The sequence below is a fragment of the Ursus arctos genome, unplaced genomic scaffold, assembly GCF_023065955.2.
Source record: "Ursus arctos isolate Adak ecotype North America unplaced genomic scaffold, UrsArc2.0 scaffold_19, whole genome shotgun sequence".
NCBI classification, from domain to species: Eukaryota; Metazoa; Chordata; class Mammalia; order Carnivora; family Ursidae; genus Ursus; species Ursus arctos.
In genome coordinates this window covers 32,113,506-33,266,938 of record NW_026622863.1, presented here as the reverse complement: position 1 = coordinate 33,266,938, position 1,153,433 = coordinate 32,113,506, and the positions used below count along the sequence as shown (strand labels likewise).

General features: G+C 42.6%; 3 protein-coding genes and 2 long non-coding RNA genes across 10 annotated transcripts in view; 4 read left to right on the top strand and 1 right to left on the bottom strand.

The window, feature by feature from the left end:
• The first annotated feature begins 114,236 nt into the window (after window positions 1-114,236).
• On the top strand, window positions 114,237-281,066 carry CDYL2 (chromodomain Y like 2). The gene is made up of 7 exons (XM_048223626.2): window positions 114,237-114,521; window positions 228,764-229,352; window positions 253,149-253,366; window positions 261,076-261,248; window positions 267,373-267,583; window positions 272,069-272,212; window positions 274,938-281,066. Exons 1-7 carry the CDS (start codon window positions 114,498-114,500, stop codon window positions 275,094-275,096), a joined length of 1,518 nt encoding a protein of 505 aa, XP_048079583.1. The 5' UTR covers window positions 114,237-114,497; the 3' UTR covers window positions 275,097-281,066.
• Window positions 281,067-317,544: 36,478 nt separating this feature from the next.
• On the bottom strand, window positions 317,545-326,648 carry DYNLRB2 (dynein light chain roadblock-type 2). The gene is made up of 4 exons (XM_026495284.4): window positions 326,551-326,648; window positions 324,272-324,347; window positions 318,645-318,812; window positions 317,545-317,778 (listed from the first exon to the last, which is right to left on the bottom strand). The coding sequence occupies exons 1-4, from the start codon at window positions 326,551-326,553 to the stop codon at window positions 317,735-317,737; spliced, it is 291 nt and encodes a 96-aa protein (XP_026351069.1). The 5' UTR covers window positions 326,554-326,648; the 3' UTR covers window positions 317,545-317,734.
• A 74-nt stretch (window positions 326,649-326,722) lies between these two features.
• Window positions 326,723-839,380, top strand: LOC113252518 (uncharacterized). 3 transcript variants are annotated; one of them, XR_008960202.1, is made up of 8 exons: window positions 326,723-326,886; window positions 335,375-335,539; window positions 447,648-447,951; window positions 675,347-675,406; window positions 705,602-705,731; window positions 745,461-745,517; window positions 835,965-836,047; window positions 836,156-839,380. It is a non-coding gene; the product is annotated as an uncharacterized LOC113252518 (long non-coding RNA). The 3 variants fall into 3 exon arrangements; XR_003314880.4 differs by lacking the exons at window positions 447,648-447,951; window positions 835,965-836,047; window positions 836,156-839,380 and having other exon boundaries at window positions 745,461-749,555; XR_006409039.3 differs by lacking the exons at window positions 705,602-705,731; window positions 835,965-836,047; window positions 836,156-839,380 and having other exon boundaries at window positions 745,461-749,555.
• LOC130544167 (uncharacterized) lies at window positions 369,944-376,388 on the top strand. Its single transcript, XR_008960203.1, has 2 exons — window positions 369,944-370,119; window positions 370,338-376,388. It is a non-coding gene; the product is annotated as an uncharacterized LOC130544167 (long non-coding RNA).
• Window positions 839,381-1,112,030: 272,650 nt separating the features above from the next.
• Window positions 1,112,031-1,153,433, top strand: part of MAF (MAF bZIP transcription factor) — a 328,036-nt gene continuing 286,633 nt past the window's right edge. The window contains exons 1-4 of one of the 4 annotated variants that reach the window (XM_048223617.2): window positions 1,112,031-1,113,972; window positions 1,118,242-1,118,341; window positions 1,126,648-1,126,708; window positions 1,129,703-1,137,850. In XM_048223617.2, coding sequence (XP_048079574.1) covers window positions 1,112,852-1,113,972; window positions 1,118,242-1,118,341; window positions 1,126,648-1,126,698 — 1,272 coding nt within the window. In that variant the 5' untranslated portion in view covers window positions 1,112,031-1,112,851 and the 3' untranslated portion in view covers window positions 1,126,699-1,126,708; window positions 1,129,703-1,137,850. Of the gene's footprint in view, window positions 1,113,973-1,118,241; window positions 1,118,342-1,126,647; window positions 1,126,709-1,128,979; window positions 1,137,851-1,153,433 lie in introns of those variants that run through there. The other 3 variants (XM_048223616.2, XM_048223615.2, XM_048223618.2) reach the window with 3 other exon arrangements.

Genomic DNA, 1,153,433 nt, shown 5'->3' with positions numbered 1-1,153,433 from the left:
ATGTCTCATGTTGACAATCATGATTGTAAATGATTATAGGCTATATGATGATAAGTATGGGGAGTCTTTTTAAATACAAGACTTTTTCCCTTAACACAAGGCATTTTAAAGTAAATGCCTGTCATGTGACCACCTAGTGCCAGGTCTCAACAGTGATTCAAAGGAAGAGGCTAGAGGAGTCTGGTCTAGTGCTGTGAGGTTCTCTCTCGTAGCTTGGAGATAAGGTGGACTGAGAGATCTGAGTTTGAATGGGGCTCTTCTGGCACCCCGAGCCTAAGCAGGGGAGTGTGATGGTATAAATCCATGGTCCTCAAAGTGTCATCCCTGGACCAGTGGTGTCAGTATCATCACCTGGAACTCGTTAGAAATGCATCCCCTCTCTCCAACCCAGTGGTACCCAGTATTGATCTGGGACCCAGCAGCCTGGTTTTAACAAGCTCTCCAGGTGGTTCTAAAGTTTGAGAACCACTGGTGCATACGTTAATGCAAAAGTAGAGCCTCACTGACTCCCTGGTTCCTTCAATAAGATTTGTCTCCCCCATGGCTGTGCTGTAGGATCTTGAGTCAGATCTGGGTCTGAATGCTGCTTTGAATGCAAGGGCAGTTAATTTCTCTGGGCCTCAGTTTCTTTCTCATTAAAATGGGGATAAAGAACACCCGCCTTATGGGGTTATTATAGTTAAAATGGAAGGACACCATGTGTATGAAGTTCCTGGCATAGTGTGTATTTAGTACCTTCCTTTGGTATTTGCCTCCTGCGTCCCTCCTCCATTAGTCTGGACGTTTTTGGTTATGAGCAACAGAAAGCCTTTCACAGTGGCTTAAGGAAAAATAAATATTTGATGGGTTCAAGGAATTCCTCAAATAATTGTCCATACTTGCTGGTCCAGTTTCTCTCATCCCACTCATTTGGAACCCACCCCCATCGGGGTTTTGTTCCTCTGCTCCTCCACTCAAAGTGCACTTCAGGTTTGCAGGGACGACCTTGAGGCTCAATCCAATGGCCCTTCCTGAGCCTTTATCTGATATGCCCTATCAGTAGTACTGGACACAGTTGGTCACGTTCTCCTTGATATGCTTTCTTCTCTGGCTTTGGGGACAGCCTCCTTCCCTGACCCTCCTCCCATTGTTGGGTGACCAGTCTTCTTTGGTGAGTGTCCATCATTGTTTAGCTCTCTAAAGGCTGAAGTCCCATAGAGCTCGGGCTTTGGACCTCTGCTCTTTGCTACCCTACTCTCTTCCTAGGTGATCTCATCCAGCTTCATAGTTCTGATTCTAATCATATGCTGCTGCTTCCTTGCCAATTTATATCCCTAGTCTGGATCTCTGCGCTGGACTCTACTCGGGAATATCCACCTGCCTTTGCAGTGTCTCCACTTAGATGTCTAACAGGTTTCTCAAACGCTGACGTGCAAACAGAGCTCCCATTAGCCCCCATCTTCCGCCTCCCACCGAATCCTGCTCTGCCACAATTTTCCCATCTTGACTGTGATTGGTCAGACCAGTGCCATGTGCTCATTTCCAGAAATGGCAGTGGGTTCTGGGTGGTGGTTACCCTCTTCCCAAGTCACTGGATGGAGAATCAGAGAAACGTGTCCTTCCATAGGAAAATTGGGCTTGCTATTACCATGAGAGAGTGAATGGGTGCTAGGAAGACAAAACCACAACTGCACTATTCCCTCTAATTTTAGACTTATTTGAGATATCTGATAGGTGGAAGTCTCAGGAAGCAGAGAACAACTTGCGGCCTGGCACAGAAGCTGTGGCACTTGGTCTGGGAGTCTGAAACAGTTCCTTGTCTAGGAGTTTGATGAAAGGAAAATCCATGGGCCACCTCAAACCAAAATCAAGGTGTTGCCAAGCCTATATTACTTCTGGAGGTGCTAGTGGGGAATCTGTTTCCTGGCTTTCTCCAGCTCCTGGAGGCCGCACACATTCCTTGGCTTGGGGCTCCCTGTCATCTTCAGTGCCAGCAAGGAAGCATCTCTCTGACCCTGCCTCCATCCTCACACCTCTGTCTCTAATTGCCTTCCTCTGCCATTTTTAAGAACACCTGTGATTACATTGAGCCCACATAGGTAATCCAGGTCAGTGTCCATATCTGAAGGTCAGCTAATTAGCACCCCTAATACCATCTGCAGCCTTTATTCATCCTTGCCATGTGAGGTCACATATTCACGGGTTCTGGGGATTAGGATGTGGCTCCTTTAGGAGCGCATTATTATTGAGATGGTTAGCTCAATCTGGTTCACGTGGCAGATGGGGCAGGGCACCATAACTGACAATCCCACAAGTCCCCCTCATAGGTTGGGGGCAGAAGAGTTTCCCCAAAAAAAAACAGTGAGTGGCATGAGAGAAGAGCACACACCCACCTCCTTTCCTTCGGAGGGTCTAGGCAAGCTCTGGCAAGCATCTGTTGATGCTGAACAAGACTCTTGTTCAGAATCGAAGCTGCTTTCCATTAATAGACTTCTGATTCCAAAGCGAAGTGCCCCATTGTGAGGGTTAAGTTTTCATGTCCTCCATTTCTCTGGAAAGCCATGACAGATGCACCCATGGAAAGAGAGTCAGGAGCCCTGGTCCTACCTGTGTTCATTGCTGACACAACTTTGAAGGTTCTGTCAAGTGTGGGAATTCTAGAATCCTCAGACCTCACCTGGATGGGGTTGGAGAGAAATCATCCTAGAGGGAGAAGTCAGCACGAGAAAATTCTGACTGGCTTTTTCCTTAGAGGGCCGCAGATTCTCCAGAGTTGGAGGTAATTCTCACCTGTAACAAAAGAGAGCGATGGGTCAGAACCCATCAGAGCAGCACCTTTTATCTATTACCTGTGAGAAGCAAACAAACTGTTGCAGATGTTGGCTGGGAGCCCAGCGCTCCCTGGCACTTTGCAGAAGAGGCAGACACTCCTGCTATCCCCCGACTTCTTCTGTGGTCTGGTCTGCACTGGAGGGGGAGATGCAGGCTTCTAGCTCCAAGCAGATCTGTGTCCCCAGCCTCATTTGACTGGGCAGGCACCCACCCAAGAGCCTGGGGGCTCATGACACTGCTTAGGTGTGGAGACAGAGCTAGCAGGGGACTCCAAGCCAGGACGCTGTCAGAGCACAGGTAGACAGACACTGCTTGCAAGGGACTGAATGTTTAACCCCACCCCCCCAATTCATACGTTGAAATCCTAATCCCAGTGTGATGGGGCCTTTGGGTGGTGATTAGGTCATGAGGGTAGAGCCGTCATGAATAGGATTGGCACCTTTGGAAGAAAGGGCCAGAGAGTTAGGTAGTTCTCTTTCTCCTGTGTGAGGATCCAAGAAGATTGTCGACTGTGAACCAGGAAACAGGTCCTCACCAGCCACAGAATCTGCCTGCCCCTTGATCTTGGACTTCTCAGCCTCCAGACTGTGAGAAATAAATTGCTTGTTGTTTAAGTCTGTGGTATTTGCTGTAGTGGATTAAGACAATGTCCTTGATAGTCTTCCAGGGCCTGGAAGCAGGAGAAGGACTGATTTATTAGTCATCAGCTCAGGGCAATCTCAGCTCCCCATTTCTGAAGTTTGGAGTTGGTTAGAGTCCAAAACTTAGAGGTTATATATATAGCTGTGTTAAAATTTTTCCCCTGTCTTTTGTCTAAACCCTGGAGGAAGAATAATCATGGAAATTAGAAGGAAGCATGGAATATTTCTTTCTGAGAGGCTGAAAACAAGTACCAAAGTCCACTTGAGTTATTTATAGAGAGAAAAGTTTGGACAGAGCACTTTAAAAAGTCGTTGATGGAATATAACCTTCAAGATGAACATGTATGCAAGCCTGAGAACATTCTCAAGCTTCTTGGTGGCTCGCGAAGACGAACTGTCTCTGGTAAATCTTGGGAAAACAAAAATAGGCTAACAAGGTTGAGAGCCATGAAAGGCTAATTAGAAAGGTGGTTGACCAACTTGGACACAGGCCTTTGCATATCCTGAAATCCTGTCCTGAAGATTTCCGTTCTGTGTATTTTACTAAGGTTTTTTTTGTTTTGATAAAAAAATTAAGAACTTATAGTTAGCTCTTTGAAGGCTTCTTATTTCTTCATTTCTCCTCCTTTCACCCTAACACCTTCTGTGAACTTGCTGTTGTTGCCAAATGGATCATTTGAGTTGGACATAGGAGTTAATTCAAGTAAATGAATGTCCACTTAACATACATGAAGCTTTGTCTTATCAGGCAAATAGCAACTCAAAGAAGGGTAGTGGATATAATCTACAAGATTAGAAACTGTTTTGCTTTCCTTTGTTGATTTAATTTACTTTACTTTTCTTTTTTTTAATGTTTTTTTTTTATTATATTACTTTTCTTTATTTAACAGAATAGAAAATTTAGTGTAAACGTGTACTGGACGGTGAAGCCATCTTGGTAGGTTGTTTAAACCAGGATTTCCCAAGTGCCATGTATCCATCACCGGGGTAACTTGGTAAAATACAGATGCCTAGGTTTTACCCCTAGGGATTCTAATTTAGTGCCTCATGGGTGAGGTCTGGAGATCTGTGTTTAAAAACACAAAAGTGAATTGAACATCCACTATTGTCCAAGCAGCACGTCCTCCCGAGAGCAGAGGAGCCAGGGGGGAAGGCACAGAGTCCTGGGTGTTAGCCCCAGAGAACTACATCCATAAAATGTCAAGAATGTTCCAGATGGAAATCAGCAACATGCGACAGAGACCAATGGCTGGAAGAGGAGTTCCATCAGGAGGTGGTGAGGGCCCTGGACCTTCCAGGCTGAGATGACCAGTGGGCAGGTGCAGACAGGACTCTGCACTGCCAGAGTCTTGAGCTCACAGACGATGACACATGATGAAGGCATGTGTGAGGCAGGACGGGATCAGTCCATCGGGGAGGCGCCAGATGTGCAAGGAACGGACAGAAGATACAGGTGAAGTTTCTTATCTCAGACTCCAGAGGTAGAGCAGAAGTTGCCAAGGGAGCCAGAGACTGGGACTGAGAAATAGGATGTCCAGAGTGACCTTCAACAGGGAAACTTCAGGAGCTTTCAGGGAGGAGAAGAAACCAGATTCAGAGACATAGCGTGCATGTGCGTGCAGATCACTTGTTTAAGAAGGTTAGTGGGATAAGGAAAGAAGAAATACGATGGTATTTTTAGGTGGTCGAAAGGTCATTTTAAGTTTGGGGAAATCTGAGCTAGTTTGTAGGCAGAGAAGGAGAGGATGGTATTATTGATGTGGAGGGGGAAAAAAATCATGGAGCAACAGTGTTTTAAAGATGGCTTAAGTAAGGATCCTGGCAGAAAACGATCCACTTCAAATGGCTTAAGATTCTTTAGTAATCTTCCATTCTTAGAAGTGTGGTTTGGGTTAAGGGAATCAAGGGATGTCGAGGTACCCAAAGACTAGCAACAGCTGGCAGCTGTCACCACCCATGGCTTTGAAAGGGCAAGAGGAGAGAGTGGGGTGAGGGAACCCCATGAAAGCCAAGGCTGTGGGCCAGACCGAGGAGCTGTGGTCACCAGGGAATGCAGCCACACTCAAGCCTAGCCTGGCAGAGGGGGCGCTCCGGAGGGAGGACTTCTCTCCTCCTACACTCTGATCACCTGCAGGTGCCTCCCATTGGTTGAACCCAACTAACAACTACAGGGGAAAGAGAGTCATGGCCTAATCCTTATAACCGGTGACTAGGTTAGCTTACATGGTGAAAGAAACTTTGCAGGGGCACCTGGGTGGCTCAGATGGTTAAGCATCTGACTCAGGTCATGATCTCCAGGTCCTGGGATTGAGCCCCATGTCAGGCTCCCAGCTCAGCCGGGAGTCTGCTTCCTCCTCTCCCTCTGCCTCTTCCCCTGCTTATGCTCTCTCTCTCTCTCTCTCTCTCTCTGTCTCTCTCTCTCTCAAATGAATAAATACAATTTTTAAAAAAGAAAAAAACCCTGCAGATGTGATTAAGTTAAGCATCTTGAGATAGAGAGATTAAACTGGATTTTCTGGGTAGGCCCAGTGTATTCATAGGAGTTCTTATCAGAGGAAGAAGAAGGCAGAAAAGGAATAGTCAGAGAAGGAGATGTGACAGTGGGAGTAGCCAAGGAATACTGGTGGCCTCTGGAATTAGGAAGACACAAGGAATGGATTCTCCCCAGGAGCCTCCAGAGGGAGCAAGACCTGCTGACACTTTGATTCTAGCCCCATGAGACTCACTGAGGACGTCTGACCTCTAGAACTGTAAAAGAATAGGTCAGTGTTGCTTTGAGCCAGTAAGTTTGTGGTCATTTGGTACAGCAGCAACAGGAGACTAATTCAGTGAGGGAGCCCCAGTGACTCATTCCACAGAAGTCAGCTTCCAGGGATACACCGGACAGAGAGGGTGAAGAACGGAACAGAAGGGACAAATGGCATAGGAACAGATGTCAACATCTAGAAATAAGATTTCTCTGGAAAGCTACATTCCCTCGGCTGAAGGGTAGTGCGAAGAGCAGAGGATGACTGGATGGGGGAGGTATTTTATTTTATTTTATTTTATTTTATTTTATTTTATTTTTTAAAGATTTTATTTATTTATTCGACAGAGATAGAGACAGCCAGCGAGAGAGGGAACACAAGCAGGGGGAGTGGGAGAGGAAGAAGCAGGCTCATAGCAGAAGAGCCTGATGTGGGGCTCGATCCCAGATTGCTGGGATCACGCCCTGAGCCGAAGGCAGACGCTTAACCGCTGTGCCACCCAGGCGCCCCGGGGGAGGTATTTTAAAGTGTGAAGGGGGATACCAGCACACATTAGTAGGTGGATGTACTTGATTTTGAGTGTAGTAAGATGAGGTGAGGCCAAAATTGGGATGAGAGGCCAAGGCAGGGGCTGGTGAGGGGACCCGCCCCCCACCAACTCCATGCCTATCTATAGGAATTCCCAGTATCACTCTTCCACAGTAGTCTCTGATTTCTCTTTTGGTTTCATCTTTTTCCCTATTCTAAGTCCACATGTTTGGGGGGCCTACTACCAGTGATGGGCATGCAATCTAGGGCTACCCAAGCGGCATAGCTCTGTCCTTCTAGCCAAATGATGGGTTGAAGGATAAGCATCTGACACAAGTTGGTCAATCAGAGTGAAGCCTAAGTATTGCTCAGGAGTTACCTGGAAGAGAATTTCTCTCTTTTCTGCTGGACTTGAACCCGGGAGGGCATGAGGGCAAAGTCTGTCTGAGTCACAGCCAACACAGCAGAAGTACAAGATGGATAGATGCTGGCAACATTGTTCAAGTCCCTGAATCCAGGCACACCTCTGTCTGCCATAGCTCTGGTCTTTTCTGTTTTATGTCAGTGAATTTTCCTTTTTGCCTAACCGTTTGTAGTCATCTCTAATTGAAATGCTGCCCTTCTGACACCAGGCCTATGCTTGGGACCAACCCCGCCCTTCACTTGGCCTCTTTTGATCCCATTGTGCATGGAACATTTGCTCCCCTGTGGCTTCAACACCTGTGTAATTTATCAAAGAGGACTGTAGACAAGGTGACAGGTCATTGATGACAGATTTTCTAAGTGGAGAAAACTGTCCCCAAAATAGGATACTTTGTGCTGTTCTTGAAATGGTTTCACAGTCAAGTCACCAAGGGAGGTTTTTGTCCTCTACATATGTAGGTATGTAACATCACAACAAAGACCCAAGAAGCAATTTCCCTTTTTCAGGATGAGTAAATATAGAACTAGCCGTTGCCAGAAACCAATGTGCTAGATAAATGTACTCTCGTAAGAGAATGATTTTCCTTATAAGTGTACCAACTGAACCAGCATTTTTTTTAGTCCTTTACCCTTTGCAAAGTATCATCTGCCTGAATCAACCCAGATTAAAACCACCCCAAGAAGTGGGTGTTATATTCCCCATTTTATGGATCTGGAAATTGAAGCTTAGGAGGTTAAAACAGGTCACCCAAGTTCCCTAGCAGATGAGGGTCAAAGATGGAATTAGAACCCAGGTCTCTGGGATTCCACGATCCCATGTAATTAACACCACACCAAGCTGGCCGGGTAAGAGAGTCAGTGTCAGTGTCAGGTGGATTTGGACTTGGAGTCCATTTCATACTCTCTGCTGCCAGGGCAACCTCTATGGCATCCTCGGACCATTGAATAAGGGTCAGAGAAAAGTCAGAATGTCCTTGGTGGAAAGCAGGGGCAAGAGTTCAGAGCTTACTAACTTGGTCTTCCTCCCTGATCTTTCACCAAGTCCTGTTGATTTTGCTTCTCAAACAGATCTATGTATTTCTGGCCATCTGCAAGCCCCCAGCTTCATTTGCCTGGACAACAGCTATTGTCACAGGACTCTTTGTTTCCACTCTTGTTAACTCCAGCCCATTCTCCAAAATGTGCAGGAGTGAAAGAAACAGAAGTCAAGTTATGTCCCTTCTCTCCTTAGGACCTTTCAAGAGTCCATCTTCTCTTAGAATGAAGATCAAATACCTCATGAAGGCTTTTCCTGCATAGCTTGGCCCCCTCTGACCCCTCAGCTCCATAACTCACGTCTCTCCCCCCATCTCTGGGCTCTAGCCACAGCAGTGCTCTCCCAGCTCCTTTCATGATCATGATCTCTTTGGTCCCGGAACCTGTTGCTACTCCTGGGATGCTCTAAACATGCCACTCCCCTGTCTCCCACATACAACCCCTTCCACCTAGTTTATCCTGCCCACCAGTCCCTCTCAGTCTTCTCTCTTCCTCCAGGAGAGTCACCAGTTATTGGTCCCACTAGCACCTTCTTCATCTCGTTTCTTTGTAGCACTTTCCCCAGTTCGTAATGATATGTTTGTGTAGCTATTACATGCTCTCATCTCAGCTAGATTCTAAGCTCCAATGAGGACAGGGAATATGTTTGTTGGTTGTGTCTCGTGGACACTGGTTGCCTGCTTTTCCTGTTTCCCCTTTCCCCTTCCCAAGAGCACCCATGCTTTCTTTCCACAACGGTAGAATCAACTCTGACAAATAGGAGATTCGAGGGGGGCTGATGTATAATCTCATTCTTGGTGTAATGATTGGTATCTGACAGAGAGTAATACAGCCCTGGGATAGTCCACACATCTCCTTACCTGGCCATATTTGGTTTGTCTTTTCCCTGTTCCCCTTTGGACCATTCTAGGATGATTGAGGGAATATCTTCTGATCTGTCTGCAGCCATCTTGCTATCAAGAAGGTAATTTGCATGAGGACAATGGAAAGCTGACATTCAGAAAAAGGGAGAGCTGTGAGCATTGCAGAAAAACCAAGGCAGTGGAGATTCTTACCCTTTAATGAGGTTACATTAAAGTTGATGTCCCAATTCAAAGATTTCTTCAGTTAGTTCAGGTAATTTTCAGGGTGGAAATATTTCTCATAGGTGCTGGAACAAATCATTCATGTTCATTCTCTCTTTTTTTTTTTTTTAAAGATTTTATTTATTTATTTGACAGAGATAGAGACAGCCAGCGAGAGAGGGAACACAAGCAGGGGGAGTGGGAGAGGAAGAAGCAGCCTCATAGCTGAAGAGCCTGATGTGGGGCTCGATCCCAGAACGCCGGGATCACGCCCTGAGCCGAAGGCAGGCGCTTAACCGCTGTGCCACCCAGGCGCCCCTCATGTTCATTCTCTTTGACTTCCTCCTCCTCATGTGACTCTTGTCTACCTTTATTGGTAGAGTCCTGGTAGAAGTTCTCTACTCCTTTTTGCATCCACACCTTTGCAATGGCTTCATCATAGGTGGAGTGAATTCCCTCAATCCTTAACCAACTGACTTGCATTGTTCAATGGTATATGTGTGGAAGTGACCTTAAGGGGGCTCACATATTTCCACTTGTACTCTTGCTCCTCTGCCATTACCATGAGAGGAACAGGCCCTGGCTAGTCAGGTGGTATAAGGAGGAGGAAAGCTACATGAAGCAGAGGTGCCTCAGTGGATCCCAGCATAGATTAGCTATAGTCTACCTGACTTGAAGACACATGAGTGATAACTGATGATTATTGTTTTAAGATAATAAATAATTATTTGTGGGTATTGATGTCCTTTGTTATACAGCAATAGCTAATCGATATAATTTTCCATGAAAACATTGACCCACTGGGCATAGCCATTTCTGCTTGTGCCCTGTGGTCTGTGGCCACCTGTGTAGGTGAGTATCTTTTCCTCTTCTGCGACCTCTACCGCATTTAGTTGTATGGACCACACAGTAGGATGGCTTATGCTCAACATCTCAGTCTCTTCTGAATGCAACTCCTTCAACTTTTGGCCGTCACCCTTTTTTCTATGAGGCTCAAAACCAAAAGGTTGGGTAGAGAGACAATACTCTTGCCATCCCCTCCATCAGCTTGCTTTCCCCAGTCCCCAAACTGTACATCTCATTATCCACTTTCATAAAAAATAAGTAAAATAAATGAAAGCATTCTTGCATTCACAGGCCTGCAAACTCAAGCAAACACCTGCCTGTAGACATCAGGAGCCCATTTAATTTGGCAAACTGCCAGTTTCTGTGTGCCAGTTTTGGTCTCCAAGAAGCAGACATTAAGATGGAATTAGACAAGTGGACGATTTAATGGGGGATTGCCTGTGAAAGGCATGATAAGGGGGAAGAGGTAGGACAAATCTTCAGATTAAATCCATGCCTGACACCTATGAAAGGAGAGTAGGAAGGAAGGAGAGCAGGGCAGGAAGAACCTCAGCCCATAGCACAGATATAAACACATTTCGGCCAGGCTGATGAGGAGTCCTCAAGTTAACGTCACCCCTTAGTGGAGTCCCATGCTCCATGGGAATGGGCTGGCAGCGTACTGTGCTGTTCTCAATCATTGGGTGGAGTAGCCTGAGAGAAGCATAAGCCTCAGTATGAATGTGATGCAGTCAGACAGGTGGCAGCTGGGGCTGTCCATCAACTGTGTTCCCACAGTGGAGGAGATCTGAGCGATCCATTTTCATGGCTACCATACTCTGAATCCCAGATTGACCCTCACTAACTATGCCTTGGATAGAGAAATGTATTCAAATAAAGTATTGAGAGAATAGGAGATGGGGGAGGGGAAGAAATCAGATCTCCCCAAGAAGAGAATCTGGCCTCTTTAGAACATATTCTGATGAAGCAGACAGACAGACTAGCTGTCTCAGAGACAGGCATCCAAGGCAAGGCAGAACACTAACCAGTTGGCTTTGGGGCAGGTTAACAGGTCTTGTGGTGGTTGTTCACCTAAATGGTATTGATTACAAAGGGCACATGGTAGCAAGAGGGGAGTATGGGAATCATTTATGCACTTTCCCCTTCAAAGCAAAGGAGGGGAGAACACAAAATCCTCAAGACCTACCTCCTACAGCCAGACTCAAGGCACAGAAGAGAAAGTTCAGGGTCACAGTGGTCATTCACTTAACAAATACTGATCTCACACTTGTGCTCAGAACTGTACCCGGGACTAGAGGAATGCTCCAGATAGCCTCCAGTTGCCCCTTCAGCCCCACTCTCCAACCTTCTCCAGTATGCTCTGGACCCAGTAGCCTGACTTGTATGGGCAGCATCAGGCTCCAGTGCTCTCTGGTTACCGGTTGTGCCAACAGGGCACCCTGGCAGGAGGTGGAGGGAGGGTGGAGTCAATTTCTTCTTCCTCTGGCTTCCTCCCTGTGGTCACCTCGCATCTCCATGATTGGCTATCACTGTTGTTCTCAAGGGGACTGATTCGACACAACTCTCTCCTTTGTGGCTTCCCTAACGAGTCCTCCCTTCCTCCATTCAAGACTAGGGTAGTAAGTCCTGGGTTACTGCCCCTACACCCACTCCTTTGTTTAAATAAACCCTCCTCCACTTCTCCAGTTCAGATGTGCCATCAGTGTCCGGTGACGCTGGGAGTGATGGAGGAGCAATTAACAAGACAGATTTAGTCTGTCTAGGGCCCCAGATATTCACTTGGTCGGCTCTGGCTGCCACAGCGAAATACCATAGACTGAGTGACTTAAACAGCAGTCATTTATTTCTCCCAGTTCTGAGGCTGGCAGTCCAATATCAAGGTGCTGGTAGGTCCAGTTCCTGGTGAGGACTCTCTTCCTGCCACTTTCTCACTGTGACAGAGGGCACACGCTAAAAGCGCTCTGGTCTCTTTTCCTTTTTTATAAGGTTGCTGACCCCGTCACAGGTGCCCCACACTCATGACATCATCTAACCCTAATTACCTTACAAAGACCCCATCTCCAAATACCATCATATTGGGGAATTGGGCTTCCATATATGAATGTGGGGGGTGGGGGACGCCATTTAGCCAGTAGTAGGCATCAAACGAATTATTCCACAAACATTTTAAATTATAATACAATAAAGTTTACAATGGAAAAGTGCTTAGTGCCCCCTTTCTGGGGTCAGGTGGGCATCAGAAAGGGCTCCCCTGAGGAAGTGACATTGCATGTGCTCTGTCCTGGGAATGGAAGGAAAGTTTCAGGGAGAGCAATAGCACACATGAAAGCCTGAGGTGGGAAGGAGCTGGGGGTGTTTTAGGAACTGAGAGAAGGCTTGGCCGCAATGGGCAGCAGCCTAGTGATGGTAGTGGGTGCCATCTCAGAGTGGCTGAGAGGAGGCTCAGGAGGAGGGTGGGGATCATGGGGGATCATCCCTCAGAAGATGGGTGAGGAGTCTGCATGGGAAGAGAAGCTCAGCCCTCCAGATTCCTTTATTCTGACCTCTCAATGGGATATACCATTTCTATCTGGCTATTCCCTTGTTTTACCTCAAGTCCTGGGATTTGAGGGTCCCTTGAACTTATTTTCAATTCATGCTCAATCCATTCATTTAAGTCTCAGTCTTTCAATCTCTCTTTCTCTCTATCTCTCAAAAAAAAAAAAAATTAGGCTTCAAAGACCAAAGTCACCTACTGATCTTGAGAAAGACATGCAATTAGGGGCCCCCTGGCTGAGCCAATGGACAAGTCCTCAGGTTGAAACTGCTGAGTAAGGGCTGGGCTATTGCCTTCTGCTCTTCTCATCTTTCTCTGGGCTTGAGGGTGGATGGGAGGATTAACTCCTTGTGGTTCGGGTGGCAAGAGGGTCTAAATGACTCAGAGAGCAGAACCAGCCTAACGTGTAGAAGGCTGGTTATGAAAGGTTCCCAGATGCCAGGGCATGCAAGACAAAGTGCACTTGGCAGGACACTGTGGGATCTCATTTATTGGGTCCATTATCTGAATTATGAGCAATTTGAAATTAGGACCATGAGATAGAAATAAAAGATAAGAATATTTGCAGTCATCCTTATTTCTGCTTATCTGTGTTGTGGGCATTGTGGGGCCTCTCCTACCTCTTCTCATGTTCCAGATCATTTAATTAAATTTAATTAGTTCTCCTGGACCCCAGAAAAGGAAGAAGGGAGCCAGCATTTTACTATGGGCTAGGTACTGTATGAAGCATTTTGATCCTGGAAGCCACACACAGCCGTTCACTTCATCATTTGGTCTTCCCAGAAGCCTTCCATAGAAGGTATTATTACCCACATTCCGTGAGTGGGGATGTGCTGGAGCTTAACAAGATTAGATAACTTAATTGTAGTCCCTTAGTTAGAGTTATACACTCATCTGTTCATCCATGCAGCTGTGCATCTAGCCATCTGCCCGTCTATACATCCATCCACTCATCTACCACTTAATCAGTAATACTGTCCATGTTTTATATATTCTCTGCTGGGTACTGGGGTATCATCAGGAAAGGAGGCACCTGGTCTCTTGTCCTTACGGAGCTCACAGCCTAGTGGGGTGGGTGCTCAGACCTCTTTGGGTCCCTTGAGTGGGATGTCTCAAAGATCTTTTTATCCGCTCATTTCCAAGGTCACCTACACAGTTGAGGTCTGAACTTGGGTGTCTGGAAGAACTAAGGGCTTTTCAATGACACATGAGCTACCCTCAACCTTCAAATGGAAGGTGTTTTGGGTGAGCGGTGGTGTCAGTTCCCAAAAACTAAGGGAGTTTCCCAGGATGTGGGACTTTTAATGCTAAAACCAGAAAGTCCTGGGAAGACTGGATGGTTGGTCACCATAGTTCAGTGGTTCTCAACAGGAGGCTGATTTTGTTCCCCCTCTCAGGGACATAAGACAATGTCTGGAGACATGTTTGGTTGACACAATGAGGGGTGGGGCAGCTGCTCCTGGCATTTGTGGGTGGTGGTCAGGACTGCTGCTAAACATCCTGCAGTGCACAGGGAAGCCCCCTTCACAAAGAATCATTGAGTCTAGAATGCCAACAGTGCCGCGGGCGAGAAGTGCTGCCCTGTTTGGTGGGGGTACAGTTCCCGGGAGGGAGGAGTACATAATCAGCAGTTGGCTTGATCTGGGCCAAGATGGAAACTGAATGGCCTTCTACCAGGTGATTTAGGAACCCCCTCCCCCCGCCCCCCCCCCCCACCGCCGCCATCCTCACGATCCATGGTTCTGCTGGGTCATTGTTTCTCAGCCTTGCTCAGTTGTAAGAATCACCCAGTTGTAAGTGAATAACCAGGTGACTAGGACCACTCCAGTCCTGTTGAATCAGAATCTGCAGGAGAGGAGACTGGGAATGTCTATTTTTGACGAATTTGGGAAACACTGTGTGGAGTCGCTGGTGGAGTCACTCAAAGCTGAGGATGCTGGGCGGCCTCATGTCGGCTACCTTGGTGGTGGCCCCACTACACCGTGGGACCTGGTCAGGTCCTCATGCTCTCACCCACGCATTACTTGAGCCATGGGAGGCTAATTGGCCATCTGCTCTATGAAGTCACTCTGAGTGGCTGTTCATGCAGCTGGAAGGGCTCTTGAGGTCAAATGGGGACCTCAACTTGAGGAAGTGGAGGCCCCGAAGTCCAGGGAGCACTTGTCACAGAGAGAGAAAGAGTGGGGCCAAGTCTGAGACTTTGAGAACCTTCTCTCAGGAAATGATTGCAGAGGCCCTATAGGTAGGGGAAGCAGGCAGGCTCCCGTGGACTGACCATAAACCCACAGTGGAGTTCTCTCTACTAGCAGAGTAGGAAACTGTTATCTCTGTCTGATTTTGTTTATATCCTGCCATGTTCTATAAAGGATTTTGAATTAGCTTACAAAAAACCTTACATGGAGTAACATGGGAAAATGTACATAAGAATTAAAGAATTTGCACTCCGAGGAATTATACATAAGATTGGGGAATCATCCTCAAATTTGACTTTGAGCTTCCTACCAAGGAATTTGCTAGCATTAATTAATTCATTCCTTAAATATGTCTTGATTATTTTTATAGTGACAGGTTCTATTCTAGGTGTGGTTGTGCAGGGGTGATCTCAAAGGTCAAATAGCTTATAGTGTAGTCTAGTGGCATTGTTCTTATTAATGACATTGCATTAACCTTGACATAGACAAACACAAGTATGTGCCCGTCTGTGGAGTAGAGGTAGAAGCCCTAGCATATGACAGTATTGAACCAATAGTTAGTTAATTTAATAGTTAATGTGGAGAACCAATGCAGCTCACTCTGGACAAGCCAAGATGAGGAGTCTGGTAGAGGTAGAAGTATGTGGGCACAGTGGGAAGTACCATATTAGCCCTAAGGGTTTCATCATCAGAATGATGTACAGAAGGGATGGGGAACATTGGTTAACCTGGAGAGTGGTAGGTGAAGGTGGGTTAAAAGTTCTCCCACATGTGAAGCAACTGCTGCCAATGCCCTCTCCGTATCCCTTGGCCTGGCCACACACCAGTGGTACCCTACTGAAGTATCCATGCCTCTCCACCTGAGAGCCTGCTCTGGCCCATGCACAGGGGGACAGGCTAGAAGCTGAAGAGTTACCCATGCCAGGAGCAGCAGTCAGCCTGTGGTGGTGGGGAGTTGCAGGGTAACTACCTTGGCTTCTTCACCTCTTAGGTGGGAAAACTCTGACATATATTCTGCACTGTGTCCAGACTTTCCCAGTGGAACCAAGCCCCATGTTGCCCATGGTGGCTGCTCGCTCAGTCACATACTCCTTCTTTCCTTGACTCATGCCCCCACTTTCCTACAGATGGCTCTCCCCAAAACTACTTGCATTCTTGTTCTTAACCCAAGGTCTGCTTCCAGAAGAACCCAGTTGTCCTTATAAATAGAAAATCAAACACAGCCCATCTTATTTAAAAGGTAACAGCAGTTTGACCACTTTGAAATGCTGCTTCTCCCATTTTTGGTTCTTACACTCAATTCCAGGGTCCTGCTGTGCAGCCAAATGCAGACATGTGAGAGTAGGTGGCCACATAATGCCGAGCACTTGCTCATGCAGAAGCCTTTCTTGGGCGGCCTCAGGTGCACACAGATTTGCTCAAAATGACGTGGGAAGGGGGTGGTGGTGTTGAGGAGAGACATGGGAATGGAGAATAGAAGCAGTCAGGCAAAAGGATACGGTAGCTGTACACAGGAGTAAATAAAATATTGGAAAGAGAAAAAAAAAAAAGAAGCAGTCAGGCATGCTAGGCTCCGCTGACCTTGCCTCATTGACAGGAGGCACTCATTCCTGGCCTTGTGATTGTACGTTGAGGCTTTTTGTAGCCCCAGTGAGTGTGGGTTAGTATAATAGGGTGGGCAAGGTTCCAGACTCTAGAGTCAGACCGAGATTGGAGTTAGCATTCAGTAGCTCTTTGACTTTGAATAACTTCCTTAGTTCCTCGGCTCATGTGATTTTCATGAAATGAAATGATAACATGCACAAAGAATTGTATGCATTGTACCTGGCAAGCCAGAGAGTATAAATGTAGCAATTATAATATTGGTGGATATCTGTGTCCACACATACCATCTATATATGATGTAAATGTGTATGTGTGTGTGTGTATGTACATCTTTAAAATATAATTAGAGCCTAGAAAATGTGGCTGGCATATGCCCTGAAGTATATACCTGCACAGAGATCAGATCCATCAATGCAGGATAAAGACCTGTTTTCTTCAAAAATTGTTCTCAATATTGGAATTCCCAAATCTACACAGAAGTGGAAAAAATAATGTAATGAACCCCCAAATATCCATCAGCCAGCTTCAGCAATTATCGACATACTTTCCCAATCTCGCTTTATCATGTCCCCCAACATTTGTTTTCTGGAGCACTTGGAAGCACATTCGAGCAACAAGTCACGACCACTGGCATCTCCAGTTTGCACTGTGGTGGATTTAGCCCCGTTCTTATTCACCCGGGGCTGGGGACCCTGCAGGGAGCCCCACGATTTGGCTGTCTGCCCAGGGCCACAGGCTCTCCATTGTCACTTCCCACAGCCCTGAGGACCGACGTCCCTGCCCTCCACCTGCATGCTTTTTCCCCCCAGGTGGCGGTTTGTAGCGCTGGTTTCGAGGTCGTATCTCCTTTATAGCCAGGTGCCTGCCGCCTGTTTCTCTAGGCTTAGCCGGTGTCATTCATGCTGAGTGTCTGTCTCGATTCTGGGAAGGCGCTGCTGCATCCACATTTCACAATAAATATCTTTTTAAACGGCCTGGTGTTCAGGCTCATTTCTCATTGCCAAGGAGGCTTTTGACTGATGACCTAAAGAATTGCTTCCCTGTGACTGACAGGGGAATACAGCATCACAGACTCCTCTTCTCTCCCTGCAGGAGGCTGGGTGAGAGCTGTGACTTGAAGTGCCACAGGCTGCTTGCAGCAGAGGCGTTTACCCCAGGACCGCCCAGCTTCCTCACCCCCACGGGGCTGCTGGCTGCCAGGCAGGCAGGCAGGTCCATTTTGGTTGTGCTCCAATGCAACGCATTTTCACAGGAAATCAATGTGAAAGGCCTCCAAGGGCAAGGTGAAGTAGGGCTCCCTGCTCACTAGGCTCTGTGAATGCCCTTGCTGGAATCTGCAGGTGGCCCACAATGGTGTGGTTTCGTAGCGACCTTGAACTCCACTGAACACAGCCTCTAGCAGGGAGGGAGTTGAGGTTACAAGTCTCTCTGGCATGGAGGATGTAATGTATGTAATGCAATGTAAATGAAATGTAATTCACATATATGTGCCCAGTTGCAGATAACTAGAGGCATGGAACACATCCTTTCCTAGAGCCCTCAGTGAGAGCATGGCCCTGTGAACATGAGGAAGCGTGAAGATCAGTGTTAGAGAACCATGAAGGGCCTGAAGAAGTCACCTAAATTTTTCAGTCATACTTTCCTGTGTTTTATGGAGGAATATATTGCCAAAGTTTGGAGTTCTGTGATACAAAAAAACAACTTGCAGTTCCAGGTGACTCACTGCAGTGGCACAAGCAAGCTGAACTTTTGCTTTCTAGGTGACCTGGGAAGGTTTTTCATTCTTTAGATGAGAATGGAATCCAGTTCGGAGTGACCCGAGTTAATTCTGCTTTAATGATTGATGATGCTTTAGAAGTCTGTCTGGGGGACTTTGTCTGTCTCAGAAGTCAATAAAAAATAAAAGTGCCATAACAGGGAAGGGCCTCTGGAGCATAGTTGGCTGGAGGCCATGAGGAGGCTCCTGAGTGGCTCTGGCCTCTTTGCTCTGAGATCCATCATCAGGTCGTCCTGCTGCCCACAGTTTGGTTCTCTGACTGTGTCCCTCCGAATTCAGGTTGAAGTTTTAACCCCCAGCACCTCAGAATGTGAATGTATTTGGAAAGAGGGTCTTTAAAGAGGTAATTTAAGTTAAAATGAGGCCATTAGGGCAGTCCCTAATCCAAACTGAATGGTGTCCTTATAAGAATAGGGGATGAGGACACAGACATATATAGAGGGAAGATTAAGTGAAGACACAGGGAGAAGACAGTTGTGTACAAGCCATGGGGAGAAGCCTCAGAAGAACCAACCCTGTTTACACCTTGAACTTGGACTTCCAGCCTTCAGAACTGTGAGCAAATGAATTCCTGTCCTTTAAGCCCCCCACTGGATGGCACTTCGTTATGGCCCCTGTAGCAAAGCAGTACAGTTCTAGTTGTGTTAATGGATGTCTGCCTCAATCCCTTGGTCTGGGCTCACCGTCCCCCAGCCCCACCCAGGTCAATCCTCCCAACCCCCTCCCAGGGGCTGGTGTCTGAACTCCACCTATGACTGTAGCTTGGTTGTCTGTATACACTTTTCTGAAGCTAGCTCTCAAGATCCATGGCTCTTGGATCCCTTGCTGAGGTGTTGTTGTGGGCCTTGCTTGCCCGTCATCCTTCTTTTGGGAAAACTCACCTTCTTCCATTCCTTGTGTTTCGAGTAGGGCAGTCAGTCATAGCGATTTATTTGCCTTTCCTATATGGAACCACTTGTCTGGTGCACTCCCTGTGCCATTATTCTCAACCAAGAAACATTTCAGAAGGAGAATCAAATAGTTTTGGCAGCCAGCTGGAGAGAGAGAGTGGAAAGTGACACAGCTGTTCTGGCTTGGGCATCTGGATGGATGGTTGTGAGTCTGGTAACATGGAAGGAAGAGCAACTTTGGGGAGAAATGATGAGCTTTGGTTTTCAACAGCTATGAAGTGAGCTGAAAAAGGGCTGTCTTAGGAGGGCTGGTTTAGGACTGAAGGGGACCAGGGAAGAGATAATAATTGATCCTGGTGTGAGAGAGAAAAACGATATATATATTTTTAAGATCTATTTATTTATTTGAGAGAGAGAGTGAACACGCAGGGGAAGGAGCAGAGGGAGAAGGAGAGAGAATCTAGACCAGACACCCTGCTAAGCATGGAGCCCACCATGGGGCTCGATCTCATGACCCTGAGATCATGACCTGAGCCGAAATCAAAAGTCAGATGCTTCACAGACTGAGCCCCCCAGCCCCCCTCCCCAAATGATATTATTAACCATCCATTCTGTGTCCTAAGGATCGAAGCAAATGCCAGGTTCAGCTGAACCCGATTTTCAAAGGTGGGCTTGGAGCTGTGGTGGGGACTGGAAACCGGGCAGAGGTCATTATTTTGCAATATAGAAGGGAGAGAATTTGATGTTCCCAAGGGCTGTCAGGAGGTGAGGGGTGAGCGAGAAAGCTGGAAGGAGGAGACAGCGGCGGAAAGAAGCCCAGAGATCCACCCCAGCCTGGAGGGTCCCATGCGGGGCAGGGTGACTGGTGAAGAGTCCCTGCTGAGGCAAAGGCTGGGGAAGGTGGAGCGCAAGATGTACAACTCTCTGCTTTGCTCCCAAGCACACGGACTTAGCCAGTTTGTTTGGTTTTGTCTCTGGAAGGAAATCGAGGAAGGGTTCTTGTGTTGGTATTTTGAGCAAAGTGAGAGCATCCAAGACACGGTATGATGCGCGCAGGAAGGGGCGCCAGCTGACAGGCAGGTCTCACGTGCATGTCATCTGCCTCAAGTCTGAACTCACCGCCTGGTTGGTTCTGAGGCCTTCCTTCCAGATTGCTGCGTCCCACCTCACGGGGAGGTGCTCCGCCACATGTGTAGATTGGCCGATCGCCTCAGAAAGGCTCCCCTACAAGAAGTCCCCAAATGACCCACCGTCCAGTTCTGTCCAGTGGCCTGGCCTTGACAATGCTGGTCCAAAGATAGCACAGAAATTGCCCGTTGCCACTTTGAGATCACACTCAGGGAATTGGCTGCACGAAAAGAGGCAGAGTTCGCTCAGCAGCTTCAAAAACATTTTTTTTTCCAGCCAAGTTTCTGTTCTGCTAGCAGTTCTTGCTTGTGACCTAGAAGCGGCCAGTGCCCCAGGGAACGATGCTGTCTAAACTTCCTCCTATTTACTGGCGTCCCCTCCCCCTCCCATCACCACTGGGCACTTGTGCTTCCCAGCAGCCTTTGCAGGCCAGCCCTTCCCGCACCCCACAGCCCTGCTCGGACCCTCGTCCTATCAGATGCAGGCCCGCAGCTGGATGGCAGCCAGTCGCAGCCATGAATGTTGGCACCGGGCTTAAATCCACACTGGCCTCCCTCCTCCCTGCAGCGGATCCAGCCTGGTCTTCCTGTTCTAACTTCTCTCTCTGTTCTGGCCAAGGTGCGTGTGCAGACTTTCCTGGTCCAAATCATACTCAAACAGCTGGGGTTTGTGTTTCTACATGCATTCTGAGCTTTGTGGATATGTATTCTGGAAACATTGTCTGTAAATCAATTTATCTTTTGCACACTGGGTTTGTTTGATCCATTAACATATGTACTCCCCCCACCAACTTTAAGAAATTCCAGAGTCCTCTTTTCCTTGTCTTTGAACAGAAGTGATTACTTGTCTGGTTGCCCAGATCTGGCTAGGAGCAGGGCCAAGAATCCCCTCTTATACACACCACTCCGTGCCCACACCCATCCAACATCCTCTTAAAGACTCAGACTCATCCCCTTTATCACCTTCATTTATTCATTTACAAGAATATTGAAACCCATTGTGTGCCAGGGACTATGTTGGGTGCTAAGGGCACAATGCTGAAACCAACAACAATGGCCCCACCATCTGGAGCTTGGTGTCTAGTGGGAAATAGAAATAAGTAAACAATTTAATCAACTGATGTAATAGGAAAAGATGAGAACACCTAATGCCGACTTGGACATTCACGGAAATGCCATATGCATGGGGCCTACAAAATGTTGACATTAGGCAGGAAGGGTGGGTTGGTGTTGGTATTAACCACAGCCTTAAGTCACGCCATATGTCTGTCATGCAGGCAAATGCCATAATAGCACCAGACATAAGGAAACAGGGAAAGATGTTGGTCAGTGGTTTTTCCATTTCTTGGTTCAAAAGCTCTTCCTTGGCAGCCTCTAAAAATGGTATTGTGGTGGACTGCTTGTCACTTTTTCACTCATAGAGCCTGTATTTGGTAGAGTCAAGACTTCTTCAGTGTCCTAATGGATACGCTTACAGCTCTGTGCTAAAGCTGTAGTTGGAACCCCCCAAAGTCAGCCTCATCCCTAAGCTCCACTTTCTGGACAACTGACCATAAGCTTCCCATAGGACGAGTGCCTTAAAGATATGTATTGAAGGTGGGCAGACAGGGGAAGAGAACTTAGTATTTTATATACATGAAACCAACTCAGCCAGTAATTTTGGAAAATTCAGTTAAATCTGGAGTTATTTCAGGTGACTCAGAGTAGATAGCATTAATTGAATGCTTGCTGTGTGCTTGGTGCTAAGTGTTTGATATGTATGACCTCATCTCATCCTATAACCACCCCGGGGAGTGGAAACTACTGGCTGTCCAGTGTAGACATGAGGAGAGTCCAGCCAGGCCCAGTGACTTGACCTGTGTGTCACGGTCAATCACCAGACAGGGTTGAGCCTGGGCTCCTGCACCTGCTGCCTCTCAAGAGTACTACTTGCTCTTTGGTTTTTTCCTGCACAGAACTGAGCTCCCTTCTAGGTCCCTGGGTTGATTCTTCAGGTTAAGGTTTGGTCTGGGGAATCTGAGCATGAAGAGAGAAGGAGGGAAGTGAGGGTGTGTGAACTGAGTTGTCCTGGCCGGAGGGCCACCCAGCTGCAGACCCATTCTCACAGCTTCTGCACTCCCTCAGGGCCACCCCAGGGTGGGGGGGTGGGTGGATGGAAGCAGAAATCCAGCACAGCTGCTCATGTCGAGCCCAGAGTGGGAGCATTTTTTCCCGTTCTGCAAAGGTGCCGTTAGCTAGCCCTGGCCCACTCCCCTGCGTACCAGCACTGCACGACTGCCCCACCTTCTTGGACGGGCCACTCTGTCTTGCCTACCCTTGGGGGCAGACCCAGGTCCCCAGAGCCCTTTTTTACCTCCAGGCCTGCCCCATGTAGATTGGAAACTTTGTGGGGCTACCGTGATTCTCCTTGCCCTACCCCAGACTCACACCCAACTGCCGGAATCTAACATCAGGAGGGGGATTCAGGTTTCTGACTTTCCAGGGAGGGGAATTCCAACAAGAGGTGAGTAGTAAGGAAGACGGAAGACCGGAAAGAGAAGAAGACAGAGAAAGAAATAGCATGGAGTGCCCGTTTGAGGTCACTAAATGAAGCCTTAGGAGAAAGGGGCCACACGTCTCAGGCTGGGTACGATTCCTGCCCCTCAGCTCTTCCCACCTAACGTGGGAGATAAGTTGGACCTGTGGAATCAGCAGATGTTTCCAAGTAGACACAGAATATTGGGTTTTTGATGTCCCCCAAGTTACATGAAAGAAGTATTAGATGACAGATATGAGACCAACTAAATATATTCTTGGAAATCTAACTTCTCTGGCCAGAGTAAGAAATAAGATGACATTTGTTTCTTTTTATTTTTAAGATTTTATTTATTTATTTGAGGGAGAGAGAGAGAGCACAAGAAGGGGGAAGCTGCAGAGGGAGAGGGAGAAGCAGGTTTCCACTGAGCGAGGAGCCTGATGCCAGGCTCGATCTCAGGACCCTGGGATCATGACCTGAGCTGAAGGCAGACTCTTAACAGACTGAGCCATCCAGGCGCCCTGGCATTTGTTTCTTTTTAAAAGGTTCACATGTTCCCACAATACAGGGGATCTGTGTCTGCGTTTGTGCGTATGTGTCTGTAGGTGTGCCTGCTGATGCATGTGTACCGGTGTGTGACCGTGTGCATTTGCGTGTGTGCACCCGAAGCTCTCTGCTTGCAGCATTAGTAACGCACAATGTCACTGTTGCTTTGGAAACAGCATTCTTGTCCTGGCACGCTTGGGGACAAGGGGGCATGGTAGGCTGTGACATGACTCCGTGTGGTTTGTGATTCTCTCAAGGATGTGGAGGCTCTCGGGCAGTTGGTTTCTTCTCTTTAGTCTGTGAATACACATGGGCCACGTGGGAAGGTCCCATTCCAGAAAGTTATAAAACCTCCATTTGGAGGCGAATCTGGAAAAGAGAATGCCTGTATAGACATGCTCTTGGATCTTTGTTTTCTGCTGAAGAATGGCACCGATTCCTCTTCTCAGCGAGGTGTCTTCAAGAGGAAGCAGGTGGGGTGCGGTGATTCCCCTTTCCGGCCACTGGGGGGCACTATTTAGGGCATCCTAGAAAGCGTCGTATCATCGTTTTACCTAATGGAATTTTAGCCGCCACACTATATTTCGGGGGTAGAGAGGGCATTTGTGATTGCTGCTGGGCAGTGGGGAACCATCCAGTTAGAGTGGTGGACTTTTGGGAAAGCTTTAGGTACAGGCGAGGATTTATACGCAGTATGTGTCCTGGTGTGCTTTTTAAATAAGGTGTTTATACTCATGTCTTAACGAATAATGTCATTAAATCATTTAAGAAATGTAGGAGCCAGACAGTAAAGATCCAGGGATGAAAGATCCAGCCCGTGCTCTGAAGGAGTTCGCAGAGAGTGGAAAAAGTGATTAATTCAAGAGATAATTGCAACAAAGTGTGATTCGTGCAAAGGGGAAGTTTCAGGCATGGTGGAGCAGGTATCTATCAGGTGTGTGTGAGGGAGGACGAAGCCAGCGGCGGTGACGGGTGGCGGGTTCTCCCTGCCTCTTCCCAAGCCCGATCTTTATTCATACCAGCTTGAGAACTCGCTGTTCCCAGCCAATGAATCTGTTGAGAGGAGAATGGTAATGAGAGAAGGAATGTCAATGTCAGTGTTACTTGGGGGAAAAACCCACACCAGCAGGCTCTGCTGGATTGTAATCTGACAGATAAAAGCACTGACTGCAAATTGGTATGGCTGTTAGTGAATATTAAAGCGAATGGGAGTGAGAACATGGTACTAATGATCACGACAAGAACAGCTGTCATTTAATTGGTCTTCAGGATGGCAGGCACCGTGGGAAGCACTCTGCATCCCTCACCTCCTTGCGTCCCCATTCATCCTTGGCCCCAGTGTTTAGTTGAGAAAACTGCCCCTCAACAGGCTTAACAGGTGGTGAAGCTGTTCCGGTCTCTGTGTCTTAAAGGCCTGAGTCATTTCCACTGTCCCCCCCACACCCACGGCAGACAGACAGATGGACCCTGTCCACTTTATGTTCCAAAGGGTTCTCATTGCAGGAATGGGTATGTTCCATCCAACATAAGGGTCCAAACTCCAGGCGTCCGTAACGGTAAAGCTTCTGGCTTGCTCTCCCCCGGCTGGGTCTGCTGCCGGCCGCAAGCCAGTGGTGGGAGAGGCTGTGCCATCAGCCTCACCCCCATTTCTCTGCCTTTTGCCTCACGCAGCTTGGTAAGTGGTTTCTGATCCCTCCAGGTCCAAGGGGTGGAGGGCGGAGGGAGAAAGGACTCATGAAAGGTCTTACTTGTTAAGTCCTGTCTTGAACTTGCTGCCATATCATAGATTGCATGAAGAGAATATCATTTTACCACCCCCCCAAAAAAGAGGCAGATTTGTTTAGTTTTGGAGGAATGGGATCACTGAGAACTGGTAATGATCACTGAAACTTAACTGAGATCATTTTATGTGCTGTGCAAACACATACACACTCAGAAGCGACTATAATTACTTTTACCTTTTTATGGGAAACTGAGGCTCCAAGAAATGAGTAATCTGTCAAGGTCGGATAGGTCATTACGTGGAAGACCAGGGATTTGGGCCCAGGGAGTCTGACTTCAGAACCTGGTCTCTTAACCTCTCTGCTATCTGAAGTTGGGTATCTACCAGAGAGAAAGGTACTATTCCTTACCAACTTGACAATTTGCCTTCGTTCTTATTCTAGGAAATATTACCAGACCGGATAGTATTTCCTTTTAATAGCTGGTACTGAAGCAAATCTAATGAAAATGTGCAACCTGAAAAAAAAAAAAACACTTTCTGAAATTGTACTAATTTATGATCATAAAGGGAACACTCATGTTTGAAAATAACCAACAACTCAATTGGACGGTATGTAAAGAATTAGGAAAACAACAAATCGCAAGGGAACTAATTTGTATAACTAGAAACTGTCTCAAGAAAATTATTTCTTGCATTGCGTGATACTTGGGAGCGTATTTCATACAGTCAACATTTTCTTACAGCCAACAGTTTCATGCATATTTGCACCCAGAGATAATTTGTTGTGGGAAATAAGACACCCTTCTCCCAACACGTGGCTTGGAGGGAGAGAAGAATATATCACTGATAATGGTTCTCACATGTAAAGCTGTTATGTCAGTTGCTGCTATTTGTCCCTTTCCCGATACTGTAGTTTATTGACACTCACAAGAGCATCGAAACACTTTTTACACATTACAATTTCTGGGAAGCATTTTTAGTTCAAGAGATTGGGATATTTTGGGTGGAAGTGAGCATTTTGGAGTAGGTGCCTTGCATACGTCAGTCTTCACCCCTTTGTCCAAGCCACCCCCTTCACTGTCTCTACCTGTTGAACTCCTACTCATGATACAAAGTCCACACAGACTGTCACCTCTTCTCGAAAGCCTTCCTAATCACCCCAACCAGATGTGCTGTCTGCCTCTGTTGGGCCACGGGGAGTTTTGTAATTTGCCTTTGCAACATTTTACCTTAAAAGGTAAAAAGCCTAAAATATTTTCTATGTGACCCTTTACGTTTGTTGACTTTTGCTCTGGAGCAGGTGTTCTCAAATTTTCGTGTGTATCAGCATAACCTGGAGGGCTCGTTACACCATGGACTGCTGGGCCCCACCCTTATAGTTTCTGATTTAGAAGGTCTGAGGTGGGTCCTGAGAATCTACGTCTCTAACAAGTTCCCAGATGACCCCTTTGCTACTGGTTGGGACCCACACTTGGAGAACACTGGTCTAGCGGTAAAGGAAGGTCTTTGAAATCACAGATACATCTTGAACTAATCTGTTATTTGTCAGGCAGTTAACCTCTCTGGAGCTAAGTTTTTTCATCTGTAAAATGGGGCTCATGACAACCTGGTCAGGGTATAGGAAGTCGGTCGACGTTTCTGGAACATGTAGTAGGGATTCAATAAATATCCATTTCTTTCTTTCCCTCCTTCCTTCTGTTCTCTCTCTCTCCCCACCCTTCCCTCTGAGAAGGAACTGACTCTGAATCACCTTCCTTCGTGAGGCTGCTTGGGAATTTTATAGCAGTGGACAACTCATGATGTGTTTCCCTCCAATATGGTGCTTGTCATGTAACTCAAACAAGTCAGCCTGGGAAAACCCGCTCTTACCTAATTTACATAAGCACGTACTGTGTGTAAGTTTCTTCACTAAGGAACAAAATTAAGATCAAGGACTAAAGAAGAGATCGTCTGTCTTCTTCACAGAAGTTTTCCTGATAAAGGCAAAGGAGAGGGCTTAAAAAATTAATGGTTGCCCTTTAGTTAATTGTAATCAGGTGGTTTTGTCTTCCTTCCCAGGAAGAATGATAAAGGGCAAATGCCTTCGAAACAAAACCAAGCTGAAATCTTTAAGGAAGCAGAAAGGAGTGCACTCACAGAACTATAGGTGATTGGAAAGGAGAGTTTTTCTTGAGCCTGGTTTTAAAACCACGGTTAAATTAAGCACACAAAAATACTAACTTTTCCCTAGGAATGTTTTTCTTTAAAACTTAGCCATTCCTGCTTCCTAAAACTGTGATGAGAATCAAGTGAGATAATTAATGTAATTGTATTTGAAAATTATAAAGTACTGTTTAAATGCGAAGGAAATCAGGTTTAGCACATTAAGCCGCAATGTAATTAGGCGAGAAAGAGCCTAATGTATTGGATGAATAGCAGGGGCTGCAGAGAATTAAGGGGGTGCTGGAGGACCCCACTGCTTTCCATCTTAGCCCCCGGGGAACCTATGCACCTTAATTTACCTGTTAAGCTAATTATAGAGAAGACCTTTTAACCTTCTTGCTCTCAAATTTCTTACTTTCTCTCTCTACATGTGGCAGAACCTGAAAGATGAATTAACCTCACAGTTTCCCTCAACTAGGGCTCAAAACCTCCGTTGTTGGCTCCCCTTAGTACCAGTTAGACGTACATTTTCACTTTACCTTTTTGCTTGAGTGTCCCCCCCCCCCCCCCGCCGCCACGAACTCTTTGACTTCTTCAGCTGTGGCTACATTTGCAAATCATGTTCATCTTAATAGCCCCCTTTTACTGAGAAAAACATATTTTTAGGCAGTGGTGTGCTGGTAAATGCTTCACAACCAGTGTCTCCGGGGACATACATGGATGTTTATTATCAGTATGACCGATTTAAAGGATGCATAGCACACAATTTATAAATGATGATAAACTACACCGTACTCCTCATTGTAAAGTCCTATACATAGCTGGTTGATTTTCACAGGATGCTTTTGTTGATTTGTGTCGAATTCTTGTATCCATAGCCAACCTATGATTGCTACTGACCAGCAAGTATAGTTTTGACATGAATCCAAAATTGATTGGTGGATACTTTCCTTTATGTTTACTAGTAAGATGAAAGTGACACAACCAAAGATGGATGTAGGGATGTTTGTCCATGATATGAGCGACGCCTTTGCTAAATTGTATAATAGCAGTGAATACTGGAAGAATTTTTTCCTTAAGTTTTTATGGGATTATGACTACAGACACAACAGATTTAATTTTAATTTGCATTATATTATTATTTGCATGTTCTCCATCACTTTCTTTTTATTTTATTTTATTTTTTCATCACCTTCTTTTTAAAAAAAGTTTTTTTTTAAGGGAAGCCCAACGTGAAGCTTCAGCTCATAACCCTGAGATCAAGACCTGAGCTGAGATCCAGAGTCAGAAGCTTAACTGACTGAGCCACCCAGGCGCCCCTCTCCATTAATTTCTTAAGCCTAGATGATCAACAAGACAATGAATCAAGTCCTGATTTGTAGCATTTACCACTTTCTGTGGTGTAAATACTCCTGTTGCTCGGTACTTGGGTGCTGACTTGGGACTTGGGCCATGGTTCATCGGTGTCGGGGAAGGGCCTCCAGGTGGGGTAACCCCGGCTCCCCCTGGCTTGCCCTCACTTCCAGTGTCTGCCCTCCAAGTTGGGAGTATCGGCTAAATTTTCAGTGCTTGCTACCCATTCTTTGCTAATTTTACTTCTTTTTGCTTATTTCTTTCAACTTTAGGGATGGAATTTTGGAGATCTGCTTTGTAGCTATTATTCTTAGGGGTTTCTCATATTTTAAACATTGCAGAGAATTCTGAACATTGTATAGAGGAAGAAAATGAAAAGCAGTCATAATCCAATTTCTCGAGATGTTGATGTAGTTGTATCGGTTGCTTTTTTGATGCATTCAGATATACGATCTCACACTTCCTTTCTTTAACCAAATTAGGACCATAGTATACATTCATTTTTAAAACATTTTTTATCGAAGTATGACATATATGCTGAAAAATGCACAAATCAATAATTTATTGCTACATGAAAATACCCATATCACCACCACCTAGATAAGGTAGGGGGATGTTACTAGCCTCTCTGAAGCCCCTCCTCAAGCCTCCTACAAATTTGTATCCTCTCCCTTTTCCCCAAGTTAAAGCCTATCCTTTCATCTATCATAAATTAATTTTGTGATTATTAGGCTTCTTCTTATAATTAGAAGCATATGAATATACTCTTGTATCTGGTTTCTCTTTCTTAGCATTACATTTGTGAGATTCATCTCTGTTGGTGTGTGCAGAATTTATGCATTTGCACTGAAGATTTTTTTCCCATTATACGAATCCATCGTAACCTATTTGTCACTCTACTTTTGATGGATGTTTGGATTGTTTCCAGGTTGGACCTATTTTGTATATTGCTGTTATGAACTTTTAAAAAATATATCTGTTATCGTTTGATACCCATTTCCTTTGGGTAATCACTAGCAGTGAAGTTTCTGTTCAGACATCAACTTGCAGACATCACTTGTACTTTGCATACCTACAGGTTCAGGAGGTGATGCCGAGGTGCTTTCCTCAGTGCTCGTGACTTTTTACACTCCCATTAGTGGTGTAGGACACTTCCTGTTATGTCACATTCTCACCAACTCTTGGCATTGTCCTTGTATTTTAAACACAACATCACACTGTGAACATTTCCATGCATTATTAATGTTATTTATTCCCTTATTGTTAATGGCCATATACAGTTTATTGTAAAGAGCAGGGATTGGCAAACTTTTTCTGTAAAGGGCCAGAGAGCAAATATCTTCAACTTTGTAGGCCACACAGTCTATTGCAACTACTCAACTCTGTCATTGCAGCACAAAGGCAGCTATAGACAACATGTTAATGAATGAGTGTGGGTGACTGTTTCCCAATAAAACTTTATTTATAAAAACAAGTGGTGGGCCAATCTTGGCCCTCACACTGTAGTTTGCCAACCTCTGGTATTTATTTAGTTTCCTAATTATAACACCATTCATACTTGTTTTTAATCAGAAAAAAAATAGTTAAACCTACAATAAACATCAGCTATTTGTTTGTCTACTCTGAGCCAAGCACTGTGCTTAGTTTTGAGAACCTGGTTGCATATCACGTGCAGATAAATTCTTCATGCGTCCTACATTCTAGCTGGGGTAGCCTGACAATTACTATCCCTGCCTGCCCACCTCCCACTCCCCCAAAGTGAATCTTAACTGAAACTCAATATGTAAAAGAGGTAAAAGCAGAACTATTTGACTCAAAAATATCTAACTCAGAGTCCTAACAACCTGACCACTTTCTGGCCCCAGTAGTTCTCCCTGTGTTTAACACTAAGTGTCTACTGATCACAGCTTGAAAATCATGAGCAGACTATCAATTGTAGCTTGTTGACAGTCTTTTGTTATTATGTCACTGCTTTGAATGTTTTTGTACATAAATCTTTGATCACATTATTTTCTGCAATAGATTTCTAGCAGAGAATTTATGAGGTCAAAGGATGTAACTATTCTGAAGGCTCCTGCTCTATTTTGCCAAAACATTTTTCAGTTTGTGCTGCCGCAGACAGTATTGTATGAGTTGTGTCTCACCTTTGCCAATATCCAGTATTAGCGTTTAAAAAGCATTTGCAAATTTGGTAGGTGAAAAATACTACCTTGTTGTTTCAATTTACATTTCTTTGATTAGTTGAGTGCTGAACATTTTTTCATATTTATTAGTCATTTGCATTTTTTCTTCTCTGAATTGATGAGAATAAGACATTTTGAGCATCATTGAAATAGAGTTTTGGAAAGAGATTAACAAATCACTTCCCCCCCACCCAGATACCAGACTTTGAATTGGAAAGAGCTCATGGTCAAAAAAAGCAGATTTCTGTAGAATTCTCCTTGGTGTCCAAGCCTGTATTTTATTCTGGACACATTACTATTCTTAATTTGATAAAATATGATATTTTTTTGAAGGTTGAACACACTATTTGAAATTTTATAGGTACAGATTGAAGTATGTGAGAGAAATAGCATTGTGTCAGAAGATGAAACATGAAACTAGATGTAATAAGAGTAACTAGGTGTGTGTGATGGCCCTAATGTTTGTGTTCCACCCCCCCCGACTTTCCAAATTTATGTGTTGAAGCCTAAACCCCCAGGGTGCTGGTATTTGGAGGTGGAACATTTGGAAGGTAATTAGGTCATAGGGGTGGACATTCACGAATAGAATTAGTGCCCTTTTAAGAAGGGATATGAGAGAGATGATCTCTCTCTGCTGTCTACCACTAGAGGATTCAAGGTAAATCTTGTCTGCAAGGAAGAGGAATTGCCCTTGCCAGACAGTGGATCTGCTCGCACCTCTGTCTTGGACTAACGAGCCTCCAAAACTGTATGAAATAAATTTTTGTTGTTTAAGCCATCCAGCCTATGGTATTCTGACTGAGATAGAAATCTGTATTAGTCAGGGCTCTCCAGAGAAATAGAACCAATAGGATTTATATATATCTTTCTAGATATATAGAGATTTATTATAAGGTATTAGCTTATAATAAAAAAGCTAAGCAAGAGATTTATTGTAAGATATTAGCTCCCATGTTATGGAGACAGCGAAGTCCTACAATCTGCCGTCTTCAAGCTGGAGACCTGGGAAAGCTGGTCATGTAGTCTGAATGCCCGAGAGCCAAGAGTGGAGGTTTCAGTCCGGACCCAAAGGCCCGAGAAACAGGAGCACTGAGGCAGGAGAAGATGAATCAGCTCAAGCAGTCAGGCAGAGTGAATTTAACCTTCCTCTACCCTTTTGTTCTGTTCAGGCCCTTAATGGATCAGTGGTGCCCACGCACGGTGGGGAGGGCCATCTGCTTTACTACATTCTCTGCACAGGCTCACCCTCCACCCGAGTCACCCTGCCTGTTTCATTCCTGCTTCCAGTCCAGAGTTCTTGGATGTCCTCAGGGAAGCCTCACCTGACCCCTGAGATTAGGTCAGAGTCCCAGTTCTGTGAACCCCCTGACTCTCTACTTCTCTGACATCATCACAGAGGTAATAAAATAACCGGTTGTGTAATTCAGCCTTTGATGTCTACATTATGGTTTCCATGTCAATTAGGGTAGAAACAATTGATAGGCAGAATCAGAGGAGTTTTATTGGCCATATGCCACACCTCATGCCATACCTGTCAGGTAACATCCCAGTCCAAATACTGAGGGGGTGAGAGAGTGAGAGAGAGAGAGAAAGGGAGTTAGGGAGACGGACTCATGTATATATTTTTAAATTGCATTTCTCTTCCTTCCTCTCATTGATTCTCACCCCAATGGAGAAAATGTTATAAAGCGGGACAGGATACATTACCTCGTTATTGCTGCATATTTCTGGGAGATCCCCTCCCTCCATTTCTTGTAAGCTTTTGGCTTTCTGTCTTCAGCATCTGCCCTGAAATGCTGAAGAAGTTGGGTTTTCAACATCCTAGTGCTTTATTACCTCCCACCCATTATTTCCAAAAGGTATGCAGGAAACCACCCAAAGTTTACCATCCTCAAGGGAAAGGTAAAAAGCCAAAGGGTTATCACCTGGTGGCTGTGTTCATCAGATAAAAGAAACACAAGGTGGATGGTGGGATAGTGAAACATTACCTAATCCTGGGGTCGCTGTGACCAGACCCCTGATACCTAACTCAAGAATATTTTCCCAGTTCCCCCGAAGTCATCAGCACATACCATTAGGCCAGAGCTAGGCTCTCAATCCCATGAGTGTGGGGACCCTGGGGTCTTGCCCGCTGCTCTAGCCTTGTGTCCTCACAGTAGTCTAGCTCATAAATTTGCGCCTGGTAAGCATTTCTTAAATGTGTGGAGGAATTAAACTCTTGATTCCATTTAGATTTTATTTTAGTGTATACCATGATTTAGAGAACTAGCCTTATTTTCCCCACCAATGATCAGTCTGTAACTCCAGTGGCAAATGTCAAATAATTTATCCTTTTTCCTATTGACTTAAAACACTGCACTTCCTGTATACTAAAATCACGTATGTACCTGGTGCTCTTTCTGTGCTTTTTATTCTGTTTGTGAAACTGTTGGTCTGTTTGATCCCATTACCATCATCCTTTTAGGAATTGTCTTTGATGATGTTTTCAAAAGGCCAATAATAAATTTACTTATTCCTGTACAAGGATCTTACTTTAGATGGTGCAAGAAGATAGTACTTGAATATCCTTGAGGCTCAGAGCCAAAGTCACAGGATATCATAATACTGCATTCTGTTAACACACTTCAGTTAATGTATACAGCGCAGCTAGTCATTGTATTTCCAATTGTGGGGTCCTATTTTAAAATTAAAAATATAGAATATATTAAAAGTACATTCTACTGAAGGTGCCTGTTTACTCAGTTAAAGGAACTTTTAGCAGCTCAAAACAATGTCCTTTTCTCTCTCTGGACAGTTATGAGTGAGCTGGAAGTTTGTCTTGAACTTCTGGTCTTTGAGAGAAGACTAGGAAGTAAAAGACATTGTAGAACACATTATGCATTTCTGGAACTGCTCCTCCTTCTTCATTACTAATTTTTAAAATCTTCTTGGCTACTCTCACCCCTTTATTATTCCTGATAAACCTTACAATTATCATGCCAAATTCTGAAAGGGAAATCCTGCTGATATTTTGACTAGAATAGAGCTACATTCAACGATTAATTTGGGGAATTTTCAGGTCTTTGAAATATTGAATGTTTTCATCCAAGAGCATGATACACTTTTTTCCCCCTTACTCTGTTGTCTCTGATGCCCCTTACTAAACATTTCAGCTTCATGTGAGTCCCATGTCCTGCCTCTGTTGCTACCTCTTTTCCTTCCTTCTCCCCTGCTTCTTCCCCCCTTCCCTCCCTCTTTCTCTTTCTTCTCTCTCATCTCAATTGTGAATGGATATTTTTTCCCCCATTAACTTCTCAAAACTGGTTACTTATTTAAAAAGTAATTATTGAGTATTTGTATAGTGCCAATTTTATTCCAAGTATTCCAAGCCATTCACTTTTTTTATTGTGGTAAAATAAATATAATATAAAATTTACCATTTGAAGCATTTTTAAGTGTGTAGTTTAGTGGAATCAAGTACATTCACATTGTTGTCCAACTGCCACCACTAACCTTCTTCATCACTTTCTCATTGGCTGAAACTGAAACTCTTCCTCAAGCCACTGTCTTTTGAGTAATCAGTGTGATCAGACATTTTAGAAAACTGTGCTATTAGTTTTAATCATTTTACAATTGATTTTTTTGTTTGTTTTCAAGATCTATCCTTGTGTTGTATGCAAATACAGATAAGCCTATCTCCTTTTTAGTAGATACCTCATTTACTTTTCTTGCGTTATTGCAATGGTACATGGAACTTCCCCCATAATCCTAAATAACAGAAGTGATTATGGGCACCTTTGTCTTGTTGTCTATTTTAATGACTTTTCCTTTAGCATTTAAAAAAAATGATAGGTAATCTGTTATTTGGTGGCTTACCATTTGATATGGATATTCTTTACTAAATTATATAAGTATATTTCAATCCCTATTTTGTTGTGAAACTTTTTATTAATCAGGGATGAATGCACTATTTTTTTTTAATGATTTTTTATTATATTATGTTAGTCACCATACAGTACATCCCCGGTTTCCGATGTAAGGCTCGATGATTCATTAGTTGCGTATAACACCCAGTGCACCATGCAATACGTGCCCTCCTTACTACCCGTCACCGGTCTATCCCATTCCCCCACACCCTCCCCTCTGAAGCCCTCAGTTTGTTTCTCAGAGTCCATAGTCTCTCATGCTTCATTCCCCCTTCTGATTACCCCCCCTTTCTTTATCCCTTTCTTCCCTACCGATCTTCCTAGTTCTTATGTTCCATAGATGAGACAAATAATATGATAGCTGTCTTTCTCTGCTTGACTTATTTCACTTAGCATTATCTCCTCCAGTGCCGTCCATGTTGCAGCAAATGTTGAGAATTCGTTCTTTCTGATAGCTGAGTAATATTCCATTGTATATATGGACCACAACTTCTTAATCCAGTCATCTGTTGAAGGGCATCTCGGCTCCTTCCACGATTTAGCTATTGTGGACATTGCTGCTATGAACATTGGGGTGCATATGGCCCTTCTCTTCACTACGTCTGTATCTTTGGGGTAAACACCCAGTAGTGCAATGGCTGGATCATAGAGTAGCTCAATTTTTAACTTTTTAAGGGACTTCCACACTGTTTTCCAGAGTGGCTGTACCAACTTGCATTCCCACCAACAATGTAGGAGGGATCCCCTTTCTCCACATCCTCTCCAACAATTGTTGTCTCTTGCCTTGTCTATTTTTGCCATTCTAACTGGCGTAAGGTGGTATCTCAGTGTGGTTTTGATTTGAATTTCCCTGATGGCTAATGATTTTGAACATTTTTTCATGTGTCTGTTAGCCATTTGTATGTCTTCATTGGAAAAGTGTCTGTTCATATCTTCTGCCCATTTTTTGATTTGTTTATTTGTTTCTTGCATATTGAGTTTGAGAAGTTCTTTGTAGATCTTGGATACCAGTCCTTTATCTGTAGTGTCATTTGCAAATATATTCTCCCATTCCGTGGGCTGCCTCTTAGTTTTTCTGACTGTTTCCTTGGCTGTGCAGAAGCTTTTTATCTTGATGAAGTCCCATAAGTTCATTTTATCTTTTGTTTCTCTTGATTTTGGGGATGTGTCATGAAAAAGGTTGCTTTGGCCGATGTCGTAGAGGTTGTTGCCTATGTTCTCCTCTAGAATTTTGATGGATTCCTGTCTCACATCGAGGTCTTTCATCCATTTGGAGTTTATTTTTGTGTATGGTGTGAGAGAGTGGTCAAGTTTCATTTATTTGCATGTAGCTGTCCAATTTTCCCAGCACCATTTATTGAAGAGACTGTCTTTTTCCCACCGGATGTTTTTTCCTACTTTATCGAATATTACTTGCCCAGAGAGCCGAGGGTCCATTTCTGGGCTCTCTATTCTGTTCCATTGGTCTATGTGTCTGTTTTTGTGCCAGTACCATGCTGTCTTTGTGATTACAGCTTTGTAGTACAGCTCGAAATCCGGCATTGTGATGCCCCCAGCTTTGTTTCTCCTTTTCAACAGCTCCTTGGAGATTCGGGGCCTTTTCTGTTTCCATACAAATTTAAGGATTATTTGTTCCAGTTCTTTGAAAAATGTCCTCGGTATTTTGATCGGGATAGCATTGAAAGTGTAGATTGCTCTGGTAGCATGGACATTTTAACTATGTTAATTCTTCCGATCCATGAGCATGGAATATTTTTCCATCTTTTTGTGTCTTCCTCGATGTCTTTCAAGAGTGATTTATAGTTTCTAGAATATAGGTCCTTTACGTCTCTGGTTAAGTTAATTCCAAGGTAACGTATGGTTTTTGGTGCTATTGTAAATGGGATGGATTCCCAAATTTCTCTTTCTTCGGTCTCGTTATTCGTGTATAGAAATGCAACTGATTTCTGAGCATTTATTTTGTATCCTGCCACGTTACTGAATTGCTCTATAACTTCTAATAGTTTGGGAGTGGCTTCTTTTGGGTTTTCCATATAGAGAGTCATGTCATCTGCGAAGAGAGACATTTTGACTTCTTCTTTGCCGATTTGAATACCTTTGATCCCTTTTTGTCGTCTGATTGCTGTTGCAAGGACTTCTAGTACTATGTTGAATAATAGTGGCGAGAGTGGGCATCCTTGTCGTGTTCCTGATCTTAAGGGAAAGGCTTCCAGCTTTTCCCCATTGAGAATAATATTTGCAGTAGGCTTTTCATAGATGGCTTTTATGAGATTGAGAAATGTACCCTCTATTCCTACACTCTGAAGGGTTTTAATCAGGAAAGGATGCTGTATTTTGTCAAATGCTTTTTCGGCATCGATTGAGAGGATCATATGGTTCCTGAGTCTTTTCTTGTTGATATGATGTATCACGCTGATTGATTTGCGAATATTGAACCACGCTTGCATCCCAGGTATGAATCCCACTTGATCGTGATGGATAATCCTTTTAATGTACTGTTGGATTCTATTAGCAAGTATCTTGTTGAGGATTTTGGCGTCCATATTCATTAGGGAAATCGGTCTGTAATTCTCCTTTTTGAGGGGGTCTTTGCCTGATTTGGGGATCAAGGTAATATTGGCCTCATAGAATGAGTTTGGTAGCTTTCCATCTGTTTCTATTTTTTGAAATAGCTTTAGGAGAATAGGTATTATTTCTTCTTTGAATGTTTGGTAGAATTCCCCAGGAAAACCGTCCGGGCCTGGAGTTTTGTTATTTGGAAGGTTGTTTATCACTGACTCAATCTCTTCATAATTAATTGGCCTGTTTAAGGAATCAATTTCTTCCGGTTTCAATCTTGGTAGTTTATAGGTTTCCAGGAAGGATTCCATCTCTTCCAGATTGCTTAGTTTATTGGCATATAGCTGTTGATAAAAATTTCTAATAATCCTTCCAATTTCAATGGTGTGGGTCGTGACCTCTCCTTTTTCATTCATAATTTTAATAATTTCGGTCCTTTCTCTTTTCTTTTGGATAAGTCTTGCCAGTGGTCTGTCAATTTTATTGATTCTCTCAAAGAACCAGCTTCTAGTCCTGTTGATCTGCTCTACTGTACTTCTGGTTTCTGCTTGATTGATTTCAGCTCTAATCTTGGTCAACTGCTTCCTCTGCGTGGATTAGGCCTGTCCCTCTGTTGCTGTTCCAGCTTCTTGAAGTGAGAATATAAAAACTGCATTTTAGATTTTTCTATTCTTTTGAGTGAGGCCTGGATGGCTATGTATTTCCCCCTTAGGACTGCCTTTGCAGTATGCCATAGGTTTTGGACTGTTGTATTTTCATTCTCATTGGTCTCCATAAATTTTTTAATTTGATTTTTGATTTCCTGGTTTATCGAGTCATTCCTGAGCAGGATGGTTCTTAGTCTCCAAGTGTTTGAGTTTCTTCCCAATTTTTCCTTGTGGTTGAGTTCCAATTTCAGAGCGTTGTGGTCTGAGAATATGCAGGGAATAATTTCAATCTTTTGGTATCGGTTGAGACCTGTTTTGTGTCCCAGAACATGGTCTATTCTTGAGAATGTTCCATGGGCATTAGAATGGAATGAGTATTCTTTGGTTCTGGGGTGTAGTGTTCTATATATATCTATGAGGTCCAACTCGTCAAGTATGGCATTCAAAGCCTTTGATTCTTTGCTTAGTTTTTGCCAGGGTGTTCTGTCTATTTCTGATAGTGGAGTGTTGAGGTCCCCTACTATTAATGTATTTTTATCTATATGTCTCTTTATTCTGGTTAAGAGTTGGCTTGTGTATCTTGCTGCTCCCCTGTTGGGGGCATATATATATTTATAATTGTCATATCCACTTGTTGAATACTTCCTTTAAGAATAATATAGTGCCCTTCTGCATCTCTAAGTATAGTCTCTAATTTAAAATCCAATCTATCTGACATGAGAATTGCTACCCCAGCTTTCTTTTGAGGTTCATTTGCGTGAAAGATGGTATACCATCCCCTTACTCTCAGTCTGAATGCATCTTTGGGTTCGAAATGAGTCTCTTGTAGACAGCAAATGGATGGGTCATTTCTTTTTATCCAATCTGCAACCCTGTGGCGTTTTATGGGAGCGTTCAAACCATTTACATTGGCACTAAGAACTGAGAGATAGAATTTTAATGATGCCATGTTGCCAGTAAAGTCTTTGTTTGTATTGGTTGTGACTTTCTTTTCTGTATCACTCTTGGGGCCTTTTTACCTTTATAGAACCCCCCTTAATATCTCCTGCAGGGCTGGTTTCGTGGTTATGAAATTGGTTAATGACTGGCGATTCTGAAATGTCTTTATTTCTCCATCAATTCTGAATGACAGCCTTGCTGGATACGGGATCCTTGGCTGCATGTTTTTCCCTGAAAGAGCTTTAAAAATGCCCCCCCCAACCCTTTCTTTCATTCCAGGTCTGTGTAGACGGGTCTGACGTAATTCTGATGCCTTTGCCTTGGTACGTGAGAAATTTCTTTGCCCTGGCCGCTTTCAATACTGTATCCTTGGGGCTCCTGGGTGGCACAGCGGTTAAGTGTCTGCCGTCGGCTCAGGGCGTGATCCCGGCGTTATGGGATCGAGCCCCACATCAGGCTTCTCTGCTATGATCCTGCTTCTTCCTCTCCCACTCCCCCTGCTTGTGTTCCCTCTCTTGCTGGCTGTCTCTATCTCTGTCAATTAATAAATAAAATCTTTTAAAAAAATACTGTATCCTTGTATCTAATATTTGCGAAATGCACTATGATGTGACGTGTTGTATGTTTGTCGTGATTGAGCTTGGGAGGGGTCCTCTCTGCCTCTTGGACACGAATGTTTGTTTCCCTCGCTAGATTAGGGAAGTTTTCAGCTACAATTTGTTCAGATATCTCTTCTAGACCTCTGTTTTTCTCCACCCCCTCGGGGATGCCGATGATTCTAACATTGGATCGTTTCATTGAGTCAGTAATCTCCCGTAACCTACTTCGTGGGCGTGGATTTTTTTAAGAGCAGCTTCTATTTTGGTTTTTTCTCTATTAACCCATCCTCCAATTCACTAATACGTTCATCTGTTTCGGTGACCCTGGCCATCAGAGCCTCTAGTTTTGCCTGCATTTGGCTCATAGAATTTTTAATTTCTGTCAGATTCGCTCTCATTTCTGTCCTTAGGGATTCTATATTCTCAGTAACCTTTTCGTTAATACTTTTTTCAATTCTACTCATCATTGACCATTGTTACTCTGAATTCCATTTCTGATACTTTGGTTACATCGATATCCATTATTTCTGTGGCAGAGGCCACAGACTCACTGTCTTTTCTTTGCTGGGAAGGGCTTCTCCTTCTTGTCATTCTGATGAGGAGAGGTTGCAGGGTTGTCCAGAGCCCAAATTATTGACTGGGTCCCAGGCCGTGCCCCTTGTTTTATAGGGATCTTGGGGATGTGGGCTTCTTCTTTAAAGATTTTATTTATTTATATGTGGCAGAGAGCCAACCAGCAAAAGAGGGAACACAAGCAGGGTAGTGGGAGAGGAAGAAGCAGTCTCCCAGCGGAGGAGCCTGATGAGGGACTCCTTTCCAGAACGCCGGGATCACGCCCTAAGCCGAAGACAGGCGCTCAATGCCTGCGCCACCCAGTCGCCCCGGGTTGTGGGCTTCTTGATTTTTCAGCCTGCCTTCTGTGTTCTGGGGGAGGGGCCTGCGGCGCCGATACTCAGGCAACCCCGTTTGGGTAGAGTCTCCGTGTCCTCTGCGAGGGGGGATGGGGATGGGCACGCTGTGAGGTACTTCCAGGCTTTTGTTCTCTGGCGCCTTTCCCTGGTGGTTTGCTGTGCCTCTTCTGAGAGTCAGAGCAGCAGAGGCCGAATTTCAGCCTCTGTCACAGAACAGAGGGATTGCGGCCCGTTCTCCACTGATGTTCTGGCCACTTTAACTCCGTTACTGTTGGTGCTGCTCAACCCTGCAGCATCCCGGGATATGCGCCCCACACCCAGCGTCCCAGCCCTCACTTCCAGGGCCAGCGCGTCTCTGTCCTTTGTGTTTCTTACGCCACCAGCCGCCCCTGTGCGCTCCCGGATCTCCGGGTCTCAGTCTATTTACAGTGAGCACACCGGGATTCCAGAGTTCCGTGCGAAGCCTGGTGGTGCGCGCTCCCGGCTCAGGGTCTGAGTCTGCTGTTTCGCGGGTGCCATCCGAGAGTCCTCCCGCTCCCCCGTGCAGGTGGCCCACCAGCCGCCAGCCACCCTGCGCGTGCTCTGGGAGCTCCCGGTCTCAGTCTGGATCCAGTGAGCGCACCGAGACCCGGAGTTGCGAGATGCCTGGTGGCGCGCGCTACCGGCTCACCCGGTCTCAGTCCGCTCTCTCGAGGGTGCCGTCTGCGAGTCCGCCTGCTCCCCCGTGCAGGTGGCCACCACTTCCCGTCGCCCGAGCGCTGCGGCTCCCTCCCCCTTCTGTTTATCTTCCGATATCTGTGAGCAGTTTCACGGCTCCCCGCTTTGTACCTCAATTCTCAGCGCTGGAGATGTTCATTTGTAGAGATCCAGATGTATCTTCCTGTGTCTCAGGCTGCTTCCGTGGTTGTTTAAGCTGGTCTGGTACCTATCCAGCTCGACTCAGGGGACCAGCTGAAAAAAGGGTCCCCTACTCCTCCGCCATCTTAACTCCTGAAGGCTAGCAGTTTTAGACCTGTTGTGTTAACGCTTTTCTGCATAGTTACCTTTGGCTCAGCCCCTTAGGAAAGCTCTGGAAACTGTGCAGGCCATACCTCTGAATGCCCTATTTTATAAAAGACTTTTCTGCCTTTGTTGAATTAGGCAAAATTTTTACTATTTAGTCCTAGTAATATGGAACTATTTTTGCATTCTTAAGCTTCATTTTGTTGTAGCTATGGATCTCTTAATACGCTGCTTTGTTAGGCTTGTTTAAATGTTATTTGGATTTTTATGGCTGTACTTAGAAGTGAGATTTCTGAGAGAGGAATTTTATTTTTTTATTCTTCAAGTTTCCTATTTGTATTTTTTCTCTTTCATTTCTTTTTCTCTTATTAAGTTTGCTAAATTTTATCTTCTGCTTAATTGGCCATTCAAAGAACTAGTTCTCAGATATATGAGTTCTATATTTTCTAGTGTATTAGTTTCTCCTTTTTGTAATTATTAATTTATTTTCTGTAGGTTTTGGACTTTCCGTCTTGAATGTTTTTATTATGTCTTGCTTAATAATAAAAGCACTTAAGACTATGAATAGTCATCTGAATACAGCTTTGACCGCATTCTGTGAAATGTGCTGTTTATTGTGTTTGGAGAAATTTTCTAAATTGTCTCAATATATAGATTTACTTCCAACCTGACCCAAGAGCTACTTTGGAAAGAGTTTAAAATTTTCTGGCGATAGAATGATGAGAACACATGGACTGTACAAATTCTATTTTTGAACATTTTCTGAGACTTTCTTTGTAGACAAATAGAAAGTGGATACTTTCTAGGTAAACCTAGTTTATTTAACATGTAAAATGTGTTAGCTTACTTTTTTTGTCAGTTCTTCCTTGAAATTTTTATAGCAATTGCTTTATGTATTTTGATGCCGGTACGTAAAGGGTCTTGACCATTGCCTGTTTATTGGTTCTGCTTTTACCAGGTGGTTGCGTTTTGTGTGAGGGAGATGTTCCTGAAGACTTTGCAAATCCATGACTGAACTCTCATTGGAATAAATGTATAATATGTGGGAGATGGTATTCTTGATGTGCATAAATCTTCAAGCACTACAGTGTATTTTTGCTTTAATGAGTCTTTGTCCATTTTCTTCTGCTATGTTTTTTTAAAAGATGTTTATCATAATGGCCTTTTAAAATCTTTCTTATAATATTGTATCATATCTAACTTCTACTTAAGTTTTTGGAGTTGCCATTAAGCAATAGCAATCGTATTATTATTTAGCAAACATTCTTATAAATATGCAAATAGTTTAACATTCAAGTTTAACAATTACATTTTATTATAGACTTATTTTTACTGTATACTATAGTAAAATAATAAGTACCTACCAAAATCATCTGCAGAAGTTCTAGCATTTAACAGCAATATGGGTCCCAAGATAATGACAAAAGATGGTGGGTATATTTGTTTTCTGATATCATGGTGCCATCATGTGGCAGCATCAATCATCATCATCACCATCATCATTGTCACAACAAACACTATGTAATACATATGCAACGCTGTATTCTAAGTACTTTAAATATATTAACTCATTTAATTCTCTTTAATATCATATAAGATGGTGATTATTATTATTCCCAGTTCATAGGTGAAGCAACCAAGACACAAATAGGTTAAGCCATTTGTCTAGGTTACACAGCTTATAAATGGTAAGCTTGTAAATGACAGGATTAAAACACAGACAGCCTGGTTCTGGAGTCCACACTCCTAAGTACCATGCTCTGCTGTCTCTTCCAAGTTTACAATTCACTTGGTTGGAAAGCTCTGTAATTTTGCTATGTTTTTCAAGAACTAAAAATGCTGGGCTTTGCATTATTTCAAAATTTGCACAGAAAGTACAATTTTCTTAAGATGTTTATATCCTGTTTAACTTACCTAATTCAAGATCACACATAATGTAACTATACTGGTTTGCTAAACTGCTTTACAGAAAGCTTGCCTGAATTTATATCTGTATTATGATCTTACTACCATTATTAAAAAGAGATCTTTGTCAACAAGGGGAAATGTAAAATGACCTGTTGTTTTCATTGCATCTTTCACTGAATTAAAAATAACTTTCTTGACCTTAGGTGTCCTTCTGTAAATTTCCTGCTTATGTCAATTTTTCTTCTGGGGTTTGAGTACTTTTCTCTTTGATTTCTGAAAATTCTTTCTGTTTTAAAGATAGCAACTAATCCTCCAAATTTAAAGCACCTTGACAAAATAGTACAGTTGTGTTCAGTATGATTCTGAATTATGTTTGTTGTAATTTTTTTGTTGGCCTCTGTGTCCAAATTTTCTTTCTGAGTTTTTATTCAGTTGATGGAAAATTTACACTTTCATGTTATCAAGTCAGTTGCTGATTCCCTTTGTGATTTATTACACAAGCATTCCTCCTACCTCAAGAGGTTGATAAACGTTTAATAATATTTGTTCTATTTTTTTAATGGTTCAATATTTTTTAATGATTCAGTGTTTCCTTTAACTCTTTCTTCTAGCTGGGATTTCCATTTGTGTGTGGCAAGAGGAGAAATTCTTACAGTGAATCTTTATGCTCCCCTTGCAGTTGTTAACTAACACAATTTATTAAAATCACTATCTCTGATTGTAGATACACCTTTAATTAAGTTGATGTACTCAGTAGATGCCATTTCTAAATTATTAATTCTGTTCTACCAATTCCCATAGTCTATTTTCATATAATATCACACTGTTTATTGCACCCTAAGATAGATATGAGGGCCAGTCCGACTCTATTTGTATTATTCTTTGACAGCCATATCTATTTATCCTTTCAGTTTCGTTTTAAAAGACAGGTTGCAGAGGCATTTAGAGCATGGGCTCTGGAGCTGGACTTCTCAAGTTCAAATTCTGAGTTAGCCTACCTGCCTGAAAACCTTGGGCAGGTTGCTTAACCTCTCTCTATGCTTTGGCTTCCTCACTTGTGAATAATCGTAGTATCTTCTATGAGAACAATAGTAGTGTCTTCTTCATGGGGCTCTGGTGAGGGTTAATGGAGTTACAACAACCCCAGACCATATTAGAACTGCACACCTGCTCCAGTGAGAGGTAGGGGCTTTCGACTCACCAGTACTCGCAGGCTTGTGACAATGGATACGGGGAATAACTTACACAGACTGTTTACTCCTGGCACCACTTTGTAGGAGCACTTACTGACTCATATCCTTTATTCTACTCTGTCAAAGTTTGATGCGTTAGAAACTACAGCATTTTGAAAAGCTTGCAGACTGGCTCAAGGTAGTTACTTTTGCTTTCTTATCGAGCACATGCTGTTCGTGAACAAATTTGGAACTTGCTCTTCTTTCCTTATCTTTCAAGGCTAGATAACTATTAACAGAACTTACCCGATAAATATTTGTAGTTTTCTTCATATGCCACACATAGTTTTCATGTAGATGATTTATAGACATTGTAATTCTTTTGTTATTATTATGAATTGGATTACTTTAAAAAATGTTCTCTAATTCATTATTACTAGTGTTAAAGTTACGATTTTTTTTGAATACGTGTTTTAGCAAGCCACATTACTCTTTTAATCTTTTCCTTTCATAACTTCTACTGAGTTATTTTTCTTATTATCATTCCCCAATATTTGTCCGGTTTAGAAACTATACTTTCTTTTTCCATTCTTTAGCATCTTCCTTAAATTTTTAATGATGTATTTGACTTAGGTTTAAAGTTGATGAATGTCTTTGTCCTCTTCCCAAACATACGAAGACCTTAAAGTGGTTTAACTTTGATCTCCCCCTGCCATCTTCCATATTTTTATCGTTTAGTGGCTCCACCTTAGTTTTTTTTTTAATACTCTCTTTTTTTTTTTTTTTAAGATTTTATTTATTTGACAGAGATAGAGACAGCCAGTGAGAGAGGGAACACAAGCAGGGGAAGTGGGAGAGGAAGAAGCAGGCTCATAGCGGAAGAGCCTGATGTGGGGCTCGATCCCAGAACGCCGGGATCATGCCCTGAGACGAAGGCAGACGCTTAACCGCTGTGCCACCCAGGCGCCCCTAATACTCTCTTTTGAAATAATTATAGATCCACAGGAAGTTGCAGAGGTAGTAGAGAGAGGTCCCTGTATCTTCCATGGCATTCCCTGTAAAAGTTACATCTTATGTAACTGTAGTGCAATATCAAAACCAGAAAATTGACACTGGTACAATGTCTGTTTACAGTTCTGGATCATTTTATCAAATGTGTAGATTCGTGTGATCACCCCCACAATCAAAATACAGCACGGACCCACCACCATAAATATCTCCCTTGTGGTATTCCTTTTGGTCTGACTCTCACCCCTGTTCTTCCACTAGCCCCTGGCAACCAGTGATCTGTTCTCCATCTCAACAACTGTATCATTTTGAGAATGTCATATAAGTGGGATCATACAACATGTGACCTTCTGAAATTGGCTCTTTTCACATAGCATAATAGCCTTGAGATCTGTCCATGTTGTTGAGTGTATCAGTAGTTCATTCCTCCATTTTGTTAAAGAGTATACCTCCATTTTGTTTCTATTCCCCTAACATTTGTGGTTATTATTGTTACTACCCTTAGATTTCTTAAGATGTTTACCAGTTTCTCTACTTAGCATTATTTCTTGCATCCCCATACTTCCTTCTGAGTTCAAATTCCTACTTTGTAAAAGTACTACAGCCTTTAGTAAGTCTTTCAGTGGGGGTTTGTTAGGGCTGAATTCTTTCCATCTTTTTTTATCCAAAATTATCCCTAGCCCCCTTACTCTGAATAGTAGTTCAGTTCGAAAGATTTTTCTAGACTCAAAGTTATTTTTTCACAAAACTTTGAGGATATCATACGTGACTTCCATTGTTGTCAAAAAGTCCCATCAGTGTATTCTTTATTTACAGGTAATTTTGTTGACCCTCCTTTGCTAAATACCCATTCCCTGCTCCTCCTACAGCGTTTTAAGATTTTCTTATTGCCTTTTCACTTCCACAGTTTCATCACAATGCTTTTAATTGTAGATTTATTTTTATTTATCTTATTCCCATCTCAGAACAAATTTCCAAAATAAAGATTTATGATTTTTTTTCAAAGTACAGAAAATTCTTACCCAACATTTCTTTAGTATTACCCTCTTTCCTATACTCTTTCTCTAAAGTCAGGAACAGTAAAATTAATTATTTGGACATAATGTTTGGTGAATATTGACATCCATAGTCATGTAACCACCACTATGATCTATAACAAACTATTTCTATTGTTCCAAGAAGTTCCCTTGTTTCCTTTGTAGTTGAGGTCCTATTTACATCCCATCCCCTGGCAACCATTCATCTAACTGAGGTCTACAGTTTCACCTTTTCCAGATCATCATATAGATGCAGTCATACTGTGTAGAACCTTTGTGTCTGGCCTTTTTTTTTTTTTTTTCTCCTCGGCATAATGCACTTGAGGTTTGTTGAGATTGTTGCATGTAGTAGTTCCTTCCTTCTTATTCCTATGCAGTATTTCATTTTAGGGCTACACCACCATTTGTTTATACATTCACCAGTTGATGGACATTTGGGTTGTTTCCTGGTTTGTGCAGTTATGAGTAAGGCTGCTATAAATGTTCGTGAACAGGTCTTTAAGGGACATATGTTTCATTTCTCTTGGGTAAATATCCGGGTTTGAAATTTCCAGGTCAGATGGTAATTGTGTGTGTAACTTTATAAGAAACTGTCAGACTGTTTTCCAAAGTGGCCGTGGCATTTTCTATTCCCACCACCACCTATATGTAGAGATATATTTGCTCCATATCCTCACCAGCACTTAATATTGACAGCTAAAAAAAACTTGTCCATTCTAATATTGTAGTGGTATCTCACTGTAGTTTTAATTTGCGTTTCCCTAATGACCAATTATATTGAGCATCTTCTGATGTACCTGTTTTGTCATCTATGTATCTTCTTTGGTGAAGTGTTTGTTCAAATATTTTGCTCAGTTTTTAAAAATAGACTTTTAAAACTATTTGTTTTGAAAGTTATTTAAATATTCTGAATATGAATCCTTTATCGGATATATATATTTTGCAAATATTTTCTCCTCGTTTGTGGCTTATCTTTTCTTTTCCTTAACTGTCTTTTGAGAAGCACATGTTTTTAATTTTTATGAAGTCTATCTTTTTATGTTCTTTCATGGTTTTGTTTCCTGTGTAAGGAATTTTATCTTTCCCATGATCACGAAGATTTTCTCTTATGATTTCCTCCAGCAGTTTTATAGTTTAGATTTTATATCTAGGTCTATGACCTAATTTTTGAACTTGTGGTGAGGTAAGTAAGCATTGAAGTTCCTTTTCCCACTTCTAACAAATTTTGATATGTTACATTTTCATTTCCATGAGTTCAAAACACATTATAATTTATAATTTTATAATTTCCCTGATTTTTTCTTTAAGCCATGCATTATTTTAGAAGTGTTTTATTTTATTTTCACATATTTGGAGGGTTTTCCAGGTATCTTTCTGTTACTGATTTCTTTCTTTTTTTTAGTTTAAAAATATTTTTTTCGGGGCGCCTGGGTGGCACAGTGGTTAAGCGTCTGCCTTCAGCTCTGGACGTGATCCCGGCGTTACGGGATCGAGCCCCACATCAGGCTCCTCCACTATGAGCCTGCTTCTTCCTCTCCCACTCCCCCTGCTTGTGTTCCCTCTCTCACTGGCTGTCTCTATCTCTGTCAAATAAATAAATAAATAAAATCTTTAAAAAAATATTTTTTTTCATGGTAATTTTCAAACAAAATTAGAAAAATGATTTCTACTTCAATTCTGTTGTGGTAAGAGACTGTATTTTGTTTGACACAGATATTATAAATTTATTGAACCTTATTTCATTGCTCAGAATGTGATCTATTTTGGTAAGTGTTCCATGTACTTAAAGAGAATGTAAAATCTTGCTGTTTTTGCCAGAGTGCTCTGAGGATGTCAGTTACATCAAATTGATTTATATTGTTGTTCAAATGTTCTATGTATTTGCTGATTTTCTCTTTGTTCTATAAGTTATTTAAATAGATTTTGAAACAAATTCTAACTGTGGGGATTTGTCTGTTTCTCCTTGTGGCTTGATTAGTTTTTGCTTCATGAATTTTGAGGATCAGTTATTAGGTGCATACTGTTTAGGACTGTCATGTGCTCTTTATGAAATGACCGCTTTATTGTTATAAAATGATTTTATTTACTATTGGTAATATTCTTTGTTCTAGAATATACTTTGTCTGATTTTAATATATCCACCCTAGATTTCTTTTCATCAGTGGTAGCATCCTTTTACTTTTACCTATTTATGTCTTAATATTTGAAGTGCTTTTCTTGTAGGCAGCAAACACATGAGTTTTGATTTTTAAAATCTAATGTGATAGTCTGTTTTTTAATTGGTGTATGTAGTCAGTTTACATTTAATATGATTATTAATTTGGGTAAATTTAAACCGATAAGCTTGCTGTTTCTTTTCTCTTTGTCTCATCTATTTTTTGTTGCCTTTTTCTTTCTTCTGCTTTCTTTTGGATTGAAGGTGTGTGTGTGTGTGTGAGAGAGAGAGAGAGAGAGAGAGATTCCATTTTGTCTCCTTTGTTAGTGTGTAATATATAACTCTTTGTTTTGTTATTTCAACTTTAAGGTTTATAATATAGATCTTTAACTTATCACAGACTACTTTCAAGTAATATTATAGCATTTTACATATGAGAACTTTACAATAGTATACTTCCATTTCTCTTCTCCCTACCCTTGTATATTGTGAGATACATTTTATTTTTACATATGTTATAAACCCTATTCTACATTGTCATATTTTATACAGCTTTTTGAAAAACAGCTTTACTTAGGTATAACTTACCCATTGGAAACATACAACTGAATGGTTCTCAGTAAGTTTATAGAGTTGTGCAATTATTGCCACAATCCATTTCTGCCATCCCCAAAGGTCCCTCATATTCATTCTCAGTTAATCCCCGTTACAACTTCAGCTCTAGGCAATAACTAATCTGCTTTCTGCTCTATAAATTATATTTTCTGGCATTTCACAACACGTCATCTTTGTGTCTAGCTTTTTCACTAAACATAATGCTCTTGAGATCCAACCATGATATTGCGTGGATCATTGGGTTGTTACTGTATTGCTGAGTAATATTTCATTGTATGAATGTACATAGTTGATTTTTCCATTTGTCCACTGAAGAATGTTTAGATTGTTTCAGTTTTGGGCTATTACAAGTAAAGCTGCTGTGAACATTCATGTCCAGATTCTTGTGTGAACATGTTTTTAATTTTCTAGGATAAACACCTAGGAGTATGATTTCTCAATTGTACGGTAGTACATGTTTAACTTTTTAAGAAACTGCCATACTTTTTTCCAGAGTGGCTCTCCCATTTTGCATTCCGGCCAGCAATATATAAGAGGTCTAATTGCTCCACATTTTTGTAAGCACTTAGTCTGGTCATCATTAATTTCAGCCATCCTAATAGGGGTACAGTGGTATCTTATTCTAGCTTTAGATTGTATTTGCTCAATGGCTAGCGAAGTTGAACATGTGCTTACTTGCTGTTTATCCATTTTTATGAAGTTTCTATTCAAATCTTTTCCCATTTTCTATTAGGATTTTTTCCCTTACTGTTGGGTTTAGAGAATTCTCTATATATTATAAGATAAACTTACTTTCTAGGATGTGTCATTTGTCATATTGTCTCCTAGTCTGTAGTTTGTACTTTCATTCCATTCAGAGTCTTCCATAGAACAAAAGTTTTTAATGTTCAACCTACCAAATTGTTTTTAGTGGATCTTGCTATTAGTGTCATGTCTAAGAACTTTTTGCATAAATTTGAGTCACAAAGACTTTCTCCAGTATTTTCTTCTAAAAAATTTATCGTTTAACATTTGTTATATAAATCACCAAAAGATGGCTTCTGTTTATTGGCCACTAGGTTGTTATTTCTTCACTGCAGGCTGAGACTTATTAGCTCCAAAGTCCATTGGTGCCAAGCCCATTGATGTAAGTTTTTACACACCCTAATATTTTTAAAAACAGCCCTAAACAAGCATATGTAAAGTCTTTTGGCTGTGCATACCCTGTGAAACCTCACCCAGCATCTGCTGAACATTAGTAAGGTTATAAAACCCCAAGGAGTTCTCTGACCAAGAGACTCTGCTGTGTGGTGAAGTGACAGCACCTAGGCATGCAAGCCCTCTCTCTGATTCTCCCCTTCCCCAGGGGTCCCCTTGCCCTCCTCCTGTCTGATTGATGGCCCCCTTACTGCAAACCTCCGGATAGTTTCATATTGTGACAGAGTTCCCTTTTTATGCAATCATATCCAACCTCCACCTAATAAAGTGTGTGTCATGTCTTGTCATGATCATGTCTTTTTCATTAATAGCCCCCAAATTCCTTGAACTCCCTACAATTTTTTACATTTAGATCTATGATCCCCATTGAGTTAATTATTCTTGTGTAAGTGTGATTTATTATTATTATTATTAATTTTTTTGCTATGAGTTCTATTTGTTCCAATACTATTCATTTAAGTGTATCCCTTCTCATTTTAATTACTTTCGTATCTTTGTTGAAAACCAGGGGGACATACTTGTTTGGGTCTATTTCTGGACTCCATATTCTGTTCCATTATTTTATTCTTTTTGATACTATTGTGAATGGAATTGTTTTCTTTTTCTTTTTTTTTTTTTTTAATGATTTTTTATTATATTATGTTAGTCACCATACAGTACATCCCCGGTTTCCGATGTAAGGCTCGATGATTCATTAGTTGTGTATAACACCCAGTGCACCATGCAATACGTGCCCTCCTTACTACCCATCACCGGTCTATCCCATTCCCCAACCCCCCTCCCCTCTGAAGCCCTCAGTTTGTTTCTCATAGTCCATAGTCTCTCATGTTTCATTCCCCCTTCTGATTACCCCCCCTTTCTTTATCCCTCTCTTCCCCTACCGATCGTCCTAGTTCTTATGTTCCATAGATGAGAGAAATCATATGATAGTTGTCTTTCTCTGCTTGACTTATTTCACTTAGCATTATCTCCTCCAGTGCTGTCCATGTTGTAGCAAATGTTGAGAACTCGTTCTTTCTGATAGCTGAGTAATATTCCATCGTATATATGGACCACAACTTCTTAATCCAGTCATCTGTTGAAGGGCATCTCGGCTCCTTCCACAATTTAGCTATTGTGGACATTGCTGCTATGAACATTGGGGTGCATATGGCCCTTCTCTTCACTACGTCTGTATCTTTGGGGTAAATACCCAGTAGTGCAATGGCTGGGTCATAGGGTAGCTCAATTATTAACTTTTTAAGGGACCTCCACACTGTTTTCCAGAGTGGCTGTACCAACTTGCATTCCCACCAACAATGTAGGAGGGATCCCCTTTCTCCACATCCTCTCCAACAATTGTTGTTTCTTGCCTTGTCTATTTTTGCCATTCTAACTGGCGTAAGGTGGTATCTCAGTGTGGTTTTGATTTGAATTTCCTTGATGGCTAATGATTTTGAACATTTTTTCATGTGTCTGTTAGCCATTTGTATGTCTTCATTGGAAAAGTGTCTGTTCATATCTTCTGCCCATTTTTTGATTTGTTTATTTGTTTCTCGTGTATTGAGTTTGAGAAGTTCTTTGTAGATCTTGGATACCAGTCCTTTATCTGTAGTGTCATTTGCAAATATATTCTCCCATTCCGTGGGCTGCCTGTTAGTTTTTCTGACTGTTTCCTTGGATGTGCAGAAACTTTTAATCTTGATGAAGTCCCATAAGTTCATTTTATCTTTTGTTTCTCTTGCCTTTGGGGATGTGTCATGAAAAAGGTTGCTTTGGCCGATGTCGTAGAGGTTGTTGCCTATGTTCTCCTCTAGAATTTTGATGGATTCCTGTCTCACATCGAGGTCTTTCATCCATTTGGAGTTTATTTTTGTGTATGGTGTGAGAGAGTGGTCAAGTTTCATTCTCTTGCATGTAGCTGTCCAATTTTCCCAGCACCATTTATTGAAGAGACTGTCTTTTTCCCACCGGATGTTTTTTCCTGCATTATCAAATATTAGTTGCCCAAAGAGCCGAGGGTCCATTTCTGGGCTCTCTATTCTGTTCCATTGGTCTATGTGTCTGTTTTTGTGCCAGTACCATGCTGTCTTTGTGATCACAGCTTTGTAGTACAGCTCGAAATCCGGCATTGTGATGCCCCCAGCTTTGTTTTTCCTTTTCAACAGTTCCTTGGAGATTCGGGGCCTTTTCTGTTTCCATACAAATTTAAGGACTATTTGTTCCAGTTCTTTGAAAAATGTCCTTGGTATTTTGATCGGGATAGCATTGAAAGTGTAGATTGCTCTGGGTAGCATGGACATTTTAACTATGTTAATTCTTCCGATCCATGAGCATGGAATATCTTTCCATCTTTTTATGTCTTCCTCAATGTCTTTCAAGAGTGATTTATAGTTTCTAGAATATAGGTCCTTTACGTCTCTGGTTAAGTTAATTCCAAGGTAACGTATGGTTTTTGGTGCTATTGTAAATGGGATGGATTCCCTAATTTCTCTTTCTTCGGTCTCGTTATTCATGTATAGAAATGCAACTGATTTCTGAGCATTTATTTTGTATCCTGCCACGTTACTGAATTGCTCTATAACTTCTAATAGTTTGGGAGTGGCTTCTTTTGGGTTTTCCATATAGAGTATCATGTCATCTGCAAAGAGAGACATTTTGACTTCTTCTTTGCCAATTTGAATACCTTTGATCCCTTTTTGTCGTCTGATTGCTGTTGCAAGGACTTCTAGTACTATGTTGAATAATAGTGGCGAGAGTGGGCATCCTTGTCGAGTTCCTGATCTTAAGGGAAAGGCTTCCAGCTTTTCCCCATTGAGAATAATATTTGCAGTAGGCTTTTCATAGATGGCTTTTATGAGATTGAGAAATGTACCCTCTATTCCTACACTCTGAAGGGTTTTAATCAGGAAAGGATGCTGTATTTTGTCAAATGCTTTTTCGGCATCGATTGAAAGGATCATATGGTTCCTGAGTCTTTTCTTGTTGATATGATGTATCATGCTGATTGATTTGCGAATATTGAACCACGCTTGCATCCCAGGTATGAATCCCACTTGATCGTGATGGATAATCCTTTTAATGTACTGTTGGATTCTATTAGCAAGTATCTTGTTGAGGATTTTGGCGTCCATATTCATTAGGGAAATCGGTCTGTAATTCTCCTTTTTGATGGGGTCTTTGCCTGGTTTGGGGATCAAGGTAATATTGGCCTCATAGAATGAGTTTGGTAGCTTTCCTTCTGTTTCTATTTTTTGAAATAGCTTTAGGAGAATAGGTATTATTTCTTCTTTGAATGTTTGGTAGAATTCCCCAGGAAAACCGTCCGGGCCTGGAGTTTTGTTATTTGGAAGGTTGTTTATCACTGACTCAATCTCTTCATAATTAATTGGCCTGTTTAAGGAATCAATTTCTTCCGGTTTCAATCTTGGTAGTTTATAGGTTTCCAGGAAGGATTCCATCTCTTCCAGATTGCTTAGTTTATTGGCATATAGCTGTTGATAAAAATTTCTAATAATCCTTCCAATTTCAATGGTGTTCGTCGTGACCTCTCCTTTTTCATTCATAATTTTAATAATCTGGGTCCTTTCTCTTTTCTTTTGGATAAGTCTTGCCAGTGGTCTGTCAATTTTATTGATTCTCTCAAAGAACCAGCTTCTAGTCCTGTTGATCTGCTCTACTGTACTTCTGGTTTCTGCTTGATTGATTTCAGCTCTAATTTTGGTCAACTGCTTCCTCGTGCGTGGATTAGGCCTGTCCCTCTGTTGCTGTTCCAGCTTCTTGAGGTGAGAATATAAAAACTGCATTTTAGATTTTTCTATTCTTTTGAGTGAGGCTTGGATGGCTATGTATTTCCCCCTTAGGACTGCCTTTGCAGTATCCCATAGGTTTTGGACTGTTGTATTTTCATTCTCATTGGTCTCCATAAATTGTTTAATTTGATTTTTGATTTCCTGGTTTATCGAGTCATTCCTGAGCAGGATGGTTCTTAGTCTCCAAGTGTTTGAGTTTCTTCCAAATTTTTCCTTGTGGTTGAGTTCCAATTTCAGAGCGTTGTGGTCTGAGAATATGCAGGGGATAATTTCAATCTTTTGGTATCGGTTGAGACCTGTTTTGTGTCCCAGAACATGGTCTATTCTTGAGAATGTTCCATGGGCATTAGAATAGAATGAGTATTCTTTGGTTCTGGGGTGTAGTGTTCTATATATATCTATGAGGTCCAACTCGTTGAGTATGGCATTCAAAGCCTTTGATTCTTTGCTTAGTTTTTGCCAGGGTGTTCTGTCTATTTCTGATAGTGGAGTGTTGAGGTCCCCTACTATTAATGTATTTTTATTTATATGTCTCTTTATTCTGGTTAAGAGTTGGCTTGTGTATCTTGCTGCTCCCCTGTTGGGGGCATATATATTTATAATTGTCATATCCACTTGTTGAATACTTCCCTTAAGAATAATATAGTGCCCTTCTGCGTCTCTAACTATAGTCTGTAGTTTAAAATCCAATTTATCTGATATGAGAATTGCTACCCCAGCTTTCTTTTGAGGTCCATTTGCGTGAAAGATGGTACTCCATCCCCTTACTCTCAGTCTGAATGCATCTTTGGGTTTGAAATGAGTCTCTTGTAGACAGCAAATGGATGGGTCATTTCTTTTTATCCAATCTGCAACCCTGTGGCGTTTTATGGGAGCGTTCAAACCATTTACATTAAGACTGATTACTGAGAGATATGATTTTAATGTTGCCATGTTGCCAGTAAAGTCTTTGTTTGTATTGGCTGTGACTTTCTGTTCTGTATCACTCTTGGGGCCTTTTTACTTTTATAGAACCCCCCGTAATATCTCCTGTAGGGCTGGTTTCGTGGTTACAATATTGGTTAGTGACTGGCGATTCTGAAATGTCTTTATTTCTCCATCAATTCTGAATGACAGCCTTGCTGGATAAAGGATCCTTGGCTACATGTTTTTCTCTGAAAGAGCTTTAAAAATGCTCCCCCAACCCTTTCTCTCATTCCAGGTCTGTGTAGACAGGTCTGACGTAATTCTGATGCTTTTGCCTTGGTACGTGAGAAATTTCTTTGCCCTGGCCGCTTTCAATACTTTATCCTTGCATCTAATGTTTGCGAATTGCACTATGACGTGACGTGGCGTAGGTCTGTCATGGTTGAGCTTGGGAGGGGTCCTCTCTGCCTCTTGGACACGAATGTTTGTTTCCCTTGCTAGATTAGGGAAGTTTTCAGCTACAATTTGTTCAAATATCTCTTCTAGACCTCTGTTTTTCTCCACCCCTTCGGGGATGCCGATGATTCTAACATTGGATCGTTTCATTGAGTCAGTAATCTCCCGTAACCTACATTCGTGGGCGTGGATTTTTTTAAGACCATCTTCTATTTTCATTTTTTCCTCTATTAACCCATCCTCCAATTCACTAACCCGTTCCTCTGCTTCTGCGACCCTGGCCGTCAGAGCCTCTAGTTTTGCCTGCATTTGGCTCATAGAATTTTTAATTTCTGTCAGATTCGCTCTCATTTCTGTCCTTAGGGATTCTATATTCTCAGTAACCTTTTCGTTAATAGTTTTTTCAATTCTACTCATCATTTTGACCATCGTTACTCTGAATTCCATTTCTGATAATTTGGTTACATCCATATCCATTATTTCTGTGGCAGAGGCCACAGACTCACTGTCTTTTCTTTGCTGGGGGGGGCTTCTCCTTCTTGTCATTCTGATGAGGAGAGGTTGCGGGGTTGTCCAGAGCCCAAATTATTGACTGGGTCCCAGGCCGTGCCCCTTGTTTTATAGGGATCTTAGGGATGTGGGCTTCTTCTTTAAAGATTTTATTTATTTATTTATGTGGCAGCCAACCAGCGAGAGAGGGAACAGAAGCAGGGGAGTGGGAGAGGAAGAAGCAGGCTCCCAGCGGAGGAGCCCGATGAGGGACTCCTTTCCGGAACGCCGGGATCACGCCCTAAGCCGAAGGCAGGCGCTCAATGACTGCACCACCCAGGCGCCTCGGGTTGTGGGCTTCTTGATTTTTCAGCCTGCCTTCTGGGGGAGGGGCCTGCCGCGCCGATACTCAGGCAGCCCTGTTTGGGTAGAGTCTCCGCGTCCCCTGCGAGGGGGGATGGGGATGGGCACTCCCTGAGCCGGTATTTCCAGGCTTTTGTTCTCTGGCGGCTTTCCCTGGCGGTTTGCTGTGCCTCTTCTGAGAGTCAGAGCAGCAGCGGCCGAATTTCAGCCTCTGTCACAGAACAGAGGGATTGCGGCCCGTTCTCTACTAATGTTCTGGCCACTTTAACTCTGTTTCTGTTGGTGCTGCTCAACCCTGCAGCGTCCCGGGATGTGCGCCCCACACCCGGCGTCCCAGCCCTCACTTCCAGGGCCGGCGCGTCTCTGTCCTTTGTGTTTCTAATGCCGCCAGCCGCCAGCCGCCCCGCGCGCGCTCCCGGATCTCCCGGTCTCAGTCTGGATCCAGTGAGCGCACCGGGATTCCGGGGTTCCGCGAGATGCCTGGTGGCGCGCGCACCCGGCTCACGGTCTCAGTCTGCTGTTTTGTGGGTGCCGTCCGCGAGCCCCGCCCGCTCTCCCATGCAAGTGGCTACCTCTTCCCAGTGCCCGAACGCGGCGGCTCCCTCCCCCTTCCGTTTATCTTCCGATATCTGTGCACAGTTTCATGGCTCCCCGCTTCGTACCTCAATACTCAGCGCTGGAGATGTTCATTTGTAGAGATCCAGATGCGTCTTCCTGCGTCTCAGGCTGGTTCCGTGGTTGTTTAGGCTGGTCTGCTACCTATCCAGCTCGACTCGGAGGACCGGCTGAAAACGGTGTCTCCTACTCCTCCGCCATCTTAACTTGGTCCTCTCTGGAATTGTTTTCTTAATTTTTGGATTCTTCATTACTAGTACATAGAAATACAACCGATATTTGTATGCTCATCTTAGATCCTGGGCCTTGCTAAACTTGTTAGATATTATATTGTATTATAATGTTATGCTTTCTTTTTTTTATTACTTGTTTTTTTCTATATACATTATCATGTCATTTGTCAATAAAACCGGTTATATTTATTTCTTTCTAATTTGAATGCCTTTCTTTTCTTTTATTCTTTTTTTTGGGGGGAGGCTTTATTTTATTGTCCAGACTATACAGAATGATGTTGAATAGATTTACTGAAAGCAGACATTCATGCCTAGTTCGTGATCTTAGGTGAGAATCAGTCTTTCACCCTTCAGTATGATGCAAGCTGTATATTTTTCATATATGCTTTTTATTGTATTCCTGGGTAAACCACAAGGTAAGAACACACTTGGAGTAGTATATAATTTGTTGATATGTTGGTAAATTCAATTTGATGATATTATGTTTAATATTTTTATATTTATGTTTGTGATCGATATTGGTCTGTTCTTTTGTTGTCATGTCTTTGCCTTTGTTATCAGGGTAATTCTGACCTCAAGGAATGAGTTGGAGAATGCTTCCTTCTCTATATCTTGAGAAAATTTGTGAAGAATTGGTAATATTTCTTCTTTAAATATTTGATAATATTCTCTAGTGAATCCAGCTTGGCCTTGGGTTTTCTTTGGGTGAAGGTTTTAATTATTAATTTAATTTCTTTACTTGTTGTAGGTGTATTCAGATTTTTTTTTTCTTTTTGAATGAGTTTTTGGAATATCTTTCTAGGACTCTGTTAATTTCATCCAGGTATCTATTCTTTTGGCCTAAAGTTGCTCAAAATATTACAATTCTCTTATTTTTTGTAGAGTTAGTAATATGTTCCCTCTTTCAGTCTTGATTTTGCTTGTTTCCTTTTTCTCCTTTCTTTTCTTGATTGGTTTTTCTAAAGATTGTCAATTTTGTTGATCTTCTCAAAGAACCAACTTTTGGTTTCATTTTTTTCTGTTTCCTGTCATTTATTTTACTCTTTTCCTAGTTTCTTAATGTAGATGTCAATTATTAATTTGAGACTCTTTTATTTTCTGTTTTAGGCATTTAATGCCAGCTCTAACTTCATTTCATAAACTTAAATATATTGTCCTTTTCTTTTCATTCAATTACAAATATTTTATAGTTACCCTTGTGACTATTTCTTTGAGGCATCAATTATATGGAAGTATATTATTTAAATTCCACATAACTGGGTTTTCCCAGATTTCTTTCCGTTGTTGATTTCTCATTTAGTTCCATTGTGGTTAGAGAATACACTTTGTATAATTGTAATCCATTTGAATTTATTGAACCTTGTTTTATGCCTAACATATGGGCCATCCTGGAGAATGTTCCATGTCTGCTTGAAAAGAATGTGCATTCTCTAGTAATTGGATGATGTGTTCTACTTATGTTAAGTTGGTTGATAGTGTTGTTCAAGTCTTTTACATCATTACTGATTTTCTGTATAGTTGTTCTGTCAATTATTGAGAGTGAGTTATTGAAATCTCTAATTACTGCATTGTTATTTCTTCTTTGGTTCATCATTTTTTGATTCATGTATTTTAAGGCTTTTTAATTAGTTGCATATAAACTTATAATTATTATATCTTTATTGTATATATTTACTCTTTTATCATTATAAAATATTCCTCTTTATCTCTAGTAATATTTCTTGTTTCAGAGTTTATTTTGTCATAGATTAATCTAGCCACTCTAGCTCACTTGTTACTTAGCATTGTAAATGTTTTTCCATCCTTTACTTTGAACCTATTTGTGTCTGAATTTAAGGTGTGTTTTCCATAGACAGCATACAGTTGGCTCTTGCTTTTTAAAAAATTCCATTGTGATAATCTTTCTTTTTTTTATTTTAACAATATATTTTTATTATATTATGTTAGTCACCATACAGTACATCCCTGGTTTTTGATGTAAAGTTCGATGATTCCTTAGTTGCATATAACACCCAGTGCACCATGCAATATGTGGCCTCCTTACTACCCATCACCAGCCTATCCCATTCCCCCACCCCCCTCCCCTCTGAAGCCCTCAGTTTGTTTCTCAGAGTCCATAGTCTCTCATGCTTCATTCCCCCTACTGATTACCCCCCTTTTCTTTATCCCTTTCTTCTCCTACCGATCTTCCTAGTTCTTATGTTCCATAGATGAGAGAAATCATATGATAGTTGTCTTTCTCTGCTTGACTTATTTCACTTAGCATTATCTCCTCCAGTCCCGTCCATGTTGCAGCAAATGTTGAGAAATCGTTCTTTTTGATAGCTGAGTAATATTCCATTGTATATATGGACCACAACTTCTTAATCCAGTCATCTGTTGAAGGGCATCTCGGTTTCTTCCACAATTTAGCTATTGTGGACAATGCTGCTATGAACATTGGGGTGCATATGGCCCTTCTCTTCACTACGTCTGTATCTTTGGGGTAAACACCCAGTAGTGCAATGGCTGGATCATAGGGTAGCTCAATTTTTAACTTTTTAAGGGACCTCCACACTGTTTTCCAGAGTGGCTGTGCCAACCAATCTCTGTCTTTTGATTGGGGCATTTAAACTATTCATGTCAATGTAATTTATTTATATGGTTGGATTTACACAGGTCATTTTCCTCCTTGGTTTCTGTGTCTCCACCTTTTTTGTTCCTCAGTTCCTGATTTACTGCCTTCTAGTGTGTTACATAAATATTTCAAGTTACTATTTTAATTCCTCTATAGATTTTTTTACCATATTTTTTGTTGTTTTCTTAATGGTTGCTATAAAGATTATTATCTGCAACTCAATTTATCACAATCTTCTTCAGATTAATACACTCTTAATTTTAATAAAATATTGAAACTGCTGCAATTTGGCTCCATTCCTACCCCTTCTTTATACTAATCATATACATTACATTGATATATGTTAAAATGCAACTATACAATGTTATAATCATTGCTTTATGCAATATAAATTTTTAAAACAAGAGATAACAATATGTTTGTGTATTTATATATATAATTAATAAATATAATATATTAATCTTTTATATTGATCTATGTATTTACCATTTCCAGTGATTTTCATTTCATCTGTATTTTTAAATAGCTGACATCATTTCTTTTTAGCCTGAAAGACTTCCTTTATTATTGCTTGTCATATAAGTCTGCTAGCAACACGCTCCCATCTTTGTTTATCTGGGAGTATCATTCTTTCACATTGATTTTTTGAAGGATAGTTTTGCTGAATATAAAGTTATTGGTTGACAACTTTTTCTTTCAACACTTTGCATGTCACCCCACTGCCTTCTGGCCTCCATTGTCTCCAATGAGAAGTTTATTGTTAATCTATGTTGTTCTTGTGAGGACAGCTGCTTTTGGAGTAGCACGGGGCTGTGGCCAGAGTGGTTCTGTCTTCACTGCCAGCCTCTTGGAATTCTGCCTCAAGCCTCAGAATATGATCCCAAGCTGGTGGTGACTGGAGCATGGAGGAAATTATATACAAGTAGCCTACAAATGGTAAGCTGCAACCAACACGACTGGGGCCAGTACTAGAGTGTCTCTGAATCACCAGGCCAGTGACACATCTCTGGCTAGCTGGACACCTGGACTTTTCCTGGTCTCCCTTGATATCATGTCATTTTTCTCTTACTACTTTCAAGATTTTCTTTGTCTTTGGTTTTCTTTAACTGGACTAGGATGTTTCTAGATGTGGATCTCTTTGTTTTCAACATACTTAGAGTTTGTTCAGCATCTTTGATGTGTTTATTAGTGTTTTTATAAAAGTTGGGAAGTGTTCGATCATTATTAAAAAAAATCATCGTGTCCCTCTATCTCCCATTATACGCATTTTGGTGTGTTTGATGTTTGACCATGGATTTCTGAGGCTCTATTTCTTTTTCTTCAATATTTTTTCCCTATTTTTCAGATTGGATAATTTCACTGATCTATCTTCAAGTTCACTTATTCTTTCTTCTACATTAGCTGGGTTAGTATGAATATATAATGACATATATCCATCATTATAATATCACCCAAAGTATTTTCTGTGCCCTAAGAATTCTCTGTGATCCATCTACTCATTCCTCCAACCTCCCAACTCCTGACATCCACCGACCTTTTTACTGTCTGTATAATTTTGCATTCTCCTGAATGTTATATAGTTGGAATCATATAGTATGTAGCCTTTTCAAATTGGTTTCTTTCCTTTAGTAATTGCATTAAGATCCATATCTTTTTAATTAAGCCATATCTTTTCATGGCTTCATAGTTCACTTTTTGCTGCTGAATAATATTCCATTTTCTGGTTGTATCATTTACTTATCCATTCATCTACTGAAGGATATCTTGGCTGATTACAGTTTTTGGCATTTATGAATAAATCTTTTATAAACATCTATGTGCAGGTTTTTAGGTGGGTATATTTTCAACTCCTTCAGGTAAATACCAAGGAGCAAGATTGCTGAATTATATAGTAAGGGTATGTTTAGTTTTGTAAGAAATTGCCAAACTATCTTCCAAACTTGCTGTTCCATCTTTCATTCCCATCAACAATGAATGAGAATTTCTGTTGTTCTACATCTACATCCTTGCCAGCATTGGGCAATGTCAGTGTTTCAGATTTTGGCCATTCCGATAGGAACGTAGTGGTATCTTGTTGTTGTTTTAATTTGCATTTCCTGATGACATATGATGAGCATATTTTCATGTGCTTATTTGCCATCTGTATATATTCTTTTTTAAAAGATTTTATTTATTTATTTGACAGAGAGAGAAAACACAAGCAGGGGGAGAAACAGGCAGAGGGAGAGGGAGAGGCAGGCACTTGGAGCAGGGAACCCAATGTGGGGCTCGATCCTAGGACCCTGGGATCATAACCTGAGCTGAAGGCAGATGCTCAATGACTAAGCCACCCAGGTGCCCCACCATCTATATATATTCTTTGGTGAGGTGTCTGTTAAGTATTTTGGGCTACTTTTAAATTGGATTGTTTATTTTCCGGCTAGAACTTAACCTAGCTATGGAGGAAAGAGAAGCTTCACTGGGAAAGCCATAAGCCAAAAGAAGAAACTTGGATGATGAGTCATAGTTGGATAGGTTAAGAGATAAGAAGTGGGAAAAAAAGAGAAATATATAGACAAAAGGAAATAACTCCAATACAAGGAATTAAGAAACAGGTGTCACATTTGAAGAAGACTGGAGGATAATCAAATAAAGAGGAGAATGATGCCTAAAGTATATAGGATCTAGAGTTCTCTAAGATTATTTGAGATTTGAGATACTTTCCTAAAAGAAGAACCAAAATGAAAAGTTTTAAATAGCTATAAGTGGTGGGCAGGTAGATAACATGAAAAATCTTTCTGGTTGCAGAATAGTGAATGGATTTAGGTGCGGGACACAAGATTGGTTGCTAGGAATCCAGATTTGAGGCTATTATAGGAGCCTAGTTAAGAGATAATTGTGCCTTCAAGAAGGGTGGGAGTGGTGGAGGTAGAGAGGTATACAGACATGAAAAATGCCCAATGTGTTGAATCAACAGGACTAGGTTTTTCAGTGTATGTAAAAGAGAGACAGAGAGAGAAATGTAACAAATAGCTTTGAGATTTCTGGCATGAGAAGCAGAGTAGATTATGGTGCTAGTTTACCAAGTTAGGGAATAATGGCACAGGAACATGACTGGGAGTAGAAGGGAGAGAAATTGTGAAGGCAGGCTGGACCATATTCAAGATAAAATATGTGAATTTGGAGCTTATGGGAAAGGCGATGTGGAGATACGGATTTGGAAGTTGTTGGCATATCCATGGTAATGGAAGCTATGTAGATGGCATCAAGAAGAAAGACAGAGCCTAGAAGATTGCCCAACTTTAAGGATGGATAAAAGGTGGAACCAGAAAAGGAGAATGAGTAAAAATACTTCAGAATGGTGAGGAAGGAAACTGAGAAATTTGACCCCTTTGAAACCAAGGAAAAGAATATTTCTCAGAAAGAGTAGACGGTGTCCAATGTTGCAGGCAAGTCAAACAAGATGAGAACTGAAAAGTGTCCTTTGGATTTAGTTACAAGAAAGCATCAGTTTTTCTTGGTGAGAGCAGTTTCTTGGTGACAGAAATGAAACAGGTGGAAGTCAAAATGAGTTAATTGAGGATTATGTTGGAGGTAAAGAAAACAAGGTCATGAGAATAGACTGCTCTTCAGGAAGTTTGACTATTACCCTGATTTCTGGGTTGCCTAATCCAAAGGCCACTTTCCAGTTCTTTATTTTTCTTTGAAAACTTTACCATTATTTGTCTTGGGAAGTATGTTTATTTGTCAATTTTGTCTGAAATATAGTTGGTTATCTCATTCTCAAAAGTTAAAAATGCTTAGTTTGTGTAATTTTCTCTTAACCATGCTTTTGAATATTGCTTCGATCTACTTGCTCTTTCCCTGCCCAAACATCCACTCATTAGATGACTTTTTGTAATCTATCCAGTTTATCTACCAACTTTGCTAATATCTTCATTTTCATCTAATATTGCATTAATGATTGATTTTTAAAGTGCTGTGTTTCTCAAATTTATCTTCTGCATAATTTAATCAAGACGTGACAGCATTAAGACTTTTAAATTTTTCATACAACTGGTTTTTAATTTTTTCTTTTAAAATTTATTTTATAATAAATTTATATTATGTTAGTCACCATACAGTATCCTTAGTTTTGATGTAATATTCCATGATTCATTATTTGCATGTAACACCCAGTGCACCATGCAATATGTGCCCTCCTTAATACCCATCACTGGCCTATCCCAGTCCCCCACCCCCCTCCCCTCTGAAGCCCTCAGTTTGTTTCCTGGAGTCCATAGTCTCTCATGGTTCATTCCCCTTCTGTTTATCCCCCCTTCATTCTTCCCTTCCTTCTCCTACCAATCTTCCTATTTCTTATGTTCCATAAATGAGTGAAACCATATGATAATTGTCTTTCTCTGCTTGACTTATTTCACTTAACATAATCTCCTCCAGTCCTGTCCATGTTGCTGCAAATGTTGTGTAATCATTCTTTCTGATGGCTGAGTAATATTCCATTGTATATATGGACCACATCTTCTTAATCCAGTCATCTGTTGAAAGGCATCTTGGCTCCTTCCACAATTTAGCTATTGTGGACAATGCTGCTATGAACATTGGGGTGCATATGGCCCTTCTCTTCACTACGTCTGTATCTTTGGGGTAAATACCCAGTAGTGCAATGGCTGGATCATAGGGTAGCTCAATTTTTAACTTTTTAAGGGACCTCCACACTGTTTTCCAGAGTGGCTGTACCAACTTGCATTCCCCCCAACGGTGTAAGAGGGATCCCCTTTCTCCACATCCTCTCCAACATTTGTTGTTTCCTGCCTTGTCTATTTTTGCCATTCTAACTGGCGTAAGGTGGTATCTCAGTGTGGTTTTGATTTGAATTTCCCTGATGGCTAATGACTTTGAACATTTTTTCATGTGTCTGTTAGCCATTTGTATGTCTTCATTGGAAAAGTGTCTGTTCATATCTTCTGCCCATTTTTTGATTTGATTAATTGTTTCTCATGTATTGAGTTTGAGAAATTCTGTGTAGATCTTGGATACCAGTCTTTTATCTGTAGCATCATTTGCAAATATCTTCTCCCATTCTGTGTGCTGCCTCTTAGTTTTTTTGACTGTTTCCTTGGCTGTGCAGAAGCTTTTTATCCTGATGAAGTCCCACAAGTTCATTTTATCTTTTGTTTCTCTTGCTTTAGAGATGTGTCATGAAAAAAGTTGCTGTGGCCGATGTCAAAGAGGTTGCAGCCTATATTCTCCTCTAGGATTTTGATGGATTCCTGTCTCACATCGAGGTCTTTCATCCATTTGGAGTTTATCTTTGTGTATGGTGTGAGAGAGTGGTCCAGTTTCATTCTTTTGCCTATAGCTGCCGAATTTTCCCAGCACCATTTATTGAAGAGACTGTCTTTTTTCCACTGGATGTTTTTTCCTGCTTTGTCAAAGATTAGTTGCCCAAAGAGCCGAGGGTCCATTTCTGGGTTCTCTATTCTGTTCCATTGGTCTATGCGTCTGTTTTTGTGCCAGTACCACGCTATCTTTGTGATCACAGCTTTGTAGTATAGCTTGAAATCCGGCATTGTGATGCCCCCAGCTTTGTTTTTCCTTTTCAACAATTCCTTGGCGATTCAGGGCCTTTTCTGGTTCCACACACATTTAAGGGCTGTTTGTTCCAGCTCTTTGAAAAATGTCATTGGTATTTTGATCGGGATGGCATTGAAAGTGTAGATTGCTCTGGGTAGCATAGACATTTTAACTATGTTTATTCTTCTGATCCATGAGAATGGAATATTTTTCCATCTTTTTGTGTCTTCTTCAATGTCTTTCAAGAGTGATCTGTAGTTTCTAGAATATAGATCCTTTACGTCTCTGGTTAAGTTAATTCCGAGATAACGTATGATTTTTGGTGCTATTGTAAATGGAATGGATTCCCTAATTTCTCTTTCTTCAGTCTCATTGTTCGTGTACAGAAATGCAACTGATTTCTGAGCATTGATTTTGTATCCCGCCACATTACTGAATTGCTCTATAAGTTCTGGTAATTTGGGGGTGGAATCTTTTGGGTTTTCCATATAGAGTATCATGTCATCTGTGAAGAGAGACAGTTTGACTTCTTTGCTGATTTCGATACCTTTTATCCCTTTTTGTTGTCTGATTGCTGTTGCAAGGACTTCTAGTACTATGTTGAATAATAATGGCGAGAGTGGGCATCCTTGTCATGTTCCTGATCTTAAGGGAAAGGCTTTCAGTTTTTCCCCATTGAGAATTATATTTGCTCTAGGCTTTTCGTAGGTGGTTTTTTATGAAATTGAGGAATGTATCCTCTATCCCTGCACTCTGAAGGGTTTTAATCAGGAAAGGATGCTGTATTTTGTCAAATGCTTTTTCTGCATCAATTGAAAGGATCATATGGTTCTTGACTCTTTTCTTGTTGATATGATCTATCACACTGATCAGTTTGCGAATGTTGAACCACCCTTGTATCCCAGGGATGAATCCCACTTGGTCTTGATGGATAATCCTTTTAATGTACTGTTGGATCCTATTAGCTAGGATCTTGTTGAGAATTTTGGTGTCCATATTCTTCAGGGATATTGGTCTGTAATTCTCCTTTTTGGTGGGGTCTTTGCCTGGGTTGGGGATCAAGGTAATACTGACCTCATAGAATGAGTTTGGTAGTTTTCCTTCTGTTTCTATTTTTTGAAACAGCTTCAGGAGAATAGGTATTATTTCTTCTTTGAATGTCTGGTAGAATTCCCTGGGGAATCCATCAGGCCCTGAACTCTTGTTTTGGGGGAGGCTTTTGATCACTGCTTCAATCTCTTCATAATTAATCAGTCTGTTTAAATAATGAATTTCTTCCCATTTCAGTCTTGGTACAACTGGTTTTTTAAATCACAGTCTTTTAAATTGGTTGTTGGTTTATGTCAGATGGTTCTTATTTCGTAGAAAATGTATCCCTTGTATCTTACCAAAATAAGAGCTGGATCTTCTTTGAACTATTATTTCATGAAGTTTAGTATAAGATCATTTATCCAGGAGTCCAAACATAAGAGTGTATGATAGAATTATTATTGCTTGCTATATCCTTAAATTTTTAAGAGAAAAACTATTGTCTGCCTTTATTTTTTATTTTTTTATAATAATTATTTATTGTATTATGTTAGTCACCATACAGTACATCCCTAGTTTTTGATGTTAAGTTCCATGATTCATTACTTGTGTATAACACCCAGTGCACCATGCAATACATGCCCTCCTTAATACCCATCACCGGCCTATCCCATTCCCCCACCCCCCTTCCCTCTGAAGCCCTCAGTTTGTTTCTCAGAGTCCATAGTCTCTCATGGTTCATTCACCCTTCTGTTTTATTGTCTGCTTTTAAAAATCATTTATTATAATAACTGAAGAATGATTTCCTGATGATGGTGAGCTCCACTGAGCTGGGTCTGTGATGGTAAGAGTGGTATTGGATAGATGAAGAATACCTTTATCTGATGCTATTTTATACTGTGAAAAGCTCATAAATTTCACGGGACCAGTGTCATTTATTACTGAGCAGGAGATGGCTCACATGTAGAGGCTGAAAGAGAAACCCGAAAAAGAAAAGCAGAGGAAGAAAAGCAGATGATGGATCTTTTCATCAATGCTGTACCACTGTTCCATTCTTCAGCTTCTGTGCTGCTGTGACATCAAATCCTGCTGATAAGGGACCCTCGTACATCCCTCTCTTCAGATCAACAAGGATTTCCTGGAAAATAAAAACCTCATTAAAAAAGGGAATTTATCATTTTTACGTATGTGTCATTTTTTTTTTAAGGAAATGAGTGCAAAGCAAATTCTCCCTGTGTATGAGAATTGATCAGTAAAATTTATTTGCTGTGTTTCCATCGTTAGATATTTAGATCTATGTTATTTTTTCCATCTTCGTGGTGCAGAAGTTAATCCAGATATTTCTCATGGGGACAAAATGGTGACTTGTGCCAAATTAACACATTCTTCAGTTACTTTGCATGAAACATTTATATTAGCTAAAACTCCTCCAGGATACCTATCTCTTTAAAACTAATTTATTTTTTCTATTCCATAGGTCCCACATAATATTCTAAAATGCCTTTAAAAAAAATCATTGTGCTTGCTTGAAGCTAAGATATCTAAATCTGGAAATATCACTGTATTCTGTAACAGGTCAAATCATGGACATGCTAGCCAAAAGATCCTCCTTTGGAAAACTATTTTACAGAAAAATCTTCTTTGAACCTTTCTTGAACTTTATTCCTTTCTCTTGAGCATGAGAACATTTTACGATCCCTCTTGACTTCTATCATCTCTAGGTGGACTGTGTTATTTTTGGTGTGGCAAGGGACAAGAAGAGCAATTGATTGCTGCCACAATAGCTGGCATCACCAATCAACATTCAGAAATTTTCAGACAAGTAATTTAATCATCTTATTATCCATTCCCCACCCCTCCACAGCACAGTTTTTAAGCAAGAGAGGTGAGTCAACGTAGCTGATTTCATGCTTGCAGTGTTGCAAGCATAAAGATGGAGAAGGATGGCAGGATGATACCACACTAAGGTGCTCTCAAGCATATAGGCTCAATATATCCGTTTTACTCATCCAGAAAGGAGTTTATTATCTGTCAGCTGCAAACACGTCTCTCCAACTACATCACACTTCTCCACAGCTCTCTCTATCACTTATTACATTTACATTCTTCATCAGGTGCACAGGCTCAGTGTTTCTCGGAGGCATGATTTTTTTTTTTTAACGGAAATGTTTATTTAATTCTGATTCAGTAATTCTTGTTCAGTTATTGCAACATTACGTTTTAAGTGATCCCATGCATTTATCACCATGTATGGGACCTCATACCATGACCACTCTCTAGATGTGATATTTAACCAGACACAAATGTCTTTATATTTAATGTACTGCTTTTTCAGTCTTGATCCTTATGGTCCATCAGACTCTACATTGATTTCTATTTTCTGTCTATTCCTTTGCTGTATGGTAACATTTCAATATCCAGCACTGGAGAACAATTAGTATCGCTCTCAATCCTCTCAATCCACAAGGGATATGGATGTTGGTTGATACTCTCTCCTGTACCTGAGGTTGACAGTGGTTCTTTTTGTGTAGTGTGTCCTAACTGTTACTGGCATATAGCAAAAGTTTAATAAAATTTCCCAAATATCCTAACAATCTAGGCAAGATTAAAAGCCTTTGTAAAAAGTTGAATTGTGTTTTAGGAAAAGGAAGATCTATGAGACCAATGGCTTGTGAAAACTGATTGTGAGATTATTGAGGCCCTAGATCAAAGAAGGTGGAGGAAAATATCAGATGAGAGAATTTTCCCCCCTTTTCTTGTTTAACTGCCAAATACAGACATGGCCATGGCTATTTTTGCTGCTGTCAAAGATGGTGGAATGACTAGTTTCATTATTTTGCATTCATTATAGATTGTCCATAATGATTGCATTCATTATAGATTGTCTATAGATTCATTATAGAATGTCTATTATGTGCTAGTTCCTGTACACAGCAAGAGTGACCCCCACATGCACACTGCCCATGGGAATTTTACCACCTGGTGAGTGAGTGGGGAAGGGGGCAAAGAACAGACATGCCAAGAAATGATTATGGCACAGAGTAGTAATAGGGGTTTTTATAAAATGCTATGAGATATACAAATGTTCCTAGTAGCATTATTCATGATAGCCAAAAAGTGGAAACAACCCAAACGTCCATCAACTGATGAATGGAACAAAATGGAGATTATTTGGCAATGAAAAAGAGCTAAGTACTAATCCATGCTACAAGATGAATGAACCTTGAAAACATTATGCTAAGTAAAAGAAGTCAGACAAAAAGGACCATGTATTGTATGACTCTATTTATGTGAAATGTTCAGAATAGGAAAATTTATAGAGGCAGTAAGCAAATTAGTGGTTGCCTCATGCTGGGGTGGGGAAGGATAGAGGAATGATGGCTAAGGGGAGCAGGTTTCTTTTTGGAGTAAAAAAAGTGTTCTTTTATTGACTTTAGTGATGGATGCACAACTCTCAGTATGCTAAAAGTCATTGTTATACACCTTAAATAAGTGAATTATATGGTATGTCAATGATATCTCAATAGAACTGTTAGAAAATGGTATAGGAGCAGGAGTGCCTAGGTTAAGCGTCTGACTCTTGATTTTGGCTCAGGGTTCTGAGATCGAACTCCAAGTCAGGCTTCATGCTTAGCAGGGAGGCTGCTTGAGATTCTCTCTCTCCCTCTCCCTCCGGCCCTACCCCCATGCTCTCACTCTGTCTCTCAAATTAATTAATTAAAAAAAGAAAATGGTGTAGGAGCAAAGAAAATACATGGATTGCTGCCAATGTCTGGGGATGGGAACTAGCATTTTTAGGGTGCATAATCCTCACGATAGCCTGGGGAATGAGCACCATCATCCTCATTTTCAGAGATGGATGTAACTTGTCCTTGGTTACAGAGCAGAGCCAGGACTTGGTCCCCAGTCTGTAGGTCTCCAGTCAGCACTGTTTCTTATTTACTTCATAGAGGAGGTGATACCTACTTTCCTCCATGAAGTACCAGCAGGAGCCCATGAGGCAGAGATGGCCCAAGAGGGGTGTTCAGGTGGAGAGAAGCACATGGTCAGGTCCTGGCAGGAAACAGATGGCACATGCAATGTGGATAATTTGAAGAAATATCAGTATAGTGACTACTTGAGGTATGTGCAGAGTTTAAGGGAATCAAACTGGGGACTGTGACACCCCGAAGCTTTACCATCCCGGGCCTGAAGGGGCAAGGGGGGAGAAGACATTATGAGAACACAGTTGGGTAGGTGTGTATGCAGGGCTGCCTTCTGTAGGGGAGCACAACAACAAAAGCAACCTGCATGGGAGGAGCTCAGGAACTAACTTCCCTGACCCATTCTCCTTCCCTCTGGTCTCTGCTGGTCCTTATCACTGGCTGCACCTAAAAAGAAGCCAGGTGGCAGGAGGGCCCACTGATGTAATCTACATAGGCCTTCCTTGTGGGGGCAAAGAAAGGCATGCAGGGTAGACCTGGAGGACAGCACAGGTATGGAGGAGTAACATTAATGGCATGTTCTAGGAATGGTAATTACTTCAAAATTATTTACTTTAATCATTAATTCCTTAAAATTCCCCCCCCCCTAATTTTTTGCTGATTCCATCAGATTGTTATTCATTCTATTTTTCATTCTGTTTTCTCCTCCTTGTGAATTTGGGTGTTCTATTGAACATTTTGGTTTCATTCTGTTTCCTTTTCTTGAGTTCATAAGGCATCTACGTTGTTATTTGCTAATAGGATTCCAGCTTTTTTCTCAAGAAAGGCAGACCCTTTTCCCAGTGTGGTGTTCTGCTCCCTGCACATCCCAATCTTGAGGAAGATGAAACCTCTAGAATGTTCCCTTTCCCTCTCTCTTCCTCATCACCCCTTCCCACTCCCTAAGGTGAGATCTTTGGGACATTTCACATTATTTCTCCTCCATTTCTAACTCGTAAGTTTGCCAGGGATTATCTAGGACTTTAGTTGTGGGTTATTATGACAGTCTCCTTTGTCATATGTCCCTTCTGTTTCCAAAGGACCTAAGTAGCATTTACATTGCACAGTACCCAATAGTCCATTAATATCCACTTACCTTTACCTATCTATGTTAGGTTCACTGTTCATCACTGTTTTCTCTCTTCTCCATCTTCCTGTATCTTAAATTCTCTAATCAAATTCTTTCCTTTTTTTTTCTTTAAAGATTTTATTTATTTATTTGAGAAAGAGAGAGAGCTTGTGGGCAGGGGCAGAGGAAGAGGGACAAGCAGACTTGCCCCTGGGCAGGGAGGCCAGTGGAGGGCTCAATCCCAGGACCCTGGGATCATGACCTGAGAGGAAGGCAGACGCTTAACCAACTGAGCCACCCAAGTGCCCCTTAAATTCTTTTCTATTCAAGCCTTTGATTGTTTTCCTCAGATGGGAGTTGTGGGTGGTATAATATCCAAATTCTTACATGTCCACATGTCTCCTTTCACCTTGGCTGGTGAATGCCATCTTGACTGGGCAGAGGATTCCCAGTTGATTTCAGCTTGATCATTGGCAAATATTATTCCATCGTCTTCTAGCTTCCAGTGTTGCTGATAATAAGTTAGATAGCAATTGTATGCTTTCCCATTTGCATGTAATTTGTTCTTTCCATCTGGGAGCTTGCCAGATTTTTGCTTTTTAATTTCATTCAGGAATTTTACCAAGACATACCCGCATGAGTGTTGTTCTTTGTCAGTCAAGTCGAGAACTCTGGGAGTCCTTTCAGTCTCCAGATTCCAGAGTCTCTTCAGCTAAGTAAGGATTTTCTTTTATCACACACTTCTATTTATTATAATTATTTTTTATTTTTTTATTCAAGTGTAATTAACACATAGTGTTATATTAGTTTCAGGTCTACAATGTAATGATTCAACAATTCTATACATTACTCAGTGTTCCTCATGATAAATGTACTTTTAATCCCGTTTACCTATTTCACCCATCCCCCCACCCATCTCCCCTCTGGTAACCACCAGTTTGTTCTCTGTATTTAAGAGTCTGGGTTTTTTTGTCTGTCTTTTTTTTAATTTTCTTTCTTTCTTTTTAAAAAAAAACTTTTATTTCAATTCCAGTATAGTTAACATACCATGTAATATTAGTTTCAGGTGTACAATATAATGATTCAGCAATTCCCTACATCACCTGGTGCTCATCACAACAAGTGCCCTCTTTAATCCTCATCTTCTATTTTACCCATCCCCCCACCTCCCTCTGGAAACCGTCAGTTTGTTCTCTATAGTTAAGAGTCTGTTTCTTGGTTGCATCTCTCTCACTTTTTTTTTCCTTTACTCATCAGTTTTGCTTCTTAAATTCCACATATGAGGGAAATCATGTGGTATTTATCTTTCTCTTACAGACTTATTTCACTTAGCATAATACTCTAGTTCCATCTATGTCATTGCATATGACAAAATTTCATTCTTTTTTTATGGATGAATAATATTCCATTGTATATATATATATACACCACATCCTCTTTATCCATTCATCTACTGATGGACACTTGGGCTGCTTCTTTATCTTGGCTATTGTAAATAATGTTGCAACAAATGTAGGGGCATATATATCTTTTATTACACACCTTAAATTATTGCCTTTTGTTCTTGAAATTCATATTATTGATTATAGTATGTCTCCTAGACTCAGCTCCAGGTCTCACCTTTTCTTTCATTTGCCCACCTCTTTGCTTGCTCTGTGCAGTGAGAGTTTTTTCCATGTGTTTTTCACTCACCAGTTCATAACACTTCAATGAGTAGCATCTCTTCAATTCATTCACTGAGTTGTTCAATGGCAGGGCTGTCAGATATAATACAGAATAGCTAGTTAAATATGATTTTAGAATAAATATTTATTTTAGTATAACATGAGAAGAATATACTAAAATTATTTATTGTTTATGTGAAATTCTGATTTAATGGCGCCTACTGAAGTTTTTCTCGTGTATGCCAAATCTAGAAACCCTACTCAGTGGAGAAATAATTTTTTTCTGAGGTGTAGGCATTCTTTTTGTGTGCTGCATTTGAATCTCCCAACTGCCCTTGTTATTTGTTTGTCCAGGTTGCCCTGTGTTGTTTCTAGAAGCTTCATTTCACTGGCCAAATGTTTTGTTTGCTCAGATTGGTCTTCCTTTCTCTAGTTTCCTTTAATGCATTATTTTAAAAACAATCATAGATCTGCTTGTTACAGCTCTCCAAATAGAGGCCGATCTCTGACTGGTGGAAGATAAAGGGATTTCTACTGCAGTGCGGGGATGCTGTGTATGTCCGAAGATGCACAGTAGTGCCTTGTTGGTGGCCTGGGAAGGAGCATCTCAGTGCCAAGGTGTACTCTTCTAGTTCCAAAGAAGCGGATTAAGCCCACCTGTTCAGTATCCCTATGGCCTTTTAGGGGCCATGCATACTAGATATAATCATACAGAATCGATGTTATCTGTCACTTCAGGAGTCATTTTGTCCCCATGGACCATACTCTTTCTGGGATCTGTCATTTTTAATCCCTGCCTCAAGGTTCTCAGATGTTGGCATCATGGCTCTTGCTCTGCTCAGAATGAGGAAACTCTACAGAACCTCTGCCCACTAGAGCCCATTCCCTCTGGCCTGGTCTGTACACACAAGAAGTTGACCATTTCAAGAGAGGAACCAGATGGGAGTGGAAAAGGGAGATGGGTGTTGAATGCATCAAAAGTCTTAAAAGATGAAAACTGCTACAGAAAATAACTACTAGAGTGGCTGTGGGTAAAAGACCAATAATATTTTTAATATTAAAATTTGAAAGATTTCTGTTCTCAGAATGTGTCACAGTTGTCATTAAGTTTTCTTTCCATTTTAAAGAAACCTGGACTGAAAATCAGGAGGCATAGGGGTGTGGTTTATGCAGAAAAGATAACAAAGGACTCTTATCCTGTGCTGTCCAATACAGCCACATCTTTTGTGGCTAGTGACGACTGCATTGGAACAGGTATAGAGCATTTCTGTCATCTCAGAGTTCTGGTTTTGCACACTAGTGTATCCTTAGTACCTAGAACATAACAGGACATCAATAAATATTAGCTGAATGGAAGATTAAATCAACAAAAAGTTAAGAGCCTGATATCACAGGTGTGCATCAAATTGCTTTTATTCCTTCAAGGAAGGAGACATTGTCCCCTAGAGACACAACCATATTTCATTCACATTTATGCATTTGACCCCAAAAATGTCACTAGATTCTTACAACTCATTTACAGTGATGTTTGGGAAAGACTACGGACTCATAAATAACCAGCCAAGTTAAGGCTAAGGAAGAAAATAGTCGAAGAATCTGTTGCTTGTTTTAAAAACTCATTTCATGATGCATTTCTTTTTCTTATCAGAGAGGAGTGAAGCTCCTTAAAGATGAGTATCCTCAGTATCCAAGGAGTGAAGCTCCTTAAAGAACTCACCATAAAGATGAGTATCCCCCTTCAAAATGAGGACAAGCTCTTAAACCTCTCTGTTAACCAATCTCTTCATGGAATATATATGATATATTGGGAGTAGGATGTGCTTATTTAAGTGGGATGCCCAGGGAAGGAAGAGCACCATGGAAAGAAGAAACAAACCTCAATTTCACTTTATTTCAAATACTAACCAATAATTGCACAAGATATTAAAAAATATAAGCAGTCTTTTACATTTCCATTGATAGCTTAAATGTGTGCCCTAGCAATCAGAAAAAAGGTATAAAGTTCATTTTCAAGGACTTGAAATAAAAAGGCAAATAGCAAAGCATATGCCAAGACAGGCAGCTGTGAAGAACATCTTATCCCAGGACTCTCAATGCCTTCGTGAAATAAATATCAATCAGGAAACTTCTTACATAAATAAACTGAAGGAAATATCTTGATTTATAGAACTGATAGGATTTCAAAACAGGAAAGACCCCAAAGCAGATGCAATTAGAAAAAAACACAAAATATTCCTTCCCAAGGCAACATTCATTCTCTAGAAATAAGTGGGCAATCTCTTTGTTGACCTTTCCCCTTCTTCTGAAAGCTTTAGTGGTGACTTGGGTGCCATTTTTTTCATCCTTTTCTTGAGTAAATGTGCCCTGAGTGTCAGTCCCTAAATAAAACTATATTCTTTACAAAATCTCCATCTTGAGAATGAAATATGCGTCTAAATCACAAGAAGAAATAGACATGACAGCTTTGTATTTTTCTAATTTGTGGAGACGAAGGAATCTTTATAATACCAACTATAAGTTTCCTCTAAAAAACCCTTGTAATTCCTCTATTATATACTGTCTCCTTTCCAAAAATCTTAGGGCATCTGAAAGACTCAAACTATGTAAATGCAACATATCAGTTGTTGGAGACAGAGTGGCTCCTTGCCTTCTTTCCCTTGTCTTCTCACTGTTGGGTTGAGAGTATTTGTAAACTTGGCCACCTTAAAACAGATGTGGAGTGGAAACAATTATAGTGCAGCAGTTAAGCCTTCCAGCTTTGTGCTGGACACATTCTCCTGTTGCCACTTTTCTTGACCTTCTTGGGTTTGCCTTGTTTCCTTTGACACAGCTGATGGGCAACTTAATCCCTCTTCCTGATGGAGAAAAGCCTCTGCAGGTGTGTTGGAGGTGCTTCCAATGGTCATCCTTTTGGGTCCTCAAGTAGAATTACTTTGAGACCTTGGTGCAGGAGCAACATTCCTGAGGAGAGGAGTGATTGATTATACAGTAACCCCCCAATGCAGGTTGCTTTATCTAGGAAGCTTTCCTTCTTTTTCCTCTCTTGTAGTATGGTTAACCATTCTCTTGTGTGGCATCACTGTACTCCATGAGATTTCTGCACTAGCACCCACCGCTTGGCTGCAGTTAACTGTTTTCCTGATCTCCCGTCCCCTGATACATACTTCGTCGATTTTGAGCTTCCTGAGAATAGTGATAAGAAATATCATTATTATGACCATCAGGATCTCTAACATTTACAGATTATTGACTATGTGCCATGGCCTGTGTTAAGTGTATTATATCATTGTTTCATTTAAATTTTGTAATACTTTTACAGAAGAGTAAACTGAGGCCCAGGAAGGGTAAATGACTTGTGCATGTGCGTAAGTGGTAGAGCCAGGATTAGAACCCAGATATACCTGATTCTGTGACCTGAGTTCAGCATGATGTTCTGCTTCATCAAGGCTTATTCATGCTTGGATCTCCAGTCACTGATAGCGATCATAGCCTGAAGCAGTCCTTGGCCAACATTTATTGAATGGATGAATGAATGAGAGTGTGGCAAATTAGAAGGAGCAGCCCAGGCAACGGAATAAACAGAAACAGTGCTGCTCTTGGCCAAGCATGGAAAGAGGCCAATGTTTTCCTTGCCCTCCCCTTGCCTTAAAGGATGTCTCCTATTATTCTACTGGACTACTATAGTCCTTCCATTTTCCTTTCTAGCCAAGCTTATTTTTATAGAGGATGGGATCAATTTTTCAACATGGTCAAGATCCAGGAGTAATGGCATTATAATGGGATATCAAATTTTAAGGAGACCTGAGAATAAAAACCTAACTTGTGCATCGCTGTTAGACTCATCTATAGGGAAGGTCATGGGGTTTTTATGACTTGCAAAGCTTCTCAATATAGATGGTAAACAGCGTAGTTTCTCCTAATTGTGCTTCTCTTCAACTGTGTCCTCTTGGTGCTACTGGTTTGCCAGTGAATGGGCTGGGTGCAAGCACCCAAATATGAGTGAAAGATGAAAAATTCATCCAATCATGGACACTTGCTAGCATACTAAAATTGGCTAAATTAATGTTCAACCAGATGTTTCGGCTTTGGCCAGGCAGACAAAGCCAATTGCTGTATTTGAACTATTTAGGAATCTGCTTCATGGAGTCCCCACAGAGTGCATCATGGGCAGGCCTGTCTTCTCCCAGCTTCATCACAGGAGGCCAAAGATGCAACCAACAGCCCATCCCTCCTGGTTCCTTTTGGAAGTCTGAAGCTGTTGTGAGGTGGTGTTTCATAGTGCCCAGGAGCTAATGGGACCAAATGACAAGTGAAAAATCATGTTCAGTAGACCAGTGGTTGCCAAGTGCAGGCCATTTGGCCTCGGGATATTTGCAATGTTGAAAGATAGTTTTGGTTGTTACAACCAGGGAGAGGTACCACTGGCATCTAGTGGGAAGAGGCCAGGGATGCTCCTAAGCATCCTACAGTGCCCAGGACAGCCCTTCATAACAAATAATCATCTAGACCCAGTGTCAGTATGCTGAGGTTGAGAAGCCCTGCAGTAGAGAAGTCTAAACCAGGGAGCAAAAATCTGCCAATTATGAAAAGGGATGAGTGTGGGGCTTAGAGTAAGAAGCAAAGCCAAAAAGTCAGAGCACAGTAGGTTCTGAGGTATTAGAAGTGAGAATCAAAAAGCAGGAGCAAAGTGAGAGAAGGCAAGACAATTGCAATGAGCTATTTGCAATGCCTGAGGTTCCTTGAACTTGTGCAGTGTGGGAGTGGGCTTGCCTGATTTCTAGGCATGGGGTTGGAACACATGCATCGGTGATAGCAGATGAGCAGCGCTCCCAGAATGCAGTTGACCACTGGATGGGCGCTAGAGCTAGCCTAGAGGTCTGGAAGTATTTGCACAAGGCATGAACCACAATAGTCATTAATTAGTCATAGAACTGAGTCTAAAGCATCACCATATGTTGACACCACACAGTTTCACCAATTCAAAGCATTTGAATGACCTGACAATTTCTGGATGTTTATTCTCCTCCTCCTCCTCCTCCTCCTCCTCTTCCTCCTCCTCCTCCTCCTCCTTCTATTTCAATGGACCATAGAGGAAAGTGAATTCATTGATGGTGTTTGTCTTGATATATCTTGATAAGATCATGATGCAGTATGGCAGAAAGAAAAAAAAATTCTATCAAAAAATAATAGGGGCACCTGGGTGGCTCAGTCGGTTAAGTGTCTTGCCTTCAGCTCCGGTCATGATCTCAGGTCGTAGGATCAAGCCCTGCATCAGGCTCCCTCTCCCTCTCCCTCTGTGCTCTTTCTCTCTCTCTCTCAAATAAATAAATAAAACCTTTTTAAAAATTTTAAAAAATTATGCATATCAAGGTTCTGCCTTTGTGGGGGAAGAACAGTATGAATATCAGAGGTGAATGGCTCTCTGATGAAGTAAAATACTTTGATGGGACTGTGTGGTTCAGAAAGATGAGCCTCTGTCTTGCTCTTTGGCCAAGTTCTATGCAAAGCCTAGACTTGTGAGGATGAGTTGAAGGAACTTAACTGCCCCCACTAAGAAAGTAAGGATTTTGGTGTTGGTAGGCAAACCAAGAAAGAGGGCTTCAGGGGTCCAGCATGTGAGGAGAGGGTCCCAGTAATTGGACAGGAGGCAGCACCTTAAGTAAAATGGTGGCAGGGAGAAACAGCCTGTGGAGGAGGAACTATGGGGAACTATGCAAACAAAAATGGCGCAGTTTTTGCTTAAGTGCTGTTGTGAAGAAGTGGTTTCTTGGAAACCACTTCTGTTATCCCTAAAAGCCCCAGTAAAGTTAACCACACACAACAGCCTTAGATAGTGTTGTTTGGAAGGAAGAGGAAAGAAGGAAGAGTGTTGTCAGAGGAAGTGAGACGACCAGTAGAAATATAAGCCTTACTCCATTTATTCCTCCTCCACATTCCCTCTCTCTCAGACACAAGAAGAGTTCCTAGGGGGGTGCCTGGGTGGCTCAGTCATTAAGCGTCTGCCTTCAGCTCAGGTCATGATTCCAGCGTTCTGGGATCGAGCCCCACATCAGGCTCCCTGCTCAGCAGGAAGCCTGCTTCTCCCTCTCCCACTCCCCCTGCTTGTGTTCCCTCTCTCGCTGCCTCTCTCTCTGTCAAATAAATAAATAAAATCTTAAAAAAAAAAAGAAGTGTTCCTAGGACTTCTGTTAGTTATGACATGGTGACTTGAGCCGTGTTATTTGGGTAATAAAAGAAAATGTGCCCTCAGCAAGCCAGAGTGCTGGGAACATCTGGTGTACAGAGCTGAGTCAATGACAATTGTCAAGCAGTGATGATGAAGCGAGTCCTGCCTTTTCATGAGTCTCCTTCGGCAACTGTTTCCTGTACAGATATCTAGAAACTTTCTCATGGCTTCCTCAAGGTCTTTTGGTGACATGTGCAGCCTGAAGCTTTTTCCAGGAGCTGGAGTATAATCACTTCTTACCTAATCTGGCTACATGAAGTAGAGAAAGGGAGATGTGATAGAATAATGCTCTGAGGTGGGATGGTCTGGGGTTGCATGGGTTGGAGCCCAGGCTGTCTGCTGGTATTGCTTTCTTCAGAAGATGGATGAATTCCATGTCATCTTCTAGAGCCCATCCCCTGGAGATCTCTTGGTTTTGCTGCATTGCAAGAATCATATCTGCTGTGCCTCCTTGCAGTTCTTGGAGTGCCCAGCTGCCAAACCCAGTGCAAGGGACTGTTGAAGAGGCTCTTTGCCAAAGATGAAGAGTTGGAGATGCCAAGAGATTTGCTGCAGTCATTTTCCTTGCCCAATATTTGTCCTCTTCCATTAGTCAGGAGTGCTAATGAACCATCACAGAGTGTCCAAATGACAGTGATTCACCTTTCCCCAATCCCACCAAGCCTGTTTAAATGTAGCTGTAGAAATAATAATGTTTGTGCATTATTGCTCTGCTTTAGGTCCCATAAACTTCTCTTTCTCCTGGGTTTTTGCTCCCTCAATTTAAATTTAAAGTGTGATCTGACACTTTCATCTCCTCTCTCTCCCTCCCTTCTACCTTCTCTCTTGTCTTTCCATTGGACCTTGCCCCTAGATCCTCACTCCGTTGATTTCTCCTTATTGCTCATGTCTTCATTCAAATGTTACTTCTTTGGAGATACCTTCATTGACTTCCCGGTCTAGAGTATTGCCCCCAACTCCCTGCCATTCTCTAGTCATTTTTAAAATAATACTTATCACTATCTGCATTGGCTTGTTTAATCCCTTCTTGGTTATTGTCTTTCTCCTTCTACCAGAATATAAGCTTAGTGAAGACCAGGATCTCCTCTAATACATTCACTCTTATATCCCCCACTATCTCCACTGTGCCCTGCATGTCATATGTTCTCAATAAATATCCGTTTTGTAAATGAACAAATGAATGAACAAGTGAAACTACTCTTTATAATAAGTAACTTCATTGTCTTTTCTTATATCTCATGCTTTTCATTGTCCCTGTTGGTTTCCCACCACATTCAGAATTACTGTTTATATTTCCATGCATACAAAGCCCTATTTAATTAGGGGCTGGTCTACTTTTCTGTCTCCTGCCACTCTGCCTTGCTCCAATTGCACTGTTATTCCTATTATTTGAACAGGAAAATTCTCATTGGTCAAGAGTGCAGACTCTGGACTTGGCTAAATCTGACCACAGCTCTGTTTGTTAGTAGCTTTGTGGTACTGAGCAAATTCTCTACCTTGTTTAACCCTCATTTCCCTCAACTGTAAAATGGAAGTAATGACTGCACCTACCTCGTAGGTAGCACATGGGGCCACATACTCGGAGAATTAAGGAAGTCTCTGTGAATGTTAACTCTTACAAACACAGCATGGTTGGGTCAGGATTGCAGATTTCGGTTTGCAAGTCTTTTTTAGGGAAATAAAAAGTCAGTCATGGGTGTGGCTGGGTTCTCTAGTAAGACAAGTATGGAGCAAGGATGTGAAGGGTCAAAGATCTAGCTGTGTGTTGTGTCCATAGCAAGATGGAAGAGCCTGGGAGAGAAGGCATCTGGAGAGGAAAAGAAGCAGACCAGTGCAGTGGTCGGAGGAGCTGGGAGCAGCCTGAGTAGCTGGAGTGTGGCTGCAGAAAATGTGATCAGAGATATGGGATGGTGGCAGAGTCTCAAGGCCCTGGAATGTTATCTATGACGTCCTGCAGTGTCATTCCAGGAGCTTGGGATATCATTTGTTCTTAACTGTTTAGGGTCAGGGATCCCTAGTGGGTTGAATAGTGCCCCCGAAAATTAATGTTCACTCCAAACCTCTGCGACTTTGTATGGAAATAGAGCCTTTGCAGATGTACTTAAGACCAAGATCAAGATGACACCATGCTGGATTGTGGAGGACCCTAAATCCAATGAATGTCTGTATAAGAGACAGAAAAGGACACAGAGACACAGGGCAGAAGGCCTTGTGAAGACAGAGGTGTGAATGGTGTGACCACTGACAAAGGAGTGCCAGGAGTCCCACTAGGAGTTGGAAAAGACAAGGAGGGATCCTCCCCTAGAGCCTTTGGAGAGAATGTGGTCCTGTGAACCTCTTGATATCAGACTCCTGGCCTCCAGAATTGTGTGGGAATGAATTTCTATTGTTTTAAGCCACCAAGTTTTAAGTAATTTGTTATGGCTGCTTTAGGAAACTAATCCAATCTCTTAGGGAATTTGATGAAATCTATGGATCCCCTCTCCAGAAAAAGATATGCATGTATGCACACACACGTACAATTTTGCTTTCAATTTAATGGATGTTCTGAAGCTCATCCATGGGGCCCAAGGGTAAGCACTCCTCCTCTAGATAATGGGGCATCATTAAGCCGATTGGGTCTGAATTTCAAAACAGTAATCATGGAAGCCACATAGAGATGAATAGGAACTAAGAGATTTTAAATACTGAGAATTAGTTCATCCACTTCCCTTTTCACATTTTGCTGCATTGTTTTTTTTCTGGAAACATTTAAATACAAAAGAAAATTAATAAGGTTGCTTATCATGTGTCCCAAGGCAGAATTTTTAATAAAACAAAAAGGAACAATGATTTTAATTTCTGCAGTGTGCTTGAAAATAATGGTACTGCTGCAAAGAGGAAAAACACCCAGGAGTAAATACTGTTTTGTCTCGATTCTCTGGAATTAGGTGGAGAGGTGAGGGAAAAGTGGGGGTGGGAGTGTTGAATTTTGTGACTTCTGGGGCCAGAGATGAGGATGGTACTGAAATTTCAACACCTGGGGCAAGGCAGATGCCTAGTGAAGTTGGTGGCCATGACCGAGCAGCTCTGGTTGGAGGCAGGAAGAGCCTTGCTAGCCCTGAGCTGTGGAGAAGGGACAGTGCGTTGAGTGGGGCTTTCACCTCATGGGATCCCACCTTCCCTCCCAGTTCTGTGTCAGTGGCTACTCTGCCTTTACAAATTGGGGCAAAGGTAAAGACACTGCTTCTTGGGAGATTCCTATGTATTTAGGAAATATCTGTACTGGGATGCTGGAATATATTTTCTAAACATGAGTGGCATATTTTTACTACCATTGCATGGTCATCAGAAATAAGAGCAATAGGTTCAAATCCAAATTTAGGCTTGTGTGCATTTGGATAAGTCACATGTGTGAGCCTCAGTTTCCCTATTAGAGTAAAAAATGGTAGATGTTGTCTGTAGCTGACTTTTACTCAAGCTATACTTTTTTTTTTTAAGCTAAAGCATCCCAATTTATTCAAGGATAATAGAATCTATCTCACCCTGGTGGCTTATGTCCTAGATCTGGATAAGGAGATGAAAGGGGAAGTTTGCCAAAGAAGGCCAACCTTCCAAATAAAAAGACAAAGTCTCACAGGAAAATAGCCTTTGCCCCTTCTTCATCTGTTTTGAATGTTTGATGTAATGTCCGGGGCTGCAGCAGCCATCTTGTAACCACAGGGATATATGCAGTTTGCAAACGATGGCAGAGCAGTAAGAGAAATTCTAGCTCAGGTTCCGATGTATCACTGAGAAGTTGAACCAAAGGCAGCAATCACTAACTTCTAGGATTTTTGTTATATAGTTAAATAAACTTCTGTTTTCTATCGCAGACAAATGTAATCCTAACTGTGAATCCTAAATGTGAAACCATATGTACTCATCCCAGTACTTGGCAATAGTGAGAGTCAATGGATGCCAGGGCTTTCCCTTCCTTCCTTTCTTCTGGTTTGGTTTACAGTTTGCTTTTTCTGTGTTATTTCCCAAGGACCCTGTTTCTTTGTTTTGTGCATACCTTCATTACACATTTAATTTTATTCAATAACATCTTATTTGACCAACTGTCACCTACCAACCAAACCAGCCTTTCTCCAACATAGCTGAGAACTCAGAATTCTATGGAAAAGAAAGAAAAAAAACAATTATAAGGCAATTGTGCAGAAAATGAGATGCAAAACCTTTATACTCTGCAAGTACTATGAATCTAAAAGTAGCTAGAACCTAAGCAGAGAACCTCAGTTCTTACCCATAGCTTATGTATTCTTACTTTAGATACATTTTTTATCAGAACTTGGCTAAATGATTGGAAGGATGCTCAAAGCATGGAAGTTATGACAACATAGAAAGGAACTAAAAAACCTATAAAAAGCAAAAATGTGAAGTGAGCTCTAAGTCATTTAGTGTAGCTGCAGGCACCCTCTGCACTTGAAAATTCCCAAGGGGATCCCTATATCACAGCACAGTTGAAAGTTGACATTCCTAATTATCCAGAGACATACAGAAATGGTTAATCTAGGCTCCATATATTCTGTCTAAGGCAGGGAAATGTTTTAGCTCCTTTTGAATCATTTCTATGTTTTTTAAAGCTTTTGGTTGAAAACAGAAATCTTCTCATATCTGCAACATTTCACTTCAAATATTTGGATAAACATTTTATCTTGGTTGCCTGCATATCTCACATGTTTAGAGATTATCATCCTAAATTTTTAACCTATATCTCTGCTAAAACCTGCTATGGAGCTAAACCATTTATGGACTTATTGATCTGACTTACCTTTACCTGTACTGGCTGTTAGTCATTATAACTTCATTCATTTAATTTTTCTGCTTTTACTTTCAAGAGTTTGTGTCATGGGGCGCCTGGGTGGCTCAGTCGTTGGGCGTCTGCCTTCGGCTCAGGGTGTGATCCCGGTGTTCTGGGATCGAGCCCCACATCAGGTTCCTCCGCTGGGAGCCTGCCTCTTCCTCTTCCGCTCCCCCTGCTTGTGTTCCCTCTCTCACTGGCTTTCTCTCTCTGTCAAATAAATAAATAAAATCTTTAAGAAAAAAAAAAGAGTTTGTGTCACAATTAGAAGATTTCAAGTGGCAGAAGTGGTTCTGGTTGGGTGGGTGATCTCAGGATCTCAGGAGTGTTTGGAATGCTTTGTCTACAGGGAAATATGTATATTTTCAGAGTACTGTGTTACAAAATGTGAACTGGCTAGGTAATGATCCTCGGGGCTAATGCCGTCTCCCCTCCGGCATGGAAGGAGGCAAATGGTTCTTTAGTCTGAATCTCAGCCAGCCATGCCATTCAGATAGGGAGAGGAACACAGACTCTCCTTCACTCCACTGTTAGAGAATAAGATGCTAAGAGAACAGACTAGATGAAGTGGACACAGACACAGGGCAGAATTCTGGTGAGATAGCTGGAGTGTCACTCAGCCTGGATAAAGAAGTAGTTGGAAATCCCAGCATGGGACGTGTGGAGCCTCAAACTTGGGAATAAGGTGAGACCAGACCAGAGCAGAACACATTTCTCCATTTCTCTTGGCCGTCATGCATTCCTTCAGAAGGACAGGCAGTCAGATCAGAGACCATATATATATATACTTCCTGGTATATAATGTTTCTAATGATGGAGAACAAATGATGCAGTCCTCATGACAGACCTTGGAATCATTCATTCTCAAAACATGCTTTGTCAACTTAATAAAACACTAACAACATCCAGTCTTGTTCATTATAGATATTTGGGCTGAGTGGACCCAAGGTTATAATATCCAGAAAAGACAAATCAGGTGTATAGTACTTCTATGTCAAGGGCTAGGAAATCTTTATTAGATGTCCATGGATTTATATTCAAGAGCAGTAAGTCACTGGAGAGCCATACAAAAGTCTCTGTCTAGCTATACATGTATATTTCCAAGGCCAGTCAATCAATAGCTTTCAATATATTCTTAGAGTTCTGTGACCCTAATGGGATTAAAGAAACATAGCCCTTTAGGATAGTCTCTTAAAAATGTATTATTTTTTAAATACATAGATAATACCTTGTAGTTTAAAAAATGCATATGAACAAAAAGGAAAAAATACACAAAAGACTGTTTACCATGTCTCCAGCCTTAGATATTAAAAAATTCTGTATATATATATATATATATATATATATGCACACACAACAAAATATACATATGTATATATTATTTATGTGATATGTATTAAGAATAAAATAATCAGATATAACCAAATACTTTTAAATTGTTTTTTCCTTTTTTTTTTTTAAAGATTTTATTTATTTATTTGACAGAGATAGAGATAGCCAGTGAGAGAGGGAACACAAGCAGGGGGAGTGGGAGAGGAAGAAGCAGGCTCATAGCGGAGGAGCCTGATGTGGGGCTCAATCCCATAACTCTGGGATCACGCCCTGAGCCGAAGGCAGACACTTAACCGCTGTGCCACCCAGGCACCCCTGTTTTTTCCTTTTTAAATCGTGTATGTCTTTCCTTATAAATATACACTTATATAATCATCCATAATGGCTGCATAATATTCCATTGTATAACTATGTCATAATTTACTTAACCCCTTAAAACTTTTAATGATATTTCCCTAGCATAAATGACACTGGGAGATATATATATATATATATATATATATATATATATATATATATATATATGCCATGTCTCATCTGTTCACATTTTATTGGCAAAATCAAGTCACATGGCTAAGTCAATGTGAATGGGGCATGGAAGTATAGTGTCATAGGAAGGGCAGTACACAGCTTAAGAGCTAAGTACAATCTATCATATGAATATTTGTAGTAGGGTTTAACTTTTTATTTTTCCAAGTGTTTAGCCAATTGTTTAAATATAATTTATTAATAATCTTATTTTCCACACTGCTCTGTGATGCTACTTTTATCATATGCCACTTTCTTACAGATCCTTCTTTTAGTTCCTGGACATTGGATTGGGTTTTATTGATTTATTTTTCTGGTCCTGCACCAAGACTAGTAGTATTTTAAAATCATCTTGGAAAATGCCCACTTTGTTTCCCTCCGTTAAAAAAAGTCTTAAATAGTCTCTGTATTGATTAGTCTAGTTGAATTTTTGAAAACCTGTATTCATTTCCAGAAAGAAGTCCTATTGAGATATTGGTTGGATTGTATTATATGATTGAATTAGTTTAGAGAACTGATTTGTTTGCTATACAAAGTCTTCTCATTCATGGACATAGTGTGTTACTTTGTATGTCCAAACTATTTTTATTTTTTTAGAGTTTTGTAGATTTAAAAAGCATGTCTTACACTTAAAATTTATTTCATGAAATTTCATAGTTTTTGATACTTCTGTGAAATAATTTTCTCCCTTGATATTTTATAAACGATTATATTAGTATGTGGGAAAGCTATTGTCTTATTTCATAAATATTTTAAAGATAAATTAGAGCTCTGAACTCATTTTTTAAAATTATTAAGTTTTTAGATTTAATTCCAGTTGAGTTAATACAGTGATATATTAGTTTCAGGTGTATAATATGGTGACTCAACAATTCTATACATTACTCAGTGCTCATCACGACAAGTGCGCTCCTTAATCCCCATCACCCATTTCACCCATCCCCCAACCCACCTCCACTGTGGTAACCATCAGCTTGTTCTCCATAGTCAAGAGTCTATTTCTTGGTTTGTCTCTCTCTCTCTCTCTCTCTCTCTTTTTTCCCTCTGCTTGTTTACTTATTTTTTAGTTGATTCTTTTGGTTTTTGAAAACAAATAGTTATACATACTATTGTAATTTACATTTTATTTCTTTTTCTGAAAGACTGCAGTGACCAAAAATTCCAATACAATGTTGGATAACAGTGGTTATTTTGGGCATTGTTTTCTTACTCTTGATTTTAGGAGAGGAAATCTTACTGATATTTATGAACTATACTTCTCACCCTAATGCAGTAGCATTGTTTAACCAGGCATGCATTGATTGTTATCAAAGTATTTTCTTTTTATGCTTCACGATCTCCACAGGGCTTTTCTGTTTGGATCTATTACATTAGTAATCAGATTGATGATCTCATAATATTGACCTATCCTTGAACATCTGGAATTAATGCTCACTGGACACAGTAGAATTATTCCTTGAATATACAGCTTTATTTAACTTGCTATAATTTTTTTAAATGTTTTTTTATTATATTATGTTAGTCACCATACAGTACATCCCTGGTTTCTGATGTAAAGTTCGATGATTCATTAGTTGCGTATAACACCCAGTGCAGCATGCAATACGTGCCCTCCTTACTACCCATCACCGGTCTATCCCATTCACCCACCCCACTCCCCTCTGAAGCCCTCAGTTTGTTTCTCAGAGTCCATAGTCTCTCATGCTTCATTCCCCCTTCTGATTACCCCCTCCCTTTCTTTATCCCTTTCTTCCCCTACCGATCTTCCTAGTTCTTATGTTCCATAGATGAGAGAAACCATACGATAATTGTCTTTCTCTGCTTGACTTATTTCACTTAGCATTATCTCCTCCAGTGCCGTCCATGTTGCAGCAAATGTTGAGAATTCGTTCTTTCTGATAGCTGAGTAATATTCCATTGTATATATGGACCACAACTTCTTAATCCAGTCATCTGTTGAAGGGCATCTCGGTTTCTTCCACAATTTAGCTATTGTGGACAATGCTGCTATGAACATTGGGGTACATATGGCCCTTCTCTTCACTACGTCTGTATCTTTGGGGTAAATACCCAGTAGTGCAATGGCTGGATCATAGAGTAGCTCAATTTTTAACTTTTTAAGGGACCTCCACACTGTTTTCCAGAGTGGCTGTACCAACTTGCATTCCCACCAACAATGTAGGAGGGATCCCCTTTCTCCACATCCTCTCCAGCAATTGTTGTTTCTTGCCTTGTCAATTTTTGCCATTCTAACTGGCATAAGGTGGTATCTTACTGTGGTTTTGATTTGAATTTCCCTGATGGCTAATGATTTTGAACATTTTTTCATGTGTCTGTTAGCCATTTGTATGTCTTCATTGGAAGAGTGTCTGTTCATATCTTCTGCCCATTTTATGATTTGTTTATTTGTTTCTTGCGTATTGAGTTTGAGAAGTTCTTTGTAGATCTTGGATACCAGTCTTTTATCTGTAACATCATTTGCAAATATCTTCTCCCATTCCGTGGGCTGCCTCTTAGTTTTTTTGACTGTTTCCTTGTCTGTGCAGAAGCTTTTTATCTTGACAAAGTCCCACAAGTTCATTTTATCTTTTGTTTCTCTTGCCTTTGGAGATGTGTCATGAAAAAGGTTGCTTTGGCCGATGTCGTAGAGGTTGCTGCCTATGTTCTCCTCTAGGATTCCTGTCTCACATCGAGGTCTTTCATCCATTTGGAGTTTATCTTTGTGTATGGTGTGAGAGAGTGGTCCAGTTTCATTCTTTTGCATATAGCTGTCCAATTTTCCCAGCCTCATTTATTGAAGAGACTGTCTTTTTTCCACCGGATGTTTTTTCCTGCTTTGTCAAAGATTAGTTGCCCTAAGAGCCGAGGGTCCATTTCTGGGTTCTCTATTCTGTTCCATTGGTCTATGTGTCTGTTTTTGTGCCAGTACCATGCTGTCTTTGTGATCACAGCTTTGTAGTATAGCTTGAAATCCGGCATTGTGATGCCCCCAGCTTTGTTTTTCCTTTTCAACAGTTCCTTGATGATTCGGGGCCTTTTCTGGTTCCACACACATTTAAGGACTATTTGTTCCAGCTCTTTCAAAAATGTCATTGGTATTTTGATCGGGATGGCATTAAAAGTGTAGATTGCTCTGGGTAGCATGGACATTTTAACTATGTTAATTCTTCCGATCCATGAGCATGGAATATTTTTCCATCTTTTTGTGTCTTCCTCGATGTCTTTCAAGAGTGATTTATAGTTTCTAGAATATAGGTCCTTTACGTCTCTCGTTAAGTTAATTCCAAGGTAACGTATGGTTTTTGGTGCTATTGTAAATGGGATGGATTCCCTAATTTCTCTGTCTTCAGTCTCATTATTCATGTATAGAAATGCAACTGATTTCTGAGCATTGATTTTGTATCCCATCTCATTACTGAATTGCTCTATAACTTCTAATAGTTTGGGAGTGGATTCTTTTGGGTTTTCTATATAGAGTATCATGTCATCTGCGAAGAGAGACAGTTTGACTTCTTCTTTGCCAATTTGGATACCTTTTATCCCTTTTTGTTGTCTGATTGCTGTTTCAAGGACTTCTAGTACTATGTTGAATAATAGCGGCGAGAGTGGATATCCTTGTCGTGTTCCTGATCTTAAGGGAAAGGCTTCCAGCTTTTCCCCATTGAGAATGATATTTGCTGTAGGCTTTTCATACATGTTTTTTATGAGATTGAGGAATGTACCCTCTATCCCTACACTCTGAAGGGTTTTAATCAGGAAAGGATGCTGTATTTTGTCAAATGCTTTTTCTGCATCTATTGAGAGAATCATATGATTTTTGAATTTTTCTTTCTGGATAAAATCTAAGACACTGATAGATTTGCGAATGTTGAACCACCCTTTGTATCCCAGGGATGAATCCCACTTGGTCATGATGGATAATCCTTTTAATGTACTGTTGGATTCTATTAGCCAGGATCCTGTTGAGGATTTTGGCGTCCATATTCATTACGGAAATCGGTCTGTAATTCTCCTTTTTGATGGGGTCTTTGCCTGGTTTGGGGATCAAGGTAATATTGGCCTCATAGAATGAGTTTGGTAGCTTTCCTTCTGTTTCTATTTTTTGAAATAGCTTTAGGAGAATAGGTATTATTTCTTCTTTGAATGTTTGGTAGAATTCCCCAGGAAAACCATCCAGGCCTGGAGTTTTGTTTTTTGGAAGGTTGTTTATCACTGACTCAATCTCTTCATAATTAATTGGCCTGTTTAAAAAATCAATTTCTTCCTGTTTCAGTCTTGGTAGTTTATAGGTTTCCAGAAAGGCCTCCATCTCTTCCAGATTGCTTAATTTATTGGCATAAAGCTGTTGATAAAAGTTTCTAATAATCCTTCCAATTTCATTGGTGTTGGTTGTGACCTCTCCTTTTTCATTCATAATTTTATTAATTTGGGTCCTTTCTCTATTCTTTTGGATAAGTCTTGCCAGTGGTCTGTCAATTTTATTAATTCTCTCAAAGAACCAGCTTCTAGTTCTGTTGATCTGCTCTACTGTACTCCTGGTTTCTAATTCATTGATTTCTGCTCTAATCTTGGTCAACTGCTTCCTCGTGTGTGGATTAGGCCTGTCCCTCTTTTGCTGTTCCAGCTTCTTGAGGTGAGAATGTAAAAACTGCATTTTAAATTTTGCTATTCTTTTGAGTGAGGCTTGGATGGCTATGTATTACCCCCTTAGGACCACCTTTGCAGTATCCCATAGGTTTTGGACCGTTGTGTTTTCATTCTCGTTGGTCTCCATAAATTGTTTAAATTGATTTTTGATTTCCTGGTTTATCGAGTCATTCCTGAGCAGGATGGTTCTTAGTCTCCAAGTGTTTGAGTTTCTTCCAAATTTTTCCTTGTGGTTGAGTTCCAATTTCAGAGCGTTGTGGTCTGAGAATATGCAGGGGATAATTTCAATCTTTTGGTATCAATTGAGACCTGTTTTGTGTCCCAGAACATGGTCTATTCTTGAGAATGTTCCATGGACATTAGAATAGAATGAGTATTCTTTGGTTCTGGGGTGTAGTGTTCTATATATATCCACGAGATCCAACTCGTCGAGTATGGCATTCAAAGCCCTTGTTTCTTTGTCGATTTTTTGCATGGGTGTTCTGTCTATTTCTGATAGTGGGGTGTTGAGGTCCCCTACTATTGACATATTCTTATCTATTTGTCTCTTCATTCTGGTTAAGAGTTGGCTTGTGTATCTTGCTGCTCCCCTGTTGGGGGCATATATATTTATAATTGTCATATCCACTTGTTGAATACTTCCTTTAAGAATAATATAGTGCCCTTCTGCATCTCTAACTATAGTCTTTAGTTTAAAATCCAATCTGTCTGATATGAGAATTGCTACCCCAGCTTTCTTTTGAGGTCCATTGGCATGAAAGATGGTATTCCATCACTTTACTTTCAGTCTGTATGTGTCTTTGGGTTCAAAATGAGTCTCTTGTAGACAGCAAATGGATGGGTCATGTCTTTTTATCCAATCTGCAACCCTGTGTCATTATGGGAGCATTTAGGCCATTTACATTGAGACTGATTATTGGGAGATATGATTTTAATGGTGCCATGTTGCCAGTAAAGTCTTTGTTTCTATAGATTGTGACTTTCTGTTCTGTATCACTTTGGGGCCTTTTTACTTTTATAGAACCCCCCTTAATATCTCCTGTAGAGCTGGTTTCATAGTTACGAAATTGGTCAATGACTGGCGATTCTGGAAGGTCTTTATTTCTCCATTCATTCTGAATGACAGCCTTTCTGGATAGAGGATCCTTGGCTGCATGTTTTTCTCTGAAAGAGCTTTAAAAATGCCCCCCCAACCCTTTCTCTCATTTCAGGTCTGTGTAGACAGGTCTGACGTAATTCTGATAGCTTTGCCTTGGTATGTGAGAAATTTCTTTGCCCTGGCCGCTTTCAATATTGTATCCTTGGATCTAATATTTGCGAATTGCACTATGACGTGACGTGGCGTAGGTTTGTCGTGGTTGAGCTTGGGAGGGGTCCTGTCTGCCTCTTGGACACGAATGCTTGTTTCCCTTGCTAGATTAGGGAAGTTTTCAGCTACAATTTGTTCAAATATCTCTTCTAGACATCTGTTTTTCTCCACCCCCTCGGGGATGCCGATGATTCTGACATTGGAATGTTTCACTGAGTCAGTAATCTCCTGTAACCTACGTTCATGAGCGTGGATTATATTTATATTCTATTTATATTCTATCTATAAGTCCAGATTCTGTTTTAGCTTTCTCTTCCACTAACCTATCCTCCAATTCGCTGATACGTTCTTCTGCCTCATTCACCCTGGCCATCAGAGCCTCTAGTTTTGACTGCATTTGGCTCATAGAATTTTTAATTTCCGCCAGATTCGCTCTCATTTCCGCCCTTAGAGATTCTATATTCTCATTAACATTTTTGTTAATACTTTTTTCAAGTCTACACATCATCTTGACCATTGTTACTCTGAATTCCATTTCTGATAATTTGGTTATATCCATATCCATTAGTTCTGTGGCAGAGGCCACAGACTCATTGTCTTTTCTTTGCTGGGGGGATTTTCTCCTCTGGTCATTCTGATGAGGAGAGGTTGCGGGGTTGTCCAGAGTCCAAATTATTGACCAGAACCCATGCCGTGCACCCTTGTTTTATAGGGATCTTAGGGATGTGGGCTTCTTGATTTTTCAGCCTGCCTTCTGTGTTCTGCTGGAGGGGCCTGCCGCACCGATACTCAGGCAACCCTCTTTGGGTAGGGTCTCCGTGTCCCCTGCGAGGGGGGATGGGGATGGGCACACTGTGAGCCGGTATTTCCAGGCTTTTGTTCTCTGGCAGCTCTCCCTGGTTGTTTGCTGTGCCTCTTCTGAGAGTCAGAGCAGCAGTGGCCTAATCTCAGCCTCTGTCTCAGAACAGAAGGATCGCGGACCGTTCTCCACTGATGTTCTGGCCACTTTAACTCTGTTTCTGTTGGTGCTGCTCAACCCTGCAGCATCCCGGGATGTGCGCCCCACACCCGGCATCCCAGCCCTCACTTCCAGGGCCAGGGCGTCTCTGTCCTTTGTGTTTCTAACACCGCCAACCGCCAGCCGCCCCTGCGCCCTCCCGGAGGTCCCGGTCTCAGTCTGGTTCCAGTGAGCGCACCGGAGCTCCATTTCAGTCTGGTCACATGCGTTCCCCGGCTCACGGTCTCAGTCTGCTCTCTCACGGGTGCCAGTCTGCGAGTCTGCCTGCTCCCCCGTGTAGGTGGCTACCGCTTCCCGGTGCCTGAACGTGGTGGCTCCTTCCCCCTTCTGTTTATCTTCCGATATCTGTGCGCGGTTTCATGGCTCCCCACTTCGTACCTCAATACTCAGCGCGGAGATGTTCATTTGTAGAGATCCAGATGTATCTTCCTGCATCTCAGGCTGATTCCGTGGATGTTCAGGCCGGTCTGGTACCTATCCAACTCGACTCAGGGGACCGGCTGAAAAAGGGGTCCCCTACTCCTCCACCATCTTAACTCCCTCCTCTAACTTGCTATAATTTTTTAATGACTTTTGCTTCCATATTTGATATTGTCATTTATCTTCAAATTTCCTCTTTTGGGGGGTATTTTTGTTAGATTTTTTTATGGTATCAGAATTATATTGATTTTATGAAATTAATTAGAGGGTCTTCCTTTTTTTCTACATTTTGGAACAGTGTCAAGAGTATAGGAATTAATCCCTTCCTTAAAAGTACTCACCTGTCTTGTTCTAACAAAAATTGTTTCGACTTCTTACATTGGCATTTGTGTTTCTGACTTTTCTACCTCCTCTTAAGTCAATTTTAACTAGTTATAATCTCCAGTACATTTTCAATTTCATCAAGATTCTAAAATTGACATAGCATCTAAATTATCTTGTACCATTTAGAATATTCAGAAGCTATAAATTTAAAACCATTTTGAAATTTCAGTTCACAGGATTCTTAGACGCAAAGAAAGCCAGAGCAAAGGTGTCAACTCTGTCTGCCACCAACAGATGGCGATAACAGTCACTATATATTGTTAATTTCAATTCAAGAACAAATGGACTTTGAGTCTTCCCAAACCCGATCACTTTAGAACTGAAGACCTTTTCACCATACTTCGCATTATATGATTGTGCTCTGTGAATTCCCTTCCCTCCCTGCTTCTCTCATTTCTTTATTTTTTTTCTCATTTCTTTCATTCCCCTCTCCCCCCTCCTTTTTACCCTCTGTCCCTTCTTTCTCTTGCCTAGTCTTGGAATGTGTTGGTCTTTTCAAAGAATCAAAGCTTAGATTTATTCTTTGACTGCCTTGTGAACTCCCTGTTTTTATATCTTTGTTAACTCCTTGTTTTTAAATTTCATATCTTTTTCCAGTTTTTAAAAAAAATTAAGTGCTTAGTTTATTTATTTTCAATGTTATTTAATAATGAAAGCATTTAACTCCATAAATTCCCCCACTGGTAACACCTTGACTGTATTCTAGCAGTGTTGATATCACCTGTTTTTGTTGTGATAACTTCTAAATAACCTGTCTTTGCAATTTTGATATCTTCTTACACATAAGTAGGACAGAGTTTGTTTTACATTCCATGAAGGGGAGACTTCAGTATCTAACTCCCTACAATTACGAAGTTGTATAGGGGAACAAAACTGTCATAAACATGAAATGTTCACGGATGAATTAATATGAAATTGGTCTCATCCTAAAGGTCTCTTCACTAGTGAGACCAGAGTCTTTACCGGTATCACCGGTCAGATGTCTTTGTCCATTCACCTCTAGTTGATTTGACTGTAGGATGATTTCCTGACAAAACAAAGCAAACACATTATCTTTGATTAAAAATGGGATAGGCTGGTGATGGGTGGTGGGGAGGGCACGTATTGCATGGTGCACTGGGTGTTATACGCAACTAATGAATCATTGAACTTTACATCAAAAACCAGGGATGTACTGTATGGTGACTAAAATAATATAATAAAAAAATACTTTAAAAAAATTAAGAATGATCATTATCTCCTAAGAGATGGTGTAAGCAATAAAAAAAATAGTTTTAAGGAAAAATAAAAAATAAAAAAAATAAAAACATCCTGTAGAATTTTGTAAGGTTGAAGGTGATCTTGGAGAACTGCTGGAATTACCCAAATTTCTTTGACAGCTAAGGATGGGGTGGAAGGCAAGAGACACAAGAGGAAACTCTACAAGGTGATACATGATAGCTTCAGAGGAGAAATATCTAAATAAAAAAGCATTGAATGGACCCTGGGAAGACAGATTAAGCTTTGATCTTTCTTTCCAGAAAAACCACTCTTTATTGTTCAAACATGAAGGATATTAGATCTTGAGATTCCAAATTTTGTCAGAACAAATATGTCAAAATCAATATCTTCATTCTTTAATTCATTAAATGCTCAATAAAATAAACTTAACTTGGCAATTTTGTTTCATTTTTCAAGATAAAGTTCCACTCCCAACTTTTCTTCAATGCTCATTGTGAAATTTTGAACTTCCTTTTAAAGGGATTTACTTTAAAAGGATTATTCTCAGGATCCATTATCCACAGGCAATGTCTGTTATTAACATGTAATTGTATTGAATTTTGCACTTTATTTTTACGTGTCCTATATTTATCAGTTTTCTAATTGCCAGGAAAATGTACTCTCTCCTCACCCCATTTTAAAAATCAAATTTACTAATTTTATGATTTAGATTCTTTGTATCTTTATTTTTTGTTTGATTTATCTTCTGGTAACAATAATGATACGTGGATGTTTCCCAAAATCATAGTATTTGTGTTTGTTTTTCTTTGTATTTCTAACAGATTTTTCTTTATATAATTAAATGGAATATTGTAAGGAACAGAGCAACTCAAAGTGATATGTATTATTTTAAATTTTAGTAGTATTGGGCATTCGATATTTCACATGAATTTTTTTTTTATTCCTGAACAGCTGTGGGAATTGATAAGTACTTGCTGCTATTGCAACATATCTTCTTCATTTGGAATGATGTCCATTACTATAATAAAGTATCTTCCCCCTTTGTCCCATTTAGTTTTCTTGCCTAGATTTCTTTCCCCTCTAGTATTCGTTCTACATTTTTACCATGCCTTCTTGTATTCTCTTATTTTAAAAACATGTTATATCACTTTTATATACATACATATATATATACACGCATACACTCACATTTTATGAAAAACGTGGTTTTTGGCTTAACGTGTTTTGGGGGCCTGATTTAAGAGTCTTTGCTACTAGACATTAATCCCCTTCACTTTGGTCATTATAATAAATATTAGTAAATACAATAAATATTACTGTAACCTTAACTCAGGTGCTTTGTCTTTTGCACTCCTTGTATCTCCTTTATTTTCTGTCTTATGTTGTGTGGATTATATTGACTTTGCTTTTATATTTGTCTATGTTGTAGAAGCTAATAGATCATGTGACTTCTAGTAGTGGTTATCTTCAGTGTTTCAAATTTATTCTCTAATTGCAGGGTCAGGAGCAAAGGAGTATCTTTGGGCTTCCCAACCTTCCAGCTCCCATTTGAGACAAAGTATTTAGTACAATTTACTTCCCCTTTCTTCACAGGTTTTAGTACAAGATATTATTACATTGTGACTTTTACATTCACTTTCAGTTTTAAAACTAGATTTAAAACAGCTATTTAGACTTAACTATGTTGAACGATTTCAGTGTTTATTGCTGGTCTCTTTATGGTTGTTCTATTCCTGAGGCTTTTATTTTATTTTGTACATAATTAGGTAATTTTTTTTTAAAAAAAGGTATATTTTCTGAGTTCTTGTTTATATGAGAATGTTATTGTGTTATCTTTACATGTAAATGACTACTTTCTTTGTATAAAATAGTTAACATGTTAGATGTCATTAAGGTGGTAAACCTTAAGCTCACCACTATTTTCTTCTATTATATCTCCGGATTTTTCTTCTGTTCCGAGTTTTTCAGTTCTTCATTTGCACTTTTTAAACATCATCTTTGTTCTCCATCCTCCCTTGGTTATCCTATTTTCTCTTTTCATCTTAATCCTTTGTCCTTTTATTTTTAGATCCTGAGAGGTATTCTGAAGTTTTCCATCTACACCACATACTGTCCTTTATTGTCTGTAATGTTAATTCTCATTCTGCTATGTTTTAAGGTTCCTTCAAATCTTCTGTATCATCTGTGTCCCTTTTTATCTTTTTCCTTTGCCTATTCATCTTGATCTTTTCTTAAGACAGGCTGATCATTATTTATAGAACCTATTAACTTTTTTTGAGAATCCCAACCAGGTTCTTAAACTTTTCTTCTGGGTTTTGGAGTAGCTTATCTTCAGACACAGGATCTTCCCTAGATTCTTCCTCTTAAAATGTTTCTTGATGTTTAGATTTGCCTTTTCCTAAGATAAATTCACTGTTTTCCCTCTTGGTGATAAGGAAGAGTGAAATCACTGCCTTATGGACATCTGTATGTTCAGAAAAATCTAATATTTCACTCTTCCTTAATGAAGAGAAAAATATTTTTCCTCTTAGTGTGTATATTTTACCTATGTATTATTTGAAATCAATACATGTTTTCCTACAGAAAAAACTTGGCTTTAATGACCTCCTACCTATCCTGCAGAAATAATTTCTAAAAATGCTTTTATTGTATTTTGTTACAGAACCATGCTTTAAAAAAACAACAACCTTGCTTTATTTCTTAGGATAGTTTTACATTTACAGAAAAATTATAAAGATAGTACAGAGAGTTTCCATATACTTCTCACCCAGGTCCCCCTATTATTAACACCTTACATTAGTATGGTGCATTTATCACAATTAGTGATCAACATTGCTACATTATTATTAACTAAAGGTCATATTTCATTTACATTACCTTAATTTATACCTAATATCATTTCTCCCATTCCAAGATCCCATCCAGGATACCACAGTACATTTAGTCATCAAGTCTTCTTAGATTCCTCCTGGATGTGACATTTTTTTTTCAGACTTTTCTTATTTTTGATGAGTTTTTATTTTATTTTATTTTTTTAAGATTTTATTTATTTATTAATAGAGAGAGAGAGACAGCCAGCGAGAGAGGGAACACAAGCAGGGGGAGTGGGAGAGGAAGATTTTATTTATTTATTAATAAGTAGAGAGAGAGACAGCCAGCGAGAGAGGAAACACAAGCAGGGGGAGTGGGGGAGGAAGAAGCAGGCTCCCAGCGGAGGAGCCTGTTGTGGGGCTCAATTCCAGAATGCCAGGATTACGCCCTGAGCCGAAGGCAGATGCTTAATGACTGAGCCACCCAGGTGCCCCTGATGAGTTTTTAAGGAGTAGTAGTGGGACATTTTGTAGAATGTCCCTCAGGTGGGATTTGTCTGATGCTATTTTCTTGAGTAGACTTGCATCATGGGATTTTGACAAGTCCCAAGGCTAACATACCATTTTCATCACATCATATCAAGGGTGCATACTGTCAGGATGACTTTTCACTGTTGATCTTGGTCTTAATTACCTGGCTGAGATTGTGTTTGTCAGGTTTCTCCACTGTAAAATTACTCTCCCCTCCTGCTTTTCACACTGTGTTCTTTGGAAGGAACTCACTGTGTGTAGCCCATAGCTAAAGAGTGGGGGGTAATGCTTCACCTCCTTGAGTGTGGCGTATCTACATAAATTATTTGGAATACTTCTGCAAAGGAAATTTGTCTCTTCTCACCCATTTATTGATTCGATAATTCATTGATATCAGTACTGACTCAGGAATGTTTATTTTATACTCTAATATAACCCAACACCAGTTCATTAATTTCATTGTTCATATAGTCCAACTTCAGCCATTGGGAACTTTTTCTGTTGGCTTCTTTGAATGCCTTCATTATTATGGGCTTATTTATTCATTTTGAGCACTTCCTTGTTTACTGTTACTATAAGAGATTCCAGGCTCATTTTTTATATTTCCTGCCTTAGTCCTAGAATCAGCAATTCCTCTAAAGAGCCCTATTCTTTTACTGGGAAATGGTATTAGAAGCCAAGACCTGGGCATTAGGTGTGCTCAGTGCTACTGAGGTGTCATTACTTCTAGGCCCTCTGAGCTGACAGAGCAAGGAGATATATGTGTATATACCAACCTGTGTATATACACACATCTGTAAATATCTCTGTATGTAGCTACTTGCATCTATATCAAGCTAAACATGAGTCCATATTGATGTCTCCAACTCCAGCTCATTACTGTATGAATCATTCTAGCCTCCCCCCCTTGCGACCCTGTAAACTCTCACTCCAGAACCTTGATTTACTTTTAAAATAACATTTTCTTTAAAAAAGTCCCAGGTCTATAAATATGCCTGTTTATGTGTGTACATATTACATACTCATTGTAGAATATTTGGAAAATTCAACAATGTCTATGGAAGAAAGCCCAAATCTCCTATATTCAATCGCTGTTAACATTTTATCCCCCCCCCACAATTTTATGAACAAAACTGTAAACACACCAGAAATACTATTTTGTGATCTGCCTTTTCCACTCAACCATGGATAATGAACTTTTCCTCCATGTCATAACTATTCTTAAAGGTCATGATTTTAATTGCCTATAGAATATTAACCTTTTGGACATTTACATTGTAATAATTTTTGGCATTATAAGTAATGGTAATAAATACTCCTAAAGATAAGTCATTATGCACATACCTGATTTTTATTTAGAATATTTTATGGAAGTTAAATTACTGGGCGCTGGGGTATGACCTTTTTAAAAAGAATGGTAAACAACGAAAAATTTTCTTCCAGGAAAGATAGCAGCAATTTAGCTTCTTGTCATCATTTTATCTGAGCCATTTTCTCTACATCCTTAGCAATACGAGGTATTGGAATTATTTTTAAAAATCATCAATCAATTAATTAAAATGGCATCTTGCTGGGTTTTTTACATTGAATTTCTTTTATTACCAATGTGTTTGGATACGTTTGGATAGTCTTTTTCTAAGTTATTTGCCCACTATATTTGTTGTTTCTTTGTTGCCTATTAATACTTTTGCCTATTTTTTTTGTTAGGTATTTTTATTTTTTTATTGTTTCAAAATATTATAATTTCAAAGCAAATGTATATTCAATATAGAAAACTAAAAAACAAAGAAAAATACAAAGAAAAAATATTACCATGATCTCATCACTCATCCTGATTTCATTGCTATTATTTTCATTTTGACGTGTCTATTTACACATCAGAAATCAATATTTTACATTTTATATATGGCTAATTAGAAGAATGGTACACTGACTCCTTCTTTTGTAGCCTGATTGTTAATCACTTTGTGTTATTAATATTTCCTCAAGCAAACACAATGTCCTTTTCTACTTAAAAGTTAAGACCTCTTGGGAATGAGTGTCCCTGAATCTATATGTATTTTTTTTTCTTTTTCTTTTTTAATTAATTTATTTGTCAGAGACAGGGAGAGAGAGCGCAAGCTCTCTGAGCAGGGAGCCCGACATGGGGCTCGATCCCAGGAACCTGGGATCACAACCTGAGCTGAAGGCAGATGCTTAACCAACTGAGCCACCCGGGTGTCCCTATATGTCTTTTCTGCAGTCTTCCTTCATCCAGAAGTCTGACTCCATTCAACAGATTGATATAGACCCAAATCTGGACCATCTTGTATTTCCATGGCTCTATTCTCCATGCCACAGGATTTCTACAGGATTAGTACTCACCTTACTTCCTGGAATTGTGAGCCACTGTGTTCCCTTGCACTGCTGCTGCTGCTGCCACTCTTTTTGCCTTGGGGCAGGGAATAGGAGGGATGGCTACTTTCTGCTTTATCACTACATTCCAATCATATATACAGGATTGTGTCTGAATTTTCCATAGCACAACTAAGATATTGCTGTAGTATTTCACAAATCCTGGGTAAAGGCCTTGCAATGAAAGAAGATAAATTGAAAAAAGGGAAAGCTAAAATCAATTACTGGATTATTCCCTGAGACCATGTATCCAAGTTCCTTCATCTGAGTCTCCAGCTGGCACTACAGGGCCACTTCCTAGACTGTGTAATTCTGGTAGTGGTTCACCTCATTTGCCTCCATTCTCAATGGTTTCCTGTAATGCCTTTCTCTTTCGTGGAGCCTCAAGTTCCCTCCCCATTGAAAGTACTCATTTGTCATCTCTAGATTGGTTTCCTGCCATGATGATTGACAGTTGCAGCAGCCACTCCTCTCAGAAATAGAAATAAACCTAGTGTTCAGCCCACAGTGGTGGGGCTTGTTTTTGGACACCCTCACTCCCAACATATGACCACTAATCATAATGATTAGTACCTTTTTTGAAGTCATGTTATTAAGTATAAGATTAAAATCTCCGTATAGGCTAGCAGAAAATTGAAAAGATACAGGTATAAAGCTAATCATTGCAGTACAGTTTATAACTGCAAAATGAACAACTATGATACCGACACATCATGAAGCATTATGCAACTATAAAAAGAATAATTCCAAATAATGCCAAAGAATGATATTCAAGATGTAATGCTTAGTGAAAAAAGCAAGGTAGAGAAAAATGTGCACAGTATACTAACCTTTGTCTAGGAAATAAGGATATATGAATGTATGTGCATATTTGTTCATATTAAAAATTCAATAATAAGCCATGAAATAAAATGGTTATCTACAAGGGGAGGGAGGGAACAGAGTGGAGAAAAAAATGATAGAATATAGATTTACCTAAATATACCTTGTTTGTAGATTTAACTTTGGAACCATGTAAATATTCACATAATTAAAAAATTAAACAAAAATAAAAATATTACCCCTAAAAATTAAGATCAAAATAGAGACTAATTTAAATGTATCGTGAGTTGGTGACTTAACCAAGCATGGAGAAATTATTTGAAGTGACTCTAAACCAAAGTAAGGTGACTGGACATCCCTGGTGGCATGTATCTTAAGGGCTAAAAGACCTATAAAAAATTTCTAGCTTTGTCCATTGAAAAGGCCTAAAAACAATGACCAATCTATAGCCACAAGCTGGTGTTCACTTTATGATATCTTAATGCCATTTCTCAGTAAAAAGAACCAGCGATCATTGGTGAAATGGTGGATTCCAGGTCTGGTACAAGAAATAGTTAAGATGTCTGAGCATCTTTTCATTTTTTTTAATAATAATTTTTTATTATGTTATGTCAGTCACCATAAAGTACATCCCTAATTTTTGATGTAATGATCTATGATCATTGTTTGCATATAACACCCAGTGTACCATGCAATATGTACCCTCCTTAATACCCATCACCAGCCTATCCCAATCCACCACCCCCCTCCCCTCTGAAGCCCTCAGTTTGTTTCCCAGAGTCCATAGTCTCTAATGGTTCATTCCCCCTTCTGTTTACCCCCCTTCCTTCTTCCCTTTCTTCTCCTACCGATCTTCCTATTTCTTATGTTCCATAAATAAGTGAAACCATATGATAATTGTCTTTCTCTGTCTGACTTATTTTGCTCAGCATTATCTCCTCCAGTCCCGTCCATGTTGCTGCAAATGTTGTGAAATTGTTCTTTTTGATGGCTGAGTAATATTCCATTGTATATATGGACCACAACTTCTTAATCCAGTCATCTGTTGAAGGGCATATCGGCTCCTTCCACGATTTAGCTATTGTGGACAATGCTGCTATGAACATTGGGGTGCATATGACCCTTCTCTTCACTACGTCTGTATCTTTGGGATAAATACCCAGTAGTGCAATTGCTGGATCATAGGGTAGCTCAATTTTTAACTTTTTAAGGGACCTCCACACGGTTTTCCAGAGTGGCTGTACCAACTTGCATTCCCACCAACAGTGTAAGAGGGATCCCCTTTCTCCACATCCTCTCCAACATTTGTTGTTTCCTGCCTTGTCCATTTTTGCCATTCTCACTGGTGTAAGGTGGTATCTCAATGTGGTTTTGATTTGAATTTCCCTGATGGCTAATGATTTTGAACATTTTTTCATGTGTCTGTTAGCCATTTGTATGTCTTCATTGGAAAAGTGTCTATTCATATCCTCTGTCCATTTTTTGATTTGATTATTTATTTGTTTCCCGTGTATTGAGTTTGAGAAGTTCTTTGTAGATCTTGGACACTAGTCTTTTATCTGTAGTGTCATTTGCAAATATCTTCTCCCATTCTGTGGGCTGCCTCTTAGTTTTTTTGACTCTTTCTTTGGCTGTGCAGAAGCTTTTTATCTTGACGAAGTCCCACAAGTTCATTTTTTCTTTTGTTTCTCTTGCCTTTGGAGATGTGTCATGAAAAAAGTTGCTGTGGCTGATGTCAAAGAGGTTGCAGCCTATATTCTCCTCTAGGATTTTGATGGATTCCTGTCTCACATCGAGGTCTTTCATCCATTTGGAGTTTATCTTTGCGTATGGTGTGAGAGAGTGGTCCAGTTTCATTCTTTTGCATGTAGCTGTCCAGTTTTCCCAGCACCATTTATTGAAGAGACTGTCTTTTTCCCACCAGATGTTTTTTCCTGCTTTGTCAAAGATTAGTTGCCCAAAGAGCCGAGGGTCCATTTCTGGGTTCTCTATTCTGTTCCATTGGTCTATGTGTCTGTTTTTGTGCCAGTACCACGCTGTCTTTGTGATCACAGCTTTGTAGTACAGCTCGAAATCCGGCAACATGATGCCCCAGCTTTGTTTTTCCTTTTCAACAGTTCCTTGATGATTCGGGGCCTTTTCTGGTTCCACACACATTTAAGGGCTGTTTGTTCCAGCTCTTTGAAAAATGTCATTGGTATTTTGATCGGGATGGCATTGAAAGTGTAGATTGCTCTGGGTAGCATAGACATTTTAACTATGTTTATTCTTCTGATCCATGAGAATGGAATATTTTTCCATCTTTTTGTGTCTTCTTCAATGTCTTTCAAGAGTGATCTATAGTTTCTAGAATATAGATCCTTTACGTCTCTGGTTAAGTTAATTCCGAGATAACGTATGATTTTTGGTGCTATTGTAAATGGAATGGATTCCCTGATTTCTCTTTCTTCAGTCTCATTGTTCGTGTATAGAAATGCAACTGATTTCTGATCATTGATTTTGTATCCCGCCACATTACTGAATTGCTCTATAACTTCTAGTAGTTTGGGGGTAGAGTCTTTTGGGTTTTCCATATAGATAACATGTCATCTGCAAAGAGAGACAGTTTAACTTCTTCTTTTCAAACCAGAAAGCAAGGATGTGTTTAAAGTCTCAAGAACCACAAGTAATGAATCGTGGAACTTTACATCAAAAACTAGGGATGTACTGTATGTTGACTAACATAATATAATAAAAATATTATTTAATAATAAAAAAAGAACCAAATGGAAGTGGCTCCTCCTGACCAAAACAGGAACAATTTGAATAATAAGAAGAGGAACAATGGCAATGGGGTGAAACATATTAAACGTGTTAAAATTCATGGGTTCATATGACACTAAACTAAATACATCATGATCCTTTGGTGATGTTAGAAAACCAACTCATGATTTGGAAAACTGATAAATAGAAGGAAAGAATGAAACATTTAGCCAGCCTTTCCTGTACAAATGCATCTTAGGACAACCAAAGAGTTGGTCAGGAAAGACTTCATAGAACTATCCAGCTGATAAATAAAGAAGAAATGATAGATAATCACCATTTTTCAACCCCAATGAAATGGATCTAGGCAAGGATCATCAGTGGCTGCTAAAATCACAAAAGGAAAGATAAGCAGACATTATGTGCCTTATGGTGGCAGCTATGAAGCACTCTTGACCCCAAAACAAACCCAAACTGCATCTAGCTACCCACATGCAGAAAATATTGGGGAGAGAAGCACATGTTAAGTGACACTACTGACAAATGATCTAGTTTCTCTATCAACAACAACAACAACAACAAAAAGGCAAGGGGAAAAAAAAAGGAAGGAGATACCTAAGAGTTAACAAAAATTTAAGAGTCATAGCAAGCAAATGCACATATGGATGTTTGAATACTGATTTATACAAACTAATTGTCAAGAAGTATTTCTGAGATGACTGGGGAAATTTGGACATCAAGTGAATATTGGATGATATCAAGGAATTAGTGTTAATTCAGGTGTGGTGGTGGTACTGTGGTTACAGTCAAGAGAACAGTCCTTATCTTTTAGAGATACATATTGACACATTTTCAGAAGAAATTATATGGTTTCTTCAAAGTCTAGCATGTGGGGTGAGGAAATGGGGTGATAGAGGTGTAATAATAATGGCCTTGGACTGTTTTTTTTTTAATTAAAGATATATTTATTTATTTGAGAGACAGAGAGATGGCATGGGGGGAAGTGGCAGAGGGAGAAGGAGAGAGTGAATCTCAAGCAGACTCCCTGCTGAGCACAGAGCCTGAAGGGGGGCTCAGTCCCATCACCCTGAGATCATGACCCTAAGATCATGACCTGAACCCAAACCAAGAGTTTGTTGTTCAACCGACTGACCCACCCAGGTGCCCCCTGGACTGTTGTTTTTGTACCTGGGTAACAGGTACATGTGGGCTTACATCATTGTTGTCTCTCTTTTGCATACTTTTGGAATTTTCATGTTATAAAAAAAAAGAAGAAGAAGGAGAAGGGACAAGGGGAGGAGGAGGAGGAGGAGGAGAAGGAGAAGAAAAAGGAAAAGGAGGAGGAAGGGGAGGAGAAATCTTCCTGTAGGTCTTTACCAGTACATTTAGTTATGTTTTCTTTGGGTGCCTTCAGAAGCTTGTGGTGAAGAAGGGCACACTCAGGTGTGCAGGGGCCTCTGGGCCTCTATTCTGGGCTCCTTTGGGGGAACTTTGTTAATGATAACATGCACACTCACCTCCCAAGATGTAAGAACAATGCAGCCTAAGTCTATTTAGTGAAAAAAGAATTCCATATAATCTTCAAAGATGCAACTTTACCTATAGCAAAGATAGGCTTTTACATGATTCTGTAGAAGTAGAATTCTCAAAATGTGGTCCAGGCCACCCCAGGGCCCCTGAAACCATATGGTCAAAACTATTTTTATAATAATACTAAGATATATTTGCCTTTTTCACTCCATCTTTCATAGGGTATTGGAGACTTTTCTAGAAGTTGCATGATTCTAGATAACTTGATTTCTCTGGCAGCTAACCGAGTGTGAGCTTGTGTGTTATTTTTATGTGGTTGAGTTCCTGTGTTTTAAATTTTTTCAACATAACAAGTCCAAATTCCTTCTTACAACACAGACACACACACACACACACACACACACACACACACACACACACACACACTAAAAAATTGTTATCATTTTGCTTCCCAGAATCCACTCACCTCCTACCCCAAGATTTCAAAGTCATAGGACAAATTCTTAATTAAGGCTCAAGGCCAAACACTTGGGTTTTCTTTCCCCCCACAATGGTCTTTGCAAAAAGTAACTTTTCTGCAAACAGGTAGCCCACAGTGAGTCTGGCTACTTTAGGCTACAGAAGCTCTACCTTCCCCTTTCAGAGCACGTCCCTGGGTCACGGCCCTTTTTTTTGCAGCTATGAAATAGCGGACAATTTTTCTTACCTCATTGAAATGATGAAATGATACAACATGCATATAATAACTGGGTTCTGTGTACAGTGACTAGAAGGAATGGCTGGTTCACTCCATTATCCAAAATCACTGGAGATCATGAACGGCTCAACACATTACTTTTCCCTTCCTTAAGATCATTCAAAGAATATCTTGGTTGGGTTTCTGGAAGGTCTTTTTTTTTTTTCTCCCCTTCCTTCATTCCTCAGCCCCTCTCCCAATCCCAATATCTGTGGTCTTCTTCACCTCTCAGTCCTCACCCCAAATTCATCCTCTGTTCTTAATGTCTTCAAGGTTCTGAACATTGATCCTGTTGCCATCCTGTTGGGACAACAGCAGGTCCTTACAGTGTGAGTAGGGGAAGCAAGAAAGAGGTGAAGGAAACAGAATGATCATGTAGCCCAAGGTAGTTGCTCATGAGTGGTTAGCCTTCCTTACTGAATGCTCCATTAGAGAGTCCTTAATCCACTAATTTTTGTTCCAATCCATTGACCAACACCTTTGTTTTTATCACCTCCAACCCAGCCCTCCTGTTATCACATCCATCATTTTGTCATTATGATCACTTCCTTACATATACTCTTAACCCCCTCTCTCCTTCCATTGAACACACATGGCTAATCCCACTAATTCCACCCTTGGTTAAGCCCAACACCCAACTTGCCACTAAACAACTGAATGTGACTGAATAAATCACCACCATGCTTACTGGTCTGATTAACTTATAAATATAAATATCCAGTGGGCCTTCAGTACCTCCCAGCAGTGCCACTCTATTTTCCTAGTCCCTCCACTCTTCTCTCTGACTTGACTTCTCATATTTTGAAATCTGTACTCAAACATCAAATACTAAAAAACCATACATTTGTTGTCTAAATCTGGATACCTTTGGGAGTAAAAGGGGGTACTATTAATAGATTTGGGAGACAATAGTCTAAAGCAGTGTTGTTCCAGGCAAATCACATTCTATCTGATACTTTCCTTTCTCCTCACTTTCATCTGGTGATTTCATGGCTTATCTCATGGAGAATAGAGAAATAATGGAAGTGAGTTCTAAACCTGCCAACAAGTTCATCTGCTGCTGTGTGCTTGGCCTTCCTTGTTCTTCCAGTAGACGGAGTATGAGTTTCCTGTGGCTTCCATAATAACTTACTATGAACTTGGTGGCTAAAAATGACAAAAATGTATTCTCTCACAGTTCTGGAGGCTGGAAGTCTGAAATCAAGGTGTTGGCAAGGCCACATTCCCTCTAATGGCTCTGGGGAAGAATTCTTTCTTCCCGGTTTCTGATGGTTGCTGGCAAACCTTGGCATTCCTTAGCTATAGACACATTGCTCCAATCTCTGTTCTCATGGTCACATGGCATTCTCCTGATGCGTCCCTGTCTCTATGTTCTCTTCTTATAAGGACACCAGTTATTGGATTAGGGTCAAGCTTTATCCTGTATGATCTCATCTTAACTAACTACATCTACAAGTAAGGTCACATTCGAGGGTTCCAGGTGGACATGAATTTTAGGGGGACATGATTCAACCCAGTACAGATGGACTCCCAAGTCCAACCCCTCCACTTGGGCTGTCTGCATCCCCTCGCCATTGGCCCTTTCAAAGACTCTGTTCCTGCAGTTCTCTCTTCTCTCTGTTGTATAACCATTTCCTCTTCTTTAGTGTGTCATTGCTATCATGGCACAGACATACTGTCATATTGTCTATATTAAAAACCCTTCCCACATGCAGGGCTCCCCTCCATCTACTGACCCACTTCTCTGCTCTTTATAGCAAAAGGCCTTGAATGAGTCACCTGTGCTCACCATCTGCACTTCCTCTCTGCCCAAATTCTCTTTAACTCACTTTGGTCTAGGTTTCAACTTTATTGCTCCACTACAGCTAGTCCTTTCAGGGTCACCAGAGATTTCCATGTTGCCAAATACCATGGTCCATGCTCTTATCACCCAATCTCTCAGTGACATTTAATGATCAGTCCTGTCTCTCACTTGGATTTGTGACACAATGCTTTCTTCATTACCTCCTATTTCGGTCCCACCATTCTCAGACTCCTTTGCTGGATCCTCATCATCTTCTTCTTGACCTCTAAATGCCACATGGCTCTAGGCCCTCTTCTCTTTCAGGTCTGTGTGCACTCCACCAGCGACCATCTCTAGTCCCTTTGCTTGCCATTGGTATGCTGATCACTCCTGCCACATATCCAGTCCCAGTTCCTGACTCACATATTGAATAACCCTTCATCTTCACTTGCATGTCTAATACACGTCTCAGAATTAGCATGTCCTAGAACCAAACCATCAATTTCCCCCCACCCAGTATTTATGCCACCTACAACATGCCCCAACACCCATTTTCCCCACCTCAGTAAATGGAACCTCCATTCTTCCAGACTCTCAGACCAAAAATTTAGGGTTCTCCTGCTTCTACACATATCTCCCTGTGTTTCCCCAGTCCCAACCACTCCCCTTCATCTTGATGCCATCCTTCTTAGGCTATATTACTAGGATTTTCTACCTGAACTCCTGTAATGGCATCCAGCATCCTTCTTGTCCCTCTCCATTCCATTCTCTACCCAGGAACCAATTACATCATGTCATTCTCTTGTTCAAAGCTTCCCCACTGACCTCTCCTCTCATATCACTTAGAGTGGAATCTAAATTCTTTGCCTACCTACAAGTCCCAACATATACCTGGACCTTGGTTAGCTCTATGACTTCCCTCTGCCTATGCTCCCGCAGCTTCACCTATACTGGCTTAATTGTGGGACCTTGATCATACCAAGTTCTTCAGCCTCAGGGCTTTGCCTTTGCTGTTTTCTCCCACTGACATTCTCTGCGCTCTGATTTGATTTGTGTTCTCTCTCATTTTGTTCAGGTTTTAGCTCAAATGTCACCGCCTTAGTGAGGTCTTGCCTCACCACCTTATCTAAACCAATTCCCCTTCTGTCCCCTGTGTACACCCATCTCACTTCTGCTCTGTCTTCTTACCTAGCTTCATTTTTCTTCATACTTTTTCTCAATCCTTGAAATCATACTATATATGCATTTTGTTTTCTTGTCCTTTTCCTCCACTATACTGTAAACTTCATGAGGGCAAGATATTTGTTGTGTTCAGTGAGAACAATACCTAGCATGTTGTACTGAATAAGTAGGACTTTACTTCAATTACTAATATTATTACTAAAGTAAAGTATTTTTAAGTTAATGCTAAAAATAAAGTTTAATTAGTAACAAGAGTTTATGGCTTGAGAAAAATATTCATTTTGAAGGTTTTATTTGATTTAATGGCTTTCTATAGAAATTTTGAACATTCAAGGATATTAGTGATACATATCAAGTTTGAAGCTGGTTTTAGTAGTTTTAATAGTAATTATAACTAATACCATTATTCAGCCCTTATTACAGTGACAATTCTATGGGGTATTTATCACCTCAATTTACAGATGTGGTGTGGTAGTTTAAAATTATGTCCATGAGTTCTTTGATTGCCCTCCCTTTAAAAGGTGGGAGCTCAGTTGCCTCCTCTTGAGTGGGGTCTAGGCTTAGCGGCTCAGTTCTAAAGAATAGAAGATGGTGGAAGTGACAGTGCTTGGTTTCTAAGATTAGATGGTCAAAGCCATTGTGACTTCCTCCTTGTTATTTCTCTTGGATCACCCAATCTAGGTCTTAGTTTTCTCATCTTTAACACGAAGGGCATGAACCTGACATCCCCAGTCACATAGTCTGATGTGCTGTAAATTGCCTCTGCATCAGATAGCTTTAGCATGGACCAACACATCAGGTTAATTAGGGGCTCTGTGCTAGAAAGAGCTGAAGCTTTGACAGTTGTGCTCTATTTTGTTGTATTTGGGGGACTAGATGAGAATAGCATGAGGTGACTCAGGCAAACCTATGAAGAGATCTGCATAGCTAGGCGCTGAAGCCTCCTGCCAATCAGCCATGTGTGGGCACCATCTTGGAGGTAGAACCTCCAGACTCAGTGAAACCTTCAAATAACTGCAGTCCTAGGCAACATTCTGACTGCAACCCCTTAAGAGACTAGAAGTCAGAAATACCCAGTTAAGCTTTTCCTGAATCTTCAACACAGAGATACTATGGGATAAGAAATACCTTTTGTTTTAAGGCACTAAGTTTTGGGGATAGTTGATTGTGCCACAAAAAATAACAAATACATTTGGAAATGGAAGGGCAACATGGTTAAGTCAAGAACCTCCCAGCATATAGCTGCCCTTGCTTCTAAGTCCTCATTCTGCCCCAGGTATCTATCTTCCCAGTATGCCTTTTTCCATTCCTTTGGGCTTCTGCTCATCCCCACTTCCAATCATGTAATTCTGGTAAAGCTGCCAATTATTGTACTTTTCTTGCCCCATAGGTGGGTGTGTGACTTAAGCTGGCCAATCATAGAGTACTATCAGTGATTGACTACAGCAATTGGGCCAAAATAAGAGCATATGATCTACAATCAATCAAGCAGAGCCTTTCCCTGGGATTTATTTTATATTATATTATATTATATTATATTATATTATATTATATTATATTACTATATTATATTTTATATGTCCTTTGAGAGCTTGAATCCAGCCAACCCTAAGAGCAATTCCATCCTTTTCTAATCTATGCGAGTCAATAAATTCTTTGTTTTAAATCAGTTTGAGTTGAGTTTTATCACTTGCCTTTAAGTTATGACTAGTATGAAGAGCCTAGCCCAGTTTTTGGAGTATGGTAGGTATCTCCCATTCTCCATAAGCAACAGTGGTTCTATGTCATCTGAAGAATCTGGCATGGAACTGTCCATTGGTTGGGTCAACCTTACCACAGAAGATGAAGAACCTTCCCTTCATCCTTCAGGAAGCATCTGGCTTTTCTGGAAGCCAGTGATGGTCTGGGGGCAAGCTCAAAATAGAACAATGTTATGATGGATGGGTAGCTCAGTCACTCAGTTTAAAACCTTAGTCATCTCTGTATCCTTTCTTTCCCTAGTTGCTCACCCCTCCCCCAACTCTCAACACACACACACACACACACACACACACACACAATGCACACACACATCCTGTTAGTCATCAAGTCCTGTTGATTTGGATCAAATGCTTTATGGAAGTAAGTGGAGTGACCATAATGAAAGTTGGTGGCTGGCGGGTTTCTTCCTTGCAAATCCAGTTTTTCTTCTTCATTTCTACTGTCACTTCCATGGACCACTGCAATTGGTCTCCCTGCCTCTAACCTCAACTGCTGAAGTCCATTTCTCCTATTTCTTCTAGAATTTGTTTTCTAAAGCACACTTGTGATTGGTACGTGCTTTTGATGGATTTAAAAGTCTTCTCCAATTTTTCACTGCTGACTTGCTAAATTGCAAACCATTCAAGACTCTCCATGAACTGACCCACATTTGCTATCCAAAGTCCTGTGACCTTGATGGATCAGTCTTCTACTCTTCCAGCACCCCTCCCATTGCAACACCACCTACCATCTACTCTTACCTTTTTCCCAAATTAGAATACTGTCCTTCCTTCCCAACGAGTCTTCAAGATGCATTTCAATTCTACCTCCTTCATAACGTATTCCCTGAGCATGCCAATCCACAGTGAATATTCTCTTCTGTGAACTCTGTAACAATTGTTGTCTAGACAAAGTTTTTTCAAAGTGTACTCACATTCCCAAGGAGAATTTGGCCAGTACAAGTCAAGTTTTTGGTGTTTTTATAAAACTACTGATTATAGATTCAAATTTGTCTGAGCAGATTATTTCCAAACACAGTTTCTTTCTTGTCTTCTACTTCCAAATTACATCCTCATGCTATGATGGCGCGTTTATTCCCAACTACAAATTAAGGATCATTAAGATTTGTTTTGTGACTTACAGACTGAGAACTGTTTATTATTAATGTTATTATTTAAAACCATAACCATTGGAAAAATAGTATGAAAAGGGGAGAGGACTGCTATAACAATTTCTACAGTTTTTAAACCACATACACTTTGTTATTTCTACACGCTCACCCTTCCCCCCCTCATTGTTTTAATATGGGATTTTAACTAGAAATTGGTATAAAATCTGTTGTATTGGCATAGCCTGACAAACATTCATTGTGTACTCGCTCTCTGCCAGGAATAGTGATAGATGCTTGTGATACAAAGATAAACAAGCCCCTGCAGGAAGAGGAAGAGTTTTCCAGATGGATTCCATGTGGAACGACATTCTAGGCAGAGGGAACAGCATATGCAAACTCATGTGTCCTAGAATGAGCCAGACATGAAAACTCTGTGGTTCAGATTCTAAGCAGTTTTTTTAATTGAAAAATTTGGTGACTTTATTTAAAGTTTGACAGCCTCTAGATTAAACCCTTTCTCTTTGTCATACACTCTCCTCCACCAACCTTCTCTCCACAAGGGCAGTTCAGGGTCCAGATTCAGACACAAATAACCTTTATTGGGTTCCACTGCTATAGGCCCCTTCATATATATGTAGATCTCTATTTAATTCTTCATTTTAGGTGTTTATCACCATCTCCGGTTTAGAGATGAGTAAAGTGACTTGTCTAAAGTCTCACAAATAGGAAATGAAGGAGGAAGGATGTGAGTTATGTCCACTTCTCATCTGGAGAGAGTGACCAACTGGGCATTTTTGGCGCTGGGATGAGGAAGACCTTCCTTCCAAGTTCAGGACAGTCTTCCCAGACTCTGAATTAACCATATCACTTATAGAGAGAAGGATGACCATTTATCCAGGTAGGAAGAGACTTTAAATTTAGAATTTGTACTTGAAAGCGCTTCTCCAGTTCTTTGAGCTCTGGAGTTTGGCACACAGTAGGAACTCCTTTTTTGTTGGAGGATTGAATCCTGTTCCCACGCCTGTGGCTAGTCTTTCCTCTTGGATTAAAAGCCCCTCGTGGCAGGGTCCCAGTTGTGCCTGTCTAGGGACACCGTGTAGTTGGGTAGGCTTTGGAAAATGTTTTTGTAGTGATGAGTGAATGAATGTGGGACAGGGGACGGCTGTTGATAGGAGGCTACACCTGGCTCTAAAGACTTTCCAGGGTTTGAGGTGCCGTGTTGGGGCCTCCGTACGGGCCATGTCTTTCCTTCTCCCCGGGGCCTCCACGTCTTACAAACCAGACTGGAGGGAGGGGCTATGCAGCCAAGATGGGCTGCGCAGCCCCGAGGGGCCAGGTCTCTTAGTACAGCGCCCACTCCCTCCCTGGGCTGGGTAAGGGTGGGAGTGGGAAGAGGTGAGGCCCCTGGCCGGCTGAGCCCAGCTGGGGCCCCTTCCCTGAGACCTGCCACCGCAGCGTTCTACCTGCCTCCCCGGCCGCCCCTTCGCTGCCCGAGGCCGGGTGCGCCCGGCGGGCACCTTGCCCGCCACCCCCGGGGGGCCCCGCCACCGCCTCCGGAGCCGGCCCGGGGCGGCGGGGCGGGCCCGAGCGCTCCACGGCTCCGGGACCGGTCCCCCGGGGCGCGGCCGGGCAGCCGCCCCCGCCCCCCCTCCCCGGGGGCCGGGCCGGGCTCCCGGGAGGCGGGGACTCGCCCAGTGGCAGCAGCGTCCGGGCCGGCGGCGGGCGCGGGGCGGCTTCCTGCAGGCGGCGCCGGGGCGAGCCGTTGCCCGCTGCAGCCACCACCGCCGGGTCGCCGGGTCGCGGGGGCCGCGGCGCTCGGGCCGCGTCGGTGCCTCCCGGGCGCGCTGCGCGGCCGTCGCTGCTGCCCGCGCTCGTGCCGCCGCCGCCGCCGCCGCCGCTGCCGGTTACGCCAGCCCCGCCGCCGCCCGCTCTGATTCTGCGCATAGGCAGCCCCCAAGCCTGTCATTCTGCAAAAACACAGTTTACTCAACACACCACACACACACTCACACACACACGCGCGCACACACACGCGCACACTGGCCCCCTCGCGCACACGCACGGAGGGCGCGAGCGAGCAGACGCGCACACCCGGCGAGCCAAGTTCCGCAGCCTGGCATGGCTTCTGGGGACCTTTACGAGGTACGGGGACGCGGGGGCGCGGCCGGCCCCAGCCCGCGGGCGGCGGCAGGCGGCGGGCGGCGGGGACCGGGCCGGGGCCGGGGCCGGGCGCGAGCCGGAGTTGCCGAGCCCGCGGCGGCGGCGGCGGCGGCGGCGGCCGGAGGGCGGCGGGGGCCAGGCGCGCCTCCCGCCCGCCCTCCCGCGGCGCCCGCGCCCGCTCCCTCTTTCTCTTTCTCTCGCACACACACTCTCTTACTCCATCTACTTTGCGGCCTTGGAGGGGAAGGAGGAAGCCGGGCGGAGCCGGGGCGGGGGAGGTAGCGGTCCCGGGGAGGTGTTTCTCGCCCGACGAGCCGCCTCGAGTGCAGAAAGTACAGGTAAAAGTCGGCGCCGGACGTGCCGGGAATGCTGGGGGCCGCGCGGCGGCCGGCGGGGGTGCGGGGCGGGGGGGTGCGCGGCCCGGGCTGGGCCGGGGGCGCGGGAGAGGTGGGGGGCGGGCGTGGGAGCGGAGCCCAGCCCCGGCGAGGCGGGGTCCAGGGGAGTGGGGGGAGACTGCGAGGGGGCGACCGGGTTGGGGTTCGGGGGACACCCGCCAAACCGGTCCCCAGGGCCACTGGGCCGCCTCCTCCCTCCCCCCACCTGCTGCCCCCGCCACCGGCTCGGAAGCCCTCCAGGCCGGGGCGTGGGGGCGGTCCTTGCGGGTGTCGTGCTTGCTGGGGGCGAGAGGGGGCGCTGCAGAGGGCCCTGTGTGGAAGGGAGGAGAACATGGAAGTCGGAGGTGGGTGGTAACATGTTGCTGGAGGACCTGGGATGTGAGCCCTGCTCCCGACACTCTGCGTCACCCTCAGTGGATACCTGTGCCCAGGTCCACCCAGGTCCACTCAGGTCGTGGCCAGCCTTGGAGACTTTGAAAGCGTCTTAAAAGTGGTCAAGGAAGATGTTAGTCTGGCATCTGTGAAACAATGGAGGAATAGCTGTGGCCTCTGGGAGCTGGGTAGTAGCTAGCTCTGGACACAACTGTTACAGCTTTTGGGTTCCTGACAAGTGGACAAAATGAGAAACAAGCCCCACTCCCTGGGGAGAATGCCTCCAAAACGGTGTTGGCCCCAAGATAAGGGTCAGAGTAAGGAAGCTAAGAGACCAGCCATCTTCAACCAGAAGGCCCACTGATCCTCCAAGAAATCAGCGTCAGCGCTCGGCCTGGACCCGCACTCCCTAAATAAATAAGGCCGTGAACACTAGCCCTGGTTCTCAAGGCTCTTGACTAAATTGAGATGAGCACCCCGAAAGGGTGGAATTAACCTAATGGGTAAGAAGCTGCAGGGTTGATTCACCCGCAAGAGACTGTAGGGGTGATTCACCTACAATGAGCTTTTTCCTGTGGGCCCTCTGGGCGGCTGAAGCTTTTCAGATGGTAGATTTGCTGGCTGTTGTGTGAGAAGAATGGAGAACAAGCAAGTTAGCATCTTGGCTTCCTGTGTGACTGGGTTTTTTTGGATGATGCTGGACTTGGTAAGGCCCAGTCATGGACCACTACTAACCAGTGGGCTCAGATGGGACACGTGGGTGATCTTAGCACTCCTTGAAAGAATGCTGCAAATTGACCTCTTCTTAACCCTACTGCCTTCCTCATTCTTATGCTAATAAGGAAGGTGAAGTTTGGTAGAAATCTGGTGAAGAACTTTGACAGATCATGGCCAATGTGTCATGCAAGCACTTAGGTCTGTTTCAAGATGGCGGAGCAATGTCTGAAACCAAAAGTTGAAGCACAGTAAAATGGGAGGTCTGATTGAGCTTTTCCAAGTATAGCCAGCACCATTAGGACATTGGTAAAGAGTAGATACTCTTCGGGGGCAAAGCTCATTTCCTGAGAATTGTGGATTTTTCTACCCATTGATTCTGAGTCACCCTAGAACTGCTCACATTTGCCTAGGTGTATTGTGAAGGCATTAAGAGGCTGTATCAGGAGCTGTCAATATTTCCCCATTTGAAGTTTGGAACTTAAGAACCTTCTGGGGATAATTTCTTGTTTAATGTTCACCTGAAACTACCCTCCTTAACAATGGTAATCATAATCTGTTAAGGGGAATTTTCACACTGGCCTTGGAACTATCTTAGCACCTCAAGAGTTTCTACTGGAGTTTGATAAACAGGACAATAATAATAATTACTTCTGTGATAGTAGGTAATTGTACTAGATGTAAAATAGTTTTCCCATAGCTGATTATTTGCATCATCATTACTAAAAAGGCTAACTTGCATTATGAGAATGTAACCAATGTTAACATTTTTATGGCCTGTGTCTACATTATATAACATATACCGGAGAATTTAATTTGTTGTCCGAATTTAGCTTTAAAAACAATTAAGTGCTGAGAACTGTACATTAGTATATATATATTTCTAACTGTAAAATTGTTGTGTGTGTAAAAAAAGGATATCGATTTAAGGAAAGATCTTGGAATATCTAGTATATTGACCTTGAAAAGACAAAAAAGAAGAAAACTGATCTTATTCTTAATTATGGTATTATATTAATTAAATATTCAAGTATATATAAGATGGCTTCTTATAACCTCTAACCAAGAAACCATACGTTGAGTGGGCTAAGAACGATTATATTTGTAATTGATACATTTTACCTGTGTGTCTACTGACATTATCCTTGACCCTTTTTAGTGAAGACAAGATTTGGATTATAGAGATGCTTCGTATTCTCTTTGGTGCTTTAGATAATTAAATTGTAAAGAGTAAACCTTCCTCAGATAGCTTTTTTTTTTGTTTTTAAGAAATAGGTACTGATTTAAAAAATGTCAGAAAATAAAAACTTTATGTAATGGCACTCTTCAATCATAATGAGGAAATACAGAATCAAGCTCCCTTTCCAAAATTTTGGATCTTGATAGGTACTTCTGCTTTGTTTCCCCTATAGAAGAGTTCTTCTCATCATCTTCTGGTGTATTATAGTCATCACCTATAGAAAGGTGATCTTAAATATTGGGTGATTGTCTTAGAATCTGGTATCCGGATACAAAATGAAATTCTTATCCAGATGCTCTGGTCTACATTCTCCTAGACATAAGGGTCATAAAGTGGCAGTCTGTGAGCAGGGTGGGCTATCTATGTATTTTGGTTTGCCTCCATTGTAGATAAGAAAAATGGATTTGAGTATCTCTAGATGGTACATGTGATCTCTAGTTTGTCCTTGTCCCAGTGCTCCCTATTACCATGTGCCCATTCTTACGTTACTTACCTGGCTCCAGCAAACATTAGAGTTTACAGCCCCAAGAATATAATCAATCGTTTACTAAGATGTTTGGGTATCAGAAAGACATAATCAGGGAATAAGGAGCCCAGTTCTCTTGTCTATTCCCTCTCTGTGTCCCTAGCTTCTTGCACATTCAAATACTTGTTGACAGAATCAGTGAACAGAAGACTGAATTAAGTGTATATAAAGTACCTTGGCTGACCTTTGTTATCCTTGTATTGAGTGTTATCTTCTGTTCTCTTTTTCTCCCCAGCTTGTGATCACTCAGTGGTGGTAACACCATGTGTATGGGTGGCTCTCAGTTCTCTCTGGAAGGAGGTGTGGCTGAGTCCCTTTCCAGAGAGCCAGACCGTTACTCATTAGGATTGAACGCAACTAAGCTTCAACCATGTGGCTTTCCATGTGGCTGTTGGGTGGTGTTTAACACCCCCTCCCTTGTGATTAGCTGACAATTGTGGAGGAGGTCTGTCTCTTCTTCTTTGGCAAAATTGGTCAGAGAATGCTGTATATGTGTAGACAAAGTCAGTAGTAGCCAAGATGGACTTGACAGGGATAGTTCCTTGCGTGTTTGTCAACAGTTTATTTATACACCCCAGAGTTCTTTCTTAAAAGGATGAAATGTGCCATATTTCTTTTTGGGGGGGGGTTGGTAAGCATATGCATCCATATCTAATAGATATATGTGTGTGATTATGTGTATGTTTGTATGTGTGTGTATGAAAATACTGCCTGCCTTTCATTCCCAATAAGATAAATAACAATAATAATAGGATAATTTTAGTTTTGTTGAAAGAAATTTACTTTCATTAAAAATTAACTCTGCTGCAATGATGAACATGGGCATTTCTGCCCTTGTATTCTGCAAAATCACACACTAAAAATATGGGAAAATATGGGTTTCTGAGAAAAATGGGATTGAGGCAGATTGTTGAAAACTTATGGAATTTTGTAACCAGAAACGAAACCAAAAATGAATCTAATAAAAACATAGCTTGGTTAAATCTCCACCTGGCTAGTGTTTGCCCTTAACAGGTCAGTCCATCCTTCACAGCCTTCAGATTGGGTTCATGCCTCCTCTCTGTAGATCACAGGTGGCATTTGTTTCTAATAGATACTATTTTCATCAAAATTACCTCTGGCCCAGGGCATAGGCCTCTTTATTCATCTTTACTGGGAGAAATGGTTTCATAGCTTCTTTATCTGCAACTTGCAGCTTTGCCAGGGCTGGTTAACCTAGTAGAAAGCATAGTGGTTCTTGAAGCCATAATCCGCCACCACTCGTGTTAAAAGAAGGCACTGGAGTGCATTTTCAGCTTTGTTCCAAGGTCTACTTGCATCATTAAATCTTTCTGTTCCTTTGTGAGGGTGCGTTGCTAGGATTGCTTCAGAATATTAACAAGCTAGGAAAAATTACATAAGAATCAATGCAACTTACTTGTTACACTGACATCATTTCCCTATTCACCAGTCAAACCTGAGGTAATTCCTGTCAAATGTGTAGTAGCTGAATAAACGGTCAGTGATGTAACTTCTCTGTACCAGTATTTGAAGAATCAGATATCTTCAAAGAGAATATATTGGTTGAGTTGAATTGATCCCTTGGCACATAGTAGGCACCTGGTGAATATCAAATGGAACTATGATTCTCCCATCTTTTGAAAGTTATTTTAAATTATTCCCTGTGGGTAGATATCAGCTTATTTTCAGGTAGACTTTTATGTCAAGTCATTCTTCATTGTGTAAGATCATTTCTTCAGGGGGTTAAACTGTCCTTGAAAGGAGTTTATACGGCTTCTTGCAATCTGACCAATTGCTAAGGTATGGTTTAGGCATGGTAATTATCAAAGATCTTAAGTATTAGAGACACACATTTAGATTCCAGAGTTATAGGTCTTTCTGCATCTCTTGGATGGTGAAGAGAGGTATAGATATGGCTGAATTCATAGCATCATCTTTGATTTGTTCATTGTATGTTACTAGAACACCAAATATATGCCAGGCACTAGGGAAATGATGAGATTGTGTTTTCCGTAAGTCCATAGTCTAGTGGAGATATAGTTAAGGAAATACGCACTTTACAGTGCAATGGGAAAAGTTAATACGGGGGAAGATGGGGTTCTCTGGGATGATGGGGGGAATCCAGCCTTGGAGAAGTGGAAGGCTTCTTAGGAGAGGTGGTGGCCACTGAGGAGTGTAAGGAAATGAGCTGTACCGATCCCTCATCCCTTCAAATTGAGAGAAAGGCAGGAGTTGAGGGGTAACTGTTTGGTTTTTTTGTTTTGGTCCATTAGGTGGGTAGTGGAGCCAGTCATGGAGATAGAGAGCCCAGGAAGAAGCATTAATTGAAAGCAGTAGGGTGGTGGAAAGGACAGTGAGTTCAGAGTGTTTGTGGAACGTTGGGTATAGAGGTCCACAGCAGTGGTCATGAGAACCTAAAGCTCAGAAGGAGCACCTGGCTCAGGAGATTGGGAATCATTAGTGGACAGATCACAATTAAAGCCGAAGGACAATATGTAAACATGAGGAGGGTCCAGTGATGGAATACTGGAGAAAACCATGGAAGAAGAGAAGGAAGTGATATCAGATTTACAAGGAATAGCAAGAGAGGTAGAAGGAAAAACAAGAGGCTTTGCTGTTATGGAAGACAGTGGGAAACTGTATTTCAAGAAAGAAGGCATGGTCTACAGTGTCCTTTGGATTTAATACCAGGAAGTCATTGGTAACCTTAGGGAGCATCTGTTCCATAGGGTGTGTTGGTGGGTGAGGGAGGGTCTGACTGCGGTACGATGAGGAGCAAGAGGGTGTGTGGGCAACACTTTTAAGAATCTTGGGCATGATTGTGTAGAGAGAGTGAATGTGATATCCAGGGGCAAAGTGGCAGAATGGATCAGCCATCTCCATTTCCCTGGTTCTGCACGTGGATGACTTGGATAACAGTTGTCATGTAGACGGTGGGTTATGGGACTTGCATTCATAGGAGAAGGGATTTTCCAAAAACCCTACAAACCCCTCTTCTGCTGACCTGAGACCGTGGGGTCTGGCATCTTCAGTAATTTTAGCTGGAGAAAAAAGTAGAACATATATAATGTAGAGATACAGAACCTTTCTAAAGATCTTGCTAAATTGAGGACCAGGAGATAAAGTTCTTCACTGAGGGTTTGTCGTACCAGCATTTTTCTGAGAGGAGAGGAATGGTGGACAGATCACCATGGTGTTATAGGTAAATGGACATGATAGTGTTTTAGGTGTCAATCTAGCTGGCTCCAGTCCCCAATTATTCTGTCAAACACTAATGTAGGTCTTTCTGTGAGGCTATTTTGTAGATGTGATTAAAGTCCATAATCAGTTGAATTTAAGGGAGATTATTCTCAATAATCTTGGTGGGCCTGATTCAGTCAGAACTGAGGCTTACCTGAAGAAGAAAAAATTCCACCTGTGAATAGCAGCTGCAGTTGGGAAGAGTTCCAGCTTGCCCTCCCTAATGACCTGCACTGTGAACTTCCGACTGGCCTAGCCAGCACCCCTCCCCCTCAAACACATAAGCCAATTCCTTGCAGTCTATCTCTTCATGTATATATCCTAGTGGTTCTGCTTCCTTGACTGAGTCCTGATCGATACTGCCAGGTTTCTGGCCCACACTCTGCCACTTGGTAACAGCGTGCTCCTAGATGTGTCCTTTAGGTTTTTTGCACCTGGATGGCCTCTTCTGTACAGGGAGATCACTTCTGTTTTTGAAATCTCTCCTTCTGATTGTGCCTGTTACTTCTTCAAATAAACCTCACTTAGTAGGGAGTGTCATCATCTTGTTTGTCTGCATGTGTGAAGAGCTTCAGGAACCCTGCCGGGCCTTGGTGTTCTGGCCCACGGGGGTTATTCCTGAGCAGGGCACACACTGCCATGCCAGGAATTCCCCGACCAAGGGGCCACCACACTATCGTCAGTTTCTTGACCAGGGAATTTTCCACTCTGATTTTCATTTCCTTGTCTTCTAGTCCAGCGTTTTACAAATTATGTTTCAATGGGCCTCACTAACAAGCCATGGAGCTTATATGAATTCTGGATATGAATTTTACTTAAAAATAGTCATTTGTTTAATAATCCATCAATTAAGTATTTATTATGTGTCAGTGGTGTGCCTAGAACCATGCCAGGTGCTGGAGCTGCAGCCACAAATGTTTTTTAAACTGTTGTTCAGAATGTGATAAAGGCCTAACGCCCACATATGGTTGTATACCACACTTTTAACACGTTGGAGTGTTCAGTACATTGAAAGAACAGCCAAGTCAACTATTTTTTGTGAGTACACCTCAGAATACAGCTTTTCCTGCCATCTCTGGACATATATTTGAACCTCTGGTAAACACACTGTTTTAGCAACATTGTAGGTCTGCAATGTTCTTAAAAAAATTCGCGCCTGTTTATATCTCCTCACGTATAATTATACAAGCAAATATGCTTTACAGCACAGTGGACCCCACTCAGTTAACACCCACTCAGTGTTCAAATGGTGGTGGTTGGTGAATGTTCTAGACATGGTGTAATAATCATTGTGTGATAATAACTGACCATCTAATGCTTTCCTCCTTTTATTGTGTAAAAGAGAGTGTTGGGGTTTATTGAGAGTTCTAGGTCATTCTACCCTGACTTTTTAATTTGAGAGAAGTAATATGAGTGATTGTTATGTTTAGAGGGTCAACCACAAAACAAACATTTCCTTTGTTTCTTCTTTCAGACTTCAGGACCCGTTAGAATGCAGAATGCCCTGAGATCATAAATCATAAATCATAAAAATAAAGCAAACCAAACCTGATACCACTTACAACTACTTTTCTTAGCAAATCAAAGATTGTTTTCTTATTTACAAGCAAACCAAATGCAGAAATAAATTGTTGAGGCTGTAACAGGAGGACAGCTAACAGTCTTGGACCTCACTGAAAAATTTCGTTATTAATCAAAATAGGCATTATTGTTCTCATGAGTTAGTTCAGTGATAAGAAAGTGGCATAAATTAAACTTACAAAAGATATCTAGACTAAGAAATTATTGCATGCATCTGATTTTATGTGTTAGGTTTCCTGGAACCATTTTTGATTGGGAAAAGGGTTCCATAGCTGAGGAGTTCCAGCATTTTCTGCAAGACTCTAAACTCTATGAGGGCAGGACCATGTCTGTATTAGTCTGTATTAGGCATTCCCAACTCGTGGCCCTTTACTGGGCACATGGTAGCTTTTCAATAAATACTGTCGGATGAATGATTGAAAATGTTTGAAACCCATGCTCTTAGACCACCTTGCCCTTCTCTTGAGTGAGCTTCCTTTCCTGCTTCCCGTAGGGTTTTACTCTTAAGATGGTTCCTTCAGATTGTCCTTGACATTCAAGATTCCATTTTTGCCTTCCACCAGATCTTGTGTAGATTTATTAGATAACAAAAATCCCTTAAAGCAAATTGAAACATTCAAGGCATTGTCCCTCACGATGAGTGATGACTGGATTGAGAGTGGCCATTCTCTGAATCTGGCATGTGACAGAGCCCCTTTCACACCGACACACACAAAACTGTGGTTCACAGCTGCTTCTGCCTCTTGGCTCTGCTCTAGCCTCAGCAGCTTGGCCTAGTTTGATACACACCATCCATTTTAGGTTGAGCTGCCTGGACCCAGACTCTGAAATGGAGAATTCCATCTAGAGGGTTTCCTGAAGAAGTCTCTCAGGAGAAACACGTGTAAGGAAGTGAGGAAGGCAAGATGGGACAGAGGGGCAAGCTGACCTGCAGTGAGGTCACAACTGAGGTCTCACCTGGTGTTGTGGAAGGCTCTGGATCTGGGATAGCCCTACAGAAATGTCCCACATTGAGGGCAGGGAACCGGGCCCTCACCTCCCTGCGTCATCCAGTCACTGCTAGTAGGCTATCCCATGGTGGGGTGGGGAGGGGTGGGGAGTGTTTTCTTGGGCAGGGCAGTTCCCTGTGGCAGGGGGCAGTTCCCTGTGGCAGGGGGCAGTTCCCTTTGAGGGACACATCTGTGCACCTTCTGCAGCAGAGATGCTCCTAGAAGCCAAGGGGATGGGCACACAGACCCTGACAAGGGGACCTGGGTGTGGTGCCCGTGACCCACCACACCATTCTTGCCTTTTGCTGCTTGGTGAGCTGATTTCACTGATCGGTGAGTCCCGCTCTGAGTTCTCCAGAATACACATCTGTCACCTTGCTTGTATTTTCGGTTTTTGGTGCCTTGCTTGAAGACGTCACTTGTCACTTGCCAGCTTCTTGGGGCAGCCCGGGTCTTGATACTGACAGACAGGCTGTGTGTTATGATCATGCTTGTGATTCCTTTGTTTTTCCATTTGGCATGTAGCACAGCGTCGCGTGCAGGGAAGTATTTCAGATGCCATCGTTTCTGTTGGGTCTCCATGCCTTACTGTTGAAACATTTTCCTTGACTGATTCTCCCACTCCTGAGTTGCCTTTCTGTCCTCATCTTCTGCTGCCCGTTTCTTAAACTTTGGAGATTCTTATAGTTTTGACCCGAGGTTCTTCTCTCTCATTGTGATGCAGTGACTGTATGATGATTTCCAAGTCTCTGACACTCGCCTGGGTTTTCCCTTTCAACTCCAGAGTGACCCATCTTACTCCACTGGGGCTCTTTACACTCAAAATATCCAAAGTTGAGCTTACGATATTCCTATGTAAATCTCGCTTCTCCTTCTGGGTTCCTAGCGTCAGTAGTACCTCTGTCCGTCAGTCCCTCAGCTAGAAATACGGCGTCCTTTGTGCTGTCCTTTATGGTGTTCTCTTGGATCAGCATCCTGGTATTTCCCAGATCTGACCCTTCCCCTTCATATTCTCTCTCCCCACTTGAATCCAGGAGGCAGCTCCCACAACTTGGGTCACTCCAAAACCTCTGAGCTGGTATCTGTGCATCTGTCCAGTTTTTCTCGATGCTGTTCTCATGAGGAACTTTCTAAAATCCCAGTGTTGTCATGTCTCACCTCCTGCTGGTTCTCTGCTTATGGCTGTATTCCGTCCAGAGTTTTGCTCTTGGTTCCCGGAATATTCCATGTGCTCTCCTTTATCTGTACCTCTCCAAATGACTGGGGCGCTGTTACCAACCCTGCCACTTTGCTTGCTTAAATCCTGCTCATCCTTTATGTCTCAATTTAGATGTTGCTCTTGGCAAACCTTCCCTGGCTCCTCAAGGGTTTTCTTTGGGCTCCTGTAGGACCCTGTTTTTTCCTCATTATAGCACTCACCTCAATATGTTATAATTTATCATCTTATTTTCTAAGTCTCCTGCCAGGTTGTAAGTTTGGGGGAGGGGCAGGGATTCTCTGTGTCTTGTTCCAGCTTCAGCACCCAGCCCAATGCGGGATGCAAAAAGCAATCTGTGTAATAAAGGAAAGAATATATTCAGAACTTTCATTTACATGAAAGTTGACACTGATCTTGACAGTCTGTTTTGCATGAAGTTTGAAGGACGGTCAGTCTTTCAGTTTTCCTAAGGGCATGTAACTCTTAAGCCTGTTTTCTCTCTTTCATTGATCAGTTGATCAGTGGACATTGGTTTCTTATAAGCAAAACTCGTGGACAGCGTTTGGCTTTGTATTATCAGTAAAGCTGATGCAGTCTTGTAGTCAAAAGGATTGCTGAGTCTTGGGTTTGGGTAGAAGTTTTTAAGTCATCTGCTTTAGTCTTTTCACCAACATCTCCGAGAAGGGATCAAAAGCGAAAGCCTCTTTTACTCTATTGAAGGAGACAAATGCTTGAAAGGCTAAAACTGGCCATTTGCCTTCACTAAAATCTGAGTGTACCGTACATGAGACAGACAGTATCTTGCTGGACTCTTTCAGAGAATTGCCTTGAAAATCTTGACGTCATTATTACTTTCTTATGCAAGTCTTAGTAAAGGAGGTCAACGAGGCTCAACACAGCCTTGAGTCTCGTTTAATTCTCTCCTTGATGAAGAATGGGGTCAGGACCCATCTCTCCAGCTGATACCACAGGCCTTGACATTATGGGAAACACTTGATATCTGAACTTTCCCTGGAAACCCCAAACTTATTTGTGAACTCCTACTGGTTAAAAGGTGAATGGGTAAGATTTTAGTGTCTTGATGTTTACATTGCTGTATTTGCTTGTCTGTGTTGCCGCCTAAAACCACATTCACTTTGAAGACTATGGTACACATGGAGATCTGTGAAACAGACTTTGGTAAGGGTCTTGTAGTTAATAATAAGAAGAAGGGAACCACACAGTGGCTGCCTTGGGGATGCAAACACATATGGACCTTCTTCAAATAATAGAGCTAATTTTCTCTCTAAATTAATGTGTGTTTTGGTACTTTGTAGAAGGTCATGGATTGTTTTCTTACCTCGGTTATCACACATGGAAGAAATGGCAAAGTCTTTGATATCATAAGGCATTTCTGTTTTATTACCCCCAACCCTTCCACTCTTGTTTAGCCATGTCTCTGGTATTATGGTATTTAGGGGAAGCTGGTGCAAATCCCATTTGCTTTTGATGTAATGAATCAGTATGTCTTTTGAAGAAATCTAATCTCTGATCCTTGCTGATGCATAAAGAGGTTATTGAAGTGCACCTTCCTATGATGCTTGTATAAAATAATCTTAAGAGTAAAAACAGTGATAATAGCATTCAGTGAGTATTGACTATGTGTCAGACATGTCTAAATTCTTGGCATTATCTCCTTTAGTAGTACTTATGGGATGGGTACTAGTTTTGTTGTCCCCATTAATGATTCAGAAACTGAGACTTATAGCTACCAGATGGTAGAACCAAGATTTAAACTAGGTCATCTGGGGGGACCACTACTTATCTCTTGTTAAATTATAAAATGCCCGTAGTTTCCCTTCCAATTTCTCTCCTTTTGTTACTTGGTGGTACTGCTGCCCTACCTTGTCAGGCACTGTGCTTGGCACAGAATCCCAGGCATGGGTAGGTGAGTGTTGCATTGAGAACAACAAAAGGAACCAGAAAATATCTTGCTTGTGGTGGTTCCATGTTGGTGTTACTAAATGATGCCATACTTAAATGTAGACCTATCATCTGACCTTGAAAAAAACCATTTTAGGATTTTCATGGAGAATTCACAGAAAGCTCTTTGGTTAGAAGTTTGTAGAACAGGAAAATCAGGGCATGTGTTTCTTTTCTGCCTGCAATTCTTATTTTTTAGGATTAAAAAAAAATTACCAGTCATACCTCTACAACCTTCCTTAGAAGATTTTCGGGTCCTCAGATTATAATAAGTTTGGGTCTGGAGGTTTTAAAATCAGCTACAGTAATAGGTGCTCATATGTCTTCTTTTCAGCTATCTTAACTCCGTTCCTTCTCCCCAGTATATGTTTTCTTAATAAATTAAAAAATAAGATTATAAAGCAAATAAATACCGTCAAAAAGTTTTAAAAATAGAAAAAGCAGAAAAGAAAAAATAGCTCACACTTCTTTTATTTAGCAGTCCACTGTTAACATAGATGTATATCCTTCTGATCTTTTTCTCCTTACATAAGGAATATCAAATTTCTTTATCATATATCCAATATATGATAACTACAAAATATAAAATTATGGCCATACTATCCAAAGCATTATGCAGCTCTTTTAGACAATATAAGTATTTCTTTTATTTAGTAGTATCCTATAACATAATGTCAATATGCTGTCCCATGTAATTGACCACCTTGTAGTCTATTAGATTCTATACATACCCTTTTTTTTAAAAAAGATTTTATTTATTTATTCGACAGAGATAGAGACAGCCAGCGAGAGAGGGAACACAAGCAGGGGGAGTGGGAGAGGAAGAAGCAAGCTCATAGCGGAGGAGCCCGATGTGGGGCACGATCCCATAACGCCACGATCACGCCCTGAGCCGAAGGCAGACGCTTAACCGTTGTGCCACCCAGGCGCCCCTATACATACCTTGTTTTAAAATTTTCAGTATTTTAAGTAAAAATCTTTGTGTAAGTTGCTGATACTTCCTTATGGTAAATTTCTAGATGGGGAAGTTCAATGAGTATCCCTTTATAAAGGCTTTTGCTGGGGCGCCTGGGTGGCACAGCGGTTAAGCGTCTGCCTTCGGCTCAGGGCATGATCCCGGCGTTATGGGATCGAGCCCCACATCAGGCTCCTCTGCTGTGAGCCTGCTTCTTCCTCTCCCACTCCCCCTGCTTGTGCTCCCTCTCTCGCTGGTTGTCTCTGTCAAATAAATAAAATCTTAAAAAAATAAAATAAAAATAAAAAAAAAGACTTTTGCTAATACTGTCGATTGCTCTCCAGAAAGGACGTCCTTGCCATCCAGAAAAGATATTTCCAGCAGTAACTGGCACGTTTATTTTACTGGGGTCTTAGCGCTATTGGTATTATTGTTAAAAAAAATGCAATTTGAGAGGTGTTTTGCATTTCTTCTTGATGTATAAAGATTTAAAAGACTATTAATCGTTGTCTATAACATACATTAACAAAAATATTTGTTTTCTTTCTAGTTAGTTATTATTTCTGCCTGTTGTGATTTTTTTTATAAGGAGAGTAACTTAAACATTCATACTAGATTAAATATGTATGTATTTAAGATTCCTTCTTGTCTCTATCCTTCCAACTTCCCTCCTTCCTCCTTTACTTCCTCCTTTCCTTCCTTGAAGTAGGCAGAAGGTCTTCCTTGTGTCGAAGCATATAGCCGTTGATCTGTAGTCTTTTCTGTTTCCTATATGGCATAAATTTTGTACACTTAATATTAACTGTAATTTATTTTGCTGTGTGGCGTGAAATAGGGATACGGTCACTGCCATGGCTAATCCGTCGTTTCAACACTATTTATGGAACAATTCATTATTCTCCCTCTGGTTTGAAATGCCAGGTTTATCTTTGATGAGATTATTACAGATAGTAAGTAATGTGAATTTATTTACGGGCATTCTCTTGCATACAGTTTTAGTTATTGTGCTTTTAGAAAACATTTTATTGTTTGGTAATTTGAGTCTACGTTCATAATTCTTTTCTCAAAATGTTTTTGATGATTTCAGTTGCTAAAGTTCCCAAATAAAATCCAGATGAGCTTTTTCCTTTAATTGCACTAGATTTACGGATCACTTTGGGAAGAATTGGCATCTTTGTGAGTTTGAGTCTTCTCATTCAAGAACCTATTTCTCGCTATTTATTAAACCTCTTTTTTTTAGCAAAGCTTTCTAGTTTTCTTGATACAGATCCTAAGTTTATTATTAGGTCATTTAAATTGTTGTTGCTTTTGTGAATAGGGTATTGTATATAATTTTTTATTGTTTATATATTAGAAGTGTAATTTTTTAGGATATTTGTTTTTAACTATTCACCTGAATTCTTATCGATCTAATGTATATCGTTCAATTCTTTCTGGATTTCTAGTCACATCATCCTCAAATTATCTTACCTGTTCCTTTTTTTTTTTTAAGCTTTTATTCATTTATTTGAGAGAGAAAGAGAGCAAACATGAGCCGGCATTGGCGGGGAGGGGGAAGGACAGAGGGAGAGGGAGACTCCTGTTGAGCAGGGAGCCTGGTGAGGGGCTCCATCCTATGACCCTGAGATCACAACCTGAGCCAAAGCCAGATGCTTAACCAACTGAGCCACCCAGGCACCGCTCTTACCTTTTCTATTAGTCAGATACTTTATGTATTTTTCTACTCTCACTTCGTTAGCCAGAATTTTCAGAAAGCACTATATAATGGTGCAATAGTTAGGATTTGTGTCGTTTCTTGCTTCTGATTTAATAAAACTGCCCTTCATTTCACCATTAATTAAAGCAGTGCCTGTTGATAAAAGGTACACAGTATGTTTGCTGTTAATTCAAGTTCCTTTACCTCGTTTACTGTTTTCTGTTTAACAAGGAATAGGTGTTATACTTTATTAGGTGCTTTTTTTCATACTTACTGACCTGACCATATAATCTTTCTCTTTATCGTAAACTTCCTGTAATTTAGTAACTGTAATTTCCTAAGGCTAACTTTCCATATTTTGAAAGAAACACACTTGGTGCCAATGCATTTTTAAATTTTAATATTTTGTGAAGTTGGGCCAGCTGCTATGTGTGTTTAGAATTTTAGTATTGATATTCAGAAACGTGGTTGGTCTTTGGTTTCTTTTTGTGTGTGTACCAATTTAGTCAAATTTTAATGTCAGGATAATGCTGGTTTCATGCAAGTAATTGATTAACCTTTTATTTTTTCCTCTGTTTTCAAGAATAGTTTATACAACATGCCAATTAAGCTTTCTCTTGAGTGTTTTTTGAAAGAAATAAGTTGGTTATGATATTTTCTGTGTCTGGAATATTTTTGGAGACAATTTTTGATAGCATTTTCCATTGTTGATTTTTTTTCATATGTCCTCTTCTAGTAATTTTTGGTAATTTATATTTACTAAGAATACCATTCATTATTGTCCTTATTTTAACATTTATTTGAAGAGGTGTAAATAGTTTTCCCTTATATTTTCAAAATATCTCTTTCATATACTTGGTGATGCCTTTCTCTTCCTAAGGTTGTAGCTCCATGCTTTCCCGCTTTTTCCTGTTTTTGAGGTTGCCAGCCGTTTGTCTCTTACATTGAATTTTTTCCATAAAATCAACCTGTAATTAAGCTTTATTTTTCCCATTTCACTATTTTCTGCTTTACATTGATCACTTTCTGATTTATCATTATTCATTCCTTCATCTATTTACCTTTTCTCCTTTTATTTATGAACTATAATATGCAAACAAAAATGTATATAGTGTCTATAATTTAATAATATTAATAATCATGAATGTACTAACAGCATACTTTTAAAAATAGAATATGTTTTCAGCCCTCTTCGTATTCCTTTCTCAGTGTGTGCCCATCCCTCTCTCTAAGAGGCAACTATTCTGAATTTGTGATTCTTTCCTTTATTTTCTCTACAGCTTTACAACAATTTTGCATCCCTAAAGTTTACGTTGCTTGAATTTCCCTGATTTTGAACCTTATAGAATTGGAATCCAGTTGTGTGAATTCTTGTGCATCTTGCTTTTTGCTCAGTATTATGCTTTTGAGATTTATCCTTGTTAATGTATTTCATTTTTTACTGGAGTACAATATTTCTCTGTAAGAATTTATGAATATATGTATTTATATATATAAATCCAGAACTATATTAAAATACAATGCATAGTGTGTAATACACGAATATAACATATGCAAATGTATGGAATTCATTTATCTATTCTATTATGGATGGACATTTGGACTTACTTCAGTTTCTTCTTTTATTTTCATGATTTGCTATTACAAACAGTGTTGCTGTGAATATTTTTGGTAGCTGTCTCCTGGTACATCCACACTAGAGATTATCCGTGGTAAATACTTCGATGCAGAATTCCTGAGTCCTAGTGTACTCAAATATTCAGTTTTACTAGATCATACCAAATTATTTCCAAAATATTTGTGTTCCTAATTTTCTGGCTACTTGAGTTGAATATTTAACTTACTTATTTTCACATTTGATATTCGAAAATACGAAACGAAAACATTATAGCTATGACTTTTTTCCAGAGTCTGATCTTAACTACAGAATTCTTATTATGTCTGCTAATTGATATTTTTTTCCTAAATACAACGTATTTTCAGTTGCTATATGCTCTTTTACCCATGAGTTATTTAGAAAAGTGTTTTACAATTTCCATATAATCAAATTAATATTATCGTTTTGATTCTCTTTTTGCTGCTTTTAACTTCAAGTTTTCATGCATTATGGTTGGAGGTTAAAATGTATATTTCACTTCCTTTTGCAGTGTTACTGAATTTTTAGTGACTTAATATGTGATCAGTATTGATATTGGAAAAATGTGTAGTTTTTGGAGAACACAAAATTTGATATCTGTATTATACAAATAACTATTGATAATTACGATACATACTTAAGTAAATAAAGCTGAATAATTATAGCAAGTAGATTGCTTAGAACCTTATTGATTTTGTCATGAGATGCAGCTTGGAACTCTCAAGGTCTCTTTGTATGTGTACTGGATAGGTTTCCATGTCAATGTGTATGGGTAATATTGTGAATACTGATATGTTTGAAAATATTTATGACATTGTATTTTATATTTTCTGTTTATCATGCTTTTTTTGTTTTCTTGGGATTGATTATTTTGTGACATTTCTTTTTTTCTCTTTTTAAAGATTTAGTTTTTATTTATTTTAAAGCACAAGTCGGGGGAGGTGCAGAGGGTGAGGACCTCAAGCAAACTCCCATGCTAAGAGCAGAGCCCGTCCCAGGGCTTGATCTCAGGACCCTGAGGTCATGATTTGAGTTGAAATCAAGAGGTGGTTGCTTAACTGACTGAGCCACCCAGATGCCCCATCTTTTTTTCTTTAAGTGTTCTGGTAGTTATATATACACCTCTTACTTTTGTAATGGTTGTCTTTAAATTCTTAAACATATTTGAAACTACTTTTTCTAGTAATGTCTAGGAGTAAAACAATTCTTATGGTCTCCTTCTTGAGCGAGGTAAGCAACTTAGTCTCTCTTTGTTTTCTCTCTACTCGATCCCTCTCCTGTCTTTTAATTAAATATTTAAATTTTATATACAGACTTTGTTACTATTGTGTTGTTACACTGTACCTACTTTCTTAGCATTACATCTTTAACATTTCCTTAAGTATAATAGTTAAATTATCAACGACTATTTAGATTTAAATATACTTATCTTCTTACTACCCTTTTATATATTCCATAATTTTCTTTTTTCTTGGACTTGTGTTTCATAATGTTGGAGTATTTTCTCAGGTAGCTTTTTCAGATGGGAAGAATGCATGGAAAAGTCTTCTAATCCTTGAACATATTATAATTTTCTAATACAGTTAAGTTTTCTTTCTGTTTAAATCTTCCTCTTTTGAGCACTTGATATAATTTACAACAAAGTTCCTTTTTTAAAAAAGATTTTATTTATTTATTTGAGAGAGAGCGAGTGAGTGAGAGAGCATGTGCGAGCAGGGAGGGGAGAGAGAAGCAGGCTCCCTGCTGAGCAGGGAGCCCGACATGGGGCTCAATCCCAGGACACGGGGATCATGACCTGAGCAGACGCTTAACCGACTGAGCCACCCATGTGCCCCAATTTAGAATAAATTTTTTAATGCTAACCCTCTGTATTTTAGAATAAGTTCTACTTGGTGGTGATTTTTTTTGCTTGTTTATTTGTTTATGTTCTGATAAGTTCAGCCAGTTGTTGTGCTTCCTATCCTTCCTTTTGTGGCCTCTGCCTATATCTTATTAATCTTACCTTTGTTTTTTTTGCTTTGTCCTTTCTGCCCTCCTACTGACCTTGATTGTATCATGTTTCATCTTATGAACTGTTGAAAATGCTCTTCAATCTTTGCCTGGAATGTTCTTTTCCTCCTCCATGTGTTAATTTATATTCATTTTTTTGACTTTTATCTCAGATGTCTCTTTCTATAGGAAATCTTCCTTCATATCTAAGACCAAATTAGGTTTCTTTGTTTATTTATTTTTTTCATAGGACTTATTATGGTTTGGAATTATTTACATGACTATTGGTTCACGTCTCTCTCCTCTGAAGTTCATGAGGGAAAGAACTTTGTCTCACTGTTGTATAATCCTGTCCCCTAGTTTAGTGAGAGATACATAGGAACATGCAGTAAGTATCTGTTGAATTAATTCTGCTTTGTCTTGGTCTCTTTTGATTTTTTTCTGTTTTTATTTTTTTGTCTCTTTTATTCATTTATTTGAATATTTATTTATTAACTACCAAAATTATAAATATGCACCTTAGTGTATTATAAAGTGAATACCTGTCTCATTATCATCAGGTCTTCATCTTATAGAATGCTGTCAGCCCCTAGAAGTCCCATGTACATAAAGTTCATTCTTAGTATTCTTTTACTTTTTTAAGCTGTGTAGTGATTTTCCCTCTTTTGTTCCTGAGACAGCTTATATTTATCTCTTTTCTCCTTTTTTTCCTGATTATTCTTGTCAGTGGTTTAATTTTTTTTGGTAACATTTGGCTAGCTGTTAGCTTCGTGAATTTTCCTGTTGTATGTTTTCTATTTCATTTATTTTTGCTTTTATCCTTATTATTTTCTTCCTTCTACTTTTTCTGTTTTTCTTTTTTGTTCAAATATTCTTTTTATTATTATTTTTGTTTGTTAAAAAAATTCTCAATGTTGGGGCGCCTGGGTGGCACAGCGTTTAAGCATCTGCCTTCGGCTCAGGGCGTGATCCCGGCGTTCCGGGATCGAGCCCCACATCAGGCTCCTCTGCTATGAGCCTGCTTCTTCCTCTCCCACTCCCCCTGCTTGTGTTCCCTCTCTCGCTGGCTGTCTCTATCTCTGTTGAATAAATAAATAAAATCTTTAAAAAAAAATTCTCAATGTGGTTATTAGTTCATTAAATTTCAGCCTGCCTTTCCCTGTAAGTATATCAATTAAAATTATACATTTTAATTTAAGTATTACTTTAGCCATATCCCACGTTTTAGTATGTAATGTTTTCACTGGTGAGTTCAAAACATTTTATAACTTCCCTTTTGATTTAGAAGTATATTTCTTAATTTCCAAGCATGATGATTTTCTAGTTCTCTTTATTGAGCTTTGGATTAATTGTATTGTTAGAGAACATATTCTGATAGTCACACTTTATTTTTTTTATTCTTTTGAAGTTTTTAATTTTAATTTCCGCATAGTTAGCATACAATATTATATAAATTTCAGGTGTACAGTATAGTGATTCAGCACTAACATACATACTGGGTGCTCATCACAACCAGTGCACCCCTTAATCTCCATCACCCATCCCCCCACTCACCTCCCCTCTGGTAACCATCAGTTCTCTACAGTTAAGAGTCTGTTTTCTGGCTTGCCTCTCTCTTTTTCCTTTGTTCATTTGTTTTGTTTCTTAAATTCCACATATAAGTGAAATCATATAGTATTTGTCTTTCTTTGACTTGTTTCACTTAGCATTATACTCTCTAGCTCCATCTATGATGTTGCAAATGGCAAGATTTCATTCCTTTTTATGGCTGAGCAATATTCTATTTTATATATATACCACATCTTCTTTATCCATTCATCAGTCGATGGACACTCACGTGGTTTCCATAATTTGGCTATTGTAGAAAATGCTGCTATAAACATTGGGATGCATGTATCCCTTTAAATTAGTATTTTTATATTCTTTGGGTAAATACTCAGTAGCGTGATTATTGGATCATAAGGTAGTTCTATTTTTAACTTTTTGAGGAACCTCTGTACTGTTTTCCAGAGAGACTGCAACAGTTTGCATTCCCACCAACAGTGCATGAGGGTTCCTTTTTCTCCACATCCCCATCAATACTTGTTTATTTCTTGTGTTTTAGATTTTAGCCATTCTAACAGGTATAAGGTGATATCTTATTGTAGTTTTGATTTGCATGTCCCTGATGAGTGATGTTGAGCATCTTTTATGTATCTGTTGGCCATTTGTATGTCTTCCTGGGAGAAATGTCTGTTCTTCTGCCCATTTTTAATAGGATTATTTGTGTTTTGGGATATTGAGTTGTATACGTTCTTTGTACGTTTTGGATACTAACCCTTTATCAGCTATGTCATTTGCAAATATCTTCTCCCATTCAGTAGGTTGTCTTTTAGTTTTGTTGTTTCCAATCGAATGATGTTGTCGTGTTTTAATGTTGACACTTGCCTTATTCACCTAGTATGTGGCTACTCCTCTGTTTCCTGTGTGTTAAAGCAGTCATATTCTGCAGTTTTTGGGGTACAACATTCCCTGTGTGTCCTTTGTGTCGAGATTATTAATTGTATATTCAAATACTTAGCCTCGTTGAATTTTTAGTCTGCTTGTTCTATCAGTTATTGAGAGGAGTGTATGAAAATTTCTGTTCTGATTGTGGATATGTCTATTTCTCCTTGTAATTTTGTCACATTTATATTTTGATATAGATTTGTCAATTTTTACATTATATATTTTGAGTTTATAAAACTAGGTGCATACAGATTTTTAATTTTTATATCATTCTGGGAAACTGATCTTTTTACCATTATAAAAGAATCCCCCTTAACTCTCGCAAAGCTTTCTGATTTAAAGAATACCTTGTCTTGGGGGCGCCTGGGTGGCGCAGCGGTTGGGCGTCTGCCTTCAGCTCAGGGCGTGATCCCGGCATTCTGGGATCGAGCCCCACATCAGGCTCCTCCACTATGAGCCTGCTTCTTCCTCTCCCACTCCCCCTGCTTGTGTTCCCTCTCTCGCTGGCTGTCTCTATCTCTGTTGAGTAAATAAATAAAATCTTTAAAAAAAAAAAAGAATACCTTGTCTGATATTAGAAGCACAGCATATTCTTTCTTTTTCCATCATTTTACTTGTAGCTTTTCTGTATTCAGATGTTTTAGATGTGTCTTTGTATATGGCATGTAGTTAGGATTAAAAAAACCCCAAACAGATAAACTTTAATGGGAATATTTAAACCACTTATATTTAATATAATTATGCATATATTTGGGTTTAAAACTACCATTTACTGGGCTTGTTCTTTGTCCTATTTATTCTACATTCCTTTTTATTTTCCTTCTTGTCTTTTTATTGATTAAGAAAATTTTATTCCATTTCCCTCTACTATTTTTCCTTTTTCTTAAGTAGTTACTTTAGAGATTACAACATACACATTTGACTTAAATTCTAATTTTAATTGGCAGTTACACTCTCATCAGACAATGCGGAAGTTTTAGAAATCTTTATGTTCCAATATGTGCTCTTATATCTTAGATGCTGTTGTGTTCCCAACCTGACTTGTTTAGGGAGGGCTATGACCAATCCAAAGAAAGCTTGTGGGCCTTAAGAGAGATTAGTTTAGTTTTTTGAGAACGAATGGAACAAAAGGAAGTCCTTATACCACTGTCTTGCAATTCAAATTCATCTTCATCATAGCTGATGTCAATTTTCTACCTCCAATCTAGAGAAAGTAAAATCATTCCAGGCCTCAGTTGAGTGCTGCAAACACTTTTTTTTTTCCAAATACAATTCCAAGAACACAATCAAAGATAAACAGACACAAGGGGAGAAGACAGCAGTAGTGAGAACTGCAGAAATACCAGAAAGTACAAGCAGAATTACAGGAGCTCGAGATGTTGAAATGTCAGACAAAGTCTTTAAAATAACTATGCTTAGTATGTTCAGGAGCTAAAAGACAACACTGAAAATTTCAACAAAGAAATGGAAACTGAAAAACAGCAGCTTTCTAGAACTGAAAAAATACAGTACCCAAAATTAAGGCCTCAGTGGAAGAATTTTAAGACAAATTAGACAGATGATTAAATAATTAGTGGATTGGAAGGTGATTTGGAATATAACAAAAATGACACAAAAAATGATTAAGAGACAAGATACAGTGAAGAGGTTTAACGTGAATTCAAATGGAATGCCAGAAGGAAGAAGAAGAGCAGGGAGGAAGAGAGGAAGGTTGGGCATTCCCCTAAATAGATGAAAAATGTCAACTACATAAATTCAGGTATCCCAGTAAGCACAATGCCAGCCAGAAGACAGTGGAATGGCATCTTTAATCTGCTGAAGGAAATCACTGCAACCTGAAAATTCTCCACTCAAAAAAATCCTGCACGAATCAATGTGAAATAAAGATTTTTCAGATGATCAAAAATAAGGATAATTTGTTATTATCAGCTTCTCCCAAAAGGAAATAATAAAGAGTGTTCTTCAGGACATAATTTCTTTTTCTTTTTTTTTTTTTAATGATTTTTTTATTATGTTATGTTAGTCACCATATAGTACATCCCCGGTTCAGGACATAATTTCTGATGAAATGTTGGAGATGCCCAGATTCTTGGACTTCCTTCTAAATATCTTTTTATGCATTCATTTATTTGGTTATTTGAAAATTGTATTCATTTTTGTTTAGGTAAAACATGATCATGGTACAGAATTCAAGGAGCAAAATTACAAATAGGGAAATTAGTTTTAAATTATTTTGTTCCTCTGTTTTGTCAGGAATGAAATAGTTTAAAAGTTTTTTAAAAGATTTTATTTATTTATTTATTTATTTATTTATTTATTTATTTAGAGAGTGTGTGAGCAGGGTAGGGGCAGAGGGAGAAGGAGATAGAGAATCTTAAGTAGGCTCCATGCCCAGCACAGAGCCTGGTGCAGGACTTGATCCTACGACCCTGAGATCATGACCTGAGCTGAAATCAAGAGTCGGATGCTTAACTGACTGAGCCATTCAGATGCTTAACTGACTGAGCCACCCAGGTGCCCCATGAAACAGAATTTTTAGTAGTTGTCTTATATGTAAACTTTTAACCAGTTTTTGTTGGAATAACCAAGAGCTTTATATTTGTTTTTATAGATTTTTAAATATTGTATCTTATTTAAGGAACTGTTAGCTTTTATTGATAATTAATAAGAATCATCATTAGATATTGTATCTTTGTGCCCATCATGAATTATTTGATGGCATCTCAGTCTCATTTTTTAATTTGTTTCGATTCACTTTTTGGTCAACATATATAGATACATATATTTTCCTCAGGAAGAACATGTGTATAGGTAGTGTACTTTCTGTGTGCTTGCAGATCTGAAAATAGAAAATGTGTTTGTCCTTCCACGTGAACAATATTTAGCTTGGCTGGTTGTGAAGATTTTGTTGCATGTTTGTTTCTTCGAAAACCATGATGTGGAGGAGAAGTCTGATGCTAACATGATTAAAAAATTAATAACCTTTCTTTCTGGTTCTTATAAGACTTGTTCTTTTGCCTTTAAATTAATAAATTTGAGAAGTATATATCTAGTGTGCAGTTTTCATTAGTATAGGTTATTACTTAGTCTTTTAATCTGTAGTGAAGTCCTTCAGAATTATGTCATTGGGTATTACTTTCTTCCTTAAATCATAGTACATTGATTAATATACTGTAGTTTTCCTGGATATACTCTCAATATCTTTTTTAATCATTTTGCTCATCATTTTTTTCTCCTCTTTAATTCTCAGAGAAGTTCTTAGCTTGTCTTTTAATTTACTCATTTGATTTTTTACAGTGACCATTGCTAACCCGCTTCATTTGTTTTGTAAATAGTTCAATTGTTTTCATAAAACGTGGTACTTTATAATACAAGCAATACAGAAACATCTACTTTGTTTAATACTTCTGTAGTTACTTTATTCTCAAACCTTTCTTTCCTTGTCATGGGTATTGTATTTTCAATATGATTGAAAAGGCACAATGTATAATGAATTTTATTAAGAATTTTCTAGAGGTTTAAGAATTTTCTCATTACTGTTGGACTAGGAAATGAACAATCTGATTCCTCAGTTGTCTTCCTAATTTCATCTATGCAAATATGTCTGAATTTTTTTTTCGGTGTCCTTATCTATGTTTATTTGTCTAGTATTAGGAGTTTAGCTGAGAATTCTGCCAGTAAAAGTAGTGGTTTCTGTTCAGAATTTTCAGGCCAAGATGAAGGGAGCCAGGAGAAATTTACACTTGCTGCAAGAAGGAACTGTAGCCAGAGTGTTTATGTGTCCAGAAGCTTCTGATCTCTGCCAAAGGATTCCTTCCTATGTTCCTGGTGACAGCTTCATATTGGCAGGCACAGGGTCCCTTCTCTAACCAATGAGGCCGTCCTCATTAGCTGCCAGCCACAGAGTGACTGTTCTTTTACTTAGCATGCCAAGACTAATGGATAATGATGGCATCTACCTTTTAGAGTAAAAGAATTAGTTGAGACTGCTTGTTAAGCTTCAGTACAGTTACATGCACCTAGTAAATTCCCAGTAAATGTTGGCCTCCCCCATCACCTCCCTCAGCTTATGCTTGGGCTAATGTTCCTCTAGTCCTACAGCTTTTTGGCCCATCATCTCAATCACATGATGACTTAATATATTACAGCTGATTAGAATGTGACCATATACCCGAATACACATGACCTTTAGCACCTGAAACACTTCCATTTCTTCTATTTACTCGTGAAGTGTGGAGCCACTGGCTCTGGGCAGGGCTGAAGCAACTGGGTTAGAGTTGTGGGAGATGTTACGGGTGTTTGGTGCCTGCTTCCTGTAGGCTTTCAGATGTCATGCTAAGAAGTTTGGACTTTTTTCACAGGTACTAGGGAGCCCTTGAAGGTTTTCAAGTAGGGGCTGGTGGTTAGAACTACGTTTTTGATGGTTCAGGCTTTATGAGTAATAGAATCACATTAGTAGCAACAGCTAGCCTGTATGAATACTTTTACTCCATTTGCTCATCCAAAGTGCTTTATCTGCATCATATCTTTTAAACCTCAAGCACCTTTTTTTTTTATAGATATGGAAACTGAGGCACCCAGAGGCCATAAAACTAATTTAGAAAGCTAGTAGATGGAGGAGGCAGGAGCCTCCTCTCAAGCAGGATCCCTGGAAGTGTAGAAACTGAGGCACCCAGAGGCCATAAAACTAATTTAGAAAGCTAGTAGATGGAGGAGGCAGGGTTTGAACCCGAGCTGTTGTGCTGCCTCTCAAGCAGGAGCCCTGGAAGTGTAGACACAGTTAGTGCAGGCGAGAGATGCTTGAGGCATTGACACTGGAGTTAATAACAATAGCCGGGAGCAGACGGCCGACCAGTGACACTCCACAGGGAATATGGGACCATTTGGTGACAACTTTAACTGTAGCTCCTTTCCTGCACGTTAAGAAGCTCGAGATCCTCCAGTGCCTGACACAGAGTAGGCATTCAGTAAGTACTGGTAGAATGAATTCTTTGGTACCAGCCAGCATCTCCTTCTAGTGTCCTGTGACTGCGTAGATGTGAGCTTTTACAGAGTGATGAATGTAGCATTGGCCACCCATGGCTCATGCCTCATCTACCATGTTCATTATCTAAAAAGTCTTTGGGGATGTCTTGGGCAAGAAAGAAATGATTAGAAACCAAATTATTTTCCATGAGATGTTCAAATCTTATGACCATCTGAGGGTTTTTCATTTAGATGGTTCATTTTCTGTAAATGCAGTTGAATAGTGGAATCTGAGCACAGTGGAAACCCTATGCCAGAATAAGGGGCTGCAGGTTTTTGCCATTGCATTAAACACCAGTTAAAAGTAACAGATAAATCTCTCCTTCCCTGAGAAATGCAGCGTGGTATATTTAGTCTTTCCAAAGTAGATTATGCTCAGAGAGTTCTTTGTAAGTGCTATGCAAAACAGTACTTGGGGCATTTCTTGATACAGTTTGGCAATTGGGGAACGAAAGGGAAGATCCATGTATGTAGTTGTTACATAGTCGAGTAAAAGTTCTATCATTTTGAAAACTAATTGTCTTCTTCTTCTTCTTTTTTTTTAAAGATTTTATTTATTTATGTGACAGAGAGACAGCCAGCGAGAGAGGGAACAGAGCAGGCGAGTGAGAGAGGAAGAAGCAGGCTCCCAGCAGAGGAGCCCGATGTGGGACTCGATCCCGGAACGCCAGGATCACGCCCTGAGCTGAAGGCAGATGCTCTAACGACTGCGCCACCCAGGCGCTCCTGAAAACTAATTGTCTTCTATTTCTCTGCCTTTTGGGAGAGTGTAAGAGTAGTGTAGTATGGAAGGATGTACGGGTGCTGGGGCCACATGGGTAGATTCAGAACCCACCCCTGCCACTAAGTAGCAGTGTAACCACTGGAAAATTTTCTAAACCACTTTGTGCCTTAGTTTACTCATCGGCAAAATAGGAGTAATAAGAGGCTTCATAGGGTGGTCGTGAGGTGTTGAGTGAGCTCACATATATATATAAAAAACTGCCTGGTGTACAGTAAGCACTTACTAAATGTTTTACTGTCATTTACACCTGCAAAGATTGCGTGACTATTACTTCTTCCTTTTTTCCCCACTGAGGTTTGAAACGTGGATCTCTGTTTTGTGGTGTTGCTTTTTATATTTCTGTTTGGAGAGGCATTTTGCCTCGTGTTGTAGAGCTCAGAATCTGCAGTCAGATATGTGGTATACACAGAGTCAGCTCCATGAGTTACTAGTTGTGTCATCTTGGACAATTTCTACACCTCTTCGAATCCCAATTGTCCCGTATGTAAAAGAGCTTAAGAAGAGTAGTACCTACCATACTGGGTTGTGTTAGGATTGGGTTATTTTTTAAAGCTTTGATTCTTATTACTACCCTTTTTTTTTTCCTAGAAAGTTTATTCCAGTTTTAACTTTCATTAGCAATTAGAGAATGCTGTTTTCATTAAACACTGGCTGACACTATTACTATTAAAAAGCCATCAGTAAATTTATAGTTGAAAAGTGGATTTTCACTTCAGATTCGTTCTTCTTGGATAGTAGAGGTTATACTTTCCCCTCTGTGTTTTGTTGGCCACTTGCATGTCCTCCTTTGCGAATTTCCTCTCCTTGTCTTTTGCCAGTAACAGTTGTATTAGGAGATGATTCACATAATGTACAATTCACTCCTTTAAACCACAGTTCAGTGGTTTTCAGCATATTTACAGAGTTGTGCAACCATCACCCCTCCAAAAAGCCTGCACCTGTTAGTTGTCACTCTCTATTTGGCCCTCCTTCCCCCAACTTTCAGTGGTTTTTACCAACCACTGTGGATCTGCCTATCCTGGACATCTCCTATAAATGGAGTCAGACATTCTGTGGTCCTTGTGTCTGGCTTTTTTCCCTTAGCAGTGTTTCCAAGGTTTATCTTGCAGTTATCAGTCCTTCATTCCTTTTGGTTGCCGATTAATGTTCCACTCTATGTGGATACCACATTTGGCTTATCTATTCACCTGGTGATAGACATCTGGATGGTTTCCACATTTGCCTATCATCCATATTCAAGTCTTTATGTGGATAGGTTTTCATTTCCCTTGAGTATTAGTGCATCCTATGGTAGGTCTATGTTTAACTTTTTCAGGAACTGCCAAACTGTTTTCCACAGCATCCCTATTATTTTTCTTTAAGTTATTATTTAAATTCCAGTGAGTTAACATACAGTGTAATATTAGTTTCAGGTGTACATTATAGTGATTCAACCCTTCCATATGTCACCTGGTGTTCATCACAAGTGTGCTCCTTCATCACCATCCCCTACTTCCCCCATCCCCCCACCCACCTCCCCCTCCTGTAACCATCAGATTGTTCTCTAGAGTTAAGAGTCTGTTTCTTGGTTTGCCTCCTCCTTTTTCCCCATTGCTCATTTGCTTTCTTTTTTAAATTCCGCATATGAGTGAAATCATATGGTATTTGTCTTTCTCTTACTAATTTTGCTTAGCATAATACTCTCTAGCTCCATCCCTATTGTTGCAAATGGTGAGTTCATTCTTTTTGATGGTTGAGTAATATTCCATTGTATGTATATATACCACATCTTCTTTATCCATTCATCAGTCGATAGACACTCAAGCTGTTTCCATAATTTGGCTATTGTAGATAATGCTGCTTTATTTATTTTTTTTTTTTAAAGAATTTATTTATTTATTTGACAGAGAGAGACAGCCAGCGAGAGAGGGAACACAGGCAGGGGGAGTGGGAGAGGAAGAAGCAGGCTCATAGCGGAGGAGCCTGATGTGGGACTCTATCCCGTAACGCCGGGATCACGCCCTGAGCCAAAGGCAGAAGCTTAACCGCTGTGCCACCCAGGCGCCCCGATAATGCTGCTTTAAACATCCAGGTGCAGTTATCCCTTTGAATTAGTATTTTTGTATTCTTCAGGTGAATACTTAGGAATGTGGTTTCTGCATTGTGGGGTAGTTCTATTTTTACTTTCTGAGGAACCTCCATACTGTTTTCCAGAGTGGCTGCACCAGTTTGCATTCCCACCAGCAGTACATGAGGGCTCCCCTTTCTCTACATCCTCGCCAATGCCTGTTGTTTCTTGTGTTGTTGATCTTAGTCATTCTGACTAAATGTATGTGAGGTTATATGTCATTGTAGTTTTGATTTGCATTTCCCTGGCCTATTATTTTTTTATTGGGGTAGAAATGCTTTTCTTATAGGGTGTTTTGTTTGTTTTTGTTTTTGTTTTTTGGGTTTTTTTAATTTTTATGTTCAGGATTTCAGATCTTTGTCAGATTTGTTGAAAACATTTAATCTGTTTCTTAATAATTTTTTTTTTTGCAATTTTTGTGTAGTTAAATCTGTTATGTGTGTCTTTTGTCATTTCTTCCACCACTTTTAAACTTAAGAACCGTCTGCCCCCAGGAATTAGATGAATGTGAGATGAATGAGTAACAGGATATGGGCCAGCCTGTCCAGACTTCACCTGCCCCACCTTGCAGGGAGCTTTTGCATTGAGGACCCTTGACATCAGACCTGTAAAAAGGCAGAAAAGCCTATTTATTGGGCTGTACAGAAAGATGTATAAGGCAGAGGTGGCACTCCCTGACCATTCCCCACTCCACTCCCCTCCGTCAGTACCATGCCAGTGTCTACCAGGCCAGGTGCTCTCAGGGTGGAAGTGGCTGGGGAGGGGCCTTTCCCCTGGCTCCCCTTTCCAGTTGCTTATTTTGTTTTCATGGGAGAAGTCTTCAGAGTTAAGTCGGTTCCCAGAGCATCCTTGAAATAACAAGGTGGGTGCTAAGACCACCTCAGTTCTTGGCAGGGCCTCTATTTTCTTAAGAGCCACCCCCCCCCACCTGCTATCCCCACCCACATGTGTCTTTCCTCCAGAAAGCAGCTGGTATCTGCCCAGCCTTTTCTCTCTGAATCCAGGCTGGCTTCTCATCGCCTCACTTCTCAAAACCTCCTTTAGACAGTTGAGGTCTACGTATGATGTTGGTCCCGCTACTTTATTTTACTCAGGGGGATCAGAATAGTCTCTTGACCACGACAAAATCAACTCTGCTTTATTGCACATTTAAGCGAAAATGTCCTATCAGACCCTACAAGTAGACAGCATGCTTCGCTTTTAGTTTTTGTTTTAATTCTTGCATTTCCAAAGGGAAACCATAATCACAATAGTTCATGTACCATCCGTCCGCTGTTGCCAGACTGACACTGCCTTTTTGCTCATCCTCCACAGTGAGATAAAAATCAGGGGAACTTTAATAACTCATTTATGCAATATTAATTTAGCTTTTCTTAGAGTATAATCAGTATGGAATTAATTCAGGCATATTCTATGAGGAGTGGAATTCATCCCATTCTGTGTTCCTAACCAGTGGACACAGCTCCATTCATTTGCCACGCGTCTTCCTCCACTGACGGAGATGACTCCCACGGTATGTATCAAAGGCCACATAAGCTGGTATCTCACTACAGCACATAAATGTACACCAGCGGGTTTTTAATCTCTCTTCTCTTCTGTCGATCGGTTTTTGTCCCAGCAACATGCCCTTTTACTCATTATAAATATTTTAGTATTGATACTGCTTGTCTCTTTTAATTACTCACAGTAAAAAATTTTATTTCCTGTTCTCCCACTGGGCTAGGGATTGGAATTGAGCCAGTCTTAAAATTTAATTTGGGGAGATTTCGATACATTACTCTCTCCGGTCTTCCTCTTTGGAATAAGACACCTAGCTCCATTGTTCCAAATCTCTTTTTATATCTCTCAGAACGGTTTTGTAGTTGTCTTTATATAGGTCATGTATATTTCTTAAGGCCGTTCTTAGGTATTATATAGCTTTTGAGGCTGCTGTGTGAAGACTGTTTAAAATCATGTTTTATAATAGCCGTTGCTGGAATGTAGGACAGTAAGTGATTTTTATTTGTTTATCTTATACCTACCCACTTTATTAAATGCTTATTATTATCAAACGCCTATATTTCACATTATTCTTTTTCTTTTCTTTTTTCCAAGATTTTATGTATGTATGTATGTATGTATGTAGAAGGTGGGAATCCCATGAGTCGGGGGAGGGGCAGAGGGAAAGGGAGAGAGAATCTCAAGCAGACTCCGCACTGAGTACAGAGTCTGATGTGGGGCTAGATCTCACGACCTGAGATCATGACCTGAGTCACCAAAATTGGATGCCCAACCGACTGAGCTACCCAGGCTCCCCCACATTATTCTTTTTCAAAACATATTAAATCATACCATATTTAAAGACTTTTTTTTTTTTGGTCTCATCCTTTTCAGGATTTGTAACTCTCATTTCTTTAATGTCCTTTATTTCTCCACTGCTTTTCTTGGGTACCCTATTCTCTTTCCAGTACCCCTCTCTCACTTTATATTCCCTTCCCTGTTTTGTCTTTTCCCCAGTTCTGAACACTCTTTGATGTACTATATATTTCCATTAAAAAAAAAACTCAACTTATTTATGGTCTCCCAGGGAAGTGTAAGCTCCTTGAGGGTAGTGTTTTTTGTTCATCCTCACCACTGTGTCCCTTAAGACTTGGTACCCAGTAACTACCTGTTGAATGAATGAATCTGCTTTATTTGGAACTCCAGATTATATACAATCTGAGCTCAGAGATCTGAACCTTTAAAGCGGTTTGGTGTTTCCATCTCTTATCCTTTATTTTACCCTTTCTGAGCAGAAGGTCCTGTTCTCTGTTGGATGTGGTAGAAGCAAACCAGGTATTGAGTAGCTTCAGTGGGTTCTCACTGTTCCTTGCAATGCTTGCTTGTTCCAGCAGTTATGTTCTTGATGAAGTCACCCTGAACATGGCATCAGCCAATGCTGAACCGTTCCCTTAGAGGAGATAGAGGGTTTTGTTCTTTCCAGCCTCTGCTTACATTTCTGTCAACCTATCAGTATATATCCTTCTTTTGTGTGTGTTTCTGTTCAAAGATCCATTATTTAACACACACTGTGATTCATTATGCACATTGAACTCATCGTGGCCAGCAACACTGTAACTCATGCCTGAAGGAAGCTCATGTCACACACGTGTCTTCTCCATCGGGCCCATCCCAGCCTTCTCAGGCTCACGGACACCAGGCAGCACTCCAGGACTGTTCCTGGGGCTATTTTAAATAGCAAAATCAGGAAAAAGCACAAAATGCAAAATGTGACACAAATAGACCCCCACAAAGGACACCTTTCTACAGTATGAGCTGAAACAAAAAGGCAGAGCATCACCTTGTCCCATCTCAGCTGGGATCGTGCTAGTAGCATGACTCCCATTTTCCCCACTCTGTGCATGTCGTGGAATAACCCCTACATCGTCTGGGTCCTGAGTTTGGGGGTTGGACATACATTATAGAAAGTAGGCTAATTTGCAAATGGGGAATCTACGAATAAAGAGGATCGAATGTAGTTTCATCTGGTATGATTGTAGCATCTTTTCCTGGTGGTAGAGTGGCCTTCCTTGCATGGCCTTTCTGGCTGAAATGACTTGATTCTGACGGCTGGGCAGCCATGAGTTCCCTCTGGGTCTCAGCGTTGTACACCACATTTGGCTGAAGTTCTGTTCTTCTCCTTCCCCCCACCACTGTTGGTTCATGTCCCTTTGCAGCCAAGCTCACCTCGCATTCTCTCTCAGATACTTGCTTTTCTCTTTCCTAGGATTGTCCAACCCCCCCCCCCCGCATGGTCAGAATTTCCTCGGCGGGGGGCTCTTTTGGAGTTCATTTGAACCATCTTTTTCTTTGCATCCCTGAATAACAGGCATAGCCTTTGAATCTCAAAATGTTTTGAGTTGGTTTTCTAAGTTTGGGTTCTCACATGGAGGTGCACATCTAAACCACCTGCAGGGTTTTATGAACTTCCGTTGTCCCGACCTCGCCCCAGGCCTCCTGAGTCAACAGTGGCAAAGGGTGTGGCCTGTGTATAGATGTGTTGAGAACGTTCCACAGATGATTCCGGAGTGAAGCCTGAGAGGCACATCACTATGATGAAGAGACAATACTTAGAAACCATCAAAATCATGATCACCATTTATAATGATACCTTCAGTAGGTGTCAAGCAATTTGTGTGTTTCAGATTTATAGCTGTTTGCCATAGATTCCTGAACCCAGATTTGCAGGCGCTCTCAGTGGGTTAGTACCTTTTCCAAAGTCACTTAGCTTCTAGGCAAAGGATTGGAACCCAGATGGCTACTCAACCACCAGTGGCTCAATGTGAGCTTCTGCCAGCCAGAATCCCCTGGGGGGCTTGTTAAAGCAGATTCCTGGCCCTACCCCCAGTGTCTGATTCAGTAGGTCTGGAGTGGGGCCTGAGAATATGCATTTCTAACAAGCTCCTTGGCTGAAGTCCCTTACCATATTTCCTTTTACTGGAGTGAGTTTGTAGCTTTTCATTAATAGGCATCTCCTTTCTAAAATTGACATGGTGTGGTCCACAGGGTCTGAAGTCAACACGGGGTGTCATTCCTGTCATTTTCACTGGCCCAATTAATTCACTTTGTCGCCTTTGCACATTAAATCCACAGAAGCACTTGTCCTCAGTGATTCTTTTAACTTTTTGAGAGAGAACTTGTTATCAGTGTGAGTCCAACTAAGTTACTATGATTTTGAGAATACAGCCCTGGAGAACTGGTCACCTCTGAATCTTCTTGCTCTCATTTCATTCCTCCTGCATTCTAGACGAACTCCCCAGTATTGTAGTTCGTGATCTACTCAGCTTATAAGATTTCTGTCCTCCCGCCAATAGTAGAAGTCTAGGCGAGATGATGCTTGCAAGGAATACAACCAGTATGGCTTTTTTTTTTTTTTTTTTTTACATATCAGAGGCAATGCACGTTCTCAGCAATAGAGCAGGATGCTTTCTTGGGAGTAATTTCTATGGACAGTAAGTTCTTGCCTAGCTTAGGTGTGCCTTGCTTGTACAGTATGTGAATGCATTCCCAAGTTGGATAATATTGTAACTGCATGAGGGCAACCTGCTATTTTTAAAGGAGTCCTATAGCAAACCATCCTTGTGCACGGTGACACCCAATTTAAAAATCTAGATTTTCACCTTTTTCTTAAAATGAAATATGCCTTGCAGGTTGGAGCACTGACCTCCGAACAGAGTCTTTGTGTTTCTGCAGTTAATTTACCCAAAGACAGTAATTTCTAGGAATTCCGGTAACTCTAGTAATTTCAAAATAGTCTGAGTCAATTCTCATAGAATTTAGGACAGGACCTCAAAGAAAAAAAAATACACTTCTAGATTTTTCCACATATTTCAGGGAATCTTAGAATTCCCCTGATAGTTTCCTGGTCTTAGGGAAACTTTTGCAACTGTGGTTACACTTGAAGTGGTTTGTGCAATCCCTGAATTGATTATTATTATAAGTTTGTGTGTTTATTTTTCTCAGTGCGGTTCCTTCAGTGAGACTGCATCTTTGTAGTCCTGTGTTTCTTCCAGGTACCGTCTCTGGCTCCTGAGTGTGGTCTGTTATGCTACCTTCAAGTGGCAAACACTATCCTCAACCAAAAAGAATAATTTGATTGCTGGGCCCATAGCCATTAGCGCAAAAGTACTCCAATATTTATAGTGATTACGATTTATTATTTTTTCCTGGCCATTCTTTCAGCATGTTCCTTTAAAATGAGATAGTATTCAATTGGCATGTGGGTCACAATCCTAATCAATAATTAAAATCATCCAGTTACCCAAGGGTACACGTGCAAGGCCAGTTCATCTTGAAGGGCCTAGCTAAAAGAACCACACTACCAAAGACTAAACTTTGTTGTGTATTTAACAATTGTCAATACCTATTACATAATTATATCTTATTATATTACATAATATCTTTATTTTTATATTTGAAACTTTTATTGACAACACTAGCCCAGTTATCTTGAATATCAGTTTGTGGAATCAATTTTCAAGTAAAAAAATAAAATCTTAGTAGCTGAGGATCAGAATGGTACTTAATTTATTAAACTTGGGAAGAACTGACTTATTTATAATAGACCAGTTGGCTTATCCCAGGGCTCACTTATACACCTCAGTGATTTTTGTTTGTTTGCTTTCTTCATGTGAATTTTACATGTTTCAGGTCATACTTTTTCGTATGTATGCTGATTGGTTTTCATCGTTACTGAGAAATACATCTTTTTCTATTATATTTCCTATTTACTAATTTTATGGGGTAAATTATTGGTTCTTGAATACTTATAACATGCCCTGTTTTCAACTCTCTTATTAGTTATTATAGTCTTCTGCTTATTTTATTAATTTATTAAGTTCAGTTTTAAGCAAATCATGGTCAGTGTCTCTGTCCTTCTCGTTAATGGAAGCTCTGATTTCTTTAACTTGCTTTGTTTACCAGTGTTCAGTACTTCTAGGTTTCTTTACCAGGATGAATTACTAGTTGTGATAGGTGCCTTACCTGGGAATTTAATGGGAATGCCTGTATTATATCAGCTGAAGTTCTATGTTGGCTGGTGGTTTAAGACTAAGAATGTTCTTCTGGTTCTACTTTGCAATTTTTTTAAAAATAGGGAACAACTTACCAGATGCCTTTTAAAAATTGTTGAGATCATGCAGTTTTTTTTTTTTTTTTTGCTAATTAATGTGATGATTCTGTTATTTTATTAACTTTTTTTTTTCTGGGACAAATCCTTCCTGATAAAGTTGTCTTTTATTGTTCTGGTGGATTTCAAAAATATTTTATTTAGAATTGTTTTCTCTATATCTCTAAATAGCACCCGACTGTAGTGTGTGTGTGGGAGCTTTTTCTGTCAAGGTCACCAAAGGTCATAAAATGAGAGGGGAATCATTCCTTTTTTTTTTTTTACTGCATCTGGGATATTTTATAAAGCTTCAGAGATCATTTTTTAACAACTGTTTCATATTTGTCTATAACTTTTGCTTATTTTGATGTTAATTCTTATTAAGTCAGTTGTGTTCATTTGTATTTATTCAGAAAATTCTCTATTTCATTGAGAATTTTCAAATTTATTAAGTTTTAAATAATTCCCCTAACTTTTGAATCAGTCCCATTTTTTTGCTAATAATATCCTTTTTCATTCTTTATTGTGTCTGTGTTTTCTCATTTTCTTTAATTAGGCTAGATAGAGGTTTGTCTGTTGGTTGTAGTTTTTGTTTCTAGTAGTGTTTTTCAGGGAACCAGCTCTTGAATTCTACTGCTGGTTTTTAATGAATTCATTTCTTTTTTTTTAATGATTTTTTAGTATATTATGTTAGTCACCATACAGTACATCCCCAGTTTCCGATGTAAGGCTCGATGATTCATTAGTTGTGTATAACACCCAGTGCACCATGCAATACGTGCCCTCCTTACTACCCATCACCGGTCTATGCCATTCACCCACCCCCCTACCCTCTGAGGCCCTCAGTTTGTTTCTCAGAGTCCATAGTCTCTCATGTTTCATTCCCCCTTCTGATTACCCCCCCTTTCTTTATCCCTTTCTTCCCCTACCAATCATCCTAGTTCTTATGTTCCATAGATGAGAGAAATCATATGATAGTTGTCTTTCTCTGCTTGACTTATTTCACTTAGCATTATCTCCTCCAGTGCCGTCCATGTTGTAGCAAATGTTGAGAACTTGTTCTTTCTGATAGCTGAGTAATATTCCATTGAATATATGGACCACAACTTCTTAATCCAGTCATCTGTTGAAGGGCATCTCGGCTCCTTCCACGATTTAGCTATTGTGGACATTGCTGCTATGAACATTGGGGTGCATATGGCCCTTCTCTTCACTACATCTGTATCTTTGGGGTAAACACCCAGTAGTGCAATGGCTGGATCATAGGGTAGCTCAATTTTTAACTTTTTAAGGGACCTCCACACTGTTTTCCAGAGTGGCTGTACCAATTTGCATTCCCACCAACAATGTAGGAGGGATCCCCTTTCTCCACATCCTCTGCAACAATTGTTGTCTCTTGCCTTGTCTATTTTTGCCATTCTAACTGGCGTTAAGGTGGTGTCTCAGTGTGGTTTTGATTTGAATTTCCTTGATGGCTAATGATTTTGAACATTTTTTTCATGTGTCTGTTAGCCATTTGTATGTCTTCATTGGAAAAGTGTCTGTTCATATCTTCTGCCCATTTTTTGATTTGTTTATTTGTTTCTCGTGTATTGAGTTTGAGAAGTTCTTTGTAGATCTTGGATTCCAGTCCTTTATCTGTAGTGTCATTTGCAAATATATTCTCCCATTCCGTGGGCTGCCTGTTAGTTTTTCTGACTGTTTCCTTGGCTGTGCAGAAACTTTTAATCTTGATGAAGTCCCATAAATTCATTTTATCTTTTGTTTCTCTTGCCTTTGGGGATGTGTCATGAAAAAGGTTGCTTTGGCCGATGTCGTAGAGGTTGCTGCCTATGTTCTCCTCTAGAATTTTGATGGATTCCTGTCTCACATCGAGGTCTTTCATCCATTTGGAGTATATTTTTGTGTATGGTGTGAGATAGTGGTCAAGTTTCATTCTTTTGCATGTAGCTGTCCAATTTTCCCAGCACCATTTATTGAAGAGACTGTCTTTTTCCCACCGGATGTTTTTTCCTGCATTATCAAATATTAGTTGCCCAAAGAGCCGAGGGTCCATTTCTGGGCTCTCTATTCTGTTCCATTGGTCTATGTGTCTGTTTTTGTGCCAGTACCATGCTGTCTTTGTGATCACAGCTTTGTAGTACAGCTCGAAATCCGGCATTGTGATGCCCCCAGCTTTGTTTTTCCTTTTCAACAGTTCCTTGGAGATTCGGGGCCTTTTCTGTTTCCATACAAATTTAAGGATTATTTGTTCCAGTTCTTTGAAAAATGTCCTCGGTATTTTGATCGGGATAGCATTGAAAGTGTAGATTGCTCTGGGTAGCATGGACATTTTAACTATGTTAATTCTTCCGATCCATGAGCATGGAATATCTTTCCATCTTTTTATGTCTTCCTCAATGTCTTTCAAGAGTGATTTATAGTTTCTAGAATATAGGTCCTTTACGTCTCTGGTTAAGTTAATTCCAAGGTAACGTATGGTTTTTGGTGCTATTGTAAATGGGATGGATTCCCTAATTTCTCTTTCTTCGGTCTCGTTATTCGTGTATAGAAATGCAACTGATTTCTGAGCATTGATTTTGTATCCCGCCACGTTACTGAATTGCTCTATAACTTCTAATAGTTTGGGAGTGGCTTCTTTTGGGTTTTCCATATAGAGAGTCATGTCATCTGCGAAGAGAGACATTTTGACTTCTTCTTTGCCGATTTGGATACCTTTGATCCCTTTTGTTGTCTGATTGCTGTTGCAAGGACTTCTAGTACTATGTTGAATAATAGTGGCGAGAGTGGGCATCCTTGTCATGTTCCTGATCTTAAGGGAAAGGCTTCCAGCTTTTCCCCATTGAGAATAATATTTGCAGTAGGCTTTTCATAGATTGCTTTTGTGAGATTGAGAAATGTATCTTCTATTCCTACAATCTGAAGGGTTTTAATCAGGAAAGGATGCTGTATTTTGTCAAATGCTTTTTTGGCATCGATTGAGAGGATCATATGGTTCCTGAGTCTTTTCTTGTTGATATGATGTATCACGCTGATTGATTTGCGAATATTGAACCACGCTTGCATCCCAGGTATGAATCCCACTTGATCGTGATGGATAATCCTTTTAATGTACTGTTGGATTCTATTAGCAAGTATCTTGTTGAGGATTTTGGCGTCCATATTCATTAGGGAAATCGGTCTGTAATTCTCCTTTTTGAGGGGGTCTTTGCCTGGTTTGGGGATCAAGGTAATATTGGCCTCATAGAATGAGTTTGGTAGCTTTCCTTCTGTTTCTATTTTTTGAAATAGCTTTAGGAGAATAGGTATTATTTCTTCTTTGAATGTTTGGTAGAATTCCCCAAGAAAACCGTCCGGGCCTGGAGTTTTGTTATTTGGAAGGTTGTTTATCACTGACTCAATTTCTTCATAATTAATTGGCCTGTTTAAGAAATCAATTTCTTCCTGTTTCAATCTTGGTAGTTTATAGGTTTCCAGGAAGGATTCCATCTCTTCCAGATTGCTTAGTTTATTGGCATATAGCTATTGATAAAAATTTCTAATAATCCTTCCAATTTCAATGGTGTGGGTCGTGACCTCTCCTTTTTCATTCATAATTTTAATAATCTGGGTCCTTTCTCTTTTCTTTTGGATAAGTGTTACCAGTGGTCTGTCAATTTTATTGATTCTCTCAAAGAACCAGCTTCTAGTCCTGTTGATCTGCTCTACTGTACTTCTGGTTTCTGCTTGATTGATTTCAGCTCTAATTTTGGTCAACTGCTTCCTCGTGCGTGGATTAGGCCTGTCCCTCTGTTGCTGTTCCAGCTTCTTGAGGTGAGAATATAAAAACTGCATTTTAGATTTTTCTATTCTTTTGAGTGAGGCTTGGATGGCTATGTATTTCCCCCTTAGGACTGCCTTTGCAGTATCCCATAGGTTTTGGACTGTTGTGTTTTCATTCTCATTGGTCTCCATAAATTGTTTAATTTGATTTTTGATTTCCTGGTTTATCGAATCATTCTTGAGCAGGATGGTTCTTAGTCTCCAAGTGTTTGAGTTTCTTCCCAATTTTTCCTTGTGGTTGAGTTCCAATTTCAGAGCGTTGTGGTCTGAGATTATGCAGGGGATAATTTCAATCTTTTGGTATCGGTTGAGACCTGTTTTGTGTCCCAGAACATGGTCTATTCTTGAGAATGTTCCATGGGCATTAGAATAGAATGAGTATTCTTTGGTTCTGGGGTGTAGTGTTCTATATATATCCATGAGGTCCAACTCGTCGAGTATGGCATTCAAAGCCTTTGATTCTTTGCTTAGTTTTTCCAGGGTGTTCTGTCTATTTCTGATAGTGGAGTGTTGAGGTCCCCTACTATTAATGTATTTTTATTTATATGTCTCTTTATTCTGGTTAAGAGTTGGCTTGTGTATCTTGCTGCTCCCCTGTTGGGGGCATATATATTTATAATTGTCATATCCACTTGTTGAATACTTCCTTTAAGAATAATATAGTGCCCTTCTGCATCTCTAACTATAGTCTGTAGTTTAAAATCCAAATTATCTGATATGAGAATTGCTACCCCAGCTTTCTTTTGAGGTCCATTTGCGTGAAAGATGGTACTCCATCCCCTTACTCTCAGTCTGAATGCATCTTTGGGTTCGAAACGAGTCTCTTGTAGACAGCAAATGGTTGGGTCATTTCTTTTTATCCAATCTGCAACCCTCTGGCGTATTATGGGAGCATTTAAGCCATTCACATTAAGACTGAGTACTGAGAGAGATGATTTTAATGATGCCATGTTGCCAGTAAAGTCTTTGTATTGGTTGTGACTTTCTGTTCTGTATCACTCTTGGGGCCTTTTTACTTTTATAGAACCCCCTGTAATATCTCCTGTAGGGCTGGTTTCGTGGTTACGAAATTGGTTAGTGACTGGCGATTCTGAAATGTCTTTATTTCTCCATCAATTCTGGATGACAGCCTTGCTGGATAAAGGATCCTTGGCTGCATGTTTTTCTCTGAAAGAGCTTTAAATATGCTCCCCTAACCCTTTCTCTCATTCCAGGTCTGTGTAGACAGGTCTGACGTAATTGTGATGCCTTTGCCTTGGTACGTGAGAAATTTCTTTGCCCTGGCCGCTTTCAATACTGTATCCTTGGATCTAATATTTGTGAAATGCACTGTGACGTGACGTGGCATAGGTTTGTCGTGGTTGAGCTTGGGAGGGGTCCTCTCTGCCTCTTGGACACGAATGTTTGTTTCCCTTGCTAGATTAGGGAAGTTTTCAGCTACAATTTGTTCAAATATCTCTTCTAGACCTCTGTTTTTCTCCACCCCCTCAGGGATGCCGATGATTCTAACATTGGATCGTTTCATTGAGTCAGTAATCTCCCGTAACCTACATTTGTGGGCTTGGATTTTTTTAAGAGCAGCTTCTATTTTGGTTTTTTCCTCTATTAACCCATTCTCCAATTCACTAACCCTTTCCTCTGCTTCTGTGACCCTGGCCGTCAGAGCCTCTAGTTTTGACTGCATTTGGCTCATAGAATTTTTAATTTCTGTCAGATTCGCTCTCATTTCTGTCCTTAGGGATTCTATATTCTCAGTAGCCTTTTCGTTAACACTTTTTTCAATTCTACTCATCATTTTGACCATCATTACTCTGAATTCCATTTCTGATACTTTGGTTACATCCATATCCATTATTTCTGTAGCAGAGGCCACAGACTCACTGTCTTTTCTTTGATGGGGGGGGCTTCTCCTTCTTGTCATTCTGATGAGGAGAGGTTGCGGGGTTGTCCCGAGCCCAAATTATTGACTGGGTCCCAGGCCGTGCCCCTTGTTTTATAGGGATCTTAGGGATGTGGGCTTATTCTTTAAAGATTTTGTTTATTTATTTATCTGAGAGAGAGAGACAGACAGCAAGAACGGGAACAGAAGCAGGGGAGTGGGAGAGGAAGAAGCAGGCTCCCGGCGGAGGAGCCCGATGAGGGACTCCTTTCCGGAACGCCGGGATCACGCCCTGAGCCAAAGACAGGTGCTCCATGACTGCGCCACCCAGGCGCCCGGGTTGTGGGCTTCTTGATTTTTCAGCCTGCCTTCTGTGTTCTGGGGCAGGGGCCTGCCGCACTGATACTCAGGCAACCCTGTTTGGGTAGAGTCTCCTTGTCCCCTGCGAGGGGGGATGGGGATGGGCACGCTGTGAGCCGGTATTTCCAGGCTTTTGTTCTCTGGCGGCTTTCCCTGGTGGTTTGCTGTGCCTCTTCTGAGAGTCAGAGCAGCAGAGGCTGAATTGTCACAGAACAGAGGGATTGCGGCATGTTCTCCACTGATGTTCTGGCCACTTTAACTCTGTTACTGTTGGTGCTGCTCAACCCTGCAGCCTCCCGGGATGTGCGCCCCACACCCAGCGTCCCTGCCCTCACTTCCAGGGCCGGCGTGTCTCTGTCCTTTGTGTTTCTAACGCCGCCAGCCACCGGCCGCCCCGCGCGCTCCCGGATTTCCCGGTCTCAGTCTATGCCTGGTGAGCACACCAGGATTCCAGAGTTCCGTGAGAAGCCTGGTGGCGCGCGCACCCGGTTCAGGGTCTCAGTCTGCTGTTTCGCCGGTGCTGACCGCGAGTCCGCCCGCTCCCCCGTGCAGGTGGCCCGCCAGCCGCCCCGCGCGCGCTCCAGGAGCTCCCGGTCTCAGTTTGGATCCCGTGAGCACACCGGGATTCCGGTGTTCTGCGAGATGCCTGGTGGCGCGCACTCCGGGCTCACCGGTCTCAGTCCGCTCTCTGGCGGGTGCCGTCCATGAGTCTGCCCGCTCCCCCGTGCAGGTGGCTGCCGCTTCCCGGCGCCCGAACGCGGCGGCTCCCTCCCCCTTCCATTTATCTTCCGATATCTGTGCGCGGTTTCACGGCTCCCCTCTTTGTACCTCCTGAAACGCGGGCGGGCGCCGAGTGGCGCGGTCACCGACTGCAAGCGGCGGCAGCTCCAACCTTTCTAGGGTAATGAATTCATTTCTACTTTTAACCTTATTAATGCCTTGATTTTGCTTTTCTTAGGTTTTCTTTTGTTGTTCTCTATCTTCTTGCATTGGATTGTTGGCACATTATACTTCCATATTGAATAATAAAACCCTTTAATAATTTCCTATGATTCTAGCTTTGGCCCCATATCTCTATTCTGGAGTACTCTATTATGGTCTGATCTGTATGGCTATTTTCTGACTAATTTGTGATTTCATTTCTTTCCCTTTTGACCCATTAATCATTTAAGAGAGTCTTTCCTAAATGGCTGAGGGTTTTGTTTATATGTTTGTTTGTTTGTTTTTTACAATCTCCTAATGAATATTTTGCATTTTTTATATCTAAAATCATTCTTTTAGGATACGTTTCCAGAAGCAGGATTAGCAGGTTAGAGGGAAGAGTATTTCTAGGTTTTTGATGGATATGGCCATATTCTTTTTGGCTGTGTGGGCCGTTGAGGACAGCTGAGCTGCTTCTTGGTTGTAGGTTGGTAGGTCTTTACTGTAGGGGAAGTCATTCCCCACAGCTGCCAGGTCTCTGTAGATGGTGACGTGCTGAGAGTGGGTTCTGTTTCCCCACTGTTTTCTTCTCTTTCCAGCAAGGACTCTGGGGTGAGGGGTCAGGAAGCCCTTCCTATTCAGCCCGACATACACCAAGATGCCCAGACTCCTTGGGAGACTAAGTGGTAAGAATTCACAGTTTTCTCCATTCTGCAAATGCGAGCAGCCTCCCAGCATTCCTGCTGACACACAGAAGTGTGCAGACACTTGCTGAGCAACCAGGAAATGTACAGCATTTTACATGTTTTGCCATCTTAAAATACCTCTATGCATTAAATAGAATGTGGGTGAGGAACCCAAGGCTCCAAGGAGGGGAAGTGAGAGCTGATGCCTGAAGTTGGTTGGAGCCCCCTAAGCCTCTGCTCCTTCCACATTGAAAGTGTGGGTTGTGTAGGTGGGCCATTGCCCAAGTTCAGGAGTGCAGTTCTGAGGATACTTTTGGGAAGTCACATGGGTGTCTCACCCAACCAGCAGTGTTCCCCTTCCTGTCTGAGGCCCTGCCTTTCCCTGCTGCACAAGGCTCCCCTGGTAGCTCATTGCTTCCCTAGTTCTTTAATATTTGGGAGGAAAGAGAGCCAAACCCCTCAGTATACTGAGCTCATAGTCTATGCCTGGTCTCCCTGTGGATTCCACTGTGGAGTCCTCCCTGATGGAGGGCCGTTACCACCTCCATTGTACAGATAAGGGAAGTAAGGCTTAGAATGGCTAAGTGACTTGTCTAGAGCCACACCACTGGCAAGCCGTGGAGCCTCGTGGGCTGACACTGGACTGCCCTTCTCCACGGTAGTACTCCCGGCCACATGAGGCCACACTTTATGGATCATGATAGATGTGACAGCTCCCAGATTCTGGCATATCTTCCAAACTATATGAAGTTTCTCTGCAAAAAACCTCTTCTCTAATGGCAGTGTCCCCTGACTTCTGATATTGGGGAGGACTTGGCTCTTGCTTAATCTCCTTTTGTCCTGAATCCCAAACTCTTGTCCAGGGAGCCCTCAGAAAGCTACATAGTCTAAATATTTCATCTTGGGCTTTGACCCTGTGTTGGCTGATCCCAGATAGACCTGTGATGATATATTCACCTCCTTGCTAATGCATCACAGATGGGCGATGATTGATTACAGCTTGTGTCTAACCAAATAGTTCAGTCCCCCTTTTCCATGCAAGGTGGTGGCACTTGGGTGTGTGTTGGAGACTAGGATTGTGCCAAAACTGTAGAATGGGGATAAACATTGGAGTTTGCTTCAAAGGATTATTGTGGAGATTAAATGAGATGGTGTGTAAAGCATGCTTACATCATCACTGTCCCACTGTAACCCACGCTCTTGGGGTCTCCTTCATCTGTTCTTCCTAGAAACCTAGGTGTTTACCCCAGCTTTTGACAAAATGGATTATATATTTTGGAAACAAATCCTTTATCAAGAATGTGTATTTGACATACCTTCTCACCATCTATGGATTACCTTTTTATTCTCTTGTGTCTTTTGATAAGCAGAAGTTATTAATTATAAATGAAGTCGAGTTTATCAGTCTTTTCCTTTATGTTGCTCTTTTGTGCTTTTTGGGTCCTAGTTTAAGAAAACGATCATGAAGATAGTCTCCTGTGTTAGCTTCTAGAAGATTGTTTTACCTATTGTGTTTAGATAGGTGGGGGATCTGGAATTGATTTTTTGTGTATGATGTGAGGTAGGGGTCAATATTCTTTTTCTTTCTTTTTTTTTAGTGTTGGGAATCCATTGTTTATTGAAAAGGCCATTCTTTCCCTATTGCAGTGTTCTCTTTGTAATAAATTGATTGGTCATACATGTGTGGTTCTGTCTCTTTGACTTATTAAAGACTAATGTAAATGAGGTCTTAGAAAACATTGACTTGGGGTGCCTGGGTGGTCAGTCAGTTAAGCGTCTGCCTTTGGCTCAGGTCATGATCTCAGGGTCCTGGGATCGAGCTCCACCTCTGGCTCCTTGATCAACGGGAGCCTGCTTCTTCCTCTCCTCCCTGCTTGGGCTCCCTCTTGCTATCTCTGTCACTATCTGTCTCTCTCAAATAAATAAATAAAATCTTAAAAAAAAGAAAACATTGACTCAATTTATACCACTTCTTGTTTTGTTACTCTTTCATTTTAATTCTGCCTCTGTTTTTGATACCACATGCCACTGTTGTTTTCTACCATGAATATTCACTTATGTTACTCATGTATTTATTCTTTCGGTTGATTTCCACTCTTTCTTGCATTTCCAAATTTCAGTATGGGAGAATTTTTCTTCTTCCTAGAGTTCCTTTTTTTGTTGTTGTTGTTGTTCTGTTGGTGACAGTGGTGTGTTCCTGAGGAGCTGATTGGGTACATTTCTTTCTCACTCTCCATTCAGTGGTATCACATTCGTAGCTTAAACTCAGCTGTGGTGACAATACTTACATCACAGAAATCGGCAACTACAAATTAGTGCCTTATGTTTTTTTAACCCAATTGTTAAATATTTACTAGCCCATCACTGATTGGTGGCAAATTCTCAGTTGTTGTGTATCTCAAAGTGTCTTTATTTTTTTCAGTTTAGAAGCATATTTCCATAGAATAAAACATTCTAAGTGGCATTTATTTTCTCTCAGCTCTTCTGTTGTTTTTATTGAGAACTCAGCTGTTGGTTTTATTGTTGCCTTTTATTTTTAAAGATAATATGACTTTTTTTTTTCTCATCTGGCTGCTTTTGAGAATTTCTCTTTCCTTTTGGTTTTCTGAAGGTTTTTTTCTTCTTTTTTTTATTGTGTTATGTTAGTCACCATACAGTACATCATTAGTTTTTGATGTAGTGCTCAATGATTCATTATTGAAGTTTTTTTCTTAAGATTTTATTTTGTTTTTAAAATATTTATTTATTTATTTATTTATTTATTTTTAAAGATTTTATTTATTAGAGAGAGAGAGAGAGCATGAGCAGGGGAGGGGCAAAGGGAGAGAGAGAAGCAGACTCCCTGCTGAGTAGGGAGCCTGATGTGGGGCTCGATCCCAAGACTGTGGCATCATGACCTGAGCCAAAGGCAAACGCTTAACCAACTGAGCCACCCAGGCACCCTAAATTCATTTTTAAAGATTTTATTTGTTTATTTATTTAGAGAGACAGAGAGCACATGAGTGGGGGGAGGGACAGAAGAAAAGGGAGAGAGAGAATCCCAAGCAGACTCTGTGCCGACTGCAGGCTCGATCCCACCACCCCGAGATCATGACCTGAGCTAAAATCAAGAATTGGATGCTCAACCGACTGAGCCTGCCAGGCATCCCTAAGATTTTATTTTTAAGTAATCTCTATACCCAGCATTGGGCTCAGACTTACCAACCCTGAGATCAAGAGTTGCATGCTCCGCCTACTGAGCCAGCCAGGCACTCCTGGTTTTTGAAGTTTAACTATGGTATTTCTAGGTATCTTTTTCTTTTTATACATTCCACTTGGGATCTTTGTGACTTGATATTCTCTTTATTTTTAGAAGATTCTTGATAATTATCTTTTCACATAATGCTTCTACACTATTCTTTCTCTTTTCCTCTTCTTGGATTCCTGTCACACTTAGACTTTGCCTCCATATTCCCCAGGCCTACTTTTCTAAAAATTTTATTTCTTTCTGTTTTTGCTCTCCATTTCTACCTGGGTATTATCTTCTAATCTGCCTTTCACTTTACTGATTCTGTCTGTGTTTTATATGCTATTTAACTCATGTATTGAATTCTTGATTTCAGCTATTCTGTTTTTCAGTTTTAGATGAACTCTGCTTGGTTAAATTCTCCATATGGTTATCTTTGTCTCAGTTATTTTGAAGGCCGTGTTTGATAACTCTGCTATTTCTGTTGCCCATGGGTCTAATGTTTAATTTGACTCTTGGTCCTACTTCTTGGTATGCCTGGTAATTTTTGATTGAATGCTGGCCATTTATTCATGTAATGGATGGTGCTGCCAGCCTGTCTTCTTTGAGGATTTATCTTGTCCTCCATCGGGCAGAGGTAGATCATCTTAGTGTGATCAGACACGGAGCTGGTTTGCAGACCTTGTAAGGCTTGGTTACTTTTGAGAGCCTTGTGTGTTTATTTTTGCTTTGGTCAATCCTGACCTCCAAAAATCATTTCCCAGAACAACGAATGTCCTCAACACTAAGCTCAGATAGTCTCTACCTGCTCAGCACTTTAGTCTTACACCCTTTTTTTGTGATAAGAATCATCAAATTCTTTGACGAGAAAGCATGTGCAGAGTGCAAGCATACCTTTCTCTGCCTGCCTTCTCTTCCAGCTTTTGGACCTGCAAGTCTTGGTTGGACCCTCAAGCCCTTGCTAGGTGGTAGCCCCAATAGTTGTCTTCCCAGCCCTGAAAGACTGTGTTAAAGCTCTCCTTAGCTTCCTTGTGCTTCTTTGCTTTCTGTTTGTATTTCTGCAAACCCCTTCAGCATCTAACCCCACACCATTTAAGTGCTGGTGAATAACCTGAGGGGAAGACCAGCATGCAGAATGTCAGGCACACCTCCATGAATTCCTTTCTCTGGGATATTGGTGCTTCAGATCCTGGCTGCCTAGGCAGTTCTTGAGTGTCTCAGAACAGGTAATGTATCTTAGCAGCTTTCCCAGTTGTTCTTGGCAGGAATATTGGTTTCCTAAAAGTTGTTCAGTCTTGGCTGAAATAGAAGTCTAAAGTTTCTTGTTTTTGTTTTTCCTGCATCATCAGTGTTGGTTTTGGAACTAGAGTTATGCCAGCTACAAAATAGACTGGGAGATTCCCATATTTTTCTATAATCTAAAGTCTATTGATTAGCTTTTACATTATCCTTTGAAAGTTTGAAAGAACTTATTAATGAAGCCATTTGGGCATGACAGATCCTCCCCCCACCCCCTGCTTGTTCATTGGCAGCTTTTCCTAATTTCTTTCCTGGTTATTAGTTTTGTCAGGTCTTCTGATAATTGATTTTTTGGGTCTTGTTTTAATATAATCATTAATTTCTTCTGTATTTTCCAGTTTATTGGTTGCAGAGGAAATATAATAGTTTAAGATCTCTCTGTGTTTATAGCCTTTTTCTCATGTTTCAGGTTTTGTGTGCTCTCTCTCTTTCTCACTCTGGTTTGGTTTGCTTAAAGTTTGTCTTTTTTTTTTTTTTAACCAGTCCTTCTATAAAGAACCAATTATTAGTTTTTTTCTGACCCAGTCTGCCCTTTTACTTTTTATTTTTCTTAATTATTTTGTGCTTAAAACTTAATCCTTTCTCTTGCTTTGATTAGAATCATTTTGTTGGCTTTTTTTCAGCTTTTTATACTGAGTACTTAACATATTTTCAGTCTTTCATATTTTATTTTTAAAGTTTTATATAAGGTTAATTTTTTTTTTCACTCTGAGTCAGGTTTGGCTAAATCCTATACATTTTGATGTGGCTTGGAGCTGTTATCATTATTTTGTATGTATCCCATAATTTATTTGGCTTGCCTTCCTTAGCCAAGACTTAACTCTTGATTGGAGCATTTTTAGGTTTTGTTTATTTCTTAGCGATTGATTTTGCTTTTTATTGTTTTGCAAACAGTTGGTCAGTTTCTGGGTTTGGTATTTATTGAGCATTTCTGGTGGATGAATACTTGCTCAATTTTTTTGTAAATGTTCCAGGGACATTTCAAAAGACTGTGTTTTGCATTTATTATTGTGAAAAACCTAAGACTACTATAGACAAATCACCAGTTGCTTTATATATTTTCAATAATTTATTTACTTTTTTTTTTTAAAGATTTTATTTATTTATTCGATAGAGACAGCCAGTGAGAGAGGGACCACAAGCAGGGGGAGTGGGAGAGGAAGAAGCAGGCTCATAGCGGAGGAGCCTGATGTGGAGCTCGATCCCACAATGCTGGGATCACGCCCTGAGCCGAAGGCAGACGCTTAACTGCTGTGCCACCCAGGCGCCCCAATAATTTATTTACTTTTTAAGCAATCATTTAATTGATTACATATATTCAATATGACACTGTTAGGGACTCAATAGAGTTTTAATTTTTTAAATGATAGAATAAAATATGCTTACTGGAGAAAATTTGGAAAATGAAAGTGACCCATAATCATTATCTTAACATTTTGGCCATTTCTTTTTTTTTTTTTTCAGCCATTTCTTTGAATCTATTTTGTTATAGATATTTTATTTAGACACAAAATAGAGCCACATTGTACATACAGTTTTATATCCACTTGATATTTCAGGCCTTCCTCTTATATCTTGACTATATTTTTCTATTTTAGATGTTCTTTATGGCAATATTCAAACATGTACAGAGAGACATACAATTAGCTTCATTTTTTAAAAATATAGCATGATATTAGTTTCAGGTATACAGCTTGATTCAACAATTCTATACATTACTCAGTGTTCATGATAAGTATATTCTTTTTTTAAACATGATCAACAGAATTTTAATAATTCCATATAGATAATGATTGCATGTATATAAATATGGTGGTTTAGGTCCAAATATCCCTTACCAGAGATGGGTGTTTTTTGTTTCTGTTTTTAAGTTTTTATTTTAATTCCAGTTAGTCAATATGCAGCATTATATTAGTTTCAGGCATACAATGTAGTGATTCAACAATGAGAAGTGTATTCTTAATCCCTTTTATTTCCTCCATTCCCCACCTAGTCCCATCTGGCAACCACCAGCTTGTTCTCTGTATTTCAGAGTCTGGTTTTTGTTTGTCTCTTTTTTGTTTGTTTGTTTTTTATTTTTATTTTATTTTATTTTATTTTATTTTATTTTATTTTATTTTATTTTATTTTATTTATTTTTGAGAGAGTGAGAGGGGAGGGCAGGGAGGGACAGAGGGAGAGAGAGAATCCCAAACAGGCTCCCAAGTGCAGTGCAGAGCCCAATGCAGGGCTCCATCGCACAACCCTGAGATCATGACCTGAGCCAAAATCAAGAGACAGATGCTCAACCAACTGAGCCACTCAGGCTCCCCTGTTCGTTTTTTTAGATTCCACACATGAAGAGATCATATGGTATTTGTTTTTCTCTGACTGACTTATTTCACTTAGCATTATACTCTGTAGGTTGCGTATTGTTGCAAATGGCAAGATTTTGTTCTTTTTTATGGGTGAGTAATATTACAGTGTGTGTGTGTGTGTGTGTGTGTGTGTGTGTACCACATCCTCTTTATCCATTCATCTACTGATGAATGGCAATTATAAATAATGCTTCAATGGCGCATATATCTTTTTGAATTACTGTTTTTATTTTCTTTGGGTAAATACCCAGTAGTGAAATTACTGGATCATATGGTAATGCTATTTTTACATTCTTAAGAAATGTCCACACTGTTTTCCATAGTGGCTTTGCCAATTTGCATATCCCACCAACAGTGCACGAGGAATCCTTTTTCTCCACATCCTTGCCAACAGTTGTTACTTCCTGTCTTTTTTTTTTTTTCTCATGTACCTTCTCTCTTTTCTCTTTTTATTTTTTAAGTAGGCTCCACACCCAGTATGGAGCCCATCGCAGGGCTTGAATTCACAACCCTGAGATTAAGACCTGGGCTGAGATCAAGAGTTGGATGTTTAACTGACTGAGCCACCCAGGCCCCTTGTCTTTTTGGTTCTTGCCATGCTTGACAGGTGTATAAGGTGGTATCTCACTGTTTTGATTTGCATTTCCCTGACGGTTAGTGATATTGGGCATCTTTTCATGTGTCTGTTGGCCATCTGTATGTCTTCTTTGGAAAAATGTATTTTCCAGTTAGTTTCCTTCTTTGATATGCCCCTCTGATAGATTTCTTCGGGTGGGGTGGGCTGATTTGTAGCCTGTGGCCGCACTGGATCCCTTAGAGCTCTCAGCGTAGAGTTGGAAGTCAGGAGAGGGAGAGACAGGGCACAGTTCAGGTTTAAGGCTCTCAAGTTAAGTTGGGGCTGGGAAAGGGGTAGTTGTTTTTGGTGGTAGTGTGTGTGGGGTCTGATGGTGGTTAGGGGGTGCCGATAATAATTCACTGTGTTGTTTTACTGATATTATTTATTCTTCACAAAGATCCTCTGTGGTGTGTTTTGGTAACTCAGTCTTCCATTTGCACAGACTCAGGCTCTGAGGATTAAGTGGACTAGCTCAGGATTTCCCAGCTGAGTTTTCAATGGCAGAGCAGGATACAGACCTGTGCTCTTTCCTTTATCTACCCTGCTGTCTTCTGAGAATCGCCTACTGGCGTGACTCGGCTCCGTGGTTGGTCTTGTGTGCTCTCCTTTTGAAGGGCACCTACCCTAGTGGGGAAGACAAACAAATGTAGACCAGGACTCAGAGTCCAGGAGTCCCACCCAAGAATTCAGGAAAGGCTTCTTGGTGCCCATGTCTGATCAGAATCTCCAAATGTGAGTAAGGACCTCCTAGGGAGACAGAGGTGGGGAAGGGTGTCCTTCAGAGTGGAGGGCAGAAGCCAGATAAATAGGCATGCATGCAGGACACAGGAGACGTGGCAAGGGCATATGAGGCTGCGAGGCAAAGAAACTAGGGTGCGTGTTCAGTGGTTCTAGAGGAATCTGTACAGACAGCTTTTGGGTGTAGCCATGCCTCTTTTGAGTGCCCCGTGCTTCTCTAGCCTCAGAAGTTGGGAGGGAAACAAAGTGCATTCTTGATTCCCCAAGGGGCTCTGGATGGCAAACTCCTGGCTTGTTCCCACCAACTACCACTGCCACTGCCACCACTGCTGCCACTCCTGACAGCATGGGTAACAGTGGCTGCCAGCCTTTACTGAACACTATGGGTCCCAGGCCCTGTGCCTACTACTTTGGATACAGTATCTTTTTAAGTCTGTTCCTGAGCCCTGTGCAGCCTATTCCTTTAATGATGAGGAGGCTGAGGCCCGGAGAGGTTAAGGACACACCTTTGGTCTCATAAGCTAAGATGTTGCCAAGCTGGGACTGGAATGCGGACACTTCTGATGCCAGATGCTGTGCTCTTCCCCTGGAGTCCAGGCTGGTAATGCAGATGAGGAAACCTATGTGCTGGACTTTTCCCCATTTTTCTGGAAACCTGTGGCCTTTCTGTCTGCCTTTTGTTCTACTTGCATTTTTTTGATGCTTTTAAATACAAAAGGACATTTCCATGCCGTAAGAAAATTGATGGCACACATATGGTGGTGAATGGCACCTGGCCCTGAGCTTTGGGGACACAGTAGGGAGTAGTGGGGATTGTGGCAAATCCAGGAGGGGTAATCAGTTTTTAAAATCCATCCGGTGGTTGGAATGTAGACCCAGGGCTGCCAATTCTTCCCTTGTCTTAATTTTTTTTTTTTTTGAGAAGCTGGGAATCTGGATTTTAAGTAAAGTCTACCAGTTTTTAAGTCAGTTCAGTTTTTAAATGACCCTAAGCCAACAATGATAGGGGTGGGAGGAGAGCACAGTCTTCTAGTGAGTGACCTCTATGCTGTACCGTCCTGCCCAAGGCCCTCCTGCAACCTCGTGGGCTGCCTCACACCCCAGGAAGGAGCCTTGCTGACCTACATGGTATAGGTCTTTCCTGGCATGGCTGGTGGCCAAGCGAAGATCCTGCCTGCACTGTCTGAGCCAGGGACTGTTCTCAGTGTGTCTGGGGCACTTGACTTCCTGTGCCTTACATTCTTGGGGTTACTTTTCTTGTCTTCAACACCCGATTCCGAACAGGCAGAAAATTCCAGAACACTTGAGAAGATGCAAGGAAAATTGCTCAGAATCTGCACTTTAAAAATCCGGCCACAAGAAGAAAATAAGAGGTGCCTACTGGGGTCAGGGCCAAATGGAACATTTCGAACACGTTTAAAGAAGCCCTTTTCTTCCCTGTGGCACAATTTATTCCTGAATTCTTAGTGCTGGGGATTAGGGAGTCACATCTTCCCTGGCCAGCGGGGGAGGATAGTTTTGTGTGAGTTTATTATACACTCAGCCTGTGCTTCTGCTCAGCTTCCCACCATGTGCAGATCTTAATGGGGATGGGAGGATGATCGCCCTTACTTTCACCCTGGCATGGGACCCAGTGGAGAGGGGCCTTGTCCCAGAGCCAAGGGGCAAAGGAAGGTCTTGAAAACAGGAGTAGTCTTGTTCCCTTCCCTTTCCATGACACTCTTCAAATTCCAAGGAATTGGGTGTGGGTCATGCTGAGTCAGCTCAGTGGCGGGCTTGCTCATGGACGGTAGGAAGTGGCGTCCTACCAGCCACAGGACTGTTTCCTCAGGGCCTGGCATTGTGCTACCTGTTCTGAGTAAACCAGCAGTGGCCTTGTCCTCTGGGGCAAGAGGGCAGCATGATGGGAAGGTGGGAGTAGAAGCCTTTCCAAGCGAAGAAGCCCACATCGGTGTTTGGTGTGGAAGCTGTGGTCCTGGGTAGAGTCGATCTCACATTCCCCACAGGTTTCAGGGAATGATGTTACAGTTGTGTCGTTTTGCTGCTGAAAGCCAAATCTGGGGGCCAGATCACCTCCTGTTACACGCTGCTAATTTGTCCGCTGTCATTCTTTGTAGCCACAGTCATACTAGTAATGCTCGTGAACATGATGGGTGCTTTCAGTAACAGACAAGGTCTGAAGTGTTTTACAGATATTAGCTCACTTAATCTTCATACCAGCCCTGGTCGGTGGGTGCTCTTATCATCTTTCATGGCTTAGGTGCTTAAAGCACAGAGAGGTCAGGTGGCTTTCCCAAGGTCACACAGCTAGTAAGTGTTTGGGCTAGGATTATGTACCCCAGGGGCCCTTGACTCCACTCTGCTGACTGCCTTTTGCCTTGGAGATTTGAGTATTTGTCCACAAGGTTTCATTTGACTCCTGGTTTCAGGGTCGCTAATGTCATAGGGTTTTCCAGATGCTCAGTTCATGGAAAAGAGGTTGCCTGGTGTCATGCACAGACCCTGGGATTTGGAACCAGAGGGTATTAGTTCAAAATCCCACACCCTTGGGGCACCTGGGTGACTTAGTTGGTTAAGCCCCCGACTCTTGATTTCAGCTCAGGTCATGATCTCAATCAAGGTCATGAAATTGGGCCCAGCATTGGGCTCTGTGCTCAGTGAAGAGTCTGCTTGAGAGTCTGTGCCTCTCCTTCTGCCCCTCCCCCTGCTCTCAAACACACACACTCTCTCTCTAAATAAAATAAACAAAATCTTAAAAAAACAGTGCCACACCCCTGCATTCTACCTGTAGGACCCCCAGGCAGGTTGCTGGAACGTCTTACACTGATTGTTTTGTTTAATGGGCAGGATGCCAACAGTGCCTGGCTCTTGGGGGTTCTTGTGCCAGTGAGGGAGACCAGTGTCGTATTAGCTGGAGGCCTCCAGCAACAGTACATGTCTGTCACTCACCCCTAGGTCATGGATTTCGCATGTTTGTGGCACCAGAAGGGCCCCGGGGTGCCTGTCTGCAGAGCTTTGCTGAGGGGAGAGGAGACAGGTGGCTCAGGGCTGCAGGTCCCTTTTGCTGGGCTTATACAACTCATAGTGTGTGAAGGGGTGGTCCAAGATTGTCACCTTTCTGATCATGAGTAAGGGTGCTGCCTCTTGTCACAGGGACAAAGTTACTTACTACCTTGCTACCCTGTCGGCCGAGAAGGGAGCCTGTCAAAGTTCACTTACCTAGAACGTCCTTTTGCTGTGTACACACATGCAGTCAAAATCTTAGTCTGGGCGAGGCCCCCATGTGGCCTTTCACTGTGGGTCTCGATGGGCTGGTGTGACAACTATTGCTTTAGACAGGTCGCTTAACCTCCCAGAGACAGTTTCTTCACCTGTAAGTTGGGGACAATGACATTTTCTTGGAAGGCTGTTGAAAGGATGAAATAAAATGATGGATGGGAATTACCTAGTATAGGGCGCTCTCTTACAACGATTTCATCTTCCTTTCCGGTCGCCACCTTGTTACCTTCTGAGGTCAGGACTACGGTGAGGCTTCTTGCAGGAAGGAGATCTTCATGGTGTCTGGTGTGATGTGGGTGTTAAAGGATTCAACGTGTGAAAGGGAGGAATCCCCGACAGCTTTCCAGAGCTCTCCTGTGGCTTCTAGAGTTGCTCTGGGAATGGGGATGTGGGGGAAATCAAGGCAGGAAAGGAAAAGCATGGGCACCTGGGTCACATCTGCCACATGTGCTCATCCCTTCCCAAAGTGAGTTGCTAGGGACACCTGCCTTTTCTGCATCTCTAGCCTAGAATCACACCTATTTGATTTGATTTGTCTTGAATCTCTTGCTGCTTTCAGCGTGTGGCTTTGATGAGTTGCTTTAACTCCTCCGTGCCTCGGTTTCTTTATTTTTATAAATGGGAATGATGGTACCTAACGCCCAGGGGTTCGAAAATATTAAATGAGTGAATAAATGCGTCAGTGGGTGTGAAGTTTCTGTACGACAAACTCAAAGAGTAGAATGTTCCCTTTCCACTTAGGGGTATCAGCAGAGACAACAGGAGCAGTATATCCTACCATCACCTAACTACTATGATTTCTCGAGCACCTAGTAGGTGCCACTTCTGTGTTCGGGCACTTTGTTTTCCTTTTGGTTTCCTGATCATCAGGGTGTTCTTTAGTTGTTAGATGTCTTCATCCCTAATCATATTTGAAGGGGTTAAATGTTTTAAAAAAAATAAATATAAAAAATTAAAGTAATATAATGTTTATCATAGAAAACAATCTTGCTTGGATGAAGATTACAAATAACAAACAGAGAGCTCACAATGCCCTATGGTTTGGGGGGTTAATGCCGGTCTCTCACCTAGGAAGTAGGTGAGATCCATTCCCTCTCCTGGCTTCTTCTGAATCCTCTTCTCTTGTCCTTATTTTTACCCCCTCCTTGGTGATCTTCTGTATCCCATATGTTCCAGTCCACACTGGCGTGCTGCCTCCTTCTGTCAGAGCTACTCTATCAATGCAGACAGTTACCAGGCTTGTTGTCTGTTGTTCTTTGAGACCTAGACTTGAAAGGTTTCACACTTTGTGACTTCTTTTGAACTCAGTCTATTTTATGAAACAGAGGTTTTAAGAACTTTGGAAAGAGAACACCTTCTGGTTTGAGGGCTACCCCACAATGTCTCTGCTCACCATTTCTTCCTGGGAGCAGAAGCCTTGGGTTTTGCTTTTTAATTTTTTCCCACCTGTTTTGGTAAGGGCTAAGCGGTACCTGAAAATTTGCCTGCCATGAAGTTAGTGTTTAATGCATGTGAGTGGGAAGAAATGTGAGGACAGATTCCCAAATGAATGTTTTATGAATTGAGCCATCAATCCCCCCACCCATTCCCCCATCCGTCCATCCTCCCATCCATCCATCCATGTATCCATCATCCGTCCATCCGTCCATCCTTTAACCCATCCGTCCTCCACCCCATTGATTCATCCATCCATCAACTCACCCATCTATCCATCAGCTATTCACCCATCCACCACCCGTCCGCCTGTCCATCCATCCATCCATCCATTCATCCATCCATCCATCTGTCCATCCTCCAACCCATCCATCCTCCAAACAATTGATTCATCCATCCATCCATCCACTCGCCCATCTATCCATCATCTATTCATCCATCCATCCATCCATCCATCCATCCATTTATCCATCCATCCATCATCCATCCATAAATTCTGTTACGTGTATATGCTGGGGTGTATTTAATCAATCCCTTTTTGCTGGACATTAGGTAGTGTTAAAATTTTGCTATTGGTATTGAAGCTTCTCCATTGGCATCTTAATATTAAGAGTCTGGGCCTAGGCAGTCTCCCCCAACTCCTCCCCCCAGCTATGAATTCTGGCTCCACCACATATTAGTTGTGGGACCTTGGATGATTTTCTTCATTTCTCTGTACATTAGTTTCCTCATCTGTAGAAATGGAGATCATATCAAGATCTAGATATTATTTTTTTTAAGAATTAAAATTGGTAGCATGGAATTGTACCTAATAAATAAGTGCACATGGTGCCCATAACATGTGATGATGATGTTGAAACTTTGCACATAGTTCTGGTTATTTCCTTAGGCTATTTTCTAAAAGTGGAACTGCTGATCAAAAGATGTGACTATTTCAAAAGGTTTTTCATGGGCGTTGCCAAATTGCCCTTCAGGAATGTTGTAAATTAGTCCAGCATTTACAACTCCCCAGCAGTATATTTACCTGAACATCTGCCAACACTGGTCAATTATTTTAACTTTTGCCAATTTTGTGAAAAATGCCCATTCATTAGTTTTATTTTTCAAACTTTTATCACTGGTGAGTTTAAATACCTTTTATTTGTTTCCCTGTCATTTCATGTTTCTTTTTTTTTTACCTCTTACACTTCTTTTCCTGATCTTTTTCATTGATGTGTTCATCTATTTCTTACTGAATCATAAGATTCATTTCAATATTGAAAATGTTTATCTACCATTTATGAGTCTTTCCCTCATAATGTTTTTTTTCAAATTTAGATTATGACATTTTTTAAAAATTACGATGTTAGTCACCATACAGTACATCATTAATTTTTGATGTAGTGTTCCATGATTCATTGTTTGCGTATAACTCCCAGTGTTCCATGCCATATGTGCCCTCCTTAATACCCATCACCGGCCTATCCCAATCCCCCACCCCCCTCCCCTCTGAAGCCCTCAGTTTGTTTTCCAGAGTCCATAGTCTCTCGTGGTTCATTTCCCCTTCTGTTTACTCCCCCTTCATTATTCCCTTCCTTCTCCTACCGATCTCCCTACTATCCCTTATGTTCCACAAATGAGTGAAACCATATGATAATTGTCTTTCTTTGCTTGACTTATTTCACTTAGCATAATCTCCTCCCGTCCCATCCATGTTGATGCAAATGTTGGGCAATCATTCTTTCTGATAGCTGAGTAATATTCCATTGTATATATGGACCACGTCTTTTTTATCCATTCATCTGTTGAAGGGCATCTCGGCTCTTTCCACAGTTTGGCTATTGTGGACAATGCTTCTATGAACACTGGGGTGCATATGGCCCTTCACTACGTCTGTGTCTTTGGGGTAAATACCAATAGTGCAATTGCTGGATCATAGGGTAGCTCTATTTTTAACTTTTTAAGGGACCGCCACACTGTTTTCCAAAGTGGCTGTACCAACTTGCATTCCCACCAACAGTGTAAGAGGGTTCCCCTTTCTCCACAACCTCTCCAACATTTGTTGTTTCTTGCCTTGTCAATTTTTGCCATTCTAACTGGTGACATTCTTTGATATATAGAAATTTAAAATATTTAGGTAATAAAACTTTAAAATTTTCCTGTAAGCTTAGGAAAAACTCTAACCCTAAATCACATATGTTAATTTATTTTACACTGAATTCTTGAATTAAGCTGTATTCACATTGATTTTTGATATGATGTAGGCATCTCACAATTTTCCTTTATATAGTTAACCAGTTATTCAAACCCACTTTCTTTACTGAATCCGGAATCTAACATGCCATTTTATTACATACAAAATTATACACACACACACACACACACACACACACATAATGTATACATAGATCTGTTTCTGGGCTTTTTATACAATTTCATCTTTGTGCTTGTGACAGTTACTACTTTATTGTAGTTTTATGTTTGAGTAAATGGTAATACAAGTCCTGAATTTATTTTTCTCTTTGTTTTCTTTTAAGATTTTATTTATTTATTTGAGAGAGAGGGAAGGAGCACAGGCAGGAGGAGGGGCAGAGGGAAAGAGAGAAGCAGACACCCCACTGCATGGGAACCTTGACGTGGGGCTCAATCCCAGGACCCTGGGATCATGATCTGAGCCAAAGGCAGGCACTTAACCGACTGAGCCACCCAGGAGCCCCATATTCTTCTTTATGTTTTAAAAAACTTCTGGGATATTCCTGCTTTTTATTTACTTAAAATTGTCAATTTAAAAAAATCCAGATGAGATTTTGATTGAAATTACTTTAAAGTTAATTTTGAGAAAATTAACATGTTTATAGTAACAGAAGTGTTTCCATTTGGTAAAATTATTTTTTAATGTATCACAGTTGTTTTGTGGATTTCTTCATTTAATCCTGCACATTTTTTTTGTTAAAAATATTTCTAGGCATTTTATATTTTTGTTGCTTCCTTAAATAGGACTATTTTCCTATTGTATTTTTTAACCAGTTGTTGCTGAATGTTGATTAGATCTTTATTTTGAAACCAGACATGTTTTCTTAGTCATTTTAAATTCTTTCAGTTACTTCTCTTGAGCTATTTATTTATTTATTTAGACGTATAATGATTTATGCAAATAATATTTTTTTAGATTCTTTCCTATAGATCACCTCCATATTTTTCTTTCCTGCCTTATTGCATTGGCTAGAATTTCTAGTATTTAAAATAATGGTTTTGGACATCAGGGCTGCATTTTTAATGATGGAATTCTATGCATTATAGAACTTGAAAGGGTGGGCGTCATAGTTGTACCTTTGGATTAGGCCTTCCAGGTGCTTCCCAGACTTGTATGTCCATGCTTACATCTGGCTGTTTCTGTACTTCCTCCACCCCTCCCCCAACCTCTGTTGCTTTAGAAGTGAACGATAAAGAATGAGAATATATCTAGAATCTTGGGCCTTTAAATGATGGGAGCTGGAGTAGGGGACAAGTGGCCGATTCAGGCATCCTGGTTTTTGCTGCATCTTCCGGGATATGCTTCTTCCATGTGCTGCATCAGCTTTAACGAGGGGCACTAAAGGGACAGACATCCTGTGCATGTTAACCTTACGTAATTTAGTCTCTTTTTTTTCTGAGTTAGAGACCTATAAGCAGCTCTCCTGTAATTTCTCCTTGGCCCTCCCCCCGCCCCACGGCCCACCTTCTGCACTAACCCCCTGCACAGCCACACGGTGGGGGGGGGGGCTAACAAACAAAGGGGAACTGTGAGATTACCCCAGAGTAATGTTCCTGCACTTCAGTGTGATTCAGCTTCACTCTTGGCCCATTGGTCTGTTCCATTGGGCATTTCTGGGGAATTGGGCTGTAAGGCCTGTGCATGGATGGGAGGTCCCAGGTGTGAGGCTTCTGTTCTGTGGAGTTCCCTCGGCTGGCAGGGAGTGAGTCTTTCTGTCTGAAAGCAGAGCTCCCATGACTCATTCTTGATCCCACATCCCCAAGCTCTGAGCTGGCACGTCGTGCTCCGTGGGCCGGTGCTGGGTGGCTGAGCGGATAGCAGAGCAGGAGGAAGCCAGAGCAACTTCTGGAAGGCAGTGCTGGGGTCTGTCCTGGGACTGCTGGCACTGAGATGCTCCATCTGTTTGCTCTGCTGAGGCTTTAGCTCTGGGCCTTTTGTCCTGTGAGGCCTTCCCCAAATTTCTCCCTCCTTCCTACAGCATTCCTTTCTCCACCTCTTCTATCTTATATATCTTATACCTTCTATCTTAAATAATTTTTTTTGTTGGAGGAAAATACACATAAAATTTGGCATCTTAACCATTTGTATGCGTGCAGTTCTGTGGCAGGAAGTACATCCAAGTGGTTGTGCGACCATTCCACCGTCCATCCACAGAGCCTTTTGTCTTACAAAACTGAGTTGTGTTCTCCTTAAACACTGACTGCCCCTCCCCCCAGACCCTGGCAACCATGTTCTACTTTCTTTCTCTATGGATTTGACTGCTTGAAGCACCTCTTACGAGCGGACTCATATAGAATTTGTCTTTTTGTGACTGGCCTACTTCGCTCAGCATAATGTCCTCCAGGTATATCCATGTTGCAGCATATGACAGGATTTCCTTTCTTGTTAGGCCTGAATAATATTCCATTGTGTGTGTGTATACCTCATTTTGTTTTCCATTCTTCCCTCAATGGGCACTTGGGTTCCCTCCACCTCTTGCCTATCGTGAATGACCCCCCTCTGTTACAGCTGATAACAATCCAGTGTTTTTTACAAAGTTATCCCTCTGATTTTATTTCATTTATTTCTTTTTTTTGGAAAGAGAGCATGTGCATGACAGCTGGGTAGGGGGACGGGGAGAGGGAGCGGGGCTCGATCCCATGACCCCAAGATCATGACCTGAGCCAGAATCAAGAGTCAAATTATCAACTGAATGAGCCACCCAGGTGCCCCTTCCACAATCATTTTAAATTTGCCATTGTCATCATCTTTATTTTATAGATGAAGAAACTGAGGCTTGGAGAAGTTAATAATTTCCCCAGAGTTATTTTATTTTAAAAGCAGCATTACTGAGATAAAATTCACCCACTTAAATGGTAACAGGTCAGTAGTTTTTAGTGTGTTCAGAGATCTGTGCAACCGTGACCATGTCAATTTCGGAACATTTTTTTTTAAGATTTTATTTATTTATTTGACAGAGAGACAGACAGTGAGAGAGGGAACACAAGCAGGGGGAGTGGGAGAGGAAGAAGCAGGCTTCCCAGCAGAGGAGCCTGATGTGGGGCTTGATCCCAGAACGCTGGGATCATGCCCTGAGCCGAAGGCAGACGCTTAACAACTGAGCCACCCAGGCGTCCCCAATTTCGGAACATTTTTATTACCTCAAAAAGCAACCCACACCCATTGGCAGTCCTCCTCCCCAGCCCCTGGCAACCACAAACCTACTTTCAGTCTCTATAGATTGGCCTATTCTGGACCTTTCCTATAGATGAAATCATATACTGTGTGGCCTATTGTGACTGGCTTCTATTACCTGGCATAGTGTTTTCAGGGTTCATTAAGTTGTAGCATGGATTAGTACTTCATTCCTTTCGGAGGCCCAGAGGTACTTTCTGAACCCGGATTCCCAGACTTCAACCACACTGCTGTCCTGCCTTCCCCTCATTCATAGACAAGGTCATGTTTACTGGCTGTATCTTCCCAGCTCCTCCTTAGATCACGGGGCAGGGATTCAGCTTTGTACTTCTGTTGCCCACTGCTCTTGTGGCACCGAGTAAGCACTTAGAAAATTAAAAATTAGCGAATGAAAAATCAGTGCTTCATTTGTCGAATGCTGTGTGTTGGACTGTTTTGTAAACTAAACACACACAAGGGGTCATTTGCATTCATATTCTGAGCGTGGTGGTTATGTGTCATGCTTTGCCATTCGAAATGAGAACAGACAGATGAGAAAATGTTCATTAAAAGCTCTGAAACAATGTGAATCATAAATGTATTGATGGTGGGGATGTGTGACTGTTTGCTGTTAGGCTCAGCAGCAGACAAATGCCTGCAAGAAGGTTTTTTCACGTTGCCTCTGAGCCTGTGGCCAGTGTGACAGCTGGGTGTTCCACTGTCTCAAGGTCACTGGCCTACACCATAAAGGGCTGGTTACTGAGGGCAAGCTGGGCAGGTGACCCTTGGTCCAGAGGCTAGAGCTGACCAAATTTGGGAGTGGTTTTGAGCTGCTCAAGGCCCCTGAGCTAGTAAGTGCAGCCCAGGGGCCTGGGTGCTTCCAGAGTCCCTCCTCTTTTACTGCTTTCTGTAGCCTCTGTCATGGACCTGCTCGTGTCCACGCTGGTGAGGGACAGATATCTTGTCCAAAAGTAGGAGCTGATTAAAGCTCCCTGACTGACTTAGGTTTCTTTTGAAGACACTGTGCTAATGGAAGGTGTGGGCTGAAAGCAGTGCTGTGGCTTTCAGAGCACTCTCTAGGGAGTCCAGCTATTATTTCTATGAGGTCCCTTGAGAAAAAAAAAAGTCTATGAGCAAAACTTCCAGGGTGCTCTTCTTAACCAAACCCCCAGAGCTCTAGTAGGAATCTGGAGCAGCCCTCTGGGGGGTCCGAGCTGCCTCTGAGAATTCCCTTCCCATGCCCAGCCAGGCCACTGGTGCCTCATAACACCAGGCATGGCGATGGTGGGGATCACTTACATTCAATGAGTGCCGATATTGTACCAGCCATGGAGCAAAGCATTTATAGGAATTATGTCATTTATTTCTGACAATGAGATGTTCATTACTAATCTCATTTTACAGATGAGGAAACTGAGGCATAAAGTGGGGGGAAGGTTGCTAAAGTTTGTACAGATGTGTTGGGACTGCATTTCATTTTGTACTGCTCTATGCAACACGATTTCATCTCAGATACGTTTCTGATCTATGTACAGACCCATTAAAATACGGGAGAATACAACTAATGTAAATTTTCTTCATGGCTTATTGGCAAGTTCAGTAGCTTGGGCACCATTTGTCTTCTTGGCTCCTAGGTTCTAGCATGTCCCTTGCTTTTGAATTACATCACAGTCCACTTACTTCACTGGGGCCTGGCTTTCTGCTGTCATTTCATGCTCTTTCAAAGAGTTCTTAGACTTGATGGTGGAGAGAAGGTGAACAAGTAGCATGGCTAGAAGAACCAACCAAGTACCAAGAAAGAGGATAGAGCTGGGTGATCAATGCAATTTGTGGTGACTTGAGGCAGGTGCACCTTTGTGAGATGGGTGAGGGAAACAGGATGAAGCTTAGTGCTCAGTGATGTCTTGGAAGCCTTTGCCTGGGGGGGCATCAGCAATATCACTGTAGCCTGGGGTGTCCAATGATTGCTGGAAGTTGGAACATACTGTCATGGGAGATCCATCTTGACCTCCTCTGCCTTAAATTGAAGAAATGGTAGTGACAAGTTACAAAATTAGGGACTAGCTCTTGAGGAAATGTGCATGTGCAAGGAGTCATCCAATGCTTCCATTTCCTGGGATACATCCTTAAATTTAAGGGAGTTCGTCTGTATCCCCAAGACTCAACAGAGTGTCTTTCACTTAGTAGGTGCAAATGCAGTTAAGCCTTGTTGAATGAATGAGTCCAAACCCCTTGCTGCTAATTGCCAGATAGATTGACCTCCTATGAGAAAACTTCCTCTCATCTCCTTTCTCAAACCTACTTCCATTTGCTGATTTTTTGTCCAGTTGCTTTTTACCCAGATGTCTTCTCTGCCTGGCTACTCCAGGTCCACAGTATGTCTGGTTTCCAGCTCTGCCTTCACCCTTGTGTACCTTGAGCACTCCCTTGTCCCCATGGCCCCTTATCCCCATGGCCCAGGTAAAATGCCCCTCAAACATTCCATAATACTGATACATGTGTGGTCATGAGCCCAACGTTCTACTCCATGTAGCCTGGCTACCATGGCCATAACTTGAAAGCTTTATTTTTCCCCAGGAAATTCAACAAGACTTATACATTGGCCAAATAAAGTCTCAGAGTAACACTACTGAAATACCAAACTTTGGGTGATGGCATTTTAATATAGTCTCTGAGAAGATAACCACTGTGAAAGGTCCACCCAGGTAACAAAATGAAGTATGGCAGTTGGTATCATTAGGTCCATTGAATATTGCTTTTTTTTTTTTTTTTGGTATATACTAATTTATCTGTTACCTGGTACTTAGCAAGTAGTTAGCAAAGCCAGTTTCTCATTCAGAATAATTCTGGGAGACATAGTATGTCTTGCCACCAGGAAGGGACTTAATCCCATTGGTGAGTTATTGCTGAGTTTTAACAGGGGGATAAGACACTAAGATTTATATTTTAGAAAGCTCAGCCTGGCTTCTAAGCAGAGACAAGATTGGAGGAAGGAGATGGAGGGCTGAAGATCAGTTAGGAGCCGCCGCAGTAGTTCTGCATGATGACGACAATAATCATTGTATGTGTGACCCACTAGGAGAGCATCTCAAACCCTTGACAATCTCAGTGCTGCATTACTTATCCTCAGAGTGCCCAGGGTAGTTTCCTTTTTGGCAACAATTGCTTCACTTGAGTTTATTGACACAGCACTGGGGAAGAGGCACATCCAAGATACTCTACTTCCTCTTGCTCAGACGGGCATTTCTCCACCTTGGCGTAGCGGCAATATCCCCCAGGGGGACAGGGGTTTAGAAATTGCAATGCCCTACTGGATATCGAGAGAGGCCACAAATGCCTTCCAGGAAGCTTCCACAAACTTGTCCAGGGAGCCTTGGAAAATGTCCAGAATTTTCAAAATTTCTGGAATGTTGGACAGGCTAGGCCATCATGTAGCTGAAGTGGCTTTGTGAAATTATTCCAAGTGCTTCAAGGAGATACAGAAATTGGTTTCATCCCTGCCCACTCTCCAACCAAGCCTGCAATATGGCCTCCTCGGGGGCTTCAGGGTGTCTTAAAATACGTATAGCTGAGATTCTGGAATAATGTTAGGAGTTTTGTGTTTTTTTATTTTGTTTTGTTTTGTTTTTGATAGCGATTTTATGAATCTATTTCCTCAGTTTCCTCCTGACTTCATACTCCTGGTAAACTGTCTTGGTCCTGTCCACCAGGGACACCAGGGTATGGGGGTTGGTGGAAGTAGTTGTGGGAAGAACATCACCTAAAGATACGTCAGCTTCTTGCCACAACCTTTACCCTTTTCTGGGGATGTCTTTGGGTCCTTTTTGGTCAATGGCCTTTTCATGTCTTTTGATAGACTGAATAGATTATGACAACTTGAGGGAGGAACAGAATTAAAACGTGTGTGTGTGTGTGTGTGTGTGTGTGTGTGTTTTATTCATTCCATGGTGTTCCCAACTTGACTCTTGTTTAAGGAGGGTTCTCACCAAGCCAAAGAACCTTAAGAGAGGTTACTTTACGTTTTTGAGAACAAATGGAACAAAAGGAAGTCCTTATACCACAGTCTGGTCATTCAAAATCATCTTCATCACAGCTGATTGCCTGGATTCTTAGACTTCTTCTAAATACTTTGTATGTATGCATTTACTTAAGTATTTAAAAATCTTATTCATTTTAAGATAGGTAAAAAGCATTCTCGTGATACAAAATTCAAAAGGAGCGAAATGGTGAATAGGGAAAGCAGTTTTCCTCAAACATCTCCCAGGTAAGACTAGGATGAGTTACAAGCTTCATATAAGGAATTCTGTGCATATTTAAGTATGTTTAGAGAGGAGACTTGATTGGGCAGATTGGTGTTTTATTCTATATTGAAGCTGATGGGGAGCAGAAGGTTCTTGCCAAGATCTTGATTAGAGGGGCCTCCAGACTTGAGTGTAGCTGCTTATATAGGGAACATACCCTATTTCACTGAATCTGAAATGCTGTCAATGATAAGATATGCCACGAAGATAGAACCCAATAGGCAGCCAACTAAACTATGATACTTCCTCAGTTGTAATATATATCCTGATTTAGGAGATGTTGAAATGTGAAAAAAGTGGCCTCAGCATCAGTGAATATAGGGCTCTATCTCTTTGTCATCTAGTCCCATCCATCCTCTGTCATTATCATGGAGGTCATCAACAAAAGTGATGATTCCAGTGACTTACATTATGTCCATTTATTCTGGAGAGAAAGTGGCTCTGAACACAGAGCCTTGCACTATCGTAGACCAAAAAAGAGTCTCACCTGCTCCAGTCTGGACTGCATTCCCCTAAGGGCTAGTGCACAGCTGTTCCCTAGAGTCCCTTCACTATCAGCATGGGGAGTCCCTGCCTTTTCAGCTGCGCTGCATCTCTAATATAGTCTCTTTCTTGATTTACATGCATCCTAATGGTGGAGTAGATTCTTGAGAAAGGTTGATGGGAAGTTAATTTTTTTGAGATTGTACATTTCTAAAAATGCCTTTATTCTGTCCTCCATGTGGTTGCTGATTTGGCTAAATATAGAATTCTAGAATCCTAAATTCATTGGGATTTTGAAGGTACTGCTCTCTTGCTTCTAGTGTTCTCTTGCGCTTTGAGAAAGCAGCTCCCATTCTGATTCCTGGTTCTTTGGATATAAGACTTTCTTTTTACTTTCTGACAGATTTTAGAATCTTAACTTTGCAATCCAGATCTAAATGTCAATAGGGATGTGTTTTTGGTTAGTCCATTTTTGGTCATTGAATGAGATACCTGTTGGGGCTCTGTGACTCTAGAAGCTCATTTATTATGGGAAATTTTTCAGAGTTTTTCTTAAATCAGTTTCTTCCCTTTTAAATTTCTTTGTTTTCACTTCCTGGAACTCCTGTTATTCAGATGTTGGATTTCCTGACTCTCTAGGTTTTTTTGTGTTAACTCTCCTGTGTTCCTTCTGATTGTATTATTGTCTTATATTCTGTATCTCCTCATCTTCATCTTCCAACCCTTCTGTTTCTGTCCTCATGTTTTTACTTTACAAGAACTTTATTTTTTGGGTCTTTGAACATTCCATTTTAATGGAATCCTGTTCTTATTTTGCATGTCAATGATCTTATCTTTTCTTATTTCTTGGAGGGTATTTATCTAACAGCTTTACAGAGATACAACTGACACAATCAATCATACATATTTAAAGTATAAAATTTAATGTTTTGACGTCTGTATACCTATGAAACCATCACCTCAGTCAGTCTAATGAACATATCCATTACTTCCAGATGTTTCTGCATGCCTCGCTGTAATCCCTCCTGCCCCTCCCACTGCTTTCCCCTACCCCAGTCAACCACTGATCTATTTTCTGTTTGCATTTCCATAGTTTTATGTAAATAGAATCATACAGTGTGTGCTCCCTTTCATCTGGATTCTCTCACTCAGTATAATTATTTTGAGATTTATCCATGTTCTTGTGTGTATCAGTATTTCATTCATTTTTTATTTCTAAGTGATATCCCATTGCATAGATACACTGTAGTTTATTTATCCACTCACGTAGCACTGGGCATGGGGTCTGATTCGTTTTTGGCTATGACAAATAAAACACTATGAACATTCATGTACAGATCTTTATAAGAATGTATGCTTTTGCCATATACAAAAGATTCACAGTTAATATAATCCTCAATGGGGAAAAGCTGAGAGTTTTTCCTCTATGATCAGGATCAAGACAGGGATGTTCACTCTCATCATTGTTATTTAACATAGTATTGGAAGTCCTAGCCTCAGCAATCAGATAACAAAAACAAATAAAAGGCATCCAGATAGGCAAGGAAGAAGTCAAACTTTAGCTGTTCGCAGACAACATGATACTATATGTAGAAAACTGGAAAGACTCCACCACAAACTAGAACTGACACACGAATTAAGTAAAGTTTCAGGATATAATATCAACGTACAGAAATCTGTTGCATTTCTGTACACCAGTAATGAAGCAGCAGAAAGAGAAATCAAAGAATCAATTGCATTTACAGTTGCACCAAAAACTATAAGATACTTTAGGAATAAACCTAACGAAAGAGGTAAAAAGATCTGTACTCTAAAAATTATAGAACCCTTATGAAGGAAATTGAAGATGACATTAAAAAATGGAAAAATATTCCATGCTCATGGACTGGAAGAACAAATATTGTTAATATGTCTATACACCCAAAGCAATCAACACATTTAATGCATTCCCTATCAAAATACCACCTGCATTTTTGACAGAGCTAGAAAAAACAATTCTAAAATTTGTGTGGACCCACAATAGACCCCGGATAGCCAAAGTAGTCTTGAAAAAGAAAAGCAGAGCTGGAGGCATCACGATTCTGGACTTCAAGCTATATTACAAAGTTGTAGTCATCAAGACAGTATGCTACTGGCACAAAAACAGTATGTAGATCAATGGAGCAGAATAGAAAACCCAGAAATGGACCCACAACTATATAGTCAACTAACCTTCAACAAAGCAGGAAAAAAGAGTCTCTTCAACTAATAGTGTTGGGAAAACTGAACAGAAGCATGCAGAAGAATGAAACTGGACCACTTTCTTTCACAAGACACAAAAATAAATTCAAAATGGATGAAAGACCTAAATGTGAGACAGGGAACCATCAAAATCTTAGAGGAGAATATAGGCAGCAACCTCTTTGACATCATCTGTAGCAGCTTCTTTATAGACATGTCTCCAGAGGCAAGGGAAACAAAAGCAAACATGAATTATTCGGACTTCAACAAGATAAAAAGTTTCTGCCCAGCCAAGGGAATAGTCAACAAAAAGGCAGCCTTCAGAATGGGAGAAGATATTGGCAAATGACATATCCAATAAAGGGTTAGCATCCAAAATAGATAATGAACTGAACACCCAAAACCCAAGTAATCCAATTAAAAGTGGGCTGAAGACATGAATAGACATTTTTCCAAAGAAGACATTCAGATGGCCAACAGACACCTGAAAAGATGCTCAATATAACTTATCCTCAGGGAAATACAAATCAAAACTACAAGGAGATATCACCTCATGCCTGTCAGAATGGCTAAAATTAACAACACAAGAAAACAGATTTTGGCAAGGATGGGGAGAAAGGGGAACTTCTTACACTGTTGGTGGGAATGCAAACTGTTGCAGCCACTGTGGAAAAAACTATGGAGGTTCCTCAAAAAGTTAAAAATAGAACTGCCCTATGACATAGCAGTTGTGCTATTAGGTATTTACCCAAACGATACAAAATCAAAGGGATACATGCACCCAGATGTTTATAGCAACATTATCGACAATAGCCAAATTATGGAAAGAGCCCAAATGTCCATTGACTGATGAATGGATAAAGAAATTGTGATACACACACACACACACACACACACACACACACACACACACACACACAGGAATATTACTCAGCCATCAAAACGAATGAAATCTTGCCGTTTGCAATGACATGGATTGAGCTAGAACGTATTATACTAAATGAAGTCAGTCAGAGAAAGACAAATACCACAAGATTTCACTCATATGTGGAATTTAAGAAACAAAACACATGTAAATAGGGGAAGGGAAGAAAAAAGAGGGAAGCAAACCATAAGAAACTCTTAACTATAGAGAACAACCTGAGGATTGATGGGGAAGAAGTGGGTGGGGGTTGGGCTAAATGGGTGTGGGTATTAAGGAGGGCACCTGTGATGAGTACTGGGTGTTATATGGAAGTGATGAATCATTAAATTCTACTCCTGAAACCAATATTACACTAAATGTTAACTAACTAGGATTTAATAAAAAAATCGAAAATAAAATAAATACATTAGGAGTGGAATGCAGGAATCATACAGTAGATGTATGTTTTAAATTTTTAAGAAACTGCCAAACTGTTTTTCAAAATGGTTGTATCATTTTACATTCCTACCAGCAGTATAGGAGAGTTCTATTTTTTCCACAAGTAACATTTGGTATGGTCAGTCTTAATAATTTTAGCCATTTTTATAGATGTACAGTGGTATCTCATTGTGATTTTAATTTGCATTTCATTAATGACTAATGATGTTGAGAATCTTTTCATGTGCTTATTTGCCATCTTTAAGCTGCCTTTGGTGAAGTGCTCTGCTCAAATCTTTTGCGCATTTAAGAAAAATGTTTTTTATTATTGAGTTTTATGAGTTCTTTATTCTGGATACGAATCTTTTATCAAATATGTGTTTGAAATATTTTCTTTCAGTCATGTTTTGCCTTTTCATTCTCTTAATGGTTTCTTTCAAGGAGCAGAGTTTCAACTTTGTTGAAGTACAGTTTTCCAATTATTTTCTTTTTTGGGTTGCACTTTTGATGTCATATCTAAGAAATCTCTGTCTAACCCAAAATCACAAAGATATTCTATATTTTCTTTTTGAAGTTTATATTTTTAGGTTTTACATTTAGGTCTATGATCCGTTATGAATTAATTTCTGTACATAGTGTGAGGTATGGATTAAAGTTCTTTTTTGCATATGGATATTCAGTTATTCTAGCACCATTTGTTGAAATTACTATATTTTCTCTACTCAGGGCTTCTGCCCCTTTGTCAACTATCAATTGTCTATATATGTATTTAGGTTGACCTCAGGGATCCTATTCTGTCCCACTGGTCTGTTTATCTTTACACCAGTATCACACTATTTTGAATATGGTATCTTTGTAATAAGTCTGGAAATTAGATAGTGTTAGCAGTTAACTCTGTTCTTTTGGTGTTTTGGTTACTTAGGTTTTTTCCATATAAATTTTAAAGTCAACTTTTCATTTTTACAAAAAAGCCTATTGGAATTTTTATTGGAATTGTGTTGATTCTATAGACCAGTTTAGAGAATTGACATCAGGGCATATTGAGTTTTTGACCTATGAACATGGTGTTCTTATTTATTTATTTATTTATTTATTTATGTCTTTTAAAATATTTCTTGACAATGTTTTATAGTTTTCAGTCTATAAGTCTTTCACATATTTTTATTGTTTTGTTAATATGGTGAATTACTTGCAGTTTTTGAATGTTAAACCAATCTTGCATTCTGGGGATAAAATTTCACCTGATTATATTGAGTAATCTTTTTTAATGTATTGTTGGATTGTATTTGCTAAAATTATAGAAGTTTTGAATTTATGTACGCGATAGATATTGGTTTGTAAGTTTTCTTTTCTTGTAATATCTTTGTGTGGTTTTGGTGGCAAGATAATGTTGCCCTGATAGAATGAGTTGGGAAGTATTATCTTCTCCTCAGTTATCTGGAAGAGTTTGTATTGCATTGATATTATTATTACTAGCAGCAGCAGTAGTAGTAATAATAGTTGCAGAAAGTGTTTGGTAGAAGTGGAATTTTCTTGTGAAAAGATTTTAAACTATAAATGTATTTTAATAGATATAGGGCTATTCAGGTTATCTCTTTCTTCTTGAATTCAAGATAATTGTCTTTGTATCCCTCCAGGAATTTGTTCATTTCATATAAGTTGTCAGACTTATTGGAATAAAGTTAAAAAAATATTTCCTGATGATTGTTTCAATATTTGTAAAATCTATAGGGATTTCACCTCCCTCTTTTCTGATATTATTAATCTGTATCTTCTCCCTTTTTTCTGATCAGTATTGGTAGAGGCTTATCAATTTTATTGAATTTTCTCATTGAATTAGCTTTTGGTTTCATCGATTTTTCTCTCATTTTTCTTTCCATTTTATTATTTCTGTTCTGATATTAATTATTTCCTTTCTTTTACTTCTTTGGGTTTAATTTGTTTCTCTTTTTTTTTTTTAGTTTATAAAGGTAGAATCTGAGTTAATAGATTAGAGGCCTTATTTCTTTACTAATACAGGCTCTTGTGGCATATCATAAATTTGATGTGTTGTGTTTTCATTTTCATTCCATTTAAAATATTTTCTAATTTACTCTTGATTTCTTCTTAGACCTATGAATTATTTAGAAATATTTTCGATAATTTCAAAATAGTTAAAGATTTCCCAGAGATCCTTCTATTATTAATTTCTAATTTAATTCCACTTTGGTCAGAGAACATACTTTGTATTGACTTCAGTTCTCTTAACTTTCTCTTAACTTTATTGAGACTTGTTTTATAGCTGAGTCTGTGGGCTATATTGATAGATATTTTGTATGCATTTGGCAAGAATGTTAATATTTCTTTTATTGGGCATAATGTTCTAGTCTACTAGAGTCACTAATAGTGGTGGATTGCTAACTAGGTCAAGTTGATGGATAGTAGTGCTCAGATTTTTCTGTATTGTGCTTTTGAATATATGTGTGATTTTTTCGTGTACTTGTTTTATTCATTTTTTGAGACAGGTATATTTAAGCCGTTGACAATAATTGTGGATCTGTCTTCTTCCATTTTTATCAGTTTTTGCTTTTTGTATTTTGAAGCTCTGTTATTAGGTGCATAAATGTTAAGTTTATGTCCTCTTGATGAATTGACCCTTTCAACATTAGAAAATGACTTTCCTTTTCCCTGGTGATACACCTTGCTGTGTAATCTACTTTGACATTAAAGTGGCTAGTCCAGCTTTCTTTTGAATGTTAGCATGATGTATCTTTTCCCATCCTTTTACATTTAACCAATTTGTGTCTCTATATTTAAAGTATGTTTCATGTAGCCATTATTTTGGCTTTTGCTTTTTAAATTCAATTTGGCAATCCTTTTTAATTGGAGTGTTTAGGCCATTTTAATATAATGTTATTGTTTTGTCTAGGCTTAATTCTGTCATCCTAATGTTTGTCTTCTATTTGTCCTATCTGTACATTGTTCCTTTCCCTAACTTTTCTACCTTCTTGTGTAGTAGTTGAATAACTAAAAAAAATTTAAATCTCCTTTGTTGAAGTATTAGCTGTGTATCTTTGTTTTGTCATTTAAGTGGTTGCTTTACAAAAAAATAATTTGTTTTTGTTTATCTTGGGACATCTTTACCCTGCTTTCATTTTTGAAAGTTATCTTTGTTAGTTATTGGATTCTTGGTTGACAGTTTTTCTTTCAACACTTTGAATATGTTCCTCCACTGCCCTCTGGTTTTATTGTTTCAGATCAGAAGTCAGTTATTAATCTTCTTCTAGTTCCTTTGTATGTGATGAGTCATTTTTCTTTTATTCCTTTAAAGATTTTCTCCTTATTTTTGGCTTTCAGCATTTAACTGTGATATGTCTATGTGTGATATCATTGTGTTTATTCTGTTTAGGGTTTGTCAATCTTCTTAGGCTTGTAGATTATTGTTTCTCATCAAATTTGAGATGGATTCAGCCATTATTTCTTTTAATATTTTCTCTTCTTTCCTTCTGGTACTTCCATTATGTATATATTGGTATGCTAATGTTCCACATTTCTCTGAGATTCAGTTCATTTTTCTTCATTCTTTTTTCTTTCTGTTCAGACTGAATATGTCTACTGATTTATCTTTAAGTTTGCCAATTCTTTCTTCTACTAACTCAAATCTGTTGTTGAGCCTTGCTAATGATATGTTCATTTTGATTATTGTACTTTTCAACTCCAAGATTTCCATTTGGTTCTCTCTTTAAAAACATAATTTCTGTCTCTATTGATATTTTCTACTTGGTGTGTCATAGTCATCATACGTTCCTTTAATTCTTTAAACATAGTTTCCTTTAGTTCTTTGAACATACTTATAACAGCTGTTTTGAAGTCTTTGTCTGGTATATCCAACATCTGGGCCCCTCAAAGACAGTTTCTGTTGCTTGCTTTTATCCCCCTGTGTATTCATCACACCTTCATGGTTTTTTGCTTGGCTCATAATTTTTGGTTGAAAACTGGACATTTTAGATAGTATATTCTAACAAATATGGACACTGATTCTCCTTCTTCACCACCCCTCCAGGGCTTGTTGTTATTTATGTTTGGCCATTTACTTCAGTGTTATTAGCTAGGCTGAACTAATTTTGTAAAGTCTGTTTTCCCTGTAGTCTGTAGCTTCTGATGTCTCTGCTCAGCTTTTCCCTCTTATTTTTATCTTTTAGCCTCGTTTCTTGAAGATTCTTCCTGGGTCAATGCAAGATACTTACTGGCCAAAAGCGATGCTTATGCCCCTTCAACCACTCCTTACTGTTGGATTTGTGTGTGGCATAGAGACTACATGGATTAGAGGGTTTATGATTTTGTTCTGTGCTGGAGACTGGTATCTGGGATGTTCCCTCTCTGGTCACTTCTGAAAGGGTACAGCTTGAGCATATGCACGGTCTTCCAGACAGATGAGTGTGGTTTTAAACCTAGCTTCCTAGGGATTGTAGTTTATTGTTCAGTCAGTGTTTGATCAGAGATTATACTTAAAATCCCCTCTTGCCCCTTGCTTATGGGTCCATGTGGGGGAATGCTTTCAAATTTAATCCACATCCAGCTCTGATTGCTGCTGAATGGGTATAGCCTAATGCATGTGCCCAGGCTTCTGGATTTCCAGTGATGAGTGTAATCCAAGAAGGTCCTTTCTGGATTGTTCCTTTCTCTGCTACTTTCTTTTAAACTTACGACTTGTCTGCCATTTTGTGTGTTGTTACTAGTTTCATGGAACTATTGGCCCCCTCTTAATTGCTTGTCGTGAAAGTCTCTGTTGTTTTCCGCAATGTCCTTAGGCATGATCTTCTCCATGCTCTGTTTCAAATAATGTCAGTTTCCCCAGGCCAGTCCTGATGGCCCCTCTCTACTTGGGCAGAACCTCTATACCACTGCTCCAAAGCTGGGGCTAGGGACAGAAGCTCATGTCTCCTGGAATGACACTTACTCTCTATGCATGGACACTGGAGAAAGAATGATAGCCTCTGGTCTTTTTGTTTGTCACAACTGAGGATCTGGTATTAGTAGATAATTATTATTAAACTTTACCTTCCATTTGGACTTCATTGGATTTTCTCTAACATCTTTTTTTGTTGTTCTTGTTCTCAAATCAAGGGATTTGGGGGCTGGTCAAGGAAAAAGAGATGATAGTGAGGTGGCAGTGGCATACACAAGGTTTATTTGGGTGATGCTTTGACAGTTTTGCATGTGACTGGACAACATGAGACTGTTCAGAGGCTTTGGTACACAGGGGTCACTGCTCAGAGGGGGTAGGGCAGAGAACTCCCAGGGGAGAAGGGGAAGGTGAGGGAGCCTGTGTCAAGGTGGTATTGCTCCCAGCCCAATGGAGAGTATCTGGGTCAGAGAGCTCCAAAGGGCAACAGGAGCCTACAGTCTTTATAGTTACAGTTTATCTTACCCATCCCTAGCAAATAATGGGCACAGTTTTGCAGAGCATGCAAAACAAGCAGGTTGTAAATGGCTAAAAACCGCTCTTTTGGGCTATATTTAAAACAATTAGATGTGTAAAATTTTGAGTTTTGCACCAGCAAGCTTCACAACATGCTACGAAGAAGTAAACAACGTGGAGGTCAGTTGACAGAGGCCATCTCTGCCTCATTTACAGAACAAGGATCCCATTCAGGATAACACGTTACATTTAGTTGTCATGTCTTCTTGTCCTCCTCTCATCCATGAGTTTCTCAGACTCCCCTCATTTCTGATGTCCTTGACAGTTTTGAGGAATACCAGGCAGGTATTTTGTAGAATGTCCCTCACTTTGGGTTTGTCTGATGCTTTCCTCATGATGATAGTGGGTTATGAGTTATTACAAGGAAGACCCCCGAGGGAAAGTGCCCTTCTCATCACATCATATCAAGGGTGCATGCTGTCAACATGACTCGTCAGTATTCGTGTTGACCTTGATCACTTGGCTGAGGTTGTGTCTTGTCTGGTTTCTCCACTGTGATGGTTCTCTTTTCATATAAAGCTCATCCCACACTCAAGGATGGGGAGCTAAGCACCCCCTTCTTGAGGGGGGATATCTACATAAATTATTTGGAATGCTTCTGTATGGGAGATTTGTCTCTTCTCCCTAATTTATCTAATTTTGTAATCACTAATTTATATGATTAGACACATGGATATTTTATAATTTGGGTTATAAGTCATTATTTGTTTTGTTTGCTCAAATTGTTCCAGTTTTGGTCACTGGGTGCTCTTTCAGATTGGCTCCTTTGGTATGCTTCCACTCCACCTCACCCCCCACCACCCTCCCCCTTAATTTGGTGGTCACTTTTTAACTTTTTGGCACTCAAAAAGCATCAGCTCCAGGTTCATTTTGTATATTCCGTGCCTTGACCCCAGAATCAGCCATTTCTCCAAGGAGTCCTTGTTCCTTTATTGGAGAATGATATCAGAACTAGGATCTGAACCCTAGGCACTATTAATCTGCTTTTTCATTTTGCTTAGCTCAAAATAGTTTCACTTTTTTTAGATGCCTCAGCTGGTCTTCATTCAATAAATATGTATTGAATGCCAAGCTCTCTACTTGGGTTTGTGTTTTTAGTTATTTAAAACTTGCTCTAAATAGAGTTTCACTTTTTTACATGTAGTAATTAGAAATCCATTCACAGTTTAATGTTACTTTAGTAAAAGATTATAATTAAATTAGAGATAGGGTTGTACAATTATTGTTTGTAGTACTAAAATCAATCTCTTTATTTTACAAACTCCTTCATTTCATTGCTAATTTTAAAAGCAAATTATTATTGGGAGCAAACATTTGGATGAATATTGATTAGAGTCACTAAATGCTCATCAAATAATTTTTCAGTGTCCACGTGGAAAATGTCAAATATACACAAAAATAGAGGATTATACTGAACTCCTAAGGACTTATTAGCCAGCCTCCACAATTTGAACTCATGGCCAGTCTTAATTCATCTGAACTTGACATTTTTTTTTCTGGATTAGCAAATCATTTTCAAACTTGAAATAGATGTCACTGCTTTTTTTTTTTTTTTTTTGTGACTCAGACACGCATAGTGGAAGAAGCTTAAATATGTGCTAAGGAACATTTCACAGTTGCCCTTTTCAAGAGCCAATCGGTGACTAATTGTCATCAAAAGATTGATGTTCCAACACATTAGAAGCTTGTGCATGAAATGACACCAGGAATGTTTTGGGCAAAGGAGAACTTGAAAAAATGGGGGTTCACTCACCTGGACCATAGAACTCTGATACTCACTCCTCTTGAATAGCAGGGCATGTGCTTGTCACAAAAGCATCCCACTCTCATGGGACTGGCAGGCTTTCAGGAGAAGAATTTGCCACGTATTTTCCAATTCTGCCTGGGTTCAGGTTTCTCAGGTCGGTCAAACACACCCATTCCCAGAATTTCTTGTGCACTGCTGGAACTTCAGACATAGTTTAGGGCACAGTGACTGAGGAGAGTTCCTAAATGCAAAAATGAGAATTCGACATTTGTGGGCTGAGATTTGTGGAGAGTAGGATGAGATTTGTTGACTCAGTCATTCAATAAGTGTTTCTTGGGCATCTGTTGTGGGCCAGGGGTGATGCTGGGGACACGGTGGTGAACAAGACACACTTAGACCCTGCTACATGGGGTGTGCCATCCAGAACTGAAAGGGGACAATCCCCACAAATCATTGATCGCCCGTTACAATCATGACAGGTGTTGTAAGGGATAGAAAAAAAGCGCTAAAAATGCAGGGTCCCTGGTGTAAGGTGTCAGGGAAGATGTTATAAGGAAGTGACTAGAAGTTGGTGAGGCATGTATGAGTGTGTGTGTATGGGAATTGGGAATATTCAAGCCCCCTATATCCCCAACATAGTAAGTTAATGTATTTACCTAACTTATTTAAGCCCCATTCAACCCGTATCCAGAGGGAGAATACCCACCTCCAGAGGCTCTGCAGTGGCCAAGAGCTGAACATGTCCAAGGAACTGCTAGAAGGTAGCACACCTGGAGTTGTGGGACAGAGTGGGACAGGCAGGTGGACTCCAGACTATGGCTAATGCTATGGGCTCTGATAAGAAACCTGGATTTAATCCCTAAGGCAGTGGGAAACCACCCAAGTGTTTTAGGACAAGGCCTTTCCGAGTCGGCCACTGTGTGGCAAGGGCACTGGGAGGGGGTCAAGGCTGGAAGTAGGAAGACCATGCGGGAGGCTGCAGTAAAGGTCTAGGTGAGAGATTTGGGACTCAGTGATGCAGAGAAGTGGGTATATTTGAGATCTAATTCATGGAGGTTTTTTTTTAGTGTAGTGGCTTTCAGACTTTTTGACTGTGACCTACCAAAAGCAATTTGCACCATGAGCTCAGCGCACACATGTGTATGTATGTATATGTATGCGAAACAAAAGCTTACTCATAAAACAACACCCTTTACTTCAGGCAGGACACACATACGTTTCATGCCGTGTGCATGTCCATGTGCTTGAGGTGGATGGAATGTCTTATGGGATTTTATGAACCTTACTAACGAATCAGGATCTTTGTCTTAAATGAGGGGGGATATCTCTAGAGGTTTAAGACAGTTATATTCTTCGAGGGGCGCCTGGGTGGCACAGCAGTTAAGCGTCTGCCTTCGGCTCAGGGCGTGATCCCGGCGTTCTGGGATCGAGCCCCACATCAGGCTCCTCCGCCATGAGCCTGCTTCTTCCTCTCCCACTCCCCCTGCTTGTGTTCCCTCTCTCTCTGGCTGTCTCTATCTCTGTCAAATAAATAAATAAAAATTAAAAAAAAAAAGATATATTCTTCGAGAGAAGGAACCCTAATAGCATGGATAAAAGAGCCCTGTGAAGGGAATACCAAGACATAAGGAATTTCTCTGAGTCCGCTCATCCTCCCTTACTTCTTTGTTTCTGGCAGGGGTCAGCACACTTATTATGTAAAACGCCAGAGAGTGAATATTTTTAACTTTACAGGCCACTCATTCTTTGTCCACTGCTCAGATCTGCCCTTGTGATGGCAAAGTAACTGCATATAGATAATATGTAAAAAAAAAAAAAATTGGCATGACTGTGTTATCAATAAAACTTTATTTACACAAACAGGCAGTGGGCCACATTTGCAGGCTGTAGTTTGCCGACCCTTGCCATGAGGAACAGAGGGGAATCACTTGTAGGATCAACAATAAAAGAGGAGGACTTATGTGGATAAAATCAGGGTGCCCGCGGAGGAGGGCTGTCCCACCTGATCCTCCGAGGGGATCACAGCGTCTGGAGTATGGTGGTTCCTCCCAAGGGAGGCCCAATGAGGCCAGGGTGCATTCTGACATTCAAGGTTAGCATTTGGTGAGTCCGGGGTTCAGGAGGAGTTGGACTTAAGGTCCTTACTTAGAGACGTCCCATCTCCCAGCCTCAGATTCAGCCACAGACAGGATGCAAACTGTAAATTGGATGTTTGGCTCAGTTCCTGAGGGCTCTCGGGCCAAAGCTGGGCTTGATACCAGGCCAAGGGTTAATTAATACAACCCTTGTGGGCAAAGCTCCCTACTGTTGGGACCATGCACCAGGAATGTAGCCTTTTGGCTGGGAGAAGAAGCACCTAAGAGGAGACAACTTGAGATGGCTCTTGGGGTTGCTTTTCTTCTCTCCAGAAATGCCCAGACCTTCACTGTGCATCTAAATGCACCTAGAGGCAAACGGTAAGCCTGAGCATGTGCTTGAAACAAGTACCGTGACACATGGCGCTGTAGAGGGTAGGTATACAGCACTCCTGCTCACCTTGGCAGGTGAGAGGCCTTTGCCCTGCAGCAGGAGGGGGTCATGGCACCTGGGCCCCTTCGTGCCTTTGCCGTCTCCCTCTGCTGCACTTATAGAAACCCTCCTGACCTTCCAAGGGCCAAGTCCAGAGTGCTTCTCTCTGTAGAAATTGGCTTTTCTGGTGAAGAATAAATTTTCCTCTGTGGACTTCCTCAGCCCTTAGTATGCGGAAAAGGTGGCCTGGATGATGATGACTAGGGTACCAGTCTGCTTCCTGGAGTGGGTTATAAACTCTTGGAGTGCATGGTCTGTGGCCCATCTACCCTTGTATTCTGTCTCCTAGCCCTGTATGCAGTAGGAACACGATATATTGGAGAGCCAAGATCGTGTTTTGGAAAAGGCGTAGGTTTTGGGGGGGAGGGGTCCACCAGTGACTTCCTCTATATCCTTGAGCAAGTAATTGGACTTCTTTGAATTTCAGTTTCCTCATGTGCAAAACAGGCCTAATAAAACCAGTATTAGGTATGTTCAGAGGATGACAGACAAAATATATATGAAGCGTGCATACACATTCTACTGTTGATAGCTTTGCTACTGTTGACCTGTTAGAGTGTCTCAGCAAAAGGAGCTGGAGCGCTTAGGGGATCTGGCTGAGTTCCTGGGTAAACTCTGAGCGTTCCGCACTGCTTTTCCTTTCATTGACTCTGAGACACCATTGGTCAGAAGGTGCTCTGTTATTTTATGTACCTCTAAACATTAGAATCACTTGGGGAGGTTTCACATCTCGATGCCCAGGCCGTATCTCAAACCAGTTACATCAGTGCTTTAGGGTTTGGGCATTGTTTTTCACTCATTCATCCATTTATCCGTTCATATCTTTCCTTATTTGTTTATATTTTATTGGTATTTTTAAAAAGGCCCCAGGTGGTGCCAATATGCAGCCAGGAACCTGTGCACTAAAAAAGAAAACTGCTGTCAATCATACGAGGACGCAGTGCTTCCTTATCACTGGGCACTTCTGTTTTAATTTGTTTATAGAGCTCTTTTAGAAGTTCCCTCAGCTCCTGAGGTGATCCGTAACCACTTGTTCATCAAGGAGGGTCTCTATGGGGATGTTGGCACAGCTGGCAGATACCAGAACCGGGCAGTGACCAGGATCTCTCCCTTGCCTTTCCTGGTGCCTGATCCAGGCACCAGGGGTACAGTGGGCCGGGGGGGGGGGGTGTGCTCCTGGACTCAGGTTCTGTGGGTGGTGGAAGGGTAGACAGCCACTTCCCCCAGCAGCCCCAGTGGAAGGACTTCCCTGCAGGGCAGCCTTTCTCTGCTCAGGCCTGCTCGTGCCTTGGCAAAGAGCTCAGGCTTCAGAGTCAGTTTGGGTTTGAATCCAGCCTCCAGGGCATGACTTTAGTCAGACCTCTTAATTTTTCTGAGCCTCAGTTTGCTCACATTCCCTAGGGGAACAAGAGCCGTGGTGGACCCAGAGGATTTCTGCAAGGAGTCAGTGAGTTCCCGCACGTGAAGCCTTTCCCAGGACCCCGCACACGGGGATGGCCAGCGAATGGCAGTGACTTGGGGGCTCCTTAGGGCTCTTTCCTTAGGGCTCTTGTCCTGTGGGCGCTGTTCTCATCGTGATCTGTTGCACTCCTTGCTTTGGCCGGGCACTGGGGACGCTGAGGAGGATGCCTCTAAATGCCTGGGAGCAGGTGACATTTTTCTGGGGTCTCAACGGAAACCTGTTTACTATGTTTAGAGTCTCTTCAGTATGAGCACGTCATCTTCTCTCTGTAGCCACTTCCTTATGATGATATGATGTGGGTTCTCTCTGGTTATTTTAGTCTATTCTCTTATTTAAGATAAGTTACCCCGGTGGTGACTCTAAAGAAAGCCTTTAAGCAACCACACATGCTCAATTTCTGAAGCGGTTGGGTTCTCAGGGTTTAATTTTAACACAGAAACAGTATTGCGAGTATTGCAAGCCCCACCGATGTGGTCACTCACTAATGTGTGTGTAGCTGCAGCCGACCCTCATTTGTACGTCGGTCCAGGAGGAAAATGCCTCCTGGGTCCCTGGTTGAAGTGCTCGGGACAGGCATTCCGGGTAGCAGCAAGTCTTTCAGAAGCCACACTGAGGGCACAAGCGGATAGTTCCTGGCGCCGTGCCCTCAACGTTGAAAGACTGTCAGCAGAGCACCGCGTTCCTTGCTCTTTAGAAGAGCGCACACTCATCGCCAGAGTATTTCCTGTAGGGATCAAATGGAAATGACAACAAGGTTCGTTGGAGGCATTTCTGTGTGGGGGATGTTTTTGCACTGCCTGGTCATTGGGCCCTGAGTGGTGACTGTTCACCAACATGGCAGGAATCCGCATCAAATCTGCACAGGCAAACCTGGTCCCTGTTTTTTGTCTCCTTGCTTCATGGGTTTCCTGGCATTTAGGGTTCCAGTGACAGTCCGTGGTTTCCGGGATCCAGCGTGGATCGGGGTCCACAGGGAGGAAAGCGGTAAGGGGAAGTGGAGGTGTGCTCCCCGAACCAGATGAGTGGGCTCATCTTCTTGGTCTGCGTGCATATCGTCTAGTCCCAGGGCCCGGAGAAGCCCCAATTCCCTCTCTTCCCACTCTCCTTTCTGACCTGCCTATTTCTGCCTAAATGTTGTTTTGCTCTGTAATTAAAGGCTGGTAGCTTTAGAATATTGAGGCATGGGAGAAGGGGACCCTGTTGGGAAATGATCCAACACAGGGAATATTGATGATGCTTTTGAAGCTCCCCTGAATTAATGGGACTTTAGATGCAGAAATGCTGGAGGAGGGCCGGGGTGGAAAGAAGGCGAGCAAGGCAGACCTTGGTTTCCCCTCGGGCTGATTCTGTTGTCGTAATCTCTGCACAGACAGACACAAGCTGTGAGCAAGGTGCTTCCTGTCCTCCATGGCTGCACAGTGTGAAGCTCGTTGGGGACGTCCTCCTTGTTTCCTGTCACTGTGTCTAGCCTCCTAGGAGAGACGGCTGCATGTAGAGCTTCAGAATTTGGATCCCAGGTGACCTTGTTTTCTGCCAGGCAGCTTGGGGTACAGATACTTGTTTGTCTCAGTTTTGAGCTGCTGGCTGGTCCCCATGTTGGAAAAGCAGGAACTGCCCACAGAGTTAAAAACAATGCAGTGATTCTCAAAAATTACTGCACGGCCGTGACTAGTGAGTGGTCTTGTTAAAATGAAGACTCATAGACCCTATTCCTAGATGGTGATGCATAAAATTAAACTGATGATCATGATAATCTTGGCTTGTGTTGAATCCCTGTTATGTGCTGAGTATAGTCATTTCATATAGCAGCCTGTGAGTCAGTCCTGTTCCGGGGCCCAGTTACAGATGGAGAAACTGAGGCCCTGAGAAGTTAGATGACTTATTCAAGGCCACACAGCCTGCCACTCCTAAACCTCCTTTAGCAGGTCTGGGACAGGGCCTTGGAATTTGCATTTTTATAGTTACTCCCAGTGGGTCCCCAGACTCTGGCTTGAGAGACATTACCCTGAACTTCAACCTTATGGGGTTGCAAGGACTGTGTCTGTCTTATTTAAGGCTCTATCTCCAGGGCCTGGCCTGGGCCAGGTACATAACAGGTGCTCAATCACTGCTTTGCAAAGGAATTAAAGAGTGTTCTTCTCTTCCAAGGAGTTCCTTGGGAATCTCTGGGGCTCTTGCTCAGTTCTCTGGGAACATTTAAGTTGTCAAGCTCAGAACTTTGGTCATGTTGCCGAGAACAGCTCTGCCCAGCTTCTTGATTCTGCTCCTGGATCCCTGCATTGTTCCCTGACCCCAAGTCCTTGCCTCCTTTGTACCCCTCCCTGTGTCTCCAGATCCCGGGCCCTGCCTTGCTCTGGAGAGTACCTTTCTTTGAGACTGGCGTTCTGTCTCCACAAAGGCCTGGCTTCTGGGACCCTCTTACCTTGGCAGGTTTCCCCATGACACCTGCTGGACCACTGTTCTGGGTTCTCCATCCCACGACCCACCACCTACCATCTGCTGCTGAAGCCTTGGGCGTCAGGTGACACTGACCAGACTGGACTTCCTGCTCTAACAGCTGCATCTTTTCCTCATAGTGGCCAGTTCTCCTGAGCCTGGCCAATTCTACTCCAGACTGCCTTGCCTGAGAGTATAAGTCAACTCTGTCTATGATCATCAGGTGATATGCATCTTAGGCACTGGGGTGGGTAGGCTTGGGTTCAACTGCTGATTCATAAGCAAGCACTTCAACCCTCGACGCCTCCATTTCTGTATCTGTACCTAAGGTATGATGGTCCTAACCTCTTCATCAGTTAATTGATGTGATGAGTAAATGGAATTGTGCATTTCAGGTGCTTAGTGTCTCGGCAGCCATGAGGCTATCCCGGTTTTATCTATTATGTGACAGTTTCTTTCCATCCATCTTTAAACAAGTTGTGAGTTTTCTCGCAGATTATTTTGACAATTATTGTACATTAACATTTTATTTTAAATTCAGTCCCTCAATTTTGTGCAAAGACAGAACAAAACACCCACGTGTCACTCCCTATGCATTGGTATAGCAGTAAGAGCATGGGCTTGGGGGGACAGTCTTGGGTTTCATTACTGGCTCAGCCCTGTGACCAGCTCGCCCTCATCTGAGCCTCAGGTGCTACATTTGTAAAGGGGGGTTAATCACCTTTCCTGGGTTTGTCAGGGTGATACGGTGACAGTGCTTGGGAAAACAGCCAACCTGCACCAGACAACAGAGGCACACTGCCTGTGTAGGGAGAGCTGGGCACCTTTGGCACCTCTCTAGAGTACCTCTTAGCATTGCGTGGCCTTTCCAATGAGAAACCTAATAAAGAAAGACCTGCTGAATGCTCCCCTCTTTTGCCTCCACAAACCACATGGGAGAACTGTTCTAAGAGCCATGTCACATTTTGCAAGTCAGGGAATTTCTGATATTTTCTTGAAATTACCACCCTGACCCATCCCACGTTCACTTGCATGCCCTGTTCTTTGCACTTTTGCAGTTAATTAATCATTTATCTTAATTATCAATTTCCCGTCTGTCTTCTACTTATCCTGGCTAGCCCCAGGGTCAGGTCTCATCTGTCCACTTTCCTGCTCCATGTCCCCAGCAGGTCTCATGAATACTTGTTGCCTCCTGACAGTGGGGGAGACCTGAGAAGGGATCTGGGTCAATCTCCGATTTGCCATGGGGGTTTTCTCTTTATGGCTCCGGGGTGGGGGGCAAACAGCCTTCTTTTTTTTTTTTTTAAGATTTGATTTATTTATTCAACAGAGATAGAGACAGCCAGCGAGAGAGGGAACACAAGCAGGGGGAGTGGGAGAGGAAGAAGCAGGCTCATAGCAGAAGAGCCTTATGTGGGGCTCGATCCCATAACGCTGGGATCACGCCCTGAGCCGAAGGCAGACGCTTAACCGCTGTGCCACCCAGGCGCCCCCAAACAGCCTTCTTTGATGCCACCTTGGTAGAATCTTGGAAGGAGGGCTGGAGGCTCTTGACTGCCCCAGCTCAGGCTACCTCTGTTTCCACTGACCTTCCTTTGAGGCAGTGGCTATGATCAATATTTTGTCATTAGGGTATCTTAGTGTAGTGCCACCAGGAAATCCAGTCCCCCCTGGATTGTAAGATGGAGCCTACCGAGAATAGTGAGGTGGGAAAGATAATTCGTCATGTTCAAGATCATAGAAGATGCACAAGGTATTCCAGGACTGTGGGTAACTCATGAAGGTGAAGCTGTTGGGTGTAAGCTCGATAGTAAGAATGGCTAACCGCCACATTTTGTGTCATCTGGACTATCTCCATCCATCCTTCCACCCAGTTACCCATTCATCTGTCTGTCTTCCACCAGTCTGTCTTCTCATCTATGCATCCATCTGTCCATCCATCCATCTATCTGATCATCCATTCATTTACCTTTTATCTGCCCATCCATCCATCCATCCATCCATCCATCCAACCATCCATCTGTCCATCTTTCATAAGATTTTGAGTATCTACTGTATATCAGAAACGATGCTAAGTACTGGCATATTAGGTGAGCAAAACACGGAGGTATACCCTAATCTTGTGACCCGTGGATGGGACATACAATAATCAAACAGTCCCTCTAAAGGATGCATACTTAATGAAGCAGTAAGTGCTTGAAACAAAGAACGTAAGAAGGAATCTTAGTGTGGGGAGCCACAGAGGAGGCTTCTCTCCCTGGAAGTGATTTTTGAGCTGAGATTAGAATAAGGAGCTAATAGTTCCTGAGTGCTTTTTGTGGGCTAGGCCCTGTGGCAATTATTTTTACCTATTTTACACATGTTAACTCTTTCATCCTCACAATGACCCCTTAAAGCAGCAACGATTATCATACCAGTGAGCAACTGAGACACAAAGATGCTTAGGCCTCTGCCCCTTAGGGCATAACTACAAGTCAGTGCCAGGGCTGGACTTTGAACCCAGGAAGTCCGGCTGAGAACCTACTTTTCCTTGGATCTAAGGAGTGGGTAGGAGTTAATTAGGGGAAGAGGTATAGGAGATAAAAGCACCCTCCAGGGCATCAGGGCCAGGCCCCGAGGTGAGGGTGGGGGGCATAGATGATTCCAGAAAGTGGCTGGAAAGTAGAGAGTGAGGAGGAGGTGGGAGGGTGAAGGGGCAGGAGATGTAGGTAGATGTAGATGCCAAACTGTGCAATGCCTTGTAGACCGTGTGAAGGATTTTGCACTTTTTCCTTTGAACACTGGGAAGCCACTGGAATTTTAAGCGGGAATGGGGGGTTGAGTGACATTAGATTTTTATTATGAAAAATACTCTCTCTGGAGACAGTGTGGAGAATGTGGAGAAGGCAGATGAGTTGGAATAGGGATTTCCGTTCGGAGGCTGCTCTGAGAGGCCATGGCCTGCCGTTGCCTGATGCCAGTGGAGAACCGTAAACGTCTTTGAGGGAAATGTAGGAGGTACAATAGCAGATGTTTGATGTGACACGTAGGTTGACAACCCTCTGGTTGTTAAGATAACTACTGTCCTTGGGTGGCTGGCTTAGTTGCAGCCTTGGTGGTGCTTGTGGTCTTCCAAAGCCATGGGTCACTGTTGACTGTGAAGGGCTTATGACTTAGGGCCCACAAGGATACCCGTATCCTCAGCCAGTGCCGAGATATAGAAATGTGTATGCTTTCAAGTCCCTCCTCCTTCGGGGCCAGAGCCAGACACAATGTTTCTTCCTCTCTTTGCTGCTCTGGTCCTCGCAGCCATAACTTCATGGCGTGGACCAGGGGCCCAGTTCTGTCTGTGCATTAAGGTTCAGTTATGCTTTCTTGGGTCTCCTCTCAGTTGCTCCTTCAGTTGAATAAGATGTGTCCACTCATATGCAGGAGCTTAACCACCCCCCCAGTGCCTATTGATGTTTCTAATTGGGGATTCTGTCTGATCCCGTGTGCCTTCAGGGGCCTCGAGTGTGTTCTGAGGCTCTGGCTCCCTCCCACTTGGCCGGATAGATTGAAACACCATGTTGGTGCTGCTCTTGGGAAGCTCCTGTCCACTCAAGGAGCTTCACAAATGCTCCCCTTTCATTTGATCTCTAAAAGTGGAGCTTTTGATTAAATGTGACGGTAGTCTATTTTTGGGCTCACCTTTCCCTGAGCAGCCTCAAGTGAGCCATAGAGTGAGTTGGATTGAGTATGAAACACAGAGATGGTGTTTCTTCTCAGGGTCCCCAGTTTAGCATCTGTGTGAGGCAGTTTGGGATTTTATGGAGCAGAACCGCCGGGAAGCAGAGAGAGCTGGTGTCAAGGATAGGGTAAATGACTTTATTGACGTGACCAGAACTTGTGGCCAAGTCTAAGCTAATGCACAAGACACAGAACAGATATATAAATGGTGGGCGACAAACCAGGTGGGCAGCAGCCTCTTGATTTTTCTATTTTATTGGTGTTGGATGGTAAGACCCTAAAAAGTATGTAAGGCTGTAGGAGGAAAGTGCCACCCATGCACTTTCAGGGTTACCAGGATAGAGGCTCAGCGTCAAGGCTCAAGCTGAGTGGTCTGGGTCTGGGGACAATGTTTCAGGTCCAGTGTTTCAGTTAACATTGCTGCAAAAGAAACCACCCCATCAATTAATTGTAAACCATTTTTATTTTAATGCTCCTGGATTCTGTGGGTCAGGGATTCAGGCAGGGAATGTGGGAATGGCTTGTCTCTCTTCCACAGTGTCTGGGGCTTCCCCTGGGAAGACCTGAAGCCTGGGGTGGCTTGATGGCTGGGGACTGGAATCATCTGGAAGCATTTTTACTTGCATGTGTGGTGGCTGATGCTGGCTGTTGGCTAGGACCTGAGTTGTGCTGTTAGCTAGAGCACCTATATGTGTTCTCTCCACCTGGGCTTGCTTGGGCTTCCTCACTTCACAGCTGCTGGGTTTTAAGAATGCGTGTGCCATGACAGCATGGTGGAAATGTATGCCACTTTATGATCTAGCCACAGAAGTCACACAGGGTCACTTCAGCAGACTCTTTGGATAGAGGCTGGATGGTGGAGCAAATGTCAAGGTCTCGGTCATCTCTAGATGACTCTTGATTATTTAACTGAAGCTAATCAAAGGTTCAGAGGGATATCTTGAGCTCTGGGCTAAGCCTCAATATCCGAATGGAACATCTTGAATAGTAACCCACGGCTGCTGCTACTGGGATCTAAGTGGCCATTTGATTTAATTTTTAAAAGATTGCCAGTCTTCTGAATGGTTGTCTACACATGGCAGATGCCACTCTGATTGAGTCACCTGGATTATTTCAGACTTTCCTCCACGTGCACTGTAGTCACAGCCCCTCTTCGCTTGTCTCAAAACGTCAACTAACTATTTATCCACCTATGTGTTCATCCATACATCCGCCCCCTCTTGCACACATCCACCTAGAGCTTAGGAAGTGCTTACTTCATGCCAGACACCCATGGGACATTACAAGCAGGAGGAGGAAGTGGAGAAGACAGAGCTCAGTAGATCACAGGCCATATCCTCCAGGCCTCACCTGCACTGTCTTAGAGAGATATTCTTGTTCAATAGGCGAGGCTGCCGGGGGCCATGGAGAGGCTCTTGTGTACAGCTAAATGCTTTATGAATGAAGCCACATCCACTGGACTGGGGTGTCAAAATCTTCCAGTATCTGTGTGGCCTCCTCCTCTTGGCCCTCTGTTAGGTAATGGCAGAACGTCCACCTATGCTATCAAGGAGGTCAGGCCCCTTTTGGGCTGGACTTTGTTGAGCTGGTGACACCCAATGGGTATCAAATTGATGAGTCAGCTGTGCATCCTACGTAAAATCAGATGGGGGGGAATAGATGTGTCTGATGGCAATTATTGCATTTTCTTTTAGCCATTCATTTTCTTTTCCTCTCAGAGCTGTGCCCTGCAGCTCAGGGCAACGTTACCATATGCACCTTTCAGGGTGGGGGCATTAAGATTTTCCATCCCGAGCACCGTGCTCGGCCCTACAGAGTCCTTCCTGCCTCCTTCTGGCCACCTACCTTCTCTCACATGGAGGGAGGTGCCCCTGCCCCCGTGCTGCTGCCCAGGGTGGGATCCTGCCTGCAAGTGTTCTGTTTTTTGCTGCTGTGACAAGGCAACAGGGAGGCACGAGGGGCTAGCTGATGTGTAGAGGAGCCCAGCAGCCAGCATCTTCACGATGCTGACGCATGAATCAGAGAGAAGTACAAGGGCAAATGAAGGACACCAGGCAGCAATAATTTACACCAGCAATTTCATGCAGACTCCAGGTGACCAAGTGGTTATTTTTGAGGGACTTTTTAGACATTTCTTTAAAACAGACACAAACTTAATTGCATTCAGTTGAATCACAACGAGCAGCGGTTGGATTTTTCTTTTTTTTTTTTTTTTAAGTGAGAAGAACATTTCTTAACCCTCTCCCTTTTGCCTCCCAGTCTCACCATCTCCCACACATAGGGGTGAAGCTGGTTGGCCTAAGCCAGTGTTCGTTGGATAATGGGTAATCAGGATCCTTTTGGGGTCTCTGTCCCTCAGTGCTGTATCAAGTGTGATCAGCCAGGGCATTGTGTTCCTTCTGGGGGCATTAGGCATGGGGTATAGCTTAGGAATAGAGGCAGTACAAGTGGCTCTTAAAAAAATTAAGCTTCATATTTACTGAGTATTTATTAAGCCCCTCTTAGAGCCAGGTGTGTTGCTTCTAAAAACATCTGTTCCACAGAACAGCCATGTGAGAGATATTGTTATACCTCCATTTCTAAAGAGGAATGGGAAGCTCAGAGAGGTAAAGTAATTTGCTGAGGGCACACAGCACATATCTTACATTAAATCCCATAGATGTTAGGATCCAAAGCTTGAGGGCTCTGTTCTACAGTACATTCCAGGTGTTCAGAGGAGGAGAGAGCTTTTTGGTATGGACAGGCTGACTCATGAAATGTTAATAATCACAGGACTTTCTGTTAAATATTCAAAGCAATTCCATCTTTGTCCCCTCTCAGGTGTACACACAGGCCTGTCTGCCCACCCCCAGCCCCCACACGCACTGTCCATGTCTGGTTCCCCGCATGAGACCTTGGGCTGATGAAGAGATTTTGACCCCAGTGGTTCAAGAATCGGGCTTCCTATTTTTCCGTTGGGTGATTCCTCCTGTGCTAAACATGAAAATGCCCCACTTCCTGTTGGCGTCTGTTTTGTCCAAAAAGTTGTCTTCACAGTAATAGCCCTGCTTGCATCAAACCTTCCCACCCGTTTCTCTCCCATTAACGCAGTCAATGTGCAAGCGTTGTGCAATTGCCCAGGCTTTCAACAAAACCCTTACTTTCTGTTGGTATGTTTTGCCCTGTGTGTTTGCATGTTGCAAAGGGACTATTGTTTCCATATTTACAGCAAGCAGCAGGGCTGCAAATTGGTTTTAGTGACATACTGAAGATAACCAGCTGTAATTCAGGATTCAGATTTGTACTGTTACAAAAATATGTATTCACGAAACTAAAATTTCAAATCACTTCCTTCACATCTTGAAATAAATAGTGCGTTGGGTATGTGATATGCAGCGAAGAACTATTTCTGATTTTTAGCAAACTGAAAATTAGCATATTCAAAACGCTTCTTGGTGACTTAGCTTTCTAAAAATTTAAGACACAACTCTGCTTGCGTGCGTGCGTGTGCAGGCATGTGAGCAAAATCATCGTCTTCCCAGTCTTTGTTTTCATACTATTAATCAGTTTACATACTTCTTTTCCCTCTTCGCTTAACAAACGATATATTCTGATCATTTACTATTTGGTTGTGTTGCCTTCCTAATAACAGTTTTTGGTGGCTTTACGCACACACACGCACACACAGATACACACTGGTGTCACAATGAACATCTTAATGCACACATCTCGTTTCCTTTTTCCTGTTGAATTATTGAATTATGCCCATAATCCTCATTGAATTATATTTACGTGGTCAAAAGATATGGGATTCCTTGGTCGAAAGACATGGTCATCACTTGGTAAATATTGCCAGATGATGGCTGGAAGGGTTGTACCAATTTATAATGCTGTGTATTTCCTTTGAAAATTAAATCAACCATGGAAGAACATTCTTCCACGTACAGTAAATTGTGCTGTCCTGTGACTTAGGTAGTCCTAAAAATCACTGTGCGGTCCAGAATCATGCAGTGAATAGCCCACAGGGGTCATGGGAAAAGTGGGGGTTAGGGCAGATAACTCAAAACCTTTGTTGGTGACACAGTAAAAAAAGAAGGGGGCAACAGTTTTGCATGTGTGAATTGCAGACGTGGCTGTGGGAAGGCCAAGAGCTCTTGAGTGACCGTGAGGAGGGGTGAGGCAGGTTGTCTGAGCTGCAGACGGAGTGGACAGTGGACACGGGGAGCTGTGTGAGCCCCTCGGGGGCTCTGTTCAGCTGGCTGTGGGTTTCTGCATCGCCCCGGTGTTTCTCGTGGACAAAAATCTGCGCAAGCACACGCAGGATTCACGTTATGCTCAAATTGCCCCTCATATGAATTGCGTTGGAACAAATTTGTGTTTTCAAAACAAGTTATAGCAGAACTCACTGTACCTTTTCTATTTGTTTTTCCTCTTGTTTGGCGACTTACGCTGCTATTCAATTTGCAAACGGGAGCTGTGTTGCCAGAAGAGCATTTTTATCTTTATATTTAACACTGAGAATGTAGGAAGGTAATTGCCTCATTTTGCTTTATAATAAATAAAGATGGCATCAATTTTACTTCATAATAAAGAGTCCATCATTACCTGATGCCTGTCTGCTCTGCCTTCATACTTTGGAACAGAAAACAATTTGAACTACAAAACGAATTCTAGTACTTTCCATTTATAAGTTAAGAAAAAGCCATTTATTTATTTATTTATTTATTTATTTATTTATTTATCTGTCAATCAAGGGAAGTGTGACTATCAGCTAATATTTCTCGATTGCCTCTTGGGTACAGTGATGCCCTTTACTGTCAAGGGACAGGTTGAGTTTTCTCCTGGACGGAAATCCTCTCTGAGCCTCATCCTCAAAATGGGTTGCTGTTGTCACCCTCACGGGAGAGTGGTGAGGCTGTCCCCTGATAAGGATGTGAGTCTCTCAGTTCCTCTCAGGCGAGTGAGAGTTTCCTTTTATCTGTCCATCCCATTCTGGATTTTCGATTGACCTGACATCCTCCTCAGCCTTCCCATGGGATAGCGGGGAGGGACGGGCACTGTCTTTGCCTCAGCATTGAGGAGCTTGGTCCTCTGAACCCTTCTGCTGGAAGAGGCACCATCTTTCTTGTGTTCTGGGTAACCGTAAGGTCATGTAGCCTCCCTCAGTACCTTACTGGAGAGAAAACACTTATGGTCCAAGAGACATCAACAATCTCTTACTGGAATTTGCCCAGTGAAGGGTGAGGAAACAATGTGCTTTATATTCTAACCCCCTTTAGGTACCACAGGCTTCCCATAAACTGCATTCCCCTAACTATGGGGCTGCCTCTGTGGAGTGCCGGACTTGGTCATTCTGTTACAAACAAGGATTGGGGTTTTTTTTTTTCATACAAACATGAATTCTTTTAAAAATTAAGAAAGTATTATGACTTCAGTATTGTGTCTGGACATCAGAATGTTGCCACTACAATGTTTGGAGTTTGGGGAGGCCAACCCGAGGAGGCTTTGTGTTCTGGCCTCTTTGAGGCTGCCTCCTTACTAGGGACATTTAAAACCCCATTCCTAGAGAGAGTAGCCCAGGCTGTCTAGAGTGTTCTACTGAAAAAATAATTTACTGAGTGCCTGTGTTTACTACATTATGTGCCGAGCACCTTGGGTTGGTCTGGGTGATTGGGGTGGGGACTGTGATTGATTAGCAATGTCTGGCACGGGTGAGGGGAGGTAAGAAAGGAAAGGAGGGAGTTAGTTGGTGAGTATCCAAAGAGCACTGCATGATGTATCTGACCGATTGGTAGGAAACAAACATTTTGCTCACCTCAGGTATATGAGTTTTTACGAGTCACCTTCATGTACGGTCCCCCCGACCACATGCACACATCTGTCACCTTGTGCAGCTCAGAGGGTTGCCCTGTGTGAGCTTTGAGTACAAGGTGCTGTGAGGGGCGCACACAGTGCTGTGCAGCTGGGTGGGGGTGGGGGCTACGCTTATGTGGCTGCAAGGTTTGATTCCAACACGTTGATTCCACAGGGTGAGGCTGTTACCCAAGGGTGGGCAAGGCTAGGTGTGGTTCTGGAAACAGAGGTCTGGGAGGCAGGACTCAGGGGAGCCCGTACCCAGGACCCCGGCATGGAGCAGACTCTGGCCCTCAGATTCCAGTTCTGGAAGAAGGCCTGGTCACTTCTCTCTCTCCTCGAGTCAGAGGATGATTCAGGGTAGCCAGAATTGTCCCTAGAGGACCCCACAGGAAGGCCCTATGGCCTGAGCCAGCACAGGCTGACCAGGAGGCCTGCTGTAGGACAGCTTGGTTGGCTGGGCATTGACCCGCAGGCACTGCTCTGCGCCAGTGAACATTAAGGGCAATCCACGGAACCGTGAGGACTCCAGCAGCTGCAGCCCAATCCTGGATCTGGGAAGGTAACAAGCCTAAGGCTCCCCATGATCTTTCGTTTATCAAACATTTATTGGCCACCTACTGTGTGACAAGCCTTAGGGTTCACAGTTGAAAGACATAGCCTCTACCAACAAGGAATTCACAATGTAGTTGGGGAGATAAATTAATTTTTAAAGCATAGCGCTATATACATACATTTTCTATGAATAAAAGGACCCTTTGTAAATAGAAAAGAATACAAAGAAGATAATTAACTTCCTCCTTTTTGGCCTAGGTATGTGCGTATGTGGGTAATGTACTCTCCATGTTTAATTCTATAAATAAGGTTTTATATTCATGTTCACATTTTCTTCTTGTCGAGGGTTATGTGTGTGATATGCTACGTGACCGAGCTGACTCTTTAATAAAATTTTGTATCATGGTGTATCAGTGGTAGACTTGTTGGCTGAGAATAAGTTTATCATGTCTCATGATTCAGTGGGTAGGCGGGATGTGCCTGTGCTCACCCTCTGGGCTCACTCGCGTAGCTGGGGTGGAGGGTCCAAGGGGGCCGCACCCACCCTTCTGGCATGCAGTGATGGCATGTGCCTGGGCACCTCGTGTCCTCTCACTCTTCAGTAGGCTCGGCCACCTTCTCCACGTGGTGGTCTCAGAGCAGTGAACCACGGAGGCAAAAGTAGAAGCCACAGTATGTCTTAAGGCTTATTTAGCATCTGGAGTCGAATGAAGTCACTTCCACCACATTCTGTTGGCGAAAGCAAGTCACGAGGCTAGTCCAGACTCAAGGGTTGGAAAATGGGCTCCACCCTTGATGGGAAGAGCGGCAAAGTCGCATTGCAAAGGGGGCACAGACACAGGAAGATTGATTCATTGAGAGCGATTCCAGGAACGACCTAGAATTCCTTGCAATTATGAAAAATCCTTGTTTTTCATTTCATGTTTCATCACTTTCCCACATCGTTAAAACCTATTTGCGGAGATAATTCTCAGGGCATGCATGTTTCCTTTTAACGTGGTAGTTAGATAGTTAGGTTTTAGTGCATTTCCGTGTAAGGCTGCAATAAACATGCATGATGCTTTGCCAAGTTTTTGGAGTCCTTGAGGAAATCTTGCTAGGTCAAAGCATAGGGACTGTTTAAGGCTCTTACTACATACGGTAAAATTCCCTTCTGAAAGTTGTCCACTTCACAGCGGTGCTTTCAGGAGCGCCCAGCTCACCTTCTCAGCATTACCCATTATTGATTTTCAGAGAAATCATTGTTCATTTGATGGCTTAAACACCAGAACCTCATTCTTGTTTTTGTTTATATTTCTTTGTTCTCTTATGAGATAAAATGTTTTTACATATTTAATAGCCATTTGTGTATTCTGTCTGTGAATAATTTCTTCCTGTCCTTTGCACATGTATGTTTTTCTCTTAATGATATTCCAGAGATCCTCGTGCAGTGATTAATGAAGTTTTGTCTGACATTTGTCTTGATTTTTTCCATTTTACTGTGCGCCATTTGATTGTGTTTCTGTTTATATACATTTTCCCCCCCTGAGTGATGTAGGTTATCTTTCAACTAAAAATCAGATGGCCATTTACCTGTTTTTCTACCCCCCCTTTGGATTTCATGGTTTTGTGTTGGGTGGTGTGTTTGTGTGCGTTTCAACTTGCTGACTCTTGAAGCCACCTGGATTTAATTTTTAAACAAACTACATACTCTGATCCCTCTATTGTGAAGATGGGTTTTCCACCCCATCCTTAATTGTTCCAATGCCACTTACTCAAGAATTCTTCCATTTGTCACTGATTTTTGATGCTACTTTTTTTTAAAGATAATTCCATTTACTCAGGGCTTTCTCTCTCGTTCAGCTGATTCTCGTCCCCCTGCCCCAATACGACACTGACAATGATCACAGCTTTATGTTGTGTTTTATTGCGTGGCAGTGCCTCCTCATTATCCTTCTTTTTCAAACCTTCTCAACTATTTTTCTTTAATTCTCCCAGAGGTACTTGAGAATCATTTTGTGCAGTTCTGAAAATGGGACCCATTGGGATTTTGATTGTAACTGCATTACATTTATCGATCAGCTTGTTGCAATCTGACACCTTTAATACATGAAGATTTTCCATCCAAACACGTCGTACGTACCGCTCCATTCATTTGAGCCTTTTAAAATACTTCTGCCGGATTTTGTGGCTTTTCTTCTTCTAGTCTTTCAATATTTCTTGTTCAAGTTAGGCTTCGCTATTTTAATCTTTTCGGTTGCTTTTTTTGGAATGTGTTCATGCCTCCCCTCATGTCTTCTCACTGGTCATTTAAGTTGTATGGGAAATGGATTCATTTTAAAAAATATTTTTATTGATTTAAATATGGCACCCATGCTTTATAAATAGCTTGCAATTGAGAAAAGTTAAATACAGAAGAATATTGAATAAAAATGAAAGATCCTCTTAGTGCCTCTTCCCCATCCTATCCCCCTGCCTGAGAGCCAGCCCTTGTTAATAAATAGGCAGTAGTTACAGATAATTAACGGTGGATTATTCTAGACCTTTATCATTTGCATATGCATATTTTGACATAGGTGGGATCCTACTATTAGGTCAAAGCATATAGCTCTATTTTAATTTCTTTAACCATTCTCCTTTGAGAGATGGTTACCTATAGTTCACATCTCTTTCTTTTCCCAGAATTGGATACCCAAAATGCAGGTTGCTGGGTCAAGATTTGTGCAGGTTTTTATTACCAGTGACTTAATACAACAAAGGTTTATTGCTCATTCCTGCTGTACACGCAGGGAAGGTTGATGGGGCGTTCAGCTCTGCCCATGCCTATCTTGGAGGCTGAACTATCCCTTATCTGCAACCAAAATCAACTCATGGCTTCCTTGGTTATTAGCATGGAAGAGAGAGAGTAGGAAGTGAAATGTTTCTGTTCAGAGAGGACCCACATTTCTTCTGCTCAGGGTCCCTTGGCCTGAACTAGTGTGACTTGACAATATACTGTGTGTGTGGTGGGGGGGGCATTTAAAAAATTTTAAGATGTCTGTTAAATGTGCATTTAAAATTTTTTTGTAGCTATTTATTAAATTACCCTTCCTAAAGGGGGTACCAGTTTATACTCTGACCAAGGGCACCTGTGGCTGTCCTTTCCCCCATACTCTTCCCATCATATATTATCAACCTTATTTCTGCCTTTCTCATTGTTTTGTTTTCACTCTTCCTGATTAGGGATGAGATTGACCCTGCCTTTGAATAAGTTGTGTCGGTTTTTAATTCTTTGAATTTTTAATTTTTTCCCCATTTTTTTTGGTTTTTCATTTTTTTTATTAATGTAAAAGGTGTTTGGGGCGCCTGGGTGGCACAGCGGTTAAGCGTCTGCCTTCGGCTCAGGGCGTGATCCTGGCGTTATGGGATCGAGCCCCACGTCAGGCTCCTCCGCTATGAGCCTGCTTCTTCCTCTCCCACTCCCCCTGCTTGTGTTCCCTCTCTCACTGGCTGTCTCTATCTCTGTCTAATAAATAAATAAATAAATAAATAAATAAATAAATAAATAAAATCTTTAAAAGGTGTTTTTTGTTGTGATGAGCACTGGGTGTTATATGCAACTTATGAATCAAAAACTAATGACTAATATGTTGGCTAACTGAACATAATAATAAAAAAATTTAAAAAATAAAAGGTGTCTTTTTTTAATAGTCTAGACATCAATCCTTTGTTACGAATGTCAATATTTCATTGATCTGTAGTTTCACTGCCCTATCTTTACCCATTTTACCTACATGTAACTTATGCTGCTTCACACGTGGTTTGACAATATTGTGATAGTATATTCCCATTTCCCTTCCTCTTCTGTCTTATTGTCATCTAGCACGTTACTTTAACATTTGTCTTTTTTTTTTTTTTTAAATTGATGGGCCCACTATCACTCAGAGTCTGTAGTTTACATTAGGGCCGCTCTTGGCATTGTATGTGCTATGGGTTTGGACAGATGTATAATGACATGGGTCCGTCATTACAATACAGAGTAGTTTCACTGCCCTAAACATCCTCTGTGCTCTATCTATTCATCTCTCTCTCCCCAGCCCCATGGGAACCATGGATCATAGACCTACATGTATATCTGTGGGTCTCTGTGGGTGTCCCTTCACTTTTTCATTCCCATTATGGGTAATTTGTATTTTCATTTTTTTAAAATTTGTTCTAAGTGTGGCTAGAAGTTTAACAGTTTTATAATGCTTTCAAAGGACCAGCTTTTGATTTCATTGATATTCTCTATAATTTATAACCATAAAAAGTTTATAATTTCTTCCTATCTTTATTATTTTCGTCTTTCTGCTAGCTTTGAGTTTAATTTGCTCTTTCTTGTAGTTTTTTTTTTTTTTTTGTTAAGGTGGAGGCTTAGACCTTCTTTCTTTTCTTAGGTAAGCATAGAATGCTATAAATTTCCCTCTGAACACTGTTTTACCTGCCTCCTGCAAACATTGATATGATGCATTCATTTCACTATCATTTAGTTTAAAATATTTTTAAATTTTCCTAGAGACTTCTTTGACCCATGGGTTAATTTAGAAATGTGTGTTTTAATTTCCAAATATTAAGGGTGAGATTTTCAGATATATTTGTGTTAATATGTAGTGTAATTTTGTTACGGTCAGAGAACACAGTTTTGATGATTTCTATTCTCTTGAACTTTTCATGGTTTGTTTTATGGCCCCGAGTGTGGTTAAGTGTTCCATGTGCCCTTGCAAGGAACATGTACTCTGCTCTTTCTGTGTAAGGTATTTTTAAAATGTCCATTAGGTCGAATTGGCTCATTGTGTTTTTAAGGTATTTTGTATCCTTACTGATTTTATATTTTCTTGTTCAGTTCATTACTGAGAGTAATGTTGAAGTCTCCAACCATAATTGCGTATTTTGTCTAATTCTCCCTCCAGTTCTTGCAGTTTTCGTTTGATGTATTTGTGACTTAGTTAAGCACATAAACATTTTGGATTGTTATATATTCTTACAGAACTGATTCTTATTGTTATGTTATGCTCCTGTTTTTCTTTAGTACTATTCTTTGTTTTGAACTCTACTTTGTCTGATATTAATATAACTATTCAAGCTTTCTTTTCATTATGGCTATGTCTTTATATTGAAAGTAGATTACTTAAAACAACATATAGTGGAGTCTTGCTTTTTCATCCAATTTGACCACATGAGTCTTTTAATTTGATGTTTATACCATTTACATGAATGTAATTTATGTAATTGTATTACAATTTTGCATCTTGCCAGCTGTTTTTTATTTGCCCCATTGGTTCTTTGTTTCATTTTTTTTCTGCACTATTGTGAGTTAAAATTTTTTTTCAAAGCTTAGCATGTCTCATGATGCTTTTTAATCTTCACAATTATTTATACCTCCTATTTATTTTTTTAAAGTAGTTGCCTTAAAGCTTACATGATATATCTTTACCCATTTTACCTACATGTAACTTATGCTGCTTCACATGTAGTTTGACAATATTGTGATAGTATATTCCCATTTCTCTTCCTTTTCTGTCTTATTGTCATCTAGCACGTTACTTTAACATTTGCCAAGAACACACAGTACATTGCTGCTTGTTTTACTTAAGGCACTCATTTAACTTTAGAGCAATTCAAGGTAATGAAAAATTTTTATTTTTACCTTCATTTATCTCACTCTCGGTGTTATTTCTTTGTGTAGATCCAAGTTTCTGTCTGGTGTCATATTTCTTCACCTGAAGAACTTCCTTCAACCTTCTATCTAGATTAGGTGTGCTGGTGATGAAGTCCCTTAGTTTCTGTCTGAGAAATCTTTCTTTTTCACTTATGAAAGATATTTTTTCTGGATACCAACTTGTTGATTGGCAATCTTTTTTATCACTTTGAAGATACTATTTCTCTCTGTTCTGTCATGCATGGTTTTTGATAAGTCTGATGTAATTCTTGTTTTTGTTTCTTGCTATGAAATGTGTCCTTTTTCTCTGATGGCAAGATTTTCTCCCTGCAATTCGTTTTCTGCAGTTTCAATATCATATGACTTGGTATATTGTATTATATTGTGTTCTTTTGTGGGGAGAGCATTTATCCTGCTCTGTGTTTCTTTCTTTTTTTTTAATGTTTTTTTTATTATATTATGTTAGTCACCATACAGTACATCCCCGGTTTCTGATGTAAAGATCGATGATTCATTAGTTGCGTATAACACCCAGTTTTCTGAACTCTGGATTAGTGGTTTGGTACTATCATTAATTTTGAACATTTTTGGCTATTCGTATTTCAAATGTTTCTTCTGCCCATTCTCCCTTTCTTCTCCCCCTGGGATTCCAATGGTATGTATGTTAGGGTATTTGGTTTCGTTCTACCGATCTTATATACCCTTTATTCTCCCTACTTTCTAAATTTGTGTTTCAATTTGGCTAATTTCTATTGATCTACCTTAAAATTTTCTGATATTTTTCCCTTAGCTGCGTTGAGTCTACCAGTCACTCTCTCAACTGCAATCCTCATCTCTTTTATTATGATCTTCATTTCTTGCATTTTTATTTGATTATTTTTTATAGTTTCTTTAAACTGAATTTTCCCATCTGATCTTGCATTTTTCACCTTCTCCATTAGAGCTGGTGTCCAGGAACACCTACTTGAGGTATCGTCTTCAGTCTGTCTCTGCAAGCATCTGAGATTTTGAACTAGTTGTTTTTTTCTCAGTATCTGCTCTCTGATGAGTTCTAGACAAGTCAGGAACATAGGGTTGTCTGGATCTTTGTTGTTGTTCTGAAGTGGGAGCAGTGCTTTTTTCCAACTCACATTTTGAGTAGGAACTAGAAGCTAGTCCATAGATTTTTCTTCTGTCATATTTTTTGTTGTTGATTCAGAATTTTATTAGAACAAATTAGAAATTATGAACTGTGTGATTTCTGTTCTGTTTTCCTAGTGTATTGAGATTTTCCTTGCAGTATGATATATACTTGTTTTTGTGAGTAATTAGTGCATATTTGAAGAGAATGCGTAGTTTCATTCTGGAACAAAGTTGATAGTGAATTAGTCATATTTATTTTATACTTAACTATTTGCTAAACTTTTTAAGTTCTGGTCAAGTCAATTTTTTTCTACTATCTCACATTTTCTAGACATAGAAGATGTGTAATCATATTGTCTACAAATAATGATAATTTTGACCCTTTTTTCCTATATTCATGTCTCCTTTTCCTATTTAATAGTTTCTTGTGCTGTTCTTTCCACCCAAAATAGCTTAATAATGAAATCATTGTATCTATCTTTGTTTTGATCTTGACTTCAGTGGGAGTACCTATTAGATTTTACTGTTAACATTGACGCAAACTGCTAATTTAATAGAGCTTTTCTTTGTCATAAAAAATTTTTAGTCCCTTTTTTTTCAGGGGGAGATGGCCTGGAATGAATTTAAAATTTGGGTAATTGAGTTAATGCATTTGTTAAGAGCATGCCATTTTTCCTTCTTTTACCAATTAATATGAAACTTATCTTAGACTTTTATTATTTAACCACCTGTAACTTCAAGGTATTTTATTCTTTAAATATATTATTTCTTTCTGTTTTCTAGTTCCATTTAAGACATTTATATTTTATTGATCAGTGGAATTGTTATATAGATTTTTATTGTTATGCTGTCTTTTTAAAGATTTTTCACGAAGGCAACGCTAAATTTGTTCAGTGGCTTTGGAAGCTTTCCATTTTTTTCTCAATGCACTAAAATAATATCTGTACTGTTGGAACTACCTATATCTTAAATATCTGAAAGATTCTTGAGTAGACTAATTTAAGTTAGAACTTTTTCTTAGGAAATTGTTTAGTAACTACTCATTTTTTCCTGTAGTTATCATGCTGTTCAGATATTTAATTTTAGTAACTGTATCTGTTTCTTTCTAATTTCAGCTTCTTTTGAGTCATTTTTGCTAATGCGTATATTATTTTATAATATGCATTTCATTCAGTATTCCAGACTTTTCAGGATGTTAGAATACATGGTATTGCATGCATTTAATTTACATCTGTGATATTGTCATTTCATTTCTGATTCATTTTATTTGTATTTGCTCTATTTCTTCTTAAGTGGGATTAATCAGTAATTTATCTATTTTATTCCCTTGTTTCAGGGATCAGTTGTCATAATATACCATTTTGATTCCCTTGTCATTTCCTATACAGAACATTTTTAAGATATTTTCTTAGTGGTATATTTCTTAGTGGTTTACCATTAACATCCTAAATTTCATCCTTAGCTTCAATGTCATAGAAAAACTCTGCTTATATACAGCTCCTTCCCACTGTTTTTATTATCACTAATTGTATCTTTATATAGTATACCCATTAACATGCATATATACTTATTGCTTAATGCATTTATCTTAAGTCATATAGGAAATTAAAAGTTGCAAATGAAAAATACAGTAATTCTAGCTTTCAGATTTACTTGTTGGTTATCTTTTCTGGAGTTTGGTATTTCTTCATATGGCTTCAGTTTAATATCTTTTATCTTTTAATTTTAGCCTAAAGGACTCCCGTTAGCATATCTTTTAGGGGAAGTCTACTAATGATATTATTACCTTAGTTTTTGTTTATCTGGGAATATCATAATTTTTCTTTCATTGTTGGAGGGTAGTTTTGTCAGATATAAAATTCATGGTTGACAGTTTTTTCTTTCAGCATTTAAATGTGATTTTACTGCCTCGTGGCCTCCATCGTTCCTGATGACAAATTGACTGTTAATCTTATTGAGGATCTCTTGTACGTGAGGTCTTTCTCTCTTGCTGCTTTTAAGATTATTTGGATTTGTCTTTGAACTATCTGATTATAATATGTCTCTTGTAGATGGATCTCTTTGAGATTATCCTACTTGGAATTTGTTGAGCTTCTTGAATGTACAGACTTACATATTTCTTAAAATTTGGAAATTTTTGGCTCTTGTTTCTTCAAATATTCTTTTTGCCCCTTTCTTTTCCTCCTCTCTTTCTAGAACACCCATTGTGTGTATGTTGTTACCCTTGATGGAGTCTTACAGATCTCTTGGGTTGTGGGGTTTTTTTTTTTCATTTTTTTTTTCTTTCTGCTCAGACTGGATAATTCCAATTAAGCTGTCTTCAAGTTTGCTGATTCTTCCTTCTGCCTGCATAAATCTTCTACTGAAACTCTCTGGTGAAATTTTCATTTAAGTTATTGTACTTTTCAGCACTCAAATTTCTGTTTGGTTCCTTTTTTATGATTTTTAAAATCTCTATTGATGTTTTCTATTTGTTGAGACGTTGTTACCCTGGCTTCACCTCATTGTCCATGGTTTCCTGTCCTTCCCTGAGTGTATTTAAGACAGTTGATTTGAAGCCTTCGTCTACCAAGTCTGATGTCTGTCCTTCCTCAGGGATAGTCTGTTAATTTCTTCTGTTAATGGGTCTTATTTCATGTTTATTTTTAGTTTTATAAAACATTTTTTTTTTATTTGAGAGAGCAGAGAGAGAGAGAGAGCGCACACAAGGGGGGGAGGGGAAGAGCGAGAGGGAGAAGCAAACTTCCTGCTGATAAGCCCAGTGCAGGGGTTTATCTCAGGACCCTGGGATCATGACCTGAGCTGAAGGCAGACATTTAACTGACTGAGCCACCCAGGTGCCCCTTTCCTGTTTATTTTAATGTTTCATAGCTTTTTGTTGGAAACTGGGCAGTTAGAATGTATATGCTAATTCTGAAAATCAGTTTCCTTCCCCTTCTCAGGGTTTGTTTTTGTTTCTTCTTGTGGGTTGTTGCTGTTTGTTTAGAGACTTCTCTGAGCTCTTTTTGTAAAATCTGTATTCTTAGTCGTGTGTGGTTTCTGAAGTTTCTGTTCCTTTAGCTTGTGTTAAGCTAGTTGTGACAGATTTCCTTGTATTCCAGGAGAAATAAAAATAGAAACAAAGAAGAGAGAGAGAGAAAGAAAGAAAAGAACAAAAGGGAAAGAAAGAGAGAAAGATAAAGAATGAAGGAGAGAAAGACTGATTCTCCTAGATTGACTCTGTTGGGACATTCCTTCACTGTTTAGCCAGGCCATTTACAACTACCTTAGTTGTCACTTGTCCTTGCACTAAGTCTAGAAATCAGCCAGAAGTGAAAAGTGTAGGGCTGTCTCAAGTCCTTTCCAAGCATGAGTTCTGCCCTGGGCAAGTGCTTAGCTTTCTAAATTTCCAGTATACTCGGGCATTTTTGAATGCTTTAATTTTCTGAAGAAACTCTCTAGCTTTTCCTCTCAGGCTTTCTGTGAATCTATTGTTTTTCTCAACGACACTCTTTTGCCCCAGTTGGTAGCAGATTGTTCATTTGCCTTACATTGTTTTGAAAGAATGACTCCCCATAGCCATTTTTCCAACCCAAGTAAGTTTCAGGAATAACAAAACAAAAACAAGGGCTTGTGTCTGTCTTTCAGGTGGCCCATAGGCCAGTTGGGACAAACACCTTTCTTTTAGGATAAGGTCTGCTTTGCTCTTTCCAGAACCAAGGACCATGGTCCTCCACTGGGAATGTGGGCTGCCATATTCAAGACTGTTGATGAGCTGGGGAGTGGAAGGGTCAGGGGCAAAGAAAAATGATGCAGAGCTTTCCTACTATTTTTAAGCTGTGTTTTTCTTGATTCAGTGTTTGTGTGGTTGCTATAATCTTTGTTCTCCAGAATTCTTAAAGAGTTGATTCCGACTTTTTTGTTTGAGTTTTTCAGTGTTTCTGTGGAGGGACAGGTTTTTGGAGCTGCCTTCTCTGCCATTTTGCTTTTTATTTTCATTTTTGAATGCCAGTAGGTTCAGCTTTTGTGTGTTTTCTAGTTTATTAATTTCTACTTTGATATTTATTCTTTTCTCTTACTTCCCAAGAGTAATTTTTACTTTTACTGATTAGTCAGAGTCAATATTGAACTCTTTCCGTCCTCCCTCTCTCCTTCCCTTCCTCTCTTCCTTCTTCCTTCCACATCCCAATTATGTTGACAATATGTGTGTACTTAGTTTTTACTTCTCAAAAAATCATTAATTTTATAATGATTAAGATGATTTCTTAATGATTAATCTTAAAATCATAAATTTTCTTAGATCTTTATCTGATGGTCCTGAGGGTTTTTTTTTTCATTTATAAAAGTGGTTGGGATTTATTTTTAAATGATGCTCTCATCTAGTATTATAGCATTGTATTTAGAGAATGTAGTCTATACAGTATTTTATTTTTAGCATTTATTAGTTTTTCTCTGATATTTTAGTACATAATCAATTTTTGTAAGTGTTCCCAAAGTGGTTTTCTTTATATTTTATGGATTTTATTTTCTTTACAAATTATGGAGTTAAAAGTTTCTGTTTATACAAATACCTGCAATATTTACTAGAATGACCATCACATTTATATTATTCAGATTTCTTATATCCCTATTTTCCATTTGCTTTATCTCTCCATATCTGAAAGTATTGAGTTTAAGTCTTCAGTTCAAATTGCTTCTATCAATTTCTGTTGAATTCTTTAGTAATTTTTTTGATCTGTTATTTGCTGCAGGAAAGTTCATGCATATTATATACTTAGTGAGTATTTTTAATGAAGAAAATCTTTCTTTTCTATATAATGCATTTTGCTCCCCAATTTTACTTTGATACTCTGTACAAAATTTGGTATTGCCTGATGTATCTTTGCTTATTCTTTTTGTTTTTTAATATTCATCCATTTATTTTATTTATTATTTTTAAAAAGATTTTATTTATTTGACAGAGAGAGAGCACAAGCAAGGGGAGCGGCAGGCAGGGGAGAAGTAGGCTCCCTGCTGAGCAAGGAGCCTGATGTGGGGCTTGATCCCAGGACCCTGGGATCATGACCTGAGCTGCAGGCATCTGCTTAACTGACTGAGCCACCCAGGCGCCCTCATCTATTCATTTTAGAAGAGAGAGAGCATGCGCGATTTGGGGGAGGGGCAAATGGGGAGGGAGAGAGAGAAGCCGAAGAGATCTCCAGCTGCTCAGGGCATGACTGAGCCACCCAGGTGCCCCCATCTTTGCTTATTCTTTTAATTTCTATCACTAAGCAAATAAGTATATGATGAGTGCTTAAAATTGTTAGGTTTTATGATTGTTGTTAATATTTAGATGCTTTTTTTTTTTTTAAGTTTTAGTATACACTTGTGTATACTAAATGCTACACTTGTACTTTTAAAAAAACATTTGGAGGGGCGCCTGGGTGGCTCAGTCAGTTAAGCATCTGCTTTCAGCTCAGGTCATGATCTCAGGGTCCTGGGGATTGAGCCCCGCATCAGGCCCCCTGCTCATCAGGGACTCTGCTTTCTCCTCTCTCTCTGCCTCTCCTCCTGGCTTGTGCCCTCGCTTGCCCCCCCCCCTCAAATAAATAAAATCTAAAAAAAACCTCATTTGAAATAATTATAGATTTTTAGAAGAATTACGGAGATAGGACGCAGAGTTCCCATACACCCCTTTACCAGTTTTCAGTTATTTACATTTTATACCGTGTACATTTATGAAAACTAAGAAATTAACATTGGTCCTGCATCATGAACTAAACTGTGGACTTCATCAGGATTCCACCAGTATTTCATGAATATCCTTTCCAGGATCCGATCCAGGATACCACTCTGCATCTGGTCATTACTTTCTCAGTGCCCCTCGAGTCCCAGACAGTATCCCCATCTTTCCTTGCATTACATGATCTCGACACTTTTCAGAAATATCGGTCGGGTGTTTTGTTGATTGTTTCTCTGTCTGAGTTTGTCTGATGTTTCCCCAAGAGGTCATGGGTTGAGGAGTTATACCATAGAGGAAGCACCCAAGTGAAGTGTGTCAGAGTATGCATGGCATCGACATGATTTATTGTGGTTATCGCCTTGAGCACTGGTGTTTGCCAGGTCTCTCCACTGTACAGTTACTGTTTCTCCCTTCACATACTCTGCTCATTAGAAATAAGTTATTGAGTCCTGTCACTCAAGGGGAGAGGAATTAAGCTCCACCCCCTAAAGGAGGGGTATCAGTTGATGGGCATCTGTTAAAACTACCATGGTAGTTAATAAGCATGTTGGGGGGATACTTTGATGCTATGCAAATATCTGATTTCTCTTTAAAGTTTTACCCACTAATTTTATCATCTGTCTGTGGATCTTGACTACAGCAATTATTTCTGTGGTATTCCAGTAGTGATTTTTCTGTTTGCCTTGTTCTTTTTACATTTATTATTTGGAATTCTTCCATAAGGGATATTGGTCTTTTGTCCCCCCATTTGTTTATTTATTACAGAGTCAGCAAACTTTTTCTGTAATAAGCCAGATAGCAAACATTTTAGACCTTACGGGTCATGCAGTCTCTGTTACACTTTTGTGGTTTGGAACACCCATAGATCATACATAAATGAATGGGCATGGGTATGTTCCGATAAATCTTTATTTTTAAAACAGGCCTTGGGCCAGATTTGGCCTGCAGACAACTTCTGATAAGTAATTCATTTATTTATATCAGATGAACTCATGGATATTTATTTTAGTCTTTGGGTTATAAATGTAGTACTATTGCTGTTTATTTTCTTATTCAAATTGTTCTAGCTTTGGCCACTAGGAGCTCTTTCAGTTGGTTCTTTTTGGCATTCTCCCATCATTCAGAGCTTATTTATTTAATTTTTAAATACTTTCTTATTTTCTGGAACTGCAAGATCCTAGAGGTCATTTTTTTGAATGGGTAGTTATATATATTTTGTTCCTTAACACATGAGATGTCTTCCTCCTTCCTTTTCATCTGAAGGCCCACTTCCCTGGTTTTAGAATTCTTAAGTTTACAATATTTGTTTTTTTCAATTTTTATTCTGGTATTTTAATGTTCTCTGAAGTCTGCCTGATTTTTTCCCCTACCATTTTGGATAGGGGAGAGTTGGGTGTGAGAGTGAGGAGTTTAATTTTTTTGAAATTAAGAAGTTTTGTGTGGCACCTGGGTGACTCATTTGGTTAGGTGTCTGCCTTCAGATCAGGTCATGATCTCAGGGTCCTGGGATCCAGCCCTGCATTGGGCTCCCTGCTCAGTGGGGAGTCTCCTTCTCCCTCTGCCCCTCCCCCCCACTCCTGCATGTGCTCTCTCTCTGTCTTGCAAATAAATAAATAAATAAATAAATAAATAAAATATTTTTTAAAAAAGAAGTTTTGCAAGAATAAGAATAAAGAAATAAAGTCAGTTTATTCTCACCTCTGGCTCCCCCGTCATTATCTTTCCTTGACCTACAGACTCAAGATACAGAGATTTTTTTTCTGGTAGGCCTTATTTGTGTTCTTGTCCCATTTTGATTTCTTCTCCCCTACCAGACTTAACCTTGGTTGGATCTCTGTTGACCCTCCTGGATGTCTGGTTCTCATGTTCCTTAAGGTTTTCTTTAAGAATTGCTGTGTCCTTGGAAAGCTTTTCAAGTACCTTGTCTCCCTCACGGATTTGATTTTCTGCATGTTGATTCTGTCCTTTCCTGGTTCCCTTGGGAATTTTATTTCTTTGCTTGTGTTTTTCTTTTGGTTTCCTTACATCCTTTCTTATGTAAATGAGTCTTTCATTTCAGTCTCCTGCTCAACCTATGGGTTTCATCATTTACCTTTCCTTTTCTCTCTTCTAAAAACAGAGTTCATATTTTTCTATCATCTTTGGAAACACGACACAGATGCTATGTAAAAATGTGCAGTAGTGCTTTTCCTAGTTATGATTTTACTGAGAACCTTTAGTGATGATTGTGTTCTGATACATTTTAGAAGTTCTTTACGAATGTGTCTGCAACGATGTTGTTGCCAGGTTTTGCCTGTGTATTCTTGATCAAAGAGAGGTCTCTCTGGTAGAGGGGTGTGGGAATTCCTCTTGGTCCCTCATCACTTGGATGCTACTGAGATCCCCCCTTAGACTCTCACCGGGAGGCTAGCTTAAATTACATGGCTCTGAGCCTAATTTCTTGCTCCAGTAGCTCTTGCTCCAGTGCAGTTTTGCTGGACTGAGTGGGAAACGCTGCCTGTTGATACTGCCTTCTCAACCTGAAACAATCAGCCTTCCCAACCTGAAACAGCTCATACCTAGTTGCTTCCCGGACTGGTCCTATCTTTATCCTTGCCGAGGACCTCATACCCCGAGTTGTAATGACGGGGTACCTGTGCCTTTCTGCACCCAAGGAAGTTGTCCCAGGATGTTGAAAGGATACAGAGAGAGAGAGGTCCTTGTGGGTGTGGGGCTTGAGGTCTAGAATCTGGGGATGTCTAGGGATGGTTGCTCTGGTGAATGTATGGGCACACAGCAGGCATGGGCCTCTTCCTTTATTCTTTCTTGCTCTTGCTCTTGGCATTCAGAGGGGAATCATGTCTTAGTAACACACAGTTTATCAATCCAGTGCCATCTGGTGTGGGAGGCATTCCTTCAAGAGTCTGGAAAATCTTTGGTAACCCCAGTTTCTGAGCTACTATGATTTCATACACTGTTTTTCTTTGGTGGGAAGCTGGGATGAGAATATGATTGATGATTAGTCTGTTTCCTTTTGAACCCATGGAGAATTGGAGCAGAGGGGAGGGAGGCCCCCATGGCAAGCCAGGGGAGTCAGGCCCAAAAGGCTACTCCTGAGCCACGTATAGGTGCTTTAGGTCTTCTGTGACCTTGGCAGTGCTGAGGGCAAGTGTCTGAAGCTTAGATATGCCATCAGGTTGGGTCCTCAGCCAGGTTGGGCCCATTGGACAAGAGTGGGTGGTGGGTATAGTGCACTCACTGAAAGCATGGGTTCTGGAGCCAAGATGCTTTGGGCCAAGTCTTAGCTCTCCACTGATTGTTGGCCAAGGGCCTTAACCTCTGGGTGCCTCCATTTTATCCTCTGTTTAAAAAAGGGAGAGAATAAAATGACCTGCCTCACTGAGTTATTTTGAAGATTAAATGAGTTCATATATATAATATATAGTTAATCTATGGGTAGAGCAGCATAGAGCAGCAGCTGGCGCTTCATAAATGCTGGATGCATGTGAGATGGCGGTGGTATGATTTGCTAGTGGAAGGCTGAAGGTTGAAGGGGAAGGTGGGAAGTGACCTCTCTCTGCTCAGAAAGGCCTCTCCCCGGTTCAAATTTTTTCCACCTCTGGAAGGCCCCATTCGGTGTTAGCTTAACTTGTTCTTTCTCGCAGAAGCCTTTCCTGCCCGTCCGACCTGGAGTAGCCCCGTTCCCTCCGTCACTGTTTCCTCTCTTACATTCTCTTCACTCTCATTTGTCACCACATGTTACTTCATGCTGGCTCGTTTAAGGGCTATGTCCCCACCAGCCTGAGGGCTTCCCACTGGTGAAGTGTGGCCCGGGGGCTGAGGACTTGGGCTGAGGGTTCTGACGAGCAAGGGGTCCCGTCTTGGCCAACCACCTCCTGACTCTGTGATCCAGAGAAAGTTATCCACCTTCTCTGAGCCTCAGCTTTCTCACCTGTCCAATGGTGAGAGTCATGCCCAGCTGCCAGCCTGGGTATGAAGGTGAAATCTAAAACTTCATGAGTGTCAGCACAGTTCCTGGAACAGCATGTACCGATAAAGGTGATTATCATCATTACTGTTCCTAATGAGACAGCCATCCGCTCGTCATTGCGGTGGTGGTAATAATTGCGTTGGAAGCTCCGTGCCCCCGCCTGCAGTAGGAGAGTGTCTCATGCTGCCTGGGATCACAGGGAGTAAATGTTAATTAATGATTTGGTTGAACTCTGAGAAACAGTTCAAGGTCTCAGATTGCTTATCTTTGAAAGAAAGGGGCTGGTGGGTGTGTGTGAGCACACGAGTTTTTGATATCATTCATGTGTTTGTCAGTAATTACAAGGGGAGGGAATTGATGACTGTCTCCATTTGGAGGAACTGGACTTTAGGTTGTGCGGGAGGCCTTGTGCCAGTGAAGTGGGAGGGTGCGCAGGAGTGGTGCTGCCAGAGCCTGGATGACCAGGTCTGTGTTTTCAGCAGGTGTAAGATGTTAGGGGACAGTGGAAGAGTCTGGGGGAGCTCGAGGGGAAGAAAGGATTTCCCAAACAGAGAATATTGCAGTCTTAGCAAGATCATGTCCTAAATTACGTGGGCTTTTGTTATCACCAGCACAAATTAGAATTCTGGTTTTGTTTGAGAGTCTCCTGAGAAGAAGAGGAAACGAGGGTCAGAAAACCTATACAGGGATGTAAAGAAGGAAATTAGATCCCAGGAGATTGCAGATTCTAAGTATGATGGGAAATGCGGAGCCAGCTTTCTTCTGAGCTCCTTGTAAGCATTTTGGTCTTTCAGTAAAAGTTCATTTTGTGAATCTGAAAAAAGCAGGCTTTGTGAACCTATTTTACGGATGGGGAGACTGAGGCCCAGAGAAGTTGGGCAACTTGCCCAGGGTCATGTGGACAGAAGGTGGCAGAGCCAATGGTTTCCTCCCACACATTAGGCTATTAGAGATGGTCCTGTTAATACTATTTGTTGTTGGGGGTACTGGGTGGCTCAGTAGGTTAGGCATTCAACTCTTGGTTTTGGCTCAGGTCATGATCTCAGGGTGGTGAGATCGAGCCCTGCCTTGGGCTCCATGCTCAGTGTGGAGTCTGCTTGAGATTCTCTCCTTCTCCCTCTGCCCTTCCCCCTGCTTACCTGCACACAGACACACTCTCTGTCTCTCTCTCTCTAAATAAATAAGATCTTTAAAAAAATACTATTTGTTGTTGGTATTGGGTTAATTTAAGTAGAAATGGCTGTCAAGCCACCCAGTGGCTTTGTGGATGGAACCAGAGGTGCAGCAGTAGCCTTTCTGTTTCCATTTGTGACTCTGTGACTCAATCCTCCAGTAACTAGGAGGGAAGAAACCAGGTCCCCCACCAGAAGTGTGGCCCTCAATAGCTGTGTGGACACTGTGCACTTGCTGACTCCCCAGGCTTCTTGAGCAAAGCTTCCCTGCATAGCTATCTCTCATACTTAGAGGGACTTATGTAAGTTGGTTGACTCTCCTTCCCAGGGAGGAGTTGATTATCCTTAGGAGGTCATATTTTGCAGGGTGTAGAAACATTCTGTCTTTAGATACCACCATGGTTTGTATTCACAGGAGGATATGCAAGATTAAGTGACCTTTACTAAGGAATGAAAAACTACTTATTTGTATATTCCCCACAACCACCCTGTGAGGTAGGTGCTGTTATTTCCCCCTTGCTTGATGAGTCATATGAGGCCTAAAGAGGTTTAACTTGCTCAAGAACACATAATAAAAGGCTTACCAGGAGATTTAAACCAGATAGTCTTGTTCCATAGCCTTATACACCCATTCTGATGGGTGAGTGCCATCTATCCATCCACCCGTCCATTTCTGAACTCACCTCTTTACCCTCCCTTTGACCCATGAGTCCAGACATCTGTCCATTTATCCATCCTTCTATTCACCCACCATCCCACTGTCCACCCATGTGTCTGTCCATCCATCCACCAACCATCCATTTTTCCATCCATCCATCCATCCATCCATCCATCCATCCACCCCATGATCCACCCATCTATTCATTCATCCATCTGCCCACCTATCCCTTGTGTTGGTTGTTTGTCTAACATGGTTTTCTGCTTCATCCTGGGGAAGAAGTTTCTCCTGGGGAAAAAGTTTCTCCATATGCTTTCTGAAGCTGGAGACCTGCATGCCAACACAAATCCCTTAGCTCCTAAGAAATATCTGGGCTTCCTTCTGATACCCTTAGGTTGGTGTTCTTGAGAATGCTGCTATTTCAGGCAGGGCCTGGGTGCTGTTCACCTACCTCTGCAGGTTTACTGCTGTAAACCTGCAGAGCATTTTCCCCTTCAAAGACCTCCAAATGTTCAAGGCTGCAGGCTCTTCCAGAAACACTCTTGACTTTCTGGAGCATCATCATAAATGAAAACTCAACTAGCCCCATTCCTTGATCCAGAGATTGGGAAGTTGGATTAGTTTGGCATAGTTTTACTTTTTTAAACTGTTCTAGAGTTTGTGTGATACATCTGAAAATTATGTAATAAATCGAAAACAGATGTTCACAGAGCATTTTGTAAAGAAAGGAATTTTAATAGAAATAGGCCAATTTGTAGATAAATCAATTAAGGGAACCATTTAAATTGTCTCTAAGAAGCAGTGTTATGAAGAGGCAGTATGGCCTAGTCATTTGCATATTTATTAGGTGCAAAGCAGTGAAAATCATTTAATTATTTTGCATAGCCTCTGTTGTACATCAACCATTGGGAGACAATCTCACTTTTCAACGTTTTTTACTTTTTACTGTGGAAAATTTTAAACATAAAAATTCAGACATGTACACCTAAACAGTCATATAATGAACGCCCCTGCACTTGGTACGCATCTGGAAAAATGATCAACTCTACCTGTACTCACTTCTCCCCTCTCATCTTGTTTTTCTTTTCATGAGTTTCAAGGGCATATTCCTCACTCATTAATTTCACTGGGTCAGAATTCCATTATGTTGACATTGAAATGCAATGAACTTTTGAATGTAGTTGCTTTACTTTTTCATTGAAATTTAGTTTTTGGGGGGTAGAACATTGGGAATTTTCTGTCATGTTTTTTAAACTTAAAGAATTTCATCTAGGGCAAAGTTGAAAGAATAATAAATGGTGAACCCTGACGTTTTCTTCCCCTCGATTGGCCGGTTATTAGCATCAGGACTGATGTTTCTCTAAGTGTGTTCTTCCATGAGAATACTTGAAGACAGGGCAGATTTTCATAGCCTTGAAGATATGTAGACAGTAGCACATGGCTTTAGACCCAGACAGATAGAGGTTCAGATCTCACCTCTTAGCCCTGCATTGTAGGCTGGGGGAGCTTACTGTGGGTGGGGGCAGGGAGGGATATTGGGCTTTGCCAATTCAAATCAGTTTTGGTCAGTATGGAAGATTTTTGTGGTTGAGAGAATTGGTATGGCCTCATGATTAAGAAAATAAATTGGGAGTAAAAGTGTTCAAATCCCAGCTCTGCCCTTACCAGCTTGGAACTTGGTCGAGTGACCTAATCTCCCTGAAGTGTCGTTTCCTCAGTGTAGATTAGGGTTAGAAAGAATACCTATTGCACTGAGTTGTCATCAGAGGGAAATGAAATGGGGTCATCCATGCCTGGCATTTAGTACCTGGCCAGTGAGTGCGACTAAGCGTTCGTATTATTATAAATAAGGATACATTAAGCATAGTGCCTACCATGTAAGTGCTCCATAAATGTTACTTACCATAAGTAGGGGTGAAAAAGTCACACCAAACTGGTCTTTAAATGTCTGATTTCACTTTGGTGCAATGAAAAGAATAGAGACCTTTAGTGAAAGCTTGCACTGTGATTTCAAGCAAGAGTAAGCCTCGGACAGGCAGATGCCACCAGCCAGGCATGGCATCACACAGTTGTCATGGGAGACAGCCGAGTGCCTTTGGTTCCATTTAGTAGTGTCCTAAAATAAACCAGCCTTCTCGAACACTCCTGGAAGTGTCGGCTTCTGGTGTTGAACGGCTCGCCCCGGGGCCCGGCAGGTGCTTCTGTCCTGAGTGAGGGTTTTGTGCTGTTGTTGCCTGGGACTGATTTCTTTCCTCTCTCCTTTTTTTTTTCCCTCTCTTTTCTGACTCTCTCATCTTGTGTCCCAGGTTGAAAGGATTGTAGACAAGAGGAAGAACAAGAAAGGGAAATGGGAGTATCTTATCCGATGGAAAGGCTACGGAAGCACGGAGGACACGTGGGAGCCGGAGCACCATCTGTTGCACTGTGAAGAGTTTATTGACGAATTCAACGGGCTGCACGTGTCCAAGGACAAAAGGATCAAATCAGGGAAGCAGGCCAGCGCCTCCAAGCTCCTGCGTGACGGCCGAGGCCCGTCGGTTGAGAAACTCTCCCACAGACCTTCAGAGTCTGGAAAGAGCAAAGGGACTTCCCATAAACGGAAGCGAATCAACCCTTCCCTGTCCAAGCCAAAAAAAGGGTATTCAGCCAAGCCCCCTGCGGGAGGCGACAGGGCCACCAAGACGGTGTCTTACAGGACTACCCCCAGTGGTTTGCAGATAATGCCGCTGAAAAAGGCTCAGAATGGGATGGAGAATGGGGACGCCAGCTCTGAGAAGGACGAGAGGCACTTTGGAAACGGGTCCCACCAGCCTGGCTTGGATTTGAATGATGTAGGAGAGCAAGAGCTGGCCGAATGTGGCGTCACCCATGCGGCACTGGCGGAGAACGGGCTCGGTACGTGGCTTGTCTTCCCTGCCAACACCCCCCGCCCCCGTGTTTGTTTCTGGCCATGGTGGTTTGGGGCTTTTCAGGCAGCCTTGGGGGCTACTAAGACCCCCCTAGCCCCACTCCAACAACCCTGACTCTTAGCTAGGTAGTAATTCTCCTTCTGTCTTTCTCACACTGGTTACAGACACCTGTGCACGGAGGGGAGGCCAAGCCACTGATGCTCCAGCCAAGGCCTGTAATGGGCTGAAAATTCCTGACTCCTTGAATACAGCCTGGGGCATGGTAACCACTCTGGAGCCCCTGTTGTGAGGGCAGCTCCAAGTCCTCACCCGCCAGGACCTGTGACTCATGTCCCCAGAGGGCAAGGGTCTCTCTGGGGTGGCATGCAGGTCCCAGGGAAGAGGATGCTTTAAGTCTCATCGAGCCCCCTGCAGTGTAGCCCAGAAAGGTGGGGGTCTGCCCTTCTTCTCAGACGCAGTTTGGACTTGAAATTCTCTAAACCCATTCTTAAACCGGAGCCTCTCACGCCTTGTCTGTTGCTGGCCTGGGGGCTCTGGCCCCATGTCTGTAGAGGTCTTGAATGCTGCCCTGACCACATCCTCTGCTAATTCTTGGGGTTTGCATCTTCTTCTTCTACCCTGGAAGCAACCCAGCAAAAGTTACAGAACTCCTCCCTTTTACCAAGTGCCCACAGGCAAAGTTAAGGTAAGAGGAGGCAATGACCCAGGTAATTAAAGCTCCCAAACCTGACATTTCCTTGATAGTGAAATTACTCCTTGACTAAGCCTTAGCGGCCCGGAGCTTCCAGATTAGCCATCTGTACACCTTTCGTGCACTCCCTCATTTGTCAGCTACCTGTGTGTCTAGGTGCTGGCATTTTTGTCTTTAGCTGCCAGAACTCGAAGCCTTGGGATGAGCACGGACAACCCGTGCCCAACAGAGAAGGGACATCTGATGCCCTGGATGGAACCAGAGTGTGTGTGGGAGTAGGGGTGTGGGACGCAGGTGGGACGGGCTGGCAGAGCTCCCAGGAGGGGGCGTGACGGAGGCAAATGCTCAGGAGAGCAATGGTGATCTGAGTGCAAAGTGCTCAGGGCATGCCCCGCTGCAGAGAGCGGGGGCGTCTTTGGGGAATCTTGCCGGGGAATCTGAGCGATCTGCTTTGAGGTTCCTCTTATTCCAGAGAGAGGAATTTCACCCAAACAGGATTTATTTAGCAGTGTCTGCCCCAGATTGACTCACGTTTCCGTCTGGGGATCCCTGATGCTGACATGACTCTGCCTGCTAACATATGTAAAAGCTGTTTGTTTTAAAAATTCATCTCTCGGGGAGGAGTGGGCTTGTGTAAATGAGGCCTGGCATAAACATCCGTGTTTGACGTTCCCCTGACAGCTGCCCGCGGGAGAGGAATTCCCTGTCTCGGGGAGGACGACGGGTGAGGGGAACTTCTGAGGCTCCTTGAGTGTGGATGCCAAGAACCTGGCTGGTAGCAGTCCTCTGCCCTGCTCAAAATGTGGCTGCCCCAAGAGTGGGAGGAGAAGCACGAGGGGGGACAGTTAGCTGAGGTAGCCACCAGCCTGCAGGGTGAAGCTGAGAAGCCAGACTTGTAGCGAAGTCTAGATGGAGGTGCATCTCTCATTCCACATGACTTTCCAAAGTGGGGCAGAGCTCCTAGCCATCAGCTCTCCATCTCTGGGCCTCGTCAGTGCCCCCTAGTTCATGATCTGCTGATGGGGCACAGCACCCCACAACCGGGGAGGGAGGTGAGGATGAGCCTGCTGGGATCCAAGGTGGCCTTGTTAAATCCCCGTCTTAACTCCAGAAAGCTTCTTCTCTAGACCTTTCTTGTCTCCGGTCTCTAATTGGCCTTATTTTCCCCCAACATTGAATATTCTCTATTTGGGCATATAGCTGGAGAGAGAGGAGGAAGCTACCTACCTCTATTTTGTTCTGTTTTGGGCGTTCTCAAAGGGCTCTTTGGCTTAATTACATCCCATAGTATTGGTGTCCTTGAGATTCCCCTGGTTAAGGTTAAGGCTGCGGTTCTCAAATTTTATGTGTGTAAGATTACCTGGCACCTTGTCAAAAATGACGGTCCCATAGAGCCTGACTTACTAAGTCTGGGGTGGAGCCCAGAAGATGGGTTTTAACAAGCACCCCAGGTGACTCTAATGCATTTTGAAACGTGCTCTGTGGCAAAATGGGGGTGGCAATTAAGGCTCACATCAGATGTCAATTTAAGTCAATTCAGTGCTTATTTTATTATTTTTTTAGCACTTCCTAAGGGTTAGTCACCATGCTAGGTGCTTGGAGCAATAAAAAGATAGGTAAGGACTTCTCCCTCTGAAACTTACAGTTTACTATCCAGTAAGGTGAGCATGGATGGCTCCAGGTCAGTGTGGAGAGGTTCCTGAGGCCAGCTCAGTGGAAGAGGTAACATGTGTATTACATACATGGTATAGCTTTGCCATGCCCACATTCACATCCTCTGTTGGTCACTGGGCTGATAAATTCTCCAAGCACTGTCAGCCTTTAACATTCTAGTTAGAACTAGCTTACTATCTTAGGTCTTAGGATAACTGGGGAAAGGAAAAGACTGGGAATCTTTGCCAAAGAGATAAAGTGGTTCGGGGTTCTTAGATAAGACTCAAGACAGAGGGGTTTTGTGGTTCCAGAACTTGCCAGCAAGGGGTCAGAGGTGTAGTCAAGTAAAACATGGCTCCACTTACGTTTTCAACCAGAGAAAAGCCTCGATGAAGCCACAGTCCATGTCCAAGTGGAAACCTGACTGTCGTCTTCCTCCCCACTTCCCTAACTCTACCTTTCCCCACCTCCACCAAAGGATCCGGTTCCTAGTGGCACAAGGTGAGCCAGTGGGGTTTGCAGCGCAGAGGACGGATTATCTTTGGCTGCCAGAAGGGGCTGGGGAGATCCTGGCTTCGCTTTCCCAGCATTTGTTTTGGGGGTGGGCTGTTGCTTTTTATATGATTTTAACTTCTCGTTGGTGAATTAAGGTTCTGCATACAGAAAAGCAACTTATGTAACACGTTACTCATTTACTGCTGACTTCCCTGATCTGTGCTGTGGGAACAAATGCTAAATTGGGGCTCTGGCGGGTGGTGTTTTGGTTTCAGCCTGCATTTTCCCCAGTAATGTTTGTGAAATGTGTGCAGCGACTGAGTACTGCTCTTGATTCTGACTCCTCTGGTAATGACAAATGGCTCTGTGGTCTGGAACCATCTGCCTCAGTATCCCTTGGGGAGCTTGTTAAAAATGGGCTCCACCCCAATCGAATGAATCCGGATCTCAGGGGCAGGGGGTGGGTTATGCATTTTAAATGCTGAATTTTAACCATACAGTCGTTGCAGAGGAAGTACTTGGTTTCTCAGCAGTGGTTCATGGATCCCTTTGCTGGTCGAGCCAGAGTTGTACCTTAGATGTTAAGACTGTGGAAGTGGGGGGCGCCTGGGTGGCACAGCGGTTAAGCGTCTGCCTTCGGCTCAGGGCGTGATCCCGGCGTTCTGGGATCGAGCCCCACATCAGGCTCCTCCGCTATGAGCCTGCTTCTTCCTCTCCCACTCCCCCTGCTTGTGTTCCCTCTCTCGCTGGCTGTCTCTATCTCTGTCAAATAAATAAATAAAATCTTTAAAAAAAAAAAAAAAAAGACTGTGGAAGTGGGAATGTGATTTGGTCCTCCAAACGTTTAAACCCTGACGTCACTTCTTCTTGCTGATGCACTTTTCCACCAGGCCTCTCTCTCTGTGTTTCTTTTTCTTCTCTCTCCCTCTGTCTTTTTCTCTAAAATAGACCAGATTCATCTGTATGGAAAAGCTGTTGAGTTAGCTGGCTTCTCTCGTGGCCTGGTCCGGGAGAAGTGGCTGGCACACCCTTGTCTGAATGGGCCAGAGCATCAGTACTTTATAGACGCAGACGAGCCTCTAACCTGTGGAAGCGGCATCCCTAACTTCGAGCCAGCGTTCTGCCCCGAGCGCGAGCACAACCCACAGGTGCCCAGCGTTCCCTGAATGTCCGTGAAGCCCGTGAGCTTCCTGTGTTGATGCTGAGCCTGTGCCCCACGTTCGCTTTTCTTGGAATTCTGAGAATCCTTTTCCTTGCGTCCCGATGACTCTTGCCTGTCGTGCGGGCACTGCAGCTCAGAAGCTGCTTGATTCAGTGTTTTCAGAATGGTTCCTCTCATTGAGTGAGTCACCCCACACAAACAGGCAACATTTGCCTTTTCTCTCCATTGATCTTTTAAAATGATCTCAGCTTTCACTTCTATAATGTTTGTTTATCTCTTCCCACTCCTCTTCCTGCATGATTATCATGCCCTTCATTGATCATCGGGGAGTAAGCATGCTTTGAAAGCACCTCAGGACTCAGCAGGAGCGTAGGTAGTGCCCTGTGGCTTTTAAGAACTTAGGGCTCTCACGCATGGAGCCGGCATCAGAATCCCCTGAAGGGTGTGTCACAACACAGGGTTGTTATGCCAACCCGCCAAGCGTCTGATTTAGTAGATGTGGAGTACAGCCTGAGAGTCTGCATTTCTAGAAAGTTCCCAGGTGCTGCTGCTGGTCCGGGGACCCCACTTGCAGATCTACTGCTCCAGACAAATGAGCACCAAGAGGGTTGGGACGAAAATGACAGATGGTGGTTGTGAATATCAGTTGGTGGTACTGGACACAGAGGAAGGGCTTTTGCTCTGGACCTTGAGTTGGCAGTCATGAGAATCCTAAGCTGAAAGTTTGTGAAATGAAAAATGAAGTTCAGAGTTTTAGAGTACGAGAATTTCCCTACTACGATGAGGCCTTGGGGTTTACAAAGTACTTTTTGTGATCCTCGTACGGTCCTGAGAACTAGCTATGGCTGTTCTACCCATTTTACAGAGGAGGAGACTAAGGTTACATGTGCCCAGGTCAGAACTAGGAGAGAAATCCAGGCAGTTCGACTCCGGGCCTCTACACCACTGCCCCTCTAGCTTGCAAGCAGCACAAGGCAGTTCCTAAAACCCTGATCCAGGACAAACACATGCCCTGATTTGGGGGGGTGGGGGACTGAGACTGCTGATGGGGCACTTGGACTTGCCCTTGTTGCTTATTACTGGAAGGATAGAATCCTTCTAAGCCTGAGATACAGTAACTAACTCTGTGTCATTCAGTTTGAAACCCTGGATAAGATGGTCAGTTCCCTAAAAAAAAATATGGCTTAAGGAAATGAACTCAAGGACGACCAGAAAACCTGAATAGATCCATAACTATTAAAGAAATTATCAACGCCATCATTACGCAGCTCTCATAAAAATAGCAGGAAGAAGGCACACAAGGCCCAGATGGTTTTACAGGCGAGTCTATGACGTGCTTTAGAGCAGGTAATCCCTGTCTTACCCAAATGATTGCAGAGAGCAGAAAAAAAGGAGACATTCCATCTCCTCTGATGAGGTGAGTGCAACCTGGATTTCTAAACCAGCCGAGGAGGGGAAGAGCGGGGGAAATCATAGGTCGATTCTGCTTCAGGGTATAGTGCTAAAAGTCCTGGATACTTCCTCAAAATTGTGACCTCCAGAAACTTCTCACTCCGTGCCCTGAACATGACCCCAGTTCATGACCTGTAGAATCACCACTGCTCCTTGAGGTGCACAGCCTCCGGAAGAGGCTGCGGGGAAACTGGCTCTGAGTGTCGCGGTCAGCAGCTCCCAGCCACGAGTGAGTCACATCAGTGGCCTCTTGTTAATGTAGGTATCTATTTGCCCCAGCACAGCTGTTCTTCTGACACACTTTAGACACCCACTCCCAGGCCCACAGACTGTGACCAACCTTTCTGTTATTATCTAAAAGTCGGTCGTTTTCCAAACCAGCAACAACAACAGCAGCAGACTGGGGGGGGTTGTCCAGTTTGTCTTTCAAAGTGTGGCAAGGACGTGACTGGTGCTCATGAATGAACTTATAACTCTGTTACGGGGTAATGGGAAGACCTTCCAACTTGGCCACTGCCTCGGAGCGAAAGCGCCAGACGGGGATGGAAAATCTGACTGTCACCTGACCTGTGGCGAGTCCGAGGGGGAAATCAACATTGCGGTCGGTTCCCCGCTCCTGGATTTCATTTTTGGCATCCAGAGAAGCTGATGTCAAGATTCTGAAATCGACTCATCACTTTCCTTGTCAGCTCAGATACTCTTTTCCCCTCTCGACTACCTCAAAACAAGTCTTAGGAACTATTTCCAAGCCGCCATTCATCAGTGGTGAACCCAAGCAAGTGGGTGAGCGGTGGAAGTGCCCCCCACACCCCATCCCCCCCGGAGGGTACAAGCAGTAAGGGGGTGCATTGTCTGCAGAGGGTCTCAAAACAGTAATGAATGTCAGCTTGCCAGCTTTGGTGAAAAGCTTCTCCTCCCTGTCGGGTGGGCCCCCAGGCCCATGGCTTACTCCCTCGCCCCTAGCACTCAGACAAAAGGCCAGTCTTCTTTGATGATTATGGTAGTGGTGGTGCTGAGCTCCTCCTCCGTGTCCGGCACACGGGATAGCATCCAGTCCCCTCAGCATTTCTCTGAGTTAGCAACCCAACAGCATAGCCACACAACAAGGTTTGCCATGGTTGGCCTTGCCTTTAGATAGGGAAACTGAGGCTCAGTCAGAGAGGTTGGGACACAGCCAAGGGGAGGTGTGGGGTGTGGTGTCAGGCCCAGCGATGCTGAAGCTCTCAGAGGTCTGTGAATGGTTTTAAGAAGGAAAAAAGGCACTGCAGCGATTAAGTTCAAACCAGCACACGTTTCCCTGTGTCCTGGGGCGTGATTCTGGCCGGCACCCCTGGGGCCTGCCTCTGAGACATCTTTAGTGGTTCCAAAGATGCTGACTTGGCATTCCAGGGAGGCGGGATGACTAGTAGTGAGAGATTTCCCTCTGGGCGTCAGATTCAAAGGCACACACACCGCACACGCAACAAGAATCCAAGGCCTCACTGAGAAGGTGACATCCAAGTAAAGACTGGAAATGGTGAGAACATCTTGTTTTAACTTAAAAACCCGTTTGTGTCAGGCATGTGGATCTGCTTCCCCTTTGAGCTGCCCGGAGTTTTCCAGCATCCAGACAGACTGTCCTCTCTCTAATAGACATTTATGCTGCCTCCAAAGACACCCTCTCGCCAACCGTGGCTGTTGCCAAGTCTTCATCAGGCTTTTCCAGGTTCTCTCATTGTGATTTCAGTTTACAATGAGTGTGAACATCTTCTCGTGTTTCTGCCGGCGGTGTTTCTTTCCCTGGGAGCGGCCCGAACATCGTCTCACCACCAACACTCAGTGTGGTGTGTAGACAGAGGCATTCTTCTGCGTCGCCTCTGGCACGTGGCTCAGCCTCTCTGGGCCAAGTTCTTCATTCATAAACTACAGAAACAATCCTGTATCGTGGGATTGGGGTACAGAATACATGGACTCCCTCACAGAAAGCCCTAAGAATATTACCTGCCATAGGGTAGACATTTGATAAATATTAGCTCCTGTTGTTTCAAACCTTTCCCGGTTTTCTAACTGGATCCTTGTATTTTCCTACTTGCGTTTTAGAGCCCTTAACGTACTGTGCGTACTAATCCTGTCTTATAGATGTTAACTCAACCAGTCCTCATCGAGTGACTACTGTATACCAGGCACTGTTTAGACAAATAATTACAGTGCCTTGTCCCATAGAAAGAGAAGTGGCTATAGGCAGGGATGCCTAAGCTGGCTTGGGCAAGGAGTTAGGGCTTCTTGGAGGAGGTGATGCACAAGTTGAAATCTGATAGAAGGAGCCAGAGTGAGCCAGGAAGAAGGCAGGGATGGTGGGGATGTTGACGGCAGGCACAGGGCCATAGAGCCAAGGATCCACATGTGGGTGCCTGGAGCCATATCACAAGGAATGTGGCAGTCCAGCCAGTTGTAGTCTACCCCCCAGGGGAGGCTAAAGTTCCAGGGGATTCCCTGGGCTGTCAGGGTTGGCCAGAGAAGCAGACAGGTGGAGCCTGCAATAGGAGGGTGTTTTTGGATTCTTTCTGGAAGAGGCTGAGGAAGTCCTTCACACAGCCCATGCTCAGCAGGGCCTGTGAAGCCTGCCCAATCCGGCCTGCCTTGCGCCCTGTCCACACCTGCGTGTGTGTTCCCCTCCCACCAGCCCTCGCCTGGGCAGTCGACCTCTCCTCGTCTGTGGCTCACTCAAACAGCGATTCCCCATGTCGGTCAGTGTCCAGTCTATTTGCACGCATCGAGCAGTATTTCTTCACCGACAGCACGTCCCTCGGTGTGTAAGTGTCACAACCTGATCACGTGGGTGATCTCTGCTTCCCTCACTCCGTGAGATCCTGAGCTGCATGAGGGCAGGCTTGGTCCCTCTTCTGCTCACAGCTGTGTCTCCAGCACCTCTCAGTGCTTGGCCCATAGTAGGTGCTTAAGAAACACCTGCCAAATAAGGGAGTGGATGCATGAATGGACAAAAGAGAGAAAGTGAGAATCCCTTGCTGCTGTAAGATGTGGGTCCCGTGCCAGGTCCAGCCCCCATTCACTTATGTCAGCGTCACCTCCACCTTGGGCTGTCCCGCCTTCTCACATTGCGCTTTCTGCTCCTGGGGTCCTGACATTGAGAGCTAATGTTTTGTCAGGTTCTTTGCGGCAGCAACGAAAGGATCCCCTTTCCCTTGTCTGTCTGACAGTTGTTTTCACCATCTGCCGTGAGGGCCCTACTTGCTACGCTTCTTCTCTCTTAATATTCACGCTGTCTCACAGGCTTTTAATTAAACGCCTGGGCTCCCCCCTCCACCGCCCCTGGTTCTGCCCCCCCCACCGCCCTTGAGGGTACTACAGATCCATTTCTCGGCGTGCGTTTCATTTGGGTTGCATTTCTGTGTTTTGTGTAGTCCTTTGCTATGGAAGAGACATGCAGTGGACTCCTTAATAGAAATCCCAGTTGCAGAAAGGATTAGATGTCTCCTTTAAACTTGCGGTAAACTCTGGAGGCAGCGGGGCAGGGGCGGCCTTGGAGACAGAGGGTCTGTGAGTCAAGTACAGACTCTGCCTCTTGTGGAGCCGGTGACTCTAGGCAAGTGCTCTGGGAGTAGCTGTACCTACCACGGAGGATTGAATGGTGGGGGCCTGGCTCACAGCGCGCAGTGCGCTGGTCTCTCCTTCCCCGTTGTTAGACTGTGGTGCTTACGGGGCCTCCTCCTGCTCTCCTCGAAGGCATGCTTTTGACCCTACTGCAGATGCCCTGCTGCTTTTTCATGGACACTGGGATACGGATTTTCATTCTGTTTGTGTAAACCAGTGAGGCCGATTTGGGAGGCTCACTTCTGGGTGGGAGCATGACCAACCCTGTCACTCCCACCCTTGATGGAAGTCAGAATCTTGAGCCTTCTCCCTGCCATCTTGGTGACAACGATACTGGGTTGGAGACTCCTAACTCAGGTGTGTTTTTTCTTCTCTTAATACAGAGATCGGGTGTGCTTGTTTTTTTTTTTTTTTCCACCTTCAACCTCTTTCTTGATTCCCTCCTATTTCTCCACAGTGGAGAAGGGTGAATCTGTGTTGTGTTCCTGGAGTTTGAACAAGATGTCCTCTTGCTGGCCTGGCTTCCCTCCTGCACCTCCTCACATTCGCTTGGTGGGAAAGAGAAGCAGCTGGCTCCAGGTTCGCTGAGCACCTGTGGGTGCCAGACATGGTGTCGGGTGCTGAGGCTCCAGCAGTGTGTGAGAGGTGGTGTGGTCCTTGCCCATCTCAGCCTCTTGCAGGGAAAACCCCAGGCAGCAGCCAAACATTGCAGCGCCCTGTAATTTGGGAGCGCCGTGCGTGAGGGAGGGGCCGCCAGAAGGAGGAGGTTAGAGGTGTAACTTCCAGGTGGAAGCAGCATCTAATCTGAGACCCAAAGGTTGCTTGGAGTTGTGGTCAGGCAAAGAGGAGAAGGAAGAATGTTCTAGACAGTAGACACTGGATCTTTTTTTTTTTTTTTTTAAGATTTTCATTTATTTATTTTTTTGACACAGAGAGAGAGCACAAGCAGAGGGAGCTACAGGCAGAGGCAGAGGGAGAAGCAGGCTCCCCGCTGAGCAAGGAGCCTGATGTGGGACTCGATCCCAGGACCCTGGGATCATGACCTGAGCTGAAGGCAGATGCTTAACTGAGCCACCCAGGCACCAAGACACTGGATCTTATTAAGATTTGTGGAAAATATATAATATCCACTTCAAACATCATCAATAAGCCACATGTGTACCTCAAACATTTAGTTACTGCTAGAAGCCAGGCGCTGTGTACCTGGAAGTGGGTCTCTGCGTGCTGTGTTCTGGGAATATAATGATGAAGAACCCAAGATGCTCACAGTTTAGGGAAGAGAACAAATAAATGAGGAAAAGACTAATCAACCATACCAAATTTCCGTACCATACCCAAACAGCCAACATTGATTTCTTGAGCCCATGCTATGAGCTCTGTATACATAGTAACTCAGTTAATCCAGGATGTAGGGCCTCTCTGTCTCCGCATTGTACAGAGAAGGAAACTGAGGCATATTGAGGTGAAATACCTGGGGCCCATTGTTTGGTACTTGGCTGTCCCAGGATTCAGAGCCGGTGGGTCTGACCTCACACCCACATTCTTAACTGCTGCTGTTTTGCTTCCTGAGGGATGGGGTTATCTGAGAGCTCAGACGAGAGCTATATCATGTTTGAAAATGCTTTTTCTTTCTCTCTCTCTTTTTCTTTAGGTTCTCGAGATCATTATTTTTTTCTATAATTCAGTTAAAGAGGCATTGACTTTGTGCCCACTGTGTGCTGGGAACTGGCCTGGTCTTCCAGAGAGCTTCAAGCTAAATGAAGCCAATGAAGGGATCAGAAGGTCCCAAATGACCAGCTGTGAAGCCGAGCATGCTGAGAACTCAGGGTGCAGACAGATGGCTACGGGGGGCCCTGTGGTGGACGGTGGGCCATGCCCAGGAGCTCGGGGAGGAGGGGACAGCTGCCTGGAAGAGAAATCTTGCAGGTGGCCCTGAGGATCTGCCGTGTGAAGGTTGAGAGAAATGGCATTCAGGGACCTGGGGACAGCTGAAGCAATGGCCTGGGGGCGGGAAAGTGCAGGCAGCTTCAGAGAACTTCAAGTCATCCTGGGAGGAGGGTGTTTTAGGGGCAGGAGTGAGTTCAGGTTGGAAGACAGGTGAGACCAGCCACAGAGTTTGGGAGTGGAGCCACAGCAAGAGAAGATGAGAGAACAGATTTTATTTATTTATTTATTTTAGTTTTTAAGTTTTTTATTGAAATTCAATTAGCCAACACATAGTACATCATTAGTTTTTGATATAATGTTCAATGATACATTAGTTGCGAGAAAATGGATTTTAAACCAAGTCACTTTGCACTTTGAAGACCCTAGGGAGCCTCTCTGTGGTCTAGGATTCTGGCGCAATAGTGCTTTGAGGGTTGGCATGGCCCTGGAAGGGATTTAGCACAGGAGACATGATTTGACCTGTGGAAAAAGTTTTTTTTAATCAGGTTATTTTACATGTTGGATTTGTGCTTTGCTCTCCTGTTTAAAACATTAAGTCATCTGACGATAAGCATAAGTTGTACGATCTATCCCTCCTGGCAATTCTAAGTAATGTTGGAACCTCAGCTTTCCTAAAATTCATGACATGTCAGGAGGCATCATTATAACATGCCAGATAATGGCTAACACGACTAAGTGTGATTTTTAAAAATTTGTCAATTTGGGCTTTGCTCTTGAATTCAGGGATTCTGTACTCGGGGACAGTTAGGGGCTGGGACAGTGACCAGCCGTGAAATAACCACACACGTATTGAGTTCAGGTGCAGGTTGGGTGCTTTGATCTCTTTGTGACACTAGTGGGTGCAGTGACAGGGGGGAGGGTGTCTTTTCAACTTCAGTCCCCCCACACCCTGAACATCCTGACTGCCCAGCCATGCTTCTGTTGAAAGACGGTGCCGTCCCTGACTGCTGAGTCTGATTCCTCCCGACGCACTGGACGTGTAAACCTTACACCCCCTATCCCCACCCCCGCCTTCCCATCTCGGGGTGCTCTCAGAACCGTCCACAACGCTTTAGGGATCTTGGGTGAGTCAACCACAGACCAGGAAATGGCTCTCATGCACAAGAACTATCACTTTCTCTTCTAAGAACTGCAGCTGGAAAACCCGAACCCTGCAGTCAACAAAGTGATAGTTTCGCTCAACCTTGGAACTGATGAGTCTTCTTTTTTGTTTATTTTAAGCCTCCCTACCACCCACCCCTCTGCCATACTTTGCAGCTGAAGGTGCTCCAGTGTGAATTGCCCTTAAGGTGGTCCCAGCCCTCCCTTTTCTCTGTGAATCAATCTGCATCCCACGGCACTGATCACGACTAGAATAGTAGGGCGAATGGGCAGGACGGGTGATTCCTGGGCTTGCATCTTTCCATGGGGCCAGAAGCAGACCCCTTTCCTGCTCTCTGGCCTCTTGTTCTCACTCCCTCTCCTTCGGTCAGGAAATGGAAACTTCTGTAGGTCTTTGATTATACGTCTAACACTTATTCCTTTATCCGCTCATTGATTGCGTGCAGGAATGACTGAGCCATTTCTGTGTGCTGGGCTGCACTGCTCCTGGAGATTTAATAATGACCAACACAGCCCTTGTCTTTATGACTCTATCTAAGGGTGAGCAGGGAGTCAGACAGTCGAGAAAAGGTACATCAGGATTTGCAAGGTATGCAAGATCATTATCCTGCAGCATGATGACCTGCACTGTCCAAGATGGTGGCTACCAGTCAGGTGTGGCGAGATTTCAGTTAATTAAAATGAAACAAAAAGTTTAAAATTTCAATAGCCATATGCAAGTACTGGTTACTGTATTCGGCAGTGAAGGCATAGAACATTTCCATCATGACAGTACTTTCTGTTGAAAAGCAGGATCCTTGTCTGTTTCTGCCCATCAGCGTGTCCCAGGTGCCAGGCATCTCATAGGCACTCCCTAATTGTGTGCTGAATGAATGGTGGAAGGTAGAGTAAAGGCTGTAAAAGAAGAAGGATGTCCATACAGCTGCAAGAAGAGGGATGAGCTGCTCTGGAAGACTTCCCAACCAGGTAACAGCAGAGCTGCATTGAGACGGGCGAGACCTTTAGCACACGGGCATTCCAGGACAGAGAGGGACTCCGGTCACTTGACCTCTTCCTTCTGTGTTCTGATGGCTCAGACTACAAATGGTGTTACTACTTTCTGTGCAAGGGAAGGAAAATTCATAGCACTGACACTGCGCTGTCTCCTTGGGTATCTCTGAGAGGTGAGATCTCGCTCGGCTGTCATGAGGCGGAAGGGCCAGTTTGATAGGAGTCATCTAGGTGTAAGATGAGCCTGATTTCAGAAAACAAATGTTTTCATGCACGGGGCTAATACAAAGTTGTGGGAGTGTGACCAGCACATTGGGAAGTGAACATGGAATGCGTCCCAACGTCAGGACTGTTAATTATGAAGTTGGCCCGTGGTACAATGGAGTTGCTCCATTTGTTTTTCACTCATTCATTTCCCCGATGAGCCCTTTGTACAGCAGTTGCTGTTTACCAGACACTGTGCTCAGTCCTGCAGACGCAGAAGTGAGTAACTCTCAGGCTTGTCTCCAAAGAGTTCAGTGGGGTTATCAAGCAGATATACAGATGATAACACAGCAAAATGAGCTTGGCTTGGTAATAGCATCACACGACACCGGTCCAGGTGTAACATCCGAATTTTCCTTCCTGCCCTGTTTAGTAAAGATTGGGCTCTTAGGAAGAAAAGTAGAGCCAACACCAGTGGGAGGGCCCAAGACTAGTATTAGATTTGAGCGTTGGTGCTTGAATTAAGCGTCAAGTTTGAAATCAAGATGCTGGATGTTAAACCCTATCCTGGCACTTTCTGATGGCATGATGACTTTGGCTTTTGGTTTAGTCTTCTCTAAAATGGGGATAAAATTGTGTCTTACAGGGTTGTTGGTAGCATTGGAGGAGGTAAGCTATGTGAATCGCCTACTAAGTACCCAACAAAATATAGGTATTGCATATGGTGAGCCGTTGAGAGAAAGGACCTTGAAGACGAGGCTGTACTGACCCTAAAGTCTCCATTTTGGATGGTTCTGGGCAGGTGTAGAGATCTCTCCTAACCCCACTGCCCATGATGACCAGAGTTGCCCGAGTTCCTGAGAAAGACCATTTAAGTATGGCAATAGCATGGACAGTGCATCCCTCAGTTGGGGATAGCATCCTCTGATGATCTGCCTGAACTTTCCCTTCCTTCCTCCCTATGACCTTCTGTGCCTGAGGTTTGACACGGTCTTGGTAGGGAAAATGGGCACAGACTCCGATCCCTGCCTGGACTGGATGTGTTTCTTGAAAGCTGATACCGTGTGGTAGAAGTCTTCTGTGGTCCGCAGCTCATCCGTGCCGTCCTCTCTGGCCCCCTCCAGCCATTTACCTCTGCCTTTCCTCATCCCAGGGCAGCTTCCCATGTTTTTCTATTTCTCTTTGTGTGTCTTACAAACTGCAGTGCATTTCCTGACACACCTTTCCTTCCTGCACATTGACAGGTGCACGCCATTTCTTGATAGTTTTGGAGTTGTCCCTCCATTTCTCAGTTGATTGGCCCGGTTTCCTCCTCCCTGTAGCTGAGTTGAGCTGATTTTTTCTGTCTTTAAGGGTCTCTCCTTAGGGAATCCTTCACTCACCTGAATTCTTTCATCTTTGGTTTAATCGGGTCATCTCTATCTTTTAATATATTAATCTAATCTTCTCTCAGATTAATGCAATTTTTAATATATTTGGATTTTTTTCTTTTATTTTGCCTTCTGTTTCTCTGCTCCTTCTCTCATCCCCATTCCCTGAAGTTTTGAAGCTTTGTTAATGAACTGTACATTTTATAGGTTCCCTCACAATGGGCTGACTTAGAAGCCAGCCACATATTATATTTGTATTCTTAAATTTTAGCATACATACTGAACTATGAATCTTTTCAAACAAATAGGATGTCCTCCTATTGAATATAGCAAGGAGGACACCACTTGGCTTAAATTCTCATCGGACATCTTGTTTTTGTTTTGAACACCCAATGTTGTTAAACACCAGAGATAGTATTTATTATTTTTGTAGTGAGTGATTACATTTCTGAAAAAATTTTTCGTTTATTGAAATTTTTTATACTTTATTTTTATTTTTATTTTTAATTTTTTTTTTAGAATCCAGAAGGTATTTTATTTATTTATTTATTTAGGCTTTTAAAAAAATAACATATAATGTATTATTTGTTTCAGGGGTACAGGTCTGTGATTCATCAGTCTTACACAATATACAGAGCTCCCCACCACACATACCCTCTCCAATGTCCATCACCTAGGTACCCCATCCCTCCCACCACCCTTCACTCCAGCAACCCTCAGTTTGTTTCTTGAGATTAAGAGTGTCTTATGGTTCATCTCCCTCTCTGGTTTTATCTTGTTTCATTTTTTCCTCTCTTCCCCTATGATCCTCTGCCTTGTTTCTCAAATTCCACATATCAGTGAGATCTTATGATAATTGCCTTTCTCTGACTGACTTATTTCACTTTGCATAATACCCTCTAGTTCCAAACACGTAATTGCAAATGGCAAGATTTCTTTCTTTCTTTTTTTTTTTTTTTTTTGGTGGCTGCATAATATCATTTATTGACATTTTTTAAGACCAACTTTGTTTCTTGAGTCCTATGTCTTCCTCTGAATTAACTGTTTTATATGGTGAAGTTTCTCTTTGTAATTCCTTCAGACTCTGGTAGATAAATGCTGTTGGCATTGGGGTGTCTGAAAAATGCCCATTTACTCAGACCTTTAAATGCTGTTTTAGCTGGGTATAAAAGTCTTGGTTGACACTTGTTTTCCCAGTATTCCAATGGCAGAAGTTCTTTTTTCTTCCCAGGCCAGTGCTGTCCCTGTTGCTATCAGTCTGTCAACCCTTTGTGATAATGTGATTTTTTTTCCCCCTCCAGACCACATTTGAAGATCTCTTTACCTGTGACATTCTGCAGTTTCACTATCATTTGTTTCTTCGTCTGCTTAAGAACCAGAGTGCTCTTTCAAACTAAAAACTTGCCTTTTTTTTTAAGTTCTAGAAAATACTCAGTGATTACCCCTTCAAATATTATTTTCTTCGAGCTATCCCATGAATGGAATTTTAGTTTGATTCTTATTTGCAGGATATTTGTTTTTTAAAGTGTATTTGACTTTTTGTTTTAAAGTAATTTAAAACTTACAGAAAACATTGTCAAGAGGCTCTTTTCACATTCACTGGGTTTTTTTTTTTTTAACATTTTATATGTTTGGCCTCTCTTTCTCCATATGTTTATGTATATGTATGTGCATATATATGTTTAGATATAGACTCATATACATACACACTCATAAGTTATGTATAAATGATTATACAAGTTATATACAGATTATTATTCTTTTTTGAACCACTTCAGTATGGATTGCATATATCCTGCCTCTTTACCCCTTAACGTTCAGTATGGGTATTTTCTAAGAAAAAGGATACTCTCTTAAGCCAACACAGTATAGTTATAAATTTCAGAAACTTAACATTGATGTAATAATCTATGATCCATATTCCATTTTTTCCTATTATAGTCCAAATTTCTTCCATTCCAGTCCCACTGATTTCTTCCTCGCCTTCCCCATTCCGTATTTGTTTGACCCTTATTCCATTGAGAGAACCCTGTCTCTCCACAATATCACACATTTACTTATTTGCTCAACCCTATCCTGCCTATAAAATAATTCTGGAATTGCCCCCTGCCAACCACTATGAAAACAAATCCACTAGGGAAAGTTCAGGGTTTGTTTGAGGGTATGTAAGTCATAATTTTGCCTTCAAAGGTTACTTGTATTGGTTCTCTACCCTCCCCCATTGTGCTTATGATAGGATTAGATTAGATTCTTCTCTTTCTGTTTGCATTCAGTCTATTTTTCTTCATCCTCCCTGATTTTATTTTCTTGACATGCTTTAATATACTTCTAGCACTTAAAACAGACAGATGCACTGAGAACAGTGTCATCTCTCCCCTTCCCCTTCTCCTCTATTCTCCCTGCCAACTGCTTGTGCCCACTTGTATTTGCATAACCAGTTTCATCTTCTTCTGGTGTATTCCTCCTGTGTTTCTTTCTGGAAAAAAAAAAAACAGATGTAGCTCTTTCCGTTTTTTTCTTACACCAAACGTAAAGTACTTTTGCACCTTGTCTCTCTCCACTTGAAGATATATTTTGGACACGACGCCCTGTTAGCTCACAGAGACCGTGCTCATTCCTTTTCATAGCTGCGTAGTATTCCATTGTGTGGTTGTACCTAGTTTATGTCCCCAACCCACGCTTGGGTATTCGGATAGTTTCCAATATTTTGCAATTGCATAGAGTGCTGTAAAGAGTCATCGTAGGCACATATATTTTTGTCCTGTTAGAGGTTTATGTTGATGTCACATTTCTAGAATTGGGTTGCTGGCTTGAGAGTAAGTGCATAAACAGTTCTGTCACGTGTTGCCAAATTCCCTTCCTTGCTGTTATGCCATTTTGCCTTCCACCCACAATTAAGAGAATGCCCAACTCCCCACATCCTCTCTGGCAGAGCATAGCGTCAGGATTTTGAACTTTTGCCAAGCGGGTGGGTGAGAAATGGTATCTCAGTATAGTTTTAAATCTTACTCCATTATTTTGGGTTTTAATTTGCATTATCAAAGAAGGTTGAGGTTTTGTGCTTAAGGGCTATTTTCATGTAATATTTGTGGGTGCCTGCCCATATCTTCTGACTACTCTTCGTTAAAGGAGGAATGTGGGTCCTTCTGACTTGTCTTTAAAACTTCTTACAATTTGGGGATCTTAGTCTTTTATCTGTGATATGCAAATATTTTTCTCCCATTTGCCATTTTTCTTCTCATTTGTTCTTTACCTTACCCCCACCCTTATTTTTTTTCCTTCTGTTTTTGAGAATTTCTTCTTATTTTCAATGAATGTGTTTTTTTTCTTGTATCTGTCACTTTGAGCATTTGAAACATTCCTGTTTTAAAGTCCTTGTCAGATTGTTCCATGATGCTCATTTTATCTTCTTTGGAGTAATTCATGTCACAAGTGTTGATTTTGTTGGCTAGGTTTCTAAGCCTTAGATGTCTTCAGGTTTTGGAATTTTGGTGTAACAGGCTCATGTTAAGAAGGAAAGTTGTGTTTTGATTTTGTTTGCTTTCTCTCCCCGCCTCCCTCTCTGATAGTTCGTGTTTGCCTCCACCTGGCCCGGAGCTCCCAACAAAGCTGTGACCGTGGGCAGCAGGTGGTTTCCTTATTGTTGTCCTGCCTTCACGGAGGGGGCCTCGTGCCACCCCCCAGGGTCAAGCCCTGGGCCTGGGTCCCCTCTCCTGTGTTGTGTGGGACACTGGTCTCTGCCACCCTTGAGTGTGCTTCCTGCCCAGCGCTCCACGTAGTGCTTTGTGTCGACATTCTGCCTCTCACGCACAGAGATGATTATCTTGTTTGTGAGTCCAGTATTTATCTGCCACTTCCGCGTGTTTGGAGCAGAGGGGCTGTGTCAGAATGTGATTTTATGGAACTTTCTTAACGTCAGATACTCCTTTGTACTTACTTCGAAGGAAGGAATGTGGGAAGGTTTGAAGGGAAAAGAAGGAAGGAAACTGTTCTGTGTCCCAGGAATGCGGCCACCATCACTTCCTTTATTTGGCAACAATCCTGTGAGGCAGGAATGTTTTTTCCCGAATCACACTTGGGTAATAGGGGCACAGAAGGTGGGTGAGTGAGCCGCCCAGGCTTGTAGCTCATGAGAGGGAGTGTGGGGGTCTGAAGTCTGGCCCGTTCTTGGGTTTCCCCCTGATTTATGGACTCACAGGGCTGTCAGTCCTCTCTGTGCCTGGAATGCCACATCCTGGCCTGGGTCTATGCCTCAGGCTTAGAGGCTGGGAGGAGGAGCAGGGCTCACCAGTTAATTCCTCTTTTTTGGAATGACTTGGGGTCCTTCAGCTAACGTTTGTGGAGCGCCTAGGATGAGCTAGGCACTTGCTAATCCCCTGTTGGTTCTTTAACTGAACTCAAAGCAACCCTGAAAAGCAGGTCCTGTCAGCCCCATCTTGTTATCAAGGAGACTAATGCTCAAGAGCTCATGTGGCTTCCAAGCTTCTCCCAGTTAGCAAACACAGGGCTGGAATTTCCACGCTGACTGGCTGCAGAGCCCTCAGCTTCCATGCTTCCAGCATGTTCTGTTTCCCATGGTGTCTTCCCGGTAAGCCTGCCACAGTCTCAGGAAGCACAATGCCACAGAGGGGGAGAGACTTGAGGACAGCTCGGTGTGAGGCCAGTATCTCTGAGGTGCTGAGGGGCTCTGGGGAGCAGCTTTGCTCGGAATCTCCTAAAATGCAGGGCCCATGTTAGCTGCTTTGGTGCAGATGTGAATTCAGGCCCTCAAGGAGGCTCTCCTCCTCATGTGGGCCCAGAGATGGTGCACCCTGCAAGGCACCATCAGAGGTGGGAGCCCAGGGTCCTGAGAGAGAATAAACCCGTCTGTTTTCCTCAGGTAGTTTTGTGGTTTATGGGGTCAGATGGTCCTTTGCGGGCTGCTTTATCCTGTGCTCTTGCAGAAGGAGCACAGGCTTTGAATTCAGAGACACCCCACTCCCGTTGTTCTCTGTCACATCCCTCGATATTTTCTCATCTGTCCCAATTTTAGGTAATAGTTTACTTATTGACTTTTGATCTCCTTGACCCGAAGCATAGTCTGTGAGGGCAGGGACCTTAGTTCTCTGATTTTTGTTGGATCTCCATCACCTAGCATCCGGCCGGCCCATAGGAGGTGATAGATAATCACATTTCAAATGAATAAATAAAATGAGGGAGAGCTGACTCCAACCCAAGTCCCACCATTTAAAATCTTTGTGACTTCCAGCCAGTTATTCATTTTTCCTTACCTGCAAAATAGACAGAGACAGGCAGTTTCGTAGGACTGTTGAGAAATTTGTAGACAACCTGTAGAACTGTTCACAAAAGGTAAGCCTCCTGTCCTCCTCTCTCATTAAATTGTTAATTAGTACCTTGACTTGGTTGGGGGAGGGGGCAGGAGGATTTCGGTCAAAGCTTTCCCAGACCCGGAAGGCGCTGATGTGTACAAGCCCCGAGCTTCTGACTTCTCACAGGCGAGAGCCAGTGCCCTCCGAGAGCAGCTCTAGGACGCCCTAACCTCTGCCGGCAAGGCCAGGGCACGGATCTGCCCGGGCTGCTGCAGAAACCCCGGCCAGCTCCAATTAGGAAGTGCTTCCGAAGAGCTGAAGGTTTTGAGGTTAACCCTGAAGAAACAGCTCCCTCTACACCAGCCTTTTAATTAAATGCTCGAGTTTACTTTCCGGAGTTCATTGAATCATTTTACCCGCATCATGGGGCTTGACAAAGCCCAGTTGCTTTGAGTAATGGAAAAGTACGAAAGGAGGAGGCTTCAAGGACGCTGTCCGACGACACAGGCCCTGCTGCTTCTGTGCCACTTTGTGGCTCTGTGCTCACCTGGGTGGGGACCCAGCATGCAGGAGGAGGGGTCTGTCCGGGGAATCATTTCCTTTTCCCTGCCTTGGACTCGGTTCTTGAGATTCTGAGACCCACGAGGCTAAGTGAGGACCCGAGTCCACCCCCAGGGTGACTCAAGGCTCCAGGGGCCAAGGAATGATTCCCATGGACTTCTTGGCGCACAGGTATTATGCTGGGCTATGTTGTGTCTAACAGTGATCCTGCCCTTAAGATGCTTACAGTATTGCTGGGGAGACAGGGTTCATGCAGGAAAATATTGCCGGAATATTTTTGTGCTGAGCCAGGCAATAGTTATTATAAAGCAAGTAGGAGCCACCATTCATTCATTGCTTACTGTGTCCTCTTTCTTGATGCTTATAACCTGTTCTCAGAGGATCAGCCAACAGGGCGTGTTCACTCTGTCCACACAGTAATTTTCCCATCTAGGGGGCAGGTTGGGTTTCAGGCTTCCCTTGGGCTTCCCAAGCTTCTGGTTGGGTTCCAGCATCCCTGCTCTAAACTAAATGAAAGGCTCTAATAGGTAGTAAGTCCTCTCTGTGTTTCCTTGTACCCCCTCCTCCTACCTCCCTGCAGCTCCATTCTGCATGGGGTAGTCACCCACCACCCGCAGCAGAAATGGGGACACTCAACAAGATCTTCAGACCTTCACCAGCATTCACGAAGAGGGCTCATCTGGGGTTCAGGGAGGCACCTGGTGTTGGATGACCCCTGGTTTGTCTGGACCCTGGCTCTCAGAGCCTGGTTGCTGAAGCAGTAGCAGCAGTTTGGGGTGGGGCCCAGCAGGTGGATTTTTTAACAGTTCTCCAGGTGATCCTGATGTACATTCAAGTGTAAAAACCACTGGTCCAGGTTTTCGGACCTGCCTGCATGTCAGAATTGCCTGAGAACTGTTTTGTGGGTCTTAAAAAAAAATTATTATTCACTTAATTTTAAAATAAAAAGAACTTCACTTTTTAAAACAGTTTTAGACTTACAGAAATACTGGGAAGGTCATCCAGGGAATTTCTCTATATGCCGTAATCTGCTCCCTCCTGTTATTAACATCTTATGTTTAGAGTGGTGCATTTGCTACAGTTGATGAACCAATCATGATACGTTGTCATTAACCAAAGCCCTTAACGTTATTCAGGTTTCCTTAGTTTTTGCTTAATGGCTGTTCTAGCATCCCATCCAGGATCTCACATTTCAGTGAGTTGTCATGTCTCTTTAGGCTCCTCTGGCTTTGGCAGTCTCTCCTACTTTCCTGGTTTTCGATGACCTTGACCGTTTTGAAATGTACTGATGAACTATTTTGTAGAGTGCCCCTGGATTTGGATTTGTTTGATCTTTTTCTCAGGCCTAGACTGGGGTTGTAGGGTTTTGGGAGGAAGACCACACATCGTGTTGAGGGCACACACCATTACTGTGACTCATCACTGTTGATGTTGGTCCCTGTCACCTGGCTGAGGGGGCTTTGGCTTCTCCATCTGCCCCAGTCGGGTTTCTCCACCACCCAGTTACGACCCCCGCCCCCCAACTTTCCATGCTGTGCTGTGCGGAAGGAATCACCGGCTCAGCCCACACTTAACGAGTGGGGACTTAGGCTTCACCTCCCTGCGGGCAGGGAATCTACAGAAACTGGAATTCTTCTGCATTCTTTTCCCCCTTTTATTTATGAATTTGATCATTTACTGACATCAGTATGGACTCACAGGTATTGATTTTATATTTTCAGTTATAACGCAATTCTAGTCTATTGTGTTGCTCACGTTGTTCAACCTTTGGCCATTGGGAGCTCTTTCAGTTGGCTCCTCTGTCCTTTTGACATTTCTTTTCACTGCAGAGATTATTTTTTATTTTTTTACTACTTCCTTCCTTTCTGCCACCACAAGCTTATCTTGTGTGTTTCCTGCCCCAGACCTGGGATCCGCCATTTCTTCAGGGAGTCCTGGTTCCTTTTACTGAGAATGGTATCAGAAACCAACGTCTGGGCCCTCGGTGTGCTCGCTGCTGTTGGGGTGTCAATGGTTCTGGGCCCTCTCAGCTGACAGATGGAGGAAATACACGTGTATGCACACGTACCTGTAACTATGTCCGAATGTAACTCTGTATCTGTGTTATAGATGCATGAGTTCATCCTGATGTCTCCCACTCTGAACCCACTGCCGCACGGACCCTTCAACGCCCCCTCCCCTGACTTACCTGTAAACTCCCACTCCAGTGGTGAGAAGCGTTGCTTCTCTGCCATCCGTCTGCCGTCCATTCATTTAACCGTTCACTTCCAGCACACGTGGATAATAGTGTCAGAATTCTGAACTCTCACCCACCCCCATGGGAATGGGCTTTGCCAGCTGCAGCACAGGGTTTCTCTATGGGCTGTCTTGCCTTTAGTTGTATAGACTCCGGTCATTCCTAGAGTTTCTGAGGTGCTGAGGGCCTCCCACCCTCTTCAGTGAGGTTGTTTCACACATTGGTCATACAGTTCGATTCTTTGATAACATGCTTCATGCTTTCCTTGGAGTCCCCCAGTCTCGTAAATTTATTTATTTTAATTTGCATCCTTTAAGCTTCACTGTCTGTGCAGCAAAGTTCTTTGAGTTTTGGCAGATGCTTAATGTCTCACATTCCCCATCGTGGTCTCCTGTAGAGTTGTTTCACGGCCCTCAAAATCCCCTGTATTTCACATGTTTCAAGTCCACTTCTACCCGATCCCTGAAAACCTGATCTTTTGACTGATCGTGTGTAGTTAGAATCGTGCCAGGCGTAGCCCTTCACACTGGCCTCTTGCACTTGCACTTGTGTACGTTCGTGGCTTGATAACGAATTTCTTTGTATAGCTGAATAATATTCCACAATACGAACGGACCCGTTTGTTTATTCATTCCCCTGGCAAAAGACATATTCGTTGCTTCTGGGTTTTGGTGATTATGAATAAAGCTGCAGTGTTTTGGTTGGTTGGTTGGTTTTGTTTTGTGGCCATCAGTTTTCAGAGTAGCGGGTTCCTTGCTGCTGAACGCACATGAGCCGAGGCGGAGGCTCCCCGGTGGAAGTGTGGGAGGGGGATTGAGGGTCCTATGGGGCCCTCCGCAGAGAGCACTCTCTGTCCTAGGTCAGATTTGGAGATGAAGCAGTTAAGTCCTGGGCCCTTCTCCACCCAAGAACAGAGGGTGCACGGAGGTCCCAGCCACATCCAGTCTGAATGTTCTGTGATCACCCTCTCGTGTGGCTGTTCTGTGTCAGCTTCTCACTTTGGTTGTCTGATTTTGGAAGGTTCTGCTTTGACCAACGGGGGATTAAACCTGCACAGCCCTGTGAAGAGGAAGCTGGAAGCAGAGAAGGACTATGTCTTTGACAAGAGGCTCAGGTACAGCGTCCGACAGAACGAAAGCAACTGTAGGTTTCGGGACATTGTCGTGCGGAAGGAAGAGGGGTTCACACACATCCTGCTGTCCAGCCAGACCTCGGACAACAACGCGCTGACCCCCGAGGTGAGAGATGGGGCACCTGCAGGGAGGGTCTGGCTGGGGAGGACTTCTCACTCGGAAGGCGGCGCTGGCTTTCTCTTTGTTGCATCAGGAGCCAATGACAATAGCCAACACACATGCAGACTTGACTCTGGGACACACGTGCTAATCACTTCATATACATTCTCCATTTGATCTTTATGACCAGGTGATGATACTATCCCATTTTACAGAGGAAGACCCCAGTAAATGGAGAGATTCAGAAAACCGATCTGGGTCTCAGAATTAGTCAGAGGGCAGCCCCAGACCCCAAACACCGTATCTTGGGCTTTTGCAAGCATGCCAAATTTCCTTGCTTTGGAAGGAATCCGCTTTTTTTTTCAATTGAGACAGAATTCACCTACCATACATATCACCCTTTTAACGTACCGTTTTGAGGTACACAAGGTCATGTAACTATCACCACGATCTCGTTCCAGCACATTTCCATCACCCCCAAAGGAAACCCCATGCCCATTGCCATCCCCTCCCCCTTTTCCCTTGCTGAGACCCCAGCAACCACAGATCTACTTTGTCTCTACACATTTGCCCATTCTGGACATTTTGTGTAAATAGAAGTGTATTGTATGTGGTCTGTGACCAGCTCCTTCCACCGAACATGATGTTTTCAAGGTTCATCCATGGGGTAGCACACGTCCATGCTTCCTTCCTTTCCTTGTATGGATATGCCACATTTTGTCTATCAGTCGTTCAGTGATGGGCATTTGTCTTGGTTCCATCTTTGACTACTGTGTTATGACGAATATCGCTGCAAACGTTTGTGCGTGAATTTCTGTGTGAACACGTTTTCAGTGCTCTTGGCTCTATTCCTCCTTGTGGAACTGCTGGGTCGTATGGTGACTCTGTATTTCAGTTTTTGAGGAGCTGTGGGACTGTTTTTCACAGCAGCTGTGCCATTTTCCATTCCCCCTGGCCATGTATGAGGGCTCTAGTGTCTCTGTCCTTGTCGACACTTGTTATTATCTGTTCTTGTTATTGTAGCTGTTGGAGTAGGTGTGAGGTGGCATTTCACCATGGTTTTGATGTGCATTTTCCTGATGACTAATGATGTTGGGCATCTTTTCATGAGTTTATTGGCTGTCCCTCTGTTTCCTTTGGAGAAATGTCTATTCACTTCTTTTGCCTATTAAAATTGTTTTTAACCGTTGAGTTTTAAGACTTCTCTATCAGACGTATGATTTGAAAATACACTTTCATTCTGTGACTTGTTACTTCCTTGATGGCGTCCTTGGATGTATGATGTTTAAAATTTTGATGAAGTCCATTTTACCTGTCTTTTCCACCTTTCCTTTTTAATGCTTAATCGTGCTTATATTTTAGGTGAACACAACAGGGAGACAATGAATACTTAATGCCGTTTTGTAGACAGCACCATTTACAATCTGGGGTACTGAGGGGGAGCAATGAAGAAATGAGTAATATTTTTATTTTATTTATTTATTTATTTTTAAATATTTTATTTATTTATTTATTTAACAGAGATAGCCAGCAAGAGAGGCAACACAAGCAGGGGGAGTGGGAGAGGAAGAAGCAGGCTCATAGTGGAGGAGCCTGATGTGGGGCTCGATCCCAGAACGCCAGGATCACGCCCTGAGCCGAAGGCAGGCACTTAACCGCTGTGCCACCCAGGCGCCCCTATTTTTAAAGAGCTTCTTAGTGGTGCAAATGTGGGAAAAGACTCATCCAAGAAGCCCTCTCCAACTAGACCGACCTGCCACAGGGCGACGGAGTGGTAAATGACAAAAACTGTGACCCAGCCAGCTATCAGCGGCTCTTTGTGCTTTGTATCTTCTGCTTATCCCAGGACGTTCCTGATGTAGGATTCTTACGATCCACCTCTTACAGATGAGACAATGAAGGTTTAGAGAACTTAGGCCTAGCGTCCCATCAGCTTCAGGGGGCAGGACCCTTGCCACTCGTGCCCACCATATTGTTTCTCGCACTCAGCCCAGTGCCTGGCCCGTGGAAGACAGCGAAGTCCCCACCTCCCTTTCCCTGTCCTGTGATACCCCGCAATCTGATTCTACAGCAGTAGTGAAGACACAAGGCTTAACCACAGGGGTGTGTTAACCACAGGGACACATTCAGGGAGTGGCCATCTGCCCAGACTGGGCTCAGCAGGGTGGTCTGGCATTACCCAGTGCATCCGGTATGCTCGGGGAGGCCCAGCACGTGGGTGGGGGAGGAGGTGCTGTGTCCTCAAACTCGTAATCACATGTCTGATCATTACGATTTACATTAACTCTAGTTCCGTCAAGGGACTGTGTGTGCGACAGTCAGGAACGATTGCCATAAGGCAAGAGATGTAGCTAAAGCCTTTGCGGTTTGTGGAGCTGCTGGTCACCTGCTGCCCCTCCTCTAAGCATGGTGTTTTGGGGTCTCTCTCTTGTACCTTCAGAAACCATGTCAGGGTTCTCTGCTGCATAGACCTCGGTGGTTTACCCCCAAGGCTGCCCTTCACGTGTTTATACACCTGGAAGCCTCATTATTTTAGGCTCATCGTGAAACATCTGCACGAGACCAACTCTTCTTGGACTTTTTTCTACTTCACTGCTTTTTAAAAGCACGCTTTTAAAAGGCACAGCATTTCCTTCAACAAGTCGAATAAACGTGGAGTCCCCCAATTCATCCTGTCTCTTTGGATAGCTTTATGTGTTAACCCTTGCCTACTCACCATGGAAGATGCGAGGCCTCCAACTGGTGTCAGGTGCACAGGTTCTCAACTCCTGAGATGAGGGCTTGGTGAGTTAGGGGTTCCATTGCTAATTGGTGTCTGTCAGTAACAGAACAGGAGGAAAATGGAAAAAAATATTGATCTGGTGTTTTTAGCCATCTCAACACCCAAAGTGGATTGACTCTATAGGTAAGCTGGCCAACTGGGTAAAGTAGCCTGAAAGAAATATCCCAGTGAAAAGAAGAGGTGTTAGCAGAGGAATATAGATTTTGGAGTCTAGTGGGCTAGGTTCAAATCCTGCCTCCACTAGCTTGCCTTGGGAAGTCACTTGCCTCTTTGAGCTTCCTCATCTATAGAAGTTACAGTATATCTTGCTCGTGGGATTAGAGATAATGTCCGCAAAGAGGCTCGCAGAATGCCTGGCACACAGGAAGTGTCCGGTAAACGTTTCCATCATTGTTAAGATGAAGCAGAGGTGATTCAATGGCCTCCAGCAGACCCAGTCTTACTTATTCATGGAGCAACTGGGACGAGGCCGCCCCGCGTGTCTTAATTGAATTTCTTTTTCTACTTGTATGTGGGACATTGGTTGGATTGGCCTCATGGGCAGAAATTCATACATTATGGGGTGTGTTAACTAGATTCTGAGGCTAGCGGGTATGTTGTAATATTGCTCCTGTCTGGAATATAGCAAAGAACCAGGAAAATGATGAAAATGCGCCTTTAGGAAAGAACCAGCAAAATAGATTGTCCAAAGTGTTGGTGATTAAAAGCCCATCCACTTCCCCATTAGGAGCACTGGGTGTTATATGCAACTAATGAATCATCGAACTTTACATCAAAAACCAGGGATGTACTGTATGGTGACTAACATAATATAATAAAAAAAATATTAAAAAAAAAAAGAAGACCCCAAGCCCTCTCTCAACTCCCGGTTTTCTGCAGTGCTCCCAGCCTCAGTGAACCACACCACCACTGTCCAAGGGAGCACACCAGACATGTGGGAGTCACACCGCACACCCTCTTGATCATACCCACCATATCCAACCACCCCCGAGGCCTATTAACTTTAATCCTTGAATAGCCCACTAATAGGCCTTCTTCTGTTTCCATCAGGACCATATATTCTGTCTGGATTGTTGTAATAACCCGCTAACAAGCATACTCTTTCATCTTTCCTACCCTGTAATCCATTCTCCTCAATGTGGGCATAGTGATCTGCCGGGAATGCAAATCTGATCAAGTCACCCCTTCTACACACACAAACACACACACACGCACACACGTGTGCACACGTACTTTAAACACGTCAGTGATTCTTAGTCGCTCTGATTAAGAATCAAAACCATTCATGTGGCCAGCGAGTCTGGTGTGTTCTGACCTGCCACTTCTGCAAGCCTCCTTGCCTCGTACCACACGTCCCCCTTCTCGTCTCCTGCACTTCAGTCAGCCTGGCTTTCTTTCATGCTCACACCTGCGCCAGGGCCTTTGCATATACCTGTACTTCTGACTGAAACATCCTTGCCTAGTGGCCTTGTACTTCATTCAGGTCTCAGCTCAACCACCATTTCCACGGGATCCTTCCCCACCCCTCAGCTCCCTGGCCAGGTTATATCCCCCTCTCAGGAGCTTTCCCAGCACTATGTGTCCCTCCACTGTTAATGTACATGTATTTGTGTGATAATTTGTTAAATGTCTAGTTCCCCCCATTACGCTGTAAACTTTTTGAGGAGGTAAATACTGTGCCACTCATTCAAATCAACAAACATTTATTAAATTTTCTTATGTGTGAGGTTCTGGACTAGGTGTTACAAGGGTCATACAGATTTTACTCATCTGTTTTAGCTTTTAAGGAATTGTATTATCTATTCCTGAATAACAAATTGCCCTAAACTTAGAATCTTAAAACCATGAACGTTCTTTCATGGTTTCTATGGGTCAGGAATCCTAATCCATGGCTTAGTTGGATGCTTCTGGCTTGTTGTCTCTCAAAGCCTGTAGTCAAGACTTGTTGCCTGGGGCTGCAACAAGGCTCAGTGGAAGAGGATCCTCTTCCAAGCTCACCCAAGTCACTGCTGGCAGGTTCTCACTGGCCAGAGACATGAGTCCCCTGTCCTATGGCTCCCCTGTCCATATGGGCTCCTCCTGACATGGTCTGCTTCCCCAGACTGAGAGCTCCAAGGAGGAGAGAGAGCAAAGAGGACAACCAAGACAAGCTCTGTCTTTTTGGATCCCAGTCTCCTCTTGGATGGGACATCTTGTCACTCTTGCTGTACGTTGTGGTTAGGTGTGAGTCATGAGGTCTGGTCTACACTCATGGGGAGGGGCTTCCACAAGGGTATGACTCCCGTGGAGGGGATCATTGGCAAGCAGGAGGTAGGGTGAGGCAAGGATGCTCACATTCTACAAGGGAGCTTGTCACAAGCATCGTAGCAGGGACATGTGTGATGTTGGGAGAAGGAAGAGTTTGTATTTAATTAGGGATATTTGGGAAAGCGTTCATGAAGGTGGTCATAGGTGAGATGGGCCCTGGGTGACTGATTTCAGCAAGTAAAGATGAAGTAGAGAGAGGGACTCTGGTCTACTCTCCCTTTCAGCCCACTTCTAATGAATTTGGTGATCTGGTTCCAAGCCATGGCAGATCCGAAGGTAGAAGTAGCAGGGGGTCTGTGCTTTCTCTAGTGGATGCTGACATCTGGAGCAAGTGGCAGCCAGCAAGTGTCTAACAAGGGCAGTAAATCTCAAGAACATATTGAGGGCTTCAAAATGCATAGCAGTCTTGGACCGTTTGTTGCAGAGGCATTACCCGGGAGCCTGTGAGGGCACTGGTCGGTTACAGCCTAGCAAGTCACCATCCAGAGGTAGCTATGTGGGTGCAGCAGACAAGTTTAAGGGAGCAAGGGAGTCATCATTTTAGAATGTTTTACTTGAAACAAACCGGGTACGTTATACCATTTGGGGTCCTTCAAGGAGATAGAACTTCAGCCATCAGTCCAAATTGGCTTATCGACACGAGAAAGGCAAAGGAATGCTATACTAACTAGATAAAACATTCTTTAAATTAAAAAATATATAGTTTGTATTTTTCTCGCACGAGTGAAACACAAATTTACTTTCCATTTAATTCATAAAGGAGGTGGCTGTTTTGTTTGATTTTGTCTTTACTAATTGACAAGTAAATGTGACCTCAGAGAGAGAGGCCACTGTCTGAGTCGTGTGCGGAATGGCAGCTCACGTCTTTACAGCGCGGTTTTCTTTTATTTGCCTCTCAGAGAAATAGAGTCTGTGGATTGTTCAGAGTGTGTCTATTTCTGGAGGCAGATGGATTAAAGGACCCACGAGATAGTGGCCTCTTTGCTTTTTTGATGTTCAAAATGAATCTGTGGCTGACACCCTGTTAGAATGGAAAGTGCCTCTCCCATCCTCACAGATCACAGGCTAGGAGAGTCTCCATTTGAACTGATATTCAGCCCTATTTTTTTTTCCCCACTAAAATTCACCCAATTATTTAAGTCACCCTACAACATGGAGTGGTAGAAAGAGAAGGGATTTGGGGGTGAGGTTTGTACTGTGGTTCTGCCTCTTGTTGCTGACCTTGGGTAGCTTCATGCCATTTCTCTGAGTCTCCCTTGCTTTACCCGCAAGTTTGGGATACCATTCCCTCCTAGATGGGATTTTTGTTTGGAGTAAAATACGTGGAAATTACCTGTTACAATCCGTGGCACCTCCAAGTGCTTAATAAATGGGTTCTTTAAAAAGTATAATTTTGAGAACATGGCTCCCATAATATTTTCCCATTGTACCCTATGATTATGCCTATTGAAAAATTAATAATGATCCCTTAAAAGCCTATTCACTTATTGTCTCCCCAGTTGGACTCTCAGCTCCACCCAGGCAAGTGCATGCCTTGTTTTCTCTTACCGTGCCTTTTTTGCAATTACTCACTTATTTTTCCCTCCTTCCCTCACTTCTGTTGGACTGAGTGATTGAGCTTTCTTTATTTTAACCCCTTCCCCATTCATTGTAATCCATGTACTTTTAAGAAGTTGTCCCTAAGTTCTGCACACATAGTGAAGCCTAAACGTCATCCTCACCTCTCCGCCACGCCCAGACCTAGAAGCTTGGCATGCGGTCGTCATTCCTTCTCTCATCTGACGCGCTAATTACCGCCTGGACCCCAGTTCTACCCTTGTGCAAACCCTCAGCCTCAGTTGGTCAATATCAGTCTGATGATTTTATAGTCATTCTTATATTGATTTATCAGCACATTCACCACATTTCTTTGTTGGCTGTTATTCCTTGCATGTCTGTTTTTCTTTCTGAATATAGTTTTCTTCTTTCTGAAGTGCATCCTTTTTAAATTCTCTCAGTGAGGGTCTAAGAGTGGTAAATGTTCTTTTGCTGAAAATGCCTGATTTTTACCCTTGCTTTTGGATGATAGTTTAGCTGGATACAGAATCTGTGTCTGATGGTTGTCTTCCTTGGCACCTTGAAAATTTTGGGAGCTGTGATGCCAAAGCCCACTTCCCACGTGCTACCCGTGAGCCATGCAAAAGTCTTAGTTGAATTAAGGATGAGCAAGAGTATAACTAAACCTGGCCTTCTAGAGAAGGCTAGCATAACTTACCTGGGCTGTGCACAGGAATTTTTTTCTCACACCTTGAAAAGGGCTAAACATGCAAATGCTGGAAGAAGATTTACAGAGATTTCCCAGGGATTACATGGCTCTAAGCCAGGCTTCCAAGTCTGAGGCCAGTGACCCCACTGCCACCTTCTCAGCACTCTGCCTGCTTGGGGGTTGCTGCAGGGCAGCTCTGGTTTTGGTGTTTCTTTGCTTAGTCTGGATGTGGCTTGTATTCAGCAGAGTCTTCCTGCACGGGAAGAGAAGATGCACTCAACTCTGCCCTCAAGGGTGAGGCCTCTGGCGGGCTCAAGGTCTGGAAGCCCCTGGCGTATAGGTAGACACTTACCATCCCCACAAATCCGTCTCTGCCCGCAGATTATGAAGGAGGTCCGGCGAGCGCTGTGCAACGCGGCCACAGATGACAGCAAACTGCTGCTTCTCAGTGCAGTGGGCAGCGTGTTCTGCAGCGGCCTAGATTACTCCTACCTAATTGGCCGGTTGTCCAGTGACCGGAGAAAGGAGAGTACCCGGATTGCAGAAGCCATCAGGTGAGCTCTGCTCGTGTTTGGACACTTTGGGAACTGCCTCCTTCTTGCCAGATGTAGCACATAAAAATACAGCCTGCTCAGTTAAATTTGTATTTCACACAACAAAGAATTTTTATAATAAGTATATCCCATGCAATATTTGGGATATACTTATACTAAAAAATCATTTGTTGTATATCTGAAATTGGGATTTTAATTGGGCATCCTGTATTTTTGTGCCAAAATTAAGGGTGTCTTTGTTCTCTAGGTTAGATCCCACTTTATTCTTTTGATCAAAAAGAAATTTTCTTTCTTTATATTAAGCCCAGCGTCTGGTAATACCCATGTGTTATCTATGCTACTCCCTCCCTCTGCCTGATGGTGAAATCATTGATTTTTCTGGGTGTTCCTGTGTCCTGAAGCTGATATGGCTCAGCCCTGGGGAGAGGATGGAGGGGTACCCTGGGCACAGGGACCCCTGTGCATTTGCAGACCCAGTGGCATGGGGAGTGCTTCCCCCACTCATGTTGCCTTTGGGACAAAAGTTGGGATCCTGGGGCTGACATCTGATCCCAACAATCTGTATCTCTTTAAGGACCCTGGAGGGTAGTTATTTCCCCATTACTTCTAGATTTATCAAGAGCAAGTGTGTGTTATTTCCAGCAATGCTGTCACTCAGCCTGCACCCTGCGAAGGGGTAAGGCTTGCTGCTGCACCTTGCTCCAAGCTCCAGCAAGAGTCACAGTATGGTAATGCCACCTGGCCTCTTGGAAAGAACACTTCTCCATGTGGTGTCATGGAGCCTCGGACCTCATGTGAGGGATTTTCTGGGGCCTCCAGTCTCACTGTGCCTGGCAGCATTACATGGCTGCTGATTGTCATGTGGCTGTGGGAGCCTTCCACTGGATGCTGTCTCCAAGAGATGACATGGGGATGCTGTCACAGGTGGAGTTCCAAGTCCCCTCTTCAGGGTGAAGCATCCAGTGGAGAATGCTCCAAAACACATGTGTGCTTCCTGTTGCAGAATTCTTGCCCCAAGAGACACAAAAAGACCAAATGCTGTTACTAGAAAAGGCATTGTGGTTGCCCGCTGCTCCCAAGCTTCCCGGCTACAGACAGCGCTGGCCATGTCCGCCGCCGTTATTCTCTGCTCAGGCTCAGCTGTGCCTTTTAGCAGCTGCCTCGTCATATGGCAAGGGGAGCCACAGGGTCCCCAGTAAGCTTCCTTCATTTGTGAGACCTTCAGAGATGGGGCACCCATCTCTGGGGCCTGAGGAAAGCCTTGGCCATAGCCATCATGTGGTTTACGAATTTCAGCAGAGGCCTTAGCTGGATTTCCAGAAGTCCCAAATTTGAGGAGATACTGAATGCCTTAGCTAACGTCTTGAGAAACTCGGTCAGTGGGATTTAAGACATCTGCCATCTCATCAGGAAGGTGCGTTTCTCTTAGGCAGAGTAGAGAGGGTGGTGGCAGAGGGAACTCTTCCCAGTGCTCAAAGGGAGTGGAAGTTCCTAATTCGTGAGCCTGCAGCGACACCAGGAGAGGGAATGGGGGATGCCCCCCAAACCAGTGGTTCTCAGCCCCAACAGCACAGAGAATCCACAGGGAGTTTTTCTAAAACCCAGCTGCTTCACAACCCCAAAAGATTCCGAGTCAGTGAGCGGGGGGTGTGGCCAGCTCATTTTTGGCTTTGAAGTTCCCTCAGTAGTTCCACTGTGCTGGAAGGAACGAGGGCGGGTGAGCAGCTTCATGGGGACGGGTGGGGGTGCATACGGTATGGCCCCGTAGCCAGGAGTGCCCTCGGGGTCAGAAACTGCGTCGTGCGCATCATCACCAAATCCTAGGGGAGGCTCCAGCTCCACCAAATTTGGAGTGCTTCCCCCAGTAGGCACCCTCCAGAGTTTGGGACACAAGGTGTCAGAGAAGCCATTCCCAGAGAATGTTCTGCAGATTTCCACTGAAGCATCATGAGTGAAGGCGCTGTCCATACATTACTTTGGGCCACGCTGCAAGTTCTGTCCCTGCTCCTGCAGATTTTCCAGGCATAGGAACATATTTGCAGTCTGAGAAGTCTCTTGTGAAAGAACTTTGTTCAAAGTCTAGCATGGCTGAAACATTCTTTGGCCACAGAACCTTATAACCTGCAGACAGCCCTTGGAATTCCCTGGGGGACATGCATGCTCCCGGCTGGGCTGACCTCCAGGATCCGGGCACGCTGCTCGGCCACGGCACCCCCAGCACTGTTCCCACCCCATCCTCATCATTTCCTAGAGAAAACACGCACACACGTGCCCCAATATGCCGTGTGCACTCTGCAGATGTTTGTTGAATGAGCTAGCAGATGTGAGAAGAGCTCAGATGATTCATTCAGCACAGGCTTCTGTCCAGGCCCCAAACAAAGCTGTCAGCCCCATCCTGAAAGAGAGGCTGCCCTCACCTGAACTCCTCACAGGTGATGGGATGGTCTGCTGATGAAGATTAATCAGATAACCCATGTGAAAAACTTGGACGGACCCAGCACATAGTTAGTACTTAGGGCAGTGTAAGGAATTACTTTCATTGCTAGTACTGTTGTGCCCAGCCACAAGTTCTAGCTAAGCCTGCTCTGACTGTGGAGTGGGCTTCAAGAGTACCCCTCTGAGGGCCCCGGGAAGACCATCACCACATGCGCCTGGTGCTCAGAGGTCTCCTAGTGGCTGACTTGGCTCTGAACTTTGGCAGTGGGAGAGCTGCACCCTGGCGCTCCGGTTAAAGGGAATAGATAGCCAGGTCACACAGGAAATGCCAGTGGCTCCAGGTGGAATCCAGACATCCCTGTGTGTGAATCATTGCTTCAGAGTTTCCTTTGGGCCTGGAGGGTGGATCACCAACCCCTGAGAATGGAGTGAGAGCAGCATCCGCCCTGCCCAGCAGGGGCACTGACTGTAGTACTGTAAGCATTCACGGCCGAGGGCTCCTGCGTGCCAGGCACTGTCTCCTTTAATTCCCATACGGCCCTACAGTGACAAACCATTGGCTTTGCCATTTGACAGGGACGAAAATGGGATTCCGGAGAGTGAGTAACTTGTCCAAGATCTCACTACTAGTTAGGGACAGAGGAGACTTGACCCCAAAGTCCTTGCTCCTTCTGCCACATCGGAGCAGCCCAACACTGAGGCAGGCAGAGAGCACAGGGCTCAGGCTGAGTGGAGGAAACTGCGGGGGCTGGAGTGAGCGTGACTGATGGACTTTGATGCCAAAGAAGATGGCAAGCCATCTCCCCCACACCGTCCCGCCACCCGGGTCAGGATCAGACATCCGAGCGGCAGCATCTGTAATGCATATCCTGTTTGCTGTCGGGCTTCTGTGTCCACTGGGCCCTTGTGATAGAGACCTTCTGCTTGAGTGAGAGGAAGAGGATGGGGAGAGTGGTCTGTGCAGTGCATTTTCATATCCAGGACATGAGCCCACGAGACAGCTTGGGCCGAAACAGGATGGCGTGGGGGTGCAGGGGCAGAGCTGGGCACACTCGGTCCCCTTAGCCCTCCTCCGACATGTGATCCCTCCGCACTGGGCTCTGGTGGGAGACCACAGAGGGAAGGCTCTGGGCTCTGGGATGGTATGCTCCCATAAGGTTGTGAGGGCTGAGGCGAATTCTTGAAGGGCTGCCATGTGGAGATTGGAGCAGGGAGGGGGTGTCAGAGAGACCCTCACGGGGTGCACAGTGGGGAGGCGTCTTGGTAGGAAGGACCGTCTTCACTGAAAGTGTTCCACAATGGCTGGAGGGTGGTGTGTGCTCACAACGCTGGGGAGGGAATCCTGCACTGAGTGGAAGATTTGGCCTGACGACTCCTGAAGTCCTTTCCAACTCAGAGATTCAAGGTCCTGCAATTGTATGAAGGGGTTAAGATATGGAATGTTGGCCCCAAATCACCCAGACCCTGTGGTTCCAAGGTCCCTGCCAAGAAGCCCCACATATGGTGCAGGCTCCAAATTGCATTTGGTAAAAAGCACATGTTAAGGCCAGTGACCGAGGCCATGAAGTTAGGAAGTCAGTCCCGGAAATGGACCACTAAGAAACCAGGACTCAGAGGGTCGTGGTGCCAGAGTGCAGCAGTGTCCTTTCGGGGGTCAGCAGCGATGGGGTCAGCAGCGATGGGCCTGGCCGTGGCTGAGAGAGCTCTGCCTTCTACTCACAAACCACCCACAGGAGTCAGGAGACAGGATGCCTCAAGCCTGGGGAAGGGTGCGTACTTACATGACAACGTACATGTCATGAGATCCCCCCCAGGCTTCTCACCGTGGAATCCGATGCCAGCGTATCAGCGTGATGCCCACATGCTTTGGTAAGGATTGCAGGGGAATGGTAGCAGCTGAGAAGGGATAAATCAGCAGGACGTTTGTATTCGTGAAGTACTAGCTGCTGCAACGAATGAACCCCCAAAACGTGTAATGGCTCAGTTGGGATAGAAATTGACTTCTTATATTTGGGAACCTAAAATGGATGCTACTGATCAGCCCGTGGCTGTCCTCCAAGTGTGACTCAAGAACGCAGACTCCGTCCGTCCTGTGGCTCAGCGCAGGCCCTCCAAGACAGCTGTGCCCGTCAAGATGAAAGGGTTTGCAGCACGGTGGGGGGTTTCTGCACTCAGGCCTGGAAGTGGGCACGGGTTTCCACTCACATTCCATCGGCCAGCGTTTGGTTACTTGGCCACAGCCAACGGTGAGGTGAGGGAGGCGGGGAAGTGCTCCAGCAGCAGACTCAGGAAGAGGAGGGAAGGGAAAGCGGGTCTGGCGAGCGGCGAGCACATCCCGGCTGCACATCTGCAGTCTTCACTCCTCCTGGAAGACTCTTTATCTATTCGGCAGTTACTTACTCAGGGTGAACTCCAGTAGGTATGGGCACCACGCCATGCGTGAGGCAGACCGCGGGTTTCTGCAAGGAGCCGAAGAGAGAGGAAAATCCAAAAGCAAGTAGGCAAGCAAATAATTAGGATAATTGCAAATTGTGATACTGGTGTTTTCCAAGAACTCTCAGAAGGCCCAGGCAGGCCATGTACTGTGAGCAGGCTTGAGGGAGACAAGAAATGAGCCTGGGGAAGTAAGCAGAAGCAGACCAAGGTCACGGTCAGGAGTATGGATTTTATTCTTGTGAGTTCTTGGTAGTTTCCAGTCTTCCACCTGAGAATAACGAAGGATGCAGGTTTTACTAGATGTCTTGGATCTTTTCTCCATGTCCAGATGAGTATTAACATTTATGGATCTTACAGAGCAGCTGTGGAAGAGGCAAAGAGTATTCTAGGGCAAAGAAAGTAGAGTTGGCTCTGCTTAATATGTACAGATCCACGTTGGAACTTTGCTCGATGAGGAAGGGGAGGGGAATAAAATGTATACTAATCCCAGAGCCATGATCCCAGATGCCTCATGCCTCCAGGGAGCTCAGTGTCCTTCCCCAGTTTTGGTTGAAGCCACCACAATATGCGGATCCTTGTCAGCATTCTAGAACCACCCTTGATGAATCTGGCATCCCTGTGGGTGATTCAGAATCAAACAATCTTAGGATTAAAAGAAAGGTTAAACATCACCTGTGCCCACCATCTGAAGCTTGAATTCCCTCTATAACATCACCTAAAGTGGTCATCCAGCCAAAATTGGAATACATCCAATAATGAGGAGTTCATACCTCCCAACACCAGCCATTCCACCTTCGGCCAGTGCTGTTAGAACATTCTCTCCTTGCGTTCAAATATGCCTCCTTGTAATGCCCTCGTTTTTGTTTTCTTTCTGGTTCTGAACCTTGATGTTCAGGTTGTCTTCCTTAGGATGGTTACAATTTGTCAATATCCAGGGAATGGTAACTGGTTCAGGGCTGGGACCATGGCCATGACCCAGGACCATCTGGGCAAAGTGGGACATGTGGTCACCCCACGAATTTCTTTCTGAAAATGTGCCACCGACCACTGAATGTGCTGTGCTTGTGACTGCAGCTCAGTGGCTCGGTGTTCAGGAGAATGAGACGCTTGCCTGGCACCTACCTCCCTCTGACGACCTGAGGGTGCTTCACAGCACCAGGGAAGCTTATTTCAGCCTCCGCAGGTTAAAGGGTGTCGAACAGGTCTTGGCAGCCTGCCCACCTGTTAAAGAGGGTCTTCTTTTTTCTCCCAGGGACTTTGTGAAGGCCTTCATCCAGTTTAAGAAGCCTATTGTGGTCGCGATCAATGGGCCTGCCCTGGGCCTGGGTGCCTCCATCCTGCCCCTCTGCGACATCGTGTGGGCCAGCGAGAAAGCCTGGTTTCAGACCCCCTATGCCACCATCCGCCTCACGCCCGCTGGCTGCTCCTCATACACCTTCCCCCAGATCCTGGGCGTCGCACTGGTAAGTCCCCGTGTTCCTCGGGCAAGATCCCTCTCTGGGATAAGCGGCTCTGGGTCCCAACAAGACCCCTTCTCTGTCCTGGATTTAGGGTATGGCCCTTCCTATGAATACGGAACCCAGGGGTGCACCCACTCTGTAAAATATGCCGAGTGTCTCTGCCTCGTCTGCCTCCCCAGAGGAGCGGGAATGAGCTTAGGCTCATCTTGGAGCCTTCAGCCACTGGTGCCTGATGCCAGCGGCAGGTGAGGCCCAGGGTCGAGAGGACGATGGGGACATTCGCTTATCAAACATGTACTTTGTTCACCTAAGTTAATTCAGTTAGTTCACTTAATTAAGCACTTAACTAGTTAAAGCACATAGTAGTTTAAGCTAACTAAACTAAGTTCATTTCGCTTGCCCACGCACTTTGCTTACATTATCTCATTCTTCACAACAACCTGATAAGAGCATGTATTAGAGTGGGCTGTGTGCTGTAACAAATAATCCTGCAATCCTAGGGTCCAAACCGCAAACATTTCTTTCTCATTCCTGCCACAGTAAAATGTAGATGAAGTAGCTGTCCACACTGACTGGGGGCCCAGGCGCTTCCGTCTAGTAGACCTACCTTTGCTTCTGGCCAGTGGACATGTGGAGAGAGCCTGGAGGTTTTCGTGGGCCAGGCCTGCAAGGGGCATCTTCACCTCTCCTCACATTTCACTGGCCAGGATTCAGTGGTGTAGCCACACCCACCTGCAAGGGAGGCTGGGAAATGTAGTCTTGCCACATGTTCCAAAAGCAGGAAGGGATTTGGTAATCACAGACAGTGCCCCCTGGAGAACCTGTGTTATGGTCTCCATCACACAGATGGCAAGCTAAACTGGAGAAGTTAAGGAACAGCCGTGTCACGTTTTGGTAAGCCGTCAGTGGTGTGTGAGCAAGTGATGGAGTACTTGGGGGCCACAGTCAGATTCTGCACCAGCAGAGGCAGGTGTGGTCAGGGGCCACTTAGAAAGCACACCAGTGCTTGAGAGCTGTTAACTCAGGACATCCTCCTACAACCCGGTAAGGTAGGACAGTTGTTATCCCCACCTGACAGATTGGAGACTGAGGCTCAGAGAGGGTGAGTTGTCCAGGGTCACACAGTGGGAGTGGCAGTCGTGGGATCAGATCACAGATTATCAGGTTTCAGAGTCTGTGCTCTTAACCAGTAGGTCATAAAATAGGACCCACACCCGAGGAATGAGTCTGCAATTGGGGGCTCTCTGAAAGACAGTATTGTCTGAAATCAATTTGCATCCCTTTGTAACAGCTTGTCCCTCTGAGAAGGGGAGTAAGCAGATCTCGTGCCTCTTCCAGACCAGTTCTAGAAAGTCCCAGCACCCACATGTGTGGATGTAGGCGCTCTAATATTGAAGAAACCTGCCACATTCTATTGCAAGGGACACCTGTGACCTCCTGTGTTGAACCCAGTGGGCCTGTGGTCAGCTCTAACATTGTTTGCTCGCTCTGCTGTGGCAGATGCTCCTGGAAACTCTTTCCACCACCCTCGTCATTCCAGACTTCTCCGTGGCCCTCTAATAATTTATCTTCTGGTTTGAGTTTGAGCTCTCTGGCAAAGCTCAGTGTTTTAATGACCCAGCCCTTCTTGTCCTGTTTCCTGTTTGGTCTCTGGCCTTGATGTTCACATCCCCCAACTCCAAAAGGTAACTCCCAGGTGACCCTGAAGGCCTGTGGGCTCAGCACACTCACCACCTGCTTTCCTGACACAGCAGACTGAATTCAGTACCTCTTCCACCCTTAGGATTCCTGAGATTCTCCTTCACCGCACCCCGGGCTGAGGTCCGTGGGTGAAACCTCAGGTGCCAGCCGCACCCGGGATGAGTGGGTCCTCACTAAAGTGTTGCTGGTACTGAGATTCTGCATGGGGATGACGCTCTCTGCTGTCTCTTTGTGATTCCCATTCTGAAAAATATGTCCCCTGTGATGCATTATACACTAAAACCAAATGGGCACTCTGATGACCAAGGACTGAGTGGGTTGGCCCAGCAAGAGTCTCTAAGCTTGCACTGATCACCTCCTATGTGCCGGCCACTTTACTGGTCACTTTCCACGAGATGGCCTCATTCACTCTTCTGAGCACCTGCAAAAGTAGGTCCTATTGCTCTCCGTTTTACAGATAAACTGAGGCATGGAGAGTTGAGGTGAAATTCTGGCAGGTGTTGCTCCTTTGAGCCCACAAACCTAAGTGAGCTTCCAGAAGGCCCCAGGCATTGCCTTACCTGCCTAGGAATACAAGGATGAGTAACATGGAGGCTCCATCCTTGATAATGCCGTCTGTGGGCGCTGACGCATGGCTGGCATGGTGTTTCCCTGCTCTTTTGTTATCTCATTGGATCCTCACAGGTGCTAACTGGTACCCACTTTAGAGATGAATAAACAGACTCAGAGAAGTAAAGAGATTTGCATAGGGTCCCAGGGCAAAGCAGAAGGCAGAACAAGGGTGTCTGATCCTGAAGTCTGTGTTTTCGTCTGTTCTGATCCTATAAACCTTGGCCTTCCCACCTGGGGAGGGGGAAACTATGCCAGTGGCCCTACTGCTGGACTGTGGGAAGGTTCAGGGGTCGTTATAGAAAGCTCCCGGCAGGGGCACCACCCTAGTGAGTCTGGAAGGATGAGAACCTGCATTCTACCCCTTCTGTGTGGGCTTGTCACTCTTTGATGGTGGCATGAAACAGGAAGAGAAAATACAAGATCAGTGGAGACCACCAGCAGCCCCACACCCACTGGCACCTCCTCGTCTATGCAGCAGGGCCAGCAGGTGGGATCAGGGAGGCCATTCAGATTCAGGGACTTGTGGCTGGGTCTGCTTGAGGCCGTTCACAGTCTCACCAGTGGCAGAAGAATGAGGCAGGCAGGGAGCCCAGGAAGCAAACACTTTCCCTTTTGATCTCGGCCACCATGCTCTGCCCAAAGTCAGTGCCACTTCCATTCCTCCCTGTCCTTTGTGGTTGCAAAAATGTGAACATTGTACAGTCTTATCTCTTTCTGTCTCTCTTTTATTTCAATCATTTCTGAGACTCCAAGAATGTTGCTGACTGAGACATGTTCTTCCCGACCGTGTCCTGTTGGGCTCCTTCTCTAGCGTTCCTTCCTTTCATTTCTCCTTCCCGAGACAGAGGTGTTTCTAAATAAGTATAAGGACAGAGATTTGTCTTCAAACCTCTAACCAAGTGCATGCGGTAGGCTCATTACCAACCTGATAAATTTCTCTACTCTGGCATGAAAGATTGGCCCTTGGGTCATCATGACCCATCAGTGACAACCAGAACAAAGGAGAAAACACGCGCAGAGATCCAGCAGCCAAGAGAGCCTGGCGTTTCCACATCGATCCAAGAACGGCTCAGCATATAGGAGCAGGCAGATGGATGGCAGGTCAGGGAAGGGATTGTCTGCTGCGTGAAGGTGGTGGGGATTTATCCTGAAAGAGATAGGGACCCCATCACATGGTGGTGACCATTACACCCTAATTATCAGCGGGAGAGTCACTTGGTAAGTTTTAGTGGTGAAACACTGCACTGTCTGTGCCTAGGACCTTATCCATCAGGTGCCTCCCAGGATGTTTATGACAGCTGTGAAGTGCAAAGCAAAAGGAAATTCTTTGGGGAGTAGGGTGTGGAGGGAACCACAGAAGGTGGGGAGGGAGGTGGTCAGGTGGGGAGGATGCTTTTCACCCTTCGCAACTGGGCAGAGGTATGTACAGCCCTGGGCCAGCAGGAGACATGCGCCTGTCTGCGTTGGTACGATGGGATTATGTAGGACTTCCTGGCTGCCAGTGATGGAGACACTTTTAACTGGCTTAAAGCAGGAAGAAAAGAATGCAGTGGCTGCCATAATTTGCATATGCAGAAGTGGAGCCTTCTGTGGGGGTGCTGGGATCCAGGAATCCCAGCTCAGTCAGGCCTGTTGTTCTTCATCCCTCCTTTCTTTATGGACCCATCTCTCCAAAGATTGGGGACACAGCAGTGGGTGGCCATGGGCTCCTTGACTTTCTCATGCAACTGGGGAGGGAGAGAGAGTCTCTCCCATCGCCTCTCACCAGGAAACCTCTCGGAGAAATTTATTACGCGGGGCACACACCTGTTCCTCCGTGGACCAGTCATCATGGCTGGGGTGTCAGCACTGGGCTGTACCCCGCCCCAGGTGCGTGCTCACTCCTGTGGGTCTGCTGCCAGATGTGGGGAGGGGTGTCGGGCAGACGAACCCACAGTCAGTACGTGGCTTCCTTTGGGAATTTCAGGAAAAGTGTGGACTCTCTGGTCAGAAAGATGCACACAGATGCAGATGTTTGCACGTCGTTCCCAAAGCTTATCTGACCCCCCCCCCGCCCCCGGCTGAGAGCCGTGCTGTAGAGAACCAGGACAGTGGTACCCGTCAAGCCCAGGCCTCGCTACTAGACATGGGAGGCACCCTGGGCTCTCAGCCTTCCCCTGCCTTTGCTTTTTTCAGGCCAACGAGATGCTGTTCTGTGGGCGGAAGCTCACCGCCCAGGAGGCGTGCAGCAGGGGACTTGTGTCCCAGGTCTTCTGGCCAACCACATTCAGCCAGGAGGTCATGCTGCGGGTCAAGGAGATGGCCTCCTGCAGCGCCGTGGTGAGTTCCTGTGTCTTTGTGTGCTTGTCCTTGTAACAGACCCATTTTACAGATGAGGGTGATGAGGCTGAGAGGGACTCACTGACTTGCCAAAGGTCATGCAGGGTGTCTATGTGTATAAAACCATAAATGCCTTCTCTTGGGGTCGAGAGCTTGCATCCGGGGACAGACAGTCAGCATTCTTAGAGATTCTCCATCATGTGCAGTCTAAAAACCTCACAGAAGAGATTTATACCCTGGGGTAGAGCGCGTTGCCTTAAAAGAAAGTCCTAGACACACACAGAAGCACAAAACATGTGTAGTTTTCAAAGAATATGAGAAACAAAGGCACATAAGGACGAAGGGTGTTAAACCGTCCTGGAGATGAGAGAAGCCAGTACACGCCGTCCTCATGTCTCATTTCTTTTACCCACCGAGTGTGTGGCACTCTTAAACGTCGCCGTTTGACTCTGAAGACACAATGAAAAATAGACAAATAAATAACACCTCTGCAGAGGAGCCGGATTTTAATTAAGTGTCGATTTTATCTCATAAAAGTCACTCTGAGCACAGTATGGAAATATCCTGTGGAAAGGTGGAGCAAAGGCTGCTCCTGGAGCCACAGGGCCAGTCCAGGAAATGAGAAAGGTGATTTGGGAGAATACGGTTGGGGTGGGGTTGGGCCTTGGAGTGCTTCGGAGTCAGGGAGGTGCTGGGTTAGATTTATGGGGTCAGACCCCTGAGTGTCTCTTCCTTCTCTCTGTCTGTGCGAAACACCCCGCCCCCAACATCCTGGCTGCATGCCTCTCCCCCTCCCCCCTGTCCCAGCTGCCATGCCTCTCCCGATTTGCCTCATCAGTCTTGATTGGGCACCTACTGTGTGTAAACTCTGCTCCCTGGAAGCCTGACAGTGCCAGTGATGGTGATGGACTGGTGACGGTCCTGCATCGTTGGTGAACATGTATTATGGGCCATGCACTCTGCTAATCTCTGATGCGGATTGTCTTTTAATCTTCCTGATAACTGCTGTGACCCACTCATCCCACTTTGCTTGGGGCTGTCCTGGTTTTAGCACTGGAAATCCCATGTCTCAGGAATCCCCATGGTCCTGGGCAAACAGGGATGGTTGATGAGCCTAGGATCAGCTGCACGGAGAAGCACGTAGAAATTCTAAGCAGAGGAAGTGGTGTGAGTGAGGGCACACGAGTGCGAAAACCCCTGTGGAGTTCAGGCAGCGGCTCATGGTGGTGGAAGGAGGTTCAGGGGGTATGTGAGGGCCGTTAAAGTTGAAAAGGAAGGTAGGAGAGAGACCGCAAAGCTCCATCGTGGAATCTGGTCTTTGGGCAGTAGAGGTACTCAGGCGGGCGAACTGTTGAAGAAATGCTACAAGGAAATCTCTCCTGGCAACAGTTGTGAATTCAGGAGCTTTGGGGTGAGTTGCTCGGGAAAGGACTGCTCTGCGACCTAGGAGACGGTGTTCTTCAGGGGAACTCTTGTGAGGCGGGAGGCGGCCTCGGTCTGCAGCCCATTCGCACTCCCCTTAGCCTCCAGCCCAGGCCGAGTAGGAAGATCCCAGCTTCGTTCCAGCCCGCTTGAGCAAGGGAGCCCTTGTCCTGCTTTTTCTGTTTGAAAGCACTGTGGGAGAGTGTGCAGCAAAGCTTTGATGTCTGCAGAGAAGGGTGGAGGCCACGGAAGGATGAAGGACGCTTGGGCGCCTCAGTCCCCCTCAGTCCCTGCGCCAGAGCGAGGCAGCAGCACGGCCCACCCCGGTCAGCCGGCGTCTGCAGGCCGTGTGCGCCCCGCAGCTCAGGCACCTTGACTCTACAGAGCTCAGGTCCTGCATCGTAATGTGGAGATAAAGATGCTACCTCTTTATGGAGTTATCGTGAGGACGAAATGAAAGAAAGCAGGGAAAACACTTCTCATACATACTTCTGATAGCATTGCCATTATTACTGTGATCGGTTAGGATTGCTATTACTCATGACTGTGATGATTTTTACTATTACTACCGTTATTACTACCATACTCCCAATATCGCTGCTATTGTCGCCGTGTTACTACCATGATACTATAGTATCATCACCGCCACTACCATCCTCACTATGACATTGCTAACATCCCCACTGTTACCGCTACTCTAATACTGTAGCATTATTACTATTGTCATCACTGTTGCTACACATCACTACAATTATTGCAATTATTACTACTCATTACTACAATGATTGCTAGTATTCTTGCTGCTGCTCTTACTCCTAAAGCTAAATAAGAGACGCTCCCGGGTGGGGTGAGTCCTCTGGATACTCTGACAGCCATCCATTCGTTATCCTCCTCTGTGATGCCAACCATCCTTAAATTAGGCATCATTGTCACCGTTGCACAGATAATCAGAGTGAAGCACTGGAGGTGAAAGTGGGTATTTCCCAAACTTTCTCATGACACCTATAGAAAATGATACTGAGCTTATGTCACCCTTGGGTCCAGGACAGAGCTCTTGCGGTCGGGGGTAACACAGGCCCCACTGCGCCATTCCAGGGACCGAGGGCTCATCGCCTTGGCACGCCTGGAGCCCATTCCTGGCATTGCTGGGGACATGGGCCTGGGAAGTTCTGGACGGCAGGCAGCAGGCAGTCTCCTCTGGCTTTGGACATCGGAAGGTTAACTGGTGCCTCCTAGGCTGAGTACGTTCTTCCGGAGCACAGTCCCTGGTGCCGGCTAACGAGGCTTATGCGTTTCCCTTCAGGTGTTGGAAGAGTCAAAATGCCTCGTGCGGAGCTTCCTGAAGTCTGTGCTTGAAGATGTGAACGAGAAAGAATGCCTCATGCTCAAGCAGCTCTGGAGCTCCTCCAAGGGCCTGGATTCCCTGTTCAGCTACCTGCAGGACAAAATTTATGAAGTCTGAAGAGCCCCAGCCCGCCTGCCCCAGCGCACGAGGGCACCTGACTTCCAGCTTTGCCCTGTGCTTCAGAAATCTGGGCACGGCGTGCGTCGGCTAAGGAGTTTGTCAGGGTGGCTCTCTTGTGTCCATTTCCTCCTGTCCTTTGGTTGATCTGCATTGGTTTGATTTTGTATAACAGATGGGAAACGCAGCATACTCGGCTTCCTCCATGCCCCCCCACCTCCCCCTCCCCCTCCCCGCCCCTCCACTGGCCAGAGAGCTATCGAGGGCTATATCTTCCCAGGCCTCTGCCAGATACTGTTGTCCTCTCCCCACTCGCTGAAATGCACCATCCTGGTCCAGGAAGGGGGAGACCAGTTTTCCCCATCCTTCTGACTCAGGCTGTGTCTACACAGTGCCTCTGCTTTGGAGACTTGGCTGTGGCTCTCTCTGGTTAAGTGCAGATCCGGTGACAGGGGACGATCAGTCTTAGGGAATTTCCAGACCGCTGAGCAAAACAGTTGTGTAGAGCCAGCCTCAGTCTTCTCTCTGATGCAAATCTGTGTGACTTTTAGGGCTTGGTCTTAAAACCCAATTGAGTGATTTGCAAACCCAGATATTGTATGTTTAGGAATGTTTTGTTAAATATATATTTTTAAAACAATGTAAGTGGAAATTCTGATAATTTATGTGTATTATATGTAAAGCTAGTTTTACAAAAACATGAACTACTAGGAAATTTTTTCTTTAATCAAACTTATTTAATTTATTTATTTTTGTTTATATATTATGGTATCTGTCGTTGACACAGATATTATTTTCATACTGCCCTGGACCAAATCCCATACAAGGTTCATGCCGTTCGGTGCATTCTAGCAATGAACCACGCAGAAATAAAATTCGGAGAGATGTAAATGGAAGGATCCCCGTGGATAAAAGGAATAGCTCTGCACCAGATCCTCTTTATGCAAAATGGTTTTCAGCTGTAATAATTGAATCTCTGTTCTTAGGAGAAATTATGGGAGAGTTTTCTCTTCACTCTGCTGCCTTGAAGGAGATAAAGGGGCCTCCAGCCTGAATGGTACTGAGGCATACCCAGCCCCTAATTCGTGACGTCAGGAAGAGCTAATGGGCCCTGCCTAGAGATTGCATATTATCTAGAGTGAGCCTTTTGTCTTTGGGGCAAACAACTGAACTTGGATTTCAGAGTCCACTTCTTCCGTGTGGACCGTGTTGTCTGGGTTTGGCCTTCCAGGGGAGGTGGGGGAAGAGCTCCCACTCTGTTGAGCCGTCAGTAGGTCTGAATCATTTCGTGTTTAGAAGCGCAGACGATCTTTTTTCTAGCTGTTTACTTACATCAGGGAGAAATAACCAGGGATGAAGTCTCCTGTCCCAGGGTCCCTGGGCTGCATGGGGACCCCAGCATCTGAATTTAGACCATCATCCCGAAGTCCATGGATCAGCTACAGAGAAGGGGTGGGAGTTGGTTTGGGTTTGGGTTGATGAAGAGAAAGGTAGGCCTCAGGTCTGGAGCAGAGAAAGACAGGCACGTGTTCTGCACAAGGCTTCACCCTTCTGTGGGCCAGTTAGGTTCTCAGAGTGGTGGGATTTGTCCTTGTCCGTCACAACCCCTGAGTATTCTCAGAGGCCTCCTTGCCTCCCTCATCTTCTCTTTCCCTCTGCGGTCACCAGGCTGTCCTGGCCCTTGTTGGAGGCAGTGAGTGGAGCAGGGAGCGCTCGCTGAGCGTGGTGTGGGGAGGGGAGCCCTGCTGAGAACATGGAGGCTGTTGCCTCAGGTTTCGGTCTGCCTTGTGTTTTAGAGCGGGATGAGTGTCCACACTAAGGCTAGAAACATGGTCCTGTAGACAGTGAGTGTGAAGTTCCTCTGGATGTGATCCCAAAGATGGCCTTGGTTCTCTCTATTGAAGGGCCCTCTCCTCAGGACCCTTCCCCACTGGAAGGACTTCTGACGATAGGGTAAGAATGTGAAACCGTTAGTAGGGTAGAACTCCTGCTGTGCATTTGTAGGTGCTGGGTATAACAGGAGGTGTTTTGAAAGATGGTCTGTGTCTTGGTTGTTTCTATACAGTTGATTCAAGGAGGGTGTTCCACAGATTGGGCAAAAGTAGGTGAGATGCGCTGGCTGCAGGGTGGCTTGCATTGCTGAATTCTCGACTTTATGGATGGTGGTTTTGATAATATGGAAATGAAATCCTGGTCACTTTTAGCAACCTGACGTGGGATGGAAAATGCCAGACCTGTGCATGTGTCCGGGTTTACCCTAAGAACTTTCTCTAGACAGGGGGCTCAGGCTTTCACTTTTTATCTTTGGTTACAGCACCTTCTCTCCCCCCATAGGATCCCTTCTCCCCTCTCTTTACCCTGCTTTGCCTCCACCCCCACCCTATGTCTGTCCCTTCCCAGAGCCCGGGCATGTCTGTGAGGAGCTGCCTGGTCTTGGCTTGGGGTTGGGAGAACCGCTGTGGGTGGCAAGTGAGGGTACTTCTTCAGTCGAGGAGCCTTGTAGGGAACCCACCCTTTGCATCCTGCGGGCCACGCAGTAGACTTCCCCTCCCCTCTCTGCTCCAGCCCCGCGTGATTAGTACCCAGCCTCCTGTGATGGGGCCACTGCAGTTAGCAGTCCCGTTCCAAGAGGACTCTGCAAACGTTGCCAACGTGGAAACCGCACATGGATGCCGATGTACCCACGTGTCCCTTCCTGCTTTTAAATAATGTCTGTGGGCAAAAACCATCACGAATTACCCTCTAAGAACAGAATCGGATAGCTCTGAGAAGGTAGTAGAGAATTGGTTTAAAATGTTATACTTGTTCGGTATAGATTAAACTAGGAAATGTTCTCTCTAAAGCATGATAATATGTTTCTTCCATATGAAGTTTAGTATAAGGATGGAAAAATAATGATCAAAATGGACTCTGATCAATGCAACTGAAGCTCCAAATATCCACATTTAAAAAAAGCCTCGACTGAATGCTGAATTGCATTTCCCATTAATTGTTGGTTTAAAAGATTTTGTAAACTTTTTTTAATTTGAAATTGAGTCACATTCATGCAATTTTCCGATCTAGTTTCTGTGGAAATTTTTTTAAGAGAAACAAACAGAAACATCTTCAAATCTTCCTAAGTGAATATTTAAAATGCAGAATTGCTTCTCTTCTGTGTTTCTGTATTCAGACACTCAGATCTGTTGTACATATTAGTTTAGACACTCTCACTAATATACACAGTATTTAAGACTCTAAATGAGATTTCTTAAGTATTTTATTTTATTCTCTGTAAATGGTTTTGTATAATCTTTAAAAATCTACACTTTGCCTTTGTAGATATTTAAGGGAAACCATTTGGGGGTTGTCTTGCATGTATATTTTTGTTGTAGATAAGTGTTGCTCAGTTATTTCTGCAAATTTTGGTTGAAATGCTTACAGACTTTAATACAGTATATATTTTCAGAATATAAACTTTTATATTTCTGTGATAAGTTAGGATATGCGTTTTAGGCAATCTTTTCCATTAATATCACTTGTTCTTTCAAAAAATAGCATACTGGTTTGGTGCCAATGGTTTTCTTTTATTTTTTTTTTTCATTAGAATCTACTGCTCTTATATTGTTGGGGAGCAGGTTAGTTTTCTTTTTCTCAGAGTAATTGAGTTTGAAGTATAATTTGAAAACGTATTGAATTTGTGGATAAGCCTTACCATTAGGATCAGTCAATTTTCCAACCTTTGCAACATATGTAGTTTAGGACCTCCCCATAAAGTCTCACTGTGTGGCAGTTGATGGAGTCTGTGAACAGAGCCTTAAGCTTGTTGCAAAAAAAAAAAAAAAAAAAAAAAAAGAAAGAAAAGAAAAAAGAAAAAAAAAAGAAAAAAGAAAAAAAAGGGTAATACGGGTTGTTGTTTCTTCCAAGCAACGTAAGCCATGTTGACGGACTCAACGTAGTCTGTAAGTCATGGCTAACGTGAAGAGTTTGGTTGAGCTGATGGCGGCAGGAACCAGATAGGCAGCTTGGTGATTGTCCTCGGCCATATGAATGGACCAAGGACAGGTTTTCCGGAGCACCCTTCGTACTATTCACATGGTTTAGACATGGTCACAGGGAGGGCTGCTGGTTCATCATTTGTTCTGAACAAACGGCATTTCCTGCTCCTGACCTTGGCGGTTGACCCCAGATCCCTCGTGGGTGACCTGGAACCGTCCAGCCTGGCTGAGGTCAGCACTCCTTGAGAGATGTTAACAAAGTTTACATGTGAGTCTTACTGTGTAGACAATCTGAAGTCGATTTCAGTTACGTATTCAGCATTCCCACGTGTCCTGAGTGTCTTTTCCATGAACTATGTGTGTGAAGCCATACTCAGACCTGAGTTAAGCAGGGCAAAGGCAAACTAGATGAAGAACCTCACGTCAGCTGAGTCCGTCCACCCGGGGCTGTGTTAGTGGAGTCTAAGTCATAGAGCTCATTGGTGGTCCATCCACTGTGTCTGGGATCTAATAAAACCATCTAGAGTTTGGACTTAAATTTTTTTTTTTAATTATGATTCCTTTCGGTTGGCCACGCTTCCCTAGCTACCAACTGATTCTCCTTACTAAGGCTTTAAAGATGACTGGAGACCAGGGCTCTCGTATGGCTAAACGTCAAGTTATTGAGTGCATCTCTCGTAAGCGTTCATAAAGTCTGTCATCAGGGTGGAGATTTCCTTCCCGTGTTTGCAGTGTGTGCGGCAGTCCGAAGAAGGGATGTCAGATCTGAAGCCTCAGCTAGTGTCTCTCCTGGTTGACCATGCCTCATTGGCCCAGCACCTGACCTGATGCTGGAGCTCGCGCATTCAGGGGACTCCGGGAAGTTTGGAGGGTGTAGAGTGTTCCATCTGGTATTAAGTTTGTCCCTGTGCCATTAGTCCCAGCTGGAAGTCATTTGCTGATGTCCACGTTGACAGGATTGTGAAAATATTGCCTTTCATAAAACCAAGGACCAAAGAATTCCATTAATCCAACAAAGCACGTGTTTCATAGACTGTAGGCACATCCAGACAGAGGTGTGCGTGCTTTCTGGCACAGAGAAGCAGCTCACTTCCACCAACCTGGCTGGCTACGCAGAGGGATTTATTATCACCTTGAGAAGGCTCTGAAAGAGGAGTTTCTCAGATTGAAACTCACCGTCTCAGGTGGGTGTTTCTGCTGTGCAGTCCCAGCCTTTATCCATATCATAAAAGGTGGAGGCCTGGCATTCTTCCAGCTGATCTGACCAGTGTAGACTGCTCCATCTGAGTAGGAACCTCCAGTGTGAGTTTTTAAAAATGCGTCTACACTGAGCAGCATCCTGCCATTGCTAAATTTCCACCTCCTTTTGTTCTTCATTGACCCATTCCAATTCCTGTTTGGCATGAGAAGGATTTCCCTCCGTTCTCACACCAAGGGATGCTCCATTTTTTCATTCATGATAAAGTCACCAGTCCATTAACTGGTTGAGAAATGATGGATGCTGAAGAAGTGGTATTCTAGTGGTAAGGCTTATTACCAAACTTCTGATAATGAAGCAGGCTACCAAAAACTTACCCAGCCCACCCTAGGAGTGTGTGATTTGATCGTGGGTGTCGCACACACACCAAAATCCAAGGAGACCTTTGAAAATTAGGCTACTTGTTTTATTTTGCCAGGTTATCATGGGAGAGTCTTTAACTAGTTCTGAATATTTGTAAGTATGAGTACTTCATAGAATCATAAAAGCAGGTACAACTGACCCTTTCTCACTGCGTTGTAAATATTTCCCGAGACTGGGTGCAGTCCTGAGGGATAATAATCTTCTGACTTATCAAATGCTGACTGTCTAGAGCAAATTGTACACTCTCTTTGTGAATGGTCCTGTAACGTGTATGAACACATTTCTGGGTGCCTTAGAAGTTGTATTTTTCATGTGTGCTAATATGCAGTATTTATACATTGTGAGAAGCTGCTTTGAATAAAAAGGTTGAAACTTCGTCTGTGTTTGCTTGTGTGCGTGAAACTCACAAACCTGTGGTTTCTGAACAGAGACGCTTCTGGGCCCCCAGAGGGTTTGAAACACCTGATGCATCTAGGTGGTGTCTGGGTTCCTGACTTGAGGCTTCAGTGATTCAGGCTGGTAGCCCCTGGGCAGCAACAGCATGACCCCAGAGGACCATAGATTTGGGAGGGCCCAGGGATTATTTTTCAGAGGGGTTGATATGAGCCTTCATTCCTTCCCTGGTACAGGTGGAAGGTTACTTGCACAGGGCTGCTTCCTCACCAAAGATAAACCTCCACGGAGCTTGACCCTGTACGACCCCAGCTGCCGTGCACAGTAACACAATATTTGTCACTGTGGAATTGTGTAAAATCCTTTCACACACAAGATCTTGTTGCTTCGATCATCACAACATGGCTCTTAAGAGAGGCTGGCTGTGGGGGGCACCTAGCCTCCGAGGCCCGGCTCCGGCGATGTCGCAGGGAGGGAGTTTTTCTGAGGTTCACGGCAACAGAGAATCTGGGAAAGGGACTTGCACAAGGTCAGTGTCTTAACTGTCCGTCCATCCAGCAGCAGCGTTGAGCCACCTGTTCTGTCTCAGGGCCTGCACAGGTGCTCAAAGGCAGAGATTACTCAGACAGTCCCTGTTGCATAGGGGCTCGGGGTTTAGGAATGTGGGAAAGTTGGGTAATCCTGCCACGATTCTCGAACTGTCCACAATGTGGTACCGGAGAGAACACCTTCCTGCCTGATTGTAGACACCCTCAGAGTGGGGAAGGGGGTGCACTAGTGGTTGCTCATTTTCTTGGGTCACCGTGCAGTCCACGTGGGCCAGCCAGCTTCGGCTGGAGCCCAGGATCTCCCCTCTGCTGGCCTTCCCGCCCTATTTCTTTCTGTGGTTTCTGGTGTCATCATCGTCCCCATTGTTGCTTTGTGGGCCTCTTTGCCCTTTCTGCAAGATCCTGACTCCATCCTAAGTGGTCAAGGTCATACCTGAAAAGTCCTTTACATCTAAATGCCTCTGGTCCTTCCAGTAGCCTGGACGAGGCCTTTCGGATGTTCCAAGCGTGACATCTATAAGACAAACCTTGTTCCTTTGACTGCCTCTCACAGGCTAACTTTGATGGGACATTCCGCTCCAGAGCCCCTTCACCAGCAGTGACAGGAAATAAAGAACAGAGATGGGCCTGGGACTCGCATCTGGTCCGACATCGACAGCAACAATTAAACGATTCACCAGTGTAGTGAATAAGCAGGAACAGAGCGTAATCCCAAAAGGTACTTAATTTTTTTTCCTCACTGTCCCTTTAAGTCTGGTTAACGGGATAGTCCTAATCCTAGATGAAAACACAAGTAGGCTGCAGGAACTTTCTGGTAAATAATTGTTCCTTAAAGTCACACACACAGTTTCAACTCAGTAATTATGAGGGTGGGGGGATGGGCAAAATAGGGGAAGGAGAATAAGAGGTAAAAACTTAACAATTATAAAATAAAGTGGGGCACCTGGGTGGCTCTGTTGGTTAAATGTACAACTCTTGATTTTGGCTCAGGTCACGATCCTGGGGTCATGAGTTCAAGCTCCACGTCGGGCTCCCTGCCGGGTGCAGAGCCTACTTGGGATTCTCTGTCTGCCTCTCCCTCTGCCCCCTCCCCCCATGCTCATGCGTGTTGTCTGGCTAAAAAAAATTAAAAAAATAAATCACGGGGATGAAAAGTACAGCACAGGGCATGTAGTCAATGGTATTATCATAACTGCAGTGGCAGATGATAACTGGACTTGTGGTGAACATTGTGTAAAGTACATAACTGTGGAATCGCTATGTTATACACCTGAAACTAGTACAATATTGTATGTCAACTATACTTGAATTTAAAGATAATTTTAAAAATGGCCATGTCCCAGTTAAGAGTCAATGTTTTGACTTCATTCCAGGTTAAGGTTCCATTTACTCTTGCCGGGCCTCGCTAGTCTTTTCTGGTTGTATTGGTGGGGAGCAGGAAAAGTTGTACAAGGACCAAATGGTGCTGTTGCCTGATGGGGGTTTTCCTTCTCTGGGCCTCACAGATACTTACAGCTGACTGTCTCCCACGGGGGACTCGTATGGGTTTCTTGACACCCTCCGTCAGTTGGTGGTGGCCTGTCTCTTATAATCTAAATGAACCCTATATAATCAGCCCGTTGGCCCCTCTTCAGCCCCTAGGAGTCTGGTTCCACTGCCAATTCCTCCAGATGAAGTCTGTTGGCCCTTTTAGGTCAAGAGAGTCCCCAAGCTAGCTCTCTGCCATGCCTGGAACACATGTGGCTCGTGGGGGCACCTGCTACCCAAGCAGATACAAGGACGCACACTAATTCCTGAACATCGGCAGCTGCCTCACTGGTGGAGTAGCTGGTCAGCCTAGGTCTCTTGTCCACAGAATTTCTCAGGCATGAGTCAGATGCCAGTCCACTGTGTCCCCTAAGTTTTAGGGGGTGCATACACATCTCCCACTGAAGCCCCATTTGATTTCAGATGAAAGGGAAGGCCTCATTTACTTGCCCAGTGTGTATGTGTCATGGTGAGTAGAATTCCAAAGAAACTCTTACAAACCCTGCTTAATAAATGTTAGATGCATTATACCTAGAAACTCTTCAGGCTCTTGTAAGTGGTGATTTCAACATGTTGGGAAGTCTTTGTATGGGAGGCATATGCTGGAGGGCCTTAGGAGTTGTGATGGGGACTCAAACTTTTCCTGTAAGTGAGATGGGAGCCCCTGGAGGGTCTGCAAAGGAGTGACCTGAACTGACTTGCGTGTTAATGGATTTGCTGTATGACAATAGGCAAAAATGGGGTGAGGGCAAGGAGGCCAGTAGGAAATTTGCAATTGTCCATCTTCCCCCAGTGAAGGCTTGAACCAGAGGTGGGACGGTTGAGTGGTGAAGGAGTGAAGGAGTGATGTCCTGAGTTGCATTTGAAGGCAGACCAAGATTTGCTGGTGGTCGATTATGGAGTCAGAGAGCAGGGTCAAGGGCATGCCTGGGACTGTGGGTATGAACGGCTGAAAGCTGGAGTTGCCCCTGACTGAGGCACGTAGAGCTCTGGGCTTCAGGAGAGCAGGTCTGAGTGGGGGTCCCAGGAGCTCTGCTGAGACCTGGTATCATATGCATAGGTGTTTGCCCTTCTCAGTCCTTAAGGATTACAGTTGTGCCTGTCTCGTAGGGATTTTTAAAAAATGATTAAATGACATTTACACACACACACACGTATATATTTGACTGTATTATATATGAGATTTTATATCTATGGGATTTATTTAAATATATAAATGACATTAATATATAAAATTAGATTGTATATATAATATTTAAAACAGTTGTTGGCATATATCCTTTTTAATGATTATATGAGATTTGCATAATGAGATTTATATATAAATGAAATTATATATATGTATTTAAAACACTTGCTAACATATAGTCACTAATGAGTAAATGAGATTCTTATATATAGGCAAGGTTTTATATACATAAGATTTATATAAATGAAATACCATTATGTATAATTTTTAGGACATTTGTTGGCAGATAGACACAAATGATTTAATGTGATCTACATATATGTGTGATGTTTTATATATATAAAAGATTTATACAAATACATGAAAAATATAAATGAGATTACATACATACATAAATGAGATTTTATCTAAATATAAAATGTTCTGAAAAGTCGTTGGTACATACTCACTCTGTAGTGAGGAAAGGAGCTTTACATATATGTGTGAGATTATATTTGTGTTAGATTTATTTAAAATATGAGATTAGATGAGTAGACACCTACATACATACAGTGCCCCTCCCCCCGCCCCCGCCATACACACATATCTTTAGGACCACTGTTGGCACAGCATCGCTGCTGAATCCGTAGTAGCCATATTCGTACTTATTTTGTCAACTGCCATGCCAAGAGCCTGGGGACACCAGTCAGGGAACTCAGTGCAGGTGTGTTGTGGTGTGAGCATCTGCAGGCCCAGGGCCCAGGAGAAGGTTGGGCAGGATGGGTCAAGTCCCTCTGGTCTCTCGGATGAGAACTTGTCTCTGCTGATAGCCAAATGGAGTGCTGTCCCCAGAGAAACTCCCTGGCGGCGACACCTGGCACGTCCTCATCCTTGCTGGCCTCCATATCCTCGTCTCCATGTGGGGCTCACACTGCCTTTCAGGGTCGTGAGAATGAAATGTGAGCCTGTGTGAGACCTGGTGCACCTTCCCTCCGGGATTCCATAGAGCAACCCCGTCAGAGGCTCTTGGATTCTGAGGATTCCAGGGAGGTCGGTACTTCTCCATCCTGCAGACTCCTTCCTGGAAATGCAGACGTGGTGGCATTGGACCAGACATGGACTGGGAGCCTTCCTTAGCTGGGCTGAGAATGAGAGCCCTTCAGGCACAGAGCCAAGTGAAGATGTCAGCATCCACAGGGGGACAAGCCTGATCAGGGCACCAAGCTGGAGTGACTGGCCTAGAGCCGGCACCCTGGGACAGAATGGGCAACAGGGACAAGAGCCACCATGGGAGATCCAGGAGGAAGGGAAGGTGGAGGACTCCGTGCACTTTCATAGGACAGCAGCCATCTTGCCCAAGGATGGGGAGGGGGCCGTCCAGGGCACCAGGTGGGTGGGAAGAGCCAGTGTGTGCATGAATCAACGATTCCTCCTTTAGGACTGTCCATTTGTAAGAAATGGGAGATTTTGCTGAGAAGCAACTGCAGAGATCAAAGGCAAGAATGGCGGAGACTCTCAGGCCTTGGCGGAAAGCATGATTTGAGGTCAGACAACCTTGAGATTGAAATGTCTCATGTGGTTTCAATGAATGACAGGTCTTGATTTCCTAATCTGTACAGTGGACACAATAACTCCTACCACAGGTTATCCTGAGGCCTATGTGAGCTAAAGGCAGAAAGTGCCTGGAAGAGAGGAACAGGTGTGTCCCCTAAATGTTGATTCCCTGACATCCACCTTCTCCCCTTTCCCATAAAAGCAATGGAAACCTGGTTAAGAATGGGGGAGGGACAAGGGGCCAACTGGGAGGCAGAGATGGTCCCTACTCATCAGAGACTTGACATCCAAGCTGTGTCATTTGAGAAGTGCCAGGAGACCCCACCCACATGGGAAATCCCCCAGCCAGATGGTGACTTGGGGACTGTAACTTAATCACCTCCCGGATGAAGGGCCTTAGAAATGATCTGCAGCTGTAGGATGGTCGGGGTCCGCAGGCTGGCCCTGTGTGCCGAGGAAACACACACACAGTGCTACTCCAGCGCTTGTGGCCATGCCTGTGGGGTGAGGGTGGGGAAGCCTCGTCCTTGAGTTTTCCACCTGTTGTCGAACACAGAGCCCTAGGCTTTGCCGGGACAGATGGCAAATGAGCTGTCTCCAGGTGACACAGGACCTGGTGGGTGCTAGCCTTGTGGCACACTCGGTGTCCCAGGGTGCCACCTGTTCACGCACACTTCCAAAGAGAGGCATAGTAGCGGCTCTCCTAGCCCCTGGGATAGGACAAGCAGTGACTGAGAAAGAGGAGAAAATTCAGGCATTTTGGGCCAGTTCCTGAGGAATAGATCTGTGCTTGATGATTTTTTTTTCCGAAGTCCTGCAGTTGTGTCTTTAAGATGGTGTCCACCCTTGGCCACATTTCCTGTTCGACGTCGGAGTCTCTCTCCCCCTTCTCCTCCTCCTAGGGCCGTAAATTGTGCATTGTTAATCATAGCAACAGCCCCCGGGGTAGCAGGAAGAGCAAACCATTTGGAATCACATAGAACCAAGTTCAAATTTTCCTTCTGTCACCAGGTGACATCGGGTGATGACCCAGCTCCTCTTGGCTTCAAGGTACTTCTAGATTTTGTTTTGTTTGTTAAGGATTCAGAAATAGCATCCTGACCTGCTGTTGAATAATGTGCACTTAGGTTAGGTTAGTTCCTTATTTATAAGGTATTTTGATGTCCAATCTCTTTTAATGCCTCCATGTAATAAAAAAGAAAACTGGGGCTCAGAGAGACAAAGTAACTTGCCCAGGGATGCACAGTGGTAAGCAGTGAGCAGGAATTCCCACTTACTTGTTTGTCTGCTTTTTCATTCTGAAGTAATTCCAGACTACTAAAAGGTTGCAAAAATTATACCCTCCAATATCTCACCCACCCTTCACCTAGATCTCCCAAAGGATAACATCTTATATAAGTATGGCACAATGATAAAAATCAGGATACTAACGTTAATACCAATATTATGATCCAATAATTTAGAATTTACCTGTTGTCCCATGAATGTCCTTTTTCGGGTCCAGAATCCAGTCCAGGATCACACATGGTATTTACTTTGCCTTTGTCTCCTTTTAATTTGGAGCCATTCCTTCTCTTTCTGAGATTTTCTTGACCTTGACAATTTGAAGAGAGTATACCAGGCTTGTTATATTTTGTAGAATGCCCCTAGATTTAGGTTTGTCTCATCTTTCCCCATTATTAAATTCAAGCTATGCATTTTCGGCAAGAACAATCAGAGAAGCGATGTTCTCTTTCCCAGTGCATCATATCCAGGTCCACATCTCGTCCACCTGTTCCCTCACTGGTGACGTTAACACGATCCGTTTGGGTTTAGATTTCAAGGCTTCTGTTCTTTCTGTTGTACCATGCTACCCACGTTCTGATGTCTGTGTACTGTACTCAAACTGTCAGAATCGATACTGCTGTTAAAGCATTGGAAAATAATATTAAATGATATTGCAACTCAAAGTGTTGCATTTACGCTGGGAGTTTACTTAAGGGCAAATACCAATTTTGAATTACTGGTGCTTTTGTGCCTCACACAGAGAAAAAGCCAAGATGATGTTCATTGAATGAATAAATGAATAAAATAACGGACACATGAATGAATGAGATTCCCCGTTCGCTTTCCTCTTTGAGGGCAGGAAAATATGCCTTATTGATCCCTTTATTTTCTGCAAACAGTAGGTACTCAATTAAATTTGAGTAAATAAAACTAAATCCTCCTGGTGGATATTTCCTTACTTACAGGAGGAAGAAAAAAAAACAGCTGTTTTATTAAAAAAATTTTTTTATAGCTCTTTCTTTTCTAAATGAAGGCATTTCTGCTTTGATTCTGGGTATGTAAAAATGAATTATTTTCTCATTTTTGATTGTTCTTGGTGTTCTGGGCAGATGAAGACCAAGGCTGTTTGGTTTAAGAAGGCTGCTTAATGATTTGGGGCTGTGGTTGCTGAGATGGCCTCAAAGTTCCCACCCCCTGATGCTCATGCCCTGCCCTTCAGTGCGAGTAGGCCTGCCCCAATCAGGTAAACTTTTATGGGACCAGAGGTCAGAGATGGAAAAAGTGAGAGATACAGATTGAGAGATTTAGAGTGAGAGATTCAGACCTTCTCCCTTTGGCCTAGAGGGACCTGATGGAGAGAGTCCTGGGTCAGGAAGTGGCAGAAGGTCTCTAGGAGATGATACGAGCCGCCAGTCAATGGCTCTCAGCAGGAAAATAGGAACCTTGGTCTTACCAGCACAAGGTACTGAGTTCTGCCAACACCCTGAGTGGGAATGGAAGAGGACTCAAGCCTCAGATGAGACCTGAGCCCCAATGGACACCTTGATTTCAGCCTTGTGAGACCTTGAGCCAAGAGCACAGCTATGCTGGGCCCAAACTCTTGACCCATGGAAACAGTAACATGATAAATTTGTGTCACTGAGTTTGTGGTAATTTGTTACATAGCAATAGCTGTGGCTTTTCCAGAGTATCATGGAGTTGGAATCCTACAGTCTGTAGCCTTTTCACATGGCCTTGTTTCACTGAGCAACATACATTCCTTTGTGACTTGGTAGCTAATTTCTTTTTATTGCTGAATAATAGTCCCTTGTCTGGATGTACCACAGTTTATCCATTCACCTACTGAACGACATCTAGGTTGCCTCCAAGTCTTGGCAATTACGAATAAAGCTGCTATAAACATTCATGCACAGGCTTTTGTGTAGCTACAAGTTTTCAACTCACTTGAGTAAAGGTAGGAGTGCAGTTGCTGAATGGTAGAGTAGGACTATGTTTGGTTTCATAAGAAACTGCCAGCAGTGTTCCAAAGCAGCGGTATCATTTTGCATTCCCGCAGCTATGAACAAGAGTTCCTGTTGCTCCACATGCTTTGCCAGCATTTGATGTTGTCATTTGGTGGGATTTTAGCCACAGGCGGCACTTTTAGATCTTTATTACTACAGGGGAAGCCCTCTGTCCTCCTTCCCATATTCCTACTTCTGCCTCTAACATAGGAAATCCCACCAGTGGCTCCAAGGTGCTGTGGAAACAGCACCCCCTGCTTTCTACTTCTTGTTCAAATGTCTCCATGGGTGAGGAAGGTACACTCCTGATCGGTGAGAGCCCAACATCTACTGGGCCTTGTTTTCCAAGGAGAGACTGGATTCCAGATGCAAAATATGCATCTCTCCCCCAGGATTGGATATTCCTTCTTGGGCAGAGAGCTGTTATTCTTTGCAGGGAAAAGGAGTAGGTTTCCTTGGGGTGGCAGGTAGGTAGGTGGTCCCATGGCAGCTTCTAGTCATGTTTTATCAGGGAGTTCAACTTGGAGAGTCATATACCATTAATCAATCCTGACATGCCTTTTTTTTTTTTTTACCCTTTGTGTTTCTCAGTTAAGAAACTGAGAGATGTTAGGCTTCCCCAAATCCTCAGTAATATCCACACCACCAACAGCAACAATAATTATTCCTTATGCAGTTATTGTTCACAGTATGTAACCAACCACTACCATTGCTGATGGTCTGTAGTATGTCAGGCCCCATAGTCAGTGTACTGTCTATGCTATATCGTTAATCCTCACAACGAACCGAAGAGTTGTGTATTATTACCCCCAAGCAACTTGAGGGTCTCAGAGGTCACACATCCGGGAAATGGTGGAACCATGTTTTGAACCTTGCTCTAGTTGTCAAAGCCCACACTAGTTCTGGAGATCACAGCATGGTGGGGGATGGGGAAAGGAGGTGAGGGAGGCCCGTTCTTTCTCTCTCTCCTATCTACCATACATCCTTTTCCTTAGGCCTCACTCAGAATGGTTTTCCCGATCAGCTTCTGGATTAGATTGTTATCAAGGGAAGGAGAACATGTTTACCTTCCATGGACTGGATGCCATACACTGTTTTTATTTTTTTTTTTTTAATCACCCAACGCAATTGATTGGTTAATACTATGCTCTTCTTTATACAGACAAGAAAATTGAGGCTCAAAGAGTTTAAGTAACTTTTCTAAGCCCACAACTAAGCACAGCTAGTAAATAGCGTGCTGAGTTTGGAGCATGGGGTGGTCTCATTTTAAACCCTGTGGACCTTTACTGCGTAGTGGTGGTCCTCATACTTTGTTGGTCTCAGGCCCCTTTTATGCTCTTAATAGGGATTGAGCTGCAACCCTTAATGAGTTGTTAGATTTAGATAATGATCACCATTCCTGGTAACATCACCATAAGGGAGACAACTAGATGTTATTTCCCTCCTCATGGCAGAATACAATGCCACCTGCCTCTAAATTGAACTTCCAATGTCCAAGAAATACAGGGGAAAGAAGTATGGTAAACAAAACTCCATCAGTGTAATTAAACCTAGAATGTAGAAAACCACACAACAAAGTATTGCAGCATTTGGTTCCTTTACCAAATGAATTTCAAAGAAAAATGTATCAATGAAAGGAGGAAACTATGGAGACATTATCTACCAATCACCATGTACAGACTACTTCAGATCCTGATTTGAACAAAAAGCAGTGTGTGTGTGTGTGTGTGTGTGTGATTATGAATATTATGAAATTATTGGTAATTTTTTGATGGGATAATGATACCATGGTTATGCTTTTTTTAAATGTCCTTATATTTTGGAAATATGTAATTAAGCATTTAATTAAATTTCTATGTGCTTTACTTCTCATACCACTTTCCCCATTTTATTAGATACAATGAGAAAAACCCAGAGAAGTGATTTGCCAGGTTCACACCTGGTATACATGGCAGAGTTGGGTCTGAAGGCAGGGGGATGGAAGGAAATTGCTCTGCCTAGTTATAGCTTGGCACCATACCTTTACAGTCTCTGGTCAGTCTTTGGCATCTGCAACAAAACCTGAGCATCGAACCATGAGACAAATGCGAAAGTCATGGAATTTTAAGCTGTGGCTTTAGCAGGACTCAGTTTAGGGGCTTTACTATGGAATTCCCTATGTACAAGTTTGAAAAGTACCCAGAAACAGCTCGATGCCAGGAAAGGAAATGCCAAAAGCAGCCTGATTAAGACTGAAACTCCAGATGTCGCCAAATTTCAAGACACGTGCGATTTCGTGGTGAGTAACAAGCAGTAGCAGGGCTGCTGACTCACAGGCTGGGAGCCAAGTGGCTTGGGTTGTTTTCTGCAAGAACATTTCATCAGCCAGTTGCCATCTTGGTACGGCCATGTTGACTGGTCTCAGAGGTCGGGCTGTTTTGACAGGTTTTGATGACCGGTCCACACCAAGGGACATTTCTTCAGTCCACACCTGTGCAGAACTCTAGCCCATCTTGCTTTGGAGTTCCTGGTTGATATTTGAGGACCTTCCCTTCCTTCCAGTTAGCCTGTGGGGTTGGGACGTGGAACCGAAGAGGTGAAGGCTTGAGTCTGACCTCACATGAACCCTTTATCTTCCTGATGGATGCATGAGTGCATGAAGGAAATGCCATTCAATCATCGAGCCCTTATCAAACAATCATCATGAGCACAGAAGCATTCCTAATGCTAACCGGTTGCCTCAACAATGCACAGTTTCTGACAATAGCAGAGAGAAGCTGTGGATGAGTCATTGTGAAACCAACCAGGTACTAAGAAGATAACCGAAAGATCTGAGCTGCTGTGTGGTCTGTCGGTGGCTCCATCTTCTGAGTGGAGGTCGCAGCCGGGAGGGACAAACTGTTGTCGGGAGTCAAATGTCTGGGCAAGTCAAGAGGATGAAGGGGTGGCCTCATGGGGTTATTTACTTGAAGCCTCTGAGAAAGAGCCATTCTGAGGGAAGACTGAATCGAGACCAAGGAACTTGGTCTGAGAACAGAGGTCAGTGTGTAAGGAACGCACTTTCCTGCTCAGCTCCCAAGCACAAGGCAGCTACAATAAAACCTGAGCAAAAAATTAGAGAGTTGCTACACATAAAACCTTGGTGAGGCACTGAGAGCCCACGACTGCAGTATTTTGTAACCAAGGAAACAGGATGTAGACAAATGGGGACAGGTACTTTCCCAGCCGGGGTGGCTGTTGAAGCAGAGAATGACGTCACGCTGGAGGGCACGCTGCAGGGCAGTGGGATATGGGGCACAACAGTGACCCTCCCATAGTGAGATGAAGCTAGAGCTGGCCAGAAACGATATATGGCGGACTCCATGGAGTATCCAGGAGGAACATATTCTTGAGTTCATGCACAAAGCCCCCTGTGGGCCCAGCTAGGGTGTTGAATAGCATATCAGAGGTCTGATGTGAGGATTAAATGAGAGAATAAGAGCTCTGGTACCATATTGCTGTTTTATATTTTTTATTGTTGTGTCAAATGAATCTTGGTTCTGAGATTCACACACACACGTCTATATATATGAGCTGTTAATAATTGAATTAATATATAATTATGTAAAGCCTTCAATCCAATGTCTATACATACTAAGTGCTCAATAGCTGTTATTATTATTATGAATTATTATTATTACAATTATTAATGGAGACAGTGGTACTAGAATAGCAGGAGGCATTTAAAAATAGACCAGATACTACTCAGTTGTAGATGGGATCCAGGATAGGGAAATCCCTTTTGGTTATAATTACCACTACCCCTGTTTTTATCCCGACTAAAAATAGAGCCTGGAACACACAGGTCATATTTGAATAAATGTGTTGGTGAATTCAGTAAAAGGGACTTTCAGGTTCCACTTTCCCATCTTGGTTCAGCTGCATGGATTGAGTGCACCCCGTGTTAAGTACTCTTTCCTTCCCATCGACTTAATCCTTACAGGATTCTTCTGGGGGGTGGTTTCCCCCTGTGAAAGGTAGAGAATCTGAAGCTCAGGGACTGGGAGATCCCCAGGGAGTCCCACTGTGCCCTCGGAAGAGATGGAGACCCGAAGGCTGGGGCAGGCAAACTCGCTTGCCCGAGGGTCTGCTCACACAGGAGATGCAGTGATGGAGACAGAGGAAGCCCAGAGGCTTGCTGAAGATCGTAGGCTGCTTAGAGTCAGCAATGAGTGCCAACATCTGAACTCTGGCCTCTGCCTTCAAATCCCTTCCTGCCGCACGGTGCTGTCTCAGGTGTGAGAAAGCCCCACAGGTCCCGGCGCTCAGCGTGATGGGAACTAACATGGAGACAGAGTGGGTTGGGATCTGGGCTCCCATCTGTGTCCCTGGCTCTCAGAAGGAAGTCCTGGTCCAGCCAAAGGGAGAGATGCTGTATAAGCCGGAGAACTGGTTTGGCTGAATGTTCTAAATTTAGAAGGGGACTTGGATGTGCCCTCTGCGGCTTTTGACTGGAGCCCAAGCTCAGAGCGTGTTGGTGTTTTTCCTCTTTGGTTTCCCTGTGGGGTGGGGAAGCTGCTCCCCTCTCAGGTTCCCGAGGGCTCAGACAGCGCTAGGTTTATAAATATCCTCTCCGTTCCCTGGCAGTTCTGACCCCAGCTGATTGTCAGTAATTTCAGGGTTTCTCATGGAGCCTCTGCACTCCGGCTGCCCGGGGTGATCATCGAGGGTGGTGGGTCACCCCCAACCTCAGGGAGGCCCTGCGGCAGAGGCACGGCTTGACCAGACAGCTTAGGTTCCAGGAGCTGCTTTCCTGCTCACCATGGCCTCGCAGGCAGTGAGAAGTCATATGGGGAAGTAACACTTTCCTCGGTCCCGCTCAGATGAAGGGGTTTGGAGGTTAGTGCTGTTGGTCACTAAAGGGGCAGAGGGCGTCGAGAAAAGATCCCGGGGGGAGCATCCATACAGAGTGCTCTGTGCCAGGCTTGTGCTAAATGACTTAATGCTGGTTGATAGAGGGAGCTTCTAGTGAGGGTCACAAGTGTACCAGCTCCACGCCATGCTTGTTACATGGACTGTGTGTCTCACCCATGTGATTCCATATAATCTGTTCAAGATCCAGGGACGGAAATTGTCCTGTGTCACAGGGGAAGCACCTGAGGATCTGAGAAATGACTGGTCCAAGTTGCACAGCTGGTGCATGGTAAGCACCCAAATACTTCCTCTTTCCGCGTGCTGTGTTGAGAGCTGCTGTCGTCTCTAATTTGTAGCAATGAGGCAACTTTAAAAGTTTGGAAGTCATGTAAACTGGGGCTCAAATCACAGCACTGCCACTTGCTCTAAGAATCTGGGCAAATCCTCTAAACTTATCTGAGTTTCAGTTTTCTTATCTGTCAAATGGGAATGAGAGCAGCGTTCATGTGAAGATTACGATTGTGGAAAACACTAACTTGGGAAATGGTGTACCCCGAATAAATGGTAGTGAATAATAATAAGAGCCTATGTGTCAGGCTGTGCTGTGCACAGTACGTATTTTATTTAATGCTCTCAACCATTTAGGAGACACGCTTTTATTGACCTTATTTTTCAAAAGAGAGAGCTGAGGGTAAAAAGAGGGAAATGGCCTGTGCATGGTCTCGTAAGTGGCAGAATGTTGGTTTGAATCCAGAGAGTGACTCCAAGTCCATATTCTCCCCTCATCTATATTGCTTTTGTCATCCTCGTCATTATCACCTTTGTCATCATCACCTTCATCATCACCTTAGTCATCATCATCATCATTGCCATCACCGCCACCATCATCATCACCATACAGTCACCACCAGCATCATCACCTTTGTCATCATCACCATAATAACCACCAGCATCATCACCTTTGTCATCATCACTACCCTCATCATCATCACTATCAATCTATCATGATTATCGTTCTGTAACTGCTCCTATTAGCCCCGAGCTCCTCCCGGGTAGAGCCAGTTGAGGCCTGGAACATAGGAGGGTCTCAGCCTGTGTATGCGAATTGGCTGAATGACCTATGACTGACTGGAAAGACAAATGGGGCAATCCTCTATGACCTTAGCTCATCCAAGAGGCTTTCTTACCCCTGCACCCAGAGAAGTTGAGGGCTGTGGATCTTAAACCTGAAATTGCTTTGGAAGGGAACTCTGAGAGGCACATGGTTAGCAAAAAGTCCAGAGACTAAGAGTCCTACATTTTCTCTGCATTGTCCGCTGTGGAAGCCACTGCCACTGTGACTATTTAAATTTAAAAATTCAATTATTTAAAATGAAGTAAAATGGAAAACTCAGTTCCACAGTTATACTAGCCACATTTGAAACGCACCGTCACCTGTGGCTCGTGGCTACCATATTGGATGGTGTAGATATAGAACATTAGTATCATTGCAGGAGGTTTCTTTGGTGCTGTTCTAGAAGGCCCTGATTTTCAGTCCCCTCTGGGTACACTAATGTTTCCAGGCCAGGAAGCTGATCTGGGGCTTGGGGAATGTGCTCATTGTGGCCAACATACCAGTGGGACAGAGAGAGGAGCCAGAGAGAAGCTTCTAGGGCACCCATCCATCTTATTGGCATCTCCTATAAGCACACTGGGCTTGAGGTGAAGTGGTTAAAGTCACCAGCATTAGAGTGAGGGCTCACATCTCCATTTCCCAGCTGTGCAACTGTGGACAAATTAATAAACCTCCCCGGGCCTCAGTTTCCCCAGTTGTGAAATGGGTATGCTATGCCTCTGCCAACTTCACAGGGACTTCTGGGAAAATTGGATGAGCTGTGTCAAAAGCACTTGCACAGAGCAGGTTGTGAAAAATGTGTTGGTTCTCTTGCCCCCCCCCCCACTGGAGAGAAGGCTGCAGTAGGGGCGGTGGTCAGAGCCAGGTTGCGCTGCAAGCTGCACAGACCCCCCCACCCCGCCACTTCAGCCTGCCTCTCTAGACCTGGTTAGTCCTGTTCATATTGTTAGAACTTAATTTTTTATAGGTTTGGGTATTGGGTGAGTCAGAGAATCAATGGTACCTTCACCAGTAAACAAAATACAACACTTTCCCCAAAGAAAGGAGCGCAGAGGAGAGGTAGGGGCAAGAGTCCTGGGAGTCATAGCAACAGGCTCCCTCCACCCCCTTAGTCTTCTCCCTTTCTACCCTCTACCCTCAGCTCACTCTGCTCACCCCCCTTCTCTAATGAAAACTGGTACGTCTGTGGCTCTGAATTCCAAAGCCATTAAGTGGCAATCGTAATCATAGCTACTGTTTGTTGAGGTCCTTGCTGAACTAGGCACTGCTCAAAGGTGATTACATACAATATTGTAAAAACCCTCTGGTGAGCCACAGTTATCGGCCCATTTTACAGATGAGGAAACTGAGGCCCAGAAAGATGAACTAATACGCCCAGGATTGCATGCCAGTTGAAATGGCAGAGCAGGGAATTGGATTCAGGTAGGAAGCTGAAGGTCCAGCTTTTCCCACCATGCCACCCTTCCTGTGGGGCTCAGAGGATGCTTATGTGAGAGTGACTAGCATTGGGTAGGGCTTGCTTGGCTGTGATGATGGTCCAGCTTGGAGGCGAAAGCTCAGGCTTTGCGATATCTGTTCAACTTCGAGGTCTGGGTGTGTGCTGACCAGCAAGGAGCTCTTGGGCAAGTTGCTTAGAAACTTATAAAAACCACTCTAAGTTTCAATTTCCCTATCTGTAAAATGAGGATGGTAATCAAACCTCATAATGATGTTTTTAGAGTTCAATGACAGGTCTGTGTTTGACAAAGAGTTTGGCCCATAGCGGGCATCTGGGGCATATCAGAAACTTATGGCCTTGCAGGCATCCCCTTGCCCCAGCCCAGAGTCTACCTCTCCCCGTGAACATTCTGAGCTGCCAATTTGTGGCAGGGGCTGTCCTGGGCATCGCAGAACGCTTAGCAGCATCCTTGGCCTCTCCTAAACCCAGGCTGGAATCACTTGGCTAACTTTCCTGGGGGGTAAAATGCTCCCCCCTCACCCTCTAGGTGAGAACCCCTGCCCACGTCATACTCATCACCATTCACTGAAAATGGCACAGGTGCCATTCAGGCTGGCACGCTGTCTGTGCCCCTCGCTCGTGCAGCAGACCAAGGCGGGGATCCCTGTGCGAGGCAGGGCAGGGGGCCGCGATCAGCCTGGGGTGGCCCGCGCTGGCGCCTTCTGAGGATTGGCACCCGGCTCACTGTTTCAGCTGGTAATTATCTGAACACAAGTGCTCTAATTGCCTGAGGATCAGGTTTCCTCTGGGGGTCATTTCTTTCAAGGCTCCTGTTGCTGTTTATTTATACTCATCCCAATAAAAAGCATGTGCTCAGCTGCATGAGGTATTAATGATCGGAGGGTCGCTCCAGACGGCGCCCAGGGAGGCGCCTGCAAATCCACCCTGTAGAGGTTCCTCATTTGCTGGATCTGCCTGGCAGGGCCCTGGTGGGGCTGAACTCTGTGTGTGTGTGTGTGTGTGTGTGTGTGTGTGTGTGTCCCCACATGCTAAGAGTGGGCATTTGTCACCTCTCTGACTTAGCACTTGTGATAACACAAGTGTCTCCCCCAAGGAAGTTTCTGCCCTCACATCTGGCCACCAGACTGGGTCTCTGCCCGCCCAGACTTTCTGCACCCCATCACAGGCCCCTGTGGCTTCCAGCTGGACTCTTGGGGGTTGCTGAAACTCAAAGCCATCACAGCTAGCTATCCCCCTAGAGGGAGCTAATGAAGTTAATGAGGATGCCACCCATGTGTGCAGGGCTCCCTTAGTAGCAACAAGCTTTCTGCTGGTGATTATCATGATAAGGATAATATTAAATAAACCTGTATTGAGCACCGCCTCCATGCCAAGCACTGCGCCCTTCCTTCCTTCCTTCCTTCCTCCCTCCCTCCCTCCCTCCCTCCCTCCCTTCCTTCCTTCCTTCCTTCCTTCCTTCCTTCCTGACTCCCTCCCTCCCTCCCTCCCTCCCATCCTTCCTCCCTTCCTTCCTTCCTTTCCTTCCTTCCTTCCGACAATAGACCAGACAGGTGTTGAGTACTGCTTTACCCCAGCCGTCATTATAGTGCCAGAGCAGTGAGAAATAATTAGACAATTAGTAGCTCCCAGGGAGCTGACAATTTTGGGGATGTAGAGGGAAGACCAAAATACAAGTCCCCTCCTGTGACCACACAATTGTAGGCAAAAAAAAAAAAAAAAATTGAACGAATAGGATAATTTCAGTTCCTGATAAATGCTGGGAGGAAAATAAAATGGGGGAATATGACCAGGATTTGCTAAGATGAGAAGTCCTTCTTTCTTCAACATGAGGGTGTCATCAGAGAAGGCATCGGGACAAACCCTTAATGACAAAATGAGATAAGTATTCTTGGAGAAGAAACAGCAGAGCAAATGCCTCGAGGTGGCAACAAGTTTGAATTACTCAAGGAACAGAAAGGTGTCCAGGGCAAAGTAGAGCCTGGAGGAGTAGGGGGACCGGGGGTCCCAGGAAGGAGGAGGTGGCCAGAGAGACCGGCAGGGCCAGGAATTGAAGGGCTTCTTGGCCTACGATAAAAAGGTGAAATTCTGTTCTAAGCACAGCGGCCGTCGCTGGGAGTATGATGTCCCAGATGGTGCGAAGTCCCAAATGTGTCTTGCTGGGTAAATTCAAGGTGAAGGCTGGTTCCTCTGGAAACTTTTGAGGAGAGCCTGTCCCTTGCCTTTCTTTCCCAGAGTCTGGAAGCCATCCGCGTTTGCTGGCTTGGGGCCCCTTTGGCATCTTGAAAGCTGGCACTGTAGCATCTTCAATCTCTCCCCTGACAATTCCTTCTCTAACTCTGACCCTCCCTCATGTAAGGACCCTCCTGAAGACATGGGACCCGCCCAAACAACCCAGGGCCATATCCTCCCATCCCAGGATCCCTAACTGAATCCATCTGCAGAGTTCCTTTGGCCATGTTAGGTGACACATCCACAGGCTCCAAGGATTTGGACTTGGACATCTCTGGGGGCCATTACCCTGCTGACCACAGGAAGTGAGCCATGATGAAGGCCAGGGTGGTGCCAGTGGGGTGAGGAGAAGTGAGCAGATTGGGGGCTCTTTCTGAGGCAGAACCAATAGGGCTCACTAATGGATGGGCTATGGGCTGCAAAGAAAAGCAAGGAATCGAGGACGTCGTTTCCTGAGTTGGGAAGGCAGCAGCCTTGGGGTGGGGGCCGACCGGGAGGTTTTCTCGGCCATGTCTGTATTGAGATGCCCACTAGACAGTCAAGTGGAAATATCAAGTAGTCAGTAAGATGGATGAGCCTAGCATTGAAGGTGGAGGCCAGGTGTAGTGATATAAATGTCATAGTCACCACCCTATAGACAGAATTTAACCATGGGACGGGATGAGACCTTCTACGACAAAATTTCAAGAGGACCAGAAGGTAATGGGCTTCTATAAAGAGCTTATCAAATTAATACCCCCCCCAAAATAATCCAGTCAAGAAATGGGCAGAAGACATGAACAGACACTTCTCCAAAGAAGACATACAAATGGCCAACAGACCCATGAAAAAGTGCTCCATATCACTTGCCATCAAGGAAATACAAATCAAAACCACAATGAGTTACCACCTTTCACAGATCAAAATGGCTAAAATTGACAAGGCAGGAAATAACAAATGTTGGCGAGGATATGGAGAAAGGGGATCCCTCTTACACTGTTGGTGGGAATGCAAGCTGGTACAGCCCCTCTGGAAAACAGTATGGAGGTTCCTCAAGACTTTAAAAATAGAGCTACCCTACCACCCAGCCATTGCACTACTGGGTATTTACCTCAAAGATACAGATGTAGTGAAAAGAAGCCATATGCACCCCAATGTTCATAGCAGCAATGTCCACAATAGCCAAACTGTGGAAGGAGCTGAGATGCCCTTCAACAGACGAATGGATAAAGAAGATGTGATTCATATATACAATGGAATATTACTCAGCCATCAGAAAGGAGGAATACCCATCATTTATATAGACATGGATGGAACTGAAGGGGATTATGCTAAGTGAGATAAATCAATCAAAGAAAGACAATTATAATATGTTTTCACTCATATGTGGGATATAACGAATAGTGCAAGACCCATAGGGGAAGGGCGGGAAAACTGAAGGTGAAGAAATTAGAGAGGGAGATAAACCATGAGAGACTCTTGACTCTGGGAAACAAATTGAGGGTTGTGGAAAGGGAGGTGGTTTGGGGGATGGGGTAACTGGGTGATGGGCATGAAGGAGGGCACATGATGTGATGAGCACTGGGTGTTATACGCAACTAATGAATTGTTGAACGCTACATCAAAAACTAAGGATGTACTCTATGTTGGCTAATTGAATTTAAATAAAAAAAAAAAAAGAGAAGGTAATGGGCTTTTAAAGATGCAGCAGAGAAGGAGAAACTAGCCAAAGAACAATGCTCCTAAGCCACAGAGCTGACCATGCTGCTCCAATGCCCATGCACACCCCCATTCTCTGGGCCTTGGTTTCCACATCTCCCTTGGGAATAGAGATGACGCCTCACCGCAATGGGGCACTCACTCAGGCCAGGCAGAGTGCTAAGTGCTTTAGACACAGGATCCCATTTCGGCCCCACGAACAACTGGATGAGGACATATTATCTCCATCTTACAGTTAGGAGATCTGGGGCTGGGAAGGGGGTCCACCTGGCCAAGGTTCCCGTGGCTGGCAGGTGTGCTGTGGGCCCAAGGCTGAGTGGCTCCATGGCCCAGGCTCCTTACTTTTCCCACCACAGCATTTGCACAGCTGTAATACTTCAATTCATTGGTTATCATAAATGTTTTGACGTTTTCCTTCCCCACCATACTGCAAACCTCAGGAGGACGAGGCCTGTCATTTCAAGGACTGTTGTGCTTCCCCCCGGCACCCATCGCTGAGGGACCAGTTTTCCTGCCCTGCCAGCCCCACAGGCTTGGGCACGGGACCTGACTCAGAGTCAGGTCAGAGGGGGACAGAGGCGAAATCCCGTCCTCTCCTCTGGCTGCTCCAAGCTTGTACCCCCCTCCGCCACCCCTGACCTGCACCGTCCAACCACCTGTGGGGGTACGCTCTCTGCTTTGGGGGAGGCTACAGGGCCAGTGGACTGGTGTCAGCCTGCTCCGTTCCTCAGCAGGCCCTTAGAATCTTTCAGGGGCTGGTACTGGAACGCACACCCTCCTTAAGGAGGCTCCCTGTCCTTCCTTCTCCCTTTTCTTCTCCCTTCATTCCCCCATCCCTCCGGCCTTCCTTCCCCCCTTTTTTCTCCTCTTGCTCTCTTCCTTCCACAAACAAAGAAGCAGAGCTAGGCTCTGGAGCATACAGCGGGGTGGAAGCTGACCTCGTTCCTGCCATCATGCCACTGAAGGTCAAGCCCAGTGGTTCTCTTTCCTGGTAGAAAGTGCAGATCAGATGTCCAGTCATGCCCTAGATCGACTGAGTTGGAATGGGATGGGGATTGGTACTATGATAGAGTTGGGGGAGACAGGCTTCTGTACTGTTTGAAATGCTGTGGTTGATTCTAATGACCAGTGGGACTGAGAAGTCCTGGTCTGGGGGTTCAACGGGTTAACCCAATGACTCTCTAAATAGTGTAAAACTGCAACCCTGATAACCACTATGGGGGTGGGGAGTGGTGTCCAGAAGGGATATCTGGGGGTTTTGACTTAGGAAGTCAGGGAAGGCTTCTCAGAGGAAGTGATTTTGAGTTGAGATCTGAAGGACAGTGAACCAGGTAAAGAGGAGGAAAAAGCACATGCAAAGACACTGTGGTAAGAGGCAGCATAGTGAGGACATTGACAAGGCCCTCAGGAAGAATCAATGTGCCTGGAGCCAGAGAATGGGTTGGAAGGGGATGTGAGGAGGGGGAGAGAGGGTAGGGTAGGAGTGTGGTTAAGTTGGGGAGGGGTGGGAGAGGTGGGGGATGGAACAGATGGGCAGGAGCCAAACTGCTCAGGCTTTGTTGGCTTGTCAGCCAAGGTAGGAGCTTTGTCTTTACTGAGAGATCAAAGGGAAAGCATGAAGCATCGAGCAAGGGCTGGCATGCCCACACTTACAAATATGCTGCAGGCTACACATGGAATGTGTGAGGAAGGGGTTTCAGGGTGCATTTTAGGGAGACCCATCAGGAGGCCATGCTGTGGTCCAGAAGGAAGGCCAGGAACTTGGATCCTGGTGTTAGCGGTTTAGAAAAGTGGCCGGATGCCAGAGACTAAGTCACTTGGCTGGATTCACACGCCAGCAAGTTCAAACCCAGTTCAATTGTCTTACAAAGCCCATGTACTAAGGCACTGAAATTCTAACTGCAGGTTTGCCCCTCATGGATTCTTGACATCATTTCTGTGGGTCAGAACCAACATTTGAAAAAAAGAAAGAAAGAAAGAAAGAAAGAAAGAAAGAAAGAAAGAAAGAAAGAAAGAAAGAATCAGGATAGAATAAAATATAGCACAGGGTCTTGCATGTAGTAGAGGTAAGGAGGCTTTGTGCAGATTTGTTTCCATTTTGTATGCACATCCATAGGTGGGTGTGCCAGGCTGCAGTGTAAGACGTCGTTTTTGTGGCTGGTCACACACAGCCCAGACAAGGCTGGAAAGGCTGCTCTTGCTTTCATCCTCCGCCCCCTCTCCTGCTGACGCCGGGTCCGGGAATGAGTCACAGGGGAGGCAGTCCCCCCACTCTCTGAGCACCCTCCGCTTTCTCATAAAGCAGTATTGTGAATCGGGGGAAGGCTGGTGGAGGAGCCAGGTCCATGCCCGAGCCACCACAGCACGGGTGAGGGGGAGGCCCCGAGAGAGTCCTCCATACCTCAGGCTCCGGGCGGGTTCAGACCCTCTTCCCTGAGAGCGCAGGCTGCCCCCGTGGATTCTGTAGCAGGCCTCAGCGCTGCCAGCCCCCGGTGATGAGTCAGAGTCCCGGTGGCCCCAGCAGCATCCCTCCATCTCTGGCTGTGAGGCACGAGCGGGGTGCAGAGCAGAGAGGCCTTGAGTTTGTTTGATGTAAGACTTCTCCGCCAGACGGTGCACCATGCCAGCAAGGCCTGGCTTGGCCTGGCCCCTGAGAAAGCGCACACACGGATCTCACAGGACAGAGCCTGGAGGACAAGCCAACAAGGGAAAGAGGGCCTGCTTATATCTCCCTCCCGGGCCATGCTCTCCCTGGGCCCAGAGGATCCCATGGGCCTGGCCCAGGGAGGGGATGGAAAGACAGGGAGCTTCTAAGTCCCCTGGAGTTGGTTTTGAGCCCCAGCTGTGTACCTTCAAGCAAGTTCATCTGTCTAGGCCATGATCTCCTTGTGTGCAGGCCTCTGCCATTCTCTTTTCGTAGCAATTACCACTCTCGGAGTGATGTGAACAATGCTCGAATTCCAAATAGATTCCCAGTTCGGTTGAAAAGAATGAGAAGGGAGACACCTCCCCCAATCCCCTGCCGAAACTGTATCTGGCTCTCATCATCTATTTATTTAACTCTCTTCTCTTCTATTTAAATTCCCAGCACCTCTTGTAGGCAGTTCTGGCAAGTGAAATGCAGACAGAAGTTCCTGGAAAAGGCTTCCTGTCTCAACTACAGCCTGGCTCAGGGAAAACCACTGGTCACTCCCCTCTTCTTCCTCTAGACGAGGGCATGATGTCTGGAGGCACAGCAACCATATTGCAGTCATGAGGGTGTATGGTAAAGATGCAAGAACAGAACAGTAGAAGCACATTTGTGGCATTGTGACATTAGACTGCGTCTGCTCACCTTCAGACTTCTTACCCATTTAAACACTGAAACCAACTTCTTTTGCTTGTAGGCAAATATAGTTTCTGACTTATATAGTGATCTGCTCATGTGGGGCCTTATTCCTGAACGTATTCATTCCACAAACTTTTATTGAGTCCCTACCATGTGCTAGACAGAGGCATTACAAAGGTCAATTCAGATATCGATCCTAACTTGGAAAGACTCAGAGTCTAATATGAGAGTTAAGAAGTGTGAATTCTTCATAACAAATGGGGCTCCCTGTTCCCTAAGATCTAGTTACAGTCAGCTGCAATGCCTGTTAGTTCCAAAGCAGTTTTACAACCTCAAGTTCAAATTTCGATCAGATTTCTGGCTTCTATTAGGAAGTCTCCATCTCTAAATCTTATCGCTGTTACTTTATTTCTGCCAGCATGGATCCAAATGGAAAACATCTTCTTTTATCAGCCAGTCAACCAGTTCTTGCCAAAAAAAAAAAAAAAAAAAAGTCCCTGCTCACCCGGGACCTTTGTACAGCAGACTTGGCTAAAGGTTTGGGGAGGCACAGCCCACAAAGTTAAACAATGAAAATTTGTTGTATCCTGTAGCTACTCCTTTGCCCCCTTTTCTCGGTGCCTTGCCTACTCCGAACCTCAGCTACCCTTATTGAAGGTTACATCCTTGTCTAAATATACTCAAGAAAGCTATGCCAGTGAAGGAAGCAGGGCTTTAAACTGAGATACCAATCATCTAGTTTGTCTGTGGCTCACTTTTCTGCATCTGCAAAAGGGAGATAATAACCCTCCACCCCTTGCAAAATTGGGGAGGGGATTCAGGGGGGTGACCTGGCACAGAGTCTAGGCCATTTATGGTATAATCCATATTCTAGTTCTGTATGACCTACCCTTGACTTCCCCCAAAGGAGTTCATGAGAAAAAAAGTGCCCATCTCAAAGAGAAAACCGTCACCCCTGGGCTTTATGTGTCTGTAATCCTGAGCAGAAAGAGCAGGAATGGGTGTCTTCATGGTGATCCAACGAGCAGAGAGGTGGAGTATTTTCCAGGAAGCAAATGGGATGTTTGGGACCACTGACATATTGGCCCACTCTGCTCCATTCCCCCAGACCAACACCTGTCTATCAAATTGTGTTACCGTCATGGGGAAATTTGAGGGAATGCACCTCTCCCCATGTGCACATGCCCCAGTGCCCATCTCCCTATTTTTCTATAACCAGGAGACCTCTTCCTCCTGCAAATTTGAAGGGCCCGGGTCGCTCTCTGAGACTCCTTTTTTTTAAATTGAGATATAATTCACATAACATAAAACATACCCTATTAAAGTATACAGTTTGGTTGTGTGATGATCACCCCTAATTCCAGAACGTTTTCCTCACCTGAAAAAGAAACCCTGTGTGCAGAGCAGCCACCCCCCATCCCCCGTCGGCAGCCCGTGGCTGTCTTGATTCTCCTTTCTGTGTCGATGGCCCCTCAGAAACTTCTGGTGCCAGAATCTCAAGTCTGGGAGCCAGGAGCTCCATTTCTAACAGCTTTGGCTCTGCTGTCCCCATCTTTCCTTTGCTCCTCAGGAAGCAGTTTTAATCTTACCTAAGAGCTACGTTCCATTGTTTACCCACCATTTGAGCCTCCATCTCATATTTGTGGAATTCCTTGGTACATGGCTTATTGTAGGAGGGAAGAGTTTCATCTTTCTCTTTGAAAGCTAAAAAAAAAAAAAAAAAAAAAAAAAGCTAGAAATGTGCTTTCCCAGAGTCCCTTGCAGCTAGACCTCAGATGTGTGAGCTAGCTCGGCCAATGACTTTAAACTTGGAGCTAGTGGCCCCCCAAAAGCAAGGACAGTGGAGAATCTTTGCTGGTAGCTGTGATGGCCTCAGCATCCATGTCCCAGGCCTTTGGCAGGGGGTCCTTGGCGGTGGAGTCATGCTCAGGGGCACCAGTGTCCTCACTGGCCTGGCTCTGATTCGGAAAGCAGTCCTGGCTACCTCTTAGACGTCCTTGTTCCGGACTGTTGTCTCCTCCGGGTCCTCCAGCCTTCCCAGCTCTCGTGTGAGCCAGACCCTATCATTAAAATAGATTCCCTTTTAGCTAAAATCTTCCAGAGTTTGCTTCTATGCTTGCAGTTGAGAATCCTTGTCTTGGTTTAATGCAAAGTGTTTCATGAGAGTGGAGTCTTAGCCGGAGCAGGTTCATAGAGGGTTTGCCTGAGAGAGAGCGCTGTGTTTGAGAGATCCTCCCTCCTCCCCCATGTTCTTACTCATTCCTGCTGCAGTGCAGGGGTGAGCTGGTCTTTTCCTCCGGGGCCGTCTCATAGTAGCAGGTGGGCCACATGGAGATGTTGACTCGAGATCAAAGGCACGGAGTGTCCATCCTGGGGTCCCTGAGTGCAGGAGAAGGCCAAGCCTCTCGTCACTCTGTCAGAATCTCCTTGTTTAGAAACGGAGTTTCTGCCTGCCTGTCCTCTGCTGTGAGTTGAATTGTGTCCCCCCAAAAGATACAGCGGAGTGCTAACCCCTCGTACCTAAGAATGTGACCTTATTGGGACAAAGGGTTGTTGCAGATGTAGTTAGTTAGGACCAGGGCCTATTGCCGCAGCGTGCGCCCTTCATCGAGTGTGACAGATGTCCTTTAAGGAAGAGACGAAGGCAGAGACAGAGTCACACACAGGGGAGAAGGCCACACGGCAGAAGTGGAGATTGGAGTGACACGGCTACACACACTCAGGAGCGCCCAAGAGTGCCAGCCACCACCAGAAGTTAGGAGGAGACAAAGAAGGATTTTAGCCTCCAGAGCTACGAGAGAATCATTTCTGTTGTCGTAAGCCACCCAGTTTGGTGTTTGGTCACAACAGCCCTAGGAAACTGAAACATCCTTTGTGCCTAAGTCCCTGCTGAAGCTTTGCTTGAGAACGAGCCTTGGAGGCTCCTCGGCTCTGTCACCACCAGCTACAGGGGTTGGGATAGGCCATTTCCCTTCTTGGGGTCCCTGTCTCCTCATCTGTAAATCCAAGGTGAACATACACCCTTCAAAGACAGTTGAACATTTAAAGTAGTGCCTGGCACAGAAACGGCCCTTGTGAACATGAAACGCCTACTCCTTGTCCGGTTCTGGCTCCCATGATCCCACCCTGTTGGGGGTGGGGCGGTGAGTCTAAAGTGTTCCCTGAATACAGATCAGTGCCATGGATTATTCAAAAGCAACGAGTTTTCTTTTCAAAAGAGAGGATAATTCTACGCATGCCATGCTTTCTCTCTCTCTTTTCAATATCCTTTTGCACTTCCTAGCTTTTGGTACAGGAAGACCCCCTTCTCAGGAGGAGTGAACGCTAACACACGGGGCGACCCACTACTGCCCAAGGACAGAGCTGCCTTCCCTGCCAGTCTGCATAGGGTCAAGGGGTCCAGATGCTGCGGAGCGCTTGGTGGGGAATCTGGCCTCCGATCTGGGGAAGCTCAGCTGCCGGGGGCTTTAATATCCGCTCTCCACAGCTTTATCTGCGCTCGAGATGGCCGTGCTGATTGGAGCACAATAAAGCTGGTGCTACGGAGGGGGGTGGCTCTGCCGTCCCTTGTTATTGCATTTAGAGGCTACTGTAGTACTCTTCAGGGAGAGATGGCAGTGATTCAAGGTAATTCAGGGCTCTTGGAGTCCTGGATGTTTATGGTTCCTTCTAACCCCGGGGATTTTAGGATTCAAGGCGTGTGGACACACAGCCAGGCCAGCTGGCGGCTGACACGAGGAAGAGATTTAACAGGTGCCAGTAACTCTCGGGTGCCAGGTGGTTCGTACACAATTGTCCATGTGGACCTCACAACATCCCTTAGCGTGTCTGAAGGCGGGTGCCCTAGAAGTGGGCCCCCTGCAAGGATTCCTGTGCATGGGATGATTTCAGGAGGAGCTCATGGGAAACCAGCTGGGAGAGAGGGAGCTGGGTGCGAAGGGGAAGTTGCCCAGCAACGGTGGGATTTCAGGCCAAGACACTTTGGGGGGGCTGCAGGGATCTCTGGAGGGTGAAGTGCACCTCCCCTGGGTGCACAGGAGCTGGACTTCCACACCCCTGCACCCAGCGCTCGCTGGCTGACGGCACTGAGGGTTCTTTCTGTGTGCTTTACAAAGTGGCTTCGGTAACCCCAGAGCAGGAGGAAGCAAACCCCACCTCGCAGGCCAGCAGAAGAGTACACAGAAATGATTAATAAAGTGTTCAAGGGAATCTGGGTGGGAGCCAACAGTGTCTGCTACAGGGAGCAGTTAAGACCTCCCGTTGTACAGATGACAAAACTGAGGCTCAAAGAGCGAACCGGCGTTCCCTGGAGAGGTTAGTGGCCAGGTCAGGATTTGGACCTAGGCTTTCAATGTGTGTGTTCTTTCCACTGCAGGGTGATGGTGGGCCTGTTGGCACCTGGGAACCAATGGCTGCAAGCATTGTCCTTTCTTGCTTCTTTTTACCATGTCCCTGAGATAGACCAGCCCTGGCTTCACGGACCTACTTCCTGCAAGGAGGAGAGAATTGGCTCTACCCTTCTGACTCCCTCCTGCCGCCAAAGGAAAAAAAATATTTAAGTAATATTTTCTATGCTTGAGAAAAGCAACAAGCAACGATAAGAATAAGTGATTTACTGCTCACACATGGCACAAATGAATGTCACCATGGATGGTCGGGAGAAGCTGGATACGAAGGAGTCAGATTCCATGTATATAAAGTACGCAAAGAGGAAAAACTAACCTCTGGTGACAAAAGCCAGGCTTTCAGTGCTCCTTGGGGTGGGTTAGAGATCTGAAGGAAGGGATGATTGCATTAGTTTATTTTTTTTGGGAGGGATGCTGGTTGCAGAGGCGTGTTCCATTTGTGAAAATTCGTTGAACTAGGTCCTTATGATATGTGTGCTTTTTATATGTATATCATGCTTCAGTAAAAATTGAAGTTGCAGAAAAAAGTGAAAGAAACTGAAGATAAAGAAGGGCAAAAGGGAGACAATAGCATAAAATATAATCCCGCCCACTGGGAAATCGCTCTTGTTAATGCTTGGTGTGTATTTCTCAAGATCTTTCCATGCTTGTGTACCCACATACACAAACACACGAGACAGAATTTCTGGCTGTGTTGGAGCCGATTATCCTCATCTTGAGAGTAGAACAGCCGGTTTTCGATACTGACAGCAATAGAAATAATAATTGCGACTCCAAATAGGAATTGATGTTCGGGCAAGCGCTGGGAAGGAAGAGGTCTGAGAGAGACTTCAGATGTTCAAGCTTCTGGGAGGTGGAGGGTCCAGTGATAAATCTGCCCTTATGGATTTCAGGTGTGTGCCCCCATGTGCCCCCGCCGCCCTGAACTGGCAGCGTGGGTTATACTACACACAATCTGTGTATACTCCATCCAGGCTTTCTATGCCGCGTATAGGCTAAATGCTGACTCTGACTCATGCACGGGGCTGGCGGTGATAAGTAACCTTGGGTTCTGACCTCACGGGGCTTTGAGTTGAGTAGTGTGGCTCTGGGCAAGATACTGCCTTCGCAGGAGCCTCATCTTTCTTATCAGGAAAATGGGGATAATAAAATCTGCCAGGGAGACTGGCTTCTCTGTGTGGAAGAACCATGTGATTATTGAATGGGGCTGGGACCCAAGTGAGGTCTTTGTCTGTAAAAACTGAAAGGGTGACTTCACCTGGAGCCCAAGCAGAAGGATTCCAGAAGGGGGAGTGAGGCATTTCCTTCCACTACTTCTGAGTGGACCTTGCAGGTGGGGCATTGTGCCTGGCATGGGAGGAGATGGTGGTGGCAGGTGAGGGGGTAGTGCCCACCAGAGTGGTAGTTCCCAGAGGTATGTATGATGTTTGGAATGCAGTGGTTCCCGTAGGAGCACCACTGTCCTGTGGACATGGCGGTGCCAAGGGAGGAGGGTTGGAGCAGGTGAAGGTGAAGGTCATGGAGGTGGCATGTGGAAAGTAGCTGGTCTGGCTTACTGGAAGCCCAGCGTACCCTGGGGATTCGGGGGAAACCTGGCTGGGGAATCAGCTTTGGTTGGATTTTACAGAGCGTCTCCTGTTTCTTTCTTTTAGTCAGGATGGGGGTGACACCCTTTTACTCTTCCCCTAGTTGTCCTTAGCAGTGGCTCTGAGTGGCTTGGGCTTGGCAATGGAGGAAGATTTCAAGAAGAGAAAGGTAGTGGAGCAGGAGGATTTCTAAGGCCGCCCAGTCACAGCCCCTCTGCCTGGGGCACTTGTTGGGGGAAAGAGCTTCCTGCGTCCTGGAGCAGGCACTTCTCAAACTTTAATGAGAACAGGAGTCAGCTGGGAATCTTCTTAAATGCAGATCTGGATTGATTCAGCAGGTTGGGGCTGGGCCCCCTAAGGGGCATTGTGTGGATGTGTCCGTGGTGGAGGGCGGGAGAAGAGCACAGAATGGAAGAGGAGCCCGCTGTGCTTTATGGAGAGGGAACAGCTTTGCTCTCCTCTGATTCAGGCTGTGTGGGAACGAAGGTCGCTATTCCTAAAGCAAGGTTTGAAAACCACCCGCCTAGAAGAAGCCTCGCTCTGCAGTTCCTTCTGCCCAGATCACTTCTTCCCTCTTCGTAACACTGTAAACTCCTATTCTGCCTTTAACAGCCAGCCCAGGTCTGTCTGCCTGAATGCAGCCTGCCTTAAACACCAAGCCGTTATCAGCCCCTTATCTGTACTGCATTATCACAGTCCCTCACACAGGCTACACTGATTCCTATTATCTCACTGTATTGAAAATATATTCGGCACACATATCTCCATTATATACCAGGAGCTTTTGGGGAGCAGGATGACATCACCCATGTCTGCTCCTGGGCACAGAGTGTGCCTAGCATAAAATAATTCCTGGCTCAATGCTTGCAGAATGGGCACTACCTGGTTAATGCTTCCCTGATTAAGAAGCACACCTTCTTTAAATTCTCAAATGGAGCCTGTATTTTTATTAATTTGAGATTTCATAAATGGTTATTAATCTCTGCTTGTATCTCCCGGAAATTGCTGGGCTTGGCAAGAACACGTAAACATGTTCAGATAATATCCTCTTTCCCGTTCTCCTGACATCACTGATGGTGGTGTGCTTTATTTATTTTTTCTTGGAGATACTAGCCATTCACTTTCCCTCTACTTCACTGAGATGTGATCAAATGCCCACTGAAAGGTTCAGAATTTGTGACCAACTTAAAGGTCCTGTTGGATAAAGGATCTAGCTGACAGCACTGTTTGGGCCATTGCAATCTGCTGATGCTGGCGCCAGCCCATTCCCCAGAGGTGTGGGATTTGCCCGTACAGGCCTCCGGTCCCTGCCCCACAGAGGGTGCAGCTGTGAGTGCTGGAACATATTCCAAGGAGCCAGGCCTTCTGCTCCCCTGGCATTGATGGGGAGGCCCCAGGTAGCTCCTTGGGGCTAGTCAGGAAGCAGGAGGTCGTGCAGGAGCAGATGCAGAAGGAGGCCCATGAGAGTCCATGACCTGCCTTAATTCATTTTGTGATCCGAATTGAGAAGTTGTAAAGCTTCTAATTGGTCAGAATCCCATCTTGAGTATTCTTGGGGGATGTAGCTAATTATGTCTACTTCAAAGGTGCTCATTAACTTGGTGAACCCCTTTGCAACCAACCCCGTGATCCAAGGAACAGTGTTTCTAAGATAGGGCTGGGTAGGGATAGAGATATTGACTATTTACCCCACAGACCCTGTGTCAGATTCTCTGCCAGGCACTGAGGTCAGGGCGTGGAGGAGTGTAAGAATAAGACAGAGTTTGTGTTCTTAAGCCCTACAGACTGTCAAATGCGTAGCTTCTCTTGAGTGGATTGTTGAGTGAATGCAGCCGGTGAATACGGACCAGAAAATCAGTCTTATGGATTGAATTGACTTATCGATCCACGCTAAATAGAAAAGCTGGTTATATGTGTAGGCAGAGTAGGGAGGGGGAAGGAAGGAATGGTTCAAGCTGGTTACAAGTGTAGACGGAATGCGGGGTGGGGGGATAAAGGATAGGCTTGGTAAACACACACAACAGTAGACGCACTATTGATGGGGAGATGAGTCCCCTGAGCCGTTCCGGACATGATGACATTCCATGAAAGGGATGGTGGTCTGACATCCTCTAGACCCAGATGGACGGTTGATCGCTGGGGATTTGAGGGGATTGATGAAAGGATTAGGAGCAATTACTCTATCTGATGACCTCCACGGAATATTGTCAAATGTCCACATTGTGACATGGATCATATTTATAATGATAATGTAACAGCTATGGTGGGCATCTGCCAGCACTCACTTCTTCTCCAGGTAGTCCTGATGAGGGTGATGATGACGTAGTATTGTTGAGGGTGATGGTGATAATTGCCACGACCCTTTGTTGAACATCTGCTAAGTGTCAGGTGCTTTTATATTATTTTTTTCTCTATGGTCCATACTATACATGCAAGGATTTTAAGGCTCAGTGATTTTAATTTCCTTGCCACAGGTCTGGTGAGTCAGCGTGGAAGGGAGTGGTTAGGAGTGTGTGCCTGAGTCAAGTTTTGGGGTTGCAGTGCCGCCTCTGATGCTTAAAAGCTTGATTGACCTCGGGCAAGCTGTGAGACCTCTCTCAGCCTTGCTGTTTTTGTCTGTAAAACGAGGCTTGTTGTGCAAACCCAACGTGCCTGTTACATAGTAAGTGATCAACGAGTGTTAGCCACTGCTGTTTCTGTCCTCTTTCTTCTCTCCTTTCTTCCCCTCTTCCTCCCCTTCCTTCTCCTCTTTTTCTTCCTCTGCTTCCAAAAATCATAATATAATAACTTATTATTATTATTATTATTATTATTATTATTATTATTGATGGCAGGGCTGGGAGTGAAAGACAGAGCTGTCTGGCTACAAAGCAGTGTCCTTTCATCGACTCCACACTGAGTTCTGGGTCCGGTGAGTCCCTGCTGCACTTCCTTACCCCTTCTGGCTCTCATCTGGCACTCCGCCACTCCAGACGCCTGCGGCCACCTGGAGCGGTGCTGTGAGAATGCATCTGCCCGAAGCCAGGGGGCCACTTCTCTTTCCAGTCAAAGTCACAGGCACAGGCCACTCACCAGGTGGAAATGAAGTAGAGACTCCGCACCTCGGTGAGAGGGACGTCTCGGTACCTCTTTCCCACCACAGCTCTGCCTCCTGAAGAGTCCAGCAAAGGCTTCTCCTCCTGTCTAGCCAAAGCCACGGGGTGTGTTTTGAAGCAAGCGAGTGGGTGACCACAATCCGTCTGTTCAGGGCCTCTGATTAATATACACTTCCTAGGGAGCCACTGGGCTCCTGGCCTGGGTCTGATTAGAGCAGCTACGGGTGACCCAAACATAGCTCAGTGGTTAGGTAAGGACTTCTTGGTTTCAGGCAACAGATGAAACCCGCTCTGGTAGTGTACGCGAAAGAGGGAAATGTACTAGCAGGCGTTGGAGGTGCTTCATAAACTCCGAGGTGAAACTGTAGCTGAGGGAGGACCTGGGACTTGCGCAGGAAGCCTGTAGGATGGACATTCTGCTCTTGCTCTGTGTTCCACAGCGTGGCAGCTGCATTTGTTTCTCCTGAGAACTGGCTCTCTCTGCTACTTCCCGGTGGAAATGGGGCACCCCCAACACCTGCATCAGTCTTGCCACATGGGGACTTCCTCTCGGACTCTCTTCCAAATCTAAATACCAAGGAAGCGGCTCTCATTGGCATCCTCTGGGTCAGGTCACCACTGACAAACTTGATAGAATTGCACAGAGATATTAAGAAAAACACCTGGGTAGGGGCGCCTGGGTGGCACAGCGGTTAGGCGTCTGCCTTCGGCTCAGGGCGTGATCCTGGCGATCTGGGATCGAGCCCCACATCAGGCTCTTCTGCTATGAGCCTGCTTCTTCCTCTCCCACTCCCCCTGCTTGTGTTCCCTCTCTCGCTGGCTGTCTCTATCTCTGTCGAATAAATAAATAAAATCTTTAAAAAAAAAAAAAAAGAAAAGAAAAACACCTGGGTAGGAATGTGGACATCCTTATTAAATGATGGATAAAGGAATTAGACAGAATTGTGTCCTTGACAGCATTCCAACTCTTTAAATCTGTTTATGCGTGTGGTTAAATATTAGAAGAGGCCACAGTGAGATGTATTAAATGGCTTGTATTCTGGTAAACTTGGTTTATTTTGCTAATATTGCTATTATTCATCATAATAATTGGCATCTATGCTGTATTGTAGAGTTTGGAGTGCTGGGCCACTGCAGGTGGGCACATTTGTGGGCCAGTAAACTCAGGTCCCCGCTAACCAGTAGGTAGTAGAGTCAGACTCTAGGCCTCATGCTCTTTCAACCACACCGTGTTGCACCGTGTGGTGTAAGGTTGACCAAAGAATGAGAATTTTAAAATCATTTCTGCATGCAGCAGGAATGTTTAAGGTTGGCAACATCCAGAGAGCGAGTCCTGAGGTCATGTATGGTGAAGGGAAACAAGGCGTGCAGATTTCCCAGAGAAAGAACCCAGGAGGAGAGAAGGGGTTCAGTCTTTTTTTCTCTGTGTTCAAGGAATGGCTGAGTACATGGCTAACTCAACATTCTATACCAAATTTTCATAAGAAATATATATTAACATGTTACTAACCTTAACTATTCAAGGTGTTAAGAATATTCCGAACTGCCATGTGGATGCCTGAGTTTCTCCATCACTAGAGATGATTTCCTATTATGGGAGCACATTTAGCTCCATGATTCCCAGGATTTCAGATACCAGTTTATCATTTGTAAGGCTCCTGATTGGAGATGTCACCACCACTATGAAAGCTCAGTTTTGGCCCCAAACATGATCTACTTTTTTTTTTTTTTTTAAAGAAATGGAATATAAGACCAAATATTGGTTGGTTGAATGAATGTCTGTGGCCGTTTCACCTAAACATGCTATAGTGTTCTATTTAAGGGCAGTACATTCTTTTCTAATGTCCAAAAAGTAAGGATATTTTGCTCCATGTCAAAGACATACTAGGGATAATTGTAATTTGTCAAAGACCTAGAAAGGGGGGGAAAATTCAAGTCTTAGTCTATGGTAATTTATGCTTTTGAAGATGATAGGCAATCTAGCTCAAAAGCCAGAAGGTACCCCACAAAAGGGACTATGAGAGGCAGTACCTGCTGGAGCGTTGGACAGGCTCCCACCCATTCTCTGTGGGGACGGTCCTGCTCTTCAGCGATGAAGATTTGGGAGCTTGTAACGCTAATGATATGTAAATGCATTTTCAGCTATTTTATTAAGCTGGCCTTTCCAGGTTCATTACCATCAATATTTATGGTTGGGATATGTTCCTCCAGAGTGTCTGCAAATAGCTCTCCCATTGTTCGGGTAAAATTTATAGCAAGTTGGATTAAGGGGAGGCACCAATGAGTCCAGGCTTGTACTTCTCATAGGAAACGAAAGCTTTGGCAATGGTTTTGTATGGCTGTGGATCTTTAGTCTATGGGTTCAGGCATCTTTTAAATTGGGCTAATTAACTATGCTGTTATGAATCCAAGGGGGAATGTGAATGTCCGTGTGCTGGAAGGCACAGAGGGGTGGTACAAATTCCCCAAGATCATATCCTCCTCCGTTACAATTGGTGTTGACAAGTTCTACTTTTTGTTGCCACGGTCTCTGTCTCCAACAAAGGGTTACAGTGCCGTCTGGATGAGAAGTGCAGGCAGAGTTCCCTGCCCAATAGGATGGAAGGGTCTTCTTCCCAGGAAGAGCCCATACAGAGCCCTGGCACTTGCAATGGTGTCATCTGCACCTGCCAGAGATTTCCCACTGCTACATCTCAAATGGGGCTTGAAATTTCTGGCTGGGCCAGAAGGAAGGAAGTGGCTTTACCACTCAGCCATGCATCTGCTGATGAGCTCTGGGTGGGCTGGGAAGCTATGGGGAGTTGACAGATTTAGGTATTGGAATCAAATGTTACCTCTGGTACATTTTATAACAATGAGCTAATTTTTACTTCCTAAAAACAATTTTTGGGGGGCCGGTCGTGGAGCAGGTCTCACAAAAGCATAAGCCCTCTGAAGAGATTATAAGCACCAATTGCATAGGCAAGATCAGTCAGATATGAACCCACATACCCAATTCCTGAAATACACTTGACCCATGTTTCGGGTAAAATCCTTACCTGTAAAATCAAGCGGTCGGATAGATCATCTCTGTGGTCCTCTCCCACAATAATGGATTTTCTTGCCATTTGGATTCTAACAAGGCCTTCTTTATATTTGGAATTGCCAGCAGATGCTGAAGCTGTCCCTGGGTGAGTGAGTTACAGTACCCACACCCCACTGGGCTGAAGGATGAGGTTGAGTCCATGGTGGTGTATCTGGTCTCCAAGTCATGGCGTGGAAGGAAGGGAAAGCCTGTGACTGAGACCTGCTCTTGATCTGGGTTCAGTAGGGAGGGGTGTGGGGGTGGGGAGCAGGTGGCACTGGGGACTCTGCGGAGACGAAATAAGAATTGGATACCACCTAGAGGTGGAAAATAGAGAACAGGGGGTTCTAAAAACAGCTAAAATAGGCTGGTGATGGGTATTAAGGAGGGCACGTATTACATGGTGCACTGGGTGTTATACGCAAGTAATGAATCATGGAACATTACATCAAAAACTGGGGATGTACTGTATGGTGACTAACATAACATAATACAAAATTTTTATAAAAAATATTAAAAAAATAAAAACAGCTAAAAAATTAAGACACAGCAACCAAATGCAATATGTGACCATTGATAGAATCCTGGATTTAAAAGAAAGAGCTGCAAAGGACATTATTGGGACTATTGGGAAAATTTGAGTAGGACTGTGTATTAGATGATATTTTACCAATATTAAATGTCTTAAATATGAAACTGGGGTTCTGGTTATATATATATCTATGATATATACACATGTATGTCTAGAGAGAGAGAGATGAAACAAATGTAAAATATTAAGAGTTGGTGAATGTGAGTGAAGCTTATGTGGGAGTTGACGGTGCTATTATTTCCACTCTTCTACAAGTTTGAAGTCTTTTAAAATAAAAAGTGTGGGAAAATGACTTGAAAGTCAGGTATGTGCTATATAGTTCAGGGAACTGGGTAAAGGGTACACAGGATCTCTGTGTTATTTCTTACAATTTCATGTGAATCCTCAGTTATCTCAAAATAAAAGGCTTAATTGAGAAAAGAGGATAGAAGGCAAATATGGCAAAATATTAACAACTGTTCTAACAGGGCTTGGAAATCTTTTACATTTGTTCTATTATTAATTTCATTATTTTCTGACCCTTTGAAATACCTAGTAAAAACACACCCTCCGGAGTTTTCTGGTCAGCGCCCCAAGCGTGTACCTGGCCCCGACCCACTGCTGGTGCTGCAGGCTACGCTCTGAGAAGTCTGGCGCGGGTGGGTGGAGGTGCTCAGCCGCGGGGCTGACCCTGCCCGGAACCACGCCTCCGACTCTTTACTTCCCTAGTTTAACCCGGGAAAGCGACTAGCGCCCCCAGAGGGTCAGGACTTCCTACTTCTCTGGTTGCTGCCGCCCTGCTACACCGGATCTCGCCGCCGCGCTAAGGAAATGGGCAAGAGGATGTAGCCCGCTGCTTCTTGGTGTATCTCAAGACTGCAAAGACTGTCGCAAGGAAGCCTGCGCCCTCACAAGAATCCTTCAGTTTTGTGCCGTATGGAAAAAAAAAAAAAAGAGACCCACATACCAGAATTCATTTATTACCTAGCTAAATCACAACTTTACAATACATTCAAAAGGGACTAAATAAGACGTGCACAGCAGTTTAAATGTAAAAATAGAAAACAGTGTCGAAAAGGTCACTTCAACTGGAGTAGAATCTTAGTAAGAGAGTAAAGCGTTTTCAGCCTGGAATCACCGGGCAGGCTGGGCCATAGCAGGGCTATTCACATGGATTCTGAATGACAATCAAAAGATATTCCTTATCTGTGGAGAGAGGCGGACAAAATTAACCCACCCGAAAAATTAAATTTAATAAATGAATAAGTCCGCTAACCTGCCTTTCTCTTCAAAACATCACTTAGACTTTCTGTAGACCAATGGTTTCCCATCCTCATTGCACATCGGAATCACCTGTCCAGCTTTCAAAAGCTACCATGACCCGGGGCCAAGTGCCAGAGGTCCTGATTTCATTGGCCTGCGGTGAGGCCTCGGGTGTCAGTAATTGTTTTTGTAAAGCTCTCCAAGTGCTTTTAATGCGCAGCCAGGGTGATAGCATAGGTGGAGAAAAAGCATCAGTTTGTGGGTCATTCTGGTTTTATAGATGTTCTATAGAGAAGTTTGTTCTAGACTAGATTTTGGAACATGAGTCCTGTTTACAGAGACATTGCTAATGCCGTATGTGTAATTCCTTCAGGGAAAGAAGTATGTCTATGGCTGCTGTCTGTCCATAGGCCAGGTGAATGGGTTCTCTCCCAGGGAAGATTTAAGACCCTATAGGCCTTTGATCCACTCCCCAGTTTATCCCCCAGTCGGGAGACATTTCTCCACTCTCCTGAAAGTCTCCATGTTCTAAGTTCACCTAATGTGGGACCTACATCTCCCAAATATTTTGATTACTAATAATAAATGCAAATGGACAAAAATTTCAAATTCTTCAAAGGTTAGATTTGTAGCTAATTTCACAAAATTTCCAGGTTGGGTTTTTCAGATTCAAACATCTTCATTTTGTAACTGAAGAACATCATGCGCCATATTGCATGTTAAAATCTATACTTCCAGTTCTTTGAAACAAAGCTTCTATCTAGTAAAGCGGAAAGATGTCTTAAATATGAAACAAAATGACACATTACCTGGGGCAACCATGATTTCATGTTTCTTTGATCTGATCCTAAGAAAAGTGAGGTCGTTCTGAGGATCAATGTCACGGACTGTGCTCCTGGCTTTCACCGTCAGCTGGTGAAGAAGACCTGCATATTGAACCGTTGTCGAGTTGTCCAACGTTGTTCGGATAGGAATGCCTGTTACGAGATTCACTTTTGGGTTAACATTTTTTTGATTATAAAAGGAATATGCACACGGTGGAAACACTGGAAAATACTGGTGATTGTAAAGCGGAAGAAAAAGTTTTGGCCTATATTATTCACTGATAACAATTTTAACTTATTCCCTGCCAATGTTTTTGTCTTTACATGGGTTTTAAAATATAGTTGGTCAAACTGTCATTACAAATTTGACTATTGCTTTTTTCTTCATTTAAATGATAGCATATAGAAGCTGTTCTTGTCAGTGATATTGTCATCAAATTATTTTTAATGAGTGTACACTATTTTATAAACATAATGTAACCAATCCCCTATTGTTAGATTGTTAGGAACTGTTTTTGTTGTTATTGTTGTTGTAGCTAATGGTGTGATGAACGTTTTTGTGCATACATTTTTTTTGAAGCTGTGAACTGATTATTTCAGAACTAAGTTAACATATTACTCTACAAAATGCACCTCCAAGTGGCCTGTCTATGCCATTTTGCTTCGAAATGCTTGGTCTGTGACTTGGTGCCAGTCTCCTCTCCTAAGGCCAGAAATAGAAAGGGATATCGGAGCCCATGTTGGAGAGTATATCAAAAAGGGACTTTAAACATTTCTTTGTACCTCCTTATATGGTATTTTGCAAACCTTAAATTTTATATTAGAGGACACAGCAGCAAAGGCCCTGTGGTTTTGCTGGGCACTCCCTGGTTTGCGCTCATTCTTGCTTTAAGCATTATTAAATTTAGCTGCTCATGTGCTCTATTGTTCCATTATGCGCATTTAAATCCGAACCTATTAATTTAACTGGGAAAATCTAGCCTTACAAATATGCAAGTATAATTCAATTCCGGTCAAATCAGTCTATTTCAATTCAGGTCGCTTGGTGCTCAGGGCTTATTTTTTAATAGGTGCTGTGCTAGGTACTTTCCATATGTTGTGTCTCATCCAAGGTCCTTCAGATGATTTTGAGAACTACAGGATCACCAGGGAATTGCAAGGATTTGATGTGCCAAGTTGCCTTTAATTTAGGGGAACATATGAAGGTGAGTTTGGGGTTGCCCAGATTCCACAGGTACCCGAATTAAGGCCAAGCCGTGAAAGAGGCGAACATAGCTCAGGGTTTTCCCTCAGAGAATGTAATTCCAAAAACTATTAAACCAGAGAGGACTTTGAGAGTGGAACAGTATTACAAACTAAGGATTTTACCAGTTTTTCGTGAAACTCTTTGAGAACCTCCATTCTGATCTGAAACAGACTATTTGCTTTTCTCTTTCAAGAAAACCATTACCTCTGGAATGGGTCTTGCCAAACAAGACGAGGACAATATTTACATGAAAACCTGTGCGATAAATAAGGTTTTTTATCAAATGTTTTCATTTCTGTATAATTATTTGTTGGCCACTGTACCCCGAAGTCGGGTCTGTCGTTCACAGCTGACGACACATCACCAGGCCTGTCTTTAACAAGCATAGCAAGGACTCCACCTTCTGAAAGCACCTCCCATGGACTAGTTCTATTTTGCATCCTGAAGAGTGACTACCTACAAAGCCTGCACTGCTCAGTGTCAAAACAAGAAATACAACCGGAATAAATTATTTAAAATGTAGATGACAAGATTATGAATCCAGTGCTCAGGCCTATTTAGTTAGTCTATTCATGATCCAAGTCAATAAATAAAACAGCTAGCTTTTCTGAATAATAAGTGCGTGCTGTGGAAACTCTTGGAGTTGTTCATACACACTACAGAGCACTTGAAAAAATCAATCAACAAATATTTATTGAGCTTTTGCTTGGTACCATGTGAGGTAATTAAAAAATAATTTATTAAGAAGCAATTTTAGCACATGGTAGAAAATTCACCTGTGTCTCCTTCTGAGATGGAGCCACTGCTCTCAGTTTCTTTGGTAACCTTGCAGAGACATTCGAAGTGTGTTCAAGTATGTTTGCATTTGTGTTCTTCATTCCTTAATTGTGTTGTTCTCTATTCTGTGCTTTTTTTTTTTTTCATTTCAAGACTTGGAAAATTATGCCATTCAGTACACATAAGGCTGGGCCACTCAGGTTAGTGACTTCATAACATGATTGTTGAATGGATGCCTGTGAACACGTAACTAATAAAGCTTCCTGATGGGCATCTAGGCTGTTCCCATTCTTTGACTTTTATAAGCAAGGCTACAGAATATGTCTGTGTGCATGCACTTTCACATTTGTGTCTATGGGTAGGATAAAGCCCTACAATGGAACTTCTGGAACAAAGAATATGAATTTGATATTGCAGAATTTACGGCGGTACTTTAAAATATGACTCTCTATGATCCCAGTAAGCTGGTCGTCTTTGACTGTACGTTCGTATTTTGGTTGACCGTATTTCAAAAATATAAGGAATTGGCTGGGTGGCTAATAAAATCTAGTGAAATTCAAATGATGGGTTGTTAGAAATGTCAAGAATATTTAAAATTAAGAGCCAACAGAAATCAGGCTTATATATACATAAGAATATATAAGAGTTATGACTGAGAAACAAATATATATATTCATCAGTATCTAATTCAACGATCACTGCTGCAATATTGTAAACAATGAATGGTTTTATAAATGAGAAATCAACATTAACAGAGAATCTATTCTAATAAAATCCTGTACCACTCAGCAATGGGCGAAACCGATAAGTCTACTTTATTGTCATGGAAAGGACGCCTATGTTTCAGTAACGCTGAAACCAAAGGACTCTGGTTAACACACCATATGAGGAGATCTGAATGTATAAACATGGTAGAAGGCCTACCTAGTCATGAAAAAAACCTGAAAGTATGTTAAAATGATTTGCTGAAAATGACACTAAAACCACTCGTAGTAAACAAGAACACATGAACACCATCTTAAATATTTTCAGTATTAAGGTTCATGGGTCTCCTGAAAGCAGCAAAGCTGCTATATAATAAATGGCACTTTCATCTAAAATTGAGTAGGTTGCCGAAACGGAATATTTTATTAATTCTGGTCACACAACTTATACCGTATGCTATTAATAAACATGCTTGTCAGACATTCTGGTTATTAATCATCTGACCATAAAAATAAACCTCTCGTTTATATTTTTTGGGAAAAAAGTTAATTTGGCTTTCAGACAAGTGCCCTGAATCCTAACGTAATCTTATCCTAGTAGGGGTTAATTAGATGAAGTTAATGGATATTAAAAATATTTTGTTGCCTTTGGATAAGAAAAACAGTGAGAAACTTCAGGAAAGTAAAGCAAAAATCAGTTGTAATTCCAGCACTCTGAGATGATCACCATAACACATCCCTGCCTTTCCTTCCATGTGTATTTTAAGTGTGTATGTGTGACTGGCTATATTTATGATTAGAAAGTGTTGGCTTACTGCTTTGTTCCCTGCTTTTTGTCATCTAATATTTAGTTTCCCATGACTCTAAATATTCCTCAGCAATTTAAACAGAGTAATGGTTCATCAAGTAAATATTACATAATTAATTTAAAATTTTCCCAGCTGCTTAGATTTATTTACTTATTTGTCTGTTTATTTACTGCTCTTGTATATGACGCCTCAGTGAGTATCCTTTGTACCCAAATCTTTTCTTCCTTACTCCTTAGGATGAATTCCTAGGAGCAACATTACAAATTGCAGGGTATGGGTGTTTTCAGACATATGATGCATATTGCTAAGATTATGGACTTTTGACTAAGATCTTCCAATGTAACTCATTAGATGAGTTGTCCTAGGTTGAATGGTGTCCTCTCCCCCCAAATTCAAGTCTACCTTAAACCTTAAAATGTGCAGATGTAATTAGTTAAGATGAGGTCACACTAGATCAGGGTGGGCTCGAATCCAATGGCTGGGGTCCTTCTAAGGAGAGAAAACAGAGAGAGATGGATGCCACGTGGAGATCAGGCAGAGACAGGACTGGTGCATCTACAAGCCAAGGAAAGCCAAGGACCAGAAACCGGAAACCACCAGAAGGTGAGAGAGCAGCGAGGAAGGATTCTGTAGAGACTTCAAAGAACAGCCTGTCTTTGCTGACACCCTTGTTTTGACTCCTAGCCTCCAAAACTGATAATAACTTTCTAAGGTTTTAAGCCACCAAGTGTGTGGTACCTTGTTATGGCAGCTGAGGGAAATGAATACATTACTTTTCTGGAGCCACACAGACAGCCTGTCTTAGGGGTTGTGAAGAGTTTATGAACATGCTAAGAACTAAAATCATTTCAAGCAGAACAATGTACTAGGGTTGGACCACTTCCTGGAAATATTAGGCATCAGTCTTTCTTACCTATAAGGCTGATCTTCAATCCTTTCCCTACTGATCACTGAAGCTGGGTGAGTTTATTATATTCATTTGTGTTATTTTACATTTTATTTTATTATTTGCAAAAGACATCCAATGTTTTTATCTATACATTGGATGTTTTATCTGTCCAAATCAATTAAAAACTTCCACATTCTCAGAGCTTAATTATAATTCCATTAAGTGTTGCGTATTGTGCCAGGGACTTGACTATTATTTCATTTAATGATCACAACCATCAGTAAAGTAGGTTATATTCTATTTTTAATTGATAAGGGATTAAAGTCCAAATTTGACTGTGGTTTGCAGTTGCTCAATAAACATTTATTGATCGACTTGTGCCAAAATAATGATGAGCTGGGAGATTCTGTTGCAAGCACTCTGCTATGGCAATGTGCCAATTTCATGGTTGCACTGTGAATTATATGAAGTAGCTACTCTTATTTCAACAAATGCTCTGGGATTTGTGGTACTTCTTGCCCTTGCAAATGCCTGAATTAGCAGTGAAACTAGCAGGAGCCTTTGAGAGGTTACCACTGTAGCTGAGCAGGTAGTGATGTGCCAGAGAAAATGCTCTGTGGATTGTTAATAGTGATTGTGGAATGAGAGCAAGTCTCTGGTGGAAGTCTACAGATTTCATAGGTGGAAATGCATTGGTCCTTCTTATGCTATATCCACAAAGACTATACCATATATGAGATTAAAACTGATTCTCAAAGATTTTATTAAGTATGGTAAAGGAACAATTTCATTTTAAATGAAGACTGAAACACTGTATACTTTATAATGTTAAAATAAAAACTGACTGCCAACAATGATATGCTTCCTATCTTTAATATGATAGTTTTATTGGTACTTCTGAAATATTAGGAGAGTTACCAAAGCTTTACAAATTAGACAATGTATAGTGTTTCTTAGGAATATATAGATATTTTTAGACATGTCTTATTCATATTTATATTTTTAATTCTCAGCAGAGCGCTTGGTATGTAATAGATAATGGATGTTTGAGAAGTAAATGTTATAGCTAAAACACAGAAAATATGCTTTTTATTTCAAATTCTAAGATGTCTGTGCTAGGCTTGGTACAATAAACAGGTTCTTAGTTGACTTGTGCATGTCAAGAAGACATCCTGTGATATATTTACCTTCTGCATTTACGACCATAGTTCCAATAACCCCTTTATGGCTCTGGATCCTCTTTAGGGTTTCCTCCACCTCTGCCTGAAGAGATCAGGAAGGCAATTAACCAAAGGGTGTCTTTGTGGTAACCCCAGTCCTACAGTGAATAATGTTTAGAGAGACACCTACCCCCTCATCTCCTTAACCTAAGGTACTGGATACTATAATCTCAGACCTTTGGAAGAGAGCTTTGAAATGGTCAAGTCCTGTATCCAAGCCTATGTAAGACTCTTACATACAACCCTGACACATCTCTTGGCCTGAACTCTTCTAGAGATGGAGAGCTTACTGCCTCACAAGAGTTCACTCAACTTTTAATGTCTCTATTTCCTGGAAAAGCATTCTCTAAATTGGACAGGTTTTCTCCCACTCAGGCTTTGCTCACTGATCTTTCTGTATTCATATGAAAAATTTCTTCTCTGTATTATAGTCCTTTAAATAGTTACAGAGCTATGTGTTTATCTCCCTCTACCTAGAAGTATCACTTCACAAGAAATCTGATTCTTAGTCCTAAATGTTACCTCCTTGGGAGTTCAGATAATTAAATTCAGGATATTCTGTAAACACAACATATTCCAGGATTCTCTTGGTAATGACAGCCTGGGTTTCAGTGCAAGCTGAATGTTCAACCATGAATGATTATTTTGGAACCCCTTTAATTCACTCAGCTTTCCGAACTAATCTTATGCACAGACTATATTGTACCAGTTTTATTCCCTTCTACCAATGCTGAAATCACAAATAATATTTTTCAAGCTTGCTTATTATTCCCATGTGATCATTGGATTTTCTGAATTCAAACAGTATCTTGCAGTTTCTTGATGAGGGTTTGTGATTTATTTTTTCCTTCCAACATCACAGAAGTGAACATTATGCTACTTTAGTCAAAAGACAGTTTTCTTTTGCACTTGTTGTGAGCAGGGACACTTATGTCCTCTTTTCCACCACTACAGCAGGTACTTTCTGAATTTCAGGCATTCGTATGCTGGACTCTCACTTTTTGCCATTATGAATACCATCTCTATTATTTACCTAGAATGCTCTTTAAATTATCTCATTACTTAAAACTTAAACACATTTTACAAGGACATCACTACCAGTACTAAATGGTAATCTGCTACTATTTGTCATAAACAGAAATAACCTTAAAAGCAAACAAAATAAAGGGAGGGCATATTATTAAATTCTACCCCAAAGAAAGGTCTGAGCCTGAACTCTGATATTCAGGTGAAAAATGGAAATTACCGAATGACAGTGGTATTAAGGGCCTAACAGTGCCGGGGGCTTTCTCCTGGATATAGTCTACAGGCTGGGGGGGTGGTGGGAATAGGAGAGGAATAATTCCCTCAGATGTAATTTTCTGTGTTGTTATTTTCGAACTACCTTACGTAGCAACTAGCGTTTGCATATCACTTTGGGAAACGATGCACTAAAGCGAAATAGTTATACAGGGGATCCAAAATGTATTATATTTTTGCCGTCTTTCAGGACAATGTTCACAGCTCCTTACAACCACTGAACCCCTCTTTATTTATTTAATTCTTACTTCTCTCCCAAACGCCTCTCTGCTGTCAGCCTTTCCCTCTCCTCTTTCAGTTGTTTTTTCGTGATTTCTGCGCCCCCTTAATACAATCTCTTAATCCCCATCTCCAATCCCCTTTTCATTCCTCTTAAAACTCTTTCACCTTGCTCCTTTTCAAACTATCCCCAGTCTCCGCTTTCGTTTACTTCTCATTTTTCATTTTTTTTGGTCTCTCCTCCTTTTCCTCTTTATTTTTTTTTCTTCTTTCTCAGTGTCGGCTCTCTCTCCCCGTTCCCCTGCTCTCTCTGTCGCATCTTTTTTCCTTCCCAAGATCTGACTTTTCTCCTCTCCATCTCGCCTTTTCCTTTTTTCGAACTTTCCTCGCTGTCGAGGTCTCTCACCCCCTCAACATCCTTCATCCCCCCAATCTCTCTGTTCTCTTTCTCGATATCCACACCCCGCAAATCCAGCCCCCGGTATCAACACCGTAGATATCTATGCCTCAAGATAGTTTCCCCCATCTGGGTATCTTCTCCCCTCCAACATCGCCCTCTCCTTCCTTCAGGGTCTCCCCGTCGCCCCTCCAAGAAACTTTTGGAGCCCCCAGCCCTCGCCGCGGCCCCGGGACCGGCGGGCCAGGGTGGCCTCAGGGGCTGGGCAGGGAAGGCCCCCGACGTCAGCGCCCCTGGCTCGTCGGGTCGCAGAAGGAGGCTCCAGATTTACCATCTTGCTGACGGCGAGACTCGACTTAGTCCGGCACCACCTCTGCCCGGGAAGTCAGCAACGCTTCCAGCTGTTGCTAGGAGACGGGGTAGGATGTGACCTCCCGGAAGTGTCGGTGCCCGCGCCTGCGCGTACGCGGGTCCGGCGGCAGCCGGGGGGCGGCTCTTCCGCCCTGAAGTGGTCTTGACGCCTTCCGGCCGCCGTAGGCAGAGGTTGAGGTCGGTGGCCCCCGGGAGCTCACCTGGGTGCACCTAGGCCAGCGGGGCGAGGGCCGGAGGAGCGGAGCGGGCATAGGCCTGGTTACTCGTTCGTCCATTCAGTCATTCATTCCTTGAGGTACGCCTTAATGTAACAGCCACTTCCTCATTCAAGAACGTTTTATTGACCCTCTGCCACGTGCCGGGCGCTCTGGGCCTGAGGAGACGCTAGCTGAGGAGACAGACCAAATGCGACACACGAAGCAACCCTGTCCACGTGTGATACGTGTTCTGGAGCCAATAAGCAGGGGTGGGTCCGTCTGACTCTGGGCTTGGGCCACGTTAGAGATTTGGTGACGGACTCAGCGGCTTTGCGACGCCCACCATACTTCCTTTCGCACTGTGCTCTTTGTTTCCCGCCCCACACCGACAGTTTTTTTTTCCCCTTAAAATATATTGCGGCATTGAATAGTAGTACAATCATATATATGTATATATGTATTCGTTAATTTATATCTCCTTACCCACAAAGAGTAGGGTAAGCTGCATCTTAGCTCTCGTCAAGTGTAGTGTCCCCTTACTGCGCTTCACTCCGTTGAAGAGTTTCTACTCATCGGTATATTTGTTTAATCCATTAGGGGTTTTTGTTTGTTTTGGGGTTTTTTGTTTTGTTTTGTTTTGTTTTTGATTATTATCTGTCAGTTCTGAGTTGCTGAGAAATTGCAGGTGGTAGTGCTGGGGGCTCTACAAATTGCCATAGAAGAGCATTTCACTAGGCGTTTAAGAAACTGTTGGAGGAAACACAAAGATCAGTTAGGGATGGTCAAAAGTCACTTACCTTTTGAAGGGCATTGGTAACATCTCTCTCTGTGGCCTGGGAGGCAGAGACTAACCATTGTGACAAGCGCAGCAGGAACATGTGGTGGCTGGAGTCATAAAGTCCTGGGGTTTGAAGAGGGCAAACACCGATTGCTAGATACAAGTTACAGGTTGGGAATCATCCCTGTAGGACCATGCTGTAAGGACTCCCTGTACTACTGGTGCGGTTTGTGCTCCCATTTTCCGAAAGCAGCCTCCAGCCCAACCAGGCATGCTTATTGCTAAGAATGTCCACTAGAATATGAATGGGCCCTTGTCAGGGATGCTCTGAAACAATTTTGAAGTTGGTCCATTTTAGCTCAGAGTCTGTCATTTTGTGACATTATGACAATACTGTGAGAAGCTCTAGTTCTTTTGTCTTTCTAGTTGCTTTCTTCTTTTGGTGCTGGGGGAGGATATTCTGGTCACTGTCATTCTGTCCTTTTTCCTCCAAGAAACTTAATGCCTCCCAAAAATCCGGATCACAATCTGGAACTCCAACCAAGATTACTTGGAATGGACAGCTAAGGTTGTAGGGGAGGAGCCTGGTGTGTGTGCACAGATCTGGCTCTTCACTGATTGCCTATATCTAGTATTTTAAGTAGTGAAAGTATAGGTATTTTCAGTAACAAAATTGGCTGAATTTTATAAAGACTGATTCTAGGGCTCTCTGGGTGTTTCTGATCAAGGATATTTCTACTTGGTTGTGTAGCCATTTGTTTTGCTTATAAAAATCAGTGGCCGTGCACCATATCTGTTATGTCAGTCAGCTTTAATGAACGAACCAACTGCATATGCATGGAGTGTGAATCCCCTCGTTTCTGGAGTCAGGGTGTCAAACTCGTTCAATAGCTGACAGCTGTGATTAGAGCAAAGAAAGACTCCAGCATGAAAGGCACTGACAGGAGTACCCAACTGCTGAAAAAGTAATAAGAAGTAGCCAAACTGACTTCTAACCAACAGTCAAGTTTGACTCACTGTGCACAGGAAATCAATGAGGTGAATATGAGCCATTTTCTTCTTATTGATTTTCACTTCTAATTATTCCTTGGAGGTAGCTTGGTTTAATTTTTACACCTTTTTGTGAATTATTCCTTTCCCTTCTCCTCCTCCTGCCATCCCCTTACCCCTCCTTGTAACCTACAGCAAGTGCTAAATAACTTTGAACTTAAAGAATAAATGCATTTTTTTCAAGTACTCTGAAGTGACCCCCAAATTTGTGGTACATACAATGAGAGAGTCCACTATTCTTCACATAATTTTGTCAAATAATTTTGTCAAAATGTGGTGTTTTTTTTCTGAGGTCTCTCTTTCCCACCAGTAGTTAGCTAGTGCTCTCTGCTTAGCTCGAAGAAATCCAGGTAATTTGATAATCTTGAGTCTTCTCTTGGAATTTTCTATGCCACCCCATACATCTTTCTATCTTTGGCATTCGTTTTTAGTCGGCAAATACTATAAACTGGTCCATGGAGTATACTTGGTGCCCATTTTTTAATTAAAAAAGGCATTCTTTGTCAACTTAAACAGAACGCTAGTACTTATTTCACTCCAGAAAGTGAAATGTTAGATTATTTCATTAGATTCTTTGAAAGTGCCCCTTAGTAGTAAGGCAGAATTAGAGGATGTCAATGATATCAATAAGTATTCCACATAATACTACCTGATGCCATAGATTTGCAGAATTATAGGTTTAGGGTTTCAGAAGATCAACTATTTTCTGCTTATTAGGACAAGGGCACCCTCTAGGGTGATTCTTTCCAGGAGTCAAGTGTCACATAAGCATTTACTTGCCATAAAGGAATTCTCCCTGTTGGAATTAAAGGGTTTCCTTGAGTGCAGAATTTGGAGTTGTGTGCAGCAGGGGTTGGTGTTCCTAGGTTTGTTTCCTTGAGTAAAATAAATTCTCAGAGCTTTCATTTCCTCTTTTATAAAAAAGGAAATATAGTATCTACCTCAGGGAGTTGGTGTGAGATTTAAATCATATGGGTAAGTGCCTGGCTGGTACCAGATGCCCGATATGGATCATTTTGCCATGTTTCTTCTGTGTCTTTTCTTTTCTTTAGTCCATCCTTCCTTTTATCTTTCATTCATTTTCTCTTCTCTCTCCCTCCCCTGTTTCTTTCCTCTTTTCTTAACCATCTTCTCTTCAACCACCTTTTTCTTCATGCCTTCCCTAGGAAAAATATCCAGAATTCATATTGTTGACTTTGTCACTAAAGGACATCTGGCCCTTTCTTCTCTTATTCCCTTTCTCTTGTTATTCAAGTAGAATATTCTTCTCATGTACTTCATTCACCTCTAATCTCATTTTCCCACAAGCCCCGTTTTTATTTTTATTTATTTTATTTTTTTAAAGTAATCTGTATGCCCTGTATGGGACTCGAACTCACAACCCCAAGATCAAGAGTTGCATGCTCTACCGACTCAGCCAGCCAGGTGCCCCCACAAGTCCTATTTTTCAACTTCTAGCTCCAGTAAGCAGTTCCTATCTCAGCAAATTGCACTTAGTAGAAATTCTCAGTATCTCAGAGTTGAGGGCAAACTAAATATTTCCTCATCTATTAATTTTGTTCAAAGAAGGAAGGGCTGAAGGGAGCAATAAATCCCACATACTTTATGTACCCCCCTTTTTTTCTGATAAACCATTCCCAAAGTCTTTCATCTATTTTTTTTTTAAGCTCTCTGATCTATTTAGTTTCAGAATTAGGTAAAATTTGGTAGGTATGACACAAGAAAAGTTAGATGCACAAAACAAAAGTTAGGGTGGTGAGTTACCACAAAGTGAACTCTTCAACTAGGTGAAGAAATAGAACACTGTCTATATTCCAGAAGCATCCACATGGCCAGTTCCAGTTATTACTTCCACAATGTATGGCCTCAAAAGCCTAAAATATTTATCTGGCCCTTTACTGAAAAAAATTGCCAGTAGTTTTCAAAATATGTTTGATGGTTGAAAACAAAAATTTATAATATTGTTCAGTTTTCAAAATACATAAATGTAGTATGTAAAATAATTATAGTAGAAAGTGGGGGAGGGTAAAGTGATTTATCAAAGAGTAAGGATCTTACATTCCACTTGAAGTATTTAAGTATTGATTCTAAGTAGACTGAAAAATGAGATATATAACCCCTAGATCAATCAATAAAAAGCATACAGATATAGCAAAACATCATAATAGATAAAATGAAATACTAAAATTTGTTCAAATAATCTAAAAGGGGAAAAGGGCAAGCAGTGGAATGGGAAACAAGTGGAACAATTAGAAAGCAAATAATATAATTGTAGAATTAAATCCTGATATATCAATGATTGCATTAAATTTAAATAGTCTAAACACATCAATTCAAAGACAGATGGTTAGAATTAATTTTAAAAAATGATTGGTGATTTCTGTTTCTGAAAATTTGGAGTTGAAGTGCATTTCCCTGTTCCTTCTACTAAATATAACTAAAATGCCTAGAAATTATACAAATACAAGAAGACTCTAGAATATGGAAAGAATTAGATTGCCAAGGGAATTTGGGGCCCAAGGAACAAGACCGTAATTTACCTGGGTTTTCTTTTTGCCACATATATTCTAGACTTGGAGCTGAAGAAGCTGGTAACCCAAAAATCTGACAGACATGGAAATTTAAAAAAGCTTCTTAAATTAATTTTAAATTTTAAATTAATAAGTTAAAAAAAAACCCACAAAAGCTTATTCTCTAGCTAAGGGACCAGGAAAGGACCAGCCAGCAAGACAGAAACTCATAGAAAATAACCATTCTTCTCCAGCCAAACACCACAGAAAAAGACTAAAAAGGCCAGGTAGAGAGTATAGACTTCCAATCTCACTTTGCTATAACTCCCCCATCCCACACCAGATAACATCAGAGAAGTCTGAGTAAGAAGTCAGTTCTTTCATCCTTCTTGGTATTAACTAATTAGGCACCTCGCCACCCCTTGCAGCAGTTTCAGTAAAGTCCATTTGGGGAGCCTGGACTGCCACCTCCACTGTAGCATATGAAAAATCACATTAAATGTAAACAGCCAAAATATACCAATAAAAAGGTATAGCTCACTAGAGTGGATTAAAGAAAACATGACCTAACTATATTCTGTCCATAAGTAACTGACTTCAAATATAATAATACAGGCATACAGAAAATAAAAGGATGGAAAAAGGTATATCATGTAAACAATCCAAAGAAAGCATGAGTAGTTATACTAATATCAGATAAATAGACTTTAGACCAAAGAAATTTACCAGGTACAGAGGGGACCAATAATGATAACATTGTCACTTCACCAAGAAGACATAGCAAATCTTAAAATGTATGCACCAAACAACTGAGGTGCAAACTGTATAAAGCAAAAAGTGACAGAATTGAAAGAAGTGGTCATATTTTCAGTGATATTTGAAGATTTCAACACCTCTTTCTCAACAGTCGATATAAGAATCAGACAGAAAATCACCAGGGATAGAAAAATCAACATCATCAACCAATAAGACCTAGCTGACATTTATAGAACAATCAACATCAACAGAATCCGTGTTCTTTCCAAGTGCCCACAAAGCATATACCAAGATAGACCACATCCTGGGCTATAAGACCCACCTGAACAAAGTTAGAAGAGTTGAGATCATACAGAGTATGTTCTCCAACTACAGTGGAGTCAGGCTAGAAATCAATAACAGAAAGATAATAGGAAAATATCCAAACACTTGGGAAATAAACAACACTTTCTAAATAATCCATGAGTCACAGAGGAGATCTTAATGAGAAACAAACAAACAATGAACTGGATGAAAATGAAAATATAGCATATCAAAATTGTGGGATACAACTAAAGCAATGTTGAGAGTGAATATAAATGCTTATATTAGGAAAGATGAAACATCTTAATAATGTGAGCTCACACACGAAGGGCTTAGAAAAGAAAAGCAAAATCAAAGTAAGCAGAAGAGTGTAAATTATAAAGATAAGAGCAGAAATCAATGAAATTTAAAAAGAAAACAATAGAGAAAAATTAAAGAGTTGGTTTTTTGAAAAGATCAATAAAATTGAAAAGCCTATAGCAAGATGGTCAAAGATAAAAATGGGAGAAGACACAGATTAGCAGGAATGAATACCACAAATATTCACCCAGAATGAAATAGGTAATTGAATAGCCCCATATTATGAGACATTGAATTCATATTTGGAAATTCCCTAAAAGAAATCTTCACTGGAGACTCACTAGACAACTCTCTGAAATGTTTGAAGAATAATTAACATGATATATATACAATATCTTTCAGAAAATAGAAGGGGGAAAATTTCCCAGTTCCTTTTATGAGGTTTGCATTACCCTGATCCTAAAACCAGTCAGTAACAGTATACAAAAATTAAATAAATGGAAAGAAGGAAAGAAGACTGCACCAATATCTTCCCTGAATGTTCATGAAAAATCCTTCACAAAATATTAGCTAATAGCATTAGCAATGTTTAAAAAAACTATACACCTTACCAACTGGAGTTTATCCCAGGGATGTGAGGAAGACTCACCATTCAAAACTCAGTCAACATAAGCCACTATGCTAACAGGCCAAAGAAGAAAAAAAATCAAATGATTTTGTCAGTTGAAGAATTTGACAAAAATTAACACTCATGATTTTTAAAAAACACTCAGCAAACTAGGAATAAAAGGGAACATCTATAACTGTGTATAAAAGGCATCCACAAAAAAGCTACAGATGATGTACTTAATGTTGAAGGACTGAATGCTTTCCTCCTAAAATCAAGAACAAGTCTTTCACTACTCTTGTTTAACACAGGGCTGAAACTTTCAGCCAGTTCAATAAGGCAAGAAAAGGAAATAAAAGGCAAACAGATGGAAATGAAGAAATAATAACTGTCCCCATTTGGAGATGACATGAATTGACTATGTAGGAAATGCCAAGGAACTTACAAAAACAACTAGAAATGAAACTCTCATGTATAGAGCTAACAAAATATGACACCCTCCCCCATTTACTTTGACCTTCACTTTCTTTCATCTGAAGTTTGTAGTTTTCAACATGCAAGTCTTACTCACACACAAATGCACCCAACTGGTTTTTTGACAAGGGTGCAAAAGCATTCAATGGAGAAAGGATAGGTTTTTCAATAAGTGGTGCTGGAGAAATTGAACATCCATAAACAAAACAAGCAAACAAATCAAACCAAAACAAAGTCCTTAAGTCTCGCACCTTACATACAGATTAACTCAAAATGGATCACAGACTTAAATGTAAAACCATAAAGCTTTCAGAAAAACAAAAAGACAAAACAAGAGAAAACTTAATACTTAAGAGATAGGCGAAGAGCTTGTGGACTTCGCGCCAAAAGTGCAATGTATAAAAGGAAAAACTGATGGATTTAATCAAAGTTAGTAACAATGGGAAGACCCTGTTAAGAGAATTTGAAAGACGAGCTACAGACTGGGAGCAAACGTTTGTATACCATGCATCTGATAATTAGTGTCTAAAATATTTAATGAAGAATGAAGAATTAATGAACTCTCAAAACTCAACAGTAAAAAAGCAGATGATCCAGTTAGAAAATGGGCAAAAGACATTACAGTGAAGAGGATATAAAGGTGACAGCTAAGCACATGAGATGTTCAACATCGTTGGCCATTAGGGAAATGCAAATTAAAACCACGAGATAGCTCTATACATCGATCAGAATGGCTTCAATACAAAATAGAGACAACACCAAATGTCAGTGAGGATGTTGAGAGACTGGATCACTCATACATTGAAGTTTCATTTTGTGTGGTTTTCTTTGTATTTATCCCGCTAGGGGTTCATTTTGAGTCTTGAAACTGGCTTAATAACTTTGGTCTGTTTTGGAAAATTCTCATCCTATGTTTTGCTGATTTCCAGTAATTTAAAAAACTTTTTCTTTTTAATGACTAAAGACTATGAGCTTTATCTAAGGGAATTGGCTGAAAAATGGTTATTTCTGGTACTCAGCATGTATATTCCTGACTGTCTACACAATTACAAGTGTGAAGGTAAACAAAACAACAGAACTATATATACTCTTTCCCCTTTATTGTACCCTAAATGATCTCTGTGTGGTTCTTACTCTCAGGATCTACTGATTATCATTTCATATATGTTAAACTAATTTGGCTCTAAGTTTTATTTTCCAATTAAACCTAAGTCAGGATTTTAGCAGTGAAATATTCTCTGCAGACCTTTAAAAACTGAGGATAATGGCTATGGGATGATGGGGCAGTCTGTGGCCTTTTTATTAACATTAATAATCTCTCCCTTTTTGTTGGCTGGCATAGTTTTCCAAACACTTTGATATGCCCTGTCTCAGTTGCCCTCCCAGTGACCCCTTGACCTTGGCAGGTTTACTTCCTGAGTAGACTCTGAGGCAAAAAAGTCAACTGACAGAATAAGGATCCAGAGTGGTAAATCTTATTTCATACCAGTGTGGAAATTCCCAGGATGGCTCTGACTCTGTATTTGGGTACCTACTGTGTACTCCTCAAGTTACATATATGGCTCTATGCTCTTCTAGTTCTAAATTATCATAGTCCTTCCATGGACACAATAAGTAGCTGAGCCAGAAACAAAGTTGAACTCCCTTGTTTTCCTTCTCTGCTATTATGTCAACTGCATACAAAAGAGAATAGGACTTTGTTAGCTGCTTGGGAAGAGGAGGGCGTCTTATCTCCTTCCTAATTGACTCACCAGGCACCGCAGAAAGATCCCTACTGTAAATATTTTGGTTGACCACTTCTCTTGCAGCTGTCCCAGGAATTGAGATGGGTTGTCTGTGGATCCTAGAATAAGTTCTGGAGATGGTGAAGAGATGGCCAAGCAGAATTGCCATAATCCTTGATAGCAACAAGCAGCTTACCTTGTGGAATCTTGGGCCTTTCTTCTGACCACTGTAGGGATCAAGAGAACAAGGTAAGTGAGGAAGCAAAACAGTGGGTATTGAGGCACTCGTCTGGAAGGCAAAGAAATGGAGGCTGTGTACAGAACATCAGAGTCCTCACCAACATAAATCATACTTACATAGGGCAATCATTCCTTTAACAATATTGATGGAGGGTTTGAGCCAGAAGCATTGAGATGCAGGGAATATAACTGTGAATAAGATAGAGATATCCCCAGCTTTAATGGCACCTATGGCCTAATGGGGGACATAGTTGATAAACAGGTAATTATATCAAGCTTCCTCATGGGAGAAGCATAGGTTGCAATTGAGGCACATTGGAAGTCATCTTGATCCAATGTCAGGGAGTCCTGGAAGGATTCTTGGAGTTAGTGATATCCAACCTAAGTCATGAAGGAGAACCAGATACTTGTGAGGTGAATAGGTGTGGAGGTAGAATAGAGGGAAAAGCATGTGCAGGAAAATGAAGACATTTGAAAGAACTAAAATTACTGCAGCTTGGTATGACTTTTAGCGATGACTTTAGCATACACAATGGGGAAAAGATTTCCCTCGGCAAAACATTGTATTCCTTTGGTAAATTGGGCCCAAGTGCACGTACCTGAAATTTAGAGAATCACCATGAATGAGCCACTGCCCCCTCTGCCCTTTACTGGTGTGCTCATTTCAGAACCCTGACTTCAAAATGCAGGTTAACTCAGATTTCTTTCTTTTTTTTTTAAATAATAATTTTATATTATTTTTTTTAATTTTTTTTTTTATTACATTATGTTAGTCACCATACAGTACATCCCTGGTTTCTGATGCAAGTTTCGATGATTCATTAGTTGTGTATAACACCCAGTGCACCATGAGATACGTGCCCTCCTTACTACCCATCACCAGTCTATCCCATTCCCCCACCCCCTCCCCTCTGAAGCCCTCAGTTTGTTTTGTATTATTATGTTAGTCACCATACAGTACATCTTTAGTTTTTGATGTAGTGTTCCATGATTCATTATTTGCGTATAACACCCAGTGCTCCATGCAATATGTGCCCTCCTTACTACCCATCACTGGCCTATCCCAGTCCCCCACCCCCCTCCCCTCTGAAGCCCTCAGTTTGTTTCCCAGAGTCCATAGTCTCTTGTGGTTCAGATTTCTGTCTACTATTTGCCTGGCAAACTGTGACTCAGTCCCCTCTGACTGAGGTGGACAGTGCCCTCCAGTGGAAATGAAGGTGAGTGCTCCTCCTGTGCCTCCCCGCCCCAGCCACACTGCATGTGCATTTTCACCATTCCCCTGTGAGGCTGCAGTCAGCTGAGGGTCTGCAAAGTTGGCTGAGGTTCTGAAACCAAATAACATAAGGAGAGTGCTAGTTCCTATGAAGAGCAGACACATTTTATTATCTCAGTTGTAGGCCTTTTAACAGGACTCCAAAGTAGCTCCCTAGTTCAGAAAAATTACAAAAATAATAGGAGAATGAGAACTATATTAAAAAAAAAGGAGGTGTTTTGTTATTTTTCTGTTAATCCACCCAGGACATTGATTCAGCTTTGGCCAGTAGAAGGGAATCAGTAAGTGGATGGATGTGCTGGTGTAAACAAGTTTAACAATAGAAAGTTAATTTTTTCTCACCTCCTCTAAATAAACACTGGCCAGTAGCTCACAATATGATTTTGAAATGTTACCAAATGTCCAGTGTTTGGAGCAGATGTGTCTGGGATCAAGACAGAATAAGGAGGTGTATGCGTGTGTTTGAGGGAGGGGAGAGCCATGGCTCAGGTCACAGCGTTCCTGGCCCCAGACGCTCCAGCACACACCCAGTCCCGCCTCCCCAGGAGGACAGTTGGGATCCTTTGTCCAATTGCATCGTGATGTTGAGAACATTCAATTTCATTTAGTTCCATAAAAATTTCAAGATTTAAGAAGATGCTAAATGGTGTGGATAGAATTGAAATGCTTTAAATGACGTGAGATGGTGAAAGTCAGTAGCTACCTTTCTTTAGGAAGACTGGCAAGGGAGGGGATTGACCCTGTGCTGCTTTTCAGAATCCTCTAGGTGGTGCTGCTGTGATAGCTATTGGCCAGACATTTTTTTTAGCACTCAACTATCAAACCAAATATTTAACTTATTAAATGTCTTACACTGATGGTTAATTGCTCATATGATACTATTGATAATTTATTCCATCACATTTACATTATATTCTCTTAAGAATCAGTCTGTACACATAAATTACACAGCAGAGTAATTTCAAGAATTGAAATACACATACTTCTCTGGTTATTATTCAGTAAAATTGAAGACTTTCATGTGTTGATGGATTTTTCCACACACATTAAACCTGGCTATATGATTAGCTCTTGGTTACCTCTACTTGTATTGGACAGTGTAGGACAGTGGCTTGTACATAGTAGTTGCTAAATTAATGTTTATCAAAGGAATTGGTTCTAGTTTGTTTTTTCCCTTCCACTACCGATTGGAGATGAGATGACTAGCTGGATTCAGCTTTTTAGAACCCTAGTCAGGTATTGCTGCTTATCTTTGCTAATGAAATGATTGGGAGGCTATTTTTTCCTTTATTTCTGAAAATGGCCTGAGGGGTGTGTGTGTGTATATGTATATAAAATCACTTCTTTATTTTAAAAGCAAATTGGTTTTCAGGTTGGTTCCATTGAAATTCAGGAATGGTATGAAAATTGTGTTTGATAATTGCTCGAGTCCTAATCAAGATTTTATTAAAATCAATATTTGATATGCTGCTCAACTTAATTAAATTAAACCATAGAGAAACGAGTAATAAATGAGTTTGAAAATCAATCATGGATAAGGTATGTTTCTGTTAATTAGTTTAGCACAGAAAATGTTGGGTTAAGCAAATGCTGACCACAGAAGGAACAACAACAACAAAATCACCACTTTGGTTTGTACAATATGAATGACTAATATTAACGAGCATATACTCTGTGCCAGGCACTGCGCTAAACGTTGTCTGTTAAGTTTCTTCATTTATTTTGAGACAAAATTCTTTGAGGCCTGTCTCCTCAGCTGATGGTCCAGACCTGGGTTTGAGTCAGCATGAGTGTCTTGGGCCATTTAGCCAGGAAATGGCAGAGGTAGATTTTAACACAACGATCAAGCTTTTCCCACTACCTGGAATCACTCAGAAATAGGAAGAAAAATCATACTTTTATTGTGATGAATTTTAGAGAAGTGTATTGGCAGTAGTTTTCTTCCTAAAAGAAGTGTGGCTTTTATAGACGAGTGATAGATGAGAAGCGGGGCAAAATCCCAAATCAAAAAGCATGAATGTTGACTTAGCAGCTCAGTCTCATGAACTGCCCAAAAAAAAAAAAAAAAAGGCGGGTTTATTTTTCTGGAGGGACACAGAATACAGTTATTTACCATATAATTTATGCTTATTGGGAACGGCAGAGATTTATGGCTTTAGAAAAAAGCGCTCTAATTGGGATTAGCTAATGAAAAGATGGTAGAACTGAAGAGGGAGAAAGCGGGAAAACGTGATTTCAGTTGAGGTGTTTCTTCTCTCCTGGGATGCTAACCAAAGGGCTTGCGTTACCCACCAGGGCAAGAATCACACTTTTAATTAGGCCTTCAGAGTTTGTGCCTTTGTTTTTGGTTCTCGGTATTCTTAGTTATCCAAGGAATGGCTCTCAAAAACTAATGATATTCTTGTGAAGTACCCTCGGCAATGAGAACAAAACTGCAGCTTCCTGAACAATCTCCCGTATTTTTATTCAGTGCTTGCTCAGTGGGATGAAAGTAAAAATCAACAACAAATCACAACCACACAACTGCACAGCTTCTCTGCCATAGACTGAGAAGGATTTTTCTCTCGGGGCACTGATTGCTCAACTTCTGTCATTCATGCAGCACATTGACAAATTTTGCCATCCCCTTGCATCTCTTGTGTTACTTAATGTTTTCCTTTAAAATGCCTCATTTTAAAACATCAAAAGTAAATACACTTATTTTAGAAGGAGGCTTTGTTTCAAAGTCATAAATGGGAAACTGGAGTTACTTTCTCTTAGAAGAATATGAGTGAAAAGAAATGCAGTCAAATCAAAACACATTATCAAATTTTTAACTCCAGGAAAGTGTCCAGAGGTCATAAAGACATACTTGTGCTGCCAAACTCAGACTTCCTCTTTGATTATATCTGAGCAATAAAAAAAGATTGGAAAAGGGAATAATTTTCTCATTATGTGAATCAATTTTCTCCAACAGTGTCTATTTATCACCTAAAATCGTGTTACCCAGCCCAGGTGCATCCTTTAGCTTTTGTGATCAACAGCTCATGTATCTTTGTCTATTGCTCATGTGAAGCTTTGCCCCCTTTCTTTACTCTCCTGATTCCCCCCCCCACCCCCGTTGCATTTGAACCTTGGTCTCTACCCATCTAACTTCTCTGACCTTATTTCTAAATGTTTAGAGAATTCTGTTAAGCTAACACATGGGATGGAGGGCGAATTATAAAATGAATTGTTCTGTTGTTGGTTAACACTACCTTTCTCCATGTATACTGTTGGAGATCATTTTTCTCTAACCAGATGTGGCAAATTTCCAATAATAGTAAAGTAGATGTAATGAGTGACTTGTCTCTTAGCCTTCCTGACCTTCATGCACCCAGTTCCCCTCCAGAGGCATCATCATATTTTGTGTATTCTTCTGGAGATAGTTTGTGTATGTGGAAGTTTACTTGAACCTGTGTGTCTCTCCTTAAATTTCACACGGATGGAAGTACACTCTACATGTCATTCTACATTCACTTTATTTTTTTACCCAACAATATTTTCTGGATGTAGTCTCACATTACTGTATGTAGCTGTCATCCATTCTTTTGAATACTGCATAGAGTGCTTCATGCATGTAACTCATCTCCTTTTGAGGGGTACTTAGATTATTACTTTTTCTTCCACAAACAGTGCTGTAATGTCCCTGCATAATTCTCTTTGGGTCCATGATGACCAGTAAGAATTAAATCTGCTGCTGGACAGTACTCATTCAAATGGCTAGAGTTCTAATTACAGTAATTAGAGAGGGCAAACATGGTTATATTTCTTCCATGAGGATGCCATGCTCTTTCTTTTTCCTCACCCATAACATGCATTTGTATTTGTCAAGGTGCCCTGCACAGCATGAAGTGTCCTGATTTGTATATGAACTGATGGGTTCTAAGTTACATTTGTCCTGCATGTCTAATCCTACTTATTTCTCCCTTGTTTCGATCACATTTGAAATTAGTTGTGTGGTTTTTTGCCCGTCTCTGAGTGGATGACAAGCTTTATGAGGCCAGGGAAGGACTCGATGTTATGGAAAAATCTTAAACTTCTCTGGCCTTAGAGAAAATGACTGCCATATTATTTTAATAACAAATAGATGCGCAGTTCTGATGGAGCTTCAATGGGGAATATGAAGGAAAAAAAAGAAAAAGGAAACATCCCGTGGGAGTTGGGGTTGCTATTTTTGACCAGGTTGGAACTGGGAAATACCAGGAGTCTCATAGGAAATATTATCTCACTGGAAGACGATCCTGCTCTGTTGGCCAAAGAACAGGTTTGTAGTTAGTTCTGTGCATATAAAACTTGCAGACCCAGACAGAGGGCCAGTCTACCTTCTGGCTTAGCCTGCCATTTATTATCATTCACAAGGTGGTGTTAGATGCTCAGCTTTTAAAAGAACTGGCTTTTCAGCAGTATTTTTACCCTTGAGAGTATATAGAGAGAGCTCTGTGTTGTATATTAATCAGAGCTTTCACGACTCGCTTTGAATGGTATTCGAAATGTGTCTGAGAGTGTGGTGAATGAACTATGCCCAAAGTGTGCTCTATTATTTTTATTACTCAGGAGTCTTTCCATCTGAGACATAGGCTGAAATTAAAGGAACCTAATACCTATCTTTAATAACTCAAGGTTCTTCCCAGTTTCTGCTCCTTATACACTCCTGCCCCCAAAAGGTTTCTAGGATTTGATACCTCATAAGAGTCAGTTTGTATCTAAAATTGTACTAAAATTTGTATTTTTAAATTCCCCACTCTTTCTGTGGATGTGTAGCTCTCAGAGCATACCATGCTATGCAAACATTTAGCAAACATTCCTGGAAGCTGTTCCTTCTAGAACCACTTCCCTCCCTTTTCCCAGATGGTAAGACTTACTCATGCTACAAAACCTGGTTCAGATGTCATTTCCTCTTCTGCCCTCCCTGACTGTCCCAGGCAGTGAGTCACCCCCTTCTCTGTGCTCCCATCATCCTCTCTGTATACCTTGATCGCATGCATTCTTGGGGGGAGGGGGCAATATTGTCCCCAAGGGGGCAAAGAGTCATTCTTGGCAGACAAAAAAATACTATTCTGTTTATGCATAGAACACAGATATATATATAGCATACAAACAGATATACAGTATATAAATTTCCATTCTGGTAGATTAGGAAAAAAGTTACCTAAATACGCTTACAGAAAACACAAAACTTCCATATGTGCACAGCCCAAACATCAACCAGCTGCCTCAGTTCACCTGTGTGGTGAGCTACACTCATCCACAGCTGGTGGACCCCTTTCCCTCTGATTCAGACAGCCCTGCTTCCCCCACCTCACAACAACCCACAAGCCACAGCCCTTCCATTGCCCATACTTCTACAAGCAAACCTCAGGTCTTTTTCAAGGTCAGATTGGTCATGTTTTAGGTAATACTTTCTTAACCATTTAACATGCAACCACTTTTATTATGTTCTTTCTTTATGTCACTATCAAAGTAACTGGGTGTTGTGCCCCTCGATCCACCTTCCCCATAGGCCCTGTGGTTTTGGTTGTGTGATTTTTGTGGAGTGAGCTGGCATTTTAGGAATGCATACATTATGTTATGTCAGAACTGACTGTACTTAGATGCTTGTCTCTGATCTAATGAATTAGTTTGGATTTAAGAAAAGTAAGAAAATTTTCAACTGAATAGGATTGATGTTTCCTTTTTCTTCTATGGGACATTTTGAAATAAGGGTGAGGTAAGTACATTAATACATATACATAGAATTGCCTTACTGTACCAGCTCAGATGTGGACCTGTGCTGTTGAGCCATGCTAGTGACTCAGACACCATTAATGGTATTGTTATAAATGATGTGATTTTCTAAAACGGTGAATAGCTTCTAAAGTTCTGAACAAAACAAAGTATACCTCTGTTTTGGTTTACACAGTAGTTGCCTTCCTAGAAAAGTCATTTAAGTTAACCCCATGCAAATTCCCCTCCCCCCATATTTATAACTGAAATGGAATTTGATTCTGGCCAGTTATATATAAACACATTTTTCATCATGGCATAGGGAAAGTGGATAGTTGTCTTATCCGCTAGGGGACATGCAAGCCCCTGCCCACTAAATAACAGTAGCGCCTCTCCCCATCATGTGACAACTCAAACTGGCCCCCACAAACTTCCAGCATGCCCTCTGGTGAACCACTGGGCTATCGCAACACACTTCAGATAAGCTATAAGTAGGATCAATGTAAGTTCCTCACCTGGGCTGAGCAAATAACTGTACAGAGGAAAGAATGGAGAAAAATGACTTAGCACAGGAAGGGTAGGGAAAGTTCAGACATTTTTGCTGACAGTCAGTGAAATATGAGTAAATAGTGTTGTATGACCTAATATCTTTAGGTAATTAGAGAGGGCAGTTACAACTGGATTAGCGCTGTCCGTTGGAAATACAACATGAGTGCAGACGTAATTTCAAATTTTCTGGTAGCCACATTTAAAAAAAGGTAAAAAGAAATACATAAAATTAACTTTATGATTGAAAATACTCAACCCAACCTACCCAAAGTATTATTTTTTCAAGATGTAAACAATATAAAAAGTCTGTTAATCAGATAGTTTACATATACTTTTTGTACTAAGTCTTTCTAATTTTGTACTTAGAGCACATCTCACTTTTCAAGTGTTCAAGAGTTCTGTATTGCTCCCAGCGAAGGAGTTCCCAATCCTACCGGGTTGTCACAGTACTTAAAAGTTAAAATATTAGTTCTGTATTTTCTAGGACACTATTAAGGGCAAGTTGAGAAACCTCGACTCACACCACCTTAAACAGTAGGAACATTTATTCTCTTACTTAAGTCTAGAGGTAGGCTGTACTCTAGGGTCGGTTGTTCAGCAATTCATGCCTTCATCAGGGACACAGTTTCTTTCCATCCGTCCATCCTGACTTTTTCCATGTGGGCCGCTCCTCTCACGGTTGTAAGGTGGCATCTAGGAGCAAGATGGCTCATGTTTCCTCGTTTGTGTCTGAAAGAGGGATGAAGACACCTGTCACGCAAACTTGAAATATCCCTTTTTTCCTTCAGTCTTACTGGGCCCAAATGCCACGTCCCAATTGACTTACACAAATCTGGCCCACAAATTGGGTCAGACTATTAGCTATTCTTGTGATGGATGCAGGAATGCCTTTGGCCAGGCATTTTCTCTTCATTTGCTCACAGAAGAGACACCAATTCTTATGCTATTCTTGCTTTCTTCAGTCATTTACTCTAAAAGTGTTTGCATTTGTGATCTCCTTATAACACCTGGACTCCAATTATTTTTGGTCGAGCCACACATGTAATATTGCATTTAATTTTGATTTAAGGAGGTATGAAAAATGGAATAGGTTTGAAAGAGGGCTAAGGTGACAAAGAGAACTGAGGTCATGATATGGGGGATGTTGAAGGGAATGGAGTTGCAGACCCACGAGAAGCAGAAGCCGGAGGTAGGGGTAGAGCATCTTACATGTCTTCAGATGGTTTGCCTGTTCATAGCAGTTCTCTACTCCCATCAGTGTAGCTGCCTCAAATCTATTCTGGAACTGGAAGCCAGATAATTAAGCCTGTTAGAATAACACATACAGTAAGAACAAATAAACTGTGACTGAGGCTGAGTGCTTGTCTGAGAATAAAGTATTTAAGCATCATCCATGGACCTGGTTACCCATCTTCCATCTCTCACCTCATTCCTCTGTATATGTTTTGAGGCCCTGTGCTTAGTTCTGGGTATGTAGTACAGTTTTTATCATTTTTAAGACTATGATATGAAATTTTTGAATGATCATTAGTAAATGATAGTATTTGTATAGATGAATACTAATTTTATTGATGCTCTGAGCTAAGTACCATTTTGTCTGTTGTCTTCTTAAATTCTCACTAAACCCTATGAAGCTATTTGTATCTCTATCATACAGAGGAGCTGCCGAGGCTTATGGCAATAAGTTAACTTGCCTAAGAATCTGGGATCCATGCCAGGACTGACCAGCCTCACAGCCTAGGATCTTAAATAGCCCAGGGGATACCAAGGGACTGGCTGTCCCCTCGATGCTCATGATGTTAGAAAGAGCACGTTCTCTTACCAATTCCCCGTGATGCCGCTGAGGCACGTGGCTGAAACGGAAGGGTCATGACTTGGATGTGATGTGGCTTTTTTTTTTCTTTTTCACTTTCTGAGTGGCCTTCTCTTCTCAGGATGTGTGGGATTATTTTACCAGGGATGAGATTTTTAGTTCATTTCGTGGGTTCACACCTGTCTCCACTCTTGCCTGATTCTGCTTCTTTGAGCACTGTGTGTCCTCACAGAGTAGTGCATACCATGGAAGCTAGTCCGTATTTGTGAAATCAGGCTTTATCTGAGGGCAATGGGATGCCATTGATGCATTTTTGAAGAAGGGGAACACTTTACAGTCTGTAAGCATTGCTTTAGCCTGTTTTGGGGAGATGAGGGATAAGAGGGACCAAGGCTGATAGAGTTCAAGAGAACCTTGTGTCTGGGGAATAGCTCTCCATCATCTCTGAATTTCAGCCCTGTTCTGTACAATGCTGAAGTCACCTGCATCATATGTCAGGGAGATGCAGAGAATGTGTTTAGAAAAGAGGGAATAAATCAGCCTGTGCAAGCTCCCTCTTTGGCCTGGGAGATGTGTGTTCATTGCCCTAAGGCACTCTTCACCTCTTGTGTCTCTCTGTCCATAAGCCCTGAAGGACCCAGATTTTAATAGCTGTCTTGGCAATTTGTTACCAATGGAATACCCCATGGATAACTAGGGGAAAATTAGAAATTAGAAATCCTAGGAATTGGAAATCCTTCCATGAACAAAGAGAGAGTAGGCCATCACTATTTTATGGAAGGAAATTCAAGATAGAAGGATGAAATATTGCTTAACTCCTGAGCAGTTATAACAGCTAATGTTGACTGTGCACTTACTGTGGGCCCTGCATTGTGCAGAGCATACCACACACATTATTTTACTTAATTCCCACCACAAACATCTGAGGGAGTATTCTTACTCCCATTCTACAGGTGAGTACATTGTGGCCTTGAGAGGTCAAGTGATGTTCTCAAGGTTACATGCTAGTAAATGGCAGAGTGTAATTCAAACCCAACCTGTCTGACTCCAAAGCCAATACTTTATACCTACTACTGCTCTGGATTCCCTGATGTTCAGTTTGTGAAACCTGGGATTGCCCCTCTCCACAAAATGATACCATGCTATGAAATGTGTAGCAAGGTCGAGACTCCTGCATAATTAGCAGTGGCCAAGTGTCACATAATCCAAATCACATACAACATTGGCATACATGTAAATATGTAATCTCAACATTCCAAGGTGAGGTGTGCCATCCGGCAGTACACAATCAATTGTCAAGCAAATGGTTTAGCAGTTGAGTGTTAAAGCATCTCTACAAGGTATAAATAAATAATAATGTGGAAAGAAAGACATTTGCTAGATGCAAGATGCCAGCTGTAATTTCAAGAAAATGTTGATTGCATGCTTTAGGAACTACTTCACAAAGCCTTGCTCCAGTACAGATTTTCCTTGTAAGGTAGCATGAAAAAAAGAGAGATTTTTATTTTTACTTGGAGTTTATTGTTTCTTCGGCAGCAGCTGTGCCGATGTGGTGTTGATTATGCAGAGAAGAATTATTTTGATTATTGACAGTTGGCATTCTTCTCATAATTTGGAGTTCTTCATCTCCGAATTGTTTCCTCACCTCCTCTCCTGTCTGCACATGAATAAAAATCTAAAAGCACTTGCCAGGATCCTTACCCAAGGCAGCTGTTAGGAGGAATGTAGTTGAAAGTTCAGATGCAATTTGACATGAAACTCTCCCTGCTGGTTGTTCCTTTCTCCGAGCATCACTGCAGAGCAAGGGAGCTCGTGAGGTTCATCAAGGGGCTCTGAAAGGCTTCTCTGCGAGGAAGCCCCGCTCTCCTGTGAATTGCCTTTCCCCTGCGTCTTTGTCTGCTGCCCGGGCACCCCATCTCCTTTAGCCGCATCCATTCAGAACTGTGTGCCAACACCTTACCGGTCAGGGTTGGCTCAGATGAATAGTCTGTGCTACTTTCTGTATTTTTCCTTAGAAAAAAGCAACAAAATAATCTAAACAGCAAAAAATGATCTAAACAAAAAAGATCCCCCTTTGAGGTAATCTTCACATGGTGCACCTAACAGATTCCTTTGGTATCCTGTGTCACAGCCCCTCACCTGCCTGTATGTTAGCTTCAGGTGAGACACACCTCAAGTGGCAGATCCCACCTCAAGCTCTCTTTCCACGCCTGGAGGTAACACCCCTGGTGCCCTCTGTGAAGCAGGGCAGAAGCCAGTGGCAAGTGGCCCAGCTTCTCCTTCAGGTGGGCAGTTCTGAGAGGCACTTTATCTTCTTCTCAGAGATCCTGGAAGAATTGAACCGTGTTGTCTGTGGTAGTGACCCCAACGTACTTCCTTATCTTGGCTTTTCCTATTTTCCTGGATCACCTCACAAACAATATGTACCCAAGTCCTTGTCTCAGGCTCTGCTTTTTGGGGAAATACAAACTAAAACAGTAAAAAGGAAAATATTATTTCTCACTGAATTTATTTCTCTTTTTCCCTTTCCCAGATCTTATCATTTTTATTGTTTTGGAGTAAATACTAAAATCTATTCTTAAAAAAATGTAGGAGTAATATAGTTACATTGAAAAAGTATTTTCTCTATCTATACACATATGTATATGTATGTTTTAATTATAATAGATATGTCTATACATGCATGTATATTTTATATATGTTTATATATACACATATGTATGTGTTTTATACACATATGTACATATACATGTATAGGTGTATATATATTATTTACATTAAAATCATCTCTTTGTGGAGAAAGTGCCTCATGGACAGAATACAGTTTTGGATTAGACAGACCTGGGATTGAACTGTGGCTCTGTAGCATTCAAGTCTTAATGTATTTGGGATAGTTATTTACCCTTCCAAGACCTCGGTTTGAGCTCCTGCAAAATAGAGTGAGCAGTTTTGCAGGTTTGTTAGGCATATTAATTGACATTGTGTATGTAGCACACTAGCATGTTTCTGAGCATTTAGCAAGCACTTAGTGTATTTCAGTGATTATTATAAAAAGCAAAACAAAACAAACTTCTCCACTAAACTGTAATGCTCCCCCTACTCCCTGAGGAGTTAGGGGAGGGAGGGGGAGGAAACCACTGTATGTGCTGTGCATCTTTCCAGAATTTTTCCCATGTTTATACAAACTTTCTAAAAATGTGCATATACACACACATATACATATATGAATTAATAGGTGGAACATTAATACATTATATATTAATAGGGGAAAGGCCAAAGCAATGGTGTATTAGTCAAGCTTCTCCAGAGAAGATACATACACATCTATATGAGGGGAGCTGGTGAGATGTCTGTGGTTCTGTCATGGAGACTCTTTGACTCCCTTAATTCACCAGAGACTTCCTCATTCCCACCAGCACCTTTAAATAGATCAGCCTTCTTGGGCTCAGTCTTCCTTCTTGATATCCAGGCTCACAGCCTACTGTTTAAGGACATGATCCCCAAGGATGCCCTGGTGATGCAGGATAGAACCCTTCTTGGGAGAATAACAGTCCTGGCACCAAAGCTGATCCAGGAGAGCTGTTAGAATAGTGCTCTGGAAGTGCTTGTGCCTTCTCTGACGGTATTAGACAACTAAGAGCTAGACACATTTGCATAACCTCTTAGCAAATATCTAGGTCCTTCAACCTAGGATTTCTGAAGGCTATAGACAGACTACCCAAAGCCAAACTCTTTATATGTGATTTTACCTCAAAATCTGTTTGTTCTGGATGTGTCTCATGCCCAGCATCAGCAACGACCCTGAGCATGGGAGCTGTTCACTTCCAAGGAAGGCAGAGGTTAAAAGGGAACTAGATGCAATTTAGGATTTCCCAACTCCTCTCCTACCTGGAAGTAAAAGAAGATTCCTGGTGTTGTATGCTCTGAAAAGAGTGTCTTAGGGGGGAGGGGAGACTCTTCCACTGTTGAGTAGCCCTATGTGATCTACAGCCCAGCATGAGCTGCTGTGGCTCTCAGGGACCAGCTATTGAGTCAAGCCCTCCTTTTGGATTCTGCAAGTGTACAGAAATGATAATATATCCAAACAATCTAATGTCAAGCATCAGTTTTCTTCCCTTCTCCTCTCTTCCTTTCTCTTCCATTGCAGTCTATGCTATTGTATTTAATTACTAGACATTCTAGACTATGCTGTTTCATTCCATTTGAACTGATGACTTTTTATTCTATATTATTCTGCTCTCTTTCTATCTCATTCCATTCTGTTCTACAGCCATGTATTGAGTTCTTGCTTGACGCAAGAATTTTTTGCTTAATGTTACCAAAAAAGCTCGTGTGTGTGTGTGTGTGTGTGTGTGTGTGTGTGTGTGTGTTTGGGGGGCAATGCACACATATGTGTGTTGAGGAGTAGTTTTCAGAATATCATTATACTTGACAGAAATTCTGTATTTCCTGCACCCCTCTCTGGGAATACTCAGGAGGAAATCTCAGATTAATCTGAAATATTACAGGATAAAGATTTACCTGGAAAGCATTGGTGCTAGCAGTGAATTAAGGAGAATTCAAGGTTTTAAGCCCTTTGTGTTTCTCTGCTAGTTATTTTTCAGAGACCATATATACTAACAGTGCACATCCTATAGCAAATTAAGATAAATTGAAGTCTCTTTTGAAAGTTGGAAGCTATCATGTAATGAAAAAAGATTATAAGGTAAATACAACATCTGCTTTCAGATTTATTTCTCAACCATCCTCCTTCATTGTTGGCTGTGGTGTGTACCTTGACATCTTTTTGTTTGTTTTTCCCCTGAGAGTCAGTTATTCTGGAAATAATGTGTTCTTGAGAGCCAATTTAGTGTCATGGTTATTCTAAAGAGCTGAGTTAGAATGTCAGTTCCACCAACTCCAGCCATATGAACTTGGGCATGTTCCTTAAGCACTTGGATCGTAGTAGTATCTCCTTCATGATGTTCTTGAAATAATTAAATGAGATAATTCATGTAAAGTGCTTAGGATCATACTTCCCAGTATTAAGTGGTCAATAAATATTTGTTGTTAGTTGAGAAATAGGGACAATATAATACTCTTAGGGGGATTTTGAGTATTAATTAAGAGGCTTGTGAAGCATTTAGGTCACTACCTGACACATAGTAAGCACTCAATAAAAGTTCATCATTGACATCATTGTTTTTGCTATTACATGCTATTTGTAAAATGTAGATAATATAATTAACTTAGTATAGTTATAAATACTAATTGAGATAATGTGAGTGAAGTATTTAGCACTGTGCCTGGCACAGAGTGAGAACCAAATGAATGTTAAAGTCCTGAAGGACAGGAATTGTGTTATTTACTTCATTTTAACCCCAGGACCGTGGCTAATGCTTGGCACATTGAAGGTATCCAATAAATATTTTGTAAATAAATAAGTGAATAATTGTATTTTTAATTAGGTTCTACTCTATTCCAAATATAAAAGGAAGTCTTAGAAAAAAGTCCTGGTCTCTTTTTGAATCTGATGACCCCTGAAAAATGGGGAATAAAATAAACCCGAGGAGACAGGATGTTCCCAAACTCTGAGATCATCATAATCCCCTACATTAGAAAGGTCTTTATGGTTCACAAAGAACTTTCACATCCATTTTGTCATTCAACATAAAAAAATTAAAAAAACAAAAAACAAAAAAAAAAAAAACAGGCAAGAAATGTCCTTAGGGTCAGCGTGGACAAGGAACTCAATCTCTTACAAATGATTTAAAACCCATTTCGTCTTGCTGCAGATATTACTTACAGAAAACTTCAGGCACAGCAATGCTACCCAGCTTGATTTAGCTTAAAGAAACCTTTCATGACCTTATAAACAAACACAGCCCAGTGGGAACCCAAGTGGAATTTCAGAATTTTGAAGATGAGCTGAGAGAATTTGCTCAGAAATGGGACATATTAAAACAATCTCTACCAAAGGAGTGAAACAATAAAGAGATTGACTCAGAAGAGAACAAAAAGGCCAGTGCCACTTATTGGTGAGCAGTGAGCTCCTGACTCATTATAACTGTTGACTGCATAGCAATAATGTTTGGGAACATTGCAATCTTAGAGCGGGCTTATAATGATGTTCATCTGCTCATATGGATGGACGGCCTTACATAAACTCTGATTGCTCATGGAAAGAGCTGCTTCTCCTTAAAGTAAACTACCAGAATTGGAGTGAGCAAGGCTGATTAAAATATATTTTTATAAATATAAATTTCAGGCTTTAAATGCCTCTTCTCTGATATAATGGTGTGTTCATGCATGTGTTGGGTGAATGTGTTTTGACCTTATGTCCTGAGTGGGTTAGGCTAGTTGATTAAGTGAGTTATTAAAATACAGACAAGGGGTGTATTGGTCAGGGTCCCAACAAAATACATGGTTCAGATGGAGTTTCAGAAGGTTTAATGGTGGGACTTTATTAACCAAGGTATGGGCAGGGTTGCTCCCAGATGATTCACATGGAGGGACAAAAGGACTGAGATATGGGCAGGGTTACAAAAATGGGCGAGGGATGGTGAGTGAGTTCCCTACTGACTAGCCATAATAATAAGATCTCTTAACCCCTAGGATGTACATAAAATTATGGGAACCTGATGAGAACTGGCAATGTAGCAATGTAGAGGGGAAGCCATCTGGAAGGAGCTGTGTTCATGGAAAGACACAGATACCATTGTAGGTTTGGCAAAGTAGGGAAGAAATATTCCTTCTACCCTCTAATTTCCTGCAGGTACTTCCCATTGATCAAACCCACCTGGATGCTAGCAGGCAAGGGAGATGTGGTCTGGGAGATGCAGTCTGCTGGGGCTCTTAGGCACAGATTAGGGCAGAAAAGAATGGATCTGAGTATGGGCCATATCATCTTTGTTGTAGCTACTCACCTCTGCCATTGTAGGGTAAAAGCATCTGTAGATAATAAGTAAATGAATATGTGTGGCTGTGTGCCAACAAAGCTTTATTTACAAAACAAAAGGTAGTGGGACAAATACACAGTCATAGTTCACTGATCCTTGGTCTCAGAAAATCATTTGTGTGTTGAGTCCCGCATCAACACAAGTCATTCAGTTTGTGGGTAGCAGCAGGCAACAGCAGCACTCTCCTTACTTGTTTTTGGTATGGGCCTGCCTTCACTTGGTTTCTGCCCCAAGTGTCACATAAATTGAAGCAAATGCCCCAATATAGGCTTCACACACACCAGGGTAAATTTGTGTGGAAGCCTTCAACACGCTTGAAATGAGGACGTAAATAATTCAATTGAATTACATAAATGATTCAAACCAATTCCAGTAGTGTGTGCACGTGCACAAGTGTATGTGTTAATGTTGTATGTCATGAGTAAAAGGACAATCTAAAAATTATGTGTGGATAGATTACTAAAGGCAAGTAATCTATCTCCTACTTAAACCAGTTGACTTTGAAATGGATGTGGGCCCATGTCAAAATTTTAGGCAGTTTCAGATGGCAGTAGAAATAAAACAGTGACCATCCAAAGGAGAGCAAACAGAAACCCATACTGGTAGTAGGCAGAGGCTCCCAAGCCTATAGGGGAGAAGGATGGTTGTATAGTGAAAACAAGAGAGGGTTTCAAGTATGCCTTCATTGGAGGATGTTCCCATGGCGAAGCTGGAGGTGGGCTAGAAGCGGGGCAGCCTATGTAATTGGTTTCTGGAGCATATTTGGCTTTCTCTGGTTGGTCCCGAGTCAACTAGGAGACAAAAATTAGGGAAGCTGGATATTATCGACCAAGCCCTGTATGTTTTGGATTGAGAGCTGCAGTTTGTGGTTTGGCTTCCTGGGCTGACTGCTGCAGAGCTTGTAGGTGGGAGTTCTGTCGTGGTGTATAGTCTGGCTGTAGGTCACTTGTATATTCAGTCTCAGCAGGTTACTGTTGGCTCTCTGTCCTAGCTCAGCCACATCCTGGATGATGTTCTGCTTCACTCCGCACCACCACACACAGGCTGCCATGACAGAGAGCATTTCCCTTCCTATGCATGCAGCCATGCACTGGCTTAGAATGGATCTGTAGTACCTGATTATCACAGCGCTGACTTAATCACTGTTGCCAGGAGAAGCCACAGCCCAGGTCTCTGAATTCGTTATAAAACCCAGCCTCAAGTCAACCCTTCTGCATAAATCTCAAATTCTTCTCTTAATGACCTCATTCTTGGCAGCATAATTCCCTGTTCTTCCTTCCCAGATCTCCTCATGAGGTAGACCCAACCAGGTCACGTGTGGATTCTTTTCCTGTGATTCCTTACCTCATTTGCATGCAGTTTTTCTCATTATACTTTCATCACCATAAGAGGCATCCTTGAGCTGGGATGACCCAGAGTGGAGAGTACCTGGGGAAATCTCTATTCCGGCCCAAGCAGATGTGCTCGGGCTCCTCTGAGCCCCAGGCTTCTCTCTTCTGTGTGGTTAAAAGATTGCAAAACCTTTTACAGGCCTACTTTTTCTTTGTACTTTAGATCTTCCTTCCTAAGGGTTTATCTTTCTTTCCGCAACATTCGGCCAAACTGTACAGTTTGTCATGAATTTGCTAAACTACTAGAAGCTTTTCTCTCCTTCTAAAATAAAACGTATGACCTTCTGAATTTTGTTTCTCATCAGTGCTTCTCTCTCATCAGAAACTACCCTCTCTGCTTTGAAGCAGACAAGCTCTATAGGCAGTTCATTTTTGTGCATGTTCATTTGCTCACCTGAGTCAAATGATAAAATTCTTTTTTTTATAGACTTGCAAATCCCTGGAGCAGGAAGGGATCTCAGAGGTCAGGGAGGCTAATATTTTCCAAATGTGATGCGTAATCCTCTGGGGTATGTAGGATGATGTTAGCTACACATTTTAAGTAATTTTAGTTGTTATATGTTTACTTTAATTCTGTTAGGAAAAAGATGCAGAAATGGTACATGAAACTGCATGAGTTCATAAATATTACTGTTCAGGATGAGGCTGAAGCAGATGGTACCTTGGAAACCTATTGTACTTAGTATATATGAATCGCAGGTGCTAACAGGTAATACCTGGATATGAAAAAGATCATGAAAGTAGCATCTTTGAGAGCACCAATCTGCTCTGATCTCCTCCAGCAAGAGGAAATGGAGGCTCTGGAAAGGGAGGAAGTTTGTCCAAGGCAACACAGCTCATAGAAACAGGACTAGGGTCAGGTCATGATTGCCTGGGTTCCCCATGATCTTTCATACGGTTTCCAAGGACCCGTCCTTGGACACAGTAAGTTCACCTCAATATCTAATACCATGATCAAGTCCTCAGAAGGTCCTTGGGGATGAATTTTCAAAAGCATGAGAAGCTGGACAAAAGCCCATTCTAAGCACATGGTGAATTACCTGAACGGATCTAAGAGCCTCATTTTCAAAGACAAAAATTGGTCGTTTATTGGATCTAGAACAACTGAAAGTTCGCTGGATAACAAGGTAAATGAATGCATTGCACCATTCACCAAAGTGGAGGCCCTCAAGCTGCTGGTTGTTCCGCGTAATGGGAGATTCGGAATGCAGTTAATGGGTTAGTGTAGTTTTTATTGTAAAAGCAAACTAAATTAAACTGATAGTTTTAATTAAATTTGAATTGGCTGTGATTTTACTCAGTTTTACAGGCCACTTGAGACACTAGTGTTGCACTTAAAGTCTAGTGGTGTAATTAGTGACATCTACATTTATTATAATGGTTACTGCACTTTATTGAATTTATTCAGGAGTAAACAAAAGCTCGGTATCTAAAGAGCTTGGATTTCAGGCTAGGTTGGCTGGGGGAACCTGTTTTGTTTCTGTTAAAATGTCAGGTGATGGTGCTGATCTTGAGAAGGGAAGTTCATGATTTAGCCATCCAGCCACAAGGTGAGGACCTTGGGTCACTTGGAGTTAGTTGTCTCAGAACATCATAATTATGTTTTCCCTGTACTCTTCATCTGGAAAATCCAAATCGGGTGCATGTTTGAGCATCCCTCATTCCCCTGATACCTTTAGAGTTCAAGGTCTGCAAGTCTAGATTTGGTGATATCATTGATTTGATCTGTGCATCAGACTGCCGTTTGAAGCTCCGGCAGATGTTGGCCAGGAAGGCTGCTGTCTTCTTGAGGAGGGCAGTTCCTTGCTGGTGCAGTATTTGGCAATTGTCTCAGATGGAGCTGGGCTCTGATGCAGTGGTTCAAGTAACTTTGGTGTGCACAGAATCACCTAAGAAGCTTGTTAAAATGCAGTCTCCAGGGCCTCATCTTTAGGAATTCTGGCATGGTAAGTGTATAGGCAAAACCTATTTCGAGGGGTGCCTGCATGGCTCAGTTGGTTGAGCTTCTGCCTTCAGCTCAGGTCATGATCTCGGGGTCCTGGGATCGAGCCCCATGTCTGGCTCATCAGGGAGTCTGCTTTTCCCTCTCTCTCTTTCTCTCTCAAATAAATAAATAAAATCTTTAAAAAAACCCAACAAACCTATTTCGAGATGCTCTTCTCTGACGCATTAATTCGGTCTAATAGAGTCCTCAGAAAGACCAGCTGATAAACAGAAATAGTTGTCTATTCTATGCGGTCACCATATTCTATGCTTTGTTAAGAGGTCTGTGTGGCAACAGTCTCTTAAAAATTGATTGATGAGAGTGAGATTAATGCAAGGATTATATTTTTAATTCAAATTAATAAATGCTTATAAAATATTATAAAAATGTATAATATGAAAGATGAAATACCCTTACCTGAAACTAATGTAACATACTTTAATTTTTTTTTTTAAGGAGCCAACTCTATTTGACAAGTTTCAATCATTTGCTTCTTAATTCAGCAAATCCCAGTTAACCTAGTTAGAGTCCCTGTTTTGCGTGGAGGACCTGAGTGAGAATTGCTCTCATGACCTTTCACCTTCATAACTCTGCTCCCTCTTTGTCTTCCTTGGAAGACAATTCAGGTTTCTGCTTGAATCTATGTCTCCCAAATTGCAATTCTAATTGCCCAAATAAATGCCTGTTTGCTTGAAAAAAAAAAATGTGAAGTACCCTTAGGTAATGCATTCAGTCCCTCTCTCCAGAGGCACATAGTTCACTTTCAGGTGTGTTATCTTTCAAGATATTTGCCTCTTTACTTTTTTTTTTTTTAAAGATTTTATTTATTTATTTGACAGAGACAGCCAGCAAGAGAGGGAACACAAGCAGGGGGAGTGGGAGAGGAAGAAGCAGACTCCCAGCGGAGAAGCCTGATGTAGGTCTCGATCCCAGAACGCTGGGATCATGCCCTGAGCTGAAGGCAGACGCTTAACGACTGCGCTACCCAGGTGCCCTGCCTCTTTACTTTTAAGCATAGATACCAGTAGATGCTTCCTTACTAGATTTTCTCTCCTTGTTACTTTGTTCTGAGGGATTTCCTCTACTCTGTCTTTTTATGTCTTGGGATATTCTTTTTGTGAAACATCCCATTCTTGTTTTATGGATATAAATATTTTCCCAATGTTTTTGAAAATAGTGTTCAGGGTTTTTCTTTGGGAGGACGGGGTACTATCTCTGTTTTCTCTGTTACCACATTTCTTTTATTTATTTTGCTCTTTTTCAGGCAAGCTGTAGGCATAGTGGTTCCCATTCATATGTAAGAATGAGGCTACAGGAAGGCTGAGTGGGAACTCTGGGATGGGCGGGATGGTTGACTATCAGGTTTTTCTTTTGAGACAGTAGGCGAGAGTCTAGACATCCTGCTTTGTACCTCCTAATGCTTGCATGTGGAGTGCTGTCCACATCCACAGTCATCCTAGCTGCCCTGGTTTTTCTCTGTTTATGCAATATTTTTAGAGGAGGAGTCCTTGTGGCTATTATTGCTGGCCTGTGTGTGTGTGTGTGTGGCTGTTTTCATTGTGGGTAAACACTTACCTTTGGGATGTTCTGAACGTGAGGGAGGGGAGTTGACTACTTCATGTGTACAACTTCAATTAATCCTGCTTTCTTCCTTCCTATCCTTATTTATGGCCTGATGTTTATGCATTCCAAACCTCACTGGAGTTCTCTCCTTTTGAGATAGAGTGGTCAAAACTCAGAATTTTTCAAGAGATACTCACATGCTTACTAAACAGTCTAAAATTCAAACAAGTTGTTTAATACAACAAGTATTAGAAAACAAATACGGGTATTTTAATAGTAACCAAGAGTTGGGGCACCCTCACATCATTGCATGGATTTTAGCTTTGAATCTGTAGGAACTGTGTCTATAAAGAACAGTGAATTTTGATCAAAGATGAAACAAATCTGAATCATTTGCATCTGATTCCTTCAATTCAAACTCACTGCCTTGGAATCTATAGAACCTAAGACTGCTTAATAATTATCAATTAAATAATAAAACAAACAGCAAAGAAAAATCCCAAGCTCAGTGAACATGGATATGTTGGGGAAAAATTATGTGTAATTTCTTTTTAGTCAGTATAAATCCAATTACTCTTAGACCTATTGTCAGTATAAACCTCTGACACATTGAACACCAATTTCAGAATTCCAGATTTGTTCAGAAAAGCTATAATAGTCAACAAAATATTTTAGATCTTGATAGGGCCTTATAGATCAATTGAGGCAAACTCCTAATTATCTAGATAAAGAAATGAAGGAAACCATAGTGGGAAGAAGTTAAAAATTTGGGCTTTGAGTTTAGATAGGCCTGTCCTCTCCTCTGCCTTGATCTGGTACTGTTGCCACTACTCAAGTTCTGCTGCGCAGAAATAAGTACATGGCCGTATCCTAACTGCAGGAGAGTTTGGGAAATAGGGTGCCACCCATGGCGGTGAACACGAGCTGTCTTTGCCAGTATCAGCATCATCATCAAATCCAGAGAGACGAATACCTTTTGTTTAGGCTTACAGAACAAGTTATTGGCAGAATTAGGACTAGAAGCAAGATAGGAGTTTTATGCCACAGTGGAGGATTCTGTCCACAAAAGTCTTTTTATTTTACACATAGTTCTAGTTAGGTTCCCAGAGTCTGCACGAACTCCTTAAGATGGATGAATTAGGAGCAGACCTGAATTTTGTTCTTTCTACTTAACCATGCTGCCTCTCTTCTGGAGGCTTCTATAGTACCTTTTCACAATTATTTCTGTGATGTTTTCCTCCAAATTACTGAATTGTTTATTATCACCTAGAAAGAATAAGTCTTTCAATGAAATGTATGAGCATGTAAATTTTATGATAATGAGAAACATTTCCTTCTAAAACAGGATAGAGCATCTGGAAACATAAAACACACATTAAAATGACTGAAGAGACCACCCTCCTCTCAATCAAAGTAATGAAAGTTTGGTTGCAAAGATTTGTGTTAAGATCAGAAAATGCTTCTTTAGATTCTGTAATGGTGAAGTCTTGTCACAAAACAGTGTTCTAACATGTGGATACCATCGATGGTTCATTGTTGAAGGACATTCTTATAGCTGTGAGGTGTCAATGCAATTGCATGAAGTTAGTGGGTACTATCTCCACACTAGGTTGGACTTCCATTTTGGTGGATTAGAAATGGCCACAGATTCTTAACTACATTTGCCAGTGAGAGGTGGGGTCCTGTTGAGAGGATGGGTTATTTGTCTGCTTAGACCACTAGAATATGGTGGAAGTGACACTGTGCCAGCTTTTGGACTCAGACTAAGATAGTTTTCATTTCCTGTCTCCTCAAATCTTCTTCTGGGATCCTTAACCTTTTTGTGGACCGGCTCAGCACTATGTGGAGAGAGGGCTCCAGCAGTGCTCCACTTTCCAGTCATTCCTGCCACGATGACAGATGTGGGAAAGGAGAAGCTATCTTGGAAGCAGATCCCTCTAGCCTCAATTGTCCCACCTAAGGGCACATGAATCAGAGACACATTGCCTGGCTGAGCCCTTTCTGAATTCCTGGCCAACAGAACTGTGAGCAAAATAAAATGGTTGTTTTAAGCCCTTAACTCTTGGAGTGCTTGATTACATGGTAATGGGTAACTTGTACATCTGTCGTCTGTGGTTCCTCTCTAGTTATAAGTGTATGCTCTGGATACAGACTGCTTGGGTTTGAATCCTGCCACCAAGGCTTAGTAACTGTGTGATCTCAGGTAAATGATTTTAATCCTCTCTATCTCCGTTTTTTAATCTATAAGATTAGGATATTGGCATTTATCTTAATAAAAACGCGGTTTGTGAGGACTAAGTCATCCATGTAAAGTACTTAAAGCAGTGCTCAGTAAATATTCATTCAAAGGTACTTTTTTGAGGACCTATTGTGTGGCAAGTACTATTCTAGGCTCTAGGGGCATCTCAGTGAAAAAAAAAAATAGACAAAAAGTCCTGCCCTTATGCCATTTACCTTCTAGTTAGATGTTATTATTCCATATACGTTTCAAATGAACCAAATGAGTAAAACCTGAAACTCATGGAATCAAGGACCTTTTAAGACGCAGGATACGGCAGTCAAATGTGTGATCCCTTGTCACATTTCTGCACAGCCCCACTTTTTTACGTGGGTAATCTTCAATTACAGTGATGGTTAGGTCACCGTAGTAGTTATTATGGTGACTCATGGGGACAAGAAACAGAAACAGCCTTCAGAAGAAAAGCCGCTGTGTAACCATGGCCAGATAGAACTTTCTGAGTCTATTGCCTTACCTGTAAGATGGGCCTGCCTATACTGAAGGAAATTGAAGGTGTCGCATACTCCTGATAATTTACGTTTCCACGAAAGGAAGTGGTAAGAGGTCACCCAGAGGTTGTGTGGAGGGTGAGGTATGGGAACACTGCCTGCTGGCAGAAGTGAGGGGCCTAGTGCCATGGGGATGGTGTTTTCTAAACTTTGAATTCATATACGTGGTTGGAAAGCATTTTTTTTTTAAATCCTTTGAGACTTTTTTGAACTGCTACAGTACATCATTAGTTTTTGATGTAGTGTTCCATGATTCATTGTTTGCATGTAACACCCAGTGTTCCATGCAGTACATGCCCTCCTTAATAACCATCACCGGGCCAGCCCATCCCCCCACCTCTCTCCCCTCTAAAATTCTCAGTTTGTTTTCCAGAGTCCATAGTCTCTCGTGGTTCATTTCTCCTTCTGTTTACCCCCCCTTCATTATTCCCTTTCTTCTCCTACCGATCTCCCTGCTATTCCTTATGTTCCACAAATGAGTGAAACCATATGATAATTGTCTTTCTCTGCTTGACTTATTTCACTTAGCATAGTCTCCTCCAGCCCCATCCATGTCGATAGAAATGTTGGTTAATCATTCCTTCTGATAGCTGAGTAATATTCCTTTGTATATATGGACCACATCTTCTTTATCCATTCGTCTGTTGAAATGCATCTCGGCCCCTTCCACAGTTTGGCTATTGTGGACAATGCTGCTATGAACACTGGGGTGCATATGGCCCTTCTCTTCACTACGTCTGTATCTTTGGGATAAGACCCAGTAGTGCAGTTGCTGGGTCATAGGGTAGCTCTATTTTTAGCTTTTTGATGGACCTCCACACTGTTTTCCAAAGTGGCTGTACCAACTTGCATTCCCACCAACAGTGTAAGAGGGTTCCCCTTTCTCCACATCCTCTCCAACATTTGTTGTTTCTTGCCTCTAGCATCTTTTAAATTATTTTATTTTTCTCATCATGATACGTGTACTCCTTAATCCCCATCACCTATCTCACCCATTCTCCTCCTGCTCCTCCCCTGTCATAACTATCCATTTGTTCTCTGTAGTTGAGTCTGTTTTTTGGATTGTTTTTCTCTCTCTTTTTTCCCCTTTGCTCATTTGTTTTGTTTCTTAAATTCCACATATGAGTGAGATCATATGGTATTTATCTTGCTCTGACTTATTTCACTTAACATTATACTCTCTAGCTTTTTCCATGTCGTTGCAAATGGCAGGATTTCATTCATTTTTATGGCTGATACTATTCCATTGTATACACCACCTCTTAATCTGTTCATCAGTTGATGGACACTTGGGCTGCTTCCATAGTTTGCCATTGTAGATATGCTGCTGTCAACATTGGGGAGCATGTATCCCTTAGAATTAGTGTTTTTGTATTCTTTGGGTAAATACGCAGTAGTGTGATTGCTGGTGGTAGGGTATTCTATTTTTAATTTTTTGGGGAAAGTAGGAAAGCATATTTATGACATGATTTGGATAAGGTAAGGTAAATGGCTCCCATGCTGCGGAGTCATCTGCGTGCGGGTTGCTGTGAAGGAAAGCTTTGTACCAGTGGAGACTCCTTCATTCTCACACTCAACACATCCAGCAACAGCACCCTCTCTCCATCTCTTTGTCAGACTCAGATCCTGTTATAGCAGGGCAGTCACCCTCTTTCACTGAAGTTACTGATGCCTCTGCTTGGTGGGCACTTCATGAGCTGGGATTTATTCATTCATGCATTTGTTCTACGAATATGTGCTGCATGACCATTTAGTGCTGGATACACACAGGCAACAGCAATGTCTTGTGTTAGCTGCACCAGGGGAGGTCTACATAGGATTGTGTGAGAGCTGGGGAGAGAGGGTGTGTACTGGGTGAGGTGGCTCAGGACCGGCATCAAGGACAGCTTTTGTTTGTGTCTCTCCCTGCAAGTAACAGCCCTCTTTCTAGTGAGGAATAAATCCTGTTCCAAGGGGGACTGACTCAGCAGCCCCTGGCATGTGACCCAGACAAATAAATGTCTCCCCTAGGAATTTTCCGACACAGCCATTGGTAGAGATTCATTTTGTCAGGGTTGCTAATTTGATGGGGTATAAATTTGGAGTGGCCACCGGTCATCTTTTCTATCATTTGGAGAAAGTTTGCTGGTGAATGGAACATATATTAAGACAGCTGAAGAGATACCCACCCCGCCCAACCCCCAGTCAATCTAAGGTAATTTAAAGTTGGCTACAAAGATTTGTATTAAAATCAGAAAATATACCCTTAAATTTTAGAATGCTCCTGTCCTGTTACAGTGATGACACTGTCTGGAACTGTGGGGGCATCTGCCTAAGAATGAAACAAGAGAACTGAGGAAAGCAGATTCAGGAGAAGGAGAGAATGACAAAGCCTAATATCATCGAAACTCCTGGATCCAACTATGCCTGAAGCTAGGCATTAGGCCTGTCCATCTTGTTATATGACCCAGTGAATTGCTTCCCTCCTCTACCTCTTTCCCCTTAAGTTAGTTTAAGATAGATTTCTCTTGTCTGCAAGTACAGAGGCTTTCTAGAATATATAATGCCTGAGCTGAGTCATAATGGACGAATAGGAATTCATCAGTGAAATGGGGATGGCAGCTGAGGTGGGTAAGATTTTCCAGGCAGAAGGAACATATAAACAAAGGCTTGTGGAGACAATTTCTAAGGAAAATACCTCTGCAAAATAACTATACAGTGGGCATTGTGATTGGCCCAGGCTCCTCTCTTGGAAAAATACTGCTCTGGAGTGGCCAAAATTAATTTGGAAACAGCACCCACAAGACTGTGGCCGTCTGAGTAAAATTTACAAAGCAATAATGAGCTGGGAAAATTCTAGCTCATAAGAATCACTTAACAGCCTTCTGGGATGAAGTTATAAGTGTGATAGACACAGAAGAAGTGACAGAAGAAAATACCTCTAATCAGAAGTTCAATTTAATCTATTAGCGCATACTTACAGAAGTTGGGGGAAATCAGTCACATTTACTGTATGCTCTTCTTCATTTTGAATGGCTGAAAAATACGATGTTTCTCATAATTGCTTATGAGTAACAGAATTGTTTTCACCTGAATTCTGCCATTTTACAAAATTACCAGACTTAATACAGTTGATAATTAAAATGAGTCCTCTATATAGCTTACTCAGTGAGAGTAAAGCCGTAAGCAATTTGAGCATATCGTTCTGTTGCTTGAAATGAGTCTTTGTCTCCTCCTCCTCTCTCCTACTACCTAGATTGACCTATCTTTTAATACCTAATTTCAAATTCTGTTTCCTTCAAGTAGTTGTTTCTGAATACTACAACAGAATCAAGCCCATCCTCTTCTGAATACATGTCTAAGTTTACTACTTGGTCTGTATACTACTTATTGTCTCTTTATCAGATTAACTTGAATTACAACTTGACTTTGGGTTATAGGTCTACTTGGATAGATTACCTGGGGCTAAGGAGCTTTAATACCCATTCCTGATTGATTGATTGATGTGGTTTACACAGTAGATTCTGTATATAACTCTCTGGGAGTCCCACCACCATATCCCTGCCTTTTATGAAAGATGTATCCAGGAATTGTAGTTTCATGGGATACTAATAAATGTTATGAAATATGGCTCTATGATAAAATGTATTTGGGTATTTCATGCATTAGATGAAATACTCTAAATTCAGTAAGTATAGTGCAGTACTTACCAGAACCTTTATTATGCTTCTATTATTCTTCCAAGGGAGGATATAGTTTATAGGTTCATATATTGTTTAACCCGTTTCCCATAGAATTTACTCCGGAATACTGGACTCCTTGGTTTTCTAGAGGAAGATGTGTTACTCTGTTGTTGCTTGATAAATGACTTCTAGAAACATCTTTTCTTCCCAGATACCTGTTTCACTTGGGAGGCAGAATATCTCAAGCTTCTCATTTTACAATAAGAAACAGTCTTGATTTGGCCCAAGACACAGTGAGATGTATGCCATGGTCTTCCAGTTCTTACTTCTCATTTAGGGTGAGTCAGCAATTAACATTGAAAGAACTGTTTCACTAAATGCTGAATTTTATAACTTCCATCACTTACCAGATGGATTCTTCTTCTCTCAAACCTTAGCTCCGAAAGAGGTCAACTTTTTTTTCCTGCTGAATCCTTTCATTCATATTCAAATGTAGGAATAGTTTTAAACACAGTAATTCACCACACCTACCTCAACTTCTACTTAATGGTGTGTAAGAGTTGAGCTTTTAAGCTGATTTCATGAACAGTGGTTTCTGTCCCTGTTCATTCCCATTTGGAAATGCCGGGAAAGACTGTTCATTTCTTCCTTTCATCGTTAGAATTGGTGGCTCCCGGAGTCATGATGTAGAAAGGGTGGGGTGAGGAACAAATGGAGCTCTATTTCTTACTAACTTTGTGGGTTTGGGAAAAAATTTCACTTTTCTGAACCCCAGTTTCTCCACCTGCAAAATTAGAATGTTAGTAAAAAACCTACCGCATTGGGAAATTGTGACCTTTCTCTCTCTCTCTCTCTCTCGTCTTTGCAAGCTGAGATGCAAGACGATCCAAAGCCAGGTTATGACCCTGAGTCCCTCTGTTGCTCATGTCGTTTGTCTTCCTCTGTAGGTGACACTGGTTCCCATACCAGTCTACAGTGGCTGTTCACTTCAGTTTAGCCCACTGCCCTATTGCCACTTTGTCTGAACATGTGGTGTCCACAAACAGTAGGTACCATTTGACTATTTCAGAATATCTGTGGTCAGTCATCACCTGAGATAAAATTTTGGGTTACTTCCCTCAAATGCATCAAAATTGCCTCAGATTGAGTCTTGTATCCCTGATATTCTTTTCTGAGATACACCTTGGAATAATCTTGACTATAAAAGAAATCACCCTCAATTTATTCCATTAATCTTTATCCAAAGCATCACAATCCAATTCTTTTTTTCTTATGTTATGTTAGTCACCACAGAGTACATCATTAGTTTTTGATGTACTCTATCTACAATGATTCATTACAATCAAATTTTTGATCCCCTCTCCCTCTCATTTTTTTTTAAATTGATGAATTTATTTTAACTTTTTGTTATGGAAAACTTCAAACATGCAGAAAAAGAAATAATAGTATATTGAAGTCCCATGTACTCCACACCCAGCTTCAACAATTGCCAATTTATGGACCATCTTGTTTGATCTGTACCTTCTACTTTGTCCTTACTGTGAGATTATTCAGAGATAAGTCCAAGACATCTTGTCATTTTTTCTATAAATATTTCACTATGTATATTTCAAAAATGGTAAAAGCACCTTGTAAAAATATAACTATCACATTTAAAAATTTTAAAATAATTTTAAATATGCCAATTATTTTGAGTGGGGGAAAGGACAAACTGGTAGTTGAGATTCACTACTGAGCCATTGCAGACTGAGAAATTATAACTTGCAAAGCCTGAGCACTTTGCAATCTTGGCCTCTACCCCAATCTGCAGATTAAAAGAATTTGGCAAATTCTAAAATCATGAAAAGGAGAGAAGTAAAGTCTGTGGAATGACCACATAGTATTCCTGTATTCCCACGCCGCAGGGTTATGGGAAGCTAAAGGTTTCTGGAGACTTGTAGTCATGTTTGCTGGGCTGCAATTTTTGACCCTCTCACCAATTGTTAGTAATCACTGTATCATTGATAGAAGGTGATTTATTCTATTTTAGAATCAAAAGTGTTTGCTACAGTATGGATTTGGACCCAAATGGGAGAATCAGTATATTTATGATATTATTATACCTCTCAGGAATGAACAATAAAGAAGAAAAATATCTCCCAGGTAAGTCCTAAGTGTGCTGAGGACCAATAGATATCCCCAAGTGGCAACGTTTTCTTTCAAAGTGTGACAGAGTTCTTTTTTTTAGAAAGGTGCCAAGTTAATTAGCACCTTATAGGACCTTGTTATAGCTCAGAATGACTTTCCATCTGCTGATAATTTAATCATTATACATGTGACACAAGGAAATCGAGCTTCACATTCCGTTACATAGTGTAAATCGACAGTTGGTGAGTGCCGCTCAATAGCTTGATGTCATTAATAAGGCTGTTTCTTAAAGTCATAACAACTATCAAGTTGTTTTCTTGTAGGTTAAAAAAAATAGGCCCAATGCATGTGATAATTTTGTGATGTGAAACAGCCTAGGCACATCTGCTATGCTTTCAGAAGTTGTGGGCTGCCAGTGGGGAAGATTGTATGGGCATTGATCTTTGTTTGAAGTCAAGAAGTTTCCAGAAGGACAGACTGCAGGGCAGGGCAAAGGGCTATACGGCCACAGCTCTTCCGGGTTGTCTTTGCCTGTTGCCGAGGGGGTGAGGGTGGGTCCTGTCCTGCTGTAGAGGACTTCTGCCTGGCTAGTGTGGCGATGTGGCAGAGGCAGCACCACATGGGATGAGGGAAGGAGAGCTTTGTGAACAGATGCCAGTAGACAGGCTTCCTCTGATGCTTCTGTAGCCTTTCAGAATTGGGTCCGGGATGCTCTCTGGTCACAATATTCTTGTTGCTTCAGTGCTGGTGCCCCAGCAGAGTAGCCCAGGGAGTAACCATACAATTTGGGAACAGCAGAAACCATGTCTCCACTCTGACTACCAGCTCAGGTGGCTGGAGCAAGTTCATGCAGAGTCAGCCTGCATGGTTGGCCCTGTATTGCCTCGGGAGTGGGCTTTCTCTCCAACTTGCCCCACAATGCCGTCCTAATCCTTAATGTTGCCTGGAGTTTCTCCATCCGTGACGGTTATATTTTTCTTCCCAAACATCCGTGTAGGTGAACAATAGAAGCCAATCCACATCTTTCAGGTGGGGTAGGGTTAGGTTCAGAGTTAAGAAATTTTCAAAACCAAAGCAAACAGAGGTAAACAAAAGGCAAGACTGGGACAAAAAGAAAGATGGAGGGGGCAGGGGTTTTGGGCTAGCAGCAACGATACTAACTGGGAAAGGTTTGGGCTGGCAAAGCAGAAAGGCTGAAGATACTCTCAGGCTGCTCCAGGAGGGGGCTTGCAGACAGCAGAATTCTGGAAGATCTGAGGGAAAGGACTCCACATGCAGAGGATTAGATTTGCAGAGAGGTGTCTGAGCCCCAACTCCTGCCATCTTTGGTGAGTGGGATTGGAGCAGTGCCCACCCTCGAGGCTGCTGGGACAGAAAGCCCCAGAGGAGTGCGTCTGGGTAGCTCTCCTCAGGGAGGTGGGCACCAGGCGGGCAAGTGCAAGGCAAGATGCAGCAGCTGGCACGATTGTCGGACTGGCTGCCGGAGGGGGTCCTGGTCATCAGTCACCAGCGAAGTGTCCGCAGCCTAGTTTGCAAAGTGTGAAGAATAAGTCACATGGTGGAAGGTATGGTGGCTAAGTGGTCAAACTAAGTAAAATAGACTCCAAATCTGGCTTGTTTTGTGTCCTTGGAATAAGAAATTGCCTAGCTTGAAACCTAAGGATTTTTCCCCCTTCTTAGTAAATAAATCCATAGTAATTATAGAAAAGCAGAAAATGTAGGTAATAAAAGTAAAGAAAATATAGATAGGCAACCCCCCAATACTGTGTTCTATAGAGATTAATCACTTTGATGAACTCAATAGTCTTCTTCTCTCTTTTTCCCTTCCTTCTCTTTGTTCATCTCCCCTCCTAGATGTGTGTGAGTATATAAATGTACATATGTATATAATACCCTATTTTATATCATAAGTTTTCCTCTTAAGATTAAAGGTAACTTTTCATGTGTCTACAACATTATCTGTGATGGCTGAATAATATTCCACTGTGTGAGAGTATTCAGTCTCCTTGCCTAATGATTGATGTGATGCTCTTGCTAGTATTTTCCTTTGGGGAGATTATATTCCCTGCACTGTACCTCTAACAGTGAAGTCCTGTGGTTTTCTGGGGAGAAAAAATGAGGAATACTCCTAGAGTCATGGACTCTCAGGGTGGCAAGAGAACTTGGTTGAGGTTTTGGAAAACCCCAAGCTCACTTTATTTGAGCCATTTGTAACCACCTCACCCCTTGGGTGGTCCAGCGTCTCTGTTGGACAGTGACTAGGAATTCACTATGCCAGAAAGCCACTGATGAGCTAATTAAGTACCCATCATAAAATGTTTTTCCACAAAATGATCCAGAGTCTGCTTTAGAGCATGGGGTCCAGGAGTCAGATAGACTGACTGTAAAGCCCTGGCCTCTCTACCTGCCAGCTCTGTGACTTTTGGCAGAAGGCTTAACCTCTCTGGTCCTTACTTTCCTCGTGTGAAACGTGTACAATAAAAGAGAGCACTCCTCAGACAGTTGTTAGAAATATTAAACAAGACAAGGAGTGTGGAGTGCATAGTAAGATCTCACTAAAAGTCAGCTCCAATTACAATCATGTCTGTACATTATTGGAACAGAATTACTTGTCCCTGCCACTGACAGTCCTGTGGCAGTTTAAAGCTGCTGCATGTGTCAGATCCCCTGTCCCAGTCTTCTCTTTTTTTCTTTTGGAAGTGACTTCATAGGATAGCTACTCAAGCCCCTTCACCCCATCCAGCTCACTCTTCCCGAATATACTAACATTTTTATCCATTTTGAATGGGTTTTAGCTCTTCTCTTCATCCACTTGCTCCCCCACCCCAACTTCCCTAGACAAAAACCTACCTTTGTGACTTGATACCCAGTGAGTTCTCCAATGAGTGCAGAGGGGGGTTCCCTTCCCAGAGCTTCCACCCCATTCCAGCCTTAGGAAACAGGGTGGAGGGGCACCACTGCACAGATGAAGGGGATGTGAAATGTGAACTGTTTAGATCTTCAATATCACTTGCCCTTAAGGGGCAGACTTTGGTGGAATTATCAGTATGAAAACGTTGTGCATTTGGAAGCAACACTGTGAACTTCTTGAGATCAGGGACCTCCCACTGTTCTTTTTTGTTCCCCTAGTTTGTGGGGAACGTGCTATTAATAGTAATTGTGTATTGTGCACTTACTAGGTGCCAGCTACTCTATTAAGTGGCTAAAATGCATTGTAATTCTTCCAACAACCCTATGAAAGAAGTATTCTACTATTGCCACTTTCACAGTTGAGGAACCTAGAATTCAGAGAGATTAAGCAAAATATCCAAAGTAACACAGCTGTTAAGTGTGGGGATTTTTAGCAGGTCAATAAATAACAATATTTTCTTGCTCTCACAAATTCAGAACTAATTGATAAACACAGAGTCAAACACATGAAGATAAAATACTATCTTTAGTTCTTTAAAGTTGAAAGAAAAATGTGGTTGTAAATTTATGGCCAACAGGACTTGTAGACATCTTTTCTTCTTGATGAGTTAAGATTTTGGGAAAGCCCACTCAAGGGAAGATTAGGGATTAAAGAGCATTTTGCTGCCCCACATTGATCTGGAATCAGAGAGAAAATGAAAGTGAGAAGAGAGGAAAAAGGACAGGGAGGGGAGAAGGGAGAGAAGAGATTATGAATTCCCAGAGCTTGCCTCCTTTCAGTAGATTGACTCTACCGAGTCATCCAGCAGGGACAATGAGACCCCACCAATCCAGTGACTTGTGTGGGCAGAGCAAGAAGGAAAGGAGGGCCCTCCGCTAATCCTCGCCTTGGATTTGAACCCAGACCCATCTGACTTTAGGGTGCTTTCAGCAGGCTTCCTTGCCTGTCAGTGGTTTGTTTACTGAACAAGTTTGATTTCCTTTTCAGAATACCTTAGGAAGAAAAAAAAAATCTTTGTAGACTTTTTCATGTATCAGTATTTTTAAGAAAAATTAAATACATAGTATAGTTTTGGTTGGCAGAATTCCTGCTCTTGACACAATGGAGATCTTTGCTTGTGCCAGCAACTCAAAGTGTTTCCACAACTCATGTGATTAGAGCTATTTGCTGCAAACCATTAAGTGACCAAGAAGGTTGACAGATTTTCCAGGTCTTCCCAACCTGACCAGACATCTTGGCTAGACTGATGTCTTTCTCCCATTAGAATAGATCAGAGAAAATGGTGTCTTGCCTCTAATTAAATTCTCATCTTTGCCCAACTGTTTGAAAGGGCAACTGTCTTAAACCTTTGAACTTTATTTGTAATACAAAACTTCAATTAGATAAAGGACAATAATTAGCAGATCTTTTATCTTTGGGCATAATTAAATCTTTAAGAAGGGACATTTTAATCAATGAATTGTAATGACAAGTTCATAAATTAATTAATCCCACCAATGGAGGCTTGGCAGTAATCAATGGATCTTTAAAGAGGTTCAGGGCGAAGGGACATGGCTGTAGGAACACAGATGCTCACTCAGTTCAGTTTGATGTAAAGATTCTAATTTGTTAAGGATTAGCTGGTTCAAAAGATTACCTATTTATTTAAGGGGAAAATCATTTAAAATATTAACTTTTAATGTGAAGAAAAACCTTCTTCTTGCAAGTTTTTGCTTTCAAAACTTTCTTCTTAGAGCTCTCAATTCAGACCATAGCTGCTGATGTACATTTGGACCCTTGTCCGGAAACTGTTTGCCAATTTACTGATTTGGTAGCTAGCTTGAATTAGAAACCAAAACTAAGATGGACTACCATTAGGTATTTAAAGGTTTTTCTTCTTTTTTTTTTTTTTTTTTTAAAGATTTTATTTATTTATGTGACAGAGAGACAGCCAGCGAGAGAGGGAACACAGCAGGGGGAGTGGGAGAGGAAGAAGCAGGCTCATAGCAGAGGAGCCCGATGTGGGACTCGATCCCGGTACACCGGGATCACGCCCTGAGCCGAAGGCAGACACTTTAACGACTGCGCTACCCAGGCGCCCCAAAGGTTTTTCTTCTAAGCCAGGGGTCTGCAGACTTTGGCCCACTTGCTAAATCTGGCCTACTGCCTGTTTTTATAAAGTTTTATTGGAACATAACCGTGCCCAGTTATGTCTCTCTTGCCCATGACCATGTCACAATACAAAGGCAGAGTTGAATAGTAACTATAGAAACAATATCACCTCAGAGCTGAAAATAGGTACTATTTGATTCCTTTTACAAAAAAGTTTGCCAGCCCTGATTTTAAAACGTTACATCCTTTTACCAAACGTTGAGGTTTTTGATGAAATTTAAACTCAATACAGCACTACATAGACAGTGTTTATTGTAAGAATGTAAATTAAGTATTTTCAAATATGAGGTTCTGTGGCTTTATTGGCTTATAAACCAGGTTCCTGGCATTTATCTGGGAAAAAAGCAGGGGAAAAATGATTTGGATGAGGGAGAGGAAGTGGAGCATGCAAAGGTCCCGTGGCAGAAGGAAGCCTGGCTCTTTCAAGGGGTAGAGGGAAGGTCTAAATGGCTTAAAGGAGGGTGAGGGGGAACTGGTTGTGTGTAAAGCCCAGAGGTTAGGCATATTATCAAGGGCTGTAAAGGCCATTATAATAATTTCATAGTGAAAAGTCTAGTCAGGTCCTCTTTTCTGCAAGTTAAAACTCTTCAAGGACTTCACAGCTTTCTTTGATAAAATCCCCGAACCTTATGTGGGATTCAGATCAGGCTTGTTTGCATTGGAAAGGGGAGTTTGGAGGGTGATGGTGAGGGGAGCATAGAGATAGGGGAGTACTAGTGGGGTTAGCAGGGCTCCTCCTCTGAATCCTTCCTCTGGGAACCCCCTATGAGAGAACATATCTATATTGACTTGTAATGATCTCTGTCCCTATATTGTCCACAAATCAACTTAGCTTTTCCAGGGAAGGGTCATCGTCTTGTTTAGCATCGGAACCCCAAGGGGCCTGGTGCTTAGTGTCTCCTGCTTAGCCATAGGAACCTAGAAGAGAGGGGGTTTCCAAGATGAAACCTTGCATCCCACCTCTCTAGAGTGGGATACTCCTAGTCAGTAAGATGTAGTGCCTGGTCTCAACACTCCCTCCGGCTCTCACCTCTGTTAGTATTACCACTTCTACTTCTGTCAACTCTGTTTTATAGCCTTCACTGGAGACATAGAAACAGCTCACCTCTGGAAACAATTGGGGGCCTCTCTTCACACCACTCAGACATGTTATTTGTTCCTAGAGGGCTTTTGGTTATGGATAGAGAATATGTTGATGCATCCTTCGTTCCACAAGCCATCCCTGAAGAAGCAGAAATAGAAGGACAGAGGAAATGTGGCCCCTTTGCCTTCATGCAATCCTTCAGTCCATGTGAATTATCTCATTAAATCTTGACAGTATCTCAGGAGGAGAGGAAGATCCTCCAGAGAAACAGCACCAGGAGGAGATTATCTATCTATCTATCTATCTATCTATCTATCTATCTGACTAACTCAGGGTAACCCCCACGGTAAGGTGGGCAAAGAAGGCCCCCTTGCTGGAGGAACATATGAACTGAAGCCTGAAGGATGAGGTAGAGCAGCTCAGGGAAGAGGGTTGTTGATGCTTTTGGTGCTGTGGGCTGCAAATGCCCTGAGGCAGGAGAGCTTCGTGTGTTCCACAAAAAGAATGAAAGCCGGAGTCATGAGTGGTGTGTCAAGGAGGTGGGTGGTAGTGAGGCATAAATTGAGGTTGGGGCTGTTGTCGGGGGCCCAGCAAGAAGTTTGGAATTTATTCGAAGCAGGAAGGGAAGCTACGGAGAGATTCTAAGTTGGTTATATTCATTTTCTGGGGCTGCCACAAAAAAAATCACCATAAACTTCATGGCTTAAGACAAAAGAAATGTATTCTCTCACAGTTCTGGAGGCCAGAGTCCTTAATCAAGGTGCTGGCAGGTCTCTCTGAAGGCTCTAGGAGAGGATCCTCCCTTGCCTCTCCCAGTCTCTGGTGGCTCCATGTGTTCCTTGGCTTGGGCCTCATTACTCCCCAGGTGCCTCTGTCTTCACATGGTTGTCTTCTCTGAGTCTGTGTGTCATCTCCCTGCTCTTTCTTTAATGAGGCCAGTGGTCACTGGATTGTAGCCCATCTGATATCCAGGATGATCTCATCTCAGGATCCTTAATTACATCTCCAAAGACCTTTATTTCCAAAAAATGTTCCATTCACAGGTACTGGGGATTAGGACATGGACATATCTTTTTTGGGACACAATTCAACCCACTATACAAGAGATAACTTGATCTGCTTTTGAATTTAAGGCTACTGCCTGCTTTCTTGGGACAGGAGATTGGGCTGAAGAGACACAAGCACAGAATTAGAGCTAAGAGGCTGCTGGGAGCTTCCAGATGGGAGGTGACAGAGACTCCCAAACATGGCAGCCCTGTGGTAGGCAGGGGTTAGGGAGGTGCTGTGGGTGGGAATTGCTTTGTCGGGACCCATTTGTGGCCTGAAGGAAGTTACATAAGGTGGGTCTTTTGCAAAGTCGGGTGATTTTTCCTGTCCTCTGGGAGCATGTGCAAAGAGAAGGGCTGAGAAGAGCAAGAAGATACTATTTCAGGGAAGGGTCTGACCCAGTACATAGAAGATGCTCAACATACCATCAGCATATGCTGGTAGAATAAGTACAAGCAGAAGATTATTCCAGAAGCATTCTTCTCTGAGTGTGTGTTGGCTTTGGGCAAGGATGCAGGTCTTCCCTTTCCAAGATGTTTAAAAAAAATAGCAAGCTTGTTTGAACGGGGCTTAGAGTGCCTTGGCAGGGAGACATTGGACACTTGGAAATATTACTATTATTTCTGGAGCCAAATTTAGCAAGGACAGCTCTGTCTTTAATTACTAGTTGGTGCTGAGTTGTACAGGCAAATGATTACATGCACAATTAGTTATCCCCACAAGTAGCCAATTATGGGAACGATTATTTAAGAGAATTGTGGCTCCTGCTAAAAGGACTTTACATTCTAGCCTCAAAATACATTTCTGTATAAAAATTCCTCTTATTGCATGTATTATTATTTTTTTCCTATCTGCTGGGCTGCTAGAAAAAGCGGCTCTGTGGTCTCATTTGATCTTTGGGGCACTATGAGAGCTGGGAAAGAGTGAGGTCGAGAGCTGGAAGCTCTGCCAGGACCCATCTCACTACAGAGACCACATCTGAACCCTAGATATGGAGTCTAGGGGAAGACATAGGCCTTTGGATGGTCAATAGGGGATCATTAGGGAGCACGTGGAGCCCTATGGCCTGACCACAGGTCACTGCAACTTGTTAACAGTTTCCACTGCTTTCTGAGGACTGTGCTTCTTACCTAGGCCACTTCTGCCTCCAGAGCATTACGATCCCTCCATGCAGACTTGTCATAAAATCATAAGCTCTCAGGACCAGAAGGGACATAAACATCATCTGGTCCATCTGTCTCATTTCAGAGATGATAAAACTAGGGCCAGATGGGCAAAGGACTCATCCAGCAGTCGTTAAGTCCAGCTGAAGTATGACCCCTGCTTGATTCTAAGCCCTTGGCTCTTTCTGCCATGCCATGCCTACTGCTGAGGGTACCAGCTATGGGTCAGTGCGCTGTGACCATTATGATCAAGTGGCAGCCTAATGTCTGGCACACACTGGGAACCAAGCCAAGTAGAATTGGAAGGGACTCCAGAGAACCTTCTAGTTTAGATCTCTAATTTCATATCTGAGTGGAATTTGGAAAATGTATTTATCTAAGATTCTTTTCTCCCTTTGAACATTTCTCATGATGTAGGCCTTGAAACCTCCATCATCAACCCTAACCTCACTCACAGAGGATAAACTGCAAATCCAAATGCCAGTGTTTCAGTTGGTACATATAAACCCTGTCCCCTGCCCCCAAATATAAAGTGTGCTTTGGTGTTGCTGTGTTAACTACTACTGATCAATAGTCAGGGTTTTTTTGTTCTTCTTTTCATAGTGATATCTGCTGTTGTACCTTAGTATGATATATTATATATCTGCTCCCAATTCTTCAGTACCCTGCCCTAGTATTTTATAGCCATATCCTTGCCAAGATCTCATGGTGGGTGAAATGTACTTTCCTGCTTCTTGAATTTGGATTTGGCCATGCACTTTGTTTTGGTTAAAGAGTTGCTAGTATATGTGACATGAGCAGAGCTTTGGAGAATGGTTACAGCTGTAGGCATGCTCTTTTGTGAATAGGCTATATCCTTAGTTACCCCGCTCATTGACCACACTTTGAAATCTGGAATGAAGAAATGAATAGATAATTGGGACTTGGCAATTTTCACTCTTTGACTTTCACTTTCACTCTTTAACTCTTGTCGTCTGACTGCAGATGTCTCTCTGTACAAGAAAAGGACTCCTTTATGTTGTATTAGGAAAGAACAAACATACAAGTAGTTTTTAAATCCAGCAGTCTTATTTTCTTTCCCCCTCAGAATGAAAGAAACCAGCTAGCAATGTTTTATAGGCCTCAACTGGCTGTCCGATAAACTTACCTCTGGCAAGATCTAACAGCATTTTTGTGTATCTTTCAAAGGCCACCCGGTGACCTTTGCTAGGTAAGCTGGAAGTAATAAATGGATCTGTTCACTACATATTTCTCTTGTTGGCTGCTCAGGGTTCTTTGCCTTTTCTGGAGTCAGGAGACCAGGCTCTGAAAAGATGCTGGTTTCACTTTATGAGAATGCACATCCAGTTTGTTCTCTGGGGGACCATGACCTAAGCCTTCCTTCTCCTGGGACACCAAAACCTTTTGGTTCTAGAGGTAACATCTTTTGCAACCTTCGCACATTTGAAGATCAACAACCAGCCATTTTGTGGACTGTCATTCAGTATGGGTTTCCCTGATGTTTGCTTATGCTTACAAGGAGGTTATGCATTTTTGGCAAGAAATTGCAGAGGTAATTCTGGGTCCTTCTTGGTGCATCATACCAGCAGGCACATGATGTGGGCATGTCTCATTGCTGTGAGGTTAGTTTTGATTATTTGGTTAAAGTAGCATCTGGCAGATCTCTCCACTTTAAAATTATTCTTTTACCCTTTGTAATTAATAATTATCCTGAAGGGAGATTCTTTGAGAGTATGCAAATATCCTGTTTTTGCATAATTCTTTCAGCCCACTAACTTCAGAATCTGTTACTGATTCTCCACCTGCCTTTTAAGCTTGAGAGGTCTTTAGGGGTTGGCCCTAGGCCCTTTTGTCATTCTCCATATCCTACCTAGCACATCTGGTACACTCCCTAGCTTTGGTTACATCTAAATGCCACCAGCTCCTGTGGCTGCACTTCCAGGCTGGCTTTCCCCTTGGGAGGATTCTGTGTGGCTGTATTCAGGGGCATATCACCTAACCACCCCCATACCCATTTTGTCATCTTGGTGCATAGCACCTCTCAAATGGCCTCTCCATGCTTCCCTACCTCATCAACTGTCATGGCCTACACCCACTTACTCATACTACAAAGCTGGGACAGTCCATCCTCATTCTCTCCATTTGATTAATCACTGATACCTGTTGATTCTGTTTCCTTCCTCTTTCCAATCCTTTCCATGTCCACAGCCAGAACCACAAATTGAAACCACAGTCATCTCTGGCCACACAGTCATCTCTGCCCAGGACTATTGCTTTGCCTTTGTAACTGGTCCGTTGGCTCTTAGTAATTCCCTTATGTTATGCTTTCTCCATAACTCCCAATGCAGCTGTGTTCATGCCTCTTTCCCATTATGTAGGATATGCTAATGTAAATCTTGGTGACCCACACTTTGAGATATTATGTAGCCATTGCTAACAATGAGCTAGTCATATACCAGGGGATTTAGGAGTACTGGATGAATGAGTGCATGCATGCATACATGCAAGAGTGACAGTTGAAGAAAGGGAACAACTTTCTCCTACCTTGTGTTGATTGCTCCAATGGAATGTTGCCCAGGACTGGGACTAAGGGGTGACAAATGAGGCATATACCTCAGATGCTAAATTTAAGGGAGTGCCAAAACACTCAATAAGGAGGATAATTTTGCAATGCATTAAAAAAAATAAAAATTAATATAAAGAAATCCATGATGAACAAAATGTCAAAATTGAAATATAGACAAGATCTTTATTAAATATTACTCACCTTACCCCACTCCTGTTCCTCCCATTACCAAGGGGGGCATTTAGCTCAGCAAATTATAATCACTTAGAACAGGAGTTCTCAAGGTGGGGGAGAGTGACTTTGCCTCCTCTCCCCGCCCTGCAGGGGGCAGTTTGCAGTGTCTGGAGATGCTTTTGGGTGTCACACCAGGGTGGGAGGGGTGTGGTCCCGGCATCTGGTGGTAGAGGTCAGGGATGCTGCTAAACGTCCTCCTATGCACAGGGCAGCCCCCACAACGAAGAACCATCTGGCTCCAGATGTCAGTGGTACCAAGAGTGATAAACCTTGCCTTAGAGGTAACTTAAAAAGTACTGTATCCTTGTCTTTAAATGCTCTGCATAGGGGTGCCTGGGTGGCTCAGTCAGTTAAGCGTCTGCCTTTGGCTCAGGTCATGATCCCAGGGTCCTGGGATTGAGCCCTGCGTCGGGCTCCCTGCTCAGCGGGGAATCTGCTTCCCCCTCTCCCTTTGCTGCTCCCCCTGCTTGTGTGCTCTCTGTCTCAAATAAATAAATAAAAGCTTTTTTTTTTAAAGATTTTATTTATTTATTTGACAGAGAGAGACAGCCAACGAGAGAGGGAACACAAGCAGGGGGAGTGGGAGAGGAAGAAGCAGGCACCCAGCAGAGGAGCCTGACGTGGGGCTCGATCCCAGAACTCTGGGATCACTCCCTGAGCCGAAGGCAGACGCTTAACGACTGCGCCACCCAGGTGCCCCAATAAAAGCTTTTTTAAAAAAATAAAGGCTCTGCATAACTAGAGAGAATATGTCAAGGAAAGTCTGGCAGAGGTACACCTCAGTAGTAGAGATACACGTTTTCCCCCCCCGTATTAAAAAAGAATCCAATTAATCTGAAAAGAAATATGTTGTCTCAACTCTCAGCCATTGAACTCTCTACTTCGTATGGGGTGGGATGGGCTCAAGGAAGACCAGCATAGTAGGCCCTGCATCTGTCCTGGTCACTAGACAGTGGGCGCCCAGTGCCCACTCCCAGGGTGACTGAGACTAAGAATCAGGCCCCCTTGGGGGGTCTCCTGTCAGGCTGCCAGGTGACTTCTTAGAAACAGTGGGAAAATGAGGTGGCTGAGGCCGGAAGTGGTTCTCCAAAGACAACCTCTATCCTCTATGTTCAGTGTCCTTTTGTTTGTTTGTTGTACTTCCTGCCCCCCTCCTTAGTCTGGAACACTGCCCCCTCCTCCTCTTGCTTTATTAGTCTCAGGAGTGGGAGTGGTTTCACCCTATTGCCGATCTCGAGGGGCACCACCATTCTGTGCTTGGTCCCTTGTCCCTGCCTACACCTTGTATGTCGTCTTTTTATAAAGGCCTTTTCCTTGTCATTTCAACTACTTGGGTTGAATGTCCTTGCTGCTAGTACCCTGATAGATAAACCCCTTTTCCATGCTATGTTGGCTCCTCTAATTTCATTCCTTGGTGGCCTCAAGTTTTTCTGCTAGTTCATCTTATGCCTTCTGGCTGGGCCAAGTTACCACATTATTGGTGAGATGGCCATGGGCAGGGCCCCATGATTCTATCAGCTTTGGCTTTATCATCTGTTAAACTGAGATCATAATTATCTGGCCTCTGGACCTCACAGGGCAATTCCAACCATCTAAAGAAATAATGAACGCCAGAGAGCTTTGTAAATTATAAAGCACTACACAAAGCAAAGCTGCTATTAGTATTCTCATTTCTCTGCACTCACACCATGTTATCACACCTGCTTTCAGAAGCCTGTCCCCCCAGAAAAAATCCTTAGTGATATAGGAAGTACACCTGTTCTTCTTAGATTTAGAAGAAGACAGATTCCAGTAAGCCTCACCTGGAGGTTGGAAAAGAGGCTAAATCATGGGACTTGTACACATGCATCCTCAGCAAATCTCTTCTGAGGGACAGAGCAGTGGAGTATCCTGGCTATTCATTAATTTAACAGGCATCTACCAAGCATCTTGCATGAGATGGTGTAGGGAGATAGCCTAAGGTCTTAGTCAGCTAAGTAAGGAGTGTGCACATGTGGTAGGAGAACTTTCACCATGGATGCCTTTCAATACCATAGACTGGGTAGCTTAAAAAACAGAAATTTATTTGCCCACAGTTTTGAAGGCTGGAAATCCAAAATCAAGATGCCAGCGTGGTGGGGTTCTGGTGAGAACTCTTCCTGGCCTGCTGTATCCTTCATTCTGTATCCTTACATGGCAGAGATAGGAAGCTCTGGTGTCTCTTCCTTCTCTTACAAGGGCACTAGTCCTATCATGGGGGCTCCAGCATCATGAACTCATCCAAACCCAATTACCTCCCAAAGGCCCCATCTCCATATACCATTACATTGGGGGGTGGGTAGGGCATATTAATTTCAGGGGATAACACAGTTCATTCCATAGCACCTAGTATGCTGGTTATCCCATCATCTGGGAAGCTTGTTAAAATACCAACTCACATCCTCCCCAGTATGTCTTGGGTGAGGTCACAGATTCTGTTTTAATATCCAGGTGTGTCCAGAGCAGGTGGTCTCTGGACCATAATGTGACAAACTTCAGGGGTAATTCTTAGGAGTGTGAGACTAAAAGTTCTGGCTTTAGTCCTTGCTACCTGGGTGATGGAGACTAGATTATTCTCCATTGTCTCTGTCTTTGAGGTATGCAGTTTGTTCATCTGTAAAATGGAGATGGTAATAACACATTGCCTCTTATGGGGTTTCTGTGAGAGTTTTAAATGCTTGTTTAATTATTTGTTATTAAGTATTAATTTATTATTAATTATTCATTAATGGCAGATCTTAGATGTTTTTTATTTGCAACCATCATCACCAACATCATCGGGTTACTTTCTCTGCCTTCCACATGATCGTGTAGTCTGGATCTTGTCCCCTTTTGGTCTTCCACACTTGCATCAAGAGCATGCCCCTCATTCTGCCAACTGAGGAATGCATGGCCATCCCCAGGAGTGCCCACATGTGGTAGGAGGACTTTCACCATGGATGCCTTTTACTAGAGTGTCATTTCTCTCTTTCATAGCCACCGATCAGACAGACTGGGCCTGGGCTAGGTCTTACCTCCCATGGGGTCAACAAAGGCATGGTTGACTTTTGTTTTCAACATGCTCCCAATGATTTTTTTCATGCTAAAGTTAACTTTGTCCCTTCCTGAGACAATGGGCAGGAACATAGCTCATCTGTCATGGAGCCACAAGATGGCGGTGTTTCCCTGTCATGGCCCAGAGGCCCAGTGACTCTCCCACGTTTTAGTGTCCAAGCTTCCTGCTACCAGGACCAGGTCTCCCTGCTGATTGTCATGATGTCCCTATGGTTCATCTTTGGGAGCTGGGCAGGACAACTCCGCCTTCTCTCAATAGAAATCTCCTGCCCCTGTAGGAACAGGACTTATCTGAGTTGGCCCAAGGAAAGCAATATTCCTTATTTCTAGATGGCCAAGCCATTGTTTGCTAACAGCTTTGGTCCGATTTTGGAGAACCGTGTCCAGTGGCTCACAGGAGTCAAACAGTTGATTCTCTGGCTTTGGTTAGTTTTCATTTCTCTCTTCCTTATGTAAATGCCCCCATTTTTGATAAATGAAACCCCAACAGTTAGCCTCCATAATATGAGTATAAAACCACTTCCCACACTATTTGAGGTGTGAAGAGTTCCTAATAAACTGTGAATTGCCTGAGAATAGAAACATACTACAGGCAAAATCCTCTGATTTGCTACTGAAAAGGGATGTTAGGTCTGCGCTCCACCTTAGCCACCTTGGAGGTAGTTTCCCTACAGCTTACATGATGCTGATGCTGGGCTTTAGTTCCCCTCTGTAGCCACTCATTTTTCTGAGCTGTTCATGTCCACCTTTGCTTGTTTTGCCTAGATCTGAACTACTTGTTCAGATACCCCAAACTGAGTCTTTTACCTCTTCTCTACTGTATTTATCTCTGTGTCCCCAGGTAATTTACACCAGCAGGCAGCACAGTTAGTTAACCTAAAATCAGGCATTGGCCATGGGTTTGATTCTTGGCATCATCATTTATTTCCTTTATGTTCTGGGTAAGTTACTCAGTCACTCTGATCTGGAGTTGTGTCATCTGTAAAATGGTAATAATAGCAGTTACCTACATGTCAGTTTGTTGGGAAATGTAAATGAGATAGTATATGTGGGGCGCTTGGAGCAGTGTCTGTATACTTAATAGAGAACTTTATTATATGACTTAGCCTTGTCAGAAGGTCCTGGGAAGGAAGAAACTCAAGGAAGGGATGGAGGAAGAAGAGACAAGCGGTCTGAGTGGCACCCTTTGATTGGATCTCAGGTCATGGAGTGATGGAGTAAGGCAATGGTAGTGAGCTTCATGAGGGCATCTGGACTGGAACCACGAGGTAGGGGCTGCAGGCTGCTGGTCACTCAATCTGATCTTAATACTGCTGATAAGCCATTGACGCTGAGCCTATAATGAAAAGCCTGTACTAGCTCTAAGGTGTGTGTGCACAGTCATTTGTGTTTTTCTCTTTCTCCTTTCCATCCTCATCCTGTGTTCTGGACATTTGTAATCACTCATTATTTCCAACACACTTGCGTTCCTGTTTGCCTAGTGCTCTCTTCTCTCTCAGGGAAAGCCCCCCTCCTCTGCAAGGCCCACCTCTGTGACTTGGTCTTGAGATCTTTTCCAGGCCTCTGCCCCCATAGCCTGCTGCCCTCCTATACCCATCCTGCCCACCCCTACAACTCTAGGGTGATGCCTCCTGAGTTTTGTGCCCTGGCCCCTCATTCATTTCATCCCCTCCTGGCCTCCTGCACTTAGAACGTTTAAACATTACATTAAATTACATTGTAAGAGAAAGAATACCACTACTTTTTGTAAAAAAACAAACAAACAAACAAACAAAATATATATATATATATCGAACATTAAATCTAAGGCTCAGATTCTCTGACAGCCTTCCTCACCTAATCCTGACACCCCACATCCATTTTGGGTTGAGGTGGGGCAGGGCATCCAATGTTATCTCTTCGAAGTGTATCCTTCTAGACTCTTTGCTATTACATTAGTTTGTGCTTGTGTGTGCTTATCTTTAGCACTCTTTTATGTACCCTGATAACAGCATTTATTGCATTATGTTGAATGGCTTGTTTCCATATCTGCCCCACCCAATAGGCTACACGCTATTAAAGGGCACCCACTGTGTCTTATTTTTATCTCCAGGACCCACCACGAAGCCAGGCACACAAGGGGTGTGTTTTTGTAAGTAGCTGTCCAGCAAACAGGTGTGGTAGAGTGTGTGCTGGCTGGCGTGAGGTGGGGAGAAGGACAAGGCAGGGCGTGGAGGGAAAAAAACCACAAGAGGAAGGCATAATTGGAGTGTGACCTCCCCACGTTGCTAAAATTCCCAGAAGACGTCTTGGATCTCTACAGAAGCTGTAAGAAAGGGCAGGGTTGGAGTGCGCAGCTGAGCAGAACACTGAGTTAAGTGCAGGCGCTGATCCCTGAAAGACCCAGCTCAGCCGGGGAGAGAGGGCGACTGGAGGGAACAGGATGTGCGTCGTGTCAGCAAAACCTCCCAGCCCCGTGGCTGCGTGTTAAGATTCGCTTGGTCATTAAGATTCAGCGGGGAGAAGCAGAGTCTCTCTGTTTTGAAGATGCCTATTGAGAATAGACTGTACAAGCACAGATCTGGACGGTGGAAGGACTCATGAATTATGTCTCAAAACCTATGGGAAAAAGTGGTGTGAAACGGTTTTTGTTATTAGAAGTGTATTTTATTACCATAGTTTGGAGGGCTGGAGCCTGGAAATGCTTTCTCCAGGACCCTCCCCACAGGTGGAGAAGGTTTTCTGTATTTGTAGGCTGTCTGCTTTCCTATTAATCATTCTGATTCTCTCCTCCTGTGCATATGTCATGTGTCTCTCTATTTGAAGACTTTATCGGTATTTATCTTGTAGGCTTTAATAAATCATTTGCTGATTGCGTGTGATCCAGGGTAGTTTACATGAATGCAACACTACCCTATCCCTACTTTAGTACCTTGCTTTGACATGTCTGTGTAACTTCTGTTCTGGATCTCTCTCTGAAATGGGAGCTAGAGGACAGGAAGAATTGGCTATCTCATAATGCTTATTTGGGGAGAAATGGGAATTTAACTTAATTGAATTATCTGTAGTCATTATTTTATTGGGGGATGCACATTAAAGCAGAAACATTTGTTAAAATAGAGTAAACATGGACCCCTGAAAATGAAGTTTGCCTTCCAGTGGGGGGTGTGTTTAATCCCTCACACTTCTGAGGCCCTTCACTTCATGGCATGTTCGAAGCCAGGGATGGGCAAATTATAGCCCGCCTCCTGTTTTGTAAATAAAGCTTTATTGGAATGTTTGTTTTACACATTGTCTAGGGCTACTTTTCATGTTACGGTGGCAGAGCTGAGTAGTTGGAACAGACACCTTTGGGCCCACACAGCCTAAAACATTTATTCTCCCATCTTTTACAAAACAACTTTGCCAGTCTCTGTTGTAGACATGTCATGGATATCAGCCCGTGGTGGTGCCCCAGCTCTGTCCCTGGGGCCCTCTAACACATGTTACAACTCTGAAGACAGCTCCTTCAGGGACAATACATATGAACGTGAATGTGAATGTGCACACATCTGTATACGTGTGTGTGTGTGTGTGTGTGTGTGTGTGTGGTGTAGAGCTGTGCACCCAGGTGCAAGGGGAGTTCTTACAGGTTGTACACCAAGCATGAGAACAGTGGTCATCTGGGAGTCAGAATTTTATGTCATCTCTCTCATTCTATGTGTGTGTGTGTGTGTGTGTGTGTGTGTGTGTCTTTCTGCAATTACTGTGTACTAGTTCTACAGCAACAGTGACAAAATCCTTTCTTCATGTGTTGCCTAGTTTTTGTTGTATGGTTTGTGGAAGAGTCCTGTCAGGGGACTGAGGAGGGGAAGTACCCTTGTGTCAGGGGCTTGCTGTGTGCTGTGCCATATGTGAGCATGTGCTTGCAGCTGCCCTGATTCATGGAGAAGGAGCAATTATAGTTATCTTTCTCACATGAAAACAATAAAATAAGTTTACATATATATGCACATATACGCACGTATAAAAATACTTGTATGTAACGCTTTTTCTTCCACCTCTCCCCCTTTTCTGTGCAGCCTTTCTTTGTTTTCTCTTTAAGGATTGTTATCTTTTTTATTTTTAATATTTTTCATGGAGCCCATCGCAGGGCTTGAATTCACGACCCTGAGATTAAGACCTGTGCTGAACTCAAGAGCTGGACACTTAACTGATTGAGCCGCCACCAGGTGCCCCTATGAATTATTATTTTTGGTCAAAGTAATGAATATTGAAGGCTTTAAGCAAACCAAATGGTATCTTTTTAGATTGATTAGTTCATCTTCTAATAGGTTCCCTGCCCCATGAGAAGCTCTCATCAGTTTCTCTGTGTACCCCGTGCTAAATCATAAGCCATGATGACCATCTTTCCACAGAAGCCTGATTCCTTGAGGGCAGGGGCAGCATGTAGTTCTGCACCTGGAAGGAGAAAGAGAAGAGCCAACCATGATGTTAGGCTCCTCGCATGCATTTTCTCATTTAGTCCACAAAAGGGGCTGGGGTGAAGTCCTTCACACTCTATTTGGCAGATTGGGAAAAATCACAGAGATGTAAAGCCATGTAGCCCATAGTTATAGATGATGGGGCTGAGGTTAGACCAGCTCTGTCTGACTTCAGAGCTCATGGTCTTCCTATCATGTCATAATTTGCCCAGTGGTTAACAGAGAGAAGGCAGAAAGAAGGAAGGTCAGAGGGGCTTATAAATTTGGAGGAAATAGACACATGAAGACATGGTGATGCCATGGGATTATGTGCCACACTAGAAGGACACGACCTGGAAGTAGTGTTCAGTTCTGCCCACTGGGGCACATGGGGGGAGGGTGCAGAGGTAGGGGAAAAGTAACAGAAACATAGGGGAATTGCTTACATTTTTTTAAAAATTGAAAATGAAAAGGCAGTTTAAAAAAAAAATCTGGAAATTTACTGAGAAAAAAATTAGCTTTGGTGTCCTCTCATTCCAAATTTTGTTTCTGAGGCAGGGATAATGCTCCCTTGTGTTGGCAGCAGGGACGCTGACAGACCTGATACTGGTGTGAACTCCAGGCCCTAATAGAGATCTGCTCCCCTGTTTTCCTGCCATTTTCCAATTGAAAACATGCTAAATACTGACAGGTTTTTGGCAGGCTCCAAGTATTCACCAGGTTAAAGTCATTACACTGGAAACGGAAGAGTCAATATTCCTGTTTAAAGAGTTGAACTCAACTTGTCTTGGAAAGAACACTTGCCTCATCCTCCACCCACCAGTCCCCGAGGAGGACTTGATTCTCTCACCCGAAATAGTCATCTCTTTATCACACCAGGGTGCTTGTGAGGCCATTATGTGGGATTTCTGGAATGAAGTCCTTATTGGAAGCAGCGGCTTCCTCCCCTTTCCTCCCCCTCCAGGAACTTGCGGAATGTGATTTTCCATTTGGCTGGAGTGGTTCTCTTTATGGGGGCTTATATTTGGCCTGGTCTCCATTCAGCTTTCTTCAGAAAGCCCATGGCTGCTGTTGTTTTGGCTGTGTGGACCAGCAAACAGAGTTGTGAATTGAGCCAATCTTCTGGAGAATGCAGGCTCCAAAGTTTTCAGCTCAGCGTGTCTGGAAGACCGAGCCAATGATAAAATGGTGGAGATGGGGGCTTGTGTTTCCCTTATTCAGCCACCTTCTCAAGGAAGGGGCTGTTAAGGTCCAGGTACTTGATCAGCATCTCAGGGAACATTGCTAGCAGATGCTATGCTAGAATCCCTGCCTCTGTCCCCAAGGCCATTCCCACCTATCCCTTCCCTGTGTGTCCCTGTATCACTCCTGCAAATATTTTCCTTTCAGGTCTAAACCCAGTGAGTAGGAATTCGGGGTCCAAATATTCTGGGATTTTGTCCTTTTCTGGCTAATTTTTGTGAGAGGGAATCACATGGAACACAACAAACCAGACCAGACACTAGGTTCCAAGCACATTCACAAGATGCTGGGGGAGGGAGCTTGGGGTTCAGAGCCAGAGTCAACTTTGTCACATGTGAACATCAACCTAATCACCTAGGACTGGGAGCTGCAGCCAAGTCACTTCTTTTTCTAACATCTTGGTTTCCTCAAAGGTACATTGTGCCTCATACTAACCTTTGTCATGGGATAGTTGTAAGGTATGAATGAGAGAATGTGGGAAACACTTGGTACTGCTGTGCTTGCTCGCTACACGTTGGCTGCCTCACCTCGTCTTCCTCTTCCTTCGGTGCAGATTTGTCACTTTAATTATGTTCACTTTTGAGATTTCTGAAATCTTGGGGGTATAGTAAGACAGGAAAAGAGAGAAAGGAGAATATTGAGCGTTTACTGTGTTCCAGGCCATGTGGTTCTAGAACCGTCTTGTCATTAACCCCAGGATATTCTTCATAGGAGAAGGGATGAGTAGTAGACTCTTTCTTTGGAAGCTCTTAGGTGAGGCCATTTATGTTCTCACATGTTGTCCAGGAGAATGTTAAAACAGGCCTTGAATGTAGTTCTTGTCCCCTGTTCCAACTTCAACCAAATCCAGGGGGGTAGAGATATAAGAGTGGGGGCTGAATCACTTCATTTCATCCATCTGCCTGAGTTCAGACAAACTTTAGACTCCCCACATGCCTTACCTTCCTTGTTCACTTCCACCTGCCCCTAAATTCAGCTTAGCCCCTGGCATGGGTCATCAGGCACCATTTGGCTCTTGGGTAGGCAACATGGGAGAAGTGTGCCAAGATTAACCTCTCCTTAACATGTTTCATGGGCGAGAGCCCTTGGGTTCAAAGAGCTTTTCTCTCTCTCTCTCTCAGCCTTCGATTATGACACCAAAGACCAGAATGAGGGAGGGAGGAGGGAGAGAAAACAAAACCTGTCCCCATACTTCATGTCCTTACACTCGAAAGACAGAGGTGTCCCATGAGAGAGAGAGAGAGAGGATTACTCCTATCACAGGTAAGGAAGGTGGGCCCTAGAGAGCTTATACAACTTCCTCAAAGCCACATGGTAAGTGGAGTTGGGTTTTGAGCATAGGTCGTTCTGATTTCAAGGGCCATGTCTTTCTCTTAGTAGCCTAACCTTAGCTTTGGGTTTCCAAGGACCTGTGTTTGAATGTCATAATGTAGATTTTTATAAGCTTAGTTCACATTGGAAAATCAAATTCTGAGAGAAAGCCTGTCCGCTTTAGATCTTAGTATTAATTGTCTCCAGCTACCATGACAAAATACCACAGGTTGGGTGGCTTAAGTAACAGAGATTTTTTTTATAATAATATTTTTTATGTTAGTCACCATACAGTACATTCCTAGCTTTTGATGTAAAGTTCCATGATTCATTACTTGCGTATAACACCCAGTGCACCATGCAATACGTGCCCTCCTTCCTACCCATCACCAGCCTATCCCATTCCCCCACCCCCCTCCCCCCTGAAGCCCTCAGTTTGTTTCCCAGAGTCCATAGTCTCTCATGGTTCATTCCCCCTTCTGTTTACCCCCCCTTCTTCTTCCCTTTCTTCTCCTACCTATCTTCCTACTTCTTATGTTCCATAAATGAGTGAAACCATATGATAATTGTCTTTCTCTGCTTGACTTATTTCACTTAGCATTATCTCCTCCAGTCCTGTCCATGTTGCAGCAAATGTTGAGAAATCATTTTTTTTTGATGGCTGAGTAATATTGTATATATGGACCACATCTTCTTAATCCAGTCATCTGTTGAAGGGCATCTCGTCTCCTTCCACGATTTAGCTATTGTGGACAATGCTGCTATGAACATTGGGGTGCATATGGCCCTTCTCTTCACTACATCTGTATCTTTGGGGTAAATACCCAGTAGTGCAATTGCTCAATCATAGGGTAGCTCAATTTTTAACTTTTTAAGGGACCTCCACACTGTTTTCCAAAGTGGCTGTACCAACTTGCATTCCCACCAACAATGTAGGAGGGTTTTTTTTTTTTTTTCCCCTCATAGTTTTGGAGGCTGGAAGTCCAAGATCAAGTTTCTGGCAGGATTTGGTTTCTGATGAGAGCTAAATTCCTGGGAGGCAGACTGCACTCTTCTTCTTGTGTCCTCATATGGAAGAGAGGAAGCTCTGGTGTCTCTTCCTCTTCCTATAAGGGCACCAGTCCTGTGGGATCAGGATCCCATCCTTATGACCCCGTTCAAACTTTGTCACCTCTTAAAAAGTCCCGTCTCCAGTGTAATTACATGAGGTTAGGGCTTCAGCATATAAATTTGGGAGACATTCAGTTACAACAATATTCATGTCAGGGGTTCACAGAATCAGACATGATTTTTAGGTTATAGATTCTGATCGCAGCCTTCTTAAGGGTGGTTAAGGCCCAGCTACAAAAGCGAAGATGATAGGGAGAGAGTTGGTGAAAACAAATAAGAAAGCAAGTCTTGTTTGAAACATTGTTTCCCTGATTTTGATTTGCTATGGGGAAACCAAGGCCTGATTATCCTGCTCCATTCACCCTGGCTCTGTTTTTTATCGTCGTGACTTGGTTTCCCCAAGTTGTAGGTAAAGCAGTTGGGACTGTGTTAGGTTATGCCAAATACATATGAATGTTAACTACTATTCTCCTATTTGCTATGATAGTTATTAGTGCAGTTAACCAAGTATTTTCAGATCCCCCTGCCCCCTTCCAGGAGCAAAGCATTTCTGAGCCCCCCATGCCACCCCCATCCCCCATCCCCGAGTTAGATGTGGTTATATACGTTGTTCTGGTCAATGAAATGGGAACGGAACTGGTACATATCACTTTGGGTGGAAGTTTGAAGATCCAGTGCATTATTCAGCCACCCTCTTTTTCCTTCTGCAACCAGCAAAGCTCCAGATGGTGGCTGCTCTTTCAGTCTGGGTCCTAGAGGGGCAACGGTATAGAGCAGAGCCCCCAGCTGGTCAGCCATGGACAAGTAGCATGAGCTAGAAATAAATTTCATTCTTTTAAGCCACCAAGGCTTGGGGGTAATTTGCACTGTGTCATAATCTAGTTTATTCCAGCTGTTTTCTGCTGCAGAATCAGCTCTCCCTCCTGTCTACACTGTGGGCTCTGAATCACTCAGCACCTGGGGGTTCTGTGTTGCTCACTTTTTCAGAGCTATTCTATAAGACTCAGCCAGCAATTGAGAACTCATTTACCAAATCTGAGTTTTGGGCTTTGACTTCAAATATCTCATTTAAGCCACAGAATGACTCTATGAAGTAGATGGTGCTATTATCCCATTTTATAAAAGAGGACACCAGAACTCATAGTTATGAAAGTATCTTATAAGAAGAGGCAGAACCAGGAAGCGAGTTAAATCTTGAACCCAGATTTATTCAACTCAAAAGCCCATTGGATTCCCACATTGGTGTGCCTTCTCAGGTGCTTGTGGGTGTTTAGAACTCTGCATCAGGGTCTGAGCTGTCATTTAGTTGAAGACTATCAATGGTCTGGTCCAGGGGTCAGCAAACTGGCCCATGGGCCAAATCTGGCCTGTTGCCTGGATTTATAACTAAAGTTTTATTGGAACGTGGCCATGGGTATGTGGTGCTTACATGCTCTAACATTGGCTTTGAATAGTTGTGAAAGAGACCATTTGGCCCACAAAACCTAAATATTTGCTATCTGACTCTTCAAGAAAAGGTTTGCTGACCTTTAATCTAGATGGGCTATGCTTCATTTGAAAACCTAGGAAACTGAGACTAGACCAGTGGAGTATGCATTAAAATAGAAAATGATTTTCCTGCAAAGCTGTATGGTGAACCATTAACCATTTTAGGGTCTATGTGCATAACTGTGCTAAGTTATATAATTCTAACATACCGTTTATTTTTCTCTGCATTAAAAAAAGATGGCTGTTTTTGCTTTTCTTTAAAAATCCTAAGAAGTTTTTTTGATAACCCTAATGAAATGGAAATTAAATGAAAAAATCAACTCTTGAATTGTTTTGAAATGAATTCATATATAATATTAGTTGATACCATATGTCATATATGGCATTATCCCTGTTTCGTTTTATTTGAGCTTATATCTTGAACACATCCCATGTCATTAACATTTAACATAAATGTAATTACTGATGGCTGCATAACATTCTGGTCTATAGAAATGCCGTAATTTATATAATCATTATAATATATAGGTTTATTAGAAAAGTTTTCCATTATACTGAATCTCTATACATAAATCTCTGTCTACATTTATCATTTTTCCTTGGCATAGATTCCTAAAAGAATTCCTGGTCAGAGGATATTAATGGTTTAAAGGTCTCAACTCATTTTATCAGTTTCTTTAGAAAGGATTGCCCGTTTATATTTTACCTTGAGGATGAAGATATCTGCCTTACTACACTCCCCAAACCATTGTATATTGTTCTAAGTCTTTCCTATGATGATATGTAAATAAGTATTATGTTTTTAAGGATTTATTTATTTATTTTAGAGAGAGAGGGGGAGAGAGCAGGGGAAGGGGCAGAGGGCGAGGGAGAGAGAGAATCCTTAAGCAGACTCCCAGCTGAGGGCACAGCCTATCTCTGGGCTTGTTTCCAGGACTCTGAGATGATGACCCGAAATCCAGATTTGGGTGCTTAACTGACTGAGCCACCCAGGCACCCCTATTATATTTTTGTTTTAATCAGCATGTTTTGATCACTGTTCAAGGTGAACTTTTTTATATGATACTAATAGTTATGTTTTATGCTCTGAAAATACTCAATTCCAATTATATATCCTTTTACTGATAACTCAAAATACTTTTAGGACTTCCCTTGTTGTATTTGTGATTACATTTTATTTAGTTTTACCATTGTCATTTGTTGGTGTTTTTTTAATTGGTTGGAAGTGGCTTTTCTAAGTATAACCCCCATCTTCATCCTACCCTGTGTCTTCCCTCCCCTCTGAGTGCACTTATTGTCATTCTAGTGATCTTCATTTCCTCATGTCAGCCTTCTTTTCCTGGGCTTCGCATTTTCTTTGCAAACTGCAAAGTGCTGTATAAATGTTGGCAAGGGTACATTGCTCATTGGTGACCCCATATGTGGTCACCTCAGCATCAGCTTTGACAGCCTCATTTCCTTGACCTTCCATTGTTTTCATCTGGCCCATCCCAAATCTTCAACACACCCATCTCATGTTTAGGTATGAGAGCACTTCTAGAGAGAATCTCAAAAGTGGAACCATTCAGTGCATTTATTTGACGCTTACTCATTGAGCATTGGCTATGTTTGAGGTACTGTTCTAAGTGTTTGGGATATGTCCCTAAACAAAGAAGGACCACTACCCTTGGAGAGTTTGCTTTCTATGGGGGAGATATACAGTAATCAGTAAACAAATTCGGTAAGTAAATTAGGCATCAGTGCTGTGGAGAAAGAAAAAGTAGAGCAAAGATCAGAGGTGGGAGGGCAGATGTAATTTTAAATGGCATGGTCAGGTTAGCCTTCAATAAAAAGTTGAGACTGGGGCAAAGACCTGAAGTAGGTGAGGGGGATGGATTTGCAATACCTGAAGGAAGAGCATTCCCAGAAGAAAACAGCCCCCGGGTAGCCCTAAGGCGAGTGTAGCTGCAGGAAGGAGGGGAGTGGCTGGAGCGGAGCAATAGTGGGGGAGGTAGGAGGGGATAAGATTAGAGAGGTAAAGAGATTTCAGGCCAAGGAAAGTCATCCAAGGTGTGTGGATTTCACTGTGGGGGAAACGGGGGACTGGAGCACAAGCACAGTGTTTTAAACAGAGGAGTGACTTGATCTGACTCAGGTCTTAAAAGGCCCACTCAGGTGGCTATAATGGGGAAGTTCTGCAGAGGGACAAAAGTAGAAGTTAGGCAGCAATCGAAGGGTCGGTGTAGAGAGGATGGTAGAGTGATGGCTTGTTTCAGGGTGGCAGCAGAGGAAGTAGGGAGATGCAATGAGATTCTAGATGTATTTTGAAGGTACAGCCAACTGGATTGACTGCTAGACTGGATTTCAGGTCTTAGAGAAAGAGGAAAAGAAGGATACCTCCAAGGTTTTTGGCATGAACAGCTGGTAGGATAGGCTGCCATCAACTGAGATGGGGAAGGTTATGGGATGAGCAGGATTTGGGGTGGAGGATTGGGGGTTGCTTTTGGACGTGTTGTATGTGGGATGTCTAATTAGGATTCCAGGTGGATGTGTTGAGTAGCTAGAGTCAAGCAGGTTTCAGGAGAGAGGTCTGGCTCTAGAAATATAAAGTTGGGAGTTTCCAGGAAATAGATGACATTTAAAGCCATTAGGGTGTATGATATCCCATGGGAGTGAGTGTAGGTAGAGAACGACCAGCTCCTCTACAAATGTCTGTGCTCTGATATCAGCTGGACTCTCTGTGCAGACTGCTAATTCCTTTGCTTTTTCCTTGACTTATTAGCCCTGGGTTTTTCAATCTGGGTTACACCTTCATTCTTCATCTCACTTAGTTTTGCAACTTTTTTTTTAATAATAATTTTTTTATTATATTATGTTAGTCACCATACAGTACATTCCTAGCTTTTGATGTAAAGTTCCATGATTCATTACTTGCGTATAACACCCAGTGCACCATGTAATACGTGCCCTCCTTAATACCCATCACCAGCCTATCCCATTCCCCGCCCCCTCCCTGAAGCCCTCAGTTTGTTTCTCAGAGTCCATAGTCTCTCATGGTTCATTCCCCCTTCTGTTAACCCCGCCTCTTTTTCCCTTTCTTCTCCTACTGATCTTCCTACTTCTTATGTTCTATAAATGAGTGAAACCATCTGATAATTGTCTTTCTCTCTTGACTTATTTTGCTTATTAGCATTATTTTGATTATTTCTCAGATCAGATCTTTCTCCCTTTGTGAAGGTTTCTAAAGTATACAACATAGACTCTGAAAGAATATTCCAAGGAAAGGATAAATGCTGTTTGGGCCATGGCAGCACCTTTATAAATGTGTGGCCTCCTATGGTGATGATTTTATAATGAGCAATACTTGTATGTGTGATTTTTTTGATCCGTTTGTTAAAAATGCAGTTTTAGGACTTGTACTTATATTTCATACAGCTTCATTTATCCTACAATTCTCACAGTTGTATACGCATTAAAATTCTAGCTTTTCACACAGGATACACACCAGTAAAATGGAATGGGGCACGGAATCCCAGGAACAGTGACTCCAACTTAAGAGTAATGAAGGAAAGTCCTGGGATGTAGCTGGGCTGTGCTTATTTCCACCACCACATTTGTTTAGAGAGAAACAGAAGGGTGGAAGCCTCCAGAAAAGAGATATTTTGGGGAGAAAGTCTTTGATCCTTTCTTGAGACACCAGAAATACTTTAAGGATTTTCTAAAGACAAATAGTTGGAGAGTAGAAAGACAATTTAAAACTCCATGAAAAACAGAAAGCTATATAAACAGAGCAGTATTATCATTGCCCTTTACTCAGCTAGATAAATCACCCTTACAGAGGAAACCTGGACTTGTTTTTTAAACATAGGGCAAGACGCTTTTAGAGCAAAGTACATTCTTTGGGTAAAGCAACATTTATTGAGCATCCATTGTGTGTTAGTACCTTGTTGAATATAATCACTTTCTATAAAATGCTCAACTTGCCTATGGGATAACTACTAAAATTTCCATTTTTTTAATGCAAAAACTGCAATATAGAAGAGATGAGAAACTAGCTCCAAATTGTGCAGTCACTCAGTAGCATGTTGAAATTCACATCCAATCTGCTTGCTTTGAAAGCCCAAGCTCTCTTCTATCCATGCTGCTCTTTCCGAGGGTCCAGGCAGAACAGTTGCAGAAATGATTGTCAGCCACCTAAATACTATAGATGAAATCAGCGTTTTAATCATAAATACATTGTTAGCAGAAACAGAACTCTAAAATAAAGCTACCCAAAAATGAAGAACAGCATTCATCCCCAGCCAATGCATATTAATTAATAATTAGCCAATTATTCTACCATAGTAATATCGAAGGTAGCATTTATTAGAGTTCTTAAATTGGTGGTTCTCAACCAGGGGCAATGTTGCCCCAAGGGGACATATGGCAATGACTGGGGGAGTGCTGCTGGCATCTACTGGGTAGAGACCAGGGAGGTTGTTAAACATCCTACCAAGCACAAGACAGCCCCACCTGCACCCAAACAAAGAATTATCCAGCCCAGAATGTCAGCAATGCTGAGTTGAGAAACCCTGCCCTAACTAAAGAACATATGCAGTGAAAGGCAACACATGTAACTAGATTAACATGTGGATTCTTTCTCCTTTATTTCTCCAAAAGATAATCAAATTTTTTGAGTGAATATTAATTTTCCAACATTATTTTAGCTGTGTTTTGTTATGAAGATGAAAACTATCCATAATAATCTGGATAAAGCAACTATTTACTGATGTCCTGTCAAGGTCCAGGTGTTTATAAAGCATGTTGGTCAGTGGAGTGTGTATTCTCTGTTGTATATACATACAGGGTATTGGTGTGTGTGTGTGTGTGTGTGTGTGTGTACACACTTGCTGGTTTTGTTGGGAAATATAAACTGGGTTTTGGAAAAAGATACCCCCCACTATCTCCAGCCGTAAGCCTTCACTTCTTCCTATTAAGATTTCCCTTGCAACTTGGCCTCTTTTAAACTCCTATCTTGTGCATTCTCTCTTCTAATCTAATACCTGCACGTACATATCTAAACATGATCAGTGACAGTTTTTGCTGCGGGGTGAGGCTTTCACTGACAAGGCCAGTGAGCGCTGATTTGAGACTAGCCATTGTGAGTGACTTCAGCTGTCTCTTCAAGTGACATCCAGCTACTTGAGAAAGGAGCGATGACGAAAGTTCTTTGGACAGAAAACTTTCACTGACAAGAAGGTGACAGGTCCTTGCACAGCTGGTCTCTGATATGCCTCGGAAGGGGCCCATGGAGTGACTAATTTGAGCTTTGTAGTAGCTGGGAGGAAGTGTGGGGCCCATGCACTCTTAGGGCTTGGAGAAGTCTGTAAAACCAACTGGAAGTGGACGCAGGCTGGAGGAACCCATTGTTGGTAGGTGATAGGCCAGGGAACCCTTGCTGTTTAGAGCATGAGAACACTGAAAATACTCATGGTGAATTAATGTCTGTTGTTTTTGCCTGCCCAGAATCCATTCTTCCTTCTCCTGGTACCAGCACCTCATTTCTCCTTTATTTTATTTTATTTATTTATTTATTTATTTATTTATTTATTTATTTAAATGATTTTTTATTATATTATGTTAGTCACCATACAGTACATCCCTGGTTTCCGATGTAAAGTTCGATGATTCATTAGTTGCGTATAACACCCAGTGCACCATGCAATACGTGCCTCCTTACTACCCATCACCGGTCTATCCCATTCCCCCACCCCCCTCCTCTCTAAGGCCCTCAGTTTGTTTCTCATAGTCCATAGTCTCTCATGTTTCATTCCCCCTTCTGATTACCCCCCCTTTCTTTATCCCTTTCCTCCCCTACCGATCACCCTAGTACTTATGTTCCATAGATGAGAGAAATCATATGATAGTTGTCTTTCTCTGCTTGACTTATTTCACTTAGCATTGTCTCCTCCAGTGCCGTCCATGTTGTAGCAAATGTTGAGAATTCGTTCTTTCTGATAGCTGAGTAATATTCCATTGTATATATGGACCACAACTTCTTAATCCAGTCATCTGTTGAAGGGCATCTCGGCTCCTTCCATGATTTAGCTATTGTGGACATTGCTGCTATGAACATTGGAGTGCATATGGCCCTTCTCTTCACTACATCTGTATCTTTGGGGTAAACACCCAGTAGTGCAATGGCTGGATCATAGGGTAGCTCAATTTTTAACTTTTTAAGGGACCTCCACACTGTTTTCCAGAGTGGCTGTACCAACTTGCCTTCCCACCAACAATGTAGGAGGGATCCCCTTTCTCCACATCCTCTCCAACAATTGTTGTTTCTTGCCTTGTCTATTTTTGCCATTCTAACTGGAGTAAGGTGGTATCTCAGTGTGGTTTTGATTTGAATTTCCCTGATGGCTAATGATTTTGAACATTTTTTCACGTGTCTGTTAGCCATTTGTATGTCTTCATTGGAAGAGTGTCTGTTCATATCTTCTGCCCATTTTTTGATTTGTTTATTTGTTTCTCGTGTATTGAGTTTGAGAAGTTCTTTGTAGATCTTGGATACCAGTCCTTTATCTGTAGTGTCATTTGCAAATATATTCTCCCATTCCATGGGCTGCCTCTTAGTTTTTTTGACTGTTTCCTTGGCTGTGCAGAAGCTTTTTATCTTGATGAAGCCCCATAAGTTCATTTTATCATTTCTCCTTTAGCAAGACACCCCATGCCTACTTTTCATTTGGTTGGAGCCAACCCTGGCCTGCTAGTTCTAGGGATTAGCCAATCAACACATCCATTCCCTCATCACAGTGATTGGTTCAGGGAAGGGTCGGTGACCCAAGACAATCCAATGAGACTCAGTTCTGTGCCTTCTGCCATAATTGTTAAGAAAGAGATGCTCTTTCTCCCTGCTGTCTACCAAGCTGTAGGTGTAAGCTTGGAATTTCTGGGAATTATGATGTGGAACAAGGTACGTCAGAGAATAGAAGAGCTGAGAAATAGAGAGAAAGATACATTTCAGTCCTAATGAAATTATTTGAGCTCCTAATTTAGCTGTATGTGAAGGGCCTTCTATCCTAGACTTTCCATTACACAAACCAATGAGTTCCTATTTTCCCTTTAGCTGATTTAAATTGGCTTCTCCAGAGACAGATTCCTGATCCATACAAATAGGTAACATTTTGAGTGCCTGCTATGTTCTTTGCTCTGTGTGTCTATGACCTCTTTTTCCTCACAGTGACCTCTGGGGTGGGCCGTCCTGGTGCCCCAGTTTAGGCATAAGAAAATCTGAGACTTGGAAAGATTAGGTGATGCCTAAGGGTGGCAACTAGTAAGGGTGGCACTGAAAAGCAAGTTCTCCGTCTTAGAAATTTTCTGTGCTCCATTTTCTGTGTAGAGAGGGTAGAACAGTGTGGGTTTTGGAGCCAGACTGTCTGGAGTTTGAACTGACTACATTTTATGGTCTGGTCATCAGCTCCAGAACAAAGCCCATCCACACTGGCCTGGCCCAAAATAAAGGAGTAGAAAGCTGGCTCTATATACCTCTCCTTCCACTGATGTTCCTTTAGCTTATCCTGACAGCCTCTGGTGCACACATCTGGTGGTCCCACCCTTTTCTTTTCTCTTTCATCAGAGTCAAAAAGCTGTCTTGGCGTGTTCACCCATGTTGTTTCCTGGTGTTATGTACTCTTCCTAGGCCTGTCAGATTGACTCTCTTCATTCATCCTCCATTCTTAGTACCTCCCCTTCTTACTTTTGAGGGCCCACCAGTTCCCTCTTCCTGGACCAGAGAATCTTTTCTTTTTCCCTGGTGAAGCCAGTAGGCTCTCTGTATCATAACCAAAGTCTCACCAATCAGACTTTAGAGGGCTGTATAGGAGGGGAAGGAGCAAGGATTGGGACCCTTGGGTGATCAGGGACTCTATGGTGGTGAGTGGGTTTTGGCTTAGTGGAGCTCATAGTCTAGAAGAGACACACATGCCACAATTAGAGTATGAACAGCACATTAATTAGAATATATCCAAGGTCCAGGGTGGAGAAAGGAGTAATTGATCCAATTGGTGAGGGATAGGAAATAATCAGGGAAGGTTTCCCATGGAATATAATATTTCCACTGGATTTTTAAGGATGGGTAGTATTTCACAAAGTTGGAAAAAAGAGGATTAAGGGGATTCTGTACTGTCAAATATAGTAGCACTAGTAACCTGAATTGAGATGTGCTGCCAGTATAAAATATACTAGATTTTGAAGACTCAGTACTTGCCCCACCAAAAAACCCTGTAAAGTATCTCCTTAATAACATTTTTTATTGATTGTATGTTGAAATGATAACATTTTTTTGTATTTCAGGTTTACTAAAACATTATTAAAATGGATTTTCTTTGTTCATTTTTTAAAAATTATATTAGAAAATTTATTTATTTTTATTTTTCATATTTTATTATATTTTATTTTAATTTAATTTTTAGAGGGGGGAGGAGATAGAGAGAGAGAGGGAGAGAGAAAGAAAGGGAAAGGAGAGAGAGAGGCAAAGGGAGAGAGAGAATATTAAGCAGACTCCACACTCAGTTTAGAGTCTGACGTGGGGCTCGATCTCATGACCCTGAGATCATGACTCAGGTGCCCCACAAAATTTAAAATCACATATGTGACTTTCTTATTTGTGCCTTGTTTTAGTTCTATTTCTATTGTACATCGCTTCTCCAGGCAAAAGAAATAGCAGAGGGACAGAGGCAGGCAAAGCATGAGTGAGGGCAGATAACTGGTTGACTCAGTTGGAGTATGAAGGCTTCAAACCTGAGGTGTGAGGAGAGGTGTGAAACGTGGTTGGAAAGGTAGGCCCAGAGCAGACCATTGGAGGAGGCCTAAGTGATACCCTGACAACAGTGGGAGACATTGAGGAGGTCAAATGGAGAGATGCCATAGGCACATTTATGTTCCTCATCTCCAGGGCAGTCAGCAGAGTGAAGTGTCCTGATTTGTAGAAGACACAGAGATGGTGATTATCCAGGGAAGGTGTATTTCCCATGGCTGCTGTAATAGCATGCCACAAACTTGGTGGCTTAAAACAAAAAAGTCTGAATCAAAACAGGGTAGTTGGGATGGAGATGAGAGAATGTATTTGAACAATATTTCAAGATAATTTACATTAAAGCTTAGAATGATAGAATGTCCAAGATTTTCTTCGCAAAGATCCATAAGTGGGGAGGAAGTGACTGTAGTATAAACATGATTTCTCTGAGTCGATCAATTATTGAACCTGGTAGGAATGTAAGTCATAACAATATTCTCTGTACTTTTGTATATGTTTGAAATTTTCCAAAATAAAAACATTTCAAGAGAAGGTATTCAAGAATATTCCATTTCCTTATGTTAATTACTTATTAATTACATTTCCGTTTTGGTGTGCCTGGCATTTGAGAAGTCCCTTGTTGATGGATTATGGGGTAGCTACAGATTTGGTGTTCTAGTGATATGACACTCTTGTATCACCTGACAAGTAGGCCTAGAGATTTACTTTGTGTGGAGGCATGGGCACTTGTGACAAGATTTTGTCTCAGGATAAATGCCCTTTCATCGCAAGAGAATGGGAAATTCATGTCACCTTGTCCAAACCTGGAGCAGTGAAAACCCACAACCAGCCAGGGTCTTGTTAGAAGGAAACAGTTTGTTTTTCTTAATCATCTCAATGTCACTTACAAGTAGGAAAAAACGACAGCAGTCCCTTTCTGACTCCGTAAACTAACTGTCACAGGGAAAGATGAGCCTATTTAACTGAGGGAAAATGCTGAAATAGTTTTTTAAAAAAATTTTTTTTATTATATTATGTTATGTTAGTCACCATACAGTACAGTACATCCCTGTGAAATAGTTTAGTTGTCTTGTCTCCATAGCAGACAGTTATCAGGGTGGAGGAGGGGGAAACAAAATCCAATGAAATATTCAGTGCAGACAAGAACGTGTGGGTGAGCGTGATTCTGTAGTTTAAACCACGTGCTTTCTTTTCAGATCATTTTTAGTTTTGCTGCAAAGTGTGGTATAAAAATGATGTCAGTAGAATGGTTTGCTGGGTTATTTAAAAGCCTGCATACACCATTTACAAGGTATGTTGTTGACAGTTAAAAATGACATATCTATTATTCATGGGGTCCCCCCCGACATAGAAGAGGTTGCTTGAACGTGGTGGCTGTAAATGAGGGAAGAGAAAAGTGATGGAGTTCATGATGTAAATCCACGCCTAAACGTGTCTCAGTCTATTTCAGGAGCTCGATATTGCAATTTTCCTATGAGGGATGACCAGCTCAGGGACATCCTCCTCTGATATAAACACCACTTAATGAAGTTTCCTTGTACCCTCCAGTCGTTTATTGCAATTCCTTTGCTATATTCATTTTTTTTTTTTTTTGTCTGCCTTCTTCTGACTGTGGTGTTTAGGAGCACACAGCTATGCCAGCTGTTAGCCTTGAAGCCCAAATCCAGTGGCCTAGCCCCTCTAAGGACCAGGTTCCCTGTCTTTAAAATGGATATGATGATCTCTAGCTGTTTCAGGAAGTTTTTGAGAGAATTCAAGGGTATAATGTGTGTGATGGACTTAGCACAGTGTTTGCCCTACGTGAAACACTCGGTCAATATTAGGTACTAGAGAGTTTTTTTTTTTAAATAATTTTTATTAGTTTGAGAATAAAGAGATTTGCTGGGCCTTAAAAACAGCAAAGAAAATGAAACCCATGTGCTGAAGGGTTACTTGTAGACTTGGGGCAGCAGCATTACTGCCAGGGAGCTGGTGAGACTTGCAGGACCTTGGGATCCACCCTGCTGAATGAGCAGCTGCACTTTGACATGATCCCCAGGTAATTTGTATGCATGTTAACTATGAGAAGGGCTGGACACACTCCTGTTACAGGATATGGTAAGGGAGGGTTTCCCTGTGGCCTTGGAGCTGGAAACACAGGTGCTAAGGAAATTATCCATTCCAGACAGCTGTCAGGAGTTGGGGCTAGCCACTCTTTTGGACCCTGACTCCACCCCAGCTTTCTGAGGGTTTATAGAACTGACTCTTCCACCACTCTAAATTAGCAGAAGCCTGGGGATTGGAGGACAGTGGGGAGAATTAGCAGAGTCGTAAATTGTTGGCTTAAAGTAGAGGAATTTTTGAATTTTTTCCTTCTGCTCCCCACAAAGCCAAGTGAGGGGATGCCTTCAGGGACATCACTTTTGAAGACCGGGGATGCTTTCAAGAACTGGAAATTGGCATGTCATACCCATTGAATGGTGGCTGAGTTGGAAACCTTCAGGCCCAGCCTGGTGGTACCATTTTATCAGAGTGGGGCACAGTGAGGGCATTCTTGGGGGATATTGACATGTGTTCCCTGAAATTTGGGAGTGTATTTGAACACAGGGACAAGGGGCTGATGCTTCTCCCCTAGAGATTTCTGAAGTCAGGACATGGCTGGGAAAAGAGATGAGGAAACTACCCCTTTTCAGGCCCTTGTGACCCTCAGAGAGCACAGAAAGGGCTCAGCAGTTCTTTGACTCCATGTGAATGAGCATGGATTTAGGGAAGCAGTCTTTGTAGTGCATCCTCTTAGATGGAGTGAGTAGGGACATGATCATTAGTGTGGTTGAATGGGAACAAAGCTTCCCATCATTAGGGTCCTTAGTGATGGACAGGGTCAGGATGAAGTTGTCTACCATTCCATAAGACCATGATTCCTCTGGGAGGAGATCACCATACTGGCAAAGATAATTGGTAACCAACAGAATCTTCAGACAATGGCAGAGTGACTGTGTTGTTTCCCCACCACCAGGCAGGTGACCATTTTCCTCCTAGTTCTCGATTCCAGGGAGGAGATACCTTGAAACTAGCCTTTGGATTTCCCTCTCTTCAAAGTGCTAGAAGGGAAGGAGTGAAAATGAAAACACTTCCCCTCCCAGTTCCCTAAGAGTTATAAGCCCAGCTGGTGATGATGAAGGGGAGGGATTTCAAAATGGGTATGAGTTTGGAGTCTCAAGGTGGGCTGGACTTGTAGTAACTGAAAATGACCATGACATTTTGGACTCCAGTCAAAAGTTTACTAAGAGACTAGAGTTAGAAAATCAACAGACTATAGTCCAAGGAGGTGACTGGAGAAAAAAATATAATGCTTCTGATTTACATCTCTCTAAGTTGTACCACTATTAGCTCAAAACCCAGGTTCCTTAGTCTTTCAGGTATTTAATATCCATAGTTTTGGCCATGCCATCAATCCTTGGCTTTTGTGATTTGCAGTAACTTTCACTTTTGCCTAAGGATGAATTTGAAGCCCTTGTTCAGAGGTGAGACCAGAGAGGGAGCATTGCCTGTTCACCAGCCTACTCACCTCAACCCTCCTTTGTCATCCTTTAGTTGTTTTCATGGACATAGGGACACTCTGGTGTGTTGTTTACCTGTAAATAGTGACACCGAAAAGAAAACCAAGTGCTAATTCAGGTAACGGCAGGGAGGTAAAACAGGAGATGTCTAAGAAAGGAATGATTCAGAGCCAGAAAGAAATTTGGGAGAGTCTGGGGAGAGGGATGCCTGTTTCAGTGTGGCTTAAATCTGTGATATGAACGTTTTGGCTGGAAGTTCGATGCTAAGACAAGAAGTGTTTAATAAGTTAGTGCCCCTTCATCTCAGGGATGAGTAGAACTTCCATGCACTAGACTTAGCCTTCAGTGATGTGATAAGTGCTTCAAATATCCAAGGGTTGTCAGTGGGAAATGGGATTGGCATTATCTCAGGATATGGACTCAAAATCAATGGAAGAAAAAATTGGGGCATTGGAAGTTCTTTGGAACAATAAGAGCTGCTTCATGAGAGTCGGCTTTCTGTCACAAGTCATGAAATTTGAGTTTTTTTAGAGTCCTAAGAGATCTACATTACGATCTACATCTCGTTATCTGGTGTCCCTGATGCCACCCCTGCATGTGGTAAGTCCCAGACACTGCCAGTAGCCTTGAGATATAAGGGTAGATTAATCTGGAGAGTTAACTGTGAAATTAATATGCCATGGACCAGAACAGAAATGTGTAAATTTATTGTTTCCTTAATCACATTAAAAATAATACCTAAAATTACTGAATACCTGTAATGTGACAGACACTTTGGGAAGCCTCTTGCTCATTCTTCTGTCTGTCCATCTGTTCATCCATCCATCCATCCACCTACCCACCCACCCATGCATCCCTTCATCATCTGTCATCTACTCATCATTTTGTAAATCCCCAAGAAGAACCCACCCTGAGTTTGTATTATTATGTAATACAGATCTGATCTGTAATCTGGTTGAGAATATTCAGTATCCAAAGAGGAGATGGGTCTCTAGAGCTGGGGGCTAGTCACCTCTTAGAGTATGGAAAAGGAGAGACAGAGAAGCAGAGTCTCAGAGGGCAAGGATGGCCCAGCCATTATTCAGAAGGGAAGGATTCTTGTCCATGTGTCTCAGAGCTTCACTATGCCCTGGTTATGCTAGCTAGCCCTTTAGTGGGGAAGGTTTTCTACTTTGGGAACTCTTTGCTGTTGCTCTAGTGGGCATCAGTTTGGGCCTATAAATCCATCTTGTTTGTACCTTAACTGAAAAACTGCATTAAGAAAATATAAAGTGTAATGTGTGCATAGGTGAAACTGTGAACATATGTGTATATGTTTATATAAAATATGTCATAATATATGATTATATATTATATCTAATAATATATAATCCACACAGGTACAAATTAAATACACTGTTATATATACTATTTTAGCTCACCTGGGGCACTGAAGTGTTGGGAAGGCAAACCTTTCTCCCTGTGCCGGGAACTAATTTTTGTTGAGTCCCTGCTATGTGTCGTTTTCTCCTGTGTGTGATAGGGCCAAAACTTGAGCTCAACTATGGCCACTTTCAAAGTTGGGGCTCCTCCAGGTGAGACTTGTTGTTTTTTCTTTGCCTTTCTTTGAAATACCCAGCAGATGAGAAATCTGATCTTTAACTTAGTCTCAAGTAGACAGCCGCTCTTTAGCTACAACCAAGAACAGCAGCTGGGACTAGAAGCTAATGGGGACGGGAAACCTGGTCCACTAACTGAGGGGCACCGCTCAGCCGCCCTGGCTCCTCTCATGGCTCTGCGCTGCTGTGGAGTAATGCGAGTTGAGGTGTCTGCCATCCTGAGGTGGGTTTAAATCCACAAAGGTAAATCTCAGCCACTTAGTGCTTTGTGGAGACTTTGAACAGTAACATTTGGAACATTTGCCCATGAGGATAGTTTGAGTCCATTTCCCTGAGCTGGATTTCCAGGATGAGAGCAGCTGGAGATGCATCTGAGCCATGCTGGATCTCAGGTCGGGAGCATTGGATTCATGTCTTGACTTTGAGCAAGAGTGGAATCCCAGAGGCAAGAAGAGATTCTTCTGGGAAGGGCTGTCAAGCATATCTTCTTGTTTTTTGTTTGTCTTGGCTTTTTTGTTTGTTTGTTTTGTTTTCCTGAAGGACAACTCCTTCTTTTTTTAAGAACCGAGAACCGTGTCTTCAAAGTAGATGATTGGGACATTACAATAATTAATCTTATTTCTCTGGTAGCAAAGTCACATGCCAGAATAGTTTTTTCTTTACTTAAAAACCCTTCCTATCTTGGAATGCACCATAAAGTGATGAACAGTGGTTCCCAAGGGAATGGGAAAGCCATACTTCAGCCCACCCCAAGGGAATGGCAGTGGAACTGATGTTGCCTCTGAGTTCCTCCTGTATGTATTGGAAGTTGAACTGATCAGAAGGATGGAGCATACACTTTTGTCAGCCCAGGAATGCCTCTTACTTTGGGTGGGAATTCCCTTTCTCTTCGTGCGTGAGGGCTTCATCCGTCACTGCCCTTCCTTGTCCAATTTCATTAGCCTGAGCTTGTGTTCATCTTGTGGCAGCTTAATAACCTTTATTTGTGGAACCCCTCAAAGAAAGCCTTGGTTATAAATCCCATGTCACAGAAATGAAGGCATAAATGCCAATCTGTGTCACTGCATAATATTTATTATTTTAATTAAAGAAAATGGATAGTGACATTTATTAGGTCACAAGTTACTTGTTAATGGCAATGAATGACAAAAAAATTACTGATTTTATGAGCAAATCTTGGAACGCTCATCAATGGTTATTCTGCTGCATGCTCAGTGTGAGTGGTGCTAACAATGCATTGGGCACATTTTTGGCACGTTATTGGTGAGATACACTTTCTGTAACAGAAAGCATCAGCTTACTGAGAGGGAGAGTCACAACCAACTCGTGAATTCCAAGTTTCTTTTCTCGCCCAGCTCTCTTTAGGATATAGTTGGATTTTCTGAGATAATTACGTGTGTGTGTGTGTGTGTGTGTGTGTGTGTGTGTGTGTGTGTTACTTCCCAAGCAGATTAAACATGGTGTCAGGAGCCAGGGATTTGTATTAGAATGTTGGTCTATCTCTGAAGCATTCCCACTGAGGTACCCATTCAGACTAGATAATAAGTAAAAAAGAGTGGTGTATAGTAGTCCCAAGGCTAGGGACTTCCAGAGTGTTTAAATGCACATTATTTCATTTAATTCTGTTACTGCCATGAGGAGTGTACTTTATATCTCCATCTGTTTATTTATTCATTCAGTCAATGTATATTACTGGGATTGTTTTAGGGAATAGTTCATGGATGAGAAAACAAACACACAGTGATTGAGTAACTTGTGCATGGTCTACAGCCTGTAAATGACAGTGCTGGCATGTGAGCCCATCGTTTGTGTGACTTTAGAACCTGTGATCCCATCAGTACTCCATTGTGGCCCTGTAACAGTGTCTTTTAATGATGGGGGTTTTGACCACCGCAGTGGAGCAGCTGAGATCTGTGGCTTTGAGGAGCTCACTGCTGCTGAAATTATTTTTTGTTTGCCAGGATATCTAGAAATTTCTGTTTCCCAGGGCTTTGACTCCTTTGGCTTTTGTGTGGCTTCTTTCCTGAGTGAACAGGCTGAAAATTTAAGGCAGACTCATTTTTTTTTTAACAAAAATTGTTAGCTTGTTTATGATCATAGGTGGTTATAGTCTTTATTTTAATGTATACTTTATTTGAGTCCTTTTGATCGGAAAATATTAAAATACAAAGGCTATATTGTTTTTACTTCAGTAGGCTAGCAATTGTTTTATTCCTTTAGTCCAGTGACAACAAGAATAATTTTGTTCTAAAGACAGATACAATCTACAGTCCACATTTATAAAGCGGGCTTAAAGATAAAGCCACACGAGGGAAGAGAGAGAAATAAATATTTATTGAAAGCATACTTTGTGTTAGCCATTACAGTATACACTTTATGTGTATTATAACATTTAATCTTTTAAGATATGAATTACTATTTTCCAAGTGGGAAATTGAGGCTCAGACTCTTTCCACTGTGCAACTAAAGGCTATTAGATAAATTGCACACAATTGGTGTACATTCCTATGAAGACTTTGATGTTTGGGCACTCACTGCCTGACCTTTGTAAAAATTTTTGGAGGTAACATATATATCAACATATATCTTAAGTGAGTATCTTCAGTGAGTTTTGACAAATGCATGCACCTGTTTAATTGTCATCTCAATCGAGATGTAAAAACATTAACAACACTGCAGAAAGTTCCCTCATGCTCTTTCTAGCTAATCCCCATCACCTACAGGCATCCACTGTCTTGATTTCTTCATCATAGATTAGTTTTTCTCTTGTCCTAGGACTTCCTATTAATGGCATTTTATGGTATACACTCTTAAATTTATGGCTTCTTTTATTCAGTGTATTGTTTTTTAGATTCTTTCATGGTGGCATATGTGTCAATAGTTCATTTCTTTTTATTGCTGAGAACATCACATTGTGTGGATGTGCCACCATTTTATTTATTAATTCACCTGCTAATGGATATTCACATTTTTTCCAGTTATGGGGAATTATGGATAAAGCTGCTATGAGCGTTGTTTTGAGGTCTTTGTGCAGATGTTTGTTTTCCTTTCTCTTGGGTAAATAACTAGGATTGGGATTTCTTGGTCATAAGGTAGGTGTATGTTTAACATAAGAAACTGCCAAACTGTTAGCCAAAGTGGTGATGCCATTTTCTGTTCTCACTAGCAGTATGTGAGAGATACAGTGGCTTCATACTTGCCCAGACCTGTAGCTGTCAAGCTTTTTAATCTGAAAAGCTAGTTCTAGTAGTTGCTTTTGTTTTAATTTGTATTTAGTTTTTGTTTGAATTTGTATTTCTCTAGTGACTAATGATGTTGGGGACTTTTCCTGTGTTCTTATTGAGTATTCACATGTCTTCCATCATAACGTTTCTACTCAAATCTTTTGCGAGCCTTCTATTTTCTAAAATTGGGCTGTTTATGTGTATTTTATTTATTTGTAAGAGTTTTTTTTATGTATTCCTGATCTAAGTCTGCTGTCAGATAAATATTTTGCAAATGTTTTCTTTCAGTCTGTGACTTATCTGTACATTTCCTTCCTTTTTTTGTAAACCATTTTCTTGAGGTATGATTGATATATAAAATGTTGCATATATTTTTCAATAGCTTTTCATTTTGTTTAAGTCTAACTTATTCTTTTTCCTCTTATAATTATAATTTCCATTGTTCAATCTACTTCAAGGCTAAAGGAGTTATTTGCCTGTGTCGCCTCCTTGTAGTTTTGTAGTTTGGTTTTTATAGTTAGGTCTGTGAGTCATCTTAAATTGATTTTCATATTTGGATTGAAGTAAACGTTGAGATTCATTTTTTACCATATAAACATTAGGTTGTTTTATCTCCATTTGTTGAAAAGCCTCCTTTCTCCATTGAATTATTTTGGAAACCTTATAAAAAAACCCTACTACCATATATATCTATTTCTGGACTTTATTCTTTTCCATTGATCTATCTGTGCATTAAATACCAATACTGCACAGATCTATGTCCTTTGTGTTGCTGTGTAAACTTCAGAATTAGATTGTAAGTTTCTAAAAAATTTAACACCTTTTGGGATTTTGATTGGTACTATGTTAGATCTACAGGTCAGTTTGGAAGAGAATCAGTATCTCTAAGGACTGAATCCTCAAATCCATGAACATGATCTATCTCCATTTATTAGGGAGTCCCTTATTTTCTCTCAGCAGTATTGTAGTATTCAGGGATGAGAGTCTTCATGAGTCTTGCATGTTGTCTACTTCATCTCTGTTGTAAATTTACACTTAAGTATTTTTGTTGCCATTGTTAAATGGTATAATTTTAGAATTTCATTTTGTAATTTTTCATTGCTCATACATTGGAGTGGATTTTTGTATATTCACTTACTAGTTCTAAAACTTAAGAACTAGATTACTTAAGATTTTCTGTTACACAATTATGGTAATTTGAAAATAAAGACATTTTTACTTCTTTCTTTCAAACTTGTATACCTTTTATTATTCCTGCATTATTGCTCTAAGACTTCTTGCTAAATAGAAGTAGTGAGAGCAGACCTCATCTTAGGGGAAAATGCCACTTTTCACTCTTCCTATGATGTTATTTGTAAGTTTTATTTTTTTTAATAAATGCTTTTTATCAAGTCGAGGGATTTTTCTTTGTTCCTAGTTACTGAGAGTTTTTTTTTTTTTAATTATGAATAGGCGTTGAACTTTGTTACATTCTCTTTTGAATCCATTGTGATAACTAGTCATAGCATACTTCATTTATACTATGGGTATGGTCAGTTACATTCATTGACTTTCTAATATTAAACCAATCTTACATGTTTATGATAGAGACTATTCGATCATAAAGTATTACCTTTTAATAAATTGCTGGATTTGCTTTGTAAATATTTTGATTAGAGTTTTTCTATCTTGTTCAATGAGGTTTGTTGGGCTGAAATTTACTTTCTTTCCTCTTTGCCTTTTTTCTGGTTTTTTTTTTTTTTTTTTTTTTTTGTAACAGGGTTATATTGGCCTCATAAAATGAGTTGGGAAGTATCTCCCCTCTTGTATTTCCTGAAAGAGTTTGCATAAGACTGTTTCATTACTGAACTCATAAAGGCCTGGAATTTTCTTTGTGAAATGTTTTTAATTATGAATTCATTTTTTCAATATATTTAGTACTATTCAGGTTTTCTGTTACTTTCTGGGAAATACTGGTAATTTGTGTCTTTCAAAGAATTTTTCTATTTCATCTGTGTTGTTAAATAAATTCCATATATTTGTTCATAAGAGTCCCTTAATATCATTGTAATGTCTGTAGTTCTATCCTCTTTCATTATTGACATTGGTAATTTATAGCTTTATTTCTTTTTTTTCTTGATCAGATTTGTGAGTAATACTCAATTTTATTGTTCTTTTTAGAAGACTTAACTTTTGGCATTGTTGATTTTTCATTATTGATTTTTTTTCACCGATTCCTGTCTTTATTATTTCCTCCTTTTATTTACCTGATTTAAATTTGCTCTCCTTTTCTACTGTCTTTGATCTTAGACCACTTTATTTTTAATATAAACTTATATTTTTTATTTTATTTTTTTTTTTTAAGATTTTATTTATTTATTTGATAGAGACAGCCAGCGAGAGAGGGAACACAGCAGGGGGAGTGGGAGAGGGAGAAGCAGGCTTCCAGCAGAGGAGCCTGATGTGGGGCTCGATCCCAGAATGCCGGGATCACGCCCTGAGCTGAAGGCAGACGCTTAACAACTGTACTACCCAGGCGCCCCTAATATAAACTTTTAAAGCTACAAATTTCCCTCTAAACACTGCTTTAGGTGCAACATGCACATTTTGATACATTGTGTTTTTTGTTATCATTCAGGTAGAAATATTTTCTCATTTCTCTAGTACTTTTTTTTCTTTGATGTATTGATTATTTAGAAGCATGTTGTATATTTTTTAAATATTTGGGTATTTTATAGACATTTTTTCTTGTTTAATTTCTTATTTAATTGTTTTGCATTATCTTTTATTAGTGTTTTATAAGCTCATAATCTCTCTCTTTTTTTTAAAAAGATTTATTTATTTTAGAGAGAGTGTGAGAATGCCTGCACAGGGGCCCAGGGGGTGGAGGGTAAGGAGAGGGAGAGAGAAAATATCAAGCAGACTCTCTGCTGAGCACGGAACCCAATGTCAGGCTCCATCCCCACCACCTGGGCCAATCATGACCTGAGTCGAAATCAAGAGTCAGACACTTAACTGAATGAGCCACCGAGGTTCCCCTAAACTCATAATCTCTTAATCATTTTCATCATTTAAATCCTTACAATTAATTGATTAGTAAGTAACAGTGCACTAAAAATCTTTGTATATGTACATGTATATTCTTTTCCTCCTTGTTTGCTTAAGACATATTATCAGGAGTGAAATTACAGATTTAAAGGATATGCATTTTTTTAAGCCTTTTTCCCCCCCAAGCATTCTTTCACGTATCTGCTACTTTTGCCTCAACTTACTGATCTGGATTCAATCTTCTTTTGAAGTCATAGAATCAACTACGGACAGCAGTGCTATTTCCCTCGAGTTTTCCTACAGAGATTACTGTGTGCATGGAATACAAAGTCAATAGGGCCTACTGAAGTAAGTTGTATACTATAGCTTTTCTGAGGAACAACCTGTTTTATAAACCTTCTAGATTCCACAAGAGGTAAATGGCCTCTCCCATTTCCTGTCTCCAAATATCCTTTCATTTTCAAACTTTAGGGCTGTAAGAATAATCATCACTCAGAAATTCTGGCTACATCTTTAGTGTCTTTCTTCTTCTTCTTCTTCTTTTTTATTTTTTAAGGAAGGATTTGTCTTTTTAAAATTTCTGATCCCCAGCGAGGAGCCTTAGAGATCATTTTCTTGGCACACCTGATTTTTTGGTATCTACCTAGGATTTTGGAGTAATCAAGAACCTCACAACAGGCTCACAAGCTTTTAAACATTTCCTTTCTGAGCATCTTGCTTAGGATGATAAACCCACTTAGGGTCCTGAAATCAGGCTGTAGAGTTGCTTTAGTACAGCTTCTTCACAGCTTAGTGAAATCCTTAGATCTCTGAGAACACATAGCCTTCCTCAAGTTCTAATCTATTTCTGATAGAGTCAGTATATTTATAGTAAACATACGAATTCACCGCTATTCTAGTGTTATTAATTAGTTTATGGTTCAGATGTACATTGTATTGGGATTTATAATAATGACAAACGAGTCTCCAAAATGTATGCTTAGGGGGTGCCTGGGGTGGCTCAGTCAGTTAAGCATCTGCCTTCAGCTCAGGTCATGATCCCAGGGTGCTGGGATTGAGCCCCGAGTTGGGCTCCCTGCTCAATGAGGAGCCTGCTTCTTCCTCTCCCCGCCCCCTACTTGTGCTTTCTCTCGCTAACTCTCTCTCTCAAATAAATAAATAAATAAATAAATAAATAAAAATCTTTTAAAAAATAAAATGTATGCTTAGTTTACATGAGCTTCCTCAGCTTGTGGGTGTAAACAATAACTCATACATAGTAATAACCTCCATATTCAGGTGAGCACTTAGCCTTTGAGTACATGTGACTCCTATGTACTAGTTTGTCTTGTTGAGCTTACTGCTGCTTCTGCTGGGTACAGCTGAACCTGTTACCATAAGAGCAGCCCAGATTCAAAATGAGAATTAAATTTTTTCTCTCACTGGGAGGAGTTAGCAAATACTGCCATGTTTAATTTCCCATAAAATGTCATAAAAAGAAAAGCTATAGTATTAGTCTGGGATTAGTCAGGAAAACAGAACCACCACAGGTATTATGGGAAAAAGAAGTATGCTATATAAACCTGGCTTCCATGAATGTGGGAGAAGTCCAGTTTGGAAGCCAGAAGATCAGAGACACAGTCACTAATGACTAAGGCTTGACACAATGGGGAAGATGGAGAAGTCACAGCCCCAGGGGATGAGGAGCCACTGCATCTAGCACCATCCTACCCAGTGGGAGCTCACAGACAGGTCTGTGAAGCTGTCACATCTGGCTGCCAGAGTGTTCCTAAAACAATGGCGTCTACTTCTCTGCCACCTTCCAAATGTCACGCAAATTCCTGTCATTGGCAGAGTCTAACCTGAATCCATGTGGGGAAGGAGATTCTAGAAATGGACTTCCCAGCCTTGTAAGGGCATGATGGCAGGGTCAACCTTACAACAAGTTCCAGAACAGAGACTGTCTTCCTTTGCACCCTCATAACATCTAATATATGCTTGGCACCATGAAGGGGTTCTGTAAGTATTGCCCTTCTCCCCATTTCCACAAGGTCTCTTCAGAGACCTTGCACTCTGCTGTGACAGGAAACTAGGGAATCAGCCACAATGACCTGCCTAAACCCTCAATGTACCCCTAAGACAGATGGAGTCTGTGTGTGATCTGACGTGCTAGAATGGTGCTTCCACTGTAAATATTATCCCTCTATGGAGCCTGGAAGTGGTATAGTCATGTTGCCTTTCTTTCCAGGAAGAGAGATTTGTTTGACTTAACATGTATCCTTTTAAAACACAGATACTCTTGAAACAGTGATATGGTCTAGGACTTTAGTGTAAATTCATCTCATTGACATTGCTTGCTGACATAAAAGGACTCTCATCAGAAGAGTTAGTGTTAGAAGGGTATGAAGAATCTAAAGAATGGCTCACTGGGTATTTTGTCAAAGGGTCACTATTTTTATAAAAGGTCCTCAGATAGGAAGAAGCATCAGATGAATAGGGCCATCAGATTTGAGTTTCATCAGCCAGCTAACAGGTGGTACATGGGCACCTGGGACCTAGAGGCAAAGGAGAGAAAGTTCCAGGAAGAGAGGAGGAAAGAAAGTGAATATGTCACTGATGAATGACATTTTTCTTGAAAGTTTGTCCCAGGTTATTCTTGCATATTTAAAAAGAGTCTACAATATTAGAAGGAACGTCAAACCCTTAGATCTGATATCTTGAACTGAACTAAGGTGGTAGACAAACTGCTAAGTGCCATGAATTCTTTGGTGATCCAGATGACAGAATTTGGGTAGAGGGAATCCAGTGTAGGGGTTGGGTGATTCAGACTCTGCCTGGTCAGGAAAGCCATCTACCACCCAAGCTCTGTCAGTGGCATAACTCAATACCAAACCCCCATTGGAAGGGGGGTTAGGGTGGCAGACGCTTCCTACCTCTTCTTTCAGGATGACCCAAAAGGCTGGGAGTGGCCTTTCAAAGCTGCAACCAAATAGTTATGATGCCTTAGCAGCCTGGGGCAGCCTGTCATGTGAGGGACAGCTACTGGGGACCCTTTTTCCTCTCTCCAAGGATGTTGCCAGATGGTTAGACTCACCTAGCTTGTCTCTAGGTTGCTTTGAACAAAGCCTTTCACTGTTAGTTGATTTAACATTTCAAGTTTTGCCCTGTACGTACATTCAGATTCCCCTTTACTTGTACCTATCTAAACAACTAACACCAAAGTTCTTGTGTTTTTAGCACATAGGGAAACTTGACAGTTAACACAGAATGAAAAGAGAAGAATTTTGCATGCATTTTCTTTCTGCTTTCAGGATCGGTGTCATCTCCACTTTGTTGAATTCCTGTCTCTTGGTATGGAGACATCATCAACATCATCAAAATGGTCTTAATGATCATTGATGGCTAATAGCTACTTGAGGACTTACTCAGTGCCCAAGGGCCTTCTAAGTGCTCAGTATGTAATATTGAATTTAGTTCTTAAAATTGCCCTAACGGTTTGCAACTATTATTATGGGATAAGTTTCTTGCCCAGGTTCACACCTTAGGTGCAAATCCTTGGTTGGAATTCAGTGGGAAATATTGGGTAGGTCTTGTTTTACTCTTGGTACGTTGTGTGACATCTGAAGTTGCTAAACTCAGAAACTAAGTGATCTCAGGAACTGTGGGAAAGAAAAGTTAACAATTTCCTTGTATTTCTGTTACTTTTGAATCTATAGGTACTAAACTTGTTCTTTTTTTTTTTTTAAAGATTTATTTATTTATTTATTAGAGACAGCCAGTGAGAGAGGGAACACAAGCAGGGGGAGTGGGAGAGGAAGAAGCAGGCTCCTAGTGGAGAAGCCTGATGTGGGGCTTGATCCCGGAACACTGGGATCACGCCCTGAGCCGAAGGCAGACACTTAACGACTGAGCCACCCACGTGCCCCTAACCTTGTTCTTTTGACTCATATTTTATATTTCGATCCTTAAAGTAAAAATACACAAAAATCACTCTATATTATTAATACTTGCAGTATTTCTTTGATTTTACTCTATTTTCAAAGACATAGATGCTTCTATGAACACCCCTGTGTGTGTATGCTTCTAAGGGTGATACTATAAATCATTTATTAAATTCTAGTTCACCTTCACACCCAAGTCCAAGATCTTCAAAAGAAACTTGGTTTTTAGGGGATTTCAGTATAGCGTGGGCTACATTAGAGACATGTTTCCCAGATCTGTGACTCCCTTACATGATGGGATTTTAGACTAACAGGGCAGGTTGGGGATGAAGAGAGGAGAGAGAGGTATGGTAGACATCAGAGCTACAGAAGAAAACTTTATTAAATAGCCTTGAGACAAAGAGAAGGAGAAGCCAAAAATAGGTATCTTTGGTTTTCATTGAAGCCCCTATGTCCAAAAATGGGTAGAGGCTCAGACTTGAGGTGAAGGCAGTGATGGAGTCTGGAATGCTAGAAAGAGAGGGGGCTAAGGTTATATGGTTAATTTGTGTCTTGAGAAATATGTTCTGGGGAATATGAGGAGAGGCTGTTTAGGTTAATAAATGTCCCATTTAAGTCATCCATAGCACCTTAGTGGGACCAGGGTTGGGGGGATGAAACATGATAAAACATCCCTTTGTCTCTCTGTCAACTCAGGTCTCTTCCCCATACCAGAAAACCAGCTTGTAGTCCTTGGGCATGTCCTGCTCTGTGTTTGCAGTTAAAGAAACACAAAAGCACAGGGCTGGCTAGTCCAGAAGGTTCAGAGAAAGCTTATCTCATTGAGACATGGTGTTGAAGTTTCCAACCATTCACATGTTCACACTTGCATATATTGTGGACCACTTTTTCCCAGTGATTTTCACCTTTTTAGTGGCTTAGTTTCACATTGCCTTATAAGGAATGGTTTGTGGCTTTGTCAATTATTCTGTGCTATTGACTGAATGTCTGTGTCCCCTCAAAATTCATATACTGAATCTCTAACCTCTAATGTGATGGTACTTGAAGATGGAAGTAGAACCCTCATGATGGGATTAGTATCCTGTTTAAAAGGGACACTTTCTCTCTCTTTCTCTTTCTCTCTGTCTCCCGTGTGAGGATACAATGAGAAGACAGGCATCTGCAAACTACAATGTGGACCCCCACCAGGAAACAACTAGCCTGGCATTCTTGATCTTGGACTTCCCCACCTCCAGAACTGTGAAAAAGAAATGTCCCTTATCTAAGCCACCCCATTCATGGTAATTCATTATGGTAGCTCAAACTCACTAAGATACATCATCATGACTGGCAGTTTTGAAATCTTTGCAGGAAGAAAAAAGTCTTTTAAATTTATCAAGAGTCACTTGAGAAGAGCATAGCATCATGTGATACAGTACAGACTTTGAGGTCACACAGGGTTGGGATTGTATCCTACCTACTTCTCATACAGGAATTAGGTGACATTAGACAAATAGCCCAATTTCTTTGAATACCACTTTCCTAATCAGAAACTATGGGGATATTGCTTCTGAAAGATTCAGACCTATTAAATATGTAAACTTCTTAACTCTGAGTTGGTATATGATAAAACCTCAGTAAGAAATAGCTATTATTTATAAGCATGGGAATGACCAGCATATTTTGCCCGATGACACCAAGTGCTGGGGAGAGTGTGGAACAACTGAACACTCATTCACCGCTGGTGGGAGCATAAATTGGCACAGCCACTTTGGAAAACTGTTTGGCACTATCCATTAAAGCTAAACTTCTGCAGATCCTGTAACTAGCAATTTCATCCCAGGTATATACCACGCAGAAGTGCATACATTTGTGTCCCAAAGGACATGTGCAGGAATGATCACAGAAACACTACTTGCATTTATCAAAACCCTCACACAACTCAATAGTCAATCCAGCAATGAAAAAAATCAGCTATTGCTGTATGTAACAATTTGGATGAATCTCACAAAAATAACATTAAGTGATAGAAGCCAGTTGTAAAGGAGTATATATGGTGTGATCCCATTTGTGTAAAGTTCAAAGGCAAGCAAACAGAGTCTTTGTGGTAGAAGTGAGGAGGAAGTGGCTGGTGACTAGGGGGTAACAAGAGGTCCTGGGGCGCTGGTCACATTTACATGTTCTTAATCATTTCTTGATCTGGTTATGAGTGTAGGTGCTTTATAAAAATTCTTTGAGATACATTTGTGATTTGTGTACTTTTCTGTGTATTTTTTACAGTTAGTAAAAATTCCATTTCTCTTTATTATTATTAGCTGTCTCTAGAGGTGTTTCGTCTTTGTGTCCCCTGCTCCAGCCGGAGCCTCGTGCTGTGAAGGCGAGTCCCAATGCTCTAGACTCTCTCCATTGTCAGCTTTCTGCCCACCCCCCTGAGTAATCTCAGAGACAGCACTGTAAAATCAGACTTGACTCTCCTGTACGACAAACTCTTTCCTCAGCGAGGAGTAGACAGCTGCCCTGCCCCTCAGGCGCAATGCCCTGCCAGCCCCTCAGAGCTCTTGGTTGATTAAACTCTACATCTTGCAGAGCTTGCAAAGTCCAGGATATTGTTTAGATGTAAGCCAGTGAAAGGAGGCCCTGATGGAATTGCTCCCATTCAGAATCAAAGAATTAAAGGGCTTGTTCACTGTGCACTTGGACACAAGTTTATCCGGAGGTCCTGGTAGAAACTAAATTGATGGCTAGAGAGAGATTCTGTTTTTAGGAAGGAGATCGGTTAGCTTTAGAGAAAAAGTAAAGAAAGTCATCTGAAGCACAAAGCGAAGTTGGTAGAAATTTCTATGACTTTGATCTCCTCCATTCCCTCAGGGACCCATGTCTTCCATGTGAAAATGTTTGGGCACCTAGTATGAATCAGACTTGGTATGATGCTTATACAAATGTTATCTCAAATAGAATTAGTCCATCCAGATAGCATTGGTCCATACTCCAGATGAGGAAACTGAGTCTCAGAGAGCTTAAGTAAGTTTCCTATGGACATACAGCCATTAAATTAATTCAGGAGTAGCTGATTTTTAGATATGCCTGTTTGATGGCCACAGCTGACAATCACCAAGCAAACAAGTACAATGAATTTGAAGAACTCATGAAACTGATGGCAGGATGTCTCTGCAGAAGGTCAGGAATAAATCTAGTGGTAGTGAAGAGATCTCAGCAAGCAAAAGTTGAAAAAGCCAAGAGGAAACAGCAATGACATCTACATTGTTACTTCTCTTAATTTCTGGAAGTTTCATTATTCTGTCATACTGTGATTTCATGTCAGGTGCTTGTCTTGGGTTCCTGGCCAAGTGGCAAGCTTCCTAGGGTGAGCATGTGTTCTTACATGGTGTCAGGCCAGGACAGCACATAACGATCTCACCCCACCCCCCACCATGAGCATTTGGCAGTCAGATTTGGTTATTACCACATCTCAATGGCTATAGGAAAATGCCATGTGCTTGGCCCTTGGTCATTCTCTATGACCTCTGATATGCCCAGTAAATGTAACCCTTTAGGACATGGTGGGTTTTCTTTTGTCAGACTGGTGGGTAACTGACATTACTGCTCTGTCCATTCATTGTCTCAGCCACTGCTCATCAGCTGACTCATTCCTCGAAAATCTATTGATTAAACGTAAACCACAACAGTGGCCCAAGTGACTGACTAAGTTGCAATGCCACATCTTAGGGCTTCCTGCCAACTCCTTGGACAGTTCTGCTTGCCCAGTTAAACACCTTGCATCACATTGACTACATTTGCAGAGGCTCCTCTCGCTATTCACCTGTTATTGAGCATTAAAGGCAAACTCAATTTTATGCAGATAAATAGAGTTTAGTGGTAATGTGCCGTATGACCTTTGAAGTGACAAGATGACATTAATTTTTAGGGATTCTACCTTTTCAAGCTGTCACTGTTGAGCATGTAACTTGATGAGAAGTGGAGGTCTCTGCATTTTGAGGACGTACTTACAGTTTAACATGCGGTTTCAAATGTAAGGAGGCTCTCTCTTTAATTTTTTTTTCACCAGCTTGACAGTTTTTCAAACATATTCACTGTCAGCCCTAACAACCTGTCAACAAATGCCATTATGTGAAAATTGCCAAGATTCACTTGAGGACTGTGAAAAGTGACAGACATGCCACACGGATAAGTTTCTCAAAAACCCAAGGCTGAAACTTTTGAAAGACACTCTGGCCCTTCCAAGGAAAAAATGAACAGTCAGATCTCCAGAAAAAAAAAAACCCATACACTTGTCATATCAGATATCTGTTTCTTTCCGGGGCAAATTGAGGTGTATGTGAAAGAATAAAATATACAGAAGACAACAGCAGCAGACAATATATGAGGCTGGGCTGTGCCTCCGCTGTTATCTGTGAATACAAGAAAGGAACGGAAAAACATTTTTCCCCCCTTTCTACTGGAGAATTTAAGGGCAGGCTTCCTTCATTTTTAGGTTGGATGTTTCTGGGGATAGAAGTAGGGAAGAACGAATGGCTTAGGTAAAACAAAGTGGAGCCAACCACAAGACTCAGACACAGAAAAATGACAACTTGTCCTAATTTTGGGATGGGACATATTTGAGCGGGTGGGAAAGTACCGGGTGGGGGATATGGTGGTGTAGTACAAAGAGCCTTGGATTTGAAATCAGGGGACCTGGATTTGAATCCCAACTCTGCTATTCAAGCGTTTTCTGGCCTTGAGCATTTTAATTTAATTTCTCATGCCTCAATCTCCTCATCTCTGCACTGGGAATGATAATACCCACCCTAAAGTGTTGTCATGAGGATTGAGTGAAATAATCTATGAACAGGACTTTGCTAAAAAAATGGAGTTGAAATCTGAGACTCAAACTGACTTGGCAAGAGGATGTCTCTGACCTGAAGGGTCATGGATCTCATTTTAGATGTTCGCCAGGCCCTTCATTTATAACCGAGGTTTCTTTTTATCCTGTTCAACTCAAGTGAAAAGTTTTGGGTTTTGGATGATATTTCAAATCAAAGGCAACCTGCCTATGAACACTGGTGTTGAGAGAGGGAGTCAGTTAGCAGAGAGGGAGGGAAGCTGGCCTGGATGGCAGGTGGGTAGACCCTTCTGTTCAAATGATGTCTGTCCATACTTCTATTTGTCCACATGCCTGGGGCTGCTGGATTTTGTTGTTGTTGTTTGGACTTTTTATTTTAAACTCTAGGGCTTACTATCTGCTGCTGCTTTTTTACATCTGCCTCTCCAGAGATGAGGAATTCTCCCCTAAAGAGCAATTCACGTAGGAGACCCATAAAGAGACCAAGATGACAAAATCCCAAGTCCTCTATAAAGAAAGGGAGGGTTTGCCTTGAAGTTTTGGGTGTTTTTTCTTAAGGAAGCTTAGACAGGAGATATTTAAATAGGATTAGGTGAGGTTTTTTTAGGAACCCAGACTAAAAGGTAGAGTCTGAGGTCAGTGGGCATTTCAGTGCTGAGTGTACCTGTGTCTGCCCTAGTTTCCCCCTCTATACCACTTTAAAAGCCACCTCCCCATTTTTAGATATATCTGTGTGCCCTTTGTAATTTTAGAATAACTTCTATTTTCCTGTTATGACTGGGGTATCTTCAAAAACAGTTGGAATTTATTTCCTTTCCTGTGTGGACCTTACGTGTTGTTGCTGTGCTCATGGTTCAGAGGAACACCGTTGATGCTACTGAGGTAGCATTGATCCATTCGGGGGTCTCCAATGCTGATTGGCTGGTACTTGTCAAGGGCCCTCAATATGCCGTATGAAAACCCATAGGACAAATACTCTCTGAATGAACTTGGTGTAAAAACCACATTTGCAGGTTCATGACCCCCTTCTTATGATCTGCACTACTTACGATTGAATGTGGGAATTGTGGTGATGGGGCAGGGACAAAAGAGAGAACAGCTGGGAAAATATGGATGTGTGGTCATAGATTTGCCTGTGTAAAGGTTTGTAAAAATCTTGACCTTGACCCTTGTTTATCAGATATGACACATGATGTCCTATTTAATACAGCTCAATCTCTCTGAGTCTCAGTTCTGCCACCTATGAAATAAGGATAATATCTGTGTTTCAGAGCCTTCATGTGAATGAACTGAGATTGGGTGTAAGAGGACAAAGTAATCACTCTGGGACTACCTGTGGGTCTGATTTAGGTGTAACCATGGTGGTCATAGCAATTTGTGATGATAATGATCTTAGAAGCCATTTGACTGGAGAAAAAGTTTAGTATCTAAGACATTGTCTCTTCTGTGAAAGTCATAAAGTTGCTGTTGGTTGTGATGGTGTTGATAATGAAGATAGTAATGATAGCCTTATCTTACTTACAGAGTATTTACTTCGTACAAGGTATTCTGCATGTGTAATATTGTTTAGCGTCCCATATAATCTATCATAAACAGTTTAATTATACACCTCTGTTATGCCCTTTATAATGATGAATAAACTGAGATCCAATTGGGGTTAATACCTTTCTCAAGGTTTCAAGCTACTAAATGGAAGAGCTAGTTTCACCTTTGTCTGAGGCCGAGGCTAGAGACCAGTTCTCAGAGATAGGTTATTTTCACAAAGTCTAGTACTCAGATTCTTTGAGTCTTTATGTAGCTGCGGAGTTTTTCCAATTTAAACTTCCCCTGTACTACTCTTTGCCATTGTGCCCTTGGGACCAGAGCCTTCACCTTGATTTTGGCTGTAACTTCCATTAACTCTAATGGGTGTCTAACACATCTCCCCCAGCATGTTGAGATGAGATTATTTCCCATCCAATTGTTTTAATGTTGTGGGTGTTGAGTGAATCTTCATTCTTTTTGATGGCTGAGTGATATTCCATTGTATGTATATATGTATGTATGTACACACACAAACACACATACACACACACATATATATCACATCTTCTTTATCCATTCATCTGTTGATGGACATCTGGGCTCTTTCCATAGTTTGGCATAGTTTCTTTCCATTGCTCCTATGAACATTGGGGTGCATGTGCCCCTTTGAATCATTATTTTCATATCCTTTGGATAAATACCTAGTAGTGCAATTGCTGGGTCATAGGATAGTTCTATTTTTAACTTTTTGAGGAACCTCCATATTGTTTTCCAGAGTGGCTGCACCAGTTTGCATTCCCACCAACAGTGTAGGAGGGTTCCTCTTTCTCTGTATCCTTGCCAATATCTGTTGTTTCCTGAGTTGTTAATTTTAGCCATTCTGACTGGTGTGAGGTGGTATCTCATTGTGGTTTTGAATTGTGTTTCCCTGATGCCAAGTGATGTTGAGCATTTTTTCATGTGTTTGTTAGACATTTGAATGTTTTCTTTGGAGACCTGTCTGTTGATCTCTTCTGCCCATTTCTTGACTGGATTTTTGTTTTTTGGGTGTTGAATTTGATAAGTTCTTTTTTTTTTGAAGATTTTATTTATTTATTTGACAGAGAGAGAGGCAGCCAGCGAGAGAGGGAACAAAAGCAGGGGGAATGGGAAAGGAAGAAGCAAGCTCCCAGCGGAGCAGGGAGCCCAATGTGGGGCTCGATCCCAGGACCCTGGGATCATGACCTGAGCCAAAGGCAGACGCTTAACGACTAAGCCACCCAGGCACCCTGAATTTGATAAGTTCTGTATGGATTTTGGATTCTAGCACGTTATCAGATATGTCATTTGCAAATATCTTCTCCCATTCCATAGGTTGCCTTTTAGTTTTGTTGATTGCTTCCTTTGCTGTGCAAAAGCTTTTTATCCTGATGAAATCCTAATGGTTCATTTTTGCTTTTGTTTTCCTTGCCTTGGAGATGTGTCTAGCAAGAAATTGCTGTGACTGAGGTCAAAGAGGTTGCTGCCTGTGTTCTCCTCCAGGATTCTGATGGATTCCTGTCTCACATTTAGGTCTTTCATCCATTTTGAGTTTATGTTTGTGTATGGTGTTAGAAAATGGCCCAGTTTCATTCTCCTGCATGGGGCTGTCCAATTTTCTCAGCACTGTTTGTTGAAGAGACTCTCTTTTTTCCATTGGATATTCTTCCCTGCTTTGTCGAACATTAGTTGACCATAGAGTTGAGGGTCCATTTCTGGGTTCTTTATTCTGTTCCACTGATCTGTGTCTCTGTTTTGTACCAGTACTATACTGTCTTGATGATTATAGCTTTGTAATACAGCTTGAAGTCCATAACTGTGATGCCTCCAGGTTTGTTTTTCTTTTTCAACATTATTCTGGCTATTTGGGGTCTTTTAGGTTTTGATAGTTGCTCAGTGCTTATTAAATGTCACTTTTTTTTTGAGTTTAAGAATTTCAAAACTGAGGGTAAAGGGGAAGAATACAAGGAAGCTATTAGGAAATAGAATGGTCATAAAAATCAGCTTTGCTTACATCAGGAGAATAATATAGAAATTAGAACATATTCCCTCTTTCTCATTCATTCTAAGTCTGCCTGCCTTTAGAGGGGATTCAGTTATTTTCCCAGTTTTGGGTAAGTGTGATGGGGTCAACCTAATTAGGGGTTTGAGGTGGGTATTACTTTGCTGTCTGTGGGTGTTTATCAGGCTCACTTTGGAACCCAGCAGCCTATGAAAGGATCATGGTAATGCTTGTAAACCCTTCAGAGCTGGTGTCTGAGCATGTTATAAAACGGTTTATCTACCATGCGTTCTGATGGACACATGAGTGTTCTTACTAACTATTTTGTTCAGGGAGGGCAAGTTTCTGAGTTAACAGTTTAATTTTATCAGAGATTAAACCCTGCCCATTGTGCATTTCATTGCCCCCTTTTCTAAACACAGCAAAGCTCCCAATATAAAACATTAAGACCCCAAATATTTGGAACTTCTTTTCGAGAGACAGAAAGCTGACATACATATTTCTCTGTTCTGATGAGCTCAGAAAACATTTGCTATAATGTCAATCTAATCATACTACTTTCTGGTTTAGAAGCTTTCCATGTTGTTCTGCTGCCTGTGAGATAAAGACCATCCTCATTAATGAGGATTGCGAATCCTGATCAGACACCCACAACTCCAAGGACCTCCTCTGTGTATTTCTTCTGCTTCATATTTTTAGGTGTCTGTGTTAAGGGGATCCTGGATTTGTTTTAATCAGATATGGTAAGATGCACAGACTTGGAATTGACTGTCATGAGAGGGAAGTATACACTCACAAATCCCCAGAAACAGAGGCATGCACACCTTGCACAAGGGCCATACGGGGAATCCCCAGGGCCAGCCAAGAGGCAGAGAGACTCGGAAGAAAATGCAGGCAGAAGCCTTTGTTTTGGTTTCTGAGGGAATAAACAGGTGAGGCAGGGTTAAGAGCCTTAGGATTGGCTCGTTTGAATGATTCCAGTGGGCTCTGGGCTGTAGGGGCTGTCTAGTTGTCTGGCACCTGGACCTGGGGTGATTGGAGCAGGGATACAGTGGTCTGAAATGTGACAGCCTGATCCATCTATCATGGTGGACTGTATTTGTCTACATGGAAGAGGATGGAACTGCTTTAAAAACAAGAATGATCATGTCGAGAACCTAGTGAAAAGATTTACTCAGTATATGTTTACTGACCACAAATGGCATGGACAGTGGTGTGCTAGGCTCTGAGGACTCACTGGGCTATGAACAGCGTGAACTTGGCTTCTCAGTGCCTACAGTTTGGTGGAAGGCTAGACTGCCATGCATGGAGAGATCAGTGGGGAAAGCAGGATAACATGGGATCATGGTATGAGGGTCTGTTCCCCTCTTCCTGGGCCTCTCAGCTAATAGAAAGCAGGCTTGAGATCTTGAGTTCCCTAAGAGGACTGTTTTGTTCAGAACCTTCCTTTCCCAGCTACATGCATGGGGAGGAGCATAACCCTTCACCTTTATGTATTAGAGGGCTAACCAAACAGATGGGAAATCTCTGCCTTGCATGGAGTGGGAGCTGAATAAATTTTGGAAGGATGAATGGATGGATAAATGGAAAGCATTATTGGCTTTAGAATTTGCTTCTTGTGCTACTCTGACTATCTACCCCTTTATTCTCCTCTCCCAGTTAGTTTATAACAAATAATGTTTGTAAGGTGCCCAGCTCAGTGGAATCCTCAAGTAGCTATTCAGCGAATGACAGTTTCCCTTCTTCTTTGAGTTTTCCACTTCCTGGCAGCTGTGGTGCTTCCTCTCACTCTGAAGTTGACAGGCAGGAAAGTGCAGTCTTTGGGTTGCAGCTTGCCAGACTCACTGGTTACCCTAAAGAGCCTGTGGTAGCCACACTACTGTTCTCTCGGCACTTCAAGGCCAATGTCCATGAACAGCCAAGCTATTCTGGGAAACTGAGCAGTGGTAGAGTGAGTGAAAAGAGATATGAAGGTAAATGTGAAGGACATCTAGTCCTATTCCTTCTTAAGTAGGTATCCCAGAACTAGGAACTTCCTTTACATGATGACACATGCAGCTATGGTGAAGTATCTTCAGCAAGATGTAGCATGTTGAGAATTGGTCCTTGGACTCTCTACATTCATGTGGGCTTCCACCACAATTTAATCATATATCTGAGTGTTTATTTACCTTTATATGTGGATATCTTCAAGGACGACCCCATTTCCTCTCCCAAGGTTGATTTCCCTGCAGTTCAGTTCCAAAGAACATTTGTTAAATAATATCACTTACCAATTATGTCTTCACACGTTTTTGGTGATGGTTGTGTTCATTCTTATGGATAAGGAAACAAAAATTCAGAGAGGGTAAATGACTTGCTGGAGGCCACACAGCCAGAATTCAAATCCCAGTTTGCTCATCCTAATTTTTGATCCACTTCACTATTGGGCCAAGTATGGCTACATATTCTGTCTTGTTGTTGACTTTCACTTGTCCTATTATTGGCTGCAGGGTAACTCTCTCAATCAGTCATCAAAAGAATCCTTAAGTTATTTGGAACCTATAGTATTTCTGATGCAGAGCGGGACTTGGGGGGAAGAGACGCACAGTCATCCCTTTGAGATCTCATTATCCATTAATGACGTGGCTATTGACCAAGCACCTATTCTGTCCCTGTATGTCCTGGGATCTGGGGAAGTAGCACTAAATAAGGCTTTGTGACCCCATCTCAGGGAGCTCTTATTCTCTGACAGGGGGCACATGGTAAATAAGTAAACAAATGAATAAAGAAAGTAGGTAATTGTGATCCAGTGCTTAGGGCTTTGATGAAATAGGGAGCTAAGGAAAGATTTTAGTGTGGCTGAGAACTCTGTTAAATGGGGTGGACAGAGACAAGTGACATTTCAGCCAAGAACTGGAGGATAAATGATTAGCCAGTATGGGCAAATGAGGGGGAAAGCATTCCAGCTACAGGGAGGGGCACTAGAAAGGCCTAGGGGTTAGGACTTCTGTCTTGAGGAGTTTTGTTCTGTTAGCAAGACCTGACAAAGGAGTCCAGGAAGATATTGTATTCCACCTGAGGGAGTCTGCTGGGCAGATAGTCTCCTAGTGAACAGCCAAACTTCTAGAAGGACAGATTATTGCAAATCCTGAGATTTATGCACCTGGAAGGGTGGTAAGGCTGGCAAATGCCAAGATTACTGCCTGTGTCTGGAAGCACTGAAAGCTGAGGTCAGCCCCAGAGCACAGAAGCCTCTTTCTGTCTGCCTGGGGCGGTGGCAGACAGCACGAGTCCATCATTTCTGCTGCACTGCCAGCAGTAAATCGCAGCTGGCTATTGCTAAATTCTGGGATTTGCTTCTTGGAGAAAAATAATTAACACTGGCAGGAGTTTGATTGCATTAATTCACAGAAAGAAACACCCAAATGATAAATCCATAGTGGGAGAACTGCCCATATGTTACAGATTGGCTTAACATGGTTGAGGCATTAAATAAAAGAAGTCTGGGAAACAAAAACCTTTATCAGCTTTATTAGCATTGAACTCTGTGGCTTCCACTGGGGCTGACACACTTAATTAAAGATGCTCTGGTCTAATTAGGTTGCACATCAAATATACAAATACGGGCTTTTAAAAAGCCCAGGATTGGAGTTTGGATTCCCTCTGGTGTGCATATTTATTTCATCCCAACACCAGAACTTTCTCCAGTGAGATCTGGACACCGTTGGACAGTTCCACCCTGTCTGGAAGGAGTAAGCATGATGCTCTTTGTGCCGAACCTCTTTGCATGCAGAGGAAGCTAGACAAACCAGACTTTGTCTTTCTTCCTTTTTCTTAAGAAGAAGTATACATTTTGAAGAATTCATCCAGAAAGCCATTTTTGTTTTGTTACAACATTTTTTGTGCTATCTATTTAGATCACCAGTCGCCACCATCATCATCATCATCACAATCACAATCATTACCCTTGAGCCTGATTGGTATTTGTTGCTATTTTATGTGAGCTAGTCCACTTACCCTGTCATGGCTTTAGGAAAATAATTTAATATCATTTGTCTTGGTTTTCTATTGCTATATAACTAATTATGCCCCCCAAGATTAGTGACCTAAAAGAACTAACAGTTATTTCACAATTTCTGTGGGTCAGTAATCTGAACATGGATGGATTAGCTGGTGCTCTGTTTCAGCCATCAGCCAGGTCTCTGGTCTCATCTGAGGCCCCAACTGGGGGAAGATCCACTTCTAAGTTTGTTCACTTATGTGGTTGTTGTGAGAATTCATTTCCTTATGGGCTTTGTTCCTTTATGAACACCTCAGTTCCTCACCGGCTGTTGGCTAAAGGCCTCCTTTAGTTCATTGCCACATGAGACTCTGTAGGGATCCTCAGGGGCAGTGAGATGGATATCCAAGATGGAAACCATAGTGTTTTTATAAACTAATCTCAGAAGTGGTATTAAGTCTGGCCCATAGTCAAGGGGAAAGGATTACACAAGAGTGTGATTACCAGGAGTCAGGGTCACGGTTGCCATCTTAGAGGCCACCTACCACATCAGTCTTCTGATTTTTCAGCTGTCAAATGAGGCAATATTAGTGTCTACCTTGGTGGTTGTTGTTCAAAGTAAACATAAAGGTTTTGAACAGTAGCTGGTACATAGTAAGTTTTTTGTAAATGATAGCTATCGCTGAAGTCTTACAATCCTTCCAATAATACTGTGGGTTAAATAGAAATATTCTAATTCTAGAGATGAAGAAACAGAACTTAAAAAGGTAACATGTCCTTGATCATGAGTATGCTCTCATACTCTGCTCTGAAAATTCTCCACCTTTCTGAACTCTGATCTCTCTCATCAACTCAATGATACTGCCATGCTTTATCATAGTTTCCCGTCCTATGCTGTAGTCTAGAAGATGCTTCCAGGTAGAGGCCTGGGGTAATTATAGTGCTTATTTCATCTATGTCTTGTCTCTCAAAAGGTTTAAAGTCCTGAGATGCTTGTTGTTCTTTGTCTGAAAACCATCATTTCATATATCCTATCTCATTTTCTTTTTGTTGATGGTTGTATAGAATGCCCAGTACTAGTTACTTCAACATGGACAAGAGTGGATATTACCCTCATCAATTCAGTTTTTAAAAAATATGTATAGTTTTACATTTTGTATATTAACTTCATTTAATATAAGGAAGGAAATGAAACTTTTCAAGTAAATCTGGGGCATCAATTGAGGAAACCAGAAAAGGTTGATATTTGGGGCTTCTTGAGCTCTTCCCTGCTCTTCCTCAGATTTACCTGAGCTTATGACCACCTCTGCTCTCAAATACTTGCTTCCTAGTTATAAAACACAAAATGCTGAAGTATAGTTATAAGGCCCAACTCTGGAGAAGGGGAGCCTGCAAAGCACATCAGTGCTGTAAGCATCTCATCTCAGGATAGAGAATAAAGTATTTAGGAAGGGTTAATGTTTTTTTGTTTTTGTTTTTGTTTTTCCTAGGAGAGTGTTTCTTAGGGCTTAACACATGGACTCTACTAAAAATGCTGTTGTTTGGCTCAAGTTTTAAGTTCTGCTAGTCTCTCCTTGTTTTCAGTTTACCTGTTGCAGCAGGTGACAGACATTTGTCTGGAATTCTGGGAAAATCTGGTGGTGAATGGATTTCCCTTAATGCGCAGGGGGCAGAAAGAAAGCTAAGGCCGGGTGTCCAGAACTGTCTCTGCATTAGTCATCCTGAAGGATGTGCCTTCCCTTGCCCGGGAGTCAGCTGAGTGGGACGTGAGCAGTGGGTGCTTCAACAGCCACCCCACTCCCCTGTGCTGGGTTCCAGTGCAAGTTTCTGGCCAAACTGGGGCCAAGGAAGTCTCTGTCACCTTTCTTTCTTTTTTCTTTCTTTCTTTCTTTCTTTCTTTCTTTCTTTCTTTCTTTCTTTCTTTCTTTCTTTCTTTCTCTCTCTCTCTCTTTCTTTCTTTCTTTCCTTTTTTTTTTTTTTTTTTTTTTTGCAGCAGTATGTGCCACGTTAACTCACATGAACCTTGCTTGCCCTGGAGTCCTCTGAAGATGCCTCACTGGACCTGTCCATTCAGGCCCATCTGAAGAATTATCTGACCCCACCCTCCCTGCATTCAAAACTGAACTGTCCATTGTTTTATTCTCGCAGGGCCCTGAGCGCTGGCAGCTGTAAATATGTGATTTTCCATGAACTTGTCTGTTTAATGTCTGTGTCCTCTATTAGATGAGAGGCTCCATGGACATGTGGGGAACTGCTCATCAGTGTAGCCCCTGCCCAGCAGAGGAGCCAGTACACAACGGGCAGCCAGGGTCCAGTTGCAGTTTGAATAAAGGAAGGAAGGGATAAATTCAGCTGTACTTCAAGGTTCTATAAAGACCTAACTCAGGCTTAGAAGGCCCAGGTCTGATCTCAGCTCATTACCTCAGGGATTTTTACAAGTGGCTTTACCTCTCAGAAGGTGTTCAACAGGGAAGAATATCTGCCTCAATAACTGTTGTGGATCTTGCTGTTGCTGCTGTGAGTTTAGAAATGAGGAAGTGTCTAGCAGAGGGTTGGTTACTGGTATTTGGTTTATGCTTAGTAGAATCTGGAAAAATTTTCATTCTTAAGTGCCCTATGTTGTCCTCTTAAAAAATTAACCATGTTGTAGAGTAGGCTAAAGTGTCCCGAGTTTGGAATAAGTCAAAGTCTGGGTTTGTGTTCTGGCTCAGTCACTTACCAACTTCCTGCCTTTTTTAGTTACTTCTTTGAGCCTTGGTTCCCTTCTCTATAAAATGGGGCTAATAATATCTCCTGCCTCATGGGATTGCAGTGGGAATGAGTTAGGAGAGAGACTGGAGAGAATTCATAGAGTACTTTGGTGTGCAGTAGTTGCTCACCAAATGGTTGTTACCCTGTAACAGGTAATCTCAAAGGCATCACTCCCCCTAGAGGGCTATGGGGGATTCAACATTGGAGACGGTGATACTAAACTGGCTTAGAATGCAGGAATGCCACATAGATTTCTTACTGTGTTCCAAATCTTACTGCACAATAGTAGTTGCTTGTGGATTTGTTTTGAGAGGGTTTCTGAGGTTGCCTTTAGGCTTGGAGGAAGGGGTGCCATGATGGATTAGCAGTCACTGCCCTGTTAACAGGAGCAGTCCACATGTCATACACTGATAATCTCTGAGTTTTCTTGGTGAAACTTTTCTGGTTGTCCAGTGTGGAGTGAAGGAAGAGGGATTCAGGAATTTAATGGGGCAAGAATGAACAGAGAGGTTTGGGCATGTCTTCTCTAGGGAGATGCTGTGTCCCAGCCCATCCTGACTGCATGTCCCCAAGATGGTTTACCAGGGTTGCTGAGTTCCTCCCCAGTGGAAGTTAGGGTCCTAGCCAGTCTGTGTGTTTAATGATCCTCTCTTTGTTGCCCTGTGTTTGCCTCTAATGTGGACTCTGAATTTGTTTGCTCAGAGTTTCAAGGCTCATTAGGCAGGCCATGTTCGGCTTTCCCTAAAGAGCAACTAGGTGCTTTTTGGACAATGGTCAGCAAACTTTTGCTTTGATACTCCTCACCCTGAAACTGGGCATCACTCCTCACTGATTCTTAACTAAGTGGAGGATTTTCTTTCTCTCAGAGATGGTTGCCCCTTACACCAGCCCTGCCAAAGACCTGCAGTTATTAACTAATGGAATGAAATGGTGATGGGGAAGGTGGGCAAATAGTTGGAGGTATCCTGTGGAAAGGACCTTGAAGTGGAATGACTTCCAAAGCCTTGTCCCAGTGAGGGGAAGTGAAATAATGCACGCAGAAATGCTTGGGAATTAAAATTGCCATGGAAAGCTTACTATTTTGTTGTTTTTCCTCTAGGGATTTTTAAAAAATGACTTCTCCTCCTGGTGCTTCTTTGCAGGACAGCCTTCTAACTTTCAGATCTTATCTAAATGTCATCACTTCCAAAATGCCCTTCCGGACCACTGTTTCAAAAGTAGCCCTACACCCTGTCCTTCCCAATCATGCCACCTGGTTTTCCTCTCATAGCAACGAGCAACAGCTGAAGTTGAAGTACTGGGCTACAGATGTGACTAGAATCTCATTGCCTGCTTATTTTGTTTTTTCAACTCCCAGATCCACAAAGGGAGCCATGTCTGTCTAGTTCACCAGTAGATGCCCAATATCTAGTAGATGACTGGCACAGAGTAAGTGGTCAACAAATATCTGTTGAATGAGTATTTTGGGACAAAACATGATACAGGAACAGGATTAGTAGGATTGTAATAAATGCAGTCATGGGTTTGTGTCCTGGTTTCATCTGTTATTAGCTGTGTGATATTAGGAAAGTTCCCTAACTGTGTATTTATAGAAAGAAGAAAACCAAAGAGGAAGGGATGAATATAAATCACTGCATGCAGTGGTTATGGCAGGTTAGTCCTTTACAAATATGAGCTACTATTATTAAAATGAGTGGCTCTTCATTCCTTCCCTTACTCATTCATTCTGTGGTAATTTACTGTGGTAATTTACCGAGTATTTATATGTTATGTGCCAGGGGGATTTTCCCCAGGAGAGAATCGAGTGGCCCTTAGATGTGCTAGCTTTTGTTCTTTTTTGTCCACTTCTTTGCCCTATTCACGGCCCAGTCCACCGGGCTCAGGAGCAGCTTTAGCTTTTCCTCCCAATGCATAGTGGTCTTTTAAGTCCTTCTTCCCCAAATAAGAGCTACTGGATTGAGAGAAGAGTAGTTCCCTATATAAGAAGAACAACAGCACCTTGTTAACTATAGAAGTATGGGCTCAAAGTTCAGGGACGTAAATAAGCAAAGGGGTACTTGTGACTTCAAAGATGCTAAGATTTAGACCCTGATCAAAGACTCGTTTAATGAGTGCCACTGTATGCTAGGTACTATGCACTTAGACAGTCTCATTTTTATTTCAGCTTTTCATCCTGATACCCTCTCCCATCTTCTTCTAAAATCAAGTAGGTGCCAGTCTTCTCTAAAAATCCAAATTCTGCTTGCCTTTTGACCTCCAGGTCATGTCCCTTGTCCTCCCCAATGAAGACAGCTTCTACTTTCTTTGAATTCCCTTAGCATTTTATTTTCACATTTCTTGTGGTAATTTATAGGACTTAAACTCTTAGCTTCCTGTTGACAGTAAACAGAGAGAGGGAGAGGAAGATGTGCTGGCAGCTCTGTCATATCTGGAAAGGGGGTGGCACGAGAGTGAGTTTCTATAATTCTAACTATGTCTTCCATCCTCAATTTTATGAATTTACCTGGATTTTGTGGAGCTGTCTTATGTTGACCAAATTCAAAAAGACTATTTTATACATGAAAGATTATGCATTTATTTATTATGTGAGTTCCATTGCCACAGGGACAGGAGTAATTGCCCTAGGCGTCTAGAGCTATCTGTGGGGTTCCTCACTTCCTGCAGTGTGCCATTATGTCCAGATGCCCCTGTTCAGCAAATGCACCTTTACTCTTGCAGCTGCTCCAGCCTGTCCTCGAGGAGTCATTTTTTGACACTTTTCTCTTCCTTGCTTCATACATCCAAATAATCACAACAAGCCCCACAAATTCAGACTCCCAGATGTCTCTTGAGTTGACTCACTTTCTTCCATCCTCACCTGCACTCTCCAAGTTTAGACTCCCCATCACCTCCACTACCACATCACCTTCTAAATTTCATCTTCCTTCACTCTCATTGGCCCTCCACACCACTCCGAAACTCAGTCTGGGGAGTGAAGGCAACCACAAACTTCTGTTAAGTCTTTGAAATGAACTATTGCTCCCCCTGTCTCAAAGATTAATGTCCCCAGCAGATGAGTCAGACTTTCAACTTGTGTTCTCATCTTGCCTCAATTGCCGATCATGGATCCAGATCCTTCCAGTTTGGAATCTGTTTCCCTCCCAGGAATGCTCTTCTCTCTTTTCTTCTTGGCCACCACATGTACGAACGATTCATACTAGACCCCAGAACCTAAAATGCTCTTCCTGAATACTCTCTTAAGACACAGCTTCCTATCTTGTCTGCCTCTCTAATGTAGCACAGAGAAATTAGTGTCTGAGACAGCTCATTATTAATGTCTTTGGACTGAATCCTGGCTGAGAAAGGGCAACAGGAGGCTCTTCCTAGGGCTCCAGTTTCAGACATGTAGGAGAATGTTCTTTAGCAGAAACATGCCATAAAAACAGTTATTTTCTAGCAAGGATGCTAGGCAAAGACACCATGGACAGTTTCCTTCTCTAGGGGCCATATTCGCTGCCAGAGCACATATCTGAAGTGGCTTAACCCCTCCCTTAGAATAAAGAGAAAAAAGCTTAGAAATGCATCTCCATTTACACGACAAATTTCTAGAAGACCACTGATGCTCTTCTGGACAAGTGACAGATTGTTCTACAAATCTATGATTACCTTACTGCCTGGACCAAACTCTTACCATTCTGATTTTCTCCCTTCCAGATACCATCTGCCACCCCTCAATCCTGTGAGGCTGTTGTCATTTACCCCATTTTGAAATGATGAGTTTAAGATAAGGAAGATTAAGACATGTTCACAATTGTTTCCTGGTTAGTGTCAGAGCCAAGATTTGAACCTTCGTCTCTGGGTCTCTAACACACTGTTTCTATCTGTTTGATCATCCTGATTTCAAAAATAAAGAAAATAAAAGTTAATCATTTAAAACAACTTTTAAACATGACCTTTAAATAACTTTCCTAATTTCTTCACTCTGGGGATGTTTACAGAGAACATTTTAGACTTTTCAGGAGGAATTCAGAGACTGTGTAGGAGACATTGGCTCCATTCATCCACCAACACAAAGTGCCAGAATCTATTTCCGGGGGGAGAAAAGAGAAGAGGAGAAGAATGCAAAGGAGGGGCAGCTGCTGAAAGAACTTACATTTTTTAAAGCTATAAAAATAATACATGCTCATTGTACACATTTTAGATAAAACAGAAAAGTATAAAAAACAACAAGCACCGTACTTAATACTAAATACTAAAATGTAGTGGGCATCTATTATCTATCCACACAGCTCTCATGCTTACTTTTCCATCTTGCCTTAGGAAACTGAGTCTTCATTTTCTCTGGTAATCTCTTTTCCTGCTCTAACTTTATAGTTTCCATGGAAACTTCTGTTGTGTTCCGTGTTTCGTTATACCCCTTGTGCTGCCCCCTACAGGCTGCATGTGATTGGTTCGGGAGGAGAACCTGACCCAATATCAGGTAATCACAACCTTTCCCTTGGATTTTTAAATGTGAGGCCAGAAAGAGCATCTGTCTTCTTCCAGTAGCAGAAAATATGAGATGAAAAAAATATGCAAAAAGAACTCAATACTTCTATTACTACAGGTTGGTAAAAATCCATTTCTGGTGATCAGGGATAATAATGGCTTTTTGGGTTTAATGCCTTTTTAACTCTTTACCAGCTGCTTGGCTTTGGCAAGATATTTCACCTTTCTTAGCCTCAGTTTCTCCATCCATAAAGTGGTATTGTTCTGAGGATAACATTAGTTACTAAACATAAAGCACTTAGATCATTGCTTTGTAAACAGTAATCACTCCATAAGTGCTCATCACTGCTAGCAGCAGCAGCAGTAGTACTAGCAGTTCTGGTAAGGATGGTAGTATTACATGCAGAAAGATGCAGGCAGCAGAGTGGGTGAGAGAATCCGGGTGGCATTCACATTTCTTGGTTCAACTTTGTTTCTAAGATCTGCTGAAAACTTTTTCTTCTCAGGGTTGCTCTTTCAAATAGTTGTGGAATTCTGTGAGTCAAAATATTCCATTTTTATCTGATCTGGGTGGCTTGAGTTTCTTGCCATCAAGAGTCCAATAACTAGATTTATTGACACTTAGCATGTTTAATATAAATGAGCTAATTATGAAAGTAGTATAACAGATACCTCTGTCCATTAATTAGAAATCATAAAATTTAACATTTTGATATTTTTGCTTCAAATTTTTGTACTTATAATTATTATTATGATATAAAGTGTGACCTATCACGAAAGCCTCCTTTGTACTCCCAGCAGCCACCTTGCCATTCTCTGCTTCCCAAAGAAAGCTACTGTCTTGGCAAATATCCTTCACTTCCATAATTTTTATTCATTTGCTACATCAGTGTGTATCAATAGATAATATATGGTGTGAAAATGCATTAGTGGTATATTATGCAGTGCTTATCCTTTTGCAACTTGCTTTTAAAATTCAATATACTTATAAATCAAGTTCTTTCACTTAAGTGTTGAATTTTTCATTATTTGAATATAAGATAATTTATCTGTTTCCCTCCTGATGAACACTTAAGTGTTTTCTCTTATTTATTTATGTATTTGTTTATTTTGCTCTCACAAACCATTAACATGTTTGTTAATTTCTTTGTGTGTGTGTGTGAGCATTTCTCTAAAGTATGAACATTAGAGAAGTGATGTTGCTGGTTGGCAAGACTTGAATGTTTTTAATGTTACTAGATGCTGTCGTATTGCCCAAATATCCATTTATCGGTAGTGTACACATGATCCTTCCAACATTTGATATTGTCATTAAAAAAATGTGCCAAGTTTTTGGGTAAAAAATGGTATTTTATAGTTGTTTAACTACATCTCCTTGATAAATGGGAAAGTTGTGGAGCTTCTCATGTATTTTTTTCATTGTGTTTCTTTTTTTATGAACTAAATGCATGTAGGTTTTGCTAATTTTTGTATTGAGCTATTTGCCTTTTCCTTATTGAGTATTAAATGTTCTTTATATATTCTGATACTAATCAATTGTCAGTTAAAGGCATTCTCCTGGGCTGTGGCCTGTCTTTTGCATTTTAATGGTATCTTTAGTTATATAGAAACTGAAAATTTACTTTTAGTCAGAATTCACAATCTGTTTCTTTATGATTGGTGCTTTTTGATATCTCATTTAAAAAATAATTCACTACCACTAAGTTGTAAATACATTATTTTACATTTCTTTCTTGTTAAAGTTTTGATTTTTGTTTTGAGGTTTTACACATTTATTTCACCTAGAATTTATTTTTTTGTAAGGACTTAATTTTATTTTGTTCCTAAATGAATATCATTTGTAACAGCACATTTAAATAAGTAGTCCATCATTTCCTTACCAGTTGGTAATGTCAACCCTTGTATCAAGTATCCATTTACATATGACTCTGTTTCTTGGTTCTCCATCTAATCCTATCCCATCTCATCCCATCCCACCCCAAATCATGCTATTCCAGTCCATCCTGTGTTTTGTGTATCCCTGGGTCATGCTTAATGGCTATAGTTTAAATATCATATCTTATAGGAACATGCCTGTGGTGGTTTTAAAACTTGTCTGTAAATTCTTTGACACTTCTTGCATCAAGAGGTCTAGTTCCCCACTCCTTGATTCTGGAAAGGCTTAACTATCTATTTCAAACAGATAAGATGTTGTATGACTTTTAAGGCTAGATCATAAAGTGTGATACAGCTTCCACGTGGTTGTCTCAGAATCAAGCCACCATGTTGCGAGGAAGCCAAGCAGCCCTGTGGAGGGGCCAAGTATAGGTGTTGCAGCCAACAGCCCAGCCTAGGTCCCAGCCATCAGGCAGCCTCAACGGCCATACAGGTGAGTTAATGAGCTTTTAGATGGTGGCAGCCCTGAGCACTACTTTCAACTTCTGCTGGTGCCTTTCGGACCAGAGATGAGAAGTTTCCACCAAGATCTGCCCAAACTCTAGATTTGTGAACAAAATAAATTATTGTTTCGAACAACTTAGTTTTGAGGTGGTTTATTACACAGCAATATATATTGGAATAGTTTCCTCTTCTTATACTTCTTCACAGTTTTCTTTGCAATTCTTGGATCTCTCTCCTTCAATATGAATGTTAGGATCTGTTTGTCAACTCCATGAAAAACTCTGTTGGGATTTTAATTGTAACTGTATTGAATATAAAGATTAATTTGGAGAGACTTGAATTTTTAATGGTATTTTCTCATTTATAAATGTAGTATAAATTTATAAAATTTTATATCTTTTAATGATTTTAATTGTATTTCCTCCACAAGTCATATACATTTTAATAGCTTATTTCCTCACAGAAATTAAGTACCTTGAATTTTTTTTCTATAGTATTTTCTAATTGGTTAGTGCTAGTTTATAGGAATGTTATTTATTTATTTTTATTTAAACATCCAGAAATCTAGCTAAATTGTCCTTTTATTTGTAGTAGTTTTGTTTTACTGTATAATCCTTAGGATGTTATGTAATTTTTATATAAAATAATTTTTTTCTTTTTATTTCTAGTCTTTACCTCTTATTTTCATTACTTGGCCTACCCTATGAACTAAGAGCCTCCAGAACAATGGAATAAAAGTGATTGTAGGACATATGTCCATTTCCTGACTTAAAAAAAAATGTTTCTAATATTTCACATTTAAGTGTGAATTTTATAGTAGGTTTTTAGAAATCACTTTGTATCAGGTTAAAAATTTTTCCTTCTCTTTCTAGTTTCCTAAGATTTTTTCATGAGTGGGTATTTAAAGTTTATAAAATGTTTTACCAGTATTGTTTGAAATGATTGTTTTCTACTCTTGTGCCATCCTTGCATTTCTGGGATAAAAATCTGTGTTATCATTGGCGTCTTTTTCTGCTGTACAGGGTCATGAAAGCCGTCAGAGGATTAGAAGTCTATTTACAATCTCTGGGTTAGTTGGGATATTGGTAACATTTAATGATCCAATCACCATGGCTTGTTGATTCTTTTTGAGTCTCCCTTTAAACCTACATCTCATAGGTGGTATTGAGTACTTCTATCAGGAGGTACACAATGTTTGCTTGTATCTCTTTTTGAGGTTAAAATTTATCATTGGATTCAGATATGGTCAAGTCACTCCACCCTTTTATAAAATTCCCCACCAGCTTCCTACCTGATAGCTTAATTGACCATTGATAAACATTGCCCAGATCTATAATTTTTTTAAATGTTACAAAGTGGTGATGTTCTAAGTCTACCTTTGTTTCATTTTTTAACCTGGAATTCTTCAGAAAAGAAGAACTTTTATTTTCCTTTCTTTCCTTTTTATTCTTTTAAATTGAGGGAGAATTCATCTAGGGAAAGGGGGGCAAATATTTGATTTTTCTCATTTGTATTTTCCAGTTTTCAAAACAATGACTATAGTTTCCTAGCATCCTCTAGCAGTGACTATCTTAGTTCTTTCAGGCTGTTGAAATAAAATACCATGGACTGGATGTCTTATAAACAACAGAAATTTATTCCTCATAGTTTGGGAGGCTAGAAATCTGAGATCAAGGTGCCACTATGGTCATTTGAAGGCTATCTTCTGGGTCTCAGACTTATTGTTGTATCCTCACATGGTGGAAGTGACTAGGGAGCTCTGTGGGGTCTCTTTTATGAGAACACTAATCCTATTCATGAGGGTGTTTGTCCTCCCAAAGTAAGTATCTCCCAAAGTACCTCCCATAAGTACCTCCCAAAGATTCCACCTTCAAATACTATCACATTGAGCATTATTTCACTATATGAATTTGGAGGATGCATACAAACATTTAAACCATAGCAATGACAAATTTTTAAAAAGAATGCAATTATAAACACATAAATTTTAACATGATTGATCTGTTTTAATCAATGACAGATACTGTTCTTTTTATGCTCAAATTGCTCCGTCTTTGGCCAATGGAATTTCCTTCAAGTTGGCTTCTGTGTCCTTTGATGTGATCCCAGAAGTCTTGGTGACTCATGCTTTCCTCTTTGTCTCTGGCTCATCTTGCTCATTTCCTGTGCTTAGATCTGCCATCAGCCATTTCTCCAAGGAGCAAGTACTTTCTATCAGTGAGACAAGGTATTTTGAGACCAGAGTCTGGACACTGGGCTCTTTGTATTTGGTTTGTCTTTATGCACAGGACTTTTCTGCAAATAGCTCTAAGAAAAACACGTGTTTTTTTTTTTTTTTTAAAGATTTTATTTATGTATTTGACAGAGAGAGACAGCCAGCGAGAGAGGGAACACAAGCAGGGGGAGTGGGAGAGGAAGAAGCAGGCTCCTAGCAGAGGAGCCTGATGTGGGACTCGATCCCAGAATGCCGGGATCACGCCCTGAGCCGAAGGCAGACGCTTAACGACTGCGCCACCCAGGTGTCCCGAAAAACACGTTTTTTTATGAACAAGTACATTGAGTTGATACTGACAGTACAAATGCCCAAAACTAATATTTCTTTGCAGTTCTTTTTGACCTTAGGATACACCCATTTGAGACTCATGATCAAATTATATTTTAAAGTCACTTGGAATAATGTCTTTTGATTATGTAATATATAGTTAGGTTCTTTGTTTCATTTAGTTTTCAGATTTGAGGTACTTCTTATTCTGATTTAATTTTTTCAATACAGCTTGGTAAAACATTTACATAGCTCTAGAGGCATGTCTGAAAAACAAGAGATATTCAGAGAAATCTAGCTTTTACCCCAACTCCCCACCCTATTCTTTTACTTGTCCCTACGTGGCATCTTAAAAAAAAATACAGGCACTTCTGTGCCTGCATTTTTAAAATTAGAAGCAGGTTCACTTACACACACATATTCTTCTGAAAATGAGAGGAAATATACTCTACATGCTTTTCTGTTCCTTGCATTTTAAAAATTAATGGTATTTTCTGATGATCACTCCATAGCTGTATGTAGATCTCACTTATTCCTTTTTATAGTGCATGGTAGTTTATCCAACTAGTCACCTATTGATGGACAATTGTATTATATGTAGTTTTTTGCTAGTTGGTTCCTGTCACCTTATTTTTTGCCAGCATGTCTTTGGGATTTCTGAGTAAAAGGGTAAATGCATGTATAACTTTGCTAGACATTTAAAAATTCCTTGCCATAGGGGTTATACCATCTGAAAAGTCTACAAACAAATACTAAAGCCCCTGTTTTCCCCTCACCAGCACAGTATGTGTGTGTGTGTGTGTGTGTGTGTGTGTGTGTGTGTGTGCTCATGCAAGTATGTGTAGGTATGTATGCAGTCAACCTTCATAGGCGTGAAATTCTATTTAGCTGTGAACATAATAGTTGTGAAATTCTATTTAGCTGTAGTTTTATTTTTCATTTCTTTTTTATTAGCAAGAGTGAGCACTTTTTCACACATTTAAGAATTGTTGTATTTCTTTTTCTATGATTCCTGTATCTTTTGGTTTTGTTTTGTTTTGTTTTTGGTATAGGATTGTTGGGCTTGCTTTCTCTATTTATAGAAACTTTTAATATATTGGGGATGTTGACATTATTGTGATATAGGTTGAAAATATTTTTTCCTCTTTGTCATTTGACTTTTGCCTTGCTTTTTTTTTTGGTCACATATTGAAAAATATATTTTGCCATCTGTTCTTAAAATTGTTCCCCTCATCATTCCCTTATTCCACCCTTCTTACCTCAACAATTACTGGCAAAGGGATATATTTAAAATGCTGAGTTCTAGAAAAGGCAAAGAAAAGCTCATTCTTTCAAAAAGCTGTGGTTGCCTTCAGGAAAGGGGCTCTTGCGATCAAGATCTGTAGGTCCAGGAAGAAACGTACTTTCTCATGAATATTTGGGAGAGAGCTCTGAAGAATCGAAGTCACAGGAATTGTCTGGGTGTGGAAAGGACAGTGGCTAAAGCTTTGTCACATCTGGGCTGACTCACCATCCTCGAGACTGTTGTACTTCCTTCACAGGTGACATTGTCCGGTAAAGTGGTAGCAGATGTAACAGAGCCTTGCATTTAGTTAGCCCTGTTTGGCTAATGAAAGTGAATAAGCCCCTTTCCTGCAATTTGCGTGTGGGAATTTTAGTTTTTCCTTTCCTGGTCATTGTTTTTTCTACTCTTTGAGGGCTACTGATTAATTTCTCCGTCTCTGCCTGTGGTTCTTTCCAGCAAGCAAGTTACTGGTTTCCTTATTTGAAGTCTTTTACTTTCCATCAGTTCTCAGACTCCCATGGAACTCTGCCCACCAGCTGCCAGGCCTTGATATTTCTTATATGAGTTACAGGTAGCTCACATAAGTTGGGAATGCCCGCATGCCTTCCTCAGAGGCCATTGCCAGAGATCTGATGGTCCCATCATCCAAGGTTTTCCTCCATGTCTTAGATATTGTGCTTGAGGTCGGCTGATTGTCCATATTTTGTCTTCAATTTTAATATGGGGACATGTAAGTAATAAAAATGCTAAAACAGAAAGCAAATATTCTTGGGGATATTTTGCAACGAGTGACCAAGTTCACATGTCCTGTGTATATATGGTCAGTCCTATTAGTTCTGTGTCCAAAATATGTCCCCCATTGGACCACTTTCCCCGTTTTCGTGCCACCTCCTCTTGTCCAAGCTACTGTTTCCCATCTGTATTCCTGCAAGAGCTTCTTAACTCTGCTCACCTCTCACTCACCTGCAACCCAGTTCTCTCCAGAAGCTCAGATGAATCCATCACTACCTGATTGGAAATGACTGAATGTCTTCTCTTTGCACTTAGAAAGAAATCCAAACTTCTTATTGCATCTGCAAGGATTTGTATGATCTGATCTCTTCTCTGAGCCCATGGGCTTCTAATCTCGGACTTGTTTGCTGTGTCCTATCATCCTGTCCTTCCTCCCATCCCTCAAACCAGCCAAGTTCATTCTTGCTTTAGGGCCTTTGCACTAGCAGTTCTCTCTGCTGGGAGGTTCATCATGGAACATACTCTTTTTTTTTTTTAATACTTCAGTTTAAAAATATACCATATTAGTTGCAGGTATACAACACAGTGATCTGATATTTGTAAACATTATGAAGTGGTCACCACGATAAGTCTAATTACCATCTGTCACCATACAAAGTTATTACAATATTATTGACTGTATTCCCTGTGCTGTATTTTACATCTGTGTGACTTAGTTATTTTATAACTGGAAGTTTGTACCTCTTAATCCCCTTCACCTAGTTTGTCAATCCCCCGACACCCTTCCCTGCTGGCAAACACCAGTTTGTTTTCTGTATCTATGAACCTGTTTCTGTTTTGTTTGTTCATTTGTTTTTTAGATTCCATATATAAGTGAGATCATGTGGTATTTGTCTTTCTCTGACTGTTTTTCGCTTAGCATAATATCCTGTAGGTCCATCCGTGTTTTTGCAATCGGCAAGGTTCTATTCTTTTTTATGACTGAGTAATATTCCAGTGTGTGTGTGTGTGTGTGTGTGTGTGTGTGTGTGTGTACCGCATCTTCTTCATCCACTTATCTGTTGATGACACTTGGGCTGCTTCCTTATCTTGGCTATTGTAAATAATGCTGCAGTGAAAATATGGGTGCATATATCTTTTTAAATTAGTGTTTTCATTTCCTTCTGTTAAATACCCAGAGGTGGGATTGCTGGATCATATGGTAGTTCAATTTTTAATTTTTTTGAGGAACCTCCATAGTGTTTTCCACAGTGGCTGCACCAATTTACATTCCCACCAACAGTGCATAGGGGTTCCTTTTTCTCTACATCGTCACTAACACTTGTTATTTCTTGTCTTTTTAATAATAGCCATTCTGACAGGTGTGGGGTGGTATCTCACTTGTGGTTTTGATTTGCATCTCCCTGATGATCAGTCATGTTGAGCATCTTTACATGTGTCTGTTGGCCATCTGTATGTCTTCTTTGGAAATATGTCTATTCAGGGCTTCTGTCCATTTTTAATCAAGATTTTTTTTTGGCATTGAGTTATAAGAGTTCTTTATTTTTTTTGGATATTAACCCTGTGTTGTCATTTACAAATATCTTTTCCCATTCAATAGGCTGCCTTTTTGTTTTGTTGATTGTTTTCTTTGCTGTGCTTTGGAGGAATCCCATTCTTTATTTTCATGTAGTATATTCTTGTTGCCAACTCCATGTTATTCCCAGTTTTGCTTAAATGTCAGCATCTCAGAGAGAACTTTCCTGACCGTATTATCAAAAGCAACTCCCTGTCCAATAACTCTGTCATGTTGCTCCGTTTTATTTTCTTCATAGCATTTATATCTGGCATCTTATTTAAATGTGTCAACACATTCAGGGCTGTATCCCCAGTATTTGAAACTTTATAGAACACATTATAGATACATAGTAAATATTTGAATGAACAAATGAAGAGTGTACTTGCGTCTGTGGCCTGGATGCACCTGGACATTCCGCATCAGAGGGTCTCAGTAACACTTGACATCTTTGTTGAGTGGAAATCCCACAGACTGATGTAACGGTCCATTCTGTTCACTGTGCCTATACACTTACTGCCTTGTCTGATCCTCACATGTGAGCTGTTCAGAGCAGCTAATGGGCATTCCATTTTATAGATGAGGACACTTTGCTGAACCCTCTGTTGAATGTTACACTGTGCTGAGGCAGGCCACCAGCTGCCTCCATCTTCCAGGGCAATGTTTCTCTGTAAGTTCCTTCCCTTGTGCTCTGGACTGCCGGGAGAGAAAGCGGAGACTAGACAAAATGAGGGTTTCTGCAGAGCATACTACCCAAGGAGTAAGTTTTCCAGAGGCTTAAAGTAAAACTAAATGCAAAGACTATGTCCAAAAAGAGATTGCAACAGAAAAGGCAAAGCTCATTTCAAAGAAAGAGTATATATTTATTTTTGCAATGCCACAGTTAGAAGGAGGAGGGAGATGATTTGCCAAGATTTGGCATAGCGGTATTTCCAACGCTCCCTCCTAGAGCTTTTTTTTTTTTTTTTTTTTTTTTTTTTAAAACTTTCCCTGGTCATTTTTTATGTGGCAATTGGGAGATGGGGTTGCAATGGTGTAGACTCTTGGTTTTCTTTTAAATAAGTCACTAAAAGTTACATTCGGGGAGAATCAGAGCTCCTCAAAGTCTGTTTACTGATTCTGCCCCTTCAGCTCAGTATAGAATAAAGATGACAAGGCAGCTCATGGGAAACAGATTTATCTGCTTTGGAAGGAAGGTAACAGGGTGCTAGTGTCCCAGGAAAACAGACCCTGCTAGCCTCTCCTTCAGACACTGGTCTCAAGCCCTTTATCCTCCTTTGTTCTAAGCTCCTTGGCTCTTTCTGGCCTCATCACAGCTGAACTAGTCAGAAAACAAAACAAAACTTAAATCAGCATCTGGCATACTCATACGCAATAAATATTTGGGAAAAAAAGTGGTAGAATTCAGTCAAATTGGCAGGTAAACATGTATCTTTGAAATTGCCAGTTTAGCTGACTTCTCTGCTAAAAAATCTGCTTTTGCCTCTGTAGACAGTGGAGTTGAAAAAACCGTTTATGTGCACTTTATCATTTTATGATGTTCTTTTTAAAATGTTTATCTCAAATAGCCTTTGGAACTGGAAACAAAATCACTGATTCGTTCTCTATGCACATCCCCTTCCCCAGGAGATACCCTCAGCTTTCTGATTTATTTTACTTTTAATAAAATATTGAATGCCATTTTTTCTAATTATTTCTTATTGAATGTACTCCTTAAGTCCCCTTTTTTCAAATAAAAAGAATAAAACCGACCATGTAATAGGACAATGGTTCTATCACTACTGATAATTATACATTTTGTTCTCATTGTAATTGCCCTGGTTTGAACTGTGCTTATTTTAGCAGAAAGCGTTCATTATTTTATCAACAACTGGCAGACCCCGCTGGTATTTACTGACTTTTCTTTAACCAAAACAAGGATTATAGCTCCTATCCATGGCTCAGCTGCTAAATCTTTGCTAAGAAATTTGGGAACCCCTTTTGAATGAAACACTGTACAAAGCTTTAAGCACTCTTTGCAACTGAGTTGTATTAAATGATAGACAAAAAAAGCCCTCTGAAGAATTGGTGCTTAATTACAACTTAATTAGCATAATTATGCATGCTAATAGCATCTCAAATGAATAGCAGTTGTCAGGAGGTTGGGACCATCTGTAAGAATGTCGGATTAATACATCATTTTTTATTTCTAACAACGCTGTAACTCTTTCCCTGAAAGTGATTTTCATTAATCAAGTTCATTTTTATTATATAGAAAATTTGGCATTTTTCATTATGGGCCATTATCTGTTTCCCCATGCAGCCCTAATACAATACTAATGAGCCCCCGTGTGGCTGGTCCACACTGACAATAGTGGTACAGGTGTATTATTATAATTGTTACAAACAGCACAGTGTACCTCTGGAGTAGCTGAGTTCTAATCTCCCGGCACCCGCGTTTCCACTTGGTACCTCCCCAGGGCCTAGTACAATTTTCAGAGCTTTATGAAAAACATACATGTTTGTGGTTACAAAGAAGCTATTTAAAGAGAAAGAGGCCTGCGATTACCTGCAGTCATGATGCTGTTTTGCTGAGAATCCCTTTTGTGGAAACAGAAAGCTTTGGGGGCAGAGAGGAGGTCTATGCCTTAACCAGCCCTGCCACTCTGGGAAGGGGGGAGGCAGCGTCTGTGAGGCCCAGGCAGGCACTGCAGAATGGCTCCCTTCCGTTCAGCATCACTCATTGCTAAACATGGTCATAAAACCGCAGGGGGGACATGTGTCTTCATGGTTCTTAGCCCCAAGAAGCACCCCAAATGGCAATCTCGAAATCCACATCTGGATCCATGCGCACATGCTGCAGCAGGCCCTGTAAGTATCTAGAGAGTCTGCCTGTCTCTGAGCTGCTCTTTACTTGTAACTTTGGCTTTCACTTGTTTGGAGGTTTTTCCATGCTCCACCTCTGGCCCCGAAGCTCTGCTGGCCCTCTCCCTGATACACAGCCACACAGGCCCTTTTTTTTTTTTTTTAATGATTTTTTATTATATTATGTTAGTCACCATACAGTACATCCCCGGTTTCCGATGTGAAGTTCGATGATTCATTAGTTGCGTATAACACCCAGTGCACCATGCAATACGTGCCCTCCTTACTACCCATCACCAGCCTATCCCATTCCCCCACCCTCCTCCCGTCTGAAGCCCTCAGTAAGATCTGTAGGGGAAGAAAGGGATAAATAAAGGGGGGTAATCAGAAGGGGGAATGAAGCACACAGGCCCTTTTGATTCTGTTATTTTCAGAGGAGCCTCACCTGTTTGTGCGTCGACGCCCCAGACTGAAGCCCAGGGTTGACGCTTAGGACGCCCTGCGGAGGGAGGGGCAGGAGGGCCCTTCAGTGCTCCTCATGCATTTCCAAGCTCATGGGGAGCGGCTGCCTCACCTACTTCGTGTACATGGCTACAGCTTTATTCCAAACCTCAGTAGAAAGAGGCTGCTGGCTGCATAGACAAGCTCCGTGGTCCAGAGGTGAATAAAGAGTCCTCTCTTTAGCATCAGAAGCTACATGGGGGCTGGGAGGGTGCTCTATGTGGGGGTAGTGATGTGTTTTTCTACCTTGTGCTGGCAGGTGGGATAATGGGAGGTGGAGGTGAGAGAGTCTCACCTTGCCATAAGCAGAGGGGTTGGGACAGGCTGTGGGCATCTCCCCCACTTAGGATCCTCGGCAAAGGTGAGTCTATTAGACACTGCGACACTGGACTGGTTTCACGGACAGAGGACAGGGAAGCATGCTGTGTGCGAATCATGTAGGCTGTGGAGGAGCAGGGATATTGCATGTGACATTCTTATGCTAACACAATTACTGGTCGCTTATGTGTTTCTGTTTTGTTTTGTTTTTGCAATTTGCTAAGTCTGGCAACCCAACTGTAGAGCCAGACTGCCTGGCCTTGAATCCTGGTCCTGCTCTTATAAGCTGTGTGACTATGGGCAGCTTATCGAACCTCTCTGTGCCTTGTCTCCCCTATAAAATGAAGACACTGCTACCGACTTTAGAAATTTGTTGGGAGAATTATATGATTTTTAACAGGTCAAGCATCTAGAACAATATCTGGCAATAAGCACTCACAAAGTGTTACCTATTGTCTCCCTGAAACTGGGGGCAAGTAGGTGGCCTCTGTTCTATTTCCAGGTTTATTGTGTTTCTGATCACCTGTTTATCTCCATAGTTTTAGACATTGAATATTTTTAAAACCAAAAGATTTCACAAGCCCTTGAGGTTGGCTGATGTTTGCTAAAGTCCCAAGATCAGGTACAAGATGCCACTTGTGGTTTAAATGCAAAACACGAGGGCAGCTGTTGCAGGAGGGGGGCCGGTGGGATCAGAGGTGGTGCAGAGCAGTGGTTCTGAGCACGAGCTCTGTAGCTCAAGGAATCTGGTTCTCAAGCTTAATTACTAGCAGCCAGATCTTCCACAGGCTTATTGAGATGACCTCCCGTGTCCTTATTGGCAAATGGAGTTATTCATGGTTCCTGCTTCACGGGGCTGCTTAGAAAGATCACCCGAGATATGTGTGGATTGCTCAAAGCAGTGCCTCACTGTAAACGCTCTACCCCCTAACCACCGCCCCCAGCCTAGTGGGAAATAGCCATGGGTCTAGATTGCTGCTCCACATCTGCCACTTACTAGCTGCGGGACTCTAAACAAGTTACTCAACCTCTGTGCCTTGGTTTCCTGCTTTGTAGATGAGATGATGGTAATACCGACAGCGCTGGGTGGAGATCAGGTGTGCTATTATATACAAAGCACTTAGGACTGTGCCTGGCACTTAATTAGTCATCAGCATAAGTTGTTGTGGTTTTCAGCTGCTGTGATTCCTTATCACCTGCAAACTCTCCCCTTGTTGGAGGAGAAAGGCCCCGGGTTCCTTGCCAGAGTGAATTCTGGGCAGGGCATCTGCACGAGCTTGCCTGGCTTACAGCAAGCTGCCACTGGGAGATGCACTGTGTCCGTGACAGCTCCAATCAGCCCCGAACAAAAGAGCACCAGGCAGTCCTGCCGACTGCCTTTGCTGGGGGGATGCAGGGTTCTTCTGAAGGTCACAGGCGGTCTGCTTTTGTGTTTTTGTTGTTTATGGGATGGCCTGCTTTGTGCTCACGTATCCACGCACGCACATGCACACAAACACACTGTGGCCACTGGCCTGGGAGGGCCCAGGTGTGCTGTTGGCTCCTTCTGCCCCTGTGGGGTCACCTTGAAGAACATGGGTGTGACCTGAGGGAAAATAGCTTCCTGCACACTCAAGAAGGGAGAGATCTTGTATCTTCCTATTAGAAGGGTTGAGAGTAAAACCCATTGAAAACCATGAGACCTTCGTGAAGTGCTTGCTAGTCACTCCATCAATTGTTGAGGCATTTGTGGATTCTTTAGGAGACGTTTAATGAATTGCTTTTCTCTGCAAAGGGAAGAAGGTTCAGAACAGTAGGACTCTGAGGGGCGTGGGGGTTTGGTCCTCAGTGGAACTTTTGACCCTAGTGGAGGAGACAGAAAATACATGAATGCTCTGAAGGCCAGAGGGAGGTTGGAGGAAAGGAGGAAGCAGGCACAAGAAGTCAGGCTGAGGTGGAAACTGGGACAGAAGGTTTCTACTGGTTCTGTACAGAGGCACTGTGATAACTGGGCTGCCCTAGCATCCTGTCCCTGATTTAAAAATGTCTGTCATGCACAAGCCTGCCATATTCTACCAGGGTCTTATCCTCCAGACCTATAATGAGACTCTGCCCATGGCAGAGATTTGAGAAATAAATGATTAGAAAGAACCAGGATGTTCATTAATAAGAGAATGGTAAATAAATGATTGTATAAACAATGGGATATTACGGACTTGTGAAAAACGAATAAAGTAGATCTCTATATGGTGACAGGGAAAGATCTCAAAGCTCTTTTGTTGAGTGAAAAATACCAAAGGCAATATGAGTTTGGAATGTTCCCCTTGGTGGAGAGAAAAGGAGATATACACATAGGCATGAAATAACATACAGTGAATAATGCTTGCATTTAAAGGCAGGGCCTGGGTTCAGGAGTTTGAAGGAGACTTAACTTCTTTCTATAGGCTATTGGTATGCTTTCATTTTTCCCCATATGTGCACATTTTTTTTTTCAGTCAAAGGTAAGAGCAGAGAAAGAAATCTGTCCTCTGCAGTGAGGCACAGAGAAGCCTGTCCAGGGGAGCAGACTGCATGCCTGGCGGCTCTAGGGAGAGGGCACATCTATAGTCCTGCAGCCTGAAAGAGTCCTTCCAAACCTTTTCTCAAAGATCCTATACATTGTCAAATCTTGTAATTGGTAGAAGCATCTCATTGCTGGCTTCCCAATATTATGTTGTCCCACAGGAGTGTTGACGGAGCTTCATGTGAATGAAATTTGTATCCATCTGTCTTGTTCCCGAAACCAAAGTAGTTTGGGGTAGAAGAAAGTGGATTTCCTAAAAGGACCATGTGAGAATCAAGAAGCATCTCTTTTTAAGACTTGCTAATCAGAAGAAAGGAGCAGTTCACAGTCAGCTTGCATGAGTAACAATCTGTTGTGTTACCACCCCTCTGAGACTGGATCCAGGGAGCACTGGACTTACTCTTCCAAATTGCTGAAAAAGACTGAGCTTCTGCCCCAGCTGGTTCAGTGTGCATGCAGCTTGAGGTGAGTCCCCTTCCCTCCCCGGCCTTAATTTCCTTATTTGTGAGAGGGAGGGTTGCTCCCTGCCCCTGCAGGGACCCTTTGATTCTGATGTTCTGTGGTTTTATAAAACTTAGTAAGAAACAGAGAAGGGATGTAAGAGAGATTCTTCTAGCCTGTGGATATCAAGATGGAACTGCTGATACTTGCTGGTTGTATCTGTCTATACCACTTTTGACTTAAATATTTGGCTCATTTAAAAAACAACACAGAGTTCACATAGCTATTTTAGGTTTTCTGCGTCCCAAGTTTGGACCGGGACTGGTGTTGATGACCCATGTTGGATATATTTGCTCTAGAGATTCTGCATATGGCGGAAAGGGTACTGGCCCCAAATCTGCAGAGAAGCATTAACTCATTCTACTTTTCCCACAGTGCTCTCTGGCCCCTGTCACCAGGCCTCCCAAGGGTTGTGATCTTTCAATTCCAAAGCCAGGATGTTTTCTAGCTGGTGTTTCTGAACTGTATATAATGTTACTTAAAAAAAAGAAAAATTCTTTAAAATGCTTAGAGAGCATAGGGGTGGGTGTGGGTAGAGGAGTGGCGGGTGCTATTCATTAGAATTCCTATAGAGTAATCAAATCTTTTCATTCCAAAGGGTGTTATTGCCTGGGAATTAATATTAGATCTGATTTTGAAATAAGCCTAATGATGATGACTTTTGGGGGGTATATATATTTTTATGCTATATTTGCATAAAGCCCTTTTCTCAGCTTGGCATATGGAAGTTAAAAATATGAGTTCTGTCTTTAAAATTCTTGTTGGCCTATTATCCAGCAGAAAAGGTAATTGCTTGTAGGGACCACAGTTAGGGAGGCTGACTTAATGTCCTTTGAAATGTTGCTTTTGAAATTAAATGGTCTTCTAGGTGCGGAAGGGCATGGGCTAGGCCGTGGTGGGAGGGCTCAGAAGCCCTGGCGTCTAGAGCCTTTGGGGCTTTTCTAGAGGCCGATGCTAGATGTGGTGGAGAGGTCAGCTTAGCATAATACATTTTCACAGGCTTTCTCCCTTGTCTTCTGAGCCACAGCATCACCTCTGTTATTTTCTGATTTCCCATTGCTGTCTACAGGATGAAGTTAGTGCACACACAGTATAGTGTTTCATCCTATATTTGTTACCTATTGCTGTATAACAAATTACTCCAGAATATAATGACTTCAAATAACAAACTGGTTATTTCAGTTTCTGTGGGTCAGCAGTTTGGGGTGACTTAACTAGGTGGTTCTGGCTCAGAGTCTCTCTTGACCTTCATTTTCTTCCCCTTTTCTTTGTGCACAGTTTTCTTTCTGCTTGTAGTGCTTTCCCTCATTAAGTGGCAAACTCCTATACATCGCACAAAACTCAGATTAAACAATCCATGTTTTTATTTTTCCCTTCACTCTCACTAGAAATTGGCTTCTACGTCTAGGCTCCCATGACATTTGGACATTCCTCTATTAAAATGAGATCCTCTGATTTTTTAATGTGTGTGTGCATGACGTCTAGATCTGAAGTGTCCATTACAGTAGACAGTAGCCACATTTGACTATTTAAATATAAATTTAAATCAAAATAAAATAGTAATTTCAGTTCCTCAGTCACACAAGCCATGTTTTAAGTGCCAGCTAGCTACACATGGCTGATGGCTACTGTGTTGGAGAATGTAGAAAACTCTTCCATCATCATAGATAGTTCTATTAGAAGCAAAGTCTAATGTGTTATCTCTTTCAAATCTGGGGTTTTGTCTTCATCCAAAAAGCAGGCTTTTTTTTTTTTTTTTTGTCTAAAGCATTAAGTATTTGACCTGTTCATCTTTATATTTCCTGTGTCTGACATAGCGTTTAGTTGAATAAACTGGGAAAGTGGTTTCGGAGCTTTTCAGAGCTTTACACCGAACACTGAATGTCTTGTCACTGGGACTGAATGAAAAAGGATGGTGTGGTAGTCAATGTTAATTGATTGGCTCAATCTCTATTACAACACCCTTCTGGAGTGTCACCTTCTAGCCAGAGGTGGCAACAGGCACTGGCCATTGGGAAATGTAGGTATAAGTCTGCTCTGGAGTTCCTGGGAGTTCTTTTGATTTTCCAATACTGTTGTTGTCACAAAGACCTTTTATACCAGATAAGGTTTCATTCTTTTTCATCTCTACTGGAGTACCAGTATGAGGGGTGGGGCTGCAGCAGCCATTTTGTGGCCATGAGGTGATGAGTGAGCATACTGAAAAGACAGAGCAAATGATAGGGAAAGGTGAGCATAACTCTATGCAATCTCTGCACAGCACTGGACCACATTTATCCAGGTTTCTTGTGTGAAGGAAAAAAGTACATCCTTGGTTTTGCAGATATTGTGGTTGGATTTTATATTACTTGCAGCCAAATGCAATCCTAATGAACACAGATGGAATGAGTAGAAGCACCAGTCCCTCCTAATCAAAGGTAAGGGGGATTCTTTTCCAAAGCTTAGTTGCTTAGGACCTCCAGCCACAGGGAACACAGCAGCTGAAGGTAACATTTCTTACCAGATTGTCAAATAAAGAATTGGAGACTGGGCTCACTGGAAGCCCTGGAATGCAGTCCTCCCCAGGTTTGAGGAGTGTGGTGCTCTACTTGGTTACTCTACTTTTGAAGTCTTCGGGGAGCTTTCAGGCGGTTGTATCACTGGGGCTATTTCCCGAGGGGTGCTCCAGAGCACCTGTACCCATGCTGACCAATGAGACGTGTGCAACACACCATCAACTAAGGGCCAAGCCAGCTGTGGACACTGGACAGTCTTCTCTCTTCCCCATCCCAGCCTGCAGCAGAGCCTAGAAATGAGCAGAAAATGTTCTGGAATTACTGTGGAGTCTTTCATTTTATACATTTTTCATATTACACTTTTGACTTCAAGCAGGCTAGAGAAAATATTTTGTTCTGGCTAAACACAGTAAAGTTTGTCAATGGGTGAGGATTCCAAATATAACATGGTGTTTGTCTCATTTAGATCTCCTGTGTGTCACATTTGAATATGTCAGTTAAGTTCTTAAGTCCACTGAAGGAATGCTGTGTGGTGCGCTTATTGACCAGGGAAATAAAGACACTTGTTGATATTGCATAGAATGGACAAACTGAGCTGTAACTGTCAAACTCCATCTTAGCCACGGACTTTTGTTTGGCCACTGGTTTGCAAGGCTTTGAACCTTTCATTGGCCCAGAACAGCAGAGTGACAGCAAGCTAGATTTCAATCAACATACTCATGATTTGCCAGTATTTTGAGTAATAAATTGCTAGCTAATAAATTTCCCGTAGCTTCCTTTGTAAATGCCAGCTAAAGTCCTAAACATTCCGTGTAGATTTAATTACACATTTAGTGTTCCTGTAATTTTGAATTAATTACATGCCAAACAGATTTATGTTCTATGTACTTAATAAAGCTCCGTAAGTGCCCTTTTAGCAATCAATTGGTATTTAGGACCCAGTTTGTTTTTTAAAAATAATGGTTCATGTTGCTGGGTCTTGTTGTTCCTTCCATATGTTTGGGTGTTGATAGAATTACAGGCACCAGATGTTGATACTGAAATGAAAACAGAGTCACTGGCGGAAAGCAGGGTTTGGGGGTATGAGGTGAAGAAGGGAATGAGCTCGTACTTGGACTTCAAAGAGCCAAAGGAACTTCATCTGCAGGTTTGGGCTTTGGTGTCTGTCTCTGACCATGGTGTGGTAGAGAGCAGATACTGCAGTTGGGGGTAGAGATAAAGTTCAGGGAGGCGCAGCGTCCGTAGTTTCCAGCTGGTTGGCACACCAGTGGTCACTAGAGAATTTTATTTTTTCTTAAGGTGCTGCTTCTGACTGTTTTTTCTCGAGATATTTTTATTTCCAAGCTTATTGGGGATCTTGATTTTCTTTATTAAGTTTACTCAATGCCCAGCACTGTGCTAAGTATTTATATGTGTTGTTTTGATGATTTCTGATTTCTCATTACAATCCTCTGCGGTGGAGATACAGGTGGGGGGAACAATTTGTGTTTAGCGGATGAGGAAACTGAGATCCAGAGATGCAGAGTCACTTGCCAAGGTAACGGCGTGAGTATGGGATGCAGTGGGGATTCAGACTTGGTAGAGTACACAGATGTCTGACATCTTTAACTGAATTTTTATTTTGAGTTTTTGTTTTTAACCTACTGAGTTAGTCTGCTTGGGCTGCTATAACAAATCCCCACAGCCCGGGTGGCTTAAATAATAGATCTTTATTTCTTATAGTTCTGGAGGCTGGAAGTCAGAGATCAGGGTGCCAAGCATGGCCTGGTTCGGGTGAGAACCCTCTTCCTGGCTTGCAGGTGGCCACCTTCCAGCCTAGCGCTCATGGGTGGAGAGAGAGAGAGAGCACAAGCCCTCTGCTGTCTCTTCTTTTAAGAGCAGCAATCCCATCAGGGAGCCGTACCTCCTGACCTCATCTAAACCTACTCACCTCCCAAAGACTTCATCTCCAAATACCATCACCCTGGGGAGTAGGGCTTCAATATATGAATTTGGGGGGAGGGATGGTAGTCACAGTTCCATCCATACACCTCCTGAAATGGCTGATGATAAGTCAGAGGTCAGATCGGAGGAAAAATCCAGACTCAGTGACCTCTGGAATCTCTCAGGTTTGCATGATCTCTACGAGCAAACATTTCAATATATGCTGTGGAGCTGCCTCTCATTGACAATGCAGCCACCGCATTTCCTAAGAGCGTTCAGCAGAAATCTTCCTTTAGAGCAGAATTGGAAGAGGCAGGCTCTGCCCTCCGTAGTGAAGATAAAAGTGGCCTGGCGGGGGAATGCAGAGGCAGGTCGGGGTGACAAGCGGAGGGCAGCGGTGAAATGAAAAAGCAGCTCGTGGGGGCGGGATTGGAATTCTACATAAAACAGAGTTGCAGAAGTTCTCCCTGCGCAGAGCCAACGTCTGATTTCCCTTGTTGTCAGAGGTCAGGGAGGCCGGTTTACAAGTGCGGGATAAAGGATGCTGCGCTATCACTAAACATGTTCTGTTCTGCTGTGGGTGAATGTCGTTCAGGCAGGTTGCAGCCACCTGCCATCCCCCTCTGCCTCCTGCAGGAAGATGCATGCATGCAGGAGCAGCTCCCTTCTCTGACCACCTCCCACCCTCTGATGGGACTAGTGAACTCTATGAAGTAAAGGACGAAACTTGCCATTTTGCTTGTGTTCTCTCTTTATCCGGAAACGTCCCCAGGCCTGTGAAATTAAGCAGTAACAGCATACGGCCGCCATTATTGCTAGGTAATTGACTATGTATCCCGAGTGAAACAAAGGTGGCCACAGAATGGTAAAGTCAATTATCATTTATTAATGGTGGTTACAGAGCATAGCAGAGCAATTTATAAATTAAATTTTTAATTGAACAGCTTTCTATTTATACTTTTAAAGGTGGAAGGCAGATGTATGGGATAAAGCATGTGACCTTTAGCTGGTGACATGGTACATACATATGTTTTTGGAGATTCTTTTTAAATGAATTCTTTGTTAGGCCACCTTTGTGAGGCATCTTGTTTCCTTGAATGGAAGCTGCTAAATGTGCTAATTCTCTCCAGTCTGATTTGGGTGAATGGATATGGCAACTAGCATGTCTTTGTATGTGGGCCATAATGTGCGTTTTGTTCACACACGTATGTGTGTCCTTAAACATCAAAAGAGTACATGTAGAAACATGAAAAGAGATGTAAGGTTAAGCCAGGGGAAGTCCAGTGCTAACCTCATGAGACTTTTTCATCAGTAAATGTGCCGTTTTAATTGGTCCTAAAATGGAAAGAGAGTGCCAAAAAATCAGGGAAAAGATCACCAGTATCAGAGCTTTCATTGGAGGATGGTTTAGGCTTTGCTGTCTTTTGAAGGCCTTTTTATCTTTAATGAGAGAATGTTTAACTTGACACTACTGATTAGCTACAATCAGAATTTATGGTGGGCTGAATGAGTTTCTCCATTTTTTTAGGATTAAAAAGCTCCTTTCTAACACTTAGAATGAGTAAGTAAACTAATACGGTACCATCTGTGAGCTCAAAAACATGTTGGCTCTTTCCATTCATTTGTGTTGTGGGCACACACCTCAGTGGTTGTGGGAGAGCTTGTTTCTTCCATGATTTTAAAACTCACGAGACTCTGATTAATTTATATTCCAAGTCACACTTTCACCTACATGGTACCTCACGATCTGAGCCAGAAGTGAAGGTGACCTCCAGGGGGATGGTCTCACGGCCCTGTTTGGTGTGTGTTGTTTTGTTTCTATGACCACATGACTTAGCTGGTTCTCACTAAACCTGCTACATTCCACAGAATTGCTTGAAAGACACAAAGCTGAGCGTGAGTGTCTCCTTTCACCCGTTTGAGTAGTTATAGCTATTTGTTGGCCGCACAAACCATTCTGCTCTTCACCCTCTGCCTCCAAACACCCTTTCTTTACCCCTGATCTTTGGGGCCCAGGAGTGTTCAATGTTATGTACAGATGTTGCCTCATGCATGATAAATACAATGCGCGATTGCACAGCTGGAATTCCCGCAGACCCTCTGCTCAGCGAAGATTCCCTCCTGTCAGCTCCTCCTCTCTGCTATGAAATCAGCATCGCGCCCTTCCCTTTCTGTGTTTCCATTAATTTTTCCTCAGCACATCTGATTTCGATTGCAGGGTCTCTGGGTAGAGCCCTGATTAGCTTTTCTTTTGGAGTTGGTCCTCATGTTGCTTACAAAACGAGTGCAAATCATGAAAACGGTCCTAAACAAAATCCACTAGCTGGAAATAGTGTGGGGAGAGAATATTGCGGCGGGGTGATGCATATTTGAAAACTCGCTGAGTTGGAAGCCGTTTGCCAGAGATTCTACATAAACAGTGGTGATTGTCAGGACTTATCTTTCTTGCAGTATTTATTTCTGCTAAGAACTATTGAGCAGACCGTATCTGGAAGATTACGTCTCTCTCCTAAAAAAAAAGAGAGAGAGAGAGAGAAGAGAAAGAAAACCCATCATCTCTCTGAGGCATCCCACTTCTAGCTTCCCAGCCCACTCAGCACTGACTTGGAATTTTTGGCCCCAAATAAGCTTTTGTGCCTTTTTACATAATGGCTGGGCCCCTCTGTGCAGGGATGGGTCGAGTGACAATTTTCTGCATTGTGTCTGTGTTCTATGACTGGGTCAATAGTACATCCCTGAGACTATGAAAAATAGCTGTGGATGAAAACAAAACCATCATTTAAAATCCCCACAGTCGCCCCCACCCACCGTGGATGGGCTGACATTTGGGAGTCAGCGCCCAAGCTCTGGCAGAACAGTGCTGAGGGGGCACTGGGCCAACGTCATTGAGGCAGAGGGAAGCAGGTCCCCCCAACCCCCCTTCTCTATTCCAGCCAAACTTCCTGCTTGTGTTATAAATATTTAAAGCTACAGTCAACAAAGTTTAAAGACAGGGCAGTTAGGAAACCTAATCCTGTCTGCAGTGCCTGCTGTGTCCTATGGCCTGCCTCATCTATCCTTCAGAGCAAGGTCAATGGCACACAGCTCAGAGCAGACTGATGCAGACCTTCAGAGCAGGCTTTTCTCCTAAGGAAGGCCATCAGCCCTAGTGAGTGGCACAGACCTTTCATCTTATGACTCTCACTCTGCTGAGATTCGGACATGGAACAGTTGGCCAGAAATAAGCATTTTGAAGCAGCTTGCTCTTACAGATCCTTGCTTTGGATACTTTTAGCTCAACAAGCACGTAATGAGCATTCTGTGCTGTATTTGGGGGATGCAGAACTGAAAAGGCACAGACCCTCCCCTTCAGGAACTCACATTTATAGTACAGCATGATATACGCTTAAACATGGGGCCTTGTGGGGCTTATCAAGATATACACAAACTGCTGGGGGGTTTAAAAGACCTATTCGTTCATTCACCCAACAGGTACAGGCACCCACTATGTGCTCAGCATGGGCTAGCCTCCGGGGTGTCAAGGATGAAGCAAGGATGAGAGTGAGGAGAAGGCTCCACTGAAGGGGCTAACTTTGTGGGATCTCAAAGGATGAATAGGAGTTTTCTAGGTAAAAAAAATAGATGAGGATTGGGGAGAGGACATTCCTGGCAGAGGGAAGTCAAGGACAAAGGTATGCAAGTGGCTGGGGCATGACTAATGTAGACAGAAACCCCATGAGGAGTTTCCCCAGGTACATGGGTGCAGGACAGGCAAGAACCTTGTAGACCAAGGAAAACACTTTGGATTTTAATCAAGCTGGAGACTCTGGTTCCAGGGCCATGCCACTCAGAGAAGGAAGTATGTTTTAAAAATTGTTCCATCCAGATGGAAGCTCTTTTCCTAATTCTCACAAATACCTTGTTTATTATTCACTGTCTTGTGAAAACATGGAACTTGGCTTGCTGCATCCCTCATCCAAGGGGCAGAACCCCATGTAGGGTGGGAGAGAAGCAATTTCTTCCTATCTTGGCTTTGCTGTGGAGCTGACTTTGCCTTACCTGCCTGTCTACCCAAGCAGTTCAAGGATTCTTCTGGCAGAGCGGATGCTGTCTGCACTCTGCAGGGGTGAGGCCCAGGAGAGAGCAAGTCGTGCAAGTCCTGTTCTGGGTTAGCAAAAATGGATACGATTGCAAATCATACACTGAAGATGTCTCCATAGGACAGTATTGGTTAGGGGAAAATTGGTTAGGGGAAAATGGCAGGATAAACCCTGACTCAGAGATCAGTTTCTAGCTGAGGTGGGTGTCCTGCTTTCCTGAATAGAGCTGTCCTCCTAATAGGGGGGGAATCCCAAGCCTTAATTTTAAGGGATCCTCTTAATCAGCTGCAGCAAAACTTGAATTGGGTGGCATCAAGCAGTTTTTATGAATGACACATGAAGTTGCTTTAGAAAATTTTTTTTTAAAAGATTTATTTATTCAACAGAGATAGAGACAGCCAGCGAGAGAGGGAACACAAGGAGGAGGAGTGGTAGAGGAAGAAGCAGGCTCATAGCAGAGGAGCCTGATGTGGGGCTCGATCCCATAACGCCAGGATCACGCCCTGAGCCGAAGGCAGACGCTTAACCGCTGTGCCACCCAGGCACCCCAGAAAATAATTTTTTTTTAACTACTCTTCCCTCAGTGAAAAATTTCTAATTCTTTACTCAGCCTAAGCACGTTGGAGTTTACGGAGCATTCTCATATATGTATTCTTCACAGGAACTTCCTGATGAGCAGAGGCAGAGATTCTTAAACCCATTACATGGGTGAGAAGACACAGTCAGAGAGATCTGGGGCTTACTGTGGCATGCGACTGATTTTAGCTAGTGTGGTTCCCCAGGAAGTGTGGGGTGGCTCTCAGGGTCTGGACAAGGCCCTCTAGGGATTTGAACTCTGATCTCAAATCCTGAGGCAAAAATTTGATTGGGTGCCTTGCCCAACGGTTCTGGGGGCCGAAAGGACTTAATTTGATGCCAAGGAGCTGTGGCATCAGAAGACACGTTTGTATGTTGAAGCAAATGTGTGATTTGGGTCCTGGAAGCTCTGTGATGGCTCTGCGATTGCACCCACAGCAGGACACTGCCTTCTGTTCTGCAGTGTGGCATGTGGGATAAGTTCTCTGGCTTGACAACTGTCTCCAGTGGAGGTAAAGGACTCACACATGCTGGAACTCTCAAAAATAATCAGCTGGCGATCTTGCCCTGTGGTGATCAAATGGCAGAGTTAAGTGTGTTGCTGTGATTTAGTTTTATCTTTTGAAGTCACCTGTAGTAACTCTGTATGGCCTCAAAGAGGCTCCTTAAGACTTTGGAAGTTGGCTGTTTTGATTCCCAGGTGGTATCATATTCATCTCAAACATCAATCCTCTTCTCTCTGCCCACACAGAGAGAAGTACTCTGAAATCCTTTTTTCTCCTCTTAATCACATTTGCCCATGACTTGTTTTTGAGCTCTTCCCTGTACGTGGCCTTATTTCTTGTTCTCGCCCAGTGTTTCTATTCTCTGGTCACCCTTCTGAAATGCTGTACCATGGCATGCACGCCGGGCTCGAGATGGCTAGGCTGTGTACTTGGAAACCCAAGAAGTCGAGCTGTTGCCAGTTGCATTCAGTCCTGCGGGTGTCTCTGAGGCCCGAGGTTGAGTCATCGTGTGTGTTCATTCCATTTTTCACAGGGCCTGTCACTTCTGTGCCTGTTGTGCCTCTGCCTGTGATGGAGAAGTGGCAATCTTAGATAGTTCCAAAGATTGGGGTCTGAGGCTAAGACAGTGTGTGTGTGTGTGTGTGTGTGTGTGCGTGCGTGCATGTGTATGTGTGTATTCTGACCTTCATCCACACATAAAGTTCTGGAAGCTGTTGTAAAGTTGGATCACCCATGGATTCCCATTACCAGTTTGGACCTAAAATGGTAATAATTTTATTAGAAAGTGAGGGGACCTTAATCTACTCAGTAATACATTCCTGTAGGAAAGTGGCTCCAAAGGAACCTTACTTCCCTTTATCCAGGGATCGTGAATCCCTGGCCTTTCCTGGGTTTGTTCTACCAGAATGGAAATTGTTCCCTGAACCTCTTCTGGAGGACAGCTGTTGTGGGAGGACAGGGTGGGGTGAGGGAACTATACCCTGAGAAGGCTTTCATGGAAAACAAGATGTGGTTCTCAAGATGAGAGCCTCTCTGAAGCGACTAACTTCTTCACTGAGTAAGATGAGTTGTCCTGTGTGAGTGCGTGTGGAACGGGGACCATGTCCGGGGACCGAGGCCCATTTCCTGGATACCATGCTTCACTGGGCCATAGACACTGCTAACCTCAGACTTAGTGTCTGGGGGAAAATCGTCAGACTCTTTTTGGAGTTGTCTTTTGTTTTGTTTCTTTAAGAAGATTACCCAAGTGGTGGGCAAGTTGGGAAAGCAATATGGCTTAGCAGACTCTGATGACAGAGTGACTGGGTCAAGCCCTAGTTTCACTTGTACTAGTTGCCTGACCTTGGGCGTGTGATTCCATCTATTGTGCCTCAGTTTCCTCTGACTGCACAGTAGGAATCACATTACCTGCCTGTGACAGGCTGAAAAGGGATCCCCCCCCCCCGGAGTTATCCATGTCCTAATCCCTAGAACCCGCAAGTTTTCGCTTATTTGGAAAAAGAGACTTTGCCCATGTGATTAAGTTAAGGATCTTGAGAGGGGGAGATGGTCCTGGATAATCTGAGTGGGGCCTTAATGTCATCACAAGGGACCTCATAGAGGTAGGCGGAGGGAGATTTCACAGACACACGGAGGAGAAAGGAATGTGAAGATGGAGATGGAATAGAGAGAGAGAGATTTGAATACACTGGCCTTGGAAATTGGAATGACACAGCCACAAGCCAAGGAATGCCAACAGCCAATGGAAATGTCCAAAAGGAACCAGCCCTGCTGACACCTTGATTTTTAGCCAGCGAGACTGATTTTAGGCTTCTGGTTTCCAGTGCTGTGAGAGAATACATTTCTGTTGTTTAAAGAAATTTGTGGTCATTGGTTCCAGTGGCTACATGGAACTAATACACACTTCCATATTGTTATTGAGAGGATTAAATAAGGTAGTGCATGTAAAACATTCTGCATAGTCCTTGGTGTTATATAGCAAACTCTCAATAAGTATTAACTTTGATTATTATATTTTGAAGCTGGGAGGAAGATTTACATACAACAATGAAAACTGATTGAGAGGGTCAAAAGGGTGGTTGTCAAGTCCTGGCTGGCTCACTGTCACTTGTAAGCTGAGTTTCTGTTTTTCTTCTTTGGCAAGAGGAGGCGACAAAGTCCTGCCCGGTCTCCTCCCCAGGGTTGTGAGGATCAAATGAGTTAATGAACGTGAAAGCACTGTGCACGTCACTCACGTAAACTGTTAAGCTGTGGTTACAAAGACCAGGACCAAGCTGAAGCAACGTGGCAGAGGGCTGGGTGGGAGCTTTGTTCCTTTGGCTCTGTGAGGTGAGGTCATCTCTTTCAGCTTTTGTTCCTGCCTTTCTGAGCTCATTTGCTGGGTTTCCCCCTAATCCTGGCCCCTTCTGCCCTGAGTGGAGTTTCAGATGACAAAACTCCCAACAGTCCCAGCCAGCAGTGAGCCTCCCCTGGGGCATATTTATTCTGGTTTCCATTTTTAAGAGGCACAAACACAAATAAAAACAAAACCCCAAATACACTTATCTTAAAAAGGATTTGCAATGCCCACCATAAAGATGAGGTCAATGGATTCCAATTTAACTTTTACTAAGGGTTCGAGAATTTTTCAATGTATTTGTCAGGCCAGAGACCCATGAGACCCAGCAACGGGTGTCAACTTAGATGGGAACAAGTCAACCTTTGTCAAATGCTTGAAAGTGGTGAATTCATCTGTAAAGATACCCAGCCTCCCAGGAAATGTGCTGTTTTAGCCTGAATAGGCAAAGGACAACACACAGGATGAAAACAAACTGGCCTTGATTTGCTTTGTCTTTTAATGATTTTCCAGTAAAGTCCTTAGACTCCCTAAGATGGTCAGAGGTGTATGTTGTGAAGACAGCCCATCGCTGAAGGACTTGGCAGATTCCTCCAGTTCATTTATTCCAGTCTTGTCACCCACTGAAAATAAAGGACCCTGTTCACATACCTTCATTCATTTAGCAAAAATGTTTCAAAAACCTCTGCATTCTAGCCATGGTGCTAGGCACTGGGGGAATGATACTGAACACAATGCATGTGGGTTCTCTGGAGTTTGGATTTGAGTTGGGATAACAACATTAACCACACAGTGATACAACATTGACAAATTACAACTGTGCTACACAGGGGCACCTAGTACCAGGAGCCTTTCCAATGGAGATTTCTCTTGCCAGAGACATTGAGCACTCAATTCAGGAGACATCCAGGGATCCATTGAACCAAAGGAAGGGGAACACATTAGATTCAGAGACAATAGTGTGTTCGGAGGCCCAAAAGTGCAAAAAAATATGGCTTGACGTGGGAGGAACCAAGAGGAAGCCAGTGTGGTAGTGAACAGAGGAAAGAGGAGAACTGGGGGTGAGGCTGAAGGAGTAGTGGCGGCCAAAATGGAGGTCTTGTTGGCCGTTATAGGGTACACCCTATTAGGGGAAGATTTACTTCCCCGGGCACTCACTCCTCGAGGTGTAATGGTCTAGAACTTCAGCTGTGGGCTCCCCTGGCCTGTCTAGTTCCCACACCAGTCCTTCCAAGGTAGGACCATTAGAAAGCTGACTCTCAAAGACAGGTGCTCTGTAGCCCATGGTGGAACCCAGCTCAATGCCAGCCTGGAACACAGAGTCTGGAGAGCATACCTGCCAAGCCCAGTCTAGGTCTCTGTTTGACCTAGTCCATGTGTAAGGGTTTACCTCTATTTCCCTGCAGATCTAGATCTCTGTTCTGAACTCAGCAGGGCTTGCTTTGGCCTTGAAGTCCTCTTTGTCTCTAGTTTGTCCATTTACTCAGTAAGTATTTCTTGAGTGCTTATCTTGTGCCAGGTACTGGGCTAGGCACTGGGGATACTGTGCTGGCATGCTCCCTGCTCTAGAGAAGCTTCCAGTCCAGTGTGTGGGGGTGGGCAGGATCTTGGACCCTCCACAAGCAGTTATCACTTTCCCCTTTGCCCATTGTCCAAACCTCCTGTTGTCAGCCTCCATGGGTTGCTACCCCCTGCCTTCACTAGTCACAGAAGCTTGCAGATAGGCCAGACTCTAGACCATTTGCAATGGACTGCAGTAGTCCTCCCTATAATGGGCCAGGGTTAGTTCCTAGTTTGGTCCCAGCTCCATTCTCTTGCACCTTGGGTGCCTAGTCACAGCTTCAGGCTGGAGCTGAGACACCAAAAGTATCTTGTGGAGGTCTGCCACCCTGCAGTGTGACTCCAGGTGCCCAGAAAGGCCGTCTTCCTTGTTATTTCCCTGTGGGCACAGGTCTTCTGAAGCCAACATAAGTACCTTCAAACAGCGGCATATTCCCACTTGCAAGCAGTTAATGAACTGTTACTGGTAATGGTTAATGCCCTGTGAAATCAGTCATTAATTGTAGAAACAACTGATTTCAGAGAGATCATGGCAATTATGAACCGTTTATGACAGCAGTGGCATAAGAAAACACACTGCCATGTTGCCCATTCATCACAAGGGAAAGAGTTTGCAACATGACTTTGAAGTTGTCTAACAAGTAGTGGTCATGGGCTGCTGAGCCTCCTGCAACCGCACTCTTAAAGCCCCAGCTACAAAAAAATGAAAGTTTGCAGCTATGTTCCTTGAGGGGGAAAAAGTACACCTGCAGAAGGCCGGCTGAAGGAGGCAGCATTGGATAATGGATAAAGCTGCTCTCAGCAGTGGCCTTTCCTGGTCTGGTGGCTTTGGAACTGCAGTCCCAGGAACGGTTAGGGGTCAGTGAAGGTTCTCCCCAAGGTCTCTGGGCGTGGCTTCTGAAAGTGAAGGCGCTGAGACTTCTTCATTTGTTTTGTTTCTCGGGAAAATTGAGGAGAAGCTGGCCGCATTGGTGGTGGTGCCTTCATACCATGACCATTCATTTGTTCTTTTTTTAATAATGCAGGTTTCCCTCCTGGCACTCAGAGACCAGTCACAGTAATAGGAACGGTAATAGTCTCTCTCTGAGCTGTCCCTCACAATACTGGTTAAGATTTCTAGCTTTCCACCTTCAAGTCTCCCGGTTACTTCTGGAGCCCAGATAACTGGAGCCCAGAAAATAGCTTGTGTAAACTTGTGAAGAAGTCTTTAAAGACCTCTGTCCTGTTCTTGGCAGAAGGGCTATGGGTGCCCCCGCCTATTGCTGGCCCTGTGTTCACAGGCACTGGGTCCTCTCCCCTGTGATATCCACAGAGGATGGTGAGCATAAAAGGTCTGGAAGCAGCAGAATAGCAGGACCATTATTCTGTTTTACAAAGATCAGCTAGGTCATGATTGTGGAAGGATGCTGGTGCATGCTCAGAACAAGGTGGTTTATAGCATTGAAATATTGGAATGCCCTATATGATCACCAACATAGGATTAGAAAAATGCATTTTGGTGTGTCAGTAGGTGGAATCCTCTGCAGCATTTAATATGATTATTAAAATCTATGCTTATTGACTTGGGAAAAATGCCCACACTGTATTATTGAGTGAAAAAAGCAGGCAACCACATATGCACGATCCCATTTTATGGAAAGCGTGCACACATGTGGGTATGGGCACGTGAGAATGAGTCTTTATTGATACACACCAACATGCTAACCATGATTATTCTGGGAGATGGAATGTGACTTTTAAATTCTTTCTTATACTTTTGGAGAGTGTCTGAATGTACTGTAATGAGCATGTTCTTGTCTTCTAATAAGAAAAGCTTTTTTTGAAATTAATTAAAACCTGCTCTATTTTATTTATTGTAATATATCTTATCAGGATTTCCTAAAGCTCTTTACATGACTCCATTACTAGCCCTTATTGGCCAAATTAAGGCAAAATACTATTAGAAATATAAAAAAAATTGGATTTGGAAAATAAAATTTCTTTCTTTCTTTCTTTCTTTCTTTCTTTCTTTCTTTCTTTCTTTCTTTCTTTCTTTCTTTCTTTCTTTCCTTTCTTTCTTTCTTTCTTTCTTTCTTTCTTTCTTTCTTTCTTTCTTTCTCTTCCTTCCTTCCTTCCTTCCTTCCTTCCTTCCTTCCTTCCTTCCTTCCTTCCTTCCTTCCTAGACTTTTATTTATTTGAGAGAGAAAACACAACAATGGAGAGGGGCAGGAGAAGTAGAGGAAGAAGCAGGTTCCCTTCCGAGCAGGGAGCCTGACATGGGGCTTGACCCAAGGATCACGATCTGAGCTGAAGGCAGACGCTTAACAGACTGAGCTACCCAGATGCCCCTCCAAAGAATTTTAAAGATCAAGTGGTAAAAGCTGGAAAATAAGTGGCTTGCATATTATCTGGATTATGTTATAAACTGAAACCAGGTATCACTGGGAGGGGAGCTGGGCTGGCTTAAAACAGAGGTAGGGGCATGGCGGGTGCAGATGCTATCTATACAAGGCTGTGTTGTGGCCACTGAAGTGATTTGTGACCAAATAAGTCTGAGAATTTGTGACTGACAAATTTTCACTCAGTCTTAAATTTAGATTTTTCTCAAATCTGTGCATAATACCGGATTCAGTCTTTCTTTTTCCTGGTAATCTGTCCCATCTGTAATTGTTGGTGGAGTTCATCTGGTCCCTTGGCTGAGAATGGACTGCAGACAATACACAAGGATGTGATTGTCATTCCATGACTCCTTCAGTGAGGTGTTTTTCTTGTTAAACACCAGTGCATGCAAACCTCATTTTAAAATACTGCAGCACAGTTGGAATTTCAGCCAGTCACGTTTGCAAATTCCAAAGCAAGAAGTTATTTCTTTAATGAAATTTGATGCAATGTGCAAAACCTAAAATCTGAAATCAATATGGTAAATCCAGGTTTTATCTAAGTTATGAAGCACCTGGAAGGAGGTAGCAGGAATTGTTTTAAAACAAGTTGAATAAAATGAAATTAAAAAAAAAAGTTACCTAAGTTCTGAATATAAATGATATTATACATACATTTAAAAGTATTTTTGTAAACATGATGAGAGAATTCTGAAATCAATTCCATAGCGTAAGAAGCATCAATATCATTCTATTAGTGGTTGAGCAAAAACCATATTTAATTCACAAATCCTATTTTTTTCTTAAAAAATTCCTGTATTATGTCAGAAGCAAGATTTATTCTGATTGATGTAGAGGTTCTGCTAGTAAGAATGTTGCAAGACCCAGGTCAAAAGGAAAAACCAGAGAACTCCCCAAATTATCCCTTTACAGAGTATCTTCTTTACCAATGATGAAGACAGTCCCTTCTTTACTAGCTGCACTAATGCAGCTTTGAAATAAGTTCCTTCATTGTTTCATGTTACCTGTATTTTGTCTCTCCAGCAGAATTTCAGGCTGTTGAGGGTAAGCACCCTTTGCTCTGTTTCTCTTCTATTTCCTGCTACTTTGGTTGTCAGGATTGCTGGGGACATGGCAGGCGCTTTAGCATGAGTTATTAACTGGGCAAGAAAGAGTCAGATGCAGAAAAGAATAAGTTTTATACGACTTGCCAACTCCAGTTGATTGATTGATAATTGCTTCTTGGAGTCCCAAATCAAGAAAGATTCTGAGGATGTCTGGGCTCCACAGGAAGAATATTGTGGTTGATGGGCAATGTCTGCCAAGGGTACAAGAGTGGTGGTACCTATGCTGTGTTGAGTCCCTGGTCCTGAGTCGCCATACCTCGGGGCTCTCTATTATGTAAGATAAGCACATTATTTAAGCCACTTTTAATTGATTTTTTCCTACATGAAGCTAAAAGCATCCTATATTATATTGTCTTCTATTCACCAACCCCAAAACTTCAATGGAAGTTTTTCTTTTTTGGCTCATAAATTATGTTTTTTTTTTTTTCCACTCAGGAATTTGTTTTAATGAAACACCATGTAAGATACAGGGCTAGAAAAGTTCTCGAATATTGATCTCTTCCTTACTAGTTGAGTAACTTCAACGTAGGTTTTCTTAAAGCTCTCCAGTTTCTAAAAATAGGATAGTGTGTATCTCACAGAAATACTGTGAAAATTAGATAAACTCCACAAGCATGTGCACAGCTCACACATAGCAGGTGTACTGCTCAGCCAGGTCAGTCCACTCTGACCTCCCTAGGGACACGCAGCCTCAGGAACTCCGTAAACACATCCACTTTGCTTGGTCACTGGAGCTCAGTCAACATATCTTCACACAGAGCTCTAGGAGCTCTGGAGCTCTGGAGTGGACAGACTTTGCCTTTGGACTGATGGACTTCTTCACAAAATTGTCAGGTGGTTCTGGCATCCCATCCCTTTAGCTCTGGTACAGCTATAAGGCAATCTAACCAGAAAAAAAAAAATCAGTGCAAACTAATATGCAATTTGCAAACCTTTTGAGAGTAGATACACTTGATACTTTGGAAGATTTTGGTCCTATTTTATTACTGGGGGTCCTGATAAAGAGAGATGAGTTGTTCCAGGGCCAAAAGAAATCCTTACATTTAAATTAAAATTTAAATCTTTTCTGTGTTTGCTCTGCCAGACCCACAGGGCTTTTTCAGAGTGACTTGAGCTATGTGACACTGTTTTATGTATAAATTTTCCTAGTCAGAAAGGTCCTATTGACTTTTTCTGTGAATCTGTTAGTTTGTCACTAGGACGTCACTCTCTAATATAAAGGAAATAAGCTGAAGCTGTAGAGAGAATGACTTAACATTTAAGAATTGATTCAGTAACAGATCGAATTTCATAATAGTTAAGAGAGTGGGTTTAAAGTCCAGATAGATTTGCTTATTAATCCTACCACAGAATGGCTGTATGATCTTGGATAAATTGTTTGCCTCCTCCAGCCTCTGTTTCTCCATCAGTAAAATGAAGATGATGCTTGTGTTGTTCGACCATTGCCGTATAAAAACCTCCCTGAATTCAGGCGCTTAAAACAATCTTTTTTTTTTTTAATTTCTTAAGCATTTGTGTGTCAGATGAAGTCCTCTGCACTTAGTTGGGTGGTTCTCTCAACTTGGCTGGACTTGCCACATGCTGGTGGGTTGGCTGGGCCTCGGGGGGGGGGGTGGCTCTGCTTCACATGTTCCTCATCCTCCTTGGAACCGCAGGCTAGTTGAAGCATGCTCTTCTCATGGTGATGGCAGAGAGGCAAGCAGGGAGCCTGAACATTCGAGCCCTTGGCAAGCCTTTTGTCACTCCTGCTAACACATCACTGGGCAAAGCAAATTATATGGCCAAACACACAGTCAAGGAGGTAGGGGATTTTGTTCCTCCCTCTTCCCTCTTTTCTCCCTCCCTTCCTCTCTTCCCTCTTCCTTCTCCTCTTCCCCTTCTCCTTCTATGTCTCCTTCTTCTTTCCTCATGAGTAATTTGAGGGGGAAAAACCCATGTTTTATTCACCTGTCTCCACTTGACCGTTTTGTAGGTACCTGATAACATGTTGACTTAACAAACACTATAAGGGGGTTTGCACTGATCTCATGTAAACCTATGTGCTCATGCATGGACACACACACACACACACACACGATTGGAAGATATTGGATACTTTTTGCTTATGAATAAAAAAAATGACCTTAGCCTTGTCACATACTTCAGGAGAGAAAAAAAAAAAACCAAACATTTTCTCTTTATGCCATCACTTGCTCAAAGGCAGATCCAGAGTGTTAGTTCAGATGTTTCTTCTCCCCTGATTATCTGTACAAAGCTCTCCATTTGGTAATAGTTGCAGGTTTCCTTGTTATTCTCCAGCTCTGGTTTATATAAAAATGGATCATTTGTTGAGGCAAACTTCAAAGCCAGAGAGTGCCCTAAGTTATAAATGGTTCCGTCTTTTAATTCAGGCATAATCCTATTAGAGACACAGCTCTCAGGGCCGGGGAATCCTTTTAGGCCTCTTTGATCAAGAGAGCACGTTTGAGTTCAGTGGCTTCAGCTGTCTAATCCCTAAAAATAGCAAGGAACCCATTTAATATCAGGAAATGTCAATTTCATTTCTGGTGAAGTATATTTTCAAGTGGACCAGGAACCATTTCTGAATTCAAGGGAGAAAGTGGTGTGTATTTCCAAAGTGTGGGGGCACCCTTGCTAGTATGCTGAATAACTTAGGTGACATTAAATTGTGTCTCGGGGCATTTGGTAGCCTGCTCATTCATTAGCCATCATCAAACCATTTTTCTGATTACACGAGATGATGAAAGTTTCAGTTTGGTCTTTGTCTCAAACTCTTGTTAACTTTTCGGTTTCACAGAGCATTAGCCAATCTTTACTTAAGACTCAAGTTCTCTACATCCTGCCATCCTCTGCCTCCCTGCTCACCATCAGTCCCTTCTCATCCCCACCTTTCTCTCTTCTCTTCATACTGCTCCAACCACCTTGTGTTCACATGCCAAACATCTTCCCACCTTGGAAACTTAGCACACCTGGTTTCTTCTGTTCTGGAATGTTTGCCCCCAGAAATCCATGTGACTCAGTCCCTCACCTCCTTCTGATCTTTGATCACTTGCTACCTTTTCCATGAGACTAGCTCTGTCCACCCTGTTGCAAATGGAACCCCATCTGTGGCATTCTCTCTCTCCTGGTTCTGCTTTGTTTTGTTTTCAGAGCGCTTTTCACACTCATCACATTATAGAGTCACTTGTTTGTTTATTGTGTCTCTTCCATAAGCAGATAAGCTACACAAGTACAGGAATTTTTGTCAGTTTGGTTCACTGCCGTGCTCCCAGGATTTAGAATGTGGCTGGCTCATAGAAGATGCTCATTAAAAATTTGTTGAATGGGTGAAAGAGAGAAATGCTTTCTGACTTTGGTGATAGTACTTGGTTAGAGTTGAGTAATACTACTGTTTTCATTGTAATTATTTTTACCTGTCCTTCCTATTTAAGGCAAATTACACTAACATCTGGGCCCACAGTTCCTGGACTGGAATTCCTTATAACATTCCACATTCTGGTTCCCCAATTATCTGTCAATGCTCCGAGTTCATGGCAATATTTAACACACTCTTGGGATCATTCATAGTCCAGTTGAAATATGGATCTCATTGGGTTTGGAAATGCATATCTTGAGGCCCTATATCAATTTATGTTTTTCATTTTTTTCTAAGTTTTTCATATACAGTCTACATTTTTCATGATCTAGGAAATGAAATTTGTGGACAGAAGGCCTGCATGCCCTTTTTTTTAGCTTGTCTCAAATGTTACAGAAAAATTCACTAATCAAATTTAAATTTGGACTATACCCTGAGTGCCATCTTGGAAGGTGGAGTCCAGCAGTGGGCTTGCCTAAGATCGAGCGTGTAAGGTCTTTGCAGACGCACAGTGAATTTATTTTGAAGAAACACCAGCCTCAGGGAAATAAAAAGTGGTGAAAAAGTCTTAAATAGGCAAAGAAATCTGAAGCCTGAGCTTGACAATGATTGGGAGACAGAAGTCTGTGACTCTAATTAAACACATTCAGTTGTGTCTGACCTGTCCACACCCAGTGGACAGTGACCCAATTCATTCATTATGCAACATATTTATTGAGCTACTCGTATATGCCAGGCACTGTGCTAAGTGCTCACCACCCAGTGATTAAGAAACAGGAAATGGAGCTTATGTCTAGTCCTATGGAGCTTAATGTCTAATGGGCAAGATAACAAGCCAACTCACTAAATAACAATCCATTTCCCAAGTTGGGGAGTATTTCTGAAGGAAGGGTGCAGAGAAGTGGCTAGAGACTGGCAGCAGGGGTGTAGGTCTTAGACTCACACTGAAGGTGAGGGCATCTAGCCTGAAGTAGAGGTGTAGGGCTCTGACTTAGACTGGGGTTCAAGCTGGAGGTCTGACCAGGCCATGCTGTGGGCTCCCCAACCTTCACCCACTCCTCTCTTCACCCAGGACCTCCTTCCTGCCCTTCTCTCACTCCTAGGCCAGTGCTTACCTAGCCTGGCTAAAGATTGGAACCTGCTAGGGAGATTACAAATGTACAAACCTGGGACCCTTCACAATTAGGGACTCCACTGATAAGTATCCAGAGATGGATCCAGGGAATATGCATTTTGAAAACTAACCCTCACCTTCTTTGGTTAGCTCAGATTTGGGGGTCTGTCTACCCATCCGGGAGAGCTTCTGAGATTCCCTCACGTCTCCCATCAATGACTCCCTTGAACTGTTTGGCTTAAATATCGGCCCCTCTGCATTCCCTCCATCATTATTTGCCATCACTGTGCTGTAGCCCAAACACACTGGACCGTAGTAACTGATCCACCTGCCCATCTCCTTTACCTTTCTACAAGTTCTGTGAGTGCGGGGCTGGGATTTTCGTGTCTGCATCCCCAGCATGCTGCATAGGGCCATTCCTCGCCAGAAACTAAGTGAATTATAAGAGCCAGCACTTATATGGTGCTTACTATGTGTTTGCAGTGTCTTGATGCTTACAAAACACGTGAAGTCCTCCCAAATTCCCCAGGAGGTAGATAATATTATTATCCCTACTTTATGGGAGAGAAAGCTGAGACATGGAGATATTAAACAATGCAAACATGTAGCTAGAAGTAGCAGAACCAGGCAGCCTGATCCAGGAATCCAGATCCTCGGGCATCCTGCCCTCAGTGAATGAATGAATGGATGGATGGATGGATGGATGAATGAATGAATGAATGAATGAATGATTTTTGTGTCACCCCATCCCATTTTATCCTTCAATAATTAGTGCATACCACATCGGGGAAACCCTTAGAGTGATAGGAAAGCTTTGATCTCTGTTAACACAAACCCTGTTTTGACTCATCCCTGGCTTTTGAACATTTCATTACGAATACCTTGAGACAGGCACTGGACAGAAAGTTTTGCAAGGGGTGGATTTCCTGGTAAATAGCCCATATTTTTCTCCTTCGTCACCCCTAGCATAACTTCTCATAGGGCACATTGTTAAATTGTTGTCCATGGTTGGTTCTTGGATGGTGCTGAGGCAAGATATAGGGGACTAATCCTAGTTTACAAACTGGATGCATAGAGGGAGTCTCTGTGGATCTTTCCTCAAGTTCTAAATGACCAGCACCCTCTTCTCTTGAACCTAATGCCTGGTTAATAAGATGGACTTATCATGTACTCACACCTGCTACATGCTAGGCACTGCACAGGTAACACACCTGCCGCCACTTAGCTCATAGGGGCTCCTTCACCAGATGGTTGGATTGCTTGACCCACCAGACATTGCCAATTTGCTGATTCACTGGTTCCCAAACTTGGGTCATATCAGGATCACTTGGAGAACCTGGCAAAAATACAAAGGCCTGGGTGGTATCCTATTTCGAGGATCCTGGCCTCTGGTCCGTAGTAGCTTTCCAGGTGATTCTAATACACATTTAGCAGTGGTCCCTGCTCTTGAGGACACATCAGAAGGAACTGGGGGAGTGTTTCATGCCAAGCAAGCTGGTGCCCAGTTGACTCTGATTCAGAATCATGCCTTGTGCTTCATTCTCAGCTGCTGCACACCTGCAGTCATGGAGAGGCAGTAGGTTGGTCGCTTCTCCTAAGTCATAAATACTCCAGCTTCCCCTTCCCTCCCAAGCTCTGCAGTCTCCTGTGGAAAGATCTGGAGGGACCCAGCATCCTTGGTGCAAAACCCTGGGAATAGAGGCTTTTGTTAAGATAAGGAGATCTTTGCCTTTTATTTTGAATATAGTATTTTTGCTCTAGGTGGCTTTTGGGTTGGGTCTGTTTTTTGAAACCCAAATAGATGTGGTATCTTAAAACTTTTAAAGCCTGAGGCTAGATTTCTGTTCCACATGGCTAAGGAAGGCCCTGTCTCTAATGAGGCCTGTTTCTGTGTTACATTTTCCCAAGCCTGTTCACCCCCAGCCTCTCTTCTGGTTCTCCCCAAGTTCAGCAAGATTGGAGGGGCATTTTTTTACAAAAGAGGAGACTGAAAAAAGGAGAGGAAAAATAAGGGGTTCAAGGGGCTCGGGCAAAACCGAGGACTGGTGGCTCCCAAGTGGTGCTTGACGAGGCTGTGCCAGCCTCTGCACACTGGCTCCTGTGACAGCCAAAGGACCCTGACATCTGGAGCTGAAGGTGTGGATTGGGGAAATCTCCAAAACTGCACCTAACGAGGCATCACCAATTGCAGTTTCTACCACAAACCATAGCGACAATAGCTAGACTTAGGGCTCTGGTGATAAATTGGCATTAATGAAATCTCAATAATCTACCCACAAAGAGAAAAACAAAAATCTATACTGGGCCCTGATGGACCATTAGGTGTTAATAAGAATAATACAAATGCCTGGCGGACTGTGTTACCTAGCTCAGCGAGCCTCACCCAGCCCCTCAGAATCTTTAACGTCTCAGTATCTTCAATGTATACATATATGTTGGATTGGGTATGATAGGAACTAAGATTGTAGGGGTGGGACCATGAAAGTTAATGGTGGAGAACCTTCACCCACCAATTGAAGGGATGGGTTTGGACAAGGTATTGAAAATCTCTGACCTTCTCTTTCTAATCTGTAAAATGGGAACAAGTCATTTTCTTCAGTCTTTTTGTTGAGAAGATGAAAAGAATTCACATGTGTTGTTTTAACTTGCTTTTCCCTGATTTGGGGTGAATTGGGCATCTTTTGTGGCCGTTGCCAGTTCTTTTGAACTGCCTGTTTACCTGCTTAGTTCAGTCTTCTTTTGAGTTGTTGAACTATATGTTATGGATATTATTTTTTTTTGTCAGATGTGGTGCAAATACTGTCTCCCCATCTCTTTTCTTTTAAACAGCTGTATTGATGCATAACTCACATACCAGTCATTTCAACCATTGTAACTCTACAAGGATTTTCTGGGTAAATTTATAGAGTTGTGCAACCATCACCACAATATGTGTCTAGACCTCTGTCAACCCAGAAGTTTCCCTGGTGCTCATTTGCAGTTATTCCATGCTCATATCTCCCAGCCGCAGGCAACTGCTGGTCTGTTTTCTTTCTCAATAAATTTGCCTTTTCTGGACAAATGGAATCATACAATATATAGTCATTTCCATCTGACTTCTTTCACTTAGCATAATGGTTTTTATTTATTTTTTTTTTTTTAAAGATTTTATTTATTTATGTGACAGAGAGACAGCCAGCGAGAGAGGGAACACAGCAGGGGGAGTGGGAGAGGAAGAAGCAGGCTCCCAGCGGAGGAGCCTGATGTGGGACTCGATCCCGGATCGCCAGGATCACGCCCTGAGCCGAAGGCAGACGCTTTAACGACTGCGCTACCCAGGCGCCCCAGCATAATGGTTTTTAGATTGGTCAACGTTGTAACACCTGTCAGGGTTTCATTTCTTTCTATTGTTGGATGCTATTCCACTGGAGGGATATGCCATGTTTGTGTCCTGTTCAGTCCCTGCTGCTTGTGTGTGTGCATCTCCAGCAGGGAATATGCCGTCCCCAGCCAAGACCACACCTTCAAACAAGTAGAGCCATTGCCCCTCCCTTGCCTCCAAGATAGTCACCTTCACAGACAAAACCCGTGGGTTTGGCTGTTGCCCTGGTGGGTGTGTCAAGCTGTTACTCCTCAATGCTATCCACCCTGGCAACATCTCTGCCAGCCTAGCCGGCAGAGGGGCAGTAATCCTCTGGTGATGGGGCTAGTGATGGTAGTGGTGGTGATGATGATGGTGCTGGTGGTGATGGTGGTAGTGGTGAGTTATCGTTGCAATCCAAGGCCAGAATACTGCAGAGTCCCTCTGTTCTTGTCTAAAGTCTAGCAGTTTTACAAGCATAAACACTTTTCATATTGTTTTGTGCCTTTGGTGATTTCCAGGACACTGAAATGGTTGTTTTTGTCATTTTTTTCCAGCTTTAGAGTTGCTTTTGTGGTAATGATTGCCAAACTCCTCATTCAGTCATAGCTGGAAGGCTCACCCTGCTTCTCAATCTCTTGATTGCTTTCAACTTCACTATGAGGTCTATTGTCACATAATGCTTTTAATTTTAGTGTGGACATGTGTCAATATTCTATGTTTTTTGTCTTCTTTAGAGAGATTTTCTTCATCCTGAGATCATTAACAAATTCTGGTATGCTTTCCTCTAGTATTTTTACAGCTCTGTGCCTTACATGTAAGGGCTCCTGATTCATGTAAAATTGCCTTCTAGAGGGGTCATACACATTTATTATTCCGCCAGAAAAGTATTGAAATTTTTAAAGTTGTATCTTAGCTAGTGTTAAAATTCACATATATTTTCTCTTCATTGAAGGTGTTTCTTAATTAGTTGTTGATCTTGTTTTATGAGTCTATGTGATTTACCAAGTATTTCTTATGGAGTCTTTACATACAAGATACTGAGCTCTTGTTAATCATATTTACTGAAAATACTTCCCCAGTACCCCAGTATGCTGTTTGACTATTGAATGATTCCCTTCCTCCCTCCCTCCCTTCCTCTTTTTTTTTTTTTTTTTTTTTTTAGAGAGAGTGGCGGGTGGGGGAGGAGGAGAAGGAGAGAGAAAATCTTAAGCAGGCCAGGCTCCATGCTCAGTGCAGAACCGGACACAGGGCTTAGTTTCATGACCTGGGCTGAAATCAAAAGTCGGATGCTTTAATCTAAAATCATTTTAGATTTTGTATTCCTTTTATAAGAAAATAAACTCATGGGACACCTGGGCGGTTCAGTTAATTAAGCGTCCGACTCTTGATGAAAGGAAGGAAGGAAGGGAGGAAGGAAGGGAGGAAGGGAGGGAGGAAGGGAGGGAGGAAGGAGATCATTCATTTTAGAAAGATTTAAAAGTCCAATTTCATTTAAATTTTAGTGTTTATGCTTCCCCTGGTCTGTCTAAATATATACACATATTTACACAAAAAGATCGCCTGTCATAAAGCATTTTTTTCAATTATTATATCATGAACCTCTCATGGTCATTTCATTCTCAACAGAATTTTAATGATTGAAAAGCATTCTATTGTGTGGATATACTGTAAGTTATATTATTTATTTCCTTTGGTTGGTCACTTGGGTTCTTTGCATTGTTTTATTCTATATTTCTATATTCTATATTCTGAAGAAAAAACCCGGAGCTAAATTGTTATGTATGTCTTGTTCATTTCCTAGCATGCTTTGTGAGAGAGCATACCGATTACAGAAACTTTTGATACCTGTTGACGAACTGGCCTCCAGAAAATGTATTCCAATTTACGTTTTCATTGGAGGTATAAAAGAGTAACTTTATACTGGGTGGCTCAGTTGGTTAAGCATCTGCCTTCGGCTCAGGTCATGATCCCAGGGTCCTGGGATCAAGTCCTGCATCGGGCCCCCTGGTTGGTGGGGAGCCTGCTTCTCCCTCTGCCCCTCCCCCTGCTTGTGCATGTGCTCTCTCTCTCTGTCAAATAAATAAATAAAATCTTTATTAAAAAGAGTAACTACTTTTAGAACAGCAGGTATTACCATTTTAAGAAGATCTCTGCAACTTTGGGAAGCAAAATTGTATCCTTTTAATGTGTTTAAAATATAGTCGTAATTTTAGATATTTTTATAAAAAATGTATGTAAGTGTATGTGCATATACATGTATACTTATATATGTGTGTGTATGTATTTATATGTAATTTTAAATTGCAATTATTTGGTTACGAATAAGGTTAGACATTTTTTAGCTCAGGCAATTACATTTCTTCTTTTATGAATAGCCTCATCATGTTACTTGCCCAATTTTTAAGTAAGTTTTGATCTTTTTCATATTTACTTATGGGTTTTTAAATTGTATTTTAATTCCACTATAGTTAATATACAGTGTAATATTAGAATTATGGGATCTTTATATATTTTCACTTTACAAATATAAGACTACAGTATCTCATAGTGTGCGTTTCTCAATTTAGACTATGTAGTGAATATAATTCCATGTCATTAGTAAATTTTTATATTAATATCAAGAAGATGGCATCATTTTATCTGCTCCCATTATTCTTTCCTCACTATGGTAGGTTGATTGTAAAAATCAATCAGAAAGTTCCTAGTTCTCCACCCTTCCTCTTATCTGTGCCCTCCACAATATGACTTTGCAGTTCCTCCCATCCAAAGATGGATTGTTGAATGTATGCTTGCCTCTGAGACTTGCATTGGCCAACCAAATGGGATGGAAGTGACAGTGTGCCTTGACTCTGCTCTGTGTCTTGGGATTATGCTGCTGTCATGTGAACAAGCCCAGGGTTGGCCTGCTAGATGATGAAAGATATGGCCGGGCACCTTATTGCCTTAGCAGAGAAGAAGCCCATTGCCAGATTGGCAAATGAGATTGTCACTGACCACCGGACCCAGATGACCTGCCAGCTAACCAAATATGCATGAGTGAGTCAGGTCAAGATCATCCCAGACAGTACAGATGAACAGAGCCATCCAGCTATTTCCTGGCATTGTTAGTAATAATACATGGTGGTTGTTTTAAAACCACTATATGTTAGGATCATTGTTCTTTGGCAACAGTTTTTTAAGAAAACGAGGTCATGCAGAGTTGGGAATTTCATTTACTCTGTAGATGATTGTGATTCTATATGTATTATATTTTTTAATGGTTATTTTAATTTAATTTCATTTGTATCTTTAACAATATGGAAGTTTTCAGTATTCCCCACCAATCATTTTATGCAATGTGCTAATGTTTGAGGTCTTCATTTTGATTTATTTCTTGTTCTGTTTTTCTGCATATCAATGAGGAAAAAATGAAGATGCAGCACTATTTTAAAATGTTTCTGTTAGAGTTACCATTTATTGTCCCTTCTGCCAGAATTTGTACAAGGTAAGAAAGAGATGTTTTTTGTTGGTTTGTTTCATTTGTTTCATAACTCCAGGAGAAGAAGGACTGCTTTTATATCAGTTAAGATAATTGCAACAACTTCAGAACATTCATAGTTGTTATGTTTAATGAGTAAACTAAAATGCATTTCCCTGAAACAACACAAAGGGTAAATAAAAATTCCCTATTAGAAAAAAAGTCTAATTCTCTCTGATTCTCTCAAGTGAAGTTAAAGTCGAATCTTACCTCAGAGCTTCAAACTAGTAAGAATTCAGTTTTCTTTATGATAAAAACATCTAACAAGAAAGGACTTTTGCCCCACACTCGCTAGTATTTATTTTCTTGGTATATGTAAAGCATCTGATTCTTCTCCAACTTTTGACCTTTGTATTGTAGGATGTGATGGTTTATTCGGTGCATCATATTTTTGTAGCTTTATATTGATCAAAATTTCATAAGCTCAAGATTATCTGTGACATCAGTTTTACATGTGATTTTAATCAAGGCTAAAGGCAAAATGTGGAATTTATAGGAAAATTTTCTATTTTCCTAGTGTTTTAGTAATTTTATTCCCTAAGGTCATAAATGAAAGTTAAAATTTATGTGTCACTACTCATCTGAAAATGTCATGTGATTATCTTCAGGTGTCCCTGTCTGTTTGGCTAGGTATAATACTCCCAGGTTACCTGTTTTCTCCAGTTGAAAATACTGTTTGTGTGGGCCTGTTCAGTTTTTTTCTGGCATACTATTGGAGGGCCAGCATGATTTTTCTTCCTTTACAGTTAACCAGAGTTTTCACTTGAGTCCTCTTAATTGTCTTATATTCTTGTATTTAAAAGACAAAACAAACAAGCAACCATAGTAAAACAGGTTTTCTCTAGCTGCTGGTTCCTTTATGTTGATTTTGCCTGCCTTCTTACTTACATATTAACGTCTTCAGCTTCATTGTAGCTTTGCATTTTACTTTTGTTTCCTTTGTTTTGGTTTTCTGCAACATTGATTATCCATATGTTGGAGTTGGAGCTTTGCCATTTGCTTTTCTTACCTCTCAACTTCCTTCTCAACTTTGCTCTTTTACTTGGTGTTCTGTGAAAAGCATACCACACTTGTTCTCCACTTTTTTTTTTCCAATGTCAATTTTAGTTGACATGGTTTTTAATGCTATTTTCTTTAATCAGTTATGGGGTTGTTTTGTTTTCCCTTAACATATGTCAGGAACCATTATATCTCTAGATTCCCTTATCTACATGTCTTACTTGAGTTCCCCACCTAGAAAGCAGATCCCATGCATGTACAGTTAAGAGAAGGTAACTAGTAAGGAATGAAATATTAAGCTAGCTGACACAGCAGCAACTATAACCAAATCCCAAGTAGAAGCTCTGTGAAATGGTATAAAATGTGTGCTCCAAATTATCCCATCCATTGTGAAGAATCTGGGGTATTTATACCTCACACCTGCCAGCCAGCACTTCAGGGCTATCTGCAGGGGAATGTTAATTTCTCAGGGACCACAGCTCACTCTGCCCACAGGCGGATTGGGTTCGGGCAGCCTGAAGGCAGACCTCCAAAAAAGATGGAGGTATTGGCCCTTGTAAGTGAGGCTACTGTGCAAGGAGGTTTGAGGGACTATGGGAAGAATGTTACTTTTGGCCACATCAGGTAGAAGAAAATCAGCAAAACTGGGTTCTGTCCTGGTAAATCCCGGAAGATGAGGATGTAAGTACACTTTCAATTCAGTTCACTTCTGCTACTTCTTGGCTCTGTGTAACATCTCTAAGACTGCATTTCCTCATGGATAAATTAGGTATCATTATAGGGTAGCTTTCAGGGCCAGATATGATAGTGCCTGGTATCTAATAAGTGCTCAAATATACAAGTCTTTAAAAAAATCAGCTGTGATTTTACCTTTGAATGCAGCTTTGACCATATCCTTTAATTTTGTGATGTAGTATTTTTTGTGAAGTTTTAAATAATGTGGCGTGTGTGTGTATGTGTTCTCCTTACCTCGCTTCAGACAATTTTTTTAATTTCTATTTTTTTAAGGGTTTTATTTCTTTGAGAGAGAGAGAGAGAGGGAGAGAAGGAGTGAGAGAGAGCATGAGCATAGGCAGGGAAGGAGCAGAGGGAGAGGGACAAGCAGACTCCACACTGAGTGCATTGAAGCGGGGCTCGATTCCATGACTCTGAGATCATGACCTGAGCCAAAACCAAGAGTTTGATACTTAACTGACTAGACCATTCAGGCACCCCGAGACCATTTTAAAGAGCTCCCCAGCTGCCAGACATGAACAAACAAAAACTAAAGCAACAAGACTTTGTATTGTTTTGTGTTTTGAGGTTTTAACAAATAAATAAATCTTTTTCTGAGAGTAGCTTTGTGAGATTTCATGGATGAAGAATTATGCTTAGAGAGGTTAGGCAGGTTATCCAAGGTCACACAGGAGGAAGTAACAGAACTAGAGCTCTCTGACTTCGTTCCAGTGCTTTTTTACAGCCTCCTACTCCCTTTGTGTAGTAGTCAGATAATGGTCCCCAAAGAGGTCCACTTCCTAATCCCCTGAACATGTGAATGTTATCTTATATGGCAAAAGGGACTTTGCAGATGTGATTAAGTATTTTAGATGGAGAGATAGCCTGAATTATCTTCATAGGCCTAATTGAATCCGAAGGGTCACTGTAAGGGATGGGGCAAGAGGGTCAGAGTCAGAGGAGACCTGATGGGGAAGCAAGTGTGGTTATTTGCCAGGGCAGGGAGACCATGAGAGGGAGAGAGGTTTGAAGCAGCTGTGTTGCTGGCTTTGCAATGATGGAAGCGGCCCTGAGCCAAGGAATGCTGGGGCTTCTAGAAGCCAGAAAAGGGAAGAAAACCCTTCTCCCCAGGGAACCTCCCAAAGGAGTGCAGGTCTGCTGCCACTTTGATTATAGCCCTGTAATTTCAGACTTCCAACCTCTAGAACTGTTAACTCAATACATTTATGTCATTTTAAGTCATTAAGTTTGTAGTAATTTGTTACACTAGCCATAGGAAACTGATACACTTTGTAATATTAAGTGATTTACACACCCCTGTATGTGCTTTGGGCATTTAGAAATTGCTTATTCATTTTTTCATGCAAGGAACACTAGTAGGAAGGACAGGCAGGGATAAAGGCAGGCTCCTGCCAGGACAGACCTCAGAGCTGGGAGTAATAGCATGGAAAATTAGAACGCTTCGACCGTGGGTTAGAATAGAGACAGGCTTAGATCCTCCATGAGTAGAGAGGGAGAGCTCAGAAGAAGTCAAGATGCAACTGGAGCAGAGTCTTAAGACTCTTTTCTAGGGAGAGATGGGATATGGCTGCCCTAGGTGGTGGGAATAGCATGTGCACAGCCGTGGGAGTGGGGCAGAGGAGTGCAGGGTAGGTCCGAGGGGGCACAGGTAGCAGCTGGAGCAGCGTTATGTATGGACAGAGGATAGGACAGCTGTGGCTGGACAGGTGCTTCTCCTCTACACCCCCACGTTCCCCAGGTTCTTCCCAGGAACAGCTGGCCTCTGCGCCTCTTCACCAAGGCACCTGTGGGCTTGCTCCAGGTGCTCTGGGCTGGGATCTGTGTCCCCTCAGCAGAGGAGGGGAAGCAGGTCAGCAGCTGCTGGCAGCTCTCCTGGCTCCAGAGGTGCCTGCAGTCTGCTGATTCATAAGCACTGAATGTCAATAAAATAATCAAAGGAAACCAGCAGCCCATAAACAGTATTAACTCCAGGACTGGTGGAATACACAGGGTAGAAGAATATTGGAGCAATGTGCACTTGAATTCTGGACCAAGCCCCAAGGTGAAATGTGTTTTTTGTATTAGTAACAGATGCTGATCAAAAGATCAAGATGATAATGGTTTAATTTTATATGTTGAGGGAAAGACCACATCCTTTCCTCTATTTCCGCATATCTCATCTGGAGATGTGTCTTCTCTCCTGAGTTTAGCCCTGAACATGTGCAGATATCCAGGAGGCCTCAGGACACTGTATCTGGAGCCTCCCCACTGATGGGTCTCAGGTTTGGTTGAGCTCATAGCCTTGATCCTATGACTCTTTTACACTAGAATTCAGATTCCTTTCTACCTTGCCCATTAAATAAAATTCAAATAGCAAATACTTGGATATCCAGCTCATGTAAAAAATCTAGATTGATTTGTTTTGAATGGCTGTTGAGTATGGGAAAGGTAATGAGGATTAGATACTAATTTGACCTGCTTGCTGTTTCTTTTAGCATCCCTTGCCTGGTTTAATTAACCAAGTTTACTAGGAGTGGCTTTCAGCTCACCCCTTCACCTTGTGCTGTGTGGACAGAGCCTAATACCCAAAGGCTGGGTAAACTGGACGTCTGTGTTTATCTTCTCTTTGGGGCTCTCTCACTTCATGTTATATTTTATTTATCTAGCATGTACTGTGTGCCAGGCATTCTTTGAAGCACTTTGAAGGCATGTCCTGTGCATGAAGGTATTTATTCATTTGGTGTTCATAATAATCCTACATGGCAGTGACTATTATTATCCCAGTTGGGGTGATGGAAAAGCTGAGGCACAGGCAGTTTCTTTTCCCAGGGCCCAGGAGCTAGTGAGTGGCAAGGCTAGGATTGAAACCCAGACAGTTTGGTTTAGTTCTCCTGCTGCCTCCTGGGGAATGAGAGATTCAATCATTCTGTGGTGTCCTCCCGCTTGCTCACCTCTGCTCCAGGTTAGAAGCCACATTTCTTATACCCCAAGGCCTTCTGCCTTATCTCACACCAGCCCTGTGTGCCGGCAGAGAGCCAGAATCTGTCCCTGCCTGGCCATGGCTCCGGAAGCATCCAGAGGCCAGGAGTGAGGAGTGAGAAGTACCTCCCTCTCTTGCTCCTCCTGTTTTGTTCAGAGTCCCCGGTCTCTGAGTCAGCCACCCTGGGACTGCCACGAGCCACAAATGCGTCCTGCTCCCAGCAGCACAACCAGGCCCTTTTTTGGAAACTGACAAGGGGATGCCAGTGGAAAAAGAGCTTAAACCTCTTGCTGTATCCACCTTGATTGCCACTTGTCCCCTGCCACAGTCCCAGAGTTTAAGGTAAAAATGCCCATGTTCTTTTAACAACTCCTCTTAAGTCCCATCATTATTCTCTGGGGTGTAAGGGTGTGCTAATCTCTTGGGGTCATTCTGTAGCACTGCAGACAAGGTAACTAGAATGAAGTTCAGCAGGATGAGCTTTTCGGGATGGTGCCTTGGTAAAGGCATATCCCTTCAGTTGCCCAGTAAGTGCCCTGTACAGAGAGTGAGTTGATTTTCTGAGATCAGAATGGTACTGGACAATTCTCTTTTGCTGCTTCTTCATTCCATCAGTAGATATGGACAAGCCAGGCCCTGTGCAAAGCACAGGGAAACCAGAGACAAGTTACTGCCATTCCTGCCTCATTGAGCTCACAGTCCCCTGGGAGATAAATGGGCATTACATCCAAGATGGAGAAATGCTTTGATAGTAGCAAAAAATGTGGGAGAGACAGGTAGCCTATTGCAGGGTAATATCTTAGGAGCTGACCCTGCACTGTGTCCTGGAATGGATGGGGTTTATCTGTGCAGAGGAAAAAGACTATTCAGGTGTAGTGAACAGTATATGCAAAGGTACTAACAAAGGAGAAAACATTTCTGAATATTGCCTAATGTGACAGTTGATCATAGGATTAAGATTTGTCAATCAAATGGGTACTCTTGTGTGAGAAGTGATATATGGCACTTGTGATCGCAAGAAGCCACCTTGTGATCATGAGGCTGTGGGCCTGAGGATTGGAGCCAACTCCTTGGGATGTTTTCTAAGGTATTAAATATCCTTAGGATCTAAGCCACTCTGTTTTATTGTTGTTACTTTCAGCTTAAAAGATATTAACTGATACAGCTCTCATAAGGAATTTGGCCTTTACTTTATAACAATGGGAAGACCTAACATGTTGTGTAAGTAGTCTTTTCTTTAGGCATGTCCTGTGCATGATGAATGTGTGTGTGCGTGTACATGCATACATGTTGGAGTATGTTTTCCCAGTATTCCGTGCTCTAATTGTGTCCCTGCATTGTTGGTCTCAATAAGTGTCTGTCCAAATGGAGGTATAGATGCAGACACACCTCCATCCCATACAACTTCCCCAAACACAAAACCTTATGAACGGTCATCCCCTTAACAAGCCATGCTCATGCAAATGTTCACAAGGAGGATGCCAGCTCTCTTTACACCCACCCTGCAGGTTTGGAAAACTTTTCAAGTTCATCATTATTTATAAAGTTAATACTCGTAATGGAAAGGTTTGTCTTTGATGTGCGAGTGTTTTCGAAGCCTTGGTGACCTATATTGCCGACGCACTCTGTGTATGAGGTGAGGCAGGGACCGGCTGGGGAATTACCCGTGTTTAATGAACACTAAAATTAGAATTTGACTGAAATCCACAGAAATGGCTCGACAGCAAGTTCGAGATGCCCCTGGGGAGCTGTGGGCAGCTCAAATTTACCCACAGGCGTTTTTGAAAATGTTTTTTTTTTTTTTTGAATCAGCATAGTTGGCTCTTTTGAGCTGAGAATGCTGCTTGTACTCAACCCCCACCCTACCCCCTGACAGTGATGCTTCAGGGACAGCTAAGGGCCTCTGTGGGTCTTTGTCATATTGGTCATGCCCCAGTGAGCACAGAGCATGGAGCCCAGCAATGGTCCGTCTCCCCTGTTGCCAGTGGCCGTACTCCTTGTGGAAAGTTCTAAGAAAAATCACAGCATCGTGACCGGATGTTTGGTTAGCTGAGAAGGACCCTAGATATCCTCATGTTTGGTGAACCCCAAAAAGGGGGCCTCAGGGTCAGTTCTGATATCCTGATTCTACGTTTAATGAGAATAGAGGCCCTGAGCGAATAAATGAACTTAGTTTGGTGATCATCTCTCCAAGCCCAGGAAACATACACATGAAGACCTTGAGAAATGGAGTGTGGATGGTGATGAGGGATGGGTTAGGTCCCCAGGGCTCTGTGCCAGGGCCCCTCACCCTGGTTTGCATGCAGATGCTACACTAGTGGCATTAGAATTCTCAGGGAGTGCTTTACATGCTGGTGTGATTGTAAGACTTCCTTTTCTCTTTAAGTTGTAAAAGCATTTATGAAAGTGCTTGTTTTAACAAGCAAATAAAATGTAATCACTCTATACCCTTCTTGGTCTCTATTCACTAAGGAACTGATGTTAACATTTGATGTATGGTATTCTCTAGTTTTTTCTATTCTTATATAAACATACAAATATATAAATTATAACCATGTATATCTGTACTTATTTAATGGATATTATAGTCTCTACTCAGCCCTTTGCTTTTTTATTTAATAGTACATCAAAAGTGCTTTTCTTCATGTGTATGCATCATCTAATTCAGAATTGTTCCATACTGTTCTATAATATGGATTTATCAAAATGTATTCACCATTCCCTATTGATCCATTCATTTACTTTTCAAAATATATTTTCCTTGTCTCTCCCTGTCACTGCTACCCTGATCCCATGCTTCCCAAACTTGAGAGTATAGAAAAATCACCTGGAGATCCAATTAAAATGCAGATTCCTGGGCCCCACTCCCAACAATTCTGGTTCAGTAGGTATCGGCCAGGCCCTGGAATCTCCATTTCCAAAGCTCCCAGGTGTCGGGCGCTGCTGCTGGCTGAAAGCGAGGCTCTACTTGAGTAGCTCTGCCTTGGTCTAAACTCAGTCCTCTCGTAGTGTGATAGGTAAATTTGTCTCCTGACTCACTGGCTATACCACAACTACTCAGTCTAGTTGTGATCTGTGCATGGTGCAGCTAGAATGATCTTTTGGAAACAAAGCTCACTGAGCTTGTTACTGCTGAAAACGTTTCAGTATAATCTTTTGTGGGATGGTCTACCAGGCCTGCCCCTTTTCATTCCCCCGCCCGGCTCCTCAAGGCTCATTCTCCTTGGCTGTCTGCCCTTGAGCCACAAGAGCCTTCTGTAGATCTCTCCTGCTTGCTGTGCTCTCTGCAGCCTCAGGCCCTTTTCACTTGGGGTAGCTGCTTCCTCCTGTATCTTTCCTGCCATCCTTTCCCAGCACAGTCCCTTGCACATGGGAGAACTCAGAAAATAGCTGTGGAATAAATGCTTGAACAAGCAAGGCAGTCCCACCATCTTTATAGACTTGGCAGAGTCTAAAATGGATTTTTTGAGGCACCAAAGTGTGCGGGTGCCACCTACTTGGTGTGTTTCTGATTGCCAAGGTCAAATCGAAACCAGGAGGTTTCGTGTTTTCCAGGAGGCAGAACAGACCACACTACTCTGAGCTGCTTTCTGAGGTGTGATCCTCATTATTTCTGGAGAGAAAATTCATCACCAGTATATAATCTTCCACGTTGCCCATCCCCGAATCCAGACCCCTTGCTGCTGAAGGACTTTGCTGGCGATGGCCAGAGAGCACTAATCCAAGTAGGCTGAGCCACAACCGTTGTAGGAACTGCCACTCTGTGTGTCTGGTTTTGCATTAACAGCCCCCTTCCATGTGTCTCACCCTCTCCTTACCCTGTCTTAAGCACATCCTTGTACTCCTTGGCAATCCATTCTTAACTTCGGGGCTGTAAAATCTACCAAAATGGATAAATAGGAGGTATTCCCTATTTTATGCCCACCCAAACCATAATTCATAAATTGCTCTGTTTCCATATCCTATTAAAAAAAAAAAAAAGCTGGGACCCATCCCTCAGATTCCAGCTTGCAAATTAATTCTCACAGAACTCACCTGTGACTCTCCCCTACCTCCACCAGTTTGGGTCGCTCTGCCTGCCACATCCTTCGAAGCTTGTATTTGTAGTCCGGATCTTCACTGTAATTAAATACACATGTGTTTGTTTAATGTCTTTCTCCTCCACTGGACATAAATTATTTTAGGGATGAAATCATGATTATTTTGGCTTTTTTGCCAGTCACTTTTCCTCCCTTCTCTATCTTCTGTGCCTGGCCTGTAGTAGGTGCTCATCAGCCCTGAGCTCCATGCCTGTGTGAGTGCGTGGACGGGTTCACGGCACACCGCTCCCACCCCAGTCCTCCACACACCCTCGAAGCTCCAGATAGAGTCCGGTTCCCTGGATACCACCATGTCTTTTCAAAACCCTTAGCCTTCTCATGGTATTCTCCCTCATCCCAAAATTGTGTCTTCTTCCTAATTTCCCTTTCTCAGCCTCATAAACACCTCCTTATCTCAAGGCCTAGCGCTATTGACATGGGCCCTGTGGTGGCTTCTCAGGTGACCACAATGAGTTTACCTCTCCCTGTGCTGCATGTGGCTCCTAATGGCTGTGAGCCCCACCCTGGATCTGAGTTAGAATCACCTTCCATAATATCCATCATCAGCCTATCCCATTCCCCCACCCCCTCCCCTCTGAAGCCCTCAGTTTGTTTCCCAGAGTCCATAGTCTCTCATGGTTCATTCCCCCTTCTGTTTACCCCCCCCCTTTCTTCTTCCCTTTCTTCTCCTACCGATCATGATGGGTGTTAAGGAGGGCACGTATTGCATGGTGCACTGGGTGTTATACGCAAGTAATGAATCATGGAACTTTACATCAAAACCTAGGGATGTACTGTATGGTGACTAACATAATATAATTAAAAAATATTAAAAAAAAAAAAGAATCAGGGGCGCCTGGGTGGCACAGTGGTTAAGCATCTGCCTTCGGCTCAGGGCGTGATCCTGGCGTTGTGGGATTGAGCCCCACATCAGGCTCCTCCGCTAGGAGCCTGCTTCTTCCTCTCCCACTCCCCCCTGCTTGTGTTCCCTCTCTCGCTGGCTGTCTCTATCTCTGTCAAATAAATAAATAAAATCTTCAAAAAAAAAAAAGAATCACCTTCCATTTAACATCCATAATCCATACCCAAACTTTAGACACTCTGCTTGAACATTTTCACCGGGATCTGTATCCTGTGATGTTTCAATGGGAAAAACTACATGGCATTACATATCAACCCCAAACCCTTAACACATTTCTTAAATCATAACTAAGACTCAGCAGAACACTTATATATGTAATAAGCTATCAGTTAGAGTGTAAAATGCTTAAAATTTTTCATTTGCTCACCAACCAATAATAGAGATATTATTGTTTTGTCTGCAATGAGCTGCGAAGTGTTTAGTGCCAGCCAGGTCTGAGATGCACGTCCTATTTGTTGGCCCTCCACTAGCTCTTTAAAATATCTGCATGTCATTCTGACATTCTACTGATTTTATTTGGAAGGTCACTCAATTCTTTATTTGTACATTATTTTTAAAAATATATATTTCACAGAGTATTGGGGATGTAAATATATTTTTTCTTTCATAAACACTGGTAGAATAATATTGAGAAATAATTGCATTCTTGAAGTTTGAGTATTAAAAAACCAAAGGTGTTCTGCTAGAAAAATGGAAGATGTTCTGTCTGGAAAAATACCACATTTTCTCCTAAAACCAGCCAATCAATAACACCACCTGGAGAACTTTCTCTTAAATGATGTCTCCTCCCCCCAGAGATTCAGAATCAATAAGTTTGGGGACCTGGGGATGGGGCCCTGGAATTGATGCCCAGCTATTTCACATGAACAACCAGGTTCAAGAGTCATTGGTTTAGATTATGGTCTTTGCCAACTAGTTCATAAATTTTTCAATGACAGAAATTCTTGTGTGTCTTTATGTTTGGGTGCCTGGTATGGAATAGTAGTACAATTCAGTTGAATAGTACTGAAGCTGTGTATACAGCAGGCCTCCCATAATGCTTATTCAGAAGTATTTGTGTGGAACCAGGCTTTTTGAAGACTGTCCTTACTGCATCTGTGGCTGGGCCGTGAGCGTAAGGAATCACTTGAAGGTATTTCTTGGTGATAGATCTGGAGTAGTATTTTGTGCAAAACATTCCCTCTGCCTTTCCTGAGTCAGACCTTGTTTTGCAAGACTGAGATTTTCTCAAAGTATCTGTAAAACTGAGTGAAGCCTGATCCTTGTTATAATCATTATTGTCATCCTGTTCTCATATCCTCCTGTCCACCCTGGGGCCAGGTCAAGCTGCCCCCTTCCTAAGCTCTCGCCTCCAATAAAGCTTCCTGCCCTTGACCTTGGGGTCCATCAGCTTGCACTTCACTTTGCCTCTCTAGCAAATTCAGGGTTGCCTCTGGGGCTCTCACCTTTCACTTTATTTTCACTAAATCCTTCTGGGGCTTCTATTTTTATCCTTGTGTTTGAGATGTCGGGGCTGTTTAAGATGAGGCCTTGCTATGGTAGTAGGTCTCCTTGTAGGGGCGGGGATTGCTGTCCCTGTGTGGCCGCCTTGTAGCATTTACTGGATACATTGGGTGACTTTCTTTCCCATTCCTCCTTCTCTTCGCACATATAACAAAGGCAGGCATGCACTGCTATTTGGCAACTGATGAGAAGGGAAAATGTGGCTTTGTAAATTTTTGGTCACCTGCTTTTTCTGCATTGATCATTTCTCTTATCTGTAACACCTTTTAAACTTAAGTATTTTCTGACTAATATCAGTAATTCAGCTTTTATCATGTAATATTCTGTCCCTTCAGTAAGACTGTTAGACTCTTTGAGATCAGGAGCTTGTCTCCCCTATCTCTTTGCAGCACCCAGGAGAGCTTGATGGCTGCTTGCTGAATGAAATGTTAGGCTCCAGATTTCTGAAGACAAAGCCATTGATGCATAGCAAAGTAAAACACTAAAAAAACAAAATTCCAATGGTTTGTTTTTGAAAATGTGCAAAATTTAAATTCTAAGGTATAAAAAAATTTATAAAAATGCTTGCTTTAACAGGTAAAAAAAATTTAAAACATTGATGATCACTCCCCACCCTTCTCCAGCCTCTACACATTAGGGAACCAATGTGAACATTTGATGTGTGGTGTTCTGTAGCTTTTTCAATACTTACATCAGTTTACAAATATAAAAATATATAGACAGATCTATTTTTCATGTGTTATCCGTTTATAGTTAGATATAAACAACTGAGCAGTGCGACTTGCTCTCATGTCCAGAAAACATGTTGCTAAATGCACCCGAGCCCTGCCTCACACACGTCTTCTTGGTGATGATGCCTACCTTGCCTTCCTATGGAGAAATGGAGGAACCCATCTGAGCAGAAACCTGATCATAAAGAAAGAGAAGAGAGGCTCCAGTAATAGTCCCACAGTCTGTACTAAATAATCACCTACATGCTGGCTGTAGCCCAATCTTTTTTTTTTTTTTTTCTTGAACGACCCTTTGTCCCCTAAGCTTCAGCACGTCCTTCTCCCTGCAACACTGTTCCCTTGTCTTCTTTGCCTGAATAAGGTCTGCTGATTTTTCATATGTCAGTTTCCACATTACCTCCTCCTTGGGACAGCACTAGGGACCTCTTCTTCGTATTACCATGACATCCGTTCTTCCCTTACCTCGGTGTGTTATTATCCTCTGTACCAATTTGCAGCATGGTGGATGTGGAGCTGCACTGCCTAGCTCCCCTTCAAGGAAGGACTGGATGCCCAGCAGCAGGAAGTCTAGATGGCACATGGTAGGCTGCTCCAGGCTTGCCCTCAGCTGCAGGGAGCTGTGTTGGCTGGGGCAGCCCCTGTCTAGTGACTGAGCAAGGTGGGGAGGTAAGGAGCCTGCCATCTCACCCTGGCTCAGGACAACCCCATCAAGTGATTGCTGCCCCCAAGTGCCACACTCAGTGAACCAAGGCCCTCCCAGATCCACCACCCGGCCCACCTTCTCCCTCTGCCCAGGCCTGCTCCTTCCCCTCCTTTTACAGGTGTTGAACCCTAATAAACCCCTGCATATCAAAGTCCGTCTCACTCTCTGCTTCTGGAATACCCACCCTATGACATCTAGTTGATTGTTTACCTGCTTCAGTGAGGACAGGGAGAGTCGTTCACTATTGTCTCTCCAGTACCTATCACATAACAGAGAGGATTTGTGGATGTATCCATTGGATGAATGAGTGGATGAGTGGAATGAATGAATTTGGATGACTCCAAAGGAGGCTCAGATGCTAGTTTGCCCCTGTCCTCGGCCAGATGCCCCTCTCTTCCCATCACCCCTGTGACCTGAGCCCTGTCAGTCTTCTCTTCTCGTGGAGAACCACACATTCACTGCATCTCTTCCCTTTTGTTCTCTATCCTTGCCTGTCCCTGGGAGGGCTGGCCAGGGGTGCTAAGCAGCCCACAACAGACAACCCCTTTTATTCCTTTTGACGGCCTCAAGGAAGTTTGATGGGGATATTTCCATAATCGATGAGGGAGCCCTGTCACCCCAAACATGGAGTCTTTAAAGAGAATAGGTTTATGCAAATTAGATATTGATGGAGTAATGATTAATTGGCCCTGAGCCTTTGTTAATATGCAATTGTAGTAACAGAGATACATTTATAATTATTTCGGTTAATTGTTCAAACAAGCACTCAGGACTTAATTGCACAGGGTAATTGAAGAGCCTTCGTATTAGGATTATTTCTTTCCAGAGAAAAATTGGAGGTGTTTAACTAGTTGGACTCCTGTGTTAAGGGGGTAGGTGAAGTCTGGTTCTTTGAGGTTCTCGTATCTTCACACAAGAAGAGATAGTCACATATCCTTAAGTCTTCTTGTGTTTGCAGAGGGAGGGGTTATGGGCTTTGCATTTGGACAGTTAAATGTTCAGAGTTCCAACTTTGCCATTTCAATAGCTCCGTGGTTTTGGGCAAGTTATTCAGCTTCTCTGAGCTAGTTTTTTAATCTTTAAAATGAGAGGAATAACGCTTAACTTATGCAGCGGTGGGAGATATAAATGAGGCAGTCCATGTAAAGCCCTTAGCTTGGTGCCTAGTACATGGTAAACAGCCCTAATGGGAGCCAGTGCAATGATAATTTTCAGCACTGCCGTTGGCAGAGGCAAGACAAATGAAAATGAGTAGAAGCTGCCAAACACCTGTGAGCTCGTGAACAGGAAGCATTTGGGAGAGGAAGGGCATAAAAGGCCTGACTTAGAGAGTTTATTTAAAAACACAGAGATTGGAACAGATTGGAGGAACATGTGCAGGCTCTGTTGCTGATCTGCAAAAGGTGATGACAGTGCTTTGCAGGGAGCTGGTTTGGCTACCCACCTTAAGGTGACCCACTTCTTGAGGATATTACTGTGAATTCTAACTTTTTAAAATTTACCTCTGTTCAAACTCAAATCACACGCGCACGCACACACACACACACACACACACACACACTCCACAATTATAAATATCGTGATGGGGAGAAAAAACTTGAAGACTTAGGGTAAGGGGGTTGTTCTTTCCAATGGTCCCTGGGTTTTCTCTGGCCCCTCCTGAAAGTGGATGGTCCCAGCCAGGGCGAGAGGTTGGGGGATGAGTTGGTCAGTGCTGACAAAGGGCCACCTCAACACCTGAAACCCAGGCCCAGCGGGAGGGGAGAGAATAGGTAGTGGTATTCAGAGCGCGGGCTCTGGAGTCCAACCAGCATATTTGCCAGTCCAGACTTTGTCACTTCCAAGTAGATGACCTTGGACAGGACACTGAAGCCCTGACTCAGTTTTCCCATTAGTAGTTTGGACTTCACATAGCTGAAGTGAGGCCTCTGTAGGGTCATGCAAGTAAAGTATTTAGCCCAGTGCCTGACCATTGTCAGCGTTTGACAGATAATGTGGTGATGGTAATGAGGATCAAGATCTTTGGGGTGCTCAGATGGGCCTTCAGGAAGTTTTAAAGGTACCAACAGGGAGATCATCCCTTCCACATCACCCCGTCAACCGCAGCCATCAACAGAGGCACCCAGGCTACATGGAACATTTATTTCCCTAACCTTTTTGGCTGGTAGGCCACTTTTCTGAGACAACGGCTAGTGACTTCTTTTGCTGGGACCCTCCACTAAGCACAGCTGACCATGCTGTCTTTTTATATCTTCAGCTGAAATCACAGAACAGAAGGAAACAGGCACAGGGAGGTTCTTCGTGGGAGGCAGACCATCGGGATCACTAGCTTATTGATTTGGTTACAACAAATGCTGTGCAATGAATAATTCTATGTAGTGAATGATTTCTTGCCCCCGTTGGCCTGGGTCTCCGTAAAGAAAAGTGCTGAGGGTGCCCCGTATACACAGTGGACTTTCACAGGGTCATCTCATTGAATCGCCTCATCAACACAGGACATGGGGATTTTTATCACCCCATTTTATAAGGAAGCAAGCTGAGACAGAGAGGCAAGTTTAATTTGTATTTGTGAGGCAAAATTCTCCATTTCCTTGTATACTGGGGAGTCCCTTTTCTTGAAATATTCTCCAACCTACTGAGGTTTAGGATTTGTCATCAAAGCTCCAAGAAAGGCTTTCTTCCCTTTTAAGATAAAAAACCTTGGCAGAGATGTGTGCAGACCATTCTTGAACCTATTACAGGCAATGGACACTCCTGGTAGTTTGGTTTTGTCCCTGTAGAGTGGTGTATCTGCATTTGGAGCTGGCTTTATTCCCACTTTGCCAGCCGTTTGCCGTCTCTGAGTGTTGTTCGCTTCATCTGGTAAATGCGGCCACCGTGGCAAGTGTCTCATCAGGATGCAGTGAGGATTAAATTCACCAACGTGTACGCAGGATTGAGCACATTGTGTGATGCCATGTGATGGCATAATGGATAATGTTGTTGTTTGTTGTTGTCTTCTTTTCGAAAGCGTAGAGGAAAAGCCCTGATGGAGCTGGGTGATGGGACAGGTGAAAGGGGTAGCATCAGGTGTTGAGAGGTGGATGGGGCAGGATTGCTCTTTCTTGGGGAAGGGCTCATTTTAGGAACTGCAAGCCTCTTGCTTCATAAGGAGTCTGCTCTGGTCTAAAGTTTAAGAGAAGGGGAACATCCTACATAACCCAATGTTTTCGCTAATAGTCACTCTATGTCCCAAAAGGAGAGGGTTCTGTTTTCAAAGAAGACAAAGGAAGTAATACACCAGAGTGCCCAGCATGTTCCTTATCCTCTGCTTGGTACAGAGAAAACACTCCACGAGTATGTGTCTACTCCATGAATAAATGAATGAGCTTTGGGATTTCCCTGCCTACAAACATTTCACAGTCCATATTCTTCTCTCCTTCCTTTCATGCCCTCTCCTCTCCACCCCCATCGTAGGAATCTGGGGGACCAGGCACCCCTGTGTCTCATGATCTTGATGGAGTGCAGTCTGAGACTCAGCTGAGACTATAGAATCAAAGTCCAGGGCGTGAATGGGTGCTTGCTCAGGGCCATTTGCCTAGGGCTTCTGGCTTCACGTTTTTCATTTCATTCTCCATCATGAAGCACGAAGGCTGCTGCTTTGCCCATTCAAACTCAAGGATTGCTTGTTCTGTGAATGTGACCCCCTTTATTCTCCTGTATCATGATTATTCCCTATTTCTGTCCCACTCCCTCCAGATCAGATGATGGTTTTCCTTGACACTGCAATGTGTCCGGAAACAAATCCCCAAATAAGCAGAAAAGACTCTTTGAGTGAATTTGCTTCCCTGTCTTTCCTGGCAGCTTGTCCATCCTGTGGCCTTTGTCAGCTATGATGTGCCAGGCTGCATGGAGGAGGCCAAATGCATAAAGACATTTCTGAAAACACTGCACTGACTGCTTTGCTGCCAGCTGCAGACTTGGTTATTGCTTGGGGGTGGCACCCTCATCTGCCTTGATCCTGTCCTGTGACACCAAGTCTGGCCTGGCGCACTCACCCTTAGCAGCCTCTTTGCAGACCCCTGGTTCCCACCTCCCGGGCTCTCCTCAGGCTTCCTAAAATCAGGGAATTCAGAGCCTTTATATTCCACAGCTCTCAACAAGAATATGTATTAGAATATATATTTCACTCTCTTCTCGTCTGAAGAGGATGGAACTGGGAAGCAAAGGACAGCTGCCTATGGCAGTTCTCGTCTAAGCATTTTATACAGAGTGTGTTTCTCAGTGGCCTTCTCCTCCTCACCTGAAGGACTGGCTCTCTTCTCAGCTCCGTCTCTGGAAACACGTTTTTGTCTCCATGTCTACTTTGCCAGATATTACTATAGCTGAAGAGTTTTGTAACTGCCTGCTCTACTTTTTTGCATCTAGCTTACTTTCAGTGTATCTGTGTGTTTATATTTAAGACACATCTCTTGCAGACAACATATGGTTGGGTCATGTTTTTCTCCCCTCCATTCTGACAATTTCTGCCTTTTGAATTAGAATGTTTATTCCATCAGTATTTAGTGTAATTATTGATGTGATTGGATTTCACCTGATTTACCATTTTTATTGTTTGTTACCTCTTTTTTTTAATTTTTGTTCCTCCATTCCTTCCTTTTCTGCTTTCTTTTTGTGTTAAATTAGAATATGTATTAGAATTTCATATGAATTTATGAGCTTTTTAGTAAGCCTGTTTTTAGTAGTTTCTCTAGGTACTTGAATATATATTCTTTTTTTTTTTTAAAGATTTTTTAAGTTTATTCGACAGGATAGAGACAGCCAGCGAGAGAGGGAACACAAGCAGGGGGAGTGGGAGAGGAAGAAGCAGGCTCATAGCAGAAGAGCCTGATGTGGGGCTCGATCCCATAACGCCGGGATCACGCCCTGAGCCGAAGGCAGACGCTTAACCGCTGTGCCACCCAGGCGCCCCTGAATATATATTCTTAACTATGCTCAGTCTACCAAGAGTCAATATTGTGCCATTTTGAGTAGAATGTAGAAAACCTCCAACTGTGTGGGTCCATTGCTTCCACCTATGTTACACTTGTATATATGTATTCTATCTACATATGTTATAAACCTGAAAATATAATTTTAACTTGGAGTTGGCGAACTATTGCCTGCTGGCCAAAACTGACCTATCACCTGCTTTTGTAAATAAAGTTTTATTGGAACACAGTCATGCTCAACTGTTTACATATTGTCTGTGGCTACAAGTAGTTGTGACAGAGACCCTATGGGCTACAAAGCTTAAAATATCTTCCAACTCTGTACAGAAAAGGCTTGCTGACCCCTGCTTTAACTAATAATGTATACTATAAAGGATATAAGAAGAGTAGAAAAGCCTTTTGTTGATTCCCAGATATTCCACATAAGAAACTCTCCATTTCTTCATGAACATCCAGATTTCCATCTGCTACCATTTCCCTTCAGCCTATGTCTTGTCATGCAGACCCTCTGCAGTGCCATCTTCCAGGTTCTAATGTCCCTCCAGACTCTGTCTGCACTGGGTCATTCTCCAGTGGCTGCAGGCAGTTTTAAATATTTTGTTTGACATTTTCAGTTGTTATCTTCAGGAAGAATCTTTTTGATAAGAGTTACTCTACTCAGCTAGTCCTAGAAGTAAAATCTCTAATAGCCTCTGAATTCTGAGTTATTAGACACATCCAATCATGGGCTGTGAGGAGTGACACAGATGGACTTTGTATATCAGATAGCAGAACGGATTGTAGAAGGGAGAGCTGTGCTAAATGCCACGGATTTTCTGAGATTATAGAATATTTGGAGGTGGCTTGGGCAAGGGGATTCTATTATTATTATAAGTTTCACAGAGATAGCTAACTCTGTTTTTGTGAGATGCCTAGATAGTAAACACTTTAGATACTTATCTCATTGTACCTTTATGAAAACCCTCTGACTCGGATATGATTCATGTCCTGTTTCACAGATGAGGTATGTGAAGGTCTGAGGGATGAGCAATGTACTCAAGGTCACACACCCAATAGTGGAGAGTCAGGGCTGCTGTGAACTGTCTGAGGTAGGGTAGGTACTCAAATTAGAAAATGAGTGGAGTATTAGAGAATCAGAAGTCTGTGAGGGGGTGAATAAGGCAGGGGGCCAGGGAGAAGGGGTGGACTGGGTTGTAGGCAAGGTGAGACACTGGAGACTTAAACAATGAAGGTCAAACTCATCTGCAAGAGGTAGAGCTGATGGGAGACCAAAATCTGTGCGCATAAGTGAAAAGGGACACGTTTTAGGAACAGGGTAGGGTAGAGAAGTAAGCCATCAAGAGAAAGCCTGGATTGTGCTAACTTGCTTTTGGAGGGTTCAGAATCTGCCACCCCTTCCCCAGACAAATGTGTGAGAACCCATCTCTCTCTCTCTTTGAAAGTTTCGACTCCCAGAGTTTGGCCTCTGATAGCAGGTGCCCAATAAATCCTTGTTGAATTAAATTAAAATGTTTAAGGAGCCATTTTCTAAGGCCTTTCTCTGTTGTCAAGGAAGGATTTATTTAACAAGACCTACACTTTGGCAAACAAACTCTACTTCTCTTGGCTGGTCTGCCGCCATGATTTAAGATGCTGATATTGCTGCCCACTGTTGGGAAATAGGTTCTTGGTTGGGGAAGGGGTGTGGCTTAATGGTTTGGGAAGCAGAAAATTTCAGGATGCTCTGAAAGTGATAGTTGGATACCCTGGTCTTCTCAAAGAATGCTGGATTCTTGAAGTACTTGCTTGTTCCTCAAAAGTAAGAATTCTCTGAGGGCATTTGGTCATTTGTTGTAGTTGCAAAGTCTTGTGTATCAGAAAAACACCTCCAGATCATTTCTCTGCAAGAGGCAGGGAGTATTAATGATATCGTTTCAGTGTCTGGTGAAAGTTTTCTTTCTGTCTCCCCTGTGGATGTTGTCCATTGCAAGCACTATATTAAATGTAATGAATATTTGCTGTGACTGGGAGCAGAGATCAGCAATCAGAAGTGGCCCCTACTTATCACTTCATGGTGTGTCTTTCCTCCTCTTATTTCATGACCAACAGCAAAACCTTTCCTTCCTTGAACAGAAAAGGTGCTATTCTTTTCTAGACACCCAGAGCTAAGATGGAATGTCTGTGCCAGGACTTAATGATCACCTGTTTCTCAAGAAGACAGCTACAGCAGCTAGAATGAGCCTTATGATTCAGTGAGGTAAGGAAGAAGGGAGGCATTTTAATTTTAGTGGACGAGTGCCTTGTGGCTGCTGGGAATCCAAGCACTCAATCTCCACTCCGGTGAATGCCAGCTCTGTCCCCAGTTCCAGTGGATAGGAGAGCCAGACCCTCTTGGCTAGGGAGGCATCTGCAACCCAGCTTTTGCTTCTTCAGTAGGGACTAGCGATCAGAGGGCAAAGAAGCCACTTAGGTACTGGTTTGGACCCATGTATCTCTTGGCCACAGGGCAGTGTGGCTGAGTACTTGGGATGCTGTTAAATTCTTCCAGCCTAGCACTTGGTCTTAACTAGGGAGTAGGTCTATCAAATAAGTTGTAACCTTTCTTATTGGTCTCATAAATGGAACATTCAGATCCCTCCAGGTATAATTACATGAGAAGTAGGCTCTATCTCTTAATTATGCAGGATTCTCTACAACTCCAAATGATTCCTTTTGCAGAGATGATGCGAAAGATGGAACAAAGTTTCAAAGTCACCAAAGACTTAGCCAATCAGAGAGTTTGTTTTTCCTTCTATCAGTGGGGGCTGAAGTTAACAGTGAAGTAAGACTTTGCCTTTTAAATCATCTTGAATACTTCAGTGTGGAGTAAAGACAGTCTTATTCTGAGCACAGTTGTGTGTTCAGTTTTACATCAAAGCCCTCTCAGAAGTCATTTTTCTTCCTTTCGTGCTTCTTTCTCAGATATTACTCCTGCATATTTTAAATAAATAAGCAACACAAACATATTAATGACTTTAAAAATTGGAAATCTGTGACCCCACTAACTCATAATGATTTAATTTTTATCTTCACATTTCTATGTAATTTACAGAGGTAACACAAAACTGACTCTTTTGTGTTTTATTTGCACTTCAACATTTTTCTCTGTGGTTCTGTAAACTCATTTTAATGATCCTTTAGTATTCTATCCTGTTGCTTTACAGATATTTATTAAAATTGACCCCAAATACTGAATACTTCTATTGTTTTCAAAGATTAATGTTTAGAGGAAATCTGCATTAAGTATCTGCACACATATTATTTTATTTTCTTCTATTTCTGCTGAATTATATCCTTGGGTGAAATTCATGGAAACTGGATCATTACCTTAAGAAATAGGCCTGTTTTCCTGAATCTTGTTCCATGTTGTCATAGTGCTGTCCAACATGGTTATGTCCATTTCCAGTGAATGAATGAATGACTATAGGGCTGGCTGAAAACTCAATAGGATTTGATGTTACAATTTGTAAAATTTAGGTTTGAGAAAGTATCTCACTTTTGCTTAATTTTCATGCACTTGATTTCTCTCCAAGCTTTTGATCTTTCTAGCAAGAGAGACCTGACCGTTCCCAAGCCCATCAAAGACATACACAATTTTTACTTTGCTTGAAGGCATACACAATTATTTCTTAAGTGCTAAGAATTCCTGTAACTTCTCTTTCCATGAGCAAAACACAAAAGAGAGGGAATGCATTGTCTGGCGATGTGATAACCCAGGGTTGTCTTTCCCCAAATGGAAAAAAATCTGCTTCATTAATTGTTTCTAACATCTGAGACCTCAGCTCTCTTGTCTCCTTAATCCAGTGAAAATTTTCAGTTTTCATTCTGCTGGACCCTCAGCAGCACTTGACCCTGGACCATGTCTCTTTGAAACAGTGTCTTCCTTTGGGATCTGTGACCTTGCCTTCCCCAATTTCCTTCCACTACCCTAGCTGCTCTTTGAGGTCCTTTATTGCCTCTGTCTCCTGCCACCTGGCCTTTGAATGGGGGACATTCCTGAGACTTAGTTTTATATCTTCTCCTCCTCTATGTACCCTGGACAGTCTTATCCTCACAGGGCTCAATAGTGTGCCATGGCTCCTGAGTTGAAATCTTCATCCCACACTGGAGTGCCAACACAGAGATCTGGCAATCACTTAAGTGTCCCCACTGACCTTCCAATACAGGGTGATTGGTTCTCATGCCTTTGGTGTTCTCAGTCAGTCCCAGCACTGGTGCCGCTGTTTGTTCATTCAGGCAAACCAGGGACTGAGCAGCACATCCATGATACCCTCTACACTGTACCCCTCATAGCTGCACCAGCGCGAGGGCCTATAACTTCACCTCCTAAACTTTCTGGACCCCGTCAGCTCTCACCATCTCCTGAAAGGTGAGCTCTCACCTACCATCTTGTTGCACACCAACTAGTCTTGCCACACCTACCTGACCTCACCTCTCCCCCCTCTGCTCAGTTCTTTGCTTTGGCAGATTGCTTCCTTTGCTTAAAAACCTCCATGTCTTTGCTTTTAGAATGAGGACCGAAACTTCCCTTTGGCAGATTGCTTCCTTTGCTTAAAAACCTCCATGTCTTTGCTTTTAGAATGAGGACCGAAACTTCCCATGGCCCACAAGGCCCCACATGGTCTCATCCTGGCCTGCTCTTCAGCTTCATCTCATTCCACATCTGTACTTGCTTTCCGTGCCCCAGCCCTACAGGAACCTGCTCTACATTGTCACACGTTGATCCATGCTCTCCCCTACCATGGGGCCTTTACATGTGCGTTCCCACTGTTTGGTATGGCTCCCTTTCTCCTTGGTCTCTAGCTCCTTTTAGGGATATGGGGGATGGGGTACATTGCTCACCATTCCCATGTAAGCATTCACCCCCTCAACTACCAGGATTGTCATTGGCTGACAGCTGAGTCTTTCCCCACATGTTATCCTCTACTGAAGGGGGCTGCCTTCACCAAAGTGGTTGATGTAGGGGTACAAAGTCCAGGTGTCTTGCCTCAATGGGGGACATTTCTGATAAGTCTTCCCAGCTCCCGAGCTTCTATGGGTGGGCTTGGCTGAGCTTTGTTTTGCTACTTTTCCCTCTTCCTGATGCAGCTTCCCTCACCCCCTTATACATATTGTTTCTGAGAGTGCTTCCCAGCAGACTCCCTGCTGATGTGCACGTCAGTTTCTTTCCTGGGGACCAGAGCTACAGCACTCCTATTCATCCTTTAGGTCTTGGCTCACACTTTATGGTACCTTCCCTGATGTACCTAAAACTGTATATTCATTAATGTCCTTGATTAATGTATGGCTAGACTTTCAGCTCCTTGAAAGCAGGGTGCTCATTAAATATCCAACTCTAGGCATAGTGTTTGGCACAAAAAAGGTGCTCATTAAACACAGTTGATTCTCATTATCCACAGTAGTTCTGTTATAGAACATTACAGGGAACACTGAATTTGCCATTACTGAACCACTGTTCCTGGAATAAACACAGGGTTAGGTTCCTTCCAGCCTCTGGTCACATCATTTTCATCAGCTGATCAACATAATCTTGTTTTATGTGTGTTTCTGTTTGAAAACACCTTATTTAGGGGTGCCTGAGTAGCACAGTCAGTTAAGTGTCTGACTCTTGGTTTTGGCTCAGGTTGTGATCTCAGGGTCATGAGATCAAGCCCCTCACTGGGCTCTCTGCTCAGCATGGAGTCCGCTTGAGACTGTCCCTTCCTCTCCCTATGCCCCTCCACCCCCTGCACACACAGGTGTGCGTGTGCTCTCTCTCAAATAAATAAATAAATCTTTAAAAAATAAAATAAAAACACCTTATTTAATATGTGTTGATTCATTAACCTAGAACTCATGGCCAGTAGAACTGAAGCTCATGCCTAAATGGAGCTTATCTAACACCAACATTTCCTCCATAAGGCACATCACAGCCTTGTTGTGCTCAAGACCACTAGACAGTGCTATGCTTTGGAGCCATTTTAAATGACAAAATCACCAACACACACACAAAAAATCACAAGAATGTGAAAAAGTGGCACTCGGTAGACTATACGAAGGACCCTTGTTCTGAAACAAGAGGGTTTAGTCTGGTTTTAGCCCTCCCAGGCTTCAGCTGGGAACATGTGTATCAAGTGACTCAATTTTTTCAGTTCTGTGAATGACCACAAAAGTGCTGTGAATTTTGATTTGGGGGTTACAAATTCATTTAGTGAGTAGGTGAATTTATAAATATGGAATCTAAGGGAGCGCCTAGATTCAGTTAAGCATCTGCCTTCGGCTCAGGTCATGATCCTGGAGTCCTGGGATTGAGCCTCACATCAGCCTCCCCTCTTAAAGGGGGGGTCTGCTTCTTCCTTTCCCTTTGCCCTTCCCCCCTGCTCATGCTCATTCTCTCTCTCATGGTATCTCCCTTTCTCAAATAAATAAAACCTTAAAAAAAGAGGGACTCTTTAAGTAATGAAGATCAACCATATTTGTTTAGTGAATAAAATGTGATAAATTAATAATGACCACTAATGATTCCCTTCTAGCACACCCTTTGGTAATGATCCCCTATACCGACTCTGAGCTGGTCTTGGGTTTTGCTTTGATTAGTGGGACAATAGCAAACAGAAAGCAAGCAGAAGATTGGGAAATGCTTATACATTGTGGCATACTTTCTTGGTGTTCTCTGGAGCCCTGCAGCCACCATGGTGTGAGACAGCCTGGTCTAGCTACTGGATGACAGGGTATGTGGCCAAGTCATCCCCATGTTGTCCCCCCATCTGACACTGAGTCAACTGTCGGATGTGTGAGTGAGGCCCCTCTTGATCATCCATCGTGGGCAATCTGGCCCAGCTTAGAAGACCTACCAGTCAAGCCACAGAATCATGAGGAATAGAAAATGGGTGAACAAATTGCTTTAACTTACTAAATTTGGCATGATCATTCCTTGTTGCTTCTTCCAATTAAAAATGTGAACACCTGAGGCAGTTACAAAGGGCAAACTTTCTGTGAGTGTATAGATTGGATTATATCAACAGTAAAATTAAAAATGTTCTGAGCTTATCCATTCAAGGCTTTTTAACTTAGTTAGTAGAATCCTGACCTGCGCTGCCTCTGGGTGAATGAGAGAGGGTGGGTGGGGGGGAGAAAATGATGCTAGCCTGGGGAGCATGTGGACACCCAATGACAGGATTTCTTTGGTGGCCCTTCTTAAACCAACTCAATAGTCCATATATGGAATACTGAGCCCAGCCTGGGAGTGAGTCAGAGGATGGTGCTTTTTCCTGTGTTTTTGTTCGGTCTGGCTAATCTGTGGACTGACAAATCTCTTTCTAAGTCAGGCTACTTGCTGACACATTTGCCTTTGATGTTCATAGTCTTCACGTTTAGATTTCTTAATGCCATGTTTAAAAGTACTTTCAAAATCCCTGAAAATCATTTATCTCAGGCACTGGTACATCTTGAGGAGAAAGAATCTTTGCATCAAAAATCAGAAGCAGTATTTCTCAATAAAACTGGGGAAAAAATCAGAGGAGCAATTAAAAGGCATAGAGGTCTATGGGGGTAAGTATAAATTCAATTGGGAATAGGATGTACGACAAACTTTAAAAAAAACCCCAAGAACTAATCATTCAGTAAGCCAACAGTTATTTTTTAAAGCAGGCCCTTTCAACTGCTTCCACTTTATTTATTTTTTTAATGCTTCAGTGACTAAAAATGGCAAAAACATTTTATTTATGTAAAAAGAAATCACTTGTATGCAAAGTTGCAGCTGCTTCTTATAGGTATACAAACGAATAAAAGCCGGGGAACATGAGGTTTTTTCTCTTTTTAATGGAAATCTTGATTCACTCTTCAGTGTTGAGTTGAGAATCTTTCATTCAGTGGTATCTTGGAGTTTGGACTGGATTGACAGCAAGAAATGAAATCCTAGGAAGACGTCCGTATCCTGGTTATATCTCATTAGATGCAGTTTTTGCTTTTGAGAATTGTGTCATTTTTGATAAAGCTAAAAAAATAAAAATGATGCTAATGACAGTAATAATTAGGAAAATTTCTAATCATTGTTTAGTATTATTTGATATACTTTTCTCATCCCCCATACTCCTGTCCTAAAAACAATCAGTTTTTTTTTCACTGAAGAATGTTCAAAAATAGAATAATGGCTTTAAAATTGTTCAGAGACGATACCAGAAAATATTCTGCACTTTGATTAACTTTTTTTGGTGACTCAGAAGAAAAAAAAAGAAATCCATTGTATATATTGCAGACAGAAATGATGCTTTTATAAAGAAGAGCACCATTCTGGCTAGTTTATTTTTTGTTTGAACCCCGGACGGTCAACTCTGGAAGGCAATAGTGGGTGAGAGTTTAAAGAACAGAAGCTGGGCTGTGGCCAAGATGCTATCATGGTCAGACCTTGTGTCTGGGCCCCTGTCCTGAGAAGGGAAAGTCTGGGCAGAATGGGCTCCAGAAAAGGTGACTTTGCTTGGAAGAGCCCTTTATCTTGTGCTCTGACCTGCAATCTAATAGCATCTTTTAACAAGGGGCAACTTAGACACACTGTTGGTCATCAAACCTGGAAAGGAGATGCTACTGGCATCTTGTGGGTGGAGGCCAGGCCTTTTGCTGAACATCCCACAGGGCCTAGGACAGCCTCCTCCATCACAAAGAATTGTGATGTCTGCTGGGCAGATTGGGAAGCCCTCATCTAATGAGACCATTTGGAGTTGCTACAAGGCTTCCACTTGGGCACATTGGGGTATTTGTGAAGAGGAGGAGGTGAATGGCACAACCACAGGGAGTTTGTCAGTAAGAGGAAGCAGAGTCACGGAGAAAGTCAGCAGAGCCCAGCTAAGAACTTAGGTCTCCAAGTTAGAGTAGGTGACTCAGGATCTAAACCTCTAGTTCCTGTGTATGACTCCCACTGTGGCAGACCCTGGAGTTTTTGCAACCGACGGGCAACAGCAAGGGCTTCCCCCAAATTGGCAGGATCTGGCTGTGCCATGGAGTGGGGAAGGGCTGTGACCCGGAGGCCAATGACTGGGGTTAGAGTCTTTGTCCCGTGATGTGGCCTTGGTGCTGTCACTTAACCTCTTGGAGCTGGTTTTCTTTACCTCTAAAATAAGAGAATTTCATCCCATTATCTCTAAGAGTCTTTCCACTTGCAAGTTCTAGCACTCTTCATGAATGCATGAATTTTCTGCCTTGCTCTAGAAGGGATTTTTAGGCAGCTGACCCTCTGATGAGCATTTGGTTTTCCCAGAGTTGTCCAACACTTTAGAGTTTCCCAATTGCTTTTGACAAAAACTGCTACGTTGACAAAGTCTTCCCAGAAGCATTTTCTCACTGTGTCCTTTAGTTTTGCCAAGAGAGATGGGGAGTGTTCTCTGTATCTTACAGGTAGGCAAGCTGAGAATTAGCACTAGTTCACCAGTTCACAGTGTTGGTAAGTGGTAGAGATGCTTGTGCCAGACATGATACACCCAGTGCTCCCCGTTACATTTCTGGGAAGTAGAAGCTTCAGGTAAATGTTCAGTGCCCTGTGTATTTGTATCACGTAATTCCTATAAAACACGGTCAGTGCTGTACACGTTCATCTGAGAGAATGGTAGGTCTGGGAGAGAATCTTCCAAAGCGGAAGAAGTTAATAGGACCATGCAGAGTCAGGCAGGTGTCACAGCAGTGTCCCTCCACACCAGGCACCCCCACAGATCAGTGCAGGAGGAGGCTTTGTTTTGCAGACATTGTCAGAAGGTGTCCTCCTTAGAGCGTCCAGATGGCTTGTTACCTCAATCCCAGCATCTGTCATGGGGGGCATTTTCCTGATGCCTGCAGCCTTCAGATATGACCCCTGGATGGGCAGAAGCAGTGATGGGGGTGGCCATGGTGGGTCCCGATAGCACAATGGCATAGAGCTCAGTGCATTCAGGCCTGGAATAGGATGTGGCAACAACAGAAGATGGTCCAGGTGCCTTTTGCTTCCTGGAAGTGATTTCTCTTTTTCTAGCTAGTCTAGCTAAAAGTGAAGCTGAGGGCCTTTCCGGGGATGGACATGAGGCCTTTCATTAGTGAGTATCTTTCGTGTTCCCTTCACCCTGGAAATGCCCAGAGGTTCTGTCTCTGAGCTGACTGGCATATGCCAGTCTCTCCAAGTTGACCGTGGTGTCTTAGAGGGCATGGACTGTGTCATATTTTATCAACAGCTGGAATAGTGCCTGGTATGTACTAGACACTCAGAATTTGTAGGAGTGGCCCACCTAACAGGGGAGACAGGACCCTCTGTTATCAGGGACATTTAGTAAGCCTTACTCTGTATCGGACACTATTCTAAGTACTTTCCGTGGAGTCAGTCACTTGATCCTCACCACAGCCAGTAGTAGGAAACTGAAGCCCAGAGCATTTGAGCGACTTGCCCAGGGTGCTGGAGCCCAGAGTGTTGGAGCCAGGATGGGATAACTGAAGGCTAGCCCCAGAGCCTGCCTTCTTGACAGGATACCAGGGTTCTGTAAGGCATTCCATATTCCGTTGATGCCTCCTCTGGGCTGGCTCTGTCCCCCAACCTTGCCCCCGCTCTGTAAAGTCCCATTTTCATTTCCACTTGTGACAGTTGTAGAACTTCATGATCCCCCAGACCCTGCATCCCCAGCTGGAAGACAGTGAGCTGGCTCGTATTTTGTAGAGAAGCTGGGAACACAGAGGACTGAGGTGTGTTTTCCTACCCTCTGCTATGTCCACCAGTGTTCCTGTCCACCGTTTTTACTCCCCTGCTCCAGTCTCCCTCAGCGCCATCCATCTCCCCCACCTCCCCCACCTCCCCCCGGGGCCTCCAGCCAGCAGCAATGCCCTCTCTCTCCTGCATTTTAACCACTCTCCACTGAATCTTCATCTCTGTACCTGGCCACAGGCCAGCCATTTCCATGCCAGAGAAACCCTTCTTTGCTTTGTTCTCCCTTCTTCATTCATGATCTCTGGTGTCCCCAGCAAGGGCTATCTTCCAAGAATGGCCTCACTCACTTCACTGGGGCACTCCCCTTCACTCTGTGCCCTCTGCAGTATCATCTTTCTCTTCTTTCTTTATTTTATTGCTGGTCTCCTTTTACTGGAATAAGAGCTTCCATGTAGGGTGCTTCTATCCCACTGTTCTATCTCTAGTGCCTAGAACGGTATGGGCACTGTAGACACTTAGAAAATATGTTTTGGAATGAACATGTGAAGGGCAATGTTTATTAAATTTCTGAAGGCAGGAGTACTCATCTGACATGTGAGTCTGTTTCTTCTCCTGGCCTCAGCTTTTCTTCCACTTAGCTTCATTCTGGGGGACATCAATTCTGAACCAACTTTGGTAATTCAAAATGTGGTTTGAATCATGTTCCCCTAAAAGTTACATTCAAATCCTTAGCCCCCAATACCTGTGAATGTGGCCTTATTTGGAAAACTGGGTCTTGGTAGATGTGATCAAGTTAAGATGAGGTCATACTGGGTTAAGATGGACCCTAAATCCAATGACTAGTGTCTTTGTGGAAAGAGGAAATTTGGACAGAGGGACATGAAGTCACACAGAGAGATGCAGGCGGAGATTGGGGTGATGTGTCTATAGGCCGAGGAATGCCAAAAACTGCCAGCATGGGACAGATTCTCTCCTAGAAGCTTTAGAAGGAATGTGGTCTTGCTGAGATCTTTGTATCAGACTTGTAGCCTCCAGACTGAGAATAAATTTCTGTTATCTTGAGGCACCCAGTTTGTGGTCCTTTGTTCCAGCAGCCTCAGGAAGCCCAGACACAAGTCAACCGGTCTCAGAATGCTCCTGATACTTCAGCTAGTCCTCGAAGCTCAGGAAATTCACCCCTGAAATAAACCTGTCATGAACTGACCAACTCAGCATTGCCAGACAAAGGGTGCCAGAGAGGCAAGGCAGCAAAATTTTCACTCCCACAAAGAGGGGGATGTGATAGGAGGCAGTTCTGGGAGCCACAGGCCGAGTTGTGCAGGATGTGCATGGGGCCTCCTGGTCCGTGTCTCTGGGACACTTGGGACCTGGGGAACTAGTAGTGGAGATGTAAGCCAGCTTCTAGCTTAGACAAAGTCCCCTGGTAATTGCCAGTTGACCCCATCAAGAGATGGCCCCAAAGTGAACCAGAAGAGCAAGACTCTGCTTCTGCAAAGTCAGTGAAGTCAGAGCCATCATTCTGTCCTCTTTGTGTAGATTATTGCAGCTTCTGTGCATACTCTTGGGAAGGGGCTCCTACTTGTAATTACTTACTGAATATTCATCTTTTCTATTAAACTCTAGATTTTATGGGGGAAAATATTGTTTCTCTCTTTTTCACCACTCTGTTCTCAGTGCCCAGCCCAGTGCCTGAAACACAGTAATCACCCCATAATGTATGTGTAACTGGATTGAGTTGATTGGAGTTATATATCCTTGCAGTTATATACCTTTTGCAGTTATGTATCCTTTGTAGTTATATATTCTTTGATAATTAAATAAGGAGTCCAGTTATTGTTTATAAATATGGCTGTTTTCCTGGCTTAAAATTTTAATGAGTCCTTGGGTGTTGAAAGATATAGGAAACAAGCAATCTAAAACAAAACATCTCAAAACCGATAGATTGTACAACACACAGAGTGAGCCCTTATATGAACAGTGGACTTTGGTTAATGAGAGTGTATCTGCTTTGGCCCATTGATTGTGACAAATGTAACCACACTACGATATTAATACTGGGCAAGCTGGTGTGGAGGAGGAAGGGAGGGAGAATGTATGGGAACTCACTCTACTTTCTTTTTTTTTTTTTTATGTTTTTTTATTATATTATGTTAGTCACCATACAGCACACTCTACTTTCTGCTCTTTTTCTGCAAACCTAAGAGTGCTCTGAAAAATAAAGTCTATTCATTTAAAAAAATATCTAAATACAAAAAACGAATTTCCTTATTTTCTGGAGATTTGTACTTTCCAGGATTACTATCAAGATCTCTCTCTCTCTCTCTCTCTCTCTCTCTCTCTCACACACACACACACACACATATTAAGTACTTTTTATGGAGTTGGCTACAAGAGGGAGTATGAGAAGGGGTTTGCTTGTGTCACTCCATCCACTCTTTGATGGCCCTGTAGCAAGAGATTTTACCCATATTAACTCCATAGATTCATTTTTATATGCAGAAGCCTAGGTACCAATGAATCGTGGTGGAACCAGTAACAAACTACATAATGCCCTGCCTGAATCCTGGGGCCTCATTTTTGCCACATACAACCTTAGCTTTGATGGTGGAAATTCAGCCTCTTGTGCAATTTCAAGATCTCCTTGACATAGCCTCTTGTATGATTTTTATCCAGCTACTCAGATCTTTATTTCAACTGGAAGGCCATGTTCTGGCCACCGCCACGGCCTGTATTTTCATTCTTAGTCTGCTCCTCTGCCTTTTGGGGAAAATCCAAAAACTTAGTCCGACAAAGGTGGTATCATAAGTATGACTTTAGTGAGATGAGCGTGCTCACAGGCACCCTCTTCCCCAAGTCCACTGCGGAGGAAGCTGTGTTGAAAGTAGAGAGAGGTTGTCTCTTCCAGGCCATTTCTAGCATTCTGAAATGCAGAATCAGGTAATGAGTCGAGTGTAGGTGACTGGATGGTGGAAGACCTGGGTGAGAAGGCCACCCTGAGCTCAGTGGACACCTAACATGGCCAGGAGGAGAGAAAGTAAAAACTGATCAGGCCAGAGAGGGGATGGTGGATTTGGGGGGGGCATTTTTTTTAAGATTTTATTTATTTATTTGACAGAGAGAGAGAGAGAGCCAGGGAGAGAGGGGACACAAGCAGGGGGAGCGGGAGAGGAAGAAGCAGGCTCCCAGCAGAGGAGCCCGATGCAGGGCTCGATCCCAGGACTGGTATCACGTCCTGGGACGAAGGCAGACGCTTAATGACTGAGCCACACAGGTGCCCCTGGGGGGGGGGCAATTTATTAAATGGAAGATTCTGGAGAATAGGGGAGGTGAAAAACCAGGAGGAAAGAGAGGGGATTCAAGACAAGTTTCTGGGCCATGCAAGGTGTCCTTCAAGGGAAACGAATAAAGGGTAAGAGTCCTCCAAGTCATCTTTGGCTCTGTAATTGTTGACTTCTTCTTTTTAAACATAATATTTATCCGAGATGGGAATGGACACATTGTGCCTTCAGGACCTCTTACGGGATGTGTGGGACCTTTGGTATATTTTGGGGGGCCCTTGTCTATAGAAGCAATTTGATTATTAATTGTATTCAAAATTTATGGGCCTATACAAAGGATAGTGATTTACTGATGAAGATACAGAACAGTGAGCAGAGAACATAAATTTATTTATTGACCAATTGGTGCACGTGAAGAGTCCAAGTACCATTAATTCAGGTCTGGGGCCACTTCCTTGTGTTCTTTATTGTCAGTATGCCATTCCTGGCTAATTTCATATCTTCTACCATGAAGAAAAGGTGGCAATGCTGTTATTGTTCATAATGCCATGGCTTTTTATAACCTGTTCCTATTCAAGCAATACAGATGTTTTTTTCTGTTTTCAGGTCCCAATAGCATTTATTTAGCACTGGTTCCATCATTACTCACAATGCTGAATCATCCTTCACGTTGCCTCTGAATACTACTAGCTTTTGTTGATTCTCTCAGAGGTTATGCTTTGCTGATAGTGACCCCAACTGCAGTCTTACCAAGAATGTGCAGGAAAATGAGAATGATGATTCACTTTCTTCTGGTCACGTTAAATCTACCATTCAGAATTTTTTTTGTGTCCACATAGAACATAGAATAACACATCCTGCAGCAATGTCTTCTTCAGAAATCATGCCTTTGCCTGGCATGTGATCTCTTTTGATGTTGATGGTAATCTGCCTTCCACCCAGTGGGATGCATAGGGGAGGACAGGCAAAGGGCCCATGAACAGAGAAATGAGAGTAGTTCACTTGCACAAAGAATATCTCTGTCTCACACAGCATGACCTTGGTAGGCCATACTCCAGGGACTAGGACCTGGCCATGAGGCCTTAGGATGACCCCGTGGTTTGAATTTTGGAGCTTTTGGGGACATCTGTTTGACTTCACATATGGGTAAAGGGCCAAAGGATACCCCAAAAGGGAGAAATGGAACCAAGGTCTCTTTCTAGGAAGGTATTCCAAAGCATGGGATCCTTAAGATATGGAGCCAGGATAGGGGTCTCCACTAGTCTGGGCTTGAAGGCATACATCTGTTATCAATAAAATTGTGAATACAGGGATGCCTGGATGACTCAGTTGATTAAGTGTCAGACTTTTGGTTTTCACTTAGGTCACGATCTCAGGGTCCTGAGATTAAGCCCCATGTCAGGCTCCGTGCTCAGCACAGAGTTTGCTTGTCCCTCTCCCTCTGTTTCTAGCCCCCCCTCGCTCTCTTGAATAAACAAATAAAAAATCTTAAAAAAAAATAAGATAATGAATACAAGTCTTCACATGGTATCACTTCTCCCTAATCTTCTGATGCTCTTTTTGACCCACTACTTGAGTTACTGTGTTCTATCAGCTCTTTGTTCTCTCAATTCAATTTCCTATCTTATGGCTGGATAGCAGGTATTACAAGTGAATTTCCCTCTTCCAGAAAACCTTCTTCCCTCCTCCTCTTATGGTGAATACTTTTTAGTCTTCAAAATCCGGCTTATTACCTCATCATCAAGCCTTCCAGAACTTTTCCATCTGCCCAGTTCTCTACCCATCGGACCATCTATTCTTCCCTTTATCCAGCCAATGAGAACTTTTCAGTGAGCACGTATTCTGTGTCAAGCTTTGTTCTGGGCATTGTATCAATAGCAGTGAACAAAACAGATCTCACAAGCTGTCATATAGGCTGCCTCTGGACTCTCTATATTTCGACTTCCATGTCTCTTGTGTTAAAATTACTTTTATTTGCCAGTAGATGTTTTCTGTAAAGGGCCAGACAGTAAATACTTTAGACTTTGAGGAACATATGACCTCTGTTACAACTACTCGGTTCTGCTGTTGTAGCACAAAAGGAACTAGAGACACTATGCAAACAGATGGATGTGGTTGTGTTCCAATAAAACTTTATTTATAAAAATGGGGGTGTGTGGATTTTGCCTGCTAGCTGCAGTTTGCTGACCCCTATATTCATATATAAGCTCCAAGAGAACAGGTCTTTTTGTTTCCTTCTAATTTTTTTCCCTGCTGCCTTCTTGGTGCTTAGAAAAGTACCTTGCACATAGAAGGTACTTGACATTGATTTGTTAAATAGAATAAACAAATGAATGTCATCTATTAAATGGGAAGTCCCTGAAAGGCAGGGCTCCCTGCACATGGCGATCTGCTCAGAGAACATGTTAGGTGAAGATGGATTGAATGAATGAATGAATGAAAGGAAGGAAGGAAGGAAAAGGAAAGGAGAAAGGAAAGGAAAGGAAAGGAAGAGAAGGAAAGGAAAGAAAGAAAAGAAAGAAAGGAAAGAAAGATGGAAATACCTTCTCCCCATCAGGGCCTCTGCTGGGGGAGAGGGAGGGGGGAGGCAGGAGCCTGGTGGGGTCCAGGCCAGCCTTATTATCCTGGCATGATTGTAGCTGCCTCCTGGGCAGCGGGACTTTCACATGAGGAACCAATAACAGGATTACAGGCAGGCCTTCCTGCACCCCGCGCCCGCCCCACGGCCAGCTGTGACAGCCTGCTACAAGCTTGTAAAGCAGCAGCCCCGTTTCAGGGAACTCGGCAGCGGAAACGGCCATTAAAGTTAAACATGACTGCCTGTCAGAGGGAAGGAGTGACAACAGGAGCCCCGTTTGCCACCATCAAACTGCCTGTCAGCGCCGGCCAGTTGGGTTTTCCCAGGCGCACCTTTCTGACAATCAGCGCACTGGCTGGGACAGGCAGGGCCTTGGTGTTTGGTGGGCGCATCAGCTGAAATCCAGAGGCGAAGCTAGCGTCGCTTTGGAAACTGGGGCATGACAAGTGCAGCCAGATAAAGACAAGAGGGGGAAAGGAGGGTGGGGGTGCTGCACTGGGGGACTGGCCAGCGGGCTCTCTGCTGCTGGGGCCTCACCCAGAAGGGAAGCAGCTCCTCTTCTGTTTCATGTCAACTTCACTGTCATTGGATAGTCGGTGAGATTTCAAACAGATAAATGCCCCTTTGGGAAGCCGGAATGCCTTGGCAGACAATTTTAGGCCTTGATTTGATTGATAAATCCTTTGTGACAAGAGGGGATGAAAGAGGCCCCCGGTTTGGTACATATAAATAGGAAATTAGCTGGCAAAGTTGTCAAAGATAATTAACTTTCCGATTCTGCGGGTCTATTCAGGTTGACATCCTGAAATTATTTAGAAATGCACATGTCAACGCTCTGACAGAATTTGGGGCTGATCAGATAAACAGATTTGGAGATGTTTGATTGTAAAATGATGTAAGCGCTTAGCTGGTGTTTTATCACTATGTGCTTCCATTAGCTGCAGTGGATGTTGCCGGGAGAGGGTTTGGCTGTGTGGGGAGGGGGAGATTGAAGAGGATGCACTAGGTACAACACATTCGCCTTCTTCTTGCTTTCGCTCTCACTGAGTTGAGAAATTCCTAACCCTCAATTCAAATGCAGTTAACCTTGGACTCAGCCCAAGGACTTCTCTCTAAACCTCAGCTCCAGTTGGAAGGGAAGCATCTGAAGGATTCGACAGCATGTGTGTCGTCCCCCTATCAAGCTTGGTGTTGGCCAGGCGACTGCAGTGTACAGAATCATCTAGAGTCACTGCTATTCCTTATTCATCATGACTTTGGGTAAATTGCTGGGCCTGACATGCTGTTAAGAGGGGAGAATGCCTTCTCTGGCATTTCCATCTTGTTATTAGAAACTGCCCTTTTCGGTTTAAAGCTGGATTCTTCCAATGAAGAAGCATCGTTCCTTCAAGTGGATTAAAACTAGTATTTAGTGGGCACCTACTATGTGACAGAGGCCAAGTTGGACACTATTGTATGACTTACTTACCTTAATCTTCCTAATTTTTGTGGAGGTTTATCTTTCTCATTTGGATGAGAAAACCTACTCTGAGAAGTTAAATCAGCTGCTGGAGGTAACCAGCTATCAAAGTGCAATTTGGATTTGAACTCGGGTTTGACTATCTCTGTCTTTCCCCCCAACACTATTTTCTGGTTAACCACATCGTAGACTTTTAGATGGAAGGGAATTTGGAGATCATCTTGTTGAGGGTTTAACAACCTATAGGCCAAATCCAACTGCTACCTGTTTTTGAATGGCCACAATCTAGGAATGGTTTTACATTTGTAAGTGGTTGGGAGAAAATTGGAAGAAAAATATTTCATGAAACGCGAAAGCTAATTGAAGTTCAAATTTGAAATGTCCATTAGTAAAGTTTTATTGAAATTCAGTCTTATTAATTTATGTATCATTTATGGGTGCTTTTTGTGCTATAAGGGCAGAGTGGTGATAGAGGCCATATGGCCTTCAAAGCTGAAAATATGTACTCTGTGGTACCTTATGGAAAACATTTGCTGACCCCTGGTTTCCTTCTGTGTCTCAGAGTGAGAGCTTATTGAGCTCTTAGTGTAACTGGCACTGGCAGAACTCTCAACAGGCATTGTCTAATTTCTCCTAACTACCCAAAGTGGGTACTAGTAAGTATTATACAGGTGAAGAAGCCAAGGTTCAGAGAGGTTCAAGAAGGTGGTCTGGCTAACCCAGAAGAGCCAGGATTCATGGCCAAGCCTGCCTGATTTCACACTCAAAGCACAAGCTTTGAATTCCCTCACTTGGTTGCCATTTCACTGTACTTCCACATTACCGGGATGTGGCTTTTTTAGACCAGGCACTTAAGACACTGGGTTGATTACCACTGTGGTGGGCAGAATAAAGATGTCCTCATCCAAATTCCCAGAACTGTGACTATGTGACCTTCCGTGGCAAAAGGGAGTTTGCAGATGTGATTAAGGATCTTGAAATGAGAAGATGATTCTGGATTATCCAGATGGGCCTGAGGACAAAGTACTTACAAGAGGGAGGCAAGAAAGTCAAAGAAAGAGATGGGAGGATAGGAGCAGATGTTGGAGTGATGGGCCCCACAATCTGGGGAATGTAGGCTGCCTCGAAAGGTGAAAAAGACAAAAAAGAAATGAGTTCTCCTTTGACCTCCACAAATGCAAATGGATAAATTTGTGTTGATTTAAAACACTAGGTGGGGGGTAATTTGTTACAGCAGCCATAGGAAACTAGTACACACTCACTAAATCCTTCCCTCAAGCTGCTCGGTCTCAGAAGAGACTTGGCCATCAGCTGAAGTAGATCTCAGTGGAAAATTTGAGCTGCAGGAGTTAAGAATAAAACCAAGCAATTTACTGGGGAAGGGATCCACCTCAAAGGCCTTCCTCAAGAAGGGGCTAGAGGGCTTGCAATAGAGCTGTGTCCTAGAGGAGGTCCTGTCTACATTCTGATTTCTGGGGCTGGATCCTGGTATCTTCCAGGGAAGAGCATAAGGAAGCCAAAGACAAGAATCAGAGGTACATTTCCTCCAAATACATCATACTTTAGTCTCCACGCTTTGCACTGCACATCTGGGGCTAACTGCAGGCTTTCTGGCATGTGACCTGCAGCTGATACTGTGCTCCTTAGTGGGTTGGCTTCCGGTTATTAAGGACCTAGACTTTTGCAAAAGGGAAATCACAGTCTTGCCTGCGTTTTATTAGTATTGTGACCATTTGCAAATTAATTTCGAAGGCAATATAATTTACCTCTTGTATAGAATTCAGTTTTGATTACTGCCATGTCATTGAAGTTCCAGTTTTCACGAGAGCTCTTATTATGAGAAATTAAGATACCTTTCTCCCTCATCCAAATAAAATAACTGGATGGCTATGGGATGCGATCAAATTAAAAATATCATTTAATCCAGGGAAAATAATTATTTGAATGAAAGTGGAGAGGAGAAACTCAATCTAGGGTTTGAATGTTGACGTGGAATTTTGAAGGCTATTTTCACTCATCACTGACTTTTAATAGCATTTTGTACAGAGTAATTTACAGCACAAATCTTGTTGATATGATACTGGTTATTTCAGAATCAGGAAGCCAAGCCAGAGCCTGTCTCTAGACCCATGTTGCAGTGCCCCGATATGTTTGAATGGATATTCTAGGAGCTGCATTTAACCATGCATTCCTATGCCTCTCACTTGTTGGTGGTGACCATGATGGCTTTATTGAATTTGGTCATGCTTTGTTCAAGATGTCATTGGGAAGGAAGCAGAAAAGTTAGCTGCTGTGGTTGTGCCATGTATATGCCCCCATATCATACAGGTATCATGTGTGTTGGCAGCATGGTTCATAGACTTGAGGGAGGAGCCCTGATTTTCAATGCTGGACAGTGTGCCCTGGATTTTGTTTTAACAGTTAAGGTCCCTATCACATATGTCCTTGGAACTTGACACTTTGGGGCACACCCTGCCTAATTTCCCCCTGCCAGCCCCTATGATTTTTTTTTTTTTTTTGAGTGCTTTCACTGGCCTCTATAGCCCAGTCTGCCTGTTTTAAAGTAAGCTGTAAATGTTCAGGCATTAATAGCCCTCAGTCAACAGCTCATGTGAATTGATGGGAGATGGAGACATAGTTTTCCCAGGGTGGGGTGTGGATGGCCACATGGCTATTCTACTCTATGCCTAGTGTTTCCTAGTGAGAGCCCCAGTTGCTCATAGTAGTAACAGCATGGAAATCCATCCTTTTCCGAGTTTCTTTCCCTTTTCTGTCTCACTCTCCCACTTCCTTCCTGGTTTTTCCTGGGGCTACCTCCCAAGTAAACCACCTGCACCCACATCCTGATCTTGTCGTTTTGGGGAAATCCAAATCAAAACAATCATTATACCGACAAATTCATTCACTTGCTTATTCATTCAACACTTGTCAGGAGCCTGTTCAGATCAGGTAGCTGGGAACTAGGTAAGATCTCTGACTGGAGGAGCATAGACCCTGGTGAATAGACAGATGTCAAGCAGGCAAAAAGACAGAGGATAGTTTCAGATTATACCAGAGTGTCCTGCTGGAAATAAACAGGGTCATGGGAGAGTGAGGGGAGAGTATTTCCATAGAACAGTCATGAAGCGTCCTCCTATGAGCTGGTGACCGGAAGCCTAGCAGATGAGAAGGAGCCAGACGTTTAAAGACTAGAGCAGCATCGAAGTATTCAAGGAATATCGGGGAGTATGCTGAGTTTGCACCTTGAGCACAAGGAAATGATGGAGATTGGTAGGACCCAAACTGTCCAGCTTTGATGGGCTATGTTAAGACATTTTATTTTAAGGGAGAACAACAACTCAAGAAAATGTGAAGAAACTGGAGCACTTGAAGTAAACCTGACACCTGAAAAAAATATTAGACTAAATGATCACCGTTGCTGATAAAGGCTGGATGCAGGGCTCAGCAATAATAAAGATGGGGATAAAAGAAAAGTAAGTAGTATTTGTTGTGAACAAAGCAGAGTGCTTTGTGCCTGGTAACATCTCACTTGAATGCTTTCAGCAACCTGTAAATTTGGGGCCGTTTGTTTCCCATCCCTGTTCACTCAATGAGAAAATTGAAGATCAGGGAGTTTGGGTAATTTACCCAAAGCTAAGTGAGATTTGAACCTAGATCTCTCTGGTCCCTGAACAAATGATACCCCAATTATTAAAACACTGCCATATTTGCTTTATCTAAAACACTGTTTAATTAACAGGCAGTGAGTTACCAATAAGAAAACTAGTATGAGATCTTTTGATTCAGTGAAGAAAATGAGGATTTATTTACTCGATTGCTATTTAACTTGCGTGTTTCCTATTCCGTAAAAGTATTACCACCTTTTGATCATTCTACCTCATCAAGCTTTGAGTCTCTGATCTATAAAAAAAAAAAAAAAAATTATTTACTTATTTGAGAGAGAGAGCACGAGTGGGAGGGGTATAAGGAAAGAGAGAATCACTGGTAGACGCCCCCCTGAGCAAGGACCCCGACACAGGGCTTGATCCCATGACCCTGAGATCAAGACCTGATCTGAAATCAAAAGTCGGACACTTAACCAACTGAGCCACCCAGGCACCCCAAGTCTCTGATCTACTTTCATTTTTCATGCCTAGAAAGCTCAATAACTTGGTGTGTGTATATGGGCAGGGTATACTGGTGGTTGAGTGCACTCGGGTTCTTCATAGAGACCATAAAAGGTAGGAAAATGCTTATCTCAGTTCTGGCTGCCTAACATTAAAAATGAAAATCTTCCCTCAGCTGACTTGTATCTCTAGGATTTGCTTAATTAGAGAAAAGCTTTGCCCATCAACTGTAGATGGTTAAAGCAGTTCAATAGTCTCTTAACAACCCTTATCATTTGCCAATAGAAAGAGAAGGAAGAGGTGTGAGTGTAAACAGAGGAATATGTTTATTACTCTCTAACCCCCCACCTACTATTGATAAGCAATTTAGTTCCTTCTTAGCTTGTTTAGCAAAGAAATGGCCACTTGCTCCCAAGGCAAGCCTTGACTGAGGTGATGGAATGAGGGGTGGAGTGGTGGGGGTGGTGAGAAGTCCATTAAAGTCTGGAGTGCTTGCTGGATTAATAATAGCAATTTTGTTGGGATTCAGTTTGAATTTGATATTACTTCAGTAGTTGAATCAGCCCAGCTGATTTTAATATTTTGATTGACATGCCCTCTCAACTCACTCATTTAAGAAGTAATTATTGAGCAACTGCCATGTGCTGAACACAGCTAATGTAGCCATGACCACAACATAGACGGTCCCTACTCCCCTGGAATTTCAATCTATTGGGGGTTTCATACAAACAAATAAATCCCCACGCATTGGGTATACATGTGTGTTTTGATAGACAGTGGGGGCAGGGCATCTTCAGATAGGGTGGTCAGGGAAGGCATCCTGAGGAGGTAACCATTGGCCAAGATCGAATGTCAAGGATGACACCATACAAAGATGTGAGAGAAGAGCTTTTTGGGAAAGGGGAAGTACGGGTATGAAAGTCCCAAGGCAGGAGTAAACTTAGTGTATTTCAAGAACATAAATCAAGCACGTGGTTGGAGAGGAGAGAGGCAGAAGGAGATGTTGAGGAGGTGGTCAGGGTGATTTTTTACCATATTGTGTTGGGAAGCCACTAGATGGTTTATATCAGACTCATGACATGATCAGATACTCATTTTTTAAAAGATCATTCTGGCTTCTTTAGGAGAGCAAGACCAGAAGCAGGAGCATCAGCAAAGGAGCTGTGGCAGCTATTGGGGAACACTGCTGTCTGGCATTAGGCAGTAGGGAATATGGAGGGAGTGGTGAATGGATTTGGGAGGGGCTTTGCATGTAATTCAACAGGACTTGCTGATGAATCAGGTGACAGGAGGGAAGAAGAAATAGGAATGACAGGGTGGTGTCATTTTCTGGGATTAAGATCACTGAGAGAGAAGTTGGCTTAAAAAATAAATCAAGAGTTTTGTTTTAGCCTTGGTTTTTAGACATTGGTGGAGAAGTCATGGGGAGTTCTATGTACTATTCTACACTATTTGCTGTTCTATTCTTAGAGTTCAAAGATCAAAATTTAAAACTCAAACTAGTCAAAATGACTTTAGCTTGATATGGTCCAAATCCTCCCTTGTGTAATAATAATCTTTGTTCTTTGAGTCTTTGGTCAGACTCTGACAAAATTCTGTATTTTACTCATACATTTCCAATGAGCTTTTGATGAACACTTTCACCTTGAAGTAGGGTGAGAGAGAGAAAGTGAGAGAGAGGGGGATGATCTTTGCTTTTGAAAGTTTTAATTTTAAGTTAGTTAACACAGTGTTATATTAGTTTCAGGTGTACAATATAGTGACTCAACACTTCCATACATTACCCAGTGCTCATCATGACAACTAAACTCCTTAATCCCCATCACCTATTTCACAAGAGAGATAATCTTGTATTCCTTCCAGGCACTTTGCACTCACCTTGGCTTTGTAAGTCTCACAGAAAACTCATGGAGTTGGTACTTGAATCATTATGATTATATTTTAGTTCACATAATGGAAGAATCTCCTACATTGTTTTAAATATACAAGGTTTATTTTCACAAGTGAAAGAAGAAGAGGAGCTAGGCAATCCAAGGCTGGCATGGCAGCTTCATGAAATCATTAAGGGACATATTTGGGTCCCTTCTGCCTTGCTGCTCTGCTATTTTTAGCATGTTGCCTCATGGTTCAAAATAGCTGCTCAAGCTCCAGCTATTATATTACATTCCACAAGAAAATAGAAGTATATTACAGGCCACAAGAAAATAGAAGTAAAAGGCCTTCTTCTTCTTAAAGGACAGTTTTGCTACCACACTTTTACATATAGCTCATTGTTATGTGTCTACACCTAGCTTCAAAGGAGTCTGGGAAAATAGTAAAGCGGCATTTGCTAAGGGAGAAAAGACTATGGGTATTAGCAATTATCTAGCAACCTTGCCTCAGTTCGATTATACCTACTTTACTTGCCCACAACCACATAACTTAAAACAGATGGGTAGGGCTGAGACTTAACTTTTACTATTATTTGTTCTCTTTCTGCATTTCTTTTTCTCAGCTCTTCTATTATCTTCACAGTTGAGAAAATGGCTAGTTTTTTCTCAAACACCCTCTTATGCTATTTATTTTCCCATTTTCGGCTCCGGGACCTTTCTCTGAGTTCTGCAAAGTGTTACGGGGGAACAGAAGAAAGGGAAAGTACTGATTTCAACCTTGCAATGCAATCTCTTCCAGCTTCCATAAATCAGCAGGTTTTCAGGAGGCAGTAAGGAGAGTGCCATCTGATTTTTACACCTGATTCACAACAAAATCTGCACAGGGGCTTCTAGGGTGCTTATTTTCCCAAAAGGCTGAGGCAGCAGAAACCTATCTATTATGTCAGAGGAGAAGGATTCACCCATTTAGAAATAACTGGTGATGCTGGTAGAGAGCATTTTAACTTTCAATATCTATTTTTAATACAACTTGGTGAAACATATCCTTGCACGTGTCTTTGCACATGTCCTAAGACTCCCAGAGGGCATCCTTAATGACTTTTCTGCTGTAAACCAAAACTTCATTTAAAAAATAAGAATAACACTGAGTACCTGGACTTCCGATCTCTTTCATCGGCATGGATGTATGGCTTCACAGGGTCCAAGAGTGCTAACTCCTCCTGCTCCAGAAGAACCATCCTCTTGCCTCTGCTGTAAATTCATATCCACCAGGTTCTCTGGCTAGAAACCTGAATTGTAGGCTTGGCAGCAGTGTCTGTACAATTTGGGGGCTGCATGTCAACATAAAGGCAAAGCATGGCGCACGTACAAAAATTATCTTGACATTGGTGAAGCCACTTCAAGTCTTGGCTGTCAGGCTCTCTTACTTGTTAATGCAAGTCAGTTTAGACCATTTACCACATTCTTGCACAGTGTGAGTGGGCGGTAAAAGTTGTGACCAGTTATCCCGAGTGTGCACTGAGGGTTCTCAGCAGGAGTATGTTAGGTGAGCTCCTTTGAAGAGATACCTTTTCCTGTACCCCACACTGGAGGGGGCACTTTGCTTGCACATTCTCCCATCATTCTCTCTTGGTGGCTTGATGGCGTAGTTGCTGACATCCATGTTTTACTGCAGGGGAAAAGTGAGGCTGAGAGACATGAAGAGCTGACTCACACTCTCTGCCTCATTGTAGTAGAGCCCAGATCAGAACTCGGACGTTTAATACCTATACGTGGGCTTTCTTTCAAGAAAGCTAATTTATTACACATATACCCAAAATGAATAGTTTTAAAACTTGGCAACACAGGGCTGAACTAGGTCGAACTACATGAAATCACAATACTTGATGGTATTTTGTACTACGAAAATGTCAATTCCATGTGGTTTTCAATCAGTACATAAAATAACCGCTTGCCAGGTTATTTTACTCAGTTTGGGGTTGGGCAAATACAATTACTGAAGGGCTCCTCTGGTGTTATTACTTTTATGTATGTATGTATGTATGTATGTATGTATGTATTTTTATTATGTTAGTCACCATACAGTACATCCCCAGTTTTTGATGTAAAGTTCCACAATTCATTACTTGCGCATAACACTCAGTGGACCGTGCAATACGTGCCCTCCTTACTACCCATCACCAGTCTATCCCATTTCCCCCCCCCTTCCCTCTGAAGCCCTCATTTTGTTTCCCAGAGTCCATAGTCTCTCATGGTTCATTCCCCCTTCTGTTTATCCCCCGTTTCTTCTTCCCTTTCTTCTCCTACCGATCTTCCTACTTCTTACGTTTGGTGTTAGTATTCTAGAACATGTAATTCTAGCCCAAATTGGGGAAGTGCCAAGAAGTGACAGCATTATTAATAGGCGTTGTTATTACTCCTTGCTAAACATCTGTTGTCTCCTCTCTTTTCTGTGCCCCACCATGAACCACTGTCTTTCCACAAATAGGGATGGTCCTTCTTCAGGGAAGTACTTTTATGTAGCTTATGTAGCTGTATTTCAAAAAATAATCTTTATTGCTACAATTATTAAAACTAAAAAGATTTCTGCGTAAAGTTTACTGCAGCAAGAGTCACAATAGGTACATGATCTCAGCCAATATAAGAAGGTTGGACGGAGGATACATGAGGGCTTCTTAGGGACTGCCAGTGAGATGGAGCTGAATCTGTTTTATTTTCTCCCTGCTCTACCCCACTTTCATAAACTGTCCTCTATCTTATATTATTTTGTATGAGAAGACAATCAAGTCAAATCATCAAAAATGAAAGAAAACTCTTCAAAAATACAATTTAAGTATGACATGACAAAAATATTGATGTAAAAAGGAGATCTTACTCCATCTTTTGGAGAAGAAAGAGTTGGATTTGCTGAGACACAGTGTGTATACAAAAGTAGTGTAGAGAGGAGTGGCAGAGAAGGAACACAAAAGGGGTGGAACAGCATTATGGTGAGCTGGGAGGACGCTAGAAGGAGGGGAACAGTGGTCACAGAGTGAGATGCCTCACTACAGTGCCACGTCCTCCTGGAGGCCTCCCCGAGCTCCACTCTGATTAGAGTCTCCCAAGTATACCCTTACATAGAATGACATGCCTGTTTCGTCAGGACCTCCTGGTTTTAGCACTGAAAGTTTTGCTTAATGTGAACCCACCCAGAAGGTTGGACATCTGACCACGATGGCACCCTCTCCTTTCCTTTTGCTGAACTTAGCACCATTGAGTGCAGTGTTTAGTTACAAGTTGTGTAATTTCTTTATCCCCTTCATTTTCTTATATCTATTTTCCCTCATTAGGCAGTAGATGTCATGAGTGCACAAAGTATACAGTGGGTTGCACATAGTGGGCACTCAAGTGTTTACTGAAAGAAGAAATGTGCTGGACAGGAGCAGGTGGTCCGACTGTACATGTGAGCCAACAGAAATGCACAATTGCACATTTTGCATATAGATTTGAAGGTTAGAGCAACAGTGTCGAAACTACAGCCCATTGCTTAAATGTGGCCAGTGGCACGTTTGTAAATAAAGTTTTATTGGAAGGCAGCCAAATCATTCATTTGTGTATTGTCTGTGGCTGCTTTCTTGCCCAAGGGCAGAGTTGCATGGTTGAAATAGAGATTGTGATGGGCCTACAAAGCCTCAAATATACCTTTGGGCCCTTTACAGAGAAAAAATTGGCTGGCCCCTAGTTTAGAGAATGCTGAGGGCCTGTGGATGCCTAGACCTAAGATCAACCCTTACTGTAGAGGTTTGAGAACCACTGAATGGTTTTAAAGGTGATAACAAAGTTATCGGTCCCCCTTTGGGAACAGTGACTCTGGCTGTGCTGTGGAGGTGTGCAAAGCTTGAGACTGTGGTGGGAAACCTTTGTAGCAATGGCCCAGAGGTAAGATGGTAAGATTGAACTAGGACGGGGTAGAGAGGAGAGCACAAATTTTCAGATGCCTGCCTTTCCCGCTTGCTTGGCTTCTCAGCACACTCAACTCTGCTCCTGATAGAAGTGCAAAGAGAATGCCCCTGGCAGTTATGGTTTGCACTTGACCATGAGCTGCTGGGTCCCACACAGATATTGTCGAATCAGCCCCTCTCCGGCTGGTCCCTGGCAGCATGCAGAGCTCTAGTCAGGGGAATTCACTCGCAGTCTTCTGCTTTGTGCAGTGCTGGCTTTAAAAAGATCTAAACCCAAAAATTGAAAAAAAAAAATTTAAACCCTGTAGGGTTCACAGAGTGAGTCAAAGAGCAAGAGCTTATTATTGGCGTTCAAAACAACCGTTGCCTTTGAAATGTGAGGTCTTGACAGTTGTGCATCAGGACAAAATTAGGATGCAGTGAGATCTAGCTACTCACTCTCTGTACCAGCGCATCAACCTTTGTCTATGATGCTGGGAGCATCAAGAAATAAAGCACAACACGTACCCTCAGATCTGCTCCCCATTACCCCCCCCCGCCCCGAAACACTGTCTTCCCATTTGCCACATCAGGGCACAGGGGCCACATCTGGAGATGAGATAGATATTGGAAGTGAGTGCTTATTTCACATTTACTTTCAATTTTTTCCTCCACTTGGAAGAACTTGTGCAATTATTCGTTGTAAGCAGTGCCCTCAAGGAAGAGCTCCACCAGTGCTGGGCAGTTGTGGGGTCCAAGAATGTTTTGAAAGGTGATAAGAGCCTTGGAGGGGGGAGAGTCGCACAGATCATGCTACAGTGTGGATGAACCTCGAAAACACTATGCTAAGTGAAAGAAACCAGTCACAAAAGACCACAGATTGTAGCATTTCATTTATATGAAATGTCCAGAATAGGCAAATCCATAGAGACAGAGATCAGGTTAGTGCCTGCCGAGGCTAGAGGGAGTTGTAAATGGGGGGTGAGTGCTTAATGGGTCTGGGGTTTAATTTGGAACAATGGAGATATTCTGGAGCTAGATAGAGGTGGTGGTTGGACAATATTGTGAATGTACTAAATGCCACTGAATTTTTCATTTAAAAATGCTTTATTTTATGCTTTATGAATTTTACCTCAATAAATTACTCTAAAAAAGAAGGAGAGGGGGGCGCCTGGGTGGCGCAGTTGTTAAGCGTCTGCTTTCGGCTCAGGGCATGATCCCACGTTATGGGATCGAGCCCCATATCAGGCTCCTCCACTATGAGCCTGCTTCTTCCTCTCCCACTCCCCCTGCTTGTGCTCCCTCTCTCGATGGCTGTCTCTATTTATGTCAAATAAATAAATAAAATCTTTAAAAATAAAAAAAAAGGAGAGGAAGAAGAGTTGGAGGAAGAAATGGAGGAGGAAGGACATGCCCCTTGAAGGATATGCTTCTTGTAGGATTCTAGGAGCCATCTTCATCCGCCCCCGGGGGGAACTGTGCTGTATGTAGGTGGCTATATTAATCCTTCCATTTGTATTTGCTCTCTCTGTCTTGCCACCACATGCCACTGATTTACCCCCATATCTCCCAGATCCTCCTGTTCCCTTCTTGTCCTGCTGTTACCCCCTTTGTCTGGGTCTTTCATCTCCCCAGAGTGGGAGATGCCCTTTCTCCCTGCCTCCACTTTCCCCATTTCCAATCTGCTCCCAGCCCTGGCCTGGAGAAATCTGCATAGCACACCTCTGGCACAGTCTCATGCTGCTGGGCCCCATGTCTGTTCTGGCCCCTACCTTTGATAGAGAGTTCTAGTTCACTAGCCTGGAGTGGTAAACTGAAGAGGACCGTGGACCTGGATTCAGAAGCTCTAGTGCATCCTGATTCGGACATTCACTAGGGTGGTATCTGGGCCATGCACTTGCGAGTGTCTTAGTTTACACAGATTCAGTTTTATTTTTCCTTTGTGTGTTCCTTTTGTTGCATGGTGGTAGTGACAGCCCATGATGGGGCTTGGTGAGAATCAAGTGAGATTTTTGTGGCTGTCAGCGATTAAGCACTTGCCCTGGCAGACCCTGGACTAAGGACATCATTTGAGTTTTCTCAAATAATAGAAGATTGCATTCCACCTAAGGCCCTGTATATGTTTGGTGTACCATTGTCATCAATATCATCACTATTTTTTACAGTCATCTTCAGGATGGCCTAATGCTGTGATTCGTTGCTTTCATGCTGTGTTTTAGGTCAGTTTCACAACCCCTGAGTGCGTCTCATGTATGCTGGCCTCCACACTTGGTGTGGACTGTCCTCTCTGCCTGCATCTCCCTTCCTTTCCTCAGAGGCAGGCTACTTGCAGTATCTCTAGTAGCACAGTTCCCAGCAGGGAAGGTCTGAGAGGACTGTAGCTATTTTCCCAAAGATTTCTCAGACTCGAGCTGCCTGAGGTGGCCATTGAGAGTGAGAGAGGCAGAGACACCCAGATCTTCCCCTTGCCCTGGCTGCTGAGCCTTTAGCAGAAATTCACAGCTGCACATGTAGCCGTGTATTCCCGAGTTGGCTCAGGAGAATTCACATACTGGTTAACTAAATTTTAACCATGCAAATATTTGCGTTAACATGTCCTACCAAACCCTTACTGTCTAGTCAGAATGCCAGTGTTGGGTGGGGCATGCCTTTTAAATGCCACATATGTTTAGTGTGGCCAGTCCAGCCTCTGACCCCTGCCCTGGGATGGACCTGCTTCTTGTGCATGGTCCAGAGCTTGGTGGCTGCTGTGCAGAGTCTCCTTTTCCTCAGATCATTTAGGTTATATCCAGGAAGGCTGATGAGGAAGGAGGACTATAGAGAGGCAGGAAACTGACAGTTGATGCTTTTGTGATCATTTGACAAATAATGTGACTTTCCAAACACCCAAACAGAAACAAACTTCTTCCCTCCCCCCATCCACCCCTTTATTGGAATTTTACCTTAGACCTGGCTGAAAGGGAATATACAGGCCCAAGTCTTGGCGGGGATGCTGTGACACTATTTGGCTTATTGATTCCTTTAACAAATGTTTATTTGGTATGTATTCTGTGCCAGAAATTATGCTAGGTGTTGGAATAAGAGGTAAAACACCTGAACATGTTCATCGGCCTCCCCAAGCTTACTGCATGGTGGGGATGACAAATAAGGAATTACTATCAGACAGTCTTGTGAGTACAATGGTAGAAATGAGAGTGTGTTTAGGAACATAAAACAGGCATCCCCCTGGTGAGGAGTGGTCTGGGAAGGCTTCCTGTAGGAGTTAACATGTGAGCAGAGACCTGAAGAACAGAGAACAATGAGCCATGGGAGAGTGTTACAGGTTATTAGAACGGCCTGTGCAAAGGTTTGGAGGCGAATGACAGTGTGGCACATTGAAAGAAGTGAGAGAGGATCAGCGTGGTGGCTGGAGTTGATGGAGAGCTCTGTTGGGTTAGGAGGAACAGGGAAGGAAGAGAAAAGTGAGAAATGAGGTTGAGGAAAGTAGATGGGCCTGACATCTCAAGTGTCTCCCTGACCCCAGGACACCCAGAGAGAGCCCCCTCTGTGCGGAATTGTTGGGACAGCCGGAATCACAGGCCCCTCTGAGTTCCAGCTCCCCCAGCACTTACAAGCAAGTCACCACTACGCTGGACCTTGGCATCTTTCTGTACGAAGAGGTGTAGTTGGCTTCACTACACACGAAGATGGAGAGTTGGAGATGGAGTGCCCTCATTCACTGTTCCCATGTGATCAAGGCTCCCCTGAAGATGCTGATGCTGTGGCTGCTGGATCTCAGCCCCCTTTGGCCTCAGCTGGCAGACATGGAGCCTGAAAGGCTGGCCAGTGAGCAGGCAGGAGGGGCATCTAGCTGCACTCAGCCACAGACAGACCACTTACAATTTTTCTCTGACTCTTTCAGTAGAGGAGAGGGATTTGGCACCAAAGAGATGCAGATTTGGCTCTCTTCTGTTGTCTGCTCATTTTGTTCACGTCTTCTCTCACTCCAGTGTTGCTTGTCTGTTGTGCACAAGGATGTTCTCAGCCCCAGGGAGACACCCAGGCATGCTGAGCCCAGACACACATGATCCTTGCCCTTGGACACTTTACCATCTAATCAGGAAGAGAGAGAGTAAATAAAGAAAAACAAAAATAATGACCACCATTGTCTGAGGAGCTAGAAAGGACCAGTAGAGCGTTACCAGGGCTCGTTCACTGCAATGGAAGTTTACAGTTCAAACCTTGGCTCTACTGATTATCAGATGGTGAAGTTCCCAGGCCCTTCTATGCCTCAGTTTCCTCAACTGCAAAATGTGAGGATTTAGGGCTAAACCACAAGAGAAATGGTGGTTTTAAACTTTGCACCAGAATCCCCTGAGGAGATCTTAGAAGTCCCAGTGGCCAGATTGTACCCACACCAATGCAGTCAGGATCCCTGAGGGTGAGGCCCAGACACTAAAATTTTCTGAGAGATTCTTAGGTGATTCTGATGTGCAGCCCAGTTTGGGAACCAGCCCTCTAGCCCAGTGCTTCTCATACTTTAATGTGCCTATGAATCACCTGGAGTCTTGGAATAGGCAGATTCTAACTCATTAGCTCTAGGATGGGGCTGGAGTATTTACATTTCTTTCTTTCTTTTTTTATTATATTAGTCACCATACAGTACATCATTAGTTTTTGATGTAGTGTTCCATGATTCAGTGTTTGCGTATAACACCCAGTGCTCCATGCAATCCGTGCCCTCCTTAATACCCATCACCGGCTAGCTCAGTCCCCCACCCTCCCCCCTCTGCAATCCTCAGTTTGTTTCCCAGAGTCCATAGTCTCTCGTGGTTCATTCCCCTTCTGTTACCCCTCCTTCATTTTTCCCTTCCTTCTCCTACCAATCTCCCTGCTATTCCTTACGTTCCACAAATGAGTGAAACCATATAATTGTCTTTCTCTGCTTGACTTATTTCACTTAGCATTATCTCCTCCAGTCCCATCCATGTTGCTGCAAATGTTGGGTAATCGTTCTTTCTGATGGCTGAGTAATAGTCCACTGTATGGATGGACCACATCTTCTTTATCCATTCGTCTGTTGAAGGGCATCTTAGCTCCTTCCACAGTTTGGCAATTGTGGACAATGCTGTTATGAACATTGGGGTGCATATGGCCTTTTGCTTCACTATGTCTGTATCTTTGGGGTACTTACATTTCTAACGGGGCTGGGCAGTGGTTCTCAGCTGGGGTTATTTTGTCCCCAGTGGACCTTTGACAAAGTTTGGAGACATGTTTGGCTGTCAGAATTGGGAGTTGAGGGTGCTATTAGCCTCTAGTGGGTGCGGGCCAGGGATGCTGCTAAACATCCCACAGCTCCCGTAACAGAATTTTCTGATCCCAAATGTCAATAGTACTGAGGTTGAGAAATTCTTTTCCCAGTGAAGCTGATGCTGTTGGTCCACAGACCACACCCTGAGTGGCAATAGAGTTCCCTTCTCTGGCTTAGCCAAAGTGACTCTGGGCTAAGCTACACAAGTGAAACTGAGAATTTGTCACAAAGTGAGCTGGCAAAATTAGCAAAGATCAGTCTTTATCCCTTGTTGGGGTTTTGGTAGAAGGTAGAGAGGATTTCACCAGCCCTAAATTGTTGGTGTTAAAGAAGTAGCTTTTTGAATGTCTGTAAGGATTGGGCATTCAGAAACCAAAGGTAAATGTGCTCGTTTCTACTGGATTTAAGCAGCAAATACAAAAAGAACTGAAGAAGGCAAGGGCATGAATTATTAACAGGGCTGGGTGTGAAAAGTGTAGTGCAAGCCTTTTTAACACTGTTTGAGATCAGGATGAGGAAAAATGGGCAGAGACTTAATTGTTTCATTGACTTTTGCAGAGGAAACCCGGAGTCATCAAATACACACACAGAGGGCAGAAGAAGAATTCAAGTGCCACACTTTCCTCCTTTACTTTTTTTTTTAAAGATTAATTTGTAATTTATAGCTTTAATGACCTGCCTGGTGATGGAGTTGAGATCTGTATGTAGGATTCATAACACAGCGACCCTTGCACAGCTCTCCAGAGTTTTCCCTCCACCCCAATTCCCCTGCCATACTTACACCCACATCATTTCTCATCCAGATGAATGCAGTGGTCTCCTCAGTGGTTTTTCTGTGTTTACTCTGTCAGCCTTCCCTCCAGACCATCTCCACATTGTGGCCAATGGGAGGTTTCTCAAAAGAACGTCTGATTCCTTGAGCCTGGGGGAAGCTGTCCAATGGCCCTTCACTGCTATGGTCAGCTAAGCTTCCTAGGGCTGCCCTATTGCCTAGATCTGTGGTCCTCCAAGCATGATCTGTGCACCCCAGTGGGTCCCCAAGACTTGCACGAGGTCTATTTTCATAATATTGAGACATTATTTGTCTTTTTCACTGTGGACAGTGGGCCTGCTGGTACAAAAGCTGTGGTGGATGAAGATGCTAGTGCCTTGCAAGAGTCAAAGTGGCGGTTACACAATTCTACTTGTACAAGTTGGCACGGTCTTCCCTACCATGCTCGCACATTAAGAAAACAAATAAAAAAAAAACATAAAGCCAATTTTTAAGAATGTCCTTGATAAAGCAGTAAAGATTATTAATTTCATGAAATCTCAAGCCTTGACTATACATCTTTTAATACTTTGTGTGATGAAATGGGAAGTACGTGAAAAGCACTTCTGTAGCCTAGCAAAGTACGGTGGCTGCCCCAAGGAGAAGCGCTGTGTGATTGCTTGAGTTGTGAGCTCAACTAGCCACTTTTCTCATGCAACACCATTACTTGGAAGAATAACTGGCAGACAAATTAAAATTATTCAAAGTTGGCTATTTGGCAGACATTTTCTTGACAACGGGGTAAGGTGAACCTGTTACTTCAAGGAAAACAACTGACAGTATTTGTTGGCAATGCTAAAATTAAGGGTTTCAAGTGAGAATTAGAATTTTGGAAAACTGTGAGCTAGACAGCTTCCCAGTATTTAAATACTTCTGGATGATTGGTGGTATTAACAAATGTGGGTTTTTTTTAGTATCATATAAATGAAATGTGAAAATATTTGGGAAAGATCTGCATAGCTTAGGGCATCCATATTTTCTAAATGAATCATGCATGATCAACCAAAGTGCAAGATGAATTGTTGAATTTTAACTGGACAGGTTACAAAATGAAATTATTGATATTGTCTCAGATTCTACATTGCAACTAACTTTTAAGAAATACCCCTTGTTGAGTTTTGGTGTAGTATCAAATAAGACTACCCACAATTATCTGAAAAGATTATGAAAACATTCTTCTCTTTTCTGACTACATATCTATGTGAGTCTAGATTTGCTTCATAGACTTCAACCAAAAAATATAACAGATTGGATGCATAAGGGCGCCTGGGTGGCACAGTCGTTAAGCGTCTGCCTCTGGCTCAGGGCATGATCCTGGCGTTATGGGATCAAGCCCCACATTGGGCTCCTCTGCTGGGAAGCCTGCTTCTTCCTCTCCCACTACCCCTGCTTGTGTTCCCTCTCTCTCTGGCTGTCTCTCTCTGTCAAATAAGTAAATAAAATCTTAAAAAAAAAAGATTGATGCATAAGTAAATGTAAGAATCTAGCTGTCTTTTATTAAGCTAGACATTGAAGGGATTTGGAAAAAATGTTAAACAGTGCCACTCTTCTCCCTAATTTTCTTTTGTCTTGAAAACTACAGTTATTTAAAATAAACATAAGTTGTTATTTATGTTGATATGTAATGGATTTAGAATTGTTATTTTAAGCAAATGAATATTTTAAAATGTCATCAGTTTGAATATCGATAGACACAACTCACATAAACTAAAACTCTTTGGGGACCTTAATAGATTGTCACTGTGTAAATGGGTTCTTGGGACCAAGAGTTTGAGTCCTGCCATCTTAGACCTTCACCACTGTCACCTCTTTGATCTTCTGTGTGCTCAGAGTGATGTACTACTCTTGCTTTTAACCTGTAAATGTGCACCACCCCAGAGATCATTGCATTTCAGAGAGTGATCACTTTACATTATCATCTGCAGTTTCACAAGGCCAAGGAGTTTGGGAGTTTGGAGGCTTAATGACCTGCAGCATGGAAAGCCATGCTGTGAAAAATAATACCAAACAGCTGGTGGGAATCTAATGCCCACTGAGAGTTGTCCTTGGATGTGTCAGTCTTTCACCTTGAACTCGTAGACCTGTAACTGTGAACTCTCCATTAAGCTGGAGCCAGGCTGGGCCATGTGAAGGTTATTCCTTGAAAGGGCATTTGTCACGGTGGATGGGATTCTTGGGGTTGCTTTCTCAGTGCTGCTGCTGCTTCTTTCTCAGAGATGACCCCTTAGTTGCCATCAAGACCCAAACGGACCGGTAGCCAATGAGAATGTCCGCCCTTCCACAAGCCCACCTCCGCAGAGCTGCAGGCATTTTCAGACCTCATCTAGTCTCCTCATGGGGCAAGTTTTCTTGGCCTGGACCAGATGGACTCCCCCAGGAGGTTTGGCTAAAACGTCTTCTTTTTCTGAACGTCTAAAGCCCGCAAGCTCATAGGCACCCATCTGTTCCTCTTGAAAATGTCTCACCATTGAGTTTGGGATGATCTGGAATTTCCACTGCAAGTGAAACATCTCTGCCCCATTTCTTCTGACACCCACTTCCCAATTCACAGGTGATGGGTTTGCAGGGAAGACAGACTTAAATGTGATGCTAGCACCTTGGAGTTCTGTCTGATTGTAGTGTCTAAATTCTGCCATTCCATCCTCTTGTTCTCTAGTCTCCTGTCTCAAAGTAGCTGTGTGAACAAGGGCAAAAGCTAAAGGAAACAACGATGGGCTTGGACAGAAACTCTTGCACCAAGAAATGTGGGATTCCTATGATAAGTAGAGGTTAGGCCAGGGACTTCAGGAAAACTACTTACTTCTCCTTCCAGAATCTCTGCTTGTTTTACCTGCAAACAAGAGGATATGATGACTATAACTCAAGAAAAAGCCAAATCAACTGTACCAAATAGGGTAACTAGACACAGGTGGCCTCAGATACTAGCAAGTTACTGGCATGGGCAGCCCAATCCTTGACGGTCCAAGTTGCTTGGTCAATAATTGGAGAAGGGAGAAGGTAGAATGGAGATGAGAAGGCTTATTCCCCTCCCACATGGGGGATAGTGCTTGGCCTAGGCTGGGACTGGAAGAAGAACTAAGAATATGTCCTTGTGGGATAGTGTTTCTCAATTTCAGCACTATTGACATTTTGGGCTGGGTAATTCTTTGCTGTGGTGGGGCTCTTCTGTATATTTTAAGATATTTAGGAGCAGCCCTGACCTGTACCCAGTAGATACTAGTAGGACCCTCCTTCCCCCAAATCACAACAACAAAATATACCTGCAGACATTGCCAAATATATGTCCCATTCGTTAAGCTGAGAACCACTTCTCTGGGGTCACTGTAAGAGTGGCCTGGCTTCTGCATTTGAGACACAGGAATTGGTGACACGTAGACCAGTGTATATCCTCCATCTCTGGACATCAGCTTAGAAAGTCATCTTCTGGGGCGCCTGGGTGGCTCAGTCGTTAAGCATCTGCCTTCAGCTCAGGGCGTGATCCCGGTGTTCTGGGATCGAGCCCCACATCAGACTCCTCCGCTGGAAGCCTGCTTCTTCCTCTCCCACTCCCCCTGTTCCCTCTCTCGCTGGCCGTCTCTATCTCTGTCAAATGAATAAATAAAATCTTTAAACAAAAAAAAAAAGAAAGTCATCTTCTGATGGGGAAGAGCTTGGGAAGGAATGGGCCCAGGGTCCGAGGTTCTTGCTCCACAGTGCTCCCATGGACAACCCCTCTTTCTAATGTCGTATGTGAAGAAAAACAGAAATTCAGTCTCTCTCCACCACAGTTCCCGTAAGGAAGAAGAAAATGCACATGGTGGAGTTCAGCGCTATAATGTTTGGTTTATCCCTTGGTAACATACTGTTCCAAGTATCATGCATCATCCAGGACTCAGATGAGCAGCCCTTCTCCAGAAAATGTTTTCTGGCTACCCTATTTCATATAGTTTTCCTCCGAAGTCTTTTAAAGATCATTTTGTGTTTTCCGGTCATTTTAACGGACATTTTTTGTTTTTTTTTCCCACCCAATAGAAGTAAGGTTGCCAGGTCTCTTGTTTATTATTAGATACAGGGAAGGTGTTTATTGATTTGGATCCATCCCTTCTCCATGGAGGTAACAGGATGATGTCACCAATGAGGGCTACACTGTGGGTTCCAATCTGGGCAAGTGTCCATTACCCCAAACTGTAAAACAAGGAACTCAAGTCAAAGGAAATTGGTGAGAAGGAAACATACAGTTGCCCAAAGACATGTTAGAGATCCATCAAACAACATCAGTTACAGCCTCTTCACCTCTAACTTACTGCCTGTTAACCTTCAGCAAATCACTTTACTACCTTGGGCCTTAGTTTCTTAATTTGTAAAATCCAAGTGTAGTAATATGTGCATTAGAAAGTTTCCATAAAGATGGAATAAGGAATGTACAGAGTAAGGACTGAGCCATGAGGAGGCTCAGAAAAAAGACTACCAAGTCTCCAGGAGTTGAGTTTGGGTGGAGTGGGGGGACTTGAGCAGGCATGTGATAGTGGAGAGATGGGCCCAAGAATATTTTGGCTGCTATGAAAGTTTGGGGAGGAATAGTAGAAACATCTAAGCATAATTTTTTAAAAGGAAGTGTTTGTAAAAAGAAGATCTGTCTTCCATTTAGAAAAAAAAATCTAGGTGATTGCTAGTTTATTTATACAAGCTTTTAAGTCAGATTTGTGTCTCTTTCCAGTGGCAAATTCTACACAAAGAGGTATGAGGGAACCCATGTGTTTATAGATTACTTAAAAACATGGCTATGAAAAACTCCCCTTAAGTTCTCAACAAATACTGGTTTTTTCTTCTCTGATAGGATTCTGTGCAGGTATCCTATGTAGTATCCACGTGTCTCTCTCTTATAACTGATAGATATCCTCAGTGTGCCCACATATTGACAGATCTGATTGGGAATGGTGGGGAAAGGAGGTGGCACTTGGATAAAGTTTGGTATGCATTTCTATAATGGGAAAACAAACTTTGTGTGTTTTGGTCTAGACAAGAAGCAATCAAAGATGAGCTTGGACCATGGTTGAATCTATTATCTTAGAAAGTATATACTACAGCAGCCATACAGTGGAGCAACTCAAGTTGCAAAACATACTTGGCTGAAAGTGTGCTGTTATTATTTCTGGGGCCAGAGCCCATACTGATTCATTACTGAGGCATTCAGAGTGAACTTTCTGTGATGAAACCTTCCTGATGAATTTGTGACAGGAATTGGTGGAGGGTATTTGGTCCCTCATCAACTTCCCATCTCCCAGAGAGGAGACTTAGGTGAGCAGCAAAGGGCTGATGGGCCCCAAGGAGGCCCCACTGCCCAACAGAGGCAGCCTCATGTGGGGAGGGAGGTGGGTATTAGAGACGGATAGAGAAGCTCCAGCACGTTACGTGTTTCTTCTCTTAAATAGTAGCTTGATTGAGATGTTATTCACATACCGTAAAATTTACCATTTTTAAACTAGATGTTATGTTTGAGAGCAGTTTTAGGTACACAGTAAAATTGAGTGGAAGGTACAGAGATTTCCCATATATCCCCTGCTCCCACACATACAGGGACTCCCCCATTAGCAGCCTCATGCACCAGAGTGGTACATTAGCTACATTCCATGAACCTGCACTGACACACTATTATAACCCAAAGCCAATAATAGTCCACATTAGGGTTTACTCTTGATGTATGTTCTATGGGCTTGGACAAATGAATAATGACATATGTCTATCCTAATAGTGTAATAAGAGGAGTGTCACCACTCTAAAAAACCTCTGTGCTCAAATTCACCATTTTAAAGTGTAGAATTCAGTTTTTTTTAGTATATGAACATGCTTGTGCAATGATCACCGCCATCTAATTCCAGAATATTTCATGGCCTCTAAAGAGAAACTCCGTAGCCCTCAGCAGCCACTCTCTATCCCCTCCTCCATGAGCCCCTGGTGATCGCTAATCTTTCTGTCTCTGGATTTTCCTGTTCTGGACAGTTCATGTAAATTGAATCATGTAATATATGGCTGTATATGATGGGCTTCTTTCACCCAGTATAAAATTTTCAAGATTCATTGTGTTGTAGCATGTGTCACATAACATTCCATGGTAGTATCACACATTAGTGTTCATTCAGTCATTGGTTGGTAGACATTTGGGTTGTCTTCCATTTTTTGGCTATTCTGAGTAATGATACTGCGAGCATGCATGTAAAGGTTTCTGTATGGACACATATTTCTTTTGGAAATTTTCTTGGAAATATGCCTAGGAGTGGAATTGGTAGATCATGTGACTATATGTTTAGCATTTTGAGGAATTTCCAAGCTGTTTTCCACAGTGGCTGGACCGCTTTACAGTTCTACCAACAATATAATAAGGGTTTCAATTTCTCCAGATCATCACCAAGACTTGTTATTGTTGGTCTTTTTGATGCAACCACTTCATTCTTTCACTTATTCACTCAACAGTTAGTTACTGGGTACCTATGTGTGCTAGACACCAAGGTATAATAGTGAGGAAATCACACAAGAAGCTTATGATGTTTTCATAGAGACAAATAGTAATTGTAGGATAATATAAATAAAGCAAACATGCAATTTTGTGAAGAGTTACAAGGGAGGAGTGGTGCATGATGGTATGAGATTGTATACCAGTGAGACCTAACTTTGTCCAGGGGTTTAGGGATGGTTTCCCTGAGGAGGCAGTGACAGAGCTGAGAGGTGCAAGCTAAGTGAAAATTGTGTGGGTATTTGATTACGAACAAGAGTATGAACGTGTCTGTGCCTCTCTTCTTCCTGTGTAATATGGAGTTAGCCAGAGCAGTTTGGACTCAGTGGAAGCCATTGTCAGTCACAGATGAGTTCCCTTGATTAGTGATTCTCTGGTTTCCACTTGTATTCTTCCACCTTCCCTCACACTCTGGAGGAGAGGTCTCTAGACAGATAATGGTGAAGATGATGATGATGTTGAAGTAGCTAGGATTTGGTGAGTGCCTTCTGTGTGCCAGGTACTGTGCTAAAAATTTTACCACATCTTATTTATTCCTCATGAGGACACTGCAATAGAAGGGGGTCAGAATGAGATTAGAGGGAGAAGATAAAGCAGACAATGGGGGAAAAAAGGCACTGGGTTTCTTTATGAGGGAACAGGGCTTATGGGTGAGGAAATGATTCTGAGGCAGATATTTCTAAGGCCACATTTAGAAAACGCCTGAAACAGGTATTTGGTTTCAGAAAATATATTTTTATGCAATTTAATTCTGTTTATACTTAGAAGGGGATATTTTATTTCTTGAATATGGAATGCAATTTCTTTTATTTCAAATTACTTCTCTGGTATTTAAACTAAATAGTTTAGCTTAATCACATATAACAAACCTCCCAGTATAAGGGCCTGGATCCCAAACCCGACTACAAATTAGTTTCTAGCCCAGGCAATAAATGCATACCTGGAGCAAATTCAAAAAGGGAAACCACTTTAATTAGGTTTGAAAGTGTCTCCAATCAGTTCCAGAATAGCTGTCACTGGATTTATGATGCACCTTCCAAACTGTAGCTCTCTTCATATCCAGCTGAAGTGAGAAAGCCCCAGAGAAAACTGAGCATGATTTCTTGAAGCCTAAATATTTATCTCCCCAAATAAGTGCCCCTAGAAAAAATGGACAAGACCGATGGACGGAAAGCTGGTTTACCTGGGCCAAGCCTGTCAGTTAAACTCTATCATCGTTTCTACTTAATTGTGAGGGTTCTAGAAGGATTAATTCAATCAAACCTTCCTTGGAACAGTTCCATAAGTACAATCTGACCCCACTAATCTGTCACACAACAATTACATTCACTCTTACGTTTATGTCCAATGGCAGTAACAGAGGGCTTTCCTGGAGCAGGAGTTGGCACTGAGATGCAGAGTGGGTAAGTGACTTGCAGAATATCGCAGAGTTCTAAATGTCAGAACCAGGATTCAAGGCCAGGTCACTCCACCGCCAGTATTTTGAGCCCAAGGAACGTACTCAAAGGAAAATGTTGCAATAAAAATAATGATCAGTCATCTCATTTATATGATTCCCAGCTGTTTTGAAGTTGATTCACCTGTTCATTTCTGTTGGAGTCTTTTATCCTTGTTTTCCCAGCTGTAATACGTGAATATGACACAAACATGAGAAAATACACAAACAGCATGGGGTGTGAAGTTGGAAAAGTGGGACTAGAGCCTGGATTCCCATCGCTCTGTGATGTAGCTTTAGGCTTAACCACGCTGACCCTTATTCTCTTCCTCTGGGTGGAGAGAATTAACGCCTCTGGGGAGAGAGTCGTGGTGAATATGAAGGGAGAAAATGCCCTGTAGACTCTAAAATGACTTCCATGTTACTTACTACTTTAAAAATCTACAAGAGTATAATTAAGTCTGACAAAAGAAGTCTGCCAAGTCTTCTCTGAGAGAGTTAATTGGAGATGTCGCTGTGTCAGAGAGTTACAATGCCACTTATCCTTGGACACTCAACAACCAGCTCTTTTCTTCTTGCAGAAATAGTGTAGTGGTTGCAAAGAAGGTAGGACATCAAGGTTAGAACTCTTAGTATTTCCACAATGTGCTGGACACTGTTCCAAATGCTTTGTCAGTATTACCCCACGTAAACAAGGCTGTGTGTTTGGTAGTATTATAATCCTCCCTTCACAGATGGAAATTGAGCACCGATTGGCGCAATTTGCTCCAGTTAGCCCAACTAAATGATAATTTATTTTGTTGCAACTTCTTTTGCCCTTCCATTTCCTTGTTATTATCAAAGTGGCTTGCCAATGGAGGTTTAAGTCTTTCTCCTAGATGACTGTCATCTAATTTTAATCTGACTGACGGTGTGGTGTTGTTCTAGACAGAATACATCTCTGCCCTTCCCCAAAGATGTCCACATTCTAATTTCAGGACCTGTGAATGTGTTACCTGACCTGGTAAAAGGGACTTTGCCTATATGATTAAGGTAAGGCCCTTGAGATGGGAAGATTAACCTAGATTATGTGGATGGGCCCAGTGTAATCAGAAAGGTCCAGTGTAATCCAAAAGGCAGAGAAGGAGATATGATGACAAAGCCAAAGCTGGAGTCGTACATTTTAAAGATGAATAAGAGGTCAGAGCTAAGGGATGCAAGCAGCCTGTAGAAGCTGGAAAGGCAAGGAATGAATTCTCCGATAGAACTTCCAGAAGGAACCCAGTTCTGATGACACCGTGCTTTTAGTCCAGTTGGACCCATTTTGAACTTCAGACCTCAAGAACTGTAAGGCAGTAGGTTTTTATTCACTAAACTTGAGTTGTTTTAAGCTACTGAGTTTGTGATAATTTGTTATAGCAGCTATAGGAAAATAATAAAGAGGGTCAAACCAAATAATTGTTCATAGTAAACAAACCAACCACAAAACATTGTCATAAATATTCAAATAAGTATAGCTCTCCTATAGACTATAGACATTCAGAGTGGCAACAGATTGGGAAGCCAGCCAGTGAGGTCAAGGCCACACAGTTAGGAAGTGCAGCTCCTGGAATCCAAAGCCAGGTCTTTCTGACCACGTCCACCCTCTTTCTTTATAAATATGGCTTGTGTAGCAACTCACTCAGGGGTCCACAGCTGGTTACCAGCAGAGCAGGGCTTGCATGTGGTCCTTATGCCCCAAATCCGTTTTCTCAAGAGCATGGATATGAACACAGACTCATCACAGGCTGGTCATACCAGACACGGTTCTCCTGCCTCCTCATTGTGACTTATTTCTCCAGGCACCTGAGCGTGGTGCTCATTCATCACTTGTGACTAGCTTGTCCGTACTCATGATCCTGTGCCAGTGATTAATTGGCATACAATAGAGCTCAGTGTGAAATAATCACTAATGAAGTGGTTAATGTTTGCTGAATGTCCCAAGACTGCACTTTGATTCCTCGTCACCACCACCCATCATTGAAGGAGAGTCCCGATAGAAGAATCTATTTTGGTGTAAACAGAGGCTGGGGTTACACACAGTTCAGAGCATATCCTATAGAATATCATGTCCCCCCCAGTGCTGAGGTTAGGACACAGCGATATGACAGAGCTATGTTCCTCAGGGAGGGAAGGAAACTACATGCGGACGGGCGTGCATTGTCTATACAGAATTAGACCTGTGCTTTCAGATCAATTAATGCTCTCAATGGCATTGTGAAGTGTTATGTTTCCTCTTCCCAAATATGGATACCGAGAGGCATAGAAATATGGGGTCAGTGCTGTTAAAAAGCAAAATTCAACTGAGTAAATTTGAAGATCTAATTGACTTTATTAAGCAATCCATGAATTGGACAACATCCCTTCTAGCAAGTAGAGAGATGCTCTGAGGGTTGTACAAAATGGAAGATTTGTATAGGAGGGAGGGTGGGGCAAGGAAGTGATTAGCAAAAGAAAAGAGGATTGCTTCAGGTCAGGACATCTTTTTGTAGGAAGGGACCAACAGGATTTTTGTCATGTGGATTACCTCCTCAGTGCTGATAGGAAATTTCAGATGGACTGTTAGTCAAAAGGTCGCATTCCTGGGAGAGGTTGAAACTGTAATTCACTCTTGGTTTGCTGTCTTGGGGTCAGATGACTCCATTTTTGGCTTCTTGTCTCTTTTTTAACATTGGGGGGAAAAACAAAGTTGTAATTCATACCCTTGGGTAATCAAAAGGTACTTAGTGTCCCCTGTTTCCACTTACAAATAGGAGTTTTCAAATTCCATTATTGGCCAACGCATACCGCATAATATGTAGTTTATTTGGACATGCAAATGTCCTGAACAGAGCTGCTCTAAATCTATTTGTGTAGTGTTGGGTAAGACACTGAAGGTTAATGCAAACTATACCAGCAAAGGATTCAAAGACTTGGATTGTAGTTGGGTTATTAGTATTATTTTTTATCTTGGGCAAATTAAAATTTTAAAAAGTCTTCTCTCTGGACTTTCTTACCTGTTGAGTGCAGTATGGAAAAATAGCATAGGTTTTGAAGACAGGTAAATCTTGATTAAAATTCTGGTTCAGCCTGCTGTTAACTGTGGCCTTAAGGAAGTCAGTTAACCTCACTTACCCTCAGGTCCTTCATTAGGAAAATAAAGATAATGATATGTGGTGAGTAGGGCTCTTTAAGAACTAAAAATAATAAATTATAAACACCCAGAAAGCAAGTTGGCACATAGTAGTTCCCAGTAAGTGGTAGCTCTACAATGAGGGATGTTTGACTAAGTAATCTCTAGATCCTCTGCATGTCTGTAATTTTAATTTTTCAAAACCTTTGACTGCTGTTTGTGGGGAATTTATTACATAGTAGGCTCTATGCCAAAGATTATACTTACATTATCTCATTAAATCTTCATCACAACTTTAGAAGGTAAGGCCTATCAAATCCTTACAGATAAGGACACTTAGGCACAGAGAAGATAGATAAACTGTGCTTGTTACAAAAACTAGCAAGTCAAAATCTGAATCTAAATATCACTGTCTCCAAGGGGGAATGAAACATGAGAGACTATGGACTATGAGAAACAAACGGAGGGCTACAGAGGGGAGGGGGTGGGGGAATGGGATAGGCTGGTGATGGGTAGTAAGGAGGGCACATATTGCATGGTGCACTGGGTGTTATACACAACTAATGAATCATCGAGCCTTACATCGAAAACCGGGGATGTACTGTATGGTGACTAACATAATATAATAAAAAATCATTATAAAAAATTAAAAAAAATAAATAAATATCACTGTCTCCAGAACTCCCACTCTTAAAATTAAGCCTTTGTTAGTAATAAGTATCCATGTATATTATCACTTTTGTAGAAAAGGCTGGACATCGGTTCCCTCCTTTTCCTCTAATGCAGAAGGCTCAGCAGTGACTTACTGAGTCCCTATGAGTCCCTGGATAGCATCTGGACAAGAAAAAACCAGCACAAACCATCCCAGTACTTTCTTTCTTTCTTTTTTTTTTTTTTTAAGGTTATTTATTTATTTATTTGAGAGAGAGAGAGAGAGAGAGAGAGAGAGACTGACAGCTAGTGAGAGAGGGAACACAAGCAGGGGGAGTGGGAGAGGAAGAAGCAGGCTCCCAGTGGAGCAGGGAGCCTGATGCAGGGCTCGATCTCAGGACCCCGGGATCACGCGCTGAGCCAAAGGCAGACGCTTAACGACTGAGCTACCAAGGTGCCCCATCCCAGTACTTTCAACAGAAAGTTATAACTGAGAACAACCGTCAAAGCTATGAAAAAAGTGAGACTCAGATGTTTGATTGTCCATGTTCTGGTGAGAGGAAGGGTTACTTCTCAAGGTGGCTTCTTCTCTCTGAGATTAGCCAGGGAATGTTTGGGCTGTCAGCCTGGTTTTTGCTCCATTCCTCCATGCTGATTCTTAACTATTCTATACGTTAGACAGTTGGGAAAGTCAGTGACTGAATTCTATAACTATCTCCAACTTGCTTTCCAGAAAATTCATATTTAATGAGCATCTATAATCTGCATGCAGACTGCTAGCAACAAGAATATAGGAAAGAAGATGAGGTCCTTATCCTAGGGGGAAAAATAGCCCTGATGTGTAGCACCTGCCCATGTCCCTGGTGTAAATACTCTCACCACAGCCAATTTCAAGCTACAAATGTGATGTTACTGAACACAAAGTTGGGAAGAGTTGCATACAGTTGGCTCTGGTGAACTAGTACAGTTTGGCACCAGCCCCCCCACTGGTCCTACTCCTGGGTTCCCAGATATTCTCTTCACTCCTCTGCCTCATTAATGCCCGCTCATCCTTCACATCACCTCTCAACTGTCACTTCCTTAGAAGTTTCCACTGGGCCTTTGTCCCAGATGCAAAGCCTTCTGAGAGCTCGAGAGGCCTATCCAGTCTTTTCCATTGTTTCATGAGATACAAGAGAGCACCCACAGAGAAATTTTGGCTGTGGCTACCTGTGAGAACCCTTGAGCAGGATACTGAGATGTGCACACAACCTTGAAGCAGTCTTTTGAGCTGGAACCTTTCTTTCGAAATGGCTCTTGGCGTGAGTCCTAGGTCCCATGGAAACTTTTGCAATAAATCAAACCCAATCTTCCCATAGAACAACTAAAAAGAGACTGCCTGTGCATTACACAATACTGAAATCTCCCAGCCCATGTGTTTATTGTGGAACACAGGCTAACACTCTTCTTTTCAGCCATTAAAGGTTCTCCCTTCCAGTGGCATTTGAGGTGTCTCAGGGCAGAGTAAAGACATTCAGTCAAAGCCTTTGGAAATACTATAGCAGCACCCTTGTCTTTTCTCTAAAGGCTGCTGAGCTCATTTGGATAAAATAAGAAATGACTTTACCCCTTAGCCTTAAACAAAATTGGGACAAAATTCAATGTCTGAACTTTAAAGGAGTTCACCCAACTTCTCCCCATTGGTCTTACTTGCTTCTGCTTTCTCTTCCTAATCACCACACGTGGTCAGCTGGGGGGATGTTCCATTAGAAGTCAGCCCTGCCTGGGGTATTTCTGGCCTCACCCAAAATAGGAAGAACCTGAGGTCTCCTGAGAGCCTTATCTCCAGAGATTTCCTGAGTCTGCAATTCCGAGAGGGAGGAACATTTGCAGGACTTGCTGTCAGTGGCTAAACTTTTGCCTGCTCATCGAACTAAAGAGAGCCACCGACTCTTGAGAGGGTCACATGTTACCATTTGTCACCATTGCCCGGGAAATTGATTTTTTCTCATGATCTGCTCTGACACCAAAGAGCCTTTCTCATGCCTCCTCTTGGGTCTAGGTGGCCTTTATCTAAAAGGCCTAACCAGGAACACTTTTATTGAACTCCTCCCATGTAAATAGAGTGAAGAATGGTCATCACCTTCTTCACCTCTGTCACCATCATTGCAGACATTCACAGAGCCTCCACCATGATCCAGTGTCAGGTTGAGCATGAGCATTTTACATGCAATATCTTATGTAATCCTCCAAGCCACCCACACACTTATGGTTTTCAATTTAAAGTTGAGGATTCCAGGACTCAGAGAAGTTAGAAAAATTGCTCAAGATCACATAGCTAGTAAGTGACAGAATTGAGACTCAAATCCAGGTCTGATGAGCAAGCCCTATACTCTATCCCATCTAACAGTAAGTGATGGGATGATGCAATTTCATTAGAGAAAAAAATAACTTCTTGATAAACAGATCACTTAAAGGTTGTATTTCCATGGTGTCACTAAGTTATTCTCAAGGAAACTTGCTAACTGACCTCTTACTGGAAAAGACAGACATAACCCATGGGGACATCAGATGTGACTTGAGGCCTACAGCCCCCGGCTCTTTGGGGTTTAACTCATGGCCATCGTCTTTGTTTGCTTCCCTCCCATAAGGACCTGATTGGCTTCTCTTTCCATTTCTCTAAGAGCCAAGCAAGATGATAGGACATATATAAATAGTGAAAAAATGTTTTTAATAACTTTATTTCCACTGTGCATATACATGCCTCAGATTCAACAACAGGAGATATTTGGCTCTTTCATGACTAATTTCAACAGTTTTTACTTTTCCACACATAATACCCTTGTCTCCGAAGGCCTTCGGGTTTCGTTCACCATGTGGGGAGCGGGCTAGGCATGTGCTTCTTGCAGGGAGGCCACAAAGGTAGAATTTCTTTAACACAGTTTGAATGACAGATTCTGCCTCTAGGCTGCCATTGCTGTTTTTCCTGGATAAATGATGCTCAGAGTGCTGAGTGGATTCTGCATTTACTATTCTAGATACAAACAGTCTCATTGTGGGTGAGAGCAGTGGGCTTGTGAGGACCTCTTGGGAGCCCCAGGGAGGGAACGAAGGAAGCTAGGACAGGGTCAATGTTGGGAAGGGATTGGATGGCCTGGCATTTGGCCTGAGAAATTTCAGCCAAGCAGACTGGAGTGTCCTGCCCAAATTATAAGACAAATTTAGAGCGAGTCTGGCCCAGGAACTGAATCTGGAGGGCAATAGGTAAATCCCCGTCTGGTTGGATGGGCATCTTTATCAGGAGATCTACCTACATCATAAAGAAGATAAAGAGATGTGAGGGAAATTATACCTGGAGAACAGTTACTTGTGCCATGTTTTTAAATATACCTTATTTTAGTTTAATGTGTGATTGGAGCATCAGATAAATCTGGGTTCTATTTCTGGACCACCCTAATAAGTCTGTTACTTCTGCTAGGATAATGGAGTAAAATGATTGGCAGGCTGGCTCACTTGCTTAACTCTATCTTTTGTGGGGAGTCATGGTTCAATCCCATTCACTTAGAGCCCATAGAATGGGTTTCCTGCAGGAAAGAAGTGTTTAGTTACCAGAAGTGAAGAGATTAGATGTGGAGCAGCTGGAAGCAACAGATGTCAGTTCAGTGATTGATCCTCAGGTCCCCCAGTATTGGTTCATCTCTGCACCAAGGGCAGGAAGGAGGGGAGGTAGCATCAGGAGTTCCAGCTTCAAAGAACTAGGGAAGACAGAGAGGAACTACAAAGTAGAACATTTTAATCTAATTAAAGACTAATTTCCTCGATCTTTAGAGAGAACTAGAAGGTGATTCTCTTCCTCAAATTGAGTGGGCAACTTAACACGGAGAACGCAGATGCACCTGCCAGGTATGAATAGAACTAAAGCAAGATAGGGAGGGAAAGGGGTGTTTCTACTCCTTCGGAGAATGAGCGTGCCATTCTCTCCCTCCCAGGTGTGTTGACTAAGAAAGAAGGTGAAGCCTGTCGCATCCCAGCCCTGAGAGCAGCCTTGGAGGGCTGGTCCATCTTGAGGGGGTGGGAGGTGGCAGGGAAGTGCAGTTTCTATCAGCTACAGTGGCAGCTGCACAGACAGTCACTGTGGCCATAAGACTCTGTCCTGCAGCCCCCCAAATCCAGGGAGGGAAATGTACCAAGCCCCACCGGCTGTGCCCTGAGTCCTTCACTGTGTTTGTGCCAAGGAACGCTCTTCCTGTGGGACGCTTCCAGCCAATGTCTGAGCGTGGCGGCTCAGTCCAGATACATATGACTCCTTTGGTAACTTTGGCTTGAGGACTCCCGATGATCCTGCAGAACTTTTCTTAGACTGCAAAGTGGTCTAGGATTCTTCCTTTACACGGGTTCTTTTCCTAACGAATTCCCACTGAACTCCTGTATGTCTGTGTATTAGTCTCCTATTGTTGCTATAAGAAATGGCCGCAGACTTAGTGGCTTAAAACAACACAGATTTATGCTCTTATAGTTCTGGAGGTCAGGAGCCCGAAATGGGTTTCACTGGGTCAAAATCAAGGGGTTGGCACAGTGGCATTCCTCCTGGAGTTTTTAGGGAAGAATCTGTTTCCTTGCCTTTTCTAGTTTCTGGAAGCTGCCTGCATTCCTTGGCTTGTGGCCCTTTCCTTTATCTTCAAAGCTAGCAGTACAGCATCTTCAAATCTGTCTCTGTGACTCTGACCATCCTGCTTCCCTTTTAGAAGGACCATTGTGATTATGTTGGGCCCCTCTGGATAATCCAGGATATTCTCCCCATCTCAAAATCCTTAACTGCATCAGCTAAGTATCTTTTGCCAAGCAGGGTAAACATATTCACATGTTCCAGGAAGGAGGTTCAATAGATTGTCTACTACAATCTGTTGAAGCCTTATCCAGGAATAAGCTATTCTATGAAGACTTCTTTTACTCTTGAGTCAAAAGCAGCTGGAAACAAGTACTCATTCCTATGAAACACATTACTTTGGTTTTGTCATATGATACTGTTATTGAATACATCATGCTACAATGCCCTTATTTTATTAATTACATCCTATGAACTAGATGGTGAGATCCTTGGGGTAAAGGGTCATATCTTACCGCTGTAGCCCCAAACTGAGCAGAATCTGGCACAGCTTAGGTTTCAGTAAGTATTCACCTGAACTGAAGGGTATACTTTGTAATGTGTAGATTGCATTTTAAATATTTCCGAGGTGGGGTAATCCACCAAAAGATCATTTGTAGATTGTCCAGTATTTAGGACCAACCAGACAGAGGGCCTATGAAGCAGGTAGAAATTTGGGGAGATTTCAAAATCCAGCCTTATTTAAAAGATTGGTCGGAAATGCCAAAGCAAGGCGGTGTGTTTAAAATAGTATCTTGGGGCAGTAACAGTCTGTTGGAGTTGCTGGAATAAAATTCAAGTAGGAGCAGAGCCTCAAGATGAGGCTGGAGGGAAAAATGAAACTCCGTGCCAGACTCTTCTACATCCTACTAAGGAGTTTGGGGCCTTGTTCTGTAGGCATCAGGGAGCCACAATGGATTTCTGAGTTGAGTGATGTGATCAGGTTTACATCTCCCAAGGCTGGACTATAGAAGGTGAAGGAGAAGAAGGCACACTGAAGGCAGGTGGATGGGAATGGTTCATGAGAGGAACACTCATGTTCTGAGTTAAAGCAGCGAAAACCCAGATGGAGAGGTAGAGCTCCGTATCAAACACCACAGTGAATGAGGGAGTGACCACATCAGTTTCCGCTCAACATTTTACCTCAGGCCCTACAAAGGGTTGGCGGGCATTCAGTGATTCTATACCTGCTGAATAAGTGACAGAAGTAGTTCTTGTTCAAAAAAAAAAAAAAAAAAAAGGATTGGTAGAGCTGGGCTGTTGGGACGTGTACAAATAACTGTGCTGCAGCTGGTCAGGCAGCATGGGGTAACCTGCTCCGAGGTGAGTTTTAACTGGACATCCTTTGGCTATCAGGTAACTGATTTGGAGCATGTGTCAGTATGCATGTGTGTGGGGGGGGTGTGGTCTTGGGGTACAGGAGTCCATCCCTCATGGTTTCCATACACTAGCTCTTATATGCTCCTTGCCCTTTGACCTTTGAGGTGCCTTTCTCCTGGCCCTTCCCTGCCCTGCACCTCTCTCTCTGGGCTAATTCTCAGCTACTCAGGTTTCTAGTCCTGGCTTACCCCAAAGGGCATCATGCATAGCATTCCTTCTCCAGCCCACTCAGGGATTCTTAAATGTTTCCTCATTTTCATACTCCCAGAATTTGCCAACAAATTCATTTGGGTTCATTTTTTAATAAGCTCCTAGGCGCTTGGCTCAGACCTTAAATATTTCACTTGATTTGTGTTTGAGAGGGGGGAAAAAACTGCAAACAAACCAAAAATGATGGCCCTATATAAAATGACAAATATTTATTGGACTTTTCTAAATGCACCCAATACTTTTAAAGGCCTCTGGGAAAATATTAAATTAAAAACTGTCTGTGCATCAAACAACCTGCGAAATCAACTGCTCTTGGTACATAAAGCTCAGTTTCCCCAATTGGCGTGTATGGGTTTAGACCATTTGGCCACCACTGTCTTTATGAACAGAGAGAAAGTGGTGATGAAACATTACCTATATCTCAATGATTTTTCCTCGTGGGCCAATTAAAAAAACTCCCACCCACCACATTTGTTCTTCCCTCTTGCTTCCGTCTGTGATTTGCCTCTGTGATTCAGTAGACTCAGAGAAATTGATCTAGAGAGAGATTCTTAAATCTATAATTTTACCACAGTTGGGAGAATATGAATAGCGTAATTGACCAAATATAATTCTCATCTCTGAGGCTCATCCATGCTATGTCAGTACTTGAGAAAGGAAAGAAACCCACATTTATTGAGCACCTACTGTGTCAGATATTGAGCAAGTGTCTTTTTGATCCATGCTCCTTTCTTCTTCATCTTTCCCGTATCAAGAATATTATCGTCTTGGGGTGCCTGGGTGGCACAGTCCTTAAGCGTCTGCCTTCGGCTCAGGGCATGATCCCAGCGATCTGGGATTGAGCCCCACATCAGGCTCTTCCGCTGGGAGCCTGCTTCTTTCTCTCCCACTCCCCCTGCTTATGTTCCCTGTCTCGCTGGCTGTCTCTCTCTGTCAAATAAATAAATAAAATCTTAAAAAAAAAAGAATATTATCGTCTTTGCCTTGTAGCTTAGGGAAAGGCAGCTCAGAGAAACCAGGTGCCTCCTGCAGGATGATTCAGGAAGTGCAAATAGCAGGGTTCAGGAACTCAAGCTTATGTTTGTCACCTGCAGGAGCCATTATAGGAATGAACAGTGAGAGCCTTCGGCCACCTCAGCAGGCCCCACTTTCAGTTGCTAGTACCCCTCAGGAATTACTGTTCTGCTGCTTATTGAATGGGGATGCTTTTGATGTTTCACAGCTAGGTGTGATGTTGGCTTTGTGGTTCAAGATGGTATGTCTTGTTTCCTATGGGTGCTGTAAGAAATTACCACAAACTAGGTGGCTTAAAACAACAGATATTCATTCTCTCCTAATTCTGGAGGCCAGAAGTCTGAAATCAAGGTGTTGGCAGGGTTGATTTGGGGTCTGTGAGAGAGACACTGTCCCATGCCCTCCTCCTAGCTTCTGGTGGCTGCCAGCAAATCTTGGGGTTCCTTGTCCTGTTGCTGTGTCACTCCAGCCTGTGCCTCTGTGTCCATCGTCTTCCCTGTTCCTCTGTGTGTCCATTGCTGTGTCTTATGAGGACACTCTCCTTTGATTTAGGGCCCAGCATGATCTCATATTGATCCTGACCTTAGTTACATCTACAAACACCCTATCTCCAAATAAGGTCACATTAGGATGTTTTGGGTGTACATGAACTTTTTGGTAGATATTATTCAACTCATTATAGATGGATATTGTTTATGGTATTTAGAAAGTGTTTTGATAAAATGCTATGTGCATTTGATGCTTAATTTTATGAAATGTATTTTTGGCTTTCTTTGAAATAAATCTTTCCTTTTTGATAGATTGAAGAGGATCAATCTATTAAGACTCCTTATTAAATGATACTTTATTTTTTTTAAAGATTTCTTTCTTTATTTATTTGACAGAGAGAGACAGCCAGCAGGAGAGGGAACACAAGCAGGGGGAGTGGGAGAGGAAGAAGCAGGCTCCTAGCGGAGGAGCCTGATGTGGGGCTCGATCCCGGAACGCCAGGATCACGCCCTGAGCCAAAGGCAGACGCTTAACGACTGTACCACCCAGGCGCCCCTAAATGATACTTTAATGATGATATTGAGCTCTCTTTAGCAGAGAGCTAGGTACAGTTTAAATACATGTAGTAGGTAGTAGTATTTAAATGCATTGCTAGATTCAGTTTGAAAATATATTATTATTTAGAATTTTTACATCTATATTCCTAAATGGGGGCAGATTTATAGTTTGCCCTTTGGAGTATTTCAACTTAGTTGCAGTCATTCTAACTTAAAAAATTTGGGAATTTTCTGTGTTTTTTGTGTATTCCGGATAAGATTACATATTGGAAAAATCAGTTAATCTGTGAAGTATTTTGTCTGTTAGTTCTGGACTGAAAGCTATTTTAAATAAGTGATAGTAGGAAGGCTTTTTCTCAATTGTGTTCAAATAAATTTTGATCTAAACAAATGGATCAATTTTGTTAGCCTCCTAGAAAATATTTTAACATTTAAGTGTGTTTTTTTCTAATTCATTAGTAGAATGTCATATAATGCTTTTTTCAGAAACTCTACCTTGCTTCTTTTTTTTTCATTTTTTTAAATTAGTTTCTCAGAGGTAGAATTTAGTGACTCATCATTGCATATAATACCCTGCCATGCTTCTTGTTGAAACATTGTACTTTTCTCTTTCCTCTCCTATTCCCCCCGCTACTTGACTTCTCAGAGTTCATTTTATTTTCTGCCCTGCCACACCAATGTATCAACTCTTAGACATTTTGGTTAGCTGCGTGCTTTTCTGTTTCTTACTTTACTAAGTTATCATTACTTACATATTTCCCTTTATTTCTCAACTTAAATGAAAAAAGATAACATATGTGTGTATATACATATATAGCCTAACATGTGATATACTATATAACATTAAGATTTTAAAATATTTTTCACATGCCTAATATTTAAACTTGACTTATATATATGCATAAATATATAAACATTTACTCTCTGAATCTGCTTCTGATTGTAGCATTTAACATATCTATATGGATTTATTTGTCATGTATTGGCATTTTATATACTATATAATTTTTATTTACTTATAAGTATAGGTGCAAATTTTAATTTTGATCTTTTTTTCTGACCCATGAGTTATTTAAAGGTGTGATTACTCGAAATAATTGCAGTTCCTCCATTAATATTTTGCTCCACATTTCTAATCTTATAACTATCTGATTAGACCATGGTGTTTGGAGGGCTTGTGGTTTTGGAACTTTATTTAGATGACCAATTTGTGTAGATATGTCAGATATATTTGGGCAAAATAAAAAGTATTCTGGATAAGTAAGATATAAAATTATTATATAGACAGTCCTACTTAAATTTTCATCCCTCTGAACTTTCAGAGGGTGTTACTTTGTCTTGTTTCAGTTAGCTGACTGTCGGTTAAGCATTACTTAGACCTCAGTATCTTTGGTCTCCTTCCAGGAGGGATTTATAGCTGCAGACAATACTTTTGGCGGTCATTTCATATCTCCCACATTTTTTGGGGTCAATTTTTACTTCTTTTTCTAATGATTTTGATTTTATATTTTGAGTCTATTGTTTCATCCACAGAGCTGTATGACGATTATATTAAATTTAGATAATTTCTTTGTTTATATAGAATGAGACTGTTGCTGGTACTCTTTAATGTATTTTTTTTTTTATTTCTACCTTGTCTACTTGGCATTAATTTTCACCGCCTATTTCCCACTCGTTTGTGATTGCCTATTGTATACCTGCTTTCCATCCTGGAGGTGCAGCAGAGGTACCGTCTTCTAACATTTCCCTGCAGTCTGAGTGTGTGTGTGTTTGTGTGTTTGTATGTGTTTGTGTGTGTGCGCGCACACATGTTACATGCAGGTACATAAAGGAAATTTTCTAATAGAGGAAAGCAATGAGGGCAGGTCTGAAACTTTCTAATAGAGGAAGCAGGACAAAACTCAAGAGTCGTTTCCAGGTTTTACAAGATGGACTGCTCATTTGCTGCCACCTTCTTTTGGAAGAAGTTGTTAGTGAGACGGGGACCCCAAAGACTATTATTCTGAAATCTGGGTTCCCATGCCCTGGATAGACCAGCTTTCCGCTTCAGCGCTTTGAGGTGTGCGCCACCAAAACGACAGTTCCTATCAGGACAAACACACGCTGCACTGGTAACAGCTGTGTGCAAGTGGAGTCTGGTGGCCATATGTGATTTCTTTGGAATCCACTGTATTTTGGAAGATTGTTTTGGAAAAAAAAATAAGTCATGCATCATACCACTCATTATTCATTCAGTCAACTTTGACTGAGCAGCTACTGTGACTCTGTGAGGGAGATGAGCCCTGAAAATAGAAAGGTGAATAAAGCAGACATGGACCAGACACTCCCTTATGGGATGGAAAGCTTGTTCCTCTGGAAGATAAAACAAGTAACACTGTGGTTATAGGTCACCTCTTTCCAAGAATCACACCGTTGGTGGGGAGAGGAAGGAGACACAGGCTGCTATGACTCCCTTGCATTTTGGAGAAGACAGTACAGAGAGGTGATTTTTGTGAAAACCGCTGGGGAGGAAAGTGATGTGACAAAAAGTGTCATAGCCTTGGGCTAAGAGAAAATCAGCAATTAGCTGGAGAGAGACTTGCCCCCCCCCAAAAATTGAAGATGGAAAAAAAAATTTCCTTAATTTTTATGTATATGCTAAGGAAAGGGGACTCTGTGGGAAGTGACTTCCTTTGCCCTGGGTACAAATAAGACTACAATCCATCCACATGTCCTGGCAGACTCAACCAAGAGCACTGGGAAAGTCCTGAGGTTACATTTTTCTTTTTGAAGAATGCTGCCAAATTGCTAATTTGGACTTATGTGCTTTTTCTGCAACATAGCTTTCTCTGACCTCGAAGGAGTGAGGGTGTAGGCAGCTGAGTATCTTAATGTTTGAGAATTGCCAACTCTGCTTCTCCTCCTAAACTCTCGGGTGGATTGGTCCATAGGGTTAAATGGCTCATTGCAATTCAGCAAAGTGGCTTTTATGTGCAATTAATGTTTGTTAATTTGGTTAAATGTCAAAGTATACATTTTTTTTGGGGGAAAAAAAAGTTCCTGCAATACAACTTCCACCCCCAAACCTTTTAAATATCGAGGGGTGAGATGTTATTCTCAAACAAATGCAGAGGCGATCATATTCAGCATCTGCTTGAAATTGAATGGACGATACCTTAGTTAAATGTCCCTCTTGGGAGAAGAGACAGTAATATGTCAGCACATCTAAGTTTAGAGCCAAAGCTAAGGGATAGTTGAGAAAACCCACTGGAAAAATATTGCCTTTACCACCTGGCCCCTAAAAAAGAAAGAGGGACTTTGACTCAACTATTGGCTCATTGTTTTGATCCCCCATCTTTATGTTCCCCTAATATTTTAATATTTCCCCCTTATATTTGTGTCTTATGTGCTCTGGGTATTTTTTTTTTTTAATCTTTGATGTGTCGATATGTATATATTCTGGTTCTGCTTGTTTGGGTGCTAAAGGTTTGGAGATTGTTACTGGATCCTTTTTATAATGAGCGTTTTTATTAAATAAAGTCTACCATGCATTTATGTAAATGTAGTAAAAATATGCACCATAAAAATATAAATAGGCTAAAGCTCTTGATTCTTCAGCCTGGTATATATCTGCTACTAAACTAGAAGAATGGTTGTCTTTCCAAATTCACAGGGAAAAAATAGATTTAAGGGTCTCAGTATTAGGATTTCTCTCATACATTTTTTTTTTCCTTAAGAGTTTGATCCCTGCTATAGCCCTGTGCTGGTTAAATTGCACTGCTTCCATACTTAGTGTGACTTGTGGGTGTCCTAGATATTTTTAATTCCGTGTCTTGTCCTCTTTTAAAAAAATCATTCTCTTTGTACTGCTCCTGTCTCTTATCTCCATGGTAGATGCAGTGGTTAATGTTTTGTCTGCCCTACTCACTGCCCACTCACCCTGCCGCATGGTGGGTTGGAGGGGCTGGTTAGGCCAGTTCCTTCCAAGCCTCAGCGATATATTCCCTCTTGCTTTTGTTCTATCAATTGCTTTATACTCATCAGTCCTTTCTTCCTTATAACCTCAGAAAAGAAGGACCCCCAGGGCCAAGATGTGGGATCTATGGAAATCTGCTTTAGTTTGCTCATTAGGTCAAAGGGATAAAGGCCATCCTAGTGGCTCTTCCACACTAGGAAGGACCCCCAAAAGCCAGTTTATCATAAAGAACATGTATTTTCTCAACATGTCCTCTCTTTAGATCATTTTCAGGAACCTATGACAATGGGTTATTTCCAGTAGGACAAACTCTGTGGGTCTGTGACCTGGTCCCCCTGCTCAGAGGGGCCCTGTTTTTTGGTTTAATGTTCTGCTACTGCCAACTTAAAATTTCTTAACAATCTTTGAACAAGAGGTCCCACGTTTTGATTTTTTCACTGGGTCCCACAAAAATGAAGCCAGTCCTGATTCTCTGTGCAGGATTCTGACCATTCCTCTTTGTATATCATCAACCTGGTAAATGTTGTTGACCAATAAATGGGAGTTCCCATCCTCCTCATCTCGGGAGGGTCAGGGACATCTATGTACCTCCCTGGGCCTGGAAGAACACGTTAATATTCCCCAGGGCTCAAAGGGGAGAATTGAGTTTGACAGTGATTTAGTTTAACTGCCAAGGAATTTATAATTATATTGGGTGGTGAGCTTGTTCACTGATAGCAATGTTTTTATGAATGGAAGGGAACAAGGTCCAAGGTACTTATCAGTACTGTGGAAATCAGTCATAGCTTATCTGGGAAGCTCTATGAATTTTGTGGCCCTGGGATCCTTGAAGGTTACATCACTTCAGGTTTGATATGGAGTCCTATGTCCTACTTTCCTTATGCAACCAGTAGTTGTTCTTTCTCCTAGAACTTCTGCAGAGTCCTCCAAAACTTTGCAGAAATAACCTGTGGATTTCAACCAAAGATTGTACCATTGCTTCTCATGTGATATGCTGTGTTCAGGAACTAGACTATAGTAAACCAACAGAAACATGGTCTCCTTTCACTTTTTCTGAATCTTTGTCTCAGGCCTTTAGTTGGATCTCCATTGCCTACTGGAAACAAACAACAACCCCTTCTAAGCCAGCTGTTCAAGACACATGTCATTCTGTTATAAATTTGTTTTTCTAGAGAAGTTCCTAACTCCAGGTGCTGGGGAGGACATTTTGCTAGAATTAGAGAAGATAAGTTACACTTTCTGTTAAGTGTGGTCCACGTGGTGTTCTGGCCAATGGGTTACAATTAAGAATGGGCAGACAGGTTGAAGGAAGAATTGACCAGCTGGCTTTTTGTCCTGGAGGCATAACCCAAGATCTCTCTCCCTTTGACTCTGTCTTTGACTTCCTTTTGTATGTGCTGAGATTTTAATTGGATTCATGAAGGAAAGAGAAGTGATCTTCCTCCAGCAGAAGGCCTCACTGTAGAATTCTTAGTGTGTAGAATTCTGGGCAGGATTGGGTTTATTTCTTTGTTTCTTTTTCCCAGTTCTTGATTTGGTGGAGGAATGAATGTAAAAATTCATTTTTAATAAAAATACTGTGCTAGCCTGGACTCACTGTATATCCTACCCAGCCAGGGCCTCTCTTTCCAGGAAATGGAAGGGTCAGACTGCGGAAGGAGCCTTGGTAAGGGAACTAGGAAGTCAGGTTTCAAGTCCCAGCTGTGTGAGTCACTGTCAAACTTCCAGTCTCATCTTCCCCACATTTAAGAAGGGGAGGGGTGACTTTTATGTATCATAGTGGCTGTGATGGTTCCGGAATATGATATGTGGAAACTCCCTAACCTAGTGTCTTGTGTATAAGAGGTGCTTATATTGTATTCAGTTGAACCAGAGCAGAGAAGTAGCTCTGTATTAGTGTTTTTATTGTTATTAAATGTCCCTTTGGCAGGAAACTAGGGTTCAAAATCTGCTTCATCATTTGCCTACCTATATGTTCTGTGATTTATATATATATGTGTGTGTGTGTGTATACACATATTCATATACATACATATGCATATACATACACACATACATACACACACACACACACACACGTATACATAAAAGATTGTGACAAAGAATCCCAAAATTACAATAACTGATATTTGTGCCCAAACCTCAACGCAGGCAAATATGGTGAGGTGGAGGATGCAGAAAACTACCTTACTAATGTGTTCCAAGCCAATGTAACACACCCACTAGTCCTGGGAGAATGGCAACTGAGAGCAAGAAAGAATTTACCTACTCTAGCCTGCCACTGAGGAGTAGTCCTGGTTCTGGTTAACAAGTGAATCAGAAGGTCAAGGTAGTCGCCAGGCAGCCTCCAGCATGGGGACTAGCCTGGTCTCCCAAGAAGGAATGAGGGAGAGCCAGAGTAAGAATGAGAGGGAACCAGACCTATAATGTGGCACTTGAGTGCACAGTGACCCTGGCTACAAACCAAGAGGGCTGAATCAAACACTGATTCCAGTTCTGGCAAATCCATAGCAAATTTTCCTCTTGGGAGAGAGAAGCATTTCAAAGAGGAGGATTAGAAGTTCACCTCTATCCTAATGGCCCTTCAGAGGCCACTCCTTGTAGATTTGATTTGATGTCTCTCAAGGGAAACTTAGATTTTATCTTCACGGGAAAATTCTACAACAGATTACACTCATTGGGGTCTTACTTTTCCCGCCTGAATAGAAGAGGGGCACATTTTAGGCCTTCATGGAATTCCAAACTCAGATTCCAAGAAGGAAATTGCATTTGTTCGTGTAATAAATAATAATGCATTTGGGCCTGACAACCACTAGGCATGGCTGCAGAAGATATATAATACAATTAGCCCTTGCTGGGAGTTGCCAGCTGACAATGGGGCAAGATTTATGTGTTTGCTTTTTCCATAAGTACAATTTTATTTGATAAGTACAGTCCAAAGATATAAAGAATTAATCCAAGGTCTGCATTGTGGGATGTTTCCTCTGTAATATTAAAATAAATATTACCCCTCTATCCAATTACATAAAATTATGTTAATAATATCTTCTTTGTTGTTGTTGTCTGCCTGTTTCATCTTTGTAGCCAAAGAGTTTATTAAAAGCAGTGACTGGCTTCCTTTCAGAAAGAAGTAGATTTTTTTTTTTTTTTATCATCGTAGAAGAGTACAATTATTTCTTTTTAAAAGAATCCTAACTGGGGTGGAGAGTCTGTGACCATCAGGATTTTTCATGTTTTCATGGGGCAACCTTTGCTCTGAACTCCCTAATGTCTAGCTGCTCCCATATGGCAAACTTGAACTTTTAGGAGTAGCAAAGTTACACTCCACTGTGAATGTGTGTGTGGGGTTGGGAGTGTATAGAAGTGGAGGTGGGCATTTGATCATTTTGAAGGATTCAACACCTATCATCCACAGGGAGTTAATTAACCCTTCAGTGTGAGAGGGTGGAGGTCCAGGGCTTGGGGAGGAGTTACTTTCTTAAATGCCCACATTATACCCAGACATTCAGGGTGTTTACTGGCGGCTACTTAGTAAGAGATTCTCCTGGGCCAAGGATGGTATAGACAGTCTTTGTCAAGAGACCTAGAACCTGGGAGAGAAGAAGTGATGGAAACATAAAGTATGCAGCGGGCTCAGATAGAAGTAACAAGGTCCACTTCTTCACACGGACATACACAACAGACACACTTGCCAGTTGCTTGCTTTAGATCACATTTTACTGAAAGTGTGGTCCATTGTCTGGTTTGCCAGTCTGCAAACTGCCTGTTACTTACCATCCATGGTAAGGAAAGTACAGAAATTGAGAATGGGAGTTTGATTTCATTGATAACAATTCGACACTGTCAGCTTGCATCTGTGGAATCTAAAGTAACAGCCATATAAATTTGGCATTATAGCTTATATTTCACTGTTTTAGAGATTTCCTAGTAATGAATTTTTATTAATTGGAAGTACAATGAATTGGGGACAAAGGAAAAGAAGAAAATTGGGTTTTTCATCAGATTTGAAAAAGTGCAGGTCTTAATGGATAGAATTTTTTTTACCCATGGAGTCCATTACAAAAATGAATACATGGCAGAGCCTCAGTGAATGTTGGTTACCCTGGCATGAGCTTTGAATGTGATTCAGCACCTGCGCTAAGCCCTAACTTCTGCTGTTGGGGAGGCGAAGAAGAAGAAGAAGAAACATTTACCACATGGTTTTGTGTCCTAACTATGTGCATACTGAGGCCTCACAAAAACCCTTTGAGGAAATGTAATTGGAGACATTTTACAGAGGAGAAAACCAAGGTCACACAGGTTACCCAGCTCAAAAGGGGTAGAGCCAGGTGTCAATCCTAAGAGTGGATTCTTTCTTTTTCTTGATGTGCCTCTGCTCAGCTGAGACTTTCAGACAGCAGGTAGTGCATGCCCACTGCGTCCTAAGTACCGTGTGGAGCTCCTTGCAGGCATTCTCTCAGTAATTCCTCCAGAAGCCCTCAGGACTTATTTAGCTTTTTACAGATGAGGAATTTGAGTCATGGATTGCTTAACTGCTGCAAGAAAAACCAGACCAACCAGTGTCTGACCTTCATTCTGTTCAGTGAGAGGCAATATGGCCCAGCAGTTCATTTTAGGTTTAAAGGCAAACGAACTGTGTTCATATCCATCAAGAATAGGAGTGGCACAACTGCCATGTACAGCTGTGTAGGCTGTGCACTATACAACATCAAGGATCACCATTTACATCATCATCTATGTAATGGAGCCCCCTGGAGTGGTGCAGTGCATAACCTGCATGGCTGAATCAAAGGGCCTGGCTGGGAAAGGCTGTAGAGTCTGAAACCTGCTTTTTAAAATAGTCCCAGATGCACTTTTCAGAAAACACACCAAGCTCCACCCTGCTCTCAGCAAAGAGAAAGCCTCTACCCACTCCCCCTGCTGCCCCTATTGTGCTGCCCCTGGTGCAGGTCACTGATCAGAAACAAAGCAAGATGAGCTTGTGATACACCCTTTGTTGGCCCTTTAATCTCTGGCTCACTGTGCTTTTATGAAATGTGAAAGTAGATTATGGGCTGTGAAACACTATAGAACTCCGTTAGGTAATGATTAAAACATAGCAAATGCTGCCAATGATAATAAAGGAAGAATGAGGTCATAGGAAAACTCACTCACGTTTCAGCTACTCGTTGTTTTAGAAGATCCAGATTCCTGGAGAACAAAGCAAGCATTTGTTCTCATTGAGATCTCTATTGGCCTCTCCCAGTAGACTTGATGTGGGGTACGCATTCAGTTAAGTCTGACGAAGGAAGGAAGGAATGAAGGCAAGGTGGGATGATCGAATAAATGAAGTTGCAGGGACAGTAGGAACTGGGAACTTGCTACCTGCCTGTACTATTTTTGGAGAGGTAGATGGTTGTAGATTAGGAAACGGTACCTTTTTGGGTATAAATTGCTGGTCATGGAGACCAGTGTTTCTTGAAACCCAACCGTATGTCAAGCAATATACTAGGGGCTTGTCCACGTGCTGGTTCATTTAATCCCTCATCAACCGCACAGTGTAATTACTATGATCTTCATCTTAGAGGTTACGTAACTGCTTCGGTTCACATTTGTAAGTGACAAGCACAGGATTTGAACACAGTTCCACATGACTCTGGAACCTATGCTTTTCTGTCATATTTGTTAAGCCAAGCAAAACCTCCCCAAAGTTACATAGAGATATATTCCCTTCTTGGAGTCATGGGTTTTCGGGGTGTTGGGTTTCTTTTCTCCCCCTCCCTTTGTGTCTATTGTTAGGGTTTTGCCTTTCCTGAGAAATCCTCTCTTCTCCACATCTCTGGCAGAGCCTTGGCTCCAGGAGTGGCGATGGCAGGTAGAAACATGGGTCCTGGTACACCGCCGGCTCAGCTCCAGGTTTTGCTCTGGCATCAAGGTGCTGCTGCTGCCTGAAAGTGGCTTCTCCTTAGAACCAGGGCTGGGTTAATGGCTGAGAAGTGCTATTAATAAATCAGTGTGCATGAATCAGAAGATTGTAATGAGAACTTTCTTAGAAGGGGTGAGGGGGAGGAAGGAAAGAGAAAGAAAGAAAAAGACTTAACTTTCCAGAGTTTGATCATTGAATTATTGGATTTACCTTTTCCTTCAGTGATTAGTGGTAGAAAACACAGGGGAGAATTAGGATTCAGGGTAATGAAAAAAGGAAGAAAAATCACTTCTTTGTCCTGTCATCTGATGCCATAGGATACTGAGGTGGGGCTGCAAACTGCAGGCAAGTGTTTGGTTGATGCTGTTAATTTTACTTCAGACCTCTGGAAGTCTGAGCAGTAGGCCTGGAGAGGGATGTGGTTGCGGGGAGGGAGGGTAGGGTGTGTAGGTCAAGGGGGAAGAGGAGACTCACCAAGTGTCAACATTGTTCCGTCTTTCAAGCTGTCAGCTTGGTGCCACTGCTTCTGCCAAGGCCTGGAGCTTTCCCTGTGGCCCATATGTCACCTCGAATCTGACTTTATGTTTCCAGGGCATGGCTTATTAGCGCCCTCCCCCTTCTCTTCTGCTTATATGCTGACCCAGAATCCATTCCTTTCCCTGCCAGAGTGGCGGGGCGAGGGCAGAGCTCCTGGGCCCTGAGGCTGCACTCATGTCATAGAAGGCCCTGTGCCAACTCCACGAACAGGGGTTGCTTGACAATCCCAGGGTGCTCCCCCTTCCTGTGCTGCCAGAAGGAGGCAAGGGCCTGGGTGTGGTACCTGTCAGTGGTGTGTGTTTACTCAACAGTAAATTCTTTTAGGATTTGAGGACAATCAACAAAAAGTTGCTGCGCTTGGTGAATGGGCCTCTTATCTACTGATACTGCAGAGAACCTGGAAGGCCCCAGGTATTTCGATTTGCCACGCTCAGTACTCGTCCAGAATTTGAACATATTGCCCTTATGTCTTATTTTCTCAGACAGCGTTTTAGGGACGTCTTTCAGAGCTTTGTGATGCTTAGCCACATGGTTAGGTCTTCTCGTGTTTTTTACCATGTGCTCTTAATCCTGAATTCTTCTTAAGGATTTCAGACCAGCATGAAAATGTGCTCTGTGTTCAAGGCCCACATTGTGCCCAGAATCTTCTAGTTTGCTGCCAACTAATGGCTCCTGCAAAGCCCAATCTTCTGTGTCTCTGTTTGGTGAGTGGGTGCTGGACAGGTTACGATCAGAACTATCCCTTTTCCTCCAACCAAGGAATTGGGGGGGGGGGAGTCAATCCTATGGTTATTTGGGGGTGAAATTCTGCCTTCAAATAACCCAAGATGTCTGGGACCTTCCTATCTCTTGGATTTAATCCTCTGGAAACTTTCTGAATAAACCTTCCAGTCGTGGTTCTGTGCAGTTGCTAAAGCAACTGACCAAGTGTTTATATGCTGATTAGAAACTTTAAAACTCACATTGGATCTGGTTCATGGGACTTTGGGGTCATGTCCTTCACTCCTTTGATTTGGCAGCTTTTTTCCTAAGCATACTTGGGTGTGTGGTGGGTAAATTAAAGATTACTACATTTGTTTTGCTATTTCTCCCACGAGCTAGAATCTTATTCCCCTCCCCTTGAATGTGAGTGGCTTTATGACTTGCTTAACCAATAGAAGGCAACAGAAATGATACTTGGGGACACCAAAGGCCAGATCATAAAAAAGCCTTACAGCTTCAGCCCAGACCTCTTCAAACACTTGTTCTAGGGACATGTATGTCCTCTGGGAACCCAGGTGCTAAGCCCTAGGGAGAGAGCGTATGCAGGTGGTCTGTTTAACAGCCCCCAAGTCAGCAGCCAGCATCAACAGCTGGCCTTCCCAGCTCAGCCTCCATGCTGTGAGTAAAGGGACCGCTTGGAACAGACCCTCCATTCTTCCACAGGTATCACTCCAGATAAGAGATGAGTCACCCAGCTAAATCCATCCTGAATTTCTTACCCACAGAATTGTGAACAAAGGCAAATAGCCTTTTATTTAAAGTGTCGAGGCAGTTTGGTACATAGCAGTAGGTGACTAGAACATTTGATGGACAGAGATCTGAGTTCTTGGGAATTTCAGGTACTGAGATGGGTCAGTGCACTGAATCAGAATGGAAAAGGAGTGGAGGGCTCTGTGCTACCCGTTTACAATTTCTGTACCACCTGATCTTCATCTACCTCCTCATTTCTTACAGTCTAGACAGGGGGATAAACTAACTTCTCAATTCGATGTTCCACCTGGATATTTTTGTTACCTTCAAAGTGGCTTTCAAAAATGCCGAAGCAGAGATTTTTGAGGCTTGGGGTGGTTTGACCTTAGAGTTGGATCACTGGGCTTTACTGGACAGATCTATGTGGTCATAAGGTCAGAGAGATGAATGAGGCAGGTCTGGCCATGAGAGTTCCACCCTGTGCTAAAAGGGGATGTGGGTTCAGTGTTGTGCATCGTCAGATACAGTTGTCCTGTAGCAGGTTCCTGCCGTCCAGAGTGGAAAGATTCCTGAGGCTAGCATCTGGCTCAGTGGGAAAGAGTGTTACTAACGATTATGATGTTTGTGATGTAGCTAGGAGTAGTTAGTGCTACATTTTGAATTCTCTGTGGCCAGAGACTGGGCCTCTACCAATGACCACTCGTTCTGATACAAACCGTACATTGAGCTACTGAACTCAAGAAGGACCATCAACTCTGGAAAGCCCCTGAAAAACTTTCAGTAAATTATAGCTGTGAATCCTGGGAGCAAAGCCCAGGAAGTATATGATTTATCCACAGTCTAAATCAGCGAGATTGGGGAATGTGTGTACTCTTTGGAGTCAGAGAAACTATGAAGTGTGATACTTGAAATGAATTTTATGCTAGACTATAACCACACACACATACATCATGGTAGGGTGGCGTAGTGAAATATACAGTAGACACGAAATGAGAGACTTGGTGAGCTAGGGCAGCCATGACAACATACCACAGACTGGGTGGTTTAAACAACAGATCTTTATTTTCTCACAGTCTTGGAGGCTGAAAGTCCAAGATCAAGGTGTTGGCAATGTTGGTATCTTTTGAGTCTTCTCTCCTTGGCTTGCAGATGACCCCCACTTTGGTCTGAGATTGTCTCTGTGTCCTAATCTCTTCTTATAAGGACACCAGTCATATTGATTTAGGGCCCCTGTAATGATCTCACTTTACCTTAATCATGCCTCACAGACCCCATCTCCAAGTACAGTCACATTATGAGGTACTTTAGCATAAGAATTTGGAGTGGGGGGGGCACAATTTAGTCCATATCACTTGGGTTTGAGCGATGGATTTTTTTACCTACTGGTCATATGACTTTAAGTAAGATGTATAACCTTCCTGAGCCTCAGTTTCCTTATTTGCAGAATTAGAGTTAAAAATCACACTTAGCTGGCAGTATGTTGGGGGTGAGATGATGTGAAATGTGCATACAGCAGGCACTTTGTGTGTACTGGCTATGGGTGGATAACCACTCCTGGTTTCAGCCTCTCCGTAACAGCCCTCTCTGGGTTGTGTGACATTAATCACCAACATTTGTAGAATTATTAGAGATTATAAAGACATTTTTCAGATGCAGTTAATTTAATTTAAAAATTTGTGTGGTTACAGTTAATATGGAAGTTGTTATTAGTACCATCATTACACTGACTTGACAAGTAGTGAAATATGTCTGTCTCTCCTCCCATTGTAAACCCCCCTAGGCTGAGTATCGCATCACTAGGAACAGCCTTCATGACCTCCGGCACTGGTAGAGGGTTGTCTCACCATCCAGCCTCAGTTCTGGGAGGTCTGTGCCAGTCTTATGATCAGGAATGTGAGGGAGACAGACATTGTCAGGCAGTACTTCTAGTTGGAAGCCAAGCGTCTGTGGGGTTTGGCATGCTCTTTCTGTCTTGCTTTCCCATGGTAAGATGAGTTGTGCAGAAAACCCAAAGTGTCTTTAGGTATTCTCTGGCTTCTTTTCTAATTTCAGAATTTGATTCCAATGACTTCTTGTTAACTCTTATTATAGAACTTCCTCTGGCTGGCTCTGAAGAAATGCCTTATCAAAGTTCAAAACTGTTATCTTGAGGAGGTCAATGAGAAGGCAAACAACATCTTATCAGCTGGGAGCCAAGTTAATATTTCTCCATTTATTTTAGCTGTAGATGGGGGATCAGAGGATTAAGGGGTATATGAGTAATGATAAAGCCTTAGTATACAGCACGTGGCATGTCACAGAGGAGCCTTACTTTGTTTTGCAGCTAAAGAGGTCTCTGCTTTGGGAATAATGTGAAGAGAAGAATCACTTACGGGGCTCTATCCAGGGAATATGGAGGGCTTGAACATGTCAAAAGCTCATCATTGTATGAAATATGGAAGCCAACATCTTGCACAAGCATACCGTGGGCTGGCCATGGGACAGGTGCTTTGCACATATAATATATGACTTAATCCTTCCACAAAGCTACAAGGAGAAAGAAACCAACTGCAACACTTGACATGTATATTCTTAATAAGGGCTCTGGAATCAGCATGATTTAGGGTCAGATCATGGCTCCATGATCAGTATGTGCTTGAGGCCAAGTACGCTAGTTCTCCAAGCTTCTGTTTCCTCCCCTGCAATTAGAGGTGATGCAAGTGGAGCCCTCTACCTAAAGTCTGTTATGTAGGAAGAGATAAGTAATGGATAGCTCATCTTCACTGTCATCACTGTCAACACCACCATCACGACTAGATGTTTTGGTTATGTCATTTTCTAGAAGGCTCAGTGAGGTGGGGCTTAGTGTTATATGGTATGGAAAATGTTTTTAAGTTCTGCTGATACCCTGCTTTATATATTATTTCTCATCGAGAGAAAGTCACTTCCTTTTCAACTATTTTTCAATCCTAATTATCTGAAGGAGAATGTCACCATTTGGTGCTAATAGGGCTTTAATGTCTCTCTAATGCTTGTTAACAAAGAGAAAGCAGGCCTTAGGCTCAGAACTCTAGATAGGGGTTGCTGTATAACTCAATTTTAACAATATGGCTTTTATTTTTGTTTCTTCATGTTTCCTTTTTATAGATAGCAAACAGTAGTAGTTTTACACTTAAAGTGGTAATTAAAGCTTCTATAATATGATAAAGGAAAGGATAAAGTAGTAGATTAAAAACAAGTAACAAATAGCACAGAATGTAAATGGATACGGCAAAAAATGATGATGGTGGTACATGAATATTTGTAGATTGGCGTGTTGCCTCCAAAAAACCAAACTGATCTTGGCTCCAGGCTCAAATTGGCTTTTCTATTTCTGCTCCTCCTGAAAAGCCTCGTACAGTGTCCACTGTGTCAGAATCATCCAGGAGAACCTAATAAACATGCAGATTCCTGGCTGGCCCTGTCCCCATGGTATCCTGGAACTAGCTCTTACCAGCTCACAAGAGCTTAGTGGGCACATCTCTTCCCAACTCTGTTCAGTGACATCACATGGGTAGTTGAAATTTGCCGCAGTGAGAATACTTACACCAGGAAATCAGCAAATGCCACAAAGAGGGCTTTCTCCTCCTCCCCCTTCTTCTTCTTTTTCTTCAGCAAAGCTGGTTGCAAAATTACCAGCACACCAATTGCCCCTACCCCAAACATCCTGAGGCAAAAATTCTAAAAGGACCCAAATATCCAAGCATATTAGGGTGCATGCCATCCAGGTGATTCTGCTGCTTGGTCTACATTTTGAAGTCACTGCCTGAGAGCCTCAGTAACTTTCTGGACCTGCAACTTTTGCTTTCTCTAAGCCACTCTCCCTGCTCCACCCGTCTCATCCCCCAGCCTCTGTGCCTGTGAAGGCTCAGCTCTGGGGAGGGAAGATGCTGTCGAGGCTTCCCTCTCTGATGAAGCAGAAAGATACTGGACAAGGGACAGAGGGAACACTCATTTAAACACAAATAGCTGAAATAATTGCTGAGCAAATCTAGAAAAATGACTGGCTAAGTAAATTGCTTTCTTTGTGTAAAGTTTCTTTGCATTTGCCCCTGGTTGTGGGGAGAGGGAGAAAGTGGCTTCTTGAGAAGCTCAGGCTGACTCACGGAATCCCTGGCTCTACCTCCCCTGGGTTACGCAGGCATTTCCTACTGCTTCGGGTCACGGCTGCCTCTGCCTGCAGAACCCCTGAGCTTCCCTTGGAGGCTCGGGAAGGATGGGAGGGATTACTGCAAGACACTGAAATATCAGTCCAGAGCTGCTGTTGCGTTGGCTTCTCAAGTCATGCTATGGTATGTTTAGTATGGAATTCAGATCAACATGCAGCCTGTGAAACTGGTGGTCTAATTTACTTGCAAATTAAAGTCTTAGGGATGTCTCCCTCCCCGTTATTAAGCATTTAATATGTGTTGTTTATTGTGCTAAAGTGATTTTATTTAAAACATAATCATAGCACCTTGACACAGGAGGAGCATATGAGGTACTGTTTCAAAACCCTTTGTATACCTTCACTCACTAAAAACACAGAACACGTCTATGAGGTATGTATTCTTATTCTCCACTGAGAAGCAGAATTAAGACACTTGCCCAGAGTCACAGAGCTGGGATGCCAGTGTGGCCAGTCTGCCTCCAGGGGCCGAACTCTTAACACCACCAGTGAAGCTGCCTCTCAGGATGGGGCATAGGCATTCCCTTCTTAAAGTCCTGTGACATGGACACGGTTCATGGTTGTGTTGCTAAGGAAAGTAAAACTCAAGTTAAGAGACTTGCCCACCATCACACAGGTCACAGAGGGAATGAAGGAAAGGGCTGGAAGGAGATAAAGAACTGAAACAGAAGTAGACACATAAGGATGTGACCATTCTGTATGTTGAGCTGCTTCTGCTCACCCTCATGTGGGATGATGAATCTTCCGGATCACAGAGCTTGAGAGTAGAAGGGACCTTGTGGGGTCCTGTCTGAAGGAACTCCCCACTCTGTCAAGTTCTAGCTCCGTGACCCCAGCAAGCCCTTCAGCCTAGGACTTTGTCTACCCCCTGTAAAATGGCCATTATAATATTAGCTCAAGACATCATCACAAACATTTAATAAGCTAGCATGCATAGCCCTTCTAGCAAAATTCCTGACAAAGCAGGGGAAAAAAATGTGGTGTTATTATTATTTCAGCCCAAAGCTGGATGTTTTTGTGAGTTTGTTATCATGGTGATTTACAGGAAAATCCCTCAAAGCCTGGAGCCTGCCTGTCCCCAAGGTTAGTCCTGCGATAAGCCCTAAACCCAATCAGGGATTTCTTCCTGGCTGGCATCCCACAAACTTTAACCCAAGAAAAAAGAGAGAGAGAGAGAGAGAGAGAGAGAGAGATTGGAGAGGTGAGGGAGGGGGACAGAGAGAGACAGGGAGAGGGAGAGAGAGGGGGAGAGAAAGAGGGAGAGAGGGAGAAGAGGGAAGTAGAGGGAGAGGAAGAGACAGAGAGGGAGAGAAAGAGAGAGAGGAAGGGAGAGGGAGACGAAAGGAGATGGAGGGAGAAGGAGGGGGAAGTGGGGAGAAGGGGAGAAAGACACAGGTCTGAGTGCCCTGGCCCTCTGGACCCCAGCAAAAGTCTGGCCAGGGCCCCTGGGCTGTGGGGAGGGACGTGTATTGGTTTTATCTCCCCAGAGGAACTCACTTGCTTGTCACCACCTAGTCTGACCTTAAGGTTGACTCCCTTGCCCTCACACAGCAGTAGTCTCAACATGGAGCCAGCTGCAGATGAATTTGATCTCAGAGTGGTCAGTTCAGACCAAGAGTAAACTCCCCTTTCCTGTCAGAATGAAGGCTGCCTTGGCTCCCGCTGGACTAAGTAGACATATTGGTTTCAATTTTGATCCTAGAATGTCAGCAGTTGTCCAGATGTAGTGCAAGAAGCTGCCTGGGGCTTCTTTTTATTCTTATTTATGTTTTAAAATACTTCAGAATATTATAAGTACAATACTTGGTGATTGAAGACAGTTCAGAAAATACAAATAAGCTAAAACAAAAAAATTTAAACTACAAATCCTACCCTCCATAAACATAAGATATAGCTTGATATTGTTAATTCACCTCCAGTTCTCTTATGAAGTAACGGAATAAATAAAGAACTCTGAAATGCTAAGTGGTTAAACCATCTAGATTTGGTTGCTTCAAAAATTCACATGGATGAACATTTCAGGCACTTGCTTTGAATTTTGAAAAGGAAAGAGCTGTTCCTGACCTCTTCTGAATAAAGTTTTCAGGAAGACACAGAATATTGCTGGCCTGTGCGTCCTCACCCCCCGCCCCCACGACTTGTACCCACAGGAATGCCATATTCCAGCGTCTGAAAGGTAGCTGTGAGGAGCATTTAGACTCCTATTCCAAATTGCTAGCCTTCTGTGGAATGAACAACAGTGAAGACAAAAGTGGACTTAGGTATGCCAGCACAGAGGAAGGCTCTGTGCCACTCACAGATCCACTCTCTGGGCTTCCTGATCTGCACTGAGAGAGAAGGAGAAAAGAGAGTGAGAGAGAGAGGAAAGTAAGAGCTCCCACATGTTTGCAAGGCTGGCAGAGGGGAGGAGACACTGGCCCACCAGCCACCGGTTGGCAACGCTTTGGTAATATCATCGTGATTCAAGGTCTGTCTTCCTTTTTGCAATCCCAGAATTGGCAACGCCTTGCACATGGAAAGATTCATGTTGGCACAACTGCCCCAATTTCTAGCCTTTGAGTAGTTGTAGTAGAAGCCAGATTGCAATCAGAAGATTGCTTGGTGACTGCGCCACGAGAACAAAGCTAATGAGCTGTCTAAGCTGCTGGTGCCTGCAACTCAGCCTTCCATCTCTGCCATGACGAGAGGGTGGCCAGGAAGTCTGGGCGCTGAAGACATTTTCTTTCTTGTCTTTCCTGCATCCAGTGTTGTAGGATTTGGAGAAAGTAGACCTGGGAAGTCATTCGTGTTTTCCTTGCCTCAGTTTTACCACCTGTAAAGTGGGAATGATGGCATATCCATATACGCTGGTTTATGTTAGCCGCCTGGCATGCTACATTGCTGTTGCCAACAACCATTTTCTTCATTTCTTTCTTTTGCTGTTATTGTTGACACGTAGTAATGTGACTATTAGATTACTCTGAATTCAGGCTTATATCAGGAGCCATTCTGCCCCATTAAATTGACCCTCAGCCTTCAATTAAAAGTAGTTGCTAGCACTCTGTGTCCATGGCTGCCCCATTTGGTTCCTTTTTTTAAAAATTTTTTATTTATTTATTTGAGAGAGAGAGAGCATGAGAGAGGGGGAGGGTCAGAGGGAGAAGCAGTCGCCTTGCTGAGTAGGGAGCCTGATGCAGGACTCTGGGATCATGACCTGAGCCGAAGGCAATCACTTAACCAACTGAGCCACCCAGGTGCCCCCCCATTTGGTTCCTGATCCTACGTCCCACTAAGACTTCCCAGATCTGTTGGGGAAGTTGAATGGTGGGATACTCTAGGAGACAAGATAAAGACGTCCAAACTTGGATTATGGCTTCGAGGAAGAGTCAACCTTCTGAGTACCTAGAGACTCAGAAGATACCTTGTGTTCTCCACTGCCATTCTCCAGTGTAGTAGATGTCATGCTTTCCTTCAGTCCCATTTTGTGGGGGAAAATGCTCGCAAATCTAAAAGAAAAACTTAGTATCTACTTAGAGAGGCACCACCAACAGCATCTGATGTAAAATGGAGCATGATCTTATGAATCTCTCCGATTGTATCTCATTTATGGGGAAGTGTTTATTAGCAGGCATTTAGATTATAAGGAATTAATTTTAATCCAGAAATGAGTATATTTTGCAGGCAAGCAGAAACACTTCAGAATTTTTTATTAACTTCAATTGACGTCTAGGGATTTGATGGTTTTCTTAAAAGAAAGCTGGTTGGAAAAGCCGAGCCATCATGTGTAAACTTTCCCCATTAGTCAGGCTAATGGCTCATGGACTTGCCCACTAACCCATTATTTTCTTCTTGCCCAAAGCCCCCTTTATGGTCTTCACAAGGATTTAGATGCTCTGCTGGTATGCAAAAGTTGGATCAAATGATACCTTCACAAGTACAGATGCCAATCTTGGCTACTGAGAGCCCAAGATGGTCTGAAAATCTCTTTTCTCCTTCTGTTTTCAGTCCATGTTTTAAGGCAGCATTTTACAAAGTCAGGACCCTTATTCCTAGAAGGAACCTCAACACTTTGCTACCTTTGTTTTAGCTGGTACATAGTAGACAGAGTTAAGTAATACCATCACACATTGTAAGACAATTATTTCCTTTTTAATTTTCTTTCAAGATTTCCGAAGGTGTCTCGGAGAAAAGATCAGTGTGATGCTGGTGTAAATGGTCAGTCCCTTTCTAGGCTTGTCAATTTTAGCAAATAAAAATATAGGACACCTAATAAAATTTGAATGTCAGATAAACAACAAATATATTTTTAGTGTAAGTATATCCCAAATAGTGCATGGGCCATACTTATACAAAGAATGTACCTATTGTTTATCTGACATTCAGGATATCGTGTATCAGGTAATTTCAGCTCTTTCTGGTTTATACCAATAGCCCCTTTATAACAAAGAGTAGCAGACTTCAGGCTTGAAAACTATGCCTGGCAATGATGTCTAATTAAAATTTAATAAAGTTTTGTTTTCACAGTATTTATTTTTACATGTACCTTTTAACTTAGGAGAAATAACTCCAGTTATGCCTTTACAGCAGATCATTTAAAAATAAAGTTAATTTAAAAAAATTAAGTAAAAATGAAAGCATGGATAGATTAAAACATGTTAGTATGAGTGAATTTGAGTATGGACCAGAATGACTAAGGATGGGACTTGCCGCTTCCCTTTCGCTGTAGTTAAAAGTATATTATATAAAAACCTGGGATAAAATACAATACTTGGTGCAAGTTTGAGGAATCCACAGCTCTCTCTGTGAATTATTAAAATGTGGGAAGGGGGAAAAATTCCCAAATTGCCTTTTTTTTTTTTTTTTTGTTATCTCAAAACTCAATGAGACTGGACTTCTAAGCGAAGAGATTCAAACCTTTATTCAGATTGTTCTGTCATTTGGGATTTTTTTGTCTTTGTTTCCTTATACTTTCTTCCCAACTTTTCTTAGTTCAGCAGTTCTCAAAGTGTAGGCTAGAGCACTGAGTTAGTTGGGGAGTGGGTAGGGAGGCAGGTTAGAAATGCAGATTTTCAGCCCCCACCTCAGACTAGCAGTCTTGGTGTTGACAGGCTCTTCAAATGATTCTGATGGGCCTTCAAATTTGAGGTCCTCTGTTGCAATTCGTACATTGAGTCACAGCTATAAAGCAACATCCCTTCTGCTTCTCTTAGCTGGCCATGTCCTCTCCCTTATCTGAATGTCCATAGCAGTTCATCTGCAGTCCCTCATTTGTTTTTTGTGGTTACTGTAGTTATTTGCAGGCAGTGTCTGCTGTTCTGTTTTACTGTGAGCTCCCGGAGAAGAAGAGCATTATAGATGTATATAAAACTTACTGAAGAAATATCAGAACTCTGACAAGGGCTTTTTAAAAATTCACTTATAAGAGGACTTGTACATAGGAATCATTAAGAAAAAAAAAATCACTAAACCCTTAATAGCAGTACCTTGGGCTAAATAAAGGTACAAGCAAGACGAAACATAGAAAAAGAAATGTAAATAGCTAAAAAATGCAAAAATATTCAGTTTCACTGGAAAGTAAGTTAAAGCAAATTAGGATATAAATAAAGAGCCATGTTAGCTAAAAAATTAACAGAGATTTAAGAATTGTAATATTTAGGTTGGCAAGAATGCAGAAAAATAAGCATTCATAAAAAGTGCTGGAGGGAGTTAAAGTTATACAATTGATATGAAAAGTAATTTGGCAGGATGTAGAGAGAGCCTAAGCAAAGGTCATACCCTTTGACATAGTCATTTTTCTTCTTGGGGAAAAGTCAGAAATGCATATGAATATTTATACACAAATATGTTCATTGCAACATTATTTATAAATAGCAAAAATGTGGGAATGGAATGCATGCCAAAACAGTTAAATAAATTATGTTTAATAGAAATGATGGGACATATGCAACCGTAAAAAAATAATATTTTCAAAAGATATTTAATGACATGGAAAATTTATGTCTTGTAATGTTAAGTTAAAAAAAGAGAGCAAGATAAATATTTATGTATACAGTATCATAAGAATTATGTTAAAAATGTGTGTGTGTGTGTGTGTGTGTGTGTGTGTGTGCATGCAGAAAAGAAAATAGACTAAAACATTGGCAATAGTCACTCTGAAGGGTAGGCAATGCTTTTATGATAAGATGCTGGGTCCCTTTATTTTCCTCTAGACTTTGTGATACTGAATAGACAACTGGCTTGATGGAACAAAATAATGTGGAGAAATAGATTCACATATATTCAGTCAGCTGGCTTTTGTGGAACATCAAAATAAGCATATAGAAAAAACAACTCTTGACCCCTACATCACTCCATAGTAAAAAATTAATTTGAGATGAGTCTTAGACTTAAGTGTGAAATCTAAACCTTTTGAGAATGAAACACAGGAGAGTATTTTTGTGACATTAGGTAGGCAAAGACTCTTTTCAGCAGGTGTGGGGGCACAGCTATGAGGAGTACCCAGAGTTAAATATATCTGTCCCAAGTTATTTTAAATTTCTTTTTTTTTATTATGTTCAGTTAGCCAGCATATAGTACATCATTAGTTTTTGATATAGTGTTCGATTCATTGTTGTGTTAAATTTCTTAACTAACCTTTCAGTTTTGTTTTTTTTTTAAGATTTTATTTATTTATTTATTTATTTGACAGAGACAGAGAATGGGGCAGGCAGAGGGAGAGACAGACTCCCCACTGAGCAGGGAGCCTGACATGGGTCTTGATCTCAGGATCTTGGGATCATGACCTGAGCCAAAGGCAGACATTTAACCGACTGAGCCACCCAGGCATCCTTAACTAACCTTTCAAATAAGCACCAGGGATCTTGTCACTTTGTTTTTCTTTCATTTTTCTTTTCTTTTCTTTTTCTTTTCTTTTCTCTTCTCTTCTTTTCTCTTCTCTTCTCTTCTTTTCTTTTCTTTTCTTTCCCCATTTTCTCTTCCCTTAAAGGATTATATGTAATAGTGAATTGTTTGAAAAGAATGGGGAAACAGTGCTGAGTAGCACAAAGAACTCCTGCTTTGGAGCCAGGCAGACATGGGTTTAAGGATGGGTTCCTCTTTTAGTAGCCTGAGCAATTCACTCAACCCCAGAGCTTCACAGGATTATTTTACCAATTGAGCAAAATAATAACATAATGTGGCTAGCACATAGTACGGTGTCTGTCACATCACAGGTACTCAGATATCTGTTCTCTTTCCTCATCTCCTTCATCCAGGCATAAATGTTGCCTTCTCCGGGCTGGTATACAAAACACTAGGATGTAGTGGTTGGGGCAGAAGTTATGGAGTTAGGCCGTTTGGACTGAAGTCACACACACTCTCTGAGTAACTCAGAACACGTTTTATTTAATCTCTCATTGCTTTAGTTCCTTCATATGCAAAATACTGAATTAACCCATAAGGTTGATGCAACACAATCTTTGTGTGGCAGAGCGTATAGTAAGTACTCAAGAGATGTTAGCTACAATACTCTTTCTGAAGAGGAACCATCTTCCAATGTTAAATAGCATCCCACTATGATTATGGGATAGAGGGAATAGTGCTTAGGGCTTCAGAGGGCTGTCTGAGTCACAGAGATGCCTCGACTCTTCAAGGCCATACTCTTCTGTGTTCCCAATGTCAATTAGATGCCGAAGCACATGCTTCTTGAAACCCAGAACAACACCAAGGTCATTCTACTTAGCCCAAGTGACAGCTGAATTATGAACATTTCTCATGTCTTCAACTCTGGGTCAAGATAAATCACACTCTATTCTTCCTTGTTATTTTCATAGGGTCTGTGACACGGTCTCTCGAAATCATGTGGTGTTGAAACATGAAGACAAGTAACATCTGTGGGGAAAGCCCAGTATCAAACCAGAGCTGAGTGTTCTCAGTCGGCTTCCTTGCCCATGCTGGGTGGAAAGCTATTTGTAGAGTATTCCTTATTTACATCTGTGTGATGACAATTTTGCTGGCTCTCAAAGTGGAATTATGAGCAGGTACTTTGTCTCTGAGTAGGCTTCTATAGACAGAAGAAGACTCAGTGGGTATCCAAAAACCAAAGCAAAATTGAGTTAGAGCTGCCACAAGTGAGAGGGCTGTAAAGAAGAATGTTTGTAGCTCAGTGATGAGTAAGAGTTACATTCGCAGCATTCTGGGCAGGGGAACAAAGACAATGCCATTGAAGGTGGGGTGTGTTGCATCCTGGCAGCCTCAGGGTCACTGAGACATGCTGGTTCTACTAGTCTGGTGGGAGGAGGGTCATCACTTCAGCCTGCAGTATTCAGTATGCGCCGCTACAATGGCATGGCCCAGAGAGAGGGCGAGAGGACTTTTTCTTTGATGGTCTGGACTTAATGCAGTCATACTTTTATGGAGAGGGATGCACATTCATAGATGAGTCCACAAAAGCACAAGTAACTCACTTATGCGTTCTCATTATCCTCCTTAAGTTACATCAAGCATGTAACTCAGACCTTGTATTTGTATGTAGTACCATATGTAAGTGTAGCAGCTGTGCAATAATTGAGCAGCCCCTTGAACTTTGCCCACAGGACATAATACTGCTCCCGAGGGCATTTTCTATTATTTCTCTCATTCCCTTTCCAAGAAGATGATTAATTGGTGAGGCCTGGGGAAGAAGCTGGGAAAAAGGAAATCACGAGCATCTCAATGGCGTTGTAGAACAAGTTAGACACTGGGGTCTTCTCAGTTAGAGTCTTTTGATTCTAAGCATCTGAAATCAGCTTTACCTAGAAAAACTTGGGAGGGAGGGGTTTGTATTATAAGCCTTTGGGGTAGAACATGATCTTCAAGGACAGGGAAGGAACCGCCACTGGGCTTGGGTTTGAATCCAAAAATGTCATCAGGACTCTCCCATGTCTTGTCTTGGCTTCTCTCAATGTATCTAGTCTTCCCCTCTTTCTTGCTGTAGTCTTTCTTTTCTAGTTCACACGACTGGAAATGCCCACCCACATATTCACTCTGGAGACCAGGTAGACCAAAGCTGGGGTTTCTTGGTATCTGTTCTGTACTCCCAGGAAAGATACTTTAGCCCTTTTGGGCCAGATGCCATATGTGTTTTAGTCCATCTTAGCCAGGGGCCCACTCCTATTGCCAGATGGATAGTGTATGGGGCAGGACAACTACCAGAAGAGATACTAAGAATATAGCCCAATTGGTGGCTATTCCTTCCGAGATACTGATGCTTCAAGGTGGTCCTTCCCTTCCCTGGGAATGTCAGAAAGGATTGAGAAAGGATCCAAATACCCCAGCAAAGCATTCAGGATATATTTTCTTAAGAGATTAATGAAAGATGCCACTAAGATGGGGGCCTGGAGGTGGCCTCGTGACATGAGCAATTCATGCATAGGGTCAGAACATCCCATCAGTTAGTCCCTTGGAATATGCCCTTCTGTCCATCCTCGTGGCCATTACCTTCTCTGAAGTCCTCATCCTCTTCTACCTCACCATTCAGTGGCCTATTTAGCCTCCCTACCTCATAGACTCCCTATTCTCACTCCTGTCCATTTCCTGCAGTGCTTTCAGAGACTAGTATTCCTAAAATTCAAGCCTGGTGGCCATGTCACCTTCACTCTTGAAAATATTAATGGTTCTAGTAGCCCTAAGAAGTCCGTATGCTTTGCTGTATTCCAAGATACCAACCAGTGGTTTTAGCTTCACTTCCTCATCACGCACATCAACCAGAAGGTATATCCTGGGGCAATAGAGTCAGACCTCTGGATTCAAGTCCTCCCTCATAGCCAACTGGCTCTGTGACAGAGGACAAAGTACTTAGTTTCCTCCTTTCTAAAATAAAAATTAAATATAATATCCACACATAGATTTGTGCTAAGAATTAAATGAAATAGCCCACATAAAGTGCTTTAAATGATGTCTGGAATATGATAAGGATGCGGTAAATACTACCTGTGGTCATCATCATTAGCATCACCAATAAAATTAACACCTTGGTCAAACAAATTAAGTCACCATTTTGATTCCTAGACCTCCAGCTCTCATAAATTCCAAATTTTGCTATCTCACTCATTTCTCTGAATCTAAGTTGAACATATTCTTTTAGTATGGCCAAAAGGAAGCTGGAAACTTGGGATATAATGAATAAAATGCTGCCTCATTAATGAACGCTTAACCATACCTTCCTCAGAGGCACCTAAAAGATAAGAATAAATGTTTTTTTTAGAAATAATGTCTTTTTTCCCTAAGCAGAGTGGGTGGAGCATTCCAGTTCTTGACAGTGGGCTGCCTACACAGGAACCTAAGGGCAGAGAACATGAACCCAAGATGGCTGCCACTAGGTCTCTGGAACACAGGGTTTGAGCTGTAGCACCTAGCATGTCTCCACTGTCACAGGGGAAGGATGTGGCAACCCTGTAATTCATTACTAGTGGAAATAGAACATCGTTGAAGAGATAAGGGCAACAATGGCCTTCTATCCAGTGATAAATTACTAACAGTTGCATTATTTTCCCTTATTTATATATGGGTCTCTTTATTGAATTTAGGGGGAGATAAATAAACGATCTGCCAAGCGTCTGGTTAATATTACTTCTCAGGGACTCGTGTTAGGCCCAACTAGACTCCTACTGATAATATCTGTAAGCTTTTCAGGAGGGAGAGACATAACATTTGTTTCTGACAAGAACCCTCTGTTTGCCTTATCTGTTTCATTTGAGAGGCCGTCAACCCCTAGCTTCTTTGGTTAAAACAAACTCTTTCCAGCCATGGAGGAGTTCCTGAACTTCATCCTTGCCATACAACGTGACTGGGTGTCCTGGCTGCAAATCTGAGGTCCTGTGTCATCTACAGTCAGACTTAGTACTTCCTGTTGGCCACCAGGAGACGGTGAGGGACATAGTGTTGAGTTTCTCCCTAATGCATCAAGACCAAGATTTCGGTTTTAAATTTGAATATTCTTTCCTGGTTGGAATTGAGACTTTTTTCTTTTAATCACAGCATTTACTTTTTTCTTTTTTTTTAATTTAAGGAGATATCGATACACATTGGTTTAGAAATACACAGCTGGTCTGTGGCAATGAAAATTAGCCCTAAGCCACAATAAGAAAAACAAATAACCCAAAGTTTCCACCAACATGCTGCAATAGGGCTATAAACTCAGAGACCGTCTTTATTTTCAAGATCTGCCATTCTAACACTCTGACTCTATGCACCATATTGAAGGCATTTTTCTACATGGGCCTAAGGAAACTCTACTAATTCTTTGTCAGCCATTTCAGGGGTAACAGCCTCTGAGAACCTTTCTGTGGTTCTAGGTCTGTGTCTCCAAACAGCTAATTGCTTTGCCAGGCCTCATGTTGTTGGCACCCATTGCACTGCTTTGCTGTGTTTACATGCTCCTTTTCGTTCCAGGCAGTGAGTTCCTGGAGAACACACCGCATTCTCTCTGTATCTTCAGGGTTTAGAAGAGGGTTTGGCATGGAATAGGTGCTTAGTAAATATCCTTAGGTCATTGTAAACTGTAATGGGACAGTGTTTCTCTCCCTGGAGTGCTGGTCTTAGTCTTTCTTTGGTATTATTTATTATTTGAGAAAGGCATTTCTGTCTCACCAGACTGCAATTTCTGTGAGAGCAGAAATTGCCTCTCTATGTATACGCCATTTCCCCAGTGCCTAGCACAGTGCCTGACATTTAGTTGACACTCAACATATGATTACCGAATGAATGAATAAATGAATGAATGAAAGGCACTTGGGCTTGGGATTCAAGGCCTATGCCTGTGGGGCAGTGTCACAGTACCACATAAGTACCGCATAGAAGTCTGCGCATCTGAGTCAAGCTTCATTCAACTTCTAGCTCCCACATAGCTCTTGGGGAAAGACAAAAACAAAAAACAAAACAAAACACAAAACCTCTTTGTCCTCAATTTCATCATTTGTAAATGTGAGAAAAATCTTAAGGATGTCGATAAGAATAAATAACCAATGGCTCTAAAAGCTTCTACTTCACTTAGAGGCACAATTTTGATGTTAGTGACTCTCTTTGACTCATGTCCTAGCCTTGACTACTTCCTTGATCAGTAGTTAATAGGCAGTGAAACAGGTCCAGGTGAAGTTCAGGAAGAAGGTCAGGACCCTGGGTGACTCTCAGCTTGCAGGAGCCATGGTACCTAAGTGAGAGAGTCAGCTGGAAAGAGGCTATGTTGCTAAGGCAACAAGATCTATCCCTGGTCTCTGATGATGGTCTTGAAAGGGCTGTCCTTGTTTTGACCATCAGTGGTTCCTTCTTCCTGGAATCCTCCTTACCTCATCCCACATGGCCCATTCATTCCCTCTGTCTTTCTCTCTGACTTTTTCTGCCCTTTCTTTGATCTTCTGGTTGAGCTAGGTGCGTTTCCAACTGGGATTGAATAGAGCAAGAAAATCCTTCTAAATCATAGATGGAAGGGTACAGTTTGGGAGTCTGGCAACTAGTGATGTAGCAACATGCTCTGCATCATCCCACCCAATTAGTGTGCTGAGTTTTGTCTAAACCTTTCTCTGTGTCCTGCACGCAGCTCACCCTCTCTAATCAGCCACCACCCAACCTCATGCAGGCTCACTGCTTTGCTCTGAAATTGCTGAAGGCACTCTGGCTAATGAGCTAACTTCTAGCTGAAATTCAGTTTAAACTCTGAAATCCCTCACGTTGCTACCAACATTATTTTTTTAAAACCAAATTGGGAGCATTATACTCCCTTTATCCCATCCCTTGAATGAGTTTCTAATTCTCCCAGTTAAATTTCATATGCTTCATCCTGAGATTTAATACTCTGAATATAATGTGCCTTTAACTCAACTTTCTAGCCTCATTTCCCTCTGAATCCTACTAACTACCAACTCTGACATCCCCTTCGATCCCTTTTCGTGGATAGGGAATATGGAACACTGTCTCTATCTCCATCCTTCTTAATCTGTATTTGTGCAATTTTATGTATACCTTCCTTGGAATTTTAAAGTCCTGATCACCTTCTATTATCACCTTCTCTAGGAAATTTTCCTTAGAGTCCCACAATTAAAATAAATTTCTCTTCAACTTTGCTCCCAGGGCAATTTGTGGCACCATTTAGCCCATCACAGCTTGTGCGCTTCCCAGAGCTATACTTAGTCGTGTCTAGGTCAGGTCAGGCTGCTATTGCAATACCAATGACTGAGGAGCTTAAGCAACAAATGTTCATTCCACACAGTTCTGGAGGCTGGGAAGTCCAAGGTCAGGATGCCAGCAGATTTGGTGTCTGATGAGAGCTCTCTTCCTGGTTTGCAGATGGCAAGTTTTTCATTGCATCTTCACCTGGTGTGGAAAGAGAGAGAAAGATCATCTCTCTCATGTCTTTTTTTTATAAGGACACTAATCCCATTCATAAGGGCTTCACCCTCCTGACCTAATTACCTCCCAAAGGCTCCATTTTCAAAACTGTCACATTGGGGTTTAGATTTCAACATATGAACTTTGAGGAGACACATTCAGTCTATAGCAAGTATCTATCACTTCAACCAGGGAATGAATTTCTTGAGGACAGTGTCTTGTTTCCATGCTATCCTTCAGCTCAGAGTCTAGGACACAGTGAGTGTTAATGTCTCTATGGGAAATGAATTTTAATAGTTTTCCCATAGATATCCTTTTCCCCTTTTATTGCCAGTTCCTTTTAAAGAACTACTTATTATGGAAATTTTCAAAGTACACAAAAGTTGAGAGAATAGTTTGGCAAACCATGTATTCATCATCCAGTTTCAAAAATCTTGTCCATCCTTTTAAAAGCAAAACTCTTCTGCAGACAAAGCCTTTGGTAGTGAGGGGCATAAAGACACCATTCTGTAGTGCCCAATTAATTCAAATCAAGTTTGAGCAGAGTTTCCTCCCCCAGAATAACATCAATAGGACTCCCAGTGAAAGGATGTCTTCCTAAGGCAATTCTGAAGACAAAAACGCAATATAAGAACACACTTCCCAATAATGTGAAGATGTATGACTCTACTAAATAAAAATGTTCCCTTAATGTACTATAAAAAAATAAAGATGTTTGGCTCGATTTATCAACCTGCTCCAGGGGCAGAATTAAGTTTCCATGCTACATTTTTTCTACTTATTTAAAAACACCTGAGTTGTTATATAGCTAGTCAGACAATCGCTTCATTATATAAGTATAATACATGTCTGCTCTGAAGATGTATGGTTTAAAAAAGAGGCCTCTTTGTTCTCAGACCTGTAGGATAACTCATAAGCAATGACTCCTAAGGACTCAGATGTGGGTGCAATTAGCTACATGGTAAAACATTTCTAACGATTTTAATAAATTGATAATTAATAACATATTTAATGTGCTAGAGGTTCTGACTATGTTCTCACAAAATGAAATTAAAGCCAACTCAAAATTTTGAAGTTATGCAGTTTGGAAATCTAATGCCAAAGCAAGCTGGGGACAGAAATCTTTGTTCTGAATGGGATGGATCACCCCAGGAGATTCATAGTTGGTGATAATGAGTGTATGTGCATACTGACATGTCATTATATCACATTCTCATTTTAGAATCGTGCAAAGTTCATGGTCTAAAGTTCCAACAAATCGTGCATGAGGAAAGGTTTTTCTCATGTCTTTGCTCCTTACATAAGCTGTTCACCAGTGTTGCCTGCAGCTTCTCACCCGGGCAATTCACAGGCCATGAGATGATTGAAAACAATCCAATACAGAGTGCTAAAACAGCGACCTGTGGCTGCCTAGCTCCTGGAGGGAGTAGGGCAGAAGGCTGGAGAAGGCTAGTGAGAAGCTATTACAATATCATGAAGGTGAAAAATCAGAAGGGATGGGGTTTCATCACTTCTTAGAGCCAACTATAAACTCCGTTTATGATGGAACCGGGAGATTTGGAATAAGCCAACCAAGTGGACAACAGCTTCTTCTCCCAAAGGCTTCCATAAACCTGTATTGGTGGAGCATTAATTTGTTGACTTTTTAAATTTCTTCTTTTCTCTCTCAGTGTAAGCCCAAGAGGGAGCTGGAATATCACATTTCACATGAAAAATCACTCCAAACTCATCTTAGCAGCTCCACCTCAACCAGTAATCCTGCTTATGAACATAGCACAGTGTAGATTCCTCATGAGCCTTCATCAACAACTAACTGATTTGCTTAAGTTGAAGTAATGAATGATCAGTCTCCACTGGCCTACTTTCCAGTTCTCAATCTCTCCTGATCGGGACTGACATATCAATGTAATGAACGACCTCCATTCTTTTGTCTTCCAGCCATAGAAAACACCGCCACTTCCAATTAAATTCTACATGATTTATGGAAACCCACGAGCTCACTTGCCTTAATTCTTCTTTCTCCTGCCCATGTGATCCTATTACATTTCTTCCTTAAAACCTAGTGCTCCCTACTCTGAAATGTCATGGGTTGTTTTGTGCAAAAAAGTTGGAAAAAAGAATGGGCTTAAGAAAGTCTGAAAAACAGTAATAACTTCCTACCACTTAATGGGCAGTACCATGTTCTGAAAAAAACGCACTGGACACTTTAGTAAGGAGTGTACTTGTTATCTTATTAAATCCTACAAATCTCTATAATCCCCCCTTGAAAGAGGGCAGACAGTCCCTGTTTTATATGGGAAACTGAGACATGGCGAGATCATGTGACTTTTCTAATGTTCCATAGTAAGTGGTAGAGCTGAGGCAAGGAGTGTCTGGCATGTTGTTGACAAACAATCAGGTTACTCATGATTACTAGTCTTGTCCCATGCTGTGGTTGGGTATCTATGCTCTGTACACTTCTGGAAGCCCACGAAAGTATTTTTGGTTCCTAAAGCCATTTTTTTAATTTCAAACACAGCAATAATTTTTATGCATTTCCCAATGAAATGGTGGCACAGTCTAACAAAACATGTTGATTTTCTTTGTTTGGGATGGAATTTTATTAACTGAGAGCAGCAGTTCTGGTTATCCATGCTGGTTAGAGTTCTAGCAAGGTAAAGAAAGTCTTACGAATGCAGTTTGAGATTGAAACAAGCCAAACAAAGGGAAGTTTAGCATATGGGTTCATTGGACAGAAGAATGACAATAACCATGGCAATATTTGGTCTTGTAGTGAGGAGAACACTGTTTTGTAGAGACTGGGCAGATCTATGTGCAAACTCTAGACACATGCAGACTTGTAAACCTAAAGGGAATACTTTGGCCTAAATGCTGCCTTCCTTTGTATTTCCCAGGAATTCTGGGTAAATACCAAAATGGTTAGGTCAAGGTATCATCTAAACAGTGAGTTTTAAGCTGTACTTGAATAAAGAGTGGGAGTTGAGTCAGAAAATGGACTGAACATGTGTTTCCATGCAGAGGAGCATAAACATAGTACAACAACAATCTCACCTGTTCATCATACTCAAGTGGCAAGCATGCAGTGGGTCAGGCACCAAACTAGATGCCAAGTGTAGAAATGAAAGGTCAAGGACTATCACTTGTGGAGCCTGAGTCTCATAAAGAAGGCCGAAGCATCAATAAAACAGTTTACTATGGAGTGATTAAGGCCATAAGAGAAACAAATACTTAGCAAGGCAGTGACATAGAAGAGGGAGTTGAGTAAGACTTTCCTGACCTACCCAAGCTGAGTAAAACATGGGAGCTCCTTCTTGAAAGGTGATTGACTGGGAACTGGCCAGGTGGGAAAGGAAAAAAAAAAAAAAGCGGAACCCACTCATCATCCTGAGACATCACAGTGGATATGGGTATTCAGTGAATTCAACTGTGTTTTCAAATCATTTGATAAGACACTTATTCCCAGTTGAGTCAATGGAGGATATAGGCAATTTAATAAACTGAGATTCCTGAAGTCAGGAACCTTACCTTTGTATCTTTGCATCCCTGAGGGATTGACTCGCATAGAGTAGCTGCTTGATAATTTTTTTTTTTTGACTCTTGGTTGAATGTACGGACATCCAGAACATGTGGTACAGTGAAGAACATTAAAATTTTTTGAAATGTACTGATACTCAGGTCTTAGAGGACAGTGATGACACAGAACTGATTACATTTGTAGGAAATGATGGGGGGAAAGGGGGTTGTGGGTAGGCAGCGGCGATAAGCATTGATGTGGTCACCAGTTGGCTCCAATAAAACAAATATTTATGTTGGGGCTATAGTTTGGTTGCAAAGGGCAGGGAAGAAGAGTGAGTTATGGGGGCGCCTGGGTGGCACAGCGGTTGAGCGTCTGCCTTCGGCTCAGGGCGTGATCCCGGCGTTATGGGATTGAGCCCCACATCAGGCTCTTCTGCTATGAGCCTGCTTCTTCCTCTCCCACTCCCCCTGCTTATGTTCCTTCTCTCGCTGGCTGTCTCTATTTCTGTCGAATAAATAAATAAAATCTTTAAAAAAAAAAAAAGAAGAGTGAGTTATGGGGTAATGTCTGGTTAAAAGAAATTCTCAAGAACAAGAGAAAAAGATTTGAATTTCACCAGCGTGGGTCTATGCTGAGAGCTCTGGTAGAACAACAAGTGATGGTTCTTGTTTTGACTTGGCAGTCATTCTGCAGAAACTGATTATGACTTAATGATATTTTACTGCTTATGTCCCATACAAATTGGTCTCTTCAATCTCATCTTCCCAGAGTGGTTTCTTAGTAAGCATTGTATCCTGCAAGACTGAAACCACAGAAGTACTTGATGGCTTCTCTCTTGGAACATGCATTCTTCTTGAAGTCATGTGAAGCCACGATAGAAGATAAACTTATGATATGGGCAACTTTCACTCTACTCTGATATAAAATCCTAGACATGATTTTTCTAAAAATGGTCAGGTCTTGGGAGGGCATTAAGAAACATTGAAATGATTAGTAGCTTGGGGGGAAATATCCCTTTTCCCTAGTGTGGACTGGAGCATCATTGAAATGAAGCCAGGGAGTATCTTTAGTTTTACTTCATTAAAATGACTAATGTTTATATGGAGCTGCAGATGTTAGATGCACCATCTCAGAGAGTCAGGCACACACATCTACAATCAAGAGAGTTTCAACCACCAACACAATATCACTTTGATGTCTGAGGGATCCTAAGTTTCCACTTTCAAATCCTGTGCCATCTTAGAATTTTCTAGATTCCACCCTATTACCAAGTTGAAGACTAATGCTTGAATGTTAACAGATTTAGTAGGTAAGTTTTCTTAGTTGTCTGAAGACCAATTTGGGACTTCATGGTGTTCTCCTTCCCTGATGGCTACCAACCCAAATCCCAATGATTCTGTAAGTTGCACCTCCTTCTGGAAGCCTTCCATCATGTACCTTACAAATCCTTTTAGCACATAGAGGCTGGCTTTGAATGGGAACTGTCCTTTCTCTGGTTCTGTCATGTCTGTATAACCCGTTCCTTCAACAACCACAAACCCCAGTAGCCACAGGCACATCTTTTCCATCTTATGTTACCTCCGTCATCTCTATCCCAGAGCAGACGGTGGAATAAGCCTATGGCAGGGACCAGTGATAATCCTGCCCCATGCACAATGACATAAATGCTTAAAGGAAACAAGCATATATTGAATACTTACTGTATACTAGGTCTTGGTTCAGGTTCTTTATATACATTATTATTTTTTATTTATTTAGCAACCCTGAAAGTTAGTACTCACATTTGAGAGATGGGAAAACAGAGTCAGAGAATGTTCATAAGTGGAAGAACCAATATTTAAAGACGAGTCAGTCTGATACCAAGGCTCTGCCTTTCTTCTCAATGCTATGCCATCTTTTATCCAGACCAGGGGCCACTCAGGCTCCTGATTGTAGCTAATATACTGCATAGAGTGTGAATTTAAGATGTAGAGTGTTAAATAAGTTTCTGCTCACTGCTTGACACTATTCCTCTACTACCACTGCTCGTGAGAGGTATTGATATGAAGCCTAGGAATTGAAGCTGGAGCAGTAAATTGTATAACTTACTATAGAAGGTGGAGTCAATTATTATTATGGGGCCCATTTTAAGTGAGATACTTGCTCTCGCAGTCTCATCCATGGCCGCTTCTTCCAATTAAATACAATCAGCAAGGGGCGCCTGGGTGGCTCAGTCATTAAGCATCTGCCTTCAGCTCAGGGCCTGATCCCAGGGTCCTGGGATCGAGCTCCACATCGGGCTCCCTGCTCTGCTGGGAGCCTGCTCCTTCCTCTCCCACTCCCCCTGCTTGTGTTCCCTCTCTCGTTGGCTGCCTCTCTCTCTGTCAAATAAATAAATGAAATCTTTGGAAAAAAATAAAAAAGTAAATAAATACAATCAGCGAGGAGCAAGAACCAGAGGAGAGGAGATATGGCCTCAGAAGGATTTGGTTTTTGTATGCTCAGTCACTGACTCCTGGGTTTTAATCGGCTTTTTGTTACAGGACCTTCTAAAGAAATAATTTTTTATGACCCTTGAGAGGTTTGGCAGTCATTGCTTTTTTAAACATTGATTTGCATATTTAAACATTCACTCAAACATGAATTAAGAGAGATTGGCCTTTTGCCTGTGATGCTGAACACATACCCTGTCTCATGCCTCCCTGCTTTTGTCAGTCCTGCTCTCCCTCCCATGCCATTTGCCAAGTGGAGACATCCTTTCTTCAAAATGTCACTCAAACTTCACCTTCCCCATGAAGACTTCCCTGAACCCTGTCATGCCCCCCAAAACACAGATAGGTCCTTCTATCTCTGAGATCCCAACTTTGGGATGCTTTTGGCGTCTGTCCTCTGCTCTGCAATGTGTATTAAGGCATGGATCACCACTTAGAACATCTAATTATTTGAGGAGGCCGTACCACATGGTGGTATGGAAGACCATCTGATTCCTGATCCAGACTGAGCTTCCACATCGATAAAAGCGGTATCCCTTAGGTTGCTGGGGGAGCTAAATGAGATAGATGATCCTGGTAAAATGCTTAGTACATGCCCTCAACTAGCATTAGCTATTTATATTGCTGGCCATGCAGCCCCCAAGGCTCCCTTGGACTATCTGTTGTGCGCAGAGAGCCGAGCACAGGCTGGTGAACCTTGGAGTGCATAGTCCTCCACCCCAAGGAGACTGACTGCTCTATATCCACTTGTATGGCCCCTGCTCTCGCACGGGGCAAGTGCTGTTTGTTGTACTTGGCATGTTTTCCCCAACCTCTCTGTGGCATTTTGATTCTTGTTGCCGGGGTTGACCCAAGCTGCACCTCCTCCCAAGAGTCCCCTGACCCACCCAGCCCGGGCATCCCATGGACTGAATTCCTATAGCACTTATCTGGGATGACTAATCGTCAAATTCTGTCTTTTCTCACCGGTTTGCTTCTCAAGTGTCTACATCTGATCTCAGACTCATCGTGAGAAGCTTGGAGGCAGGGATTGTGCCAGATTTTCCTCTCTTCTCAGCGTGGATAAGGATTGTCCCACACAATCTTAGGGCCTCAGTCATCATAGATTCTGGGGCAGTCTTTCAGTTAATGCTTTTCTGTTGGTGCCTTCCACTGTGCGAGGCCCTGAAGTGCATCTGTGAACCGAGTAGCCAAGGCCCTCCCAAGTCCCCCTGGGGTTTATCCTAGCACAAGTTACAATCCAGTAAGCAAGTCAACACGTGAATGAAGGTGGTAGTTGAAGAGAGTGTTAAATCCTGCACAGCAAGTGTGTTGCAGGATAACTGGGGGTGGCAGCTTGCGGTCAGCCTCTCTTCTCATTACTCAGCAATCAGATACAATCTTTCCTAAGGAGTGCTCTCTTGAACAGCCACTGGACCAGAGGCTCAACTATGGGAAAACGAGGAGCCCTATTGTCAAAAACAGTTGGAAAATACATCCTACATGTTTATTCCCTGTTGGAGCCAAACAATTTATATGAGTATATTAAAGGCATTGATACTGCAGTAAAGACATTTCTATTTTGCTTAAGTTGGTGTTTCCCAGAACTGTTCTTCTAGAACTTTTTGTCTATATTTTAATATTTAGCACCCATTAATATTCCCTGAAACCCATGCCTAAGGAACAAACTTTGGGATATACTGATTATGTTGAAGAATATTTATTCTCAGCAACATTCTTATTTACATACCCCACAGAGAGGTTGGTCCACATGTCATTGCCAAGCCATGCAGTTTAGGCAAAGCAGAGGAACTGCATTGAGTGAGCCAGTAACGAGCTTGTTTTCTTAATTCAGTTTGATCTCGCCTCCTCCCAGCCCCCTAATCATTAAGAACCTACTAGATTCTAGTAAATATTCTAGGTGCTGGGAGTAGAGGAGAGAGCAAAATACAGTTCCTTCCATCGTGGAGCCATCCACACATCTTGCTGGATGAGTGCAGTCGCTTCCTTCCTGGCCTTTCCTACAATTTATTCTCTGCAGAGCAGCCAGAGTGAAACTTTAGAAGCTTAGGCAGATCATAGCACTGCTTCGTTTGGTTCCCCCCAATGGCTTTTCACCTCATGCAGAGAAATAGCCAAAATCATGTACAGTGATCTGTAACTGAGCTGTCCTGAACTCTAGCCACTGACCACATGGGGCTTTTTAAATTAAAGTGATTTAAAATTAAATAAAATTAAAAACTGATAGTGCATATTGCACGAGCCACATTTCCAGTGCTCCACAGGCACGTGTGACTACGGGCTACTCTAGTGGCCAGCGCTGCTAGAGAACATTTCCATCCTGCAGAAAGTACCGCTGGTCATGTAACGCCCTATGAAATCTGTTGTCTGTTGCTATTCGTCTCATATCTTCTGCTCTTGCCCTTAATCCCTCTGCTCCAACCCCAGTGCCTTCCATGTGGTTCTCCCACACTCTAGACCCAGTCCTACTACCTGTCTTCCTGCTCCTTCCTCTGTCTGGCGTGCCCTTCCCCCCATGGCTACCTGGATCGTTCCCTTGCCTCTTGCAGTTCTTTTCTGATATGTTACTTTCTCAGTGATGCCCTTGTGGCTGCCTTGGTTAAGAGTGCAATGCCCACTTCTAATCTTACCTTGCCCTATGTGCCACCTAATTTTCCCCTTAACATTTATCACCATCTCAGGCACATACCCTTTACACATTTGTTTCTTGTTTGTATATTCCATTTTGTCTGTTCTGGTTCCCTGCTGCATCCCTGTGCCTAGGATAGTGCCTGGGATATAGCAGGTGCTTGATAAACATTGTTGGCTGAGGCAAGGAGCTTTATGAAGAAAGATATAACAACAACCTCACAATAACAGCAATGTAAGCAGATATAGATTTATGATGTCAGGTAGTGATAAGTGCCAAGGAGAAAAAAACGGAAGCCATATGGAAAGTGTTTGATCACCATTTTTAATAGTTAGGGAAACAGAGGCTTAGGAAAGTTAAATAAATTGCCCGTGATCATATTCACAATGGACCAGCCAGGATTTGAACCTACATCCTGTGTGGTGCTGTTAATATCTAACATCTGGCTCTCAGAAGGAAAGATTAAATGCTGGGTTGCAGTGTTTGCCAGTTTCCATGGTGTAAATACTCCAACCATGGCTGATTTAAGTGACCAACATGATGTCAGTGACCTTGGAGTTGGAAAGAGATGCATAGTCTGCTCCCCCAAGCTGTGCAAGTTCCAGGGAACCACTGTATCTGACCTTGAGGTCCAAGCCCAGCCCACTGTATCACATGGTCACTGCTGGGAAGAAGCAAGCAGACCCCTCTGAAGAATCCCCACTGTCCCAGACCACACTCTGTGATCACTGGCTCTTTCTGTTAGCTCTGTCTCCTGAAACCAGTTGGGTTTACATTTGACCTGTTTGAATGATGGCATTTTCCTCCTAAGAGGATCATGCTTATTTGACTTGACAGAAAAGTTGCTCTCAGAGGATTCTTTTCTCCATGTTAGCCTTTGAAATGACTGCCTAGATGGCACAGGTAATCCTATTGGACCTTTGGGGCCTGGGTGGACTACTTTTTAATTGATAATTCCATGTTTCTATAATAAGCGGCCTCCTTAATAATAGCCTGCCACGTCATATGTGATGATTGCTAATTTAGCTTTTCAGGCTTCCTGGATGTAATGAGCTCTAATAAGCTCAAGACTTGTCACAGACTCAGGAAAGCCCATTTCCCCCCTTGAAGCAATGATTTCCCTCAATCCCCGGATACAATTGGGTATACTTTTAAAAATATTAATAAGTGTGACTGGGATGTTCACCCTTTTCCAAATAAAACATAAAGTCCTGGTTTCATTAAGCCAAGCTATTAAATTAAGAAAGTGTTTTTAATTATCTGAGCATTTCAGGGAGCTCATAAAACATTTAAGGACCTCACAGGGGTGGTGCTGAAGCCCTTTCGGAGTGAATTAGGGCCTTGACTTCTGGAGCTGGATGGAAAGGGCTGGGGACCCACAGCCACGGACTCCATCTGGCCCAGAGCGTCAACCTGCCAGAAAGGACGAAGCTGCAGGTCTTGTTGTTTGGGAGGTGGGTGTGCACTTGTGTCCAAGCTGCAGAGGAAAGCAGATCGACGTCTCATGGCAAGGAAACATTCGAACAAGCAAAACCCGACAAACATTTCTTAGCACTTCCTTTGTGCCTGGCTCTCTGCTGGATGCTGAGGTTTCAGAGGACACTCCTGCCTTCCGAGCAGTGTCTTAGGTGCTCAGAACTCAATTTATATTCTCTCCTGCCATCCTGATAAAAGTCCTGTGGGTTTCCTCTTATTACCCCCACTTGATAGGGGAGGAAACTGAGAATTGAAATTACCCCTGTTAGTGAACTAGTGAAGCCAGATCCTGGGAAGAGCGCTGGTCCTGTCTGACCCCAGGCCCACATAGCTCACACTGATGGGTGAGCTGCAGTCACACTCTACTGCCACAAAATAAGAACTACCATCATTGTCACGATGGCATGATTGATACCCTTTGTCTAGGGTGCCAGGCACAATGCTATGCACTCTACAAGGCTTGTCTGATTTAATCCTAATGATCCTATGAAATTATTAGTCCCTACATGACAAATGAAGCAACTGAGTCATGAAGAGAGGTCAAGGAAGTTCTGTAAGGCAGCACAACCAGCGCTGGAGGTGGGATTTGTGCCAAGACTGTTGATCCCTGGTCTGTGCTCTTATTCACTGTGACTTTCCAAACCCTCATCTGAGTCTATCTGGTCAGCTACCCATGCCTGTATTTTGTTAAGCACACGAGTATTAGGTTGTACCTGAACACACATAAGGTGGGAAAAGGTTTGTTTGTTTGTTTGTTTATTTATTTATTTTTTAAATGAGCCAGAGCTATGTGTCCTTTCCAGCTTCCTCTTTTCCCTCCTTAGTTCCTTGGCCACTCCAGTTAATTCATCTGCCCCCAAATACACCTTTGTGTTAATTGGATGAAAGACCCAATTGATGATAATGAGTCCTTTACTGATAAAAGTGGAGCAATAACATTCTCCTTTTTTTTAAATATCATAGTTTCCTAACTGGTATTACATACAGATTGCTGAGAAATTGATGCCCTAGGCTACTGGGTACCTGGGTCCGGCTATCCTGCGTCCAGTTGCCTCAGGCTCTGAGCAGCTTCATTTATATACCCTGATGTCCTGCTTAGATACCATACATGCAAAGGTCACACTGGTTAATTGCTCAGCCTTTATGGCATTAAAAAACAAACAAACAAACAAACAAACAAAACTGTTAGAATCCATTTTTTGCCTACAAGAGTGACCAAAAAAAAAAAAAAAAAAAAGCAATCTTCTAGCAAGGTTGTGGAAAACAGGCTCTTATGAGTGAGAATATCATTTAAAACTCCCACGGAGGGCAATTTAGTAACATTTATCTAAATTGTGAGTGTGTGACCTTTAGACTCAGCCACTCCTCTTCTAGGATTTTAATTTTTAGCTAAACTTTACTCCCAGTTCTATATGTACCTTATTATTTGCTACAATATTGTTTAAAGTAGAAAAAAAGAAGAAAAAGAAAAAAAAGAAATGACATACGGCTTTGTGAATGGGGGCATAGTTTACATAAATCATGGAACAGCCACTGGGTGGAATACTATGTAGCTATAAAAACGAGACATCAGTTTGTGTACTGAGATGGAATTATCTATAAGGTAAATTGTATGGTAAAAAGAGGAAGCAAGACAGATCTGTGTATAAATTGTGCTCCCCTTTGTGTAAAACTAGAAAGAAGATAATATATGTGTGGATGTGCTTGGATATGCTTAAAAAATCTCTTAGAGCATATGGATATAGGGATTGAGTATGGGGAGGAACTGGGTATAAAGGGACAGAGTGGGGTGGAGGATTTATTCTGTATAAACTTTCAGTCTTTTGCTTTACAAATCAAATGTATTACCTATGCAAAAGTTGTGGCAGGAGTGTGGAGAAAGGTATTCCAGATGGAAGGGGTGACACATGCAAACAGGAGCCTGGTGTTTTCAGGGAACTGAGAGAGGGTCAGTGGCCAGAGCAGAGAGGAGAGAGGGACCGGAGCATGGCTTCTGGGGCTTTCTGAAGATTTCTGGCTCATTATCCTCAGAAGGGTTCTGAGTAGGCAGGGGATGTCTTGATCACACTTGCATCTCGGAAGGATCACTCTGGGCACATGGCAGGCTGGTTGGAGAGAGATCCAGGAGGAGCACCTGCCTTTGCCCAGATGAGAGCCCAGCCAGAGACTGTTGCAGCAGAGTAGGGGGTGGCTGAGACAAAGAAGTCATAGGATGTATTGGTGACACTGTTAACAGGTGAACTGATCTATCCTAGGAGGAATTGAGTGTGGAGGTGAGGGAAACAGAGGGGGTGTGGATCCTGTCCAAGAACATGTTTGTGCAACAGGCAGGTGGGACCAGTTCCTGAGAGAGGCAGAGGACCAGGTGCATAGTAGGGAGAACTTGGGTATAACCTCACGCACTGAGTCCAGATCCCTTTGATACAGCACAGAGGAGACAGCAAGAACATGGTTGGAGGTAGAATTCTGGAATTTGGAGAAGTCTGACTGCAGCTGGAGTGTGTATGCAGATAGAAATTGAGGGTGTACCCAGGGACGAAAGTTCCTGGGACAGAAGTAGTAATTATGCCCTCCTCCCAGAGACGTGAGCAGAGCCCCGTCATTTATTTGCAAGCACTGTCCGCATAATGGCTGCTTGTCTGTGTAACCAGTTGCAGAGGAACAGCCAGCAGCAATTATGGCGGTTACCTGCTTGCTCTCCATCTCTCTTCTTCCCAGTTTGCCCCCTCCCAGCTGGGCGGCCCCTCCTGTGCCCCTTGAGTCTGTCTTCAGACCACCCACATGGTCCCTCGCCTGGGGTGTTACTCCCGCAGCTTAGAGGTGAGCTGGTGATAATGCCCTCCTTCCGAGCACCTCCCAGCTCAGTGAGCAGCAGCGGTCTCCGGGAATAATTGATATTACAGAAAACACAGGGCCGGGTGCCAGCTTCACATTCTCCAAACATTTAATGATTCAACCTTTTCAGTTTCATCAAAGCCAAGCTTGGAAACTCCCTGATGGCCCACTGCGAACAACTAGCAGGGTGCCTACTTTGGCCCTGCTGCTCCCCACATTTCCTGGGGAAGGGAGGTGAGATGAGACCCTTGGCTACATGAAAGCAGCCAGGTGGCCCCTTCGGTGCCTTTGTGCCCACACAGGGGCCTCAGGTTTGGCAAGTTGGGTGACCCCTCACTCTTGCAGGGAATCAGCCAGCTACATTGGCTTGAGTATCCAGAGGTTGGCACGAGCCATATTTTAAAATGTGTTTGTTTAAGCTGTCAAGACAGGAAACAGCTGTTTGTGACAGGGAAAAGGAAGCACAGGACAGGCCAGCTTGTGTGGTAGAAGCAAGGGGTGGGAGTATTTTGGGAGTACCAAGGCCACTAGGGAAAGGGTGTAGAAGAAGGAAGGGTGTGGGAGCAGGGCAGGGGACCCAGGGAAATGGGATAGAATGGGAAACCACAAGTCAATAAAAGACAACACAAAGATAGAGACACAGAGAGAGAGGCAGACAGAAAGTCAGAAATCAGAGCTGTGCACATGCACTCAAAGAGGCACTAAGACAGAAAGTGGGAGGGCACAGCCATCTTCTCAGACTTTAGACTGCTGACCTGGGTTCAAATTCATTGAAAGACACTTGGCTTTCACAGTTTGTTGGATTGCCAACCACAATGAGCCTCGAAAGCTAAGCCCCCCTGGTCTATTGTTGCAATTTTTTGTAGTAACAATAAGGGTAGTAATCATTGTTGTGGTGGAACTAGAATGGGCTTTTATAGAGAGCTGTGCAGATTCCTCACACAACTATCCAAGGTAGACTTTACAAACTCTGCTGATGGCTTAATAGCTGAGAAAACCAATGCTCTGGGAAGTCACATCACTTTTAGAAACTCACCTAGCTGGTCAGGAACAGAAGTCCTAGGTTCATTCACTGTCTGTCTCTGGGTATTTCCATTCCACCTTGTCTTTCCTTCCCACTCATTCCATAAGATAAATGTATTTATTTGAAGGCAAAACAGACATAAGAGGAAAACAAAATTTAAGGGGTACCATGATTTTTCTTAAAAAGCAAATCTTTGGTTTGCAAACATTTCCACCTCCCTCCTGGGTATAGGTAATGGATCCTTGGGAACAGTGGGGGAGGAGAAAGAAGTGAGACAGGAAGGAAGAGAAGAAAGAAGGCAGAGACCTTTGGTAGTAGCCTTTTGGGCATCTGCACAATGTTCCCAATCCCCACCATATGATAGAAGGTGGGATCAGGGGTGTATATCTGACCTGCAATAGGATCTTAGGTTTCCTCCCCAGGAATATTTAAAAATTTGAAACCAGAGACCCAGAGCCTGGGCTCTGGAAGCTGAGGAGTGCCCACGGCATCCCTCTGGGGCTGCTGGCCTCAGGTCTGCTGTGGTGTCCCCCATTCTCAAGGCCTGGCTGTCCACCTACCCCTTGAATCCTGTGAGATTCCCCCACTTGCTTCGGTCATCAGGCTGCTTAATTCACCCAGAACCCATACTTGGGAAACCGCTCCTTTCCCACTCCATGTCATTCAGGAAGGGCTGACCTTCTTGGCCTCATGACCAGGCCTGGCCAATCAGAGTGCAGCACTTTTCTGCCCATCATGATTGGTTCAGTCATGGCAGGGCCCAGTCCAGCCAATCAGAGGCCTCCCCAGCCTTTCTAGAAAAACTTCTTTCTCAGGGCCTCGATGTTATACGGGGATGAGATGAAACATTGCTGCTTGTGGAACTTCTCCCCAGATGCTTGAAGGCGACACATGCTAATGGCGAAACTAGAAATAACAAACATTAGAGCCCCAGCATCAATGTGTCTCAACATCCATGGATGCCGTCTCAGTCAAGGGAGGCAACATGAGCCTTACGTTTGATTTATGTTAGTTTGAATTTGGTTTCTGCCCTTGACAACTAGAGCGTTCTGATAAATGCGTCTTTAAATAATTCTCCCTTTCAATTTTTGGTACCTTTGTTTTCTACTCTGCCTACCCACACCAGCTTAATTTACACAGTTATTCTCCATTGACAATGAGAAACAACATTGCTCCTAAAAATGTTCCTGCAGTTAGTAGCCTCTGGGGATCATTTCTTGACTCAAAGCAGCTTCCAAGTAACTATCCAGGTGTCACAAAAATGTGAGCATGCTTGAAGGCAGGGTCAGTTTCTGTAGATTTTTTTTTTCTTTGCCTGAACAAAACATAAAGCACACTCTGCATGAGCAAGGAATTCAAATGCAAAGAGGGTTCCTGTGTAAAAGGAATTAGGTGCTCTCTGAATGGGAGTTCTTCTACGTGGTGGCTTGTACAGTTAGCTCTTGCTGCTATAACAAACAACCCAAGCCGACTGATTCAATGTGATGAAGATTTAGTTAGCTCTGACTTTGCAGTTGGTTATGTGATTCCACTGGCTTGAGCTGGGCTTGTTAGAGCTCACCCATTTTTGTGAGGTCAGGTGTGAGTTGGTTAGGCAGCTTTGCTGAACTTGATGGGGTTTTCCTACATGTTCTGGACTTTGCTTCCGTGTGTTTTCTTACCTTCTAGCAGGCAAGTCCAGACTCATTCCCATGCTGAAGACACAGAAATGAGAGAGAGAGTAAATGGAGAGGACTCTTTAAGCTTTTGCTTATATTGAGTTTTCTTCAGTCCTATCTGCTGAACTAAGTTAGGTGGCCATACCCAGAGTCATTGCGGGTAGGTGTCACTGAAGGGCATAGATACCTGAGTATCTTCTGTTATCTTTAGCGAATATCCGGGAAAGTCTTAGAAGAGAATCCTCTCCTCATTGGGCTAGCAGGTGATAATTGCTGATGTGAGACACCGAGAATCCAGAAGTTTACATAGGGGTGGGTAGGGGATCCTTTCAGCCCATCCTCAGGAAAGAATTTAGAACTGTATGTACTGCTATTCTTCTGTTAAAAGTATTTCACGCAGAGAACTGTTGTTTTTGTTCTGTTCTCAGTGTTTCACAACTGCCTGTAATCCTTTTCATGCCAGGGCCTTTTTTTTTTTTTTTTTTTTTGTCTTTTCAGAAAACAGGGTCCTCAAAGAACTTACAGTCTAGAATGAGAGGCAGACACAGAAACAGAAAATTTCAAGATCAAAGAATAAGGACTGAGGCAGGAATAAGCACAGCATGCTATGGGAGTCCAGAGGCAGGGCACTTAGCCCAAGCAGGCAAACCATTTAGAGAAATCTATTTTAAATTGATTGTTTTATTTGCTGGATTTTATATCGACATGTTTTGCTTTGTTCTCAATGTGTTCTGGGACTGCAGCCTATTCATTTATTATTAAGAGAACGGTAATTATTTCCAGGAGCTCCTGAGAATACACTTTGCTTCCCCTTTGCCTGATCTCTGCTGATTCTGGTATAACCTTCATATCTGTGAGGATATCTGTGGCAGGCAGTGACAGCCCCTGTGTGCCTGATGGAATACACTAAAGACCCTGATCTGCAAGGAAGGTTTGCAGACCACTGCTTCTCAAACTTTAATGAGCATATGTGTCCCCTGGGAATCTTGTCAAAATGCAGATTCTGATCCAGGAGTTCTGGGTGAGGGTGGAGATTTTGTTTTACTAACAAGTTCCTAGCTACTGCTGCTGCTACTGGTCTGTGGGCCACATTATGAATAGGAAGACTGTAAAAAGATCAGCAGTGCTTTCTACACTGGTGAATATTATAGCAGGGCTAAATAGAGGCTTACTTGTACCTTATCTGTCTATCTTTCTAGATTGTAAACTCAGTGGAGATAGCACGTTTTTCTTGCCTGCACCTCTATATCCAGTGCCAGGCACATAGAAAAATATCATTAAATATTTGTCAAATGAATGCCTCCCGTTCCCCCCTTTTCCATGGGTATGTATATGTGGAGGTGTACCTGATGCTTTCATTTGATGCTGTGAGTGCAGCCTGGATCTGCACCCATCCCGTGGGTGCAGTCTTGATTCCTCACTTAGTTCAAGACAGCCTGGTGGCTCAGGGCTATGCCATGTGACCTGCAGCTCTCTCCTAGATTTAGATAAATCTCATCCTATTGCTTGAGCACATGTCTGATCTGAGCCACTCCTTCCATTGACTTTCTTACTGCTCCTTCCCTAGATCATGACCACGAACCAGACCAGCTGGATATTGATTCTAGCAAAATACTTCACTAGAGTTCCTTACATCCTCTTAGACTCGCTGATTGATACTGTTGACTTCTTCCTATTACAGCTCTTCTGGCTTGGTTAATTTTCCCCAAATCTTTTAGCACCTTCCTGCTTCCTTACTTGGAAATCCCAGCAAAGCTGCATGGTTGTAGCTGGAGCTAGGCCAGTGATGACATGAAGGACTAACATTGAAATAAAAGATGATCACCAGGCTCTTAGCTTGAGTTCCCACCCAGAAACTTGGCACCCTCTCTGTAGAATGCATTTTTAAAAAGCCAAAAGCAATTAACCATTATGCAAACTATCTAATCCTCAGCTTCCTCAACTGAAAAATGGGAATAGCTGCACCCTCCTGTGGGGTTTTAATTAAGATTAAGTTGTGATATGATAAATTGCTTAGCTGAAGATCTGACACATGGCAAGTGCTCCATAAGGGATAGTTCTTTTTATTTTTATTCCTAAAGTCCAGGATCCCCTAAGAGGAAGGTTCCAGTGAATCTTGGCTCATTTCTTTAACAGCTCATCACAGAAAAGAGAAGTTTGGATCCAGTCAGCGACAAGGTATAAATAGCTAAATTAGTGACAACACAAGGCTGGCACCCCACACAGAACCCCCGTGGTGAGAGTAAGTGGGGCATGCATCTAGCCAGCAGAGTAGCTCTCAGGTGCCTCAACTTCTAGGGCTTCCCTAGACTCCTTCCTCTTCTAGACTGCCTTTCTAGTCTCCTTGCTGTGAGTATAGCTTGTACCTATGTATGCCACCCAGTACTTGTCCAGAATTGCCTTCATTCTAACATTTATATTTTCAAAGCAGTCTGGATTACCTTGAGTTTTATTTGTCTTCTAAGATTTTTCAACATCATAGAATATGGTAATTTAATTTATTCAGTTAGTCAACAGGTACTTAGCAAACATTGTCTATATACGGGACCCTATCGTAGGATAGGGCATATCCAGGTATACAGTGCTGAACAAGCCAGAGAAATATCCTGCCCTTATGGAGGTGAAATGTATTTTGCAAAAGTGGTATAGATTTTTCACTCAGTCAGGAAACAAGATGGTGACTAGGATGAGTCCCAGCCTAGCAAAGATTCTAGTAGAGGTCCCAGGAGGAATGCATGCACAGTAGATACTTGCCTCCTGACTGAATCAATGAATATATAATTTTGAGGTTTAAAAAAAGAAGATGGGAGAGAAGAGATGGATTCTAGTGGATTCGTTGGGACCCATTCCAGTCCTTCCTGGGAGCCAGTCGCTGACTCAATTATGGGATGACCCAAGAACATGGATTTTATAGTCAAAAAAAGAATGAGAGTGTCTTTGAACTTTGACCATGCGCTAGCTGTTAAAATTGGAAAGACAAATATTACAGTAAACAAGACAGACTAAGTCTTGCCTTCATCAAGCTCACTATTCAATTAAACATTCTTTCCTGGTTCTCCCTGTATCTGAATGAGCTCAGAGCCTCTTACCATATTATCTCAGATGCTGGAAGGTGCATCCTGATGAAAAGTTTCATTGAACATAGTTTGGAGTATAAGAACTTTTTAGGTGCCTTTCTAAAACAACTGGGTAGATTAAATCCTAAATCTTGAAATCCACGTTTTAAACTAAGCTGAGAAATGAGCAACCAACATTATGTCAGTTTAAAGTCAACTGAAATAATGTTGCCCAGTCTATCTTGGACTGTCTTTAATTACATTAAGTCAGATTTTCTCAACCTTGGCACTATTGACATTTGGGGCCAGAAGATTTTTTGTTGTGAACAGCCGTCCTGTACATCATAGGATATTTAGTAACATCCCTGGCATCTACCTACTAGATGCCAGTAGCATTCTTTCCAATGTCTCAAAGCAATTACCAAATGTCCCTTAGGAGAAGAATTGTCCCACAGTTGAGAAACACTGTTTACACATATTTGTGCTTTTAAGTAATGACAGGGTTTTTTGACTTGTACCTGATCTGGTATTAAGTATTCGTTCTGCTGCATACAATCTCTGTGCTATCAGGCAGGCCTGGCCTGAGAGGCAGCTTGCTAATCTGCACAAAGTGGGTAATGAACTCTAACACCTGGCTTTGAGGTGCGGCTTAAAAGAGGACATGTGTAAAGGAGCTGAAAGTAGAAAAGCTCATTGGCTCTGATCATATCTTTTTCTTTGGCTAATGGAATTGACCACTGCCAAAGACTCAGTGTGCTTGGAAAGTGTGTGTGCATGTGTGTGTGTGTGTGCACATACACATCCATGTGTTACAGGGCAGGGATATATTGCTGAGAAAGAGCTAACCTCTGCCTGGCTCTAGAACTCCCTGGCAGACCCCAAGTGGTGTAGAATGACACTTCAGAGCACAAGCTTTGGGGTGAGACAGACCTGGATTCGACTCCTGGATCTGCCATCTACCTGCTATGTGATAATTTTGGTCCAGTTATATAAACGCTCTTCCTCAGTTTCCTTATCTGACAAACAAATAACCATACCCGTCTTGTAGGGTCATTGCATTGTGAGGATTAAATGAGATCATGAATGTGAAACACTTAGTACCATGCCTGTGGCCACGTCAAGTTTGCTTAATAACTGTTAGTTGTTGTTGCTATTATTATCCATGTTATTTAGCCCTTGGGTACATCCCTGGGGGTAACTTCAAAGCAGATAGTGGCCTCTTTCCAGGGGTTTCCTATCGTGCCAGAGTAGCTCAGTCAACAACTTCCCTAATGAGCTCAAGACTCCATCAGCGGGACCTTTTGTTTTCCTACTAACTCTCTGTCAACATGGTTTCCGCTCTGGCATCAACATTATACCAATTGCATATTCACTAGCCTGCACGGGCCTCAAGACTATCAATTGCTACAATGGAGTAAATGATATTCATTGTTAAAACAGGGTAAATGCCTATTTCCTTTACACAATAGAAGGAATGGTTATAGGCTATTAAGTAAATAACTATAAATAACACACTATAAAATGCTTTACATATGCCTTATCACACTGAACTGCAGTGCTCTGAAGTAGCTGTTATGGCTGGGTAAATTATACGTGTTTTTAAACACTGTCCAAAATACATATTTACACGTACTTAAAATCCTACACTAAACAGTCTCTATAGCAACCAGTAAAACACAAAAGCCTTATTAAGCATTCTTTGTAGTATTTTTAGGAGTTTAATCATTAGGAGAAAGCTCATAGGCCATGTAGACACCAGGGAACACGAAGAAAGAAAGTCTTTATAGGAACAAAAGAATGAGGTTGGCTTTGAACCTGGTGGGAGAGGATTTTATTTTTTTAAACTAATAATCACCAAGGGCCTTCTCTTTGTGAAGGCAATGCTGTGTTTGGGGGTACATCAGACACGATTTTGGAATTACAATCTAGTTCTCAACAGAGAAGAGAGATTCTTCAATTAACATATTCTAGCAAAAGATCACTTTCAATTTTCTCTCTTTAGTCACAGCAAGAAAAGATTTCCTTCCCATTCAAAAGTGAAGAAATATGTAATATCTCTCTTGAGCCTGAGTCACATGACTCTTCGAAGGGTAATTCTGACGGTTTCATTGGGTTGGAGCCATAGCCCATCATTTGAGTTCTGTGTTTATCAAATTATTTATGGCATGCTGCAATGACAACGTACCCTAGAAATACCAGTGACTTAATACTGCAAAATCTTCTTTCTTGCTCATTCTAAGTATCCAGTGTCAGTTAGTGAAGTTTATGCACCATGCTGTCTCTCAGAGACTCTAGGGAACTCTATCCTCTTGTGATGCCACCACTCAGATACATTCTGTCCGGGGTTCTGCAGCCATGGGAGAGAGTGCTGGAGGGTAGCCTGGGGGTCCAGAAGCAGCACACCTCATTTCCACTCATACCCTATTGGCCAGAACTTAAATCAAGTAGTTCCAACCAACCTACAACAAAGTTGGAAAGATGGGGGGGGGCACATGGAATATTTACGGAGCACTAAGTGGTTTTGAGGAAAATTTCACTTAAATGTCAGAACTAGTCCAGATACTTTACACTGCTTGATTTTATCTTTAAAACAACTTAGTGACTTAGTAAATTTTCCCCATTCACTGATAGAGAAACAGACTCAGAAATCTTAAGTGACTTACTTAAGGTCACTCAACCACAAATTAGAAGGGTGGATTTAAATTTAGGTCAAGCTAAAGCTGAATGTAAAATACTCTATGACCCAGCAGTTCTACTTTTTAGTACTTTTCCAGTAAAGCACACATATTTTCACCAAAAGACATGTTCATAGAATGTTTGCACGAGCACTTCTCCTAATAGCCCCAAATTGGAAATAACCCGCCATCCACCAACAGTAGGATACATTGTGGTATATAAACACAATGGAATATTATACAGTACTGAGAACCAATAAATGGTAATTTCATGCAAACACGGATAAATCTCACAAATGCCACATTGAATGAAAGAAGTCAGATATAAAAGAATTCATACTGTATGATTCCATGCCATATTACTCAAAAGCAAGTGAAATTAATCTATGGTGATAGAAGTCAGGATAATGATGACCTTGGAGTTTGGTAAGTCATGAAGAGGGTGCATGCATAGAGCTTCTGTTTTTCTTGTAATGTTCATTTATCTGGATGCTAGTAACATGGGTCTGTTCAGTTAGTGTAAATTCATCTATCTGCACAATTATACTTTTGCATATTGCTCTGTATGTGTTATGCTTTAATATAAAGTCTACTTGGAAAAAGATAACTTGCGAAAGTATAAGTCATAGATTCAGATCAAACTGATTCTAGAGCCCTGTCTGTTATCATGTAGCGTTCATTTCTTCTCCAACCACATTAAAACAAAGCTCACTTGTACCCTTAAACAGTTTAGCTTGATTTCTCCTCCATTGACACAGACAACCCCACCCATTAAATAGTTCCTTAGGATAATGGTTTAGGTAGAAACTTGCAGCAAATTTGAGAGAACTGTCAAAGTCATCTACAGTTTGCTCTAACATTGACTTCTGTAAGATAGTTTTCTTCCCTAAAATCAAATGTAAATCTGGGATTTCCAGAGGATGGAGGGAAAGGCAATGGAATCTGCTTTCTTCTCAGGCTAGTGGAATAAACATAGTTGAGTATAGAGGAGAGAATGAAGCCTATATTAAAACAAACCCCAAACCAAGAAAATACAGTAATATGGTTTGGGGCTAGAGATGTTTCCATCCATTTCATTTGGAGCCATCATAAAACTCAAAAACCATTGTACCTACCCAGCTGAAATGAACTGATAGCTGAAAAATTAATCCCATTGCTTTTCTCTGCCTCTTCCCTATCCCCCTATCACACCCAACACCAAAACAGCAATTTGGTGGAGCTCTGACTGCCAAAAGACAATGTTGTCTTAGGAAAGGTATTAGTGGTAAATCCTCAAGCTGTTTTATAAGCACCTCCTAGGTTGGCAACAGAAGGTGAAACACAAAATTGCAAGATGAGCTTAAATTTAATTTTGCAGTTTTCATCTGTCATCATGTTACGCCAGTATGGTGTTCTGGGCTTTTTGGAAGGTTCAGGGCATGAGTATGATACTCCTACTGGGAAGGACTTCTCTCCCATCTGTTCCTATCTTGGAAGCAGTGCTTGTGGGATCATGGTTTTTAAAGATCTAGTGGGAGTCACCAGAGCTCACTCTAAAGATCTGTTAGATTCTTAGTCAATGGCACTCTTTATCTACATGCTTTGCTTATTCATTTTTTTGGCATGCTTTTACTAAGCACCTGTTTTGTATTTGGTGCTATGCATGGCTCTGGGCATGAACTAGTGGACAGAGAAGATGCGCTTCGTGCCCTTGGGTAGTTCCTAATCAGAGGGAAAATAGACAAGTATGTGGGGAAATTTGAAGAAATACCAATGGAATTAAACAGTGTACCACAAGAGCAAATAGGAGGCATGGCCACTAAGCCTTGAGGAATAAGATCACTTCTTGGAGATCATTACATTTGGCTGAAACACTAAGAGTGCAGTAAAGCTGTAGACGCCCCCCACTTACCAATCACTCTGCTAGGCTTTGGAAATATGACAATGGTTAGAGCTTGGCCTGAGTAAGACCGTAGGGTGTTATTTGACAAGGGATAAAGATAATCAAATGTACTCTTTCGATAGATTGATGAAGTTCGACAGGGTGTTTGGGGCCCAGCTTGATGGAGATGATGCCTTGGGAGTTAATTCTGGGCAAATGAGTAGCAGTTAGAGGAAAAAGCAGGAAGGTACAAAGTAGAGGATGTTCTGAGACAGGGGACAGCATAAGTGGGCACAGAGTCATGAAACAGTGGACCTACAATGGATACTTTGTGTGTTTTAGTGTAATTGGAGTGGACAGCTTGAAGCTGGGGGCTGTGGAATCTGGGAAGGGCTCAATGTGACAATTACAATGAGCCCTGGCAATTTAGGTGAATAACCAATTGCTGGTGGTGACAATTTGATCATAGTGTGTTTGATAAGGATCACCCCAATACCAGTATGGTGAGAGGATGAAATTTGAAATCCAAATTAGCATGACCACTATACCAATGGTACCTGCAAGCCTTATGCTTTCCTCCCTCAGTCTTCTGGGCCATTAGAAACATGAAATCTAAGCCCAGAGAATGGCCACTAGGAACGGAACAACCTGTTATCTTGCATTTCCCCTGTAGACACACGGCCTTGGTGTGGATTTATACAGCTACATTTAGGACTGATGATAGAATCATTGGGTTTTTTTTTATCCCTTCCATGACACAAACCAAGAAAAAAATCATAATAAAATTTTACAAGTTAGCTGCCACCAAGAATAAACAAGAGAGCACTATAAGAAATGAATCAGAGGCTCTAACTGAATCTGCTCTCAGGACAATAACTCTAATGCAAAGCCAGGGTCTGAGGAGGTCGCAGTAGGAAACTCTCCTGGGGCATTTCCAAAGAGAAAGGAGATATTCTCCTCCTGTCATCTTCACTTCATGTCCTAATATGTCTGTGGATGTGCAGAGAAAACATAATCTGCAGCCTCTGCTCTGAATCAAGGTTTGGATAACCAGGGCCATTAAGGCATCCCCAAGGATCATAGAATTAACCCTCTCTGAACCCAGGGAAGCCACTGCCACTAAAGCACCAGAAGAAAGTTGCTTGATTCTAATCACAGCTGAGCCAAAATGTCACTTACCATTAGGTTCAATTGCCATTTTTTTCCCTTTTTAAATTACAAGATTACCTTTAAATTGTGTACAGGAGCTCATAACTGCTGTCCATTGGAGGTAATCAGGAGTGATTTCATTTTACCCATAGACAGGTTGCCTCTTCTAGAGTCTTTGTTCATTAAGCCTCTGTCTATCTCAGGTTCCATTTAAGCATCAATGAAGAATAAAATCTGTAGCACGGAAGACATTGCGCGTTTGCTTTTAGAGTCACGTCCTTTGTTGGCTGATGATTCTTCGGAGCAGGCTGGATTCTCCTGGAGCCTCTCAGGTGTATGTAACAAATATGCATTCTGTATGCCCCCTGGGCAGTCTTTTCAACACAGATGGCTGTACGGGCTGACCCCATGAACTCTCCAAAAAAATCACTTGGAAAGACAGGTCTAAACAGCTAGTCATTCTGTGTTGCCTTCAATGGAAGCAACCTTAGTCTAACTGCTTGTAGAACAAGTCATAGCATTATTAATCCATTCATACCCTCATTCACATGTTCATTCATTCATTCATTTGACATAACTATTGTGCATCAACTATGTGTAAGACATTGAGCCTGGCATGGGTACAATAATGAGTTAGAAGCTTACAATAAAGTGGTAGATGGACAAAATTAAACAGGCTATTTCAGTGCAATGCGATAACTGCCATAAAATGCAGAGAATTGGATGCCCAACCTGGGTACATTTATTATAGGGTCGAGGGCACAGGCAAGGCTCCTCAGAGAGAATTACATTGGAGCTGATCCTGAAGGTTGGAAAGAGACTCACTGACTGAAGGAACAGTTTGTGGAAGGGTCTAGAAGTGAGAGGGGAGCTCAGGGAGGGTAAGAATGGAAAGTAGGTATGCATGTATGAAGAAAGTAGAGCAGTAGGTTAGGTTGTCAAAAAGAAATGCGGTTGGAGGAAGACAGGGATGTATCACACAGAGCTTTGTCAGCCCATTAATGAGCATGGACTTTATCCTGAGGGCAGAGGAGTAGAGAGGAGAGACAGGAGCAGATGTGCAATTGGGAAACATTCACCCACAGTAGATGACTGGTTCTCTGGGGGTCTGATGCATTTGTAAGCCTGATAAGATCTCATATGTACCGTCCCTTTCCCCTGAATCAACCTTTAACCAGCCGCCCCCTTTGACTTTGATCCTTCCCCACCAAGAACACCCTCTGTACTCCATTTATTCCACTTCTGTGTGTAATGAAATAGAGTTGCAGGAAGAACCCATTTAATGAGGTTCACAGCAAAGAGTTGAATGTGTGACAAGAGCGTAAACACTCACGGCCCAAGACCCTCACCAGAGGCCACTCATAAGCAGAGGAAGATTTTGGATTTGCCTTGGCAAAGCAATTTAAGTAGCTGTATTATCAAGTCCTTCTGCTTTACTGATAGCAGAAATTTAAAAACCTGGGTTATGAGTTGTAACATTTCTGATACCACCAGCATTATTTTGAAGACGCACTGGATTTGGAGTCTTCAGATCCAGGTTTGAGGTTCAGTTATGTCACTTGAAAGCTTAGACAACTTACAAGACTTTGTAGTCCCATTTTTCTTTTTCATCTAAAAGTTTAACATAGCTCCTGCAACCTAAGATGTTGTGGGGATTTAATGACATATGCATAGCATATTGCAGATATTCATTGAATGAATGGAAATGTGATGCTGGAGAAAACCCTGACTCCATGGGCTACGGTCTCCTCATCTGTAAAATGAGAAGGTTGGGCTAGATGCTTTGGATTTCTTTCCAGCTTAAATGATCTGTAGTTCCCTGACGCTTGCCCATGTTGAGGCTTGTGCTAACCAGTGGCATGATGTGCTAAATGTAGGAAAATCTCGTTTGGTATCTTATAAAATCAAAGGACTAGGAATAAAAGATTTCTGAGAGAAGACACCTAGTGACTACTCTGGCCCCACTAAAATTGCTCTTATCCCAAAAGCCAGATAGTGAGAAGGTTTATTTGCTGCTGTCACTGGCTTTACTTGACTTCTCTGGTGAAGACTTGGTCTCAGAGGATGCCACTGACAGCAAATTTCCTGTAAGACCACTTTGAACTGTAGAAAAAAATTGCTTTATCCTTTTATGTTATCTCATGAAACACTATTGATGCACTGTTCATGCTAAAACAACTTCATGTTTCTTCTTGAGTAAGGACTCGAAGAAAGACAATCTGAGCACAGAAAATCTGATATTGAATAAATGTTTCTTGCTGGCTTCTGGAAGGTGATCTGATTTGGAACTTAGGCACCTCTGGGAATTACCCCCTCTGTTCAGCACCACTGAGATACATACATTCTATCCTTGCTGTATTTAAAGAATATGTTCTTTCATGTTAAGTAGACATTGGCATGACTCAGTATATAATACCTCAGCTGACTGGCCTTTAGTATGGTGACGTAGCTCAAAATAGCCACATGTGGAACTGTTCCAAAGATATGACAATGGAAAGTTTTAGGGAATAGATATCTATTTAGGACTGACTGAAATAATGTCCCATTTACAGTTGGACCACCTCTTGGCCACGGTGGATTATCTCCTATATTGTTGGGACCTGATGTTTTCTGTATTATCCACATTTTCTCTTTTGCTGCTTCTGAAAAGGCTATGATGTTGATCACATCAGGCCATCCAGATGCCTTGCCTAGAATGCAACCCTTAAAATGTAGGAAACAAAGTTGTAAATCAGCTACTCAGGATGGCATAGAATAGTTAGAAAGCAAAACCACACATTCAACATCGTTTTTTCTGGGAATCTGGGCTGACCCCTCTATAGGTTGCTTCCCTAGAAAGCAGCCTCATGGCATGCACTTTGTCATAGTCTCTCCTTAGATATTCATCTCTTAGCTTGGACTTTATACACTCCTAGGTGATAGGAAACCTAGTTGCTTGCTCACTTCTAGTATTAATTTTCTGGCACATAGTAGGTACACAAGAAAATTTCTAATAAAGGATATAAATCTGTTAGTGTTTCATTTTATTTTTTTTTAATTTAAAAAAATGTTTACGTAATCTCTACACCCAGTGTGGGGCTTGAACTCACAACCCCGAGATCAAGAGTTGCAGACACTTCTGACTCAGCCAGCCAGTAGGCCCTGTTACTGCTGCATTTTAATTGTCTTCCTCACCAGATTGCAAGCTCCATTAAATAGAGACTCCATTTTTTCCCATTATAAAGATTTTTTAAATAGTGAAATAAAAGGAACAAAGAAATAGAAGTTGCTTTGGGAGATTTTGGCAAAATCTCCAAATGGAGTTGAATCTCCTGGCACCTGCTTTATGGCAATTTTTTCTTCTTAAGAAAACAGAAAGTATTAATACATTTTTTTAATGATATGTTAGTCACCATACAGTATATCATTAGATTTTGATATAGTGTTCCATGATTCATTGTTTGCGTATAACCCCCAGTGCTCTATGCAATATGTGCCCTCCTTAGTGCCCTTCCCCCCACCCCCCTCCCCTCCAAAACCCTTAGTTTGTTTCCCTGGAGTCCATAGTCTCTCGTGGTTCATTTCCCCCTCTGTTTACCCTCCCCTTCATTTTTCCCTTCCTTCTCCTAACGATCTCCCTGCTATTCCTTATGTTCTACAAATGAGTGAAACCATAGGATAATTCTCTTTCTCTGCTTGACTTATTTCACTTAGCATAATCTCCTCCAGTCCCATCTATGTTGCTGCAAATGTTGGGTAATCATTCTTTCTGATGGCTGAGTAATATTCCATGGTATATATGGACCAAATCTTCTTTATCCATTCATCTGTTGAATGACATCTTGGCTCCTTCCACAGTTTGGCTACTGTGGACAATGCTGCTATGAACACTGGGATGCATGTGCCCCCTTCTTTTCACTACATATGTATCTTCAGGGTAAATACCCAGTAGTGCAATTGCTGGGTCATAGGGTTGCTCTATTTTTAACTTTTTGAGGAACATTCATACTGTTTTGCAAAGTGGCTGTACCAACTTGCATTCCCACCACAGTGTAAGAGGGTTCTGTTTTCTCCACATTTGTTGTTTTTCTGTCTTGTTAATTTTTGCCATTTTACCTGGTGTAAGGTGGTATCTCACTGTGGTTTTGATTGAATTTCCCTGATAGCTAATGATGTTGAACATTTTTTCATGTGTCTGTTAGCCATTCGTATGTCTTCTTTGGAGAAGTGTCTGTTCATGTCTTCTGCCCATTTTTTGACTTGATTATTTGTTTTTTGGGTGTTGAGTTTGAGAAGTTCTTTATGGGTCTTGGATACCAGCCCTTTATCTGTAATGTCATTTGCAAATATCTTCTCCCATCCTGTGGGTTGCCTCTTTGTTGTTGACTGTTTCCTTTGCTGTGAGACTTCATTTTTTAAAATAAAACACTGTATTAGAAGAGTGCTGGTTTTGCTGGTCAGTGCTCAGTAATTAAATAAATACACATAAGCCAAAACAACCTGTTGATCAGTAGGAGAAGGAAGGGAAGAATGAAGGGGGGGGGTAAACAGAAGGGGGAATGAACCACGAGAGACTATGGACTCTGGGAAACAAACTGAGGACTTCAGAGGGGAGGGGGGTGGGGGATTGGGATAGGCCGGTGATGGGTAGTAAGGAGGGCACATATCGCATGGAGCACTGGGTGTTATACGCAAATAATGAATCATGGAACACTGCATCAGAAACTAAGGATGTACTGTATGGTGACTAACATAATACAAAATTATTATTTAAAAAAATAAAGGCTTTTATGTCATGGAGAGATTTAGCATGTAAAACAACAAAGCAAAGCAAAACAAAACAAAAAAAAAAAACCACAACCAGGGGCGCCTGGGTGGCACAGCGGTTAAGCGTCTGCCTTCGGCTCAGGGCATGATCCCGGCGTTATGGGATCGAGCCCCACATCAGGCTCCTCCGCTATGAGCCTGCTTCTTCCTCTCCCACTCCCCCTGCTTGTGTTCCCTCTCTTGCTGGCTGTCTCTATCTCTGTCGAATAAATAAATAAAATCTTTAAAAAAAAAAACAAAAAAAACCCCACAACCAGTTGAAAAGGGAAGAAAGTGTACAAACCTTTGCACTCAAACTCTACTACCCAGATCAAATAAACAGTGCTAAAAATGGTTGTTAAATTTTCTGCATCTACCTCTTTATTCTGAATCATCAATCCACTTTGTCTAAAATATGCACAGGCATATTTTAAGAATTCTGACATTAAAATCATTTAAGTATTTGCTGTTTATTTTTTAAAACACAGCTCTGTTGTTGTAAAATCAACTTAGAATAAACTATACATATTTAAAATGCACAGTTTGATAAGTTTTGATATATGTAGACACTGGTATGATAGAGGTAGACAAGTTTCCTTGGGTCCCTTTGTAATTACTTCTTCCCATTAGGCAATCACTGATCTATTTTCTGTCACTATAACATTAGTTTGTATTTTCTAGAATTTCACATCAATGGAATTTTATAGTACATTCTTGTTGTTTGGCTTCTTTCACTCACCACAATTGTTTTGAGGCTAATCCACATTGGGGTGTGTGTCACAAGTTCATCCTTGTTTCTCCTGAGAAATATCCCATTGAACGAATATACCTCTATTTAACCATTCATATTTGGCTGTTACAAACTAGGCTTCTATGAACATTCATGTAAAAGACTTTGTATACACAAATATTTCATTTCTTGTGGTCCAGATACCTAGGAGTAGAATGGTTTGATCACAGGTGGATGTTTTAACATTTTAAGAAATTGCCAAGCTGTTTCCCAAAGTAGTGATACCATTTGCCTTTCCCACAGTGTACGAGAGAGGGTTCTAGTCCTTTCCTATCCTTTCCAAGACTTGGTGAGATCAGCCATTTTAACTTTAGTCATTTGAATAGGTATGTAGTGGTATCTCATTATAGTTTTAACCTTCATTTCCCTAATGACTAATGATAATGGGCAACTTTTTCTGTACTTATTTGCTATCCATGTATCTTTTTATTTACTGTGTTGTCTGCTTATTATTGACTTTCAAGAGTTTTTTATATATTTTCAGTATGAATTCTTTGCCAAGTATATGACTTGTGAAAATATAATCTCAGTCTATGCCTTGTCTTTTCATTCTCTTAACAGTGTCTTTTGAAGAGTAGACATTTTAAATTTTTATGAAGTCCAGTTTATCAATTTTTTCCTTTATGGATTGTGCTTTTGATGTCATGTCTGAGAAACCATTGCCTAGTCCAATGTCAAAAAGGTTTTATCTTACGTTTCCTTCTTCAAGTTCTGTAGTTTCAGATTTTATATTTAGGCCTATGATCCATTTTGAGTTAATATTATATATTAGCAAGTTAAGGATCAAAGGTAATATTTTTATATGGATACTCATCTATTCCAGCACTACTTGTAAAGACTACCCTTCATCTGCTGAATTGCCTTTGTACCATGTACAAAAGCAGTTGTCTGTGCATTTATCATTTGAGTTTTATCATAAATCTTGAGATCTGGGGTGTTAGCTCTCCAGCCTTTTTCTTTTTTAAAATTATTTAGGCTACTTGAGCTCTTTTGTATTTCCATATGACTTTTAGAATATGATTGTTTTCTGCCATAAGAAGCCTGGTGGGATACTGATTAGCAAGAATTGACACCTTAACCATATTGTACCTTCCGACCCACGAACACAGTATATCTTCCATTTATTTAGGTTTTTAATTTCTCCAGCAATGTTTTACAGATTTCAAAGTGCAGGTCTTGAACATCTTTGGTCTGATTTATTCTTAAGTATTGCATATTTTTAAAGATATTATAAATGACATATTTTTTAAAATTTTGATTTCCAGTTGTTTGTTGATAGTACATAAAAATAGACCTGATTTTTGTGTATCGATTTTGTATACTGCAACCTTATTAAACTCATTTATCAGTTCTGGTGTCATTTTGGGGGATTCTACCAGGTCTTCTTCATGGAAGATCATGTTATATATGGGTAAGAACAGTTTTAATTACTTCTTTCAATTGGGATCACTTTTATTTATTTACGTATTTTTACTTGCCTTATTATACTGGCTAGAACATCCAGTACAACACTGAATACTGGTGGTAAGAGTGGATATCCTTTGCTTTTTTCTTGGTCGTAGAAGGAAAATATTTAGCCTTCAAGTATGAACTCAGAACATTTGCAGACAGAGACCGACTGTGCTCTGCAATTTATATAAAGCCCCAAATGTATACATTTGCCCATTTCTAATGAAGATTGCTGTAGAGTGTGGAATATCCTTACAGAAAAATTGGAATCAGTAGCTGACACTAAACCAGATGATGAAAAATAGGATTTAAACAGGGTAAGGATAGAAATACTCCCTTCACAATCAGAGGCTAGGAGCCCGAAGAGAAGGGACTGCACATTAACATAAGAACCACACTTCAGATGATTTATAACTTAGTATTGTCTATGTGATATTAAATAAAAACGCTGATCAGGCTTTACAGGTTGTTACAGCCAGTGTTGATCTGCGACCTGAGCCATACTGAAGGGGAAGGAGTTTGAAAATAGCTCTGGATTGACATTTGTGCAGTAGTGTGCTGGGGCCAGCTTGTATAGGCTTTCTTAGGCAATTTTGCTCAACTCTTCCCAACTTACAGTCGACAATGTCTCCTTTGTAGCTTGGAATTGACAATGGTAGGAGCATTTACACCATGAAAATTTGGCAATTGCTACAAACCAGGGACTTTTTTTTCCTTAGGGACCTGGTTGTTAAACATTTATCAGAACACCACTATATAATTAGCACTTATCAGCATACCACTGCATAATCAGTAGTCTGTATATAATTATTGATATATTAATATATTCATATGGGTTATAATTCCTTGCATCTAAGAGTAAGACACAACATAATCTAAGAAAGAAAAACTGCTAATTGTAATTTAGAGATTCCACTGATAGAGGACACATGCTATTCCCAGTCACACAAAATTTGAAAAACCCTGACCTTTAACACTGAAGAAATACAGCATTTTTAGAGTTTATTATACAGGAACACCATATAGTTTATTTTATGTATTGATCATTCACATAAAACGTTTAATTTTTATTACAAAGTCCTGTTAAATAAAACAAAACAGTTTTTGGAGTTTAACTAAAATATTTGAACTTGGTAGGCCCAGTTCAGAGTCTGAGTCCAGATTTTGAGAGCTCATGCAGGCAAACCAAAGAAGCAGCCCTCTTCCACCTAATCTCACAGAACACTTACTACCTTTTATTGGTTTAGTCTGTTCATTTATTTATCTGTCTTTCCCAACTAGATAACTGTATGCTTGAGGGTAGAACACTGGCATATCTCCCTTTGTATTCTCAGTGTTGAGTTAGTTATCTAACTATTTCATTGTGAGTGACCAAGAAATGTCAAGTGAACAAAAATCAATATCTATCTATCTATCTATCTATCTATCTATCTATCTATCTATCATAGCTCCTAAAGAAAGCATATTATATCTATACCAACCATGTGCATACCACACAGATAGGAACACATGAAGATGGCAACACAAAGATGCTATTTTTACAGATCTTTCATTATAACTTAGAAATCAGATATACTGTTGAGTAACCTCTTTCCTCCTGAAAATCTCACCACAGACCAGCACTCAGTGTTGACTGAATAACCTAATTGGTAAGGTCGGCTATTTCCGAGAGATGAGATGAGTATCAAGATAGTCAATGCCTGAGCATATTGAATATATCATTGGCCTTGGATGCTGGCATTTGGGCATTCTGACATGGGTAGATCTGCCCTTTCGTGCTCTTCTCTTAAGGACTGAATGCAAGTGAGAGTCTTCAGTCAGCTTTTGTGTGTCCATTGCTTAACAACCTATGAGAAAGTCTTAGGGCAGCTCTTCTCAGGCAGCCTGGTTGAGTACGTGAGAAGCTGACCATTACTATCAGGTACCAGCCCAGCACATCACTCTGAATAGATCCATTTGGACATGGTGGCTTCTTTCCTTTCCTTTTTCCAGAAGCTGAAAATATCCCCTGATAGCTCAACAGAGAAGAATAAATTGTCCTCATGTATTTACACAGAGGAGAAGATTTTCCTCATTGTATTTGCAATTCTGTCTCATGCAATGACCCCCATTTTCATAATCCTTCATGGAGTATCATGATTTAAAAAGCTTTCTCTCCCTGCTGTTTCTGTTAAAAGGTTTTCTGGTGCGATTCTTGGAAAGTCAAATTCTGCATTTAAATGTTGTATTTTTGCAGATATAATTTTAAAGAGGCCATACTTCTGGAACGTTTTTCTTTCTGGGAGAGGAGCAAGCAATTCCACCCTTCTGCACATATTGTTAACCAAGCCACGAGAGCATACGACTGCTTTAATAGCAAGGCAATTGTGATTACATCTCGCTCGTAATTACATTTATTTGCTTACAAATGTCCAAAAAGGCAAACATTAGCCAGACCGTATGGGTATGTGTTTGTGCAAGGAAAATCATCTGGCAGATTGACGGTGAGGAAAATAGCTTGCAGCCACTTAGGCCTCTCCTGTCACGGACACTCGCGAAGACTGTCAGAGCTTACTTTGTTTTTGCTTTCATGCTTCTAAAATCAATTGCATTGGGAAAGCAGGGGAATTTATTATGGGTGATGGATTTGCATCAAAATAATCAAAATATTGGGGGCTGCATCTAACAAGATACATATCTGTGATCCCAAAGAGAAGAAAGTTGAGGCACACCACGGTTGAAAGCAGTGTTAGAAGTGGCCACTGTCCCATCTGAGGAAGGGTTGTATGTAACTTCTGGGAAATTAGAGGAAAATGGGAGGGTTATGCATATGAAGGAATTTTAGATCTGCATCACTGAGCTGTCCCTAAGGAAGATGAGAAGGTGGTGAAAGGGGCATTGGTTTGTTTGTGAGACAGTTGAGTTTGGATCCTGGCTGGGCCATTTCTAACTCAAAAGACTTTGGAGAAGTTACTTTACTCCTCTGTGCCTTCAGTTTCTTATCATTAGAATGGGTGTAGCAATACCAACCTTTTTGGGCTGTTTTCTCACTGATTACTCTCTGGCCTATAAATAAGTTCCTGACTCTTCGGGCCACTGCTGTGCCTTCAGAGCCTGGCATAATTCCTGGAGCATCATATTTACTCAGTGAATATATTTTTTGAATAAATGGATGTAAATTACTTGACAAATGCATGACTCAACAAATAGTATTGTATTAGTTTGCTGCTGGTGCTCTAATAAATTACCACAAGCTTTATGGCTTAAAACAAACACAAATTTATTATCTCACAGTCCCGAAGGTCAGAAGTCCTAAAATCAACATGTCAGGTTGTGCTTCGCCTCGAAGCTCTAGGGAGAATCCGTTCCTTGCCTTTTCCAGCTTCTGGAAGCTGCTTACATTCCCTGGCTCACGGCCCCTTCCTCCATCTTTAAAGCCAGCTGTATTTGCCTCTGCCTCTGCCATTCCTGCCTCCCTGTTTTGAGGATCCTTACATTGGGTCCACCAGATAGTCCTGGAAAATCTATATCAAGATCCTTGGCCTAATCACATTTCAAAGTCCCCTTTTGCCACGTAAGGCAACAAAGTCACAGATTCTGGGATTAGGACATGGACATCTTTGGGAGTGCTATTATTCTGTCTAACACAAGTTTCTGTTTTAGAATAAAACCCACCTGACTTAGTACTACCATTTCTTTTTATTACCTGTTTGAAAGATCCAGTGGAAGGCTCTCCTAATAAGTAACAAACAACTTCCAGATTTTTTTTTTCCCCACCATGGCAATGGTGCAAGGATGCTGGACACCAACCATGTCCCTTTAGGCCTTAATGGTGATTTATCTCACTTATATTTGGAGTAAGGAGGGCATGTTGTTGGGTTGAAGAAAGTTCTCTCTGCAACTAGAAGAGGATTTGGCATTCAATAAGTGTTTGTGGGAAGATGAGTAAATCAGTGTTGAAAAGGTATCAGCCTACCTTCCAGGATCATTTCTAAAGACAAGGGATGCCTTAGAGAAAATTCTTTGTAACCAGCAGAAGAGCAACACATTGCAGTGAGCATGTATCTCCTGGGACTCACTTATCAAGAAAACGTTGTGGTGGTTCACATGCCTCTCTTCCCTTGGGCTGAGAAATTGTCAAACACAGGGATAGTGCCCTCGGGTCCTGAAGCTGATTGGTGGCCACCAAATACTGTGGAACAGAATTGTGTGAATAACCAAATAATTCGGGGAAAAGTCAAGATCTCATATATGTTTTGAGCTATGAGAGGGTTCAAGAGCTGTCAAATTTAAACTTTTATCCAATATTTAGAATTTTTCTGGCCACGCAGTCTAAAATCATCCACTGAAATCCTTCTAGGATGATGTCAGAATAAATGAGTTTTCTATCTTTGGCAGATTTGGTGGGAAGTTCTTTCTTATACTGAACCAAAATTATCTCTCTATGGTGCCTGTCCTTTCATGTGCTCTCTGTGTCATACATCACCTCCTGTGGACTTCTCACAGCAGATGAACATCTGCCTCCCCATGCTCTCTTCTCCCATACATTCCACATTACTCCTATGGTTTCTGTAGTGTCAGATTTCAAGAGGCCATTTTATATGTCTTCTACTAGACTATAAACTTCTTAAAAGCCGGTTTATTTTTATCCTTGAAACTCAAAACTTCTCAGAGTGCCAGATTTATAGCATAGGCAGAGTCAAGTTGGATTGAATTAACACTATCGGTAATTGAGCATAATGGACCAAACCCAGGACATTCAGTAGAGAGTTGGGTTTGAAGTTTGCCCATGTTGCTTCTGAACCCTGTGGATTGGGCAAGGCGAGTCTCCTCTCCGAGTCATAGATTCCTGTCTCTATGGCAGCCACCTGGGGTTGTTCTGAGGATAAAATGTGTGAATTATGGGAGTGTATTATCCAAATGTGAAGCGTTGTCTCAGTGCCCTTGAAGTCACACAGAACAGATCTCATCCTCTTCTGTTTGGCAGCCCTTCAAATATTCAAAGGAAAAGATCTCACACTCCATATCCCAATTATATATTTTATATATATATAATATATATATATATATATATATATATATATATATATATATATATATATTATATATATATATAAAACTCCCTGTGAAGTGCCCAGAATTAAATTTCTGGGTTTCAGATATCTGCCCTGTGCTTATTAGCTGTGTGATCTTGGGAAAAGTACTGCTCCATGCCTCAGTTTCCTCATCTGTAAATGTGAGCTAAAGATGGGACCCATTTTGGATGTAAAGATTGGCTAAGATAATGGGTATCAAAGCTTAGGACAGTGCCTGGCATATAGCAATTAGTTAATTGATCATTATTATTATTGTATGATTATCATTATTTTCCCCAGGACTTTGTGTCCCATATTTTCATGCATCTGAGGATTGAGAAGTTGATCATTTTCTACTTTTCAGGCTTAATCTTCCCAGTGGAAGATTAAGTTCTGTGTTGCCCCCCAGTGCATAGGCTAGGGTGGCAAGAAAGGAAAGAGGAAGGTTCATAATAGAGAGAGAGCAAAGGCTGGAGCCTCAGCCCTCCCTTTTATAAAGATAGGATTTTTAGCATCCATATTAGTGTTTTCTGGTCCTGGCTGATACCTGAACTCAGGCATTGTTTCTTACCCTCTAGGAGGTGCCCTGTTACCTCTGAGGGAGAACAATTGCTTGTCTTTGAATCTTTTGAAAGTGCCATCAGACTGCCACTAGCTCTCTTCCTCCTCCTCCCCTCTTCCCCAGGCTGCACGTTAGGTTTTCCAGGCGTGGAGCCCAATCTCCTGCCACAGAGAACCCTGGATAAAACCCACTTGAAATGGCAATGCCAATTTCAGCATGAGCTGGACGGGGATTTGCAACCTAGCACGGGGCTCATGAGCTGCAGACCCTGGCTTTATTCATGCATTGCAAGAGCAAGCCACATCCTGCGATCTGTCCTCTGATTTTTTTCCTCCTCCAGAAAGAATATAATAAATTAAACATAGTATGAAATGCAAAAAGGTTACATTGAGACATATACTATTTGAAGGTTTAATTCATTTTTCTAGTGTATAAGACACAAGGCTATTAAATTTTTAAAGCCGTGATCTCCTAAACTCTCTACTTTATGAGGGCTTTCTTCATAAAGATAAATGGTTTCCTTGCCAAATCAAATGCAGATTTGAAACAAATTAAGTTAATGTTCAATGGTACAAGGTAGAATGGATGGGGGAGCTGTTTTATTTTGCATTGTAATAACCATACACACCTAAATCAATAGCTGTGGAAAAAAGGCAATAATATCACGTAACTGCAGGAAATGAAATATAGTGGCTGGGTGGGGGGGAGCAGGCTGCAAAAAGAAAGGGTTTGTATTGGAATAATGACATTTCATTAAACAGGGAAGGAGTAGTATTGAAGAGAAGTCCATAGCAGTAAATTCTATTTCTTATAATAACACTTGAGACGAGTTAAAGTTGGCTGGGTATTGTGATAAAGGATAATGCCATCGTCTGTCCGTGCATTGTGCTATAATTTTATGTTTAAAGGAAACCTGAGATATTAAAGAGGCCATGCATGTTTTCAGAGTGCGTCTCCATTCTCCTAATCTTTTGCTTAATTTCATACAAGGCCCAATAATCTGTCTGAAAGTCAGTAGTTGGATAAGAAAGGTGGCCTAGTTTTTTTTTTTTTAATTGCTTTTGAATGAAGCCAACAGGTTTCCTTGTTTTCTTTTTAATTTAGGATTATGATTATGGGGGGGGGGCAGGGCAGGGACAAAGGGATTTGCTGTTATAAAGGGGGGCTTATTCAACAGTTATGAGAAAGAGATACATTCTCAGAGCTGGTATTTTCCAACATACACCTATCTACCTATAGGCTGTGGAATAGCTCCCTATGACGTATCCTGGGAGACCCAAACTCCTTGGCCTTCACAGGTGCAGGGACCTGACTCTGGGATATCACTGTGTGAAAACCATTTTGACTAAACCATTGCCAACTTCTCAAACTGGTTCTGAAAGAGACTGTACAAGGTCCACCATTCTCCTCTTCCAGCCACATCATCTAATGGTGTGCTCTTGGATCTCCCCGGTTCTTTGAAATCAGCCTGTAGGTGCTGAAAACTTGAAGTTTTGGAGTTGCTGCCAAACATTTGTTCCCCCTGGACTGACCTCATTCTACTCTCTTCACTGGAGGAGACAGGAGCACATTTTCTATCTGCCACATATATGCCCACCCGGAGCAGGGCCTACAGGGATGCTGGCAAAGCAAGCAAGATACTAGAGGAGTGACTTCCTCTGGGAAGCCTTCCTTGCCCTTGCCAGTTAGGTGAACTTTCAGTCTCCATTTATGGTGCTGCTTTAGAGTAGGAATGCGGTACTGTGCATTTTTACTGTATTATCTCAACTAACCCTGCCTGCATAATGGGGAGCAGGTATTATAGTTAAACACACGGGCTCTGGAAGACAGACCACCCAAGTACAAAATAGTAGCCATGTACAGCCTTGAGCAATTCTCTTAACTTCTCTATCCCTCAGTCTCCTCATCTGTAGAGTGTTTCCCACCCCTCAGGGATGTTGTAAGGATTAGATGAGAGGATACGTGAAGTGATTAGCCATGTCTAGCATGCAGAGTGTTCAGTAATTGTTCACTGTTGGTTGATATTGGTATTAGTGCCATTATCTTTGTTGGTATGAACCCCATCACAGATTGTTCTCCCCTGTTTTATTTCAGGAACTTGAAGCTCAGCAGTGCAAGGGGCACATAGAATGCACTCAATAAAACTTCCTTCCCATCATCCCTTCCTTCTTTCCTAGAGTGATTGCAGTACTGTAGGGTAATTTTATGCACAAAGGGGTCTCTCTCCAAAGCTGATGAATAAAAAGGGTTGCTTTGTTAACTAGGAAAGGAATGTTAGGTTTTTTTGCTTAATACATAAATCTGTAAATAATGCCTCAGCTGTCTCCACCCCAGACAGGTGCCTCAATGCCTCTGGGTGTCTGAGCTTCCCAATGTAAGCCCATTTACCAAATGCTGCTTTAATGACTAGGAAGCATTACATAAACTGTAATAAAAGAGCTCTGATTAGACAACCAAGGGTATAAACAGAGCACATTTAATTACCCACTGAGCACAGCTCCTGGAATTAGGTCTCACTGTTATTCTGGTCCTGTCTATTCTAAGTCACTCTCCACTCTCCCTGTCCTGGAGAACCACTTGAAGCCTCGGCCCTGAAAGGACTGGCAGGGGCCATTGTGGGGGACACACAAAAGTAGAAGGGGTTGTTCTGTCCAGTGCCCAGGGTTGAGCGGGGCCATGGGCACCCGGCTTCCAGGGCAGACACAGCAGGGGAAAGTCTGAAGGAGCATGTGGTTCCCAGACACCAGGCTGTGGGAGCACCATAAGGATAGCCATCTTTGCAAATTCTGCAGCAGTACGTGGCTAGAGAAGGTGAACGCATGATACATTGTCACCATGCACCACCTGCGTTCACTTTCCCGCTGGCATGACCAGGAGAGAAGCCTTCTTCATTCCATCTGGGGTGGCACAGCCTGGGTCTGCACTGGTGAGGGTGATTCTTAACTCCCTTGGCCTTCACACCTGCCAGGCCAGAGTCCTATCTCCCCAGCTCATTTGTCTGTGATGTCACATGTGACGTGGTTCAGCATGGAGGCTTGAGTCCCCTAGCTGGTTCCTATCGAAAACGTACCATTTCATAGCTGTATGGCCTCAGGAAAATAACTTGGCCTCTCTGAACTTTCGTTTCCCTCTGAACTGTATGAGACCCATCATGGTTATGATCTGAGGATTAAATCAGATGCAAAAGATCTAGTATTGTGCCTGACGAATAACGCATGTGTAATAAATACTATTATTAATAGCTAAAGACTGACTTACCAGGTGTGCAAGAGGCAAAAATTCAACCACTGTGTATGCAGTAGGAGAGAATTTCTCGTCATCCCACCCCACCATCTCTTATATTGACATCATGGCCTCATAGCCTAGTCATTCTGCATGCCAGACACTGCTAATCGCTTCATGTGCATCCTCTCATCTAATCCATGGAGATGATGAAAATGAGACAGAGAGTATGCCAGAGACTGAGGGGGCAGAACTGAGGTTAAAACTTGAGAGGTCTGGGGGCACCTGGGTGGCTCAGTCGTTAAGCGTCTGCCTTCGGCTCAGGTCATGATCCCAGGGTCCTGGGATCGAGCCCTGCATTGAGCTCCCTGCTCTTTGGGAAGCCTGCTTTTCCCTCTCACACTCCCCTTGCTTGTGTTTCCTCTCCCGCTGTCAAATAAATAAATAAAATCTTTAAAACAAAAAACACCCACAACAAAAAACCTTGAGAGGTCTGGTTCCAGAGTCCAAATGCTAATCCCTAGGCTAGGCCTCGCTATGTGCATCTCCCACACAGCTCTGCACGGTGTCTACCCTTGCTGGGACTATGTTCCCACTGCTCTAGAAGCCCCTCGACTGGCAAGACCAGCCTGTTAGCTATTCAGTCTTCAATGGCTTGACTGCTGAGTGGCAGGTAGTAAATATCAGTTGGAGGGAAGAACTAAAGAAAGAAGGATGGAAGGAAGTGAGGGTATTATCTTTGGTTGGCAGAATTTAAAGTCATGTTGATTTTCTGTTTTTCTTAAATTCTTTCCTAAAATTTGAACAATGAGAATGGCATAATCACATAAAAACAAGTTAAGCCATAACTGTTCACAAAACCAGGATTGATTCTCATGTTTTCTGGGCACTGCAAAGGTCTAGAGCTTTGTAACCAAGAGACACTGGGTTTAAATGTTGGTTCAACAAAATACTAATATCTCCGTGTACTTACTAGTGAAAAAGGCATTCGGATCACCTAGCCTGTGAGGCTCTTGTGTGAATTAAAAATAAATGATGGTAACGTGTGGTCTGTGTAAGTGGTTCAGTAAGTGGCGGTCCTGTCCTTATCACTCTCACTGGTGCTGCTGTGGTTTCTGTTGTTTGTCTTAAGAGAAGAGTGCCTTCTATCTCCACGCATTTCATTTTTCAAGGAACACACGGTCCCAGCAAATTTGCAGCTTAGCCCATCTCTCCAATCAACAACATTTCTTAAGTGCTGGACCCTGCTCTGCACAGAGCTTGGTACCAGTTTCTGTGCTGGCATGGAGGAGGTCATGATCCTAAATTAGGGAACAAGAAGTCATGCTGAGTATGGTGGCCAAAGAACCAGGCTGAGCTCATCAGACAGTGTCTTTGTTCAAAGAAACAGAAGACAGATGCCTACAGGGCATTCATATTGTCTGACCTGGCCACTCTAGTAGTTTATCTTGCTGCTGTAAAAAATTACCACAGACTTGCTGGCTTAAAACTACACACATGCATAATCTTACAGTTCTAGAGGCCAGAAGTCTGATAGGGGTCTCACTGCACTAAAATCAAGGTGTCAGCTGGGCTACACTCCTTCTGGAGGCTCCAGGGGAGATTCTGTTTCCTTGTCTCTTCTAGCTCTTAGAAGCCACCTACATTCCTTGGCTGCTGGCCTCATCTTCCATCTCCAAATCCAGCAGTGCATCATCCTCAGATCTCTGACTCTGAACTTCCTGTCTTCCCTCTTCACTTATGGGGACCCATGTGTTGACATTAGGCCTCACAGACCATCCAGGATAATCTCCCTATCTCAAGGTTCTTAACCCAATCACGTTTGCAAGGTCCTTTCTGCTATGTCAGGTAACACACTCCCACATTCCAGGGATGTATGCAGCCATCTTTGGGGGCCATTTTTTCTGTCTGCCACACATTCCATGGAACAGATAAGATCTCCCACAAGGGGCCTGGAGTGGAGATGTACAGAAATGCAGAGTGATCTACCAAAGTCTTTGGCAAATGGGGCTTTCTGGACATATGTATAGGGAAACATGGAGAAACAGTTTTTTGCTTGAGTTTATTATCACATTTTTCATAAAAGGACATTTCCATTTTAGGTAGGAGGTGGTAATCATGATGCTAACTGCCCTTTATGGAATGTCCTCAAGGAGTCACTCATTTTGCAAAGTACCTGACCACAGAAACTTATTTTGTCTTTATGATAACCCAGCAAAGCTTCATCTCCATTCTGCTCAAGGCCCTGTAGCTATTCTACTGTGCAGCTGGGATTTGAATCCACGTCAGTCTGACCTGGAAGCCCCAGTTTTTTCCCATAGGACACGCTAGTTCCTGGAAAAGAATTCCTTACTTTTTCCATGGACTGAGCTACTGGTCAGCAGTCTGATTCCCAGCCAGATGTGGACAGTTGCAAAACGAGGGGGCAGAAACACCAGCTGAAACACCAGCTCCACTGGGGAGGTCTGGTCTAGCAAGAGCTCAGAGTCATCTGCTCTTTTCTCATTGCCCTTCAATAAGCAAGCCAATCAAGAGAAAAGGATTTCCCATCCAGCCTGACATCAAAAGGTTCCAGTCAGGGGCTCCCTAGGCCAGGATGCTGTTAGCCTGGGATATTAACCAAACACACTTCACCCCTGTGTTTGTCAGGGGTGGTTGTGTCTTTGACGCAGCCTCATTCCTTGGACTTAATTAAAACCCAGTTCCCTCTTTTATTCAATTTATGAGGCCTAGCCGGCAGGATTAAACGATTACAGACAAAAAGCCCCATTTGTGAAACACTCCTAAACTCAAGCTGTTACGCTGCTTACTTGTACTCCATTAAATTAATAAGGAATGAATCGGCTGATCCATTATGAATAAAGCAGTGGGGAGTCTCTGCCCTGGTTCATACTTCCTGCTCCCTCCTTAGAGAACATTTGTGTAAAATGATTATGTTCATATTCATTCAATTGGAATTCTCTAAAAGTGGAATGCATAAATTACTCTAAAGACACAGAGTTTATCTTAAACATTAACTACGAAGGGTGAATTAATAAGACCATTATAAAACCATTAGCATGCAGTGTATTTACCTACAACTGCAGTATACCTAAAGCATATTCAACCCACAGTTGCCATTTGTGTTGGGTGATCAAGCTAGTTTATTTTAGCTCACAGTTCATTTAAACTCATAACACACCCTGGAATATCCAATTTTTCTGTTAGCTTCTTTTTTTTAGGGGTTCTCTCAGTTGGAAATTGACGTTTGTTGTTTCCTGATTCAACCACAAACCTCTATCCAGCAATTATTATACCCAAGTGTTTCCAAATATTGGTTGTTTAACTCTACAGAATAGGAACCAAAAGGCTAACCTTAATCAGATGAAATGTTCACATATTCAGGTCCAGAGAAGTTAATTTTCTAAGAGGTGTGGGGAACACAATTAGAGTGAGGGGCCGTTCAAGGATTTTTAGTGGACCACAAGCCCAGGCTGTTTTGAGAGGGTAATATGGTTTTGTTGAAGTCAAATCTTACTTTATCTAGGGTTTTCCAACCTGAGAACTCTTGACATTTGGGGCTGGGTCATTATTGTGCGGCTGTCCTGTGTGTTGTAGGATGTTTAGCAGCATCCTGGGTCCTATTCACCAGATACCAGTAGCAATATTTTCTCCCTCCCTCACAGCTGCGACAACCAAAAAAGTTTCCAAATATTACCAAGTCTTTTCTGGGGATGAGAATAGCCCCAAATAACCCCTAGTTGAGAGCAACTACCTTAATCTATATAGCTCTCCAAATACTCATTTATAAACCTGATTAGTGATGGTCACTTCTCGGTCTTTCACTAGGTGGGGACACAATAGCTTGGAAAGAGGAACCACTTTGTGCTCTAAAACCACTCTCTTCCCTTCTCCCCAATTCTGTCTCCTGGTCACAATTTAACTTCTCATTTCATCATTGAGTGATACAACAGAAGCCAGCAGGAGGGAATTTCCACAGGCTTTACATCTACTTTCCCACCTGTGGATGCCTCCAAGAACCTGCCTTCCCCCTAGTAGTGTGACTCAGAATCAAGTCTAAATATTTTGTTGTCTGACTCTTTTAATCTTTACTTTCACCCAAACGGGCTTATGCAGAAGATGATTCCAAACAAGGGCCTGAGGTGTTGCCTCTTCCTTGTTTAAGATTCCAGCATGCACATATGCCCACAAACACACACCTCCTCTCAGGTTCCTGTCTGGGGGCCCCACAGCTGTCAAGAGGGGACTCAGATGCCCTGAAATCCACGCTGTCCCAGCTTCAGAATGGCGAGTCCTCTCCGTCTTGCCACAGTGAAATCCACACCGCAACACAGTCCTCTCTTCCTGTTCCCATTCCCATACCCAGGGAGGGGGAGTCTTTGGAATCAGGCAGACGTGGTTTGAAGCCAAGCTAACAGGAGGGAGTGGAGTACATGGCAGCAGATGCAGGTATCAGGGTTGACTTCTAGCATGTGGAAATTCTCTTCTCCTGGCTTCTGTTTTCCCACTGGAGGCTGGACCAGGAATTTAGTCTGATCCTAGGCAGTGCTATCCTTGTCATGGTCACAAAAGCCGAGACCAAGAGAGAGACACGTGTTAACTTCCTCAGTAACACCCATCTAGAGAGAGGCGAGAAGAGGTATAAGTGCTGATTACCTGCAACCCTGTCTCTTGACCCTCTGACCTCAGCATTCTGCTTTCTTATTACCTTCAAATTACCGTAGTCATTACAACCTATCAAAAAGCAACTCTTCATTGCCAGAACTGAGCACTGAGTAATTAAATCCATTAAAAGGCTTCTTTATACCCAGGGTTTTGAGCTCTTATGCTGTCATTTTTTCTTCTTTCTTTTAAATAGTATAGTAAACACTTTTACCATTGGCTGGTGTCCTCTTGAATCTCTCTTTTTTTTCCCCTTTCTTCTCTGTGTCAACTGCTATCACACCCTGCGTGTCACTGAGTTTCAAGAAGAAGGAGAAAGGAAGCCAGAGAAATGGACAACCAGCAACATGTTGGCCACCAGCTCATTGGCTAAAGGCAGTATCAGGCATCACTCGGGACAGACTGAGCTGTCTGTGTGGGCTGCGTATCCAGGCAGCAGGGCCTCTGCCATCATTGGACAGGGTCCCACCCCAGCTGACATTTTATTAGCTGCACGCACTAGGGCAAGTTACTTAAAATGAGTCTCAGTTTTCTCATCTGTCTAAAAAATTCATAATCTGTGCCCCTCAGTGCTACCGTGGGTAAAGGGAGCGCGCTTATTAAAGTGCACTGGTAAGTGGTCCTGGCACAGCCTTTGCACCTATAACTGAGGTCAGGAGGTACTCTTCTCCATGAGGCCCCTAAACTCCTCATCCCCAGCCCAGTGGGAAGGATTAATGCATTCTTTCTTGAAAGAACTTACATGTACATATGGGATTGGCAAAAGTCTGACTCTTTGGCCTGATTCCAAGCAAAACTAATCATCAGAAACTTCATGCAGATTTATGATTACTCTTTCTATAACAGGGTTATGCCCAAGCTGCAGAGACAGAATTAAAAAGGGGCTGCTATGAGCAGAGAAGGCTCAGGTCTTCACAAAGAAGGATTTTCACACAGGGCACCTCGTGTGGATCTCTGACTCCAGGTTGGCTGTAATTTAATATCAAATGTTAAAACAGCCCAACGCCCCTTTCTTAAGATTGTTGTGATGAGCCCTCACAACTGGGCTATAGACTTTCATGTAAGGCTAATAAAGAGGGTCACATCAGACCTTCTCAATACAGTATGCTTAATCTAAGACATAATTTAATTTTATGATGGCTGGTTTATCTCAATTAAGCCAGATGTGTGCATAGAGGTCTTTCTCATCATGAATGGAATGGCAATGGCATGGAGATATAAGCCCAGGCCCCAGACCACAGCTGGCCACATACTAACCCTGAGATCTGTAATGAGCCATCTTCTTTTTCCGCAGCCCCAATTTCCTCTTATAAAATGGCAGATTAAGGTCAGAATGAAGGGCGTCAGCTGCAGGCAGCCTGCAGAAATACTTTGCTACACCCTGGTTACATACTTTTAGGAAACATTAAATTTATTGCGAGTACTGAAAATTGGCAGAGTTCACATACAAACGTGCGCCTTTGGCCTCTTCTAGAAAGCAGGGGGATTGAGCAACAATCTTTGCGTTCTAAAATGGCAGCAGGTGGATAGCGCTGATCAGTAGTTACCACATTACTGCATGTTGCTTGGTCATAGGCTGGCTTTTCAGTTTGCCACTGTCCCCACCACTCCCTATTAGTGCCATCTGGCCCCCGTCACTCATTCATATGTGTTCTGCTTGTGTTATAGTTTGAAATCCCTGTATTGCAAAAACTCTTCTACTTGAATGACAGGATTCTGAGGATTCATGTGATCTGTGGAATTATCTGAGTAAAAGTACTGTTGCTGAGAAAATATCTAGTATTCTTCCACTAACACACCTAAGATTGCTTTTGACTCAGTTTATTCAGTAACTTAATTTTGAAAGCCTACAATGTGAAAGGGGTTTGCTGGCATTTACTGCAGATACAAGGTGGAACATAAATTTGGTGAAGAGAAGACAGAAAATAAATAAGCAAACAGCCAAGTTAATGTTAATGAAATTAATCTGAGAGAATTGTAATATCACAGAAGAACAGTTTTTATGATAAAGAACCATTCAAGGGGCGCCTGGGTGGCACAGTCATTAAGCGTCTGCCTTCAGCTCAGGGCATGATCCCAGCATTGTGGGATCGAGCCCCACATCAGGCTGTTCCGCTGGGAGCCTGCTTCTTCCTCTAGCACTCCCCCTGCCTGTGTTCCCTCTCTTGCCGGCGCTCTCTCTCTCTCTCTCTCTCTCAAATAAATAAATAAATAAATACATACATACATACATAAATCTTTAAAAAAAGAGAGAGAAAAAGAACCATTTAGGAGGAAGCTACTTCAGGCCGAGGGGTTGCCATTTAAGCTGAGAATTGGGGATGCAGAAGAAGGCAGAAATAGGGCAGTGTGGCTGGATGTCAGTGGGTGAGACAAAACGGGTAGAGAGGGAGCTGGGTGGTAGTTAGTGGCTAGATCAGCAGGGTTTGGAGGACCTGACTGAGAACCCCACTTAATTTTTCAAAGCTTTTGGAAAAAATGTCTGGGGCTGTTAATGAATGCCCAGTCTGGCATGGATCAGGAGTCTCCGCTCAGGGAACCCACAGAGGCTTCAAACAAATATGTCATCCTCACCATCTTCAACCAACTTTCGGACCCTCCCTCTATGCCCTTTCCCCATATTATCGACACCCCAGTGGGTTGATGTCATTAAAGACATCATTTACAGATGGAGGTTTCTTTTCTTGCACAGGTCATGATCAAATTGTGAGGAAAGAAAACTAGCACTTACTGAAAATGGTCTACGTGCCAGGTTCTGCTGTTCCATATAATTAAAAAAAAACCCTTTGTATCAAAATATAAATTTGTATTGAAGTTCACAGATTGTAAGTGTATAGGTTGATGGATTTCATAAACTGTACTCCTTGTGAACAGCACCCAGATCAGGAAAGAATGTGGCCAAATACTTGAGGTACATCCTCATACCCTCTTCTACCGCCCTCTACCCCTGCCAAGGGTAACCACCAGCCCAGATTCTAACCCCGTAGGCCAGTGTTTGCCTGTTTTTGAACCTTATGTAAACAGACCCATGTGGTATTTATGGGCTTCTTTTGCTCAGTGGTATCCTTTGTGAGATCCAGTTACATTGTTGCCTGCAGTTGTACTTCTATAACCCCAGTGGTTCCATATGCGAATATAGAGCATTCTGTCAATTTTACTATAGATGGCCATTTGGGTGGTTTGGGGTTATTTGAATAGTGATACATTGGACATCCCAGGACCTATGTCTTCATACGTACGCACATGCATTTCTGTCGGGTGAATACCTACTCAGTTCCTATGAAACAGCTTTCTGTCCCTACACCTTTTCTTTGTGTTTGTGCTTTGAGTTCTCACATCAGCCTTTTGATGTTGATATCTCATCCCTTCGGCAGATGAGGAAACAAGGACTCAGACTCACAAGGACTCACTATTTTTTCCTCAAGGTCACAGAGCCAGTGAACAGCAGAGCCGGGGCACGAACTTGGATTTGTGGAGCTCCAATGTCCATGTGCTTTCCATCACAACACGAGCTCCTGATGATTCATTAGCTGTGTGGCCCCACTCACATGCCACCTCTTCACCAACGCTTTCCTAACCCAGCCTGGAGGAGTTAACTGTGCTGCTCTCTGATCCCCAGGCTCCTCTGGGAATCCCTAGGGCCACAGTCATGGATAGTATTGCAGGTGGTACAGAGGCCGGCTTCGTGGTCACACAGACCTGGTTTGAGTGTTAGCTCCGTCCCTCAGCTCATGGATGCTTGTGGCAAGTTGTGTTTGTTCCTTGGTACAATGAGGGCAGTAACAATGGAGACCTCACAGATGTGGTGTGAAGGTTGAAGACGTGATTTTTGCAGGGTGTTTAGACAGGACCTGCACATAGTATCAGCAGTCAACAAAAGAGACGCATGGGCAGGTGGATGGACAGAGAAGGGTGTAGATATTTCCACAGATGATTAGTCACAGCCACAACTTTGGGCGTATATGTATTTGCGCCTCATATGTGTGCAGTTATATCTGCATTTACCCCCATTTACCCTCCACTTGATGGGGGAGGAATAACCTTTCTCCTTTTAGGGGTCTGGCTCTCCTCCTCTGTCACTGAAGAGATGCCAGCAGGTTCAGATTAAACAAGCATTTGTTGATTAACTACTTTCTGCCAGGAACCCTTAGAAGCTTTGTACCCATTAACTCCATTATTTTAATTAAGTAAACCTGAGGGATTTCATGCCCAGTTTACAGCTAGGTAAAGTGAGACTCAGAGAGGTAAAACAACTTACCTAAGATCAGCAGCTTAGGAGCAGCAGGGATAAGACTGTGTCAAGTCTCATTCCCAGAGCAGCATGTTTCTCTCATTTCCTGCATCCTAGTGTCTCCCCCCAGAGTCTTTGGTCCTCTGTGATTCTTCAAGGGCTTTCTGTGTTCCTGGCTAAGGAGAGTTTTGCAGAGGCCTGGTCTATACTTGTGAGAAGTAAGGAAAGAGAGAAAGCTGAAGGGAACTCAGTGGGAAGCCACGAAGCCAGAGGTGATGTGAGCAAATGAGCACCACACAGACTCACATCTTCTGTGTGAGTGGCTTTGCACTCAGAGAGGCCTGGTTCAGCTCCTGCCACACCATCCCCACTGTCCCCGCTACTTACAGTGCTGGGTTGAATGGTGTCCTGCTCAAAACATTTATGTCCACACAAAATCTCAAAATGTGATCTTTTTTGGAAAGAGAGTCCAGATGTAAAGAGTTGAGGATCTTGAGATGAAATCACCCTGGATTTAGGGTAGGCTTTAAACCCAATGACAGGTGTCTTTATCAGTAGAGGCGAGGGCACAAAACTCCTGAAGAAGAGACCATATGAAGGTGGAGGCAGAGATTGGAGCCAATGTAGTAGCTGCAAGCTGTGGGACACCCCAGCCTGCCAGTGGCCACCAGAAGCGAGGAGGATGGCATGAAGCCTTGTCTCCCTTAGAGCCTCTGGAAGGGCCAGCTCTGCCTACACTTTGGTCTGTGACTTCTCGCCTCCTGAACTATGAGCGAAAACATTTCTGTTGTTTTCAGCTATCCAGTCCCTGGTGATCTGCTGTGGAGCCCTAGGAAGCTCGTCCACTTAAAGACTGTGTCCTCCCGGGGAGCCACTAACCTCTCTGAGCCTTGCTTGCACACCTGGAAAGTGGGGCTAGTGGGGAAAATGGGAACCACCTGGTGGAGTTCTGAAGCTGACAGAGCATGTATAGAACCTACACCTGTTGGCGGTTCTCACTTCTGTGTTGCTACTCCAGGGCGGCTGGCTGTGAAACTGCCTGGCCGGATTGTCCCTCCTGAGAGGACCCTCTGGGTCTGGCCACTCCTGGGCCTGTGGACAATACCAGCCCTCTCAACCACATTCCCAAAGGCAATGCTCGTAAGCCCTTTCCTTAGGATTTTGCAGTGGCTTCTAGAATCAGCACACCCTGTTGCTTTTAGTTGCAAGCATGTATTGCCAAAGACGCGTATCCCCCTTAGAACCATAAATGCTCTAATAGCAGTAACGGGGCAGCCTCTATCATGACCAAACGTGATTACATTCCACATAAAAATATAAAAGCTCATTTGAGCCGGGTTCCCTCTGGGCCCATTGCCTGCACTTTTATTGAAAACCCCACATTCCTGACTTCGTGAGCACTGACGTAAGGGCCCAGTGAGGCTGGATCTCGAGAACTCTTGTAAAGCCCCAGGGTGGCCTGGTGGGCTGGACTCAGCTGGAAATCCCTGATGTCTCTGAGCGTTCACAGGCACAGAGCCTCACACTTCATTGTCTGGTGACTCCTATCTGCTCAGCGCTCTGTAGACCCGCTGTGCCAGCCCATGTCTCATACTTTTTCTTCACGTGGAAGCAGGGAACTGGTCTGGTCTGTTCCCTGCTATATCCTCAAGGCCCAGCCTGGTTCAAGGTGCATGAGTGAATAAGCCTCAGAGAACACCCCTCCCTTTATGCCTGGCCCTCTGGGGTCCTCTTCTTCACCTCACCTCCTCTTCCGTCTCACCTTTCAGCTACACTCTACAACCTGAGAGTCAGCCAGTTAGCCTCTGTCGCTTCCCCTAGGTGCCATGCTGTTCACCTCCTGGCTCTCACTGTGGTGTGGCTCTCCTTTGTGCCTCCTGAATCACCCACTGGCCGGCATCCCATGACCTGCTCACCTGTCTGGATGCATCTCTAGACTCTAAGCACTGTGAGGTCCTGGACAGTATCTTCTTCACCCTTCTCTCCCAGGCCCTGGCACAGTGTCTGGCTCATGGCAGTACTTGATAAATATTGGTCAAATCAGTTGACAAGTCGCTGAGAAAACAACACATCTCCATAAAGTAGACACAAAAGGGAGAGCAGGAGGGAGGGGAAACAGAGCACTCAGTCACTATGATGGCAAGTACTATGAAACGTACTTTTGCAAACATTGTCTGTTTGATCACCACAACAACCATCTGAGGAAGCTCCTGTTCTCCTCCCTTTTCTACACGTGAAGAAAAAGGGGTCAGAGATGTTCACTTGGCCGGCATCACATCCATAGCAAGTGAGCAGAGCCAGGATTTTAATCCAGATTTGTTTGGACTCCAGATCCAAATTCACAGCAAGGTGAGGATATAAAGAACTGGAGGAACAAAATCTCAGTAAATGTTTCTAGGAAGTGTAATTGTTAAAAGCACAAAACTAGGTGTCAGTGCACTGGCAGGCCTGGGACAAATCAGTTCCCTGCTTTGGACCTCAGTTTCCTCATCTGCAGTGAAAGGCTGGAGACATTTGTGAATTGGATTAAGAGATTTCGTTACCCTTCTAGCTCCAAAAATATTCTGGAATTATGTACAACTTGTGGAAAAACATATATTTTGAATTCAGTGATTGAGGCAACAGCTGTCAGCCTGAGGTTTTTGTTCTATGCCTTAAAAATAGATTATACAGAAGTGTGTGTGTATGTACACATTCAACGTATACAAGCCCATGAGTTGACCAATGGCAGCTGTGGCTCATGGCTACCTTTTAGAGTGTTGTCCCCACTGAAATCCTCAGGGAAAAAGTAAGCAGCTTGCTGACAGTGCTGCTCTGGAATCAGACCAAATACTGTGGGTTCTGTCAACATGTTTGTGTTGATTTACCTGGATTTCTGTTCAAATGGCATCTCTTCTCTAATTCAAGGAGACAGGTCAACATGTAAGGCTATCAGTCATGGGGGGCAGGAGGTGATGCCAAACAAGCTGGTGGAATGGGAGAAGAAGGCAAGCCACAATCAAGACAGACACATTGACAATAGCTAACAAAGCAGAAAAGCTAGGTGGTATCAGCAGTACCATCTCTGCTTCTGCCTGGTGTGACATGAGTCACAACTGTGGTTTCCAAAAATATATAGGCTAAACAAATGCTTAATAAGCATCTCATAGATTTTTCTGTAAGATGATTTCTTTCTGATAGAGGAATTACATTGTTCATTCATGCAAAACACACACACACACACATTCCACCAATGTGCCAGGTACTGTACTTGGCAATGATGAGTAGTCCTTGCTATCACAGAGCTTACAATCTAGTTGGAGAGTGTGGTAGACAGAAAAGTGCCCACCCCCAAAGATGTCACATCCTATTGCTGGAACCTATGAATAGCTTACATGGCAGAAGGGACTTGGTAGATGTGAAGGATCTTGAGATGAGATTAGCCTGGATTATCCAGGTGGGCCCAGTATAATCATAAGGGTCCTTAATATGGAGGAGGGAGACAGAAAAATCAAAAGGCTTTGAAGGTGGAGGAAGGGGTCACGAGGCGAGGGATGCAGGCAGCCTCTAGAAGTTAGAAAAGGTGAGGAAACAGACTCTTCCCTGGAAATTCCAGAAAGGAATGTGGTCCTGCTGACAGCTTGACTTTATGCAGCTCTGTGAGACTGACCTGGGGCTTTGACCTCCTGAACTGTAAGAGAGTAGACATGTATGGTTGTAAGCCACTATGTTTCTGGCACCTTGTTAAGCAGGAAGAGGAAACCAACACTCTCTTTGGGAAACCAGAGGGCTAAGTATATAAATGCACAAAGTGGGGAGTGATAAGAGGGAGAAGAGCAGGGTGACATAAGAAGGACGAGTGGAGGTCCAGAAAGCTATAGGTTGGGGAAGGCTTCCCTGAAGGAGAGGGACATTGGTGCTGTGGGGACGGTGCGGGTAGGGAAGAAATTGCACATAGAGTATCTTCTCTGTGTGTAGGGCTGCACAAGGAAGGAATATGGCACAGGTTAGGAAAAGCAGGATGCTGGGGGTCTGGTACACAGAGTGTGGGCTGGAAATGATGCAGACTCAGGGTGGAAACTGCCTATGGGAGCTGCATTGTGCAGAGCCTTTGTACACTGAGTCAGGGTTTTGGGTTCTTAAGCTAAGGGAAATGGGAATGTTTTGAATGGTGTTAAGCTGCAGTGAGATTTGGTCAGATTTATATTTTAAATCTGCCCTGTCTAGTTCAGTAGCCACTAGCTATGTGTGGCTCTGTGAATTTAAACAAATAAAACATAATTTTTAAAATCAGCTTCTAAGGCACACTGGAACATTTTAAGTGCTTAGTAGCCACGTGTGGTTGGTAGCTACCACAGCAGACAGAATAGATCTAGAATGTTGCCAGCATTGCAAAAAGTTCTATTGATCAGTGCTGCTTAGAAGAAACACCACAACTGCAGAGTGGAGCATGAAGTAGGGAGGGAGGCAAGAATGGAGATGGGAGAGCAGGTAGGAAGAAATTTCGCAATATTCCAGGTGGAATTTGATAGTAGTTTACCATAAGATGGTGGCAGTGGACATGGGCAAGGGTGGACAGATTGGAAATCTATGTAGGAGGTAACCATGGATTTTGGAACTCAGATATTGGGAAATTTCTGCCTTGTTTAGACCCTTCGTTAGAAGTATAGCCTAAAATAAGTTGCTTAAATTCATGGAGTTTCAATTTCCTTACCTGTGAGTAGGAGTCTTATCTACTACAAAAGGGATATTGTAACATAACATCTCTGGCGTATTAAGTATTCAATAAAGGGTACATCTCATACCCTTTATAAATCTCCAAATTGAAATGGTCTTTGGATGTTGTTAAGATCCAGGTAGAGTCACTTTGGAGCTATAAACACCTGTCTGCCAGGTGAGCTATCTCTCTCTTGAGTGGAGCCTAATGAGAGTATCTTCCACTCAGAGGGACAAGCCCTTCCTCTAGAGCTGCCCTCGGGTGTGAAGGTCATGGGGAAAGGTATAGAAAGGAAAGAGCCATATGCAGAAAATGAGCAATTCTGTTCCCACCATGACGGCAGGGCGCCCAAATGGAGCTATTTTGTAGTCAGAATACCACGTAGGACCACACTAGGAGAGCGAGCTTGGGGGAAGCAAGGAGAAGAGCGTGCCATCCGTGTAGAGAAGATAATTGAATCCATGGGAGGTCGACTGGGGCTCATTTCACACAGAACCGCACAACAGCACATGGCTCGCTCAAAGACAATACAGGCCTTCAAAGAGAACTGCTAAGGGGAGTGCATTTCTATATTAAGGGCACAACATCCTCTAAGTGAGACACATTGTTATGCCTCTTCTTCCTAGCCACAGCCTGGAAATAGCCATAAAAGAAATGAAGTATATTTGCCTTGTTAACACAGTTTGTATTACATATTCATAAACCATTTCGTGAAACTGCAAGGGAAAGATTCAATTGTCTTGGAAGCTGATAATGGCCAAACAGCCATACAGAGAGCAGGCAGCATGTTATGGAATTAGCTGCACAATGAATGAAATGCAACGCCTATAATAAACCCATTCAGTTATAAATTATGGCTGAGTAGATGCAATGTTTGTTAAGCAATAAAGCTTGCCACCCTACATGGGAAATTGAACGAGATTTATCATAAAATATGGTGGAGAATGTGCTAAGAATCTGACTCCCCAAACTGGGCTTAATCAAAACAATCTAGAGAGCAGGCTTCCAGGAACAGGAAACCAAAAGAAAATGATAGCAGTGGGTCCAAGGGGCATTTTGACATTGTGACCCGAAATACCCTTGGTCTCAGCAATTCCACCAAGGATATTTGTATTTTGAAAAAAAAAAAATCTGTTTTGATTTTTCCTTTGAGAATTATCAAAATGCTTGAGCTCTGGGAATACGAAATATGACCAATAATTGGCTTTCTGGTTGACCAGGGCAGTAACTGAATTCAGGGACAGGGAACTTGTCCAAGTGACACTGGGCTCTTGGTTTCCCTTGGAAATGGTTGAGGCTAATGATCCCCAGGGAGGCAGCTGGCTCGTAGACTGCACTGTTGGATGTTTTACTGGGTCCTTGAAGGGGGTGCGGCTTGTTTTCTCAGAAGACCTCCCTTGAATCTTCCACGCACAGCGCTAAATGAATATGAGGGCATGTTGTGTATCATCTCCTGGAGCTGAAGCTTGAGTTTATCTCCACTTTCTGGGAAAAATAAAATGAAACCAAATAAAATAAAACAAGAATTAACCCAGCATGATGCAGGCTTTCTGGTATTGTTACTTGAAAATAACTGCAAATATTTTATGGCTTTACAAGCTGAAGTCAACGTTTTCAGTGTATTGAGAACAATGAAAAATACCTTAGGAATGTATTATAGTCCCAGAGTTGGATTAAGAGTGTTCAGAAGTGGAAAGGAATTTTCTGCCTGCTAATAACATTACCCTGAAATCTAATGAAATAATCTCCCTAAAGCCAAGTTTATGGCATAAGCTGATTTCCCATTTGCTGTTAAAAATAAAACAAACAAATGTCTTCTTTGGTCAGCTCATCACTCAGTCCACATACTGTCAAACTGTGCTTCAGATAGCCAAGTTGTAGGATTTAAGTCATGTACGACGTTTTAGAAATAAAGATTATTACTTACGTTCAATGAAGTGACCATAGAATTTGAATTTGACAACAAGCTTCAACACATTCCCAAAGAAGCTGAAAAAAGCACACATTTTAGAATTGCTGCTGGTGACTTGAGCTACGTCATACATCCTGTGTCCTCACAGTGTGTGTGTGTAAATAAAAATATACACACATATATACCTGTATATGCAAATATACACATGTGTATACACAAACACATATGAACAAGAAAAGCTAGGTATTAACAAAAAGATTGGAAAAATCAGAAGTCAGATTCTAAAAAATTGATAACAAATCTTTTCTTCCCTCTCTTCATCAAAACATGTTTTCCACACTCCGCCCAACTAAGATGAAATAAGTGCCAAATATTTGGTAAGGTAGTCAGAATAACAAGGGACTGAAACAAAACATAAAGATGAGAGCCGCCCTTAATACTGTATCTAGGAGCATAATGCCAACAGCCTGCATTTCTACTGGCTATTTGTTTTTTCCTTGCTATCATCTCATTCAGGCCTCACAGAAATCTCTGCAGAGCGGGACTCTCCATCACCATTTTGCAGGTTAGGGAATCAAGGAAGCTTGTGTGTCATTAGAAAACATTGTTTCTGGACTTGAAATGATGACCGGTTTATCTCTCCCACATAACAAGAAGTCTGGTGGTAAGCCTTTCAGAGTATAATGTGCCCACAAATACCGAGCACCCTTTCTCTCTCTCCTCACTATCATCCTGTAGACTTTCCAGAATGAAAAAAAAGTGAAGGGCAAAGCGGCAAGAGTCACACTCCCAGTGTGTGCCCTTTGTATCGCCAAAATCACAGCTCCCCTGAAGTCCCATCCTGCAGACTTTTCCACTTTCGTTTCATTGATGAGAAGTATTACTTAGCCACCTGAACTGGGAAGAGGGGGGCTATGGATATAATATCATTAATAAATTAAACGTAAAGCTGAGTTTACCCAGTTGACATTTCTGTATAATGGAGATTACACTGAACTTGATGTGAATTGGCCAGATCCACATGCTGAAGATTTCCAAGTTCTGGTTTATGGTTCTGAATTAGTTTAACCAGTAAGGATAATTTAGCATAATTTCTGAACCATTTGGTTTTTATGGGAAGATTAGGTGAGGCAGCTGTTAGGGCTGATATTTAAAGTCTTGTAAGTACTAGGGGCTCTACTTCTGGTTGATTAGTCTAATGTGCATTATAGTTCTCCCTGAAATGAGCATTATATAGTCCTCACACTAATATGCATTATAGATTGGTTATCATATAGTATCATAGTGATTGTATATAACTAAGGTATCAGCCATTTTTCCTTACCTGGAGAATAATCAGAATTTGATCTGAGAGTTTCAGAACCTAAGAGAAAGAAAGAATATGCTTTCCTTTTAAAAGCCTCTTAATCATCTTATTTGGTCAAACCAACCATCATCACTTCTATGGGCACAACCAGTTCGGTATCGATGTCATTCACTTTCCATGACCCAGTGTGGCTATATTCCTCAGCACAAACCCTTCCAAGCAACGTGAATGTGGGAGGAAGGAGAGAGAGGAGCTAAAAAATAAAAATAAAAAAAAATAAACCACACTATAGACTACACTCACCTCTAAGACAACACTTGCCTCCAAGACAATCTCCAGGTAAATGTAGGAACGAAATGTTACATTCCATACTTACATTATCAGCTCTTACTCCAAAGCACAAGGTCTCTGTTTTTTGTTTTTTTTTAAGATTTTGTTTATTTGAGAGAGAAAGAGAGAGAGCACAATTTGGGGGGAGTGGCAGAGGGAGCAGGAGAAGCAGTCTCCCCACTGAACAGGGAACCCAACGCTGGGCTGATCCCAGGACCCTGAGATCATGACCTGAGCCGAAGGCAGATGCTTAATGAACTGAGCCACCCTGGCACCCCTCACAAGGTCTCTGTATTGACAGAGTTTGGCTGATGTAGAAACTTTCTCAAAGTTTCAGTTATCTTTTACCGTGCAATAAACCATTCTAAAATATAGTGACTCAATACAACACCCATGCCTTGGCTCATATTAGTATAGTTTCAGCAAGGTTGGGTGGGGGTGGCTGATCTCTGTTCCAGGTGATGTTGCTGTCATGTGACTCACTCATCTGGGAGTCATCTGGGAGTCTAAGTGTGAGTTTTTTTATGTGACAGCTGGATCCCAAGAAAAGGAACATGGAAACTCCCATGCCTCTTGAGGACTAGATTCCAAAACTCATACATCACTCTGCCACACTGCATTGGTCACAGCAAGACACCGGCCAGCCCAGATTCCAGGGAAGGGAAGACACATCTAACTCTTGATGTAAACAGTGGATGTGCTTGCGGGGACGGGAGGAGCCCTTAGTGGCCATCTTTACGGACACCTGCACACCCAGCGTCAGCAACTCTCTGATGCTTTTATTGATTCCCTCAAGGAGTCCTCCTTGCTTTCCCAGAAATCTGTGCACCCCTCAGATTGAGCAGCAGCAGGGTATGGAGAGTTTCAGAGCGAGGGATTTGGGGGATGGATTGCCGGATTCTAAAGCTGGCTATTCTTCTTCTCACTGTCAAATCTCCGTCGAATTACTAAATGTCTTTGAGCTTTAGTGTTCTCCTTACTAAAATGAAGATCATAGTGGTACTCTCTTCATAGGCTATTTGAAATATTTTACAGAGTTAATCCATGTAAGCCAGTCAGGGCAGTGCCTGATGCATAGGTTCAGTAACACTGATTCGTAACTGCCTCCTCCTCTCTTCTATGAGTATCTGAGGCAAGGACTGGTGTTGTCTCCATCTCTGTGCTCCCGAGATGCTGTAAAGGTTTTAATGTGGCAGGTACTCAGTGAAAATGCAATAAATGAATAAAGATCCAGGGCTTTCTTTTTCTTTAATTGTGCCTATCTGAAGCAAATATTTATTTTTTTTTAAAAAGATTGGAACAGCATGTGTCATGTGTGCCAGAGGCATTAACACTTATTCATTCAGAAAATATTACTGAGCACCTATTATGGACTAGAAAGTCCACTGGGTTCTGGAGATACCATGGTAAATAAGCATGGGTAGTTCCTGCCTCATCTTTAATTATATTCTAGTAAGAGGAAAAAATTAATAAACTCAAGCACAGAAGATAATAGTGTATAACAATATGTGTTTTGAAGAACAAAGCTATAAGGTAGATTGTTTGGTCAAACCAGGAGGAGATTAAGATGCAGTTTTGGGATGGTGATACAGCTGTGGCTTGCTGAAACTTTCAGAAAAGTTGGAATTTTAGCAGAGGCCTCAAGGAGAAAAAGTCCATCATTTGGAGTTGTGTGGATGGAAGAGAGAGGAACAAAAACAAGATCTGTGATGGAAATGAGAGTGGGGTTTGAAAAACATGGGGAAGCCCCATATAACCCATATCTTGATGAGTCAAGGGGAGAAAGGCAGGCAGCGGCTAAATGGTGGGGCACTTATGATTCAAATTTTACTCTGTGTGCAATGGAATACCATTGAAGGGCTTGAAACATGAGTGATGGAAATAGCTTCCCTTCCTTGTATTTCATTCTTGGGTTATTTTATTGCTGACAGTCACCCAACACAACCATGGTCCCTCATACACAGCAGTTGGGAAATTCTGTTCTTTTGAGATCTGTCTGTGTGAAACTATGTGGGTGATGGTGGTGGTGGTCTAGGGTTGGTGGAAGGTTCTCTTCCAGCGACATTGGGAAAATATTATTTCCCTGAGAAAAATCCAGACGGTCCAGATTCTTTTTGTACCAAGAATGAAATGGTCATGATACATGATGATGGCCACTGCTTATCTCACTTTTACTATCTACCAGGCATTGTTAAGTGCTTTACAAACATCATGTTTGATTCTCACAAGAACTCAAGAGATTACTGCCATTGACATCTGAGTTTTACAGACAAACAAACAAAGATCTATAAGGTGAAGTGCCCGCCCAACGTTAACCCACTGGAGATTTGAGTCTGAATCTCTGGACCTTCGCTTCTCAGCACATTTCAAAGTTCTGCTCATCTGCACCTCCTCCCAAGAAGCCTCCCAGACGGTGCAGATAGACGGCAAATGAAACTCAATGATCGGTTACAAGATGTTCTCTAGAACTTGCGGAAATCATAGGGTGGGAGAGCTGCGCTGGTTTTGCAACAATGCTCCTAATGAGCAATTTAGCAATGAGTGGTGCACATGTGTGGGGGAGTCTGAAGCACAGCCTGCCTTTGGCACACATTTGTGTCATTGTTTGGTGTCTGCATACAACTCGAGATTTCCAAAATGTTACCCAAAGAAGTGAATGAATGGCATTTCTCCGATTCTATAGATTCCAGGCTGAGACAAGCTAAATGTTGGCCTCAAGTCACACGGCAAGATGATGGAAGCTTCAGAGGCCTGAATGGAGAAGCCATATCCCATGTCCTTCTGTCTAAATGATAAATGATTTGACCTGCAGCTGGCTCAGTATTTCCAGGAAAAGTTCACTGGCTCATACTTCACCAATTTCTTCTTTAGTTATTCAGCCCACATTAAATAGGCCTCAGGTGCTCTGTTAGGCATGGGGAAGGCCAGGATGAAGAAGAGGTGGCCCCTGCTCCTAAAAGGTGCCAACCCTTTCCACTTGGACTCTGCCCTTCTCAGCATGTCCCAGCCCAATCCAGAAGGATGTGGATCGCGATATCTCACTTCCTGGGTTCAAGTCCCAGCTCTACAGGACCTCGGACTAGTGCCTTAACTTTTCTGCTCCTCACTTTCCTTACCCGTAAAGAAGTGAGATTGTTAGTACGTAGTAACCCATAAATGAAACACTGCTATGGAAATAAAGTGACACAGCCCAGCTTTTTGTTTTTTTCAAGTTCTTAATGATAAGGTTTACTTGGGATGCCTACTAAAAATGCAGCTTTCCATGCCTCTCCCTTGGATATTCTGATGTAGTGGCTTTGGAGCCCAAGACCTTGGTTTATGTTGTCATGGTTGCTTACTGTTTTTAAACAATATGCTGGTGATAGTTGTCATCAGGATAATCAGGGAGACATTAATATGATACATGGGAAGCAGTGGTTCTCACCTTGGTTGCATATTGTCACTAGTTGGGGAGGTTTAAAAATATAGATGCCTGGGTTCCCCTGAAGAGATTCTGTTTTAGTAGGTTGGCGTGCTGACCGGGATGTTTAAAGGCTCCCTAAGTGTTTCTAATATGCACTGAGGTTGAGAATACCTGCTTTAAAGCACAAAGTGCCACTAAATGCACTATCATCATAATTATCCTCTCCATCTTCTCCAAAGGAAATAAGAAACACGCAATGAACAAGAAAATTAAGAATGTCAGCTGGTATGTAAGAAGAGTGAGAAGAGCCATCCTGAGCTCCTACCACTTAATATGTCATGGCACTTTGGCTCTCTCACAGTCTCCAAACTTTAATCAGTTTTGTGTCTTTTCCCTCCTGGACTATAAGCTCTATTAGGAACAAAGGAATTTTCTGTTTTCACTTTTTAATGTTTTACCAAAGGTTTACCCAGTGCCTTATGTATGTAGTAGGTACTAACCAACTATTTATCAGATGAATAAGATAAATGCATTAGTGGAGAGATAGCAGAGACCAAATACTACAGGAAATGTGAGGAAGGAAGGATTTCAGACTGGGCGATCATGTGAATGAACCTCTGAAGAACGTGTGGAATTGTTTTGAGTAAGTGGAAGAGGGGTTACTGGTGGGAGAAATGGCTTGAACAAAGTTGCAGAAGAGAAGCAAGGGAAAGGAGTACCAGGCTATGGTGGAGAACCATCACAGGGAGACCTGAGCCAGAAGGGTGCAGGGAGAAAGATGTGAGAAGCTTATTGGTACTGGCTCCTACTCACTTAAGGACAAGAAAGGGGCACAGGGAGGCTGAGTCCCTTTCCCAAGGCCTGCAACGGTGGTTCTGGAACTTGAAGCTTGGCTGAGGCAGCTTCCATACTCCAAGCTGCTACACCCTACTGTCTCCCAGTGTCTTGAACAGCAGGGGGATAATGAAGACTTCCCAAGCAGAAGCATGACAGCCTCAGACAGATTTTGTAGAATAGTCATCTTGGCAGCTGAGAGGAGCAATGATCGCAGAGCAGTGAAACCAGAGGTTAGGACATCAGTTCTTTCCAAAGTCTTTCCTTCTCAAATAGGGTGAGTGACGTGTGCTTATGGCACACACACACACACACACACACACACACACCCAGCATTGAGGTAGGCACACAAAGTCTCTAAGTACCTGTCATGCGTCCTCGTCTCCTGGATAGAGGTGGGCCACAAATTTGTATCTGAGATTTCTGGCAGCCAATACAAAAAGGGCACATGATTTATGGAGGCTATAAAATGAAAATAAATGGTCACTCAGGGGATGTCCAGCCCTTGCTGTTTCTAAAAGCAGAGAGCAAATCCCTCCTTTGGCTCTCAAAGTGAGGACCTCTTGCAAAATGCTGGATGTTTCCCTCAACAGGAGACACAGCAGAGTCCATAGCATTGCTTCCTGAATGGTCTTTAACAAAGGAAGCCTTGCCAGTGGGTAGCGCTCCATTTCAACCCTGCAGCATCTATCTTCAGGACTTGGACATTTTCATTTGTTATTGTATACCACTTCCTGTGCCCCCCCCCAAAAGCAATGGTTGCCTTTTCTAAGTCAACTAAATGATTAATCAGTTCCTACTATATTCTACTTTATTTCCAGTGCTGAAAATATAAGACTGGGCTTTTAAATATGTATATTGTAATTTCTTGCTGTCATATCTTCAGCATTTATAATGAAATGTCAATAGCTGTGGTGGTACATTAATAAGAATCTTCCTAATGATATATTAACGGAACAGAAGCATCCAGCCTTTCTCCCTTGATACTTTTATGCTGATTTAAAAGCCCTTTGTACCCTGTTTGTATAAAGCCATAGGTTCTCATGTTCAAAGTTGCCTAAATCTTAAGCAGTCACTAACCTTTCCCTTCACCACTTCCCAGTCACAGGATGTTGCAAAATCAGTTTGAACATGGCTTCTCACATTCCAAATACCACTTCCATCTTTGCTCCAGGAGAGCAGAATCAGGGAGGCAGACAGGGAAAGGGAAGTAATAAATGAATAGTAATTAAGCACCTGCTCTGTGTCAGGCACTTTGCACATTCCCTATCTGAGTGAGACAACATCCTTAGTGACTTGCATTAATCTCTTTGCTTAACAAGGAGAGGACATGAGACTTATGGAAGCCAAATGACATGTCTAAGTTTATGTATATAGTAGTAAGCATCAGAGAAAAATTCTGTCTCAAATCTGACTTCAGTACCCAAGTTGTCCATGACAATATCCCTCTCCAAGGCTAAACCTGAAAACATGGGTGCAGTAGTTTTCATTTCCAGCTAAAATGATATATACATACTCCATACTGTCTCTTCCATTGAATGAAGCTATAAAAGCTCAGTAGAATTGCATGGAGAAGCTATGAGAGAAGACACTCTAAGTAACAGTAGCTGGCAGATTGGGGACAAAGACCAGAATTCAAAGTGCCACTGGATCCATGGTGAGTTTACCACATTTTTTTTCTTCCTCTGCTCTGCAGCCTGGACTCATGTCAGCTTGGAACACACAAGTGGGCATCAGTACATGCAAAGATGGCTCCAACAGAAGCCATCTATCTATGGCTTGAGGAGCAGGAAAGCAGACTCCCAAAGCTTAGAGAGAGTGGGGAGATTCTCTGTTTTGAAAAAATTACTCTCCTGAGCCTCAGGTATCATTGCACAGTGGTGACAGTGTAGTGTTAATGATGAAAATGGAGAGGGGGGCACTAAATCTCTCGGGAAGGTGACCCCTCCTCTTTAATTGATCCCAAGAGGGTGTGGTGTATCCTCATCACTTTTCTCTGCTCCTGTCTTCCCACTACTTGGCTCCACGTGCACGTGCAGATGTGGGAAAGCTGCAGCTGAGCAGGGTAACAAAGAACCCAGCTTTCTGGTGGGGGGACCAGAAAAGGGAACCTCAGGAAAATGGAAAGTATTGGGGAGATTATGGAGAGAGAGGAGGTTGGCCCTCTAAAGTAAACCTACTTAGTTGTGTATGAACTGAGTTCCTTCCACACTGAGCATGTGTGTTTCTGATCCCAAAGAGCATACCAAAGACTTTAAGAACTGAGCTAATAAACCACCACCTAGGTTCCATGCAGCCTATAGGGTGGGACCCATGCAGGAGAAATCACAGAGAACTGCAGGGGGTTTGAAAATGGGACTGAAATTGAAAGCACAGCCCACAAAAGGGTGAGGAGAATTTGCACCCTGACCCAACAGGGTTGATTGCCTGGTAAAACAAAAATGTGAATATTCTCCATAAGATTTAAATAAGACCCAGTGTCTCCTAACCTGAGACTCAAAGTATTCAGGACACAAACCAACATTACCTGGCATACAAAGAACCAGGAAAACATCAACTTGCAAGGGAAAAAAAAAAATCAGTAAAATATCAATGCCAAAATGACACAGATATTGGAATTATCTGATGAAGTCTTTAAAACAGCTGTTATTAAAATGATCCAAGAAACGAAAGTTTACACTTTTGAAAAGAATGGGATAATAGGACATTCCAACAAGTAAGGAGAAGACGAGATCGGGCATGTTCAGGGTGGTATGGCCATAGACAAGTAAGGAGAAGAGATATAAAATGTGGAAATTTTAGCAACATAAATGAATAACAAACCAAACAACCCCTCACTGAATGTCCTCCATAACAGAATGGAGGTTAAAAAGAGGAAAGAGTCACTGGATGAACCTGAAGATGGATCAATAGAAATTATTCAACCTGAACAATGGGTGGAAAAAGAAGGAAAGAAATTGAAGAGTCTCAGGGACCTGTAAGGACAGTAACAAAAGGTTTGATATTTTTGTTAGAGGAGTCCCAGAGGAAAGGAGAAATAGTGTGCTACAGGAAAAATAATATATATTTAAGGCATTAACAGCTGAAAACTCTCCAAACTTGGGAAAAGACATAAATCTGCAATTCATGAATCTCAGTGAATTTCAAACAGAATAAACTGAGTGAAAGACTCAGATGTGTTATGATCAAACTATTTAAATCTAAAGATAAAGAACAAAATCTTGAAAATAGCACATTACTTTAGGCAAATAGCAATTTAAATGGCGTGGTTTTCTTCCTAGAAATCAGGGAGGCCAGAGGAAATGGCGCAATGCTTTTCAAGCATTGAAAGAAATGAAGTATCACCTCTGAATTCTACAACCAGTGAAGATGTCTTTTAAGATTAAAGGTAAAATTTAGATACCTTAAGGAAAACAAAACCAAAAACAAAACATCCTGGTTTCCCCAGGACTGAGGGGCTTCTCAGGATGCAGGACTTCTAGTACTAAAACCAGGCAAACCACAACAGTTGGCCACCGGAACATTCTGAGATTAAATAAAACCAGAAGGATTTACTGCCATTAGACCTGCTCTAAAAGAATGGCTTAAAAGAACTGCTGTGGTCAGAGGCAAGTGATACCAGGCAGAAACCTGGAACATCCAAGAAACAAAGGAAGGGAAATAAAAATGGTAAATATCTGAGTAAATAAAATGGTGACTCATTCTCCCTCTAAGTTTTGAAAATGTGCTTAATGATTGAAAGCAAAAGTATGACTGTTCTCTGGTGAAGTTTTCATGCTGTCTAATAGCATCACATTTAATGATGAAAGGCTGCATGCCCTCCCCCTGAGATTTGGAATCTTGGAAATAGATTTAGCACTCTTATTTAACATTTTTGTGGAAGTTCTAGCAAGGATAATAAGGCAAGCAAAGGAAATAAAATTTACACGGACTAGAAAGGAAGAAATAAAACTGTCCTAATTCACAGAAGATAGGATTAAATTTTTAGAAAATCCTAATGAATCTACATGCAAAAGCAACAAAATATAAACTCTTAGTACTAATGAGTTAGTTTAGGAAAATTGCAGGATAGGGTTCACATACAAAAATCAATTGTATTTCAGCATACTGGCAATGAAGTCTTGAAACAAAAATGTAAAAAAGAAACAAGCAAAAAATACCTTCTACAACAGATCCAAAGAAGAAATACTTAGACATATATCTAAAAGTCATGTACAGGATCTATATGCTGAAAGCTACAAAATGCTGATATAAGAAATAAAGGAAGAACTAAATAAATGGAGAGATATGCCATGATCACACACTGAGAGGCTCAACATGGTAACATGTCCATGATCCCCAAATTGATCTATAGATTTAATGCACTTCCCATCAACATCCCAGCAGGATTTTTTTATATATCTAGAAAAATTTATTCTAAAATCTATATGGAAAGACGAACTGGAATAACCAAAATGATCTTGTCAAAGAAAAATGAAGGTGGAGAAGTCACTCTACCCAATAATATGAATTACTGTCTCTACAATAGTCAAGTCATGTGGCACTAGTTTAATGGAGAGACATCCAGACCTGATGGAACCAAAGGGAGATTTCAGAAATAGATCTACACCAACACAGAGATTTGGGTTTTGAAAGAGGAGAAAAAAATTCAATGGAGCAAGAATATTCTTGATAATAAGTGCTGTTGGAAAATTGGACTTTTATATATGTATATAAAAGCACATCAACCTAAACTTAACATCCTATAAAAAGTTAACTCAAATTATATAATAGGTATAAAGGTAATATGTAAAACAATAATACTTAGAAGAAAATATAGGAGAAAATATTTATTACCTGGGGCTATGAAAAGAGTTCTCTGACATTCCAAAAGCATAGTTCACTAAAAAAAGTTAATTCATTAATTAAATCAAAATTTAAAATGTTTGCTCTGTGGAAGACGTGATTAAAAAAGGAATAGATAAGGTACAGTCTAGGGAAGAATATTTGCAAATTGCATATCCAACAGAGGACTTACATCCATGATATATAAGGAATTCTAAACTCAATAGTAAGAAAGCAAATAATGTAATTTTTTAGAAATGTCCAAGGACTTGCATAGATATTTCACCAAAGAGAAATCAAATTAACACATGAAAAGATGTTCAATCATTAGCAATTAATTAAATGCAAACTAAAACTATGTTGAGATATTGCTACACCCTCACTACAGTGTCGAAAAAAAAAAAACAATACCAAGTGTTGGTGAGGATGTGGAGCAACTGGAATGCTCCTGTGATGTTGGTGGGAGTCTACATGGTATATCCTCTCTGGAAAACAATTTGGTAGTTTTTCATAAAGTTAATACACACTTGTCATATGATACAGCAGTCCTACTTTTGGGTATTTACTCTAGAGAAATGAAACCTTACATTCACACAGAAACCTGCTCATGAGTATTTATGAGCATAACTGGTAAATATGGGAAACAGCCTAAATGGTTTTCAGGGGATGAATGGATAAACTCAGTGTGGGGCACCTGCCCAATACAGTATTCTCAGTAATAAAAAAAGAATGAACTATTCTAAATATAATAACTTAGATGAATCTCAAAGACATTATACTAAGTAAAATAGCCAGTCAAAAGTTTATATTATAGTTCATTCATATGACATTCTCAAAAAGACAAAACTGTAGTGGTTGGCAGGTATTAAGGATGGGGGTGGCTACAGAGTGAGAGCACAAGGAGTATTCTGAGGGGTGATGAACCTGTTCTGTATCTTGATTGTGTGGTAGTTACATGAATCTATACATGTGTTAAAACTGGTAGAATTATGTGTGCGCATGCGCGCACACACACACACCAATTTTACTACGTTAAGCTAAAAGAATTTTAAAAATAAATACAACAGTTGTTTTTCTAAAAATATTTATTTGACTTACAAATGTATTTCCTAAATAAATTCTCATTGCAAAAATGACAATACTAAAGATGCAGATAGAGTTCCTTTGCCACCTTGACTAAAACTGCCAATCTCACTCTTGGGGGGGACCTCTCTATCAGTTCATATATGTTCTTCTAAAGGAGCAATGGTTTTTAATGTTTGGAATTTTATCTCAAAGGCTCAACTCTTTAATTATAAAATAAATGAAATTAAACAAGTTTGAATCATTTAAATCCCACACATTTAAATATGTGGAAAAGCTTGGTGCAAAGTAGGTGATAATGCTGTTGTTATGACATTGTGTGACACACAAACATGTGTCTGTGTTCATTGAGCTTATTTATAAATTGTTTTCTATTCCCATCTAGTACACTCACTCACACCTCAATCCTGTCAGTGTTATGTTATTCATTTTAAATGGCTTATTTCATTCCCTTTAAACCTTCCCATCTAAACTCTTCCCCATCAATCATGGACGATCACAAAATCAATCGTAGGGCAGATGTTATGAACAGACACTCAACAGATGCAAAATTACAACAGAAACAAATCACTCCTTGCTGATGTGCTAGTCCCCTGTGCTTTCTCTTGGTCTTTGTGTCTCAGTCTTTATGCCATCTTTCACCTAGTGCCTGTGACTAAATGCACAGAGTTCCCATATTTCTGGTTTCAGATCTGAGCTCCATTTTCCAGGTAATGACCACCTCTTTTGTTTTAGTGTGGGAGTCATTCCAGACTGAGCCTATTAAGAGCACCTGTTTGGCTCACTGTTGGGGACTCCCTTATTGGTTAGTGAATGCCCCCCTGCATAGTTAGTTGCTTCCTGTGCTAGTATAAAGCAAAGCTTGGGCCTAGACTCAAGCCTCAGGCACAGTCCATTTTTGTCCTGTCTTGCATATCCACATTCTGGATTTTTTTTTCTCTTTGCTCAGTCATAGATGGTATCTCCATGCTGCCACTAACTCAACCATATTTTAATCACATTAGTTAGTCCAATTGTCAAGTGGCAAAAAATAGATTAGTAGCTTGAATAGTTGAGCTGAAATGGTTATTTCATCATCAGTGGTTGTAATGGTTCAGTGATCGTAATGGGATCAGACTGAATATTTAGGACCAATCCATTGAATAGAAATTGACCTAAAACAGTCAATTTCATCTTTCGGTGAGAGCCAGACTCCGTTCTTATTTTTAAGCATTATCTTTCTCAATAGGATCACAAAACCACTTTCCATGATCATTTGTGTCCTGATTTACATGAATTTTCTTTGTTAAGCATTGTCATATGACAGCAATCATCACATCCACAGATGTGATAATAATGGGCAATGTGCTAAGTGATGTTTTTCTAGTACCTCAAATTCCTGTGATATCTACTATATTGATTTTATAACAAAACAACAATCCAAAGACAGGCCACCTTTATGAACATTTATGAATGGATCTGTAAAAAGAGAAGCTTCCTACATATTTAACCACCCTCCCCTACTCAAGGAGATAGCTTCCTTGTCTTCTACTCTATGTCCTGGCACCCAGGACAAGAACTGAGTGTAACAGGAACTCACACAGGGAAGGCAAAAAATGTGGCCAAAAAAAAAAAAATTTGTGTGTAGTATGTCAGGCAGTGTGCTGCATCCTTTACTTGTGTGATATCTTAAAAATTCCTATGGTAATTCCATGAAGTTCAATATTCTGTCTCTATTTTAGAGGTGGGGAAACTGAGGCTAAGGGTCAGGGCCACCACAAGCTTGTATAGTGACTCTGTGTAAATGAAACCTCTGGAAGACATAGCTCCATGAGTTGGCTAGTGAGGCACAGGTAGGATTTCAGTCTTGACCCCTCAGCTGGGCAATTTTTTGTAGTTAGCAACCTATACAACTGTACATGGTCATCCTGCTCAGAAAAGTCAAGAAACTTATCCAAAGTCACAAATTAGAAATCGAGGTTTAATCAAGGTTTGACTCTGAAGTTCATGTTCTTGCTATTTTAGGAAACTACTTAATAATAAATGAATAAAACTCTTTCTGTCCTTATACTGAGAATATTCAGTGATCCAGTCTCTAAAACTAAAACTTTTAAAGAATGGATGTAACAAAATACATTTAGCTGATTTCTCCAAATTCAGCTCAGATTGCCTTCGTTCAAGAATCTCTTTATTTTTGAATGTTGTGGTTGACTTTAAATTCAACTTAATCAAGCTCCAAAACCACCCCACCCCCTGCTCCCACCACCTCCCCACAACCCCTGCTCCCACCACCTCCCCACCTCCCAACTTCAGGAGCCAAGTTCAACAGTACCCTTGCTTTATGTCTTAGACAGGGCCCTGAAATATTGGCAGTAGCATCGGGGAAAGCCACAGCAGCATTAGGGGAATTCAAAGAAACTAATTTGCTTTTAGTAGCTCAAATAGCCAGCTCTTTCCAAAAATATCTGCAGCTTTGTCTAATGCAGATTTATAACTCCACTCCTAATAAAGCTTTATTTCCCCCAAGTTGTGGTGTTTAAAATTCACGTGATGTAATGCTGTTAACTAATGTTGCAATTTATTTCTACTTAAGGCATTATGCAGGGGAAACATAGAAGAATAGCTTAACGGGAGTGATTCAAAATGATATTAAGTGTTAATCAAAGCACAATAATGTAATAATGAGCTGGATTTTCTGACCCAGGTCGGAGGTAAATTTTCCCTGAATCTTGCCCGCCTCCTTATTGATTTGTAATGCTCTGCCCCTCTGAACTTCCCCTCTACTTCTGCCTCATTGAGATTTGGGTCCATGATTCACTACTTGTGCCTACAGGAGTTCTGTTTAAGGATGTATACAGCCAGATGAAATACAATAAATCTATTTTATTAATAAATGGGCAAGTGTCTGGCAGAAACATGCAAACTTTCTGGGATAAAACAAATCTGAAGAAACAGGTAAACGTGTTCACTGAGAGACATACAGTACAGTGCTCATAGGGGCACTTTTTGTAATAGCCTAAATCTGGAAACTACATGGGTGCCATCAACAGTAGACTGTGCTACTGGAGGGCTCAGGCAAGTGGTTGGCGCTCAGTGTATCTCCCTTCCCTTGCCTCATTTCAGCTGATTCCAAACTGATGGCTGTGTCCTCTCCCAGTTGCTCCGTTCCTAGGGTGCTCATGGGTGCTCCTTGCATCTACCCAAATGCCTTGTGAATGTCAGGAAGTACAGCAACTTTGAGCTATTGATCAACTGGGTGCACTGCAGAAGCCAACTCTGGTTTTGGATGTAATAGGAAAGGCTGATTTTTCCATTGCAAGCCCATGGAGAATACAATGAAGGGAGACACTAGATTTTGCTCTGGAGTTGCTGTATTCAATGAGATGTTGTAAAGGAAGCCCTGGGAATCAAGTAACCACTTGATAAATACTGATAATTGCTTTTATGAGCTTTTAAAAGAGAGAAACAGGATATAATGAAAAGATCTTGGTTCTTGATATTGCCTCAAAAGTTTAAAATAATGAAAATCTGTTCCCTTCATATTTTCAATGGTTCCCTAATGCTTATAGAATACATTCTTTATTAAACCATTTCAATCCCAACATGATATAACTTTTCTTTCTTTCTTTTTCTTTCTTTCTTTCTTTCTTTCTTTCTTTCTTTCTTTCTTTCTTTCTTTCTTTCTTTCTTTCTTTCTTTCTTTCCTTCCTTCCTTCCTTCCTTCCTTCCTCCCTCCCTCCCTCCCTTCCTTCCTTTCTTTCTTTCTTTCTTTCTTTCTTTCTTTCTTTCCTCTCTCTCTCTCTCTCTCTCTCTTTTTCTTTTTCTTTTTTGCCCCCTAAATCAGACATTGGTGAACTATGACCTGCTGGCCAAATCTGGCCCGCCATCTGTTTTTGTAAATAAAGTTTTATTGGAACCTAGCAGTGTCCATTTGTTTACATATCGTGTATGGCTGCTTTTGCACTTCAATAGCAATTGAGGTTTTGTGACATAGACAGTATGGCTAACAAACTCTAAAGTACTTACCTTCTTGTCCTTTACAGAAAATTTATGCTGACTCTTTTCTAGCCTTATCTTCCCTCCAGGTCTCACCCCAAAGGGGCTTTGTTTTAGCCCTCCTGGATCAGTGATTCCTTCCTGCCTCTAGCTATTCCCTCCCATGCTTCATTCCACCCAGATTCCCCTTTCCACTGTGTCTTTCTTTCAGAAACTTATTCATTCTTTCTCCCCCAGATTTATTGAGTTATGATTGACATACAACATTGTATAAGTTTAAGGTGTATAATGTGATGATTTGATATCGTATATATTGCAAACTGATTACCACAATAAAGTTAGTTAACACCTCAATCACATTACATAACTACAATTTATTTTGTGTGGTGACAATGTTTCGGGTCTGTTCTCTGAGAACCTTTCAAGTATATAATGCAGTGGTGTTTACTGTAGTCACCATGCCTCACATTAGATCCCCAGAACTCACTCATCTCGTAACTGGCGCTTGGCACCCTTTTACCAACATCTCCCCATTTCCTCCAGCTCTTTGTCCCTGGAAGCTACCATTCTACTTTCTGGTTTTTTGAGTTCATCTTTTTTAGATTCCACATGTAAGTGAAATCATGCCCTTGTTGTCCATTCATGTTTTGCAAATGGCAGGATTCCCTTTCTTTTTTTATGTCTGATAACATTTCAGTGTCTGTGTATGTGTGTTAGCCAAATTTTCTTTACTCATCTGTTGATGGACACTTAGGTTGTTTCCATATATATCTTAGCTGTTGTGAATAATGCTGCAATGAATCGTTGCAGACATCGTGGTACTGAGTTCATTTCCTTTGGATATATACCCAGAAATGGGATTGCTAGATCATATGGTAATTCTATTTTAAATTTTTTGAGGAATCTCCATAGTGTTTTTCATAGTGGCTGTACCAATTGACATTCCTACCAGCAGTGAATAGGGGTTCCGTTTGCTTCACATTCTTGCCAACACTTGTTATCTCTTATATTTTGGATAGTAGCCATTCTAACAGGTATAAGGTGATATCTCATTGTGGTCTTGATTTGCATTTCACTGATGATTAGTGATGTTCAGCATCTTTTATGTGCCTGTTGAACGTGTGTATGTCTTCTTTAGGAAAAAAAAAAGTGTCTATTCCAATCTTCAGCCTATTGTTTAATCATGTTATTTGTTTTATTGCTATTGAGTTATATGAGTTCCTTATATATTTTGGATATTAATTCCTTGTCTGATATATGGCTTGCATATATTTTCCCCAACTCCATAGGCTGTCCCTTCATTTTGTTGATATTACTTTTGCTGTGGAGAAGCTTTTAAGTTTGATGTGCTCCCACTTGTCTGATTTTATTTTTATTACTTGCGATTTTAGTTTCATATCCCAAATAACCTTTGCCAAGACGAATATCAAGGAGCTTTTTCCCTATGTTTTCTTCCAGGAGTTTTATAGTTTCAGGCCTTACATTTAAATTTTTAATCCATTTCAAGTCAGTTTTTGTGAGTGGTATAAGAGAGGAGTCCAATTTCATTCTTTTGCATATGAATATCCAGTTTGCCCAGCACCATTTATTGAAAAGACTATCCTTTTCTCACTGTATATTCTTGGCTCCCTTGTCAAATATTAGTTAGCCATATATGTGTTGGTTTATTCCTAGGCTTTTGGTTCTATTCTATTGGTCTGTGTGTCTGTTTGTGTGCCAGTAGCATACTTTGGTTACAATAACTTTGTAATGTAGTTTGAAATTAGTACATATGATGCGTCAAGCTTTGTTCTTTAACAACATTGCTTTGGCTATTCTGGGTCTTTTTGATTCCATACAAATTTTAGGGTTGTTATTATATTTCTGTGAAAAATGCCATTGGAATCTTGATGGGGATTGCCTTGAATCTATAGATGGCTTTGACATTGGGGTAATTCATACTGGCCTCATAAAATGAGTTTGGGAATGATTGGCATTAGTTCTTCTTTAAATGCTTGGTAGAATTCACCAATAAAACCATCTTGTCCCAGGTTTTCTTTGTTGGGAGGTTTATGATTACTACTTCAATCTCTTTAGTCTTTAGCCTTTTGTTTGTTCAGATGTTCTGTTTCTTTATGCTTCAGTCTTGGTAGGTTGTACAGTCTTGGTAGGTTGTATGTTTCTAGGAATTTATCCATTTCTTCTAGATTATCCAATTTGTTGGCATGTAATTGTTCATAGTAGCCTTTTTGATACATTGTATTTCTGTGGTGTCAGTTGTAGTGTCTCCTCTGTCATTTATAATTTTATTTCATAGTAGCCTTTTTGATCCTTTGTATTTCTGTGGTGTCAGTTGTAGTGTCTCCTCTATCATTTATAATTTTATTTCATAGTAGCCTTTTTGGTCCTTTGTATTTCTGTGGTGTCAGTTGTAGTGTCTCCTTTGTCATTTATTTATTTTTTTTTGTTTTTTTAAGATTTTATTTATTTATTTGACAGAGAGAGAGACAGCCAGCGAGAGAGGGAACACAAGTAGGGGGAGTGGGAGAGGAAGAAGCAGGCTCCCAGCAGAGGAGCCTGATGTGGGGCTTGATCCCAGACCACTGGGATCACGCCCTGAGCCGAAGGCAGATGCTTAATGACTGGGCCACCCAGGTGCCCCTCCTCTGTCATTTATAATTTTATTTGAGTCCTTTTTTTTTTCTTGGTTAGTTTAGCTAGTGGTTTGTTGGTTCTGTTTATCTTTCTTTCTTTCTTTTTTTTTTTTTTTTTTTTTTTTTGCTATTGTCTTTCTATATCTATTTCGTTTACTTCTGCTCTAATCTTTAGTATTTCCATCCTTCTGCTAAGTTTCGGCTTAACTAGTTCTTTTTCTAATTTCTTGAGGTGTAACGTTAGGTTATTTATTTGAGTAATTTATTTTCCCTTAATGCAGGCACTTATTTCAATAAGCTCATCTCTTAGAACTTCTCTTGCAGCACACCATAAGTTCTTGCATGTCATGTTTTCATTTTCATTTGTCTCCAGATACTGTCTGATTCCCCTTTTGATTTCTTCTTTGACCCATTGGTTGTTGGTGGGTGTGTTGTTTAATTTCCACAGGTTGGTGAATTTTTCCTTTTTCCTTCTGTTTTTGATTTTCTAGTTTCATATATTGTAGTCAGAAAAGTTACTTGATATGATTTAAATCTTATATTTCTTAAGGCTGGCTTTGTGACCCAACATATGATTTATCCTGAGGAATGTTCTGAGCATGCTTGAGAAGAATGTGCATTCTGGTGCTGTTGGATAGAATATTCTATATGTCTGTTAGGTTCATTTTTTTCTATAGTGTTATCTGGGTCTGTTGTTTCCTTATTAGTTTTCTGCCTGGATCATCCAGTGCAGAAGGTGCAGTATGAAGTTTCCAAATATTTACTATACTGCTATCTGTTTCCCCTTTGAGTTCTCTTCATACTTGCATTGCATATTTAGGTGCTCTGCTGCTGGGGGTATATATATTTACAATTATTATATCCTTTTGGCAAATTGACCCCTCTATCACTTTATAGAGATGTCGTTTGTCTCTTGTGTCTGATTTTGACTAACAGTCTATTTTATGTGATGTAACTATAGCCATGCTTGCTCTCTTTTGGTTACCATTTGCATGGAATACTTCTTTTTCCATCCCTTCACTTTTAGCCTAAGTGTGTTTTTAAAGCTAAAGTGGGTCTCTTATAGGCAGATATTGTTGGATCGTATGGTTTTGTTTTGTTCTGTTTTTTTCTTTATGCATTCAGCCAATCTGTTTTTTTGTTGTTGTTGTTGTCGTTGTTTAAGGAATTTAGTCCATTTTTGATTAAAGTAATTACTGATGGGTAAGGCCTTGCTATTAGCATTTGGTTCATTGTTTTGTGACTTTTTTTTTAAGTTCCTTTGTTCCCTTCTTCCTCTGTGATTTATTTTTTTGTAGGGGTATATTTTAATTCCTCTTTTTTATCATTTTTATATCTACTGTAGGTTTTTGTTTTGTGGTTACCATGAGGCTTACATAAAACATCTTATAGATATAATAGTTTATGTTAGGCCAGTAATAACTTACCTTCAATTATATACCAAAACACTTTTGCTTCTCCTTCCCCCACATTTTACACTATTGGTGTCACACTTTACATCTTTTTATATTGTACATCCATTAACAAATTATTGTAGCTGTAATTATTTTTTAACTTTTGTACTAAAGATAAAAGTGACATATATATCACCATTACAGTCTTCAGGTATTTTGAATTTGACCATATATTTACCTTTATCAGAGTTTTATACTTTGATATGTTTTCATGTTTTTACTTAATATCCTTTCATTTCAACCTGAAGAACTTCCTTTACCATTCCCTGTTAGGCAAGTCTAATGGTGATGAACTCTGTAGTTTCTGTTTGTCTGGGAATGTCTTTTATTTCTCCATCACTTATGAAGGATGGTTTTGCTGGGTGTATATTATTTGGGCATGGTTTTTAGATGGGTGCCCTCCTCAAGGGTAATGACCCCAGGAGCCTTGCCCTGAACAGGTACTCCATCTAGGTTAGTGCAATGAATAAGTGAATGTGCGTGGGGCTCAACCAACTCATGAAAATCCAGCCCTAAAATCCAGGCCTCAGATATCAAGAGACCTTTTGCTTTCAGAGACCATCTCTAGATTGATGGCTCCTTCACTGCAGTGGCTTCTGGCTCACTACCCCAGGCAGCGAGCTACAGGAATGATTGGATTGGGGTTGTAAAAGTCACATTCTCTAATGAGAAACAACGTGGGGACTAGATCCAGGAAACCAGCCCAGTTGGTAACACCCTTGTAAAAAAGACTGATAAATAAATAAGCTAGCCATCCAGCTTTTCTTCTCCTCAGCAAATGAGATGAAGCAGCTGGCCTTGGAAAGAGGCCCTGTGCTTTGTTAACTAGAAACAGATTAGCAGACTCGATCGGCCGTCCGCTTTTTTCAGTCTGTGGCCTTGCAACAGTTGAAAAAAGGGGAATTTTTGTTAAAAGTTTCTCTGGCAAGGACCAGGCAGCAAATGAGACTAGCCTGGCCTGAATGTTTCACGCTGGTGGGTAAAAATACTTTTTTTTTGGGGGGGGGGGTTCTCATCTTTAACTTTCCTGTGGGTCTTTGACAAAAACCTCAGGGAATTCCATAGAGTGCATGTTGTCAGTATTTTAATCAGCTTCAGCTGTCAAAACTCTTGTAACCCGCCTCTTCTATTTAAAATGTGTCTTCTAGGCATAAAATAATTAAAGGTGCAGGGCCATACAGTAGGCTCAGAGCCATTGCAATGTGACAAAACCCTATGGATGAAAGGTATTATTTCAGGAAATTTTAAATATAAATTTTGTTTTGTCAGAAGGCTGCAGGGCACACATTTTCTATACTGTCAAGCTTGATAGTAACAATATTTATATTTCAAATAAAAAGATTAAATTGCAGTCTTATGTGTTTCTGCTTTTCGTCAATTTTTTTTTTTTTTTTTACTAGTTTATCATAGTGCTGCTTTCTTGGTATGTCATCATACTTTTTTTTTTTTTTTTTTTTTTGCTGACAATACTTTTATTTTATTGAAACATTCTGCCTTTTACTGTCAATCTCAGAGTTGAAATAATGAAGGCAGACAGGCATGCCACTCGGGTTTGGTGGTTTTACAAACGTCTTGTTTTACATCTTGTTGGAGGCTTTGTGAAGAAAATGCAAAACAACAAAACCAAACCAAATAACAAAGAAACCACTCAGGCCAATGTGTTTAGCGCATGTGTTGGAAAAAGCTTTGGGCTCTTCACCTGGAGTCATGCACATGGGTTTTCATCTTGTTGTCGGAAAGCAAACAGTGTGCAGGCGGAGCCAGTGAGCCCCAGGAACGAGGATGTGCTGTTTGCTGTGAATGGCTGGGCTGGCAATTTTGTGTCACAGCTTGTTAGCTGCCGAAGCAACAGTGTCTCCAAAGGGGCTGAGGCAGCCAGGGAGGTTTTCTGAGCCATGGGGGCTGATGAGTTTCTGAGTTTCCCCACTGGCTCAGTGTCAACCCTTCAGTATCGCACTTGACAGAGCTGTTTGGGGACAATGTGCAGAGTAAACGTCTCTCACACCTGCTGGACCAGAGCTGGATGGCTGCTGGGGACACTGGCCTTCCTGGTGTTGAGATGGAGGGAGAGTCCTTGCCTTCAGATGGCTGCTCCCTCTTCTTCTCACTTAGCAATTCACTCGGTTGAGGCAGAGTCAGCTGGTTGATCAGAACCTCTTCTCCCCACCCCCTATAGTTTGCCCTTTATAAGTCAAGGAGGCCCAAGGGAAGTACCCTTATCTCTGAGATGACAAGTCACATGAGAGCAGGAACTTATTCTCTGCCTGTGGCAGACATCACTAATCAATCTCAGTGCTTTAACGCTCAACCAGCTGCGCCTCAGAATCACTTTCCATATTGTTCTGGGGGCCCTGGTCACAACCAATCAGGTGAGAGGCCATCTTTGCACCACCGGCTCCCTCTGCGGGGCACAGGGGCACCAATCCAGGCACACATGTCCCTATCCATATCATGACTTAAGCAATACTGTCACTTTAATGTTGCTGTTCACAGATTCAAATAAATCACATTTTAAACATACTTCGGTTCACAAAGTCCTGTCATATCCTGATCTTACATGGGAGCTTGGAGCTTGCAAAAGCCTCAAAGTGAAAGCTGCCAAGCTGGGAGCCACTTTTGCCGCATTCTACTGGTGAAAGAGAGAGATAGGAGCAGCCCAGATTCAGCATGGGAGGCGAGGTTCACCGGAGGCTGTCTTTGGAGTCTGGCTATCACAAGAATGCTCACGATAACCTAAATGATAGCATTTGAATAATATGGGAAGGATTTTCCATTTCATCAGTTTAAAAGTGATCTTTTGCTTTTGAGTTAAAACCCATACCCTTTAGTATAACTATCAAGGCCTCACACAGTCTAGCCTCAGTTTGTCTGGTGACAAGCTGCCATGCTTTCCCAATATATGAAATTATGTGTGTGAAGCACTTATTTTCTTCAATTTCCTCATCCCTATGTGATCCCCTTGTTATCCTGGATGATCCAGTCCCAGAGGTCCCTACTGTCTGCTGCTAGCAGAGCCAGAATGAGTCATTATTTCCCCTGAGCTCTTACAGGACCATGGAAGGGAGGAAGAGGTGGAGGAGGAAGAGGAGAAAACAGAATGAGGAAGAGTTACTTGGATGAATCATAGACAAGAGGGAAAGCCCAACAGTTTGAGCCAATGACTAGATGGGCATAGATTATGAAAACATTGTTTTCAGTGTGTCAGCATACATGCATGTACACACACACACACACACACACACACTGAAGTTAAAATGACAGAAGCTGAGTCAGACCTTATTTTTTCCCATCTAAACTGCACTGGCAATCTGGAAACCTATTGATAATATCACCCCATTTAAACTCATATTGCTGTAACATTTTCCAGAAGACAAATCCTGTCTGTCAGATGCATGTCACATGTCACTCTGTACATGGAAAGGGAGACAAAGTTTTGGTTAAATCTGAGTCATTCACTGTACTAGGCAGGTTAGATGCCTATCTCCTTTAATCTTAAGTCTTACGATATTCAGTGGCAAAGAATAGCTTAAGCAAAAGCAGAAGACAGTTAAACAAAAAAAAAGATACAGAGTGGGGTCTTGTGGAAGCCAAGGAGAGGAAGTGTAAGCAAACCTCACTAGGATGAGAACATTGTCTGCAAAAATAAGAAGTCCCCTTCTTGGGGGCTTAGCTTTTGTGTCTAATTCTGTACAGGTGTGTCTTCCCTTGCTCTCATCCTCCTTCTCCTTCACTTATTGCAGACCAGGTTTCCTCACCTCTGTGTGTGTGGTCCAAACAAGGCCACACCGCAGTGACCTTTACATTCTCCACAGCCACATCTGAAGACCTGATATTTCTATGTCCTGATTCCGTATTCCCAAAGGGGAGAATCTGATTGATCCAGCCAGCCACCAAGGATTTCTGAGAAGTGACCACTTTTTGTGGTGGCTGTGTGGGGAACAGGGACTTTACTTTCTACCATGTGGTTTTAGAGGCTCCTTCTTGTATGTCGTGGGGGAGATGTTCTCAGATAAAGGCTTGGGGGGTGGGTAGGAAGAGATCTGAAAATGATTATTAAGGCTTATAATTCTTATTTTGTAGCCAAGAAGATGGAATTTCAGAAACTTTATTTTTGGAGAGACAGACTCTTTGTCAGACCTTACATTTAACAGAGAGGCTATCTTTGTGGACCACACCTAGTATCTCCTTCAACCCAAATTTGGCATAATCTGGTCATCTCCAAATATCAGCCTTTCTGTTTGTCTTTTCTTTCTTTTTTCTTTTTTTTTGTCTTTCTTTCTTTCTTAATCACAGAGGGGATCATCATTATGACACAGACCACAGCCCATTTACTTCAATGGCATGCCTAGTATGTAACAAAAGAAAAGGCACTCCCTAAAAATGCTGGAGGGGATAAGGCTAACCTCCAATTTTGTGAGCAGAAATCCTAAGGATAGAGTCACTGGGAAAAAGGTGATTTTTTTTAAATAAATGATTGATAGCTTTTGAATAGTTTTTGAATAGGTAGTAGACCTGAAATTACTGGCAAAGAAGGGTTTCATTATCAAGAACCAAAAGAGTCATTCTTAGTTTAAACAATAATGTGTCACAGGGTGGTTTTCAAAGTTTTACTTCATTTAGAAAATGTATGACAGAGCCCACTATAGTTCACCTCAATCTATCAAATAACTTTTAAATCTTCAATGAGAAACTTAAATAGTCTCTGTAGTAAAAACAAAAAGAAGAGAAAAATCAAGAAAAACAAAACAAAGCAAAACCTATATTCTAATTGTGTGAGAACATGGAATAGAGATTTATCATGGATCTAACCCATTTTCCAAAAATAGATGAAAGGGGAATCCCTGAAGCAGAGAGAGGTTGGGACTATGTCAAAAGCTATAAACAAACCATTTAAAAACAATAGAAAAAGACATAACACATCCTAGGAAGCAAGTTAATATAGGTGATCTCTACTCAACTACCTGTAGAAAGCCTGGTCTTGAATACTTACCTATTTGCAAGTAATCTCTAAAGCAGTTTCCCAGGACGTGCTAAAAAGGGGAGACATTCTGAATTCAATTCTTCCCGAATAAAAATAAACACTGCACAAGCTTAAGCAAAGAGGCAGCACTCTGCCTAAAGTCAGGCACGGGAAGAATTTATCTATGAGGGGCACGTAGGACAAATAACACCTAAAATGTGGGGAATTGCTGTAGAGAGGGGGAGATTCAGTCATTTTGGGGGAGAAGAGACTTAACAGGGAAGAATGAGGTGGGAAGATATGCTCATATCCAAGTCTGCCATGAACTGTTATTGACAATACCAGCAAATAAATCAGGAAGCTTGCTGGTTTAGTGATAAGGAAGCTGTCACTTTTTCTGCTGAGATTGACATGCCTCATGCCATCAGTAGAATTGATGTCTGTTCAATAATACTCAGATCTGTCCCAGAATCTGTGCAAGAACATCTGATAGTTACATCAGCCCTGAAAGTGAAATGCTAGAGAGGAGCGCGTCCAGATGGACACAGATGTTCTCAGACAAAATAAGATTTTAAAAAAAATATTCAAAGCTGTTTAACAGATGCCATGTTCAACAAAGGAATGAATGGTTCATGGCACACATGTTGGTTTTAGAGTAAACTATTTTGTATCCAGTTCAATGGCTGTGGCTTCATTGCCATTGTTCCTAGGACGACAGTGGTGAAGATTGTTTTCAGTAATAGTTGACAGTTATTGAGCTCTTGCTAGATGACAAACTCAGCTTGACCCACATACCTCACTTATCCCAAAGCCTGACACCGTCAGGTAGCCATCACCCCATTCTGCAGATGAGAACACTGAGGTCTAGAGATACCATGCCATTTATCCAAGGTCACGTAATCAGAAACTGATGGATTGCCAACTGGAACCCAGTCTTGCTGCAAGCAGAGTTCATGCTTTTAAAATGGTCAGGATGAGAACCTGAGCTTCAGTTTCCTCAAGACACATTTGATTTGTGTCTGCTCTTCCCCTGACCTGGCTAGACACAGGGAATATAGGTTCACCATTTTAACTGAAACTCAGCACTGCCCTGGACTCAGGCTCAGAGAGTTTATGCCTAATTCCTATTTTATGAGCATCAGGTCCTTGTCATAGCAATGCTCGGAGAACCATCCCAAACTCCACGACCTGCTGCTGTGACTCCTCAAATATCTGTCTGTCTCATGGAGGTGAAAGTGAGAAAATGGAATTTAGTGGCTTACATTGATCTAATGAACAACACAAACCTATTTGTATTCTTTTACTCATTACTTTCTTTAGGAAATGAAATGAAGTGACACATGCAAAGTATCTAGTGCACGTTTAATTATTGGTAACCATCACCATCACAACCTCATGCTCAGACTCTTGGTCCTTTTTAGCCTCTCTCATCCCCAGAAGAAAGCACTTGAGTTTCCTTTTGGAGTATCCTTTGAATACTAAGGGCACAGAAGTTGCTTAAACAGCAGATAAGATTTATTTGGCAAAGCAGTTTTCCACCCAAAAAGGCCCAATCAGCCCCATGAGGCAAACGGCTTTTAAATCAATCTCTGTGGAGTTGGATGGCAAGATCTGTTACATCCCTGTCAGCTTTCTAGCACCCACCGAGGGGAAAACCTTCCCCCAGCCCTCCCAGATCTCTCTCTTCAGAGGAAAGGCATTTAAATCAAGGATAGAATGGGCCCTCACTCCAGGAGCCAGTGAAGCACCCCAGCAGAGGAGCCAGACTGTTGTGGACATTATTGGTGGATTACCCAGGATCCAATATACCTCCTATCAATAGGAAACTCTCTCTCTCTCTCTCCTTTTTTTTTTTTCCTAGATTTTTGATTTATGTTTCTCATCTTCATTAAGTAGCTCATGTGCCTCAGGGGGAAATTACTCTATCCACAGCATCAAATGTGAGCTGGGTTAGTTGTAAGGAAATTATCTCTCCTGTCAGTGATTGTTCCATGAAGGGTGTAGTGTCCCACTGGGCCAATGGATACAAGAAGCAGTTTTCTGGAGGATTCCTCACTCTTCTGGGAGAACTTTCTAGAGCTGTGATGTGCAGTAAGATAGCCACCGGCCACATGTGGTTACTGAGAACTTGACATATGGTGAGTTCAAACAGACATCAGATCTCAAAAGACTTAGTATGAAAAAAGAATGCAAAATCTCTTATTGGTATTTTTACTATTGATTTCATATTGAAATGCTGGAATTTTGCATATATTGGTTTAAAGAAAATATATTTTGGTAAATTTAATTTTATCTGTTTCTTTTTACCCTTTTATTTAATTTATTTTTTTAAGTTCAAGTATAATTAACATACAGTGTTATATTACTTTCAGGTGTATGATATAATAATTCAACAATTCTATACATTACTCAGTGCTCATCATGATAAGGGTACTCTTTAATCACCATCCCCAATTTCCCCTATCCCCCTACCCACCTCCCATCTGGCAACCATCAGTGTGTTCTCTAGAGTTAAGGGTCTGTTCTTTTTGTCTGTGTTTGTCTCTTTTCTCTTCGTTCATTTGTTTTATTTCTTAAATTTCATGTATGTGTGAAATCGTATGGTATTTGTCTTATCTGACTTATTTCACTTAGCATTATACCCTCTAAATACATCCATGTTGCTGAAAATGACAAGATTTCATTCTTTTTATCACTAAGTAATACACATACACACATCTTCTTTATCCATTCCTCACTCGATGGATACTCGGGCTGCTTCCATATCTTGACTATTGTAAATAATGCTGTAATAAACATAGGGGTGCACGTATCTTTTCAAATTAGTGTTCTTGTTTCCTTTGGGTAAATACCTAGTAGGTGGAGTTACTGGATCTTTTTATGTTTTTATGTGACTATTAGACAATTTAAAATTAGATATATGGCTTGCATTCTACTGGACAGAGCTATTTTAAAGTGACTCCCTTTAGTCTTCCGGACATTGTTGTATGCAGATAGGCCAAGAAATGCTGTAGCCATGTTGCTATCAGCCTGTGGGTAAAGCCAACACAGGGAGAGGGACAGAGTGAGGGACAGAGTGAAGAGACAGAGCCAGAACATGGTGTTCAAAGAACCTCCTTACTTCCAGTTTTGTGACCTACTGGATATCTTTATTACTCAAGCAAATTTAGGATGAGTTTTCCTCTTACTTGCTATTGAAATAATTTAAACTTGTACATGGTCTTGAAATCTTCCAGAGAATGTAGGAAAGGAGTACACTGAGGTGTGACTGTTTAGACCAGAATGAGGAAGAGAAAGCCTTGATCTCCCAAGTCTGGTGACCAAGATCTGAAGGAGCTGAGCAGGCTGCCTCTCAGAGATGGGATATGAAAGTGTTTCCAGAAGTTTGAACTATCAGTGATACCTTAGATCTGGGAGACCATTTGTGAGGATAACCTCCAGAAGGGGGCCTGTGGGGCAAATACAGAGCATGGGCCTCCTGGCCTTCCACACCTCTCCAGCAACACTAGAAGGAGAAGTTGAGGCTTAGTCAACCTGGACAGGTGGAACCATTGTTCTGGTCACTTCCCTCGACCCCTGCAAGATACCTTTCACTCTTCTACACCCTGCTCCCTCCCTATAGATCATCATGCACTGGCAGTGTCCCTCAACTTGAGATCACAGTACCTGTCAGGTGGTCCTCTCCTTCCAGCTACCATACCCTTCCCCTTCTCCCTTGTCCAGTCAGGTCTAGCAATAGTCATGGTGCCCCCTGCTACTGGCCCCAAGATTCTAAACCTGATTCTATACCTGCCCATACCATTTACCAGGAGTCTTTATTAAACTCTCTTCCATTGATCCAAATTGACTATGGTATCTTTTTCTTTAGGGACTCTGATACCATGGTGCCTCTGGCTCTCCCATGATTTTCTTTGACCAGGTTATGAGACAAGATCACCAAGGTCATGGACTGCCAGATTCCAATATGGAGAGTGTCCAGTGATCAGAGAGTAATGGTGTGACTGGTGGACTGGGGCAGGAAGGTGAAAGGAGTTAGCTCAAGGACTGAGCCACGTGAGGCAGGGGAGACAGGTCCTCCCAACTGACAGTGACTTGGTTTGGACTATTGACATGGAAAGCCAGGAGTGCAGGTCAGAACGTCCCGATCTTCCCTCTTGACTTGTGACCTACAAGGTAATCTGCAAATCACACTCATATTTGGGCTTTTAAGCGTACGCATAGAGTTTCTAGAACCCAGTTCCTAAGATACTACATATACCGTGCTTTCATGTTGAATGAACTTCCTAGAAATGCCATGAAGACTGAGCTTATGGAGCTATGGAGCTTGTATTGACTATTTATGACTCAGGTAGGTGGCCACATGATACGGCCCGAGTCCCCCTAGAGCAAAACTGGAAGGTTAGAGAAATTCAGCTCAGACATTCTTACCTCTTCCTCTTGGTTCTGCTATTCTTTTTCTTCCTTCACTTCTTCTTAAACTTCCTAAGCCTTGGGGTCTATTGGCTCAGTATTTTTCAAACACTAGTCATCCATTTGTATGCTACTTCAAGATTTTTGGCAAATAATTACAACCGATATTGATTTATTTAATATTTTCTTAAACTAACTTGCTTGTTTTTTTTGTTTTTTGCTTTTTTTTTTAACTTGAACTGCCTTGTCCTAAGCATTGACATGTGTGAAACTACAGATTTAACAACTGGGTTGTAATGTTCCTTTTATACATACACACAGATACCTAATCATGATAATAAAAAAATCATGCACCAATTAAACCATCCCAGGGACCACCAGATCTGTGGGTGCCCCAGTTCAGGAAACATGAAGTTGTCCAACAGATTCTGGAATAGTGCTGATAACGTCGTCTATGCCGTCTGTGTCGGTGCTATCTGGTACAGCAGGCAGTAGCCACATGTAACGACTAAGTACTTGAAATGTGGTAAATGTGACTACGAAACTGAATTTTTAGTTTATTTAATGAATTAATTTAATGAATGTAAGCTTCAATTTGAATAGTCACATGTGGTGAGTGGCTGCCATATTGGACAGCACGACTCTAGTGTATCTGCACTTAGAAATAAATCTTGGCAGAAGGGATGAACCTCGGGCTAGATACTGTATAAGCAGTTTGCATATTTTTTTCCTTTCTGTGTTCCTAAGGACCCTGTGCGGGAGGTATTACCACATTCAGGGAGTAGGCACAAGTCAGCGATGGGAGGATTTTCCATTGCATTCCTTAAATACACAAACAATGAAGCCGTCCTCTGTTATTTACAGAAAGAGAGTGAGACCTGTAAATGAGCAAATTGTCATCCAGTCCCAGCATTCAAGATTTAAAAGGTTGACATTCCTTTTTTCCTTCTCTCTCCCTTTTTTTTTAACATCCAGCCCTCCTCATTAACCAGATATCTTTATTCTCTAAATATTTACCACCCATATGAAATTTACAGTTTAATTTGCTGTATAAAATCATTTATTGACTGATAAACCTCATTACTAAGCTCTAGCTCAGCCCCTGGTACTCCCGACAGTTTTAATTCTTGTAACAGCAGGCTCCTGCGAGAGAAAAACAATCCTGTCAAATGAACTGCGGGGGTCTAAATTATTCAAATACACTAAATCCATGCAGAACCCTTTCCCCTGCTCATAATTTTTCTTTCAGAGCCAACAATTAACTGGCAATTTTCTAACTTGAACAATGACAGCCATTCTAACAGAATTCTGGGAACAGGGAACATCCTACCTTCCCACGTGTCCTTCTGCTCCTGGGGGCACCAGAGTAGTGACCCCAGCAGGAGCTCCTGTTGAGGGGGGAGGTGTTCTCTCCCAAAGGCTTCTCTCCCGAAGGCCTCACCTCTTGAGAACATATCATTCTCTCTGCCTCTCTGTCCTGTCCCCAGGTCAGAGACTGTGTTTTGGACATCAAGGGGTGTGTGTGTATGGATGTGTGTGTGTGTGACTTCTCTAGCATTTATACCAGATGAGCACCAGTCTGCAATTAGTTAATTGCATGGGCATCTTTCTGCCTATGGGGGGAAAAGGTGCTTCCAGTTTCCTACCTGCAAATGCTACCAAACTAATTATTGAGCTGCTGATTGAGAAGGCAGGCCCATCTAACTGAGCCTGCAAAACAGAAAAAAACAAAACAAAACAAACACACAAACAAAAACTTCTAAAAATGATAGTAGCTCAGAAAAACAAATAGCAAGAATCCATCTTGCATTTGAAAAGGAAAATCTTTTCCACCATGTTGGACGTCAGTCATGATCTGCACAGTGAATGGCCTTGAATGTCAGTGGATGCTGTGTTTTGTCTAATTTCCCATAGCTTGTGGCCCTTTAACAGTGATGGATCCCTCGGCATGTCACCCAGTGTCAGAGTTCTTAAACAGAAAAAGATATTTTTTAAATGTTGATCTTGACAGTTCATCCATGCGTTTATTCTTTTATCGAATATTTATTGAGTGTCAACTCTCTGCCAAGCTTGTAGTACCTAGGAAGCATCGTGGTGCTGGACATGGAAGAAGAAGCAGAAGAATGACACTTAGTCAAATGGTGCTTAGTCCTTGCCCTCTAGCTCAGGGCTGATGTGAATGTGTGAACCAGAAAAACCTCAGAGGTTATTTAAAATGCAGATTAATTGGACTCACCTAACACACAGTAAATCAGAATTACTGAAATGATGAAACCCAGGAATCTACATTCTTCTATGCTTCCCCAGGCTATTCTTAAGTATTGTGAAGTTTCAAAGCATTGGCTCTGAGCTTGCCACTTAAACCTGAAAGCATTAGGCACCAGTGGATGACTGAAAGAAATGTCAGCATCAATGGTGCAGATAACAAACCCAGAAAATATCAGTGAGGGGCATACCCAGGGACTGCATTCAGAGCTGGCTTTGAGCTACAGAAGTGGGGTGTGGGGCAGCATGTGGAGGTGTGTTTGCATGACTGCAAGGGGCAAACTGCCATTGTAACAGTGGTCCTGCCTGGTGGGGTGCATGGGGGTCTTTGTTTTGTGTTTTACTGTTATTTATTCATGGCTTTATTTGTTGACTATATTAAACTTTTAGTTTTAGAATGATTTTAACTTTGGAAAAGTTGTGTGAAGAGTACAGAGTCTCCATAAACCTCACACCTAGTTTCCCCTATTAGTAACATCTTAAGTTAGTGCGATACTAACTGGTATCGGTCATAATTCCCTTGTCAGTACTGATACATTATTATTCACTAATCTCCATATTTGAACCTAATTTCCAAAGTTTTCAGCTTAATATCATTTTCCCGTCCAGAATTCCACATTACTTGATCACCATGTCTTCCTAGGCTCCTCCTGGCTGTGACAGATTCTCTCTGTTTTTGATGACCTTGATGGTTTGGAGGTGTATCCTTCAGATGTTTTATAGCATGACCTTCAATTGGGATTTGACTGATTTTTTTCCTCATGATTAGACTGGATTAAACTCTGGGTTTTGGGAGAAAGAACACAGAAGTAAAGCACTACTTTCATCACATCATAGCATATCAACAGTGCATGGTATCAACAGGTCTTATACCTGTTGATGTTGACCCTGATTACCTGGCTGAGTATGTTTGTGAGGTTTCCCACTGTAAAGTTACTTTTCCCCTCCCATCCCATACTATATCCTTTAGGAGGAAGTCACTATGTGCAGCCTAAACTTAAGGGGTGGGGAATATGCTCCACCTCGTTGAGCACAGAGTATATACATAAATTATTTGAGGTTCTTCTGTATGGGAGATTTGTATATTCTCCTTTATTTATTTATTCATTTACTTATTTATTCATTGATTTATTTAAACATTTATTATGTCAGTATAAACTTACGGATATTTATGTTATACTGTGGGTTTTAACCCAGTATACTACATTATTTATTTTTCTTGCTCAAATTGTTCCACATGTAGTTATTGGGAGCCCTGAAAGTTGGTTTCTGTGCTCCTCTGGAACATATATGCAGAGTTTTGTCTTTTGAGAACTTCTTTAACTCCTGGCACTAGAAGATGCTCCAGGCTCACCTTGTATATTCCCTGTCCCAATCCTGGAATCAGCCATTTCTCCAAGGAGCCTTGGTCTCTTTTATCAGAGAATGGTATTTAGAAACCAAAATCTGGATGTTGTATGTGTTCTTTACTACTGGGGTGTAATTGCTTCTAGGCCCTCCCAGAACTAGGACAAAACTAGGAAATATATATGTGTATGTTAATACACATAATATCTCTGTATATACAACTATCTCTATCTATATCTTCACTTGTATCTGTATCTATGTATCCATAACTGTATATCTACATTTAGCAACTATTTATATCTGTATTAAACTAAACACAAGTTCATACTGATGTCTCTAATTCTAATCTATTACCACGTGGATTATTCTAGACTTCCCTCTTTGCTTACCAATAGTAAGACACTTGCTTTCACCATCTGCCACCAATTTATTTATTTATCAACCTCAGACAGATATATATTAGTTTCAGAGTTAACCTGAACCCTCACAGGGTTCATTTATGTAATGTTCATTTATGTAATGTTCATTGACTACCAAAAACATGTATGTAATGTTCATTGACTACCAAAAACAATGTCTGTTACCTGCAGCATACTTTGGGACACTCTGGCTTGAAGAAACTCTTTTCTAGGACTACTGCCCTGGAGACACAGTGAGTGCCCTGGGCTATGTCTCTTTTCTTGGTCCATCTTTCCAGTTCATGGCTTAGCTCCCACAGGCAGCCACTCCAGAGCTTGCCCAAGATATTTATGTTATACTGTGGGTTTTAACCCAATACTATGTTACTTATTTTTTCTTGTTCACATTGTTCCAGCTGAAGTTACTGGGAGCTGTTTCAGTTGGCTTCTATGTTCCTCTGACATGTCCACATAGTTTTGTCTTTTGAGCACTCTGCCACTGCCTTTCTAGGTCATAGTGGAGTTATTAATATCCATTCATGAAGCACTTGCTGAGAGTATGTCCTATATACCTAGGTTTGTACTAAAGATAAGGATATGGAAATTAATATAACAGGGTCCTGTCTCTAGGAGCTTTGTTCCGAATGGGAGGGTGGGGGCTTGGCCCGTGTTCTATTTTTCCATTGTTGGTTTACTTCCGTAAGTGCCACCATACAAAGGAGCATGGGATGCTGCTTAGTGGCTTTGAGGAGAACACCTTCATTTAGATTGAAATATGTGGGAAAATTTTTCAAAGTAGGCAACTCTTTAGCTGAATCCTGAAGAATTGATCAATATTTTTAATATGCATCTATTCAGTGTTTTAGTACAGGCATGGTGTTGAGAACATAATGGAGGGGAGAAAACCCCAGATATGGTTACTGATCTCACAAAGACCTCAGTTAAGTGAAGAAGTCAGGCATTTAGTAGCATAAGTGGCACTGATTCAGGTGGGGACATGGTGTTGCAGCCCTGAGATTTTGTCTGCAAAGTTTCCCTTCAGTTCTGGCAGCTCTGCATCCATTGAGCTCCTCTGGGAGCATGCTCTGCAAAGATTCCAAATCCCCTGGCTTACTCGGAGCCCTGTACTGATTCCTGTATATTGCATCAGGCACAAGGGGGAGGGCAGGGAAGGCGGGGGCCAAGTGGGACAACATGCATTTGATCCTTTTTATATGTAAATATGACTTTAAATAATATTTTGTAATGACCTGCATTTCTGTTAGGAAATATCTCTTGATGATTTTCTTTCTCTCTGCAATTATGACAGCCTAGTGATCTTGTTAATTAATGCCAAAGTGGGTTTTTCAGCACCTCATTAAAGGTTTTCCCTTTCAGGACACTGACACTCGTGCACAGCCAGGGGCACAGAAAGCCATTTTCTTGTGGGAAACAGATCTTTTGATCCCCCACCTCTTCCTTCCTTGTTCTTTGCCCTCTTATTATATTTTGTTTTTCCCTGTTCTTCCCTCTTCCTCTTCACCCTCAGCCTACCACTCCTCTCCTTGCTTCTATTCCAAAACACAATTGCTTCTTATTGCTCTGAAGCATTGTTTTAAATAGTTCAGCTATCAGCAGTATGTTCCTTGGGAACATGTTCTTTCTCCTGGAAGGATTGTTTTATTTTACCATTTAATTCAACATTTCCTATTCAACAAGTTTTGGTTCCCAAGTTTGGACGTCAGGGAAATAGTAGTGAACCAGGGAGTGTCCTGCATGCAAGACTCTTAGTTTTGTCCCATATAAGTAACTAACATGTTGAACAAATGAATGAAGGATTCTGTGGTCCAGTAAATTTGTTAATCCTATCTCAGGGTTGGCAGACTATGGCCGGAAGGCCAAACACTTGCTTGTTTTTGTAAATAAAATTTTATTAGAACACAGCCACACCCATTCACTTGCATATTATCCATGACTGCTTTGCTGCTGTAACCGCAGAGTTGAGTTGTTGCACAATAGAAACCACGTGGCCTAAAATATTTACTTTCTGGCCCTTTCAGAAGAAGTTTGCTAGTCTCTTCTCTGTTCCATTATTGGAGATTTTGAATGCCCATTATATATTCAAAAGTCTGAAAAATTTTGCAGTTGGAAAATTTAGTTAATTTTTTTACCTCATTTTCCCCAAATGTATTTGATCACAGAATGCCCTTTCCAACCCATATTTTTATGAATTGATTTATAGACCACAGCCCCTGGATGAAATGCCTAGCCCTGAAGTTTGTCCTTCTCTGCTTTATTTCAGTTTGGTCACTATTGTGGCCTCCTCTCTTCTAGCTGGACTAACCTGTCTAAACGTAGCTCCTCTCTCGGTCTCTTTGAAAATATCCTTCCACTCAGGCATGAGGGCAGGGATTCTCCTCCAAGCCAATGAGACGTTTCTCTTTCTAGGAGTGATGATGTGTAAAGCCCAAGTCACCACTAATGGTAAAACAGGTTAGACTGGTTTTCTGTCCACGGGGTTTCCACTCTTGCCTCATCTGACTCATCCCAAAGGAAACTCATTTTGATTTGTGGTTTATTTTCTAAGGCATTGTTGAAGCTGGGATTAAACTGGGATGCCTTGAATGTCAGCCTAACCTAAAGGAAGGGTCATGGTGGTATTGAGGAGTCCCAGTAGGTATAAATTTCCCCTAAGGTCCTGAGAGAACCTGGGGAAGCTGGGGTGATATCCTTCCTACCTTAGAAGATTGGGGGGGGTTGGAAGAGAAGACTCAGATTATACCTTGGCACTTGGAGAGTGCCATAAAAGTAAAAATGGGCTGAAAGTTCACTTCCCAGTCCTGCCACCTCTTTCCTTCTCATAAATAAGGCCTGAGGAAGAGAGCAGAATGTGGGATATTACAGGTAGGGTGTGAGGATGGTAGCTTCTTCACCAGATTGGGGGCATGTAGTCAATAGATAGCTTTCAGCCACAGACCCTGGAAGAAGGCATTTCCAGAGCCAGATAAATAACCGTAGGTCTAAAGGATGAGGTTAAAGTCAAGGGTTGGTGCACAGAGCCCAATGAAAGTGTGGCAGGCACAATTATAAAAGAATATTTTCTCTCAGTCCTCCCAATTGCCTAATCCCCAGGAAAATGAACATAATGTTGCTGCTCCTATGATTATGTTATATTACATGACAAAAAGAGATTTTGTAATTAATATATAATTGAGGTTACTAAGCAGTTGGCCTTAAAGTAGGGAGATTAGCAGTTTTCTTTAGCTGGTGGCAGGAAAGGAAGTGAGAAAGATTCAAGGCACAAGAAGGATTTGCTGCACTGTCTCTGGCTTTGAAGATGGAGGGAGTTGTGTCCCATGACAGAAGAACAACCACTAGAGGCTGAGAGCAACCTCCGCTGACAGCCAGCAAGGACATGGGAACTTCAGACCCTCAACCACAAGGAACTAAATTCTGCCAACAACCTGAACGAACCCAGAAGCATGTTCTTCCCCAGGGCCTTTAGATAAGAGCTCAGCCTGGCTCCCGCTTTGATTTCAGCCATGTGAGATTCTGAATAGAGAACCTAGCGGTGCCATATTAGACCTCTGACCTTCAGAACTGTGAGCTACTAATTGTATTTTGCTTAAGCAGCTATGTTTGTGGTCATTTGTTACACAGCAATAGGAAACTATAAGCAAAGCATCGAGGTGGCTAATAATTTAATTAGGAGTGTTAAAGGGGCATATAATAGTGCTTTTATAGCATCCCTCACTTTGGTAAACTAACACTTCCCCCTTCCATAATAATCCTGGCTAGCCTATATGGTTTTTAAAAAATTTACTACAAACCTCTACTCTACTTCAGGAGTTAGTACCAGATCCAAGTCTTGCTAACAACAGGATTCCACCCTCCTGGCCATGCCGATAGGGTCAGGAGTAAGTTTATAACATAAGTAGGGCAAACAAAAATTATTGGAAAGACAGTCTTTATGAACTCACAAGCCAGGACTATGTGAGCTTCTTTCCTGTTACTTGGAGAAAGTCTGCCTGGGAATGAAGCAATCGTAGAGGAAAATAAAACTGATAGATGGAGAAAGAACACAGAACCCTGACCTAGCCATACCTGAAGCCAGAAATATATTGAAATTTTTGGTATTATGAGCTCCCTCCCTTTAATTTTGCTTCAGTTGCCTTAAATTTGATTTCTACAATGTGCAACTAAAAATAACTCCCAACTACTATTCATGTTAAAATGAAGGAAGTTTGAGCCCCATACCATTCTCTGAGGTTGTGCTAGTCTTACATAATAGGTTGAATCCCTAAAACCATACCAGATATCATGAAATGGGCACACACAGCCTTTATCTGCCAGCCATGATGTACTCATGAGTCTGCCACTATCTCATACATGATGTTGGGCCAATTGCTTCTCCTCTTTGATTTATGAGATTAGGGTTTGGATTAGAACTGGCAGAGTTCTCTAACACTGTATGATATACATGATTCCCTGGATGCATACCTACCCTCAAATTCTCTAATGGGTTTGGAACTCTATGTGTGAACATCCGAGATTTGAAATCATTTTTTATACTTATTAATGTAACAATCATTATTCACACTTTCATGGTACCCATAGATCGTTCATGGGTATGAGACCCTTTGCTTTCTCTAATTACCCAGTGAGCATTGTTATCTGCATCTCATGGAAGAAGTAACAGGTTCAGAGAAGTGAAGTGACTTTCTCAAGGTCACAGAACTGGTAAGTAGCAGAGCCAAGACAAAAAGTGATGGCACTACCCTCTTCTGCCTCAGTCCTTGACATTGTTCAGAGGTCTCAGTCAGTGTGGTTCTTCTGCATGTGCCTGCATGTCTCTGTTCCACACACTCATGTTTGGGTTTGTGTAGGATGAGCTGCTTGCATTGGTCTAGAAGCGCCCACACTGTGGCTGCCCATGAGAAGACTGTCAGCACTACAAAACAACCCTATAAGCATTCTCCACAGAAAAACGTGAACCAGCCAAAGTGTTACACTCGGTTTGAATGAACCCTAATGAAGGATTGATTTGTATTCTTGAACCTGAGTCTAAACAAATTGAAAAAGAAGATGAAGGAGTAGCAGATAAAAACCACCGATTTACCTTTATTTTAGTGTCAGGTTTGAAAGCCAAGTGGGTCTGAAGACTGTACCAAGAATGACAGTCACTCAATTACAGGCCATGCTGAGGGTAATGGCTTCCCACATTTGGGACTTGCCAGGGAAGGTTGACAGCATGAAGATGTGGAACAGACCTCCTACTTCCAGGAGGGCCCTGAGCCCAAGAGGAACAGGGAGGAGCTGGGCCAACCTATTCAGGTTATTCTCCCCAACTTTAAGCATGCTGGAAGCCACTCCCTTCTCATCTGGGGCAGAAAGAGGAGGAAGTGATATGCTAACCAAATTCATTCCAAGTGGAAGGAAATACTGTGAATTAAGAAGTATTTCCTCTCAAAATAAACATAATTCTTTAACAAGCACGTACCTTTTCCTAGACCATTGACCATGAGAAGGGCGTTGTGCTTTTTGTGCTGTGATGTGCCATCTGCCCATCCATCCTTCCGTGGTTCCCAGCAGTGTCCAGGGAATCGTTTGGAACAGAGATGAAAGCTGAGTGTGCTCTGACACCTTCCCTTCCTTTGACTTTTGTGCCTGTGGCGAACAAGATAGACCTGGAGAGCGACCTTAGACTTCCTGCGTGGAAAGTAACTTCCACTCCTTATGGTGTCTTTAATCTCTGTGCCATAGGCAGAGAAAACTTAAATAGCCATTTTCAGGTTTTATAAAGAAAAGCAATTAAATGAGTCTGGGAGGGCTATCTGCAGCAAGTCCCAAATTCTCATTAGGTAGTAAAATGAAGGAAAAGTGCTCGGGGCAGAAATTCCCTAAAGCCTTACAACTCAAACTGTGGTCCATGGACTAGCAGCATCCACCTCACCGGGAGCCTGGTAGAAATGAAGAGTCCCAGGACTTGCCCTGGCTCACCCTGAACCAGAACCTGCGCTTGAACAAAGTCCCAGGTATTCAGGGTGCTCATTACAATTTGAGAAGCACTGCCATCAAGTCCTTCCCACCCCGGACAAAGGAAAATCTGGTTGTGAATACTTCAGGACAAATCCATTCTACCCTCCAGGAAAAGGATGGAAAATGTACTATTTATCAGGAGAGAGTCGTGGGGAACATGTATTTAGGTTGGGGGAGGGTACCTCTGGTCCTCCTCTCTCAGAGGAAGTTGGTTGTTTTCATGAAGGTTGGGCAGACACTCATATTCATTCATTTACTTTTTGTTTGTTTTGAGAGATGACTCTGTGCTACACACTTTGCAATCATCTTGGTATACTCTGGTGAAAAAACAGACATCATCACTGTGCACATGGAATTTATAGTCTGCTGGGAAAGATGTATGTTTACTTTTGTATTTGCTTGCAGTTGTGTTTGGGAGGAAAAGAACAGAGGGCTAAGAAGGAACTACTCAATTATATTGGTAGGAACAAGGTGACTTCAGGGCATTTTGGCAGCGGAATCACACAAATCATCTCGACCAGGGACCAGTAAACTAGAGCTCATGGGCCAACTGCAGCTTGCCACTCATTTTTGTAAATGAAGTTTTAATGGAACAAAGACACTCCCATTTACTTGTGTATTTATGACAGCCCTTGTGCTACAATGGCAAAGTTCAGTAGTTGTGACAGGGACTGTGTGGCTCTGCAATGTCTAAAATATTGACTATCTGGCCCCTTAAGAATAAGTTTGTCCTTTTTGGGGTTTTGTTTTGTTTTGTTGTAGGTGAGTGAAATAAGACCCAGGCAGGGGAAGTTAATTACCCACAATCACATAGCAGATGCATGCAGAACAAGCATAGGATTCTCCCTTCCCTGATCCTCAGGGCTCACAGGGGCAGTGGGAACATCTAGAACATACTGCAGCAGAGGGACAAGTGGAGCCGAGGAGCTGCTGTGGGCAGAGGCCCACAGCAACCTGAGGACTTAGAAGCTGGTAGATTAGGGGAGACTGTCCAAGGCCCAGTTGAGGAGGAGATCACCGTGCACCCAGGCAGGAGGGAGGAGCTCAAGCCCTGAGCTGATGGGCACGCAACCAACCAAGAAGTGGGGTGAAGATTTACACAGCAATGGTTCAGAAAGCACACAAACAGTATCTCCTTCCAGAAAACTCCATTTCTCCAGACCTGAAATGCCAATCCCAGCAGAATGAAAATGAGCATGTTGGTGGGGGGAGGGCAGTGGTAGGGATGTAGGGGACTGTGGGCCAACAATTGTTATAGGCAAGGAGAAGAACAGATACAAACCCTACGGCAAGCAAGGGCATGAAGCAACTAAGAAACTATAAGAAATTCAGTGTGGATTGTCGAGTTAGCACATTTTCTGAGCCAGACCATACTCTGGTTAAGACTACCTCCCTGGTCATCCGCAAGAGAAACTCTTTGCTGGGGCTTTTGAGCCACATGCATTTGAGCAAAAGCCTCCTATATACAGGAAAACATGCTAATTCATTGTTCTGGCTCATGCTTAAAACAAAACAAAACAAAACAAAGCAACAAAACAGGAATTCCTAATGCTAGCCATGTGATACCATCAGGTTCTGCTTCTGAGGGAGATTATGTTTGTCTATTTTTTTCAATGAAGAGAACTTACCAGAAGTAATATTGGAGTCATTAGAGTTAAGCCACATTTATCAATGTATATTGATTGATCTTAGTAATATTCAAATAGAATAATGGTGACTAATGGGGGGGAGGTGTTTTTGTTTTCCTGTGAAGTCCAGTTAGATACACTTAAAAGTAGAAACAATAAAGGCATTAAATTCACTCTTCAGCTTGTCAAAGAGATCTAATAATTACTTTCAAAAAGAAACTCCGTGCTGTCTTTCCATTTGGCTTTTTGTTGGTCTCTTACTCTTCCTGTGATATGGTTGAATCTCATCTTTAGCAGCAAGCTACTCTGCTCCTGGATGAGGGACTATTCTGAAACTTGTATTCACTAATTATTTGGGATTTTTTTCTGCCTAATATTCTTTTTTGAACAAAAGCTTAAGACTAGAGTCTCATTTATTACAATGATTCCTCTATAATAAGGGATGAATATGGAATTTAAAGATGACTCTCTTCTGAAAGCCATGCTACTTGCTAATATACAGAAACGTTCACTGAATATACTGAGATGTCAAAAGCAAGACTCTTATGAAATCTGGTAGCTATTTCTGACATACTCTGGAAAATTTTCCAATGTAGCAGACAGAGGGCTCCAAGGCTAAAATTTAACTGTTTCCCCCAAATGTTTAATTTCCATGGTTTGATTTCATAAAAAGCAATTTTCCTCATGGTATTTAGGTGGTCGTAATTGAAAGAGAAATTTCTCCCCCTGAGAGGGTCTCTGAAGATAGCTGTCTTTGACATTGATGTGTCTCCCTCTTGGCCAGAAGCCACAGAGATGGGTCCCCCCTCATGCTAGATCATTAATTGTTCTTCTCCAGGTCTGCACATACTAAGCTGAGAACCAAGGCAATTATGCAATCAAGTCAAGCAAAAAAACGATGCTCGTGCTCCAATGAGCCACAATTTTAGTTGACAGTTGCTTAGACTTGACTTGTCCTGATAATTGCTTCAAGTCCTCCATGACCCTCCAAAAGAATGTGTGAGCTCCTTCAGAGAGTGTGTGATTTGCAGAGGACAGTGCCACCATCTTCTTACAAAAAAGTAGGGAATGGATTCTGATGTCCTTTGTTTAAGTCAAATATGATCTGTGTTAGTTGGGATTTGCCCAGAAGCTGACCCTGAGACAAGAACCCAAGTGAACTGGTTTATCCCGGAAGTGATTCCAGGAAGCATTGGTAGAGGGATGGGAAAATAAGACCACAAATTACCTCTGTGGGTAACGAGCTTACTCCAACAGGGCGAATCTGAGAACCAGCGTAGACCTCTGCTTAGAATTCCTACCTGAAGTTAGATACACAGACTCCTAATAGTCATTGTTCAGTGCCTTAACCAGGAGCATTAACTCTTTAGCACTTGGGACAGATTGAGCCCCAACTTGCAGGCAAAGCTGTCAAGCAAAGAGAGGCAAATGCTAGCCTAGAAGCCTGGCTGGCAGGCACTGCAAAGTTAGATCCCAGAAGGATATGGATGGGGCACCAACTATACTTCCCATCCTCCTCAAGCCAAAAGACCTCAGTTTTTGTCATTCCAGATCTGGCTCCACCTTTCTTTATTTCTCTGCTTTCAGAACAACTCCAGATGTTTGGACATGACCTTGATGAGCGTTCACCTTGTTATTCTGGAGAAGGTAAGTCACCAGCAGATGTGTTACATGACTTTTCAATCTATTTGCAAAACTCAAGGTGTTAGAGACATTTCAGATAACATAGCCCTATGATATATTAGATTCCTCTTATAAAACTAACTCTTTAATGTTATATATTTTTACACTCCGATATCTTTCTTTCTTTTAAAAAGAAAAAAATTAAAACTCAAAGACCCCACTGTATCTGTTTTTTTTGGCCAATCTTCAGCCCAATGTAGCGTAATTCTGGCCAGACTATTTTCTTTGGTAGGCTACACACATAGCCAGGCCAAGCCAAATCAACACATATTTATTTAACACTTAATGTGTATCATGATTACATAAGGTAAGTACTTGTAAACCACATACTGTGTAACTTGCTCTAAGTCAACTTTTCTTCTTTGCCTGGGGCATTATTTGCAAATACAGCCAGTGAAGAAATAGATAGAGAAGTAACAATGGGTTTGTGGGATAGAAAGCATAATCCATTTTTAGCATTTTTCCAAATGGAACATTCTTAGAAAACCTATATACATAGAACTCAGAAATTGCCCCTAAAAAATATTTATGATGGGATTCTATATTCTTTCAATTACAACTTCCTTTAAGAATACTTAAGGATATTTGATTTATCTAAATGTCACGTGCACCGTAATTTAGGGTGATCTTTTGGCTCTATAAAAGGAAGTCCACATGTACAGATAAACACCCAGAAGAGAGTTTCTAAGGGAGTAGCCCTTGTACATCATTCTTATTAACTATCTTGCTTATCTCATCTGTTGAGCCCTAACGTTCTTTGTTCTGACAGCCTTCCCTAGCTCCCCTGGATGGAGTGAGTTGTTTTTGTGATTCCTCCCTGCCTCAACCCCTGCCACTCTGTATGGTATTGACCTATTTTACATCCTACATGGTGAATTTCTCAAGCCAGGATAGTATCTCATTCAAAATGAGAATTTCAACTTCTCCTCTTGCCTAGGATGGTGACTAGGATATAGCAGATGATCAGCAAATGCTTGTTAAGTTGACCTGAGGAAGAGCCTTCCTTATTCTGATGAAGAATATCTAAAAAAAAAAAAAATCTACACCGAATATCATAATTAGTGGTGAAATATTTAAAGGTTTCCCTTGAGATTGGGAACCAAACGAGAATGCCTACTATTGTCAGATCTTTTTAATGTCACATTTCATGTTCCAGCCAATTCAGTAAGGAAAGGAAAAGAAATTTTAAAACATAAGGATAAGAAAGGAAGAAATACAACTATCATTAGCAACAATATTATTGGAAAGTAGAAATCTAAAAGAATCTGTAAATAAACTATAAGAACTAATAAGTGAATTAAGCAAAGTTTCTAGATATAAAGTCAATATGCCAAAATCAGTTGTGCTTCTACATACCAGCAACAAATAATTAGAAAATTAGGATAACCAGGATGCATTAGCAATAGTATCACATACATTAAATATTAGGGGGGAAAATCTAACAAAAGATCTACAAGACTTCTACTCAAAAAACTATAAAACAGGGGCGCCTGGGTGGCACAGCGGTTAAGCGTCTGCCTTCGGCTCAGGGCGTGATCCCGGCGTTATGGGATCGAGCCCCACATCAGGCTCCTCTGCTGTGAGCCTGCTTCTTCCTCTCCCACTCCCCCTGCTTGTGTTCCCTCTCTCGCTGGCTGTCTCTATCTCTGTCAAATAAATAAATAAAAATCTTTAAAAAAAAAAAAAAACTATAAAACATAATTGAAAGAAATTAAAGAATTGGTCCACCCCCCCCCATGCTTTCCATGTTTGTGGAAGTACAGAGTACAGAGTGTCCTGGGAGTACAGTGGCCAAGAGGGAATCACAGAGCAAATGGGAGGCCAGTTCATATAGAGCTGTGTAGTCTGTTCTAGTTATCATTTGCTGTGTAACAAACTACTCTGCACTTTTGACTTAAAACAACTTTCAGTTGCTTGTAGATCTGCAGTTTGGGCAGGGCTCAGCAAGGATGGCTCATTGCTGCTCCATGTTGCATCAGCTGGAGTGGCTGGATGGGGTGCTGGGGAATTTCAAGATGATTCCTGTACTTGGGTACTAAGTTGATGCTGGGTGTTGGCTGAAAGCTCAGCAGAAGTGTGTGCCTCCCTTCGTGCACTTGGGCTTTCTCCTGGAGTGATGACTGGGCCCCAGGAGAAAGTGTCTCAAGAGAACAGGATAGAAGTGTTTTTATGGTGTTTGTATGACCTAGCCTCCAACGTCACACAGTGTCACTGGCACCACAGTGTGTTGACCCACGCAGTCACAAAGCGCCACCCAGTTTCAAGAGGAGGAGACATAGACTCCACCTCTTCATGGGGGAGCAGCAAGCTTCCAGAAGAGTAGGTGGGGCAGGAGATGTTATTGTGGCCACCTTAGAAAATAAAATATGCCGCATAGACCATAGTAAGCTTCTGGAGTTTCTCTTTTATTATGGCGATTTGAGCAGAGGGGTGACATGACCTGACCTGGGATATATTTTGCCTTATTATTTTACTTTATATTTTTATGTGGGCTTTGATACCACAGGTATGATTTTGTCCCAGGACTAAAACACATGCATAATTGCATATATAACTGTGACCTGATGAAATTCAAGTGCCAGGATATGATAGAGTATCATCAAATGCTAGGATCCTTTGGATTTTTGTGTAGTTCTATCCAGCTGCCAGAAATGGGCAAACGTAGCTGCTGTGGGCAGATTTGCCTAAGAGCCTCCACAGTTCTCTAGACACAGGCATCTGTGTGTGCCAGGGAAGGGGAAGAGACCAGTTTTCTCAGGCTGGTGTGCTGGCTTCCTGAGTGATGACCCAGACTGTCCAGAGAGACAGCTGCCCCATCGAGGCAAGATCTATTGGAATGTGTCTTGACTCTACGGTAGAAGAAGTCCTTCCCCTCTCGGTTTGAGAGATTTCCTCATCCTTACACAGAGGTAGATGGAGTCTTTGGATGAGGTGAGTGAAGGGAGACAATGCACCTGCTTTCTGTCCTCCCAGACAGTGTGGAGAAGACAAAAGAGTGAAGTAGGTCATGAGATGCAAGAGGAGAGGAAACCTAGTGATGGAATTTCTAGGGGAAAACTCACCAACTTGGTTGAAATATTCTCTAGATTACTTTTACAGGTCAGTATGGCTTCGTGGAGAAATCGGTGGCAGGACAGTCAGAGAAAACTGCATTTGAATCTTAACCTCCAGCCTGCATTAGCTGTGTGCTGGTAGAACTGTAATGAAGTCATACCTCAGTCTGTCCATTAAAATATTAAAGATAAGAATAGCTACCAAAGAGCATTTTGAGGATTAAGTGAAATCACATAGGCAATATCCCTAGTACAGTTACAGTCATAGTGGACTGTGAAAATGTGAGTTCCTTCTACTCTCGGTGTTGCTTATATCCACCCTTCCTTTCTCTTCTCTGGCCTGGCATAGCTAAGATCATGCATATTCAGCCAACACCCTTGGGGATTTTGTCTAGAAATGAGGTGTAAAATCTATAAAAGAAGACTCATTGAAGTTCTACCATCTTTTCATGGGATTAAACAAACTTGGCTTTGTTTAATTTGTTTAAACTCACAAATTATGAGTGGGGAGGGTAGTGAAAAGGAGGAAAAAGAACCCACTTCATTTGACTCATAGCAATTGTAAGCACTCATTTGGTTTTGAAAACAAAAGAAAAACATAAAGGAAAAGTGGATGGATTGATTCCACATAAAGCCAAATAAATACATATTTTAGTAGACCCTGATAAACCAGAAATTAGAGGTTTGAGGTTTTTTTATTTTGTTTTCTTTTCTTTTCTTTTAAGCTAACAATACTCTATACCTAAGTATACTGTTTGGGTCGACACAGTGATCGCCACTGTCATTGTCAAAAAGCACTTGTTATGTATCTCAGTGTGCATGCAGCGCAGCCGGGAATGAGGCTCATGTTGTTGCCATCTTGTTGGTAATATTCTAGATGGACAATACTTGCAGATTCAGACTTACAGAGGAAGACTCATTGATGTGCCAGAACCAGCTCAAACCAGCTCATGAGAGCAGATTGTGCAATTTCTTCCTAATGCCGCATTCCTCGTCATGCATCACTTTAGTAGCTTAGAATCATCAGCCATGCTGGGGTATTTACATCATGGAAACTGGCAGAAGTCACATGTCAGTATGTACCCCCTCTGTGACCAAGGCTAGTTACTAAATATCTATTAACACATCACTGGACAGAGAATGGAATGAAACTTTTAACAGGTTCATTAAAAGGCAAAGAAACTGTATTACATATTAAGATTTTATTTTTGTTTTAAATAGGCAAACATGATTTATGTACTTGAATCTATAGAAAAATCTCAACTTAGAACTTATTTTTCAAGTCCCAAAGGAGTGCAATGACCACCATCCCATTTAATTTAAAAGAATTTCATTGGTTTTGGATTCAATGAAAGGGGGATTTTTAAAGAATTGATTTTTGTTTTAAAGTTCAATAAGATTTTATTAATTTAATTAGTTCCTATCAATTTTTAAATACTCAATGGCTTAGATTAAATTTGCATGCTCTCTCTCTCCCTCTTTTCCCCCACCCCCTCTCCTTTTTTAACCCAGCCTGTTCTGAGTATATTAATGGACGTAGGCCATCATTTTGCAGGTAGAACACTCTGGTTGTTTGTAAATCAAGTAAAAGTTTTGGGCCAGGATTTTGAGGTGTTGTTTCCATTAGGATGTATGTTATACAATCTACAAACCAGGAAAAAGAGTTTGGGTAGATGCAGGACAGGGGTTCTGTTTGTGGCAGAGGTTAATCTAAGCCAGTTGTGCTGGGCCTCACATTCAGAAAGTTGATTTAAGAGCAGGAATGGTATCAGCAGGCATCAGATCCACAGGATGGTCTGAGTTCGTCTTCCCAGTGCATGTGGGCCTGGGGGAGCAAGGGAGGAGGCGGGATCCTGCCGTGTGATCAGAAGAGGAGCAAGTTAGAAGATGAAGGGCCAACTGTTCATAGTTTTTTTTTAAGGGAGGATGAATAACTTCAGATCAGGATTGAAGTCACAGTCCAGAGGAACTAGAAAAAGGAATAAATAGGTAACAAGACTAGAGTTAAATTCTGAGGAATGAGAATCCAAGTGTGATGAAGCCTTTCTCTAAATGCTTTCCTTCACCCTCTAGTCCCATGTGATGCTTTCCAAACCAAGGATTTGCACTCAAATAATTTTGCAACTTCATGGTGGCGTACTCTACCCCCTCTTGGAAATGCATAATGGGCATTGGCATATTTAAAGCTGTGTAAGCAAGTCTTACAGCTAGTAAAGCCATTTAGGTTTGTGGAACTGACTCCTTTGAGCACAGAACACATTTTGGGCATCACCGTGTGTGCATTCTGGAGAACCATGTTCTGCAGAAGGTCCGTCTGAGATGTGCTATGTCAGAAAGAGCTTGGACTCTGGTCAAATACTCCCGGACCCAAATTCTGGAGATAAGGTCTAAAAAGCACCAGGCACCTAATAGACCCTCAACACATAGTGGCCTGAATTCTCCCAAGGCAGAGGCAGGTGTAATTCTGAAAGAGTGGCTGTCCTCACAGGGGAGTGAGGTGGGATACTTGCTCTCTGCAAGGTTACCTTCCTGGAGTGAGGATGTTAGAAGATCCAAAGAAGTTTGCGGAGTCCAATAAATAACTGACAGCCATTCCTGATTCCCCTGTCTCCTTGGCTTGAACTTTTGACGTGAACTTGAGTTCGAGCCTCATGTTCCTCAGTACGAACTAAGTTTGTCAGCGGCTGGGGTTCAGGGGCTCAGAAAATCAATTTGGGGCTAAATATGTATTCAGGATTAGCATCCTGGGTTGGTTAAAGGCAGTTACCTGTTATCTGTTTATCTATTTTCTTCCCTTTCAAGCAATCTGCAAGGAAAGAGTAGTATCATCTGAAGCCTCCCAAGATGTGAAATAAGAGGATTAAAGGAAATAATGTTTATAAAAACCTGGGTATAAACAGTAGGGCTCTGGAGGGCAGGGAGGGGCTATTTGCACTCTGATGATCATGAAGGCTTCTTGGATGGTTTTACCTTCCTGCTTTTTTCCAGGGGTGTGATCCCCTGGGGGAAATGGACCATGGGATTTGCATATAGCCAGTCTTTTCCAGCTCTGCCGTCATTTTTAACACAGCCCTAAATTGGCTGAGTCATAAGTAGAGGGTGGGTTCAGATATTCATTTCTAAAATATTTGCCGTGCCAGGCATTGTGCTAGCTACTGGGAGTACAAAGAAGACAGGGTAGCCCCCTCCCTGAAATCAGTCTTGGTCTGGGCGAGGGAACAGATGTACATACTAACTGATCATTAAGCCACAAAGCAGTGAATGCTGGGATAATCCATGAAAAGTGCTTAGAATACTGTCTGAGCACATGATAAGGGCTCAATACATCTTGATTACTATTATGATCGATATAATTATTATTATTAAACAGGCAGGTTGCAGTGGGAACATCGAGGAGTGTGTGTGTTGGGGGGGGGGCTCATTTTGCCTGGAAGCTCAGAGAAAGCATCACAGAGGGAAGGTAATACTTGTCTTGAAAAGATAAGAATGTGGCCATGTTCAGGAGAGGGAAAACATATCCTTCTGTTCAAAGAAACATGTGCAAAAGCCTTGACATGAATATCCATGCATATTGAGATAACTGCAAATATTTTAGCATGGCTGAGTCATGAGGGGTGTGTCTGTGTCTGTGTGTCAGTGTGTGTCTCTGTGTGTGTGGCCAGAGACAAAAATGGGAAGATGAAAGGGAAAGAGTCAGCTTGAGCTTGAAAAGGTGATCACTTTTCTTATTTCAAAATTTGGAATAAACCTGTTTACAATAGGAACATAGCTATTAGTTTGTTAAGAAATGTAAATTAAAATAGTTAACTGTAATTGATAGTGTAATGCATATTTCAAAGTTGCTAAGAGAGTAAATCTTAAAAGTTTTCATCATAAGAAAAACATTTTATAACTGTATGGTGACTTACCATGGTGATCATTTTGCAATATATACAGATACTGAAACTTTATGTTGTACCCACAACTGATGGAATGGTATAATGTCAATTATACCTCAGGGAAAAAAATTAAAAGCTATTTGACCAATTTGATTCCAATTCAGGGTCTGTCTTCATAAAGCAGAATTGTTTATATCAAAACATTAGAAAAAAAAATTGAATCAAGAGAAATAGTGAAGTAAATTTTAATATGTCTCTCTGATTCCATTAGGTAATTATTCAGATTGTTATTAAAGAACAGAATTAAATAGTTTGGGAAAATGCAAATAATGTAGAATCGAGTGAATAAAGTCTAGAAATAGAAAGGGACTCTAAAAAGGAATCTGAAGTCTGTTACAAAGTGTGCTTAGCTGGAAGGTTAGAAGGCAGTATGTTGAAATGTTAAAGTTGTTATTTGTGGGTGGAGGAGGTCAAGGGAAAATTTTGTTTCCTTTTCTGTATTTATTCCAACCAGGGAAGAAAAAGGGGCGGGTGGTTCTTGTGCCCCAATGGAGAAAACAGCAGATACAGCCTCTTCAAAGCTGCCTGGTTCATGACATGCCCCCCCCCCCCCAAGCCGGGGGACACTGAGCCACGCCTCCAGGGTTCACAGTGGAGCTGAGAGATAAGCTTAGTGAGCATGTGGGTGGACCAGTACCCCACAACTAACTGCACGCAGTAACAGTAAGGCTGAATTGTCTCCAGCAGACACTACAAGAGTTCTGAGGGGAGAGCTTAGGGTGGCCAGGGTGAGGCGAACGGCTTCTTACAGAAGGCAGGATTCAAGCTGGCTCTCAAAGGGTATGAAGGTTTAGATGCGTAAAAGGAAGGAAGCTTAACCTGAAACCACTTGTCTTTCCTAGCTCTTTACTAAGGAAACCCTCATTCTTGAAGATCTACCGCCCACTGGTGCCCTATCTAAATGTTGAGGCCTCTTTGTGGGAAGCGAGCTAAACTAAGCCAGTTGCTCTTTGGAGACATGATTATAACTGCCAATTACTGAGCACTCGCCTAGCACTTTACCTGCCTGGCTTCATTCATACTCACCAGAGCCCTATTATAAATTGATGTTTCTACAGATTGGAAAACTGAGGTTTGGCTAGATCACCTAAGGCAATGTGTAAGCACTAGAGGCATAATTGGATCCAGGCCAGTCTGGCTTCAGAGTCTTTGAGTGTAAGCAATGGACATTTTCCACTGCACTAGTCTTCTGTTTGTGACCAGTAGAACTGTGCCTCTCCACCTTGTGTCTCACCTGTCCTGGTTGCGTGGGGCGGGGGGGGGGGAAGCAGGACCCCCATCATGATCTCCATTTTCTGAATGGCAGCAATGAGTTACTGATGTCCATCCTTTCATTCTCTCAACCAGTATTTGAGTGTTTGTTGAATGTGCGCAGCGTGCAAGATGCTTTGGTAGGTGGGGGGTGTCAGTGTGCACAGGCCCTCCCAGAATGAAACCCATAATGGGTTCCCTGGCTCCGCGGTGTATGGGGGGCCAGTGTCCCTAGTCCCAGCCTGGAGCCAAGTCCTCCACTCTCTGGGGTGGTTAGTTTGCGAGCCTTTATCATCCAGGGGAGAGACCTCTGAGCAAGCTGTGTGACCTCGGGCCAATCCCTTCCTCCCTCTGGGGCTCCTTCTCTCACTAAACCAGGGCAATGCTGAATTCAGTGATTTTCCAAGTCTCTCCAATACTCACACATGATTCTACTCCCCACCTTAGAAAAATATGGTTCCTCATAACACAGAGGAAGGGTGAATCACACATCTGGAACAGAGTGAGAGAAGCCATGCCCTGTGTGTGCTTTAATTTGTATGCAGTTCAAAAACAGTAACCTGTGGAGTTAGAATTCTGTCAGGATGCTGGTCGCCCTTGGGACGGGGGTGACTGGGAGAGAGAAGGAAGATGCTTCTAAGGGGTTTGGTTGGGTCCAGATCAGCAGTCTGAGTGCTGATCCCAAAGGTGGTGTTCACTTTGTGATGCTTTGTTCACCTGTATGCTTATGGATTTGGGTCCTTTTCTTTATGGTTAAAAAATACTTCAATTAAAAAAAAATATATATGTATATATGTGTATATATATATATATATATATATATACATATATATACATGTATGTATATATGTATATATATATATTCAAATGACATCAAAAGAGAGTGGTAGGGTGGAAAGTGTTCCTGAGGGGTTTCAGATAGAGGACAGGGGCTCCTGGCTCTGTAACTAGAGCAAGTCACCTCCCCTCTGAGCAGTAAGAGGTCACTCAGGGCAACAGCCTCATTTTCCAGATGATCCCAGAGGGTCCATGCAGTTGGCGCTGCGTGGATTTCCCCAGCCCTGAGCTTGAATAGAAACAGGGCGCTGTGCTGGAAGCAGGCGCCTGAGCCTGGAGCTCTGGGAAGGAGCACGCTATCCTGAGTATTCAACAGGTGGCAGTCTTCCCTCAGCCTCCGCAAGTTCCTGGTGCAGCAGGGGCAGCATGTTTCCTGCAGCCTTAGCCAGGATGCTGATCTCCAGGGGCAGGTCTCTCCACTCCCTGGAGTAGGGTTCTTATACCCAGGGTCCCAGCTCACATACTCTGCTCCTGGCCAGTTCTACTGAGTACTCCCAGGACCCCAGGAGGAGCCCAGGACTGGTGTCCTCCAGTCCCTCCTCCTTGGAGGAACGCTCCCACAAACCCTCTGCAGGCCATGTTCCTGGGGTCTCAGGCAAGGAGGATCCTCCTCCTGGGGGGCTGTCCTTGAAAGCAAGAGAGAGAGAAATTTCTGGGAACCTGGGTGACTGCTCTAACAGAGAAGGGAACATGAATATTTCATTAAGGTGGTTCAAGCTATTAAACAACATTACAAAACCAAGTGTGTTGGCAGGAATCTGAGAAGCACATTTACATGGGTACAAATAGTGTGAAAAGAGGCCCAGTGTGGAGACAGCCTCAGGGAAAGCCCCCTGCGGGTCTGCCCGAAGTAGCCTCCACTGCACCTGTACTCCCACTCCAAACACATTCCCAAGGGGGTGGTAGGAGGGGGAGCTCAGAGATGGCAGGACCCCAGCACAAGGGCTTTCAGTGCCCCAGGGATTTTAACCCTCAAGACTGGGTAGTTCTGGAGGATGGGGAACTCTCAGGCATCACTTTCCTGGTCTGAAGGGCTCAAGGGGTTGGGAGAGGCTTAGAACCCACAGCTGACCCCAGAGGCTACCCTAGAGTCTCAGATGTCTGTGCCAGAGGAAGTCAAGCCTGGAAAAATAGGGCGAGATTTTTGTCACAGTGAGGGTGGGATTCAGTGTGAGGCCCCGTGACACCCTCTGAACCACCAGCGGACAGGCTGTTTCTCCCCCATGTGTTCCTCTGGCTGAAGGACAAGAACATACAAAGGCCTTTTTGTGTAGCTTTCACCTAGAACATTGAGAAGTCTTTACATCTCTTGTATCTCCCCTCCTACAACTAAAGACTACTTCCATAGAGACTGCTTTTGTATTATTTCTGTACAAAATAACAATATAAAAACATGCACCAAACTTAGCATTTTGCATATTTAATTTCTTATAAAGCTCTGACCTAGATGCTATTATAATTTCCATTTTACAGATGAGGACATTGAAGGTGAGAGAGGTTAGATAAATAGCCCAAAGTCACAATGCTGGTAGACATCAGAGAGGAATTTAAATCAGGTTCCTTTGAATCCAGAGCCTAGACTCTAAATCCATCTTGGCTGGAAAATGTTCAAAGCGTCTGATTCTCTGCCTCCTTGATCATACCAAAGAGAGGTGTTGGGGAGGAGAAGTCACTGAAGAAGCCGGAGAGTAAGGTCATGGTAACAAGAGAAGACCAGATCATTTGTGAAATCTATTTACTCTTAGCACTTGGGCAAACAACTGCTTGGAGAGTCCGTTTTGTCTAGTTACTGTGAAAATTAAAGAAATACCTATGAAGTGCCAAGCCTGGTGTCTGGTACACAGTAGGCACTCAATAAATGGTAGAGCCCCTTTTTACTTCCTTAGGCTTCTTCTACCTGCCCAGCCAGACACAGTTCTCCTATAGGCTGATTCTTTCTGCTCAGGAAGTTTCCTAGAGAGGCTGTGAGTGGTGACTCCAAACTTGAGCTATGCGTTGGATATTCTTTCCCTGCACCTTGAACTCGTCCTACCTCAGTACTTATGACATTGTGCTGCAGATTGTTTATCATATATCTTTCTTCAATCGAGGACTTGATGTGGCAGGAAATGTGTCTACCTAGTTCCCTGTTGAATCCCAAGGTACCAGCAGAGAGCCTAAAATGTTAGAGCACTCAATAGGCATCTATTTATGGCTGTATGGATGAATGGATGGGTGGACTGTTGAGTGGGAGGAGAGAGGGAGGGAAGGAGGGAGGGATGGATGGATGAGTGGATGGATGGATGGATGGATGGATGGATGGATGGATGGATAAATGGATGGACAGATGGACGGACAGACGGGATGGACGGACAGACGGGTGGAAAGACGTGTGAACTGGATGGGTCGTTTGATACATTGGTAGTCAGCTTTAGTATCTTCATTTATAACATTCTGTGTCACATGTGTACACACTGGGGCTTTCAGGAACACCTTCCTCCTGCTTACCATTAAGTCCGTGACTTTGACCATCCTGAGAGATGTAGAAGCCTACCGAAGGCTGGCCCTGCCCAAGCAGAAAGGGCTACTGTCGAGTCCAACACCCACAAATAAGCAAAAGCATTTCCTAAGGCTTCTTCATCTTCACAAGCTTCCAGGAAGAGAAAAATTCTGTTTGGTAAGAGTAGATGCCAAATCTATCACTCATTATCTCATGCTGCCCTCCACTCAGGAAAAGGGGCTGCTTATGATTTCTGAAATCTTAGACTCCCCCTGCCCCCCCTTTTTTGGGTGTTGATGGGAAGGAGGGGGTCTGATAACCAGGCTGCTAATTGCTCTGCTTATCAGAAAATGGTCTTTCATTGCAGTGTGTATTTGGGGAGTGGATGGTTCAGAAGGCAGAGCAATCCTGGAGTCTGTGGCTTGGCTGTGACAGGGTCCCATTGGAGAGATCAGGGTTCATAGAGAAGTGAGGAAGGGCAGGGCCAGTGGAATGCTCTCAAGATAATCTTCTGTTCTTATCAACGGCACGTTTTCCCAACACACATACTTAATGTACTTGAACTTATAACCTTGGAAAGCAAAATAGCAGTGTCAGTCTGTTGGGCCCCAAGGAAAGCAGATTCTGGTTCTGGTTCTTGAATAGGCTTGACCAGAGATCAAACCTGGGGTGGGTCTCAGAGGCCACACTGTCTCCTCCTTATGTCTTTTTTCTCCCCTGTCATGCTCTTCCTCCTTCCTTCTTGCAGATGTCATCTGGGGGCTCTCTTCATGCCCATTCCACTCCCCCTTCTAAACAAGTTCTCAAAACAGACTCAGATCAACGCAGACCTGTGGAGGTGTTAGAGACTGAGAAATCTCTTGGCTGTACCAGCACTGAGACATACCTGCCATGTGAAGCTCCCATTTGCACTTGGCCAAAGAATGATGTTCAAATCTTAAATTAACAGATTCTTCAACAAAGTAGAGTATGGGGGTGACCCATCAGGTGCTAATGAAATTATTCTCTAAAGGAGGGAGAGACAGGATAAAAAGAAAGGATGGGTGGAGGAGAGGGATGGATGATATATGATGTTTATTTAGTGTCTACTTCAGTCAGGAAATGAGCCACACATTTTCTCTAATATCCACAGCAATCTGACAAGGCAGACTTGTTGCCTTCCATGTAATAGCTGAGGCCCAGCAAAGTTCATGAATGGGCTGAAGGTCACACGGCAACTGGAATTGAAGCCTAGTAGGTGTGACTCTTCCAGGCTGCCTTCAGTCTCACCCCTGCTATGATCAGGTGGCCCATTAGCTTGGCCCAGTGAGGTGCTATGGATCAGCAGGAAAGCACCTCGCACTTAAGCACCAGTTAGGGCCTCCTTCCTGGCCAAGTCTTCATTCTGAAACTCAGAAGCTGGAATTGCCAGACCTTAGACTCATTGACTGGAGTCTGAGACCCAGTGAGAGGCCATTTCTTGTCTGGGGTCCCACAGTTGTTTGAGGCAAGAGCTGGGACTAGATCTATAGTTTCTTGAATCATTGTCAGTGCGGTTGTTTTGGGGACACTTTGAGTCTCCAGTGCAGTCAGTTCCATTATTGTGTACAATCATAGATCCCAGGGGAAGTCATATAAGTGAACAGGATGGAGGACATGAGGACATAGTGTCTGACATCTACCTTTACATAGCTGATCTGTGAAATGGGATTGTTGTGGTATGCTGTGTCCACAACAGTCCTCAGTACTTCCTCCTTTCAGTCTATTAATAGAATATTTTGAAGACTTTAGAGAAAGTATTTGGTAGATATAAAACATATGCAGTGACCTATGACTCCGGAAGGGAGTTCATGAGCATGGTACTTTCAACTTCCATGATCAAGTTTGGTCAGTAGGGCTGATAGGGAATCCAGAAAAGATGGCAGTCAGGTGTAAGGGAAAAGACACCCAAACTCACAATTCTTGGTTTGTGCTCAAGCGTTGACCAGACTTCCTGATTATCAGTTTCCTCGTTTTGAAAACAAATGAAGATGATGTGAACAAGGTTTCCTCTGGCCTTTTTCTACCCAGTGCCCATAACAGCAGCTCTGAGCAAGTCTCTTGCCTTTTTGGGCCTTTTGATGGTCTCCTTGGATGGTTTCTGTTGTTGCTGTGATAAAGCCTGGACTCCTTAGAGTAGTCTGTGGGGCCTCTTCTAAGAAACCTCATCTCCATCCCTTTCTCCTTCCCATCGCATCTTTGGGTCCTCGAATTTGTCATGCTGTCTCCTCTGCAGGGACACTGTACCTGGAACCCCACCCACTTTTCCTTTTCCTGCCCAGTTTCTTGTCTCTGATCTCATCCCTTTTGTAATTTCCTCGGGAAAGCATTTTGATCCTTGTGTGCATGTCAGCCACCTTCTGTTGTGTGTCTTCTCTCCCACATAATTCTTGAGATCATACTTTTATTTGTGGGTTCCCCTTTAAGAGAAAAAAAACCCATAATGAGAAACTCCATGAGGTTTGGGATTGTGTTGGTTTATGCTGTCAGTTGTTTCCCTGAACTGAGAATGTGTGATAAAGTCAAACATTTGCTGAATGAATGAATAATAGGACATTTGGAGGGAGGGGTTGAGGAAGGAAGGGAGTGAGGGAGGGACTGAAAAAGGGAGGAAGAAGGTGGGGGAGGATGATCCCCAGATGTAGTTGACTTTTCTGTGTGAAGACATTTATAGTCGATTCCTAATGGGTGGACCAGTCAGATGTGCTCTCTATTCAATATGGCCCCTTTGAATTCCTCCTAATTCCCCAAGGCTGAATCCTCATGGAAGCCCCCCTCTGGTGCTTGAAGCCCTGAGGGGAGATTCCATACTCTCTGAGCTCTGGCAACCAGACTGCGCACATTATTTATTGCTAGAGGACTGCTGTTTTGTACAGTGCCCATCCCCCATCCTTTTATTACATACTTTCTTGATCAAACTGTAAACCAACAAGAGAATGCTGAGCAATCATTAACAGCTGTTCTTGGAAAAGGACTAGATCACATAATTGCACACTTTACAGTGTTCACCCTGGCCACTGTTCCACCTCCATGGCGGTGCATGTCCTCTTGTAGCTGGAAACATCACAAATGAGGCTTCTGGCTAAAATCAGAAAGGGAAGGAGCAGGAAGTGTGGGAGAAAGATCCAGAAAACAATTTACTTGTTATAAAGTTGCTGAGAAGCTTAAGGCCACTGCATTTTGGTTAGCTGCTAAGTGAATATGTAACTACTTTATATATTTCAACAAAATTAAACTTAAACCTACAGAATTAGGTTTATTAATTTCTGTCAGGGCTCAATGGGGGAATAAGAATGGCCATTCATTATGGACACACAATTACTGGAGACAAAAATGAAGCCCAGCACTATTAAGTATAATAAAAATGTTGAACACTGAAGAAATTTTCATTAAATATAATCTATTCTTTATATTACTACACTTAATCCTTGCTGTCTGCTTCTCTGTTTTTCTCCAACCTATTTAATTTTATTACTTAACTTTTTATAAATGTTTCTTAATATAATTATGATTAAATATTTGGGAGAAGAGAAGAACACTTAGTCTCTTAAAAAAGAAAACGAAGAGAAAGAAAGAAAGAAAGAAAGAAAGAAAGAAAGAAAGAAAGAAAGAAATTCTTCTTCTATCTCCTCTTTGCTTTACTCCTAAGATGGTGAAAAATGATGTTTTTTTTTTTTTTTTGAAAAAGCAAGTGCTAAGTGGGATTTTATTGTTGGGGCAAGGCTGGAGCAGGAGAGAAGGGAAGGCAATAAATAAGAAAGAAGCGCCGATCAGCAACTGCAATAGAGCTCTTTATATTACACATTTAAATAAAAGTCCAGTGCCTTACTAAAAATGGCTGAGAATATTTGCATGGCCAAACCATGTAATTAAAAGATGGGCCCGGCTAGTGTTACCACTTGCACTACACGAAAACATTTGTGTTCCGAGCATTTATGTTTAAGCCACGATGGGTTTTTCTGCAAGATGCTTTCTTCTCTTTAGGGTGGGGGTGGGGGTTGGATAGTGGGAAGCTAAGTGGGGAATTTAATTTTCTTTGCCAAATATGGTCTGCCACTGTGTCTTCAAGCTTCTTATTGGACATATCATGGTCTTATGTATTTTTTTTTTTTAACACAGCTCAATCAGGAAGTAGCAATCCCTATAAGCATGGAATATAGGGATATGGAAATAAAACAGTGATTCAACTTTTACCCACTAATGAGTGCTTTAATGGCTATGTTCAGAACAGAGAGGTCTTGGTTCCACCGCCAAGTCACTTCAGAAGTTCGGTTCTGGGCACCACATGTTCAGGGTCAAGCATTAACTAGTTTCTCTTCTTCCAGCTATGTAAGATGAGAATCATGCTTTTGTTCAGAGCAACCACACAACCCTGCCCAACCTCCAGACCCCACTACGTGCACGTATTCATATTTCCTGGACTCCATCATCTCAATATGCTTATTTTGTAATTTTACTAAGCTAGGTATTTGGTGTTTATGTTGTACGGATTATGTAAACTCTCTTCACAGCTGAGACATGTAGTAGTATATCGTATGATGCCTTTTCTCTTTTACAGATTTCTTTGTTGCTATTACTATTATTACTATTTGCATAGTTCCTGACATAATTATTCTGCCCTCAGTCCTGCTTACCATCTGTGTAAGTCATCTCAAACCAGGACATTCTGTCAGTACCATCTTCTAGAACTCTCTGTGCCTTCTGAACTACTCCAGTCTGGATTGGTGGCTCCCTTGGCCATTAACAGCTTGCACTCTTGGGGTTTCTTCCCACTGCCATCCCAGGTAGCCTTCACCTTTCTCGAAGGTCCCTATTTCCTGAGTCCTACACCCCCCTCTTGGTTCCTCCAAGTCCCTATTTCCTGAGTCCTACACCCCCCTCTTGGTTCCTCCCCATGTTTTGTAGACCATATCTTCTAGTAACTTCCAAAGGAGGAATACATGGGAATTGGAACTTTGGGAACTCATAGAGAAGCCTTCCCTACTAGTACCATCTAAGTAATCTTCCCCTGATTTCTCCCTAGAGCATTGTGTTTTTTACTCCTCTGCATAGCCTTTGTGTGAACTGACAATCTTCATACTTACTTCTCTGCTTACTTTACTTTTTGTTGTCCCCATAAGAAAGTAAGGTCATGAGTGGTGGGATCTCGTCGTCGTCTTTGCTTACTGCTAAACCCCAGTGTCCAGAACAATAGCACATCCAGTAGACACTCCATAAATATTTGTTGAATAATGGACCTAATAAATTTATTGGCTTGCTTAAATGTCTGAACCTGTAAAGAATAGAAATTGTTGGAGAAGTTTTGGCCCTCACTTGACATAGCACATCCTTAGGCAGAATGCATGTGGTTTACTCTATGACCGAGAACACACATCAGCCTTTGAAAATGAAACTGATAGCTTCAGCTGGATCCCCTGTTCCCGGCACCTCTGGCACGTGGCTTCCCTTTCAGCAACCCCATGGAAAACCCAGACTTGAGGCACTTGCTGGAGCCCTCCCCCTGAGGGATTTGCTGTTTTTCTCCTGCCAAAAGTTCATGGGAGACATTCCAGAGAGGTAGGCTAAGGGGTGTATCCCCACGGACTCAGGAGTGTAGATTGGTAGTATCCAAACTGTGTGTGTGTGTGTATGTGTGTAGATACATAGACATTTTACATGTACACACTAATTTTTTTATAAACAATACTTTATTGTGTTGTTCTCATGTATTATGGACATTATAAAACATGTGAAAAATTGAACCAAAAAATAGAAGAAATAAAAGTAACTTTTAACAGAAACTTTAATATTTTCTTTTATACTCTCTTAGATCACTATCTTTTTGAAGACCCTGATTTAAATAGGTATTTCTAAACTTTTGTATGCTGGGGAACCACCTGGATGGCTTCTTACAAATTGAGATTTCTGGGCTCCTTTCAGAGCGTGACTCATTAGCATGTGAGTCCGTACTTTTCCCCAGGACTCTAGTTACTATTCTGATATCTGTGGCTCACAGACCCCACTCTAAAATACTCACCGAGATACTCTGTGATTTGCTTCTGTTTTTGGGCAGAGCTAAGGAATCTCCTCCACATTGGGACATATCAGGACTGTGTTAGCTTAGCTTCTGGTCAGAATGCCTTCACAGATGCATAAAAGCAGTAGGCTCTTGGCTTTGATGGGAAGGGGCATCAGTTAACAACAAAAAAGGACCATGATGTTCCATTTCTGCATCTTTTATTTAAGACTTATTATTAGTATCTTCCATGGTGGGTGTTGATGTTCCTTAAGTCATATATTCTTCACCAAATTTAGTGCTAAGTAGTTGTTGTTTTTACTGAAAAATAGCACAATAATACAGCAGTCTATTTTGGGTCCCATATTTTGCACCTCATGCAGTGCTAATTACTTATTCTTATCTTTAGTACTCCTAAGAAAGAGGTAGGTAATTTTATCCCCATTTTATAGTTGTAGAAACTGAGGCCTAGAGAAGTCATTTCATCAGTTACTCCTACCACCAATCAAAGCAAAACAAATGAAACCATAAACAAACAAAAAACTCTTGCAGAGTCATATATTAAAACATAGGCTGATGATCCTTGCTCAGGACCACAGGGCTGGCAAGCGGTTGACTGGGATGGCTGGAGCCTCCTCACTCAAGTTTTATGCTCTTTACACAAGCTAGAAGCTGCCTCACTTCCTCACGCCCTCCCCAGATGCTTGGCTACCTGCGGCTGGTAAAAGCTGACTCTCTAGTCCTTCCCTCTGTCTCTCTTTAGTGACATCCCCAGTTGGCTGCTGAGCTGTCTACCTCCTGTGATAAGAAGTGAGCTACACAAGAGGCTTCAAATAGGATCACAAGTTATCATGTCCAATATACCTCAAATAAATAGGACCCCCTTCAGTGGTTTAGCAATGCCACATTCCTCTGGGAAATTATCTACACACTCAGTCTCTGGGACGGTTTGCCACTCAACCAGCACTGCACACCCATCATTCTATCCATGTGCTTGGCATCAGGTGAGCAAAGCTGGTAGATGCCAACAGCGTTCTCTCTTTTCATCCCCATGTTTTGGCACTGTAAACACAATGGCCTCTGGGGGCATTTTGATGGATGTTTTTCCCCCTCCATCTCAGTAATATTAACCTTGTTTAATAATCTATTAACAAAGAGGATAAAGGTCTTATTAACATTCACATGCTTTCTTTGCTGCTGAAATAACACTGCCTTTTTGTGTATTTGGAAGGCTGATTTTTTTGTTCCTTTTTTTTCTTTTTTTTTTTTTTTAATGACAGAGGTTGATGAATGTGGTGGAAAGGGCACGGGTAAAAAGACTGCGGGTCACCAGCTTCAGACCCTGGCTGGCCGCTCATTCTCTGTGCGACCTTGGCGACGTCACCCAGCCTCTCTGATCCCCTGTTTCCTCATTTGTAAAATGTCTATTATTAATTTATAATTAAGTAAATTTACAAATTAAAAAAAGTAATTTATAAAGTGTCTAACTTGGGACACAGAAAGCATGAATATATATATTAATTTTTTTTGCAATTCTTGTGCCCCGTGAAATGGGTTTTCATGGAATTGTAATTAAGACCATCCGTGAGTAATACATAACTGAGAACTCCCTTTAAGACACTTGCCTTTGGCTTCCGAGACAAAAATCATCCTGTCTACCATGATGGTATGTCTGTTCATGGGCTCAACCAATACTTGTTGAAGAAAAAAGAAACCCAGTGGATGAAGCTGTGGTGGATCTTAGGAAACAGTTGAAAGGACACAGATTCTTTTTTCTTCTGAAATGATTATTTTCACAAATTATGTGTTTATGTTCCCAAATCATCCTGGGCTTGAGCAAATCAAGCAGTTTCTCTGGCCATTTAGAATGAGTCTGAAGCTGGTTGTGTATTTGCGATCAGCTGTCAAGCAAAGAAAGAGAAAGGGAGAGACAAGGCATTAACCGTGACCACGGAACATGTTCTACCTGTTACTGAATGCCTGTGGAGTGTTTCTCAGACTGCCCATGTGCAGATGACAGACTGCAAATGCAGAGTCATTCCGAAGGGCTGGGTGGGGGCCTGAGACTCTGAGTTCCTAAGAAGCTCCCACTTGCTGCTGCTGGTCCTCAGTTCACACTTCAAGGGGCAGGTGTAGGCAATCTGTACACAGCACACAGTGGGTACATGTGAAAGTTCACATGTTTTCCTGCTCCATCTATAGACCTCCCCTCTGCCAAGAGGTGAGTTCTAGTTTCCTTTCTCTGCCCTGTGATGCTTTAATGTCCCCTTGTCCTTCTCTGTTATTCCTGTCATTCTAGCTGTTTCAGAGCCTAGGTGGCTACACACAACCTCAAGTTTTACCTCTAAATGAGGAGTTTGTATGTAGACATGGTGAAACAGAAAGAAAGCAAATAAACAAAACTGCGAAGCTACGTAACAAAGTTCTGATACAGGCAGGTAAACATCACATGTGAGTTAAAGGAGGGGGTTGTCCCCCCCAGCACACCTCTCATGCCTGAGGTCCACATTGAAAGTGTAAATGCCTGGCATTGCTATGAGATTTGGGGAGATGCTCTAAACACTTACAGAGGCTTGCCCTCACTGCTACCAAATGGCACACTCGAGTCGCCAGGCTGGGCATAGACTCTTGTTTCTTGTGTGTTGGCGTTGGAGCCATCTGGAGATACAGATCTGCCCAGCTCTGTGTACATGCCCTTCCCCATTCATGAGACTGCGTTGGGACTCAGGTATTGATATTTTTAAGCTGCTGCAATTGATAATAGTGCCCCAAGGTAAATTGAGGGGCTGGGGTGCAGGTTGGTTGAGAGAGAAAACTCCGCCTTCCCGTGTTCCGGATTATCCGGCAGAGAAATGTATGAATGCGTTTCTCTAGGGATTCAGAACTAATATCTTCATTTAAAAAAGTGTATCCCCCGTGCTATTTTTTTCAAATATATTCTTCAACAGAGGCATACTCATTTCCCTCCTGGATTAATTGCAGCCCTGTTGCTGATGGCTTTTGCATGAAGTTCAGCTGCTGCTTGCAGTGGGTAAGGCACTCTGATTGGGAATGAGCTCCGAAACGCAGAGGGGCAGCTGCGAGTCGTGGGGAAATTATTACCATTTCAGATGTCACTCAGCTTGATTTGTGATTAAGGGGAGCTGGAGGCTCCTCCTGTCTGGGCTGCTGCAAGAGCGGAAATCTGCTCTCCAAGCCAGGCGCGCTGCATTGTCATAGCCAATGCCCGTCACCTCCGCGCCGCCTCCTCCAGCGCGCCCAGGAGCCTGAAGCATTTAGCTTCAATTACAAACATCACTTGTCATTTCTGGGATGCTGACTACATTAATAAACTTTTTTTTTTCCTTTTTGGAGAATATGATTAAAGTGTCTTGTGGATAAATAACATTTATCTATTTTCCTTTCATTCCTGTGTTGTGTAAACCAGACAGCGGGAAAGGAGAAACACCTGAACTTTCAAGTCCCTGGAGTGGGCAGATGTGGCATCTCACTTGGTACTCCAGGGGCTCTTGCACAATGCTAGAGAGGTTTTTGTTTAACTTGATAGGCTAAACCGTTCACTCACCCAGCAGCCTTCTTGTGCGCATGGGACGTGATGAACTCCTGGAAGGGGAAGAACAGCTCTGCAGAAAGTGCAGGGCCTCCTGGAGTCAGGTGGGCCAGGCAGGGCTCAAAGTGTGCTAGGAAGAGAGCACATGGCTCGGTGAGGCCAGGACGCCCAGGTGACTTGATGAGGACTGTTTCCTTGCAGGCCTGGAGGTTTAATGCTTATGTGGTCCATTTGCGGTTCCAGCTGGTACCCAGAGCTGGTGGCCTTTACCAATGGCAGCATAACTTGTGATAAAGATAGGGGCTCTGGGTTAGAAGTGCGATTGAGTCCCAGCTCTGTCCTCAAGGACTCTGGTCCAGACAAGCACTTGGAGCCTCAGCCTTCAGAGAATGGAGAGACATGCTGAGCGTTCCGTGAGAATGGCATGTAGATAAGGGGACTTAGCCCTGTTGCCTGTTAGGAACGCTCAGGGGTGCCCTCAAAACATATGATAACCAGTTAGCACCAGCACAGCTCTGGAGCAACGTTCTGGGCTCCTTCCTGCTGGGTCAGGCCTTAACCCTTTAGTTGCTGGATTGTAGCACTAAATGGGAAAGCCATGTAGGGGGAGGCTCAGCATGCTGGCTTGCACAGAAGTATTTATGTATTGTAGCAACTGGAACGGCTGCATGGGGACAAACAGACAGTATAACAACCATAGGCTGTTAACCGAGTGGCCCACCTCATGCCAGCCCTCTGCAGACTGGGCTAGACGACTGTATGGAGAGGAGGTTTAACCCTAGAGTTTATAGTGGAATCACCAATCCACCCAGAAGATTCCTGATAAGACCCTCTGAGTCATTCATGTGTGCTAAGTACCTTCTGTGCATGAAGCACCTGTTTCTACACAAAGTGATGGAGGTGAGCAGGAGATGCCCCACCTCTCAGGGAGCTCATGGTCCAACAGATAATCGCAAGACACACCATCCAAATTAATCAGAAGTATACAGATGACAGAGGAGTGGATTCTACCAGGGAGACCTAGCGCTTCAGAGACATGAGGGCTTTTAAAAAATTATTAAGTATTAGTCATTCAGATAACAGAAGAATTAACTACCACTTATAAGAAATTATAAGTTTAGAGATAAGGTTGAAGACCCCTAGGCCACCCTACCTCCATCCCCAAACCTGCTGTAACCACAGGTATTCACTTGATGTCAATCTTTGAGGCTGTCGTTCTAGGAAATAGTAGTGGTATATCTGTGTGTGTCTCTGTGCAGTGTAAGTGAATGTTTGCATAAACTGTATCAGACTGCCCATACCAACGTTCAACTTACATTTTATTTCTTGACAATATGCCCAGATGTCCATGTGGGAAGCTATTGCTCAAAGTTCAGTCCATGGGCCAACAGCATCAGCATCGCCTGGAAATGTACTCAAAATGCAGATTCATGGCTCCATCTCACCCCAAGTGAATCAGAATCTCTGGTGGTGGGTCACTTTCTATGTAATTGTTCCATACACTAAAATTTGAGAAGATTGTTGTTCAAGATTCCATCCAAAATTCCAGGGCTTGGATCCCTGAGTCACCATTGGGAAGAGAGCCGCTCAGGAGATCAAGCCAAATAGGATCACCTGCATTGGATGTTATGCAAAGGAAATAGTAACTACTTCTCTGGTTGAGCTGCTGAGGTAATTACTTTGTGTTACACCAGTTAACCCAGTCTACAATGACCAGTACACTGTTACTTTAAACGAGGGTCCGGATTTCTGCTCAGTGGCTCCCCTACCAGACATGTTCAATTCCTGCTCTGGGAGAAGAATGTTTTTATAATCAATGGCCAGGTTTGCAGCTTCCAGGTGATCACAAGAGAATGGAAATAGAATCAGATCCTTGTTCCTATGGAGTGCAGAGAGGACCAGAACAAACCCATCTGGCTTACTAGACAACTTGATTGCTGATGAAGTACTTTTAAAGACCAATGTCTTCCTTGTTTGGTCTGACGTTCCTCAGATTGAGAAGTGGTTATAGCTGTCCTGTCATTGGGAGGAAGGCCTGCAAAATAAAAACTGGGAAAAATATCTCACATTCCTGTTTCCCATTTGCCACCCCTAACCCCCTTAAATGTAGCTACCCCTCAGAATAAACATTTGCATCAGAGCTAGTCCAGTGCCTCCAGCCAAATGTCCTCTGTTCCTCTATCTAGAAAAAATATATAAAACATGTAGATGATGGCAAACTGGTTTCATTTGTGTATTTGCATCATTCTGCTGTCTGTGTAAGTCAGTGGGTTGAAGATTCTGAGGCTTTGTCATAACACAGTGAGAGAAAGTACCACTTAGCATTGCTACCTATTATCAGCCCTGTTCTGGTTGATGGCTTGCTTGCCTTCTCCTCTAACCCCATGTACTTTCTGCTCTACCTGCATGATGAAAATGCGTTCAGGGGTCTTGGGCTTCTCTCTGAGGCTCCTTGGGATTCAAGTGAGGAGTCTTCTGTGGGAATTTTTTGTGGACCTCTCAGAGCATTAGTGACCCAGGAAGAAGGTGCATAGGAGAGAAGGAACACCTGATGCCTGCTATGCACCTCAAACAGCAGGTCTGGGTTCACTAGGGCATCCTAGGAATTTGGTGCTGGGAGATGCATTTGAGGCTGCTCAACCCAGTGCCCTCTATACCAGGGTCAGCAAGCTATAGCCTACAGGCTTAATCTGGTCCACCACCTGTGTGTGTACAACTCACAAGCTGAGAATGGTTTTTACATTTTCAATGATAGAAGACAAGTCAAAAGAATAAAATTTAGTGACACATGAAAAAAATATAATGAAAAAAAATTGAAAATTCAATTCGAATCAAATTCCTGTGTCCATATATAAGCTTTATTGGAACACAGCCATGCCCATCCGTTTACATATTGTCTGTGGCTGCACTTGCAGAGGCCATGGCAGGGTTGGCTGCTTGAGATAGAGACTTCTATGGCATGCAAAGTCTAAAATGTTCCCTCTCTGGCCTTTTCCAGAAGAAAGGTTGCCAACCCCAGGTCTATATAGTCTGGAGACAGGAGGCAGACAGTAACACATTCTCAGGGTGTCAAATCAATTTCCTGGACTGACACAGCCTCGGTGTGGCTAAACTTTGTAAAGTATTGGGAGGGATGAGGTAGTTCTGAGAGTTTTCCAAATTGAAAATTGGGCTCTGGGCAGGGCATGGAGTCAGGCGCATGCCTTTCCTGAAGCTCCCAGAGCTCACGCAGGTGTGAAAAAACTTGCTCTGTTGGTGGTGGCTTTCACCTTGGGGAGGAGACCGGAGGGAAGCTTTAATGGAGAGGTCTTTTGCTTTCGCAGGTGCCGTTCTTTTTAATTAGGGTGTGGGCTGGTGAGGCCCAGCTCCACCCCAGAGACATCACGGGAAGGGTAGAATCCATCAGACATCAAACAAATGGCTTTGGTTGAGCACATCCTATAGCCAGCACAGACATAATCGCGGGGCTCATTGCTCCCAATGGGAGCTGGGGAAATCAAGATGCGGCTCAAGATGACATTTCCAACCGTCCCCGGAAATGGGGGGAAATCAGTTTTATTTATTAATTCCATCTTGCCAGCTCCAAATTTGGTGTGAACAGTTATATTTTGAAGCACGTTTCCACCCTGCAACTAGCAGAGTTAATTTAATGAAATGAGTAGTCTTGTGATGACCTGAAGGGGAAAAACACATTAATCTGGAAACTATCAAAGCCGTCTGACATGTATTATTGTAGGACTCAGAAAAAATAAACAGTTTATGTAGAAGATTAAGTGGCAGTGTGGATTTGCTTTTGACATATCTTGTCTCCAAATCTAAGTTGGGGATTTATTATCGCACTATCATGTCACAGCTATCTCATTTATATGATAACACATCTGTAATGTTTTACAAGTGCAGCACTACTTGTTCGAAATGGGGCTTTTTTAAGTCCTAAATTATAGTACCTGGAGAGGCATGCATAATTATAGTGTGTGTTAGCAAATGAGAGGGTTCATTTTCCACCCGCACTCAGCATTAATCGTCAGCACAGTGGGTGCAATAAAATCATAATTGCTTCTTCCAAACTTCTCATCTGAGCTGTACAGGTTGAAGTCAGTGGTTGGATGGAAAGATGCCTACTGTTATGGTGGGTGGAGGCCTCACTCCCATCTTCCTAGAGAGGCGCTTGATCATATGGCAGGAGGTAGCCTTGAGTTCAGGTGAAGAGCTAGACCCCACTGGGGCTATATCCTGAAGTCCTCTGATCTCAGTTATGCTCTCAGATCAGTACTTCAGAAGACACCAGGGAATGGTGATTATGGGTCCTGGTTTGGGGATCTGGGTTTGGATTCCAGCTCTGCCTTTCAATTTTGGACAAATTGTCTCACTTCTCTGAATGACTGTTTTCTCATCTGTAAACGAAAGGTGGTAGTCTCTAACTCAAAGTGTTGTTAAGGTAATTGACTGTGTTTATGAAGCACAAAACACACCTGTGATAAATAGTAGACGTGATTACAGCTCTCTCCCCTGAAGATTACTGTCGATAGCCTTTGCTGTCCAATATGGCAGTCGCTGTCATATGTGGATATAGAGCACTTGAAACATGCCCAGTCCCAATTGAGCAGGACTGTAAATCCAAAACACCAGTTTTTGAAGACAAAGTACAAAAAAATAATGTAAAATACATCAGTGGTGTTTTATATTGATTACATTTTGAAATGATAATATTTTGCCTATATCAGCTTACATATACTAAAATAAATCCCACTCGTTCCTTTTTACTTTTTTCTTTGTGACTACCAGGACATTTAAAATTACACAAAAGGCTCACATTATAATTTTATTGGACAGTGCTGTCTAAACAGATGAATGCTGACCAAAACGTTATGTAAATACATGTTTCGAGTTGCAACTCATGGTTCCTGGTATTAATATTATTATTATCGTTGATTTATACTTAGCCTACTTCAGAAAAAAATATTTTAGGTGGTTTAGGGAAGAAGAGAAAAGAGCTAGTGATTGCCACAAGCCACCTAATTTAACTCCAAGCTCCCTGGTAGCTAAGGCAAAAAAAAAAAAAAAAAAAAAGAACACATATTTGGATCACGTGGGTCTTTTTAAAATGTGGAGGATTCATATAAGTTTGTTGGAAAAGGGAAGCTTTTTCCTGGCCCTGAATTCTCAAAGGACCATTTCCTGGTGCAATCCTGAGATTGCATATACACCTGCACCTCTCTGTCCTCCCCAAACAAGGCTTTTATGGACTCAGAACGCTGTGAGTCATACAAACACAGTGATGATAATTACACCTCCCTTTGTTTATGTAAATTATCTGATTTGATCCTGGAAGCAGCCCTGCAGGATGGGCCGTGTAGGGACCATTGTTCTTTTTTTATGGATGAGGAACCTGAGGATCAGGTTGAGCTTTAGTGACTTGCTCAAGTTTTCACCACCAGTGCATGGCAAGGCCAGGGTGCAAACCCTTGTTGCCCAAAGTGGAAACTCCCTGTGCTTCTGGTGGTAATGTACACTGTAGTGTGAAAGAAAGCTCAGTGGAGTGACCGATGGGAAACCGCCTCTGAGAGCCTCTTCTGAGAAAGGTGGACCCAAAAGCAGCTGGGATGCCAAGACCTCCAAAGATAAACTTTGCTTTAGCCAGAAAGAAGAGATAGGTGTCTCTACACGTGCAATTGTGTTCCTAACTGTGGCCCACCCAACTAAAGATAGCCGGTGACTGGGTCTCAAGGGACACCTGCTACATGAGCGTGTTAGCTTGCTCGCCTCTGAGATCAGCTTCCCTGGAACCTTAGGGCACACACCCGTCACCTGGGACCTCATCACAGTGCATGTTTATTCGGAGGCCCAGGAAGAGGGCTGAGCATCCGCATTGCTCACAAGCTTCCGGGTACTGCCTTTTCTGTTGGTCTGATGGTTGAGTAGTGAGCTCTAACGTGTGTTTTCTGATTTCCCCCCAAACTGCCTCAACTGTAGAGTTTTATACAAAGATCGGAGGACTGATTTACAGACTTGCTATAAATTAAAGCTTCTCTGGAGGCTTTTAAGCAGTACTGATGCTTGACATCCACCCTAGGTCAGTTAAATTAAACAGTTTCTGGGAATGGGGCTCTGAGACTGGCACATTTTCACCTCTCCCTGGGTGTTCTTAGAAAAAGGCATCCATGTTCGAAGACTACATTTGTGAATAGTGGGATCACACAGCTTAGAAGATTCTTCTGCCTGGCAGTTGCCCAGGTACCCCAAATCCGAGCACTGGCTGCCCAGAGAGTTTTTCTCCTGTTGCTACCAAAAGACAGTGTTTGTTACATGGCCCAGCCATTCACTCTTAAATTCGTCTATTGAGGGCCTACAGCATGCAAAGCACGGACCCCGCTGTGGATGCAGTCTGAACACAGCAGGCAAGGTCCTGGCCTTGTAGGTGTTCACATTCCAGTGGGTTAAATTGCTGATGAGGTGTGAAGAGCAGGGGAAGGGAGGTCTAGTAGGAGTGAAGCCCAAGTTCATAGGTCGGGCCGGCTATCCGGAGACCAAAGTTGGGACCTCAACTGTCTTCATCCCAGAGCAGTTTTAGAAACATCTGCAGAGAGCTGTAACAATCTAGTTTCCCGAGTCCCACCTCCAAGCTGGATAAGCAGAGTCTGCAGGGTGGATCTGGCAATCTGCATGTAGGTGTTGAAAGAAATTGGGGTAATTCTGATATAACGTCCAGATTAAGAAGCCCCAATCTCTACTTTAAAAAGTACCAACTTCAACAAGGAATAAAAGGCGTGTTGTCAGGCTCTCTCTCTGCTAAATAAATAGCTCACATGCCTTCTTTAAAGCAGAGGCACGGTTGGCAAAGCAGCTTTCAGAATGCCCACATCACTCCCCTTCTTCTCCTTTTGAATAAACAGCTGGCAAATATGACATCAATTTAACTGTAATGACTGCTTTTAATTTTCATTTTAAATCTATACTGTTACTATATATTGGGATCCTGACTGGTGCCAACTGCTCTGGCCACACGTCTGGTTTTCATTTAGTCTCTGAGTTCCTTTGGGTAGTCGTGTTCAGAGGCCTGGTTTAATGCATGACCCTAATTGCAATGTGGAATTAAGTTGGTGCTGACTGTAGCGTTTTCAGTCTTAGAATCAAGGAAAGTATCTAATAGGAGGGGGAAAGAAAAGCCTCTCCAGAGTTTCACCCCTTACCAGTGCCTTATCTTTATAAATTTTTTACATTGAACATTTTTTTTAATTGAGTGCATAATATGGCTATAAAACAGCAGTTTAGATAATGTGGTCAGGCTGCTGGTTTATATATATCTCTTCTCAGTTTCAAAATGTCCCCTTCTTCCCTTCCTCATCTGACACTGGCTTCATTTCTCATTAAAAATGCTGGTGGCTTGGAAGTGAGGATAGAAATGCAGGCTGGGCTCCTTCTTCCAAGTTATGCATGGTGCTGAGTTCTCCTGGAAGCCTCAAAGGCTTTGAGGGAAGCTAGGTTGCCAGCTGATAGTTATTTTCAACAACTGTTGGCCAGAGATCTGCTACGTAAAGGATTAAATTCAATGTTTTTACATCAAATGTATTTAAGAAAAAGATTTCCTCCAAGATGGCAGGTACCTCTTGGTACACTAGGGTGTGGCCATGGCAGTGAAAATGCACCCATGTTTCTTATTCATGGGAAAAGATAGATAAAAGGAGATACCGATTGGAGATTAGATGAGATGCCCAATAGGAGAGAAGCTGAGTTGGAGCAGACCATTTTGGGGGGTGGGGGTCCAAATCAGAAGCATAATCTTCACTATACAAATATTTGCCGCACAAAAGTTAGTGATTAATGTATGTTGATTCTCCTCCAAAATTGTTCTCTTGCATTGGTTCTTTCTTCTGTTTGTCTCTTCATGCATTCATTCAACATGCTGTTTATTGAGTAATTGCTGTGTTATCATTGGGGGCCATGGAGAAAATCACATGCCCACCATCTTGCACCTTCCAGTCCAGTGATAAACAGGGAGGAAACCGTGCAGTGGGAAGTAAGTGTCCCAGGTGATTTTGTAAGGGGAAGTGAGTGATGCTTCGGAGCACCAGCAGGTGCCCAGCCCAGGCTGAAGGGAATAGGAGGGCCGCCACCAGCCCATGGAGCCCAGGCCCTGCACAGACCATCAGAAAATGGCCCACTCTTACCCAATTGTCCTGGCATCTTGCCTGAGGCCTGATTTGGAGGCTGTGAGATTGTCACATGGGAAACTTGGCATTGACTGAAATGATACTGCTGAAGATGATTTTTAGTCTGTCATGGCAGAAATTTCTCTCTGGTCTCAGTATAAGGGAATGCTGTGCTTTTCCTAGTTTGGTGTATCTTACGGACAGTGCAGACTTTGTCCCTGAAGATGTATCTCTTGCCTTGAGAGCTAGATAACTCAGTCATATTTGTACCTCCCTTCTGGAAATTGCCAAGATCATAAGAGTGCTCTATTTGTAATGTTAGTTTTACCAATCTTAGTATGTCTCTACCCTTATTTCATCATTTTACCCAATTCCTTTATTTATTTTATTATTTTGTGCTTTAGCCATTTTTTGAAACTGTCTCAAATCCACCAGGAACAAGGGTTAGGAACACATTTGGTGTCAGTGAAATCATTTGAGGAAATAAGCAAGTTAAAACGGGATGCTGTACTCAGAGTTGAGAGGAAGGAGAAAGGGAGGGTGGAGTTTAAAAGTCAGGTTTTAACTGTAGGGGTGATTCAAAAATAGTTAAGTTAAATTAAAAAAAAAAAAAAAACAGAACAAGAACAAGCCCTTCCAGTTTCTCCAAATCCTGGACACCTGACACCCAGCCAATGTCAATATTAGCTAAAGAGGTTTGGCCCCTGTTCAGTCTGATCAAAAATAAATTAGGGGGGGTGCTTATAAACAGGGCTTACAGGACACACACACACACTCCACGAGCAAGGATAACGATTATAGGCTTTTAATAAATGCTAATTTAGTGATAACAATTTTACATAGAGTTGTTTATGCCAAGATCTGACATTAGCTGATTTGGGATTTCAGCCATTGACCAAGAAGCCAACTGGTGTGTTCTCCAGATGCCTCATGCCTCCCCTCTCCTCCACATCCACTGCCCTCACCTGATGGCTCCAACCAGCTTCCTCTCAGTGGCTCGATCCAGGCATGGCTTGAGGTAACCCCCACTGTGGGACCTGACACACTCCCTGTACACTGACCCACAGTCTCTCTCACTATTCATCAGATTGTGTTTCTTCACTTGTCTGAAAGGAGCACTGAATGTCTCACATAGAAATTCAGGCAGTCAGGGTCTGGATTTTCATTCTTTCCTTTCTCTCTCTCTGGTGGATCTTGGCCCATGATATTTCCAGATCACAAGAGAGAAAGAAATGCTTTTCTTCAACTCTGCAAGGGATGCCTTGGGAACAGTGAGGGAAAAGGAGAACTACCCAGCCAGTGAATCTACCAGAAGTTTGAGCACATGCAACAAGGTCTCCCCGTGTTCCATCGAAGCCAGAATTACCCCCGATGTACAGTCGTGTAGACACAGCGACACTGTATTGAGAGCATGGGTTTTAGTCTGATGGATCTGTGTTCAGACTTGGCTCCCCTTATTTGCCAATTATGTTTTGGGAGACACGCCTACCCCGACCCTCAGAGTTCAGTTTCCTCATTTGTAAAAGGCCAAGAGCGTTACCTGCTGGACGATTCTGTCATGAAGCATCAAAATGGTGGGAATAGGGACCCTGGGTGGCTCAGTCGTTAAGCGTCTGCCTCAGGCTCAGGGTGTGATCCCAGGGTCCTGGGATTGAGCCCCACATTGGGCTCCTCTGCTGGGAGCCTGTTTCTTCCTCTCCCATTCCCCCTGACTGTGTTCCCTCTCTCGCTGGCTGTCTCTCTCTCTCTGTCAAATAAATAAATAAAGTCTTAAAAAAAAATGGTGGGCGCCTGGGTGGCACAGCGGTTAAGCGCCTGCCTTCGGCTCAGGGCGTGATCCCGGCGTTATGGGATCGAGCCCCACATCAGGCTTCTCCGCTATGAGCCTGCTTCTTCCTCTCCCACTCCCCCTGCTTGTGTTCCCTCTCTCGCTGGCTATCTCTGTCAAATAAATAAATAAAATCTTTAAAAAAAAAATGGTGGGAATGGTAGTAAAGTTCTGTGACAGATCCCCACCCAGTTAATCACAGCGCATATCTCTCAGGTCGTTGCTGTCAGGCACTGTGCTCAACAACTTATGTGCTGTTTTTACTATTACTTTTATGGTAATCTTCCCCTGAGTAAGCTCCAAGAGGAGTGTCCTGAGGGCATAGTAGTTACTCAATAAATATTTGTTACATGCGTGACCAATTTCATTTAGGCCTTAAAAGAACCGCATTTAAGTTAGTACTGTAAGTATCCCCTGTTTGTCGGATGGGGAAACTGAGGCACAGGCGGTTAAGTAACTTGTGCAAGACTGTGCCAACTCAAAAGGCCAAGGTGAGGATTCAATGCAGGCACTCCTAGAGCCTTACCCGTCACACTCTACCAGCTTCTAAATCTTTTTGTGGTGTAGAAGCAATCCCCATGGCCTTCTCTAGTCTTCCTCCCTTCTCTGCCAAATGCTCCTGTGCACACCCGCCCTGACCTTGGCTTCATTGTCCCTAAGACAGAGCCTGGATTTAGCCCTGGTGGGTTTGTGCAGGGCCATCCAACAACACACACTCCCTGAAGTCCCAGGAAAGACTCCTCTGACACCAAAGCCACGCAGACAAGGAAGCTGAACCTCTTGGGGGGCCCCAGCTTGCTGCCAATGGGTTGTGAGCTTGTTCACAGAGGCTCCACGCCAAGGCTCCAGAAGAAGGGAAACCTCTCCCTGAGACCACTGTCAGGGCCTTTGGGCTCTGTTGAGAGGCTCTGTGGAAGTGAGAGTGAGGGCCAGGCTTGGAGGCAGCAGGAGAGACTGCACGGGAGGTGGGGAGGGTGCTGCCTGGGTTCTGCTGCCCCCACTACGCTTTCTCTCCTTGCTCAGGTCCCCAGCAGTGCGCTCCTTCTCTTTTCCTGCCTGCCTGTCTGTCCACTCTCCCTTCTTCCTTCCCTCCTTCCCTCCTCTTCACCTTCCTCTCTCCCTCCCTCTTTCCTTTCTTCCTTCCCTCCCTTCTTTCCTCTTTTCTCCCTCCTTGCTCCCTCCGTCCCTCCCTTTTAATGTCTCTTTTTCTCTCTCATTTTCATTTTCTTTCTTTTTCTAAAAATGAGTTTCCTCTCTTTTCCCATGTCCTTCTGTGTTTCTCTGTCCCTGTCTCCATCTCTCTTCCATTTTTTTCTTTCTCCCCACTCCTCCTTCCCTCTTCCTTTTCTTCCTAAAAATTTGAGGTCTTTTCTCAAAGTCCTCTCATCTGGTGGGGGAAAGGGATTACAAAAATAAACAGCCAACTATCCTTTTGTCCTCATTCCTCCAGTTGGCAGACTGAGGCAGGGAGAAGGTCAGTCCTCTCACCATGGTTGACAAGCTATCCAAACCTACCATGTCACATGTATATGTTTATAGATTTTGTTTCCTTTGAAGATTTGGTTTCCTCTACCTGGAATACACTTCCACTCCCCTTGCACATTTGGCAAACTCTTGTTCATCCTTCAAAACATTTCTTAGGCATCATCTCCTCTGAGATGTATTCTTGGGATGTTGCTTCTGGCCCAACAGTGTGATATCTCTGTTTTATGTCATATCTATACTTTGTACCTATGTCTATTGTTGATTTTGCTATAATTTAATATTTACTCTTCTATAATCACTTTTAAACATACATCAATGGTGGGAAGAAACTGTCTTATTCACTGTACTTCTAACTACAAAGTTTAGTTTGGATTACATCAAAAAATGCATATTATTTTGTTGAACTGAATCTTTTGCAAAACAGAGGCTTCTTGCATCTATAAAATACTACAGTGCCATCAAAAAAAAAAATAGCTCTATCTGTTAAACCCCTGAACTTGCAAGAGTCTCACTTGCTAATGATAAAATAATTCTCTTTACAGTTTCTTAGTGATTCTTTGAGATTTGTCCATACAGCTTACCAACCGTTACATGATTCCTTCTTATTCTCTCTTGGTGCACATGTGTTGGGAACCCAAATTTCTTTCTCTGTTTGCCTGCAAATAAAATACCCATCCAGGTTATTCTACAACCTACTTGTATTGACAAGTTAGAAGATGGCGAGACCTCCCTGCCCTGTTATAGATATGTTGATGCCCTTGTTCTCCTGCCCTGGTCCCAGCAGACAATGATGGTTCATTGAAAGTAAAGCCCTTGACTTATTTTTCTGTTTATGGCACCACAGCCAAACTCTGTTGGCTGGTATCAGGGTACACTCTTAGTGACCAGAATGCATCAAGCTTTATGTTACTTAAGATGTCAGTAGCAGACACAGCTCAGGAGAAGAACGAGGGTTGGTTCCAAGACAAAAACTCACTGTCTTATCCAGAGGTTCACCAAGAGGTGATGGAGGAAGTCAAGAGCCAAGGATTCCAGTCACAGGTCAGGAAATGGAGTACATGTTGGTTCACGATGATGTCTGTGAAAAAATAGTCATTTCCCTTAGGTTCTTATTGATTGCTGGAGCTTACTGGAGGAAAGATCATATGGGAAAAAGGCATAGGGCAGAACAGGAGGGATGCTGTCCCTGTGAACTGGCACCTCTGATTGCCATTGTGATGGGAAGGGCAGAGTGTCCATGTCTGTCACCTACTTCTACCTCCCAGCAGCCTTGTAAACTTTCTTCTCTACAGTTCTTTTAGCACCAATCTGTTTGTCCCCCGGAAACAGGAGCAGTCCCCAGGGGTTCTATAGAGAGGGGATTGAACCACATTTTGTGCTTTGTCCATTACCCTATTCGAATGAAATGTGTTATTTGAAAGAATTATTTAAGCCTATGTAAATTGGTCAAAGTGAGAAGATGTGGTTGGGGGGGCAGCAGAGTTGAGTAGGGTGATAAAAATAGAGTTTTATCTGCATTTGGACTGATTTTGAAAAGGTTTTTTAACCATTGCAACTGAATCCTTTTCAGAATGCCCCCCCCCCACTTTTTTTTTGTTCACCCGAGTTGCTATGAGAACATGAATCATCTCTTTAGCAGGATGACAGCAAGTGTAGCATTTAGGAGCGGACCCTGATTTTTCTCTGTTTGTTCTTTGCTCTCAACAAGATAAGCTGTTGTTATTTCTTTCTTCTTGAACAAGCACACCATGATTGCTGAAGTGGTAAGAATAATTGGACCAAATAGTCATGCGATTAATGCAAACAGAGAGAATTCATCTGTTTCGAGTACAGTAAATGCACTTCTGAAGATGCAGGAGCTTGCTTTCTCTGTTTATTCTTGGGCTGGGGAACAAATGTTGCTGAGTTCACTGCCACAGATTCCTGTGTTTCTTCCATGGGGTGGAGACCTGAAATGAACTGAGTTAAGGAAGAAATCCGTCCTATCTCAGAAGTGGGTGGGCTTGGAGGGAGGGGCTGCAGGGTGAAAACAGAGGAGATGGCTGCTCTGCCCTCACTTGACACCCTTCTCCCCCACTGGGGGTAAGAGGACTTCTGCTCTCCTAATGATAGGTTTCAATTAAAAGGGTGACCAACTGAAACAGAAGGGAAATTAGCATTGATTAAATCCTTCAGGTGCTTAGCTCTGCGCTCTGAATTATGTCACTTGGATGCCACAGGCATGAGGCAGGTTCCATTGTCTGCATTGGACAGATAAGGACACTGAGATTCAGAAGTCAGTCTCCAAACTCACAAAACTGGTGTGCTGAAGTGCGGGGTTTGAAGCCACGTCTTTCTGGCTCAGGGTTGTGGTGGGCATGGGCTTTGCGGCCAGCCTGTCCACTTTTGAATCCTGACGCTGCCATGTAGCAATGGTGTGACCTTGAGTAAGGGACTTCACCTCTCAGTATCTTTTTCTCGTCTGTAAAAAAAAACTGGGGATGATAATAGTACTTATATAACAGGGCTGTTTCTAGGATTAAGTGAGTTATTACATGAGAAGAGCACAGAATTGTGCCTAGCTGATAGAACATCCCTGATGCATGCTGGTCACTTGGATTATTCAATGCGCGGTGCCTCCACCTGCACAGGAGCGCCTGTAGCTCATACCTGTGATTCGTAGCTCATTTGTCTTCATGCGGTCACCCTGGCCCACCCTGGAAAGGTTAGTATCTTTAAAATCCCTTTTTTTCAGGTCTTCTGATAACATTGCTGTGGGGAAAAAGCTTGACCGTTCATCCATTGACTGTGCCCCATTTTTCCCATTAACTTCCCATTGCACTCCCTCCCCACTCTGCAACTGCGTACCTCTCCACTCCCACCTCTGGCACTCAGCTCACCCTCCCTCCTGTCCACAGCCTCTCTGGTCCTTCTCAAGTCTCCTCTCTAGTCCATCATCTCCCAGAAATGGCCCTTGCCACATGAATCCACAGGGACGTCAGCCCCTCAGCAGCTCCGGGAACCCATACTGTTGGTGGTGCTCAGTGTTCCATGTTCATGAATTCCTGTCTCCTCACAGCAGGTGCAAGGGAGGAGACCAGGGTGATCGCACTGCACTACCACTGTTTGTTGCCTTCTCTTCCACAGTGATGTGCAAAGGGTGCTGTGGTTCCAGAAGCCCAGGAGACTTGCAAGGTCACTGCAGCAAGAGAAATCTGCATCTTGAAGGGTCAGCTGAAGTTTGGCACATAGAAAAGTAGAACGAAGGAATTTTAGGCAGAGGGAAATGTTTGTGCAGCATTATGGAAGCGTGAGAATCAACAGGGATGCAAAAGTCTGGGTTTTAACAGATGATAGAGGACAGTGTGGAGAGATGCTGACCGTTCTCAGTGGCGAGGGGCAGCACACGTGATTCTTCTTCTTGGCTCTCACCCCGCCTCTCCCCTTCCCCACGTCTCTGGAATCCGGCTTCAACCCTGAGCTTGATTCTTCTTTCAGTTTGATAAATGCTTTCACCATTTTGCTTAATTGTCTACTTCTAGTATTTATTAAACAGAAAGAAGATTAAATCCAATTAAATAAATGAAGCACCTCACACTGATTTTGACCGAGAGAGTGCCGTCCGTTCTTGTTTGTGTTTGAAGCGAGGAATCCACTGGGAGCGATTTCACCATGCATGGCTGCTCTGTCCTGGCTTGGAGAATGTGTTCTGCCCTTCTGCTAGAAGTCCTGTAAATCCAGTTTCTCTTCTGGACTTGCCAAAGTACGTGGCAAGGGGGAAATAACTAGCACTGTCTGGGTGTCCCCCAAATGCCAGATGCTCAGCAACCGTTAGTTGGTTAAGCTCTAGCATAACCCTGTGGATTAGGAGTTGCTTTCCTCATCTGATAAGTGGGAAAAGGAAGCTCAGAAAAATAGGGTGCATTTCCGGTTTCATAAAGCCAGTGAATTGTGGGGAATAACAGAGGCCCTCAGGGCTCTGCCCCTATACATTTTGAGTGTGCACTAACCTAACCATCCGCTGCTGGCACCGGCCTCCCTCACGCAACTCACCTACAGGGAAGGGCCCTTTGCCTCTCACTCCCACCAGGAGAACTCCAGTGCTGCTTTCCATTCTACACAAGCTCCAAGGTCCAGGGGGAGTGAGCCCCAGTTACCTACAGTGGTCCCTCACTTGATAACTGATTTTTATTATTCTACTTGCTGCCTTTCCTTTCCTGTCTCCCCTCCCTACTCTCCTACCAGCCTGTCCAGGAATTACCCCCCAGTACTATCTCCAAAATCCTTGCCTCAGGGACTGCCTCTGATATTTGCACAGAGATCTATCTGGCTGTGAAACTACAGCCTTCACGCTGTGTCATGCTGTAGAGACCTCTCGTGAAGGATTTCAGTGGGACAGGATAGCAGTGGGATAGTGGAACCCACTAGAGGAGTGACAAATGGGTTTTGCCTCAGGGGTCATCTATGAGTGATCAGTGGGGGCTCCCTGGAAGCTTCCTAGAGGGTGAGTTTGAGACCCATAGGAGTGACATCTGGACATAGTGTGTGGTGGTGTGTGTGTGCCCGAGGGAGGGAAGAGGAGCAAGTGTGGTGGTATTTGCTTCCTGGGCCTTGCTGCTCCTTCTCTGCATGTTTGTATATTAGGCCCTTTCTGTGAGGAAGGCTGCCAAACGGAGACCAGGGCCGCATATAGGCCGGCTTGTGAGCTCTCAGAGTCAGTAGTAATAAGGTGGGAACGGCACAGGGTTGAACAGCAACTCAGAAACTCTGAGGTCCAGTGTTGATAAAAATGCTCTTTGCACAAGTCACTTTTCCCTATCTTGCCTGTTTTTGGGACTGAAGGCATTAAGAACAACTGCTGGAATATTTGCTGAAGAGTTCCTCCCCGTCCGTCCACATGCCATCAGTCTGTCACCTCAAGATTATAGTTTTTTTTTAAGGGTACAGTGTCTTTGTTTTATCGAGGGGTTAATTTTCACACTTTAGCAGACTTTTGTTTTTTAGGGGGCATCTGTCTCCCTTCTAAACTTCTTCTTTTGGTTAGTACACACCAATGTCCTTCAGAGGATCCAGTTTTCTCCCCTGCTCTCTATATATGTCTTGAGCTCCAGGAATGGCTCTGTGCTGTAGTTCTGGCTAATTAGGGCATGGCATTTCCCAGTCACTGTGATTTGTTTGGGGATGAGAACAAGATCCAAATTACAGACCTCTGGGCCATTGCTGGCCACCTGTGACTCTGGAGAGGGGCAGATCTGCCCCCTCTTGCTCCTCAGTGGTTCAATGCAGAGGAAGGAAAGTAAGGAAATTGACAAAGAAGAATTGAGTCTGAAAAGTCACTATGTCATCCCCTTGGTCAAGCTAGGCCTGAAGCTAATCCTATTCTTGGAATTTTCATTTGAATGAGCCCAAATATCCCTTTTTTATTTTAATAAGTTTGGGTTGGACTTCCTATCTCTTGCAAACAAAAAATACCTAATTTATGGATAGAAGATTTTGCTGAGAGTCGTTACCATGTTATGCCCACATTGACTCTTACAATCCACAGTACTTCTTTTTGGTTCAGCAAATAGGAAAAATGGGCTCCCCAAATTAGAGCCGCTCACCTCACCCCACCTACATATCTCTACCCATCCCTGCTCATGACTGGGCCCTTCCCTGCCCCAAACACAAAGAAAACTGACTAAATGGCTTTTATATCTCAAGCAGTAGACATTTATTATGGCCATAAAATGATTTCCCGGAGACTCCAGCCAGGCATGAGGCCTTTGTGTTCTGAATTTACCAATTTGCTAAAATAATCATCTTCACATTTGCTGTTAATAATCTTGCTTCAGGCTGTTACAACCAAATGGTTGGTCACTTCCAGTAATGGCCAATTTTTCAGAGATTATTGCTAAAATGATTAGGCACATCGTGATTTCCCAGGGCACATGCTTTGGAGCTGCTCCATTAGCAAATAAAAAGCCTTCTGGGCCCATTGGGAACGTGGGGGATGCTTATCTGAAAAGGTAAATATATGTCATCATATCTATTGTTTTTCCTTAGCTAAGTCCTAACTTTACATTACTTCTTGCCCATTATTGGCTCATTATTTAGTCACTAGACAGACTGCTTCTTTCCTTGCTCTAACCTCTTCATTGTAGCTGATGGGCTGGGAAACAATTTACAGTAAACCAGATGAATCAATAAGGGAATGTCCATTCTTGAGGTCCTCAGATGAGCCAGGCGCTGGCCTAGAAATTTTGCACAATATCTCATTTAATTCTCACAGCAAAGTCTTAGTTCCAGTTTGTATGCGGGAGGAGACTGAGACGCAGAGAGATTAATTTACTTATTGCATATCATCCAGCTAGTAAATGCATGCCTGCATTTGAATCCAGTGTTCTTCCCATTGTACAAGGAAGCCTGCTTTTCTCATTTGGCTCCACTCACCCAGGTTCCCTCTTGTGCCAGCGCCAACCATGGCACCTGGCAGCCCAGCCCCAAGGTGGAGACAGGTTAGGACTCTGGCAAGCAGAGTATGAAGAACCATAGCAATAGCTGTCCTGGTTTGCATGTGGCTGCCTAGTTCACACCCAACGCCAGTGTGTCTGCTGCAAACCTTGGACTTTCAGCCCCAGCTCCTGCAGCTGGAGAAACTAGGTGAAGGGGAGTTTATGGAGAGCAATCTAGGCGAAACCTGACCTGAGAAATACTTTTATCTTCCAACATAAAGGGAAGAAAGTGTCTTCTCATTGCAGTTGTAGTAGGCATTTTGCAGAAGGAATCCACAGATCCTCAGCTGAGAGTAGAAAAAAATCACACCTTGATCCTCTCCTTTGGCATTGCTTAAGTGCATGCAGGACACAAATACCAGCATGTTAGGGAAAACATGAAAAGGTGGAGGCAGACGTTGTCTGGTCTTCATAGACTGAATAGGAATTGGGGAAAGCTGGCCATTTTCTGCAATTAAAACATTACCTATGACACCAGGAAATGGCCATTCTAAGATTTTATTTTTTTAAGTAAGCTCTACCTCCAACATGGGGCTCAAACTCACAACCCTGAGATCAAGGGTCATAGGCTCTACCAAATGAGCCAGCCAAGTGCCCCAGGAAATGGCCACTGTAAAATGGGTCAATGTGAGCATTAGAAAGAGATCCTTACATGGCACAGAAACTTGCTGATGAGAGGGAAGAAGACCTCACCTGAATGAGAGCAGACACATCTCTAGCCACACCTGGCAAAATGTTTGACCAACAAGTGAAAGCTTTGGTAGCTATTAGGGCTGCATTGTACTTTTCTAAGTTTTATATCCTTGCAGTGTTTTAATATCTTTAATTTTTCAGTTGTTTATTTTTTATGACAAAACTATTACTTGTTTGCCTCAAAAAGGAATTGCAGGAACCTTTCTTAACATGACAGACCCTGTCCACCAAAAATCAGCATCATGGACATCTGGCTGGCTTAGTCAGTAGAGTATGCGATTCGATCTCAGGGTCATGAGTTCTAGCCCCACGTTGCAGGTAGAGATTATTTAAAAAAAATTTTTTTTTAATCAACATCAAATGTCAACCTTTAATAGTATAATGGTAGAGGCATTTAGATTAACTTCTTTGTGAAGTTATGCCACGAAAATTTTAAGGTTGACTTGTTTCTCTAGACAGATGAGCTCTCAGAGACCCAAGTTCAAAGAATCTCTGCATGTCTTGCAAAGGGGACATACCTGAAACAGATGGACTTTCTGGTATAATCAGTCTCTGTTCCAGTGACCATGTTTGATGGATCAGGAAACAGGTGCCCTAATAAAAAGGGATCCTCACAGAGATGATTCCTTCACGAGGTAGTAGCTTTTTGCAACTGCAGTCAGGTTTAAAACATGAGAAGAAGAAAAAGTATGTGCCACAATAGTGCTTCTGCTCCAGGATAATGAAGCAAACTATTTGTAAGAACAAAGGGACAAAAGCATAAGAATTGAGGAAGCCGGCATGGGGAAAGAGCTTCGACTGTACTTGCATCTTGGTGATTTGCTGGACATTGAAAGTGTTAGTCAGCCCCTTGTCTTTTTCTTTGAACTCCTCACAGTCTCTTGAAGTCGGCTGACATGGTGAATAAGTCTGTTCTAAACCAGAAACAAGCTGTAAGCAAGTGATGACTAGGATTTATTTTCAAGGAGTGTTTCTCCAAGTGGGATTTTGCAACTGCCTGATGCAGAATTACTTTGCAAATCAGAAACTCAAGGGCTGGGACTGAGAAAAGGTCCCCATGAACAAGCTCCGAGGTAAAACTATATCCACTAAAGTTTGAAAATAACTGGCCGAAGTCCTCCCCTCTGGCTATAATGTCATGCTTTGGCACCCAGTTCTACCATGAGTCTCTTGACTGGATTATTGGAAAGCAGTTTCCATTTCTTCTTTTCTCTTCAGCCATGAGAACTGCTAAATGAAGCTAGGAAAAATGATGATCACTATGAGAAGAGACATTCTTCAAGTGGACGTGACTAGTCTCAGATATGCTGGTTTGGGCCATATCTCTGTTTTCCTTGTTTATGCAGCCAGATAAACCACATACCTTTCTGAGACCAGGTTCTCACCAATGTTTGGGTGGCTGAATAGGGATGAGTCACTGAGTGCAGCTGGCGAAACTGTTTGGGGTTTGCATGCATCAAGATTCACTACCTCCTCCTCACCATGAGCCTGCTTCCAAATCTTAGGCTGGGATTTGTCATGGGCTCCAACCACAAAGGAAAGCCCACCTCTTCTGTCCTTTGTGGAAGGCAGTATCTTCAGTCGTCACCTGAGACGTGCCAGAGACTCTGAGACAAAGTCTGAATTGATGTCTGGAGCTGGGTTTTGTGTGAATTAGGAGCTTCCCTGACTACAGTAGAGCTTGCCAAGTGAGTCACTACCCTTGGTGTCACCATAGACTTTCAAAACTCAGGTAAAAGTAAAACCACTTCCCAAGAGATGCAAAACGTTTTCAGATTTTGTTCACCTCCTGGCACACTGAAAACAAAACGGACCTAAGTGAGATCACGGCGAACTACAAAGCCTGAACAAATTTTAAGGATTACCATTAAGTCAAGAAGCTTTCTCACGAATTCTTTCTATTTGTTCCTGAAGCTAATCCCGTGAGATAAGCAGGGCAGGGATGATCCTCGTTTCACAGAGGTGTGAAGGAAGCAACCAGTATGCAAAGGGTCAAATCCCCTGTAGTGGTGGCAGAGTCCTCTGATCTTCAGTTCCAAGTACAATAATAGTGCATGATGGAAAACGGGAGAGAATCAAACTCAGAGCCTGGATTTGAGTCCTGACTCTGCCACTCACTGGCTAACAGACTCTGGAGCATTTCCATAATCTCTCTGGGTCCTCGGCTTTTTCTCTCATGTAGTAACTATAATATCTTTCTCACAGGGTAATTGGAAAGTTAGATAAGGTTATTTTAAAAGGACCCAGTATAGTAGACATTCAGTAAGTTTAAGCACCTTCCTTCTTCTCATTCATGCATTCATTTTCATTCATCACATATGCGCCAGGTATCTACTATGTCCCAGGAATTATACTATGTCTGGGGGACGGAGGAGTTGACAGAATGCACCTGGTTCCTGACCTCAGGGAACATATTGTTCATCCCCCACTGCCTCAAGTCAGAACCTGTAGAGCCCTGCACAAGCTTGTTCCTGAACCTCAGCAAGCACACCCTGCTCACTCCTGCTCACTCTTCCTCTATGCCATGACCACCGCAGAGATACCATCCAGGCTGTACTTCCTTCTCTTACTCTTCACATGGCTATCCCTTTTCCTTCTTCATCCTCATCGTCCATTCTTACAGTATCCCATTCTATTTCTTCAGAGCACTTGTCCCAGACTTTATAATTACCTATTGATATATCTGTATTCTTGTGTGTCTTCTGACAGAAAACCATGAATTCCACGCAGTATATATTTACCCATGACCTATCACATGATCTAGAACACATTATAAAGTCAGTAGAAAGGGAAAAAATGCATGGATTTTTGAATTAACAGTTCCAAAAGTAAATTATTGAAATTATATTTATGTATACAAGACATTGTAGTTCAGCATATCCTAGCTGGTTCTTTGATGAAAATAAGCTTATGAGCTTGTGATTCATTCATTCATTCATTCATTCATTCATTTATTGAATCAATCAAAGTTGTAATGGTTTATAGTCTAAGGAACTATAAACCTGGGTGGTGTATACTATGCACAGTGCTTCTCCATCTGTTAACTTGTCCATGACAGATATCACTAGACAATTTGACTCTTTTCTTGCCTTCGAGCAGAGAAGCAGATACTTCTAGTAGATACCTCCAGTGGTCTCAGTGGGCCTTTACAAGCCCTTGCTCCAAGGCTTAGAGACAACTGATGTCTCTAGAAGTATCTGTGCAACATTGGTCTTGTGCCCAGCTGTCCTTCAATCTTAGGCATCCTCTTGACCCAGCAATTTCCTCAGTCAGGACATCACTGGTTTGTGAGTGAGTCTCGATTACCAGAATGTGCAGCATAGTGATGAAGTTACTGGGATAGAGACAATGCAGACTCTTTAAAAGTGGTTCCCACCTCCTTCCCCATTCATCTTTATTTCCAAGCATGCTGGTGTGAGATGAGAGATTTTCTCTTGGTCCCTTTGGAAATTTAGAAAACAAAGTTCTTTGTTTATGAAGCCCAGATCTTACCTTCAGCATCACGCTGTAACCCCTCTATATCCAACCAGAACACAGAGAGAAGCTTTGCAGATTTCTATTCTCAACTCATGTTCTTTCTCAGTGCCTCAGCACCCAGACCCTTATCTTAAAGATTTCTCTGCTCCAAACATCCCAGCCCATCTCCTGTGTGTAGCTTCCTAGCTGGCTGCAAGTCATAATTTCTCATTTGTTGTGAAACTTCATTTTCCCTGAAACCTCCGAGCTTTTCCTTCTATCCACCAACTCAGTCTTTCCCCTTCCTGTAGAGCAATAATTTGGAACCAGGGTTGATTTTGCCCTTCATGGGACATTTGGTAATATCTGGAGACATTTTTGGTTGTCACCACTGGGGGAAGGGAAGTGGATGTGCTGCTGAGCTCTGATGGGTAGAGGTTAGGGATGCTGAGTGTCCTACAATGCATAGGTCAGCCCTGCAACAAAGGACTGTCTGGCCCCAAAAGTCAGTAGTACTGAGGTTGAGAAACCTTGCTCTACAGTGGTACCAACATCCTTCCTGGCATTTTGAGGTCTCCCTAAAAATCCGACCATAATTAGCACATTCCATAGCACATCTTCAAACCAAGTCCATTTCTTTTCAGTTCTTTGACTCCAGCTGGCATAAGGAAATAACATGATGTAAATGAGAGCTCCTCAAGCGTGCCTCCACCTTTCCTCTCTAGATGTGACAACCCTACCTCAGAGGGGTCAGTGTGAGAATCCTGTAAGAAAATAAAGATGTTTTCCTAGCCAGCACCATCCCATGGATGGGGTGTGATAAACGGGAGCTGTTCTTGCTGCTTTGTTGTTAGGACCATCTTATCATTGATATTCTCTCCCTGCAATAGCTACCTTTGACCCAAGGTCTCTGCACAAGGCTATGTCTGCTCCCCTCTTCTTGTCTTTCTGGTTATTGCCTTGGGAACCTTCGTTATTCTTTTGATACCTCTTACCAACTCCAAGCTTGTGGGGGGGAAAGTGAATTTAATTTCCTGTAGCTATTTGTTTCCTGTAGCTGTGAATACCTTTGGCTCAGACTCAAGCTTGCATCTGAGAATTTCTGTTTCTAAACCGTGAGTCACTTAGCAAAAGGGCAGGGTAAACATGTGACACCACAGGACTCTTGACAATGATGGACCATGTCTTGGCCCCGGGACTCTTTGAGCATGGTGCTGCTGCCCCATCATAGACCTAACCCATCACTGTCCCAGCATTGGCACCCCATTAGCACAAACACATACCACCTTCTACCTAAAGGGGATGAGCAAAATTTTAGGATTCACGTTAAGCTCACCAGACACATGTTGTGGGCACATCAGAATAATTTTTCAAACCTTTTTTATTTCATACAGGTTCACCAGGTACATATCGCGGGTATCTCAGAGCCATGGAAAAAATGTTTTATTGAAGTATATTATATATTTTGAAAAGTACAAAGATCGTGTATGCACAGCTCAAAGACTTTTAAACAAAAGAATATAACCATGTGGCTCATAACCCAGATCAGAAAAAAGACACTCGTTAGTTCCCTAGAAGCCTCCTTATGTCTCCATCAGTGACCTCCTTCCCAAAGGTCACCAATGTCCTGATTTCTTTAATGATAGATCAGTGTCACTTGTTTTTGAAATTTATCTAACCAATATTATATGGGATGCACCTTTGCCTATTTGCTCTTTTTTTTTGCTGAATATTTGAAATTCAACTCTCTTGATAGGCATAGCAGAAATTATTTGTTTTCACTATTATCTGTGATTAATTTGAAAGTATATACCATGATGTATTTGTCTGTTCTATTCTTAATGGGCACTTGGATTTTTTTCCAGGGTTAGCTTTTATGTAATGATCCCATGGACCCTCTCATCACTGTCTCTTGCACTCGTACATTCCCTCGGGTTTATAAACAGGAGCAGAATTGCTCCATCATAGAAGTATTTGGCCTGAGGAGATGCTGCCAGTTTCCCAAAGTGGTTGTATTAGCTGACTCTCCCACTAACAGTGCAGGTGAGTTCTAATAGCATGACATCTTTGCACACTTTGACACTTTCCATTACATTTTTTTTTTTCATTTTAGCCATTCTGGTTGGCATGTAGTGCTATATCATTGTGGTTTTAGTTTGCATTTCTCTGATGACTAATGGAACTGAACATCTATTCATATGCATATTATCCATTTGGTTACCGCTTTTGTAAAATGCCTGTTCAAGTCTTTTGCCCACTTTTCTATTGGGTTGTCAGTCTTTTTTGATTTATAGAATTTCATGATATATTCTGGGTAAGAGCTCTTTGGTGGTTATATATCGATCATCTGTCTAGGTAACTAACTGCCTATCTCCTATTTCATCTGTCTACCTGTCTATCTGCTATTATGCCACTCCATGTCTTATCCTTTCACTAAGTTAATGGTGTCTTTGGATGAACAGACATTCTTTATTTTAAAGAAAGCCAATTTATCAATTATTTTCTCTAAGGTTATTGATATGTGTATCCAGTTTACTACTTTCTTATCTTAAGATCATGAAGATATGCTTTTTTATTATATTCTAGAAACTTCACTGTTTTTTTATATGTAGTCTGACAATCCACCTGGAATTAATATTTATATACAGTGTGAGGTGAGAATCAGAATTTGACTTTTTTGATTAATTGATCCAATGCCATTTATTAACAAACTATAATTTGGTCCACTACACTATTATTTTATATAACATAATAATATAATAAATCAAGTGACCATATATATGTGACTCTGTTTCTAACTATTATGTTTCATTGATCCATTTTCTTATCCTTTTATCAATAACTCTGTAGTTTTAATTACCATATATTTAGGATTAGTCTGGATGTCTTGTAGAATAAATCTTTTAACTTTGTTCTTTGTTAGGATTGTTCTGGCTATTTTGGGCCCTTTATATTTCCATATAAATTACAGATTCAGCTTGTCAATCTCCATAATCTCTGTTGGGATTTTGACTGGGATTACATTGAATCTATAGGTCAATTTGGGGAAAATTAATATATTATCAACATCTTTTTCATCCTTTTACTTTCAATATTTAATGACTCCTCATAGCTCTATCTCTTGTAAGTAGCATGAAATATTTTTCTGGTTTGACAATCTTTATATTTTAATTTAGATGCTTGAAAATCCGTTCCATTTATATTTAATGCAATTACTGATATGTAATTACATTACATTTATATTTGAGTTTTAATTTGCTTTTCTGCAATTGGTTTTTCATTCTTCTTACCTGTTTATTCTCTTTTTTCTTTCTTCCCTCCTTTTGGGTTAATTTCTCAATTATCTCTTCCTATAGGCTTGTTAATTATACATTATTTTTCCTTTAGTGATCACAGAAGAGATTAAAGCATTCATCATTTACTGATTAGAGTCTGATATAAATAATTTATCAATTATTATGCAAATTTATCAATTCGCAGAAAGCATGAAGAAGTTCGAATGCTTTAACTCCATTTATTCTCTCACACGTGATGTGTTACTGTCGTCATTTATGTTAATTGACAAAGACATTACCGTCATTTTATACAGTTAATATTATTTGAGAATGATGTGTGTACTTACCCTTTCCATTGTTTTTCACTCCTATATGCATTTCTGATCTTCCATCTAGGTTTATATTTCTTCTACCTGAAACACTCCTTGCAATTGTTCTGCTAATTGTGAATTTTCTCAGTATGCATTTTCTGGAAATGTCTTAATTTTTTTACTTTACATTTTAAAGATATTCTTGCTTGGTAAAGGATTCAAGGTTAGCCATTGTTTTCTTGCTATTTTTTAAAAGATTTATTTATTTATTTATTAAAGAGCGAGAGTGGTGGGGAGGGGAAGAAGGAGAGGGAGAAAGAGTCTCAAGCAGACTCCACACTGAGTATGGAGCCCGATGCTGGGCTCAAGCCCATGACCCCAAGATCATAATCTGAGCCAAAGCCAAGAGTCAGACAGTAAACCAACTGAGTCATCCAGATGCCACTTCTTGTTATTTTTTAAATAGTGTCATCTCACCATCTTTCAGATTCAATCTTCTCAGTTGAGAAGTCTGCTATGATGGTCTGAAGATAATGTCTCTTTAGCTCTGCAGGCTTTAAAATATTTTTCTTTGTGTTTGTTGATATCATAAATGAAATTGTTTTCATAATTTCATTCTTGGATTGCTTATTACTAGCATGTACGAGTACAACTGATTCTTTATATTGATTTTGTTTTCTGCAATTTTGCTGAATGTGTTGGTTCTAACAGTTTCTTGGTGGCTTCTTTAGGATTTTCTATATATAAGATGATGTCATCTACAAATAGAGATATTTCTTTTCTATTTCTTTCTTTCTAATTTGGGTGCCTTTTTCTTTTCTTGCCTATTTGCCCTGGTTAGAACTTCCAGTACAATGTTGAATAGAAGTGGTGAGCACAGACAACCTTGTGTTGTTCCTGGTCTTAGGGGGGAAGCTTTCAGTCTTTCACTCTTATGTATGATGCTAGCTGTGAGTTTGTCATAGACACCCTTTCCTAGTTGAAGGAATTCATTTTTCTTCTTAGATTGTTTAGTATTTTTATAATGAATGGGTGTTCAATTTTGTCAAATACTTTTTCTGTATCAACTGAGATGATCTTGGGCTTTTTTCTCCCTTTATTCTATAAATATAGTGTGTTACATTGGTTGATTTCCATTTTCAAACCACCTTTGCATTCTTGGGATAAATCCCACTTGGTCATGGTGTGTAATCCTTTTAATCTGCTGGATTTGATTTTAGTATTTTGTTGAGGTCTCTTTATGTTTGGATTTTTGAAATAGTTTTGCTATGATATGCCTTGTTGAATTTTTCTTTGTATTTATCTTCCTTGGGTTTGGTAAGCATCTTTTTTTTTATTTTATATTATGGCTTAAAGTCTTTCATCACTTTTGGAAAACTCATAACTCTTGTCTCTTCCTATATTTCTTCTTCCTCTTTCTGTCTTTCCCTTCCCTTTTGGTCTCCAATTGCACATATATTAGACCTATTTCCCATGCCTCATAGTTCTCTTCTCCTTTTTAGGTAGTTTTCATCCTTTATACTCTCCACATTTCAGCCCAGATGGTTTTAGCTAACTTCTTGTTTCTTCCAGTCACTCTCTTCCTCCACGTCTAAACTGTTGATAAACTTATTTCGTGAGTTCTTAATTTTAGCCATCATATTTTTCAGTTTTAGCATTTCCATTGTATTCTTTCTAAAATCTTTTGTCCTGTGAAATTTTTTATCTTGTCATGGTCATCTTAAAAATCTGACAGCTTCAGTGTTTACTCCATCTTTGTTCTGCTCCGTTTGCTCATTTTTTGGACTCATTGTGTAGTCCTGTTTCTTGTTCATGCTGATAATTTTTTATTGGGCATTAGACACAGACATTGTATTTGAAAAATTATAGAAAGTGTAGATGAGCCTTCAGCTTCTGGTAGGTACTTAGAGTAGGACTGAGTTGTTTCAAGCTTGGGATTCAACCTGGGAAAGATCGAGTCTGTTTGCTCTTTGGGTTACATAGAGAGTGTATTTCCCTCAGAGTCCTGAGAGAGATTGGTGGTGTGTTACCTTTGCTCAGCCTCTTTGTTGGAAACTGAACTCCAAATTTCATCTCCCCAGGACCACAAAATACCTGAAAGCTCTGTTTGTCTCTTCAGATTACTGCTTGCTATTTCTTGGCCTTTCTAGTTTAAGAATAGGTGAATGCCTCCTGGGGAGTCATAGCTCAGACCTTTAGGCTTTTCCTGTCTGCTTCTCTTTGTAAGATTTTGGCCCCTCAAGTGTTGGCTGCCTAAGAAGTCTAATCTTCACTTTCTCTCTTTCTTACCCCATAAGACTCTGAAAAACTCTGTTAAGCACCTTTGCTTCTTAGAATCTGTCACAATTTGGCTTCTTACTCTCTATGCCCAGGATTCTTAGAAATTGGTAAATGTCCTGAATGAACATGCTGTATAGACTGTTGTGCTAGCCTCAGAGAGTTTTTCTTCACTTTGGACCTTGGCCCCAGTTGTTTTGGCTGCCTTGATAGCTCTTTAGTGGTATTTAGGTTTTCTAGTCATTCTTGGGGAGAGGTCTGTTTACTACAGGTTAGTCTGCTATCACAGCAAGCAGAGCCTCCCCAGGGCTACTTTGGACTGTGTACTGTAAACGTGAGAGGACTCACCAGGTAAAATGAGTGATCCCTTCTCCACAAAGAGTGTTTAGGGAACCTTCCTTTACTTCTACTTCTGAGGAGACCCATCCTCAGGTCCTTATCGTGTCCTACTTACCAGTCTCTCTACCTCAAGCCTGTTTTCCAAAAAGACCCTCAAGCTTTGGACAAGAGTATCAGGCTACACTGAAAGTATGAAGTAATAGTATGTAGTAATGTTTTAAAATATATAGTCCTTATCTATCTATTGGAGATTCATACTGAAACATTTAGAGATTAAGTGATGAATACCTCTTCCTCACAAGGAAACTCTTGTTCCCCTTTCTCTCCTTTTTTTTTTACTGTATCTATGTGAAAAGGTGGTTATTGTGATAATCATTGCACAATATGTGTAAATTGAACATCATGCCTTAAACTTATACAGTGATGTATGTCAATTATTTCTCAGTAAAACTGGGGAAAAAATGACATCACAAGTACCTAAAATTTGCTTTAAAATAATCCAGCAAGGAGTTCCAGTGGGAAGAGGAGATTTGCCATATGTTCATATTTGTTAAAGCTGAGTTATAGGTATGCAGTGGTTCATTATACTGCTCTATGTCAGAGGGTTTGAATATTTCCATAATGAAAAAAAATTAGGCATGTAAAAAGAGTCACCCCCTACAGAATAAAAATCAGAATTTCTAGGCTATTATACAAAGGCCCATCTACCCTTTACACTCCCTGTCATTCATGTTATAGTTCCTTATAAAGGCTGTTGTATTTGCTTATGACATTTCTTGCCTAATATTATTTAAAAATAATTTAAAAATAAAAATAATTAAAAAAATTATTTTTACTATTATTAAGATAGTGATTTTTTTAAAAAAAGATTTTATTTATTTGAGAGAGAGTGAGAGCACAAGCATGAGTAGGGGAGGAGCGGAGGAAGAGGGAGAGGAAGAAGCAGACTTCCCACTGAGCATGGAGCCAGACTTGTGGCTTAATCCCAGGACCCTGAGATTACGACCTGAGCCAAAGTCACACAGTTAACTGACTGAGCCATGTAGGCACCCCTAAGATAGTGGTTTTCAAAAGAGTTTGAAGGAGAATTTACAAGCAGTTGAAGGAGAGACCCCTGAGAAGTTTTCCAAACTGCCAAATTACATAAAGGTACAAATAAGCACCCCCCAAGCCCTCCATATTATTATTATATCCATATTATAAAACCAGTGCCATTAAAACTACCACTAATTTTCACTGCCTGCCATATGCAAAGCATCATGCCAGATGCTTTACCTGGGTTACTGCAGTCACTCCCCAAGAACTCTGAGATGATTATTATGTATTATTCCTTTGTACAGGTGTAGAAACTGAGGTTCAAAAAGTCTAAGTAGCAAGAAGCAAGGTAACAGCTACTAAGTGGCAACCTCAGATGGCTGACACCAGGGCCCCTTACCTAATTAAGGAAACAGTGCTTCTCAAACTTAAGCCTCTATCAGAATCATCTGGAGGGCTTGTTAAAACACATAGCTGAGCCTTACCTCTCAAGTTTCTGACTCAGTAGGTCTGGGGCAGGGCCCAAGAATTTGCATTTAAATAAATTCCCAAGTGATGCTGATGTTGCGTGTTTAGGAATCACACTTGGAGAAATGTTGCACTAGAGTGCATTATTTTAGGGAAGCAGTAATATGATTTGTTCCCCTCAGATATGCAAGTTAATCTTGGTGGTTCCTTTTAGGTGTTGGGGAGACCCTGCTGTGTAGAGTGTAGAAAAAATGACCCATGGCTTTGATTTCTTTTACTAGTGGCGTGGCTCTCTTCTGGTAGCTTCCATGGCCAGGAGACTGGACAGGGTCTTTCCTGTTGCTTTGCCACAGGTGGGCAGCTTCCCATTGCAGCAACAAGTCAGATGGTCTCTGTTTATGAGCCATTTTGATGATGAATTCTTCAGCACCTCTCAAGGCCACAGTGTTGGGTCTGTTAGGACTTTTCCTGGAGAAGTCTCAACTGCAGTCACAGTAAACTTGTGAATCTTTGCTCCTCTCCTGGCCCCACCTGCCACTCCAGCCTAATTCTCCACTCTTATTTACCTCCCCCCAGAGCTCCTGTCACACAAACCTGTTCTTTCTTCCCAGAACATTTTCTGCAAGGCTCTTACAACTTAGTTAGGGGAATGCTTGCATTCTGCAAAGCGGTCTTACGGTCAAGAGGGTGAATGAGTATAATGGTGATAGACAGGTTTAGCCACTATGGGGCCCTGCTGCCTAGCAGGTAAGAAGCTGCCTGCCTTCTAATACAGCTATTGTACTTTGCAGCTGGATGGTCTCGTAGAACTTAATTACTCAGCACCTCAGTTCTGTCATTTACAAAATAAAATAGCTTTTTGTGTATTTCAGAGTTGTTTTGAATATTAAATGATGTAGAGCACACAAAGGTCTTACCAAGTTGACACAAAATAAGAGCTAAGTGAGCTACCATGAGGACGAGTTCCTGCTCATTTACACGAAGGTCAAGAGCACTGGGGAAAGAATGGAGGCATGGCATTTGGACCGGAACTTGATGTGACCAGTTGTTGAGATGAGTTGTTTGGATGAAAACAGTCTCGGTGGAAAGGATGGATAAACAAAGACACAAAAACAGCCAAGAAGTACAGGGATGGGTCTTTAGCAAAGAGAAGATCTGTTCATTGCCTATTCTTTGAGTCTCTTCTCCCTTTCTACCTACCCTTTGTGATGGGCTGGAAATTCAGATAATGGCTTACCTTCCTCTGAATCCCAGTCCTCCCCAGCCCATGAACACATCACACCTGGCTTGTCTTACCTGGATTTCCTCATGCCATATTTAGGGGTGCTTTCCCTGACTCACTGTTAGCCCTTCTTTTGTGTACCATGCCACAGAATATCACCATTCTGTTTTAGATCTTATCATGTTCTATTATAATTGTGTGTGTGGTGGAGGTTTTGTCTCTGTTGAGCTGACTTTCTCTGTTTGCCATGGAGACATGTCCATCTTCATATTCTCTGTGCCGGACTCACCGTGAGGATTCAGTGGATGTTGGCTGGATGTATGGATGTATAATGTATGGGTAAACAAATGAAGGAAGAAAATATTTTCCAACTGAGAATTGCCCAAGGCATAATGAAAATATTATAGAGCCTTGTTACTCAAAATGTGGTCCAGGGACCAGCAACATCTCTCTTACCTGCAAGCTTGTTGGAAATGCGGAGTGTCAGGCGCCACCCTAAACCTGGTGAATCAGAATCTTCATTTTAACAAGATCCCTGGGTGATTCATGTGCACTTTACAGGTTAAGAAGACCAGTCTACTGGTTAAGAGAGAAAGCTCTGGAGATGGGATTCAGAGTTTAGATCGACCTCTTACCCAGTTGTGTGAACTTGAGCAAATCACTTTTTCCTGCTGGGCCTTAGTTCCTACATTTGTCAAATGGGCATATTGGTAGTGATGGGGTTTTTTGGAGTAGTGTTGGTATGTTGGTGGGGTCCGGAGCCATCTGGAGCCCCAAGAAAGAATTCTTGAGACGTCTTTGGTGCAAAAAGGTGGTTTTATTAAAGCATGGGGACAGGACCCGTGGGCAGAAAGAGCTGCTGCCGCAGGGTTGTGGGGGTGGCCGATTATATACTTGGAAGTTGGGGGAGTTAAAGGTAAGGAAAGTTCCCAAAGGACTTTCATATGCTAAAGAAGACTCAGGATCCTGAGGGAATGTTATACTACCTAAGTATTTGTCAGTGGGCTGCAGATTATAAGGACATTTAATTTTATCTACATTTCCTTCTGCCTTTGTTTCCCACATCAGTAGTTACCTCATGGTCTTATTGTGAGGATTCGATGTGTTAACAGACGTGAGGTGCCTTGTAGGATATTGTCCTGGCCAATGGTAAGTGTTCAGAAAGCATTAGCGTCTTATTAGCCATGCCCCACTGACTGCCCAGAGGCCAGGAGGAAAAGCAGAGTGCACTAAAGATCTAAACAGATGCGGTGCCCTTGTGTTTCCTGTCCACACCGGCACCCGGCTGGTGGAGGCTGGCTGGCTAGGGCTGTCCCTTCCTGTGTGGGGCTCCTTTGAAGGGGCACTGCTGACGTGGGGAGCATGGCCTTCCTCTCAGCTGCTGCGCCGCCAGCCCGAAGCTTCCTGGAGCTGAGGACACCAGCCAGTTGTGGAGAACCACCCTTCCCTGGCGCTGAGTCATGCTATCCCTATTCAGACAGGGATCAAGGCAGGTGGGAAGCTCCACAGGCCTGGCGGAGGTGCCCCAGGCGCGGGTTTGGGTGACTCATACTGTACCATGAGTCATAGTTATTACATAAGGGCAGATCAAGAGCATTCAAATGCCACACAAGCCCAAATCTGTCCCCACAGACTGGGGAGGGGGTGTCAGCAGGAGACTCGCCAGGAGACACGTCCTGGAATCTCCAGAACAATTTGGCCCCACTCCTCAGAGGTTCCTTTTGTATATCCCCCAAGGACTATGTCATCATCATTGTCACCACATTCATCATTGATGTGGTTACAACTTGAAACAGACAGCTAAGTTACTTTTAAGAATAAGAGCAGAGCTGTAGATAACTTAAAGTGATAGATTAATTAGCACCCAAAGACTGGGGATATGAAAAAGCAGTAACTCCTTCTGAAGAGCTATGTAAATAAATGTGAAGTTAAATTAAAAGGCAACTCAATAAAGGGAATACATTTATTTAGCAAAAGAATAAAGCTTTTACACCAATTAATTTAACAAAGCTCTTCCCCCAAAATACAAATATTCAGGAATGGTAAAGGTAGAGGAGGGCTAACACCCAGGCTCCCACCTTGAGGCCTGAAATCAGAGCTTTCTGATGGCAAGCTGGCCTTGGAAGGTTTGAGATATTTGACTCTCTAGGTTTATGCTGAAGACATGGTAGGAAACCACAACGATATTTATGAAGAGAAAAATTATTATATATATTAAGGGAATGCTGAAAGCACCTTTTCAATCCACTTTGCAGTTTGGTTTTGTTGTTAAATATTAAACCTACTGGTCATTGCAGGTATCAGAAAGGCTTTTGCAAAGTCCTCAATGCCATGGAAAATGCTACTGCTAAAATATTAGGTGAAGCAATAAAGCAGAAAACAAAATTTCTTTTTAAAACCTTCGGGTCGAAGGTACATTAATAACAACAGAAGCTTGCCCCACTCTGAAATTTAAAAAAAAAAATCAAAATTTGGAAGAATCGAATAAAACACTGAAAAGTTACTAGTAATTATCAGAATTCAGTGAACATTTTTCCCTCTTAATGTAAGTTTTCAAAACTTTCTGTAGTTAACATTGTTTTTATGATCTGCATGTGTGTATATATACAAATTATTATATGTTTGCATAGAACATGTATGAATATATAGTACAAAAGCAGTATATAGTATATATAACAAATATAATATGTGATATAATATGCAGTAAACTGTAAGATTTAACTGGAAGGAAGAAGTCTTTTTATCTGGTGTATTATAGTTATTCAAGTCCTGTTCTTTATCATATTCTCCTTTATATTTATGTGCAAATGGTGCCCAGCAGACAAAAAGTAGCCAATTTTCAACTTCAGGACAGTGGACTTTAGAAGAAAGTGGATATGTGCTGTATTAATCCCTGTGGATTAGATATTTCTGTATGGAGAGCTCCGGTGGACTTCTCACTGCTGGCTGAGCCAGGGACCAGCTTTTAGTTGTGGTAGTTACAGGTCTTTCAGCTTCACAGTAGATAATCAGGTGGCAACTGGGTTGGTCCCTCTCATCCTTTCCCTCACCCTTTTAATAAATGTCAATGTACTGGGTTTTTCTGGGCCATAGAATATCTATGTCAGGGGCAGGGGCAAGTTCACAGGCATCCCCAATGCAAATACAGTAGTGAAACTCCAAATCTCCCTGAATGTCAATAGGGCTGTGGTCCTATGCCCAAAAATGCAAAGAGAGAGTCTCTCACCTCCCAGGTAATCTCCAGAAATCCATTTTATGGGAAGAAGAAAATGAGCTGTACCAGGATACAGATATCTGTATCCTGGTACATCACTCTAGGACATCTTCCGATCGTGCTAGGCAGCAGGGACTTGGAAACGCACTTGCCACTACTAGAGAGGCATGAAGTTCTTCCCAAGCCCTGACCCACCACACAAATAAACGTGTCATCTCGGTCTTATAAAGCCAGTCTTTTCCCCCTTATCATCCCCTACCCGGGGCTCGACAAACCACAGCCCGGAAGGTCCAGCCAGCTGCCTAGTTTTTGCTTTGTTTTATTTGGCCCTTGAGCTAAGAGTGACTTTTATTTATTTATTTTAATGCAGTGAATTTAAATACTTACATAAATATATACCTATTATTCTCAAGTCTGCCTTTTGGCCTCGATTTTGCCTAAAATATTTACTCTCTGGGTCTTTAAGGAAGCATTTTCTGACTGTTTCCATCCTCATCACCCCAGCTGTTATTCCGTGCTGGAAGTACTACCATGCTTCTTACTGGTGCCCCTGTTCCACTCTGCTCTGTCCCCACATTTGTTTCTGCACACAGCAGCCAAGGCGCCAATCAGAGTGTGATTTCCCCTCACTTAGCGCCTTCCAACAGCTTGTCACTGCTCTTAACCGCCCACACTCCCTACCTTGCTCCTAAAGCCTGGAGCCCCTGCCGGCCTGGCCTGGACTCTCTGATTCCCCCACATACTCATTGGGGTCCAGGCACCTGGCCTTTCTGATTTTTCTCACGTTGCGCTTCAACATGGCCCTGGTATATAAGCTTCACAGAGGTATGGACCTGGTTTTGGTGACATTATATTCCCCAGAATGGTGTCTGGCACATAATAAGCGCTCAATAAATATGTATTGAATATATGACCTTGAATCACCAAAGCGACCCTGTGAAGCAGGATTTTTTTTTTTAAGTCACCATTTTACAAATGAATAAAAAGTTCAAGGAGGAGGGAAAATCCACGAAGTAGTAGAATTGAGTTTAGAATTCAGGACTTTCTGACATCCCACTACATTATGTTCCCTTCATTCAAACATAATGGCTTTCTTCTGCTAAACTACATAGGACAAATCACTGCATCTGTGAACACATGGCTTTCTCTAGTAGAAATACCTTTCTCCCTGTGTGAGAGTCCTCTGTTCTGCTCTGTTCAGAGTGCCCTGATCCTGGCTGCTTTGTGTTACTGAGCAACTCAAATTAAAGTTTACCTGTAATCCCCTAAAGCCAGTGTCTGGCTTTGGGCTGAGGAACTTTGTTTTCTTGCGGGAACATTCCTATGTAACTACTGCCTAGTCAAGGCCTTAAAACACCACCTATCCATCCTCTCCCCTCCCAACTGGGAGGCATGAGGCCACCCCTTCAGAAAAGAAGTCTGGGCTCCTCCTGCTTTTTTCCTGATGTTCAGATGGCTGCTCAAGCTGCACTAGGTTCTTGGATTATGTTTGGCATAGGGATAAGGGTGGGGATTTCATACATCCTTGGGGCTTGTTGCCCATATAGATCATGGGCCCTTTATTGGGTCTCCATCATCAGCCCTAGTCTTTCCCCAAATTTGATCATCTTACTGCTCTCATCTTGAGTTTTACTTTGTTTACTTAATAGACTCACTTTTTTTTAAACTTGTTATTTTGAAATAGTTACAAAAAGTTTACAGAAATTCTCATATAAAATTTCTTTTCTGATCTATTTATACGTACACATGTATGCATGCATGTGTATATATGTATAGGTAAACTTTCTTTTCTGAGCTATTGAGAATATGTTGTAGACATGGGTGCGTGTTTCTTAAAATTAAGGGCGTTCTCATATAACCACACAGCAGATGTCAAAGTTAAGAATTTAATATCATTGATGTGAAGTGTCTGTTTATGCATATTTTCTGTTTTAGGATCAGTAAAGGATAAAATACTGCATTTACTTGTCACGTTTCTTTAATCTTCAATCTGCAACAATTCCTTGGTCTTTGTCATTCATGAGCTTGAAATAGTTAAGAGTCCAGGCCAGTTATTTTGTAGAATGTCCCTCAGTTTGGGTTGATTCAGTCAAGGCATTTTGGGCAGAGCATAATATCAAGAGGCGCACAATGCCAATTGGTCCCATTACTGGTGGTGCTAAATTCACCACCATTTAAGGTGGGGTTTACTGGGTTTCCCCACTGTAAAATTATCCGTGTTCTATTTCATTAATAAATATCCTGTGGGAGGTACTTTGTGACTTGGTAAATATCCTGTTTCTCATCAAAGCTTGATTTACTAGTTTAAGCCTGATTGATGAATTTTGTCTGAATCAGTTATTACGATGAGATATGCCAAATGGTGATTCCTTTATTTTTTTCTCTTAATTGACATTTTATTAGAAGGAATTGTAAGTTCTCCCTTTACACCCACTGTATTATCCATTCCAATACATTATTTATATCTTTATGTATTTACTTAATATCAGTATGGGTTCACATGTTCCTATATCATTCACTGAGTTATAATCTGTTGCTAGCCCTATTTATTCTGATACTCAACTTGCCCCAGATTTGGCTAGGGAGGGCCCTTTCAAGCTGGCTCCTATGTCCTTTTGATATGTACCCATATTTCTTCTAGCACATCCTTACTTTCTGACTTGGTGAGCTATTCCACGCTCATATCATTAGGCTTTTCCAGGTCTAGCTCTGAAATCAGACCTTTTTCCAAGGAGCCCTGGATTCTTTTGGAGGATAATGACTTTGGAAACTAAGATCTGGATAACAAGTAGCTCATTGTTATGGATATGTCATTGCTTCCAGATGCTCTCAGTGAACAGAGCTACAAAACAGAAGTATGATACATGTGTATACATATGCCCACAAAAACAGACCCATAAACCTCCACATCTATATCTCATTATCTACCTAAGTTATTTGGGCTCATTCTTTATTCTTTATTCTCCTTCCTGTATGGTCATGTTATTCACTCAATATAGAGTTAGTTCACCTATTACTGTTTGTATTCTATTTTAATGTTTTTCCATTATCACTGTTGATTTTTTTTTTATGTGAAACATTAACATGCTTACAAATGTTCTTGTTCTACGGAAAGATGCCCTCAGAGAAATACCCCTCTCCCATTCCTGATCCCACACCCCCAACCTTTCTATCCTTCCCAAACCTTTTCCACCTACCCCTGCACATAACCAAGGTCACTGGGTTATGATTTACCCTTCCTGTATTTAGAAGGATACATGTATACTTGTTTTCTTTTCCTTCTTACACAAAAGGTAGCATATTATAGATATTCTTTGTACTTTGAGTTTTTTCACTTAAAAATAATTCCTGGAAATCACTCCCTATCAGTTAATAGAACTCATCCTCAGTATTTTTTACTGTGACATTTTTCTCGACTCTGTATGGATGTCCCGGACTTGGTTCAACCATCTCCGGTGTATGAGCATTTAAGTCATTTCCAGTGTTTGCAATTGCAAACAATGCTGCAATGAATAAACTTGTGTACATGTATTTTCTTATTCTTGGAGCTATATCTTCAGGGTAAATTCCTAGAAGTGAAATTGCTAGGTCAAAAGCTAACTGCAAATGTCATTTCGTTAAATATTGTCAAAATACTCTCTACAAGACTTGTACCCATTCACATTTCCACCAGCAATGTATGAGAGTGCCTAAGGCAGTCCACTTTTTAAAAACTTTCAAAAACTTATTTTAAATAAATATATTTATCATTAACATGACTGAAAACAATCACTGTCCAGAAAAAGAAGGTGCTCTGGAAAATAAATGCAGTGTCAGCAAAAGGTAAAGTTATAGCCAGTGACATTTGGCTGTGTAGGTGCTGTACCTGGGGTCCTGGGACTCTGTTAAAAAGAGAAATTAGCAAATGCTCAGGAAGTGTTGATGATCGACCAATGTCACGGGGACTTTCTTTGTAGCATAAACAGAAGGTTTGAAGGGGGGTTGAAATGGCAAGAACACTGTCTCTGTGACCCAGGGCTCCTTAGTGCTGGGTAAGTGTTCTGTGTAGAATCTGACACATTCTACCCCCACCACATTTGGGATACACCAGTCTGTGGACCCGGGACCAAACTCCTTCGTGGGGCCTGGAAGATTCCTGCCTCTCTGCCTGGCTTACATTGTAGCCACCTCTCTTGCACACTACTCCCTGATCTCACTAGAAGTTTCACGTGACCAAAATCTCATCATGGCACTGACTGCAGCATTGCCCGGGAGCTTACCTGGCCCAAGGCTTTCAGGCACTTTATTTCAGTTAATCCCCCCAACTGGCCAACACCTTGCCAAGGTCTCACAAAGACGAAGCAGGGCGAAGCAGGTTGAGATCCTGGTGTTGTTCCTGTATTTATTTTTTCCAGGGCCACAACCCCCCTCCTCCCCGCCGCCAAAATGACTTCTGTCTCCGGGTCAATATCTCTCAGCTGTAAGCCCAGGAACAAGCATGGATTTGATGCTTTCGCTTTTTTCTAAAACCACTCAGTGACTGGAGGAGACCATATGAAAGCTTGTCACCTGTGCCCTGGAGTCCAGCATCTCAAGCTTTATTGTATTGGCCAGAGGAGGAAGAAGACATTTTAAAAGATTTTTTCATGAAGAGGTGAGGAAGAGTAGGCATACATCAGTCTCCTTCCAAATCAGCAACAAATAAAGGGTCCCATTTATTTATTTTTTTTAACCTGGTGCGAACTCTTATTTATCCAGACAACGCATTTGCTTTGCTTCTTTTATTTCCCCCTCGAGGCTGCTCCCAAGGCCACAGAATGAAAAAGGCCACAAGAAGTAAGCCATCAGTAAGCCAGCCTGCCATTCAGTACCTTTTCTTATACAACAGTTATTTGTAAACTAATCAATAAACTTTTCTTATTTTGTTTGCTCCTTTAGAACTCTTAGCAGCCGGCTGCTGAACCATGAAGAAACTTAAAATAGCGATGATCTCCCTTCCACGCTGCCTCTTTCCCCTCATAGAACCCGCAAGCCAATCTGTGGTGTTTATACTTGAGGCCATATGAAGCGAATCTGTATGGAAATAAAGGATAGAAATATTCAGATTGAGTTTTACTAAGTGAACCTGAGGTTTTTCTGTTTAGCAAAATAGGCCAGGTAAATGCGTTTCTGATACAGAATAAATCACTTGTTTGAAGACCTATATTCCCTTTTGCCATTTTGCTTAGAAGTGGAGAATTCACAGTCCTCTGCAGAAACTGTGAAATGCACAAGTCCCTTCTCTCCCCTCTCCTCCTCCCCCTGCTCCTCCCCATTAGGTAGTTCCCTGAGCTGAACTCATCTTCCCATTAGGGTCTGAGAGCCCTACTCTCCCAGCCTAGGTCTGGAGGTGCCCAGGCTCTTTGCGAAGAGCCAAGGAAGAGAGAGGAAAGGAAAAGAGTCAGAGATACATTTACAGAGCACCTTCTAGGGCAGATCCTGAGGCCTCATTCAAAGAATCTCTAACGTGAAAAAAAGCAGTCTCTGGCTTTGGGCAATAGAGTAATGCCACACATTTATCGTTGTGAAGGCAAAGATTAAGACATGTACAGAGGTGCCTCAGTAGAACATAGGAAGGGATCCTCACCAGCAAGACATGTGTCCAAGCCAACGGTTCTGAAGCACTTCATGATAGAGTAGGCCTTTTCACTCATTTGTTTATTTAATCATTAATTCAACCAATATCTGTTGAATGCAGGTACCTTTATAGGAGTATGAGCCATGGACAAGGCAGACAAGGTCCCTTCTCTCATGAAGCATGTAGTCTTAGTGTACTGTAAAGCATGACTTGAGATCTGGGAAAGGAGAGCAAAGGAGAAGAAAGGCATTCCAGGTAGAGGGAACAGCAAGAGCAAACACACAGAGGCAGGAAACAGCCTGCTGCTTTCCCCACCTACACTGAGTTCATTATTACCTCACAGTCAGCTGAGTCTGGAAGCGGGGAGAAATAATGATGGGGAGGGCTATGCCATTGGTTTGTCCAGTAGGCATACAGACAACTTCGAATCTCGCTCTTATGATTCTCCTGTGTGCTACTTCTATATCCCAGGCAAGAAAAACAATAAATTTTAGGATTCTTGGTGCAAACTTTTCAGAGACAGATCTTTGGTTCTGTATAGCCAACATATTTTAATCTGTCTGGGGGCATAATTAATGCCACAGGGCAGAGGTAAGGGAAGCAAAGCCAGGGACAGATACTGATGATTGGTCTTGGGAGAAGACCATTGGCCAAGGCCAGCCACCTGTGGACAGGTGGTCTACAGACTCAGTGACAGCGTTTGCCTAATGGTAATCTAGTACATGTAGTCCATTTAGAGAATCCAGATGAATGGGAAGCATCTAAATAGTCCCTGGTTTGTGAATCCTGAGGGAGAACAAATGACAGACATGAATGGTCCTTACTGAATTATCAGAATTTTTTCAGGAGTGAAATCAGCTCATGTTAATTGACATTTCTAAGTCAAACCATATGAAACTGCCAAAAGTTGATGATTTTTGCTCTCTAAAAATGGCAATTTCATATGGTCTGACTATGTTACAGGGACACTATGGAGTGCTTGATATTTATCATCCCACAAAGTCTCACCCGCCCCCCCCAGTTGAGGTATGTACTACTACTATTAAGTTCCTCATTCCATAGCTGAAGAAATGGAGACTCAGCAAGATGACGTAAATTGCACAAATCCACACAACTAGAGGAACCAGGACTCAGACTTGTATAGTTGTTGTCAAATTCTGGCTATGATTGACATGCAGCAGTTCTATTCTCTCTGTATGGGAGCTGTGGGGCCACTGAAGGCCCTGTGTCCTGGGTGAGCCTAGCTGGGCCTTTCTACTCTGTGAATCAACATCGGTGTTCTGTGCTCTGAAGGCAACATGATTGTGTGTGTCCCAGACCCCTGCTTGGCTGGAATTGCAAGGAACTAGAGGACAAGACACAGACGTTCAGCTGAAGACTTGGTTTCTAATGAAGGTGGAGGCCAGACAAAATTCTGGAAGTATTTTGAAGGTGACTCAGTCTCTACTGGGGTTTCTTGTAATGACTGTCTCAGCACCTGTTTGCTCAGCCATACCACAGACCCTGTTTTGTCAAGAAGTCTTCCATGACTTGATTGTTAATGTCAAAGCTTGCAGAGCTGCCAGCCCTTCTCCAGAACCTGAGCCCTCAGAAGGGGTTTGAAGTCAGTATGGGCAAGGTCATGCTGGGAAAACATATTCCGTAAATCTCAGTGGCTTAACATAATCAGTTCCTCTATGAGTCTGTCTGCCTGTCTCTCTCAAGCTATGTCTCTAGCAAAGAGATGTTGTCAGAAGGCTCTGCTCATCAGTCACACAAGCACCTGGCTGAGGTGGGCATCCTTTGAACATGTGCTTCTACAATCACCTCAGCCTAGGGAGCAAACATGTGACATTGTGCACTGGTTCTTAAAGCTCCCACCAAGAAGTGACACACATCACCTTTGCTTATATTTCATTGGCCAAACCAAGTCACATGGCTATAGCTATCTTAGAAGAGGGTGGAGAAATACAATCTTAACCATATGCCTGGAAGACACAGCACAAGAAATGTTTGGTGATTGTACCAATGATCACAGCTTTTCCAGGTATTGTAGAGGAATGTATGCTCATCCCTGGACCATTAGACATGGATCTACCAAACGCATAATCTCATGGAAGGCTGATTCAATAGGACAGGAGGCCGAATGAAGCGAACTCTAACAACCAAAGAAATCATGAGGGCACATCTTAACACGATTCTATCACTGAGTGTTGCTATTGTGACAAAAGGCTAGACTCCAGTGAGCAGGGGGAGTTTGCTTTCCAGCATCTCTCCATATTGCTAAATCATCTCTTTTCCCTTGGTCTTCTACCCCAAGTAGGCCTGGGCCCAGAGAGCAATCCTACTTGAATAATTGAGAGTAAATTTGACATTGCATCCAAATAATCTTTCTATATGAAAGCCAGTGGTAATTCTGTAGGGAAACTTGTCAAAATGCCATTCCAGAATCCCTCTCTGAGTTATGAAAGCCAAATAAACATTTTGAAATCTTGCTTTGGATAGATGTCAGTCGCTGGGATGAGTTGCATAGTATAAATTGATGACATTTAATGTTCATATTAAATCAATGAAATCTGTTTATAGGTAGTTTACATGTCTTTATGTAATAGATTATGTTGATGAGTTCTTACAATTTCTGATGTGTCTGATGGGAGTACAGTTTGTAAGCAATACAAGGAGACAACAAGAAGACAAAGCTAATGATTTTGCTATGTATTGTGACATTAGTTTTTTTTTTTTTTACGTTAAATAGTTCTACCCCTCCATTTTCTTAAGCTCCATCTAAATCTGGAGGAGATGAAGGCAGTGGGTAAAGAATTTAAATAAAATCTATATGCCAATACAAGCTTATATCTTCTCTTGCTTCCTTTCTTGTTTAAGCCAAATGATCATGTCTAATATGAATCCAGGAAGTAAAAGTTCTGAGAACATGTCACAGTTGCTATTTCTGCCAATAATAGCAACCATTTATTTAACAAATGTTTATTTAGGTCTGCATCGTGCTATGTATTGAACAGTGAATGAGATGGACAAGGTCCTTGATTATTGGAAATTATGTTTTAGTGGAGATGTGGACAGTGAGGAATAAAATACAAGTAAAATGAAATTTCAGGTAATAAGACTCTTGAAGAAAAAGCAAAGAATGAGGATTATGAATGACAGGTTTGCTTGAGGGAAAGTAGTCAGAGATGCTTTTCTGAAGAGGTAATATTTGGGCCAAGAAATGAACAAAGTGAGTGAGTGAGTCATTGAAAAGTCTTTGGGGAAAGAGATACAGGCAAGGGTTCTGATGTGGGAATGAATCTATTGTGTCTTTAAGCACAAAGGCCAACATGATGGAGCTGAGTGAGTGAGGCAGAGTATGGGAGGTGAGCCTGGAGAGGCAGGCAGAAGTAAAATCATGAAAGCCAAGGTGCAGAATCTGGATTGTATTCCGTGTGTGATATAAAATCACTGGAGTTTTTTGAGAAGAGGAGTGACATGATCCAATTTGTATGTGTCTTGAACAAGCCCATTCTGGTTACTGTGTGGGGAGAATCAACTGAGGAAGCAAGACTGGAAGCAGGAAAACCAGGTAGAATATTTCACGAGTCCAACTTAGAAATTGTGCTGGCCATCCAGGTGGTTAGAATAGTCAAATTTTGATATATTTTAAGATAGAGCCAACAGACGAGATTGGGGAATGAAGCATGAGAGACTATGGACTCTGAGAAACAAACTGAGGGCTTCAGAGGGGAGGGGGGGAGGGGAATGGGATAGATTGGTGATGGGTAGTAAGGAGGGCACGTATTGCACGGTGCACTGGGTGTTATATGCAACTAATGAATCATCGAACTTTACATCAGAAACCAGGGATGTACTGTATGGTGACTAACATAATATATTAAAAAAACATTAAAATAAAAAGAAAGATAGAGCCAACAGGACTTGCTGATGGATTGGGTGGAAAAAATGGCATTCCAGGTAGACATCAGAGCTAGATATATCAAGGTATAGATTTGGAAGTCATCGGCAAAGGGATGGTATTTAAAGCCAAGAATCCAAGTGAAGTCATGTTGAGAATGAGTTGTAGATATGGAAGAGAAGAGAATGAAGGCCAAAATGCTTGGGTGAACCTACATTGAAGACTGGGAAAATATCAAAGAATTGGATTGGCCAGTGATGAGGGAGGAAAACCAGGGAAGTACGGTGACTGGAAAGCTAAGGTAAAGGGGGGGGGGTGTTCAAGAGGAATGACCTGGGCCAAGTATGGCCAATGACCTAGAGAACTCAAGGATAATGCAGTCTAAGACATGGGAATTGGATTGAAGGAGAAGAAGACCATTGAGGAATTTATAAGAGATGTCTTAGTGGAATCATACAGAAGAAGCTTTGACGTATTCCGAAAGTGTTCTGAGTTACTAGTAAGAGTTGCGAGGCCTTTATCTGTAGATGCTCCATCTTTGGGCATGTCCAAATGCTGATGGGAATAATTGAGTAGATTGATGATGGAGGGGATGGAGGAGCAACTTTAAAAGAAAATTCCTGAATGGATGAAAGACAGTGGGTTTAGAGAGCAGTAGAGATGTTTGATCATCATAACAGGAGAGAAGAGAAGGTCGTCATAACAGGAGAGAAGAGAGAGAACAGCAGAGACACAGTGGAAAAGAGAAAACACTCTTCTCATTGCTCCTATCTCCACAATAAAATAAGAAAAAGGGTCATCTATTGACAGTGAGTGTTGGCTGGCTGAGGAGTGAGACAGTGTCAATAGTTATCTGGATAAGTGGAAGGAGGTTTTGACTGGGGAATTGTGGTTGGCTTTCAGGTGGTGTGGAAGGGCCTCTTGAGATATGTGGCCAGAACTCTAATGTGAGGCCAGTAAGTATGATCGTGAATTTTTCTCTCACCACATTCTGCTTCTCAGATCCAGGCACAGAGCAAGAAGAGAGATGAGTTTAAGCAGGGATGATGTTTACCACAGCAGTGATGGAGGGGGAGAAGGAACTGAGGTTACAGGGTTGTTGTAGGGATGGACCATGGAATCCAAACTGGAGAAAGATGGTGACAGCATGTGAAGCCAAGCCTGGAGTCTCTGATGGGTGTGAACACCGTTTGTTGGAGTGTGTAGATTAAAAGTCAGCTGTTTGTGGCCAGAAAGTCTGATGTTTGAAACCGACATATAAGAAGTGGTACGGCTATTAATAACATACAGATTTAAAGTATATCTTTGGAAGAGGATAGGTGATGTGTGCTGGAGGAAAATCACCATAAATTCACTTTCCAGAGAGAAGAAATGAAAACATTGACATTATTTTTATACTGTGGCTACTGAAAAAAAAAAGTGGGTGGCAATGAATTCCCAACTTGAATTGGTTATGTGGACTAATGAATCCTGCCCAATTACAGTGTTAACATTTGATATAAATGACTTTTTTTTTAAAGGAAAACAGACTTAAGTTTAATCTTTGTAATAATCTCACAGTATATGGCTACATTTTTTCTTGAATGTAAGAGAAGAAATAGAATAGAATGGAAAATACTATGGATGCCACAGCCTCTCTGGTCAATAATGTAAATTGCAGTGAGCGACCTTGAACTGTTGTGCCATTATTAGTTTCAGTGATGGTGAATTTTTGTGCTATCTTTTACTTTCTATGTAATTTGGGAGGTTTTGTGAACATCTGAACACCCCCACAGGTGTCATGACACCTCCATGTTAGTCCTATGAACAACATCTGACATATTTTTATGGAAAAATAAGGAAGGAAGATGTGCACTGCTGCAGCCCTGGGCAGACAGTATGGCAATTGTTATAGAAATGACCCCCAGCAAATCCCATTCCCTGCGAGGTGGCTTTGTTCCTTCTTCCATCCAGAAGTGAAGTTTATTTCCCCATGCTTTGATCTTAGGTGACCTTGTGGCTTGTTTTGACTAATGAAATGTGGTGGTAGAAGTGACATGGTGTGACTTCTGGGTCTAGGCCTCAAGAGGCCTTATGCTTCTGCTCTTGCTTTTCTGGAACAGAGCTGCCTCCACATAGAGGTCCAGGCTAGCCTTTTGGAGGATGAGAGCTAAAGCAGCAAGAGGCCCTGCAGACACACATGTAAATAGGCCATCTCAGTTTATCCAGCCCCTATTAAGTCACTAGCTGATTGCTGCCATATAAATGACCCTAATTAAGACCAGGAGAAGAACCACCCTGCTGAGCTAAGCCCAAACTGCCAACCTATGGAGTTGTGAGCTAATGAGTGACTGTAGTTTTATACCACTAAGTTTTGGGGTTATTTGTTACACAATAGGTGGTTGATGCAACCAGTAAGAGTTACTAACAACAAGGACAGGGAGGGAAAGAAATAACATTTACTGAGTACCTACACTGTGTTGAGCAATTTATCTTGATTTTGCCTTACAACACCTCTCCGAGGAGGCATCATTTTCTTCCCTGTGAGAAGGCTGGAGGCCAAAGAAGCTCAGTAGCTGGTCCAAAGTCACATATCTAATGAGTAATAGAGCACAGAAAACACCCCTGAATCCCACTCTTAAATACATCAGTTTCACAACTTCAATGCACTTATAAAACACTTCCATAAATTTGACATATCTTTATGCTGTATGAAACATTATGTATTTAATAAAATTTTCTTCAAGTTGGCTCACTTGAATAAGTTACTAGACAAATATATTTAAAGCAGAAACATTTTGTTACTAGGACAAATACTGAATGCTTTCCCCAGGTGAGCTCTCTTCCAATTGCTTTGCATGAATGAATTGATTTAATCCTAACAGCAATTCAATCAGGTTAGAGCTATTGTCATCGTCATCCCCACTGGAAAAATGAGAAACATGAGGTAGGGGAGATTAAATAGTTGCTCAATGTCACCAAAGAAGTAGGTGGTTGAGGAATGGTTGTGCTATTGGCAACTGGGGTAGGGAGAGAGTAGAGACCAGGGATGCCACCAAACATTCAGCAGTACACAGCACAGCCTCCAATCTCCATCAAAGAATGATTCAGCACAACTGTCAGTAGTGCCAAGGTTAAGAGACACTGTTTCTACCTTTCTAAATGGTAAACAGAAACAAGTATTGCTTGCCATAAATGGAAACTCAGGGGAAAAAAAAAAAAAGAACAATACTGAAGAATCTCTAGAAGCTATTGTTTGCCAAGACTGGGAGTCTTGGGAGCTCTCTTTTTGTTGAAAAGAGATTAGCAAAATGTTAGAGAGATAGTAGAGGCTAGAGACTCTCTCCTTGGGTATAATCAGAGGATTGTAAGAGATTTATATTTGGAATTAAATCTCCTTGTGTGATTCTAAGTCATTTATACCATGTCCATATCCCTATCAAATCATCCCACAATCCACTGGTGCAGAGCCCATCCTTTGGGAAATGTGGCTCTATAGTCTGGCTGGGCAGTGTGTACCCTACGGGTCAAATCTAGCCCATCACCTGCTTTGTTCATTAACTTTGGGGGAACATATCATGTATGGCTGCTTTTGCACCATAGACACTGTTGCTTTGTGGCAGCAGAGACCATTCGGCCCACAAAACCTAAAATATTTACTATTTGGCCCTTTAGAGAAAAACTTTGCTGACCTCTGCCTAGACCTATACTTGGTTGGTAATAGGCACTCAGCCTACTATGTGCTGATATTTTCTGAATGAATAAACCCCTGGGAGACACTGTTCTCTCTGTCTTCCCTCTCTACTAGCACCTCTTTCCTCCTACTCCATCCTACCCATGCCTATTTAATAATTTGTTTGTTTGTTTGTTTTTGCATTTCCATTTTGCTCAACATGAAATGACAGCTCCATTCTTAAAACAAACACTTGTCCACCGAGTAGTTGATCACTGTAACCTGCTCCGTTTTAGGGCTCAGAGATATAAATGGGTCTCCCTGAGAGGGGATGGTGATGGATCACCATGTTCTCAGGAGTCTGAGCTATTCCCTTTCTCCTGTAGCTGTTGGCATTCACTGCACTCTCTCAGCTCCAGAGCTAAGGGATGTATAATAGACACGGGAAGACCTATAAAAGTAACATCTGAAACTGCCGCAGAGCTGAATATTGATTTATTCATTACTATAAATTTTTTGTCATTACTATGCAATTGCTCTATCTCAGGAAGAATTGATAGATGTGGTTGGAAGCTGCAACCCACTGTGCAAAACTTTTTCCCCCTTCTATAATTTCCTGTAACTCTTCTAAAGAATCATTATTCCTTATTACATAGCTCTGGCATGCCACCTATTTAGATAAATGCGTGAACAAGTGTGCAGTAAATATTCATAGTGGCCCATGTGTCAACGGTATATGTCACTAATTAGATAATTTAGTAGTTCAAATAAATAAATAAGAAAATAGAAGCACACCCAGGAAAATAGTGAAATAAAATACAGACTCCTTGTAGGAATCCAGGCAAATAAGACAGCTTTTCAGGTTAAAGGATCATCTTTATATGTTGGAGGCCAATCAGAAGGTCACAATGATGCTTAATGATGCTGCTTACATTCGGGAGAAGCCCAGACCCACGAGTGCCTATGTCTGTTTGGCTCTTCTTAGCAAGCTACATACTTGTTACTTAAGCAAGGCTACTCTGGATGGGTCTTCAGGGATTTGGTGGCCTTTTGCCTCCTTTATCTTGCTCATTTTCTTGGGTCTGTTATTTATAATCCTGCTGATACCAAGAGAACTGGGCTCAGAGTCTGAAAATGACGGGTTTAAGTTCTGAGTTTGATATAAAGTGGGTAAGTTACTCATTCAAATTGGGCCTCAGTGTTTTTATCTGTAGAATGGAAACAATTCTAATTTGAGTTATAATGGCAATGATGGTGATGATGAAATGTAAATGAAGCAAGAGATAGGTAAACGCTTTGCAGAGACCAGAGTTCCAAATGGACATTAGAAGACATTTGTTTGTTTGTTTTAAATAAATGGTCTCAAGAAAAGTGAGCTAGGCAGACAGAGCAACTATTTAGAGAATCAAGGTACTGGGAGCTACTATTTATTGGGTGCCTCCTTTGTATTAAGCATTGAGATTACAGATGCTTCCTATAGGTTATCAACTAAAATCCAACTTGGTGAAGTGAAGGATGTTTTTTACACATTTTACAGGTGGGGAAACTGAGGATTAGAGACATTCAGTGTAACTTGCTGAAGACAACAGATCTGGTAAGTGATGCCAGATGAAAATCCATCTTTCTCTGGCTCTATCTTCCATATCTGCTATGCTGCTGGTGATATGCTATGTTGTCTCCAGGTTTAAATTGAAAGGACTTAATTTGTTTTGTATTTTAGAAATTAAAAAAAAAAAATGAGATTTCAATCTGAGTTGTCCAGATAGCTTGACTATATTGACCAAATTCATAGCGGTCTTCCTCAACTGAGCAAGTCAGAGTTCTGTTTACATAAATGTAGTTATCCCAAACAGTCAGTTTGATTAAGGGTCTCTGTGGTGACCTCGTGAAGTGGTGTTAAGCAAAAATAATTGGATCTACTGAATCTTGAGATCTGGCTGATTAGCTCCTAATGCATGAATCTGGCCTTAGACCTTTCCAGTGGTGTGTTAGAATATGAGGGAGATGGATTCACTTTGTCAAACAGCTAAAGCCGAGTCTTTTAGGCATGCCTAAACTAGTCATGGCCTCGTCTGGGCATATTCATTTCTCAAATGCAGATAGGATGAATCCACACGTTGCCATTAAGCAATCATATAAAAAGTAAACTTATTCATCCTACCTTTAGAGCCAGCCAAATTATCTGATCAAGGCACCACCTTTCTGGTTTGGGTTTATCTAGTCATAACTGAGAGTACTCATTAATTTATTTAGCAAATATTTAATTTGCACTTCTCTGTGTCCATCACAATGGAAGACACTGGAAGCACAAGGATGAATTTCATTTTGTGAATGTACCTATTCAGGGAGCCTTGGTTAAGAGCCCCTGCTGCGATTATTGAACAATACAAATATAGAGGGATAGATGGATAAATATATGGATATGTGGGTAGGTGGATAAATGAATGAATTGATGGATGCATTTAGGTGCCTTTTTGAGCTTCCTTCTGACCCTCAGGAAGGCTCAGAATTGACTTATCTCTATGACTATTGTTGGTACCCGAATGAATCTCTTCAGATTCCATATTGATATGCCCCATTGTAAATTTTCTTTCTTTTTATTGATAACCGGAGTTCTGGTCTTTTGTCTCTTGATTAGTTTTTGTCTCTTAGCCAGTCCTTCCCAACTACCATTTTGGTTGTACTTACTGCATGGACTTGAATCAGGGTTCATCTCTACCTCTGTCTTTGAACCTCCCTGGAAGCCTTCACGTCAGTGGAGGTGACCACGTCAGTGCCCAAGGGGTGGAATTCTACAAGGGTGGATACATGAATACATGCTAATCAATGGAAGATTGTGGGTAGATGGGGGAATGGGTAACCATATTGTTCACATTTGTTCTTCCAACATCAGCACCAGTGCCTGGCTTATAATAGGTGATTACAGATTTAGTGAACAGGTGGTTAGGTGATTGAATAAGTAAGTGATTGGGTGACTGAGTGAAGAACTGCTAGGTGATTGAGTAGGTGATGAATGGATGGATACATCCATGCATGAATGAGTAGATAAATTATTGGATTGGTTATTGGGTAAGTGGCTGGATAAATGAACAAATTGATACGTAGATGAATGATTAAAAGGGAGGATATGGGTGGATACTTGCATCAGTAGATGAATGGGTGGATGGGTAAACGGATGAATAGATGAATGGATAGGTAGATATATGGTCGTATAATTGCCTGGGTAAAACTTAGAGGATTTAGGAGTAAGTAGATGATTGTGTGAATAAAAGAATGGATGGTGGGATGAATGTTTGGATTGTAGCCTTAAAGCCTGTTGGGCACTGAGAGAGGTTGGGCTGATACTTAAACTATGCCCTGATTATGGCCAAAGTAAACAATCCTCTTGGTTTAGGGGAATGATGCTGCTGGCTTTGGGAAGATTAAGGGCATGGCACACAAGGGCATGGAAAGTCTGACTGGCTGGCCAGAAGAGTGATAATGACTCGTGGTTTCCAAGCACTGTTTATAAAATAACCAAAGAAGCAATGAGTGTGTTTCTTGGGTTCCTTGAGGCCACAGAGAGGAGGGATGTAACCTCAGCAGGGACAGCTTCATGTGAAAGGCTAGCCAACACAGAGTGCATGACTGCTGGAAGTTATAGACCCACTGTTGACCAGATGGCCTTGGTATTTTTTGCTTTTTCTCTTCCTTTCTTTCATTCCTTTTTTTTTCTTCCTTTTCCCCTCCCTCCCTCCCTTCCTTCCTTCTTTCTTTCTCACTACCCTGGCCCAGGCAGGGATGACCCAAGGCCAGAAGGCAGAGCCTTCTGGGAACTGACCCATGCTTTGCCTTGAAATTTGGAACTTCACCTAGGAGACCGGTTTAGACTTCTAGCTGAGCTGGCTGGCTGATTTCTCTGCTCAGGATCATTTACCTCATATGTGTTCAGATTAAATAAAAGGAGCTGTGGTAGAGAGTGGAATGAACATGAGGCTTGGATCCAAACAGATTTATTGTCTGGTGACCTTGGGAAGTTTCCTATACTTTAAAATTCTGCTTTATCTGCTAAAGATAATGAGGAGAGTGTATAAAATTAAAAACACTTGCTTCATTTGGTTACTTTAAGAATTTAAAAAAATAATGTGAAAAAATCACTACCTGATTGGTACCCACTAGGTGTCTTATACAAGTTATTAATTCTTTGTTTTATTAACTCCTTAATCTCCCTTCTGTAGTTAAAGTACATCAGCCCTTATGAGACTAGGGTATGGCTTAGGTATCAAGTGAGCCCATTCATTTGATCCATTGAAGACTTGAGGAAAACAGTGTGGTGAATCCTTAAAAAGTTAGGCATAGTATGCCATATGATCCATCACTCCATCACTGCCATTTGATCACATCCACTCCCAAGTCCGTATCCTAAAGAACTGAAAGCAAGGACTCAGATACTTTTACACATTTTTTTTATAGCAGCGTTATTCACAATACCAAAAAAAAAAAGGTGGAAACAACTCAGATGTCCATCAGCAGATGAATAGATAAACAAAATCTGGGGATACAATGGAATATTCTTCAACATAGTAATTTTAATTGAATTCTGACACATGCTACAACATAGATGAACATTATGCTAAGTGAAATGAACCAGACACTGAAGGACAGTTATTGTATGACCCATTCATCTGAGGTAAGTTCACAGAGACAGAAAGTAGATTAGAGATTACCAAGGGCTTGAGGAAGGAGGATGGGGAATTATTGTTTAATGGAAACTCCTGTTTGGGCTGATGAATAAGTTTTGGAAATTGATAGTGGTAATGGTTGCACAACACAGTGAATGTACTTTATGCCACTGAATTGAATACTTAATTTATTTAATTCTTAGAAATAACTAAAATGGTAAATTTTGTTGTATATGTTTTAAATTTTAAGAAGTTGCCCATGGCTATTGGGGGTCTTTTCTGGTTCCATACAAATTTTAGGATTATTTTTTTCAGCTCTGTGAAAAACATTGATGGTATTTTGATAGGTATTGCATTGAATGTGTAGATTACCTCTGGGTAGCATACAAACATAGTGATCTGAAGGGACACCTGTACCCTAATGTCTATAGAAGCAATGTCCACAATAGCCAAACTACGGGAAGAGCCCAGATGTCCATTGATAGTTGAATAGATGAAGAAGATGTGGTACAGATATACAGTGGAATGTTACTCAACCATCAAAAAATGAAATCTTATCATTTGCAATGATGTGGATGGAACTAGAGGGTATTATGCTAAGCGAAGTAAGTCAATCAGAGAAAGACAATGATCTTATGATCTCACTCATATGTGGAATTTAAGAAACAAAACAGAGGATCATAGGGGAAGGGAGGGGAAAAATAAAGTAAGTTGTATTCAGAGAGGGAGACAAACCTTAAGAGACTCTTAACTATAGGAAATAAACTGAGGGTTGCTGGAGGGGGGTGGAGGGATAGGGTAGCTGGGTGATAGACATTAAGGAGGGCACCAGATGGAATGAGCACTGGGTATTATATAAAACTGATGAATCACTGAACTATACGTCTGAAACTAATAATATACTGTATGTTAATTAATTAAATTTAATAATAAAAGTAAAAAAAAATAAAAAATAACAAAAATTAAAAAAATAATGTTGCCTCAGAAAAGACCCTCAAGAAAAGAAGAAGAAGAAAAAAAAAATTGTGCGTGTGAGCTACAAAGATGTGTCTAAACCCATGGGGTCAGACAGCCTGGCTCAACCAGTTAATCTCAGCATATGGTTAAGTTATTCCATGGAAGGTTCGCTTTCCAGGGTGGGAGGCAGGGACAACCAACACTAGTTCTACTTTCTCTCCTGTGATTGCCGGCCTCTTATCATTCCTCTGATTGGCCTAGTGAGATAGAGAACTGGTGTTAGCTGCCATTGTTTTTTGACTGGGAGACTGTACTCAAGGTTTAAATTTGTGGAAGTGACGGTGTGATTGGCCTAACCTCTTAGAAGAAGGGGTTGGACTCTGAACACACAAGAACGATAGTGATGTTAAGACTGCTCTCACCCTTTCCCCTATCAGTGCCCAGAAGCCTTGAAATCCAACTTACCCCATAACCATTACTATTCCTGGATATTTAGACCAGGGAGGCCACAGAACAAAGTAAGACTTTTCTGGCCCGAACATAGAATGGCATACGTGGAAAACCCAAGCTCTGCTGGAATCCTGTTACAATATATGAAGAGCTGGAGCCTCAATTGTGGGTACTGTGACGACAAAATTTCAGACTTTGCTCTGGCTTTTGTCAGATTAAGACTCTTAAGGTAGTTTACACAAAGATTTGTATGTCTGAATTTTTCCCTGGCAGGTTCTCATTATAACTTAGATAACACAAATCCCAAATATTTGTGGTTAGCAACAATAAGGAATTTTCAAGTTGTCTGACATTTTCTAGCCATGTAGATCACCACCTAGGATCAATATTCAGCTCTGAGACAAAAGGAGACACATAGATGGTGGGAAAGTTTTTCATAGTTTGTGCAATGTCTCAGTTTCAACTCCTTAGCACCTTCACCCTCCCTTCTCTCTCTCTTTCTCTTTTATCTACACACACACACACACACACACACACACACACACACACACAGACCTTTTACCCTACACAGGGTTCTTTCAGAGCCATGCAAAGGAAAATGTGGGTGTCTAACGACCTAACAAAAGTATCAACAACCAGCAGGGCAGAAGGGGGAAGGGACATTTTAAAGTAAGGTTTTTGCCTTCTCTTTCCTTTGCAATCTCCTGGCCATAGGTTATACCCTTTGCTTCCATGACAAGCCGGTTTCAGATCTTCCAGAGTTGAGCAGAACAACTGTTACCACGTCCGTAAACAAAAGACTGTTTACATAAAAAGTATAGATTTCCTTTAAGCACTTTGCTTAAGCCTTTAGTACGTTGAATTTACATTATTATTGTTTATGTTCCCAGAAGTCAGCAGGAGGATGGCCTTGTTGCAGTTTATGTGGTTTCATGATTCACACTTGATGAGGCAGCTATCACACAGGGCGGGGATGGGGAGGCGGGGAGAGTCAGGGAAGCGCAAAGAAGATTAGAGCAAGCTCACTTGTGGGATCTATAGCCTTAACGTAATGGTACAGCCAAGGGCCTGGGGATTTCTGAGTCAGTCTTTCAAATTCCCAGACATGTTTATCAGTCTTGAGTTTCAAAACTGGCCCACCCAGAATAAAGCTGCTTTGCACCTGATGTTTCACTTTGGCTGTTTTTTCGGGGGATTCTCCTGAGATCTAAGCTCCTTCCCCAGCTGTCAGCTTGACGGACATACTCAGCTCCTGTCTCCTGGGTCCTGAGAATGGCAACGGTGATCTGCTCTGCCAGCCTGCCACTGGCTGCTGGCTGAGCACCCCATCCAGATGTGTCTCCAGGCTGGTGCTGGTGGGGAAGGGGAGTCTGACCCCAGTGCCAGAAGTTTCACAGTTTAAAACTTAGTAACTAATCACCATGGGCCATCTCCTGTGGTGTGTCCAGCTCAGAGCCACACCAACTAGTTTCGAGCCAGATTTCTAAGATGGGATGGGGCAAAAGCAGGAGAACGTGTTCTCTTTTATGAGGCATTGAAACCCAGTGGATAAAAACCTGTGTTTTGGAAACACTCAAATCATTTTTATTTGTTTGCTTGATTCTTTGTTGTTTATTTTGTTTTTGAGACCCAGCTCTGCTTCTCATTAACTCCATGGCTTTGGGAAAATTTCTTAACCTCTTTGTGCCTTAATTTACTCACCTATAATTGGGAGATGCTCTACCTCATAGGCTTCCGAGAGGATTAGAAGAGATAATGCATGTAAAGCACTGGGCATAGTACCTGATAAATAATAAGTTCAGAAATAATAAAATAAAAAAATAAGTCATAAAACCTTTTTATTATATAAAGGCAACAAGCAGGAAAACAGGTGTCTAAAGTGGAAGGAGGGTAAACCAGGAGGAGTGTCGTGGGCCATGTTTTAGACGCTCTGGAGGTATTTTTGAGTGTATGCTCTTTCTGGCTTTGGCATGGGATGCTGGGGATATTAAAGGAGCCTCAAGTTGCTGACTCTCCTGACAGTAGCTTGAGAACCAGAAGATAGCAGGATCCCACCCATATTCCATTAGGGTATATGCCCACTTAGAGACACCTTGTCCTCTGTAACATCACAGAGCCATCTTTTAACCAATTTGCTTGGGCTCCACATGTCCTGTACACTTAATATTTTAGCTTGTAAGCTTTCTTTGAAAAAAAGTCGAGCAAGGTATGACCACCAGACATGAATTAGTGTTTGGGGACAATGTCTGTTTTCAAGTATGCTAACTTTGACAACTAGATATCTTTTCCAAAGCCAATGCATTCATTTCATTGTTTCATTATTACTTTATTCAACAAGTGTTTATCCATTACCTACTATGTGCCAGGCTCCACATTAAGTGTTGGGGATGTTATGGTGAGCAAAACACACACAGAATTATCACTGAACGTAGACTCTAATGTGGGGGAGTAATTATAAATAATCATAAAAATATATACAAATTATAGATTATTATAAGTGCTATGAAGATAAAACATAAGGCTCTATGAGGACATATAGGAAGGTGCCTGAGCATCTGGGATGAAGGTTATAGGAAGGTCTCTCTGCAGGAATAATGTTGGAGTTGAAAAATAAGAAGAAATTAACAAGGCTGAAGGGGCTTGAGGTAGACAGAGAAGAGTTATAGGGTGTTCTGATTATCTCCTACTGCATAACAAATCACCCCAAAACTTGGTGACTTTTAACAGACTTGATGATCACCTCTCCTAGTTCTGTAGTTGACTGGGCTCAGCTGGATGATTTTTGCTTAGAGTTGCAGTCAGTCGTTGACTGGGACTCCACTAGATCGGATACACAAGATGGCTCCCTTATGTAAGTGACAGTTCATGCTGGCTGTGGGCTAGGAGCTCAGCTGGGTCTGTCAAATGGAGCATCTATATATGGCCTCTGTATGGAGTTTGGGTTTCTGACAGCATGGCAGCTGGGATCTCAGAGGAAGCACTCCATGAGTGTGCTCCAATAGGCCATAGTAGAACCTGTAGGACTTCTTATGACCTAGCCTCAGCAATCCCAGAATATCATGTCTATCCCATTCTAATTGTCAAGTGAGTTACCAAAGCCAGCTCAGATTCAACAACAAGGGAGAAATAGATTCTGCTTCTCAGTGATGGGAAGGCACACACATGCAGGGAGTGAAGAATTCATGGGCAGTCATCTTAGGAACAAGTTACTCTATGTGGCTTTTGCTCTTGCTATTCAGCCTGGAATGATCCTCCCTGAAATGGTCACATGACCTGCACCATTTAGATCTCAGTTCAAAATATCTCCTTAATTCAAAAGATCTTCCTCGAAGAGGGTTTTATGACCTTTGACCATTGTATCCAGTCACTTTCTTTCCCATGACGGTATTTAATGATTTTCATAGTACTTTTCACTCCAAAATTATCCCTTTATTGGATTATTTGCTTCACCCTTCCCACAATTAGCCTCACATACCCATAAAACATAAACCTCGTAAGGTCACAGTCTTGGTCACCAAAGTATCTCCTAGAAAGTGCCTGACACTTAGTGGGCATTGAAAAAATACTTACTGAGTGAAGGAAGAGGATTCTAAGTGAAAGAAATGGCACATGCAAAGATCCTGAGGCAGGAAGTGAGCATGATAATCTGAGGAAATGAACAAAGCTGTATGTGTTGGAACGGGGGAGTGGAGGGGCAGCTGCGTGCCTGGGGGGCTCACAGCATCATCCTGCTTGGTCACAGACAGCCTGATTCAGTCCTGACAGTGGTCACCATTTCTGAAGTGCAAAAAAAATGTGTATTTTCTGTTCTGCAGGCACTCTGGGTTGAATGTGTCTAACTAACCAAGATGACTTATTTCATGGATTAATGGAACCCATTACTCTTACTCTTACTCTTACTTTCATGGATTAATGGAACCCTTACTCTTACGTCTTACCCTTTCTAAAAGTAACTGAAACAACAAAAAGACAACTAAATGATGACTACCTACGTACCAAGAAGTTTGCCCTTTCCCAGGTAGATACTAGGGCCTTGTTTCAGTTATTTCTTACAAACCTGGCATATCAGTATTTTCAATTTCTCCTTTTTTACACCAATGATGACATTCAGATCTCAGGAAACTTGCCCAAGACTCTCCAATCTAATACCAGTGGATGCGGGGTTCACACATAAGTCTGCTTTACCTCAGAGCCCTGCAGAGTTTTGGATAATGGCTGAAGTTGGAAGAAGAAAGAAATCAGGGAAGACAAATGTCTAAACCAAACCCCAGAATGATATATTTTCCCTGTGGCATTGAATCAACTTGCTGAGCCCCATGATAACTGGCCGGCTCTGATTATAAGGCAAGGATCTGATTCCTGCCTCAATCATGACTGAATAACCACTAGTTAGGAATCATGAAAGGGCCCAAATGAGTGCAGTGGGGATGAGGAAAGGTCCATGGGTTGCCAGAGATGGATAGAAAGCAGTCAGAGGTGGGGACACTCAGTCATGCCCAAAGCAAAGCCACCAGAACATCATGTTCTTGACTAGGGTGGGGGGAGGGGAGCTGCGGTTGGGGAGATGGTTTGCAATCTATTGGCTGACAGCTATCATTTTTAACTGGGTGCTCACTCTTGGTGAGGAGAGTGTGTGTGTGTGGAAGTCACATCAGGGGACTCCCAGCTGGCTCTCACTTTACACCCTCCAGCGCCAAGGGCTCTTTCCCCTAAACCGGGGTGAACTGTTATCATTTCAATATTTTCCTGTGCTTGAATGGCCTTCTCACTTAATATCTCTGTTTATGTTTTGAGCTATTTTCCTGTTTATTTTTTCTCCATATGGGGAAAACTTAAATACATTTTTTAAGGAGATGCTATAAAAATTTACCTTAAGTCACACCATATGTATTGGCGGACAGTTTAGATTTTTGTCTGCCAAGGGGAACTTCTTTTCCCTGTTTCTCCTCCTGTTCTTCGGGAAATCCAGGGAATGATAAGAAAGAGAGGGGGAGAGAGAGAGAGGAAGGAAGGAAGGAAAAGAGGAAGGAAGAAAAGAAGGAAGGAAGATAGCTAGGATGTATGGATGGTTGGATGGATGGATGTATGAATGGATGGATGGATGGATGGATGGATGGAAGGAAGGAAGGGAAGGAGGGGGGAGGGAGGGGAGAAATTTCCAAAGGGGGGGAAAAACTTTCAAAGGAGACCTGGAAATAAGAGAAACTAAGCTGCCTAACAGGTATTACAGCAAAGCTTGAACAATATATTATTTCTCAGATGGGATATTCAAGAAAGGGATATACTGAAGAGTTTGCATTGGACTTGGAGATCTAGTGGTTTGTGCTACTCATTTCTGACATAGAGTGTGTGTGTGTATGCGCACACGTGTGCATACACACTAAAGCCAAGATTAGCTTCCTAGGAGAAATCCTAGGTGGGTTTGGAAGTGGAGAAACGTGCTGTGTGGAAGGGGAGACTCATTCAGCCAGTGTAGACCATTACTGAAATTGATGTTCTTGGCCTCCACTCTCTACCTTGATGCCTGCCAGGGTAATTGGTACCCAAGCTGAACCCCAACCTCCTAAACGATACCCAGAGCCTTCAACACCTATTCTTGCCTGCCCCAGATCCTTTCTTGGCTCATCACTACTGCCATCTTTGGCACAAAACCTTGCTATATGGAGGGTGAATGGATCAACTGAAAATGGACTGATGAGGAACATGAATGTTCCTACCCTTGGACCAACATGTCAACCACTGATGGAACTCCAGTGGCCGCTCTGGTTTCAGTGGAGATGTTATTGAACCCAAGCCTGGGATGAGAATTCAGGGATCTCATTTTCTATCATTTGTTCAAGGCCAACTGTGGGCAAGGTTCTATGATATTACGCCCTTGTTATAGAAGAGAAAATTGAGATTCAGCTGTTAAGTTGTTTAAGGCCACATGGGTCTTGAGTGGAAATGTGGTTTCAATCAAGGCCTCTCTGACTTCAAGGATTGACTCAGTCATTCATTTAAAATTGACCACAGAGAAAGTCCAGTAAGAGGAAAGGGATACCTTTACTCATTCCTTCACCCATTCACTCTGTACTTACTTGTGGTTTGCCATGTGGAACTCACCAGCAGACGATCAGGCCCCAGAGCTGCAGAAATAGCAGTCGTGATCTCTACCCTCATGGAGCCCATGATGCACCTGCATCTGGCTACTGAAAAATGTGGTCCAGGGAGCAGTGTCCCTGGGTGCTTGTTAGAAACAGGAAGTGCCAGGATCCACCTCAGACTCCCTGAATCTGAGTGTTTGTGTGAAGCTGGTCTCTGGGCCATTTGAGAAGATGCATAAAGCATGAGAGCAAGGCCAATAGAAAAGAAAGTGGAAATTGGGAGCTGGCGATCCCAGCAGTGGGCAGGCTGTGTGCAGGAAACCAGCAAGCTCAGCACATTGAAGAAAAGTGAGCAATAAACCAGAGCAGGAGAGGAAAAAAGGGGAGAGAAATCCACGAAGCTGGGCTAGACTGCTTGAGGGAGGGGTGTGCACCCCTGCATTTTACTAGCAGTGAGATCTCACCCAGACTTGGTTTCCTGTTCTGTAAAAGGGGGATAAGATTGGTATCTGTCTCACAAGTTTGTAGCGAAGGTTAAGAGTCAATATATGTAAAGTGCACAGTCAAGTACTTGGCACAGAGCAAGTCCTAAGCACACTTGCTGTCATCCTTTTCATTATTCTTCTTATCATGTAGCTGCTCTGAGGACTGGGTGGGTGGGACACATTGTCCCCTTGAGGAAAGTACAGTTGGGGTAAAACATAGGATAAGCACATGTCCTGGGCAGTTGAGAGGGAAGACAAACACCCAGCACTTTCTAAAACACTTCCTAAAAATGCTTTCCAAAGTGTCTTTAAAAAGGAGCTGAAGTATCACCATGTCTTAAAATCATCCATTCATTTATTCTGATATTTTTCTATCATGAGTAGTATTATATCTAAGTAAGTAAGTAATCATGGATAATACTAGTAATGATAATAGCCAGTATTTATGGAACATCTATTACGTGCATTTACCATATAAAACCTTTTACAAGCATTATTTCAACTTAATTATCTCAGATCCTCACAGGTTTTGAGTGATTTTACCTTCCTTTTCACAAATGGGGAAATTGAGTCTTGGCAGACAGGCAAGAAATCCATCTGTTGATGTTAAGTCCTATGTCGGGGGCATAGGCAGGAGGCAACAAGGACATACACAGGAGAGGCCCAGCAAAGGCACAGCCCCTCCCCAACTCCTCTCCACCCACAGCTCAAATGTCCATCCTCTAGTGCCCAGTTTTATCTTTGTAGTAAGCAAAAGTCTAAAGATGTCCTCCACCAAGATTCCTATCCCCTGATTATTCTATCATGTGAGAATCTAGGTTCTGTGACTGGGTTTTGCAGATGTAAGTAGAGTCCAAAGTCCCCATAACATGGAAATTATCCATTTGGGCCTGGCCCCATCAGATGAGCCCTTAAAAAGCAGAGAATTTTCTCCAGCTACTGGCAGATGGGAATTCAGAGAGACTTAAAGCAGCAGGAGGACTTGATGTACCATTGCTGGCTTTGAAGGTGAAGGAGACCATGTGATGAGGACCCCAGAGGGGACTTGAGAAGCTGGGAGTGGGCCCACTGGCAGCCAGGAAGGAAGTTAACACCAGAGTCCTACAGCAGCGAGGAGCTGGATTTTGCCCACAACCTGAATAAGTTGGAAGTAGATTCCTTCCTAGAGCCTCATGATGGAGTCCTCCCTGGCTGTCCCCTTAACTTTGGCCTTGTGAGACCCCAGGCAGAGAGCCCTGCTAATCCCATCTGGATTTCTAATGTGTGGAAACTGTCAGGTAATAATGGGAGTCATTTAAGCCACGAAGTTTGTGGTAATGTGTCACACAGCAATAGAAGACTATTACAGTCTCTGTTCATGAAACCATCACAGTACATCATGCTGTTGGGGTTTTGCTCTTTTTTAGCTGTGAAAACAAAGGGCATTGTTTTACATTTCCATCAAACTACTAAACATGAAAGTGACCAAAATATGTTTCCTGAAGGAAAGACTGAATGGGGCATAGGTTTTGTCTCCTTTTGACTATGGGCCCCTGGCATCAGGCTTCCCAGATTCAACGTCCAACTTCCTCCCTTGGTAGTTGTTTGGCCTTGAGTTTTTCAATCAACCTCTCTAGGCTGCACTGTCTTTATCCATAAAATTGGGATAATAATGGGGCTGTAGGGAGGATTGAGTGATACAACCACTCATAAAGCATTGAATTCACTGCCTGGCACAGTAAGTATTCCCTGTACACAGGATCTTCACCTGGGTGGGTTAATGAATGAATGAACCCCAACACAAAGAAGCTGAGACATCATCACATGAACACAGCTCTCAGGTTTTCCCGCTCAGTGTACTAGATCAGGTCAACACTTATTCCTGGCTCTGGGCACCTGATAGGTGACTCCCACTGTAGATCCGGCAGTACAGAACCAGATCCTGAAGGAAATGGTTGGACAACCCAGCTGGAGACTCTACTTGGAAACTGGGAGTCTGCATGGCTCGGCTGGGATGCTTCTGCTGGTGTCAGAAGTACCACCAATTCAGTCATCCATATTGCTGACTCGGAGTGGGCTGCTCACAAGGGCCCACTGAAGAACAAGACTACGTGTTCAACCCAAACCATTGAGCCAGCAGCTCTAGGTAGACAAAGCCAGACTTAACAACAGCCTTATTCCCAGCATCTGTTCGTTTCAGGCTTTGCCAAGGAGCCAAAGGTAGAAATCTATGAACATTCTCCTGTTTTGATTGTGTATTACTCCTTTCTTTTTAATTTTTCTAAAGGGCATATAACTTTGGCCAATATGTTTATGGCCCATTGTTTTTGTTTTTTTTTTTTAGTTCTGTGCTTTTTCAGAACACAGTATTTCAGAGAAATATGTATCTTAAGAGAAAATAGTCACTGACAGCTGAAGACGGAAGTATTCAAGGTAAAACAGCACCCTGGCACAGTGGCAACGGGATCTTTTGATTAAAGCTAGGTACACGCTAACATCATCAGATCAGCCATGTAGGGAAAGAGGGAGAGTTCCATCCACACTCCTATAGTGACTAGAGTCTCTCTTGCAAGTCCCTCCCCCCCCCAACTATCTATTATTTGCAGAGCTCTTGAGCTAGTGCCTCTTTCTACCTTTCTTCCCCTAGATCGCTCTTCTCTAATTTTAGCAAGTTGGACAACATCATGGCATGCTGTGGAGGAGGAAACTGGAATATGTGTAAATAACTGGTAGATGCAAAGATCCATTTCAGCTGAGGGGAAAAGAAGAATGCAAAGTGCCGCGTGGTCCCTGCATGGGTGTGCATTCAGGGTCTGGCGCACAGAGCAGGGGACAAAAGCAGAGAGGGCTGGCCAGAACAATGGGCCGTCACAAATGCCATGTTATGTAACTGGGTTATTTGAATTCACAATTGTGAAGGCCACAATTGTAGGAGAAGGCCTGTCCTCCTGCTCCGTGGTGGGAGGGCAACAGGCTCCTTTGCTCCTACCTATGTGCCCTGGAAGCAGGCTCTGAGCCTCCTGATGAGGCCAACAGCTGCCACTCAGGAGAGAAGGGCTGGATTACTTCTGACCCCACAAGGTGCTTGGCAACTCTGCGTTGAGCTGCACTTTTGGATGTTTATTAAAAAAAAAAAAAAAAAAAGCAAAAACAATGAGATATTTCCCCCCCCCCCCACAGTTTGCCATTTGGAAATGACTTGATTCTTTCCATTCAATGAGTACTTCTTGAGCTCGAACGGTGTTCTCTGCATAGCGCTTTGAGGCTGTGAGTCCGACGTCCCACAGCTGCATCAAGACGCATGGATGTGAATTAGCAGAAAGGTACCAGGGCCGGGAGTCAGGGAAAGCTCTTGGAAGAGGTGAGCTTTGAAGAGAGTGTGTCTGTGGCCATGATAAAGACACTAAGGATCTGCACGTAGCACCCGATTACCCTGCACGAGCAGTGAAAGGACAGGGCTCTTTCTTGCCTGCCTTCCTGTTTCATGTTGAGCCCTCTATCTGCAGGTCCTGAGCCCTGAAGTGTGCCAAGGAAACCCTCCCCACCTCACTCATGGCGGGACGGTCCAATTCCTCACACCCAGCCAGCATCTCACTGCTCTGTAAAGCCCTCCTCAGGGACACCCTACCCACCTGCTCCCATCCCTCACTGGTGTACGTGCCCTCTGTCTCTCTTGGGTCCTCATAATTCCGTGTGCTTCCTTCCTGCAAGCACTGACCCTGCCCCACGCACCTGGTCTGGACGCAGACCTGCCCCCTCACTAGCGTGCCCTGCAGGAGGGCAGGGGCCAGATCTTCTCACTTCTTTATCTGTTATGTTGTGCACATCAGATGACTTTACAGTGTCTGAGTGGTGAGAGCCTTTCTCCTGGCCTCTGGGTGCTTGTAAAGCAGCTTTAGCCTCAGTTAGCTTACTTGCAGATACAGGCTGAGTCCTTTCTCCTTGTGATGTAGTTGTGGTGGTGGTGTTGTGCACTTAAGCTGGATGTGCCAATGGAAGCTTCGTTCTGATTCTTCAGCCATTCCACCTGTCTGGGTAGTTTGTCTGTCGGTCAGAGGTGATACGCAGTTCCAGTTGGAGAGCTATCCAGAAAGGAACAAATGGCCCAGAGGTTTGCTCGCTTACTGGTGTCCTCAGATGGAAATATAGGCATGGTGATGGTGATGATAGTCTGGTTGATGATGATGATGATGATGATGATGATGATGATGATGATGATGATGATATTGAAAACTGGTGTCTCTAGCATGCCAAGAACTTTCCATTTCTTTTCCTGCTTATACCACAGAAGAAAAACAGAGGGTAGATATGATTATTCTCATTTTTTTCTTTCTTTAAAAAAGCACAACACTTTATTGAGGTACGATCAACATATAAAATGCTGTCCATACTTAATGTTTACAGTTCATTGAGTTTGGGGATAACTGTTCAACTGTGAACCCATTACCTCCATCAAGGCCCTAGACAGACCCACCTCTCAAAGTTTCTTCCATCCCTCCTCCTCCTTGTCGTCCTCCTCCTTCTTGTTGTTATTATTATTGTTATTATTTTATGAGATGAGCACTTAACCTAAGATCTACCTTCTTAGAAAATGTTTCCCATGTAACACAGTATTGCTAGCTATGGCTCTATGCTATGTAGCTGACTTGCAGAAATGATTTACATTGTATAATACTTACATAATACCCTTCCCCCACCACCTGGTAACCACCATACTACTCTCTGCTTCTGTGAGTTTGACAATTTTAGATCCCATGTATAAAGGAGACCTTACAGAATTTGTCTTCTGTGTTTGGCTAATTTCACTTGTGTAACATAGGCCTGGGGACTTTATTCTCATTTCATGGTGTGGAATGGCTCGTCCAAGATCCCACATCTCAGAGAAGCCAGGACTAGAGCCCTAGCAGCCCCACTCCAGGTGTCCGTGCATACTCAACACTGCTTCTTACTGCTACACGTGGGTAAGCATATGAACACTTTGTGTATGTGCACGTGTGTGTGGATGAATGCATCGAATTGGATGTGTTATAGGAGCTTGTGTGCAAATAGGTAGGTATGAGCCAGGGTGAATCTGATTTTGTCTGATCACATTAGAATGTCTGTGTATGTGTGTCCTGTGTATGTAGGTGTCTCTCCTGACCCAGAAAAAGCTTCGAGGTCTGGATAGGGCCAATATTAATAGGTGAGAGGTTCCCTGAGATTGCAGGTCCCCCCTGCCCCAGCTCCCTCCTTCCTTGTTCACTCTGAAACAGGAGTGCATTAAGTAGAGGCTGTGTTGGCTTGGGTGGGGATTCTGGCCTTACCCCAAGCGGTGCTGCAGAGAGCTGCAGATTCGGAGGTAAACTTCCACCAGTGAAGACTTGCTCTGCACTGGTAGATTTACATTTAAATGCACCCTGTCATTTTTAATTTCAGGCACTTGATACAATCACCTCCCAGGGAGCAGGCTGTTTTAGCAAGGCCTGCTTCCAGCCAGGTAACACCCAGGCTGCAGGAGCCCATAGCAGACTCCAGGGCCCAGAGGCGGGTATGGGTGTGGATGGAACGGCCTGGTGATGTATGCAAATTTTATTGTCAGGGTAACTCAGATGCAGTTGAAGGAGAGTGCCAAGGGGCATTTTATGTTACCAGGCCTTGGGCGGTGTCCCCTGAGACTGGAACTCTCTAGGTAGGAGGTGGGACCGAAGAGTGGCTTGTTCAATCCTATTAAAGGTGGGAATGCCTTGAAGGTTGCTGACAAGGTGGAGAAGCGGCTGTTTGTCTAAAGACGAACCGTTGACAGTTCAAAGAGAAGCAGGCTTCCTCGAAGCTCCCATCACTGCTCCAGATCCCTGGTTCAGAGTGTAGAAACCTGGCTGAGCTCAGTGGTTCTTTACTCTCAGAAAGTGAGCTACCCACTCCCAGGGTTTGTTTTGTTTCATTTTGTTTCATATTACTTTATTATATTTAGATTTGCAGGTTAGTGGTATTAGCGATGCCCTAAGTGATACTAGTAAATATATATACATGTTATATACCCTTGTTTCTGTCACTCATCACTGTTCATCTTGTTTGAATCTTTATAAAAGCTTCTTATTTCTCAGTACTCCCCATCTGAATTAAAAGTGCACAACCTCTCTTAAAGCATCAAGCGATCCAAAAGTAGCTCTGGAATGTTTGTAGTGGGTCTGGAGCATGAAAAGCCTTTTTGTTTTACCCAGAAAGACATTGAACTCAGGGTCCAGCGACGTGTCTGAGGCCACTCCGTGAGTAACTCAAGGAGAGCTGAGAACCTAAAGGTGGCAGGCAAAAATATCCAGTAACAGATTCATCTCGTAAGCTGTGGCTGACCACCGGGTGACATGGAATGACCATCCATAATGGAGGATGAGTCAAAAGAGTAGAGGGCCAGAAACCAGATTTGATCTGCAAAAGTCTATTGTGTGAAAGTCGGGTATCGGAAATAGTTTGGTGCAGGCAAATGACAGGTACTGATTTTTTAATTTGGAAATGGTGATTTTCCATTATAGAAAAGCCAGAATGTATAAAGAAAGGGGTTTTAAAATATTTATCTTAACTTCACACAGATGTACCCCATATTTCCTACCAGTCTGTTCTCCTGCTCATCTAAGACTAGCAGCCTAGAGACAAAGGAGGGCTGAGGCCCTCAGCTGGCTGTGTGGCCATGGAATATGGGGAATTGGTCAGATGTAGGTCCTTCCCCAACACCACTGGGGCTGTTGTGGTTTTATGTTCATACTCAGTGATAACTAATATGCCTTAAACCTGCGGATGCCAATCTTAAGAAAAGCTGGTGTTGTGTGTTGAATCGTAACACCCGCCTCCCCCCAGACACACACAAGACATGTTGGAGTCCTTGACCCTAGGACCTCAGAATGTGACTTTATTTGGAAACAGGGTTTTGTAGAATTAACCAAGTTAAGACGAGGTCCTTAGGGTGGGCCCTAATCCAATGTGACTGATGTCCTTACAAAAAGGGGCAATCTGGACAGACTCGCCCAGAGGGAAGGCATGTGAGGACAGCCATGGAGCAGGCAGCACAGATGGGAGTGATAAGCGCAGGACAGGGAACAGCAAGAATTGAGGGCCACCACCCGGGGCTGGGAAGACTCACAGTGGGATCCCACCCAGCGGCTCAGGGGCGCGGGGCCCTGCCCACACACAGATTGATCTGGCACTTCTGCCTTCAGAACTGGGAAGGCACACATTTCCACTTTAAGCCCTCCAGTGTGTGGTCCTTAGTTATAGCAGCCCTAGGACACTCGCGTGGTAGCATTCTTGATTCTGTCCATGTGTGAGCACTTGGCACTATTTCTGTTGGGTGGTTTCGTTTGGTTTGGTTTGGTTTTGGATACAGAGACCAGAGGATATAAGACATTAAAGTTTGAGACTTACGGGACACTAGGATGCCCAAAACCTGGCACAGCTGCTGAGATGAAATGTTCTGTGTGCTCCACCTGTTCCCCTCCTGGGCCCCCTGAGAGGTAGGCTGCCAGGCCCAGCCTTCCAGATCTCCATCACAACCTCTCTTTTCCTGCCGCAGTGACCGTGGGGGCCATATGTGCTACATGGCACAAGTACAAGACAGAGGTGAGCCCCCCCCCCCCCCCCCGGTCCCCATCAGACTTTGTGTGAACTGTACTTGTGCTATGCTGAGATACTGGGCTTCATTCGTGATTTCAGAAAATCCCACCCAATCCTAGTAAACCCAGGGGGTTATTCACAAAAGGGTTAAAGGGGATTTTGAAGGATCTGTGAAGACAGCATCATTGACTCTCACAGGCATATTTCTTAAATGAAGTCCACTCTCTGAGACCCATCTTCTCTTCCCACCCATATCCTTGCAGCTTGGAGTAAATGCATTGACATCAAGTTCAGTAGCTATGGGATTGGGCTCAGGAGTAAGAGATCCTGGATTTTAATGTACACCAGCTCTGTGGCCCTGGGCAAATTCCCCATAAGCTCAGCACCTCAGTTTGCTCATGTGTAACATGGGATAATAGCATCTGTCTCATAGAACTGCTGAGACCTTCAACTGAATGAGATATGTAACATGGAGGGGAGCATCCATCCCCCAATAAAACAGTAAACACAGAGCCTGGCATGGAGTCCTTTTGATGACTGCACTTCTCTTACTTTATCAAGAAGGCCGATACTTTTGATCTTTGGGATGAGCTTCTCTCCCTGGTAATTCAGAATCTTTTTATGTCTGAACACCAGTGGCTACACACAAACCCATGGGCTTCCTTAGTGGTTAGATATTTCTCCCTTAAACATCCCTGTGGATTTGGTTTCCAGGTTTTGTTCTCCACATAGTACATGTTGGTTTTTCTATATACTTAGGGACTTGGGGACAGACTTTAGATTCTATTTTAAGATAATGCCATTGCTTATTATATTCAAAGAAGGGAAATATTATAGCAATGTATTTAAATGAAACCCATCTTAATAAAAAAAAAGTAGGGATGGGTGGAGGTTTCTTGAGGAAAAAGTGAGATTTCAGTTGAAATAATCAACGTCTGTGCTTACAGAGTTCTCCTTAAAGCTGTGGTTTTCACCCTTTTCTGTGTCCAGTTCACTGTACCCAGAACTTATAAACCACAGTTCCTGGAGCGGGGCCAGGCACATGTGTTTTTTGATGACCCTGAAGTGATTCCAATAGGCAGCTAAGTTGAGAAACCCTCTTCTGGAAAAAACTTGATCAAAGACCCATAATAATAATTCTTACCATCTTAAGGGTGCAGTTGGCAGAAAGGCTTCCAGAATTTTCTAAGGCTTATCGCAGCTTTGCAGAGTGATGGTAAGATAATTAGCATTCTCTCCATTTCTCGGATATGGAAACAAGTCTCAGAGAAATGACGAATGTTGCCCACATTCACACCATTAGGAAGCAGTGAAGTTAAAACTTGAGCCTCTGTCTGCATACCAGGCCTTCTGAGGAGAGGATGGCCCCCATGGTTCCGCTGATTGCTCTTAGGGTGCCTCAGGCACAATTCTGGTCATGAAAATCTTAGTTCTGTGGCTGCCTGATGGTAAACTAGATGGTGGATTTCTCCAAGGCAACATTGTGTCACAAATTTCTTAACCCAGGAGTCAGTGACATTGGTCATGGAGAGGGCAGCTAAGTTACCTCACATTCTACTCTGAAAATTCTGATGCAGAGGCCAGTCTGTTAATTGCACAGAACCACAGAATAGAGGTGATGATAATCAGTAAGAATGAGAGAGGCCAGTCCTCTTGGTTGGGGGATTTGAGGGGACCAACCTACTGAGTCATACTTTCTGCACACCAGCCAGGCCCCCTGTCCATTTACATGGGCCCTCTCACAATTCTAAATATGCTTTGATTCCCCAGCCTTGGAGAATGTCATCTCCTCACCCATCCTTTCTCCTGAGTAAATCTTACTTCCCTTGTAGGAGTGTAAGTTTTAACTTCTGCAGGCAGAGGGTGGTTCCTAATTTTGTTTTTGTTTTTTCATGGCCGATAGTCCTCTCTGGAATGGCTCTTTTCACTCTGTAACCCAAAGGTCAATTGACCTGGCATCACCCTCACAACAGGGTCAAATCTCTGGGGCTAGAACTATGTCATATTCATCTTGGTATCCCAGAGTCTGGATTCAAGAACAATGTCTAGCATATAGTAGGCCCATGACTTTAAAAAAATGAATAAGTCATAAATCGGTGGGAAGTTTGGTTCTTCTGAGCTAGGCCTAGGGATTTCATGAACCAAGGAATACCTACTGGTCCTCTGACTATATTAAAAATAAAAACACCAGTGTGATGTGTGGAGCCATTTGCTGTCAGTCTCATGTTTTGTTTTATCATGGGAAAGTGACTTCAGCTTGGAGCCTGAGCCCCGGCTGTTGGGAGCATGTCAACCTCTGCCCCATTAAGAGGACTCTTCCCCCCCCGCCGCCAAGTAATTACAGGGTAAATGACTTGTTAAATCTGGAGCCCTCACAATACATGTAGTTCATATTCCTTGGGCGGTTTATCGCACTTTCGAGTAGTACATATTTTATAGAGAAGGGAGAGCTCTCCAATTAATAGTAATTGTGATCGAAGTGGTAATGATCGTCTCCAGCCTCATTCCGCAAGAGGAGACTGGAAGGCCCATCTTAATTGCCACAAAGAGCTATGTCTATCTGCGGCAGTATATAAATAATAAACTAGGGGAAGGGAGAGCGCTGCAATTCTTACGGTCTTAGAGGAGGTACGGATATTTATGTAGTGCTGATTGCTAAAAATCCTCTCCAAGTAATTATTAGTAAAAGTGGAATGTCTACATTTGTAAGGATATTTAATTAAGGGGAAGGTGACTCTCGTTATGGAGAAGAAGTAGTGTTTGGGGATTAAAATGCAGGTCCAGGACCAGAGCATCCGGGTCTGATTGGCTGTCCCTGCTGCTGCTTGGACAAGGGCAGGAAGCTTAGTCCCTCTGGGTTCAATTTCCCCTGGTTTTTGAAGTGCTTGTTATAAGTGCTTGAAGTTCTATTGGATAAACAAGTCCTACAGTTAGAGGCTTCTTATCTGATTCGGCTCAGGATTGCCTGCCAGGAATGGGACGTGCATCCAACTCTTCTGAGTCTTAATTTCTTCATCTGTAACATTTGAACATCACCATTTTTATGGCTTTATATGGAGTAAATGAAACCAAGTATGCAGGAGGACCTGAACCATTTCTGGTACATTGCTGACTTTCATAATATAAGGAGAACAACTCCTATTTATTTGTTCAGTTTCCTTTGATGTAACTAATTCGGCTCTCGTGATTCAGATATAAGGAGGGCATTCCTTGTTCTTGACCCCCCAAACTACTCACCATCTGCAACTGAATGAGATACTCTCAATTCATGATCACTCTTCATTTCCACAGTGAGTATAGCGATTATTAACCTCTTTGAGGGGTGGCGGGGGGCAGACATAGATTCCTTTAGGGAGCTGATACAGGCCATGCAGTCTCTTCCGGAAAATTACACGTTTTGCACAAGAGTCCAGATATTTCTGAAACCCTATGTTGACCATCAGTGTACCTTCAGTTAAAGACCCATGGCTCATAGGGCTGGACTAAGGAGATTTCCAGAGCTGGGTGCAGGAAATGGAGAAGCAGATGATCTCAGGTGACTTATGAGCCCTAGGAGTGATAAGCAGGCTCCCTCTTCCCCTGTAGGAAGATAAGTCAATTTCAGACTCAGCCCAGCCCTTTCTCTTCATGTCAGAGAGGAAGTTCTTATATTCCGGATATGCCTCCATCAACAGATGGTCAGGGATGCTCATTCGGCCTGTGGGAAACACTGTTTAGTCTTGACTAAAGACTATCCCAACCACACACGTGGGCATAGAAAATCAAGAAATAACAACATTAAAGGGGAACTGGCCTTTGGAAAGGAGAAATGAAATTCAAATAGAAAAGGTAATGTACAAGGAAGTAGACTTAACAGAGGAAACAGATAAGTTGAAACTTATCTAATATCCCCTGGCTGATTCAGCGGGACATCATAACATTAATACAAGGACAACTCAGTTGTTAAAAATTTGAGTTCTTGGAAATAAAAATTGCAGTTCATTATGGGGATGACTGGCAGAAAAAAACACAATTAGAGGTCAAATTGGCCAACCAGAGCAAGGGCTGGCAAACTTTTTCTTAAAGGGCCGGGGAATAAATGTTTTCCATTCTGTGGGTCACAAAGCCTCTGTCACAACTATTCAGCTCCGCCCTTGTATCTTGAAAGCAGCCATAGACCACCCATAATGGGATGAGTGTGGCTGTGTCCAATAAAATTGTATTTGTGAGCACAAGTTTGAATTTCATGCAGTTTTCACATCACAAAATATTATTCTCCTTTTGATTTTTTCCTAATCATTTAAAAATGATGAAGCCATTATCTGTTCATGAGCTGTACGAAAATGAGTGGTGGGTTCTGTGGGGCCTGCAGGCCCAAGTTTTTGGACAGAAGATGAACAAAGATGTAGAAATTCTGAGGGAGGTCAGAAAAATGGAAGATAGATTTAGCTGAGTTTTTTTCTCACTGAAATTAAAAATGTCTACCACTCCATTTTATGGCTCATTCATTCATCCATCTGTTCTTTCCTGGGTATGACCCTGATTAAGTGACAAGTGGAAAGAGGAAATGAGCATTTGATCAATCAATGTTAGCAGGTTAGGAGACAGGTTATCTTTGCATCTCACCTCCCTACAAGGTAAGCATGATTATAGTTTCAAAGATGAGGCATCTGATACAGAAAGGGCAAAGCATCTCACCTGACAGGGCCGAGAATGACAAGGCGTATCAGGAGCTGAGTGCAGGGTTGTAGGCGCCCAAAGCTGTTTTTATTCTACCTCAACATGTGAGGATTTTAACCATTCTTGACCTGGTCCTGGGCTCAGTGCTTTCTATATTGTATCTCATTATTCCAATGTAGTTGAGAAAATCAGAAATTAAGAGGATATGTCAATCCTATGCAGCTAGTAAATGGCAGAGCCAGGAGTCAGAATTAAGAATGTAAATTGGCAAAGGCACAAACCAAACCACTGATCATAGAAAGTAATTGAATGACACAGATGTTTTCTAATTCTATAGAAATTTAACTCACAAGGCCTCGCAATGGTAAGGGACACCTTATGTAAACGTGGCGGTAGCCAGTATGCTTGGACGCCTCCTCTTTTCGGGGTGCTATGCTAAGAGTCTTCCTGTATCGTGTGCACAGTGGCGGCAGGGAGGCAAGTTTTGCAGGTAGGAAACCAAGGCCCAGAGAGGTTAAGAAATTTATTTAGTATTCTTTAATTAGCTTGTATTTGTTCTTCTTGTTTACCATCACCTCTCTCCTTAAGAATGCGAGCTTCACAGGGAAAGGATTTTCCTCTGGGTTGCTGTTACATTCCGAGATTTTAGAATAGCTCCGGTTCATAAGTAGATACTTAAAATAACTATGAAATATTGAGTGAGTTCAGGAGTGAATAAAAGAATGGATGAGTGAGTGAATTTGCCCACTGTTAACGCAGGGAGTAGGTACGCGTAGTGGGATGACCAAGTGTCCACATCTCATTAACAACCCTCAGCTCCTGCTAAGAAACATGGAGGAGGTGTGTGGAATTACTGGCCGTCAAGAGTGAATGGGAAATTAAGAGGAAGGTGGGAATCTTTGAATTTATAGTAAGCTCTGTGAAAAAAAGAGTACACAACTTATGAAAACCTGGTTTCTGCTCTCATGGACATATCTGACTGCAAAGTGAAGTACTTGGGCCCATGATCGAGACATAGCAATGGTATTTTCTAAACCACATCATGTTTTCTTAATGTATTTTAAGCAAAGCAACTCATATAAGAAGCACTTTATAAATATTTGCTGTTAGGATTAGTGTAAGGGCACAGTGGTGGTTTGTTGGTGTGGCAGAGGAAGAGGCTTCATAAAGCTGTCTGCAGGAAGTTGTGTCTGAGTTGAGCATTCAGAGGGAAAAGAAGAGAGTAAAAGAGGGAAGAAAGGAAGGGAAAGAGGGAGGGAGAGAGAGAGAGGAAGAATTGTTGATTTGAGCCGGTGAATAGGTATACCAATAAAAATATGGAAGCAGCCAGAGAAATGTCTGGTTTCTGAGACTTTTTTCATCCTCCTATTCTAGTCAAAAAGGGAATATACTTATGAAATTTGTATAGAACTTCTATAGTTCTGAGCTAGAAGGAACTAGAAGGAGCCAGAAGTTTCTGGAAAATCTGATGAAATGTTCTTGGGACCTGGAATGGCAGTTACATATGAGAGAAAATTTATTCAGTCACATTAGAGATCAGAACTCTTTGCAGTCACCCAAACTGGGGGTTTCTGTGGTCACGGGGACCGCGGGGCAAGCAGTTGGGCTGTCAGGGTGGGGAGGAAACCTGCAGCTTGTCATAGCACTGACGCTGACCTCTCAGCCACCATGGGCGCAAGCACATTCACACATGCTCACACACACAGCACACACTCTGACATACTCCCACACACATACCCCATATACTCACACAGATTGACACATGCTCACATGCACAGTACACATGCACACACACACATATGCACTCCCACGTACTTACACACATGCACACTCACTTCCACATATCCTCATGCACATGCACACACTCACAAGGTCATACATACAAACTCTCACTTGTGTGCTCTCACACTCACCCATGTACACACACTCACAGTGACACATACAAAGTCACGCACACATGCTCACACCCAGACACACTCACACACACTCACACACATGTGCATCTGGGCATTCTATTTATTCTCAAACCTCAGGAATCATTTTGCAGTCCCACATGGACCATGAACGTACTCGCTCCATGAACGTACACTACACATCTCTCGCGGAAGGATTCTTGTTGGCCGTCAGGCTACCTGCTACTTCAGGTTGTTTCCTTACTCCTAGAAAAATCTTGAAGAACCAGGTCAGACAAATTCATTGAAAAGCTGGAGAGAGTCGGGGGAAGGGCCTTCTTTCTGCTTAATAACATAGTCATTTGTGTAGCTGCTATTATTCCCCTGCCTTTGTATTATTCAGAAATCCATACATTGTGTTTGCCTTTTGTGTCCAGTTTCCAACAAGCCTCCCTTTGTCCCCATCACAAAGGCCAATAAACTCTGTGTGGCAAATAAGTTTCAGGGGCTTCTGGATATGATGACTAATTGTAATGCAGTCTATATCCTCGAGACTATAAACTGATATGAGAAGACAATGTCAGAGAGGGAGTCCATTGAGATGAGAGAGTCCCCTGGTAACCCCACGGGGGCCGCGATGGGCAACAAGGAGGCTATTGATGGCGGTGGCCCCAGCACTGAGCCCAGCAGAGCGGGAGCGGGATGGCATGACCACATTGCTGGGCTCCAATGCTGCTTTTGTTTGCTGGGCAGTGAAAACTGGCACATTAGAATTAGTTCTGTTTAGATTACTCAGAAACTTGTGGAAGAAGAGAAAGAGAGAGAGAGGCCCTCCCAGCCCCCTTCCTGGCCCTGTGTGTTAATGGAGGGGTCTCTTGTGCCATAGTTGCTTGCACGCACCCTCACGCGATTGTGCTAAACTAGAAAGGATAATAAAGAGATGGGAGGTGCAAGCTGATCAATGCCTAACTCCCTTCTGCACGCTAAAAAGTAGTGCTTCCCCTGGCTTCTCCTCACCGTGTGACCAGGGGTGGGTGTTGGCTAGTCTCGGGCCCTTGTCTACCTATGATGAGTAGACTCTATGGGTCTGCCCAAATCTCTGATGCTGAATTTCTGAGGGACAACTGAGCTTCCACGGGCAAACAGTGCTTGGTTATTCATTTGACAAATATTTATAATGTATCTCCTGAATGATACCAGAGTGTGGACAGGTGCTGGCCAAGTCCCTGCCCATTCTCTCTTTCTCTCATTTTTTAATTAATAGTTTTGATTGATTTGATTTATTATTTTCTGATTTAAAAATATTTCCTTCTTCAAAAGAGTCAAGAGACAGTAAAAAAAAAATTTTTTTTTCCCTCACAGAATGTCACAGAACAACTAACTTGGGCATACAGCATTCATTTGGGCAGTATTAGGAACAACCTGAATTCTTGTGATCTTATTCAGAACTAGGGTTGTTGCAGATGTAATTAGTTCAGATAAAGTCATACTGGTGTTGGCTGAGCTTCTAATCCATTACGACTGATGTCCTTGTTAAAAGAGGATATTTGCACACAGACACACACACAGAGCACCATGAGAAAATGGAGGTGGAGACTTGGATGATGCCAAGCCACGAACACCGAAGATTGCCAGCAAACTACTGAAAAGCTAGGAGAGGGGCATGGAATAGGTTTTTCCTCACATCACTCAGAAGGAACAAACCCTGCCACCACCTGATCTCAAACAAACTTCTAGCCTCAACTGTAAGACAATAAATTTCTCTTCTTTAAGCCAAAAAAAAAAAAAAAAAAAAAAAAAGGAACAACCTGAATTCTGAATGCAAATAAAGATGTCGGATTAGATTCATTTTGGTGCTAGTTCTGATTAAAGTGGGCTTCTAACAAAATGATTGTTATGATGCCTTCATTTCTGTATAAAATTTGCTATTTTATTTTTCTGCCCATCAATACTCATTAAAATCTTCTCTTTCCTTTTATTCACGTTCTTGTTCAGGATATGGAGCATAGACAAGACCTCAGTTTTTTGGCCTATCCTATTTTTTAGCTAAACGTTAAGAAAGTTAAAAGGCAGTAACTCTGGAATGTGAGAAAATGTCAGAGGCTGCTACAGTTATATCTTACTTGCAGGAAGCAAGTTTGTAAAAACACCGCAACATTCCCCCAATCCTGAAAGTATATCCATTTTAAACAAACACCTTTACTAGCCTTACTGGTTGTAAAACTATAATTGGGTGTGTTTAAGATCAGCCTATAATTTACCCTTTTAAAAGATTTAATTGCCCTGCCCTCCTGGAGCAGACATTCTACTGGGAGAGAGATCATGCACTTGAGGACAGATAATGGAAGGTGTTCAGAAAGCAAGTACGGGATGGGATGAGACTGAGAGTGGGGATGGCCTACTTCATTTGGAGCCCTGGAAGGCCTCCTAACAGAGGTGACTTTGACCTCAGACCTCGGGGATGGGAAGCATCCTGAGCCAGCAAGTCCTGGGGAGAGCATTAGGGGGAGAGAAGACTCTGTGAGCCTGGCTGTTCAAGGCACAGAGGGAAGGGGACTGAGGCTTCAGTGTGTTAGTGAGTAGGGAGGAGAGGGAGGTGAGTTTGGGGGGGGGTGGGATGGGACCAAGGCAGCCAAGAGGTCTGTCCCTCTGGACTCTGGGTAACAGATATACCTCAGTCTGAATCCTAGTTCTGTCATTGACTACTTCTTATCTGTTTGCCATGAATGAGTTGCTTAAAGTCCCCAAGCATTACTTTGCTTGTCTCTAATGTGGGAAAACAATCGTACCCTTCTGACAGGGTTGATGGCAGAAGTTCACAAAGACCCTAGTATGGTTCCTGGTGTATGCTCAACACAAAGTACATACACTGTCATCCAATCGGTAGGGCTATTCTATTCATAGAAAAGATGGTGGCACATACAGTGTTGCCTGGCTTACATTTTCTTCTCAAGCCAGGCAAAATGTTACATAGAGCAGAAATCCACTGGGTTAGGGTGGCCTTCCTAAGCACCCAGTGTTTGCCAAACCCAGTCTCTAGTGCTGGGTATAAAGAAATGTCAAAAGATTAAGAGAGGTCACAGACTAATTGGAAAAGTAGGCAAAAATGTCAAAAATTTTAATCAGACATGATGCGGGAATGCACCAGATGCTGAGGAACACCACAGAAGGTGCTGATCTAGTCAGAAAGAAGCAGAAACACTCCTTGGAACAGGTGATCATTGTTGCCCAGAGCAGGAAAGTTCTTATGGGAATGAATCAGGCAGAGAAGAGGGCAGACCTTGCAGGCTCCAGGTCCAACATGTCCAAAGGCAGGAAGATGTGGGCGCCCTTGGCTCTGCTGTGGACTCCTGGGCAATATGGACAGTTGGTCCTGAAAGAGCAGCAACAGAGGCAGCGGCGGGAAGTGAGGCTGGGAGTGTCTTATCTAGGAAGCCCATCTTCAAAGCCAGAATGCAGGAGAGAGAAAGAGAGAGCGCTGAGGACAGTTTTATTCACCCTTCACTGTCCCGAGTTCAGTTGTAAGAAATAATGAACTTCCCTCTTTGCTTAAGCTAGTTTGAATTTGGAGTTTTCCTCATTTACCACCTAAAGGATCCTCATATGATGCCAGGATCCATAGAAGGCTTTGGAGAGTGGAACAACAAGCTCCGTGAGCTCACGGGGGACCCACTCAGGGCTGCAGAGCCCTTGGCTGGCACTCTAAGGAACCATCAACTAGCTAGTCAATTTCCAAAACTTAATTACACAGAATAATCTGTCAAATGGATGGGCAGAGTGTATGATTCTCTCTTTTTAGCATTTAAAAATTATATTCAGTATTTCCCTCCTGGATTATTGTAATTTGTAGCTGGTCTCCAGGGTATCAGATCTTGTCCACCCACCCTCCCCTACCTCCTGCATCCATACGTTAGCCAAATGAATATTATAATATGCAAATCAGACCAGGCAACTCTCCCTTTCTCCCAAATGATCTCTTGTGGATTGTAAGGCACTTCAGAGTCTGCACCCTTACTTCTCTTCAACCTCATTTCTCAGTGGCACTTCTCAAACTCCATTCCCCCAGAGCCCTAGTCACACTGAAATTATTTCCAGTTTTTGGAACATGCCATGCTTTCATATCCAAATCCTCTAATGCTTTGTCAACCATGGTGGAGCTTCTATTAGAGATCTTGTCCCCCTCATCCTCTCCTTCATTTACCTATTACCTGCTTTGAAGGTCTCTCCTTAGATGGCACTTCAACTGGGGAATCAGGGTCAGAAACTCTTTCTTTGGCTGCTTGAAAAACCATATCCTTCCCATGCTGTGTGGCAAAGACTCTAGATGGCCACCCAGCTGTGTCCTCTTTTTCTAGGATCACAGCCTAAGTCTCCCAGCCTCCCTAGGAATTTGGCGGGCCATGTGTTGGAGTTCTGGCTAATGGACAAAGTGGTAAGCATCAGGAATACAGTAGAAAACAGAAGGTAGACCCTGTCATCATCCTCTTCAATTCTAGTAAGGGAAGATAGTCAATAAGCAAGGAGTCAAGTAAGTTAATCTCAGGTAATAATATGTGCTGAAAGGAAACACAGAGTGATGGGTTAGAAGTCAAGGGGGTGGCAGAGAACAGGGGGTGCCCTTAGCTGAGGTGGCCAAAGAAACTATCTCTGGAGACATGACAGTGTTTAAGGCTTGGATGATAAGAAGAGAACATCCTTGTGTAGATTTAGGGTGAAGTGTTCTCTATGCTGCATACTAACCCTAATAGGTGAGGAGCTTTAAGATACATGTCATCAGTGTACTCCCACAGAGATTCTGCTTTAACTGGTCCTGGTAGTATCCCAGGCATTTTGTATTTAATTCTTCATTCGATTCTAATGTTCAGTTAAAATTTATGATGCCTCCAGGACTGAGAAGCTAGATTGCTATGAGAGCAGTAAGAATGATGGGAGATTGGTAACAGAGATCAGAGGTCAGACGTCAGAACTGAGCAAAGGGAAATCCACAAGAAGTCAAGTTAAGGAATCTGAGTTTTATTCTGATTACAGTGGGAAGTCATTGGAGTAGTGTCTTGGGTAATCAGATTTGATATACACTTTTAAAATATCCTGTCTGTGGAAACAATAGAGAGGGGTTAAGAGCAGACACTTGCAGGAGGGAATCCAGGAGCGTGGGAGGGGGTGAACAAGAGCGGGGAAGACATTACAAAAAAACTGCACACCAGATATATTCTGGACATAGAACCATCATAGTGGGGCAATGAAAGGAAACATGGAAATTAAGAGTGACTTTTAGGATTCGGGGTCTGGCAACAGGGTGGACAGATATGCCATAGACATGGATAGAATCAATTGTCAGAGAATGATTTGGAGTTGGGGGAGGATTAAGACACACCATATTGGAGATTCCTGGCAGATGTCCATGGGAAGAAGTCAGGAGAGAATTTAGGTTGCCACACGTGTAGCTCAAAGGAGAAGACAGGGTTGGAGACATAAGTGAGAGAAGCATCAGAACATAGACGGCATCTGGAAGTTGGATTGATTTCAGAAGTGAGTAGTCAACTGCATCAGATGAAGCTGAGCCATTGACTAAAAGGAATTCAGATAATTGGTCACTGAGCTTCACAAGATGTTGACCTTCCTATAGCTACTGAGGTGACATGGAGAGAATGGAAGTTGAGGAAGTGGAGAGCAAGGGTATGGGTGACTCTGGAGGAGTTTTAATGTTAAAAGGGGTAGAGAGTTTGGGCTGTGGCTGAAGGGCATTGTGGAAGATTTTTTTTTTATCATTGTGCTTTAGATGGGCCATGAATGAATGAATGAATGAATGAATGAATGAATGAATGAGCCAACTGTTGAAGCCTTTAGGTGAAGCCCAAAGCTAGCTGCTTGAAGCTGTGTACACCGTACAAACAATCCTCTAGCCTTGCGGGCTCCACGCTATGAATTGTTTGGCTTTGGCTTATCAAAGATACAGTTCATTTCTCAAATGCCCTCATGGAAAAACAGCCATAAATTTTCCTTTCAGGATTGGGGATATGTCCAGGTGTTTCCTGGATGATCCAGGTGGATCTAGGAAAGTACTTCCCAGGGAGGCCTGGTACTTTCCTTGCCTAGCAGGCCAGGTTCTGAGAAATCCTGTGGTAGTTTTCAGACCTGAGGTTCCAGTTTTGAGTTCACAAATACAAACAGTGGCTCACATAGATGGCCTTTAGGAGAAAAATCTGACTTGATCTGTGTTTTTTCTAACAGCTTGCCTTGATTCCCACCCACCCCTCTATAATTTTCTTTTTCTTCCTGCTTGAAAAAGAAAAGAAACTCAAAGAAAAAAATGCAAGTGAAAGAAAACCCACCCAACTTTCTGTTTTTCTACTTAGTCCGAAGCAAACAGCATCAAATCAGGTGCCCTATCTGGCAATCTATTATTTTGGTGTGATCCTAAGTGTTTCATTCCGCTGGGCCTGAATAATGTTCTTTGAAGGCTGCCTCATCAATAAACCACTCTGGTGAAGTTTCACAGACCTAGAATAATGAATAACAATTAGAGGCATTTAAAAAGTAATATTTTTTTCCTGCAATTTGGAAATTGATTTATGAATTTGGAAATTCTCCAATTTCATCAAATAAGTGGTTTCTTCAATTGAGTTATTTTGCCAGTCTGAGAAAAGCCCCCTAAAGGCTGGCAGGCTTGTAGAAGTTTCTTGCCAGTTTATTGATTTTGATAGAAAAGAAACTTTTGACACTTAACAAAATTTGACTATGTGCATGAAGAAAATCTAGAGCTATTTTCACCTAGATAATTACTACATAGAGACCATTTGTCAAACAGTTTAGATTTCTAATCACCTGATCCCAGTTCTCTCAAGAGAATTTTTCTAAGCAATTTGGTCAGAATGTTTTATAAGTATATCTTTTATAAGTATATTTATGAAAGAGCATATAGAATATATAGAATGTATTTTCTCATTATTAGAAAGCAGTAGATGATTGATAAATAGGCAGTAAATTGATAGAGGTTAGGTAGGTAGATAGGTAGGTAGGTAGATAAACAGATACATAGGTAGATAGATAGATACCATTGAACATTGAGAGAAAACATCACATTTTGGGATCTCTGATTCTTGGCATAACAAATAAGACTAACTGTTTCAAAGTTCTTTTCTCTCCCTTCCCCACATTTTCCACCATCAACAAGTAACTTCCTTCTATGGTCCCTCTTTCTTGTATATTATCATGTCTCATGGCTACGAATGAATAAGCCAGCAACCTCCTACAAGGTTAAATACATTAAGAAGATTGGAAATGTGATCATATCTGGGCCCTTATAATCTTTTCCAAAATGGGGTCAAAACGTGGCTTCTGGAGGATTTCGCTGATTAATTTTGACCAATTTGAATCACTTCATCAGCACTCCTGTCTTATGATCCTTTAGCTTAGAAAAGGTAATTCATCCAGCAAACACTCACTGAGCATTTACAGTGTTCCAAGAACTGAAATGGGCCTTAAGGCTACAAAAATGGACAAGATACTGTACCACTCAATATAATTCTCGACCTAGACTCTGTAACAATAGAGAACAAATAAAATAAAGTAATAGAAAGATAAATGTCTAACTTTCCTACTTTCTACTTGTTATTTTCATGACTTAGAAATAAATTTATGTGATAAAAACAGATAAATTTTGTTTCTTTTACTTTGGTCTAGAGGTTTCCTCCCTGTTACTATTTCCACATCATGCTTCTTAATTGGGTTGACTCTACTGAGTCAATGGTGTTAAACCACAAGGTCTATATAACATCTCACATGTGTTGTGGAGAATAGCAGCAGCCAAGCAGCAAGTCCCAAGTCTGAGCTAATCTCTTGTTCTTCAATGGATTGAGCTTTGATATAGAGTCTCTGGCCCCATTGGGCTGTATGTACCAAAGAAGGTCACGGAATTGATCTTTATGCCCTGGGCAAGATCCTAACTGAAATATTATGTAAATAGGACTGTTTTATCCCAAAGAAGCAAAATATTTCAACACCTAAAAGTCAATCATGTTCTTTATAATTCTCCACTTCCACATTAATTCTTATAGAATCATGTTTTCAATTTCCATGCTCATGTTGACCATTTTAGGTCTTTATTTCTAGTCCCACCTTCAACCTGCTATAGAGATCTGGATGTCAGGATACATATACTTAGACTTGGATATTCTTCAAGAAGTTAAAATTTAAAAATCAGAAGAAGTAGCTTGTCTGTTATCTGGAAACAGGTGGATCTGGGTTTCAAATCTAGCTTAGATGTTTACAACTGTGGTTGAATATGAGAGCGCCCGGATTGTTAATTTAATTAGTTTAGGTTGAGGCTGGACATCAGTTTCTTTACATGTTTCCTAGATGACAACTTTGCCTGTTTAAATATCTCAGAACCTGTGGTAGTGATTCAGACACCAGTATTTTTTAAAGCTCTCAAGAAATTCAACTATACGGTCAAAATGGAGAACCACTACCCTAGCCCTGCCACTTATTAGTTGTATAATCTTGGTGAGTAGTTTAACTTGACTAAGCCTCAGTCTACTAATCTTTAAATTGGCTATGATCATCATGCCTGTTTTAGAGAGTGTTATAAGGATTATACAAGATGATTTATGTGAAGTTCCTCACAGTGTTAAGCACATAATAAATGCTCCATAAATACAACTATCATCATCTTAGTCAGCTCGGACTATCATAACAAAATACCACAGACTGGTGACTTGAACAACAGAAATGTATTTTCTCACAGTTCTGGAGGCTGGGAGTCCAAGGTCGCAGTTGGGTTCTGGTGAGAGCTTTCGGGCTTACAGACAGGCTCCTTCTTGCTGTGTTCTCACATGGTGGAGATCGCTTTCCCTTTTTCTTTTTAAAAGGCCACAGCCCTATAGAATTACAGCCCAACCCTATGACCTCACTTAACCTTAATTCTTCCTAAAGGCCTTATCTCCAGACAGTCACACTGGGGGTTGGGGATTTAACATGAATTCTGGGGGGACAGAGTTCATCCCAGAGCAATCAGCATCATCATTGCCCATTTCCAAAAGTCCGAGGCTGGGATGCCCAAATGTCTAGCTTTGCCCAAGGTGTTCCAGGTTTCAACACTTAAAGTCCTGCATCCCGGGAAACCTCTGTTGCAGTCCCTACCAAATTCATCCAACATAACACCCACACTAGAATCCTCAGCCAACCTGGAGGCTTCCTTTGCATCTGCTTTCTGCATCTGCTCAATCACCAAATCCAATAATGCTAACTTTTAAAGATCATCTTAGATTTGCCCCCACACCTCCATTCTTACTGCCACCTCCATGGGTTATATCCTCAGTATCCCCCTCTCGAGTACTGTGGGGCCCTCTATTGTAGTTTCCCCCCACTATAAACCAAAACTTGAGCATGCGTCAGAATTCCCCTGGGGATTGTTAAAACACAGATGGCTGCCTCTCTGTCCTTCCCATTTTCTGACTGTGTGGGTTGTGAGTAGAACCTGAGAATTTGCATTTCTACCAAGTGATGCTGATGCTTTGGGGTCTACAGCTTTGGGGTTCGGAACTGTGTGGCTGGGTGGTTTTCACTCTGTGTTTCCAGAGCCATTGGAGAGATGGAGCCTGCTGGAGATTCCAGAAGCATGTGGGTCATGCAGCAGCAACACATTCCCATCCAGGGGCCCTTTGAATCTGCAGAATTCCACATCAGCAGGAAAGACCTGGCACCAGACTAGCTTATTGTCAAGTGACCTGCCCAGCTGGGAACTCTCTTTATTCCATCCTCATTCCTGTTCACAACAGTTACTCCTAATTTAAAATGCTGAGTCAGTTGCTCTTCACAGAGGATTTGGGTTGGAACATCCCTGACTTGTGATTGGATGTGTTATCATTCATCATGTTCAAGACCTCAGCATGTTCCAGATTCCTCACCAGCCCAAGGTAGAATGGATGTCTCCAAACAACTGGGACATTGCTTCCCCTGAAAATCTTCACCTTGTCTAAATATACTTATTAATATATATACTCAACTTGGATCGATTATGGATTCTCTTTGTTCAACCATTCATTCATTCATTCATTCATTCATTCATTCAGTATTTATTGTGCCAGCTGTGTGCTGGCACCTAAAATATAGTGGTGAAGACTTTCAAAATCTGTTCCAAATCCCATTAGGTTACGAGTTCAGGGAAGTTCCCTGATGTCTGAAACGTGACCAGAGACTCAGCTGCCCTGTTTCTGGTATTCTCTCCTATAGGAAGCAAAGCATTTTCTCCTCTGCTCTTGGGCCTCTGTATACACAATCTGACCAATGCCTAAAGTTTCTACCTACTGCTGTGTTCTTAAGGTTCAGACACACACACTCTCACACTCACACCTCTTTCGTGTCACATATGAATCATCACTATTTTGGTGAAGCTCCCATCAGGTTATTGTATTAATAGTTATTACTGCTTAACAAATTGCCCCCCAAACCTCTCATCTTAAAATAGCACGTATTATTTCAGAGTTCCTTTCTGAATAGGAATCTGAGTATATCTTAGTGGGGCCCTCTAATTGGTGTCTCATCTTGCTACAGTCAAGGTGTTGGCCAAGGGTTTGCAGGCTCATCTGAAGACTCAGTTAGGCAAGTATCTGATTCAAAAGCTCCTTTGCTTTCTGTTGGCAGCATTCAGTTCCCCATGGGATGTTGGGCTGAAGACCTCAGTTTTCCTCTGACTTGACTGTAAGTCATGCTCTGTTGCTTGTCCTATGGGCCTCTCCTACATGGCAGCTTGCTTCATCAAAAAGGTGGTAGAGAATCTGCCAGCAAGATGGAAGTCATAGTCTTTTGTAATGGAATCACAGGAGTGACATCTCATCACCTGCCATATTTTGTTGGTTCAGACCACATGCAAGAGGAGAAAAGCGTGAATATCAGGAGGCATGGATCCTTGAAGGCCACATGGGAAGTCTTCCTACCATGCCCACAAAGTAGGTTAGTCCCCTTTCCTATATGTTCTTATAACACCCCATACTTAATGGCAGTAAGCCCGTGATGGTTAATTTTATGCATCAACTTGACTAGGCCACAGTACTTCGATACTTGGGCAAACACCAGTCTAAACGTCACTGTGAAAGTTTGTTTAGATGAGATTATTATTTAAATCAGGAGACTTTGAATGAGGTATATAACCTTCCATAATGTAAGTGAACCTTTTGCAATCATTTGAAGACCTTAGAGAAAAAAGACTAAGGTCCCCCAAGGAAGAGGAAATTTGGCTTCCAGAGGGCCTTTGCACTCTGGCTGCAACATCAGCTCTTTCCTGGGTCTCCAGCCTGTCAGCCTGCCCCACGGATGTCAGATTTGCCAACCCCACAATCTTGAGAGCGAGTTCCTTAAAATAAATCTCTCTCTCTTTATACACACACCCCCCCACACACACACACGACACAGCACACTATTTTTTTTTAAAAGATTTTATTTATTTATTTGACAGAGATAGAGACAGCCAGCGAGAGAGGGAACACAAGCAGGGGGAGTGGGAGAGGACGAAGCAGGCTCATAGCGGAGGAGCCTGATGTGGGGCTCGATCCCAGAACGCCGGGATCACGCCCTGAGCCGAAGGCAGACGCTTAACGACTGCGCCACCCAGGTGCCCCCACAGCACACTATTGATTCTGTTTCTCGAGAGTACTATGACTAATACTAGATCCTATTTTTATTGAATCAGTTAGTTACTTATATGACATTTTTCCCCCCAGAAACTTCTATTTTCTGTGGGCCTAGTACTGTGTCTGTCTTTTTCACTGCTGTATTCCTTCTGGCTATTAGTGGATTTGACAGTAAAAGTATACTCAACAAGCATATAGAATTCACACATACACATGGGTATAATGTATAACATTCACTAAACATTTAAAATCCTACTAAGTGATACTTAACTTTGTACCAGTTAATTCTGCTAAAAGTCATGCTTTATATTTTAGCCACCTATGTAGGTATAGTGTCTTTTAAAATTCTCCAAGAAATAAGATGAATAAGCCTAGCCGTAGGAAATCATTGATTGCCCCATGGGAATGGTGGCGCACATGTGAAAGATAGGTATTCCACCCATATGTGGGACATTTGCCCATATCATTACTTCTTTGAAAACCTACAGCTTGAGAGTAGATTCTCCTCATATTAAATGGAGTTAAATTTTATTTTCTAAGAGAAGAGCATGAAAATCAGGTGTAATTAACTTGGGGGGTGTGATTTGATGAGAGCTGGCTCTTTGCCATGGTGGCTCCTGAACTGTTCTGATGAATCAGCAAACTGCTGGGTGATTCAGCACGTCCCTCATGATGAACATGGAGATCACTCTCCAAGGGCAACCCTCATCTCAACTGCTACTCTTCCAAAGCTTTCTCCGTGACAAAGGCTCATAATGTGTAATAGGGCCAGAAAAGAAGAGTCCAAACACTAGACAGATTTATCTCCCACTATACTTTTACACTGACGTGTGAAATTTGCAGTGCTCAGGCCCAATGTGGATTTTAAGGTATGGAATTGAGTCTCTAGGATGCAGAATTACACGGAAGGCAGGGTTATTAGTGGCTTACTTAGTGTGATAACATCAACTGGAGAATACTTCCTAGGATCCATTCCCACCGATAAGAACTTATCAGCGCACATATTGATTGGAGATTTATCTGTACCATCTGTGCTCTGGAAACTAATGATTTGGGCCGGTGTTTCCTCCAAAGGTGAAATACTGAGAAGCACCATTTGGATATGTAGGAAGCTCACAATGATAACTTCTTGTACCCAGGCCAGTATTGCAAAATGTTTTGTAGGGTAGTTTCTGGACTGCTGGCCTGGACTGAGAATCTGCAGGGACAGCACGTCCCAGAGTCAGAACAGGCGATTTTTTAGCTCAGAGGTTCACATGGTCCCAGTAGTTAGGAGGAATTCAGGGAAGGTGAAGCTCACGGGTCTAGCACAAAAAGAGCACAAAATGTAAACATTTAGCCATACTCATCTGGCCAAAGTTTTGTTTATGGCCTGAGAGTTTCTGGGGGCAGTCATCTAGACAGGGAGGCTACCTAGAGCCTTCTGCAAGGACAGCTTTAGTGCTCCATACAGACGTTCCATGAACTGAATAGATAAGGGCCCTTTGAATGGCTGAGTAGGGTGCCACAAAGGTGAGATTGAAGAGAATGGAGATTCACCAGTGATTATGATATTTGACAAAGTTCTTAGCTTGTCAAAGGACTATGAAAGGATTGGATGGGGAAGTGTGAGTCCAGCGTTGATGGGACATGTTTTTAGACATTCTAGGCTACAACTTGGAATTTCTCATACAGGAGCAAAGTAGTGAGATGTGGAATTAAGTAAATACCAATATTAACACTAACACTAAAAATGCATACAATATATTAACAACCTGTAATAGGGTCAGGGCTTGTGCCAGCTACTTTTTCTATGTACCACGTATCCCAACCTGTACCATGCCAATCAAGTATTAATTAGTCTCTCCATTTTAAAGATAAGCAAATCAAGTGTCAGCAAAGTTAAGAAATTTTCTCAGAATTAAATACCTAGGAAGCGGTAAAGCTAGGATTGAATTCAGCTATATTTGATGCCAAAGTTCAAGCTCTATTATACCATCAAGCCATAGAATGTTCTGGAAACAATGGCATTATTTCATTCATTGAGCTTTGAAAGGAATTCCTAAACATTGTTTCTGTCAGAGACTCAATGATTTTCTGTTTGAATATTCTAGGAACAGGAAGCTCACTACTTCTCAAGGTAGCCCAAGTTAATTTATTGGAGGATGGAAGGAACTTTAAAAATTCTTCCTCATTTTAATCCATAAATTTATGTATACAATATATAAATAAATATGTGTGTGTGTGTGTGTGTGTGTGTATCTTTCTGACTTCTTTCCATCCTGCAATGCCCATCAGAAATATCTATGGAGCTTTTCAAAAAATGCAAATGTGCATACCTTTAGAAAAAGAACGATTTCTCAACATTTGCTGCAACATGGATGGCACTGGAGGAGATAATGCTAAGTGAAATAAGTCAAGCAGAGAAAGACAATTATCATATGGTTTCTCTCATCTACGGAACATAAGAACTAGGAAGATCAGTAGGGGAAGAAAAGGATAAAGAAAGGGGGATAATAAGAAGGGGGAATGAAACATGAGAGACTATGGACTCTGAGAAACAAACTGAGGGCTTCAGAGGGGAGGGGGTGGGGGAATGGGATAGGCCGGTGATGGGTAGTAAGGAGGGCACATATTGCATGGTGCACTGGGTGTTATACGCAACTAATGAATCATGGAACTTTACATCAAAAATCAGGGATGTACTGTATGGTGACTAACATAATATAATAAAAAAAAAGAAGAAGAAGATGTGGTCCATATATACAATGGAATATTACTCAGCCATCAAAAAGAACGATTTCTCAACATTTGCTGCAACATGGACGGGACTGGAAGAGATAATGCTAAGCGAAATAAGTCAAGCAGAGAAAGACAATTATCATATGGTTTCACTCATTTATGGAACATAAGAACTAGGAAGATCGGTAGAAGAAGAAAGGGATAAAGAAAGGGGGGGTAGGGGCGCCTGGGTGGCGCAGTCATTAAGTGTCTGCCTTCGGCTCAGGGCGTGATCCCAGCGTTCTGGGATTGAGCCTCACGTCGGGCTCCTCTGCTGGGAGCCTGCTTCTTCCTCTCCCACTCCCCCTGCTTGTGTTCCCTCTCTCTCGCTAGCTGTCTCTCTCTGTCAAATTAATAAATAAAATCTTTAAAATAAAAAAAAAATTAAATTAAAAAAAAAAGGGGGTAATCAGAAGGGGGAATGAAGCATGAGAGACTATGGACTCTGAGAAACGAACTGAGGGCTTCAGAGGGGAGGGGGGTAGGGGAATGGAATAGGCTGGTGATGGGTATTAAGAAGGGCACGTATTGCATGGAGCCCTGGGTGTCATACGCAAGTAATGAATCATGGAACTTTACATCAAAAACTAGGGATGTACTGTATGGTGACTAACATAATATAATTAAAAAATATTATTATTTTAAAAAAAGAATATTACTATCACCCAGAAAAAAAAAAAGTCTAGATATCTGTTCTGTGAAAAACAGTCTTAGTTAATAACTTTTTTATACCAGTAGGTTGGCAAATAATGGCTGGTGGGTCAAATCTGGTTTCTCCTTTTTTTTCCTTTTCTCTCTTTTTTTTCAACTCTGTTTTTGTAAATAAAGTTTTATTGGCCCATAGCCATGCCTACTTATTTAGGTATTATCTTTGGCTGCCTTTAAGCTACAATGGGCAGAGTTGAGCAGTCCTAACAGACACTGTCTGGCCCACAAAACCAAAAATATTTACTATTTGGCTTTTTGCAGAATAAATTTGCTGCTTTCTGTTCTGAAACATTTTAGTGTTCAGGAAAAAATCACCTGGAGAAATTGTTAAAATGTCACAGTGCTGAGGGAAGAGCTCTTTGTGCATTTGGCATAGCACATAAGAGATTCTAAGGCAGGTTAGAACTTGGCGTAGTCATGGGGCAAAGAGGTGTTCAGTGGTGCTGGAGCAAAAAGGACAAAGGGAGGTCAGGGAGGTGCCCACTACCTGTCACACGGGATCTGATGAGCTGTGGAAGATGTCTGGACTGTATTCCACTTATTAAAACAAATGAAATGTTTAAAGTAAGGGAAGCAATACAAATACCTTCATGTTTTCGAAGGATCACACCAGCCACATGCAGCAGGGAGAACAGGGAGGGGCAGGAAAGGACACAGGATGACCAGTGGAGACTCCTCTGTAGTTTAGTTGAATAATAATGGTGACTTGGACAAGACTGTCCCAAGCCATATATCCTGGCAAGAAGTCCAACTGGGATTGATGGAAATAATGGAGAAATGAACTCTGGGCAGCGAGAAAATCTTCATGGGAGATGGTGGAATTGAGAAGGGGCTTAAAACATGGCTGGAATGTGGGTACCCAAGAAAAATCAAGTGGTTTCTTTCTTTCTTACTACATTCTAATTTAGGAAATGGTCTAAAAAAACATAGTAAGTAGGCAATAATTCTTTATAAGAATTCTTGAATTGGTATTTCCTTTTCTTTGCAAAATTGCCAACACCGTATTAGAGTTACACTCATACATAGTTCTGCATTCTTTCTCTAGCCCACTGAATCTCGCTCTAGGAGTCTGCCATTTTGAGGGTTTCATGTTAATCCATCTTTAATAACAATTACAAATGGAATGTTTACTTTGCTTGATAACATTTATGGTTCTTCTGGTTGGCTAGATTTGTTATTCTTTATTTAAAACCTCTTATTAGGAAATGCTTGTACTGCTGAACTTTCGAGCATTTTTATTGTTTATTGTTGTAGTCTCAAGTGTGTAACCCTTCATACTATGGACAAGGGGTGTGTGCATATGAGCAATGTGAATGCATGCACATATACATGGTAGGAAAAGAGACTTTTTTATGGATAAAATTAATATGGATACTGGGCTCAATTCAACACCATCAACTTGATCCAAAAAAGTATATAAACTTAATTACTGACCCTTCTGGGGCTTAGCTTTTTGTGTTGGAATATGGGGTATTCATGACTAAAGAATCAGTTACACTTATATTGCTGCTTTCTCTTTTTCACCACTGTCTAGGATAAGTAACACTATCTTTAATGGTTTGATCACAAATTTTAAATGGAGCGCCGAGTGGGACACATTAATGCTCTGTGGAAAGGAAATGTAATCTATGACATCGTAGCGTCTCATGAGTGAGGTATTCCAGGATGGGTGAGAGATAGCCTACAGGATGTTTTACTAATGCTTCACATAAAGAAACTTGGGAAGAAATTCAGGATTCACAGCATAGCACCCAAAGGATCATCCACACGGGGAGGAAGAGAAATGAAAGAGTGGGGACGGTAAGTGAGGCTGTTTCATGGATGCTACTGACCTGGCTGGGCTCTGGAGAGCACCCTGTGGAATGAGTGCCTGCTTTGGAATGGGTGGAGGCTGCTCAGAGCCCCTCTTGGCAGCCATGGTGAGAAAGGAAAGGAAGGTTGAGGAAGGCCACATTGAAGGTACTCATTCTGTGTGAGAAAATGGTGACTGGAAATAGCTTTCGTCCTGGCCAGAGGACACACCAGAAGACATTGGGCGAGTGTCATAGTGATGGCCAGGAAACATCTGGCTTAGGCAGGAAACGGATGGAATTTGAACATAGGCACATCTGTGGTGATGGTAGGATGGGATCCAAAAATATGAAGAAATTTTAACTTTTGGGAGAGGAGATATAATTGAAAAAAATAAGAAAAGGAAAATATCTAATTGCCTATGTTCTTTTTTTTCCTCCTACTTTGTAGCAAACACTTATTTTAAAAATTTTACTTAGAAAAGTTTTGCATCGGGTATATTATGAATTCTGAGATAGAAGACTCAGGAGAACACACTTCAGGGAAAGGCCAGAGAAAGAAGACAACCAAAGTCTTCTGGAAGAGATACCTCAAACTTAGTTTCTGCAAAACCATTATCAGGTATCCTCTGGGAAGTGGCAGATTAGATGTCTAATTAACATATGGCCTGTGGTTATACTTGATGGCTACTTTCCAGTGGGAGGGAAAACATCTTCCTCAAAATATTTTGAAGATTGCTGAGTCAGATAAGAGACTTTAAAAAAGGATTAAACAATTCAAATTCAGAGAAGCAAAATGGAGATTAGGGATGAGGTGATTTGGATGCTTTCAAGTACAGGGGAAGCAGGGAGATATCAGGGAGGCATCAAAGGCAATTTAGTAAGTCAGGAGCCAGAAGCCCCTATCTGGGGAGGTTTGTATCTCCTACTAATTTGATTCATCCCTGACTACACTTCTCCCTGCTCTCCCTCTCCCCTTGCACCCCCAGAACTGTATTAGGCCTCATGCATTCATTTAAGAGTGGGTAAGGGGTAGGGTGGGGAAGAAATAAAATGAAGAAGGAATCCAAGAAGACAATAAGGAGAAGGTTTTAAATGTGCAAAAATAGGAATATCTTGGTAGCATGAACCTTTTGAAAGTTTCAGTTGTGAATTTTCCCCAGAGTCCAGAAAGCTCAAAATGTCAACCATTAGGTAAAAACAAACCAACCACCAGCTGAGCAATGGTGGGGAAATGCACATGAAATTGACCCAAATGAGACTTTACAGTCAGAATAGAAAAGGAGACATAGAGTTGAGATGGGAGCATTTTCAACACTGAACTCTAAGAAGGGATCAGGTGAGGGCGGTATTCAGGACATTCTTTGCAACAAGCGTGTCTCTCAGTCAACATCTCTTGAGAGTTTGACCTGGTTTTTCCAGGAGGTGATGAAGGGTGTCATAGGTGAAAGTAACATTCAGCCAGGACTTGAGAGCACCCCTTTAAATCATGAACTCCTTGAGGATGGGGTTTCTCTGTTTCTAATCTAAATCCCCATAACTCCAGGACTTAACTCACTGCCTGAAAGACAAAAAGTAATCATAAATATGTGTTCAACTGAGTATCCCTCTTAGAGCTTTGCTCATAGTTCCATAAATACTTGGATCTGGATTTCTGTGGAATGTGCACCAAAAGGAATAGCTTCAACCTATTACCTTCTCTTAGCCTTAGAGTCCTCTTCCATAAAATGGAAATATCAGACCTACTGGTAAGCCTTTTGGGAGAAATAAGGCTGTGGTGAGACCTAACTTGGGTAAAGCAGCAACAATTCTTAGCCTCTTTTTAATCTCCCTCAGTTCAGGAACTGCTAGAAAAGCTGAAGGGTCCTCTGATGCAGAATCAGCTTGATTTGTGTGGGAAAAGGCAAACGTGAAGCACTGGGTGAGGGCCAAATGGTCCACAGTCAAATCCATCTGTCCCTCTTCACCGAGGCTGCATCCTGTGGGTATGGTGGCCTGGGGGCTGGGGAGGATGCTTGGGGGGATAGGTGCCAAAGAGGCCAATAATTCTGTCAGGGGTTTGAGGAGATACAATGGGGCCTGAGGGCACAGAGCCAGCAGCAGGCCTCCCTTGGAACAAGGGTGGCCACACTATCACCTGCCCTGCTTGTTCTACTGCTTTTCCTCACCAGGCCCTGGAAACATCCTTTTTATTTATTTTTTTATTTGTTTCTGTTTGTTGGTTGGCTAGTTGACCAGTTGTTTTGTGAAATTGGACACAGAAAACCTGGTTAAGTCAGCCCTGCATGAAGGGCTTGCCTTGACCCAGCCTGCCTGTCTGGGCATTAAAATCCTGTCTGGGCTTTAAGGGAGGCCATATAGTAGAGTGGTAAAACACTCAGGCTTTGGAATCAGGCTGACCAGGGTCAACATTTCCGCTCCTCCACTACTGGGTGGAGGGTTTGGGTGTAGCCATTCACAACCAGCTTCATGGAGCCAGTGATGGGATGCATTTCTATGATCAAGTATACTGATTTCCCCTTCTCTCTCCTTCCTCTGAAGGAGGCTTTCAAGGCTTTAAAGTTTCACACCGGATTTGAATCCTGGCTCCTACGCTTACTTGCTGAGTGGCCTTGGGAAAAAAAAAATCCCTTAATCTCTGTAGGTCTCAGTTCTCTCAAAGAGAACTAATATTACCTGTTGGAGGATTAAACAAGATATAATTTGTAAAATACCTCACAGGATTTTCATCACATGGTGAGCTTTCAATAAATGCTAGCTATTATTGTTCTCTTAGCTGGGAACATCTTCCCCCAGGTATACACATGGCTAGATCACTTCCTTCAGGGCTTTGCTCAAAAGCTTTTTTGAGGGAGGTCTTCCATGCTCACACATAAAACACGGAAAAGTTCACCCTTGTCCCTGTGTTTCTTCATTCTTTCCTCTGCTTTATTTTTCTCTGTGGTGCTTTTTGCAGTCTCAGACTAATTCTATGTATCTATCTATCCAACCATCCATCCATCATCCATCCATCCATCCATCCATACATACATACATACATACATACATTGTACTATCTGGCTATTCATCATCCATCCATCCCTCTAGCTAGCTAGCTATATTCATCTTGTATCTTCCCTCTAGGATGTAAGTTTAAATAGGGAAGACATGTTCATCTGTTGTTTTGTTTTTTTTTTCCACCACTCTATCCACAGCACCTAGAATAATGCCTAGCACTTAGTAGAGACTCAATAAATATTGAATGGGTTAATGAATATTATTATTGATGTTATTATTTTAATTGGAGCTTTATGGTAGCAATATAATACTTAGTTCAGAGTTATTAAATTCAGGCATTAACCTGAGAGCTAGCCATAATAACTTCCATCTATTAACATCCATTTTCTTAGAATAATTATTATATGTGTTTTATGCATTGGGATTAGTGGGGTAGTTAACACAGTGGTGTACCATTACACCCACCTTCAGTACTGAAGCATGCAGGCACTCATTTGTCTACTTGCCAGGAGCATGGCCTCTTTGGGAATTGCCCTTGGCTGATAAGAGTTACCTTGTCCAAGGCCACAACTCCTGCCTAAAGGCAGCTCACATCCAGTAACTTGTAGATGCAGTGGTATAAAGGGATGGCCCACTTGTCCCAATTCAAGACAACTCTAAAGAGTAATCCCATATCCTGAGAGGTTGGTTGAAGCCTCCATTACTACTGCATCTCAGCTCCACTTCTCCCTTTGCCTGGTCCTGCTTCCTTCATTCCCAATGTATGTGTTGATCCTGAGATCTTTCCCTAATAAGCTTTCTGCATACAAATTGCCATTTCAGAATCTGCTTCCCACTGACCTTCAGTAGTGACCTTTTATTACTATTGGTGAAAATTTCTAGTCTTGGAGGTGAAAATGCCCAAACTTCACAGCCCGTATAGGCTCCATCATATGATTTCTCAGAAACAGTGTTTTTTTCCAATGTGATGTATATAATTCTTCATCACTTGTTCATGATTAGCTTATTTTGCTCATCCAGTGAACAAATACTGAGTGTTTCCTATGTGTGCAGCACTTTGCTAGACTTGCTAAATGGGAAGATAGATTTATCTCTAGGTTCTCCACCATGATCTGCATTTCATTCCCTTCCCTAGGTTGGGAAGAGTCACTTGGCCTGATCCAAGTTAAAAATGTATGTTTCCATTAAGCATAATTATCTATTCCATACTGCTTTCTGTGTGAACTTCTTCAGGTCAGCTCAAGAGTGTGATACTGTGTAGATAAATACATATATCATCAAACTTGAAAATAAGTTGGGTTATTCTATGTATCTTTTTCTTCTTTTTTTGCCTAATGTGTCTTGGAGATTTGTCTATGTTCATTCATGCAGATCTCCCTTATTCTTTAGTAATACACAATAGTAAGGCTTCATAGTTTTCATTCGGCCATCAACTCATTTAATCATTCAACAAATATTTATCAAGTGCTTCCAAAGCCATCACACCTTGTCAGCTCTGAGCAAGACCAATGATTTCTGTACCTTCAAGGAGATAAGATTCTCTAGTGAGCAAATCAGAAAATAAACAAGAGTGCGAATAGAAGAATATGATCTTTTCAGAAAGGAAGAAATGTGAAGAAATGGAATAGGAGGGTAGGTAGTAAGGAGAAGAGCCTGAAAAACCCTTCTTCCCCAAACTGGCTGGTCAGAGAAGGTCTCTTAGGAAGTGACACTACAGTTGAGTACAGAGAGCAGAAACAAGCCAGACATAGGAAAATCTTGGCAGTAGGCAGTCCAAGCAGAAAGTAGAGGATATGGCAGTGATATGAGACAGGAGTAACTGTGGCTTTTTCCAAGACCAAATAAAAGCCAGCATGCTTGAGCTCAGAAAGTGTAAACGTGAATTTGAATTAAGGAGGCTGGATCTAAAATACAGCCTAACCTCCGATAGAAACATCTCATGGGATTTCCTGTCTCTGAGAAATACATTTTGAAATTCATTATTCATTCAAAAATATTTATTAAGCATTTTACTATGTGTGAAAGATAAAAGAGTAAGCAAAGTCAACATAACATTTGCCCTCATTGAGTTTATGGCCAACAGAAGAGACAGAAACTTTTTTAAAAGTTTAATCATTTAACTAGCACAATAGGTATTTGGCAGCCTAATACTGTTTGAGCATTGCATTTGCAGGTGGTAAAGTCCAACCTCTTAACATAACTCTTTCCCACTAAGGCAGTGAATGGTCATACTCCATAAAAATTAATAATGTTGTCTTTAGGACCTCATTGGTCTTGGAATTTATTTTAACTACATGCCTAATTCTCATTAATCACTGTTACACATCATTTGTTAGATTTTGTCTCTGAAAGTTCCCATTCATACCATGCTACAGTCCTAAACACAGTGTTTTCCTTCCCTACTTCCTTAAGTTCAAGAAAAATGACTTTTCTGACAATGTCAGTGATCCCTTGGTATACAGAAATTCTCGTTTAACTTAGTAGGTTCCTCAGCCATCTGTCCAATGCATGGGGTCTTATTTCAATTCCTATTTTAACATTAGATCTTTGTTATATTATAACCATTGAAAAGGGTTTAGCAATCCATCTGTCTTCTATTTCCCCCCAATTCCATTATTAGCATTGTCCTTTAGGGACATTCCTGCTGGCAATACCATCATGTTGCCTGATGCTCCCACCTGCCCAAATGGTAGTAGATAATTTTATTTGGCAGAGACAACAGAGGGTAAAAAGAGTGAGGCTTCAGAGTCAGGGATTTCTGAGTTTGAAATCTCTTGTGTAGAATAGGCACATAGTCTTGGGCATAGGCCAAATATTACATGAGCCTTACTTTCCTGATTTGCAGCATAGACCTCCAGGTCAGGATTATAGTGAGGTAAGTGAGGCATTCCCTTCAGGTGCAGAATTTAAGGGGGCATCAAAAAACTTTGTAATCGGGGCGCCTGGGTGGCACAGCAGTTAAGCGTCTGCCTTCGGCTCAGGGTGTGATCCCGGCGTTATGGGATCGAGCCCCACGTCAGGCTCCTCAGCTATGAGCCTGCTTCTTCCTCTCCCACTCCTCCTGCTTGTGTTCCCTCTCTTGCTGGCTGTCTCTATCTCTGTCGAATAAATAAATAAAAAATCTTAAAAAAAAAAACTTTGTAATCAAGAAAAAAAATACCTTAATGCAATCATTTATAAAACTCAAAATTAATGCAAAAAATCCATGATGAAAAAAAATCAGAATTTTAAATAAAGACAGGGTCTGACAAGATCAGGATTAGGACAAGGTGAGAGAGACTGAGTTGTACAAATGTGGGGTGCCCCCTTAAATTTTGTACCTGAAGCTAGTGCCTCCCTCACTCCTCCTAGCCCTGGCCCTAATTGGCCTAATCGCATTACATGATAAGTCTGTTATGAAAATACATTCTGATAATTGAAGTAAAGAATCTTACGTAGTGACTTGTACCCACTTAAGATATTTCTCTCCCCTAACTTCCCATCTTTGACATCTTACTCTGCCTCCCCAAGATGAGGCAAGATGGGGGATAGATCAAAATGAGACTTCCACTCATCAAGTACTTATCAGCGTTGTGTACAACTCATCAACCCTCCTAAGCCCTGGAACATTGGTCTAGCCAACTGTGAGATGCTTCTAAGTGCTTTTCTTTCATATGGATCTCTTTGCCTTTCTCTCAATACAATATTGGCAGCATATTTATTTACTCTCTGTAAGAAAACCACTGCAGGCCTAGGCTGGGACACTCTCTGGCTCCATGAGACTTACCCAGACATCGTCTAGATCTATGACTTGAAACTTTTCCCATCAGCCTTCCTCTCTTGTACAAACCGAGGCATCATGCACACTCATCACCTGGAATCCTGTGCCAAGTTCTTGCTTTATGTGCACAATTTCAGATCCATTGGCCGTTTGGGCGGGAAGCCTAATATGAACTCCTAAGTATCTTCTTGGCACCAATTCCCTACCTAGTGCTGTTGCCAACCTCATCTTCCCCCACAGTGTTCTCTGTACTCACTTGTGTGGAAGATGAGGGTTTTCTAAGCTCCTTAGACTCTTCTCATGCTCCTTCACCATCGCACAGCATTCTCAAGCCTATGGATTCTTCCTATAGCCCCTGACCTACTGACATGTGCTGACCTTAACTTTGATGTGCAAAGGGCTGACCAAACCTGCCAGTTGGGCAGGTGGGAATGCCAGCCAACATGATGGTATTTCACAGGGGGATGTCCCTCAAGGACAATGCTAGTAATGCAATTGGGGGAAAATAGAAAACCTATAGATTGCTAAGTACTTCTCAAAGGAAAAGTTCAAAAGTTCTAATATAACCAAGAACAAATATTAAAATAGGAATTGAAAGAAGACTCTATGCACTGGACAGATAGCTGAGGAACCTATCAAGTTAAATAAAAATGTCCGAAAACCAAGTGGTCATTAATATCTTCAGAGAAGCCATTCTTCTCGAACATACTCAAGGAAGTAGGAAAGGAAAATAACTTATTTAGGACACTACCATAATATGAATGGGAGCTTTCAGAGACAAATCTAATAATCTAAGAATGTGGTTAAAATAAATTCAAAGACCAATGAACGCCTACTGGTGACATCTATTTATTTTTACCTGGATCTGGGTAATTGCCACAGTACTTATTTCCCTTCTTCACACCGAGGGATGTCCTTTGAATCATTTACTTAATCAAGCTTGTTCAGAAGTGGGCCATCTTGGATTCCTCAGGCCCCTGGAGAAGGAATCCGCTGCCTGGGACAGAGGGGCAGGGCAGGATGATCATGGACTTTGAGATAAGACCAACCTGATTTCAAACCTGTCTTTAATTAGTGGGGTGACTTCATGAAAATCTCTTCAAACTTCTGAGCTTTAGTGTTCAAATACATCAAGTGGGCAACCCCTCTGACTATATTTAGAAAAAAATAAATCTCCATGCAGAAGAATGAAACTTGACCACTCTCTCACACCATACACAAAGATAAGCTCCAAATGGATGAAAGACCTCAATGTGAGACAGGAATCCATCAAAATCCTAGAGGAGAACATAGGCAGCAACCTCTGTGACATCGGCCAAAGCAACCTTTTTCATGACACATCTCCAAAGGCAAGAGAAACAAAAGATAAAATGAACTTGTGGGACTTCATCAAGATAAAAAGCTTCTGCACAGCCAAGGAAACAGTCAAAAAAACTAAGAGGCAGCCCACGGAATGGGAGAATATATTTGCAAATGATACTACAGATAAAACACTGGTATCCAAGATCTACAAAGAACTTCTCAAACTCAATACGCGAGAAACAAATAAACAAATCATAAAATGGGCAGAAGATATGAACAGACACTTTTCCAATGAAGACATACAAATGGCTAACAGACACATGAAAAAATGTTCAAAATCATTAGCCATCAGGGAAATTCAAATCAAAACCACAGTAAGATACCACCTTATGCCAGTTAGAATGGCAAAAATTGACAAGGCAAGAAACAACAATTGCTGGAGAGGATGTGGAGAAAGGGGATCCCTCCTACATTGTTGGTGGGAATGCAAGTTGGTACAGCCACTCTGGAAAACAGTGTGGAGGTCCCTTAAAAAGTTAAAAATTGAACTACCCTATGACCCAGCCATTGCACTACTGGGTATTTACCCCAAAGATACAGACGTAGTGAAGAGAAGGGCCCTATACACCCCAATGTTCATAGCAGCATTGTCCACAATAGCCAAATCATGGAAAGAACCGAGATGCCCTTCAACAGATGACTGGATTAAGAAGTTGTGGTCCGTATATACAATGGAATATTACTCAGCTATCAGAAAGAACGAATTCTCAACATTTGCTGCAACATGGACGGCACTGGAGGAGATAATGCTAAGTGAAGTAAGTCAAGCAGAGAAAGACAATTATCATATGGTTTCTCTCATCTCTGAAACATAAGAACTAGGAAGATCGGTAGGGGAAGAAAGGGATAAAGAAAGGGGGCTAATCAGAAGGGGGAATGAAACATGAGAGACTATGGACTCTGAGATACAAACTGAGGGACTCAGAGGGGAGGGGAGTGGGGGAATGGGATAGGCTGGTGATGGGTAGTAAGGAGGGCACGTATTGCATGGTGCACTGGGTATTGTACACAACTAATGAATCATCGAACTTTACATCAAAAACCAGGGATGTACTGTATGGTGACTAACATAATATAATAAAAAAAATAAATACATCATCTAAATTAAAATAAAATAAACATGCAGTGTCATAAAGAGAAAAAAAAAAGAAGTTCCATTTTAACCTCATTGCCTGCAGAAATCCATTGATTGAAACAACAGAGCTGAATTAAGAACCTGCAATGATATAGCTTCAGCCCCTGTCCTCTACTGATTCAAAGACAATCAGGTGGGGCGCCTGGGTGGCACAGCGGTTAAGCGTCTGCCTTCAGCTCAGGGCGTGATCCTGGCATTCTGGGATCGAGCCCCACATCAGGCTCCTCCACTGTGAGCCTGCTTCTTCCTCTCCCACTCCCCCTGCTTGTGTTACCTCTCTTGCTGGCTGTCTCTATCTCTGTCAAATAAATAAATAAAATCTTTAAAAAAAAAAAAAAACAAAGACAATCAGGTAAGAGAGACAAATAAGCAAACATGACATCAAAAGGACGGGGAGCTAGAGGACAATGTGAGAGGAGATACAACAATGGCCCAAGGAAGTTCTGGAACCTAGTCTGGGAAGTGGGTGGGATAAAAGAATGCTCCCCAGAGGAGATGCCCTCTGAGCTGGGTAGAGATTAGTGGTTGGCAGAAGAAAATGAAAGTGTAAGGACAAAGATGTGGATTCAAATGCATTATCTTTCTTTCTGTTGCCAACCCCAGGGGCCATAAACCCCTGGGTTTGGCAACCCCTTAACAATCTTCATTTTTAGTCCTTCCTTGTTCCTTTATATTATTTGATTATTAGTTTTGTTCTTACCCAACAGTACTTTGCTTCTTCCTTAGAGAAGGATACTTTGAAAAGCATCACCTATCTCAAGGAGTTTGCATTATGCAGAGCGAGATGAGCCATGGGATTTTGAGGGCTGCCACCAGAGGCTGACCTCATGATTCACAAGGTCCAGGAAAAGGAACAAACCCTTTGCCTGGGAACATTAGGTAAGAGTGGCTGTTTTGAGTCAGAACTTAGAGACAGCAGATCTGGGATAGAACCTAGTTCTTCAGATGCCAGAGGTCACTTCTCTTTCCACAGTGCTTGCTAAATAGGAGCAAAGATGAGCTTCCACTGTTAGTGCTTCTCAATCTGGCCAACAGTAGAGTGACTCAGGTAGGGGGCACTTTTATTAAATATCAACTACTGCTCTGTTGCAATTTATTGGATCTCATGTCTGTATTTCCAGTAGATGATAAACTTCCTGAGGCCAGGTATGCCGGCTATAGTCAGTGACCAGCATAGGGGTCTGACACATGGTAATTTATACCACAAAAGATGATCTTTCTACATCAAGTTTATCTGTTTCCTTTTAAAAACACTGATTTGTGAATGCACCTGGGTGGCTCAGTTGGTTGATTGTCTGAATCTTGATTTCAGCTCAGGTCATGATCTCAGGGTCATGAGATGGAGCCCCAAGTTAGGCTTAAGGCTCAGCGCAGAGTCTGCTTGAGATTGTCTCTCTCCCTCTTCCTCTGCCCCTTCCCCTGCTCTGCTCTCTCTAAATAAACAAACAAATAAATAATAAAATTTAAAAAAAAAAAACCACCCTGCTGATTTGTGAATCTCGCCTTAGACCCATGAATCAGAATCTCTAGGGATTGGAGAGGACTGGAACCTTCATTTTAATAAAGTTCCTAAATAAGTCTTATGCTTAATCAGATTAACTACTTATTGTAGCGATTCAACCATGGAGAGTGGAGAGACAGCTGGTGAAATTGTGCCCCCTTTGTTTTTTCAGAACTTTAGGATGATTGGAATACTCAGCAGAGATTCAGGCAGGAAGAGCAGGAGGAAGGGTCCTTGGATGGGACACAGAACCTGGAGAGAGTGAGGAGTCTGTCCATGTAGACTCAATGTGACAGTAAACTACAGGAAAACCTAGAAATTGTTGAAGGCTGAGTCAAATCAACTGTCCTAATGGATGTCTGTCAGTATATTCCAGTAAAAAAATTGGTAGCCTGTGCCTGGCTAGCAAATTTTGCCAACAGTGAGATTTCAGTGGGGTCGTTAAAATAGCCCCTCTGGGTTCAGCCTCCTCTGTCTCCTCCTTTGTGCCTGACACTCTGACTGATTCACACCAATCCCCTTCATCCTTGTCAGATGCACCAAATCCACTGTGAGCAGCTTTGGCATGAGTCATTGGGGATGTGGAGGATTGGACAAGACCATCATTCCAGAGAAAGTCACCTGGAAGTGTGTGTGTGTGTGTGTGTGTGTGTGATGCTGTATCAATTTTCAAGGACTTTGCCATTTAAAGGGGAGCCTATGTTCTTGTTCTGACATGTTTGACCCTAAGGCATTCTGGAACATCAGTGACAGCCAAGTCTGACAGGAAATCAACTCCAGTTATACCGAAGGGCTAATGGTTTGGTTCTCAAGTCAGACAGACTGAGTTTGGATCTCGGCACCACCATAATCTCTTGATCTTGTGCAAATTATGGGAATAAGAACAGTAACACCAACCTCAAACAGTTATGAGGATCAAATGAGAAAATCTAGCCTTATAAAGGACTGGTCCCCTGCAAATGCCAGTAAATGTTAGGTTCACAGTTCCCCAGAATAATTCAGTTGTTTCAAGTCAGACGCAACATCTTCCTAAGAAGCCTATCTAACCTTGTCAATCCTATTTTATAATGTTTAAGAGTCTCCCTGTGTTAGTCAGGAGGGAGTAGGCTGGAGTGTACCAAAATTCTGGTGGCTTGACCTAACAGAGGCTTACTTATTACTCATGTTAAGTCGGCTGTGGGTCCAGGCAACTCTCCAGGATAATTTACCTCTCTGTGGTTGCTGGGTGTTCATGGCTTTGTCTTCTCTACTGGAGGCTCTGTGGATCTTCATCAGAAAGAGAGAGATGAACAAGGAGGGGGAGAGGGGGAATTCAGGTCTACCTATTGTTAATTTCAGCCTGGGAGTGACAGCCATCACGTCTGTCCATAGCCTATTGGCCAGATCTGGTAATAGGGTTGTCCCTAAATGCAAGAGTGCAGAAATGAGGGGAAGTGTATAAAACGAGAAGTGATCACCATTTTCTCTGCCACAACCTCCTTCACTGTCAGAATCCAAACACTGTGACTTTTATCTTGCTATCTCCCTGCTGCCTTATCTCCCACCATTTGCCACCTTCTGTTTTGAAATACTGGTGATTCTCTAGGTGTGTCATGAACTATTGCACATCCATGCCTTTGCCATGATCTTCCTTCTAACCGGCTGCCATGTCTCTACTCATCCACCTGACAACCTCCTATGACTCTGAAGTCTCATTCCGTTGGAGGGCATTTTTTCAGGGATGATGAACTTTTGTGACAAAGAGTTGAGGGATATCCCATCACTTTCATGAAGTCATTCCAATGCTATTCCTCACTCCCACAGCTGGTGTTTGAGCCCAAAGTCTTCGCCATCATTAGTTTTAAGCCATACTTCACAGTGACCTTAATAAAAATTTAAAGACCATATAACATACATTATCCTGTAGGTGTGTTAATTAGTCTTATATATGACATATCTGGGCTCCTGGGATTTTTTATTGCTGTCATATATCTTGAAGGAAAGATTTAGCCATTCTCCACATAACTACGTAAAATTCTGTTTAGTTTGCCAGGCACCACAAAGGAAATATATCCTCTGAAATAGTAAATATATTTTGCCATCAATATTGCCAGCAATACTGTATAAATACAATAGCAAAGTAATTACAGAACAATATTTAGAGAATATTATCTCTTTCAAATAAATATGTAAATTTTAAAGTATTAATTTTTCATAATTAATACTGACACATGATCAGTTTCAGTCATGTTTCATTGTGTCATTTTAGAAGACTTTAATATTTGGAAGACTTTCTAAATTTATGTATAAGCACAATATCAAACATATGTATAATATTGTCAACTTCTTCCTTTACCTCATCATGCCAGACCTCTGAAAAAGTCTGCCAGTCTTCTGAATGTTCCCTTGGTATATCTATTTAGAAAAATAGCTGAATGTTTTAGTCCTTTCTTAGCATTTTGGCACTTTATAACCACAGCCTTCACACTTCAGACCCAAATTGAATTCTTGAAAGGAAGGTGATACAATTGATCAGAGAATTAGAAATTTTTATTTTTTTAAATCACAAAAGTGTTATTTCAGACAATCAGTGTCATTAGAAATGTGGGCATTGAAGAATTATGGATTTTGTGTGTACTATGTCCAAAGAGTAGGGTCATGTAAAATTAAAAGCTGTATCATATTTTACATGTGGTTCATAACAGCTTGACTCATTTTTCTGAACTCATTGTAAGTTCCTCAAGGCAAAGAAAGATCTGTTTCTACCCTGTTAGTGTGGACCTTCTTATAGTACCTTGAGTATGTTAAACATAATGTTTTCCCCGGGGCACGCAGATAATTTAACCAACAAAATAAATGTCCTCCTCCTTTCCAATGAGAATTTTAACATATGGTCCCTATTACCCAAAAGATGATACAAACAGAACACACAATTATATTCAAAGGGATTTGGAGGAATATATGGAGCCAGAGAATGTCATATATTATCCTTTGGGATCACATAAGTGACAGGAAGGATAGGTCATTGGTATCTTTGCATCCCTATTGGGTTGCAAGTTACTTGATGGCAAAGAATCTGACAATTGGCATTCATTTATGCAGTCTACACATATTTATGAAGTGCTCACTCTGTCTTGCACTGATCTAAGTAAATAAATGCCTAATTAACTGGTCTACTTCCTATAATCCATTCAAAGGAGTTAGTTATTTTTCTAGTGGTGGTAAAGACCTTGGCATGCTTTCATCTCCTCCTACTCTTATAGCCAATAGCACATGATGGCAAGGAGCTAGCTGCCTTGGACAGAGTCTAGAGCCATGTTCATGAATCAAAAGTCAGGCCAGTGCTCTAACAGAAAATGACCCTCACAAGTAGCACCATGCTTTAACCTATCACGTTCCCCATCCTTTGGTATTATCCAGAGTATATCTCCACCAAACTGACATCGTTGGCTGACCCAGTGAAAAGGTATGAGCAGGTGTCACAGAGACCTCATATCTCCATGACAATTCTGTCCTGCTCCATTATATAAAATTCACTAATAATACAATGTGTTTGTGGTAAGATCAAGAAATGTGCAGACTTTTTACGAAGTATAGGGTGGCTGCGGGACACGGAATACTAGAAAGTGGGCTTGATAAATTTGGTTTTTAAAATTCCAAGGGAAATACATTTATATAGACCATGTAACTACTGCCAGGGATGAGATATAGTGTACCTCCTGTTCCTCAGGGGTGAGAAGGGGGAATTGTCAAGCCATCTAAACAAAGCACTAGAACTTGTTAATGAATTAAACCCCATTGATTGGTGGAAGAAAAGGTTTAGATGTGAAGACTAGTAGAGAAGCCCCAAAAGGTAGAAAGCCCACAATAATTAGTTTGAACAGTTTTTGTTGTTGGCGTTTTAGGTATCAGATCAATAAAGCAACATTAATAATTAAAGACCAGGATAAATATACCAATTCCAGATTAGAGCTTTGAGCTTTAAATTGCTTGCACCGAAGGCCTTTTTTTTTTTTTACTTTTTTTTTTTTAATATATAAACTCCAGTCTTTCCAGATGTACTGAAGGGCTGTAAAGTGACTTCTTATTCTGTGGATTTGGTGAGAAGTATGAGGTAGTTCTAGATGAGGGCTGTTGAGAGGTGGCCGAGCAGCCATCTGGTGGGGCTGCAATAGGAAGGAATAGGTATGTCTCATTGAAAAGAGCTGCATCTTTGTTGTACTCCTTTAGATTTAGCTTTTCAGCTCCTAAAACAGAGGGCAGGGGTAGACATTTCTGCTCATCAGGGGCTAGCTGGAACACTGCCATGAGAGCTCAAAGTTTGGGAGAGGAAGAAGGCAAGATATGAGGGAGATGTGGCTGAGAAAGGGCTGCTGGAGCTCCAATTCTAGGGCGTGGCCATTCTTGGATGGCCATTGGTAATGTACTGACAAGGCAACTCCCAGCAAAGAGAACTTTTGACCCCTGGGAGGGGACTGGGGGTGGGGGAATTGGGAAGTGGTACTTGACGTAGGAAAATGTCATGACTTTCCCCCTGTCTCGGGGAACAGAGAAGTAGAGACTAAATGTGCACTTCACAAGTCTTTAGTCCAGGGAGATGTGCACTGATCTCAGTTCTCCAAATAGCCATGCCCCATGAGGGGAGAGGGCAGCAACTTCATCAGGCCCGTTTGCTAAGGGACAGTCTTTGTCTGAATCCATGTTTCCTGTAAAGCCTTCTGGATGGATTTCCTGAGGAGCTCTTCCCATCGGGAAGGAAGTTGACTATGTCCACATTGGTCTGGCCTCAGGCCAGGTACATCTCATCCTTAAAAATAAAAGACACACCCACATCCACCACTACTTCATGTCCTTCCCATTCTTTCTGGCTCTCATTTTGTTGTTTAATTCTGCCATTGTCCAGTGTTTTGTTTTTTTTTCTATTAACAATATATATAAGTTGTCTGTTACCCTAAATCTTATGCCCACCACTCTGCTTCTCAGTCACTCAGAGACATCCCTACAGGGTCTGTACCTTTATTTCCCCTCATTCTTACCCCTTGTTTCTAAGACAGTGATCCGTAATTTTGCTAAGATATTTGTACTCTTGGTTTTTCTAGCAACGTACTCCATTAAATTTGATCACAGCTAGGAATGTTGATGTGTTTTCTCTTATGGACTCAGGGAATCTTCAAGTTGAAAATGATTGGGAGATCTTATAAAACTCATTTCATCACACCTCTCTCCCCTTGCCCCCAGTGTGATTTCCGTCCTCATGTAAGGTTTCTACTGTACTGTTGAAGGTGGTGCATACTAACATCCCTCTTGGAGACACTCAGTGCTAAAGACATGTGACACCTTAAACTTAGGTTAATTTAGTGGTTCCCCTAATTACCTAATCAGCAAATTATCCTCTCTTCATTTTTTCTCTAATAACTATGAATATCCTGTAACAATATTTTGATGAGCATAATGGGGGATGGTGATTGAACCTAACACTTCTGTTCAGTGAAGTCATTCCCTCTTCAACATTCGGTAGAGATCATCATCTATATCTGTTTTGATATCTCAGGTGATGCAGAGCTCGCTACCTCTGAAGGCGGGTTCATTTCATCATTAAAAGTCATTGTAACTTGTATCTTTTCACCAATATTGCTACCTTCGGTTGGAATGCTGCTGCTTACCATAGATACACACTATTTCCAGAAGGTTCTCACACCTCTTTTCTGCCTTTCAGCTTGTTCACCTTCATACCGTGTATCATCTTCTTTTTCTTGATTAGACCCACTCTTTTTCCTGATACCCATCTATGAACGTTTTTCTACACATTTTTAGCATGTCCCAACACTCCTGAAAATTTTAACGGCCAGCAGGATGTTTTTCTTAATCACTCTATTTCTGAAATTCCCGAGTTCAAACACAGGAGTTTGCCCATTTCTGTCACATTTTCAAATCTTGAGAAATCAATTTTGACTGTATTCATTGAATTGATTGCCAAAAGGAGACTCTTTCCCTCTGCAGGCCACACCCTCTAGTTTTTCTTGCATAGAAGTCCAAGCTCATTTTTAAAAGACATGCACTTCAGACTGCTGGTAGGTCTATTGAATTACATCTTCTTCTGGCCTACAGACTTAGTCTTAGATAGCGGGCTAATGGTATGTCATGTTTATTTTTCCTTCCAATCTGTATACAATTTGCTGTTAGGAAACATACCTAGTACTACCCTTTCTTACTGCACCCAAGGGATCCACCTTGCTCTTGTAAAATCTCTCATTCTAGATGTTCATTCTAGGAGCTTCCGTATTCATAAACGGTTCCCACTCCACACGCATTTAGTTCACCCCTTCATTTCCCCCTTTGCACAGTGTTATTCCTTGGTACCGAGCCAACCCTAAGATTTTCAGTTCTGGAAGTGCCACAGATTATAGCCTGGCTATGACAATCATGTACTGACCCTTATCAATGACATGTCATCATGGGCAAGGAAGCACATAGCTAGGTGATTAAGTGTGTTGTTTTGTTTCCTCATTGTAACTACCCTAAAAGAAAAGAGTTATTTCCCCCATCTTAAAGATAAGGAAACTGAGGCTTATGAAGTTTAGAAGTTTAGGTAAATTCATCTGTGGTCATATCAAACATAAGAGCTAGAGTCAGGATTGAACCAATCTGCTTCCACAGTGAACAGCTCTAAGCTGCTAAATTATGCTTCAGTTGTTGTGAGTCTAATGGCAGTTTCCTATGTCTTGAACTTTATTTTGGAGACTTGATTCTTATCTACAATGGACCCTTTCCTTCCTCCCTCCCTCCCTTCCTTCCTTCCTTCCTTCCTTCCTTCCTTCCTTCCTTCCTTCCTTCCTTTCTTCCTTCTCTTCCATCCCTCCTTCCTTCTCTTCCATCCCTCCTTCCTTCTCTCCTTCCCTCCTTCTTTCTCTCCTTTCTTCCCTCCTTCCTTCCTTCTCCCCTCTCACTCTCTTCCTCCCTCTCTTTCTCCTTCCCTCCCTTCACAGTTCCTCCCTTCTTTCTCCCTCTCTTTTTATCATTAATCCCTCCTCTCCTTCCCCCTCTTCCTTTCTTTCTCTTGTCTTCTTTAGTTTTACTTTAATATTAGTTTTACTCTATTCTCCTTTCACCTCTTTAAACTACACAGGAGCCTCTTCCAGCATGGAGAAATCATGCTCTAGAATGAAAGGCCTCAGAAAGAGGCCTCAGGAGACTAGGGTTCTTGTTGGCCATGATCTTGGGTCCTTAATGCCCACATTGTCTTCCTAAAAGGAGTTTGGCGATGAGCATTTATCATGTGCCGGGCACAGAGGGTACAAAAAACTAAAACATGGCTGGTATCTACTAAGATGTACTGTTTGCTTAGTTCTGTGCCAACTACTTTGCATGCCTTTTCCTCACTGTATTTATTCTTTTCAGCAACAATCCTGCTAGGTAAAGGGTTTCATTCCCACTTAACAAAGAAAGCAAGCAATGGTCACAGAGGTTCCATATCCATATTTAGTAAATGGTGGACCTGGGACACCAACCCAGGCTCAAGACTCCAAATTCCTATTCTGTGAACCACTGTACCACCATGAATTCTGCAAAACTGGAATATCGATAGGTGTAATGCAATAAAAAGGCCTCTTTGATCAAATAAGTTTGGGACATTCTGGGTTAGGTACGATTCAATTCGATCACACTGGTGGTAAGTGGCAGTTTAGGATTCAAGATAAGACACATAGGACTCCATTTCAGTTCTCTTCCTACAGCATTATACTGCCTCTGTCAAATTCTCAGAGAAAACTTGAAAATACATTTGAGCTTAAAAACATACTAATATTGAAGACTATGTAGGACCCAAAGGCCTTAATAAGAATGCATACTTATGCTAAACGACATTGCAAATGTAAATGTCATGTGTCCGTATTTCTTCTAAGAATAATTCATAACCAAAAGGCGGGTGCATGCTCCAGCGGTGACGACAGCAGGACAATTCTTTACAACCGATAGCCGCCTTTTTAGTAATTAACATGCTCCGTATAGATTGAAAGGTCATTTCTTCTCCTCTTTCTCTAACAGTCTTTAATATTTACCAAATAGTGTCTTATTATTGGAAATGTCACAGGCTCTACAGCATAGGGGTGATTCCACACAGTGATTCATGATGACTTAGTTCATTAAGAAAATTACAACTCATTTATTTGGATGCTATATCTCTTCTGCTCTCAAAGAATTCTCTTTGATTAAAAAAGTGAATTATGTTTACTTGTTTCAGTATCATAGGTGGCTTCTAATTAAAATAAAAGATAATGTGTCTTAGCCTTAAGTACATACTTCCTTTTCAATGACCATTAGACGTTTCCATAAAAAAAGTTGTGATGGCAGAGCCACAGCAGTTCAGAGCTGAGTTCTCTTCCTTTTCTGCTGTTACTCACCTCTCATTGCGTGGCACCTTGGATAAACTTGTCTCTAAGCACAGACAAGGGAGCTATCCTGGAAACCCGCCTCTCTTTCTTCACCAAGTCTATCAGTTTCATCTTCAATACTTCATTTTAGTCTGTCCCTTCTCCCCACCTCCACAACAGTTGCCCACATTACTGTCCCCAACACAATAGTCTTCCCACTCACCTCCCTTCTTCTGGTGGCCTCCCAAACAGTAGCCAGAGAAGTGTTGTACAAACCATCTGTGATAAAAGACAAGGTATTTTCACCCAGTGTACTGTGGACCAACATTCTTATAAAATGGAAGAGAAGTAAAATAAACATATGCTTGGATGTTTCAGCAGTCAAATGCCCTGGAATTTTTTAAATGCCCATGCTCCGTTTCTATGCTTATCTCGTGGTCTGGAAAGACTTTGTAGTCTGGCACTTATCTGAGGCTTACATTTTGAGTGTCACTGAACTAGAAAGATTTAAAAAATGTATAAATCAGATCACAAAACCCCTGATTCTGATTTCTATTAAAATAGAAATTAAAATACTTAGCATCTCCTCCATGGCCCAGCCTGAGCGGTCCCTGTGCTATGTCCTCAGGGCTTGCCACCATCAGCCACCCCAGCTGTCTTTCAAGTCCTTAAAATGCTGAGTATCTGCATACTTTTCTCTATCTGAAATGCTCTTCCCCAACCCATCAGCCTCCCTTTCTCTTATATTCTTCAAGGCTCACCTAAAATATCTCTTATGCAGGAAGATGTGTTCACACCCTCCTACCACTACCGCTGCTAATAAAATTATTTGACACTCCTTCCATTGAAAGGTGCGGTCTATGCCTACTGCCTTGAATCTGGACACACTCAGTGACTGCTTGCCCAATAGGATACGGTGGAAGGGAGACTGTGCCAGTTTCTAGGCTCAGCCTTTGATACTGACGACTTGCATTGGGTGCCTCTTGGATTAGGTGCTATGAGAAGGTGTCCACCACGTAAAAAGTCTAATGGCCAGAAACCTCCATGCTGGGAGGGAGCCCAAACTAGCCATGTGGAAAAGCTCCATTTAGACACTCGTTCCCATGCCGCCAGGGAGTTGAGTGAGCAAGTGACTCCAGTCTCAGCTACCATCTAACTATATCCACAGAAGGACTCCAAGTGAGAGCCCTGCCAGCTGAGTCCGTCCACCCCAGACCCATAAATGATAATAAATTACAATTATTACACACTAAGTTTTGTTTGTTATATAGCAACAGATAACTGGAAGAGTTTCTCTGCTCTATTATTTGATGCTATCCTGTAATATATATTTTTTTAGAGTGTAAATGGCAACCATTGGTATGAACTTGTCTTGGTTTGGATTTCCCTCAGAAGCGGAGCCTGAGACAAGGATTTCGGTGCAGGTGGCTCCTAGCTCAAAGAAAAATATATTATTTCCTAGCTTAAGCCTATATTCCTTTTTCTGCACCCAATAAAGATTTTAGTGCAAAACTGTCAGAATAGCATAATAGCGGAGCAGTTTGTAGTTGCATTTGCCTTGTTCCTGTCATCATCTGGGGTGGTGATCCCAGAAGGCCCTGTGAGCAAGACAAAGCTGGGTTCTTTGGGGCCACTGAGGCTTCATACCACTGGGGACCCACTAGAGATTGTGTGGAACATGCCTTGCAGTGACTGCACTGCCAGTAGGGGATGCAAGAAAGCTGGGGTGTCCTTTCACCAACTTCTACTATCCTTGATTGAGGGTTACGTCTGGAAAGTTAATTCTCAGAAACATTAGCCTACACAGCAAGAAGTTTCACCACATTCCTGAAGCTGGAAAATGGTCTCAGGCAGAGGGATGCAGACCGTGTGTTCAGAAAACTCTGTGGAGACCTCTGGAGTGGAAGGAGGGGATGTGGTGACAAGGTTCCATGGGCAGGAGGCACGTCTGTGTCATTCTTTGCTTTATATGTGGTGCCCGGGGCCTATGGGGCATGCGATAAACATTTGTTGAATAACTAAAGGAATGGCAAAGATACCTTTTTCTAGAAAGATTGTAGCAATGACATGCTCTAGAAGTCTCAGATTTTGCTGTTGACCTTGGCAAGACCCCTTCCTTCTCTCTAGGCCTTAGTTCTCTGCATATTTGATAAAGGGGTTGAGGTTCATGATTTCTGTGAGCACTTCTAGCTACGACGTCCTATGGCCTATGGATAGAATATATATAACCTCATTAGGCTAAGAGATCATATTCTAAGCTGAAGGAATTAGTTGGTTTTTACCAAGAAATGGAATAAGTGTTTTAACAAGAAAGTGCAATTAATGATATCATGAGAATTACATTGTGATCTTCTGTCCTTTTAAAAAGGAAGGTTAATTATTGCATAAATTGGGCTACATATACACAGAATTATTTAGTAACCATTAAAAATCAACTTTATGGGGAATGTTTTATGATATTGAAATATAGGCATATATTATATGTGTAAAACATTTGTGTGTCTGTGTTTGTGTGGTGTGTGTGTTTGTGTGTGTGTGTGTGTGTGTGTGAATATATATCTGAAAGAAAAAAGGGAATATCTAAGCTATCATTTTAGGTTGGTGGGATAATGGGTTTTATTTTTAGATTTAAACTTATTTACACCTTCTAAATAGTGGAAAATAAGCATGAATTATTTTTATGATCAGAATTTATATAACAAATGTGCGCATAAATGTGTTTAAATGGTGCAAAGAAAAGGTAAGGGAATGCAATCAGGGGAGCATTAAAAGGCCCCTCTGACCTTACTTGCTTGCTCAGGAGGAGACTATAGTGCTGTCCTTATGTAGACCTTGAAAGCTACATGAGACGAATGAAAAGTACGACATGTCATTTTAGATGCATATTCAGGCATTATCATTGGCATATATCCCTCCTAAACTCTTCTATCCTCAGTATTTATATCTGTATAATGGGTATACCAATACTGAATTCACATAATGATTATAAAGACTACAGGATATAATAATAAAAATACTGGTACATTCAAGGACAATTAAGGTTTCATGAAAGATAATAAGAAACAGAACATAAGCAACTTTAATAGACCATTTTATAATAAATGGAATTTCAAGGGCAGGGAAATATAGCCTAGTTTTTATTCTGCCAGAGTCTGCCAACTACTCCTGGACCAAACAATGGGTGCTCTAGCATTGTAAGACATTAATGGTGCTGAGGGCATTGATTTGAGCTGCATGACATTTTTTTTAATTTATTTTTTATTTATAATAATATTTTTTTAATTATATTATGTTAGTCACCATACAGTACACCCCTGGTTTTTGATGTAAAGTTCCATGATTCATTAGTTGCATATAACACCCAGTGCACCATGCAATATGTGCCCTCCTTGCTGCATGACTTTTAAAAATAGGCAATGAAAGACAAAATAGCACTGCCTGCAGCTCTTTCATGAGACATGAACCTTGGGAGCCCTGAGCCAACATGAGTGAAGTCTGGCTACCTCGAACTCACCATGCTGGAAAGTCTGCATGGAGATGCCATGTGGAGATGAAGAGAGGTGCCCAGGAACCCCCATCTGCTCTAGCTCCCTTCGGTGAAGTCTTCCCAGCCCAACACTAGACCTGAGAGTCCAGAAGCCTTTGAGATTATCCCAACCTGAGTCAGCAGCACCCTCTTGCAACTACATGGGAGACTCAAACGAAAACTCCCCAGCCACTCCTCAATTCCTAACCAGTAGAAACTATAAGATATAATGAGTATTGTGATTTTAAGCTGCTAAGTTTTAGGGTGATCTTTTGCATAGTAACAGACAACTAATCAGATTTACACCATGGGGAAGGCGCATCATTAAGCTGCGAAGTTTTAGGGTGATCTTTTGCATAGTAACAGACAACTAATCAGATTTACACCATGGGGAAGATACATCACTAAGCCACTTCTAATTCCAAGTCTGCACTTGCGTCGTCATCGTTCATTATGAGTAACCTAATGGGACTGAAGGTCCCTCCATGGGCAAGCAGGGTTCAGGGAGGAAGCACGGTCTTGGGCTTAATATAGCCACCCTCTCACCTCTGACGCTCTTTAAATGATGACTTATGTATGTATATTGTGGCTTTCATTTCATTTTGCCCTGTGTAAACACATTTTTCTAACCTCATTATTAACAATGGCCAAGTAGAAATTAATCAGTGGAGAGAGAGCCAGCTCTTTAATTGATGACTATGAATGGACTTGGGATGAAGTCCTGGTAAGCACATAGCTGCATTGCTTTTACATTTTTCCCACCACTAATTCACAAAAGAAGACATAGGCTCAATTTAAGACAATGCAAAAATGTCTCTAAAGGAGAGGAACACAAACTATCATTTTCTATTAGCAAGTTTCCGGCATTAAAAAACAGCTTCTTCCTCATCACATTAGCTACTTTTGGATTGACTTGCCAAATTCACTGAGTCGTTCGGTGCAACATGGACGTTAATATATTATCTCACCTGTTAAGTCTTCATTTTCATCCATAATAGAGTCAGTAGTTCAAAATATAGGTTATTCTGTATGTATCTCCTGTATTGCAGCAAGCATTGTACTAGCCACTAGAAATGCAATGGTAAAAAAAAAAAAAGAAAAGAAAAGAAAGAAAGAAAAAAGGAGAAAGAAAAAGAAAAGGTACATGTGATTCTCTCATCCTCATGAAATTTACAGTCTAGTTGGAAAGATAAACATTAATTGGATAAACAAGCAGACAAAAAACGTAGTCGTGTTGAGGATGTCGGAACACCTGGAAGTTGCTTTTATGGCTGATTGAAGAGTATGTTAGAACAATCACACTTAACAATTTGATACTATCTACTAAAACTGAACACTCTTGACTATATACCCAACTGAAATGTGTACATATATTCACCAAAAGACACGTATTAGAATGTTTGCAGCAGCACTGGTTGTCGTAGCTCCGATAGCAGCTCTCTAGAGCAATATGACGAATCTAACCAGCATAATATTGAGTAAAAGCACACACAATATAACTATATTTACATGAAGTACAAAACCAAGAAAGCTAATCTGTGCTGTTAGAAACAAGGATAGTGTTACCCTTTGTTAGAAAGTAACTGGACATGGGCATGGAGGAGGGGCTTCTGGAAGCAAAGGTCATGGTCTGCCTTTGGATCGAGGAGTTGTAACATGGGTGTACTCGTTTTTCTGTTCATTTTTCTGTATGTATGTTGTACCATATTGCAGAAAGATAAGATGGTCAGTGGCTTTTTGTTGTATGCAAGTTTCATCCTAAGGCCTTGTGAATGAAGACTGAAACTCTTACGATCAAGTTCTAACCCACCCCTTCAGCCTTTCTTCCTTTCCCTCCCTGCCCACACTTACCCAACTGAGCTAGCCCCCTTTTGTCAAGTACGCCATACTGTTTTCTGTCTTCTTGATTCTATAAATGTGGTTTTCTTACCTGGAACACATCATTTCTCTTCCCCACCTGGAGTGCCCCTTAGCAGATGCCCCAGCTCAGCTGTGATGTTATATTAGCAAGAAATCATCCCAAATTGTTCTCTACTCTCATATTCCATCTTGTGTGTTGTTCAATTCCCTTGCTATATTTATTATGTTGTATTTAAAATGATCCATTTACAGTCTGATGACCTATCTCACAAACCCTATAAGCTCTAGACTGTGAATAGTGTCTGTGGAGGGGTCTCACCTATTCTTTAACTCCCAAGTGCCTGGCATAGCTCCTGGCATGCTGTGTGTGCTAATAAATGCTTGAATAATGATGCATGAGTACATTCTGACTTGGAATGCATGAAAACTAGGTTGTCAAATAAAGAAGGGAATCCAGCCACCTGTAATTTGTAGAAACAGCAAAACTATCAACTCTTATATGATCCACCCAACCAGGAGATGGGACTTCTGGAACATTTCAGAGAAATGGTGTAACCAGACAGCATAATTATTGATGCAGGTTAGAGTGTTGGATAAGGAAAACTTTGAGCACATAAAAAAAGGCCTTTTAAGCAAATTAATGTTAAAGACAATTTCCGTACAATAGAAAGATATTGTTTTCTCCCTTGTAGCTAATCTATGCATCTAATTCATGCATTCACTCACTTGTTCATTCATTCATTCATTCATTCATAGGTCTTTATTGAGCTATGACTATATGTGCTGGAGACCACAGGTGACTCAGTCACTGCCTATAAAAGGATGAAAAACCTGCAAACATAATATCATTAGGTGGATCCAACTTGATTATTGAGAATCAGGAAACATCTCTACCATTTCAACTATTCTTGGTGTCTTTGGTATCACCATGTTGTTTATATGAAACATTTCTAAATAGTTTCTGAATCAATTGTATTATTTTAGTAGCTGCCAATTTTTTGCCTGCATGTATTATATAGGCAATAAGTCATTTTCTTTTCTTTTGGAAGCTAATAATTATAATAAGCAAAAAGAAAAAAGAGAAACTTTAAGTGAACATTATTCTCTATCCATAAAATATATTCTTTCAGATTTTTCCTCAGGAAAGTCTGCTAACTTGCCATTGGGAAACATTGAGAAGCTTGGTCCAGTGTTATCTCTGCTTGGTTGATAAATAGGTCATAAGGAAGAAAGTGTTATAGTGATAAAATGTGATGTTTTATAACCTTAGTGTCTATTACTGTCAATAGTTACTTTGCCACTTTGGGGACAGCTTTTTAAAAAACATTTAAATATACTGGAGACCAGAATTCACTGAACAAACCCCAGTTTACTTGTTTTTCCTCTTTCCTAAATGTTAATCACAACTATTCAGATTGGTAATGGTCCCAGGGAGAATTGGCAACATCCTCCTGTGTGCTCTTAACTTGTATATATCACTCTGCACTCACCTCTCTCCCTGCACAACTGTGCACAAGGCATATGTTGCACTTCATTTAATAATTTCGTTGTGCATCTATGTCTCTTCCTTGGCTGTAAACTTGTGGAGTGGAGAGAGCAGGGCTGTTCATCTTTACATCCCTGAACCCAGGTTCATTGCATGGCAAGTTTTGAAGATTTTATGTTTTTGAAATAAACTGAATGAACGAGTTTCTTACCTTTTGGTTATTTTCCACATTATTTCTCCAAAGATACATGTTTTGAGTAGTCCACATTGTGCTGGGCTTGGATTTTGCACCTATTGAGTCCTTTGATTCCAAATTGACCTAGGGATTTTAAAGCACTGGGCTGATAAAATATCCACAGAGATTCGGGATGTTGGTGCTTTAATTGTGTGAGGGAAGACACACTAATAAATGCAGACACATCCCCCAAAACAGAGAATAAGAGGAAATGTGTGAGGTCACCCCTCTGGGAATCCCACTGCCCGCTAAAGAAGGAAGTCTGTCTTTGAAAGTTGGCGTGACTGTGGGATGCTCAGCTGTCACTTTTTTCTCACATTTATTCTGAATGAGGACAATCCATCCATCAGTGCTTAAAGAGTTTTCCAACAGTACATTGACCTTGAATGCGGCACATTGATTTTCAGTAACGCACCGCAAATAGGGTCGTTACTGAGTCACCCAACAGTGAATGTGATTGGGAACAGATTTCTGAAATTCCAATAGGGTGCCACCTGCCCTGGATGATGGATCAGCCTACTGTAAACCATCCATCCTTGCCGAGGTCTTGAAAAGGGTGACACCTGTATGAAATTTATCATTATATACACCACCAGGCACAGCATAAGACCATAACTAGGCTTTTCTGTGATGGCAGGGCCTCTCCAGTAAGTGGTCTGTTTTGTTTGCAGTAGCATTTATTTACTGAAATGCTTTTCTGAGAAGGAACCACTGGTGATGGTGACAAAGATGTAAGCACTATAGGGAATTACATCTGCAGCAAGGATTGAGCGATAGATAAAGAGCCCCTGTCTTAAGCTGTTAGAGGTTAACGCCCGATCAATTAAGGTGATTGTTTCTTAGATTGCATTGGACAAATGTATGCACACAAAGGGGACATTAGCACAACCAGAGGAGAAGAACAAAGAGAAATTAACTGATGCTACACTCCAAATCAAACTGGAAAATGATTTTATGTTCTTTTGAAATGCTAAATTATCTTAACGAAGAGTTTTCTTCCAAACCAAAGCTCCTATGTCCTTTTTTACTTTAGTGTAAGAAACCTTAGAATAAAATTAGAGGTTTCATCAAGAACTGAGTAATTGTAGAAGCTGTGCTAATTTTGCAAAAATACAGATTTTGAAATTTATGCCTTTTTTTTTATAAAGTGATAGTGTGTTTTATTAGTGTAAGTAATAATAATTGTCATTTATTATCTGCTATGTGTAGACACCATCCCTGGTACATTGTAGGCTTTACACAGACTTTTTAATAACCTCGCGAGGTAGATTTGATTTTTCTCCCCATTCTGCGGGTTAGGAAACTGAGAGTCCAAGATCTTGAGGAAGTTGCTCAGGCTTTATAGTTATCGATGGCAGAACTGAGACTGAAAATCTGGTCTTTACTGTCTGACTTCAACCCTCCCCCCCCACATGCACATATTTTCTGCTACATCCTGTCCTGCTGTTGCTCACATAGCATGAGAAATTCAGTTGCAGGCATTTAGGTCTACCACCTGGTTTTATTATTGCTCACCTTAAAAGCAGCAGCCAGTGAGAGCAGACCACATCCTGATTCTCCATCCAAAAGGGTTAACAGATGTTGCTGGGCATGTGCACTTTGTGAAGGTGCTCTTTTGGGAGCTGCTAAGCTCATGATTATCCTTCCCTAATTATAAGCTGCTTGGGAGAGGGAAAGTGTGTGGAGGGGTCTGAGTCTACTATAATTGATGCCTGCGAAACACACAGCCCAACCCAGCAGTCGTCTCTCCTTGCTTCAGACACTCCAGCATCGGATGAACATGATGCCCCCCTCTCGACCCAGGGGCTGACATCCAGCCAGCCTGGCCTTGCAGTAATGATAGGGAGGGCTTCCACGAGTCCAAACTCAGCCTAGGCTGCTCATGGTTGGGAAAGTGCTCACCTCACTTCTTTGATAATTAAGTTCTGCATTGGGGGGGGGGGGGATACCATGTCTGTAGCCAGAGTGGGCTGCTTGCTGATTCTGCTTGTTCTTGGAGCTCTTTTCTGCTTGCCTTACTTCCTGCAGCAGGCGCAGAGGTCTGTTCCCAAGACTCAGCTTCATTCATGTCCATCTCCACCTCTCTCCTACGTTCAAGTTTGGGTTCCAAAAGGTTTTGTAGAGCTGATTCTTCTTTGTCTTTTTACTTTGAGCACCTAGTATACAGCTTTGTATATATAGAAGACCCTTGTTGCGTGTTCATTGGAAGACAAAAAAAGTAACAGAGGAACTCATCATAGTCTATAGCAAATGCCCATTCTTCCACCTCACAAAGGCTGCCAGACCATGTGGCATAAGCAACAAGGATTATGGCCTTTCTGTGATGGTGACATGAAGACAGGAGGCCTTTCCTGGGATTTATCGGCTCATAGTGAGAACAATGCAGCTGCCAAGATGAGCCATTCCCGTGTCTTACATACAGCAGAAATTTAACAAATGTCCATTGAAAACACAATTATTTGTTAAATAAATGGATGAATAGACATCTATTGAATGAATAAATATCCCAGTGAATGGATACTGTAAATAACTAAATATTTGCTGAATGAACAGACGGATGGTTATTTGTTGAATGACATGACTTGGCTATGTCAAGTTTCCCACAGTGCTAGGAATTCAGGCTGAACCAATACAGTAGACAACTTTGAATCTAAACTTGTCAATGTGTTGTGTTCAAAATGCCCAAATACCTAAACTCCCCAACTGCACAATTGATGGAATTGACTGCATAGAAATCTGTCCTCAAGATTTCAAAAACTTGCAAACAATTCTAGTTTCTGTGTCTAAAGATGAACCTCCCACTCATTTTTGCTATTCATTTCCGCATTTTTGAATGACGAGAAAATGGTATCCTGGGTGGTGGGCACACTGTGTGTGTTCGAGGAATGAATGGTGCCTCCTAAACTTCTATTCCAGGAGCTATCAGTATTCAGAAAGGAGACTGAACACATGACAAATGTGATTAGAAACAACCGTCAAATAATGACAAATAAGTTCTAATAAAAACAGACACAATCTGAACAATTACTTGAAATGCAGGTATTTATCAAACAGGTCGAGATTAAAAATGACCATATTGCATTAAAGAAATCAAACTGATGGCATTTTAAATATGCAACTTGGCTGTTTCCCTTTGCTCACGCCTTTCTCCTCACCAGGCTCCTTGCACAGAAATGGGGTAGGAGTGAATTCAAACAAAGAGCATTCTAATGTGCACTGAAGTATTCACATTTTTTACCAATGTTATCTACAGAGTTGGACACTGCAGAAAAATGAGACCACAGTATAGAGGAGAGTGGGACAGATGACAGCCTCTCAGACTCCAATTGTGGGAAACAATGGAGAGATCTCAAGTAGCTGACTGTTTTCTGCGTGGGTGAGGGGTGCTCCGGGGCCCCTAGGAAACTGCTGTCAAAGGGCCATGTATTATTAATGGAAAAGTCCAGATAGATTGATCTATGGAAAAATAACTCACCGGACATTGATGGTTAGGAAGCATTTCTCTTGCTCCCTCTGCCAGTTCATGAATTATCTATTTTTATTTTAGGGGCTTTAGAGAAATTCTGTGACTCTAGCCATAAGGCACTGGAAAGAGCCTGATATGAAAATTTTACCAGTTATTTGGCTTCCTGTAGAAGTAGTGAGCATATTTGTAAACAACATCACTGATCATCATCATCATCAGTAGCAGCAGCAGCATCAGGATATATATTTTCATTTTAATTGCCACCATGATTTATAACTTATTAATATGAAAAATCTTTTTTTTAAGATTTAGTTTTTAGAGAGAGAGAGAGAGAGGGAGAACACAAGCAGGAGAGGCAGAGAGAGAGAGAGAGAGAATCTCAAGCAGACTCCCCACTGAGCCAGGCTCTATCTTAGCACACTGAGATCACTACCTGAACTGAACCAAGAATCTGAGGCTTAACTGACTGAACCACCCAGGAGTCCCAATATGAAAAATCTTAAGAAGCTCTGAAAAATTCAGTGGAACCCCTGCCATCTACCATTTAGTGAATGCTCCCTACATGTCAGCAGCTGAGATCTGGACACTCTATGGGTTCTGTGTGCCTGAAGCTTATGCAATTTGGGGACTCTCCTTAAGAAAAATTATGCAATATTATAAATACAAAATTCAGTATGAAAGTGCATATTTATTTAGAAAGAGAAGATTGCAAATGATAAATTTTAACAAGCTTTCAAATACTATGAACATTAAATACTTCCAGGGTCTCAGGAACGGCCTACAGGAGAGAAAGCCCTCAAAGATTAAGCTTCAGCAACGTCAATGTGGTGACCCTGACACTATTCTGACACTATTTGGGATTGTTGTTTAATCCTCCTCCTCACAATCCTACAAAATAGATGCAGCACTTTTTTGAAGATTTTATTTATTTATTTGAGAGAGAGCAAGAGATTACTAGTGGGGGGAGGGGCAGAGAGAGAGGGAGAAGCCGACTCCCCACTGAGCAGGGATTCCCAGAAACCTGGGACCTTGACCTGAGCTGAAGACAGATGCTTAACCAACTGAGCCACCCAGGCACGCCTGATACAACCATTTTTGACATGCTGTAGATGAAGAGACAGGTGGCTCAAAGAGGTGGAATGACAGGCTTGAGGTTGCAAAGCCGGTATTAGCATTCAGCTCCAGGACCAAAGGTGATGCTCCTCATCATTATGCTGGACTCCTCATTGAGTGAGCCAGCATTCTGCACAACCCCTCGAATTGAAAAGAATTACATATCACATGGATCTAGGGATGTCAGGACTGGGGTACATGTTGGTATCCTAACAGGTACCACCTCAATTAAAAGAAAAGAGGTGAGGAAGAAAGGAAAGGAGGGAGGGAATAAGGAAAGGAAGAAGGGTATGAGGGATGGACCGTGGTCAGGCCAATACCCATCCTTTGATCATTAGCTATGTCGGGCAATGGTGCCCTAAACCAAACCACTGATCGGCATCTTTTTTTACTTAAAGGAAGAATCACACAATAGGATGTCTTATTGGTTGAGAGATGCCTGTTGTCTTTGGTGATGATCACGGTTTTTTTCTGGAAGAATCCATAACCTATCCCTGAATATCTTCCCCACCCAGGAGCCTGAGTGTGCTACTGTGGCCAGAACCCACTCCCATCTCTCTTAGACATTAGCATCCACTTATTCATACCCACCTTCCTTCAGAATAAGAAACAGGACAGAAGGAGTTGTCAGATTTTTGACTTTTGAGTTCTTAGGAAACTGTTTTTTTTTCCCCCAACTCTCCAGTCCTTGCTGAATTCATCTAATATCAACATCATTTTCCATTAATCCAAACTAATTTACAGGGTTCCCTTCAGAATTAAAGATTCCAGATTTGTTTATTTGTTTTTGTTTTTGTTTTTCCTGCTCCTCAACTAGAATATGTGGTAGCTATAGAGAAATGGAGAATAATCATCTTATCCCTAAGTGTTTTGAAAAAGGAACAGGTGGGCAGTGAAGAACTAATGAATCATGGAACTTTATATAAAAAACCAGGGATGTACTGTATGGTGACTAACATAATATAATAAAAAAATATTATTACAAAAAAAAAGAATGTGGAAGGGTGAGTTTTTCAGGGATGTAGAGGGTTCTGCCCCAGCATGTTCAAGGAGCCGTGGTACTAACTCGTGATGAAGGTGAAGAGAACCCTTATCATGGAGGAGGCTCTATGCCTTGCAAAAGTACAAGTCTTGGTGCGGCTAGTGTGACAGGTATGATCCAAAGAGGAGCACAGATGGCTCCCCTTCTCTGTCTCAGGCCAACTCTGACTCTCTTCTGACTTCAGGTCCTGGTGTGCTCATTTCGGACAGTAGGGGTTAGAAAGGCTTATTATGAAATCACCAACACCTTAAGGGTTCCGTGTTGAAACATTCTAGAACTCGTGTCTTTGGCTTGGTACCTATTTGATCCTTCTTGGCTTAACTGACCAATAGGGCTTGGTGTCTAACCCACCAAACCTTGAAAGAGCCTATCCCAAACTTTTATAGCTCAACTTCCTACCAGTTAGAATGATGATACCCATCCTGAGTCTCCCTACCAGATGGGGCTACATTTATTCATTTTTTAATTTATTCATTATTCATTTACAAATATCGATTATGCATCTGTTATGTTCCAGGAGATTCACTGGATTTTTCTACATCAAAGTCTTGAGTTTGATTATAGGCAAAGTGAAGAAAAAAGTCTTGAGAACCTCACTTGGCATATGCTTGTCTGATGGCCAACTTTAATAAAGGTCTTTGGGGAGCTTCTCTAGCATCATTGACTTCCAAGTCAGACAGTTCCTTATTTAACCAGTGCTCTCTCAAGCTTTCATCACCCAAAGCTTATGGAGCAGCAGAAGCAGTTTCCAAACAAGGAGATATGAATCCGAGGCAAGGGCCAGAAAGTCACCATGACTCATCTTCATCATGATATCCTTTCTCTTTCCTGCATCGTTGTGTGTTCTTTATCGACTGGACCATGCCCCCCAGCATACAAACCTATATCACCTTCCCATCCCATCATATACCACTTTCCACTCAGTCTCTATGCTCTAGAACCCTGGATTTTCTCAGTTCCTGAACTTATCAACCTCTTTTCCAATTTGAAGGCTTTGCAACATACTGTCCCCAATACGGTACTGAAAACGTGTTCTAGCTGGCTCCTTAAGTTGCGAATCTCAACTTAAATGGTTAATCTTCTCAGAGGCCTTTCCTACCACCCTATCTATAGTTGGTCTGACTGTCCTTTTTCTTTCTGTGATCATCATTTGTTTCCAGCTTAGCTTTTACCATAGTGTATGATGATTTTGTTTTTTTCCTATTGTTTTCATCATCTCCCCACTAGAAAGCAGTCTCCATGAGAGCAAGGATAGCTGCAAGAGTGGTGAAAGCTCCATCTTGTTCGACATTGTTGTCTTGGCATGAATTATGTCCTTTCTACGTATTTACTGGATGCGTGAATGGATGCATCCTCTAGTAGTTTTGCCCCTCATGCTTTTATAAAGTGCCACAGAATTAGGGATGCTCAAAATGTCCTTTTTTTTTTTTTCATGGATGAACAGGATATGCCTGTTCAACTTCAGGAGATGGGTGAGAGCAGAGGGCAGACAAAGAGGACCCAGGCAGCAAAGATTTTGTGTGAATATAAGATGTTTATTACCCACCATCTTTGATCTGTGTGTCTGTGTGAGCCCATCTGTGGTTCTCTTGCTGGTCATCCAAGTGCGAGCAAAAACCTACCTGGAAATGTCATTGCATAGATCATCTCAGGTGTGGAACTGCTCATTCGGAGGGATGTAGGGAGGATGACAAAGGCCAAGGTCAGCAGACAAGCTTACCCGGCTGGCTGGGTGCTTTGTGTGAGCTTCCTGTTTACCTTGAAGCTCTGTGTCCAGTCATTGTCCTTCCCTACTGGGTGGACTTCCCATCTCCCTGCACAAGAACATGGAAAAAGGGAAAAATCAAAAACACATTGTCCAAGCTGAGATGTCTGTAAGCAGCATGGTAACTTAGAGCACAGGGCTGAGGATCAGAGAGACATAGCGTGAGTCTGAGCCCTGCCATTTACCAAGGTAGGGCTGTGGGATGCGCATTTAATCTCTAAGCCTCGATTTACTTATCCTTCAGATGAGAACAACAGAAATACCTGCAACACAGAACTTCTATGGTGGTTAAGTAAAAAATACATATAAAGTGTTTAGCACAATGCTTGCTACCTAGTATGTATTAGCCAAAATGGAATAGCTTCTAGCAGTAGTATTACTAGCAGGGTAGTAGTGGAGTGGTAGTAAGAGTAGTGGGAGGGGGAGGAGCTGTAACAGAGTAGTGGTGGGAGTTGTACTATTCATTGTAAGCAGGGGAGGAGGAAGTGTAATAGGTCAGTGTTGATGGTAATTGTAGTAAGATGGAGGGTGAACGGAGCTGCAATGGTGGTAGTTCTAGGAGCAGTGAGGGGTGCAGGAGGAGTTCCACACATGATGGTGGGGTGGCTGGAGTTGTGGTATTAGTCATGGTAGGAATAGTCCTAGTAGTAGTTTCAGAAATAATAATGATCTCAGACACTAGTTTTAATAATAGCCATAATAACAACAATAATAGTAATGATAATAGAAGAATCATTTTGATAAATGTTCTTCCCATCCTCTTGGGCCCATGCTTTCAAAATTCCCAGGATTGATTTATAGTAAGTACTGTATGCTGGCTCATTCTGAAGAATCCCTGACATGTTGTGAAGTTCAAAAAACATGAATGTGCCCTATAAAAAAATGAAATGACTTTCAGGAGGTTCTAGGAGATAATCCTGGAGTCTCTCACGTGGGGAGCAGTGGGCTTCCTTCCAGACACACAGGGAACACACGTGAGAAATGGGGAGTGCCCTATTTCATCCCTTAGCCTTGGCAGCAGGGAAAACTTAGTGAAAGAAAAAGGAGGGATTGGTGCTGATTTGTGCCCACCAAGTACCAGCCATCATTGCCACTCGCCCCGTTTACTCCTGTGCAGAACATTAAGGAGGAGGTTGTTCTCATGTTGTAAGTAAGGGAACAAAGGCTCAGGGGTGTGTAGAAACTTGGTCAAGGTCACCCAGCTGGTCCGATGAGAGCTGGGATTGTGATCCAGGTCTGTTCATCTCACCAGGGAGCGACCAGCCTCCTCGAGCCCTTCTGTCTTCCTCTTCTGAAGGCCATATTAGGTTATGAAGCACAAAAGTCTTAGCGTTCACTTATTCCCTCGCTGACAATGGGCATTAATCTGTCCTCAGCTAGATTGTAAAATCTTCAAGAGAAACCCAAGGATGTCCTTTGCATCACACATGGTGCCCATTAAACAACAGCAACAATAAAAACAGAAAAGAACCACTTTGTTGCTCAACTATCATGTGCTGGCAATTGCCCTCAAGACGGAGTTATTTGTACAAATAACCAGAGGGAAATTGAACTAGTGCTTTGCTGGGTTTTTGGCTAAAAAGAAAGCAGACAGAGGGACGTTTAGATCCAGCCTCATTCCTTATTAACTGAGAAATAGGAGAAGAGCAAATTACATTGCCCTCCCGGGCCTCAATTTCCACATTTCTCAAACAACCAAATTTCTCTCTTTGAATTTAGATGCTTGTAAATAAGCATAACATGCAACGTGGTGCCTGGCAATCGATAAGTAGCAGCGACGGGCAGAGAAGGAAGAGTTGAATCCCTGACTTAGGCATTTACTAGCTGTGTGAGCTTGAGTCAGTTTCCTCATCTATCAAATGAGGTGACAATAATCGGATCTCATAGGGCTAGAACTCACTGAGTGAATATACATATGGTGTATTGGGGAATGTCTGGCACACAGTGAATGCTCAATAATTTTTAGGAATTAGCAGAATCATCTCTATTATGGAAGGTGGTCTAAAAATAAATATGAGGCAAGACAATATAATCTGCAGAAGAGAGGGTATTTGAGGTGGTCCTTGAAGCAGACGCTGTTTTTCTGGAAGGCTAGGAGGTCCCACAGATTCCCAGCAAAGGAAACAGCATAAGCATGGTGGTGGGAAAGGTGTGATTTTGCTAGAGAATTGGGAACAAAATTATCAATAATGTCACGTGTACACCTTCTCCCTCCAGGAAGCTGGGATGAGGTGAGTGAAGCTGAAGGCTATTCCTTTGATGCATCTGGAATGGCCAACCCTACATTCTGACACTGGCATCATTCTAACATTTATATTCCACTTATTCTCCATGTATTTTACTCTGCACACTGTGTACTGATTTGTCACTTTTTTAGGGTAAGATTACGTCTCTGAGTAAGCTGATTAGTGTTAGACTGATTGTTTTAAAATAACTCAAGCGGCATCTGAATTTATTTACATACATGATATTGCCTTCTATAAACACAGCTGTATGCAGAAAGAAAATTCAACGGTATTTTGGGAAGTTAAGCCAACAGTTTTAGCTGTAATAAAGTCAGGCTTCTTGTTCTGGTTTTGCTTTATTTTTTTTTTCTTTCTGGATTAAGTTTTTACAGGAGGGGTGGGCCTGAGTACTCCTGCCCGGAAGGGTCTCAGGCACTGAGGGAGTTGAAGCTCCGGTGGTTGTGGGTGGCATGTCACCAGCCGGCTGTCAGGGTCTTTGAAGGAGGTGACTCTGGAGAGGACAGTGAGCTGATGTCCTGTCCTGGCATGGATTTGACAAGGCTATGCTGACTTCTGTGCCAACATGGAAACCGTTATGAGTATTAGGGCTGTTTCTAACTTCTGCCTGTATAGAGAAAGGCTTTTTTGATTTTGTTGATTCCATGTGCATTTACTGAACACCATTCTGTGTGGCCAGTCTCTGGGTTAGCTCTGGAGATACAATAAAAAGCAAGTAAGATATAGATCCTGACCCCATGAACCTTAAAGTCCACTGACAGAGTCAGGCATTCCGTAAGAAGGTGTGAAAATGACTTTATCATTGCCAATATGGCAGGTACCGATAAGCCAAGTACAGAAACGCATGAGAGGATAGAGACACTTAGCCTGGATGTGGGTGGGTCAGGGAAAACTCCTTTGATGAAAGGGCATTTAAACTGAGTGAAGAGATGGGTATGAATTGGCAAGTTGGAGAGACAAGGAAAGCGTGTCACCTGGAAGAGAAAGGCATTTGGTATGCCCAAGGAAGCAGAGATGGGTCATTGTGGCTGCAGAGGAGAGTGAGGTGAGGCTACCGGGCAGGTCAGGAGCCAGAGCAAATAGGCTCTTGCAGGCTATGCCATAGATTTTCACTTTATCCTCCAAACAACAGGAGTCCATCAACAGGTTTCAGCCATGGAGTGACATGGTCAGATTTGTGTTTCAAAAAGATCACTTGGGCTGCCAGGAGAGAATGGATTTGTAGGGAGCGAACAATGGACGTGGCCAATCAGTCAGTTGGCTACTGCAGAGATCCAGGCAAGAGGGGAGGGTGATTAAGACTAAAGAAGATGGAAGTAGGCATAATATATGGGGTTCATGTTTGGATGTGAAGAAGGGGAAATGACAGGTCCAATTACTGTTTTTTTCCGTGTTGCCTGAGCAAAAGGTATACACAGAAGTGCCACTTAAGGAGATAGAATTGATAGGAGGGACCCAGGGTGGGCCAGAAAAAGGAAATGAAGAGGTCTTTCTGACTTACATAAAATTTAAGATGATTCTAGACTTCCAAGAGGAGATATGAGAAGATTAGAAGATGCATAGGTCTGACCATCTCAGGAAGAACTTGGGCTGGAGATTTTGTTTGAAGATAAAGTATGGAAAGCCATGGAAAGGATGAGATTAGCTCAGGAGAAAGGGGAAAGGGAAAGAGGTTTATGAACACACAGCCACTTGGGAACATCTCTGTTCATTTCAAAGCAGAGCAGGCAGTTGGACGTCCTGCCTGGGGAGCAGGACTCTAAAACAAGTTTTGTATATCATAGGGAAGAACTCAGAAAGTAAGCTGTGCACCCAAAACAGAGCATCGATTCCAATCAAGAGGATTTACGCTGTTTGTCTCCTGATGCATCACGATGCAGGAAAATGTCAGTGTTCAACCCACAAAAGATTTATTTCAGCCCTCCAATGTGGCCCATTTTTAAAATCCAGTGCTGAAGGGATTTATTAGGTGCTGGTGCTTGATCATTTTTTTTTCTTGAAATTTTGACTGTAGCACATTATTCTTTTAATTATTTAAGCTCTTGTTATATTTTAACCCATTGTCACGAAGTCTTCTGGGTAATGTGGAAACTTTCTTCAATGCCCAGCGAAAGGGAAAAAAAACAAGAAGGACAAAGTTGGTAGGAGAATCATTTTCCTCTAAAAATGCCACCATTTGGAAGTTATCTTACTGGAGCTACAGCACATTTCAAGAGGCAGTCTGGTGGAAGCTTCTTAGAAGGAGCCCAAATCCTAGCTCTGTCACTCAGTAGCTGTGTTACCTGGAACAAGATGCTTAACATCTCTCTGTCAGTTGCCTCATCTACAAAATAGTCGAAAGTACCTACCTCATAGGTTGGTGTAAAAATCGGGTGAATTAATACAAAGATTTAATTAGAAGCATTTCTGACACATGTAAGTACTTCTTAAGTGTTAGCTGGTATTATTTTCATATAGACGATAGGGGCCCATAACAGAGGGAAACATCAACTGTTTTCCCTAATCATTTGCTGATAACTCTGTGGCTCAGGCAACCAAATAGTTTGAACCATATCTTCCTAGGAAGAGAAAGGGATTATTTTATCCATAGTTCTATAAAGACCATTTTTTTTGGCTAATGTTAAAATAAATTAAGTCCCGAAATATTGAAAAAAGTCTTTTATGTGCAAAGATGTGTATCACATCTTTTATGTTGGAGAAATATGGTAAACTTAAATTTCCCATAACTAGGATATGATTAAATAAAATGTGGCCCGTAAACTTGATGAAATATTAAGTAATCGAAGTTATTTTATGTATGTTACTATATGCACAGATGCACATTATATAGATGTATATATATGCATATACATATATAAAATATGCTATTTTTGCTAGAAAATCCGTAACTAGGCATGGGATAGAGACATTGTACATTATATATATTCTGTAATGACTGAATATTAGTAGATAATGGGATTTATTTTTCTTCTTTATATATTTCTGTGTCAAAGACAACTGTTATTTTTATTATCAGCTTTATTGAGGCAAAATTTACATAAAGTAAAAATCCACCAATTTTGAGATTATAATTAATGAGTCTTGATAAATGTATCCAAGGCATATAACCACTTTTACAATCAAGGTATAGGACCTTTTCAGCCTCCCCCAAAACTCCCTCATGCCCCTTTGCAGTCAGTTCCCTCCTCCCATCCCAGCCCCTGAAAACCATAATTTACTTTCCATGGCTTTACTTGTGCTGTATCTGGAATTTGTATAAATGGAATCCACTGTGTGTAGTCTTTAGCCCTACCAGTTTGACTTAGCATGCTTTAGAGATCTAACCTTGTTATTGAATGTAACAGTAATCTGTTCTTTTTTATTGCTGAGTAATATTACATTATCTGGATCTATCACAATCTGTCTATTCACATAGACAATCATTTGAGTTGTTCCTAGTTACAGGCTATAATAAATAAAGCTCTTATGAGCATTACAGTACTTTGTGTAAACAAGATTTCATTTGGTAAATACCTAGGACTGGGGTTCCAAGGTGGTATGATGAGTATGTATTTAACTATAAAAAGCTGCCTAATGGCTTTCCAAAGAATCTGTACCATTTCTCATTCTCACCAGAATTGAAAGAGACCCCCACCTACTCCATATTCTCACCAATATTTGGTAGTATCTGACTTTTAAGTTTCAGCCATTCTAGTGTGTATAGTTGTATCTCTTGTGATTTTAATTTGCATTTCTGTAGTAACAAATCATGTTGAGTATATTTTTATGTGCATATTTGCCAATTGCCTCTCTTCTTTGTGGAAGTTGCCAAATATTTTACCAATTTTTTACAGAGTTGTTTGGGTGTCTATTGTTAAACTGCAAGACTTAGTTTGATATTATGGTTGTAATTCTTTTATCAGGTATTTTACAGATATTTTTCCCACTCTTAGTAGTTCTTTTTTGAATAGTAAAAATCTGAACTTTGCTAAAAATTTGTTTTTTCACTATTTTCCTTATATTTTTCATGATTTTGGTGTTCTTAGCTATAAATTCATCTTCTTTAATAGATATAAGCCATATTGGTTGTCTGTTTATTCTTGAAGGAATTTTGGTTGTTTTGGTATCTTTCAAGGGATTTGTAAATTTTATCTGTTATCAAATGTATTGAAATTAAGTTGTTTGTAATATTCCCTCATTGTCCTTTTAATGTCTGCAAAATCTATTGTGATCTCTTTTTTTTTTTTGATACTTGATATTAGTAATATGTGTCTTTTTCCTCCCTGCTCTTCTGTCTCTCGTGTGTCTGTGTGTGCTTGTGTGTGTGTTCAGTCTGAAGATTTATCAATTGCATAGCTCTTTTCTAAGACTCTGCTTCTTGTTTCATTTATTTTCTTGATCCATTTTTGTTGATGATTGCTCTTTTCTTAATTATTTCCTTGCTTCAGCTTCTTTTGTTTTAATTTGCTTTTCTTCTAATTTATTATGGTGGAAGGTAAGATCACTGATTTGAGACCTTTCTTTTATCTAATGTAATTATTTAATGGTGTAATTTTCCCTCTAGGTGCTGCTTAAGCTGCATCTCACAGATTTTGACATCTTGTGTTTTCATTTTCATTCATTTCAAACTACTATCTAATTTCTCATGTGATTTCTTCTTTGATCAATGAATTATTTAATAGTTTTAAGTTTAATTTTCAAATGTCTTGGGATTTCCCCATATTCTTCTGTTATCAGTTAGTAGTTTAATTCCACTGTAGCAAAGAACATATTTTACATGATTTTAACTATGGTAAATTAACTGAATTCTGTTTTATGGCCCAGAATATAATTTATCTTGCTGACTATTCCATGTGCATTGAAAAAGAATGTATATTATGCTGTTAATGGATGGAATGTTCTAGAAATGTCAAGTAGGTCAAACTGGCTGATAATGTTGTTTGAGTCTTCCACATTCCTACTGATTTTCTGTCACCTCTATCATTTACTAAAAGAGGAGTCTTGAAGTCTCCAAATATAATTGTGGTTTTGTCAGTTCCTCATTTCAGTCCTATCATATTTTTCTTCATGGAATTTGAAGCTCTCTATTAGGTACACATGCATTTAGGATTGTTATGTCCTCTTGATAAATTGACCCCTTGAGCATATGAAACGTCCATCTTTATCCCTGGTAATATTACTTGTTTTGATTTTAATATAATCACTTCAGCGTTCTTTTGATTGGTGTTTGCTTGATATATCTTTTACCATATTTTCACTTAAACCTATCTGTTTTTGTGTCTAGAGCAGGATTCTTACAGAAGCATAAAATTGAGTATGATAGTTAATTTTATGTGTCATTTCAGCTAAGCTATGGTATGAATTGTTTGGTCAAATAGCAGTCTAGATATTGTTGTAAAGGTAATTTTTATTTATTTTTTATTTTTTAAGAGGATTCATCTATTTATTTGAGAGAGAGAGAAAGAGAGAGAACATGAGCTGGGAGGGTCAGAGGGAGAGAAACAGACTCCCTGCTGAGTATGGAGCCCATCATATGGCTTGATTTAATTACCCTGAGATCATTACCTGAGTGGAAAGAGAGAAACATTTAACTGAGTGGGCCACCCATGTGCCCCTGTAAAGGTAATTTTTAGATGAGATTAACATTTAAATCAGTAGACTATGAGTAAAGCAGATTTATTTACCTAATGTGGGTGAGCCTCATCCAATCAGCTCAAGGCCTGAATAGACTGAGGCCCCCCGAAGAAGAAGAAGTAATTCTGCTTCCACGTTGCCTTCCAACTCAGGATTGCAACATCATTTTCTCCTTGTGTCTCCAGAATATTGGCCTGCCCTGAGGATTTTGGACTTGCCAGACCCAGAATTGCATGAGTCAATTCCTTAAAGTAAATCTCTCTCTATATATATATTCTGTTGGTTTTGTTTCTCTGGAGAACCCTGGTTAATACATTGGTCTTGCTTTTTGATACAACGTGACAGTCTCTGACTTTAATTGGAAGTGTTTAGACCATTTATATTTAATGTAATTATTGATATAATTGAGTTTTAATCTATCATTTTGTTATTTGTTTTATATTTTATACCTCTTTCTTCTTGTTTTCCCTTCTTTTCTTCCTTCTTTTGAACCAATTGAATATTTTAAAATGTTGTTTTATCTCCACTATGGCTTACTGTTCTAGCTCTTTCTGTCTCTTTTTAAAAATATTGTTCTAGTTATATAGTTATGAAGTTATATATAGTTATATATATGTTACATATATATGCAACATATATATGTAAGTTATTACAGTCCACCTCCAAATAGTGTATCACTTCATATATAGTAGAAGACCCTTACAGCAGTATGCATCAATTCCCACCTCGTAACTTTTTGCTATTTGTCATATATTTTATCTTTATAGAGCTACTCAATCCCACAGTAAATTGTTATTTTGCTTTAAATAGTCAATTAGATTTTAAAGAGTGTTTTAAATGAAAGAAAAAAGTAATTTATATTTACTTATATATTTACTATTTCCATCATTCTTCATTAATCTGTTTAAATCCAAATTATTGTCTCCTACCATTTTATTTTACATAATTATCAGTAGGATTCTTCTGTCATTTTTATCTTTGTTCCTGTGTACATAATTTGCAATATTTCTGTGGATGCTCTTAAGATTTTCTTTTTATCTTCAAATATCATCAGTTGGATTTTGATGTACCTTGGTGTGGTTTTCTTTGAATTTATTCCCTTTGTGGCTTGTTTAGCTCCCTGAATCTGTTGACTTCTAGTTTTCATCATATTTGTAGGATTTTCAGACATCGTTTTATCAAATATTTTTTTCTGCTTCTTCCACCTCCTTCTCGGAATCCAATTACTTGTATGTTTGGCTACTTTCTATTTTTACCAGACGTCACTGACTCTGTTTATTTTCTCTGTGCTTTTTCCCCACTTGTCTTTCTTTTTTTTTTAACTTTCTATTGTTCTATCTGTAAGATCATTAATTTTATCTTCTGCAGTGTCTAATCTGTTAATCCCACTTAATGTAGTATTTTTTATTTCAGATATTGTATTTTTTCATGTCTGCAAGTTCCATTTGGGTCTCTTAAAAATATATATCATTTCTCTATTCATCATGCTCTTATTTTCCTTTATCTTCTTGAACATGTGGGATATATTTAGAAGTGTCTTAGAATAACTTTTATTTCAAGTTCTGATTCTATTGACTGAATTTTTTTTCCTGGTTTTTGGTCATATTTTCTGCTTTTTTGTATATCTGGACACTTTTGATTGAATGTAGAACATTGTAATATGTTGTTGATTACTGCATTTTGTTATATTTTTGACTCGCAGTTATTTAGAATTAGTTGGATCCTTTTGAGGCTTACTTTTAAGCTTTGATGATTAGCATTTAGTCTAATTTACCCCCACTACTAAGACAATAACCTTCTGAGAATTGTACTTAATGCCCTGTATTTTATTACAATCTTTTCTCTCTGGCTGGTGGGAAGACAAACTATTCTCAGTTCTATGTGAGCTCCAGGAATTTTTCTGCCTACTACTCTTGTGGGTAATTTGCTCTCACTCATGTACAAATTAATACCCAGCCAAAGAATCCAGAGCGTCCCGATGCAGATTTGCCAAGCTCTCTCTGCGCACCTCTCTTGTCATCTTACTCTGTCCCACAGATTCTAGTTACCTAGGTTTTCCTGAACTCTGACTTCTATCTTCTTAATCAGCAAGACTGAGTTGGATCTGTTTGGTTATCAATCTCTGGTCTGTCCTGGTAACTGACTTGTCCGTAACTTATTAAAATCATAGAATTTACCTTACCCATTTACTTTTTTTCAGGAATCATAGTCCTAGAGTGCCTGTTGTCCAATGTCTAAAAGCTGTTGTATATATACACACACAGAAACACACACACACACACACACATACTTCTAACTATTTAAGTTAAGAGGATAAATCTGATCTTTGTTAATTAACATTAGTCAGGAATGGAAATCTGGAATTAGGTTTTATTCTGGTATTTTTCTGACAATTAATAACAATGATAAATTGTGAATGTTTTGCAAAAATACAGGAATGTATGTTTTAATAGTGATAATCAGAAAATATATACATGTGCATATTACTGCTTTTATGCCATCTGTACAAGAATAGCATGAAAAGATATTATGGGTCCTCATTGTGGGTGTCTTTAGATGGTAAGAAGATACAAGATATTTTTTTTCTTTCTTCTCACTTTTTTGTATTTTCCTAACTTTTCAATGGAAATTGAGAAATTGATTTTATGTTGGAAAAATAGCCTTTATTTTAAAAATAATTAAATAGTTATGCACTGAGGAAGTAATGCTAGAGTAGAAAGGTCTCATCTACAAAAAAATTATATGTACATGAATTAACATTCACATGCAGATTATCTTTTTATGTATCCAATCTTGGGCTTGGTGGTTTCCCCTCTTATTTCCCTTATTTTCAAAATATAATTGAGGCTTGTAATAAACATAGATACAATAAAATAATAAAAGTGTCAAATGGAGGTTAAAGTTCCAGATACAGGAAATGAAACGGGTTGACAGTATATAGGTTGAGTGGAGAATGGTGGGCAGGGAACAGAAAGGAGGCACTGTAATTTTAGCAGCAAACCTGCTAAGGTTTGAACTGGGGATCGCTTTAGAAACTAAGCACAAAACTTCTCTGGGAGCTTACTGGCAGCCAAAACAAAGAGGGAGACAGTAGGATTTGTACTCTCAGAATTTAAAAGTGATTTCATCTAGAGATTCCCTTTCAATTTTATATTTTCCAGTTCTTATTTCTGAAAGAACATTTTCACATAAATTAGATCAAATAAACCCTCCATAGATAGAAATGTTGTGCTCAGCTCTTTTAGGACAAAAGAGAATGTTAGGCCTAGACCCTTTCCTTAATGGGACTGGGTTCAGGCCTAGACCCTTTCCTTAATGGGACTGGGCTCCTAGAGAGTAGGGAAGACACATATATAAACCTGGAATCATTTGAGACTGAAACAAGACAGCATATGATTGATCCTAACTTAAAGACAAGGCCTGCAAGATTCCACTTAAAGGGTGACCTTTGGGTCTTAATGGATGGGTGAGTATGGATAAGCACAGGGGAGGGAAAGGCATTCTAGGGGAAATGCACAGCACAGAGTAAGATAGAGAGGGAGATGAGGCCTGGGAAGGTTAGGTGCTGAGGCTGCCTGTGGGGGAGTGGTGCAGATATGGAAATAAACACACTGACTCTTCAGTGAGCAATTATTCCATTCAAGTCACACAGGAGTCCAAAATGTCATGGTGGAGGAAGCACTGACAATAAGCCCACAAGCTCTCAGTTCCTATCCTATCTTGGCTAAATCAAAGTAATTAAGTAAAGAAATGCAATAACCAACACCCCGAGGTTTTAATAGGGCTAGATGAAGTTTCATATTTTACTGTGCACTAGGCACCAGGTTCTGTCATATGTGTTAAGACATTTTGTTCCATTTTAAAGACAGTGCAAAACCTCACATACAGGAAGAAATAGTTTGAGTTCAAATGTTGTCTTCATTATTTTGATAATGTTTTAATGTAACAAGGCATTTTTGGCCAGCAGAGCTAAGACTTGGAATTTCTAATAGAAAGTTCCCTGACGTGAGCCCGCAATTATGCATAGAAGTTTTGTTTTGTCAGTTATTCCAGCTAAGAGTTTGGGTTTGTTGAAAGGGCGAGGAAGACATCAGACTGGATGAAGTTTCTAATCTGAGTTTGAAAGCCTATGGTTAGAAGACAGAGGGCCTGAGACAGGTATGTCACTGGTGTGTGTGTGTGTGTGTGTGTGTGTGTGTGTGTTTGCTTTTGCATTCAAGTCCTTGGGGAAGAAGTAAGCTTCTCTCAGATTGAGTAAGAGAAACCGTGAAGTTCCTTTGAAAGGCGATGCCCACCTTTGGCCCTCACCCCTTGCATCAGCAGAGGTCCAGTCAGGAAAACACAAACCACACTGTTCCAGCTGAAGAATAAAATGAAAGAATTGGTTGCACAGGCGTTGGAAAACTCAACAGGCAGAAACAGGCACACGGAGGTCACACAGCAGTAATGCTTGCAGGAGGTGGCTACAACACCCAGGGCTGGGTAGATGTTAGGGATGTTTGGCGTGGTGGAGGAGCAGATGATTCCCAACTGTGGCTCAGGCGAGGGACCCTCGGAGCTGAGCCCCAGAAGGCTGTTGGTGTTCATCCCTCTGAGGGGGTGCAATGAGGTTGCTTGTGGGAGTTCTCAAAATGCCATACAGTCAACAGCTACTTCAGGGATGAAGTTCCACTGCTGAGGTGAAATAAGGCTGTGAGGAACAGCCAGCCAAGAAAAGGAAGCCGACCACTTCTCCTGCCCTTGCCCTGCAGGCTGCCACTAGCGCCCCCTCTTGGCAGGTTCCAGCATGGAACCAGCTGCAGGCAGAAATGCCACGCGCCCAACCCCAGCCCCAGCCTCAGCCTCAGCCTCAGCCTCACAGAGTGGAGTGGAGAAGGGGTTTATGACCGACACAGGCAGCCTTGTAACAGGATTCCTTTTCAGGGTCTCACAAAGGCTAGTACAGCATGTGGGTGCTCCCTGGCTTCATAAAAACGAAAGGCAGCTGACCTTTTTTGAGGAATGACTCTAGGCTGTGCACTGAGATGAAAACATTCACGTTCTTACTTTATTTTATCCTTACAATAACCTGTGAGATGAGTAGTAGTATTTCCATTTTACAAGTGGAGTGTCTGAAGCTCAGAGAGTTTGTGTAACTTTCAAAGGGTCACAGAGTTAGTAGGTGGGAGAGGCAGAACTCAGTGACTCCAACCCTCTTCCCTGTTCACTAAATGACAACTCTCTCTGCACTCTATTTGGTCATGCTAACCTACCTTGAACACTGACCAAGCAGTGATGTCTTCCCCACTGACGAGGAAGCCCCACGAAGTCAGCAGTGTGGAGGACTTGCTCAAGGCTGCATGCAGGTCACCAGCACTGTGTACATAGAAGCAGAGGCACTCCACGAATACTCATTAAATTACAAAAAGTTTTATATATATATAAATTTAAAAAGTTAAGAGAATATATATGATTAATTTCTGTTAGCCTTCCTTTAGTATAACAGAAATGTGTACCCAGATGTATAATTTGATACCCAAACATATCTAACTTATATGTAATGCGCGTGTATGTCTAAAATATATTTTAGCACTGCACAAAGAAAAGCAAACACTTTTGAAGCCAGAAGGAAGCACATGACACCAACATGCCCGTCGTTCCTTCTTCTGAGGAACTACATGTAGTTTTAAAATGAGGCAAATATGAATGCATATGTGGTCTTCGAATTAACTATCCCATTGAACTAGGGTCGCTTCTCCCCCACCCCCACCCATCCCCCACCCCCAGCACAGCCTATCATTAGCCGCTATCTGGAATCGACAGTAGAGTAATTTGAACTCTGGTTCCCAAGGGCCTATTCTTTTACTTCCTGCTGTAGGAATACGGTGTGTATTGATTAGATATCAGACCGTAATGGGCTTCCAATCTCTCTGCCTTAAGATATATGATGGAGATGACAGGAAACAGATACTCTGTTACTACTTGTAAATAGTCTGGTTGAACAAAATGGTTGGTAACCACTTCGGTGCCGAGCCCTCTTACCACCAGGAAGAAACTACTTTATCACTCTTTCCAAAATAATTTCTTGGAAAGGCAAGGCAGGGGATTTCCTTGTGGGGCCAGAGCCACTGCCCAAGATTGTCATCTCCTCTGGAAACTGTGCCATGAGGAGAGTTGCTCAGCTGGCTCAAACAGCCCCAGCAGTATCCCAGCCCACTTGCCCCTGTGTGATTGCTGCAAGGGGAGCAGGGATGGGGGCTGAGCAGAAGCCAGAGCAGGGCTGGGCTTCTCCCCTTATGAGCAAGACCTAGAGCCAGACACCTCCAGGAGCCTCAGTTTCCTCATCCAGAAAATGGGGGCAATAATCTCGTTCTCAACACTGCCGCAAAGATTGAGCTCAACAGTGTTCAGGGTGGCTAAGATAGTGCCTGGTGCCTGGGCAGTTCTCTTTCCTTTCCCTACCCCTGACCTATTAGAAGCTCTTCCTTTGCTGGAATTCTGACAGTCCTTCAGTTTGGGTGAGACATGGCCACACTTAGTCTATCTCCTTGTATGGCAGAGTTCAGACCCCAAAGAGCACACAGTGGTGGCATTTGCAGGCCAATGCTCTGAAAGTCCCAAGCTGAGCTGAACTTCCTCTGGCACCGGAGCAAATGCCGGTTCCACACTGCTGATGGCAGCCTGGCCCAGGCACTGATAACTCCCCGTTTGAAGCTGCCTGGGCTTGTTTCGTGGGTTTAGCCTACTTCCTGCACTAGGCCTGCGATGCTGGAGTTAGCAGGACCCTGACTCACAGCTTGATAACTGCAGAGGTAGATACGCAGTTGACTCTGCCATCTTCCTCTTCCTGGTGGCCCTGCAGACGCCAAGGAAAAGCTTTACACGCTGCCCTCCCTGAAACAAGAGGTTTGATTTCGCACAAATCTGGGTGTCTTCTGTTGGATCGTAAGTTTCTTTCCCCTTTCTTATCAGCAAAGATGACTAAAAAGCAAGTTGGACGACAGTTCAAAAAGGATTCCAAAGGATGATTGTAAACTTTTAAGGAGGAATAAAATGTGAGTTTATACATTTTTAATTACACCAGGCCTGAAGCTCATATTCATTTATTACCAGCAATATCAGCCACTTATCTGCCACTTCTCTAATCTTTGCCCTGCAAACAGGCCTGACCTCTGATCAAGGAAGATAAGAGGAGAATAAACAATGGCTACCTGCTAGGAACTGATTGGAAGAGAGGGATCAAAACGCCAGAGGCTCCAGTTAATCCTGGATTCTTTCCCATCTTTTCTGCAGCCACTGCTTCTGTGGGTGAAGACAAGTGGATCCAACCGCCTCCTTTGCTAACATTTCCCCATTGCTCCTTCCTTCCCTGCCCCCATTAGAATCAGGGGATCAATAAAACCAGCTTTGAGAGAGGAAGGAACCGATCTTCATGCCGGTATCAAATGCCGTATCTCCGCAGCACGTGGAGAAGGGCCAGTGTGCAGCGAGTGACCTAATTGCACATTCCAAAAACACCGAATTCATATTATTGGCTTCATCAGCATTGTCCCTCCTGGTGGTTGCTCTTAATTAGCCCAGGAGAGGATTGAAGAAAAGAACTGAGACTGTTAGCTTCAATACAGAAGGATCTGGCCAGGAGAGAAGCAGACACACATAATGACGGCACCATTTATCGAGTGCTCTGTCCATGCCAGGCTCCGAGCTGAGTTCCAGAGGGTCGCTGTCTCCTTTCATCCTAGCAACAGCTCTCGGAAGACAGTCTGATTATTCCTGTTCTACAGATGAGGACAACTGAGGCTTGAAAATGTTAGGAAATCTGTCCCCATTTGCACAGCTGGTAATTGCAAAAGCAGATTTCATACAAAGGTCTATCTGACCCTCTCTGCATCCCCAAATTCCAAAATGAAGGCTGCCTCCAAGTCTCCATTGTGTCAAGCCTCCTACTCCCCATCAGCAGAATAAAGGAGGATGTGCAATGAGGTAATTGAATCCAGGGCTTCATTTTTCAGATGAGGAAGCAGAAGTTCAGAGAGGGAGAGTGGTTTGCCCAAGGTCACACAGCAGAGCTATTGCTAGGTGTCCCGATTATGGACTGTCAGCCTCCTGCCCTTGGCAGAGATAAAACACACTTGTTGGCTTGAACTGCAGCCCCTCCAGACAGTAGCAGGAAATACACTACTCCTCAGTAATGTGGAGCTACAAAGGCCAGAAAAGTGGAGAGACAGAAACTTGACATGATACAAGGGAATTTCACAGGTTATTTTGTTTATTCAACAAACAGACTTCCATTGTGCATCTAATATATATAAAGCACAGTTAAGGTGCTGCTCTTGTAGCAGTGGAAAACAGGTATACTAAAGGTTTGCTTGTGTGTGTGCGGGGGGGGGGTATTTTCTTACTTTCAAGTAGCTATACTAGAGACAAATTTGAGCTTATAAGTAAAACGAGGCAAATAAGATTTTAAATAATAAAAACTTCAACTACCTGTAGACATGCATTACAGATGAAGGCATCAGAATATACATTTGCTTCAGAATTTATCTTGATCACCCAACATGCTTTTTTCAGTATTGAAGTAATCAAGTTTTTTGAATTCACTAGTTATAAAGTAAATAAAAACAAACTAAAGTAAAAGCACTTCTAAATTGGATGTTCTTACCTGGGAGTAAAATGCTGAGTATTTTAGAAAGAAGCCATAATGACACTATCATTTGCTGAGTACTTACTCTCGGCCAGGCATTCCACAGACATGATCTCATTTAATCCCCTCGAGACTCTTGCAAGGTGTTATCATCTCTATTTTACAGATGGGGAACTAAAAGAGTAACAAAATCTCACTAAGACCCATAACCAGGCAGCAAAGAAATAGCCAAATTAATTGCAGAGCTCATATCACAGGTAAGATACCTTCCCACTTCATCACAAGAGGATTGTTAGGGCCATATAATAATGATCAAATCACAATGACAAAAAATAATAATTATCGTATCTTGAGCATATGCAGTATATCAAGTACTATGCTGAGCACATTTCAGACATTATCCTATTTGATCCTCACAACAAACCCAGGAGGGACATACTATTATTATCTTCATTTTACAGATGAGAAAACAAAAGCACAGAGAGGGCAAACAACCTCTTCAGGGTCACACCGCTAGTACATGATAGGGCCAGGAATCAAACCCAGCTGAGTACACCAGCAGCCCTACACTCTTAACCACTATGCTATATTGCCTTTCCAAGAAGAAAAGATACAGTTCAGCATGGCTAAGCGTATTTCCCTTAAAATATGGTTTTAAATGGTAGGTCAAAAAATGCCAGAAGGGTGGAGGGGGGAAAAGCAAAACATCAGAGAACACTGAAATCAAGAATTCTAGAAATATCAAAATATCACTGTTTTCATTTATGCCAGTCAATGCAAATATGGTTTAAATGGGAAACAATCATCCCAGATTGTATTTTTACTTAGAAGTTGGATGAATTTTTACCCTTTAACATATATTGTATTATTTCCTTCCCTGAGATATAAAACACACAGGGAAGTTCACACTGAAAGCTCAACTTTTTACAGTTATGTTTAAGGGCCTTTTGATTTTCCCTACTGTACTTCTTACCCATTAAGTCCATTCCTAGCAGTGAAGGACTTGTGTTCATTGTCCCCTGCAACAAACATGCCTGGATTTTCTGTGTGGTTATATGTTGGATTAGCAAAGTGTCTTCCACCAGGTCTGGGAGGATTTTCTTCAGGCTATGAAATGCTGGCTTGCTTCCCCCATCTGTCTGCCCTCATGGTCTCCCAGGGGCTTCCAGAATGCTCTCTGAATGCCCTATTCCACTTCATCCTTTATGCTTCAGGGCACAGGAATATTTGGCTGTGGGAATGTTGGGCCTCTTTCTCTGCTGCTCTTTTTATCAGACTCATAAATAATTCTCCAGGTCACCCTTAAGCCAATATGAGCGTCCTCTCCTCATAAATGGCAACAACCAGTTCACAGAAATGTCATTACTCCTCCACAATAAGGGTCATCCACTAAGTAAAATCAGAGAGGAAAATCACCTGAGAAATTTTATGCTTCTCCCTGATGTCAAGCACTTTACGTATACTATCTCATTTAATTGTCATAAGATCTCTAAGAAATTGGTGTTACCAGGGTACCTGGGTGGCTCAGTTGATTAAGCATCTGCCTTCTGCTCAGGTCATGATCCCAGAGTTCTGGGATCCAGCCCCACATCTGGCTCCCCACTGAGCGGGGAGTCTGCTTCTCCCTCTCCCTCAGCCCCTCCCCCCACTCATGTTTTCTCTCTCTCTCTCTCTCAAAGACATGAACACATTCTTAAAAAGAAAAAGAAATTGGTGTTACTGCCCCATTTTATAGATGAGAAAACTGAAGTATGATATGCTAAAGATTATAAAATTTATTATTATTAATAAATACAGCTACCATTTATTAGGTTCTTACTATGTACCAGAAACTGTCTCTACTACTCTGCAAATATTAGTTCATTCAATTCCACAATAACCCTGAGGGGTAGACATAATTGTCATCCCTATTTTACAGTTGAGAAAACTAAATCACAGAGATGTTAAGCAACTTTTACAAAGTTGAACAGCTAGGGAGCAGTTTAAAATCACAAAGTATGATTTTCGAACTTATGCTCTTAAGACAAAATGAATGGCTACCAGTTTTTCCAACAGATCACAGGAAGGTTCTCTGACCTCCATTTTAGAGATCTAAATGGATGGGACCAACTCTGGGCAATCGCCAGTCTTGGGATTTAAGGTCGGACAGTATTAACTGGAGGGTTGGTTCTGCTGCATCCAGCAATATGATCTTGGGCAAGACCCCTCTGGGCCTTCCAGGCAGAGTTGCAAATTCTCTCAATGTGAGAGAATGTAGGAAAAGGATCATCATAACTGTAATTGTCCATATATTGGCAGAACCACAGAAAGCAGACAAAAGCCCTTCTTCCAAAGAGGAATCAGCACACACACCACCCCCCACCCCCCACCTCAGTTTAGGGCCACAGCTTAATACGAAAGGTATCCATTTTAAATTTCTCACCAGAATAGCTACTTTTATATTAGAAAAACACACCCTTCACAACAATCCAAAAGATTACTTTCATTGGAAAAATATTGACTTGATTTTTTAAAAAAAATGAAGATAGCACTAAATGTGTAAAAGAGAAAGTTTCTGCTCTCCTTTGCAGGAGAGATGTTTAGCATGTCTGTGCAATCTGGGTCTGGCACTTGGCTATCCTCCTCAGTAACTGATCATGGGCATCGTTTTGCGCCAGAGTCTGAGGGGCTCCTTCGTTCTTTCTGATGGCCTCAGCAGCCCTGTCATGTGGAGGTGCTGTCACTTCCTCCTCCTTTCCCCTGCCAATGGACCTACAGCTTGTTTCCTGCTGGCTTTAGTTACTGCACATGCAGAAAAGCACTTACATTCTGTTTACATGGATGTTTTTGTACAATTGCTTTTTGTAAATTGACTTAAATGAGATTAAATGCCAACATTTAATTTGGCTTATGGGAGAAACCACTGAGAGATGTTGATAAGTGTGTAATTTCCACACACGAGGGAAAGAGGCAGGGAGTTTCACCAGACCCTGAAGATCTCCTCCAGGAAAGGGATCCCTGCACCACCCCTCTGTGTCCCTGGACTCCTTCCCCTGCTACACACCCCCACCCCAGACCCCGGCGTGCCTCCTACAGACTCCTGCCTTTTACCTAGCTAGACCACCCAGGCCATAGCCAGATTGCTAGCTAAGTCTTTTGAATCAGCTCTTCGGAGAGTTTGGTCTACCATCTTCTTCACAGTAAGAACTGATCTGCAACAATAACAAAAAAATATTTTAGCGTGATTCACTGACTGTTCTTTGCTAGAAGTGTCCCAGCCCAGGAGTCCGTGGCAGTGGGTGTGCGATGCAGGTCAGACATTAACCACATTTACTTAGTGAGGTCACTCCAAGAGAAGTTCCCCCTTCTGTCATCTTTGCAAAACCTAAGAGGTGCTCAGAAAGAATCTTCATCTCCTCCCTAAGACCGAAAATGAAAACCAGTTGCCTCGAGTATCCCGAAGATTTTTGCTCGGTTTTTCTCTCCTTTTAAGAAGAATGATTGGGACAACTGTCTCAGTCTTCCATCACCTATCATTAGGGTGCCAAGCTCTTCTTAAGGTGAACTGGATGTGAGAGGTAATGTCTTAAATCAATTCCTGCTATTTCTGCTTTTAAGCCTCACCTGGTCAGATCTGCCCTCGGCGTGTTGCAGCCACAGTGTGACTCTGGCCCCACGTCCCTGAATCTGCCTGGTGCTAACATGAAGAGTGTATTTGGATTCGGATGCTTACTTATCTTTTTGGCTCCTTCCTCACCTCAGCAGCCAGCCTCCCACTAGCTGGGCTGACAATTCTTTTTGGAAAACTAAGCAGATCTTTCAAAACAGTTTTCAAGTCTTGTAACAGCACGTTTGTGCTGCTAGAGCTAAGAGCTGTCAGGTCTCCAGCATGCTCCTTGATTTCAGCTCAGCAAACAGAGCAAAATATCCATTCTGTGCATGAAATTGCCTGTGTTCTGCATGGGAATCTCTGCTTTTCGACACCCTGTGCACGTAGCAGGCTGCGTTTGGCTTTTCCTTGGGTTGGGAAATTGGGTCCCGGAGAATAGTGCCTTCTTGCCCGGTGCTGGAAAAGCCATCCCCGAGGAAACAGAATTCAAAGTGAGAACCATGAATTCTCACTTAGAAAGTTTTTCCTTGAAAAGTTTTTTTTTTTCCCTTGAGAGTCCTCAGTTAGTGGGGATATGATCAAATCTTCATGCTCATCCAATACTTTTGAAAGTCCAAATTGCTCAGAACCTTGATGGTGTGAACTTATTTCATGCAAACAAATAAACTGGCAACAAGACAGACAACCAAAGTTGCCCTCTATGTGCAATATGAAATAGCATCAAGAGCCTCAAAACCCTGTCATTTCACTTTTTGGGATCAATCCTGAGGACATAAGCCTTAATCCACATTTCCAAGGGCATACAAAGATAGTCATCAAAGCATTACCAAAAAGGGTGACAATCTGGAAAATAGAGAAATTGCTTTGAATCAACTAGATGGGACATTTTGCAGCCATTAACATGAGTTCACAAAAGGAGTTGACAAAAAATATTATGCCTGATTTTTTAAAGTAAGTTTTATCAGACAATAACAAATGTGCCCAAAAGTGCACAAATCCTAAGCATACAGCTCAGTGAATTTTCAGAAAATGAACACACCCATATAACCCGTACCTGGATGGAAAGAAAAGGAATCCTAGCACTCCAGAAGTCCTGCCTCTACCCCTTTCCCATCATCACTTCTCCCTCCATCAGGATAATGCCTTAAAGACTTTCGCTCAGTTTTGCCTGTCTTTAAACTCAATAAATGGAATCGGAGTTTCTATATTTGTTTGTCCTTTTCCTTCTTGAATACTTTGTTTGTAACATGCATCCACATTGTTGTGCCGAGTTGTAGTTTCCTGATCCCCATTCTGTTGGGTTAATATACTAGTTACTCATTCGTTCCACTATTGATGAGCATTTGGGGTGTTTCCAATTTTTATCCATTATGTATAGGTGTGGTTATATGATTATTCTTGAAAAGGTTTCCTTCGGTGATCATATGTACACATTTCTGTTGGGTATGTACCTAGAAATAGGATTGCTGGATCACGGGAGATGCATTTATTCAGCTTTTACAGAGACCACTGAGGAGTTTGCCATGTGATTGTACCAATTTCTCCTTCTCCCAGCAGTGTGTGATGGCTCCAAAGTGCTTCAAATAGTTGCAAACCCGGTGCTATGTGTCAGATTTCTTTTTAATTTTAAAAACATGGAGCCAAAATTACAAATACAATGTAATCACAGATTTGTTAAAAAAAAAAAAAAAAAAGAAAAAAGAAAAAAAAAGAAAATACACACACACACACACACACACACACACACACACACAGAAAAAAGCCTGGAAGGGAACACTCCAACATGATAAGCATCAGTAGCTGTGTGCGGATTGTGGAGTTACGTTCTTTTAAAATTGTTCTATCATTTTTTCCCCTGACATTATCTTACTCTCTAGAATGAAGAAGTATTTATTCTTGGAACTCGTTTTCATCAGGCCATAGATGAGGGGAGGACATTTAGGGTAGGGCTTTAGAATTAAGCAGAGTAAACATGAGACCACCTCCTCAAATGATGGTCACTTTCAAATGCTCTTGGCCTTGAGGGAAATCACTGTTGTCATTGGACATCTCCATGGGCCAGTCAGGCATTTATTCACCTAACCATTCACGCATCCACATGCTCATCTACTCATTAGTTTATGCATGCATTCAGTAAACGTTTGCAAAACAGCTACATGGAGCCAGGCATTTTGTTGCATAGCAAGGAGTCGTGAAAAGATTTGGGGGGGGGTATATTATGTAGTTTTGTAATTAGGCATCAACAATATACCAATATCAAGGATATACTGATAAAAATAAAATACCAATAACAAATATTTTTTGAGGGCTCACAGCATACCAGGCACTGTGCTAAGAAAGTTACATGTAGATGGTCATTTAAATCACAATCACCTTGGGAGCATATGCTTTCTTTTTCTTTTTACCTTCATAGAATAGATATGGAAGCAGAAGTTTAGAGAAGTTAGAGTACTTGCCCAAGGTTACAAAGCTAGACTGGGATTCCGATCCAGGTCTGCAGAACACCAACCCTAGGCCTTCTTGGCCCTGCTCCCTCCTCCCCAGGTAGGGTTGAAGAGGGCACAGTGGGAGAAGGAAGCCCAACAGAAGTGACATTGGCCGGGAATCTCCAGATGGGCTTTGAATGTGCTTTTAAAGGATGAAAAGGAATTCATTCGGCAGAAGAAGAATACAGACATTTTAGGAAGCTTGTACAATGCAAAGCAAGTATGATTCCAACTCTGATTGAGGGAGGGCTGGAAGCCAGAGGGAAGGCAGGAAGAGGGAATGCAGTGGACTTTAAACCTCCCAAATAGTCCCTTAGTCTTCTCTGTGTCATCCCAAATTTGGGGGCCAATCCAGAATGAACCAAAATACATGGAGGACTGCTTTTGACCCTGTGCCTCCAAGTGCCATTTCTCCCTTCCAGACTGTGAAGTCTCCCCTCACCTTATTGCTCCCACAGATTCTCTTCACACTCCCATTACCACATTGGCATCTTCGATAGCTGCATTATCCAATGTGGCAGCCATTAGCCACACATGGTTATTTAAATGTAAATTAATGAAAATTAAGTAAAATTAAAGTGCAGTTCCTCAACTGTACTAGTCACATTTCAAGTGCTCAATAGCCAGATATGCCTGGTGGTTGCCATATATAGCTATAGAACATTGTTGAGCATTCTACTCAAGAGCGCTGCTCTATTATCTATTTCCTGTGCGTGGAAAAGCACCTAGGGACAGGAACCATGCGTGAAGGATGCTCCCAATGCCTTGTATGGAACCTGGTGCAGAAAAGGTGCTCAGTGGTTAAGTCAATAATTTTAGAGCTAGAATGTAACTTATGCCCTACACCCTTTTCAACAGGGAGGAAGTCTAAGGCTTACACTACAACTAGTGACATAGCCTTGACAAGGGACTCTACTCTGCACTCTTTCAGTGCTAATGTGCATGAGTTGCCTGTGGCTCTTCCCAGCGGTACAGGTCTTCGTCCAGTAGTTTGGGGTGGAGGATAGATTCTACATCTCTGAGAAGCTCCCAGGTGAAGCTGGAGATTTTGGTCTGCCGACTGCACTTAAAGACAAATATAAAATACTAAAGGACAAATCTGGGAAGTCTAGCTGTTGGTATGGAGATGAGTCCATGAATTTATTTTTGTGGACACAAGGACAAATTTGAGCCACTCATTCATCTGTTTCCTTTCTGATGCATTCATATTGCCTTTTGGAATATGAGATCTGAGAATATGTTCAGAAATCGGATATTAAGAAAACCAGCCCCCTTCCCTTGCCAATACTTCCATCATAACCTCAATGAAAAGTTAACGATGATAACAAAAGCTTAAATTCAAGGAATAATCCGTTTTGATTCCATTTAGCAAGAGAAATCTTAAAACAAACAGATCAACACACGTCTGAAACGTGAGTCAGAGAGGAAGCAGAAAGGCCAATGTGTTTTTAAGAAACTTCGGGAAGAGAGGTACATAAGCAACATGCTCTTCCTAAGAAGAAAAATCTCTTTGCAAATCTCTCCCTCCTGCCGGCATCTCCTTCAAAACCACATCTGACATGGGTCTAATTTCCTTGCTCAATAACATCATCATTAAACAGCCACACATCACAAGTAACATGTTTATCATTTTAACATTTCTTCCAAGATTGGGTTTGAATTATGGATTGTGAAAACATAGATTCTGTTGCTTGGAAAGGGGGAAAACAGAGATCTATCAGTGTTCCAGAAAACGAATGTTTAATACCATTTGAAAGATTACAAATACTCAGAGGTTTTCACTCTTTAAGACTATCTTTATGCCTGAAACAAATATGTTTAATTGGGCAGCTAACAGCTCTCCTTAATGGTAGAGAGCTAGAGAGAAGCATAGAGAAATTCTTCAGGAAAGGAGTAGGCACTTTTAGCTCAGAATGCTGGTCCAATGACCAGAGTGTCACAATTTCTTCAGTGTGTCTCTTCCCAGCTTCAGGGAATCACAGCATGCTTGACATGAGTCAAATGGATGTGGGATTAAATCTGGCTGGTGCCTCTTTTTAGCCATTTAATTTTGGCCAAGTTACTTAATATTCTCTGAGCCTCAGCCATCTGGACAATAGTAATACCGTTTTTGGGTTATAGGAAATATTAAATTAAAATAATGTACATGAAGTACCAGATACATGCTAACTATTGTTTTAATTGAGGTAGTAATACTCCTAATGGTGTTTGGCCTTCATCCCGGGATGGAGAATTTGAGTGGTGGGACAGGTGTTGAGTTTCCAAGGACATAGAGAATCCATCCGTCCACTGACCTGCATGGATGACCACTTTTCTATCTCCAAGGGCGTCTGTGAAAAGGCATACTAGATGTGCCCATCAAAGTAATGGTTTTCAGAGTGGGGGTGAGGGTGCAAAGAACAGAGGAGGGTGGTAGGCATACCAACAGGTTGAACATGATAGTCAATATACCGCTTTTATTCATGAATATAATTAACATTGATTGTATCCCAACTCACACCAGGCAACATGGTAAACATTTTCCGTACCTTACCTTGTTCAAGCTTCATAGCAGCCCTGGGAGATCAGTACTACTATTTCTTTTTAGTATCAGGTGTTTCAAGTTTGACACTATGGACATTGGGGGTCAGATAATTCTGTGTCACGGGAGCTGTCTGGTGCATTGTAAGATTTTTAGCTGCATCCCTGGCCTCTACCAGCAACGTGCCAGTCGCACACTCCACCTTCCCACCCAAGATGTGACAACCAGTAATGTCCCCAGGTATTGTCTGGTGACCCCTGGGGGGCAAAATCACTTCCCGTTGAGAATGGCTGGCTAAGTGAATAAAATGAAGTAATGAAGTTCAGTGACATCCCGAGATCATCCAGCTAAAACGTGTTGGAACCAGGTTAGAAATTAGGTGGCGAATTCACAAAACCTCACTCTTACATACAGAAGCTATATTGTTGCCTAGACTCAGAACATAAGGTATAGAAAGCTCTGCACTTTCTTGGGTTTGAAAGGGGAGAGGAGCCTTTGCACAAAAATTCTGCTGTGATGAATGAGCATAATTAGCCGTCCCGCAACCTGGCCACATCTGACATTTCCAGCTATGTGTTTTCTCTCCAGAAGCTCTACTGTGATTCCAACAACATTGCCTGTGCACAAATGATCTGAAAGCTATTCCTTGGGAATATCTCCCTCAGCCAGTTCACAGCATTCAGGAAAAATCTGACATTTGGCCCCAAACTATTATCTCCTCCTTATTAACAAGACTTGGCAGTGGATGTCTTTGGCTTTAAAAAAAAAAAAAAAGAAAGAAAGAAAGAAAAGAAAAAAGAAATCAAGAAACCTACTTTCCAAGATGGAGATTTGTCTTCACTGAGGACATCCAGATGATTATATCATAAGTTCAAAAAGCAAATTAAAAGAAAACTTTTCAATTATGCTCAAATATGTTTGGTGTCCCAAGTGGACAAATTTCATTTAAATAAGTGATCTCTAAGTGGTTTGTTAAAACATAGTTCCTCTTATTCCTAGAGTCCCATCTCTGTAGATTAGATGGATCTTTCACAGGCGCCCGAGAGAGCCCATTATCACATTGGCGAGCTTGGCTTTAATAACACAACTTGCTCACATACATCTTACAGTCACCAAGTGCATTCATGTTCATCTTAACTCATCTCTGCAACAGTTCCTTAGGGGTATTATTATGAGTCCTATTTTTACATATGTGGAAACCCACACTCAGGGAGGGTGATGTCCATTGGTTGATGCCTGGCAGAGATCGGGCTCCAGTTCAGGTCCTCTAATTCCAAAAGGGTGGATTAGTGATGGGTGCCTGGTCAGGAGCAGGCTTTGGAGGCCAACTTCATCTATTCCCCTTTGGCCTGTGACCAGCATTGTAGTGGAGCCCCCAGTAGACCCAGAGAAATGCACCAGCTAGCAACAGTCAAGTGGTTGGTCAGGCAGCCGCTCAGGCCTGGACTTATCCAGGGCCATGGGAACGTGTGTGCCCGCAATGCCACATGGGCCAGGGCAGCATGCACACGTGTTGGTAAACGTGGGCATGGACAGAGGGCATATAAACAAGAATGCTAGCACTCAAACTGTGCACAGGTCAACACATAATCAAAGTAAGGAAGGGACTGGCCCCTGCAGGAGTCCCCAGTGCCTAATTGTGTCTTTAATTGTTCTCCCAATCTACCTTCACTGCCCACCTCCTCACACACCCCTCCTGCATCCCCAAGTGCTCACTCAGTTTGCTCAGCTAAGTCTGACTTCTTCCTCTGCTCCCTGCAGCTCAAAACTTATCTCCATCCCTTAGTGCTTCAGACTTTTCTTGTCTACAGTGCATGAGATTTGGCTCCAAGAACACCCATGGAATATAAGAGCCATAAGGTCAGAAAGTGAGTATAGTTTATACTGATGTGTCCCCGGCCGCAAGTAGAGTCACTGGCACATAAGAACTGAGGAGAGGTAAGAAGCATACTGAGCCAGACCACCAAGGCTGCAAAGCAAGGCCTGCCACTCCCTGAACCTGGGACCATGAATGAGCCACTTAAATTGTGGCCACATAATAGGTTACTTTACATACCAAGAGGGGATTCAGGTTGTATATTGAATTAAGATTGTTAACCAGCTAACCTTAAAGTGGAGTTTATCCTAGATTATCCAGGTGGGCTCAGTGCCATCACAATGGCCCTTACAATTAGAAATGAGAGGAAGAAAAGAAGTCAGTGTCACAGTGATGCCCTATGATGAAGATTCGACCCGCTGTTGCAGGCTTTGAAGATGGGGGAGCCACAAATCTAGAGGCTGGAACAATCAAGGAGATAGATTCTCCCCGAAGCATCCAGAAAGGAGTGCAGCCCTGTCCACACTTGGATTTTAGCCCAGTGAGACCCATGTTGGACTTCTGACCTCCAGGACCACAAGATAAGAAATTTGTGTTGTTTTAAACAACAAAGTCCATGGTAATTTACTATAGCAACATTAGAAAGCTAGCATCCTGTCGATTTCACCATCTTTAAAATGGGGGTAATGACAGCACATATCTTACAGTAGTATGAAGAATAATGAGATAGTACCTGAAAATTTCATGGGCTAAAACTGGGCTAAAATAGTAAAGTTTAGTGATTATTAGATGTGCAAATGTCTTTGTTGAATGCATGAATGGATAAAAGAACAGAGTTGTTTGAGGCAAGAAGCAAGAAAAGGGGCCTAGGACATGTTCAATGAAGGATCAGAATATTTGCCAGTTTAAGGTTGAGTGCATACTCAATTAGTTCCTTGCTGTTTGCCATTCTCTGCAGGAGCTGAAAGTATGATAACCAGGCCCTTCATTGATGTCACCCCTGAGTTTCCCCACTAACCTGTTTCTGGCATGTTCAGCCAGGGTCTCTGTGCTACCATGCTGGTTTTCTCCAGAAACTGATGGATTCAAGGCGCCTTGAATCTCTCTGCCAAGAAATAAATGATAAAAACAATAATATCAAGAGTAGCAGTAATAAACAATTAAACTCTAATGCTGTGAGAGCAGTGGATGGTGGTGTCTTCCTACCACTGTATTAACTAAAATGTGAAATGATGTGGCCTCCATTGCTGTTCCCTCAAACTCATTTGCTTTCACATCATTTTTGCCTGTGGGAAACAATCCACCCTGAAGGAACCTTGTCTCCACCAAGATGTTTTTTTTTCTTCCTTTTTTTTTTTTCTTTTTTGCGGTTCCCCTGTCCCAGGCCATCAGACATGTAACCTACAACAGAACAGCCTGCTCTGTCTTCACCCCCTAGCATTTTCTAAATATTCACATTCTTCACATGCCAGCTCCTTCCTTATTTTCTCAATTCTGTATTTGTTTACCCTCAAAAGCTCCTTTGTAGCTGCCCACACGAATCTGGGAAAATGTAGAGGCCAGCCCTCTTCCCTTGGGCGGCCCAGGACCTACCAAGAGCTCCATTTTCCATGCTCTCTACCTCGGGGGCACTTGCCTGAGAACAGAACTAATGGCAAGGTCCCCATGGACGAAGCCACTGATCCAGTCCTTCAAATACAAACCAGCCCTCTGAAGATCTGCGTCCTGATAGGCACAGGACAGGGAGATTTTCAAACCCCCCACTCCCTGTTTTGTACGTAAGAGCTCCACGTTTGAGCCTGAGCCCTCTCAGATAGATGTCAGAGTCCAGGGTACTCAAAAACCAGGGATCACTCCCTGGCCAGGGTGCCCTGAGTGTGAGCTGCTTCCAGAAGGTTGCAGCCCTTGCTCACAGATCACAAGGTATCGAGAAAACCTACTACCTGTGCTGCGGCTGCAGCGAGCCCTCTGTGCAGGGCTGCGGAGCCCTGTGGAAGGCAAGCAGGCAGGGAGTTGGAAAGCAGCAAGCTGAGCACCCAGGTTGCCAGCCCCAAAGGAGGGTCAGGAGGAAATGGCCTTTCTTTAGGCTGCAAGAAGTCATTCTCCTTCTCTCCAGCATGGGCTACAGTAGGACTTAAAGTCCGAGAGGTGGATTCTAGAATCATTTCTTCTTTTGGGGCGAATGAGTAATTCCTTTGCTTCACACCCTTTAACGTCTCCCCAGGGCCTTTATTTATTTATTTTTATAATAATATTTTTTTATTATATTATGTTAGTCACCATACAGTACACCCCTGGTTTTTGATGTAAAGTTCCATGATTCCTTAGTTGCATATAACACCCAGTGCACCATGCAATATGTGCCCTCCTTACTACCCATCACCAGCCTATCCCATTCCCCCACCCCCTCCCCTCTGAAGCCCTCAGTTTGTTTCTCAGAGTCCATAGTCTCTCATGCTTCATTCCCCCTTCTGATTACCCCCCTTTTCTTTATCCCTTTCTTCTCCTACTGATCTTCCTAGTTCTTATGTTCCATAGATGAGAGAAACCATATGATAATTGTCTTTCTCTGCTTGACTTATTTCACTTAGCATTATCTCCTCCAGTGCTGTCCATGTTGCAGCAAATGTTGAGAACTCGTTCTTTCTGATAGCTGAGTAATATTCCATTGTATATATGGACCACATCTTCTTAATCCAGTCATCTGTTGAAGGGCATCTCGGTTCCTTCCACGATTTAGCTATTGTGGACAATGCTGCTATGAACATTTACCCAGGGCCTTTAAAAAAGCTCAGACTTCTCTGCAGAGCCCTCCAGAGTCCTGCTTCTCCCTGCTTCTCTGCTCCACCCACCTCCTTCCACACTACTGCCTTTCAGTCATCCCAGACTGCTGGAAAGTGCCCCCAAATTCCGCATGCCTTTTAGACTTCGGTGCCTTTGGAAAACTGTTTCCTCTGCCTGCAGGACTCTCTTCCCTTCCTCACCTGGGTAACCCTTAGTCACCTTCCACACCTGAACACAGCTGTGACCTCTCCAGTTGGGTGAGAGGTCTACCCCTATGGATGGTCAGGTGGTGCAGAGAAGGTCCCAGTATTTGCATGTGTTAACAGTCCCCAGCTTTTGGCATGTGCCACCTCATTTACTCTTCACCACTGCCCTGTGAAGTAAGTAGTATTATAAAACCTATTCTACATATTAGGAAACTGAGTCCAGAGAGCTTCAGTAACCTGCCCAAGGTGCAAACCTGGCAAGAGGCACAGCTGGGATTTGACTCTAAGAGAGCTAGGCTCTGTACCCAGCTGGAGCGGGATTCATACCCCTGATTCTCACCCCATGTGACCTTGGGTGGATTACTCAACCTTCTCGAACTTCAGTTACCTCATCTATAAAACAGGATTACGAGAGAACCTATATGAAGAGGTCACAATGGTCATGCTAGCTAAGCCTGTGATGCATCCTAGACACATACCATGGAGCAGGCACTCCATTCAGACCTGGCAAGTGCATTATTCCCACTAGTCATAATTAGTATGCCCTCCCAAGCCCTAGTGCCCTAGAGCTAATCACAGTCTGAATCCCCACATAGGGCAGGAGCCATGTTGTTTCTGCCTTACAATGTAGTGCCTGATTCGGAGCTTAGCAAATATACGGAACTTAGTACGTGAGGAAGGGATCATTGCATCTAGTTTAACATTTTAGCACACCAGGTGATTCTTGAGCATTCAACTAATTATTAATTCTTAGTATTATTATTTACTTGGATGTCTAACATAGAGATACATTTCCAATGAAGGGGGGCTTCTAACTGTGCCATATTTAATGAAAGAACATCACAGTTTTCTAGTTGATTCAGTTGTAGTTGCAAAGTTTGCTGCCATATCCACTAAAGAGTAATAGCAGCACTCTTAACTGTATCATGCAATAAATTGAGATTCCTTTTCTCTTGTTCAAAACAGCAGTGGGGATGGTGGAAGAGTCAAAGGAGGTAAAAGCCGTAAACAGTCCAATCATTTACCCTGCAATGGGAATCACTAACCACAGGGCCAGGGTCAATATTAGGGCAAGTTACATATCAATTTGGGGTCATTAGTCTCTGTCCTTCATAGTTCTGGGACAGCAGACTGGCCCTGAGCCAGCCCCATGTGAGGGGGGAGCTGGCAGTGTGGACTCTAACCGTGAAAAACAAGACGCTGGGAGGTTTTATGCTCCTGGAGCTTAAAGGTCAAACCAAGTTGTGGTTACAATGTCCATACACTTTCAGGATGTGCTGTCCACAGGGGTGAACGAAGTCCAGCTTGCAGGAGGGAATCAAGGGACTGTGTGCTTGGTAACAACAGGGAGTGGGGGTCTGCCTGGGTTTCCAGAAGGGCTCTGGGAAAATGGCAAAGCACCACACAGAGGGGCTCAGAGCCAGGGGATTTAAGGGGGAGTATTTCCATTCTCATTACTAATTATAATAGTTACTCTCACATGCTAGGTGCTGCAGACCGTGCTAGGTGATTTCACATCATTTAACCCTTCAGATGCCTTGGGGGAATTATTACCCCAATTATACAGATAACAAAGCTGGAAAGGTCGAAATTGCCCAAGCTTAGCATCTAGTAAGTGGCAGAGAAGAGATTCCTGATGAGGCATGTTTCCAAACTTAGCCATCGGATGGATGCGGGCAGAACTTACCCCAAACCCATCCTCTCCTTTCTTTTTGCTCAGGAGACTCCAGTTGCATCCAAAACAGCAATGTACTCACCACTTGGGAAATGCTTGCTCCCCTGGAGCCCCTTGCAGCCGGGGTAACCTCAGACAGGACCATCAGTGAAGTTTAAGGGAAAGCCCACTGGGAGAGGAGTACTCTTTTTTCCTGTGTTTACTTTCCTGGGGGGAAAAAAAGGGGGGACAGGCTCATCTGTTCCTTCTCTGTCTCAAATGAATTCTTAAGCCCAGAGTAACAGAAGCCTGCCCGACTACCTTCACTGAGGTATAATTGGCAAGTAAAAATTGTATAGTGTGTAAGATTATACGTATACAACGTGTAAGATATACATGTATATTGTGAAATGACTGTCACAGTCAGGCTAATTAACACATCCATCACCTCACATAGATACTGTGTGTGTGTTTTGTGGGTGTGTGATGAGAACACTTAAGGTCTACTTTCTTGGCAAATTTCAAATACATAATACCGTATTATTAACTGTGATCACCATGCTGTATATTTGATCCCTAGAACTTTATCATCTTAAAACTGAAAAAAAATTATAACTGAAAATTTGTATCGTGCATGAATGGATAAAGAAAATGTCATACACAGGCACCCAGAATATTACGCAGCTGTAAAAAAAGAAAGAAATCCTGTGATTTGCAACAACATAGATGAAACGGGAGGACATTATGCTGAACGAAATAAGTCAGACACAGGTGAATTCTGTATTCTATATTTCTATAGAATCTGGAAATTTCTATATGGAATTTGGGGGTGGGGAGGCAGAATCCTTCTTATGCTGCCCAGGGAAAGCTGTCGACCCTCTCCAGGTCCTTGAGTCGTGGAGCAATGCCTGCAACCAGGCTCCTCGAGACTCCTTCCATCTGTGTACAACAGAACCCAACAAGCAAGACAGGCAGCCCCTCCTCTTCACGAGCGGGGGCCCCCATTCCTCACAGCAGGCACAAGACATACCTGTGAGGTACCCACTCATTGTCTGGGGGGAACAGAAGAAATAAGATATACAATACATATAAAATGAGAAAAGGTATAAAATCTCAACAACTGGAACTTGGCCTTGGTGACCATCCTTTAAGACTCGTTTTTCTTCCCAATTATTTTCCTTGAGCTGGGGAACTGGTTTTCCTTGGAGTGGCCTGCTTAGCTGCTGGGAGGGTTTAGCTGTGAGCTCCGACCCTCTAATTGCACTTATCATGTACTAATTAGCATTTAATAGGCAGCAACCGGGCACCCTTACCTAAAACAATAAAGCAACCTCATCCCCACTTCAAAGATGAAGAAACTCAGATTAAGGTGTTAACATCAGCAGTAACGAAGGGCCACACATGGCTAATCGGAGTGGATGCCACAGTCAGAACCCAGAGCCGCCCAATTCGGAATCTGGTTCTGGGCCAGAGGCTTCATAATTAGCTACCATGATTCCTCTGCGTCTCTCGCTGGATGGAATAATTAATGCAGTCAGAGTTTGTTTCAACGGGAGCCAAGTCTCAGGTGTCTAGATGTACGTTGCAAGGCCCCAGCAATCTTTTCTGCCAGGTGTGAGTTCTTGAGTCTGGGATGCTCTGCAGAGTGCAGGGCGGGCCCCCCTGCCCCCTTTGCTTTGCCGTAGGGCTCCTGACCTTGGCAGGCCAGAGTCAGACCAGGGAGTGGTTTGCCTCTAAGAGTGTTCCCAAAGCCTGTGCCAAGGATTTAGTGACCAGTGGCGACGTTTTATAATCCTTGCTTGATCCAGCATTCTCAACTGGGACTTGATACCTACCTGGGGAATAACATCAGCATCACCTAGAAACTTTATAGAGACCAAATTCTCAGGTCTCACCCCAGACCCATTGAATCAGAAACTTTAGGAGTGGGACCCAGAAATCTGCATTTTAATAATCCCTCCATTGAATTCTGATTGACACATGTTTGAGAAATGCTGGCTTGGGCTTAAAACAGGAGCCCTCTTCATAGCGTGGGGCAGGAGAGGTGAGAAGCCCTCAAAGATGGGCCGTTTTGGAGCAAAGGCCTCCTGTGACCCCCATCCAGCCTGTCACCTCTCACAGAACTGTTCACACTTAGGAACTTTTCTGTAGACAACAGCTTTCTCATCTGCATGTTTCGTATCTCCCCGCTTTGTTCTCATGGTTAGCTCTGTAAAGAATAGCCTTCCTCTTCCAGAAAGCCTTTCCAGACTGCTTTCTCTGTCCCAACAGTGCAAAATAGCCTGTGAGCTCTTACTGAAATTACTTATAATATGTCAGTCTTTCCCTAAACCATGCTGTCCACACGGACAGGCACACTGAGACTTGTACATAGTATGTCTTCCATGGCATTCTCCTAGTATGATTTCAGTAAATATTTTTTACATTAATTTGAAGAACTTACCCAATGTCATATTTTCTTATTTTTACCCTTTATTCCCCAGCCCCTTTTTGGTTACATGTAGATTTTAATTTTTCCTCTTCTGTGCTCCACTTTAAAAAGGCATAATAAAAGTATCTCTTCCCTTCAAACTGGTTCCCTTTCCTCTGTGAGAAAGTCAATGATTAATAACTGGCTTTGCTGGACTTTTAGACACCGTGTTGTCTCATCATTATTTTTCACCTGATCAGCATCTATTTACTGAGTGTCCTCTCTGTGCTAATGGAGAAATATATAAAAACACATTTCATAAATTGGTTCTGTTCTTCTGATGTGCAGACCCTGGGCTGGGACACAGCCTTCAAATAACTGAGGCAGCCCTGCCCCACTTAAGAGCAGTTTGTCTGTATGATCCAGAGACTGCTTCCCTGGGCCAGATCACAAGTCCTACAGGGAGCTAGGGAAGGACAAAAGCGTGTGTGTTTGGGACATCTAGGAAGGCCAATGAAGGAAGGCAGTCTTGAGATCAACAAAGAGGATAGCCCCTTGGGGCGAATGTTAAGAACTATCACTTCATTTATTGAGCACCTACTCATCACTGGGGACCACTCTGACATGAGCCCTTCCTGTAGGAACCTTAACAGTTAGGTTAGGGAGACAGGTCATTTAAACACACAAGCCTTATGTGATTTGGTACGTGCAGAAGAGAAGTATGGAGGGCTCGGGGACTTTGGATCCATCCAGGGCAGTCCAGGCAACACTCCGTGGATAAAGTGACTTCTAAGTAAAGATATGAAAGCCGAGTGGGGGTTTTCCAGGGAGGGGAAGGGAGTATAGAACAGACATGGGAGAGAAGTTTCTTTCAGCCAGGGCTAGGTGTGTTAGCTGCGAAGGGGCAGTAGTGTAAAGAAGGGGTTCTCAGATTTGAATGTGCACTCAGATTGCTGGGTCCCTCCCCTGCCCAGAATTGCTGATTCACTGGACCTGGGGTGGTATCTGAGAATTTGCCTTTTTGACAAGTTCCTAGGTATAGCTGAAGCTGCTGGTGAGGGAGGTGCATTTTGAGAACCTCCGTCTAAGGAAAGGGAAGGTTGCCAATACATAAAGAGCTCCCATGACATTTAACACCAACCTGGCCCTGTGAAGGGGGTCTACTATTGTTATGATTTTACAGATGAGAAAATAGAGAATCTGTGAGGCTGAATCTTTGACTCCAGACTCCAAAGGTAGCAGATGCTGTTATAATCCATGTTCTTTGAACTGGACCATGCTCATGTCCCTGACCACCTCGTGTCTCAGGCCATCCACAGGATATGAACCATGGAGCGGCCATATATGAAGACACTAGAGCATCTTGCTGCCATTTAATCAATGGCATTTCTGAGGGACCTGTGGAGGAGATGCAGGGGGGTAAGAGAGTGAGCTACAGTTACCCCATCCCTTCCCCATCCACTTTGCCCCAGACAGGGCTAAGGCATGGGTAGAATTTTTCTGTGACTAGTCAAAGGAATGGATCCTGCAGTCTGCACACAATTTCAGATGCCGCAGATTGCTAAGACAAATGTCGAAAGGGTCAATAACACAGTAAAAGCTGATTACCAGCTGTTTAATCTCTGTTAAAGGTTTCACAAACAATTCAAGTTTCTTGAAGGAAAAGGAAAGTCACCACTTCAGCATGTGTACTTACTAATTGTGCGCGCGCGCACACACACTGAGTGCAAAGTTAAAAATGTATACCAGATGACGATTAATTTCTGGATGCCGCATGAAAATAAGATTCAGTTTGTGTGCACAGGAAGTTCTATGGCCCTAGTTAATCTTACACAAGAGATACCTACATCTAGAAACACACCAGAGTTCAGAAGTGCCTCATCTCATTATAGTACTCATGGTAATCCCACAAGAGAGGCACGGAATTATCTTGGTTGTGCTATGTTCTACGGATGGGATCAGATCAGACATGAGAATCACAGCACCCAACACACAATACACCTTCAATAAGTGATGGCTGATACATAGTTATTACTGGTCAACATTTCAGCTTCATCTCTCCCTACCGCTTAGTGGCCATGTTGATTTGGGCAGCTGTCTGTTTCTTTAAACTTTAGGCCCTTTGTCTTTAAAATAGAAAGAATGGGTGGATAGACTAGTTCAGAGGTTTCAAAACATTCCTGATTTTGTCTGAAGTGTCTTGTGTTCAAACAAAATCATATGTGGGAATGGATAAAAGTGGAGATCTTCTGGCTGGTTTGCATAAACACTCAGATTTTATTTAACGTCTCAGACTGTTTGACTTAATATCTCAGAGCCTTAGTTTTGTCTTCTGAAACATGGGACTGTTCACAGAACTGACCTCTAGGGTTGTGGCAAACAGAGCATTTACAGTGTGTTAGCTCAGACGAAGGGCCCACGTCTGCCCCCTCCAGCCTCCCCTGTCAGGGGAGGCCTCGCTCTGACCCACCAGTCCTTGGGGCTGACTCACAACCACTGGAAAGATGCTCTTTTAATACTGCTTCTGCCTTGAAGGGTGCAAGGGTGATGATTGATGATGGGGCCTCTAGCAGGCAGACGAAGAGCATGTGCTCACAAGTGCTCAGAGCTCCTGTCAGACAGAATGGTAGGCTCAGCGAAGCCTACAAATCAATGGGCTTTTCAATATGCCCAATATGTTTCCACCAAGATCCATCCCACTGGTCTGAGTCTTAGTAATAGCGAGATGGGGGTGCTTTAAGGGGAGTGGGCTGGGCAGAGGAGACGGAAGCGCACAAGGTTCTTTGAACAAGCATTTTTAGAACCTGGGGGTCTTTTTCCTGCCCCAGAAGCTCAATTTATTGAGCTGAGTCAAATTACTGTACATCCTGACAGAGTCCTCGCTGCCATTGATCAGCCCTGAAACTCTCCTCCGCATTACATCACCATTTCAAGAAAGAGCATGTTCTCAGAAATATGTGTGATCTGGGAATGACCCCTGGGCTGCATCCTGCCCACTTGGAGAGAGAGGCATTCTGGGAGATTGGCAATCGATGGGCCAGAGACACACCTGAGCATGGAGGGTGGTTCCTACCTGGGCTGCTGTCAGTCAGTGCATGCCTGGCTAAGTGAGCCAGCGTCTGGCATCAATATGCCAGAGCAAGATTCTCCATACTGAACATAGGGATGAAAGGGATGAAGCAGACCTTGGTCATGCTCTTTTGATTTTAAAATTGAGAATATTAACTTCTCAGCACCAGTTTGGATTTTGTAAACATTGTTCAGGCTTTGGCCCTTGTTTGATGTATGTTGGATACTGCTACTTAATGATGTTTTAATGATGGGTGTGTGGTGTGTGCAGGGTATGTGTGTGTGTGTGTGTGTATCTTTGTGTGTGTGTTTGTGAATGGCCAAATTAGCTGAGGATTCCTTTGAAAAAAAAGAAAAAGACTGTATCTTATCACTTTTAAAATCATTAGTCCAAGAATGGGATCTTATTCCTGTTCAAAGTTCAGCAAATGTTTCCTAAAATTGGATTGAACTTTTAAATTAATTTTGTATTATAAAAGAAGTACAAACTATTTGGAATTTATTTTAATATCCAGAAGAATGTGAGATAAAAAAAAAAAAGTTACCTCTTATCCTTTTCTCAGCGTCCAGATATTGTCTAGAGGAAATCTCTGCTGGAAAGCTCTATGTGTATCTATCTGTATATTTTATGTTATGTGTATACACAAACTTACATAAACATACACAATTGTTCATTTACATTTCTTAAACAGAATCATATTATATATACCGTTTCTCAATTTTTTTTTTCATTTAACAATATTTGACTTGAAGTTGCATGGAACCCCTATCAGATTTCAAGTGAAGGGAAGGGAAGTCATTATGCGCTGTCATTGAAGTTGAACACAGGAGAAAGGCCAGTGTCGATGCTACAAAGGGAAAGCAGGAAATCAAAACCCAAAGTGTGAAACAAAATGGAAGGAGAGACAGACCAGAGAAGAGACAGTGCCAGGTCTGAGTGGGGTGAGCATGAGATGAAGAATCTATGGTCAAGTGTGGCCAGCAGCCTTTGGTGGAGGTTGACAAGAGAGACAGTAATGGATGGCAGCTGTTCTCCAAAGGCAGCCTCCAGTGAGCCTCACGTTCTGGCTCTCACCCCCTGCTATAGTCCCTTCCACATTGAATCTGGACTGGCCCACACTCCTATTGAACTATGGAATTCAGAGGAAGTAAGGCAGTGTTGGTTCTAGCCCAGCCTTTAAGAAGACTGGAAGCTCTGCTTCTTACTTCTTGAAATGCTCACTCCTGGGAGCCTGGAGACACTGTGTAAGAAGTCCAGCTGCTCACTTGGAGAGACTGCTGGGTGAAGACCACCTGGTGAGGCCACATGGAAAAGAATAGCCCTGAGGCAGCATGCAGAAGGGAAGCGCCATCTCATGACCCTGTCTTCGGATGAGCGCAGCCCAGCCACCAGCTAACCACAGCTGCAGGAGTGACCCTTGGTGAGACAAGCACCGATCCACCCAGATGAGCCCAGTCAACCCACAGACTTAGACATAATAAGGGGCTGTTCTTTTAAGGCACTGCACTTTGGGGGTAGTTTGCTTCACAGCAAAGGAGAACTAAACACGTAGGTAATGTCTTGCCTGTGTGTTCATTGCAGACCCAGATGTCTTTTCAGGAAATAAGGACATTTGTGGTGAAAGGCCACTCCAGGTAAGGTTCTTGCACGTCGCCTGAGTCTTGAACTTGCTCACCTCTGTGATCAGCATCTCATGTCTTTAACTGAATTTGACTTTGAAATTCCTTTGAGAGAATAGGAAAAGGAAGACTCTGATTTTATTCCTGGTATTACTATCATAAATCCCTGGCCAGTGCTCCTTCTACCAAGGGTAGAAATAGGCCTGTGTCTTCTTAAATGGAGGTAAATATCAGGAAAAGACAAGTGAGCAGACCTCAGTCCATGGGTGTTTAGTAATTAGATATCAAAAAGTGTGGAAAAAAATGAAGAAGAAAAGCATCAAGGCAATCTGGAATGTCTCTATATATTCTGAAGAATATAATAATTTGCAAGCAGATTGCTTGTTTGGCCCCCTAGGACATTGGTTGACATAATTATTTAATTCCTGGGAAGGGTTATGTGTGTGTTCTTTATTAATTGACATTTTCCTTTAACAAGGAACATAAGGACCAGGAAAAATTGTCATCAGAGAGTAATGGGTTTTCTTTTGAGAAGCCCATGTGTTTAACGAGGATAGCATCTTTCATCCTGCAGCATTCCAAAGGTATTTAGAAACTTTATGGGGCTTGAAATGGAGCCACCTCTGGCATGAAACCCGGGAACACCTCTCACCATTTGAGGACAGGATGTGCGGAATGCCAACCGAAACTACCCAGAGCACGTAATTACCAGTTGGAATTATCAATTACCAACTGGCATGGATCCAGGCCCCGGGCTCAACTCTTGTGACAAACATCAAGGGCTATTTAAAGACCACACACAGTTCGACATCTTTGCTTTGGCCTCTTCACCATCTGGGACCCCAGAGCAGAGAGTGCATTAAATAGATTAAGTCTCCCCTGATGGCTGATGTCGAGTTCTGACTCATACAGGGCAGACCTCAGAATCAGGCACATGAACCACATTCACCCCTGCAGAGCACCTGGTCTTGGGTGCCAGCGGTGAACTTTGAAGAACAGAGGGTTCTAAAATCCCTGTGCAGTCTCCTTTATCTGTTCCAGGCCAGGACGCCACCATATCATGCCAGCTGACCACCTGGAATTATGGAGAATTATCTACATGTGGAGAGATGTAGGGATGTTGAAGGATGAACTGAACAACTTGAGAGATAGAGATAGATATGCAAGTGTGTAACTCACATGTGTGGCTTGTGTGTGAACGTGCATCTGAGTATGATCAGGAATATCCATGAGTTGGGGATTTATTTGTGAGTTCATATATTGGCTGTGCCTATGTGGTTTTGAGTTCATTTGTTTGTTTTTTAGTTTTATATAGTCATTCAACAGAGAGCTATTGCCAGACAGCAACAACACAAAGCAGACCAAAATAAATAAGACTTAGTTCTCTGAAGTGTATAGTCAAGTAATAGGCAAGAGAACCAATCAGGCAATTATGATCCATTGTGATAAAAGTGTAAAGCAGTTAGTTGCAAGTGAGTTTCTTAGTGTGAATGCCTCTGTCCATCGGAGCGTATGTCAGAATGTGTAAATACGCATTATGGTGTGTTTGGAAAGTAACAGAAGTTTGCTAAGTGACTGAGGAACATTTGGGGCCATTGGAGCACTTTATGGTGAAGTCAGGGTCATGAATGGACCCGCAGAGATGTGCATGGGTGGTGGGCCAGGAAGGTCCGCACACAACCCCAAACAGCAAATTTTCTGACCACAGGATCTCCATGCCCATCACTCCCCATGGCTAAGTCAGCATGCACTGTGCATTTTGTGTCCAGAACAGAAGAAACAGCTATTTGTTACTGAGAGTAAGATCGTGGTGTGAAGGGATGAAGTGCTGTGTGTGTGTGTGTGTGTGTGTGTGTGTGTGTGTGTGTGTGTTTCCTTATCTGGTCCTCAAATGGCTTTTTGGGTCCCATGACAATTTACATCCTCTGAAAAACCTGGAATATGAGGTTTTGGGGGGCTGCTGCTATTAGATGTGCCCTGCCTTCATTTGGGTGAATTAGATCATGTAGGAAAAGAAAAGGAATAGAAACTCACACTTATGTCATGCCACCTAATGCCAGGCATTAAACTGAGCAGGATTCCCCCTTGTTGTCTCTTTTCAACCTCCCGACACTCCTTCTGGGGAGGTGTCAGCATGCCCACTTCCACTTGAGGAGACCGGATGAGACAGGTGACATGTTTGGTACATTTCTATTTCTGTCTTCTTCCTCTCCTCATCACTCTAGGCCCCAGAGTTCTGGTCACAATCTCTAAAGTTCAGAGCCCTTCTCACCTGGAGCTCCTCACCTGCACCACAGAACCCAGAAAATGAGTGACTATTTCCCCAGCTCATCCAAGGATGATACATGGCTAGATGCAGAAAGGAGAAGGTCACTCATCACATGCAATGGATGGCTTAGAGCATGATTCTCTTACAAACCCCAGCTCTTCCAGAAGCTTCTAGGGTGAAGTTCCTGAAGCAAGGCTTGATGCAAGCTCCTCTCCTTTAGAAAAATCCTCTGTGGTTCACCACTGACTTCCCTTGGCTATTTCCTTATCCTTTTGGGGGGAGTCCTTGTAATGCCACCTCTTCAGGGATCCCTTCCTAAAGTAGATGTCCCTGCTCCCATCAATCTCTGCATTATAGTCATTTCTTCCCCCAGGAATTACTACAGACAACATTTAAAGTGCTTAGCTATTTACTTTCCTCTTATCTGTCTCCTCTCACTGCTAGGACAGTCTCATGAAGAGCAGGGTTAATCTTTCTTGTTCACTCCTGGATTGCCAGCATATAGCATGAGTGTGTAGTATGTTCTCAATAAATATCAGCGGGGTTGATTATCAGTTAATACTAGGATTTATCAAGCCCTAGGAAGAATCTCGAATCTACAAAATTAAATAGTTATTTATAATGCACATGCACGAACACACGCATATCCCAGAAACATCTGTATCTTCATTTTTTTCCCTCTTTTTTTGTCAACTTCCTGAACCCAGCACACCCAGAATCTCCTCTTCCCGAAAAGCAGGATCATAAATATTCAGCCCAGTTTATCTCCGTCTGTGAAGATCATGTTAGCCCAAAGGCCCTCACACAGTCCTGCGGGAAGAGCAGCCATTTCTGGATGAATGGCAGGAAGCCCACAGCTGGGGGGTGGGAAGGGATGGAGAAGGAGGGGACGGAAAAGGAAACAGTCCCCCATTCGTGCCACTGAAAGAATGATGAGTGCATCTCCCAGATATTGATAACATCTGCTTGGCCATTAAAATTGACAGAGTTTGTCACGGTGAGGCTGCAGCTCCAGCAGGAGGAGCAAATGGGAACATTTGGGAAGGGCACATACTAGCAGTGCTGGAGGGATGGGCTGTTGGGACACAGTGGTTTTCCAAGGCAGACACGCCCAGACACGCAGCCCCCACACCACGCTCAGGCATGCACGTGGAGCAGCCCACTTGGGATGAAATTGGACCCTGCAGAGCCCTTCCTATCAGAGAACTGTTCCACGGGCCCTTCGTCATGTGGCAGTTGGATTTCATTATTATTTGTCAAATTATGTGTTTTGATTTCACTCAGTGCTAAAACGAATATTGCAACAGCGATCCATGAATACTTAAAAAATTAGAATGTCTATAGGATGCATATATGTATGCACACACACGGCATGCATATATCTATGTATTTCCTCTCCTAATCAAGCCATAATGATGTCCTGGCAATAGCTTATATTCTATAAAGCTGTGGCCGGCACACTGCAAAGGGATTGATGGGTAGGGTTGCCAGATTTAGAAAATCAAAATACGGGGCACCAACTAGGTATAAGTATGTTTCAAATACCGCATGGGACATACTTATGCTAAACGATTTTTTTGTTTTTGTTATCTGAAATTAGAATTTAACTGGGCATCCTGTATTTTATCTGGCAAACCATTTATAGTTGTATTCATTTCTGAAGGGTGCTGTAACAAATGACTACACACTGGGTGGCTTGAAACCACAGAGATTTCTTCTCTCACAGTTCTGGAGGCCAGAAATCTGAAATCCAAGTGTCAGCAGGACTATGCCCCAACTAAGACTCTGAGGAGAATCCTCCCTTGCCTCTTCTTAGCTTCTGGTGTTGGCCAGCAATCCTTGGCTTGTGGGCACGTCACTCCAATCTCTGTCTCTCCTCTCTGGTCACAGGGAGGTCTCCCTGTATGTCCCTGTCTCTGTCTTCTGTCTTCTCCTCAGGACACCCGTCATACTGAATGCAGGGTGTACCCTACTTCAGTATGACCTCACTTTAATGATTACATCTGCAATGACCCAATTTTCCAAGAAGTTCTGAGCTAGTGGGGGTTAGGACTTAAACATATCTTTCCGGGAGACATAATTTATCCCATGACGTGGGTTTATCCTAATTATAATTTTTAGGATAACTTGATTCTGTTTCATTATTAAGAATTCTCTTTAATATATGAGAAGCTGAGTCCCAGATGGAGTAAATAACCTGCCCAAGGTTTGTACTGCTACAAGAAGGTCTTGATGAGACCTAAACCCAGGCAGCTTAGGCCGAAGCCTGTACTAGCAGTCACTACTCAGCAGGGCCCCTAGAGACATGAATAGTCCCCAACACGAGGAATGAGAACCCAGAGCTGTGGCCTCTGGTCAGAATAGACTCCTTGTGGGCTGGCTATGGGTCAGTCCCTAGCCCTCTTTGGCACAGGGTCCTGATGTCAAAAATGAAATGATTTTATTAGAGCTGCTGTGCTGTCCACCCCAGGAGCCACAGCCACATGTGGCAAAGGTGTATCTGAAGGGGGGCTAGTTGGAGTGGAGATTGCTTACATGTCAAACACACATTGGGTTTCAAATACACGCTCCAAACAAAGCAAAAGAACTCATCAGTAATTCCTTGATATTGACCACATGTTGAATTAATAGTAATTTGGATATGTGGAGTTAAATGAAGCATCTTACTAAAATTAATCCACCAATTTATTTTTTTAAAAAATGTCAGACTTTAAAAATATTTTCAGGTCATTATTTTTATTTATGTTTTTTCTTTATATCATTTAAATATTTTATGCATGGCTCACACTGGCTTAGATCATTAAGTCTCAGGTCATATGTTTGCTTTTTAAAAAAATGTTGTTTTTCTTTAACTTTGAAATTGTTCATTCAAGCACAACATAGGGTATACTCAAAGAATTAGTTTTGCTTATGTAGTCATGTTTATTCAACAAATGTTCACTGAGCACATCCCAGGCAGCATGCGCTGTTCTGGAAACTGGGGATTGAATGGTACACAACAGATTTGACATCTATTCGCCCCTCTAGGAGCTTGCATTCTCAGAGATGGTAGGGACAGAATGTAAACAAGCAAACAAATTAAATATACATTTAACTTGAATACAAAAGTTAAGTTTTGTGTGTGTTAAGTTCCAGAAAAGAAACGAGCAGGATAATGAATTGAGAGAACAGCATAGAGACCCTGCTATAAGGTAGGGTGGCCAGAGAAAACCTCTTTAAGAGAGAGCACTCACACAGAGCCCTGAAATCTCTGGGGAAAGATCTTGAATCCCTACTTAGTGTCCTTTTTTTCTGCCTTCCCCTGTCTCCCAACCCCACCCCACTTGGGCTACATTCTTAATTCAGTTCACTCACTTCTAAGGCGAAGGATAATGGCTCCTTCTTCAAAGTGTAGCTGTGCGGAACCAAGGAGCAATCCAGATTAAGCCTTCAAGCCTTCAGGTCCCAGCTCAGTGCTCTGTGTGTGTGTGTGTGTGTGTGTGTGTGTGACGAGGCTGGGCACCTGCTGTACTATGGGAGAAGGGTTTCTCATACAGTAGACCCATCAGCAACAGACATTTTAATGCCATGTTACCAGTTTTCCCATTTCAAGAGGTCAACCAAGAAAGGATTAATATTGAGGCAGAAAGGAGGGAACAGAACGGCTGCAGAGAATCAAGAGAGGAACCAAAAGAAAGGTCCTCTCTTGTGAAACAAAATCAAGAACAAAGACAGAGTTGGGGAGGACCAACGTAGAGGAAGGAAGAAAAAGGAGGAGGTGGGGCAGGCAGAGAGAGAAGAGATTAGAAAAGGGGGAGATGGTGGGATGGTCCATCATAGAGTTTGCCATAAACCAGTGTTCTTTCCTTCATCTCCTTGAAAGTTTGATTTAGTCTTGAATTGTCTGGTCAGGTCTCAGAGCCTTGAGATGCCCTAGAAGTTATAGCTGCTGCCAAAGATGAAAAGGTGGTAGGTGGCCTTCGTCATACTCTGTGTAGACATTCCACTATCCTGGGGGTGGGGGCACAGGCTCAGCACTGTGGTCAGAATAGGGGAGCTACCGAGACGGAACCTTTGCCAGACATCCTTGTTTCCACAAAGAAGAGTAGTTTGTCTAGGCTTGAAATGCATTAATTTACCCAGGACATGCTTGGGGTGGGGGAGGTTCCACTCTAAGCTCCCCTTACCCCAGACTCCTATATGGGAGCAGTGTTTGGTACAAGTGAACTTGAGCTCTCTTTCCAGAGCACTGGAATAGAGACTCACCCCCCAAGCAGGTTTTGTATGACCTTTGCAAGCCCTTTGTCTTATCCACCACTGCTATCTCCCACTGGGGAGGGGGACTCAGACCACAAAATGCAAACTCTGGGCAAGGTGCTGACTATATCAACCTGTTAAAATTGGGCCAGCAGTGTGGTGTATATTTCTTCTTATTCTCTTTTTAATAAAAACATTTGATTCTTTTAATGGAGAGAAATTAAATAGAGTCAGGTTTAACCTTATTATAGCATTGATATATTTTCAGTCTTTAACTCTGATATGAGAAGCAAATAAAACCATGAATAGAAGGGAAGTTGAAGAGAAACACACAAAAAACATTATGAACATTTGATTGACAGTAGGGTAAGGAAGAAGAACATTTTAACCCGGAACAATTGCTCTGATAGTGAACATATATTATTTTGAATCCCTAAGATACAATATTTATATGGAGAGATAATAACATAATAAACCATGCCAGACTATTAAAATATATTTTGAACGTAAATTTGTAATTTTGAATACGTAAAAACATAATTGGATCAAGTAAAAATGTAAGAAATGACTGTATTTAAAAATTTTAACTATAAAAATACTATAAGAACATTAAAAATCATTTCAAGAAAAAACAACCGCCCACTATCTCACCATCCTAATAGACCTGCTTCCATTTTTTTTTGCAAATTCCTTTCTGTGTCTACACGTGTATATTTACATATTGTAATTATAGTACAAGTCTCATTTTTATTTATAGATCTTCCATCCATCTGTCTTCAGAGTCATAATAAACATCACATCTCAGCTTACTCACATGTTCCTTGGGGAAATATCTAAGTATCCCCACTCCCTCACTTGGTCAGTACTCCCTCTTTAATCACAAAAGGACCATTCTTCTCAACACTGATCAGTGTTTTGTGTGTGTGTCTTTAATATGTCTTTCCTTCTGGAGAAACAGAAGTTCCTTAATGTATCATTTTTTTGCTCACTGTTATGTCCCTAACTGATAGTAAGTGCTCATTAACTATTTCATAATCACACAGTACATAACAGCTACATGATATCTCATTGTGTTCATGTTGCAATATTCCTGACTTCATACCACTGTCCACTATGTTGTTTCAGATGTGTTTCTTGAATAAAATGTAAGTGTGATAAACATCATTATGCACCTAGTTTTTTAAAAAAATTAATTTATTTCCTTAAAGTACAAATTATCAGGCCGATGTTTATGAACATTTTATGGTGCTTGATGTATCTGTCTGTTATTCCAAAAGGGTTAGACCCATTTATAAACAATGTGTGACTATCAAAAGATGAGACTGTTTTAACCATTTATGGTTGTAAATTAAATACATATAGCATAAATAACTTAAAATATTAAAAATTATGAAGAAGACACTTCATAACATCCATAAGCACATTACACAAAGATGATCACCATGAAATTTTCCTTCCAAGTTGAGTTTCATATGTGTGCATTTAGAGTTAGGTCCCAATTATATAAATTCTGAACCATGGGATTTCCATAGTTGAATACTCTGCTCCCATCCCTTCCATTTGCATACATAATGATAATTTTCAACTATCATGACCACTTAGTTTTCATGGCTGTGTATATAATTTCATTGTATGGATAAGTTGTAATTTAATAGTATCCTACTATCCAAAGATTGTCTTTGGTCATTTCTTATTTTATGGATACTGTAGCAATGAGGGTTTTTGTATATACAGTCAGTTCTCATTATTCTTGGTAGTTATGTTGTCTAAAGTCACCATGGATACCGAATTAGCGAATACTGAACCAGTGCTCCTAGGGGAAATACAGGGTTAAGTTCCTGCGAGCCTCTGGTCACATTTTCATCAACCGATTAATACATAACCATCAGGCTATTTAACATATATTGGTGACTCAGTAACATTGAATTCACAGCCAACCACACTATAACTCAGGCCTGAGTGAAGCTTATCAGGCACAACTGTTTTCTCCATGAGACACATTCCAGTGTTCTTGCTCTCAGGAACGCTAGATAGCACTTCAGCTCCATGCCTAGGGGACATTTTAAACAGCAAAATCACTAACAAAAAAGCATAAAAATGTGAAAACTACACTAAAAAGACTGTGAAAAGGACACTGTTTACAGGATGAGGTGAAATAAAGAGGCAGAGCATCACCTTATTTGACCTCACCAGGAACGTGTGCATCAAGCAACTCACATATTTTGCTACTCCACACTTGTCCACGGGCAACCACAAAAACACCACAAGGATTGATTTTGGAGTCACAAATAAATTTTAGGAAATATGGAATGTGTGAATAATAAGGTTTGTCTGTACATGTTAGGGGTATCATTGCATATGTCCTTGGCATAAACGTGAAGTCTAATGCTCACATTCCTTGAGAGGGCTGGAAAGGCTGTTTGATAGCCATCCAACCAGAAAAAGATAAAGAAGTTCTGGTCTGGGGCATTTTATCTAGAAAAGTAGATGTTAGAGAGGATCTTCTTCCATAATTACCTTCAAAGTTCTTATTAGCCAGCTCCTTTTAGCACAGTCTGACCTGGTTTCCAGTCCCTCGTATGCCACTCCGATATTCGAGTGACCCTAAGTCGTTTCCTCACCCCTCTGAGTTCTTTCATCTGTAAATGGGGTAATATTAGAACTTACCTCAAGAACTTGTTGCAAAGAATGTAAGTAAATATAAAGGACAGGGGCCCTGGTCAGATTCAATAAACCATGGCGAGAGAGGAAAACCTTCAAAGCTACCCTTCTTCAGAGTCAAATAGAATGGTAGGGTGTGCCATTCTCCTGAAGGCTGGATGTGTGCCAGTTGGGGAAGTCCCCATATTTTACCATTCACTACTGCCCAAGGGGATATATAATTAAGATTTTTATTTCAAAATCCATGCAGTTTACAACCACCTGAGAAAGGACAAGAATCCATAGTTAACATTTAAGGATCAAAAAGTTACCGCAAGATCCTCATTTTGTCTCAAAGCCAGTCTCTCTATCAGTTGGTTTTAACACAACCTTGGAGGTCTTTGATTTTATCTCAGGTCACCAAGTGATATCTTCTCTTTTTCCTCAGTGATGCATTATCTAAAAAATCAACTGTAAACCACTAAGGTGATGCGATGAAAAGATCACTGGGTTTTGAGTTGTACCCACCTGAGTTTGACTCACTACTTCTTTCTCTTACTGTGTCTGACTTTCAGGCCAATTACATTCTTCCCTTAATACTTGGTTTTTCCATCTGGAAAATGGGCATGAATCATGCATAGTTCGTATTTTTGTTGTAGATGTTTGTCTAGTTATTTGTAAAGGACCTAGCCTGGTGACTAGCACCTCTTGATACTAAATAAACACAGCTCTGGTTAGAGCGTCTGTGTGCACTGTTTGTGCATTATTAAAAGTCACATTACTTTGATTCTTATCAATATCCTGTAGCTTTCCTGTGCATCAGTTCACATTTCCATTTTGCTTCCTCTTTTTCGATCTTTTCCTCCTGACAGAAAATATGACTAACTGTATCACAGGACAGAATCTTTACTTGGAATCTGAACCTGCAGCAAGAAGCAAAATATGATGGTGTGTTAGAAAAGGCACCACATTGACTTCTACTTCCTTGAAATCTATTTCAAAAATCCTGAGGGAAGCAAGACTCTAATAGAATGATGGTAGAGGGATGACACGTGCAATTGTTATAAAATGATGAGTGTTCCAGGGCCAAACTGGAATTAAATAAGAAGGAAAAAATATTCCTGCCCACTTTCTTTGCAAAACCAAGGGAGCTGTTCAACATAATTATTACAAGTTCCCCATCCCAAATACTTATAACTTAATATCCTATTGCAAATACTCTATTTAAAGCTAGAGTTAGGGTGGTTTTTTTTTCTTAAAGAAGAGTTAATAATTTAACAATTCCAAATTTGAGTTAGGCAGTTTAATATGCTATAAAAATAATATATATGTGTGTGTCCGTACCCTTATTTATGTATATGCATACATATGTGTGTGCACATATGCACTTTTGCCCAGAGAGACGTAAAGATTTGTCTCAGGGAAGTAAACTAGCTACTTTTCATGCTGGGGCTCTTTGATAATGAAGTGGTTGTTTGTATTGTTTATATGTGTAGTTTTATTCTCCTTAAAAAAAGATGGGGGAGGGGAATCAATGTACTCTCCATTTCCTGATCGTGGTATTACACTAGAATTAAACAAAATGTGAGATGGAGGGCACGTATTGCATGGTGCGCTGGGTGTTATATGCAAGTAATGAATCATGGACCTTTACATAAAAAATTAGGGATGTACTATATGGTGACTAACATAATATAATAAAAAAATATTATTAAAAAATATATGTGAGATGGAGAGAACCAGGTGGGAGAACCAGGTGTAACATATATGGAATCTCTGTGTTATTTCTTATAATCATACATGGGGCTACAGTTTTCTCAAAATAAGGATTTAAAAGGGAGATGGAGAAAGATGGAAGGAGGAAAGTGGGGGTGGGGAAGAGGGTGACTCTCAGTCCAGCTGGCACACCCTTGAATCTTTACACTCTGCTTCAGGCACTCACCCACAATCGCCCACAACACCCGCATCCACCCGTTTATGTGGCCCATGCGTTCCCCACCTTCAGATCTGAGCTCAGCTATTGCACCTCAGACCCATCCACCTGAGTCCTTCAGGCCTTCAGACCTTTACTGTTGAACAAGCTCAAGGTTCTCTCTGTCCGCAGCCCACTCCGGGATACCCACATAATTTAAACTAGAGAATTTACTGTCAATTGGTACATCAGTCTCTTCTCCCAGTGAGGATGTGGGCTCCCGAGGCAGAAGCCATTTCTCCACCACCCCCTTTCCTATCGCCTGGGTTTGGCCCAGTACTCAGCATATAATGTGTATTTAATAAAGATTTAATAGAAGTGATCATTTCTTTATGCTTAACAAATTCATGCTTTTGTAAAAATGTTGGGAAGGCTGTCCTGTAACACTGATCATTAAAAACTTCCATTTTTGTTGACTTTCCTAGAAGAGTGAAGATAGCATCTCCTGTCTAATTATGTATTGTCTGCAGGAGATGTCATCAAACTCCTGAACACTACATCACACAGTCTCTTCAGCCAATGAGTACTGGTCCCTGTCCACCTTTCCATCTTCCCTGCTCCCTCACATACTGATGCCACGCGCCCCCTCTGCCCGGTGTGACACCCTTGTCCATGTCTTCGTTTCTTTGTAACTCTGCTCCCTGCATGGCGGTTCTTACGTGTGTCTGTTCTCTATCTGAATAACCCACTCATGCTTTAGGTTCCAGCTTAAATGTCAGTTCCTCAGGGAGGCCCTCAGAGATCCCCCTGGAGTCTGGCAACCCTCCTGTGTTAGGTTCCATAGCACCCTGCACTTCTTGGTAATGATGATGATCGCACCTGCAATTTCATCTCCCACATCTGTCACTTGCAGCAGGCGGGGGGCTGTCTGTCTCACCCACTGCTTGGAGGCATGCATCCAGCCCAGCACTGGCCCCGAAAAATGTGCAGCACGTTGTGTTGGTTAAAGCATTAGCACACTCCCTTCTGGGGGGTGGGATGCATGGCTCTGTCATTTCCAACTCATCCTGCTGGTCTTCTGCACCCATAAAGTATTCCCTGATCTCTCCCAGCACCTCTCTCCCATGGTCCTATGATCCACAAGCCAGGTGACTACCATCACCTGGAGCCTATTGTTTCATTCTTGCTCTGGCTCACAGGTACAGTCCTCTACCTAGGCTTGTACCTGTACAAGGACTGAGACCATTTTCTGGAAATCTTTGCAGCATCAACATCTGGAAATATGTCTGGCATCCAGGAGTCTTTCAATAAATGTATGGCAAGGAACCCAAGCTTCATCCTGTGTATATTCTCTGGTAGTTATGGTTGTACAGGGTAACGAGATGTTACCCTGTATTATTGAATTTATTTCCCCATGAGTGGTCTCACTTGTGCGTGAGCCCCATGGCTCGAGTGAAGCAGACTCCACAGTTATCCCTGTGCATCAGACTCACCAGGCAGCCCAGTGTAGAGACTGAGTCAACTGGTGTGACACGGAACCTGGACAACAGTGTGTCACAAAAGATCCGCACATGGTTGGGGATCCCCAAGTGGTTGGTTCTAATGCACACTTGGGATTGAGAACACTGGCCAGGAATGAGCTGGAATTCAGCACTAAGTAAACAAAATGAGCTAAACTTCTTTGAAGGATTCTACAGAAAGTTAGACACCAGGGCTGAGCAGGTAGGTTTGAAGTAGAGATGCAGATATGGGATCTGAAAGGATTTCCTAGGCTTGGGGAGTCCTGGCAGGGGTGCGGTGTGGGGCCTGTGGCTCAGCCATGGGCAGAAAGGGAACAGCATCTGAGGTGGGGGACCAGGCTGGTTTCATGTGTGAGGCTCCCAGTATTCCTCCTCCCTAATTACTCCTCCTGTCTGACTGCCTAGGAAAGTTCTGTCTCTGTTGCTTGGGTCCTGGGCTGTGGCAAGACTCTGGAGGGGACCCCCAGGGGGGAGGGAAGAAGGTCTGCTGTGTGGCTAGCGAGGGCAGCCCCTGGCAGGGCTTGTCCTAGGGGGGCTGTGGAAAGGGGAAAGAGGGGGAAGTTTTTAAAAGGAAAAGGGAGAAAGGGAGGAAGGGGAGATGGGAAAGAAGGTTTTTTGAGTTTAGAAAGGGAAGGATTCAGAGTAGCTGTGGATTAGGTGCAAGAATTGGCGAGAAAAGGCATTTTAGGAAGGGTTGCTCATGAGCTGCGTTCTCTTTGGTCTTGTTCGGAAGACCAATGAAAAGGTCCCAATTTCTTTCTTTTTAATTATTCTCCACTGCTAGACTGGGCTTCTTTGAAATGAGATTTCCTGCAACACTGTGTCATGGGGAATCCCAATGTGTGTGTGTGTGTGTGTGTGTGTCTGTGTGTGTGTGTGTGTGTGTGTGTCTGTGTGTGTCTGTGTCTGTGTCTGTGTCTGTGTCTGTGTTTGTGCCTGCATGTCTGTGTCTAAGTGTGTCTGTGCGTATGTGTGTACTGATCTAGGCAGTAAATTCAGACTGGGCTCAGTCTGGACCCAGACTGCTGAGATTTGCACGCTGACACTAGTGCTCCCCACCCCTGCAACCTCAGAGTTGCTCACCCCTCCTGTGACTCAGTTTACTCATTGGTAAAATGGGGATCATCATAGTGCCTGCCTCATGGGATTGCTATGAGGCTTACACAAGGGAATATATAGTGGTGCCAGGCACACAGCAAACACTCACGCACTTAAATATCAGGCACCAGAACGTCCTCACCAGTCAGCAACTCTGGGTACAGATGCCTGTCTTCTCTAGCACCCCATCTCTTTATGGACCAGTTCCCCTGTTTGCCAGGGACAAAGGGGCTTCCTGGGACCCAGGACTTCTCAGTTGAAAACTGGGCAGTTCCAGGCACACAGGAGCCAGTTGGCCACCATATCTGTCATCCTCCACCCCCTATTCCAACCTCATTCAAAGCCTGTGTACAGCAAACACTTAAGTATTATTGGTTCTCTGAGCCAAGAAATTGCCTGACTCCTGGGATAATTATTTAACTCTTCCTGGGCTGTCTTTGCACTGAGTATTTGGACAATCCATTGCCTAATGCCTTCCCAGAATGGGTATGATCGGTTCCAGAAGGGAAACTGGGAAGGGAGGAGAGGCAGGGAGGGGGACTGAGGACATGTGGGGGTGACTCAGCACTGAGTCTGGGGGCTCTGTCACGACAGGCTCACCTTTCGCTGGAACACCCATGCCCCAACAACGTGCCCTGCCCTGAGCTGTGAGTCAGCTGGGACAGGGTGCTCCAGCTGCCACTCAGTGAAGGCTTTCTAGGGCTAGGCCCAGCCCCTCCTGCCATCTTCTTGGGAGGAGAGAGGCACCTCCCAGGCAGAGGGCAGCAGCTGGGAAGCCAACTCAGGTCCTGGCAGAGGTTGCGTGCTGTACCTGCTTCCCACTGGTCACCCTCTGTAGATGCATGAGCTGTGTCACTATAATAAGGGGCCTTTGCCATGTCTGTTGCATCCCGAGCAAAGTGGGTGCACTCTACACCCAGCTTTTGGGAGGGGATCCTCCCAGTTTCGGTTATTTCCAGGCATAACTCTTCTAAGCGAAAATGTGGTTGGCGGGCTTCCAGGCTCATCTCCCCAGGAAATAAAGAAATGCTATCATTATAATGATTGTATCATTGCCACCATTTCCCATGATTCCCTGTCCTTCCCCAAGCACCCCCTGCATGCCCAGCTCTTTATTTGCTTTCTACCAGTCAGCCCTTGAAATGGCCCTGGGAAATTGTTATTACTATCCACACCTAATATTTACATCATTAGTACAAGATGAAGCTAAGACACTGGGAGGGTCTAAAACATGGGCAAAGCCACAGGGTTATGACTGGCAAATCCTGGGCACCTAGGCTCACCCCAACTCCCCAAATCCTGCCTCTCCCAGGCCACCCCACCCTGAGCATGTGCCCAACACACCTTGTGCCCTGGTTTTTAGCCAGAAAAAATATGGAGAGCTGGACAAGGTGTTGGATTCAGAGGCAGTATGAAAAGAAAGGAATCTAAACATGAAAATAAATAGTATGTTAAAAAACTTCTTCATGGGGCTCATGGGTGGCTTAGTCAGTTAAGCATCCAACTCCTGATTTTGGCTCAGGTCATGATCTCAGGGTCATGAGATCCAGCCTCGAGTTGGGCTCCACGCTGAGCATGGAGCCTGCTTAAGATTCTCTCTCCCTCTCTCTCTGCGCCTGCACATCCCCCACACACACGCACGCTCTCATAAATAAATACATACATACATGAATAAATAAACAAACTTGTTCATGGATTCACAGTCCCTTCCCCGTCTTTATCTGAGTTTCCTGCTCATGTTGATGTAGAGCTCAGCTCCGATTGCCATTCCCATTCATTTCTTAGCACCTCTTAGGCTTGCACGTTGTGTTTGGGGATCTTTCTGTGCTCCTTGGTGCATTTGCCATAACACACTCAGTTCTATGTCTGTCTGTACTTCTGTCAATTCAGTGTTTTAATTATATTTGAACTAATCCACACGATTGTTCTTCATAAAGAAACCAAACCCAAGTAATATAGTCTTGCACATTTGAAAGTTGCCGAGAGAGTAGATCTTAAAACTTCTTGTTGCAAGAAAAAAAATAAAAAGTTTGTAACTAAGTGTGATGATGGATGTTATCTAGACTGATTGTGATCATTTTGCGATGTATACACATATTGAATCAATACGTCGTGTACCTGAAACTCAGGTAACTTTGCATGTCGTTGTACTGAAATTTTAAAAATGTGGTTGTGTTATCTGCTTACAAAATACGCTTTATAAAGTCTGAATTCCTTGTACTGACTTGTCTCCCTTCTCTTTCAGACCTCCTCTGTTTGCTGTCTCGGGAACTCTGGGGAACTGTCTGGTGTCTGTGTCTTCCCCTCTGACCGGGTGTCCTTACACTCTTCCTCATCTGCAATCTTTTCCTCACCTCTCAAACCATAGTTCCAGCGTCACCTCCCTAAAAGGCTCTCTTAGCCCTGACTATACCTGCCACAGAACTTTGCAATAACTCAAACAGTTCTTAGCATGCATGTCTGCTGGGGTTTCCAAGCAGAAGGGCAAATCAGGGTTATTTGGGATTCTGGTAAAAAAAAATGAGATTCCCAGGGCACATCCCCCAGCCATTTTGGTTCCCTAAATCAGCTGCAGTAGAGGGATCTATATTTTTAACACATGCTCTGGGCAATTCTGATTCAGATGCTTCTCAGGCCATGCTCTTAAGAAACTACACATTATTGTAAGTATTTATTTATATCTCTGTTCTCTGTGACCTCACCTGCCCACCCCCTCAATGGTCAAGAGCTCTCAGGAACAAGACCAACATACTTTCATTCCTGCAGCCCTGGTGTTTGGGCTAAGTACTGGGACACAGCAGATGCACAATAAGCATGTGATGACAGAATCCTTGTAGTCATCTTGTTTAGAATAACGTATTAAGCACCTACTGTGTGCACACACTTGTTCTATGCACTGGAAGAAGCAAAAGAAAACAAGAGAAACTAAGATCCCTGCCCTTGTGGGCAAAGCAATGGACCAGATTCTGCATTTCTAGTTTTAACAATCATGTACCAGATGGCTACTGTTTGCCAGTCATTAGGCATTTTCCATGGACACTATGTTATTAGAAATCACAATCAATAAGAGATAAATAATACAAGAGAATTGTTGCTCCTGTTTCCTCCCCATTTTCATGACTTCTTGAAAAACATTTTTTATTGAAGTATAGTTGACACAGAATATTACGTTAGTTTCAGTTGTACAACACAGTGATTCTACACGTTCTCCTGTGCTCACCCCACGTATAGCCACCATCTTTCACCATCCAGTGCTCATACAGTACCACTGAGCGCATTTCCCATGCTGTCCCTTTCATCCCTGTGACTCATTCATCCCATAACTGGAAGCCTCTACCTCCCACGCCCCTTCCCCCCATTGTGCCCAGCCATTTGCTCCGTTTCCCTCTGGCAGCCATCAGTTTGTTCTCTGTATTTTGGGTCTATTTCAACTTTTTATTTGTTTTCTTGGTTGTTTGTTTTATTTTTTAGATTCCACATAGTAAGTGAAATAATATGGTATTTGTCTTTCTCTGTCTGACTTCTTTCACTTAGCATAATATCCTCTAGGTCTATCCATGTCGTCTCAACTGGCAAGATCTCATTCCTTTTTATGGCCGAGTAATATTCCATTGTGCATGTGCCACTTCTTCTGTATCCATTTTTTCTATTGATGGATGCTTGGGCTGCTTTCATATCTTGGCTCTTGTAAATAATGCTGTAGTAAATATAGGGACGTACCTATCTTTTCGAACAGGTGCTCCTGTTTCTTTTTTAACCGTGAGGAAATTAAAAATTGGAGAGGTAGTGACTGGCTGTGTATTGTAAAGCTACTCACCCGCAGAGTCTGAATTCAGAGGCTGGCTTGTTTGTTTCTAGCAGAGGCCTTGGTTTCCCCCCGTGGATTCCTTGTCGCCTTGGCATTGTTGCAGTGTTCTTTCACATGGTCCAGGTGACCGTCCTCAGCACAGCCCACAGACATGAACGGGGGCCACCCAGCCGCTGAGCGAATGGGTCACATGGGACTGCATGTGCACCTGCACGCTCACTGTGGAGCTACCTAGGCACCAGAGTTCTCCCGAGCCAGCAAGCTGAGGGCGTATTAGCACAACAGTGCTTCAGGAGGGGAAGCGTGTTGTCATTCCTCATGCTTTTGTTAAGATGCTTTAGAACAGAGGAGGCTGAGATGGCTTCGTGTTAGCACAAAAAGTCAGAGATTAATAGTAAACCTTGAAAATAGTGAAGCATCTGATTTGGGCTTTTCCATCAACAAGCCCAATAACACAGAGGAAACTATTAACATACAAATAGACAGGCTTCCCATTAAAACAGCAGCAGACAGTTCTGGAAAAGACCTCTTCACGCAGAAAGCAATTATGATGGGAAATCGAGTCCGATTCAGACCCATTTGCAGCAAGCTTGGAAAATCAAAATGTAACCACTCATAATCGGGTAGACAACCCTGCCTTGGGGGGACGGGCAGCCAGTTCTTTATTATTATTGCTACTACTATTATTATTATTATTTTAGTTTTAAAGAATTCAGTGTTATAAGCTCCAAATCTTACTGACTTGCAACCTCAGCTCAGAGGGTTACAGCATAGTGCAGACACATTTATTCACCAAAAAAAGAAAAAAAAAAAAGAATCAGCCGACATACAAAAATTGATTTTTTGGTCAAATTTCCAGAGGTTAATAGGGTTTCTAGCTGAGATGCCACTCAAACCAAGAACTTTTAAATAAGTAGACATCTCCTTTGAGTGTCTGCACCCTCTGTAAGTCAGAAGCGTTGGCCGGGGCCCTTCCTATGTAATGGGGCTAGATGTGCGGACCAGAACCTGAGAGGCATGGTTGCGTCTGGACATGAGAGGTCAGATCAAACACAATTGGAAGCTCCAAGCAAAGACAAAACTGTTCTAGAAAGCATGAGTGTTTTCTTCCAAACGGTTGTGAAAAACATAGCAGGCAGAGATCACAGACACACCACTCCAAGACCTTCATGAAAGTGCAAGAGGTTAGTGATATTGCCCACGGTGACTTTGTGTTGTTCAAGGGTCAACTATAAATGTTTCCCTGAGTTTTGTGAGCCACTCTAACACATTGATTAAACCAAAAGGCACAGAAAGTCACAGAAACCCCTGATTTGTAGCCACTCCAGACAGACGTGAGGAACTTTTGGACCTGCTACTTGCAATTGGCGTCTGGAGTGGGTGGGAGCAGTCTTCTTGGACCGAGTCTTAACTGTAGAATCTTGACACTACTTCCAGGTAGGATAGTACCAGAGCTGAGTTGAATTGTACAACACCTGGCTGGTGTCATGGAGAATTATTTGGTGTGGAGAAAACACCCCACATATTTGGTGACAGAAGTATCAGAAGTGAAGTATTCCAAGTGAATGGGGTAGTAGTGTGAGAGTAAAAGAGAAACACACAGGAGTGGAGAACTGGATTTTTCCCTTTCAGGAAGGAAACACTGGGTTTTTCTATTCAGCTGTGTTCTAATTACATTTTATTTATGGATAATGAAATTTGAACTTTATATAATTTTCATGTGTCACAAAATTGCCTTTCTTTTGATTCCCTCCCAACTACTTAAAAATGTACAAGTATAGATGAGATTTGGTGTCCGTCACATGAGCTGACCAGCTAAGCCCCCTGCTGTGCCCTTCCCTGTCAAAGGCAGTTCTTCTGTGATAACACCCTTTACTCGGATTAACAGCTTAGCTTTCTGTCTCCTGTGCTACGCCGCAGGTCCAGTACTCTAAAATACTCTGATTACCTTTCAGGAGGAGGACCAGCTCCTTGCATCTGACCTAAGACACCCTCCAGGTGTTGGCCCTGCCTGCATCTCTAGCAGAGCCTCCCTCACTTCTCTGTGCCCCAGCCAATCTGGTTGTCTTTAGCTCCATAGACATGCAGGACTCCTCATGCTCTGGGCCTTTGCACATGCCTTTCTCTCTGCCTCGAATGCTACTCTGTGTCCCACCTCCCCACCTCCTGCCTCCCACATAGCACCCTTGTTAACCTTGTGCTGGCTGATATGCACACATGGCAAAGAACTGGAGTTCTTTTCTCTTAGTGCCTTTGTCCATAACCATAAACTAACTTGGGTAATTATTTGGTACATGCCAGTATCCACCACAGACTCTAAGATTCATTTGATCATGAGCTGACTTTGCCAGAACCTAACACAGTGTCTGGTCGAAGGATGAACAAGCCATTCCCTAGCAACCAGCTTAGACCCTGCTTCTAGGTCACGCTCTTAGACCTCACAAGGACAGTCCAGTTCTACCAAGGAAAATTTTAGAGCTATCTCATTCATGTATTCGTTCATCACTGAATCGGTCATTCAGCAAATTCCCTTTGAAATTTGTTGGGCTGGGACAATAATCCCACCTGATGTAGCTCACTTTCTAGTGGAAGGAACAGGTGACCAACAAATGAGCAACTGAATATGGGTAGGGATATGTGAAGTGTAATGAAGAAGTAAACAGATGATGAGACAGCCGTGTTAGTAAGAGTCATACTAGAAGGTACTACTGAGTGTAAAGAATTATGTCTTTTCCTTCTTCCTCTTTCCTTCTCCCTCCATTCTCCTCCCTCTCTCTCTCTTGCCTTTAACTGGTTCTGCCTTCTGGGATATTGTGCATGTTCACTTCACACCATCTCTCTATGCTGCTTACCCCTGGCTAAAGCAGTCTAGTTCTGCAGACAAATGAGGGTAGGACAGAGGGACCTCACACCCAAGCCCTGCCCTCAAGAGGCCTACAGCCTGGAAGAGACAGACAGGCCTATGACTAATTGTGATAATGCCAAAGACAGCCAGGCATACTAAGTTTTGTACTGTGGTTTGAGAAAGAAATGAGTTGCTCAGAATAGAGAGGAATTAGTCCCATGTCTGGAGATGGAGGTTGACTTTCATTAGAGTTTGGGACCTGAGGTTATAAAGATATCCCAGTCTAGCCCATCATTGTTGGTTTTGAAAATATGTTCGCAGATCCTTTGATGTTCCTCCTTTTAGTCTGTAGAACCTGGAGTGGGATAGATTCAATGCACAGGGTTTGGTGACAATGAGATTTCTTCTGACTTGAAGAGTGGGGAGATTTCAAACAATTTTTCCCTGTGTAAATCCCAGACACACTCCCTTACAAATGCAGAAAAGTTAAACTCATTTTATATGCACAAATCTCAGAACTGCTATGAGATGATACATGTTTGTTGTCTTCAAGTGCTACATGGGGGTAATTTGTCATTCAGCAACAGGTAGATAACAAATACACCAGCCCACTCTTTAGATCTAGTACCTAGGAGCTAGGCGCCTGCATGGTTCATTGTTGGAATAAACCAGATTATAGACTGTACTGAGGGTCAGCCTTAACTCACTTTCTATTTGTTCAGCCATGGTATGATTTTATCAGAATTAGAGACTCAACTTGTGCAGAATTCTTTCCCTTTATTCATTTACTTGTTCCCTATGGAATAAAATGGCCAGTTGCATGGATTTGAAGTTAAACATATCTGAGTTCATGTCTTTCTTTCGCTATTTATTATATAAGGGATTGTTGGAAAATTTAATCTCTCCAAGATGAGATGTTTTGCAGTAAAATCAGGAAGGTAATACTACTTACTTCATTGAGTTGTACACTCCAGGTCATGAGGGGTTTTATCAGGATCCACTTAGATAATGTATACAAAACATTTAGCATAGTGGCTGGTACCTACTAAAGATGCAAGTAATAATAATTATTGTTATTATCTTTAATAATAGTCACCCAAATTCCCTCACACCAGCAAATAGGAAATTCCCTTCATTCCAAAGGATTGTCCTTACAGAACTTAATTCTGATAGACAGCATGTTATAGCAGCTGAGTGTTCTGAAAATGTGGTCCATGAACTTTCTGCATCAGAATAAGCTGAAGTGTTATTAAAAATGAAGACTGTTGGGGTGCCTGGGTGGCTCAGTTGGTTGAGCGTCTGACTCAGTTTCAGCTCAGGTCATGATCTTGGGGTTGTGGGATTGAGCCCTGCATCGGGCTCCGGGCTTGGTGGGGAGTCAGCTTGGGATTCTCTCCCTCTCCCTCTGCTCCTTCCCCCCACTCTCTAAAATAAATAAATAAATCTTTTTAAAAAATTAAGAGTCTTAAAACCAATTTCAGACCCATTAAGTCAGTATCTTTGGGATAGTAGTAGGATAGGGAGGACAGAGTGGGAATCTGCATTTTTTAAACATCCTCCCCACCCCCTCCCCAGCTTGATTATAGTGTTCAGGAAAGTTCCAGAATTACTGAGGTAGAGGAAAGAAGATTCATCTCAGAACAGGAGGACTTGAGGTGATAGTCTGGCTTCTGACATTTACTGGCCAAAGTGAGTTAACCTTTGTAATTCCCAGTTTCTCATCTGTGAAAAGGAAACATGAACCTCCTTCTCTAGCTTATAGAGCAATTTAAAGATTGGCCGGGATAATAAAAACATTAACTGACTTCTATCTAGTGTGTACACAGTTTACAAAGTGATTATATCCACTTTATCTCATTGAAACTCAGGACTGTCCTATGAAGTCAGTCTCCCTCCCTGTTGACAGGGACAGGAGCTAAGGTAGGCGAGGTTACATCCAGGCTTGTCCAGGCTGCATCATGGCAGAGTTAGTGTGCAAACTTGGGTCTGGACCGCCAATGCAGAACTGAACTAAAATCAAGGTGCTATGTCAGTTTGCTATTTGCGGACATCACTTTGGTCAAGACTGTTTCCCTGGTTACACTACTGAGAGTAAAGGAGAGACCAAGGGAGAATCTATGTTCTAATTGCCCAGATCACAATTATATATGCAAAGAGCAACAATTATTTTCAAACAAAACCTGTGAGGTCATTGGAATACATTTCCTTAGCAATGACATTAGAGAGAGTGCCAGGCTTAGTCTGTCAAATATTTCTAACTCATGCTCTCATCTTAAATTATTAATTTAATTTCATTTGTTTGCTTTTTCTGGGTCATCATTTTGTTTCTTCTGCCTAGGTTTATGCAAGAGAAAAATATTTGGAAAATCATTTGTATTCTCCAAATGCTGTATGAATAAAGGAAACAGTTTCCATTGGATAGTTTACCTTTCTACTAATAAATTAAAGTGTCTGCTATTACACCATGTGGAATGGCTGGACAGGTTTTCACCAAGTTTGGAGGGTATGTCTAGAGTGGTCTGATGTGAAATATAAGATGTGTTGTGTGTATTAAGTAGATCTTTGGGTGTCAAGGATGGATGTGACTCTTCTAAAGATAGTCACACATCCTCTGGAATAACTACATGTGAAGAGGACTCTGTGGCCAGGACAAGACATATGTATTAGATTCTTTAGCACAGAAAACAATGTGAGAAAACAAATATGAGCCCAACCTGAAGTCACAAGGTCAGACATTCTTAACTGTCAATACTGTTAGTGATCCACTTGATTCTCATATGGTAACCCCAGGGTTGAGAGCTTGAGGATCAGCTCCGTACTTAACTAAAGTGTTTTACATTGGGTTCCCCCAAGAGGAGACCTGAATACAAGGGTCTTGAGTGAAGATGGTTTATTTGGAAAGTGGTCTCAATGTACTGGTAGAGAAAGGGGCAAGTTTGAAGGGGAGGCAAGAAGGCCAAGATAGGGAGCATGAGTGTGTAGGCTCCTGGTATGGGCAGTTGGGGCTCAGTCCAACTGCCCAACTATAGATAACACTTCACAGTAATCCCACCCAGGCGCAAGGAAGCCAGGGGGTATTTATGCTCTGACTCCCATTTGTCATGGCTGTTACCAGGATGTTAAGACCCTGGCACTTCTGACCTGCCTTCTAGTGTCCAGAGAAGGCCCTCAAACAGGGAATCAGGGAGATTTACAGCTAATAGCCCTCAGCTTGATTGACTTAAAAGACTGTATCCTGGGTAAGTCTGAATGTGGTAATAATGATGATTCACTGGTGATACAACAATAGCCATATACTACGTGCCTGTCTTACAGTGGTTACCATAGTAGGTCCATTATGCGTCTTATTTAACCCACTCTGCAACCCCATGTCAAAGGCATTATGGCTCATATTTCACACCTGAGGACAGGAAGAGTCAGACACCCTCAGTCACTGGCCTAAGGTCACACAGTTGGCAGAGGAAAGCCAGAATCCGAGCCCAGGCTTCTGACTGCAGAACATACTTTATCCACAAAGCAGCTGCTAAATACAGATGTGTCTCATGGTTGCACTGAACATACATCCAGAGTTCTTTTAACTTTGACACTTTGAAGTAGTATTTTTGTTGACTTACATCTGTCTTGAATATTTTCTGAAATCCAGCCCTCACCTGCCTCTCTCACCACCAGGCAAGGCTGCAATGTGTTCCATAATAAAATGTGGATACTTTTTTGGCTTAAATAAACATGTTTGTACCATCTGTGTGTATATAAAGCCTCAGAAAATCAACGTGGGGAATTTGAGATTGGTCAATGGGGCCCAGACCTTATCATGACTCATGACAGGAGTAAACGGACTCCCTCATTCTCTACCACACCTTCCCGCCTTCAAGTTAAAAGAATATGTTCAACTTAGCTTCATGCAATATCTACTTGTTTTCTCGGCTTGTTTACAACAAATATTATCAAAGTTTAAGAAAATATGTTGGGCTTCCAACAAGGTTTGAACCATGCAGATGTTAGTGGGGTAGAATGTATGAGATAATCTATTTCCTACCACAGGAAACTTCAGCTCCTCGCGGTGGGTTCATGGTTGACAGAAGAATAAAAAAAAAAAGTAAAAAAAAAAATACAGACATATATGCGTACATACATAAAAAATTATGAAAGTGTGTTTTCTAAATGCAATTTCACTGAAACTCTCAGGTGACCTGGTCAGAGGAAGAAGGACTCTCAAGAGGGGTTCAGCTTTTAATCTCCAAGAGTTTTGGCCATCAGCATGCAGAGTTCATCTACTTGAAGCCATAAAAATTTAGAATTTGGAACAGTTAAGATTTGCCACGCAGTAAGCTGTATAACAATGTCTTTGTTTATTACCCAGCCACCCCACTTAAGCTCCAAGAGGGAAACCAAAGCTATTTTTCCAAATGGATCAATGTCTGAAATATTGGCTTCTATTTCTGAAGAACTCACTTTTGAGCTTGTTTGTCCAACGCTGTAGTTCAAATTAATTTCACCCTTCAGGGATTTGTAGGCATGCTGACAGATTCAATGACAAAAATGGAGTTTTATTGGAAAGGGTGTTAGTCGGGGAAGCAAAGGGCTCAGGGAATAATTTGGTAATGGGCTATGGAGACTTTCTTCTTAGGTCACTGGTTTGAATCTAGAACCTGCTTGGCAGTGATTGAAAATCGTTACCATTTGACAGCTGCCTGACAGGCGGCCAGTAATGTGTTGGTACCCTATTGCTGTAGTTCCTTCTAGGCGAAACAATCACATGACAAGAGGGACATCATGGATGAAATGAAGTCACAGGAGTTGAATTAACCAGGTTTCTTTCTCAGTAGCTTCTTACGGAATAGGTTAAAGTTTTTATCACGTTACCAGGTAATGACCCACAACAAGATTCCAATGTCTACCTCTGTTTTTGTTTTTGTTTTTGTTTTTCTGTTGATGTCTGGGTTTGCCCACATTATTTATTTGTACCTGAATCATGATTCTTTTTCATTGAGGTGTAATTGATATGTAACATCATATTAGTTTCAGGCGTACAACATAATGATTTGATATTGTATATATTGCAAAATAAGCACCACAATAAGTCCAATTAACATCTATCACCATATATAGTTATAAGACTATTTTTTTCTTATGAGAAATTTTAATATCTATTCTCTTAGCAACTTTCAAATATACAAGTAGTATTACTAACTATAGTCCTCATGCTGTACATTGCACCCCCCAGGGCTTATTCATTTTATAACTGGAAATTTGCACCTTTTGATCTATCCCCTTCTATCATTTCACCCATCCCCTACCCCCCAATTCTGGCAACCACCAATCTGTTCTCTATATCCATAAGCTCGTGGGGTTTTTTTGTTTTTATTTTTTGTTTTTTCGAGTACATATATGAGTGAGATTATACAATATTTATCTTTCTTTGTCTGACTTATGTTGTTAGCATAATGCCCTCAAGGTCACTCCATGTTGTTGCAAATGGCAAGATTTCATTCTTTTTTATGGCTGAGTAATATTCCATTGTATGTATATACCACATCTTGTCTATCCATTCTTCTGTTAGCATTCCAATGCCTACCTCTTAACAGTGGTTACACTGATTAAAACCAGGGAGAAAAATGGGAATTAGTGAGAAATGAAGGGTGAGTTATGGTAAAACCTCACATCGACCAGCTGCTTATAGCTGAGGTAATAATCTACACATTTATATAAAAAACAGAAAATCTTAAAAGGCCAGAACTGACATCAGGAAAACACACAGGGACAAGCCCCAAATAGACCGGCTACAGGAAGAAACTTGGCAGATTTCCATCTCAACGGCCCTTAAGAGACAACCAGGCCAAGGAGCCACATAAGACCCATTATGGGAAGGTTGGCGCCATATTAATTTTGGCAAGGCCATTCTCAGCTGGAATCCAGTCACCTGACCACATCTCCACAGGGGTCCATCCTTAATGCAGGCTGGGACAAAATAATGAGGACTTGATTCTAAGCAAGGTAATTTCCTTATTTCAATGGGCTTAAGCCAAAACCTTTAAAATTATTTTAATGTCATTTTTCTTCTTAATGGGACATGTAAGTACTAGGAAAATTATAGGCATTAAAAGGGTTTCTATGGACTTTCTTTTTTTTTTTCCTTTTTGTAATTGCCTTTTAGAGGGTAGAACTTTTAATTCGTTCTGAATGTTTCACTCTGATATGAGAAACCTGAGCTAAGCCTCATATGCTGAGGTAAGTTCCTTATATTTCCCCCTAAAATAACATTCAAGACACTCACTAGTTTGAGCTCAACATGTGTTCTTACCCCTTGATGATAAACCACCAGATTTCCAGAGAGGTGACAAGGTTTATCTGCAGCTGTTGGCCAAAGTAAAGAGTTTGCCACAACCACATTAGAGATAAACGTATTCAGCCGTGTAACTGATATTTAAATAACATCACAACCCGTCCATCTAAATGAACATTGCTCTCTTCAAAGTACACCTGGATGAGACTGATGATTTTAAATGCGGGTCCCTGCCTTAAGTTTTAACTGCGATGATGTCATGAGCAAACTCCCAAATCTGAGTGGCTTACAATCATAAGCATTTATTTTCTTGCTGCCAGGTTTGTGTTTTGGTTGTGGCTTAGCTGTCTTTGGCCAGAGGCTCCACATGTCTCTTATTTTAGGACCTAAGCTGTAGGGACAACACCTGGGGAATGTTCTTCCCATCGTGGAGAATAGGAGATTAAGGAAGATGAGCACGAACATGCAGAGCCTCTTACAGCCTTGGCTTGAACCGGCACATAGTCATGCCTGATCATGTTCCATTGGCCAAACATGACCAAACCCCAAGTGGGATGATGGGTCAGAGGGAGAAGGGATCTTTGTTGGTCATTAACACAATGCATGGCTGTCACATAGCTTCAAACCCTCTGCTGTACAGGTGGGACTCTTTTATTGACTTAGTCCATGTTGATGGAGTTCCTACTCATTACAGGAACTCATTACAGGATTGAGATGAGCAAAATACATTCATTATATTATGCTATCCTCACAGTGAACTTCCAAGGGAGGTACTTTCCCAATTTTATAGATGAGTCAGTGGTAGCCCAGTACAGCAAAGTTCTATGCCTCGGCCCTAACACTGGAAAGTGGTAGAGCCAAGATTGGAGTCCATGTGCTTCTGCAGTACCTGGCTGTGTGCTGAAGCATGGGGCTGGGAGAGGACGGTCACAGCCCCCATGTGTAGATCCTTGGGCCAGTGCACACACCACTATCACCTGAGGGATAGGATTCTGTTTGGAAATGATTTGAGGACATCTGGCCAATTCTGGAAACCAAGGAGATCGATTAGGCTTGGTATTCCCAGTTGAGGTCTAAGTGAGATGTGATAACAAATTAATGAGGCTGATCTTATGTGCCTTATAACCTGGCTTAGTAGGAAATTCTCAAGTGGTATCCCCACCACGTCATCATCCTCTGCCTGTAATGGACGCTGGGGATATCTTTACCATTGAGGCCCATGCGTCATTAATTATACATGGAGGAACAGAAGTATGCTATTCCAACATAGTAAATACAAAGGGACCTTAGTTAATATTCAATATGCAATGTTCATTATATTTAAAGACCTAGATTATGTACTGAGCATAGGAAATTAAAAACTAACCAAGACAATCCTTGCCCTCATGGAGCTTACGGTCTAGAAGGAAAGACAGACTTTCATTAGATAATCCCATTAGTGGCTGTCTCATTACAAACTGGAGTCATCTGAAAGAAAGGGGCACAGTTCCATGAGAGGATTTGACAAAGGTGAGAAAGACATTCACAAGAAGTGACAGAATTGAAGGAGAGGGCCTTACAGAGGCCAAGTGTGTATATATGTGCATGTGCCTGGGCCTGCATGTGAGCATGAATGTGCACGTGTGTGTGTGTGTGTGTGTGTGTGTGTGTGTGTGCATGCATGTGCATTCATGTGTGTTAGTGGAGTGAAAGGTGGGGAGCATTCTAGACTGAAGAAGCAGTTTGTGCCTAACTCTTGGATGGGCTGAAAGGAAAGCATCGGCGTCCAACAGAGCTTACGTGAAGGGCTGGTGCCTGTAATACCCCCTTACCTACAGCCAAGTTCAAAGAGAAGAGATGTCACCTCTAGTGAGATCTTTCTTAGTGCCTGCTGCAGAAAGGAATTGTCCCTCTGTTATGAAGGGAAGCTTTTTTTTTTTTTTCAATGAGAAATCAACTTCCCACTGCCCCAGAGAGCCTTGAGGTATAACTAAGAAACGACCCTGCACAGGTTAGATGCAGAGCAGTAGAACCACACTTTGCCATCAGTTTATGGAATCAGTGCTTTGCTCTTGGGCATTAACACGTGTGTACCCAGTAGTCACTATATTCCAGAATTATGGGAGAGAGAGAAGACTGGTAAAACCCTTCCATTAAAGAATTCATGGTCTGTGCAAGAAAACACCCCCACAAGCACGCAATTGCAGTACAGTATCCAGGACAATGCTCTAGAGTGTGGAGCATGGAGAGGGCTCTCACTCAGATTTGGACTGGAATGACAGGGAAAGCTTTCTGAGAAGAGTGGAGGGCAGAGGAAATTCCTGGATCATTAATAGGAGTTGACCAGGCAAAAAAGAGGCATTAGTAGCTCCATTAGAAGGAACAGTTGGTACAAAATCAAGGGTAGGTGCAAAATAACAAAACAAAGCAAAACAATTCACACTGTATTAGGGCATCAAGAGAGCATTTCGGCTGCAGTCATCATCCCACCTGGAGAAAGTTCTTTGATTTAACATTCCTCCCCCATTCAATCTGCAGCAATATTGCTTCATGTTTTCCTTCTGCCCCCCTGCTTTATTGAGATATCACTGACATGTAATATTGTGCAAGTTTAAGGTGTACAATGTGATTTGATACACTTATATATTTTGAAATGTTTACCACAGAGGACTAGTACCATACCCCTTTCCTCACATAATTGCCATTTTGTTATTGTTGTTATGGTGGGAACAGATAGTTGTTAACTGTTGTGATAATGCTATGAATTAAAGGCCCAGACTTTACTCACCTTATAACTCAACCAATGTCTGCCCATTTCTCCCACCCCTAAGTCCCTGGCAACCATATTTCTACCGTTTCTATGAGTTTGATATTTTTAGATTCCATATATAAGTGGGATCCTACAGTATCTATCTTTCTCTGTCTGACTTATTTCACTTTGCCCAATGCAACTGTGCTTTCTGCTTCCAAACTTGTCTTATATGGCCTCTCTGGAGTGTCACTAGAATCACTGCCAAAACTCCCATCTGGATGTTGGGTATCTTTGGAGTTGGAGTTGCGTGCAGGGTTGGTGTTGGTATTATTGGCACTATTACTAGTTATTTCATGGGCATCAGTGCTCCCGAGCCTTGGTGGTCATTTGCACAACACACACACAGAGCACCAAGAGATGTGATGGGGCAGATGACAGTTTCCTTCCCACCAACTCTCAGGTAAAAGCGAGCTGCTTTGAGAAGACTTTAGCCATCCAGAAGTCACCTTCTACTCCTTTGATGTTTGTAGGAGGATTTTCTTCATTGTGTCTCTGTTTTATATACATATATAACCTCTCCTATTGGACTGGGAAATTGTAGAGGCTCTGTCTAGTTGATTTGGGATGTAGTATAGGGTAGTGTTTATAGGTAGAGCTTTGAAGCTCTGCCACATTCCTGCCACCTCTCCGCAGGCAGGCGATGGTGCATGCTGAGCCCTGTGTTCCTCTTTCAAAATGTCATCCAGTCTGTTTCTGTAAGAAATGCCATTGGATTTTGATAACAGTTGCATTGAACCTGTAGATCACTTTGGGTAGAATGGACACTTCAACATTGTTCAGGCTCCAATTCATGAACAAGGGATGTCTTTCCATTTGTATCGTCTTTAGTTTCTTTCATCAGTGTCTTGTAGTTTTCAGGGTACAAGGCTTTCACTTCTTTTTTAAGTTTATTCTTAAGTATTGTTAGGAGGATTGTTTTCCTAATTTCCTTATCAGATAGTTTGTAATTAGTGTATAGAAACACAACTGATTTTTGTATGTCGATTTTTGTATCCTGCGATTTTATGGAAATTATTTATTCTTACTATTTGTGGAGTCTTTTGGGTTTTGAAAAACTAGTTCTAAAATTCATATGGAGCTATAGTAATTCCCTCAAATAATTCTATAAATTTAATAAAATGTGAATAAAAATATCTAAAGAGCTTATCATTGAAGTTGACAAAATTTATTCTAAAATTTATTGGCAAAACTAAAGTGCTGAGAATCCATTTTAAATCAAGTGGAAAGCATGGAAAATTCAATACAAAGCACGGGAATATTGGCATCCAAACAGAGAGGGAGACCAACTCAGATCTCCGTTTCATACAATGTTCAGTAATGAATTTCATTTGGATTAAATATCTTAATTTGAAATGCAAAATTTAACACTTCTAACTTTAGGACCTTGGAGTGGGGAAAGGTTTCTTAAACAAGACATGGGAAGCACAATCCTTAAATGACATTTGTTAAATGTAAAACTTTTCAACAAATGTTAATTTAGAAATTCATAAACTACAAGAAATGCTATTTTTATAGTACATTCCAATATACAAATAATTATGACAAATTAATAAATAAAAGATATACAACTCAATGCATGGTGGAAAGAGTGGCCAAATGATAAAATAAAGGAAATTCAAAGAAGAAGAAAGCCAAACATTGGGTAAAAATAGATGCATCATTTCCTTCTTTGACTTGCAATACCTTCTTGGTCACATACCAAACATTGGTGTCTGTCTTTAGACTCCCTTTATTGTTTCTTTGGTCTGCTGGTCCACTGAATAAAGTGATCTCTGCTGCTTTATCACAATGTTTTGTTGCTCTAAGTCTGTGCTGTCACTATCACATTTGGCTATTTAAATTTAAATGAGTGTAAAATACAGTAAATAGTCAATTTCTTGGTCACGTATTTCCACAATCCCAGTGCTCACTAGTCATATGTGGCTGGTGGTTACCATTTTGAATAGTGTAAGTATAGAATATTTCCATGATTACAGAAAGCTATATCAGACCCTGCGACTTGGGCTCATAAGTAAGTCCTAGTATCATTATTATAATAGGACATGTCTTCTTTCATTCTTCCTCATCTCTAAAATTGCTTTGGCTCTTTAGTCTTCCAAATAAATTTTAGGATAAGTTATCAGGGAAATGGAAATTAAAACAACGATAAGACACCACTCTACAGCAACTAATATGAATGCATTACATGTATCAAAATAGATGTCTGAACATAATGGGCGTGCGTGAGAAGAACAAGCTGCTGAAGGGAGTATGCATGTGTGTATGTGTGTAGGTGTAATGCTATGACACAATTCAAGCATATTTTTAAAACACACATGCAAAACTATTCTACTTATGGTTTATGGATCATAATAATCGCTAACATTTATTAAGCATTTATTTTTCCCAGGCTCAGTTCCAGGGACCTGAAATATATTCACATTTGACTCTTGCACCCAGGCTTAATTCACTATCATCTTCCTCATTTGACTGAGGCATAGAAAAGGTAAGCAGTGTTCCCCAGCTTACCCAGCTCGCTGGTGCAGAGTTGAAGCTCACAGCCAGCCTGTCTGGCTTCCAAGTCTGCATTCATAACCGCGGTACTATCCTGGACTCAGACCAAATGACACTCACTAGGCATGCATGGGAATGTTTCCAGAGAGGGAGAAAATAGAAATGGGCTGTAGGGCTTTACCTTCTGTATAATGTGTGTGTGTGTGTGTGTGTGTGTGTGTGTGTGTGTGTGTGAGAGAGAGAGAGAGAGAGAGAGAGAGAGAGAGGAGTTGGGGGAGAATGGGAGATCTAGAGGAAAAGATAGGATAAAATATTAATGTCTGTCAGGTTAGGCTGGTGGATATCATTTTCTGTTTGAGTAAGATGTAAAATAGGTTAATTGGTGACGTAAAAATTAATGGGTATATTGTGACAGGAAGTAAGGCTTCCAGGACTCGCTATGATCTGAAGTGTGCTAACTAGACTTATGCACTGCTAAGTCTTACCCCTTCTGCTTTGCAAAGCCAGGTATGTCAGCTGAAGGGTCTGTGAGTGCAGGTAAGAGAGACACAGAGCCATGGGGAGGGGGGGACAGGGTAGACACTGCTTTGAGAGGTTCCCTGAGCAGACCCGAGGGAGGGGCCGCTGCTGCAGGGGAGGTGGAGGAACCCCTGGTGGTGGATGTAGTCCCTGTCCATTTCCCCAGGGAGAACTTCAGGAAAATCTACATTTTCCACATCTTTAATGGTTGGATTACTCTTTTCCTTTGGCACATGAGAAGAAGCAAGACTGGCCTCCGTGAGACCATGGTATGCATGATGTTACGCTGAGGTCACTTACAGAAAGTGTCTCTTCTCGGCACCCAGAGGCCTTTGCCAGGGCAGTTAGTATTAGTAGCCAGCACTGCTTCCCATGGAAAGCCTCTTCTCACCTGGCACTTTTGGTCATCTGAGCAGGCCAGCTCTCAAGCTTCATGCCTATGTCACCTTGCTCCAGTGACAGAGCTGCCTGTGAGCCTACTGCCCCAATGTCCCAGGCAAGGAGCCTCTTTGGCTGTTCCCTTCTGCCAGCTCACATGGGGGACTTCTTGCACAACTGCTGTCCTGGGAGCAGACAAGTGGGAGGGGCAATGTGGTGCCTACACGGGCAGGTCTGGGACAGTTTAACCGTGTGAATGGCAGACACCTGCCAAGCCACCAGGAAGGGGATCTGGGTTCATTTAGGGGAAGGGAGGGTGGAGGGGAGGTGAAGAAGACAGCTGGAGGGAGGTCTTCGTTCCTCCTTTCCCTGCAGCTGCTCTGCACAAGGGACCCACTGCCCCTGCCCACACAGCACCCCCCATTGCCGATTTATGGCTTTTCTGCAAGCTCATCAGTAATCATGGACTAGAAGGTTCTTAGGAAGCAAACCTCCTGCAAAGTGCAGTCTAGCTCTGGCTCGGCTGCAGCCCCTCCTTGGACGCAAAAGGAGGTTTCCAGATCCTGGGATTGTGGCTGGCCTGCACCTGCCTCCAAGCCAACAGCAGGCCTCATGCTGCTTTGTACAATCCAAACGTGGAGCTGCCGGGTTAGGCTTCCACACATGCCAACACACTTATGTGCAAGCCAAAATGCTAAGGTAAAAAATGACAAAATGCTGGCTTTTTAGGGTATTTTACAATTGAATGAAGCCCTATAAGCCTTGCTAAGGAATGCCCCACTGCGAAATCTTCCATTCTCTGTGGGGTAAGGCTCTTGGGCCAGCAAGAGGTGAAGGCACCTGTCACAGTTCATTCCTGCTGCTTCGGCCACCTGTTCCCAGATGTCTATGAATCCATGCCTGCAGGCCTGCCTCAGATTTTGGGTTTATGGAAGAGGCAAGATAGGTTAATGGTAACAAACAGTCCTGGGATCAGACAAGACTGGGTTGGGACCCAGCTTCACTTCAGGTCCTTGGTTAAGCTTTTTGAGCTTTCTTCTCTTTACTAGAATGGAAAACTTACCTGCTTTGAAGAGTTTCTAAAATTAGAACTAATGTATGTTCATGTAGCTAGTTTCTCTCGTTAAGCCTCTTGGGGACCATGACAGGTTATTTTATGGTTCTTGGAATATTCTGCATGTTAAAAAGTTAATCGTGGGTTGTTAACACTGATTTACTTTAAATAAATTTACTATTAATGAAATTATCAGGTATGTCCATATGTATGTTTTTAAATCCTCTCCATCTCGAAGGGTATGGGGATTGGGATAGGCTGGTGATGGGTATTAAGGAGGGCACGTATTGCATGAGGCATTGGATGTTATAAGCAAATAATGAAGCATGGAACATTGCATCAAAAACTGGGGATGTACTGTATGGTGACTAATATAACAAAATAAAAATCATAAATAAATAAATCCTCTCCATCTCAATGATAAATACATAAACAAGTAAATGGAAGATAAATAGATCCTTCATTTATTTGTTTTTCATGTATTTATTAGTGCTATATTTTGATATATAGCTTATATAAATACAAAATATATATTTAATATATTTATATATTATATGTATATATTATATTATGTTTATATATATACTATTTTTATATTATATATAATATAGTATCATTATGGCTTAAGAAATAAGAATGGGGCTCTGTATAAACAAACCCGTGTCCCACTGTTTGCTCTAACACATTATAACTTTGTGACCTTAAGTAAGTTAATTAACCACTCTGAACCTGGTTTTGCTTATGTGGGGAGACAGTCTGCAGAATGGTTAAGGGCTTCAACTCTGGAACCAGAGTATCTGGGTCTGAATCCCAGGTCCACTACTTACTCGTCTTTCTGTGCTTCAGTTTCCCCAGCTGTCAGACTAGGAGCTACCTCATGGCTAGGCTGTGGGGATTACATGTGCGAATAGAAAGTCATGTAATGCAAAGAGCTTAAAGGACTGTGTGAGACGCAGTGATTAAGATGGCCCTCGGAGGTCACGGTGAAGATGAGATGAGGTGATGCGTGAAGCTCGCGGCTCAGAGTTGGACATCCAGGTGCAGCAGAAAATGGTAGCTGTGGTTGCTGATATTTGACTTCAGGGCAGGAGGCAGGAAGCTGGCCTGCAACTCACAATGCCCCTGATGCACCAGGATCCTAGGATATGAGTGGGGGAGATGGAGCAGGGGAAAATGGTGCTAAGGTCCTAGGCTCAGGCACAGACAAGGGCTGCCGAGGCTGCACGCACCACACTCTAGGAAGCCGAGCCTCTGCTGCACCCGGGCCAGGACCATTTTGCTGATCCACTTCCTGCTGCCAAATTTTGTTCCACCCAGAGCTCTTTGATCCACTGCCAGTCCTTGGGCAATGGAGATGAGGTGTGCCGGGATCCAGGCAAGGCCCTCGGGGGAGGGCCTGCCCATCCTGACAGTGGCTGTGCCAGCGCAGGGCCGGGGGGGGGGGGGGGGGGGAATGTCCCAGAAGGGTGGGGATGGGCTGGACCTCCTGAGCTCTCACAGCTAGGAAGGCAAAGACACTTCACAGGGATCGAGAGGCTCCCGGCTCTGGAGTTCAGAGCCTCCACGGCAGCTGGCACCCCCAGTGGGAAGTGCAGCTTTGTTGGCAGTGTTGGCAATGTTGCTCATGGCGTGTGTGCTCGGCTCCTCATGCCCACCTAGTTCAGACCTCTCTTTGCAAAGGTGAGAAAGCTAAGGCTAGGAGAGGTGAGGAAAGTCTCCTGTGGTCATGGAGAGTCCATGACAAGAGAGGGTATTGCAGGGTCTCTCAACCTTGGCTCTGTTGATCTTTGGGGCTGGGTCATTTGGGGCTGTGGAAGGCTGTCTGGTGTATTGTCGGGTGTGGACCAGCGTCCCTGGCTTACACCCCCTAGATGCCATATGCCCTTCCTCCCTTAGTAGTGACAACCAAAAATGTCTGTGGACATTGCTAAATGTCCTCTGGGGGCAAATTTGGCCTGATTGAGTCCCACTCGCTGCCTTATATTCCGAAGAAGGAAGGAGGGGAGAGAAGCCAGGAGAAGTGGGGAAGAGGAGAGAGAAAAGGATGTGCCCACAGAGCAAGCATGGCCTCAGGAGCCAGTGTTTCTTCTTCTTCAAGCCAGGGACCTCCCTCTGACCGGGCCCCAAAGGGCAGATTGCAGGAAGAACACACCTTGGAGCAGCTTCTTCCAGAAAGGCTCAATATGGTAGCACTTGCCATCACACTATGCTTTTCCCAGGAAATACCTCTTCTCCATCATCTGTGCCAACATTTGAGTCTCTAATTCCCCCGTATGTTCCTGCTAAGGGGAGGGGCCCACGCCATGTCCTCCCAGGGCTGCTTGTGTTTTCCTGACCAGGTCCAAGTGCCCAAAGTGGGGGGTGCTAGCTATGTCCAAGGTTTGAGTCTCTTGCAGGGCTTGCCCTCTGCCGAGAACAGCTAACCCCCGACAAGCATGCCCAGAATGCGGAGCAGAGCACCGGCATTGAGACATTCAGACTAAAAGAGTGCATGCTGTTTATGTGAATGTCCACAGTTAATATAACTGTGCCTTTTGTATTTTTACTGGCTAAGCCTGGCTACCCTAGACGGGCAACTCAAACTTGACTTCTGTGGCTGAAATGGGAAGAGACCAAGAGGTCCAAAGTCATGCCCCATCACACCTCTGCCAGGAAGGCCGCCAGCTTGGGAGGGCTGAAGTGTGTCCATCCTGCCAAATGGCAGGGTGGTTTTATCCCTGATGAGAAACGGACAGAGAAAAATCATTCTCTTGGTTATAACTTGGTGCTGGAGCAGGCAGTCCCTGAGGCCCACATATATCCCAGGGTTTTTGCTATCCATTTACGTTCATCTGAGGCATAGGATTTCCATTTCTGTTTGCATCTGTGCAGATGCCATGAGCTACAGAGCTCGATCAAAGGCTGGCACAGATGGCACCATTCACTGTGTCCTGCTCTTCTCTTTCTCCAAACCTGTACAATAGTACAATATCCCTTTCTCAAAAATGAGCACCCAGCTGTGCCTGCTATCCCAGGTGAGCCAGAATCCAAAGGCAAATATGGTAGGCGATAAGGAAGAAAGGACTCAGTCCAAGAAGCTAGGCAGAGAGAGTTTGGGTTGGCGGCACCCAGCCCTGAGTCAGAACCCAGCTCTGTCACTGCCTGTGTGACTTTGGGCAAGTGACAGGCATTGCTAGAGCTTCAGTTTCATCTGCTAAATAATTGGGATAATAATGCACACAGTACAGGGTAGTTAGGATTTAATGAGAGAATGCATAAGAAGTAAGTACTCATCAATTGAGCTATTACCTACCTCAAAGGATTGTTGGAGAAGTATAAAAGGGATCTAAAGTAAAGAAATGTAGTACATGCTTCATAAATGGTAATTATGATTATTGTTACCAACACCCTTTGGAATTGGCTATTCGTTTACCAGAAGCCACTCAAAAATTCTATTCCTATCGCACAAGAATTGGATAAATGACTTTGTTGATAAAGTAGTTTTTCACCTGGGGGACCTGGTTTGCTGATCCTACTCAGGTTAAAATGACTGAAAATCAATTTGATTTGACAGCTGTGGAAAAAACAAAATGTGTGTACAAAGTGTTGAGCAGCAGAGTCCCCTCAGAACTGCTATAGTGAGACACAGAAAGGGCCTGCTGTCTGTGACCCAGTGGCTGGCTTCCTTCCGTTCAGGGCACCCACCAGACCACCCATCCCAGCCTACAGATGGCAGGTCTTCCTGCCTCGCTGACCCCGTGGTCTCCTCTGGGGCCTGCAAGGTACACACAGTATCCCAGGCACTGGGGCTCTGGTTTGTTTCTTTGCTCCCGGAGCCTGGCCTTGGCAACCCGCCCAAGGCCTGCAGACTCCAGAGTATTCTCAGCAGCCATGCAGCATAGTTAGTGACCACTAATAAGCAGAACCCCAGGGATGGGAGAGCTGTGCCTGTTGATAAGGTGAAGGGAAGCAAAGGTAATTTCATCCGCTTGTCCTTTGCCAAAGCTGGCCAACAGTGCCGTCTCCCTCCCTGCCTCACTCAGCCCTCCAGACCCCTACTGCCAGGGCCTGTACTCCTCCGCTCTCAAGTGTCTCCTCAGGTCCATCGGCCCAACTCTTGAAACGACACATCCACTGAGGCTATGAGGCACAGATCAGGCCACCTGTGTAACCCCGGGAAAGGGCCTTAGCCTCCTCAGTTTCCATGTTGGTCAAGTAGGGAGAGGAAATGGACGTATCAATGTCTGCCTTGTGTGGTTGCTGAAAGAACCAGGTGGCAGATGAAGGCCGGAAGGGCTTTGCAAACTGGGTGTGCCTTCAAGTGGGAGTTTTAGAGTATTGACCGTGCTCTAGAATGCGGCAGATGTTCCCTGTATAAGAGTAGGGACATTACTCATTGACCTTGTTCTTCTTGCCATTTTTCCATGTATCCTGATTTTCTTTCACTTGCTGTGGGGTAGGGTTGGGATTGTCACTGGGTCCATTCCACAGGAGACTGGTCTCCCTGAGTCTTTAGCATAAGTCACCTAGTACCCAAATTGAGGAATCTGGTTACTTACAATATTCCCTATGGGTTTATTTTAAATGAGCTGCTAAGAATAATCATTTATCATTATGACATAAATAAATCCTGTGGCTGCTTTCTCTACCATATGAAGTTGTCCTAGGAAGCAACAGCATCTCCTCAGACCATACCTGGTCCCGAAGACATCTACCTTTAGTTTTATTCTCTTTCTGTCTCTATCTACCCCCCCACCCCCAGCTCTGATCTTCGTATATCATGAACTACCTTCCTAATCAATGAGCACACGGACGATATGCTAGTATCTGAGTGTGATCTCCTCTGGAAGATGCTTTCCTATTTTTTAAAGTACAGAACACATGGAATTCCTATATACTACTTAGCCTGTATTTTGAACCAGATCTAAACACACCGCCCAAGTTTTTGAACAACCATTCACCCCAGTTTTATGTACCCAAAAGAGGTTCATCTTATTTATAAGGATAGATATAGGAACTATCTCCCTTCAACCTAGAGAACAGATTATATTAGACAATCCTAGGCAAGTCGCTTAACTGTGTTCAAGAAGATGCCAATTACTTGCAATATATTGATATTTGCTTTCATGGAGTGAAAGCTGCATGTCTGCCAGACATTGTGCTAATATCTTATTTAATCAGCAAGACCACCTCCAAGGGTTAGGTACTATTATTATCCCATTTTACAGGTGAGGAAAATGAGACTAGGAGAGATTAAGCAATTTGCTCAGAACTAAGGTATTAAGTAAGAGTCAGGATTCAAAGCAGGGAGTTTAAATAAAACACTTTCCACTAAGCCTGCTAATTAACTCACAGTGCTTTTGTGTGCACAAAAGGCCTATGAGCTAGGTGCTGGTGTTGCCCTCATTTTATAGAGGAGGGGTGAGCCCAGGGAGCCTTAGGTGTGATGAATTGAATGGAGAGAGATGAAAGTTGCCCTTGAACGTCAGCATAGGGGAGGGGCCTGGGAGCTGCCATGACCCAGCCTTGCGGCAACTGAAAAACACTCCACACATGATCATGCATAAGATTGTTTCATTAATTCCATTGCTCACCTGTCACAATATCTACCTTTATGAAGTGTCTTTCATCTCGGATCTCCAAAGCAGGTGTAAAAGCTATAATTAATTGTAATTGTTGTTGTGTTTTTTAATAGTTACCTGCTGTAATGTCCCTTTGATAGGTAAAGGTGCTGAGGCTTTGGGTCAGAGGGAGATATCACAAATGTGGAGACCCAAGGCATACATTAGCCAAGGCCCTCCCATCTCAAATTCCCCTTGAGCCTCACAGGAAGATTTAGCACGTCATCAAACAAAGAGCTGCCGTGGACTATACAGATCTGTCTCCTCTTGCCCCTAGAAGGGGCTCATATTTCTTCCTAGACAGAGCAAAGTGGTCGCTTTCCATGGCATTTAAAGCAGGTAGGTGTAAATAGTCCAATCCATTATAAAGGTGAAGGGGGTTCGAGATTCAGGATGGTACTGCAGCACACACCAACCTGTGTGTGTGTTGACAACAGAAGGGCATGAGGTCGTGATAAGTTCTAAATCACAATGGTTTTATACTCTTTTATGTGATGGTCAGCTGGGTGCAGCTCCCAGAGGAGACACAGTGAGGCTCAGGAAAACAAAGCTTATTATATCATCAGGTGCTAGAGACAGGAGGGACAGCACACAGGGTCACATGGGAAAGATATCAGTTGGTCAGAAGGCAGAAGACAGGAGTAGGGGAAGCCTTTAGGTCATGGTCTTTATTGGAGTTACTAAGGGAAAGGCAAGACAGGCCAGGGTAAACAGCTTAGGATTGGCTAGTTGGAATAATTTGGGTGGGCTTTGGGCTACAGGGTGGTGTCTAGTTGCCTATTGGCCCTAGGACAATTAGGTAGAAGAATATTAGCTCCTGGTGTACATGGGCCAGATAGAGGAGGTCTGGCTCTGGATTGGTTAGTTTGCATGTCAGTGGCATTGTTCTGGTCCTTTGCTACCTTAAAAATTGGCTAGTCTAGAGAGGGACAGTCTCTATCCAACTAGAAAGGTTTTTTTATTTTTATATTTATTTATTTATTTATTTATTTATTTATTTATTTATTTATTTATTTTAGTTGTCTGTTTTGGCTTTTAATAACGCTGTTTTCAAACATTACCATATTGTTTTCATAATTAATTTCTTAGGAAAGACAAATTATATCTAACTTATATCTGTAATTTAAAGTTACTGCAAATTATACCCAACACATCTAAAAAAAAAGAAAAAAAGAAAGGTTTTTTTAGAGATGTCAAATGGTATTTTATAGAAAATAAAATATATTGTGTTATTCGGCTTCCATAGCACACTGTGTGTGTGTGTGTGTGCATGTGTGTGTACACGTGTGCATGCATGCATGTGCTAGGAGATGCAGTTTTTGAGGTTTGGGAAGAGAGTAGTCTCCTCTCTCTAATAAAAAGCAAGAATTAAGAATAAGATGAACTTATCTACCTTCCCTTGAAGGAGTTCATAAGATCCTCTAAGTGAAATTCTTCTCTCCTTTCCATTGACTCCAGTGACTATATCTTTGAGTCCAGGACAATCTGAAATACAGAAATGATGACAACCTAGGTCTTTGTAAAAGGCACAAAGAATGTCTTTGGTTAAGCTTAGAGATTCCTTTGGATTCCCCTATTTTCTTGCCCTCTGTAGCATACTGAATCTAGAGTATTCTTCTAGTTCTGTTTCTTCAGATGTCATCGTTCTGAAGTCAATTCGAGTGTAATAGCCATTCAATATAGCTGCTTGGATGCTCAGTGCAAACCTGTGAGGTAAACAAGATTGACCCAAAGTCATTATTAGTAAATGGAAGAAGCAGGTTTCCAGCAAGTGCTCTCTTCTCAAACGACCCCCACTGTGTGAGTGAGAGAGAGGTGAACCTTGGCTGGGTTGCCATTTTTCAGGAAGTCATGAAGTGGAAACTCACCTTTGGAAAATAAATTCTGCAGAAATAACAGGCTGGCTGCTTTGGAGCAGACTAATGAGAATCTTTTGCCAACCAGATGGTTCCCCATGGGAGTAGATCTACAGACTCTTACCTCTTCATCAGTTCAACCCCTGTGTGTGTGCTCTGGAAAAGCTCGTCTTCATGTGCATCAGAAAACATATACACAAATGTCATAGGGTCATATTTCTATAAGAAAAACCCATGACACAAAAGCCAAGTAATGGAAAATTACCCCATTCTCCATCCGCAGAAGAATAAACAGATAGAATAGAACATGATATAGTAGGGGGAAAATGAACTACATATAGCTACAGACACCAACATCTTGGAAATGAAATGTCAAGAGGAAAAATCAAGGGAAGTAAGGTATGATAGCTTACAGTGATGTTTTTACAAAGCTGAAAAACAAGGCACACGCATACATAGTTGAGGCATACTTGCATAAGTACATCTTTAAAGGAAAACAAGAGACTGATAAACATAAAATCCAGGATAGTGGTGCTTTGGTAAGGGAAAGAGAGGGCCTTGGGAAGGAAGATTCACCAACATTTGTCTGTGGTTCTGAATACATTATTTTACAGGCATTTTGTCATCATTTCATGGCTAACATATAAAGGACATATATAATTTTGCATGTCTCAAAAATACATATTTCCAGAGAGAAGATTTGTAGCACTAATGGCCCAAAGGCAAACTGCTTCATTCAGTGAAAACAGAGAAAGGTGAACTTCACAGAAAATGTAAGCAATGTGGTGTCTTGGGAGATGGACAGGTGCCCAGGGGGGACCATGGAAGAAGTAGAAAGTGGAGAAAAATACTACAAGCAGGGATGCTATGAAAATAAGTGTCCGTGGGTCTTGATTTTATTTCTCCTGTGTCCATAAGATACTCTCAGCTACTATCTCCTCTTCCTACACCCTCCGAGATACTCTTTTTCCTTAAAAGGAAAAGAATATCCCCCATGCACAAAGGAGAAAACAGGAAGTTCCCCCAGCCCAGGATGTAAGGCTCACACACTTTTGTGCTGGCCAATACACTGGCAGGAGAGAGACCCCAGGCAGAGTCAAACCCCCAGGGTCCTCTTTCCACTCTGAGAGGTGGAGGTCTTCGTATCTCTCAGTAACGGGGGCCATGTGGGCAGAGTACACATGAGAGTGCATGGTGGGCTGTGAAATGCTGTGCCCATATGTGCCCCTAGACCCAGAATCAAGGCTCGCTTGCTCCGCCTTTAAGGAGCCAAGCTCCATTGTGCTCACCCTACTTTCTATGTCATATAGGTTGCCCTTCGCCAATATGTAGGAACACCTTCTGAGTTTGAAGGAGGTAGAAGTAATGTTTCTCTCAAACATTATGACTGAACCTCTAACACCAAATATCCTAATGAAATGAAAAGAAAATTATCTGGATATCATAAAGATCTGTTATTGACTATCTTAAAGCACTTATGCTTGGATTATGGACTTAATGTTACTTTCAGTTTGTATATGAATTAGACGCCCAGTAAGGAACACCTTAATAATAATAACGTTGATGGTGGTGGTGGTGGTGGTGGTGGTGGTGGTGATGATGATGATAGTAATGGGAGCTACCATTGAGTAATGTCAAGAGCATGCCACACACACCAATGAACTCACATATGGCGCCCTATTTATTTTCAGACAATATTTTGAGTCTGTACCATTATCCATTTACCAGTAGGGGTTGGGGGTCATATAAAGCAGCTTGCCCAAAGACACTCAACAATTAGGAAGTGGCTGTGTTAAGATCTGAACTGGGGTCAGTCTGGAGATTAAAGCCACTCATATTATATCCAGGTCTAGATAGAGTATTTTCCAAGGATTTAGCAGCCAGGAAAATGTAACAGCCAAGCTGAGAACAACCCTATTTAATGAAGGGCTTCCATTTATTTAACATACATACCTACTCAGAGCAATTAATTTCTAAGCACTTGCGAGCCACCTGCCTTAGGCTGCAGCTCTGAAGAGCAAAGGCAAATGTCTGTATTTCGGTGAAGCCAGGGATGGAAGGAAGAAGCAAATCCATTCTGATTCTGCTTGCCAAGCCACATAGCTCCCTCCAAAATTCAAGAGTTGTTACCATTGGCAAAGGACATTAAAAATCCAATGGTGCTTGATTGGGGTGAGTCTCACCTTAGCTGCTTTTGCTTCCCAGTCCTCCAGGCTGTGGTCCAGCTCTGTTCTCAGGTGACGGTGGTGAAGGCCATGCATCAGAGGCCCCTCGGTCCAGGCCCGGGTGAGGCACTGACCAGCCCACATCCTACTGGGGCCATAGTGCAGCTCTGTAAATGAGAGCCTTTCGTGGGCTCCTCACTGGAAGCTGGGCCCAGAGAGGGCAAGATATTTGGTCCGGGTGGGAATTATCAGGAGATCAGAAGAGTTTAAGAGCTCCGGCCTGCTCCAGAGCTCCCACCATGGACATGCATGCCATCTCTTCAAGGCAGGGCTGCTCAACTGAACAGATACATTAATAATGCCCAGAGACTTTTTTGATTGTCACAACTGGGGAGTGAGAGCTGCTGCTGGCTGGCGTCTGGTGGGCAGAGGCCAGGGATGCTGTTAGACACCCCACAATGGATAGGATAGATCCCCCCTCCCCCAACAAAGAATTCCTGGGCCCCAACCATGACACGGTTGAGAATACTTGGACAACATTTGGCATTAAGGAGACAAATGGGAGAGAGCTAAGTCCACTGTAGGAAAAGGGACCTTATCAATAGCAGCATGCCTATATTCTAGGCCCAGGCTCTGGCCAGCCTGGCTCTTAGAAAATTCTGTGCCTCCCTCTACGCAAGGTAGTTTGAAACAACCAGAGACTTCCGAGGAAACCATTCTCCTGCCCAAAATCTCTCTCAAGAGGCTTACACCTTTGAGGAACTATCAGGGGTAGGGTTGTTGAGGCTAGGGAGGTTGGGGGGGGGGGTTGTTCTCTAGAAGCATCGAGTGGTTATAGACAGGCAACACTGAGTGCCTGGGCTGCATCTCTAGGGAAACATCCTGCTTCCCAAGAATCACTTGGCAGTGTCAAGGGGAGCAGGAGAATGTCTGTGAAGGGTTAAACGCCTATCCTCTCTTGCTGGCCTGTCTCCCAGGCTATGAAGGCTGCTTCATCTCACGTGGATGTGAAAGAGACAGTGCAGATTGAAAGCAGCTGTACAGCGAGCGAACGGGCCGCATGGCCACGGCGCCATGCCGTTTAGCTCGGTCGGTGCCCTTTTGTTTGACTTCGGAGGAGCAGCACAAATAAATACAGTAGGTTCTGTTTAAACAAAAGACTCTGATCAATAGAGGTTTGGATAGCTTACGACCTTCAACCATAAACAGAAATTTGAGGTAAAAATCTACAAATCCCAGATCAATTACAAGATTATTTACCCTTTCGCACTGCTAATGTTCCACTCTGCCTTGCATATTAAAAAGCCAAGGAAGAAAAGGACTTCTGTTGCAGGGAAGAGGGAGGGCTGTGTGGATTTATTAGTCGTGGCAATCAAAGCGTGTGCCATACGTTTTCCGTATAAACCCGGCTGCGGTGATTGTGCAAATTGGCTAAGGCAAATTTTAGATTCCAGAACTGTTCCGCTGATGCTACCAGTAGCTTCAATAATCTCTTTTTCTTTTCTTGGAGGGGCTTTAACCATCTGCCATGAACCTGTTATTGCCTTGTGGTTTGCCGTAGAGGAAAGTACATATGTTAGGGGCTTCAGTCCTGTCTAAAGTCCTTGCGGGCTGTAAGTCCCTGAGATGAGACCCCACCCTGGGTTGCTCCAGGTTCAGTTTCTCAAGGTGTAAACTGGGGCTTGCACAGACAGGTCACTCTGCAGCTCTGTACCATGGCAAGTTGTCAATCTCTTGGAGCCTCTGTTTTCTCATCTATAAAATGGCAAAACCCATTGCTTTTAGCTCCTGGAGCTCTGATGAGATTAACTACTATGTAGCATATAAGAGCACAGCCTATTCCCGGCCCACAGGACAGGGCACTCCGTGGGCAGGAGCTGCTGTTCTCATCATTTGTCTCTGTTCTTGTCAGGGCTTCTTCTCTGGTGTGCTGAACTTGAACATCTCCACAATGTTTTGGAATGAACTCTGTGAGTCAAGGGCTTGTGGGGAGAGGCTAAGAATGATGATCTTGGGACTAAGGGAGAGGGGTCTTATTGCCACCAGGAAGAGAGGAGAAACATTCTCCTAACAAGTTCCCCTGAAGAAAGACCCCCCACCAAGGAAATGTGATGGGTGCCTTCATGAGACCCCACATCCCCTCCCATACACCCACAGAAGTCTTCTAGCTGGAGTGTTTGCTTATCAGAACTTACAGACCTATTCTCTCAAAGAAATGGCTTGGGTGTCCCCTCCCGTGCTAACCCTGTATGGGACACTGGCTTTGACAAACACAATTCTCACTCCATTTGCTAAAAGATTGGTCTTTCTGGGGGCTAGGGACCTGTGCCCATCTTGTTCACCTCTGATCCCCAGCCCTAACCCTGTGAAGGGCGCTGAGTAAGCTTCAGAGCACATTTGTCAAATCAGTGGCTCCTCCGAACTGCCCAGGAATCTCTCCCTTCTCCTTCCATTCTGGAGCATAGACTCTAACCTTTCTCTTTTGTCCTGAGCCCTTTTTACTCCCCTACTCTGACCTCCCGAGCCAGTCACAGAGGAGATGTTAGGACTTACCCTATACTCCACGTCTCTCTTCCTTTCATCCATAATCAGGAAGAGATAGAGAAAGCAATCTGTGCCCGGCGCTGTGTTGAGAGCTTGACATCTATGGACTCATTAATTCACACAGGGACACCATATTATCCACATTTTACAAATAGGGGAGTGAGTGTGAGGACCATTATTTATAGGGTGCAAAGCTGTAGGTGAGGATTTAAACAAGGTCTGCGGGACGCTTAACCAGTGAGTGGTTCTCAAACTTAAGCAGCATCAGAATTACCTGGAGGGCTTATTAAAATGTGGGTTATTGGACCTCATTCTAGAATTCCTGTTTCAGAAGGTGGATGTGCATTTCCAATAAGCTGGCAGGTGCTGCTGCTGCTGCTGTCCAGGGACAACTCTTAGAGAAATATCATCCTGAGTAAACTTCTTCTTCGGCCAAGTTCCCAGCACCCCTTCCCTCACTCCCAGAGAGCAGGGGCAAAAATCCTCACCAGTGTACAATCTATCCCTTTCCTAAATTTCTAGATATGAAATGGAAGACATTTACATCATCAGGTGGAAGACAAATCGAAATGATGACAAAATATGATCGTCATTTTTCTTCTTGTATTTTGCTGCAAGAACCAACTTAACTTGGAATCATCTGTGTTTTATAATCGTCTTCAAGTACTATATATAATTTGAACTGAAATTGAAATACTCATTAACCAAGTCTTGGGAAACTTTCTGGGGATTAAGGAGTAGGGGATGGGAGAGAGGTCCAGGGGGTGAAAAAAATTCTTCCAAATTAACCTTAGAGATCTAATTATAGCAGAGGTTGGCTGTTTCTTTAAAAGAAAGCAGTTTCTTGAGTTGTAATTATTCTACATATTGTAAAATGTGGAAAGTAATGGGGTGAGAGGGAGGAGGACAAGAGACTTGCATTCCTTAGTAATGAACTACATAAGCAGTAAAAGCCCAAGTTAGAGTATTTTTTCCAAACTTTTACTCAATAAATATCCTGTCTCCAAAGTATCACAAATTCCAAATTAGCAGTGTGTGGATTCATGAAATCCATTCATTTCTCCATTCATGCATCCCACAAACATTTATTGAAGCCTCTACTCTGTGCCAGGCATCTGCTGGGTGCCGGGCCAGGAGAGGGACATGACTGGTGTGTGCAGTTCTGGGATGTTGACATTAAGAGAAATAAGATACAGGCCATATCCTTGAGGAGCTCACAGGAGAGTGGGGGAGAGAGAGTCATGGAGGAGATGTGTATGCCTTTGTGAGGGGATGGTTGGGGAAGGGGTTTCCAGACAAAGGAATAGCGTATATTGGCAGGAGCTATAGATTTTGCTGGTCCTTCATCCAGATACCCTTTACTGGGCCACTGCATCTGTCCCACAGCTGTGAGCTACGGTCCTTCCTTCCATCTGATGCATCCATGTCAGGTCATGTGTCTGGCTAAGACCAATACCACTTAACAGGAAATGCTGTGCTCTGATTGGCTTAACTAATAGAGACGCACCTCCAGGGCTGGGAATGGGATGCAGGCAGTGATTTGCCTTCAGTGACTAACAGCTTGGACTTGGGAGCCAGAATGCTGACGTGCAAAACCATGCTTGTGCCACTTACCAGCTCTATGACTTCAAGCACCTTATTGATCTCTCTGGCTGGCCACAGGGCGTGAGAAACAAGAGAGTTGTAGTTAATATCAAGGCAAAGTATCAGGAGAAGATGGAAATACTTCCTGGCAGGTCTACACTAACCCTAAAGTTGGGAATTATACGCTGGGACGTCTGAATGGGGTTCAGGTGACCACTAAACCCCTTTACTTATGCACATGCAGGTGGGCCTGGCCACTGGAATTTCCTAGTAGGAAGAGCTTCAGCTTCCCATGGATTCTCAGAAAGGTTGAGATCCACTGCACTGAATGACCTCCCAAATCATGAAATTGACTACCTATATTCCTTGCTTATTTCCTGATGACTTCTAAGCTCCAACAAGGAAACGTGAGCAAGCTATCTATGTCTCTCAGATCCAGTAATTTGTGAATCTGAAGCCAGGACCTGGGGAATGCTGAGGACCCCAGTACATCCTGCTCAGGGGTACTCCAGCCCCACCCTGTCAGAGCCCTCAACAGAGAGTCAGAGTCAGATTGCTAGGCTTTAACATGATTCATCATTAATTAGTGAGAAGCCTGGACTCTGTGGCCACAGAAAACCCCATTTCACACTCAGCAAGGCTCCAAATCCCACCCTCATGTCACCCAGGGCTACTACTCCAGTATGGCCTGGACATCAAGCAGCAACTTACAGTCACAACCACGGAAGTAGAGATGGCGGGTCTGCATTTAGGAAATTTTATAGGAATCAGACACAGTGACTTTGTTTGCTTCATCTAATAGTTAAAAAAGTGAGGCTTACATTGTTTGTTCCTTTTTTCATTTTTCCAGTCATCCACTTCTGTTTTATTTAATAAAATTATTAGCCTTGAAAAAACCTCTGCTCTTCTCCTAGAGTTTGGGAAGCAGTGACCCAGGGAATCTGGCCTGCACTCCCAAGACAGCTGTAGGGCGGAGCTGCAGGAGCAGGGAGCAGATGAGCCTGATGCAGAAATTCAGATGTGGAATTTCTGTAAGAACTCCTATAACCTGAAAATTTGAGGAAGTTTCACTTCATTCTATAGTATATCCACTTTTGTTTTAATATATACATTGGTTTGCTGTTTTGTTTATATTCATTCAAGTTGTCAAGTAAAACTTTAGCTCCAAGAAGATGCACAGTGAGTTTTTAGTTTGAGTCTCTGAATAAAACACACATGTTCTGTGTATGACTCTGAGTATGCTTTGAAACATTGTCATACATCCCTAGGAAATGGCAGCCTGTGTCATCTGTGTTAGCTTTGCAACGGATATTCAATAGCATTTAGGTCTCAATTTGAGATTTAAAAGCAGTTGAGTGGGGGGCGCCTGGGTGGCTTAGTCAGTTAAGCATCCAACTCTTGATTCCGGCTGAGGTCATGATCTCAGGGTCCGGAGATTGAGCCCCAGTCAGGCTCCGTGCTCAGCAGGGGTCTGCTTGAGACTCTCTCCCCCTCTCCCTCTGCCCCTCCCCTTTGCGTGCTCTCTCTCTCTCTCAAATAAATAAATCTTTTTTTTAAAAAAAAGATAAAAGCAATTGAGTGGAAGAGGGGTTTTTGTTTTTGTCCTTCAAAAAGCAAATGTAAGTTTGAGAATTTTATACAAGTGTGGCTTCCAATGCAGTCTTAATATATAGTAGTCAGTGCAGTCTTAGTATATAGGAGCAAACTCTTAGTGTTCACTGTGCACTAGGGAATGTTCTAGGTGCTTCCTCTACATCAGCCCTTATAATCCTTACAGTAGTCCTTGGAGATAGGTGCTATTAAGAGCATCTCCGTTTTATAGATGCAGTACTGACATACAGGGATGCTAAGTCACTTGCTGAAGGTCACATAGCTGGTAGGTAGTAGAGCTCAGGTTTTGATTTGGCAGCCTGGGGCCAGATACTGCCTCTGAACTTATCCAGTGGACTGTGCCTCCCCAGAGCCCTCCAAATGGGACAATCTTAGAGGCTGTGTCAACTAAATAAAGTTGTGCTGCAATATCAGTCTACTAGTAGGTTTGACTTGGGACCAAAGAATTACAGGGAAGCCAAAGTTATACACAGGTCTGCCTTAGACTATGTTTGGATAACATTGATTGGGTTATGAAACTGGAAAATAGACCGACTTTTAGTGTCCAGTTTGCTGTGCATTCTGTCACCTGGGTGATGCCTCAAGTCACATCCACCTGGAGAAGAATTGTGTTTGGGGCTGTCCAGTTCAAGGCACCCTGGCTAGAGCAATTTGCTGGAAAATTTGGGGCAGTTTTATAGCCACAAGGACACCCTATCAATTCCACTAACTCTTTTGGACATGGCTGATTTTGTCGTGGCTGTGAAGATTCAGCCCTTGTGAATTATCCACACACCAACCCACATCAGCATTCGATTTGGTGTTTCAACCATCCCATTTGGTTTTGAAATTAGTTGAAGAGGATGCTATTTAGGGGCCATGTGAAAAAAATATATAATCGGTCTTATGCTTACGAAAAAAAAAAATTGCTGTGTTCTGATTAACTGCACGTGATGCTGAGATATATCCCTGCGAAAATGACCTCCATTTGCAGTCTGATTTTGATTTGCAGGCTGTGGAATTAGATTCCACCTCATTGGTTTTATGTTTCTCCCATCGTTTGTCCATTCATTCACCAAACATTTATTGAGCACCAACTACAGCCAGGCCCAGTGCTAGGTGCTTGTGGGGAGGAAGAGAAGGAGAATACCCAGGGATGCATAAGTCCTGATTTCTGGCCTTGAGTTTAGTTTTGTCAGCGAGATGAACATGGAAACATGCAAAACCCAAGCCAGCATCTATGATGGATCCCAAATTAATTCATTTTCTATTAGCTTGGTTACTTTGGTTATTACACATACCAGGTTGTATTGCCTGAGAGTCTGTTACTGAGCTTCAGTTACTGTTTATCTACAACTAAGGTTGAAACAACCAATCAGGTGTTTATAAAGCTAAACTCAGGATGATAACTAGAAGTGATAGTACCATTTGTGCACTTGACCCATTCTAGTTAAAACAAAGTCAACAAAGGACTGAAAGCATGTATGTCCCTGACACACCTGCACCTATCCCAGTAACACCACCTCCATCTACCCCCAGGCTTCACAGAGCCCTTCCACTCCACAACTAAGTTACCTTGTGGCATTAACCTCTGATGATAGGCATTACCATCTACGGAGAGTTAGGTGACTTGCCCAAGGGCACCCAGCTAGTTAATGGTAGAACAAGGGTCTCTAATCTACACCTTCTCATTACCAAAACTGTCCTAGCTGGTTCATCACGCTACCTTAACTATGTACTGAACATCTATGGTACATTCAGCTTTGGATTCATTTTATGATTGGACAGTGTAATTCCAGTCTCCAGATGTGGGTCATTTGGGTCACCTGGCCAGCCATCTTATGACTGTAGGTGAGTGGCCGTTCTGCACCTGGTAGCATCATGATGAATCCAGTTAGGACAGAAGCATCTGTCCCAGTCACTTTCCTGGCCTCAAAACCTTGATGCTTTCTTTTACTCTTTGAAGGAAATATCTTTCTGGACTGATCTACAGGATGATCATTTAAAAAAAAAAAGTCTTTTTTTTTTTTTTTTTTTGGTTTGACTCAAATGGGAAACTCAGCTCAGCTTTTTGAAAGTCAGAGTGGCCTTTGTGTTTGGAAATTAACTTTTTACAGCACCCGGGGGGTAGTTATTACTAACTGGGTACTTTTAGGAATTTAAATGTGATCGATTAATTGATGGTAAAAATTATATTATGTAAATGCAAATCCAAAATTGAGTTGGTGTTCGCAGAGGCCTGAAAACATTTTAAAAGGCCAGGGTAGGCCTGAGGAAATTGAAGTTTTAGTCATTGCTGTGAAAAAAGGAAAAAAAAAAAAAAAGAATGAAAGAAAGAAAAAGTGAGTTTGCAAGAAACTCAGTAATGAAGGCCAGAATTTTCTTTTTCTTTCTTTTTCCGACAATGTTATCGTGATCTGTTATCACAACCTAACTGTACCATAGAAACTCTGATGTAAGGAATCAGGCGAGCTTTTGTTTGACCCTTTTTGTTAGAGATTCTGCCCTCCCAGGCTTATCAAGCTTATAAAGCTCATAAACACTAGAACCCCAAACAACTTAGGGAGATAGAAAGACAAAAACTGCAAGAGAAGAAGGGGGGAAAAAAGAATGGAGATAAAATGAAATTGAAGAGGGTAACACAATAGAATCTGGAGCCATTAATTTTTATAGCTGATGCAGCTACTAATATTTTATGAGGTTTGGAAATATGAGTATAAAAAACACCCTCATATCTGCTCTTGCTCTCTCTCTGTTGTTGTTTTAATACAAAGATAAGCCCATCATATTTTGTACCTTGAATACGGCCTTATTACAGTTAAACACCCGATGGTAGAAAAGATTCTGTGCGTTGGAATTTTTCCAAATCAGCATCCTTTTGTTTCTGCTTAGTTTGGTTTTCCACCTTTTCCAACAGAAATTCATGGACCACATCATGTGCCATTTCTCTCGTTTTTCCCTTTCTCTCTCTTTCTTTCTTTCTTTCTTTCTTTCTTTCTTTCTTTCTTTCTTTCTTTCTTTCTCTCTCTCTCTCTCTCTTTTTTTTTTTTTTCTTATCAGAGCTTATTTCCAGTTAAATTGCAGCAGGGTTTGTGTTCACTAGCTTTCCAGGACTGTATTGCCTGCAATGTCTCCATTTAAATGTAGATTTTGACTTTACACTTGGGAGGGAGGTGAGAGCCTTTCTGGCGTAAAATTAACACCAAGGTGAAAATATGAGCTTGAGATAGATGCCCTGTTTCCCTAAGCAGGGCTGTGTGAGCCCAGTTTGAATATTCTGAGCCATTTATTTACAAGTCGCCTTGTACCCCACGGGGGAAAACATGGCCCGATTTAGAGCTTTATTCTTATTGAGGCCACAACTCCAAACTTCAGGTCAAGGAAATCAAAATGCTGAAGGGTTGCACAGAGACTGGTATGCATACTGACCAGATGCCATGGGGGCGCTTCCATGACCCTTTGGAATTAATGATAAATAGGATTAAAGGGGTATGTTTAAGAACTATTCACATCTCTTTTCATTGTTCAGGAGCTATGTCTACTATGAAGAAGTGGAATAAAAATATATACACTGTAAATAAAGCTCAATCATGTATCAAACATAAAGCACTTTGAATCCGATGCCCCCACTTCACATACACTTTGTTTTAGCTGAACTGTGGTAGGTATCTATGAAGTGTATTTTATTTTATTTTATTTTATTTTATTTTATTTTATTTTATTTTTTAAAGATTTATTTATTCATTTTGAAGAGAGAGAGCAGGGGGAATGGGAAAGAATCTCAAGCAGACTCCCCACTGAGCGTGGAGCCTCGATCTTATGATCCTGAGATCATGACTGGAGCCAAAATCAAAAGCCTGACACTCAACCAACTAAGGCATCCAGGCGCCCCACTATGAAGTGCATTTTATTTGGTTTTTATTATTATTATTATTTTTTAAAAGATTTTTATTTATTTATTTGACAGAGAGGGAGACAGCCAGAGAGAGAGGGAACACAAGCAGGGGGAGTGGGAGAGGAAGAAGCAGGCTCCCAGCAGAGCAGGGAGCCTGATGCAGGGGTTGATCCCAGGACTCTGGGGTCACACCCTGAGCCTAAGGCAGACACTTAACGACTGAGTCACCCAGGCACCCCTGTGAAGTGCATTTTAAAGCAAGTTAATGAAATTCATGATTTGCCCCCCACTTTGCCCCATTTTATTGACAAGCCATTAAAAAAGGGGCAAAATTAAGTTGCTATACTCACCTCTAGATAACTTATACAGGTTTTTTCTCAGCTATTCATGAGACAATTCTACTCCCAACTGACATTGACCTGGAGACTTCTGCATCTTTCAAATGATTCAGTGAAGAAAGTACATAACTTTGTCAAGAGCTCTTCAAATGTCCTATCCCAGTGAGCTCATAAAGATACTTGTACTTGTAAAATTATGTATCTTGGTTTGGTTTACCAAAAATATGGTATTCTACCTCTCCTAATGCCCCAAATAGAATCCAGATCATACCATGGGAAAATGGTTCGAAGCTTTAATTATATATGATTCTTAATCTACCACCATATGCAAGCTGAGTGATTTTGTTCAAGTTACTTAACCTCTCTGTGCCCAAGTTTGCCCCTCTGTAAGTTGGAAATAATAATAGCATTTGCACCATGAGTTAATTTGGATGATTAATTCATTGTGTGCATGGAAAGAATGGTATATGGCACAAATAAGGGCTCAGCAAATGTTCAAAATTCACATCTGCACTCCCCCCCCCCCACATTGATATAAAATTCTTTTCTGGAGACTTAAGGAGCCAGAGAGAAGAGAAGAGAGAGAAAGGAGTAGCTGTAGACTAAACTCAAGTATCATCTACTTTTCTGGAGACCTTGATATAGGGAGAAAAAAAAAAGAGTACTTCCAGTGATAAAACAGTAAGGGAGTCAAGTCAAAACCAGCAGATCCTGACAGAAATGAGAAAGGAAGAAGACAAAGGGAGGTATTTTAGTGAAGGCCCCCAGATGGCCGATTCAGCTCAAAGGCCCAGCTTCTCTCAGGGCTAAAAAAATTAAGATTCCCTTCCCACTTTGACAGTCAGACCCAGAAAACCATCATTTGCACCTCATCTGGTCTAAATATTCAGTTTACAAATGGATGTTGTTCGGCATCGTGTGTTATAGATGCTTTATGTTTATTTAAGAACTCAGTTTCAAGGAATGTTTTCCAGACATGTGGTTCACCGCAATAGACAGCTGTTGATATTCAGATCCCAGGAGCATTATAATATGTTTAAAAATTGCGACACTTTTAAAACCAGATGTTCTACATAAACTGCACACAGGGGAGAAAAGTAGAGAAAGGAAGAAGAAAGAAAGAAAGAAAGAAAGAAAGAAAGAAAGAAAGAAAGAAAGAAAGAAAGAAAGAAAGAAAGAAAGAAAGAAAGAAAAGAAAGAGGGAGAGAAAGGGGAGAGAAAGGGAGAAAGAAAAGAAAAGAAAAGAAAAGAAAAGAAAAGAAAAGAAAAGAAAAGAAAGAAAGAAAGAAAGAAAAAAGAAAGAAAAGGGAAGGGTAAGAGGGTAGGGGAAGGGAAGAAAAGAAAAGAAAGGGGGAAGAGAAGGGAGGGAAGGAGGGAGGGAGGGATGGAGGGAGGGAAGAAGAGAGGAAGGGAGGGGAAGGGGGAAGAAAAAGGATGGTCATTTGGTATAAGAATAGAGCCCTTCATGCTCACAGAAAATTCACAACAGATTGAAGTGAAGCTTGTTCCTGGTTTTCTTCTATAGCAAAGATTGAAGGAAAATCATTTTAACAGAAAGGAAAGTCCTGTCCTCAGTAAAGACAAGCAAGAGATCCATAGCTAACGCCTGAAGGTCAACCACTGGCACTCCTGTGGTTCAAGGTTTTTTACCACAGGTATTTTCTAGGATACACTGAGCATGCGTGTACTTGACTGGCTTCCAGCGCTTCTGAGGTTCTGTGTGTATTGATCAATTTTACAAGCAACCTCTACTTCCCTCCTAAGAGTTCCTTTGGGTGAAAGTGGGCCTTGTGTGATATGTTGATGTAGGTATGTGTATGCAGGATGGAGTCTCGTGGTTACAGGTAGAGCTTCTGGGGTCAGACTACCTGGGTTCAAATCCCACCTCCACCATTGCTGAGCACACGTGGGCAAGATACTTTATCTCAGGCTCCTTTGCTCCCTCCATAGAATGGAGACGATGATGGCACCCACCTAATAAGGGACTAAAGCATTTAGCACACTGCTTGGTACAAAATAGATACTCAATACACGCTAGGTAATTTATAGGTAAGACTTTTTTCTTTCCAGTTCAAACCATTTAAGACTAACTTGCTTCGAGAGAAAGTTTGGCAACTCTACATCATCCCCTGGTATAATTGGATAATTTAGGGTGTCCTCAAGTCAGTCTTGAAAATCACTGGTCCACACAATTGGAAATGATCAGTTTGGGGAGAAATGGAGCAGTAGCATGGTGTAATGGAAAGGTGGCATAATCAGACAGCCCTGGGTCAGTGCCTGTCTCTGCACCTCACAAGCTGTGTGGCCTTGCAGAGAGCCTCTTCCCCTTGGGCTCCAATTGCATCCTTGGCAGTAACCCTTCTTCTCAGAGGGGGTATGAAATTAAAAGGAGCCAATTTAGGTGAAGTGCCTTGCATACAGTAGGCACTGGATCAGTGTTTATTTATTTTATTCCATTTTTTATATGATTCCTGAAAAACGTGTTTTTATGTATTTATCAAATGGCCTCTGTCCAAGTACAGAATTTATTAAACTATATTCTTCATATACTACCCCTGCTTAAAACCAACCAACCAACAATCCATTCAAACAACCAACAAAATAAACAAATGAAACAAAAGTAATAAACAAAAAATAATAATAATAAACAGAAATATCAGAGCAAAATGTTTAATGGCTACCCATTGACTGTTGTAAGATCCTACTTACCTCTCTGATGCCATCTCTCGTCATTTCACCCCATCCCATCCTCTCATGCAGCCACCTGAAATAAGTCGCTTCTCACGCATCTCCATCACCTTCACCTCTGGCCCTTGCCCTTCGTGCTGCATTTCTGTCCCACACTGTCTTCAGGCTTCAAGTCTCACCTCAGACCACTTCTAGAAAGCCTTCTCTAAGGTGTGCCCCACTCCTTTGTGCTCTCTTAATACTTACTGTTAACCCCTATCCCAACCCAGAGTTCCTTATGTTATCCTTTCCTATTTAATTGTTTATTTGACTGTAAGCTTTTTCAATGCAGAAGTGGTGCCCATTCACCATATTATTTCACCAATCAGTGCAATGTTGTCCCTGGAGAATGGAATGAATACTTGGTGAATGCATGAACAAATCACTGTATGGATGGATGGATAGGTAAATGGATGAATGGATGGATGGATGGATGGGTGGGTGGACAGGTGAGTAGGTATGTGGATAGATAGATAGATGGGTGGATATGATGGGTGGATGAATCATCTGGAACTGGAAAGGTGAATCTCTGACCTCAGCTACCTAGACCATTTTTGACAGGTTGGTTGTGAGACCCAGCAGCTGAACGAGGCTTATAAAATCAACAGTGGCAATGAATTAATTATGAATCCAGACCTCTCTAGTTGCTAACTGACTTAACCTCTGGTAAGTGCTATGTACTCCTCAATGTGGCCTTCTTGACTGTGCCAGCTCTGCTCTGCCTATTTCTTCAGCCTCATTTCTCACCACTGGTTACCTTTTCATCTGTGCTTTAGACTCACCAGCATTATCTTTGTTCCTGTACATCTTCAAAGTCCCCTTGCCTACAGTGTCTTGGGCATATAATTCTCCCACATTTTCCTGCCTTATTTATCCTTTGGGGATGAGCTTCACTGTGGCTTTCTTTAAGTGGGTTTTTCAAAATGTGCTGGGTCTTCGACCCTTATGTCCAAGCTGGGTAAGGCCCCTCTGGTATTTGTGCTTACAGCCCCTTCTCCTGCCTCATGTAGCATTTACCACATGCCTAATTATGTAGGAATTGATGGGATTATTGGTTTAACATCTGTCTCTTCAAGCACAGTATAGCTTGAGGGACCAAGCACAGAGTATTCATTGCTGTAAGCCCAGGGCATTCAGGGCATTGCTGGACCCTGACAGAGAGTATGCACTTAAGAGATAATGCTCATCATTGAAATTAATGTATGGGGAGCAGGGTTCCATGAACCCCATTAACCCCATTGTTTGCAGAGGGCAGGATTGGTATTCAGTTGGCATGAACTAATATCATTGTTCCAGTTGTTTGTAGCATGTGTCCATTCTGATTAGTCAGATCTGATTGGCTATAGACATGGTCAGTATCTCAGGTTTTATATCGTATTTTCAAACGGGGTTTGTAAAAGTTCCCTATCCCCTCAAATGCAGTCAAGGTCCCCTGCTCTGGAATCTGAAAAGAGCTCATATCATGGAAAGTTCTGGAAAGCCATCAGGGCTCTGCCCACAGTCCTGGGCAATGAGTCAGTCTGTGTTTTCCATCTGAGCATGCCTTGTATGTGTTCCCTAACGCATAGTCCTTCCCAGCTGTATGTTACACATGAAGGATATTCTGGGGCATTTGATGTCATCAATGACTCATTTCTAGGGAATGAGTTGCTCACCAAGGAAGACATACATGGAACAGAACAACATGCACAGCAGTTTCTCTCCTTTGAAGAAAAAAAATGTTCAGAAACGTCTGGGGAGAAACAGACTTCAGTGGCACACATAGCATATGTGAGCATCTCCCTCTATTGTTACCAGGGTGTGGGGAGGAGGAGGAAGAGGAAGAAAAGGACAAATCAAACAGCTATCTCTACCTAAAATGAGAATGCACAGCTCTGCGCAGATACTCCCTCGCAAATGGCAAAGAGAGGGTCAATAATAAGAAGGCAACACATCCTGTTTACTGTGAGCCAGGTACTGTGCTGAGTGCCTGCTAGGCATTCTTTACTTCACGAGCTGGGTACTGTTGTTATCCCATTTGTGTATGATCAAAATCAGCCTTGGGGAGGTTAAGTAACTTTCCCAAGATCATTTGTCTCACAAGCGGTGAAAGTGGGATTCCCCCTGGGATCTGAGTCCAGGTTGGTCCCTAAACTACTATACACTGTGTCAAGGAATCAAGGGCTCTTCTTTTGGACAATGGGGACAGCTATTCCCTGGGCTATGCTGCCATACCTAGGTAATCACTGAATAAGTGTTTACTGTGCACCTACTATTTGCCTGGTGCTGTTCGAGGTGCTGGCAAAGAGTGGTGGTCAGATCACATTAGTTCCTTGACCTCTGGAATGTGGTCTGGGGGAAGTTAACTTTAAGCAATTAACTACATTGGAAGAGTCTTTATAAAGGAGAAAGAGAAGTGGTGGAAACCCAGAAGCCAGCCCAGGGTATTAGATGTTCAGTCAGTAAAATGATATACCGTAAAATGTACTATTGATCTTTTCAACAGAAAAAAAAAAAAAGCAGCCCATGAAATTGTGACCAATGAAAGTTGTACAAGGGTCTTCCACTACACTGTAAGCCCCATAAGCTCCATATGGGCAAGAATGGTATTGGATCCACTTATTTCTGCATCTCTGGTGCATAGCACAGGGCCTGGCATATAAAAGATCCTCACTCAATAATTGTGGGTGAATGGATGGAAGAATGAATAAAGGTCATAGATGCCCAGAAGAAGTATGATATGAGCCTAGAAAGTTCTTATCACAGGAAAAAAAATTAAGTCGGGGAAAGAATGGGGGAAACAAGGAATAGCCATGGCACCAGGGCAATATGCCACTAAATCAGAGGTCTTCTAAGATGTTGGTACCAGTGCTATTTCAATCAAGAGCCCAAAGGGAAGGAAGGGCTTGAATGAAAGGCCATTAGTTATGACATAAACTCATCATGGCTTACCAGCTTCCTCAAAGTCCAGACCCACATAGGAAATTAAGTGAGAAGACCTGGTTGAAAATTCTTGTCTTACTCATAATTAAATAAAAAGCTTCCATGGACTGATGGGTGGATGAGCTACTTACCATTTGGTGTTTAACATCAGCTGGTAGATTAGAATTGCTATCAAATTCACAGTGCGCTGTTAAAAACATTACTCAGCTATCAAAAAGAACGACTTCTCAACATTTGCTGCAACATGGACAGCACTAGAGGAGGTAATGCTAAGTGAAATAAGTCAAGCAGAGAAAAACAATTATATGGTTTCTCTCATCTATGGAAATAAGAACTAGGAAGATTGGTAGGAGAAGAAAGAGATAAAGAAAGGGGGGTAATCAGAAGGGGGAATGAAGCATGAGAGACTATGGACTCTGCGAAACAAACTGAGGGCTTCAGAGGGGAGGAGGGTGGGGGAATGGGATAGGCTGGTGATGGGTAGTAAGGAGGGCACGTATTGCATGGTGCACTGGGTGTTATACGCAACTAATGAATCATGGAACTTTACATCAAAAATCAGAGATGTACTGTATGGTGACTAACATAATATAATAATAAAATATTATTACAAAAAAAACCAAGAATTGCTACATTCTTACACAGGATATAGAACTAACTATGTAAATGACTTTATGTAACTGATGTTAAGTGAGCAGTTCAAATTACAGCACCTTTAAGTGGAGGGAATTTTTTATGAAATTTAATGACCCAAGAAGGTTTAACAGAAACAAGACTTGAAAGTATCAGTAGTAGTAGTAGTCATCATAGAAGTAGTAGCAGTGATAACCAACAGCAGAAGTAAAACAAATAATAACTACTATTATTTCAGCCTCCAGTAAGGAACAGGCCTGAGATATATGATACATGACATATGAGTGTGTGTGTGTGTGTGTGTGTGTGTGTGTGTGTGTGTGTGTGTGTGTGTCTAGAGAGACAGAGAGATCTTATTTAATTCTAACAAAATCTATGATATTATAGGATCACAGCAACTATTAGTTCCCACCTTTTTTATAATGGGGAAATGGAAGCATGGTGAGATTAGGGTCTTGCCGAAGGTGATACAGCTAGTAAGTAACAAGACAGAGCCTGAATCACTATCTTTGCAATACCAACAATCATCTTTCCACTGGATGCTGTTGTTTAGATACATGCCAGAGTTTTTGAAACTCAGAGAAAAGGGAAAGCTTGCTGGAAACTCAGCAAAGCCAATTATGAACAAACCAACATCGTATTTGGTAAATACATATGTCTGGTTAGATGGACTGTGAATGTTGGGGACAAAAGTAAAGCAGGGTAGAAAAGGTTGACTGGGTCATGGAAGATCTGTTAACAGAGAATGGGGTCTAAACTCTATCCTCTTGGCAATATGGAGCCTCTGACCCATTCTGAGCAGCAACATAATTTATTAAGAATTATTTGTTGGACTGAAGTGCTGGGAGAGGATGGAGGCAGAGAGGCCAGCCAGAAGGCTGTTGCAATAACTTACTGAGGAGTCCTAGACTCATGTCATCCCATTATGAAGAAATGTCTGTATTTGCCCAAGTCATTGACGTCAACTTCTCAACAAGACATTAAAGACCATGCATGGTCTGATTCCATTTTTCTCTTTAGCTTCCTGTAGTGCCTTCTACCCACCTTTGCTCATGACAGTTTTATACCACTGATCTTTGCACTGTTCAAGTTTTCTAAACTCCTGCCCAACTCACATATGCTGCCTTTGTTTCTGAAAAATACTCTTACGTTCTTCAGAGGATGAACTCCTATTCATCTTACACAACCTCCCAGTCCAAACATCAGCCCCACTTCCTCCTGGGAAATTTCCCTAACCCTTCTAAATGCTTGGATGGCCCCCTTGGTATATTCGCATAACCCCATGGCTTCTGTGTTCACCTTACTTATCATCACAGCTTTCCTGAGTTTGGTCATATCATTTCTCATATGCTTCTATTGTTTTGTCATTTATTCCTTGAGCACTTGTAGGTCTGCTTCGAGGCCTCACTTCACAGAGGTCATGCTTTAATCTCTTGGAACAGTTGGCCAAGTGTATGCAATTGCCATTGCCAGGTTCCCCTGAGATAACCTTCTCATTGGATCACACTGCTTAAGAACATTCTAGCACAGGAAACAGTTGTCCCTATTTACCACTCAGGGAATGGAGGGTTGTAGGATTTGGAGGGAAGCAGTATGCTCAGTGACAGAGTCAGCCATGTAGTTGGTTTGTTCAAAGCATCATATGTGCCAGAACCTTTCTCAGAGGGCGCACCAAGGACCAGCAGCATCAATGTCACATGGGAGTTGCTAGAAATGCATAGTCTCAGGCCCCCCAGACTTACTGAATCCAAATATGCACTTTGACAAAATCCCCAGGTGACTGACATGCACATAATTTGTGAAGCACTGCCATAGAAGACCACCAGGGCAATCCCTATTGCCATGAAGATCATCCACTCCTGTCCTGGTGTCTTCACCAGTTGGGTTTTACCCATACTCTGTGAAGAAGTAGGGTAGACAGCCCACAGCTTGAGAGAGAAAGCCTATGACTGTATTCGAAGCTTCAGAGTTTGTAAATATTTTTCAAAATGTGAGTCTATGTCAGCTGAGATTTACTGCCTATTTGAGGGGGAGAATAGCTGCCTGAGCAAACATACTGATCAATAATTCAAATTAAGAAATCCCATTTTTAACGCTCACCCCAGACCAAAATGATGGCAGGGCCCAAGTTGTAATTATTACAAACTCCAGCTATTAGAGATTCCACTCTGATTCCTGTAACCAGGAAAAGAGAAAGATGAGAAAAACCACTCTGCTTCTCTTAAGAGATTGTGCTTCTTCAAGACATGACCAATGGTTTGTATTATCCCCGTGGGAATCTTTCATTGTGGGCTGTATCATATTCTGAAAGAGTATGCACTGGGTCTCCGTTAATGAAGATGGAGACACTGGGTTGAGTGGAGAATATGAAGGTTGCAAACACAACAGATTGTTTCCCAAAGATCCAGATATATCTAACATCCTAAATGTGATTTTGAGGCACTCAACACTCTCGGGCTGTAATTTGTTTTCTGAGAGGACAGTTTAAGAGAACATGGTCTTCCCGGGCACCATGAGAAATGTGAGTTACATAGAAGGAAGAGTTTCTTCACAGCACAAGGCAGAAATCAATGAGGGGATTGTCTACGAGTGTCTCTGCTTTGGGAATGTCTTTATACACATAATGGATGGCCGTGCGCTACAGAAGGATATTCTCTCTGGAGGCTGAAGGATGAAGCTGATGACCTTCAGAGGCATTTACCAATTTTTCTGGACTGTAACTATGTGACAAAGCCAAACTATTTTGGAAATAAAAAATAAAAGGTATGAATCCATGGTTCAATGTCTGTGGCACAAAATAGAGTGCCAATTCCACTCATTTCAATACTCTTTTCACAGGAAATGGAGAAGTCCCACACAAAAGTAGAGTGCCCAGAGGAATCTCACATTCACTCCTTCCAGAGCTTCAGTGCAGCTTCTCTCCCTTGATTTATACTCTACGAGGGGCCCAACTATACTATTTCCCCATCTTTGTAGCACCTCTGTTTTAAAAATGTATGCACTACTTGGATCGATATATTTAATCCTTTGAAGGGACTCGGAGGCAGATGATCCCTTGTTTACAGATGAGAGTAATGGAGCTCAGAGAAGCTAAGACACGTTCTTCAGGTCACCTGCCTCAGCTTCTATGAGTCTGAATGGGAACCCCAGGAGTTTCACTCCACATTCAGAACTCTTAGCCACTAACTACAGCAAACAGTACTGAGAGCCAAGTGCTGTCCTAAGTTTTCATGTAGAGAAGAATAGAATACACAGAACACACAAGTGCTAAGGAGGTGTGGAGAGGAGCTGGGGTTGTCTTGGAGGTAGCCTTTGAAGAGAGTTCCATTCCCAGATAGGCCATCAGTGAAGCACCCCATTATTCAATACTCTGGCATGATGGTAGTGAAATGGTGTACATTTCCAGCTGATTGTATATAAAATGAGGAATGCTTTTGTCTGTGAGTAACAGAAAGCCTGACTCCAGAGGCTTAAACAAGTAAGAACTTAGTTTTCTCTTATTGCATGATATCTGGTGGTAGGAATTTTCTGGAATTAGTTGAATACAGTGGTTCTCAGCTAGGGATGATGTTGTGTGTTGCTCCCCCACCCCCCCCTCCCCCCCGCATGAGAATTTGGCAATGTCTGGATATATTCTGGGTTGTGACAACTGGGAAACCTGTTTTTCATTGCCACTAAATGCTGCTGGCATCTAGTGGGTAAAGGTCAGTGATGCTGCTGAGCATTCCACAGTGAACTGGTCAGCTCCCACAACAAAGAATTATCTGGCCCCAAACGTCAATAGTCCAGAGGACGAAAACTCTGGATCTAGTAGTGAATGATATAAAGGCCCATCTCTGCGTTTCTCTTGGCCTTCACCTCATGGTCTCAAATTAGCTGCTGAGCCACACCCTCATTTGAGACAGGGTGATGTGGCATGGGAGAAAAGATGGCTGCCATAGCTATATCTTTTCAATTTGTCGGGAAAAGAAATGCCTTTCCAGAACCCCAAGAAGACCGCCACTTCCATATGACTGTTCAGAACTGTGAACCCATAAGGGATCTGGATAGGCAACTTCTTGTGTGGGACTGGGGATACTGCTGCCCCAAAGAAGCTCAGGGTCTGTTGGCAAGGAAGGAGAGGATGGGCTGGGGCACTCGTGTGTGTCATAGCAGGCCGATACAGTGAACCGATATTCCTTACAAATGCAGGTATTCTTTCTGATCAATCCTATAGAGGCCCTGAAAAGTGCAGTGACCACACCCTCTTTAATGGTGTTAAACTGAGTGGCCTCCTTAGTCTGCCAGCATCTCTATTTAAAGGGCTAGCCCCATCTCCCAAAAGCAAATGTTTTTAAAGCCTCTTTCCCATTGATAAATCGTCTGAGCAGAGACAGATTAAATTATTTATCTAGACTCTAAAAATCAGTATGGGCTATTCTCAACACGGCTGTGGTCCAATTTTAGAAAATGTATTTGTGGTGTAATAAATAACAATATTAATCCCAGACTCCTTTTATTGCTGTTTGATTCATTCATTCAACAGATATATAGAGGGCTCTGATTATGACTGCTTTGGCTTAAGTATCAAATCATGGACATGGTGAAATTTCCAGAGTGTAATCTCCTTGAAGGAAGGGATCATGTCGTTCTTAACCATCTGGAGCCTGGCTTGCTGAATGGCTCATGGATGATGGCATGCAGTGTTATCTTCGTGGGGACTATGTTCTAGTTGGGGGTGGGGGTGGATATGGAAGGTATTGTGATACTTCTCAGAAGTGTCAGATCTTCTAGGATAGTCTCCCCATCCAGCTTTGGGGAATTCAAAGAAGATTTCTGGAAGGAAAGGCTATCTAATGTGAAACCTGAAAGAAAGGAGTCAAGATCAGTGGATCTTCATTGCATCCCCTTCTCACCCACTCACCCTAGACCATCTCCTCCCTTACCCATATTATATTTATTACATACTATATTTAATATATATCATAAAATGATATATATATATATATAATTTTATTTAAAGAAGTAGACAACTCAATATAAGATTTTAAAACTTCCTCTAAGTTCCAACAATTTGTGAGTCTATGATTTCAGTTCAGCCTTTCTGGCTGGAATAAGCATCAAGATGGCCTTCCTTTTTGAAGCCTTACCACATACCAGAGACCGAGGAGAAGAGAATGGAAAAGCTGGACACTTAAACTCCCTCTGAGTTTTTGCATAGGCTGTCTCTGTAGGTAGGTCAGAGGTGTTGCTGGCTGCCACAACTGTGTTTCCATTTTGTTCATGTCCCCTTTGCTCCCTCAACCTTCCTGGCCCCCACATTCTGGCATACCACTGTCCAAGAAATGGCAACCTTCTCCTTGCTGACAGCCCAACCTTCCAATACAGAGCTCCCTCTTGGGGATGCTTTCATGACATTTTTGTTTGGAGCAGTTTCTCTGATGCTTCCGTGTAGGAGGGAGTCATAATTTTCTCCAGATTATTCCATTTGCCCTGTGTGAGGAAGACTCTGTTGTGAGACATGGATTCACCAAGCCAATGACCAATGACTCAGCTCAGAGTGGTCTCAGTCACAAAGTATTTGTTGACCTTTTGGCCTGAAGAAGATTTGATTGCACCCACCATATCTATCTGCATGTCTATCCGTGTGTTTACTGATAGCGCTTACTGTGTCACACTTACTTTTAATCTATCCATCTGTGGCTTTCTAGTATTTGATGAGCTCTACTGTTCCTGCATTTACTGAGCACCTACTTTGTGCTTGATGAACATAATGGTCAATGAGACAGACATAGTAGTCCCTGTCCTAATGAATATTACATGCAGGAAGGGAAGACATTCAATTAAATACTCAAGGTAAAAAAAAAAGCAATGAGAAACAGAGAAGGGTGCTCAGATGATCTTGTGCCATGGGGACACTTAGCAAGGGCCCTGGCATATGTAGCAAGTCAGGCGGGGCCCGCAAGAAGTGCTCTGTAAGCTGAGGATAATAAAATAAGGACAAAGCCTGTGTCTCATCTGTCTTGTGTCTCTAGGGCCTGGTATGCCTGGAACACAAAACTGTGTGCTAACCAGAATAAATGAATGAGTCTGCCACTGAGGTATCTTCTGAGTCCTGCTCCTCCACTCTTCCTCATTAGCTCACTGATTGCCTGCAAACCTTCACCATCCCTCTCTTCCATAGCAGCCTCCCAGCTGGCTCCGTCACTTCTGCTAGACCCTCCCTCTCCAGCCTCCACTATGATGAGAGCCTTAAAGCACAAAATGGATCATGTCATTCTTTTGCACAAATCCTCCCATGGCTCACAGGGTAGACCCCCACACTCTCCGTCCTTCCTCGTTGGCGCCCCTGTTTCCATAACATAGATCCTCTCATGGACTCCTCAACTTGCAACACTCTTTCTTTCTGTTGCACCTTTACACCTGCCGTCCTCTTTACCCCAATGGCATTTCCATTTTCCCTCACGTGGTAAACACATTAGCATGCTTGTGGAGCCCATGTGTGGAACGCCGTCTTGGTTACGTTTTCCCCACTTCACCCTCTCATAGGTAGGCTTCTGTCATGATTGTGTCATGATTGTTGATGAGCCTCGCATCCCCCAGTAGACTGTGGGAAACTTCTTCAAGAATGGGGATGTTATTATTAATCTTTGTTTCCCTGGCATTTTATCTCAAGTGCAGTAGGGGCCTTATTGATATTTCTGAAAGGAAAGGGCATTTTCATTGCCTTCCAGAAATATTCACTAGAAGACACAAATTAATAGCCTTTTGTTTTCTAAAAGTGATAGCTGCTACTACAGGCAAATCTTAGAGTTATTTATTAAATACTGAAAACTTTTTTTTATGAGCAGCAGCAGAAAGGCTGCATTTGGCTTTTGTTTATACTGTAAATACTTCACTTCAAAATGAATAATCAGCTTGACAATGTCTGTGCCAGGGTCTCTGGCCTAGAGAAGATCTTCAAGGGAACTCTGAGCAACACCAAGACAAATGGACACATTTCAAAAGCATCTTAGAGAACTTCTTTTCCAGAAAAGCATCTGAAATAGATGGCTCTTGCCAAAGGCTCTATTTTCCAATAATTTGCTGGAAAACTGAAATAGGAACAAATCAGATTTCCTCCTTGAGAAGAGGACTATGAGTCAATGGAAATAAGCAAGCCAGCTCCACCCTTGCTGGGTGAGTATGACATCGCCCAAGAGCAAAGATCACCTGCAAACCCTCTCATTAATTGGGGTATTTTCTTAATTGGTCACCAAGAAATGAAAGTATATATAGTACTCTACTTAGTATCACTGTGATCACTTTATAAGGTCAATTTATCATTGCCACTTGTACCTTCCGTAGAAGAGTGCTCTACTGCTGAGCCTAGAGCTCTAATGAACTTGAACTTCACAATAGCTACAGGAAATTAAGCAGTGTCATCTCAGAAGACACCAGCCCATTCATCAAGTTAATACTAGGCTTCCATGAACAGGATGTTCTGGGGTTAGTGAATCTTTTGAAGCATGTGGTGACTCAACAAAAATATCTTTGATAATTTATATAATTGACCATGCATGATACCTATTTGCCCAAAGATCTCAACAAGGCAGCTAAGAAGTTGTTGTTTTGTTTCTGATTTCAAGTCCCGTCTGGCTGCATCAAAGTGTTATTTATAAAGAGAATTGCTGCCTATTTCAAATGGTGATTCAAAAGGGTTTTCAAAATGAAATTGGAAAGAAAGAAATAAGGCTTGTTGGACATTAAAGAGCCAAATTTTACCTTATTATATTGTCTCTCCTTACAGGGACTCAAACACTTAAACACTTAAAGAGAATCTTGAATACTAGAGTGATCATTTCCATTAAATTTCAAGAATTTCACCCAGTCCAATTCTGCTGGTGATAATGTTAATAATATATCTTTTAAAAGTTCCAAGCATGAATTATTTGCAACACAAGTTTGATGGTAATAGCATGCATCATACATTAGTTCTTGAAACTGAATAATGCAGGGCTTGTGCAGTGTGGGTCGATAGAATTTGGATTTCTCCAAATCATTTCCCTGTGCTCTCTCATGGAGAAGACAATCCTTCTACAAAGTTAGTCCCACTGTGATAGCAGGCAAGCTCAGTTACCTTGCTTGATGCCAAAGGAACAGCAATACCTCCTCATTTCAGGATTATGCCCTCTGTGTCCAAGACACCACCTCAGAGCTCCAGACAACAGTTATTAATTAATTATGAGGATTTGTTTTCCAGACACATTGCTAGAACATGTGCTCCAAGTGCTGCATGGGCAGGGCAAGTTCAAGTGGAAAGAGGACATGAGATAGCATAGTCTTTGACCAAACAAAAGCAAATCAAAAGTGCACCAGGATAATAAAGCTGAGAAGGTTGCCCTTGTAAAGCACATCTGAAGTTCCCCCAAATGGTCATGTCTTCTCTGCTCCTTACTTTCCACCTCTTCTCTGTCCCCTTTCTGAATCATCTCTGCATCATCTTACTCTTGATCCATATTCAAATACTGTTCTCCCAGGCTCTCATCAGATTTTTCTAAAATTCCCAGTGCCTACAATAATGCCTGATAGATATTAGATACTCAGTAAATAATTGTTGAATGCCCTGAATATATATTTGGGATTGGATGAAAGCCCTAAGGAATGATAATGTGTGTCTCCCCTTCTGCATTGCCTGATTCTGATAACATGCATTTTCCCAAAAAGGACTGGGCTGGTTCAGTTAGGCACTGCTGTCTTAACTGCACAGAGCTCTCACACCAGGCTACTCCACAGAACCCCCTGCATCATCCATAGCTTGTTTGGGTGTGGGGCTCTTTTCTTGTCCAACCATCTGTGGCCTGATTACTGAGACATAAAGCATCAAATGACAACTTCTGCCTAAAGACCAACCTCGTGTGATTATGTATAGGAATAGCAAGCATTCAGGTGTCCTGGACACCTCTTTGGTACACCAACAAATATGTACTAATCATCTGTTTTGTGCTCAACCCTGTGCTAGTTTCCATAGACATCACTAGAATAGAATGAGTGGTTAAAGATGTCCCCCATGTAAGAAGGAAGATTAGAATGAGGCCCAAGGAAACTTCTGGGAGTGATGGATATGTTTATTGTCTTGATTATGGTCATGACTTAATAGGTGTATACAAATGTCAAAACATCAAGCTATAGTCTAAATATATGAAGTTTGCACAGCAATTATATTTCAATAAATCTGTTAAAAATGAAGTAAAAAGATGTCCTCCAGAATGGTGAGACAGTTGTTTCCAAGGCGTGGCCATTCCTCGCAATCCCTGGTAGGGAGGAATAGTCTTACAATCTCCCAATCCACAGTGTCTGTCTGAAAAGTTAGATGAGAAAGATATTGATCTGAAGTAATTATAACTGGGTCAGAAGGATGGGCCAAATTAAACACATGCTATTTAATGGGGAACAATGTGAAACTTCTTTGTGACTGGAAAGCTTATGGCGTGTGCATGGGATTACAGAGAAATGACTTCACAGGACAATTACGTAGACGAGGAGGAGAACATTTCACTAACTGTAAATTCAGCAGTGCACCGTGATTTCCAAAAAGGAAAGATAGAAAAGTATGATTTTAGGATTTGTTACCTAAAAGAAGGAAGGAGATTGTTTTGTTTTCCTTCTGAAATCTTTACTCTGCTGGAATATTGTGTTTGTTTTGGTGGATCACATACTAATAGGGATATTTGGGTAGGATTTTTAGAGGACACAAATCAGAATGGTGAAAATATTAAAGATAACATAGCCCAATGAACAGTGGAAAGAGCTAAGAATGCCTAACCTAGAGAACACCTTTGGTGATTTACCAACTCATGGGGGAATGAAATTTGGCAGGCACTGGGCAGGGCAAGCCTGTGAGGAGACGTGAGCTCACTATGTTCAGCAATTTTTTCTTGCTCTCCATTTTTTAGGGACATGGAAGGATTGTACTTCAAAATCAGGCATAGCTATGTAACTTTCTTTTGCCACTGATGTGTGAGTGAAAATTGTATATATAATTTCTGGGTGGAAGCATATACCAGCTGGGTCAGACCCATCAGACCCATCAACTGGGCCACTGAATCAAGACACTATAGGTCAGACCTTGTCCCTAGGTAGATTACAGGCCCCACACAGCCACAGGAAACATGAAACCTTAGTTATCTAAAAAGCTACTGAGATTTGGGGGCTGTTTGTTACTGCAGCAAGACAAAGTTTGCCCTGACTGATACAGATAGTAATTGGTATCTTGGTATGTTGAATGAGGAATGATTTACCCAAAATCCTATATTCAGTCAGTGGTGGATCTGTGCTGTGAATTCTAATGAAGCTGGCTCCAATTTGCACATACTTCATGCCAAACAGATTAAATCTGAAGTGCAATTTTTGGGCAGAAGGAGCAAAACTAGGAGGTAAAAGAGACCCAGTTTTTGGCTCAACATAAAGAGATCACAGCCCTAGTCAGCTGACAATAGAAGAGACCACAGGGAGGTTTCTGCTGCCCATCTCCAAAAGTTTTGAAACAGAAGCTCATCAACTGCTTTTCTAGGATGTGGCAGGAGCTCTGGAAAGATGTTTGGGCTGAAAGACTTGTTAGTTTCCTTCTAGCCCAGATGTCCTAGGAGACTATACCTTTTAAGCAGTAGATATGCCTGGAGGGCGTTTCATAAACATGAGCTGACTGCATAAAGCATTCTCCACCAGGGAGGGGAAAGATGCAGCTCCTTCTCAGCAGCTAGGTAACTGGTAAATTAAATCAATGTTGATGGCCCGTACACCCTGCATAAGTTCAGCAGGGCCTTTCTGAGTCCTCAAATATTAATTGCAGGAAATGATTTGTCTGCCCTAGGTAGTAATACTGCCTACAGCCGCAGGTCAATCTTTATTCTCTAAGATCTCCCCAAAGCAAAATACATTATTATATTTCTATTTCATCCATGACTCCCCCTCCCCCTCCCCCACCCACCATTTCCACCCCAGCCCAGGTTAATAAATGCCAACGTTTTGTTATGACTGGCGATTCTTTCTGCATTTTAAATTCTATTTTCCTTTGGTGGGATACTGAGACCCATGCTCCCCCAGCCTGAAACTCTCAGCCACATAAATCATAGAGCAAGGAGATTTTTATGCAAAATAAAGCACTTTCCATGCTTTTTCCCTTGCAATGATTACATGATTTTCCCCTGAAACTGAACAATATATGTTTCGTAAATAGATCCCTCTCTCTGTAAGCAAACCTTGGAAATGGATTATTTGTTTGGTTTGCATTTTGTCTTTCGGGGTTGCAGCTACGAAAAGACAGCTCTCATAGGCTCACCACAAAGAGGAGGGATTGGGAGGGCTGAGAGTCATCATGGAGACTGTCCTTTTCACTGGGGCTTGCTCACTAGATCATGAGATACTCAGAAAGCCTTGAAAAGAGTCAATTTCTAAACCCAGAGGGGGTGGTTCTCAAATTATCAGTGAGGAGAGGGAAAAAAAAAAAAAAGACCGGTAGGGTAAAAAAACAAAACAAAACAAAAAGATATGTTTTAACATCTGAAAGTTTGTAGCCTTTCCAAGTAGATGTTTATTTTTAGTAACCTCATGTCACTTCTGAAAAAAAGGAGAGAGTTCAGTATTTGAGAGAAGTTACCATTCCCTGCTGAAGGTACCAAACTGTAGGAAGTCAGCAGCATTCTTCACAGGGTGATGCGTGTGAGGTACACAGTCCGCTGGGGAAAAAAAAAAAAAAAGACACCGACAATCACTTTGAGAGAAAGGGCACATTTAATAGCAGGGTTGTGAGTGCTCAGTTTCTAAATACTCCTGAAAGATAGTTATCCCGCATTTTACAGAGAATGCCTGCAGGACAGAATGCTACCCACCGTAGGAGTGGGGATGGCGTTGGGGTCTCCTGGCTCTCTGACTTCACATGTCCGGAGGTCACGTGAGAACCAGGGCTCCCTGCCCAGCTTGTCTAAAGAGACCAAGTCATTTGATTCCCAGGACAAAGGGGCCTCATCACAGTGGACGCGGCCCAGCAGGGAAATCCTGACATCACACAAAATAGAGACAGCCTCATTATTCTGGAATGTGAGGGGCTTAAGGGAGAGCAGAGTTGAAAAGTGCCTTTGTACCTTACCTAATTCTGAACAAAGCCCACGAGTTTTCAAGTATCATTGAGGATACAGTAAATAATTTCATCACTCTATAGCACACAAAACATTTGATGTGAATTATGGGTTTGTCTAACTCAAATTAGCCTTCTGTCTCTTCAGAAGGTAATACAGCCTAGTGGTTTCAGAACAGGGGCCCCTGGTGTCAGGCTGCCCGCTCAGAGTTTACTTCTACTTGTTACCCAGAGATAGCTTTGCATAAGAACTTTTCCAGACCCCCTTCACTCATCTGTAAAATGGGATAGGAATGGATTATTGTCAGGGTTTGTGCAATTCCTGGCACAGACTAAGTGATGTTATACTCATGATGATCACACCACCATCATCATTATAAGGAAAGATTTCCTAAATATCTCGACTGGCCACCCGTTGCTACTGTAATGATCCTGATATGAAAATCCACACATGTTGAAAAGCACAAAGATCTTAGACATTGGGGTAAAAAAATGCCAGGGTGTTGAAAGCCTGAGTTCTTTATATTCAAATGCATCAGCGCGTGTGTTAAAACTGACTGAATCTCGGTTTCTACATTAACAGAGAAATAATTATATTATATATTTTCTATTTTATAATTATATTATAGCCTGGGATCAGGTAGGGTGTAAAATAAGCAGAGCCATCTATGTAAATGGCAAGTCCAATAGCTAGAACACAGCATGGCCAGCAAGGTTCTGTCTCCCTGCCCAGCCTTTTCATGAACTTATATCCAGGACCTGTGGCTTGATAGCCTTTGAGAGTGTGGGAAGGGGGTCCAGGAAAAGCACACCCCATCTGGCTGTTCCTGAGAAGGGGGCCCTTGGAGTGGGGGCCTAACGCTGATATCTGTACTCTTGTAATGCTTCATGCCATGCTGAGGCCGCCGCTGAGCACAGCATTGAAGTCTGTCTTCCTTCACCTTCTGGACTACAGGGTTTTAGGAGCAGCTAAAGACCTCATGACTTTCTCTCATCCCCAACATACAGAGCGAAAGCACTGTGTACACATGCACAAGAATCATTTATTAGGTACTTATTGGAGGAATTAATAATAGAACACTGCCTTCCCCCGTTGTTGAACATAGCAAGCCATATTCTCTTTGCTGACTTAATGTCATGTCTTTCCAGGCAGTGCCTATATGCTGGTTTTACTTGGTGTCATGTGCCCAGGCTGAACACAGTGCCTGGCACACCCTGGTGCTTAATAAATGTTTGTTTTGTGAACGAATGAAGTAATGAATAAATGAGTAAACCATGGAGTGGCTCAATGAATATTTAATGGTTCAGGCTAAATAAAACATTTGCCATCTGATGACTTGTGTAAATTGGGATATATGCATCAGCTCATTAAGTATATGGCAAAGGATCAGTCATTGAACTTGTCTCTTTGTAAAATATGATTGGGGTCTGTAATAAACCCAGGATTATGCATGCATGAAAGAAAACTTTGGTTGTAGGCTGTCCATGATGATTCTGTTCATCTGTCTTCCATCCTGACTTGAAGGTCCTTTTCCTTAAAGCCTGTTGTCTTCATTACCTATCTTCTCATCTCACCCCTCCTCAGGGACAGACCTGTAAATGCCAGCAGACTTTGTTGTCGATTTTTTCCTTAGGGGGAAAAAAAGGCATTAAATGGCATATGATTCTCTTCATAGACACAATTCAGGCTTTCTTTTATAAAGTGGAAAAAGCATAAGGGGCTCATCAGAAATAAGTGACTGAACATTGCTAAGTGCTGGCAAGGATGTGAAAGGAGTTCTCACACACTGATAGTGAGGATATGCAATAGTAAAGCTACTTTGGAAATCCGTTTGCAATTTCTACTAAAACAAAGCACACGCCTGCCCTGTATTCCAAGAACTATATTCCTAGGAATAATACCATTAAAAATGGCAGCATATGTCCAAAACAGACATACACAAGAATGTTTCTGGAAGATGTACTCACCTTAGTGAAAAGACAAATAGGTGTGTTTTCTCCATTTGATGGAATACTCTATAGCGGTTAAAAAGAACAAATTTCTGGTACAATAGTGCCGTCTGTTTCAAATTAGTCTGGAATGATTGCACAGATATTTTGGTGAGTGAAACAAAGCGGACACAAAAGAGCACATACTGTGCAATTCCAGTTACAGAAAGATGAAAAACCGACAAAACTAATCAATGATGGTGGAAGTGTGAAGAGTGAAAGGGGACAGAAGCCTGTCCCAAGAAGGGACATAGGGGAGCCTTCTGGAGATCTGGAAATGTTTCCTATCTGGCTGCCAGTGGGCAGTGCCTAAGTAGTACATGCCATCAAGCCATGGACATAAGATTAGTGCACTTTACATACTTTGCTCTATGTATATTATTCTTCATTTATAAAATTTAAATGGCAACAAATGTCAGGATTCTCTAACTATATACTTACTACTGTTTAACAAAAATTTGTATCCATGTTTGTTCATTAGCACAATCTTATTTCTTTTAAAATATCAATAAGTATCTTGGGTAGGTTTTCGAGGTATTATATTAATAAATTCAGTTCAACTACTCTGGTGTTTGTCATGTAGATCTCTCAGCTCAGAGAATAATTGCCACAAGGTAGTGTGAGCTTGAACTCCGGAGCCGTGAGAACTGGCTTTGCTGTGTATTAGCTATGTGACACATTATTGGACACGTTATCTAAATCTCTTTGAGTTTCTATTTACCTAGGAAATGGGAATAATAGTGGTGTGAGCTCATAGGGATCGAATGAGAAAATATATGTGGGTAGCTCAGTGCTTGGTACAGCGTAAAGGGTGACTAGTCATCATACTGGTAGTATTAGAAGTAGTGGTTGTAATAGTATGAAGAGAAATCACAAAGGTAGTAATATTTTAACTAGAGTCACATTGGCCTGTCCAGACCATAGCTTAGATTGCTGGGTTTTGAGAGGAAGGAATCGAGGAGGGGCAGGGCAAAATATGAGTGCTATGAGTAGTAATGATACTGTGGCCATATCCACAGCAGAATGGAAACCTCTGAACTTGGCTTGGAAAAAGGAGAACGCAGCCTGCAAGACATTTGTTCCTGGATCTGGAATACCCCATACTTAAGGCAGGATATTTATCCATGTTCCTGGTGTCACCAGAGCCCAAAGTAAAGCCAGATGTGCCATGCCCCAGTCTGAACCCCAGCCTGTGGTTCATTGGGCAGATGGATCACATAATTCTCAGTAATGATTCTCCCTCAGTGGGCTGCCATGGGACAGTGCGTGATTACTGTGTAAAAAAGGAAACCAGGGGTTAAACCTTGGTGGAATCCGTGTCTGGTTAGATCATTTACATTCATAATTGCTTTCCATCACCACAGTGGAGTGTGTCTGGTTGTTCATAATGGGAAAAGTGATTTGCTGTGGTGTCCACATGGAGAAGGCTGTGTGACTCACAGGTCCAGGCCCAGCTCCGGGAATGCAGTGTGGCTGAGTCCCTGGTTGGACTGATTTAGTCTGAGATGTTGCCACTCTTCCTGGCAAAGCCTTTAACACTCAGAGACAAGAAGGGCCATGAACTCAGTCAAAGCATAAAAGATAGGTTGATAATTCTCATGGCAAGTCTTGCCATTGTCAACAGCCATGGAAGCTGTCAAGTGTTTAGCCTCCACTATGCTAAGTGCTTTATGTGCAGTGTGTCACTATGACCTCACACCTACTCTGACTGTCTAGACATGATCATCCCCATTTTAGAGAGGAAGAAAAGAAGGCTTATAGGATTGAAGTCAACCTTATAAGTGACAGAGCTGGAAATCACATTCTTTCATGCCTGATTCCCAAGTCTGGGCTTCCCCAGTGGAATCTGGTAGAGTATTTGAGAGTCTGACTTTCAATTGGCTATGACTGGGCTCTATGCTCAGGCTCTCCTCAAGAATGATCTGAGTGTCTCCTCAAAGTGTTGTGTCTGGATCAAACAAGGGTTGCCAGCTCCCAACCCCCAGCCCACATATCATATCCATTTAGAAAGGGGTGTAAGTTCATGGTTGTCCTTCTTTTTTCCAAGGAAGCTGACCACATGAGGAGTAATCCTCAGGAAAAGTTAGAATAATTCCGTTTTCTCAGGTTAAGTCTCACACATAGTATCAGATTCCTAGAAGACCCCAAGATGAAAAGAAAAAATATGAAATCTCATATTGTCTCCACCAAAATGTGAATACACATTCCAGTTCACTAGGGTGCCATATTGGTTGAAGCTTGATGACACAGGCCAATAAATGAAAGTAGCTACTATTGGCTATCATGCTTAACATATAGGGTGTATTCAATGAACTATAATAGTTGTTTTTATTCTCATTCTGTAAAAGATGGGCATTAGTTTTCATCTCTTATAGATGAGCTGAGAGACTTCTTATAAGGATTCAACTTCCAGACAAGACTATAACCCCTAAAGGTGTCCTATATGCCACTGTTTTGTATGAAGGGGAGACTCTACCATTGCCCATGAGCTGCTGGTTCTCTCACACCAAGAGGAAGCCCAATTCTCCCATGGAATCTTGGTGGTAGTGTGTCTTTGGCCCATAGGATGTAATCAAGCTCTTGATAACAGAGTAGAATACCAAAAAAAGAGACCAGTGCGTACATATTTGCTTACAAGAAGCTAACACCTCTCTTGCAGTGGAATTGATTTTTGCCTGCCCACTCTGGAGCTGCCAGGAGCTCTGGTGCCTGGCTGATGCCGGGGTGTTCTCCACCAAACCATCTCCAGGTGAATCAGAAGTGCACTTACACAACAAACTGTCTGTATGGTGTACTGTGGTTGCCTGGAGTTGTAGCAACGGTGCATTGGGAGACACTTGAAGCAGAACGAATGGCAAGCTGGGTGTGTTGCAGTCACATCTCCCAGATTTACATCTGCTTAGAATATTTTTAGCTCAACACATTTCTTGTTACTGAAACTGAGCTGGAACTGTCACATACAATTCGAGATAGAGCCAGGCTTGACTCTGTTTCCTATTTTCCAGCAGCCAAAGGCCCACACTTCAGGACTCATTTGAGTGATTATGGAAAAGATGAAGTCGTTGTAGATTTCATCACCAGGAAGGCCTGCCATGTCTTGTAAGTGACTTGATATTTACATAGATCAGGCTTTGAAAATAATGAACTCCCAGGAAATATATAGTGGACATGCCTCCCTAAGTCACAAAGAAGAAAATGCCTGATGTAAGGGAAAGAGCCAAGGTAGTGTTTCCCAAAGTGTGCGCTGTGGAATCTTCCATGAAAAGAGGGCTCTGTTACTGGATAATGGATTCATAATATTGCCCCATCTTAGAGGTTCCTAAAGTACATCAGCAAACGAAAGCTTCTAAAGTTACAAAACCATCGTCTCAGGGTTTTCTGAAAGTCTTTGCTCATGGAAACACCCCCCCCCCCCCCCGGCGCAAGGAGCACCTATTGCCTGGAATGTGTTCTAGGAAATAACCAGCCAATAAAACAGCATCCACTGTTGAAGAGGCCCAGGAGCGCACTTCCTCTTGATATGCAAGTCCTCAGAGATATCTCCCAAAGAGAAGTCCTGATAAATAGAATCTAGTTGGCCACAATTATTTAACACTGATCAGATTTTCAGAGAAGGAGCTAAGAGGCTGGAGTAGAATCACGTTCACAAATACAAAAGAAAGCCTGGACTTTTCGTCATGGCCATCTGTCTTGGTCCATTTGAGCTGCTATAACAAAATACCACAGATGGAAGGCTTAACCAACAAACATTTATTCCTCACATTTTGGGAGGCTGAGAAGTCTAAGATCAACATGCCGGTAGATTTGGGGACTGGCGGGGACCCACTTGTTGGTTCATAGATGGTCATCTTCTTACTGTGTCCTCACATGGCAAGGAGTGCGGGAGCTCTCTAGGGTGTCCTCTATAAGGGCGTTGATCCCATTCATGAGGTCTGCTCCCTCATGCCTAATCACTTCCCAAAGGCCCCACCACTTAATACTATCATCACCTTGGGGATTAGGTTTCAACATACGAATTTTAGGGGAACACACATGTTCAGTGCATAACACCATCTAAGTGAATCTCTCAGAAACTAAGTCAAAAGTTTAGGAGGGAGACCAATCACGACCTTGATAAAGTCCGTAGGCAGGACCTTGGTTCCTGAACTAAGCTCTGGAGACATTAGAATAACGTCTAAGTCCCTCTTTCTTATTAACAATGGTGTGACATTAATCAACTCTCTTCACTTCCAACAGCCTCACAATCTTGATCTTTAAAGTGAGGACAATATAATAATAACAGTAGCATCAGCCTTTGTGAATTTCGTGAGGATAAAATGAGACTATAGATGTAAACCCTGACGTGTTGGAAGCCTTCGATAAATGTTGGCCATTTATTTGCTCTTTTTCTGATTCTCTTGTCTTCTAATAGTGATGAATACGAAGCCCTTGGACAGTGAAATTATCTTATTCCAAGGCAATGAATACAGAGGCCTCCCGACTGAGGGGAATAGGGACCCTGAGACGTAGAGTTGGTGGTGGCCGCCCCGGAGAGGAAAGAAAGCAGGCCAAGGGGTTGGGACTTGTGCCAGACAGAGAAAGAAGAACACAGAAGCAGCCCTGAGGCAGAACAGTCACATACAAAAGGAAGGGACCTGATTGCCGCCAAAATAAACTTGTAAAACATGACTGCAAAATGCCACTGAGCTACCTACGAAATGCTGGCCATACCTTCGGGGAAAAGTAGAAACAGCTATGCAATTTGGTTGCTTCATTTTTCTCTTGCATGTCTAGTTTAGTTGTATAGGTTTCTTTTTTTCTTTTAATAGAACTTTGCTATTATCTGGGCCTACAAGTTTTTCAAGGACAGGCAGGCCTCTCTATTACTTACATTACACGAGGACTTGGCACGCCCGGGCCTGAAAAAAATGGGTACTTGCCACCTGCCAGGAGTCTGCAAGGGTGTGTATGGGGCAGTGGGTGACGAAGTAAGGCTGTGCATTCGTTTCCAAGGGCTGCCATGACAAATTACCAGCAATGGGGCACAGTACAACAAGAGCTGGAATCCAAGTGTCAGCAGGCCATGCTCCTTCGGAAGGCTCTAGGGGAGGGTACTTCCTTGCCTCTTCCAGCTTCTGGTACTCCTGGCATCTTTTGGCTTGTGGCCACATAACTTCAGTCTCTGCCCCCATCTTTACATGGCCTCCTCCCTGTGTGTGTCCTCTGGGTCCTCTCTTCTTTGTTAAGGACACCTTCATTGCATATTGGGCTCATTCTTTTCAAGTACGATCTCATCTCAAGACCCTAAATGAATTACATCTGCAAAGACCCTGTTTTCAAATAAGGTCATATTCTGAAATTCCAGGTGGACATGAATGTGGGGGGAACATCCATATTCAGCACACCCCCACTTGGGAGCCTGAGGCAGAAGTTACTGAGGGGCGTGGTGATGGGCTAAGGGAGGAACTGATGCCTCAGTAGGAAAAGGAATATTGAAATAGTAAGTGGAGCACTGGGTGCTCCTTGTGCTCACTGCCTCCATGTATTGTCTCACTGGTGTTCACAGTGAACACGTGGGGTGAGTGTTGTTGCTACACCAGCTCTGAGGGGGAGAGGGAGCAAGGGCTTGGCGATGCTGTGGGACTTGCCCCTGCTCACACATCTATTGAGTGGCTGTCAGCACTTGAGCGCAGGTCCACATGCCTTTGACACCCGTGCTCTGAGACTTTGTGGAGGGCAAAAGTCATGCACCACAGTTCTTTGGGGCCTGTTGTGAGTAATGCAGAAGACCGATGCTAAATATTTGATCAACGTTTGGTTGACTGTGTTAGACTGTGTAATGCTTACCTATAAAGCATTTTCTTTACGCTGCTCAAAAGCTCACCCCCCCTTTTTTCCACACTATCACCAGCAAACATTTCCTCTGCATTCCCCATAGGCCTCGCACAAAATTTATGTATTCCAGAACATTCTCTAATTTAAGATGAGCCCTTGAAAGTCTGTGAGTAGCACCAAGTCAAAAAAAAAAAAAAAAGGCAAGCAAACAAACAAAGAAGCAAATATACTGTTTGGGACAGGCCATCTGGGTGCCAGGCTTGGGGCTGTCACTGAGGTGTGATGCACATTCTTCCAGGTCTCCAGGTCTCCATGTCCTCAGGTAAAAACCAGAGACTTAGAGAAGAGTTTTCCTGAGGTCTGGCCCAGCTCCAACCTCCTATTGCTCCCCACCCTCCCATGTCTGCAGTATCTCCAACGGGAAGCAATCTGGTATCTCAGAATGAACACTGGTTCCCAGTTCTGTCTGGCCCTGCTGGCCACAGGCTTTTCTTCTTTGCTTTTCTCTTTCCTGCAGACATCTCAGTATCCAAAGAAATTCATGGTCAGTTTGACAGAGAACTTTGCTTTTCAGTAGGATATTGAATTTCTCTGTATTTAAGATGATTCTGTATTACAGTGTAATCACCCCCACTGTCCCACCTGCCTGGCCTTACCCAGACCTCAACAAGAGGCAGGAACCAGGGATGGAGCTGGCTACCAGGAACAGTCTCAGCTTTGATCATGATAATTTAGTGTACGATGAATTCTATTCCAGATATTATGCTGAGACTTAAGTTGACTTGTGGCCCCCCCAGTCGAACTTCAGGTGCAGGTCTCTGAGTTGCAGTGAGGGAACAGCACATTTGTTCCTGGACCAAGCTCAGTGCTTTCTGATGGCTGACAAGTGAGTCTTCTGGCAAGTGCCATATGCTGCCTCATCTCTACCTTGGACTTTCTATTTTATTTTTGGTTGAAAAATGATTAGTACCCCTATCCTCTCACCATCTCCTATGGATTTGCTGCTCCTTGATCATTAGGACTTAGTAGATTGTCCGCTCTGTATACAGAATTGCCCCAGGCACTCCAGAATAAGCAGAGTGGAAGAGAGAGGGGCCCTGTGAAGGTGAAGGTCAAGTTGAAAGTAGTTGCTATTGCCGTGCGCTTCACCGCTCTCCTAGGCAAGGCACACTGGGAAGGCAGGGGCTGTGTGGACAAGCCTGGGAAAATTTTTTTGGATGCCTGATTCCAGCTACCTCCTGGTATTTTCTTAGAAAATACAATGGGGGAAAGGAAGCAGGTAATAGTAGCTGAGCCTCCTTGACATCCCTTTGGCCTGAGTGTTCACTGCCATTTTGCGGACTGAAGGACAAGGTGCCAGGTGTGACTAGAACTCTCCTTGATCTAGAGGAGAATGCATTTAGAGAAGACAATCTGTCCTGCCCGTGTCAGAGTCATAATCTATCCACTAATGTACCAGTCCATCTATCCAAAATACTTATTGAGCATCTACTCTTTGGTAGGTCATATGCTGGACTCTGAAGCCATTGTATAGGTCAGCGATCCAAATATTTTCTGTAAAAGTCTGGAAAATGAGTATTTTAGACTGTGGACCATAAGATCTCTGTCACAACTCCTCAACTCTGCCACTGTAGTGCAAAAGCAGCCAGAGAGGATATGCAAATAGATGAAGGTGACTGTGTTCCAATAAAGCTTTATTTAAAAATATACATAGCAAACTGGATTTGGCCATGGACATTATTTGCAATCCCTGATGTACATGAGTAGTCTAGAGCCCATATTAATTCGGGAAGACATCATATTTTCTGACCATCATTTGTTGTGTGCCTAAGTAGATAAAAAAAAAGAGGGAGTTAAGAGCAGGAAGAGCTGAGAGAGCTTCTTGAAAGAGGACATACTTTAGCTGAGTTTTGAAGAATGAATAATAAATCACCAGGCTAAGGAAAGAACACATTTCAGATACAAACAACATTATATGAAGGTCTAAATGTGTGAAAGAGCATGACTTCCTCCAGGAGCCAGAAGAAACTCTTGGTGTACTTGGAAAGACGGCAGAAAGCAAAGAGGTATTCCTATAGCAAGTGCATTTCTGTAACAGGGCTGATGAAGTTCTTGTTTTTGCCTGTTGTGTCAAAAAGGATAAAACCATCCCGAATCCAGGGATAGGAAGCCCATGACTCCAGCTACCAGGGCAATGGTCTCAGCCTTGATAATGATAATTTGATGCACATTTAATTCTATTGCAGATATCATATAAGACTTTAATCTGTTTTTAACATCCAATCCCTTTAAGAACACTATAAAGATAGTATTATCAGACCCATTTTACAAGTAAGAAACTGAAGCCCATATTTATTATATAATTCATGAAAATTCACATAGGTCTTCAGTGGTAGAAGAGGGGTTTGAATTCAAGTTTGAGTGACTTCAGAGTCTATGCACTTATGCACTAGCTCAGCTATTCTCAAACTTAAATATGCATAATAAAACCTGGGAGTGTCCATTAAATGCAAATTCTTAGACCTGCCCCCAGAAGGTTTTGAACCACTGGTGTGGAGCAGGGCCTGGGAATTTGCATTTTAGCAAACACGTCCAGGTGATCTTGATGTAAGCGGTTCTTGGGAACTACACTCTATATAGTAAGTTACTCTATATCTCAAGCTCACATTCAAAATAGGGTGGCCAGCTGTCTGGGTTTGCACATAGAGAACCCTCACCCCAGGAACTCGGGACAGCTCATGAGCCTACAGGCCTCACTAAATCCACATGTATCATTCCTACCTCGATGCCTGGCACGTGGTCGAACCTTGAGAAATATTTGTGGAGAGAACAAATGAACACAGCTCACAGTGGAAGCCCAGGGTTGATTGGCAGGGCTTTCCTGCAGCTGGGAATTTGAGAGAATCATCAAGGGCTAACTCAGAGGGACAGCTTCTCCTGCTCCCCTGAGGAGTTAGTCACAGACCCAGAAAAAGTGATGCCTCATCATGTTCCCATTTGTGCTTACGTGTTCAGGCGACGCTTGTCCTTAATGCAAGAAGAAAGGAGAACGAGGCAGGAGTAAATCTTTTCTGTCATGATTACTCTTTCTGCCTGTCTATTGCCCTCTCACCAAACTCACAACTGTCCCCTTCCCCTTCTGCAGAGAGACCTACCCACTGGGCAGTGGGAGCTGTAGGAGGGACCCCGATGGTAAAAGACCGGATCCTGACATCTTGTCCAAGTTCTGCCTCTCATCTGTTGGTGACACTCCTTGGCAAGTTGGTGACACTCTTAGACCTGGGAAACAGCATGTAAAGTTGGGGGTACTGAACCCCTTTCCTCACTGGGCTGGCCTTAGATGCCTGCATGTGGACAGGGCTATGCAAAACGGAGGCAGCAAGGCTCAGATAATAATATATTTTTATCATAAATATCTGTCCATTCATCACTCACCTACTCAATGGGTGTCTTGACGCCCCTGTTCAGAGGCAAGGATGGCCAGGCTTTTGGGATTTCACTAGTTTAGAACTTCAGGTGTGTGTGTGGGATTTAGGCATGAAACGAATAATCACATTGCATCACATTCTCGAGGATAGAATTACAATCATTACAGTCATGAGAGCTCTCACAAAGAAAAGAGGGCTTTGTCAGACTCCATAACACGGGGACATGGCCCCATCTTGGGGTTCATGGAAGGTATCCCTGAAGAAATAGCACTTAGACTGGGGGCCAGAGGTTGAGTCAGAGTTAGCCAAATGAAGGAATGGCATTCTAAAACAAAGGAACAGCATGTGCAAACACATTTATAAAAGGCTGTAAAACTTTCTAGCATAACCTTTCTTCTCTTCCTTTCTCACTTTCTTCCCTCTCTCCCCGTCTTTTTTTCCCCTTCTCCTTCATCTCCTTCTAATACTTTTCTTGTTTTCCTTCTAATGTGGTTACTGTGCATCAATTTATGTGCTACTGTTATTGAATAGATTCATTCCCCGGGCTAGAAATGGGCTCCCAAATCACCTAAGTGCTGTCTGCTTTCCTTCCAAACTTCCATCTCTATATGCCCCAACAAAGATGTGGGGGGTCAGTGGTGTGAAAGAAAAGAAAAAGCCCTGGGGAACTCCTCCCTATGTTACAAATCACTCTAGAACAGGATTTCTGGCCCCGCCCTTGCACCAGCCCCAAGCCCTCTGTGGGCTCCTGGTGCACGCTGGGGACTTCAGGAGGGCAATGTAGCCATAGTGGATCTGGCTCAGCTTGTACATTTGGCAAAGAGTTTGGAAGACATTTCCCCGGGGCGGAGAAACAAGTGGCATCTTCGGGAAGAAACAGAACTCTTTTCACATAGTTCGCTCTGATTTGTGCTACGTTAAAATAAACCTTCCGAGTCAGCTTCTGGTGCGAGCCCTAGGACTCTTCTAAATGTATTGTTTTCACAAAGACGTTTTCATTGTTAATCAACGGGGCGCCATGGATTTGACGCTCCGGTAGTGGAGTACAGGTTTTGCAGCTATTTATTTACCGAGAGGGAAACAGAACAGTGGTTCCATTTGTCACTCCTGAATTTATTGTCAGTCCTTCTGTGTGGTGTAAAATTTGTCCTCGTCTTCAACAGCCCTCAGAAATAAGCATTCCAAATATATTCGCCTACTGTACAGAGATGTGCTGATGCCTCTCCTTGCAATTTTGCAAGAGAGGATGGGAAGTAGTAGATCTAAGTGGTAGGAAATGATTCTTGGGAAGAAAACAAAAACCCCGGGGCCTTGCAAAGCCTAGGAAATGCCAGGAATCACGAAGGTGCCACCTAGTGTGGCCCACTCAGAAGGGCCTGGGTTAATCACTGCAGACATCAGGGAGCAGGGAAGGAGGGTTTCCCACGACTACGACAGCAGTGAACGGTAATCGGAGACACTTTCTCTGCAGGGTAATTACAACCAATGGTCAACCGATGGGCCCACCAGGTCTTCCATCCACACCTACTACCTGGCAGCTAATGCCCTTCTCCCTCCTCTGCCAAAATAAAGGGCAGTGTCTGGACATAGGCTGGAGAATTAGGATTGTGTAAACTTAAGCAATCTGGAAGTCCCCAAACCTTCCTGCCCAGTTGCAAGAAGCTTCCTGAAAACAAACAGGAAATGAGACTGGTTTCCAACCATTTTACCCCCTAGCCAAAGGTATGCTAGAGCTGGAGGGCCCCACTCCCCAGGGCTGATGGAGCACATCTCTTCCCAACTCAGCATGAAATCAGCCATGGCGGGAACATTTGCACCAGGAAAACTGTTAATTGCTACAAATCAGGACTTCATTTTTTTTTTCCAATTTGTCAGCACACTGATGCCGAATACCACACTGTTAACCATTCTCTCTCCCCAGATTGCACACCCATTTATTTATTTATTCATCGAACCCATATTTATTGAGTGTTTATAATGTACCAGCATTCTGGAGTAGGAAATCCAGTTTCCATTTTATCTGTGTGAAAACCGAAAGTCAGAGAAGGGAGCTGATTTATGCAGAAACACTCAGTACCAGCCCTCTGCCCAGCACTGGGGGTGGGGGAGCAATAGGCAGCCAAGTCTCTGCCCTCACGTTTACATTCCTTCCGCTCTTAAATCTGCGTGCATTATATAATTATTCATTTTCCACTTTTATAAAAGTTTTAAAGGCATGTGAAACTGGGTGGCAGAGCTTCAGATCAGTCGAAAGAAGCAGTGTGGTTACAATGAACTAATGCCCTCTCCCCAAAAGCAAAGGCATTGTATATGACACTGGGAGGAGGAAGTGTCTTATTGTAGTTTGATTTCCATTCATATCACTGATTATCAGAAAGCATCATAAGTAAATGCCTGGAGTAGGAGTTCCAGTTCCCCTTTGTGTATGAGAAATCTGTAGAGGTGAGCTGGCAGAGGCAAGGTTACCTCTTTAGGAAATGGGGTAAGAGTAGACATTGATGCCTGGGACCCCAAATGGGACTATGTAGTCCCAGGTGCTTTGTAAATAAGGAATTGCTTTACAAAAGCCCCCCTTAATTGCCATGATTGTTAATCTTTAGTGTTACTATTACTACTATATTTAAAAATGAAAGCCTACGGCCTTATAATAGCAACCATAATCCTGGACTTCCCTTTCTAGGAGAAAGAGCTCCTGTAACTTTTCAGGTGTCCTGTTCCCCTTTCCGCCCTCAGGACAGTCTCCCAGGGCAGCTGGCCAGGAGGGGATTTCCTCCTCCAGGGGTTTGGAGAGCCAGGGTTTTCAGAGAGTACCACTGCTCTGCAGGGGCTGGGATGATAAGCAGGAGAAGATTTCATTGGCTCCCCCAATCCAGCCATTGGGCTTTAGCCAAATAAGAGCTATCACGGGACCCTGAACAAGAGATGAGCAACATCTGCTAGAAATCGAGGCTTCTCGCCCCATCCACACAGTAAACCACTCTTCCTAGCAAAACAAAATGTTCCCGTTTATAATTATTTATTTATTTTATTTTTTTAAAGAAAGTCATGCGAGGCACTAGCGTGGTGCTGAAGCTGGTTGTGTTCAAAAACTCCAAAAATGATAACAAATGTTTTTATTTTATTTTCCAAACCATATGGACGTGCCAGCTCAATGCATCACTGCTTGTTTATTCTAGAGCAGCTGTCGGCACCCTGATAATGCTATAGTATCGTTCGAGTGCAGACTGCCAAACCACAGTATATGGAAATCATCTCACAAATTGAAAGAAAAAAAATAATAAAACCCCACTCCAGATTCCAACGGAGAACTTCTGCAAGGAAGAGGGTCGGATAAGGGGTGTGGAATCCTATAAATAGTCTCAAAATTCAGTATTGTTTTAGCCAGGATAAAGTGTGACTCGTCTGGTTAATCACAACTAGTATTTGACCTTTACAAAGGTACAATTTATGTTTCATTGCCAAGTGCAACTTGATGTTTTCTTCTTTTAATTACTAAACTGTGATTCAGAAGTCAGCCACAAGAACACAGTTTAGAAACTTGATTCCCTATAGGTTTTAGGCACTTTTTATGTATTTATTTGTTTTGACCATGAAAAAATAACCACTCATGACAGGGGTAGCCAGCCAAACACACACATCTCGGCCTTGTGTCCTAGGATCACCCGAAACTTTTATTAGAGTCAGTTGACCAAGTCTGGCCCCTGTGTCCTACATAAAGAAGAGTAACTTTAGCAGATAATCTAACCACAAAGAAAAGTCCCCAAGTTGGGAGGAAGTGGCTCTGCCGGAATGGATAGAGGTTGTGCTTCTATTTGCCCTGTGGACCAAATTCTACCTACTAGAACTTCCTTCATTGTCCACATACGATACTGGAGGCGGCTGGGCTATGACCAGGCGGCTGGTCATAGGTAAGCCTTTCCACGTATAAGACACTAAGCCTTATCTCATCTAATCCCCAGCAGACCTCAGTGAGGTGGGCAAGATTATCCCCCTTTTACAGATGCAGAAACTGAGCCTCTGAGTGGGGAAGTACCTAGTCCAAGGCTGTAATGGGTTGAACTGTGTCTCCAAAAGGGATGTGGAAGTCCTAACTCCAGTACCTGTGAATGTGACCTTATTTGGAAAAAGGATCTTTGCAGATGTAATTAAGATGCGAGTTAAGATGATGGAGTAGAGTTGGCCCTTAATCTAACATGACTGGTCGTGTCCTCATAAGAAAAAGGAGAAGAGACACAGAGACAGACAGACAAACAAATGCCACCTGAAGACACAGACGCTCGCAGAGGGGAGACGATGTGAAGACACAGGGAGAATGCCATGTGACCAGGGAGAATGCCGTGTGACCGTGGAGGCAGAAATTACAAAGAAAACTAAGGAATGCCTTGCCAGTAACAGTAGAAGGTACAAGAAAGGCATGGAACAGATCCTCCCCTCGAGACTTCAGAGAGAGCAGAGCCCTGCCAACGCCTTGATTTCAGACTTTCAGCCCCCAGAACTGTGAGAGAATAAGTATCTGTTCTTTTAAGCCACTTTGTGGAATTTGTTATGGCAGCCTCGGGGGACTAATACAAAGAGTTAATATCATTTGGACACCTTCCTGTGGCTGGATGTCCATCACCTAAAGTGATAAAGAGGAATACTCTGTGTAGGAATCCCAACACATTTCAAAGAACTTCAAAGATAAATGGGAAACATGCAACGGGGATAGAAGAAGTGGGGAACTCCATCCCTGCCTCCAGTTACTCCTCATAGACTGAACGTTTTCTCCACGCCACGTATTTTACCAGGTGCCCAGGATTCAGAGATGAGTCAGCCGTGGTCCCTGGCTTGGGGAGCAACGATCCAGTGATGTTGGCATTATTATCCCCAGTGTACAGATGAGATCCCTAAGAATAGAAATGGAATTGTGAAGGAGATCAATGGAACTTGGATGCCCAACATCTTTTTAGAATAAGGGCATGTTTAAAGCAGCATGCAATGGCTATATGGGATTATATCAGGGAGAGGAAGGGGTGGCAGCTGAGGAACAGCACCAAATAAGGATCTTTGGCAGTGATGTCCACACTGGGGAGGTCAGAGGGCACTGAAGAGAAAGGCTAGCTGTTGCAGAAGCCATGTATTGGCAAGAAGATCAAACCTTGAGCCTCCGCAGGAAGGCCTTGAATGGCAGGGTGAGTAGTTTTGTGGGGTTCTGGTAACCCACCACAGGTTTTGCAGAGAGGACAGACAGATGGGGTGCCCAAGCTGGTTCTGAATGACTAATCCAGAAGGAGAGGAGCTCAAGCAGCTCACAGCTGTGCCCAGACTCCCACGTGGGCAGTGGTTTTCTCAGATCAGTTAATTCCTCTGGAACCGGTCTAGCCAGTCTGGGTGCTGGGGATCCACTGTCATGTAGCCAAGCATGGGGGCCCCCAAGTCTTGATATAGCTATCCGTCCTTCTTTTGAGAGACATGACACCACCTAAGCAGCAACACAGGTCATTTTGACCATGTGCTCCTTTATCTCATTTGGCAAGAAAAATCCTACCAAAGAGAAACCACACCCCTGCCTTTGGGGGCGTCTGGGTAGTGGGTTTCAAGAATGAAGAACCATTTTGCTCACCTAAAAAATTCTTTGGGGTTCTCTAAAGTCTTTATATTCACTTAGCAAATAAGGTACATTCCTCATTGCGTGTTGCAGTTCTGATTTCTTCTGGATTTAAGGCTTACACCAGTTAGTGTAAATAGTTAAATCTCCATGTTTTTCAACATGCTTATTAAGTGCCTGGTTTATGTCATTTTATGAAGTATTTATTTTGTCGGGCACTGTGCTAGACTTTCACATCATTTTGAACATTTGTATCTTACCTTATTTAATCCTAACAGCACCCAGTATTATGATCCCTAATTTGCAGATAAGGAAACTTAAGGCAGTGAAGGCAAAGAACTCCTGCAAGGTCAATGAGCTGGTTGGATGGAGCTCAGGCCTCCAATACTGGTCTGTTGATTCCAACCCCTGTTTTGTGACCCACTATTACTCTTCCAAAAATCGAAAGGTGAATGATGTCCTTTTTTTCCAGGACCATAAAAGAGAAGGCCCATACTCAGCTCATTTATTGGCTTAAAGAGGGAGAAATCCTCTTTATAGAAATCCTCAAAATATCCTAGTCCTCTGACCCCCATCTTTGCCAAACTCACATACACACACAAACACACACAACTGAGCCCATAATAACAAGGGCCCCAGACACAGCTTGAAATGAAGACTGCTGATCTTTTAATCCTTTGATCCAAGAAAATATGGTGGGTAGAATCTTTGTAAGGCATTCCAAGTAGTGAACCTGCAGGTATCTCTCACTCTAAGTAGTGATTACTTTGCTGAAAAGTTGCATGTGATTGGTTATTGGTAAATCCCATGATTTAAAATTCATAAGCAGAACTTCTATTGAAAATAGTTCTGGGGACACCTGGACGGCTCAGTCGGTTATGTGTCTGCCTTTGGCTCAGGTCATTATCTCGAGGTCCTGGGATCCAGTGCCCTGTGTCGGGCTCCCTGCTCAGTAGGGAGTCTGCTTCTCCCTTTCTCTCTGCTCCTCCCTCCAGCTCCTGCTCTCTCATGCACTTGCACTCTCTCTCAAATAAATAAAATCATTTTTAAAAAAGACAAAGAAAAAGAAAGTAGTTCTTCAGTATCTTGGTTTATATAATGAATAGTCCTTTTGTAACTTATCCATTTACAGATTATGATTTTTTTAAACCTCAGTTGTAGGGAAGTTGTGACCACTCATCTACTAAAAGGGGTTGATCATTTCTTTTTTCTTTCCCCTCCTCAGATGCATCTCTGACTTGAGGTTTATCAGTTTGCGAACATTAAGAGATGTAAAGCTTCTAAATCTCTATCAAACATTTACCATAAACTCTAAAAAATTCACTTCCATGACCCAGTCAGTTAAGGGTCTGGCTTCAGCTTAGGTCATGGTCCCGGGGTCCTGGGATCAAGCCCCACATCGCATTGGGCTCCCTACTTAGCAGGGAATCTGCTTCTCCCTCCCCCTCTTCCTCTGCCCCCCACCCCCAGCTCATGCTCTCTTATGCTCTCTCACATGTGCTGTCTCTCAAGTAAATAAATAAAATCTTTAAAAAAAAACCAAAAAGCTAAACTAAAAAATTCACCTCCGGTTACGTCTATGCATTCCAAATGTTTGGGTCTCAGTTTTCTCATATAAACAAACTGAACTAAATGCTCTACGCATTAGCTTCTGCTTCTGAAAATCAAACGCTCTCCCATCCCCCAGGCTCTCTAAGACAGACTTTGTGGGTATGTAGAAGTCTAGCATTAAGCTAGAAATGACGAAGTGAGTCCCTCTTTCCAAACACAGGAAAACAATGAATTCTAGCCAGGAAAGAGAAAAGAAAATAAACAGATTACTGAAGACATCATAAAATGTTTATTACACAGACCAGTATGTCAAGCTGTACGCACGTCCTTCATTGTAGTCCTCATTGAGGACTTTGACTATACCCGGAGAGGAACAATGAATCCATGCAAAGAGCAGCCATTAAAAGATTATCCCCTTCCTATACCTGACCTGACTCCAGATGGAGGTGGTGGACAACTTGGAGGAGCTGCTTCTGGGGGAGGAAAGAGTGGTCTTCCCAAAGATAGACTAGACCGCACCCAGTAGAGTGTTGGCATACAAGCTGGCTCCACACTGACAACTGACTTCCCAGATACTGGTAGCTTGCCACCAGGACCCAAACACTGGGCAGAACACATGAAGTGTCAGACTTGGTTAGGATTGCTGGATGGGACTCCAAACACTGACTGGCTCCACCAAAGACTGACCCAGATAGTAAAGGCATGAGTTTTATTTAATTCTTTAGCTCTGCCCTATTTTTCTGTCTCTGTCTTCTCTGAAATAGTTAAAAATAATGGTAGAAGGATAACTCTATACTTTAGTATCTATGTTTCCTTCAGAGGGGCACCTGGGTGGCTCGGTCGTTAAGCGTCTGCCTTTGGCTCAGAGCATGATCCTGGCATTCTGGGATCGAGCCCCATATCAGGCTCCTCCACTGGGAGCCTGCTTCTTCCTCTCCCACTCCCCCTTGCTTGTGTTCCCTCTCTCACTGGCTGTCTCTGTCTCTGCCAAATAAATAAATAAAATCTTAAAAAAAAAAGAAAATTTCTAGAATTCTCTAAGCCTCCCTTTTCTCATCTTTAATAAAAGCAAATGGTTGCTATGAGGATTAAGTAAGTACGTATCAAACACTACTTGGTCCACAGAAAGCACACTGTAATTTGGATGCCCTTGTGGCTTCTGTTGAAGTAGTGCTGAGGGTGGTGCTGATGGTGCTAATGATGGTGATGGTAGTGATGGTGATGATGGTGATGGTGCTGTTGACAGTGGTGGTGATGAGGGTGATGATGATGTTGGTCATGGTGGTGATGATGATGGTCATGGTGCTAATGATGATGATGGTGATCCTGGTGGTGGTCGTGGTGGCAGAAGCTATTACTGTGACAGCCTTGGAGCTAAGACATGTTCTCGTTCACTATTCTTGATTCAACCTCCACTCTCCCATTAGTCTCTATATCCACTTAATCTCTAACCATCATTCTTTTCTTGGTGTCTACATATGTCCATTCACCTAATATGTCTATCTTGCCATCTCCCTTTCTGCCTATTCCTCTTCCCAAATTGAGTTCTCCAACCCCAGACCCATTACACCTGCTGCACTAAGTCCAGACAATATACTAGTGGCTCTATTTTTCTGCCATGTGTCACCATTTTTCTTCTCCTTTTCCTCTTTTAGAGCCACTATGGCTCTTTCCATTTCTAATCAAATCATGCCACTGACACCCTAGGAGATAGCTGGTGTGAGAGAGGTAGTTCTAGCCCTGCTCTTATGGTTTCTCACAATACACTGTGACCCACCGCTTACTGGTATGGGCCACCTGCATGATCCCCCAGTGTCCAACATCAGCATTTTACATTCCCATGGGATCTCTAGCCCAACTAGAATAATGACAATCACTCTCTGCTGGTGGCAGTCATTTTGTTTTGGTTCCTATCACATTGATAAGCAACCCATGAACCTGGAAACCCTGGCTGAGAGCAGCCAATTGGTATTTAGAACAATACGTTATGTGAGAGTACAAACTTTGAAGTCAGGCCAAGAGTTACATTCTGATCCTAACACTATTGGATGATGACCTTGACTGGTTATTAAACTCCAAATAACAGTTGCCTCATCTATATGGTAGAGATACCAGAACCTACCTCTCAGGGTCAGTTGAAAATTAAATGAGACAATATATTTAAAATGCTGAGGTTAGCACCTAGCATATAACAAATGTCCAGTAAATATTGCCCACAGTTATTTCTCCTTGGCTTAAAAATTGAAAATATAATCCAGCAATACCTCATTAAAGGTCATTCCTCTTGTCTAACTTAACAAAGATGCTGAAGGCCAAGGTGACTTCAGATGACAGTCCCAGCAGTGGAGACCCCACACAAAGATCCCGAGGCCTCTCTGATAAGCAGAGGCAGGGAAAGGTACAGTACATGGCGATGAGATCTAGAAAAATAAGAAAATTAGGCCCTGTTTAAATTACCTTTACCCAGCATTAATCACAATGAATGCAGCATCTGGTCTATTTTTATACCAACATTAGAGGTCGAAGCCAGTGGAGATTTTGAATTTTTTTTCTCCTTCTCAAATTACTCAGGACTCAAAGTGGAAAAGATGACCTGTTGGTTTGCTGACTGGATATTTTAGGCAAAGTCACGAGGCACTGACTTTTCTCTCCCCAGGACGGAGTAAGGTGATGCTTTGTCAACCACCCGGCTAATTTCATTGCTGTTGACAGTTGATCCTAATAATGTGGTCAGCAGAGTAGGCTGGGGGCTCCTATATGATCTACTCTGGCTCCTGGATTTCCCATACAGGCTGTCACCATTGATCAGATATAATCGAATAAGGGCTGAAATTCTGCTTCTCGATGGCCCTATAGGCCATTTCTTTATGATATGACCAAATTGGCCATAGTGCATTCAATTTGTTTTAATGGCCAACACAGAGGCAATTAAGCGGATTGACCGTGCAGCGATCCAAATTGTCCATTAAGAAGGTGGCTAGAGCAACTGGACCAAAGGCATGTATGCCCCATCCACTTATTTGGGGATGTCTAGACTTGGCTGCGCCTTTCATTTTCTTAAAACCCCTGTTAACTAGTTCTCTTAAATGTTGACACTACAGTTCTTTAGAATGAAGCAAAGCAGTTTGGGAAAATAAAGAGGGATTTCTTAGGATGATCCTGAGCCTTCTGGTCTGAGAGAGGTAATAGGAAATAAGCACCTCATTCGAGCTCTAAAGATTTACAAGGATATGCGAAATTAAATGCATTGGTGCAGATTGCTACTAATACTCATTTTATGTGGAGGGATTTATCTTTCCACATTAGCAGCCCCCAAGGTTGTGATCTGTCTCTATAATATGTACCTGCATTTGAACAACTGACAATTGACTTCATCTGTTCCTACTTTGCTAATTCACCCTGCGAAGGAAAACTACTCTTGCAGGAATTTTAAAGATGAAAAACACACTCATTATATTATTGAATGCAATTGATCTTTGAGTACACTCGTGTTTAGATATATGCATTTGATTCCTCTGTACAAATATCAGGGACACCCATGCAAGAAGGCTTGGGTACTAGGCAGGGGTAAGAACGTGTCTGCTAAGATGTTTTCACCGAGAAGTTTAGCAGTAGAGGACTAGTTTAATTGCCAGCAGAAACAGGCAAAGATATGTGGGTTCACCCAGAACAATCCTTGAGTTTCATATTGCGCCTGTCAAAAGTTCCTATATGCCATTTCAGCTGGCACTTTTCATTTATATATTCATCATCAGTAGTCACTAGGAAAAATCAAAAGAGAACGTGTCAAAGTACAGTAACTAGCGAACGAATAAATACATTTCAATTTCATTCCAAACAATAAATTTCTCCCACCGTTTGCTAAAATTAAGAGTATCTTAAATGGATGTTGTGTATTTTGGCTTTCAAAACACATTTTCATTACAGTTTCATTTTATTCTCCAGGGCTCCTCCCGAGTCAAGTGTGGCTCTCTCCATTTGACTGACAGTGCTTTACTAAGGTAGCATGGTTATTAGTGGCAAACAGAAGAACCAAGGCTGCTGGCTCAGAGCCTGGGATTTACCTGGGTCCTCTGGCTTGGTAGCTATCTGGCTGATGTTAAGGAGTGACCTGTAGTCACACTGGCCATCTATGCTAAGTACTCACAGTCTTGGAGGAGGGCAGCTCATCTCGGCCACCACATCCCCAATGTCTCAATTCCCCTGAGCCCACACGATTTTCTTAGAGGCAGTATGGTATCAAGGTTAAAAGTGAAAAATATCTGAATTTGAATCCAGTCTTTGCCATTCGTGAGCCACATCTCAGTATCCCCTTTCCCTTAGCTATAAACTAAAGATAACAGTAATATCTGCTTCCTGGTTGTTGTATGATATCTCCCGACTAGGTCTGTGATGTCTATCCTGTTTACCAGTATATACTGATTAGACCACCATGAATACCTAGCACTCAGTAAATGTTTGTTGAATGAATGAATGATATATAAACAAGATAAAAATGTCAAGCGTCTGGCATATAGTCATAAATACTCAATACACATTCATTATTAGTAACAAGACTATTAGTAATAGATTATATCAGAGAGAGAGAGGCCTATCGTCTGCATCTCTAAAACGGACTAAATGGTATTGCTCTCTTAGGGTTGTTGGGAATATTGTAGAAAAATCTGTGCAGGATTCCTGGCATGGCATTTACTCTTAATGTTGCTGTAGGCTATGATTATGATTATTATTTAGATGTTCTTGAATCCCCCCAACTTCACATACAGGCAGAAAAATGGAAGAAACTGTTAGCATTCCTAGATGCTCATCTTATGTCAGAAGTTTAACCTACAATGCAGTAACTAGCCTATGTAAAAAGTATTTACATTCCCATTTGATAGTCATTGAAACTGAGGCTTAGACCTCTACAAGGTCATGGCTGGTGGGACTGGGATGTCAGTCTGCTTTTCTGTAAAGTTTTTGCTTTTTTCAGACCATGTGTCAACTCAGCTAGTCGCTTCTTTCCCTTACCACTTTCGTGCATCTTTTTCTGTAGAATCAAAGCAAGAACGAATTCTAAGCGCAAAGGTCCATATGAGGACTATTCTATTTACTTCCCCATCAGTTTGAGGAGATGGCAGGAATGAGCATCCTACACCAGCATAGAGCAGGGACTCACTAAGGGTCTCTTGAATGGGTGGATGGATCCCTCCTCAAAGACAGTGTCAGAGGGACAGAGTCTTAAGGCCTGGTCACATTCCTCGGTCCCCATGCAAACTCCCAAAGGCTCCATAAGAAACCAGCACAGTGGATCTTTGTCATGATATCACTACCATAAATACTTTTTAGGAGGTATTTCATATTTCCTCTCAATTTAGACAGAAAGATCAGTTTTGTGGCCTAAAGTTAACACTGTCCTTGGTCCATTCGACAGCCCCCCAGTTAGTCCCCGTTTATAGTCTACAGCAAATTTAATAATACCTGTGAAACACGAACCACCTTATCAACCCCTCTCTTCTCTAGGTGGCACAATTAGCCAGATGAGAAAGCTCTTTAAAATGAAAGAAAACACTAAAAAATATTGATTTTCTACAGAGCCATAACATTAAATGTATCATTCCAAACTGAATTTGGCACTAATTTAGAAGGGACGCATAAATCTAAAACTATCTTGGTGCAGTGACATTTTTTAAAAAGCGTAACAAAAAAATTATATATGTGGAAGCTTGTCTATCATTAAATTACTCAGTTTGGATTTCCACTAATAAAATATAAGGACTTGTTACTATATTAGGGAAGTCACTCCCATTATTAATTTCTTAGATAAATGGCTTCTATATCTTGGAACTTTAAATGAAATGGAATTCACTAATCCTAATTGCTTTGCCTTCTACCAGAGTTTTTTTCCCATTTGTTCAGCATGGTTGTGTTTTTTTTTTTTTCCCTCTCCCTCTCTTTTCCACTTGAAGAGAAGAGCCTTCTTCAACTTAAAGCCTTAGGGTATACTTCATGGGTTTATTAATTATCAGGTATTCATTCAGAGGGGTTAATTAAGCAATAACTTTCTGTTGACTGTGGTATATAACAGACAAAAGGCTTGGCTTTGCCTGCTGATGCCCAAGTGATCGTGCCTTCATTTCCCTCCCTGTGGTCGGGTGGAATGCAGATCTTTGACCAGTTCTGGTCTTGGGTTGCCAGGCCGCTCAGGAGGCCAGTTAAAACCAGTTTATATTTACAGTTCAGGCCACCTTGACATCATCCCAAAAGCAGTCAGGCCTCCTACTCCTTGGGGTTTCTGAGGGGAAATTTCATTCCCAGAGTCTTCTGCAATAATCACTTTTATTTCTGTTCAGCCCCAAACTTAACCATTTACGTTTTCCCTCCTTTTTAGCTAATTACTCAAGACACTTTTCTTTTGCTATAGCTTCAAACACTCTGTGGTATACTTTTGAGCAGCAGAAGGTAAAGAATGATTTTCTTCCTCCTCTCTAGGGGGTTTGGTGGAACTGAAATAGGTCAACATGGTAACTCCCCAAACCAGGCAACGGTGGTGGTAGTTTGGAATTTTTATTGATAATTTTAATTTCAGAGTACATCCACTGAGGTTTATGCTCAGTGGGTGCAGTTCCCAAAAGCAAAGTAGTAATAGAGGCACACCACACGGGCAGGGATGGTGGGCTCCTTGAAGGTTAACCAACAACTCATTAAGCAAGAGAAGAAAGATATGAGTGTCCTCTCACATAGCTCTATTTATCCAGCCTTTAGTAGGGAAGAAAATGAAGCACCTTCATTGCCAGGGTCTTGGAATGTTCTACAGTTTTCCTTTGGGAAGGGATAAAAAGCACATGAAAAACCTTTTCAGCAGAGGCTTCTAATGCTCTAATGAACTCTACCTGCAAATTAGCTGGCCACAGGAGATGGAAAGCTGCACCTCTGACTGGTCATCTCATCATCTCCTCCTCCCCCGTCTTCCAGAATAATTTGAACCAGATGACACCTTATCTGGGAAGACATAGAGCATATAGTTTAGTGGTCACAAACATGGATTTGGCATGATTTGCACATGGATTCACGCCATGGCTCTGCCATTTATTAGCTGAGTAACTGTGGGCAAGTCCTGAAGCTTGCAGAGACCCACACACATATGATCTCATTTCTTCCATGTACTATTTGATGACATAGGTATTTCTCCATACAATAGAGGAGGAAAACGAGGCACACAGAGGTTAAGTAAAGTATCTGAGGCCACATGACTGTCCCAAAGGTTGATAGGAAATCAAATAAGATATCGGTAAAATCCTTGGTACGGAACTGGTCCTACTGAACACCTGATACATGCCAATGTGTGTTGTCATTGTTATATGACACATGCCAATTTAGCCAGCTTGTCTTTAGCTTAAAAAAAAAAAAAGCCTGTGTATGGTGACTACACCTTTTTTTATGTTACAGAAATCTATTAAGTTTTCCTTACGTGAAATTCTGATCTTCCAACACAAACACACACCCCCCCCCTCAAAATCCTTCTCATAATGTTCTCTTCACTTTAAAAAATTTACAGAGCATCAAAGTAGTTATACAGGGACTCTATTCTCTGTGCGTGAAGATGTACACACCTAGGACCACAAAACTATTGCTGCTGTACACTCCCTCAAGAAAGAACTTCACCACACTCACGTTGGAGAACAAGAATAGAGATGCCAGAGGGACTCTTCTTCTAAAGAGTACAGCATGGAAAGAAGGGCACAAGTCAACTGTAGGGGAAACCTGACAAACACAGTGTCAGCCAGGTTGTCAAGGGCAACGTGAGCAGCCATAAGTCATGTGCCTATGGTGTGATACGACGCACTGAAAATGGCACTTTACCTATAGGATCTTCCTCCCCCAAATCCATGACCCCAATGTAATCCTGAAAAAAAAAATCAGACTAATCCCAACCAAGGGACATTCTACAAAATACCTGACCAGCCTTCCTCAAAACTGTTCAGGTCATCAAAAACAAAGAAAGATCTGAGAAATGGTCCACAGCCAAGAAGAGCCCAAGGAGAGTGACAACTAAATATAGCGTGGGATCCTGGAACAGAAAAAGAAGATTAGGCAAAAACTAAGGAAATGTGAATAAATTATGGACTTTACTGAATAATAATTCATAGATATCAGTTCATTGATTGTAACATGTGTTATTCCGATGTACAACGTTAATAAGAGGGAAACTGCATGAAGGTCATTTGGAAACTGTACTATCTGCTCAATTGTTCTGTATTTCTAAAATAGTTCTTAGAGTCTATTATATTAGTAAAGATTTGTAAAAAATAAATTTAAAATAAATGTTGAAAATGCATATAACAAATAGAGGCCTGCCTTGCTGACTATGTGACAAGCTCTCACTACCATGCCCAGACCAAGGGGGACCACAGTCATGCAAACACAGGAAGATGAGCATTCGAGCTGATGGTCCTCTGCATGTTCACTCCCTCGGTCTATCCACATTATACCCCCTGGAACCCATTTGGCCAGTGGGAACATCCAGAGCTTTAGGGTCCCCAGAACAAATCTGGGCTCTTTTGGAAGAAAAGAGTCAGCCCTCTCTCCAAGTGTGTGTCCTTCTGCCATGCTTCTCGACTCCAGCACTGGGTTAGAGAGGCTGAGGAAAGAGGCCATGCTCATCTATGAAGCATTATTACAATAGGTGTTAAGTGGTTACTCTGTGCTGGGGTCTATGTTTGGAGCAAGTGGTGACTTCAGGAAGCTTCCAGTCTCCTGAAGAAGACAGGGAGGCTGCCCCAGTACTAGGTAACACCAAGGTCTTAATCTGTAAGGAGGGCCAAGAGATAAGCAGAGAAGGGCAGGAGGGAAATAAAAATCCCCATAAGGACCAAGGAGAAGGGTCTAGAAGGATGGTGTTCCCATTTGGGGTCATTGTGGTACACAAATCTGGAGTCCCTCCCAGGAGCCCACAGCCCTTCTTTAGATGCCTCATCCCAGGCTGACTCCCAGGCTGACGGGGGAAAAAGCAAGCCTCAGTTCAGCATTTAGGAGAACAAAGGAGAAGCAGTGGTGACCCAGAGACTACAAATGTTTTTGTTAAGCAACCACAAGGGACAGCCTCCTTGGTGAGTACACTTACCAGATGGCTGGGGCTTGTCAGCTGCTTCCAATCAAATCTTGCACCACTAAGTTGGTGCATCCCACACACTCAGCAAGATTCTGCTGAGTGGAGGAATTAAAAAAAAAAAAAAAACACAACAACAACAACTTATTTTGCTCCATACCTAGAAAGTGTGCTCTTGGGGTTTTGGGGGACAGAATCCAAAACCAACAAGAAAGTATCAGAAGGAAGCAATGGAAACTGAAGACAGCATCCTGTCCTGAGCCATGTGTTTTAAGTTTACGGTGTTGGAGTAAAGGCAAGGAGAGAAATTGGCTCTTCAAGTCCAAGTTGGTGTGGGCAGACCAAGGCAAGAAAGGGCTGGAACAGGCCATGGGGGCACTGCTTAGGGAGACACAAAGGAGGGAGAGAGGAAGGAGAGAAATGAGGACCATGCAAGACATTTGCAAGGATCACAAGGTGCAAAACTTCAATTTATTATTATTATTTTGCAAATTACAACTCCTCCTGCTTAATTTGAAGTATGAAGAAGAGCAAAGACTGAATTCATTCAATCATATATATATATATATGTATATATTTACATATATATATAAATGTCATATATATGGGTATATATCCATATAGGTGTATGAACACACATACATATATAAATAAATAATATATTAATATATATAAATTATATAAATGTACATCTATAGAATCAGCACTTATGAAAGGAGCTTCGGAATACACACTTTAGTGGAAATTTTATAAATCATACGTATGCTACCTCTCTAAAAAGAAAGTGGTTTCCTTTTAAAGAAAGTGCTGGAACAACTGTTTTTCTGAGAAGGGAAGGAGGGCCTGTGAGGAATGAGACAATTTCTCGTGATATGGTTGAATATGGTGCTGTTGGGTTTTCACGCTTCCCTGTCCCCACACACACTCAGTAAAACACAGCTCCTGGGTTTGAAATGCTCCCTCCAGCAAAGATAGTAGCAGCCTTCTCCCTCTGCGTCTGAATGACCTGTTTTAGCTTCTTCCTAGAAACAGAATGTCCTTTTGCGAACCAGGACCATGTTTGCTGAATGAGACACCCCCAAACAGTGCATAGGCCCTTGTGAACAGGGTATTGCAAAAATGCCCAAGCTTTCTGGGGATGATCGGTGTCCTTTAGCTCTGCGCAACTAGCCTCATCCTGCAGCTCTGTGCAACTAGCCTCGTCCTGCAGCCGCCAGTCTTGTCATACTTGCTTCTCATTCCAAGACACAGAGCAGGCATATCTGTCCCTACAAGACACTTAGGGAAAAGGAAAGGCAGAGATCTGCTGTGAAACAGTCTTTTATGTGGCCCATGCCAAGCCGTTCCAGACGGCAGAGGTGTTAAGGGGTCTGAGAGGAGCTTTGGTTTGGTTTGTACCCTGCCTACCACATCACACAAACCTGAGAGTGAACCCTAACAATCCTCCTATGAATGCAAATAAAACTGATTACTTAGGTTAGCCACCTCCTGCCATCCAAAGCTCTCCCCCAAGCCCTGAGATGAAAATCCCTGAAGATTCCGTTTTCGCATCTATAAAGTGGGGGCACGATACCAGCTCACAGGGCAATGGGAGGTTGAAAGACACGAACGGCGGTGAACCTTGCAGGATACCTGGAGCTCAGGCTAGCCCAGAGTGTGGGCTTCTCCTCTGCTCCATAGGCTGCACAACCCCGGTCTGGCAACATTCTTCAGGTATGTTTGGCGGCCTGTGAAATTGTTAAGGTCTGGACTTGGGTTATGTCAAGGGAGAAAATTAAATCACATGCATCCTAGGTGAAACCAGGAGCTCAGGAATTATCTGGCAAAGAAAAGCTTGGTTTGGTAAAGTGCTTCTTAGTTTTTCCATTTGCCCGGCATAAAAGCACCACCAGAAAGGATCAGAAGCTGGACATGCTGAGGTTGAACATGACTCTGTCTGGAGCAGGTGGCGACTTCAGGAAGCTTCCAATCTCCTGGAGTAGACAGGGAGGCTGCCCTGCGAGGTTACACGAATCTCCGTAAGGACCAAGCAGAAGCATCTAGAAGGACTAAGGAGCCAAGTAAGACCCCTGAACCTTCAGAGGACAGAGGAAGGTGGGGCTGAAGGGCAGAAGGAAAGCCAGAAGTGAGAGGAAAGTGTTGCTCTTTCCAGGAGCTGAATGGAATGCCACCTTCCAAATCCAGCAAACTTCTCTTTCCCAGGGGTGACTTTGGAACTCGCGTGTTCCTGCAGCCAATGGGCAGTTAGAAATCCATCCATACAATTTGGTCAAAAAGCTATAATTTTCCCTTGGGGAAGATTGTCCCATTGTGTCCAGATTTTGCTTGTTTGTTTGTTTGTTTGTTTTTATTCTTGTGAGATGCCAAAATAGCATGCGACTGGTTGACAAGTGTAGCAAAATGTCTCTAAATCAGGATTTCAATGAATGTTGCTACCATTATATGTGAGCTTTCTCTTGAGAAAGAATAAGTAGATGAAAAGGGCCAGGATGCAAATATACTATCTTGTTTATTTTATTTCAATTCAGTCAAGACTTCCCCCAGTCGTTTAAGCCTGCCAAAGGCATTTCAAATATTACAGGATCCCAGTGTGTCTATATTATTATTCATCACGGGGTCCCCAGCCCTTTACTAGTGTGGCTCCTGGTATGTAATAGATGATCAATAAGTGTGGGAAAAGATAAAGGAATGACTGCGTAAGGGGATGATAGAATTAGCGGTAAGGGGTTCCAAGGTTCTGGCTATTTCTTCTTCTCTTCATCTCACCACTCAAAATTCCATTTCCTAGAAGATGCTCAAATGACACAGGTGGGCCTGGTTTTTGGCACTAACACTGGTTTCTCTCCACATCCTTTTCTTAAAGAACCTGTCAGAGTGCTCCCCCCACTCCTTACCCTTACAGAGTTTTCAAACTCCTCTGATCTTAAGAATTACCTGGGATGCTTACTAAGCACACAGCCTCCCAGGTCCTTCGTGTGGATCTCAACCTCGGTTGCACGTTAGATTCAGCTGGGGAGCTCTTAAAACTGCTGATGACCAAGCTGTCTTCCAGACCAATTCTATCAAAAGCTTGGGGTGTGGGATCCAGGCATCAGTAGCTTTAAAGCTCCCTGGGTGATTCCTGTGTGCAGTCAAGCTTGAGTACCACTGTCAAGATTGTAATTCAGCAGGTCTGCTTTGGGGCTGTGGGGAATGTATGCAAGTGCTCTGGGTGATCCTCACCATCCTGGAGAGATTTTGGAAATACTGGACTATAGTCTAGGGGCTAGATCAAGCACTGTTTCTGAAAGGCCGGTCAATTTCTCATAAGACTGGTCAGTTGAAACTCACTCCCCTGTGCACAGTGGCAGACACCTACCTAATCTCACGGGACCAAGCACATTCTCCCACCTGGGATATTGGAACGGGAGTCACTTGGCGGCAGGTGGTATCCTTTGTAAGAACATGTAAAGTAAATTTGGGATGGCCATGTTTATCACATTGCATGGTGATGCTGTGAGAAGAAGGGAATGAAAACCTAAGGAAGACCCACTGAGGAAAGAGAAGATACCATGAGAAGAAATAGGGAAGGAGAGAGAGAGAGAGAGAAAGAGAGAGAGAGAGAGAGAGAGATATCTCCTTCGATCCTGAAAGCTTTCTTTCCATTCCTGGTTACTGATCCTCATGAGGCCCAGGCACCTGCTCTACTCATAGGTTCATGAAATACTCCCTAATTTTTTTATATGTTCTATGTGTCTCCATATATTTCTTTTTTTATAATAATTTTTTATTATGTTATGTTAGTCACCATACAGTACATCCCTAGTTTTTGATGTAAAGTTCCATGATTCATTACTTGCATATAACACCCAGTGCACCATGCAATACGTGCCCTCCGTAATACCCATTACCGGCCTATCCCATTCCCCCACCCCCCTCCCCTCTGAAGCCCTCAGTTTGTTTCCCAGAGTCCATAGTCTCTCATGGTTCATTCCCCCTTCTTTTTATCCCCCCTTCCTTCTTCCCTTTCTTCTCCTACTGATCTTCCTACTTCTTATTTTCCATAAATGAGTGAAACCATATGATAATTGTCTTTCTCTGCTTGACTTATTTCACTTAGCATTATCTCCTCCAGTCCTGTCCATGTTGCTGCAAATGTTGTGAAATCATTCTTTTTGATGGCTGAGTAATATTCCATTGTATATATGGACCACATCTTCTTAATCCATATATTTCTTTATATTTTCTAGGTCAGGTGGGTTTTTCTTTCTGCAAAAAAGATGCCTAAGACACCAATTGCATGATAAGTGAGATCTACCAGTAGCAGAGTCCAATTTGAAAATGCAGGACCAGAAAGAAGTGCATGTCCCAGAAATCCCCTGTGCTCTCCTGAGCCACTTGCAGTCCTGTTTTCACTAAGTCCTTCCTATTTCATCATGCATGAAGCCTCGAATGTCAGATATTGGAGACAGACAACTCACTAGCTGTGTAGACTTGAACACATTCCTTGGTGTGTCTAAGTCTCAATATCTTCTAAAAATAGTTGTGTCCTCCTCATCTCATCATGGAAAAGATGGAATAGGATAATAAATAGAAAGTAGCTAAAGCAGGCCTGAGTTTACAGCAGATGCTCCTGAGATGCTACTCTATTCCCTTCTACAAAGTGAGTCATAAGCAGTTTCCCAGAGGTTAACCTGCAATGTAATAGTTTTTGTGTAACAGAGTCAAATAAGTGAGGGGAACAGTAGATTAAAAGAAGCAGAAACAGGTTTCTTCCTGCAGTCCTTTTCAGAGCGCTTAGTTGCTAGTGTGTATTGTGAATCTCCAAGACAGGGTTGTGATAGTTTGAGTTGCTACATGTTACTTAGCATTAACAGAACCCTCTCATCCATTGAGCATTCTGAGCATTCCTACAGAACACACTCTGGGATAGTCTCAGCTAGGCCTGGCACTTTCAAACTGTGCTCTGTGGAGCTTGGTGGTCCCAACGGATAACTTGCAGGGGTTCTTCAAGGAGGATGTGGATGGCAGCGATGACTATGTTGAGTAAAGCTCTAATGCCTGCACTTCCACTGGGAAATATTCCCACCCTACATCAGGAACCCAGGATCTGAGTTTGTACAAATTTGAAGGAAAAAATATGCATGTATTTAAAATCATTGACTTTCACCAGAGCTTACCAATTCAGAAATAATGTGGTGAATGTGGTGAGGCACATTCACCTTTCTTCCCAGAGCCAAATGAACAGTGTTTCCTTGTGTATCTCCTGCTCCTTTTTCCTAATCACCAGGGTTTTTATTTTTGGTTTTTTCCTTTTCCAGTCAGGTTTATTGAGCTATAATTTATAAATGATAAAATTAACCTTTTGTGTTCTTTTTATGAATTTTGACGAATGTGTACAGTCATGTAGCTACCATTATACCCAAAATATAGAATATTTCCATTGCTGAAAACAGTTCTCTTATGTCCTCTTTCTAACCTTAGCTTTTGGCATTCACTGATATGTTTTTTCAGTTCCTATTGTTGCTTTATTATTTTTTTTCCTTTCCAGAATGTCTTATAATTGGAATCATACAGTATGTTTACTTTTGAGCCCAGTTTCCTCCACTTAACAATGCAGTTGAGATTCATTCATACTGTTGCATGTATCAGAAGCCCGTTTCTTTTGCTGCTGGATTGTATTTTGTCATATGGATATACCGTTATTTGTTTATTCTTCCTGCAGTTGAATGACATGTGTTCTGTTTTTTGGCAATTATGAATAAATCCACTATAAACATTTGTATGCAGGCTTTCGTATAAAAATATACGTTCATTCCTTTTGGGTAAATACTGAGGGATGGAATTACTAGGTCATATGTAAGTATATGTTTAAATTTATAAAGAAGTGCCAACTCTTTCCAAAGTGGCTGCATCATTTTGCATTCCCACCAGCAATGCATCAGAGTTTCTATTGTTCCCAGTCTTGCCAGCACTCGGTATTGCCAATTTGATTTTTAAAAATTATTCCAGGCATTCTGCTAGGCAGTGTAGTCTCATTAGGACAACTTGGATTGTCCTAATGATGAGGTTAAACATCTTTTCATGTACTTATTTATCATCTCAGTCTTCCTTGGTAAAGTGTCTATTCAAATATTTTGCCCATTTTTTAAATAAGGTTATTTTCTTATTATTGAGTTTGGAGGGTTCTTTATAGATTCTCAATAGAAATCCTTTATCAGATATTTATTTTGCAAATATTTTCTCACACCATGTGGCTGGCTGGTGCATTTTAACAGTGTCTTTTAAAGGGAAGAAATTTCTAATTTCGATGAAGTCCAACTTATAAAAATGGATTATACTTATCAAAGAAATCTCTGCCTAACCCAACTTTTCTTCAGATGGTTTGCATTGAGGTCTATAATCCATTTTGAGTTAATTTTTGTATGTGGTGCAACGTATGGACAGCTGTTCATTTATTTTATGGGGGGGTGCCCCATTATTTTCCAGCACCACTTGTTGAAAAGACTGTCCTTACTATTAACTCATTATTTATACTTATTTCTTTAGCTATTTTTAGTACCTTCCCTTGGGTTTACTGCATACATCTTTAAATTATTACAGTCAACCTACAAATAACATTTTAACCATACATGTGTAGAGAAAGAACCTTATAAAAATAAACTCCCATTTCTTCTCTAATGTAGGCCTGTGTGCCTGGGCCTCAAGAGTGGGTTTGCTGGATGTCCCTGCTTCCCTTCCCCATGGCAGCCAAACTCTGCCTTGCACCTGTGATGGGCAATAAACTGTCCCTCCCCCAGCAGGAGATTACTGGTATGCCCTATTGCTATAGAGTGTGGATCCCAGAACTCTTCACTGCCCAGATATAGAAGGATTTTATTTTTATCCTTCCCCAGTGTTAACGGATCTTCACCTCTGCTCTGGATGTTACAGGGTTTGCTAGCCCTCTTCACATAGGTTAAGAGGGTCCCGAAGGGCTTTCTGCCTTCCCTTGGTGGCAGGCCCTCCCCCTCCAGGCCTGCACCACCGAAGGAGGCCTACTCTGGTCTAGTGTCTGCCCCCCAGTCTTACTTGTGAACATCTGGTAGAGGTCCATATTGAAAATCCTGCAGATATGTGAGCGCTCCCATTAGGTCTGCAGCTCCTGTAGTCTATGGTCGCACACTCTCATGCTAGCCTACACTTAATCTTTAGCAAACCATTAAACACTTTAAGATGCTCTTGGTGTTGCTTCTTTCCATGGCCTGTCATATGGAAAACTTGTGCTCCTGTGCCAACTCCCACAGGAGAGGCCTATCTTTACTTGGAAATTGCCCTGTAATTTCAACTCTCTCATGGATTCAAGGAAAATCAGTCCGTCTGGATTTTTCTTCTTTTTTTTTTTTTAAAGATTTTTAAAATTTATTTATTTGAGAGAGTGAGAGAGAGAGAGCACGAGTGAGGGGAGGGGCAGATGAGGTGGGAGAAGCAGACTCCCTGCTGAGCGGGGAACCCAACATGGGGCTCAATCCCCGGACCCCAAGATCATGACTTGAGCTGAAGGCATACATTTGTTTTTTTGTTTTTTGTTTAATAATAATTTTTTATTATGTTATGTTAGTCACCATACAGTACATCCCTAGTTTTTGATGTAATGTTCCATGATTCATTACTTGTGTATAACACCCAGTGCACCATGTAATACGTGCCCTCCTTAATACCCATTACCGGCCTATCCCAATCCCCCACCCCCCTCCCCTCTGAAGCCCTCAATTTGTTTCCCAGAGTCCATAGTCTCTCATGGTTCATTCCTCTGAAGGCACACGTTTAACCGACTGAGCCACCCAGGTGCCCCTGGATTTTTCTTCTTGTTAGGATAAGAGCAATACTCTGTCTAGCTTTCTGTGCCTAAGGTGGAAATGGGACCCTTCCCTCTTTACACAAAGATTTTAAGCTTCCATCAAATAACCCATTCTCTCTTAGACACATACAGGGTAGAGACCAGATCAACAAGTTGCTTCAATATCCAGCCAGCCACTCAAAAGCTAATCAAGTTAAGCTAAATCTTTTTGAATTATATACATAAGTATTGATTGATTGGACCTCATGAAATGTTTGTTGATATACAGACATACAAATTTCAATTTCAATATTTCTTTGAATACATTTCTAGACAGACAGTTTCAGCTTGAAATCCTTCTAATGCTCTTTTAATGCTGTGTTTCTTTATTTTTTAAAGTATGGTAAAATAATTTAGTACTTGTATTAGTTTTTCAGGACCAGGATAGATCGCCACAAACTAGTTGACCTCAAACAACAGAAATTTATTCTTCTACAGTTCTGGAGAAAAGCAGTCCAAAATTGAGGTGTGGGCAGTGTTCGTTGCTTTGGAGGATCTGGAGGGTGGATTCAGTTCCATGCCTGTCTCCTGGCATCTGGTGCAGGCCAATAATCTTTGGTTTTCCTTGGCTTGTGGATGCCCCACTCCGGTCTATGCTTCTACCTTCATACCACCTGCTTCGCTCTGTCTCTGCATCCTCTCTTCTAATAAGGATACCCATCATTGGATTTAGGGACCACCCTAAATCCAGGATCATCTCATCTTGAGGCCTTTAACTTGTTTACATCTGCAAAGACCCTTTTTTCCAGATAAGGTCACCTTCACAGTTTACAAGTTGGACATATCTTTTGGGGGGCCCTTCAGTACTACAAATTTGTGTTTACCGATTTGCAAAGGTGTTGTTTTTATAGTTGAAAGTTTTGCATTCCACTGAGTCACTTTCACCTGGTGAGCAGAAGAAGCCCAGAGGAGGTATTGGTCATTATGATGGCTGTCCAGTATTTGCCAGTTTCACCTAGAACCAAATGCTTGAATCAATGAGGCCATGTGCTAATAAGTGTTTTCTCTGAAACACCAAGCAAATTATTAGACTTATATTTTACCTTCACTGAGATTTTCAGTCACCATCAAACAAGCTTCAAGTTGGTCTGTAGCTTCAAAGTGAAGGGACACATCATCACCAGAGAGCCCACCAAAAATTGAGACAAAACTGAATTAAGAAAAATTAATAACCCAAAGTTAGTTGAATCATGACCACAACAGACAACTTTCGTTTGGAAGGTATAGACTCATTTCTTTAGGTTTACATTGCCGTAAAAACGAGTCTCCATCGGACCATGATGATTTGAATAATTTAAGTCTTCTATTCAAGGATTAGGAAGAAGAACTGAATTCATATCTTGGCTAATCCATTTACAAGCTGAGAGACCCTAGGCAAGTGATTCCACAACTCTGCCTCACTTTTCCCATCTGTTCAATGAAAATAACATTCCCTACATTCTTTCAATATTGTCCTGAAGATTCCATTAAATGAGACCATGTAGGCAAAGCTTGGGCAAATACCAAGCACTAGCAAATGTTAGTGACCCTTTTGACCCAGTATTGCTATTCATTAAATCAACAACCTCTCCCTACGTAAACTGATTATATAATGCTTCATACAAAAATGAAAGCAAGAGGGAGGCCCGGAATGAAAGTCAGGAGAAGTAGATTCTAATCCAAATATCACTGCCACCCAGCTGCTTAACCTGAAGTAAGCTGGCTTAGTTCTCTGGGTCTCAGTTTCCTTAAAAACAAAACAAAGCACTCCACAGTTACTGGCTGTCTCAGAACCCCTTACATCCCCTGCAGTGTATGATTTACGTCTTGGTTGGCAATGTAAGTGTCAGGGACACATCCAGACTTCCTTCTCATTTATTCCAGACTTTCACACCATTGGTGATTCATGGATAATCTCTTAACTCAGAGAGTAAAATCAGCACAATCCGGAGAATAAAAACCAGGCCTCTCCTTGACAGGAAAGAAGACTCTGATTTGGGAGTGAAACAGATGCAAGAGTATGTGGTTTTTCTGTCAGGCCCAGTGGAGAGTGTATTCAAAGCTTATCCTCTCCCAGAGGACCTGGCACCACACCAACCTCACTCTCACACAGACCAGCATTTACGGCCACTCTAAAACCTCCCAAGTATGTATTTCATAAAAGCAGGGCCTGGTTCAAATCCCCTGTAATGTCTCCAAAGGGAAAGAATAGAGTCAATAATCAGGGCTGTGTCTGTGTGTCATAAATTCCCCAATCCCCTATTCCCTGGTCCAGCTAGCACACGCAGGCGCACGCACACACATAAACACGGCCATAAATATATACACTCCCATTTAATAGACCAGGGATTCAAATTACAGTTACAGTGTAATAAAACTGACTAATCCGCAGGGTGTGTGCAAAAGTCTAAGTGTGTCTGTCTGTGTGTATGTGTGTGTATATGTATGTGTGTGTGTGTGTGTGTGAGAGATAGAGAGAGAGAGAGAAAGAGAGACTTACAAGCCTCTTCCTATATTTGAAGTCTAAATCCCCCTAATGTGTGATTCCTCTGGGACATTTAATAAGCTGTCTTCACAGAACTCTCCTAGAAGCCTCCTATACCTGGATTCAGGGCTGGCTACATGGTTTGCAGGCCCAGTGCAAAATGAAAACAGGGTTCCTTTTTCAAAACTTACTAAGAATGTCAAAACAGCCACGAAACCCAGCCTGAGGACTTCTAAGTGCAAGACGCCTTGTGACTGTGCAGGTCACATGCCCATCAAGCTGGCCCTGGCTTGGTCACAAACAGGGAGTCCAGATCAGACCCTTGCAACATGCTCCATTTCTTTAGGATCCATCACAGTGAAATGTGCTTGGGGAGGTGTGTGGCAGCATGGAAACAGGGTGCTCTAGACCGGCCTGGGTTTGAAACGCGCTACACCCTGTACTAATCTTCTCCTGGGACCCTTCCATTTGTCATTTTGAACTTCAACTTCCCACCTATCAAAAAGAGACAGGGAGACCCATTTCCTGGAACTGCAAAAAGGACTGAATACATCAGACCAGTATCCCCTCCCCCAAGGATAAAACCCTGGCACACAACAGGCGTTCCAACTGCCTTTCCTTTGGGCACAGATCTTGCAGATCTGTTCCAACGAAACACACTATATATTATAAAGAGTGGAACTGCTGTGGTTGAGGTTTGTAAGTGATTACTGGTGATGAGGTCCGAATGGGACCTGAAAATCTGTCCTCCCTTGTGTGGAAAGAGCCGACCTTCCGAAAAGGGGGCTGAGGCCAGCATCAGCAGAGAGAGAAGTTGCACCGGGAAGGGGCTGGGGGAGGTAGAGAAAGAACGCGAAGTCCGCGCTGGAGTTTGGAGTCCCCGGGTCTGTTTTTCTGGCAGGCGCAGGCAACTTTTTGGCAGCCAAGTGGTGGAAGAGGGGCGGAGGTTGCGCGGCCCCTATTGGTCCGCCCGCTGCTGTTGCTACGGGGATGCACCAATGGCGCGTGAGGGCCGTTGGGGCTCCTCCTCCTCCCCGGGCCTGGGGCGCGAGCCCCGGGACACGCTCCTCCTCCTCTGTCCTGGCCGGTGGCTCCTCTCTCTCTTCTCTCTTCTCTTCTCTTCTCTTCTCTTCTCTTCTCTTCTTTTCGGAGGGGTCGGGAGTGAGGTGGGGGCGCAGCCTGGGCGGGGCGGACGCCTCCCTGCGCCTCGCCCATGGAGGTTGGGCCTCTGGGGTGGCTTACCTGTCAGACTCGTTCCTCCTCTCCTGGCACCCTCGCCCTCCTGGCTTTGCACAGCCTGGAGGTAAAGGGCTGGACGCGCGGGTTGTTTGATTTTATGCATTTTTTTTCCCGGCCTGGTGCATGTGTGTGTTTTATGTTTTAATAACTTTATCAACTCGGTGAACTTACGCGAGTGCTGTTGCTGCTTCTCTTGCCTCCCTCCTTCCCTGTGTCTAACTGGCTGTTGGGACACCTCCCAAAGGTGAATCCCCCTACCCTGCATACACTCTCGCTCATGGGGTGAAGCATTTGGCATTGAAGAGTTCCCTAGCTGCAAAGCAGGGCCTACGTTGAGAAAATGGAAATTGTCCAAGAGGGAAAGAGAACTGAGATGTACGCAGCTCTGGGTGCTTTGAATTCATAATAATATCGTTAATACAGTAATAATAAGAACTATCATTTGCTGTAGCAGACGCTGTGCTAAGCAATTACCATGCTTCATCTATTTAAACCTTGGTAAGACCAGTGAACTGAGGCAAGAGCAGTGAAACACTGCTCAGGGTCGCCAGGCAGAAGCAGGACTGGATCCTGAGCATATCTCTGGCTCCAGAACCCTAGATTCTACCCACTTCCTGATGTTGGTGCACAACTCTAGGGCAGCGCATGTGGTATGGAGCTTCTTAGGTCCCCCAACTGGGCATGTGTCTCAGTAGAGTCCCATGGGCGGCTAGCAGTGCTCCCAGGGCCATCTCTTCACCTAGGCCTGTCCCTAGTTTTAGCACTTGCATGTTATGTGGATCTTCCTCAAGAATTCAAGAATCCAGTAGAGAAGACATGTGTTCTCTCTCTTGTAGCGAATGTCTTATCTTCATGCTGCAGTATACATCCGCCTACACAGCTTCCCCTTAACTGGTTCAGGAGCTACAGCTCAGAGAGGAAAAGTGACTTGATCAAGGCTACACAGCTTGTAACTTGGCATGTCCATCACACATCAAAGCCAGTTGTCTGCCCAGGAAAGCAAGCCTGTAGAAGTGCTGCTATGGGAAAGGGCTGCAGACTTACGTAAACTCAACTGCATGCTGAGAGCCACTGTTTTCAAACTTTGTGGACAACCATCCAGTTGAATATATGTAAAAAATGTGTTTATTTTTCCAACAGAGTTTCCTTTTTTTCTTTTTTTCAAGACACTTCCAACTCATCTTGTTATGGCTTCACCATTGTAGTGATCAGTATGGCATTAACCCTATTCACAGAAGCAGCACATGCACTAGCCGACCCAAGACTGAGGGCAGATTTCCCCTCTTCTCCCTGCTTTGTAGCTAGCTTCTCTGCTTTCCCAGAATGCCTATGATTCAGTTATGAATTTAAAACAACAACAAAAATGGGGCGCCTGAGTGGCTTAGTTGGTTGAACATCCTATTCTTGATTTCGGCTCAGGTCATGATCTCATAGTTGTGGGGTAGAGCCCCACATAGGGCTCCAATCTTGGTGGGAAGTCTGCTTGGTATTCTTTTCCTGCCCCTACCCCGGCTCACACACTTGCGCTCTCTCTCTTTCTCTAAAATAAATAAATACACTCTAAAAAAAATAAAAAGAAAACAACAATAAAATGTAGGGACTGAGAATTTAAAAAGAGAGGGGAGGGAGGGAGGGAGGGAGGGAGGGAGGGAGGGAGGAAGAAAGGAAGGAAGGAAGGAAGGAAGGAAGGAAGGAAGGAAGGAAGGAAGGAAGAAAGAAAGAACTGAGTGAGTCAGTGAAAAATGAAATCTGTTCTACTTTTCTGTTGGAAACTGCCTGGAAGTGGCCCCCCAGCTGGGAGCAGGATTGACCGGTGGAGGAGCGTCTGCTGGCAAGGCTGGTTTCTACCTGGCAGACGGCTACCTACCACCCTAGCCCTTTTCTGAGCCTGGCACCAGAGGGAAACATGTCTGTACTCAGTCTGCTGTTGCCTAATAGACTCAGCAGAAAGGCCCCGACTAGCCTTCCCTCTCTCCTTTCCAGAGGGAGAGGGACCTGGGCATGCTTACCTCTCTCTCTAACACAGAAGGAGCCTAAGGGGTGTTTCTTTTCTGATGACTGAAAGGAGATGTGTTTGAACTTCTATACCCAGTATTACCCAGCTGGTGGGAGCCTTTCCAGCTCCACCCATCCCCAGAGACTCTCTTGGTCCCAGAAAGATAGTACTGTCTCCTTCCTTAAATCCCCCTAGCTTAAAAAGCCTAGCCAAAACTCTCCTCATAATCTTTTGCCATAAAGTTTATCTGCTAAAACATTTCTTTAAAACCTATGGAAAATAAAAATTGGGATTGGAGCAGAACAGATTATTATGTTTGCAGAGGCTGATATAATTGCTGGCTGTTTTCCATGGTACCCACTGTAAGGCTTTAGGCAGCCCTGAATTTGAGAGACTGTTTACAAAGCAGCTTTCTTCCTGAGCACTAACCTAAATCCCTCCTGTTGCAACCTCTACTCCCTCAAGCTTTGCCCAGTATAGCCAGCCACCTCCCTACCTGGTGCTTTGTCTCTCCTGCTTCTGTATTCTCTTAGCCAAGAGCCACGCAAGCTGTCCTTTCTTTCTTGCACAGTATTTCTTTGGAGTGTGCTCTTCCTCTGTGCTAGGCACTGGGGACTCCCACCCCCGTGCTTACAGTCAAGTGGGAGAAACACTATGACTCAAACCCCACCACAAAACCAGATTACACTGTTAGCTGTGTCACAGAGAGGGCACATGCACGTGATGCAGTCACAGGGAATGATAAAGAAATTTAAAGCCATTTGGAGCAATCAAGACAGCCCTAATGGACAGCTGTCCTCTCCTGGGTTCTGGCATCCACGTATCCACTGAGAACAGTTAGCCGAGCCTGTGGCAATCCAATCCACTTTCCATGGATGGGACATTACTTTTTATTGAAACTGGTAAAAATTAACTTCTCTAAGAACATTGGTCTTTTCCCTAAGACAAGAAATTGGGACCATATGTTTAAGCCTGGTTTTGTTAGGTGGGCGTACAGCTCACCAAAGGGATAAAATCAACACATTTTTCACTGCTTCCATAATCAGGGAGGGGGAACATTCGAGTCCTACTGATTTCTGCCTGGGCCCAGTGTAGCTTATATTAAGAAGTGTTTAAACTTTCAGTGCCCCTGAACTGAAAGGGTTCAGATTCAAATGACACCAAGATTTATTAAGTACTGAGTAGGAGCCTGGTATTTGCTAAGTGTGACCCCCTGGGAACCCTTACAACAGCAACTCTGGCAGATAGAACTTTTCAGCCCCCTTTTGCCAATGAGACAAAACAAGGCCCAGAAAACCCTTGGGTCCAGGCTCCAAGTGTGTATCATGGACACAGAATAAGATCAAGTATTCTTTGATGACACACAGGATGAATGTTTCACATCATGGGCTCATGGAAGATCAGGTTTGGACAGTACTTCAGAGCAACCATTTTTGTTTTGTTTTCTTCATTTATGCCCAGAGTGAGTGAGATAGATAGATAGATGATGATAGATAGATAGATAGATAGATAGATCCCCCAATAGATAGATCCCCCAATAGATAGATCCCCCAATAGATAGATCCATAGATAGATAGATAGATAGATAGATAGATAGATAGATGATAGATAGATAGATAGATAGATAGATAGATAGATAGATAGGTAGATCCAGATTCCATTTGTCTCTCTCCTCTAATGGGGACTTCACTGCCTTTTTGATGAAGGCTGGTTGACTTTCAGATCTTGGATTATTCAAAAAAGCTTCCAGCCTCAAGACTTCCAATTGGACTAAACAGAAAATATGATCTTTTTCAGAAAGGTGTAGATTGAATGTTTAAGTGAAGTTGATGGGCATAAACAGAATCAGGTGTACTAACAGCAAAACTCCTTACTTGGAGATGACACCAACCGCAAAAATAAAGGAAGAAGCCAGAATACCTTCTTAAAGATCATAATCGAGGTGTCCGAGAGTCCTTGGGGGCTACGCCATTGCTCTTTAGAATCTGTCCTACACTCTCAGGAGTCTGAACTATGATGTAAAATAACTGAATCTACCATACTTCTCAGTGGTCTTCCAATGGAAACCTTTCTGGAGGTAATGCCACCAAAGTGAGGCTCTGAGTTTCACCTTTGCAGGCTTCTGTGCCTGGTTGGTGGGAAGGACAATGGAGTTGCCATTTTCAGAGTACCTGGACTCAGTTTCCCCCCTCCACAGGTATCCTGTACTCTACTTCTTGTTGCCTCTCTATTTGGGTGCTTCCCTGGTAGATACCAATTAGCTTGTATCTCTCCTAAGCGTCAGTCACAGCAGCCTCCTCAAATAGAGTATTTCTTAATTCATCCATCCAACCAGCCCACAATATTTACTGAGCTGCTACTATGTGCAACACAGGGAGGATGAAGTTAACAAAGCAATCCTTTCCTTGCTTTCATGGCATTTACGGTCTAGTGGGAAGGAAAAAGATAATATCTAAAGGACCAGTCATGAAATGTGAAATCCCAGTGATTACACATGATCATAGTTTCCCCTCAAAAAATCCCCGTGGCTCCTGTAAGCGGAAGGGGAGATAGGAGAGAGGACCTTGCCTCAGGCAGTTGTGAACACCACTAACATTTTTAATCACCTTCCCTGGTTCTTTACTGCAAGAACCGCTCATGCCCTGAAATTATGTTTGTTTCCTTCTGTACCAGTTCACAATCTGCCTTTGCTTCACTAGAAAGGAAGCTCCTTGAAGGGAGGAACTTTCCCTGGCTTGCTCACCTCTGAACCATCAGCACCTAGCAGAGTTCCTAACACTCGGGGGGAGCCTGTCATATTTTTTGAGCCAGGGAACAACTTTTTCCTCAAGCCTGAGTGTGACAGGAATGCTAGAAGCCCCTGAGATAAGGTGAGCAGGCTTTCACAGGGAGGCAGACCCACTCACACCTACCGGAAATGTCCTGCTGTTTTGTGCTATTTTCACTCAAAGAGGCTCCAGTTTGCTCCCCTAGGAATCCGGTGGGGATTTGGAAAGAAGACTCTTCTTTGTTTTAATAATGTAATTACTGGTTAACAATTATGTTTTAATAATAATTTTCTATTATATTATGGTAGTCACCATACAGTACATCCCTAGTTTTTGATGTAAAGTTGCATGATTCATTACTTGCGTGTAACACCCAGTGCACCATGCAATACGTGCCCTCCATAATACCCATCACCGGCCTATCCCATTCCCCCACCCCCCTCCCCTCTGAAGCCCTCAGTTTGTTTCCCAGAGTCCATAGTCTCTCATGGTTCATTTCCCCTTCTGTTTATCCCCCCTTCCTTCTTCCCTTTCTTCTACTGATCTTCCTACTTCTTATGTTCCATAAATGAGTGAAACCATATGATAATTGTCTTTCTCTGCTTGACTTATTTTACTTAACATTATCTCCTCCAGTCCTGTCCATGTTGCTGCAAATGTTGTGAAATCGTACTTTTTGATGGCTGAGTAATATTCCATTGTATATATGGACCACATCTTCTTAATCCAGTCATCTGTTGAAGGGCAGCTTGGCTCCTTCCACAATTTAGCTATTGTGGACAATGCTGCTATGAACATTGGGGTGCACATGGCCCGTCTCTTCACTACGTCTGTATCTTTGGGGTAAATACCCAGTAGTGGAATTGCTGGATCATAGGGTAGCTCAATTTTTAACTTTTTAAGGGACCTCCACACTGTTTTCCAAAGTGGCTGTACCAACTTGCATTCCCACCAACAGTGTAAGAGGAATCCCCTTTCTCCACATCCTCTCCAAAACATTTGTTGTTTCCTGCCTTGTCAATTTTTGCCATTCCAAGTTCAGTGATAACTTTTGAGTTTGCAACTGAGGGACTTTTTTTTTTCCTCTCTTACTCCCCCCACCACCCACCCCTTTCTTTTCCCAGAAATAGGTGCCTAGCATAAAACCCAGGTACTTAGCAGTTGGCTATGGAAGCAAATGAGTAATCTCTCACCTTGATCGAGGAAGAGAGAAATGGAAAACCTGATCCCCAAGTGGCTTCGTAAGAACTAGAAAGAAAAAAAAAATGGAGATGCTGGCATTGTCCAGTGCTTACAATATTTTCCTTTTTTAAAACAATCATTATTTTTGTGCTTGCACCATGCTTTGTAATCACTTCTGATCATCATTCTCTACATCAGCACAACATTTATCCATTTTGAGGAAGCTGCCGTTGAGGTCTAGAGGGGAGGGCCTCCTACTTGAGGCCCAGCACAGACAGCTCAAACCCGGGAATGATTTGACATTCAGAAGAGTATTTGTGTCCTTACCTTCCTCTGAAGGTTAAATCTCCCATGTGATGAACTGCAAAGTGGAATGTCTACCCTGTCCGTGGGTTTTACCACCAAGAAAGAAACAGCATCTCTGGGAAGTGTTGTCCGGGCTAGAAGGGAGGGCTGTACTCAGACCACCAGCATCCCCCCCATCTCTGTGGCATGGCACTAGCAATTAAGAATGTCATCTCTCATCCCCAAATCACAGACAAGGAGGGGCCCAGTTGGATGTCACTGGAGGAGACAGAAGACGGATAGCCTTGGGAGGTTCCTCTGTCCTATTGATGCAGACACACCCGTCTCTCTGTCTTACTGCTTATATCACCTGCAATTTGGCCAGATGGACATCATGGGGGGAAATTTCATCTGGACCAGGAATCTTAAAACACTAGCAAAAAGAGCTGGCTCTTGGGAGACATGAGAATGGGGCCATTAGAAGTTGGGAGTTGGGGCCATTAGGAAGCAGCCGGGCTGTGTGGATGCACAGGGGGATTTCTGCTCGATAATGGGAAATGTGAACACAGGTTAGTGCTGTGATTACAGCATCCTGGAGGGGGGGCCTGAGAGGCCAGGAATAGATTAAGACTCACTCAAGCAAAGGTTGGGGGAAGGGATGAAGGTCATCCCTTCAAATTCTGGGGAAGATACCCAGGTGGTCATAGACCTCCTACTCCACCGTGCAAACAGGAAGGGTCCTGTTGGAATGTCACACTGGGGAGTGGCACATACATGTCCCCAGACCTGGGAGAACTGGACCCTTGAGATTAGGCCAAATTAAAAACAAACCCAGCACAGAACTCTTGAGAGAGTTTAGTAAAGGATTTGCTACACCCTGGCGTGGCTAGAGGCCTGAGTCTCTGCCCTGCTTCTGGGGGCAATTTGGCAACATCCCTCAAGAACCTCAGAGAACCAGGGCGCTGGGGAGCTCAGTTGGTTAAGCGTCCGACTCGATTTCAGCTTAGGTCATGGTCTCGGGGTCATGAGATCGAGCCTCGCTGGGCTCTGCACTCAGCAGGGAGTCTTCTTGGGATTCTCTCTTTCCCTCTCCCTCTGCCCCTCCTCCCACACTCTCTCTCTAAAATAAAAATAAATAAATCTTTTAAAAGAAAAGAACCTCAAAGAATAGACTCAAAAACACATGAATGTATTCTGAAAAAATATTTAAATGTCCATACAAAGATTTATAGATAAGAAAGAGCATTAGTGTGGTATTTACACTGGTAAGAAATGGAAAGTAATCTAAAGGACTAACGACAGAGGAAATCGCTAAATCAATTGTAGTGCATTCCTACAATGGCACTTAACAAACCTTTAAATATAAAATCATGCTAATGACATGGAAGAATGATTATGGCATGTTTAGTAAAAAAAAAAATGTAGGTTGCAGTATAAAAGCAGGTAGAGTGGGATCCCAATTCAATATGGAGGAAAAAGCACAAAAGAAAATAGGCCAAAGAGTTAATACTGTTTATTTCTATGTAGCAGGATTATGGGTGATAATTTGTATTCTTTTTAATAGTGTTCCATGTTTGCAAAAGTATCTACACACTAATATCTATTAATATATATGCATATGTACGACTAACATATAGATTAGTTACTCCTGGCTCCCTATCTTCCTTACCCCGCTTTCTTCTTCTCCACACCAGTGTTTGCTGTCTGACACCGTATGTACTTAATTGTTTGTCTGCTATCTGTCACCATGGCTCTGTCCTCTAGAATATAAGCTTCCCAAGGCCTGGGTCTTTGTCTTATTCAGTGCCAAGCTCCATTCCCCTCTGCCACCTGGCACATAGCCTTAGACAGAGTCCAACAAATATTCACTGAATGAAGTAATGTTCTCTTCTTATTGTCATAAAAAGCGAATATGATTAAAGATATAAAAAATAAAAATTGTAGTTGCACAGAAGGTTCTACTCTCCTTCATTTTCATGACCATGACAAAATCAAGACTAGGGGTATAGGACGCATCAAGCTTCTCCTCTGTCATGGCAGCTGATCAATGGTAGCGATTGATTGAGTCCCAAATTGGGAGGGGAGTAAGAGGTAATCCCAGCAGTAGAAAGCTTGCATTGATGACCCCAGAGTACCTGAGCCTCCACTAAGAAAAGACTCAGTTTTCAGAGCTGAGATTTCCTGAACAAGACCAGTATGCACTGAAGGCTGACTTTGGCTATGTGAATTTGAACAATCCATCCTTAATGTCCAGCTTTCCTGCTGAATGACCATTGCTCCAATCACAGTAGACCCACATAATACATTAAGACAAAGGTTTAGAAGTTGCACGGTGTAATGAAAGGAGTAAATATAGACTGATTTAGAATCCTGACTCCAACACTACTTAGAAGTATGACCCCATTCAAGATATTCAAACCTTCCTAATCCTTGGTTCCCTTACCTACAAGATAATACTAGTCTCACAGAGTTATTTTAAGTATGAAATGAGGCTATATACAAATGGTCTCACATAGTAGTAGGCATATATGACTTTCTCCAAGTTCACATGGGACCACCATTATGAAAGTCAGGTTTTCTGAGAAGGAAACTAATCAATAATACCTACATATAACCAATACCAATCTCCACATTTGTGAAAATTCAGGGCATAGGGTCTTCTCATTTGAGCTGCAAGTTCCGCTATCCCAATGTGGTCTGCAGACCACTGACATCCCAGGCATGGGAAGTGCTTATTAAAACAGGACACAAGCTAACAATGCAGATTCCCTGGCCTCACTGGCCTTCTGAGTGACAATGTCTGGGAATGAATCTGAGAATCTACAGTTTCAAAGGGTCACCAGGTGATTTACTCACATTCAAATTTGAGTTCCACTGAAGCGGCATTTCTACGAACAAGCAGAGGAGCTTTGGTTAACCACACAATAAACCTGAATGCCCAGTTCTCAAACATGGACTCATACAGACTTCATTTTGCTTTTTTAATTTGCACAAATGATCTAATGGAAATCTAAATCAAAGAAAGAAAAGATCTGCCCCTATTTTCACACCTCCCTGCAAATTAATCTTTTTTCTCCATTCCTCAATTCTCCCTTCCAGTCTTTGAATGCTTAAGTTTTACAAATTCATAATCATTACATTGATATGCTTCCAAGATACAGTTCTTTTAATTTCATGATCGATATCTTTCCCACTTTCCCTTTTCTGCTGTTCCTTCCACACTATAGAATTTCTTTCTTTGTAATAATTAATTCTTAACCTTTATGTGAGGCTGTGCAGCTCTCAAAAGCATTTTCATGCCCATTATCTTATTAACAGAACCAGATTCATTTATTTAAATGATAGCTTTGTTCTTTTCTTATGAAAAGTATCTCAGCAGAGACTCATCCAGCAGAATCCTCAGAAGCATGGGGGAGATCCAAGTTCAGTTCCTGACACTTGATAACAGCAAATTCAGACAAGTAATGTCATCTCCCACTGCCCATTTTTCTTGTCTATTCAATATGGATAATCACAGTGCCCAGTCCGTAGAGTAGCCATGAGGAGGAAATGACATAATCACTTATAAAATGCTTAGTGCGGTGCCAGGATAGAGTAAGGGTTCCATTAATGGTCAGTTTTTATTGTCATTATCATTTTTATTAAATATATTAGATAAAGGCTTTTAATGACTGTAGGAAGTGAGAGGAGGCCAACTCGATTGGCCTGCCCTGACCCTCTAACTCAATCCAATTCACAGTTTTCAACCCAGAATAGGAAAGAGGGGACTACATTCTGTGCTCTGCCTTTCACTTATTTTCTATTTGAGAGAGTATGACTCTAGATTATGGGCATCTTTGCCTGAGACAGAAAGATAATTTTTGAGAGCTCATCCTACCCTCCCCCCAAAAAAGCAGATACTTGGGCATGTCTGGTTCAACTGAAATCTAAACTTCACATAGTTTAGAAATGTTTGGAAACTACATTTCATGGTTGTCAGATGGGATCCTTTCAGCCTGGAGTGGGGATGGGGGGGTTCTCATTGCAAAACCTCTCATAGGGATGCATGTTCTTGCAGGTCTCAGCAAACTTAGTTGGTTCCAAGAGTTCAGGCTCAGGTAAGCTTTGGACAAACACCTGGGGCTCTGAGAGGCTTAATTGAAATGAGCCCAAACTTAAATGTTTTATGAGGTACGCCCATTGCTAATTTTCTTGGCCAAGTTTGAGTCTGTCTCATTGTGAACACGCTCCTGTTAGCACCTGAGAAATATTTCTTCCCTATGGAGCCCTGGGTTTGGTTTTATTTCACCACGTCTCTGAGAGCTGTAGACCCTCTGTGTGTGTCACTGAGCATGGCAGGATCACACCAGGAGCCATCATCTTGGTCTGGGGGCCATTTCTCCCTTGGCACAACTTGTCTTGAAGTTCCAGAAAAGCCAGGCCTTACCTCCTCCTCAGCCAAGTCCCCAGGCAGGGACCAAATTCTCCCTCGAACATAACAAGCCTCATGAACAAGGGAACACCTAATCCAAGCATCTTGCCAAGCTCCCGTGTGAATTGCAAGAGAAACAGAACCTGTCTTGGGAAAGAAAACATAAATACCCTGGCCTCATGGGGCGATCTGAAAGAGAAGCCAACGATTCTACCAAGATTGGCCATCTTTTAAAATTTGAACAGGCTTCTCTCCACCCAAGTTTGGAATCATCTTGGAAACTTGCCTCAGCTACCTCCAATCTCCAGGCTGTAAATACCTCAGGATCTTATTTATTTTTTTGTTCATTAAGAGAATCATTACATGCATATACCAAAGATATTATTAGAAAACCCATACACTGAAAGTTCAAGTGGAACAATATCCAAGAGTCCATGTAATTTCCAGAGTGTTCTTTGCACCAACAGGAAAGGGACTGCAAAGGCACAAGTCAGATAACAGCACATGGAAGTTCCAATCCCACATTCATGTCACCCTTCAGAATGTTCTGAATCAGCCACACTCCGGGCAGAAAGAAGAGTCAAAGCCAGGGAATCCAATAGCAAAAAGTGAACATAGGACACCCTGTTGCAAAGTACAAAGGTATGGATAAAAGATAAGTAGGGTACGAGAAAGCAACCCAGAGATTAGCAACGGTTGGGACCTACTACCAACCCTGTGGGCTGGGGAGACCAAAGATGGATATGGTTTTATCAGCACTCCAAGGCCAGAGCTGTGGGACTTCCCAGGTAGAGCTGGACCTGCAGAGGAGAGAAGCTTTGCTGTAGGTACTCATCAAGGCACCCAGAGAGGGGGAGAAATATTCCAGCTTCTCCATTCCGCCCACGCCTCCTGAACTCCAACCATTGCCTCCCACTGGCGGAAACTAACTAGAAGCCAGTTCCCAAGGAATCTGGGAAATACGGTTTTCAGGACTCGGTGCCTCCAGGGAATGGGTCGAAGAGAAAGTCAGTATAGAAGCAGTACACACATATGACTGAGGCCATTACATATCATTCTATACATGTTCCATCAGAGCAAACTGAAAAACCACAGAACTGCAGTTACTTATAGTGCAAGCACCTCCATTTTTGCGTCCGTCACCGGGTGTCACATCTGTCCTACTGACTTCATATGTATTGTAGATACTGTATGTTCACACTGCCATATCTACTGCTTGTAGTCAAGTCTCCATACATTTTTGATTGGAGAAAGAAAGAAGGCCAAGTGTATCGAGAGCACATTTTTAACGAAAAGGAAGGGTGGCAGGAGCCTGGGTGGTGAGGAGGCTCCTTCACGGACGGACATAGGGATTCCCCGAGATATCAGGTCTGAAGGAGCCTTGTCTGTGTCAGGCTGAGGCAAACACACACGCCCATCGTCAGCTCTTGGTGCCCTGTGTGCCAGCGACACGGCTCAACAACTTTTTTCCAGGGTGATGTTGACGCATGTCAAATACATTAACATTCCTGTTGCAATGACTCATCTGAAGGGAACAGTCAGCTCAGAAAGATGGGAGGAGAGGGCTGCGAGAAGCATGTTACAGTTGTTCAAGGCATTGGGACCAGCTCGTCTTTTTTTGGCTTTTGTTTTTTAAAGAGAGCAATCACGGTGGGACTATGTTGGTGTCTTGGTCGGTAGTTGTCAGAGTTGAAACGCGGATGTTGCATTTGCTTCACCCATTCAAGTCCAAAAGGGGTCATCAAGCCTGTGAGTGAATGTGACGAGGCCTCTCCTGCTGGCCGCTGTCCCCCCATCACCCTTGCTGTCCCCCTCGGGCAGCATATCAGGAGCCGAGCCACCTGAGCCTTTGGCATCTGCTGTGACCACAGCCTCAGCCTCCTCTCTCGTTCTTCTGCTTTCCCCAGACCTTTGTTCATGCCCCTCAGGCAGATACTGATAGCACCTACCACACATGAATTTGGGGACATGGACTCTCTTCCCCACAGAGTTGTGCCTCCACAAGATTAGAACTTGGTTGCCGTTGCTGCTGCTGCTTGCCTTGATTTGTTTGGTTCTGAGGAGGACTTTCCTGTGGTTTCAGCTCTCTGTGAACCATGAGTTGATCAACTACAATCACACATGACCCTCTTTAGAGCCCCAGGTGTAGACTATTCCTCGTGAGAACTCCACAGAGCTGCCTGCTATATGCCTGCCCAACCTCTCTGTGCAGGGAGAGCAGCTTCTCCCTCTAGGGAACAGCCTCAAGCATGTCTCAGCCCCAGTGTCCATGCCTAACCAGCCTGGGACCCCAGAGGGAGGAAATTCCATGCTGTGCTCCTGGGTTTTGACCCCCACCTTCCACCTCTGCCCTTGTGCTGCCCTTGTCTCAGGATGATGGACATTGGGCTTTCCATTCCCTTCATGAGCATTCTTCTCTGTCCCCATGCTCTCACTTCCACACACACACAGAACCCCAAAGAAGCGACCAGGATGCAGCTGTCTGATGCCGGGATAATTCTCCAGGCTTGGGCCATTGCCTACGCAAGGATGCTTCGCACAGGTTATCAGCATGGTGCTGTGCTCTGTGCCCAGGGAGGTCCATTGTCATGGCAGCTGTCATGGTGGCTGTGTCAAAATGAGATCAGCATACATCCAGCAGTCCTTTTCTATGTCCTACCCTGTAACAGAAATATACTTCTATCAACAAGGACAAGCCACAGCTCATAGGCACAGCTCATATCACTGGTAAAAAGAATCTACCAGCCCCTGCTCCCCAACAAAAATACTAAAATGGAAACAGAGCTATGGTTCGGCCAAATATTCCACTTTAAGTTTCCAAACTTTTTCTTCTAAAATATCTGCATTAAGCTTCCTGGGTCTTCACAGGCTTTCCTGGAGTGCACTGGGTATTACAGCTTTTATGCATGAACCACTAAAGGGCCCCTCCAGGTGATCTTTCTCAGATGAGAGAAGAGCATGGACAATGTCCCAAAGAGGCAGTCTTTACCAGAAAAAGGCTTACAGATTTGAAATGATAGATTCTCCAGCTTTGACAAAACCTACAAAGGATGCCAAAAAGAGGAATTTAGTTATGCTATGTATTACATGATTATTGTCCACATTTGGTGGCTTTTCCAGCACGTGCCAACCCTGCTCTCGAGTGAGGCATCATGACCATACACCCTATGTCCACCGCTGCCTGTCACCACCCCTCACACGCACCCATATGCACACACCCATCAAGGAAGGCCTCGGCAGGCAAGAATTAATTTAGACCAGGGGCGCCTGGGTGGCACAGCGGTTAAGCGTCTGCCTTCGGCTCAGGGCGTGATCCCGGCATTGCGGGATCGAGCCCCACATCAGGCTCCTCCACTATGAGCCTGCTTCTTCCTCGTCCACTCCCCCTGCTTGTGTTCCCTCTCTCGCTGGCTGTCTCTATCTCTGTCAAATAAATAAATAAAATCTTTAAAAAAAAAATTAATTTAGACCAGCTGTCTTCCCTGTGTTGCTCTGGATAAACATGTTCCATCTAATCACCCATGTAAGAAGAAATTACAAATCAGCCTCTCAAGACTGGAACATTCTTTCTTGTGACATTTGATATGGCTTCCGTACTTGAAATCATTGGGATTTCTGTTGCTGCTTGTTTTGTTCTGTTTACAGCATCACCAATACCCATGGCATCTCTCCTAGCAAGAGTTCGCAGGGACTTTCCCTTGACCTTCAGTTTCAGCTCCTTTGGGGGTCACTGTCTACTTCTTTGGAATGACTGCAACCCCCACACTAACATCTTTATGTGCCATATCACTTATATCCGAAGCCAAGACATCCCAAAGAAATCTTGTATGTTTTGTGATGTTGTCAACTGTCTTCACGTGACACAGTGCCAGGTAAATAGTTGGGGTGCTTTTGTTTTTAATGGATGTATGGTAGAGAGTAAAGAGAGAAGCTATTATTGGAAACTGTAACTCTCCCTTAGAGACTCTTCTTCCCAACAGCCTACTCTGTTTTGACATCTCATTTCTTTGGGATTACAGGCAGGCCTATCTGATCTTAGGGCCTCCGCTCTTTTCACTGCACCATGCTGCCTGCCCTTCAGCTGAGCACCTGTCTGTCAGCTACCCTGACTTCTGTGATGTGTCACTCAAGGCAGATTTTTGAATTCTACCATTAGTTCATTGAGGAGGACAGCCGAGAACAGACAGAACTAACTTCCTCGCTCCCCCGTCCCTCCTCTCTCTCCTTCCTTCCTCCTTTCTTCCCTTTTTTTTTTCTTTTTCTTTTTTTTCTTTACTTTTCCCCCTTTCTTTTATCAGTATTGGCAATTTATCTGGGCATCTCTAATTCCTATAGAAACTGAATCAACTATCATCTTTTACTTAAGATCACAAAAATTGATCTTTTCACAAGAGGAAGTCACCCACCACTCATTTGCGGAGCTTCTCCTCCAGCTGCTGTCAGATTTCTCTCACCTTTTTCTTTGTCCTTCGCAGCCCAAGCCTACTTTAGGGGAAACTTCTGAACCAGCTCCATGGTATGAGCTTTCTTTCCTATGGACTCAAGAGAGCTAAGGCCTTTTTAGGTAGAATGGTCTGTTCTCCTGGTTATGCCTGTTGTCTTGCATCTTTCAAATGTGCCTTTCATTCTCAAAAGTACCCTGATCATCTGATAAATTATGCCATTATTGTGTTCCTCAGGGATCTTTAAACTTGGTTCAGACTCCAATTTCAGGGCTTCTGACAGGCGATCTCAATCTCAATCCCTCTTCAAGGTTTTCCAGAAATCTCTGAGTTCCTGAGGGTTCTTTCCTGTGCTTTTCTATAACTTCCTTTATATTCTGTTTTTCTCAGGCATCCCCCTTGATGTAGAACCCAGCTTTCATTGGCTGACTCAAAACTTCCATTACCCTTAATTATATGAACATTTTGGTATACTTCACTTAAATATGGGAAGAGTGCTGGGAGCAGCCATATTGTTTTGTCCCTACTTCCTGCCCCTCATGCTCCCTTATCTTTCTGCCTCTGTAAAGAGTAACAAACACATTCCTCTCTCTGCCCTCTGCAGAGACTTTCTGTTCATATAAAGCTCCCTGGAGACCTCAGCTTGTGTCCCTAGTCCTTGCCAAGGAAATTTTCTAAAGAAATATCTTGTTCTTCACGAAAGGAAAGCTGAAGAATACACTTCCCTTCATGTACTTAAATCTAACTGTCCAACTACATTTCTCTTTATTGCCCTTATCTTGATTCTCATGGGCATGTGGACAAAAGTAAACTTTGGCAAAAAAAAATATGGGAGAAAAGAAGAAGAGATGAAAGCACAAAAGAAATAAAAGTCACAAGATAAGAAGAAAGAAAAGGGAGATGGAGAGAAGGAGAAAAAAGGGAGAGAGGGACCAGATTTTAAGACTTCATCCTCCTGAACAGTGGTTTTAAAAACTTTCCTGTGAGTGGGTGCTCCCAGGGGTGTTGTTCAATGGTTTGGACTTGTGGACCACACTTTGAAAACTCTTCTAGACTGTTCATAAGCTTAAGTGAGATAGTAAGATTATATAAAACTGACGTACCTAAATTGGATAGGATTATGATTATTTTTCCTTACTGATTTATTTGAACTGTTTGGAGATCATGCTGTCAGCTTTGACATCTCATTTTAACCTGCAAATTGTAGTCATCTTAGGTGGCAAAGTATTGAAGCCTTAGAATGTGCTGGTCTTTTTCAAATCCATTCTTGGCTTAAGCAGTATACACATTAGCCTCATCCAGTATGTTTGCAAACAGTTACACAGATAGATCATCAAAGAGAGTGTTGGCTAAGTTGCTGGGACATTTGTTGAGCTTCTTTTAAAGAGCATGTCAGAGAAGTGGTAATATGGAAAGTGCTTAGTACTTTGCCTGGGACCGAGTATGATTATAATGAAAGAGACAACAATTTATCTGTTGGAGACATAGAATGGTGAGCTACCCAGCATGTGTTGTTCAAGGTAGTCAGCGTCTTGATGATGAGAATGCCTGATCCGAGTGGTGAGCCAGAAGCCAGAGGCCAGAAAACAGAATAGCATTGTCAAAGCTAACTTTATCTGTTTGAAAGCTGTAGTCACAAATGCTCTCTGTGATCCTTGGTCTACTTCCATTCCTTCTGCACCTCTCATTCAGGCATTTGTCCCCAAGCCCCTCCATGTTTATTCCATTTCTGGCCACCTCCCTCTTTCATTGACAGAGTAGTCCCTGACTGCGGCTGGCCATTTAGGCAATCAGCACTCCCCAGACAAATATTAGCAACATAAGAGAATGCCTTTTATCTTACTTCATTTGGGCTGCTATAACAAAAATAGCATAGACAGGGTGGCCTAAACAACAAATGTTTATTTCTCACAGCTCTGGAGGTGTGAAGTTCAAGATTAAGGAGCCAGCAGATCTGATGTCTGGTCGGGACCCGCCTCCTGGTTCATACACCGACAGCCATCTTCTCACTATGTCTTCACATGGCAGAAGGGTCAAGGGAATGGTACAGGTCTCTTTTATAAGAGTACTAATCCCTTCCAAGAGGTCTCCACTTCCCAAAGGCTCCACCTCCAAATGCAGTCACACTGGGAGTTAGCTTTCAACATATGAATTTTAAAGGGACATAAACATTCAGTCTGTAGCACCTTAAAACTCTAAGGGTACACACTTGGTCATCAGAATAGGACTGAGGAAAGAAACCCCACAATAAAGAGACTATACGAAAGTAGTTCAAGGCATATTTACACATCCTGAAGGACCCCCTTCCAGTTGACAATTCCTGGTCTGCCATCTTGCTGTGTGATTCTGATTAGCTCCAAATCCATATCTTGTTCACGAAGTCAGCGTTCTTGATTACCCCATCTTGGTTTTCTCTTAGAGCTGGCTGCTGCCCCATTTTCTTCAACATATGTGCCCATAAAGGGGGGCAATTTGTATCCATCAACCAGAGAGCTATACATTCTTTTTCGGGAAAGTCCAAAGACTGTGAAAGTCTTTCCACTGCGCTTTCTTCTCCACGTCTCCATTAAGGCCCCTGCAGGTCAATCAGCTTCATTTCCCAGGAATTAGAAAGCCTCATAAGACCTTCAGGAAGATCCTCAAGCAAGGCATGTCTCATTTCTCACAGGATAAAATTAAAGAGATCATCAGCTTTCATCTTTTTGAAGTTAATAAAGGCAGCTATTGTTCTTCATGTGAAGAAGTTGGTTGGGGCCAACCAATGACTTTGCGTGAGATCAGATCCGCATGGACAGTTCTGTAAAGGACTCATATGAAGGCTCATTCTCTTTGTATCCACTCCTGGTCTGCTGGCACTGAAAACAAGTTTGGGCAAGATCTACTTCACAGGATCTTGCTAGTTCAGAGGCCACTGAGCTGATGACTTCATCATCTTCCATACAGATATTAACTTTCAAAATCCCTAGGCAATCACAGGAGAATACTTATTTCCAGTCCCACAATTCATTGCATATACATTGGTAATCACAAGGGGAAATAAAAAGGCTCTTGGTGCGAATCTAGCTTGGTGTTTTTGAGCACTGTCTGATTCATGGGAGTTGCTTTAAATAGATGACAACAGAATGATGTGCCTCTTACAGAGATTGTCATGCTGGTTTGCGCTATAGCTGGTTAATAAATGTGATTTAACCTCTTAGCATTTTTCGAGATCGTATTGAGAGGGCCTGAATTGTATGTTTCCTTAGGACATGGACTTCCCCTTGGCAGGGGATGTGAAAAACACACAGCAGCCTCCACCATATTGTTTAACTCGCCTTGGGATCCTTTCTTGAATATTGGTGGTAGCCTAACGTGACATATCTGCAATTAGAGGGTGATGTCAGTTGACACAATGCCACAGAGGCCAGTTAAACATTGTTCCTTAGAAAATAAGAGCAGGATTCAACCCTGAAAACGTTGGTAGTGGTCCAGGGACTGAGTCATTTGGCTCTCTCGGAGCGTCTAAGCTAGCTACAACATGTCAAGAAGAGCAAGTTCCCTTCACACCATAGAAGCAGGAAAGCAAGAAGCAGGAAAATGTAATTTTAAAATAATGCACTGCTCTAGGGATCTACTATTTCCCTCACAATTCTGGTCTAACCTTATTCATGGGTATTAACCCTTGTAGTGGAGTTCACCGACTGTGCTGGGTGGGAAAAACAAGAGCAGCACATCCATTTATTTCAATATTCAACACACTTTTAGGTGCTCAATTTTTTTTTCTTCTTTACTTCTTGCAAAAGAGCTGGGAATTGAAAGATTAAATCTAATTTAATTTATGGGCACCCCCCATTTTGATGGGAATACTTGGAATGTATTACACACTTGTAAAAAAAAAAAGTCTTCATGAAAACTCAACAATATATCCAAGTGACTCTGTATTCATGTTTGAACGATTGAAATGTCACACAAAAATTAAAATATCTGGTATAGGAAAGAAACAGTATGGCTGCCCCTCAAGGAGAGCATGGTTATGTTTCTACATTAGTTTTCTGTTGCTGCAGTGACAAATCATCACAGACTTGGTGGCTTAAAACAACACAAATTTATTATCATAGAGTCCTGTAGGTCACAGGTTTGACACAGGTCTCTTTGGGCTAAAATCAAAGGAGCAGCAAGGAAGCAGCCATCAGCAAGATTGCATTCCTTCGGAAGCTGTAGGGGAGAATGTCTTTCCTTGCGTGCATTCTTTGGCTTGTGGACACTCCTCCACCTTCAAAGGCCATCAGGGTGAGCGAATCCTCCCATCACTGTCACTCTGCTGTCCTCTTTGGCTTTCCTCTTTCATTTTAAAAGACCTTTGTGGTTATATTGAGCCCACCCAGATAATCCAAGATAATCTCTGTATTTTAAGATCCACTGAATAGCAACCTCATTTCCATCTGCAGCCCAAATTCTTGTTCCCCATAAAAGGTACCGTAGTCACAGGTTCCAGGCGTTAGGACACAGACATCTTTGGGGAGGGGGCAGTTATTCTGCCTACCACAATTTCTAATTTGTTCTCTAAAATGTATGCAAATGAATCCTTCTCCATGTTTACTTTCCTTTTTCTTTACCAAAGGAAAACAACTGGAAATCACTTCATACCACAATTACATAAGTGAGCGCAGAGTTATAAATTTGTAGTAGAAGGAGAAAGGTGGGTTTTTTTTTTAAGGCATTTTGGTTAAGAGCCAAAGATTCTTAACTAAAAAATTGCAGAAAGTACTGCTATAAACAGATGACTATTAAACTTAAGTAGTCATCAAGTTAAGTTAAATTCAATTTAACTTAAATATTTATTAGGAGTGAAAGCAAACATAAATGTTGAAAACTCAAATCCTTACTTCTCAACTGTCTTCTCATTTTCCCACAATGTATTTCTGCCTGTTTGGAGGTAATTTCCTAGATTTTATTAACCTGTAACAGAAGGGCTTTACAGCTAAATCTATTCCAGAGAATAACTCATTTGTAACCCTATTTTGCAGCTTCAGAGCCAAAGGGGTGAAGGGAAAAAGCATGAACTCAGAAAACCTTGTTGCCTGGGGGCTAAAATAAGTTGGAGGGAGGTGGTCACCTCAAGATATCTAGGTGACCCGACCCAATAGCAAGATGTTGGTAAACATCTTCACATAAGTGCAATCTATACATTCGAAAATATTTGTAAGCACCTATTCTTTTTTTTTTTTTTTTTTTTTTTTGCTTTCAACTGCCTGAGAATGTCTTTATTACAGGCGTTTCCAACAATGCCAAATATAGTTAATGATGGACCCCTCAATTCCACCTTCCTGTGGGTTTTTTTTAATGTTTTTTTATTATATTATGTTAGTCACCATACAGTACATCCCTGGTTTCCGATGTAAAGCTTGATGCTTCATTAGTTGCGTATAACACCCAGTGCACCATGCAACACGTGCCCTCCTCACTACCCATCACCAGTCCATCCCGTTCCCCCACCCCTCTCCCCTCAGTTTGTTTCTCAGAGTCCATAGTCTCTCATGCTTCATTCCCCCTTCTGATTACCCCCCTTCTTTATCCCTTTCTTCCCCTACCGATCTTCCTAGTTCTTATGTTCCATAGATGAGAGAAATCATATAATTGTCTCTCTCTGCTTGACTTACTTCACTTAGCATCATCTCTTCCAGTGCCGTCCATGTTGCAGCAAATGTTGAGAATTCGTTCTTTCTGATAGCTGAGTAATATTCCATTGTATATATGGACCACATCTTCTTAATCCAGTCATCTGTTGAAGGGCATCTCGGTTCTTTCCATGATTTGGCTATTGTGGACAATGCTGTTATGAACATTGGGGTGCATATGGCCCTTCTCTTCACTATGTCTCTATCTTTGGGGTAAATACCCAGTAGTGTAAGCACCTATTCTATACTGAACTTGGTTTTAGGCACTGAGGATACAGTCATGAACAAAGCAGGCAGGATGTCTTCCCTTGTGAAGTTTGCATTCTTATATGACAAGGAGAGAACAGAAATGTAGATACTTAAAATAATTTTAGAGAATGTGTAATAAGACACACACACACACCACAAAACAGATTGCACAAACTGCATAATTAAGGAGAATGTCATAAAGGGCTATTTACAAAGGTGTGGGCAAGTTCAAGGTGAACTAAGGAACCCAGCAGGGAAGGCACCGGGGAAATCAGTGCTCTGACTCACAGTCCTCTGACCCCGATGCCTGTGAGAACCTCCCATGGCCAAGTCCAAATCACAGCCTGAGGTCCAGGGAGCCCCTACTGTCTCCCATAAAGACCATCCTCTCAGAGCACAGAAGATGGTGAAGAAGAGCAGAGACAGGACCTAGAAGAACAAACTCAAAACTTCCAGCACCTACTCCAATGTATCAGTGTTTTAGAGTGATGAAATGGGGTGTGATAGGCATTGGGATCTAGTTTAGATAGAGTTCAAGGAAGACCTCTCTTGGGTTGAGAGAAAACATTTGAGCTATGGCCACAAAACAGAAAGAAACCACCCATGTGTGGAGTGGGGGCAGATGGTTCTTGGCAGAGAGAACCAAGTGCAAGTGCAAAGGACCTGAAATACAGGAGAAAACTTAGTGTGCTGGAAAAGGGACAGTTCATTGCAGGTAACAGAGTCAGGTAGAAGGCAAGTGATAGCAAATGAAGGGAGAGAGACAGGTGGTGGCTACCTCAGCAAAAGGCTTGTCTTAGGTCAGGTTTTCTTCGAAGAAAACCCTGAGATGAGGGTCTAAGTGCAAACAAACTGGGAGGCACAGGAAGGGGAAGTGAGAAGGAAAGGGAAGGAGTCCAATCCAGGGGATGTTATTACCTGATTGCCCCATGGGCAAGTGGGAGTGCCAGGGGACTGGGCTCTTATGTGGGACCCACAGAGCACAGCTCTGGAAGGGAGGAAGCAGGCCACTTGTGCTGAAGCTCCCACCCACGGCCTTCAGTGGGCAGCTCCCAGGGTTGCCACTGGCTGGCTCTTTTGGACAGGAGGAAAAGGTCAGGTGAGGAGTTTCAGGTGTTTGCAGGAGGTGGGGGGGAGGAGTGCGCGGGGAGGGTGAATGCTGGGCCATAGGGGTGCGGTGCCTGCAGAGTTTGCTAACGGGCCAAAAGTCATTTGGACTTCTTCTAAGTGTGATGGGAAGCCATCAGAGGTGATAAATTATTCACATTTTCTCTAACTGGGCTGAGATGTGAGAGGATAAGAGTGCAAATTGAGTTCTTTAAAAAAATAATACTAATAAGATATAATTCACATACCATAAAATGTATCCTTTAAAATGTACAATTCAGGGGATTTTAGTAGATTCACAGAATTCTGCAATCCTCACAACTACATAATTGCCCCAAAGAGAAACCTGAGCCCATTAGCAGCCATTCCCCATGGACTGTGTTCTTAAAGGCAGCACTATGGGAAGGTGGGTCATGAGGCCTCAGTGTTCATAACAGAAACTGTCCCCATAGAGGGAAGAGCAACTGGCTTCAGAGTCAAACACCATAGCTTTGACTACGGGGCCTCGTTCCAACCCCATATCCACAGGCAAGACACCTCAGTGTTTTCAACTCTAAAACAGAAGCAGCAATAGCCACCTGTGCAGTTTTTCTGATGATTTGAGGAAGCACTCGTGTAGCACTTTCCCAACTGGAATTGTCACGTGTTCTATGTACCTGTGGGTAGGTGCAATGCGCACCTTGGACAGGAAAGACACTCCCGGGGGAGTGCAAACCTCAGTATTTGGGAAGAATGCCAGAGTTTAAAACATAAGCAGAACATGAACTTAGAAGGAACGTTTTGGTGACTTGAGGCAGGAAGTAAAGATTTCTGAGAAGGGCTAGTTGGGAGCATTGTCTTCCAGCTGATCAGCCCAGAGACAGAACTACAGAGACACAGAGTGACAGACAGAAGCAGCCTGAGGCACTTTGCAGCTGGCACACCTGAAGGCCAGAATGGGCTGGTGACCAGCCAAGGGTGACCTGGCTTTCTTGCAGGCCAGGCCAGTGCAGACAGAGAGTGCTCGCCTGACTAATGGGGGAATGACCAGGTCTTAGGGAGAGAAACACTCAGACATTCAGGCTAGGGCAGGCTCTGACCCAGGAAGGAACTAGACTCTCTGCATCTACCTTTTGTAAACCGGCATATCTTCCCTTCTGTGGGTCTAAATAACCAAGAGTGGCCAAAAGTGATATTGCAGGTCAACTGACACTGAAGAAAAGGAAAAACCGAAAAACCCAGAACAAAATGGCAAATTTTTCCCCCCAAGAAGCAAAGGAGAGAAAAAAAAATATCCAGGCACTAAAAGTTAAAGTAATAATAAACTTTGATTTGGGAAGGTCAAATTAATTTCCTTTAGTCCTGGAGGCTAGAAATTCTGCGATCTGGGTGCCAGCATGTCTAGGTTCTGGTGAAAGCCCTCTTTCAGGGTATAGATGACCAATTCTCATTGTACCCTTACATGGTGGGGAATAGAGCAGAGGAAGCAAGGTCTCTGATGAGTTGTAAAGGGCACTAACCCCACTCCCTAGGGCTCCACCCACATGAGCTCATCTCATCCTAATTACCTCCCAGAGGTCCCTCCTCCAAATACCAACACACTGGTGAGTAGGGTTTCAACATATGAATTTGGGGAGGACACATTCAGTACATAAGACTTATCTTTTTCACTTTCTTTGTTGAGATTTTTTGCATCCACATTCACAAGGGTTACTGATCTGTAATCTTTTTTGCGATGTCTTTGCCTGCCTTTGATATCACAGTGACTCTGGTCTCAGACTGAATTAGGAAGTGGTCCCTCCTCTTCCTCTTTCTGGGAGAGTTTGAGAAGCATTGGTGCTAATTATTCTCTAAATATTTGGTAGGATTCACTAGTGAAGCCATATGGTCCTGGGTTTTCTTTGTTGGAAGTTTATTTTGTTTAATGACTGACTCAATATCTTTCTTTTTCTCCTTGAGCTTTGGCAGTCTGGGTTTCTAGGAATCTGTTCATTTCATTTAGGTTGTCTCACCTGTTGGCATACAGCTGCTTGTACTCTTCTCTTACCATCTGTTTTATTTCTGTCAAGTTGGTAGTCATGCCCCTGCTCCCATTTCTGATATTAGTAATTTGAGTCTTCTCTCTTTTTCTTCTTGGTTGTTGTAGCTAAAGTCGCGTCCATTCTGTTGATCTTTTCAAAGCAACAACTCTTGGTTTCATCGGTCAGTGTTTATTTTTGAAGAGAGGTTTTCATTTCATGTTATTTGCTTCCCGTTTGGGGAAGTTTATACTGGTTTCTGTAAGCACAGATGTACTTCACTCTCTGGGGTGCAGTGTTTTAAAAGTGATGGCTCTGTTTGTATTTGATGAATGGAGTTATGCGTGTATTGACTTACACAGAAAATTCTCTCCTTTTTCGTTAAACAGAGTTCACTACATTGTGACAGATGCAGCCTTGGGTTGATAATAAGGGAAAATCATTGCTAAGGACACTGAAATTTGTTACAATCATTTTAGTGCTTATCTTCTCTGCCAAAAAGAAGTTAAACCAAATACAAATCTTCAAGTGTAAACATTTTCTTTATGTTGCCCTATTCTGAAATTCTTTCTCAACGTTTTAGCCCCAACATACAAAGGATATGCATGCATATCCTTTTTCCTTTTAAGGCCCATCTCATCTCACCCTATAACCCCATGGAAGTAACTGTGTGAGGTGAAACCAAAAAAGAAATCTTGCTGGTTGTATGTAGCCATTCTCTTTTCCAGATCTGAGACTTAATGTAGTCTGTTTCCTGTCCTTCCCTGCTTGCCTTGCCATTTGGCCAGCTCCTATCCATCGTCTAACATCTCTCAGAGTAAAGAAGAGTCAAGACTGTTAGACTTGTTTGTGTCAGAAGAGTCATTATGAAGGGTAGTAGGTGGATGGATCTTGATCTGCTAATTGGGGAAAAGACATGGTTTTGTGCATAAGGCATGTGGGTCATGCATGAGGGGTGTCTGGGCAAAGGTTAAGGGCAGAAAAAGTTGGACTAGAGCAAGGCATCGCAGGAAAGCTCAAGATACAAATTTGAAATCTAAAATAACCTCCATCTCACTTTCAGATACACATTTCTGTGTGCGTTGATGTATTCACACTTTGGTCCTACAGAAGCATATCTGTACATTTGACATTTGTACATTTGTACATTTCTATTGCATTTTCCTCCAGTGGAAATGAAAATGAAGCAAAGTGGAAGGACTCAAGGTCTTTGTTCTTGGGGATCCAGTGGACACCCTGTGGCAGAAATCAGGGATGACTGATACTCATCCTGAGCTTTATGTTACCAGAAGTGAGCCATACCTTTTATGAATTGGCCTGTGTGTGTGTGTGTGTGTGTGTGTGTGTGTGCATGAGATCATCTACAAGACAGGCACCAACAATTCATCGCATTCCTGTACACATGTGCCAATACTTCTATCAGGAGGAGCAGTCCCCTTCTCTTGAAACTCAGCTGTCCTTCTGACTTGTATTGACCAACAGAATGCAACAGAAATGATACTGTACGTTAAGAAGTCTGGAAGTTTCCACAGGGACCAAACCATCATGTAAAGAAGATTGGGCTAGACTACTGAAAAATGAGAAACCATGCAGATGGGAGGAGTTTGTTTGTTTGTTTGTTTGTTTGTTTGTTTAAAAGGTCTTGTTAAAAAACAGCTTTCATTTTGAAATGAAAGTGGAATGGCTGTGTTTGTGAGTGTTAGAGATGAGACTAATGTTGGCCTGTAAAGTCACATCTGTAGAGTCGGTACATAAGATTCCAGAAATACTTGGGGTACCTGGGTGCCTCCAGTCGGTTAAGCATCTGACTTAAATCTTAAAAAACAAACAAACAATAACAATTCTAGAAATACTCTTTCAAGATTTATTTCATGATGCCTTCAAACTATCTCTTTGTTTTCAAGAAGATGAACACAATGTTTCTTAGAGAAAAGGTGAGTCAGACCTGGGTCACATGCTCATCACCTACGGTCTTGAACACTTCTTTGTGTGGGGGACTCATCAACTGTCAGGGCAGAAGTTATATTTAGAAACAGCTCATGTTCTGCAGTCAATGTTCTACCAAGATTCCAGCAGAGCCACAAAGTAAGTGTAGGTCTCATCCTCGGTCCATTCTCCTCTCACACTAGTCCCTCCAAAGGAGTGAATTCAGGGACGGGGCAGGTTCCTTAACTTTCCCAAGTTCCCAGGTAAATGCCAACAAGGTGTGAAGTGGGACTGTAGTGAAGATGAAATAGGACCCTCCAGAGCCTGACTCATCCCAGCTAAGACGGATAAGACTTTTAGGGAGGACCCAGGCTCACTGATTCACTGATTCAGATTTATTTCATTCGTACTCACCTTTTACTCATTGAATAAACCTAGATCAGTTACCAAGCAGGCACAGGCATTGGAAAATGTCTTTACATACGTTAATCCCCACCTTCAGAAAACCTTGTGAGGTAAGTAATTTTGCCCCCATTTTGGAGTCAGATTCAGAGAAAACTTGCCATTGGTCACACATGCAGTCACTGCCAGAGCCAGAAATCTAGACAAGTCTTCATATTTCAAAGATCATGTCGATTATGCTGCGGTAGTGTTTCCCAAATGTAAATGGGCTGCCATATCCAGATTTTACATATATTGTAATTTACTTAATATTTTTTTAATTTAATCACTCTTAAATACACTTAAGAAGGTTTTTGCAGAAACAAGCTAGCAGAGAAAAACCAACATTACTTGCCACAGGTAACGGGGAGCAATGACAATAAAGCCCACTTGTTGGATTCTGGCTGCATAAAAGGCCCTTTCCAGTGGCTTGACCCTAGAACCTGAGTTCTCTTTTAAAAAGGGAGACTGGCAAGTGTTACTGAGCGGTGTCAGAATACTGACATACTGACAGCTAGCTTAGACCGTCTCCTATGTGAATTGGAATTAAGAAGGGCAGGAGTCAGTGTTTTGGAGTGTCCTCCTTTGATGTACCATTTAAAACCACCTCCTCTGCCACCTTTGGACAATACCATTCTGTACAGCGTTCCTTCCCTGATGACTTTCCTTAAAGGAGGTCTCAGAAGAGATGCACAAAAACAGACAAATATAATGCAGTCTGATGAGTATTACATCATTATGATCCCCAAACTTTTGTGACTGTGCACACTTATGAATTCATTGACCATTCTCCCCTGTATACATTATATTCCTCTTTTAAAATTAGTGTAGTTTCAATGGTATGCTCATATTTGGTACACACTGTAAAACACAAAGGTAGGAATTTAAAAAAAAAAATGTGTTCATATTTTTCCCCAGTTGCCCAAAAGAAGGCCCTGGATTTCCCCATTTTGGAGACTCTGGTTTTAGGTGAAAGTTCAGGGAGCACAAGGAGAGTGCACCCAACAGACACACAGAGACAACATGGTGGCTGTCTGGAGAGAATGTCATGTGAAATGGTCCTGGGGTCAGCAAGGTACAGAAGATGAGCATAAAAAGCCAAGCCTTATAGGTACAGAAACACATTACATATTCTGCAGAGGGAGTGGGAAAATGGAGTAAGAGAAGCCTCTGAAGGGGGAAAGCAGGGCAGTTCACGAAGAGCCTCATAAACTAAACAGAGTTAGGGCTCTGTCCAGGGGGCAATGGGGAGCCATGGAAGGGTTTTAGCAGAGAGCAATCCAAGCTCCAGAAAATTCTCCTTCCATTCACATACACACATACCCACCTTGCCCCCTGATATGAACACAGTAGACAACCACAAGCCTGCCAAATGATTCACTTTCTGTACTCTTTCATTCTTTCAACACAGTGTAATAGTGTGAGCCTACTACGTGCCAGGCACAATATTCTTATGGGGTTTCCAGTGGTGAATAAGATAGATCCAAGTCATCAGAGAGCTTTCAGTCATGAGGAGGGGATAGAGTATAACAAGTAAGTGAGCAGATTCATTCATAAACTCAAGTTATAGAAATAAATAATGGGGATGCTACAGAATAAAGACAATTGAAATAATGGTATCCTTAGGTAAATTTGTTGGGGGAAGGCCTGTGGAAAGGAGACACATAAGCCAAGACATGAACAAAGAAATAACCATGACATTACACGAAGGGCTTGGGGAAGAGTTGTCCAGGCTATGGGAAGGTCATAGATGAAGACCATGAATACATAAAATCCTGGCATGTTTTGGAAACAAATAACAACAACAAAAGGCCCAGAAAGCTGAATTAGAAGGAGGAAGGGCAGAGCGATGAGGAGCAAGGGGGTTTTCACAAGAGGAGCAGGGCAGCTCAGGGAGCACTGGGAAGCCAAGTGACGGTTTGGTAGCCGTAGCGAGGCACACACTTCCCATCACAGTCTGAAGAGCTCACTCTGACTGCTGGGAGGCCCAGTGATTGCTAAGGCTGGTTTCTCCAAGGAATTGTCCTGGACTAGTGTGGCCGTGATAGATAAAGAGAGGCAGACATTTGAGTGACACTGTTGTCAGAACTTGGTGATTTGGGGAAAGCCGTCGAAACCAAGCTCACCACGTCCTGGGAAAAGTCTGATTGCATAGGACAGGGAGACAGGGAGTCTCCTGGGCAGTACAGGGAGGCAGCTCTTGTCAGGCAGCAGCAGCACTCCTCACAGTTTCTGGAGGGAGAGGACCCCTCAGAGGATCCAGGGTATCCTCAAGTCCAAACTCAAAAGGTGGCCTCTTAACATTTCTCTTTGTGTCCAAAAAGCTATGCATGCCTGATGCTGCCTTCCAAAAGAGCATTGAGCTATTAAAAACTAACGAAATCTGAAAATGTGGTATTGATCAGGGGTGTTTTCTTCCAGTTACCACCGGGCTCTGGAGTGACTCAGAGAGAGCCCATTGCAGACATGAATAATCTTTCACATCATCCCGTCCCCCTCAAAGAAGCCATGTCTGTAGGGCCACTCACCAAGAAGTTTGGGGACCACCTCGAAAAGGGGTGGGGTGGACTTCAGTTGGTTACTGAAGCCAGACCACCCCTTGGTGGGAACTGAGAATAGGAGACTCCTTGGCTAGCCCCATGAAGTTGATCTTCAGCCAGATCCAGCTCCAAAGTTGGTTTGTTTCTTTGTTTCCCTCTTCTAGTTCCTTCCATTGATCCGAAGTACATAGTGCTTTGAGCTGCCTCGAACAAAGGGAAAGGGAACTGGCATGTATTCAGCCAGAAAACACCTGCTACGACCAAGTGCCTGAGTTAGCAGCTTTATGTAGCTTATCTCATCAGAGGCTCATAGCAAAGTTTCAACACAAGAGAGTATTACCTCTGTTTTATTAACAGGAAAGATGAAGTTTGGTGATGTCAGGAGATTTATCTTGAAGTCAAGAGTCTCACAGCTAACAAGTCCTTATCGCAGATAAGGAAATCATCAGTGTACATTTATGCAGCACAGCATGTGCCAAGCAGGAGCCTACTGACCATGTGAGCCTCACCCTGAGTTCCCAGTCAGGAAGCAAAAGACCCATAGCAACCCCTATAAGGAAGGTGCTCGTATTATTCCTCATAGCCTGAGGCCATCTGGATAGGAAGAGCTGGGATTTGAAATCAGGCATTCTGGTTCTTCTCCCTGCCCTAGATTTGCCCAAATGTATATCCTTTTCATTGTAAAACTTTGAACACAGAATCACTTACAAGACAGTAATTCTAAAGCCAGCACGAAGACCCTCATTGAGGGTGAGGAATGAGAAATAATCAAACAAACGTTTTCTATAATGGTTGTCACACGGACGCAAGAGACTGGGTTCGCATGTGCTCACATATGTCATCCATGTGTGGGTATTTCAAAGGACAGATAGCATGGAGTCTTGGAGACCTGTCACATAATTATGTGTGATCTACACCACATGGCTTAAGCTTTCTGAGCCTCAGTGTCCTCATTGTTAAATCGAGGCTAATCGTTTCTACATGAGCTCTATCTGTGGAAGATTTTGCAACACCTAGCATGTAGGGCACTCAACAGATGTCAGTCCCTGTCATCCTTCCAAGGAGTCAGCATGTGAAAACGAGTTAAAGAAGAGGAAGGTGAAGGAGAAAGAAAGGTGACATGCAGAGGTTTTCTTTTTGTTCAAAGAGGAGGTCCTTAGTGAAGACAGAGTTATTAAAGGGAAATCTAAAATTATATAAGAGAACTCAGAGGTACCAGACGGTGCACGGGAGAAGAACAGGATGGCAGAAGAAATATTGCAGTGGAATAATCCCTTGTCAGTCAGAGAGTAGGAGGAAGAAAAGTTTGGCTTGCTTTTTTTTTTTTTAATCTTCATGTACCTCGTTCAGACACACTGCAGGCCACACGCAGGGACCATAGGCTATCAGGCTAATGAGAGTCCCTTCTGGGGAGTGGGGGGCAGAGTTGGGCACCCAGACAATTGCACATCCACTTAGAGAGAGATGGAAACATTGAAAGAGAATGTCCCCACCCACCACTGGGGAAAATTGGCCAGCAAGCAGCAGAGATGGGATAAGGGGAATGTATCCAAGTGCAACATAAAAAAGAAGATGTTGCAGGACAGAAAGCCAGGAGGAAAGAGTGGAGAAGTAAAGAACTCATCATGGTGAGGGAAAAGAAGGAGGGGTGAAGGACTCAGGGTGGCTTTGGGGGGTTACGGGTTATGAAAGAAGCAGCAGTAAGGAGTTGTTCAAAAACACAGGACAGAGTTTGAAATTCTCAAGAGGCCTCTCTTTCAGGTGAAATGAGAGGGGTAGGGAGCAGGGCTTTGTATGATATCTATGGCAACTGGCTAGTCCAGGATGGCCTCAATGGTAAAGACCATGTTTGGTTTATCTGGTGATCCCTGCTGCCCAGTATGGCACCTGGCACATAGTAGGGGCTCAGTTGTGTTGAATGAAATAATACCTATGACATGAGGGTAGTCATCTTGATCCCCATGGCCCTTGCTATCCTGGACCATGAATGGAGCCCAGAACCCTAGCAGCAGGTAGGGATGGAGGGCTGGCTGGGGAGACAGGAAGTACCCAAGTACTGAAAGATGCTCAGGGACCTAAGAGGAAAAGCCCTTCATCCCTTTGCATTGCCTATGGACACCCAAGCAGCTTGAGTGAAGGTGAGGGCTCTGTGCCATGGCAGGAGAAAGAGAAACAAGGAGGAAGGTCGTGGTGGGAAGCTTTCTCTCAAAGGGTATTAAGCCTGCCTGGATGTCTTTCAGTACTGTGCCCAACCAGACAATGCAGCTTTCCACCCTCTCTCACTCCCCCAGGTGGCTCTTTTTGTCTGTCTCTTGAGTTGCACCCTGAGTTGTCAATCTGGGCTCACCAAGATTTTAGCTTAAAAAGTTCTGCCTGGGGGGAGGGGGGACACCTGGGTGGGTCAGTCAGTTGAGCATCTGACTCTTGATTTCAGCTCAGGTCATGGTCTCAGGGTAATGAGATTGAGCCCCACATTGGGATCTGTGCTCAGTGTGGAGTCTGCTTGAGATTCTTTCCCCTTCCCTCTCCTTCCCCCTCTGCTCATCCCTCCACTCGTGGGCTCTCTCTCTCTGTCTCCTCATTCAAGTAAATAAATAAATAATCTTAAAAAAGAAGTTTGCTGGGGGACCAATCACAGACCTAAGTCATGGGACCCTTTCTGAGTACTCATTATGTGCCTAGCTCATGCTAAGTGCTTTACCTGCCTCTGCAAGTAACCAGAAGATATGTCGTCCTGGGTCTGTGATGGCTTACATGATGATCAGAGAAGATTCACAACTTGTTCAGGACCAGCCAGCTAATCAGTTACAGTCTCTTTTACCCTTAAACTGCACCTCCCCAACACAAAGCCACATGGGCATTCAGCCATATCAGTATTCGTTGCTGAGCTGGTGATAGTGGTACTGGCAGTGATGAGGAAGATGACATTGATCACATACTACTCCATCACAACAACACTGACCTATTTTTCGATAAGGACACTGAGATGGAGAGAGTGAGAAGTTTGCCCAAGGTCACCAGTTGGTAGATGAATCTCTTAAATACACCAGAAAACTCTTAAAAAATCAGTAGGCTGCTGATGCAGGACATAAATGAGATTGGAGGGTGGGTTGGGGCGCGTGCAGGTTGTTGTTCTCCCTACACCCAGTTTGTTGCATTCAGGCAAATTGCCCCTGGTTGTGGTAACCAGTAACCAGAGCAGTGAGACATGACCTACGGCTTTTCTGCTGCCATCTTGCAGAAGTCTGTTTGTGAGCCTGTTTGTCTTATGCCTTAGGATCCCATCACAGAGGGCAAGAAGGGAATGAACAAGTCTGACCAGAGAATCAGCTTGGCAAAGAGCGCCTGGAAGCAGGGAGTAAATCTCAGCCATTTAATATCAGTTTCGTCTCTTATTGATCCATTTTATTTTCCTTTTCCAGAACAGGAGCGTCCCTGCAGTCTAGCTCATCAGTGGCCTTTAAAGGTTTACTATTGATCTGTGCAACTATTGTCTCGGTTTGCATTATCCCATTTGGAGACACCCTTTGCATTTTGGTCATGTTCTGTATTTGGTTTGCATCCCAAACATGACTTCTTTTCTGGGAGCAAGGAGCAGACATCTTGGGCCCAAGATAGCAGATGGATTTGACTTCATACTGCTTCTGGCACCTTTCTGGGCTCCAGGAAGTCTCCAACTCCAAGGAGTGCTGGAGAATGTTGGCAGAGGGGTGAGTCTAGCAAGGACCTGAGGACCTCATTCCAAAGGGCAAAGAAAGAGTGACAACAAGAACTCCCATTTCTTGAGCACTTTCTCCGTGATTTCACCTCACAGCAACCCTGAGATGTAGTTTTAGAGATGAAGAGACTGAGTCCAGACACACTCAGATTTGGATTCTGGATTCATTGGCAACTGCCTGCATGTTGAAATAATCTGGGCAAAGGTTTAACACCTTTAGTTTCCCCATCACCAAGATGGGGATCATGATAGAACATTCTAGGGTTGCTGTCAGGTTCCCATTAGGTAAAGTATCTGAGGCCCTTAGCAGAGTATCTGGCACAGAGGGGGTAACTAGTGGATATTTAGTAAATGAGAGGGAGACCTCTATCAACCCGTATCCTTATAAGATCCGTCTATCTGCCCTGCTTCTTCTTTCTAGAGCTAACATTTCATGTGAAGTTTCGATTTCACATGCAGAGAAAATGTATTTGAAAATGGCTAGTATAGTGCCTTCCATGTAGTAGGTGCTCAATAAATGTTGGCTGATTCATTCATCCATCCATCCCTGGCCCCTGAGGAGCTATGTCTCCAACATCTTCACATTTCCTTCTCCTCTATTCTTCAAACACAATCTTCCCCTCAACACTCCTTTTTGACTCTCTTTCTATATATATATTTTTAATTTTTTGCCAAGCAACTTGAACCTTCATCAGAATTGTTTATTTCTCACTGTTTACTCTTTTCTTTTCAACTCCTGAAAGCTGCCCTTGGACTTTTCCAAAGCTCAGATCTTCCCAAGGTTCAGTGACCTGCTGTTTGCTTTGTGGTCTTTGTCTGCCTCTGGTCCCTCTAGCTTTCAACAATATGGATCATCCACTCTTCCTCACCAAAGCACTCTCCTCCCTTGGCTTCTGGGTCACTTCATTAGTTCATGCATTCATTCACTCACTCACCAGTTTCTGTGTGCCTCTGTGTGCTGGATAAAGGCACTGGAGTCAGGGGTGGCTTCTACTCCAGGAGCATTCAAACACAACAGTAGATTCTGGTTCTTTCCTCTCTCCTCCACCCCCATCTACTGGCCCACCCTGATCAATTCTTTTAACCCCTGCTTAGATGTCATCTTCTCTGGGACAAGTATTTATTTATTTATTTATTTTTCTCAGCACTGTTTCATTCCTTTAGTTTACTTCCATGATTGCCTGTATCCCCTTGGTTTGAACTGTTTTAATTTTGCACCTGATTTGCACTGGGGATATGAAGTAGGCAAGGCTTAATAAATACCTATTGGGTTGAATGGAAGATTTGCAGTAATTTCTTCACTCTCTCACTTGCTTCCTATCTTGTGCTGTCCCATAAATGGAGCTGAGCCTTCAGAAGCTCAACGGTTGTCTGTCTATGCTCCTTGGGGTTGCCTGTTTATCATGAAGTGAGCTTGAGAAGATACTGTTTCTTCTACCACGGTCTTCAACCATCATTTTGCATGCAACCATACAAAATTACACTTATTCTTTCTCACCTGGGCCCTCAAACCCCCTAAGTCAGGACTCATACATCATTTAGCCTGGTGATCTCCTTAACTCCAGTCTGTTATCTATACTAGTTTCCTATGACTTCTGTAACAAACTACCACAAATGTGGTGATTTAAGACAACGGCAATTTATTTTCTCATAACCCTTGATGCTGGAAGTCTGAAAGCAATGAGTTAGCAGGGTCATGCTCCCTTCGAAGACTCCAGGGAGGAATCGTTCCCTACTTCTCTCCTAGCTTTTGGTGATAACTGGCAGTCCTTGGTGTTCCTTGGCTTTTAGCTGTGTCAATCCAGTCTCTGCCTCTGATTTCATATGCCCTTCTTCCCTGTGTGTGTATCTTCACAAAGTCTATTTAAAAGGGCACCAGTCATTTGTAAGTATTTGTTTATGCCCCACCTTAATCCAGTATGACCTCATCTTAACCTGTTTTATCTACACAGACCTTATTTCCAAATATGGTCATATTCTGAGATTCTGGGTAGACATGACTTGGGGAGGGGAGGCACTTTTCAACCCAGTACATACGTCCATCCATCTTGTCTACCACCACCAAAATCAGATTCCCAAACCACTGCCCAGTTATATCCTTCCAGGTCTCAAAAATCTGAAGTTTAAATTTCCTCACTTCCTTGACCACCATAAGCCTTGAAAACAGCCTCTTGTCCAATTACAATACACATTACCTTTATTTTAAGTATTTTTTAAAAAGTGTGACCCTGATAGACTAGAAACGACATGGGATGATAGTCTAATCTGCATTCTTTATCCCCATTTCCCAGGATACTGCACAGTTCATGAAAGGGTGTTCAATGGCTAACTGTTGAATGAATGTGTGGTGAGCTGAGTATCAGTTTCACGTCCTCTGTCTGACTTTGAAGAGTCCTCCATTACCTGTCACTGCACCATCTGCTCCAGTCAGCATTTGCTGAGTAAAAATTAGGTGCTCTCAATAAATACTTGTTGGTTGATTGATTAATCCATCAACTAGGTTTCCTTCTCTGAAGCATTTTTAATGTGGATCTCCAGGGGGCTAGAGTGGGGGCCTCAGAGAGGTCCAGGGATGGTAGTGGAGACACTTGATCAGCACTCCCACCTTAGAATTTCTGGGTCCCACCCAAGCTTTCCATTTGCCTGGGAACCCACTTTCTAGGCCTTCTGGGAGAAACAGTAACAATGACTTTGGGAACTATGGATGGCAGGGTCCAGGACACAGAAATTAAGATTCAGATTAAGAACAGGTAACAGAGTTCCTTTTCCATGCAGAAAGTATCCCAAAAAAGGCTAGGACTGACCCTGAATTGGAGAGACGCCAGGTGCCTCCTCTCTCCTGGAACACTGATGGGTCTGTATCAGTTAATAGTTTGAAAGAACAACACTGCGTGGTCACACATCTTCCAACACACCCCAACTCACATCACTAGAGAAAGGGGGTTCTAAAAATCAAGATGAGGTGGCTCCTAAAATGAAGCTGGACTGTAGGAAGCAGTTGTTTCTGATGTACGTAACCATTCTGTGGATTGGTTCCAGAAGCAGAATGTGCATGGCTATACAGGATCTTGACAACAAGCACTGTAGAGAGGTTAGGGAACCAATCACTTTACTGTGGAACTTGGTCATAGTCCATTGTTACTGTTACCCACACTTGAGTCAACATCTCACCCCCACCTCTATCCCAAATTGATGTGACCTGAAAAAATGAGGGTCAAACATCTAGTAAGTAAAAAACTACATGCCTTCACCATTTTATTTTTCTGTGTTCTTATTCTTTTCTAAGGGTCCTTAGTGTGTATTCCTTTGGGGATTCAAAACTAAAGCAGGCTTGATTTTGTTTCAATTCCCTTGTATCCGTTTCAGTAGCATCCCTAATACCACTCATTTTCAGATTTGGTGTGCTTAATAGATTGGGAATATGAGGTCATGTGTCCAAAAAGATAATTATCATTCTGGGCACTGATTGAATGGTTTCATTGTCCTCGAAATATATGAAAGGCAAAAGGACTTTTGTTATGGCTTTACCTGGTGTGTGTGTGTCTGTGTGTCTGTGTCCGTATCTGTGTGTGTGTGTGATTTCTGAAACTTCACATGATTCAATTTGCCATTCCAAAATAACAGAAAGTTAACTTTGCTATAGTGAAAGTAGAATTATAGTAGCAGATCAGTTGCCGTGTCAGGATTGCAAGCCATGCAAAAGGTGTATTGAGCATTATTAATCTGTTGGAGACTTTATCATACTGTCACCTAAACATAATCATTCTCTAAATTCTGGACATTTGGAGCATGAAGGATGAACAGCACTTTTCTATGGTTTTCCACAATAAGGACACTAGTCAAAAACATTTCTTCCATGGACTCTCTTCATATCTGGAGCCAGAGGGCCCCAGATTTGTGCCCTCCCATCAGAATGTGGATGTGTCCTGGGAGTTGCCATTCCCATAACTCTGTGAAGACCCTGAGATTGACAGTCACATGCTCTACTGACTGAGCCAATGAGGCGCCCCTCCACAACCAGTCTTTTGATTATATTGGACTATTCTTTGAGCGTTATTGAATGGCTCATGCTATATTGATGCACACTGGCGATAAGGGGTTGGGGTGGGGGTGTTGAGGGAAGATACAAATAGGAAGAGATGCCTGGCCAGAGATGGTGACCTAAACCCAGTCCACAGTGGTCTTGTGTGTTGTGGTGGTTAGATCAAGAGCAATGGGGAGTTTGGGGCCATATGGAAGCCAGGTAGCCACACAGATGAGGCTTTCCTCACAGGTGCTGTCCAGGCACACTTACAGGTGGGGCTACTACTGGCATCTCCACATCTGGCTTAGAAGCAATCAATCCATGAAGAATTGAAATGCGTGAAAGGAAAGTTCCAGGTTGTTCCTAATTATATGATCTATGATCCCCATTCCAGGCATCTGCTGTTGCCTGCTTTGAGTCTACGGCTGGATGTTCTTTCCCAGAACCCTTCGTATCAATCCTTTTGGGTCTTCATTTAAAAAAATAGGTTTATTTATTTATTTATATAAGTAATCTCTACACCCAACATGGAGCCCAGACTCATGACCCCTAACTCAAGAGTCATACGCTCTCCAGCAAAGCCAGGTGAGTGCCCCTGCTACTTTGTTTTGATGGCAATGATTGCAAACAAGTTGGCACTTATAATACTAATTTGATTGGCTCTACAAATGAGAAAAGAATAAAGGGAAAATAAATTCAAAATCATGCATTACTATCAGACTAATGGAAACAACTTCACAGTTCCCAGTATAAATGGGGAGCCCTATGTATGAAATTCTACATAATAAATAGCCCACAGAAGGTGCAGAAGAAAAGTTGAGTTTGTGTGTGTGTGTGTGTGTGTGCGCACGTGAGATGGGGGTGTATTTTCAGTGTGGTGGAAGATATAAAGAATAGAAGAATAATTGATCATAAATCATTTATTCATCACTTCCTGGGTGTGCCCCGTTACATGCTAAAGATGTTGCATATATTATCCAGGTATTTTTTTAAAGATTTTTTTAAAAATAAGGTCGACAGGCAACATGGGGCTCTAACTCACAGCCCTGAGATCAAGAGTCACATGCCCCACTGACTGAGCCAGCCAGGTATGCCCTGCACCTTCATGCATTTTCTTTCTTTTTTTTTTAATAATAATTTTTAATATGTTATGTTAGTCACCATACAGTACATCCTTAGTGTTTGATGTAGTGCCCCATGCTCCATGCAATATGTGCCCTCCTTAATACCCATCACCAGCCTATCCCAATCCCCCCCCCCCCGAAGCCCTCAGTTTGTTTCCCGGAGTCCATAGTCTCCTGTGGTTCATTCCCCCTTCTATTTACCTTCATGCATTTTCAAGCATGAGGTGTGTTTTATACTACCTTCCTGCCCTCAAGGATTTGACGATCTACTCAGAAAATGATTCATGCATATAAAGAATTAATATAAACTTATGAGTGTCAAACACTAAAAGAAAAGTATGTGTGAGCTCCAAGGAGGATGTTTAATGAAGTAAGGGTCAGATTTGGATCGGCAGGAACATCGACAATGTTCCACGTGTCCCTCTAGATTCAATGTCCTCCTTCTGAACACTGCTGGGGACACCTCCCTCCCAGGAGGTGACACCAACAGCTACTCTTGCCATCTGATTTCCCTTTGGGTTCCACAAAATGGTGCCATCTTATTCCATAGAAACTTGGGAAGAATCTTTCCTCTGGAAGTTTCCTGCTTCTGGAAGTCTTTCAGTGAGTTTCATGGTTAGATCACCAGTGGGACTAGATATCCAGGATGTAAAGTTCTATAATGGTACTTTACAGATCAGTCTTAAAATAAATTCCACATTTAGTATGTTCAGTCTCTAGGCTGTATATCATGCATTGGTGTAGCCATGGGTGTTGCCTTTAGAAACGTGGCCTTCATCTCTTGAGAGTGTAACCATGCATATAAGATAGCCACCCAGTAAGGTCAGAAGTATCCAGGTGAAGTCAGTCAGAGGAGAAACCACACCAAGATCTGGCAAAGGCATGAGCAGGCTTAGAAGGGTAGAAACAGAGGGGTCTGAATTAATTCCCTAGCCTCCCTCTCCTTGGTGAGTTGGCTGCCCCCCCCCCCCATAAAGGCCAGAGCCCCTGCCCCTGTCAGGCAACCCTCTCCATACTGCTACCCTCTCTGGATTCTTATACTGCTTCTTCCCTTTGGCCTTTCAAGCTGTGGGGAGAGCTGGGTAATGGTTGTTACTGTTGTTACCCCTAGGGCCTTATGTTTTCCTTTATGGACTTCCTAAACCCTGCTGTCACCCCTGTGAAAAGTCCCTTTATTAAACTCTCCTCCTATTACCCAGTCTGAGTACACCATCTGTTTCTCCCCAACGTCTGACTGATAAGTGAATGGATGTGGTGATGGGGGCTAAAACAAGGGACTTCACGGTCACTGGGGGTTCTTCTGGACAGGTACAAGTTCTAATGATGAGGAGGACAGTGAATACCGAATTCAAAGCATAACAATTATTAGCATGGGCGGTTAGCGAGCCTGCTTTCTACCTGACCAGAGACTAAGATATCTTAGCTCCATAATTCTTAGCCCTAAAGAGACCATTGCACTGCTATTCCCATTGCCCACAGGCAGAAATAGAGCCACGTCTCCTGTCTAACGCAGTTTAGCTATTAAATGGCAAGGTTAGACTTCAACCCATGTTCTGTCTCTCAATGCTCATTCCGACTCTGTCAACCTCTCAGTGACTGGAACAGTCTGATAAGGAAGAGATATTGGGCTCACATACCCAATTTTCTTTTTGGGGGAGTGTGGAGGGTGGTGATCAAAAGGAAGGAAAGATATTATGTCCCCCACCGTTAGATCCCATGGGGGTCTTTCCCTCATCCCGCTCCTTAGAGAAGGGCCAGTGATCTGCTGCTTTTGTAGGATGGACTTTCTTGAGCTCTTTCCAACTCCAGAATACCCCGCCATGTTTGCTGGAATGCCTTGTCCACATGCAGCCAGAATCAGACTTCAGAACTCTCTGGGCTCCTCTAAGTTAAGAGCTGTCCATCTTGCACCTGGCTGGTTTGCATGCCCCCAGGCCCTGAACCCTGGCCAGCTGCTGTATCCGCGCTGGAACCCACCTGCTCCTCAGAGAGCTGAAGCCCACAGAATGAGCGTGTGCTAATGTGATTTCCTTGTGGTTAGGCAGCTGAAAAGGCCTAGTGTGGCTATAGGAGAAAATCAGAGCATCAGGCATGTAGACCTGACAAAGAATGTGCTGGAAAACCTGGCCGTGTGACAAGATGGAAGGGGAGGGAAGATCTTTCTGTATTGATAAAATTTATTGCATTTTTTAATGTTTTCTTTACATGTCCATTATTAAAATTTTGAGAAAGATATAACATTTTAGTGATGGGGAAAGAAACCAGTCACAGTCTCTCACTTAGAGATGACTGTTCTTGAGCATAGTCTAGGAAGGTTTTCTATATATAAGTATACATATGCATACTTTTGTGTTACAAAAGTGTATATCCTGTTTACTCAAAGTGGGGTCCATGAACCATAGCCCTGGAATCACCTGAAAATTAAGTAGAAATGCAGAACCTCGGCCTCACCCCAGAGTTATGAAATCAGAATCCGTGTTTTAACAAGATCTCCAGATGATTCGAGGACACGTGGATTATAGAACTGTATGGGACTCAGTGATACAAATGCTCCATGAATCATTTCATTAATCCCCTTTTAGTTCAAAATCATGCTCTACATTTTCGTGATTATATACTGCAACGTAGTGAAATATGCTGCAAAAATCCTTTTGCATTTATCTTTGAGCAAATTATAAAGACGATTATCATCATTGTTAGTATCACTTTTTGAGTGCTAATGATGTGCTAGGCCCTGTGTTGAATGCTTTATGAGAATTACCTCATCTCATCTTTATGAAGGCCTATGAAGGAGAGACTCATCTCATCTTAGTGGTGTTACTGGGGCATTTTTTTAAAAGTAAAGTACTTCGAATAATGATAATGTCTCTCCTATGACCAATGGTAACTGTGATATCGCACTTAACTGGGCACTCCGTCTATCCTAGAGTCTATATTAACTGCTTTACGTTCACTTTTAAAATTTAAACCTCAAACAACCCTAAGAGACAAGTATTAGTATTAATCATCTCAAAATCCAAGGTAACCAAGTCTCCAGATTAAATATCTTGTCCAAGGTCACATATGAAGACCACAGCAGAATCCCAGGCTGGACTCAGTTCTGCCCGATTTCATTGTGCGCACTTTCAACACCCTGCCCAAAGAGGAATGTGCTAATTATGCTTCTAGTTCTTCAGTGTACCCTTGGGGCCTCACCTCCCTGTCACTGCTGGGCTCTTAAGCAGGCCATTCTTTCCCCAAAGCCTTTTGTGTGAATAGGCAGAGGGGATTCACAGCACTGCCTCCTCCGCAGGGATGGGCTTAGGGGAACAGAGGATTTTTCCCTAATCACAGCTCGACATAGCAGAGCTGCAGGCAGTGGGATCCTCAGACATTCAGACTCTCTGGCCGCGTGGCAAACATCCCAGGACTTTGCAGGGAACAATGGGCACTGAACTGCAGGTGACCCGACCTGCTAATCGCTGCCTGATTACCAGCTAATCAGTGCCTTGTTTGGGACATTGAATCCCAAATCCCTTTGGACTGGGCTGGGTCCTGGCAGGCAGTCACCTGGTTAATGTGCCAGGGGCGAGGCAGGGGGTCATGTGTTCCAGCACAGAGTGGCCAAAGGCCGCCTTTAGGAAAACGGTCATGGGGTCTGTCTCTCACCAGCTGGTCCTGGACAACTATAGCTCTCGTCAATAGCGTGGAAGTGAATACGGGGCAGAGGAATTAAAAGCCAACCTATGGATAAAAAGCTCCTCAGCCCTTCCAGGAACAGAGAACAGAGAAGATTCTTTTTCTCAGAAACTCTCTGGAGAGGAGGTCTGCATTAACTACCACCACCAATATCCTCATGGCTACCACCCCTGTCACAGCCACCACCATCACTAAGGCTAGGAACACCACCAGCACAACCAGCACAACCACTGTCAGGACTCCCACCCCCATTGCCATCATTACCACCAACAAGACCACCAGCACTTCCATCATCAGTGCTATCATCACCATCATCATTGCCATCATCACCTGTATTATTACCACCACCATCACTCCCACTAGCACCTCCACCACCACTACCCCCATGACCATCATAACTCCTCCCATCACCTCCACCACCACCACCACCACCATCACCTCCATCACCACCACCACCACCACCACCACCACCAGGATCACCACTACCCATCATCCCCATCATAATCCCCACCATCACCTCTGTCACCACCACCGCCACCACCACCACGACCATCACTACCACCATTATCACCACTATCTCACCCTCACCCACACTACCACCACCATTAACATCATCACACCCCTACCACCACCATCACTTTTACCACCACCACCAAGAACAACAACAACAACAACAACAACACCATCATCACTTAGGCCACCATAACACTACCACTTTAGCTGCCTTTGCTACCACTGCTGCACATTGCCATATTCTAGGAAAACAATTTTGAGCAGTGCTTTAAAAACACTGGTTTGAGAGTCAAATTTAGGATCTACTCCATGAAGTGTTAGAGGTTTGAGTTTGGACAATTAATTAAACTTTGAAATTCAGCTTCCCAAATAGAAAAATGGAGATAGTAATATAAACACCTCATAGGATTGTGCTCGTGCGGACCATTTTTCACAGTACTTGGCACATAATAAGAACTCGAAAGCTCACTTTGCTCACTCATCATTACTTCTTCCCCAGTTCCATTTTAGCACATGGCTTCCCCCTAGCATCCTTGCTTGAAAATGGGTTGGGAGAGACGATTTATCCCTTCAACCCTGCTATTATGGGGTCCTTTATGGGATATTCTAGGGATGCCTGATGTCTTTTAGAGGCATGGGTGTGGGTGGAAGAAAGTTCCAATCTGGAATCAGCTGTCTAGTTTGAATCCACATCTTTTTATAAACCGTGGGACCTTGAGAACCTCTCTAACCTCCCAGAGACTCCCTTTCCTCTTGTGAAGAATGGAGAATGATAATCTCTTCCCTGAAGGATTGTGAGAGGGTTCCTGAGATAAGATAGGGAAAAGCCCCAGCACATCAGCAGGCACATACTAGGCCTTCAATATATTGAGCTGATTTCATTTGCTCGGTATGTTAGCTTCAAATCAAGAATTACCAGGAAGTAGAAAACATGCCTTGCTCTAGACAATCTCCAAATTGGGGAAATAAAACCAAGTCTTCCAGATAGAGCTGAGCCTTCCACTCTGACCAATGCTCCGGGTGTACTGCTAAGGTCTAATAAAAGCTTACCTTTGCCCAGTTGTTTCAGTTCTAGGAAGCTGTTCAATGTTTGACTATATTTCTCAAACTGATTTAAAAACAGTTCATCAGGTTAGTTCAGTTGAATTATTGCTCCTTGGGAGTTTTCCAAACCCTGAACTTCCTTCAGAGAGAGCTGGATTCTGTTCCATTCTTGGAATTCAGCTCCTTGCCCCTCTCTGTGACCCCTAATCACAAATACAATGTAAATAACCTGCTGTCTCCTCACTCAGTAAGAACTCCCTGGCCTCCCGCTTGCAGAATGGAATCTCTTCTCTTAGGCTTCCCAGAGCAAGAGTCTCAGACAAGCTCATTCATTTCCCTTCTTCACTTCTATGGCATTGGTTACTGACATTTGGCGAGTGCACATTAATATAATAGACATCCTTACAGTATTTGCATGGTATAGAGGAAGAGGGAAAATTGGTTCCTCCATATCCTATGTGAAAGAACTCTCAACAGACTTCTTTCTGTGATCATGAAACACACGCTGCATATGGAAGGTCAAGAGAGGCAGTGATGAATTAGGAAATAGCTAAGAATTAACTTTGGCCAGCGTGGCACCTGGCTGGGGCAACACTGGAACCTCCCCACTACCGCTGGGACAGGGGGCATTCTGCCAGGGATGTCCTTCTCCATATTCATAGCAGTTCTCCTTGCAGAAACCCTGATCCAGCCACCAAGTAAGACAGTCCAGAAATTCGATTTTGAGTAATTTCAGATACCATCCCCTACCCTACAGTCCTGAATCTTTTGTCAAGATGGATTGATCCTTCTGATTTTCCACCTACCTGTTGATAGAATCATATACCTTCTTTGGGCCAGTCACTATGTTGAGTGTTTTATTACCATTTGATCCTTTCAACAGTCCTCATTGGTTATTTTCCTTATTTGCATGCAGCACTATGTTTTTAAGAACCTCACATACTGCTCATTGGTAATTCCAGCTAGTTTCTCCTGACTGCCACATACAAAATATTCCATGATAGGCCCCACAGCATTTTACTTTCCCACTTCCTCAACTGTGAACCTCTTGGTTGCCCCCCAGGCCTGACATCCACAGGTCTCAATCCTGCAATAAACTTCCATATTCTCTCTCATGGACCCAAGTGAGGATGCTGTGGGATATTCCAGAAGTGGAACTATTGATTCTAATTTACATAGATACTCCATTTTTTGAGATGATTCTTTAGGATGGCCTCACTAACCTATACTCCCAAGAGCAGGACACAAGGAATCATGCGTTCCCACATCTCAGACCAATGCTTGCCAGTCTGATGGGTACAAAGCTCGTCTCTCACTAGCTCTGATGTGCATTTCTCCGATGACTGATAAGTTTAAACACTCTTCATATTGTGTGAGCTGTTTGGATTTCTACCACTGTGAGTTGCCTATAATATCCTTTTCTATTGGATTTTATAGTCCTTTTCTTGTTAACTTACAAGTGTCTCTCACATACCCTAGATTGCTTCTTAGTCAGTTTTGGACATTGCAAATATTCTGTTCCTATGTGTATTTTTTAAATTTCATCTGTGCTATCCTTTATTAAAAAGAAATGCTCAATTTTGGAACAATCAAAACCATCCATTTTTCCCCCTTATGGTTTGTGAGTTTAGTTCTTGTTTAGAAAGTTTTCTCCACCTCTAAGCCACAAAAATAGTCTTCTATGTTTTCTTCTGTTAACCTTATAATTTTGCCACTCATATTATCTCTTCCTCATCTGGAGTCCACCTTTGTATAATATAGGGATATAGATCTTACTGTTTTCCATATGTTGAGTCTCTCAATAGCATCTACTAAATAATCTAACTATTCCTCATGATTTATAAGCTGTGTTAATCATATTTCAAGTGCTCGTTTATAAATAGGCCTGCTCTACTCATCAGTCTCTGTTCTTGAGCCAGTACCATACTGATTTTATTATTATGGTTTTGTAGTATGTCAATATTTTCTAGGGTTAGCCCCTCCTCCATATTTTTCTTTTTCATGCTTGACCTAGATCTCTGGGGAACTTTATTCTTCTGTATCCATTTTAGCAGAATATCTCCATGTTTCACAACAATACATTTAAAAAAATAAATAAATGCAGCTGGAGTTTTGATTGTTACTGTGTTGGATTTACTTTCCCTTCTTTAAATGAAGCAAGACATGTGCTTCTCAGGTGCAGAACCTGAGCTGTAGGGAAGCATTTTTCTTGCACTTCTTGAGTCAAGAAGAAGATGAGGGGTGTGGCTGTCTCTTGACCTGACCCACGCAGCCCTGGGGAGCCCAGGGTGGCCATAGATTTGGTTTGGGTACAGCTGTTAATGCCTGATCCTTTCTTGAGTAATGACTCTGCTCAGGAAACTGTGCCTCAGGGTTCAGATTTCCCCCATTTAAGCTTGTGGCTTCTTGGCCCAGGGCCTGTTCCCTTCCCAAAATGTTTGTTAGTGTAGTGGCTTTTTATGGCACTTTATGGAAAAATTAAAGAGGGGGGAGGCAACTGTATTCTGCAAACCAGCCTCTCTTTAACCTTCGTTTACTGGAATTTGAGTCCTCCGCATACCTTGTTAGCAGAAAAAACTTCAAATATATTTTTTCCATCCAGGCTCACAATTGGAATGTTCTTTACCTCTTAACTCAGGCCAGGACAAATGTGGCCCAGGCTCTGAAACACAACCAGAGCTGTGCAGCAAACAGTCTTTGCACATTTCAAGTGCAGAGTTATCTGCATGTGGGTAGGGAGGGACCGGCCTGCTGAGAAGGTAGGGGCCCGCTGTCATTGCAGAGCCAATCCTGGTGGCAGTGCTGGGGTGCCCCACTCCTCACTTTCCAGAAACCTGCTTCACACCGGGGAAGCACTGGGAGAAGGCAGTCTGTCCGCTTCTAGAAAAGGGATCCAGCAGGCTTAAGGTACAACCTGTCTGTTAAGCACAGGAAGCCAGTCAGAGATGTTGGCTGTGGAATGGCCAGAGGAAGAGGGACCCAAACCAGGTCTTCCAGAAATGTCATGTTTTTCTTAGAACTAGGGCCTATATTACACACAAATTTGAGATTATCTTCGACAATTATCTAAAATTAACTGTGGTTTTCAAATGAAAAACATTTAGGGGCGGATCAGATAAGAAGGAGGCCTATTTATAATACTTGCCACAGGGGGGGAAAGAGAAAAAGCAAAAACAAGAGGGAGAGAGAGTGCTGCACAAAATAATACCAAATGTTCTTCAAGCACCGCTAGCCATGCTGCTGACTCTTGCTCTCTGACCCTCATTAATAACAGAAAGGAGAACTTTTATTTTGATTCTCTGTTCACCCGTGGTTTCTTGGAGAAAATTCTGTTTCAGAGAGAAACACTGGCTTTCCATCTCATTCTAGATACAGAATTAAGTGGCTATAGCTCTGAACCCTTGAGTCCAGCATAAGTCAAAAATGTTTGTTCATAGTGTTTGAAAAATTAACCGGTGATTTCTGGCTCTGATGTGGTTATTCAGAGGCTGGAATTACCTGGAACAGTTACTAGAATTAGGAATGAGACCCAGGGCAGAATCCAGTAGAAGAACCCCCAGAAGAGACCATTTGAAGTCTCTGGGGTTCTGTGGATGCACAAAGGAAGTACTCGAGTGCCCCTCAGCATCTGTGCTATGCATTTTGAGGAGGGCAACTCAGTGAAGAATATGATGCTTAGTCCCATTTTTCAGGTGAGGAAATTGAGGCTCAAAGAATTCACTTGGCTAGAAAGGAAATGGGATAGAATCTAAAGCAGGTCTGAGTTCAGAACTCATACTCTTAACTACCCCACCAAATGACTTTGACACAAATGTTTTCATTTCTGTTCTGCTTGGCATGGTTCCACTGCACGCACACTGTGTAGGGAGAGCTACTCCAAGGGGAGGAGAGAGGGATCCAGGCATGTGTGTTGAGAGGAGAGATGTATTCAAAGGGAAAACTTCTTGAGGAAAGCAGGAACAAAAGTTAAGATAAAAGTGGCCATAAATTGAATATCCACTCTGTGACAGACCCTGCATATAGTTCCTGCAGGTAATCTTCATAGCCGCCATGCATACAAGGCTGTTTTAGAGATGGAAGCTTGGAAGCCCAAGTCAAAAGGGCAAGCAAGCACCATGCTTGCCAGGAGCTGAGTGGGACTCAGTTTCCATGCGCCATGACACCTCATGTCACCCTGAGACATGTCAAATGTCAGTGACATCTTGGGGCTTTGGGCTGCATTCACATTACCCCCACCTAGACACGGGGTTGGCAAAGGACAAAGGATTCCAAACACCAAAAACAGCCAGTGGGAAATATTTAACCCACCTACCTCCAGACGCTCTGGCATGGACCAGCTCCTTGCCCCAGCTTTGTTCCTGGCCAGAAAGAAATGGCATGAAGCAAAGGACAGTTTTTATAACCCCTCTCTGCTCTAAACCATGTTTCCTGTGCACTTAGCAGGTCTTAATGGAAACCAAACAGTTCTCTCCGCATCTATATTCTTAATGCCCTGAGTCAAGTGCCCACATGGTTAAGAAAACGGCACCAACAGAAACATTTTTTAAAAATATCAGAGCACAACATGAAGTGATCATCACTAATTCAAAGAGGCAGACATATTTCTTAAAGGTTGAAAAGAGGTGAGTCTTTCACAAGATTCTAGCTCAAGGCCACATTCACAAAAGTAAAATTGCTCCCCTAGCAAGGTTTTGTTTATTCGGCCATTAAAAAAGAAAAAAAAAAAAGTCAAACAACTTTTACTTTCAGCTCTCAGAATAAGAACTGTTTTTCCAGCTGTGTAGTTTGAGGAGGATGTAAGAAGCTGGTTTGGTCCAATCTCCTCTCTCTCTCTATGTATATATATGTATGTATAGAATATACATATGTTTGTATGTATTTTTTCAGAATGGGAAGAAAGTTTCTTACACAATTTTGCTTGGGCTAAACTGCCTGCAGAATAGTTTATTTATACTGCTTTATCGCACACCTGTTTGGATATGGGCTGTTTTGTGGTATTTAAACATACCATCTCCTGCCAATTGCTTTATCTGCAGACTCTCATGCTTTTGCTGCAAATGTTTCTTATTAACTCAGGAAAAAAACACCAATTGCTCCATGAACATTATTAGTGAGGACTAAAATAACCCAATTGTTACTTACTGCTAACATGTCATCATTGAAGAACTATATCCCAGGAATCCGTCGAAAATATGGTAAAGGCCATTTCACTGTACTCGAGGGGGGAAAAAGGATAACAGAGACTTTTGGGATGAAATCCTTGAATAAAAATATTTTTTAAAGCCACCTGCTTATTTTGAGCTAGTATTTTAGGGAGAAAGGGAAACATTGCCATTTTAGACTGCAGTGGGCTATTTTACCCACTATAGAAGTTCTAGAATATGCAGATGGCAGCGTTAGAATTTTCATGGAAGACCTAATGCCGTTTATATGATCCTCTCTGAATCATTTAGGTCCTAGGCCCCTCTCTCAGTAAAATGTGAGTCTTAATAGTTAACCAATGGTAAGAGAATGTAATTCAACACACAGTTACAAAATCTCTCTTGTGAGATAAGCCTGGTGCTAGTCCTGGGGTGCAGAGATGAATGCAGCATTGCCAGCAATCCACAGTTCATGGTCTGGTACACAGTATGTCTCCATTCAGTGTCAGGGAAATTTGAATATTTGTGTGTAGATTCATAAATTGCAAAATACAAGCCAAATCTAATCTGTAGAATTGAGATCTGAGTGTTTATGTGAGGGAGTTGATTTTATCCTACTGCCAAGAAAAAGGTTGGAATACTCGCTTAACAGACTGTATTAGGTACCTATTGCCATGTAACAAATTGCCACCAATGTCTAGTGATTTGAAACAATAAACATCTATCATCTCAGTTTCTGTGGGTTAGGAACCCAGTGTACCTTAGCTGGGTTCCTTTGCCTTGAGGTCAGTCCTGAGACTGCAGTGAAGGTGTTGATCAGTGCTGTGGTCTCATCTGAAGGCTCAAATGAAGGGAGAGTTTCCAAGTTCAGTCACATAGCTACTGTCACCATTCAGTCCTTTACGGGTGGGTTGTTGTACTGAGGGCCTCTGTTTATTGACACGTAGGCCTTTCCATAAGGTAGCATGTGAAGTGGCAGCTAACTTCCTGAGAGGGAGTCAGAAAACAAGAGAGAGTGAGCAAGACAAGAACAGCATTATCTTTGTAACCTAACCTTGGAAGTGGCATCCAATCACTTTTGCCATAATCTCTTTGTTAGATGTGAGCCAATAGGTCCAGCCCATGCTCATGGAAAATGGGTAACACAAGAACATGGATATCAAGATGCAGGGATCATTGGGGGCTGCCTGCATTAGAAACTTCTGCTTCATCTACAGGGTGACTCTAGTGGGACTTAGCCACAATGACCCTCTCCTCAACCATTTCATGCAAGCATGTTCAAAGGGGAGCCATCATGATATTTGGCAGCTCCTGTAGCAGCCCAAGGATATAGCTGGGATAACACAGCCCTACAGCTTAGTCTGGGAATTTTCTCTTTCTCCCTTCTTTTCAGCAAGGATTTCTTCTTTTCTTTTCTTTCTTTTCTTTTCTTTTCTTTTCTTTTCTTTTTTCTTTTCTTTCTTTCTGAAACCTTGGTTGTGAAGTGAGAAAAATAAACAACTCTTACCTCATGGAGTTGTGAGGATTACGTGCCATAAACAGTTAACATTGGTATTGTGGATCTTTTAGTGCCAGGCCCCTATATTCCACCACTTGTCCCTGCTTTCTGGAGATTCAAACGTAGCAATATGATTATTAGACAAATAATCATAAGGGGAAGTATGAGCATGGGCTAGGTGGATCAATCAGAATTAACTGATTCTAATCAGACCTGGCTGTAAGCCCAAATCACGTTCTGGAAGTCCTCTGTAGTGCGAGGCAACAAAACTTCAGTTGTTCAATTATGTAGAAATGGAGAGTAGGCAGTGGAGAGCAGTGTCCCAGAGAGAGCCAGGACTATTGGGCTTGGCTTTGGGGGCTCAGAGCAATAGTTAACCATCAGCAATTCTGAAAGTATTTCAGTGTTTGAACTGGTATGGATATAGTGGTATGCATGGGTTTACTGTCTACATCAGCTCTGAGAATGGACACTTTGGAAATGTAGGTTAAAAATACCTGAGCTTGTGTAGAGGGGTTGGGAGAGGCTTCTGTAAGGAAGAGACTCTAGGGCAGACCTGGAAGATAAGCAGAGGTTATACACATAAAAGAGAAGCGAAAAACTTTTTTGTGCCAAGGGAACAGCATGTGCAAAGACTCAGACTTGAGAAGGCTCGTCTATTTAGAGATCCAAGGATAGAGTGGTGACTCTAGAAGCAGAGAGAATAAAGGCAAAACTAGGGTCACTCTGAGTCATGTGAAGTATTCGTATTTTGACTTGATGGGTTCAAAAGAAACCACTGAAGGTATTGAAGTAAAGGTGTGATATTAATATATTTGCATTCTAAAAGATCATTCTGGCTGGAGATATTAGCACAAGCAAGCAGAAGCATTATGATTATTTTTCTCCCTGTTTTCCATTGTCATTGCAAACCCTAAGACACAAATAGTTAAAAAACACACACATTCTGGCTGCCTGCCCTGGTAGGGAAACCCAACAGACACACTCACAGCAATAGAAGTGCACATGCTGAGAAGCAGTCAAGGATAGTTCGGGCACGGCTGTTGGGGCATCAAGAGGAGGGGAGTGAGCCTCGTAGGAGATCTAACGAAGGCTTCTCAGAGGCGGTGGCATAGGAAAAATCAGCAGGAACCTGCCAAATGGGCAAGGAAGGTCTAAGGGATTCCAGGCAGAGGGAAGGCCGTGGGAAAGAGAAGGGAGGCCCAGGCGGGCAGTCCACATGGACATCTACCTGTGGCTGGGGGCATTGTGAACAGGGACACATGGAAATTCCAGGAGAAGATGCCAGGCCTGCAGGTGGAGCCAGGCTGACCCTGCCATCCTATCGGAGCTAGCAGGGTGGTATGGTGTTGGGACCAAGAGGCTGCCCCTCCCTCCCATGCTGCCAGGGTCTCTGTTGGAGCCTTGGAGGGCAGTGCCTGCAGGGAGGGGTGAGCAAGGCAAGTCCTGGCCATGTTCAGTGACTCACCCCTGGCCCTGGGAGCTCCAGACTGTGCCGAGAAGCCCAGAGCTGCTCCCAGAAGCTGCTGGGAAGTGAAACCTGGCCAGGCGAGGGCCCCCCACCCTCCCTTCCCTACACTGAGCCCCACACAGGCAGCAGGCCCACCCTGCTGGGGCTGTTAAATGCCATCTTATGGAGGAGAAAGTAAGGAGGCATGCCAGTTGAGCTGACAGAGAGCTGAGAGGTCAACCGGTACAAGATGGGGACTCAGTCCTAGTGAACGGAGGGACTTGCCAAGGCCACACAAGGAGATGGGAGCAGAGCTCAAAATCAGACCCAGACCTCCCGACATGTAGCCCAGTGAGTGTCTCATGGACAGTCTCCTTCTGTCAAATGAGAATAGAAACCAACTTCCTCAAAGAAGGATTCAGCCTTCACGTTCTTTCGGTTGACCTCTTCTGAGGTCAGCAAACTGGCTCACAGGCCAAACCCAGCCATGCCCATTTATGTACCGTCCATGACTGCTTTCGCATTGCAGTGCCCAGTGGAGTCATCAAAACAGAGACAATATGGTCCTTTAAAGAAAATAATCTGCTGACACTGGTGTAGCCCACTGCTGCTCCAATTTCAGCATGCCTGAGAATCTGCTGGAGAATGTTTTTGAAAGAGTTGGTCCATTTGGTGTGGGACCCAAGAATCCAAAGGTTAGCAAGAGTCCCAGGGGTCTTGATGCAGGTGGCCCAACACCACACTTTGAGAGACTTTGATCTCCAGCTCATGGAATACAGGGCTGATTCCGTGGGCTGCAGTGACCAGGGGCAGGGACAGCAGGCCTGTGTCTGGGCCTCTGCTGCGCAGAGCCTGCAGGCTTCTGCATACATGTCACTATGACCCAGAGCTCTGCCAGCTGTCATAGCAGAAGTCCCATGAGGCCTCTGTAGGATTTCTCCCTAGCTTATTGAAGGGATAGTACAGTGGCCACAGAGGCAGCAGTCCTCTCTTACTGGCCATGTGCCTGATAGGTCAGGGGATATAAAAATTAGTGGAGTCATTTCCCTTCTGGGCCTCAGTGTTCCTATCTGTAAAATGAGCCACAAGGTCTCTGTGTCTGCACAGATGCCTTTTTGCTCTATGGTTGCTGATTAGCGTAACGATTGTACACTAACACCAACATCCCTGAAATACCCAGGATATTGGCAGAACACCATGAAAACAATGAAGTAGCTTGACATTTGCTTCCTAAGCACCAGTCCTCATAGCCAACAAAGTTCACAGAAAGAGACAAGAGGAAGCAACCGAGTGAACGTTGTGCAGACAAACCTGGGAATCCTCCCCTGCTAGCAACCATTTATGTACAGTAGTTGTTTTTATGGAGAATCTGTTATGCTCCAGGCTGTCTGTTAGGCCCTGAGAGTACAAAGAACCATACAGGCCCTGCTTTTGAGGACCCCACACCTACTGCTGAACCACGGGCCTTTGGCACATACCATATTCACTGCTTTAATTTGGTTCAGTGTTTATAGGAAAAGAGAGGAATATTAATGCTTCATGTTAATTCAAAACACACGAGCATGTTTCAGTGTTATTTGTATTAGGTTAAGAAATCAAAATAAATATCCAACAACAGAGGACTGGTGTTAAAATAAATAAAAGGCTCTCAAACAGTAAAGCAATATGCAGCATCAAATATTATATCTATGCAATCAAAACCACAATGAGATAGCACCGCACACCTGTTGGATTGGCTAATATCAAAGAGTCAAGAAATAACATGTGTTGGTGAGGGTGTGCAGAAAAGAGGATTCGTGTGTGCACTGTTGGTGGGAATGCAAAATGATGCAGCTACTATGGAAAATACTATGGAGTTTCCTTAAAAAGTTCAAAATAGAACTACCCAATGATCCAGCAATTCCACTTCTGGGTATTTATCCAAAGAAAACAAAAACACTAACTCAGGAAAATACATGCACCGCTATGTTTATTGCAGCATTATTTACAATAGCCAAGATATGGAAGCAACCCAAGTATCCCTCCATAGATGAATGGATAAAAAAGATGTTATATGTATATATACATATATATATATATATATATATGATATCTTCTTCGCTATATATATATATATATATATATATATCACACACTGAAATACTACTCAGCCATAAAAAATAACAAAATCAGGGCACCGGTGGCTCAGTCAGTTGAGTGTCCAACTGTTGGTTTTGGCTCAGGTCATGATCTCAAGGTCATAGGATCGGGCTCTGTGCTTAGCATGGAGTCTGGTTGAGTCTGCTTATCTCTCTCCCTCTGTTCCCCCCCCACCCCTGCTTATGTTCTCTTGCTCTCTCAAATGAATAAATAAATAAAATCTTTTTTTAAAAAGGAAGAAAATCTTGCCATTTGCAGCAACAGGAATGGACCTAGAGGTATCATGCTAAATGAAATAAGTCAGACAGAGAAAGACAAATACTTATGATCTTACAGGTAGAATCTAAAAAATAAAATAAAAATAAAAAGAACAAAAACAAAAAACAAATGAACAAAACAGAAACAGATTCATAGATACAGAGAACAAGCCGGTGGGGGGGGGGGTAAGGTATAGGGGGATGGGTGAAATGGGAAGGAAGATTAAAAGGTACAAATCTCCAGTTATAAAATAAGTAAGACATAGGGATGCTATTTACAGCATAGGGAATACAGTCAATAATATTGTAACAACTTTGTACGGTGACAGATGGTAGCTAGATTTACCATAGCGATGACTTCATAATGTATATAAATGTTGAATCACCATGTTATACACCTGAAACTAGTATAATATAATATGTCAATGATACTTCAATAAAAAAAGATATGTACCTACAGCAGGATTCTCAGAATCAATGCTTTGTTGACATTGGGAGTTGGGCACTTTGTTGTAGGCAACTGCCCTGTTCATTGTAGGATATTGAAGACCAACTCCCCGCACTCTCGCCCAATTAAGACAACTGAAAATGTCTCTAGACATGGCCAAATGCCCCCCAGAAGACAAACTACCCCCTCCCCACATTGAGAAGTCTTGATCCACAACAAATTTTCAATAATCTTAGAAGTTACATATGCTATAATAGGGAAGAAAAACAGAAAAGCCAAAAATCAAACAGACAGTATGATTTTATCTGTGCAAAACTACAGCAGAAGGAAAAGAAGGAAGAGAGAAAGGGGAAGAAAGAAGGATGGGAAGAAGGAAGAAAATAGAGAAATAAAAAGAAAATAGCCCAAAAGTTTAAATCAGCTGCTTCTGAATGGTGAGATTATAATCATTTCAATTTTGCTGCAATGTCCTGCATTTTCTGCAAATACTGAACATTACTTTAATAACCAGGGAACGTATGTCAGAAAAACAACTTAAAACACTCAGAAAATGCACAAGAATGAGCACTGTTTTGGACTGATTTAGGTGGCTATTTTGGACAAGCACATTTTCTTGAACTTCACATTTCTGAAAATTGCCTCTGCTTTTGGATTCATCTTGGGCACTTAGACGTGGGCCATGTTTCTGAGCTGCCTGGTCCGTGGTTGGCCTCCAGGATGTCTTAGCAGTTCAGCTCAAAAGGGATTTCCCCAACCCTCAACAAACAGTTGGTTCAAATGGAGTCCCGTTAATATTGATACAAACTTTTGCTGACTCATCTCCACTGGCATATCATTCAAGCCCTCAGACCTTTCTAGAATTGGCCCCAACCGTTGCTGAGGGGTTTCAGGGATGGTCATATAGGATCTTAAACTGTCTTCCTTGGGACTTCATGTGACTGTCCAAAAGCCACTGGAAGGTGACGTTTCACCCATGGCCCTGCTGCCTCTGTGCACCCTGGCATCAGCACCCTGCAGGTAAGCTAGAGATGCCACGCTCCTTTGCACCATGAAGCTCCCCTGCTTGACCACCTAGGCGAGCAGGTGCAAAAAGCTCTTTCTGCTTCTGATTTTATCATTTCCATCCATAGCTCTCAAGCTCCAGGTCAGAGGCCTGCAAACTTTTACAATAAATAAACAAATCATCTCTGTGGTAATCTCCTTTTCATTACCTCAAAATCAACTGATTTGGGACCTTAATTACATTTGCAAAATCCCTTCACCTCTGCCGTATTCAGTTGGCCAGAGGCAAGTCAAGGCTTCATCTGCCTCAAGAAAAATGGATCACAGAGGATGTGAACACAGGGGCAAGACTGGTGGGGGCCACTCTTGGGTCTGCTCATAGGAGGAGGGGGTTTCTCACTGAAAGAAATGTCTCACTGAAACCTGATAGAGGAGTCCCACCCAGCTGGGTGAAACCTACAGGGAAAAGAATTCTAGGAAGAAGGAACAGTATGTGTGAAGACCCTGAGAAGCGATGACAATTTTGCAAAGCTAAAAATATTCAGAGAAGGGTGGGTCTCATCCCTGGCTGTGCATCACCTGGAGAACTCAAAAGCGTAGTTGTTTTCCAAGAGCCATTCTAAACCAATATAATTCCAAAATATACTTAGGGCTGGGCAAACATGTTTTGTTTGTCTCTCTTCCCTAAGATTTCTCAAATTATCTCCGGGTAGGACTGGACTTAGGGATTGCCCAGATGTTGGAAGCAGACAGATGAGCAGTACCTATGTTAGCCAAATCAAAAGCTCTTCAGTTAAAGCAGGCAAGAAACAGCTCATTGTTGTTTTCAAACTGTAGACGTCATTTAAGTGTTCCTCTTAGGAGATCAAACCCATGTCCTATAAAGAGTAGTATGTCTTTTGACCAAACACATTAGATTTTAGTCAGAGTCACACAGTATGTGATCTGGCCAATATTGGTCAAAATGCTGTTCATTATGGCCATCTGTCTTTTGAAAGTGTCTGATCAAATGTACTCAGGTTTTATTTAAGTCTGCATTTGACCCAAGAAGTGGTGATGGAGGCAGAGGATTTTAAAGCACCTTCAAAATGAGGCTTTGATTTCGAAACAATGAGCATGTATCACTCTCCGGCCCTGCGTCAGCGGCTCCATCAGGCATCACCGTGTAAAATACTGCATTTTACACACCCGACAGCAAAACAAGATCCCAGAGAAAGAAATGGAAGCTCAAGAAGGCAGCTGGCCCCAGACGATGTGGTGGATGGGACAGTGTGGGAGCTTTGGATGTGGACAAGGTTGATTTCTTTCAAGTCCTACCCCTTTCCTCATGACCTTTGTGAACTTGGGGGATTTACTCACTTCCTTGAAGCCAAAAACCTCCATGTGTTAAAGAGACCATACTAGTACCAACCTTCCAGTGTGGCTGGCGGACAAAACAAGTCAGCCAGCACAGTCCCAGGCAGAAGTGAGTTCTGCCTGTTCTCCTGACCTCTGCCAGTCAGTGATGGACAGATCTGGGATTCCCAGCCTGAGACTCCAAGTCCAGTGGACTCTGCATGGAATCAAAGGAGAAGCACATACTTTTTAGCAAGTTTGCTAGAAGAGTCTTGCCTTGGAATATGGGAGATGATTACTCAAGTACCTTCATGAGTGGAAATATGTTTAATTTTTCATCTTTAAACATTTCATTTAGAAATCAAGCACTCTCACAGATTTCGGATTAAGAACTGGTTAGATCCCCACCCCACCCCCAACCCCTGGGAGGAACCACTCTTCTCTGAGACTCAGTTTCTTCACATGAACAAAAGATAGCGATCCCTCCTTCTATGTGTTGTTGCAGGTCCCAACAGCACCCTGTCTGAACAGCTCTGACCCAGCACACTGACTGGCTCTTTGTCATCACTCAATAAAAGTTCTCTATTATTACAAAGACCAAGAAAGGAAGAGTAGATGGAGGACATTGGTCCAGATTTCCCCTAAATTATTCACTGAGCAATTATATCCAACAGTCCTTACACCAGTGACTATTTGGAACCTCCTTCGCCAGCATCCCATACCTGACGTGAAGCAATGTGACACGTGGGGCGACGCTGTGCTGCGTACCTGACAGAAGCTCTGACATCCCTGTCCACAGTTCATGTCCACCTGTAACAAAGATACTTGGTGTCTAGTGTCAGGGGTGCAGCAAACTTGCTCCAGAAGCAGCTCTGCTTCGGGGAGGCCCACTGCCCCCTCATCATGGGGCTAGAAGGATGTGACATGGGGGAAGGCCTTTTGCAGGTCTGGTATTAAATTGTGCATTTACTCAAACCTGGAGCATGTTCTAAGGTTGTAAATCATCAGCCCATGGACAAGGACAGCCAAGCCTGATCCTCCTTGGCCCCCTGCCTACCCCAAAGATTCACAATCCAGCAATTCAAGAGACTCAGGGCCTCCCACCATTACATGGGCTGAGTGTGTGACTGTGAATTCCTCCTTTTTACTCCAGTGCTATATCGGGAAAGTTATCTTTTAGAAAAGCAAATTAAAAGGCCCCTTAACTCCTAAGGGCTATTTCTGAATGCACATCCACTGCTCTAAGGGAATGGAAACCAGCTTTGAAACTGTAGCCCCTGCCTCAAGAAGCAAGGGGGAAACCGTGGTGCCTGCATGGACTCCCCCCAGCAGCCAGCTGTCCCAGAGTGACTTCTGTTCTTTCATGACAAGATAGGGCATGCATCCCTCATTTCGTGTTTTCTCATGCCATCCACCATGCCAGCAGAAGGCCTGAATATCTAAACTCTAAAGGAAAAGGGGATGCACACGGAAGTTGAACCAGTGTTAAGAATGATTGCTAAAGGATCTTTCTGGCTCCTTGTAAATGCATGTAGTATATAGGTGGAGCTGAAACTAAGAAAAAATATAGAAGATGTAAGCTATGTGTGATGGGTTAAAAAAAAAGAAAAGAAAAAACCTGTTAGGATTCCAGGAAAAATGTAGATTCACAGTTAGATTTCCATTTTTGTAAGGAAAATGAAGGAAATGTCTTATTTGTTTCTTCTTAGGACAGAAATGATTGCAAGCAAGATATGGAAGAAACTGAAAACTTGTTTTCCTTAGTATGCCAAGTCTAAGCAACAAAGGAGAAAAAAATAGAAAGCTAGACAGAGAGAGGGAGAGAGAGAAAGAAAGAGAAGAAGGAAGGAAGGCAGGAAGGAAGGAAAGGAAGTAGGGAGGAAGCTGATTTCTCTATCAGGTACAGGACACCCAATATCCAGGATCCACAATACTTCTCAGGGCCCACAGAAAGGTTTTAATTTTAATTTCTTTTAAAGTCAGAAGAAAAAAGTGAATATAATGAACATGTAATATTGAATGCTGCCTGGATAATATTCATCTTTACATCAATGTAGTCATAAAATATAATATTTAGATTGTTTTTTTATGGAGGGAGGCACCCATGAGGTCAAACACACGTAGGGCCTAGGGCAGAGGAGAGGGACCATGGGGAGGGGACAAAGAAACGGAGACAGAGGTATACAGATACGATTGTGAGGCCTTGTGGGTGGGTGATAGCGGTTGATAAAGATTCTTCCAGAGGCAGCTTCTACCTGCCTTATCTGGCTAGACAGCCTGGCTTGTGACTTAAACGCAATTACTACAAGTTGTATTTTAACATTCCCGTGATCATTAATGCTCTAGAAAAAGATTTACAAAGGCAATAAGTTACTTTGTATCATCCCATGTTTCCTCCCCTTGTCTCTGCTGTAGCACATGTGTGGTTTTAGATTACTTAAATCCTTTCAAGTCCTATTTATCATTATTAAACTTTAGGAAGACCGAAGACAAAGGCCAAATCTTCACCCTCAAGGGATGGGCTTCCTTTTTCCAGCAGTGGCTGGGTCTCGTTCTTGCTAGCTGAGGAACCTAGAAAAGCCCGACCTTCCTGGGCATCATTCGTCCTTTCAAACTTGGGTTTTCGTTTTCAGGATCCTGCATCCAGCTAACTGGTTGCCATCCTGGCTTCTCCACATCCATGGGGGACCCAGGGAGCTGCATTCTCGCCAGGCAGTCTTTCTGAAGCTGACTTCTCTAGAGTCCCTAAGACTCTGTCCGGAGATAAGGGCAAACAGCCCTGTCAATAATGAACTGTCTATAGATGAATCCAGTAAAGCAAAATTTATAAGAAAGTGTCTTTCTGAGTTTGCCTAAGAAAGCAGCATAGAATTTAGTGGGTGGGTGACTATCGAAGCAAGTCAATCTGTGCCTCAGTTTAAAAATGTGACAAGCAGTATCTTCTAAGGTTGTTGTCAGGATTAAAATTAAATTGTGCATCTGAAACACTTAGCACGGGCTTGACAAGTATAGGTATTAATCAAAAGACGGCTTTTAGGAGACGCTTGGGTGACTCAGAAGAGCATGTGACTCTTAATCTCAGGGTTGTGAGTTTGAGCCCTATGTTAGGTGTAGAGATTATTTAAAAATTAAATTTGTTTTTTAAATTTAAAAGATGGCTTTTATTGGCACTACTGCTATTTAACTTTCAGTTTACTAAGGAGATGATATGTTATACAAAATTTAAAGTATTGAAAAGTATTAAAAAACAAAAAGAATTCACACCCCTAATCACCTCTCCTAGAAACAACTAATTGGACATTTGGCATGCTCCTACGCCACTCGTAGTTAAAAGCATTTCATATACAAAATATTGAAATTGATAAGAGAGTTCGCCAAAGTTGCTAGATTTAAGCACATCCATCAACACTAGACCAAGCTTATTCATCAATACTACATCATTACAAAATGTATTATCAAATTCATGTTATTTACAATGGCACTTAAATAATAAATACTTACAGAAAAAAATCTAACAAAAACAGACATAACTTTACGATAAAAAATAGAAAATGTTATCTTAAGTCATAAAAGAAAATCTCAGTGTATGAAGATACAGATCATGGAAATGGTGAGCAGATTATAAACTGGCAATTCTTCCCAATTAATCTATATTTAATTTCAAAGTAATTCCAGTCAAAACTATAACAAGGAACATGAAAAGACAATACCAAAATTTCATATGGGAAATGAAAGAGGAAAGTAGAGTCAAGATCATTTTGACTAAATAGAACAAAGTAAGAGACTTATCGGGTATAAAAGTTTATTATAAATCTATAGCAACTGTGTCATTGTTATACAGAGAGAAAAATAAACCAATAGAAAGCTCCAAAACAGAGCCAAGCATCGATGGAAACTTGACAGAATATAATGGGCACAGAAATCGGTTGGTTAGGGGGATTGACTACATAATCAAGAGCGCTCAGGGCGCCTGGGTGGTTCAGTCGGTTGAGGATCTGACTCTTGACTTCAGCTCTGGTCTCAGGGTCGTGAGCTTGAGCCCTGAGTGGGAATCCGCACTCAGCATCTCTCTCTCTCCCTCTGCCCCTACCCACGCACGATTGCACTCCTTCTCTCTCTCATAAATACATCTTTTTTTTAAAGTGCATGTATCAAAATGAATTAATCAATCTCCCAAACATACTTTGAAATGAAAAAAGAAAGTTTCAGAAGGTTATTGATTACCTAGCACTTAAAATATAAATATAACGCTATTACATTGTTCATGGGCATTTATATGTTTAGTAAAAGTATAAAACCATGAGGCAGAATGGTAGTCACCAAAATCAGGATAATTAGTTATTTCTGTCAAGAGAGGGATGAAATGGGGTAGATACAGTGGATTTTAACTGTGTTTGTAAGAATGCATTATTTAGGGGAAAAATGAAAAGTGAATATTGTCAAATAGAAAGTTAAGATTTCACAAAGTTGAATGAGGACTGCACTGGCTAAGTTATATTATTCTCTGTATTTTTCTATGTACTTGAAATATTTCATAATACGACAAATATGTATATTTTCAAGCATAGGACAAATGTCTATTACAATTATAATTAAAGGAATAAAACCCGGTTATTCACAAATACGTCAGGTGAAATGCATATTGCTAGGGAAATAAAGGTTTGGGAGACATTTCCCAAGGAGGGAACCACCAAATTAAAAAGTAGAGTTTTTTTCTTGATTGACTGGTACCCTCTGGGATTTTTCTCCTATTGCAAGTCATTTGTACCAAGTGTGGTGGCCTGTGGGGGGGAGGGGGACCCAAGACTCACTAATCTGGCCTCTGCCCCCAGACATCTATTTCCTTACCCCCAGGGAGTGGTGCCTGTGAAGAGCTATCACAGAACCTGTGGGACTTTTCATCCTTCATTGCTACCAGTAAACACAAAACAAAAACACTCAGACTTGAATCATTCCAAACAAGAAGGCCGTGGGTGTGCCCTAAAGCCACGTGATTTACATTCGCTAAAGGTGATTTGGCTCTGAACCTCCATGAAGCCAAAACAAGGAAGGAAACAAGATCAATCCTAAGCTTTGCACTATCCCAAAGCCAAAATCAAAAAAGTTTTCAGGGGGAGCACCACAATTGCAAGAGATTGGGGTCTGAAAGAAAACTTTCCCTCATTATAATATGAATACATAAGAAGTGAAAAATGAAGCCATTTCCCCACACATGCAGCTTGGACACTGAAAAACAAAACTGCGTTATTATGACGTTATTATTCCATCGCTTTTATCAATGTCTTCACTATTCAAGGAGACACTTGCCCATGCAATAATTCTTCATTGCACGAGTTTCCCCAAAGACCCACCACAGAAAGCATCAATAGACAAGTGGTGGTGAATGAAGAATCTCTGAATCCTTACCGTGTGCCCCCAATCCTAAACTGTCCTGTGTGATCCCTACCCATCAAGTCCCCACATTAAAGGAACTACCTTAAATCAAACTTCCAATTCTCAATAAATTCTGATCTTGTCTCCTTTTTTCTGAGATGTTGCCAATGTCTGTCAGGGTGGTATCTCCCTTACTGTGGCAAGCAATAAACTCAGCTTTGCCTTATCAACAAGTTGTATGGTGATAATCGGGGAGCTGGCAAAAGACTATCATTTAAATTAAAAAGAAAGAAAAAAAAAAGACCTCTGCAAGAAATTGAACACCCTTCCTCCTTTTCTAGGACCATTGGAAAGTCTTGCTAACACCAAGGAGCCCATCACCTTGGCATGAAAGACCTCCAAGGTTCATTACTTCTGCCTCCCTACCCCAGGTTCCAGCCCTTGCCCAGTTGGGTTCCTGTGAGCTCGCTGGAGGCCTACAGAATAGTTTGGGCATGTCTGTGACTCTGCGTTTTCTGGGCATTCTTGCTGGCAATAATCAGGGTAATTATAGACTGTTCCCTCATTTTCCCTGCTCTTGGGAGCTCTTAAGCGCCAGAGAAAGATAAATTCAGAAAGCCTTCCACCCAGGCATCCCCTGGTGGGAAGCTGGAGAAGGCTTCCAGCATGGCTTCTTGGCATATCTTTCAAAGGAGGAGGAGGAAGAGAAAAGGAGGAAGGAGAGGAAGAAGACAAATGGGAAGAGATGTATTGCCCTGTCAAAGAAATGTAGAAAGTGCTACTTTTAAATAAAGTTGGACACTTTTTATAATTGCAGTATCTTAGATATCTTCCATACTGTAGCTCTGACCCTGGCCATACATTAGGATTACCTGACAAGAATGGGGGGAGGGGAGCAGACTAGTAAGAGTAAAGATGCCAAAGCCTCATCCCAAGAGATGCAGATTTCACTGGTCTAACATAGGGGCTGGCTGGTTGTCCATATTTTAAGTTCTTCAGGTGATTCTAATGTGGAGCTATGACAAACCTCATCCCTTTTTTGCGCTAATGTGCTTGGAGATCTATAAACCCCTTAATCCCTTTTCTATGTATATTTGACTATATTTATCTGCCTCTACTGTACCTTGTAGGAACGGTATGGTTTTCAGTAGAAAATACATTGGGAACTTGGGATTTGTCTGTCACAGGTTTTTTTCCTTTAAGTGGAAAGAGGACACAGTATGGGTGCTGACATCCAATACTAAGAAATGAGTGTCTTTTTCAGCTTCAAATTATATTATTACCAACCATTGGCATTCGGTGCATTTTAAAACTTTTGTATTTGTTATCTCCTTTAATCATTAAAACATCTCTAAATAAATGCTTGGTACTGCCATTATTTCCATTTTACAGATAAGAAAACTGAGGCTCAGAGAGTAACAATGGCATGCCCAATGTCATACAGGTAGTAACAATGAGAATCTGGGCTTGAATCAGATCTGAGGGCCTTAGTGCCTGAGTTCTACAACCAGTATGTTCTGTCTATTAGAAAAGATGTGGTCCAGGGACGCCTGGGTTGCTCAGTCAGTTAAGTGACTGCCTTCGGCTCAGGTCATGACCCCAGGGTTCTGGGATCGAGCCCCACATCAGGCTCCCTGCTCAGTGGGGAGCCTGCTCTTCCCTCTTCCACTCCCCTACACCTGCTTGTGTGCTCTCTCTCGCTCACTCTCTCTCAAATGAATAAAATCTTTAAAAGAAAAGATGTGGTCCATACTCCCACCAAATTCTTCGTTCTAGAATCCTAGGATTCATCTAGTTCTCCATGAAGGGCAGAGTCTGGGATATTTCTCTGTATCTGAAATGAGTTCCACAAAATAGCTATTCTGTACCTGACTCCGTAGTTCTTTGGGGGCTTGTGATTAGCCAGTATTCCTCTTTGACCCACTTCCCTTTCTCCCACTTCACCCAAAGTAGAAAGGATGGCCATTGTGCACCAAGTTCCTGGAGCCCCCATGAAGAAGGCAGTGTGGCGGCCACAGGGCACGGGGACCATTTGGCAGTCTATGCCACGTGGTCCTGGGCCAAGGCTCACACAGGCCGTGCAGAGTGATTTGCAATCAGTCGCAAGTGATTACACATTGTTTCTCATCGATAGGCATGAGGGAGCCCTGACGGGATAATGAGATGCAGCTGATGGAAAATCACAGCTGACTGTCAACAGCGAGTGGGGTTTTGCCCAGGCCTCCAGTGCTACAATCAAATCCTCCCCACTGCAAAGGCCAGGAGCAAATCTGAAGAATGTTAATGCTCAGCCACCTCACAATGCTAAGGGAAATTGACTGGAGGACCCTCCGTTTCAGTATTGGATAACTGGATAGGACACAGGGACTGCCCCTGGACAAGCCCCAAAGCCTCCCAGACTTGGGCTCCAAATAACCTTCCCGCAAGGAGAACGCGGGGCCCAGACAGCAGCCGGGGAGAGCACTGGAAACCAAGCCAATAGAGGATAGGGTCCCTTTATTTTTTCGGGCTTCCAGAAAAACCAGTTTCTTTGATGCTGCGCATTACCTGTGCAGGGCTAAGGAGAGAGGCTGAGTGTTTTCCTCACTGTGCTCAATGAGAGAATCTGTTTAAACTATCTTTCCATGGATCAGTTCACTAAGGGCCAACTTGAGCCCTGTTTACCCTTCTGTTGTCAAGGAAAAACAGCTGTTTGCTTAAATTGAGGTCTCCTTCCATGACGGTCATTACCGCCTCCCCAGTAAGAGATAATGGGCTTGAATTTCCCAACTAGATGGGAGATACTCAAGTCTTGATTCTCCTGGTAAAGGCCGTCTGTAACCCAGAGTGGCCTTCCTGAGGAAGGTACTACCCTACTTCATCTTCATGCTCAATTACCTTTCCCAATGGATGTGCAATGAGGTCCCTAATAAATGAACTTGTTAAGCACACAGCTGTGGCTCCAGATCTTTAACCCAGTTTCCTCACATAGCGTTTCCATCTACTGCCTTTAGACTGCATTGCCCCTGAACAACTTGTTGGAACGAGATAGAACTTGGCCAATCAATGCTTGGCCAGTGAGTGCCTGAAAGAAAAAAAGAAAGTGCAAACAGTCGCAATGGGTCAAAACTTTAAACAGTTTTTTTCTTGTTTTGCTAACAACTTACAATATTATGCTATTTAAATTAAACTTATTTTGAGAAAACAGAAGGTTCAACAGGCAGTTGCAAGAAACAATGCAGACATTTCCGGTAGACTGTCCCGCTCTCCCCCAGTGATAACGTCTTGCAAAATTGTAGTAGAATTTCACAGCCGGGATGTTGATCCCAGGTTTTATGCATCAGTTCTGTGCAGTGTTATCACGAGGGTGGGTGCCTGTGTCCAGCACCACACCCACGACACAGAGCAGTTCCATCAGGACAAAGATCCCTCCTACCACCCTTTTAAAACCTCCTCTGTCTCCTTGTCCATAGCCCCTGGCAGCAGCTAATCTGTCCTCCATTTCCATAATTTCTTCACTTCGAGAGTGCTGTATAAATGGAATCCTAGAGTATGTGACCTTTAGAGGTTGGCTTCTTTCATTCAGTGTAAAATTATCTGGATTCATCCAAGTTGTTGCACGAATCAATAGCTCATTCCTTTTTATTGCCGAGCAGTATTGCACGGTATGGATCCACGGTTTGACTCTTCACCTGCTGAAGGCCATCGGGGTTGCTTCCAGTTTGGGGCTATTATGAATAAAGCTGCTCTGAATATTCATGGATAGCTTTTTGTATGAACATACATCTTCACTTTTCTGGGATCAACGTCCTAGAGTGAGTATAACGAATAGATCACATGACCATTGTGTATTTAGCAGTGTGAGAGGTTGCAAACTGTTTTCCAGAGTGGCTGTGCTATTGTTTTATATTCCCTCCTGCAACATAGGAGTGATCCATTTCTCTGCCTCCTCATTGGCATTTGCCATTCTGCCAGTTTTGCTTCTGCCATTCTGATAGGTGTGTGGTAATATCTCACTGTTTTAAGTTGCACTTAGCAAATGGTTAATGGTATGGAACATCTTTCCGTGTGTTTCTTTGCCATCTATATGTTCTCATCAGTATTTATGCCTATTCATGCTTTCTGTCTATTTTTTTATTGGATTGCTTGTTTTTGGGTTTTTGTTTTGTTTTGTTATTGTTGAGTTTTGAGTTCTTTGTGTATTCTAGATACTAATCCTTTGTCGGATACGTGGCAAAAGGCTTTTCTCTTAATCTATAACTTGCCTTTTTATCTTCATGGGATCTTTCACAGAACAAAAGGTTTTAATATTGATGAAGTCTATCTAATTGATCAATTTTTCCTTTTGTGGGTATTTTGGTATCAAGTCTAGATCAGAGATCCCTTTGACTAGACCTAGATCCTAAAGGTTTTCTCATATTATTTTTCCAGAAGTTTTATAGTTCTTTGTTTTCCATTTGCAACCATGATCCATTTTAAGTTTATTTTTGTATAAGGTATGAAGTTTAGGCAGAGATTTTAATTTTTTCACTGGGATGTCCAATTGCTCCACGATCATTTGTTGAAAATGCTCTCCTTCCCCCACCTTTTGCACCTTTGGCAAAAAATCAGTTGGGTATATTTGTGTGGGTAAATAATTCCTAAAGTTGAAGTCCAATAGCAAGTTTCAGATCAATAGGTATAGTATGATCCCATTTTTGCTTAAGAACCTAAACACATATATTTCCACATATCCATAAGTATATATTCATAATGATGTAGTTATTTATTATGATTATTTATTATTACTTATTGTGGTTATCTCTGGAGGTTGTGATTGGAATATTTTCACCTTACATACTTGAGATAACAGCTAGTTTTTTGAACATTTATTATGTGAGAGGTGTTATTCAGCATTTTACAATTAACTAAGGTGCTATTGTAATAAAACAGTGATGATATAATGATCCTGATTGCTGAGTTATTAGTGGCTCTCATGTAGTCAGGTACTGTACTTAAATCCTATAGATAGAATGATAGATAGGTAGGTAGATAGATAGGTAGATAGATAGATAGATAGATAGATAGATAGATATCCTCTCTCTCACTTAGTTATCACAAGATTAGTTAGTTTCTGTTGTTTGCATATTACAGTAAGGTAACAGGGAGTGGGAGAAGCTGTGTGTCCATAGCCACAGAACAAGAAAGGTGCAGAGATGTAAACTCAGGTATTCTGACATTACAACCAGCTCCCTGAACCCCTGCATTATACTGTTTGTTATTTGAATTATTTGACAAAATAAGTCCTATCTTTTGCAATTGTGAAAGGAAAAAGATGGCTTAGAATAATGGAATCTCTGGAGCGCTGATGTGGCTCAGTCAGTAAAGCATCTGACTCTTGATTTCGTCTCAGGGTCCTGAGATGGAGCCCTGTGTCAGGCTCTGGGTCGGGTGTGAAGCCTGCTTAAGATTCTTCCTCTCCCTCTGCCCCTCCCCCCAGGCTCATGCTCTCTCTCCCTCAAAAATAAATAAATAAATAAATAAATAAATAAATAAAAATAAAAACAAAATAAAAAAAACAATCTGATTTGCAAAAGGATAGACATGCCCTCTGTTTGACCAGTTTAGCTGCAATATCAATTTGCCAGTTGTCTTGAGTCCATGGGATATGTATGGTCTGTGAGAATATTCTTTTTAGAATTATTTTACCCTAAACAAACTTTAAAAGCTTCTAGAATATTCTAATACATGATAGTTTCCCAAAAAAAAATCATTTTTAAAAGAATGTATTTCTTTCTTAAGAATTATGCTTGGCTGGTTTTAGATGGCTCCTGAGAATTAAGTGGTCTCTACAATGTCTCCTCTATATTCCAAATAAACAAGACAAAGCCAGAAAGCTCTGTGACAGGACATGACCCAAACACTCAAGTCTTTATGGCCTAAAGTCACCTCACCAGAATGCACTCAAAGGCAAACAGAGCATTCTTTAAATATTTCTGGTTTTAAAAAAAAAAAAAAGCAAGACTTTATTTCATTCCTTTTATTAAGTAGCAAGCCCCTAGGAAGGAAATAGTAAATAAGTGTTAAAATGTACATTAATTAAAATATATATGTATTCACGGGGGTAAAAACTCTCAGTCACCCCAAATCCTGCAAATGGAGATACATGAGGGTTTGGTGTAAGAATTCCTGAGTGCTCTTAGCACCTCAATCTCTTTATTTCACACTTTTCTCATTCATTGACACCTCCACAAGTTCTCAAACCTCCATGAAAAACAAAACTCATAAATTAAAGAATATTTAATAATAAAATTTTCTAAAGAATAATTCCTTTTCCAAGTTCTGTCACTTCTTCCGGATCAGTTTCTTCCATTACTCATATCCTTTCTATTCCGATGGCCACTGCCTTAGTTTGGGCTTATGTCACCTGTTTTCATCTGTATTCTTAAAGCAACATTCTGACTTCTAACTTCAGTCTTTCTTCTGCAGTCCTATCCATGCTGCCAGATTAACTGTAAGAAGACATAGCCCTAGGTGTGTGATTCCCTGACTCAAATATCTTCAATGGCTCCCTAGTGCCTGCTGTTGCAAGTACAAACTCCACAATCTGGAATTCAAGGGTATTCACAAAATTAAGTCAATCCAAATTTCCCTGCCTTTCCCCCCCACTGGCCTTGACCCACTGTCACATGGTCCTATATGGAGGGAGGACCATTCCCAAGATTGGTTTCCCATCGGTGTGCTTTTCCACAGGCTGAGTCCTTAGCCTGGGTTATCCTCATGAGACCTGTGGCTTCACTTCCTCCTGTGAAGCCATCAGAGCCCCTCCCCCATAAAGCTTTCCCTTCATTTTCTCCAAATTGGCCAAGACCTTGAACATGATCTAATGGAAATCCAGCAATGTTCAAGCAGTATTTAACAACTGGTGCTCAGGGTGGGGAGAGAGAGTAAGTGTGGAGATCTATACATGTACACATTTATTATAAATGTTGCTGATATAAGGAATATAAAGCCTAGCATTTACAAATAATAATGAAATATTCAATAATCTTTTTTTTTATAAATTCCATATAGCCCATTAATTCTCACAAAAAGCTTTTGTTGATATTTTTGTCACACACATCTGAGCCTCACCTATGGTTGTGATAAACAGTAAATATAGTTCCCATGTGAATATTTGTTGATATTTGTGTTTACATTAACGGGTGAGATGAAAGTGAAATGAAACATCTATTCATTAATGATGTGTGTGACTTCTTTGCTGACTTGGATAATAACTCTCAAATACTGGAAGTAGTTTTCTTCAAATTTTGCACTGTTTACTGTGTCATAGTTGCAGTTAAGGCACAATTTTAATCTGCATTATTAACATTGCTCCCAATACATTCTTAACTCTGGAGAATCAAAATAACAACACGTTAAGCCTTGATTTGCTGTGCTGCCCATTTCCATGGTGTAAATATTCCCATTGTGGCTGATTTCAGGCTACCAGCCTGATGTCCGTGAACACTGAGTTTGGGAAGAGATGTACAGTCGTGAATATACTATTTCTGCCATACAGGTGCAAATAAATGAAAGAACATTGTTAAATGCCAAATAATTAGAAATGATCAATTAGTTTTCGACAAAGGGACCAAAGCAATTCAGTGGAGGAAAGGAATACATCTATATGAAACAAAAAAATGAACCTTGACTCATATCTTACACCAAATACAAAAATCTATTTGAGATGGCTCATAGGCCGGAACGTAACAGCTAAAACTACAAAGCTTTATAACGAAACTAGGAGAAAATTTTCACAACATTTAAGTGAGGAGAGGTTTCTTAGAATACAAAATGTATTAACCATGAAGGAAAAAATTAATAAAAATGGACTTCATGAAAATTAAGCACATGAACTTCAAAAGACACCTTTAAAAAGTGAATAGGTGAGTCATGGACTTGGAGAAAATCATCACAATAATATATCTGATTAGGACTCATTTTCAAAATATAAAAACATATATGCAACCTCTAAAACTCAATATAAAAGATGAATGAGGGGCGCCTGGGTGGCACAGTGGTTAGGCGTCTGCCTTCGGCTCAGGGCGTGATCCCAGCGTTATGGGATCGAGCCCCACGTCAGGCTCCTCTGCTGGGAGCCTGCCTTCTTCCTCTCCCACTCCCCCTGCTTGTGTTCCCTCTCTCACTGACTCTATCTCTGTCAAATAAATAAATAAAATCTTTAAAAATAAATAAATAAAAGATGAATGACACCATTTAAAATAAAATAGACAAAAGACTCAAACAGGAACTTAAGAAAAAAATATCAAATAGCCAATAATCACATGAAAATATGTTCAACATTAGTCATCAGGAAAATACAAATTAAAACCATGAGATACTATTATACACCCACCAGGATGGCTAAAAAAAGAGATTGACAACACCAGATGTTGATGTGGAGCTAGGATGCAAAATGGCAAAATCACTTTGAGAATCAGTCCAGTGATATCATAAAAGTCAACGCACTCTTGTCCTGTGACCCAGCAATACCACTCCTAGATGTTTACCCAAAGGAAATGAAAGCATATATATACAAGAGGACCTGTACAGGACTATTTATAAAAACTTCATTAATAATATAAGTAACTACAGTAACTATCCATCAAATGAAATGGATTACGAATTGGTGATATACCCATATGATGGAATACTACACAGCAATAAAAAGTAGCAAATTACTAATACATACCACGACATGGGTGAACCTCCAAAACTGTCCTGAGCAGAAGAAGGCAGATAGAAGAGTAAGCACTACCATATGATAACACTCAATTGAAGTATTGAAAGAGGCAAAACTAATCTCTGATGAAAATAAAATGTATTAAAGGTTTTTCTTCTTACCACCAAGAATGCCAGGCAATGTAAAACCTTAGCCAAGTATGCGTGCACGCACACACACACACACACACACACACACCACAACCTTCCCTTCTGACAGATGATACCAAACCTGACTTAGTCTTCTCCTTCACTGAGATTCAGAAATTGGATTTTTTTCCCCTTGCTAGTACAGAATCCTGTGTACTCAAAAATGCAAACTGTAAATCAATACCCACATCTTAAAGGTGACATTTCAACAACTGTACATCCTGGAGCCTTCCAGGATCTCAGGATCATTTTGTTCCTGTCAAATGTCTAACTTTTTAAATAATTTATGAGCATCCAACTCTACATCTTTTGATATAAGATAAACTATTTTCATTTTTTATACGCATGTCTTCATTCAAATAGCCAGTCACTCATTTGCTAAATGTTATTGAACAACTACTATGTGCTGGACATTGTACTGGGCAGTATGAATGTAGTAGTGGAAAGGACAATCACAGTCTGAGCCTGGAATTTACATGGAAGGGAAGAGAAGGTAGACATACATTTATGAGTTGCACCAATAATTGTTACATTTCAATTGTAACTATTGCTTAAAAAAAAAAAAAAGATGTGGCAAGGTGCAGGCTTCTTATGAACACATTTGCCAAGAAGTCCTAATCTTGTCTTGAATGGAGTGAATGGAAATAAATATCAAGGAGTGCTCCCTGGAGGAAGAGACTTTTGAGCGGGGCTTTGAATGGCAAACAAGAATATACTTGGAGGGGGCTAAATTTCAGGTGACAAAAGCATTGTGTCAATGGTCCTCATACACAAAGGAGCGTGCTGTTTTTAAGATATGGGAGAAAGCTTATCCTTGCAGAAACTAGAGAGACAAAGTGAATCTGATAAAATTGACAATGTCTGAAATAAGTAGGACTCTATTAAGAATTTTCAGTTTATTGATTACTAAAATTATTGGGATGTGTACTTCGATGGATACCATCATCTGGGTACTCTGTGTTGAATGGACAGGGAAACATGTACAAGCTGTGGGGAGACCAGCTTGAGGCTAGCACACGTACATAATAAATGAATGCCCCTAATAATCTCCAATGAAAGACATGCTCTGAATTCTGCGAACTATAGAGATAACTTAGCCCTACTTCGAACAGTTAGCAAATACACTGGAACTGCTTTTCAAGTAAAGGGCAGATGTGTGGGAGGTTTAGAAGGAAGGAGTTAAGGAGCCAGCCAAGAAGAGGACATAAGGACGGACAGATCAAAGAAGATAGCCTCAGGAGGCAAACACCTAAGTGCCAGGCATTTATTTTTAAATTTTGATTCAGAGTCCGTAACTGAGAGCTCTTTCTGCCTCAGAAGTGTACCAAATGCTTTGTACCTATCCCAGTTAATGCTCACCTCTATCTACAAGGCAGGTAGTATTATTAAATATTTTCTTACAAAAAGAGACCTGGAGGTTTAGAGAGGTAGAGTAGCCTACTCAAGGTTACACTGTGGTATGAGGCAGAACTTGAACCCAGGACTCTCTGATGCTGGCTCTTCACCACCTCCTTCACCTCTCACCCATCCCCATTCTATTTGGGGACAATGTCAGGTTTTTCTGTGCTTTGGTGTAAATACATAGAACATTATCTCTAAAGGGGTCTTCGAAATCTGATAAGTCAATGCTCTTACTTCACAGGGGAAAAACATGAAACAGATACACTGGGGGTCCACCCATGATCCCCCAGCAAATACCAAGCAAGTGAGATACAGAACCCCTAGTCTGCAGTAACCCATGCTGCTTGCACAGCCAGTCCTCTCTCTTTACAGATTTGGGACTTTGCGATGCTAAAGTTGTACTGAGCCTGTGGCCCAGCTCGGTGGAGGGTGCAGCTCTTAAACACTGGTCTGTGAACAGAGTAATCATCAAAATGAGTTTGAGGAAAGAGGAACTAAATCTAGTTAATTATTTTGTCTAGCCCCCGCCTTCTCCAATGGGAGGAAGAAATGTTACTTAACACGTATTAAATGTTGAACATTTTAGAATTTGCAGCTGTGGTTGTTGCTTAATTATTCACAGATTGCATAGGGCCAAATGCTGTTTGCTGGGGCAAGAATGTTTCTTTGGTTACCTACAACTCCAGTGCAGATAGGACAACTTATCTCACAAGCAGCAAAGCAATAGCCTGCATGAGCTTCAATAATGGAGTAGTTAAGATTTCCAAAAGGGAAAATTGCATTATTTATACTTCAAATTAAACACTGGTACCTAAATTGAAGCACAAAGGACCTAGAAGATGTTTGATGACCTAGTCCTGCATAATGAAATGCAGTTAGTAGGTAGCTACTCCAGATTCTGGAACCAACATATCTCTCAGCAACTACTGTTGACAGAGAAGCAACCACACCGATCCCAACTGGGAACAGTCTCTTCTGAGTAGGAGCGACCCAGATTTGGCCGCAGCTAGCTTTAAGACCCAAGGGAGACTCTTCATGTTACCAACAAGAAGTCTTGGGGACCATCTCTGTGGTGACCAGAAGTATTCCGGAAGCTCAGGGTCTATCAGAATGCCAAGACATGATTATTTTAACAGAATCCCTCCCTCTTAGAGATGCAGTCAATCGTCTTTGGGTGCACCTAGAAAGAAATTTTACATTCTGTGCTGTGATTGAATTGATCTTATGTTTTTAAGGTACAGAACGTTAGCTTTCACAACTCAAAAGAAAATCTCTGCAGGTCATTTTCCCCACATCTCTGTCAGAAACCTCCCCTCCCTCTTTGATGAGGAGTAGATATTATTATTATTATTATTATTATTATTATTATTATTATTATTGCTTTAAGGAAAAACCTTTTTCTAAAAATAACACTTTAATTTTATTTTTTTATAATAATTTTTTATTATGTTATGTTAGTCACCATACAGTACATCCCTAGTTTTTGATGTAAAGTTCCATGATTCATTACTTGCGTATAACACCCAGGGCACCATGTGATACGTGCCCTCCTTACTACCCATCAGCGGCCTATCCCGATCCCCCACCCCCCTCCCCTCTGAAGCCCTCAGTTTGTTTCCCAGAGTCCATAGTCTCTCATGGTTCATTCCCCCTTCTGTTTACGCTCCCCCTTCCTTCTTCCCTTTCTTCTCCTACCGATATCATTTAATTTCTGGCACAACAAATGTCTTCTGTACCTATAGAGAGACAGGAAGCTTTCTTCTTCCTTCTGGACTACCACTATGACTTTTCCCTGGCTATATTCTCTACCCTGGAAAAACTTACTCAGAGTTGTAGCTAGGAAACAAAATTCCGGAGGTATTAAAGAAAAAAAAAAAAAGACGGGGTAATGCAATGTGTGGAATTTGGATTAAGCTCTAAAAGGTTTTTAATTCCATCTCCACTGGTTACTATTTGTGTGACCTCAGACAAGTTCAATTACTTCTCCAAACCTCAGTTTCTTCATGGATAGAACATCTTTTTTCAGGTGATCATGATGATAAAAAGGTACTTACTCCGATATAATATCTCATACAGTCCTTGGCAATAAATTGAAACCCGCAATTATTCTCTCTTTTGGAAAACAATGTGAGACCAAGCCCAGATATCATTTTATAAATCCAGAACAGTTCCCCTTATTTCAGATAACATACTGTGCAGTCTTAAAGGGAAAGATGGATAGGACAGAAGGTTGAGAAAAGTTCTGAACAAAAAGAAGAGACAACCATCAATAACAGGATTTGTCATAATCGTTTCTGAAGATCTCTCCTGAGTAACGCGGAGCTCTTGCACAATGGCCAACCATGAATTTGACAAACAGAATGATTGTTTTGGTCTGTGGTAGGTCAGAGAACAACAGTAGACCAGAAGGCCATGGAAGGGATTTAAATTGGTAAATCTTTCAACCTTTTCTGACAAGTTAAGTGTAGTCAGCCTTGACAGAAGCTGCCAGTGGAGACTTCTGTGTTTCCAAGGACCCCCACACACGTTGACACCCTGGATGTTAATAGGCATCACTGTATTTGTTTTGGATGTGGTAACAAGTGTGAATAGAATGAGCCCTTCCCTGGATTCTTACACATAATCACTTCTTGGATTTCACTAAATTGAAAAATGAGGTTTCTTATTGAGACTGCAAGACTAGAGAATGAGGTCATAGCCCCTTTTTGGTAGCTGCTTTGGGCCAGAGACCAAAGTCAGACTTTCAGCTTAGATCTAACACATTCAGAAGAAAAAAAATAAAAACCTATAGTGCATAATCTATACTATGCATTTATTAGAGTGAGTGAGACTTCTGTGCTTAGTTTCTTCCTCTCCTTTCTATGCACACCCTCAAAATGCCTGCCACCAACCATCCTTGTTATTGGTGATGGACCCAGCTAGGATCTCAGGAGGCTGGCATTTCTGTTAGCCGATGACGAGAAGGAAAATATTATATGGGAGGCGGTCTGTCTCCCACCAGCCCCGTGATGTCAAGATGAAGAAATGCCATCGAAAAAATCAAGGGAAAAACAGGAGTGAAAAGTGCTGAGAGGAAGTCTGAAGAGGGAGTCCTGCTGATAGTAGTAGCGGTGATGATGGTCAGAATGACAGGAGTTGAACTATTTACGGAGCACACATGAAGCACCGTGGTGACAGCTTGGCGTACGTTCTCTCTGGTTATTCTCAGAATAACCCAATTGTTTTCACCATTTTCCACATGAAAAGAATGAGGCTGCAGAAGATCAAGTCACTTGATCTGCCAGGCCCACAGCTGGAGAATGATGGTGGAGGGATTTGAACTTGTCTCCATAAAATCCCTTACCCACTTGGTGGGCTGAGGTTAAGGATGAGCTGTGTAAGCTAGTTGTACACGTGGCCATTTGCTCGGTCAAGGATCATTTTCTGCTTGTTGACGTGTGGCCGGCACTGGGAAAGGCGAGAAGATAAAGATGTGTTCAGCTCAGTGGTACTGCCTCAAGAGGTCAGGGACAGAGGTCCCAGCAGGAACTAATCTCTGTGTCTATGCGGTGATTGAGAGAAAAGGTTTGGGTCCAGGATGCCCTGGATTCTTTCCTGGCTTGAGTGGGAACACATCACAGGGAGAAGAATCAGATGAGTAAAACCGCAGAGGCAAGGAGTAGGTGAGGTGCTTGTGAGTGGCGGCCAACAGCTGTGTGGTGAAGGGGCAGGGAGGTAGAGCAAGGTGGGTGGGAACACTGAAGGGGCCAGGTGCGATCAGGGAGGATCTTACGACCTCAACTACGGAAGTTAGCTTGTGTCCTCCACACATGTCAGGGGGTTGAGTCATAGTGTTGCAGAGTAGAATTCAAGTTCTAAAACTATCTCTCTGACCCCAAAGCATAGGTTAGTCTGGAGAGGAAGGGCAAGATTGGAGACAGGAAACCTATTTAGGGAAGTACTGGAATAGTCCAGACAAGAGAGGATGAGGGCTTGAGCTGCAACCATTATAAATGATGTTGAGGGAATTCATTAGGCATTTGTGAGGTCTGTCAGCAGAACTTCAGGACTAATTGGGGATGAGTTCAATGTGGAGGGAGAAGGAGAAGAAGGATCTCGGGTGACTCTGGCTACACAATTTTCGGGACATGGGCTAGTCCTGAGACCATCCCATTGAGAAGCAGTCATTGAAAAGGAATGCATTGTTCTTCTCTGCAAGCACCTTGATTTCCGGACCACTCCCAAAGTCCTACTTCCTCATGACCCCCATACACGTCCAGAACTTCATGAGTTGAAATAGGGATTTCTCTCTTAACGGTTGTGGTTGGTCCACAAGAGATGGTCAGACTAGTCAATGTCTAGCCCCCGGTCCAGCTCTATAGCCAAACCACAACCTCCATTCTCAGGGGAATCAGGGTTGGACAGCCACAGAATCTGTCTCCCACAGAGTCACATGGCTGTTTCCAGCTTCTAGGTGTCATGATCTATGGGTAGTTGAGTCATATCTTCCTAGTATGGGAGGTTGCAACAAACACTTCCTTTTTAATTGGCTGTTTTGATCTACGTGCGTTGATTCTGCCTTGCCATTCATAACACCATGTACAACTTTCACTTTGGGCTTGTTTACCCTTCCTTACCCATAACAGACTAACTAGCTGACTCCTGGTTAACCTAGAGAGAAGCCTTCTTTAGCATGGAATTTGGGGAGGACTTGGGAGATTGTATGGTTCAAGTCCTTTTTGTTCGTAGGCTCTGAGGACCCTCAGCTTTTCAGTTCACAGTGTACTTTCCAGTTGCTCCCAGGAATGGAGAACTGCCTTGGGATCATTTCTGACACAGGTGGCCTGGTAGTCTGATCAGACTATCCTCACTCCCATCCTCTAACCCAGTGGCAGCTCAAATGATTTTGATGGACTCTGTGTTCAATCTCTCATTCTTTGCTTTTGCCCTCCTCCTCAGAAGCAAGTCCAAACTTTACAAAAGAAGAGCCACTGTGTGATGTCCAGCAGCAGAAAATAGACCATTATCATGAGCTGTGGGAGCAAAACCTAATGGACTGTTCTCACCCAGAATGGCTATAGCCTGCAGCTACAGAATCTAGAGAATCAACACACATACAGAGCACATACATAACCATTCAGAAAGCAACTTGGGCAAATTGGTAGTATGGCTGCACAGCTCAGTGGTCCAAAGGTATGAGCACTTACAAACTTCTGTGGACTTCTAGAATTTTATGTGCCGGCTCCCAGTGAATAACTTCCACTTCACTCCCTGAGGATTCCAAGCTCTCCTTCTCCCCCAGATGTGTGAAACACTGACGCCTTTGGGGCTAACCCTTCCCATCCTTTTCATGGAAGCTTAGGAGCACTCCCTGAGACCTCCACATTGGACAAGGTGCTCCTGCCAGAGTTCCCAATGCATGACTCTGTGTCAGCACTTTTTGCCCTATTTATAATGATCATTTAAACCTTCTGCATGCCTAAACTCTATGCCTAGGGGTCACAATTTTCACCTCTGTGTCCCTACTGTCCCTTACAGTATACCACCTACAGTATGTACTCAATCAATGTTGGATATTGTCATGAAGGATGGGAGGATGGCTCTGCCCACCCTCTCACTTCTCAATCAGCATGAAACCAGGAAGAGAATATGACCTTCTCTATGGGATTGTTCTAATGGGGTGACCCCTAGCCAGAGCAGAGAAAGAAACCATAACTGACCTTATCCAGCATTTCCCTAGCCAGGCTGGTCTCATCATTATGTTTGAAGAACCACCGCTGTCCAAGGGCCTAGGAAAACACTGGCCTCCCAGAGGAGAGTAAGCTCAAGTTTGGGTATTGGTGAGATATCCCTCAAGGAAAGCCCAAGCATCTCTCCTTTGGACACTAGACATACTTTCCGGGTGGAGACCTTGGAGAGAACGTCCAGCCAGCACCTCCTCCTCTTAATGCTCTGCACTCAGTAATGGTGATGCCCCTGCCCAGCCTAGTCTCACAGACACCAGCTTGTCGGCGCGATCCTTCAACCCACTGGGCTAGCTTCCTAATCTCCACTAATCACTCCATGTGTGCCCCTGTCTCAAGAGTGCCCAGTACCTGCCACGTTGGGAAGTTAGGGAGGCACAACCATGTTTCAGCCTCCTGCCCACTTCTTTCCTGGTGCTGCTAATATTGCTTTACATACAGATTTTCAAAAACATATCTCTCTCCCTCCCTGATTGATATGGTGGGAATTATTTTTCCCTAGGCAGGCCCCTCAAAACACTTGTCTCTTCCATCAGGACACAACCCCCCAGGTGACATTGACACAAACATATAATATTTTTGGTGTTAAGTTCTGCCTCTCCTGTAATGCCCTTGAGGACACAAATCCAGTCTTACTTTTCTTTACCATCTTGATAGGAGTCTAGGACCAGAGGCTTACACATATTTGGCAATTGATACATATTTATGAAAAGAAATGGAATGGAAAGAGTCAGTGAGTGAGGCCTATGCTTTGACATACCAGCCAGCTACAAAAGAAGGTGGACATTTAACAATCTTTGTTGCAGTATCTTTGATTCTTCAACATAGTCCTGATAATAATTTGCTTTTGGCTCAGTAGTAAAAGGAAGCAAAAAAAAATTTTAAATAAAAATGTATGTAAAAATCATTGCAAGCCATGATATACTCCCTAGAATGGCTGAGAAGGTCAACATCAAGTGATGGAGAGAACATGGGGCAACGAGAACTCTCCAACAGGGTTGGTGGGAGGATCAAAAGGTAAAAAACCACTTTGGAAAACTGTTTAATGGTTTGTTACAAAGTTAAATGCACATCCACCTAATGACACAGCAGTTCTACTCCTAGAATTTATCCAAGAGAAATGAAAACATAAATCCACAAAAAGCCTCATATATGAACGTTCATAGCAACTTTACTCATAACAGTCAAATGCTGGAAAAAGACCAAACGTCCACCAATTGGAACATGGATTAACAAACTGTAATGATAGACTATCACTCAGCCAAAAAAGAAGAAAGGGGGAGATAAACTACATACACACAACAATGTGGGTGAATCTCAAAAATAATGTGCTGAGTGAAAGAAGTCAGACACAAAAGTACATACTGTACAATTCCATTTATATGAAATTCTAGGATATGCAAAACTAACCTACAGTGATAGAAATCAGATCAGCGGTTGCCTCTGGGGTAGAGAATTGACTGGAAAATGGCACAAGGGAACTTCTTGTGGGGATGGAAACATTCTATGTCCTGGTTGGGGGCAGTGAGGTTACACAAGCATACGTGTTTGTCAAAAGGGAGTCAACAGTACAGTGAAGAGCATTTTGCTGTATGTAAATTTTACCTCAACTTAAGAAGATTGTTGTGGATGTCTTCTCAAATCTTAAAGAAAAGTCTAGATTTGGGGGGCAGAAAGACTGGAAAGAATCATGTGCTCCTGCCCATGGTGTAGATGGAGAAACTGGGTCCCCAAACGTAGAAGTGGCCTGTTCAAAATCACACAGACTTGGAGGCCAAGGCAGGACTAGAACTCAAGGCCCTTAATATACAGGAGGGTTGGGTGCCTCCCTTAGTGACCAAAGCCAGGGGGAATGCTGAGAAGTACTTTCACCAGGAACTCTACTTGTTTTAATATCATCAATTAATTGGCCACTGGACCTCAGTCAGCCTCCTGTGCCCTTCTGTACCCCCGCACCCTGCCCCATGCCCCTCCACCACCCCTTCTGATGCTACTTCTCCAAAGGGGATGATTTCCCAAGGGTCAACCCCATGGAGACTCACACAGAGCTAGGCTAGCTAGAAGGAACTAGAATTGCATTATCTCTGGATACAGGAACTCTGGTTTTCAGGTCATCTTTAGATCACTGGAGAGCCTCTAAAAGAGATTCAGCAGCTTAGAAGACAGGTAGAAGAAACCCTAGTAGCCAGAAATCAGGAGAAGTATCCCAGGACTAGGCACAGGAGAAACTCAAGGTGCTACAGAGACTGGAGAGAGGTCACTGAGACAGGCAAAAACTGAAGTGAGGAGAATTATCCAATATCACCTATACAAACCAAGCCAGCTGACTTGTTCTGCTCTAACCTGTCTCTTTTCTGGGTGCCTGGGTGGCTCAGTCCACTGAGTGTCCAACTCCTGATTTCAGCTCAGGGCATGACCTCAGGTTCGTGGGATGGAGCCTCATGCTGAATGGGGAGTCTGCTTCTCTCTATCTCCTTCTCCCTCTTGCCCTTTCTCCTGCTCCCTCCCTCCCTACCTCTCTCTCTCTCTCTCTCTCTCAAATAAATAAATAAATAAATAAATCTTTAAAAATAAATAAATAGGGGTGCCTGGGTGGCTCAGTTGTTAAGCATCTGCCTTCGGCTCAGGGTGTGATCCCAGGGTCCTGGGATTGAGACCCACATCAGGCTCCCTGCTCTGCTGGGAGCCTGCTTCTTCCTCTCCCACTCTCCCTGCTTGTGTTCCCTGTCTCGGTGGCTGTCTCTCTCTCTGTCAAATAAATAAATAAAATCTTTAAGATGATGATGATAGATAGATAGATAGATAGATAGATGAACTCTCTCTTTCACTTATCAGACTGAGGCTCCTCCTGGTGACTTCCATTGCCACTGCTGACTCTTTTCCCTTTCCTTTAACGAGACATCACTTAGATACCCATGACAGTGGTGGAAAGGGTCAACCAGGTGACATGTGGTTTCCCACATGTGGTTTGCCCCAGCACCCCTAAAGAAGGCAGGAGAGGGAGCCCTTAAACCATAGCATTACTCTGAGCTGAAACCTAACTTCTTCATCAGGAGAATAACAGGGTGAAATGCTCCCTGTAGGATCTGGACACATTGTATATCAACTTCGATGGAATGCGTTTGATTGCTGGTTGATTTTGTTCCTTAGCTGCTTCTCTGTCCAGCCAGTAAAGCCCTCCGTAGGGCATCCACCCCCTTTCCTTCATCGAGGACCTCTGTACATCCACTTTTATCAAAAAAGCACATCATGGGAAGACTGGCTATGAGTTCCCAGTTGAAGGTTCTCTCTTGGAGAGAGGAAAGCCAGCTACACAAACTTTTTGTAAGCTGCAAGGCACCATTTCTTATTCCAATGCCAGGAACTTAGAGGCTTTAAAAAAACATATTGATTGGGTAAAGAATGAATGACATTTGTTTTCTGGAATCCATGGTATTTCATCTCAGTGTATTCTGGGGGAAGAAACCAACTTGAGCTTTAGAGCTCAGACAATCTATACTTAAGGGCATATTGCCATGCTGTGCATGGGCATAACATGTAACTTCTCTGAGCCTCAGTTTGCTCATTTCCTATATAGTGAAAATAGTAATATTTAACCTAAAAGCAGGTGCTTTTAGCCTGGAGTCCATAGACCCTTAAGGAGCCGTTAAAACTGAATATTATTTTGGAGGGGCACCTGGGTAGCACAGTCAGTTGTGTGTCTGACTCTTGGGTTTGGCTTGGGTCATGATCTTGGGGTTGTAGGATCAGGCCCTGCATGGGGCTCCGCACTCACAGCAGAGTCTGCTTGAGACTCTCTCTCCCTCTGCAACCCTCTCTCTCTCTCTTTCTCTCTTAAGTAGATAAATCTTTTTAAAAACTGAATATAATTTTTGATATATATATTTTTGAAGGAAAGACTTTATATTTCATCAGATTCTTTAAGTAGGTCAGTGACTTCTTGAAAAAAAAAAGAAAGAAAGAAACCACTGTGGCTTAGACATTTTTTGTGAAGATGGAGATAACATTTATAAAGTGCCTGAGAATGTAAGAATCCCTTTTGGTTGCTGTCCACTCTCTGACTTGGTGGAGCGAGCCTTCTGAGCTTTGTACCAGGATGTCCCGATCCTTTATGTGTCTGCAGCCTTCAAGATTTGCCCTTTGAGCAGCCAACTAGGTCATCTTAGGCAAATCCTTTGCTTTGTCTGGCCTCAGTTTCTTGTCTGTAACATGAAAATGTTGGACTTGGTGTCCCCCAAACCTTGCAGATGTTAACACCCTGATTCTGTGGAGATAAACTCAAACATAATTAGCAATGTGCTTCATTTTCCAAAGAGCTAAGGAGCACGGCCTCTGCTTTTTACCTCCAAGAATGTCTCAGTTAGTGAATGGAAGTAAGATTCAGTACAAAGACAAATAGGAATCTTGGAAGAGGGTGGGAGGGTATTCTCATGACCGGCCATGGAGCCAAGTAGACTGGAGCCTTCAGGCTCCTCCATTGGAAAATAGTGGTGGGGTCAAGGTATCAAGGTTTTGGAGAAGCAAATGAGTTCAGAGGGACAGAGTTCAGATGGGGGTCACAACTTAAGTGCTTGCTTCCAATCGCTCAATCAGCTGCAAAAGGAAACTGAGATAAACAGTCATGTTTAGAGGACAAACCGCTGATTTGCATAAATTTAGGCAGAAAAGAACTCCCTTGGTTCTCTTCCTCTTTAGCTTGTTTCCAGGGGCTCTTAAAGATCTCTTCTGAGAAAAGCACATCTCCTGTAGACCCTTAAATTAGGGTAGACTTTCCCAATAACCCTCTAGATGGCTTCGGGGAGAGAAGATGGGAGTCTTAGGCACCCCTTCCCAACCCTTGATGGCTGCATTGAAGGCCTGATGTAAGCATCCAAGGGAAATGCCCAGAAAACCCAGACTTCTTTGGTTAGTTCTTCCCTAGACACGTTACTAGGCCAAGGAGAGTTTCTCATGAGAGGAGACTGTGGGCAACCCCAAAGAGAGAGTTCTCCGTATGGGAGGCTTCACCCAAATACTCTGGTTCCCATATTAATCCACAGGAAGTTGCACTATTCCCCAAATGGGGGCTGAACTCTATCCATGCAGCTCATCTCGAACAATGTGGATCACTTCTACCATGTTTGGGCTGAATCCTGGCTCTTCTGCTTACCAGCTCTGGGATGCTGGTCAAGCCACAATCTTACAGAGCCTCGGCTTCCCCATTGTTAAAATGGGAGAATGAGAGAACCGATCTTAGGGGATCAAATAAGTTTACGTGCAAAATATATCTAGTACAGTGCCTGCTGGCCTCCAGTTGATATTAAGCTATTACATTAGTTATCTCTTACTGCAAAAAAATTACCATAAACATTCTGACCCCGAACAACAACATTTATGACATCACAGTTTCTCAGGAATCCAACATGGCTTCACTGGGTCCTCTAGTTTGGGACCTCTCAGAAGGCTATAATGAAGATGTCAGCTGGGGCTGTAGTCATCCCAACACACAGCTAGGTCAGGAGCCGTTTCCAAGCTCACTTATATGGCTGTTGGCAGAACTCAGTTCCTTGTGGGTTGCTGGCCAGAAGCCACCCTCAGTTCCTTGCCATGTGGGCCTCTCCGTGGGACAGCTCACTACATGGCAGCTGGCTTCATTAGATCAAGTGAATTAAAGACCGAGAGAGAGAGAGTGACAGTTGGAAATCGTGGTGTTTTGTAATCTCATAAGTGACAGCCAATCACTTTTGTTATATTCTGTTCATTAAAATCTAAGCCCAGCCCATCCTCGAGGTGTTAATGCATGGAGGCAGGGATCATAGGGGGAAACTGTAGAAGGCTGGGTTAAAGTGGGTTGCATTTTTTTTTTATTCTTCCAAGGTATTTTTATTTTTATTATTTTTTTAAGTTTTTTTATTTTAATTCCAGTGTGGTTAACATACAGTGTTACATTATTTTCAGGTGTACAATATAGTGATTCAACACTTCCATACATCACCCAGTGCTCATTTTGGCAAGTGACCCCCCTGATCCCCATCTACCATTCCTCCCATCCCCTCACCCACCGCCCCTCTGGCAACCATTGGTTGGTTCTCTAGTGTTGAGTCTGTTTTTCAGTTTTTGTGTGTGTGTGTGTGTGTGTGTCTCTCTCTCTCTCTCTTTGTTTTTACCCCCATTGCTCATTTGTTTCGTTTCTTAAATTCCACATATGGAGTGAGATCATATGCGTTGCAATTTTAAATAAGATGGTCAGGGTGAGCGTGAGAAGGTGACATCTGGGCCAACAGGTGAAGGAAGCCTGTGAGGAACTGTGTTTAGGCAGAGGGAACAGAGAGCACCAGGACCCTTGATCAGAAGGTACCCGCACGAAGACCAATGCCTCCCTCATCCTGCACTGTTGTGGGGGCAACTAGAATGATGGGGTGTAAGCCTTACAGTGCCAGCCCAGCTTCCCTCTGATCCATGACCCATTGGGGTATTCAAATTGGATAGGGATCTCAGAATGTCTCCAATATTCCTTAACCCCCTGCCTAAGTGTACGTAGCTCTAACCACCTGGTCAATACGTTAATATATTCTTGTGGCAGATAGACGCCCCCTCCAAAGATGTTCACATCCTAAACCCAGAACATGTGAATATGTCATCTTACACGGAAGAAGGCACTTTGCAGATTTAGTTGTTCTGGATTATCCCTGTCGATCCAATGTAATCACAAGGGTCTTTATCAGAGGGAGGCCAGAGGGTCAGAGTCAAAGATGTGACAAAGGAGGCCGAGGTCAGAGTGACCCAGAGCAACAAGCGAAGGAATGCAGGCAGCCTCTAGAAGCTGGAGGAGAGAAGGGATAGATTCTTCCTGAGGGCCTCAGGAAAACAGCCCCAAGGACACCTTGACCTTAGCCCCATAGACCCATTTCAAACTTCCAGAACTTCTGGAACTTCTGACCTCCAGATCTTCAAGGTAACAAATGTGTGTTGTTTTAAGCTGCTAGGTTTGTAGTAAATCATTACAGTGGCAAAGGGAAATTAATAGAGTTGCAAAATTATCTTACTTCATAAAGGCAATCCTAGTGCTTACATAGCACAGGACCCTGTTCTAGTCCTTTAGAAATAGCAATTTATTATTTAATCCCCAGAAGAATTCCTCAGAGCAGGTGCTATCAGTGTCTCCGCTTTATAGATGAGGTAATCCAAGCACAGAAGGTTTAAGGAATCTGCCTAGGGTCACACAGCTCAGTGGCATGGCCAGGATTTGAATCCAGGTCATCTAGCTTCAGGGGCAATGCATTTCTGGTCTGATTGAATTTCTCACATTGACCTTTGTGACCTCAACACGACCCTTGCCTTTCTCGATCAGCCTGGCTCATCCTCTCCGCTCTTCAGTGCTCTTACCTCAAGTGGACCCTCATCCCACACTGGTGGACCCATGGACAGTGCTCAGAAAGGACCTCAGGAACCACTAAATCAGTATTGAAACTAATATTTGGTTTCCATTTCTGTGGGAAATACAGAAACATAATAATAGAAATATATAATAGAAACATAATTCACATATCATAAAATTCACTCTTTAAAATATACAATTCATGGCTTTTAGCATATTCACAAGGTTGAGAAGCTATAACCACTAACTAATTTCAGAAAATTTTCATCATCCCTCCCCCCCCCGCAAAGTTCCATACTTGCAAAGGTTAACTCATCATTTCCCTACCCCAGGCCTGGAACCACTAATACACTTCCTTTCTCTGTGGATTTGCCTATTTTGGACATTTTATATAACTGGAATCGGGCAAAATGTGACTTTCTGTGTCTGGCTTCCTTCACTTAGCATGTTTTCAAGGCTCCTCCATGTTGTCACACGTATCAGAACTTCAGTCTTTTCTATGGCCGAATAATGCTCCACCACGTGGATATAACACAAATGTGTTTACCTATTCACCAACTGATTGACATTTCAGTTGTTCAAACTTTTTGGTAATTATGAATAATGCTGCTGTGGACATTCACGTAATCAATTCTATCATGCCTAATTAGAAGGGACTTCCAGACCCTGCAGTGAGATGCCAGCCCACCCTGGGAACAGTGGGTCCACCTGAAGGGGTTACAGCGCTCTCCGTCCTGAAGGGGAACGGGAGAAGATCCAGGAGCACGTTGCTCCCCCCAGCCTGTCCCTTACATGCAACACGAACTTGAGCACGTCCTCTCCCACCCTGGGCCTCAGTTTCCCCATCTGTAAAAGGAAGGGCTTCCTCCCCAATAGGGGAGTTTAAACTCAAAGAGGGAACAACTCCATGGCACTGAGTCCCAGGCTAATGTGCTATTAGCTGTTTTTTTGATGTTAGACCCACTGACATGCATTATGTTACACTAGTTTATATTATGTAATTTATATGGGTTGCATACACTGAATAGAATACTTGTATCTTTTAAATGTAATACAATACAGAATTATTTATGACACTTTTTGTTTTCAACGTGCATTTCGAATAGAATTATACGGTCCCTTTTAGGGTAGTTTGGGGGGAAGGAAAAATATTCTGTCCAAAAGCTCCAGTAACTAAAGGTTGTAGGTACATGCCTTTGTCAATAACAAAGAAAGTCAACTGAAAACTTTTAAAATGATAACAAGTGGAAGGGGCTTGCATCACCACAAACTCTTCCAAGCTCATGCCTATACCAACCCTGACTTCTTGCAGCCTCTGAGAGGCATGTACTCCATGCCCTAAAGTGAAGCCAAGAGTCCCAGGGCTGTGACCACACCCCCCACTTGTCCAAGTGCACCCCAAAGGACATTGCCGGGGACGGCAACATAATAACATCCATTTCGGTAACACATGGAATAAATGCTGTTTTCATTCCAAATACACTGGCAGGAATCAGTGCAGCATTGGCCTTTTCCTGCCCTGATGCAAGTTAAAAATATTGCCTGCTTCTTTGCTAACTCCCATCTTAGCCCTGCACATTTAAAAATACACCCGTCAGTGGCTCTGCATTTGAAAATGTATTTTGCATCTGATAATTATGATGCATTTAAAAGGGCAAAATTAGAAAGCACAAAATTAGGCTGGCAGGCTTAATTAGCCCATTCTTTTTTTTTAATGGGTGGAATTTGGGCAACTGTCTGCTGGAGGGGCACAAAGACCCCTAATGGGGTTGGTGGAAATTCACCAGCTCCTCTGTCAACCCAGTCACTCAGCGAGCCGGATGGGGATTAACTGTTCACCGAGAAATGTGAGACCCACGAAGCTGGAAGATTACACCCTCTTGTCCTCAAGAAAACGACATGAGTGTGATTACAAAGTAATCTATCAACAGATAATAGAGGGCCGCGCACATGGCTTCCCAGAGGCCTGATGTAATCACAGTGGCGACATGGGTTTATATGTAAAGGGATGAACTCCGCAGCTTGGTGCGCTCGCCAGGATAATTACCACCCATATCTGCACCTGAAGATCCATTTCCTGCGATCCCTGGTCTTGCTAAGAATTTATTGAATGCCTTCCTCTGTACACGGTAGCTGGCCACTGCTCCCCAGTTGGTGAGCTATTCATGAGAGGCACACGGAGCTGGCCAGGATGAGTTTGGAAACTTCTGAGGACCTTCCAAGCACAGCGTGCTGGATTCTCTGCAATTTGATTCCCCATCCTTGATAAAGCTATCTTGATGGCTGCCCTGAGCTCTCTCTGCACCCAGACGGGTGGATCCGTCCCCAGCATGCAAGAGGGAGGTTACTTTTTTCCAAGTCCCCATGGTCCTTCACAAGCCGCGACAGGCCACGGGAAGCCAAGTAGAGGCGAAGTGATCCCAGGTATGAGTCATCCTGATGAATCAGACGTGTCCCTGCTTTTTTTTCAAGCTGTGGGTTTCTTCGTAACAGAGACTATGTTGTTCTTGTTGCAGCCCGATCTAGAAGCCCTCTGTACACTGAGAAAGGAAGCTCTACTGTGCTGTGTCCGTTAGATGGAACCCAGGATGGGCCGCCCCCACTCAGGCCACATGGAATTTTCTGAAACAATCCGTGGGGCAGCTGCACAGCTATGGAAAGAGGCTGAGATATGAATTTAAACCCAGGCTCTTAAGACCTGGGTGGTCTCAGGCAAGACGGTTCACCTCCCTGAAGTGAAACCTTGAACTTGTAAAATTGCTGTGAACATTCGTTCTGTGAAGAGGGCGATTCTCAACCAGGGGCCACCGTGCCCCCCAGGAGACATCTGGCAATGTTTGGGGACAGATTCAATTGTCACAATAATTGCCATCTTTACCACCCTCTATGTGGCATTTTGGTGCTCCAGAAAAAAGTCCTTTGAGTCAGTAACAATGGGTCAAAATTCAGGCATTCATTTTCAGTGTTTCAAAATCTTTGTAAAGAAAATGTGTATAACCCCAAATTACATAGACAGAGAGATGGGGAACAGAGCAGGGAAACCATGCTCCTGCTCTATTCATGCTGTCAAGGTTACAAATATATATAAAAGTCAATATATAGTAACATGTTTAACACATCTTCATGACAATATTTGGCCATTTCTGCCCAAAGATCCAAAACAGAAAAGAGAAAGAGAGAGGAATGGAAGAAGGGAGGGTGGAAGGGCAGGGAAGAATTGGTCGCTAGAAAAGGTATAAAACATTTCTGTTTCTAAAGGCTGGTAATTGGAATTTCCCTGGCTCTGAGCAGAATGGCTTTACCCAGAGTCCAGTTGAATGACAAAATCATACCTGAACCAGAGTTCCCGAAAGAAAGAGAGATTCAGGAGCTGTACGCAAAGAGGCAACCTGGCAGACCCTCGGAAGCATGAGAAAAATCGGGAAGGTCTCACTCAGAATCTCCTGGGGCCTCTTTCCTCCTTGCAGAGACACCTTCCCCTACAGCAAACCCTCACCCCTTGTGTTTGCAAGACAGAGAGTAGCAGAGGAGGGACAAGTGGTATTCTGATTGTCTGTGAGGGAGAAAGGAGAAATCCAGCAAAACCCCACCATGGGATAAAGACAGTCCAAGCAGTGCTGAAAGATTTCTACATGCCAGGTTTTTGGGTGCTTGATTTACCATTCAAGTGAGCACAGCTGTGAGGAGGGGACGCGGCTCCGAGCCAAGAAGGGGAGAGAAGGGGAGAGCGTGAACAAGAAGGAAGAGGATTGTTTGCAGACTAGACTATTAAATTGACTTGGAAATAGTTCCCCTCATTCCTCCCTGCATAAAATAGTTGTCTATTTCAGATGGATTACCACAAACTCCCTGCTAGAGCCCGTAAGTGCTGTTTATACAGTGAGCTAATTGCAGTAATAGAGCCCCCAGTCACTGCTCAGCTTCGGTCCAGTTTTCCCTCGTGAGCTTCCTTAGTGGAGCCCTATTTGTGGACCTTTGTCTCAGCCCCCAACAATGAGCATAGTGGGAAATATGTAATTGTTCACGTTATTGCTGTTGATGCCGCTGATGCCGATGGCCATGGGTACCCCTGGGCTTTTGGAGAGCAGGGATGCTGTCCAAGGGAAGCCGCTCTGTCTGGAGTCAGAATGACCTTCTTCTGGGACAAGGCCTGAGGCTCACTATCATCAGAGCCTTGCTTGCAGAGCTTCGACGAGCTTTGGTTTGGGGTCGAGTTCACATTGTCATAAGAACTATTGCCTTATTCCCTGGTGGGTCTCACTTTTATCCTAAAATGAGCAGCAGGAATAACAGCCTATGCTGTTCCTCTAAGTAGCTGTCCATAGCTTAGTGAAATGCATCTGTCACTGCATAAAAGTCAAGGCAAACCAGCCACTCAGTAGTGTGCGTGCACTGTGGCCACCAACCTCTTTACAGTTAGAACTTGGTCATTGGTGCTTCTCACTCAACATCCTTCACCTTTATTATGCCTTTAGCTCAAGAAGCTTCCATCCAGATCCATTTCGAGGCAAGAACCAGTTTCTCCTGTCCTGAGACCTTGCCTCCTATATCCATTTCTTGTGGCTGCTGTAACACTTCGCCTCGAACAACCTTAAAACAACACACACTCATCCTCTTACAGTTCTGGAGGTCAGAATTCCAACATGGATCTCACTGAGCTGCAATCAAGGTGTGGGCAGAGCTGTCTGCCTTCTAGAGGCTCAAGGGGAGGATCTGTTCCCTTATCTTTTCCAGCTTCTCAAAGTTGCCCACATGCTTTGGCTCCTCGCCCCTTCCTCCACCTTGAAAGTTATCAGTAGCGAAACCTGTCATTCCCGCATCTCATCACCCCCCCTCCTTCCTCTTTTGCTTTCCCTTGCACTTTTAAGAATGCATGTGATTTCGCCGACCCCACCCTTATAATCCAGGATAATATCCCTATCTTGAAATCAGCTGCTTGGCAGCCCTTATTCCATGTGCAACCCAAATTCCTTTTTGCCTTGGAACCCAGTGCACTCACAGGCTCTGGGCAGTAGGATGCGGGCATCTTTGAGGGCATCTGCCTACTTCAGTTACTCTTCTGAGGATCTGTATCTCTCATCCTCTCAGCAGTAGCACAACTCATCTTTCAGGGGACATCCTTCTGAGATAACCTTGGATAATCCTGGGACACTCCTGCTCAAAGATAGATTACACCTTGACATGCATTCAGGCATGCGTGCACATACGATCCATCCCAGCCTCCTGAGGTGGACCAGAACTGGAATTCAAGCTCCAGGAGGCAATTTGGGGTTGTATTCTAAGAGCTTCGAACAGCAACTGGTCTATTGCAAGCACTCAATAAATATTTCTGAAATCAATCAATCAATCAGAAGAATAAGTTCCACAGTGGAATGGCATAGCAGTGTAAAACCTGGGTCCTGGAGTCATACACTGGGTTCATTTCTTGCATAGCTACTTAAGAGTTCTAGAAGTCTTTTAGGGAGCCTCGGTGACCCCCACCTATAGAGGAAAGATAAAGTCCCCTGCCTCACAGGTCTGCTGTGTGGATGAGAGTGCCCAGTAGGAGGCCTGGGATGCCCTAATTCTCAGAGGGTGGAAGCCACTGTGGTCTCTCTTGCTCTAGCGGTTACCATCTTGGACAGGAAAACAGACATGTAGACAAACGAGTGCTTCAAACATTACAGGTGCTTAGGGTGAAATGTGTTTGCATTCGTCGTTGGGAGACAGAGTAGGAAATGGTCAGCTTCAACCTCAAGGAGGCTTAGTAGATGTGTTAACACTTGAACTGAATCTTAACCAATGAGTAAGTGTCAAAAAGATGGGAGAAGGGGAGGGAGCGTTCCAGGAGAGGGACAAGCATGAGCAGAAGCCCTAGGGTATGGAGCTGGAAGCAGGTTTAGGGGAGTGGAGCAAAGGGAGGCATGGGGGCACCGGGCAGGGCCAGCAATGCGGGTGGAATGGAGAAAGGATGTGTGGGCTGCGGGGGGGCAGACCCCATGTGCGATACAAAGGGGCTTTGATGTCTAAAGATGGCTGCTGACAGGCGGTATCTGCCACAAATGGTTAGCACAGACACACTGTCTCCAATTCTATGCTTTTTGTCTCTCACCCATTCATACAAGTGACACACACACCACACACCCATACAGTGATTTTGCACAAATTACATACACATGGGACATGCACCCCCATTGGATGTACACACAATTTACCTACTAGAATGACACATGCATTTAGGGCCTATACCCTATATATATATACATACCATAGTCCATAAACCTGTGTACACAGAGGACACGTACTCAATTGTATTACCGACCATGTGGCCAAGTGTGTGCCCACACGCAGGGACATACTTGGAAGTGTGCTAACACACGTGTACACACTGACCATGCACGTACAGTCACACATATGGTCAGGCAGCACACAGCCACAGCACTAAGCGCAGGCCCGTGAAGAAAGCACACACTCACACTATCCACGTGTATAAGCAGAAATGGACCCTACATAGCTCCCCGCACAGTCATTAATATGTCCTCACTCAGACACACACCCCTACGGAATAAGTACTCACACTATTTAATCAAAGACACACGCATACACACACGTTGACCACACGCACATAGGTCCCTCATTTCTTTCTGGAATGTGTCTGGGTTCCAAGACAGGCAATTGTCTGGCCTGAGGGAGCCTGTGATTACTCTCCCAGCCACAGCAGGCAGAGCAGCTTGGAGACCTGCTTTGGATTTCACAGTTTATGTACCCCTCTCCCTCCCCATGGGTGAGGGCAGTGGGGAAAATGAACGCCTTAGTGTTCCCTGAGCACCCTGATTCCGTCTCCCTACCAGCCCAACCCCACTCAAGTCTCCGCAGCCTGCGACAGCTGGATGTCATCCAAGAGCATTGCTGGGTCTTTTGCAAGAGTTCCCCATGTACAACTCACTGCCCAGCCTCCTTTCCAAACTGAACTGGCAGGGGGCCAGGCCACCCTGGGGGAGGGGGCAGAGCCAAGCGCTTGGTGGCTCCCAGCACTGGGGGGCCCTCATCAGCTGCTCTCCCTGGGGCCCTGTTTGGGTGATGAGCCCAGCCAGCGCTCGAGCTTTGCAGAGAGGAGTCCCGCACAGCATCTGCTTGGCCTATCTGGGGCTAGTCAAGCACAGCTTCCTCTTCTGCCTGCACTCATCTAGGAATTGGGTTCCAATGAGCTGGAACCTTGTGTTTCGCCTGAAGTTTTGACAAGTTGTTGTTTCCTGGCCGCAGCCAGGATGGGGCTGCGACCTCCACCTGCGTTAATGAGTGGAAGGCTTACCAGGCCCCTACCACACTGTCCCAATTCACTTGCCCTGCTCCAGAGAGCTAATAAACAGGGTCACGCCTCATATTGGGTGCATGGCCTCCTCCTCAGAGACCATTTCATGCCCTCAATCGGAGCGAGCCTCAGCAGATGGAGCCCGAGCCCCTCCTCTTTGTGAGAGAAGGAGAGAAATGTCAGCGTTGGTGTAGGCTAGCCCGGGGACGTTGACAGTGCGACTCAGATGTTATCCATGGCCCCCAATCTTAGCAGATTTAGTTAAAATTAGTCCAAACCCTAATTCCACAGATTTTCAAAAACCCGGAGTTGTCCCCGCAATTACTGCGAATTCCCCCCAACGGTTATCTCCTCAGCTTCTGAGCTCACGTGGCCTCAGATTCCTTCCTCATCAAGATGAACAAGAAGCCCATGTTTTAAAGGGGTTTCTGAAATGAATCCACTCATCCGAAACACTCTGAGTGCAGGGGCTTGACGGAAAGTTTGATGATCATAGGAAGGGATGCGTCACCGGGCAGTATGGCGTGCCCCCCAGCATCAGGCCACACTGCTCCACCTCCCCTTCTTTCCCTCTCCTCTCCAGAGTGACGCACAAGTCTGTCCGCGTCTCCCTCGGCCTGCTCACATTCAGGCCCAAGAAGATCGGTTCCATCACCTATCCCCAAACAGACCTTTTTGAATAGTCTTCTCTCCTGCGAGTGGGCGTCTGCTCATAAGAAATTTTCAATACAGCTGCTAAGAAAATAAAATACTCCCCATGACATAACACCATAAAGCTGTTCGGCAGAGAAATTCCTCCAACAAAGGTGAAGAAACGTCACAAAAGTAAGTCTCCAAAGTGAGAGAGCTTTTAGTATTAGGGAGAGGCCCATTCAGCTAAGTGAAGAGAGATTCTGGGAATGTGGTGCCCAGCCTGAGTCTCGTTTACCCAAGCAATGGTGAGAGGCGCCCCTTATCGGGGCCCAGGAAATTTCCCTCTAGCCAGGGTCTGAGGCTTTGTTCCAGGCTGACAACAAAGGTCTGACCTTCAAACATCCACCCCCTCCCCCCAAGTCATTGTGGTTTCTCCAGGCCAAGAGGGGGAAGAAGGGGCAGGAGCAGGTTACAAGGCCTCCTCCAAAGAGCTGACTAGTGGCCATTCATCCGCAGGAGGGCTTCCTTTCAACAAAGTCTGTTTGTTTCCCCCAAGAGCCCTGGGGACCTATGCCAAGACAGAATGACTCACTGGCTCCCAGGCTTTGCCTCCCTCAGGGAGACAGTCAGCCAGGGCTCTTCTCCCAGAACAGCAGGAAAGCAGCCTCTATCTGGCTCTCTGGTGATGTGGGCTCTACAGAGTAAGCTTGTGAGAACTGCAACCCAGGGAAGGTTCCAGGTGAGGCCGTTAGGCCTCAGTGCTGGCGAGGGATTCCCAGTCCCTGCTTGCTGGCTTCCTTCAGAAGTTCAAATAGCATCACGTTAAACGTGAGTCTGTGAGCCTACTCCACTGGAGATTTCTGGAAGTAACAGTCAACCTTGGAGGCAAAAGCATGAATCCTCATGCTGGATGGTTTGAAAAACATCCTTTTTAATATTTGAGAAGCTTTCAGAAGAGCTTTGTCGATGACAGAAATTTCTTACTTTCTATCAGTCAAGATCAATTAAAGACACCAGCAAGATATTTTCACTGATGGAAAACTGGATAAAATCCAAAGAGTTAGGCCAATTGTGCTTCAAAGTCATCGTCTATTAAATTAGGAATCTACCTTACTTGCTCCTGGCCCCAGATGATTGCTGTGTGGTCACAACCAGGACAAGGGGCTTACTCCAGGCCAAGCAATGTGCACAGTCAGTGCATTCAGACAGCATCTGGCCTCACCCCCATATCTCCACCACAAGGCTCTGGGAAGTGTTGGTATCTTTATACCCATTTTGAGAAAACTAAAGGCCTACAGAGATTAAGCTGCCTAAACTCACACAGCTAATAAATATCATATTACTCAACACATGAGTCGGGCAATACGATAGCAAAGGAGAGTGCTCGGGCAACCTAGAGGCCCGGAAATATTTTAGTGGGTTTTGAGCACCTTAGAAGCCCATGTATTAAGTAGCAATGGGTATGCTCATTAAAAAGCGAGTTTGTTAATTAAAAATAATTTCCATATGTCTTCAACCATATTGACCCACCCAACTCCCAGGCAAGTCTTTACACAGCACTTCCTTTGGGCCCTCATTCTGCTGGGGCTGGAGATAAAATTGGTGACCGAAAGGGACATGGGACTCACAGTCTAGGGCAGGTTTATCAACCTCAGCACTGTCGACCTTTAGAGCTGCATCATTCTTTGTTGGGGGCCCTGCCCTGTGCATTCCGGGATGTTCAACAGCATCCCTGACCCCAACCCACTGGATGCTAGTAGCACCTCCCCACCACGTTGTGACAACCAAAAATCTGTCTTAGACATGGCCCCTGGGAGCAAAGCCATGCCCACAGAGAATCAGTGCTTCTGAAGAGGAGTCATTCATCAAACGCTGATGGATGTCAGTGCAAGAGGCTCCACTGACCAGCCCTGAACCTGATTTTCTTGGTAGAGGTGACGTCTAAGTAAAAATACTCCAGACTTTGGTGGAGCAAGACAGGAAAAGCCCATTGGTGGGTGAAGGAGATGGGCTTTGGAAACATATTTCAGAGGCAGAGGGACATCATGACCCTAGGCGTGGAAGGAAATGTAATCTGATTTGAGGCCTGTGTAGTTCAACGGTCACATCAGAGCTTGGCCTACAGACAAAAGGCAGTGTTATTCAATGTGCGGTCAACATGGTGTGGGGAGAAATGACAGAATCTGTATTCCGGAAGGTCTAGACAAGTTTGATCCATGGGCCAATATTATGATGCATCACCAGAATGCAAACTCCTACACTGGGGTTCAACAAATCCAACCATTGAAACGGACAAGGCAGAAGATTTTAGAAGGTGTTGGATATAAACCAGCACATCTCACCTTCATTGTTGCATGAGAATCCCCTGGGAGGCTTGCTAAAGCACAAATTTCTGGGCCTGCCCCCCAGAGTTTGTGACTCAGGATTTGGATTCTGGGTGGAGCCAGAAAATTTGCATTTCAAACTAGTTCTCAGGTGATGCTAATGCTGCAGGTCTGGTGATTAACTTTGAGAACCACAGGTAGAAGGCCCCTTTCCGAAGATGTTAATAGCAGTGGGATCAAATCAATAGAAACATGGTGTCTAGTGTGAGGAGATGAGAACCTCAGTGCTCCAACTACAGCAGGGATGTCAGGAAGAATGCTGAGCACTGTAATTTCAGGGGATCTTTGGGAAACTGGAAGGTGTCCAGAGAAAAGCGAGAAAACTAGATTATGAAAAGCGATTGCAGAATGTGGGGTGTTTGGCCTAGGAAAGGGGACTTATGGGAAGAATCCGGGGGCTGCTTCGGGTAGTGTGGGGCTGTACCATAAAGAATGGATTTGATTCATTCTGATTCCCCACAGTCAACCACATTAGTTCAAGATAAGGCAAATGGGGGGGGGGGAGTGTCTCGTCCACAGCGTTGGGTTCAACATAAAGTGGAATCTTGTAGCAATTACAGCTCTAACGCAGCTCCGTCCAGTAGAAATATAATGTGAGCTATACATATAATTTAAAATTGTCTAGCATCCATAATGTAAAAAGTCAAAAGTAAAGAAACAGGTAAAGTTAATTTAAATAATATATATTTTTTTTAATTTAACGTAGTATTTCCAAAACATTTTTACTTGGACATGTAATCGAAGTAAAAATTTTTAATGAGATAGTTTACATTCTTTCGCTTGTACCATGTTCTAAATCCAGGGTGCGCTTTGCACATACAACTTGTTTCCATTCCACTCGAACGAGCCAGAGGCGAAGTGTTCCTTCACTCCATGGGGTTCGGGACTCCCCCCCTGGATGGCTCAGCTCTCGCGAGCCATGAATCGGTCACGGCGAAGTGAACGATGCCTAATTTTAATCAGTTTCTCTGCCCCGTGACTGTGTTTTGGATTTAATGGCATTTGCATCCCACTCATTATATTCCTATTTTAAATTAAAATGAATTCATTCTAAGTTTTCCTATATATTTTGAGAATTTCATGACATGCTTTAAGTTGTCTGGAGGCAGCCTGGGGAGTTGTAAATAAAGATGGTATCGGGACTCTTGCTCACCAGTGACAGGAGACACAGTGCGACCTAGATTAAGAACATCCCAAAACAACATATTGGCTTACATTTTGAAAAGTTCGGTGGTGATGCTGGCTTCTGGCATGGCTGGACCCAGATATTTCAGTGTCACCAGGAACTCATTCCTATTGCTCCCCAATTCACTCACTCCTGTTGCCTTCCTCCTTTGCCCGGATCCCCCTGAGGTAGAAATATGGCCACTGGAAACTCCATTATAAATCATCCTTACTGTAAACATTCCCTACAGCAGGAGCTTCTTTTTTTCAAATAGTCCTAAATGGTCGTGGAATGGAGGCTTTCTGGGCTTGGCTTGGTACTGTGTTGTTCATCCCAGAATCCAGTACTGTGGAAATGGATTTGGTCAGTGTCGTCACCTCTGGAGCCAGGACTCTAGTGAGTCGGCCCCCAAGCAAACTTCAAGAATGGGGGTGGGGGTGGGATCCCCAGAGGAAAGAGAAGTGTTTGATGGACATAAATATTAGACGTCCACCGAAGATGGACATTCAGGATAGAGACCAATGGCCATTTTGTCCTGGATTATGAAAACTGCCTTCAAGTAGGGTCCAGCTTCTCTTTACTATGGAGGCACTTCTTGGAATTTCATAGATGAGGAGCTCAATTTAAGACACTGGTCTTGAGGATGAGGGCTACCATGTGACTCTTGCTATGCTTTTGACCAATCTACTTTAAGAAGACTTGTCCTGTGGCTGAATTTAGGTGACACACTGAAATCAGAATGAGGCATGGGGAGTCTAAAGAATAAATCTAAATTTACACATTCCTAGAGAAATTGGAAGAGTGAAACTTGGTTAAGCCAAGTTAGAGTCTGTCCTTCCCCTTCCCACTCCCAAACAATGAGCTTTCAACCAAGATGGTGACTGACTTCACACCAAAGGTCTCTGGGGTCAAAAATGTGAAAATCTCGCAAGGCTCAAGTCTAACTTCTTCCGATTCCTGAACATCCAAAACACGAACAGAATATACATGTCGTCAGAAAACTTGCAGTTCTCACTGATGGACATTCTGTGTTTCTGCTGGTTACTTATTCCACCTTACCCACTAATTTCCATGCATCGGAGCTCAGTTTCCCCAAAGCTGTATACTTTCTCTGTTCACATATTCCTAAGAGGTTCCCAAATTCAGCTGAGCCTGGAATCTTTACATGTGCGATGAGTTTGGGAAAAAATAGAGGACTACAAAAATTTATCAAGCCAAGGGACTTTTAGGGATACAGTATCTTTCATTATATAAAATAGGATTCTTTCTCTCAAACTAAGGTTGATTTGTAAAAAACAATGACCAGAAAACACTAGTTACAATGTGGCAGTGTTTCCTTGAAAGATACCAAAAGCTTTCCTCGTGTAATTTGCAGACTCCTTATTCATCCTTCAGGCCCCCCCCCCCCAAATTTTGTTGACTGTGTTCAAGAGTTCTCCATGCACTGCTTTGTTCTACCACTTACTTCAATCATTGCGGTGACCTGAGGCTCTGAGGCAGCACAGCCTAATGGAGTTAAACTGTCCTGGATTCAGATCTCAGCCCTGGCATTTTAAAAAATTTTTATTTTATTTTAATTCAATTAATTGAAATATAGCATATTATTAGTTTCAGAGGGAGAGTTCAGTGATTCCTCAGTTGCATAGAACACCCAGAGCTCATTACATCATGTCCCCTCCTTAATGTCTATCATGCAGTTACCCCCCTCCCCCCACACACCATCCTTCCTGCAACCCTCAGTTTGGGTTTCTATAGTTAAGAATCTCTAATGGTTTGTCTCCCTCTCTGATTTCATCTTATTTTATTTTTGCCTCCCTTCTCCTATGATCCTCTGTTTTATTTCTTAAATTCCACATATGAGTGAAATCATATGATAATCGTCTTTCTCTGATTGGCTTATTTGCTTAGCATAATACCCTCTAGTTCCATCCACGTCATTGCAAAAGGTAAGATTTCAATTTTGTATGGCTGGGTAATATTCCATTTTATATATATACCACATCTTCTTTATCCTTTCATCTGCTGATGGACATCTGGGCTCTTTCCATGGTTTGGCCATTGTGGACATTGCTGCTCTAAACATTGGGGCACAGGTACCACTTTAGATCACTACATTTGTATTCTTTGGGTAAATACCTAGTCGTGCAATTGTTGGGTCGTAGGGTAGCTCTATTTTTAACTTTTTGAGAAGCCTCCATACTGCTTTCTCACTGTCAGCCCTGGCATTTCTTAATCATGTATCTAGAACACTCTTAAACTTGTCTGCTTCTCAGTTTCTCCGTCTATAAAACATAAAAATCATGTCTTGCTGGGTTGCTTTTCAGATACATGAACTAATGTGTGTAAGTTCCTTGGTGCATAGGCACTGAGTATGGTAACATGGTAATTATTATCATCCTGTACTGTGGTTACTTGTTTAACAGTCACTAGACTCTTCCCATTAGATTCTGATCTCCTGGAGGGCAGGAACTGTGTCTTAGTAAACTTTATGTCTGAGTCTTCCCTACAGACATACATGTTTGTTGAAATAATAACATAAATAAATGAATGAATATATACAGAGGAAGCCAGAAAAGTTAGTCCACAGCTAATCTCTAGGGGACTGTGGCCCTAGAACAATATTATACCATACCAAACTCCTTCATTTTCAGCTGAATGATGAGCTCTTCTTTTTTTTTTAATATTTTATTTATTTATTTGACAGAGATAGAGACAGCCAGCAAGAGAGGGAACACAAGCAGGGGGAGTGGGAGAGGAAGAAGCAGGCTCATAGCGGAAGAGCCTGATGTGGGGCTCGATCCCATAACGCTGGGATCACGCCCTGAGCCGAAGGCAGACACTTAACCACTGTGCCACCCAGGTGCCCCTGAATGATGAGATCTTCTTAGACTGAATCACTTCAAATGTTGCTGAAGAAACAGCGCCCATGGCCGACATGAACAATCGCATATGATTCAAACTGATGAAGAGCTAAGAGTCTTAAGTTAATTTTGTGTCTTTCAAATATCACCATATGATTAATTGTATTAAGTATCCTCCTCATCTACCTCCTTCCAACTACAGTGACCAATCAGAAACTTAAAATCAAAATAACAGTATTTGTAAATTGAAAATGCCTGCTTGCCAATCAAGCTATAAGTATCCCAGGCCCTGAAATCTCAACGTTGGCTTTCTGAGTGAACGTCCCCCTCATTAACCGTGCCCCATTTTGGAACTAGGGAGGCTCCCTATGTATTTTCAATTTAAAAAAAGGCATATGCTCATCCCATTAAAGTCTACTGTATAGCATCATCCTGGGTACCTTTAAACCTAAAATTTCAAGCCAGGGAGTGAGGAAAGGCAGTGGGCACCAAAACCATCTCTAGCCCAACTGACTCAGAAGCAGTTGGGCTGGGTAAACTTCCTTATAAAAAAAGTCATCCCTTATTTGGATTTGAAAACCCCTTCAGTCCATGCTGTTAATCTCGTCCTAACCATATTTTGTAAATACAAAGCCTCGTTCAATGGTCCCACCGAGACCACATTTCCCAATAATGAGGGAAATGGTATTTACAGGAAGGTCTGAAACTTTCCCTCAGTAGCCTGCATTTTTGTAAGTCCCGCATGAAACCTCCATGTGGGCATGACTAATGGATCCACCTAATTAAATTTTTACAACATTCCAGGGCTGGAGTGTCAAATGTTTGCTTCGAGCTTGTCTCCTTGTAACACTGTCAAGTAAGTCCCATCCCCCTCCCACACACACCTTTTTTAGGGGCTGTAGGCTGCATTCCAATGTCATATGAAATAAGAATTTGGTTGATGGGGATGAAAAAATGGATTGCCAAATAGTTTTTTGTAAGTGAGCCTACCTTCACCCATTTAGAGAGGTTAAAAGAGGGGGGTGAAAAAAAACCTCCTTCTAGCCAAGGTAGGATTCTGTATGGGAAGTGGAAAAAGTCACTTCAATGGATAAAAAGATCATTGCTGTTGTTTATAAATTCTTACTCAAAAGACGAGAGTAGACATTTAGCAAGATGGAATTCTAACTTTGAAAACATACTTAAAGTCAGTAGATTCTATGGACTTCAAGGGGGAAAAAAAGTCCTTGATAATCTACAATACATGTTTTTTTGGTTTTTGCTGTGTTAGACCCCTGGCCCATCTCCTTACCGGCAATTGAGGATTTCTCACAAAACAGGTAGATAATTGACAATGTGTCTGGAGTTGCTCAGTAAAAAGAGGAAATAGAATCTGATTTTAGTAGTGAATGAATATCAGACTCAAAATAGGGCACTGCTGGTTTGAGGCAGTAAGCTCCCTCAGCAATATCACAGGTCATGTCAGAGGAACCTTCTTGGAGATGGATGCTCAGGATGGCCATGTGTCGGTCAATCCCTCATGCCTTCCAAGCCAGAGTGTCTCCAGGAGTGGTCCATGTCACATGCACCTGAACCACCCAAGACCTTGTTAAAATGCAGATTCTCAGACCCCAACCCAAAACTTCTGAGTCAGAATCTGGAAGTGGTAACAGGGACTCTACATACTAAGGAGCTCCCAGACAAACCCTACCAGCCTGAACTTGGAGATCCTTGCTCTGGGGCTGTTGGGAAGGTCATGTCAGAACTCCACACAAAGATGGTGCTGGAGGTTCCAGGTGACAAGCAAGGCATAGGGTAACCAAGGGTAGATGGAGACCCTACCCAGAGAACCAGGTCACCAGTGCCAGGAAACTTGTTTTCATCCAGCCAGAAGAGCCCTGTAGACACACAGAGGCTCACTTCACCCCCCAGAGAGCCCAAGATGATTTTTCAAGAATCAGTCCTAGTGAGGTGGAGACTTGTCATCGGCTGTCTTCCCCTATGCCCTCTCCGGTCAGCCCACCCTCTATGCGAGTGCTCAGAAATACACATGCGCAATGAGTTCATTTCCACATACATGTACAGACAGACCCACTCTTGCAAACAGACATTTGCATGCGTATGATTTGTGCATATACTATTGCACACGCACGCCTAAGCACGTACAGAAGCCCCTCCCCATCTAAAGTTTCGCTTTGCCTGGTTTCAGTGATCCATGGTCAACTGCAGTCAAAAAGCAGATGATCTATCTTCTTTCTGACATATCATCAAAAGATCGATGGTAGCCTAACAGTAGATCCCAATGCCTATGTAATTCGCCTCACCTCATTCCATCACATAGGCATTTTATCATCTCACGTCATCACAAGAAGGGTGAGTACAGTACAATAAGATATTGTGAGAGAGAAAGACCACCTTCATGTAACTCCTATTACAGTATATTGCTATAACTGTTCTATATTACTGTTAGTTATTGTTATTAATCTCTTACTGTGCCTAATTTAAAAATTAAACTTTATCATGGTTATCTATGTATAGGAGAAAACAGTCTATATAGGGTTCAGTACTATCTGTGGTTTCAGGCATCCACTGGGGGTCTTGGAACGTATCCCTTGTGGATAACAACTGCTGTACTTACATATACTTCTCCATGTTTGCTTCCTCACATGTTCTAACACAGAGATGCTATACCTCAGCTCTTGATGAGACAAACTAACCTCCCTTCAAAATATTTTTCTTCCTAATTCATCATAGGATAATCACTAACCACAAGCTATTCTGGAAACCATTTTCCTCCAAGAGCTCCATCCTAATGTGGGAATCAGCTAAGTCCATAGCAAATGGTTGACCCAGGTCAGGGTATGATGAGATTGTTGGAAGTTTGTGATACAACCAACAAGGGTTTCTTGGCAGCCATTTCTCCTGGATCCTGATCCTGGGAGAAGCTCAGCACCATCCTGGACAAAGCAATAGAGCAGTATTGTAGACTCAGGAGGACTTAGGAATCAGGTGGCCCCACGATAAGTATCTCTAGCTGGCATTGGCTGTATGAGCTTGGGTGAGTTATTCGACATTACATTACTGAGCCTCAATTTCCTTTTGAGTGACACCATGTATGAAAGTACCTAGCCACTCAGTAAAAGCAGGTGATTGGTCTGTGATTGGCTTGGCAGAATGCACACGTTCCATAGGCTTCAGATTCAAAAGGCTCTTGGTTTGAATCTTAGCTTCTCCACCTATTGATTGGGATATTTTGTGCAACTTTCTTAAATTCTCTGAATAGCAAGTTTCCTGTCAGAATAAAAATAACGCCCCCAACCAAACTCACTGAGCTGGTGCAAGGATTGTGTTTGTGTACCATGAGAACTCAGCACATCTAGGAAGGATTTCTTCTTCCTTCTTCTCTGAAAGGAATATCCCATAGGAAGGAGGGATGAAGGCAGCTATTTCCTTCTTCGGGGGACACTTTAGACAGGAGACTGTCAGGGAAGGATTCTTTCCCAAAAACACAGGCCACCCAATGATCTTTCAGAAAAATCAATCAAATCCCTGTTTCTTGTGTCACCTGGACTGAAGGAAATCTCCCTTTGCCTGCGGGCTGTCTGTCTTTGGATAAAACTCTCCCAAAAAGGGAAGGCATCTTTCTACTTGAGCACGAGACAGTTCTTTCTGAAGGGCTTTTCTTTCTTAGGCAGAGAATGGAGAGTCTTTTAAATCTGGTGAAATGGCTTCAGTAGGTTTTTAGACCCAATAAGTCCCATTACTTCTTAGTTGTGTATCCTTGGGCAAGGAGAGTCATCTCTCTGAATCTCCATTTCTTTGTTTTAAAAAATTGGGAGAATAATGCCTGCCCTATAGGGTTTTCATGGGATTGAATGCCTAGTGGCATTTTGAGTGCAAGTTAACTATCCTGGTGATGGAGAGAAAGAGGGCTCCACGGGGGTGTCTGCCTGGCTGAAGCCTTCTCAGTCCCGGGCAGAGAGCCAACACTGGCTCAGGAGGTGGCCCACGCTCAACTCTGAGCTCGTCTTGGATAGGAGACAGAGTAGCTGATTAGAGTGGTTGTGAAATGAGAGCCTTAAAAAATTATCGATGTTTCAAAAAGTTAAATGCAGAATTACCATTATGAGCCAGCAATTCCATTTCTAGGTGTATCTTCAGAAGAACTGAAGATAGGTCTTCAGTTAAATACTCGTACACGAATATCCATAAAGCACTATTTATTATACCCCAAAGGTAGAAACAACCCGGTTTCCATCCACGGATGAAGTAAGTACGGTACATCCATACGATGGAATAGTATTCAGCCATAAAAAGGAAATGGCTTTCTGCTGCGTGCTACAATGTGGATGCACCTCAAAAACTTGGTGCTCGGCGAAAGAGGCCAGACACCAAAGGTCACATACTACGTGATTCCATTTAGATGAAATATCCAGAACGGGTCAACCCATAAAGTCAGAAAACAGGTTAGTGGCTGCCAGCAGCTGAGGACCAGGGGGAATGAGGAGCTCCTGCTTCGTAAGAACAGGGTTTCTTTTAGGGTGATGACAATGTTCTGGAACTAGACAGAGCTGATGGTTGCACAACACAGTGAATGTACTAAATGCCACTGAACTGTGCACTTTAACATGGATACTTTTAGGTGATGTCGATTTTACCTCAACTTAAGAAAAACCCTTCCAAGTCCACGTGTGGGTGTCTCGATGCCAAGGGTGAAGAAAGTAGGAGAAAAGGAGGCAGTGATTGTCGAAGCACTGATGAAAAATGTGCACTTTGAGGGCAGGGCGGCCCCCTAAATCTCTTTAATTAAGACAAAGAGGACAGATGAATAGCAACAGAGTGAGGTGCCAGCCAGTGGCTTCTCGGGAAGGGTCAGCCACCCGGATTTGTGTTAAAGTCGAGTTAACACGTGAAGTGTGCAAACACCACTGTTGGTTCTTTTGTCCCTGCTCTCCCCAACCCTCTCCACCAGCTCTCTCAGCTTGGCATGCGTCCTATTTTCCAAACAGCAGCTGTGCACAGTTGAATAGTAAATCAAACACCCTAAAAAAACCGTTGTTTTGAAACAATGTCTCAGATTTCCCATATATTTCATTTCTATTTTCCTTCCCCAAAACCCTTGCCTCAGACAGCAGTGGTAGTAAGCTCATTCAGGTAGTGAGCCTCTCTCCTGTTCACGGGGGATTGATGAGTGAATTCCCACCCAGAAACGGTGGCGGGGCAGGATTTACAGGCACAGTAATTTCAGCCAGATACTGTATGTTTTTAGGAAGCGGGTTGTTAACAAATGTTCTTGGACAGGAAGGGATTGGGTGGCTGAGGTTTTCTGGGGACACATGGCAGCAGGGTGAGCCCCAGGTTCTAAAGATGTTGGCATCCTGAGGGTCCCAACCCCTGGGCTCGGCAAGCTTTTGCTGGCAGCCCCCCAGCAGAGGCTGTGCGGATTCCAAACTCACTGTCCAGGAGGCAGTTTTCCTGGGGAAAGAGACCGACGGTCATAGTGAGGAATCTTCCCAAAAGGTAGTGCCGGGCTTCCTGGCAAATCCCACACCCATACACACATAATTGCACCCTCACAAGCTCCAGTCCTATGGGTGCGTCAGCTCAGCCTCCAACTTTCTTTCAGTCAGGGTCTCTTGACCTTGACACTACCGACATCTGGGTCTGATCCTTCTTCGTTGAGTGGAGCTGTTGTTGATGCTCACAAAGGTTGGATGGCTCACCAAGGTCACATGCCATTAAGTCACAGAGCTTATCAGGTATTCACTCAGCAAACATTTTATACCATCTGTTGTGTATTGAGCAGGACTATAGGCACGCTGGCCAGCAAATATTTATTGAACATCCACACAGTGTTGCATATTATGGATGCAAGAGAGAGCAAGTGTGGAGGAGAGAGAAAATAAACATGCAAAGCAATTTCTCGGCCCCTCTGGCTTTTGGGGCTTCATCGTGCTTTGGTGGAGGCTGCTCTGGGCATCGTAGGAGGTTCAGGAGCGTCCTTGGCCTCTACTAGATTCTAAGAGCATCCTCCAGTCATCATGACTAAAAATGCCTCCAGACACATTGCTTAATGTCCCCCTGAGGGGCACAATTATGCCCTGCTGAGGACCACTGACATAGGGGGAAATTAAGCAAACCACCTTCAAATGAGATGGGGTGGCCTAAGGAGGAGTAGAACCCTGTCTGTCCAGAGAAAAGGGAATGTATTCCAGAGATGACCTCCCTTGGAAGGGACTATCCAGGGATGAGAGATGCCGCTGGGCTGTGGCAAAGTCAACCCTGCTGAGAAGCAAGGCGGTATTTTAATCCATAACTGGACTGGCCAATTTATCTGAAATTACCTTATGTAATCACTCATTCTCAGTGTTCCCCCCGGATGGTGAGTCTATGAGAACAGGGACTATCCCTCCAGGTGACTGTCGTAGTCCCAGAACCTAAAACAGCCAGCCACAAAATCCCGGGCCATAAATGAAAGAAGGGATAAATCCAGACAATCACCTTCTTATAAGAACACTGTGACCTTGCTTGCTCTCTTCCTCACCCTCTCTTATTTCTCCCTCTTTGTCTTTCTGACCTCTTCTCTCCTCCCCCCGATACCCAAACATACACACCATCAAGCACAAAAGCAAATACACTAATGCTCCCACAAACAGACACACATACTCACCAACACACCAGCAGGAAATGAGAAGTAAACACCAGAAACATGTCTTTGACTCAGTGTTCTGAGAAAATAAACCAAACCCAACAGCAGATTGCTGGGACCCAGACTGTACCGGAAATATCAACCAGCCTTTGAGCCGCTTGGCATTTGTTGATTTGTCACAACTTGAGGGCTTGATGGCCTCACCACAAGGTCACTAGAACTTCTGTGTTTAGGCCAAGAAACTACGTGATCCTTTGCTTTGAGGGTAATATACTTAACCATCACATTTGTAGTGAAAAATAACATTAAAAGACCACCCCCACCAACCCCACCAAACACACACACACACACACACACACACACACACACACACACACACTGTGGTTATAGAGCCCATATAAAGTGGTTCCAGTCTCTTGGCAAAGATTATTACAGGCTGGCAGAGCAGGCAGAGACACAGTTCAGAAAACATAATCTTTTATTTACCCAGATAAATATGATACTTGCTACATAAATTTGAGGGCACTTTGTTAAACACTTTATATGCTGTACTACACCCAAAAGACCATAATTGCCTTTAGATTGAGGACAATGATTGAGAAATAGCAAACCAGGCAAATATATAAATTGTATGTATTTTTAACTGCTTTTCTAGACATGCCACAAGGTTTCTCTCAGGCAACACACACTTGGCAACCTAAAATAAAAAGTGACCTCTTGATCGGAAAGAATAGAACTGCTATTCATCTTCCTCTTGGGCCACAGCTGAACACCTGTCCACCTGCCATTCCTGGTGAAGCAGAGGAATTTCAGATCCCATGGCCGCTATGCTCAATCAAAGCATCCCCCTCTTCAGCCACACTCCGTATGAAGGAGCTGTTACACATTAGAAATCTGAGCAGGAAACTTGCCAGTCTCATAAATACATAGATTCGAACCCCAAACCATACTGGTTGAAGTGGGGACCAGGACTCCCATGGAAAGCACATGCCATATTACATAAGGCTTTGAGTTTGAGAAATAAACAGAGTTTAGTATTCTTCCCAAATGCTAGCTGCTCTGTGATTGGAAGCAGTGAGATGTTCTCTGGAGAGTGTCTGCAGAGCCCTTCCTGATCTCTTTACAGGTTCCTTTGCTTTCTTTATTACCCCCAAAGAATATTTGTTGAGCATTCTGTATGTGTTGTTCTCAACACTCTATATGACCGTAATGCTATCCCACGTTGTGTGAAATACTTTCGTTAATCCACATCTTACAGATAACAAATTAAGACCTAGGGAGTTTAGGTAAATCTCTAAAGTTAACACAGCCAGTCAGTGGTGACAATGGGATTTGAATCCAGGTCATCTTTCATCAAAGCCGATGCCGTTTACACTACAGCTAGACGTGGAGCCTGCATGCATCTCCCACCTCACTGTCCACACAGTCCCAGTTCCTCCCTGGCTTCTGTCATCACCTCTGTGATAGCCATCAAGATTTCAATTTTCATATCACCTCCAACCTATGGGCCACGGCTGCCTGAATTATGGTCCATAAGCATCCAGGCTCAAAGGAAAAAGAATCCCATGATTGATTAGTGATGCCTGCTCTGGATGTAGAAGTGGTGTTTAGTGGCACGTATGTGCCCGCCCCCCGTCTTTATGCTGATGACCAATTTCTATTGCTAAACAGTAGTTTGTCTTCTGAATTCTGGAGCCAGATTTTCAACTGCCTACTAGACCTCTCTATCAGGATAGCCCGTTAGCACCTCTCACTCTTCAAAGCTGGTTCCTTTCTTATGGTCCCTATCTGGTTTAAAAAAAAAAAAAAATTACCCACTCAGGCTCCAAGCTGGAGGCCTGACAGCTGAGCTTAGTTCTTCTCTCTCCTTCATTCAATATTCCATTAATCACACATCTTTTCCATTCTACTTTTCAAACATTATGAGAATCTTCTGCCTCTGTCCAATTCCCACTCCAGGTTAGGCCCTCACTGAAACTACTACAAGAATCCACTAACTAGTGCTCTGCTCCTACCTCCAGACTTGCCCACCCACTGCCACGTGTTCTTTCTAAAGCACGAATCTGGATATATATTTACCTAGCCCAAATACCTCTGTGGCTTTCCAAGGTCAAACTCTTCAGCTATCACAGAGGATGCTTTACCATGAGGCCTCATTTAACTGCCCAGGTATCGCCATGCCCCCGCATTAGCCACCCCATCACCGTACCTGTACCTCACCAGCATAACCACCTTGCTTTATTATCCCATCATCATTCACACCCATGTGCCTTTGCACAAGCTGTGTCTTCCACTATTATGCCCCCTATAATTTAGTGATCCTTTATAGAGACATCCACAAGTCAACAGTTACAGATAATGTGCTCAGCTCTAAATGAAGGATCCAGTGTAGCTCTCACAAGCCCGTCTGCGGAGAGATTGGGTCTTACCCCCAGTCTATCCTTTCTTGAGTCCTCTTCAAAGCAGCAGCTGTTAGAATGAGATTTGCAGTTAATACATTCATAAACAAAGGTATCCTACAGACAGCATCCCCATGGAAGCTGGAGGTGAGACCTATGACCTTCAGTCACCCCCTGACAATGTCAGTTGCACTCCTGGCACCTTGGCTGGTAGGATTTTGCACCAGCTTACAGCCACCATTGCATTTGGGCCACACCTTTCCAGGACACACAGCTCTCATCCACTCTCTGGCACGTGGATCTGATTTAAGAATATGAACTCCTTGAGGGCAGGGTAAGTCAGAGAGCTTCACCTTCCTGTTGTACTGGGATGAGAGCCTGGACAAGGCAGGCATTCAAGAAATGCTTGTCCATGGATCAAATGGAGTGAACTAGATAATAGACAACTCAGTCTCAGTACCATCCTTCATTAGTTGGATAGTCTTGGTCCAATTATTTAACCTCTCTATGCCTCTGTGTCTCCAACCACAGAACTGGAATAATAGCAGTGCCATATTCTTGGGTTCTTCAGACCTTGTTATCAGTGGATAAAGGATGGACAGATGGACAAATGGATGGATGAAAGGGCAGATGGATGGATGTGCCTATTGATGAATGAGGGGACTAATATATAGATAACTTATTGAATAGCTTTACTTTGTTACATAATTAATTAATTAAGAAAAATATTCTTCCATCACTGCCAAAAGCCACCATCCATTCACACCATAAATAAAGTGGTCCAAATGCAAATGGTCCCTCAGGAAACAATCAAATAACAGTAACTTTTGCAGCCCTAGGGATAACATAGAGACTCCCTCTGGGCACTGTCTTCAGCACACACCCTTCCCAGGGAGAAAAGGGAAGGGCAAGGGAGGAGAGAGAAGAGACCTTAAAGCTGGCCCTTCTGTTGTGTGTTTGGAAATCCTGTCACTTCCCAGAAGTCTCTCCCCTCACCCCTGGCCTTCCCGGGAGCAGAGTGCAGCTCTGAGGCTTTGCCTTGCAGAAGGTGGCAAAGAGGAATTCTTGACTTGCCGCCCTTCTGCGTTTCACTCCAATCTGCCATCCTGGAAGCACTTGTGTATGAAGGGCTGGTGGAGAGATGCGCAGAAGGAGCCGGCCCTGAACACCTCTTCTGTAACCTGTTAAAGGTCACCCCTCGCCCGCCTTTCATCTCCCACTTGTGGCTCAAAGGCCTAGCCTGCCCTCAAAGCCCAGAGTCTCCCGCCCGGGTGCTCTATGGACCCCGAGACTTCTTGGGCCCCTCCCCGGCTCCGCGGTATCAGCTGAGTAATCTCCCCAAGCATCGACACACAGCTGCAAGAGATGAAAACTGTATGTTGATAGATGAAACTTTGGGTAAGATTACATGGTTTTGAATATCTTGATGACATATTTGTCTGAAAAGTCTTTCAGAGGATGGCCTAATATAAATGCGCGGAAATGTTTCTAATGACTAGCATTTGTCTACAGACTTCGTTGGAGAAATTAGCATTCATGTGTCTCGGGATGTCATTTGCATTTGTATGCGGGGACCAACTTTTGAATAATCATTTCTTCCAGCTCAGAAGAGTTAACTATTTACTCTGAACGCAGGCTGGTTTCCTTCTCAGGCTATCTGGCTGGGTCTGCAGGGTCCGGAAAGAGGTAATGATGTTCTAGGCATATATCTCACTGTTGCCATACTCTGGAAACTTCTAAGCAGACCTCACAATACCATTTGCCTAGCAAACACCTACTGGGCTCCAGCTGTGCTCTGGCCACTCCCATCTGGCTATTGGAATCCACCCCATGTCCTAAAGAACCTCAGCTCTTTCTATGAACCCCAGGCCCACACGGGTGAAGCCTGAGACCTATCTGGTTGCAACCATACCTAGAATTCTCCCCAGGATAACAGAGAGTCCACTGAAAACCCGTGGAAAGCAGCGAATGTGTGTAGGCAGCACAGGTCCCCTTCCCTGATGTGGTTTCTTAGAGGTCCTTTGGCTGAAGTCCTTGGCATTTTCCTGGCCCAATTTTGCATTAAATAGAATGAAAAGGAAAGGTCTGGATAAAACCGAGGAGAGCTAAATTCTAACAGGGGCACTTATCTGCTCCATGATGTCCAGGAAGAAAATTAACCTCTTTTGGCATCAGCTTTGTCATCCATAATTCGGAGCAGTAATTCCACCAATTATCCAGAATTAAGGAGACAAGAGTCGGTCACGCATGTAAAATCCCAGGACTTGGCTCATAGTAGACACTCAATAAATGTGACTTTTGCTGCTCTGACTTCCCAGCATCCCCTTGGTATGCCGTCAGCAACAGCACTTAGGCTCCTGATGACAACTTTTGCAAATGGAAAAATATGATGTCCTGGCTCCAGGATGAAGATTCATTTGAGAGACTTTCATGGTGGGCATTTTTATTTTGGGGTAGCTAGACGGCCGTGGGATTCATTCTCTGTGTGAGCTCTGGGTCTCTAGTAAATTTCTCCCATACGTCTTCTCTGAGGCCTTGCCGCGTGTCCGAAGCAAACCCCGTACAGTTCTTCTGCCTGACTGGCTGACTCTAGAGGCAGAAGGCCCAACGCCGGGCGAGGCCCACAGTGTGGCTCTGCTCCGGGACCCAGTGCCCTGCACGGAGTAGGCATTTCCCTGAATGCCTGGTCAGTGAATTGGTGTTTGAGCTTGGGAAAACTGGCAGCTTGGGAAAACTGGCAGCACCATGCTTCCTCCTCCTAGGATGTGGGGCAGGAACACCAAAAATCTAAGTTCCAAGACAGAAGCATCTTTAATAAGAAAATGAGACCAACAAAAACTATCGTGACATTTGTGGGGCCTTCACTCTCATCCAGATTTTGTACTGAGTGCTCCATGATGCTGTCTGACTCCAACATTCAACAGGCCCATGGCCATTAGCTTTCACCTCCCATCCCGGCAGGGACTTGGATGTGGCACAGGAAGAGATGGCTTGGACCCCCCTAGGGCTGTCAGTCAAGGACACCAACATCCAGCACCTCCATTTCCTGGTCCTTTCACTTGATATGCCCCTTCTCTGTTTGGTTTTGAAGTATGAGGTGCTCGTTTCAGGCATCACCCTCACATAGAACCATCCCCAAGCCCCAGGTTTGGGGGTGGGTCTTTGCTTCCAAATATGGCTGGATTCAGCCTTTTAGAAGCTCTAAGAACTGGAAGATGAAAGATGATAAGAAACCTACATGCAATTAAAAATTGGAAACCATACTAGACTGGAAGAGAATCAAGGAGGTCGAAGAAATTTCAGCTTTTCCGGCAATAATGACTTCAATTTGTGTTCTAAATGGAGGTCCACAGAAATATTTTGGAGGGTAAAGAGAGGGAAGCGGCTTCTTTGCTGGTACCTTGAGCCTGTGTCATACCGCCTATAATGCAGTGTGGTGCCAGTCCCGGGCCATCCTGTGCTTCTGTCCATCCCAAGCGATCTTACTCCCTGTTGTGATTCTAGGTTTGCTTGTCTGTCTATCCATCTGCCTTGAAACCTCCCAAAGGGCAGGCACTGGCATTAAGTGTGGGTCTGACAAAAGGAAGTGCTCAGTGAAAGTCTGCAGAATGCGTGAACTAATTCCCATAGAATGTCCTCTCTCAGTTTGCTGGTATGTCCCAATCTGAAAATGACTTCTTATAAACAGGGCTCTCCTTCTGCCTCACTGTCTCTCCATCTCTGTCCTTCTGTGTCTGTGTCTTTTCCTGACTGATCTCTTTGTTTCTCTATCTCTCTGTCTTTCAGTCTGTCTTTCTCTCTCTCAGGATGGTGCTGACAAGGAGGGAGGGAGGATTGAAACCTGATTTGTCAAAATTATTTGACTTGTTTCCATCTTTCTATCGGGCCACATGTGAACACCCCATGAAGTTCTCTGCCGCCATGGTAATATCTCAAGTGATGCTATCTGGTGGCCCACATCTCATGCCAGAGACAACGCCTGCTCCCAGAGAATCCCAGGCCGTGTCCCACCCTTTTTATGTCTGTGAAAGCAAGTTGGGAGAGGCAAGGCTGATCTTCCTTGAAGCCTGGGTGTTGTGTTTTATGTTTGCTTTTTTTTTTTTTTAACACTACACCTTGAGAATATTTTTATGTGCCTCTTGCCAAATCTGAAACTTGGTGCCGGGATTGTTAGTGATCTTCTGAAAAGCAGAGCCTCAAGTGGCACCAGAATACACCAGACCACTCCCAGCAACACATTTCCCAAGCCACCAGAAATGACACCTCGTCCTTAGGGTAGGAACGGCTCCAGAGAATGGCACAGAAGCTCCTAGTATCACTTCATTCTTACCTTGAAAGAAACAAATTAACCTATGGATATGGCGACTGTAGCCTCTGTTTTGACGGAGTTGATTGGTCAACTGAGCAAACACATCATTAAATGAATGTACACATAATACATTCATAAATAATTGGTATGTATAAACGCTTTCCCTTACCTTTTGTTACCAGCCATTTGTTTTAAGTAACTACTGACTGTCTGCAAATCAGGTGGTTTCTTGTTGCAATACCATTTGGGATTTGGACTGCCTTAAAGACAGTGTATAGATACCACCTCCCCCCATTCATTCCACCCAAGTCCCTTAAGGAAATTTATATTCTTGAAATTTAGATTATATAACTTGCTGGTGAAAAGGCTACAATGACAAAACCAGCACTGAGTGTTCGTCACCACAGTATAACTCTCCGGAGGATATTTAAGAGGAAACAACTGAGGGCCGGTCTTCTTTCTTCCTTCCTTCCTTCCTTCCTTCCTTCCTTCCTTCCTTCCTTCCTTCCTTCCATAGGCTCCATGCCCAGTGTGGAGTCCAGTGCAAGGCCTCAACTCACAGCCCTGAGATCAAGGCCTGAGCCAAGATCAAGAGTCAAACACTTAATCAACTGAGCCACCCAGGTGCCCATAACTGAGAGTATTTCTGATCCTCTGTTGTGAAATGTAGAGCATGGGTAGGGTTGTGAAGACTGGCAGGCAATGAGGCACTGTGTATAAAGGCAGAGCCTACCATGGCAAGGGGGCTTTGTCCTATGTGTGAGCCCCATCTTCAAGTGCTCTTTGGAAACTTCTAGAACAGTCCCTGGTGGAGATAATTTTAACAGCACAAAGGACTGGGGGTATGTTAGCAGCTTCTTTTCCCTCCTTCAATTTTGTGCTGGGTGTCTTTTTTTTGTGCTCCCCCTCCCCTCCCCAGATCCATTCTCCACCTTTTTCTATACAGCTCAGTGCTCCAGGAGGCAGATCTACACAGATGCATGAATGGACTCCCCAGGCCCACTGGTGTCCACTTGGGTCAGGTCTCTAAGTAGCACTGGAGGCAGCTGTGAGGGAGGGAGAGAACTGTCTCCTGCCTCCCTCCCTGTGCCATCACTGTGAGCTAGTTGCGTCCCTTGACTGAAGGTTACCGCTAGATTCGGTTTGCACTGTCTATACAACCAGCTCACTGTCTCTCTCATCTCACTTTCTCTCTGAGTTTGGATCCATTCCTTTCCTTATGCCTTCCAGCAGCAGGAAGTGGTATTCTGCCGAAGAAAGTAGTCCCAGGAAGCTGTACTTTCCCGTTAGGATGTCCTAAGCCCTGTGCCCCTGTGCTCTATAAACACTCCCTTTATTAGATCTCCTTTTGCCTTAGCCATGTCAGCTCCTTCCTGCCAAGACTCAAGGGATACAGGTTTTTGGACCAAACGGAATCTCAGGAAGGTGCTTCTCCTGTGGCGCCCCAAGATCTACGTGGACTAGAGTCTTCTTTGTAACTTTTTACTTCTCCCGTTGGACCCGGTCAGGGCTCATACAGAAGAATGTGATTGACTTTTACTGTTTTCCTGGGAAAAACTAAGCTGGGGAGATAAGCACCTACTCAGGCCTTGCTCCTCCCCCAGCCCACTCACCCACTTTAGACCCCTAAATTGGAGCCAAGCTCTTCAGAAAGGCAGAGCATTAGACCAAGAGTCCGGCATTGGACCAAAGCTGTTTTCTTACCCTGTAACTTTGGGTGACATACGTACTTCCTCCTTGGGGGTCATCAGTGAAATCAAGATGACATCCTGAGTCTAGTTCCTCATCAGGCCCTTGAAGGATTAGAAGGATATATGAAGGCGATTTAAAACTCACCTTGCAGGGGCAGTTGGGTGGCTCAGTTGTTTAAGCATCTGAGTCTTGATTTCGGCTCAGGTTGTGAGCTCAGGGTCGTGAGATCAAGCCCCGTATCAGGCTTCAGCAGTGGAAACTGCTTAAGATTCTCTCCCTCTCCCTCTGCTCCTTCCCCCACTCATTTTCTCTCTCCCTGTCTCTCAAAAAAAAAAAAAAAATCACTTTGCAATAAGCCAATGCATGTGCTCTTGTTTTGTTGATGTAATCGTAGCCTCCCCAGCTAGACTAGGAGTTCTTTGGGCCTGAAATTTGGGCTTTTGCATAGTTTTCTATTTCTCTGCTAGATCTACCCCAGTACCAGGCACCTGAGAGCTTATGAAACAATGGCCAACCTGCAGCTACTATTTTCCTTGTGATTTTTGAAGGAAGACAGAAACCATTCTTCTAGGGCTTCTAAGAGGCTGGCAGAAGGTGCCCACTCACATTTACAGTGAAACTTAGTGGCAGAGTTACTGTGTCAGATTGTGGAATTATATAACAATTGTGCAGAGTCAGGTCATACTGAGGTGGATAGTCCGAAAATAAGTGAATCTAAGGGGAGAGTGCCAAACACTGGAAGTTGACTGTCCTAACTTCTTTGTCCTTATCTGTGTCTACTATAGAAGTTGGTAAAGCTAAAAACAAACAAATAAAACTACTTTCCTGGATCCTCTTGCAGGTAGGAATGGCCATGTGACTCAGTCCTCACCAATAAGACATAAATATTTCCATGGCACCATCAATTTTTCATTTCTCCCCCCCATCTTGGAATACAGACATGATGGCTGAAACTTCAGCAGCTACCCTGGGAAGATGAGGTAGCAGAAACAAGGAAAACACAGGAGAGTTGCAGAGATGTTGAGCTTGATATTATTAGGCCACTAAACTAATTTAAGCAAACAACTACCTCCAGAACTCTGTGTGGTGGTGAGTTGGGGGGTGGGTGGTGTAGGGAATGTTAACCCTTATTTGTTGAAGCCAGGTTAATTGGTTATTCAGTTGCTTGTAGTGAATGACACAATGAATAGTGTCGATAAAATAACCTACTCTCCTTTAACACCTCATTGGCTTTATAAGTTGAGATCTGTGTACTGCAAGACTTGTTTTAAGTGAGAAAACTCCATCAGGATTAATCTGAACTGGATTCACCCTAGCCCTGCCTAATGCCTACAACCCCTCCCAACTTCTCAGCAACTCCTGGAACTCCTTGACAGCAGATGCCATGTTGGCATTTATATTCTTAGATATCAACACACATTTTTCACATAACTGGTATTCAATTAAAGATTGAGGCCTAAAGGAAGGAAAATAGCTTTGGAAGATCCAAAGAAAACATTACCAGTAACTACCATTTATGGAGAAGACTACCATATGCAAAGCACTTTCTAATCACTATATCAGACACATCATGTCTCTGTGAAGCAAACATTTTTAATCCCCAATTTAGTGGTGAAAACCCTTAAGTTCAGAGAGTTTGCATAATTCAGCCAGTAACCTGAGGTTTATGAATGACATGAAGAAAATGTGAACCCATTCCCCAGTTCCACTCTGGATGCCTTCCCTGTGAGAAGAATCCAGACTATCACCCACAGGACTTTGTTTTTTTCGTTTTAGCATCTGAAGGTGCCAGCCAACCCAGCCAGGTGCCCACCTGCGTGTAAACGAACTCTGCGTGAAACCTTCAAAGTGCCTAGTGCTCGATCCTGGGAGGGTTCAGAGGGTGATGGTTTGGGGCCATTGAGAAAGTGGCCCATTTGCACTCTCTAATTTGCATGCTGGATGTCTATTGAAAGTTGCTATGGTGATCCGTTTGACCAAAAGTTTCCGCTGAATCATCCCAAACATACATAAAAACATAAATGTGGTTAGGGGACCCAGAGCCCAGCAGCCGGGAGAGATGTCTCCATTTTTCGCTTGTGACTCACTCGTGGTCATGCGTAGGCCCAGCTGTAAACCTCTGTGGGCAGGTGTCACTCCCTGGAGAGGTTTTGCACGGCAAGACACATTGAAATTGCCTCTGGGGAACCTGGAGACGGAAGGAGACTTGGAAGCCACCCGCACCAATGCCCTGCTCCCCTGGGTAGTGCCGGAGCTGGGGGCCTTTTCAGGCAGTGTCTCTGTTTGCAGATCCCTAAGAGCAGAGGCTGTGACAGGCACCCGGGAGTTGAACCTGGGAAGCACATGGTGGGATTCGAAGTCAGCAAGCAGGGAAAGCCGCTAGCCTAGGCCAGTGTGCAGCGTGCCCTGCAGGTGGCTGCCTGGGGCAGGGATCCGCTTTCGGACCTGCCCTGGAGGCCTGGGGACAGGATACCACGGTGACAGTGCAGAAAGACTCGGGTTCAAATCTCTCCGTGGTCACTGCAGTTCCTTGGCAAGTTTCTCAACACTGATGCCGATTTCTCCATGTTGATAGAAATGTAGAAAGGGATACCTCGTGTGGCTTCAAAGAAAGAATACACCCCAGGGGCCTCCCAGGAAGTCTAGGACATGGTGCCTCCTGAGTGCATTTTGTGTTCCTTCATTGGGCTTCACCAAAGACATGCAACTAAATCAGACTGTTGTTCTGCGAACCAGGAATAGGAGCTTATGGACAATTTTTTTAAAAAATTAATTGATAGAAATTTAAACAGAGCCCCCCCCCAAAAAAAACCCCTGCCCTTTATTTTTTTCTTTTGAAGTAGACAGTATTTAGCATTTGACCTTTATCCAATACACTTATTTTCAACTAGATGGACATGCATGTGGGTATCTTTATAGATAAGCAAATGCAGATACATAAACGGTGATCTGATTAGTTCCCTTTTGCTCCTTGGAGACATTTGAGGGATGCCACTGAAAGGGGGGCAGGGTCATTTGTGTGTCAAGGGGAAAACCAGGGCAGGCTGTTAGAGTGTTGTTCAGGAGAAATACTGTCCTTCGAACTGATGTCAATTTTTAAAAACTGTGTAACACATTATATTAGCAACAGTGTCAAACAACAGACACAACTTTTCTAGAAAACACTTTATTTTATCATGGGGCGCCTAAGTGGCTCAGTCGGTTGAGCATCTGACTCTTGGTTTTGGCTCAGTGATCCAGCGCCTGATCAGGCTGCAAGCTGGGTATAGAGCCTGCTTTAGATTCTCTCTTTCTCCCTCTCCCTCTGCCCCTCCCCCGCCCCCCATCATGTGCTCTCTCTCTCAAATATAAATAAATAAAATCTTAAAAAAAAAATAAACTTTGTCATATCGGAGCCCTAAAATATGTATACCTTTTAGTCTATGTCTGAGCCAGTATTCACCAGAGAAACAGAATCAACAGGAGAGAGAGAGAGAGAGAAAGATATACACATACGCACACACACACTGTACGTAACCGTCCTACATATTCCGTCTCTATATATCTTATTAGATAATGTTGAATATGTGATGCATATATATATATATATATATATATACACCTTGCGTGTGTATGTGTGTATAGTGATAATACTGATATATGTATCAGTATATATAGTATATATATATATATATACACATATATATCGTGAAAGTGGTTTCACTCTGAGGAATTGGTCATATGATTATGGAGGCTGGGAAGTCCCTCAGTCTGGCCTCTGTAAGCTGGAGATGCAGGAAAACTGGTGACATAATTCAGCCTGAGTCCAAAGGCCCAAAAACCCAAGCTGCTGATTGTGTAAATCCCAGTCTGAGGGCAGAAGATGAGATGGGCTGTCCCAGCTCACATAGTAAGACAGAAAAGGGGGGGGGGCAGGCGGGTGAGTTCCTCCTTCGTCTGCCTTTTGTTCTCTTCAGACCCTCCATGGGTTGGATGATGCCCACCCACACTGAGGAGGACCATCTACTACTGTACTGAACCCTCAGATTCAAATGCTAATCTCCTCTGGAAACATCCTCAGGACACACCCAGAAATAATGTTTAATCCGGGCACCCCATAGCCCACTGAAGTTGACACATAAAAATGAGCCACTGCAGCCTAGTGACCCTAATTTTTTATATTTATCTTAGGTAAACTATCAGATATTCAGCAATTATGTACAAGGATAGAAATCAAAAAGTATGGACATGACTGAAAAATTGAAAAGGGTTGTAATGTCCCAAATAAGCAAAATAATCATTTTTTATAATCACATAATTAAATGTTATGTGGCCGACAAAGCTGTGCTCAGTGACCTAGGAAAGCATGGGCAGTAGATTATGAGCTGAAAAGTTAGATACAAAATGTAGGTTCAATCTGATCCCAATTCTGTTAAAGACATTCTTTAGTTATACGTTTGTACATCTGTGTATGTATTTTCATATATTCGTTACAAAAAAAATAACTTCAAGGAAAATACTATTGACAACAACTGTTTCTAAGCGCTTGTCTCCACTTTCTTCTTTCTCCTTGTTTGTATTCTCCAAATTTCTATGATGAACATAGCCTACTGTCATAAGCAATAAGTATGATTTACAAAAATGTGAAAGAAGTCGAACTATTGAATCCTGGTCATTTTTCTTTGGCATAATCTTTCTTTAAAAATGCTGTGACATCTGCCTCCAAAAGGTGAGGGTCTGGCGAGCAGCGGTTCCGTAAGCGTCACGGAAAAGTGCCTTGGTGTGCGGCCTCTGACCCCAAAGACAGATGGGTGAGGAAGGCAGCCAGGTGGATGGGGCGGGAGGGGATGTGCAAATGCACTGAATGACAGCTGCCAGAGGACAGCGTGGAGGGCTGGTCACTCTCCGGAAGATGTGAGGGGGGTGTGTCACTTTATCATGCCTGCTGTCACTTTGGTCCTTTGGGGGTGCAACCCTGACCACGAAGCTCCCAACATCCTGATGTTATATCTTCTCCGTTTTCTCTCCTGTGAGGATGCCTCCATTCCCACACCCCTCCCCCTTCCTATGGCCCCATGCCTATGTGGTCCAGCTGACTCATCTTGCTTTGGGCCCAATGGGCTGCTCGTTCACACTGGGGTTCTCTATGGGACAGCCACTGTGCCCCTCTCATTCCAACATCTCATGTCCCTCATCCACAATGCCAGAGGGTTAGAGAGAGTGAGCACAGTAACACGGGCCATGGGGATTTTGGAGGCCCACTAGACAGAGACCAGGTAGACAGGTAAAAATACATCAGAATTGTAGTCAGAAGACCTTGGTTTGAATCTCTCTCTACCCACCTGGCAAGCTGTGTGGGCTTGAATAGGCATCTTATCGTCTCTGTATTTCAGTCCCTTGACCTATAACCTAAAGAATAACATGCGGCTTACTGGCTTACCATGAGAATAAAGTAAGTCTCTTGGAATTCTAATAGTTCTCAATTGCTGCATTACAAACACCACAAATTTAGCAGCTTAAAACCATGCCCATCTATTGTATCACGGTTCTGTGGGTCAGAAGTCCTAGTGGGCTCAGCTGGCGTCTACGGAGAGGGGCTTATATAAGGCAAAATCAAGGTACCAACTAGGCTGAGCTCACTGGAATCATTGGGGAAGAATCTACCTCCAACTCATTCAGACTGTTGGAAGAATTAATTTCTCTGGAACTATAGGATTGAGGACCTCATTTTCTTGCTGGCTTTCAGGTGGGGGCCACTCAGCTTCTGGACATCACCCACATTCCTTGCCACACGCCCCCTGCATCTTCAAGTCAGCAGTATCAGGTCAAATCCCTCGTGTGCTTTGAATCTAACTTTCCCTTCTGCTTCCAACTGAAGAAAACCCTCTACTTTCAAAGGACTCATGGAGGTTTGAGAAGATGGTGCATGGAAATCAGGCAGAACAGAGATTCATTCAGTGGATGATTGATCAAGGTCAACTTCTGGGACAAATGCAGTGCGCAATATATAAGAGGGTCTAAATAGACTTTTGTGGAATAAATGAGTGAGTGAATGAAAGCAAGAATGGGTGAGAAAAAGGGAAAATGAACAATGCAGTTAAGAGTTCCTTTTCGGAGCCGATAAGGAATCAGCGAGGAGAAGCTCCGATAGCAAGGGGACGTTCTGATACGAACTCCATCAATCCACATGAAGTGAGGATTCAGTGAATACAACCACTAAGGGAGGGAGCACCCGAGTGTGTTGTCTGAGCCTGGCTTCTCTTAGAACACATCCAGGTCTGAGGCCCCAGGAAATCTTTGTGGCAATTAGAACCAAAAGAGCAAAACTCCGTCTCCAAGCACTTTTCCCTTTAAACTTCAAATTGCTCTTGGGATCTTCAGGTTCCTTCAACACAGGTTCTGTGCTTGTGGGCCCAGCTCCCTTCCCACTGGAGAGAGGGCCAAGGGGGTGGACACCCGCGTGGGTTCTGGCTGGAGGGGATTTTGTGGTAATGCCCTTAACGGCTCAAACGTCTGTAATCTTAGTTGTCATCTGAGCGTCACCAAATCATTATTAGCAGCTGTAATACCTACAAAACAACCCAGGGACCAGAAAGAAACAGAACGAAGATGGAACCTGCTATCTGATGGACAGGGGCATGCCTGATAAACGTACAAGCACCCCTGGCTGCCAGACCTCCTCCATAGGGTTTTTATAACTTCCTGAAAATGCTTTAGCACCGGGCTTTAATTAAACATTTAATATGCATCATGCAAATTTATTGATTCTGCCAGGGGGAAAAAGATGAAGCTTGTATTCGGACATCTCCAGCTAAGGTGACTGGCATTTCCACGGGCTTTACTAATGGGGCCTCGGGTTGCACTCTGCCAAGTTTGAACAACACTGTGGGAGCATGCTGGATTGGGAAGTCAGTGGTTCAGAGCAACTGTGTTCATTTCTGCTTCTCACACTCAGTCCTAAGGCTGAAGATGTAGGAAGTGCGAACTGTGGAGATTCACGGGAAGCACTTACAAATGAACCCCCTCTTGTCAGAGGGTCTCCTTCTCTGATCATCTGCCTCCCCTTCCTGTTACCATGACTACTCTGAAGTTCTGATATTTGGGGAGGATGAGCCAAGCAGTCTGGAAAAATACCTTGACGAGATGACTTCCTACGTGGCAAAATCATACCACCTGCCCGACCCAGGGTTGTTGGGAATCCCATTGAATTTGTATTGACTAAATTTTTGGAATAGTGCAGAATCTGGTTTACCAAATATTCTCCTTAACTACAGATCTATTACAAACTCTTTTGGATTCCAATTTTATTGTTAAAATGTCTTCTAAATTCCTATGGGTCTCACTTCCTGCCTTATTAAGGAGGAATAAGGTAGAACTCTTTATTTAGTGAATAGGGACTGCAAAATGCCCTTGGCTGTTCTTAGCACCTACATTCAGTGAACAAGACAATAGCTATAGGGTAGCGGTTCTCAAGTGGACTATTGTGTACCCCACCCCTACCAAGGGACTTTGGTAATGTCTGGAGATAATTTTGGTTGTCACAACTGAAGAAGTTGGGGTTGCTCCTGGCATCCAGTGGGTGGAGGCCAGGGATGCATAAAGGTCCTACAACTCACAAGATAGCCTCCACCAAAAAGAAGTATCAAACCCAAATGTCAATAGTGATGAGGGTTAGAAATCCTGATATACAGATAAAAGAGGGTCTGCCCTAAGGTTAATATATTAGGAGACCATCTAGAAGGAGGAATTAAAAACAAACAAAATCTTTTATATGAGAATCTGTTGGGGACTCTGCCACCAACCAGGTGTGTGGCCTTGAGCAATATATCGAATATACTGAATTCAATTTATGTACTCGTTCATTTGGCCAGCTCTGTGAAGAGTGGCGTGTTCTAATTAAGGCAGAGGACACAAACTAAGTGACAGTTGCAAAGGCTCAGTCAGGAAAGAGCCATTGTCCAGGGAAGACCTGAGTGACTGGACGATAATCAACAAGATGGAGGCTCAGAGCAGACCCTTCTGGACCTTCTAGACCTTAAGGAGCTGTGCTTTTATTTTAGGCATAATGAACTCTTCAAGCAGTGAGTAACATGACCCAGCTTATGCTTTGATGCCCCCTTACTAGATAATATCTTGTCCTTGTTCACCACACAGGCTCTAAAGGTGCCTGTTGGATGAGAGACTTTACTCCCTGCTGCTGTGGTGGGGAGACCTGACCAGAGGGAGGGGAAGACACTAAGGGGCAAGGAGAAAACTCAAGAGGCCATTGTGTGGTCCTGGGAAAAGAAGATGGAAAATAACCAGGCAATTTCTCAAATAAGTAAACACTGTATGATCAGATGACCCAGCAATTCCATTTTTAGGTATATATGTCCAAGAGAAATGGAAATATATGTTTGTTCATAGCAACATTATTCATAATGGCCAAAGGTGGAAACAACCCAGATGTCCATCAACTAGTGAACGGATAAAGCAAATGAGGTGCATTCATATGATGGACTATTACACAGCCCGGAAAAGGAACGAAGTACCAACACAGGATGCAATGTGGATGAACTTTGAAAACATGACGCCAAGTGAAGGAAGCCAGATACAAAGGACTGCATTTTGTATAATTCCATTTATATGAATTGTCCTGAACTGGCAACTCTATATGGACAGAGAGTAGACTGGTGGTTACTGGGGTTGGGGAGGAGGGGAGGTAGAGGCTGAGTGTTAATGGATCTGGGTGTTTCATGGAGGTGATGCAAATGGTCTAGATGTAGACAGTGGCGATGGTTGCACGACCTTGTGAAGATATTTTAAGAAACACTGAACCGTACACTTCACACGGTTGAATTATGGGAACCTGAATTATATCTTAATAAATCTGTTTTTTAAAAGGGGGTGAATGCACACAGATGAATGGTGAGGGTAGAGGTACATGGGATCCCCAGACTTGGAGACTGACGGTGCATGGGGGAGGGAAAGAGAAAGATTTCTCAGTTCCTGCCGCTGCTCTTGATCATTCCTCCCTGGTGCCACATTCAATAACTACAGGATGGTTTTCTCAAAATCCACCTCTTTCTTCTCATTGGAATGTCAGGGGCGGGGAATACATTGGGGCAGGAGAGCTGCTTTTCTTGAAGAAATCAAAAAACTTTTGTTTGTTCTTTTTTTGGCAATCTTTTCACTTTTCATTACCAAAAGACTTTGACCTTGGACCCCATGGATGCTGGGGGAGTAGGCTCCCGTCAACAAAACGTTGACGATGCAGCAGGTTTTGCATGGAGAGGATGTGGTGTGTTTCAATGCAGCTTCCCCAGCCGGTAGTCAATGTACAGAGAGAGAGAGAATCATGGTGCTTTACTTAGAAACTTATCTTAGCGTTTTTGCACACACATAAGTATGATTTCTGGTAAAGTCAAAAACAAAAAGAACATTCTTTCGTGCTGATGAGAAAAGAAGATAGAAAAAAAAAAGACCCAGGAACACATAATTCATTAACATTAGATATCGAGCTCTCATGTCATTTTGCAGGGAGGGCGCATTTGAAGCTGGTTTTAACTATACTGACAAATAATAAAAATGCTTCGGACCTCACAGGCGTGTTCAAGGTCAGAGTAGATGCTGAGTGTCTCATTGGGTCCTGAGACAAGAAAATTCCCTCTGGCCTGAGGGGCCACCCAAGAAACACGTTCATATTCACAGCAACATCTAATTTCCGGAGTTACTGATTTTTCATTCATCCATCCCTCTATTCATGCAGTAAAGCCTTTGCTATGCTAGGCTTTTGGAGATGTGAACATAAGATCCCATCCCTGCCCTCAAAAAGCTCACAAGTATATGGAAAAGACAAAGAGTCAATGATAAACTGTAAACGAAGTATTCAAATTACAGGACACATCAGTTCCTTGGGAGGGGGGTGCATTATGGAGATGCGAGTGGCCTTTTACCGGGCGACCGATTAACCAGGCATTGAGAGTATTGTCAAGTAAGTGACCTGGATCACTATTTCCTTTTCTTATATTCAGACATCATCTAAAGTCTGTCCCAGAACTTGAGGACCTGGGGTCATTCTCTCGGGATTTCACAAGGCTTAGGTTAGACCTCAAGTCCAATCATTCCAAAGCCGAGTGGTTTGGATGGCTCGGTGCCCTCCACCAGACCCCTCCGCTGACCCTGGCTTCCCATCAGGGGAGGCAGCAGGGAGGTGGGTTTTGTTTCCCAAGCCTGCGCCTGCTCCCCACACTCTGCGCCCCGCCTCCGCAGCGCTCAGTCATCTTGGCTCCTGGTGTGGGAGGATGTTCGCCACACGCTGGTCTGAGCGGGCTCCTGGCCCCCGCAGCCCGCCCCTGCAGCTCCTCGGAGGCCTGGAGGCCCGGCCTCTGCCTCACCTACACCCTCCTTTCCCAGGCGCTGCTACCACCACCTCCTTGGCAGGTGGCCCGGCACGGTTGACCGACAGTGGATCTGTGATTTAAGCCAGGATGGGTGCGGCAAGGGAGAGCCCAGGCTGTGGTCCCCCTTGCCATCCCCTGGGCCCCTCCCGACTTCCTGGTTGCTGGCTTGGAGGCCACGAAGGAGCTGCCAAGCCATCCCGTCTGAAGAACCAGCTTGGGAGCAGAAAACGGAACAAGTTTAACGCAGAAGTAACCGGGACAGGATAAACAGGGAAGCCTGCGGACTGTGTCGTCCTCACAGAGTGACTTTTCCCGTTACTCTCAGACTTCAACCCAATTATAACGTGGCTAATTAGTTTTGTGTGCTGCACAACACTTGGGGGAAAAGGTCACTTTGGTATATGATTTTCTTTCTCTCTCTTTCTAAGCCACAGAACTTCCTCCAAGGAACAAGCATTAACCTCCAGTTCTCAGAAGCAAAGCAAGCCAAGTCACACATTTCTATGAATTCTCTCAATAAGCTGATGATTAGTAATAATGGCGGTAGCTGTATCTCTTGATTGAATGCAGATTCCAGACTTCCCCGGGATCTCGCCTGTCATGGAGCCTCGCAGAGACTTGGGGAGACCAGCTCATATCTAAGGAAACCACATCTGAGCGAGGATAAGGAAGAGAGGAAATGTCCTCTAAGAGAGTATAAGCCAGAAGTCAGGAGAGCCAGGATCCAGCCATCGTGGCTTGGGCAAGACTTTTCCTTTCCCACTGCAAATTTCAAAGCTGTTGTACAAAAGAGTTTATTAGCTAAAACGATAAATTACATATTGGTGGATGATTTCACTGAATCTAAGTGTTTCTGCAGCAGAGATGATACTCCAGCAGGTATATTGACTGCCCAGGGCCTCCCAAGATGGAAATAAGAAGAAAACCAAGTGTCATTTTTGGCTACCAGGTACCAAGTACTGTGTGGGCCGCTGCCACATGCTTTGCAATGGAAACAGCTTTGAATAATAAGGGTGCAGGTAGAGAATATAATTGTAGATGTCCAGGGCAGCAGGAGAAACAGAAGCCTAGAGAGCCAAAACAGCTCCCCCAAACTCCGGTGAACATCCCATCCTCAAGCGTTCACTAAGACAGGTATAAGTCCCTACCCCTCACAACAGTGAGAAAACCCCTGTCTCTGAACATGCTGTCAGTAATTATTCGTTAAGTTATGTGAGAATATACGGCCAAAAGAACTTCATGCCAGTGAACTTGAAAGCACAGCACAGCACCCTGACCCCTTCTGTCGCCTCCTCACACCCACTGTGGTGTCTCTGCTCTCTGTTCCTATAAGATGTCAACATGAGCACCGTCGGAAGCCCACGCTGTGTTTTTCCCTGTATCTCTCCTCCTGTGCTTTCATTGCTTCAGAAAGACCTTTCCTCTTCCCCACTTCATATTATAAAACGTAGGAATTTGGGCAACAGCTGCATAGACAAGAGCTTTGCAGTCGGCACTTGCCGTGAGAATATAGCACTGTATTTGAAGGTGTTAGGTGGCCAGCCAGTTAGGTTTTTATTTCTAATAGCTGGAGGAGACCAGCACAGTGCGGAATGAGGGGAGCAGTCATCATATGGCACACTCCACTGTTTCGGGTGAGCACATTGGTCTCTAAACCGGGTTCCTCTAGACACACCTTTAAAGCTTCCAGAGGGTATTCGATTCCATTCAGATTGGTTGGTTCTCACAGAACAACGGGGGGACCAGTAAGAATGAGCCTAGTGGTGTGGGCTTCTATCTGTGAGCCATCCTGTCCCCACGAAGCCTACTGAAAGCCCAGTGACGGTCGTAGTAGGAATTTTATTCTCCCTACGCCGAAACTGAATAATCACAGTGCATTCCGTATATGGTAGATTCCCCTAGAGATCTGAGTGGATACCAGTGAGGAAAAAATAATAGTCCGTGAGATCTCACTTCTGGGAAACAAACCACAAAATATATTAAGTGCTGGGAGTGGGGGAGCACATCCACAATAAGAGTTTACTTTTCTGTTCAGAATCTCAAGTTTGTTTAAAGCAGTAGGGAAATAACATAGGTTCTTCTTTGTCACCAATAAGCTATTCCACACATATTCTAAGAGGTTGGTGTTCTTGTGTCTAATTGACAAAGACGTGTTTGTGCCTGGATGCTATTGCAAAGAAGTTCAAAAAGCTACTTTTGCCTCAAATGTCCTTTTACATGTCCCCTGGGACTACTAAAAATGATGGACTCTGTATTCAAAAATGGATGGATGGATGGATGGATGGATGGATGGATGGATGGATGGATGGATGGATAGGCATATGGGCTGATACATGGATGAGTAACAGGATTTTTTATTCTTTAATCCACCCAACTAGCACAAAGCCTCACATACAACAAGCTTTCAATAAGTGCAGGCCTGACACTTAGTGATCTCAGTAATGAATCAACTGGTCACTGCCCTTCAAGATTCAGGCTTGGAGGGAACTCAAACTCATCTGACCTACTTTGATAATTGTTTATTCATCAAAACCCAGGGATTCGGAAGTCTCATAGGAGTCTTCATGCATCAGTAAAGTACATATCTAGATACTTGGGGTAATTTGAGGATCTCTACTACTCCAAGACATTCTCTAAAGATTCTGCCCTTAGTAGCATGATACCCAAGAGTGGGGCTAGGGACCAATGAAAGAAAATTCTCCTTCCAGTCTATCATGAGATAGTCTAAAGCAAAGAAATGCCAAGACTTATGATGAGTACCTCAGTTCCTTGCCTAAGTTACTCTTTCCATCAGGCCTGATATGTCCCATGGCCTGAATCACCATGCTGAACCCCATTCAGGTGTGGCCTCATAGAAGAAAAACTGGTGATGGTGATGAGTCCATAATTTTCAAGTGCATTAACTTCAGAGGCCCCATATTCATAGAAAGATGATGCAAAAGGAACCAAATTAAGACCCCCCCCAAAAAAAGTCTCGTGTCCATGCTTCATTTTGCAGCATGCATCCTTCTTTATCCTCTGTATTTCCAGTAGAGTGGTGGCCGTAGTAACTCTTGTTATTCTGCCACCACCATCACCATCATTCTATTACTAGCAAATCATGCCGATGTTGTTGGAAGAGTAAGAATGTGGGCAATGGAGTGCTAGCTTTTAGAAATCTAATTCCGCCATCATGTAACTTTCAGCCAACCCTTTATTCCCTGTGACATAGAAAATGAACAGCAATCTCATGTTGGTGCTGAAGTTTGGGAAGTGATTCCAGCACAAAGAAAATGCACGGACTTGTGCAATGGCCAAGAAGGACCGGCACTGCAGCTGCATTTATCTCTGGGAGTTTCTGGAAACAGACCTTTCTGACAGTAAATTACAATACAGTTGGTGGGCGTTATATTAATGACTAGACTCTTAGTCACCTCAAGGGAAGTGAAATCAAATGACACCAGGATGGTGCAGGGAGGCAAGACATTAGCAATTCTGATTGCAGATATGAATGCAATTGCAGGGGCATTTTTATAATTGCTTTTATGTTTTGATTAAATGCTTCACGTCAACCCAGGCTCCAAGGTGGGAGGTAAGAGTGAAGTGAGGAAACCCAAAGTTATTTATTTGCCTTCATATCTATGCTTTGCGAAGGCCAGGGGAGGGGATATTCTTCATCATTAAATAAAACACAAAAGCTTCACTTTGAAGCCTGCCTTGTGCATTTTAACACTCAAAAACAAACCCCTGCAAACAGACCAATGCTTATTTGCGTGTAGCAAACGCCAATTTAAAGATAGTTATGGAAATTTCAAAAATGTCAAAGGCCTTGTTTTAAAAAGGGGGAAAGATTAAATGCCAAACAAAGCTCTGTATCGTTTACATTTGCTGCTTAACTCCTTTTCCACCCATCTGTAAGGCAGAATTCCTTGGATCTTTTCCACCTGAAGTATCCCATAATTCTTAGAGACACACGTTCAGCCTGATGTCTTTAAACACCCACCACCACTGGGAGCCAGAGAGCTCTAGATCTAGAAATTGTAACTTGCCTGATCTTTGCTCCAGCTTCTTCCTTTTAATCATTTGTCCTGTGACCAAAAGAAACATAGGAATGTAATAACAATGTTGCCGTAGCAAAAACAGTGTTCTTAGATCAAACGATTCACACCGTACACATAAAGTAGTTCACTTGGTCACCTGGTCAACACTCATCCAACACATCTGACAAGGCTCCATGCTGGTGCTGGGTGTTCTCAGGATGGACACCAGGGTGGACTGCTTAGTAGCACCTGCCGTGATACGACATGACATAGAATATGATATGATGATACACGATACTATTCCATATTATATTATACAATACTTTATGATACTGTACGACATTACAATGTAGCATTTCTTTGTCTATTTTTTTTTCTTCTTGTCTGTCTCCCTCTCACAATAGATAATAAAGGGAAATGGTCAGGAGTGTGAACTTTGCAGCCATGCCTGGATATGAATCCTTGTACACTCACCTTAGAAAACCTCCCTTAGCTTGCTCCTCAGTCAAATGGAAATAACAGCAGCATGTCTCTTACAGGGCTGCTGTGATGATGCAGTGAGTTAAAACTGAGTAGCAAGTATGTGTTGGCTATTAGTAATGTCATTATTTGATGGCAGGCTCCATGCTGTCGCCACGGGGGACAGCTCCTCCATCACACTCAGAGAGGCTCAGAGAATTCCCCAGCTCCCTGCCCACCCCATTTCTGAGTCTGAGTCTGAGTCAATCAGCATATTTCATCCTTTGCTACAGGCATTGGTTCAGGGGTGGGTGGATAACCAAGTGACCCAGACCAATTCGATCCAACCCATGACTTTGATTTCTCCTACTGCGGACTGACACGGACTCCCATCGGACCTGCTCTGGAGGGATTTAGAAGTGGACCTGCTACAGTCGTCATGCTCCCGTAGGGAGTCCTGGTCTGGAATCCACACAGTAGAAGGCAGGGACAACAGGTGGATAGAAGCCAGTTCCAATGACATCATGTAACTCCTGCCCCCAGCCCAGCCTGAAACCAGCGCTGTTCCTACACCTGTTGGTCATGTGAGCCAGTTAGTTTCTTTTTCATTGAAGCCAATTTAGGTCAAAGTTTTTCCACCCACAACTCCAAAGAGGGCTAATTGGCACTCCACGGTACTCGGAGGCTCAAAGAGCACATAAAGAACCCCTTCAAGATCACTCAGTGAGTAAGTAGCAGAACCCCACCTTGAACCGTGCTATGCCTGACCACTATACCACACTACTTCCCAAAGTCTCACGAGGTTCTAGAAGGGAGGTCAAGCTCCAACCGTGGAGGACTGGTTATAGCAACAACACTTCTGGAGGCAGCGACATTGTGGTCACGACTAATCTTTATCAAATGCTCGTTATATGCCAGCAACTACGTTCAGAACTTCACGTGCAGCCTCGCACAGGGAGCTATGCCCTGCAGAACGAGCAAGATTCAGGCATGTGGAAATGGGAGCGGGCTGGCATTCTTATTGGAAGATTACAAAACAGTGTCCGTGTGCCTGGGGCCCTGGGGAGGCAGCAGTGACTCAAGGCTGGGACAGGGCTATCTTCGGCAGTATCAGGCAGTGCGAGAACACGGACAGCACACCATGCTTACACCCTGGTCCTTAAGCCCACCCTCCATCCACCCACAGTGTCATCCCAGCGGGAGTTACTGCTTTCCACCTCAGTTCCAGGGCCTGTGGAGCTCAGCCATGCTTTCCACCCAGTTCCACCTCGGGAAGACACAGGCTAATTAGTGAACAAGATAAGCATCCTGGTAATTGAGGGATGGGCCGACTGGGCTAGTGAGCAGCGAGTGTCATGTTGCAACATAGCACCCAGCCACCCTGCCCCCATCAAAGTCCTGTTTTCTGGGACACTTGGCAGGACATTCTGTGTGCATTAGAACTTTTTTAAAAAGTGGAGAGGAATCTGAGTGTTCATTAGTCACTTTCATTTGACAAACATTTATTGAGCACCTGCTGTGTGCCAAGCACTGTAGTAGGTAAAGGAGATAGATGAGTGGTGCTGTCCCAGCTTCACGGCTCTCTGAGGGTCCGTGGGGAACTCACGTGGCACTGTGAGACTCTAAGGCAGTGAGTGCAGACGACACCAGCCTGCCGTGGGGGGCAGTGGACACAGGAGCGCGGGTAAGGCTTTAAAGAGAAACCCAAGACATGACGAAGAGTTACAATTAGCCGGGACGTAGCACAGAGAGCAGGGAAGATGGGGACAGGTGGAGATCCAGGTGAACAAAGTCAGCAGAGGGGAAGAGGAAGAGAAGCCACACACAGGTCAGGGGGGACCACAGCTTTATGGCAAGACCATAAGAGACAGAAGGAGGGGAACAGTTCCTGACTCCTTGGCACATGCTAGGCCTATATGTGGAAACAGTGAGTGTAGAATGTCAGGGCAGGCCTCAGCACTTCCGACAGATGGGGGTTTGGGGGCGCTTACGGGGAGGCAGGCTGCCACCGGGTACATGCTCATCATAATCACAAAACCATCCCCACCTTTGACCCCAGAGGAGAATGAGGTCAACCGACTTGCTCAAGTCTCACTCTTGTGATGGAGCAGGATTCACACCTGTGTGGGCCTGGTGCCAAAGCACAGCTTCTCCAGGGTATGCCTCCTTCCACAGCGACACTCAGAACTCCATGCTTTACTCCGTCTCTGCTCTGCCACCAAAGGCTTTAAACAATATTAACCTAAAACTGCAGCATCCCCTAGTCTGGAGATGCAGGAGGGTTTGGCGCTGCCATTCTGACCCCACCACGCTGGCTGGGGTCATGTTGACCCCAGAGACAACCTGATTTTGTCATTATGACCCATCAGTGCTCTGCAACAATCGAGCATGTCAGCTTTTGTCTGTGTGTATGGGTGTCTGATCTATGTTTACTGACCCTATATTCAACCTCAAAGGGCTGAGAACATTCCCTCCATGCAATCCAGAATTTTTGTTAACCTCTTCATGCAGCCCCGTCCATTTGCAGCCTGAAAACTGAGTTGGAGGAAGACGGTGAAGCACATGGCTGAGGTCAGAGGGTGAATCAGCAGGCTGTCTCTCGGCTGGCCCACCTTCCCACACCCCAATCTGCCAGTACCCACCTCACTCGGCTCGTCCTAATTAGCAGCTCTTTACAGAGCCTGAAGTCCCCAATCAGGGACACTGGCCTCAACAGTCCCTGCCATTCCTCCAGAGCCCTGATGTTCCTGGGCCGGGTCTACTGAAACAGCCAGTACCAAGCTCTCAGGACAGGACAGAGACCGCAGACAGCAGGTCATAAATAACTCATGGGCCCCTCCTGCTCTCCTTCCCACGTTTGAGGATGAGATGGAAGTCAGGAAGGGCAGATTCTGCAAAAGCCTGCACATTTAGGTCCTTTTAAGAGAGACCAGGGGGAACTGGTTGCAGCTCAAAGGTGGACACTAGAAATTCTGAACTCTGCTGTTCAAGAAAATGCCTTGGGGCCTCCCAGCTTCAAAATTGGCATCAGGACATGGCAGGAAAGTTGATGATCTAAAGAGAAAAACCAGGGAGGAAAGAACAGATCTCAAAAAAGCTCTTATACATACACAGAATTCTTCTTAGTTTTTCTATGCTACATCTATTTTTTATTAGTCTGTGAGGTCCCAACTTTGGACAACTAGTCTATATTTTGACAGGACAGAGTTTACAAAGATCAGGGCAGGTGACACATTAAACAATTATCTAAATAATCTGCCCTCTTTGACAGAGAACTTTGCCCACAACATGACAAGTTACTTAGAATTGATTAGAAGGATGTGTCTAGGACATCCGGTTGGAGTGATTTCATTTAAAATTATCCCACTTGGAGTGCCTCGGTGGCTCAGTCGGTTAAGTATCTGCCTTTGGCTCAGATAATGATCCTGAGGTCCTGGGATCAACGCCTGCATCTGGCTCTCTGCTCAGTGGGGAGCCTGCTTCCCCCTCTCCCTCTGCTGCTCCCCCCCCTCCCTCTGCTGCTCCCCCTGCTTGTGCTTTCTCTCCTTCTCTCTCCCGCTCTCTGTCAAATAAATAAAACCTTTTAAAAAATTATCCCCAGTTACCAAATAGGCCAGTTAGGGGTTTCATCGGCTTTATCGGGGTATAATCAACAAATAGAAATTGTATAGATTTAAGGTGTACAATGTGATATTTTGATATATGTATATATTTTTGAAATGGTTACTATGATTGTAATCATGATTCCTATTTTCTGAATGTGTCTGTGTGTGTGTTAAGAACACTTAAAATCTACCCTCTTGGCAAATAATAGACAATATAGCAATGTTAACCGTAATCACTATATTATACAGTAGATCTCCAGAACTTATTTATTATGGATATCTGAAACTTTGTACCTTTTGACCGACATCTCCCCATTTCCCCCACCCCCAGTCCCTGCCAACCACTATTCAAATGTCTGCTTCTGTGATTTTACATGTAAGTGAGATCACACAGTATTTGTCCTTCTGTGTCTGGCTTATTTCACTTGGCATAATGCCCTCCAGTTTCATCCATGTTGTCGCAAATGGCAGGATTTCCTTCTCTCTTAAGGCTGAATAATATTCTATTATATTAATATCTATATATTACATTTTCTTTATCCATTTACCTGTGGATGGACACTTAGGTTGTTCCCATACCCTGGCTAATGGGAATAATGCTGCAGTGAATGTGGGAACACAGATACCTCTTTGAGGTTTCTTTGGTATATTTACCCAGCAGTGGGGTTTTTGGGTAAATTTCATAGGGTGATTCTATTTTTAATTTTTTTGAAAAAACCTCCATACTGTTTTTCATAATGACTGTGCCAATTTCCATTCTCACCAGCAGTACACAAGGGCTCCTTTTCTCCACAGCTTCACCAACACTTGTTATCTTTTGTCTTTTTGATACTAGCCATCGTGACAGGTATGAGGTGACATCTCATTTTGGTTTTGATTTGCAGTTGCTGGGTGACCAGTGAGGTTGTAGGCCCATTCAATTTACAGTGTCCACTAGGGGACTTGACTAATCCGTTAGGTCAGTTAGCATAATGACTGAGGTTGGGAAGCATAGTCTCTACTGGGGTACCACGGGGCTCTATCCCTCCCAGTACTGCTTTCCACGACTTGGGGGATAGTAGGAAATGCAGAAGAGCACCAACCATGAGTGGAGCTCCTCTGTGGCCTCACGTGGTGGAAGACACATTCTACGTCTAACCCTGACAATATGCCATTTTGCGAAGGAGGCACCTGCTGCGGACAGGGTAAGTCATATACAAAGGCACGTCAATTTCATTTGCAGCTGGCACAAAGCTGAGAAGCAAATTAAAACTAGTCGATGGCACATTCTAGATCCAAAGAGATTTAGACAAGCAGGGAACAGGCTGAATCTAATGAGATGCAGTCTACTGGGGATTGTTCTATGTTTCTGTGCTTGGGTTCAAAAAAACGTAAGCACACACATAGAGGATGGGGGAATGTGGGAAGAAAAGACCCTGGGGCCTCACAATGAGTCACGGTGGTTCTGTGTCTGCCAGAGAGGCTCGTGAAATTATGGTCTGCCTGGGGAGCAGACAGACTGCAGCTCACAGAGGTGAAGGGAGGTACTTGTTCCGGGATGAGAGGCTCACACCTGGGGATCTGGGTTTAGTTCTAGGACCTGAGCCTGCAGAGTGGGGAACAACCAGGTGGGCCCATCTGGAGTCAGCAACCAGGAGGTGGGGCGGGGGTGGGGAGGGGATTTGAAATTCAAGCATATTTGGAAATGCTAAAGGCACTGACTGTGTTTACAGTGAAAAGCAAAAGGCAGGGAGAAGGTGTCAGGTTGGTTGTCTCCTACTCCCCAGAGTCCCTGAGGGATGTAAGGACTCATTATATGTGGCCTTTGAGTGTATGAAATCAGGACTTGTGTATAGAAGAAGGTGATGCGGCTTCATACTACACTACAGAAACAAACAGAAACGTTTCCTAACAATCTCAAGAACTGTAGAAAAATACATGGACAGGGTGGAGGGTAAAAGTGAGAGGTAGTGAGCACCCTGTCACTAGGGGTGATCAAGTTCATGCTGTTGGGGCCATACTTGGACTTCTGTGGGTGCTAGGTATTTTAGTTTCTGTAGACCCTTTCTTCCATAAAAAAAATTATTATTTTATGACTGTTGGTATAATGACAGATACAAGCCATGCTAGATTATATTCATTTCTTCTCCTCTGATCTTAAAATTAAAATGTTTTCCTAGGCCCCTAATAGTCTCATGGACCCTAGGTACGGTGTCTGCTGTGCCTAGTAAATCAGTTCTACATGCTGACTCACGTGCCAGAGTGTTGTGAAGCAGATTCTGCTCAGACATTGGTTGGAAGGAGGGTGTTAAAGTCAGATCTGTAAACTTCCCCCAGCTTTCCCCAGCCTGAGATTCTATTAGGTGAATTCTGCCAAAGAATCGAGGAGTGCCCCAGCTACTTTTCAACATTGTTGAGGTGAAGGTGTTGCAGGCAGTCCATGCTAAAGAACTGTAGGAGCTATGATTCCATCCCACGAAAATATACTCGTGGACCCTGGTTATTAGAGGTGGTAACACCTGAGGCCAGGATTAGGGGCTTGGAGTGGACAAGGAATTAGTGGTTTCTTTTGTTTGGCAGCTTCCTGTTTCTGTCTCGTTCAAAAGTTTATATTTAGCCAAAAGCATGCAGCACTGTTATAAAATGACTTTTAAAAAACTAGCAAAAGGTCTATAAATTTGAATTTAATTTTTATTTGGTGGGGTAGCCCAACTCTGTCTGATCAGGAATGCTATCATGATGGATGATGCTGTGAGGGTGTCACGGGGCATGTTTGGTGTTTCCAGTGAACAGAACAGCATGGGAGAGAGCTCAGCATAACCCATTATGCAACCAAGAGGGAAGATATAAAAACAGGGCCACAAGGGATCCCTTTTCTCGGGCCCCAGCCAAACAAATTCAGAAACACACAAATTCAGAAATCATCTGTGTCACCATATTCCTGGTAATCCCACATGTATTTAAGTTTGGTCTCTGTCTTCCAGAGCTTTCTGTTTCCTAGGTCCAGTGGCTGCTAGTGCCTCTGAACAGGACCTTCAAGTCACCCCATCCCCAGGTGTGGGAAGAAGAGGGACCAAAACCAGCAACAGCCTGTCCTCTGAGTTATCATGCATAAAAGACACAAGCCTGACTAAACACTGTCCCAATATCAGGTGTCTTTTTTCATTCCTGCTTTTTTTTTTTTTTAATCAGTTCTGATTTCAGCACAGTAAACATCTTTGAAGGGTTGAATGTTTTCAAGACATATTCCCTCATAGGTATAAACTGTGAGTAGGATTAAAAGGGATAATAATGGAGGAGTGAACCATAAGCAGTTCCTAATTGAGGCGGGGAGAAAAGTCTAAGGAGATGGTTATGCTCTGAAAAAGGAGAAAGGGAAAAAAAAGAAGCAGCCATGTTAATCTGTTGATTTGGAATGGCAAGGGTGGGGAAAGAGGCCTCGTTATTTTGTATCTCTGTCTACTGCCTTAAAGTAAAAGAAGCCCATTCATGTAAATGTTCATGTGCGCGAAACCCTCTATCAAAAGCTTCCTGTCTGCCGGGCCATACTGGGTGTCTTTTCCAGGTGAAGAAAGGGAGCAAATTTCGGGAGATCTTCCCAGGAATTCTCACTTGAGAAAAAAACATCTGGGTTTTTCACGTCTCTTGTGCAAAACAAGCAAGTGTTTTAGTAAATGATGTGTATTGTGTTCTAAGGTAGAGCCCTAGGGAGACCAAAACAAACAACATAAACAAAACCTCCAACTGTCAATGAGATTTTACTGCTTCCACGGTTCTTCCTAAGGTGTGATGACGCAGGTTCTTTCAGGATCCACAGCCCGTGTCCAGATCAGCCAGTAAGCAGTGCAGTGTTGGAGGGGCCTAGCACCCTCTCCTGCGCTTCCCCCCGTGCCCCGCCACAGGCATACACCCCCCTCGAAATGACACCCCTGAAAAGAGACCTACGAATCTCACTTGTCTATATTTTGCTTCCTCCTCATGATCACTCCCCTCCCTTGCAGCCCAGCTTCCCCGAAAACCAAATGAGTTGTTCTCCAACTGCACCGGAAAATCAGAATTTATTGTACATATGTTTGTGTTCCACTTAATAAAAAAACCTATATTTTAAGATAAACTTTGTTAGTAATTCATGAGGTAAGTGACTATTTATGCTAATCAGGCAGAAATATATTCTCAAGCATAATGCATTACATAAATTTGAATGCAAAATGTTCAATTATGAAGTAAATACAGGTAATGCAAATAATAAATTACCTCTAATAAAAATTATAAAAGATGTGTCTTCAAAGAGAGAGCGGCTTTAACTTACAACTGTGAATTGCTTAAAGAGAAAAGAATTAATAAATGCTGAATTACTCTGATGATTATTTAGCACATAATTCACCTATTCATAACGACTCCTAGTAATCAGACTGTTGTTTCACATTCTCCAATATGAGGCAAGACTGTTTCCTCAGCAATGTTACCCTTATCAGATTATCTCGTCTGATTCTATTAATTTTCTTCCATGAATCTGCTAACAGTGATTTGTGATTTACTTACCCTGCTAACTAAAGACTGTTAAAAGGATTTATCTAACACTAGACCTAAGAACACTATATGTCTTATCATTCAGTTACTCTGAGCAACTCTTTCCTCAGATCAATTTAGTTGCTTTCATAGTGAAATTTAGTGGACACTGGTTAGTTCTGCACCATAAAATCAGCTCCTGGATAAACAAAGAGTTCAGACACGACACTTGATGCATCTCGTTCTTTTTAGATTATATATGTCTGAGTCCAACACGATATACCTGAGTTGCCATAACTCACTATCAGGAAAAATAGACTTTTTTAGCTTTTCATCATTATAATTTGGACATGAACAAGTTTTTTTCTTTCTTTTTGCATGAAGTTCTTCTGTAGGTACTGACATGAAACTACAGTTGTGTTTTTGATGTTATGGTTTCGCAATCTTCTGCAGGATTCGACCCATACCCTCCCCCCTCCACATTCTTCTATAAATATTCACTGCTTTCAGAAACTTTAATACTACTGGTTTGAATTGGTCAATAATGACAAACGCATGGTTTCTAAATTACTCTATATTGTTCTACAGAGATTACTAGAGTATATATAGCAAGGGGATATTAAGCAGTAAGAAAACACAGTTCGCATTGTATTTGGATTAGACTGGCTTGGAAGACGTGAAACAAACAATGTTCGCAAAGAAGTCTAAAGAAATGTGGCCTTGCTGTAATTGTAGAGAATCAAAAATCTGAATAGTACTAATTAAAATGAGAGAGCTCAATTGTTACAAAAGAAACGCCGCTAACAGAGAACTGTAAATGTTTAGACACCCCTGTGAATCACTAAATAATAAAGCAAAAAGGACAAACATGAGAATTAAGTTATAAGAGCACTACTGCTACACGTCTAAAAAATAATTCTAATCCTCTCTTTTTTTCAAGAGAAAATAGGAGACTGTAAAAGACTGCAATAAGAGAAAGAAAAATACCATGGCTTGACAGCAATGTACAAAAATAAACCATAAAAAACGTGCAGATAATAATACATTTAGCTGCACAAACATGGGCATTTAATTTCTAGAAATGATATATAATTGCAACAATTAGGTGGACGGCCATGAATCTGTATCCCATGGTCTTCGCCATTAGCAAACTTTGTTTATAAATGTTGTTTATTTATAAATGTAGCAGTTTCAGTGTTCCTGGCCAAAAATACTTTCAAAAGAGGCAGGGATCCTATCTTACAGCTTTTAACAAAAATGTGATGCAAAAGGATAAAAAAATAAAAACCAATTATTACAAACAAAAAAATGAATTAATTCTTCCTAAATACACTTATATTCATATTTTACATGAAAAATATAAACCAGATTTTTGTGGCTAATGATTAAAAAGCTCTGGAAAACTAGCACTATGGACAATGCTAAGTGACATAATATGTTTATGTAATTTAAGCAGTGGATTTTCCTCTGAATACATAAACTATAATCTCTTAACTTCATTACTAGGTAAAATACTGTTTGAGAGGAGGAAAGAAAAGGAATTCTGTTAGATTGCATAAATATTGACATAATCTTCACTCTTTCTTCCCAACTGGCAATAGACATACTTCATTCCAGCCCTACAAAGTGTTCCCATAAAACCAAAACTATCCTTATAAACAGCTTCTCTGCAGCAATAATGAAAAGGAAAAAGTATGTTTCTGGAAAATACCAATGGCACTGGCCTTTTAGGATTATGATGTGCCTACAAACCTTTTGGGGAGCTCTCATTAGGGATTCTGGGTTTGAAGGCTGCCAGCATCAGAGAAATTAACACAAGTTTAATCTGGTGCAAGAAGCCAATGAGTGACACCTAAGGTCTCATTATAAATAGTGAAGTATGCTGTGGGGTGGGTGAGAGCAATTCTGAAGTGCAATGTTCAAGAAGCTGGCTTAATATATGACTAAGTGTCAGAAGTCAGGTTTTCTGAGAATTACTTTTCAGATAAACAACTTTATAGCACTGCACTTAATCATACTTACTAGAGACATCTCATTTATCACCGAATTACAAGTAACTTTAATTCTATTGATATTGCCATAAAGCCTGTTGAAAATCTATCCTGGCACTTTTAAAGGGTTTAGGCCCCTATTACATGGGATTCACTTGCAAAAGTCTCTCAGCAGAATCAGACTCTGAGGGCTTCTGTGTCTCCTGGCCTCTTTGTTGACAATCAAGAGGTACAGTAGGGAAAAAAGATTCCTGCACCTGGAAGCATTGTCCTTAGCACCTTTCTTACAAGGCTGGGTTCTCCCAGTGCAGTCAAACTAACTATCTGTGCCTCAGTTCCCCTCCCACCTTGGAAAACCAGCTTCTTTTCACTTCATCAACAAAACTGGACACGGATCAATTTCAACTGACCTTTGCCGAAAGGTGGCGCTGTTGAGGTAAAAATCCAACAATAGTTTTCACTCGGATTCTTTTGCAGGCTTTTCAGATTTTTTTTTTTTTTTTTTTTTTTTAGTGCGCCCTCCTAGCGTCTCCCCCTCCCATAAAGTAAAATAAATATGATTAACACCAAATGCATTTCATTAATTGGAGGAATCAACAGTCTCAATATCCAAGTAGGCGGGCTGGTCTTCCAAACGCTGGGTCGGCTTGGCTCATGCTTGCTTTCCCCCAAATAAATCTCGGTTTCTCCGACTTGCCTATCGCTTTAAAATCTTAGAAACAGTTGTTGGTTCTTTCTTTTCTCTTTTCTGTTTCTTTCTTTCCTTTTTCTTTTTTTGCATAAGCTTTAAAAGAATCGGTCTAGAAAACTGAATAGTTATTAGCATCTGCAACGGGGAGGGGGAGAAGCAGCCCCCCACCCCACCCCCACTGTGGGTTTCCGGGCTGGTCCGAGAAACCGCGGTTTAAAACTTAACCCTTCGAGGGGAGCTGGCGACATCTGGGTGTTGTTCCCCCCAAAAAACATACACCCCTTGCTCCTCTCCACAGCCAAGTCTGAAATAATTAAGTGAAATGTGAAAGTGCAAAGGGCACGCGGGACCCTGATAAACAGGGGTCAGATTTCATAAGGGTGTGTGTGTGTGTGTGTGTGTGTGAGAGAGAGAGAGAGAGAGAGAGAGAGAGAGAGAGAATGAGAGAGACAGAAAGAGAGAGGAATATGAATACGAATCTCAAAGGCCAACCTCGGGCCAGTGTCGGAAGCCAGAGGGCTAAGCCAGGCTGACCCGGCTCCGAGCTTCTCCGGAGTTAACTCGCGTAGGCGTTCGCTCCCCCCAAGGGCACGCGACGCCAGCGGGCAGCCAGTCCCCGCGCGTAATGGCCCCTGAACAACTTATTTCCCCTCTCTTCGAAGAGGGCGATAAAACGGGCTTTCTCCCCTGGCGGACGCGGAACCACTCGAGCTGCGCCTGGCTAGGCTTCGTCCCGCGCGCAGTCCGGACCCTGAGACCCCCGCACCCCTACGCCCCAGCGCGCGGGCCCCGGGGAGAGGGACAAAGAGTTTGCGCTCTTTGGCTCAAAGAGCCAAGTTTGAGCTCCGCGCACAGTTACGCTTGGGGAAGGCAGGTCCCCCGGGCAGACACCTGGGTGCCGAAGCTGGAGAGAGGAGAAGCTGCGGAGCGAATTCACAGTCCTGGGGATGGGGGCTGCCCGGGAAGGGGAGTCAGGCCAATCCCTGCTGAGCGAGTGGAGGGCAAGCCGGCGCTCCGGAAGGCAGGCCTGTCTCGCGCTCCGAAGTAAAGCAAACCGCCCTCCCTGTCCTCCCAGGTTCCCGCAGCCCCTCTGGACGACTCCCTGCCCTCTCGCACTAAACTTTGCGCCAGGCTTTGCTCCCTCCCCCAGAGGCTGCGGCGCGGGAAGGGTTAAGCCTGCTTGTCCCAGCTGACAGTCAGCTGATTGGGCCCTGATTGACAGCTCCGAAAAGTTTCCTTGTTTCTATCTATTATGCTAATCGCGGCCGCTCTCGCCGCCTCCCATTGGCCCGGAGTACCAGTCAATTTCCCATTTGGGCCTGACGTCACAAGTACTATAAAACTCAGCAATTGCTTTAAACTCTTCTTGCTGGATCAGAGGCTTTAAAATCTTTTTTCATCTTCGAGCTGTAGCTCGGGCTGCTCTTCGGCTCGGCCTCCCCCCTTTTGCTCTCTGCCTCGCCTTTCCCCAGGACTTCGCTATTTTGCTTTAAAAAAAAAAAAAAAAAGGCAAGAAAGAACTAAACTCCCCCCTCCCTTTCCTCCTGCCGGGCTGCACCTCTGTCTTGCACTTTGCACGGAGAGAGCGCGCGAGGGAGAGAGAGAGGGAAGAAAAAAAATAAAAAGAGCAGGCAGAAGAGAAGGCGAGAAGCATGAAGTGTTAACTCCCCCGTGCCAAGGCCCGCGCCGCCGGACAGCCGCCCGTCGCGCCTCCAGCCCCGAGCGGCCGCCGCGCGCGCCCCGCCTGCAGCCCGGGCCGGCTAGGCGAGCCCTCCTTATGCAAAGCGCGCAGCGGAGCGGCGAGCGGGGGACGCCGCGCACCCGGCCGGGCTCCTCCGGCTTCGCCGCCGCCGCCACCGCAGCCCGCGGAGGACCTTCCCGAGCCTGAAGCCGCCGGCTCGGCACGCACGGAGGCGAGCAGGCGAGGAGGGGCCGGGGCGAGCGAGCGAGCACATTGGCGTGAGCAGGGGGGAGGGAGGGCGGGCGCGGGGGGCGCAGGCAGGGCGGGGGGTGTGTGCGCGCTCGGAGGTTTCGGGCCAGCCACCGCCGCGCGAGCTAGAAGCGCCCCAGCCCGGCAAGCTGGCTCACCCGCTGGCCACCCAGCACAGCCCGCTGGCCCCTCTCCTGCAGCCCATCTGGCGGAGCGGCGGCGGCGGCGGCGGCGGCGGCAGGAGAATGGCATCAGAACTGGCAATGAGCAACTCCGACCTGCCCACCAGTCCCCTGGCCATGGAATATGTTAATGACTTCGATCTGATGAAGTTTGAAGTGAAAAAGGAACCGGTGGAGACCGACCGCATCATCAGCCAGTGCGGCCGTCTCATCGCCGGGGGCTCGCTGTCCTCCACCCCCATGAGCACGCCTTGCAGCTCGGTGCCCCCTTCCCCCAGCTTCTCGGCGCCCAGCCCGGGCTCGGGCAGCGAGCAGAAGGCGCACCTGGAAGACTACTACTGGATGACCGGCTACCCGCAGCAGCTGAACCCGGAGGCGCTGGGCTTCAGCCCCGAGGACGCGGTCGAGGCGCTCATCAGCAACAGCCACCAGCTCCAGGGCGGCTTCGATGGCTACGCGCGCGGAGCGCAGCAGCTGGCCTCGGCGGCCGGGGCCGGCGCCGGCGCCTCCCTGGGCGGCAGCGGCGAGGAGATGGGCCCCGCCGCCGCCGTGGTGTCCGCCGTGATCGCCGCGGCCGCCGCGCAGAGCGGCGCGGGCCCGCACTACCACCACCACCACCACCACCACGCCGCCGGCCACCACCACCACCCGACGGCCGGCGCGCCCGGCGCAGCGGGCAGCGCGTCCGCCTCGGCCGGTGGCGCGGGCGGCGCGGGCGGCGGTGGCCCGGCCAGCGCCGGGGGCGGCGGCGGCGGCGGCGGCGGCGGAGGCGGCGGGGGCGCGGCGGGGGCGGGGGGCGCCCTGCACCCGCACCACGCCGCCGGCGGCCTGCACTTCGACGACCGCTTCTCCGACGAGCAGCTGGTGACCATGTCGGTGCGCGAGCTGAACCGGCAGCTGCGCGGGGTCAGCAAGGAGGAGGTGATCCGGCTGAAGCAGAAGAGGCGGACCCTGAAAAACCGTGGCTATGCCCAGTCCTGCCGCTTCAAGAGGGTGCAGCAGAGACACGTCCTGGAGTCCGAGAAGAACCAGCTGCTGCAGCAGGTCGACCACCTCAAGCAGGAGATCTCCAGGCTGGTGCGCGAGAGGGACGCGTACAAGGAGAAATACGAGAAGTTGGTGAGCAGCGGCTTCCGAGAAAACGGCTCCAGCAGCGACAACCCGTCCTCTCCCGAGTTTTTCATGTGAGTCTGACACGCGATCCCAGCTAGCCACCTTGATAAGTGCTCCGTGGGGGTCCGACTCGGGTGTGGGCTTGCTAGTTCCAGAGCCGTGCTCGCCGCCACCTCGCCCCCTCCCCTGCCGAGATTGCCCGATGCCCCTGCACACACACACACGCACAACACACACACACAACACACACACACACACACACACACACACACACACACACACACACACACACACCCTGCTCCCAGTTGGCGGCGGTGGTGGTGGCTGTTTTTAAATGGGGAGGGAGTGGATGTCTGGCTCATGGATTGCCAATCTGAAATTCTCCATAACTCGCTAGTTTGTTTTTATTTACACACCCCCCCCACACACACACACACAATGTTCCAAGATCTCAGCAGAGTTCTTCATGCTCACCTTTGAAGCCTGCATCATTCACAGTGTGTTTTTTTTTTCTTCAGTTCATGAGCTGGTGTTCATTTTCTGTGTGTGTGTTTTATTTTGTTTGGATTTTTTTTTTTAATTTTACTTTTTGGAGCTTGCTGTGTTGCCCTTTTTCCCAACCTCCACCCTCACGCCCTCTTCACCCATCTCCTCAGAGATAAAAGAAAGAAAGAAAGAAAAAAAAGCTAAGTTTTTTTTTCCTCCTCCTGAGTTCTTCATGTGAGATTGAGCTTGCAAAGGAAAAAAAAATGTGAAATGTTATAGACTTGCAGCGCGCTGAGTTCCATCGGGTTTTTTTTAGCATTGTTATGCTAAACTAGAGAAAAAAAATCCTCATGAACCTGCCACAATCAAGCCTGCATCAACCTTCTGGGTGTGACTTGTGAGTTTTGGCCTTATCATGCCAAATCTGAGAGTTTAGTCTGCCATTAAAAAACTCATTCTCATCTCATGCATTATTATGCTTGCTACTTTGTCTTAGCAACGATGAACTATAACTGTTTCAAAGACTTTATGGAAAAGAGACATTATATTAATAAAAAAAAAAAGCCTGCATGCTGGACATGTATGGTATAATTATTTTTTTTTCTTTTTTTCCTTTTGGCTTGGAAATGGACATTCGAAGACTTATGGCATGGCATTCATACTTTTGTTTTAATTGCCTCATGACTTTTTTGAGTTCAGAACAAAAAAGTGCCACCCTAGAGCCTTCTTCCCGTGAAAGTTTGCATCTGCTCCAAAACTGCTTTGAGTTACTGAGAACTTCAGCCTCCCATTGTAAATGCACTGAAGGCATTCCTTGTCAAAGATGCCAGAATGGGTTAAAAATTTAACATGGCAAACATTAAAAGAACTCTTAATGTTTTCTTTTTAATAAGAATGACACCCCACTTTGGGGACTAAAATTGTGCTGTTGCGGAAAGCAGTCTAAAATTTATTTAAAAAAAAAAAAAAAGAAATCTGCCCCGTTATTTTTGGTTTGTTTTATTTTTATTATTATTATTTTTTTTTTTTTTGGCTTTTGGTCATTGTCAAATGTGGAATGCTATGGGTTTCTAGTATATAATTTAATTCTAGTTTTTATAATCTGTTAGCCCAGTTAAAATGTATGCTACAGATAAAGGAATGTTATAGATAAATTTGAAAGAGTTAGGTCTGTTTAGCTGTAGATTTTTTAAAAGATTGATGCACTAAATTGTTTACTGTTGTGATGTTAAGGGGGGTAGAGTTTGCAAGGGGACTGTTTAAAAAAAAAAGTAGCTTATACAGCATGTGCTTGCAACTTAAATATAAGTTGGGTATGTGTAGTCTTTGCTATACCACTGACTGTATTGAAAACCAAAGTATTAAAGGGGAAACACCCCTGTTTATATCTGTAGGGGTATTTTACATTCAAAATGTATGTTTTTTTTTTCAAATTTAAAGTATTTGGGACTGAATTGCACTAAGATATAACCTGCAAGCATATAATACAAAAAAATTTGCAAAACTGTTTAGAACGCTAATAAAATTTATGCAGTTATAAAAATGGCATTACTGCACAGTTTTAAGATGATGCAGATTTTTTTACAGTTGTATTGTGGTGCAGAACTGGATTTTCTGTAACTTAAAAAAAAATCCACAGTTTTAAAGGCAATAATCAGTAAATGTTATTTTCAGGGACTGACATCCTGTCTTTAAAAGAAAAATGAAAAGTAAATCTTACCACAATAAATATAAAAAAATCTTGTCAGTTACTTTTCTTTTACATATTTTGCTGTGCAAAATTGTTTTATATCTTGAGTTACTAACTAACCACGCGTGATGTTCCTATGTGCTTTTCTTTCATTTTCAATTCTGGTTATATCAAGAGAAAGAATAATCTACAATAATAAACTGCATTTTTTTTTTGATTCTGTGCTCAGTTTCTTAGTGTACAGTTTAACTGGGCCCAAAACCGCATTAGAAGCGTAAAATGCACCCTTTTCTCCAGTGGAAGGATTAATGGAGGCGTAGGGAGGCAATAATTCAGGGTGAAACATAGGCTGTTTTGTGAGGTGGGAGGACAGTCCCTTTGAATAATTAGCAATATTTACTATAAATGTAAATTATGGCCTCTCAAAATGCAGTCCCCCCCCCCCAAAGTTTTTAGTTTTCAAGTAAGTTGAGACATCATTGCCCTCTGGTGAAAGCAAACAAACAAAAATCCCAACCAGAGAGCAGGGCCTTCTCAGCATTGCCCTGAGCTTCTGGCCCAGAAGCAAGCCCATCTAGAGAGAAATGGGCCGGGCAAAGAAGTCATGGCCCGAGGTGGCTTGGGCACATATGCATTTAATGGTAAAGATAAACAATTCTTGCCTTTTGGCTAAAATTGATTATTTTTCTTTCTTCCCTTACACGCCATGATTTTCTTGTAAGGCAAGGCCTGACCGGACCTAACATCAACACTTCGGACAAATCAAGTTGTTTGTTGTTGTTGTTGTTTTTAACTTTGAAGGTCATTTGTCTAGAATAGGAAAAAGAAAAACCCACCCCTTACTTACATAACCCCAAGTACGTATCTGGGTTTAAAACTGTGTTGTTAAATCCTCTTTCACTGTGAGTATTTCGCAGAGGGGGCTTCTCCACTTAGACAAGCTGGCAATGATTTTCGATCACCTTAACTCCAGAAATACAAGCAAAAAGTAATGCCTTGATAGAACAAGGCTGTGCTCTGATCGATCAGTATTTACCCCCACACAGGCTATGTGTGGAGGCTAACTTCAAAGGTGACTTGGGAAGTCTTGAACTATCTTCACTAGCAGCGCTGACCTATTTTAAAATGACATAAATTCGTGCAACTAATGTTACAAATTCATGCAGTTTGCACTCCTAATCGACTTCCCCTAGAATGCTAAAAGAATGTTAGACAAAGCCAACCCTGTTTTGAAAATATAGCCAAACACGATGACTTTTGTTTTATTTCGTTTTTGGTGTTTTTGTTGTTGTTGTTGTTTTTTTTAAGATAATATTGCAACTCTGAACGAAGGCCTTATTTTGCAGAAAACAGGTTGTGCTAGGCTCGGATGAGTTCTGGCCAGTGGATCATCCTGTCTTCCTTCCCCTTTTTCACAGAACGCGAAGACAGTGCATACCCACTGCATTCTGACCTTCCTTTCTGTACCAGCTTCGATAGAACTCCCGACTCCACACTTAATTTTGCTTAACAAAAGTCTTCATAGTAAACATGCTTCCATGTGCTTGAAGTTAGCTCTTCTGCACTTCCGAGGTTTTGGGGTTTTTTCTCTGATCCCAACGAGGAGATATGCAGTTTCCCCCTGAAGGGGCAGAAACGGAGATATCATTTATGCAAAAAGCTCAGCAGCAGATGAAAGCTTTCAGGCAAACACCACGTTCTGAAAATAAGAGTGCCACTCGGAATGGTCTCACTGCAGTCACCTCCTGAGGAACAGGACTTGGGAGACAGGCGGTCGTGCCACAATTAAGCATTTTGATAGGACTTGACAAGGCAGTTCACTCTAATAAGTGGATTTTGGCCCCAAACATTAGAAAGCAGAGAGACACTGGCGAAAATGGGGTTTGGGTGGCTGGCTTTAAGAGAAGGTTAACTCCTGAGTGAAAGGCGGTTTTAGATAGAACCGTGACTAAAAACTTTGAAATGTCGTATGAGAGACAAACACAAATACGTGTGGTTTTTTTTAACAAAGAAATCCTAAATTCTGCCTAAGTGCCCCTAGTAGAAATAAGTCTCTAAATTAAAAAAAATAATAATCAGTTCTGTAAGGAAATCTAGCTTCCCTTTCCACTGCATCTGAGTCTTTGTCTAAATAGTGTTAAAATTCCTTTCATTCCAATTACAGAACTGAGCCCACTCGCAAGTTGAAGCCATCAGTGGGATACGCCAGATTTTGGAAGCCCCGGCCATGTGTACTTACAGTGTATTCACAAAAAGAAATTTATGTGAGAACTGTACATTAAAAATTTATTATTATTATTGTTATTGTTTGCAGCCTTAGAGAACACCCTGCCCCTGACTTCCGTTTAGTCTCCTTTTTAAAGAAAAATGATTGTGTTAGAGAGGAAGGGTTGTCGGTGTATAACCTCCATGCTATGGACTCTGCCTCTGGTCTGAGGGTCTTTCTATGCCAACCTTGAGGAAAGCACGCGGGTGCTTCTGGCCTCACCGTGCTCGAGACGAAATAGATGCCGTTGTTTTCAACCTGCAAGATTAGTTTTAAAAAACCGCTGAAATTTAAAGGAGACCTACATGGACATTGATACGAAGAAAAGTTTTCCAGAAGGTAGCAGCTAGCGTTTTTAAGACCTATGTACCCATGCACACTCTAAGTAGTACTTTTCACACTTCATTGTTTCTCTGGCAGATAATTTCACTAAGAAGAAAAATATACTTGCCTCCCCCTCCCCAAGCAGATGCCACGGGCAGAAGCTTCAGCCGAGCCCCAGCACCCTGGCTTTCTGGTAGGCCCCCGATAGTATTTGTATTCAGCAGTGATGTCAGACGTGTTCATTTATCAGACGTAGCTGTAAATGAAAGCAGCGAGTGGCAGAACACAAAGTCAGTGACACCACACCCTCCAGGTGCTTTTTTTCTCCACTTCTCTGCTCCCAGGCCATTCACAAAATCACCTCCCTTGTGCTTGCCTACTTTTTGCACATTTTCTTTTGTTAAAAAAAAACAACGTGTAACGATATTTCACACTGTATCTGACACGTTAGTAGAGCAACATTAAAATAGGCAGAGAGGTTCTTCCTTCATCTCGGTGAGGAAATGATGTCTAGATACCATGTTTATCCGCCTCGGTGCCATAGCCATCTGGGCCCCTTTTCAACACAGGCTGCTCCAAATAACTCTATTTATTACGGAATGCAAGATTCTAACGCCCTGATCTTTCCTCCCTTATCCCTTTACCCCAGTAGTTTGTATTTAGTAATATCTATTCTAGACGCTTCTGTTCTTACAGAGGACCTGCCCCATGCCAAACCACCAGCTTTCCCGCTCAACACGATGAACGGAGGGCCAGGCGGCAGCCCCCCTCGCAAACATGGGCCACGGCTGCCTCCATAGCCATGTCCCCAGCACGTCCCTGTCCAAATAACAAGTTGCTCTGACACAAGGTTGCCAGAGTGGAGTCCGTCCGTTGGGAGGCTTTTGTTGATGTTGCCGTTGCTTTGTGTAGGACAACTTACTTCCTTATTCACACACTCTTGGCTTTAGAAAATGTACTCCTCCGATCTTCTAGGCCAATCGATAATTTTTAAAAGTCTGCTTGCCACACAGGTGTCTCTATTTTTTGCCTATTAGTAGTTAAAGCCTAACTGAGGTAGGTGGGAGGTGAAAATACATGAGTGACAACCTTCAGCCATCTGACTTCTGTGCCAGGAAAACACACCGCCAGGCTCCTGGCCTTACTTTTCACGTAAACATGCATGAGAGGAATGAGAGGCCAGATTCCTCTGCTCTAGATGGCTGATTTTCAAGGCTCCCCACCGCGATTTACTTTCACTTGATTTTTAAAAATCATGTTGCCCCTTCCTACGAAGACATGTCTTGGTTTTTTAGGGAAAGATTTATCTCCCATGATAGTCTCTCATTTCCACCGCTTCTGAGTATTACTCGGGATGCTGAATGAATAATTGGGAGTCGGGGGTCTTCCTTCTTGTTTTGAGAAAAAATAAGAGGAACCTGAAGTTTGTTCTCAATCTTGGCTCATCCTAAAACTGAAAGATGTCCCAAGTCCAAGGCAGGGCTTACAGTGGTTATCTGTATGGAAAGTGGTCCGGGGTCCAGCCCCCCAAATCAGGGCTTGTTTGTTTGTTTTTGCATTTGTTTTAAAACAGAGCCAGGAGCCTTAACCCACCTTCTGATAACACTGCTTTTCTCACTTTTGATATAAATCTTCAAACCCTAGACATCAAACAGCCCCAGAAAAGGGAAATTCTCTCCAAGCCTTGCTCCGCCCCGGCTCCTGAACAAACCCAGCTCTGTCTAGCACTTTTTCTCCAGCGGGGGTAGGGGACAGGGTGAGAGAATTTCAGTCCCCCAGGCTGTCTCATGATTGTCCGGGCATAAAGAAGTACAGTCCTGCAACAATGCGGGAACATCTTTATCCTTTAGAGAGGGACAAAACAAAAAACAAAGCAAATCAAATTGCTCTGCACGAAGGCGGCGTAGCAAAACCCCAGGCTCCTGTTCTCTGCACCCTCTGTGGGCGGTGAGAGATGCGGGAGGAAGAGAGGAGGGTGGGGAGGACTTGGAAGGCAAGAGTCCCAGGAATAATCCCCGTTGCCAGTCTGAATTTCACTTGCTCCCTGGCTCAAGGCAGGCCCAGCGTATACACAGACCAGGTGCAAGCGAGGTTCGACTGTCCGTTCCGTTCCTGTCCGCTCTCACATGTGTTTCCTTTTTGAAAACAATTTTAGAGCTTAAACCCAAACTGAGAAATCCGGGGAAATTGTTAATGTCTTAACTTTGGGGGCATTTATAAATATATCCATCTGAGATTTTGCAGTGTGACGTTCTGGATCCGTCAGACCTGCTATGCCAATCTTTATATGCCCCGCAATAGGTTTTAGGCATCGCCACAGTCTTTATTGTTTAAATTCAAAAGCCCTTGTGTGTGTGTGTGTGTGTGTGTGTGTGTGTGTGTGTGTGTCTTCCATAAGTTTGCCCGCTATATAAGGCTGAGATAGAAAGGACACATCGATAGCACACAGAAATCCGATCTTCGTATGAATTTGCATCAGAGTTGTCTCGAGAGTTTTAAGAAACTCAAAAAGCACATTTTCCACAGAGAGGCTATGACTGGAATGCACAGTCCCTTATTCAAATCATAATCATCTACTGAGCACCTCTACCCTTGTTCAACAAAATTCATTCTCTTTCCCTTTCTTTTTGTGAAATAACATTTTTTCCCCTATAATTAGGACTTTGGATTGCAAAATCACATTCCTCTCTTCTCCACAGTTCTTGGATCTTTAGTTACGATTAGAAAGGGGCATTAATTCAAGAAGGGAGGATGAGGGAGGGGTGTTTGTGGACATTTGGGAAGAGAAGGGGAGGAGAGGAAATAGTTCTGTGTTCACCCCCCACACCCCTAGGCCCCCCGCCCAGCCCAGGGGATTCGGATTCTGAGTTTCTTCTAAATATTCTGATCACCAACCTTGAGCATTTCCCAGCTAAGATTCCAAAACACGTTTTTTCCTTGTGGTTGGTTCTTTCAGTTAGGGAATAGGAGAGGCCATGAAACCTTACAGAACCGGGCAGAGAGGCTTGTAACCCGTTCTTCTGAGAGCACTCCCAAGGATGGTTGTGAAGGGGATCCTGAGCTGAAAACTCCTATCAGCAGGTCAGATCTGCTTTTGCTACCCAAATTTGCCCCAGTTCTGTGTGACCTTACCCACTTCTGGAAGCCCGTAGAAGTGGGTTCCTGGCCTTCTTTGGGGCGTTCTCCAGAAGGAAAGCAGGCCCGAGGATCCCAGGACAGTAGGTGATCCCAAACTAGGCCAGCGGAGGAGAGAACAGGAAGGGGCCAGTGTGCAGGGCTAGGGGAGTACTGCTAACAGAAGCCAACCTTGGCTTAGGATCCCAATGCAGGGATCAAAGCTAGGTCTGTCCCAGGGCCCTGTCTCCCGCCAGAAAGGATCTGCTTGTGGGGTGAGCTGACAGACCCCGAGATCCCCAGGATTCCTAAATGCAATACCCGTGTTCTGAGCTCCAGGGCTGTGGCCTCTTCCAACCTGACCCTTGCCCCATTCCAGTGCCCTCTCTGTAATATTTACCACGTCTCTCTCCCATTTCTAGTCGCCCAGGGCGATCCGATCCGAGAGTAAGAGGTCACTGCCCTGGGGCCAGAAGGCAGTGCCTAAGCTGAGGCCATGGTCTCCTTAAAACACTCCTGCCCCAGTTTAGGTACAGACAAGGGCAGGGCTGGAGCGAAGGGCTGGCCAGCAGAGCCAGGAGAGGAGCTGGGGGGCGGCTCTGGAATGTTTAGCACTGGCTGCAGAAGGTGGTGACAAGGGTCTTGAAGTCTGGACTGAAGGAGATGAAGGCTGGGAGGATGCTGAGGTTGCCCATCTCTCGTTTCCTTGCCCCCCACCCCACACACCCTCTGTTCTGGCCCTGTCCCTGTATACACTTATTCTGCGGGGCCCATTTGCCCTGGGCAAGGCTCCCCCCGCGGGCTGCTGGAGATGAGTGGAACCAGGTGCGCTCCCCACCCTGGGGGTCCCTGGCTGCACGGGGGCAGGTGCGGAAGGACAGAAGGCAGGAACCGCGGGGGCGGGTCCCGGAGGCTGCGTGAGGTCACGGGGCAGTCCCTGCTCTCCCCAAGCCCTTGGCTGCGCCCCGGAGGCCAGCAAGCTCCTGGGCTACCGCCACGGGGCTCCCCTCTGAGAGGCCCAAGATACCTCCCGGCGCCCGTGGGGCGGCGCCAACTGCGTCGTCCCCAGTCCCCAGGGCGCCCCAGTGCCCTGCGCCCAGCCCAGCGGGCGCCCACGCCCCAGCAGGGGCCTCGGATTTGTATTGGAATTTGGTTTAATTTTCCAAGAGGACTGCCCTGGCCAGAGTGGAGCGCCCGGGGACATCAAAACTGCCAGTTCTGCTGCGCTCCTGGGTGGGTGCAGAGAGGGAGGGAGCGGGGTTCAGCTCTAAAAGGCTCCACCCCTCACCTTGGGACCTCCACCCCACCCACGAGCCACCCCAGGAGCCTTAAGATCATCGGCTGCTCCGGATCATTTGATTTTTACTCTAATAATTTTCCGGCCTATTTTTCAGATCTTTTTTCCTGCTCTGGTTAGAGAAAGGAGGAAAAAGAGAAAGGAAAGAAGGAAATCCAGATACCATTTTACGATCTTCATAGAAATCTCGATATGGTTGGGGTTTTCCGTGGTATAGTTTGATGCTCATTGTAAAGGAAAGCCAGCCAAACTTTTTTAGGATCTCGGCAAGAGCCCCAGCATGAGGGTCTTGCTTGCATTTTCAGATTTAACACAGTTCAAGTCCAATTCCGGGCCCTCAGGAACTGCTCTTACGAGGACAGATTTTTTTTTTTTAAGATTTTATTTATTTATTCGACAGAGATAGAGACAGCCAGCGAGAGAGGGAACACAAGCAGGGGGAGTGGGAGAGGAAGAAGCAGGCTCATAGTGGAGGAACCTGATGTGGGGCTCGATCCTATAATGCCAGGATCACGCCCTGAGCTGAAGGCAGACGCTTAACTGCTGTGCCACCCAGGCGCCCCTTACGAGGACAGATTTTAAAACTACTGGTTGCAGAAAGGAGCTGTTCCATGTAGAGCCTTTTCCTTACTGGGACCCTCAGTTTTTTAGAGCCTCAAGTACAGAGGCAAGTAACATTGCACTTTCTGAACTAGGTCTCTTTTTTTCTTTTTCCTTCTCTTCAGGATGGATTTATTAATGTGCAGATAAATGTTGGCACTAAAACAATGATCTCAGCCTCTGAGACACTTTCACACTGTTAGATTACACTAAAATTCTTTTTGATAGAATGGGGGGAAACCTGTGGTAATCATGCTACAATTAAATCTGTTAATAGATGGTATTTGAGTCCTTCCATTTGCAAGCAGTGAATGCAACATATTCTTTTGTCTACCATCTATCTATTTATCTTATCTATCTCTCTATCATCTAATTATGATCTGCTCTCTACCTACCTATTTATGGAGCCCTTTAAAGTAACCCATTGTAGAGGGAGAAGCTATAAAAAGATCAATCTGCAGCGTCCGCATTATGAAATAAAAACAAAAACATGACAGTTAACCTGTCTACTCCATATTTTGGTAGGCGTGAGCAGCAAACCTAGTCTGAAATATCTGTCTTAGAATGATCTGCCCCTAAATCCTTCGCCCACTTGGTGCCATTCGGGGCCCTGCAGAGCCACAGGCTGACCATCTCTCTGTAGCGTGTTTTCAGGGTGTACTATCCTTGTTACTTGCCTGCATTGTATGGGTATCCAGACCTTTTAAAATCTTCCTGGGAATATCACTGCATGTTCCTATACTATTTTAAAAATACTATTTAATCATTAGGTAAATATCTCCAACTGTTAGAGGCTCTGTGCTGGCAGACGTCTAGCTGAGACTACACCATGGTGGTCTAGTTCAAAAACCTCTACTCCCCTTTCCATGTGAGACCCCCTTGCCCCCAGCACTCTTCCCTGAAGACTAGTCTGGGTGAAGCTGATGAGAACAGAGAAACCGCATTGGCTTTTGGACTCTGTTCAGGTGTGCAAACAGAATCTCTCTCCCCCGCCCTTTTGAAAGTAAATGCCTTGATAACAGGATGGGTTGCCCGAATGGCCAAAGAGTAGAGGTCATCTTGAGGAAAATGACACCAATGATCTAAAAAGGACATCTACTTTATGAGATTACAGGCGAGATGCCAAATATCACATTTAATGAGGCCTGATTCTTTTTCTCCAAAAATAACAGAGACTATCAATGAGACGGTCAGGAAGGCAAAGGGGCATTTTGCAAAGCCTATGTTCAATTATTGCTTTGTAATATTTTTCTAAAATTGAAAAATGCTTCACAAGTATATGATCTCCTGTAAATACCCCTTGCAGAAGCTTAACATATGTTTGCACTGTCTCAAAGGAATTACAAAAATATTCTTTCCACAATCTCTTAAGCTTTTAAACTATTCACTTGCATTTCTAAAAGAATCTGATGTTCTTAAAGATTAAAAAGAAGAAGAAGAACCTTCTATGGGAAGGGTTTTTGTTTATGTTTATTTGTTTTTTAGAGATTAGCCATCTGAACTTCAAATGGGGAACAATTGGTATTACTGATAACACTTCCAGGTTTAAAATTTAAGTATTTCTTGTTTGTTTGTTTCTTTCTTTTGTTTCTTTCTTTTCTTTTTTTCTTTTTTAAATAAAAAAATATATTTAGCAAAGATTAATAGAAACTATTACACAAAGAAAAGTAGTCTGCGCTATAAGGTTTTCTAGGCATTTCTAACAAGAGGTGTGAAGGCAGGCCCATAATGTATTTCGGGCAGCTCTGACCGGTGTAAGAGTACAAATTTGTTTATCCTAGTGTTTTAATGCAGAGTTATACCGTCCAGAGAGAGGACTTTCGAAATGAGTGGCAAAGTTACGCTCAATGAAAATTTAAGTCGAGAAAGATTTTACACGCAGTTACAGCTGCCTACAGATTTCAGCATGTATGTGTTTGTAGTGGATTTGTTCATAGCACTTATAAGGTAATCCAAGTAAAAGTGGGGGGATTAAAGAGAAATAAGTAAATATTCATTTCAGAAAAAAAATTAGATTGACTTGCTAGTTTATCGCAGTCATTGTACACAGATTTGCTGTAACCATGTTGAATTTTTAAAATTAGATTTTAAATATATTTTGACAGTCTGAACTTGTATGGTGTGACTAACTATAGGGAGAAATGACAGGTCTGCTTTGTTATTAAGCTGCTGTCTGGAAAATATTGGACTCCCCGTACAGTAAATGATAATTATTTTGCCACTTACATTAGTACAGCTAATAGCAATAAGGGTGTTTTGAACCATAGAAAGCTAACTACTTTGAATTACTGTGCTTTGTTATTCACTGTGAAGCAAAAAGACTTTTTTTTTTAAAGCAACCTCATTTTCATATCATGGTTCTAAGCATTCCCTGCTACTAATTTAAATGGAGAGGAAGTTAATAAATAAAAGGGTGGTATCCAAATATTTCCATTTGTTAAGAGAACATTTGCAATTAAGCTCAGCGGTATGAGCAGAACAGACCAGAGCAACAAAGGAGGAGGGGGAAGATGGAAGAGAATGGGCCCCAGTAGAGACCCAGGGGCAGCTGGACCAGTTGGGTTCTCTGAGGGATGGGCCCTCTGTGAAGGCTTGAGAGACGCCCATCAGAGACCATTCAGATCCTCCCCACTGTGACCCCGGAATGACTCGGTTCTCTGAACTGAGGACAACTTCAAAGCCGATCCAGGCTGCCAGGCCTGTGAGTATCTCCATCTCAGCCTCCCAGGAGTGGGAGCAATCGTCAGAGGGGGTGACCCTGCGTTCCCTGTCATTCTCTTCCATGTGAACCCCCTCCTCTGGTAGGTCTGAGGCCAGGATACCAAAGCAAGTGGAGCTCAGTCCCTCTTCTTTGGGTCTAACTCTGCCTTTTTCATAGATAGCTAGGCTGCCTTTAACATACTGTCCTTGAAACCTTCTTCACGGTTATTAATTACCCTTTGTTTATTTTAATATATTTACTAAATCAGGTACCCAAGGGAATCCTCTGCATCAGTGATGTGAAAAACCCTGTTGCCTGAAGTCAAAGAGGTACATCTTGATTTCTGATTTGCATGTGCTCGTTTCGATGAGTTTTCCATGACGGGATAGCAAGCAAGCAAGGAATGCTGATCATTCCTTAGGTGTGAAAATCTCCTGCTTTAGTAATTTTAGTACTTGGTTTCACATGGAACATAGATGGTGATCCTGGGTGCTGAAGGGTGACGCAGCGTATGTGGGACCAGCATGCATGCGTTTCTGTATTCATCTCATTACATAGGTGTGGTGTACGGGGTACTTAATCCTGGCTGAGGAAACCCCCCCATCTTTAGCCTTAACCAGCATGAATCTCAGAGAGCTAGTCCCTCTGCTTGAACATCAGACAGTCTGGGTGAGCCCGTGCAACTAGCATCTGTGGTCCTTGGCTGGCTTTACCTGGGCCTCATAAACATTCCAAATTTTCAGCCTCTTATAATTTACTCCATATTCATATTTGGAAAATTTGGTGTCATTTTAAAGCACAGTGTGTCCCTCACTTCTGCTTCCAAATGTGACTCTGGAGCCACTTCCCACTTCAATTGTAGGCAGAGGGAGAGCGCAAGAGATGGGTGGGGGGCAGATATCTGATTTTCATCTACTAAAAAAAAAAAAAAAATGAAATTAAGAAATTTAAATGAGTATTCAACTGTAAGTATCCCAGGGTGAATTTAATAATGAAACCTCTTCGTTTAGAAAGCTAGTCCAACACTCGTACACCAATAAGTATTTAGTGTCATTGTTTTATGTATTCTTGTTACCTCTTATTGGCGAATGGAACAAAGTTTGATTTTTTTTTCATTAAAAAATTGCTTGCTGAGAAATCTGCATGAAATACAGTTCTTGATTTCTAGAGAAACTGAGGAGGGGGCAAAAGTCGTACTGTCAAACTGCTGTTTGTCGCAAGGGAGAGACTTTAAGGATCCAATGAATCCGAGTGTTGGAAACCAGAACTCCATTTTCTCCCATTATTCAAAAATAGTATCTGATTACTTACTTTTACACACTGCTGAATAACTGGACTGTGAATATGTAACTATGATTTCTTTCCTAGCCTTATACAAAATTAACATTTTCCCGAATAGTCTTGTACATAGATTTTAACTCGACGTGTACCTTTGGGATTAATTTGAGTGTCCACATATGTGCGTGCAGTGCCAATACTTTATTCTTCTTGTTTTTATTCCTTTCTTTTGTGTCTATCTTTATAATTGGAATTTGAAAACCATCTATTAAATATGATGATCTAGGCCCACTGGCAGGTTTTGTTACATTGAAACCATCCATTTTGAGCAAAGAGTTAATGAACTTTTAAGGTGAGGTTCACACTGGTCCTGACCCTCCTGGTAATTTTTCATATAAGGTTACTGGTGGGAGAGAAATCAAATTTCATCTGTGAACTTGATTGACAGGTGAGAGCAAGGAAGAGAAAGGCATTTGGTCAGATGGGGAATCTGGGGGGAGGAGGGCAATTCCTCTGAGTTACTCCATGATATTAGATATTATAAGCGGATATATGAAAAGTTCAATACTTGATACTCTTGGGAGAGTTACTTAGTGTATATTCAGAAAGTCACTTTGGCTAAGGGATTTTAGTAGTGAAAGCCCAAAATGGAGAACTGCTAGCCTTCTTCTCTCTTGCTAATTTCCACTACGTACAGCTTCGTGGCTTATTTCTGGCAATTTCCTGGCTAGGGTATGAAAATTAAACCACAAACCATTTGGGGAGCCATCTAATTACCTTTCATTTATGTATTCTCAGAAACACAGTCTAGATTATATTATGGTTCTTGGGCATATTACAAAATATCCTCCTCGGCGGTATCGCAAAAAGATTAAATTCTCCTTTTCTGTACCATCCCTTATTCCTGACTAACATTTTCCGTCAGCGCATGTTACAGCTTAACATCCACAAATCTACCCAAACGCATGATTTATCAAGGTTGTGCCTTCTAAGGAAGGTCTTCTCACCTGAACGTCCGTGGAGACAACCACGCACTGCTATCTGGTGTAAAATTTTCCATGGTAGCGTCCCTGGGTGGTGTGATGTTAACATCTTTGCCATGGAAACAAGTGATGGTGTTGCTAGACCCTAATGCCAAGGCTGGCTTTGGAATCCACCTGAGGGGCTGTCCCTCAGCTTGAGTTAACACAGCGGCCCCTGCATTGCACCAAGGGTAACAGTTGGCCTTCAAGACACGTTCTTTCTTCTTGTGTGCTGAAACACTAATCTGCAGGGTGGTGGTGGATCTTAGCCTGCTCATGTCTATGCTCTGCCCATTTCAGATGTTCCCGACATTGGCTAAGACCCATCCGGATGCAACCAAGCCTTACAGAGCTGCCTCAGGGCAGGGCAGGTGGGATACATACATAGGGGAGAAGCCCGTTTGTAGCTTTCCTGTCGCTGGTGGGAGAAGCTGATGGAACTTCTATAAATAGTACTTCCTGGGTTCTAAGTACCCATCAGTTTTTTTTTTTTTTTTCTCTCTAGTCTTAAAATTAGCTGAGTGGACATGTTTTATCCTGACTGTACCCATGCCAATATGAATCCAAACAAATGTAAGGAAGGCTTCATTGTTTTATGAACTGGGATAAAAACAAAAAACATAAAAACAATAGAAATATTCAGAAATCTTGTTTTTATTTTGTATAACTTGACCTCCCATGTTGCCCATAATCATCCAGAGAAATAAAACACAAGCATGGTTTCCTGATGCCCTGTGTCAATGTGGGTGCCCTAGCCTGGCTGTTTAACTCAAACGTAAAATTAAATATGTCATAACCGTGTTTCTGTTGCAGAGCCCATCAAAATATTCTAACAGAAATGGTGAATCAGGTGTTGTCATGCAAAGGACATGTGAAAACACAGACTGTAAGGTCCGGATTCTTGGTGCCTCTGTTTATAGAGCCCAAGTGAGACCAGTGGCTGGTCTTGACTCTGTCTTCATTCCAGGCCCCTCGGGGCTCCTACATACTCAGTTTTTAAAGTACACCCTCCATCCCCCACAGCAGCAAGAACAGAATGCTGTCCTGTATGCAGATTTGGAGCGGACCCATCCATCACAAGTTCCATGAGTATGTCTTAAGAGAATTACATCAACGTATTTGTTGGCACTGAGAAAAAAAAAGGGGGGGATAATTTCATTTAAAGTGTTTGTTACGTGGGCTTACCTAATTGTTTGTTGTTGTTTGTTTATTTAGGTCATGCTTCCACACAACCACCATCCATACCCCCTTTCCATACAAGGCCTGCCTACTGTTTTTCTTTCGGTGGGCGCTGCCTGACTACTGAGCTGATTTAATCAATCAATTATAGCAGAACAGGTGCAGGATAACTAGCCTGATGATGCCATATGAAGTCATATTCTCAGTGAGCCCTAGGATACAGTTGAAGGGGCAACTTAAATGATGCATTTAGAGGGGAAAAAGTAAGACAGAGTTTTGGTAAAAGTACGGTGCTCATTGCTTAACACAAAGTGACACTCCTGGAAAGAGCGTCCGTGCCGAAAGCACACGTTCGGTCCCTGCCTGAATGTCAGATTTAGTGCTGCCGTCACAGACGCCAGTGCGGAGACCCTCTTCACCTGCCCGTTGCTGAATCTTCCATTTCCTCCATCCAAAAATCGCTGTAAAGTTGTTGTTCATTGTCTGCATTTTGGGGTTTTCCCGGCACCTCATGAAATTATCGGCAATAAATGAGCTAAGCAGAAGGGTTGGTTTTGATTTGATTTTCTTTCTTTCTTTCTTTCTTTTTTTTTTTGTCTTTTTTGCAATATTTGGAACATGCTGGGGCAAGGGTCAGCCAGTGGGGAAAATTCAGCATGCCTCTCTTTCCAGCGACCACAGGAAATATTACAAAGCCATTTGCACTGATACAATTTCAGGAGGGAATTAACACTAAGTAGGGGGAGGGGAGGAGCAGTTCCAGGTGTTGGGCACGAAACTCAAACCAGCTGTGGGAATCACAGGTACTATCACGGGAGACGACCCAGACACAGGAGCAGTGACCTCAGATGTAAGGCCCTGGAAGATATTAACACCTAATTAACAATCCAGGGGCACACATCCTACAACACAAACCCTGCCAGCAGGAGGTGAGAATGACAGGAAAGAAAGAGAGAACACTAGTTGGGTTTTGTTTTCACCTTTTCCCTCAGCAAGCCTTGTCTAATGACCTGTTATTCACATGCAGCCAGTGAGGATTTCTTTTGGTCATTCCCTTCTACTGAAAACCCAGTAAGTTCGTTAGCTAGCAGGTGGGCAGTGGAGGTGAGAATGGAATTGGTTTGCCCTGAGGTCCCACTTCCATTATATTGGGTTCTACAGAGTTTCTTTTCTTCGTCCCTGGCTCCTTCTGCCAGCAGAGTTGTGTCCTGGGTTTACAGTTACTTTAAAGGGATTCTGAACCAGGGGTGACTCCCCCTCTCCCTGAAAACAAAGTTAATCAAAATGGAGACCTTTGGTCACTGATGGTAGTTAATTACAGGGCTTGAATCTATACAGCGATGGTGTGTCCCCCCTCTCCCCGCCGGCGGGTTCAGATCTTAAAATGAAGATCATTCCTCATTCTTGTACATGAAATGGGGGGAAAGCTGACGGGGGTGGGGGGTCTCTTCCTGGGCTGCGAATTTTGAATAGGAGAATAGAATTTCCTGTTTACCTTTTAAAAATTTCTCTTATTTTCCTACCGTCTCTCTTACTTCATAATGGAGCTTTCAGAATCCTTTCAAGAAATCTTAAGGTGCACACGATAGGTTTCACAGTGTTTGGAATCATGCATGGCATTTTAGAAGGCCACGTAAGTCTGCCGAAAAGGATGTGTAGCACCTCCCTCCTCTCAGCAGTGGCCAAGAGAAGTCAGAAATCCCTCCACCCATCTGACATTTTGGACACAAGCTAAGAACTGCTTTCTCATACTTTGCTCCAGTGAGTAAGCACATACACTTCTGTTCTGATGCCCAAAGACTGTTTTGTTTATTTGTTATTGGGCTTTCCCAGACTTCTTATTTTTATTTTTTTCTTCTCTTTTTCTCCTTGGAAAGCCCAGAAGCTGTTTCTCCCCATTGCACAGTTAGGAAAAAAGTGCAAAGTGCACGGGCCGGCACCCGCTTGCCTGGCACGCGCGGAGGTCTGAGCCCGGGCTCGCCCTCACCGCGCAGCAGGGAGAGTTTGTGATAAGGACTGGATTTCTGGTCAGCCTCGGAGCTGCTTTGCTGCCCAGGGCTGATGGCTCCCAGCTGCCCTCCTCCCCAGCAGCCTTCTGGAGACCCAATCTGCATTCCAGGCCCTCTGGCCTCGCCTTCTTGCCCTTTCCACGTGCTCCTTGTTCTGCTGAGCTCGTGGAGCCGGCGAATCAGACCGCGCGTTGCTGGGGTGTTGCTTTCAGCGTCTTCCCCAGCTTAGTGGTCGGTGAGAGGTGGTTAGCGAACGTGCTGTGCTCTAAACACAGTCTCCGTGGGTAGTCCGCAGACCTAGTTATTCAGAAGCGACCTGTTTGATCTGAACTTGGGTTCCGTACTAGCACCCTGACAAGACCCCGGTCTAAAGGCAAAAAGGTCACGAAATAGCACAGGACGGGTGCTAAGAACCGTCCCCACAGACTGGCGGGCAGGTAGTACGCCTGGCTCCCGCACGGAGCTGGCGGGATTTGAGTTGGAGAGTTTGGGCCTCGACCCCAGAGGAAAAGCACAGGGTACACCTTGGTTCCTGACCGAGAGCGGGAGGTTCCCTTGTCCAGCCAGAGCTCGGAGTTTTCACAGCAGCGTGGCGACAGTCGTCCTGTTCCGGAGACGAAGAACAAAGTAAGGGATGGTTTATTTTTAATATTTTCCTCCTATTTTGTTTGAGCTGGCCGATATTAGTGATGAGAAACTTTCTGTCCCTGTTGCTGGAAAACTTTTATTTATTTATTATTATTATTTTTTATGGCATTGGTGGGAATGGGGGCCTCCCCGGGCATGGGGGGAGAGCAGTTCCTGTAAGGTGTTTCTGTCAGTCTGGACTCAACACTTTACAGTGTCATTTAGATTCGCCATTCTCTGCGAATCTATCTATCATTTCCTTCCACAATAAAAAAGGTACCTTCCCATGTTTGCCACGGTTAACACGGATCAGATTTTCAGTTCAGGGAAGATGAGATCCGGGTGTGTGATTTCATTGTAAAGTCGTCAGGAGTTATTTGCAGAGCTACTGAGGATGCCGTTGTTCTGAGAATGCGATTTTTACTATTTCTTTAAAATTTAATTGGGATCAGGTCACTGTGTGGTTTCAACTCAGGGCTTGCTTGCTTTTTTTTTTTTTTTTTTGCTATAGCCAGCTGCAGTAAAGTGATTTGTAATTTATAATCAAACTTTGGTATCGTTAAACTAAACTGTAAAAGCTGGCTTTGGGGTTTTGCTCGTAAAATAAATATTTGAAAAATATAGCAATGAGGCTTATACAGTAGAGGCAATGTCAGTACATATATATGTGTATATGAATATATACGTATGAATTTTTGTTCCCGGAGACTCTTAACGCTAGCCCTGGAAAGGCATCTTACAAAACTGTGACTTTCTGTAAACGTCCAAGTATGAGCATACTCTGGTAAGAATGTAAGCACATTTTCTTTAATGAACTTCTAATTTGTTTTTAAAACTCCATTCATAATTCACATTAACTTATTATTTCACTTATTTTATTTTTGCACTGAAGAGTCCACGTATCCATGCTAGAATTCTGTCTGTAAGCTATAGCGCTCCTTAGCTAGGAAGAGATTTTTTTTTTTTTCTTTCCTCCTAACAAGGAAGCTCATTTAGAAAGAAATGTTTATGTGAAGTGCTTGTCAGTTGGCATTTTTACTGGTTTGCTAACCCAAAGGTAAAATATAAAGCCATGTCTTTTCCTCGCTGGCTTGTTGTTACTAGAAGGGTCCCTCCCTTGTTAGCTTGATAAATAATTTTACTAGGGGGACTCTGCTGTATTTTTATGCTTGCTGTCTATTTTCTGCTTGCTGCAAATAAATTTCTGCACTCAGAGGGCACTAAAACTCCAAACACATGGTATTTTCCCATTTTGCTGCTGGTCGCCTGAAATATTTATTCCATCTCGTGTTTTTAATTAATTTTTTAAAGGAAAAAATAATTTGTGGTTAATATCAGACCAAAGTTTGTCATATATTTCTCAGCACCGTTGGGTTTGAGCAGAGGAGGGTGGCTTTTTGAAGGTCTTAGTGTCTCACATTTGTCCAATTGAAGATAAGAGTTATTTATTGGGGGAGTCCTGAAGTTTTCTCATTATAGATTTCCTTGTCTGTCTTTCCAACTTTAAATATTAAGCTGTTAATATGAGAAATGAATAGGGCTATAGAATTCTATCTAGAAACAAGGCACTCCACAATAAAATCTTTACCTTTGAAAAATGATTCATCATGTGAAAGTAGAGATGAAATTGATCATAGGTATCAATATGGATATCGACATCTACCTGAGTCCCATTTAGACGTGGGATTCATTACTACTGAGGTGAGGTTGGTGTGGATCGCTGGGGGGGGGGGGCGAATGTACATGCCTAAAGATGCACACATACCCTAAAGCATTCTAATAAAGTAAAATAAATGAAAAAAATTAATATATCCTATAATTGCAAACAACAAATATAGCACATACCAGGTGTACAATGAAATGTTTCCTGAAGGAACGGCATGCCCGTTGGTAAAACAAGTGATCATTTTAAGTGAATGCCAGGTTGTTACATGCATTGAAATATGATTTCTTTCAAAGTAGATATGCTGCTTGTTATGTGTGACTTGTTATCTGCTCATTAGCAGGGTTTTATTTTGTGAAATTGGAAAATATTTTTTGAAAGGTACTAGAGACATAAATTTGAAGCCAGATAGCCAGCGCGTGCCACCAACATTCACAGTACTGGGGAGACTGAGTCAGAGGTTATCCGGAGTTTTTGCAGAGATCACCAAAATGAAGAGGAAAATTTAGAAAAAGAGCCTACGCACAAGTTCTAAACTATGCACAAAGGTCCAAAGGTCAAGATTTTGAACATTCATTTTCTTCGGTTTTGAACCATAAGACTTAGTCAAAATGTTTTCACTATAGATACATATATTGGTTACTAAAACATGTACGTATCTTATCAAACATGTATGTGGTTTTTATTTTCATATCCCATTAATCAGGGGTTTCAGAAATTAGCTAGACTTTAAGACAGTGGCTTGTTTTTCCCTCCACCTCTGCAGTTTATAGAGACTATTGAGAATCAGACTTTTTTATATTTAAGGGAGAGTTGAGACCCTTTGGTCACTTGAGGTCGATGCCAGTTTGTCAGGAGTTAGAGAAAACTTCCATGGGGTTGAAGACCATGATGTTCCACCCAGCCCTGCTCTTTGGAGGTCATCCAAAGCCTCACAGGCATTGATGACCACAGCTGCCGTTGACTGTCCTGGGAGCCAGGACCTACGCCATCTTTGATGGTTACAGCAACTAGAGGGGCAGATATTTTAATCCCCTTTATACAGATGAGGAAACTCGGGCACAAAGCTATTAAAATATAATTTGAGCCGACACTGCAGTCATGTGGATATTTATTTCTGGATAAATTCCATGCTACCCCTGCCCGGGTCAGCTTAGTCTCTCCTTCCCAGTTAAAAAGCCCAGCGATTAACCTTAGCACATGTAGCATGAGCTCAGTAGCCCTCTCCTCTTTGGTCATCTGTTTCTGAGTTGGGTTGAGTGAAGCCTAGAAAAAAAAATTATAATCTGATTAGTATCTAGAAGGCTGGGACTGGTCCTTCTCATGATCTTGACCCCAAGGACCCGCCTCCAGCTCTAAAGTCAAATGATTCTGTGGTTTGATTTCAGTAGGTAACAGAGAAACCTTTTTCTACTCAAAGATAAAGATTGTCATTTCAAGAGCATTTAAAAAAATAATAGATGGTACGTTTCCTTAATACCCTGTAATGTGTAAAGTGTCAGGTGTGCAATTGACACTCAGGAAATTGCAGGATAGTGAAGATAAATCAGCATTAAATCACTCCATTGAAAGCCCCATTTAATAAAAAGTTGTCAGCAAAATCTGTAGTAACATGAGAAAGAATACACAGTTTCTGCATCTGTAAAATAGGATTGTAAGATAGGATTGTGCAAAGGATTAAATACAATGATGTATGTAAAGCACCAGGCACAGAGGAAACCCCCTCCCCCCCACCATGCTTGGCCTTGATCAGTATTATATGGAATAAAACTTTGACCTTGACACTTTGCAAACCTCGATGTGTTTTAACATAACTTTGGTATTATGATATCACACTTATTCCCCTCTGCTCATGTCAAATTGGAAAATGGAAAAAACCTAGAACTAGTTTATGACTATTACCTGTTCTCCCCTGAAAAAAATGTCATGATCCCTTCAAATTTTTTTTTTTTTTTAAAGGTGTGCTTGGGGAGTTCTGTGGTCAAATAATTTAGGGAACTTACGGATTAGACAAAATCAAGCATTTAATTTTGCTATCATCCCTCTTAGAGCCTTTATATGCTAATATTATTGTGACCCTCCATGGGAAAGGAACGGCACAGCTAGCACACTGTATCCTCCAAACTTGTTTGAACATGAACCCTGTTCCCTAATGAACCATCTTGTGGAACTAACATCACGTAGGACAGTTTTTGAAAAGTGGTGGTTGAGATACTAAATTTTATTTAGGACTCAAGGAGGATCCCTTTACTCATTTCCCCTTATGAAAGTTGTGCTCCGAAAGATGTGTTTGTAATTCTGTGTATTTGTTTTATTAATTGGAGCCCTCTGTCACAGCTGCAGGGCATCCGATCAACAAGAGAAGAAGCATAATTCCATTGATGTGTATGCAGTCAAAAGCAAAGAAAACCTTACCATGAGGGTTTACCCCATAGGTCTTTGCAATAACAGGAGTGACTCATGGCTGCTGTTACTGTCTTCATGGCCTCTCTATGGGGTTTCAGGACCCGCGTTTGGGATCCTCTCCTTTGAGTAAAAAACCCAAGATCACTGTCAAATCCGGCCTGGCCATTTGTGATTGGATGAGCCTTCCTAGGAAATCAGAAGTCCTGTAAGGACTATGTTAATGTCCTAGAATCTTGGCTAGGGACTCCTTGCACGTAAAAACTCTGCCTTCAAGTTTCTATTCTTTTCTTACAAGGATAACAGTATACATTAAGGGCACGTATATACAAGATAGGGGCTGGAGGGCAGTTTGGAATGGAGGTTCATTCTTCCTGTGCCTTCTGCTCCCTTCTCTCTTTTTGTACACCTGCTTCATTCTTCCCACAGAAAGCAGGCAGGCCTTCTCCCTGGAGAACACGTGATTCCCGCAGTCACTTCTGGGTTCCACCCTAAACTTGGCTTTGAGCTCCCAGCAGCCCTGGGTCAGAGACTCTTTTAACTCAGTTCTAGGAAAAGAGAGCTAATTGGCTCACCTTGGTCAGGTTTCTGTCTCTCATCCAGTCAGCCGGGGCTAGGGGAGGGTCCTCATCTCAGCCTTCCCAGTAAGATTTCCCAAGAATGGGGTGCATGCAGCAGGACTGGGAAGATGGGCACTTTGCAATGTGGGGGAGGAAATTTGTACCCCAGACTTTTGTACACCCCTTTTGGAGATAGACAGGAATAGAATTAGGCCAGGAACGGATCTCTGAACCTAGAGGCTAGGTTGTCAACCTTGGATGCACCCAGGGAGCTTTTAAAACCATTGAGGCCCTGCCCCCAGACCAATTAATCCGGAACATCTAGGGGTTCAAGCATCAGTATTTGTTTAAGTAACAATTCCCAGTGATTCTAATGCACAACCAGGATTTCAAACTCCTTTTTTTTTTTTTTTAAGATTTTATTTATTTATTCGACAGAAACAGCCAATGAGAGAGGGAACACAAGCAGGGGGAGTGGGAGAGGAAGAAGCAGGCTCACAGCGGAGGAGCCTGATGTGGGGCTCGATCCCGTAACTCCGGGATCACGACCTGAGCCGAAGGCAGACGCTTAACCGCTGTGCCACCCAGGCGCCCCGGGATTTCGAACTCCTAACGGAAGACTTCGGGGACCCAGAAAGCGAAGAAATAACTGGTGAATTTCCCATATTTTATCGTTCTGTTTCACAAACTCAGCCATTTTTCAGTTTAAAATTAAAAGGGATGAATGATAGCTTTGTGCTTTTCCTGCTTCATCTGTTCTTCCCAGCCCTTTATTAACATCAAGTCTATGGAAGGAAGGCTTAAGGAAATCAGATAAGGCACGTAGGGAAGGCACATTAGAAGTGCTCCAGAAGCCTCCTCCTTATACCTGACCTAGCTACTAAGCAGCCACACGGTCTGGGCCGGCCTATCACCCTGATTACCCCGTGGAGTCTCCCTTCTTCTCTTTTGGGAAATGGGTCAAGCAAGCCAGAATCAGAGAACTTCCATGAGTCCACACAGCCGAGTGACCAGGTCATCACAGATCCAGCACATGAACCAAGGGGTTGATACTGAGGATTTTGAACTAGCAGAATGGGTAATTTTAATGTATGATGGTATTCCAAAAAAACCAAAAAAAAATCCTGCATATAAAAGAGCATAATGTATTTAATTATTGAGTTACAAGGATAGATGTATTCCAAATTATTTGTACAAACTTTTACAAGTACCAAGGAGGTGTTGTGTTATTTGTCGTCATTACCACCAGAAAGTTATTTAACTAGTCTGATTGGGCTTGTAGTCGAAACAGGACCGGAGACAATGGTGCTGGCTGGGTTTAACCAAGATGTTTGATCACGTGCTGTCAGACCCCTTGCTCCTCCACTAAAGCTTAGCACTAAGCTGTGCAAAGATGGCCCGCTCCGAAGGCACTCTTCACTCTACTACCTTTTACATTTCTCCTCTCCTCTTGGATTCTAAACTCTGTGGGCATGGAGTCTGCTCCTCATTTATTTTTGTGTCCAGCCCAGCCCTACGTCGGTAAGCAGCACACAGCATCTGTGCCTCGGATCCTTTCCGGAAAGTGGCGGAACGCAGCCACATAAGCAGGAGCAGAAACAGGCAAACAAATGGGTAATAAGAGCCTCATAAAAAGTTTAAGTGACAAAGAGGCCATCTTTGCAATCTGTCAAAAATTAGAGGTTGTTCTCTTAATCCTCTCCCCGCTTTTGAAAAGACCCATATCCTGACATTTCCTTGACACTTTTGTGGGCTAAGTTACTTTTCCTGGACGGCTTGTTAAATATAGTCTGCGCCAGCCAGACCTATTTCTTAATGTCCTTTTTTGGAGAGCTATTGGAAAATAAACCCCTTTTCTCTGGTTTGGCATCCGAGTTATTATGCTTTATTTTAGGATTTAACTCAATGGACACTTACTGTGTGCTCTCTAGATACCAGAATATGGAGTCCGTGCTGGAGGATTAAGAAACCAATAGGACACAGTTCTTGCTCTCAAGATTCATTATTGATGCAGACAGACAATTAAAATAAATTCTTGTCCTGCTTGATAAACGCTCTCCAGAAGACGCAGGGTTTGTGAGGTGAGCAAGAGGAGGGTTGTCATGTTCTGAACACCCATGCAGAAGCAAAAGGAAACTAGATTATGTTTTTAACTTGAGATGGGGAAGGTCTTCCTTAGCCTGACCTAAAACCCACATGCTCTACAGCAAAGCGTTGATTAATTTGACTACATAAGCATTTAAAACCTACACATAGCAAAAACACCAGCAACGAAACCCAAAGACAAGCAGCAAAGTGGGAAAAATCACAACCCACCAGATAGTCAAAGACGTCGTTTCTTTCGTGTAAAGAGCTCTTATAAATCCACAAGAAAGAAGACCGACAACCTGATAGGAAACTGGGCAGAGAAGAATGGGCAGCTTTTAGAAAAAGTAAACACAAATAACCAATAATCTTAGGAAACAATGTTCATCCCTGCTCCTAACCAAATCATACCCACGAGAATATCACATTTTGGCTGAAATGCGGGGTGACGGGCAGCCTCACCTGCTCTCATGAGCCTGGGTTTTATAATCTCTTATAGCATAGAATATTCATAGGCAAAATGCCAGTTTCTACATATTTCCTGTTTGGGGATCTTAATTCACCACAGCAGTGTGGGGATAGCTGGAATAAACAGTGTGTTTATGGGTGTGAGTTGGGGAGGAAGGATTGCCCCGAACAGGGACCAATGGGTAAACTGGGGCCAGATGGAGAAGAAATTTGGAAGGCCAGGCCAACGAGGGCATGCAAACAGCAGTAGAAAACAAAGGGGGACGAACTGGGGTGGTTGGTGCTCTGACCGTTTATACGTTTCCCTTTCCCGAAGCCACTCTGTCCAGCCTTCATTTTCCCCAGTGTGAACCCATCCAGGTACAGCGCCTCCTCTTGATCCATCTGCATGTGCTCCGCGCTCCCCACCGGATAAAAGACTCATTTGTGTTAATTGAATTAAGGCCGGTATTGTTCACTGAGCCGCGGCAGCAGCTCCTCTGTGCTAGCCCTTTTCTGTATCATCTGCATTGTCACAGCCAAAAGTGTTGGTGGGGGGGTGGAGGGAGGGAGGGGTATTTTTCAAAGAACTACATGGGGATTTGGTCACGTGCCTGCCATTAACATCAATCGCTGGAGCTGGGCAGAAATGCCTGGCACGTTCTTACACACACCTCTTTGAAAAACGTTCCCTCTGGTGTTGCTACCAGGCTCCCCTCCACTGATACAGGATTTGGGGGCTTTGAAGTCGGTTGTGGAAATTTCACTGCCTTCTTTGACTCCAGCAAATTGCTCCAAAATGCTACAAATGTAAAAAAGACTAAGGGAGCTTTAGCAGAAGCTTAGAGGTGGAATCCCCTTAAGCCATTGACAGAAAAATGCGTTTCTTCTTTCAGTTTTTAATTTGTGATTATATGTTAAAATACAGCAGTGCAGTTCCAGTCTTCTCTTAGGAAGTCGGGTTTGGGGTACTGAGGAAAGGGGTAGGTGGCAGCTCTAGTTCTTTGAACTGGTTGTGTTTAGGGGCCGGCCTTGACTCGGGGTCACAGCTGCCTGCAGAGAAATGGTGTAAGATGGTTTTTGCCCAATGGGCTTGAAAAGCATTTGCAACATGGGGTCAGGTGTTTCCAAGGTGAATCTGGGTTTGACTGGGTTTGAGGCAAGTTGGATGCCAAGCCCAGAAATCCTGCAGACTCATGCTGCATGAGTGCTGGAACGGACAGAACAGGGAGATTCGAACCCAGTGCTTACTGATATGCTCACAATCTTGCCTTAGGAGTACCCCAGTTAGGGGAGAGGTCACTGGGGCTTGGGTGCATTTTCTGAAAATCTCCCCAGTTATTTTATTCCCATAGTATGTTCGCACTGTAACAGGTGCGTCGGGGGCTGACCACCCAAGGCTCTCCAGGCCTCTGTGACCCCCTCCATAAATTCAACGATTTGGCAGGAATCACAGGTTTTCAAACTCGTTTTGTTTGAACAGAGGAACCATTTGTAACATGAAGGTTTATGTGGGATCACTGTATAAAAAGGCGGCCACGGAGGGTGGCACTGGCCCTCCAAATTGTGGCCTTTTGTCCCCCACCCCCAGACTCCAGGGTCTCTGCAGCCTCCTTTGAATAACTTTTAGGAATCGTTCTCTAAGGGAACGAGAGCTCGGACAGTCTTTGGCGTAGCAAAGGCCCATGTTCCCTCACTACAAACACTGAGCAATCCGTCACAGCAGCAGGATGCACCCGTAGCAACGCCAGGCCTTTCCAGCGTTATGACTTTGGGGGAGTCCCTTCCCTTCTATAGATGGGATGACAGAACCAGCCTCGGGGAATTCTCAGTACCGGTTCAGTGAATAAGCAAACAGCGTCAACGCATTCCTCAGGTGGCAGCAGACTTGACCCGTCACAACCCTGTCTTTCTGGGCTCAAAAATCTTGATCTTTTTTCCTGAGGATTCAAGGGAATCCCGTCGGTTAGTTGGCAAAATGGACAGTTCCCTTCCGTATGTCTGCCTCTTAGCTGTTTCTCTGCCTGTTGCGTGTCACTATGAAAGGCAGTTTTTCCCTGTAAACCACACTAGACTGTGATCCAGGATCCGTACCTTTCACGCCTTATGCTCGGCACTTAGCTCAGGGCCTGTCACTGAACAGATTCCCGGGAGATGTTTGCTGGATGGCCGACTGGCGGCGGGCTAGAGCCCACTCCTGTGGGCCCGCAAGAGCCATTGTGTGCCTCTCTTCCCAATTCCGTGTACAGGCCCTGGGAGCATGAAACTGACCATGAATATTTGCAGCATGGACAGCAAATGCTATAAATTCAGAGCTCCTCTCCCTGCTCCCATCCACCAGAGAGCTGGCCCTTAAACATCTAGTAGCACACCGCTCTTGGAGCTGCCCGGATTTTAAAAAATGGAATGAGGAGAAGCACCCGTATCAGAAGCTTCATCCCCAATGTGGCTGCTTTGATGGTGAGCACAACGGAATCTGCCAAGGGAAGAGTGTTGTGGGCTGCAGGCCTCAAAGAAGGATCTTGGGGGACGGAGAGGTTATGGGTGTCCAGGGAGAAGTGATAGGATGTCCAGGCTCTGGGGACAGGATGGGAAGGGACGCAAGCAGGTGAATAAGAGAATGTTTCGCCGTGCTCAGGACAATTACGGGAGGCGATGGCGGGACGGAGGGATTCGAGTAGGCGGACCTGGAAGGATGTTGAGGTGTTGCTAAAGACGATGCTGAATTTCACTGCCGCCTGTAGCAGTGATGGCCGTACCTTGCAGATACATGGGCTTTAATGCAAAGCGTTCACCTGCCAAATGTGCTGGCCTCCTTATCCTCTTGAGCTGGTGCACAGTCCAACTATAGAGCTTCCAAAAAGTTTAGAGATTTAGGTAAATCGGCGGGAGAGGGATCCAAAAAAGGAACAACGTGAGGAGCTAGGCTGTGTGAGGCTGTGGTTTGAGGCTGGGAGCAAGGGGAACCGCTGCACGGTCCGCGCTGTTTCTGTCCAAGATTCGGGCTGACGGGTCATGGGACCAACCTCAATGGTTTTTAATTTTAGCGCGTTGGAGGTTGACCAGTGCCTCCCTGAGAACCTGGGTCAGCTCCCTCGAGGTCGGTGGTTCTTAATGTCAGCTACCCCTGAGAATCACCTGGCAAGCTTTCAAAATCCCAGTGCCTCAACCCCAGCCCCGCTCAACGAGATCAGAATCCCAAGGTGGGATCAGTATATTTTTTGGAAGGGCCCAGGTGACTGTGGTGTGCAGCCAAGGCTAAGACACACTGCTCTAAGTCACTGGCTTTCAACTTCGGTGAGCGTCGGGCCCCCCGAAGGATGCCTTGCAACTCTGATTGCTAGCCCCCATCCCTGGAATTTCCGATTTAAGCAGTCTGGGCATGGCCCAGAATTTCTCTTTCTAACCTGTTCTCAGATTCTAGAATGGGGTCACATTTAAAAACTACTGCCGCCAGGTAACCGAAGGAGGATTGGGAAAACTGTCTAGTAGAGGAGTCGGGTAAGCTGGGGTCCCAGGCCCAGCCCTGCAGTTCTCATGTGTGTGACCGCACTCATTTGTTGGAAGCGTGGGTCTGAACCCGGGATGATAGTGTCTCCCACAGGACAGGTAGCAACATCTGGAGACCTTTTGGGGTATCATGACTTGGGGACTGGGTGCTCCTGGCACCTAGTGGGAGGGGAGCAGGGATGCTACTGAACCCCCTACAGTGTGCAGGACAGACGGCGCTGGGATCGAGAGACCCTGGTTTACAGCCTCTGAGCTGCTCTTGGCTTCGTACATAAAGTGGGAAGAGTCATACTTGTTTTTCTAGATTGCTGCTAAGAATAAAAGACAGATAAAGCACTGTAGGCCGGAAGTGCTCAGCAAACGGGAGTACAGTCCACCCTTGAACTACAGGGGTTTGAACTGCACAGGTCCACTACTGCAGGCTTTTCTCAGTAAATATATGTACAGCATTGCCAATGTATTTTCTCTTCCTTATGATTTTAATAGCATTCTCCTTTCTCCAGCTTACTTTATTGTAAAAATACAGGATGTAATACAGATATCATACAAAATAGGTATTAACTCACTGTTATCAGTAAGGCTCCTGGTCAACAGTAGACTAGTAGGAGGTAAGCTTTTGGGGCGGTCAGAAGCTATGCATGGATTTTTGATGGCACAGGGGTTGGCACCCCTAACCTCTGTGTTGTTCACAGGTCAAATTTTGTAGTTCTTAGCCAGCTGAGCCACACGGTGATGTACACATGTTTGAGGAACTTGACCTCCATGGACCTGTCTTCCCATCTATAAAATGGGCACAGGAATAGGACCAAGCCCTGAAGGATAGTTGCAAAGATTAAAGGAGATAATCTATGTAAAGCCCCTAGAAGCGCTCGACAAACGTCTCTGATTACAGTTTCCCGTAATACCGTTGCGCAAACCTTCATTGTCTCCCTTGAAGAGTCTAAGATGCTGACTTAACGTCTTCTCACTTAGCAGGCCTGTGATATAGGTGGGAAGTGGGCTAATTTCTGGTTTTCAGGTTGCAAGGGCTCAGGAACAGCAACAGAGAGAGGGCATCCTCTTAGCATTCGAGGCCGACCCGAGACTTCCGAGCCGGATGGTGCTTCCAGAGTGCCCAGCTGCACGCGGCTGCTCAGAAAGCCAGATGTTTAATTTTTGCTTACGTGTTTCCCGCTTCAGTACAGGTCTGTTTTAGTGAGAATTTGGTGATACGAAATTTTTAGAAGACGCACTATCCCTGGGACCCGTATCCCATAGATAGATAGGCCTCAAGGCACAAAGTGGCCGAGGGTGCACCCCCAATCAACCCTCCCCACTTTGCAGATTGAGCAGGAATTTTGAACCCAGGTCTCTTTGACTCCGATGCCTGGTTCCTTCACCAGCTTGTGGTTCATGAGGTAGTTACAACAGGAAGAAAACCTCAGGGATGCCCAGGGGCCATCCAGAGACACCCCAGTCCAACCAAACCTCCTGTATAGAGAGTTTCTGCTCCCATCTGAACAACAGCCTCAGAGGTAAATGTCCTTTCTCTAATCTGCACACAAAATGGATTTGAGCAACTGGATTTTATTGAGGAACAGACTCCCACTTCCCCCACCCCCAGCATTCGAAAACATATTGTCTTCTTTACTATAGTTCATTTTGCTTTCCGAGGTGATTAATGAATTAAAGATGCAGTGTATTTATTCTTTTGCCTGATTACCATTCTGTAATAAATCTAAGCTCTGGAGTCTGTCGATACAGGAAGGCCAAACTGCTTCTTCGGAAAATAAAGGTTTGTACATTAAGCTCAACTTCCAGCTCTCTGAAGCAGGAGAAAATTCACCTTTAGAGCCTTATAAAAATAAGAGGGAAGCTCAGAGACACACTGGCTGGTCTCTAGAAGATTGCATTTCTGTGAATGAAAAGGCACTTTGCACACATCTCCCTAGACATGGGAAGTACCTGTTGACCTATAGATGGAATTATTTTATTGGGAATACCGAACGTCAAGCTATTCATGGAGGTGATGGTAGGGAGGGAGGTGACAGCCATGAAGACCTTGTCCTGGCACAGAGCGCTCTTGTTGTGAGTTTGAAAAGGTGCTCTCTGCAAGCTGCACTAATCTCTGCCCAAATGGCCATAGAGCACATGAGAGTGAGATCGTTGGTTCCCAGGGAGAGCTCCCAGAAGACAAGGGACCGGCTAGCCCAGGAGACCAGGGTAACATGGAGGCCCAGTCCACTGCTCCTGGACTCAACACGTCCAGCTCTGCTATACTAGCTGTGTGGCCCCAGGACTATGGGACGTGAGCTTCCCCCCAGAACAGGTGTAGGGGGTGGGGTGACACTTTGCCTTCTGAAGGTCTCACTTCATATAACCCTCATCCAGTTTGACCTGTATCAGGACAGGAAGCACATAAAAAAATAAACGAATAGGGGTTCCTGGGTGGCTCAGTGGGTTAAGTGTCTGCCTTCGGCTCAGGTCATGATCCCAGGGTCCTAGCATCGAGCCCTGCATCGGGCTCCCTGCTCAGCAGGGAGTCTGCTTCTCCCTCTCCCTCTGCCTGATGCTCTCCCTGCTTGTGTGCACACGCGTGCGTGCATTCTCTTTCTATCAAATAAATGAATAATCTTAAAGGAAAGAAACAAAACTAGGTTGGTAGTATCACTGGCAATTTCCTTTGCTTTTTTATTTTTTAAAAAAAAAGCAAATAGCAAAACAAAAAAAATTACTTAGCTGGTGGCTTAAATAGGTCCATTTCTCACTGCCACTGATTAGACAGAACATATAAAATATATATGTTAATTTTACATATATATAATTCATACGGACTTGGTAATATCAGATTGAGTGAGTCCATTTCAAGGACTCTATAAAATCTCCTAGAAATATATTCAAGAGTCTGTCTGAGTGCATCTTCCTGCATTCATCAGAGCCTCAAAGGATCCAATAGCCAAACAGTTTGGAAATCAAACCACAGGTTCCGAAGACCTTCTCTCTCCACGTGAGGTTGCCAGCCCAGCACTGGTGAGGGTGAGGCAGGTATGGAAGGTTTCTCGGTGCCCTTCAGACCTCCCCACGACTAAAGGGACACAGGCAGACTCGGCTAGCTCAGCGTTCCCTCCTCCGGAAAATGGGGACTTTGAGAGGGTTAGGTGGCCAGGACGCAGTGTGAGCTGGGTGCCAGGCCGAGATCAGCCCTCTGCGTACGGTTGGTTGGCAAGAGGCTTCCACAGTCTCTCCCCCGGGAAGAGCCAGCAGCCCCATCCTCAGCTGAGCTTCACCTTTGTGGGTTGGACAGCAGGGAGAGTTGGACACTGGGCAGTGTAGTGCCCGATCTCTGACCTGCACCCTTTCCTGACCAGCCCATGCCCCTCTGAGCTGGCCCACTTCTTTAGGATGTTGAAGTCGCTCTCTGCAGGGGAGTTATGAGGCTCCCAGATAGACGAGCCAGTGGGACTGCTTCCTAGCTGCTCCCCCGACCCTGGCTCAGGGTCCCAGGGTGATACCACTGAGCTTGTGCAGGTGTGAACTGGTTCCTGACTTTTCCTCGTCCCCCACATTCCTCCTTCCTCCCCTCTGAACCAGAGAACTGTGTAGGTTACAGATACAAGAAAGAAGTGTCCCAGCAGGGGCCTTTTCCAAAGCAGGGACGCCTAAGAATAAGGATTGGAGGGAGTGTGAAACTCTCCCAGGCTTGAATGTCTATCATGTATTCCCAGGCTTAGAAATACTCTGTAGTGTTAGTTGGCATCTAGGGCATAGATTAACAGAAGAATGTTCCATGTTTTGGTTAGACAGTAGACCTGTAAGCTTACAAAATGTAGTTTTTCTCAAGGGCTAAGAACCGTGCCTCTGACTTCTAGGTCCTAGAACGTGGTGGAAAAGTCCACTCACTCATTCCTTCCTCTTTCCATTAATGTATATTCATCCACACCCACTGTCACCTATTAAGAAACTATTGCTTGAGGCAGTGAGATGCTGGAAGTACAGATGGGAGCAAAACAAACCTAGTCCCTGCCCATCTACAGCTTCACAATCAGTTGGCAAAGCTGGACTTGAAACAAAGATCCATCACAATTGTACTAAGTGCCGTAAGGGCTGAGACCAGAGTCCTGTGGCCAGACCTGGTCTGGGAGTTAGGAGATGGGATATTTACATTGAGTATTTAAGGATGAGAGGGATCATGTATTGGGAAGTTAGGGGAAGGTGGATGGAAAGGGGGAATGTGTTGTTCCAAGTAGAACAAGGAATGTGTAGGAAGGCTGGGCAGGAAGGAGCTCAAAGCTGGCTGCCTGGACACAAAGGGCTCACGTCAAGGCCAGAGACACTGCGGTGTCCATTCTGGGTTCCTTTGTACCTAGCTTGGTGCCCAGCACACCACAGGTGCTCAACAAATCCTTTCTGAATTAGTGAAGGCAAAGAGTAATCCTGGGGATTCCTAACTTTTGGGGGAAACTCTTGTCAAGCACCCAGGCACACCACCTCTTTTCTCAGCCCGTTGAATTTCATTCTGAATTGTGAGGATAATTTTTCTAACTTTCCTTAGCTTTGGAGAATATGCTCTGTTCCTCTTCTTAAGACCTCTCCCACAATCCCACATTTTTGGAGAAAAATAATGTAATTCAGGTTATTTTGTCTTATTCTTAGCTACATAAGTTATGTTTTGTTTCTTGTGTTTTTTTTTTTTTTTTAAGATCTTATTTATTTATTTGACAGAGAGAAAGACAGCCAGCGAGAGAGGGAACACAAGCAGAGGGAGTGGGAGAGGAAGAAGCAGGCTCCCAGCAGAGCAGGGAGCCCGATGTGGGGCTCGATCCCAGGACCCTGGGATCATGCGCTGAGCCAAAGGCAAATGCTTAACGACTGAGCCACCCAGGTGCCCCCCCCTTTATAAAAAATTTTCAGCACTACATTGGTTCTCCTTGATTTGAAATGCCTATATGAGCGATCACATGGGTTTCCCTCCTCTGCCCTCTCAAATCTTTCTGATTTCTCTGATTTAACCACCTGGGTCTCCAAAGCCATATGTGACTTACGGAATTTCTTTAAAGGATAGTGTTAGTGACAAAGACATAAGGAGAAACATGAAACAAAAGTAAACAAAATGAACAGAAACCCAAACAGTAATATGATGGGAGAAATTTCAAGAGCCCACGTTCTGCTTTGCCACATCTGCCCATCAATATCCAAACCATTAACTGATGTATGGAGAAGAAGGGGGGGAAAGCAGTGAAATATAGCACCATCAGCATCTTTCATTTCTGGTGGCTCCTCCAATTTAAAAATGGAATCATGTTTAACATCTTAATTAGGGACAGTAATGTACAACAGTTTTTTTTTTTTTTATGAACATCTAGTAATTTACTCTTGGAGTAAATTATAGTCAATTTATCTACAGTGACAAGTCAATAAAACAGTGCAAGGCTCAAGCTTTTCAATCACCTAATATTTGTTTCCTGTTTTTACTACTGAATGGCGGTCAGGGCAACAGGTTAGGAGCGTGTACAGCTTAGGGTAGGTGCTGTGGCTTTTGAACTGTGCTGCTTGCAGGCCTCCCCTGCTTTTTTGTTTAAGATTTTATTTATTCATTTGAGAGAGGGAGAGCGTGAGCGGGAGGGGCAGAGGAAGAGAGAGAGAATCTGAAGCAGACGCTGAGCACAGAGCCGGACCAGGGGCTCGATCCCACAACCTCAAGGTGATGACCTGAGCCGAAACCAAGAGTCGGAAGCTCAACCGTCTGAGCCACCCAGGCGCCCCTGCAGGCTTCTTGTTTGAAAGGGCCGGTCCAATGTTCGCCAGCTGTTCTGAGTTTGGAATTTGCAGAAAGAGGCACATTGTTGAAGAGAAAGATGACGGCGGCCTTCTGGTTCTTGCTGTGCGGGTGGTCAGGGTGATTCAAGTGGTAAACCCAGCTCCCGTCTGCTTTTAACTGTGGTTCATGCTAAAGAGAGTGTGAAGCGTGTGCACAAACCATCGTCACTGAAATCAAGGGGCCCCCCCCGGGCTTGCTTCTTGGTGGTGCAAGCTTGGTTAATAGCTAAGCCCACTCAAACCATGGCCGAGGTCCTCAGGCGCGACACTCGAGTTTGATGAGCTGACTGTGGTTTCAGAAACGGCGATCAGATCAAAATAAACAGCCCCAAACAAACACACAGCGAGCAGGCGAGGTTGCGGGCCAGGTTGCGGGGACACACCCTGCATAGAGGTTTATGTGGTGTTTGCTGTTGGTTCAGAAGAGAAGTGCGTGTGTCCAGCCAAGAATAAAGAAATTCTGTGAATAATGTGCCTGACTTCAGAGAAAGGAAGCATGAAGGTTACCCTGTGATCATGTCTTAAAGTTTCACAGCTTCCTAAGGAGAGGGCACCCCCATCAGGAACATGAGAACCAGGTTAAAAATCCTAGAACAAAGGGGAAGATTTTTGTTTTGTTTTGCTTTCCCCAAGAAAACCACTGGACTCATGAATGGAACCCCAGCTAGATGGCAAGGTTTAGGAGCACAGGGAATATCCGTTTGGCTCAACACTGTATCCTCAAGGCTGAGGACAGTGTTCCAGATTTATTGAAACTCCCCCATTCTGCTCCTCTTTAGAGACCTCAGCTACCACTGTGCTTTGCTGTCTTTGAACAACGGAGCTGATCCCGAGAAGTTTGAACCAGCATTCCCCTTCTCCTAAGTGAGAAGACAGATGATAATACAAAGTCAGTTCCAATTATACCTTCTATTTTAGCCTGAAGGAGCAAAGAGCTAGACTGTGGGTATTTGACATGACAAATCCAATCAGTGAGATTCAATAGAGCGATGGATGCTCGACTTTAAACCCTGGCATTTCCTTGAGCTGGGGGTGCTTGAACCCATCAGCCTGCCTGCCTTGCTTCCCCCTCCTTTCTCTTTTCAGTGTGTAGTTTCCACTGTACTCACTCTTTCACGATGGTCTAGCTCAAGCCTAATGGACACGTTTCCCTTTCACACTTCGATTTCCACTTTTTCTGACAACCATTGTGCTCATAAAATGGGCCCCACAGACCAAAGCAAGCCAAGACCTGGTTGACCCCCTGGAAGGTATGTTGGCTTCGACGGTCTCCGTTGGCTTGCTGCATGCAATGGTCAGGTCCCAGGGCTGAGCTTCATTCACCGAGAGGGTCAGAGAAGGCAACATGCTTCCCCTGAATAGCCTCCATCACAACGTGGAATGTTCACTGCCCTTCCTTGATGCACCCATCAGCCTTGGCTTAAAGGTCACTTCCCAGAGGAAGCCTTCTCTTACTGCCTCAATTAGGCTCAGAGTCTCAGATGTATGGCCCTGTACCGTCTGCATATCTCCTTCCCATCCCAGCAGCACAGCTCCCTGGGGTGAATCTGTGTGTCTCCTCCTCTGTCCTTACCCCTCACAGAGTACTCAGCATACACCAGGCACTTAATATATATTAGTCGAAGACATGAGAAACTACATGTGACCCCTGTCTTTGTCATATTGAGGGTCATTGCTGGAGGATGGCCATGTTCAGGTGTAAGAGATCATGCACGTAATCTTTGCAGCGCCTTCAGACCTGCCCTCTGTTATGATCCCTCATATAGCACATGAGGAAACCGAGTCTAAGAGAATCTGACATGCCCAAGGCCATATGACTAGTAACCAGCGGGGCCAGGGTACAGATTGAAGACTGCAGTCAGTACCCGGGACCGAAACAGTCTCAGTCCAGTGGTGCTCTGCTCTGGGGGCTGACTCTACCATTGGATGCTGCTTCTCGCTCACAGGCGGGCTGTTTTCAATGCCCCTCTGCGCCTGGGGGCCTGGAAAATGCTGCGGCAAGATCGTTGGCAAAGAAATTCCAGTTTTCTCCTCCTCCACCCTCAAACCGCTGATCTTGGCCATTGTCTAATTTTCTCCTCCAAAAATGGAAACTTTGGGAAATTATCTTGGCAGAAAAGTCTTTCCTAGCTCTTCCCCAGCAGCCCATGCATTGATATAGCTGGCACTCACGATGGAATTGAATTAAAAGGAAAAACAAAACACAAACTCACTAGCTGAAGTCTGTCAAATGGGGCGCTGGCTGAAAAGAGTTTGTATGTGTAGAAAGATGGCAGAGAACCCACAACGGAAAATCACCACCAGAGCCGACACTTTTCCTTGTCTTAAGGACTGTTCAAAGCTCTTCATTTTATATATATTAAGTCCTTACAACAACCCTATAACGTGGTTGTGATTAATTATCTCCATTTTTTCAAATGCATATATTGAGGCATAGAGAGATTATCTGACTTGCCACGCTCATACAGGTAATCTGTGAAGGTGCCCATTGTGCTTGGGATGAAGAAGAGCAGAAAGAGATTTTCAGTCTCCTCAAGTAACTACTCTGTGTGCTCAATCCTGCCACTGGTGGCTTAAGATCGTGGTGAGAGTGTTTACACCACTGAAATCGGCAAACACTAGAAATCTGGGTTTCCCTGACCTCTGAGAGCTTGTTAAATAACATTGACCAGCATGTTGACCTGCTCAGAGGTAAGAAGAAGCCAGGTATTGAAGGATAGTGAATGTATTTCAGAGACCTCAGACTATAGAGTATTTGTTTTTGTCTTAGCTAAGTTTTCTGAAAAAGCAGAGCCTGAGGCAAGCATTAAGTACTGATCTTTCATTGGGAACTACAGTCCCAGGGCAGCATGGGTAATGTTCCAAGAAAGTAAAAAATGGTGGGGGGGGGGGTGGTGGTGGAAACAAACACAAGGTGATTGACTGGTGGAGAAAGAGGCCTGAGGAACCAAAGGAGCATGCGAGATGTGTCCAGTACAGTTTTCAAGTTGTAGGGTGCAAGAGTCTCAGTTGTGGAAGCCTGTCCCAAGGACAGTTTTCTGGGACTCATCCTGAGAATTCTCAGTCTTCAGAACCAGAGTTGGGTCAGGAGTTGCCCTTTCTGGGGAGCATCCTAGGAGAATTTGATGCAAGGGGTCAGTGGGCACACCCAGGAGAGTGCTGGGGGGGACACGAAGGGGACCCCACTCTTTCATAAGCATCCTCATCCACCCTTGTTGTCTTCCTGTCCTCCCTCCTGACATACTTTCTGAAATGCCGTTCAGACCTCTAGAACTCTGATCCAGTTCTAGCTCTGATCAGTGTCTCCCGCCAGCCCTCAGGTTCCCTTGAGGCGGTCCTTTCCTCTGCCGGGGAGCCTGTGGTGTGGCACACATCCTGCCGTCTTCCTCATGGGAGCGTCTGAGAAGACAGGCTCCAGAGACCAGCAGGTGCAGGTGTGGGATACTTTCCTTTGTCACTTTACCTCTTTCAGGCCCTCCGTCTCTTCATCTGCCAGTTGGAGACCCGGGTCCCCACCTCATGGGACCGTTGAGGAGGGTCACATTGGGGGACCCTTTTGCTGCAACTCCTACGGCCCCTCCACGAGGTAACTGAGCGGCACATGAGCTCTCACACGGGTATCAAGCCGTGGGGAGAGTGTGCAACTGATCTTTCCCTAGAGAGATGGCCGTAGAATCGCAGCGCCTTCCTGTGCACCCTGCTTGACAGTCCTTCCAGAAGGCAGAATTGCTCAGGAACTTGCAGCCGTCCCCAGGGCTTCCTTTGAAGTGCCAGGAGTCCCGGGAGCTGGGCGTGCTCAGCTGCGTCGGCCCAGGGCTCATGGTAAAAGGCAGGCTGTGTGGCAGGGACAACATGCTGAGGGGTCTCTTTGACAAAGGTGCTTTCTGAGCATGGGCTGACTCCACACTGTCTGCCGGAGCCTCCCCTGGGAGAGGCTTCTGGAACTGGGCTGGTGTGAGGTCCGTCAGCGTCAGGATGGGCTCACACTGGCCCCTGCACTCACCGGTGTCCCCTCTAGGCCAGGGGTGAAGGGACTGGGGTCAGGGGAGGCCATGCAGCCACTGCCCAGCACAGCAGGCTGCTCTTGCATTGTGGAGAGCTGCAGAGGGCCAAGGCAGCCCCTAGAAATGGATGGGGTGCTGGAAGGAATGGGTGCTTCCCTCAAAAGAGACCCTGATCTCTTGCCAGAGCAGAGGTTCAGTATGAGAGGTGGCATTTTCTGAGCACCTACTATGTGCCGGGCACTGCGTTTTCTCACTTCACTTAATCCTCCCCAATTAAACCAGGTTGGGAATGTTCATAGCCCATCTTACAGGTAGGGAAATTGAGGCTCAAAGGTCCCATAAATTGGAAATTCAGACCTCAAGTTGCCCACACCCCAAACCTCTGCTCCTTCAATTTTGTCTCATGGAGTGTGGGGCCCCTTGTCACATCTTTCTGCCATTGCCCCCAAACCTAACTGGTGTGGCAGAATG

What these genes read in the sequence shown, in the direction of transcription:
- CDYL2 (XM_048223626.2), top strand. Translation starts at nt 114,498, where the DNA reads ATGGCTTCTGGGGACCTTTACGAG. An exon ending in CTTCTGGGGACCTTTACGAG is followed by an intron (nt 114,522 to 228,763) that starts GTACGGGGACGC and finishes CTTGTGTCCCAG; the next exon opens with GTTGAAAGGATTGTAGACAA. An exon ending in ACTGGCGGAGAACGGGCTCG is followed by an intron (nt 229,353 to 253,148) that starts GTACGTGGCTTG and finishes TGATTTTGGAAG; the next exon opens with GTTCTGCTTTGACCAACGGG.
- DYNLRB2 (XM_026495284.4), bottom strand. An exon ending in TATGGTCGTAAATGCAGAAG is followed by an intron (nt 318,813 to 324,271) that starts GTAAATATATCA and finishes ATCTCGTAACAG; the next exon opens with GCATTCCTATCCGAACAACG. An exon ending in TGAAATCATGGTTGCCCCAG is followed by an intron (nt 317,779 to 318,644) that starts GTAATGTGTCAT and finishes CTCTCTCCACAG; the next exon opens with ATAAGGAATATCTTTTGATT.